The 1,033,825-nt window shown below is 44.6% G+C and overlaps 20 protein-coding genes, 1 long non-coding RNA gene, 2 other non-coding genes and 3 pseudogenes across 123 annotated transcripts; 10 read left to right on the forward strand and 16 right to left on the reverse strand.

The window, feature by feature from the left end:
* Positions 1-9,765: 9,765 nt before the first annotated feature.
* LIN52 (lin-52 DREAM MuvB core complex component) lies at positions 9,766-127,439 on the reverse strand. 11 transcript variants are annotated; one of them, XM_063644331.1, is made up of 7 exons: positions 127,086-127,278; positions 118,968-119,042; positions 113,840-113,877; positions 111,946-112,012; positions 108,483-108,566; positions 95,947-96,064; positions 9,766-12,350 (listed from the first exon to the last, which is right to left on the reverse strand). In XM_063644331.1, exons 1-7 carry the CDS (start codon positions 127,210-127,212, stop codon positions 12,140-12,142), a joined length of 720 nt encoding a protein of 239 aa, XP_063500401.1. In that variant the 5' UTR covers positions 127,213-127,278; the 3' UTR covers positions 9,766-12,139. The 11 variants fall into 11 exon arrangements, with proteins under 11 accessions (XP_063500401.1, XP_055144833.2, XP_055144834.1 ...); XM_063644332.1 differs by lacking the exons at positions 9,766-12,350; positions 95,947-96,064 and adding exons at positions 20,153-26,808; positions 28,596-28,706 and having other exon boundaries at positions 127,086-127,283; XM_055288858.2 differs by lacking the exon at positions 95,947-96,064 and having other exon boundaries at positions 127,086-127,439.
* On the reverse strand, positions 15,625-19,334 carry LOC134737305 (small ubiquitin-related modifier 2-like; annotated as a pseudogene).
* A 41-nt stretch (positions 127,440-127,480) lies between the features above and the next one.
* Positions 127,481-158,146, forward strand: ALDH6A1 (aldehyde dehydrogenase 6 family member A1). 4 transcript variants are annotated; one of them, XM_055288830.2, is made up of 12 exons: positions 127,481-127,732; positions 137,387-137,449; positions 140,085-140,159; positions 140,334-140,495; positions 140,724-140,802; positions 141,201-141,503; positions 146,751-146,872; positions 148,163-148,352; positions 149,036-149,217; positions 150,558-150,737; positions 150,998-151,096; positions 155,507-158,146. In XM_055288830.2, the coding sequence occupies exons 1-12, from the start codon at positions 127,685-127,687 to the stop codon at positions 155,609-155,611; spliced, it is 1,608 nt and encodes a 535-aa protein (XP_055144805.1). In that variant the 5' UTR covers positions 127,481-127,684; the 3' UTR covers positions 155,612-158,146. The 4 variants fall into 4 exon arrangements, with proteins under 4 accessions (XP_055144805.1, XP_063500321.1, XP_063500323.1 ...); XM_063644251.1 differs by having other exon boundaries at positions 127,585-127,732; positions 140,334-140,456; XM_063644252.1 differs by lacking the exon at positions 127,481-127,732 and adding an exon at positions 128,266-128,302.
* Positions 149,828-203,942, reverse strand: BBOF1 (basal body orientation factor 1). Of its 8 annotated transcripts, none has more exons than XM_055288832.2 (12): positions 203,714-203,942; positions 200,108-200,336; positions 191,808-191,873; positions 184,624-184,767; positions 177,516-177,596; positions 171,785-171,855; positions 169,882-170,026; positions 167,724-168,217; positions 160,879-160,980; positions 159,580-159,654; positions 159,302-159,416; positions 149,828-151,230 (listed from the first exon to the last, which is right to left on the reverse strand). In XM_055288832.2, exons 1-12 carry the CDS (start codon positions 203,767-203,769, stop codon positions 151,219-151,221), a joined length of 1,590 nt encoding a protein of 529 aa, XP_055144807.1. In that variant the 5' UTR covers positions 203,770-203,942; the 3' UTR covers positions 149,828-151,218. The 8 variants fall into 8 exon arrangements, with proteins under 8 accessions (XP_055144807.1, XP_063500316.1, XP_055144811.1 ...); XM_063644246.1 differs by having other exon boundaries at positions 159,295-159,416; positions 203,714-203,903; XM_055288836.2 differs by lacking the exon at positions 200,108-200,336 and having other exon boundaries at positions 203,714-203,929.
* On the forward strand, positions 203,929-265,892 carry ENTPD5 (ectonucleoside triphosphate diphosphohydrolase 5 (inactive)). 16 transcript variants are annotated; one of them, XM_055288842.2, is made up of 17 exons: positions 203,937-203,998; positions 207,044-207,150; positions 212,151-212,214; positions 226,927-227,053; positions 231,286-231,570; positions 232,562-232,641; positions 237,189-237,332; positions 243,270-243,345; positions 243,605-243,640; positions 244,265-244,353; positions 244,661-244,740; positions 245,697-245,758; positions 246,704-246,805; positions 247,895-248,035; positions 248,993-249,049; positions 250,782-250,897; positions 253,838-257,900. In XM_055288842.2, exons 5-17 carry the CDS (start codon positions 231,354-231,356, stop codon positions 253,922-253,924), a joined length of 1,287 nt encoding a protein of 428 aa, XP_055144817.1. In that variant the 5' UTR covers positions 203,937-203,998; positions 207,044-207,150; positions 212,151-212,214; positions 226,927-227,053; positions 231,286-231,353; the 3' UTR covers positions 253,925-257,900. The 16 variants fall into 16 exon arrangements, with proteins under 16 accessions (XP_055144816.1, XP_055144824.1, XP_055144817.1 ...); XM_055288846.2 differs by lacking the exon at positions 253,838-257,900 and adding an exon at positions 259,315-259,781 and having other exon boundaries at positions 203,939-203,998; XM_063644304.1 differs by having other exon boundaries at positions 203,946-203,998; positions 207,044-207,126.
* Positions 257,732-271,049, reverse strand: COQ6 (coenzyme Q6, monooxygenase). Of its 6 annotated transcripts, XM_055288840.2 has the most exons (12): positions 270,716-270,902; positions 267,636-267,770; positions 265,713-265,771; positions 265,289-265,412; positions 262,616-262,746; positions 261,822-261,929; positions 261,676-261,738; positions 261,379-261,486; positions 259,490-259,692; positions 259,295-259,410; positions 258,965-259,131; positions 257,732-257,866 (listed from the first exon to the last, which is right to left on the reverse strand). In XM_055288840.2, exons 1-12 carry the CDS (start codon positions 270,876-270,878, stop codon positions 257,837-257,839), a joined length of 1,407 nt encoding a protein of 468 aa, XP_055144815.1. In that variant the 5' UTR covers positions 270,879-270,902; the 3' UTR covers positions 257,732-257,836. The 6 variants fall into 6 exon arrangements, with proteins under 6 accessions (XP_055144815.1, XP_063500359.1, XP_063500358.1 ...); XM_063644289.1 differs by lacking the exon at positions 261,379-261,486 and having other exon boundaries at positions 270,716-270,878; XM_063644288.1 differs by lacking the exon at positions 258,965-259,131 and having other exon boundaries at positions 270,716-270,878.
* Positions 270,945-287,786, forward strand: FAM161B (FAM161 centrosomal protein B). Its single transcript, XM_055288817.2, has 9 exons — positions 270,945-271,238; positions 274,473-274,792; positions 275,905-276,455; positions 278,078-278,424; positions 279,747-279,874; positions 282,682-282,846; positions 283,093-283,192; positions 284,701-284,840; positions 286,387-287,786. Exons 1-9 carry the CDS (start codon positions 270,996-270,998, stop codon positions 286,523-286,525), a joined length of 2,133 nt encoding a protein of 710 aa, XP_055144792.1. The 5' UTR covers positions 270,945-270,995; the 3' UTR covers positions 286,526-287,786.
* A 730-nt stretch (positions 287,787-288,516) lies between these two features.
* On the reverse strand, positions 288,517-336,960 carry ZNF410 (zinc finger protein 410). 6 transcript variants are annotated; one of them, XM_063644264.1, is made up of 13 exons: positions 335,602-336,960; positions 330,438-330,518; positions 328,603-328,738; positions 327,113-327,290; positions 325,991-326,209; positions 324,261-324,452; positions 318,069-318,219; positions 317,096-317,277; positions 312,567-312,656; positions 300,592-300,717; positions 299,492-299,632; positions 298,179-298,306; positions 288,517-289,293 (listed from the first exon to the last, which is right to left on the reverse strand). In XM_063644264.1, exons 4-13 carry the CDS (start codon positions 327,183-327,185, stop codon positions 289,255-289,257), a joined length of 1,341 nt encoding a protein of 446 aa, XP_063500334.1. In that variant the 5' UTR covers positions 327,186-327,290; positions 328,603-328,738; positions 330,438-330,518; positions 335,602-336,960; the 3' UTR covers positions 288,517-289,254. The 6 variants fall into 6 exon arrangements, 5 of the variants coding, with proteins under 5 accessions (XP_063500334.1, XP_055144813.1, XP_063500335.1 ...); XM_055288838.2 differs by lacking the exon at positions 327,113-327,290 and having other exon boundaries at positions 330,337-330,518; XR_010122060.1 differs by lacking the exons at positions 288,517-289,293; positions 327,113-327,290 and adding an exon at positions 299,003-299,207 and having other exon boundaries at positions 298,220-298,306; positions 330,337-330,518.
* Positions 336,961-337,065: 105 nt separating this feature from the next.
* Positions 337,066-439,038, reverse strand: PTGR2 (prostaglandin reductase 2). 12 transcript variants are annotated; one of them, XM_063644320.1, is made up of 14 exons: positions 438,760-438,930; positions 437,159-437,249; positions 405,030-405,170; positions 400,929-401,080; positions 371,441-371,668; positions 364,672-364,755; positions 362,514-362,632; positions 348,656-348,847; positions 345,379-345,549; positions 343,247-343,456; positions 342,360-342,481; positions 340,846-340,933; positions 339,704-339,743; positions 337,066-338,428 (listed from the first exon to the last, which is right to left on the reverse strand). In XM_063644320.1, exons 6-14 carry the CDS (start codon positions 364,706-364,708, stop codon positions 338,352-338,354), a joined length of 1,056 nt encoding a protein of 351 aa, XP_063500390.1. In that variant the 5' UTR covers positions 364,709-364,755; positions 371,441-371,668; positions 400,929-401,080; positions 405,030-405,170; positions 437,159-437,249; positions 438,760-438,930; the 3' UTR covers positions 337,066-338,351. The 12 variants fall into 12 exon arrangements, 11 of the variants coding, with proteins under 11 accessions (XP_063500390.1, XP_063500393.1, XP_063500394.1 ...); XM_063644323.1 differs by lacking the exon at positions 400,929-401,080 and having other exon boundaries at positions 438,760-439,038; XM_063644324.1 differs by lacking the exons at positions 400,929-401,080; positions 405,030-405,170; positions 437,159-437,249; positions 438,760-438,930 and adding an exon at positions 383,750-383,766.
* Positions 396,890-754,350, forward strand: HEATR4 (HEAT repeat containing 4). 9 transcript variants are annotated; one of them, XM_063644180.1, is made up of 19 exons: positions 396,890-396,901; positions 660,047-666,053; positions 683,228-683,323; positions 709,907-710,859; positions 712,092-712,279; positions 713,959-714,099; positions 718,420-718,623; positions 720,502-720,645; positions 723,335-723,496; positions 724,499-724,659; positions 726,221-726,325; positions 729,758-729,876; positions 732,026-732,206; positions 733,600-733,669; positions 734,399-734,588; positions 736,066-736,144; positions 737,370-737,529; positions 739,612-739,670; positions 753,992-754,350. In XM_063644180.1, exons 4-19 carry the CDS (start codon positions 709,979-709,981, stop codon positions 754,226-754,228), a joined length of 3,081 nt encoding a protein of 1,026 aa, XP_063500250.1. In that variant the 5' UTR covers positions 396,890-396,901; positions 660,047-666,053; positions 683,228-683,323; positions 709,907-709,978; the 3' UTR covers positions 754,229-754,350. The 9 variants fall into 9 exon arrangements, with proteins under 9 accessions (XP_063500250.1, XP_055144839.1, XP_055144840.1 ...); XM_055288864.2 differs by lacking the exons at positions 396,890-396,901; positions 683,228-683,323 and having other exon boundaries at positions 665,792-666,018; XM_055288865.2 differs by lacking the exons at positions 396,890-396,901; positions 660,047-666,053; positions 683,228-683,323 and adding an exon at positions 694,532-695,041.
* On the reverse strand, positions 425,839-425,942 carry LOC129489071 (small nucleolar RNA U13). Its single transcript, XR_008659887.1, has one exon. It is a non-coding gene; the product is annotated as a small nucleolar RNA U13 (small nucleolar RNA).
* Positions 438,998-503,953, forward strand: MIDEAS (mitotic deacetylase associated SANT domain protein). 6 transcript variants are annotated; one of them, XM_063644177.1, is made up of 15 exons: positions 465,810-466,416; positions 467,727-467,840; positions 485,988-487,686; positions 488,935-489,234; positions 492,668-493,013; positions 494,957-495,022; positions 495,115-495,181; positions 495,665-495,807; positions 495,930-496,033; positions 496,530-496,605; positions 497,275-497,363; positions 499,801-499,950; positions 501,140-501,352; positions 503,134-503,330; positions 503,621-503,953. In XM_063644177.1, exons 3-15 carry the CDS (start codon positions 486,235-486,237, stop codon positions 503,790-503,792), a joined length of 3,375 nt encoding a protein of 1,124 aa, XP_063500247.1. In that variant the 5' UTR covers positions 465,810-466,416; positions 467,727-467,840; positions 485,988-486,234; the 3' UTR covers positions 503,793-503,953. The 6 variants fall into 6 exon arrangements, with proteins under 6 accessions (XP_055144791.1, XP_055144788.1, XP_063500247.1 ...); XM_055288813.2 differs by lacking the exons at positions 465,810-466,416; positions 467,727-467,840 and adding an exon at positions 439,007-439,161; XM_055288814.2 differs by lacking the exon at positions 467,727-467,840.
* On the forward strand, positions 509,080-511,152 carry PNMA1 (PNMA family member 1). The gene has a single exon (XM_055288851.2). It carries the CDS (start codon positions 509,300-509,302, stop codon positions 510,359-510,361), a length of 1,062 nt encoding a protein of 353 aa, XP_055144826.1. The 5' UTR covers positions 509,080-509,299; the 3' UTR covers positions 510,362-511,152.
* On the reverse strand, positions 524,850-577,254 carry DNAL1 (dynein axonemal light chain 1). The gene is made up of 8 exons (XM_055288883.2): positions 577,135-577,254; positions 567,214-567,252; positions 563,167-563,276; positions 560,072-560,127; positions 549,958-550,013; positions 536,345-536,471; positions 534,215-534,355; positions 524,850-527,098 (listed from the first exon to the last, which is right to left on the reverse strand). The coding sequence occupies exons 1-8, from the start codon at positions 577,135-577,137 to the stop codon at positions 527,058-527,060; spliced, it is 573 nt and encodes a 190-aa protein (XP_055144858.1). The 5' UTR covers positions 577,138-577,254; the 3' UTR covers positions 524,850-527,057.
* Positions 562,464-562,560, forward strand: LOC129488938 (uncharacterized; annotated as a pseudogene).
* Positions 585,375-589,446, reverse strand: LOC129488724 (splicing factor 3B subunit 4-like). Its single transcript, XM_055291296.2, has 2 exons — positions 588,717-589,446; positions 585,375-585,554 (listed from the first exon to the last, which is right to left on the reverse strand). Exons 1-2 carry the CDS (start codon positions 589,444-589,446, stop codon positions 585,472-585,474), a joined length of 813 nt encoding a protein of 270 aa, XP_055147271.1. The 3' UTR covers positions 585,375-585,471.
* On the reverse strand, positions 590,959-592,943 carry LOC129488725 (NADH dehydrogenase [ubiquinone] 1 beta subcomplex subunit 8, mitochondrial-like; annotated as a pseudogene).
* On the reverse strand, positions 602,690-609,998 carry ACOT6 (acyl-CoA thioesterase 6). Of its 2 annotated transcripts, none has more exons than XM_055288880.2 (3): positions 609,491-609,998; positions 605,389-605,591; positions 602,690-603,344 (listed from the first exon to the last, which is right to left on the reverse strand). In XM_055288880.2, exons 1-3 carry the CDS (start codon positions 609,945-609,947, stop codon positions 602,739-602,741), a joined length of 1,266 nt encoding a protein of 421 aa, XP_055144855.1. In that variant the 5' UTR covers positions 609,948-609,998; the 3' UTR covers positions 602,690-602,738. The 2 variants fall into 2 exon arrangements, with proteins under 2 accessions (XP_055144855.1, XP_055144857.1); XM_055288882.2 differs by having other exon boundaries at positions 605,389-605,473; positions 609,491-609,629.
* Positions 629,227-634,926, reverse strand: ACOT4 (acyl-CoA thioesterase 4). Its single transcript, XM_055288878.2, has 3 exons — positions 632,554-634,926; positions 631,049-631,251; positions 629,227-629,944 (listed from the first exon to the last, which is right to left on the reverse strand). Exons 1-3 carry the CDS (start codon positions 633,008-633,010, stop codon positions 629,339-629,341), a joined length of 1,266 nt encoding a protein of 421 aa, XP_055144853.1. The 5' UTR covers positions 633,011-634,926; the 3' UTR covers positions 629,227-629,338.
* Positions 642,606-657,441, reverse strand: LOC129487682 (acyl-coenzyme A thioesterase 1). Of its 6 annotated transcripts, none has more exons than XR_010122062.1 (5): positions 656,805-657,387; positions 652,808-653,010; positions 651,168-651,470; positions 644,762-644,955; positions 642,606-644,362 (listed from the first exon to the last, which is right to left on the reverse strand). XR_010122062.1 is itself a non-coding variant. In XM_055288876.2 (4 exons), the coding sequence occupies exons 1-4, from the start codon at positions 657,385-657,387 to the stop codon at positions 644,357-644,359; spliced, it is 1,095 nt and encodes a 364-aa protein (XP_055144851.1). In that variant the 3' UTR covers positions 642,606-644,356. The 6 variants fall into 6 exon arrangements, 4 of the variants coding, with proteins under 4 accessions (XP_055144851.1, XP_055144849.1, XP_063500371.1 ...); XR_010122061.1 differs by having other exon boundaries at positions 644,762-644,964; XM_055288876.2 differs by lacking the exon at positions 644,762-644,955.
* LOC129487685 (acyl-coenzyme A thioesterase 1-like) lies at positions 688,601-695,013 on the reverse strand. Its single transcript, XM_055288879.2, is given in 4 exon segments — positions 688,601-689,352; positions 690,708-690,910; positions 694,495-694,536; positions 694,539-695,013. Coding segments are annotated over 4 exon segments (1,260 nt in total). The 5' UTR covers positions 694,948-695,013; the 3' UTR covers positions 688,601-688,746.
* Positions 690,706-743,352, reverse strand: RIOX1 (ribosomal oxygenase 1). 2 transcript variants are annotated; one of them, XM_063644196.1, is made up of 3 exons: positions 739,766-743,352; positions 738,402-738,578; positions 690,706-690,910 (listed from the first exon to the last, which is right to left on the reverse strand). In XM_063644196.1, the coding sequence occupies exon 1, from the start codon at positions 741,819-741,821 to the stop codon at positions 739,791-739,793; it is 2,031 nt and encodes a 676-aa protein (XP_063500266.1). In that variant the 5' UTR covers positions 741,822-743,352; the 3' UTR covers positions 690,706-690,910; positions 738,402-738,578; positions 739,766-739,790. The 2 variants fall into 2 exon arrangements, with proteins under 2 accessions (XP_063500266.1, XP_063500267.1); XM_063644197.1 differs by lacking the exon at positions 690,706-690,910 and adding an exon at positions 711,543-714,516.
* Positions 754,351-768,648: 14,298 nt separating the features above from the next.
* Positions 768,649-771,742, forward strand: LOC129488896 (uncharacterized). Its single transcript, XR_008659744.2, has 2 exons — positions 768,649-770,137; positions 771,413-771,742. It is a non-coding gene; the product is annotated as an uncharacterized lncRNA (long non-coding RNA).
* A 2,258-nt stretch (positions 771,743-774,000) lies between these two features.
* On the forward strand, positions 774,001-979,041 carry NUMB (NUMB endocytic adaptor protein). 23 transcript variants are annotated; one of them, XM_055288886.2, is made up of 13 exons: positions 774,069-774,170; positions 824,700-824,831; positions 872,579-872,663; positions 886,956-887,096; positions 929,246-929,320; positions 936,290-936,322; positions 956,674-956,748; positions 962,348-962,488; positions 966,659-966,863; positions 969,902-970,195; positions 971,770-971,916; positions 974,845-974,985; positions 976,962-979,041. In XM_055288886.2, the coding sequence occupies exons 4-13, from the start codon at positions 886,971-886,973 to the stop codon at positions 977,675-977,677; spliced, it is 1,953 nt and encodes a 650-aa protein (XP_055144861.1). In that variant the 5' UTR covers positions 774,069-774,170; positions 824,700-824,831; positions 872,579-872,663; positions 886,956-886,970; the 3' UTR covers positions 977,678-979,041. The 23 variants fall into 23 exon arrangements, with proteins under 23 accessions (XP_055144867.1, XP_063500290.1, XP_063500275.1 ...); XM_063644202.1 differs by having other exon boundaries at positions 774,071-774,170; positions 969,911-970,195; XM_063644204.1 differs by lacking the exon at positions 936,290-936,322 and adding an exon at positions 810,067-810,155 and having other exon boundaries at positions 774,077-774,170.
* Positions 979,042-979,651: 610 nt separating this feature from the next.
* PAPLN (papilin, proteoglycan like sulfated glycoprotein) lies at positions 979,652-1,016,532 on the reverse strand. 3 transcript variants are annotated; one of them, XM_055288884.1, is made up of 27 exons: positions 1,016,448-1,016,532; positions 1,014,194-1,014,253; positions 1,008,915-1,009,030; positions 1,007,977-1,008,037; positions 1,007,507-1,007,609; positions 1,004,286-1,004,416; positions 1,003,373-1,003,496; positions 1,002,828-1,002,908; positions 1,002,557-1,002,729; positions 1,002,251-1,002,374; positions 1,001,615-1,001,741; positions 1,000,306-1,000,513; positions 999,570-999,752; positions 999,250-999,391; positions 995,188-995,268; positions 994,696-994,972; positions 993,424-993,544; positions 992,959-993,097; positions 991,418-991,895; positions 990,462-990,599; positions 989,911-990,035; positions 989,520-989,658; positions 988,739-988,876; positions 987,619-987,746; positions 987,416-987,524; positions 985,535-985,701; positions 979,652-981,734 (listed from the first exon to the last, which is right to left on the reverse strand). In XM_055288884.1, exons 2-27 carry the CDS (start codon positions 1,014,245-1,014,247, stop codon positions 981,565-981,567), a joined length of 3,837 nt encoding a protein of 1,278 aa, XP_055144859.1. In that variant the 5' UTR covers positions 1,014,248-1,014,253; positions 1,016,448-1,016,532; the 3' UTR covers positions 979,652-981,564. The 3 variants fall into 3 exon arrangements, with proteins under 3 accessions (XP_055144859.1, XP_055144860.1, XP_063500246.1); XM_055288885.1 differs by lacking the exon at positions 1,002,828-1,002,908; XM_063644176.1 differs by lacking the exon at positions 1,002,828-1,002,908 and having other exon boundaries at positions 988,739-988,879; positions 1,016,448-1,016,514.
* Positions 1,006,799-1,006,902, forward strand: LOC129488940 (U6 spliceosomal RNA). Its single transcript, XR_008659780.1, has one exon. It is a non-coding gene; the product is annotated as a U6 spliceosomal RNA (small nuclear RNA).
* Positions 1,016,533-1,033,825: the final 17,293 nt, after the last annotated feature.

Genomic DNA, 1,033,825 nt, shown 5'->3' on the forward strand with positions numbered 1-1,033,825 from the left:
CCCAGTGCTGATGTGATCAAGTCAGTTCTTGGGGACAAGGTCAATTCTTCTCCACTATTTTCTCATGTCATTTGGTCCTGAGGGTTTTATATCTTCTTTAGCAATTCCATGACTATGCTTCTCATCCTGCAGGGAAACTGACTTTATATACACACTTGTCTCCCAATAAAAGTGAGAACCACCTCCTACATATCCCTTGTGTCTTCCAGACCCCAACTCGGATGAAATGCACTTCCTTCTCTTTCCTGATTGTGCAGCGCCTCCAACTGGTTGTCTGTGATGAAAACATGAGTATAATTCCAGACTCCTCTCTGACCCATTCCTACTCCTGACCCCCTAACTCATCTTTTCTTCCTTCTCCTCCAGTTGGGAAGGGGAAGGGAAGCAAGGAGAAAGCAGTGAAGGAAACTCTTGCAAACACATCTGAAGTAAGGTGCTGCATGCCCAAGAGCTGGGGGAAACTTAATGCTACGACTCTACAGCAAAGTTAGGTGAGACATATTTTCTCAGGGTAGGGAAAGACTGAGGAAAAAGATAGCTATTTGGCAACACTGAACACCTACCGACTGAACGATTTTTTCTGTTCCCGGGCAAAGGCTCTGAGGAGTGTGGGGAGAGATGGGACTGTCATGAATAGGGAACAAGTTTTTTTTTTTCCACGTTACATGCAATGGAGTAGAGATCCTAGAGTATAGCTGGATGCTTATTAGGTGCTCAGTAAACACTTATTGGTGTACAGATTGATATACAATTGCATACTAAAGAACAAATTTCATTACCGTATACAAAGGTCATCGATGAACTATGTATGTGTGCACATGTGTGCAGGATAAAAGGCTGAGCTGAGAAGCAGGCCTTTTAAAATCTGTATATCCGGCCCCAGAGGCTTTTTTCTCCCTGTATTATAAAATCAATACCTGTTTCCGTAGAGAGTTTGGAAAATGCAGAAGAAAACAACAATACCCCATATTCCTCCAACCAGGCAGCAAGCACTATTACCACTTTCGCCTATTGCCTTCCATTCACCGCCCCACATTGCTGTAATTATGTTACATCTGGCCATTTCACTTATCCTTATGACAAAACCATTTCTTCCATGATATCATAACCTCTTTGCAAACACACCAACTGGCTGCATGGTAGTTCACTATGGGAATGTACCATGATTTACTCAACAGCTGCACATCTGAACAGCCTTTGGGCCACTTGAAGGCAGAGGCAGCAGCAGCAGAGGTGGATGGCGGGAAGCACGAGGCCAAGGTGAAGCAGCTCGCAGGACCTTGCTTTACCATGAGCCCCCGCAACCACCATTCCTCAGAGACAATTTCTGGTTCCAATCCTCACATATCCCTCATGGGTCCTGCCACAGCCAGCACTTCTCATTTCTACTCAGCCTCAAGTCACTGACTTTCCCAACTTGACTCTTCTCGGCTGCTCCTTTGTGTGAAGTCACTGGCTCAGGCTAACTTGGCTTCTGGGGCTTGGCTGCACACAGGAAGGCCCTGGGATGTGACCTTCAGCCTTGCTTGACCCTGAGGCCTCAGGCTGCAGTCAGGCAAGGGTCTCTCCATGGGCTCCCAGAGTAGGTAAAGCCCAGACGAGGCTGCTGGGTGAGCAGAAGCCTGAGTGGACCCTGCTTATTCTTATTCCTGGAAAGGGACCTGACAGGTTTGCGAGAACCTGACAAATCTCACACCATAGAAAACTATCTGGCCCAGGCACAGTGGCTCATCTCAATACTTTGGGAGGCGGAGGTGGGCGGATCACTTGAGCCCAGGAGTTCGAGACCAGCCTGGGCAACATGGCGAAACCCCATCTCTGCAAAAAATACAAAAATTAGCCAGATGTGGCGGCATGTGCTTGTGGTCCCAACTACTTTGGAGGCTGAGGCAGGAGGATTGCTTGAGCCCAGAAGGCAGAGGTTGCAGCGAGCTGAGATCGTGCCACTGCACTCTAGCCTTGGTGACAGAGGGAGATGCTGTCTCACGAAAAAAAGGAAGGAAGGAAGGAAGGGAGGGAGGGAGGGGGGAAGGGGGGACAAGGAGGGAAAGGAAAGGAAAAAGAAAACTATTTGGAGGAATGTGGAGGACTGGTGGGTTAGGGGTAGGAGGTTATGACCGAATCAAACAGGGAAGTGTGTTCCTGTGCAGTGACTAGAAAAGCATGGATGCTCGGAAAATACTAGGACCACAAAGATTAGCAAAGCACAGTGATTTGGGGCTTATATATGCCAAGTTCAGTATCAGCTCAGAAACTTGCCAATGTCCCAAAGAATACCTTTCCCTCCCTTGCTTAATGCCACTGTCTGTAGAGTCAACTATGGTTTCTACTGAGTGTCCATGCTGGCACAGGGCCTCAGCAGGTGGAAGGATGCGGGTAGAAGAAATAGTAAACTGTCAGCTCTTCTGAAGGGTTACACAAATGGTATTATGCTTAACTGACTAGTCAGGGTAACCAGAAGTTACTGTATTTTCCCTATAGGGATTGCCAAATTTTTGTTTGTTTGTTTGTTTTTGTTTGAGACAGAGTCTCACTCTGTCACCCAGGGTGGAGTGCAGTGGTGCAATCTCAGATCACTGCAATTTCTGCCTCCCAGGTTCAAGCAATTCCCTTCCCTCAGCCTCCTGAGTAGCTGGGACTACAGGCATCTGCTACCCCGCACAGCTAATTTTTTTTTTTTTTTTTTTTTTTTTAAGTAGAGATGGGGTTTTACCATGTTGGCCAGGCTGGTCTTGAACTCCTGACTTCAAGTGATCCACCCGCCTCAGCCTCCCAAAGTGCTGGGATTACAGGTGTGAGCCACCATGCCCGGCCTAGAGATTGTCAATTTTTAACAAATGTGAGAATAATAAAAAATTAAATACTACATGGAATCTGTTTTATAGATCTATCCATCAAGTAATTATGTACATAATGGGTAAGATATGCCACGCACCACTCTCAACACTTTGCAATACTCATTTAATCTCTACAGCTACCCTAGTAGTTAGGTGCTGTTTGCACCCAGGCAGCCTGACTTCAGAGCCTGTGCCCTTATCCATGATGCTGATATGACTCTTTAAAAGTGGAAAAGGTCCTAAGGAAACCAAGGCTTAGAGAGAAGTAACTTACACAAGATCACCCCTGCCTCTCTCTCAAAATCCAAGCACTTACTATATCTTAGACCAGCAATGAGGCTATGAACACCGAATGTCAAGGCACAGTTCATTCTTTCAACAAATTCTTATTTTAGCACCTATTATGTGCCAGGTAGTTCTGTTTATAACCAAAGATACTGTAGGAAATTGAACAAATTTGGATCAATTCTTTGGCATGTCCCAAAAGTTATTTTTAAAAGTCAAATCTTATCATTATCCTGTGTCTCAGAAAAATGAAGGTAGAAAAACAATGCAACTCTTGATTACTTGAGTTTTTTGGCTCCTTGGATTCTACATAACTGAATCTCCTTTGGTAGTGGAGGTCACTTTCAGAAACATCAGGTATAGAGATCGAGACAGAAAGCACAGGGCAAGAGAGAGATGAAAATATGTGAGCCCAATTCTGCCCCTAACTTGAGTTTAATTGAGATTCCAACTGCCACTCTCCCCTGCATTCCTTTGTCCCTGGCTATGACCAAGTTTACGGCTGTATCGCCCCAAGTAATCCCCGTAATGGGCTGCAATCCTGGGGGAGCTGTTTTTGTTCATTAAGTGGCCAACCTCTGAGCCACATGGAGTACGGCCAGTTACAGCTTCTTGCCCTGGCAGATGGGCCACTTTTCTGTTTTAAAAAAACAGGGATCTTTCAGGAGAGAGGAGATAGTAGGCAGGGGTTGAGGACACAACCAGAGACATAAAGGTGATGGGTGCTAGAAATGAAGGCCAGAGTGAGGGGGGCAGTGGGTGCCCCTTCCAGGTCATGCAGTCTTCTAGGGCAGAATTCACTCATGTGCTGTGTGTTAGCTTTCTATGAAAGGGTAACTATAGTTGTATAGGGCTTACAGTTTGTGAAGGGCTCAATGTAGTTCCCGGAATGATGCTACTGGTCTGCAGAGGTGGGAGCAGTGAGGGGGCCATAGACAGGAGGCAGCGAATGAACAGAGTGGGGCAAATGGCTGAGAGGGGGCTTCCCCTGAGGGTCAGAAATTCTCAGTGCTTCAGACTCCAGCTCAAGTGACAGGGGCCAGGCTGTGCCCAGAGCAGTTCTCTCAAGCCAACTGACTCTTACCTCTCTGCCCACAGCCCGTGTCTGCTTCTCGAAGTTGGGGAAACATTGCAGCAGCTGCTTGTTGGGAGACCCTGTCCCCTCACTGCACTGCGCCACCCCCTCCCCGCCACCTGTCCCACCACCCCATGTCTGTTCTCTGGTTAAAGTTGTGTGAAGCGGAAGACAATTTGGGGCTTATTAGTGTCCCAGGGAGACATGTAACTTGTGTTGCTGGGACCCAAACAGCAAGAGTCTTAGCGGCAAACTCCAGCCGAGAAAAGACTGAGGAATTGTCTCACCTAATTACAGGGAATGGCCCTCTTTGTGTTTGTGATTCGGTACGGTTGTCCGATCGCTTTTGATCGCTTTTCTCTATTTGCTGGCTCAGGCCATGCTGGAATTGTGCTAATTAGAAGAGAAATGGACAGAGTGATCCTGTCAGCCTTGGTTACTGGTGGGGACAAAGCAGAATATTATTCTGAGGCAGTGTTTTGTGAGGGCCCTTCTTCCAGCTCTCATTAGGAGGAAGGGGCCCACAGGAGGGGAAGGTTCCAAATGCCTGGCCCAGCTAATGGAGCACTGGGGTGTTCCTGTGCTAATTAACAGGCTCTGCCAGCACTCACGCCAACTAGGAGCCTCACAGTTACACCTGGTATCGTCTGAAGCCCCCAGCTGCTCGAGAGGAAAAAGTGCCAGGCAAAGGGTGGGAAGGCCAGTGGCCTCTTTAGGCATAGACAGGGACACACACCCCAAATGCCAAAAAGCTTACATAGATAGGAATAATCAGTTCCAGTCCATCAGAAGTTACAACCGTGGAGACACCACCCTTTGCCACTCTCTGGGGTTGGGGGTTGCAAGACTCTCTGGTGAAACAAAGCCCACATAGGGATCAGGTATCCTTGTAGCTCTCACAAGATGAAGAAAACAGAAAATGGAGAAGATAACCAAATTCTTGGAGATGGAGTTAGTGCAGAAGCTGAGAACTGGTAAGAAACTGTGTTATCTGGCTTCTGCGACCATCCACCTTGGCCCAACTGTCCATTTCCTCACTTCCTGCTCTGCCTGTTCACCTTCTTGTGATGTCTTAATCCTGGAGGAAACAGGACAGGTCAGGGCATCCCACTGGAAATGAAATTTCTCGGCTTCATTTCAAAGCTCCTGTGGAAGTCCAAACACACTTCTGAAGCCACAGGGACAAGGGAATGACTTTCATCAGTGCCATTTTCACTGCCTTGATCTAGGAGAGTCCAGAAGAGCAGCTAGAGAACTAAAACCATGGAGCAGTTAGCAAGTGTCCATTTAAAAAATATGACAAAAATGGAAAGATAAAAATGAATGATGGCATTTCAGTATCAACACAATTAATACACTGTGAACTTTAAGTGCTCTAACCTACGGAAGGCAGGCCAAGCAAATCAGCAGAGGCCTAGAATCTGTGAGACTGAAGACAGCAAGAAGTAATGAGAGTGCTGGTAAGAAAAAAATGTTAATAAGAATTTGCAAATGTGTCTCCAAGCTCCAATACTATGCTTTTCAGAATGTTACTGCTCACAGCTAACAGATGCTTTACAGGATGGTATTTGGAATGGCAAAGGAAAGGGAAAAAATATCTGTAGGCAAATAATAAACAATTATTTACTGTAAAAATAGTCTCTAAAGACTTAGAACATTCCTAACACTGTCCCTACTTAGTCAATCAGCCATGCTTTTCTAGATCACAGAAATCTACTGTTCATCCCTTCCTTCCTTCCTTCCTTCCTTCCTTCCTTCCTTCCTTCCTTCCTTCCTTCCTTCCCTCCCTCCCTCCCTCCCTCCCTCCCTCCCTCCCTCCCTCCTTCCTTCCTTCCTTCCTTCCTTCCTTCCTTCCTTCCTACTCAGCCGCGGACTGCCTGGGACTGCCGGCACGCGCCACCGCTGCCTGCCTTTTCTCCTTTGGATGCAGGCACGCGTTCGCCATCTTGGCCACGCTGGTCGCCAGCTCCTGACGCCGAGTGCTCTGCCCGCCTCAGCCTCCCGAGGTACTGGGACTACAGACGGAGTCTCACTCACCCAGTGCTCGGTGTTGCCCGGGCTGAAGTGCGGTGGCGTGGTCTGGCCTCGCGGCAGCCTCTACCCCCCGGCCGCCTGCCTTGGCCTGCCAGGGTGCTGGGATTGCAGCCCCTGCCCGGCCGCCGCCCCATCTGGAAGGTGGGGAGCGCCTCTGCCCGGCCGCCCCGTCTGGGAGGTGAGGAGCGCCTCTGCCCGGCCGCCCCGTCTGGGAAGTGAGGAGCGCCTCTGCCCGGCCGCCCCGTCTGGGAAGTGAGGAGCGCCTCTGCCCGGCCACCCACCGTCTGGGAAGTGAGGAGCGCCTCTGCCCGGCCACCCACCGTCTGGGAAGTGAGGAGCGCCTCTGCCCGGCCGCCCCGTCTGGGAAGTGAGGAGCGCCTCTGCCCGGCCACCCACCGTCTGGGAAGTGAGGAGCGCCTCTGCCCGGCCACCCACCGTCTGGGAAGTGAGGAGCGCCTCTGCCCGGCCACCCACCGTCTGGGAAGTGAGGAGCGCCTCTGCCCGGCCACCCACCGTCTGGGAAGTGAGGAGCGCCTCTGCCCGGCCACCCATCGTCTGGGAAGTGAGGAGCGCTTTGCCCGGCCACCCCGTCTGGGAAGTGAGGAGCGCCTCTGCCCGGCCACCCATCGTCTGGGAAGTGAGGAGCGCCTCTGCCCGGCCTCCCATCGTCTGGGAGGTGAGGAGCGCCTCTGCCCGGCCGCCCCGTCCAGGAGGAAGTGAGGAGCGCCTCTGCCCGGCCGCCCCGTCCGGGAAGAAGTGAGGAGCGCCTCTGCCCGGCCGCCCCGTCCGGGAAGAAGTGAGGAGCGCCTCTGCCCGGCCGCCCCGTCCGGGAAGAAGTGAGGAGCGCCTCTGCCCGGCCGCCCCGTCCGGGAAGAAGTGAGGAGCGCCTCTGCCCGGCCGCCCCGTCCGGGAAGAAGTGAGGAGCGCCTCTGCCCGGCCGCCCCGTCCGGGAAGAAGTGAGGAGCGCCTCTGCCCGGCCGCCCCGTCCGGGAAGAAGTGAGGAGCGCCTCTGCCCGGCCGCCCCGTCTGGGAGGTGAGGAGCGCCTCTGCCCGGCCACCCATCGTCTGGGAGGTGAGGAGCGCCTCTGCCTGGCCACCCATCGTCTGGGAGGTGAGGAGCGCCTCTGCCCGGCCGCCCCATCGTCTGGAAGGTGAGGAGCGCCTGTGCCCGGCTGCCCCATCTGGGAAGTGAGGAGTGCTTCTGCCCGGCCACCCATCGTCTGGGAGGTGAGGAGCGCCTCTGCCCGGCCGCCCATCGTCTGGGAAGTGAGGAGCGCCTCTGCCCGGCCACCCATCGTCTGGGAAGTGGGGAGCGCCTCTGCCCGACCACCCATCGTCTGGGAAGTGAGGAGCGCCTCTGCCCGGCCACCTATCGTCTGGGAAGAAGTGAGGAGCGTCTCTGCCTGGCCACCCCGTCTGGGAAGTGAGGAGCCCCTCTGCCCGGCCGCCCCGTGTCTGGGTAGAAGTGAGGAGCTCCTCTGCCTGGCCGCTCCGTCTGGGAGGTCTACCACGGAGGCCAGAAGCAATGTGGGGGCTGGACGTGGTGGCTCACGCCTGTGGTCCCGGCACTCTGGGGGGCGAGGCGGGTTGATCACTTCGGGCTAGGAGTTCGAGACCAGTCTGGCCAACTTGGCGAAACATGAAGAATACAACAGACAAACCAACCAACCAACTCAATGACAACAAAACAGGTCTACCCTGGAGTCATACTCTAATTTTTTCTATTTTCCTCCCTTTCTGATCCTTTATCCCACTTTCTTTTTCTTCCTCTTCCTTCTCCCTCTTCTTTGTCAAATAGAGGATTGAGTTATTATCACTGATCCATATAAAGTCCCTCTCTCATTTATTTTAACTCCCACCCCCATTTCTATTCCCCGACTTCCCATGTGCAACCTTCCTAATATGTTTGATACGCATCTTTTTGTTTGTATGTATTTTTAGAAAATGTTTATTGTTTTTGTATGCAAAAAAAAATTAATAAAAAAAAAAAAAAAGAAATCTACTGTTCATCCAGATGTCTTTTTTGGAAATAAATGATGGGCCTATGATGAGAAGCAATTTGCTTTCCTTAAAATGAAATGCTTTCTTTAAAAGGGCATATTCTGGTCTAGAGCAGGTAAACTATCAATGGGTGATAGCCGTAGCAGTAATGAGTACTTCCTCTTTTCTAGTTCTTGAACATGGTTGAAAAGGAACCCACACTAAGGGATTTCGTAGATGGCAGATAAATACTTGTTTTCAATCTATCGTGTGTAACCAGAAGCCTGCAAGCAAATAGGTTTTGAACCCCCAGTTCAAAGAAGACACTGAAGAACTAGATGTACAGGAGACGGCTATACCTTGAGGAGCTTTGAATTTAGTAGGGCTATAAGATATGTACTCAGAGCCAGGCATAGTGGCTCACGCCTGTAATCCCAGCACTTTGTAATCCCAGCACTTTGGGAGGCCGAGGCGGGAGGATCACTTGAGGCCAACATGGCAAAACCCATCTCTACTAAAAATACAAAAATTAGCCGGGCATGGTGGCATGTGCCTGTAATCCCAGCTACTAGGGTGGCTGAGGCAGAGAATCGCTTGAACCTGGGAGGCAGAGGTTGCAGTAAGCCAAAATTGCACCACTGTACTCCAGCCTGGGCAACAGAGTGAGACTCTGTCTCAAAAAGAAAAAGTACTCAGACCACTTAAATATAAGGCAGAGTGTGGTAAGAGTCACAGGGATGATATGGGTAAATGCTATAGGAATGTAGGGGAAGGACCATTTCCGGCTGGATCATCAGGAGATTATAGGAAGCATAAGTTTGCTAGATGCAAAATGGATCCAAGACCTTCTAGGAACTCAAAGGCAGGAGCAAAGGCACTCAAGTGAGAAACTGGGAACTGTTCAGAGTAACTGCAACAGAGACTTCATATATAGCAGAGGAAGAAAACTAAATGGAAGGGTTGCTTAGGATTACAGGCAGAGAGTCTTAAAATGCCAGGTCAAGAGATTGAGACTTTATTAGTAGACACGGGAAGGTATTAAAGGTATTTTTTTTTTTTTGAGACAGAGTCTCGCTCTGTCGCCCAGGCTGGAGTGCAGTGGCGCAATCTCGGCTCACTGCAAGCTCCGCCTCCCAGGTTCACGCCATTCTCCTGCCTCAGCCTCTCCGAGTAGCTGGGACTACAGGCGCCCGCCACCACGCCCGGCTAATTATTTTTTTTTGTATTTTTAGTAGAGACGGGGTTTCACCGTGGTCTCGATCTCCTGACCTCGTGATCCGCCCGCCTCGGCCTCCCAAAGTGCTGGGATTACAAGCGTGAGCCACCGCGCCCGGCAGGTATTAAAGGTTTCTAAATACCACTTTAGGGTGTTGGGCAGTGGTAGGATAGACTGGAAGGCAGGAGACCAAGTAGATGACTGTAAAGCCCCAAACTATCCATTAAGTATATTAAGGGGGAAAACAGTGGATTATTTATCATTATAGTTATACTTTCTGATGAGGTCTGTGCTTTAAATATCCAACTCGGCCCTCTGAGGAAAAACTCACCCTCCTGTAAAAGGGACATATTTATTATGAAGACACAGAAACCATCACATACAAAGTACAATACTCTAACATCCTGAAATACATATACGCACATACTGTACATAAATTTATATTATCAATATAAAAATACATCATTAACATTTCTAAGGATGACAAATACAAAACCAATAAATATCGCAATTCTAAAACATCTACTTACATTAAGTGCTGGTGAATAAGATGACGGTAAAAGAAAGAGGCCAAAGCAGACCAGAAAACCAACTACCTGGCTTCCAGTTACAGACTTGAGTTGGTTTGGGGGAGGTATCCCAATCAATTTCCCCAAACGCTGAAAAGTGCCTGATGTCATCAACTCTCAAAAACAGAGCAAAGGAAAAATTTGACATTATGGCACTATTTTTTGGCCACACACACACACACACACACTCTTCAACCGCATTTAGTGAGATACAGAAATATCAATCGATAATAAGTTTAAATTAAAATCAAAGCCCCTACAACCTAACCTTCTATGTAGCACCCCGGCAGAATGTTTTACTTCTCATACTCATCTTTCCTATCTTGTGTTAAGTCTTTTTTCCTTTCAATAAGTAAAACTCCATGGATGGTCAAATGAGAGAAAAATCCAGCATTAATTCTAGCATGAGAACAAGGCACAAATGTCAGAAAATGTTTAATGGATCAGCTGTTAAACTGAAGAGTGCCATGCCCTAGCAAACACTCACGACTCAAAACCATAATTTTCTTGTGTCCAAACACCATCAGACTATTGTCACAGGGATATTCTTTTTTTTTTTCTTTCTGAGACAGAGTCTCACTCTGTTGCCCAGGCTGGAGTGCAGTGGCATAATTTCGGCTCACTGCAACCTCCACCTCCCGAATTCAAGCGATTCTCGTGCCTCAGGCCCCCAAATAGCTGGGACTATAGGCATGCACCATCACGCCCAGATAATTTTTGTATTTTTAGTAGAGACAGGGTTTCACCATGTTGGCCAGGCTGGTCTCGAACTCCTGACTTCAAGTGATCTGCCCACCTCAGCCTGCCAAAGTGCTGGGATTACAGGCGTGAGCCGCCTGGCCGGGATATTCTTTTTTATTTATTTATTTATTTTGAGATGGAGTCTCGCTCTGTCGCCCAGGCTGGAGTGCAGTGGCATGATCTTGGCTCGCTGCAACCTCTGCCTCCTGGGTTCAAGCGATTCTCCTGCCTCAGCCTCCCGAATAGCTGGGACTACAGGCGTGTGCCACCACGCCCAGCTAATTTTTGTATTTTTAGTAGAGACAAGGTTTCACCACGTTGGCGAGGATGGTCTCGATCTTTATGATCTGCCTGCCTTGGCCTCCCAAAGTGCTGGGATTACAGGCGTGAGCCACTATGCCCGGCCCCAGGATATTCTTTTGCGCAAAGTTTAGGAAACTCCATGTACTTCTTAAAACATCAGATGCTGGAGACTGGCTTATATGAGAAATATGGAGAACACATATAATAGATTTTACCCATGGGCTAGATTTTCAGATTTTAACAGAGACAGATAAGTGGTGAAGAACTCCATGAAAGTTGTATTTAAGTCAGAAGATTCTCTTTCGTGTGTGTGTGTTTCTATTATATAGATGAACTATCTCATATGTGCTGTCAGAGGGGACAATCCCACCATCCCATAGCATGTTCCTTTAAGGTCAATTAGGGCTTCTAGCTTTCAACCAAATGGGAACTCCTATAAACCATCCCGTTTCTTGTCTTTCAGGCTACACTGACTTTCTTGCTTGAATCTGTAACAGATTAATTAGAACTCAAAAGTCCTTTCCGTCACCTTCACATTGGTCTTTAGACAACCTTGGATGGGCCTTTCACTATACAAGCTAATTCCAGGAGGGACTCAGGGATCCCTTTGCCCGAAGTCAGAACTGGAAGGTGGGGCTGGGAAGTAAGGAATGAAAAGCAAATGGGACTATCATAAGAGGTACAGAAGTTTTAAAAAACAGATATACATTTCGATAAGATTCTGGTTTCTCCAGCTGGGGATTCTGGGAACTTAGTATATACTGGAGAGTTCACAGGTCAGGCTGCATGGTCTGGTCCAGAATCTACTTGGTCTCCGGTCTCCTCACATCATAAACACTAAGAGATCAAGAACAATTCAAAAGAACCCATCCAATCAACATGTCACAACTGACTGCCATGACTGAGTCAAATCAACCGTAAGATCCTGGGGCTCCTGAATCACTTCCAGAAATGAGAAAGCAGGACTTTGACCTTTAAGAATGATATGCCCTCAGCTGTTACCAATATCCGAGGCTAAGAAGGTTCAAGTCTGAAAGTTGACTGAGTAACTGCAATGATCCTTGGGTAGAGCAGATTCTTCTCTTGCTGCTGAATGTCCTCAGACGCATAGAGTGCCAGGAGCAGGGGAGAGGGCAGTCCTGGAGGTACACCCTCTGGCCTCTCCCAAGCAAGCAGTGAGGTGTGCATTGTTAGAGGTGCACCGGGAAGGGAGCTTGGTTTCGGACCCCAGGACATCCTGTCCGCAAGCAGCTGCTACTTCTTGGGCTTCTCTAGAATATTGAGGAATTTCCCCCGTGTCATCTCTCTGGCTGGAATCACAAAGTAAACAAATGATAAATGAAAACCTAAAATCTGAAAAAAAGAATCATAGAAAGATTTTTTTTTTTTTTTTTTTTTGAGACGGAGTCTCGCTCTGTCACCCAGGCTGGAGTGCAGTGGCGCAATCTCCGCTCACTGCAAGCTCCGCCTCCCGGGTTCACGCCATTCTCCTGCCTCAGCCTCTCCAAGTAGCTGGGACTACAGGCACCCGCCACCATGCCCGGCTAATTTTTTTGTATTTTTAGTAGAGACGGGGTTTCACCGTGGTCTCGATCTCCTGACCTCGTGATCCGCCCGCCTCGGCCTCCCAAAGTGCTGGGATTACAAGCGTGAGCCACTGTGCCCGGCCGTATCACAGAAAGATTTAATTTAAAAATGCAGATTGATTTAAATTATATATCAAGTTGCTATCACAACAGATTCAATCATCACCAACTAACCTCCTAAAAGGGGGTAAAAACAAACCACTATAGACAACTAAAACTGTACAAAGCTATTCTGAAGTTGGCAATTGAGATACACGCCAAATGACTGGGAAAGATTTTATCACCCACCTTTAAACAAATCACCAGGGGATTCCCCCAAAACCTATCTCTGTCTCAAGAATCTAACCTAATACTCATGTTCACTATCTCAGGGGGTTTGCTCTTGGAGCCTAAAATCCAACCAAGATTAGTCTTCTCTGGGTTGCTGGTCTCTGGACATTTATAATCTCAAATCAAAATTGGAGATCATTTACCCTATCTCTCAGCAGTGGTAGTCCCTGGATACTGTAATATAACAGGGTTTATATTTCCTCAGTGCAGTTCATCTGTGGATGGTATCATAAAGTAGGGTTTACAGAGCTTTGGTCTTCTCTCCCTTGGCATTGTCAGTCCTTAGATATGTAATATAGCCAGCCAAGGTTTATGTATCTTTCCCTGGCTTTCAGCACCATCAATCTTTGAATGCTGTAGTTACAAGTGGGTTTATACAGCTACTTTCCTACATATAAGGCTCCAAAATGAAAGTAAAACATTTCTCAATTACAAGGGCCACTCCAGAGGTCCCCCATTTTAGATCTCAGAAAACATAAGTAGTGTAACAGCCCCCTCCTCATCCTCATCCTGCAAGGCCACGTTTTCAGATTTCTGAAATGGATTTAACAGTGCCGAAAGTTTCTGATCGCTGATGGCTGGCTCTGGAAGCCAGGCCTTCTGGAACCATGCAGTAGGCACAGCGTAGGCTGTGTGGTCTCCCAAGAACACATCTCCATCCTGGCCAAAGAAGTGAAGTGGCTAGGGAGGCACCCTCAGGAATTAGAAGGACCTTCACCCTGGCCTCCTTGTTGCCTTTCCCAGGTTCAGAGCAAATGGAGCTAGATGAATGGCCTCCAGCTTCCCTCTGCCCCAACTTAAGTTTAAGTTTCTTGTTTTCTTGTACAATGAAGAAATAAAACAACACAACCTCTGGGACCACAAGGAGGCTTTTGTAACTTCAGTCTATACATTCCCCATCTTTCACTAGTTCCTGTGCTCCAACAAAGGGAAAGGAAATTCCATTAACTAGGCATAGAAGCCCAGTGTTGGGTCTTGCCTCATGTGCTCACAACCCCAACCCAGACCAAATCAAACAGACCATTCCTTTCTTCATGGATTTACAGCAAATCCTGTACAAGCAAAGTTCCTATAAGACTTGCATGCAATTACTTGCTTATATAGTTGTCTTCCTCCACTAAAATGTAAAAACTGAAGGCAGACACTGTTTAGCACTTTGGTCTTCTCTCCTTTGGCAAAAGATCCAAACAATCAGATCCAAACTCCAGAGCACGTGCTCTCCTGTTCACTTGCCATCAGAGATGTCAACATTTCTGATTAATTCATATAGCCCTTATTTTATTCCTCATTTCTTTATCCTTGCTCTGCCGCAGTGCGAAGATTCTTACCGACCTACTACAGAGTCAGCAGACCTAGTGTCTGCTGAGTAAGTGTTGACTGGATAAATTATAATACACCAAAGAACTAGAACCAAGTAGAAATGCAAAAAATGTTAGTTTCCTTCCTTTCCATCAACAAATATGACTAGTTAGTGGCCCTCAGTGCTCCACTCTCTACATGATGGGAGTCTTTTTAAATGTGCCTTGCTTATTTGGCAAGAAAATCATTTCCCTTAATGCAAATAATGCCAAGTTCATGGAGAGATTGAGGTCAAGAACTAACTACTCTAGAGAAAATCCAATCAAGTACTGTCTTGCCCATAGGAGGTAGCATGGGCTTCTTGCAGAGAACACAGGATTTGAACTCAGTTTAAGTTCCAGCTCTAGCACTTACCAGCAGGGTGACACCTTGGACTCGGCAGATCTCTGAGCCTCAGTCTCTTCATTTGTAATGCACAGCATGTTAATACCCTACTTTTCTCTTGGATATTAGCAATGAACATGCTTGGTATAGTGCCAATCATTAATGAAACATATTCCAGAGGGGTTAAGTTCTCTCGCACTTAGCATTTTCTGAGTGAGTGAATGAATGAATGAATGAATGAACAAACTGCACAAAGGGAGGCTAGCAAACAAAAAACTCCGTTCCTTGGCATCTTTCCCCTCAGCTTGAAGGAAAAGAAATTTACTTATACTTTTGGGCAGATTGGGTCTCACTTATTTCTACTAGATGGGTTATCTGCCTACTCTCAAGTTTAAACATGTAACAAATGATCCTGCAACATGGCTAGAAGCAGGAGCTCTGGAAACCAGACAGGGGCAATACAAAACTCTTCTGGAGAGAACAGAGCCTTGTTCCAAAAATCCTGGGCCTGGAGCACTGCACTGTTTTAACAAATGATTTCTGCCTGCTGACCTTCAGACTCACCAACTCCTTACTGTTTTTCCTCAAATGGGAAAATGACCAATATTTTAAGACTTAGAATTTTAAAAGATCCACACAATTTAAGGGGTCAAAAGGGTTTAAAAGGAAAAATAAATAGATATTCTGAAGTCTCTCAGTGGCAAGCTCTCCTTGAATTTAACCAATCCTATTTAACAACCCTTTTTCCACTCAATCATTCCTCCCCCTTCAACCTAATCCAAGTACACAGAGCTGCAGGAAACCACTGTAAAAGTAGAAGTAATTCAAAAGACATCATCTCCTACATGGGAGGAGAGAAAGTTTTCCTACTCGCCAGTCCCATATAGGAGATATACGAATGTATGACACAGCCGCTCCCTAAAAGAGGGCTGTGCCCTATAAATCAGATGCTAAGCACCAACCCCTTTTTGTGCACACAGAAATTGCTGTGGGTCAGGGGCTGCTTCAGAGCATGTGCCCTCCTGTTCACTTGTCATCAGAGATGTTAACATTTCTGATTAATTCATATAGCCCTTATTTTATTCCTCATTTCTTTATCCTTGCTCTGCTGCAGTGCGAAGATTCTTACCGACCTGCTACAGTAATCACCGCTCGCTAACCGCACCCCCCCAAACCTAGTGAAATTGTTTAGTGATGCCAACCGCGCTTTTAATTTGCAAGACATCAGACACAGAGGTAATTTATACTAACATCTGTTCATTTTTGACTTCTGAAACAAACTCGCACATGCTGCTACAAAATCCCATTAGGAGTGGGGAGACAGCCTTCTGCTACTATTCTGTATTCCTTGTCTACACGCGCACACGCACACATACACACACACCCACACACACCTCTTCTAGTAGGGTCTTATAAATAAATGTATTTTACTCTTAGCTTTTTAAGCTCCCAGCAGGAATTTAAAATCTCTTTGGGGAAAAATCTTTAGAGATGACTACTGCCTGCTTACAGAGAAGAGAAAGCCATTTCTATTCCCCACTGCCTAGTTCTGTCCCTTCTTCTTCACAATGGTTGTAGCTTGGTATAATTCTAGAATGAATGGCCAGAGTAAGACTACATGTTCTTCAGCTTGGCACTCCCAGTTCCTCCATTTTCTCCTTGTTCTTTGTTCCCCATAATGTATTATATTATAAAGAAAACAATCTAGACACAAGAAGATTGGGAGGGAGAGTGTTATATAGAGTCAGTGAAATCTGTCAACTATTTTCTTTTTTTTTTTTGAAACAGAATCTCGCTCTTGTTGCCCAGGTTGGAGTGCAATGGTGCAATCTCAGCTCACTGAAACCTCTGCCTCCCCGGTTCAAGTGATTCTCCTGCCACAGCCTCTCAAGTAGCTGGGATTACAAGCATGCACCACCATGCTTGGCTAATTTTTTATATTTTTGGTAGAGACAGGTTTTCACCATGTTGGCCGGGCTGGTCTCAGACTCCTGACCTCAGGTGATCCGCCCGCCTTGGCCTCCGAAAGTGCTGGGATTCTAGGCATGAGCCAACCTCGCCCAGCCTGTCAACTATTTTTTTGATACTGGATTTATTCTCTAAGATTACAAGGTTTCACAGGAAGGCAACACCACTTCCATTCTAATAAGTATGCCAAGAGGGGCCTACTGGTCATCAGCCACTGGTGTATGCCGTGCAGGAGAGAAGCATGACCCCCATGTCAAGTCATGATTTACAGGCCCTATTATGTCGTACATATATCACAAATTGAGAAAGCCACAATTGAAACTGTCACCATAGGGTTAACACGTGAAATGCTGCAGACAGTGTGGAGAGGGGACTGGCTACTACACACTGAGAGACAGCAAATGGATAGACTACAATCAACTTCCAGGTTTCCACTGTTTCTGTTATCCCCCACCACTTTCGTAGTTTCTCCAGGGCTATCCAGTTCATGGCAGCTGTAAACACCTGGGTACACTTGAAGAGGTCAGGGCTGAAAGGAGGACTCCACTGTGCCTGCTCTGAAAGTGGTGTGTGGTTTAATATAATCTCTTCTTTAGACTCTCCAATTCCTCCATCCTACATTTAGCCTTGCTTCTGGCTCACTTTCCACGATGACTATCCCCAAACTGCCTTCTCTGCAGTAAATTTTTCTGGTGGCTGGTTGAAAAAGATTCAGTGGTACAGATTGATTTCTCACTGGTGAGGGGATGAGGGATTACCTGCACCCTGGTTAACGAGATTGGGTGCAGAATCTCTCTCGAGACCAGCCCTCTCTGCCAGGGCTCTGCACATTTCACCAATGACATATGGGTTTTATTACAGAAAGATTGTCCAGATTTTAACTCTGAGGCAATTGCCTGATAAAATTCTGCTCAGCTTTTATGTAGAGAACAATGTAAAGTTTAAGTAACTTTTTAATGAAGTGGAAGAAACTCATAGTTCAGTTTTTCAATTCCAACGCGAACTACTTTAAATATTTCTATGCCTCAGTATAATTAAAAATGTTTGTGAAGTGGGGACAAATTACTTTCCACTGGTTTTCTCACATTCAGAAGAGCAATAACAGGTTGCTTTTAGGAGATTCTAATATGAGTGGCCAGGAAACAAAGGAGACAACGTAATATTGTGAAAAGAGCAGGACTTCGGCTCTTACATTGACCCTGGGCCACACAGGCAAATTACCAAGTTATTTTTCTGAGCTCCTTTCCTCATCCATTCAAGGTAGGATTAATATAAAGTCACATAGGCATTCAATAAATGCTAGCTACTGTACAACTATTTGTTTCATTTCAAACAGGAAGTTTATTTAAGCAATAGGATGCCTGGTGGGAAAACTATCTAAGATTCATTTCTTTTAGAGTAACTTATCCCGACTTAAAGACATATTGCCCTACATGTAACAGCTATGTACAAGAGTTTAAAAACTGGTTGGTTTTAGAATGACAAGTGAGAAACACCAAAATTCTCCAATTTTACAAGGTATGGAAGGATTTTTTTTTTTTTTTTTTTAATAAGAGACAAGGTCTTGCCCTGTCACCCAGGCTGGAGTGCAGTGGTGCAGCCATAGCTCACTGCAGCCTCAACCTCCTGGACTCAAGTGATCCTCCTGCCTCAGCCTCCTAAGTAGTTGTGACTATAGGCGTGCAACACCTGGCTTTTTTTTTTTTTTGTAGAGACAGGATCTTTTTTTGTAGAGACAGGATCTTGAACTACTAGCTTCAAGCATGGGAGGATTTTTTGTTATTGATTTTTATTAAATGATGAGGCAAAATAACTTAATGAAGTATAGAGATAAGAGGTGAATGAGCATGCCACTAATGGAGAAAGGGGGCATTGCCACAGAATCAGTATTTATCCCCATCTTATCTCCATCTGATGTCGATCAAAACATACCATTGGCCATTTAGTTCAAAAAATAAAAAGGCAATATGCTTGTGCACAAATGCCAGTCATTTTATGCACAATAAAGGAATAAATCTACACTGTTGTAGTCAGGATGGAATTCAATGGAGTTGTAGTTTTCTGAGAATGTATTCCTGGTCTGTGGGAATGGAGTTCTGCAGTAAAGACCAGGTTCCCTTTGTAGTAGACACCTCCTGTCTGCTGCTGGAACATATCAATTGTATCCTCGTTTCCAACTGTGCAGGTGTGTCTGTCTCATTAATCGGCTGTCCATCAAATTGGAATCTGATCTGCCTCATTGATAAACTGTTGTTCACAATGAGCTTTCATTAGTCTACCAAGTGGTGTATGCCTCTTAATCTTAGACTGCACCACTGAACTATCCTACCCCTCCACCTTCAAATTAATATGACCACTGTTGGCTGGGCATGGTGGCTCATGCCGGTAATCCCAGCACTTTGGGAGGCCAAGGCAGGCGGATTACCTGAGGGGTCAGGAGTTCGAGACAGCCTGGCCAACATGGTGAACCCTCATCTCTACTAAAAATACAAAAATTAGCTGAGCGTGGTGGTGTGCGCCTGTAGTCCCAGCTACTCTGGAGGCTGAGGCAGGAGAATCGCTTGAACCCAGGAGGCAGAGGTTGCAGTGAGCCGAGATCATGTGACTGTAATCCAGCCTGGTCAACAGAGTGAGACTCTGTCTCAAAAAACAAAAAAACAAAAACGAAAACAAAAAACCACCACTGTTCTCAGTCTTGCTTCCTTCCTTGGCCTTCTTGTCAGTCATGGTGAGCCCTGGAGTCTCCCTAGCTGCTGCTTTACAGGAGGTACCAGATCTACACCAAGTAAGCACATACACAGCACCAGGAGTGGCAAAAGAAGACCTATTTATTTCTAAAAAGATCTTCCAATGCAAGACAAATGGTAACACGAATGACTTGCATCTGTGTGAATGAATGCATACTGTGGCGTATTAAGCCTGGCTGGAGTAATGTCGGGTACTAGGTGGAGGCAGCTACCTTCTTTAACTATACCAGTAGATACTTCTAGCCAAAAGGAACACATAAAATCCCAGTTTAGTGGCCGGGTGCGGTGGCTCACACCTGTAATCCCAGCACTTTGGAAGGCCGAAGCGGGCAGATCACGAGGTCAGGAGATTGAGACCATCTTGGCTAACACGGTGTAACCCCGTCTCTACTAAAAAATACAAAAAAAATTAGCCAGGCGTGGTGGCGGGCGCCTGTAGTCCCAGCTACTCGGGAGGCTGAAGCAGGAGAATGGCATGAACCCAGGAGGCGGAGCTTGCAGTGAGTTGAGATTGTGCCACTGCACTCCAGCCTGGACGACAGAGCAAGACTCCATCTCAAAAAAAAAAGAAAAATAAAAAAAAAAAAAGAAAGAAAAAAATCCCAGTTTAGTTTAAATCAATGTGCTAAAGGCTGTTTATTTAATTGGCCTCATAAAAGATGTTTTTATAGAAATGATGCCATTTGTTATAGTTTTGACTCTTCTTTAAAAATTACTTTTTTGGTCCCTGAACTCTTGAATGCATTCTATCTTGAATGTATTCTAACAGCTATGACAAAAGGGACCTACTGATCAGTTATCAGTGTGTGCCATGCAGAAAAGAAGCATGGAGGGGGTGGTGAAGAGTGAAGGCAGTCACATGGAGCACACACTATGTACTAGATATTAGGAAGATTCAAATAAAGTCAAAGACATGCTTTCCCACAGAAAGAGACTATTCTCAAAGGCAATGCTGCCTTTGAGATGGAGCTAGCTGTTGTTAACAGGTATTCTGGTGGATTGGCAGAGAACAAAAAGAGAGCAATGTGATTTATAATGCTGATTTCTGTCTCGCAGGAATGTGCAACGTTTCCCTGTGGCTCTGGCGCAGAGCTGGTGTACAGCAGAGCAGTTCCAGGGCAGTCTGCCAGACTGAGACTCTTCACCACACTCCAGCTCAGTGTCAGATCTTCACAGGAAAAGTATCACTAAGTGATCAATAAGTCAAGGACTAAGCACTTTTTAATGCCTCTGATATGAGAGCAGCTGGTGCTGGAGTCACTGTCAAAAGCAGAAGGAGCTGTGAAGAGCACACAGTGTCACTGGATGAGGAGGGGTCTTTTGGAGCTTCATCCCATTAGGACACTTGGTGGCCCTCAGCAGGTGGTGCAACTGTAATAAGGTCCACTGATTGTTCTCCATCAACTCTTATGGAGAAGTATACACTAGCAACAGTCTTTGGTGTAAATCTTACTTCTCTCTAAAATATATAAAAGTAGCATTTGAAGGTCAGCAGCCTTGAGGCTTTTGTCCTTTAGGTGGCCGGGCATGGTGGCTCACATCTATAATCCCAGCACTTTGGGAGGTCGAGACAGCCAGATCACATGAGGTCAGGAGTTTGAGACCAGCCTGGGCAGCCTGGTGGAACCCCGTATCTAGTAAAAACACAAAAATTAGCCAGGCATGGTGGCACATGCTTGTAATCCCAGCTACTTGGGAGGCTGAAGGGGGAGGATTGCTTGAATCTGGGAGGCGGAGGTTGCAGTGAGCCGAGATCGCGCCACTGTACTCCAGCCTGGGTGACAGGGTAAGACTCTGTCTCAAAAAAAAAAAGTTATTTAGACATAATAAAACATTTCAAAAAGGAGACTAAAATACTATATACCTGAGAAAATAACAGTCTGGATCAAACTATCACAGACTATCAAAATTTTTGTCCTCAGTATTCTCAAAAAAATCTTTCTGGGAGCACACTTTCTAGATTATCTTTCTATTGGGTATCTTGGCTCTTTATCAGGACTCTTCCAAAAGGGTGCAGTGGCCAAGAACACTGTTCCCTCCAGTTCCTTCTGAGAAAGAAAATTATATTATTTATTTTACTTTTTAATTTTTTTGTAGATAAGTGGTCTTGCTATGTCGAACTGGTCTTGAACTCCTGGCCTCAAGCAATCCTCTTGCCTCAGTCTCTCAAAGTGCTGGGATTACAGGCATGAGCCACCATGTCCGGCCTGAGAAAGATAATTTTATATCAAACTTTTTTTCTTCAATTCATAGTAATGCCTATTTGCAGAGAGTGTTTTATCCAAGAAGTAATATGAAAAAGAAAAGCCAGGACTCAATGTGCAGGTAAACAAATTTGGACAGTTCCAATATGGAAAATAATTTTAATGGCTTTTCATAACAGAAAAAAAGGACAGAAATATCCAGCCAACAGATTTATTTTCAGAATATAAAACATCAAGCAGGAACATAAAATATGGGAAGTGTCAGCCATGATGCCTGATGATTGAAGGCAGAAGTAGAAGAATTTTAATTGTCAGGCATTTGAAAAATGTTGCATTCAAGTGAAAGACTGTTTCTCCATCAACTCTCCTTGCCCTGCCCTCTTTTAAGAGCAAAACAAGACTAGATTTCAAATATGTACTCTTATCATCCTTCTTCCTACTAGAAACAAACCAAAACAACAGCAAAAAACCCCCAAAGATCTGTGTTCGAGAAATGAGAGCTAACAACTTCTTAGCTGTATTTTGTTTCCTTTTCAGAGGACCTGACAGGTCTATTTCATAGTTTTACTTGGTTTCCTTTTCAAGGGTAGAACTCAATTGAATGAAAGGCAATGAGATCAGAGCAATGAATTAATACTCTGGGGGCTAGAACTTTTATTAAATACTCATAAATTTGTACAGAACATTCATGCTTCAGGGCCTTTACATAGTAATACATCCTGGTGAAACACTTATTATGACCAAAGGCTAGTAGCTTCACAGACTTAATATTCTCATCCATAAAGTAAGAACAGCAATAATAATCTATCATGTAAGGTTAAGACAGAAGAACTAGTCAAAGTGACTTGATCAGAACACAAAATATTTTGCCCCAAGTTAGACAGAGTAGCTTATTCATAGGCTAGGTTCCACTCTCAGGAAAATCAGACCAGGATCACAGTATAGATAATTTCAAATGACCTGCATATTCAGACAACTTTCCTGCCCTGTCTATCTGACTTCAAGGGGCTGGCAGCTGGCAACAGCTAACGTCTAGGGATGATGAAGGCCTAGTCTTCTTGACCCCCAGGGCAGGGAAAGGGTTACATCTTCACACTGAGAAGCCAATAAAAACCTCTCTTGATTATAATTTAGATAAGAACCACTGGATTGAATAATAATGTCTGAAACTCCCCTGGCTGTTTCACCTTGAGACGTCCATCACTGGGTTAAACATGATGCTAATTGCATTTGGATTGATTAATTTCTCCCACTCCTGTCTATTCGAATAACGCTTAACAAAATAATCATAGCACCCAGAGCCAAATCTTTTCCGTCAAAGGAATGAAGCCATCAGAACAGGCAGAGATGAAAGAAATGAAGATGACCCATAATTACTGCTACGGTGATATCATTACCATATTATACAAAATGAGTGTGGGGGGAAAGGGAGGTGGAGGGAGGAGAGGCTGAGATTATTTATTTTTTTTAATGGAACCCTACAACCTAAGAATACAGATTTGACATCAAGTGGAACACACAGAAATACAGTACTTTTAAAAAAATACAAATCTTCCTCATGAAATTGTAAAATCCAACAAACACTGAGGCCCAAGATACATCAAGTGTCTTGGGCTGTGAGCAGGTATTATTCATGCCACTATTTTTTCATCGCAATAACACTTTGTGTATGACTTGCATCGAGATTTAAGATGCTGTCTTCATACCACAAGCATTCCCATGGTTATTGGAGAATTTTTCTTTAAGCCAGGGAATAATATCATTTTATTTTAATATTGTTAGAGGTGGCCTTGTTTGTAAAATTACAATCTGGGTTTTAACTGCAGCTAGTTCTAGTTTAAGGCACATACAAAAAATCTCTATGAATTTTTGTGTATGGTTCATTGGACAACATTATGGATTTAATTTAAAACACTAGTGAGGACAAATATAATATTTCCCTATAAACTATTTTGTTGTTTAATAGAAACTTTTAATACTTCTGACAGAAAACCCATGATCGTAAGGGATTTAAATCTACCTTAGGTGTAAATCCATCACGTATTAGTGATCTCAGATGAATTACGTAGGCTCTCTGTGCCTCAGTTCCTTCCTCTGTTAAGTGGGGATTGGTATCTACCTTACTGAGTTATTGTGAGCCTTAAAGATAATACAGTTAAGTGCTCAATAAGTGCCGGCACAAGAAAAAAATTTCCCCCTAAGATTAACTGGCTATTTACAGAACCCTGTACAATGTTTTTGCTATTACATTTACGAAAGTTAATTCAACCGACACTTTTTTTTTTTTTTTTTTTTTTGAGACACAATCTCGCTCTGTCGCCCAGGCTGGAGTGCAGTGACGCAATCTCGGCTCACTGCAAGCTCCGCCTCCTGGGTTCACGCCATTCTCCTGCCTCAGCCTCTCCAAGTAGCTGGGACTACAGGCGCCCGCCACCACGCCCGGCTAATTTTTTTGTATTTTTAGTAGAGACGGGGTTTCACCGTGGTCTCGATCTCCTGACCTCGTGATCCGCCTGCCTCGGCCTCCCACAGTGCTGGGATTACAAGCGTGAGCCACCGCGCCCGGCCTTCAACCGACACTTGTAAAGTAACTTGCACGCAGATGTTAACAAATATTTGTGAAATAAATAAATAGGACACTTAGGAGGCACATAATTTGAAAAGGCTAGAAATACCTGTAAGATATTTTTGCTGTGGTATTTTAAAAGTAGAACCATCATTAAATAAAAAACAATAAAAATGGATACTGAAATTGTTTTATTTAGCTTGGACAAAAAGGCATATTCCTCTATTTTCTTATACAACAAATATCGCCAAAATAAAATAAGCATATATATTTTGAATGTGTAATAATCCAGTGATAAACAAGAGTAGTACTTTAAAAGAAAAAGAAATATGTATTTCTGTCAGGTTAAAATGAGAATCAAAACCATTTACTCTGCTAACTCATTATTTTTTGCTTTCTTTTTGGTTAAGAGAGGCAATGCAATACACTGAAAAAGGTTTTTATCTTATCTGGCTTTGGAATTAGACATATTCAAACCCCAGCCCCCATTTCCAAACTTTAAGACCACAAACAAGTAATTTACTTTTCTGAACATTGGTTTTTTCTGTAAAATGGGAATTATAAAATAGACTTTGCAGACTCTTATGAGATTAAATAATGTATGAAATTCTTTCTTCTTTTTTTACTTTTTTTTTCTTTTTTGAGATGGAGTCTCACCCCGTCACTCAGGCTGGAGTACAGTGGTGCAATCTTGGCTCACTGCAACCTCTACCTCCCATTCAAGTGATTCTTGTGTCTCAGACTTCTGAGTAGCTCAGACTAAAGGCATGCGCCATTACGCCTGGCTAATATTTGTATTTTCAGTAGAGATGGGGTTTCACCATGTTGGCCAGGCTGGTCTTGAACTCCTGGCCTCAAGTGATCCAACAGCCTTGACCTCCCAAAATACTGGGATTACAGGCATGAATCACCATGCCTGGCCAAAAATCTCCTGACCTTGTGATCTGCCTATCTCGGCCTCCCAAAGTGCTAGATTATAGGTGTGAGCCACCATGCCCGGCCTTCAGGTGCTTTCTTGAATATCAACCTATTTATTTCCTTTATAGCACTTAACAAAATCTGAAATTAACTTTTTGTTCCCCCTGAGACAGTGTCTGGCTCTGTTGCCCAGCCTGGAGAGTAGTGGCACGAGCTTGGCTCACTGCAGCCTTGAACTCCTGGGCTCAAGTGATCCGCCTGCCTCAGCCTCCCAATGCACTGGGATTAAAGGTGTGAGCAACCATGCCTGGCCTTGAAATTAACTGTTTATTTACTTTCATGCTCCATGAAGTTCTGCAGAACCTCTTGCTGTATCCCCAGCAATTAGAACAATACCAAGCATATGGTAGGTGATCAACAATCTGTTGAAATAATATATTCATATATGAGGAAAGAGGAACTCTATTTCCTTTTCAGTTTTTTTTTTTTTTTTTTTTTTTGAGACAGCGTCTTGCTCTGTCACCCAGGCTGGAGTACAGTGGAACCATCTTGGCTCACTGCAACCTCTGCCTCCTGGGTTCAAGCGATTCTCCTGCCTCAGCCTTCCCAAGTAGCTGGGATTACAGGTGTGAGCCACCATGCCTGGCTAATTTTTTGTGTTTTTTCGTAGAGACGGGGTTTCATCATGTTGGCCAGGATGGTCTCGAACTCCTGATCTCAAGTGATCCAGCCACCTCGGCTTCCCAAAGTGCTGTGATTACAAGCATGAGCCACTGTGCCCGGCCTCAGTTCTTAATTAAACACCGAACATCAAATATTTTTGTTTAAGTAAAATTACATATGCATTTTATCCTTTAACCCAGAAATTCCACTTTAGAGTTACTCACATGCCTATTCAGTTCGGTACTATTTGTAATAACTGAAGATGAGAAACAACTCAAATGTCCATCAATAGGGAGGGGGATGATCGTGTCACTATACTCCAGCCTGAGCAATAGAGTGAGACCCTGTCTCAAAAATAAATAAATAAATGAAATAGAAAGAAACCTTAAGCTGCATCCAGGGGTCTTGTTGTTATATGTAGTTAGTTATTTTGAAGTAACTTTTATTGTAGGTTAAATAAAATAATTATGTTAGTTATTAGGAACCAAGATTTTCAGCATTAAAAAAGAAATCATTGGCTGGGCACGGTGGCTCACACCTGTAATCCCAGCACTTTGGGAGGCCAAGGCAGGCAGATCACGAGGTCAGGAGATCGAGACCATCCTGGCTAACATGGTGAAACCCTGTCTCTACTAAAAATACAAAAAATTAGCTGGATGTGGTGGTGGTGCCTGTAGTCCCAGCTACTCGGGAGGCTGAGGCAGAAGAATGGCATGAATCCAGGAAGCGGAGCTTGCAGTGAGCCGAGATTAAGCCACTGCACTCCAGCCTGGGCGACAGAGCAAGACTCCATCTCAAAAAAAAAAAAAAAAAAAAAAGCTATCATTGTAAAATCAAATATATTACATAAAAACCCCCAACCCCCAAATATTTTAAATTTGAGCTGGCTGCATTATTGGTAAGAATACAATTCCTTTTTGTCTTTTCACAAAAACCATATTTACCTACCCTGTTCGTAGAACAGGCCTAGAGACAATGACAGTCTCTTAACAATGAATACTATTAGTGCCTAGATTTCTACTAAAAGAAACCAGTGTTCCTTGGAGAAATGGATAAGATTCCAAGTCCGGAGAAATAAGTGAACCAGGGATATCCTGACATGCCTGAAAGCAAGAAGGTTATCAAAGATTACTAGGGTCTTCCATGTTTCAGTCTAACAAAAAATAAGAAAAAAATTTTAAAAAAGAAGAAAAAATAAATAAAAAAGAAAAAAACCTACTAGGGTCATGTCAAAAGACAGGAGCCAACTTGAAGGGGCACCCACTAAAGATGGGACCATTTTGAAGAAAAAAGAATAATGATTGTAATAGATCTAAATACAACAAATACAAACATCTATGATATTTTAAAAAAAGTCCTCAGTCACTTCAACTCATTCTGAAAATTGACAAATGAAAAGAGGAAAAATTTAACATTTTTTCTGCCATTCCTCTTTGAACTGTATTTCAGGGAAGCCAAACAGTTGCTGATTTAATAGAATAATAAATGTTATTATCATTACTGTTATTATTTTTAAAATAATATGACTGATACCACCCAAAGCCACTGATCTTCACTCAAACTGGAACAGACAGATGTCATGTCAGTCTTGATGTGAAGGAACAGGAAGCACACAGTACCATTATGAAGCATTCTTGCCAAAAAGACTGAATCCAAACCCAATCCGTTATCTAGCTGTATCAGCTTACAGGAAATTTGGCGGGAAAGAAGAACATGTTAAATGATATCACTAGGATAAAATTATCCAAACTTAAAATGTGGGGGCTGGGTGTGGTGGCTCACGCCTGTAATCCCACCAACTTGGGAAGCTGAGGTAGGTGGATCGCTTGAGCCCAGCCCAGGCAACATGGAGAAATCCCATCTCCACAAAAAATACAAAAATTAACCAGGCGTGGTGGCATGTGCCTGTAGTCCCAGCTACTTGGGAGGCTGAGCCCAGGATGTCAAGGCTACCGTGAGCGAAGATCATACCTGTGCACTCCATCCTGGGTGACAGAGTGAGAAAATGTGGGGAATCCTATCAGACAAACAATCCATCTTCTTCATTAATTAATGGGGAAAAAAACCCAGAGGAACTAGGGGGTGCAGTTATAGAGAAATTAAAAGAGACTTAAGATTCGTGTCAACTAAATGCCATGTACAGACCTTGTTTGGATCCTGATTCAAACAAACCTATTGTAAAAAACAATTTTGAGCCGAACTGGACAGGGACTATTAGATGTTATTAAATAATTATTATTTTATTCTGTTTGATATGTTAATAATGGTAGTGTTTCAAAAAAGGCGGGATCTTCTGGTTAGAGATATGCACGAAAGTATTTATGAATGAAATGGTATGACATCTAGGATTTGCCTTAAAATATCATTGTAAACAACATAAACAACAAAAAGTGTGATAAAGGAGATACAGATAAAACAAGAATAGCAGAAAGTTGATCATTTTTGAAGCTGGGGATGGGTACATGGGGTTCATTGTAACATTCTCTGTACTTTAGTTAGCTTAAAAATTTTCCATAATAAAAAGAAAACCTCACCTAATGCTTCCCTGGAAATATAGCTTTTTCCTCATTATCACTACATATCATAATATCATTCATAAGTTAGAAGCAACATGAATGAGTACTCAGGGAAGAGTAGGCCAGGGAGCGGAGACGGGGATGATTAATTGGCCGAGAAATAGATGGACAGAAAAAGCTTTAGAAGGGGGTAACTTTTCGGCTGGGCGCAGTGGCTCATGCCTGTAATCCCAGCACTTTGGGAGGCCGAGGCAGGCAGATCACGAGGTCAGGAGATCAAGACCATCCTGGTTAACATGGTGAATCCCTGGCTCTACTAAAAATACAAAAAAAATTAGCCGGGCGCGGTGGCGGGCACCTGTAGTGCCACCTACTCGGGAGGCTGAGGCAGGAGAATAGCGTGAACCCGGGAGGTGAAGCTTGCAGTGAGCTGAGATCACGCCACTGCACTCCAGCCTGGGCTGCACTCCAGCCTGAGACTCCATCTAAAAAAAAAAAAAGAGAGAGAGAGAGAAGGGTAACTTTTCATGTCACGAATGTTTATTTCCATCATTAAATTCTTTGGATGAGGAACAAATTACATACAACCAAGAATCAAACACAGATTATATATTTTTTAAGATCTACCAAATCAAACTCAGGTTAAGCCTAATAATAAGGAGCTACTACCTTCCAACCTTTCTCTCTCTTAAATATTTAAGAAATCATACTGATGAATCTAAGAACACAATTTTCACTTTGCCCATAAAACAGCTATGAGGGAAACTCCCCGGCTCAACATGTTGCTTTTACAAAATTTGCTGGCAAGTGGAGAGAAAGAGTCCTTGGTTACTTACTGAATCTTCTCAAAAGAAGCTTTTGAGATAGGTCGCAAGACTAACTTTAAGGTCCAGGCCAGTTTGATAGCTAACAAGTCACAAAAAGGAATAGCTTAAGTTAAACTTCCACTAGTCTAACTAAATTTCTACTATTAATACTTTGCCCTCACACTATCAACAACTGTGTATATAAATGATGACCTTGCTAATCCAATTTTACTGTGATCATTCTTTTACTTCATAGATGCCGATTTGGATAAATCAGCATCCACATTACTTAGCTGATTTGGACAAATCAGCATCTACATTACTTAGCTGATAATTTAACTGATAATTTGATTTTTAATTGTTTGCATTGTGGTTTCAATAAATATGGTTCATTTTCTCAACCTGACTGAACAATAAATTTATCAATGTGAAAATGCTTTTAAAGATAATTTCCCTAATGAACTTGGAAAAAATGCACAAAAGGTCAGGCGCAGTAGCTCACACCTGTAATCCCAGCACTTTGGGAGGCCTAGGTGGGCAGACCGCTAGAGCTCAGGAGTTTCAGAACAGCCTGGGCAACACAGCAAAACCCCCTCCACAAAAAAATACAAAAAATTAGCTGGGCATGGTGGCATGCACCTGTGGTCCCAGCAACTCAGAAGGCTGGGGTGGGAGGACTGCTTGAGCCTGAGAGGCAGAAGTTGCAGTGAGCCGAGACTGCGCCACGGCACTCCAACCTGGGTGACAGAGTGAGACCCTGTCTCAAAAAAATAAACAAATAAATAAAAAGCAAAATATACAGTAGCCATCTAGTCAGCCTTAATTTAAAAAAACTTTTTCCTCCAAAATCATGTAGCAGTACAAAGGTACAACAATTTCTGTCTTCATTTGCTTATGAATTTGTTTTAAAACCACATCACAATCAGGTAAGAACTTGATGTGTCTACTTACGAAGTCATATGGTAGTGGTTATTTTCCCTGTGATTAGAAATAACCGCTAGTAAACTTTCTGTTTTTTTCAGAATATTTGATATTGATGTTTCTGAATAATCTTATTCACAAAATTCATGAACTACTAGTTTAAAATAATTAGAACACAAAAGGATCCTCAGCCAGAAAATTATATTGAGTATAATAGTCTGTATCACTGAAACTCTACAGCTTAACCTGCTTATGGTTAACATATAGTGAATGTGTATTAAATGAAAGAATACTATTTCAATGATAATACAGACCATAATTTAGGATCTTAAAATAAATTATACATAATGTGGCAAAACACAATAGATAGGGGGAAATCTGGTTAATTAGATTCTGTATAAGCATAAGCATGTACTAGAATCTTTTTTTTTTTTTTGACAGGGTCTCGCTATTGCCCAGGCTGGAGGGCACTGGTGTGATCACGGCTCACTGCAGCCTCAACCTCCCAGGCTCAAAGAGTCCTCCTGCCTTAGCCCACTGAGTAGCTGGCCACCATGCCTGGACCAGCTTTTTTTCTTTTTAAAAATTTTGTTTGTAGATGATGTCTTGCTATGTTGCCAGAGCTGGTCTTGAACTCTTGACCTTAAGTGATCCTCTCACTTTGTCCTCCCAAAGTGCTGGGATTACAGGTGTGAGCCACTGCACCTGGCCTAAACAATTTTAAAAATAGAAAAATCTTATAGAAAAAGGATATAAAGAAGGAGATTTTGGTATAGCTGTATAATGGGTGTGTGTGTGTGTGTGTGTGGGATCTTGCTCTGCCACCCAGGCTGGAGTGCAGTGGTGTGATTATAGCTAACTGCGGCCTCACACTCCTGGGCTCAAGCGATCCTCCTACCTCAGCCTCCTGAATAGCTGGGACCTCAGGCACACAGTACATGCTCAGCTAATTTCTGTGTTTTTTTTTTTTTTGTAGAGACAGGGTCTTGCTATATTGCCCAGGCTGGTCTTGAACTCCTGGCTTCAAGTGATCCTGGGGCCTCGCTACATAGCCCAGACAGGAGTATGGTGGCCTGATCATGGCTCACTGCAACTCTGAACTCCTCAGCTCAACTGATCCTCCCACCTTGGCCTCCCAAAGTGCTGAGATTGTAAACATGAGCCACCATGCCCCAGCCTTGTGTTTTAAGTGCTATTACAAAAGAGTTGAAAAGTTAAAATAAAAATTAGAAGTTTATAAAGTAAAAAAGTTACAGTAAGCTAAGGTTAACTTATTATCAAAGAAACATATTTTAATACATTTAGTGTAGCCTAAGTGTACAGTGTTTATAAAGTTTGCAGTAGTGTAATGTCCTAGGCTTTCATATTCACTCACCACTCACTCACTGACTCACCCAGAGCAACTTCCAGTCCTATAAGTTCCACTCACGCTAAGTACCCTATACAGGTGTACAATATTATTATTATTATTATTATTTTTTTTTTTGAGATGGAGTCTCGCTCTGTCGCCCAGGCTGGAGTGCAGTGGCGCAATCTCGGCTCACTGCAAGCTCCGCCTCCCAGGTTTACGCCATTCTCCCGCCTCAGCCTCTCTGAGTAGCTGGGACTACAGGCGCCCGCCACCATGCCCGGCTAATTTTTTGTATTTTTAGTAGAGACGGGGTTTCACCGTGGTGTCGATCTCCTGACCTCGTGATCTGCCCGTCTCGGCCTCCCAAAGTGCTGGGATTACAAGCGTGAGCCACTGTGCCTGGCCCAGGTGTACAATATTATTATTATTATTATTATTATTTTCTTTGAGTCAAGGTTTCACTCTGTCACCCAGGTTAGAGTGCACTGATGTGATCACGGCTCACTGCAGCCTCGACCTCCCTTAACTGAGGGCTTAAGTGATCCTCCTGCCTCAGCCTCCTGAGTAGCTAGGTCCACAAACATGCACCACTATACCTGGCTAATTTTTTAATTAGTTTGCAGAGATGGGACCTTGACATGTTGCCCAGGCTAGGTGTACCATTTTCTTTTTCAAATGTATTATACTGTTTTAGTTTTTGTTTTTTTAAGAGAAGGGGTCTCACTTTGTTGCCCAAGCTGGAGTGCAGCAGCTATTCACAGGCATGATCCCGCTAGTGATAAGAACACGAGTTCTGACCTTCAGTTTCCAACCTGGGCTGGTTCACCCTTCCTTAGGCAAACTGGTAGCCCCTGCTCCCATAAGGTCACCATATTGATGCTGAACTTAGTGCAGATACCTGGTTGGCATAGCGCACTACAGGCCAGAACTCCTGGGCTCAACCAATCCTCCCACCCCATAGCCTCCTGAGTAGCTGGGACTATAGGTGCCAGTCACCATGCCCAGCTATACTGTATCTTTACTCTACCTTTTCCATGTTTAGATGCACCAGTACTTACTGTTGTGTTCCAACTGCCTCTAGTATTCAGTACAGTAACATACTGTACAGGTTTGTGGCCTATGAGTAATAGGCTATACCATATAGCCTAGGTGTGTAGTAGGCTATACTATCTAGGTTTGTGTAAGAATACACTATGATGTTCACACAATGAAATCACCTAATGTTGAATTTCTGAGAACATATCCCCAGAGTTAAGCAACATACGACTGTATTAAAAACCCACTGACTTGTACACTTCAAGTGGGTGAATTTTATTGTATGTGGAAAATATCTCAATAAAGCTCCTTTTAAAAGTGGGCGATGTCTAGAGCTGAGCAAAAATTAAATGCAGAGGTATAAAAAGACCTTTAGGTTCAAGTCAAACCCCTGATAGAAAGACTTCATTCACAAAGAGGAGATCTATGGCAACAGAACCTGGGTTTCTTCACTGAAGACTAAGGCACCTCTTACCTCTATCCTGAAGCACAAAGGAAGCTTGCCCTGTCCTTCTGGCTTTGTTCTTGCAAGAGAACTGGCAGAAAATCTAATTAATCAATGGTCTGGATAAAAAATTTGAGCATTGGGACATTACTGCCATATAATTAAAGAAAAAAATACTTCATAAATTCAATTCTGTTTAAATTCAAATAACATCAGAATTTGTATTTATGCTGCACTGTTTTTAATAACAAAGATACTATATTTTGACTTAAAAGTACAGTACTTAGGTTATTTAGATACTATGAATAATTATTTGAAAAATATTCCTTTTGTTTAACCACTCATGCCAGGAAGTCAGGATACAATTAGATTTAAAATAAGTAGATTAGATGAATGCAAATGCATTAAATACAAAAACATTTAACAAAGCTGTATATTTAAACATATCAAAATCCACAAAATGAAAGATTAATGTTGCTATAAAAACTAAGTAATCCAGGCCGGGCGTGATGGCTCATGCCTGTACTCCCAGCACTTTGGGAGGCCAAGGCAGGCGGATCACCTGAGGTTGAGAGTTCAAGATGAGCCTGACCAACATGGAGAAACCCTGTCTGTACTAAAAACACAAAATTAGCCGGGCGTGGTGGTGCATGCCTGTAATCCCAGCTATTCAGGGGGCTGAGGCAGGAGAATCGCTTGAACCCGGGAGGCAGAGGTTGTGGCGAGCTGAGATCACGCCATTGCACTCCAGCCTGGGCAACAAGAGCGAAGCTCTGTCTCAAAAAACAAAACAAAACAAAACACACAAAAAAACATTAAGTAATCCTTAGTACATGTAAATAATTGGCTAAATGTAATAACCAAATCAGCAATCCAAATTCAGATCATGAACAACAGAATGCTTTTTATACAAAAACCGTTTAATTATAGGTTCTATGTCAGTATTGTGCTACACTTGAAAGATACTGAGAAATAATATTAATAGTTTCTTTTTTTAATTGGTTCATTCAATACGTATTTATTGGATACAATTTTATACAGGATTAGGAGTTCTAAACTTTTTTGCATTCACAATTTGAAGAGATTAAAATATTCAGAAACTCACTAAACAAGTTAGCACACTTATTCTCATGGCATAATTTCTCAAAGGGCCCATAAGAACCTCCATAATCACCACACTAGTTACGTGATTGCCATTCAGTCCTGTGTGGCTATTTGAGTAGAACATTTTCTGATCTAACTACATTCGTATTATATTAATGAGTCAAAGTGCTCACTGGTTCCAGTAAAGACCATCTTTCTTTGGTGCTGTCTTGATGTTATACTTCTTACCTCTTATTGAAAACAAGTTGTACCTGCTCCACACATCACATCACATAGCCTGCTCAGTCCTAAGTTGCACCTGACACCACTGTAATGTTAATCTGTTTATTATACATTGATCAAACTTAGAGCACACGCAGTGAAGAGTTTGTGCTATGGAACAGCTAAGAACCATAATTATTAACATTTCTTAATGATTATATCCACTTAACATGTATTATTACTTAAAATTCTCACAACCCCCCATAAGTAGATATAATTTATTATTCTCATTTTATAAATGAAGGAACTGAGAGAGAGAAGTTATACAACTTGTTCAAGATTACACTGCCAGTAAATGGCAGAAGCAGCACTGGATCCGGGTGGCCTTAACTCCAGGTCCTGTGTTCTTAACGGCTTTGCTACAGTTATCTCCCCATGGTCCCTGATGTAAAGGAGTTCACAGACTACAGATACATATACCATTATAATATAATATGACAGTGCTATAACAGAGAATGTAGGAGCACAGAAAAGCTAGGGAAATGGACAAAGCCTTACAATAGTGAAGAAACAGCATTCAATGTTTCAAACATTACAGACACAAATTTCCCAAGAAATATGACTCAAGTTTGCTTTAAGAATTAAAATGGGCCAAGCGAGGTGGCTCATGCCTGTAATCCCAGCACTTTGGGAGGCCGAGGTGGGCGGATCATCTGAGGTCAGTTAGAGATCAGCCTGGCCAATATGGCAAAATCCCATATCTACTAAAAATACAAAAAATTAGCCAGGTTTGGTGGTGCATGCCTGTAATCCCAGCTACTTGGGAGGCTGAGGCAGGAGAACTGCTTGAACCTGGGAGGCGGAGGTTGCAGTGAGCCAAGATCACACTATTGCTCTCCAGCCTGGGTGACAGAGCAAGACTCTGTCTCAAAAAAACAAACAAACAAAAAAAAGAATTAAAATATTAAAATGAAGAGAGACATAAAATAATACTGGATCTAAATTCATTTACCTATTTCTAGATCTATGTAAGTTCTGACTTTGCTCATATAACTGTTCATTACTTTTTAGACAACATTCTTTTACTAAATTTCTAGTATAATGGCTTTTGTTTTCCTTCTAGTTCATAACATTTATTTAGGTTTTCTTTAATGCCTGTCAATAAAATTTACAATTTTTTTCCACTAAAATTTTTTGTAGATTAAAACTTAATGTACTTAATATTCTTACCACGATTGGGAAAATCATCTTTCTGAAACATTATTTTCTAATTGTTTCTGGTGTAAAAAATACAATAGACTTTTGTTTGGGTTTTTTCTTTTTTTTTAGACAGGCTCTCACTCTGTCACCTAGGCTGGAGTGTAGTGTCACAATTGTAGCTCACTGCAGCCTTGACCTTCAAAGCAATCCTCCTGCCTCAGTCTCCCAAGTAGCTGGGTCTATAGGTGTGTGCCACTACACCTGGCTGATTTTTTTTTTTACAGATGGGGTCTTACTATGTTGCCCAGGCTGGTCTCCTGGGCTCAAGTGATCCACCCACCTCAGCCTCTCAAAGTGTTAGGATTATAGGCATGAGCCACTATGCCTGGCCAGTACCTTTCATTTAATGGCAGAATTTTTCAGAAACATGTTAAAGATAAAGAGTACACCAAGCTAATTTTTTTTTTTTTTGGTACCGACAGAGTCTCACTATGTTGCCCAGGCTTGTCTCAAATTCCTGGGCTCAAGCAATATACCAGCCACAGTCTCTCTAAGTGTGGATTACAGGTGTGAACCACCATGCCTGGGATCATTTATGTCTTTAAATATTTTTTTTTCTGGCCTGTACCTAACTCCTTTCCTTCTGGAACTCTAGTTACATGTATGTTAAACTGCTTGATATTGTCCCACTGAGGTTCTATTAATTTTGCTTTTAATATTTTTCTCTCAGTACTTAATTTTGGACAGTTTATATCTATCTTTATAGTTTCTACTGGTTATAGAAACTATATCACACTGTAGTCTAATATGAAACATCAAACTAAAAAAATAAAAACCTCTAACTTTTCTGTCTCTTCCTTTTTTAATCAGGGAGAAAATGGAACATTTAAACTCCAAGGCAACTTCTATAAAGTTAAACAGGGTATTATAGAGTTCACCTCAATAAAAATTATTTCCATTTTTTTTTGAGGTTGGTAATTTGGCAAAATGTGGCACTATGAGTTCTGGCAGGTAATCAAATAATTTAATAGTTCATATTTACCCCAAAAACACACAAAAAGGGAAAAAAAGCCCATTAATAATTATGTTTAAGAACCTACAGAAGATATACAAGTCCTAAAAGAGCAAAAAAAGTCAGTCTTTGTGGAATTTAGATAAAAATCACTTCTAGATCTGGCCCTTACCTACCTCTTTATTTATTTATTCACTGGATATTTACTAAGCATCTGTTATGCTCTAGGCAATGTGGACACAATAATGAATGGGCCAGGTGAGGTCCTGGCTCTCATGGAGCTCACATCTAATGAACAACTTCATCTCTTGCTTTTCTTCCATATGCTCCTGCTACACAGGAACAACTAGCAGGTCTTCAAATGCACCATGTGACTTCACACTTCTGTTCCTGTCCACGTTATTCTAATTACTTAAACAGGCCCGTCACTCCTCCTCTCTTTCATATTCCAGTACTGCTGATGTCCATCTGGCAGATTTTTATGTGCTCTTCAAGACCCAGCTTCCAGTGTCTCTTTTGTGAAGCTTTTCCTGAAACCCCCACTCAGGCAAAGCTGCTTATTCCTTCCATCATGTCAGCCATGAACCTCATACAAACTTCTTTTACACTGAAATACAGTTATCTGATTACATGCCTGTCGCTCACTGGATAAGTATCTCACAGACGTTTTGTCTTTGAGATCCTAGACTCTAATAGTGTCTGAGACATAATATAAGCTCTAATTTTGAAAAAACAGAAACAAACGATTAGCAACATGAACAAGTTTTAAAAGTGGGTACTATGATAGATCTCTTCAAATACATTGAACTATTTATGTGTGAGAGAAATTTGCTTTCTTTCTGTATTGCAACTAACATCATAAATAACAACTGTGGCTATAAATTAAGAGAAGTAGAGAGATGGGAGAATTCTATTGGGATGATTCTAATTGTCTGGCAATGGAAATGAGATCCCTTCCACTGGAAATGTTGGAGAGAAAATGATGTTGGAAGAGGAATAGACTTATGATGCTGGAGAGAGAGGAAAAAACATGGAAATAAGGCTGAAGGTCCCTTACAAGTCACCAGAAAACAGCAACCAGAATACATGGAAAAGGAAGGTAACTCTTAAGAGAAAGGATACTTCTTGGAATTGGGAAAAAGGGAGGAGAAAAGAGACACAAAGGATTTTGATATTAAAGAAAAAGGTTTACTCAAGATAGTCTAGGTATTACTAGTAAAAGGGAACTTCTCTTGAAACAATAGAAAAAGAAATGTGGACTGGGGATGTGTGAAAAGAAGACATTTTAAAAACAGTCACTAAGGTAAGGCTCAAGTCAATGAGTCATCCCAGATATGAAAATGTGTTTCATTTTCAAGGCCCATAAAACAGACAGTTTCCAAATTTTAACATTCCTTTCTGTCCAGAAATTCTTTTTTATTTTGAGACAAGATTCACACTCTGTTGTCCAGGCTGGAGTACAGTGGCGCAATCTCGGCACACTGCAACCTCCGCCTCCCAGGTTCAGGCAATTCTCCTGCCTCAGCCTCTCAAGTAGCTGGGCATGTGCCACCACGCCCAGCTAATTTTTGTATTTTTAGTAGAGATGGGGTTTTGCCATGATGGCCAGGTGTCTCAAACTCCTGACCTCAAGTGATCCGACTGCCTCAGCCTCCCAAAGTGTTGGGATTACAGGTGTGAGCCACCACGCCTGGCCTATGTCCAGAAATTCTTAACATGTAACCCAGTTCACTCAGGTATTAGATTAAGTATGTTTCCTTTTACTCTAAATGCTGTTTGAAAAGCTGGTTAATTTTTCTTTTTTTTTTTTTTCTGACACGGAGTCTCGCTCTGTCACCCAGGCTGGAGTGCAGTGGCACAATCTCTGCTCACTGCAAGCTCCGCCTCCTGGGTTCATGCCATTCTCCTGCCTCAGCCTCCCAAGTAGCTGGGACTACAGGCACCCACCACCACGCCTGGCTAATTTTTTGTATTTTTAGTAGAGATGGGGTTTCACCGTGTTAGCCAGGATGGTCTCGATCTCCTGACCTTGTGATCCACCCGCCTCGGCCTCCCAAAGTGCTGGGATTACAGGCGTGAGCCACCGCGCCCAGCAAAGCTGGTTAATTTTTCTATCAGAACACTTACTAATTCAAGACAAGTACTAAAGCCGGGCGCGGTGGCTCACGCTTGTAATCCCAGCACTTTGGGAGGCTGAGGCGGGCGGATCACGAGGTCAGGAGATCGAGACCACGGTGAAACCCCGTCTCTACCAAAAATACAAAAAAAATTAGCCGGGCTTGGTGGCGGGCGCCTGTAGTCCCAGCTACTCGGAGAGGCTGAGGCAGGAGAATGGTGTGAACCCAGGAGGCGGAGCTTGCAGTGAGCCGAGATCGCGCCACTGCACTCCAGCCTGGGTGACAGAGCAAGACTCCGTCTCAAAAAAAAAAAAAAAAAAAGACAAGTACTAATAGCATTGCTATCTCCATTAATAAGTAATAACTGTTAGAGAAGACTATAAGATTAAAAATAAACAGAAATATTATAAACAATGGTGCAATTCAAGATGGACACTAGCTGTTTATTTTGTATATCTTCATTGAAAGCAAAAATAATAGAATCCTTAATTCTTATAGTTGAAAAGAATATCTGATCTAAACTCCCACCTAATAACCAGCAGTATCTCATAACATTCTAGAGTTAGTTGCAGAGCTCTGCCTGAGCATTACCACTGATAGGAAACTCAGTACTTTTTGAGGGTCCATTTAATTTTTGGACATTTGGAAAGTTCTTCCAAGAGTGTGGCAAAACAAATAAACCCCAAAACAAAAATTCAACCTCTCTCTAACTTCTCCTCATTGTTCCTAATTCTGCCCTCTGAAATGTAACAAGGATCACTGCCCAACTGCCCATGGTGTAGTCAAGGTAGATAAAATGGAATATAGTAACTGTAAGTAAAAGAAAGGAAGCCAAGCTTACTGGCTTACACCTGTGGTCCTAGTTACTCAGGAGGCTGAGGCAGGAGGACTGCTTGAGTTCAAGAGTTCAATTCCAGCCTAGGCAACATAGTGAGACCCCCCCCATCTCTATAAAAAATATAAAAACTGAAAAAAGAAAAAATAGGTGAAGTATTAGGGACAATACTTAACTTGTCAGATAGCATTTAGAGTAAAAGGAAACATACTTAATCTAAAACCTAAGTGAATTGGGTTACATGTTAAGAATTTCTGGACATAGGCCAGGCATGGTGGCTCACACCTGTAATCCCAACACTTTGGGAGGCTGAGGCAGGTGGATCACTTGAGGTCAGGAGTTTGAGACCAGCCTGGCCAACATTAGCCAAGTATTGACTAAGTCAATAGACGCCCGTCCCCTGAATGTTTTTTTTTTTTTTTCCTTTTTTTTTTTTTTTGAGACGGAGTCTCGCTCTGTCGCCCAGGCTGGAGTGCAGTGGCGCAATCTCAGCTCACTGCAAGCTCCGCCTCCCGGGTTCATGCCATTCTCCTGCCTCAGCCTCTCCGAGTAGCTGGGACTACAGGCGCCCGCCACCACGCCCGGCTAATTTTTTTGTATTTTTAGTAGAGACAGGGTTTCACCGTGGTCTCGATCTCCTGACCTCATGATCCGCCCGCCTCGGCCTCCCAAAGTGCTGGGATTACAAGCGTGAGCCACCGTGCCCGGCCAACCCTGAATGTTTTAAGAGCAATGAAAATAACCTCTTATATCTTCCTTGATGCTAGGATTCTGTTCAAACCCAGAGGGGTTATAAAAATGGTACAATTCTATTCAGTATTTCTTCAGATGAAATACACAATTAGACAAAATAACATGTGATTCTATAGCCAAAAAACAATCCATTAAAAAGACAAGTGACAGCTCAACCCTGTCTCCAGGAACATTTGTCTCCTATGCTTTTATCCTTCATGGATTTGAGTTGAATGACATTTGCTGCAGGCTGATAATTAGTTTTTCTTTCTTTTTCTAAAAGAAAAAGCAGCAGAGGCCAGTGTTGGCCTCTTCCCCAGGAGAGATACCAGCCTGAGTGGTTTGGGGATACATGCCTTGATGAGATTTGCACTATGACTCTTGAATGCATGCACCATCCCAGCAACACCTGCTCTCCTGACAGGCCACCTGGGACCGACAGAAAAAAGAACTATCAATTCCACTCTCCCCAGAGAGAACACCCAGACCCAGCGCTAAATGTACAATTCAATGTCATATCAAAAAAGTAAAATTCCATCTACCAAAACCCACCAATTACCAGAGGTCAATATTTAGAGGACCTTAATAATGAAAATTGGCATAGAATTTTATTTTTTCCCAAGTGAATTGCAATCCAGCTAGATATTCAGGAAAATACCACTTACACCAAGGGAGAAAGATGGGAAAAAGTGAAATTCCTTAATCAAACTGTGTGATCAACATATTGCTAAAGCCTTTAATTTTGGGTTCTATTTCCCATCATGAGACAGAAATATAGTTGCTTCCCACCCAGAAAATGAGTTATATGTTTTGGATTGTTTGGGCACACAGATTTCATAACACAAAACTGAAAATATGTGAGCAATAACGTTTTAATTTAAGGATCTTGGCCGGGCGCGGTGGCTCATGCCTGTAATCCCAGCACTTTGGGAGGCAAGGTGGGCGGATCACCTGAGGTCGGGAGTTCGCGACCAGCCTGACCAACATGGAGAAACCCCATCTCTACTAAAAATGCAAAATTAGCCAGCCTGGTGGTGCATGTCTGTAATCCCAGCTACTCTAGAGGCTGAGACAGGAGAATCGCTTGAAGCCAGGAGGCGGAGGTTGCGGTGAGCTGAGATCGCGCCATTGCACTCCAACCTGGGCAACAAGAGCAAAACTCTGTCTTAAAAAAAATAAAAAATAACTTAATTCTTAAAAATAGATGAAATAGCTGGGCGCAGTGGCTCACGCCTGTAATCCCAGCACTCTGGGAGGCTGAGGCGGGCAGATCACCTGAGGTCAGGAGTTTGAGACCAGCCTGATCAACATGGAGAAACTCTGTCTCTAGTAAAAATACAAAATTAGCCGGGAATGGTGGCGCATGCCTGTAATCTCAGCTACTCAGGAAGCTGAAGCAGGAGAACTGCTTGAACCCGGGAGGTGGAAGTTGCGGTGAGCTGAGATCGTGCCATTGCACCCTAGTCTAGGCAAGAAGAACGAAACTCTGTCTCAAAAAAAAAAAAAAAAATTGATGAAATAGGTAATGGGAGGGACAGAGACTGGATATTGTAACATTCATGGAAACAAGGCTAAACAATGTTTAATAAGAAAATAGGCCCAGCACAATGGCTCACACCTGTAATCCCAACACTTTGGGAGGCGGAGGTGGGCGGATCACCTGAGGCCAGGAGTTCGATAGCACCCTGGCCAACATGGTGAAACCCCATCTCTATCAAAAATACAAAAATGAGTCAGGCGTGGTGGCATGTGCCTGTAATCCCAGCTACTTGGGAGGCTGAGGCAGGAGAATCGCTTGACCTCTGGAGGTGGAGGTTGCAGGGAGCCAAGATTGTGCCACTGTACTTCAGTCTGGGTGACTGAGACTCTGTCTCAAAAAAAAAAAAAAAGAAAAGAAAACCTGTAATTCTCCATTAACTCCTTCCCGTGGCAATCACTTTCACTCTGTTTAGCTGATTATTTTATATTATCTTTGTGTCTTAAATGACTAAATAATATGCCTGTATTCCTAGGAATAAACCAAAGGAATGAAAAAAAGTGCCTGTATTGCTACCTCTTGATTTTTCAATTTGAGGCATTTTCTATTGACTTCCCTAGCTAATACAGGAAGTGATAACTTGACTCTTTTTTTCCCCCGTCCCACCTTAATTCCTCATAATACACATGGCAAGCATCCTATCTCCTATATTCTCAGGGTTATACATGGTAACTTAAATTAACATTCAGTTTCGACATTATTATGATTATACAAATACTATTTATAGCTAAGGAATATTATTAACTATGATTACTTTTCCTTACTTGCACATTTCTTTTCGTTTTCCCTGAGTTTTTCAGTTTGCTTGGTTTTCTCTGTACTTATCTCTAAATCAACCACAGAATCTACTATGTCTGTCTGCTATCTAAACTGAAGATATTGAAACGTATCATGCGATTTATCAATTTTACCTTCTTGAAAGCATATTCTGTTTTCTCCAAGTTGCCTTCCATTCATTGCCTTCAGTCTTTATTTTTCATTTTAGGGGCTTTTCTCAAACATTGGTAATTTCTTTTCCTATGTAAGAACAGGAGACTAAAAAGCTGCTTGAAAACTCAAGTAGGAGCTAGGCTTGCTGACTATAAGCTTTGCTACAGTGTGATCAGGCTGTTTAGTTGTAGAACTTCCAGTTGTCAGTGCCTTTATTCTTCTTGGGCTGATCAGACTCCCCAGATTAGTCTCTTATAATTTCCTGATTGGAGAGTAAAGGCCTGGGTGTGGAGGGAGAGATAGCCTCAACATATAATGCATGCATAATTTGCTACATTTTCATTGCAGGCCGGGCATGGTGGCTCACACCTATAATCCCAGCACTTTGGGAGCCCGAAGCGGGCGGATCACTTGAAGTCAGGAGGTCAAGACCAGCCTAGACAACATGGTGAAACCCTGTCTCTACGAAAAAATATAAAAATTAGCTGGGCATGGTGGCGCCTGCCTGTACTCCTAGCTACTCAGGAGGCTGAGGTGGGAGAATCCCTTGAACCCAGGAGACAGAGGTTGCAGTGAGCTGAGATTGTGTCACTCCACTCCAACCTAGGTGACAGAGTGAGACCCTGTCTCAAAAGGAAAAAAAAAAAAAAAAAACGGCTGGGCACAGTGGCTCACGCCTGTAATCCCAGCACTTTGGGAGGCCAAGGCAGGCGGATCACGAGGTCAGAAGATCGAGACCATCCTGGCTAACACGGTGAAAACCCGTCTCTACTAAAAATACAAAAAATTAGCTGGGCATGGTGGCGGGCGCCTGTAGTCCCAGCTACTCGGGAGGCTGAGGCAGGAGAATGGTGTGAACCCGGGAGGCAGAGCTTGCAGTGAGCCAAGATTACACCACTGCACTCCAGCCTGGTCGACAGCACGAGACTCTGTCTCAAAAAAAAAAAAAAAAAAAAAAGTTCAGTACAGACCCCAACTTCCACTGGTCTAGCATCCACCGGTTGAGTAACCATTGTGTTTTAACCTTTAGAGAATAAAGCTCCAGTCTTTTGTGGGAGAGAATAAAGCAGGTGATACAGCTATGTGACTCCTAAATACACTTTAATCCTCCTTATTTAAGCCATCTCCCCCTTCACCTGTACCACCAATCTTCAGCCTTTGAAGTTTTGTGAACTGCCTTGGTTCATGGCTTTCCTCACTTTAGTATTATTTTTCATAGGCTTGCTAAATTCACATACTTTCCACCTTCCAAAGTCTTGCTGCTGTTGTCATCTCCCTTGTTCTCTCTGTGAGGGCTCTTATCTTTTTTTAAAAAATTGTTTTAGTAGGGTTTCGAAAGAAAAGCCAGAGTGTACATTAAAACCATCATTAACCTTAAAGTACCCTCTCTCCATATTTATTTTTCACTTCAGATGTCTTTAGCTTTTTCCATGATTGTAACTGTTTTCTCATCCCCCCCACTCCTACCTTGGTTTTGTTTTTACATTTCTAATGTTAGCTATATTCTTTCTAGAGAGCAAGAGACAACTGGTAGACTATTAATAGCTTCTGAAAAAGTAGCAACTGCCGGGCGCGGTGGCTCACGCTTGTAATCCCAGCACTTTGGGAGGCCGAGGCGGGCGGATCACGAGGTCAGGAGATCGAGACCACGGTGAAACCCCGTCTCTACTAAAAAATACAAAAAATTAGCCGGGCGTGGTGGCGGCGCCTGTAGTCCCAGCTACTCGGAGAGGCTGAGGCAGGAGAATGGCGGGAACCCGGGAGGCGGAGCTTGCAGTGAGCCGAGATCGCGCCACTGCACTCCAGCCTGGGCGACAGCGAGACTTGGTCTCAAAAAAAAAAAAAAAGAAAAAGAAAAAGTAGCAACGGAGGCTGGGTGCAGTGGCTCACGCCTGTAACCCAAACACTTTGGGAGGCAGAGGTGGATGGATTGCTTGAGGTAAGAAGTTTGAGACCAGCCTGGGCAATATGGTGAAACCCTGTCTCTACAAAAATACAAAAATTAGCCAGGCATGGTGGTGTGCACCTGTAGTCCCAGCTACCTGGAGGCTGAGGTGAAAGGATGGCTTGAGCCCAGGAGGTTGAGGCTGCAGTGAGCTGAGATTGTACCACTGTACTCCAGCCTGCAGACAGAGCCAGACTCCGTCTCAAAACAACAACAAAAAAGAAGGTAGCAAGGGAGAAAAGAAAGGGTAAGTGCCTGTTCCTTGACTGCTTTGATGGCTATGTTTCCATTTTCTTATTTTGTAAATATAAAATGATTCCATCTATTCAACATGCATTTGTATAGTCCTATTCTGTAATATACAGAAGTAATACAAAGCACAGTCCCTGAGTTCACTACAAGGGCCTTACAATTTAGTTGAGAAGACAAGCATAAATAACAATTGAACAAATAAGGTTGTTAGGAAAGGTGTTAATGGAAGACAGGAAGAGGAAAGTTCAATGTCGTTAAAAAAAGAAAAGTTGGGACAGAATAGTAACAACTTAAGAAAAATGAAATGATTAGATGAGAAAATTAGTCATACATGAAATTAAGAAAATTCGGCTGGGCACAGTGGCTCACACCTGTAATATCAGCACTTTTGGAGGCTGAGGTGGGTGGATCCCTTGAGCCCATGAGTTTGAGACCAGCCGGGGCAACATAGTGACACCCCATCTCTAACATTTTTTTTCAATAAAAAAATAAATAAATAAGGAAAGTAAGAAAATTCAATGTGGCTAAGAGGGTGGGAGAGCAATCTTTTTTTTTTTTTTTTTTTTTTTTGAGATAGAGTCTCGCTTTGTTGCTCAGGCTGGAGTACAGTGGCGATTTCCTCTCACTGCAACCTACATCTCCTGGTTTCAAGTGATTCTCCTGCCCCAGCCTCCCAAGCAGCTGGGATTACAGGTGTGCACCACCAAGCCCAGCTAATTTTTGTATTTTTAGTAGAGACGAGATTTCACCATATTGGCCATGCTAGTCTCGAACTCCTGATCTCAAATGATCTGTCCACCTCAGCCTCCCAAAGTGCTGGGATTACAGGTGGCAATCTTTTATTCACACTTATGCTTTGTTATCTTCCAATTACTGTCAGATTTTTTATTTTTGAAAATTTTGTTAAAACCTGTTAACTGAATGTTATTAAACTCCATGATGCAAAATAAAGTTATTTAATTTGTAATATTTAAAGTTACACAAAAATTTTACTCACTGTGCCAGTTATCCATTTACTGTCTCTCACTTCCTAACTCATCCTTTGCCCTGCTTTGTAATACTGGAGTTGGACCCAATAGCAGGCTACATTTCTCCTCTGTCACTTAGCCTGGTGCTTTGTTTTGCCAATAAAGGGCACTGGAGGGAGGCTGCAAAGCCGAGGCAGGAAAAAGGCCTTTTCTTCCTTCTTGCACTGTGTGGCTCTTCTGTGCAGCGACAAGCAGGTTGGCGTGCAGGGTCTCAGCTATGTTCACCTTGGCAATGGCAGTCCTTACAGTTCAGTGGTGGGGCTCCCTCCCCCAAAGATTCTTCACTGCCATTGGGGGGGCTGCTCCTGCAATGCACCAGCAGAGTGTTCCTGTGGCCATGTGTTTTCCCTTCAGAGGGCTGAACCTCAGCCTTGTGGGGACCTCCACTAAGTTCCTATGTTGACTCTCCTTCAGTCCTAGGGGTTAGCAGCTTTCTGCTACCTCTGTACACCGTTGACTCTTCTTTTCCTTTCAGAAGTTAACCACCTTTCACCTAATTAACATTTTTTATTTTAAATTTTCCCTGTTCAGACCGGGCACGGTGGCTGACGCCGGTAATCCCAGCATTTTTGAGAGGCCAAGGAAGGTGGATCACCTGAGGTCAGGAGTTCGAGACCAGCCTGGCCAATGTGGCAAACTCCCATCTCTACTAAAAATACAAAAATTAGCTGGGCATGGTGGTGCATGCCTGTAGTCCCAGCTACTTGGGAGGTTGAGGCAGGAGAATCGCTTGAACCCAGGAGGCGGAGGTTGCAGTGAGCCGAGATCATGCACTGCACTCCAGCATGGGCAACGGAGTGAGACCCTGCCATAAATAAATAAATAAATAAATAAATAAATAAATAAATTTTTCCCTGTTCAAATTACTCCTGACTGTTCTTGGCTAATATGAGTACCCAAAAAGACCAAATATATGAAACACAATGTGATACTAATTAAGATCTATCCCCAAATCCTAATGTTAAGACAATCATGAATATAAAGTTACCCAAACCATAAGTTCTATGTACTGAAAAACATGATGAGTAAAGAACAAACTATGTCAAAGCAAGTTCTGTATTTTGTTGAGATAAAATTACAAGATTAGTGGCTGACGAGAACGCAAAAGATGAAATAACCTGATTATAAGAAAGCATTTAATATTGCTTCTCCTGGCATCTTCCTTGCAAAATTAATTAAAACTAGCTAGGATAGATGAGTCTCATGAATTCAAAACTGGCCTCAAGACCACAAGAGTGATTATAAACTGCCTTAAATCACACTGAGCAAAGTGTCCAGTAGAAATGCCCACAGAGTATTAGATTGGTTATAATCCAGTATTTCCATTAGTGCTTGAGAAAGTAAAGAGTAAGTTAATTAGTGTTCAGTAGACTTTAACTAGAAGGGATTTCTGAAAACCAGTATGGCCTAAACTGTAGAAGATTTAGAAAAATGGAAAAGATATACTTTTTTCAATAGGCAAACCCTTTCCCTTTACTATGAATAATTAATTTAAAGAGTAATTTTCACCTAATGATCATGAAATCTCCATATGCATATGGAACTACATAAAATAGTGAAAAATTAAAGGTTTTTAAATCTAGGCTAAGAACGGCAGCAACCTTGGGGACCTAATTCCTTTTAGTCTATAGAGATTATAAACTCCTATAGAGAGAAGGATATTTGGGCCCATAAATAATCCTTCGCACAATTACATCATACAGCAGCCTGAGCTAATGCTAGAATTGTCCATTCCTTCTGAGGGCTGTGAGGCAAAGCTCTGTTCCAGGCCTCTCTCTTTGGCTTGTAGATGGCATCTTCTCCCTGTGTCTCTTTACACTGTCTTCCCTCTATGCAATGTCTGTCTCTATGTCCAAACTTTTCCTTTATATAAAGACTTCAGCCATATTGGGATGAGAGCTCACACAATGATCTCATTTTAACTTAATTACCTCTGTAAAGAGCCTATCTCCAAATAAGGAAGAGGACTCCGACATATCTTTTTCGGGGGAAAAAATTCAATCCATAACAGAGATCTCTTAAAAAATCTGATAAAAGTCATAAAAACTCTCTGCTGAAAATTATACATGTACACACACAAACACAATTTCATAATGGCGCCAAAGTTGAGAACACTTGCTGTATGGTATGTTTGTCATAGCACTTCATAAAGACAGCTGTAGGCAGGGCGCAGTGATTCACACCTGTAATCCCAGCACTTTGGGAGGCCGAGGCAGGAAGATCACTTGAGGTCATGAGTTCGAGACCAGCCTGGCCAACATGGTGAAACCCTGTCTCCACTAAAAATACAAAAATTAACTGGGCGTGGAGGCACATGCCTATAATCCCAGCTACTCAGGAGGCTGAGGTGGGAGAATTACTTGAACCCAGGAGGTGGAGGCTGCAGTGAGCTGAGATCATGCCACTGCTTCTAGCCTGGGTGACAGAGTGAGACTCCATCTCACCAAAAACAAACAAACAAACAAACAAAAAAAACTCACATATGAGGACTCTAGGTTAAGAACCATGGCTACAGAATCTGCCTGGACAGACAATTTGAGCATTTATCCACACATGTACAGAAACTTAAATCAGTAATTGTGTAAGTAGTAACATTATACTGCAGATAATTCTAATGGTACTCTGTTACGTACATACAAAGGCAGGCAAGAGATATTTTGTTGAATGAAGGTTATGCTAAGATCACCAGAAAGCTTTAGGAAAGAGAATTACCAAGAGATCTTCTCTTAAAAGAATAAAGCCAATGACACTATTTTATTTAAAAATTGTAGGGAGAATTTGGGTAAAATTTTTTTTTTAATCTCAGAATTTCTGGTATTAAATCTTGTAATTAAATAAAAAGATACACTCTATACTCAATATAATACAAATAAGAAAATATATTTCACTTGCATTAATCTGCTAATGTTAAATTAGATTTAAAACATGTAGTTTATAATAGTTAAGACCCAACCACTAGGAATACAGAGCCTTTAAATGTTTGCCTCCCGTGGCCCCAGCAACCCTGTGTTGGAAAGAGCTCTGAGGCCCAGCAATACAGCTGGAAGCAGAGATTAGAGAGACCTGGGAGGAAAACTATAACCATCTGGATATAACATCAATGTAACTTGCAACATAAGAAGTTGCAAGAAAATTCTAAAATTTTGTGTTATCTGGCTTTGAGTAATAGCATTCAAAATTATTAAGGGCCGTTTGTGAACTGTGGTGATAGAGTTAAATAAATTCGATTTCTGATCTCTAGAAATAAATAACTTACGGCTGGGCGCAGTGACTCACGCCTGTAATCTCAGCACTTTGGGAGGCTGAGGTGGGCGGATCACCTGAGGTCGGGAGTTCAAGAACAGCCTGACCAACATGGAGAAACCCCGTCTCTACTAAAAATACAAAATCAGCCGGGCGTGGTGGCGCATGCCTGTAATCCCAGCTACTCAAGAGGCTGAGGCAGGAGAATCACTTGAACCTGGGAGGTGGAGGTTGCAGTGAGCTGAGATTGTGCCATTGCACTGCAGCCTGGGCAACAAGAGCAAAACTCTGTCTCAAAAATAAATAAATAAATAAATAAATAAATAAATAAAAATAAAAAAGAAAGAAAGGAAGAAATAACTTATGACAGCAGTAGGGGGCGGGCCACGCACGATGGCACACGCCTATAATCCTAGCACTTTGGGAGGCTGAGGCGAGAGGATTACTTGAGGTCAGGAGTTTTGAGACCAGCCTGGCCAACATGGTGAAACTCCATCTCTACTAAAAATACAAAAATTAGCCAGGCATGTGGCGCGCGCCTGTAATCCTGGCTCTCAAGAGGCTGAGGTACGAGAATCATTTGAACCTGTGAGGCGGAGGTTGCAGTGAGCCGAGATCGCGCTACTGTGCTCTAGCCTGGGCAATAGAGGGAGACTCTGTCTAAAAATATATATATATATATATAGCAGTGATGATAGAAAGCACAGACACCTTAATTGTCTTAACAAGAAAGGTTGCCTCCATTGCTGCAAACAAAGTTAAATTATAAAGTGAATGTCATAAGGGCAAATTGTTGAAAATCTGAACAACAATATACCCCTGAAGCTGAAAGAAAGAATTGTGAACATTTGAAACACCATCTGGCAAATGATGCACAAAGCCCTTAATCTGAGACCAAGAAGTTCCACATTTGTTCTGCCACAGGAAATCCCCAGAGCCTCAGGTGTAGATCCCATAGAATGATGACACTACAGAAAGCCTGGATCAATGTTAGGAAGGCACTTTGTGAAAGCCTGAGAATTTGAATTTTATCTTGTAGGACCCAAGGAGACATAGAACTTTGATAAGCAGGAGTATGCTGAGCATGGTGGCTCATTCCTGTAATCCCAGCCTGGGCAGCACAGGGCAATCCCATCTCCACAAAAAAAAATATCAAAAAATGAGCCAGGTGTGGTGGTGAGTAGTCCCAGGCACTTGGGAGGCTAAGGTGGGAGGATCCCTTCAGCCCAGGAGGTCGAAGCTGAGGTGGGCCAAGTTCACACCACTGCACTCCAGCCTGAGTGACAGAGTGAGAGACCCTGTCTCTAAAATAAATAAATTAATTAAAAAATATATATATATAGCAGAAGTATGCCATGATTCACTTTGTTTTCAAAGAAGTATCTGTGGTTAGCCAAGATATAGAATCAACCTAAGTGTTTATCAACAGATGAATTGATAAAGAAAATGTGGAGGCCAGGCGTGGTGGCTCACGTCTATAATCCCAGCACTTTGGGAGGCCGAGGCGGTGGGGGGGGGGGATCACCTGAGGTCAGGAGTTCAAGACCAGCCCGGCCAACACGGAGAAACCCCATCTGTACGAAAAATACAAAAATTAGCCGAATGTGGTGGCACATGCCTGTAGTCCCAACTACTCAGGAGGCTGAGGCAGGAGAATCGCTTGAACCTGGGAGGTTGAGGTTGCAGTGAGCCGAGTTCGCAACACTGCACTCCAGCCTAGGTGACAAGAGTGAAATTCTGTCTCAAAAAGAAAAAAAAAAGAAAATGTGGTATACATACATAATGAAATACTACTTAGCCATACAAAAGAATGAAATTTGGTCATTCCCAGCAACATGGATGGAACTAGAGGACATTAAGTTAAATGCAATAAGCCAGGCACGGAAAGATAAATACTACATGTTCTCACTCATATGTAAAAGCTGAAAAAGTTGATCTCCTAAGTACAGAGTAGAATAGTGGTTACTGGAGGCTAGGAAGGGGAGGGGAGAGGTAAGGATGGGAGAGGTTGGTCAATGGATACAAAATTACAGCTAGGTAGGGGGACTAAGGTCTAGTGTTCTATACAACTGTAAGGTGACTGTAATTAACAACAATTTATTGTATATTTTCAAATAGCCAGAGGAGCAGATTTTGAATGTTCCCAACACAAAGAAATGATAAATGTTTGAGATGATGGATATACTAGTTACCCTGATTTGATCATTACACATTGTATGCATGTATCAAAATATCACCCTATAACTCACAAATATGTGCAATTATTATGTGTCAATTAAAAACAATGAAAGCAAACAAAAAACAAAACCATAAAAAAAAAAGAAAAGAAGTAACTGTGGTAGTAGAGGACTTTTCTCACCATTGACCATGCTACACACCTAACAGATGCTCAATTTATACTTGTTGATAGATGGACTGACTATAGGAAAAGGTTATTAGAATTGTAGATTGACATGTAAACAAGGGTTAGTCTAAAAAAAACAATACTGGGCATTCACATCAACATAACAAAAGCATTTAAGGCTTGATGTTTGTTTTCTGTTATTGCTAAAAAAGGAGTATTATGATCTGTAACCAAATAATGCCAATTCTTTTTTCCTACATTAATATGACTTTACCTGGCTTAAAATAGGAGGACAAAGCAAATCAATAACCTTATCTACAGGAAATGAAGCCAAGTAAAATTGCATCTAAAACATCAGTGTTTATTTCAATCTGTAAGCCCTTTTCTTGCTTGGCTGTACAGTCTCCAATCATCCCTGAAATACAAGTGATTGGGCTCTTCTGGACCCACCAGTGAAGGGGAGGGAACATTTATCTACCGTCAATTCATGGGACACTAATCTCCTTCCCACTCCTCTGATTACAAGCAAGCAGGATGCTAGAGGAAAGGCCTCAACAGAAGCTTTAAAAATAAATAAATAAACCCAGTCCCTTCTGTTCCAGGAATACAGAAAAGATTGGCATTAATACAAGAGAAAGTGATCTGCCCAAACAAAAAGCCAATCTGAAGGAGGAGTAAACCCCACAAGCTAGCCTAGCATTATTGCTAGGAAGATAGCACACTTGTTAAAAATGTATATTTTAATTTTCTGTATTGCAAAAGGCTTCAATTTGCCTGGGGATCTAGCTAAGCTGCCATTTTCTACTACGACCGAATTTAATCTTTATTTAATGGATTTAGCATCTATCTTTACTAGAGTGGTCTCCAAGGAAAAGGGGAGGGGAGAATGAAGGGGCAGAAAAGAGACGATCAGATCCCCCACCCCCTTTCATCCATCCGGCGCTCATGTTTGTGTTCAAAATTCAATTACCTCCTTATTGATACTTCACAGAGATATTTAAGCTGCAAACATGAAGCCCTGATTTCCCAAGGGGCCATGCCCCTCTCTATTTCACTGCTCTGCTTCCCCCAGGGTGAATTCCTGAGGCGTCCATATTAATAGGTAATCAGTCACAATTCATTTATTAAACAGCTAGCAAGGTTTATCAGCCTGCCCTGATTAGCCCGAAGAAACCACTGAATTCCTAATTTATTTATGGAAATGTAAGTGTCTTTTTGAATTTCATTCAGGAGCTGCAGGAGTGTTTTGGTTTTAGCACACTGAAATCTAACAGGCAGCATAAGCAACAAGCAAGCTTTCCAGGAAGAAGAAGAGGGGCTGCTTGGCACAAGAAGGCAAAGAGCCAGGGACATACACTGCAGAGATTCTTTTGGCCACAGGATTTGGGTCCACATAATCCTTGGATTAGTACTTATTTGATTGCTTTCTGTTTACATAAAAGAGTCTGAAATGTTGTCACTAGGCAGCCAGTACTACCCACTGTAACAAAAATCAATCTCAGGGATGCTACTTTTTGATTGGCAGAAAAGTGGCCCTTAATGGAGTAGAACTGAGGACCTCAGTGAGTTAAAAGACAATAATTCTTAGCAGAGTTAAAACCAACACCAGGCCAGAATACAAACCAAAGCTACTAAAATAATACTTTTCAAGCATTCATCTTACACTAGTAACTAAACGAGACCCTGTTTTAATCTTACATCTTCTAGGCTGCAGGAACAAAACAGCTTTGTGGATAGTTTCCACAACTCTAATCAATTAGCAATTCACCCAAAATTGCCCATTACTAATTAAAAGGCCAATACAGATTAAATAAAGCTCTTAGGAGTAACATTAAAACCCATCCCAACTGCCCCAATAGGTTCAATTAGAAAAGAAACTGTTTCAGGGATATGAGCAGATCATATAACCTAGACTCTTACTTCTAGCCAGAATTAAGACTGGCTGCTTTGGAAAAATGGTAAAATATAAAAAATGTAGCCAGTGTTTCAGATCCAACAAAGAATCATGTCAATGCTTATCTTCGGTTAACCACAGCCAATATTTTCAAATCCTAATCTGCCTTCCTTATAGAGCTCATTATGATTAAGGGCAACCTCCATATATAGCCTAGTTTATGTAGTGAAAGGCAAACCATAATTATGAGAAATACATCAGACAAATCCCAACTGAGGGACATTCTACAATGTGCCTGACTGTACTCTTTAAAACTATCACAGCTATCAAAAAACAAGGAAAGTCTGAGAAACTGTCATGCCAACATAAGCCTAAGGAGACATGACAACTAAATGCAATATAGTATCCTAGATGGGACCTGGAACAGAAAAAAAAACAGTAAGGAAAAGCTAAGGAAATCTGCATTGGTTCATTAACTGTAATAAATGCACCACACTAATGACAACAGGGGAAATTCCATGTGGGTTATATGGGAACGCTCCTTCTTAATTTTCCTGTAAATTTAAAAATATTCTAAAATTTACAACTTATTGAAAAACAACTAGTGACAATTTATAAACTAAATCAGAAGCTGGCCAAAACATAAATAATTTTTATGTTTTTACAAGAGAAGATAGAGTTTAAAAAAATCATTTTCCGCCAGGCATGGTGGCTCACGCCTGTAATCCCAGCACTTTGGGAGGCAGAGACGGGTGGATCACCTGAAGTCAGGAGTTCGAAACCAGCCTGACCAACATGGTGAAACTCCGTCTCTAATAAAAATACAAAAATTAGCCAGGCATGGTGGTGGGCACCTATAATCCCAGCTATAGGGAGGTTGAGGCAGGAGAATCACTTGAACCTGAGGGGTGTAGGTTGCAGTGAGCCAAGATTGCGCCACTGTACTCCAGCCTGGGCGACAGAGCAAAACTCTGCCTCAAAAAAAAAAAAAAAAAAAAAATCATTTTCCATTAAAAACAATATTTTTGGAATATTAAAAGACAACATGTTTATAAATGAAAATGTTCATATATACTTATTTATTTTTAACCTAATATGAATAGCAAAAATATATTTAGTTATTAGCATATTTAGTTACCAGTTTTAAATGTATTCTCTAGAAGACAACCCCATGCAAAATATCAATGACTATTACAATGAATGGGAAACCCCCATAAAGCATACACACACAAAGAAAAAAAACAAACTAGTTATAACATTAAAATATAGTTGGGAGGGGTATCTGCAAATAAAACTATAACATATCCTCAAACCAGACATTAACATTCTTTACATTCGTTACTGTGTTCCTCTCCTTGTCTGAATCTTCAAGAAACGATCTGCATGTGCTCTGGTAAAGACAAAAGGTAGGCTCAGGTCAGGAGCACAACTCCTCCCACTCCCAAATTAGTAATTGCATGCACTAGGATTCTGTTAACTCCAAAGGGAAATATAATAATAAATTTTCCACTAAGGCTCAATGTCTTTCATTTAAGTATCTAATACATAAAAATACTATCTATGGTCCTGGCTTTTTTTTTTTTTTTTTTTTGAGACAGAGTCTCACTTTGTTGCCCCAGCTGGAGGGCAGTGGTGCAATCTCAGCTCACTGCAACCTCTGCCTCCCGGGTTCAAGCAATTCTCCTGCCTCAGCTGCCTGAGTAGCTGGGATTACAGGCGTGTGCCACCGCGCCCAGCTAATTTTTGTATTTTTAGTAGAGATGGGGTTTCATTATGTTGGCCAGGCTGGTCTCGAACTCCTGACCTTGTGATCTGCCTGTCTTGGCCTTGCAAAGTGCTGGGATTACAGGCGTGAGCCACCGTGCCCAGCTGGCCCTGGCTTCTAAAATACTAGATACAGAAAAGTCAAAACTCAAGTGCATAATGGCAGGCACAGCATAATAAACTAAAAGCAATGGCTATGGAGTCAGATGGCTTGGATTGATTCCTAGCTCTTGGGCTAGTTCAGACCTTTGCCAACTGTAAAATGGCGACAATGTTCCAACTTACAAGGCTGTTGTGAGGCTTTAGAGACTATGTACCTAAAGCACTTAGTGAATGAAGTACCTATTAGTAGGTACTCATAATGATGGCTATTGAAGCAATGATTATCAATGTTTCTTAGCAGGCACCTGATGACTATAGGCACAACAGGAGGAAACAAAAGTTAATTGAACAGTATAAAAACAATGTAGAGCCCATCTGTAGAGTCCATCACCATTAACACAGCATTTTTTTTTTTTTTTTTTTTTTTTTTTTTTTTTTTTTTTTTTGAGATGGAGGTTTGCTCTGTCACCCAGGCTGGAGTGCAACGGTGCAATCTTGGCTCACTGCAGCCTCTGCCTCCTGGGTTCAAGTGGTTCTCGTGCCTCAGCCTCCCGAGTAGCTGGGATTACAGGCATGCGCCATCATGCCAGGCTAATTTTTGTATTTTTAATAGAGATGGGGTTTCACCACGTTGGACGGGCTGGTCTCGAAGTCCTGACCTCAGCCTCAAGTGATTCGCCCACCTCAGCCTCCCAAAGTGATAGGATTACAGGCGTGAGCCACGGCAACCTGCCTAACAACAGCACTCTTAAATAAGACAATGCATCCATTTGATGAACTTAACAACCTGTGGAGAAGGCACAGCAGTTATTTATCACCTATATTTTTCATAGATGAGAAAAAAAAATGGCAGATTAAGTGATTTGCCCAAGGTCACTAGCTAATAAGGAGCAAAGTCAGGACTTGAATGTAGTTCTTCTGACTCCAACTGATTACTTTTTAATTGATCTCTTGTTCTGCACGATAGCCATGTTTCGTCCTTTTAACTGGCTGATAACTCTTGACTTCTATGGCATGTTACTATAATTGATGTCAAATTCCTTAAAATTAAAACCCATATATGGCAAAGAGTCTTAAAGCCCACCAAGCACTACTATTAAAAGACAATTTCAACATTAAAAAAGAGAATCTATTCAAATAGCATTTGATTTATATTAAAATAACCAGCAAAACAGACTGGTCAATCACTTTTTTCTTTTAATTTCTGCTCAACTGCATCCTAATCACCTCATTAATAAATTTCACTGACATCTTTGTACAAAGCAGTTAGTCATTATCTCAATCTTCCTAAATATAAGACAGGAAAAAAAGACACTGGCCAAATCCTTTCTAAGTGTTCTATCCAATAATTCCCACCTAAAGCAATACTACATTAAACAAACTTCCTCTTACTCTGTATGCTGTGGTTATTATTGCTTCATTCACAATAGTAATACCACAAATGGACAAAAATAATAAAATGTTCTTTCTGGTCTAATTATCCCAGTATGTGACTTTTCTTCATTCCCACCGAAAAAAGTTGCTACCCCAATACACCCATATTTTAACTAAAAACTTCAAAGGGAATACTGCCATCTACTGAATCACATTCATCACCACCCTTTCTCTATGCTGGTGACCTTAATTAATGACTCTCTGGGTATAAAAATTGTATTTTAAGGAGGTTTATGTTAAAAAACAAACCTCTAAGGCAGAAAAGGTTGTGTACATTCATAGCTGCCCATGACAAAAATACCTTCGAAAACAATTTCAGCTACTCGTATCCCATTATATAAGGCCTGCTCAAGAAATATTTTGAAATCTGGAGCTTGGAGCAGGGGGGCGGGAGGGTTGGTTTCCTTCATCTTCAACATCTTCTTTTCCTAACTGGCTGGAAAACTATTGATGCTCAATATCCTTTTTTCATGAGCTTCCCATATCAAACCAGAAAGGCTTTAAGTGCTATCATTTCAATTTAAGGTCAGACTAGCTATTAACCCTTAGAGTGCATTCATTTTCATTTTTATCTCAGTCACTATTTGTCTTTAAATTTTTTTTAGTTAATTTAAAAAAGTATAATATATGAACAAAAAAATGTACAAATCATAAATATACTGTGTAACAACCACATATAGGTACACAGAGAATCATTACCAGCACTGCAGAAGCCTCTTCCTCAGGCCCCCTCCCAGCCATCATCATAACCCCAATGCAACCATTACTTGGATTTGTATCACCATGGATTAGCTCTGTTTGTTTCTGAACTTTATAGAAAGGAAACTGTACAATATAAACTCTTCTGTGTCTAGCTTCATCAATAAATGTTATATATATTCTTGAGATTCATTCATGTTGTTGCATGTAGCAAGAGCTGGTTCATTTTTATGGCTATACAGTATTCTACTATGTTCTTGTATAATAAATTTTTGCATTATTTATTCATTCTACTGCCAATTAATTTGAGGTTGTTTCTAGTTTGGATCAATTATAATGATCAGTTTTAGTAGATACCGCCTAAGTTTTCCAAAATGGTTGTACTGATAATCACTTGAGATTTAAAGCCTCCTATTTCTCAGCAGGGGGACAATCTTTTTTTTTTTTTTTTTTTGAGACAGAGTCTCGCTCTGTCGCCCGGGCTGGAGTGCAGTGGCGCAATCTCGGCTCACTGCAAGCTCCGCCTCCCGGGTTCACGCCATTCTCCTGCCTCAGCCTCCGAGTAGCTGGGACTACAGGCGCCCGCCACCGCGCCCGGCTAATTTTTTGTATTTTTTAGTAGAGACGGGGTTTCACCGTGGTCTCGATCTCCTGACCTCGTGATCCGCCCGCCTCGGCCTCCCAAAGTGCTGGGATTACAAGCGTGCCGCTAATTTTTTTGTATTTTTAGTAGAGACAGGGTTTCGCCGTGGTCTCGATCTCCTGACCTCGTGATCCGCCCGCCTTGGCCTCCCAAAGTGCTGGGATTACAAGCGTGAGCCACCGCGCCCGGCCACAATCTTTTAACTATAAATTGTTCTCAGTTAAAAGAATTTGAGATACTTAGAAGCAGTAAGAAGCACTTAGGGAAAGAGAGGTTAGAGAGCTGCACAAGACCTTTCCAGACTCTTGGTCCCCCTCGAGGACTATGACCTGGAGTCCACGAGTTGGTAGAAGACTATTTTGCAAACAGAAGAGTCTGTATCCCACGTCACTGTACCCTACAGCCAATTTACCAGTAGGTTTCTTTCATCCAGGTTCTCCTAAACATTCTCTAACCCTAATCAATACCTCAGACTCCCAGATAAAGATATTATATATTTCAACTATAAGCTAAATTATTTTAGTTAGAATTCAAAGGCATTTTTATGTCATTCTTTCTTATCTGATTGCATGGAATGTGTTTTGAAGGAAAAAGGTTTATGAAAAACAAGAATATTGCTGGAATTGAATCAGAATTACTATAATGGCAACCCCTCCCCAAAGATTTCTCCTATTTATAGTGACAAAGACCCTTGTCAATAATGTGAGAATACCACACATAACCTCATTCATGTACCGATCAGGCCTGGTGCAGTCTTATCTCATCATGATGTCTCGAAGGCAAAAAGGAGACAGCTGCCAGAATATTTTAATACCTATGAATTTAGAGAATTGCTTTACGTCAGTCTAATCGTTTTGTAGAGTTACAAAAATATCCGCTACAAAAGTGATGCTATAAGTATGTGTCCTTATGTAGCTGAGGGTTATAAAACACTGCACAGCCCTGGGTCAAAGTCTGCCAAGCCAAAACTGATATACATAAGTGTTGCTGTGAATTTTTAAAACCGTGCTGCCTAATCTTTCCAAAGAACTCTTGTTCATTTAAATAAGAATTAGCTGCAATAGTAACCAACGACTTCAGTGCTTCAACAATGAGTTGTGCCCACTGAAAATTCAGAAATCATCACCGCCTGTCACAGGAAGTTAACATTTAACATGTAGAAGAAAAACCCCAAAATATTTTTAAAATTAAGGGTTTTTGTGACTCTGATAGGTAGTAAATCCATTCACCATGGAAAGCTGAAATAATCAAAATCATTGTCAAGGTGCAGGTCAAACTCATACTAGGCCACAGACACTTGATGGTGGCTTTCTTATCTCTTTGTTGCCACTTCTAGGCTTAGCAGGGTAAAGCTAGACAGGCTGTTGCATGGCGCAGTGGCCAAATTATGATGTAAAGTTACTTCGCCCCCTTAACATACTGATCTATATGTGGAGGAATAGACAATCAAGCAATTTTTTTTTCTGTCTAACCTAACAAACTGGGATACTGACAAGGGAAATGAATATGAGAAAAAAATAATTTTTGCAGGTTAATCAAATAGCAACTGCTATATAAAATACTACATTTTACATGGAATCTTACAGCAAGAAGGAAACCAATTTGCCATTGTTGATATGTAGGATTTGTTGTTGTTGTTCCAGTTTAAATTCCACTTTTTTTTATAAGACTTTTTCCAAACACCTTTAGCCTACTGTAATCTCTCATTTCTGTCAACTTCTATGATCCTCGAGTGGCTCAGTACATGCTCTCTTGTACTGTGATCAAACTTTTTATACATTTGCCTTGTCTCTCTAGTCAGATTATAAGTGCCATGAGAGGAGCTTATGTATTTTTGACACCCAGGGTCTAGCACATTGGTTTACATAATAAATATTTACTTATTATGATAATATCAAAATCCTAAGAAATAGATGTGAACCTTTGGTAGGGTCCCAGATGTTAACATAAGTACTGGGGAGGATCAGGAGATTATTTCCAATCTATCTTGCAAAATAATAAAGGGAAGAGGAGAGTTAGAAGGGACTTATTCATGAATTGAGGAAAGTGGAATATAAAATCACTACATATAAAAAAAAGGCCTTTGATTAGGAGCAGGCCTGTAATAGACTTCGTCAAATCTTTCTGGGCTTCCTAGATAGGTTTTATTTTCTTTTTTCTTCTTTTCCCATATAACTTTTAAAAACTTGAGATATAATTCACATAGCATAAAAGTCACCTTCCCCCACTTTAAAACTGTGAAATATACATAACACTTACCATCGCAACCATTTTTAAGTGTACAGTTTAGTGTGGCATTAAGTATGTTTGCATCACTATGCAACCAATCTCCAGAACTTTTTCAACTTGCAAAACTGAAACTCTGTAACCATTAAACAATACTCCCCCATTCCTCCCAGCCCCCATTTTACTTTCTGTCTCTATGAATTTGACTACTCTAATTACCTCACATAAGTGGAATTACGTAGTGTTTGTCTTTTTGTGACTGGCTTATTTCACTTAGCATAATGTCCACAAAGTTGTGTGTCAGATTTTCCTTCCTTTTTAAAGGCTGAATAATATTCCATTGCATGTATCTACTACATTTTGTTTATCCATTCACCTGTCAATGAACATTTGGATTGCTTCCACCTTTTAGCTATTGTGAATAATGTTACTATGAACACAGGCATTGGGATTTCAGGCATAAGTCACCACACCTGTCCTACCCAAGTACTTAATGGTGTCTTTGAAGCACAGAAGTGTTTAATTTTAATGGAGCTTGTTCTTTTGGTATCATATCTAAGAAACTACTGCCAAATTCAAGGTCATGATTTATGCCTATGTTCTATAGTTTCAGCTCTTATATTTAGGTCCATGATCCATTCTGAGTTAATTTTTTATGTGATATGAGGTAGAGGGTCCAATTTTATTTTATTTTATTTTTATGTGGATATTTTTTTTTGTTTGAGGTGGAGTTTCGCTCTTATTGCCCAGGTTGGAGCGCAATGGTGCGATCTCGGCTCACTGCAACCTTCGCCTCAGGCATCCAAGCAATTCTCCTGCCTCAGCCTCCTGAGTAGCTGGGATTACAGGTGTGCGTCACCATGCCCAGCTAATTTTGTAGTTTTAGTAGAGATGAGGTTTCATCATGTTGGTCAGGCTGGACTCAAACTGCTGACCTCAAGTGATCCACCCACCTTGGCGTCCCAAATTGCTGGGTTTACAGGCGTGAGCCACCATGCCCGGCCTCATGTGGATATTGTTTTCCAGCACCAGTTGTTGAAAGAGACTACTTTTCCCCCATTGAATGATCTTGGTGTCCTTGTCAAAAACCAATTAACTGTAAATATGGGGGTTTATTTCTGGATTCTCAATTATATTCTGTTGATCTATATGGCTATCCTTATGCCACTACTGCACTGTCTTAATTACTGTAATTTTGTAGTAGGTTTTGAGACTGGGAAGTGTAAGTCCTTCAACTTTGTTCATTTCAAGATTGTTTTGCTATTCTGGATCCCTTGCAATTATTTCCATGTGATTTTTAGGATTAACTTGTCAGTGTTGATTTTTCTGTACTTTACGCTTAAGAAGGAAACCAAGTTATTCTGAACAATCAATCTATAATTGTTACTAGTATCTGAATTCAAGTCTTTAATATCTGTGGGCTTTCTACTATGAAGGCATGAAAGTCAATGTAACACAGGAGTTTATCTGCAATTTTGCTTAGGAACAAATCTGTACAGCACACACTGGAAGAGCAATTCACTTAGCTGGCTAGTGAACCTAGTGGTCCACCCAGTACCTGCATCCCACCATGGCTATGAGATTCCCTAGCAGTACTCTCACACACGATAAAAATAATATTTTATGGAAACTGAAGAGAACTAAAGGAATTTGGAAGGCATACTTTTCTTATGGTTGGCACAGATATATGACACGAATAGTTCCATAATGTATCCAGCCGTGTGTGGGAATGTTTTAACAATTATGCCAGCTTTTATCAAAAATGTTCATCAATAGACAGAAAAATACATACTTCTCTGAAAAGGCAGTGAGGATGATTCAGGAAACATGGGATTCATGACCAAAATGTGACTTGGGAAAAAATAATGAAAGGGGAAAAGTAAGCACCTATCTATTATGTACCAAGTATGGTAAATGTTGGGAATTCAGTGGTGAAACCTGCAAATACCTAGATATCCTCATAGAGCTCTATGAGGGAGTTTAAGATCAGACTTGACTATTTCACGTCATAGAATCTGCAGTCTTTATGAAAAAACAAGTTTTCCATACTAATCTGAAAACCCCAAGACATAAAAGGAATGTCTTTCCAAATATTGGTAGTCCAGTGAAAAAAAAAACACCCTCAGACACAGGGCAAGGTGTTTTGGACTGGTTTCAAAAATATTTCATGTTTTGTCTCTTAGAAGGGCCGAGAAACAAACAAACAAAAAAAACAAAACACTCTGTGCCAGAAATGTCTAAGCTTGAATTTCAAGTTCTCCCTACTGTGGAAAATGTGGAAGGCTATCTTTAATTACTATAGTTTACAATTCTAAATCCTTAAGTGATGTTCCTTCCTCTGAATACTTATGACTTTTCGACCGGACTGTAAGACACAAGCTCAAGGGATATGACTTTGCCACACTTTCATTGTCATCAAAAAATGCCGTGGACAGGCTGGGTGCAGTGGCTCACGCCTGTAATCCCAGCACTTTGGGAGGCAGAGGCGGGCGGATCACGAGATCAGGAGATTGAGACCAGCCTGGCTAACACGGTGAAACCCCGTCTCTACTAAATATACAAAAAATTAGCTGGGCGTGGTGGTGGGCGCCTGTAGTCCCAGCTACTTGGGAGGCTGAGGCAGGAGAATGGCGTGAACCCGGGAGGTGGAGCTTGCAGTGAGCCGAGATTGTGCCACTGAACTCCAGCCTGGGAGACAGCGAGACTCCGTCTCAAAAAAAAAAAAAAAAAAAAAAAATGCCGTGAACAAAGATAGCAAACTTATTAACAGGCAGCTTTAGAAGAGGTACATCCTTGATTATGTAAGGATTCCATAGAGAATCTTTTACTGGAAATCAGGTGATCCACAAAAGTGGATGCTTACTGGCATACTGTAAGGAAGGAGGCAGTGTATAACTTTAAGATTATTTTCACAGTCAATGAAGAAGAATACACTGTTAATACTGGAGAGGCAAGAGATTGGCAAAGGTTTGGAGGGCACACATAAAAGTAATACGGAAGAACTGAAAAAGCAAGAAGACTCACAGATGAGTTGGCAAAGAATGGCAAAGGGGATGACACCGAAGAATTAGAAGAACTTTTTAGGGTTTTCATAAATTTAGTCAACGTTCTAATGGAGAAATGGCTAATTGACACCATAACTGCTTATGATCAATGGATAGAGCTTTAACTGTTAAAATCTGCACTGATTTCATACCATGGATTTCATACCATGGAATAAAAGCCAACTACAGCTACCACTCAGAGTTCTTTAGAAAGAAGCATCACTTCACAAAGGTTCCCTCTCAGAATACGGTTTTACAATGATCTCCCTTATCTCTTCTATCACATGCATTGTTTTCAAGGTTATTGTTGAAGTGTCACTTTTTTGTGGCTTAGTACACACTTCATGATCTCAACCACACAACCCGTGATCATCTGACATGTTCAGTTTGAAGATTCAGACAAGTTCCAGTTAACATTTCTATTTGTAATTAAACATATTGCAGTGTAACATTTATTTTAGTGGGAGAATACTTCTAATTATAGAATAATTCATACAAAGGCCCAAAGGGTAACAATTTTTTTCAACTGTATTTTACCACATTTTAGAGGAAAAATGATACACTATGAGTTATCACAAACTTGGAAATTTGCAGTTACCTCATGAATGTCAAGGTCCTATCTTGAAAGCAACAAGGTGACTCTCTAATTTACCACAGAAGTGCCAGGTGCTCATTTTATAGGTAGATTTCATAGACCTTATATTTAATAAGAATTTGTTAGAGTTACATTTGCTAAGGAAAGACAATCTCTCAGATGTTGAGAACACCAGAAAAAGAATCTTTTTGCTGCATTCTTCCTAGGAGAGACTGAAATAATGTGATGGTTTAAAAATAATTTGAGGCTGGGCACAGTGGCTCACATCTGTAATCCCTGCCTTTCGGAAGGCCAAGGTAGGAGGATTGCTTGAGCCCAGGAGTTCGAGACCAGCCTGGGCAACAAAGTGAGACCTACCCTCCCAACCCCCATGGCTCCAATTAAAAAAAAAAAAATTAGGTGGGTGTGGCTCCCACACCAGCTACTTGGGAGGCTGAGGCAGAAGGATCTCTTGAGCCCAGGGTTGAAGCTGCAGTGAGCCGTGTTTGTACCACTGCACACCAGCCTGGGTGACAGAGCAAGACCTTGTCTTTAAAAAAAAAAAAAAATTGAAGAATAAAACCCTGTCATGTGTGACAACATGGTTGAACCTGGAGGGCATCATGTTCAGTGAAATAAGCCAGACACAGAAAGACAAATACTGCCATGATCTCACTCATATGTGGAATCTTATAAGAAAAAAAAAATTGAGATCATAGAAGCAGAGTGGTTACCAGAGATTGGGAAGAGGGAAGAAGAGGGCAGGAGAGGAGGATGAGGAAAGTTTGGTCAACGGGCACAAAATTACAATTATACAGGAGTTCTGGTGTTCTGTTGCACAGCAGGGTGACTAGAATTAACAGTAAGGTATCATATATTATGAAATAGCTGGAAGAGAGGCTTTTGAATGTTCTCACCATAAAGAAATAATAAATGCATGTGGTAATAGATATGCTAACTACCCCGATTTGATCTTTATACAACATATATGAATTGAAATGTCAAACTGTACCCCATAAACATGTACAATTATAATGTATCAATTAAAAATTTGAAAAAATTATAATTTATATAGTTTAAAAAAAATCTTCACAGTAAATTCTTTGTTAAAAAGTGCATCTGCTTTTTTGGCAGGCTATGTGGAGACAGAGGCTTCTCATTTTGTTGCCCAGGCTGGAGTGCAGTGGAACAATCACAGCTCGCTGCAGGCTCTACTTCTCGGGTTCAAATGGATCCTCCCACTTCAGCTTCCCAGGTAGCTGGGACCACAGGGGCACACTGCCACACCTGGCTAATTTTATTGGTATTTTTTGGCAGAGACAGGGTCTTTCTATGTTGTCCAGGCTGGTCTCGAACTCTGGGGTCAAGTGATCCTCCCACCTTGGCCTCTCAAAGTGCTGAGATTACAGGCATAAGCCACTATGCCCAGCCTCATTCTGTTTCTGTCAGAGTAAGATAGGAGAGTATAGAACACAGGAGACACAAAATAGTGCACAAATAAGAAAGACGTTCTGTTAAACTATAGGTATTATGCGCAAAGCTTGTAGGAAATTGATAATTTATACTATAAAGTATTTTCCTATTTCAAATGCACACCCCGCTTGTCCTAGCTTCAGGGAACTGATTCGTATACGCTCTGGACTCATTCCATAGTCTATCCACAGTAAGAAACTTTATCTGAAATTTGTCTATTTGCTTATTACATTTAGTCTTCTGATGGCTTATGGAAAGTCCTAACCTAATTTGATCAGAAAGCCAAAATGTCACCAAGAGGAAGCATAGGTCCAGGGCTGAGCAAAGGTTTTCTGTAAAGAACCAAACAGACTGAATGTGGCCCACAAGCCTAACATAACATAAGTATGAATGGGACGTAAGGATGTTATGTTAGGCTTGTGGGCCACATTCAGTCTGTTTCAGATTCTTCTGTTTTTTGTTTTTGTTTTACTTTTACAGCCCCTATAAAAACGTAAAAAGCATTCTTAGCTCAGAGAATACAAAAACAGGTTGCAGGCCATAGTTTGCTGACCTTTGGTCTAGAGCAGTGCTGTCCAATGTGGTAGTCATTAGCAACACATGGCTACTGAGCACTTGCTAGTGTGACTGGGGAATTAGATTTTAAATTTTATTTATTTTTAATTAATTTAACTTTAAACAAACACATGCAGCTAGTGGCTACTGCTTTGAACAATTTAGGTCTACAAGATCTCCAATAGCCCAGAACAGCCCCAGAAATCTCTGTATAGCTGCATCCCATGAATCTAATAAAGGCTTGGACAAGAAGTAAATCAGTTATTGTTATTAATAATAGCCTCTAATTATTAAATTAAAGATTGGGCATCAATTCAAATGACTAACATCAAGGACAGGAAAAGCACTGTATAAAAAGTCTGAAACAAAACTAGTTTGCATTTTGCAATTTAGTAGCATGACATCTCTTCAATATTTGGTCAAATCTCAACTTTGAAGTGTTGAAAATGGGACTAAAGAGCTTTGAGTTAAAAAAAGACTTGCAATGCTCCCATCTTTGGCAGATGTGGAATTTCTACCATTCAATTTGCATACAGATTCTCTTATTAAGACAGATGCAACTAAAATTAAGTTTCTGTTTGACTGAGAAGACAACTGATTTCTCCCATCACTGACCTGAAATGCTCCTGGAAAATTGCTTTGCTTCATTCATCACACTGCCACTCCCAGCAAGGCCCTCAAAGTTCATGAGGCACAAACTTGCTTTGTTAGCCAAGCTGTTACACAAGAAACCTAAGTCCTCATTTCCACGTGCTGACAAATCATTCCCCAAGTCCATTAATGCATTCAAAACTTGATTCCTGGAACTTCTGAAGTAGAAAATTAGGGGAGAAAACACTCATTCAACTTTAGAGGAAGCCGCCAGTCAGTGCCTTGGACAACACTCATCAAAGGCTATTTGTTTTCCCCACCTATCTGGGACAGAATACTTCTCATTTAACTAAGCAACAAATTAAAAGCACACAGTGGGGTGCATATCACTACACGTATGTCCAGCTAATGATGCATGACAAGACTCACACTACCTCCCCCCTAAAAGTTTTACCTCCAGCATTTCCTATTTTAAAACAATACTGGACTAAAATGTAACATTCCTGAAGAAAGGAAAATCACTTCATGTAAAAGCAGAGTTTGAACTATGGAACGCAAGTCAGTGGATGCAATCTGCTTGTATGGTAAGGCTTCATTTATAAGGTCCAAGTCAAACTATCTACAAAGAGTCTTGAATTGGTATATCCATATAGTGAAATCCTATGAAGCATTTGGAAAACAATGAAGCAGATCTATGTGTACTGCTGTGGAAAGATATCCAAGACATGTTGTGGGGTAAAAGATAAGTCACAAAACAGTATGTATATTATGATTGCATCTGTGTATGGTAATGTATATAAACTTTACTATGTACAGAAAATGTCTGGAAGCATCCACGGAGAAACTGTTGGTGGCAGTTACCGCTCATAAATTCAGCAGATACGGATTTTACTTTTCAGTTTATATTCTTTCATGTTATTTTAAAATATTCTTAAAATTAAGAGCTTGTATTATTTGTATAAGTTTAACATATTCCTTTAAAAGCACAGAGAGATCTTTGCAGTGGTTTCCTCCAGAAACCACTTATTTACCATTACAGTGTTTGATAATTTAAATGAAAAAGTTAAAACTGTTCCTTTTGTAGTTAACATCATTGTAATGTTCCTAAGATAGCTTTTATTAATGAATTTCCATGGGGGACAGAAGAGAAAAACGCAGACAACGGTATTACAAAACAGAAAAAAAATAAGGCACTTGCTAGGACGAGGCAATCGGGCCTTGATAGGACAAGGCAATCCACAAGTGCCAACCAGCTCCAGGGCCATAAAGATCTCAGGAGAGCCATCACATTTCAATTACCATCACTAACATTACTTATTATTTGGCCTGCTCCAGTCTCTAAGGAAGGCAGCTTGTGATGATAATACCCAGCCTCTTCTTGTAAAACAATTCATTAGGCAAAGCAGAACAGCTGGGGCAGCCACGTGCGGGTTCTTAAAGCACCGCCCCACTGGGACCTCTGGCCCAGATTTCCCTTTTCGTGAGGGACAGCCACCACCCCTCTGACAGCTGTAGAGTCCTCCGGGGACACTTCAGGTTTAATCAGTACTTCCTGCACTGGAGAGGGTCATTTGATTTCTAACATAAACTAATGGCAATCCTGCTTACAGCAGGTTACACCAGACATCAGATAAGAGGCTTTAGGTCATTTTTATCTTGTTCTAATACTCGAGAGTTAATGAGGCAGCAAAAGATACTGTCATAGAGCCCCGGTGTAGCTATATTATCCAATAAACGGACTCTTTCCAAGACAGGTTTAATATGGATCGAGGAGGTAAAGAAGGCTAGCTTAATATTGATCCTACTGAGAGGATGAGAATCCAGTCACCATAAGTAGGGCAAAATCATGCACATTCTGCAGTAGACAAAGTGCTACAAGAAGGTAAGGAGTCGCCTTTAAATACTAAGAGTAAAATGCTGCTTTTTACATTCAAAGCAGCAAAACCCTACTAGATTTATTTGGTGTTTTGGGCTAAGTTATTTTTAAAAAGCTTTTTTTTTTTTTTTTGAGACGGAGTTTTTGCTCTTATCGCCCAGGCTGGAGTGCAATGGCGCGATCTTGGCTCACCGCAACCTCCGCCTCCTGGGTTCAAGCAATTCTCCTGCCTCAGCCTCCCGAGTAACTGGGATTACAGGCATGCGCCTCCACGCCCGGTTAATTTTTTTGGTATTTTTAATAGAGATGGGGTTTCTCCATGTTGGTCAGGCTGGTCTCGAACTCCTGACCTAAGGTGATCCACCCGCCTCGGCCTCCCAAAGTGCTAGGATTACAGGTGTGAGCCACCACGCCCGGCCTTAAAAAGCTTTTATGTGAATCTATTTTTGTGTTTTTGCTGAAAAGTGTTCTTAAGAGTTAAATTTTAAATTAGTATTAAAGCTATTGTGGCTTTATATTAATTATATAATCTATACATTATATATTATAAAAGGGATAGCTTTTTTACTAGCTATGAAGCACGTTTTATTACATTAAACCGTAGACTGCCTTTAACTTCTAAATATCACCACAGTCTACCTCATACGGGCTTCAGAAATAATTCAATCATCCGTTCAACAACACCAATAGCCTATTATAATCAAGCCTATTATAATCAAGCCTATGTGAAACACAGTGAAAATAAAAATAAACTCTTGGACTCACTAGTCTATGCTAGCTGCATAAAAGAAAGTATTACTCTAGCAATATTTTTCTTGTATCTTAGAATCTGTTTTGGTAAACATACAGAAATCAGAAATCCAAGTGTTTCTCTTCTCCATACTGGAAGTATCTATAGCAGTTTCTGCTCAGCAATTTTAAAAACTGACCACTTCTTGAGTGGCTTGTTCCCTAAAGATGAAAAAGAGCTGAGATTTTCTAATATTTATTTACTTGGAGAAATAGCCAAAGGGAGGGAAAGAAAAAAGGTCTGCAAGATCCCTTAACAGGACATGTTGGGCACGCAGTCACTCATTTATGGAGCACCAAACAAGCTTAATGTGGTAAAGAAAACAAGATCACTAAGTCCATACATGCACCTGTAAAATCACTAATTCTGAGCTTCCTTCTCAACACATCACCTCACATCCTTCTACGGACCCCACTGCTCTTGCATAGGTCTCTTGTCCCCTGCTATGGCAGAGAATATTGGCTGCCTATTCCAAGATCCATGTTCCCCTTCCTCTGTATTAACAGATCGCCAGCTTTTTCACCACCAAAATTATAGCTCAGAATAAACAATTACATTATTTTCCAGCCAGGCCAGGTGATTTAAGTTCTGTGGGACTGCCAGGAAGGCTGCTTAAAAAGAAAAGTGTCAGCTGTGTGGGATCCCTTTTTTAAATTAAATTAAATTCCTACCCCACCTTCTTGCCTACAATTCAGGCATGATGGCTAGAGCTCTAGTGTGTATAAAGTATATTTAGGATGGAAGGATGGAAACTTTAGTCCTTGATGACACCTTTGGAACTGCCCTACCTGCTAGGTGCATCTACCTCCAGCTTTCCTTTTTGTTGAAAAAAAAAAAAAAATGCTACCTCGTGTAAGACACAATTATTTTAGATTTCCTGTTATATATGCTTGCACTTTATTAGAATTAACAGACTATATATTCACAACCTTTTCGCCTATATAACCCTGATAGTAGTTTAAGTTATTAAGTTATTCATTTCAAAGATGCTTTTTTTTTTTGAGGCAGGGTCTCACTCTGTCTCCCAGGCTGGAGTGCAGAGGATAGGGGGTGGGGTGAGGGTGCAATCACAGCTCACTGCAGCCTCACTCTAAGACTCAAGTGATTTTTCCACCTTAGCCTCCCAAGTAGCAGAGACTACAGGCTTGAGCCACCTCACCAGCTGATTTTTAAAATTTTCTGTAGAGATGGAGACTTGCTATGCTGTCCAGGCTAGTCTTGAACTCCCAGCCTCAAGTGATCATGCCACGTTGGCCTTCAAAGATGCTTTAACAACATCTTAGCAAACAAAACTGAAGTTTTATAATGCATATCTCAGTTCCACACTAAACTTTATTCTCCTAGTCACAAGGGCTTAAAATCTTGAAATCACTTTGACTCATCTCTCTAGTCTGTTACAATTTATCAATTTTTCCCCCAAAATCTCTTATCCATCCTCGAAAATTCCTTCCCATTCTGAAGTGTATTCTTTCCTCTTACATACAAATATTAGACATCAAATTCTATTTCAAGTTTCATCTCTTCCAAGAGGTGTTCCCTGGATTGTTTACCTCACTTTTCCCTCTGTTTTCTGAATGTGCAGAACACACGCTCAGAAAGGGAGCATGGTGTGAAAAAGGTCAGATCAGGCAGAGCTGTAAGGCCAAGTTAAAGGTTTTTGACTTGATCCTGAGAACAATGAGAAGCCGTTGATAGATTTTAAGAAGAAGGGAATGAGGTCACATGTCAATTTGTGTTTCAAAAATATTACTCTGACTGTGGAATAGAGTAGTTATTGGAGAAAGTATCAATTCTACAGGTAATTCAATTGGAAGAAGGAGAAAATACCAGAAATAAAGACGCTTGATAAAGCAGGCTTATTGTAGAGAGAGAACTCAATACTCTAGAAGAAAATGATAGTCATTTGAGTAAATATATGTTTACCATAGGAAAAAGCTGGTAAACATTTATTAAAAGAGCTACTGTGAGGCCGGGCGCGGTGGCTCATGCCTGTAATCTCAACACTTTGGGAGGGTGAGGCGGGCAGATCATGAGGTCAAGAGTTCGAGACCAGCCTGGCCATCAAAGTGAAACCCTGTCTCTACTAAAAATACAAAAATTAGTTGGGCATGGTGGTGCGTGGCCTGTAATCCCAGCTACTCGGAAGGCTGAGGCAGAAGAATCACTTGAACCCAGGAGGCGGGGGTTGTGGTGAGGTGAGATCGCGCCACTGCACTCCAGCTTGGGCAACAGAGCAAGACTCCATTTCAAAAAAAGAGAGAACTGCTGTGCAGAATTTAGTGCTCAATGTTCTCTTATCAAGAATGTAATGGCATTTACAATGCCAGAACTTGGACTGGATCTTGGTTTTAATAAAAACGCTACACAAGATTTTTAGGGACAATTGGGGAGGTCTGAATGTGAAAATATATTAGATTTTTAAAATTATTTTTGTTGGATGTGATAATATTATATAGAAAACTATCCTTATTCTTAGGAGATGTGTTCTTAAGCATTTAGGGGTAAAATGCCATGATGTCTGAAATTTGCTTCCAAATGGCTGAGGAAGAAGAGAATATCAATATGTAACATAGATTAAAAATATATATATTCATATATAAAAGGGGGTTTGCTGGGTGATTAAAAGTTTTTCATAATGAACTGTTGGAGGAAAAGAAGACTTAATGACTTTTCTTCTTAATTTAGTGAAGAGGGGCTTCTTTCCTGACCTATTTGTGGCATTGATATTCATTTAATTGGTAATTTGAAATAAGTTTTTAAAATCTACAGTTCCAAGGAAGTCCCGGATTTTAAAAAGTAAAACATCACATAAGGATTTTAACCTAAGAATTATCCCTTCTACAAGTAAGCAGATCAATACTCCAACCCCCCCTTTAGTTTCAAGCCTGGCTACTATTGGATTCCATTTCTCAGTCTGATTAAGGGGGGCAGCTGCTGGTCCTCTTTCAACCTGGAGACATGTAATTGAATCATTCTCCAGCACCCATATTTATTAAACCTTTAATACAAAGTTTTCAATCCCTCTTGCAGAGTCATTTCAAAGAATAGTAGATACACAATTTATTATCTAAATAATGTTTTATTGTATTGTTCTTTTCTTTTTTAATAACATTTTCCTCCAACACTGTGAGACTGTTGGCTAATTAAACCCTTGTTTTTACTGAACTTGACAGCTGACAGCAGCAGAAATGGATGCAAACAACCATAAACTATTTTCCCTCCTATCAGAAGAAAAATGCTTCCCCTGCGAAGCTAGAATACTATACTTTCCCCACCTTTCAAACTATTTTCTGGGAGGAGAAATTCTTAGTAATAACAAGCTTTTCAACCTGAGCAATTAGAAAGCTTATTTCCGTAATCAGACCCAGCTAGACTTCTCACTCTTCTTTCAACAGATTGACTGGGCATACGGGTGAAACTCCTTAACTTGGTCCAAACCTGTGCTTACAATCAGACTGTATAAAATTAATAAAAGAAAAAATAAAGGTCTGCATCAAAATGAATGTCAAGCACTTCCAACATGGGCATTCACTGAAGAAAAAAATTTAAGGTCCTAAAACAAGGAGTTACAGCACTAACACAATAACTCTAGGTTTTGTTAGGTTAATTTTAGATTATTGTATTTGTTTGCTACATTGGACATAGCAAGTGATACACTAGAAGTTTCCTCAAACTAGAATTAGGTAACAATGTAATTTCACAAGCTTACTCCATGAGGAATATCATTAGCATGGACTGAAAAAGAAAAGGAGAAAACTATCTCAATAGTTGAGATATCTAAATAGTTTTTTATTGTTGAGTGTGCTAAAAACCAATGAACACTAAACTTTAAAAACATAAACCTTATGGTATGTGAATGATATCTCAACAAACCGTTTTTAAAAAAAATGTTTTAAGGAGTTAAAAAAAACTCGCTGTTCTAAAGGAGGACAAGCAATGACTGACAAAGGGGCCTGAAGAGATTACCCCTCTTGCTCAAAGAAAGTAGTTTATCCCTTGTTAAGTAAGAATAAACTCTACTATGGCAATAGATGTGATAAGGAATCAAAACCACAGATAATTTCAAATCTTTTTCTTGCAAAAATTTTAACCACACTTTTCACCACAGCTTCTGGAAGGATGCCAAAAAGTTTTGTATCACATCACCTCCTTTAATCTTCCCACTCCCATGATAAAAAAACGGCTATGGTCAGTTGCAGTCAAAAAGGAATGTAAGCAGACAAGAAGTTATGGAGAAATCAACTTAATTTCTCAGTATATTATTTGGACTTGTGGGCTGACTGTAGGTTGATGCTTATCATGCATCGTATCCCCTCACTGTTAAACTCTTCTGTCACCTACTCTGCTTTTAAACTACCTCAGAGGCTGGGTGAGGTGGCTCATGCCTGTAATCCCAGCACTTTGGGAGGCCAACGCAGGCAGAACATGAGGTCAGGATATCCCGTCTCTACTAAAATATAAAAAATTAGCCAGGCATGGTGGTACACGACTGTAGGACCAGCTACTTGGGAGGCTGAGCCAGGGGAATCGCTTGAACCCGGGAGGTGGAGATGGTAGTGAGCGGAGATCATGCCACTGCACTCCAGCCTGGTGACAGAGCAAGACTCTGTCTCAAAACAACGACAACAACAACAACAAATCCCTACCTCAAAGAAGGTTCAGGGTATGCAAGGATAGTTTCAATTCTTGAGGGATTTGTTGAGTATGAAACGTACTAGAAGAAAACAATGTGTTCGCTTTTCCATCTACTTAAAAAGGACTTCTCTTAATTTCAGTTTCTTTCAACATTACTATAAGGAAGAAAACACTAAAGAGAGAGATCCTAAAGGGCCTTTTAAAGACAGGAATATTAAGAACTGCTCTTTGCGACTGCCTTTCTCATGGTAAATGGTTGTGGGCACACCACCTTAAGCAGATGGGAAAGAGCCAATAATAGTTGAGAATTAAGATGAGGCAGATGTAGTCTTCACCTTAACTCTAGCTGGCCCACTCTTGAGCAGGCATGAGTGCTCTAAAAGAGAAACTCTGTGTTTTAATTCTAAGAAAAGGAAAATGGGTGGGGGGGGGGGGGCGGGCCAGAGGGAACCTAAGTTTAATTATCAACAGTGATAGGGAAGTCACCTTAAAGGTACATTATAAAATGAAGTTAGAAAGGATTTTTCACATCTACCATATCAATTCAAGTTGCATTTTCATTTAGGAAATGAATATTGTCTGTCCATGTTCTATCTTCAACACACAGTTATCCTAGGAGGTCATTTGACCTAAACAAACAAGAGAGGCCAAGGTCCAGTATCAATTCCTATCCCACCATTCCTACCTAATCTCCTAGCAAGTTAATGCAAATCAAAGCAAGCACTTCAGTGCTGCTGGTAGTGAAGCCTGCTCCTTTCCCAAGAGAGGCCTGTAAAACAGGACAGTCACTGACAGCAGTACAATTACTGACACAGATACAGACTTTATGGACATGTTTATCTCTGCTGTAAATCCACACTCTCTCTCCACTCCGATTCACAAGTCATAAAGAAATTGCAGATAATGAAAAAGTTGGGGAAATTTACAGCATGTCGGAAACCTCAGACAGCCAGAAGAAATTAAAGAGCTGACTAGGGATAAATCACACAGGTACAATTAAAACTTCCCGTATACCTCCTTCATTTCCAAACTGAGGCACAATCCAATGGAGCTGATGAAAAGTTGAGGTCATGACTCTGCAGGCTGTAATCATTTCTTAACTACATGTTAAAAATTAGCCAATTCGTGGGTCATGTGTAAATGCTGATTTCTTGTTGCTATCTTGATTTCCTCCACTCTCCACTAAAAGAACCCACAGAGCAACTCTGTCTGTAAACAGGCCAAATTGCAACAAGCAATAAATGGAAAGGTGATGTTCCCCTCTCCCACTGCCATCTCTGTAGGTGCAGGACATCTTTTACCATCGCCACTGTGGATTGAGCATTAAAATGAGAAAGTGGAGCTACAATGGGTGAACGAAACTGGAGGTTTCTTGTTCCCTAATAAATAACCATTCGGAAGGTTTCATTTGATCTCTTTTCAGCATTCCAAAGGAAATTTTAAAGGACTGTTATGTTTGATACTAGGATAAGAATTACTTCTGCAGATATTTATTTTTCAATACTGGACTAAGTTAATGGCTCAGACTGTTATGTAACCATCTCTGCATGCACTGATTAATGTGTTAATTAATGTGCAGCTCTTGTTACAATAAAGCAAATCAGAAAAATACCAGAGATAAGAATTAATATCTATTTCTTAAATAATAAGGCTTAACAGATCCCCACTACTGAAAACTAGAAAGAATAAAGTGAGTTAATTTTTGGTACCTATATTCTAGAAGGCTTTTAACAAAATAGTATGGGAAGGGAAAAAAGGAACATTTTATCACATGCTGCTGTCTTCCATCTTCCCCAGCTTATTTAGATGCGACTAGCAGGTTTCAAAAACACCAACCCAATCACGAGATTTCTCTGCAAAGCAGAAATGTAGAATACAGATTTTACCAACTAACTTCTACATAACTGGACCAAATCAAGAGTGTCATTAAAGTTATACACAAGTCAATACTAATCTTTGTGCATCTCCATAGGATGAAGCCTCAACCAAATTAGCTCTGATAGATTTTGAAATTTTGAGCCCTGTCAAGAAATGGGGCTTTTTTACAGATATGGAGGATGCAATAGACATGGTTTCGATTTTGCTCCTATCTGACCCCTTGTTGATTTGAGATCCATTTTACGCTTTACAGAACCCAAATGTCATTTTCATTTTACATATTAAGATTTTATTCTCCTTGGAATAAAAATAGTTCTAAAGAAATGCTAAGAGTTTCAACGCAGACTATCACTACCATAAAAAACTCAGGTCATGTCTGGGCGCAGTGGCTCATGCCTGTAATCCCAGCACTTTGGGAGGCCGAGGCGGGCGGATCACAAGGTCAAGAGATCGAGACCATCCTGGCTAACATGGTGAAAACTTGTCTCTACTAAAATTACAAAAATTAGCTGGGCATGGTGGCACGTGCCTGTAGTAAGCCAGGGAGGTGGAGGTTGCAGTGAGCTGAGATCGTGCCACTACACTCCAGCCTGGCGACAGAGCAAGACTCCGACTCAAAAAACAAACAAAAAAAACACAAAAAAAACTTAGGTCATATGTATGCATGGATCTCAATTCTATTCACCCAATAAGCATAAGATGGTCTTTGATCTGCTTTTGTTTATAACAAAAAGTTCCTTAAGCTTCCAAGTGTCTTAAGTGTCAGACTGGTGTCCAGTATCAACAGGAACTGTGAAATAAAGGTTTATTTACAAGCTCCAAGAAGCAAGTCATATTTTATCAAAAGAGCATTTGAGTGAAGCGAAGAAACATCCACTGTTACTATTATGAGGCAATGAAACCCCTGGATTAAGAATCAGAAGACCTGGACTCCAGCCCCAGTTTTACAAATAACTGTGACTCTGGGCAAATAATTGAAGCTCTCTGAACCTCAAGTTACCTCATCTGTTTAAATGGGAATAATAAAAAATAGTAGTGAGAATTAAATGAGAATACGCATGTAAGAAACATAACAGGCTCATAAATGTTAACATGCCTTTCCCTTTTCATGATCTCAAGATTCAGATGCCAGGTTCTGTCACTAATGAGCTTTGTAGCTGTCTTTAGGTAAGTCACCTAAGATCTTTAGGCCTCTGTTGCTGCATCTGTAATATTACAGGGTCGTGATTCAATCTCTAAGATTCCTTCCAGCTTTAACATGCTATGATGATTGATTCTATCACTAAATTACTAGTTGGCCCTGGGAAAGTCACTTCTTTTAGGTCTTAGTTTCCTTATCTTTAAATCCTGGAAACTCAACCAACAGAAAAACAGACAAGGACTATAACAGTATAACAGGAAATTCATAAAAGGAGGAAAAACAAGTGCCCAGTAAACATTACTTTATTAGCAACCAAATAAATGCATATTAAAAATACTGAAACATAATTTTTCAGCTATAAAATCGGCATGTATTAAAAAGTTTAAGCCTATGGCCAGGCGCGGTGCTCACGCCTGTAATCCCAGCACTTTGGGAGGCCAAAGTGGATCACCTGAGGTCAGGAGTTCGAGACCAGCCTGGCCAACATGGTGAAATCCCGTCTCTACTAAAAATACAAAAAATTAGCCAGTCGTAGTGGCAGGTGCCTGCAATCCCAGCTACTCAGGAGGCTGAGGCAGGAGAATCACTTGAACCTGGGAGGCACAGGTTGCAGTGAGCTGAGATCATGCCACTGCACTCCAGCCTGGGCAAAAAGGGTGAAACTCTGTCTCAAAAAAAAAAAAAAAAAGTCACTTAAATAACAAGGTTTATTCTTGGATATCCCTCAATCTCACTTAGAAACACCACAGCACTTAGGAATTCTAAGCTGACACCAGGGTTTACTCAAGATTGCTAGCAGCCATGAAAAGCACAACTATAGAATTTGACAAAGTATACTGGACAATGGATGATGGGATTTGGGCTGGTTATTTGCTGCACGATAGCCTAGAAGGCAAATAGACAATAAGAATACTTAAGATTAAAAAATTTGGCCAGGCGCGGTGGCTCACGCTTGTAATCCCAGCATTTTGGGAGGCCGAGGCAGGTGGATCACAAGGTCAGGAGATCGAGACCACGGTGAAACCCTGTCTCTACCAAAAATACAAAAAATTAGCCAGGCGTGGTGGCGGGCACCTGTAGTCCCAGCTACTCGGAGAGGCTGAGGCAGGAGAATGGCGTGAACCTGGGAGGCGGAGCTTGCAGTGAGCCGAGATCGCGCCACTGCACTCCAGCCTGGGTGACAGAGCGAGACTCCTTCTCAAAAAAAAAAAAAAAAAATTTAATTTCTGGGCTGGGCGACGGCGTGGCTCACATCTGTAATCCTAGTACTTTGGGAGGCCAAGGCAGGAGAAATGCTTGAGCCCAGGAGTCGGAGACCAGCCAGGCAACAGAGATCCTATCTCAATAAATAAATAAATAATTAATTTTAATTCCTAAATTATGTTTAAATTTTTGGTTGTCAATTCTACAATTAAAAGCCTATTGAGGGCCGGGCATGGCGGCTCATGCCTGTAATTCTAGCACTTTGGGAGGCCAAGGCTGGTGGATCACTTGAGGTCAGGAGTTTGAGACCAGCCTGACCAACATGGCAAAACCCCATCTCTAAACAAAAAAAATTAGCCAGGCATGGTGGCACATGCCTGTAATCCCAGCTACTTGGGAGGCTGAGGCACGAGAATTACTTGAACCTTGGGGGTGGAGGGTGCAGTGAGCCAAGACCACTAAACTCCAGCCTGGGTGACAGAGTGAGACTCCGTCTCAAAAAAAAAAAAAAAAAAAAAAAAAAAGGCCAATTTAGGCTAGGTGTGGTGGCTCATGCCTGTAATCTCAGCACTTTGGGAGGCCGAGGTGGGCAGATCACCTGAGGTCAGGAGTTTGAGACCAGCTTGGCCAACATGATGAAACCCTGTCTCTACTAAAAATATAAAAATTAGCCAGGAGTGGTGGTACACGCCTGTAATCCTAGCTACTTGGGAGGCTGAGGCAGGAGAATCACTTGAACCCAGGAGGCGGAAGTTGCAGTGAGTCGAGCCACTGCACTCCAGCCTGGCAAAAGAGCGAAACTAAGTCTCAAAAAAACAAACAAACAAAAAACCCAAAAATGCCTATCTAATAAATTCCTCATTCCCTAATATGTGTTCATGTAATTTATTTTTTTTTTTTTTTGAGACAGGGTGATATGGTTTGGCTCTTTGTTCACACCCAAATCTCATCCTGTAGCTCCCATAATTCCCACGTGTTGTAGGACAGACCTAGTGGGAGATAATTGAATCATGGGGGCAGTTTCTCCTATACTGTTCTCCTGATAGCAAGTGGGTCTGCATGAAATCTGATGGTTTTAAAAGGAGGAGTTTCCCTGCACAAGCTCTCTTTTTGCCTGCCGCCATCCATGTAAGACGTGATGTTTTCCTCCTTGCCTTCTGCCATGATTGTGAGGTCTCCCCAGCCATGTGGAACTGTAAGTCCATTAAACCTCTTTTTCTTCCCAGTCTGGGGTATGTCTTTATCAGCAGCATGAAAACAGACTATACATAGGGTCTCACTCTGTCCCCCAGGCTGGAGTAAAGTGGCATGGTCACAGCTCACTGCAGCCTTGAACCCCTGGATTCAAGGAATCCTCTTGTCTCAGCCTCCCAAGTAGCTGGGACTACAGGTGTGTGCCACCACACCCGGCTTATTATTTTTTGTACAGACAGGTTCTCACTACGTTGTTTGGGTTAATATCAAACTCCTGTGCTCAAGTGATCCTCCTGCCTCCCAGAGTGTTGGGATTACAGGTGTGAGCCACTGTGCCCGGCTGCATGTAATTTAGAGATACAGAAAAGCAGTCTGGGGTCCAACATATAAGCACCCCTTCATCTTCCCACCAACTCGCAAACCTGATCTTCATCTATCCTCTCTCATTTCCCTTGTTATACAAGAGTAGACAAAGTAGCTCTCTTCCAATCTAAAGCCAACACATCTGTATTCTAAGTGCTATGCCTTCAAACCCTCTCAGAAACCTTACTTACATTTGATTCACCTGCGTCTTCTATCGTGGCATTGAGATTTAAATATATATTAAGTCTATCATCCTAAAGCAACTAAACTCTGACTCCACTTCTCCCACTAGATTTCACCCTTTGTCCCTCTTAAGAGTCAAACTCTGAAAGAATTATCTCCCTATCCTATTTCCATTTCCTACCTTCCACTCATTCCTCACTCCATTTCAAACTGCCTCCACCATCCCACTAAAACTAACTCACTCATTCATACATTTAACTGCCTAAACAATGTCTCCAGTTAACAACCAAAGCCAAACCCCATGTCAAAAACCAAATGCATAATCTTTCCTTATGATCTGTTCCTCCTCCAGTGTTGTAGTTTTTGTTTTGTTTTGTTTTGTTTTGTTTTGTTTTTTTTAGACAGAGTCTTGCTCTGTTGCCCAGGCTGGAGTGCAGTGGTGCGATCTTGGCTCATTGCAACCTCAGTCTCCCAGGCTCAAGATTCTCATGCCTCAGCCTCCTGAGTAGCTGGGATTACAGGCATGCACCACCACAGCAGGTTAATGTTCTGTACTTTTTAGTAGAGACGAGGTTTTACTGTGTTGGCCAGGCTGATCTTGAAATCCTGATCTCAAGTGATCTGCCTGTCTCAGCCTCCCAAAGTGCTGGGATTACAGGCATGAGCCACTGCGCCCAGCCACGGCGTTCTTTAGTAAAAAGCTTTACTGAGATATAATTCACATATGATAATGCACATATTTGAAGTGTATAGTTTGATATGTTTTGACAAATGTATTCCACACTACAGAGGCAAGATCCTTTTGAGTCCTCCCTGGTGTCCTGTGAACGATGAGGTTTCTCCAGTCCAGTGGGAGTAGGCACTATTACTGGCCCAGTGGTGCCAGGCACTCTGTTCCTTCCAATCCTTTTGGATGGTTCTTTCTTCATCCTCAAGAAGCTCCCTCACATGAATGTGCTGATCAGTCCTCAGCTAAATACTCCAGGAGGACCCTCTGTGGATCTCTCTTCTTTCTCTGTGCCGCCCTCTCCTCTCCGGTACTCTGCTGTCCTGTGAACTCTAGCTGCCTTGGCCTCCACACTCTTAGCTCCATTTCTTCAACTCAGGAAGCCCACCAGCCTCTGCCTGGGTCCCTCTCCCTGTACCACAGCCTGGAAATTCTTTCAAAGCAGTAAGCTTGGGGCAGTCACAAAGTTCACCTTTCTCTTTGGTGATTACTGTCCTTTTTGCCTGATGTCCAGCATCCTGAAAATCATTATTTCATATATTTTGCCATTTAAAAAAACCGTTTCAGGTAAGGTGAATCTAGTCCCTGACATACCAAGTTGACCAAAAGCAGAGGTCCCTCCAATGTTCTTTGCATGCCACTGACTTACATGCTCAAGAGAAATCTAGGAGTCATCCCTGACACCTTTCTCCCTTTTACCACAGCCAGTCCATCAAGACTTATTCTCTGTCCTGGCCAGGCGTGGTGGTTCATGCTTGTAATCCCAGCACTTTGGGAGGCCAAGATGGGAAGACTGCTTGAGGCCAGGAGTTCAAGATCACCCTGGGCAACATAGCAAGACCCCATCTCAAAAAAAAATTAAGTTAAAAAAAAGACTTATTCTGTGTCCTAAGTCATTCTCAAATTAACTACTTCTCTCCATGTCCACTACCAGACCGTAGTTCTAGGTAGCACAGTCTTAGCTATTGCAATGACTTCCTACTTTATTTCCCTAGTTCCTCGCTTGCCTTCCTGCAAACCATTTTCTACATGATCAGAAACTGAATAGTTTGCTTAAAGCCTTTCAGTGGCTTCCCAGTGCTCTCAGTATAATATCCAAAATCCTTAGTAAACCTAAGAAATCTCACATGATCCAACCTTTGTCTATCTCACCAGTCACTGTCTGAATTCACATTAGTCTTCTTTCAGTTCTTCAAAGACACTGTGCACCTTCCCACTACCAGACTTTGCTGTTCCCTTCTGAAAGCTCGTCTCCCTTCTCTCCACCCAGTTAACTCCTACTCATTCTTCATACTGAAATATCTTTTTCTCAGGAGACCCATCCCTGCCCTCTTAAGCCTTGTCCCACATTGTACTTAGAACAATGTCTCAGCAAATAATTATTTGTGTAAGGCCTTATCTACTAGAATGTTAGCTTTATGGCAGCAGGAACTATGTCTGTCTTATTTACTGCTAAGTCCTTGCTGCCTAGCGTAGTACTCTGAAGTTACATAATTAATATTAACTGTATGAATTAGAAATACTAGGCCTTAATATAGTAGAATTTTAATGCTGTAAGGACCTTAGAGGTCGTCTGTTCCAACAACTTCATTTTTTCAGCTCAGGAAACTGATGACCAAGGTCACGAAGCTAAATTTCTGATAAAGGTGACACTATGCAATAATATTTTAAATTTATTGGTAGCTTGCTAGGTGTCAAACACAATACTAGGTAGTTTTTGATTGAGGTGAAATTCACATTTTTGAAGTATACAATTCAGTGGCATTTAGTGCATTCACAATGTTGTGAATATCAAGTTCCAAAACATTTTCACCTTCCCCACAAAAATCCCAAATCCATGAAGTAGTCACTCCCCATTCCACACTTTCTCTAGGCCCTGGGAACCACCAATCTACTTTTTCATGTCTTCTGGATCTACCTACCCTAGATGTTTCATGTAAATGAAATCACGCATTATGTGTCCTTTTGTGTCTAACTGCCTTCATATAGTATAATATTTTGAAGATTTATTTATATGTTGTAGCATCAGTACTTCATTCATTTGAATGGCTGAATATTCCACTGTATGGATATACCACATTTTGTTTATTCATTCATCTGTTGATGGATACTTGGGTTGTTTCTACCTTTTGGCTCTTGTGAATAGCACTGATGTGAACATTTGTGTAGAAGCATTTGTTTGAGTACCTGTTTTCAATTCTTTTGGGTATAAACCTAGCAGTGGAATTGCTGGGTCATATGGCAATTCTACCTTTTAACCTTTTGAAGAAATACCAGTTTCCCACAGGGGTTATACCATTTTACACAGCCACCAGCAATGTATGAAGATTCTAATTTCACCATATCCTTGCCAATACCTGTTATTTTCTGTTTTTGTTTTGGTGTTTTTTTAATTATAGCCATCCTAGAGGGTATAAAGTGGTATCACACTGGTTCTGATTTGGATTTCCCTAACGACTAATGTTGAGTATCTTTGCATGTGCTTGTTAGCCATTTGTATTTCTTCTTTGGAGCAATGTCTATTCAAGTCCTTTGCTCTTTTTCTTTTTTTTTTTTATACCTTAAGTTTTAGGGTACATGTGCACAACGTGCAGGTTAGTTACGTATGTATACATGTGCCATGTTGGTGTGCTGCACCCATTAACTCGTCATTTAACATTAGGTATATCTCCTAATACTATCCCTCCCCCCTCCCCCCACTCCACAACAGGCCCCAGTGTGTGATGTTCTCCTTCCTGTGTCCATGTGTTCTCATTGTTCAATTCCCACCTATGAGTGAGAACATGCGGTGTTTGGTTTTTTGTCCTTGTGATAGTCTGCTGAGAATGATGGTTTCCAGCTTCATCCATGTCCCTACAAAGGACATGAACTCATCATTTTTTATGGCTGCATAGTATTCCAGGGTGTATATGTGCCACATTTTCTTAATCCAGTCTATCATTGTTGGACATTTGGGTTGGTTCCAAGTCTTTGCTATTGTCAATAGTGCCGCAATAAACATACATGTGCATGTGTCTTTAAAGGCAACCTACAGAATGGGAGAAAATTTTTGCAATCTACTCATATGACAAAGGGCTAATATCCAGATCTACAATGAACTCAAACAAATTTACAAGAAAAAAACAACCCCATCAAAAAGTGGGCAAAGAATATGAACAGACACTTCTCAAAAGAAGACATTTATGCAGCCAAAAGACACATGGAAAAATGCTCATCATCACTGGCCATCAGAGAAATGCAAATCAAAACCACAGTGAGATACCATCTCACACCAGTTAGAATGGCGATCATTAAAAAGTCAGGAAACAACAGGTGCTGGAGAGGATGTGGAGAAATAGGAACACTTTTACACTGTTGGTGGGAGTGTAAACTAGTTCAACCATTGTGGAAGTCTGTGTGGTGATTCCTCAGGGATCTAGAACTAGAAATACCATTTGACCCAGCCATCCCATTACTGGGTATATACCCAAAGGATTATAAAACATGCTCATTTCTTTTTTTTTTTTTTTTTTTTGAGACGGAGTCTCGCTCTGTCCCCTAGGCTGGAGTGCAGTGGCACGATCTCGGCTCACTGCAACCTCTGCCTCCCGGGTTCACGCCATTCTCCTGCCTCAGCCTCTCCGAGTAGCTGGGACTACAGGCGCCCGCCACCACGCCCGGCTAATTTTTTGTATTTTTAGTAGAGACGGGGTTTCACCATGGTCTCGATCTCCTGACCTCGTGATCCGCCCGCCTCGGCCTCCCAAAGTGCTGGGATTACAAGTGTGAGCCACCGCGCCCGGCCTCATGCTCATTTCTTAATTGGGCTGTTTTTTTGTTGCTGAGTTCTAAGAGTTCTTTATTTATTCTGGATACTGGACCCTTATCAGAAATATAATTTGCAAAACTTTTCTCCCATTCTGTTGGTTGTCTTTTTGCTTTATTGATAATGCCCTTGGACACACAAAAGTTTTCAATTTTAATGAAGTTCAACTTATCTATGTCTCCTTTTGTTGTTTGTGCTTTTGGTATCATATCTAAACCCATGGTCACTTCTTTATCAAGAGCCTCTCAGCTTTTGCTTTTTTTTTTTTTTTTTTGAGACAGGGTCTTGCTCTGTCACCCAGGCTGGACTGCAGTGGTGCAATCTTGGCTCACTGCAACCTCCACCTCCCAGGCTCAAGTGATTCTCCAACCTCAGCCCCACTGAGTAGCTGGGATTATAGGTGCACATCACCATGGCCAGCTAATTTTGCATTTTTTGCAGAGATGGGGTTTCATCATGTTGCCCAGGCTGGTCTCAAATTCCTGAGCTCAAGCAATCCTCCCACCTCGGCCTTCCAAAGGTCTAGGGTTACAGGCATGAGCCACTGCACCTACCCAGAAGCCTCTTAGCTTTTACTGGCTCTTTGATTTTCTATAAAATTTTAAAATGAGCTTTCAAGTTTCAAGAAATTTTGGGGGATTATAATTTGAATTATATTAAATCCACAAATGTTTCTGGGAGAAACTGAATCTTTAAGATACTGAGCTTTCTAATCTACTTACAGTATTTATTCATATTCACTCATTTGGTCTTTTACAAAGGCTCTCCATGAAGTGTTATATAACTATAGAGGTCTTACATACATCATTCTGTAGATGTACTTCATCTTTATTACTGTCTGACATCTTAGATGGTATTTTTAATTTATTTTTATCTGTTTGTCTTGGATATAGAATTTGGTTGGTCTATTTATTTTGTTTCCAGGAACCTAGCTCAATTCTTTTTGATTCCAGTAACATATCTGAACATTACAATTTGGAAATGAATAAAGTCCATGATCATCTTGTAAAAAAAATAAATAAATAAAAATCCATGGCCAAATCCAAGATCATGAAGATTCATACTAAGCATTTTATAATCATCATCCAATTTAACTCTCTCAACAACTCATTAAGAGGCATTATTATTACCTTAATTTCACAGAAAAGGAAAATGAAACTCAGAGAGAGGTTATTTATCAAGTCAGTAAGTAGAACAGATCTACTTCCAATAACCAGGATCTCTGAAATCCCAGGGTAGTTTTCTTTATACTCACATGGCAACGTGCTTCTCTGGGGGATGAATGGGAGAACAGAAGTCATGGTCTTTGGTAACTTAATCTCAGAAGTAGCATTCCATCCCTTTTTTTTTTTTTTTTGAGGCGGAGTCTCGCTCTGCCGCCCAGACTGGAGTACAGTGGCGCAATCTCGGCTCACTGCAAGCTCCGCCTCCCAGGTTCATGCCATTATCCTGCCTCAGCCTCTCCAAGTAGCTGGGACTACAGGTGCCCGCCACCACGCCCGGCTAATTTTTTTTTTTGTATTTTTAGTAGAGACGGGGTTTCACCGTGGTCTCGATCTCCTGACCTCGTGATCCGCCCGCCTCGGCCTCCCAAAGTGCTGGGATTACAAGCGTGAGCCACCGCACCCGGCCTCCATCACTTTTACTATCATTAGGTCCAGCCCACCCTCAAGAGATGATTAAACAAGGGCACACTAGTAGCAAGGATCACTGGGGACCACCTTAGAGGGTGCCTACCATACCACAGTTCTATATTTAATATTACACATCCTCCTGGCTTCTCTCATCTATGGCTTTAAATAAAACCTATGGATTAAGGATCCAAATTCCCTGTGCTCTAGTATCTATTCAGTTGTCTCCTAGGTATTTATTTCCACCTAGATAGACTACAGATACACTTATAAATGAACTCCCGAATCTTTCTTCTCAAAGATCTTCTTCTTCCTATATACACCTAAGCTAGAAACCTAAGAATTGTTCTTGGTTCCTCATTCTTACTGCCCAGGACTTCCCAACCCCAATATATCCAATCAGTCACTAAAACTTTCCATTCTCCTACCAGGATTTATAGAACCCATCCTTTATGCTCCAGTCGTATTTCTACTTAGTTCAAGGGCTTACCATTTTAGTCTAGCTTACTAAAGGAATCTAACTCATCTCCCTGTTGCTATTTTCATTCCTCACCAATCTACCTTCTACTATGTTAGCAAAGTGACCTAAGAATGTAAATATGATCAGATGTCTACTATGCTTAAAATTTCTGATATGCTGTTCATAAGAATAACAACAGTTTTTAAGAACTTATTAAGATCCAGACAGTGAGCTAAGAGTTTTATAAATAAGGCTGTATCAAATCATCAAAATAATACTCTAAGGCAACAAATCTCAAAGTGTGGTCAGGTAACACCTGCAGATGCTGGGCTCGCCATACTTCTTTTGGGGGTCCACTAGGTCAAAACTGTTTTTTTTTTGTTTTTGTTTGTTTGTTTTGTTTTTTTGAGACAGAGTCTCACTCTGTCACTCAGGCTGGAGTGCAGTAGCACATGATCTTGGCTCACTACAACCTCTGCCTCCCAGGTTCAAGCAATTCTCCTACCTCAGCCTCCCAAGTAGTTGGGATTACAGGTGCCCGCCACCACACCCAGCTAATTTTTATATTTTTAGTAGAGACAGGTTTCACCATGTTGGTCAGGCTGATCTCAAACTCCTGACCTCAAGTGATCTGCCCATCTTGGCCTCCTAAAGTACTGGGATTACAGGTGTGAGCCACTGCACCCAGACAGGTAAAAACTATTTGTATAATACTAAGATGCTCTTTTCACTCATTCTCTCACAAGTGTACAGTGAAGTTTTCTAGAGCCTAAAATATCCTAACATATTTTAAATAAAATAGAAAAAAAGAATACTACAACGAATAATCATATACTCTTCACCTGTTCACCAACTGTTAACATTACACACTTGCTTCATCTATTTATATTTTTAAATTTTGTTGTTTTATTCCTGAGCTATCTGAGAGCTAGCTGCAGACACCATGATACTTCATCCCTAAATACTTCAGCATTATTTCCTAAGAACAAGGATATTCTCCTACATAGCTACAATATAATTAACAAACTCAAAAAATTTAACTCAATACAATTATCTGATTTTCAATCCATAATAAAATGTCTCCAATTTGAACAGAAGTTTTAAATTTTACTACAGTTAGGTTTAGCAATATTCTCCTTTTTGGTTAATGACACTCCTGTTCTTTTAATTTGGGTTATAATAATGTCAAAGCTGTAGCATCTTAGAAATAAAATACTACATTACTAGTGTGAATTCTTTTCTTCCTCAACCTCTTCTCCTCATGGGAATATGAGAATATTGTTATTGGTTACATGATAAATAAAAATTCCAGTGGAGAAAGTGAAGGTGTGTTTGAGACTAGCCTGTCCAACATGGTGAAACCCCGTCTCTACTAAAAATCCAAAAATTAGCCGTGCGTGGTGTGTGCGCCTGTAATCCCAGCTACTCGGGAGGCTGAGGCAGGAGAATCGCTTGAACCCGGGAGGCAGAGGTTGCAGTGAGTCGAGATGGCGCCACTGCACCCCAGCCTGGGTGACAGAGTGAGACTCCGTCTTAAAAAAAAAAAAAAGAAAGTGAAGGTGTGTTTTCCTCTTTCCTTAACTCACTGGTTTCTTGATTTGATGTGTAAGTTTTCTGACAACCTTGCTGAGTGATACATTTTTTTTTTTTTTTTTTTTTTTTGAGATGGAGTCTCGCTCTGTCGCCCAGGCTGGAGTGCAGTGGCGCAATCTCGGCTCACTGCAAGCTCCGCCTCCCGGGTTCACGCCATTCTCCTGCCTCAGCCTCTCCGAGTAGCTGGGACTACAGGCGCCCGCCACCACGCCCGGCTAATTTTTTGTATTTTTTAGTAGAGACGGGGTTTCACTGTGTTAGCCAGGATGGCCTCGATCTCCCGACCTCGTGATCCGCCCGCCTCGGCCTCCCAAAGTGCTGGGATTACAAGCGTGAGCCACCGCGCCCGGCCTGAGTGATACATTTTTAAATGTATTACCATCATTATTTGAAAATTTTTGGAAAACCACTTTCCTAGAAAAACCAAAGCATCTTTAACTATTTGCTGACTAACTTGGGCACTATGTGATAAAAGCATTTGCAATAATGACTTCACTATTCAGTTGATGCATTAAAATATCTTAGAATTGGAAAGGAACGAATAAGGAAAATTTTAGTCTCACATTAGTCATTAAAACTTGCATCACTTACTTATGAAATCAATAGATGAAATCTGTTTGAACATGCATGAAAATCATTATGGCTAGTGGTATAAGAAATACAGAGTAAATCAATAATATAGAATGGAAACAGCAGATCTAAGCAATGGAGAATTGCTGAATAGAGAAAAGTTGTTTGGGTGGGGACAGGGAAACCTCTGGGAATTATACGGGAGCCACTGATTTCTGTTGGGTTATAATGATTTAGGTCAATGCTCTGCTGATAGAATTTACAACTTGATTCCAAGGGGAAAATCTACCCTGTATAGTTTATTTTTAGAAACAGTTGTGCCTACTACATGGTTTTTTTTTTTTTGGAATAGTTTTAAGCTTTTTTTCTTTTTTTGAGACAGGGTCTCCCTACGTTACCTAGGCTGGACTCAAACTTCTGGGCTCAAATGATCCTTTCACCTCAGCATCCAGAGTAGCTGAAACTACAGGTGCATACCACTGAGCCTGGCTTGAAACTTTTTTTTTTCTTGAGACAGAGTCTCGCTCTGTTGCCCAGGCTGGAATGCAGTAGCTCACTGCAACCTCCTCCTGGGTTCAAGTGATTCTCCTGTCTCAGCCTCCCGAGTAGCTGGGACTACAGGCACACGCCACCACGCCTAGCTAATTTTTTTTTTTTTTTTTGAAAGGGAGTCTCACTCTGTTGCCCAGGCTGGAGTGCAATGGCACGATCTCGGCTCACTGAAACCTCTGCCTCCCAGGTTTAAGCGATTCTCCTGCCTCAACCTCCTGAGTAGCTGGGATTACAGGCACCCACCACCACGCCCGGCTAATTTTTGTATTTTTAGTAGAGACGGGGTTTCACAATGCTGGCCAGGATGGTCTCGAACTCCTGACCTCAGGTGATCTGCCCACCTCGGCCTCCCGAAGTGCTGGGATTACAGGCGTGAGCCACCACGCCTGGCCTACTTTTTGTATTTTTAGTAGAGACAGGATTTCACCATATTGGTCAGGCTGGTCTCGAACTCTTGACCTTAGGTGATCCACCGGCCTTGGCCTCCCAAAGTGCTGGGATTACAGGTGTGAGCCACCGTGCCTGGCCAAAACTTTTTTAAAGATTTCAAATTTCAACAAATAAAAAGTTGGAGGAAAAAACTCTCTGGTTCATTAAAACATACCATTAAGAAAATTAAAAGGGAAGCTACAAAGTGGAATATTTGCGATTTATGTGACTGACAAAGGGTGGATATCCAGAATACATAAACAATACTTACAAATCGTTTTTTTAAAGACTGATAATCCAAACCAGGCTCAGTGGCTCATGCCTGTAATCCCAGCACTTTGGGAGGCCAAGGCAGGCAGATCACCTGAGGTTATGAGTTTGAGACCAGCCTGGCCAACAAGGTGAAACCCCGTCTCTACTAAAAATACAAAAATTAGGCACACGTGGTAGCGTGCACCTGTAATTCCAGCTACTCGGGAGGCTGAGGCAGGAGAATCGCTTGAACCCAGGAGGTAGAGGTTGCAGTGAACTGAGATCGTGCCATTGCACTCCAGCCCCTGGGCGACAAGAGTGAAACTCCATCTAAAAAAAAAAAAAAAAAAAAAAAAAAGAATGATAATCCAGTTTTTAAAGATGGGCAATGGGCAAGAGACACTAATAAGGACGTCACAAAAGATATTATCCAAATGGCCAATAAACATACGAAAAGGTGCTCAACCTCATTAGTCATTAAGGAAATGCAAATTAAAACTACATTAAGATACCATTTACTAGAATGGCTAGAAGTTAAAAGACTGAGAATATACCTGTTGGTAGGGACTTGGAGCAACTGAAATTGCTGATAGGCTTGTAAATTGATACAACCACTTTGGAAAACTATTAATATTTGGAAGTACCTACTAAAGCTAAATATACATATACCCCTATGATCTAGCAATTCCATTTCCTAGTTACATATCCAATGAAAATGCATGTACCAGCTGGGTGCAGTGGCTCATGCCTGTAATCCCAGCACTTTGGGAGGCTGAGGCGGGTGAATCACGAGGTCAGGAGATCGAGAGACCATCCTAGCTAACACGGTGAAACCCTGTCTCTACTAAAAATAAAAAAAAAATTAGCTGGGCGTGGTGGTGGGAGCCTGTAGTCCTAGCTATTCGGGAGGCTAAGGCAGGAGAATGGCATGAACCCAGGAGGCGGAGCTTGCAGTGAGCCAAGATGGTGCCACTGCACTCCAGCCTGGGCAACAGAGCAAGACTCTGTCTCAAAAAAAAGAAAGAAAGAAAATGCATGTACCAAAAAAAGATATATATCAAAAATACTAACAGTATTTATTTGTAATAACCAAAAGCTGGAAATAGTCCAAATGTCCATCATTAGTAGAACGAGGAAATAAATCGTGGTAACTTCTTACAATGAAATACTGTATAGCAATGGGAGAAAACCCAAATGATATGGCCGATGTCATAATTTAAACGCTGATCAAAATAAATATTATATAGCAATGGGAGAAAACCCAAATGATATGGCCAATGCCATAATTTAAATGCTGATCAAAAGAAGTCAGACACAAAAGAGTACGTGATTTGTTATTCCATTTACATAAAGTTCAAAGATAAAATTATTCTATGACAGTGTAAGTCACAGTAATGCTTTGAGAGGAAGGGGCAAGTAGGGACTAGAAGGGGCACAAAGGAGATTTTGTATTTATATACTAGAAAGGTGTTTTGTTTCGAGATAGGGTCTCTCACTCCTGTCACCCAGGCTGGAGTACAATGGGTTCACTCCAGCCTTGACTTCCCAGGTTCAGGTGATCCTCCCAACTCAGCCTCCCAAGTAGCTGGGACTACAGGTGTACACCAGCAGGCCTGGCTAATTTTTGTATTTTTTGTAGAGACTGGATTTTATCATGTTGCCCAGGCTGGTCTGGAACTCCTGAGCTCAAGTGATCTGCCAGCCTCAGCCTCCCAAAGTGCTGGGATCACAGGCATGAGCCACAGCACCAGGCGCAACGTTCTGTATCTTGATCTGTTTTGACCAATGGTTACAGGGGAGTGTTAATTTTATGAAAATTCATTGAGCTGTACATTATAATTTGTGTGCTTTTCTTTATATACATTATACTTCAATGTTAAAGCTGATAAAGAACAAAAAATGATGGGACAGTAGAATATTTTTATATTCTGAATCAGATTGAATTCTCATTTTAGCTCTTTCCTCTCTTTATTTACTTATTTTGTGAGACAGGGTCTCACTCTGTCATCCAGACTGGAATGCAGTGGCATGATCATAGCTCACTGCAGTCTCAAACTCCTGGGCTCAGGTGATCCTCCCACCTCAGCCTCCCCAGTGGTTGGAACTACAGGAATTCTCAGCTTGCCCAGCTCTCTTTTCTCTTTTTATTCAATATCCAAAACTTCAACCTATCAGATTCAACTATCTGCTCAAAGGACGTCTTTACCGTAATCCAACCATTCAGTCTTAATCATGTCCTCCTACAATAGAGTCAGTCAAATACAACTACACCTGAGAAAACAAATCATTACTTCTATTTTATTTTTCAAATTTTTTTCGGTTATACCAAACCGAAAAGTAACAAGCTTTTAGTTTAGACTTAACAGTTAGAGATACTTCTCTTATACATATGCCAAAGTCATTATTTCTCCAGATTTCCTGTGACAAAGTATTTTGTGATCATTTATAAATTCCCATGCACTATCACTACCCTTCCAGATCATATTATCAACACAAACCAGTGGAAAGAACCAGAAAGAAATAAAGAAATGGGTACTACATTTGAAATACAAAAACACTCCTTATTTTGTTGAAATTTCTAGAACATCAATAACTAAAGAACAAACAAAAACAAAAAATGCCAATTTATTTCCCCATGGGCAGAAACAGTCATTCTTAAACCCAAAGCCTGGAAAGAAACTGAACTCCTATGAACACTTTTGTAATCACTTAGTTCTCATCACCTCTTTGTTATACAAAAATGACTTTCAAAGCACCCCAAAAAAAAAAAAAAAATCCAGGTCCATTTCACCTCTCAGCCAAACAGCTGCAGTTCTATTTAAGATTGACAGATATTCCAAATGGTTCTTTGCTCCTACTGAGTACTTAATACTAAGAGTTCACAGTTCTCCAACTACAGTGAAGACAGCCCGAAAACATAAAGTAACATCTTGGCCAACATTTGCTTAAGAAAATATGCTTCTTTGGCCAACTAAGTCATCTCTTGCCCATGACCCAACAGCCTACCATTTTTTTTGCTCTCAATTCCTACTTATGCAAGGACATCCTAAGTATAGGAAACGAGGTATGTATGGGAAACATTCACCTTGCTATTTATCACTTGTATAAACTGATCAATTGTTGTTAATGGATCTACTCATTTTTATTTAGAAACAGTCCACAGAAGAGCTCAAAAATTTAACTGCCTAGAAAATTCAGAGATTTAAGTACAATTTTGTTTCTAAAATGGCATACAACTTTTCCTTATTTTTTTAAGTAGTATTTTTTCCTATTCAACAGACTAGAATGCGTTTTTGTTAATTTGGAAAATTCAGAAAATTTTAAAAACCACTCAAGATAGTCATTAAAACATACTGGTGCATTTCCTTCCAGCCATTTGTCTATGTGCATGCTCTCAAAAGAAAAAAAAAAAAAAAACACCTGCTGTAAAATTGTATGTTCTGCATTTTGTCACTTGCTATTATCCTTATATATAATGAATACCTTTCTGTCATGAAATGCCCTTTAGTGCTTTTTTTTGTTTTATTTTTTTTTTAGAGACATAGTCTTACTTTGTCACCCAGGCTGGAGTGCAGTGGCACAATCTCGGCAGCTCACTGCAAGCTCCACCTCCCAGGTTCAAGTGATTCTCCTGCTTCAGTCTCCAGAGTAGCTGGGATTACAGGTATCCACCACTATGAGCGACTAATTTTTGTATTTTTAGTAGAGACGGGGTTTCACCAGCTTGGCCAGGCTGGTCTCAAACTCCTGACCTCAAGTGATCTGCCTACCTTGGCCTCTCAAAGTGCTGGGATTACAGGCGTAAGCCACCGTGGCCAGCCCCTTTAATGTTTTTTAATGACTACATTGTATTCTACTGTATGGGTAACAGTATAGTTCACCTGGTATTTCCCAAATGTTGAACTTTGTTTTATTATGTATTTTTTTTTTATTTTTTGAGACAGAGTCTCACTCTGTTGCCCAGGTTGGAGTGCAGTGGCTTAATCTTGGCCCACTATAACCTCCACTTCCTGGGTTCAAGCAATTCTCATGCCTCAGTCTCCCCAGTAGCTGAGACCACAGGCATGTGCCACCACACCCGGTTAATTTTTGTACTTTTAGTAGAGACAGGGTTTCACCATGTTGGCCAGGGTGGTCTCAAACTCCCGACCTCAGGTGATCTGCCCGCCTTGGCCTCCCAAAGTGCTGGGATTATGGCATGAGCCACCATGCCTGGCCCATTTTATTTATCATACTTTCTGCAGAATTATATGGAATGCTACTTTGAAACCAACACCATCCAAATTTAATTTATACTCTGCCTACTCTCCTCTCCCCTTCCCCTACAAAAAATCAGAAGAGAATAAAACACCACAAGCATTTTATGGTAAAATCCTCTTTGTGTGTAAAGCCATTTCAGAGGCAATGTTGGGTTTATGAAATAACTTGACTAATGGATAAAAGATTTGAATGTTTACAAGCCTTAAAGGTAATTTGAAGATTGTATATCCTAATTTGTTAACCAAGGGAAAAATGAGAAATAATGGCATGGTTTACTTCACATTATCATAAAACATTTCAAAAAAACAAAATACTTAAGGCTGACAATTTCTAATTAAGAATAACCACGATCCCTTCAAAGTGGAGTTCCTAGATTTTATGCTGTAACCTAAATAGGTGCAAAGCTAATGACCATGGCAAGATGGTAAAGTAATGCATAAAACAAAGAAAACAAGGATAAGTTTCCATCGGTATTTGCAATGCAGATTTCAACACAGTCTTTGGGGTGCTATTGAATCAAGTTCTCTGGCTTTATTTTTCAGGTTAAAATAATTTAAATTTATACTTTCTTGAACTTCCAGCCCTCATCAACAGATAGGATCAAGAAACATGAGGCCGGGCGCGGTGGCTCACGCTTGTAATCCCAGCACTTTGGGAGGCAGAGGCGGGCAGATCACGAGGTCAGGAGATCGAGACCACGGTGAAACCCCGTCTCTATTAAAAATACAAAAAAATTAGCCGGGCGTAGTGGCGGGCGCCTGTAGTCCCAGCTACTCGGAGAGGCTGAGGCAGGAGAATGGCGTGAACCCGGGAGGCAGAGCTTGCAGTGAGCCGAGATTGCGCCACTGCACTCCAGCCTGGGCGACAGAGCGAGACTCCGTCTCAAAAAAAAAAAAAAAAGGAAACATGAAAAAAACGTTCACCTTCACAATAGAAGAAATGAACATTAGAACAAGACATTAATATTTTGCCTATCAAGTTGGCAATGACTTTAAATAATTATAATACTTGTTATTAGCAAGGATATGGAGTTGGGGAGTACCTTTTTGGAAGATAATTTGGCAGTCTGTTTCCCTCTCAATCACTAATCTCCAATTGCACGTAAATTGCAGTCATAACACCTAACGGAGTTATCCCAGTGCTAATATAATCCAATGTCGCTTATTTAAAACATGAGCAACAACAAATATTTTGGACCAATTCCTGTTACTTCAGATTTAAACTTCTGAAACTTTTTTCCAGTTAGCAAAGAATTGGATGTCTACTGTATAGAGAGGCCATAACAACTTTTTAAACTTGTAGGAAAGTTCAGGAAAAGTTCATAGGTAGGAACCGAATGAAAAAGCACTACTGTGGAAGAAAATTATACAAAAGTCAGTCATTCTACTTAGCAGCCTAATGACCAGCCAAAGAAAATACGGACTTCACAAGTCAACTTCTGAAGTTATGTATATCCTATTTCACATATTGATTTCTTTGAGATCAAATAACTCACCATTCACTATCTAAAACATTACCTGTTGCCTAGGTAATATGACTGAACTAGACATCTTATTAATAACACTAACCTCTAGCCTCTACAAATGACATTTACTTATTTCTAAGAAAATAAAGATGCCTGCCTACAAACGAGCAAGTAAAAGAATTATGTGATTTTTGTTGTTGTTGTTGTTGTTAAGCAGGCATCTAGCCTCCTTCTGACTTCCCTGTCATTAATTAGGCTAAAACATCACGGTGAGCTCTAATTTCAGCTTATCCCATAACATCCTCATCCAGACATTTACCTACTCCTAAAAATTCCAAATCTGAAAAATCTATTGTCAGTGCACTTCTTCCCATTCTCACTGCCATCATCCATTCAAGCTCTCAATCCTTCACCCTGGATTCCCACTGTAACTTCCTGCTTCCTGTCTCTACCATCCTGTGCACCAATGCCTCCTAAAGGTGTGTATCTTTCCTATTCAAAAATCTTCAGTGGTAGAACTTCTAATGACACAGGAAAATGCTTAAGATAGAATAAAATTTTTTAAAGCACAAGTTAAAACTACACACACACACACACACACAGAGACACAGACACACACACACACACACCAATCTCAGTTATATTAAAAAAGCATTTCTGGCTGGGTGCTGTGGCTCACGCCTGTAGTCCCACCTACTTGGGAAGCTGAGGTGGGGGACTCGCTTGAGCCCAAGAGGTAGGGGTTGCAGTGAGCCAAGATCGCACCATTGCACTCCAGCCTGGGTGACAGAGGGAGACCCTGTCTCAAAAAAAGAAAAGAAAAAAGAAAAAGAAAAGAAAAAAGCATTATCTGTGTACATGGTACATGAATGGATGCAAGTATACATATAAACACACACATAGACACATAAAGGGACTAAAAGTGGGGCCAGGAAACACATGAAATGTTAATAGTGGTTATCTCTCAGTGGTAAGGCTATGGTTTGTTGGTGGTTTCCTTTTTTTTACTTTCTTCTTTATTTTTACAATAAAAAAGAATTGTAGTAAAATCTCTTTTAGTAAAGGGTCTCCCCAAACCATCTATAATGCACACAGTTAATTTGACAGCATTAAGATACTTTTTAAAGAACATTTCACATGCTCCCTACTACCACTGAGTATAACTCCTTGACCCCTGGAGTTCAAGGCCCTCCTCAGTCTGGCCCCTCTATCTCCTTCTTAGTCTTAGTCATTATGAGACCTAACATAACCTGGGGTCTAGATTCAACCACTCACACCGTTCCTTGAGCAGAGCTGTTGCTTTCAAATTCTGTAGCATTCACTCTACCTAGAATATGCTCCCTTTCCATTTCTACCCATCTTTGTGTTCTTTAAGGTTTTCTTTCCTTCCTTCCTTTTTTTTTTTTTTTTGAGACAGAGTCTTGCTCTGTTACCCAGGCTGGAGTGCAGTGGCATCATCTCAGTTCACTGCAACCTCTGCCTCCCAGACTCAAGTCATTCTCCTGCCTCAACATCCCAGGTAGCTGAGATTACAGGCGCCCGCCACCATGCCTGGCTAATTTTTGTATTTTTAGTAGAGGAGGGGTTTCACCATGTTGGCCAGGCTGGTCTCAAACTCCTGGCCTCAGGTGATCACCCAACTCGGCCTTCCAAAGTGCTGGGATTACAGGCATAAGCCACCGCACCTGGCCAGGTTTATTTTCAATGTTCCAGAAATTGCAAATATTACCACACTCATTTCCCTTGTCTATAACAGACATCACTAATTGCCTTCTCCTCTGAATCTAGGCTCCCTCTCAAAATCCTTCTCAATTCAATGGTCCTAGGCAGGTCTTACTAAATAAAATGAAACTTATCTGCCACTCCTGTAGCAATCTAATGCAATTGCCTCTTCTCCCCCATCCATATAGTTCTTTGTACTCTCATAGAGCTTTTCTCCTCTATATTTTTTTAAGAATCATTTACCTTAGTTGTCTTATCTTCCTTTCCTACTAGATTTTAATCTACAAGAGGGCAGTAATTATCTTCCTATCCCCTACATAGCCTTGTATGAAGTAGTCACCCAAACAGTTGCTGAACAGGACACTTCATTCTTTTGCTATTCAAAATAGCTAAATATTTGAAAGCTTTATTTTAAAACAATTAAATTTTTCTTGAAGGACTAATTAGTCCAATGTAGTTTCATCAACTTTAGCTAACATTCCTGTTTAATGTAATAGAGCATTGCCGGATACCACATGAAAACCAACAGAGTCCAAGGATACAAGATAAGCCACTGGTAGGGGAAATTATTGAGACAAGAGAACTTTACCCATTTTTAGGGTCTTATATGCAGATATAAAAGCTATTGAATTAACTACATTTTTAGAATTTTTTTCTACTAAGTGGGAGAATCGCTTGAACCGGAGGCAGAGATTGCAGTGAGCCGAGATTGTGCTGCTACACTCCAGCCTGGGCAACAGACAGAAACCCTGTCTCAAAAAAAAAATTAAAAAAAAAAAAAAAGAAAAAGGAAATATGTAAAAAAAGATGAAGAGATAAAAAAGAAAAACAAAAAGCTAAAAATAAAAATCAACAAGGTATCAACAAAATTAGGCAAGTAGTCTGGTAAAAATCACAAGAAGAGGCCAGGCGCCATGGCTCATGCCTGTAATCCCAGCACTTTGGGAGGCCAAGGCGGGCGGATCACCTGAGGTCAGGAGTTCAAGACCAGCCTGACCAACATGGAGAAACCCCATCTCTACTAAAAATACAAAATTAGCCTGGCGTGGTGGCGCATGCATGTAATCCCAGCTACTCGGGAGGCTGAAGCAGGAGAACAGCTTGAACTGGGGAGGTGGAGGTTGCGGTGAGCTGAGATCACGCCATTGCACTCCAGCCTGGGCGACAAGAGCAAAACTCCATCTCAAAACAAAAAAGAAAAAAGAAAAAAAGAATAAAAATCACAACAAGTTTTTACATAGATCAAAAATCCAGTTCAAGAGATGTGGGTAGTCTTTCTGTTAGTGGTACAGAAAGACTGATGCTGCCATCTAGAGGTTAAAGGCTAGATGATTTTTCTCCTCAGTCAAGGACTATTAATTTAGTTCTATGAGAAGTAGGACTTAATAGGCCTAATAAGGGAAGCCAGACAAATAATTCTGATGTCAGCCCACAAAAATAAATAAATAAATAGATAAATAAATAAATAAATACATAAATAAATAAAATACACAGGGGCAGGGCACGGTGGCTCACACCTATAATCCCAGCGCTTTGGGAGGCTGAGGCAGGAGGATTGCTTGAGCCTAGGATGAGGCCAGCCTGGGCAACACAGGGAGACTCCATCTCTACAAAATAAAAATTAAAAAAAAAATCAGTCAGGCATGGTGGCACTCTCCTGTGGTTCCAGCTACTTGAGAGGCTGGGCTGGGAGGATTGCTTGAACCTGGGAGGTCAAGACTTCAGTGAGCTATGACTGCACCACCACACTCTAGCCTGGGCAACAGAGACCCTGTCTCCAAAAAAACAAAAAGGTATAAGAATCACAGTTATACCCTCCCTTCCCTCCTTTATATATTAAAATTACAAATCAAAAGAACTGTTTAGAATTTTATCTAGATGGGAAACAACTTCTAAATGTAAATGATCACTTTTTTGCAAATCACATGCCCAGAGGGTGGAGAAGTCTAGTACCACAGGCTAGTGCTGTGGAAACTTCTGCTTCTTGAAAGCAGTTTTTCTTAGTTACTACTATCAAATAAAATACCAAATAGTAAAGTTGTATAGACAACTTCATCAATGTAGATTAATGGGATAAAGTATTAAGTTTTGAATGGGGACATCTTAATCTTTTTTTTTTTTTTTTTGAGATGGAGTCTCACTCTGTCGCCCGGGCTGGAGTGCAGTGGCGCAATCTCGGCTCACTGCAAGCTCCGCCTCCCAGGTTCACGCCATTCTCCTGCCTCAGCCTCCCAAGTAGCTGGGACTACAGGTGCCCACCACCATGCCCAGCTAACTTTTTTTGTATTTTTAGTAGAGACGGGGTTTCACTGTGTTAGCCAGGATGGTCTCGATCTCCTGACCTCGTGATCTGCCCGCCTTGGCCTCCCAAAGTGCTGGGATTGCAGGCGTGAGGCACCATGCCTGGTCTCCTTTTTTTGGGGGGGGATGGAGTCTTGGTCTGTCACCCAGGCTGGAGTGCAGTGGCATGATCTCGGCTCACTGCAACCTCTGCCTCCCAGGTTCAAGCGATTCTCCTGCCTCAGCCTCCCGAGTACCTGGGACTATGGGCGTGCGCCACCATGCCCAGCTAATTTTTGTATTTTTGTAGAGACAAGGTTTTACCACGTTGGCCAGGCTGGTCTCAAACTCCTGACCTCAGGTGATCTGCCCGCCTCAGCCTCCCAAAGTGCTAGGATTACAAGCGTGAGCCACCACACTGGCCTTAATCTTTTTCTTTTAGAGATGGGGTCTTGGTTTTGTTGCCCAGGCTGATTACAAACTCTTGGCTTCAAGCAATCTTCCCCCCTTGGCATCCCTCTCAATCTTTTTACAATGAAATGTTGCTTTTAAAAAACAACACTGATTAAATTTAGCCAAAAAATAGTCCCATTAAATTGCTACATGAACATACGGAATTATACGATTAATCAGCAGAAGCAACTACTTATATCAAAGTAAGCTAAATTCCTCAAAGCTTTTTTAGAAGGTAGTATATTCAGTGTCACCTTATTTACATTAAAGCACATCTACAAAAAACCCACAGCTAACACTGTGGGTTTCTCCCAAAGATCAGGAAAAGTCAAGGATGTCCACTCCTGCCACGTCTATTCAACACTGTACTGGAATTTCTAGCCAGGACAATTAGGAAAAATAATTAATTTAAAGGCAATCAGAATGGAAATGAAGAAGCAAAACTGTCTCTATTTGCAAATGAAAATTCTGTATATAGAAAATTATAAATAATCTACTAAAACATTATTAGAACTAAAATAAGTTCAACAAAGTTGCAGAGAACAAGATCAATATACAAAAATTAATTCTATTTCTCAATAGTAGCAATGAGCAAACTGAAAATGAAATTAAGAAAACAATTCCATTTATAATAGCATCAAAAAGAATAAAGTACTTAGGAAAAAATTTAACAAATGAAGTATATTTATGCTTTGAAAACTGCAAAACATTGTTGATGTTGGAAAGCTCACACATCCCAATTTCAAAATTTACTACAAAGCTACAGTAAGCAAGAAAGTGAATTACTGGCATAGGATAGAGATTACATCAATGGAATAGAATGAGAGTCTAGAAATAAATCTTCACATTTACGGCCAACAGATTTTTTTTGTTTTGAGGCAGGGTCTCTCTCTGTAGCCCAGGCTGGAGTGCAGAGGTGTGATCATGGTTCACTGAAGCCTCGACCTCCCAGGCTCAGCCTCCTGAGTAGGTGAGACTATGGGTGCACATCACCACGTATGGCTAATTTTTAATCTTTTTGTAGAGATAGAGTCTCACTTTGTTGCCCAGGCTTGTCTCAAACTCCTGGGCTCAAGCAATTCTCCCACCTTGGCCTCCCAAAGTGCTGGGATTACAAGTGTAAGCCACCATGCCTGGCTGCCAAATGATTTTTTACAAGGATGTCAAGACAATTCAATAGAAAAAGGATAATCTTTTCAACAAATGATGCTAAGAAAACTGGATATCCACATGCAAAAGAATTAATTTAGATCCCTATCTCACACCAAATATAAAAATTAACTTAAAATGAATCAAAGACCTAAATCTAAAAGATAAAACTATAAAACTCTTAAAAGAAAACACAGGCATAAGTTTTTGAGAGCCTGGATTAGGCAACGGTTTATCAGGTAGGACACTAAAACACAAGCAACAACAAAATAGATAAATTGGATTTCATCAAAATTTAAAGCTTTGTGATTCAAAGGACACCATTAAGAAAGTAAAAAGACAACCCATAGAATGAGAGAAAACTTTTGCAAATCATATATCTGATAAGTGACTTGTTTCTAGAATATATAATGAAGTCTTACAATTCAATAATAAAAACACAAACCAATTTACAAATAAGCAAAGGATCTGAATTGATAGTTCTCCAAAGAAGACATATAATAAGCACATGAAAACATGCTAAACACCATTATTACTAGACAAATGCAAATCCAAACCACAATGAGACACTACTTCATACCCTCTATGATGGACATGATAATAATTAAAAAAACAAAAAATACAAATAGCAAGTATCGGCAAGGGTGTGGGAAAACTGGAACCCTTATACACTGCTTGTGGGAATGCAAAATGGTTCAGCTAGTTTGGAAAACAGTCTGACAGTTCCTCAATAGATCAGATATAGAGTTACCACATGACCCAGAAATTCCACCTCTAGCTATAAACCTAAGAAAATGAAAACATGTTTACCCAAAAAGTTGTGTGTTTTGGTTGAACCTGAATGTTCACAGCAGCATTATTTAAAGTAGCCAAGTAGTGAAAACAACTCAAATGCCCATCACCAGGTAGATAAATACAATGTGGAGTATCTATACAATGGAGTATTATTCAGCCATAAAAAGAAAGCACTGATACATGCTATAACATAATTGAACACTGAAAACATTATCTTAACAGAAAGAATCCAGTCACAAGAAACCACATATTATATAATTTCATTTACATGAAATGTCCAGACGAGGCAAATCCATAGAGACATGAAGCCAGTAAGTAACAGCCTAGGTCTGGGGAGTTTGGGAAGTAATGGGGAGTGACTGCCAATGGGTACAAGGTTTTTCAGGTGATGAAAATGTTGTAAAATTGGTTGTGGTGGTGACTGCAAAATTCTGAATACACAAAAATCACTGAATTGAACATTATAAATGGGGAATTATAGACTATGTGAATTACATCTCAATAAAGCTGTTACAAAAAAAAAAAAAGCAGAAAAAAAACAAATGCATCAGGGTCCCAAGGTTTAGCCCTAGTTTCAAATGATAAAATCCTCTGCTTTCCCAGTTTTCACATTTTATTTAAAAATATTTCAAAGATAGCTAGTAAGTAGGTCATTTGCATGACTACTAACTGGTTTGTGGTCTTCAGAGATGGGGGAAAAAATCTATGGGCTATGGGCTGAAAAAGTAAAAATATGATTCTTATCTTAAAAAGTTACAATCAGTCCAAGGACTGAGACATGTACCAAAAATCTCCAAGAAGAATGGTAAAAGCACCTTACAAATCAAACAAACAAACTGCTCTAGGGGCAATTTGAGAGGCCAGAGAGAGCGCTCACTTTCTAAATCAAGGATGAAAAGGGAAAGCTGATAGAAGAAGGACAACTTACTGAGAAAAAGGAATAGCATGAGTAGAACTAAGAAGATGGGGAAGTATTCCAGAAAAGAGTGAGGGTAAAAACTGCTGAGAACTAGTATTCAATAGGATTCATGATAATGAATCTTAGGAATAAAGGAAGCAATGTAGTATTGAAACTTACAGGTCTAAATCAGAATCATAAGCATGTAATAATAGTGATGGAGTAGGGTTCAAGTAGAAGATAAACCAAGCAATCATCAACAAGTTTCACACTGTATTTATTCTGTGCTGTTGACCATCCACAGTCCTAAGAGAGGACATTCCAGACATTAAAAGACCTTCAAATATTACATCTCATCACTAAAACACCAACTACCCAGAAAAAGAACAATTTCCAGAAGCTTCAGACAGAGACAGTGCATGTGTTTTGGTAGGGGAGATGTAAGAAGGCTAGAGTAATCCGGTGAGGGCCAGAATGCAAAGGATTTTGAATGCCACACTAAGGGGCCTAAATTTTATCCTATAGGTAATGAAGTAGTACCAATGATTTATGAGCAACAGACAAAGAGAAGAAAATGTACTTCAAAAAATCAGGCCGGGGCCGGGCGTGGTGGGTCACACCTGTAATCCCAGCACTTTGAAGACCAGGCGGGCAAATCACTTGAGGACAGAAGTTTGAGACCAGCCTGGCCAACATAGTGAAACCTCATCTCTACTAAAAATACTTTTGAAAAGCTGGGCATGGTGGTGCACACCTGTAATCTCAGCTACTTGGACGGCTGAAGCATAAGAATCACTTGAGCCTGGGAGGTGGAGGTTGCAGTGAGCCAAGACTGCACCACTGCATTCCAGCCTGGGAGACAAAGCAAGGCACTGACTCAAAAAATAAATAAATAAATAAATAATAAATCAGGCTAGGGTAAGCATGGTGGTTCATGTCTGTAATTTCAGCACTTTGGGAGGCCAAGGAGGGAGGACTGGTTGAGCCCAGGAGTTCAAGACCAATCTGGGCAACATAGTGAGACCTCGTCTCTACAAAATATCAAAAAAATTAGCCAGGTATGGTGGCACTGCACCTGTAGTCCCAGCTACTTGGGAGGCTGAGGTGGGAGGATCCCTTGAGCCCAGGAGTTCGAGGCTGCAGTGAGCCATGATAATGCCATGACACTCCAGCATGGATGAGAGACCTTGTCTCAAAAAAACAAACACAAAAACAATGCGGCAGCACTAACAAGATAGACTGGAATGGGCTAGTTGAGAGGCAGAGGGACCAGCTAGAAGGTGACTGTAACATAGTTCCAGTAAAAGAGGGAGGACTCTGAGCTCAGACGGAAATAATAGAAATGGAATTCTTTATATGCTAAGGCAGAGTTTTACTTTTTAAAATATTTCTGTATATTTCAAGGGAATTTCATATAAATTAACTGCCCAAATCAAGCCAAGAGGCCTCAATCATCTGAGAGACTATAAATGCCTATAAGAAAAGTTACTGCATTCCAAAATTTGCACACCAAAAGGGTTATCTGAGGCATAATCATGTACCAATTCAAAGGGTAGCACTCATCTTCCAAAAGACACAACCTAGTTACTATCAGCCCTAGAAGGTTCATATAATTTTTATACTAACATTTAACAATGCTCTTGGGAAGTGACAAACAATCATGTTTTGAGGACAAATATTTTTTGCATTTTTTTCTTTCCATCATCTTTATCAGTGCAGATATTTGCATAAAAACAGGATCACTGGTCCTTGGGGATTCATCAGTTCCTACTGCTTATTTTTCATCCATGTCATCCTCTCAATTAATGCAGGAAAGAGGATTTAGACATCGAAACACCAGATTAGGGTGTCAAGTAAAAGCCAACCCCTAGAGTAGATGAATAATCTGTAAGGACAAAAAAAAAAAATCTTGTTTTTATGCAAATACACTACACACAATAAAACAAAGAGAAACTGTACGTAAGAAGTTCAATATACACCAATGTAATTGTTTCTAATTCTAAATTTTAAAACTATTTCATGTCAGCTAAATTCACGATGGTCAAGGAAAATGGCAATCAGTTGCAAAGCAATGCTATGGAAATTGAAATAACATCAAATTTTGAACTAAAAGATAATTCTGAAAAATCTCAGCTGTGCTCATGGGACTCATTTGGCAGAAACAAGCATTTCTCTTGTACAGTTTTGGTTTAGTGCTGAAGGTGGCTGAATTAAATGACTTCAAACCCCCACCCCCAAAGCCTTAAATTTTTAGAAATACAGTTAGCAGTAATAATGGCTTTAATTGTGTGGATTTAAAAAAATAACAAATGCCACACCAAGTTTTTGATTCCATTGAAAGCCATTAAAATAAACTTTACTGATGCTTAGGGAACAAACTCATTATTCTGAAAACTAATAAAGAAAGAGAAAGAATCATTTATCCCATCATGCCAGTAGAAGCAGCTTTCAAGGTAACCAAATAGTTGATAAGATACAGTCCTTTTTAGAAAAATTCTAGTCAATAAGAGAAATGACAGAATATTACTACCTTGCAACCTATAATAAAACAGTAAATCTAGACTGTGATCAAAGCCTGCTACTCTAGGTATAAGACTGATGAAGAATATTACAATGAATAAATCTGATTGTCATAGTTCCACCTGCATTTTATTTCCCCATCATTTGTTAAACCTAGTCATTTGTTCTGTAGATTTTTCAAACTCTGGGTTTTGTTGATTACATTCCTGTGACAGAGCTTAACATGTTCACCTATCCCTTTTTATTTCCTTATAGTTAGATCTAGAAACCATCAACTATTAATCTTAATATCACAAAAAGAAAGACCAGCACACATAATGTACCCAACACCAACTGTGAAATATTCTTGCCAAAATTAAAAAAAAAAAAAATCAAGCCTGTATCTGTGCAAGCTTCTAGATCTAACAATCAGCAGATAAAAAAGGGATAGGTGAACATGTTAAGCTCTACCACAGGGTTGTAATCAACAAAACCCAGATTTTGAAAAATCTACAGAACACATGACTAGGTTTAACAAATGACAAGGGGAAATAAAATGCAGGTGGAAGTATGACAGGCTAAAAAAGATTTCAGAGACATATCAAATACGGTATATGAACCTTATTTAGATCCGGACTCAAACAAATGAACTGTGTAAAGACATTTATGAGTCAACTAAAGAAATCTAAACCCTGATTGGCTATTTGATGATATTTAACAAGTTTGTTAAAAAAATTTTAGTTATAATAATGAAACTATTGTTATATTTTAAAAAAATAACAGTAGCCAGCCGGGTGCAGTGGCTCACTCCTGTAATCCTGGCACTTTGGGAGGCCGAGGCAGGTGGATCACGAGGTCAGGAGATTGAGACCATCCTGGCCAACATGGTGAAACCCCGTCTCTACTAAAAATACAAAAATTAGCCAGGCATGGTGGCGTGCACCTGTAATCTCAGCTACTTGGGAGACTGAGGCAGGAGAATCGCTTGAACCCAGGAGGCGGAGGTTGCAGTGAGCCGAGATCGCGCCACTGCACTCCAACCTCCAATCTGGTGACAGAGCGAGACTCCATCTCAAAAAAAAAAAAAAAAAAAAAAAAAAAAAGCCAGGCACAGTGGTATGTGCCTGTAGTCTCAGCTACTCAGAAGGCTGAGGTGGGATGATTGCTTGAGCCCAGGAACTCAAGTCCAGCCTAGGTAACATAGAAAAACCCAGTCTCTTAAAAAAAAAAAAAAAAAAAAAAAAAAAAAAGCAGCCAGGCCCGGTGGCTCATGCCTGTAATCCCAGCACTTTGGGAGGCAGAGTTGGGGGGATCACCTGAGGTCAGCAGTTCGAGACCAGCCTGACCAACATGGAGAAACCCCATCTTTACTAAAAATACAAAATTAGCTGGGCGTGGTGGCACATGCCTGAAATCCCAGCTACTCGGGAGGCTGAGGCAGGAGAATCGCTTGAACCTGGGAGGTGGAGGTTGCGGTGAGCCAAGATCGTGCCACTGCACTCCAGCCTGGGCAACAAGAGCAAAACTCCATCTCAAAAAAAAAAATCTTACATTTTGTGCCAATGATACTGAAGAGAAAGGAAAAAAACAACAGGCCAGGCGTGGTGGCTCATGCCTGTAATCTCAGCACTTTGGGAGGCCAAGGTGGGCATATTATTTGAGGTAAGGAGTTTGAGACCAGCCTGGCCACCAGGGTGAAACCCCATCTCTACTAAAAATACAAAAATTGGTCAGACATCATGGTGCATGCCTGTAGTCCCAGCTACTCAGGAGGCTGAGGGAGGAAAATCACGAACCCAGGAGATGGAGGTTGCCATGAGCCGAGATCATGCCACTGAACTCCAGCCTGGGCCACAGAGTAAGACTCTGTCCCAAAACAAAACAAAACAAAACAGCAAAAGAAAGTAAGAGTCCTTGTCTTCTGGAAACACATACAAAGTTACTCGGCAATATGATGCCTGGTAATATGATGCCAGGTAATATGATGCCTGGAATTTGCTTTAAAGTAGCTACAGGAAATTGTTATAAGTAAAACAAGATTGGCTATATGTTGATTATTGAAGCTGGGCCATGGGTCATTATTCCGTTCACTCTACTTTGGTATAAATAATAAAAAGCAGGAAAAAATACTTCATTACCTTTCTCAGTAGGAAAGCAGAAAAAGAGAAACTAATTAGAGGAACCATAATTTCAGTTATAACTATAGATAATACTACTGACAAATCTATTTGGTAATATAGCATCTTCTTGATATAACAAGCATAACATTTACTTCATTGAAAAACACTGACACAATGAGATAAAGCCTTGATCATAATGATCATTACAGTATTTATTATCCAAAGCTAGAAACAAAATCAAGGAATAAAATCGACTATGAAAGTCTCACATTCATGAATTTACTAATCACAGATTTGCCTTTTCATTATAAATCAAGGAGGTCCATGACATACATGGTAACTAGTAATTTTGCCAAGGTATAAACTTTAATCATAAGAAATAAATTACCAGTATATAGAGAAGAGTTAGGTATTAATGAGTGAACTTAGCAGACCAGCTAACAACCATATCTTGAAGCAGTTTGTTGTTCTCTATTTCTTGATTCCATAACCAATTCAAAAATGTTTTCTTGGTAAAAGAAAGCCAACTGCTGATGACAGTAATAGAAATAAAGGTAGGATAAAGAGGTCTGAGGAAGTGATGACTATCAGTTGAAAATTAGAAATTTTAAGTTAATTTTCTTGTTTTTGAGACAGAGTCTCACTCTGTTGCCCAGGCTGGAGTGCAGTGGCATGATCCTGGCTCACTGCAACCTCTGTCTCCCAGGTTCAAATGGTTCTCCATCCTCAGCCTTCCAAGTAGCTGGGATTACAGGCATGAGCCACTGTGGCCAGCCTTAAATTTATTTGAAAAGTAAAATGCTGGTTGGGCACAGTGGTTCATGCCTATAATCCCAGCACTTTGGAAGGCTGAGGCAGGAGGATCACTTAAACCCATGAGTTCAAGACCAGCCTGGGCAATATAGTGAGACTCTGTCTCTACAAAAAAATTTTAAAATTACCCAGGCACGGTGGTACATGCTTGTAGTCCCAGCCACTTCAGAGGCTAAGGTGGGAGGATCACTTGAGCCCAAGAGTTGAAGATCAGCCTGGGCAACATAGTAAGACTCTGTCTATTTAAAAATGAGATAATAACCTGAAGGGATTTCAATATACTTTTACTGTATAAAGAAAAATCATTTGTTACCTAGTAAATCCAGTAATTATTCCACCGCACTCCACCATAAAAAGTCAATGAATTAGACCGACTTCTTACCTTCAGAATGCTTCTCTTTTCCCTAATATACTTTCTGAATTATAACTGGAGCTCAGGGTGGAATACATAGCATGTAACCCTGAACAAATGCGATCGGGGTACTCACACTCATCCAGCCCCAGCTGATAGGCTAGGTTCTGTAGGCCTCGAACCTTCTCCATCAAATTAGCCGTGGTGAGACTCCCCAGTTCTGAAACAGAATCATTTATTTCAACATCATTTCTTTCCACTCTTCTCTAGTAGCAACTTATTTGGGTTGGGAACTCTTGTTATACCAGTTTTCAAGCTTAATTACCACTGAATAAGTAGAAAATGGATCCGTAACTCCTCCCCCAATCTTACACACACACACACACACACACGCACACACACACACAAATCAGGGAATTTTCCCACTACTGCAAAATTCCTCAGATAAGCTTACCCACTTAATAAGAAAAGAACTAGCATAAAAACAGAATTAGCCAGGCACAGTAGCACATGCCTGCAGTCCCAGCTACTTGGGAGGCTAAGGCAAGAGGATCACTTGAGCCCAGGAGTCCAAGACCAGCCTGGGCAATGATACCTCACCTGTATAAAAATAACACAAAAATTCAGCCAGGCATGGTGGCTCACGCCTGTAATCCTAGCAGTTTGGGAGGCCAAGGCGGGCAGGGCAGATCACCTGAAGTCAGAGGTTCAAGACCAGCCTGGCCAACCTGGCAAAACCCTGTCTCTACTAAAAATATAACGATTAGCTGGGTGTGGTGGCGGCTAGTCCCAGCTACTCAGAAGGCTGAAACGGGCACCTGTAGTCCAAGCTACTCAGAAGGCTGAAACAGGAGAATCACTTGAACCCAGGAAGCAAAGGTTACAGACAGCTGAGATTGTACCACTGCACTCCAGCCTAGGCAACAAAGTGAGATTCTGTCTCAAAAAAATAAAATAAATAAAATAAAATTAGCTGGGTATGGTAGTGTATGCCTGTAGTCCCAGCTACTCAGGAGGCTAGGGTGAGAGGATCACCAGGAGGTCGAGGCTGCAGTGAGCCATGATGGCACCACTGCACGACAGTCTGGGTGACAGAGTGAGACCTTTTCTCAAATAAAAAAAGAAAAAAATAATAAAATAACAAATTAAGTGTTTCATCCTCAGGAAACATTATTTATAACATTCGTTTGGAATACATCATTAAAATGTAAAACCTTGTCTTTTGATATGGCATTAAGAAAGCCTTGAAGACAGACCTGATCTGACAAAATGGACACTGTCTCCACTGTTAATTGTAAGTCCGTATTATTTCAACTTATAATAAAGTGGCAACAAAACACTTACTATTCCCCATTTCCCTAAGTTTAGAAAACGAAGACTAAATAAAAATCTAAACTTTCCCTTCAAACCAAATTCCTATAAAAATCTTTAAGTTTACTAAGTAAAAAGACAGCATACCATTGGAGGTTAGGAGCAAATGGAGTTGGTTAGGTCAGATCTCTTTCACCATCACAGTTACAATTCTGCAATGGCGGTTTCACTATTGGGTGTTTCTGTGCTTGAGATATTTTGCAGGCCTTGCATTTGATGGATCAGTTGGTACCACCCAGATCAATAAACTGGTTCATCTGATCTTGTGGCCCCCACCCAGGAACTGACTCAGCACAAGAGGACAGCTTTGACTCCCTGTGATTTCATCTCCAGCCCAATCAGTCAGCACTAGCAACTCACTGTCCCCACAACCCACCAAATTATCCTTAAAAACTCTGATCCCCAAATTCTCAGGGATACTGAGTAATAAAAAAAACTCCAGTCTCTTCCACACACACACACACACACACACACATACACACACAAAGACAATACTTAAAAATATTCTTTCTTGAATTTTTATTTAAATAGCACCCAATTCCTTTTAGGTTTAAGACACAGGTCAGGTTGCATAGAATATAATGCTATGAACCCTCACTAAAAATTTAAAGTTGCCTTAAGAAATACATGCTGATGAGATATTATAGAAATGTCTGTTTGAAACGTTAGAAGAATGAACCTGAGATGCCCTTGAGACTTAATTTTTCTATGGCGGGAGGAGGGAATCTGCATTTAAGCATTTCATGAAGAACAATGAATTACTTCTAAAATCAAATAAAGGTGTTTTTTTTAATCTCATTTATCATGCCACAGTCATTATCTATACCTAGCATAAGTAGACTTTCTTGATATGTTCAGCTGTTTAAATACCTCAAGAATCCCAGGTTTTTACCTTAATTTCAGTCTATTACTTCACAATCATCATGAATCTTATCACCAGAAGGATGAAAAAATAAAGTAGGGCAAAATCATGGAAAATTAATGTTTTTAAATTTAAATTTCCACTTTGTGATTTGAGTTTCAAATCATTTATCAAACAACAATATTCACTACTTATAGTATTCTTTATAGAAGAAATTGATGAGATGAAAAAAATAAAAAATAGGTCTTAACCCACTAAGAGGTTGTCATTTAATAGTACTGACAATATATGGCAGTAAATTCTAAATAAGGCACTTGTGTTATAATGGAAAGAGGCTAGACTTAAAAAAGCAGAGTTTACGCAGGGTGTGGTGGCTCACGCCTGTAATCCCAGCACTCTGGGAGGCCGAGGTGGGTGCATTCCTGGAGGTCAGGAGTTTGAGACCAGCCTGGCCAACATGGTGAAACCCCATCGCTACTAAAACTACAAAAATTAGCCGGGCGTGGTGGGGGGTGCCTGTAGTTCCAGCTACTCAGGAGGCTGAGGCAGGAGAATCACTTGAACCCGGGAGGCAGAGGTTGCAGTGAGCCGAGATCGCACCACTGCACTCCAGCCTGGGCGACAAGAGCGAGACTCTGTCTGAAAAAAAAAAAAAAAAAAAAAAAAAAAAAATCAGAGTTAAAATTTTTTAACTTTTTTTTTCTTTTTTTTTTTCAGATAGAGTCTTTCTCTGTCAGCCAGGCTGGAGTGCAGTGGAACAATTGCTCACCACAACCTCCATCTTCTAGGTTCAAGTGATTCTCCTGCCTCAGCCTCCAGAGTAGCTGGGATTACAGGAGCTTGCCACCATGCCTGGTTGATTTTTGTATTTTTAGTAGAGACGTGGTTTCGTTATGTTGATCAGTCTGGTCTCAAACTCCTGACCTCAGGTGATCTGCCTGCCTCGGCCTCCCAAACTGCTGGGATTACAGGCATGAGCCACGCCCAGCCAAATTTTAACTCATTCTATCTTGGTTAACTTAACAACTTTGAATATCATCATACCCAACTCACAGGACCTTTATGGGAATTAAATGAAAAAATTTATGTTAGAGCTATTCGTTAACTGTATTATACAAAATTAAGTTCACATTAGAAGAATTTAGCAGCAGCAGCAGAATTCACTATGACTGAGTCTTGAATTGGCAGGATTTCTACACATGGAAAAGGTAGAGAAGGGCATTGCAGACATGAAAAACTACAAATAAGGAGGTTTAAATGAGAAGTCTGAAGCCAAAAATACTTGTAAGGAAACAAAAAAATATGGAGAGGTGGTTTATGGAAAAACATAAATATCCAGTTAAAAGTGATAACTAGCATCACTTACCTTTCAACATGTCGATGTCATCACGTTCTATCTCAGCCATCCATTTGGGTGGAGAACTAGTAATAGGCTGTCAAAAAATAATATATCCATTCAGACATATAAAAATTGTGAGGAGACCTTATTATTCTTATAAGAAATGCAGCCTGGGCCAGATGCGGTGGCTGCCAAGGTGGGCGGATTACTTGGGGTCAGGAGTCAGGAGTTCGAGACCCGCCTGGCCAGCATGGGGAAACCCCATCTCTACTAAAAATACAAAAAAAATTAGCCAGGCATGATGGCACACACCTGTAATCTCAGCTACTCAGGAGGGTGAGGCACGAGAATTGCTTGAACCTCTTGAATGTGGGAGGCAGAGGCTGCAGTGAACCAAGATCGTGCCCACTGTACTCCTGCCTGCGTAAGAGTATTACTCTGTCTCAGAAAAAAAAAAAAAAAAAAAAAAAAGAAAAAGAAAAAATGCAGCTTGTCACATGGTCTTCAGGTTGTTTGAAAATACTGGCAGATTATAATTTCAAAAACCTGGATTTCTCCAGGTTTAGATATGGCCTACAAATAGTCACTGTAAAAAACATGGCTCATCTTGAAAGTCAGTCTCAGAGAAATTACTGTGGAAGAATAGGTATGACCACTATTACTGATTTATGCATAACAAGTTAGTATAGCAACGAAAGAAATTACTTGAAATTCAGTTCTGGTGAAAGCCTCCAATTCAACTGTTTGAAACACTAATCAGTAAGTAACATTCTCTGGCATAGCGGAGATTCAAAGAAGAATCAAGAATGAGAAAATCCTCATTTTAAGTGACAGAAGTCTGGAATGGTCATCACTTGGAATTTCACAATTTTATTGTAGAGGTTTTAGGAAACTTCAGAATTTTACAATTTTTCATTTATGAAAGTGAACTTAAAACTATGAAAGAAAGCCCATTTTTAGAATAGCTCTGGGTTGGCAGTTTAATGCTAGTTGCACACGAGAATCACCTATGTAACTTTTAAAAATATAAATGCCTTGGCCACACTCCAGACATAATGATTTATAATATGAGGGGTAGGGAAGGATCCAGTGGAAAAAGCAGAGCAAGGGACTCCTCATATGTGCTTTTCTTTTTTTTTAATTAATCAATTTTCTTTTCTTGGTGCTCATTTGTTACAGTGCATTTTTCAAGAGCTCCATAGCTGAGCTGATGTTGATGATTCTGTCATGCACAAAAGGTAGGGTTGAGAAACATTATTTCAGCTTTGCATCCTTCTCTTTTTTTAATTAAAATCTACTCAGTACCTATTATGTGACAAGCAAAACACTTTACATGCATCAAGTCATTTACCTCCAAATCAACTCTATAAAGTAGGTATTATTTTTCACATTAAAAAAAAAAACAAACATGTACATTGGCTCACACCTGTAATCCTAACGCTATGGGAGGCTGGAGCAGGAGGATCACTTGAACCCAGGAGTTCAAGACCAGCCTAGGAAATATAGTGAGACCTCTTCTCCACAAAAAATTTTAAAAGGCCAGGCGCGGTGGCTCACACCTGTAACCCCAGCACTTTGGGGGGCTGAGGTGGGTGGATCACTTGAGGTCAGGAGTTCGAGACCAGCCTGGCCAACATGGTGAGCCCCATCTCTACTAAAAATACAAAAATTAGCTGGGTGTGGTGATGGGCACCTATAATCCCAGCTACTCAGGAGGCTGAGGCAGGAGAATCACTTGAACTTGGTAAGTGGAAGCTGCAGTGAGCCGAGATCGTACCACTGCACTCCAGCCTGGGCGAAGAGTGAGACTCTGTCATAAATAAAATAAAATAAAATAAAATAAAATAAAGAACAGAGATCTGAGCTTTTATTCAGCAGCGAAACTTTGGATCTACCTCAGTAGGTAAGGGATATTACTTACACTTTTGAAGGAAGCTGCAAATTCAGCAACACCTGGTACTAAAAAGAAAACAAAACATTATTTATTCAATAAGTATGATTGCTCAGGCATAGAGGATCCAAATAATAAGGAAACAGCTTTGTCTGTTTTCTTATAGTTTAGAAGAGAAAGAATAAACCAATAACTATAACACTGTTTCAGTCCTCAAGGAAAGATGCCAGGACTATGGGAAGACAAAAAATGGAAAGCTAAGTCAGACCCAGGGGGCATAAAAAGCTTCTCAAGGAAAATAATGCCTCAACTGAACTTGGAAGGACCAGGAGTTAGCTGGTTGGGAGGGTGGTAAGATACAATATCTCTTACCAGAAAGTTTAAACTGCCTTTTTAGAGATGCTGTTCTGTCAATCCAATTTTATTTATTTAAATTTCTCACAGAAAGAATCACATTAAAACGCAGAAAAATAAAAATCAGGGCTGGGCATTTTGGGAAGCCAAGGCAGGAGGATCCCTTGAAGATCAGCCTGGGCAACAAGGCAAGACCCCAGACTCTACAAAAAATTAAAAAACGGGCCAGGTGCAGTGGCTCATGCCTGTAATCCCAGCACTTTGGGAGGCTGAAGTGGGTGAATCACTCGAGCTCAGGAGTTGGAGACCAGCCTGGGCAATATAGTGAAACCCCGTCTCTACGAAAAATACAAAACTTAGCCAGGCGTAGTGACATGCACCTGTAGTCCTAGCTACTTGGAAGGCTTGAGCCTGAGAAGTTGAGGCTGCAGTGAGCCATGATCACACTACTACACTCCAACCTGGGCAACAACAGAGCAAGACCCTGTCTCAAAAAAAAAAAAAAGTTAGTTGGGCATGGTAATGCACACCTATAGTCCTAGCTACTTAGGAGGCTGAGGCAGGAGGATGGCTTGAACTCAGGAGTTGGAGGCTGCAGTAAGCTATCATTGTGACATTGCACTTTAGCCTGGGTGATAGCATGAGACTCTGTCTCTAAAAAAAATAAATAATTAAAATAACATCACTGCCTGAGCCCAGGAGTTCGAGACCAGCCTGGGCAACACAGTGAAACCCCATCTCTACTAAAATACAAAAGATTAGCTGGGTGTGGCGGCATGTGCCTGTAGTCCCAGCTATTCAGGAGGCTGAGGCAGAAGAATTGCTTGAACCTGGGAGGTGGAGGTTGCTGTGAGCTGAGATCACGCCACTGCACTCCAACCTGGGCAACAGAACGAGACTCCATCTCAAAAAAAAAAAAAACAAAAAACAATGTTCAATCTCACCAAAAAGGAAATGTAAAACGAAAGTAATAGATTAGTAACATCTAATACTGGCTAGTATATGAGGAAAGGGGCCCTCATACAGTTATCCTCTTCCATGTATACAAAGATATATGTACATGGGTATTCACTGATAAACTGTCTGTAAAATCAAATACTAGAAATAGGCTGGGCACAGTGCCTCACACCTGTAATCCCAGCGCTCTGGGAGGCCAAGGTGGAAAGACAGCCTGAGCCCAGGAGTCTGAGACCAGTCTGGGCAACATAGTGAGATCCTGTCCCCCCCAAAAATTTTTTAAATAGCTGGTTGTGGTGGTACATGCCTGTGGTCCCAGCTACTCAGGAGGCTGAAGTGAGAGGATCACTTGAGCCCAGGAGGTTGAGGCTGTAGTTAGCTGTGATCATGCCACTGCACAAAGCCTGGGTGACTGAGTGAGACCCCGGCTCGATTAAAAATAAAAATAAAAAACAACAACAAACTAGATATAACTTAAGTTTCCAAATAATGTATGAATACATAAACTATAATATATCCATACAATGAAATATATTTAAAAGAATGAAGTAGACATACACATCCCAAGATGGAACTGTTTATATGTGGAGTAAGTTAAGTGGCAGGCCACATGCATATGACTCCAACATTATGAACAAAAAAAAAAAAATTCCTCAGGCCGGGCGCGGTGGCTCACGCCTGTAATCCCAGCACTTTGGGAGGCCGAGGTGGGTGGATCACGAGGTCAGGAGATCGAGACCATCCTGGCTAACACGGTGAAACCCCATCTCTACTAAAAATACAAAAAATTAGCCGGGCATGGTGGCAGGCGGGCGCCTGTAGTCCCAGCTACTCGGGAGGCTGAGGCAGGAGAATGGCGTGAACCCAGGAGGCGGAGCTTGCAGTGAGCCGAGATTGCGCCACTGCACTCCAGCCTGGGCGACAGAGCGAGATTCCGTCTCAAAAAAAAAAAAAAAAAAAAAAAAATTCCTCTTATACATACTTAAAAAATTATTATTTCCTTATCTGTATAAAATAGGTCAAAAGGATTTGTACCTTTTTTTTTTTGAGACAGACTTTCGCTCTTGTTGCTCAACCTGGACTGCAATGGAGTGATCTCGGCTCACTGCAATCTCCACTCCCTGCAACCTCCGCCTCCCGGGTTCAAGCAATTCTCCTGCCTCAGCCTCCCAAGTAGCTGGGATTATAGGCGTGTGCCACCATGCTCAGCTAATTTTTTGTATTTTTAGTAGAAACGGGGTTGCGCCGTGTTAGCCAGGCTGATCTCAAACTCCTGACCTCAGGTAATCCGCCCACTTTGGTCTCTCAAAGTGCTTGGATTACAGGCGTGAGCCATCACACCTGGCCGGAGTTGTACCTTTTACAAGGATTTGTACGATTAACAGTGGTTAACTTTATAAGAGTGGGCCAGGTGCAGTGGTTCAGGCCTCTAATACTAGCACTTTGGGAGGCTGAGGCAGGCAGATCATCTGAGCTCAGGAGTTCAAGACCAGCCTGGCCAACATGGTGAAGCCTCATGTCTACTACAAATACAAAAATTAGCCAGGTGTGGTGGTGTGCACCTGTAATCCCAGCTACCTGGGGGGCTGAGGCAGGAGAATTGCTTGAACCCAGAAGCAGAGGTTGCAGTGAGCCAAGACTGCACCACTACACTCCACAGCCTGGGGAACAAGAGTGAAACTCCATCTCAAAAAAAAAAAAAAAAAAAAGAGTGATTGAAAGAGGTGAGAAAATGCTTTATGTATCTCAGTATTATGTGAATTTCTTATAAATGTAGTTTTGGGGGCCGGGGTGTGTGGTGGCTCACTCCTGAAATCTCAGCACTTTGGGAGGCCGAGGTGGGCGGATCACCTGAGGTCAGGAGTTCAAGACCAACCTACTTGGTGAAAAGCCGTCTGTACTACAAATACAAAAATTAGCCAAGCATTGTGGAGGGCGCCTGTAATCTCAGCTACTCGGGAGGCTGAGGCAGGAGCATCACTTGAACCAGGGAGATGGACGTTGCAGTGAGCCGAGATTGCACCATTGCACTCCAGCCTGAGCGACATGAGTGAGACTCCATCTCAAATAAATAAATACACAAACAAACAAATAAATGTAGTTTGGGGGATTTTTTTGAGAAAGAATCTTTCTCTGTTGCCCAGGCTCGAGTGCAGTAGTGCAATCTTGGCTCACTGCAACCTCCACCTCCTGGGTTCAGGCAATTCTTGTGCCTTAGCCTCCCGAGTAGCTGGGATAGCAGGTGTGCACCACCACGGCCAGTTAATTTTTGTATTTTTGATAGAGACAGGGTTTCGCCATGTTGGCCAGGCTGGTCTCAAACTCCTAGCCTCAAGTGATCCACCCGCATTGGCCTCCCAAAGTGCTGGGACTACCAGCATGAACCACCATGCCCAGCCTATAAATGTAGTTTTAAAAAGTAATTAATGGCCAGCCGTGGTAGCTCACACCTGTAATCCCAGCACTCTAGGAGGCCAAGGTGGGTGGATCACCTGAGGTCAGGAGTTTGAGACCAGCCTGGCCAACATGGCAAAACCCTGTCTCTACTAAAAATACAAAAAATTGGCCGGGCGCGGTGGCTCACGCTTGTAATCCCAGCACTTTGGGAGGCCGAGGCGGGCGGATCACGAGGTCAGGAGATCAAGACCACAGTGAAACCCCGTCTCTACTAAAAATACAAAAAATTAGCCAGGCATTGTGGCGCGTGCCTGTAATCCCAGCTACTGGGGGGCTGAGGCAGGAGAATCGCTTGAACCCGGGAGGCAGAGGTTGCAGTGAGCCAACATTGCGCCACTGCACTCCAGCCTGGGCAACTAGAGTGAAAACTCCGTCTAAAAAAAGTATATATATATACACACACATACATATACATATATAAAATAATAATAATTATTGGTGGCTAAGCACGGTGGCTCACACCTGTAATCCCAGCACTTTGGGACGCCGAGGCAGGTGGATCACCTGAGGTCAGGAGTTCGAGACCAGCCTGGCCAACATGGTGAAACCCTGTCTCTACTAAAAATACAAAAAATTAGCCGGGCATGGTGGCACGCACCTGTAGTCCCAGCTACTTGGGAGGCTGAAACAAGAGAATTGCTTGAACCCTGAGGCAGAGGATGCAGTGACCCGAGTGCACCACTGCACTCCACCCTGGGTGACAGGGAGAGACTCTGGTTCAAACAAAATAATTATTATTGTTTAGAGGCTCTTTATTTTCTGAGTTATACCGTGTTCTGAAAAAATTAAACCACCAAACAGCTATTCTTAACACTGGACTTAAATCTCTTCTCTTTGAAATAAAATAAAACTTTAATCATTAAAGTTAAATGATAGATAACTTCAGCCTGGTCTGATGGTAGTGGGTTATCAAAACTTTTTTTTTTTTTTTTTTTGAGACAGAGTCTCACTCTGTCACCCAGGCTGAAGTGCAGTGGCACAATCTCTGCTCACTGCAGCCTCCGCCTCCTGGGTTCAAAAGATTCTCATGCCTCACCCTCCTGAGTAGCTGGGATTACAGGCGTGTGCCACCACATCCAGCTAATATTTCTATTTTTTTTTTAGTACAGACAGTGTTTCACCATGTTGGCCATGCTGGTCTCAAAATCCTGACCTCAGGTGATCCTCCCAACTCGGCCTCCCAAAGTGCTGGCATTACAGGCATGAGCCAACAGGCTCAGCCTGTTATCAGAACTTACTAACGTTAGTGTCACTAAAGTTTGTATACAACCCCCCACTGCTAAATTTGACTAACTTCAAAATAAATAAAAATTTACAAAATAAATAACTCTTTAAAAAGGAGCACTGTTTCTCCTGCATTGACTCTGATATAAAGAAGGCAAAAACTTACATTGTTCTGGCCAAAGATCTGGTGAGGCACGGTCAAGTTTTTCAAAACTTAGCAAAGATGCTTCCAGATCTGTCCCTAGAACAAAACAACCAGATGAACCAAGAAGACAGGAAACACATTAATGTATATGATACTTCAATCTCAAAGGACATAAACCGGAACACTCACCTGGAAGTCTAGAGATATGAGTTCTGTAACTACTGATGCCACTGGTCCGTGATAGAATACAAATAAATCATTCTCCCTTACCAAACCTCACTCTTTCAATCTATGAATGGGAACGATATTTTATTGGGAGTGTTAAGAAAAATGAGTATCAATGAATCCACCTGCATCTTCATTCATACTCTTGTGCTTTCCTCCAGTTACAATGAATTGTTTCTACTTCCATGAAACAGACTCTTCTGATAGCACTCTAGATGCCATCTTCTCTTGCTTTATCAAGGACATCACTTGAATATCATCTTTCTCATGTACCATCAGTTTCTACCTTCTCTAGCCTCATCTCAGTGTCACTAAAGTTTGTATACAACCCCCCACTGCTAAATTTGACTAGCTTCAAAATAAATAAAAATTTACAAAATAAACAACTCTTTAAAAATCTCTTTAAAAAGGAGCAGTACCAATCAAGCCGGTTGCAGAATTTCTGTCCTTCAAAAAAAAAAACCCCAGCCGGACATGGTGGCTCACGCCTGTAATCTCAGCACTTTGGGAGGCCAACACGGGTGAATCACAAGGTCAGGAGTTCGAGACCAGCCTAGCCACATGGTGAAACCCCGTCTCTACTAAAAATACAAAAAATTAGCTAGGTGTAGTAGCAGGCGCCTGTAATCCCAGCTACTCAGGAGGCTGAGGGAGGAGAATTACTTAAACCCGAGAGGCAGAGGTTGCAGTGAGCCAAGATCGCACCACTGTACTCCAGCCCAGGCAACAGAATGAGACTCCATCTCAAAAAAAAAAAAAACAAAAAAAAAACACCAGGGCAGGCGGGGTGCCTCATGCCTATAATCCCAGCACTTTGGGAGGCTGAGGCTTGAGCTCAGGAGTTCAAGACCAGCCTGGGCAACACAGTGAAACCCTGCTGGGCATGGTGGTATACCCTTGTAGTCCCAGCTACTCAGGAGGCTGAGGTGGGAGAATCACTTCAGCCTGGCAGGTCGAAGCTGCAGTGAGTGAGCTGTTTGTCCCACTGCACTCCAGCCTGGATGACAAAGTGAGACACTGCTTTAAAAAAAAAAAAAGAAAAGAAAAGAAAAACAAAAACCCTCTCTCTTGACCCCATGACCTCTTCCATAACCCTTTCACTGAAAAAGTTCTTGTGTTGTCTTTTCTTCTGTCCCTACTTCCTCATATCACTCTCTCTCCTTAATGTACGACAATCAGGCTTCTGTCCCTACATACATAGAAACTGCTGTTGTCAAGGCATCTATGACCTGTGTTGCCAAATCCAGTGGTCACTTCTCTATTCCATCTTTTTTTTTTTTTTTTTGAGACGGAGTTTCGCTCTTGTCTCCCAGGCTAGAGTGCAATAACATGATCTAGGCTCACTGCAACCTCAGCCTCCCAGGTTCAAGTGATTCTCCTGCCTCAGGCTCCCAAGTAGCTGGGATTACAGGAACACGCCAACACGCCCACTAATTCTTTATTTTTAGTAGAGATGGAGTTTCACCATGTTGGCCAGGCTAGTCTCAAACTCCTGACCTCAGGTGATCGACCTGCCTCCCAAAGTGCTGGGATTACAGGTGTGAGCCACCATGCCCAGCCTCTTCTGTCTCATGTGATCTCTTTGCAGCATCCACACACTGACCATTTTCCTTGAAATACTACTCCCCTCTCCTATAAAACTGCCATGCTGGTTTCTTTCCTACCTCATTGACTCTCCTTTTTCCTTCTCCTTTTCCACTCAGGCCCATCCTACACTGGCTCCACTCTCTACCTCACTTTAATGGCTTAAATTGACACAAAGAGAAAACAGGAAAATACTGGGTAGAAGAGGATGGTTCCCAAGCAAAGGCCCCACCCTCAAGCCTGGAAACCTGCGGCCCGAAATGAGAACAGGCATTCCTGTTTTCATCCCCAAAAGTTGCGTTTTGGCCACCATGCCCCACTATTCTATACCCACATAAACCCCAAACTCCAGGCTCCACAAGGAGATGAACAGAAGGGCAGAAGAACTGCAGAGAGAAGAGAAGGAGCATCTGAATGCCAAGAAGAGTTTGGCTGGGGATGGTCAGAGAGGAGATCAGCTGCTGGATAGCCAAATGCCAGGGGAAGATCACCTTCCTACTCCATCCCCTTTCCAGCTCCCCATCCAGCCCACTTAGAGCCACCTCCACAACCCAGTAAAACTTATACATTTACCAACCTTCAAGTCCATGTGCAACCTGATTCTTCCTGGACACCAGACAAGGACCTTGGTACCAAGAGGGGACTGAACCACTTAACACTTAAGCGTCTGTAGACAGCAAAGCTAAAAGAGTGCACTGGCTGGGTACGGTGGGTCATGCCTGTAATCCCAGCACTTTGGGAGGCCACGGTGGATGGATCACTTGAGGTCAGGAGTTCAAGACCAGCCTGGCCAACATAGTGAAACCCCGTCTCTACTAAAAACACAAAAATTGGCCACGCATGGGGGAACACCTGTAATCCTAGTTACTGGGAAGGCTGAAGCAGGAGAATCGTTTGAACCTGGGAGGTGGAGGTTGCAGTGAGCCAAGATCACGCCACTGCACTCCAGCCTGGGCAACAAGGCAAGACTCCACCTCAAAAAAAAAAAAAAAAAAAAAAAAAGGCCGGGCGCGGTGGCTCATGCCTGTAATCCCAGCACTTTGGGAGGCCGAAGCGGGTGGATCACGAGGTCAGGAGATCGAGACCATCCTAGTTAACACGGTGAAACCCCATCTCTACTAAAAATACAAAAAATTAGCCAGGTGTGGTGGCGGGCGCCTGTAGTCCCAGCTACTCCGGAGGCTGAGGCAGGAGAATGGTGTGAACCTGGGAGGCAGAGCTTGCAGTGAGCCGAGATCGCGCCACTGCACTCCAGCCTAGGAGAAAGAGCGAGACTCCGTCTCAAAAAAAAAAAAAAAAAAAAAAAGAGTGCACTGTTATACATGCCCACTTGGGCTTTGGGAGTTGCAGGCACCCACCCTTAGATGCTACCGTGGGGCTGGAGCCCAAAAGTGCTCGCCCTGACTCCTACACCTGCCCATCTGCATGCTCCCCCTCCCATAAGAGGTTTGAGTGCACACAGACAAGCCACACCCGTCATATGTCCTGTGGTTAGGGAACTCTCCTATTTCAACATGAGGACTTTATCTTCATCTGTATGCCAATGACTCCATATTTATATTTCCATTCCCAACTTTCTAAAGAACTATAAAGGTTTATGTCCAAGTGGTTATTTGAATCCCTCTCTATTTACATATAAAAAAAACGCTTAAGGCCAGATGCCATGGTGCACGCCTGTAATCCCAGCACTTTGGGAGGCCGAGGTGGGTGGATTGCTTGAGCTCATGAGTTTGAGACAAGCCTGGCCAACACAGTGAAACCCCATCTCTATAAAAAGCAAAAAAATTAGCCAGGTGTGGTGGTGTCAGCCTGTAGTCCCAGCTACTTGGGAGGCTGAGGTGGGAGGATGGCTTGAGCCCAGAGGCGGCGGCTGCAGTGAGCTAAGATCACACCACTGCACTCCAGACTGGGTGATAGAGCCACATCTTGTCTCAAAAAAAAAAAATCCCCACTTAAACCTAATTATCTTCAAAACCATATTCCCCCAATCTTCTCCCATCTCAAGAAATAACACTACCATAAATCCCAATTCTCAAATTGAAAACCCAGATGTCATCCTTCATGCATTCTTTTCCTTCACCCTTCCATCACCAATCCATGAGTAAATCTAGTCATTTCTACCTTCAGAATACACCCTGAAATCAAATAACCCGAGGAACCATCACTTCTTTCTTGGACTACTTCAACAGCCTCTTAACAGATCTCTCTGCTCCCATTCTTACCCTTTCCCCTTCACGCCCCCAAATCTATTCTCCATAAAGAGGCCAGAATTGATTTTTTTAAATGTCAATCAGTTCATGTCACTCTCCAGCTTAAAGTTCCTCCCAGCTAAATCTGTGAATGTGTATCTACCACACCCTATAAAATCTTACTCAGCCTCTGCCTAATTCTTTGACATCATTTCTCTTCCACTCTTCCCTTGCACACAGTAGTACTCAATATTAACATCTGTTGAGTTTTTATTGTATGCTCAGTATGCTAACCAGTTGCATAACTAGTTCATTTAATGCTATAAACAGCAGTTCTTAACATTTTCTGGGTAAGCCACATCTCTGGAAATCTGGGAAATAAAATGAACTCACTCCCCAGAAAATATACATATGTACAAAATGTACTTTTCTCTAAACTGAATTTGTTTTGCCAAATATTCCAAAGGAATTTCCAATGGCATTTTAATTGTAAAGAACTCAACTAATACACTGCCTTAACTAAAGCATCCAAAAATTAGCTTCTCTTTGTTACCAATTTCTGAGGAATGTTCAACCATAACAAAAATAAAGTTATTGGGCCAGGTACAGTGGCTCATGTCTGGAATCCCAATGCTTTGGGAAGCAGAGGCAGGAACATTGCTTGAACCCAGGAGTTTGAGACCATCCTGGGCAACATAGTGAGACTCCATCTCTACAAAAAATAATAAGGTGGGGCATGGTGGCTCACGCCTGTAATCCTAGCACTTTGGGAGGCCGAGGTGAGTGCATCACCTGAGGTCAGGAGTTCAAGACTAGCCTGGGCAACATGGTGAAACCCCGTCTCTACTAAAAATACAAAAATTAGCCAGGTGTGGTGGCGTATGCCTGTTATCCCAGCTACTGGAGGGGCTGAGGCATGAGAATTACTTGAACCCAGGAGGCGGAGGTTGCAGTGACCCAAGATCATGCCACGGCACTCCAGCCTGGGTGACAGAGTGAGAGAGACTCCATCTCAAAACAAAATAAATAATAATAATAATAAATTAGCTGGGCATGGTGGTGTGAGCCTATAGTACCAGCTACTTAGGAGGCTGAGATGGGAGAATCACTTGAGCCTTTGAGGGTGCAGTGAGCTATAATCATATCACTGCATTTCAGCATGGGCAATAGAGTGAGAGAGACCCTGTCTCTAAAAGAAAGTTAAAAAAAAATTATTGAGAGTACAATCTAATAACCTACATGGGTGATCTTATGATACCACAGTCTGGGATAGAACTCAGACTCTGCTGTGAGTCTTACTCTCATAAATTAAGTAATTAGATGGCTGTATTTGAATTTCAGTTTTCTCCTTTTCAAATAAGCTCCAGCAAATTTATCACGAAAAAGACAAAAGAGTAAATGACAAACATATTAAAATAAATATTATCTGAATTAAATTTTAAAGACAGTGACAGGTGGAACACTAAAAATAGAAGTGAAAGAGCTAGGCCGTGTAATATTTTGGAATGAGATACTTATTTAGAAGCTGAATTTAAGTTCAAAGTGCTTGACTTGATTTTTTCAGATTAAAAAGAAAACATTAGGTGGAGAGGAGTGAAACTTTGTAAGAGGTGAGAATGAAAACTTTTAAAAATCAAGAGTGCAAATAAAGTGACCACAGAGATGCCTAGAAGACCAAAAGGAAAAAAATTTAATTTTTTTTTTTTTTTTTTGAGACGGAGTCTCGCTCTGTGCCCAGCCCAGGCTAGGGTGCAGTGGCGCAATCTCGGCTCACTGCAAGCTCCGCCTCCCGGGTTCACGCCATTCTCCTGCCTCAGCCTCCTAAGTAGCTGGGACTACAGGCACCCACCACCATGCCCGGCTAATTTTTTCTATTTTTTAGTAGAGACAGGGTTTCACCGTGTTAGCCAGGATGGTCTTGATCTCCTGACTTCGTGATCCACCCATCTTGCCCTCCCAAAGTGCTGGGATTACAGGCGTGAGCCACCACACCCGGCCAAATTTAATGTTTTTAATACTCTTCCCGGCCAAAGAGAGGAAACTAAATTGAGAGAAGCCAGGGGAAAAAAAATCAAACTCAAGGAACACATCTCTAAAATCCCCAAAGTTTGTAAAAACAGTTTAAAAATAAACTAAAAAATTTAATAACAATTACCTCTACTTCTATTACTTGGCTTTTTTTTTCAATTGTGGTGAAATATACATAAATTTTACCATTTTAATAACTTTTAAGTATACATTTCAGTGGTATTAAGTACATTAATTGTGCAATCATCACATTCATTTCCAGAATTCTTTCACCTTCCCAAACTGAAATTTGGTACCCATTAACAATAACTCCCTATTCCCCTGCCTGACTTTTTAAATGCCCTTCTTTCTGGCAAGAGAAGGACATTTTTGCAAGAGAGCACCCAGGCAGGAGAATCTCTTTTGACTCCAAACATCCATAATTTCTTTTTTTTTCCTTCTTTTTTTTTTTTTTGAGACGGGGTCTCACTTTGTCACCCAGACTGGAGTGCAGTGGCATGAACATGGTTCACTGCAGCCTCCACCCCCTGGGCTCAAGCGATTCTCTTGCCTCAGCCCCTCCAAGTAACTGGTACTACAGGTGTGTGGCATCACACCCAGATAATTTTTGTATTTTTTTGTAGAGATGGGGTTTCACCATGTTGTCTAGGCTGGTCTTCAATTCCTGAGCTCAGGCAGTCTGCCTGCCTCAGCCTCCCAAGGTGCTGGGATTAGAAGTGTGAACCACCACACCCAGCCATAATTTCTAATACAGTATGTACCTGTGCTCACAAAATTTAAGACTTGGTTAAACTTAAAACTTAAGATCAAGTAATATATTATTTCTTCATATAAATAATCGATCTTTCAATAAATGTTAATTAAAGACCTACTGTTCGTCAGGCACTGTGCTAAACCTGGATCCAACTATGAACAAGACAAACTTGGAATCTATAATCTAGCACAAAAGGGACAAAGTTAACAGAGTAACTATGCTGACAAGGAAGATACCGAGATAATGAATAATGGTGGGAAAGGGCAAGTCCAGATACTGTGTTCTAAGAAAGACTCTTTGGGAGGTGACATCTAAAAAGAGAACTGAACTGAAAAAAATAATGTTTATATGTTTGAGTCATCTTTTGGTCTCCCAAAGCACCTAGCATTATGCCTTTCATGTAGCAGGTACTTAATACAGCTCACCTTGGCTTCAATTTCTTCATTCCTGCAATGAACTTTCAAGATTCCTTCCAAATATAAAATGTGTTTGTCTAAGGGAGGGAAACCTATATATCAATAAAATCGATATATAATTGGGATGGGGATGGTAGAACTAAAAATGAGTTTAAAAATGAGACTGCAAGACCCTAACTCTTTAAAGCAGAACCAAGAGCAAAAGCATGGGAGTATACCAAACAACCTAATTGTTACTTGAGATGACTTGCACTTTACACAATATATAAACAGAAATCGTTCATTCACTCAGCCTTAACAAACAACACGTAAAGCAGATGGAAGAGAGGTTGCGACCTGTGCAAGACAACACTTAAAAGCTCAATACTCATTCTCCTCGCGACTCTCACGGCGAGGGGCCGAGAACGTCCCCCGCTTCTCTTGCTGCCACGGCAATGGTCCCAAACTGAGGAGACAGGAGAGAGATCATGTTTCTCTTGAGGTTCAGTATCGAGATGAGGTCAGCCAGCAGCCCCTGCGAGGGTTTGTGAGAATCGTTCCATCCGTGCGCTCAATCAGAAGAGAACTGATCCTTTCAATTGGATACCCCAAGGAGAAAACTACAGTAAGGCACGTCCTCCAGTAACATCTCCTCCTCGACCCTCAGCCTCGCCCAAATAGAGATAAGGAAGGGACAGGGCGACCCCCTGTCCTTTTACCCAGAATGAGTCCCTCCCCAGTGCCCTCCTCCACACGCCTGGTACAGAGCGGGGAAACTGGGCACCTCCGGAGCTGCTGTGAAGAACCGGTGAGCTGAAGACGGCGATGGATCTCAAGAAAAAAAATAAAAGGGAAAGGAGAAGAGCCCAAGAAAGAAATGTATGTTCGAGGGGCAGAGAGAGTGGATGTTCCCAGTAGAGCAAGGAAGGAGGCTGCAGGCAAAGATCTCTAAGCCGGCTCTTACCGTCTGTGGGAGACGCCATCTTCCAACCCATGTCACGTGACGTGGCCAACCGTCGGCGGGAAAACGAGGATCCATAAGCCACGCCCCCAAAGAGAGACCCTATCCCCAACTCGCAGCCCAGTCTCATTCCCTCGCCTCATAGGGCAATCTTTGCCTAGCCCCTCCCCTAATTATAGCCACGCCCCTTACGCAGATGTTGAGGTGGAGCGACTGCAAAATTCTTGGAGGGTCTTATTTACTTTTCTCAGTGAGGGGGTGGGGCCTTGGTTGCGCTCTTGGCCAATCGGAGTTCCAGGTTAGGGGGGCGTCTTCCCTGTGTGCTCAGTATGGAGTGTCCAAGTCAGGGGCGTCTTCTCTACCTCCGCCAACGTCATTGGCTGAGGTGGCAGAGGGCGAGAGCATTTTCGCTCCTGACCAATCACTTATCCCCAGGAGCGGGGTGTGAGGGGAGGAATCAGGTGTTAGGACCAGTGATTGGCTGGAGAAAATAGTCCTCCCCACCAATGAGGAAGCCTGGCAGGATGGAGGGCGAGGCCTGGCAGCTGTAGTGCTTCTGGGCAGTAGAGGCGCGGGGTGCGGAGCTAGGGCGGCCGAGAGCCATGGCGGCGGTAGTGGTGGCGGCGGCAGTGCGAGCCCGGATCCTGCAGGCGAGTGAGGGTGGTGCCAAGGCTCCATGAAGCCAGGAATTGGATCCTTTCCGTCTGCTCCCTGAGCCATCCTCGGGCGGGACCACCTTCTTGGCCCAACCCCTTTTTGGCCAGACCTCCTACCCGACCTGTGCGGCCCTGTCTCATCCCCAGCCCTCACTTCATACCCTCCCTCGTCCCGGATCCAACCCTGGGCTGTTACCCTTGGCCCTCTACCCTTTTACTCCTAAGCCTCCTCTTTTCTGGCTCTCGCCCACTCTCCTTCTCCAGCTCTGCCCGCTCCCTGCTGTCACTCTCTTGCCCTCATGTCTCCATCCGCCCACCGTCTTTCCCTTTTACCTCTGCACCAGCCTTCTCTCTCTTCCCCAGAAGCTACTCTTTTTGGTTACTCTGTCCCCTGCCGTTAGCGTCCACGTTGCCACTGCTCCCTTCCCCACCCTACTTCACTATCCGTGGTGATCTGAGGTAAGGGGGAGGGGGGAACGCGAGGGGCGAGGGTCAGTGTATGAACTTTGAATTTCCTTCTAGAAGCGGACTCTAGATTTTCACCAAAGGCAGCCATTTGCTAAGGTATTTTCCCTAAGTGTGGCTCTTTGTATTTTCCATAGACTGGCTGTCCCCTTTCTTGCCAAAACTTTGAGTTAAACTTTCTCTCAGCTAAGTTACAGTTTACATAGATAGGGCACATCTACATAGGGTAGATAAGGGCACACAGTTAACGCTACCAGTATGTTCCATGTACGTTCAAGTTACCAAACATCTTTAAAACAGGTGATAGAAAGTGGGAGCCAGGTAAGACAAGAAGTCTGTTCCTACCCCAAAATCAGCTCTTCTAGTGCCACACACCCTCATCTCTGCACTTGGAGGATTGAGTCCTCTCTGAAGCCAACCTAAGGAGAAATGGTAAAGCTACAGGAGTTGCATGCCTGAGGCCTGTAATCTCCAACTCTGTTTATAGTCTTTCCCTTGTTCATGGCCTACCAAGGATTTAGAGTATGAGGCAAGATTTACCACAGGCAAGAAACAATCTGCAGGAAACAACAGTGCCCTTCTTATTCGTTACATCCAGCCTGAGAATTTCCTCTATATTGTTGAGCTTTTAGGTAATATTAGTATTCACCAGGTTTCCGTGAGTTCTAGTACAGAAACTTGGGCATTTTTAAGATTCTTGGCAGAGTCAGCAAAGATTCATGTTTAAATATGCTATTTAATGGGGACAGTAGAAAGGATGAGTTTGAAGCGTTTGGCAGATGGTCTGGCCTCACTCATATTTCTTGCTATGATGCTCGTTCTGTTCTAGTATCTTCTTTTAGTAGCGGGAAAACAAAGTTTCCACCCTATATTTTTCTTACCAACTTCTTGAAATCTTTTATTGAAATTGGCTTTTTTCCTTTGCCTCCTCTTCCCCTCTCATCACAATGAGTCATTGAGAACCTTAAGAAAGTATTTTATCCTTTTCCATCAAGGAGAAGAATCTCTCTTTCCATGTACTTTATTTCAGAAACAGACACTATGTATTTTCTGATTCATTTGGAGAAACTTCTGAAGTGACCTGGAAAAGAACAGATAGAGTAATCTTCAGCCAACTAGGAGTTGTAACGTGAATCTTTGATTAAAAGTTTGATAAAAAGTAGCCTATGGGCCAGGCGCTGTAGCTCCTGCCTGTAATCCCTGCACTTTGGGAGGCCAAGGTGGATGGATCACCTGAGGTCAGGAGTTCAAGACCAGCCTGACCAACATGGTAAAACCCCTTCTCTACTAAAAATACAAGAATTAGCCAGATGTGGTGGTGGGCGACTGTAATGCCAGCTACTCAGGAAGTTGAGGCAGGAGAATCACTTGAACCCGGGAGGCGGAGGTTACAGTGAGCTGAGATCGTGCCATTGCACTCCAGCCTGGGCGACAGAGCAAGACTCCGTCAAAAAAAAAAAAAAAAAAACCTCGATTTTGGCAGCCATATATATTAGAGAACTATCAAAAGGATTTATAAAGGAGAGAGTTCATGTTTTCAATTATTTTAAGTATTCAGCTTATTTTTCTCTGCCATGAAGAGTAGTCAAACTTAACCTAAAACCTCTCTCTGCTCCTTGTGATATTATCACTCCCATGCAGAGATAAAGGAATGTTCGAGACAGGGTCTCGCTCTGTCACCCAGGCTGGAGTGCAGTGGTGCAATCACAACTCACAGCAGCCTCGTCCTCCCATGCTGAAGTGATTCTTCCACCTCAGCCCTCCAAGTAGCTGCGACAACAGGTCGTGCCCCCATGCCAGCTAATTTTTGTATTGTTTGTAGAGACAGGGTTTCACCATGTTGCCCAGGCTGGTCTTGAACTCTTAAACTCAAGCTCTCCTCCCACCTCAGCCTCCCAAAGTGTTGGGACTACAGGCACGAACCGCTGCACCTGGGCAAGAAAATTACTCTTAAAGAGATGTAGTGACTTGCACTTTCGGTGATGTGGTTACCGAACTAGTAACTGATGGGGCTGAAAATTCAGAACTTAAATCTTGCCATCTCTTTCTATGTTAGGCACTGACATAGGCTTACAGTAAAATGCTCACTAAAAGCTCCTTTATTGTACTGCAATAAGTGATAAACAATAGGAGTATCTTGGATACTGTGGGGACCTAGGGAAAGAGCCAAGTGTTGCAGGACTAGCAGGCCATGAACCAGGAAAGGAAGGAGTTCCTGGTAAAGGATATAGCAAGTAGGAAATAAACATCTAGAGAGCAGCAGTTTGGGGTGACTGGCCACAGGATAGTTTCTTCAGCAACAATGCTAATGGGCGTTTCTTAGGAAATGAAGAAAAGATAGAAGATCGAACCTGTCAAAAAACTATATGAATATGTTCTATTATACCAGATGTAGTGCTTTTTACATCCTCTTAACAGCAGGGAGGCTGTATACAAGTGAAAAAATAAAATTTAAGTGGCCTAGAATGCTCAAGTTGGCTGATCAGTGCATTGTCTGCCCTATAATGAGAGTACTGAAACAATATCAAATGATTGCTTGGCGAGTACTCATTCTTTCATTCTGCAAAATATTGCTTACTAAGTACTTACTCTCTTCCAGGAATCGTGCTAGGGGCTAGGGACACAACAATCTAGTGACCTCAAAGGAGAGAAAGTTAATCATTAGACAAGCTATTATTTCATAGGATGAGATGAGAAATAAAGGAATTTGGGTGCTTTATGAGCTTCACAATCAGCTGCTTACCATAGACCTGAGGTTGAGACTTCCTAGAGAAAGTGATGATGGCTGAGTGAGGACCTAAAGGAGTAGGAATGAGCCAAGGAAATTAGATGAAACAGTGCCAGACAAGAGAGAGCAGCATGTGCAAGAGCAAAGAAAGCAATTTAACACACGTTAAATTGCGGGAGCATAGAGAACAGGGAGGAAAGTAGCCAGCTACATAACTAGAGAAGCAAAGATACTATGTAGCGTTTTCTAAGCAACATCAAGGGGATTAGTCTTTATTCCAAGGGCAGTGGAAAGCCAATGAAGAATTTTAAACAAGGGAGTAATCTGACCAGATTTATATTTCAGAAAGACCCTCTGATTATGGGATGGAAACTAGATTCAGAAAGTTTAAGAGTAGGCTGGGTGTGATGGCTCATGCCTGTAATCCTAACACTTTGGGTGGCCCAGGCAGGGGGATCGCTTGAGGCTAAGGGTTCAAAACCAGCCCTGGCAAGATAGGGAGGCCCCCATGTCTACAAAAAAAAATTTTTTTAATTAGCTGGGCATGGTGGCATGTGCCTGTACCCCTAGGTACTTGGGAGACTGAGGCAAGAGGATCGCTTGAGCCTGGGAGTGTGGTCGTGTGCACCTGTGGTCCCAGGTACTTGGGAGGCTAAGGCAGGAGGATCACCTAAGCCCTGGAGATTGAGGCTGCAGTGAGCTGTGGTTGTGCCACTGCACTCCAGCCTGGGCGACAGAGTGAGACTCTGTCTCAACAAAAAAAGAAAGAGTTTAAGATTAGAGGCCGAGAGATGTGTTAGGAAGCTATTATGGAAGGTCAAGTGAGAGACAATGATGGTATAGACTGGGATATTGGCAGGATGGCTAGAGGTGAGTGATTTGTTTCAAACAATTCTAGGACAGACTGCAAGGAGTTTTTTGATTCCCTGTGGAAAGAGAGGGAGGAATTGAAATAGTATTTGGGTTTCTCCTTCGGCAACTTGGTAAAGAGTAGCCCTATTTACCGAGAAGTGGGCTATAGGAGGCATAGCAAATTGGTGAAAGGAAGATGCAGAGTTTAGCTTTTGCTTTTTTTTTTTTTTTTTTTTTAAAGATAGGGTCTTGCTCTGTCACCCATGCTGGAGTGCAGTGGCACAATCACAGCTCACTGTAGCCTCAATCTCCGAGGCTTAGGTGATCCTCCTGCCTTAGCCTCCCAAGTACCTGGGACCACAGGTGCACGTGACCATGCCCAACTAATTTTTAAAATTATCCGTAGAGGTCAGATGTCGTGGCTCACCCCTGTCATCCCAGAACTTTGGGAGGCCAAGATGGGCAGATCATTTGAGGCCAGGAGTTCGAGACCAGCTTGGCCAACATGACAAAACCCCATCTCTACTAAAAATACAAAAAATTAGGCCAGGCGCAGTGGCTCACGCCTGTAATCCCAGCACTTTGGGAGGCAAAGATGGTTAAATCACCTGAGGTCAGGAGTTTGAGACTAGCCTGACCAACATGGAGAAGCCCCGTTTCTACTAAAAATACAAAAATTAGCCAGGTGTAGTGGTGCGTGCCTATAATCCCAGCTACTCAGGAAGCTGAGGCAGGAGAATGGCGTGAACCCAGGAGGCGGAGCTTGCAGTGAGCCGAGATTGCGCCATTGCACTCCAGCCTGGGCGACAGAGCAAGACTCCGTCTCAAAAAAAAAAAAAAAAAAAAAATTAGCCGGTTGTGGTGGCACATGCCTGTAATCCCAGCTACTCAGGAGGCTGAGGCAGGAGAATCACCTGAACCCGGGAGGTGGAGGTTGCAGTGAGCCAAGATTGCGCCATTGTACTCCATTGAGTGCAGGCAGGTCTCAAATTCCTGAACGCAAGTGATCTTCCCACCTGAGCCTCCCAAAGTGCTGGGATTACAGGCGTGAGCTACTGTGCCCAGCCACCTTTTTTTAACATGTGACTAAGTAACATCCAAATAGAGTTGTGGTAAAGATAATTAAGTGGGTATTACCTGAAGAGAAAAATTCTGGCCAAAGACTAAAGAGTTGGGCATCATCAGGATCTAGATAGTTAAGCCATGAGAGTTGATAAAATCACCCAAGGACCATACAGAATGAGAAGAAAAGAAGGCCTAGGACCAAGCCTTGGGAAACTTAAAGAGTTAATGGCGGCCTGGCGCAGTGGCTCACCCCTGTAATCCCAGCACTTTGGGAGGCCAAGATGGTCAGATCACCTGAGGTCAGGAGTTCGAGACCAACCTGGCCAGCATAGTGAAACACTGTCTCTACTAAAAATACAAAAATGTGGCCAGGTGCAGTGGCTCACACCTGTAATCCCAGCACTTTGGGAGGCCGAGGCAGGCAGATCGCTTGAGGTCAGGAGTTCGAGACCAGCCTGGCCAACATGTTGAAACCCCGTCTGTACTAAAAACACACAAAATTAGCTGGGTGTGGTGGCGCATGCCTGTAATCCTAGCTACTCAGAAGGCTGAGGCAGGAGAATCACTTGAACCCGGGAGGTGGAGGTTGCAGTGAGCCAAGATTGCACCACTGTACTCCAGCCTGGGTGACAGAGCGAGACTCTGTCTCAAAAAAATAAAATAATAAAAGCAAATTAGCTGGGTGTGGTGGTACGTGCCTGTGTTCTCAGCTATTTGGTAGGCTGAGGCAGGAAGATGGCTTGAGCCCAGGAGTTGGAGGCTGCAGTGAGATATGATCATGCCACTGCATTCCAGCCTAGGAGACAGGACGAGACCCTATCTCAAAAAAAAAAAAAGTATATATCTCTTCATCCAGTCCACATATATTGATCGTGCACCACTGTCTCAGTCACTTTTCCTGCGTGGAGCTTGCTGGCTACCTTCTCCATTAGCTTGAGTTCAGTTTTGTAGGTTTCCTAGTAGGAAGTTGAGAAGTTCTCATCTGATGGTTTCTATGTGCTCTGAAGCAAGAAAAACAAAGTCAGCTCCTGAAAGTGCAAGAGGAATTAGTAGAGTTGGGAGTTTTAAGATAAAGTTGTGGAATAGCAAAGAGTGAAAACAAATAATAAGTGTTTATTTATTATTTATAGAAATGGGGTCTTGTTATGTTCCCCAAGCTGGTCTTGAACTGGGCTCAAGTGATCCTCCTGCCTCGGCTTCCCGAGTAGTTGGGACTACAGGCACAAATCACCATGCCGTTATTTACAAGGACATAACAATAAGATTTAATGAGTACCAACTTTGTGCTAACTACTTTTCTATAACTGGACGGTCCTGATCAGCTATAATCTTTAACTCTGTGAAGTAGGTGAACAAGACAGATGCAGCGTCAACCCTCCTGAAACTGACAGTCTTTATGGGTAACAGATAAGTACCCAGTGCTATGGCTTGGATATGGTTGGTTTGTCTCCACCAAAACTCATGTTGAAATTTAATCTCCAATGTGGTAGTAGTGTTGGGACCTTGTGGGAGGTGTTTGGGTCATGGGGGTGGATCCCTCATGAATGGCTTTGTGCTGTAGTGAGTGAATTCTTGCTCTTTTGAGACTGGATTAGTTCCCATGGGGATGGATTAGTTCCTGTGTGAGTGGGCTATAAAGCCAGGATACCCCCCCCCAATTTTGCCTCTTCACACAGGTCTGCTTCCCTTTTGATCTTCTCTGTTACATTATGACACAGGACAGAAGCCCTTGCCAGAAGCTAGGGCCATTCCCTTGAACTTCCCAGCCTGCAGAATCATGAACTAAATGAACTACTTTTCCTTATAAATTGCCCAGTCTCAGGTATTTTGTTATAGCAACACAAAACGGAATAAGATACCAAACAATTACAACACAGAGAGAGAAGCCGGAAAGGAGAAGTATTGGCTTCTTTCAGAGGACAAAAAAGGGCCTCTTAACCTAGTTTGGGGTAGGAAGGAGACAGCAGTGGGCTTCTATTTTATTCAGCAGATATTTACTGAACACCTACTACCTACCCAGTACTATGTTGGTATTGGGAACATAGCTATAAATAAGACATGGTGTGCTCTAGGAGAGTGTCAGTGGTTTGAAATGGCTTTGGTAGGGAATAGAAGAGCAAACAGATGAGGTATTTGGAAGGACTATCTGCTGGACCAAAGGACCACCACCTTTTCCTGGGCAGTGCTGCAGGCACCCTTCATGCAGCTCTATACTCTGTGGTTAACAGAGTCCCTTTTCTGGCAAGATAGAAGATTATTAGATTGCAGCTTTCCTTTATATCCCAGTCCTGAGTATTTTAGTTTGCTCATTTTGATTGGCTTAAGTATTTCTTTTTTTTTTTTTTTTTTTGAGACGGAGTCTCGCTCTGTCGCCCAGGCTGGAGTGCAGTGGCGCAATCTCGGCTCACTGCAAGCTCCGCCTCCCGGGTTCACGCCATTCTCCTGCCTCAGCCTCTCCGAGTAGCTGGGACTACAGGCGCCCGCCACCACGCCCGGCTAATTTTTTGCATTTTTAGTAGAGACGGGGTTTCACCGTGGTCTCGATCTCCTGAACTCGTGATCCGCCCGCCTCGGCCTCCCAAAGTGCTGGGATTACAAGCGTGAGCCACCGCGGCCGGCCGGGCTTAAGTATTTCTTAAATCAACTTTGATAACATATATATAGGCTGGGCGCAGTGGCTTATGCCTATAATCCTAGCACTCTGGGAGACTGAGGCGGGTGGATCACCTGAGGTCAGGAGTTCGAGACCAGCCAGGCCGACATGGTGAAACCGCATCTCTACTAAAAATACAAAAAAAAAAAAAAAAAAAAAAGCCAGGCATGGTGGGGGGTGTCTGTAATCTTAGCTACTCGGGAGGCTGAGGCAGGAGAATCGCTCGAACCCAGGAGGTGGAGGTTGCAGTGAGCCAAGGTCACGCCACTATACTCCAGCCTGGTCAACGAGAGCAAAATTCTGTCTCAAAAAATAAATAAATAAAAAGAAAATTAGCTGGGCGTGGCGGCAGACACCTATAATCTGAGCTACTTGGCAGGCTGAGGCAGGAGAATCGCTTGAAGGCGATTCTCGCTTGAAGGGAGGCAGAGGTTGCAGTGAGCCGAGATCATGCCACTGCACTCCAGCCTGGGCGACAGAGTGAGACTCCATCTCAAAAAATCAACTTTTGATAACATATATACAGACTTTTTTTTAGTGAGTTACAGTTTGAGAGTTATCTTGTTGAAACTGATCCTCCCTCCCCATTTACTGATTTTACCCCATCAAATGTTATCTATCCAACACATTTTTTCCATTAATGTACCTATGGCATTTCAATACAGCTTTATTAAAATAAAATTGACATAAAACAATCTGTACATATTTAAAATATGCAGTTTGATAAGTTTTAACATTTGTATACGCCTGTGAAAATAGCATCACAATCAACATAATGAACATATGTCCATCACCCCAAAAAGTTTCCCTCTTCATCTCCAGGTAACCACTGTTCTGCTTTCTGGTATTACAGATTTGTTTGCATTCTCTAGTATTACATAAGTAGAATCATACAGTATGTACTCTTATTATCTCAATTCTGTCTCTTGCCATAATTATTATGACTATTTATATTGCATGTATCAGTAGGTCATTCCTTTTTTTGTTGGGTAGTATTCCAGTGTATGAATATATCACATTAGTTTCCTTATTCACCCATCCAATGGTGGACATTGGGTTGTTTCCAAGTTTTGGGCTATTACAAATAGAGTTCTTATGAACATTCATTTTTCAAGTACCTATATGGACATAATTTTAATTGCATTTGGAAATAAACTATTTGATTTATATTTACATTGATTATATACTCTATTACTTATATTTAAATTGATTTTTTTTTTTTTTTTTGAGACAGGGTCTCCCTCTGTCTTCCTGGCTGGAGTGCAATGGCATAATCACGGCTCACTGCAGCCTCACCCTGCCGTGCTGAAGCAATCCTCCCACCTCAGCCTCCCTAGTAGCTGGGACCACAGGCATGTGCCACCACTGCCTGGCTAATTTTTGTATTTTTTGTAGACAAAGTTTTGCCATGTTGCCCAGGCTGGTCTCAAAACTCCTAGACTCAAGCGATACACCCGTCTCAGCTTCCCAAAGTGCTGAGATTACAGGTGTGAGTCACCATGCCCAGCACATTGATTTTATATGATCTTAAATTCAGTACCTATTGTGTTAGATACCATGCTAAGTATTTTCATATTGTTAAATTTATGGTACATTTGCCAGGCCCAGATTAGGAAAATACAATGACAAAAAGATTTTTTTTAATCAGTACTATCCTGGAAATATAGGACATGATTATTACAGTTTATTGTTTGTTCATAGTTTGCTGTGTCATAGATTCATATCTTTTCTCTTTAATGACTATATGGCCTTTGAGAGAAACATCAAGTCCTTTTCCATACCCCCACTGTAGCTTGTATAATATTAAGCATATACTAGCTATTTACTAAATTTTAAATAACTTTCTGCTCTCATTTATCAAAATAATCATTCTTTTGCTTCACAGGTTTCTTCCAAGGTGAAATCCAATTCTACCTGGTATTCAGCATCTTCCTTCTCTTCTTCAGTGGTGAGTTTATTTGGCATAGAGGTTGACTTCTCAGAAGGAATTCAGTATAGTTTTTGGGTATCTCTATCTTCTTTACATAATTGTCATCAGAGTGTATGTGAAATTTTCTAGTTTTTTCCTCCTTTTGGATTATTTCCCTCCTGAAATGGATTACCATGTCAAAAGATACAAACATTTTCATGGCTTCTAGAGGTTCCACTGACCCTGCCAGATAGTTGTCTTCTTCTTAACGACCTTTAGAGTGGTTTTTATAGATCATCTGTCTGTCAACCACTTCCAGCACCTAAAATCTAATAAATAAGGACTATTGCTCAAGTTCTTTCCACACAGAAGTATGCACACACTGTACCACAGTAGAACACCATTTTTTGGTTCATAGACTGCTTTAAAAATTTAGTGTCCCAGCACTTTGGGAGGCTGAGGCAGGTGGATCACGAGGTCAAGAGATCGAGACCATCCTGGCCAACATGGGGAAACTCCGTCTCTACTAAAAATACAAAACTTAGCTGGGCGTGGTGGCACGCACCTGTAGTCCCAGCTACTCCGCGGGCTGAGGCAGGAGAATCGCTTGAATTCGGGAGGCAGAGGTTGCAGTGAGCCAAGATCGCACCATTGCACTCCAGCCTGACGACAGAGCGAGACTCCATCTCAAAAAAAAAAAAAAAAAAATTATTGAAAGAGCCGGGCGCGGTGGCTCATGTCTGTAATCCCAGCACTTTGGGAGGCTGAGGCAGGTGGATTGCCAGAGTTCAAAAGTTCGAGACCAGCCTGGGAGACATGGTGAAACCCCATCTCAACAAAAAATTAGCCAGGCGTGGTGGTGCGTACCTATGGTCCCAGCTCCCTGGGAGGGTGAGGCAGGGAGACTGCTTGAGCCTGGGAGGCGGAGGTTGCAGTAAACCAAGATTGTGCCACTGCACTCCAACCTGGGTGACAAAGTGAGACTCTGTTAAAAAAATATTTAGTTAAAGTGAGCTATATCTCAGAAAAAAATGCATAGAAACATTTTTAAAATCTTTTTTTTTTTTTTTTGAGATGGAGTCTCACTTTGTTGCCTAGGCTGGAATGCAGTGGCATGATCTCAGCTCACTGCAAACTCCGCCTCCCAGGTTCAAGCGATTCTCCTGCCTCAACCTCCCGAGTAGCTAGGATTACAGTTGCATGCCACCAAAACCAGTTAAGTTTTGTATTTTTAGTAGAGACGAGGTTTCGCCATGTTGGACAGGCTGGTCTCGAACTCCTGACTTCAAGTGATCCACCTGCCTCAGCCTCCCAAAGTGCTGGGATTATAGGCATGAGCCATTTGCCCGGCCAAAAATCTTTGGATCATAAAGGTAATACATGCTCACAGTAATGTAACAGTCAGCTGGGCCAAAAAGTCATAATAGCTAATCTTTGTTAACAGAGTTGTTGCTGCTTTTTTAGTATAAGCTTCATAATGTCATGTTTCCACTCATGAAGTTCCACTGTGTGAACAGCAGGGAATTTCCCATTCTCAGAGAGATCACAGTATTGAGAGGCTCTGCCACATCTTTTTTTTTTTTTTTTTTGAGACGGAGTCTCACTCTGTCACCCAGGCTGGAGTGCAGTGGTGCCATCTCAGCTCACTGCAAGCTCCGCCTCCTGGGTTCACGCCATTCTCCTGCCTCAGCCTCCCAAGTAGCTGGGACTACAGGTGTCCGCCACCACGCCTGGCTAATTTTTTGTGTTTTTAGTAGAGACGGTGTTTCACCATGTTAGCCAGGATGATCTCGATCTCCTGACCTCGTGATCTGCCCGCCTCGGCCTCCCAAAGTGCTGGGGTTACAGGCGTGAACCACTGCGCTCAGCCCATATCTTACTATATACTATAGGCTGGGCATGATGACTCACACCTGTAATCCCAGTGCTTTGAGAGCCTGACGCGGGTGAATCACTTGAGCCCAGGAGTCTGAGACCAGCCAGGCAACATGGCCAAACCCTGTCTCTATCAAAAGTACAAAAAAATTAGGTGGGCATGGTAGCATGTGCCTGTAGTCCCAGCTGCTCAGGAGGCTGAGGTGGGAGAATCACCTAAGTCCTGGGGGTTGAGGCTGCAGTGAGTCATGATCACGCTGCTACACTCCAGCCTGGGCGACAGAGTGAGACCATGTCTCAAAAAAATAAAAAATAAAAAATAAGGGCCAGGTGCTGAGGCTCATGCCTGTAATCCTAGCACTTTGGGAGGCCGAAGTGGGTGGATCACCTGAGGTCAGGAGTTCGAGATCAGTCTGGCTAACATGGTGAAACCCCGTCTTTACTAAAAATACAAAAATTAGCTGGGTGTTGTGGCAGGTGCCTGTAATCTCAGCTACTCGAGAGGCTGAGGCAAGAGAATTGCTCGAACCCGGGAATCGGAGGTTGCAGTGAGCCGAGATCACACCACTGTGCTCCAGACTGGGGGACAAGAGCAAAACTCCGTCTCAAAAAAAAATAAACACACATACACACAATAGATAAGGATATTATGTGTCTCTTTCCTAGTGGTAACATTTCTAAAGACCAGAAGATTCCATTATCAACTTGTTTTCTTTCCTTTTGGTGCAAGGGAAAGGGAAAAGCAAAGCAATTAGCTAATACAAAGTTTCATGTTTTTTTGTTTGTTTGTTTGTTTCAGCCAACTGTAAAGCTCTTCATTGATGGGAAATTCGTTGAATCCAAAAGTGACAAATGGATCGATATCCACAACCCAGTAAGCGAAGCTGCTTTGGGACTTCAACTTATGAGCCTAGAATTCTAGGGACATGATGGGCAAGAAGGGAGCTGGGTGTCTGTTGTAAAGCACATAGTGTCGCTTCTGTGACTGGATGTACAGTGGAGAAGGTGAGTCAGGGGCAAAGGATCATGTGCTTATTTTTCTCATCAGGCCACCAATGAAGTCATTGGTCGGGTCCCTCAGGCCACAAAGGCAGAAATGGATGCAGCCATTGCTTCCTGCAAACGTGCCTTTCCTGCATGGGCAGACACTTCAGTATTAAGCCGCCAGCAGGTCTTGCTCCGCTATCAACAACTTATTAAAGAAAACTTGGTATGAAATCTGAATGGTATGCTTTTCCAAACTGTCACCTAGGGCATGTTTGTCACTCTCACAAAGACCTTTTCAGCCACCCTCCCTTACTCTGCAGTATGCAGAGACGTTGATCATGGCTCTCTCCCTTGTACTGCATCTCCTCCAGTCTTATTCTTCCTTGGCTACCTGAGAATTTAAAAGAGGAACATTCTTGCATTAATTTCTATTTGTGTGTTTTCTCTCTAGAAAGAAATTGCCAAGTTAATCACATTGGAACAAGGGAAGACCCTAGCTGATGCTGAAGGAGACGTATTTCGAGGCCTTCGTAAGCTGGGACACCCTTATGGGACTTTTGGGAAGGAGCAAAGGAAGATGGGAGGCAAAGATCGCAGAATGGGAGGTTGCTTCTTCCTTTATATAGATTTTGCCATCCCATGATATCTTTTTTAATACTTGTGAAAAATGGCAGTATTCAGTATCCCTAAGATTGATTTACTTTACTCTTTACTCAAATGATCTTCCAGTGGGTATATACATATCGCTGTATTTTTCCCATTCAGAGAATCTCATTTTGCACAAACCCTTAACTTGGAAGGGCAAGTCAGTGTACCCTGCGCCCCTTCATTGGCCTGAGCCACTTCCTGTCCTCAGGGCTGAAGAGAACAGGACAAAGCTAACTAGTACACAGTGTGGAGAGCTGATGGCCTGACTTCTGTATTCCAGAGGTGGTTGAGCATGCCTGTAGTGTGACATCCCTCATGATGGGAGAGACCATGCCATCCATCACCAAAGACATGGACCTTTATTCCTACCGTCTGCCTCTGGGAGTGTGTGCAGGCATTGCTCCATTCAATTTTCCCGCCATGATCCCCCTTTGGATGTTTCCCATGGCCATGGTGTGTGGAAATACCTTCCTAATGAAACCATCTGAGCGAGTCCCTGGAGCAACTATGCTTCTTGCTAAGTTGCTCCAGGATTCTGGTGCCCCTGATGGAACGTTAAACATCATCCATGGACAACACGAAGGTAACTGCCCTTCTGCATATAGCTACTTAATCTGGCTACCAAAAAATTAAGGTGTTGAGTGATGATTGGATGTTTTAGGATAAGCAACCTATTTGTAAGGAGGAAAGGATTTACTCATTTTAACCTCCATGTTTGTTAATGATTTTGCCATCTTTGTGCACCAAGGTAACTGATTGGGGAATAGCAGTGCTTGTTGCCCTACAGTATATATTGGGACACTAGAAATCTGGATTAGGGCTAGACACAGATAAGATTAAAAGGAAACTTTTTTCTTCAGTGTGAAGAGAATACATGAGGATATTTAATTCAGAGAATTTGCAGATCTCAGAGATACTGAAGGCCTTCTAATTCATGTAATAATAGCTAATACTTAATAGTGCTTCTGTGTTTCAGGCACCATTCCTAGTGCTTTTTATCTATTAATCTTTATAATCACCATTTGAGGTAGGTATTATTTTTCCATTTTGCAGAAGAGAAAAATGAGACATAGTGAAATTAATTAGCCCAAAGTCACAGTGCTAGAAACCATCAAAGCCAGGATGTGTATACCCATCCAGGAAGGCTGACTCTGATTTTTGCTTTTAAAAACTACGCTATATTACCTCTCACATGAGAACACAATAGTGTCTGAGTGTCCCAGTACATAGTCACCATTGAGGAAATATTGTTATTCTTTTTTTTGAGATGGAGTCTCCCTCTGTCGCCCAGGCTGGAGTGCAGTGGTGCGATCTCGGCTCACTCTACCCTCCACCTCCCAGGTTCAAGCAATTTTCCTGCCTCAGCCTCCTGAATAGCTGGGATTACAGGCATGCGCCACCGTGCCCCATTAATTTTGTTATTTTTAGTACAGACGGGGTTTCACCATATTGGCCAGGCTGGTCTCAAACTCCTGACCTCAAGTGATCCACCTGCCTCAGCCTCCCAAAGTGCTGGGATTACAGGCGTGAGCCACTGCACGCTGCCTATTGTTATTCTTAAAGGACAAAAAAGAAGGGTTCAGTATTCAAAGGCTGTTATTTTGGAGGAAACTAGGAGTTGCAGCCTTCAAAATTAGATTAAGGCCGGGTGCAGTGGCACACATCTGTGATCCCAGCACTTTGGGAGGCGAAGGCAGGCGGATCAAGGCAGGAGTTCAAGACTAGCCTGGGCCATGTGGCGAAACCCCTGTCTCTACAAAAAAAAATACAAAAATTAGCCAGGAATGGTGGCATGTGCAGGTAGTCCCATGAGGTGGGAAGACAGCTTGAGCCTGGCAGACAGAGGTTGTAGTGAGCCAAGATTGCACCACTGTACTCCAGCCTAGGTGAAACAATGAGACCCTGTCTCAAAACAAAACAAAAGTTAGATTAGAAGTGGAAATTCTGGCCCTTCCTCCCTTCCTCCCTTCCTCCCTTCCTCCCTCCCTCCCTCCCTCCCTCCCTCCCTCCCTCCTTTCTTTCTTCCTTCCTTCCTTCCTTCCTTCCTTCCTTCCTTCCTTTCTTTCTTTCTTTCTTTCTTTCTTTCTCTTTCTTTCTTTCTTTCTTTCTTTCTTTCTTTCTTTCTTTCTTTCTTTCTTTCTCTCTCTCTCTCTCTCTTTCTTTCTTTCTTTCTTTCTTTCCTTTCTTTCTCTCTTTCTTTCTTTCTCTCTCTCTTTCTTTCTCTCTCTCTCTTTCTTTCTTTCTTTCTTTCTTTCTTTCTTTCTTTCTTTCTTTCTTTCCTTTCTTTCTCTCTCTTTCTTCTCTGTGGCCCACGCTACAATCTACTCAGCTTGCTGCTGCCCCCGCCGCGGACTGCCTGGGACTGCCGGCGCCCGCCACCGCTGCCTGCCTTTTCTCCTTTGGATACAGGCACGCATTCGCCATCTTGGCCACGCTGGTCGCCAGCCCCTGACGCCGAGTGCTCTGCCCGCCTCAGCCTCCCGAGGTACTGGGACTACAGACGGAGTCTCGCTCACCCAGTGCTCAGTGTTGCCCGGGCTGGAGGGCGGTGGCGTGGTCTGGCCTCGCGGCAGCCTCTACCCCCCGGCCGCCTGCCTTGGCCTGCCAGGGTGCTGGGATCGCAGCCCCTGCCCGGCCGCCGCCCCATCTGGAAGGTGGGGAGCGCCTCTGCCCGGCCGCCCCGTCTGGGAGGTGAGGAGCACCTCTGCCCGGCCGCCCCGTCTGGGAAGTGAGGAGCGCCTCTGCCCGGCCACCCACCGTCTGGGAAGTGAGGAGCGCCTCTGCCCGGCCACCCACCGTCTGGGAAGTGAGGAGCGCCTCTGCCCGGCCACCCACCGTCTGGGAAGTGAGGAGCGCCTCTGCCCGGCCACCCACCGTCTGGGAAGTGAGGAGCGCCTCTGCCCGGCCACCCACCGTCTGGGAAGTGAGGAGCGCCTCTGCCCGGCCACCCACCGTCTGGGAAGTGAGGAGCGCCTCTGCCCGGCCACCCACCGTCTGGGAAGTGAGGAGCGCCTCTGCCCGGCCACCCACCGTCTGGGAAGTGAGGAGCGCCTCTGCCCGGCCACCCACCGTCTGGGAAGTGAGGAGCGCCTCTGCCCGGCCGCCCCATCTGGGAAGTGAGGAGCGCCTCTGCCCGGCCACCCACCGTCTGGGAAGTGAGGAGCGCCTCTGCCCGGCCACCCACCGTCTGGGAAGTGAGGAGCGCCTCTGCCCGGCCACCCACCGTCTGGGAAGTGAGGAGCGCCTCTGCCCGGCCGCCCCGTCTGGGAAGTGAGGAGCGCCTCTGCCCGGCCACCCATCGTCTGGGAAGTGAGGAGCGCCTCTGCCCAGCCGCCCCGTCTGGGAAGTGAGGAGCGCCTCTGCCCGGCCACCCATCGTCTGGGAAGTGAGGAGCGCCTCTGCCCGGCCACCCATCGTCTGGGAAGTGAGGAGCGCCTCTGCCCGGCCACCCTGTCTGGGAAGTGAGGAGCACCTCTGCCCGGCCACCCACCGTCTGGGAAGTGAGGAGCGCCTCTGCCCGGCCACCCACCGTCTGGGAAGTGAGGAGCGCCTCTGCCCGGCCACCCACCGTCTGGGAAGTGAGGAGCGCCTCTGCCCGGCCACCCACCGTCTGGGAAGTGAGGAGCGCCTCTGCCCGGCCGCCCCGTCTGGGAAGTGAGGAGCGCCTCTGCCCGGCCACCCACCGTCTGGGAAGTGAGGAGCGCCTCTGCCCGGCCGCCCCGTCTGGGAAGTGAGGAGCGCCTCTGCCCGGCCGCCCCGTCTGGGAAGTGAGGAGCGCCTCTGCCCGGCCACCCATCGTCTGGAAAGTGAGGAGCGCCTCTGCCCGGCCGCCCCGTCTGGGAAGTGAGGAGCGCCTCTGCCCGGCCACCCATCGTCTGGGAAGTGAGGAGCGCCTCTGCCCGGCCTCCCATCGTCTGGGAGGTGAGGAGCGCCTCTGCCCGGCCGCCCTGTCCGGGAGGAAGTGAGGAGCGCCTCTGCCCGGCCGCCCCGTCCGGGAAGAAGTGAGGAGCGCCTCTGCCCGGCCGCCCCGTCCGGGAAGAAGTGAGGAGCGCCTCTGCCCGGCCGCCCTGTCCGGGAAGAAGTGAGGAGCGCCTCTGCCCGGCCGCCCCCGTCTGGGAAGAAGTGAGGAGCGCCTCTGCCCGGCCGCCCCGTCTGGGAAGTGAGGAGCGCCTCTGCCCGGCCGCCCCGTCCGGGAAGAAATGAGGAGCGCCTCTGCCCGGGCGCCCCATCCGGGAAGAAGTGAGGAGCGCCTCTGCCCTGCCGCCCCATCCGGGAAGAAGTGAGGAGCGCCTCTGCCCGGCCACCCACCGTCTGGGAAGTGAGGAGCGCCTCTGCCCGGCCACCTATCGTCTGGGAAGAAGTGAGGAGCGTCTCTGCCTGGCCGCCCCGTCTGGGAAGTGAGGAGCCCCTCTGCCCGGCCGCCCCGTGTCTGGGTAGAAGTGAGGAGCTCCTCTGCCTGGCCGCTCCGTCTGGGAGGTCTACCACGGAGGCCAAAAGCAATGTGGGGGCTGGACGTGGTGGCTCACGCCTGTGGTCCCGGCACTCTGGGGGGCGAGGCGGGTTGATCACTTCGGGCTAGGAGTTCGAGACCAGTCTGGCCAACTTGGCGAAACATGAAGAATACAACAGACAAACCAACCAACCAACTCAATGACAACAAAACAGGTCTACCCTGGAGTCATACTCTAATTTTTTCTATTTTCCTCCCTTTCTGATCCTTTATCCCACTTTCTTTTTCTTCCTCTTCCTTCTCCCTCTTCTTTGTCAAATAGAGGATTGAGTTATTATCACTGATCCATATAAAGTCCCTCTCTCATTTATTTTAACTCCCACCCCCATTTCTATTCCCCGACTTCCCATGTGCAACCTTCCTAATATGTTTGATACGCATCTTTTTGTTTGTATGTATTTTTAGAAAATGTTTATTGTTTTTGTATGCAAAAAAAATTAAAAAAAATAAAATAAAATAAAAAAATAAAATAAAGAAGTGGAAATTCTGGAATAGCAAATGAGAAAAATCATGACAGAGGCTAAATAGGATTTATTTTTATATTTTTTATTTTTTTTGAGATGGAGTTTTGCTCTTGTTGCCCAGGCTGGAGTGCAATGGCACGATCTCGGCTCACTGCAGCCTCCTCCTCCTGGGTTCAAGCAATTCTCCTGCCTCAGACTCCCAAATAGCTGGGATTACAGGTGCCCACCACCACGTCTGGCTAATTTCTTTGTATTTTTAGTAGAGATGGGGTTTCACCATATTGGCTAGGATGGTCTCGAACTCCTGACCTCAGGTTATCCACTTGCCTCGGCCTCCCAAAGTGCTGGAATTACAGGCATGCGCCACTGTGTCCAGCCGGCTAAATAGAATTTAAAAGAAACAAGGAGAGAACTTCACAATGAGAATCCAGTATAGAAAAACAAACACAGGCCTGGCACAGTGGCTCACACCTGTAATCCCAGCATTTTGGGAGGCCGAGGTGAGTGGATCATGAGGTCAGGAGTTCAAGACCAGCCTGGCCAAGATTGTGAAACCCTGTGTTTACTAAAAACACAAAAATTAGCCAGGCATGGTGGCGGATGCCTATAATCCCAGCTGCTTGGGAGGCTGAGGCAGAGAATTGCTTGAACCCAGGAGACGGAGGTTGCAGTGAGCTGAAATTGTGCCACTGCACTCCAGCCTGGGCAACAGAGCGAGACTCCATCTCAAAAAAAAAAAAAAGAAAAAGAAAAACACAGGAAAACTTCAAATCCATAGCAGCGGGGAAAGGGGAAATTTGCCATGTTAAGAATCCGTTTGCTCCTTTGTGAGTGATCATTTATTTTCTTCTTAAAGCTGTAAATTTTATTTGCGATCATCCGGACATCAAAGCAATCAGCTTTGTGGGATCCAACAAGGCAGGAGAGTATATCTTCGAGAGAGGATCAAGACATGGCAAGAGGGTTCAAGCCAATATGGTGACTTCTTATTCCTTTTTTCTCCAATCTTTGTTCTGTATATGAAAATTACCTAGGAACAGACCTTCAGCAGAGAGGCCACTCATCCCACTCTAATGTCAGTGCTTCTTTCTTTTTTTTGAGACGGAGTCTCTCTGTCACCAGGCTGGGGTGCAGTGGCATGATCTCGGCTCACTGCAACCTCTGCCTCCCAGGTTCAAGCGATTCTCCTGCCTCAGCCTCCCGAGTAGCTGGGACTACAAGCACACGTCACCACACCTGGCTAATTTTTCTATTTTTTTTCAGTAGAGACGGGGTTTCACTATGTTGGCCAGGATGGTTTCAATCTCCTGACCTCGTAATCTGCCCGCTTTGGCCTCCCAAAGTGCTGGGATTACAGGTGTAAGCCTTACCATGTCCTCCTGAATGTCTTCTCTTTAATCATGAACCTTTCAAGGAGTTTCATTCTAAGTTACGTTAATCACTTTGTTTTTTTTTTTTTGAGACAGAGTCTTACTCTGTCACCCAGGCTAGAGTGCAGTGGTGGCATCTCACCTCACTGCAACCTCCACCTCCCGGGTTCTAACAATTCTCATGCCTCAGCCTCCTGAGTAGCTGGGATTACAGGTGCCTACCACCACAGCCGGCTAATTTTTGTACTGTAAGTAGAGACAGGGTTTCACCGTGTTGGCCAAGCTGGTCTCAAACTCCTGACCTCAAGCGATCCGCCCACCTCAGCCTCCCAAAGTGCTGGGATTATAGGCATAAGCCACCATGCCTGGCCTCTTTCTTGAAATTCTATATCAAGATATCTACTTTCTGTTTTGCCTTTCAGCTGGTTACTGGCATTATTGCTGTAAGGCTGTAAGTTCTTTTTTTTTTTCTTTTTTTAACATTGCTCTTCATATAACTGAAAAACCCAGCAGACAAATTTCCGTTTTTTTGTTTTGTTTTGTTTTGTTTTTGAGACAGGGGTCTCACTTTGTCACCCAGTCTGGAGTACAATGGTGTGATCTTGGCTCACTGCAACCTCCACCTCCCAGAATCAAGTGGTCCCCCTACCTCAGCTTCCCAAGTAGCTGGGACCACAGGCTTGTGCCATCATGCCTGGCTAATTTTTTGTAGAGATGGCATTTCACCATGTTGCCTAGGCTGGTCTTGAACTCCTGACCTCAAGTGATCCTTCCTACCTCAGCCTTCCAAAGTGCTGGGATTACAGACATTAGCCACCACACTTAGTCCACTGCTTAATTTCTTAGCTTAATTGTATTTGGCCAAGGAAGACTCAAGTACTTTCTGTATTTTTTTTAGGGAGCCAAGAACCATGGGGTAGTCATGCCAGATGCCAATAAGGAAAATACCCTGAACCAGCTGGTTGGGGCAGCATTTGGAGCTGCTGGTCAGCGCTGCATGGCTCTTTCAACAGCAGTCCTTGTGGGAGAAGCCAAGAAGTGGCTGCCAGAGCTGGTGGAGCGTGCCAAAAACCTGACAGTCAATGCAGGTAATCAATCACCTGCCTTGCCCCCTTAGATTTTTTTTTTTTTTTTTTTTTTTTTTTTTTTTTTTTTTTTTTTTTTTTTGAGACGGAGTCTCGCTCTTTCACCCAGGCTGGAGTGTAGTGACGCGATCTCGGCTCACTGCAAGCTCCGCCTCCCGGGTTCACGCCATTCTCCTGCCTCAGCCTCTCCGAGTAGCTGGGACTACAGGCGCCCGCCACCACGCCCGGCTAATTGCCCCCTTAGATTTTGCATCTGTGGCACTAAGCTCTTGGGTTCTATCATTGGCCTTGGCCAGTGGGAACAATCAGGTCTATTCTTGCCATTTCCTCTCTTTATACTGTACTTATCATTTGGATTCATCTCGTTAGCAGTCTTTTTTTTTTTTTAAGGCAGAGGCTCTCTGTCACCCAAGCTGGAGTGCAGTGGCACCACCCTAGCTCAAGTGATCCTCCTGCCTCAGCCTCCTGAGCAGCTTGGACCACAGGTGTGTGCCACCACCTGGCTAATTTTTTTATTTTTTGTAAAGATGAAGTTCACTTTCTTGCCCAGGCTGGTCTGGAACTCCTGGGCTCAAGCAGTCCTCCTGCCTTGGCCTCCTAAAGCGTTGGGATTACAGGCATGAGCCCTGGCAGCAGTCCTAATTTATGTTAATGAGGACCTTAAATTCTTCTGTGTTGTTTTACAGGAGATCAGCCTGGAGCTGATCTTGGCCCTCTGATCACTCCCCAGGCCAAAGAGCGAGTCTGTAATCTGATTGATAGTGGAACAAAGGAGGGAGCTTCCATCCTTCTTGATGGACGAAAAATTAAAGTGAAAGGCTATGAAAATGGCAACTTTGTTGGACCAACCATCATCTCGAATGTCAAGGTGAACAACTTTTACTTCACAAGTATGGGAGCTGAAGGCACATTAAAGGCTATAGAATCTCATCCCTCTAATTTATTAATGAAAATACTTAATGACTAAGACCTCATCTCTTGCCAGGATTGATCGATTATTTTATCTGGAGTCTGAATGAGCCTCCCCTTCTAACTCCCAACCAAATTCCACTATACCAGCAGTCTGCATACTTTCCATAAAGGGATAGATATTTTCAGCTTTGCAGGGATATAGTGTCTGTTGCAACTAAACTCTGACATTGTAGTGTGAGATCAGCCATAAACACTGTGTGGCTGTGTTCCAAAAAAATGTTATTTATGGACACTGATATTTGAATTTCATATAATTTTATATATGATTAAATATTTTTTTCAACCATTTAAAAATACAGAAACCATTTTTAACTTGGGGGCTGTACAAAAACAGGCAGGAAGCCACATTTGGCCCACAGGCTATAGTTTGCCAAACGCTATCTTATCTTATGCTGGTTTGTTAATGTTTTCTCTCCCCTCTCCCTCTTGCTGCCTAGTTTATGGCTACTGCAGTGTCTCAGTCAATATATCAACCACCCAATATTTATTGAAAGTGACAAAAATAATTGACTTGTCAATTTTTATTTATCAAAACTTTGAAAGTCTCTCAGCTAACATGACTTAAAAATTGAGGTTATGAGGCGTTTTTTGAAATTCATATATCCTTACTATAATAGTGAATCATCAAGTATTGAATGTAAGTGCAGTAGAAATTATGAAATCTCTTGCCACAGAACCATACAGAAAAATCCGTTTATCAGCAACAAACATTAAGTGCGTGGTGAAGGATGTTTTGAGTGTCTGTGACCTGATATCAAAATATAAACATACAGGCTTATTTGGGAGGCAAAGGAGTGAATAAGAATGGATTACTTATGTTACAGAAAACAGCATGGGGTTTCTATAAAGAGAAAAATTATCCTGGTATATTTACCTATAGATTGGATTTATAAAAAATCAATTTTCATGTAACTTTTTGATAACAATTAGATGAAACAAGTTGTTCAGGTATTAAAAAGGAAGCTGATGATGGGTCATGAACTAAAGATACAGTCCCTTAAAGGAAGTGTGGTTATTGTTGATAGGAATTCCAAGTTGTTTATATGATTGGCAACTTGGAAGATGGCATACACTTGAGAGGACTTTTTTTAAAATAGGTGACTTGAAATGAAAAGAGATTAGTAATATGAAAGTTGTCCATGTAAATGATGTGTAGTAAGTGAAAGTACCAAATAAGTATAAAATACTCAGAATCCAAAAACCTGACTTCTTTTCTGGATGCATCACTCCTGGCAGCCAAATATGACCTGTTACAAAGAGGAGATTTTTGGTCCAGTTCTTGTGGTTCTGGAGACAGAAACATTGGATGAAGCCATCCAGATTGTAAATAACAACCCATATGGAAATGGAACTGCCATCTTCACCACCAATGGAGCCACTGCTCGGAAATATGCCCACTTGGTGGATGTTGGACAGGTTTGTGAACAGAATTTTTAAGAGATTCTTATATCCATTTACTATTTCCTAAGAGGAAACAGTAAATAATGGTGAGTCATTGGTTTAAGATTGCCCCCATGACCTCCCACATTGCCCCATTTCTTCCTCAGGAATGAAAGTTCATGGGGTAGAGGATAGGGTGGAAGGTGGGTATCTAAAACTGGTCTCTGATGCCTTTGTGCTTCTAAATGGAGAGTTCCTTTGTCCTTAGGATATGATGCAGATTTGTTCTGTTTTAGGTGGGAGTGAATGTCCCCATTCCAGTCCCTTTGCCAATGTTCTCATTCACCGGCTCTCGATCCTCCTTCAGGGGAGACACCAATTTCTATGGCAAACAGGTAACTTTTGAGTTAAAATTTTTGTCTTTTCCTTTAAGAAATTTTCTTAAAGATATTCAGGAGCAAGGATTCTGCAAGGAAGGGCCTGCCAGCAGCATCTGTGAGGTCATAATCAGTGCTTCTCAGAAGGTTCCCTAAAAAAGATTTAAAAGTTAACAAAATTTTGCCAAAGCTGCTTCTTCCTGAATAATTCAAAGCAACAAAGTTTTGAGAAAAGAGCATGGGGAAGTCCAAGCCTTTGTATATGCCATTTCCTGAGCGTGTGACCCTCTTCCCCATCTCTCTCCTTTCATCTGACTAACTCCTAATCATCTGTCATGTCTCACTTTAAAAAATGAGCTCCTCCAGAAAACCTCCTCCAACTGCCACCACCCCTCCCTCAGTGCTGGGTGGTATGACCCCAGTGTGTTCCCATTGCACATATTTTTTCTGTAATAGTTATTCATTTACAAAAAATGTTATTGAGCACCTTCTTTGTAGCAGACATTATTATTACTATTATTATTATTATTTTTTTTTTGAGACACAGTCTCGCTCTGTTGCCCAGGCTGGAGTGCTGTGGCATGGTCTCAGCTCACTGCAACCTCTGCCTCCTGGGTTCAAGCAATTCTCCTGCCTCAGCCTTCCGAATAGCTGGGACTACAGGCGCCTGCCACCATGCCCGGGTAATTTTTTGTTTTTTTAGTAGAGACAGGGTTTCACCATGTTGGCCAGGCTGGTCTCAAACTCCTGACCTCGTGATCTGCCCACCTCAGCCTCCCAAAGCACTGGGATTACAGGTGTGAGTCACTGTGCCCGGTCTGTAGCAGACATTATTTTAGGCACTATGAATACAGCACTGAACAAGAAAAGTAAAGCAGATCTGGAACCAAATTGCCTATGCTCAAATCCCAGCTAAGTCAGTTATTAGCTGTCTGACTTTGGGGGATACCATTAATTTTTTTTTTTTTTTTTTTTTTTGAGACAAAGTCTCACTCTGTTGCCCAGGCTGGAGTGCGGTGGCACAATCTCAGCTCACTGCAACCTCTGCCTCCCAGGTTCAAGCAATTCTCCTGCCTCAGCCTCCCAGGTAGCTGGGATTACAGGTGCCCACCACTACACTCGGCTAATTTTTGTATTTTTAGTGGAGATAGGGTTTCACCATTTTGGCCAGGCTGGTCTTGAATTCCTGACCTCAGGTGATCCGCCCGCCTCAGCCTCCTAAAGTGCTGGGATTACAGGCGTGAGCCACCGCACCCGACCGGGATACCTTCTTTATGCCTTAAATTTATTCATGTATAAAAAGAGTAACAATAGCACCTATGTATTTCATAACATTGTAAGGATTGAATTATCACTATTGGCCAGGTGCAGTGGCTTACGCCTGTAATCCTAGCACCTTGGGAGGCTGAGGCGGGCAGATCACCTGAGGTCAGGAGTTTGAGACCAGCCTGGACAACATGGCAAAACCCCCTCTACTAAAAATAAAACAATTAGCCAGGCGTGGTGGCGGGTGCCTGTAATCCCAGCTACTCGGGAGGCTGAGGCAGGAGAATCCTTTGAATCCGGGAGGCAGAAGTTGCAGTGAGCCGAGATTGCACCACTGGACTCCAGCCTGGGCAACAGAGCAAGACTCCATCTCAAAAAAACAAAAAGAAGAATTATTACTATTGCCACATCGGCCAACAGGTGCATATGTCCTAAGGCAGGAAGAAGCATGGCACATTCGGACAGCAGAAGTGGGCTGGGGCACAGTGAGCAAATGAGAAGAAAAGGAAGAAATGAGGTTAGAGAGGCAGGCAGGGGTTGAGTCATGTAGGGCTCTTTAAGCCATTTAAAGAAGCCCTCATCACACTGTAGTTGTTATTTACTTATCTGCAGTACCTGGCACAGAGCAGGCTGCCCAAACATTTGTTGAACAAATAGGTTAGGGGAAGTTCTTTTTTTTTTTTTTTGAGACGGAGTCTTGCTCTGTCGCCCAGGCTGGAGTGCAGTGGCGCAATCTCAGCTCGCTGCAAGCTCCGCCTCCCAGGTTCACGCCATTCTCCCACCTCAGCCTCCTGAATAGCTGGGACTACAGGTGCCCACCACCACGCCCGGCTAATTTTTTTGTATTTTTAGTAGAGACGGGGTTTCACTGTGTTAGCCAGGATGGTCTCGATCTCCTGACCTCGTGATCCGCCCGCCTCGGCCTCCCAAAGTGCTGGGATTACAGGCGTGAGCCACTGCACCCGGCCTAGGGGAAGTTCTTTCTAGTCATAGGACTAGAGCCATTTTGAATCCTTCATTAATAAATTACATGTTTTGCTATACGAGTCTCCCCTTTTATAGGTTAATTTTTTTTTCTGTGCCAGCTGTGTGCTGCCAGAGGGCGGGGGATGTGGGGCTTTTTTATTTTATTTATTTATGTTTGGGTTATTAAAAAATTAACAATGGGATTGCATAGCATTATGACAGTGTGGCCAAATGGTTAAGAAGTCAACACTTTGGTATTTGGAGGTTGATTATCTAGTTTGTATATTAGTCACAGCTTTTAGTTTTTTGTTTTGGATTTTTTTTTGATGGAGTCTTGCTCTGTCACCCAGGCTGGAGTATAGTGGCATGATCTCGGCTCACTGCAACCTCAGCCTCCAGGGTTCAAGCAATTCTCCTATCTATGCCTCCCGAGTAGCTGGGATTACAGGCACGTACCACCACGCCCGCCAATTTTTGTATTTGTAGTAGAGACGGGGTTTCACCATGTTGGCCAGGCTAGTCTCGACCTCCTTACATCAGGTGATCTGCCTGCCTCGGCCTCCCAAAGTGCTGGGATCACAGGAGTGAGTCACCACACCCGGCCTAATCACAGCTTTTGTAAAAATGACTAATTTGATACTAGTAACATTTCTTTTAAGCAAAACAGAGTACAACTATTGTTTAAAAATTGTTCCCTGCCCACCCTCTCATTTATTTATGTTTTTGAGATGGGAGTTTTGCTCTGTTGCCCAGGCTGGAGTGCAATGGTGCAATCTCGGCTCACTTGCAACCTCCACCTCCCAGGTTCAAGCAATTCTGCCTCAGGCTCCCGAGTAGCTGAGATTACAGGCATCGGCCACCATGCCCAGTTTTTGTTTGTTTGTTTGTTTTTTCAGTAGAGACGAGGTTTTGCCATGTTGGGCCAGGCTGGTCTGTAGCTCATGGTCTCAAGTGATCTGCCTGCCTCAGCCTCCCAAAGTGCTGATATTACAAGTGTGAGCCACCGCTCCTGGCTGCACCCCCCAGTTTAATTATTATAAGTTACTCTGGTAAACTGGTAAAATGTCATTCTAGCTTGCTAGTAGTTATATAAGTGTTAAATCTGCACAATATATTCTCTTTTGCTCAAGCCTACTCTTATAAAGTATATCTATCTATATATAGAGAGAGTTAAATATGCTGAATTTTTGGGCTCACATGTTACAGGTAATTTAGAAGTGAATTTTATAATGTCAGACATTTTACTTTAGATTTGTAAGATACTTTGGGTTTGCCACTTCAATATAGAGCTCATGATCTCTGATAATTATCAGAAATGGCCGCTGGGTGCAGTGGCTCATGCCTGTAATCCCAGCACTTTGGGAGGCCAAGACTGGCGGATCACCTGAGGTCAGGGGTTTGAGACCAGCCTGGCCAACATGGTGCTAGCCAACATGGGCTAATCTGAAATTAGCCCTTCTCTACTAAAAATACAAAAATAGCTGGGCATGGTGGCACACACTTATAATCCCAGCTACTCAGAAGGCTGAGGCAGGAGAATCACATGAACCTGGGAGGTGGAGGTTGCAATGAGCCAAGATCACGCCACTGCACTCCAGCCTGGGCAACAGAGCGAGACTCCTTCTCAAAATAAATAAATAAATAAATGGCCTACTATATAATGGCTGGGGGCACGGTGGCTCACACTTGTAATTCCAGCACTTTGAGAGGCCGAGGAAGGCAGATCACTTGAGGCCAGGAGTTCGAGACCAGCCTGGCCAACATGGTGAAACCCCATCTCCACTAAAAATACAAAAATTAGCCAGGCGTGGTAGCAGGTGCCTGTAATCCCAGCTACTCATGAGGCTGAGGCAGGAGAGTTGCTTGAACCCAGGAGGCAGAGGTTGCAGTGAGCTGAGATCATGCCACTGCACTCCCAGCCTAAGTGACAGAGCAAGACTCCATCTCAAAAAAAAAAGAAAGAAATAATAGTTTCAGCATAATAATGATGGCTAAGGTTTGATTTTTTACTATCTGCCAGGTATTATGTTAAATGTTTTAGATCAATTATCTTATGAACAATATATATTGGATTCTGATTGCATTTCTCAATTAGGAAAGTGAGTAGCACTTTATAATACCTCCTTCAAAAGCCAATTAAAAGAAGAATCATGAAACCCCAGAAATATATGCTGACTTTTTTTCTGTTTTCCTTAGGGCATCCAATTCTACACTCAGTTAAAGACCATTACTTCTCAGTGGAAAGAAGAAGATGCTACTCTTTCCTCACCTGCTGTTGTCATGCCTACCATGGGCCGTTAGAAACAAGTTTGTTTAAGACTGACTCCATCCTGAGTAATCAATCCCCCTTTATTTTTGACCAGCTTCATTTGTCAGCTTTGCTCAGATCAGATCTATGGGATTGGAATACATTGTAACTAAAATCTTCCTCAGGACTATTAACCCCTGCAAAGTTTCTATAGGGAACTGCCTAGTGTAACAATGAAACCAGATTTCTCACTTGCTCTTCATACTTCTATTTTTGAGGTAACTGTTGTAACTATGAAATGCTCATCTGAAATGAGTGCTTAAACCTGATTTCTAAAAATTATCCCCTTTTCTGATGATTTGAAGGGGAGAAAAGCCAGTGTATGTAAAGAAAATGTTCCGGCCAGGCATGGTGGCTCACGTCTGTAATTCCATCATTTTGGGAGGCCATAGTGGGCAGATTGCTTGAGGCCAGGAGTTGAAGAACATGGCGAAACCCCGTATCTATTTAAAAAAATGGAAAAAGTAAAAAAAGAAAAGGGAAAAAAAAATTTTTTTAAAGAAGATGTTCCAGCCGGGCGCGGTGGCTCACGCCTGTAATCCCAGCACTTTGGGAGGCCGAGGCGGGCGGATCACAAGGTCAGGAGATCGAGACCATCCTGGCTAACATGGTGAAACCCCGTCTCTACTAAAAATACAAAAAATTAGCCGGGCGAGGTGGCAGGCGCCTGTAGTCCCAGCTACGCGGGAGGCTGAGGCAGGAGAATGGCGTGAACCCCGGGGGGCGGAGCCTGCAGTGAGCCGAGATCGCGCCACTGCACTCCAGCCTGGGTGAAAGAGCGAGACTCCGTCTCAAAAAAAAAAAAAAAAAAAGAAGATGTTCCAATAATTGCAAGAAGAACTCTTAGATGGGCAAACAGGACAAAAATAACTCTACCGCTTTTGGTTGATCCTCAAACAGCGCTAAATGCCACTGGGAGAGACCTCCTGCAAAGTTTTCTTTAGCCCCTCTTTTATCCCACAATACACAAGATATAATCCATTTTTATATATCCCAAAGTTGTGGCAACAGCTTCTTTCTTTTCTGCTCAATGCCACTTTGTTTCCTAGTAATTCATGACCACTATTAATTCTATCATTGTCACTGCTCCTGCTTCTTAAGATCACTTCTCAAAGATACCTCAGTAAGCAATGGAAAAATCAACTTTTTGTTATATGTGCCAAGTACTAAGTTTCAGGGTTCTCTTCAGCAATCATTAATTAATGCTTTAGCCATTAATTCAGATGCAAATAATTTTTCTTTTTTTTGAGATGGAGTTTTGCTCTTGTTGCCCAGGCTGGAGTGCAATGGCGCGATCTCAGCTCACCACAACCTCCACCTCCCAGGTTCAAGCGATTCTCCTGCCTCAGCCCCCCTAGTAGCTGGGATTACAGGCATGCGCCACCACACCCAGCTAATTTTGTAGTTTTAGTAGAGACGGGGTTTCTCCATGTTGGTCAGGCTGGTCTCGAACTCCCGACCTCAGGTGATCCGCCTGCCTCGGCCTCCCAAAGTGCTGGGATTACAGGCATGAGCCACCACACCCGGCCAGATGCAAATAATTTTCTTAGAAAATTATTTCAAAAGTTATTTTAGGTCCAGAAATCAAGGAGTGTTCCAACCATGAAAATGGGTAAGACACCTGCCTTAAGCAAATCTAACCTGCTATTACTTGCCAAATTTTATATATTCTTTTCTCTTGCCTGTATTTCTAATTAGTGATTTTTTTAATGAAGAATTCTTCATGTAGAGCAACAGACCAGGCCTAAGAAATTTTGAAGCTTTTCATGACATAAAGTGGTTAAAAAAAAAAAATGCTTTGATAGTCTTCTTCTGCCATTAGTTCAACTGCCTTTACGCTTTTTTTTTTTTGAGACAGAGTTTCGCTCTTGTTGCCCAGGCTGGAGTGCAATGGTGTGATCTCGGCTCACTGCAACCTCCGCCTCCCGGGTTCAAGCAATTCTCCTGCCTCAGTCTCCTGAGTAGCTGGGATTTCAGGCATACGCCACCATGCCTGGCTAATTTTGTATTTTTAATAGAGACGGGGTTTCTCCATGTTGGTCAGGCTGGTCTCGAACTCCCGACCTCAGGTGATCCGCCTGCCTTCGCCTCCCAAAGTGCTGGGATTACAGGTGTGAGCCACCACCCCCAGCTGCCTTTATGCTTTTTGTTTCTTTGATATATCTAAACTTAAGGTCAGAACAGAAATTCATGTGCTGAACAGAATGGATTCTTTTTGCAGTACCATCCCAATTGAATCCTCTTTTTATTTTCCTGCGTCCTTACTAGTCACTTTGATAGTACTAACTAACCTACATTATGGGGTTTATTCATGAATTAAGGATGATAAAAAAAAAAAAAAAAGACCTTGAAAATGTTGTGTACCCTGTGGATTTGAGGCTTATTACTACCACCTGGCTGGATAAAATGTCAAAACCTTCAATCACTTAAGGTGACTGGAACTTTTGTAAAATACACTTATGATCCTACTGGGCCTTTTTCTTTTTTGTGCTTTCCTAAATATGAGGCAATAGAAATTTATAATTTGAGACTACAGTGCCCCTTGTTTTAGCTCTTATCACAGCTGGCAACTGGTAGTGATTTTTTTTGTTGTTTTGTTTTGTTTTGAGATGGAGTCTCGCTCTGTTGCCCAGGGTGGAGTGCAGCGACACGATCTCGGCTCAGTGCAACCTCCACTTCCTGGGTTCAAGTAATTCTCCTGCCTCAGTCTCCCGAGTAGCTGGGATTACAGGTGCATGCCCCCACGCCCGGATAATTTTTTGTACTTTTAGTAGAGACAGGGTTTCACCATGTTAGCCAGGATGGTCTCAATCTCCTGACCTAATGATCCGCCCACCTCGGCCTCCCAAAGTGCTGGGATTACAGGCATGAACTACTGTGCCTGGCCCTGGTAGTGAAATTTAATCCAATCCAACAACTATAGGCTGGGTTAAATAAAAGGTCATTATTGTCTATATTCTAAGTGGAATTAAATGTAGTCACAGAGACTCCTAACATTTTCCTTATATTTAAGGGAAATCACTTCTAAAAAAACACACTAATCAGAATTGTGCTGCTCTAATTGGAAACAACTCATCTGGTCAACTATTTGCTGTTCAGAGTTTCTTATTTCTTAGATGAAAAAAACTCATCAGTTATATTCATGTGATTGCAGCTAAAAAGTCAGTAGTTTCTTTTCTTTTTGTTCTAATGTGGCTTCATTTGAAATTTCCCAGATTCTACATTGTACTAATTGATTATGAATAACAAATTATAAATTAAAAACTCTTAAAGAGAAAAACTTGGCTTAAAAAAATCATTTCATATTTCCTTATAAGCCTTTGTCCTCTAGGTTGTAATGACTCTGACTTCCCACCTGTGATGGAAAGCCAAGAGTCACAAGGTCACTAGGTTTAATCTTACGTAAAAGATAGTACACATTTTGGCTAGGCTGCTTACTTCAAAAGGCAACCTATAGATTTCCACACAAAAAGAGGCACACATTTACATTTGCATTAGTATAATATGCATTTGTATGGATATTGCTTTAAAATTTTGTGTAATCTACTAATGCTATTTATTACTCATTCCACTGATCCCTGAAGTCTCTTAACTTGTAGAGAAAATAACTGTGATTTAGCAAGAAACGACATGGGGAGGGGTGACAACAATATGTATTGTTTGATTAGATACAGACTCCTTACTGTGTCAGACTCCTGAGGTCCTTTTGGAATAGTGGGTAGCACCACTTTACCAGAAGAGTCTGATATTGGAATTTGCTGAGTGATGAAGATTTTATCTTGAAGCTTACTTTCATCCCTGCAATAATGACAAAATAACAGAACCGTCAACAACTCTACACACACGAAACCTGGTTTAGAATAACAGACTTGTCATATTACTTTCAATTAGCACATTCAAGATGCCCACAAGAACCATCGTGTTGGGCTCATGTTTATTACTTTAGCAAGAGAGCTCTTACCCAAATTCCTTTGTTTCCCCACTGTCAGAAACAACATAGTCTGGAACTGGAGGCCTAGAACTCTGGTTGTATTTCCTGTAGTGGGTAAAAGTCAACAAAGATAATGAATGAGGCGGTGTCTCCTCATGCCTTCATATTTTCTTTTTGTATTTTAATTTTTTTTGATTTTTTATTTTTGTGGGTGATAGTAGGTATATGTATTTGTGGGGTATGTGAGATGTTTTGATACAGGCATGCAATGTGAAATAATCAAATCATAGAGAATGAAGTATCCATCGCTTCAAGTATTTATCCCTTGTGTTACAATCCAATTACACTCTTTTATTTTAAAACGTACAACTGGCCAGGGGCAGTGGCTCATGCCTGTAATCCCAGCACTTTGGGAAGCCGAGGTGAGTGGATCACCTGAGGTCAGGAGTTTGCGACCAGCCTGGCCAACATGGTGAAACCCTGTCTTTACTAAAAATACAAAATTAGGGCCGGGCACAGTGGCTCATGACTGTAATCTCAGCACTTTAGGAGGCTGAGGCGGGCAGGTCACCTCAGGTCAGGAGTTCAAGACCAGCCTGGATAACATGGTAAAACTCTATCTCTACAAAAAAATACAAAAATTAGCCGGGCATGGTGGTGGCGACTGTAATCCTAGCTACTCAGGAGGCCAAGGCAGAGAATCACTTGAACCAGGAGGCAGAGGTTGCAGTGAGTCGAGATTGCACCACTGCTCTCCAGCCTGGGCAACAGAATGAGACTCCTTCTCAAAAAAAAAAAAAAAAAAAAAAAAAAATTAGCTGGGCATTGTGGCACATGCCTGTAGTCCCAGCTACTCGGTAGGCTGAGGTGGGAGGATCACTTGCGCCTAGGAAGTGGAGGTTACAGTGAGCTGTGATTGTGCCACTGCACTCTGGCCTGGGTGACAGAGTGAGACCCCATCTCCAAAAAAAAAAAAAATTTACTTATCTTTGCAAACCAATAAAATCTTAATATTGTTATGTTTCTCTTCAGTTGCCACTCATTCAGCTGAGCAATATTGTAACTTCTTAATAAGCACTACCTTAAACCTCTAAGATGAATCTTTCCCCTCCCCCTTTAATTCCAACTCATCTTTCATTTTCATGCTTATTCATTAATCTCCCATTCTTTGTCTCTGGGAGCTGCAGTAGTTAAGCAGTAGGGCCTTTTTATATTTTCTGGTCCTTTCCTGTCCCTTTAGTTCTAAGTAAGAAAAATAAGTTTATTGTTCCTAAGTGGTTTCTAGATTTGATAACAACTTGGTATTTCACTGCAGAAATAGGGAGTTACCTAGAAGGACAGCCATTCATTTTTGCAAAGAGCAATCGTAATACTTTTTCCTTCTGCTCCCAGGTCAAATCTCCAATATCCACATTTCCTTCAATATGTGTCCTAAAGAATTTCAAAGGAAAAAAATGCGAAAAGGAAAAATGTGGTCAAATAGGCTTCTCTTCTTTTTAAAAAATATATAATGGGTAAACATAAAAAAATTCCATACCATAATTGAATATTATGAAACAACTACAGGCCAGGCGCAGTGGCTCACACCTGTAATCCCAGCACTTTGGGAGGCCAAGGTGGGTGGATCATCTGAGGTCAGGAGTTCAAGACCAGCCTGGACAATGTGATGAAAACCCATCTCTACTAAAAATACAAAAATTAACCGGGCATGGTAGCAGGTGTCTGTAATCCCAGCTACTCGGGAGGCTAAGGCAGGAGAATCGCTTGAACCCAGGAGGCGGAGGTTGTAGTAAACTGAGATCGCGCCGCTGCGCTCCAGCCTGGGAGAAAAGAGCGAAACTCCGTCTCAAAAAAAAAAAAAAGAAAGAAAAAAAAGAAAACTACAAAGCAAACTGTCCATCACAAAATCATAAAGTTGATAAGGACAACAATATACTAGCCATTCTAAAATGTTACATATCATAAAGATGAAAATGACAAAAACTTTAACAACATGAAAAAATATTTGTGCTCAGACATTAAGGAAATAAGCAAAATAGAAAACTCTAAGGAGGCTGGGGACGGTGGCTTACCCAACACTTTGGGAGGCCAAGGTGGGCAGATCACATGAGGTTAGGAGTTCGAGACCAGCCTGGCCAACATGGTGAAATGCTGTCTCTACTAAATATACAAAAATTAGCTGGGCATGGTGGCAGGCGCCTCTAATCCCAGCTACTCAGGAAGCCGAGGCAGGAGAATTGCTTGAACTTGGGAGATGGGAGGTTGCAGTGAGCCGAGATCACTCCACTGCACTCCATACTGGGTGACAAAGCAAGACTTCTTCTCAAAAAAAAAAAAAAAAAGAGCCTGGGTGCGGTGGCTCACACCTGTAATCCCAGCACTTTGGGAGGCTGAGGCGGGAGGATCACAAGGTTAGGAGTTCGAGATCAGCCTGATCAACATGGTGAAACCCCGTCTCTACTAAAAATACAAAAATTAGCTGGGCATGGTGGTGGGTGCCTGTAATTCCAGCTACTCAGGAGGCTGAGGCAGGAGAATCACTTGAACCTGGGAGGTGGAGGTTGCATTGAGCTGAGATCGTGCCACTGCACTCCAGCCTTGGCAACACAGCGAGACTCTGACTCAAAAAAAAAAAAATAAATAACTGTAATGTAACATTATTTATTTAGAGACACACACAGACAAAGGGAACAAGAAAAAAAAAAGTTTAGGCTGGGCGCGGTGGCTCGCACCCGTAATCCCAGTACTTTGGGAGGCCGAGGTGGGCGGTTCATGAGGTCAGGAGATTGAGACCATCCTGGCTAACACGGTGAAACCCTGTCTCTACTAAAAATATGAAAATTAGGCTGGGCTCAGTGGCTCACACCTGTAATCCCAGCACTTTGGGAGGCTGAGGCAGGCAGATCACGAGGTCAGGACATCGAGACCACCCTGGCTAACATGGTGAAACTCTGTCTCTACTAAAAAATACAAAAAAATTAGCTGGGCGTGGTGGCGGGAGCCTGTAGTCCCAGCTACTTGGGAGGCTGAGGCAGGAGAATGGTGTGAACCCCGGAGGCAGAGCTTGCAGTGAGCCGAGATCGTGCCATTGCACTTCAGCCTGGGCAACAGAGTGAAGACTCCGTCTCAGAAAAAGAAAAGAAAATTAGCCAGACGTGGTGGCACGCACCTGTAGTCCCAGCTACTCGAGAGGCTAAGGCAGGAGAATCGCTTAAACCTGGGAGGCGGAGGTTGCAGTGAGCCGAGATGGCATCATTGCACTCTAGCCTGGGCGACAGAGTGAGAATCTGTCTCAAAAAAAAAAAAAAAAAAAAAAAAAGTTGTTTGGTGAAATTACTGACGTGTTTTTCCATTAACATTTCTTTTTGTATTAAATATTTTCCTGTGAAAACAGTGTAACAAAATTTAAACAAAATTTAAAAAATAACGCATAACTTATGTAGTCTATTTTCTTACCTTCAAACAAAGCTGCAGGTAAGCTTTCCAGACTATCTATATGATAACTTTCCCAGAGGATTCATAGTTTACTTTCTATTTATAAAGGCTAACATGAGGCCCGGCGCCGTGGCTCACGCCTGTAATCCCAGCACTTTAGGAGGCTGAAGTGGGCGGATCATGAGGTCAAGAGATCGAGACCATCCTGGCCAACATGGTTAAACAAAATACACACAGACAAAGGGAACAAGAAAAAAAAAGTTGTTTGGTCTCTACTAAAAATACAAAAATTAGCTGGGTGTGGTGGCGGGCGCCTGTAGTCCCAGCTACTTGGGAGGCTGAGGCAGGAGAATTGCTTGAACCCGAGAGGCAGAGGTTGCAGTGAGCCGAGATCGCACCACTGCACTGCAGCCTGGCAACAGAGCGAGACTCCGTCTCAAAATAATAATAATAATAATAATAATAAAAGCTAACATGTAGAGTACTGGTATTCTACAAAATATTTTTGCAGCCGGGCGTGGTGGCTCACATCTGTAATCCCAGCACTCTGGGAGGCTGAGGCAGGCGGATCATGAGGTCAGGAGATCGAGACCATCCTGGCTAACACGGTGAAACCCCGTCTCTACTAAAAATACAAAAAAAATTAGCCGGGCGTGGTGGCGGGCGCCTGTAGTCCCAGCTACTCGGGAGGCTGAGGCAGAAGAATGGCGTCAACCTGGGAGGTGGAGCTTACAGTGAGTGGAGATTGCGCCACTGCACTCCAGCCTGGTGACAGAGCAAGACTCCATCCCCCCCAAAAAATAAATAAATAATAATAATAAAAAAATTTGCATATAGGTAAATTGGGCTAGTTTTTTTACTTATTTATTTTTCCTTCCCTTTTTTTTTTTTTTTTTTGGACTCAACTGTTTTTGTTTTCTTTTAAGTTTAGGTTTTGAGGCCAGGTGTGGTGGCTCATGCCTGTAATCCTAGCACTTTGGGAGACCAAGATGGAAGGATCTTGGTTGAGGCCAGGAGTTCAAGACCACCCTGGGCAACACAAGCAACACAGCAAGACCTCATCTCCATTTAAACAACAACAACAACAAACGAGAGAGAGAAAATTATTTTAAAATTTTTTAAATAAAAAAAGTTTAGATTTTGGGCTGCAGTGTGCCAAGATCACATCACTGCACTCCAGCCTGGGCGACAGAGTGAGACTCTCTCAAAAAAAAAAAAAAAAAAAGTTTAGGTTTTGGCCAGGTACAGTGGCTCACACCTGTAATCCTGGAGGTTTGGGAGGCCAAGGTGGGAGAATAGCTTGAGGGCAAGAGTTTAAGACCAGCCTGGGCAACGTAGTGAAACCCTTTTCTCTATAAAAATAATTTTTAAATTATCCTGGCATGGTGGCATATGCTTGTAGTCCTAGCTACTTGGGGGGCAGAGGTAGGAGGATTGCTTGAGCACAGTCAAGGCTGCAGTGAGCCATGATGATGCCACTGCACTCCAGCCTGGGCAATAGAGTGAGACCCTGTCTCAAAAAAATAAAAAAGTCAGCTGGGTGCAGTGGCTCATGCCTGTAACCCCAGCACTTTGGGAGGCCGAGGCAGGCAGATCACAAGGTCAGGAGATCAAGACCTTCCTGGCTGACATGGTGAAACCCCGTCTCTACTAAAAATACAAAAATTAGCCGGGCGTGGTGGCACGCACCTGTAATCCCAGCTACTTGGGAGGCTGAGGCAGGAGAATCACTTGAACCCGGAAGTCAGAGGTTGTAGTGAACCAAGATCGCCACTGCACTCCAGCCTGGCGACAGAGTGAGATTCCACCTCAAAAAAATAAATTAATTAATTAATTAATTAAATTAAAAAGTCTAGGTTTTGTCTTATGATTACCATATACTTCATTATTTTTAAATTTATTTAATTTATTATTATTATTATTTTTTTTGAGACTAGGTCTCACTCTGTTGCCAGGCTGGAGTGCAGTGGCGTCATCATGGCTCACTGCAGCCATGGCTCACTGCAGCCTCGAACTCCTGGGCTCAAGCAATCCTCCCACCTCAGCCTCCCAAGTAGATGGGACTACAGATGCACACCATCATGCCAGGCTACTTTTTGTTTTGTTTTTTGTAGAGATGGGGTCTCACTGTGTTGCCCAGGCTGGTCTTTAACTACTGGACTCAAATGATCCTCTTGCCTCAACCTCCCAAACTGCTGGAATTACAGGCATGAGCCACCACACCCAGCTGATTACCATATACTCCAACTGTCCTTTTCCAATCTACCATTTAAATAAATGAGGTAATTTTTTTTTTTTTGAGATGGAGTCTTGCTCTGTCACCCAGGCTGGAGTGCAGTGGCACGATCTTGGCTCACTGCAACCTCTGCCACCCAGGTTCAAGTGATTCTCCTGCCTCAGCCTCCTGAGTAGCTGGGATTACAGGTGTGTGCCATCACGCCCGGCTAATTTTTGTATTTTTAGTAGAGATGGGGTTTCAGCAACTTGGCCAGGCTGGTCTTGAACTCCTGACGTCTTGATCCACCTGTCTCGACCTCCCAAAGTGCTGGGATTACAGGCGTGAGCCACTGTGCCCGGCCCTATGTAATATTGTAACCACCATTTCTGCCTTGCTGATAGAGGCAATAGGACACTAAGGCTAAAGTGTTAAGGTGGTCAGTAGCAAAAATGTCACATAGAACACAGAATAGGAAGAGTCCAGTTACTGCAGTAACAATGTAGACAAATCATTTAACTTCCTCTGAAAATGAATAACACTTACTATTCCGTAAACAAAAGGATATAAAGAAAACTGCCTTATATATGGTAGGGACTCAACTTACTTGATGTATTAAATAAAAGAGAGAAATTACAGCAAATCTCTTGGTAACAGTAGTAGTATTACAGATTTCTGAATATGACAAGAAGTAAATTATAGTTTAAGCATTTTGAAGAAGAATCTTATCTATCAGAGACTACTGAGCATGTCCAACATTCTCAACAGCCATATAATTCAAAACAACCTATAAAATTAGTCCTTTAAAAATAATTTAAAGCAAAAAACGCATTTGGAAGATGTTAGGCTGGGCATGGTGGCTCGTGCCTGTAACCCCAGCATTTTGTGAGGCCGAGGCAGGAGGATCACTTGAGCCCAGGAGTTCCAGGCTGCAGTCCTTTTAAGTTTCTTGAGTTAGGGCTTTTGAAGAATCTAATTGCATTGGAATATAAAATAACTTTCTTTCAGAATAACCCTCAAAATGGACTATAATTTAATCCATGGTTTACAGGGAGGGGACTGCTCTAAGAAACAAAAATGCTAACAGGAAACAAAGTTAATCATTATGTAATATATAGTCTGCAACTGTCTCAAACATTGTTACCTTTATCATAGTGGCAGCAAATCTCTAAAATTTTGGAAAATTTTGGGGGACTTTTGGTTAATACAATGATGGGGGCACTACTGATTGTCCTCCAAATCATGGGACAGTTCTCTATAACAAAGAATTGTTACAAATAATTGTTTGGTTTTTTTGTTTGTTTGTTTTTTGAAACAGGGTCTCATTCTGTTGCCCAGGCTGGAGTGCAGTGACGCAATCTTGGCTCACTGCAACCTCTGCCTCCTGGGTTCAAGCAATTCTTGTGCCTACTGAGTAGCTGGGACTACAGGCCCCCACCACCATGCCTAGCTAATTTTTTTTTGTTTTGTTTTGTTTTTTGAGACAGTGTTTTGCTCTCGTCACCCAGGCTGGAGTGCAATGGTGCGATCTTGACTCATTGCAACCTCCACCTCCTGGATTCAAACGATTCTCCTGCCTCAGCTTCCCAAGTAGCTAGGATTACAGGCATGTGCCACCACGCCCAGCTAATTTTGTATTTTTAGTAGAGACAGGGTTTCACCATCTTGGCCAGGCTGGTCTCGAACTCCTGACCTCAGATGATCCACCCTCCTCAGCCTCCCAAAGTGCTGGGATTACAGGCGTGAGCCACCATGCCCAGCCTAATTTTTGTATTTTTAGTGGGACAGGGTTTCACCATGTTGGCCAGGCTGGTCTTGAACTCCTGGCCTTAAGTGATCCATCCGACTTGGCCTCCCAAAGTGTGGGATTACAGGCGTGAGCCACATGCCTGGCCTACAGATAACTGTTATATTGATTTTTTTTTAATTATATGGTTGGATAGATATTATTACCTATGAATTTCATCTCAGGATAGTAAACAGTACAAAATATTTCTGAAAGTATGCGTATCAAAAATGTTTAACCTGGATTGGTGCAGTGGCTCACGCCTGTAATTCCACCACTTTGAGAGGCTGAGGCAGGAGGATCACTTGAGGCCAGGAGTTCAATACCAGTCTGGGCAACATAGTGAGACCCTGCCTTTAAAAAAAAAAAGCTTAACTTGAATCTAATCAGGCTTTTATAACAAATGTCCAATTTATGGGAAACAAAGGAACAAGTGAAAAGATACATAATGACCTTATATATCTTATATAAAAAAAATAACCTATGGGACAAATAGTCTCCTTAACAAGACTTCTATCATGAGACAGAGGGGAACATACTAAGAATACATCCAAAGCCCTGCATGCTATGCTAAGCCTAGAGATTACAAAGATGAATAAGTCAGTTCCTGTCCCAAGTAACCTACTGAGAAATCTATTCAATACTTGAATATTATAAAACTAAACTTTTCAGACTTCCTCTTTCTGTAAAAGACACAAAAATAGCAGCAAAAAAAAGATAATAAAGTATTGCTAGTACCATTTTTCGGCCTCCAGAAGATCCTGATTCACACTATTGGTGCTGTGCTCTCTGCCATCAAATGTTCTGATTTTGGGATATTCTGTTCTTCCTGCACATGCTGCTCTCATTTTTAAATTGAAAGCAGCTTGTGCTATCTGCTTATAATGCTTCCTGCTAATTAGGATCTGTTGCTTCACTTGGTGTAGAGCATCTAAAAAGAATCTTTCCACTTCTGTTCTCTCATCCAGTATGTTCTTGGCCAGCTTCTTCACACGATTCATTTCCCTGTCCTTCATCTGAAGAAGGTGCTGCAGCTTGTCAATTTCTACCTGACCTGCTTGGTTCTCTATCATTGCCTGTTGCTGCAGTTTTAAAACTTCACTCTCAAACTCTTTGGTCATGTAACTCAGAGCAGTCTCCAAGTTTACTACCTTCTTCTGAAGCGTTTGGATTTGTGATCTCTGCTGGACAAGTTGCATAATCTTTTCCTTAACCAACAGATCATTGATCTCCTAAAAACAGAAAGATGAGAGAGGTGATTTTTTTTTCTTTTGCCGATGGAGTCTTGCTCTGTTGCCCAGGCTGGAGGGCAGTGGCACGATCTCAGCTCACTGCAACCTCCATCTCCTGAGTTCAAGCAATTCTCCTACCTCAGGCTCCTGAGTAGCTGGGATTACAGGTGCCCACCACCACGCCCAGCTAATTTTTGCATTTTTAGTAGAGACAGGGTTTCACCATGTTTGCCAGGATGGTTAGAATTCCTGACCTCAGGCGATCCGCCTGCCTCAGCCGGGATAACAGGCATAAGCCACTGCGCCCGGCTGTTTTTTTTTTTTTTTTTTTTAATCATTCCAGAACTTAGGAAGTTCCTCACTAATTTCCATTACTTCATGAGATTTGAGTTTTATGCCAAGCTGAGGTGATATTTTGGTATTGTATGTAGAGAGTAACAAACATCCTAGGGTCCTTATCTGGACTTGGGAAGGCAATCTACTAATTGTGAATTGTGCTAATTAAGAAACTTTCTTGCAGCCATAAAAAAGAATGAAGGGCTGAGCATGGTGGCTCATGCCTGTAATCCTGGAGCTTTGGGAGGCCAGGGTGGGTGGATCACCTGAGGTCAGGAGTTCGAGATCAGCCTGGCCAACATAGCAAAACCCTATCTCTACTAAAAGATACAAAAATTAGCTGGCCATGGTAGTGCATGCCTGTCGTCCCAGCTATTCAGGAGGCTGAGTCAGGAGAATCACTTGAACCCAGGAGGTAGAGGTTGCAGTGAGCCAAGATCATGCCACTGCATTCTAGCCTGGGTGAGAGTGAGACTCCGTCTCTCTCTCTCTCTCTCTTTCTCTCTCTCTCTATATATATATAAAACTATACAGTAAAACATTAATAACTATATTGGAAACTATGGCATCTCCTTGTTGCCTATCCCAATATCTATTTTCCCTTTCCCTTTCCTCTTTAGTAATAAAACCCCAACTTCATTCAGAAAGGCAGTTAAGTCCAGCTGAAAATTCCCAGTCTCCCTTGAAGTTCAGCATAACCATTTTCTAGTCAATGATATGTAAATAGAAATGTGTGTAGGACTTTCAGAAAGACCTCTTAAAGGAGAGGCACACTTTTTTCTTTTTTCTTCCTTCCTCCTATTTAAAGGAACGGTTAGAGCTCCAGCAGCGCCCCCCGGGCTGTGAGGTGAGTTTGAGGATGTAAGTCAAGTGTTGCAGAGCAGAGTTAAGCAACCTGAGTGTCTATTAACTTTGTGGCACTACCATTCCTGCCGTGGATTGCTTACCTCCAGGCCTCCTTTAGGTGAAAGAATAAACCCTTGTGTGGTGATGCCACTGATGTCAGGACTGTTACTCACAGCTAAATGTATTCCTAAGTGATTTAGGGACCAACTCTAAGCAAAGAAAAATGAATATTCTAAGGTAGCAGAGGATAAGGGTCATATTTATGTTCCTGATATATTCTTTATAAAGTTGAGTCTAATGCTTCTTATAAGCATTATAAGATTAAGTATTTAACCTTTTCAGATAAAAAGAAGTGCATCATCCAGACAAATGAAAATGGTCTCATTGTCCTTATATATCATTATTATACACAATTTTTGGTATTTACCAACCCAATCCTTAAATAAAGAAAAGAAGGACACCAAGTCTAAATGAGAGGGAACCTTTTGATTTAAAAGTGAAGTATGACTCTCTTGCAACTTCTGGGAGTTTTTTTGTAGAGCGTCAGTTTCCTTCAGGTGATATGCCAGAGCTTTCTGGAGATAAACATTCTCTTTAAAAACATTTCTTCCAGCATCGTTCAATTGCCTGAAATAGATACAAGATCTCAAAACAGAGGTCTAACTTTTAGATATCGCCAAAATAGAAAAATGATTGCTTCACCACCTGCACCCCCAATATTAGCAATAGTGACTACCACTTATTTAGCTTATGGTGGGTACTCAGTAGTTAGGTGGGAATATTGTAATTGAGTTTTCACCCAGTAAAAAAGTGAAAATGGCTGAATGCAGTGGCTCACATCTATAATCCCAGCACTTTGGGAGGCTGAGACGGGAGGATCATTTGAGCCTAGGAATTTGGGACCAGCCTAGGCAACATAGTGAGACCCAATCTCTACAGAAAATCTAAAAAATTAGCCAGACATGGTGGTTTGCACCTGTAGTCTGTCGCAGCTACTCAGGAAGCTGAGGAAGGAGAACCACTTGAGCCCAAGAAGTCAAGGCTACAGCAGTGAGCCATGATTGTACCACTGCACTCCAGCCTGGGTGACAGAGCAAGACCCTGTCTCAAAAATAAATAAATAAATAAAGTGAAAAAGGACGGGTTACTTCTAGTCCAAGGCAGTTAAGAGCAGGTATGAGTTTCCCATGCTCTTTCCTGTCCACATGACTGGACATGAAAAACTCCAACATGGCAGAGGTGCAAGGAGGAAGCAGTCAGGTTCCTGAATCATCCCTGGAGGAGAGCTGCCAGCCCCATATAGGATTGTTCCATGAACAAGAAATAAACCATTAAGACCTGAGAGTTACATGTACTTCCACTAATATACCTCATGACAACCCTGCAAGATTGCTACTATTAGCCCTGGTTTTACTATTTATTTATTTTTATAAACTCAGATTACTGGGAGAAGTAAATTAGCCCTACTTTTAGATGAAGAAATTTAACTTCAAGAAAGTTAAGAAATGTGGCTTGGTGCAGTGACTCACATCTGTAATCCCAACACTTGGGAAGGCCAAGATGGGTGGATTGCTTGAGCCCAGGAGTTCAAGACCAGCCCAGGCAAAACCCAGTCTCTACAAAAAATACAAAAATCAGCTGGGCATGGTGGCACATGCCTGTAGTCCCAGCTACTCTGGAGGCTGACGTGAGAGGATCACTTGAGCCCAGGCAGTGGAGGATGCGGTGAACCATGATCGCGCCAATGTACTCCAGCCTGGGTGACAGAGCCAGACCCTGTCTCAAAAACAAAGAAACAAAAAGGTAAGAAATCTTCCTATGGTTAGTATACATGTTGAGAACCAAAGTCAAGTTCAGGCTGGGCACGGTGGCTCATGCCTGTAATCCCAGCACTTTGGAAGGTTGAGGTGGGTGGATAACTTGAGGTCAGGAGTTCGAGATTAGCCTGGCCAACATGGCGAAACCCTGTCTCTACTAAAAATACAACAATTAGCCAGGTGTGGTGGTAGGTGCCTGTAATCCCAGCTACTCAGGAGGCTGAGACATGAGAATCGCCTGAACTTGGGAGGCAGACGTTGCAGTGAGTCAAGCTCATGCCGTTGCACTCCAGCCTGGATGACAGAGCGAGACTCCATCTCAAAAAATAAATAAATAAATAAGTTCAAAGCCCAGGTTCTTTCCACCACACCATGCTGCCACAGAAAGAGTGGAGGAAAAAGGGGTGGGAGTATACAAAGAGAAAGAAACAGGGAGGGACAGTAGACCAGAAAATTTGAAGCAAGTAAGCCAGAACAGAAGGGGGAAGACAAGAAAGTAAGAAGAAAACACACCAGCAAAGACGTAAGAGAGGTAATCAGAGTCAGAAAGAAGGCATCAGTCTCTTACACAATAGCCTCATGGTGGGCTCTGTCTGCCAGCATTATTATCTTCTTTTCAGCCTCTTGTTCTAGTCGGTGCTAAAAAAGAAAATGGGCTGCTTAAATAGTTATGCCTCTAACAACAAATTTTACTCATCAAAAGGTATTTATTTTAGAATGTCAAATAAAAAACCTCCTGTCCCCGGCCGGGCGCAGTGGCTCATGCTTGTAATCCCAGCACTTTGGGAGGCCGAGGCGGGCGGATCACGAGGTCAGGAGATCGAGACCACGGTGAAACCCTGTCTCTACTAAAAATACAAAAAATTAGCCGGGCGTGGTGGCGGGCGCCTGTAGTCCCAGCTACTCGGAGAGGCTGAGGCAGGAGAATGGCGTGAACCCGGGAGGCGGAGCTTGCAGTGAGCCGAGATCGCGCCACTGCACTCCAGCCTGGGCGGCAGAGCAAAACTCCCTCTCAAAAAAAAAAAAAAACTCCTGTCCCCATGACCTGAAAGAACTCCAAGCACTGGTGGAGGAGCCAACAAAGAGGACAGTGTGAACACAGGAACCTTAGGGTTCCTCCCCATTTTCCCACTTAGGAAGCAATATGACATATAAATAGGGGAGAAAATTCAATTCCATGTTGGAATGCAGAACTAGGAGGAATTTCTGCTAAATGCACTGAAATGAGAGTCATTCATTTATTCATTCAGGAATGGAAGCCCTCAGGGCTAGGCTGTTGTCAGTAGCCTCTCCCTCTACTCCACCCTAATCTTGATCTCTTTTTTACTTGGTGTAGATAATAAAAATTAGAAGTGCTTGGTCCGTCTAAAAATTACTATGAGCATTGTCCGGGCACGGTGGCTCATGCCTGTAATCCCAACATTTTGGGAGGCTGAGGCGGGCGGATCACCTGAGGTCAGGAGTTCAAGACCAGCCTGACCAACATGGAGAAACCCCATCTCTACTAAAAATACAAAATTAGCCCGGTGTGGTGGCACATGCCTGTAATCCCAGCTTCTCGGTAGGCTGAGGCAGGAGAATCACTTGAACCCGGGAGGCAGAGGTTGTGGTAAGCCAAGATCACGCCATTGCACTCCAGCCTGGGCAACAAGAGCGAAACTCAGTCTCAAGAAAATAAATAAATAAAAAATAAAAGAATACTATGAGCATTAATAATTACCAGACTGTTTTAGATACTGAAATTCTGTGGTGAACAAAACAGACAAGGTCCCTGATCTCATGAAGCTCATATTCTAGGGTGAAATCTAAACAATTAGCAATAATTATCATGTTTTGAGCATTTACCATGTGCCAGGAACAGTTCTAAGAACGTTACATGTATCATTTATTTGTCACAGCAACCCTATTATATAGATACTACTATTATGCCCAAAAGCAGGGACTGAGGAAACAGAAACAGAAAGGTTGGCTGGGCCTGCTGACTCATGTTTGTAATCCTAGCACTTTGGGAGGCCAAGGCGGGATGACTGGAGCTCAGGAGTTCAAGCCCAGCTGAACAACATAGGGAGACCCCATCTCTGGTAGTATCCCTCTGTTGCCCAGGCTGGAGTACAATGGCGTGATCTCAGCTCACTGCAACCTCTGCCTCCTGGGTTCAATCGATTCTTTCACCTCAGCCTCCCGAGTACCTGGGATTACGGGCACCTACCATCATGCCCAGCTAATTTTTGTATTTTTGTAGAGACGGGGTTTCACCATGTTGGCCAGGCTGGTCTTGAATTCCTGACCTCAGGTGATCCACCCGCCTCGGCCTCCCAAAGTGCTGGAATTACAGGCAAGAGCCACCGCGCCTGGCCAAAATTTTTTTTTTTTTTTAATTAGGCATGGTGGTGTGCACCTGTGGTCCCAGCTACTCAGAAGACTGAACCAGGAGGATTGTATGAGACTGGGAGGTAGAGGCTGCAGTGAGCCATGGTTGTGCCACTGCACTCCAGCCTGGGTGACTCTGTCTTAAAAAAAAAAAAAAAAAAAGAGAAGAGGTTGGTGACTTGCCCAAAGTCACAAAGCTAGTAAGTGGCAGAGCAGGGATTTATATGCAGGCAATTTGATGCTATACAGTCCCCTAACAAGTAAACAAATAAAAAGAATTAATAGACTGTGATAAATGTTATCGGTAAAATAACAGGGGTAATAAGGTAGACAGTAACTAGAGGAGGTCGTTTTATTATTATCTATTTATTTATTTATTTTTTGAGACAGAGTCTCACTCTGTCACCCAGGCTGTAGTGCAGTGGCATGATCTCGGCTCACTGCAACATCTGTCTCCCGAGTTCAGGTGATTCTCATGTCTCAGCCTCCCAAGTAGCTGGAACTACAAGCATGCGCCACCATGCCCAGCTAATTTTTATATTTTTAGTACAGACAGGGTTTCACTATGTTGGCCAGGCTGGTCTCAAACTCCTCTCCTCAAGTGATCCGCCGGCCTTGGCCTCCCAAAGTGCTGGGATTACAGGCTTGAGCCACCATGCCCAGCCTCATTTTAGATTAGAGTTTAGGAAATCTCTCTCTAAAGAAAATGATATCTGAGCTCTAAATAAGAATGATCCAGAGCTGGAGGAACAGCATTCCAGAAAGAGGGACTAGCAATATAAAAATATGGATGTAGAGGCCAGGAGTGGTGGCTCACACCCGTAATCCCAGCACTTTGGGAGGCCGAAGCGGGCAGGTCACCTGAGGTCAGGAGTTCGAGACCAGCCTACTCAACATGGTGAAACCCCGTCTCTACTAAAAATACAAAAATTAGCTACTCAGCAGGCTGAGGCAGGAGAATCACTTGAACCCAGGAGGCAGAGGTTGCAGTGAGCCGAGATCATGCCACTGCACTCCAACCTAGGTGACAAAGTGAGACTCTGTCTTAAAAAAAAATACATATATATATATAAATGTAGGACAGGGCTTTGTGGTTCAAAGAACAGAAAGAAATAAATGGGAAAATCAAACCAAACACCAATGACCTGGGAAATCCTTTATATGGCCGGCTGGGGCATGCTGAGGTATAAAGTAAATGAATAGGCCTATTAGAAAGCCCAATGCCATGAAGCAGCAGCACTGGGGCTCAAACCAGCACAGGAGAAATATCCATGAAGTTTGTACCTAACATGGAGAGGCAGACCCTGCTGTGATGTCCAAACCAACATTCATTCCCATCCTTCTTTTTCCTTCCCAGCTTCCACTAATGGCGAGGAAAACAAACATTCACTTTCCCAGTTGTGTATGTGTGTGTGTGTGTGTGTGTGTGTGTGTATAAGAGAGAGAGAGAGAAACAGAGAGAGAGAAAGACAGAGAGAGAGAGAGAGAGAGAAGGACAGGGTCTTACTCTGTCGTCCAGGCTGGAATACGGTGACACAATCATGGCTCACTGCAGCCCTGAATTCCTGGGCTCAAGCAATCCTTGAGCCTCAGTCTCCAGAGTAGGGTGGGAGAACAGTATGTGCCGCCCAGCATTCTCTATAACATGGTTCTGGTCAGTGAGATGTAAGATGAAATGTGCTAGCAGCTTCTGGGAAAGTTGTTATGGCTTCCAGATAAAAGGGACAGACACAGCTGGAGCCTCCCTTCTTGTCTTGAACACAAAGCTTCAAACTGCAGTAACTATCTTGTAACCATTAAGGAAAGGCCAGCAGCCATCCGCTCTCATATAAAAATCCTATTTACATAAGCACTGTTACTCGGGTATTCTGTAAACCCCGAGTAGAAGAGGCTCCTGAGAACAGCCTATTCCTGAGGGCTTCCATTCCTGACAGTGCCAGGGAGGGTCTCAGAGGGAAAGCACCAGGGTGCTGCTCTTGCCCCATTTCCTCCAGGTTATCCCATACACACACTGGAACCTAGAGCCACTTTCTATAGCAATTCCTTTTATCTAAACCCCATAGGAGCAAGGCATGGTAGCTCATGCCTATAATCCCAACACTTTGGGAGGTCAAGGCAGAAGGATTGCTGGAGCCCAGGAGTTCGAGACCAGCAACATAATGAGACCCCATTTCAGTTTTGTTGTTGTTTTTTTTTTTTTTTTTTTTTTTTTGAGACAGAGTCTCACTCTTTCACCCAGGCTGGAGTGCAGTGGCGCGATCTCGGCTCACTGCAAGCTCCGCCCCCCGGGGTTCACGCCATTCTCCTGCCTCAGCCTCCCGCGTAGCTGGGACTACAGGCGCCTGCCACCTCGCCCGGCTAATTTTTTGTATTTTTAGTAGAGACGGGGTTTCACCGTGTTAGCCAGGATGGTCTCGATCTCCTGACCTCGTGATCCGCCCACCTCGGCCTCCCAAAGTGCTGGGATTACAGGCGTGAGCCACCGCGCCCGGCCGAGTTTTGTTGTTGTTGTTGTTGTTGTTGTTGTTGTTATTTGCTACGGAGTCTCACTTTATCACCCAGGACGGAGTGCAGTGGAGCAGTCTCGGCTCACTGCAACCACTGCCTCCTGGGTTCAAGCAATTCTCCCGCCTCAGCCTCCTGAGTAGCTGGGATTACAGGTGCACACCACCATGCCTGGCTAATTTTTGTATTTTTAGTAGAGATGAGGTTTCACTATGTTGGCCAGGCTGGTCTCAAACTCCTGGCCTCAAGTGATCCGCCCACCTTGGCCTCCCAAAGTGCTGGGATTACAGGCGTTAGCCACCACACCAGGCCCAGCAAGACCCCATTTCTACAAAAAATAAAAATTAGCTAGGTGTGATGATACATGCCTGTAGCCCCAACTGCTTAGGAGGCTGAGGTAGGATGACTGCTTGAATCCAGCAGGTGGAGGTCAAGGCTGCAGTGAGCTGTGATTGAGCCACGGCACTCCAGCCTGGGCGACAGAGCAAGACCCTGTCTCAAATAAACAAACAAGCAACCAAACAAAACCTCATTTCCCCCACCCTCAAGTGCCTACATTCCTACCAATTTCTGAAAGAATGTATTTAATTCTTCCCTAAGAATAAAAAGTTAAAGAAAAGATTAAAATAAAGAACAACCATGAGGCCTCTGAAAGGATTCTGTAGAAGTGTTCCAATGTACTTCCCACGATTTGGAGAGTTAACTTCAGAAACACAGAAATTAAGTTGGAGTTGGAAGCTGTGTTGTGCTAAGGAACTTTTTTTTTTTTGAGAAGGAGTCTTGCTCTACCACCCAGGATGGAGTGCAGTGGTGCAATATCACCCCACTGCAACCTCTGCCTCCTGAGTTCAAGCAATTCTTCTGCCTCAGCCTCCTGAGTAGCTGGGACTACAGGCACGTGCCACCATGCCCGGCTAATTTTTGTATTTTTGTAGAGATAGGGTCAGGCTGGTCTCGAACTCCTGACCTGAGACGATCCACCCGCCTCGGCCTCCCAAAGTGCTGGGATTACAGGCGTGAGCCATTGTGCCCAGCCTAAGCATATTTTTTATTAACATCTTTAGCTCAGCTTGACTAAGGAAACATCTTTGCACACATACAAGAGTGATTTCTCCACTCCCATCTTCCCTATATAATGGAGTACACATAGCTTTAGTCTCACCAGGGGAGTATCAAGCTGAGGGAGACATGTCCCAAAGCCTTCAGAAGAGGACAAGAATCTCTGAATGAGAGAGAAAACAAGGACTAGATATTGAGATTTCTAGAAGGTTTTATTTTCCCTCATTGTATTGTGCTATAATTTGGTAACAATCTTCTAATCTTCTATTAAGATACTAAATGGAAGGTTGATGTTTCAGAATGCATATAAATACACTTATGTTCTAGTAAACAAAACATTTTAAATTAACCCTAATAATCTGTACCTTTTCTTCAAAAAATCTGCTTTCCAGTCTTCTAAGAGTCTCCTGATGTATCCGCTCTGTGTTTCTCAAATTCTCCTTCAGCTAAAATTAAAATAACAAACAAAAATGGTCAATAGAAAATAGGGTTCGTTGAGCATATTCTCAGACAATTATCAATAAGGAAATGCTTTCTGTTATACGTTACCTCTTAATCCTGAACACACAGAAAAAAATCTGTGTTCCTGCCTCTGAGTACCAAATTTCCCTCAATCTTCTACAGATTGATAACATTAGTACAGTAGTCCTCCTTATGTGCAGTTTCACTTTTTGCAGTTTCAGATAACTGCAGTCAACGATGGTTCAAAAATATTAAGAAGTTGAGCACGGTGGCTCACACCTGTAATCCCAGCACTTTGGGAGGCTAAGGTGGGCAGATCGCTTGAAGAAGTTTGAGACCAGCCTGGGCAACATGGCCAAACCCTGTCTCTACAAAAAATACAAAAATTAGCTGAGTGTGGTGGTGCACACCTGTAGTTCCAGCTACTCCAGAACTGAGGCTGAGGTGGGAGGGTCACTTGCGCCCAAGAGGCAGAGACTGCAGTGAGCCCAGATTGCTCCAGCCTGGGCAACAGAGCGAGACTAGTCTCAAAAAAAAAAAAAAATTATATATATATATATATATATATATATATATGTGTTTTGGAAGAGAGAGAGAGAGAGACAACATTAACAAGACTTTCAAAATTAGTATCAACATACAAGTTTATAGAAATATGTACTATCCTACTATCCACTGTATGTGGAGATGGATTTTTCATCTACCATTAGACTCCCTCAAAAATCTATAAATTAATAAAGCTTTCAAAAGATAAGTAGGCAGCACACATCACAAACCTTTAAAAGTTCGTGTTCATTAACCGATAAATTCTACTAAGAAGTTATCCTAAAAACTAAAGATATAGGCCGGGTACAGTGGCTCATGACTGTAATCCCAGCACTTTGGGAGGCCAAGGTGGGTGGATCACCTGAGATCCAGGAGTTCAAGACCAGCCTGACCAACATGGTGAAACCCTCATCTTTACTAAATACAAAAAAAAAAAAAAAAATTAGCCAGGCGTGATGCCACATGCCTGTAATCCCAGCTACTTGGGAGGCTGAGGCAGGAGAATTGCTTGAACCCAGGAGGCGGAAGTTGCAGTAAGCCGAGATTGCGCCATTGCACTCCAATCTGGGCAACAAGAGTGAAACTCCATCTCAAAAAAACAAAAACAAAACTAAAGATATAGAAAAACATTTCATTCCTTAGACGATCTCCACAGTTTATAATAGTGAAAAATTAGGAAAAAGTCCAATGTCCAACAGCAAGCAACCAATTAATAAATTAAGATATATCTATCCAATGGAATTCCATGCATCTATTGAAAAAATGTTATAGAAAATATTTAATGGCATTGAAAAATGTTCACAATATATAAAGTGAAAAATCAGGTTAACAATTTATATCATGACTTCACTTTTGTAAAAATAACATATAGCTATTTTTAGAAGTTTCTGCAGCAGAGGAAAAAAGAAACTATACAATGGTTACATAGTGTAATTGTAAGGGATGGATCATTTTTATTTTCTAATTTTATCAGCCAAGCTAAATTTGCTGTAATGAGTATTATCATTTTGTCAAAAGAAGACTAAAACTATTTAAAAAATAATAACTGCAATCTAACAATATATGCAATATATGCTTCTTCTGTTAATCGGTTATATGGAAATCATTTTTTTCTTTTTCATTTCTTTCTTTTTTTTTCTTTTTCTTCTTTTTCTTTTTTTTTTGAAACAGAGTCTCGCTGTCGCCCAGGCTGGAGTGCAGTGGAGCGATCTCCACTCACTGCAGGCTCTGCCCCCCAGGGTTCACGCCATTCTCCTGCTTCAGCCTCCCGCATAGCTGGGACTACAGGTGCACACCACCTCGCCCGGCTAATTTTTTTTTGTATTTTTAGTAGAGACGGGGTTTCACCGTGTCAGCCAGGATGGTCTCAATCTCCTGACCTCGTGATCCACCCGCCTCGGCCTCCCAAAGTGCTGGGATTACAGGCGTGAGCCACCACGCCCGGCCTTTTTTTCTTTTTTTTGGAGACAGGATCCGGCTCTGTTGCCCAGGCTGGAGTGAAGTGATTTTTTTGTACAGATGGTGTTTTGCCACGTTGCCTAGGCTGGTCTTGAACTCCTGGGCTCAAGTGTTCTACCCACCTTAGCCTCTCAAAGTGCTGTTATTACAGGCATGAGCCACTGTGCCCAGCCAGAAATAATTTTTTCTTTAAAACATACGCCTTGAATACCTTTTGAGAATCTCAATTTAATTTTCTTTGTAATTTGTATAATGAATTCTATATACACAGTATAATTAATCTTCTTCCCTAATGTATACCTCCTAATTTAAAATTCATGGGCCCTCACACCTGCCACAATTCTGCCACATTTGGGATTCCACAGAACCACCTTATTCTTTCCCATAAGCCAATATCTTTTGAATTTTAAGTCTTCCTCAACGGCCCCACTTTGAAAGGTCTGAAATCTATTTCTCCACTAGGTGGCAACACTGTTCTTTAAAAAAATTACATCATGGCCTTGAATATGCACAAGTAGTTCTTAATTCATTTGGATTCAGAATGTATACCTGTACATAGGCTATTTTAAGAGTTCATGAAAAGTTAATTATGTTGATTCAATCTATAGCATTTTCATATAAAACATAACTTGTATTCCTTCCAGAAAAGTTGACATTTCTTCATTTATGTTTTTAACAAAAGACCCGCTCAGCATTTAGCAAAGATTAATTCAATATTACTGTGTATCTTGTATTTCAATGAATACAAAGGACAACACTGTTCACACCTCAAGTGAGTGCAATCTATTAGGGGAGATAAGATAAATGATAAATAAATGTAATATCAAGACAATATCTTTAGGTACATAAAAAGACAAGATAAAAAAGACAGAATGGGGCTAAGTGGTATAAAAGAGATAGAAAATGCTATGGGAACATACAGAAAAGAAAATTATTCCTTTTTTTTTTTTTTTTGAAACGGAGTTTCGCTCTTGTTGCTCAGGCCGGAGTGTAATGGCACGATCTCAGCTCACTGCAACCTCCACCTCCCAGGTTCAAGCGATTCTCCTGCCTCAGCCTTCCGAGTAGCTGGGATTACAGGCATGTGCCACACCAGGCCCAGGTAATTTTGTATTTTTAGTAGAGACGGAGTTTCTCCATGTTGGTCAGGCTGGTCTTGAACTCCCAACCTCAGGTCATCTGCTTGCCTCGGCCTTCCAAAGTGCTGGTATTACAGGTGTGAGCCACCATGCCTGGCTGAAAATTATTACTTTTAAACAGCACTCTAGGAGAAGGCCTCATGGAGAACATGAATTTGAGCTGAGCCTTTGAAAGACAGGTGGCTGGGCCTGGTGGCTCATGCCTGTAAGCCTAGCACTTTGGGAGGCCCAGGCAGGCAGACTGCTTGAGCCCAGGAGTTCGAGACCAGCCTGGGCAACAGCGAAACCCCATCTCAAGAAAAAAAAAAAAAAAAAAATTAGCCAGGTGTGATGGTGCGTGCCTGTAGTCCTAGCTACTCAGGAGCCTGAAATAAGAGGATCACTTGAGCCCAGGGAAGTAGAGGCTGCAGTGAGCCATGACTACACCACTGCACTCCAGCCTGGGTGACAGAGCGAGACTCTGTCTCAAGAAAAAAAAAAAAAAAGAGGCCAGGCGTGGTGGTTCACACCTGTAATCCCAGCATTTTGGGAGGCCGAGGTAGGCGGATCACGAGGTCAGGAGATTGAGACTATCCTGGCCAGCATGGTGAAACCCTGTCTCTACTAAAAAATACAAAAAATTAGCCAGGCGTGGTGGCACATGCCTATAGTCCCAGCTACTCAGGAGGCTGAGGCAGGAGAATCTCTTGAACCTGGGAGGCAGAGGTTGCAGTGAGCCGAGATTGCGCCACTGCGCTCCAGCCTGGGCAACAGAGCGAAACTCTGTCTCAAAAAAAAAAAAGAAAAAAGAAAAAAAAAGATAATATTTTAATGGGCAAAGATCTACCAGGAATATATTCTAGATAAAAGACAGTGTGAACAATGTAACAAAGAGACAAGATTTCAGGGATTAATGAATACCCATTTTGAGTGAATTAAAAGAAGTATGGAGGTGGGTGGGTGATGTAGTAAAAGGAGATAATAATGTTCCCAGATAGGTACTGGGTCTTGACTTTCACATTAAGGTGTGTGGACAATATTCTGTTTGCAGTAGAGGAACACTAAAGACAGCTTTTTTTTTTTTTTTTTTGAGACAGAGTCTTGCTCTGTCACCCAGGCTGGAGTGCAGTGGCATGATCTTGGCTCACTGTAACCTTCGCCTCCCAGGTTCAAGCCTTCTCCTGCCTCAGCCTCTGGAGTAGCTGGGACTACAGGCACATGCCACCATGCCCGACTAATTTTTGGATTTTTTAGTAGAGACAGAGTTTCGCCATGTTGGACAGGCTGGTCTCAAACTCCTGATCTCAGGTGATCCACCTGCCTTAGGCTCCCAAAGTGCTAGGATTACAGGTATGAGCCACTGTGCCTCACCTAAAGACAATTCTGAAGGACGTGATCAGAACTGTGATATTTTAGGCCTGGTGCAGTGGCTCATGCCCGTAATCCCAGCACTTTGGGAGGCCGAGGTGGGCAGAGCACCTGAGGCCAGCAGTTGTTGACCAGCCTGGCTAATGTGGCGAAACCTTGTCTCTACCAAAAATACAAAAAATTAGCCTAGCACGGTGGCGTGCGCCTATAGTCCCTGCTACTTGGGAGGCTGAGGCATCAAAATCGCTTGAACCCAGGAGGTGGAGGTTGCAGTGAGTCGAGATCACACCACTGCACTCTAGCGTGGGCGATAGAGCAACACTCAATCTCAAAAAAAAAAAAGAACTGTGATATTTTAAAAGTATTCCTGTAGCTGCGTATACACTGGACTGTAGTGGTATGGTAGTTTTAAAATATGTCTATAAGTTCTTTGACACTCTTCCCTTCAAATGATAGAACCTAATTCCCCACTGCTAGGAATGTGGGCCAGACTTAAGGATTCACTTTTAACTATTAATAAAAAAATATGGTGGAACTAATGCTATGTAACTTTGAAGGCTAGGTCATGAAAAAGATAGCTTCTGTCTACAACCCGCTCAGATTACTCACTCTGGGTGAAGTCATCCACCAAGTTATGAGAACACTCAAGCAGCTTATAAAAGGGCCCATGTGGCCCGAGCATGGTGGCTCACGCCTGTAATCCAAGCACTTTGGGAGGCCAAGGTGGCCAGATCACTTGAGGTCAGGAGTTCCAGACCAGCCTGACCAACATGTTGAAACCCTGACTCTACTAAAAAAAAAAAAATACAAAAATTAGCTGGGTGGCCGGGCGCGGTGGCTCACGCTTGTAATCCCAGCACTTTGGGAGGCCGAGGCGGGCGGATCACGAGGTCAGGAGATCGAGACCACGGTGAAATTCCATCTCTACTAAAAATAGAAAAAATTAGCCAGGCGTGGTGGCGGGCACCTGTAGTCCCAGCTACTTGGAGAGGCTGAGGCAGGAGAATGGCGTGAACCCGGGAGGTGGAGCTTGCAGTGAGCCGAGATTACGCCACTGCACTCCAGCCTGGGTGACAGAGCAAGACTCTGTCTCAAAAAAAAAAAAAAAAAATTAGCTGGGTGGGGGTGGTGGTGCACGCCTGTAATCCCAGCTACTCGGTAGGCTGAGGCAGCAAGAATCACTTGAACCCAGGAGGCAGAGGTTGCAGTGAGCTGAGATCGTGCCACTGCACTCCAGCCTGGGTGACGGAGTAAGACTCTAAAAAAAAGGGGGGGCCCATATGAGGAGAGGTCTCCCACTAATCACCAGCACCAACTTAACAGCCACTTGAGTGTGCCTCCTTGGAAGCAGATCCTCAAGCTCCAATCAAGCCTTAAGATAGATGACTGAAGCCTGTGCTATACTAAAGTATTTCCCCCAGAATCAGCAAATGCTACAAATAAGGACCATTTTTTTTTTACAGAGAGCTGCACACCACTGTTTATATAATTTTTACCATGTGACGTGCTATTTTATGCACTTTACATATATTAACTCATTTAATCCTATAACAGTTCTATGAAATAGTAACTCTTATTTTATTTTACTTTATTTTTGAGACATGGTCTCACTCTGTCACCCAGGCTGGAGTGCAGTAGTGCAATCACAGCACACTGCAGCCTCAATCTCCTGGGCTCAAGTGATCCTCCCATCTCAGCCTCCCAAGTTGCTGGGACTAAAGGCACGAGCCACTGTGCCTGGCTAATTTAAAACATTTTTTTGTAGAGGTGGGATTTCACCACGTTGCCTAGGCTAGTCTTGAACTCCTGGCCTCAAGAGGTTCTCCTGCCTTGGCCTCCAAAATGCTGGGATTACAGGCATAAGCCACTATGCCTGGCTGAGATACTAACTCTTACTATCCCATTTTACAGATAAGAAAACCGAGGTATAGAAAGGTATAGAAGAGTTAAGTAACTTGCCTATAGTCACAAAGCCGATTTCAGCTACTTGTTCCTGGCACTCACCTGTGCCACTTATTGAATTATCAGTAATGTAATAAAACTATATTCTAAGCCAAGGAAAGTAAGAGAAAGAGCACAGCAAGGTAACATAAATTTTCTGAAAGTACTCAGTGTTTCTCACCCCACTGACGCCTACCATAGAGCCTTCTAAATTTCTCTAAAACTATCATTCATCAGCCTAAACATTTTTCTTTAGAAGTCTGCTACTTTTTCTCTGAGGTTTGCTAAGAATTTGTAGTTTGTTTCTTACTGAAGTAAATCCAAAGGGTTACCAGCTGATAATATATGAAGATGTGTTGTCTGAGATTTGGTGAGTTCCCAAAGAAATCAATGCTTAGAAAAAGAGGTCTAAAGTCGAGACCTTTGGCATCCAGTCTGTCTTCTCCTTTTTCTCTCAAATAATTTCTAAAATGTCAGAGAGTTCTTTGCCGTCTCACAGGAGTAAATGTTTGTGAAGGCTTCTGTAGGCATTAAATAGTTAATTCTAATTTCCTTTTTGTAAAAAAGGAATGAAACTTACATCATCTAACTCTCTCTCCACTTGGATTTTTCTCTTCTGGAATTGTCTTACTGCTTTCAGCTCTGTGTGAATCATGCCAATTTCTTTGGCTTTTTGATGGAACTGTCCCTCTAGTTCATTAATTTGTCTGGTATACTTTTGTTCCTGTATTCAAAAAAGAGGTAAATGAGTTAGGAAAAAGAACAGAAGTCCCACAAAATCATGTTTCATTTGAAGCCTTAAGCCATTTGCATATCTTCTTTGAAGAAATATCCCCCTTTTTTTTCCTATTTTTATTTATTGATCTATTTATTTTATTTATTTATTTATTTTGAGACGGAGTCTTGCTCTGTTGCCCAGGCTGGAGTGCAGTGGCGTGATCTTGGCTCACGGCAAGCTCTACCTCCCGGGTTCACGCCATTCTCTTGCCTCAGCCTGGGACTACAGGTGCCCGCCACCATGCCCAGCTAATTTTTTTGTATTTTTAGTACAGACAGGGTTTCACCGTGTTAGCCAGGATGGTCTTGATCTCCTGACCTCGTGATCCACCCACCTCAGCCTCCCAAAGTGCTGGGATTACAGGCGTAAGCCACCGCGCCCGGCCTTTATTTTATTATTATTATTTTTTTGAGATGGAGTCTCACTCTGGTGCTCAGGCTGGAGTGTAGTGGCGTGATCTCAGCTCACTGCAACCTCTGCCTCCCAGGTTCAAGCAATTCTCCCTGCCTCAGCCTCCCGAGTAGCTGGGACTACAGGTGCCTGCCACCACGCCCAGCTAATTTTTGTTATTTTTTAGTAGAGACGGGGTTTCACAATGTTGGCCAGGCTGGTCTTGAACTCCTGACCTCAGGTGATCCACCCACTTTGGCCTCCCAAAGTACTGGGATTACAGGCGTGAGCCACCGTGCCCGGCCCCCCTTTTATTTTTGCATAAAGTTTTCATTTCTGTAAAAAGATACCATCTGCATTGAATAAGAAAAAATTTTGGAAAAGTTTCTATATAGAAAGGAAAAAATGCAGATGTTTATTAAAAAGGGATATGAGAAGACTAAACACACCTTTTATCTCTAACATAAATAATACCCCCAAACTAGTTAAAATTAATTAGCTAGGAGTCAAAGGGAGTGTGGTAAATATCCCTAATAAAGAGGAAGGTAGGAGAAAGAAGGAGGATGAGGAAGGAAGAAGAGGGAGAAAAAGAGAAGGAGACAGAAAAGAAGAGAGGAAGAGAAGGAGAATGAAGAGGAGGAGAGGGAAGTGAAAGCAAGAACACAGAGAAAAGGAAGGGGGGAAGAAGGAAAGGCCAATAACAACAAATGAACAAAAGGTACTAAAAGAAATGCAAATGGCCTTCAAATGTGAAAAAAATGTCCAATCTAGCTCCTAATAAGAGAAATGTAAATTAGGCCAGACGTGGTGGCTCACACCTGTAATCCCAGCACTTTGGGAGGCCGAAGCGGGCGGATCACCTGAGGTCAGGAGTTCAAGACCAGCCTGGCCAACATTGTGAAACCCCACTTCTACTACAAATACAAAAATTAGCTAGGCATGGTGGCACACACCTGTAATCCCAGCTACTCAGGAGGCTGAGGCAGGAGAATCAATTGAACCTGGGAGGTGGAGGTTGCAGTGAGTTGAGATCACGCCATTGTATTCCAGCCTGGGTGACAGAGCAAGACTCTGTCTCAAAAAAAGAGAGACAAAGCCTGCCTTCCTTCCTTCCTTCCTTCCTTCCCTCCTTCCTTCCCTCCTTCCTTCCCTCCTTCCTTCCCTCCTTTCCTTCCTTCCCTCCTTCCTTCCCTCCTTCCTTCCCTCCTTCCCTTCCCTCCTTCCCTTCCCTCCTTCCCTTCCCTCCTTCCCTGCCCTCCTTCCCTGCCCTCCTTCCCTTCCCTTCCTTCTCTCTCTCTCTCTCTCTCTCTCTCCTCTCCTCTTTCTCTCTTTCTCTCTTTCTCTCTTTCTCTCTTTCTCTCTTTCTTTCTTTCTTTCCCCTCTCTGGCCCCGGCTACAATCTACTCGGCTTGCTACTGCCCGCGCCGCGGACTGCCTGGGACTGCCGGCGCGCGCCACCGCTGCCTGCCTTTTCTCCTTTGGATGCAGGCACGCGTTCGCCATCTTGGCCACGCTGGTCGCCAGCTCCTGACGCCGAGTGCTCTGCCCGCCTCAGCCTTCCGAGGTACTGGGACTACAGACGGAGTCTCGCTCACCCACTGCTCGGTGTTGCCCGGTCTGGAGGGCGGTGGCGTGGTCTGGCCTCGCGGCAGCCTCTACCCACCGACCGCCTGCCTTGGCCTGCCAGGGTGCTGGGATTGCAGCCCCTGCCGGGCCGCCGCCCCATCTGGAAGGTGGGGAGCGCCTCTGCCCGGCCGCCCCGTCTGGGAGGTGAGGAGCACCTCTGCCTGGCCGCCCCGTCTGGGAAGTGAGGAGCGCCTCTGCCCGGCCGCCCTGTCTGGGAAGTGAGGAGCGCCTCTGCCCGGCCACCCACCGTCTGGGAAGTGAGGAGCGCCTCTGCCCGGCCACCCACCGTCTGGGAAGTGAGGAGCGCCTCTGCCCGGCCACCCACCGTCTGGGAAGTGAGGAGCGCCTCTGCCCGGCCGCCCCGTCTGGGAAGTGAGGAGCGCCTCTGCCCGGCCACCCACCGTCTGGGAAGTGAGGAGCGCCTCTGCCTGGCCGCCCCGTCTGGGAAGTGAGGAGCGCCTCTGCCCGGCCACCCACCGGCTGGGAAGTGAGGAGCGCCTCTGCCCGGCCACCCACCGTCTGGGAAGTGAGGAGCGCCTCTGCCCGGCCACCCACCGTCTGGGAAGTGAGGAGCGCCTCTGCCCGGCCACCCACCGTCTGGGAAGTGAGGAGCGCCTCTGCCCGGCCACCCACCGTCTGGGAAGTGAGGAGCGCCTCTGCCCGGCCACCCACCGTCTGGGAAGTGAGGAGCGCCTCTGCCCGGCCACCCACCGTCTGGGAAGTGAGGAGCGCCTCTGCCCGGCCACCCACCGTCTGGGAAGTGAGGAGCGCCTCTGCCCGGCCACCCACCGTCTGGGAAGTGAGGAGCGCCTCTGCCCGGCCACCCACCGTCTGGGAAGTGAGGAGCGCCTCTGCCCGGCCGCCCCGTCTGGGAAGTGAGGAGCGCCTCTGCCCGGCCACCCACCGTCTGGGAAGTGAGGAGCGCCTCTGCCCGGCCACCCACCGTCTGGGAAGTGAGGAGCGCCTCTGCCCGGCCGCCCCGTCTGGGAAGTGAGGAGCGCCTCTGCCCGGCCACCCATCGTCTGGGAAGTGAGGAGCGCCTCTGCCCGGCCACCCATCGTCTGGGAAGTGAGGAGCGCCTCTGCCCGGCCGCCCCGTCTGGGAAGTGAGGAGCGCCTCTGCCTGGCCGCCCCGTCTGGGAAGTGAGGAGCCCCTCTGCCCGGCCGCCCCGTGTCTGGGTAGAAGTGAGGAGCTCCTCTGCCTGGCCGCTCCGTCTGGGAGGTCTACCACGGAGGCCAGAAGCAATGTGGGGGCTGGACGTGGTGGCTCACGCCTGTGGTCCCGGCACTCTGGGGGGCGAGGCGGGTTGATCACTTCGGGCTAGGAGTTCGAGACCAGTCTGGCCAACTTGGCGAAACATGAAGAATACAACAGACAAACCAACCAACCAACTCAATGACAACAAAACAGGTCTACCCTGGAGTCATACTCTAATTTTTTCTATTTTCTTCCCTTTCTGATCCTTTATCCCACTTTCTTTTTCTTCCTCTTCCTTCTCCCTCTTCTTTGTCAAATAGAGGATTGAGTTATTATCACTGATCCATATAAAGTCCCTCTCTCATTTATTTTAACTCCCACCCCCATTTCTATTCCCCGACTTCCCATGTGCAACCTTCCTAATATGTTTGATACGCATCTTTTTGTTTGTATGTATTTTTAGAAAATGTTTGTTTTTGTATGCAAAAAAAATTAATAAAAAAAAAAAAGAGAGAAAAAAAAAGAGAGAAACGTAAATGGAAATGACACTGAAATACCCATTTCTCACCTATCACATTGCAAAAATCAAGTTTGAGGCCAGGCACAGTAGCTCACACATGTAATCCCAGCACTTTGGGAGGCCAAGGCGGGTGGATCACTTGAGGTCAGGAGTTCAAGACCAGCCTGGCCAACATGGTGAAACCCTGTCTCTACTAAAAATAAAAAAGTTAGCCAGGTGTGGTGGCGGGTGCCTGTAATCCCAGCTACTTGGGAGGCTGAGGCAGGAGAATCGCTTGAACCTGGGAGGCGGAAGTTGCAGTCAGCCGAGATCCCGCCACTGCACTCCAGCCCGGGAGACAAGAGCGAGACTCTGTCTCAAAAAAAAAAAAAAAAAAAAATCAACTTTGAGAATAGACTCTGTTGGTAAAGCTGTGAGGAAACAGGCAATCTCATGCATGGCTAGTGGTATTACAGAACAGCACAATATCTATAAATGGAAATTTGGCAATACCTAGAAAAATTATATATTTTTCTTTGGTCTAGCAATACCACTTACAGGAATCTATCCCAATGATATAATGGCCAAAATGTGAAAAGATACATACGTGAAGCTCTTTACTGGTGCATTCATTGTAACAGAAAAAGACTGGAAACAACTCAACTATCCATCAAAAAGGGACTGCTATGAGCTGTATGTGTGAACCCAAAAAATCCTATGTTGAAGCCCTAATCCCCAGTCTGATGGTATTTGGAGGTGTGACCTTTGGGAGGTAGTTAGGTTTAGATGAGATCACGAGGGTGGAGCCTCCATGATGGGATTGGTGAAGAAAGAGATGAAAAAACCAGAGCTTTCTTTCTCTGCCAAAAGTAAGGATCCAGCAGGAAGTGGCCATCTGTGAACCAGAAGAAGGGCCTCCACCAAGAACTCAACCATGCTAGCACCCTGACCTTCTAGCCTCCAGAATGATGAGAAATACATGTTTGTTTGAGCACCTCAGTCTATGGTATTCTGTCATAATAGCCTGAACTAAGACAGGGACCATTTGAATAAACTATGATATATCCACACGATAATCATCACACAGCTATAAAAGAGAATGATGCCAGGCGTGGTGGCCTACACCTGCAATTCCAACACTTTGGGAGGCCAAGGTGGGAGGATCACTTGAGGCCAGGAGTTCAAGATCAGCCTGGGTAGCACAGTGAGACCCCATCTCTACAAAAAATACAAAAATTTGCTAGGTGTAGCGGTACTGGCCTATAGTTCCAGCTACTCCGGAGGCTGGGGTGGGAGGATCCCTTGAACCCAGTAGCTTGAGGTTACAGTGAGCCATGATTGTGCCACTGCACTCCAGCTTGGGCAACAGAGGGAGACCCTGTCTCAAAAAAAAAAAAAAGAAAAAAGAAAAAGGGAATATCTCTACATACTGCTATGGAGTGATCACCAAGGCATGCTGTTAAATAAAAAAAGCAGGTGCAGGTTTATGTATATTGCATGTTACCTTTTATCTAAGAAAGATCTTATATATAATCTCCTTATATATAATCTATATATATAATCTCCTTATATATAATCTCTCTATATATATACATATATATATGTTTATGACTTTTTTTTAGCTTTTCTGATAAGGAAACAATTTTTTTAGCAACTTTTTTTTTAAAGAGAGGATAAAACACAAAATAAATAAAATGGTTTTCTACAGGGAGAGGGAGAAGATAGTATGGAAAAGACATGGATAGGAGTTGGATTTCTCAGCACTTTGGGAGGCCGAGGTGGGCGGATCATGAGGTCAGGAGATCAAGACCATCCTGGCTAACACAGTGAAACCCCATCTCTACTAAAAATACAAAAAACTAGCCGGGCACGGTGGCGGGTGCCTGTAGTCCCAGCTACTCGGGAGGCTCAGGCAGGAGAATGGTGTGAACCCGATAGGCGGAGCTTGCAGTGAGCAGAGATTGCGCCACTGCACTCCAGCCTGGGCGACAGAGTGAGACTCCATCTAAAAAAAAAAGTTGGATTTCTCGACATATAACTTGTTTCACAGACTTTAGAACCATGTAAATATTTTACATGATTTTCTAGGCAAAACTAATTTTTTAAAAAGCAACCTCTAAAAAAATTAAATTAAATTAAAAAATAAAAATAAATAAATAAAAAGCAACCTCTAAGTCAGGTGTGGTGGTGTATGCCTGTAGTCTTAGCTACTTGGGAGGCTGAGGCAAGGAGAACTGCTCGAGGTCAGAAGTTGAAGACTAGCCTGGGCAATATAGCAAAACTCCCATCTCTAAAAAATTTAAATAAATACAGTAGAATGAAAAAATAAAAGCAACCTCTAAAAATCAAAAGCAAAATGTGTTGTTGAGTTGGTGGCATAACCTCATAGAAAAGAATTTCAAATGGTTCTTAAGCCTTGCAATTTTATCATAGATCCTTATTGTTATATATCCTAAGGGAGAAAAATGCCCCCCAAAATCTTAAACTGTTTTCAGTAATTTATTTTTGGTGGTAATATTAGTATTCTGAGATTGATATATTGGGGTTTAAGCAACTAGGTAATTATATTGGTATCAGTAAGAACAAGGACTTTTGGCAAGGGATAAAGGAGATACAGATAAAGTTAAGTAAAAATTCTGTATTCCTGCATCTAAACTGAAAGTATTAGTATGGAGTCATGATCTATTTTAATATTTAAAAAACTTACATTTCCTAGCTCCATCTACTGAAAAGCACTAGAAACAACAACAAATTCAGTATTAGGAAGCAATCTTAATATTATATGGTTTTTTACAGTAACTTATTTTTATAATATGTTGTTTTTAAACTTCTTTTTTTTTTTGAGATGAAGTTTCACTCTTGTCACCCAGGCTGGAGTGCAATGTTGCGATCTTGGCTCACTGCAACCTCCGCCTCCCGGGTTCAAGTGATTCTCCTGTCTCAGCCTCCCGAGTAGCTGGGATTATAAGCGTGCACCACCACGCCTGGCTAATTTTTAAATTTTTAGTAGAGACAGGGTTTCACCATGTTGGCCAGGCTGATCTCGAACTCCTGACCTCAGGTGATCAGCCGCCTCGGCGTCCCAAAGTGTTGGGATTACAGGCATGAGCCATCATGCCCAGCCTGGTTTTTGAATTTCTATACAATCAAGATTTAAGGTCATTAGGCTGCCCAGAGAACGTACTCACTCACTGTCATTGGGTCTTAAATACCTGAGCTTACCAGAAACCTGACCATCCAGTAAGTGGAGTATTAATATACATAGATAACTCACCAATTTATCCTTCTCCTCTTGGGCTTTTTCCTTTGTTTCATTTAATTGCTGTTTCAGTTTTTCAATCTGTTGAAAATCAAAATACAGGGTCAGGAAGATAAAGAAACTGCTCTATGTCTACCTTTATTGAGTAGACTAGTTTCACACAATACTAAAACCAATATGGCAAAAGAGGTGAGTGAGGTGGAAAGAGAAGAGGGGACAGGAAATTTCCCATACCTTCAACCTGCTATTGCCAGCTTCTAAAACCTGGCTATCATTAGAAGTACCTGGGCAACTTTTTTTGTGTGTGTGGTTAAAAATAAAAGCAACATTAATACCAGCCTGACCAACATGGAGAAACCCTGTCTCTACTAAAATCACAAAATTAGCCGGGTGTGGTGGCGCATGCCTGTAATCCCAGCTACTCAGGAGGCTGAGGCAGGAGAATCGCTTGAACCCGGGAGGCGAAGTTGCAGTGAGCCGAGATCACGCCATTGCACTCCAACCTGGGCAACAAGAGTGAAACTCTATCTCAAATAAATAAATAAATAAATACAACATTAAATTTACCATCTTAACCATTTTAAACATATAGTTCAGTAGTGTTAAGTATATTCACATTGTTGTGCAACAAATCTCTAGAACTTTTCATCTTACAAACTAAAACTATACTCAATAAATCCTAATTTCCCCTTACCTCTCCCCAGCCCTTGGCAACCATCCTCTACTTTCTGTTTCTATAATTTTGACTACTTTGGATACTTCATGAGTGGAATCATACATTATTTTCCCTTTGGTGACTGGTTTATTTCATTAAGCATAATATCCTTGAGGTTCATTCATGTCATAGCATGTGACAGGATTTCCTTTAAGGCTGCATAATATTGTACCACATGCATACACCTTTTCTTTATCCATTCATCCATCGATGGATAATTTGGGTGGCTTCCACCTCTTGGCTATTGTGAATAGTGCTGCAATGAATATGGGCATGCAAATATCTCTTCAAGATCCTGCTTTGGGCCGGGCATGGTGGCTCATGCCTGTAATCCCAGTAATTTGGGAGGCCAAGGTGGGTAGACTGCTTGAGCTCAGGAATTTGAGACCAGCCTGGGCAACATGGGAAAATCCCATCTCTATAAAGAAAAATAAACATTAGCCAGGTGTGGTGGCGAGCACCTGTAATCCCAGCTACAGCCTGGGAGGTGAAGGTTGCGGTGGGCCAAGATCGTACCACTGCACTCCAGCCTGGGTGACAGAGTGAGACCTTGTCTCAACAACAACAAAAATCCTGCTTTAAATTGTTTTGGATATATTAAATATACCCAGAAGTGAGATTGGTATTTCTATTTTTAATCTTTTGAGGAACTTCCATACTGTTTTCCACAATGGCTACAACATTATACAGTCCCATCACCACTGCACAAGCGTTCTAACACCCCCGCGTCCTTGTCAATACTTATTTTCTGCTTTTTTGGTAGTAGCCATCCTAATGGGTGTGAGGTGGTATCTTGTTGTAGTTTTTATTTACATTTCTCTTATCTGGGTAACTGTTTTTTTTGGTTTTTTTTTGAGATGGAATCTCTGTAGCCCAGGCTGGAGTGGAGTGGCACAATCTTGGCTCAATGCAACCTCTGTCTCCCAGGTTCAACTGACTCTTTTGCCTCGGCCTCCCAAGTAGCTGCGACTACAAGTGCACACCACCACACTTGGCTAATTTTTGTAGTTTTAGTAGAGACAGGGTTTCATCATATGGCCAGGCTGGTCTTGAACTCCTGACCTCGTGATCTGCCTGCCTTGGGCTCCCAAAGTGCTGGGATTACAGGCATGAGCCACTGCGCCCAGCCTTATCTGGGTAATTTTTTAAAAGTTTCTTTTTTCTTTTCTTTTTTTTTTTTTTTGAGACAGGAGTTTTACTCTTGTTGCCCAGGCTGGAGTGCAATGGCGCAATCTCGGCTCACTGCAACCTCCATCTCCCGAGTTCAAGCGATTCTCCTGCCTCAGCCTCCCAAGTAGCTGGGATTACACGCATGTGCCACCACGCCTGGCTAATTTTATATTTTTAGTAGAGATGGGGTTTCTCCATGTTGGTCAGGCTGGTCTCAAACTCCTGACCTCAGGTGATCCACTGGCCTCGGCCTCCCAAAGTGCTGGGATTACAGGCATGAGCCACCACGTCTGACCCAAAAAGTTTCTTTTTTAAAATAATTTTTAAAAATAGAGATGGAGTCGGCCGGGTGTGGTGGCCCAAGCCTGTAATCCCAGCACTTTCGGAGGCCGAGACAGGTGGATCACCTGAGGTCAGGAGTTTAAGACCAGCCTGGCCAACATGGTGAAACCCTGTTTCTACTAAAAATACAAAACTTAGTTGGGCGTGGTGGTGCACGCCTGTAATCCCAGCTACTCAGGAGACTGAGGCAGGAGAATCGCTTGAACCTGGGAGGTGGAGGTTACGGTGAGCCGAGATTGCATCATTGTACTCCAGCCTGGGTGACAGAGCAAGACTCTTCTAAAAAAAAAAAAAAATAGAGATGGAGTCTTGCCATGTTGCTCAGGCTGGTCTCAAAGTTATGGGCTCAAGTGATCCTCCTGCCTTGGCCTAAGTGCTGGGATTATAGGCGTGAGCCATAGCACCTACCCAAGACAAGTTTCAAGAAGAGTACAAAAAATTCCCATACCATTCACCCATATACATTAATTTTGCTGCATTTGCTTTCCCTCTTTCTATTTGTGTGTGTGTGTGTGTGTATTTCTTTAGTGGTAAAGGATAATGTCAAGATGACCTTTTACCCCAAAAGACTTCAGTATCTATTTCCTTATTTCTTTTTCTTTTTTTTTTTTTGAGACGGAGTCTCGCTCTGTCGCCCAGGCTGGACTGCAGTGGCGCAGTCTTGGCTCACTGCAACCTACGCCTCCTGGGCTCAAGCAATTCTCCTGCCTCTGCCTCCCAAGTAGCTGGGACTATAGGCATGCGCCACCATGCTTGGCTAATTTTTTGCATTTTTTGTAGATACGGGGTTTCACCATGTTGGCCAGGCTGGTCTCGAACTTCTGACCTCAGGTGATCCACCAGCCTCAGCCTCCCAAAGTGCTAGGATTACAGGCATGAGCCACTGTGCCTGGCCATTCAGTATCTATTTTTGAAGAAAAAGGGCATTCCCTTTTACAAGCACTATAAAATTATAAAGATCAGGAAGTCTAACATTACTATTATGTAATATATACTCAATATTTCAATTCTGCTACAATTATCCCAATAATGTCCTTTATTGCAATTTTTTATTTTTCTTGTTTACGATACAACCCTTGATCATGCGTTGCATTTATCTGTCATGTGTCTTAGTCCCCTTTAATCTGCAACAGTTTCTTGGTCTTTGTTTTTAAATTGACTTTTTAAAAAGAATACTGGCCAGGGTTGGGCTTAGCTGATGCTTCTTCATGAGTAGATTCAGGTTGTATGTTTTTGGTAGGCTATATAGTACCTAAGTGATGATGTATCCATTTCAGTACATCACATCATTAGGTGATTGATGCTAATTTTAACCAGTTGGTTAAGGTTGTGTCTGCCCACTTTCTCCACCTAAAAGTTATTATTTTTTCTTGTAATTATTAAGTAATTTGTGGGAAGATCTTTTGAGACTATGCAATTATCCTCCTCATCAAACTTTCGCCCAGTAGGTTTTAGCATCCATTGATGATTCTTGACTGATTCAGTTATTACCATGATGCCAAATGGTGATTTTTCTAACTCCATCACTCCTTGGAAATTTATTAATTGGCATTCTACTGCAAAAAAAAAAAAAAAAAAAGTCGGGCGAGGTGCCTCATGGCTGTAATCCCAACACTTTGGGAAGCTGAGGCGGGTGGATCACCTGAGGCCAGGAGTTCGAGACCAACCTGGCCAGCATAGTGAAATGAAACCCTGTCTCTACTACAAATACAAAAATTAGCCAGGCGGGGTGGTGGCACACCTGTAGTCTCAGCTACTCAGGAGGCTGAGGCAGGAGAATCCTTTGAACCCAGTGGAGGTTGCAGTGAGCCAAGATTGCACCACTGCACTCCAGCCTGGGTGACAGAGCGACACTCTGTCTCAAAAAAAAAAAAAAAAGGCTTCCTTTCTCCCTTATTTATTAATGTATGTGTTTATTAGTAGCATACACTCATGGATTTTTATTTCATTCAATAGGTTATAATCTATTACTGTCGTTATTTATTAGGTTAGTGCAAAAGCAACTGCAGTTTTTGCCATTTTTTTTTCTTTTTGAGATGGAGTCTCACTCTGTCCCAGAGGGTGGAGTGCAGTGGCGCGATCTCAGCTCACTGCAACCTCCACCTCCTGGGTTCAAGCGATTCTCCTGTCTCAGCTTCCAGAGTAGCTGGGATTACACGTGCACACTACCACACCCGGCTAATTTTTGTATTTTTAGTAGAGACAGGGTTTCTTTCGCCATGTTGGCCAGGCTGGTCTTGAACTCCTGACCTCAGGTGATCTGCCCACCTCGGCCTCCCAAAGTTCTGGGATTACAGGCATGAGCCACTGCACCCAGCCATTTTTGCTATTCTTTATTAGGTTGGTGCAAAAGCAATTGTGGTTTTTGCCATTCTTTTAATGCACCAACCTAATATTTTGATTGTCCCAGATTTGGCCAATGGGAGCCCCTTCAAACAAGGCCATGTCCTTCAAAATTTTTTATTTTCTGGCATAGTAACATATTCCAGACTCTTTTTTTTTGAGATGGAGTTTCACTCTTGTTGCCCAGGCTGGAGTGCAATGGCATGATCTTGGCTCACTGCAACCTCCGCCTCCCGTGTTCAAATGATTCTCCTGCCTCAGCCTCCTGAGTAGCTGGAATTACAGGTGCCCACCACCACACCTGGCTAATTTTTGTATTTTCAGTAGAGATGGGGTTTCGTCATGTTGGCCAGGCTGGTCTCAAACTGCTGACCTCAGTAATCCACCCGCCTTGGCCTCCCAAAGTGCTGGGATTACAGGCATGAGCCACCGCCCCCAGTCTCTCTTTTTTTTTTTTTTTTTTTTTGAGACAGAGTCTCACTCTGTTGCCCAGGCTTGACTGCAGTGGCACAATCTTGGCTCACTGCAACCTCTGCCTCCTGGGTTCAAGCGATTCTCGTGCCTCAACCTCCCAAGCAGCTGGGACTATAGGCAGGCACCACCATGCCGAGCTAATTCTTTGTATTTCTAGTAGAGATGGGGTTTCACTATGTTGGCCAGGATGGTCTCAAACTCCTGGCCTCATGTGATGCACCCCCATCAGCCTCCCAAAGTGCTGGGATTACAGGCATGGGCCACCATGAATAGCCCAGCCTCATCTTTTATATTCCCTGCTCCAGTCCTGAAATCAACCATTTTTCCAAGGAATGCTGGTTTGTTTTAGAAGGGAATCTGAGTAGCTTTTTAAACTAAAGACTTGTTGACATGGTTGTTGACACAAGTGAGATACTATGTACAATGTTTTAGACCACCTTAGGAAAAAATCTAGATATTCTAAAAAATAAACTGAGACAATCTTAAATCACATAAAACAGTGGTGACATTTAGTGAGATTATTTTTTGATTAATTCAGTACAGCATTAAATTCTCTTGAGGAATCTCCTAATTTTGTTCATAATAAAATAGTTTTCAAAACACATTTCATTTCTATTATTTCTATATTAACGTAAGACTATAAACAGTTTAAACAAAGTTTAACATAACATTTTTCTAGTATATAGCAAAATGAGTAACAAAATTATGGGAAAGCTAGTTAATGAGGATATATTTAGTTTACTTTGTTTCTTTCTCCCAAGGTTGTTTCTTTTGCTTTAATGGCAATCCATGATTATAAAAATTACCCATTTGTTACTGCCAGATGCTGCCCTTTGATATAAGGAGGCAGATGAGAATCAGGAAATACAAGTGATACTGATGTAGACCAATAACAATGAGCTATTACAAGCCATAAAACAAAGCATCTAAGTAATACATTTGGAAATTATTTCTATGACTGACTAAAAAACTTACTTTAGAACAATACTTTATAGAGGGCAATTTAATAATACCTACTATTAAAAGAGTAATTTTAAAAATAAAAATTGGCCAGGTTTTGTGGCTCATGCATGTAATCCCAACACTTTGGGAGGGTGAGGTGGGTGGATCACTCGAGGCCAGGAGTTCCAGATCAGCCCGGCCAACAACATGCCAAAACCCCGTCCCTACTAAAAATACAAAAAATAAAAAATAAAATGAAGATAGAAATTTCTGGACCAGGTGCTGTTGCTCACATCTGTAATGTCAGCACTTTGGGAGGCTGAGCTGGGAGGATTGCTTGAGTCCAGGAGTTCAAGGCTAGCCTGGGCGACATGGCGAAATCCCGTCTCTACAAAAACTACAAAAAAATCAGCCAGGCATGGTGGCTTGTGCTTGCAATCCCAGCACTTTAGGAGGCCAACGTGGGTGGATCGCTTGAGCTCAGGAGTTCAAGACCAGCCTGGGCAACATGGCGAAACCCTGTCTCTACCAAAAATACAAAAAATTAGCCAGGCATGGAGGTGCGTGCCTGTAGTCCCAGCTACTCGGAAGACTGAGGCAGGAGGATCATCTGAGCCCGGAGATCAATCCTGTGGTGAGCCGTGATCACACTACTGCACTCTAGACCAGGCAATAGAGTGAGATCCTGTCTCAAAAAAAATAATAAATTAATAATAATATAAGACAGAGTTTTGCTCTGATGTCCAGGTTGGACTGCCGTGACATGACCATGGCTCACTGCAGCTTCAACCTCCTGGGCTTAAGTGATCCTCCCGCCTTAGCCTCTTGAGTAGCTGGGACTACAGGTGCACACTGCCATGCCTGGTTATTTTTTATTTTCTGTAGAGACTGGGTCTTGCTTTGTTCCCCAGGCTGGTCCTGAACTCCTAAGCTAAGTTATCCTCCAGCCTCTTCCTCCCAAAGTGTTGGGATTATAGGCGTGAGCTACCACACCCAGCCTGAATTCCCACTTTTAACACCCACTAGGGGTGTGACTTTGGGCAAGTTACCTGTCCTTTCTGAAAGTCAATTTCTTCATCTGTAATATGGAAATAACAATATTATAGCTACATGGGGTTATAAAAACAATTAAATAGGAGATTAGTAAAAGAATCAGAGAGGTAAAGCACCCAGTATAGTACATTGTAGTGCCTCCAAAATGTTAGTTCCCTTCCCTTTTTCTTTTCTTTTTTTTTTTTTTTGAGATGGAGTCTCGCTCTGTCGCCTAGGCTGGAGTGTAGTGGTATGATCTCAGCTCACTGCAACCTCTGCCTCCCAGGTTCAAGCAATTCTCCTGCCTCAGCCTCCCGAGTAGCTGGGACTATAGGCACATGCAGCCATGCCCGGTTAATTTTTTGTATTTTAGTAGAGACGGGGTTTCACTGTGTTGCCCAGGCTGGTCACGAACTCCTGGGCTCAGGCAATCTGCCCACCTCAGCCTCCCAAAGTGGTGGGATTACAGGAGTGAGCCACCACATCCGGCCTCCCTTTTTCTTCCAAATATAAAATGATAGCTTTACTCTCAACACTTTAATAAGGTACAATAAGATACAAGATTCAACTGGCCAAAAATAAAAATAAAAATAAAGATTCAACTTGCTGGGTTCAGAACGTTATCATGGATTATCAGTGAACTGCTTTACAAATTTTTAAAACTAGAAATCAGCATCAAAAAATATACAGATCACATACCATCCATGCTCTTATCCTTAAAATAAAGTAGATCATAAAGTTCCCTTATGATCATCAATCTCTGTTTGCTTCAGACAAGAAAACATGGAACAAGGATTGAAAACAAAAGAGAGCCAATAACCGTAAAACCATTCTGAAAAAGCGTCTTGCTTCAAAGAGAGTTAAGGTCAATTGAAATGTCTTAACTATATGTTTTTTTTTTTTTTTTTTTTTTTTTTTTGAGATGGGGTCTCGCTTTGTCGCCCAGGCTGGAGTGCAGTGGCGCAATCTCGGCTCACTGCAAGCTCCGCCTCCCGGGTTCACGCCATTCTCCTGCCTCAGCCTCTCCGAGTAGCTGGGACTACAGGCGCCCGCCACCACGCCCGGCTAATTTTTTGTATTTTTAGTAGAGACGGGGTTTCACCGTGGTCTCGATCTCCTGACCTCGTGATCCGCCCGCCTCGGCCTCCCAAAGTGCTGGGATTACAAGCGTGAGCCACCGCGCCCAGCCAACTATATGTTAAGATTTCAAGGAATTAAAAATCTTTGAAATACATAACAACATCAGCATCACCATGGAGGTAGTTAATGACGCCAAGGAGGCTTTCTGCCTACCTACCATATTATCTTTCTCCTGATCCTGCTTCTTCAGGTAACTTAATACTGACATTATGTCTTTCTCCATTTTACATTGCTTTTTCTTTAAGTCCTCATTACTTTTTGCCAGTATCCGTGAAGTATCACGATACTCAATCCTAGAGAGTTCTGCGACTTCCAACCTGGCCTCCCAAAGGGAGGCATTGGCCTTGGCTCTGTCCACCACAGATTCATCTGTCTTTATTAACTTCCTGCATGGGAAGAGGACATTGACAGTATGTGACTATTTATACAACTCTAATATGCAGACAGTATATAACTCTACTATATATATTACTATTAAATTTTTCTTTTTTTATTTGTTTTGCTTGGCATTGCCTGGCACACATGAGCAAATATTGTTGGAAGAATAAGTTAATAAGAAATACATATTCACATTTTAAAAAAGAAAAAAAAAGAAATACATATTCACTTGTATTCACATAAGAGAATTAAGTAAGTGCCTCTTCCTGGAAGAGGGAAGCCCTGGAGCATAACTTGAAAAGACTGGAAAAACAAAGGGAAAAGACAGGATAAGCCAAACTCATTTCATAAAGCTTTCATATCTTTTTTTTTTTTTTTCTTTTTGAGACAGGGTCTGGCTGTGTCACTGGGCTGGAGTGCAGTAGCACGATCTCGGCTCCCCAGAACCTCTGCCTCTTGGGCTCAAGCCATCCACCTACCTCAGCCTCCCAAGTAGCTGGGACTACAGGTTCACGCAACTATGCCCAGCTAATTTTTGTATTTTTTGTAGAAATGAGTTTTCGCCATGTTGCCCAGGCTGGTCTTGAACTCCTGGGCTCAAGTGACTCTCCTACCTCTCAACCTCCCAAAGTGTTGAGATTACAGGTGTGAGCCACTGCATCTGGACAGTTTTTATACCTTTTCATTTACTTATTTGATTCTCCCATATTTATTTATTTTTTTAATAGAGATGGGGTCTCACTATGTTTCCTATGCTAGTCTCCAACTTCTGGGCTAAAGTGTCCTCCCACCCCGGCCTCTCAACGTGCTGAGATTACAGGTGTGAACCAGTGCCCTAGCCTGATTCTCCTGTAGTTAAACTGTCTTTTCTATTCCTACTTACTCAGTGCTGGGCTTTGGTTCTCTCCACTGCAAACCCATTCTCTCTGTTCGGTTTCTGCATGAGGATACCCATTGGTAGTATAACTGTGATCTCCCACCCACTTCACCCTCCACTTTTGAGTTTTCTTTTTTGGGACAGTCTCTCTTTCGCCCAGGCTGAAGTGCAGTGGCGCGATATCGGCTCACTGCAAGCTCCGCCACCCGGGTTCACGCCATTCTCCTGCCTCAGCCTCCCGAGTAGCTGGGACTACAGGTGCCCGCCACCATGCCTGGCTAATTTTTTGTATTTTTAGTAGAGACGGGGTTTCACCGTGTTAGCCAGGATGGTGTTTTTGTTTTGTTTTGTTTTGGGCTAGGTCTTGGACAAAAAGTCAAGTCACTAGGGCAAGTATGTTAAATACTTCATTAGCTGGTGCCACAGTTCACCAGACTTTTTTTTTTTTTTTTTTTTGAGACAAGATTTTGCTCTGTCATCCAGGCTGTAGTGCAGTAGCATCACCACAGCTCACTGCAGCCTCAATCTCCCAGGCCCAAACGATCCGCCACCTCAGCCTCCTAAGTAACTGTGACTACAGGCATGAATTAGCACGCCCAACTAATTTTTAATAAAAATTTTTGTAGAGACAGGGTCTTCCCATGTCGTTCAGGCTGGTCTTGAACTCCTGGGCTCAAGTGATCTTCCCCCACTCAGCCTCCCAAAGTACTGGGCATGAGCCACAATGCCCCGCCCACCGGGCTTTAAGGATGCCTGAGAAACCATAATCATTTATATAGAGGTGGAGAGGAAAAAGGATGGATTCAAAGATTAAAGTGGTAAAGGAAGAGATTTTTCTAAGTATTTATCGTATGAGCATTAACAAAACACTCCCCCTTATATATAGTAGGTACCATGATATATAAATACGTACATAATATTTAAGAATATTTCACCTGTATTTGAATTCTAAATATTTTCACACATACGTACACGTGGACCTTTCTATACTGCCACCCTCCACATCCACTTTCCTACCTCTGGTTCTCAGTCCCCTTCCACAGAGGTAATGGGTTTGCAGTGGAGAGAACCAAAGTCTCACTTTCACCTTTTGTTCTCTTCAAATTAAGGCCAGCTCCATTCCCAACCCCCTCAGCCTGTTATAGCTGTTGATGTCCCTTTCTGGCATGATTTAGGCACTAGTGATACACTGTCTCACTATGACCATCCAGGTATCAGGTCCAAGTGGCTCAAAGCACTTGATGCGACAGGGCATGGTGGCTCACGGCTGTCATCCCAGCACTTTGGGAGGCCGAGGCGGGTGGATCACCTAAAGTCAGCAGTTCAAGACCAGCCTGGCCAACATGGTTAAACCCCGTCTCCACTAAAAATAAAAAAATTAGCTGGGCGTGGTGATGGGTGCCTGTAATCCCAGCTACTCGGGAGGCTGAGGCAGGAGAACTGGTTGAACCCAGGAGGCAGAGGTTGCAGTGAGCCACGATTGTGCCATTGCACTCCAGCCTGGGCAACAAGAGCAAAACTTGGTCTCAAGAAAAAAAAAAAAAGTACTTGATGCAAGAAATTAGACACTCTAATAGGACCACTGATACTCACTGTAGAAAGAAAGCCAGGTTTCTCAAACAATGGGTCATGGAAAATCCAAGGAATAAAAGGTCTCTTACCCTCAGTGTTCCTCATTGTTCAAATGTGTACTGTAGAAGCATGGGCAAAATCTGTAGTTAGTGAGTTCTAGGAATGTGATAAGCCCTTGGCACTTTAAGTGCTAGACTAACTGTGCAGTTATGTAAAAACAAAAAAAAAAAACCACAAAAGAATACTTACATTAATAAATGGGAAGAAAAAAGCCACATATAAGTATGTACATTGGGCTATCGTTTTATTAAAAAAAAAAGAATACTCCAAAATATAGTAGTGTTTATTTTTGGATAATGAGACTACAGGTGATTTTTGTTTTCTCTTTTGGTACTTCCCATGTTTCCCAAACTTTCTGTATTGAGCATGAATTACTCTCTTAAATTACTTTACAAACATCTCAAGTTTGGTGCCAACTCTGTGTTCCCATATATGGTGTTGCTGGACACCACATATGACTCCAACGTGTCCAGAAACCACCGGGGTCCCCCAGTAGGGCTAGTAGCAATCTAGCAGCAACTCCAGGCCTGTAAGGGGTTAGTGCTAGAACATTACCCACCTCAGTGGTTCTGATCAGTTTGGGAAAACCTCAGTAATTATCCAACTTGGTAAAATACTTTAGGTGTCCCCTTTGAACCAAGAGATCTGTGAAAAGGCCCAAGGAACTACTTTATACATCCTCTACACGTTTAAGATCATCTGAACCACATAGTAGAGATCTGCCAGACTATGGACATGGGAGCTGTAATCCTCACAAGCCGGGAGAGCCGGAGAGGGTCCGAGTGGGCCGGCGCGGGGGGCGCCAGGTAGCCAGCCCCAGACCCGAAATCCCGGGCAGGCCCAGGGAGAGGGGACTCTCGGGTGGCTTCTCCTTACGTCGTGTCTTTGCCTTTGCTCTTGCCTTTCTTTTTGTCCTTTCCCTTCGACGGCATCTTGGCTTCCCCAGAGGCTGCGCTGTCGTCGTTGCCCAGCCGCGGCCGCCCTGGCCGGCTCTGTCTTCAAGGGAACCAGGACGCCGAGCTGGCAACGCCCAGCCCGCGCTGCTGACGGCGCGCGGAGAGCGCACGCGCCCGTGACGTAGCCCAGGCGCCGCGGCGCGGGGGGCGGGGCGGAGGTCGCGCCGAGGGCGGCGGGCTGCCGCGCCAGGGTGGCGCGCGCGCGGTGAGTGTGCGAGAGTCGGCGGCGCCTGATACTCTACGTGGGGCCCGGGCTCTGCGGGCGGGAGGCGGGAGCTGGCAGCCCCGGGCGGTAGCGCTCCGTCCTGCGGCCCGGGTGTGTCAGGAGTCGTCGTGGTCGGGGCGCCCTTGCCTCAGAAGGCTGAGATGCCCGCTGGTCCGCCCGCCCTGCCTCGGTGGTCTGAGCCGCAGCCCTTTCCCCTGCCGCCCGCGGGTCCCGTTCCTCCCGTGGGTCCCGTTCCTCCCGTGTCTCCACGCCGCAGCCAGCGTGGCCGCGGCTACCTTGCCTTCGCCCCCGCTCCGCCTCCGCCGCTCCCGGCACTGCCCGACTCCTTTGGGTTCCATCTCTTTCTTGGCTTTTCACCCTTGCTGATTCTGTAAGGGATAGTGCGGCCCCGGACGTCCCAGGCCAAACGTTTTTTGATAGGCAGTTGAGGACTTTCCCGAGGGCGGTGGTTGGGGGCGAGGCTGCCAGCCTCCCAAGAGCAGCAGCACGCCAGGGAGCCGGGCGGGGAGGAGAGTGCTGCCACTGAGGTCCGGAGCAGGGTCCTCGGCCTCACTAGGTCCTGTGTGGCCGATACTTCCCGCCCACGACCGCCCCGCGGGTTTGCATTTGCTAATACCGATCCGCAGCCGTCTCTCCTGAAAGTTGCATAAAGTTGAAAGCTCTTCAGCTTGCCCCCCCGACTCCTGAAATCCTGAATACACCTCTGAAAAGGAGTGTACTCACAAGTATTCTCATTTTTCAATGAGAGTCAGTCAGTGAGTCATTAAGGAAGATACGGTATTCTGAGTGCCAAGCAAATAGGAGATTTGTGGTTGAAGCTCTGCTCTATGTTATACTCCATTTCAAATTAAAAAGTTTATTTTAAATGTCATCGTAGATCCTTCGTCACCATTTCTCTAGGGAGGGCTTAATTCGTACACTCCTTCCCGAGGTCTTTGACCTCTAATTACTCCCCTCCGCCTTGTTTCCGACTTGCATAGTTGCTGTTTCTGAATTTCTTTTTCTTCTGAGGGAACATGCCGATTTGGTAATGATAAGCCTTGTAAACTTTTTTTTTTTTTTCTGAGACAGAGTCTCCTGTCACCCAGGCTGGAGTGCAGTGGGGCATCTCGGCTCCCTGCAACCTCTGCCTCCTTGGTTCAAGCGATTCTTCTGCCTCGACCTCCCCAGTAAGTGGGACTACAGGTGCATGCCACCACATCCGGCTAATTTTTGTATTTTTGGTAGAGATGGAGTTTCACCATGCTGGCCAGGCTGGTCTCGAACTCCTGGCCTCAGGTGATCCATCCGCCTCAGTCTCCCAAAGTGTTATTACAGGCGTGAGCCACCGCCCCCGGCTGTAAAATTTTTTTTTTTTTTTTTGAGACGGTTTTGCTCTTGTTACCCAGGCTGGAGTGCAATGGCATGATCTCGGCTCACCGCAACCTCCGCCTCCCGGTTCAAGCGATTCTCCTGCCTCAGCCTCCCGAGTAGCTGGGATTACAGGCACACGCCACCATCCCTGGCTGATTTTGTATTTTTAGTACAGACAGGGTTTCTCCATGTTGGTCAGGCTGGAGTAGACCTACCTTTTTATACATACCATCTGCCAGCGTGATCATGGCTTTTTCTTTTTCTTTTTTTTTTTTTTTTTTTGAGACGGAGTTTTGCTCTTGTTGCCCAGGCTGGAGTGCAATAGCACGATCTCGGCTCACTGCAACCTCCGCCTTCCGGGTTCAAGCAATTCTCCTGCCTCAGCCTCCCAAGTAGCTGGGATTACAGGCATGCACCACCATGCCTGGCTACTTTTGTAATTTTAGTAGAGATGGGGTTTCTCCATGTTGGTCAGGCTAGTCTTGAACTTCCGACCTCAAGTGATCCGCCCACCTCGGCCTCCCAAACTGCTGGGATTACAGGTGTGAGCCACCGCGCCTGGCCGATCATGGCTTTTTCTGACTGTATTTCTGGTACATTTTCACACTCCCGTAAGTCCATAGGTGGAATTGCCATATATTGAAGGGTTTATCTCTGATGTAAAATCTATGAAGTTACCATTAATTTTGTATGTGTAAGGTTCTGAAAAAGCACACTGTTGATAAGCTGCAGAAAAGAGAGTAGGGCATCTTCTGTCACAGGCTGTATATTTGGAATTTATTCTAGAAATTGGTAACTTTATAATATGAAAGTCAGTCCAAGACTCCTCGTTTGAACATAGGCTTACAGATTAATTTATGAACATAAAAATTTGCCTATAACAAGATTATTAATATATGCATAGTACCTTAGTTATAGTACTTTATAGTTTCTTTTATTGGTTTTTGGGTTTTTTTGGTGGTTTTTTTGAGATAGGGTCTTAATCTTAACCATGCTAGAGCACAGTGGCAGGATCGTAGCTCATTACAGCTTCGACCTTCTGGACTCAAGTGATCCTCCCACCTCAGCCTCTCGCATAGCTGGGACTATAGGCATGCACCACCATGCCTGGCTAATTTTGTATTTTTTGTAGAGACGGGGTTTTGCCATGTTGCCCAGGTTAGTCTTGAACTCCTGAGCTCAGGTGATCCTCCTGCCTTGGCCTCCCAAAGTGCCGGGATTACAGGCATGGGTCGCCACACTTGGCCTAGTTTATTTTGTTGTATTATATATATTTTTTATTGACTAAGTTTGATTTTGTAGATAAAGCTGTTGTGACATGAATATGGCTCAGAGAAATGCCAAGATTTCATACTCTGGTAGAGGTGGATCTAGAGTCTACAGTCTTCTGAATCCCCTCATTTTCTACCTAAGAACTGGATGTTGTTACTGTCATCTGCTGGTGAGCAACAACTGATAGTACAGATAGTAGAATAGGAAGTTGCTATTTAGTAGTTCATCTGGTAGCATTTCCTTCCACAGTTACTGGTAGGTGCCTTTACTATGAGGTTTCAGGAATTATTACTAAATAAATTTTCCTTGTTTCATTGTTTAGAATGCTAATGCTTTTAAACTTGGAATAAGCCACTTCATGTTTTGTTGACTTGGTTTTGTAATTCTTTTTCTGTCCAGTTTTCCTTGTTCCTGGTCAACAAAGAAATGTGGAGTGTCTTGGCTGAATCCTCATACAGACAAGATCATTATGGTGCTGTTAGGTAGGACTCATATCCAGATGTAAGGTAATATCTCCACTAGCTTAAAGTTGTAAATGTATTTCAAATGTTCCTGAATAGTGGTTTTTTTTTTCCTGAATTTAATTCTCTATTTTTTGCCAAGTGATGTTAATTTTGTCCAACAAGCCATATATAAAATTTAGAATTATTATGTATCAAAATAGATACAATTTCTGGCTGGTCATGGTGTTTCATGCCTGTAATCCTAACACTTTGGGAGGCCAAGGCAGATGGATTGCTTAAGCCCAGGAGTTCAAGACCAGTCTGGACAACATGGCAAAACCCTGTCTTTACAAAAAATACAAAAATTAGCTGGGTGTGGTGGCATGTACCTGTAGTTCCAGCTACTCAGGAGGCTGAGTTCAGAGGATCACCTGAGCCCAGGGAGGTCATGGCTGCAATGAGCCGTGATTGTGCCACTGTATTCCAACCTGAGCAATGGTGTGACTTTTTCTCAAAAAAAAAAGGGGGGGTGGGGCAGGGGGTGGGTAGTACTTCTGCTTTTTTCTTCTAGTAGCTCCAAAACTGGGTTTACTTTATAAATTCATCTGTAACTTTATTCGGGTTTACCTTAGAGGCCATGTTTGTCTTCATAAATCATTCTTGAAATCACCTTTAGCAGATGGTACTTTATACGTGGAACAGTCTAAGTGAACAACTTTAGATTTTGTTTTTATATAGCCTTTAGAATCCTAAATAAATATATTATTATCCAAACTGTATCTGAAGGGGATAATCAGTGTTTCTCATGGGAGTTACTTTTTTTTTTTCTTTTTTCTTTTTTTTTTTCTTTTTTGAGACGGAGTCTTGCTCTGTCGCCTAGGCTGGAGTGCAGTGGTGCAATCTCGGCTCACTGCAAGCTCTGCCTCCCGGGTTCACGCCATTCTCCTGCCTCAGCCTCTGAGTAGCTGGGACTACAGGTGCCCGCCACCACGTCCGGCTAATTTTCTTTGTATTTTTAGTAGAGACAGGGTTTCACCGTGGTCTCGATCTCCTGACCTCGTGATCCGCCCACCTTGGCCTCCCAAAGTGCTGGGATTACAAGCGTGAGCCACCGCGCCCGGCCGACTTTTTTTTTTTTTTTTTTTCCTTTGAGAGGTGGTCTTGCTCTGTTGCCCAGGCTGGAGTGCAGTGGCACAATCTTGTCTCACTTCAACCTCTGCCTCTCAGGTTCAAGCGATTCTCCTGCCTCAGCCTCCTGAGTAGCTGGGATTACAGGCGCCTGCTACTATGCCCGGCTAATTTTTGTATTTTAGTAGAGATGGAGTTTCATCCCCATGTTGGCCAGGCTGGTCTTGAACTCCTCACCTCAGGTGATCTGCCTGCCTCGGCTTCCCAAAGTGCTAAGATTACAGGCTTGAGCCACCACACCTGGCCAGGAGTTACTTTCATCCTGCTTTTTTATTGCATGTGCTGCAAATATAGAATTCTACTAAATTGACATTTTCTTGTGATATTAAGACTAGTTCACATCTCTGCAGGGGCATTTTAAGAAATCCTGGCGGTCAAGGATTTAATCTTATCACTTTTAGATAAATTTTTAAAAATTTAAAACATTCACTGTTTTACTTATATACAAGATATATTACCACATATAATTATTTATTTATTTAATTTATTTGTTTATGAATGAATGACAGGATCTCACTATGTCACCCAGGCTGGAGTGCAGTGGTGCAGTCATGACTCACTGCAGCCTTAACCTTCTGGGCTCAAGCAATTCTCCCATGTCTGTCTCCTGAGTAGCTAGGAACACAGGCTTGTGCCACCATGCACAGCTAACTTTTTTTTTTTTTTTTTTTGGTAAAGACTGGGTCTCACTCTGTTGCTCCTGGGCTCAAATGGTTCTCCTACCTCAGCCCCCCAAAGTGCTGGGATTATGGGATTATAGTTGTGAGCCACTATGCTTGGCCATATATTTTTGAGATGGGGTTTTGTTATGTTGCCTAGGCTGAACTTAAGCTCCTGAGCTCAAGAGATCCTCCTACCTCAGCTTCCCAAGTAGCTGGGACTACAGGCGTGCACTACTATGCCTACAAATAATCATTAACTACTGTTACTTTGTTTGCAGAATATCCCATTTTTATTAGTTGTCCATCCCAACAGAGCCACAGACTAAAAGTTCTCTAAGAAAACTTACCTGGACTGGGCACAGTGACTCACATCTGTAATCCTAGCATTTTGGGAGGCCGAGGTAGGAGGATTGCTTGAGCCTAGGATTTTGAGACCGGCCTGGACAACATAACAAGACCTGTCTCTATTTTTTAAAAAAGCAATGAAAAATTACCTAAATTTTAGGCCCACTTGTCTGCATTTTTATGTTATGGATCTGTCAAATGTTCCTTCATTTAAGAAACATTTAATGAATACCAACTGTATAACAGCCTGTCTGATAACTTGATGGGTACAATTTGCCCTCAAATTGTTTACAGTCAGATGTATAAAGCTCTGACCTGGATGTTGATCTCCAAGAATATACAACCTTATTGTCACCCATACACAAACGTTTCACAGTAAACAGTACCAAGCAGGGATTGATAAAGGAGAGATGGCATAGACCAGGGGTGTCCAATCTTTTGGCTTCCTTGGGCTACATTGGAAGAAGAATTGTCTTGAGTCACACATAAAATATACTAACACTAATGATAGCTGATGAGCTTTAAAAAAATCACAAAAAAGATCTCATAATATTTTAAGAAAGTTTACAAATTTGTGTTGGGCTGCATTCAAAGCCATCCTGGGCTACATGCAGCCCATGGGCTGTGGGTTGACTAAGCTTGGCCCAAACCCTAGGTGCTGTAGAATTTGGAGGCATTTAAGACTGTTGTAGTCAGGGAAAGTTTATAGAAGGAGATGGACTGAAAGGAGAGGGAAGTTCCTCTGGGAAGTTAGAACAATGTGAGCACAATTCAGAGTATGCTTAAAATAGGGAGTAGTTTAACTCTAGCATTGGTTCCTAAAGTGTGGTCCACAGACCGGTAACATCAGCATCACCTGGTAACTTATTAGAACTGCAGTTTCACAGGCCCCACCTGAGACCTACTGAATCAGAAATACTGGCAATGAGGCCCAGCAATCTGTGCCCTCCAGGTAGTTCTGATGCATGCTAAAGTTTCAGAACCACTAAACTAGAGCAGAGGGTTATTGTATGGAACAAGTAGGCAAAACACTCTAAAAAGGTAGGCCGGGAACTCATTGTGAATGATTTAGAATGTCAGGCAGGGAGTTTGTCTTTTATCCTGCAGACTAGAGCCACCAGCTTGTGACTTGAGGGCTGGATTTGGCTCACAGAATGTGTTTCGTTTGGCCTGAATGGTAGGTTTTTGGGGGTTTTTAAATGGAATTAGTTGTCATCATTTAAAAATCAGCAGATTTTACAAAGAAATCTGTGCTTTCAGCTTACCTTGAAAAATCAGAGGACCTGGCAGTATGGAGCCTACATTCCATTATGGTAGCAGTTGGTGAGAATAGCAAGAAGCTGCCCCTTTAGATGGGACACAGGCTCTCCAGGTTACCACAATCCCCACTGGTTCCTTTTGTCTTACACACACTTTTACTCATTTACATTTCCTGCCTGGTCCCTGTAGGTGTTTGAGTTTGTAACTTCTGTCGTGGACAGTGGAACATTAATGAAAATTTTGAGAAGCAGAGTGATGAGATTTATGTATTTGTTAATTTATTTAACAAACATTAATTAAACATATATGCCAGATTGTACTCTGTTGAGTAATCAGTGTTCAAAAATGAATGAGTCCCGGCTGGGACCGGTGGCTCATGCCTATAATCCCAGCACTTTGGGAGGCCAAGTCTGGTGGATCACTTGAGGTCAGGAGTTCAAGACCAGCCTGGCCAACATAATGAAACACCCTCTCTACTAAAAATAAAAAATTAGTCAGGGATGGTGGTGGGCACCTGTAATCCCAGCTTCTTGGGAGGCTGAGATGGGACAATTGCTTGAACCCAGGAGGCGGAGATTGCAGTGAGCCAAGATCATGCCATTGCACTCCAGCCTGGGTGACAGAGCGAGACTCCATCTCAAAAAAAAAAAATAAATAAAATAAATGTTTGCTTTGGAGACCCTATAGTTAGAATTTATAACATTGGTTGCATGAGTCAAATCCATAATTCAAATCCTGTCTTGAATGTGTAATCTTCAGATTTATGTTGCATAGGTAAGTTTAACTTTTTTATTCCTGAGGGAATAGAAAATAATATATAAACTCAAATTCTTCAAGTGATTCTTTCACCTCAGCCTCCCAAAGTGCTGGAAGTATAGGCATGAGCCACGAAGCCCCCATCTGCTTGGTCCCTTTTAACCACATACTCGTGCATATAATAGTAAGTAGCCACTCATGGATCGTACTGTTGAACATATGGCTGGCATTTTAACAGCAAAAAAAGACCTCACATCTTGGCTCACTGCAACCTCGACCTCCCACATTCAAGCAATCCTGTCTCAGCTTCCCAAGTAGCTGGGACTACAGGCACGTGCCACTACACCCGGCTAATTTTTTGTATATTTTGTAGAGATGGAGTTTCGCCACGTTGCCCAGGTTGGTCACAAACTCCTGAGCTCAAGCTGCCTGCCTGCCTTGACTTCCCAAAGTGCTAGGATTATAGGCGTGAGTTGCTGCGCCCAGTCTGTGTACTTTACTTACGAATTAGCTCCTTAGTCATTGCCCTCTCCACCTTTACACACACATATACACCAGCTTCTAGAGGGAGTGTGACTTGCTTCACTTGCTGTTGGTGACTTTGTTAATGAGCTAGATGTGTGGTAAAGTGGCTGAGGTTGTAGTTTGAGTGAGAAGAAAGTGTAGGGGCGGAGAAAGAGCTGAAGGGCATTAGACTACAACTCAGGAGATGAGCTTGGTGATCTGGGTTCCAAAGCCTGAAAAGATTAGAAATGAAAATGTAGAAGAGATAACTGAGTCAAAAATAGGCATACTGACAGCAGAGAAAAAAAGGAAACTGTTCTTATAATTATTCATGTCCATCTTACACAGGTTGAAAAAGTGATATAATAGTTAAAGGAACCAAGGAGAAAATTCAGAAGGAAAGAAAAAATTGGTAAGTAACATATGTAAGTAATACTTCACTTTTTCATAGGTCAGATTTCTGCAAATTTTGCTTTGTTGTTCCTAGCTGAGAGCTCACAGTAGACAGAAAAGAGTCTGTAAGGCACTGAAAGACCTGTCACAAAGTCCAGTACCCTTATTCTGTTGGAGAGGCCCTCATTTGCTTATGTTGACATGAAATTCTAATAATTATGGCTTCCTGATTTACATCCTACAACAGATTTAAAAAGAAAATTAGGAGGTAATGGTGGTTTATTGAAGGAGTTGGGCACATGACAGTACTGATCAGTGATAATAGATGCATGATGTCAGAAAAAACTAGCTCAAAAAGGATAGCAATCTGGGACCATTTGGTGACAGAAGGGCAGGCAGTCCTATAGACCTACTGTAGCCCTTGGAAGCATCTCAGGTTTACAGGAAAATATAACTGATAATCATAATCATGACTCTGAACTATAAATAAAAGTGATATTCCCTGTAGGAAATTATATAATTCACAATGGGAACACTTTTTTTTTCTTTTTTTTGAGATGGAGTTTCGCTCTTGTTGCCCAGGCTGGAGTGCAATGGCTTGATCACGGCTCACTGCAACCTCTGCCTCCTGGGTTCAAGCGATTCTCCTGCCTCAGCCTCCTGAGTAGTTCGGATTACAGGCATGGGCCACCATGCCTGACTAATTTTGTATTTTTAGTAGAGACAGGGTTTCTCCACGTTGGTCAGGCTGGTCTCGAACTCCCGACCTCAGGTGATCTGCCCGCCTCGGCCTCCCAAAGTGCTGGGATTACAGGCATTGAGCCACCGCACCTGGCTGAAAACACTTTTACCAAACACTGTTAAAGTGTTGTAGTGGAGCCAGGTGCAGTGGCTCACTCTTGTAATCCCTTGAGAGGTTTGGGACTTGGGAGGCTGAGGCTGGTGGATCACTTGAGGCCAGGAGTTTGAGACCGTCCTGGGCAACATAGCGAGACTCCTTTCTCTATAAAAAAAATTGAAAACACGGATGGGCGCGGTGGCTCACGCCTGTAATCCCAGCACTTTGAGAGGCCGAGGCGGGCGGATCATGAGGTCAAGAGATCGAGATCATCCTGGCTAACACAGTGAAACCCTGTCTCTACTAAAAATACAAAAAATTAACAGGGTGTGGTGGCGAGCGCCTGTAGTCCCAGCTACTCGGGAGGCTGTGGCAGGAGAATGGCTTGAACCCAGGGGACGGAGCTTGCAATGAGCCAAGATCACGCCACTGCACTCCATCCAGCCTGGGCGACAGAGTGAGACTCCGTCTCAAAAAAAAAAAAAAAAGTGACCCGTTTACAGGAAAGAATGATGTATTTGTTGATAACTACCAGTGACATCAATTCTCATTTCTTTATTGGCAGTTACAGTATTTGAATTTAGGGTTAGACCTTAAAGGATATATCCAGCCAGCCATAGTGGTATGAGCCTATAATGCCAGCTACTCTGAAGGCTGAGGCGGGAGGATCACTAGAGCTCAGGAGTTTGAGACCAGTCTGGGCACGAGAAGACCCTGTCTCAAGAAAGAAAAAATGAAAGTCTAGGCCAGGCGCGGTGGCTCACGCCTGTAATCCCAGCACTTTCGGAGGCTGAGGTGGGCGGATCATGAGGTCAGGAGATCGAGACCCTCCTGGCTAACACCGTGAAACCCCGTCTCTACTAAAAATACAAAAAAAGTTAGCCGGGCATAGTGGCAGGCGCCCGTAGTCCTAGCTACTCGGGAGGCTGAGGCAGGAGAATGGCGTGAACCTGCGGGAGGCGGAGGTTGCAGTGAGCCAAGATCGTGCCACTGCACTCCAGCCTGGGCGACAGAGCAAGACTCCATCTCAAAAAAAAAAAAATACATAAAAAATAAAAAAATAAATAATAAAAAATAAAAGGCTATATCATTCGACTAGCCCTCTGATCTGTGAATCTGTTCTGGAAACATGATCAGATTTGGAGCAAAGACCCTTCCCTCCCTACCAGTTTGAGACAGCTCATATTGTTGGAAGTTCATTCTGTTCAGTCTCTCCCCCAGGAGGTTCCATGCTTACTGGTCTTATTATATGTAAGTCTTTGACAATGATCTAAGAAAAGCTGAGTTAAAAAAATTTTTTTTTCTTTGTCTGGGGGTGGTGGCTTATGCTTGTAATCCCAGCACTTTGGGAGGCTAAGGTGGGCACATCACTTGAGGTCAGGAGTTCAAAACCAGCCTGGCCAACATAGTGAAACCCCATCTTTACTAAAAAATACAAAAAAATTAGCTGAGCATGGTGGCAGGTGCCTGTAATCCCAGCTTCTCGAGAGGCTGAGGCAGGAGAATCACTTGAACCTGGGAGGTGCAGGTTGCAGTGAGCCGAGATCACACCACTGCACTCCAGCCTCGGCGACAGAGTGAGACTCCATCTCAAAAAAAAAAAAAAAAATTTTTTTTTTCAACACAAGGTCTCACTCTGTCACCAAGGCTGGAGTACAGTGGTGCAATCACAGCTCACTGCAGCTTCAAACTCCTGGGCTCAAGCGATCCTCCTGCCTCACCCTCCCAAGTAGCTGAGACTACAGGTGTGTGTCACCATGCTCAGCTCAAAAGTTGACTTAAATATACCTTTTTATTAGTTTTATTGACTTGAAAAATATTGCTATAAAATTTTTCTATGGTTTTCAAATCTGTTCCGGGTGTCAGTCTTGTCCCTTTTCACCAAATATCTCTTCAGTACCTAATTTTTTTTTTCCAAGATGTAGTCTTGCTCTGTCACCTAGACTGGAGTGCAGTGGCATGATCTCAGCTCACTGCAACCTCTGCCTCCTGGGTTCAAGCAGTTCTCCTGCCACGGCCTCCTGAGTAGCTGAGACTACAGTCATGCGCCACCACGCCCAGCTAATTTTTTATATTTTTAGTAGAGACGGGGTTTCACCATGTTAGCCAGGATGGTCTTGATCTCCTGACACATGATCCGCCCTCCTTGACCTACCGAAGTGCTGGGATTACAGGCGTGAGCCACCGCACCTGGCCATACCTAATTTTTTTTTAAGAGACAGGATCTTGCTATGTTAGCTCGGCTGGCCTTGAACTTCTGGGCTCAAGTGATCCTCCTGAGTAGCTGGGACTACAGGTGTGTGCCACCATGCCCAGCTAGTACCTAATTATTAATGCTACCTGGTATGATTGGAAGTTTTTTCTGTATGTAGCATAAAGTTTCTATTCTGCCAATATAAATATTTTCTTTCATTCTGTATCTTTGTTGATTTAGTGTTTAATTTCAGATTTATTACTCAATTCTTAACTGATATGTATCTTCAAAACAAATATAGTGACTCATTTATTTTCTTCCTACTCTTTCTTAACTATATCTGACTTTTAGTTGAATAATAGGTGTGGTAGTTCAGGCCTGTAATCCTAATGCTTTGGGAGACTGAGGTGGGAGGATCTCATGAAGCCAGGGAGGGGTTTGAGACCAGCCTGGGCAACATAGCAAGACTCCATCTCTACAAAAAATTTGAAAATTCACTGGGCATGGTGGCTCATTCCTATAGTCTAGCTAGTCAGGAGGCTACGGCAGGAGGATCATTTGAGCCCAGGAAGTCAAGGTTGCAGTGAGCTGCGTTTGCACCACTGCACTTGAGCCTAGGTGATAAAGCAAGAACTCTTCTCATTTAAAAAAAAAAAAGTGCCGGGCGCGGTGGCTCCCGCCTGTAATCTCAGCACTTTGGGAGGCCGAGGCAGGCGGATCACGAAGGTCAGGAGATCGAGACCATTCTGGCTAACACGGTGAAACCCCGTCTCTACTAAAAATACAAAAAATTAGCCGGGCGTGGCGGCGGGCACCTGTAGTCCCAGCTACTCGGGAGACTGAGGCAGGAGAATGGCATGAACCTGGGAGGCAGAGCTTGCAGGGAGCCGAGATCGTGCCACTGCACTCCTGCCTGGGCAACAGAGCGAGACTTTGTCTCAAAAAAAAAAGGCTTGGCGAGGTGGCTAATGCCTGTAATCCCAGCACTTTGGGAGTCCAAGGTAGGTGGATCACCTGAGATGATTACCAGCCTAACATGGAGAAACCCTGCTCTGTCTCTACTAAAAATACAAAATTTGCTGGGCGTGGTGATGCATGCCTGTAATCCCAGCTACTTGGGAGGCTGAGGCAGGAGAATCACTTGAACCCGGGAGGCAGAGGTTGTGGTGAGCCGAGATCATGCTATCGCACTCCAGCCTGGGGAACAAGAGCAAAACTCCATCTCAAAAAAAAAAAACAAAAAGGTATTTAAATTTCTTTTCACCTTTAGAAACAAGAAGTACATTGTGTGAGTTGTAGTGTTTCTGACTTTAATTTTTTTCCTTAAGTAAAATATTAGGACTGTAACAGAAGATGGAAAGCTTCAGGTGGTGGGGTGTATTTTGGGAGAAGTTAAAAGTCAAGTCAGCATTGTTGTTCATTTTGTTTGTTTATTTGTTTTGTTTTTTATTTATTTTTTTGAGGTGGGGTTCTGCTCTGTCTCCCAGGCTGGAGTGCAGTGGCATGATCTCGGCTTACTGCAACCTCCGCCTCCCGGGTTCTAGCGATTCTTCTAACTCAGCCTCCCAAGTAGCTGGGATTACAGGCGTGCATCACCACACATGGCTAATTTTTGTATTTTTAGTAGAGATGGGGAGTCACCATGTTGGCCAGACTGGTCTTGAACTCCTGACCTCAGGTGATCCGCCCCGCACAGCCTCCCAAAGTGCTGGGATTACAGGCGTGAGCCACCACACCTGGCCAGTTGTTCATTTTTAAGAGTTAATATCAGCCAATGTGATGGCTCACACGTGTGTAATCTTAGCATGTTGAGAGGCCAAGGTGGAGGATTGCTTGAGGCCAGGAGTTTGAGAGCAATCTGACCAACATAGTGAAACCCTGCCTATATTTATTTTCTTTCTTTCTTTTTTTTTTTTTTTTTTTTTTTTGAGACCGAGTCTTGCTCTCTCACCCAGGCAGGCATGAGCCACCACACCTGGCTTATTTCTTTTTTTCTTTTTTATCTTTTTTTTTTTTTTGAGACTGAGTCTCACTCTATCGCCCAGGCTGGAGTGCAATGATGCGATCTCGGCTCACTGCAACCTCTGCCTCCCGGGTTCAAGCGATTCTCCTGCCTCAGCCTCCCGAGTAGCTGAGATTACAGGCATGTCCCACCATGTCCTGCTAACCTGGCTTATTTCTATATATTATTTTTTTCTAAGAATAAGCAAATGAACAAAAACAGTTAACATAATTGGAATACCATGCAGTTCCTAAAATAAGAAGTATGTAAGATGTGTTTATTGAAATATATATATGGTATACTGGAAAAAAAACCCCACAAAATATTACACAAATACTGGTTACAGCTTACAGTAGCCAGCCTCCAAGATGCTCCCTAGTGATGCTCACCTCCTAATATTCATGCATTTGTGTAATCCCCTTGTACGTTTCGTCAGGGATGGTCTGTATGAGCATCAGAATATAGGGATATGATAGTGTTTGACTTTCAAAACAAAGTCATAAAAGACATTACTGCTTCTGCCCTGCTTTTCTTGGATTGACTGCTCTGGAGGAAGCCAGCCACTGGGTTATAAAGACATTCAAGCAGCCCTATGGAGAATCTACATGGGGAGCTACTGAGGCTTCCTGCCCACAGCTGGCATCAACTTGCCGACCATTGAGTGAGCCGTCTTGGAGGTGGGTCTTCCAGGCCTAGTCAAGCCTTCAGATTGACTGCAGCCCCAGCCTACATCTTGACTGCAATCTCATGAGAGCCTCAGAGCCAAAACTGTCCAATTAAACCACTCAAATTCCCTAACCACAGAAATGGTGAGATAGGCTGGGCACAATGGCTCACACATGTAATCTCAGCACTTTGGGAAGCCAACGCAGGTGGATCACCTGAGGTCAGGAGTTCGAGCCTGGCCAATATGGTGGAACCCGTCTCTACTAGAAATACAAAAATTAGCCGGGTGTGGTGGGGGCGCCTGTAATCCCAGCTATTTCGGAGGCTGTGGCAGGAGAATCACTTGAACCCAGGAGGTGGAGGTTGCAATGAGCCAAGATCACGCCACTGCATTGCAACCTGGGCAACAGAGGGAGACTCCGTCTCAAAAAAAAAAAAGGGATGAGATAGTAAATATTTTTATTGCTTAATACATGTATTTATTTACTTAATTTATTTTTTGAGACAGGGTCTTGCTCTGTCACCCAGGCTGGAGTGCAGTGGTATGATTCTAGCTCACTGCAGCCTCGAACTCCTGGGCTTAAGTGATCCTTCTGCCTCAGCCTCCCAAGTAGCTGAGACTGCAAGTGTGCACCACCATGCCTGGCTAATTTTTTCATTAAAATAAATTTTTTTTAATAGGGTTTTGCTGTGTTGCCCAGGCTGGTCTCAAACTCCTGGCCTCCAGTGATCCTCCTGCCTTAGCCTCCCAAGTGTTGGGATTTACAGGCATGAGGCACCATGCCCAGCCAATTTCTTTTTTCTTTTTTTCTTTTTCTTTTTTTTTTTGATTATTTAGCTAAGACAGCAGAAGAGGTGGTTTATTGTATGGTTGTTACACTCGGCCACAAGTAAACACGGAAATAGTCCAGAATGTCCCAGGTCCAGGGCAGAGGACCAACATGGGCAGTTTTGGTTATGAGCAAGGTGGGTCTCAGAGGTGATCAGCGATCAGAGGGCGGTGAAGTTCTAGATCCACTGAGACAAGCTCTAGACAGTAGCATGCAGTCCCACAGCTTGTACCAGCATCCCCAGCGTCTGGCATTCCATGTTTCTGCTCCTGTGGCCTCCACAGTGCAACAAGCTAGCAGTTTACTTGGACCTCTGCCTCATCTTTCTTCTTTTGTGCTTCAGCCTGCACATTCGCTTCTTCCTCCACTTGGCTCTCATGATGCAGAGGTTTCCAAGAAAATGGCGCTAAGGCTAAGTGAAACCCCAGCCCATTTCTATTGTCAGTTTTTATTGAATTCCACCTTGGACGCTCTTCTAGGTTCTTGGGTTACATCAGTAAACAAAAAGATTTCTGCTCTTGAGGAGCTTATATTCTATCAGAGGAGCACAGACAATAAATATAAGTAAGCTTTCCAGTATGTGAGAATGTGATAAGTGGTGTGGAAAAAAGAAAAGTGGATCAGAGTAAGGGGAGTTGAGAAAGCAGGTAGAGGAGGGAGCATGTGAAGGAGAAAGGTTATAGTATTAAATAGGTCTCAATAAGAAAGTGACTTTTAAACAAGTATTTAAAGGAGTTGCAGGAATTTATCAAGTGGATATATAGGAAAAGAATTTCTAGGCAGTGGGGACAGCTTAGAGCGAAGGCCCTAAAGCAGGAGCATGAGTGAATAAGCGCAAAGATCAGTGTGGGGGAGAGTAAGGTGAAAACTGTTAGTAGATGGGGTCAGAGATGTAGTGGGGATGGAAGCAGAAGGCTATTTTCAGGACCTTGTTTCTCTGAAATGGGAGCCAGTGCTGGATTTTGCATAAAACAGAGACATACTCTAATTTATATAAAAGGATGACTTTGGTTGTTTGTTAAAAGGAGACTAACTCCAGGGGAGTGAGGATAAAAGCAGGAAGATCTGTTAGAACAATATTAGCAAATCACATGAAAGATGATAGTGGCTTGGGCAAAGGTAGTACCAATGGAAGTGGTCAGAAATGGTCGGATTCTGGAAATGTATTCAACAGCGGGAAATTAAGATCTTCAAAATCTCATGATTAGCTGGGCACAGTGGCTCAACCCTGTTATCCCAGCTACTCAGGAGGCTGAGGCTGGAGGATCGCATGAGGCCAGGAGTTCAAGACCAGCCTGGGTAACATAGTGAGACTCCATCTCTACATAAATAAATAAGCTCTTGATTTTATATAAGAAGGTCAGACTGCTATAAGACTTTCACATCCTGATGGAAGTCTCACTTTCCAGACTCATCTCAGACCATTCTCTGCTCTGCGCTCACCTCCCCACTCCCATATCCATCTTTTCCAAGAGCCCTATTAGATAATGCTTCTTGGGTGGCCTAGTAGTTAAGACTGTGCCTCTGGAATTAAACCATCTGGGTTTGATTTCTGGCTCATTTCATTTAACTACTATGTGGTCTTAAGATACTTAGTTTCTCTAAGCTCAGTTTTCTCATTTATAAAATGGGAATCTTAATAATAGCACCTAACTCAAAGAGCAGTAATGTGAGATTAAATGAGCTAATCTATGTAGAATACTTAACATCATGCTTGGCATCTACTAAGATCTCCGTAAATATTGGTTACTATTTTTTTTAAATCTCAGATTATGTTTCTTTCTTTTTTTTTTTTTTTGAGACGGAGTCTCGCTCTGTCACCCAGGCTGGAGTGCAGTGGCGCAATCTCGGCTCACTGCAAGCTCCGCCTCCCGGGTTCATGCCATTCTCCTGCCTCAGCCTCTCCGAGTAGCTGGGACTACAGGCGCCCACCACCACGCCCGGCTAATTTTTTGTATTTTTAGTAGAGACGGGGTTTCACCGTGGTCTCGATCTCCTGACCTCGTGATCCGCCCGCCTCGGCCTCCCAAAGTGCTGAGATTACAAGCGTGAGCCACCGCGCCCGGCCCAGATTATGTTTCTTTGACCACAATCTTTATCCTCTGCATTAAATGCTAACTCTCTTCTATATCTTCTTTCACTGGTCTTCTACTTTTTGTTTCTCAAATTCATATAAAAAATTATTGAGGACATTGGCTTTTATTTTATTTTATTTTATTATTTTTTTTTGAGACGGAGTCTCGCTCTGTCACCCAGGCTGGAGTGCAGTGGCATGATCTCGGCTCACTGCAAGCTCCGCCTCCCAGGTTCACGCCATTCTCCTGCCTCAGCCTCTCCGAGTAGCTGGGACTACAGGCGCCCGCCACCATGCCCGGCTAATTTTTTGTATTTTTAGTAGAGACAGGGTTTCACCGTGGTCTCAATCTCCTGAACTCGTGATCCACCCACATCGGCCTCCCAAAGTGCTGGGATTACAAGCGTGAGCCACCGTGCCTGGCCTGGCTTTTAATTATTATTATTTGAGACAGGGTCTCACTCTGTCGCCTAGGCTGGAGTACAGTGGTGCAATGCAAGCACAGTTCACCTCAGCCTCCACTTCTCAGGCTCAAATGATCCTCATACCTCACCCTCCTGAATAGTTGAGACTACAGGTGTGTACCACCACACCTGGCTTTTTTTTTTTTTTTTTTGGGTTGAGGTCTTGCTCTCTTACCAGGCTGGAGTGTAGTGGCATGATCTCGGCTCACTGCAACCTCCGCCTCCCAGGTTCAAGCGGTTCTCTTGCCTCAGCCTCCTGAGTAGCTCGGACTACAGGCGCCTGCCACCACGCCTGGCTAATTTTTTTCTTTTTTTGGGGGATGGAGTCTCACTCTGTTGCCCAGGCTGTAGTGCAGTGGTGCAATCTCAGCTCACTGCAAGCTCTGCCTTCCAGGTTCACACCATTCTCCTGCCTAACCCTCCCCAGTAGCTGGGACTATAGGCACCCGCCATCACACCCAGCTAATTTTTTGTATTTCTAGTAGAGACGGGGTTTCACCGTGTTAGCCAGGATGGTCTCGATCTCTTGACCTCGTGATCCGCCTGCCTCAGCCTCCCAAAGTGCTGGGATTACAGGCATGAGCCACTGCACCCGGACACACCCTGCTAATTTTTTAATATTTTGTAGAGATAGCATTTCACCATGTTGCCCTGGCTAGTCTCAAACTCCTGGGGTCAAGCAGTCCTCCCACCTTGGCCTCCCAAAGTGCTAGGATTACAGGCATGAGTCATCATACCTGGCCTCGTTATTTTTAATTTTTATACGGATAGGGTCTCACTGTGTTGTCCAAGCTGGACTTGCACTCCTTGGTTCAAGTGACCCTCCTTCCTCAGCCTCCTGAGTAGCTGGGACTATGGTCACGTGCCACTGCATGTGGCTCTTGAGGAAATTTTTAAATGAAATCAAACTGTACTTTTCCTATCATCTTTTTCTAATTTCTCTGGTCTTTATACACATCTGGTCTCTATTATTTCTATAGTTATTTCTGTTCATTTTTCATGATTGCTTACATGTCATTTCATTTTTTTTGTTGTTGTTTTGAGACAGGATCTCGCTCTGTTGCCCAGGCTGGAGTGCCGTGGCGTGATCTTGGCTCCCTGCAGCCTCGCCTCCCAGGTTCAAGCAATTCTCCCACCTCAGCCTCCCGAGTAGCTGGGATTACAGGCACACCACCACGCCTGGCGAATTTTTGTATTTTTAGTAGAAACGGGGTTTCACCATATTGGCCAGGCTGGTCCCAAACTCTTGACCTCAGGTGATCCACACTCCTCGGCCTCCCAAAGTGTTGGGATTACAGGCATGAGCCACTGTGCCCAGCCATTTCTTTTATATATGCTTATATATATATTTTAAATTGAGACGGGGTTCACTCTGTCACCCAGGCTGGAGTATAGTGGTGCGATCTCGGCTCACAGCAACCTCCACCTCCCAGGGGGCTCAAGCAATCCTCCCACCTCAACCTCCCAAATAGCTGGGACTACAGGTGCATTCCACCATGCCTGACTAGTTTTTGTATCTTTGGTGGAGACGAGGTTTCATCATGTTGCCCAGGCTGGTCTCTAACTCCTGAGCTCAAGCAATCTGCCTGCCTTGGCCTCCCAAAGTGCTAGGATTACAGATGTGAGCCACTGTGCCCGGCCTCAAATGTCATTTCTTGATGCGTTTCCAAATCTTCTAGGGAGTTAGTCCTGGGTTTTCAGTTCCTTTACTTTTTTTTTTTTTTTTTTTTTTTTTGAGATGGAGTCTCACTGTCACCCAGGCTGGAGTGCAGTGATGTGATCTCGGCTAACTGCAACCTTCGCCTCCTGGGTTCAAGTGATTCTCCTGCCTCAGCCCCCTGAATAGCACAGGTGCATGCCACCATGCCTGGCTAATTTTTTAATTTTTAGTAGAGGTGGGGTTTCATCATGTTGGTCAGGCTGGTCTGGAACTCCTGACCTCATGATCCGCCTGCCTTGGCCTCCCAAAGTGCTGGGATTACAGGTGTGAGCTACCGCACCCGGCCCTTTACTTTTTTTTTTTTTGAGACGGAGTCTCGCACTGTTGCCCAGGCTAGAGTGCAGTGGCTCGATCTTGGCTCACTGCAACCTCCGCCTCCCAGGTTCAAGCAATTCTCCTGCCTCACCCTCCTGAGTGGCTGGGATTACAGGCATGCGCCACTGTGCCTGGCTAATTTTTGTATATTTAGTAGAGACAGGGTTTTACCATGTTGGTCAGGCTGGTCTTGAACTCCTGACCTCGTGATCTGCCCACCTCAGCCTCCCAAAGTGCTGGGATTACAGGAGTGAGCCACTGTGCCCAGCCTACCTTTTTTTTTTTTTTTTGAGACAGAGTCTTACTCTGTCACCTAGGCTAGAGTGCAATGGTGTGATCTTGGCTCACTGCAACCTCTGCGTCCTGAGTTCAAGCAATTCTCGTTCCTCAGTCTCCTGAGTAGTTGGGATTACAGGCGCAGGCCACCGCACCTGGCTAATTTTTGTATTTTTAGTACAAATTTGTACAATTTTGTATTTTTAGTACAAATACGTTGGCCAGGCTGGTCACGAACTCCTAACTTGAGGTAATCCGCCCACCTTGGCCTCCCAAAGTGCTGGGATTACAGGCGTGAGCTACTGCGCCTAGCTTCTTTACCATTTTTATGCTTAGTTTAAAAAGTTACAGTTATTTTTATATATGTCTGCCACCTCTGCCAGACTCAGCATCTTGAATAAAAAGATCTGTTTCCCTCACCTTTACTTTTCTGGCACCTAGCACTTAATAGGCATCAGTAAACATTTGTAGAATTAAGCAATCGAGTGGTCCTGACAAGGCTCCTGACTGCAGTCCTTACATGTAGCTACCAGATTTGTATTTGGATACTCCCTAGTTCAGTATCTTCAGTGGTTTCCTATCACCTGCAGAGTAAAGTCCAAACTCCTTAGCTGAGTATTTGATGTCCTCTACTATGTGACCTCAATCTACCTTTTCAACTTTATTTCCTACTATAGTTGGTCAAACTGATCCATTCACTGTTCCCCAGGGGCCCCCATCCCTTTTCCACACCCATGTCTTGATTCATGGTTTTATTCCTGAAAAGGACTCCTTGTCTGTCCTAATTCATTTCCCTCCTCAGGACCCTCCTCAGATACGACCTTTTTCACAGAGCCTTCTCCATCATCTCAGCTTTGAAGTTTCAGAGCATAGTAACTGTGCTGCTAGACACATTTTCACTTTTTTTTTTTTTTTTTTTTTTTGAGACAGAGTCTTGCTCTGTCGCCCAGGCTGGAGTGCAGTGGTGCGATCTCGGCTCACTGCAAGCTCCGCCTCCCGGGTTCACGCCATTCTCCTGCCTCAGCCTCTCCGAGTAGCTGGGACTACAGGCGCCCGCCACCACGCCCGGCTAATTTTTTTTTTGTATTTTTAGTAGAGATGGGGTTTCACTGTGGTCTCGATCTCCTGACCTCATGATCCACCTGCCTCGGCCTCCCAAAGTGCTGGGATTACAAGCGTGAGCCACCGCGCCCGGCCCACATTTTCACTTTAGAGAGGTAATTTATGGACATGTATTTTTTCTCCAACTTAGTATAGTTTCTTAGGGTTTCTTAAAGTTTCTAAGATGATTTATCTTTGTGTGCTGTACTTGTAAGCAGCAGTAAGAAATTGCTAATTTCTGGAATGGCTGTCGCTGTCGGTTACTACAGGGTGAATGAAGGAATGAAGACAAAGACAAAAGGATCTGTTTTGAAAGAAGGGGTCGGGGGCTCCTTGCTTCTAGTGAGCAAAAGCAGCCCTGAGCTTCTACAGCCCTTTGTATTTATTAGGTAGAAAGAGCAGGGAGGGAGAGGTAACAGTTGTTCAGCTGCTAGATTTATCACAGGTACACATAATTGCTTTCTTTGTACAACAGATGTTCCTATAGATAATCTCAAGGAACACTGCACTGGGGGTGTGACTGCCCTCAGCATACCTTCTGGTGGCAGACACGGTTTGTCAGTTTTCCAACATCCTGCTTTCATGAGAACAGTTTTCTGTTTGCTCATATAACCTCCAGTGGCATACTGAGTTGGTCACGACCCTCATTCTTTCTGCCTGTAACACATGGCCAAATGAATGAATTAATATAGGAATAAACAGGCTTCACATGCCCTATCCATGGGCTAGTTTGGAGGGGAATTGGGAGTTGGACATGTGATACCTAGGCCGCAGTGGGACACTGGGAAAGGGGGTACTCCTTGCCCTGTTGCTTTTGCCTGCATATTCCATTAGCTTAGTTGTACCAAGTCCATTTGGGATTCAATTACTGGTGTCCAACATGTTCCAGGCCTAATATTAATACCTGTCTTTGGGAATACAAAAGATACCATGCACCACCCACCTTAGACATCCTTCAGATAGCAAGGTGTGTCAGGGCTGTGGCCCTTTGTATTAGGTACATAGGTCTTAAGTTATATCCTCAAATGAGGCATTGCTCACTTTGCTGCAGCCTGTCCTGAACTTAGCTTATTAGACCTACCTTGGTTTTGCTTGGCTTGGCTTACTTATGCACTGGGTGGTTTAACTATATTGGTTCCATAGTTCAGCTTACTGTTTAAAAATTTCATTCTAGTTACATTTTAAACTTGCCTTATGTTTAATTTTTAACTTGTTAAGGCTAGCTTTGCTGTGGAGCTCAGATGAATTGTCAGTGGGAGCTTTTACATTTCACTCTTTTTTTTTTTTTTTGAGACGTAGTCTCGCTCTGTCACCCGGGCTGGAGTGCAGTGGCGCGATCTCGGCTCACTGCAAGCTCCGCCTTCCGGGTTCACACCATTCTCCTGCCTCAGCCTCCAGAGTAGCTGGGACTACAGGCGCCCGCCACCATGCCCGGCTAATTTTTTCTATTTTTTTTAGTAGAGACGGGGTTTCACCGTGTTAGCCAGGATGGTCTCGATCTCCTGACCTTGTGATCCGCCCACCTCAGCCTCCCAAAGTGCTGGGATTACAGGCGTGAGCCACCGCGCCTGGCCAACATTTCACTCTTTTTAGACCTTTTGGTGGACCTTTCTAATCACCTATCCAATTTTCCACTGTTGTGAGATACTGTGTTATTTTATCCAAGTCAATCAATAATGATATTTGCTTAGGGAGTCAACAGAAAGACATAACTAACAATCAATGTCACTATGGGAAAGGAAAACAAGTCCACTCCTTTTGAAATCTGATTCTCTGCTTCCAGAGCCATTTTCCCTCACACTGGCCATCTTTATTCTGGTACACCTCTATATTCCAGCTGTACTGAGCTGTTAATACTTGAAATTCTCAGAATCCTCCTTGTGTCATTTTCCCAGCATAATTCCTACCTCTCATCCCTCAAGAAGCCTCCCAGTGCCATCCCACCTTCACCTTTCCCCTTCCAAGCCAAGTTTCTTGTCCCTTATGTCTGTTGCTAGAGCACTTTGTGTGCCTTTCTGTCAGAGAACTTATCACAGTACATTACAGCCATTGGTTTGCTTGTCTGGGTTTTGTTTGTTTGTTTTTTGAGACAGGTTCTTGCTCTGTAGCCCAGGCTGGAATGCAGTGATATAATCATGGTTCATGCAGCCTTGACCTCTTAGGCTCAAGCGATCCTCCCACCTTACCCTTCTGAGTAGCTGGGACTACAGGTGCATGCCACAATGCCCAGATACTTTTTTTATTTTTGTAGAGACAAACCTTCACTGTGTTGCCCAGGGTGGTCTTGAAATCCTGACCTCAAGTAATCCTCCTGCCTCGACCTTCCAAAGTGCTAAGATTACAGACATGAGCCACTGTGCCCAGCCCTGTTTTCTCCAGTAAGCTGAAATTTCTTCTTTATCTGAGCCTATATCTGATTCCTCTGTGTATATCAAGAATCTAGCACAGTGCCTGGTATATATTAGATACTCAGTACATGCTTATTAACTAGACAGTTCAATGCCCAGGTTTCTAAAGTTTTTTTTTTTTTTTTTTTTTTTAAGAGACCAAGTTACGTTCCATCCACGTTTCTAAATTCTGTGTCAGGGATGGAAGGTATTGAGAAGTGCTATTAACTTTTCTATTTGGCTAACAAAAACACAGAAATGAGTTCCTGAGCAGCTTCCGCCCCATGAGCGATAATCCTACTAGTTGGCAGTTAACTGTGATAAAAGTAGATGTACGAATTGTGTACTCAGAGAAAAAGAGAGTAAGGGAGGAGGGAAGGATAGAGAAGGGAGTGAGTTAGCAAAATGCCACACTGTTAGTTGCAAACTGGCACAAAGGTGAATGCAGTTCATGAGGCTTGATTAAGAAGAGCTGAAACAGGAGCAAAGAGCAAAAGGCAACCTGCAGCGAAAGCGAGGACTCGGAACAGGCAGACACAAGCAGGTGAGCACATGAATGGGGCCCAGGTCCTCTGGGATTGTGGTCTCTCAGGCTTCCGGGGACATGGAAGAAGGGAAGCCAGAGCGTGGCGCTCTGGGAAAGCTGAGTGGGGAGGATTCATGTTTACTCCAGGTATAAAGAGACACAAAAGACCATAGAAGGAGATGGAGATAGTGACAAACACTGGCTGGCACCAGAGTCTCAACAAAAAGAATTGGAAACAGGGCTTTGTTGGGGGTGAATAAGAGATAGTGAGCAAGAGAAAATGAGGAGACCAATTCTGAAAGGAGTAGATTTAAATGTACTGACGTATACATACCTCCCTAGTCTACAAAAAGTACCCCTATCTGCACTATTTTGAGTAGCATATAAAACTTGACACATTTGGATAAATGTCACCTTTATATAACAAATGTGGGGAAAACCTTCACTGAAGCTTGGAATTGTGATTTTTTCAAGGGCTGGGTAATCTTTTGGAAAGCAGTCAGCTGTTATTTGAGATAGAGTCTCTGTCACTCAGGCTGGAGTGCAGTGGCACACTTACAGGCGTGAGCCACTGTGCCCGACTAGCTGTTATACTTTTATTAAATGGATGAGATCTAGTGCCTGAGTTACTGTATTATTGTTTATCCCTTTGGAGTATTCATTCAACATCTACTGTGTGCTTACACCACCATTCCAGCACCAAGAACAATAAAAAACAAAACAGATAAAAATTCCTGCTTTCGAGCCAGCCAGGGTGGCTCATGCCTGTAATCCTAGCATTTTGGGAGGCTGAGGCGGGCGGATCACTTGAGACCAGAAGTTTGAGAACAGCCTGGCCAACATGGCAAAACCCTGTCTATTAAAAATACAAAATTAGCCAGTCGCAGTGGCACATGCTTGTAATCCCCGCTACTTGGGAGGCTGAGGCACGAGAATCGCTTGAACCCAGGAGGCAGAGGTTGCAGTGAGGTGAGATTGCATCACTGCACTCCAGCCTGGGTGATAGAGCAAGACTGTGTATTAAAAAAAAAAAAAAAAAATTCTGCCTGCCTATGTATAGTTCACATACTGGGTGAAGGTGGCAGGAAACAGGAAATATGAAAATAAAGGTAAATTATATAATGTATTAGATGGTAAAAAGTCCTGTGGAGAAAAATAAACAGAAAAGGAAGATAGGAAAACATGATGTGGTCAGATGGGTTATAATTTTAAATAAGGTGGACAAGGGAGGTCTCACTGAGAAGCTGACATATTTGAGCAAAGATTTTAACATAGTGAATGAGCAAGCTGTGCAGACTGGGGTTCTGTAAAATAGGATGTCATTCTATAAATGTAAGACTTTTTTTGTTTTTGAGACAGAGTCTTGCTCTGTTGCCCAGGCTGGAGTGCTGGTGCAATATTAGCTCATTGCAACCTCTGCCTCCCAGGTTCAAGCGATTCTCCTGACTCAGCCTCCCAAGTAGTTGGGATTACAGGTGCCTGCCACCGCGCCTGGCTAATTTTTGTGTTTTTAGTAGAGATGGGCTGTCACCATGTTGACCAGTCTGGTTTCGAACTCCTGACCTCATGGTCCACCCGCCTCAGCCTCCCAAAGTGCTGGGATTACAGGTGTGAGCCACTGCACCTGGCGCATTAGTTATTTTAAAATGGCTTACATTGTTCGGTGCGGTGGCTTGCGCCTGTTATCCCAGGACTTTGGGAGGCTGAGGCGAGTGGATCACCTGAGGTCAGGAGTTCGAAACCAGCCTGGCCAACATGGTGAAACCCCGTCTCTACTAAAAATACAAAACATTAGCCGGGTGTGGTGGTATGTGCCTGTAATCCTAGCTTCTAGGTAGGCTGAGGCAAGAGACTTTTGTGATTCCAGGAGGCAGAGGTTGCAGTGAGCCAAGATTGCACCATTGCACTCCAAGCCTGGGCAACAGAGTGAGACTCCATCTCAAAATAAATAAATAAATAAATAAATAAATAAATAAATAAATAAATAAAGTTAAAAAAATAATAATGCCTAATGCCATTTAAAAATAACTAATCTTAAAAGTGGGATTGCAAGTGGTGTTAGAATGTAGTTACTGAGAGCAGAAAGGGGCATTCTATTTGTTCATCCTTTGCTTTCTCTAAAATCTATTGTTTGGTTTTACACTGAACAACTGGTATGACTCTGCAGGGTTTTTTATTTGTTTTTTGTTTTTTCGTGAAAACAGATACCTAGGATGCCTTTTTTCACCTTTGAAATCTCTGGAAGAAAAACAAATATTTACTTAATAGAAATAGAAGCTGGAGAGGTTTTTCAAAAACTACAATGATATATTAATACAAAATATGGGTGACCCCTGAAGAAACTGCAGTCACACAGAGGAAGGAAAGCTGCTGCCTAGAATGCCATTAATTCACTTTCTGAGGGAGAAGAGGGACCAAGAGTTGGACAAAGCAAGGATCTGTTAACGCTTAGAGACTCTGAAGAGTTGTTTCTGTTTTGAGTTATTTGGTTTGATCTACATGTCTGGCTCATTTGCTGTAAAAGAATCAGCCAGAGTGTGAACCTGGCCAGGCAGCTATCCTGTATCAGTGGTTGATTTCCTGGGTTGAAGTTTCCTTTGTTTGGGATTGTAAAAGGTCAAACAATTTTGTTTGTTCCTCTCCTAACCAATAGCTCCTATTCTTAACTACAGGATAGAAGTTCAACCTGAGCCTCCCAGAGTGCTGGAATTATAGGCCGGAGCCACTGTTCCTGGCCCCCACCCTATAATTAAAAGCAAAGTGTCTGGGCGCGGTGGTTTATGCCTGTAATCCCAGCACTCTGGGAGGCCAAGGCGGGTGGATCACAAGGTCAGGAGTTCAAGACCAGCCTGACCAACATGGTGAAACCCGTCTCTACTAAAAATACAAAAATTAGCTGGGTGTGGTGGTGTGCCCCTGTAATCCCAGCTACTCAGGAGGCTGAGGCAGGAGAATCACATGAACCCAGGAGGCAAGAGGTTTCAGTGAGCTGAGATTGCGCCACTGCACTCCGGCCTGGGCGACAGAGTGAGACTCTGTCTCAAAAAAATAAAAAAAAAAAGCAAAGTTCATTATGAAATATGCCAGGCCCAGAAAGATATATACTGCATGTTCTCACTCATCTATGGGAGCTAAAAAAGTTGATCTCATGGAAGTAGAGTAGAATGACAGTTACCAGAGGGGCTGGGAAGGGTAGTGGGGTGTGGAGAGATTAAGAGAACTTGGTTAATGGGCATAAACTTACAATTAGATAGAAGGAATAAGTTATAGTGTTTGATAGTTCAGTACAGTGACTATAGTTAACAATATTTTATTGTGTATTTCAAAATAGCTAGAAGATTTGAAATGTTTCCAACACAAAAAATGATAAATGTTGTAATAGATATCCTAGATTCTCTGATTTGATCTTTACACATTGTCTGCATATATCAAAATATCACATGTATTCCATAAATATGTACAATTACTTTGTATTTTTAAAAACCAAAGCGTGGGAAAATATATCTTCAATTCCAATTTCCTTTTGGAACTAGATACCCTTCGGAAAAGGTGCTAAGAGCCCACATCACCCTGGTTTAGCTTGTTGTACAGGTTATTAGAATAGGGAAGGAACACCTTGGGCCCAGGAGTGTTTCTTCTTTTACAGGTGTAACTAAAAAAGCTAGTTGGTCTAACTTGTGTGTCTTTGTCCTATAAGCCTGCAGGTGTGTGAGCAGGATTGCTTCTGCAACAAAAGCCTCCACCCAGCCACATCTTGGGAAAAGAATGGCCACTTCTTGGGGCGCAGTCTTTTTCATGCTGGTGGTATCCTGTGTTTGCAGCGCTGTCTCCCACAGGAACCAGCAGACTTGGTTTGAGGGTATCTTCCTGTCTTCCATGTGCCCCATCAACATCAGTGCCAGCACCTTGTATGGAATTATGTTTGATGCAGGGAGCACTGGAACTCGAATTCATGTTTACAACTTTGTGCAGAAAATGCCAGGTAGGTGCAACTGGGACCCTTACTAGAGTCTGTAAATCCACACTTTAGCATCTCCTCCCAGAAACAAATATGCTGAGAGTTTATTATGTGAATTACAGAATCGCACACCTAATGGATGTCTTTCTTCAGAGAACTTTGGACTACAATTGAACATATGGTTTATTTATTTATTTTTATTTATTTGTTTTGTTTTTATTTTTTAACTTTTTTCTGAGACAAGGTCTTGCTTTGTTGCCTGGTCTGTAGTGCAGTGGCATGATGACACATCACTGCAACCTTGACCTCCTGGGCTCAAGCAATCCTTCCACCTCAGCCCCCTGAGTTGCTGCGACTACAGGTGTGTGCCACCATGCCCAGCTCATTTTTAAATTTTTTTATAGAGACCTGCTCAGGCTGGCCTCAAACTCCTGGGCTCAAGTGATCCTCCCACCTCAGCCTCCCAAAGTACTGGGATTATAGGTGTGAGTCACCATGCTTGGCCAGAACACATGGTTTAATTCAGTGTGAAATTAGAAGAGAGCTGGGCTGTCTGTAGTCTGAAACCCATGTGTTCAAAAAGAATAGCTATAATTTGTTCTTCCTCCTTAAACATGGGATACTCCAGGGATCCATAACATTCAGAATATGGGGAGTGGTTTTGGGAGAAGGATCACATGAGAATTTCACTGCCATCCTTGAACTTGAGGCTAGGAAACCCTGAAGATTAACTTTTTCTGAATTGTCAGTGTTTTTTCCTCAGGTCACTTATGGAACCTGGGGAAAGGTGGAGGAGCTAGATGTCCACCAAAGAAATAGTAGCAGAAATGGACCCTCAGAGGTTGCTCTAGTCCCTCTTTCCAGTACTCCTACAAGACATTCCTCACAAGTAGGATCATTTGAGATAACTTCAGGGAAGTCATAGGAAAGCTTACAGAGACAGAGCCCAGCATCTGAAGCAGCCTAACTTTTGGTAACCAGCTCTCTCTTCTGTTTTGTTCCATGGACAAAATAGGACAGCTTCCAATTCTAGAAGGGGAAGTTTTTGATTCTGTGAAGCCAGGACTTTCTGCTTTTGTAGATCAACCTAAGCAGGTGAGTTTCTTATGATTTGATGTTTAGATTCTCAATGCCTTGATAACTTGACCACACCACTGCTGTTAAATATTTCATGCTATTCACTAATGAGATTGAGGTCATGTGTGAGATCAGCTTTCTCTCCTCAGCTAATCTCCTGGATAAAATTAATTATATTTCCCACGCTCATGAGGGCTGGGTGGAAGAAGGCTAGAAAATTGGTTGTGGTAATGCAAGGATGACACTAGCTTTTAAGAGATTACTCCCTATGTACTTACTGTTTAAAATTTTGAGTGGAAGCCATCAATTGTATTTGTTCATGTAAATGCAGAAGATAGACACGAAGTTCTATAGGGTATGATGTATAAACATGGCAGTTGAAGGGATGGTGAGCAGTGAATTCCATTTCAGAGTGCCTTGATACAGGATGGAACCATACCTATACTTGAGAAATTAGGCAACAACCCATCATGACAAAAATCTTTGGTGGTAGAAGATGAATAGAGAGTTTGTGGCGACTATATTTCACATTTGAGCACCCACAACATACTACATCCTATGTGTCTGAGGTCACATTGAAATAGAATAAGGCAGAATGTTAAACTTGGGGAGCAAATGTAAAGGTATTTATTGCTCATTGTCACAAGAATAATCATTACCCAAATGCTTGATGTTAGATTTGAGTTTGGAGAACTGAGAGGATATATGGATATATATACTTTTTTTTTTTTGGATGGAGTATCACTCTGTTACCCAGGCTGGAGTGCAGTGGCCTGATCTCGGCTTACCACAACCTCCGCCTCCTGGGTTCAAGTGATTCTCCTGCCTTAGCCTCCTGAGTAGCTGGGACTACAGGCATGTGCCACCATGCCTGGCTAATTTTTGTATTTTTAGTAGAGACGGAGTTTCACTATGTTGGCCAGGCTGGTCTCGAACTCCTGACCTTGTGATCCGCCCACCTCACCCTCTCAAAGTGCTGGGATTACAGGTGTGAGCCACCGCGCCTGGCCCCGAGAGGATATATTTTCTTAGTTCAGTAGCACATGGATAGCAAATCTACTAGAAAAATTAGGAGCTGTTCAAAAGAGACTACTGTCAGAGTAAACAGGCAACCTACAGAATGGGAGAAAATTTTTACGATCTACCCATCTGATAAAGGGCTAATATCCAGAATCTACAAAGAACTTAAACAAATTTACAAGAAAAAATCAAACAACCCCATCAAAAAGTGGGCAAAGGATATGAACAGACACTTCTCAAAAGAAGACATTTATGCAGCCAACAGACACATGAAAAAATGCTCATCATCGGCTGGGCGCGGTGGCTCACGCCTGTAATCCCAGCACTTTGGGAGGCCGAGGCGGGCGGATCACGAGGTCAGGAGATCGAGACCATCCTGGCTAACACGGTGAAACCCTGTCTCTACTAAAAATACAAAAAATTAGCCGGGCGAGGTAGCGGGCGCCTGTAGTCCCAGCTACGCGGGAGGCTGAGGCAGGAGAATGGCGTGAACCCCGGGGGGGCGGAGCCTGCAGTGAGCCGAGATTGCGCCACTGCACTCCAGCCTGGGTGAAAGAGTGAGACTCCTTCTCAAAAAAAAAAAAAAAAAAAGAAAAAATGCTCATCATCACTGGCCATCAGAGAAATGCAAATCAAAACCACAATGAGATACCATCTCACGTCAGTTAGAATGGCGATCATTAAAAAGTCAGGAAACAACAGGTGCTGGAGAGGATGTGGAGAAATAGGAACACTCTTACACTGTTGGTGGGACTGTAAACTAGTTCAGCCACTGTGGAAGACAGCGTGGTGATTCCTCAAGGATCTAGGACTAGAAATACTATTCGACCCAGCCATCCCATTACTGGGTATATACCCAAATGATTATAAATCATGCTGCTATAAAGACACATGCACACGTATGTTTATTGTGGCATTATTCACAATATCAAAGACTTGGAACCAACCCACATGTCCATCAATGATAGACTGGATTAAGAAAATGTGACACATATACACCATGGAATACTATGCAGCCATAAAAAAGGATGAGTTCATGTCCTTTGTAGGGACATGGATGAAGCTGGCAACCATCATTCTGAGCAAACTGTCGCAAGGACAGAAAACCAAACACCGCACGTTCTCACTCATAGGTGGGAATTGAACAATGAGGACACCGGGTGGGGAACATCACACACTGGGGCCTGTAGTGGAGTGGAAAGAGTGGGGAGGGATAGCATTAGGAGATATACCTAATGTAAATGACGAGTTAATGTGTGCAGCCCACCAACATGGCACATGTATACATATGTAACAAACCTGCACGTTGTGCACATGTACCCTAGAACTTAAAGTATTAAAAAAAAAATACCAGGGTCAGGGGTATATTTGAATGGTAGATAAATAATTAATTAAAAATAAATAAATAAATAAATAAAAATTAGGAGCTGTTGAAAGCAACTATATTATTAGAAACTTACTTGGCATTGGCCGGGCGCGGTGGCTCACGCTTGTAATCCCAGCACTTTGGGAGGCCGAGGCGGGCGGATCATGAGGTCAGGAGATCGAGACCATGGTGAAACCCCGTCTCTACTAAAAATACAAAAAATTAGCCGGGTGTGGTGGCGGGCGCCTGTAGTCCCAGCTACTCAGAGAGGCTGAGGCAGGAGAATGGCGTGAACCCAGGAGGCGGAGCTTGCAGTGAGCCGAGATCGCGCCACTGCACTCCAGCCTGGGTGACAGAGCGAGACTCCGTCTCAAAAAAAAAAAAAGAAACTTACTTGGCATTTAGAAAAGGTGATCATGTTGTGGTTGCTAACAATAATGATCAAAGGGCAGTCAGATATCAGAATAAAAGTTCATTCAGGGAAATAGTGGATTTAAAATAATGGTTTTCATTTATTACAAATTGAGCATCTACTGTGTGCCATATGATGATACAAAAATGAGCCTGACATGTTCTTTAGGAGATCATCAAAAGTATCGCATTATTACTGCCACAGCTTGTGTGGCAACCACACGCACTCTGCCTCATGCACACAACAGTGCAGTGGTGGTAGGCGGCATATCTCCCATCCCACACTTGAGGAAAGCAAGTCCCAACAAGGCCAAGTGACCTAAGTTAGGCCACAGGGCTAGCAAGCAAGTCTTCTGACTCTAACTCCTGTGTTTTCTTCACTATACTATCCTAAAGCTGATTTATATATAAGACACATGAAATAATCAGCCAGGTGTGGTGGCGCATGCCTGTAATCCCAGCTACTCAGGAGGCTGAGGCAGGAGAATCGCTTGAACCCGGGAGGCAGAGGTTGCAGTCAGCCGAGATTGTGCCATTGCACTCCAGCCTGGGCAACTAGAGCGAAACTCCGTCTAAAAAAAAAAAAAAAGAAGCCGGGCGCGGTGGCTCACGCTTGTAATCCCAGCACTTTGGGAGGCCGAGGCGGGCGGATCACAAGGTCAGGAGATCGAGACCACGGTGAAACCCCGTCTCTACTAAAAATACAAAAAAATTAGCCGGGCGTGGTGGCGGGCGCCTGTAGTCCCAGCTACTCGGAGAGGCTGAGACAGGAGAATGGCGTGAACCCGGGAGGCGGAGCTTGCAGTGAGCCGAGACTGCGCCACTGCACTCCAGCCTGGGTGACAGAGCGAGACTCCGTCTCCAAAAAAAAAAAAAAAAAAAAAAAAAAAAGAAAAGAAAAATAAATAATCAACTAAAATGATCATAATATAAAAGAATAATTTGGCCAGGCACAGTGGCTCATGCTTGTAATCCCAGCACTTTGGGAGGGTGAGGTCAGTGGATCACTTGAGGTCAGATATTCGAGACCAGCCTGGCCAAGATGGTGGCACCCCGTCTCTACTAAAAATACAAAAATTATCTGGGTGTGGTGGCATATGCCTGTAATCCCAGCTATTTGGGTGGCTGAGGCACAAGCATCGCTTGAACCTGGGAGGTGGAGGTTGCAGTGAGCCAAGAACACACCACTGCACTCCAGCCTGGGTGACAGAGGAAGACTGTCTCAAAAAAAAAAAAAGGAAACAATAATTTTTTATTAGGACTGTCAAAATGAAATGGATTCTCTTTTTTTTTTTTTTTTTTTGAGGTGGAGTCTCACTCTGTTGTGCAGGCTGTAGTGCAGTGGCATAAGCTTGACTCACTGCAACCTCTGCCTTCCAGATTCAAGCAATGCTCTTGCCTCAGCCTCCCGAGTAGCTGAGACTATAGGTGTGTGCCACCATGCCTGGCTTATTTTTGTATTTTTTAGTGGAGATGGGGTTTCACCATGTTGGTCAGGCTGATCTCAAACTCCTGACCTCAAGTGATCCGCCCACCTTGGCCTCCCAAAGTGCTGGGATTACAGGTGTGAGACACCACCGTGCCTGGCCTGGATTCTCCTTCTTCAAAGCGGCCCACCTCTCTAGGTTTCTCCTGCTACAGAGCAGAGAGAGGTTGGAGCCCTATGCCACCTCCCTCTTCTTGCTCCCACAAAGTATGTTGACAGAATAGACCAATGCTAGCCACTAAATGGATCGTTCATCGGATGAATGGGTTGTCTCTTTTGAAGGGTGCTGAGACCGTTCAAGGGCTCTTAGAGGTGGCCAAAGACTCAATCCCCCGAAGTCACTGGAAAAAGACCCCAGTGGTCCTAAAGGCAACAGCGGGACTACGCTTACTGCCAGAACACAAAGCCCAGGCTCTGCTCTTTGAGGTAAGTTTTAAAACTGCATCTTGGATCATTCTGCCCTTTTCCCTATATGAATGCTTTATGAGTTTTTAGCCTTTTGGAATGTGACCACTACCTTCAGTATTCCACCACTGCCAAAGCGCTGTGATGACTCTGACCACTTGTTATAGCTAGTTGTTTACATTTTTAACTATCACTCTTAAATGTATAGAGCTTTTCCTAAAAAATTTAAAGTACTTTCTATCTAGGATATTCCTCATTCTTTTTATTTTTATTTTTATTTTTTGAGATGGAGTCTCACTCTGTCACCCAGGCTGGAGTGCAGTGGCGCCATCTTGGCTCACTGCAAGCTCCACCTCCCAGGTTCATGCCATTATGCCTCAGCCTCCTGAGTAGCTGGGACTACAGGCACCCGCCACCACGCCTGACTAATTTTTTGTATTTTTAGTAGAGACGGGGTTTCACTGCCTTAGCCAGGATGGTCTCGATCTCCTGACCTCGTGATCCGCCCGCCTCGGCCTCCCAAAGTGCTGGAATTACAGGCATGAACTGCGGCACCCGGCTGATATTCTTTATTCTTTTAGATTTTTAAAGCAGAATCAGAAATTGTTTCTAATCAACTTTATTAAGATAAACTTACGTACAATAAAATGTATCTATTTTAGGCTGGGCACGGTGGCTCACACCTGTAATCCCAGCACTTTGGGAGGCTAAGGCGGGTGGATTGCCTGAGGTCAGGAGTTTGAGACCAGCCTGGCTAACATGGTGAAACCTCATCTCTACTAAAAATACAAAAATTAGCTGGGCATTGTGGCGCACGCCTGTAGTCCCAGCTACTCAGGAGGCTGAGGCAGGAGAATCGCTTCAACCCAGGAAGCAGAGATTCCAGTAAGCTGAGATCACACCACTGCACTCCAGCCTGTGCAACAGAATGAGACTCCCATCTCAAAAAAAAAAAAAATATCTATTTTAGGTGTACAGTTAAATGAGTTTTGACAAGAAATAGAAATTTCCTCATGCTCGTGAGTTTCCCTCACCCCTGAAACCAACCAATCACTAATTTGCTTTCTGTAACTATAAATAAGTTTTGCTTATTCTTTTCATATAAATGGAATTATACAGTTTTTATTTTTATTTTTATATATCTGGCTTTTTTCCTTTCAGCATAAAGTTTTTGAGAAGAATAATGGAACTTTAAGGTTTGATTTTTTTTTTTTTTTTTTTTTGGAAACAGAGTCTCACTCTGTCTTCCAAGCTTGAGTGCAGTGGCACGATCTTGGCTCACTGCAACCTCCACCTCCCAGGTTCAAGCAATTCTCCTGCCTTAGCCTCCCAGTTAACTGAGATTACAGTTACGTGCCACCACACCCGGCTAATTTTTATTATTTTTTTTGTAGCCATAGAGTTTCACCATGTTGCCCAGGCTTGGTTTCAAACTCCTGAGCTCAGGCAGTCCACCTTCCTTGGCCTCCCAAAGTGCTAGGATTATAGGAACAGGCATGAGCCACCACGCCTGGTGAAGTCATATATATATATATATATATATATATTTTTTTTTTTTTTTTTTTCTGTTGCCCAGGCTGGAGTGCAGTGGCACAATGTTGGCTCACTGCAACCTCCGCCTCCCAGGTTCAAGCAATTCTTCTGCCTCAGCCTCCAGAGTAGCTGGGATTACAGGCATGCACCACCACGCCTGGCTAATTTTTGTATTTTTTGTGGAGACAGGGTTTCACCATGTTGGCCAGGCTGGTCTCAAACTCCTGGCCTCAAACTCCACCCGCCCCGGCCTCCCAAAGTGCTGGGATTACAGGCGTGAGCCACTGCACCCAGCCCCAAGTCATATATTTCAACTCCCTTCTTATTCAGATCAAAAATTTAAGTATAGAGAGTTTTGTTAAATTCAGTATTTTTATTTTTATTCTTATTTATTTATTTATTTTTTGAGAGACGGAGACTTGCTCTGTCGCCCAGGCTGGAGTACAGCAGTGTGACCTCAGATCACTACAACCTCTGCCTCCCAGATTCAAGCGATTCTCCTGCCTCAGCTTCCTGAGTAGCTGGGACTACAGGCGTGCGCCACCACTCCCAGCTAATTTTTGTATCTTTTAGTAGAGGTGGGGTTTCGCCATGTTGGTCGGGCTGGTCTCAAACTCCTGACCTAAGGTGATCTGCCCACCTCAGCCTCCCAAAGTACTGGGATTACAGGCATAAGCCATCGTGCTCGGCCAAACTCAGTATTTTTAAATTTTATTGTACATATTTGTTATGCAATAAACATGTAAGTTAATAAAATTTAAATTTCATGTTGTGAAGAATATAAGCAGAATCTCATTATAACAAAAAATCAGGCTCGGTGCAGTGGCTCATGCCTGTAATCTCAACATTTTGGGAGGCCAAAGCAGGAGGATTACTTGAGGCCAGGAATTTGAGACCAGTCCAGGCAACAAAGCAAGACCCCTATTTCTATTAAAAAAATTAAGTCCCGGTGTGGTAGCTTACACCCAAAATCCCAGCTCTATGGGAGGCCAAGGTGGGCAGATCACCTGAGATCAGGAGTTTGAGACCAGCCTGGCCAACATGGTGAAACCCCGTCTCTACTGAAAATACAAAAATTAGCTGGGCATGGTGGCTCACGCCTGTTGGTCAGCTACTCAGGAGGCTAAGGCAGGAGAATTGCTTGAACTTGGGAGGCGGAGCTTGCAGTGAGCCGAGATCACACCACTGCACTCTAGCCTGGGCAACAGAGCGAGACTCTGTCTCAAAAAAAAAAAAAAAAAAAAAAAAAAAAGATTGAAACTAAAAATCATAGTAGGCCAGGCGCGGTGGCTCATGCCTGTAATCCCAACACTTTGGGAGGCCGAGGCGGGCGGATCACCTGAGGTCAGGAGTTCAAGACCAGCCTGGCCAACATGGTGAAACCCTGTCTCTAATAAAAATACAAAAATTAGCTGGGCGTGGTGGCAGGCACCTGTAATCCCAGCTACTGGGGAAGCTGAGGCAGGAGAATTACTTGAACCTGGGAGGCTGAGGTTGCATGAACCAAGATCGTGCCATTGCACTCCAGCCTGGGTGACAAGAGTGAAACTCTGGCTGGGCGCGGTGGCTCAAGCCTGTAATCCCAGCACTTTGGGAGGCCGAGGCAGGCGGATCACGAGGTCAGGAGATCGAGACCATCCTGGCTAACACGGTGAAACCCCGTCTCTACTAAAAATACAAAAAATTAGCCGGGCGTGTTGGCGGGCGCCTGTAGTCCCAGCTACTTGGGAGGCTGAGGCAGGAGAATGGCGTGAACCCGGGAGGCGGAGCTTGCAGTGAGCCGAGATCGCGCCACTGCACTCCAGCCTGGGCGACAGAGCAACACTCTGTCTCCAAAAAAAAAAAAAAAAAAATCATGGCAAAAAAGGACTCTGTATTACAGGTGTACTAATCCCCTAAATCCATTTTCCTTTGACTGTCAGTACAGAGGACTTAAGTCACTTATCCAAGGATGAGCAGCCTAGTATGTCTCTGTGAGAACCTGAATCCTGATTCCTGATGTATTCCTCATTTATTCAACATGAGAGTGCTTACTGGGCCGGGTGCAGTGGCTTACGCCTGTAATCCCAGCACTTTGGGAGGCCGAGGCGGGTGGATCACGAGGTCAGGAGTTCGAGACCATCCTGGCTAACACGGGGAAACCCTGTCTCTACTAAAAATACACAAAATTAGCCGAGCGTGGTGGCAGGTGCCTGTAGTCCCAACTACTCGGGAGGCTGAGGCAGGAGAATGGTGTGAACCCGGGAGGCGGAGGCTGCAGTGAGCTGAGATGGCGCCACTGCACTCCAGCCTGTGTGACAGAGCAAGACTCTGTCTGAAGAAAAAAAAAAAAAGGTGCTTACTATGTACTGGGTACTGGTGAAGTTACTGGAATACATTCAGCAGGGAACCAAAAATACAAAAATGGTCTTTGCACTCCTGGAGCTTACATTCTACTTTCAGGAAGACAGAAAATAAACATCTGAACAAGTCAAAAGACAGTTATATTAGGTGCTGTAGGTGCTATGGAGGGTAAAAAAAAAGCAGGGAAAGGCAGGTAGGGAATCTGGTGATAGTGTGGGGGAAATGCTATTTTAAATAGGGCAGTCAGGGAAGATGTCTTTGATAAAATTCAGTTGATCAGAGATCTGAAGGGGATGAAGAAGCAAGTTACACAGGACATTTGTGGGAAGAATATTCCAGGCTAAAGAAACAGCAGGTGCAAAGGCCAGAGGCAGGTATGTGCTTGGTATGTTAGGAACAGCATCCAGGAGGTCAGCATAGCTGGAGAGGAAAGAGTGATATGAGAGGTAAAGAGGCGGTAACCTCAGAGAGGCGGGGTTAAGTGGTGTTTATCATGTAGGATCTCAAAGGCCAGTGTAATCACTTTGGATTTTTCTTTTCTTTTTTTTTTTTTTTGAGACTGAGTTTTGCTCTTGTTGCCCTGGCTGGAGTGCAATGGCGCTATCTCCGCTCACTGCAAACTCCACCTCCCGGGTTCAAGTGATTCTTCTGCCTCAGCCTCCCAAGTAGCTAGGATTACAGGCATGTGCCACCATGCCCGGCTAATATTCTATTTTTAGTATAGATGGGTTTTCACCATGTTGGTCAGGCTGGTCTCAAACTCCTGACTTCAGGTGATCTGCCCGCACTTTGGCTTTTTCTATAAGAAGGAAGCCACTGGAAGGTTTTTTGTTTTTTGGTGTTTTGTTTTATTTTATTTGAGACAGAGTCTCGCTCTTGTTGCCCAGGCTAGAGTGCAATGGCGTGATCTCGGCCCACTGCAACCTCTGCCTCCTGGGTTCAAGCGATTCTCCTACCTCAGCCTCCCAGGTAGCTGGGGTTACAGGTGCCCACCACCATGCTAATTTTTTTATATTTTTAGTAGAGATGGGGTTTCACCATGTTGGCCAGGCTGGTATCGAACTCCTGACCTCAGGTGACCCACCTGCTCAGCCTCCGAAAGTGCTGGGATGAGAGGTATGAGCCACCACACCTGGCTGCCACTGGAAGGTTTTGAGCCAAGGAAAGACATGATTTGACATCCATTTTTAAAGCACCGTTCTGGCTGCTGTTTTGAGAACAAACTGTAGGATGGGGGAGAAAAGTGGAGAAGGCAAGAGCAGAAGCTCTCTTGCTGTGCTTCATCCTGTTCACTTATCTGTCTTTTCTTTAAGTTTGTTTATATATAACTTAACTGGTTTTTCCTGGTTGAAACAGGATCCAGAGGTCATCATGTGGTATGTTTCATCCCATCAGAAATGAGAACAGCAAACAGACTAGAGTTCTTCCTATCCTATTTGGAGAATTCCTTTTTCTTTCCCTTGATAATTATATAAACATAAGACATAACACCCATATCAATGGTCTGTATTATGGAGAGGCAAGATGTTTTTGCAAGATCTTCATTCCCATCTCCTGAAACAGGATTCCTTAAGTCTAGATCTGGAGTCTCCCCATACTCTAGAGGCCCTAGCCATGTGCCAGAATCTGACAGGAGCTGGTAGCAGAGTACCTCAGCCCTTAGGTGTGAACTTCACCACAGCGGGTTCGTGTCAGCTCATCTAAGGAATGGAATGGGAAGGCTCCTCCTAGTTTCCAGTGTATGACCAGGTAGAGTTTATCAGGTTTAAAAAGTTACAGGATCCTGATCTGAGCTGGCAGGGTTAAATATATGCCTTTCTGTAGGTCCAGTTCACCTATACATATAGATGGTTTGATTTAGCTTTACTTAAAGTCAAAGGAATCTCTGTGTTTGTGTTTTTGCAAGAAACTGGTAATGGCTTGCCTAGTTTCTTCTCTAGTTTCTTAGGGCAAAGGAATGAGTTTTGCCAAAATTTTATCTAGTAAAAATGGAATAGTTTTCTAAGTCTTACAGGACACTGTCAAAATATGGAAATCTATTTTATTGCCTTAGGGAATTTTTTTTTTTTCCTTTTTCTCTAGGTAAAGGAGATCTTCAGGAAGTCACCTTTCCTGGTACCAGAGGACAGTGTTAGCATCATGGATGGATCCGACGAAGGTGGGAGAGGTGTTGATAATGTGTTCCAGGGGGAGAGGGGCAGGATCAGTGAAAGTCTAACTAAAGGAACTGGGGCCAGGGACGGGTCCTGAAGAGAAAGGAATAAACAGAAGGAATGGGATAGCAGGAAATAGAAGACAGGGAGAAAGGAACATGTGCTCTAGACATGAACTTTAGAGAGGAAAAAAAACAAGGATGGGGCCAGGAAAGAGAAAAAAAAATGCTCTGGGATCTAATCCTTGTCTTTCTTTCTTTTTAGGCATATTAGCTTGGGTTACTGTGAATTTTCTGACAGGTAATACATCCTCAAGTTTATCTTTAGAGCTTAACTAGCTTTTACATGCATAGTCAGAAGAGTAAAAAGCCCTTTGTTTCATTCTGTATTGTTTCTTCTTGTTTAAAAAAGGAAAGGAGGCTGGGTGTGGCGGTTCATGCCTGTTAATTCCAGCGCTTTGGGAGGCTGAGTCAGGCAGATCACTTGAGGCCAGGAGTTCAAGACCAGCCTGGCCAACATGGCGAAACCCCATCTCTACCAAAAATACAAAAATTAGCCGGGCATGGTGGTGTGTACCTGTGGTCCCAGCTACTCGGGAGGCTGGAGAATCACTTGAACGCAAGAGGCAGAGGTTGCAGTGAGCTGAGAGCCGAGATTGCACCACTGCGCTCCAGGCTGGATGATAGAGCAATACTCTGTCTCCAAAAAGGCCTTCAAAAAAAACAAAACAAACAAACAAAAAACCTGCCTTGAAGGCCTCTGGTGCAACGAGAGTCCTTCTGAGTTGACATTCACCTGCAGCCTTGGGGCTGGGGAGCAGTGGAGTATGTATGGAATATCTTCAGTGTATGATAAGAGCAAGAAAGGCAAGTGTTGGGCTGCCCAGGATGTGGAGGATATTTAGAGCTGGCTCTCATTTGACAGGTCAGCTGCATGGCCACAGACAGGAGACTGTGGGGACCTTGGACCTAGGGGGAGCCTCCACCCAAATCACGTTTCTGCCTCAGTTTGAGGTGAGTTATTTAATGAAGATCTGATTAGAAGTGCACTTGGCAGGCATATCATGGTGCCAAGAAAGAGGTGCCCCATTTTCGGCCAGCAGCTCTACCACGCTTAGGCAGAGTCAAGTCAATTAATAACTGGGTGAATGTTCCCTTGACCTCTCACTGTCAGAATCCCTTCATTTCCTCAAGCCTAGTGAGATTAGCCACTTAATCTGTCTTCATCTCTGATTTTTTGCTGGGAGGGACGGGTGGTGGTGTGAACATCTTCAGGTAATTACAGATCCTGAATAGTCTTTTTGCTTTTTCTGATTTACAGAAAACTCTGGAACAAACTCCTAGGGGCTACCTCACTTCCTTTGAGATGTTTAACAGCACTTATAAGCTCTATACACATAGGTGAGGACGGGGACAGGGAAGAATAATATTTCATGTTGTATGATTCTCCTAACTTTTCAAAGCGTTCTCAAATCTGTTATTGTATCTGATTAGCAAAAACAAAGTCTGTGCCAATTCCCTAAGGCCTATCAACTGAAACCCGGGCCACTTACAAAGGCTGAGGAACCTAAGAGGCTTCTCCATTCTTGGCCTCAAAAGCATTAATATATGACTTAAGAGTCAAAAAGTTTTCGGCTGGGTGCAGTGGCTTCATGCCTGTAATCCCGGCACTTTGGGAGGCCGAGGTGGGTGGGTCACCTGAGGTCAGGAGTTTGAGACCAGCCTGGCAAACATGGTGAAACCCCGTCTCTACTAAAATACAAAAATTAGCTGGATATGACAGCGCACACCTGTACTCCCAGCTATTCAGGAGGCTGAGGCAGGAGAATCATTTGAACCCTGGAGGCGGACATTGCAGTGAGCCAAGATCACGCCACTGCACTTCAGCCAGAGCGACAGAGCAAGACTCAGTCTCAAAAAAAAAAAAAAAAAAAAAAGAATCAAAAGTTTTCTGTAGGGAGAGGACACTTAAAGAAGGCTCAGGCAAAGCTCCTTGCTAACTCCTTTGAGCTGGCCTTCAGAGGTTCAGAATCCAGCCTGGAATTTGATTCCAGTTGGGGCTAGGAGCTAAGCTAAAGAGAGCTTTTCTGAGAATGGTTCCTAGTGTGGGACGCTAGGAGTTGTCACTGTCTCTGGCCTTTGAATGATAACTGTGGGGAATTCTTACTGCATAGCCTTGATCCAAACTGTGCAGAAATTACCCCTTGTTGACCACAGGAGATGAATATGTCACAGAGACAGAACAAGGTTTTCATCTTTCCAGAGGGGAACAGGAACCATGTTACTTTTGAAAGAGGTAGCTTTAGGCTAGAGAACTTCAGGACCAGCATGAAATTGGTCAATCCTGTATTTTACAGTTACTTGGGATTTGGATTGAAAGCTGCAAGACTAGCAACCCTGGGAGCCCTGGAGACAGAAGGTTTGTCTGGGCACCTGTGCTGGGGGGGATGGTGAGGGTGACACAGATACTCCGCTTGCTTCTTCCCTTCCTTGATAGCCATTCTATGGAGGAAAAGATTATGTTGAATTGGGAGGCAAATGTTGTATAATGGACCTAATAATGGCAAACTCCTTTTCTATTTTATAAGTTCAGAAGTTTTGATGTATATTATTAGCCATTTTTAGAAGGAGGTCTGCTTGTTCAGGGGTAACAGCCTATGTCTAGGTAGCTGAAGTGTCTGCAGAAATCCCAGACTTTAAGAATACATTTGGCAGGAGCTTGCTCAAGCCCTGAGCTTTCCATTGGAGGCACAGGAAGCAAGGTCTGTTCTACATGCAGGTGGAACAACAGAGTAACTCCATTGATCTCTTCACAGTTGAGGTCAGGCAGAACTGGGTTCAGTCCCAGTGTTGTGATTTGAGGCAAGTAAACTCTCTGTGCCCCTTTCCTCACATTAAATGAGAATTTGCATTTAAGGCACTTTGTACAGTAATCTGTTATTGGGATGACATCTATTTTGCATGTCAGAGTATACAAAACATCTTCAAGTATATTTCATTTAAGCCTCTCAGCAACCAGTGAGGAAGGTGGCATAGCATTTCTTTCCTGTTTTTATAAAGGTGGAAAGTTACTGTATTGAAGGTTTTGGATCTCTTTGAGATGTGATGAAAGCCATGGACCCCTCTGACAAAAGCACATGTGCATGAAAATTTGCTTCTGGTTTCAGGGGGTTCACCAACCCCACAAAGCCTGTGAACCCTGAGTTAAGGATTCCTGTCACAGGATGTTGTCATGGAATTAATTTCATAGGATTTTAAGGCCCAGCCCCCATGGTGATTCTTTTCCACCTCACTGGCTTCTTGCTTGCCTTCCTCCCGCTCTCTCACTTACTTACCTCTTACCTTGTGCCCTGGATTCTTTCAGGGACTGATGGACACACTTTCCGGAGTGCCTGTCTGCCGAGATGGTTGGAAGCAGAGTGGATCTTTGGGGGTGTGAAATACCAGTATGGTGGCAACCAAGAAGGCAAGTGATGTTTTTTCACTGGTTAAAGTTACATTTACAATGGAAGCTCTGGAAAAGTCCCATGGGAAACTTTTTCTAGAACTCAAGAGAAGCTTATCTTATTGCAGGGACTTATTCCAAAGATCTTGGCATGCCTCCAAGCACTAATGTGAAGTGACAGTGAACAAAGCAGCTGTCTTTCTGCATCAGCCAAGTGTCATGGACCCATTAGATACCTGCGCTTAGCCAAGTGCTATGGTGCACATCTATTGTCCTAGCTACTCCAAACGTTCAGGCAAGAGGATCACTTGAGCCCATGAGTTCAAGGCTGTAGTGCGCAATGCCACTGCACTCCAGCCTGGGCAACAGGGAGACCCTACCTCTTACAAATTAATTAAGAAGTGTATTCTAAGCCTAGGTCTAATGCAGCAGTGTGAAACCCTGTTTAGTTAATGGTTAGCTATTTAAATTATAGTAAAACTTAAAACCGAGACAAGAATGATTCATCTTCCCATCCTGGCTAACAAGGTGAAACCCCATCTCTACTAAAAATACAAAAATTAGCCGGGCGAGGTGGCAGGCGCCTGTAGTCCCAGCTACGCGGGAGGTTGAGGCAGGAGAATGGCATGAACCCCGGGGGGCGGAGCCTGCAGTGAGCCGAGATCGCGCCACTGCACTCCAGCCTGGGTGAAAGAGCGAGACTCCATCTAAAAAAAAAAAAAAAAAAAAAAAAGAATGATTCATCTTCTTATAAAAGGTATATACCTGAATATCAAGGAATGAACTTGAATTCCCAGTGAAGGAAGCAGGTGAGCCCTTTAGCTACTTGCTTACAAATGCTATGGAATGTAATGCTAGGCAGTAGCACGAGGTTGACCATGATCTGGTGAATACAGATTAGGCAGGGGAGCGGCCACGGAGAAACAGACTGGTGAGGCTGCAGACGTTTGCTCATCTTTGTTTTGAAGCCTCTTGTCCTAAGCCTCAGCCTTCTCCTGCTTTCCTTGACCTTCCTGCTGTTCCCTCATTGTCTCCAGCAGCTTGCCTCAGAGAGTGTCCCCTTCCCCCAGCGTCATTCTCACCTTACCCCTGTGCACCTTTGCCTGGCAGGGGAGGTGGGCTTTGAGCCCTGCTATGCCGAAGTGCTGAGGGTGGTACGAGGAAAACTTCACCAGCCAGAGGAGGTCCAGAGAGGCTCCTTCTATGCTTTCTCTTACTATTATGACAGAGCTGTTGACACAGACATGATTGGTGAGTTCACCCCAGGTATCAGTCCAGAGAGGAAGGTGGATAGGGCTGTGGTGGGGAAGGTCAAGGAGAAAGAGCACTTGAGGTGCTTTGTTGGGGTGATTACCCACCTCTTTTCTAGTCACTCGAACAAAAGGGTGGAAATGACTTAGAGTCTTTTGGAGGTGAGAGATGATCAAAACAACTATATGAGGTCTTTTTTTTTTTTAACATGTTTATCGAGGTATAATTGTCATACAGTAAGTGCACATTTAAAGTATACAATTTGTTAAGTTTTGTCATGTATACACCCATGAATCCATCACCACATTGAAGATAATAAACATATTCACCCCAAAAAGTTTCTTCCTGTCTCTTTATAACTTTTCTTCTTATCACAAAAGTAATGTTTTTGCCTAACTGTGAAAGTATATGTACCTGATCTGTCATGGCCTGAGAGATATGAATTAATTTCCTATTATTGTGGGGGTTTTGTTATTGTTGTTTTTTGTTTGTTTGTTTGTTTTTTGAGACGGAATCTCACTCTGTTACCCAGGCTGGAGTGCAATGGCGTGATCTCGGCTCACTGCAACCTCTGCCTCCCGGGTTCAACCAATTCTCCTGCCTTGGTCTCCTGAGTAGCTGGGATTACAAGTGTCCCACACTTGGCTAATTTTGTTTTTAGTAGAGACGAGGTTTCACCATGTTGGTCAGGCTGGTCTTGAACTCCTGACCTCGTTATCCACCTTCCTCGGCCTCCCAAAGTGCTGGGATTACAGGCGTGAGCCACCACACCCGGCCTATAGTGTTTTATGGGTCTGTTTTTTTCATTGTGGTTAAACATACATAACATGGAATAGATTGTAAATAAGTAAAATAGGCTGCATAGATTACATTATGTACATGTGTATATAATGAATGAATGTCCTTATGCTTCCTTGAAGGTGTTTTGATATCAGATAATCTTCTGTTTTATTTCAGATTATGAAAAGGGGGGTATTTTAAAAGTTGAAGATTTTGAAAGAAAAGCCAGGGAAGGTAAGTGTCAGGGGAAGCCCTTGAAGGTAAGCCTGTGAGACTGCCTGCCTACTCTAGTGACCTAAAGTGACCTAAAGCACGTCAGTCAGCTCAGAAGGCCTGTCAGAAGGCTAGTTTCCTTTCTGAGTCTTCCAGTCTTTGCTAAAAGTTAAAAGCATTGGGTGGTAGCCAGGCATGGTGGCACGCATCTGTAGTCCCAGCTACTCAGGACGGGAGGATTGCTTGAGACCAGAAATTCAAGGCTATAGTGCACTATAATCACACCTGTGAATAGTCACTGCATTGCAGCTTAGGCAACATAGTGAGACCTCTGCCTCTAAAAAAATAAATTTTTTTTCAGCTTTATGCAGCATAGAATTATGGGCAAGAATATGGGAATGCAAGAGGTTTTAGGAGGCCAGGCACAGTGGCTCACGTCTGTAATCCCAGCACTTTGGGAGGCCAAGGTGGGCGGATCACTTGAGGTCAGGAGTTCAGGACCAGCCTGGCCAACATGGTGAAACCCCACCTCTACTAAAAATACAAAAATTAGCCGGGCAAGGTGGCAGGCGCCTGTAAACCCAGTACTTGGGAGGCTGAGGCAGGAGAATCGCTTGAACCCGGGAGGCAGAGGTTGTAGTGAGCCAAGGTCGTGCCACTGCACTCCATCCTGAGCAACAGAGTGAGACTCCACCTCAAAAAAAAAAAAAAAAAAAAAAAGAGGCTTTAGGGAAATAGTAAAGACCTTTTTTTCCTTCTACATTTCTTGCTTTCTTTTTAAAATTGAAATAGTGTTATCAGTGTTAATGAAACACTAAGCATCAAAAGACGTGGGAAATAGCCACAGAGCCTTCCTTGAGAGGATCAAAACTACCAGTGAGAGCTAGGCACAGTGTTTCGACCTGTAGTCTCAGCTACTTGGGAGGCTGAGGCAGGAGGATCGTGTGAACCCAGGGGCTTGAGGCTGCAGGGAGCTGTGATCATGCCACTGCACTCCATCCTGGGTGACAGTATGAGACCTTGTCTCTAAAAAAAAAAAAAAAATTAATAAAAAGTTTTTAAAAATTAAAAAATAAAATACAAATGATCTTATCCAGTAGCCCACAGTAGGGTTAAATGATATTTCCCTGTCTTCTGGGCCTCAGCATTAATAATAGATAAGGGACTTAGAACTAAGCCCCCACAATAGGTCATAGAAACTTAGCAAATAAACTGGAGCCCACGTAAATGTGAATAGATAATCATACCAGAGATGTGCAAGTTCTTCAGAAGCTGCGGTCTTACAGAGGCAGTCAGTGCATAGTCTAGTCTCTGAGATGCCTAGGCATTAACCAAAGGGAGACTTCTGCTTTGCTTATTCTTCTTCTCCCCCACCACCTTTTTTTTCTGAGACGGAGTCTTGCTCTGTCACCCAGGCTGGAGTGCAGTGGTGAGATAACGGCTCACTGCAACCTCTGCCTTCCAGGTTCAAGCGATTCTCCTGCCTCAGCCTCCCGAGTAGCTGGGATTATAGCGGCACACCACCACGCCCTGCTAATTTTTGTATTTTTAGTAGAGATGGGGTTTCACCACGTTGGCCAGGCTGGTCTCGAACTCCTGACCTCAGGTGATCCACCTGCCTCGGCCTCCCAAAGTGCTGGGATTACAGGCATGAGCCACCACGCCCCCCTATTCTACTTCTTTCTAAGAGAAAATCCTACACCTCTCAGTCAGTTGCAAACTTGAGCTCCACTGTTTACTCTCTCTCTTTCAGTGTGTGATAACTTGGAAAACTTCACCTCAGGCAGTCCTTTCCTGTGCATGGATCTCAGCTACATCACAGCCCTGTTAAAGGATGGCTTTGGCTTTGCAGACAGCACAGTCTTACAGGTAAGAGATAGGACACCAGAGTCCCACAATAGCCCTCTTTTGTGGGGGTTGAGAAGGAGTAAGAGCTTGTTCAGTAATCAGAGTAGCTAGAAGTGAAATTATGAGGTATTTCTGTTTGGCCTATGGACAAGGTACTGTGCTGGGCACCATGAATGTGGGAAATTATCTCGATGCAATGGTAGCCTCCGAGTGTATTACCAGGCAAGCTATCGCAGAGGTCACAGAACAGAAAGACTAGCAGCCCAAATTAAGATGTCAAGTCACATGGTTTATTTATTTATTTATTTATTTATTTATTTTTGAGACGGAGTCTCGCTCTTGTTTCCTGGGCTGGAGTGCAATGGCATGATCTCAGCTCACTGCAGCCTTCGCCTCCTGGGTTCAAGCGATTCTCCTGCGTCAGCCTCCTGAGTAGCTGGGATTACAGGCATGCGCCACCACTCCTGGCTAATTTTTTTGTATTTTTAGTAGAGATGAGGTTTCACTATGTTGGCCAGGCTGGTCTCAAACTCCTGACCTCAGGTGATCCACCCACCTCGGCCTCCCAAGTGCTGGGATTACAGGCATGAGCCACCACACCCAGCCCACATGGTTTATTAAATCAATTTAGAACTCAGGGTGAGAAGCAAGGGGAAAGAGATGGAGAAGTGAACACAGAAGACAGGCTGCAAGCAGGATGCAAGTGCCACACTCAATCCTGGGTTCCATTTGTCCTGGGTTTATATGTCCTGCCTCTCTCTGCTGCTAATAGAGTGGTTATGTATACTAGAGCTGAAGTTCGGTCATGGGAGCACAAAGACAAAAGTTGCCTGAGGCCACCACACAAACTTGCCCTATTTGGAGAGGCCCTAGGGGCACACACATGTGGCCATTTGCATTAGCTCAGTCATTAGCCTGTAAGATGGGTTTTCTTTGGCAGAGGACATGAGGGACCAAAAGGGTGTCACCAGTGAGTGGCTTATTTAAGGCCTCATGAACACTGAATGCCTCATGCATATGTAATGTGTCATATATATTTCATGTGTGCCTCGTATATTAGTGCCTCTTGAATCTTAGGTCTTTCTTTGTCCTCCTGTCTCTCTCCATCTGTTTCAGTACATGCAGGCTCTACTTTATCTGTAGTAAGTTATTTATCCCCAGTTTTGGGCACAGTGTCTAGGCTCGATTACATCAAGTCAACACAGAACAATCAACTGGTTTACAGACTTTTTTGGTGGTGGTAGTATCTTTATCAAACAAAAACTTACGTAGAATATCAGTAATACAGCCGGGCCTGGTGACTCACACCTGTAATCCTAACACTTGGAGAGGCTGAGGCGGGCGGATCACCTGAGGTCAGGAGTTCGAGACCAGCCTGGCCAACATGGTGAAACCCGGTCTCTACTAAAACTACAAAAATTAGCTGGGCATGGTGGCAGGTGCCTGTAATCCCAGCTACTTGGGAGACTGAGGCAGGAGAATCACTTGAACCTGGGAGGCAGAGGTTCCAGTGAGGAGAGATCGCAATATTGCACTCCAGCCTGGGCAACAAAGAGCGAAACTCCGTCTCAAAAAAAAAAAAAAAAAGTATCAGTAATACAAAACTGGTAAAAGTGGAACTATTCTGGTTGAAGCAGAGATTGGGGACCTGAAACTCCTCTATTATTTGGCCTTTTTCCTTTGAAGCATTTCTAAGAAACCCCTAAAATTCTGAAGAAAACAAATTGATAAACTGATAAACACTAATCTAATCCTCTTCTTAGATAGCTGAGGAATTTGGGTCTAAAGTTTTGCCCAAGGTCACTAAGCTAATTGAGATACATACTGGCTTAGAATGTCTTAAATTCCCTGTTTGGCTATTTTTTTCTTTTCTTTTTCTTTTGAGACCGAGTTTCACTCTTGTTGCCCGGGCTGGAGTGCAATGGTGCAATCTCAGCTCACTGCAACCTCCACCTCCCGGGTTCTACTGATTCTCCTGCCTCAGCCTCCCAAGTAGCTGGGATTACAGGCATGCGCCACCATGCCTGGCTAATTTTGTATTTTTAGTAGAGACGGGGTTTCACCATGTTGGTCAGGCTGGTCTCAAACTTCTGATCTCAGGTGATCCACCCGCCTCAGCCTCCCAAAGTGCTGGGATTACAGGCATGAGCCACCACTCCTGGCCTTGTTTGTTTTCTTTTTTTTTTTTTTTTTGAGATAGGGTCTTGCTCTGTCACCCAGGCTGGAATCTCGGTTCACTGCAACCTCTGCCTCCTGGGTTCAAGTGACCCTCCCACCTCAGCCTACTGAGTAGCTGGGATTACAGGTGTGTGCCACCAGTCTTGGCTAATTTTTTTGTAGAGACGGGGTTTCGCCATGTTGCCCAGGCTGGTCTTGAACTCCTGGCCTCAAGCAATCCACCTGCCTTGGCCTCCCAAAGTGCCGGGAGTACAGGCGTGAGCCACTGCACCTGACCCCATATTTGGTTATTATTAGTGCTTAGGAAGAGGCACTTTTTTACATAGTAGGAGTTGAGAAGCTTGGTTTGTTCTTTCCTACCCCTAAATCTATTCTCACCGCCTGACCATGCCCTTTCTGCCACATCTGTTACAAGTTGCCTTATCTGAAATTAGCGAATCAGAAAATAAAGCAGGGGATACTTTGTGTAGTTTCAAGGTTAGGGAAAGAGTTCAGAATACTGTCTGTCTAAACTCTCTCTCTAGAAGGCCTGATGGGCCACAACCTGGGCCAGAAGCATTCAGTTCAGAAATGAGAATGGTGGGTGTAGGGGCAATGGCCAGTGGGCTATGGCTGGAAGGAAATCGTTACAGAGTAGTGGGAAGCCTGCAAAGACTGGCTCCTGTCAGTTTTGCCTTGGTTTGCCCATGTGGATATTCTTTGCCAATATTTTCTGCCCAAGAGCTGTGCTTGCTAGAGTTGGAAATTGGATGAAAAGGTGAAGACTTTTTTTCTTCTCAACAGCTCACAAAGAAAGTGAACAACATAGAGACGGGCTGGGCCTTGGGGGCCACTTTTCACCTGTTGCAGTCTCTGGGCATCTCCCATTGAGGCCACACACTTCCTTGAAGACCTGCATTTGCCAACACCTTTTTAAGGGGAGGAGAGAGCACTTAGTTTCTGAACTAGTCTGGGGACATCCTGGACTTGAGCCTAGAGATTTAGGTTTAATTAATTTTACACATCTAATGTGAACTGCCGCCTAACCACTCAAGAGTACACAGCTGGCACCAGAGCATCACATAGAGCCCTGTGAGCCAAAAAGTATAGCTTTGGAACTTAACCTTGGAGAGCCCAGGGACAGGTCCCTGGAAACCAAAGAAAAATCTCACTCCCTTTGAGTGCCTCATTCCGCTGAATATTTAAATTTTCCTCTTAAATGGTAAACTGACTTATTGCAATCCCATGACCCATCAATATCAATATTTTTTTCTTCCCTATACAGTGTCCTGCCCACCCTTATCTGCACCCACCTCCCCTGAAAAAGAGAGAAAAAAAATACCTGGTTTTGCTTTCCATGTATAATTCAACAACACAAAATGGGACCATGTCAGAATCTGTATGATCCTATTCTGTGTTAGCTCCAATCAGCCAGCTGAGAGCCATCCTAAATATTAATAGGATGGAGAGTAACTCCTAACTGTGCATAGATTACAGCCTTAAGAAAGGCCACCCAGTCTCTGGGGACATGTTTTGGGAGGGTGTGGCTGCCTCATATAGCCTACCTTTGCTTTAATCAGCATTTTATCAGTCAACTCTGGGATAAATGAACATATCCAACTTTATGGGTATGTATATATTCAGTGCCAGTACCACCTCCCAGGCTAATGTGTTAACAGTGTTTTCTATGATTCTAAACTTGTTTTCTATTTCTAAGAAATAGAACTAGGCCCTAACTTTTGGTCTGTGGTCAGAGGTCAGTGTCTGTGCTATTCCAGGATCTATTATTTGTTTGCCCTTTTATTCTCTCCGTTTGTAACCGTACCTTCCTGTCCTGGCCCCTGATCACTTTAGCTAATATCCAGCTAATCTAGTTCAGAGTTTCCAATACCGTTCCTGACAAACCCCTACTTGGATTTGGTTGGCTCTCTCAGCCCACATCAGTACAGTGGACCAACATTTCTAGGGAAAACCATATTTAACGTCCCTCATGTTCTTTTTGAATCCAAGTGCTTAGAGCTCTTGACTGTGAATTATTTACCCCAAACTCATTATCTTGCACTTTTTTTTTGAGACGGAGGCTTGCTCTGTTGCCCAGGCTAGAGTGGAGTGGTGCAATCTCAGCTCACTGCAACCTCCGCCCCCGGGTTCAAGCGATTCTTGTGTCTCAGCCTCCTGAGTAGCTGGGATTAGAGGCGCCCACCACCATTCCTGGCTAATTTTTGTATTTTTAGTAGAGATGGGGGTTTCACCATGTTGGCCACGCTGGTTTCCAACTCCTGACCTCAATCCACCCGCTTCCCAAAGTGCTGGGATTACAGGCATGAGACCCCGCGCCTGGCTTTATCTTGCACTTTCAACATAATCATCCCTGCTTCTCATCTGCCCTGCAGTGCTCTTGGACCTGGAAGATCTCCCTGTGGTCTGGCCCCTTTGCCTTGGTTCTTAACCTCCAGCTTCTTTCCAAGAGTGTATTTCCCCGAACTTGTGGCTTTCACAGTAGACTCCGTTTCCATCCTCTCTCTCACAAAGGATGTTAAATATGCCTGGCCCTCACACAGTCCACGAGAAACCTTATTTTTAACATTACTCCATTGAGTCAATATTTACCATCTGCTATGTGCAAATTACTAGGCAAATTTCTGTATCCTTGTCCCTAAAATTTTGTTGTCTTTAAATTCATTGTGGAATTTATTTAGACTTCACACTGACTTTTATTACTAAAGTCACCTTTATACCAACTGCCTTCCTCGAAATGCTTATAATGAAATAACAGGATCATGAGTTGGAAACAGCCCAAAGAAATAATCCAATGTTGTACTCAGGGCAGAATTCCCTAGAATTTCTAACAGGTTGTCATTCAGCTTCTGCTAAGCCATGTTCAAACAGCCTATTCCATTTGGAACTGCACTGATGTTAAAAAAAAAATTCTTATATTGAGCTGAAATCTACCTATCTTCTAAGTGGTCTTAGTTCTGCTCTAATCTCTCCTTCCAAAATCTGTGGATCTTTTGAAAAAAGCTCCTCCCAAGTTCTTTATGAGTGACATGACTTTTAGACCCCTTCCCATCTTTGTCAACAAAAGTAGGGTGCCAGACCAGTCACAGAACACTAAATGTCATCCATGTTTCCTCCAATAGAAACCAGTAGTTTTACAAGAGGTAAGCTGTGTTCACTAAAGACTGTTTCAGCTTGACAAATGCAGAGATGTTAAGAGTCTCTGGTCTCTAATCACTGTGGGGGCCATTTTGAAAAACACACATACTGTCCAGCAGACTCCTTTGGTCATCCCAAATACCTCCAAACTCCAGGGTAGATGCATTATAACTCCAGAAACTTATCTATATCTATTTTGTTAACCTTGGTTAGACCTTCTGGAGAAGTAACCAATTTGTCCATCTTAGGAGCAATTTGGAATGAGAATTTTTTTTTTTCTGTAAGGCCCATGCTGCTTGCAGTAGACCCTTTGCGCTTCTTAAGAGGTCCTACAGATTCTAATAGTTTCCTCTTTGTAGATGTGGTAATATATTTAAAATACTTAGGACATGGCCTGGTACATGACAGGTGGTGTTTAACATCATTGTCATATGAAGAACACTCTCTGTGGGCCAATGGAGGTGTGCCTTAAAATTCTTCATCTTGCCTGATTTTGTTTGCATAACTTCTGGAGAGTCTGTGTCCTCATCTAGGCCACCTTTCCATTTTTTGTGAAAGATGACCTTGTCCCTGCAGTCTCTGCCAGTAGTCACAGCTTTTCACAGCAGCTGTCATCTTTAATTCTTTTTCCTGAGATTCCAGGAAGGTTGTGACATTGTCACTTTTTTGTTCTAGAATCTTTTAAATTTTCTGCATTTGCCTGAAAAGTGCCCCTGTAAGAACAGATTTCTCATGGCTCTAAAAATATTCCAAATAATACCTTACTTGGTTCAAAAGCAGACTGTTTCTCTTCACTTCATCTCAAATCAGACTTTTGGGCAAGATGTTCTTTAGAGTAAGCAAACCCACAACCTAAAAATCTCTTCAAGAGGCATCTCTGGTCTTGTGAAGAGACCTCTTCAAAAACCCACAGTAAAATTCCCCTCCCTCCAATTGGCTACCAATCTGCCACCAAACATGAACAAATTCTGCTGCTAATCAGTTTCCCTTGCGATCTGGTTCCTGAGGTCTTCGGATCTGTGCAATGAATTATTTATTGTTTTATTAAACAGACAGTGGTGTCCCAGGGAGGAACCATAAATAAAATGGAAATCTGGTGCTGTGATAAAGTAAAAACTAGCATTAATGAGACCTGGTTTTCCTTTCAGAAAGTCCAGTGTACCTGTAACAAAGGTTAAAGCAATTTATATTTAATTTGCATTCTGATGTTAACTTTTAAACAGCAATTCTAACAAAAATGCATCAACTATTTCTAATTCTTACCTCTATCAAAAAACAACTGTACAAATTTATGACCAACACTAAAACAAAAACAAAAAAAAACTGTAAATCTTCTCTTTAGAAATGACTGTTAACAACTGGAAATGAGTGAGACAGCACCTTGTGGGTTTTTTAGTAATAAAAAGCTCCTTTCAACCAAATTGTAAAAGTCTTCCTTCAAAATTTTTTCCTTTGGTCTGGCTAATACACGCTCCTCACAGCAAATTATCATTCATTATTTGGGTGCCACAGGCCCATTAAGCAAAGAAGAAAAAGAGAATGTTAATGTAAATTAAGTTTATTAAATTAAATAAGATCTTGAAAATATGTATGATGGGTCCTGGGCAGGATGTTCTTTTTCGTCAACAATCTTTAGGAGAGGAGTACTCATTTGCTTGCAAAGGCCATAATCTGTTCCTGGAGAAAAAATAAAAGTGAGTGAAACTCTTAACACAGTAAGGTGAAGAAAATGATTATTGTAGATAATCCTCGACAGCATTACTATTGTAGATAATAATCATGTAGATATTCTTCCCAAGAGTCCTTGTTTTATTTCAGCTAAAAAAAGAAAAATATACATATATATACACATGTTTTGGAGACAGGGTCTCACTGTTGACTGGGCTGGAGTGCTGTGGTGTGATTATAGCTCACTGCAGCCTCAAACTCCTGGGCTCAAGCGATCCTCCCTCCCCAGCCTCCTAAAGTGCTGGGATTACAGGCGTAAGCCACTGCACCCAACAGAAAAAAACACATCTTTAAATGGAAGTTCTCAGGGATGAAACTAGTCAAGCAGCAAAAGGAGCTTAAACATCTTCATCATTAGAAATCCCTATTCATTATTTTTTTCTTTTCAAGAGACTGGTCTTACTGTGTCACCCAGTCTGAGTACAATGATGTGATCATAGCTCATTGCAGCCTCAAACTCCTGGGCTTAAATGATACTTTTGCCTCAGTCTTCTGAATAGCTAGGACTACAGGCATGTGCCACCACACTCCCTATTCACTATTTTTAAGCCCTTTTTGTACACAGTTATTGCTTAGATATGGGCCGTAACACCTAAAAGCCTAGCAAGTACTCTTCTGCTTGTAACCCTTGGGAAGGCAGACACATAAAGATAATAATTTTACAGCCAAGAAAATTAATTCAAAGAAATTAAGAGCTGTGGGCCAGCTGCAGTGGCTCACGCCTGTAATCCCAGCACTTTGGGAGGCCGAGGCAGGCGGATCACAAGGTCAGGAGTTCAAGACCAGCTTGGCCAACATGGTGAAACCCCATCTGTACTAAAAATAAAAAAATTAGCCAGGTGTGGTGGTGGGCGCCTGTAATCCCAGCTACTTGGGAGGCTGAGGCAGGATAATCACTTGAACCTGAGAGGTGGAGGCTGCAGTGAGCGGAAATTGTGCCACTGCACTCCATCTTGGGCGATAAAAGCAAGACTCTGTTTCAAAAAAAAAAAAAGCAAAAGAAATTAAGAGCTGTTTGCAAAGTCATTCCTCTGAGCAACCTCTTACTTTGAGTGGAGACGCTGCATTTGTGGCCTGCAAGCCCCACGTCCTGAGCAACACAAGCGGGGAGGCACTGGTAGAATAGAGCCTTTTTAGTAAGTCTGTAGCAGCCAGAAGAGCAGTGTTGTGACGCTGTCTTTCTGTTTCATAACCTGTGAGGTGGCTCATGGAACCTGAAGGGCAGAGGAAAGATTAAATCCCTAATCCAATAATGTTTTCTTCCCTCTCCTAGCAAGCCAGATATATTTTATGTCCACTCCCTCTTGCTACTGTGGGCCCTGATCTTGTCTAACTGTATGACCTCTGGATACTTCCCCATAGTACCTGAATCCTTACCTAAGTCCTTCCCATTGAAGGCTGCCGTACTGAGGTGATGGGCCAAGCTGGAGATATCCCCAAAGCCCATGTTGACACCCTGTCCTGCAAGCGGATGGACTCTGTGGGCTGCATCCCTAAGAATAAAGCAGAGTTCAGGTGTGACTTCCGGCAGCAAAGTGAGAAGGGAATGGCCCTGCTCTGTTATCATCTTACCCAATGAGTGCCACCCGAGGCCTGACATACTCAGCAGCATGTCCCAACCCAAGAGGAAACAGAACTCGGCTTTTGGCATCCACCCTGGCTACGCTTGGGGGCAGCTGGCGAGCCGAGACCTTAGTGGGCTTCAGAAGGCCGACAGCATACTGCAGCATGGCACCAGCTGTGTCGATGAAGTCCGTGTGGTCAGCATCACTCCACTGAGCAGCATCAGCCACAAGACAAACAAGGTGAAATTTGAGTAGCAGGGAATTAAAAATTCAACAAAGAAACCTTGTTTGTAACCAAAGCTTAGGCTAATGCTACCCAACTTGGCTACATTGATCTTGACAAGTGATAAGCCCCTCAAGTGCAAAGCTCAACTTCTCATCACTCCCTACAGGTTTTAAGATGAAGCCAAACTGCACATGAGCTGGCCCCTGCCTACTTCTGAGCTTCACCCTTCACTAGTCCCCACCTTCAATAACCACACACCGGCCACAGTATAGCTCATCACACAGTATCCTTCTACCTCCACGACTCTCCTCTGGTTAGAATGCCCATCTCTATTTCATTAGGATAACACCTCAGAGCATCCAGAAGATGTCGCCTCTTTTTAACTCCTCCAATCTTTCTCTGTGTTTCCTCCTGTATGCTTCCACAGCATCCTATGCATACTTCTATCACTCTACGGAGACTGTCATTTACGGTCTTCCTCACTTGACTGTGAACTTCCTGAAAGCAGAGACTGTTCTCAGTATCTCCAGAGCCTGCTACATAGAAAGGACAATTAATGGTGAATGACTACACTGCAGAGGTCCTAGACCTGTGCCAGGAATATACACTAAATGGCCCAGAGTAGGGTAGTGTTCACCATTTATCTCGGAATCCATTTCAGTATGTTCATTTCCCTTTATTCTTGTTGCTACTACACAGCAGTGGAGTCTCAGTTCTTTGGTGTGAAGGTTGCAGGCTTTGAGTGTCATTTAGGCTCCAAAAGTAATACTGGTACCCATATTATCCAAAGGCTGTGTCTACTCCAGAATAATTACTAGTATTTGTTGAGCATCTACAATGTACTAAAGATGTTCCATGCATTTTACAAAAGTTCTCTCATTTTGAAAGTCTTTATTCAATCCTGAGAAGTTAGTGATACTATTTACATTTTTCAGGAAATGAACAGGTAGAACCAGTATGAACCCACATCAATCTACTAAGCTTATTCTTAAGCCCCATGCTGAAATTCGCTCAGCCTTTCCTTAGGAATACTTCCAATGAATCAGGCTTGAAAGGTTCAGGTAGCTGAAACCTAGCAGAACTGTTCAAAATGATCCAAGTGTTACAGCTTCAAAAAAAGGCCAATGCTAACTACCACCCAGGCAGCTGTTTCAGTCAGGCTAACAGCAGCCCACAACCCTCAAAAGGTTATTGTTTATTATCTCTATTGTTTTGCATTTCCCTGTATACCCTCCTCCACATAATCCAGACCAAGCATTATAGTTAGAAAGTACAAAGGGACAGCTGACTGGTTACTCCTTTTTCCTGACTCAAAACCACCTTTCTGGCTGGGCACAGTAGCTCACGCCTGTAATCCCAGCACTTTGGCAGGCCAAGGCAGGCAGATCACTTGAGGTCAGGAGTTTGAGACCAGCCTGGCCAACATGGTGAAACCTCATCTCTACTAAAAATACAAAAATTAGCTGGGCATGGTGGCACGCACCTGTAGTCCCAGCTACTCGGGAGGCTAAGGCAGGAGAATCGCTTGAACCCTGGAGGCGGAGATTGCACAGTGAGCCAAGATCGCGCCACTACGCTCCAGCCTGGCAAGGCTCCATTTCAAAAAAAAAAAAACACCTTTCTGTATGTCCCCCTACAACACGTCATCAGCTGAGTAAATTGATACTCACAAAGGCAGAGTTAACGGCATCCACAAATTTTTCCTCATCCATGCTAACTAGCTCTGCTGCATGTTCATGGGACGTGGACCAAACCAAGGAACTCAAGGTGTCTGAGAGCTGTGTCAAAAGAACACCAATACCAAGGGCTAAGACTCTTCTGCACTTGGAAACTCTCAAGCATAAAAAGACAAGAAGGGAACTTACAACCAGCCTGGGCAGATTCCCTTGAAACCATAAAAAGGCTGAGAGAAAGTGAAGAGGAAAGGCTACATGCATGTGGGCAGACTGGCCAGAAGGACCTCTTACCGGGAGCAGAGCAATAGGCCCAGAGGGAAGAAATCTCTGCCAGGCTACGTTGTTTTCTGTGGCCTGCAACAGAGAGGAGAAAAGTTTCTCTGCAAAGTACCTAGTGCCTATGAATAGAGTCCCCAGATGGCAGCTCAGGATCTTACCTCTGATAAATGCAGAGTAGCCACAACAGCAGACTGGTCATAGTTCCAGCTCACATTCTGGATTCCAGCAGCCTGCCGTACTCCGGAGTTGTGACCATCTGCACCTATCTGCATGGACACACAAGCCTGCTAAGTATTACAGCCTCTTCATAAACTGCTTCAGAAGTTTCTCTCTGCCCCCTAAAGTTTCCTCCAGCTCTGATTGTTCTTTGGCAGGATAATTCCATCAGGCCTGCTTCACTCACAGCCCCTAGAGGCGGAGCTCCTGCATTGTGTCACCTCAGCCTCAGCCAACAGAGCCAAAGCTGGACATGACTCAAAAGGTGCCAGCCATGAGTTAAACTCAGCCAGGCCCTCCTGATATTTGAACTAGAGAGCAGTAAGGAAAGTTTCAGTATGGGGCACACACTGGAGCTGAATATTTCTGATGTAGGGTTAGGAATGGCTGCCATGCAAAAAGGGAAGCTTGTGAGCAGAAAAATAAGAGGCAAGAGATCAATGACTACAGACTCTTCAGAGGGAAAGAACAGCCTCCATTCCCGACACTCGTGCCTGCCCTGTGAGACCCAGCTATCTGTTATTTCACAATCTAAGACGGCCCATGAGATTGCTCCCTGTACAGAATTTACGATGAGACCATCTCCATTTGAGCTGGCCTGAATGGGTACTGGTCCTTATAACCAAAAGCTTTGCCTAAAATTAAACTATAGCTTAAATCTAAAACCAGAGTCCCTACAATCTAGGATAAGATGTAGATATACAAGACCCCTAGCAAAATAAGAATCTTCAACTACCAACAATTTGGTCTGGAAGGTGCTGCCATCACCTAGGGTAATATGAACCCAAGGGCTGGAGTCGGCCATAGGAAATGGACAAGGCCAGGTATAGCGAATGGCTTTGCTCCTGTAGAGAACCGTCACTCGGTCTGGGGAGGTCAAAAGAGAGGAAAAAAAAAATTAGAAAGGTGGGCCACATAGGCTGAGGAAAAAGCCATAACTAAACCTAAAGCAAGGTCCCAGGACAGCAGTGTCTTGTCTTTTAAGATTAAAAAAAATCAGTAATTAATGCTGTGGTCTGAGCTAATAAATGACAGAAGCCACAGAGATAACTCAATGTCAAAAAAAGACATTGAAGTTCTCAGCAAACTCTGTCAGAGGCATTCTTTATTACTGTCCACGTGCTTCTGCGCCTCCATTTTCACTCTACGCTTAAATGAGCCCGTGTGTGCTTTTACAGTAGACAGGCTGGGAATACCATAGGCTGAAACAAATCCTAGACTACAAAAGATTTTCTTCCAGCTGGAAATCATTTTATTTTTCTGGTCATAAAAACTACACTCTATGGCCAGGCACGGATGGCTCATGCTCATAATCCTAGCACTTAGGGAGGCTGAAGCAGGAGGATCACTTGAGCCCAGGAGTTCAAGACCAGCCTGAGCAACATGGTAAAACCTCATCTTTACAAAAAATTAACCAGGCGTGATGGTGCGCACCTGTAGTCCTAGTTAGCAGGCTGAGGTGAGAGGATTGCTTGAGCCACTGCACCCCAGCCAGGGAGGACAAAGCAAGACCTTGTCTCAAAACAAAACAAAACACTATCTCCAAAAACATCAGTCTGTATACATCATTTACAGCTTTTTGTATGTCAGTCAGTCATACCGTCAACAAAGCGATTTAAATAATAATAGAGGGCCAGCGCCCGCACGGTGGCTTACGCCTGTAATCCCAGCAGTTTGGGAGGCCGAGGTGGGTGGATCACGAGGTCAGGAGATCGAGACCATGGTGAAACCCCATCTCTACTAAAAATACAAATAATTAGCTGGGCACGGTGGTGGGCGCCTGTAGTCCCAGCTACTCCGGAGGCTGAGGCAGGAGAATGGTGTGAACCTGGGAGGCCGAGCTTGCAGTGAGCCAAGATTGTGCCACTGCACTCCAGCCTGGGTGACAGAGTGAGACTCTGTCTCAAAAAAAAAAAAAAATAAAAAAAAATAATAATAATAGTAAGCTCGCTGTAGAAGTCTGGACAACAAAGAAAGGTTCAAGTGGGGAAAAATCACCCTTAATCAAACTACTCAGAGACAACTGCAGTTACAGCTTTGGTGTATGGCTTTCCAGACAATTTCCTATGCATGTATATGCACACACAAGTGTGATCATATGACCCAATATATTATGGAACAACTTTCTTTTTTTTTTTTTTTTTTTTTTTTTTTTTGAGACAGAGTCTCACTCTTTCACCCAGGCTGGAGTGCAGTGGCGTGATCTCGGCTCACTGCAAGCTCCGCCTCCCGGGTTCACGCCATTCTCCTGCCTCAGCCTCTCCGAGTAGCTGGGACTACAGGCGCCCGCCACCACGCCCGGCTAATTTTTTGTATTTTTAGTAGAGACGGGGTTTCACCGTGGTCTCGATCTCCTGACCTCGTGATCCACCCGCCTCAGCCTCCCAAAGTGCTGGGATTACAAGCGTGAGCCACCGCGCCCGGCCAGAACAAATTTCTAAGTTATTAAATTTTAGATCCAAATTATCTTTAAAAGCTACATCATGGTTCATTGCATGAACTACTATCCAATATCAAAAAGCATTTAAGTTACTTCCAATTTTTCTCTCTCTAGAACATTAAGATATTTGCAAATCACATAACTGATAAATTTATATTCAAAATATATAAAGAACTCGTATAACTCAAAAAGAGAAATAATCCAATTTAAAAACAGGCAAAATATTTTGAACAGACATTTCTCCAAAGTGGATACACAAATGGCCAGTAAGGACATGAAAAGATATTCGACATTAGTTATTAAGGAAATGCAACCACAACTACCATGAGATACCACTTCACTCTCAACAGGATGGCTACAGTTTTTTTTAAAAGAAGGAAAATGAGCGTTGGTGAGGATGTGGAGAAATTGGAACCCTTATAGACTGGTGGGAAAGTGAAATTGTATAGCCTCTTTAGAAAAGTGGCAGCTTCTGAAAATATTAAACATAGAATTATTATATAACCCAGCAATTCCACTTCTAAGTATCCAGCACTGTGAAATAATCATCAGAGGATTTCTTTTTTTTGAGACGGAGTCTCGCTCTGTCGTCCAGGCTGGAGTGCAGTGGCATGATCTCGGCTCACTGCAAGCTCCACCTCCTGGGTTCTCACCATTCTCATGCCTCACAGCCTCCAGAGTAGCTGGGTCTATAGGCATCCGCCACCATGCCCGACTAATTGTTTCTTTGTATTTTTAGTAGAGATGGGGTTTCACCATGTTAGCCAGGATGGTCTCAATCTCCTGACCTCGTGATCCGCCCGCCTTGGCCTCCGAAAGTGCTGGGATTACAGGCGTGAGCCACTGCACTTGGCCATCAGAGGATTTCTTTATGGCGGACACTGAATATTGTAAAAGAGATCCTTTCTTCCAGTAAGTCCTAAGCAGTTCACTTCCCAATGAATGCAAGATGGAAGATGGAGGCCTCACCAGACACAGCCTCCAGCTGCTTAGCGAGAGCATGCATGATGACATCATTCTCCACGATATAGCCCATATCATCTAAATTATCCTTATCAAACATTATCAGGGCCTCTGAGCAGGCGTCCCACACCTGGAAACACAAAAGGCAAGTTTGCATTAAAACCAAGAGGGAAACATCACTCCAATCAGAAACAATACTGCTTTCCCAGGTGACAGAGCAGAAAATCACAATTTGTCAGCCTCTCTGGCAGGAAAATATAAAATTAGAAGAAAATTCTCCTGGGAATGCTTCTTCCCACTTCCTCGGACTGAATGTGAACCTTGTCTGATTCTTCCTACATTCACAGAACACTTGGAGAAAGTGGACTCCGATATCTTAACACAAGACAGACCAAGACATCTTGACAAAATTGAAAAGATAAAGGGGCACCTGCATCCGCCGAAAGGCTCTGTATCTCATGTTGCAGATATGGTCCCAGGCACCAAAACCTACAAAAGAAAGGATCTATAGACCAGAGTGACTTCACAGGGACCTGGGCTCCCCCTTGTCCCTCCATCCTGTTAGGTAAGAGGTTGTTTTCAGTGTTCTTCAATAATACTCTTCACTTCTATCTTGTTTGATGTTAGTACCTAAGCTACTCTTCCCCAGTCCCAGGTTGTATAGCATGAAAAAAGACCCAGCTTTTGCCGGGCGCGGTGGCTCACGCCTGTAATCCCAGCACTTTGGGAGGCCGAGGCGGGCGGATCACAAAGTCAGGAGATAGAGACCATCCTGGCTGACACGGTGAAACCCCATCTTTACTAAAAAATACAAAAAATTAGCTGGGTGTGGTGGCGGGCGCCTGTAGTCCCAGCTACTCCGGAGGCTGAGGCAGGAGAATGGCGTGAACCCGGGAGGCGGAGCTTGCAGTGAGCCGAGATCGCACCACTGCACTCCAGCCTGGGCGACAGAGCAAGACTCCATCTCAAAAAAAAAAAAAAAAAGAAAAAAGAAAGACTCAGCTTCCATGATCAAAAGGTCAAATCACATAAAGTAGGGGAAATAAAAAAAGAAAACCAAATCCATGTATATATTTTTTTTTTGAGAGGGAGTCTCACTCTGTAGCCCAGGCTGGAGTGCAGTGGCGGGATCCTGGCTCACTGCAAGCTATGCCTCCCGGGTTCATGCCATTCTCCTACCTCAGCCTCCCCAGCAGCTGGGACTACAGGCGCCCGCCACCACGCCCGGCTCGTTTTTTTGTATTGTTAGTAGAGACGGGGTTTCACCGTGTTAGCTAGGATGGTCTCGATCTCCTGACCTCGTGATCCTCCTGCCTTGGCCTCCCAAAATGCTGGGATTAGAGGCATGAGCCACCGTGCCTGGCCCCAAATCCATATTGTTCTTTTTCTTCATCATCCTATTGAAGTTATAAACCTCCTGAAGACAATTTTTAAAAAATTATTTTTACAAAGGAATTCTAGTAACTTGAAACCATTTGCTTTTTCTTTTTCAAGATACACTTGGTATGTTGCCCAGGCTAGACCTAAAACTCCGGGGCTCAAGCAACCCTCCCATCTCAGCCTTCCAAGTGGCCAGGACTACAGGTACACATGACTGTGCCTGGCCTATGTTCTCTTTTTTAGCTCTTCATAGCACTGAACAGATTCATTCATTGAGGACATATTTACTGAGCACCGACTGTGCCAAATACAGTAAAGTGTGAAACCAATGGATAAAGTCCCTGGCCTTCTGCAGTTAACATTCTAATTGGAGAGATGGACAATAAAAAACAAACACATAATATAATGCCAGGTAGTAGTAAGCGTTATGAAGAAAAATAGAGCAGGGAAAGGGGCTAGAAAGTGATGGAAGAGTTTAATTTGAGATGGGGTAGTTTCAGACAGGATGGTCTGAGGGAAACATCTAGCAGACCTAATGACAATTTGCTAACTGGTTCCATGTGCACACATTATTAACCTGCACCCCAGGGGCATTTCACATGTAAGCTCCCTGGCTTGCTAGAGGGCTTGTCTCAGGATGAAGACAGCACTGCTATTCGAAGTGAATGTTCATGATTAGTTCATATGATTTCAGTTCCACCAATTCATAATGACACAACATCACAAGTGAAGTCAACATGATGGACCCACATGCCTCAAGGATGCATTCCTCAGACAGGGAGTTGAGGCAGTAGCAATTGCAGGGGTCCACATCTTCAGTTCTGCCCTAGACTACCAATCCCACCCCCCTCTCTCCACCCACCTCAGTGAGCTCCCTCCTTGTCAGATGCTCTGATGACTCTGCCCCATGGGATACACTAGAAAGCTAAGTGGGAAAGGAGATTGGATCTTTGAAGGAGGATCTTCTACTCACTACTGAGAAGCGTTGCAGAGCCAGGGGAAATGGAGCTGACCCTGTTGCTGTAAGTTTCTGACAAGTTCTTCAATACTTTCTTTGGACCTGCTTCTAGCAACAGGATTTTCTTGTCATGAAAGTGGATATGATATCCTTAAAAAAAAAATTTATATAATCTTAGGAAAATCAAGAATTTATTTCCTTTCCCATTGCCAAGAGAAACAACAGAGTAACTACTTAACCCTTAGAATATGAATTTCTTACGGAGAACATAAAGTAAACACTATACCCATACAGAGTCCTAAGCAATAACATATACCACCATTTTAGCCATGAGAACCACCCTGCCCACAACTGTAAGGCTTCTCCAAAGACCACTGCATGCCACCTGCCAAGAAGCAAATAATGGCAAACACCTAACTAGCAGACAGAACGCCCTAGAAAGGAAAAATGAAGTAAAAAAGTTAGACTATAGTATTTAAACACCAGTTCTTTCCAATCTCCAGAGTATTAAGTCACTAAAAATTACAACTCCTGTTCAAAAGTGGAGTAAACAAGCAAAATTCGATGCAGTCTCAAGATTAAACCGAGAATAAAGAATTAGAGTTTATAAAGGCTGGTGCGGTGGCTCACACCTGTAATCCCAGCACTTTGAAGGCTGAGGTGGGCAGATCACCTGAGGTCAGGAGTTCAAGACCAGCCTGGTCAACATGGTGAAACCCCGTCTCCACTAAAAATACAAAAAAATTAGCCAGGTGTGATGGTGGGCACCTATAATCCCAGCTACTTGGGAGGCTGAGGCAGGAGAATCGCTTGATCCTGGGAGGAGGAGATTGCACTATTGCACTCCAGCCTGGGCAACAAGAGCAAAATTCTGTCTCAAAAAGAAAGAATTAGAGTTTATAAAAGAAAAGGTGGGCCAGGCATGGTGGCTAACGCCTGTAATCTCAGCATTTTGGGAGGCCGAGGCGGGAGGATTGCTCAAACCCAGGAATTCAAGACCAGCCTGGGCAACATGGCGAGACCCTGTCTCTAAAAAAAAAAAAAAAACATAATTTTTTTTAAACTAGCCCGGCATGGTGGCATGCCTGAGCCATGTTTGTGCAACTGCAGTCCTACCTGGGGGACAGGGCAAAACCTGTCTCAAAAACTAAAAAAAAAAAAAAAAAAAAAGAAAGAAAGGTCAGGCACAGTGGGTCACGCCTATAATCCCAGCACTTTGGGAGACTGAGGTGATGGATCACTTGAGCTCAGGAGTTCAAGACCAGCGTGGGCAACATGGTGAAACCCCATCTCTACTAAAAACACAAAAGCCAGGTGTGATGGCGGGTGCCTGTGGTCCCAGCTCCTCAGAAGGCTGAGGCAGGAGAATCACTGGAACCCGGGAGGCAGAGGTTGCAGTGAGCTGGGATCCTGCCACTGCACTCCAGCCTGCGTGACAAAGTGGAGACTCTGTCTCAAAAAAAAAAAAAAAAAAAAAAGTTAGCTCCAGCCATACAGACAGTGAGTGGCCCCTCTTGGCAGCTTTTGCTGTGGAGGATGGGGCACAGGGACATTCTGTAGACAGCACTATCTTCTTTTTTTTTTTTTTTTTGATAGAGTTTCGCTCTTGTTGCCCAGGCTGGAGTGCAGTGCAGTGGCACGATCTCGGCTCACTGCAACCTCCCCCTTCCAGTTTCAAGCAATTCTCCTGCCTCAGCCTCCCAAGTAGCCATGGGAACCACCCTGTTACAGAAGTCTATGATCTGCTTTAAGTTAAATTTTGTGTATCTTGTGAGATGAGGATCATAGGGTGGAACAGCTGCCCTTACATCAGGGTGTCCAATCTTTTGGCTTCCCCAGGCCACAGTGCAAGAAGAATTGTCTTGGGTCACATATAAAAAACATTAATATTAATGATAGCTGATGAGCTAAAAAAAAAAAAAAAAAAAGAAAATCACACACAAAAAAATCTCATAATGGGCCGAGCATGGTGATTCATGCCTGTAATCCCAGCACTTTGGGAGGAAGGGGCAGGTGGATCACGAGGTCAGGAGTTCGAGACCAGCCTGGCCAATATGGTGAAACCCCGTCTCTACTAAAAATACAAAAATTATCCAGGAGTGGTGGCACACGTCTGTAATCCCAGAGGTTGCAGTGAGCCAAGATCTTGCCATTGTACTCCATCCTGGGCAACAAGAGCGAAACTCCGTTTTGGGGGAAAAAAAAAAAAAAAGGTGAAAAGACTACAAAATGGAAGAAAATATTTGCAAGTTATTTATCAGATAAGGGACTTGTATACAGAATAAACAAAATAATGGCCAGGCAGGGTTGCTTATGCTGGTAATCCCAGCACTTTGGGAGGCTGAGGCAGGTGGATTGCTTGAGCCCAGGAGTTCCAGACCAGCTTGGGCAACATAGTGAGACCTCGTCTCTACAAAAAAATACAAAAATCAGCCGAGTGGTGGCGCATGCCTGCAGTCCCAGCTATTTGGGAGGCAGAGGCAGGAGGATCAATTGAGCCAGGGAGGTTGAGGCTACAGTGAGCTGTGATCATGCCACTGCACTGCAGCCTGGGCACAGAGGAAGACCCTGTCTCAAAAAATAAAAATAACTCTTACCACTCAGTATTCAAGAGACAAACTGCTCAATTAAAAACCGGGCAAAGGGTCTGAACAGGCATTTCTCCAAAGAAGATATACAAATGACCAATAAATATGAAAGGATATTCAACATCATTAATCATTAGGGAAATACAAATCAAAACCTGGAGATCCCACTTTACTTACACCCACTAGAACGTCTATAAACAAAAAGACAATGACAAGTACTGTCCAGGATCTGGAGAAACTGGAACTCTCATTTATAAATAACCCTGGGAAGGCCTGTTTTCCCATGAGTAGAACAGACTCAGAACGCCCCTCCCACTTTTGACCCTAATGGACCCTGAAGGACCACACGCATTCCAGCGTGCCCTGGGGTTCCTCTACGAGGGCAGGGGAGAAGCGTCGCGAGACGTGAGAAACTGTCTTTGGGTAGGTCGTGCTAGGGCTCTCACGGCTCTCATCGTGCCTCCGCGGCCCGGTTTCCGGCCACTAGTAGCCTGGAGAGGAGCTTACCCAAGGCACAGGCCATGGCAGCGCCCACCAGGCCTCCACCCGACACCACCACGTCATACACGGTGTCTGTTGAGGCGCAGGACCACCTGCGGCAGGACACCAGCGGGCCGCTGTGGGGAGCTGCACGCACAGCCCCGCAACGGCTCACAAGCCGGGCCGCCATGTTGCAGACCTGCGCCGTCGCACTCAGAACTTCCGCAGGCCCCCCTACGTAGTGCGTCCGGAGCAGAGAACTCCAATCCCGTCCCGCTTCCGCGGCGTCCTCAGAACCGGAAATAACATGCGCGAAGAGAATAGGCCAATCGGAAAACGAACCTTGCCTCCTCGGGCGGGATGGATCGGAGGCTGCCCTGGAAGCCAATCAGACGCCAAAGCTAGAAAGGGGTGGACCCTGGCTCCGCATAGCTCTCGCTGCCGCCGCTGCTGCCACTATCGCTGTCACTGCCGCTGCTGCCTCTGTCCAGCTGAAATGACCGTGGGGAGGCCTGAAGGAGCCCCCGGAGGTGCGGAGGGGAGCCATCAGGTGAGGAGAGAAGCGAGACTGCCACCGGGAAAGGAATCCCAGAGAGGAAACTGCTTGGCGTTGCCTTGGAGACAGACAGCAGGGGCGTGATACGGAGGGGCGTGGGATTAAAATGAGCGTTTAGGGAGCAGGAGGCGGACTCTGACTTGGAGACTGAACCTCTCGTACGAGGTACGAGAACCTTCATACGAGGCTCTTCATAGATATGTCACTCAGTTTTCGCTTATCCTCTTAGTACTCTATGACCAGTAGTACAATTGTCGTCCCATTTTTGTAGAAGAGAAAACTGAGGCACAAAGAGATTAAGAAAATTGCTCCCCAAATTTGGCCAGGCGTGGTGGCTCACGCCTGTAATCCCAGCACTTTGGGAGGCCGAGGCAAGCGGATCACGAGGTCAAGAGATCGAGACCAGGCTGGTTTCCATGGCAAAACCCCGTCTCTACTAAAAATACAAAAATTGGCTGGGTGCGGTGGCTTACTACTGTAATGCAGCACTTTGGGAGGCCGAGGGAGGCGGATCACCTGAGGTCAGGAGTTCAAGACCAGCCTGACCAACATGGAGAAACCCTGTCTCTACTAAAAAAAATACAAAATTAGCTGGACATGGTGGCGCATGCCTGTAATCCCAGCTACTCAGGAGGCTGAGGCAGGAGAATTGCTTGAACCTGGGAGGTGGAGATTGCGGTGAGCCGAGATTGTGCCATTGCACTCCAGCCTGGGCAACAAGAGCAAAACTCTGTCTCAAAAACAAAAACAAACAAAAAAATACAAAAATTAGCTGGGCATGGTGGTGCGTGCCTGTAGTCCTAGCTACTCGGGAGGCTGAGGCAGGAGAATCGCTTGAACCCGGGAGGCGGAGGTTGCAGTGAGCCCAGATGGCACTACTGCACTCTAGCCTGGCGACAGAGTGAGAATCCGTCTCAAAAAAAAAAAAAAAAAAAAAAAATAGCCAGATGTGGTGGCGCGTGCCTCCAATGATCCACCAGCCACGGCCTCCCAAAGTGCTGGGATTACAGGCGTGAGCCAGTGCGCCTGGTGGACCCCAAATTATTAAAGACAGAAAGTAGACTGGCGGTTGCTTAGGGCTGGTGGGGTGGGGTGTGGAGGGTTAGGGGAAATAGAGAGTGACTACTAAAGAGTATGGCGTTTCTTTTAAGGGCGATAAAGGTGTTCTAAAATTGTGATGGTAGTTGCACAACTGTGTATATACTAAAACCACTGAATTGTACACTTTAAATGAGTGAATATATTGTATAGAAATTGTATCTTAATAAAGTTGTCTTTAAAAAAAAAAATGTGGCCAAGATCGCACACTGTAGCAGAGCCAGGGCTAGGGTGCATACATACTTCTGACTCTTACCCTGGATTTTAGTAAGCCTGGCTCCTCATCAATCAAGTGTCAATTCAAAATTCCTCCACAATGAAAAATAAAAATCAGCCCAGTACTGAGAAAGTATAACTCAGACTGTCATAGGCATAGATAATGCCAAGAGCAAGAACATCAGGAAACAGTGTTTCTCTCAGGGCCATACCATAGGTGCAAAATTACTAACACCCCTTCTTCCAAATGATAATGCTTACTGATCAATTACCCACCCTACTTTATTCTTCTCACCTTTTGAATAAGAATTGCCGTTGGGCAGGGCCCAATGGCTCATGCCTCTAATCCCAGCACTTTGGGAGGCCAAGGCAGGCAGATCATTTTAGCTCAGGAGTTGGAGACCAGCTTGGGCAACATGGCGAAACTCCATCTCTACAAAAAATACAAAAATTAGCCAGGTGTGGTCGTGCGTGCTGTAGTCCCAGCTACTCGGGAGGCTGAGGTGGGAGGATCATCACCTGAGCTCAGGAGGTTCAGGCTGCAGTGAGGCATGATTGCACCACTGCACTCCAGAACCTGGGTGACAGAGCGAGAACCTGTCTCAAAAAAAAAAATTGCTTAATCATTCACTTAACTAAATTGTCCCCACTTCATGACAGCACCATTCCAGAGTTGATACCTGGTTCCCTGAATCAATCAGGGAAGCCAACCCTATAAAAATCACACCCTCGACCCCAAGCCCTATGGTTTTCCGTAGTGTCCTGCAGCAAGTTAATAACTGATGTACTGATTACAAGTACATTCCTAATAACCTTAATCTGATGGACTTTATCAACCAAAAAGTTTTCCATAGGCACTCCATCTTTTTATAACCTCACAGTTTTTATGGTTTTCACGGAATTTATTATCATCTTATATTATCTGTCTCCTCTTACTACAGTGTAAGCTTCATGAGAGTAAGGACCTTGTTTGTCTTGTTCTCAGCCAAGTGCCCAGTGCACATCAGGCACCCAGTAAATATTTTATTAATGAATGGAGTACTGAAAAAGTTAATTGTGTGTCCCACTTCTTAAGACATTGCTCTTCCAGCCAGACCATACTGTCTGTCTTGTTAATCATCCATTCCTTTTTTTTTTTTTGAGACGGAGCATTGCTCTTGTTGCCCAGGCTGGAGCGCAGTGGCGCAGTCTCATCTCACTGCCACCTCCGCCTCCTGGGTTCAAGCGATTCTCCTGCCTCAGCCTCCCCAGTAGCTGAGATTACAGGCACCCGCCACCACACCCAGCTAATTTTTGTATTTTTGTAGAGATGGGGTTTCACCATGTTGGTTAAGCTGGTCTTGAACTCTTGACCTCAGGTGATCCACCTCCCCTGACCTCCCAAAATGCTGGGATTACAGGCATGAGCCACTGCACCCGGCCATCATCCATTCCTTGACAGAGTGCAAATTAGCTAGAACATGAGGAAAGCAGAGGAGTAGAGATAAGGGAAGGGGGAGAAGGAAGATGAGCAAGAAGTAGGTAAAACCCAAGTAAGGCAGAGTGTGGCCATCATCATGGGCAGGATTCCTGGAGTACAGGGGTCAGAAAGCTTGGCGCAAGTGAGGTACTCTGTAAAAGCTTACTGCACTGTATGTTGTAGGGAACCAACTTCAGCTCTTCGCTTCCCTCTCCATCCCTTCAACCAAGCACACTTCATAGACCAAGTTGTGAAATTTCTTTAGACCAAGAAACACACCTTATTTTTAAAAATTCCTCCCAAAGTGTTAGGATTACAGGTGTGAGCCAGTGCATCTGGCAGACCCCAAATTCTCCCCAGTCCCTAATATACAGAAGCTTATTCAAAGTAAAATTATGATTTGAATACCTTTGAAATTATTGTTTGACCCACAGCCTATTTCTATTCTATTTTAGATATTTCCCCCCGAGTCCTCCCCGGACACAGAGGCAGGAGAGGAGCTGTCTGGGGATGGGCTGGTTTGGCCCAGGGCCAGCAAACTTGACGAGTTCCTCAGCCCAGAGGAGGAGATAGATTCTACTTCTGACTCAACTGGGAGCTTTTACCAGACCTTACAGGTACTGAAGCAGAAAGGCAGACGGTGTCTGTTGGAGTCTCTCTTTCAGTCTGACCCAGAGAGTGATGAAAACCTCTCTGAAGATGAGGAGGACCTGGAGACGTTCTTCCAAGACAAGGACAGGGGGATGGTGCAGGTCCAGTGCCCCCGGGCTCTGAGGTAAGGCACTGCAGCTCCACGGCTGCCTCACTGCACACCTCCACACAGGTCACATCGTGTCTCTGGGCTTCGTCTTCCTCTGTAAAGCAAAGAGCACTTCTGCAAGTTGCCATTTACTAAGGCTCTAGCTGAGAATCAGCTCTTGGTTCCAAACAGGTGTTCTGATTGCTCCCCAGGAATCCTAAATCACTTTGGGCAACACTTAGTCCAGTGATGCACTGGAATTAATTAAAGGGAAGCCTTTCCTCAGGCGCAGTGGCTCACACCTGTAATTCCAGCACTTTGGGAGGCTGAGGCAGGCGGATCACTTGAGGTCAGGAATTCGAGACCAGCCTGGCCAACTGGTGAAGCCCCGTCTCTACTAAAAATATAAAAAAATTAGCCGGGCGTGGTGGCAGGTGCCTGTAATCCCGGCTACTCAGGAGGCAGAGGCAGAGAATTGCTCGAACATGGGAGGTGGAGGTCGCAGTGAGCCAAGATCACGCCCAGCTTGGGCAAAAGTGCAGGACTCCATCTCAAAAAAAAATAATAATAATAATAAATAAGTAAATAATAATAATAAAAAAAATACAGGGAAGCCTTTCCTAAATACACTTTCCCTGAGAATGACAACAAAGTACCTTTATCTTGGTTAAGTCTTAGAAAGTAAATATTGAATGAGATAAAGTGTACATTATCTCATTACTTTACCTTTTTTAATATTTACTTTCTCCTCCAATAACCTGGTAAGTAGACATTAATTTTTGCCATTCTACATAGGAGGAAATTGAGGTTTTAACAGAACTTTGCTTAAAGTTTGAAGCAAGATTTAAACCCAGATCTGTCTGACTCTAAAGCTCTACTCTGCTCATTGTTCTCTCATATGAAATATTAGAGTGCAAAAGTGGCAGTTCTGGGATCAATTCTGAGAAGAGACTTTCCATTAGGGCTGCCAGTGGCGGGTGGGTGCAGTGCGGGTGGGAAGGTCATGGACATGGAGGCCTGTGGGGCTGTGGTGTTAGGCTGAGCAGCCAGCTTTGACCAGTGGGAAGGGAGGACCGGGGAGGAGGTCTGGAGGGAGCAGGGCCTCCTGACTGCCCTGTCCACCACTCACAGATCTGCTTTCTTCCCAGGTGTGGCTCCACAAGGCGCTGCAGCTCCCTGAGCAACCTTCCCTCCAACATTCCCAGGCCTCAGACCCAGCCACCCTCAGGCACCCGGCCTCCCTCCCAGCACAGAAGTGTCAGCTCCTGGGCATCATCCATTACTATCCCTCGGCCATTCCGCATGACGCTGCGTGAGGCCCGGAAGAAGGCCGAGTGGCTGGGCTCACCTGCCTCCTTTGAGCAGGAGAGGCAGCGGGCCCAGAGGCAGGGCGAGGAAGAGGCCGAGTGCCACAGGCAGTTCCGGGCACAGCCTGTGCCTGCACATGTCTACCTGCCCCTCTACCAAGAGATCATGGAGCGCAGTGAGGCCCGAAGGCAGGCAGGGATCCAGAAGAGGAAGGAACTGCTCCTCTCTTCTTTGAAGCCCTTCAGCTTCCTGGAGAAGGAGAAGCAGCTAAAGGAAGCTGCTCAACAGAGAGACTTGGCTGCCACAGCTGAAGCCAAGATCTCCAAGCAGAAGGCCACCAGAAGGATTCCCAAGTCCATTCTGGAGCCAGCCCTTGGGGATAAACTTCAGGGTAAAGACATCCTTGCCACCTTGCTGCCTCCTGCCTCGGGGAACCAATCCCACCACAGGGATTTAGTCAGGGCCCAGGGGTCTGCCTGGCTTGCAGATTTGCTGCTTGGTTGGACCCATTAGAGGCTGCATGCTTAGTGCAGGCCATTGGGGAGGGTTAGGTCTGTCTATACAATCGGGACCTGTATGGAGCAAGGAGTGAGAGGTCCCACAGTGTCCCCAAGGCTCGTCCTGTTGACATCTGAGTGAATGCACATGAGGGCCTCTGCACCAGCACAGGTGCAGGAATAGAGAACCAGTGAGACAGCTGAGGACCAGCTTGGGCTCGTGCCACCACCAGCACACTGCCCTGAGATGCTCCCCAACGGCTCCTTCATCCTGGTGAGGTAGTGACAATCGCCGAAATTACCTGGGGGATGATTATTTACGCATTTCAAAAAGTATAGCTCCAAATAAGGGGCTCAGGCTTTATGCACTTTTCAGTAGCATGTGCCATGCTCCAAGCACTGTGCCATGGTGAACACACAGACATGGAGTTTGTAGGTATGTGAGGAAAACAGGTAAAGACAAATACATACAAACATGGCGAGTTATTTACAAGGATTAAAAGGGGAAACATGGAAGCATATATCAGAGGGACCTAACCCGGGGATTGGTGAAGGAAGGGAGCAGTTAGGGAAGGTCCCCTGAGAAAATGGGCCCTGGGGCTGAACTGAAGGAGGGGTGAAGAGGGAGGAGAAGTGGAGCAGGCAGAATGTGGCATGGAGGGGAGAGAAAGCGGAGCATCTGCAAGGGTTGGAAAGGTAGAGGTCTGAGAGAAGAGGGAGTGGGAAGGGAGAGGCAGGCATGGGCCAGACATGAGGAGCTTTGCAAGCCACGTTGGCAAGTCTGGACTTCATCCCAAGGGCACAGGGGAGCCACTGAGGGATTGAGGCAGGGTGGCCCATGATCAGAAATAACAGTTCAGAAGGATCCTTCTGATTGCTGTATAGATAATCTGAGAGGGCAGCAAAACTGGAGGGATGCTGAGCCAAGAGGAAGCTATTTCACAATTCAGTTGAGAAGTTATGCAACTGGTTGCAGGGATGAAAAAAAGGATGGACTGGAGAGAGGTTAAAGAGGAGGAAATGACAGAACTTGTGACTGATGAGAGACACGGAGGAGTCAGTGATGTGGGCAAAGGGCCTGGGCAGCTGGGTGGATGGTAGGGCCTTTCTCTGAGATGGGGAAACCTGGGAGAGGAGCAGGTGACTGGCCCACTTCCTCTGCTTCATCTCTGAAGAAGCAGTCACAGAAAGTGCTCAGTAAGTGTCGATGGTCACTGCTTCTGCAGCCTGATTGGCACAGGCAGTGGTGTTCTGGATGACATTTATTAACAAGCTCTCCAGAAAAAAAAAAAAAAAAAAGGAAGCTGGTTTGTAATGTTTGTTATTTTCTGTGGCATAATTACTCCTATTAAGGCCATCTGCAAGCATCCCACAGGATGTTAACGTGTCAGAATTCCTGAAAATTCCTAGTTGCCTCCAGTACACTTACAGCTAGTGTATAAGAGAGGGAAAGTTCTCCAATCCTGTAGGTTTCATGCTTGGTCCTTTCTTACCCATCACCATCCTTTCTCCACAGAAGCTGAGCTCTTCAGGAAAATTCGCATCCAGATGAGAGCCCTGGACATGCTCCAGATGGCCTCTTCCCCTATCGCCTCCTCTAGTAACCAGGCTAACCCACAGCCCCGCACAGCCACCCGAACCCGGCAGGAAAAGCTTGGGTTTCTGCACACTAACTTCGGATTCCAGCCTCGGGTGAATCCTGTGGTCCCTGACTATGAGGGCCTTTACAAGGCCTTCCAGAGAAGAGCAGCCAAAAGAAGAGAAACCCAAGAGGCCACTCGCAACAAGCCCTTCTTGCTGAGGACCGCCAACCTGCACCACCCTCAGCGGCCCTGTGATGCTGCCACCACCAGAAGGAGGCCGGTGAGAGCCCAGGCAGCTGTGGGAGGGTCAGGGCTGCGGCCTGAAATACAGGGTTGGGGCCAGGTCTTCCTGGAAAGCACTTCTCAACAAGGTTTTCCTATCTTTTTTTTAAACACCAGCTCAGTTGTAAGAAGATTCAGTTTCCTATAAACTCCAGACCACAGCCCAGCCTGGGCAACACAGAGACCCCATCTCTAAAAAAAAAAATACAGATTTTGCCACATGTGGTGGCATGTACCTGTAGTTCCAGCTATTCAGGAGGCTGAGGTGGGAGGACCTTCTGGCTGCAGGGAGCCAAGATTATGCCACTGTACTCCAGCCTAGGCAACAGAGTGAGACCCCATCTGAAAACAACAACAAAAAACAGGCCAGGCGTGGTGGCTCACGCCTTTAATCGCAGCACTTTGAGAGGCCAAGGAGGGCAGATCATCTGAGGTCAGGAGTTCAAGACCAGCGTGGCCAACATGGCAAAACCCCATCTCTACTAAAAATACAAAAATTAGCCGGGTGCAGTGGCGGGTGCCTGTAATCCCAGCTACTCCAGAGGCTGAGGTAGAATTGCTTGAACCTGGGAGGCGGAGGTTGCAGTGAGCTGAGATTGCGCCACCGCACGCCAGCCTGGACAACAAGAGTGAAAGTTCATCTCAAAAACAGAACAAAACAAAAACAAACCATAGGGACACTTCTTTTCCTCCCTTACTCTAGAAGGATTTCACAGAAATAAGTCCAAGCAGGCCTGAGAGGCAAGGAGTTGGGATCAGTTGTTGATGTCCCTATACCAATTTCAAGGAACTCTTCTCATTTGAAAACTTTAGGATTGATATCCAAGTCTTGGCTTGGTTATGAAACTTGAGATCTCATTATCCTTGCCTTATTCCCAGGAAAAAAAATGAGGATTCTCATTTTCAGTCCTTCAGTGAAGCTGAATCCTAGTAAAGATAGAAAATGGCTGGGCACGGTGGTTCACACCTGTAATCCCAGCACTTTGGAAGGCCGAGGCGGGTGGATCACCTGAGGTCAGGAATTCGAGACTAGCCTGACCAACATGGTGAAACCCCATCTGTACTAAAACTGCAAAAATGTAGCTGGGCGTGGTGGCTCACAACCTGTATAGTCCCAGCTACATGGGAGGCTGAGGCAGGAGAATTGCTTGAACCACGCAGGTGGAGGTTGCGGTGAGCTGAGATTGCAGTGAACTGAGATTGCGCCACTGCACTCCAGCCTGGGCAAAAGGGTGAGACGAGACTCTGTCTCGAAAAGAAAAAAAGATAGAAACTAATCACACATGCTGTCCCACCAATACCAGCCTTTGTTTCTTCTAGGATTCCCCACAGCCACCAGCTACACCCCTACCAAGGAGTCGTTCTCTGAGCGGCCTTGCTTCCCTCTCTGCCAACACTCTCCCCGTGCACATCACAGATGCCACCAGGAAGAGGGAATCTGCAGTCAGGTGAGTGGTCAGGCTGCACAAGACCCATGCTCTGATTCTGGCCCCAAATGCTGGAAACCTCCCTGCCGAGGGGCTTCCTTTCCTGTTATCAGAGATACCTCAAGGAGTCAAAGGGAATTTTCTGATCAGGACAGGAAAAATTGCAGTTCTCCACACCTGGTGCTTGGAGAACAGCTAGCCATCATTCAGCACATAGTCACAGTGGGCTTATTCTGTGCCAGGCACAGTGTTAAGGCTGGAGATCTTAGGGAACCTACAGTTTATTATCTAGTCTGAAATACAGAAAAGCAAAGAAGCAATGGCCATATTTTTTGAGTAGTGCAATGATGGGGGGTAGAGGGGACTGTGAGGGCACTGGGCAGCCTGGAGCAGGGGGGTCTTGTCTTGTGGAATAGATGTCTAAAGTGAAACTGAAGAACAAGGAAGAGTTGGCCAGACAAAGCCTGGAGAGAAGGAAGGTTCCAGACAGACAGAACATGGATAAAAGCCCATGGGTGAGAGGAAGGGAGTGGTGAGGAACAAGAATTCAGAGAAGTATGTTAGCAGGTGGCTGAAGTTGCCACAAAGATGAGACATCCATTGCATAGATTTGAGATTCTCTGAGATTCATCTTGGGAAGATGTCAGAGTCTTTTGGGCAGCAAGAGCCTGCTTATTTTTAACTCTTCAACTGACCTGACTCTGTTATGATGTTGTTCTCATTAAGCCAGCCCCCAGCAAGGGTTCTTCCACCAGACTTCTGAGCTGAAGTAGGCAAGAGAGGTCATGGTGTAACAGCAGCTTAGGCCAGGGAGAGGACTAATGTCTTACTGCCTTCCCATGGGGCATGTAGGGGAGTACTCAGAACCTACTTGGATCTTTAAGCCCCACAGCAGGGATTGTAGAAAAGTATTTATGGTCCAAGGGATACTCCTTTCTTCTTCAGACTTCAGTTAGACCTACTAAATCAGGGCTAATTGCTCAGTATCCTGAGGGCCCAAGAACACAGGCCTCCTGAACAAAGAGACTGGCCTACCTATAGAGGACATCCACATCTGCTTTCCGGCCACAGGGAATCTGACATATTAACAGATTAAATTTTCATGTCCTTCTTCCCAGTCTGTCCATTTGAATATAAACATCCAAATGTAAGAGTCTTGATTGATTTTCCTTTTGGGAGAACTCAACATATTACTTTGTAGATAACAAACCAAGTGCTACAAGTTGAACCTAAATAGTCTGCACTGAAGGAGGCTCATTTCCAGTTCTCTCTGAATGTGCAGATTTGTATTCCCAAAGGACCATGAACCCAGACACCTTCCAGCCCACTGTTTACAGCAGAGTGGTCAAGGCCAGAGGCTTGGGAGTCAGAGGTCCTTGTCCAATAGGGGCTTTTCCACTGGCATGCTGGGTAGCTTTGAGCAAGGGGCTTACCTCCTTTGAGCCTCAACCACCTCCCCTATAAAAAGGGAATTTAGTATTTACCTCATAATGCGGACATATGTGAAATGTAATGGTACTTGGTTTATAATAAGGAGCTCAGTAAATGGTAGCTATTAGTATTATTTTGCATCCAGATAGGCGAAGACCTATTGAGTGTTGGACTATTTAAGTAAGGATATATATATATATATGTTTTTTCGAGACAGAGTCTTGCTCTGTCGCCCATGCTGGAGTGCAGTGGTGCAATCTCGGCTCACTGCAACCTCTGCCTCCCGGGTTCAGTGATTCTCCTGCCTCAGCCTCCCAAGTAGCTGGGATTACAGGTGCGTGTCACTACACCCAGCTAATTTTTTTTGTAGTTTTGGTAGAGACGGGGTTTCACCATGTTGGCCAGGCTGGTCTCGAACTCCTAACCTCGTGATCAGCCCGCCTCAGCCTCCCAAAGTGCTGAGATTACAGGCGTGAGCCACCATGCCTGGCCTAAGTAAGGATATTTTAACTGACATTTCTCCAGTTCAGTAAATGCACTTCTAGGGTAGGAAGTCACTGTGTCCCTAGTGCTGGAAAGGCTTCATCTACCAGTGCATTTAATCCTAGAATTTTATTATTTTTAAAAATGGCAGTTGAGGTAAATTACATGCCCCATTCATTGAAAACACCAACTTACTTTCCAGAAAAGGTTACTAAGATTGCTTTTATTTTATTTTATTGATTTTTTATTATTTTTTGAGATGGAGTCTCTCGCTGTTGCCCAGGCTGGAGTGCCGTGGCACAGTCTCGGCTCACTGCAAGCTCCGCCTCCTGGGTTCACGCCATTCTCCTGCCTCAGCCTCCCGAGTAGCTGGGACTACAGGCGTCCGCCACCGCACCTGGCTAATTTTTTGTATTTTTAGTAGAGACGGGGTTTCACAGTGTTAGCCAGGATGGTCTCGATCTCCTGACCTTGTGATCCGCCTGCCTCAGCCTCCCAAAGTGCTGGGATTACAGGCATGAGCCACCGTACCCGGCTATTTTATTTTTTTTATTATTATTATTTTTTTGAGACGGAATCTTGCTCTGTCACCCAGGCTGGAGTGCAGCGGTGCGATCTTGGCTCATTGCAACCTCTGCCTCCCGGGTTCAAGCAATTCTCTTGCCTCAGCCTCCCGAGTAGTTGGGATTACAGGTGCGCACCACCATGCCCAGCTAATTTTTGTATTTTTAGTAGAGCTGGGGTTTCACCATGTTGGCCAGGCTGGTCTTGGACTCCTGACCTCAGGTGATCCACCTGCCTTGGCCTCCCAAAGTGCTAGGACTACAAGTGTAAGCCACCACACCTGGCCTAAGATTGCTTTTCAGTACACCCAGGTTGGTAATCTATACTCTTTTTCTGCCTCCTTCCTTTAGAAGCGCACTTGAAAAAAAGAACAAAGCAGATGGGAGTATTCAGTGGCTGGAGATACACAAAAAGAAGTCTCAAGCAATGTCCAAATCTGTGACCTTGCGTGCAAAAGCCATGGATCCCCATAAAAGCCTGGAGGAAGTGTTCAAAGCAAAGCTGAAAGAGAACCGGTCAGTGTCCTCTATGTGTCAAAAGGGGTGCTTGCCTTGGGATCCAACAGACCACTGGCCTATTGCCAGAAAATGCAAAATAGAGTTATCGGGGTAGGTAGGCTCCTGTAATCACAGCAGGGTCATGATTTTCCAAGTCAGATAGGAATTTACAATGTACACGAGAGTTACACTGCTTTACTGGAAATGAAGGGTATTCTGGATTAGAAAAGATGAAATTCTTTCTAAAAGTCTTGCTAATTCCAGGAACAATGACCGTAAAAGAGCGAAAGAATATAAGAAAGAACTGGAAGAAATGAAGAAGCGACTACAAACAAGGCCCTATCTCTTTGAACAAGTTGCCAAGGTAAAACTAAACCATCATTTGTTTTCTTTCTGCCTTAGATAAAAGGGCTCTGAAAAATTATGAAACAATTTTATTATGTGGGTATTAAAATTTTCCTTGAGGCCCAGAAATTCTAATTTCATTACTACCTTCTTTTCCCAAAATAACTAGTACAATAGAGAATGCTGCTTGTGTTGATTTCATCCAAGAGTGGACTCCAAAGGCATCGGTAAAGGGATATTTCACTTCCTAGAGCTTTCACTGTAGTCTACCATTCAGATTTCATCAGATTGGGCATTAGACCCCAGAGACACAGGGACCATTTGGCTCTTTCTACGCCCTGGAGCCACTGTTCACAGTGCTGGAAAGGTATCTCTCCTCTGGCAGTGCTGCTGGCCCTGGGCCTCCCCAGCCTCTAGAGCTGTGGTACATTTATAGGTCTCCAAGCATTAGGATGCCCGCAAACACCCCACAAGGCTCTCTGTAGACTAAGTGACTTTCAGGCTGGAAGCCTGAAATTTTTTTTTCTTCTTATGTTTTGTATGCGTGTGTGTGTGTGTGCGTGTGTGTTCCTTGTGGAACAGGGCTAACCCATAGGCAGTGTACCCAAAGTATCCTGGAAGAGTATCATTTTAAGATACTCTCTATAGACTTAGGGACGTTGGACTCAGCTGAGATCTCCGTAAGGATGTAAGGATGCTCTGTTTCTACTGCATTAGGCTCTGTGGATCCCTTTCCTCTCCAGTTTCAGACAAGTTGGGGTTCCCTAGTGACCTAGTTCCAATGGCAGGGCATTAGCTCCATCTTATAGTTAGTACATTGTCTAGGCATTTGCTGGCTCCACTTCCTCCTCCCTCCATAAATCTTTCTCCTCTCACACACACAAGCACACATGGTCTTGGATTTAGTTAGCAACTTGCATTGTTCAAAATCTCTCATCCTTCTTAATGTTAAGCAAGCTCACTCTTCAGATCTCAACAGATCTTTCACCTCTCTAGGAAAAATACAAAGTACTGTATGATTTTGTTCTTGAATACTTAAACAAAAAATAATATTCTTCTGGTCCACATGCAGACCATCTGTCCTTCCAATAAGAGTCTTGGTGTATCTTATTTTCTATTTTATTTTAGTGGTCCTGATAATGGTTTGTTGCTTTAAAATCTTAGAAGGTTTTTAGTCCATCCTTTTAAATCTGGGTCTCATTTGTCTCCCAAAAGTCTCAGTCGTTGCTTTTCAAAATTGTGACTCCCAAATCAACAGTTTGGCATCTCTGGGGAGTGTTAGAAATACAGAATTACAGTCCTCATCTGACACCTACCAAATGTGAAATCTGCATTTTAACAAGACCTCAGGTGATTTATATACACATTAAGGCTCAAAAACAAGGGTTAAATAATTTTCATGCAAATCTATGCCCCACAATAAGGGTGGTGGTGGTTGTGGCAGTATTGTAACAATACTGATTAAGTAATTTAGAATTGTCTGGTAATTCATAAGACAGCTACAACAGATTAATTTCCATCCCACAGGATCTAGCCAAGAAAGAAGCAGAACAATCGTATCTAGACACCCTGAAGCAGGCTGGGCTGGAGGAAGACTTTGTGAGAAACAAGGGTCAAGGCACCTGGGCTGTTCAAGAGAAGGAGACCAAAGCCAAGGATTTTCCCAGGTAACCTGAAATGTTGCTGTCATTCTGCAGCTCTCTAAATTGTCATACCCAGTAATACCAATGGGAGGAAACTTTAGAATAGCCACTGGTATTTTGAGATCATAATCCTGTATTTATATAACATTAATAAGTAATCCAGAGATCTCCAAGTAACACATTTGAATTTAAGAGAGTGGTGCAGTTGTGAATAAAATCTGACAAATTGTTTCGTTTTCTTCCATTTTGAAACATCATTTTCCAATTCCAGTTCCAATTTCATGAGCTGAAACTATTTCTACTTTATTTTTGAAGAAAAATCATGTATATTTTGACTTCTTATAAAACTATAAAACTTTTTCTAGCATTCCTTAAAGGTAGCTCATGAGTATCACCTTCTCCATAACCCCCGCCCCCTTTTTTTTTTTTTTTTGAGACAGAGTCTCACTCTGTTGCCCAGGCTGGAGTGCAGTGGCGCGATTTCCAGCTCACTGCAAGCTCCGCCTCCCGGGTTCACATCATTCTCCTGCCTCAGCTTCCCAAGCAGCTGGGAATACAGGCGCCCGCCATCACACCTGGCTAATTTTTGTGTATTTTTAGTAGAGATGGGGTTTCACCGTGTTAGCCAGGATGGTCTCGATCTCCTGACCTCGTGATCCACCCGCCTCAGCCTCCCAAAGTGCTGGGATTACAGGCGTGAGCGACTGCGCCCGGCCCTCCATAACCCATTTTGATATTGAGTCAAAGGGAGAAAATAGTACTTATTTCCATTATTCTCAATTGTTTTGTATCTTAAATCCTAGCAGCCCCTACCCTAATTCCTATCTCAGTTTTATACCCCTAGAAATTTTCCTTTACATCCCATATAAAATAGTAATAATGTTGAGACTCTTTTTTTTTTTTTTTTTTTTTTTTTTGAGACGGAGTCTTGCTCCGTCGCCAGGCTGGAGTGCAGTGGCGCAATCTCGGCTTACTGCAGTCTCCGCTTCCCAGGTTCAAGTGATTCTCCTGCTTCAGTCTCCTGAGTAGGTGGGACGACAGGTGCCCACCATCACGCCCAGCTATTTTTTGTATTTTTAGTAGAGACAGGGTTTCACCACATGTTGGCCAGGATGGTCTCGATCTCTTGACCTCGTGATTCACCTGCCACGGCCTCCCAAAGTGCTGGGAGAGACCGTTCTTAAACCTTACACAGTGCTTTAAGATTTTCTTTTTTCAGACTGGGCATGGTGGCTCATGCCTGTAATCCCAGCACTTTGAGAGGCCGAAGTGGGTGGATCGCTTGAGTCCAGGAGTTTGAGACCAGCCTGGGCAACATGGCAAAACCCTGTCTCTACAAAAAGTTAAAAAAAAAAAAAAAAATTAGCTGGGTGCAGTGGCACGTGCCTATAATCCCAGCTACTTGGGAAGCTGAGGTGGGAGGATTGCTTGAGGTGGGAGGGTTGCTTCAGCTGGGCTGTCCAGGCTGCAGTGAGCTGAGATCATGCCACTGCACTCCAGCCTGGGTGAGAGTGAGACGCTGTCTGAAAAAAAAATTTCTTTGTTTTTCATGTTTTAATTTATTCTGCAGGTTCCAAGAAACTACAAAACTCAGCATCAGAGATCCAGAGCAGGGTTTAGAAGGATCTCTAGAACAGCCTGCAAGCCCCAGGAAAGTACTGGAGGAGCTGTCTCATCAATCACCAGAAAATCTCATATCACTTGCTTAATCACTACACTTAAAATTACTGCTTTTGAAAAATATTAAGCATCTAACTTGGGTTTGAGTCAAGGCAGGGAAAACTTGGGTTTTGAGTCATGGCTACTGCTAGAGGATGGAGAAATGAAGTGTAGCAGATTAATAGGCCGGGCGCAGTGGCTCACACCTGTAATCCCAACACTTTGGGAGGCTGAGGCAGTCGGATCATCTGAGGTCAGGAGTTTGAGACCAGTCCAGCCAACATGGCAAAACTCCATCTCTACTAAAAATACAAAAATTAGCTGGGCGTGATGACACGTGCCTGTAATCCTAGCTACTTGGGAGGCTGAGGCAGGAGAATCACTTGAACCCAGGAGGCAGAGGTTGTAATGAGCTGAGATCACGCCACTGCACTCCAGCCTGGGCAGCAGAGCAAAACTCTGTCTGAGAAAAAAAAAGAGCAGCAGATAACAGGGAATAGTTCAAGGAAATCAAAGTGGGGAGGCTCAGGTGGAGGGATGGTAACCTAAAGTTAAGGGTTCCTGCTTTGTGCCTCACACTTAGAGAATAGGTACAGAAAAGAGAGCACAGGCCCAAATGCCTATAGGGGCTAGCGCAGAAACATAAATGCATCCATGGAGTGGGTGTAGACAGTAGGAGATAGTAGACACTGGAAAGTATCAAATCCTGCTGGAATATAGGCTCAGAGTTACTACATCAACTACATTTTCATCAACCCAGAAATTTGTATGCTATCAACTAATTTAAAAATTACTTAGAAATATTATATGGGCAAAATAAAATACATCTGCATATCAGATCTAGCCCATGGGGGATGAAAAACTTACAACTTCTAGTACAGGGTTTCTTATCCTCAGTGCTATTAATATTTTGGGCCACCTAATTCTTTGTTGAGGATTGGGGAAGGGAACTGTCCTGTACATTGTAGAATGTTTAATAGCATCCCTGGCCACTACCTGATAGATGCCAGTAGTACCCCTCTCCCCAGTTGTGACAACCAAAAATGTCTCCAGATGTTGCATAGCCCCAGGGGGCAAAAATGTCCCTGGCTGAGAACCACTGCTCTAATATAAAAGGCTGCATGAAGCAAAAACTGGCATTCTAAGAATACAAGTAATTGCCATGAACACAGTCTACATACTATGTGATTATGCATGTCATTAATAAGAATTTAAAACAATTCTCTCCTGTTATCTGTTTAGAATGTGCCTGTGTGTTTATGTGAGCATGAGGTTCATTTTAAATAAACTTAAAATTTCCCAGACAACCAAGATTTTCTACTAGTAGGTGAACTTTGGAATATTTTTCTTCTCACCAATAATAATTGGATATTCTGGCTCGGTGCAGTGGTTCATGCTTGTAATCCCAGCACTTTGAAGGGCCAAGGCAGGAGGATCGCTTGAAGCCAGGCGTTCAAGACCAGCCTGGGCAACATAGACCTCATTTCTACCAAAAAAAAAAAAAAAAAACACAAAAAGTTAGCTGGACTAGTGGTGCATGCCTATAGTCCTAGCTATTCAGAGGCTGAGGTGGGAGAATGCCTTGAGCCTAGCAGTTCAAGGTTACAGTGAGCTATGATTGATTACACTACTGCACTCCAGCCTGGGTGACAGAGCAAGACCCTATCTCAAATCATAATGATGATGATTGGATATTTTCTCAGTAGCTGTGGAGATAGGATGATATAGCAAGAGTGCCTGCTCTAACTAAAGCACCTTTCTCATGCTTTTTTTAAAAAAACTATCTTTCTGGAAAAATTCAAAAAGTATCTGTTTTTATTGCCATTTTCTCAGATGTATCTTTTTTGGTGGTGACAGAGTAATAATCCAATAACTATCACCTGGGCTTAAGAAATGACAACATTCTTGTTGTTTCCTAAGACTCCTCGGTTCAGTTTTACCTGCATGGAATCCTAAGAGTAAATCAGTACACTATCTTAAAGGGAAAGATTAAATTCTTAATCTCTAAGAAAACAAATTTTGTATAAAACCAGAGCCAAAGGACTGGGCTGTTTTGTTTATTTAAAGGAAAACCTGAATCTCTCCATCATGTAATTTTTAACTTTAAAAAAACAAAAACATGAAACCCCTCTTAACATGCTGCTGTATGTTCCATTAACGAAGAAAGCAAAGTGACCAAGTAGAAGTGTATAGGACAAGATAGTACCTCAGCCTGGGCCAAGGGGAGATTCAAGTAATTTATTTTTTTGCAGCCCAGTGGCAGAGAGTCTCTTACTCAGGTTGCTAAAGGGAGAATGTAACAAGAGAATTGACATCACTCCCTTCTTCAAAGCAACAAGGCATCTTGAAAACTCAAACTTCCTGGTGAAGCTCTGTTGTTGGTAGCAGGAATTATTTCATCCATGTGAAAAGACAGCTGAGTCTGGGATGAAAACTCTTCAAAGAAAAACCTCCCCTCAACAGTCAGAATGAAGAACTTCAGCCAACACATAATCAAATTCACTTTTGGTCTATCCCAGAATTTTGCAGTGGGAAGAGAGGTAGGTACAGTTTCCCAGCCCACAGTCATTGCTTCATTCCTTGTCTGGATCAGATGGTAGTTAGAAAAGAAGCTCTCCTACATCCATCTTCTATACCAGGAAAGAGAAAGAGTGGCAAAAGCAGAGTCTTGTGCCTTCAAAGATTCATTCTGGTTCTGTTGTGGGCTAAGCCATCCTGTTCCCAGTATATGCATTTTGAGATCAGATGGAGCTGCTCTTCCAGGAGTCAGCACCGACGCTCATGTCCGTCTTTCAGTTAAATCTCCTTGGTTTAGTAACTGTAAAAGATTGAAAGCAAATCTAGAATAGGTTACAGTTGAATTATAGAAAAAATAATTCATAGTAAAAAGGATTAAGAGTGGAGGATGGAGAACGCACTACAGGGGTTAATGAAGTCTATCTACTTCCAAAGAAAACACATGCACAGACTGATCTCACTGTGGCCTTGGGACAGCACTTTAGCCATGTCATAAGGCTGGCATTTTAACCCTGGCAATCAAATATTCTGAGTCTATAAGCCAAACTATTGTTTGTGTAGTTACCTACTCACCAGTCAGTGACAGAGGAATCTCTAACTTACAGGGAAAGCAGAAATGGTGGAACCAAAATCTTATACGTGTCAGCCAAAGGATAGGCTGAAGGCTCAAGTAGGAGAAGGAAATAGGAAGAGGAGCTGTTCCTTTATAAGTACTATATGAGAGCTGAAACCTACTCATAAAAGATCTAGGGGTTCATTGGGCTTAAAAGAATGATAAGCCTAAGGGACTCCTGCATAATGGCAACTACCACTAACATTCTACTCTATACACAAGGCTCTATTCAAAGGAGTTTTGAAATAATGAAACTGGCTTCCATTTTAATATAAAAACAAAATGAGGCTGGGTACAGTGGCTCACATCTGTAATCCCAGCACTTTGGGACGCTAAGGCAGGAGAACTGCTTGAGACCAGAAATTTGAGACCCACTTGGGCAACAGAGTGAGGCCCTGTCTCTACAAGAAAATTTTAAAAATTAAGCATGGTGGTACATGCTTGCAGTCCTAGCTACTTGGGAGGCTGAGGGAGGAGGATCACTTGAGCCCCGGAGTTCAAGGGTGCAGTGAGCTATGATCATGCCACTGCACTGCACTCCAGCCTGGGTGACAGAGTGAGACTGTTTTCAGACAGACAAAAATGAGATGGGAACAATTCAGTAAAATGCAGAACAAAAACTGAACTTATTAAAATCTAATCAAATAAATTCTTCAGCTTGAGATGTATTTACTTGGTGATCCTAATTTGGATGAAGGTAATTTATACAGTAGAATTTAATGATTGGGCTGGGCACCATGGCTCATGCCTATTAACCCCACCACTTTGGGAGGCTGAGGGAGGAGGATTGCTTGAGGCCAGAAATTTGAGATCACCCTGGGCAACATGATAAGACACCGTATCCACCAAAAAAAAAATTTTTTTTAAAGAGTTTAATTATATGGAATTTAAACATTTAAACAAAATGAAGAAAAATTAAACCTTAAAGAAACCACATATTCCATTTGATGCTGTGTGGCAGTAAAGTTAAGAATAGTGTGTTTTTAATGGAGGCCAAGATCCAGATCTTTGCAGTCAAACTTAGCAAAGGTACTTTATGAGAAATATTACAGAATTTGTAATTTCTATTTTTGCCTTGTTTTATTTGGAAAGCATTCTAAGATGTAGTCAAAACTAGCTGGGAATCTCTTATACCGGTTCTTGAGTTCAAGAATGTGAACTCAATGTAAATATGGAGCCCCATTTAGGATGACCTTTAGTAAGTATGACAGCCCAAAAGCCCTGGGGGTCCCAGTTAGGCCTGTGCAATGAGTCCTCCATCTAATTTTCAGATGTGGCACAATAATGAGGAAAAATAAAGATTGTCCACCTGAACCAGAGAGGTGACTTGTAGTTTCTGATATTTTTCCCATGGTAATTTATTTTTTATTTATTTATTTATTTATTTTTTTTTTTTAGACAGAGTCTCGCCCTGTCACCCAGGTTGGAGTACAGTGGCGTGATCTCGGCTCACTGCAAGCTCCGCCTCCCGGGTTCATGCCATTCTCCTGCCTCAGCCTCCCGAGTAGCTGTGACTACAGGCGCCCGCCACCACGCCCGGCTAATTTTTTTGTATTTTTAGTAGAGACGGGGTTTCACTGTGGTCTCGATCTCCTGACCTTGTGATCCGCCCACCTTGGCCTCCCAAAGTGCTGGGATTACAAGCGTGAGCCACCGCGCCCGGCCTTTTTTTTTTAAATAGAGTTTGGCTCTGTCACCCAGACTGGAGTACAGTGGCAAGATCATGGCTCACTACAGCCTCAACCTCCTGGGCCCAAGTGATCCTCTCACCTCAGCCTACCAAGTAGCTAGGACCAGCTAATTTTCATTTTTTGTAGAGATGGGGTTTTCCTGTGTTGCCCAGGCTGGTCTCAAACTCCTAAGCTCAATTGATCCTCCCACCCCAGCCTCCCAAAGTGCTAGGATCACAAGCGTGAGCCACCGCACCCAGCCTCTCATGAAAATTTCTGATAACAGATTTGGTTGTTCTCTGATATTCTTGATAAGCTATTTTTATTTTTAGAGCATATTTACAGGAATTACAAGTTCATCAGTAGACTTTGATCTATACTGCTTGGTGATCTCCAAAAAGGTGAAATGGACATGTGTTGCAAATAGCCTTCACCTTCTCTGCCACCTGAAAGTTCTTAAGGAATCAACATTCCTCACTGGAGAAATGGCAAGTTATTACCTAGATCTTGGATGAGTAAGAGGACTAAGCCTGGAACCCTGAGGGCCTCAGAGCTTGAAAAAACACTGAAGTTATTGGAGGATCCAAACTAGTGAAGAAAGAAAAGGAGGGGATAAGCAGTGGAAATGCCTGTGATAAGAGGAGGAGAATAACAGTAAAAGTGAAGAAAACACAAAAGAAGTGAGGCTCAGACAGAGATATGGTATGTTCGTAAATATACAAAAACCCATGAGGAAAAAGTGACAGTGCAGGATTTTCAGCTACATCAAGGACAGCACTTTCCCCTTTGTGTTATTAATATTTTTCTAAGTGTTTTGGGCTTCCATTATGAAACTGGGTTTTGTGCCCTCCTGAAGACCATACTTCCTTTTTTTTGTTTGATTTTTGGGATAGGATCTCTCCCAGGCTGTAGTGCAGTGGCAGAATCATAGTTCACTGCAGCCTCGAACTCCTGGGCTCAAGTTGATCTTCCTGCCTCAACCTCTGGAGTAGCTGGGACTACAGGTATGCACCACTATGCCTGGATAATTTTTAAAAAACTTTTTGTAGAGACAGGATCTTGCTCTGTTGTCCAGGCTCGTCTCGAACTTTTGGCCTCAAGTGATCCTCCCACCTTAGCCTCCAAAAGTGCTGGGATTATAGACATGATCCACCACACCCAGGTCTTTCTTTTGTTTTTTTAGGCAGGCTGTGTTATGCTGTCTCCTTGAGGCTGTAAGTGGGCAGCACCTATTATACATGGATGCTCTGAGGCCAATTCCAAGACTCATGTGCCTAGGTTCTAGGGAACAAATGTACTATTACTGGATATTCTGAATACACAAATCTGATCACGTCATACCCTACTTAAAACCGTGCAGTGGTTCTTCAGTGCCCCCAGGATAAAATCATGCCTTGTAAGACCTTCAAGAGACTAGCTTATCTTTCCAGCTCTCAATTTTCCTCTCCAGTCCATCTCTTCATCCCATGCCCCATCACACTCAACCCTTTACGGTTCCACAGAGGCCCTCTACTCCCTCACCTTCTACTTTTGTACACACTGCTGTCCTTCTGCTTATTATATTCTTCCAACTCCTTCTACTTCTCCATCAAGATGATTTCTATTCATCCCTCCCATCTCAACTTAAACTCTAAAACATATTCTCTGACTTCTCCCAAGACTGGAACGTACTACACTTAAAAACTGCCAGTTTAGGGCTGGGCGCGGTGGCTCACGCTTGTAATCCCAGCACTTTGGGAGGCCGAGGCGGGCGGATCACGAGGTCAGGAGATCGAGACCACGGTGAAACCCCGTCTCTACTAAAAATACAAAAAATTAGCCGGGCGTGGTGGCGGGCGCCTGTAGTCCCAGCTACTCGGAGAGGCTGAGGCAGGAGAATGGCGTGAACCCGGGAGGAGGAGGTTGCAGTGAGCCGAGATTGCGCCACTGCACTCCAGCCTGGGCGACAGAGCGAGACTCCGTCTCAAAAAAAAAAAAAAGACTGCCAGTTTAGGCTGGGCGCAGTGGCTCATGCCTGTAATCCCAGCACTTTGGGAGGCCGAAGCAGGTGGATCACCTAAGGTTAGGAGTTTGAGACCAGCCTGGCCAACATGATGAAACCCCGTCTCTATTAAAAATACAAAAAATTAGCTGGGTGTGGTGGCGGCCGCCTGTAATCCCAGCTACTCAGGAGTCTGAGGCATGAGAATTGCTTGAACCCAGGAGGTGGAGGTTGCAGTGGGCCGAGATTGTGCCACTGCACTCCAGCCTGGGCAACAGAGTGAGACTCCGTCTAAAAAATAAAAAAAAAAAAAATTGCCAGTTGATTCATCAGTCACTTCTCCCATCCTAACCTCTCTGTACAGTGCAACTCCAGGGGCACCATATATATAGTTATGAAGGTCCTAATTCTGCCTATAAGCTATCTGAGGCAGAGACTGTGTTTTGTTTACTGTTGTATAACTAGTACCCTGCAGAATTCCTCGCACATACTAGGTATGTGGTAACTAACCGCTGAATGAATTAAATTTTCATACATCTGGCATTTATTTGGGTAATGTGGAGAATTTTAAAGATATTTACCAATACAGGAGAGAAAAGCTCTGAGGTTTCAAATATAAAAAAGAAAAGGCTAGGTGCTGTGGGTTGGCTTGCTCGAATAATAATGTGTACTAGGTAAAAGAAAAATGAGATGGTTTTCCTGAAATGACGATTTCAGGGCAACCCTATGGTTGATGAGAGAAGTATTTCTTGTATAAAAGAATCACAATTAGGTCAGGCGCAGTGGCTCACGCCTGTAACCCCGGCAGTTTGGGAGGCCGAGGCGGCTGCATCACCTGAGGTCAGGAGTTCAAGACCAGCCTAGCCAACATGGTGAAACCCCATCTCTACTAAAAATACAGCCAGGCATGGTGGCACATGCCTGTGGTCCCAGCTACTCAGGAGGCTGAGGCAGAAGAATCGCTTGAATTCGGGAGGTGGAGGTTGCAGTGAGCCGAGATGGTGCCACTGCACTCCAGCCTGGGCAACAGAGCAAGAATCCATCTCAAAAAAAAAAAAAAAAAAAAAAAATCATAATAAACACAGAGGAAACAAGAGAATTAGGATATGACCATTTTGCAGGACTTAATGAAAAACAGATCTAGGCAAGGCCGGGCGCGGTGGCTCACGCTTGTAATCCCAGCACTTTGGGAGGCCGAGGCGGGCGGATCACGAGGTCAGGAGATCGAGACCACAGTGAAACCCCGTCTCTAGTAAAAATACAAAAAAAAAAAATTAGCCGGGCGTGGTGGCGGGCGCCTGTAGTCCCAGCTACTCGGAGAGGCTGAGGCAGGAGAATGGCGTGAACCTGGGAGGCGGAGCTTGCAGTGAGCCGAGACTGCACCACTGCACTCCAGCCTGGGCGACAGAGCGAGACTCCGTCTCAAAAAAAAAAAAAAAAAAGAAAAACAGATCTAGGCTATGATCAGTAATGGTTGCCAAAACCTTTACATAACCTACCAGTCAATCTTAAGATCAACTGATTATCATGTACCTCCTGATGAGATGTAATAGGAAGCAAGAGTATCATTTATGAAATATTCTTGCCAAGGGGGAAAAATTGAATCTAATCAAACCTCTAAATGTAACTACCAGTTTTTAGGAAATACAGTGGATAGAGAAATTAATATTAACAAAAGGAGTCAATCAGCCAAAACCAGAATGTGGGAAAATCTTTAGGACAAAAACTCCAATTCCTGGTCGGGCACGGTGGCTCACGCCTGTAATCCCAGCACTTCGGAAGGCTGAGGCGGGTGGATCACTTGAGGTCAGGAGTTTGGGACCAGCCTGGCCAACGTGGTAAAAGCCCGTCTCTACTAAAAATACAAAAATTAGCTGGGCTGGGTGGCAGGTGCCTGTAATCCCAGCTAATTGGGAGACTGAGGCAGGAGAATTGCTTGAACCTGGGAGGCAGAGGTTGCAGTGAGCCGAGATCGTGCCACTGCACTCCGGCCTGGGCCATAGAGTAAGACTCAGTCTCAAAACAAACAAACAAACAAAAACCCAATTCCTTACATAGATAACCATACTGAAAAATAAAAAAAAAAGGAGGACTATTATAAAGAGAATTAAGAGAAATATTAACCAAATGCAATATACAGACATTGTTTGAATCCTGACTAGCAAACCAACCATAAGATATTTTTGAGGGGGAGGAAAAAAAAGAACATAGACTATTAGAGGATACAATAAATTATTGTTATCTTTGTTTGAAGTGGTAAAGATATTATAGTTTTTTTTAATATTGTATCTGTTAGAGGCATATACTGAAATATATACAGAAGAAATGACATGCCTACAATTTGCTTTGAAATACTCCATCATAAACAGCAACAACAGCAAAAGGAGGAAAGAGATAAAACAAGAACAGTATAAAGTTAATTGTGTTTTTGTCTTTTGAGACAGGGTCTCACTCTGTCACCCAGGCTGGAGTACAGTGGCACAATCACTGCTCACTGCAGCCTCAACCTCCCAGGCTTAGGTGATCCTCCTACTTCAGCCTCCCGAGTAGTTGGGCCACAGGCACATACTACCACACCCGGCTGATTTTTTTTGTATTTTTTTGTAGAGATGGGAGTCTTATGTTGCCCAGGCTGGTCTTGAACTCCTGGATTCAAGCAATCCACTTGCCTCCGCCTCCCAAAGTGCTGGGATTACAGACATGGGCCACCAAGCGTGGCACAAAGTTAACTGTCAAAGTTAGGGCCAAGCGCGGCAGCTCACACCTGTAATCCCAGCACTTTGGGAGGCTGAGGCGGGTGGATCACTTGAGGTTAGGAGTTCCAGACCAGCCTGGCCAACAGGGTAAAACCCTGTCTCTAATAAAAATACAAAAATTAGCCAGGCTTGGTAGTGGGCGCCTGTAATCCAGCTACTCAGGAGGCTGAGGTAGGAACATTGCTTGAACCCGGGAGGCGGAGGTTGCAGTGAGCTGAGATCACACCACTGCACTCCTGCCTGGGCGACAGAGCGGGACTCCATCTCAAAAAAAAAAAAAAAAAAGTCAGGAGACAGGTGTGAACTGCCTTCTCAGCCGTAACTTCGACATGGGTTTCTCATACTAGTCTCTCTCTCACTGTACTCTGAAAACTTCCTTAATAAAAGCTTTAAAATAGAAAAATGAAGACAAGAAAAATGGAGGAGAAAGAGGAAGGCTCCATAAGAGAGACATGTATGATTCATTCCAAAGCAGTTACCAGAAAAAGTGACTTAGGAAAGAACCAATGATATCAAAAGCAAAAACTTTAAATATAAGCAAAGACAATGGGTCACGATAATGAATAAAAAGAAAAAGGAAAGCATTAACATGTATGCCCAGAACCCTGTAATCCTGGGTACCCCCAAAGATATTAGAGAATAATGGAGAATTCAATATAGGATGCAGAGTCATTTGAATGATGTAACAGCTTACTGTGGTATAAAGGTTATAATGAAAAGAAAGAAGGCTGGGCACAGTGGCTCACGCCTGTAATTCCAGCACTTTGGGAGGCTGAGGCGGGCAGATCACGAGGTCAAGAGAGCGAGACCATCCTGGCCAACATGGTGAAACCCTGTCTCTACTGAAAGTACAAAAAGATTAGCTGGGCGTGGTGGCACGCACCTGTAGTCCCAGCTACTCAGGAGGCTGAGGCAGGAGAATTGCTTGAACCTGGGAGGCAGAGGAGGTTGCAGTGAGCCAAGAATGCACCACTGCGCTCCAGCCTGGGCAACGGAGCAAGACTGTCTCAAAAAAAAAAAAAAAAAAAAGAAAAGAGGAGAAAAGATGGAAGAGCACCGTAAAAACTAATGTAATACTGAAAGGATCCAAGCTACATAGGTTTTGACAAAAGTTTATGCATATGAAATGTGCTCGTGATGAAGTCATCCACTCCCATGACACAAGATTCTAAAACACTGACCAGTTTGCATTCTGTTTTCTGAGTCAAAGCCAAACTAGAGTTGAAAGTGCTTAGCTCAACCTAAAACCCTTTTTGTTTAGATCAGAAGTCACCAACCCCCAGGCCATGGACCAGCACTGGTCCATGCCCTATTAGGAACTGGGCCGCACAGCAGGAGGTGAGCAGCAGGTGAGCAAGCATTACCACCTGAGCTCCACCTCTCCTGTCAGATCAGCAGCAGCAATAGATTCTCACAGGAGCACAAACCCTATTGTGAACTGTGTATTTGAGGCATCTAGATTGCGCACTCCTTATCAGAATCTAATGCCTGATGATCTGAGGTGAAACGAAACCGGTCCCTGGTGCCAAAAAGGCTGGAGACCACTGATTTAGGTAATGGTTCTTACTTAGCAAGCAAGTGAACAAATTTGTATATGCCCATTTGGTTAAGCCTGGTATCTCCCAGACATATGACTATAGCAGAATGAACAATAATTATGTTTAATGATTTTGTTACTACCTTTTTTGCTGAGGGACTTTTTCCAGGATGTTATTTCTGGAGAAAAGAAAGGGATCTCTAGGAAATACTTGCTCCACTCTGGTACAGAAATTTCACCCAATTTACACAGGCCAGGCCCTCTTCTCTGAATAACTTAACAGGTGAGGCCAACATGCATTTATTCAGTGCCTGCTGTGTGCCTTTATAAAATAAAAGCTGTATCTTCATGTTATAGTGTGGCAGAGAATAGTGGGAACAGACATCAACGAGGAATGTGTATAAAAGAACTTTAAAGCTGGGAGTCCCAGCTGTGACAGACCAATCTCCAATTCATTAAGACCCTAACCCTCAGGCTCCTTTCAAGCTGAACTCATGCTTAATTTAAAGGAAAATATTCATGCCAAAGTTTCCAGGAAATGGAAACCAGAGACTTTTTCAGGTCCTCTAAATTCTCAATCATTCCCCACATGAACTGCCACAGAAACAAAGGGCAAGAGACTACTTTACCTCTTGTGGATTTACTGCAGTTAAGACAGAAACTTCATATGATTGCCTCCCTGACTGCATGGTCACGAGGTGATGTGTCACATCAGGCACTGAAGACAGGGAACGTGGGGATCCTTCAGCAAGCACCTCTGTGAAGCAACAGAAAAATGTTTCAATGAAAAGTGAATCCAGAGATATACCTATCTGGATCATTAAGCCTCTCATTAACAACTCTAAAACTCTATTCCTCTATTTCCCATATTCCTCTATTTCTTCCAAGTTAATCCTGTCTGATAAGCATTATCAGTGAATTTGGAAAGTATTATAAAAAGAGAATAGAAAGGCAAGAAATCTTAATACAGGACTTAGAATAATATGGCGTTAGCGCTGTTAACTGAATTAAAACTATGTATGAAACAGGCAAAAGTCTTAGGCAAGCAGGTAAGGGAACCAAAGCCACCCTTAAAGCAGTTGCCAATGATACTAATAGCACTTACTAACTGAATATGATATGAGTAACAAAAACATAGGGTCTCACAGTTACTAAATGTTCATCAGTGGGATCACCATGAAAATCTTCTGGAAATAGTTTATGGATATATCACTTAGCCCTCAAAAAATTAAAAGTTTCTTCTAGGGGTTTTCTAGATTATACAACTATTTTATGCTGTACCATATAATTTAATGTTGGCTTATATACTGTCTTTTATGTACTCAATGTTCTTTCCCATATATATGTAAGCTTTCACTTCTCAACTGGATTTTAAGGTCCCTATCTTCTATTTTTGTCTTTCCCATGGTGCCAGGCACACAGTAGGCACTGAATAAATGCATGCTGACCTCACCTGTTAAGTTTTTCAGAGAAGAGGGCCTGGCCTGTGTAACTTGGGTGAAATTTCTATACCAGGGAGGAGCAAGTGTTTCCTAGAGAGCCCTTTCTTTTCTCCAGCAGATATGGCTTTTGAAGGTATGGAGAAATTGCTTTATATCTCCTCTGTAAAACCTGGTTATGTTCTGTTTAAATGTTTTAAAAGTTAAGTTCTTCCATAACTGCAATAGGAAAGATAGAAATAGTTGGGCTAGGATGCTAAGATTATGAATAATTTTTTCTTAAGAATTTTTTCTTTTTATTCTTTTATTATATTATCTTCAATGAAAAAAAAAATTTTAAAACAGATTCACTAATCCACCCCAGAGAATAAGAACACAAATGCTACTCATACCACAGCTACTCATAAGAAATGAGATTTAAACATACATTGTGGAGACACCCCATTCCTTAGCCCCTAGTTGCAGCCCATTTTTCCCAAATAAAGGAGAGTTGGAAGTCTTACCATCATCAACTCCCAGGATAGAATTGGTATTTGGTAGGTTCAAGGACTCTCCACCAAGGCTGGGCTGGGAATTCATAGACACCAGGTTTTTACTGGGTACTGAAGCCTCTTCAAGCAAACTACTGCCCATTAGTGGCTCAGCTGCATAGAGAATAGGTTGTGAGAGACATACAGCAATCAAGGCTGTGCCTGGTCCTCATTTTCTTTCAACAGAAGCTGGCCTTCTCTTTCATTACTAGAAGTTAACCTATAAATGGGATGCCACCTCTTATTTCACCTACTTTCGAGAAACAAGAATAAACCTAGAAGGGAAAGAGTAAGCCTTAGAAGATAATGATCCTTGCTTGTGTTCAGCATCTGAAGAATTAGCATATGAAACGGATAGGTGGATCTTTAGAAAGGACTATTTGGAATAATTAAGGAAAGATATAGCAAAGGAATAAGAATTAAAAAGAGTTATCAAATTTCAGGCAGGGCAAAAAGGTAGTCATGACTGGTAAATAAAATATGCTTCCAGCCTGGCCAACATGGTGAAACCCCGTCTCTATAAAAATATAAAAATCAGCCAGGTGTGGTGGCACTTGCCTATAATCCCAGCTACTCAAGAGGCTAAGGCAGAAGAACTGCTTGAACCCAGGAGGCAGAGGTTGCAGTGAGTCCAGATGGCGCCACTGCACTCCAGCCTGGGTGACAAAGCGAGACTCCATCTAAAAAAATAAAAAAGCTTAAACTCTTCCCATGCGGAAATCTTTTACCACTGTGTTACTCAAATGCTTGTTCATGGATCAGCACTAGTTACCATCAAACTCACTAGGGAAACTTTTAAAACTACAGATTCTAGGATCTTGCAAATTATCTCATTTATCAGATTGCTTTGTTTTATTGGTGGGGGGACAAGCAACAAAAAGTATATAAATTTTAAAAGGTTGCAGATGATTCTACTGTATAGCTATGTTTGGAAACCATTAGCCCATCAAATGAGACCAGGTCTACCTACCCAAAACAGAATCAGAAAATTTCCAGATAAGCAGGCAGGACAGTGATTTGGCTCTTTGAACCCTAGAAGTAGTATAGCCCTCCACTATGCCCACCCTCCTCACCAGTTTGCTCCTGCTCTTGACTCCCAGCTGCTCCCAGCTGCAAGTGATGCTTTCTCATATGCACATTCCTGCTTCCACTCTGAGAGAAGGTCTTCCCACAGACTTGGCACTGATGAGGCTTCTCTCCTGAAACAGGGACCAGGTTAAACAGGGAAGCCAAAAGGACAGGAAGAGAATGAACTCAAGACCTAGATGAAGAAACCCAGAGAATGTTAAACTGAACATAAGCAGCTGCTCCTTTTCCCATTCCCCACCTTCCCAGCCTCTCAAACTTCAGTATATGGGGGAAGGCAGGAAGAGTACACCAGAGTACACCAGAAGGGCTTTAGCACACACCCTGCTCCCAGCCCCTGGTCCTTTCCAGACCTACTGTAATGCTGCCTTCACAAACCTCTTTGGTATAGGACCATGGCAACCACAAAAAATATGCCTTCTTTTTCAGATAGTCTTCCATGGACCTCTAGGACATGTGCTTTCCTCAAGGATTCCAATCCTGTGTTCCTAATATCCCCTTGTCATGTTCCCTGCCACCCTCTTTAGGGTCATCAACATTCACACTGGTGGCTCTAACATAATAATCTAAATTGTCCTCTATGTCTTCAAGTCCCAAACTCTCCATCTCCATTCTACCTACCCAGAAAACCATACTTAGAGCAGGGGTCAAAAACTCATGTCTATAGGAGACTGATAGGTAGCAAAAGTAAGTAAAATGGCCAAGTGGGGGCCGCAGTAACCTAGAGAGTACCTAGAAAAGGGGCAGCTGTTATTCAGCTCTAGCCAATTGTTGCCATGGGTAGATTAAGGCCTAGCACAGCCAGATTCTCTGATTTTTTTTTTTTAAAGACACTGGAAATAAGGATTTTTAAGTAGAATCTCCCAATTTCTAAATGCTAGGAAAAAATTCACAATTGACAAAAACATGGTACAGCAATCATCATTGCTGATTGTATTTTGCTGGGAATGCAAAATACAAAAACCTCTTTGGGGAATCTGACCAGATCTAGAAAAATTGTAGATGCACTTGCCCTTTGACCTAGGAATCCCACTTCTAGGAATATGTCCCAAAATTATAGCGGCAAAATGTGAAATACTCTGTGCACAAGGTTATTCATCACTGCAACATTATTTTAAATGGCTAAATACTAGAAACAACGTAAATATTCATCACAGAGACTGACTAAAAAGCTATAGATACTGCAATAGTCCTGCATAGCAAAAAAAAAAAAAAACTATACAGTAGAAATAGGGTAGAATATTACAAAGCTTAAAACTAAAAACTGAATCACCATTTGAACCAGCAATCCCATTACTGGCTGTCTACCCAAAGGAAAATAAACTGCTCTACCAAAAAGACACCTGCCCTCACATGTTCAATGCAGCACTATTCACAACAGCAAAGACATGGAATCAACCCAGGTGCCCATCAATGGTAGATGAGATACGGAAAATGTGGCACATACACACCATGAAATACTATGCGGCCATAAAAAAGAACAAAATCATGTCCTCTGCAGCAACATAGATGCAGATGGAGGCCATTATCCTAAGCAAATTAACACAGAAACAGAAAATCAGACACCATGTTCTCACCTATAAGCGGGAGCTAAACACTGGGTACTTATGGACACAAAGATGGGAACAGTAAACACTGGGGATTCCAAAAGCGGCTACGGGGCAAGGGTTGAAAAACTACCTATCAGGTACTATGTTCACTGCTTGGTCAACAGGGTCATTAGTAGCCCAAACCTCAGCATCATGCAATATACCCTTGTAACAAACCTGCACATGTACCCCCTGAATCTAAAATAAATTTATTTTAGCCAGGTGCAGTGGTTCACACATGTAATCCCAGCACTTTGGGAGGCCGAGGCAGGCAGATTACTTGAGGTCAGGAGATCAAGACCAGCCCGGCCAACATGGTGAAACCGCATCTCTACAAAAATTAGCTAGGCGTGGTGGCGGGCACATATAATCCCAGCTGCTTGGGAGGTTGAGGCAGGAGAATTGCTTGAACCCAGGAGGTGGAAGTTGCAGTGAGCCAAGATCATGTCACTGCACTCCAGCCTGAGCCAGAGTGAGACTCTGTCAAAAAAAAAAAAAAAAAAAAAGGCCAGGCGCGGTGGCTCACGCCTGTAATTCCAGCACTTTGGGAGGCCAAGGCGGGAGGATCACAAGGTCAGGAGATCGAGACCATCCTGGCTAACACAGTGAAACCCCATCTCTACTAAAAATACAAAAAAGTAGCCGGGCGTGGTGGTGGGCACCTGTAGTCCCAGCTACTTGGGAGGCTGAGGCAGGAGAATGGCGTGAACTCAGGAGGCGGAGCTTGCAGTGAGCTGAGATCGCGCCACTGCACTCCAGCCTGGGAGACAGCAAGACTCTGTTTAGGGGAAAAAAAAAAAAAAAAGGCCATATGAAATGTCCAGAACAGGCAAATCCAGACACAGAAGGCAGATTAATGGTTGCCAGGGGCTGAAGAAAGAGAGAAATGGGCAATGATACTAATAATGGGAATTCTTTTTCTTTTTTTAATCATCTCCTGGATATGGGGATCCTTTTTGGGATGATGAAACGTTGTGGAGTTGGACAGTAGAGAAAACTTTAAAACTATGAATAGATAGTTGGCCATCCACATCCATTGATTCAACCAAGCAGATAAAAAATATTCAGAAAAAATAAAAATAAAAAATAACAGGCCAGGTGCAGTGGCTCATGCCTGTAATCCTAGTACTTTGGGAGGCCAAGGCAGGTAGATCACTTGAGGTCAGGAGTTCCAAGACCTGGCCAACATGGTGAAACCCTATCTGTACTAAAAATATAAAAATTAGCTGGGCACATGCCTGTAATCCCAGCTACTTGGGAGGCTGAGGCAGGAGAATCACTTGAACCCAGGAGGTGGAGGTTTCATTGAGCCAAGATCGTGGGCCACTGCACTCCAGCCTGGGCAACAGAGCGAGACTCCATCTGAAAAAATAAATAAAAAATAACAATATAGCAATAAAAAATACAAATAACCAATATAGCATAACTATTCACATAGCATTTACGTTGTATTAGGTACTATCAGTAATCTATAGATGATTTAAAGCATATGGGAGGATATGTGTAGGTTATATGCAAATACCATGCCATTTTATGTAAGAGACTTGGGTATTTGTGGATTTTGGTATCTGTGGGGTCCTGGAAGCTATACACCACAGATAACAAGGGATAATTATATTACTACTAAAAATCACTTAGTTGCACACTTTTTTTCTTTTTATATTTTTTTTTTTTTTTTTTTTTTTTTTTTGAGACGGAGTCTCGCTCTGTCGCCCAGGCTGGAGTGCAGTGGCGCGATCTCGGCTCACTGCAAGCTCCGCCTCCCGGGTTCACGCCATTCTCCTGCCTCAGCCTCTCCGAGTAGCTGGGACTACAGGCGCCCGCCACCACGCCCGGCTAATTTTTTTTGTATTTTCAGTAGAGACGGGGTTTCACCGTGGTCTCGATCTCCTGACCTCGTGATCCGCCCGCCTCGGCCTCCCAAAGTGCTGGGATTACAAGCGTGAGCCACCGCGCCCGGCTTTTCTTTTTATATTTTAGACGGAGTCTCACTCTGTCGCCCAGGCTGGAGTGCAGTGGCATGATCTCGGGTCACTGCAACCTCCGCCTCCCGGGTTCAAGTGATTCTTGCGCCTTGGCCTCCTGAGTAGTTGGGATTACAGGCACATGCCACCACACCCAGCTAATTTTTGTATTTTTAGCAGAGATGGGGTTTCACCATGTTGGCCAGGCTGGTTTTGAACTCCTGACCTCAGGTGATCCACCCGCCTCGGCCTCCCAAAATGCTGGGATTACAGGCACGAGTCACCATGCCCAGCCAGACTGCACATTTTTTTGAGATGAATCTTATGGTATGTGAACTATATCTCAAATAACCTGCATTTGCTTGTATATGCAAAAAGAACCACTGGAAAAGTAAACCAAATAGGAAATAAAAAGTGGTTATACCTATAAGAGAAGGAGGGAGGGAACATGGTAAAGAAACACACCTATAATCAAGGCTTTTTGAAAAAGAAACTGAAGCAAATCTATATATCAAGCTGGTGATATATTAAAACAATGATTTAAAGGGTATTTAAACATAGTATTATTCTAAGAAAAACACAGCTCCAAAAGTCTTAAACTTCATTCTGTAGACAAATTGATAATATTGGTATTATCACTTTGAAACAATATTGTATTAATGTTATGAACCAAGATTTTCAATGTAAGAAAAAAATATAAAGTACAAAAAAATCTCCTGAAAATTGTTTAATATGAAAATTTAAATTGGAATTATCAACATGAACCAATTATTTTCTTTTCAAAAATGTCTTTTCTAGTTCTTTCCACCGAAAAGTTCTAGAAACAGTAACAACCTTTTTTTTGGGGGGGGGGGAGGACTCAGTCTCACTCTGTTTCCCAGGCTGGAGTGCAGTGGCGCATCTCGGCTCACTGCAGCCTCCACCTCCTGGGTTCAAGAGATCCTCATGCCTCAGCTTCTCAAGTAGCTGGGATTACAGGTGCGTGCCACCACACCCAGCTAATTTTTGTATTTTTTTTTTTTTTGTAGAAACGGGGCTTCACTGTGTTGCCCAGGCTGGTCTCGAACTCATGGGCTAAAGTGATTTGCTCGCCTCAGCCTCCCAAAGTGCCAAGATTACAGGCATAAACCCCTGTGCCCTGCCAACAATAACAACCTAACAGCAACGGGCACATGGCACCCAGACTGTGATTCCAACTATAAGGAACCAGGACTCCATGGAGGAATAGCTGATTCCAAGTCCAAGGTAAGCCTGGGAACTGTTGTTGTGTTAGAAAGCAAAGAGGCTATAACAAGACAAATGGGTCATGTCAAAACCATAAATACAGCATGAGAAGCTCCAAAAATAACAACCAGGCCAGGCACGGTGGCTCACGCCTATAATCCCAGTACTTTGGGAGGCCAAGGCACGTGGATCACTGGAAGCCAAGAGTTCAAGACCAGCCTACCAAGGCAAAACCCCATCTCTACTAAAAAATATGCAAACATTAACAAGACATTGGTGGTGGACGCCTATAGTGCCAGCTACTCACGAAACTGTGGCATGAGAATCGCTTTAACCAGGGAGGCCAGTATAATTACCCTCATAGAAAAGCTAAAGATATCACAAAAAAACATTACAGACCAATATCCCTCATGAACATACAGACTCCTTTTCCTCCTCCTTTCCACTCTCCCTCCTCCTTCTCTATCTCTCCCTTCCTCTCATCCTTCCTTCCTTCCCTCCCTCCCTCTCTCTTACTGATTGATTTTTTTTGTAGAGGACAAGTCTCCCTATGCTGCCCAGGCTGGTCTAGAACTCCTAAGCCCAAGCAATCCTCCTGCCTTGGCCTCCCAAAGTGCTGAGATTACAGGCATGAGCCACCACATCCAGCCAGCTGTAAAAATTCTTAACAAATTATGACAAAACCAAGTCTAGCACCACATAAATAGGACTATACACCCTGACCAAATGGGATTTACCCTAGAAATACAAAGTTGGTTTTACATCCAAAAACCAACTACTAGCAGTAACATTAGTAGCATACAGTACAAAAACAACAAGATCATCTCAACAGACACATGAAGGTGTTTGACAAGATCCAATACCCATTCATAATAAAAATTCTCAACATACTAGGAAGAGAAGGTAAATTCCTTCATCCGATAAAGGGCATCTATGAAAAAACTACACCTAACATCGAATTTAACCATGAAAGGCCAGGCGCGGTGGCTCACACGTGTAATCCCAGCACTTTGGGAGGCTGAGGCAGGCGGATCATTTCAGGTCAGAAGTTTGAGACCAGCCTGACCAACATGGTGAAACCCTATCTCTACTAAAAAAAAAACAAAAATTAGCCAGGCATGGTGGCGAGCGCCTATAATCCCCACTACTCGGAAGGCTGAGGCAAGAGAATTGCTTGAACTCAGGAGGCAGAGGTTGCAGTAAGCCAAGATCACGCCACTGCACTCCAGCCTGGGCAACAGAGTAAGACTTTGTCTTAAAAAAAAAAAAAAAAAATTAATCATGAAAGAATAAATGCTTTTCCCCTAAGACTGGGAAAAAGACAAGGATACATACTCTCACCACTTTTTTTTTTTTTTTGAGACAGATTCTCGCTCTATCGCCCAGGCTAGAGTGCAGTGGCGCGATCTCGACTCACTGCAACCTCCACCTCCTGGGTTTAAGCGATTCTCATGCCTTAGCCACCTGAGTAGCTGGGATTACAGGTGTGAGCTACCACACCTGGATAATTTTGTATTTTTAGTAGAGACGGGGTTTCACCACGTTGGCCAGGCTGGTCTAGAACTCCTGGCCTCAGGTGATCTGCCTGACTCAGCCTCCCAAAGTGCTGGGATTGCAGGTGTGAGCCACTGCGCCCAGCCTCACCACTTCTATTCAACATTGTACTCAAGGTTCTAGCCAGAAAAAGAAAGTAGGCCGGACGCGGTGGCTCACACCTGTAATCTCAGCACTTTGGGAGGCCAAGGCGGGTGGATTACCTGAGATCAGGAGTTCAAGACCAGCCTGGCCAACATGCTGAAACACTGTCACTACTAAAAATACAAAATTATCCGGGTATGGTGGCTCATGCGTGTAATCCCAGCTTCTCGGGAGGCTGAGGCAAGAGAATCTCTTGAACCCGGGAGGCAGAGGCTGCAGTGAGCCGAGATTTGCACTCCAGCCTGGGTGACAGTGGGAGACTCAGTATCCAGAAAAAAAAGGAAATTAAGGCCAGGTGCAGTGGCTCATGGCTGTCATCCCGACATTGGAAGGCTGAGACAGGAAGACTGCTTGATCCCAGGAGTGTGAAACCAGCCTGGGCAATATGGCGAGACCCTGTCTCTGTAACAATTTTTTTAAAAAACTAGCTGAGGGCCAGGCACGGTGGCTCATGCCTGTAATCCCAGCACTTTGGGAGGCCAAGGCGGGCAGATCACTTGAGGTCAGGAGTTAAGACTAGCCTGGCCAACATGGTGAAAACCCATCTCTATCAAAAATACAAAAATTAGCTGGGCATGGTGGTGCATGCCTGTAATCCCAGCTACTTGGGAGGCTGAGGCAGGAGAATCACTTGAACCTGGGAGGTGGAGGTTGCAGTGAGCCAAGACTGCGCCACTGTATTCCAGCCTGGGTAACACAGCGAGACTCAAAAAAAAAAAAAAAAAAAAAAAAGCTGGGCATGTGCCTGCAGTCCCAGCCTCAGGAGGCTGATGTGGAAGGACTGCCCAAGCCCAGGAGGTCGAGGCTGCAGTGAACCATGATCATGCCACTGCACTCCAACCTGAGCAACAGAGGGAGACCATGTCTCAAAAAAAAGGAAGAAAAAAAGGAAATTAAAGGCACCTAGACTGGAAAGGAAGAAGCAAAACTATCTTTAATCTCAGATGATATGATCTTTTATGTAGAAAACACTAAGAAATCTATTTTTTAAAAACTACTAAAACTCAGCCAGGTGTGGTGGCTCATGCCTGTAATCCCAACATTTTGGGAGGCCAAGGTGGGAATATCACTTGAGGCCAGGAGTTCAGGACCAGCCCAGGCAACACAAAAAGACTCCATTTCTACAAAAAAATAGAAATTAGCTAGATGTGGTGGTGTGAGCCTGTAGTCTTGTTGCGGGAAACTGAGGACTGGAAAGACTGATATGGAGAACAGGAGGATTGTTTATTTTAGGCACGCACCAGCTCAGTGGATTCACATCCAAAAAGCTGAGCATTAAACAAAGACGGAGTGGGGTTTTTATAAGCGGACTTACAAAAGTAAAACAAAAGCAGTTAATCATGACAGGTCACATACTCTATAGCATAGCATAACTTGTGGCCTTGCATAGGTGGTGACCTTGTAGCTGCACTGAAAGAAAAATAAGAACCGGCTAAATACAGACGTTTGTAAAACATAGTTATGCTTAAGAAGCCAGGGAAAGGAGTAACAGTAAAGGAATTTGTCTTTCTCTCTTTTTTCCTTCAACCTTGCTCTGGAAGAGGGGGTGTCTGGAGTCCATTCCTTTGGCCTTGGCTTCTCAAACAACGTTATCTTATAACTGTCCTTGAAGTGAGCTTGCTAGGCAGAGGAAAACTTGTTCTTTTCTTTTTAACCCTTGCCTTGCTTGTTACTTTTCTTGGAGTGAATGAATGCATATTTATTTTTAAATTTCTGCCTCAGTCCCAGCTACTGGGGAGGCTGAGGTGGGAAGATTACTTGTTCCCAGGAGTTCAAAGGCTTCAGTGAGCTATGACGGTGCCACTGCACTCTAGCCTGGGCAATAGAGTGAGACTTTGTCTCTAAAAAAATAAACAGAAAAGAAAAAAAAAATAGGGTGTAGGAGGAGGGGGAGAACATCAGGAAGAATAGCTAATGGATGCTGGGCTTAATATCTAGGTGATGGGATGGTCTGTGCAGCAAACCACCAAGGGACACCTTTACCTATGTAACAAACCTGTGCATCCTAAACATGTACCCCTGAACTAAAAAGCTGGAAGAAAAAAGAAAAAGAAACTACTAAAACTCAAACATTTACCAAGGTTGCAAGATCAATGTACAAAATTCAATTGTATTTCTATATACTAGCAATGAACAACTCAAAAATAAAATCAAGAAAACATTTCATTTGAAATAGCATCAAACATGAAATACTAGAAGTAACTAGAGCATCAATTCCTTATTCTCAAAATTCACAATTAAAAGAATTATATATTTATCCTGTCTTGCCTATGCAAATGATCAAATAGTGCTACTTGATATTAGTGGAAAAGAGTCCAACTAAAGAGTCCCACAGTAGAGAAGAATTCCAACTAATATGAAAAGAGTAAAGGAATAAGAAAAACCACCATTTTACAATCCTTAATGAATTAAGAGATTCACGTATAATTTAGGAATGAAATCAAAAGGTGAAAGGTTGGCTGGGTGTGGTGGCACGTGCCTGTAATCCCAGCACTTTGGGAGGCCAAGGCAGGCAGAACACTTGAGGTCAGGAGTTCAAGACCAGCCTGGCCATATGGTGAAACCCTGTCTCTAGTAAAAATACAAAAATTAGTCAGGCGTGGTGGCACGCGCCTGTAATACCAGCTACTCGGGTGGCTGAGACAGGAGAATTGCTTGAACCCAGGAGGCGGAGGCTGCAGTGAGCCAAGATCATGCCACTGCACTCTCACCTGGACAACAGAATAATACTGTCTCAAAAAAAAAAAAAAAAGAGAAAGTGAAAGGTTCATAGGGAACTTTATAATACAGGGATCAGGCCAGCTGAACCCATGGATCAATTTTGACAACCAAGCACTGTGAGCTTCCTGATGTGACACAAAACGAAGCACACAGAACCATCTCTGACATATTCTTGCCCAAAACTTCCAAACTTTGAAGCTTTTAGAGCTTACTTACATTTATAGGAAATGTAGGGAAACAAGTTAAATGACATAAATGGAAGCAAACCAATATATCCAGAATGTGGGGTATTCTATAGGACTCAACTGACTCTGTTTTGCAACAACTCTATGAAAAAAACAAACAAACAACAACAACAACAAAAACTCAATGTAGAAAGATCTAGATTTTTAAAGACTTAATAACCAAATATAATATTGGATCTTTTTGGATCCTGATTTAAACAAACCAACTTTAAAAGACATTTTCGAAACAAGTAGAAAAAACTGAACATGGATTGGTTATAAGATAAAACCAAGGAATTATTAATTTTTACAAGTATAACACCACTGTTGCTATGTAAAAAAAAATTCCTCTACTTTGGTGAATCTTTCACATAATCTGACACAGTAAAGTAAAATAAAAACGCTCTACAATCCAAGCAAAACACATCTGAAGTCCACATCTAGCCTATAGGATACTAGTTTGCCACCTCTGCTTAGAACATGTCATCATATTAAAAAACTGCTCTACTTCTAAGATCTCAACTCTGAAATGTACATCCCTGTTAGATTATAACTCTCCAACTTCCTTGCTCCCGCTGCAGTAGCTTGCTTTCCTCATAAGTAACTTCCAGTTCCTCCTCTCCACTTCTCATGTTCTGGCTTCCTCTTGTTTCCCATGGCCAGTCATTCAACAATGACCTGATTCCATTCTAGAATCCCTCTCCTCCTTGAGTTCATCTCTTCCTCAGCAAGCCTCTGCTCTGATTAACCTCCATCACCTATTTTCTCCAGTGTCCAGCTTTTAAACTGTTAAGCAGTAGCAGAGAAAAGTAATAAAATCTGAACAGGTCTACTAAAAAAAGTTATGCTACTTACTCTCAGCTATGTCCTCATTCACTGTTACTTAGCAATCCTTTTATTCATTCTAATTGGTTCACTCAATCAACAAATTCTAAAAAGCTGTTATGTGCCAGGAATTTTCTCACCTCCAACAAACTTACAAGGCTAGTCTACAGAGCCCCTCTAGCACGCATCATCCAACACTTTTCTAACCCCTCTTATAAATATGTGAGTCAGCCTGACAACTGGAAAGCCCCCTTTCCCTCCTTATCTTCACTACCACTTCTTTTTTTTTTTTTTTTTTTTTGAGACAGGGTCTCACCCTGTCACCCAGGCTGGAGTGCAGTGGTGCAATCACAACTCACTGCGGCCTCAACCTCCTGAAACTACCATGTTTTTTTTTTTTTTTTTTGAGATGGAGTTTCGCTCTTGTTGCTCAGGCTGGAGTGCAATGGCGCAATCTCAGCTCATTGCAACCTCCACCTCCCAGGTTCAAGCAATTCTCCTGCCTCAGCCTCCCAAGTAGCTGGGATTACAGGCATGTGCCACCACGCCCAGATAATTTTTTATTTTTTTAGTAGGCTGATCTCAGCAGGGGTTCACCATGTTGGTCAGGCTGGTCTCGAACTCCTGACCTCAAGTGATCCACCCACCTCGGCCTCCCAAAGTGTTGGGATTACAGGTGTGAGCCACCACGCCCAGCCACTACCATGCTTCTTGAATCAATAATCCTCACCTGTTGCCTCCATTTCTGTATAACTTTATAGCCAGCCAATCATTTGTGGAGTTGAACAGATTCTTCCACTGGGTCTCTTTCCATGCTCCCTGCCACTACACTGGAGCAGACTTCTTGACCAGACTGAAAAAAAGTCTTCTCATCTCTTCCTGTTTTAGTTTAGCTTCTGCATCACTGCCAGATTAATCTTCAGGAAGCTAAGTTCTCATCAGGTTGTACCTCCAGTAGGCTCCACAAACTCTCCTTCCTGGCATTTTAGGCCCTTCTTAAACTACCTTCCCCATCTTGTTTTCCAAGTAAATCACCATGTCCTACAGGAAAAAAGTCCTTCTAACAAGATACAGGTTTTTCCCTGGGCTGTACCTGACTTCTGGTTGAGAGGATGAGATATATCTGCGCAGAGTGAGCAAACCGACAGAATTGCAGGGAATTAATTTAAGGCTCCAAACAGACAATGGGCCACTAAATCTTACTCCTCTTTTCTCTTCTCCACATCTGCAATGATAAGGTTTGTGGTTCTATTTGCCAAAGGCATAGTTTCTGCCAAAATGGTGACTCAAGCAGGATCACTAACACCTGCTCAGAAGGCAGTACTATTACTGGTGCTGCTACAACTTATATCAGCCTTTTTACTTTCTTCTGATACGAAATCCTCCCCAAGGATAAAAATGTCAATTCCTAAAGAAGAGGGTCCGTGTTTTATGTAACTTATAAAGCATCCGGCAGTGCCAAACGAATTTGCTGATCTCTTCAAAAGAAGGCTATATTAGAAACACAGCTGAAAATAATAATTAGATGTCTCCCCACCCCACACTTGATTATAAGAATTAAGGGCCTTGATTTCTGATTCCGTCATGATGATGAGAAGCTTTCTATCTTTATAGTGAACAGTTTGGTTCTTTGTAGATGTCTTTATATCACCCCCACAACCCTTTTATTCTTTTGTCTACTTTTCCTAAAATCTATGGATGGCAGAGGTTCTGATACCTGAGTGAACCACCAGATGTTTTCGGAGGCTAGAATACTCAGCAAAGGAACGGCCACATCCTTGGGCTTCACAAAGGAAAGGTTTCTCTCCTAGAGACAGAAAATGAGATAAAGACTCAGTCTTCTGATGAACTGATTACCTGTTACTCTTTTTTCCCACCAACTTTATTCAGAGTCGAATGACTTACCTACTCTGATTTATTTAATTCATGTTATAATTTCAACTGGGCTACCTAGCAAGTGTTGCCTCTCAATGATCTTTTAGTATATATCCCACCAGACAGCCTTGCCCTTTTCCTTGGAATGTAAGCCTATATTTCCTTCTCCCTCCTGGCCCAAGAGCTGGAGAGTTGCATTAACCTACCTTCTTCAGTGACTCCCACCCTCTGAGGATATCAAGATTAATACTGTATATGCTGTCAGGATTTTTACCTTACATCAATTTTCTTTATGACTCAGTTTCTAGATCCATCTAAAAGTATAATTTTTTTGGAGATGAAGTCTCACTATGTTTCCCAGACTGATCTCAAATTCCTGGGCTCAAGCCTGGGCTAGAGAGAGAGAGAGACCCTGTCTCGAAAAAACAAACAAACAAAAAAGATGCAGTCTCTGTCCTCCAAGGGTCACAGACTAGTGTGAGACAGACAAATGAATTCATAAATACAAAAAAAAAAGTGCTCCGTTGCAGTAATTTTTGTAAGCAGCTGAATTTCCGAGTTCATCTAAAAGATGACAAGGATGGAAGGAAATTTCAGGCACCAGGAATAATGTGAGCAGAGCCTTGAAACAGAGTGCCCAGGGAAAGTTCAGAAAATGGCAAGTAAGGCTGGCACAGTGACAATACGGGAGCTGAGCTTTCTAGGAGGGAACAGCACTGCTAGATTATACTATTCTTTTAGACTGTACCACACAGTTTAATGTTTGAGACTCTCCAGCGGTAGCTTTTTTCAATGCTTTATTTGTATACTCATCCCTCAGAATGCTAGGTACTCAAAAAGTTATTGAAAGAATGAGCAATATACTAATATATATAACAGAACAAATGTCAAAAAAACATTTTAATAATAACAAGGTCAAATGTTTCAAAAGATGAACTAAAGAACTAAAAAAACAAAAAGGATTTAGAAAAAGGTTCTACATAGAATGTAATAGCATGAAATCTCTGCATCAAGCTGGTTAGGGGACATACCTGCCTATTTGGAAACTTGAGAGGACAGTTATTTCACTGGGATAAGGGACACAGGAGAAGGAAGAGGTTTAAAAGGCAATGCAGCAAAATGGTGAAAAACATGGCCTTTGGGGTCTGTTAATCCAATTCTGACTTCAAATCCTGGCACTACCACTTATTTGCATGGGGAAGGTGTTTAATCTCTCTAAAAATCAGCTTTTCATCTATAATATGGAGATAATACAATTTCAAAAGAGTGTTTTGAGGATTAAATACCAGGTAAATATTCAGCATAGTGCCTGGCACATAGTAAGCCCTCATAGTAAGCCACTGAATTAACAGCTTTATTTATTTATTTATTTTGAGACAGAGTTTTGCTCTTGTTGCCCAGTTTGGAGTACAATGGCACAATCTCCACTCACTGCATCCTCTGTCTCCTGGGTTCAAGCGATTCTCCTGCCTCAGCCTCCCTAGTAGCTGGGATTACAGGCATGTGCCACCATGCCCCAACTAATTTTTGTATTTTTAGTAGAGACGGGATTTCACCATGTTGGTCAGGCTGGTCTGGAACTCCTGACCTCAGGTGATCCACTCGCCTCGGCTTCCCAAAGTGCTGGGATTACAGGTGTGAGCCACTGCACCCAATCAAAAATTTTTTTTTTTTGAGATGGAGTCTCGCTCTGTCTCCCAGGATGGAGTGTAGTGGCGCAATCTCAGCTCACTGCAACCTCTAACTCCTGGGTTCAAGCAATTCTCCTGCCTCAGCCTCCCAAGTAACTGGGATTACAGGCACCCATCACCATGCCTGGCTAATTGTATTTTTAGTGGAGATGGGGTTTCACCGTGTTGGCCAAGCTGGTCTCGAACTCCTGCCCTCAGTGATATGCTCACCTCAGCCTCCCAAAGTGCTGGGATTACAGGTGTGAGCCACTGCGCCCAACCTGAACTGCAGCTTTACTATCATTACTACTAATAAAGATTTGAAGTCAATTTTGACATTTGAGATAAACTGAGTTGTCAGCATTTAAAAATAAACTTCTTGGAAGAGCTTTGGGGTCATATCAGAATTCAAATTCCAGCTCTGCCATTTCCTACCTGCATGATGTTGGGCAAGTTACTTCTCTCTCTAATCTTCTGTTCCTTTATCAATAAGTATAGTATCTAATGCATAAAGTTACCTTAAAGATTAAATGAGATAATGTGTATGTGGTTGGTACATATTAAAGTGCCTCAACAAATGCTTTTATTATTATATTAATTATTGAGATTCAGATCTGTGAGGCATCTAGGGAGAAATAATTAAATTGAGGCCTGAGATTATGACAAGAGAGTACACTGAGTAAAAGAGAAGGAACAAGAAATTCTGAAACTGGTGAAACATTCAGAGATTAACAGAGATAAAAGCTAGAAAGAATTAGAAAGAGAAAAAAAAACAATGGGAAAATCAGGTCGTATTTTGAAGTAAAAGCATTTTAAGGCTGGGTGTGGTGGTTCACATATGTAATCTCAGCACTTTGGGAGGGCAAGGTCGGCGGATCACTTGAGGTCAGGAGTTTGAGAACAGCCTGGCCAACATGGCAAAACCCGGTCTCTACTAGAAATACAACAATTGTCTGGGCGTGGTGGTGCACACCTGTAATCCCAGCTACTGGGAGGCTGAGGCATGAGAAAAGCTTGAACCCAGGAGGCAAAGGTTGCAGTGAGCTGAGATCACATCACTGCACTCCAGCCTGGGCAACAGAGTGAGACTCTGTCTCAAAAATAAATAAATAAGAAAAAAAGAAAGCATTTTAAGATGATGTTCAGAGTTATCAAATGCTACAACAATGGGCTGGTCTGAAGGTAGTGAGTTATCTCAACTGATGTTCACAGTCAGTTACAGATCAAGTGCCTTGTTTTACTTTTTCCCCTCTTCCACTACTGCATTTGACTAATTAAAAAAAAAAAAAAGTGTAGGCTGGGCACAGTGGCTCAAGCCTGTAATCCCAGCACTTTGGGAGGCTGAGGTGGGCGGATCACGAGGTCAGGAGATCGAGACCATCCTGGCTAACACGGTGAAACTGTCTCTACTAAAAATACAAACAAAAAAAATTAGCTAGGCGTGGTGGCGGGCGCCTGTAGTCCCAGCTACTCAGGAGGCTGAGGCAGGAGAATGGCGTGAACCCAGGAGGTGGAGCTTGCAGTGAGCCGAGATCTCGCCACTGCACTCCAGCCTGGCGACAGAGCAAGACCCCATCTCAAAAAAAAAAAGTATGTGTGTGTGTATATATATAATATATATATATATAAAATATATATATATAATATATATATATAAAATATATATAATATATATATATAAAATATATATAATATATATATAAAATATATATATAATATATATATAAAATATATATATATAATATATATAAAATATATATATATAAAATATATATATATAATATATATATATAAAATATATATATATTATATATATATATAAAATATATATATAATATATATATATATAAAATATATATATATACACACACATATATATGCCTTTTATTTTTATATTTTATACATGCCTTATATTTTTATATATGCATTTTATATATGCCATATATATATATGCCTTTTAATTTTACCTGCTGTCATTTTGCCAATGCAAGAATCAAGAAGAATCAAGAAGAGTCAATGAAAGTGGCAAGGAAGTGGGGAAGAACAGTTACACATTCTAAGAGTGGTCTGGGTTCAGTGATTACACTTTGGCTAGAGACTAGCACATGCTGGACCAAGTGGCTTGGAAAATCACCCTTGGACTCTTGGACTAAGAGTCAAGGAATCTTTATTTTGCTCCTGTGATATTAACATACTGTGTGACCCAGAATAATTCACTTCTCTATTCTGTTTCCCATGTTGTGAGGCTCTAACACGAAAGCCAGGGATTATATCTTATCTTTTGTATTTTTTCCCACCCCGCCCCATTTAGTGCCTAGAACAGGTTCTGTATGGTTTGTGTGACTCAATAAATGTTACTGCCCAAAATCATAACTGCACAGTGTTCAGAAAGATTTGAACACAGACTGATTTTGTCCACATCTCCCCACATCATTGTTGTCTGAGAAGGTCTTACAGCTCTCCCTACAGGTTAGGCTCCTGAAGACAGAAATCAACATTGTCCACTCTACACACACAGGTAAAAATACAATAAATGTTGTTATAAGTGCAACAAGTCATTTGAAAAAGAAATCCCATCTTCAGAGTTCTAGCAACAACCTCACACCTTCATTTCTATTCCCACTTGAGTTTTTCCTAAGAAGAGGCAAACATGCAGAGCCAAGGAGTAGACTGTCCAAAGGAATGTTGGTGCTGCACACACCTGTGTGGATGCGCCGGTGGTTCTTCAGGTTTCCAGCTGTAGTAAACTGCTTACCACAGCCAGACTCATGGCACATAAAGGGCTTCTCTCCATTGTGGGTCCTCATGTGCACCTTCAGCCTCTGCAGCACATAGAAGCTTTTCCCACAACCTTCTGCAGGACAGATGAAGGAGCGGTCATTTCTGCAAAAATAATCACATAAGGAAAAACATCTGAAAATACTCTTTGCTAGAGATGACAAGTCAAAGCCCCTACTGACTCTTAAGGCAAACAGTAAGTCCAAAAACTGGATATATCAGAATCAACTGAAGACTTCGTTAAAACTATAGCTGGGTGGTGGCTCACGCCTGTAATCCCAGCTACTCTGGAGGCTGAGGCAGGAAGATTACTTGAGCCCAGGAGTTTGAGATCAGCTTGGGCAACATAGCGAGACCCTGTATCTAAAAAAATTCTTTTTAATTAGCCAGGTGTGGTGGTGCAAGCCTGTAATCCCAAGTGAGGCTGATGTAGGAAGATGACTTGAGCACAGGAGTTCGAGGCTGCAGTGAGCTATGATGGCGCCACTGTACTCCAGCCTGGGTGACAAAGTGAGATCCTGTCTCTTAAATAAAAAAATATCAAACAAAAAACTACAGATGCCTAGCACCACCCCTTAAACTGATTTCATAGGTTCAAGGTAGGAGCCCATGCTTATTTGTTACTTTTAAGTTCTCAAAGGAAATATGTTTTATAATAAAATTTGAGAACTCTTGGTTTAAGGCCTTTAGGTCCCAAATGTCTTATTAAATATTTATCAAGAACGAGATAAATGAGACATGCAAATCCTTCTATTAAAGAAAAAAAGACATCTTAACCAGAAGTTAACTGGAGTCCCTACTTTCCTGTAATTTGTCAACCTGAGGGACAAGTTCCTCTGGAAGAATCAACTTTTGCATCAACGTATATCCAAATATGAGATCTCGGATTTGCTCACCGATGAGTCTTGAGGTGGTATTTAAAGTGAGCTGGCCATACAAATGTCCGGTCACAACCTTCAACTGTACACTTGAGCTTCTTTTCCACTTGAGGAAGGGGCCCAGAATCTTTTGGTTGCCCATCACCAGAACCAAGGTGGACATTTTCTCCTGTAACAGAGTCACATATTTGTAATCCAGGGAAGGACCCTACTCAGATATTTAGGCTCAAACAGTAAAGCTGCTATATTTTACTCCTAGTGATCATTAATCAGTCATCTGTCTTCATCTTCCCCAGTTATCTTTGTACGCACTTAACAGCAGAAACTTGGCCAGGCATGGTGTTCACACCTATAATCCCAAGCACTTTGGGAAGCCAAGGTGGGAGGACTGCTTGAGCTCAGGTGTTCCGAGACTAGCATGGGCAACATGGTGAAACCGTATCTTTACAAAACACAAACAAACAAACAAACAAAAATTAGACAGGCATGGTGGTGCAGTCCTGTAGTTGAGGCTCCAAGGCTGAGGCAGGAAGATCACTTAAGCCTGGGAGGTTGAGGCTATAGTGAGCTGTGACTGCACCACTGCACTCCAGCCTGGGTGACAGAGCAAGAGTCTGTCAAAAAATAAATAAATATAATAAAACAATAGAAATGCAAGTGTTCTACATCTTCATTCCCTTACTCCAGAAAAGCTACCAAAAACTATCATGCTTTGTTTCACAAGACTAGGCCTCTTTGACAAATGTAAGAGATATCCAAAATGGTTTGCTATTAGAAATCAGAATTAAAACCACTTTGCATTACACAGTTTGGTGGAGAAGCAGGGATAGCAACACTACCCCTAAGTAGGGTGCTACAAAGATGACAAAGTTCTGAGTAATTAAAAACACTGTATTTTGCTTGTGTCTGGGAGGCGGAGGCTGCAGTGAGCCAAGATTGCACCACTGCACTCCAGTCTGGGCAACAGAGTAAGACCCTGTTTCAAAAACAAACAAACAAAAAATCCCACTGTATTTTAAGAAGAAGTAGTCATTCTGGTTCAATGTGGGCTTTCTTTGACAGCCATTTTTAGATTTCCATCTTCTGAAATGAATTTGGCTATTTCCTGTCATTCTGGAAACTAAGAACCACCTTCCAATTTCCTGTACCACCCTTCTTTAAAATACTTAAGGAATTCAAAAACTCAGATGATTTTTAAATTTCTAACCACATTTTAAAAAGTAAGAGAAAATATCTACTGGAGTTTTGGTCAACAGAATAAAGAGAGGTGAGGAGAGGAGTACAAAGTGCCTCCCTTAAATGTAAACAAAATCAGTTACTTAAAAAATTTTATATAAATTCCAGATTAGCAAGTGGTGGTCCTTTTCTTTCACTTTCTTCAAGAAATACTTGAACATCAATAGAGAAAAAAATTAAGTCATTTAATTCTGCTATGAGCATATGCAGGCAGTGTATCTTTCCACTAATATATACCTTAGCAATAAGATTTGTATCTCCAAATTTCCCCCTCAATAGCCAAAAGTAGAATATATATGCTGTGCCTATCACAACCCCTAGAACCTGATGGTTAATCAATGGCAGTTTCTGTCCCATCTATTAATCTTCTCCTTGCTATACTTTACCAAATACTAGTCATAAAACTAATTGCTCCAAGGTCAGAGCAGAACCTAGGATGCTTCCTGCTAGTTACTATTAACTTTTTCTTTAATATTGCCCCAAGGTTTTTAAAAATGTGTTTACTTGAAAAATATCAGGGCCAGGCACAGTGGCTCACGCCTGTAATCCCAGCACTTTGGGAGGCCGAGGTGGGCAGATCATGAGGTCAGGAGATCAAGACCATCCTGGCTAACACAGTGAAACCCCGTCTCTACTAAAAATACAAAAAAAAAAAAAAAAATTATCTGGGCGTGGTGGCAGGAGCCTGTAGTCCCAGCTACTCGGGAGGCTGAGGCAGGAGAATGGTGTGAACCCAGGAGGTGGAGCTGCAGTGAGCCGAGATCGTGCCACTGCACTCCAGCCTGGGCGACAGAGCGAGACTCCGTTTCAAAAAAAAAAAAAAAAAAAAAATCTACACATATAGCACAAAAATACATATGCCATGAAGGAATCTTCCCACCAACCCCAGAACTCCAGCTAATTGATTTCTAATGAAAGGTCTGTTAACATCATGCTTTTTTCTTTTAGTTTTTTTCTTTTCTTTTTTTTTTTTTTTTGACACAGGGTCCCATTTTGTTGCCCAGGCTGGAATCCAGTGGCATGATCTCAGTTCACTGCAGCCTCGACCTCCCCAGCTCAGGAGATCCTCCCACCTCAGCCTCCCAAGTAGCTAGGACTAGAGACAGGTGTGCACCACCATACCTGGCTAATTTTTTCTATTTTTTTCGTAGAGATGGGGTTTTACCATGTTGCCCAGGCTGGTCTCCTGAGCTCAACAGATCCACCCGCCTTGGCCACCCAAAGTGCTGGGATTACAGGCAGGAGCCACTGCACCGGCCAAAAATATCATGCTAATACAGTGATTCAAATCAGTGATAGTAGGGGCTTTCTGGATTCCATTTTATAGATATAATAAGAATATTAATATAATCATAAAATAGGAAAAATGAATACATAGAATAAGGCAAGGCTAAGAAATCATTGAAACTCCTCCTGCTCAAGAATGAAGATTATCAATATATGCTCAAATAAATATAAGGCAAATTTTTCCCTAAAAAAAAAAAAAAAAAATCCCTCAGAAAAGAGTGTATTTGAGTTCTACCATGTTGGCCAGGCTGGTCTTGAACTCCTGACCTCCAGTGATCTGCCCACCTTGGCCTCCCAAAGTGCTGGGATTACAGGTGTGAGCCACTGCACCCGGCTGCCGTATGGTTTCTGTTACAACTACTCAGCTTTGCCATAGTAGCAGCCTTAGACAATTTGTAAGTAATGTGGATGCCTATGTTCCCATAAAACTTTAATTATAAAAACAGGTGGGGATTTGGCCCAAAGGCCTTTGCTGACCTGATATACAACATCTTATGCAAAACTAAAACGTTTCTGTATTTCAAACAACTTAGATTGTAAGTGAAGATAACATGCTCTGAAAAACTATGCTAGAGGACTCACAAAGTGACTTCAGTGTCGACAATGACAAAGATATTTATGTTAAAAATGCATTAAAATATTGAATAAAATCACTTCAGTACATGTTAGTGCAAGGGTGTCCAATCTTTTGGCTTCCCTGAGCCACACTAAAAGAAGAAATGTCTTGGACCACACATAAAATATACTAATACTAATGAAAGCTGGTGAGCTTTAAAAACAAACAAACAAAAAAAATCTCATAATGTTTTAAGAAAGTTTACGAATTTGTGTTGGGCTGCATTCAAAGGCATCCTGGGCCACATGTGGCCCACAGGCCATGAGTTGGACAAGCTTGTGTTAGTGGGTGAAAGCAATATTGATATATTTCATATGATTTAAAATGTGTATGTGGGACCAGGTGCGGTGGCTCATGCATGTAATCCCAGCACTGCGGGAGGCCGAGGCAGGCAGATCACCTTGGGTTAGGAGTTTGAGACCAGCCATGGCCAACACGGTGAAACCCCGTGTCTACTAAAAATACAAAAATTAGCTGGGCATGGTGGCATGCATATGTAGTCCCAGCTACTCGGGAGGCTGAGGCAGAGAATCACTTGAGCCCAGGAGGCAGAGTTTGCAGTGAGCCGAGATTGCACTGCTGCACTCCAGCATGGGCAACAGACTGAGACTCGGTCTCAAAAAAATAAATAATTAATTAATTAAAATGTGTATGTATAACCAAAATCATAAAGCTTCCAAATAGCAACCTATAATGTTAATTTTATCTACATGCTTAAAGGTTTACATAACTAAGTTAGAAAAAAATAAAAGGCTTTTAGGGAATTATCTTGCTGGAAAATAAAAGATTGTCTTATATTTGGGGTGATTTTTTTTTTTTTGGGAGACCAAGTTTCGCTCTTGTTGCCCAGGCTGGAGTGCAGTGGTGTGATCTCGACTCACTGCAACTACACTCCGCCTCCCGGGTTCAAGCAATTCTCCTGTCTCAGCCTTCCTGAGTAGCTGGGATTACATGCATGCGTCACCACGCCCAGCTAATTTTGTATTTTTAGTAGAGACGGGGTTTCTCCATGTTGGTCAGGCTGGTCTTGAATTCCTGACCTCAGATGATTGCCTGCCTCGGCCTCCCAAAGTGCAGGGATTACAGGCGTGAGCCACAACGCCCGGCCTATTTGGGGTGATTTTATATTCAGGCATACAAAGTAGTTGTTAAGATAGTAAGGCAACATACTTTGAGAGTAAGAAAAACATCCACACAATGCTTTGCTGATTATAACATTTCTCAGATAGAATGTTACATAATCTCCATAACAAGCCAATCAGGAAAGCTGCCTGATCTCTATGTTCAGATCATGAGAAAATTGAAGCTAAGGGAGGTTAAACTGCCCAAGGCAGGGAACTAGTAAATGATGGTGCCAGGCCTGGATCCCAAGCTCTCAGATTCTAAATTGCAAGCTCCCCTCCCTACGCTGCTTCTCATTGGCAAATATGACAGTATTTCTTCAATGTAAGAGGAAATGCTGAAGGTTTCAGCATCCAGAGATTGGCACATACATCTCAGGAAGAACCTGAACTTTAAGGGTCCCACCAAAATGTTAAAATGAACCATTCTAAGTAGCACTATGGTAGTCATAAACAGAACTAAGTATTTTGAAAACGAATAGTTTAGAGTTTGGCTGGGCATGGTTGCTCACACCTAAAATCCCAGCACTTAGGGAGCCAGAGGCAGGAGGAGAACCTGAGTCCAGGAGTTTGAGACCTGTCTGGCAATAGAGCAAAACCCCATTCTCCACAAAAAAAGAAAAAAAAGGACCAAAAAAAAAAAAAAAAAGATTTAATGTTTCAAAATATTCATAGGGAACTCTAGTTCTCTATGAGAAATTTTAACCTTTTATTTTCATTTGAATGGTAATCAAAAAATAATAAGCATATACTAGATAATCTGCATAAACTCCAAACAACTGTGTACTAAGTGCTTAAGCTTAGTTTGTGATAATGATAGCATTAAACTATGTAGTATTGAGTTGTCACATGTTAATGAGAAAACACAGAAGCAGACCTAAAAAAGTATTCAACACATGCTACATAAGCAAAGATTCTGCAGTGGTCTGAATAGAGCCGTGGTTCTCAAGCTTTAACATGTATCAGAACCAAGTTTTTGACTCAGTAGGTCTGGCATGGGCCTGAGAGTTTGCATTTCTCAGTTCCCACGTGACATCAATGATCCAGTGACAATGCTTTGAAAATTACTAGAACAGAGAAAAGTGACACAGAGTAAGTAGTATAGGCATGCTGAACTGAAAAGAAAAAGCATTAAAACCATCATAGCTAATTGTTAAACTGCCATGAGCAGCAATTTAGTTTCAGCGAAACATAATCCTCTGCCACAATGACTTAATGTTATTTTTATTTTCGTGGGTTTGGTAGTTTTATTCCTATTAACTGATAAAACTGTTTTGATTTCATGATGGTATAAGAGCTCTAAGTGAGGCCGGTCGCGTTGGCTCACGCTTGTAATCCCAGCACTTTGGGAGGCTGAGGCGGGCGGATCACGAGGTCAGGAGATCGAGACCACGGTGAAACCCCGTCTCTACTAAAAATACAAAAAAAAAAAATAGCCGGGCGTGGTGGCGGGCGCCTGTAGTCCCAGCTACTCGGAGAGGCTGAGGCAGGAGAATGGCGTGAAGCCGGGAGGCGGAGCTTGCAGTGAGCCAAGATTGCGCCACTGCACTCCAGCCTGGGCGACAGAGCGAGACTGCGTCTCAAAAAAAAAAAACAAAAAAACAAAAAAAAAGAGTTCTAAGTATATGAAGTTTACACAGAATTTACGTTTTTGCATATTTAAGAGACATTACAATAAAAAAATTCAAACCCAGAATGTATATTACTTTTTCTTTAAAAGGGGCTCTGTACATTATTTAAAGTTGAGAATTCAGAATACTAGTTGGTTTTGAACACAAATCTGGCATGGCCAAGTTATTTTATACAAAATAAAATTTAAACAATTTACAGATTTCTAGTCTTCTGCTCTCATCAACAGAATAACTTGAATTATATACAACTCAAACCGGCCACTGCATTACCAAAATCTTTGCACAGAATAGTGGCAAGGAAAATGCCGACAGGCCTCACCATTGCTGCTGGTTTTTGCATTCTTTGCCAGTTGTGCACGAGTAGCAGCAATCAAACTATCATGGGCCAACTCTTGAACCCGGAGGAACCATGGAATGCTACTGTCTGTGCTCTCACTGGAGAGGAAATCATTCCCTGAATCTTCTGCCTCATCTTGTACGAACACTAAGTGCTCAGCTGAAGAGCCCAGACCTGGAAGAAACAAAATATATGAAAAGTTAGCAACCAAGCAAGCCTTTTATTTGCCCTGGCTCAGAGACTCTCCATGTCCCTTTTTTTTTTTTTTTTTTTGAGACAGAGTCTTGCTCTGTCACACAGGCTGGAGTGCGGCGGCGCAATCTCAGTTTACTGCAACCTACGCTTCCCAGGTTCAAGCGATTCTCTTGCCTTAGCCTCCTGAGTAGCTGGGATTACAGGCATGTGCCACCACGCCTGGTTATTTTTGTATTTTTAGTAGAGACGGGGTTTCACTATGTTGGTCAGGCTGGTCTTGAACTCCTGACCTCGTGATCCGCCCACCTCGGCCTCCCAAAGTACTGGGATTACAGGCGTGAGTCACTGCGCCCGGCCCAGAAACTCTCCATGTCCTAAATAAGCTATTCCTGACCTTCGCCTTTTACCTCAAACTTCTCATTGAAGAGTAGGCTATCACCTTTCTACCTTTAGTCTACAAGCTTGTCATTACCTTGCCTCCTCTGGTTTCAGAGGCAAAGCTATCTTTCTTGGTCAACCAGACTAACCCCCACCTACTGTATTTCATTCTCATGCTTCAATTATCACCCCATATATACTTGTGTTATCTCCTCTCTCCCATCTGCAACTGGTTCCTATCGGCCAGCATTTCCTTATGTCTTTAAATATGTCCTAACTCAAGTCTCTCACCCTTATTTTTAAAAAGAATTGGAAAACCCCAAATACTTCTCTAGCTATTACCTTCTTCCCTGTTCCTTTAAAGTCAAGTTTCTTGAACAAGTGTACCTTCTAACTTGCATATCTATTGTCTTACTTCCCATCCACTCCCCATCTCTTTAACCCTGGCCTCTACATCAGCTACCACAGTAACAATTGCTCTTGCTAGGGTCACCAGACACACACTTCTTCTCACTAATAAGCCCATCATGTAGTATTTGGCATGATTTCATATTTTTTCTGCCTTAAAACTTCTTCCTCCCTTGGCTTCCCTGCTACCAATCTCTCCCAGTTCTCTTCATCCCCTTCCAGCTGCTCCTTCCTGCTCTTCTGTCGTCCTCTTAAATGTTTTTTCCCAGAGTCCCAGACTTGCCTTCTTTTCTGTTTATGCTTGAGACTTCTCTTGAATCAAAGAATCCGTGTTGTTTCATACGTTTCCTGAATGCTGATAAGCACCAAAACAGACCTTCCTAGAACTCTGGATTCCTGTTTCTAACTCTCTAAAGGACATGTTCTCCTGAATATACCTCCAAAATCTCAACATAAATAGGCACAGATTGGAACTAATCATCCTCCCCCAAGCCTTGCTCTTCCTGTGCGACCTCAGTAAATGGCACTACATAATTTCCCAAACAAGATATGAGTCATACTAGAGTCCTCCCTCTCCCTCTACATATTCAAATGGTCACCAGACACACCAATTCTCCAAAATAATAAAATACTAAAGCTTCTTTCTATTTTAAGTATGACTAAGTTAAATACGCTCCACCCCTAATTTTTTTCTTAGGCATAAGCAGAGCTCAAAAAAAAGGAAAGAATACCTGCTCTTGTTAGGTTAAGAAGAATAAAAGAAGTGCTATCACTTGGCTGTAGATCTTGCAGCAAGCTAGAAGACTCTGAAGTGGACAAAAACTCCGGGGATTTCTGTACAGTCTGAGCTCTCGTCTCCTCTCCGTCTGGACCCACATTCACCCGAAGGCTTCTCAAAACAGCTGAGGAAGGGACCTCCTTGGAGGAGTTAGAATGATTTGTAGTATCATCTAGTAAAGGGAAAATACCACAGCTTTATGTAGCACCTATCTCTAGGAGCCCACCATTTTGATACACCGCACCCAACATCTCTTGGAAGCTAACATCCTTATAGGAGCAGACAGCATTCTCATTATACAAATAAAAACTTTGTCTTACAGAAGAACAGAGAGATGGCTTTATGTTCCAAAGGCAGTCAGCCAAAATGTGAGGAACAGGATTCTCTGTCACTTGGCAGTAATGGTTGGTGAATAACCAACCATTCACATTTGGACATCATCACAGAATTTAGTCGTTTTTGAGGCCAGAAATCAGTACTTTCTCCTTGAAAAATATAGCTATACAATGAATACTAACTCAAGAATAGGATCTACATTTTATTTTTCCTGGAGAGAGCTCCCTCTCCTTAACTTTTACATTAGGTTGGTGCAAAAGCTATTGCAGTTTTTGCCATAACCTTTTTACCTCTGGTTCTATCTCAGGCTGTGGTATTTTTTCTGTGCCACCACGCCTGGTTAACTTTTCTATTTTTGGTAGAGACAGGGTTTCACCAGCCAGGCTGGTCTCGAACTCCTGACCTTAAGTGATCCACCCACCTCGGCCTCCCAAAGTGTTGGGATTATAGGCATGAGCAACCACGCCCGGCCTATAATACTGTGTTTTATGAGCTGGGAGGCAAGTATTTGGATTTTCATTTACTTTTATTTATACTTGTATGTCTAAAATACTTTAAATAAAAATTAAAACTAAAAGAAATGTGGAAAAGAAGGTGAATGCATTTTTTTTTAAATCCATTCATTAGTTGATGAACACTAAAGCTGATTCCATATCTTGGTTATTGTGAATAATGCTGCAATTAACACGTAAGTATAGACATCTTTGACTTACTGATTTCAATTCCTTTGGATATATACCTACAAGTGAGATTGCTGGGTCATAAAGTAGCTCCATTTTTAGTTTTCTGAGGAACTTCCATACGGTTTCCATAATGGCTGTACTAACTTACATTCCCACCAACAGTGTACAAAGGTTCCCTTTTCTCCATATCCTTGCCAACACTTGTTATCTTCCATCTTTATGATAACAGTCATTCTAAGGGAAGATGGACACTCTGTTGTTTTCATTTCCTTAATTATTGTTTGTTTATACATATATTTTTTAAATTTATTATTACTATTTCTTTTAGACAGGGTGTTGCTCTATCCACCCAGGATGGAGTACGGTGGTGCAATCACAGCTTACTGCAGCCTCAAACTCCTTGGCTCAAGTGATCTTCCCACCTCAGCTGGGACTACAGGTGCACACCACCATGCCCAGCTAATTTTTAATTTTTTGTAGAGACGAGGTCTCCCCATGTTGCCCAGGCTGGTCTCAATCTCCTGGGCTCAAGCTATCCTCCTGCCTCAGCCTCCCAAAGTGCTGGGATTACAGGCATGAGCCACCACACTGGGCCTGTCTTCAACTTTTCTAACTGGTTCTTTCCTCTTAGCATAAAGCAACCCTCAAATATCTCAGATCTTAACACAAACAAAAAATTTCCCTCTATCTTACCGCCTTCTCTTTTTTCCCTCGTACCAGGAGAGCCTTTAGAAGTATGTATTGATAGGCCTGGTGCAGTGGCTCACGCCTGTAATCCCAGCACTTTGGGAGGCCAAGGCGGACTGATCACTTGAGGTCAGGAGTTTAAGACCAGCCTGGCCAACATGGTGAAACCCTGTTTCTACTAAAAATGCAAAAATTAGCCAGGCATAGTGGCACACACCTGTAATCCCAGCTACTTAGGAGGCTGAGGCAGGAGAATAGCTTGAACCCGAGAGGTGAGGCAGAGGTTGCAGTGAGCCAAGATTGCGCCACTACACTCCAGCCTGGGCGACAGAGTGACACTCCCTCTCAAAAAAAAAAAAAAAAAAAAAAAAAGCAAGTATGTATACTCAAGTCACTGCAGCCTGACTTTCCATCCTCTTCTCTCCATGGAACAGGTTCTGCCAAAGTCAGTAATGGACTCCTTTTAGTCCCTATTTCACTGGGCCTGTCAGTAGCATTTGATACAATGATTTCCCCTGGGTTTCATGCCTCCACTCTGCTGATGTTCATCCAACTATTTTAGTCTTTGTTTCTTCCCTCCTTTACAAGTTCTCCTGCCCTACCCTGTACCTTAAATAAAGAGTTCCATACTTTTGCATTGACCTTTTTTCCCCATTCTCACACTCTCTGGGTGATCATATCCATTCCTGTGGCTTAAACTACCAACGCACTAATGATTTCATAGTTGCTTTTTCTCCATGACTCCTAATTTTTACAGTTTCCACCAGTTATTAAACGATATATTCATTCCACAAGTAACATAGAGTAGGCTATGCTCTTAAGACTTCTTTATCCTATTTCTAGTGATCTTAATTTTTACCTGGTAACATTAGCCGACTGCATTCTGAGGCTTCAGTCACGGGAAGGAGGGACAAACAAGTAATATCTTTAGCTTCTGATTCTACAAGCCCCTGTCCCAGTGGGATGGACGTATTCTGAACAAACTGTACCAGGAGCTGGGGGAAGAAAAGACAACACGGAGAAATACAAGTTGTTAGAAATGTATCTAAACCTCTGAATTTACCAAAAGGTAATATTAAGACTGTTCACTAGTCTCATCCATATTCAAAGAAAAACTAAACAACATAATATCTAAAGTTATTTTATCAAGTTCTCTGTTCTAGAGAACAGCTGATTTATATAAAGTCATGTGCTGCATAACGACATTTCAGTTAACAGACCACATATAAGATGATGTTCTCGTAAGATTGTAATATCCTATTTTTACTGTACTTTCTCCAGGTTTAGATATGTTTAGATACACAATGTTTACCACTGTGCTTCAACTGCCTACAGTATTCAGTACAGTTAACATGTTATATAGGTTTGCAGCCTAGGGGCAATAGGGTATACCATACAGCCTAGAGTGTAGCAGGCTAAACCATCCAGGTTTGTGTAAGTATACTCTACCATGTTTGCATAATAATGATATCAACTACCATCACATTTCTCAGAATGTATCTCTATCACTAAGTGACACTTCACTGTAATTAAGTTAACCTCTGCCACCTTCTGTCAAACAGAGAAATGATAAAAATTGATAAAAATAATTACATTTTAAAATAATGGCTTAAAAAAATCAACTGCATCATATTGATTACATTTTACAAAGCACTTTTCTGTGTACTGGCTCATTTAATTATTGCATTAACCCAGTAAGATTTAAGGTGTATGTTTTTTTTTTTGAGACGGAGTCTCGCTCTGTCGCCCAGGCTGGAGTGCAGTGGCACGATCTCGGCTCACTGCAAGCTCCGCCTCCTGGGTTCCCGCCATTCTCCTGCCTCAGCCTCCCAAGTAGCTGGGACTACAGGCGCCCGCCACCACGCCCAGCTAATTTTTTTTTGTATTTTTAGTAGACAGGGTTTCACCATGTTAGGCAGGATGGTATCGAACTCCTGACCTCATGACCACCCACCTCGGCTTCCCAAAGTGCTGGGATTACAGGCGTGAGCCACCACACCCAGCCTTAAGGTGTATTTTACAGCTGGGGAATCAAATTGAAGACATTAAGTGACTTGTCTAAGGTCACATGACTAGTTAGGAGCAATGCCAATCCTCAAATTTAAGTAATCTGATACCAAATTCAGGTGACCACTCTGCAACACAGATGTGCTAAATTTAAAGCAAGAAAAGTGAACAACAAAAAATGTTTAAATCCCCAATCACATTTAGAAAGAAAATACTTACAGATATATATAAAATAAAAGAATTTGTAGTAGTAAATATCTATATACTTATACACCTATACATCACATGTATCTCATATTTATGTGTATATTTACATATAAACATATATTTTTATTTATAAGATTTTATTACATTATCTAAATGTATAATGATTTCACATATACTGAAAAACAGATATAAAAACAATCACAAAAGATAAAAATATAATTTTTAAATCTTTGAAAAAATAGTAACAACCAAACCATATAGCTTATAAAACCTAAAATATTTATTATCTGGCCCATTAAAGAAAAAATTTGCTGACCCCTAAACTAAACTTTGAAATACAGCCCACCAAAAGAAAAGGAAACAAGCTGACTGGGCTCACCTCTGGTTTGGATTCTAACTCATCTGATAACATTGATTCAGCTTCCAAAACCTGTAGCTATTCAGGGGACAAGTTCAAATTTAATTCAGAGTCAATGATACCTTCCTGTTATGTTCATATTCCTCTAGGAAATACTATGCTCTTCCTGTAAGATGTTGTACTAGGTGGGTAATCAATGTAACCTAGAATAGGGGTCAAAAAGAGAGAGGGGGCATTAAGAGCAGTGGGAAAACACAGGTACATAAAGACAGTTCTTTACATATACAAAAAAAATCACAACAAGCAAGCAAATAAAGAATTCAAACCAAAACACTTCTTTTAAAATATAACAAGCTCAACAGGCATCAAAACCCATAAAAATACTACGTTTTGATGCAGTATTTCACCTCTAATAATCTAAAAAACTATCTTAAATATGGATAGAGCTATGTCCAAAGATGTCCATCTTATCCTACGTAATAATAAACAACTGGAAGCAATGTATACACACACACCCCCCCCAGTTAGGGAATGGTTGATTAAATATGGCACTGTCACTTCAAAATATGCTATGAAGTGTTGGGCGTGGTGGCTTACACCTGTAATCCCAGCACTTTGATAGGCTGAAGCAGGTGGATCACTTGCGGTCAACAGTTTGACACCAGCCTGGCCAACATAGTGAAATCCCCTCTCTACTAAAAATACAAAAATTAGCTGGGCATGGTCACAGGCACCTGTAATCCCAGCTACTCGGGAGACTGAGGCAGGAGAATCCCTTGAACCCAGGAGGTGGAGGCTGCAGTGAGCCAAGGTCGGACCACTGCACTCCAGCCTGGGCGACAGAGTGAGACTCTATCTCAAAAAACAAACCAACAAACAAATGCTATGAAGACAATGCAACAACAGATGACTGACATGTTAAATTATAAAAATAAAATACAAAGTTATATACTTGCTATTATTAAAACTAGTTATAATAAGCATCAGAAAAAGTAAAAGGAGATTCATACAGCTACGACAGTAGCTATACTGTGTGGTAGGCTGGTAGTTTTCTTTTCTCAATTTTCCAATATTTCTAAAAGGCAACCATATTGTTTTGATAATTTTTTAAATTACATTAAAAAAAAAGAGTTAAAATTTGAAGAGCGTTTCCCAAAGGTAGTATTCTCAGGACCCTGATGCGGCTGTTCTCTCCCTTTTATTTATTTATTTATTTATTTATTTATTTATTTATTTTGAGATGGAGTTTTGCTCTTGTTGCCCAGGCTGGAGCGCAATGGCACGATCTCGGCTCACCACAACCTCTGCCTCCCAGGTTCAAGCAATTCTCCTGCCTCAGCCTCCTGGAGTAGCTGGGATTACAGGCATGCGCCACCACGCCTGGCTAATTTTGTATTTTTAGCAGAGACGGTTTCTCCATGTTGGTCAGGCTGGTGTCGAACTACCGACCTCAGGTGATCCACCTGCCGTAGCCTCCCAAAGTGCTGAGATTACAGGCGTGAGCCACCGCGCCCAGCCACTCCCTATAATTTAAATTCTTACTTTCTTATAGCTTAGTTTCTTTTCAGGATTTTGGATTGTGAGTCCATTTTATTTTGTATAACTGTTACTAAAATTGGGAGCACTATTACAAATAATCCTACAGTGTAAAATGTATCCAGGATGGGTATATTTTCAATCAACAGGTACTTTAAATTTCCAATTAATACCAGGTAGTGTGGAAAGGTAGAACAAGACAGACTTTACAAAGAGGGCACTTAGGCTGGGCGTGGTGGCTCACACCTGTAATCCCAGCACTTTGGAAGGCCGAGGCGGGTGGGTCACCTGAGGTCAGGAGTTCAAGACCAGCCTAGCCAATATGGCGAAACCCCGTCTCTACTAAAAATACAAAAATTAGCCGGACATGTGGCGGGTGCCTGTAATCCCAGCTACTCAGGAGGCTGAGGCAGGAGAATCGCTTGAACCCGGGAGACAGAGGTTGCAGTGAGCTGAGACTGCGTCACCGTACTCCAGCCTGGGTGACAGGGCAAGACTCCATCTCAAAAAAAAAAAGAAAAAGTATATGAATAAATGATTTTTTGTCCTGTTGGTTTCTCACTCTCTTTCTAGCTGCCTGAAATCCTCATTTTTCATCATAAAAAATGAGGCCAGGAGCGGCGGCTCACGCCTGTAATCCCAGCATTTTGGGAGGCCGAGGCGGGCAGATCACGAGGTCAGGAGATCAAGACCATCCTGGCCAATACGGTGCAACCCCATCTCAACTAAAATACAAAAAATTAGCTAGGTGTGGTGGCAAGTGCCTGCAGTCCCAGCTACTCAGGAGGCTGAGGTAGGGGAATCACTTGGACCTGGGAGGCGGAGATTGCAGCAAGCCGAGATCGCTCCACTGTACTCCAGCCAGGGTGACAGAGCAAGACTCTGTGTCAAAAAAAAAAAAAAAAAAAAAGAAGTAACCATTTACAAGATATAAATAGAAATGCTCCTTCCAAGTTTCCCACATAAAATATCATAAATCCCTGACTTTTCTTCCACACACGTTTTTCTTATTCAAGCACTGCAACAGCTTCATATGGTTTATCCATCCCTCTATTTAGAGAGGAAGGAACCAACGCTGAATATATTACTTAATTACCAAGTTATTAAGTTGCAAAGCCAGGACTCCCACCCACACCGGAAGTATGCAGGAATCATTGGCGTGAATAGTGATTACATCTCTCTAGGTTTGACCCTGAATCTCCATGGCCTAAGAATTCCTTTTCTCAGCCTAGGCAACACAGTGAGGCCCTATGTCTTTTTTTTTTGAGACTGAGTCTCGCTCTGTCATGCAGGCTGAAGTGCAGTGGCGCAATCTCGGCCAGTGAGACTCTATTTCTACAAAAAATTTTTTTTCAATTAGCATCACATGGTGGCACATGCCTGTGGTCCTAGCTACTAGGAAGGCTGAGTAGGAAGATCGCTTTAGCCCAGGAGATCGAGGCTGCACTGAGCAGTGATCACGCCACTGCACTCCAGCCTGGGTAACAAATGGAGGCTGTCTCAAAAAAAAAACAAGAATTCCTCTTCCCCAATTCCAGCTTGTCTTAACAAGCCAAGAAATTATCAGATGTTTGTTGTTTAAGTCATCCTTAAGGTTCCTCCAACTTTGAGATTCCAGGATCGTAAAATCTCTGAGGAACCAGACAACTATTTACTGTCCTTTATATGTTATCTATGACATCTTTTTATTTCAGTGTTTTCATTTCAATAATCTTTAAAAATTAACACGAGCATTTTCTCAAGCACTGGGTATTCATATTATAACTAAGTACTGCCATACAATTTTTGTGTCCAAGTTTATGATTTGTATGTGTACAGTATGAATAAAATAAAAAATAGCAGGATGCATTAAGATATGCAACTGAACTCAAAAGAATTTGTACTAGAGCACTCAGTATCTTATCAAGTGTACTGTGGGGATCTCATCTTTAACAGAGCAACGTACTATGTACATTAGCTACAGGTGTAACAGCAAATACACAATTAAACATTCCTATTCCCAATTCCTTACTCAACAGATTTCCAAAACTGCAATGTAAATCTTTTTTAAAAATTAGTTTCACTAAGATATCGTTCACATACCATACTATTGACTCATTTGAAGAGTACAATTAAAATATCTTTAGTTTATTCAGAGTTGTATAAGCAGAACCACGATCAATTTTCCAACATTTCATCACCTCACAAGGAAACCCTGTGCCCATTAACAGTCACTTCCCACTTCTAATATGTTTACTATGAGCTTAAAGGGCTTCCATACAAGCTTCCCAGTAAGCAACTGGTAGGTACTAAATATTTGTATAATGAATGAATGACACTACAAATGATACCTACATTTTTCTCTAGTCATCTCTTCTGAACTCCAAACCTTCATTTCTAACTGCTTGCTAGGTATCTCCACATGTATATCCAACAGCATCTCAAACCTAACAATGTCCAAAATCCAGAGTATTATCTTCCTTACCAAACCTGTTCTTCTTGTATTATCTATTTCAGTGATTGCCCAATCTTCCTCCCACTCAGCTGCAAATTCTAGGTCTTTAAATCTCTCTCATTCTCCATTTTTAAATAATTCCCGCGATTCTCTGTTCCCTACTGTAATGCCCTGTTTAGGTCTCTCAGTAACTTTCTACTATACTATTAAAACAGGCTTCTAACTGGTCACCCCGCGTTTAAAATTCCTCTTTCCAATGCATCCTTTATGCAGCCATTCAAGTTATCTTTCCAAAACAAAGAAATGCTTATGTCACTTCTACTCAAAGTTCATAGCCCTAAAGGTAAACCCCTTCGTTTACAGAAAAACTCCCCAGAGCTAGAGATTCAGCAACTTGCCAAAAATTAGACAGCTACTTAGATGCAAAACGTAAAAAACTAGAACCTAAAACTTCTGACTGCTACTTTAGTTGTCTTTTACTCTGCACCACACTAAGAAAAAACCAAGTGCAATTTCTCACTCCCTAACAAAATGCCCGACTTTATTTCCAAATGTTTCTTTTATTTATTGCAAATATGCTGCGTTGACCTTCGTTCCAACCTAAGTACTAATTCTTAAGTCCCAAGTTAATAATATTTAACTTCCAAATGGTGCCTAAATGCATTTCTGAGCCTCATGATCAAGTGGGATAAACTTTAATAAATTGGATTATCTTGAGAAACTTCAGAAGATATATTCGACACGAAATGTATAAAGGCCGTAAACACAATCCACACACTCCTACCCCCCGAACTGACAGGTAAAGGAGAAACGGGCGACCCAGCCCAGCCAAGTAGGCAGCTGTCCTTTTTCCAGACCCAGAAAATAAGTGGTATGAAAGAAGAGGGTAGCTCTGGACTGAAACATTCAGGGCAAGGCCTCCTGGCATCCTCTGCCCCACACCACAAAGGCCTCAGAAATAAGGCCCCAAAGTCCGGAGGCAGGCCCCGGCTGCGGGTGCAGTCCAAGAGCCCCCGCCCCGGGGACTCGCTGACTCCAGCTTTCTCAGGACAGTCTGTTTCTATATCCCTGCCCCCAAAACCAAGCAAAGGAGCAGGAACATCGCCCCTAAAAACCCGCGAGGGGAAGGGCCAAAGCCGCAGGGCTTCAGACTGGCCGCTCCCGGGCCCGCCAGACCCAGGAGGGATGCCCAAGGAGGGCGGTTTCCTCTCTCGGGGCGAACTCGGCCCCAGGCCCCAAGTAGCCGGTACTGCCCCCCCCGCCTCTCAGGTACTACCTAACCGAGCAGGTGTGGCCAGGCCCACCTCGGAGCTCACCTTCCAGTTCCGGGCGGCCCGCCGGCCGTCAGTCGGTCCCGAATTCCGTCCACACACAGCCTCTTCCGGCTCCCGCCGGAAGCAGCTCAGCGCGGGACAGGAAGTTTGGCCGACCCCCCACGCACACACCCACTCGCTCGCCTCAGGGCCGGGCAGCTGTCGCACTGCTGGGCACCCAGACGTCAAGGCTGCTGGCGGGGCCAGCCCAGGCCCGCGACGCAGGGCTCCGCCCCGGACAGGAGGAGCTGCAGCCGCCCCGCTCCCACTCACTCACTCTCGGCCTTCGGGACTCCTGTGTCCGCGGAGCCCGAAAAAACAGGTCAGCTAATTCGTTGACGTCACTGCCACCCCGCAGTAGCGGAGGGAGTAGTTTTAACCATCAGCGGAGGCGTTGCAATGGAGGCAAACGAGAAAGAAAAGATCACTGCTTAAACATTTATCAAAGGTCTCCATGGAGAGGACCTCGAAGTTTCACCGCCCGAGAAAGGAACTTGCAGAATCAAGTTTTGCAATTATATAGGGGACGGGATATGCAGTGAGTCTGGGTTCCGTGTTGTAATTAGGATGTAAAGAGCTCTTGGATGTCCCAACTGCGGGCTTGAACACGACTTCCAAGCTGGATGCCACCTTGTTAAAAGCTTTGTGAGTTTGACTGACTTCTTGAAATTACTTATTTTTAAATATTTGCGTGCGGAAGAATGAGAGACTCAACCGTGGGAATTAAAGGAGTTCTCTTTAAAAAGGCATTTTCAAGGTTAAAGATAAGCCTTGATGACAGGTTTGGGTACACAAACTACTAATGGTGATTTAAAATAAAGGAGAAACGTTTCAGAGGAAGATAATTCCACTTTAGAAAAGCAGAGTAGGCCGGACTCGGTGGCTCACGCCTGTAATCCCAGCACTTTGGGAGGCTAAGGTGGGCGGATCAGGAGGTCAGGAGATGGAGACCATCCTGGCTAACGCCGTGAAAACCCATCTCTACTAAAAACACAAAAATTAGCCGGGCGTGGTGGCACGCGCCTGTAATCCCAGCTACTCGGGAGGCTGAGGCAGGAGAATCGCTTGAACCTGGGAGGCGGAGGTTGCAGTGAGCCGTGATCGTGCTACTGCACTCCAGCCTGGGCGACTGAGCAAGACTCCGTCTCAAAAAAAAAAAAAAAAAAAGAAAAAAGAAAAAAGCAGAGTATAAGGTACCAATCCAGAGTTGAGGATATTTACTTGGAGGTAAAGGTCCAGTGCTCAAGAAAGAGGTCAGAAATACAGATGGAGATTTGGGAGTTAGCAACATACACAGAAAAGGTGAAACCCCCTCAGAGATGAAATGGTCCAGGAAAAGTAACAAGAAAGGGCCACTCACGAAAACTGGGGAGGCTGATTACCAACACAATTTGAATCTACTTATTACAAATGTTGCATACAAAAGTATATTGGCAGTGTGTAGACAGACAATCATAAGCCGAAACATTCGGAAACAATAATCTTCAGTTTTACTGTTCTGTGAGGGTTGAGTACAATTAATAAAACAAACTTTTGAGGTACATCAGTAGTTCCTGAACATTCATGTTTACAAACATTTGTTAATTTGCCCAGTCCTGTCATTTTCTGAAACTGTCTTTGTTGTCAACTGTTTTTGTTTTTTGAGACGGAATTTCACTCTTGTCGCCCAGGCTGGAGTGCAATGGTGCAATCTCAGCTCACTGCAACCTCCCCCTCCCCGGTTCAAATGATTCTCCAGCCTCAGCCTCCTAAGTAGCTGGGATTAGAGGCGCGTGCCACCACACCCAGCTAATTTTTGTATTTTTAGAGAGACGCGGTTTCACCGTGTTGGCCAGGCTGGTCTCAAACTCCTGACCTTAAGTGATCTGCCCGCCTCTGCCTCCCAAAGTGCTAGGATTACAGGCTTGAGACATCAGGCCCGGCCGTCAATCTTTTTAATCACCGAAAACTCCAAGTGATGTTTACATCTGTTTGCCCTCCCAATCTTTACAACTTGACAGTATGTGCCTGCTAACCTAAAATAAACATATGCTTTTCTCAATATATATGGAGCTTTTAGGCTATACAGTAAATTATTTGGCAAATACAAAGAGATCATCCTCTGGAGTAAATCTTGTCAACCAACCTAAGTTATTTATCTTCCCATACTAATCCCAACCCAAAGCCACTGGTCTCCTATCCCAAAAACTGTTACACAAGCTCTGAAACCCCCAATCCTGTCCCCCATCCCTATGTACACATCATACCATTAAGTCTCTTTTCAGTCTACAATGTGAAAAAAAGGCCATCTCAATTCTATTTTTACACCAAGTTTCAGTTTAAGAATCATGTAAAACATTTCTAGTTCAACAAATCTTTACTAAGTGCCTCTCAAGCACTCTATTTTATTTTAAGCATTCTATTTTAAATTAATAAAAGTTATTAATATTAATTTTAAAAAACCTATTGTGTATGGTTCATTAATGGTTGTGTCAGATCATGTAAAACGTTTCCAGTTTAACAAATCTTTACAAAGTGCCTCTCAAGCGTTCTATTTTAAATTAATAAAAGTAATTACTAAGTTATTAATTTTTAAAAACCTATTGTGTATGATCCATTAATGGTTGTAAAAAATCCCCTATGCAACTAAAAATAACACCTATGATCACATTTAAATCAAGAGCTATGTATATTCTAAGGATTTTTTAACGTATCTTTGAAAATATGCAAAATGGAAAACAAATCTATGATTGCCTTGATGACATTTACAGCGATTACAAAGAGATTTCTTCTGAAATGCAAACTATCTGCTTTCCAATGTTACCTCCTGTCATCATGGACTGGAATGCAGCTGGAAAAAGAGAAAGTAGGTTATCTGAAAAGATAAATGTCACTATCATACTTGTTTCCAAAAGGCACAACATATAAAATTATGTTCAATAACTTTTTCAATGATTTTGAGTATTAAGCATAGAAGAAAATGGTCATGAAAAGAAATCTCAAGTAAAAGTTATACACAAACTAACCCAATTAACATCTTAAAAAAATGTTTTGCCCATACTGGAAAGATTTAATTGGTATCTAACTGGTATGCACATCAGTGTTCATTGTTTACAGTATCTGAAGACTACAGGCAAAAAAAATATGGGAATAAAATGTGAGTGAAGGCTGGGCATGGGGCCTCACCACTGTAATCCCAGCACTTTGGGAGGCCAAGGTGGGGGGATCACTTGAGGTCAGGAGTTTAAGACCAGCCTGACCAACATGGTGAAACCCCATCTCTACTAAAAATACAAAAATCAGCTGGAAGTGGTGGTATGTGCCTGTAGTCCCAGCTACTCGGGGGGCTAAGGTGGGAGCATCACCTGAACCTGGGAGGTACAGGCTGCAGTGAGCCATGATCGCACCACTGCACTCCAGCCCGGGTGACAGAGCATGGCCCTGTCTCAAAAATTTAAAAAAGGGCCAGGCACTCACACCTGTAAATCCCAGCACTTTGAGAGGCCAAGGCAGGCAAATCACTTGAATTCAGGAGTTCAAGACCAGCCTGGCCAATATGTTGAAACCCTGTCTCTACTAAAAATACAAAAATTAGCCAGGCATACTAGTGCACACCTGTAGTCCCAGCTACTTGGTAGACTGAGGCAGGAGAATTGCTTGATCTCGGGAGGTGGAGATTGCAGTGAGCCAAGATCATGCCACTGCACTCCAGCCTGGGAGACAAAGCAAGACTCCGTCTCAAAAAAAAAAAAAAAAAAAAAGGCCAGGCGTGGTGGCGCACGCCTGTAATCCCAGCACTTTGGGAGGCCGCGGCAGGCAGATCACAAGGTCAGGAGATCGATACCATCCTGGCTAAGACAGTAAAACCCCGTCTCTACTAAAAATACAAAAAATTAGCCAGGTGTGGTGGCGGGTGCCTGTGGTCCCAGCTACTTGGGAGGCTGAGGCAGGAGAATGGCGTGAGCCTGGAAGGCAGAGCTTGCAGTGAGCTGAGATCATGCCACTACACTCCAGCCTGGGCAACAGAGCAAGACTCTGTCTCAAAAATAAATAAATAAAAATAAAGAGACTTTATCTTTGTGTGCTGAGCGTGTGTATATAATAAATAAGTTTACATTCATCTTACCTCCCATGTTTTCCAACCCATTTATTACCGTCTCTTTAATCTGTAAATCAAAATAGCTAGATTTAATAGTCTTTAAACTTCAATGTTTCTATATAATAGTTTCCATACTTACAAAAGGCAGCGGTACTATTTAGCACTTTCTGTCTAAAAATAGATATTCTTTATTTCATGTAGGTAGCCCAGAAAAGCTTCCTATCAATTGATTTTTTAAAAGTAATATCCTATTTTCCCGTTGTTTAATCTCTTCAATTAGTAACAGATCACAAGCTATACACTCTGAAACAGAAAAAGAAAAGTACAGAAGCACACAAAGGTACAACTTTGCCTATCATTTGCAGGTTTCAAGAACAGCCTAGGCCAGTCCGGGTGCATTGGTTCACAACTGTAATCCCAGCACTTTGGGAGGCTGGATGGGCAGATCACTTGAGGTCAGGAGTTCGAGACCAGCCTGGCCAACATGGTGAAACCCCATCTCTACTAAAAATACAAAAATTAGCTGAGCAAGTGGCATGTGCCTGTAATCCCAGCTACTCGGGAGGCTGAGGCAGAAGAATCGCTTGAACCCCCAGGAGGCAGAGGCTGCAGTGAGCCGAGATTACGCCACTGCACTGCAGCCTGGGTGACAAAGTGAGACTCCGTCTCAAAAAAAAAAAAAAAAAGAATAGCCTAGGCCAGTATGTCTGAAGCCCAGATTAATAACTCCTGATTTTCAATCAACAACTAAGACACACATTAGAATGTCCAGGGAGGACAGGGAAGAAGTATGGTGGTATAAGCATCAGGAGGTGCTCACATGATTTTTGAGAAAGCACAGCTTCTAACACATAGTAGCATCCCATAAATATTTGTTAAATTAATAAACATAACAATTTTACATTTGGGGAAAAACCTATTGATTTTGTAATATAATCTATGGAAAGTAAAGCTAAAAAATTTTAGATAAAGGGAATAACAAGCAAGCGTTGGTTAATCAGGAGGTTATATTCACCTGGGAGATAGAGTTAATTTATAATATTCAGCATACTTTTCTTTTGTAGGAATTTTTATAATGAAACTAATATGTTTGCTATAGTACATTTAAATAATGCAAAATTATATCAAGTAGCAGGAAGAATTATATTGATAAAGAATAGAAGTTCTACCTTTAGCTTTCCTTCTTTAAACCACTGACTCAGCTGTAGAATGCCAGGCTCAAATTTGTCTTTATAATTTAACACCAGAAATCTTTCCCTGCAGTGAGGAAGAAAAGGATAATGATCAGAGAATATAACGGGAGTGGTATTCCAAGATCAAACCATTCCAGAATTCTAATATCTGTTAATCCTTAAAATATTAGGACATAACACATGGAGTCTGATCAGATACAGTTTTATGCGTAGCTACAGGTGTAAATGTAGAAGACTTCTATGAATAATTTTTGTTGCCGGGCACAGTGGCTCACGCTGTAATCCTAACACTTTGGGAGGCCGAGGTGGGCTGATCACCTGAGGTCAGGAGTTCAAGACCAGCCTGGCCAACACGGTGAAACCCCCATCTCTACCAAAAATACAAAAAAATTAGCCGGGCATGGTAGTGAGCGCCTGTAGTCTCAGCTACTCGGGAGGCTGAGACAGGAGAATCGCTTGAACCTGGGAGACGGTGGTTGCAGTGAGCTGAGATCGCGCCACTGTACTTCCAGCCTGGGTGGCTGAGTGAGACTCCATCTCAAATAATAATAATTTTTGTCTGCCCAATATCTACAACCCCATTTGTTAATAGCACCGTGATTTTTCCTTTGTGGGTAACATCCTTTCTCGACCCTCATGTGACCTAACCCAGGCTAGTCAAAGCCAGTAAGTGTCAGTTTTCAGGCAGCTAGTTAGCCAAAACCTAAATACTGAACCGGCTTAAAAAATGTGTATTTTAAGCCGGGCGCGGTGGCTCAAGCCTGTAATCCCAGCACTTTGGGAGGCCGAGGCGGGCGGATCACGAGGTCAGGAGATCGAGACCATCCTGGCTAACACAGTGAAACCCCGTCTCTACTAAAAATACAAAAAAAAAATTAGCTGGGCGTGGTGGCGGGCGCCTGTAATCCCAGCTACTCAGGAGGCTGAGGCAGGAGAATGGCGTGAACCCGAGAGGTGGAGCTTGCAGTGAGCCGAGATCGTGCCAGTGCACTCCAGCCTGGGGGACAGAGAAAGACTCCGTCTCAAAAAAAAAAAAAAAAAAAAAAAATGTGTATTTTAAAGGTTTTGGGTTTTTTGTTTTTTTTTTTGAGACGGAGTTTCGTTCTCATTGCCCAGGCTGGTTGGAGTGCAGTGGCATGATCTCGGCCCACTGCAACCTCCACCTCCCAGGTTCAAGTGATTCTCCTGCCTCAGCCTCCCAAATAGCTGGGATTACAGGCGCCCACCACTACGCCCGGCTAATTTTTTGTATTTTTAGTAGAGAAGGGGTTTCACCATGTTGGCCAGGCTAGTTTTGAAATCCTGGCCTCAAGCAATCCACCTGTCTCGGCACCCCAAAGTGCTAGGATTACAGGCATAGGACACTACGCCCGACCTAAAGTTTTATTTAATAAAGAAAAAGTGTCTATGAAGAACAATAGATTTCATACACATCTATGATATTTAAAACCCCATGAACCTGGTAATAAGGGCAAAGAGGAAGAACACACCTTGTGATGTTTCTTTCTTTTTGGATTGCCTCTACAGCAGGGGATAGCGGGGGAGGATAAGGCACATCTTTGTTGTACTGAGAAATTTGACCACACAGGATGATGTGGCTGTTCTCATTCATCTGCACAGAGAAAAATGATGATAAAATATCCCTTTCCTATGTTTACTGATTTTATGGCTGCCATAATGAAAGCCTCCTTGACTATTTAATCCTTTTTGTCAACTAGTTCGATTTTTTTTTTAATTTACCTGTTAGAGGTATTTAAGAATTTTAACTAGCTAGAAATAATTACATTCCAAAGGAACACAGAGGCAAATAAATGGTTGGTAATCAGCAAAAGAATTACATTAGTTGTTGTTGCTACTTATTAGTGGTAGAACTGTATTTTTTTGGATTTAAATAATTTAATAATCTCAACTGCAAATAATTTTAGATGCAGCAAAGGACTATGTAGTGTTAATACTTCATGTTGATATTTTATAATATTGTTAGTAAATATGCATAAATACATGCAGTCTATGAAACCCATTCTCTATGCAAGGTCTGGGGCCATGGCTGTGAGTTGGTCAGTGGTAAGTTAGGGGTCAGAGCTTCAGCATTTCAACAATGCAACTGCAACTGTAATTTTTCATAAAAATAAACCAAAAGTGAAAAATATAATATTGGTAGCAAATAACTGAAATTGAAGTTCATAGTACAAATCTGCAAGTAAATGGACGTAGGTATCAGCAAGCTCTTTTGTATCACTTAAATACAATACTGATCATCACATTAAGTCACAATAATCCCTCCAATTTTATACATTTTTTTCTCAGTATTAGGTAAAAAGATATCACAGCATATAAAGTGCAGTATTCAAATTTGTTATAGAAATCAGCAAACAACCTGACTTATCACTGTATCACTGATGTTACCACCAACATTGTCAAAATAAACGTCCACTCCAGCTGGGCATGATTCACGGAGCTGTTCTGCCACATTGTCTTTTTTATAATTAATTGCAGCATCAAAGCCCAGTTCTGAGGTCAAGAGGAAGCATTTCTCATGTGTTCCACAAATTCCCACCACTCTGGAACAACCTAACAAATGGCCAATCTAGGGGGGAAATTTGAAGATTAAATGGCTTTATATTGTCACATTTAAATGTAAAAATGTATAAGTATACAAGATATTACAGCTGTATGACAGTGTTCATTACAATTAAGGTTAGATTATGCTGCTTTTAATGAAAAGTAATTTGAAACTAAAAGAACTGAGGGCAGACAATGTCATCCTAAAAAAATTATTAAAATTGAACAAAGGTAGACTTATGTTCCTCAACTTATGATAGGGATATGTCCCAATAAAACCATCGTTAGTTGAAAATATCCTAAGCAAAAAATGCATTTAATATACCTAACCTACTGAAAATCATAACTTAGCCTAGCCTACCTAAAACGTGCTCAGAACACTATGGCTGGGCAAAATCATCTGGCAACACAGTACACCGTAGAGTACCAGTTGTTTACCCTTATGGTCATTGTCAAAATAAACATCCACTCCAGCTGGGCATGATTCACGGAGTTGTTCAGCCACATACGGTGGCTGACCAGGAGCTACAGCTTGTTGCCGCTGCCCAGCATCTCGAGAGAGTGTCATACTGATATCACTAGCCTGGGAAAAGACCAAAATTCAAAATTCAAAATATGGCTTCCACTGAATGCATAGGGCTTTTGCATCATTGTAAAGTAGAACCATCATAAGTTGGGGACCATATGTAGTTTAAATGTTAAAATCTCACAATTTTTGGCTTTCACTCATTGAAAAATATAAAATCAAAGAATAATAATTAAATTTAAAAAATAAAATTTCACAAATTAAATCTGATTTCATAAAACGAATAAATAATCAGACACAAAACATCACGTGCAACTCATTATTTTTCAAGCTTGTGGCGAACTAAAATCACAGCTGGGACACAATGTTTGTTTTCAATGGTTTCAACCTATAAAGGCTATTATTTATAAAAGGATGTACTTTTATAAGATTCTTTTTTTGTTTTTTTTTAAAGAAACAGGGTCTGTCACCCAGGCTGGAGTACAGTGGTGCAATCATAGCTCACTGTAACTTCGAACTCCTGGGCTGAAGTACTCTTCCTGCCTCAGCCTCTCAAGTAGTTAGGACAACAGGAGTGCCACCAAGCTGGGCTAATTTATTTACTGAAGAGTCTTACTGTGTTGCCCAGGCTGGTCTTGAGCTCCTTTCCTCAAGTAATCCTGCCAAGTTGGCCACCCAAAGCACTGGGATTGCAGGCATGAGCCACTGTGCAAAGCCGACTTCATTCTTTCAAAATGTTTACACTTCTAGAATTCAATAAGTGGTTTCTTATTTGAGGATATTAATTTAAAATGTGAGTTTGACTTTTAATTCAGGGAATTCCAAACAGCTTCTCTATCATTCTCTTCCTTATAATAACGAAAGCAAAGCTTTAGCATTTACTATATCTCTTTTTGGTTAACAGAGAATAAGACACTAAAATCTACATTTTTCATACTGTTAGTAAGAGAGTCTAAGTAGGTAAAAAAAAAAAAAAAAATTTCTACAAGAAACGTGTGAAAGTCATTATAAATTTATTCAATTTTGGCTGGGCATAGTAGCTCACGCCTATAATCCCAGAACTTTGGGAGGCCCAAGCAGGTGGATCTCTTGAGGCCAGGAGTTGGAGAACAGCCTGGCCAACATGGCAAAACCCCATCTCTACTAAAAATACAAAAATTAGCCAGGTGTGGTGGCACATACCTGTAGTCCCAGCTACTCTACAGGCTGAGGCATGAGAATCTCTTGAACTCAGGAGGTGGAGGTTGCAGTGAGCCGAGATTGCGCCACTGCACTCCAGCCTGGAGACTCTGTCTCAAAAAAGAAAAAAAAATTTATCCAATTTTATATTTTTAATGTTATACATATATCCGGAATTTCAATTATGAATTATAACAATCCTCAAATAATCAGAAAATCAAATAATTTCTCAGAAAGTTTACCTGCCCAGCCACAGATCCACAGGCACCTGCAGCCCCACTGACAACCATTGTCTTATTAGATCCAGCAGTTATATGACCTTTTTCCTGTATCCCAATCAAGGAAGTCAAACCAGGCATACCTATAGCTCCAAGAAAATATGAAAGGTGTCCATCCACAAGTTGTGGGTCTACCTAAAATAAAATATATACCCTTTAAAAATAATACTAGGAATTCCTGTTTTGAGATAACAAAGTAGAGACAACGTGTTATGGACTGAATTGTGTCCCCACAACATTTATATAGTAAAGCCCTAAGCCCCAGTGTGACTTTATTTGGAGATAGGGACTTAAAGGAGACATTTAGGATTGAATGAGGACATAAAGGTGGGGTCCTAGTCCAACAAGACTTGTGTCCAGGCTGGGCACGGTGGCTCACATCTGTAATCCCAGCACTTTGGGAGACCAAGGCAGGCGGATCACCTGAGGCCAGGAGTTCGAGACCAGCCTAGCCAACATGGCGAAACCCCATATCTACTAAAACTACGAAAAATTAGCAAGGTATGGTGGCATGTGCCTGTAATCCCAGCTACTCGGGAGGCTGAGGCAGGAGAATCACTTGAACCCAGGAGGTTGCAGTGAGCTGAGATCATGCCACTGCACTCCAGCCTGGGCGACAGAGTGAGACTTCATCTCAAAAAAAAAAAAAAAAAAAAGGACTTGTGTCCTTAGAAGAAGAAGAAACAAGATCTATCTCTCTGCATACCCACAGAGGAAAGACTGCCTGAGGACACAGCAAGAAGGCAGCCATCTGCAATCCAGGAGGAGGGGCCTCACCAGAAACCAAATTTTCCAGAACTCTGATCTGGGACTTCTAGCTTCCAGAACTGTGAGAAAATAAATTTCTGTTGTTTAAACCACCCAGCCTGTAGTATTCTGTTATGGCAGTCCATCAGTATAATAAATAATCCAATATGTTTCTAGAAGAGTGAACCATTCATCAGTCTTGCTAGAATTCTATACTTTATTTGTAAAGAGTAAAAAACAATATTACTTCTCTTTATATTAAAAAGAAACTTTAAGGCTGGGTGCGGTGGCTCACGCCTGTAATCCCAGTACTTAGGGAGGCTGAGGTGGGTGGATCACGAGGTCAGGAGTTCAAGACCAGCCTGGCCAAAATGGTGAAACCCTGTCTCTACTAAAAATACAAAAAATTAGCCAGGTGTGGTGGTGGGTGCCCAAATCCCAGCTACTCAGGAGGCTGAGGCAGAGAATTGTTTGAACCTGGGAGGTTGCGGTTGCAGTGAGCTGAGATCGTGCCACTGCACTCCAGCCTGGGCGACAAAGAAAGACTCCGTCTCAAAAAAAAAAAAAAGAAAGAAAGAAACTTTTAAAATAATTCCCATATAAGAGACAAAATATTCTTTCTTGTTAATGCCCCAAGTATGGAAAAAAAAAAAAAAAAAGGAAATGCTTAACAGAAAAATACTTGGCAACATTGGAAGATTTTTAAGTCTCTGAGCAATTCCAACATAAACTTGTACCTAAAAAAATCAACTCAGGCCGGGTACAGTGGCTCACGCCTGTAATCCCAGCACTTTGGGAGGCCAAGGCGGGTGGATCATGAGGTCAGGAGTTCAACACCACCCTGGCCAAGATGCTGAAATCCCGTCTCTACTAAAAATACAAAAATTAGCCAGCCATGGTGGTAGGTGCCTGTAATCCCAGCTACCCGGGTGGCTGAGGCAGGAAAATCACTTGAACCCGGGTGGCAGAGGTTGAAGTGAGCCGAGATCGCGCCACTGCGCTCCAGCCTGGGCAACAGGGCAAGACTCTGTCTAAAAAAAAAAAAAAAAATCAACTCAAACTCCTACAGTTCTCATTACTGATGCTCAAAATGTACCATTAAGGCTGGGCACAGTGGTTCACACCTGTAATCCCAGCACTTTGTGGGGCTGAGGCGGGAGGATCGGTTGAGGCCAGGAGTTCAAGACCAGCCTGGGCAACATGGTGAGACTCTTGTTTCTACAAAAAGTTTAATAAAAATGGCTGGGTGCAGTGACTCACACCTGTAATCCCAGCACTTTGGGAGACCGAGATGGACAGATCACTTGAGGTCAGGAGTTTGAGACCAGCCTGGCCAACATGGCAAAATCCTGTCTCTACTAAAAATACAAAAAATTAGCTGGGCGTGGTGGTGCACACCTGTAATCCCAGCTACTCGGGAGACTGAGGTGGGAAGATCACTTGAACCCAGGAGGAAGAGGTTGCAGTGAGCCAAGATCACTCCAGCCTGGGTGACAGAGTGAGACGCTGTCTCTAAATAAATAAAGTCATTAGCAGACCCAGTCAGGCTATTGCCTATTCTTTTGGCAGCTGCTCTGAAACAACTTTTATTACCTGGGAGACTTTATCTACAATAAGATAACCTTTGTTTACCATGCAATTCCTCCCCTTTCCCTTTTTGTTGCCATTTCCCCCAAAAGCCTCAAGCCCCATTCCTTTAGCTATAAAAACTTCAAGCTCGCCGGGCATGGTGGCTCACGCCTGTAATCCCAGCACTTTGGGAGGCCGAGGCGGACGGATCACGAGGTCAGGAGATCGAGACCATCCTGGCTAACACAGTGAAACCCCATCTCTACTAAAAATACAAAAAAAAAATTAGCCGGGCGTAGTGGTGGGCGCCTGTAGTCCCAGCTACTAGGGAGGCTGAGGCAGGAGAATGGCGTGAACCCGGGAGGCGGAGCTTACAGTGAGCCGAGATTGCGCCACTGCACTCCAGACTGGGCAGCAGAGCGAGACTCCGTCTCAAAAAAAAAAAAAAAACTTCAAGCTCACACCTGTAATCTCAGCACTTTGGGAGGCTGAGGTGGGAGGATTGCTTGAGCCTAGGAGTTTGAGACCAGCTGGGGCAACACAGTGATACCCCATCTCTAAAACAAACAAACAAGCAAAGAAACAAACAAAAAAAACCTTCAACCGTCTGGTCCCTCCTTTGAGTCTCCTATTCTTCTGTGAGGCTCCAGTGCACATACATGAATTAAAATGGTTTTTCTCCTGTTAATCTGTTTATTGTCAGTTTATTTTAGCAGGCTCAATTATCGAACCTTCAGAAGGACAATTTAAACTTCCCTACACAGCTAGCAGTGGAAAAGGAACAAAGGCTTTCCGCATTTTGGCAGCTAGCTGAAAGAAAATACATGCTTTTATTTTTCCCTGATTACAAACACAACTGAATATCAAATGCACAAAGTAAGAATTATACGGGGAAAAAAATCAGATACGTTCATATATATATCACCTTTTCAAGGCTATTTCCATCCAGAATAACCTTGGTTTGCCAGGGCCAATAGAAAGAAGTCACAAAATCGCCTTTAGTCAAATTTGTGTGTTTGCTTTCTTCTATAATTCCAATACCTCCACCATCAACGACTTGAGATAGCTGCCAAGGTGTTATATAATCAGTGCCAGTGTCTTCATTCATTCTACAACGCTGAAAAAAGAAAACATTAAGATAATTTTATCCAATAATGTCAAACCAACCACTCTACTAATTTACCCAATGACTAAAAGTATATAATGAGTAATATATCGCATACAATACACAAAAATCAACTCAAAATACATTCAAGACTTAAACATAAGACCTGAAACAACATAGTGACTATAGTTAATAACAATGTATTGTATACTTGAAAATTGCCACTGACTGGGAACAGTGGCTAATACATTGTATTCAAGTACACATTGTATACTTGAAAATTGTCACCGGCTGGGAACGGTGGCTCACGCCTATAATCCCAGCACTTTGGGAGGCTGAGGTGGGCAGATCACCTGAGGTCAGGAGTTCAAGACCAGCCTGGCCAAAATGGTGAAACCCCATCTCTACAAAATACAAAAATTAGCCAGGCATGATGGCGGGTGCCTGTAATCCCAGCTACTCAGGAGGCTGAGGCAGGAGAATCACTTGAACTCAGGAGGTGGAGGTTGCAGTGAGCCAAGATCGCACCACTGTACTCCATCCAGCCTGGGCAACGAGAGCGAAACTCCGTCTCAAAAAAAAAAAAAAAAAAAAAAAGAAAAGAAAAAAAGAAACTTGCCATGAGGGTAGATTCTAAGTGTTCTCACCACAAACAATAAGTATGTGATGTAATCCATGTTAATTAGCATGTTAGCATGATATAGCCACTGCACAATGTAAACATATTTCTTTTTTCTTTTTCTTTTTTTTGACATGGAGTTTCGCTCTCTTTGCCCAGGCTGGAGTACAATGGCGTGATCTAGGCTCACTGCAACCTCTGCCTCCTGGGTTCAAGAGATTCTCCTGCCTCAGCCTCCTGAGTAGCTGGGATTATAGGCATGTGCCACCACATCTGGCTACTTTTGTATTTTTAGTAGAGATGTGGTTTCTCCATGTTGGTCAGGCTGGTCTCGAACTCCCAACCTTAGGTGTTCCACCCGCGGCCTCTCAAAGTGCTGGGATTACAGGCATGAGCCACCACGCCCGGCCTGTAAACATTTCAAAACATCATGTTGTACACCATCAACAAATTTTGTTTTTTTGGAGATGGAGTCTCTGTCACCCAGGCTGGAGTGTAGTGGTATGATCTGGGCTCGGTGCAACCTCCGCTTCCTGGGTTCAAGCGATTCTTCTGCCTCAGCCTCCGGCATAGCTGGGACTACAGGCACGCGCCACCACACCTGGCTAATTTTTGTATTTTTGGTAGAGACGGGGTTTCACCATATTGGCCAGGCTGGTCTTGAACTCCTGACCTCACTGATCTGCTGGCCTTGGCCTCCCAAAGTGCTGGGATTACAGGCGTGAGCCACCGCGCCTGGCAACAATTTTTATTTGTCAATAAATTTGTTTTTAAATAAAAAATTAAAAAATTGAGGTGACAGTTGCAAAGCTCTGTATTCTAAAATTCACTGAATTGTACATTTAAATACATGAAATGTATGCTAGTGAATAAAGCTAAAAATTTAAAAGAATTACTTAAGGAAATTGAAGTAATATTATACACATTATACTAGCAAAAAATAATACAAAATAGTGTTTTGATGGTTTCAAAGGATTGTGGCCAATTAGGTACACTCACATGTTGCTGATATTATAAAACTATTTTTTATGGAAAACAAACTAGCAACATATACACCATAAAACTTGATTTCTTTTGGGCTAGCAATTCTGTCTCCCCAGTGGAAATAACCCAAAAAGAAGTGAAGTAATTTTTATACAGTTGCTCATCCCAACTTCAGACCAGACACTCTCCCTATTTCATGCCCCCTAACCTCAGATGAGTGCTCTCTTCACCCCTCAAAGACAGAGTGTCACAATGGGACTGCACCCTGTCTCAAGAGAGCTAACAACTTCTCTTGGTAGCAGTCAAGGCTCTCTTCCTCTGTGGCTCACTCATGCCTCTATCATGAAATCCAAAATGTAGAGGACCACAGCACGGACCAGGAAATGCAAAACATGGAAGGACACCTGATTAAGGGGTCCCATGTGGTTCAGTGTATCCGGGTAAAAGACGAAACAGAGAATTGATGCAGAAGCTTCTGTAAGAATACATTTGCTTCTGCTTGTGTGCCACCTCCCACGTATTCCTTAAAAGCAGTGCGGCCATAGACACTGGCCAGACCAAGGGCACTTAAACACAGCTAGTAGGAAAAATGGAAATAAGTTCTCTGAGATATAGGAAAAAAATCTACTTTTTTCTCCTTTCACTCACCACTCAACACTTCTAAAAACAGATGTGGAGGGGTATTTCCCCATACACCAACCAAGCAATTCTGCAGAGGACATCAACTGGGTGTCCCCTAATTCCATTCAGTTCAACTGTGACACTATTTACCTGGGTATAGTGTCAGGTCCCACAGATTAAAGGCTCAGTCCCACAAGACTGCACCTACTTCAGATGCCAATCTCAAGCCCTAGGTTATGGTCTGTGCTTCCGACAAGCTGGCTATAAATCAGGGTCCTCACTCTACCCTCTCCTTTGGTTTAATTTGCTACAGCACCTCACAGAAGTCAGAGAAATACTTTACTTACATTTACTGTTTATTATAAAGGATATTACAAAGGATATAGATGAATAGCCAAATAAAAATAATAAAAAATTTTAAAAAAAGACAAAAAAAGAACAAAAATTTAAAAAAAAGATGAACAGCCAAATAGAAGAGATGCATGGGGTAAGGTATATGGGAAAAAGCGCAGAGTTTCCACACCCTCTCCAGGTGCACCACCCTACAGGAATCACCATGTGTTCAGCTATTTGGAAACTCCTCAACCAGGTCCTTTTGGGTTTTGATGAAGGCGTCATTATATAGACATGATTGATTAAACCACTGGCCATTGGTGATAAACTCAACCTTCACCTGCTGTCCCCTACCTGGAGGTAAGGTGGTAGGAATAAAAGTTCCAACCCTCTGATCATATGGTTGGTTGCCTTGGTAACCAGCCCCCATCCTGAGGCTATCCAGGAGCCCCCAACCACTTGTCATCTCATTAGAATACAAAAAGACACCTTGGAGATTCCAAGGGCTTTAGGAATTGTGTGCCAGCAAAGAGCAAGAAGACCAAATATTTCCTATTATAAATCACAATATCACACAAGTAATTCCCTATAGCTAAACAAATGATGTCAACAGAACAGAATGTTATTAACCACCAAAATAATAACATTTGAACTAGTTTGTCCATATAGTCACTTAAAGAATATGAAAGCACACCTATAAACCCACCACTTTGGGAGGCTGAGGCAGGAGGATCGCTTGAGGCCAGGACTTTGAGACCAGCCTGGCCAACATCGTAAGACACTCCTCTCTATAAAATGAAAATAAAAATTTTAAAAATAATAAAAAAGAATATGAAAGCCAAGTTGTATATGCACATTAAGGATAATCATGTAAAGTACTGTGTACACATAATGATTAATTTTAGTTGTGAATTTGGAATGATATAAAATCTCAATTATTTAATGTTTGTTAGACTCCCTTTTCCCTTTTAAAGCTGCTTAAGATGTCTAGTGTGGTGGCTCATGTCTGTAATCCCTGCACTCTGGGAGGCCAAGGCGGGCAGATCACCTGAGGTCAGGAGTTTGAGACCAACCCAGCCAACGTGGCAAAACCCTGTCTCTACTAAAAATACAAAAATTAGCTGGGCATGGTGGTGCACGCCTGTAATCCCAGCTACTCAGGAAACTGAGGCAGGAGAATCACTTGAACCCGGAAGGCAGAGGTGGCAGTGAGCCGAGATTGTGCCATTGCACAGAGCAAGACTCTATCTCAAAAAAAAGTTACTTAAGGTTTTTCTATTTTTTAGAGTTGGGGTCTTGCTTTGCTGCCCAAGCTGGACTTGAACTCCTGGCTTCAAGCCATCCTCCCACCTCAAGTCTCCCAAGTAGCTAGAATTATAGACCCAAGCCACCATGCCTAGCCGATTCTTTTTTTTTTTTTCTCTGAGACGGAGTCTCTCTCTGTCGCCCAGGCTGGAGTGCAGTGGAATGGCACAATCTCAGCTCACTGCAACCTCCGTCTCCCCGGCTCAAGCGATTCTCCTGCCTCAGCCTCCCGAGTAGCTGGGATAACAGGCGTATGCCACCACGCCTGGCTAATTTTTATAGAGACGGTGTTTCACCATGTTGGCCAGGCTGGTCTCAAACTCCTGACCTCAAGTGATCTGCCCGCCTTGGCCTCCCAAAATGCTGGGATTACCTGCATGAGCCACCTCGCCCAGGCTGATTTTTTTTTTTTTTAAAGGAATGATGCATAGAGAATGTCTAGTGAAATATCCCAAAGTGATTTTTCTTCCTTCCTTTATGCAATTAACATTTAATAAACATTATGCTAGTCACTGGAGATACAGTGATAAATACGAACTTTGTTTTCATAAACTTTTTTTTTTTTTTTTTTTTGAGGCATGGTCTCACTCTGTTGCCCAGGCTGGAGTGCAGTGGCACGATCACAGCTCACTACAGCTTTGACCTCCTGGGCTCAAGTGATCCTCCCACCTCAGCCTCCAGAGTGGCTGGTGCACCTTAACACTCACCTAATTTCCTTTTTTTGGTATTGATGGCATCTTTCTATGTTGCCCAGGATGGTTTCAAACTCCTGGGGACAAGTGATCTTCCCACCTCAGCCTCCAGAGTGGCTGGTGCACCTTAACACTCACCTAATTTCCTTTTTTTGGTATTGATGGCATCTTTCTATGTTGCCCAGGATGGTTTCAAACTCTTGGGGTCAAGTGATCCTCCTGCCTCAGCCTCCCAATGTGCTGGGATTATAAGTATGAGCCATGGCACCCAGCCCATAAGCTTACTTTTTATTAAGGAAGACAGATAATCTAATAACTACACAAACGTAATTATTACTTTCAATTGGGATAAATGCTGACTGTCAAGAGGAAAATATAAAAGAGAGGTCTGGACCAGTCTGAGGGTTCAGGGTGATTTACCAAAGGAAATCTCTTTAAAGCAGGCATCTAGGGAATAACAGGGATTACCAGGTAAAGGGAAAGGAGTGGGAAGAGGCTTTTAGATAGAGGGCCAACATGTATGAAGGCTTGCTTTAATATGTACCTGGGACTCTGTTTTAACCAGGTATGGTGAAATGATAGATACGAAGACAACTGCCTTGAAAGAAGAATTTCTTACAGTTGCCAAGAGGGGAGGGCACAATATGTCAAGAAGGGTCGCATGGGGAAGCACAAGAGTTGGTCAAGAGGGCAAAGGAGCAAGGAAGAGCACGACCCAGAGTCTTTTTTTTTTTTTTTTTTTTAAGGAAGAAGTATCTTTGGTTTCCACAAGAAAGAACAGGCAAAGCAGAGTAGGTAACCTTGAGTATATTACATGACAGCTTTAATAATGTCAGAGGGCTCTGATATACAGGGGTGGTTCTTAAGTTGTGCAGCATCTGGCCCTGAGGTGATTTAAGGCAGGGGAGTGTGAGTTAGATAGAGGGGGAGTTTAGGGATATGGGCTTTGGATTGGTTGGTTTGTATATGAACGGCAAGACTCAAATGCAAGTTGTTATCTCTAAAAATAAGCAAATCCTGCCAGGGACAGTTACTCTAGGATTCACAAGCCCCCTAAGATGTCAAAACATCCTAAAATACACTAAATTAAAAACATGATTCATACAAAGATTAAGCAGAAGGGGGCACTGATGTGTTACAAAAGACAGACATCCACTGAGGCAACAGTGTGAGGGTAATTGGCAGGCTTCTCTGAGCCTTGACAGGTAAAGGAGTCAGGTTATGTAGCTTCTTTTTCCTTTTTGAGGCAGAGTCTTGCTCTGTTGCCCAGGCTGGAGTGCAGTGGCGTGATCTCGGCTCACTGCAACCTCCACCTCCCGGGCTCAAGCAATTCTCCTGCCTCAGCCTCCCAAGTAGCTGGGACTACAGGCATGTGCCACCACGCCTGGCTAATTTTTTTGTATTTTTAGTAGACATGGGGTTTCACCATGTTGGCCAGGCTGGTGTCAAACTCCTGACCTCAGGTTATCCACCCACCTCGGCCTCCCAAAGTGCTGGGATTACAAGCGTGAGCCACCGCGCCTAGCCCAGGTTATGTAGCTTCTTAGACCACGTCAAGGCTGATTGGTCTCAATTCCAAAACTAATGGGAAGCCATTAAACCACTTTAAGCAAGGTGACACAATTAGTTGCTGTTATAAAAAGAATCACTCTGGCACTCTGGCTGCAGTGTGAAAAATGGCTTAAAGGGGCAAAGTGTGTATGCAAGGGTACCTACCCTATTAGGAAAGAAACAATGGTGATTCAGACTAGGTAGACTTCCCTGGAATTACTAAGACATGGACTGAATTGAGAGGTATTTAGGAGGTGGGATCCACAGGACCTGGTAGAGGCAAAATTCTCAAGACTGTGCTTTCTAGCTTGAAATGAGTAAGCAGACAAAATATTTACTTCCCTGGAGGAAAAAGAGGTTTTTTGGTTTTGTTTTTGAAGTTGGGAGTGTTTGAAGTGAAGATCATTAATTCAATTTATATTATAATCCTAGTTGTTCCATCATTTTTCCTCCCCTAAAATCTTTTTTTTTTAAAGACAGAAATTAATGAACACCCAAATAAGTAGAAAGACATCATGCATTCATGGATCAGTGTATTAGGATATTGTTTTCATCAGAATTCTCCAGAGAAACAGAACCAACAGGATACATACATATCTATGAAGAGATTTATTATAAGGTATTGGCTCATGCAGTTAGAGAGGCTGATAAGTCCCATTATCTGCCATCTGCAAGCTGAAGACTCAGAAAAGCCAGCAGTGTGGTTCCAATGAATGAGAGCAGGTAAGCTGACAGTAGAGATTCTAGTCCAGGTCTGAAGGCCTGGGAACCAGGAACTCCGAGGACAGGAGAAGAATGATGTTCCAGCTTAAGCAGTCAGAGTTAGTTCAACCTTCTTCTTCTTTTTTTTTTTTTTTTGAGACAGAGTCTTGCTGTCACACAGGCTGGAGTGCAATGCCACGATCTTGGCTTACTGCAATCTCCACCTCCTGGGTTCAAGCAATTCTCTTGCCTCAGGTTCCTGAGTAGCTGGGATTACAGGTGCCTGCCACCACACCCAGCTAATTTTTGTATTCTTAGTAGAGACGGGGTTTCACCACGTTGGCCAGGCTGGTCCTGAACGTCTGACCTCAGGGATCTGCCCGCCTCAGCCTCCCAAAGTGCTGGGATTACAGGTGTGAGACACCGTGCCCAGCAACCTTCTTCTACATTTTGTTCTCCTTAGGTCCTCAATGGACTGGATGATGCCCACCCACATTAGAGAAGGACATCTGCTTTATTCAGTCCACCAATCCAAAAGCTAATCTCTTCTAGAAACACCCTTGCAGACACACCCAGAAATAACGTTTAACCAGCTATTTAGACATCCCATGGCCTAGTTAAGTGGACACATAAAATGAACCATCACAGAAGCCAATACTCCCCAAATTGATCTACAGACTCAAAGCAATCCCTATCAAAATCCCTATCAAAATCTGTGCAGAAACTGACAAGCTGGTTCTAATGTTCATATGAAAATTCATGGGACCCAGAAGAGCCAAAACAATCTTAAAAAAGAAAAACAGGCCAGGCGGGGTGGCTCACACCTGTAATCCCAGCACTTTGGGAGGCTGAGGCGGGCAGATCACGAGGTCAGGAGATCAAGACCATCCTGGCCAACATGGTGAAACCCTGTCTCTACTAAAATACAAAAAAATTGTTCAGGCATAGTAGCTCACGCCTGTAATCCCAGCACTTTCAGAGGCCAAGGTGGGTGGATCACCTGAAGGTCAGGAGTTCAAGACCCGCCTGGCCAACATGGTGAAACCCTGTCTCTGCTAAAAATACAAAATATTAGCCAGGTGTGGTGGTGGGTGCCTGTAGTCCCAGCTACTCGAGAGGCTGAGGCAGGGGAATCACTTGAACCCGGGAAGTGGAGGTTGCAGTGAGCCGACATAGCGCCACTGCACTCCAGCCTGGGGATACAGCAAGACTCCATCTCAAAAAAAAAGAAAAACAAATTGGAAGACTCACACTTGCTCATTTCAAAACTTATTACAAAGCTACAGTAATTAAGAGAGTGAGGTACTAGCATGACAGATATACAGACTGACAGAACAGAGTTGAAAGTCCAGAAATAAACCCTCATATTTATGGTCAGTTGGTTTTCAACAAGAGTACTAAGACAAACCAATGAGGAAAGAATTATCTTTTCAACAAACAATGCTGGTTCATGTCCCTTCGTGGTCACATATTTCTGGTCTCTCTCAAAAAAAAAAAAAAGTGCTAACACGACTGTATATTCACTTGCAAAAGAATGAAGTTAGGTCAGGTGTGGTGGCTTGTACCTATTGTCGCAGTTACTTGGGAGTCTGAGACAGGAGAATCACTTGAGCCCAGGGAGTTTGAGATTGTAAAAAAGAATGAGTTGGGCCCTGTGATGGATAATTTTAGGTGTCAACTTGACTGGATAGAGGGATGCCTAGATGGCTTGTGAAGCATTGTTTCTGGGTATGTCCTTGATGGTGTTTTCAGAGGTAACTAGCATGTGAGTCTGTGGACTATGTGGCGAAGATCTGCCCTCAATGTGGGTGGGCACCATCCATTCAACAGGGAGCCCAGATGGAACAAGAAAGCAAGTGAAGGACAAATTCTCTCTCTCCTGCAAAGCAGGACACCCTTCTTCTCCTGCTCTCTGACATCAGAACTCCAGGTTCTTCAGTCTTTGGACTCTGAGACTGCACCCGTGGCTTCCTGGGCTCTCAGGCCTTGGGACTGATAAGTATACCAATGGCTTCCTTGGTTGTTGGGCCTTCCAGCTTGGATTGAGCCATGCTACCAGCTTCTCTGGTTCTCCAGTTTGCAGACAGCCTATCATAGGAACTCTCTGCTTCCATAATCTTGTCAGCCAATTCCTCTTATAAGTCCCCTCTCATATATATGTGTGTGCATGTCTGTGGGTGCACGCCTATGTGTGTGTTTGTGTTTCTGTCTCTCTAAAGAATCTTGATTAATACAGACTCCTTCCTCATACTCATACATAGAGTTTAACCCAAAATGTGTTACTGACTTAAATGTTAGAGCAAAACTATAAAACTCTTAGCAGAAAATATAGGACTAAATCTTCATAACCTTAAGTGAGGCAAAGCCTTCTTAGATATGAGTCTGAAAGTATTGAAAGTATAAGTGACAAAAAAAGAGATATATTGGACTTTATCAAAATTAAAAACTTTTGTGCTTCAATGGATACTATCAAGAGAATAAAAAGACAACCTATAGCATAGAAGAAAATATTTACAGATCATATATCCAGCAAGAAGCTTATATCGAGAATATATAAACAACTCTTACAACTCAGTAATAAAAAGACAGATAATCCAACTTTTAAAATGCACAAGAGATCTGAATAGACATGTCTCCAAAAAAAGACATGCAAATGACCAATAAGCACATAAAAACATGCTCAACAATATTAGCCATTAAGGAAATACAAAAGAAAACCACAATGAGATATCACTTTACACCAACTAGAATGGCTATAACCAAAAAGACAGATAATAACAAGTGCTAGTGAGGATGTGGAAAACTGGAACCTTCATACACTGATGGTGGGATTGGAAAATGGTAAAGCCACTTTGGAAAAGAGTTTGGTAGTTCCTCAAAAGGTTAAACATATACTTACTGTATGACCTAGTGATTTTACTCTTATGTATATACCCAAGAAAAACAAAAACACAGTCCACATAAAAACGTATACACAAATGTTCATAGCAGAAGTATTGCTAATAGCCAAGTTGTATAAACAACCCACATGTCCATCATCTGATAAGCAGGTAAGATACTGTATCCATACAGTGTAACATTATTCAGCAATAAAAAGAAGTATAAACTACAACATGATGAGCCTTGTAAACATATACTAAATGAAAGAAGCCAGACACAAAAGGTCACATATTATGCCAGGCACAGTAGCTCCCACCTATAATCCCAGCTACTCAAGAGGCTGAGGCAGGAGGATCCCCGGAATTCAAGACCAGCTTGGGCTGTCTCATAGCAAGAGGTGACCTTGGGTGGGGAAAAGCCTTCCTAGATATGAGTCGGCCAGGTGTGATGGCTCACACCTGTAATCCTAGCACTTTGAGACGCTGATGTGCGTGGATCACCTGAAGTCAGGAGCTTGAGACCAGCCTGGCCAACATGGTGAAACCCTGTATCTACTAAAAATACAAAAATTAGCTGGGTGTGATGGTGCACGCCTGTTAATCCCAGCTACTCGGGAGGTTGAGGCATGAGAATCTCTTGAATCCAGGAGGTGGAGGTTGCAGTGAGCTGAGATTGAGCCCCTGCACTCCAGCCTGGGGGATAGAGTGAAACTGTCTGCCAAAAAAAAAGAGCCTGAAAGTACGAGAGTATAAATGACAAAAGAAAAAACAGACCTCATCTCTAAATAAATAAATAAATAAGAGTTTATTCTTTGCAATGATTCATAAATAAACAATTTTAAAATTTTTTTAAAAAAAATTTTAATTAGCCGGGAATGGTGGCACACACCTATGGTCTCAGCTACTCAGGAGCTCTCGGCTGAGGCGAGAGGATTGCTTGAGCCCAGAAGGTCAAGGCAGCCGTGAGCTATGATTGCCCCACTGCATTCCAGCCGGGCGACAGTGCAAGACTCTGTCTCTTAAAAACAACAAAAAAGAATAACATATTGTATGTTTTTATTTACATGAAATGGCCAGAATAGGCAAATCTATAGGAACAAAAAGTAGATTAGTGGTTGTACACAGCAGAGGGTGGGGTGAGGAGGGGAAATGGGGAATGATTGCTAATTATACCATAGGTTCAGGGTTTCTTCTGGGGATGATGAAAATGTTGTAAAACTGATTGTAATGACAGTTGCAGAATTCCGTGAATATACTAAAAACAATTTAATCGTACTCTGAGTAAATTGTATAGTGTGTGAATATAATACAACTGTTAAATTTTTTAAGTATATAGAGACAGACGTAGTGGCTCACACCTGAAATCCCAGCACTTTGGAGGCCAAGATAAGAGTATAGATTGAGTCCAGGAGTTCAAGACCAACCTGGGCAATATGGCAAGACCCCATCTCTACAAAAAACAAAAAAATTAGCCAGGCATGGTGGTACATACCTGTGATCCCTGCTAGCTGGGAGGCTGAGATGGGAGGACTGCTTGAGCCCAGGAGGTCGAGGCTGCAGTGAGCTGTATTCACACCACTGCACTCAGTCTCAGCAATACAGATCTCATTTCAAAAAAGTTAAAAATTAATAAAATGAAGTACACAGTCCTTCACTCAGCTTGCCCCAGTAGTGACGTCTTAAATAGCTGCAGTATAATATCAAAAGCAGGACATTAACATTGGTACATTGCTGTTACCTAGACAGCAGATCAATAAGCGATCCTTTGTATGGGCACTCTTTCACTTCCTACTTTATACACTTCTGTTTCAACTATTTAGAATGTTAATAAAAATAGGCCAGGCACGGTGGCTCACACCTGTAATCCCAGCACTCTGGGAGGCTGAGGCGGGCGGATCACGAGGTCAGGAGATTGAGACCATCCTGGCTAACACGGTGAAAAGCCATCTCTACTAAAAATACAAAAAATTAGCCGGGCATGGTGGCGGGCGCCTGTAGTCCCAGCTGCTCGGGAGGCTGAGGCAGGAGAATGCTGTGAACCGGGGAAGCAGAGCTTGCAGTGAGCCGAGATCACGCCACTGCGCTCCAGCCTGGGCAACAGAGCAAGACTCTGTCTCAAAAACAAACAAACAAACAACAACAACAAAAAGTTAATAAAAATAATAAAGTTGCTCATTTTTAAAAAATGTCTTCAATAATGAAAGAGATAATCAGCCTCTAAATAACAAAAAAAAAGAACAGCTTGACACCAGGCTGGCCAATCTGGCGAGACCCCGTCTCTACTAAAAATACAAAAAATTAGCTGGGTGTGGTGGTGTATGCCTGCAATCCCAGCTACTCGGAAAGCTGAGGCAGGAGAATTACTTGAACCCAGGAGGCAGAGGTTGCAGTGAGCCAAGATAGTGCCACTGCACTCCAGCCTAGGCAACAGAGTGAGACTCCGTCCCAAAAAAAAAGCCACTAAGTTTACAGTACTATGTTAAAACAGCAACAGGAAACTCATACAATGAAACAGTTAAACAAAACAGACACATAGGGCCAATTTCCCTGCTGCAGCAATCTGATTCCAAGCACTGAGACTCTTTTTTTTTGAGACAGGGTCTCACTCCATCACCCGAATGGAAGTGCAGTGACGCAATCATGGCTCAATGCAGCCTCAACCTCCCAGGCTCAAGCGATCTGCCCACATCAGCCTCTCAAGTAGCTAGGACTACAGGCACACACCACCACACCTGTCTAAATTTTTAATTTTTTGTTGAGACTGGGTCTCACTCTCTTGTCCAGGCTGGTCTTGAACTCCTGGGCTCAAGCAATCCTGCCTTGGCCTCCCAAAATGCTAGGATTACAGGCAAGAGCCACCACGCCCAGCCGAGACTCTTAATAGCAGGGGGTAAATTGACATAAAGAGTTGTGCTTGTCATGGCCATAGGAAAAAGTTAGAAGAAGAGATTGTATGACCTGTGGGAGAAGTAAAGCAAGACGCCAGCTCATAGAGCCAAAGTCCCTGTCCTAATGGCTTCTTATCTGCAGTCTTCAGCAATATATACGTTTTCACTAAATCTTCTTTGTCTAGAAGTAGCATAAGTGAGTCTGTTCCTTTCAAAAACAGATCAACTACAGGGCTAAGCACAGTGGCTCATGCCTGTAATCCCAGCACTTCAAGGAGGCCAAAGTCAGAGGATTGCCTGAGCCCAGCAAAATCGAGACCAGCCTGGGCAACATAGCGAGACCTCATCTCTTAAAAAAAAGAAAAAGAGGCCGGGCGCGGTGGCTCATGCCTGTAATCCCAGCACTTTGGGAGGCCGAGGCAGGTGGATCACAAGGTCAGGAGATCGAGACCATCCTGGTTAACACGGTGAAATCCCATCTCTACTAAAAATACAAAAAATTAGCCAGGCGAGGTGGCAGGCGCCTGTAGTCCCAGCTACTCAGGAGGCTGACGCAGGAGAATGGTGTGAACCCCAGGGGGCAGAGCCTGCAGTAAGCAGTGAGCAGTGAGCAGCCTGCAGTGAGATCGTGCCACTGCACTCCAGCCTGGATGACAGCGAGACTCCGTCTCAAAAAAAAAAGAAAAAGAAAAAGAAAAGAAAAGGAGTAGGTCAACTAGAAATAAATAAAGATCTCATACACAGCCTCTCTTATAAAGTGGATCTGAAAGAATTTGCAATCTTATTTTACTATCTTCAAGCTTTATCTACTGAATTTGCAATCCTGTTTTACTATCTTCAAGCTTTATTTACTACTGGGAAGTAATCTGAACATTTGAAAGCACCTGAATCACATACATGTACTACTATTATCTGTTCCCTCTACATTCCTTAATTACACTAGTGAATAAAAACGAAGGCAATCTATAATTAAAAGGTATCAATATATAACTGCTCAAATATTCACCAATCTATAAGGGACTGCACAATAAGATTCAGATACAACAACATGAAAAATAATAAAATAAAGTTTTTTTCACCAAGTTACAACATCATGATTCTTACCATGTAAGGATCCACAGAAAGATAAAGAGTTTTAACTTGTACTTGTCCTTCATTAATATCATCTGGTAAATAAACTTCTTCCATTCGGAAATTCTCTGCCACTGGATTACCATTTTTTCCTAAAATATTAAGCAAAAATATAAAGTAAAAAAAAGCCACTTTACTATATACTATTATTATTATTATTATTATTATTATTATTATTTGAGACAGAGTCTTGCTCTATCGCCCAGGCTGGAGTGCAGTGGCGCGATCTCGGCGTACTGCAACCTGTGCCTCCTGGGTTCAAGTGATTCTCCTGACTCAGCCTACCAAGTAGCTGGGATTATAGGCACGCACCACCGTGCCCGGCTACTTTTTAATATTTTTAGTAGAGATGGGGTTTCACCATGCTGGCCAGGCTGGTCTCGAATTCCTGACCTCATGATCTGCCCACCTTGGCCTCCCAAATTGGTGGGATATACTTATTATTCTTTAAAGGGTCACTCTAGGATTCAGAGCAGTTCCTTTTAAAACAGGTACAAGGGGCCAGGCACGGTGGCTCATGCCTGTAACCCCAGCACTTTGGGAGGCTGAAACAGGTGGATCACGAGGTCAGGAGTTTGAGACCAGCCTGGCCAACATGGTGAAACCTTGATTCTACCAAAAATACAAAAATTAGCCAGGCGTGGTGGTGGCGCACGCCTGTAGTCCCAGCTATTTGGGAGGCTGAGGCAGAAGAATCGCTTGAACCCAGGAGGTGGAAGTTGCACTGAGCCGAGATTGTGCCACTGCACTCCAGCCTGGATGACAGAGCGAGACTCCATCTCAAAAAAAAAAAAAAAAAAAAAAACAGGCACAAGTAAATCTATATTGTTTTGTAATTCTTCTGTAACTATAGAAATGACTCAGTATGTATTTCCTTTTTTTTTTTAGAGACAAGGTCATACTCTGTCACCCAGGATGGAGTGCGGCTAAACTTTCCTTCCTCATTTTAAGAAGCAAATAGAAACTTAAATGAATACAAAAGTACTAATAATAAAGTCTGAAAAATTGGAAAATTAAAAAATTTGAGGCATGAGAAAAATTTATAAGGAAAGGTCATCATTATAGAAACTTAAACGAATATAAAAGTAATAATAATAAAGTCTGAAAAAATAGGAACTAGGAAATTAGAAAAATTTGAGGTATGAGAAAAATTCGTAAGAAGGAAAGGTTACCACTAGAAGGTACTCATATTCAGATATGTTCATTTATTTTTTTATTTTTTATTTTTTTTGAGACAGAGTCTCGCTCTGTCGCCCATGCTGGAGTGCAGTGGCGCAATCTCGGCTCACTGCAAGCTCCGCCTCCCGGGTTCACGCCATTCTCCTGCCTCAGCCTCTCCGAGTAGCTGGGACTACAGGCGCCCGCCACCACGCCCGGTTAATTTTTTTGTATTTTTAGTAGAGACAGGGTTTCACCGTGGTCTCGATCTCCTGACCTCGTGATCCGCCCGCCTCGGCCTCCCAAAGTGCTGGGATTACAAGCGTGAGCCACCGCGCCCGGCGAGCGCGGCGAGGCCCTGACGACGACGACGCCGCCGCCGGGCAGATATGTTTAATGCAAATTTACTCTTCATAGAATTATTAAATTTATAAGGTGGAAATAGTACATAAAGATCTTAATCTAACTGCTCATTTTACCAAAATTGAGTTCAAAAAAGTTAAGTGACTTCCTCAAGTGGGCAGCAGTGACCCAAATCTCTCAGGTTCTTTCCATACCTGTTTTTATGATGCAGTTTACATGTCAGCACTGATATGTTAGTACATTTCACATAAAAAATAAAAGTAAATTTTAAGGACCAATAATAACATACTCTAAAGAAACAAAAGCCACATATATTTGTAATGTAAGCTTTCAGATGTTATGATTACAAAATACCTTATTTCATCAACAAATGCCTGGATAAATTATCACTTGAAAAACTAGTTTTTTAAACAAGACTGTTTAAAAATGGTCTTGATAAGCTAACACTTGAAAATTATTACATCGTTTAAAGAGTTTCTTCTAGTATCTTTACTAGTGTCAATATCTTACTACCTTAATTTACCACATGAACATCACGTTAGTTTTTATTCCTCCATTTGCATTAATACTTATCAAAGATCACAGTTGTTCATTCATCACAAATACATACCAGGTCGAGAATTCAATACCACTCTTTGAACAATCATTGCTCTGGTTGGGCAGTGGTTTCACAAGATTTCTGTATAAAATACTCCTATAAATAGAAAAATTTTTAAATCACAAGATTTGAAGTATTCAACAATTTAAAAATAAAAAAGAAGTCCATTTGTGTTTCCCAATGCAGAGGGAGAAAAATCACATTTACGATCCAAAAAAATAAACTCTCCTGTCAGAGTCTGCCTCCTAAAGCAAATATATGAAGAAAGACTAAATCTAGTTAGAATTTTTAACTAATAGGAACAAGTTCATTGAAGATTAAGTGGGACAAAATGTTTGTTTATTTATTTATTTACTTTGAAGACGGAATCTCGCTCTGTTGCCCAGTCTGGAGTACAGTGGTGTGATCTCTGCTGACTGCAAGCTCTGCCTCCTAGGTTCACGCCATTCTCCTGCCTCAGCCTCCCGAGTAGATGGGACTACAGGCACCCGTCACCACACCCAGCTAATTTTTTTGTAGTTTTAGTAGAGACGGGGTTTCACCGTGTTAGCCAGGATGGTCTCGATCTCCTGACCTTGTGATCTGCCCACCTCGGGCTCCCAGTGTTGGGATTACAGGTGTGAGCCACTGCAACCGGCCCAAGTGGGGCAAAATGTTTTTGGTCTCAGATAATTCAAGCTCATTCATCTTCAAGCACACCCTCATGATTAAGCCTCCTATGGCTCGATTAAAAGAAAACAACACAAGGCTGGTCCAAAGGTAGTGAGTTATCTCAACTGATTGTTCACAGTCAGTTACAGGCCAAACCCCTTGTTCTACTCTTTCCCCCTTCTCAATACTGCACTTGTTTTTAAATAAACACTAGAAAAAAACATAAAACAAACAACATGATCTATTCCTCCAGAGATAGCAGTTAATCTAGTGGCAAAATAAAAACACTAACTGCGGCTGGGCGCGGTGGCTCACGCCTGTAATCCCAACACTTTGGGAGGCCGAGGCGGGTGGATCACAAGGTCAAGAGTTCGAGACCATCCTGCCTAACATGGTGAAACCCCGTCTCTACTAAAATACAAAAAAATAAGCCGGGCGTGGTAGCGCGCGCCTGTAGTCCCAGCTACTGCAGAGGCTGACGCAGGAGAATGGCGTGGACCCAGGAAGCAGAGCTTGTGGTGAGCCGAGATCGCGCCACTGCACTCCAGCCTGGGCGACAGAGCAAGATTCTGTCTCAAAAAAAAAAAAAAACACCAAAAAAAACCCAAAAAACACTAACTGCTTAATTGACATGTAATCAAATTTTTTTTTTTTGGAGTGGGGGACAGAATCTTGCTCTGGGTGAGTCAGTGAAGGAGTGGTGAGGGAATGTGAAAGCCTAGGACATTACTGTAGGCTACTCAGACTTTATTATATACACTTAGACTACACTAAATTTTTTTTTTTTTTTTTTTGAAACAGAGTCTTGCTCTGTCGCCCAGGCTGGAGTGCAATGGCGCAATCTCAGCTCACTGCAACCTCCGCCTCCCAGATTCAAGCGATTCTCCTGCCTCAGCCTCCCAAGTAGCTGGGATTACAGGTGCGTGCCACCATGCCCGCCTCATTTTTGTATTTTTAGTAGAGACGGGGTTTCACCATGTTGGTCAGGCTGGTCTCGAACTCCTGACCTCATGATCCACCCGCCTCGACCTCCCAAAGTGCTGGGATTACAGGCATGAGGCACTGCGCCCGGCCCCACTAAATTTCTTAAAAAATAAAGTAATACTCCGGGTGTGGTGGCTCATGCCTGTAATCCCAGCACTTTGGGAGGCTGAGGCAGGTGGATCATTTAAGGTCAGGAGTTCACAACCAGTCTGGCCAACGTGGTGAAACCCTGTCTCTACTAAACATACAAAAATCAGCCGGGCATGGTGGTGCATGCCTGTAATCCCAGCTACTCAGAAGCTGGGCAGGAGAATCGCTTGAACTCAGGAGGCAGAGGTTGTGGTGAGCCGAGATCACGCCACTGTACTCCAGTCTAGGTGACAGGGTGAGACCCTGTCTCAATAAATAAATAAATAAATAAATAAATAAAAATAAAGTACTTGCACTATAATGGTCTCATGACTCTGACATCACCTGGCAAGAGGAATTTTTCAATTCCATTATAATGTTATGAGAGGCTCATCGTCTGTCATTGTCTGAACTATCATTATGTGGCAAATGATTGTATAATCTCACTGGTTGTGACAGAACAGCTAGTTGCCCTCAGTGACTATCCTCTCCTTCTGGACACTATGTTGCCTAGCTAAAAGACTACATTTTCCAACTTCCCCTTGAAGCAAAACCCAGCCATCACAGATTTAAACATAAACACTATGCCATTATTACACCTAACAGAAGTAATAGTACTGGTAATTCCTTCTCATCATCTAATGCCTAGTGCATATTCAAATTTCCTGATGTTTCAGGATGTTCAAAGATGTCTTTTTACAGTTGGTTTCAAAGATGTTTCAAAGATGTCTTTTTACAGTTGGTTCATTAAAATCAGAATTCAAGGTCCACGTACTACAGTTTGAGTCTCCCTTCCCTGTTTAGTTCATGCCCTTGATTTGTTTCTTCATTACTTTGCCTGTAGAATGTTCTTTGATTGCTTCCTCATGGTGTCATTTACCATTACAAGGTAAATGACTAGCTTTTAAAGAAAGAAGGAAATGTTTCTTCTATCTCCTCCCCTTATCCATGACTGCTAGTTACATCCAGAGGCTTGATTACTTCAGGTTCAATTTTTCAGGCAAGAATCTTTAAGGGTGGTGCCACATCCATTCATCACACCAAGAGGTCCATAATGTCATGTAAGGCTACATATGTTTTAAAAAGGAAACTTTCACCAGGCGCGGTGGCTCACGCTTGTAATCCCAGCACTTTGGGAGGCCGAGGCGGGCGGATCACGAGGTCAGGAGATCGAGACCACGGTGAAACCCCGTCTCTACTAAAAATACAAAAAATTAGCCGGGAGTGGTGGCGGGTGCCTGTAGTCCCAGCTACTCGGAGAGGCTGAGGCAGGAGAATGGCGTGAACCCGGAAGGCGGGGCTTGCAGTGAGCCGAGATTGTGCCACTGCACTCCAGCCTGGGCGACAGAGCGAGACTCTGTCTCAAAAAAAAAAAAAGGAAACTTTCTACAGAATCACCATATGTGTCAATTATATAAGGATTAAAAAGCCAAAGTTTTCCAAATTAAGTGGGTCTAAAAGTCCTTAAGTAGTAATAGAACCATAATGGCTAAATTTTCAAAGCAGTCTTTCCAAATATCATATTTGCCCTGTTCTCTTACTGTCAATAGTATGCTTTATTTCTTTAACATATTAATATGTATATTATAGATTTGCCCAAACACTGCTAATCAGCATGAAAAATATACTATTAAAGTTCTCTCATTCTGTATTAAATTAGAAACTTTTCAAGTGTCAAATACTATAATTAATATAGGATAATTGTATGATATCCCTCAATAGTACCAAAAAAACACACATTTCAAATATAGATAACTTGGCTGGGCACGGTGGCTCACACCTGTAATCCTAGCACTTTGGGAGGCTGAGGCAGGTGGATCACTTGAGGTCAGGAGTTTGAGACCAGCCTGGCCAACATGGTGAAACTCTGCCCTACTAAAAATACAAAAATTAACCGGGCGTGGTGGCGGGTGCCTGTAATCCCAGCTACTCTGTAGGCTGAGGCAGGAGAATCACTTGAACCTGGGAGGTGGAGGTTGCAGTGAGCCGAAACTGATCCACTGCACTCAAGCCTAGGGGACAAGAGCGAAACTTTGTCTCAAAACAATAAATAAATAATAAAAATAAATAAAATATAGATAACTGGATTTAGTCATAAAATTAACAGCTAAAATAAGACACATCAAGTTCCAAGATCTGAAAGAAGGGTAGATTGTTAAATTCATCCCAAGTAGGGGAAAAAAACTCAGCAAATCCTATTTGCCTGGGATACTACTCCTACTTGGTGCTAATATTCCAAAATAATAACATGAATTTGCTCCAATGTGATGATAAAGAGTGTGTTGAGTGTTTACCTTGCAGCCTGGTAAAAGGGAAAGGTCATTTAAGTAGGAAGAACAGAGTACTTCTCCTGCTTCTAACCAGGTGGGAACTTGGAAAAAGTCCCTTTTCTCAACCTGTTTCCTTAATATTCCTAAACGCTAGGAACTGAGCAAAGACTCATTCACTAGCCTGTTTAAACCACCTCCCCACCCCCACCCCCACCCCCAAAAAACTGTGAGGTTGGTAATATCATCCTCTCAATTTTATAGATGAGAAAAGGGGCCGGGTGTGGTGGCTCAGGCCTGTAATCCCAGCACTTTGGGAAGCTGAGGTGGGCAGATCACCTGAGGTCAGGAGTTTGAGACCAGCTCGAACAAAATGGCGAAACCCCATCTCTACTAAAAATACAAAAATTAGCCCGGCGTGGTGGCGGGCGCCTGTAATCCCAGCTACTCTGGAGGCTGAGGCTGGAGAATCGCTTTAAACCGGGAGGTGGAGGTTGCAGTGAGCCGAGATCACGCCATTGCACTCCAGCCTGGGCGAGAAGGGCAAAACTCCGTCTCAAAAAAAAAGAAAAAAAAGGGACAGAAAGATAGAATAGGGCCGGGCGCGGTGGCTCACGCTTGTAATCCCAGCACTTTGGGAGGCCGAGGCGGGCGGATCACGAGGTCAGGAGATCGAGACCACGGTGAAACCCCGTCTCTACTAAAAATACAAAAAAATTAGCCGGGCGTGGTGGCGGGCGCCTGTAGTCCCAGCTACTCAGAGAGGCTGAGGCAGGAGAATGGCGTGAACCCGGGAGGCGGAGCTTGCAGTGAGCAGAGATTGCGCCACTGCACTCCAGCCCAGGCAACAGAGCGAGACTCCGTCTCAAAAAAAAAAAAAAAAAAAAAAAGATAGAATAATTCGCCCAGGGTCGCACAACTTGTAATAACGCTAGAACCCATACTCCAACGCGGCACCTACTATTTCCATCACATGAGCTTCCTAATACCTTTTAATACCCTTATTTCATGCGATTATTCTGCCACTAGCAATCCTGTTGATCATGCCTTGTTATAAAATGTGTCTTCCTGGGCCCAGAGCCGTGGCTCACACCTGTAATTCCAGCACTTTGGGAGGCTGAGGTGGGAGGATCACTTGAGGCCAGGAATTCGAGACCAGTCTGGCCAACATGGCAAAACCCTGCTCTACTAAAAATACAAAAATTAGGCGTGGTGGTGGGCGCCTATAGTCCCAGCTACACGGGAGGCTGAGGCTGGAGAACTGCCTGAGCCCAGGAGGTTGTGGTTGCAGTGAGCCTAGATCCAGCCAGGACACTCCAGCCTGGGCAACAGAGCGAGACTTTGTCTCAAAAAACAAACCAACCAACCATGTGTCTTTCTGGATCTCTCTGCCAGTCTTCTCCTCCCCTTCCGGTTTTCTAGTCTCCTCCTTCCCCTCCCGAAGTCTTGCATGTGGAGATTCCTATCTTGCTCTTCCCTTTCTCGGGGACCTCCCTGAGCCCTGTGGCTCCTCCTACCAACCACTTTAAATGGAAATAATAATAATTTGCGTCTCTAGCCCAGAATTTCAAACTAACTGCCCAGCTTGTAAGCGCTAAGAGGATAAGGACTCGTCTGCTTTGTTCAATGTGAGTCCAGGCCGGGCGCGGTGGCTCACGCCTGCAATCCCAGCACTCTGAGAGGCCAAGGCAGGCAGATCACGAGGTCAGGAGATCAAGACCATCCTAGCTAACACAGTGAAATCTCTTCTCTACCAAAAATACAAAAAATTATCCGGGCGTAGTAGTAATCTCAGCTACTCGGGAGGCTGAGGCAGGAGAATCGCTTGAACCCGAGAGGCGGAGGCTGCAGTGAGCCGAGATCGCGCCACTGCACTCCAACCTGGGCGACAGACAGAGCGAGACTCCGTTACACACACAAAAAAATGTGAGTCCAATCCCCTAAGCCCGGCACATGGTAGGTGCTCAACAAATCTGTGTTAAATGAAAGTTCCAGAGGCACCTCAAACACAATTACGTCAAAACCTCAGGCTGCTTTCCCCCAATAATTAAAAAAAAAAACAACCCAAAACCTGCTTCTGCTTCTCGAGCATTCCCTATCTCAGTGTTCCGGGCAATAACGCCAGTGTCCCCGGTAGCTCCGGGAGGACGCCTGGAAGTCACCCTGGTTGAGAGTCTTTTCCCTCACCGCTGGGGCCCGAAGCAGCTTCTGGAGCCTCAGTCGCGGCAGCCGCTCGCGCGTCACTGACCGTCGTGGAGCCCGGGTGAACGAAATCTCGCGTGATTTGCCGGAAAGAGGCTGTACTGCACGACCCCAGCTCGCCCCCAGGCCTCGGCCCTCTGACCGCAGTACGCAGGCGCGCGACTAGGCCCGGCTCCGCGCCCCCTCCCCTCCCAGGGGCGGGGTTCGGAAGCTTAGGGACGATTCCTGGGCGCCCCACGTTTCCGGGAGAAGCAAGGGAAATGCGGAACGTCAGGGGAGAGTTACTAGTCTGGGCAAAGTGCATTAATAACTTAACCGAGATTGGTTCCTTGTGGCCGCCCCTACTGCCTTGACCCAAAGAGCAAATCTTGCAACCTTGACCAGTGAGTTCACGTTTAGCAGTCTGTGAAGAAGTTTTATTAGTTTTGTGGATTTCTCCCTGAACCTCGATTGGGAAATTATAGTGAGACAGGGACCGTCAAGCCTACTCCTTGTTTTATAGATGGGGAAACTGAGTCTCGGAGAGCTGATGTGATTGGACCACCTACCTTTCAGCTGCTTAGGGGCAGTGCTGGGATAAAACTCCTCTCTCTGGACCCTAATCCAGGGCCCCTTTGCGCCTCTTTTATTTCACGAAGAATACCAAATTCCGCCAAGATTACCAGTGTGGGCTGATTTCTCAATTTCATTCATTGTTAGTCGTCTCCTTTTGTGCTGGACTGGGTTGAGAAAAGTGTATACCTAGGACAGCTTCGGATCCCCAGGGACTTCAAACCCTAAGAAAGATCATCTGAATTAGGCAGGTATAAGAATTGCTTGTATTCATGTGGAAGCTAATAGCTCAGCACAAGTCATGCATGGAGTAGCTGAAAGATGACTAGGTTGGTGAGCAAGGGAATAGTGATCACACAGGTTGGAGTTCCTGGTAGCTTTATGTCTGAATATTTTTGCTTCTTTGGGAAAGCTTCAGGAAGGACTAGGAGAATTACACTACTTTGCAAACATTTTCAGACAGGAGCTAATCTCTTTTATCTGTCATGGACAGGTAGACAGACCTTCAATGCCTTTTGTAATGACTTAAACCAAATGATGAAAAATAAAATGCTCAAACAGACAAAAAGTAGTAGTATAAAATAAAGGTAATCTAGAACTTGATTTAAAAGAAACACTCTTTCAAAATAGAAAAGAAGCCCTGCAATATTAAATTAGTTTTGGGGCTGGACGCAGTGGCTCACGCCTGTAATCTCAGACCTTTGGGAGGCAGAGGCAAGTGGATTGCTTGAGTCAGGAGTTCGAGACCAGCCTGGGCAACGTGGTGAAACCGCGTTTCTTCAGAAAATAAAAAATAAAATGAAATTAGCCAGGTGTGGTGGTGCTTGCTGGTAGTCTCTCAGCTGCTCAGTAGACTGCAGCGAGCCTTGATCACACCACTGCACTCCAGCCTGGGTGATAGACTGATACTTTGTCTCAAAAATTTTAAATATATGTGTATTAACTAGTTTTAGCTCTCTTGATTCTACGGTCTGTGAACTCCTTGTAACAAGTGTGATTTTTCTCACCAAAATGAGTTCCCAAAAATTCAAGAGATGAGTAGAGGATTTATAGGTACATTTTTATCCACTTTATCCTCTTCTTCTAAATTTTCTCTAACACCAAGGATTACTATCATTTATATAATGCATAGTTTGAATTGGATAATGCCTTGTATGATTTTTTGCCTACATGATTTAATTTTCAAAACAGCCCTATTACTATTATTACCATTTTACGAATGAGGAAACCGAAGTTAAGCCAGTTAAGTACTAAGTCAGGTTAAGTAACTAATAAGTAAAGGAGCAAGTTATCCTGCCTGAGTCCAAGCACCTGACCCTTTGTTATATTTGCCATAAATCTGGAATTCCCTACTCCTCCCTCTTTGCAGAAATTTGTACTGCCTCCTTCTCATCATTCAAGCAATTCCTGAGAATCATTTTTCTTTTCTTTTTTTCTTTTCTTTTTTTTTTTTGAGACAGAGTTCTCTCTCTGTCGCCGAGGCTGGAGTGCAGTGGCACGATCTCAGCCTACTGCAACCTCTGCCTCCAGGGTTCAAGCAATTGAGCCTACTGAGTAGCTGGAACTACAGGTGCGTGCCACCACACCCAGCTAATTTTTGTATTTTTAGTAGAAATGGGGTTTCATCATGTTGGCCAGGCTGGTCTCAAACTCCTGACCTCAGGTAATCCACCCGCCTTGGCCTCCCAAAGTGCTGAGATTAAAGGCGTGAGCCACCATGCCCAACCTTGAGAATCATTTTCTAGACTTCACTAGAAGGAAGTGTCAATTCTTCTCATCTCCATCTTATAAAAAAAAATATACAGTATATATTGTTTCATTCAAGCATGATAAATATAGGCCAGGTGCAGTGGCTCACACTCATAATTCCAGCACTTAGGGAGGCGAGACAGGAGGATCACTTGAGGCCAGAAGTTTCAGACCAGCCTGGGCAACATAGGAGACCACTATCTCTACAAAAAAAAAAAAAAAAAAGAAAAGGAAAAAGAAAAAAAATAGCCAGGTGTGGTTCCGCAGTCCCAGCTACTCAGGAGGCTGAGGCAGGAGGATCGCTTAAACCCAGGAATTCTTTTTTTTTTTTTTTTTTTTTTTTTGAGACAGAGTCTTGCTCTGTCCCCCAGGGTGGAGTGCAGTGGCGCGATCTCGGCTCACTGCAAGCTCCGCCTCCCAGGTTCAAGCCATTCTCCTGCCTCAGCCTCCCAAGTAGCTGGGACTACAGGCGCCCGCCAACACGCCCGGCTAATTTTTTTTTGTATTTTTAGTAGAGACGGGGTTTCACCGTGTTAGCCTGGATGGTCTTGATCTCCTGACCTCGTGATCCGCCCGCCTCAGCCTCCCAAAGTGCTGGGATTACAGGCTTGAGCCACCGCGCCCGGCTTAAACCCAGGAATTCTAAGTTGCAGCTAGCTATGATCTCATCACTACATTCCACCCTAGGTGCCAGAGTAAGACTTTGTCTCAAAAAAAAAAAAAAGCCAGGCACTGTGGCTCAAACCTGTAATCCCAGAACTTTGGTAGGCCGAGAGGTAGGAAGATCAGTTGAGCCCAGGAGTTCAACACCAGCCTAGGTAATATGGCAAAAGTGATGTGCACACCTGTTGTCTCAGCTACTTGAGAGGCCAAGGTGGGAGGATCACTTGAGCCCAGGAGGGTGAGGCTGCAGTGAGCTGTGTTTGCACCACTGCACTCCAGCCTGGGCAACAGAATGAGATTCTGTCTCTTAAAAAAAAAAATGCATAATAAATATAAATACTTGGCCGGGCACAGTGGCTCACGCCTGTAATCCCAGCACTTTGGGAGGCCGAGGTGGGCGGATCATGAGGTCAGGAGATCAAGACCATCCTGGGTAACACGGTGAAACCCTGTCTCTACTAAAAATACAAAAAAATTAGCCGGGTGTGGTGGTGGGCGCCTACTAGTCCCAGCTACTCAGGAGGCTGAGGCAGGAGAATGGCATGAACCCGGGAGGCGGAGCTTGCAGTGAGCAGAGATTGCGTCACTGCACTCCAGCCTGGGCGACAGAGCGAGACTCCGTCTCAGAAAAAAATAAATAAATAAATAAATAAAATAAATAAATAAATATAAATACTTAATCTGATATGTTTGTATACTCATTCATTAAATTATTTTTTAGTTTTTTCATTCATTAAATTATTTTTAAATGAAAATAACCTCATATGATAGCAAATTACTCAGGAGAAATCATTCAAGTTTCACCAACCTGCATGGTATATGACACTTAGTGCAACATCAAAGATTATTTGATGCTAAATAAAACATTTTTCCATGGAGGTGATAATTGTTCATAATGACACAAATTCAAACCCAAACATACATCCTGAAGAAATAACAGAACAAAGTAGGAGATAAAAACCACACCTGGCTGGGCTCGGTGGCTCATGCCTGTAATCCCAGCACTTTGGGAGGCTGAGGCAGGCAGATCACATGAGGTCAGGAGTTCAAGACCAGCCTGGCCAACATGGTGAAACCCCGTCTCCACTAAAAATACAAAATACAAAAATACAAATACAAATACAAAAAATTAGCCAGGCATGGTAGTGAGCACCTGTAATCCCAGCTACTCGGGAGACTGAGGCAAAAGAATGGCTTGAACCTGGGAGGCAGAGGTTGCAGTGAGCCCAGATCACATCACTGCACTCCAGCCTGAGCGACAGAGCAAGACTCTGTCTCAAAAAAAAAAAAAAAAAAATGCTGTAACTGAATCCTGTGACACTCAAGCTTAAATAAATGCTTTTTCAGAAAAATTGAGCATTTAGAAAAAGGTCATATTTCTGCCTATTACAAGGTGGGTTCTCTGGAAAGCAAACTCTGATGGGGAGTTTGGTATGCAGGATGCCTATTAGGGAATACCTTTTGAATCAATACCTATGCGAAGAAGAGGAAGAAAGCAGGACTGGGCAACAGGAGAAGTTGAACTCCACGGGGAGTTTGGAACTAACAAGGCCAGTCAGAGTTGTCCTCTGTTGGACCTGAAGTTTCTCGCATTGCTTTTAGTTAAAGTCACTGTGGGTAATGTATCTCAAAATTGCCAAGCATAATTTTCTCCCCTGTACCTCCTATTGGTATGACTGATCTCTTTAGGGGCTTGAATGCTATAAGCTCCCTATTTCACTGCTATTAAATAAAACCTTATTTATTTATTTATTTAAATTTTTTTTTGAGGTGGAGTCTTGCTTTATCACCCAGGCTGGAGTGCAGTGGCGGAATCTTGGCTCACTGCAACCTCTGCTTCCCGGGTTCAAGTGATTCTCCTGCCTCAGCCTCCCAAGTAGCTGGGACTACAGGCACCCACCACCATGCTTGTATTTTTGTATTTTTAGTAGATTCGAGGTTTTACCATGTTGGCCAGGCTGGTCTTGAACTCCTGACCTCAAGTGATCCACCTGCCTCGGCCTCCCAAAGTGTTTGGATTACAGACATGAGCCACTGCACCCGGCCATATTTGTTCCTCCACTTCTGCCCGTAAAATTTAGCTCCACTAGCCTACATTTTACTTATAATGCTGACTAATGAAATCCGGAGCCTGACCTTAAAAATGCCAAGTCTTCAAAATTAACAAAAAGAGTCCCAGAAAGAGATGAATGAGATTTCTTCTCTCCCCTGCAGTTACTGATGAAGAGCGACATTTCTGTATCATAAAATCATTTCAAAGACTCTAACCATATAAGGTGTTAAATTAAGAACATTCATATGATTACCAACTTGTATGGATATTTATAAATGTGATCAACTTTTTTTTGTTCCCCATTAATATATCTGTCCTTTGAAGTATAATTTCAGAAAAGAGAACTTGAAAACTCTTAGAGGTTTAGAAATTCTTGCATGCCAAGTGAAAATAACCTTGAAAGAAAAATCTTTGAAGATTGGCTGTTGTATTGTTATCTATTGCTGCAAACAAATTACCCCCAAAACTTAGTGGTTTAAAACAATGAACTTTTCGATGGATCATGCTTGTAATCCCAGCACTTTCTGGGGGCCGAAGCGGGTGGATCACAAGGTCAGGAGTTCGAGACCAGCCTGGCCAACACAGTGAAACCCCGTCTCTACTAAAAATACAAAAATTAGCTGGGTGTGGTGGCAGGCGCCTGTAATCCCAGCTACTCAGGAGGCTGAGGCAGGAGAATCACTTGAACCCAGGAGTCAGAGGTTGCACTGAGCTAAGATTGTGCCACTGCACTCCAGCCTGGGTGACAGAGCTAGACTCCATCTCGAAAAACAAACAAACAAACAAAAACGATGAACTTTCATTATATTATCTCAGAGTTTTGAAGGATCAGGAAGCCACGCACAGTTTAGCTGGGTAATTCTGGCTCAAGGTCTCTGTAATCAAGCTGCCAGTCTGGGCTGGGCTGTGGTCTCATAAGAAGACTTAGCTGGGGAAGAATCCACTTCCAAGCTTGCTTTCTTTTCTTTCTTTTTTTTTTTTTTTTTGAGATGGAGTCTCGCTCTGTCACCCAGGCTGGAGTGCAGTGGCGCGATCTCGGCTCACTGCAAGCTCCACCTCTTGGGTTCATGCTATTCTCCTGCCTCAGCCTCCAGAGTAGCTGGGACTACAGGCGCCCGCCACCGCGCCCGGCTAATTTTTTGTATTTTTAGTAGAAACGGGGTTTTGCCATGGTCTCGATCTCCTGACCTCGTGATCCACCCGCCTTGGCCTTCCAAAGTGCTGGGATTACAGGTGTGAGCCACCGCGCTGGGCCTTTTCTTTCTTTTTTTTTTTTTTTTGAGACAGTCTTGTTCTGTTGCCCAGGCTAGAGTGCAGTGGCACAGTCTCAGCTCACTCAAGCGATTCTCACGCCTCGGCCTCCCAAGTAGCTGGAATTACAGGCACATGCTACCATGCCTGGCTAATTTTCATATTTTTAGTGGAGACAGGGTTTCACCATGTTGGCCAGGCTGGTCTCAAACTCCTGGTCTCAAGTTACCTGCCTACCTCGGCCTCCCAAAGTGCTGGGATTATGCATGAGCCACCGCTCCTGGCATAGCATGTATTCTTACATCGTATAAATATTGTACTTAAAAAACTATAGTAATCAAGGCATTGTGGTGTTGATGCAAGGATAAATAGATCAATGGAAGAGAAGAGAGAGTCTTGAAATAAACCCTTCCTACATTATAGTTAATTGATTTTTTACAAAGGGGTCAAGACAATTCAGCAGCAAAATGATAATTCCAATATATGATGCCGGCACAATTGGATATCCGTATGCCAAAAAACAAAAGCAAAACTCCAGAAAACAAAAACAACAAAAAGAAACTTGAACCTTTGCTCACACCAAATACAAAAATTAATTCAAAATGGATTATAAACCAAAACCTAAGAGGTAAAAATATAAAACAAAAAAAGACACCAAAAGCAGAAACCATAGAAGAAAATGTGATAAATTAGAATTTATCAAAATTTAAAATATAAAGTACCTTAAGAAAATGAAAGGGCCATGGGTGGTGGCTCACACCTGTAATCCCAACACTGGGAGGTCAAGGCGGGCAGATTGCTTGAGTTTAGGATTTCTTTTTTTTTTTTTTTTTTTTTTTGAGACGGAGTCTTGCTCTCTCCCCCAGGCTGGAGTGCAGTGGCGCGATCTCGGCTCACTGCAAGCTCCGCCTCCCGGGTTCACGCCATTCTCCTGCCTCAGCCTCCCGAGTAGCTGGGACTACAGGCACCTGCCACCACGCCCGGCTAATTTTTTGTATTTTTTTAGTAGAGACGGGGTTTCACCGTGTTAGCCAGGATGGTCTCGATCTCCTGACCTTGTGATCCACCCGCCTCGGCCTCCCAAAGTGCTGGGATTACAGGCTTGAGCCACCGCACCCGGCGAGTTTAGGATTTCTATACCAGCCTGGGCAACATAGGGAGACCTTGTCTCTACTGAAATTCAAGAAATAATTATTAATAGCTGGGTGTGGTGGTGCAGGCCTGTAGTCCCAACTTACTCAGCAGGCTGTGGTGGAAGGATCACTTGAGCCTGGGAGGTTGAGGCTGCAGTGAGCCTTGATCATGCCACTACCCTCCAGCCCAGGCAACAGACTGTGACTCTCTCTCAAAAAAAAAAAAAAAAAGAAAAGATAAGCCACAGACTGGAAGAAAATATTTGCAAATCATACATCTGATAAAAGGCTTATATTGAAAACACATAAAGAACTCATAACTCAATAGTATGAAGATAATTATGAGATATGGCTGCTGAATGTCTGAATAAGAAAATAAAAAAACAAGGATATATGAAGACAATCAACCGAATTAAAAAATGGTCCCAGGAGAGGCGGAGCTTGCAGTGAGCCGAGATCGTGCCACTGCACTCCAGCCTTGGCGACAGAGCGAGATTCCATCTCAAAAAAAAAAAAAAAAAAATGGTCCTAGGGGCTGGGTGTGGTGGCTCACACCTGTAATCCCAACACTTTGGGAGGCTGGGGCAAGTGGATCACTTGAGGTAAGGAGTTCCAGACCAGCCTGGCCAACATAGTAAAACCCCCTCTCTACTACAGAAAAATACGAAAATTAGCGGGCGTGGTGGTGCACACCTGCAGTCCTAGCTACTGGGGAGGCTGAGCCAGGAGAATCACTTGAGCCCAGGAGGCAGAGGTTGCAGTGACCCAAGATCGGGCCACTGCCACTCCAGCCTGGGTGACAGAGTGAGACTCCATCTCAAAAAAAAAAAATTTTTTTTAATGGTCCTAGCCCAGTGCAGTGTCTCACACCTATAATCCTAGCACTTTGGGAGGTCAAGGTGGGAGGATCACTTGAGGTGAGGAGTTCAAGACCAGCCTGGGCAACATAACAAGATTCCTCTCTCTACAAAAAATGTTAAAAATTAGCCAGATGTGGTAGCACATGATTGTAGTCCCAGCTACTGGGGAGGCTGAGACAGGAAGATCACTTGAGTCCAGGAGGTCGAGACTGCAGTGAGTGAGCTATGATTCTACCACTGCACTCCAGCCTGGGCAACAGAGGGATACTCTGTCTCTCTAAAAATAAGTAAATAACTAAAGTAAATCTTAATGTAATTATGTAATTTTTGGACTTCAGTTAACAATAATGTGTCAATATTGGCTCTTTTTTTTTTTTTTTTTGAGACGGAGTCTCGCTCTGTCACCCAGGCTGGAGTGCAGTGGCGTGATCTTGGTTCACTGCAACCTCCGCCTCCTAGGCTCAAGTGATTCTCCTGCCTCAGCCTCCTGAGTAGCTGGGATTACAGGCATATGCCATGATGCCCAGCTAATGTTTGTATTTTTAGTGGAGACAGAGTTTATCTCAGTAAGACTTTCAAGCTCCGTGGTCAGGGTTTGAAAAGCATTAGATACGCTGGGTGCAGTGGCTCACACCTGTAATCCTAGCACTTTGGGAGGCTGAGGTGGGAGTTTCATTTGAGCTCAGGAGTTTGAGACCAGCCTGGGCAACATAGTGAGACCTTGTCTATACAAAAAATGAACAAAATTAGCCAAGCGTGGTGGCATGTACCTGTAGTCCTAGCTACTTGGGAGGCTGATGTAGGAGATTTGCTTGAGCCCAGGAGGTCAAGCCTGCAGTTAGCTGTGATCACCCCACTGCACTCCAGCCTGGACAACAGAGCGAGACCCTGTCTCAAAAGAAAAAAAAAGGAGGGGGGGGAAGAAAGAAAGAAAAGAAAGAAAAGGGAGGGAGGGAGGGAGGGGAAAAAAGAAAAGAAAAGAAAAAGAAAGAAAGGGAAAGTATTAGATAAGCAGTTGAGAAAGGAGCTGAGATCAGGAATTCAGTTCTGCATCTTCTCTGTGACTTCTCATTCATCGCTGGGTCAGCCATAGAGTCTCTCGTCTTAATTTTCTCATATGTGAAATGGCTACCCCTTTATTTACCACCAGTGGTATTGAGAACCTTAATCAACATTTAGGAAATAATATATAATCCTCATAACATGAGACCCATAGTTGAAAGACTATACCATTATCATGGCCCATTTCATTTTATCTGGATTTTTTTTAACTAAGTTGGTTTTACATTTTGATGTGAATTTATATGCAGCACTATTGTTAAATTGAGTGTTGATTTTTACTCCCCAGAGAGTTTTCTCCCTCAGTAGTGGAAAAATGAAGTGTACATTATTGCAATAATAACACCCTTACTTGTGATCTTGTCATTTCACAAGATTCTTTTTTTTTTTTTTTCTGAGACGGAATCTTGCTCTGTCACCCAGGCTGGAGAGCAGTAGTGCGATCTTGGCTCACTGCAACCTCTGCCGCCAGGGCTTAAGTGTTTCTCCTGCCTCAGCCTCCTGAGCAGCTAGGATTACAGGTGCGTGCCACCATGCCCAGCCTTTTTATTTATTTATTTATTTATTTATTTATTTATTGAGACGGAGTCTCGCTCTGTCGCCTAGCCTGGAGTGCAGTGGCGCAATCTCGGCTCACTGCAAGCTCTGCCTCCCGGGTTCACGCCATTCTCCTGCCTCAGCCTCTCCGAGTAGCTGGGACTACAGGCGCCCGCCACCATGCCCGGCTAGTTTTTTTTTTTTGTATTTTTAGTAGAGACGGGGTTTCACCGTGGTCTCGATCTCCTGACCTCGTGATCCGCCCGCCTCGGCCTCCCAAAGTGCTGGGATTACAAGCGTGAGCCACCGCGCCCGGCCTTTTTTTTTTTTTTTAGTAGAGATGGGGTTTCACCATGTTGCAGTGAGATCCTGTCTCTACAAAAAATCTTTAAAAATATTAGCCAAGTGTGGTGACACACCCCTGTATTCCCAGCTACTCAGGAGACAAAGATGGGAAGATTGCTTGATCCCAGGAGATTGAGGTTATGCTGAGCTATGATTGTACTACTCCAGCCTGGGTGACAAAGCAAGGCCCTGTCCCCCACAAAAACAAAAACAAAAACATACAGAATTTCCATTTAGATTTTTTACAGCAGGGGAAAGCATGCTGATGTCAGTTCATTGGTAACTATTTTGCCCATAAGTACCTGTTGGAAAAAGGAAATCGTGAAAACATAAAGAATGAAATTACCATGAATCACGCTAGTGATTTAAAGTAATACTGTTATTACTTGTTTGATTTATACTAATTCACACTAGTGATTTATATTAATAATAAATAGAATAACTTACTAGAGCATATTATAGTTTTCCAAAATTAAATGCATTCTATGTGAAAACAATAGGTTTACCTACTTTGGGAGATGGGGAAAAAGCAAAGGGAAGATATGAATAGCACATATAAGCAAATAGTTAAGCTGTAATAAAATAACAAGATATTGTAGCAGAGTCAAACACTATTTTTATGTCTAAGAATAAAAATGTTTTGAAGAACTGTTTCAGATTTTCATATTTTATAGTAAAGGGATCATAAAGCTTTACTGCATGCTGAAATACTGAATGACAGTGTAGCAGTTACTGTCATCATTCCCTGAACTCTCTCTGTCCAGTGCTTTAGCCTTCTAAAGAAAAGGAGTGTTGTATAATAAAGAATCTGGGCCAGGTGTGTGGGCTGATGCCTGTAATCCCAACACTTTGGGAGGCTAAGGCAGGAGAACTGCTTGAGCCTAGGAGTTTGAGACCAGCCTGGGCAACAAAGTGAGACCTTGTCTCTACAAGAAATTTTTATTACTGTTTTTTAATTTTGTTTGAGACAGGGTCTCACTATGTTGCCTAGGCTGGTCTTGAACTCCTGGGCTCAAGTGATCCCTCCTGCCTTGGCCTCCCTAAGTGCTGGTGCTGGATTACAGGCATGAGCCACTGCCCTCAGCGCCTGCAAAAAAAATTTTTTTTTTTTTGAGTTGGAGTCTTGCTCTGTCACCTAGGCTGGAGTGCAGTGGCACCATCTCGGCTCACTGCAACCTCCACCTCCCGGGTTCAAGCAATTCTCCCTGCCTCAGCCTCCTGAGTAGCTGCGATTACAGGCACCCGCTACCACGCCCGGCTAATTTTTATATTTTTAGTAGAGATGGAGTTTTGCCATGTTGGCCAGGCTCATCTTGAACTCCTGATCTCAGGTAATCCACCCGCCTCAGCCTCCCAAAGTGCTGGGATTACAGGCATGAGCCATCATGCCTGGCCAACAAAAATTTTTTTAAAAAGGTTAGCCAGGCACCTATGGAGGAGACCGAGGTGGCTATGGAAGCAAAATTGGAGGAAGAAGTGACTACAGAAATGATCAGTGCAATCGACCACACTGATGACTGTTTTGAATGTTCCTTTGTCTCTAACATGATCCGTAGTGAAATTGCCAGAGTTTTGCCTGCTGCTTTCCTCGTGGCCTCTTCTTGGGTAGTGAAATTAAGTGACATTTGGAATTTTTTTTTTTTTTTTTTTTTTTGAGACGGAGTTTTGCTCTTGTTGCCCAGGCTGGAGTGCAATGGTGCGATCTCGGCTCACTGCAACCTCTGCCTCCCAGGTTCAAGCGATTCTCCTGCTTCAGCCCCCCAAGTAGCTGGGATTACAGGCATGCACCACCATCCCAGCTAATTTTGTATTTTTAGTAGAGACGGGGTTTCTCCATGGTGGTCGGGCTTTTCTTGAACTCCCAACCTCAGGTGGTCCACCCGCCTCGGCCTCCAAAAGTGTTGGGATTACAGGTGTGAGCCACCACGCCCGGCCATGACATTTGGATTTTTATTTGAGTGGGAGGACTGGGACAGTTTTTGTTTTAGAAATGTTAATTGACATATCCCCTTTTAGTTTCCAACCTTCTCCTCCTCAACCCTTAGAGCTAAATGTGTTGTAAAATATTGCCGAAATGAAAAGTGTTTCATAATACTGCAATAAAGTCTGCTTGTTTTTGTGGAAAAAAAAAAAAGGTTAGCTGGTGACATGTGCCTGTAGTTTCAGCTACTCAGGAGGCTGAGGTGGGAGGATCCCTTGAGCCCAGGGGTTGGAGGTTGCAATGAGCTATGATCGTGCCATTGCATTCCAGCCTGGGCAACAGAGCAAGACCCCATCTCAATAAATGAATGAATAAATAAATAAAAATTTAAACATAAATAAATAAAATTTAGCAATTTACATTTCAAAGAACATCCATCAGTTTGGGAAAAGGCCAATTTTCTCCAAATAATTATTTTACAGTATGGGCAATTGTTTCTCATCCTGCTTCAGTGTTTATCATGACAAAAGATAGTTTTACAAAAGATGTAGAGATTTGTAATTTTAGTAAAGACAGGGTTTCACCATATTGGCCAGGCTGGTCTTGAACTCCTGACCTCAGGTGATCCGCCCACCTCAGCCTCCCAAAGCGCTAGGATTACAGGCATGGGCCACCGTGCCTGGCCCATTCTCCATTTCTTCTGATCTCCTTAATAAACATTGCTGTGAACATACCTCTTTCAGTTGATTTCATCATTTCACCAACCTGAACACAAAATCCATTAGGCTGGTATTCCAATAATATCCTCTGACAGATAGCACAGTGCCACTGAGTAGATGTGTTGGGTTGTGTGGGAGGCAGAAGATGTACCTTGATCGGGGTGGGAGAGGGCTGTGTGTAACAAAATCAGAAACGAAAACGAACTGAAAGGGGTGTCAAGTGTGCGTAGTCTAAAACACAACGCACAACCAAATCCTTGACAATAGTAGGAAATTACTTGCAGGGAGAACGTTCAATTAAGCCACTATTTTCAGGAACTAGTTGAAAAAGGACTAATAAGCAGCCAACTGCTGAACATCATCTTGAGAAACAGCTAAATGACAGGTGCATCACCAAAGTGGGTAATGAACACATGAATAAAGATGTAAGTGTTTTGTGTGTCTGAAGTTATATTGCTGTGAGTAAATTATTAAAGAGGTTTATACTTTAAGGCTCAGCAAGAAGAAACTCTTGTTAAGTAGCTCTTTAGGGGACAGTGGGTTTCTACTGATCATGTAGTCAACCAACATGGCTATGTTCTTTTTTTTTTAATTTTGTGTGTGTGTGTGTGTGTGTGTGTGTGTGAGACATAGTTTTGCTCTTGTTGCCCAGGCCAGAGTGCAGTGGCGCGATCTCAGCTCACTGCAACCTCCACCTCCTGGGTTCAACTGATTCTCCACTTCAGCCTCCCGAGTAGCTGGGATTACAGGCGCCCATAGCGAGGCCTGGCTAATTTTTTGTATTTTTAGTAGAAACGGGGTTTCATCATGTTGGCCAGGCTGGTCTAGGACTCATGACCTCAGGTGATCCACCCACCTTGGCCTCCCGTAGTGCCGGGATTACAGGCGTGAGCCACTGGGCCTGGCCAAGGCTCTCTATGTTCTATGGTGCCTGCGCTGCTATAGTTGCTGAAATCCTTATCTTAGTTGCCTGGGGCACACACAGTCCCCACATACCAAGCATATATGTACACACAGTACCTCACCTCTTACTGTAAAGAACGGCACAAAATCCAGCTCAAGGCATGTTGCATCATTGGAACACCTGAAATCTTGCTGCTTTTTCTTCCTGGATTGACTTTATTAAAGTCAGCCTCCCTGGGCTACCTTTAATTCTGCAGCTTGTTTAGACCCAGAGGTCTGACAAGACTTTCCGTAAATCCAGCTGCTTTGGTGCTTCCCAGGGGTCAGCCTGTGTGGGCCTGGTATACAGGTGGCCATGCTTGTGAGATCCATGGAACTTATCTTTAAAAAAAAAATTATCTTTTTTATTTGTGCTTCTGTAGGGGAGAAAAGTAATGTCTTTCCTCACTCATTGCTAGGTTCATGGCTGACCCCCCTATAACAAAAGATAGATTAACAAGAAAAGGGAGATAATCTTTTCTGTTCTTTTTTATCAGGTCCTTAGGAGAATGTAGGAGGTTTGCGATAGAAATGCAAGGAGGAGAGAAAGAAAAGTTTCAAGAGTTTTACAGAAGTGTCTTTAAGAAAATTGAAGGGGACCAGGTGCTGTAGCTCACGCCCGTAGTCCCAATATTTGGGAGGCCAAGGCGGATGCATCACTTGAGGCTAGGGCACCTGTAATCCCAGCTACTCAGGAGGCTGAGGCAGGAGAATTGCTTGACCCCAGGAGGCGGAGGTTGCAATGAGCTGAGATGGCGCCACTGCACTCCAGCCTGGGCAACAGAGTGAGACTGCATCTCAAAAAAAAAGAAAGTTGAAGGGAACATATTTCTTTCAGTCCTGGCTTCCTGGCAGGGCCCCAAGGAGGTGGCAAAGCCAAAGGGCCCCAAGGAGGTGGCAAAGCCAAAGAGAGGAAAGGAATTGGGGCCCTCAATCTTGCAAACAAGTCTCATGTCCCAAGTGGGCGTAGAAACGAAGGTGTCAGCAGATCTGAAGGGGCTACTGGGAAAGGGACAATGTCTCCGCAGGGATCTTCAACAGCCAGGCAGGACTCAGTGTCAGAAGGCCACATCCAACTTGGAATTGGGTAAGATTGTGGAATCTTTGCCTGATTGCAAAGTGCCAAACATTAGGAATGACCAAAGTTAAATATTTGCCTGCCTGTCTGACTGGGGCACAGAGGCAGAAGCTCAATTGATGTGGAAAACAAAATACCTGTTCTGCAGGTCTGGCCCTGGGTACTGAGACTGGTTTTCTCTGCGCATTCATCAGTGAAGTTATGCGGATATAGCTCAACTGGAACTACATTTCCCAGAATTCCCTCCCACATAGTGTATGAGTTATGCTTGGCCACAAGTGAAAGATTGCATGCAATTTGGATGGCAGAAATGAAGCAGTGGCCATAATGCTCTGAAAGCGTCACATACATCGTGACTGCCCTGCTGACTTCCCTTGTTGGTGTTGGGCAGCAACTTGGCCCATCATTCCTCCAGTTCCCATCCCAGGGATGCTTCCTGGGATGCTTCCCAAATAAAATACTTGCATTCAAATTCCTCCCCCCCTTTTTTTTTTTTTGAGACAGGGTCTCTCTCTGTCGCCCAGGCTGGAGTGCAGTGGCCCGAACATGGCTCACTGCAGCCTTGACCTCCCGGGATCAAGCAATCCTCCTGCCTCCACATCCTGAATAGCTCGGACTACGGGCATGAGCCACTACACCTGGCTAATTAAAAAAAAAAAAAAATTGTAGAGACAGGGTCTCCCTATGTTGCCCTGGCTGAGTCTCAAACTCCTGGGTTCAATCAGTCCTTCAGCCTCAGCCTCCCAAAGTGCTGGGATCAAATCCTTATCTCAGGGCTGGCTTCTGAGAAAACCCAAACTAAAACAGACCTCATAAGATGGAACAATGGACTGAACTTGATTAAGTTAAATTTATTTATTTATATTTTATTTTATTTTTTGAGACAGGGGCTGGAATGTCAGTGATGTCACCCAGGCTGGAGTACAGTGGCGTGATCTTGGCTCACTGCAACCTCCGCCTCTTGGGATTACAGGTGCCCACCACCACGCCTAGCTAATTTTTGTATTTTTAGTGGAGACAGGCTTTTGCGATGTTGGCCAGGCTGGTCTTAAACCCCTGGCCTCAGGTGACTGATCTGTCCGCCTGGGCCTCCCAAAGTGCTGGGATTACAGGTGTGAGCCACCACACCTGGCTGGATAAAGTTAAATTTAAAGATCTGCCCAGCTGGGCGTGGTGGCTCACGCCTCTAATCCCAGTACTTTGGGAGACCGAGGCGGGCAGATTACAAGGTCAAGAGATTGAGATCATCCTGGCCAACATGGTGAAACCCCATCTTTACTAAAAATACAAAAATTAGCTGGGCGTGGTGGCGCGTGCGTGTAGTCCCAGCTACTTAGGAGGCTGAGGCAGGAGAATCGCTTAAACCCGGGAGGCAGAGGTTGCAGTGAGCCGAGATCGCGCCACTGCACTCCAGCCTGGCAACAGAGCGAGACTCTGTCTCTAAAAAAAAATAAGATCTACCCTTAGATTCAAAAAACATCTTCACGTATAACAGCGAGATACTCACACCCGAGCAGTCGCCGATCTTAGAGCCGGAGCAGGCCTCTGGCTGTGCCTGTGGGGAAGCTCAGGGGTGGTCCCAAGGGTCCCAGGTTTTCAATAACTTTACATCCTGTTCAGCTATACCAGATGAATAAGTGTTGTTTGTGTTTAAGATGATGCTGAGCAGATAAAGAGAACCACACCAGTGTCACCCTAAAACATCTGAGCCCCCATCTCCTTCCCAAGGCCTACATCAGTGCTGCATCTTGGTCGAAAGAAACGCCAAGGGCCGGGAGCGGTGGCTCATGCTTGTAATCCCAGCACTTTGGGAGGCCGAGGCGGGCGGATCACGAGGTCAGGAGATCGAGACCACAGTGAAACCCCATCTCTACTAAAAATACAAAAAAAAATTAGCCGGGCGTGGTGGCGGGCACCTGTAGTCCCAGCTACTTGGAGAGGCTGAGGCAGGAGAATGGGGTGAACCTGGGAGGCAGAGCTTGCAGTGAGCCGAGACTGTGCCACTGCACTCCAGCCTGGGCGACAGAGCAAGACTCCGTCTCAAAAAAAAAAAGGAACGCCAATTTGACTCCAAACAACTTTGAAAGTAACAGAGGCTTCGGCCTCTGTGCCCCAGTCAGACAGACAGGCAAATATTTAACTTTGGTCATTCCTAATGTTTGGCACTTTGCAATCAGGCAAAGATTCCACAATCTTACCCAATTCCAAGTTGGACGTGGCCTTCTGACACTGAATCCTGCCTGGCTGTTGAAAATCCCTGCGGAGACATTGTCTCTTTCCCAGTAGCCCCTTCAGATCTGCTGACACCTTCGTTTCTACGCCCACTTGGGACATGAGACTTGTTTGCAAGATTGAGGGCCCCAATTCCTTTCCTCTCTTTGGCTTTGCCACCTCCTTGGGGCCCTGCCAGGAAGCCAGGACTGAAGCCTGTACTAAATCTCTCTTAGGCTGGGCGTGGTGGCTCCCTCTGTAATCCCAGCACTTTGGGAGGCCAAGGCAGGCAGATATGTTGAGCCCAGGAGTTGAAGACCAGCCTAGGCAACATGGCGCAACCCTGTCTCTACCAAAAACAAACAAGCAAAAAAACCCATATATATATATAACCATATATATATATATAACCATATATATATAACCATATATTTATATATATAACCATATATTTATATGTATATTTATATGTGTATATGTATAACCATATATAACCATATATTTATATATAACCATATATTTATATGTATATTTATATGTGTATATATATAACCATATATATGTGTGTGTGTGTATATATATATTATATATATATTATATATTATATACATATTATATATATTATATATACATATTATATATATTATATATATATATTATATATATATACAGATTAGCCAGGTGTGATGGCATGTGCCTGTAGTCTCAGCTACTTGGAGGTGGAAGAATCACTTGAGCCCAGGTGGTTGAGGCTGCAGTGAGCCTTGATGGCACCACTGCACTTCAGCCTGGGTAACAGAGTGAGACCCTGTCTCAAATAAAATAAAAATAAATCTCTTTCTGAAGGTTGGTTGACGAAATTGAGAAAGGAGCTACCTTACTGAACCAACAGCAAGTTCTCTAGCTTCGAAATTCCACCCTTAAGGAAATTGTTTAAATCTTTCTTCAGTTCCCCAAAGGCTCCAGCACCCCTGTGGGTGCATGACCCCAAGTCCCACCCCCAAGTCCGCACTGGTCCACAAATGTTGGAGTCTCAGTGATTCACAAACCAAGAGTTTCCTCAAGAGGTTGGGGTTGGGGAAAGAATGGGATTGGGGGGGCAGGGAGAAACTGACTTATTATACCTCAAAAATTATTGTCCCTGTCATATGCAAAAATTAATTGTTTAAATGATCATAAATTCAGGATCCACCACTCCCTCCTTACCAGCCAAGCCTCCTCTCAGGGATAATTAGCATAGGATAATAGGAGCGGACTATTAGAAACAACTCAGTCACCCCTCACTTCCTGCTGGGAGCCAGTCCCTTACTCAGATAGGTATTTTAGGCAGGGTTGCTAATGACCTCCAAGCCCATTAGTGACATTCTTTATGTTGGCTTCACATGCAGGTGATGTGACTGCCCCTGGCAAGATGGGAACTCCTCTCTCTGCCCTGGCACAGCTGTATTAATGTTCTTAGGTAGCCTCTACTATTGTGTTCTAGACTTAAAATCTAGGCTAGTAAAAAGGGCTTCAGAAATTGGCCGACCATGCAGTCCTTTCCTATTTTGTTCTTTTCTGCACTGATGTATGAGTAAAAGTTTACATGGTTGACACAGCGCCCAAACTCCATTTTCTCTGCTAATGGAAGAGAGTAGAAGGGAAGAAAACACAAAACAGGCCCTGTGTGCACAGCACACACACTGTCATTCTCACAGGGGCCTCCCTGGCTTCCTGGGCAGCTTGCCTCTTGAGGGGAGAGCAGGGCCCCTGGTCGTGGTGCCAGGAACTCCTAGTTGCGTCAGAAAGGGCAGCCGCTGCCTGTGAAGGCTGAGCAAATTCCCCGAGGCACCCAAACAGTGGGCAAAATAATTCAGAGGTGGTGGACCCCTGCTGCCTCCACCCCTCCCGCTTATAAAAACACAGGCAACAAGCCATCAGAAAGACATTTTCAACGAGCAAAGCCTTAATATCCAAAATGCATACTCCAATGAATCAATAGGAAAAAAAAGCAACCCACTAGAAAAAATAGACACTTCACCAAAGAGGAAAAATATATTTAAAAGACGGTCAACTTCATTAATTAGCAGGATAATGCAACTTAAAACAACAATAAGATGTCTTTATGCCTGATGGTATCAAATGATAAAGAGGATGTGTAACAATGGGAACTCATACATGGTTGGGGAGGGAATACATTGGATTCAGTCACTTGGAAAACTATTTGGCAGTATCTAGCGCACTTGATTATTCACAGATGCTATGTGCCATTTGTCCCAAAAACCTGACCACTTCTCTTCCAGGTCTCCCAGAACCTTATCTGGATTAGCTATACAAACAAATGAGGTCTGGTTCGAGGAGCTGACATTCCTTTCCTTCCTTCCTTTCTTCTCTCCCTCCTTCTTTCTCCCTTTTCTTCCTTCTTTTCTTTCTTTCTATCTTTTGCCTTCCCTCCTTTTCTTTCTTCATTTTTGCTTTTCAAAATAGTAAAATACAACATACATATAGAAAAATGCATAGAAAACTTTGAGCACTTTGGGAGGCCTTGCTGGGTGGATCACCTGAGGTCAGGAGTTCGAGACCAGCCTGGCCAACATGGTGAAACCCTGTCTCTGCTAAAAATACAAAAAAATTAGCCAGGCATGGTGGTGCACACCTGTAGTCCCAGCTACTCGGGACGCTGAGGCAGGAGAATTGCTTGAACCCTGGAGGCAGAGGTCGTGTGAGCTGAGATGGAGCTACTGCACTCAAGCCTGGGTGACAGAGCGAGACTCTGTCTCAAAAAAAAAAAGAGAAAAAAGAAAAATGAATAGAATATATTTGGACAGTTTAAAAAATAATTACAAAGCAGCCCCCTGTGTAACCAACACTCAAGTCAAGAAATAATAATGGCCAAGCATGGCGGCTTATACCTGTAATCCCAGCACAGTGGGAAGCCGAGGCCAGAGGACTGCTTGAGTCCAGAAGTTCAAGACCAGACTGGGCAACAAAGTGATGTTCCATCTCTATGAAAAATTTTAAAATTAGCTGGGCATGGTGGCATGCGCCTATAGTCCTAGCTACTTGGGGGGCTAAGGTGAGAGGATAACTTGAGCCCAGAAGGTCGAGGCTACAATGACTTGTGATTGTGCCATTGCATGCAAGCCTGGGTAACAGAGCAAGACCTTGTCTCAAAAAAAATAAAATTAAAATAAAATAATAAATAAAATAAAATAAAATAAAATGGAATAATCAGCACCTAAGAAGTTCCCTGTGCATCCCCTGAGTGATCACAACCATCTCCCTCCTATCAGAATTACTATTATCCTAACTTTGATGATGTTAATTCCTTCTTATTCTTTATAATCTACCACCTGTATTTGAATTTGATATGTGTGGATTCCCACTGTGTACATTCTTCTGTATCATGCTTCTTTCCCTCAATGTTATGTTTGTGGGATTCAAACAACTAACTCACTGGTTGTCACAGTAGGTCACTCATTTTCATTGCTGTATTGTATGAATCCACTACGATGCATCTTTTTCATTCTTTTTCTACTTTGTTTTGAGACGTAGTCTCTCTCTGTCACCCAGGCTGGAGTGCAGTGGCGCGATCTCGGCTCACTGCAACCTCCACCTCCCGAGTTCAAGCAATTCTCTGCCTCAGCCTCCCAAGTAGCTGGGATTACAGGCACCTGCCACCATGCCCAGTTCATTTTTTTTTTTTTGTATTTTTAGTACAGACAGGGTTTCACCATCTTGGCCAGGCTGGTCTTGAACTCCTGACCTCGTGGTCCACCCACCTCAGCCTCCCAAAGTGCTGGGATTGGTGACAGGCGCCTGTAGTCCCAGCTACTCCGCGGGCTGAGGCAGGAGAATCACTTGAACCCAGGAGGCAGAGGTTGCAGTGAGCTGAGATTGTGCCACTGCACTCCAGCCTGGTGACAGAGTGAGACTCCGTCTCAAAAAAAAAGATAGATAGGGTTGTTTCTGTTTTGAGTCTATTATGAACAATGCTGCCAAGAACATTCTTGCACCTAAATCCTGATAACCTTGTGCAAGAGCTTTTGTTTTGTTTTGTTTTTGTTTTTGAGACGGAGTCTCGCTCTGTCGCCCAGGCTGGAGTGCAGTGGCGCAATCTCGGCTCACTGTAAGCTCTGCCTCCCGGGTTCACACCATTCTCCTGCCTCAGCCTCTCCGAGTAGCTGGGACTACAGGTGCCCGCCACCACGCCCGGCTAATTTTTTGTATTTTTAGTAGAGACGGGGTTTCACTGTGGTCTCGATCTCCTGACCTCGTGATTCGCCCGCCTCGGCCTCCCAAAGTGCTGGGATTACAAGTGTGAGCCACAGCGCCCGGCCTGTGCAAGAGCTTTTGTAAGGTGATGGCTTCGGGGGCTTCCCTTTAATCAGGGCTTAGTGGATTCACGCTTTTCCCCTGTCTCCTCTTCCAAAACCACCTCTCAGGAAAGGATTAGAAATTCACTCATGTTAAGGTATAAATGGCTCAGAAGGATTAATATGTAGTCTCTCCCATATAATTGTGAGGTGGGGCCAAAGGAATTAATTTCTAGTTGTAGGATTTTAGTACCAAACTGGGCGCGGTGGGTCACGCCTGTAATCTTGGCACTTTGGGAGGCCGAAGCGGGCGGATCACAAGGTTAGGAGATTGAGACCATCCTGGCTAACACAGTGAAATTCCGTCTCTATTAAAAATACAAAAAAATTAGCCGAGTGTGGTGGCACGTGCCTGTAGTCCCAGCTACTCGGGAGGCTGAGGCAGGAGAATGGCGTGATCCCAGGAGGTGGAGCTTGCGGTGAGCCGAAATTGGCCACTGCACTCCAGCCTGGGCGACAGAGCAAGACTTCGTCTCAAAAAAAGAAAAAAAAAAAAAAAAGAAGAAGTTTAGTATCAAGAGATTGGTGGAGAGAAATCCATTAGAGTTAGCCCTAAAAAAAGCATCACATGGTTGTAATACCATGAACCAAGAAAATGAAAAAGAAAAAATGCACATAGACAACAACAACAAAACAGCCAAGGTGTTACACTCTAATTGAAAGGTCAAAACCCACATACAAGAAATGAAGTCCCGCTGGGCATGGTGGCGCATGCCTGTAATCCCAGCACTTTGGTAGGCTGAGGTGGGTATATCACCTGAGGTCAGGAGTTCGAGACCAGCCCGACCAACATGATGATACCCCATCTCTACTAAATATACAAAATTAGCTGGGCGGGTGGTGCATGCCTGTAATCCCAGCTACTTGAGAGGCTGAGGCAGGAGAATCGCTTGAACCTGGGAGGCAGAGGTTACAGTGAGCCAAGATCACATCATTGCACTCCAGCCTGGGCAACAAGAGCTAAACTTCGTCTCAGAAAAAAAAAAAAAAAGGAAGAAGAAATGAGGTCCCGTCTCCGAGGATCAGTTGGTAGTTAATGGCTAAGCTAACTGGTGATAGAGTGGTCAAAAGTAAGTCCTCAAGGCAAGATATCTGCACTTGAACCTCAGCCCCATCAGCTGGATGAGTCACATTCTCCCAGCCTCAGTTCCTCTTCTGAGAAATCGACATAATGAGAGTACTGACCTCATCAGGCTGTTGTGAAAATAAAATAATGACTGAATCACAATTCACACGGCACTTTCCATTTAGTAAGTGCTCAAATAGTATTGGGCATCCTTCTGCTTATCTGTATTATTTGATGCTGAGTGTGGGCACTTTCTGTGTGTTGGGGTAAGCCAATGATCTGAGTAGGGCTTGATGATGCCATTGGAGAGTCTGACAAGATCAAAGCATAAATGGGAGAGAAGAGGAAAAGAAGGAAAGAAATGAGAGCCACACATCTGCTGGGCAAGAGGAAAAGTGCAAAATTTCCAGGGGCAGGCTGCTGAAGGCTTGCCAGAGCGGAGAGGGGCTGCTCACCTAGATCAGGCCCAGAAGCGGTTTGAGTGGGTCTCACTGCGTCAGGATAGAGAGGTCAGGTGTAGTCAATACATGAATAGGAAGGTGCAGGGCAAGAAGTAGGTCAGACAACAGCAAAGGTGTGCATCCCCACATGATAGCTGTAGATCTGCTGGAACTGAGGCCTGTGGCTCGTGATGCAGCTGTGGCTAACAGCTCCTATGCATGCTGATGGCTTCACGTCTCAAGCACCAGTGTAGTCTCTCAGCTTTTCTGCCTTAGAATTTTCTCCTCAGCTTGGAAGCTTGCTCAGTCCAACTTGCAGATACAGCCACAGAAGAAAGGGGCGGGAGCTGGGTGGTAGGGGAGTGGGAGATTGCCAATGGAAGATGAAGGTTGCTGGATAAATGTCCCAACCTCTCACACTTCAGCAGGACAATTTTGGGTGGTTTCTATATGGTTCTTCAAAGACGTGCAGGGAGATTGAGCCAATTGTCCACAGTGACAACCCAGCTCAGTAATGTACCTTTCATTGGCTTTCCCTCCTTCCTGTATCACTCTCCTCTCTCCCTCCCTGTCTTCCTTGGATATCTTCCCAAGTAAACTATTGTCACCCAAGTTCTTGTCTCAGGGTCTGCTTTAGGAGGCACCAAACCTAAGTTGTTTTATTACTAACACAAATCTGAAGCTGAGATTCCAAAAACTGAAACAAAAACTAACTTAAATAGAATGTAGTCTTGATGTGGGGGCTCACGCCTGTAATCCCAGCACTTTGTGAGGCCAAGGCAGATGGATCACTTGAGTCCAGGAGTTCAAGACCAGCCTGGGCAACATGGCGAAACCTCATCTCTATAAAAAAATAGAAAAATTAGCCAGGTGTGGTGGTGCAGGCTTGTAGTCCCAGCTACTTGGGAGGCTGAGGTGGGAGGATCGCTTGAGCCTAGGAGGGTGAGACTGCAGTGAGCCTCCATCATGCCTCTGCACTCCAGCCTGGAAGACAGAGCAAGACACTGTCTCAAAAAAATAATAATAAACTAAAAATAAATATAATAGAATGTTGAAGAAATATGGTCTAAGTGGAAATCAGGAGTGTTTTTGCCAATGGAAAATTTCAAGAACTAATAGATCCTGTTCCAGCAGGTGTAACTAGAGAAAGAGGGGGAAAAAAAAGAATAGAGTCAAAATCATTGCATAAGCTAGATGTGCTCAGATAAACCAAATGTGGGCAGGCATATGAATAGAAGAAAAAACAAACTGCAGGAGTATTAGAAGAAAATGTAAGCAATCCTGGGAAAATAGTCCTCAGAAATTCTCACAAAGGACCATACATGAGGTTGTTCATTACAGGGCTGTTTGTGGTAAGGGGAGTTGAAAGCTCCAGGGGCTCAATGCTGGGGGAAGGGATGAGGGTAGCAGTTAGAATCAAGAAACTGAGGGTACCATATCTATGTGGAAGGGCTGTAAAACAGTGTTGAGAGAAGACAGTCAGAATAAGGCCTGTGGCACAATATCATTTACCTAAATACATATATATATAAATATTTTATTTATTTATTTATATATATATATGTATATATTTTTGAGATGGAGTCTCGCTCTCTCGCCCAGGCTGGAGTGCAGTGGCATGATCTAGGCTCACTGCAACCTTCACCTCCTGGGTTCAAGTGATTCTCCTGCTTCAGCCTCCTGAGTAGCTGGGACTACAGGCACGCGCCACCACACCCAGCTAAGTTTTATATTTTTAGTAGAGATGGGGCTTCACCCTGTTGGCGAGGATGGTCTTGATCTCTTGATTTCATGATCTGGCCTCCTTGGCCTCCCAACGTGCTGGGATTACAAGCATGAGCCACTGTGCCCAGCCCGAGAGCCACCGCGCCGGACCACATATTTTATAAGGAAACATGCAAATGCTATAAAACCTATCAAATGCATTACTGTGTTATGTATGGTGTATTGGGGGGATGGGAATGGGAAATGGGATAAAAGGGAATAAACAGACAAAGATATGTCTCACACAGACCAATGCTGACCATGAGGAATGTGAGCTGAGGAGCAGATGAACTCTACTGAGGTCCAAAATGAAAGAAAAAAAGTACAGGGAGATAGCATTATAACCTTAAAGTATGGAAGGCCTCAAACAAGGTATAAATGCTAAATACAGCTGGGCGCAGCTACTCACGCCAGTAATCCCAGCACTTTGGGAGGCTGAGGCGAGAGGATTGCTTGAGTTCAGCAGTTCAAGACCAGCCTGGGAGATTTATTGAGACCTAATCTTTACTTAAAAAATTAAAAAATTAGCCAGGTGTCATGGTGTACACCTGTAGTCCCAGCTATTCGGAGGCTGAGGTGGGAGGATTGCTTGAGCTGGGGAAGTCAAGGCTGCAGTGAGCCATGATTGCACCACTGCACTCCAGCCTGGTGAGGGAGCAAGACCCACTCTCCATTTAAAAAAAGTAAAATAAAATGTATACATGCTAAAGTAAAAATTATAACTACTACATGCATAAAAAGACATCTGGCTGGGTGCGGTGGCTCACGCCTGTAATCCCAGCACTTTAGGAGGCCAAGGCGGGAGGATCACTTGAGGTCAGGAATTTGAGATCAGCCTGGCCAACATGGTGAAACCCTGTCTCTACCAAAAATATAAAAAATTAGCCAGGTGTGGTGGCGTGCACCTGTAATCCCAGCTACTCAGGAGGCTGGGGCAGGAGAATTGCTTGAACTCGGGAGATAGAGGTTGCAGTGAGCTAAGATCGTGCCACTACACTCCAGCCTGGGCGACAGAGTGAGATTCCGTCTCAAAAAAAAAAAGACATCTATTAGGGTGTCAACACAGCATTTTAGTAACAGCTAGAAATTGAAAACGAAATGGTTAGTGGTGTTCCATTTCTACCACAAAATACTACGCAGGAGTAACAAGAATGAGGTGGGCCTGCATGTACCGAGAAAGGACACGGAGTGCTAGGAGGCCATTCTCAGGGTCACAGAGGGTTCTGCTTGCCTCACCCTGGTCCTGACCCTGCCAGGGTATATCTATAGAGGAAGAAGCAAGTCAAAGAATAAAAAAAGTGACCAGGCGTGGTGGCTCACGCCTATAATCCCAGCACTTTGGGAGCTCAAGACAGGTAGATCACCTGAGGTCAGGAGTTCAAGACCAGCCTGACCAACATGGCAAAACCCCGTCTCTACTAAAAATACAAAAATTAGCTGAGCATGGTGTGCACGCCTGTAATCCCAGCTACCCGGGAGGCTGAGACAGGACAATTGCTCGAACCCAGGGTGGGGAGGGCAGAGGTTGCAGTGAGCTGAGATCACGCTACTGCATTCCAGCCTAGGTGACAGAGCAAGAGTCTATCTAAAATAAAATAAAATAAAAATAAAAGAATAACAAAAGTCTGGGCAACATAGGGAGATTTTAAAAATACAAAAATTAGCTGGGCATGGTGGCACATGCCTATGGTCCCAGCTACTCGGGAGGCCTAGGCAGGAGAATCACTTGAGCCCAGAAAGTCGAAGCTGCAGTGAGCTATCATTGTGCCACTGCGCTCCAGTCTGGGTGACAGAGTGAAACTCTCTCTCAAATAAAATAAAATTAAATTAAAAAGAATAAAAGTACAATACAATTAGTACAATACAATATAATTATAGTACAAATAATTATAATTAGTACAAATACAATATAATTTGTACTATAAAAATGGCAGGGATATACCTACTATGTATCCACAGTTTTGTTTTGTTTTTAACGGCAGGGGGGCACAAAAAGAAATTTGTAATTTGATCTGTACATTCTACACATACATCAGTGTCTAGAACGAAGTGTGCAAATTAAAATAAATATATGTGTTGAAAACTAGTGTAGGGAGTATGAAAGGATTGCTACATGATTAGTTGCTCCATTTTAAGATCTTCCAGAACAGTTTTGAGCAGTGAGGCCAGTTTTCCAAATGTCTCTGGGTTCTGAAACACTCATCTTTCCAGGGTCCTATCCCTGGAGAAACACTCAGGCCAGAGCCTGCACTTTCCAGAGCTGCCCATCGGGGGGCAGAAGCACCTATGAGCCGGCTGCCCTGGCAAACTGCCCTGTGACCTGGAATTTAGGGCCGGGCCCCGCCTGCTTCATAGCCATTAAGGCTGATTATTAAGTTTTTCTGCAGAGCAGCAGATTCAAATATGTGCTCTTGGCTGCATATTTTCAAAATTCTGAACATGCATTTGAGTTGAAAGTAACGACCTAATTTTTTTTTTTCAAAATAGAATTACCCTACTTTCTTTCTTTATGATTATAAAAGTAAAAATATACTTACTATAAAAACTTTTTTGGAAAAGTATAAAATGAGAAAAACACATTTTTATTACCTGGATAAAACATTTTAATATATTTCTTTTTGTACACAAACACTTTACTAAAAGATTTATTCATACTATACCTATCATTTTATAGCTGCTTCATTTCAACTGGATCAGTAAGATCTCATGGGTACCTTTGAAGGGCTCAATGGTAAATAAAATTTACATACATGTTATTAACCTAGTTATTTCCATTAAAGCATCCTGACACTCACTGAGATGGGCCAAGACCCATGCCACTGTTTGGGCTTTAGATTTGGTAATGCTATTCTGGCCAGAGGGCCTGGCATTTCTGTGAACAAATCAACAGTGAAGGGACCAAGTGCTTCCTTGGATCCACACTTCTGAATGGCTGTGGAGTTCTGACAGCCAAGTGGCTTTGTGGTCTTTTGTAGATTCCTCACACAGTGACTTTCTTTCTTTTTTTTTTTTTTTTTTTTTTTTGAGACAGAGTCTCACTCTCGCTCAGTTGCCCAGGCTGGAGTGCAGTGGTGCGATCTCAGCTCACTGCAACATCCGCCCCCGGGTTCAAGCACGTCTTGTGCCTCAGCCTCCCTAGTATCTGGGACTACAGGCGCCAGCCACCACACCCAGATAATTTTTGTATTTTTACTAGAGATGAGGTTTCACCATGTTGGCCAGGCTGGTCTCAAACTCCTGACCTCAAGTGGTCTGCCTGCCTTGGCCTGCGACTTCAGGCATGAGCCACCGCACCCGGCCACACAGTCACGACTTTTTGAATAATGAATGTTATTTCAATTTATTAGATAACAGAAAATAGATGCACATCAGCTTCAAAAATCTCACTTGGAAAAGTGATTGAGCTGTCTATGTATTGTGTGGAGTGACTTACTAGAAAATGAAGTCTTTGGATTGCCAGATTTTAGCTGCTTCTTCCTTAGAGGAAGTGATTATCTCATTATAGAAATGTATAAATGTAGCTCTTGGTAACTACATTGTTCGGGGAGGTTTGATTCAAAAAAGAATAAAGCAATGGCTTCATATGCAAAGACATGTCAGATTTAAACTGTCTTTCTTTCTGGCTCTGTTCTTCCAGGAGTGCCTAGAAAACTTAACCAGATACAAAATAGTTTGGGCTGGGCACAGTGACTCACACGTGTAATCCCAGCACTTTGGGAGGCCAAGGCGGGCATATCCCTTGAGCCCAGGAGTTCGAGCAACATGGCAAAACTCTGTCTCTAAAAACAAATACAAAATACAAAAAAATTAGCCAGGCATGGTGGCATGCACCTGTAGTCCCAGCTACTCAGGAGGCTGAGATGGGAGGATCACTTGAGCCCCGGAGGTCAAGGCTGCACTGAGCTGTGATCATGCCACTGCTTTTCAGTTTGGGCGACGAAGTGAGAAACTGTCTCAAAAACAAAATGAAACAAAAAAAGAAGTCTGATTTTTTTTTTAAGTGAATTGTTTCTTGTTTTGGAAGGGGTTCAGATAAATAAAAAGTTAAAAGATTTGCCAACAAATACGAGAACAAATACACCATTTGGAGGGGATCAACTACCATACATATCCAATGCCCAAGGAAACAAAAACTAATTTTGCCACCAACTTACAAAGATCAATGAATACAGAATTCAGAGAGAAAGTGTGATATTATTTTCTCAAAGGCATAATGAAAAATTTCCAAACCCAAACATCTTGGCAGACAACGGCTGAACTGAATAATCAAAACCCCAGGAACAATGGGCCACAGATGCAGAAAGGGCCCTGGGTGGTCAGGCTTGTGGTGGGGTGACAGCTTGCCAAGCAGCAAGGGCCCCTCTGAAGAGTTCTGCAGTTGTATTCCTTCTTCCTCAGGATTTAGGTCACAGGAGATTGTCCTGCTTTAAACCACCAATCTTCAAACCACCTCCAAAGTTGTCAATGCCTGGAGGAACTCCAGTCTTTGTCTGTGGTAGGGCAGACAAAGCTGACTGGAAGTTGGAACGCCTATTTTATTACATATGTGTTTGTTTTTTGACAGGATGGAAGGCAAAGGTTGTTGAAGTTATGAATGTCTGTTTCACAGAACTAACTATGAACAGCTTTATTAAGGAGATGGCTCGTCCCAGGGTAAAGACAGCAACAGATGATATAGAGAAGATTACACCAAACAAACCTGCTGTAAACTGCATTTACCCTTAGGAGATGATAAACTAAAAATGAAGGGAAGGGATAATGAATGAATGTTAAGAGCTAAAAACTATAAAACTCTTAGAAGAAAACATAGCAGTACATCAACAAAATCTTGGATTAGGGCAACAGTTTCTCAAATATCTCATCAAAAGCACAAGTGACAAAATAAAAAAATAGATAAATTGGACTTCATCAAAGTAAACTTGCGTTCCAAAGAATATCAAGAAAGTAAAAAGACAACCCACAGAATGGAAGAAAATATTTGCAAATCATATATCTTAAGAGAATTGTAGCCAGAATATAAAAACTCTCACAACTCAACAATAAAAAAACAAATAACTCAATTTTGAAAGTGGACAAAGGGATAGACCTACAAATGCTCAATAAACACATGAAAAGATACTCAGTATCATTAGCCATCAGGGAAATGCCAATCAAAACCACAACAGATACCACTTTATGCCCACTAGAATGGCTATAATAAGAAAGATAGAGAATACTAAATTTTGTCAGAGATTTGGAGAAATCAAATCCTTACACATTGTTGATGAGAATGTAAAATGGTACAGAATTTTTGGAAAACAATCTGGCAGTTCTTCAAAGAGTTAAAACAAAAAGTTACCTTGTGACTTAGCAATCCCATTCGAAGAGAGTTAAAAACATATGTTCCGGCCGGGCGCGGTGGCTCACGCTTGTAATCCCAGCACTTTGGGAGGCCGAGGCGGGCGGATCACAAGGTCAGGAGATCAAGACCACGGTGAAACCGCATCTCTACTAAAAATACAAAAAAAAAAAAAAATTAGCCGGGCGTGGTGGCGGGCGCCTGTAGTCCCAGCTACTCAGAGAGGCTAAGGCAGGAGAATGGCGTGAACCTGGGAGGTGGAGCTTGCAGTGAGCTGAGATTGCGCCACTGCACTCCAGCCTGGGCGACAGAGCGAGACACCGTCTCAAAAAAAAAAAAAACAAAAAACAAAAACATATGTTCCAACAAAAGCTTGTACATGAATGTTTATAGCAACATTATTCATTATGGCCAAAAAGTGGAAACAATCCAAATAAATGTTCCTCAGCTGATGAGTGGGTAAATAAACATGGTATGAACTTATGTTTTATTTATTCATTAAACCATAAAAAGCAATGAAGTACTGATACAGGCTACAACACAGATGAACCTTGAAAACATTATGCCAGCCTGGGCAACGTGGTGAAACCCCGCCTCTGTCAAAAAAATACAAAAGTTAGCTGGGTGTGGTGGTGTGTGCCTGTAATTCCAGTTACTCAGGAGGCTGAGGTAGGAGGATTGCTTGAGCCTGGGAGGCAGAGGTTACAGTGAGCCGAGATCACACCACTGCACTCCAGCCTGGGCGACAGAGTGAGACCCTGTCTCAAAAAGAAAAAGAAAAAGAAAAAAAAAAAGAGAGAGAGAGAAAACAGTATGGTAGCTGGGTGCAGTGGCTCATCCCTGCAATTCCAGAGCTTTGGAATCCCAGATGGGAGAATCGGTTAAGCACAGGAGTTTGAAGCTTCAGTGAGCTGTGATTGCACTGCTGCACTCCAGCCTGGATGACAGAGACTCTCTTTCAAAAAAAAAAAAAAAAAAGGAAGAAAGAAAAGAAAGAGAGAGAGAAAGAAAGGAAGGCAGGAAGGCAGAAAGAAAGACAGAAAGAAAGACGAAAGAAAGAAAGAAAGAAAGAAAGAAAGAAAGAAAGAAAGAAAGAAAGAAAGAAAGAAAGAAAGAAAGAGAGAAAGAAAGAAAGAAAGAGAGAGAGAAAGAAAGAAAAAGAAAGAAAGAGAGAAAGAAAGAGAAAGAAAGAAAGAAAGAAAGAAAGAAAGAAAGAAAGAAAGAAAGAAAGAGAAAGAAAGAAAGAAAAAACTTTATGCTAAGTGGCTAAGTGAAAGAATCCAGGCTGGATGTGGTGGCTCATGCCTGTAATCCTAGCACTTTGGGAAGCTGAGGTGGGTGGATCGTTTAAGCCCCGGAGTTCAAGACCAGCCTGAACAACATGGTGAGACCCCATCTCTATTAAAAATTTAAAATCTGGCTGAGCGTGGTGATGTGTGCCTGTAGTGCCAACTACTCAGGAGGTTGAGGTGGGAGGATCGCTTGAGTCTGGGAGGTTGAGGCTGCAGTGAGCTGTGTTTGTACCACTCTACTCCAGCCTAGGCAGCCTAGGCGACAGAGTGAGAGACCCTGTCTCAAAAAGAAAGAAAGAAACCATACATAAAAGGCCACATATTGTATGACTCCATTCATATAAAATATCTAGAATAGGCAAATTCACAAAGACGGAAAGTAGATTAGTGGTAGCCAAGGCCTAAGGGGAAGTAGGAATGGAGAGTGACTGCTAATGGGTATGGGGTTTCTCCTGGGAGGCGATGAAAATGCTCTGGAGTTAGGAAATGCTGATGGTTGCACAGCTCTGTGCATACACTAAAGCTACTATATTGCACACTTTAAAAAGGGAGATTTTATGGGTATGTGAACCATATCTCAATAAAGCCATCAAAATAAATATATAAATTAGGAGGACTTCAATAAATAAAAAAATAAAGGGAGGTCACAGACTGTCTGATCCCATCTCTCAGCAGAGCAGGAGCCCAGAGTGCTGAGTAGTGACTTGGGTGGGGTGACCAGGCCTGGCTCGTGCACCAGCTGCCAAGGTAGGAGTGAGGACAGTCAGGAGGAGGCATCCACAGGCAGAAATGGAACCGACACCCATCATCACTGTTCACTGGGAAAACTCTTGGTAAGTGGCAACCCAGGGAAACTGAGGCAACTGGAATTGAGCAAGAGGGATGGGCAGGAAGGTGGGAGCCAAGGTATTTCCCGAATTAAAGAGCACAGCCAATTCTGTAGGTTGCCTGGAACAAGGTGTGAGCAGACAGAGAGCTATTAAGGGCACTAGGCAGAAATTGTGTAGCTTTTCAGGAGACTAACTTGTGTAAGTAGTCATCGACTATCTCCAAAGTGATTCGTGATATGACATTCATTCCATTCAGTAAGCTTGCGTGCCTACTGTGGTGCTAGACTGAGGCAATAAAAAGGAAAGTAAGGCCAGGAGTGGTGGCTCATGCCTGTAATCCCAGCAATGTGGGAGGCCAAGGAGGGCGGATCACTTGAGGTCAAGAGTTCGAGACTAGCCTGGCCAACATGGTGAAACCCCATCTCTACTAAAAATATAAAAATTAGCTGGGTGTGGTAGCATGTGCCTGTGGTCCCAGCTACTCCAGAGGTTGAGGCAGGAGAATCGCTTGAACCCAGGAGACGGAGGTTGCAGTGAGCCGAGAACCTGCCATTGCATTCCAGTCTGGGTGACAGAACGAGACTCCACCTCAAAAAAAAAAAAAAAAAAAAAAAAGGAAAGAAAGGAAAGTAAGAGCCAAGACTGGCAACCTGATAAAAATGATGACAGATGGTAAGTTACTCTATAGTATGACAGGTGCTATGGTGAAAGTAGGTACCAGAGTACAGAAAAGGGTCATCAGATTCAGGTGGAACGCAGTGACCAAGCAGGTAACAATTTGATTCTCTTTGTCAGTTGAGTCACTGAATTCAATTCAGTTTTAACTGCAGCATGTTCCTCCAAATGTCTCTGTTATGAATTAAGTTATGATCCCCTCAAAAAGATATGTTGGACTGGGCGCGGTGGCTCACACCACCACAGGCAAGGCCAGCAGATAACCTGAGTTTGAGCCCAGCCTGACCAACGTGGCGAAACACCATCTCTACTTTTTTATTTTTTTTTTGAGACAAAGTCTTGCTCTGTCACCCAGGCTGGAGTGCAATGGCGTGATCTTGGCTCACTGCAACCTCTGCCTCCCGGGTTCAAGCGGTTCTTCTGCCTCAGCCTCCCGAGTAGATGGAATTACAGGCGCCCGCCACCATGCCCAGCTAATTTTTTGTATTTTTAGTAGAGACGGGGTTTCACTCTGTTGGCCAGGCTGGTCTTGAACTCCTGACCTTGTGATCTGCCTGCCTCGGCCTCCCAAAGTGTTGGGATTACAGGCATGAGCCACCACTCCCAGCCCGTCTCTACTTAAAAATGCAAAAATTAGTCGAGCATGGTGGTGCACGCCTGTAATCCCAGCTACTTGGGAGGTTGAGGCAGGAGAATCACTTGAACCTGGGAGGTGGATGTTGCAGTGAGCCAAGATCATGCCACTGCACCCCAGCCTGGGCAATAGAGCAAGACTCAGACACACACACACACACAAAAGATATGTTGAAGTTTTAACCCCTTAACCCAGTATCTCAGAGTCTGACCTTATTTGGAAGTAGGTCATTGCAGATGTAAAGAGGTAAGGTTAGGTCACACTGGAGTAGCATTGACCCCTAATCCAACATGACTGGTGTCATAAGAAGATGGCCATGTGAAGACAGAGACCCACAGGGAGAACAGGACACGGGGAGCCTGGACTGCTTTTGCGGCAAGCCAAGGCAAACTACCAGCAGCTAGGAAGAGGCAAGGGAGGGTTCCGTGACCTCTATCAGAGGAAACACGACCTTGCCGACACCCTGATTTTGGACCTGTAGTCTCTAGAACTGTGAGACAATGAATTTATGTTGTTTTACGCCACCCAGTTTGTTGTATTTTGTTATGGCAGCCCAGGGAAACTAACACAGCCTCCCAAAGCTGAGGCTCTATCAACTTGCACACAGAAAGTTTGTAGTCTTTACTTGAAGGGTGGTTTCCATTAACAACAACAACAACAACAAAAATACCTTCAAATCCCCTGGGAGTCCAGTGCTGTTCCCGAGAGTGCTGGTCTCCTGAGGGAGTCTGGTGCTGGCTCTAGTACCTCTTACTCTGGTGAAATGGACTCAGCTTCCTTGAGAAGCACCTGGAAATGCCATTTTCAGGTCCTATGTGAGAATGAAATAATGGATAAATTGGGCTTCTTTTTTCTAGGGTTTTGGTTTTTTTTTACTTTTTTATTAGAGACAGAGTCTCGCTGTGTCTCCCAGGCAGGGGTACAGTGGCACGATCTCAGCTCACTGCAACCTCTCTCTGCCGGGTTCCAGCAATTCTGCCTCAGCCTCCCGAGTAGCTGGGATTACAGGCGCACGCTGCCACGCTTGGCTAATTTTTTGTATTTTAGTAGAAACGGGGTTTCACCGTGTTGCTCAGGCTGGTCTCGAACTCCTGAGCTTAGGTAATCTGCCCGCCTTGGCCTCCCAAAGTGCTGGGATTATAGGCATGAGCCACCATGCCCGGTCTGTTTTTTTTACTTTTTAAAGAAATAAAGTATTATTTGGGGGGGGGGTGGGGCTGGGCGCCATGGCTCATGCCTGTAATCCCAGCACTATGAGAGGCCAAGGCGGGCGGATCACTTGAGGTCAAGAGTTCGAGACCATCCTGGCCAACATGGTGAAACCTTGTCTCTAATAAAAACACAAAAATTAGCCAGGCATGGTGGTGGGTGCCTGTAATCCCAGCTACTCTGGAGGCTGAGGCAGGAGAATCACTTGAACGTGGGAGACAGAGGCTGCAGTGAGCTGAGATCATGCCACTGCACTCCAGCCTGGGTGACAGAGGGAGACTCAGTCTCAGGAAAAAAAAAAAAAGAAAGAAAGAATTTTATTTTTTTAAATAGAAATAGAGACAGGCTCTCAATATGCTGCCCAGGCTGGTTTTGAACTCTTGGGCTCAAGCAATCCTTCTAGATCAGCCTCCCAAAGCCTCCCAAAGTGTTGGGATTACAGGCATGAACCACTGCACCCAGTATATATATAATATACATACATATATATTACATATAATATACATACATATATATTACATATAATATACATACTATATATTACACATAATATACATACATATATATTACACGTAATATACATACATATATTACACGTAATATACATACATATATTACACGTAATATACATACATATATTACACGTAATATACATACATATATTACACGTAATATACATACATATATTACATGTAATATACATACATATATTACATATAATATACATACATATATTACATATATAATATACATACATATATTACATATATAATATACATACATATATAATATATAATATACATACATATATTACATATATAATATACATACATATATAATATACATACATATATTACATATATAATATACATACATATATATTACATATATAATATACATACATATATATTATATATAATATACATACATATTATATATAATATACGTACATATATTATATATAATATACATACATATATATTACATATAATATACATATATGTATTATATACGTACATAATATGTACGTATATTATATATAATATACGTACATATATATTATATATAATATACGTACATATATATTATATATATAATATACGTACGTATATTATATATATAATATACGTACATACATATATAATATACATACATATATATAATATATTATATATAATATACATACATATATTAAATATGATACATACATGCATATATATTATATATAATATATACATACATATATTATATATAATATATGTATGTATATTATATATATTATATATATACACACACACACACATACACAAATATATATATATTTTGGAGATAAAGTTTCAGTCTGTCCACCCAGGCTTGGGTATAGTGGGGTGATTACAGCTCGTTGCAGTGTCAAACTTGTGGGCTCGAGTGATCCTCCCACCTCAGCCTCTCGAGTAGCTGGCTGGGACTACAAATGTGCACCACCACACCCAGCTAATTTTTTAATTTTTTTATAGAAATGGGTCTCAATTTTTTGCCCAGGCTGGTCTTGAGCTCCTGGCCTCAAGCAATCCTCCTGTTAAGGGAGATTACAGGCGTGAGCCACTGCACCCAGCCTTTTTTTTCTAGTTTTTAAAAGACACTGAAGAACTTATACTTCCATATATGTGATAGTCTTTCTCTTTCTTTCATTTATTCATTCAACAAACTTTACAGCACACCTACTGTGTGTCAATGGTGGATGGTCTCTGCCCTCACGAAGTCTGCAGCCTGGGGCGCCTTCTCACTACTGCACCTGTGCTGCTGCTGCCTTTATGCCTTTATAGGCCTCCTCACTGAATAATGTCTGCCTAAGTCATAGCATGTCCCCGGTGGTTACAACCTCCACCTTTGCAGGTGAATATGAGTTTTGGGATCATCCAGACTCCTTCAGAACCATGTCTGAGGAATAAAATGTATGACTAAGCAGGAAATAAAAAGATTAAGTCTTGATTTTTCCTCTGAAAACCTCAGGAAAAAAAACCCAAAATATTTTAATGGCAGTATCAATGGGATACATTTATAGCTCATAAGATGATGCTGTAGAAGAACAATGTTATTCAGATATAAAAAATGACTTATTACATCATGGTCATAGAAGGAGAACTTTTTAAGTCAAGCCCAGGGTTCTCACGTGGCAGCCCTTCTCTCATGTTTTTTTTTCTGTGTTATTCTTTCCTCTAGATAGAGGCGCGGGGTGAAGGGAGCGGTATCTTTCATCTCTTCTTTCTTTCTCTTGAGTACATAGATGGTGACTGGTGCACGGCTCAAACCTTTCATAGCTGCCAGGGCTTTCCAGACTCTTGATTGCCCTCATTATTTTTCCTGCCTTGTCCAGGGTTCTCCTTCCAAGGTCATCTTCTGGTTGTGATGTGAGCCTCATCACAGCTCCCATAACACATCACAAGACACGTACACTACAGACACAAAGCTGAACTGCAAGAGAAAACAGGAAGCAGACTGGGCTTTCCATTCACAGAGGAAAGCATCTCAAGATGCCTGGGAAAGTGACTCCAGGGCTTCTGACCCAGTGAACTGAAGCTAGTTTCCTTCTTTTCTTTTCTTTTTTTTTCTTTTATTTTCTTTTTTCTTTTCTTTTCCTCTCTCTCTCTCTCTCTCTCTTTCTCTCTCTCTATTTCTTTCTTTTTCTTTTCTTGAGACAGGGTCTTGCTCTGCCACCCAGGCTAGAGTGCAATGGTGCAGTCATAACTCACTGCAGTCTTTAACTCCTGGGCTCAAGCAATCCTCCCATTTTGGCCTCCACAAGTGTTGGGATAACAGGTGTGAACTGCCATATCTGGTCATTACTATTTCTTGACTCAAGTGTTGGTTACACAGAGAGCTGCTTTGTAATTATTTGTTAAATTGTACAAATATGTTCTGTGTATTTTTTCTTTTCTTTTCTTTCCTTTCTTTCTCTTTCTTTTCCTTTCTTTCCTTCTCCTTCCTTCCCCTTCCTTTCTTCCTTCCTTTCTTTTCTTTCTTTCTTTTCTTTTTTTTTTTTTGAGACAGGGACTTGCCCTATTGCCCAGGCATGAGTGCAGTGGCACAACCACGACTAGCTGCAGCTTCAACCTCCCAGACTCAAGCCATCCTCCCACTTCAGCCTCCCAAGTTTCTGGGACTACAGGCACATGCCACCACACCTGGCTAATTTTTTATTTTTTGTAGAGACAAGGTCTCGCCATGTGGCCCAGGCTGGTCTCAAACTCCTGGGCTCAAGTCATTCTCCCATCCCAGCTTCTGCAAGTGCTGGGATTACAAGTGTGAGCCACCATGCCCAGCCCGAGCCTAGTTGCTGAGTCTAGAATATTCCTTCCTGGTGTGTGGACATAGCAAAGGTTAAATTCAGTGTTCCATAAGTCAATTGTATATCTGATGACCACAATTTGTTATATCAGAAGACCACCATCTCTGCAAATGAGGAGGCTTCATTCACTCATTCATTCATTCATTTATTCACCAGGTATGTATGAAGTGACAGACACTTTGATAGGCAGTAGGAAATCTAAAGCTGGAAACACAGTCTGTGCCCTTGAGGGGTTCATGGCAGATCCAAACAGAATCTGGTGTGATATGGCCTGAAGGTAGCCATGACTTCTTCGTCCACCATTCTTATGTTTTTTTTTGTATTGAGTTGGAGTCTTGCTGTGTTGCCCAGGCTGGAGTGTAATGGTGCAATCTCGGCCCACTGCAACCTCTGCCTTCTGGGTTCAAGCAATTCTCCTGCCTCAGGCTCCCAAGTAGCTGGGATTACAGGCACCTGCCGCCAAGCTCAGCTAATTTTTGTATTTTTAGTAGAGACGGGGTTTCACCATGTTGGCCAGGCTGGTCCCGAACTCCTGACCTTGTGATCCGCCCCCCTCGACCTCCCAAAGTGCTGGGATTACAGGCATGAGCCACTGTGTCCGGCATGGTATTTTTTTTTTTTTTTTTTCTGAGATGGAGTCTTGCTCTGTTGCCCAGGCTGGAGTGCAGAGGCACGATCTTGGCTCACTGCAACCTCCGCCTCACAGGTTCAAGCGATTCTCCTGCCTCAGCTTCCCAGGTAGGTGAAACTACAGGCCTGCACCACTATGCCCAGCTAATTTTTGTATTTTTAGTAGAGATGGGGTTTCATGATGTTAGCTAGGCTAGTCTTGAACTCTTGACCTCAAGTGATCCACCTACCTTGGCCTCCCAAAGCGCTAGGATTACAGGCGTGAGCCACCACACTCGGCCTTCAACCACATTTCTAAGCCCTGTAGATTCAGCCCAGCATCCAAATTACCTGCTCCAAAGGCATGAGCAGGAAAAGGAGGGGCAGACATCACACATCACCAACAAAACTTCCCAATCACCGCCTTTTAAAAACATCTCTGCTCCTTCCCCAAAGTGCCCTCTCGCATTGCAGTTGCTGCACCTCAGCTCTCATCTCATCCCACCCCAAAAACTAGGATCTTAGCTTTTTCTCCCCTCCTCACATCACTCCTCCACTTGTAATCTGGTTTAGTGAAACAAGACTTGGCCCCAAGAATCTCTCAAGATTGCCTCTAAGGGGCCTCAATTCAAAGGTGGTTTGGTGTTGCTGCACTATGATGTGAAAGCCCAGGGGAAGCCTGGAGTCAGAGGAAGGGGGATTCTCAGAAGCCAGACTAATTTTTGTAGTGGCTGCACCTACCCTTGATTTAATGAATCAGAATCTAAACAAAATTCAGTCTCTTTTTCTCTCTCTTTTTCTACTTGTTGAAAAAGTTAAGTGGTCTGTTCTGCAGGACAAAGTTTCTCATAGTCTGAATGTTGCTGATTACAATATTGCTGTATTTCCTAGTAGTTAGATTTTGAGGTTAAAGTGGGTTCATGTGTGATTATTTTGGCCAGACTACTTCTACGGTTGCCAGGCTTAGTAAATAAAAATACAAGATGCCCAGTTAAGTTTTAATTTCAGATAATGAGCTTTTTTTTTTTTTTAAATAGAGTCTTGCTGTGTTGCCCAGGCAGGAGTGCAGTGGCGATCTCGGCTCACTGCAACCTCCACCTCCCAGGCTCAAGTGATCCTCCCACCTCAGCCTCCCAGGGAGCTGGGACCACAGGCGTGCACCACCTCGCCCGCTAATTTTTAAACTTTTTGTAAAGATGAGGTCTTGGTATGTTGCCCAGGCTGGTCTTGAACTCCTGGGCTCAAGCAATCTGCCTGCCTCAACCTCCCAAAATGCTGGGATTATAGGTGCGAGTCACCGCGCCTGGTCCCTGAACTTTTTTTTTTTGCAGTGGGGGCGGACAAAGTCTCACTCTGTCGCCCAGGCTGGAGTGCAATGGCGTGATCTCAGCTCACTGCAACCTCCAACTCCTTGGTTCAAGCGATTCTCCTGCCTCAGCCTCCTGAGTAGCTGGGATTACAGGCACGCGCCACTGTGCCCAGCTAATTTTTGTATTTTTAGTAGAGATGGGGTTTGACCGTATTTGCCAGGATGGTCTCGATTTCCTGACCCCGTGATCTGCCCGCCTCGGCCTCCCAAAGTGCTAGGATTATAGGTGTGCACCACCATGCCCAGCCTGGTCCTTGAACATTTTTCAGCATATGTATGTCTCATGGAACATTTGGGATATATTTATACTAAAATTTATTTGATATTTATTTGAAATCCAAATTTAACTGGACATTGTGTATTTTATCTGGAAACCCAAACTACTTCACAAGATGTATTGTGTCCATTCGTCAGGAGCTGAATATCTGGTTCTCGCTCTTTTTGCGATGTTAGAAGCTGTTGATGATCATGGCCTAGACTGATTATTTCCCTAGAGGCTGTAAAATGATGATATTCTAATTCTATCTTTTTTCTTCATTTCTTAGCTGGAATATGTCTATAAAGAGGAACTTTTCCTCGTCAACTATTTGGTTTCCTTGGTTATTTTAATATAGAGAAAGCAGGCTACGTGCTAAATTAGCTACATGCTAAATTCTGTCCTTTTCTTTACCCGTTTTCAGAATAATTAATCAGTTCCCTAGAACTTGCCAAAGGTGACCAATGGGTTGTGTTCTTGATTTTAAAAGTATCATTATATCTCAGGTTTTTTTTTTTTTTTTTTTTTTTTTTGAGACAGTCTCACTCTGTCGCCCAGGCTGGAGTGCAGCGGTGTGATCTCGGCTCACTGTAACCTCTGCCTCCTGGGTTCACACCATTCTGTAGTCCCAAGTAGCTGGGACTACAGGTGCCCGCCACCATGCCCGGCTAATTTTTGTATTTTTAGTAGAGACGAGGTTTCACCATGTTAGCCAGGATGGTCTCGATCTCCTGACCTGGTGATCTGCCCGCCTTGGCCTCCCAAATTGCTGGGATTACAGGTGTGAGCCACCGTGCCGCCAAACTCAGGTATTTTGACATGTATATATTTTGATCCATTGCAGTCGTTATTCTTTCAGACACTCAAATTGTTCCATATTTGGCCAATGAGAGTCTCTTGAACTTGGCTACTGGGTCCTTTTGATGCCACCCCAACGGTCTTTGTTAGGTTCTTTGCTTTCTGGTGTAACAAGACATTCCAGAATCATCTTACGCATTTCTTAGCTCTGGCATGGAATTAGACATTTCTCTTAGGAACTCTTTTAGTAGGAAACGATATTTAGAGATCAAACATTTCCTACTCCCCTATTTAAAATTACAACCCCCTAGGCCGGGCGCGGTGGCTCACGCTTGTAATCCCAGCACTCTGGGAGGCCGAGGCGGGCGGATCACGAGGTCAGGAGATCAAGACCATCCTGGCTAACACAGTGAAACCCCGTCTCTACTAAAAATACAAAAAAATTAGCCGGGCGTGGTGGCGGGCGCCTGTAGTCCCAGCTACTCGGAGAGGCTGAGGCAGGAGAATGGCGTGAACCCGGGAGGTGGAGCTTGCAGTGGGCAGAGATTGGGCCACTGCACTCCAGCCTGGGCGACAGAGCGAGACTCCGTCTCAAAAAAAAAAAAATAAAATAAAATAAATAAATAAATAAATAAAATTACAACCCCCTGCAACAAACACATAGACCTATGTTCCCTGAGATCCCCTTACCTGATCTACTGTTTTCCATACGGTTATCACCTTCTAACATATGAATTTATTATGTTTATTGCTTGTTTTTCAGCATGAGACTGTAAGCTTCTCAAGAGCAGAGACTTGTTCACTGTCTGATACATAGCACAATAGCAGACTCAATAAATACTCCTTTAATGAGACAATGACTATATATCACCAAATTACTTTTTCTTTTTCTTTTTTTGAGACAGAGCCTCATTCTGTTGCCCAGGCTGGGGTGCAGTGGTGCGATCTTGGCTCACTGCAACCTTCGCCTCCTGGGTTCAAGTGATTCTCATGCCTCAGCCTCCCGAGTAGCTGGGACTGCCACCATGCCGCGCAAATTTTTGTATTTCTAGTAGAGACAAGGTTTCGCCATGTTGGCCAGGCTGGTCTGGAACTCCTGACTTCAAGTGATCTGCCTGCCTCGGCCTCCCAAAGTGCCAGGATGACAGGCATGAGCCGCCACACCTGGCCCCAAATTACATTTTTGAAGTGTTCATTCTCACTTCTGGTGGAGAATGTATTTGGGAGGGACTGTTGTGAAGCAGGGAGGCCACTAAAGAGGCTTTTTCAGTTGTCCAGGGGAAAAATGAGGGTGGCTTAGACTAAGAATGTGTCTGCGGAAATGGAAAGAAAAGTGAGGTAGAGACAAGAAGTATTTAATAGAACTGACTAAACATGGTGATGGGCTGGATGTGTGGGATGAGGGAAAAGGAAGAATGAAAGATGACTTCTAGAATTTGCCCTGTGCAAATAGATGGATAAAGAAGCTAAAGGGGTGAAGGGGAGGGGAGAGGAGAGGGAGAGATTTTGAGGATAAAGAGAATGAAGAGCTCGATTGTGGAAATGCATGATTTGAAGTGCCTGTTAGCCAGGTGGAGACCTCAAGCAAGAGGAGGATGGATGAGTCTGGGCTCAGGCATGGAGATGTAAAATTGGGCATCATCAGTATTTTGGTGATATTTAGAGCTCTGGAGTAGATGAGATCATTTTGAGAGCTTTAGACAGCGACTAGATGCTATTTCAGAACCAAGCCCTAAAGTACCCCAACACCAATGGTCAGGTAAAGGAGAAGCCTGCCAAGGAGACTGAGAAGAGTCTACCTCTACAGCCACAGAGGTAGAGGAAAACCAGGAGAGAGTATCATTGCTAAAACGAAGAAGGAAGAATACCTCAAGAAGGAGGAAGTGGTCAACTGTGTCAAATGCTACTGAAGGGTCAAGTTTTACGATGGCAGAGATAGACCCATTAGATTTTGCAACATATAAGTTGCTGGTGACCTTTACAAGGGAAGTTTTAGTGGAACAGTAGGGACAGATGAGTGAACAGGAAGAATGAAACCAGAGAGAGCAGACTCTTTCTTTTTTTCTTTTTTTTTGAGACGGTCTCACACTGTCACCCAGGCTGGAATGCAGTGGCAGAATCACAGCTCATTGCAGCCTTGAACTCCTGGGCTGAAGTGATCCTCCCACCTCAGCCTCCAGAGTTACTGGGGGTACAGGTGTGCGCCACCACGCTGGGCTAATTTTTAATTTTTTTTTTTTTTGTGAAGACAGTGTCCAACTATGTTGCCCTGGCTGGCTGCCAACTCCTGGCCTCAAACGATCCTTCTGCCTCAGCCTCCCAAAGCATTAGGATTACAGGCGTGAGGCTCCGCACCTGGCCCTGACTACTATTTCAAGAAGTTGGAAAGAGATGCAGAGGCGAGGAATGGGTATAGTCAAGATGGGAGATGCTGTGTAATAACGAGATGCCCGTGTGTAGTAGGAGAGCCTACTGACACAGGACTGAGAAGAAACCGAAGACTGTTGGCAACATCCATGCAAGAAATAAGAAGGACCTTTACGCCTGTAATCCCAGTACTTTGGGAGGCTGAGGCGGGCAGATCACGAGGTCAAGAGATCGAGACCATCCTGGATAACACGGTGAAACCCCGTCTCTACTAAAAATACAAAAAAAAAAAAAAAAATTAGCTGGGTGTGGTGGCGGGCGCCTGTAGTCCCAGCTACTCGGGAGGCTGAGGCAGGAGAATGGTGTGAGCCCAGGAGGCAGAGCCGAGATTGCACCACTGCACTCCAGCCTGGGCAACAGAGTGAGACTCTGTCTCCAAAAAAAAAAAAAAAAAAAAAAAAAAGAAAGAAAGAAATAAGAAAGACCTGAACCAGCACAGGGAAAAACAGCTAATGGAATTTATGAAGCAGGTTGATCTCGGAGTCCCCCAGTGCCAGACCAGGAGGCAAATGCCAGGGTACATCGTTTCTCGGGATCCAAACCTACCTGCCGAACAGACTATCCTCTCCCCACTGTCACCCCAAATCAACACACAGACAGAAACACCTGACCCTTTCAAAAAGCATAGAAAGCAGGATGTACACTGGGATCCTGAACAAATGCCCAGCTCCACATAGGGTGGCCTGATTTGGGTTCAAAGGTGAGAAAGCACACAGGGTTTCCTTGCTCCCCAGCTAGATTTAAGTAGGGTTTTAAAGCACTCTTCTCTGGCTACCCAGGGATTAACCATGTGTTTCAGCAAGTAATTTAAAATCATTACTCATCTCCTTTGGTTGAACCCCAAACGTTTGAAATGTACACAGCTTGGCAGGCTGGACAGTGCAGCTGAGCATCAAGAGGCCATGTCCCAACCATCTGTTGCCCCACTTAATTCCAGCTTTCTGCCCTTCCCGCGGCTGGGGAGCGCTGGGCTTGACAGGCAGATGCAGGACAAAGACAACTGCAGCCCTGGCTTCAAACAGTTGCTCATACAGTGTCTTGGGTGGTGGTGGGAGGGATGGGGAAATCATTGAGTTGATTTTAAGTGCTTTGCCTTGACATGTGGAGTTTTTCCTCCACCTTAGAGATCCAGAGAGTTTCAGAGACAAAGACTAAGGACCTTATCTTTTCTTTCCCTTCCATCAAGGCGGATCAGTGGATTTCAAACTGTGCTCAGCTACTCTGAGGTCATTCAGCAGTGCCAATGGAAAGATTAGAATCTCATTACAATTATATTTTCTTTTTTTCTTTTTTCTTTTCTTTTTTTTTTTTTTTTTTTCTGAGACAGGGTCTCACTCTGTCACCCAGGCTGGAGTGCAGTGGCATGATCTTGGCTCATTGCAGCCTTGACCTCCCCTAGGTCCCATCTTAGCCTCCAGAGTAGCTGAGACTATGGGCGCATGCCACCATGCCCAGCTAATTTTTTTTGTATTTTTTTCTTCCTTAAATATGGGCTTTTGCCATGTTATTCAGGCTGCTCTCAAACTCCTGGGCTCAAGCAATCCTCCTGCCTCGGCCTCCCAAAGTGTTGAGATTACAGATGTGAGCCACCACGTCTGGCCCTATTTAAATATGTTTTAAAACAGCTATTAAAACGTTTAGGGGACAGGTTTGGTGGCTCACACCTGTAATCCCAGCACTTTGGCAGGCTGAGGCGGGAGGATAGCTTGAGTTCAAGACCAGCCTGGGCAACACAGCGAGACCTTGTCTCTACAAAAAAATTTGAAAAATTAGCCAAGTACGGTGCCATGTGCCTACAGTCTCAGCTACTTGGGAGGCTGAGGTGGGAGGATCACTTGAGCCCAGAAGTTCGGGGTTTTAATACACTGTGATCGTACCTGTGAATAGCCACTGCACTCTATCCAGCCTGGGCGTCATAGCAAGACTCTGTCTCTAAAAAAGTATATGAAAAAGTTTAGTCCATAACAATATAAATGCATTAAACACTTACTTTTATCGTGTCAAGACCTTGGTGATTTAAGTTGCATCACCAGGTAAACTAATTTTTTAAGAGGGCAGCCAATTTTTTTTTAATTAATAGATTTTATATTTTAGAAATTTTAGGCCGGGCGCAGTGGCTCACACCTGTAATCCCAGCACTTCGGGAGGGCGGGGCAGGTGAATCATGAAGTCAGGAGATCAAGACCATCCTGGCTAACACAGTGAGACCCCGTTTCTACTAAAAATACAAAAAATTAGCCAGGTGTGGTGGCACACGCTTGTAATCCCAGCTACTCAGGAGGCTGAGGCAGGAGAATCGCTTGAACCGGGGAGGTGGAGGGTACAGTGAGCCTAGATCACACCGCAGCACTCCAGCCTGGGTGACAGAGTGAGACTCCATCTCAAAAATAAAAATAAATAAATAAATAAATAAATAAAAGAAAGAAAAATTGTAGATTTGCAGAAACATTGAGCAAATAATAGAGTTCCCATGTTACCTTCCCCTTTCCAGCAGCCACTTTCTATTATTAACATCTTAAATTGATAGGGTACATTTGTCACAATTGATAGACCAATGTTGACACATTATTAACTAAAGTCCATAATTTATTAATATTCCCTTAGTTTTTACCTAAAGGCCTTTTTCTGTCCCCAGATCCTGTTTAAAATGATATCTTACATTTTGCTGTCTTATCTCCTTAGGCTTCTCTTGGTTGTGACGATTTTTCAGACTTTCCTTGTGTTTGATGACCTTCTGAGTTTTGAAGAGTACTAGCAGAGAATTTTGTAGGATGGCCCTCTAGTGAGACTTACCTAATGGTTTTCTCACAAGTAGACTGGAGTTAAGAGATTTGGGAAGGAAGATCACAGAGATAAAGGTGTCATTTTCATGATATCATATCAAGGGTATGTACTATCAACATGATTTATGAGTGCTGATGTTGACCTTGATCACCTAGCTGAAATAGTGTTTGTTTTTATTCTTTCTTTCTTTTTTTTTTTTTTTTTGAGATGGAGTCTCACTCTATCACCCAGGCTGGAGTACAATGGCACAATCTCAGCTTACTGCAACCTCCGCCTCCCTGGTTCAAGCAATTCTCCTGCCTCAGCCTCCCAGGTAGCTGGGATTACAGGCACCTGCCACCCCACCTGGCTAATTTTTGTTTTAGTAGAGATGGGGGTTTCACCATGTTGGCCAGGCTGGTCTTGAACTCCTGACCTCAAATGATCCCCCCGCCTTGGCCTCCCAAAGTGCTGGGATTACAGGTGTGAGCCACTGCACCCAGCCTGGTGGTTTATGGATCATTTATTCTTTTTTAAATTAAAAATTATGTAAGTACAGATTCACAGATATTTATTCTACACTTTGGGTTGTAATCTAATACTACTTTATTTTGTTGGTGACATTGTTCCAACTTTGGCCACTGGGACACAGTTGACTTCTGTGCCTCTCTGACATACCCCCATCTGTGTAGTATTTTTTTCTTATTTTTTTAGACTGAGTTTCGCTCTTGTTGCCCAGGCTGGAGTGCAATGGTGTGATTTCGGCTCACCACAACCTCCGCCTCCCAGGTTCAAGCAAGTCTCCTGCCTCAGCCTCCCAAGTAGCCGGAATTACAGGCATGTGCCACCATGCCCGGCTAATTTTGTATTTTTAGTAGAGATGGGGTTTCTCCATGTTGGTCAGGCTGGTCTCGAACTCCCAACCTCAGGTGATCTGCCCACCTCAGCCTCCCAAAGTGCTGGGATTACAGGCGTGAGCCACTGCGCCCGGCAGCAATTTTTTCTAAACTCAATTTTGTGCAGACTTTGGCACAAGCTCCTCCCAGCATCTCTGAGCCCAGCTGGCACCGAGATGGGTGTGTCAAGCGGATGTTGCAGTGCTGTGCCAGTCTGGGCACGTCTGCTTGTGAAGAGCAAAGCAATGAAGAGCCAAGAGTTTCCTGCAGTTGGGTGTACCAGGCTCCATAAACCACCAGGCCTATAACAGGGAACACCACTGGCAGAGTGATGAAATTGTCTTGTTTGTTTAATATTTGTCATAAGTTTTAGTTGTTTATTGCCTGATTTTTATGTTTATGATGACGAAAAGCAGTTGTTCGATATTTTGATAGTTACTCAGTTTTTTTTTTTTTTTTTTTTTGAGACAGAGTCTCGCTCTGTCGCCCAGGCTGGAGTGCAGTGGCGCGATCTGGGCTCACTGCAAGCTCCGCCTCCCGGGTTCATGCCATTCTTCTGCCTCAGCCTCCCGAGTAGCTGGGACTACAAGCGTCTGCCACCGCGTCCGGCTAATTTTTTGTATTTTTAATAGAGGTGGAGTTTCACCGTGGTCTCAATCTCTTGACCTCATGATCCGCCCGCCTCCGCCTCCCAAAGTGCTGGGATTACAGGCATAAACCACCGTGCCCGGCCTCAAGTTTGAAATAAATACTTCTACTACTTCTCTTTCTAGCTTCTAGATTGGTTTAATTGAAGACATTCTAATCTCGAAAGATAATCTGAAAAAAAATCCTTTAGCAGGAGTTAAGAGCACAAATCCTGGATTGGGACTGCTTAGATTTAAGTCCTTGACCTGGGACAAATCACTCCTCTGTCCTTCAGTTTTCTCATTTACAAAAGGGGGATGTTAGTGATAGACTCACTTCAAAAGGCCTGTTAAGTGAATTAATATATGCAAAGTGATTAGGACAGGGCCTGGCATATAGTGAGTGCTATGTAATAGTTTTTTGTGGTTGTCATTGTTGTGTTTCGCCCTGTCACTCAGGTTGCAGTGCAGTGGTGCGATCACGGCTCACTACAGTCTCAACTTCTTCCTGGGCTCAAGCAATCCTCCCACCTCAGTCTCCCAAGTAGCTGGAACTACAGACATGCACCACCATGCCTGGCAATTTTTAAAATTTTTTTTGTAGGGATGGGGTCTCGCTGTGTTGCCCAGGCTGGTCTTGAATTCCTGGGCTCAAGTGATCCTCCTGCCCTAGCCTCCCAAAGTGCTGGAATGACAGGCAGGAGGCACCGTGCCCAGCCAGTAATAGTTGTTATCATTATTATTTATAACCATCCATCTGTATGATTAGAATTTTCTCAGAACCGTGTGTACCAAAGCAAAATACAAAAATAAGTTGGATGCGGAGACTGAAATAAGACTGTGAATTGGTCAGAACTGTGACTTAAAAATGCAACAGAAACTGGCTCTGGATGATTTTAAGCAGAAGAGGGATTTTTGGGAAGGATGCTGGGCAGCCCGCAGAGTCTCTGGGAAGGCTGAAGAGCCAGATTCAGGGCATGAATGAGAACAAAAGGTGCCAGACAGCAGCCAGGAGCATGGCCAGAACTGTGGTGCACAAGCTATCTAGAGAGTCCTGCTCTGTTCTCAGAGCCCTGGGCAGCTGTGCCACAACCATGTCTGGGGTCTGAACCATGAACCTGCTGCTGTCGCCCTGGAATCTAGACAAGGCTGCAGTAGTCATGGCCACTTCCACCAGAAAAGGTTCTGTGCCGGGCTCTGGCTTGGTCCAGGCTCCTCAGTCCACAGCACCTGATTGGCCCAGCCCAGATCACATGACTAAGCCCTGCAGCTAAAGGAGGCTGAGAAGCATCTGGCATTTTCAGGCTCTATGTTGACAGCTAAGCAATAGGCTCCAGCTTCCACGAAGACTCCTAAGATGGCATCTTCCACAAACCTGGGAAGGGACCCCAAAACTAGGTAGCCAAAAAGTAACAAACATTACTCATCACCCTGCTTTCAAATTTTGTTCCATAATATTGGCATCATTGATGGACTTTATTTATTTTTTATTTTATTTTATTTTATTGAAATGGAGTTTTGCTTAGGCCGGGCGCGGTGGCTCACGCTTGTAATCCCAGCACTTTGGGAGGCCGAGGCGGGCGGATCACGAGGTCAGGAGATCGAGACCACGGTGAAACCTCGTCTCTACTAAAAATACAAAAAATTAGCCGGGCGCGGTGGCGGGCGCCTGTAGTCCCAGCTACTCGGAGAGGCTGAGGCAGGAGAATGGCGTGAACCCGGGAGGCGGAGCTTGCAGTGAGCCGAGATCGCGCCACTGCACTCTAGCCTGGGCGACAGAGCGAGACTCCGTCTCAAAAAAAAAAAAAAAAAAAAAAAAAAAAAAAAAAAAAAAGAAATGGAGTTTTGCTCTTTTCACTCAGGCTGGAGTGCAGTGGCACGATCTCGGCTCACTGAAACCTCCGCCTCTGGGGTTCAAAGGATTCTCCTGCCTCAGCCTCCCAAGTAGCTGGGATTACAGGCGCCCACCACTACGCCCAGCTAATTTTACAAAAAATTACCAAGTTTTAGTAGAGACGGGGTTTCACCATGTTGGCTAGACTGGTCTCGAACTCCTGACCTCATGATTCACCCACTTCGGCTTCCCAAAGTGTTGGGATTACAGGTGTGAGCCACTGCACCCGGCCCATTGATGGACTTTATAACAAGCACTGGCCCAGTGCTCCGGTATCCGTTGTATTTTTCCTTTTTAAAATAATAGAGATGGGATCTGTCTATGTTGCCCAAGCTGGAGTGCAGTGGTACGATCTTGGCTCACTGCAACCTCTGCCTCCTGGGTTCAAGCAATTCTCCTGCCTCAGCCTCCTGAGTACCTAGGATTACAGGCATGTGCCACCACACCCAGCTAATGTTTGTATTTTTAGTAGAGACGGGTTTCGCCATGTTGGCCAAGCTGGTCTCGAACTCCTCACCTCAGGTGATCCTCTCTCCTCGACCTCCCAAAATGCTAGGATTACAGGCGTGAGCCACCACGCCCGGCCATATTTTTCCTTTTTTTAAAGACTAGAGATGGACTCTCGCTATGTTGCCCAAGCTGGGCTGCAGCAGCTATTCACAGGCAGACTACAGCTCACTGCAAACTCAAACTCCTGAGCTCAAGTGATCCTCCCACCTTAGCCTCTCAAATAGATGGGACTACAGACAAACAACGCCATGCCTAATTTTGTATTTTTTTTTTTAATGGAGTCTTGCCCTGTTGCCCAGGCTGGAGTGCAGTGGTGCAATCTCAGCTCACGGCAACCTCTGCCTCCCAGGTTCAAATGATTCTCCTGCCTCAGCCTCCCGAGTAGCTGGGATTACAGGCATGTGCCACCACGCCCAGCTAATTTTTGTATTTTTGGTAGTGATGGAGTTCCACCATGTTGACCAGGCTGGTCTCAAACTCCTGACTTCAGGTGATCCTCCTGCCTTGGCCTCCCAAAGTGCTGGAATTACAGGCGTGAGTGACTACACCTAGCCTAATTTAGTATTTTTTAAATCAACAGACGCCAAAATGAACACTACTGTCATGTGGACTCTGAAATGTTTTGCTTTTAAAAATAAGTCTTCATGTTAGAAGGTTGCAAACCCTTAACATCGTCCCAACACTCCTTTCCAAAGTGGAGAAATGGAGGCCTGAGGGGTGAAGTGACTATGCAAGTCCACACAGTTGGTTTAGTAGCAGGACTGGGCCTCGTGTTGCAGTTCTCAATGTTGCCTCATTGCTGTGCTGCCAGCAGCCAGCTCAGGAAAAGGCCCAACCCTCCAGCCCCACAGCCACCTCCTTCTCAAAGCAGGTCTTGACAGGAACCCAAAGCTGCTCTGGAATACTGGCCTGTGGCTGCTGCTGCTGCTTTCCTCACCTTTATCTTCTGGGATGGGAAGTCCTGAGTGGCTTTCTCTCTGCCTTCTAGCTCCTCCCCGGAGACAGGAAGAAAAAAAAAAGAGCAAGGCTGAAAACAACCGCTGCACTGGGAGCGCTCTCCTTCCTGATGGTGCTGGGCCTGGGAGGACCTCACCTAATAGACTCTGACCTCTGCCGGGCTCCACTCAGCCTCCTCTCAGAGCCGCTCACCTCCTGCCCTCACCTTTGACTTGCTCCAGATCCTACGAACCAGAGTTCCTGGTCCTGCCTTCCTGCCCTGGTTCCCAGTCCCATGCTTTGGTCACATCCTGACAATGGGCTGTGTGTGCCCAGCACCAGAACTGCCTGTCTCCTTGCCTGGCCAGTCTGATCTGGAGCCAGCCACTCCTCAGGAAGTTCCAGAAACAGGGCTCATACCCTACCTTCCCTGGCATCCTCGGCACCCAACAGGGCCTGGCCCTGCAAACCCTCGTTGAAAGGAGGAATGACCTGCTCTGTGTGAGTGCTGCCCATGCCTCATCATGACAAATTAGAGCAAACGGAGGTGGAGGTGCTGAGAGGGCATTTCTACCAAACTATGAGCGACTTCTCTTATACACTACCTGGGGGGATGTCTGTCTTGTGTTGAGACCAGTTATTTAGATCTGAAATCAAAATGTCATAAACAAGATCTGGGCTGTGACCTGCCCAGGCCAGAGCAAGGAAAACTGGTCTTGGGAATCCAGAAAGAACTTCAGGATTAGGCAAAGTCTGCTGAGCTAAACCAAGAAGTGAGATATTCATTCATTCATTCATTCATTCATTCATTCCTCCATTCAATAAATATGTATTGAGCACCATGTGTGTCAGGTTCTAAGAGAGGCACCCAGAGATTCAATGGTAAATGAGACATACTCCCTGCCCGCAAGGAGCTTAGAACAAGGAAGACAAAGCAGGGAACTGGTATCTACCATAGATTATCATGTGGGCTGGAATAATAATAGCTAACATTTATGGAGTGTTCACTACATGCCAGAATCTGCACTAAGCTGTTGAGGCTGCATTGTTTCATATAATCCTTACAGAAATCGTATTAGTAGATATTATTATTATTCCATCTTACAGATGAGGAAATGGAGGCACAGAGAAGTTAAGTGACTTGCCCAATGTCACACAGCTGGGGCACATAGCATACCAAGAGTTTAAATCTGGGCTGGGTGCGGTGGCTCATGCCTGTAATCCCAGCACTTTGAGAGGCCAAGGCAGGCAGATTGCTTGAGGCCAGGAGTTCAAGACCAGCCTGGGCAATATGGCGAGACCCTGTCCCTACAAAATATACAGAAAATTAGTTGAGCATAGTGGTGCACACCTAGTAGTCCCAGCTACTTTGGAGGCTGAGGTGGGAGGATCGCTTGAGCCCAGGAGGCAGAGGTCGCAGTGAGCCCTGATTATGTCACTGCATTTCAGCCTGGGTGACAGAGTGAGACCCTGTCTCAAAAATAAACAAATAAGTAAGTAAATCCAGGAAGTTAGACTCCAGGGCCTGTGCTTCCGGAGGAAAGCACAGCGTATTATTGTAGCACAGAGAGATGTACCTGACATGGGAGGGCAAGGAAGGCTTCCTTGAGATCACATGTGAGCAGAGTCCAAAACAATCAGGCAGAATTGGGAGAACAGGGGAGGAAAGGGCATTCCGGACTGAGGGAACAGCACGTACAAAGACTGGCGGCAAGAGGCCATAGCGCGTTAATTACTATTTAGTGAGTACCAACTGTGTGTCAAGGACATCTAGAAGCCTTCAGGGACTGTAATCAGTATCAAATGACTGGCTTGTCTGGGATGAAGAGAAGACTGGGGAGAGAAGCAGCTGGAAGGTACAGGAAGTACCGGTTCACAAAGGTCTTAAAAATCCAGGCTAAGGAGTCAAGACGTTACCCACAGGACAGTGGGGAGATGCTGAAGGATAAGCAGAGAGTTTCCTAATCAAGTTGTACCTCAGTAAACTCACTTTGAACCATACTAGTTAAAGGAATGGAGGCACGCAAGGCTGGAGGGCACACTAGGTGCCCAGTCTGGAGATGATGGTGGCCTGAAGTGGGGATTGGCAGTGGCAGGAGAGAGAAGTAGCCTAGGTTTGATTACTTCATTGGAGGGGAGCTCACCATCAAACCAGAAGACTGGTGGGGACCAAGATACCAGCTGAGCTTCACAGGGTCAAGCGTCAGCAATGGCCCAATGCCAGGCAGTTGGCCAAAGTCTGAACAGGTGAGTAGATGGGAGGAGAAAAACCCAGCAGGAGTTGGCAGGGACCCTGCAGCAGGAAAGGACTCCAGCCCCTGAGGGACTGATGAAGAAAGAGAATTTTCCACCAGACAGCTGGGGACAGGGGAGACAATGGAAAACCAGAACCAGGAAGGTGGGTCCCTCAGGCTGGCAGCCAGACTGAGGACGCTCAGCTTCAAGAAAGGGATGGAGTTCTTTTTGTGTCCCTCCTCCTCCCTGGTCCTAAACACCCCCTTCCGTGGCAGGTGGATTCTGTTTTTTTTGTTTGTTTGTTTGTTTGTTTTTTTGAGATGGGGTCTCACTCTGTCACCCAGGCTGGAGTGCAGTGGTGCAATCTCAGCTCACTGCAACCTCCACCTCCCAGACTCAAGTGATCCTCCCTCCTCAGCCTCCTAAGAAGCTAGGACCACAGGCATGCACAACCACGCCTGGCTACGTTTTGTATTTTTGGTAGAGACGGGGTTTTGCCACGTTGCCCAGGCTGGACAGGTAGATTGTTTAATCAGGTCAGGTGAAGAGGCGGCAATGTGGTAAAAGGGAAAGAGCAGGAGCTTTGAAGTCAGTCTGAGTTGAACCTCATCCTTGAGCCACTCACTAGCTCTGTGACTTCAGGCAAGTTACTTAACCTCCCTGAGCCATAGCTCATTAATCTGTAAAAGGAGAATAAACAACAACTACTCCCCAGGGCTTGCTGAATGGGAACAGCACCACTAGCTCCTGCAGTGGAGTTATTGTGAGGATGCAGTTAACATTTGAAAGCCCAGGGCCTGGCACCAGGGTGGGAGCTCAGTCAATTCATCAACCATCCCCCTTCATCAGAAGCCATGCATGTGCAGGACCTTGCACTGAGGGTTTCCTGTGCTATGTTATCTCCCTTTTAACAAATCCAGGGAGACATCACCATTTCATTTGGTAGGCGAGGAATCAGAGTTAGAGATGTAAGGAACACGTCCAACATCACGTTGCATTGTTTCTCCAAACTTTAGTCTTGTATCTTCCGTGCAACTTTTTCGATATCAACTGACCATCTATACTATTTTTTGCTTAAAATTTTATTTAAATTAGTCTCTTTTTTACATTAATCAATGTACTCTTTTATTTAAGAGATGGGGCTAGACATGGTGGCTCACGTCTGTCATTCCAGCACTTTGGGAGGCCAAGGCAGACGGATCACTTGAGGTCAGGAGTTTGAGACCAGCCTGGTCAACATGGTGAAACTCTGTCTCTACCAAAAATACAAAAAATTAGCTGGGTGTGGTGGTGCAGGCCTGTAATCCCAGCTACTCGGGAGGCTGAGGCACAGAATCGCTTGAACCCGGGAGGCAGAGGTTGCAATGAGCCAAGATTGTGCCACTGCACTCCTGCCTAGGTGACAGAGCAAAACTCTGCCTCAAAAAAAAAGAAAAAAAAAGATGGGGTTTCACTATGTTGCTCAAGCTGGAGTGCAATGGCTAGTATTCACAGATGTGATCATAGCACATTACAGCCTTTTCAAGAGACCTACCTGCCTCAGGCTCCCGAGTAGCTAGGACTACAGGCACATATCTGGTTCCAATGTGTTTTTCTTTCTTTTTTTTTTTTTTTTTCCCACATCAGATAGGTAATGTGCTGACAATATAACAAGGTTTGAGTGAGGCACATCTCACACATGAAAGTGAAAAGCCAATCGTCACGCTTATGAACTATAAAAGGATACCAATTTACTTTTTTTTTTTTTTTTTTTTGAGACAGGGTCTCACTCTGTTACCCTGGCTAGAGTGCAGTGGTGCAATCATAGCTCACAGCAGCCTAGACCTCCCAGGCTCAAAGTAAGCCTCCTGCCTGTTTCCTGAGTAGCTGGGACTAGAAGAGCATGCCACCATGTCTGGTTAATTTTTTTGACTTTTTGTAGAGCCAGGATCTCACTATGTTGCCCAGGCTGGTCTCAAACTCCTGGGCTAAAACGATCTTCCCACCTCGGCCTCCCAAAGTGCTGGGATTATAGGCGTGAGCCACCGTGCCTGGCCTCAATTTATTTTTTAGAACGGCTTTTTTGGGATGTAATTCACACACCATCCAACTCACCCATATAAAGCTTACAATTCAGTGGGCTTTTTTTTTTTCTTTTAGGTATATTCACAGAATTGTGCAACATTACCACAATCAATTTTAGAACATCTTCATAATTAATTTACTTTTAAAGGAAACTTTGCATCATTCTCATAAGTGGAAAACTTGAATTATTTGCCACAAATGGGAGGCAAAACAAAAATAAAGCAAAGAGATCTGGGCAATGTTATTAAATGCTATCTAGCTAGCGCTGCCTGTGAAATATCTGAGCTTGAGACTTCTCTCTTTGCCAAAAAGGGAGGATGGGAGGTATTGAAGAGTTGTTGAAGACACACCAGCACTAAACTGAGACTCTCTCTTTGACATAATCAGAAAAACAAAAAGATAACTGAAAAGAAAAATTACTTTTTCAATATATAATTTAATGCCACATCTCTGAGCCATCCAAAATCATCTTAAGTCTACGTCCCCACCTGCCTCCTCCAGGTAATTTAAGTGGCTTGCCCAGTGTCACACAGCTAGGTAGCGGCAGACTAAGCCTAGAGTTCAGGCTTCTTAACTGCTAATGCTATGTCCTTTCCACTACGTCATAGTCCTCTTTGCAATCATTATTTTAAATTAGGTCAAGTGCCTAATGTGTATGCTAGGCAGCCCTGTTACAGATTTATAAAGCACAAATTTTACAGCAGAAGGCACATCAGAAACAATCTAATCTAACTCATTTCATTTTACAGATGAGAAAACCAGTAAGTTTGTTCTCTTAAGCATGTTTAGAATTGCCTGTCAGTCAATTGGCTGGAACATACAACCAACAATATAGCTATAAACAGCTCAGAATTACAGTGATCTTTCCCTGGTCTCAGCCTTAAACCAAACTTCCGGATATCTCGGCCCTGTCACCAGGTCCTGGTTTAGCTTCAGTCTTGCTCTTTAATTTGGTCTGTTCTCACTTCTACATGAGTAGTTTCCCCTTGACCTAAACTGCCTAGGTGGCTTTAAGGATCACAGGAGTGAGGGGAATTCGTTGGTGGATTGAAGGAGTGTGTTATATGAGAAAGAAATGAGAGCTTGTCAAGAACTGTGGAGGGTTTAAGATTTTATCCTACTTGCAAGCTAACAAGTGAGCCTGCCGCAGCTTCATGGATGCTGGCAGAAGACACAAGACTTCTAGGTGTGTCTGAAACAAAAGGTCTTATTTGCTCCTAGCAATAGCAATAGCAAAAATACTGACATTTTCTGGTGCTCATTTCCTGAGTCCCAGTTGCCAAAGACAATGCAAAGGGGGCCAGGTGACATCTGTACACACAGCAAAGCATATCACAAGAGAGTACAGCTTTGAGCTTGGGGAACCAGAATCTTTTTTTTTTTTTTTTTGAGTCAGCATATTGCTCTATTGCCCAGGCAATCATAGCTCACTGCAACCTCGAACTCCTAGGCTCAAGTAATCCTCCCCCCTCTGCCTAGGTGTGAGCTGAAGCACCCTGCTCAGAATCTTAGCTAATGGACAGTAAGCATGCTTTACTTTGCTCTGGGAAAGCAGCTCTGTTAAAAAGTTGGTCTGAAACAAAGGGCAGTGACTCTGCTTGCAAGGCAAGCAGACATGGGAGAGACCCACGGAGAATTGTCTTCCAACAAGCGTTACGTACGTGCAGTCTATGGAAAGTGAGCTCACGGTTCTCTGCCATACTGGAAGGCACAGGGTGAGGAAGATGGAGAACCAGAAGCCCAAGTCCACTAGTGCTTTCTGTTCTATATTGATTCTTATTGGTTTCAGTTATGGAAAGAGCATTTGGAGGCTTGCTTGTGGATTTTGGCACGTCTTATTTTTTGATGATAACAGCTCTCAATTCACAGCCTTGACTGGGTTTAGACAATTCAAATCATTCCTTCGCATAGCTATTAGAAAACCCTAGAAGCTCCATAAATTCACAATTGGGAGAAAGAATATAACCTTCCAAATATTATCTGCTTCCTGAAAATAATGCATGCTGGGAGAACCCAGGGTGGCCACACTGCAGTTGGTTTTGGAATGTTCACTCATCTCTTGCATCATGTTTATCAATACCTAAAATAAATGTGGTAAGATCTAACAGTCACCATGATGCAGTCACCAAGATTCCTGACTTGGTCTAGTCTCTCATCTGAAATGAGGACTACATGGGCCATGAAGTAAGATGTTATTTGTTGTGTGGGGTCCACATCTGAGGCAGATATTTTGTGTCTATAACCAAGACCTTGAATCCAGCCAGGCGTCTGGCTGTCAGGCATAATGGCTGTTCGTTTTATTCCTCTGCCTGGAGAAGAATAAATTCCTAGGCTAAAGAAAGGCCAAAGCAACTGAGGACAGGAGCTCGTAGATACCGCTGGAACCATACCAGGACCTGGGATGTGGTCCACAGAGGAATTCTGTGGCATTCCATGGGTCCTCAGGCTCTTTGCAACCAACTCAGATGGGAGTTAACCTGTTGACTGGACTCGGGCAATGAGTTCCTGGCAGGTGAGTCAGTGGCCACACCCTCCAACTGGGGGCAAAGGGCAAAAATTATGTCAGTAAAACAAGGCCAAGCACAATGGTACAGGGCAAAGGCCATTCGAGTGGGATATCTTTAGCTGGTGATTCTAAAAGAGTGATATGGGAACCACAGATGTTCCTGCAGATGTGGTGGGCTGCTCTAGATATAAATATAAATATAAATATAAATATAAAATATAGAACTGGCTATCCAAAGAGGTCCTTCTAGCTCATTGCCTCCTGGAGAACTCTATTTGGAATTGGGAAGTAAAAGGGGATAAATTAGAGGGATCATGGAGTCTTTTGCCCTGTCCAAGCAATCCATAAACTACTGCTTTTATGCTCTGTTCCTTGGTGCTATCGTGAAGAATTTTAGTTCATGAAGATCCCTGAAGATCTGCAGCCCCTTATGGACTCTACATACTGCCACACACCTGGTTGCTGTAATCCCCAGATATTACCACACACAGAAGAGGAAGACTTCCTTCTTCCTAAAAGAAGCTGTGGGCCCTAAAGTAATCTCATGAATGCCCAGCAACCTCTTGGCCTATGAACCCAAATGACACCTCCCACATTATGCTATGACTGATGTCCAAGGACCAACATTTATTACTGGCAGAGAACTGTGAAAATACTTCCTCCCCACTGTGCGGTGGGCTCTAACCTTTGAGCTGTGCCTGCCAATAAATATTCACCTATCTCAGACAGGAAAAAGCACCCTCTGTGGGGTGAAAGAACTGGGATCCAGCACAGCTGGCCAACCTGGGTCCCAGAAATGTCATGTAGGTTGCCTTGATGCTTGGGTTTGTGTTTTTCTATCCATTGTGAAAGACTGATTTACAAACTCTGGGTGGTTGTACAGGCTTGCTGGGCTCCTGCGGTCGTCGAATGCATGGAATTTCCACAGCAGCTTTGGACAGCTGACTCCGCTTTACTTTTGTTAACTATTTCTACACTTGGCCTCCACATTGTGGCCTGCGAGGCTAACAAGTCTGAGAAGAAGCTTCAAGAAAGAATGTGTGAATTAGAGTTCATCCCTAAGCTGGGGCCCGCAATCAGATTGTACTTTCAAGATACTGTCTCAGGGCCAGGCGCGGTGGCTCACGCCTGTAATCCCAGCGCTTTGGGAGGCCAAGGCAGGCAGATCACTCAAGGTCAGTTCAAGAGCAGCCTGGCCAACATTATGAAACCCCGTCTCTACTAAAAAAAAAAAAAAAAACTAAAAAAATTAGCTGAGGCAGGAGAAGCACTTGAACCCAGGAGGCAGAGGTTGCAGTAAGCCAAGATTGCATCACTGCACTTCAGCCTGGGTGACAAAGTGAGACTCTGTCTCAAAAAAAAAAAAAGGATACTGTCTCAGAGTTTGGGACTCAAGCCATTGACTTTCTAGTGGCTTGTTACTTTGGAAACCTTCTGGTGACCCAGCATCCTGGGACATTGCTTGGCCCACCTAATTTGACTTTCTGCTCAGGCTCTTATATGAAAACCAGGGCTTCTAATACCTGGCATAAACACTTCACAGAGAACACCACATTTAGAAGACATGCCTGCATTAGTTTTCTATGGCTACTGTAACAAATTACCAGTTTTATATGGCTACTGTAACAAATTACCACCAACTTGGCAGCTTAAAACAACACAGACTTTTTACCTTACAGTTCTGTAGGTCAAAAATCCAATGCAGGTTTACCAGGCTAAAATTAAGGTGCTGCCTAGATCGTGTTCCTTTCTGCGGCTCCGGAGAATTTGTTTCCTTGCCTTTTCTGGCTTCCAGAAACTCTGCATTTCTTGGGTCATGACCCCTTTTCTCCATCTTCAAAGCCAGCAATGCTATTTGTCTTCAACCATCCATTCTTCCATAACACATCTCCCTCTGACACTGACTCCTCTCCTGCCTCTAGGTTCCACTTTTAAGGACGCTTGTGATTACGATGAACCTACTTCGATAATCCAAGATAATCGCTTTATTTTTTATGCATTTATTTTTTGGGGAAGGGAAGTCTGGTTGAATAACTGCTTTATTTTAAGGTCAGCTAATTAGCAAATCTTAATTGCATCTGCAACCTTAATTTCCCTTTTGTCATGAAACCTAACATATTCATTAGGATATGAACATTTGGGGGAAGATCTTTATTCTGCCTACTGCAGTTCCCTTCTGAATTACTTTTGGACAATCTGAGGTAAGTAAATGTAAAGACTTGCTGTGTCTGTCTTCCAAGCTGGACTGTGTTTGGGGACGGTCAAGCCTTTTAATTTAGATTATATGTATTTTTTTGAGATGGAGTTTCACTCTTGTTGCCCAGGCTGGAGTGCAATGGCATGATCTCGGCTCACTGCAACCTCTGCCTCCCAGGTTCAAGTGATTTCTCCTGCCTTAGCCTCCCAAGTAGCTGGGATTACAGGTATGCACCACCACACCCAGCTAATTTTTTGTATTTTTAATAGAGATGGGGTTTCTCCATGTTGGTCAGGCTGGTCTCCAACTCCTGACCTCAGGTGATCCACCCACCTCAGCCTCCCAAAGTGCTGAGATTACAGGCATGAGCCACTGCGCCTGGCCATAATGTAGATCACATCTTAAATGTGTAGTCTATAACTGATCCAGTCCTCCCCATGAGCTGAGCTGATGATGGTTGGGAGAATTTTTTTCTTTTCTTTTTTCTTTTTTTTTTTTGAGATGGAGTCTTGCTCTGTCACCCAGGCTGGGGTGCAGTGGCACAATTTTGGCTCACTGCAACCTCCGTCTCTCAGGTTCAAGCGATTCTACTGCCTCAGTCTCCCGAGTAGCTGGGATTACAGGCGCCCACCACTATGCCCAGCTAATTTTTTGTATTTTTAGTAGAGACAGGGTTTCACCATGTTGGCCAGGTCTCAAACTCCTGACCTTGTGATTCGCCTGCCTCAGCCTCCCAAAGTGCTGGCATGAGCCACCGCGCCCAGCTGGTTGTGGGAATTTTTAACTGACAGTCCGATTTGAGGGTGTGGGAGACATGTGATGTTGCTATCCATGTAGAATCCTATTGTCTGGTGAATGATTTACTTGTTTAACTGATGCTTACAGAATGCTTATATGTAAGAACTTTACAAACTAATTTAATTATCATAACAACCTTATCATATATGTACAACTGTTATCATCATCCTTGTTTTACAGATAAGGAAACTGAGGCATAAAAAGATGAGTAACCTGTCCCAGGTCACACAGATAGTATGTGGCAGAGATGGGCCTTGCAGCCAGGCAGCCTGTGGGCCATTCTGAATCCTTGTTCCTATGCCCCCATTACCAAGCTGCCTTGTCCTCTTGGTTTCTGCTTACTCTTCAGGCCTCGCTGCTCTGGTAGGCAAACTTGCGGTCCATTCTTTAAAAAAGCTGACCCTCTCCCTCCAACAGTGGTTCCTCCCCCTTGCAACTTGATGCTCATGCTCATTTCTCCCTCTGTTCTCAGTGGTACAGACCCCTGACCTCCTCCGAGCTTGCTGTAGGGTCACCTTGCCCCATCAGGGCCGTCCCACACACAGCAGGCTGCTGGCTCCCAATATGATATCCATGCCATGCAAGAATCAGGGGGAATCAGGAGAGCTCAGCCTCAGAGCTTCTCTGTACCTACTCAGGTTTTTTCACTGCCAGGTTCACTTTGGCATGGCTGCCCCGGTTGGGCATAAAACAGCTTTGGATACAAGTTCCTCCCAGAGTCCCTAGTGGGGAGCTGGGTGAGAGATCCCTCTGTGTACGGAGTACCACTCATTAGGTAGTGCAACTGTCCAGACCCCATCCAAGACCTGGAGAAAAGGAACAAGCATGAGACCCTTCTGACTCTCTTCTCTCTCCTTACCCTTCCCACCCCCCAGCAGGCCAGAAAGAGAGTGGGGCTTTCTCTATCTTAGGTTCTCTCTAACTATCTTAGGGCTTTCTCTGTCTCTACATTAGAGTTGGCCTGCTGTTCTGGTGGAAACAGCCTCTGCTCTGCTAAGAGAAGACTCCAGGAGCTAGTCATTCAGGCATGGCCTTTGCTTTACTAAGGAGGGAGAATCTGGAAGGATTTGGAAAATCTCTTAAGTTATAGCTAACCTCTTCAGCTATATAGTGGGACACCAACACCCTGATGCCTGGCCTATCAAAGGCGTTCAGTGTGTGGTAGTTATTTACCACTTTATCTCTCTCTCTCTCTCTTTTTTTTTTTTCCTTGGGATGGAGTCTTGCTCGTCACCCAGGCTGGAGTGCAATGGAGTGATCTCAGCTCACTGAAACCTCTGCCTCTCCGGTTCAAGCAATTCTCCTGCCTCAGCCTCCTGAACAGCTGGGATTATAGGCAGCTGCCAATACGGCCAGCTAATTTTTGTATTTTTAGTAGAGACAGGGTTTCACCATGTTGGCCAGGCTGGTCTCCAACTCCTGACCTCAGGTGATCCACCCGCCTCGGCCTCCCAAAGTGCTGGGATTACAGGCATGAGCCACCGCACCTGACCTTATTTATCATTCTCTAAACCCAGAACTTTCACAGTTCTTTGTCTGAATGTAGGAAATTTGTTTTACATTCTGACACTGCACGAATGTACATATATAGTACATAACTGAAACAAATGCTACACAAAACAATACTTATTATTACTTAATGAAATATATCCAGTTAATTTTTAATATATTCTCTTTTTGTAAAAAGAAACACCCTGGTGGTGACCCATAACCCCTCTCCTCAGACTTACTTTCCCCCTTCTCTGAGATCTCATAGTGCTCTTGAGAGGTGACAGCATGCTGGCAGTCCTCACAGCCCTCGCTTGCTCTCCGCGCCTCCTCTGCTTGGGCTCCCACTTTGGCGGCACTTGAGGAGCCCTTCAGCCCACCGCTGCACTGTGGGAGCCCCTTTCTGGGCTGGCCAAGGTGTGAGCCGGCTCCCTCAGCTTGCTGGGAGGTGTGGAGGGAGAGGTGCGAGCGGAACCGGGGCTGCGTGAGGCGCTTGCGGGCCAGCTGGAGTTCCGGGTGGGTGTGGGCTTGGCGGGCCCCGCACTCAGAGCAGCTGGCCGGCCTTGCCGGCCCCGGGCAATGAGAGACTTAGCACACGGGCCAGCAGCTGCGGAGGGTGTACTGGGTCCCCCAGAAGTGTCAGCCCACCGGCGCTGCGCTCGATTTCTCACCAGGCCTTAGCTGCCTTCTGGCGGGGCAGGGCTCGGGACCTGCAGCCCACTATGCCTGAGCCTTCCCCCGCCTCCATGGGCTCCTGTGCAGCCCGAGCCTCCCAGACAAGTGTGCCCGCTGCTCCACGGTGCCCAGTCCCATCGACCACCCAAGAGCTGAGGAGTGCGAGTGCACGGCGCGGGACTGGCAGGCAGCTCAACCTGCAGCCTTGGTGCAGGATCCACTGGGTGAAGCCAGCTAGGCTCCTGAGTCTGGTGGAGATGTGGAGAACCTTTATGTCTAGCTCAGGGATTGTAAATACACCAATCGGCACTCTGTTATCTAGCTCAAGGTTTGTAAACACACCAATCAGCACCCTGTGTCTAGCTCAGGGTTTGTGAGTGCACCCATCGACACTCTGTATCTAGCTGCTCTGGTGGGGCCTTAGAGAACCTTTGTGTGGATACTCTGTATCTAACTGATCTGATGGGGACGTGGAGAACCTTTATGTCTAGCTCAGGGATTGTAAACGCACCAATCAGCGCCCTGTCAAAACAGACCACTGGGCTCTACCAATCAGCAGGATGTGGGTGGGGCCAGATAAGAGAATAAAAGCAGGCTGCTGGAGCCAGCAGTGGCAATTCGCTTGGGTCCCCTTCCACGCTGTGGAAGCTTTGTTCTTTAGCTCTTTGCAATAAGTTTTGCTACTGCTCACTCTTTCGGTCCACACTGCTTTTATGAGCTGTAACACTCACCGCAAAGGTCTGCAGCTTCACTCCTGAGCCAGCGAGACCACGAACCCACCAGAAGGAAGAAACGCCGAACGCATACGAACATCAGAAGGAACGAACAACTCCAGACGCGCCACCTTAAGAGCTGTAACACTCACCTCGAGGGTCTGTGCCTTCATTCTTGAAGTCAGTGAGACCAAGAACCCACAATTCCAGACACGCTCTCTGCAAAGCTCAACTCGAATACTTCTCATACTGCATTGCAATTTATGTAATTCTCTCCCACTAGGGACTTTGTCCTTTTCATCTCTGCATCCCTAGCATACACAGTAATAGACACCCACTGAGTGTTAACTGAAGGAGTGAGTGGAAAATGCCTGTCTGGGCCGGGCACGGTGGCTCACGCCCGTAATCCCAGCACTTTGGGAGGCTGAGGTTGGCAGATCACCTGAGGTCAGGGGTTCAAGACTGGCCTGACCAACATGGTGAAACCCCGTCTCTATTAAAAATACAAAAATTAGCTGGGCATAGTGGCGGGCACCTGCAATCCCAGTTACTTGGGAGGCTGAGGAAGGAGAATTGCTTGAACTCAGGAGGCAGAGGTTCCAGTGAGCTGAGATCATGCCATTGCACTCCAGGCTGGGCGACAGAGTGAGACTCCGTCTCAAAAAAAAATAAATAAAAAAAAATAAAGACAATGCCTGTCTGTGTGCTCAACACAACAGAAAAGTATGGTGCTTCCCTCTATGGTGGCACACGACGCCTAGTGTGGTGCTGGAGAGCTCAGACCTTGGCGGTGAGCAACCTGGGCTCAGGGAGGAATATATACACCTCCTGCAGAGAGGACCTAAATGCATAAAGAATTAGGACCAGCGACTTTAACCATTTCCCCCTCCTTGGTTTTTTTCCCTGAAACGATGTGTTTGCATCCCCATGCTAGAATGCCTTTCTGTCCTCCACAGTAATTTAATTATATAAAACTGACTGTGCAGACTCAAAATTTGGGGCATTTGGCATTCTTGCAAAGCCAGACTGTAGGAAACATGCCCATTGCCGAACACATTGGATGTGGTTTAGGTAGCAAAGCAAATGACCTAACAAGGAATATATGTGCTGAGCCTAGTTCCTGTTAAATTAATAGATTCACGTTCTGGCACATCCACAACCTCACAAGTCATAGCAACCGGATGACGGCATGGCAACACAGCAGCTGCGGCCACTGCACATGAGAAAAATCAGAGCCTAGTGTCTCTGGAGGGAAAACAGAAACAGCTTCTACAATTGCTGGCTTGTACTGGATTGACTGAAGGGAGGGAGCCGTGGGGGCAATCACAAGTAGATGCCTGCCCTGGTCAGGGATGGAGTATGACATCTCTCTTGCTTCCTGAAACTTTGTTTTATATTTTAAAAGTAAATAATTTGTTCCAGCCAGAGAGGAAATGATGCTGAGAGAAAGACACCATCACGTGGACAGAATGTTCTCCCTCGCCCTGGCAGCAGTGTGGAGGTGATCCTTATCAGAGATAGTCCACGACTTGCTCTTCAACAGCAGGACCACAAGCCTTTCTTCCTAGTTTTTTGACCCTCCACCCCAACCAAAATCGCCTACCCCTTCTGGCTGCCAGGGTTGAAGGCCCTTCTTGCCAACTCTCCTTCTAGGATGAAGCCCTGACTCCACAGCCACTGTTTGGGCCAAGCCCTCAGGGATCAGGGTAAATGCCTGGAGGGGGAGGAAGAGGATGCCTGGACAGATGTCAATTCTGGTGACACAAAGACATCTGCATGTGCTGTCAGGTAGGTGACACCCAATACCAGGGCTGCCTGGGACCAAGCAGGAGTCCACACCCCCTGACCTAGTTTAAATTCAAGAATGACCCTTGCTCTGCAAAAGGACTGAGAGCTGGGGCTTCTGTTCTTGGGGTTTGTGTCTTAGGCTTAGATCTGGCTCTGGCCCCTGCTTTCCTTTCCATGTTCTATCAGGAAGGCCATGCAGGGTTGTCACTGGGTCCCCAAGGATTCTCTATTGGTCTCTGTGTTATTTGTGGCCATATAATGAATTCCTCAAAACACAGCAGCTTAAGACAACATTTATTATCTTATAGTTTCTGTGGGTCAGGAATCCAGGCAGCTTAGCTGGGTGCCTCTGCCTGAAGGGCCCAAGGGAGGCCCTTCAGCTGCTGGCTGGGGTTGAAGGTCTTATCTGAAGTCTTGATTAATATGGGGGGAAGGAGAGGCATCCCTTTCCAAGCTCCCTCAAATGGTGATTGGCAGGCCTAGCTCCCTTTCTACCAGGCTGCCTTAGGACGTGGCAGTTGGCTTCCCCAAAAGTGAGTGTTCCGATAGAGTGAAAGGCATACAAAGGACCCAGTATGGAAGCTGCAGTTTTTTTTTATAACCTAGTCTCAAAAGGAACATCATATCACTGGCCATATTCTATTTGTCAGAACTCAGTCAATGGATTCAGCCTACACTTAAGGAGAGAGGATTATACAAGGGTATGAATACCTGGAGGCAGAGATCACTGGCAGCGGGCGCATCTTAGAGGCTGTCTGCCACATCCTCCACTTGGTGCCCTGGTACTCCAGCAACTGCCACCCTATATAGAGAAAAAAAGCAATGTATGTGTAAGTGTCAGGCCTTCACACATTTACACTGTCTGCTAATTACTCCTGGGCATGCAGAAATACTGAATATTCATGAAATTGTGACTGAAAATTTGGAATTGCATACGGAACAAAAAAAATATTCAGCTCTTGTTTTAGCAAATATGGAGTATCACATGATTGCCTTTAGAAGCCTGGCTAACATATTCTCTCATTGGTTGCCTTAAGCAGAATGCACTAAGGAATTACTTCTATTTATTCCAAAATTGAAATGGGCAATCCCTTCACCATCTCCCCACAATAGTGTGATGTAAGAAGAATTTCAGGGAAGTTTAATTATTGAGTCTAATGATGCACTTATTTCTCAAAGCAGTATTATTTTTCTTGCATTGCACATTTTGTATTTATAATGTGCCATTAATTTCTTAGTAAAAATCAGAACTAGGGCGTAGCAGCTGCAACGTGGAGGATTTCATGTTGCTAGGAGAGCTTCGATCTTCATACTGCCTATCTTTGGGTGAGTCTGTGGCTTTCCATGAGGGATTAACACAGACCTGGGGATCATTTCCCAAATGTCATTTTCCATCAGTCTTACATCCACCTTTCTGAACAAAGCCTTCACTCAAGTTTATGGTTTCCTGTGTTTTCATAAAGAGATGAAGCATTGAAAGGGGGGAGGTTTTATCTGGCCAATGTGCTAGGAGGAGCAGTATTTGGGGAAAAAAGGAAAATTGTTGAGCCCTAACTGATGCTTTTGAACCACCTATTAAAAGGTCCCTGTTTTCCACGACAAGCTACAATGAAGCTAATGTTTCTGTCATGAAAGCCCTTCACTGCAGTTTCGAATGTCATTTTTTTTTTTCACCAGCAAAGGCTAACCCCGTTTTTTTCTCTAGCCTTATGAGATCAGGAGTTCTTCCTTGAAGACTGCTGTTTAACGACTTGGTTGCTACTTATCCTAAAGGTGGCTTTCCGTTGTACTTTTTAATAAGGTGAGCACATTTATTTTGAGCAATGATAAATTTCAGGATTACTATTGCCTGAAGCTGCCCTTCTCAGGCCTCCACCCTACCCTCAAAGTCACTTTTGACCGGTGATGAAACACAGAATGCATCAGACTCCATTCTCTGTGAGTTGAGTGTAAAGGAAGAGGTGGAAATCGCGGGGGAGGATTAGAACAGAAACCATTCTGCAGCCCCAGCTTGGGCGCTGAAATAGCCCCCAGAAGTGTGATACGTGGTAAACGTCTTGCTCACTTATAACCCTAGAAATGACAAGGGACATCATGCAGACTTTCAGAGAGAACGTGGGGACAGGGACCCTTGTTTTAAGGCCCACTTTAGGCATTAAGAACACACAGAGCACACTGCTTTCTGACATGACCTTTTTAGCCCCAACACCAAACGGAAAAACTTTTTATTTCCCCTCCCCCACGGCTTTGTTTGTGTACTGGTGTTTGCCCTGGAACCCCAGCTTTCCGGGGACCCTGAACCCCATCACCACCTTCCAGACCAGCCTGAGAGCAGGCGACTCCAGCGCGGGGCCCCGGATCGCACTTCGGCGCAGAAACGACGCGGCTGGAGCGAGCCTTCCCTCCCGGAGGGGGTGTGCAGGCTAGGCGGCCGGCAGCGCAGGGCTGCCCACTCCCCCGCAGCCGAGGGCGCGCAGAGCGGGGAGACGGCGCCTGCGGCCAGGGGCGCGCGGAGCCGGGGGCGCGGGCGGGGCGGGCGGCTGCAGGGCCCGGCGCGCCACCGCGCGAGCTGCTGGGTCACAGCCCGGGCCGCGCCGCCCGCTCCGCGAGGAAGTGACGACTGCGCCGTCCCGAGAGCAACAAAGTTTGAGTCTGCAGGCCGCACTCGCCTGCGCCCCGCACCCCTCCGAGCAGCCCGGGGATCCAGCACGCAGGTGAGCCGCGGGCTCGGCGCCCCCTCCCGCCACCGGGCGCCGGCGTGGGGCTCGGAATCGTTCCAGGGCTCGGGCTGGGCCGCGCGGGCGCGGATGTGGCGGGCCGGGTTGGGCCGGGCGCTGGGGTGCGGGGGTGCTGCAGGGAGGGAGCTCGGCGGCCGGGGTGGGGGCGCCGAGCTGCGCCAGTGTTGTCGCCGCTTTGCCGCGGGACTTCAAACAGCAACGGCTGCAGCGGGGCCAGCTCCAGGCGCCGTTGGCCTGAGGTGGGGTGGGGGGAAGGGGCTTTCCGGGGCCTACGTCTGCAGCCAGCCCTCCGCCCAGCGCCTCCATCCCTGCAGTCTGGGCGCAGCTCTCGGCCCCCGCCGGGTGCTTCCCTGGGAAATGACCTCTTCCTCTTCGCAGCCCTTGTCGAGGGCGCAGGAAGGAAGTTAAAGGAACTTTCCCCGGACTTATATTTGCTCGGCCTTCCTGGGACGAAGAGCAGTGCAGCTCGGAAGTTTGGGAAAACAACCCTACGCATTTCCAGAAAACCAAACCGGAATTGCCCCCAAGCCCCCTTGAAATGAATCGCTCCTGACTCCCCCTCTACCTTCCCCAACCATGTCCCAAACCTGACAGTGATCGCTAAGGCCTAACACTTCGCAATTTAGCCATAAAAACTGTCAGCACACCCACGTACATATGTGAGTGTTTTCTATATAAAACTCAGAAACCCGCTTCCAGCGGACTCTGTGGCATCTCGTTCTTTTCTGTTTCCTAAAACTGCAAGGGCTGCAGGAATGTGCTGCAGGAACTTTGACGGTGGTTCCCGCCGCCCTCGGTAGCCTCGTGGCGCAGGGTTTTTTAAAGAACAGCTGAGAAGTTTGGGACATCCCTGCAGAGTAACTCGGGGCTGGCGGCCCGGGCCAGTGGCGAGACTGCAACTGTAGCGGCGGCGGCGGCGACACGTTGGTGTGTGCAGGAAAGTGCGTCCGAGCCGTGGAGACTCGAGATGGGGTGTCCTAGAGGTTGAATGGTGCAGTTCCTAGCAGCAGCTTCCTGCCGGCCTGTAATTACAGCGTGATTGCACAGTCAGGCATTGTTGGCGTGGATGTTTATACACAGGCTATTGTGCAAGACCTCGGTGGTGGCGAACAAAACGCAGCTTTGCATTGCAAATGCCCAGGATAGATCTGGGTCTGAGCTGCAGTCTCCAAATTCTTTTTGCCCTTTAACCCTAGCTAGGTGATTTATTTCTTTACCTCTCTCACTTTTGACGACTTGTCCAAAGCCTGAGATGTGGGGTGGACTCGGGAGGCCACTACACTCCTGTCTTAGGCAGCCTGAAAACTATCCCAGGAACTGTACCCTTATTTGTCTCTGGAGAAAATGTGGGATGACGTCAGTAAGAAAAGGAGATGGGAGATGGCTATCAACCTCTTTAAACGGGAAAGCTGTTTGAATTAGCAAAATTGCACGGGTGGCTGGGTTGGGGCTGAGTTGCAAAGAGGACTCGTCAGACCATGTGTGACTGAGCTGGCGTGCTAGACTTTAAGCCTGGAAGTGTCAGCTGCAGAAACTTAGTAGGTGGTGGGTCCTAATTCCTTTATTGTGTTCTGGGCAAAGAGGAAACGTGCAAGTGCTGGCACTTTTGTCTGTGCTGGTGGTCTGGGTCTGGGAGGGGCAGAGGAGTGACTCCTTCTCCAGAGGAGCCCTAGGCCCACTTTCTTAGTAGGGACTGTGGCACAGACCAGAACAGGGATCCTCCCATCTGCCATGCTGCCTTGCAGGAAGGGAGCCAAGCCTGCAAGTATGGAAAGAAGGCAAACAGTTTCTTGTTGAGGGCCTTACAGGGGGATAATTGTATAGAGAGATTTAAAACACGGTAAAAAAAAAAAAAAAAAAGGGTGTATTGGATTTGTGCAGGGCCATTGTTTTCACATTCTAAATCTCAACCTGATAACTCCCTGTCCTAGGCAGAAGACGCTCATGGGAAGCACTCAGCCCAGCTAGGTTGCTGTGTGGCTAGGTGGTACCACCTTATGCCAGGCATGGGCAGCCTCTCTGCTCAGAGTGGCAGGTACTGATGATTCCAGTGCACTGGAGTTTTTCCATGCCTGGCCTTCTTTCCAGCCAAGTATCTGAGCTTCACCTGGAGGAAAAATGCTGTTTTGCAGCCTCATGCCGGGTGTGTGTCACGGGCACAGTGACTGTTTGTCAAACCAAAAGATTAGGGCACAGTCCCTGGCAGGTACCTGTGTGCTTCCAGAAACTCGAGGACAAACATGTAAAATAAGGACAGTTCTGGAAAGTCTGGCATGTATGGTTACAGTTGCCACAGGGGAATGAGGTTTGAGCAAAAGCAGCACTATGGTAGGAGTCACCACAGGTTGCACAACCCTCTTTTCTAGAGACATTTGGTTTTTACTGATCTTGACTGTGAAGGTCCTGGTTTAGCTGGATCACCTGACCAGGACTGCCATAATGAAGGCCTGCTGGTGCCTGGCACTAGTCTTGAGGGGCAGGAGAGGGGATCGTTCCCTTCTGACCCCAAAGCTTTGAGTTTGCAGTCCTTTGTGTTCGTGTAGAATTTACAGAGACTAAAAGTGACCCAAAGCCCTCCAGAGTGTGGCTGGGAGAGTGGAGGGGAGGGGCTCTTGTAAAGGCCAGAGAAAGAAGGAAGCCAGGCTCCAGGGAGCTGCGGAGCCACATGCAGGCCCCGCACCTTCAGTTCCCTCTGGCAGATTTTTGTGCATAACTCATGCCCTTTCCCTGGCTTGCTCAGCTTTGCCTCTGCATTCAGGGAGCTTGCCCCGAAGTTGTTACACAGAGACAGAATCGTAACCCTGACTTCCTCCTTCACCTTACCTAAATGGTGGTTTATAACTTGAAGTTGCTGCCTAGTTCACGGCTTCTGAGCAGCCCTGCCTGCTGCCTTGCCATGCACAATTAGGAACAACAGTGAAAAAGCTCTGATTCAAAACTTGACAAGGGATTTTAAAAACAGTTTTATTGTTCTAAGAGGAAAAAATATTGGAGGTACTTAGGGAACCCAGCAACTCTGGCAGAAACCCTGAGGTGCCACTGAGAGAAGCCAATGCAGGAGTCTCCTGGAGAGGGTGGTCTTCAAAGGGAGGCTGCCCAGGCCCAGTATTGCTATTTCCATTCATCTGCCCCTTCCTAGCTGCCCCACTTCCTATACCACAACCCAGTGTTTTGACATCATAACTCACCTCCAAAAAAGGAGGCCGAACACCCCCAGCTAAAGAGGGCATTCCAGTCGCGTAAGAACGCGCTACAGTTTTCCAGACACCACGGCTGGCAGTTCTGTCCTGCAGATTTGTTTCCTTCTTTAAAATGTGCCCCTCTTCATTTCTTGTTCTCACTGAAGCATCTCTTTGTGAGCCCTTTAAACCTTCTTTTTTCTCGTCTGCATGACACAGGGCAAACGCTTTACGACTTTCTGTCTCAAGTGCCACTTGAAATACACACAGGGCTTTGAATAAGCTTCGGATAAAGGCCTGCTCTGTAATCTCACTTAAAATGCCTCTTTGCAAGGGTCATCTTCCTGCTCAGCAACCTTCAATGGCTCCCCACTGTCTGCATGGTAAGGATCAAACTTCTAGGCCGGCAGTTAGGGCCCTTCTCCACAGGGGTCTGACCTTTGCTGCTCTCCCGTCCTAACCCTCGGCTCTGACCCGGTGACCCACTCTGTGTGTTTGTCCAAACCACTGGTGGCAAGAATTCCTACCTCCCATGCTTCCCCAGAGGACTGGAATGCCTCCTTCCTCTCATCCACTTGGCTCAGTCCTGCTCCCCTTCCAGTCCTGTTCGTGTCCTCCTCCTTGAGAATTTCTCCCTGTCCCACCCTGTGGGCCTGCCCCTGGGACTCCAGCAACATCACCCTGGGCCCTGTGCTGAGGAAAAGCTTGAGTCCTGGTCTAAGAATATTCACTTTCTCTTTTGGGCCATGACTTTGATCATATCCCCTGTTCAGCAGGGGTGAATAAATATTACAATTCTTCAACTAAACTGGAAGCCCTGTTTTATATATCTTTGTATCCCCAGGCCTGGTGCCCCACTCATAGCAAGTCTCAATAAATGTTTTATGATGCTGATACAAAGAGCAGTGGCCATCAGATTTCGTCCACTTGGACACCCAAGCCAAGCACCAAAGGCCGTGGTTCCTGGTCTCAATTCTGAACATTAAGCCAAGCCTGCCTCCTCTGCCTGTTAGTCGCTCTCAGGCTCCTCCTGGCTTTGCACCTCATTGTTTTGCTCCATTTCCAGCATCTCTTTCCTGACTGTCAGTATCTTCCCAGCTTTGGCCCTGGCTCCTTTTGTCCCAGTCAGCCTGCCCTGTGATGCCCTACGCCTCTGCTCTGGCTCTGAGGTGAGATGGTTTGTTACTTGGGTTGGCCTGACCTTCTGAGGAACCAATCTGATAGATGGAGGTAGGACCAACTTGCAGGCAAGACTCATGAAGACAGCCAGGCGCGGTGGCTTACGCCAATAATCCCAGCACTTTGTGAGGCCGAGGCGGAAGGATCACTTGAGCCTAGAAGTTCAAGACCAGCCTAGGCAATGTGGCAAGACCCCTTCTCTATAAAAAAATGCAAAAAATTAGTCAGGCATGGTGGCGCGTGCCTGTAGTCCCAGTTACTTGAGAGGCTGAGGTAGGAGGATTGCATGCCACTGCACTCCAGCTTGGGTGACAGAGATTCTCTCTCTCTCTTCATATATCTATCTATATATATATAGACTGTGAGGAGGGCAAAGTGAGGCTTCTTGGTTGGCTGGATGCTTGTTTTGCCCAAATAGGTGTTGAACTTATAAAACCAGGCTAAACTATAAAACTGAGTTTTGGGGAGATCCTGGCTGAACCCTAGCATTGGACTTGGCTAGGAGGACTGTGTTGCCTTTAGCCAGTCCTCATGCTGTTAATTACAACCTTGCCTCATAAGCCAGATTCTTTCACATACTATAAAATGCAAGTATAAGCTAGATTCTTTTAAAGTTTTGTTTTATTTACAAATAGAATCTGGTAGATTCCTGTTTTTTACTCCACCCAGGCTGGAGTGAAGTGGTGTGATCTTGGCTCACTGCAACCTCCACACCCCAGGTTCAAGCGATTCTCCTGCCTCAGCTTCCTGAGTAGCTGGGATTATGGCCGCCTGCCACCACACCGGCTAATTTTTGTGTTTTTAGTAGAGACAAGGTTTCCCCATGTTGGCCAGGCTGGTCTTGAACTCTTGACCTCAGGTGATCCACCCGCCTTGGCCTCCCTAACCTCAAAAAGTGTTGAGATTACAGGCGTGCGCCACTGTGCCTGGCCTGAAGTCACTTTTTTTTTTTTTTTTTTTTTTTTGAGACAGAGTTTCGCTCTTGTTGCCCAGGCTGGAGTGCAATGGCACGATCTTGGCTCACCATAATCTCTGCCCGCTGGGTTCAAGTGATTCTTCTACCTCGGCCTCCCGAGTAGCTGGGATTACAGGCATGCGCCACCACACCTGGCTAATTTTGTATTTTTAGTAGAGACAGTGTTTCTCTATGTTGGTCAGGCTGGTCTCGAACTCCCCACTTCAGGTGATCTGCCCTCCTCGGCCTCCCAAAGTGCTGGGATTACAGGCATGAGCCACCGCGGCCGGCCTGAAGTCAGTTTTAATTGAAAGTTCTTAATAAACAAAAGGGTGAAACTGGGATTTACATATTTCTGAAAAATTATGTATAAACTGAATTTAATAAATCAACATTTTTTCGGATGTGCTATTTTGCAAAATAATCAACTTTTAGAACTGGATAGGATCTTACAGACTATTATCATCCAGCCCCAGTTTTATAGTAACTGTAGTAACAGCATCTCCGATAATCCCATGGTTAAGGATTTAAAGCTTGGAAGGAAACCTGTGCTAACTCTCATTTTAACTGAGGCTTAGAGAGGATAAGTTCCTTCTCCAAGTTCCCACAGCTGTTGAATGGAAGAGTCAGGCACAAACCCCATTCTCCATTTCCACTGGCCATCCTGCATTGATAATTAGTCATCATAATCGTCAGTTTCAGTGGGTCTATTTGTAAACCAAGGACTCCATCTTCTCAGTTTCCCTAAGGCAGTACTCAAAGATTTAAAAAGATGAAACTTAAACAACAACAACAACAACAAAAAAAAACTGGGGGTGAAGAGGTCTTTGAGAGTGAGATGAGTATTTAATAGCTTTTACCATTATATTATCTCATTGTAGTCTTAATGGTTCGTAATTGCTATCAAAGCCCCCAAAGTTTCCTACCCAGGTTCAGTTGGCCAACAAGATTACTTACTGTTTTCTAAGTGCAGAACATGGGTTGAACAACACCAAGAAGACAGAGGAATGCTCCCTGTTCCCAAGATACAGGCAGGAGAAGGCCCAGGAACACAGACATGGCACTCTTCGAACAGCCCGTTAATGCAGGGCCAGCTGTCCTCACCGGCCATTTGTAGAACAGCTGCAGTGCTGTCAACCATGTGTGTGGCACAATGAGTGTGCAAAGGAGAGTGCCACGTGCTCCTTACCCCCAGGAGGCTTCAAGCCTAGCTCCTGAGATAGGTCATACCCATGCATGAGTGAGTGAAAGAATGAAGAACCCAAGGAAAAGTCCCTTATAAACCATGACGGGGAAGGTCACTACTGTTACGGCTATGGCCACTTTTCTTTTTCTCCGTAACTGGGGAAGTCAGATTCTAAATGCATGTGGTCAGCAAGGCTTCCTTGGAGAGATGGTGGAAGAAATCCTCAGCCTTTCCACCACCTCTAGAGCAAGTGGAAGAGGGTGGGATGGGGGAAGAACTGAGAGTGGATCTGTCAGTGGGAGAGTATAATTTGATGGAGTGGCATTTTCTGAGGTTCAGATTCTAAAGTCAGTGTGTAATATGAAATGTAAGAATATAATCGGCCGGTCGCGGTGGCTCACGCCTGTAATCCCAGCACTTTGGGAGGCCGAGGCTGGTGGATCATGAGGTTGGGAGATCGAGACCATCCTGGCTAACATGGTGAAACCCCGTCTCTACTAAAAAATACAAAAAAATTAGCCAGGCGTGGTGGCAGGCACCTGTAGTCCCAGCTACTCGGGAGGCTGAGGCAGGAGAATGGTGTGAACCCGGGAGGCGGAGCTTGCAGTGAGCTGAGATGGCGCCACTGCACTCCAGCCTGGGTGACAGAGCGAGACTCCGTCTCAAAAAAATAATAATAAAAAAATTAAAAAATAAAAAGAATATAATCAAGATTAACCTTGAAAGTCCTTTAGGAGGGCACCAGGTAGGCAACAGACACACTGGCTCTTGATGTGTAAATTCACCTTAGCCTGCTCCTCTAGTTCTGGAAGAAGTTGCACTTTTTTTTTTTTTGAGATGGAATCATGCTCTGTCGCCCACGCTGGAGTGCAGTGGTGCAATCTAGGCTCACTGCAACCTCCGCCTCCTGGGTTCAAGCGACTCTCCTGCCTCACCCTCCTGAGTAGCTGGGACTACAGGCGCCCGCCACCACACCTGGCTAATTTTTTAATTTTTTTATTTTTAGTAGACACAGGGTTTCACCATGTTGGCCAGGCTGGTCTCGAACTCCTAGCCTCAAGTACTCCACCTGCCTCTGCCTCCCAAAGGGCTGGGATTACAGGCGTGCACCAACCATGCCCAGCTATTTCTTCTTGTTCTATTCTGCTTTTTTGTTTGTTTGTTTTCCTTTTTCTCCTGCCTCCCTAACTTCCTCCTTCCTCCTGTCTTACTTTGTTTTCTGTCTTCTGCTAAGCTTGACCATTTGAATTTGCATAAGTTAAATGAACATGTGAACAGATTCCATTGTCCTGTGTCTCTTGAGAAGGTCATGGGTGCTGTAAGTTAGGAAATCATCATATGAGATTAAGCATGAAAGGCTCTTAGACTAAATGGGCAGAATGCGATGGAGAGGAGATCCATGGAGTAAGTTTTAACCTGCAGTTATATCATCCAGGATTGCAGATGAAAAACTTGTGCTTGGGTTGACCCAGCCCTGGTGTGGGGCTGGGAGAGGGCAGTGGCCATGTGCAGCAGACATTTTACATTAAGGGCCTGGCCCTCCATGTCCCCTCCTCAGCCTCCCCATTGCAGGCCACTATAAGAAGCTTGCCAGGAATCGACCAGCAAGATGTGTCTGCTTCCTCTGTGGCCTCCCCATAGCACATGCTCTGGAACAACTTAGAAGCCAATAGCCACTCCCTGACCCTCTCTTCCACTTGCACTACAGGTGGTGGAAAGGCTCAAGATTTCTTCCACCATCTCTCCAAGGAGGCTGTGCTGACATGTGGCATTTAGGATCTGACTTCTCCAGTTATGGAGGAAAAGAAAAGTAGCTGTAACCACAACAGTAGTGACCTTCCCCATCATGGTTTTTTTTTTTTTTTTTCCGAGACAGAGTCTTGCTCTGTCGCCCAGGCTGGAGTGCAGTGGCGCAATCTCAGCTCACTGCAACCTCTGCCTCCCAGGTTCAAGCGATTCTCCTGTTCTCCTGCCTCAGCCTCTGGAGTAGCTGGGATTACAGGCGTGTGCTGCCGTGCCTGGCTAATTTTTGTATTTTTAGTAGAAACAGGGTTTCACTATGTTGGCCAGGCTGCTCTTGAACTCCTGACCTCAGGTGATCCATCAGCCTCAGCCTCCCAAAGTGCTGGGATTACAGGCGTGAGCCACCATGCCCGGCCCCCATCATGGTTAGAAGGTGCGTTCTATCAGGTTCTTCATGCTTTCACTCACTCATGCATTTATTGAGCCCCTACTGTGTGCTTGGCTCTGTGCTTGGTACTGGGGATACAAAGATAAAGAAGCTTCAGATCCCCACTTTAAGGTGCTCATGGTCTGTGAGGGAGACAAACATCTACAAAAGTCAAGAGCAGTTAAGTGCTGCAGGTATCAATGTCAAGGTGTTCAGGGGGCTCCTGCACTCAGAGGAGAGGACTAGCCACTTCTACCACGGCCAGGGGAGAGAGGCATGTCAGGAAAGGTTTAGGACAACCCCAGTGCCTTGCACGGTACTTGTGCCTGGTGAATGCTGTGGAATTAACGAATGACAGGCGTCCTGGAGAAGCTGTTTGAGCTGAGTGCTGAAAAACGAGTAGGCATCAACCAGGTGGCAAAGGGAGTCAGGGCATTCTAGGTACAGGGAGCAGCTCAGACAAGGCCTGGAGGCACAACATGACACCATTTGCTCTGGGGACTGCAAGTGGTGGGGCAGTGGAGCATGGCTGAGAGGGGTGCAGAAAGGGGCAGGCAGGGCTGGGCCGTGGGCCAGAGGAGCCCGTGTGCAGGTAGAAGGAGATGCTGGCATAGCTCAGGTCTCAGGTCGGCCCACAGCAGAAGCTGACTGTAGCTAAATTGAGGAGAAAAGAAATGTACTGGAAGGCTATCTGGTGGCTCACTGAATGTCCGAGAAGGCTGGAGAATGAGGCTCAGAAATTGATCAGGACTTGTGGAAAGTTGGGTGGCTGGAACCAAAGCCATGGTGACGATGCTGCTGACCTGGCATCACTGCTGCCAGCAGACCTGGATGCTGCCACCCGTTCCAGAATGGGTACTGAACTCTCCCCACTTTTTTGTGCCACTCGCTCCAGAGGCAAAGCCTAGGCTGAGCGTGTGGTTGGCCCTGCGTAGGTCATGTTCTTGCTGTTATGGTTCTGAACTTTTTTTTATTTTTTTTATTTTTGACTCAGTCTTGCTCTGTTGCCCAGGCTGGAGTTCAGTGGCATGATCTCGGCTCACTGCAACCTCTGCCTCCTGGGTTTAAGCTATTCTCTGCCTCAGCCTCCCGAGTAGCTGGGACTACAGGCACCCGCCACCACGCCAGGCTAATTTTTGTATTTTTAGTAGAGATGGGGTTTCACCATCTTGGCCAGGCTGGTCTTGAACTCCTGACCTCATGATCCACCCGCCTCGGCCTCCCAAAGTGCAGGGATTACAGGCATGAGCCACCACGCCCGGCTGATGTTATGGTTCTGAAGAGCAAGGCTCTGGAGGCTGCAGCCTCCCCAGCAGAGAGTGGAACTCTGCCTCCTCTCAGGACTCACAACCACAGGTGCCTGAAACCAGGGGAGGGGTGCATATGCCAGGTGGACAGGTGTCTCCCATAGAGCTTGGAGGCCATTCTAGCCTTCAAATTGGGATGATGGGGCCGTTCTGGATGTGGGAAGAGGAGACAGGGCATCCCCCTTGGGCCACTGAAAACATCCACATCTTTTTTTTTTTTTTTTAATTTAAACAGAGATGGGGTTTTGCCATGTTGCCCAGGCTGGTCTTGAATTCCTGGGCTTAAGCCAGCCTCCCACCTTGGCCTCCAAAAATGTTGGGATGACAGGCATGTGCCACTATGCCTGGCCAACATCCACATCTTGAGCTTAATCTGTTTGGACATCTTTCTGAATCCTTAGCCTTCCGCTGAGCTTTAGGAATGTTATATGCCCAGAAGATCTGAGTGTTTCATTAGTAATTGGAATTCTCTGGAATCTGACTATTCCAGTGGAAAAGGGAGATCATCCCGGCATCTGGATCCTCCCTGCACATTTGATTCCACTTGGAAAACTTCAGTGCTGCCTTTCGAGGACAGAGGCCGAGGGTTGGCTCTCTCCAACAGGCAGTTGCAGCTTGAATTCTGCTTCTTCCCCAAGGTTGGGTGAGACTCTCGGGGCCACAGGGTGTTTGCGAGGTGCCACTTTGCTTTTCAGGCTAGAAGTTGGAGTTCTGGTTTCAGGCTTGGTTTGTGGAACAATTGAGGCCCATGGTGTCTAAGCTGCCCAGGTGATCTCTCCAGTTCTGAAGATGTTACCCTGGTTGAGATGTTCTACCCTGTCTCCTTTCTGAGAGCGCTAAAGGAGCTAGAGCTTTGTTTGCCTGGGGCTGTCAGCATCACCTGTCACATCCTGCCCAGTTTCCTCGTTCAGAAAAAACAAGAGGTGTCAGATAAGGTGAGCTCCAGCTCCCGTCTTGCCCTGATAAGGTGAGCTCCAGCTCCCGTCTTGCCCTCAGATCTTTTGGGTATAACTCTTTGAAGCAAGGGCACCTTGACTGGAATCTTAGTCATTCAGTTCCATTAATCTTAGACAAAGGAATTAATTTTCTTTAAAAAGAAAAATGCAGTTTTGAACTTACTGGCTCTTTTATGCCAGTGTTCCAAGACTTCCTTGGGAAACGGGAAGCTGCTGCCCCCAGGAAGCTGGGAGTGTCATGAGCTGGGCTCTGGACTGGAAGCAATTCCTGATCCTGAGGCTTGGTAAGCAATGCATGGCCAGGTTGGCTCCCCGAGGGAGGGAGCAGGGGCGTTCCTAGTTCCTGGCCAGTGTTGGTTCTGGCCTAGTTTACACTGAACTTGCCCATTTTTGTCCAGGTGAAATGAAATTGTACTAAAAGCGGCATTAAAGTGGAAAAGAAGTCTTGAAGAACCTGAATTATTTTACTAAAACACAGCTTTGGTCATGTCACCCCCTCGTAATCTTTGAGAGCTGCCCAAGTTCTGCAGAAGGAGCCCCACACTCCTTAGAATGGCACATGTGCCCTTGTTTGAGCCCTGGCCCACCTTTCTGGCCTTTTTCTTACCACTACCCCTTCCCTAGCATGGCCCTTTTTGTTCCAGCCGGCCTCTCGCTGCTCCTGGACGCACTTCTCTTGCCTTGTTATATGCTCTTGGCCTTTGCTTATTGTTGTCTCTTCCACCTGGAATGCCCTCTCTGGCCTTTTCCTCCTGGCAGATGCCCACGGGGCCAGCCAGGAGTCACCTGCTCCATGCTGCCTTCCTGAGTTGCCACCGTGGCATTTCTGCAATTGAACCTCCCCACTGCAGGATGCTGGGGTCAGTTGCAGGAGTGCCTGGCTCCCCACCACCTTGGACCTGTGGCTGGCACACAGTAGGTGCCCTGTGACAGGAATGAGAAGGGCCACCTGAGGGGCTGTGAGGGAGCATCGGGCAAGCCCAGGACCTGGCCTATGTCTGGTGGACTGTGTGCTTGGTGAGCTGGCTGTCTGCATGACATCCCCAGCCTCCCTTAGCGCCTGCTGGTGGGGCTGCCACCTTGGTGGCTCTGCTGTTTGCTTGGGCCTGTCAGCAATACCCTGGTGAGAGTAGGAAGAGGATTTGGGGGTATAAAACCTGTATTGGGGCCCCACTCACCCTGAAAAGCCTTTGAGGGGACACTGAGGAGATGTCTGTGGTGAGGAGCTGGTTTAGAGGTGGCATAAGCATCTCTTCCTACTGGCCCTCCTTGAAGAAGGATAAATATTAATACCAGCTGCCCTTAGAGGACCCTTTCGTTTCTCATGCTCAGCACTGTCTGTTGGCTTTGCACAGAGACAGAGCTGGGGAAAGCAAGTCTGCAGACAATGGTAGCAGAGACTGGGGCTCTTTAAAATGAAAGTCCTGTCCCACCTGGTCATGAGGCAGTCAGGACAGGCCGTGGCACTTCCTGTTCCTGTGAGGAAGAACGCATCCTCCTGACAGTGATTGCAGGGTGCAGTGGGAGCCCCATAGCAGGGATTGCAGTCTCTGTTTGTCTATGAAATGAGGGGATTAGACTACAGGGGGACCTTTCCTGTTCGAAAATTCCTGTGAACGGAGCCTGGCAGGTGGTGTCTTTATGGTGCCTCATAGTGGGACCCAGAGTTGTCACTCAGAGGCTTCCTGTCATTATCCCAGGTCTGTGTGCCACTCAGAGAGACCTGTGGAGGAGCAGCTTTCTCACCATGGCTGATTAGTTGGACTTGCTTTTCTTTTCTTTTCTTTTCTTTTTTTTTTTTTTTTTGAGATGGAGTCTCACCCTGTCACCCAGGCTGGAGTGCAGTGGTGTGATATCAGCCCACTGCAGCCTCTGCCTCCCAGGTTCAAGTGATTGTCCTGCTTCAGCCCCATGAGTAGCTGGGACTACAGGTGCCTGCCACCACGCCCAGCTAATTTTTGTATTTTAGTAGAGACAGGGTTTCACCATATTGGCCAGGCTGGTCTCGAACTCCTGACCTCAAGTGATCCACCCGCCTCAGCCTCCCAAAGTGCTGAGATTATAGGCGTGAGCCACTGCGCCTGGCCCCTCTCTTTCTTTAAAGACTTTTCTTTCTTGAAGTTGAGCCACCCTTAGGGCTGAGCCTGCATGCACATGGGCCTGTTGGACCACTGGTGAGCACAGGGCTTATATTGTTTGCAGAGTATGTTTCTAGAACCTAGAAGCACATGGTATTTCCAGAATCCCCTTTAGGAACCCATGAATGTGTGTGTTTGTTCCAGGCCCCTGGAAGATCAGCTTGGAGAAACCTGAGTGGTGGAGGGAGTGGGTTGATGTCCAGGGAGGGGTGGGCTCATTTTGGGAAGGACAGAATGTGGGATCTGTCTTTGTTTCTGACTCCACAAGGCCTGCTCTCCCCTCCTTACTCATCGCAGCCTCTACCTTCCTACCCACACCTCTCTGTCCTCCTTCCTCATCCCTCCCCGGCAGGTCAATTGTATTACCTCCAACATCCACCAGTCATAGGGTATGTATTCCGAATACCAGGGACACTGAGGAGTTGGGAAAAGTGCATTATAAGAGTAGACCCTGATTGGTAGGATTGAGAGGTGTTGCTAGGAAAACTACTTTGGAAAATAGATAATCCGGGTAACTCACAAAGAACAAATATATATTTAAAATGTATGAGAAGCCAGGAGTGGTGGCTTACACCTGTAATCCCAGCACTTTGGGAGGCTGAGCTGGGCGGATCATCTGAGGTCAGGAGTTTGAGACCAGCCTGGCCAACATGGAGAAACCCCATCTCTACTAAAAATACAAAATTAGCTGGGTATGGTGGTGCATGCCTGTAATCCCAGCTACTCGGGAGGCTGAGGCAGGAGAATCACTTGAACTGGGAGGCGGAGGTTGCAGTGAGCCGAGATGGCACCATTGCACTCCAGCCTGGGTGACAGAGCGAGACTCTGTCTCAAAAAAAAAAAAAAAAAAAAATACACACACACACACACACACACACACACACACTAGAACTTGAAGCTGTAAGAAAATGTTAATTTCCTTTGATCTATTAATATTGCTCTTGAGAATTTAAGAATAAAGAATTTATTAATTCTAAAAAGGAAAAGAGCTCTAAGTACAAAGATATTTATTATTATTTTTAATCTCATACCTTCCTGCACACCGAACAAAGATATTTATAGCCACATTGCTTAAAATAGAAAAAAAAAAACCAAAACCAAAACTGTAAACAGTTTTCATGTGTTTCATGTTCTCAGTGTTTCATGTGGCTGTATAATTCATGATACCTAGAGTCAGTGAGTATTGTGTCACTGTTACATTAATATGAAGATAATGCTGATTCTTGGGAAAATGTTGATGAATTTAGATGAAAAAAGTAAAACACAGAATTGCATGATAAGTGCATAAAAACTGATTACACTGCTTATAGTAAAAATTGATGTAATGCCGATAACTGGATTTGGGCAAAGAGGTTATGGGTAGAGCATGTGTGTGTTTGAAATTGCTTTAATAATTTATATAGCATCTTTTTTTTTTTTTTTTAATAAGACAAGGCCTTAACTTCAAAGACTTTGGATTTGGGTGGGAAGGAGGCCAGGGGGAGGGACTCCCATCTGTTACTACTAGGAAGACCAAACAGCTCTGTCTTTATCAGCTACCTGCACTGCATGCAGGGGCTGGAGGATTCAGATGGGCCTGACTTCATAGACTGGCTGAGTAACTCGGGTTCACAGCGTGGACTCTGCCTCCAGCCCCCAGCTGGCTCAGGGCCCCAGACTATTTTCACACCTGCGTTTTCATGGAACCAGTGAGCACGTGAGGCTTTGAGCCACCCGCCCACTCACCTCTGGGCTGCCTCGTACTGCAAGCCTCTGCCACAGCAGGAGGAAGATGAGTCTCTCTTCTGCAGTTCCAACTGGCAGCAGGGAGGGTGTGCTTTGCTAGTTGACCTCCTGCAGCCTTTTCTAACCCAGGTGGGGCCCTAGTGAGGTAGTGTCTTGCGCACTTACATTGTTGCACATATTAATTGAAGTGTTGAATTTAGTTTCTCTTTAGTGCTAGCCACATCCATCCAGTTCACATCTGACCTAGCAGGCAGGGCCCTCTGACCCCACGTCTTGCCGTGAGATCTGCTGGGACGTGCAGCTGCAGGTATGGGCGTGGGGCTGAGCAGCTGTCTTCTGAGCACCTTCTCATATCTCTGTGGCATCTCAGAACCTCTGGACATCTGGTGAATGGCCTTCTCACCCACCACTCCCCTTGTGCGTAGTAGCCTTTTCTTCTGAGTGGGGAGCCTTATTTTCTTAACATGGGGAGTGCCTATTTGGAGGGCCCATGATCATCCCCTCACTGTGACCAGCCCAGGAATGTGACCAGGGCAGGACAGGGAGACTCCTTGGTATTGTGCAGAGTCCCCAAGTGGGTGGCAGCTGGAGAGCCCCTGGCGTACCTTGAGTTTGCAGGTTGGAGCCTGCTAAAGCTCCACCTGACAGAATGCGTGTGGAGGGATGTCCAGACCCAGCTGGGGCCCTGGTTATCTGCAGTGTATATTTGCTAAAACCAAATTCCAGAACTGTCAAAGACTAGAGTTTGTTGTTCTGTGATCAGACTGAAGTAGGACCTTGTGGCTGGAGGCGTGCCAGGGACAGAAAGAAAATGGAGAGTGTGGGCTCAGGGCACGCCTGGATGCTCATTAGTGGTACTCAGGCCAGCTTCATGTGTTCTATGACAAATGATGGCTGTGTGTGTGTGTTTGGAGGTGGGGGTTGGGACTGTCTCTGTGCTTTTATAGAATATCGTGTTTATTCCTAGATGCCCTGGCCTCATCTTCATGCCCTACAGTGGCATTGAGCCTGGTTCTGATCATTGCTGGTCATGTGAATATTAAGTGCCATAGTGTCTAAGGAACAAATTGCCTTCTCGAGCCCAGGCCCCAGCAATAACTGTTCCTCTCAGTTCCCTAATTTAGAGACCACGTGTGTGCCCCAGGGTTGTCAGCAGCTCGGTTTTTTGAAGCTTGAAACACATTTCCATAGAAACAATGCTATAAATGGTGGTTGGGTACCTAGGCTAGCCCACAAAGAGCCCTGGTGTCACCTCAGAAGTTGCTGAAATAAGGTATTAGTGAAATTGAGAGCCCAAATGCAGCAGTCAGAGTTAGCACCCAGGACGCTGGAGGTTAATTGGTGTGGGTTTATTTGTGTAATTTTCTTTCTTTGGTGAGAGGTGTTTCAAAGCTCTCCAGATAAGGGATGCTCTGGAGGCACTCCCCCGCACCGTCCCCACCCAGTCGCAATCCCTCCTCTCCCAGTTTACATTCCTTCTTCTTTCCTCATCAAGCCAGGGGCTTGGGCCTACCTGCCCTCTGGTATGTTTATGATGAGGAAATCCTGTTCAGTGGCCCTTACATCATCATCGTCATCATCACCATCCTCATCATCGTCATCATCATCATCGTCGTCATCATCACCATCATCCTTGTTATATAAATCATCTCGATCAACTTAACAGAATAAACATGACACCTATTTAGAATTCTCTTCTGATTGCTTCTAATGTTCCTGTGAAGTTTTAACACAGCTTATAAGTTCACCTGACATATTTTTTGGTGCTGATTTTGTCACTTAACATGACTTCACCAAATGGTTTCATCAGATAGTTTCCCTCTGTCCATCCTTTCATATTTCATTCTGTTACTCTTCCTTACCGTACCATAATCTGAATGGGCTCTATATACAGGTGCTGTGGAGCATCTTTTGTAAAAACTTCCTTGTGGTGACATTTTAGATTATTTTTGTGGGATATAGTCCACCAACCGTAATTACCTGGTCAGCGTTTTAAACTCTTGCAACACTAAATATATACACCTGTGATATACCCACCAAAAAAAAAAAAAAAAAAAAAAAAAAACAACCCATCCAGGCACGGTGGCTCACACCTGTAATCCCAGCACTTTGGGAGGCCGAGGCGGGCAGATCACCAGGTCAGGAGTTTGAGACCAGCCTGGCCAATATGATGAAACCCCGTCTCTACTAAAAATACAAAAATTAGCCAGGCTTGGTGGTACATGCCTATAGTCCCAGTTACTCGGGAAGCTGAGGCAGAAGAATTGCTTGAACTCAGGAGGCAGAGGTTGCAGTGAGCCAAGATCACACCACTGCACTGCAGCCTAGGCAATAGAGCGAGACTCCGTCTCAAAAAAAAAAAACAAAAACCCTCTTGCAACACAATGCCACATCACAGTCTAGAAAGATTTAAACTGTTTATGGTAGCACAGCAACGTATATGCAACTGCCCTGCCAACAGCAGCTTTCCTGTTTTATTTATTTACTTATTTTCATGTTGGGGTGGGCCATAATGGGGCCTTAATGATATTCCAATTTGCATATCCTAAATTGCTGCTGATGTAGGTTTTTCCTCTCGATGATTTACTGATGTGTCTCCTCATGTGTCAAACCCTGCTCATGTCCTGTGACTGCAGAGCCTCTCGCCTCATTTATCTCCTTGAACCACTTTCCTGTTGGGAAACAGCAAGTCCTCTCTTCCTCACTGGCCCCACCCCTCACCTTGTCTCACTCATCTCCATATCTGCCCAGCTCACCACCTCGGTGACTCTGGGGAGGGAGTGACAGGGACAGACCCTGGAAGCCCTTGTGACGGAGGCCACAGGGCAGGAGGTAGATGCAAGGGAGACCCTGGGAGGAGCCACAGGCTGTTAGAGCTGGAGGGGGCACTGGAATGCATCTGGCCCAGGGGTTACGCACTCAGAGGCCAGGAGGGAACAGAACGGATGAAATGACAGAGGCGGCAGAGTGTGATGATAAATGACAGTGATTCATGGCCTAGGAAGGGGTGGGATCTTTGGAAAATTGGGAAGTCTATCCCACCTAAGCAACCTTCCCTGGCAGTGCTACTCAGCTCCACCTCCAAGAAGGAGGTTTCCAATTTTTTTTCCACAACAAGCCAGAAGTTCTGATTTTTAGTTTGTTTTCTGATTAAAAAAAATATTGGCAATAGGCTGGGTGCAGTGGCTCACACCTATAATTCTAAAACTTTGGGAGCTGACACTGGCAGATCACCTGAGGTCAGGAGTTCCAGACCAGCCTGGCCAACATGGTGAAACCCCATCTCTACTAAAAATATAAAAAATTAGCCAGGCGTGGTGGTGCACACCTGTAGTCCCAGCTACTCAGGAGGCTGAGGCGGGAGAATTGCTTGAACCCGGGAGGTGGAAGTTGTAGTGAGCAACAGAGTAAGACTGTGTCTCAAAAAAAAAAAAAAAAAAAAAAGTTGGCAATAAATTCAGTTAAAATAAAACATAATATGTGAGTCAAATAAAACACATCTGTGAGGGAGAATGGCCCATGAGGCTCCAGTCTGTAATCCCTCATTTTATTAAACTTCTTACTGGGAAACACGGGCCCCGAGAGGTATCCTCATGTAGCAGAGAGAAAGCTTCAGAGGGTCCAGAGGTCGAATGCCATCTGTATGACCTTGGCAGAGCTGTTTAACCTTCTTGAACCTCAGTTTCCTTATCTATAAAATAGGGAAAATGGCTTCCTTCCAGGGTGCTGGGGTGGACTCAGTAGGCTCATATCATCTCAAGCATGTATTTTTTATTTTTTAATTTTTTGAGACAGGGTCTCTCTCTGTCACCCAGGCTAGAGTGCTGAGTGCAGCGGTGTGATCTCGACTCACTGCAACCTCTGCCTCCCGGGCTCAAGCGATTCTTCCACCTCAGCCCCCCAGGTAGCTGGGACTACAGGCACACACCACCATGCCCGGCTAATTTTTGTATTTTTTGTGGAGATGGGGGTTTCACCATGTGGCCCAGGCTGGTCTTGAATTCCTGAGCTCAAGCAATCCACCCACCTTGGCCTCCCAGAGTGCTGGGATTATAGGCGTGAGCAACTGTGCCTGGCCAATGTCAAGCATTTAGTAGCTGCTCCACAGAGGTGAGAAAAATCCTGTGTAGGTCATCCAGAAAATTAGAGGAAGAACTAGGCTTAGAACTTTTCTCTCGTGACTCCCAGTGCAGAGCTTGTTCCACATTACATGGGCCTACTTTCATGGGAGTTTCCAGAGGTGTCTGGACACAGGGGTCCTTCCTAACTCTGGGAAATTGTAGGTTATTTTATGAGAGCCTTTTTTTTTTCCCCCTTGAGACAGAGTTTCCTTCTGTTGCTCAGGCTGGAGTGCAGTGGTGCAGTCATAGCTCACTGCAGCCTCAAACTCCTGGGCTCAAGCAATCCTCCCACCTCAGCCTCCCAAGTAGCTGGGACTACAAGTGCATACCACCACACCTGGCTAATTTTTTTTATTCTTTTTCGAGACAGGTCTTGCGGTGTTGCCGAGGCTGGTCTCAAACTCCTGGCATCAAGCACAATCCTCCTGCCTCAGCGTCCCAAAGCGCTGGGATTACAGGCATGAGCCACCATGCCCAGCCCTTATGACAGCTTGTTTGCCCAACAGCTACTGAGCTCAGATAATGGGCATCATAGCTCTGTGGGCTTTGCACTGCAGGCCCCAGAATTTAGGAGACTGAGCCTCAATAGTTATTGATAATAATAATACCATACACCACTGAACCTAAGAAGCCATTGATTAGAAGATGTAGTCTTATTTTATATACAGCTAAGAAAGAGGCCGGGAGTGGTGGCTCACGTCTGTAATCCCTGCACTTTGGGAGGCTGAGGCCAGTGGATCACTTGAGGTCAGGAGTTTGAGACCAGCCTAGCCAACATGACGAAACCCCATCTCTACTAAAAATACAAAAATTAGCTGGGTGTGGTGGTGAGGCCTGTAATCCCAGCTACTTGGGAGGCTGAGGCAGGAGAATCACTTGAACCCAGGAGGTGGAGGCTGCAGTGAGCCGAGAGCACGACACTGCACTCCAGCCTGGGCGACAGAGTGAGACTCCATCTCAAAAAAAAAAAAAAAAAAAAAAAAAGCCCAGGCGCAGTGGCACACGCCTGTAAACCCAGCACTTTGGGAGGCCGAAACGGGCAGATCATGAGGTTAGGAGATCGAGACCATCCTGGCTAACACGGTGAAACCCCGTCTGTACTGAAAATACAAAAAAATTAGCAGGGCGTGGTGGCAGCCACCTGTAGTCCCAGCTACTGGGGAGGCTGAGGCAGGAGAATGGCGTGAACCTGGGAGGCAGAGCTTGCAGTGAGCCGAGATTGCACCACTGTACTCCAGCCTGGGCAACAGAGCTAGACTCCATCTCAAAAAAAAAAAAAAAAAGAAAAGAAAAGGAAGAGGAAGTGCTGCTAATTAAACTATACAGGTTATCAATTGTAAGATGCATCCTGATTTCAGAGATGTTAAAATGGAGGAAATGTGTATCTTAGAATCAATGAAATAGAACAGTAATAAAAGTAACAATCTGTTACATTGTATTGCTTACTTTAAATATTCACATGTACTGTTTTATTCATGCATTTATCAACAGGCATTCACTGAGCACCCACCATGTGCAGGCACTGTGTAGATACCAGGGATACCAAGGTGAGGAAGATCTAGGCTGTGCCCTTCAGGAGCTCCCATCCTAGTAGATGGCACTCTGATTCCAGATATGCTGCAATAAGCAGGTGTAGAACAATGTGTAGGTGATGGAGTAAAGATGAACAGAGGATGCCATGGGAGTTTAGGGAACAGAATGGCTGTCTGGTCCTTAGGAGCAAAGACAGAAGTTTGGGTGCATGGGATTTATTTAAGAAATGGTCTCTGGAGGAAGGGAAGCAGAGCCGGGGAAGAAGCCAAGTAAGGAGGTGTGTGTTGCTGCTGGAGCATGAATTGTACCACTATTGAATTGGTCCCACCAAAGGCCCCTTTTGAGAAGGGGGTAGCTGTGAGTCCTTGAAAGCCAACACTCAGAGCACCTGGGGGACATTGCACCAACTTTACAAAGTAGATCTGGGAGGGCTCCAACAGTATACACTCCAGTGTCCTTCCTCTGCTTGGAGAAGTCAATGAAGGCTTCCTGGAAGAGCTGCCATTAAGGTCAAGTCTGGTGGGAGATCTAGGTGTGGGATAATGTGGGGATCAAGGTGGCGAGAGAAGGAGCATGTGTGAAGATATGAGGGTGAGAATGCAGGAATCTTGGAGAACTTCAGGTTGTTTAGCCATGTGGGCTGAGGCTGGGAAATGGGGCAGAGCCAGATCGTGTGGGAAAGGTGCCTAACAGTCTAGCTAACAGTCTCAGTTTTATGCAGTAGATGATGGGAGCTACTGAAGAGAGGTGTGATCACTCTGATGGCAATGTGGATGGTAAAGTATGCAAAACTAGAAGCAAGGAAATAGATGAGAAAAAATGATAGCCAACACTTATAAAAGACTTACTGTGTGCCAGACACTGTTTAAGTAAGCTCTTACTATCATTTCGATTTTGCAGATGAGTGGTTGAGTAACTCGCTCAAGGTCATCAAGCTATTGTGAGCCAAGATTTGGACTCAGGTCTCAGCCTGTACTCTTAACCTGTACACCCCCATGAGCATGAATGTTGGATTCTAGTCCATGATGTATCAGTATTTGTTTTCATTTAAAATCAGTGCTTTAAAGCATGCCCTGTTGGACACATTGGGTCTCTGGAGTTCCTGTTCCTCCTGGCCCATTGCCACAACACAGGGAAGCCAAGCTCCAGTGAAGAGCCAGTGAGGAAGTCTGTCTGGGACTAGTTCTGCAGAGGGCATGGAACTGTGCTGAAGGGAGGCCTTTGAGAAGTTGGCAGCTCTCGGTCTGTGAAGAAAGGGCGTTTCTGTCCTGTGGCTCTGCTGGCCTGCCCTCCCTGGCAGCCACACCTGTTTTGTCCTTCTCCCTACACCCAGCCAGACCGTCTCTCCCAGAGTGACAGCAGCAACGGGGACATGTACAGAGGCTCCCTCTCAGGCCTGATAAAGGCACTCAGAACCTGGCCCAGGCCTGCAGGGCAGGGAGGATGGGGAGGGGGCAGGTGGGAGGGCCAGGGACACAGACAGCTGTGGGCTGGTGTGGCAAGCATGGCCCTGCCCCAGAACAGGTGAAGTCAATGTGAGCAGAGGAGGAGGGTCCTCTGGGGTTTTTTCCAAGGATAAAAGAGAAGACAGTGCAGAGACGTCTCAGCACAGAGTGGCTTAACTTCATGACTGGGGTGGTTGTGAGCTCCTGGTTTGCTCAGAAAAGACCTGGCAAAAAGGGCTGAGAAGACACAGCTGTTGGAAGGGTGTTCCTACTCAGGCTGGGAGGACGGCTCTGTGGAAAAGTGTGGTGTAAAGGACACAAGGAACAGGCTGGGAGAGAAGCGTTGGAGGACACCCCAGATGAGACATTGAGTCAATGCTGGAAAAAGTCTCTCTAGGCAGAGCCCATGAGAGGGTTACCTGAGGCCCACGGGGTCTTTTCAGGGAAAAGAACTAGGTGTTTTTTGTTGTTGTTGTTTTGTTTGTTTTTTTTTTTGAGACAGGGTCTCCCTCTGTCGCCCAGGCTAGAGTACAGTGGGGCAATCTGGGCTCACTGCAACTTCCACCACCTGGGTTCAAGCAATTCTCATGCCTCAGCCTCCCGAGTAGCTGGGACTACAGACATGTGCCACCACACCTGGCTAATTTTTGTATTTTTGGTGGAGACAGGGTCTTACCATGTTAGCCAGGCTGGTCTCGAACTCCTGGACTCAGATGATCCGCCCGCTTTGGCCTCCCAAACTGATAGGATTACAGGCGTGAGCCACGACACTGGGGCTGGAACTAGGTTCTTAAGAAGGGATAAGCTAGGTTGGGGAGGAGATACAGGGTAAAACAGTAAAAATAATAATTATAGCCTCTTATATGTACATAGCATGATTGAGTTATAAAGCAGTTTTTTGTCCTTTTGATCCTCTCAAGCCCCTGGAAGGTGGGCATCCTTTCATTGTTCATGCAATGAACACTTAAACAGTACATCTGTTATGGGCCTAAAAAGTGAGGCTCAGGGAAGGTCAGTGACAGTTTTCCTAAGTTCCCTGTGTTTTCTACGCCCTTCTTTTTTTTCTGTTGTAATTATAGGTAATGAGGTCCTGGAGGTTGTACTTTAGTTCTCTAGAGGGAAACGGCAATAGGGACACAAGAACACAAGGGACATAGGGACCTGGCTGGCATCGTGGACTTGGGATGCCCTCAACAATATTTGCACTCCTAGTTCCCCAGGCTCTGGTAAAGGTTGGTTGTTTACTTAAACACACCATGTGTGCTGGCCTCATTGGAGGAGGAACAATGGGAAAAGGACAGCAATGCAGGTACAGAGCCTGGGGAAAAAGACACTTTGCTTTTAAATAGCTATGATGGCTGCAGACTTATTGGAGGAAGGTGGCTGGGAGGTGAGAACCTGGCTTCCTTGGAAGCTTTCCCCCAACTTCGTAACAGCTTTATTGAGATATGCTTCACACACCATAAAATTCACCCTTGGAAGATTTTCTTTTTTCTTGAGACAAAGTCTCGCCCTGTCACCCAGGATGGAGTGCAGTGGCGTGAACACAACTCACTGCAGCCTTGACCTCATGGGCTCAAGCAATCCTCCTACCTCAGCCTCTTGAGTAGCTGGGACCACAGGCGTGTGCCACCACACCTAGCTAATTTTTGTATTTTTTTGTAGAGACTGGGTTTTGCCACGTTGCTTAGGCTGGTCTCTAAACTCCTGTGCTCAAGCAATCCTCCTGCCTCAGCCTCCTAAAGTTCTGGGATTACAGGTGTGAACCACTGTGCCTGGCCTCACCCTTGGAAGATTTTAATAGTTTAGATACTGCTGATGAAACACAGGGCAGTGACAGACCGCTCTGAGTGGAGTCCAGAGAGCTGATATGATCCTAGGAAGCCTCTCAAATTTGCCATATTCTACCTTCGTTGGAAATCAGAGTTTAGGATTCTGTCTAGGGTGCTTTATTTCCTGGAGTGTTTCTCTCTTGTCACACTCCCTGGTAACTGGAGCTCTGTACTCCTTTTTCCTGCAGTTTGTAAAGAGGGTCGAGGGTGGAGAAAATCCCACTCTGTGGATAAGGTCTCTGGAACACCTCCCCATCTCCCTGAAAGGTCAACCTTCTTGGTTGCCCCAGAGACTTGTAGCAGGGGCTGGAGCTTCTAAAACCAAAACTTTCACTTCACACGTCAGTGATTCTGCACCGTCATATCTGCAGCAAAATTGACCTCCAGGGCTTTCCCAGAAGCGCTGCAGCTTTCTTTACATAGCCTCATCTGCCCGTCTTTTCGAGGTAGACTTCTCCTGCCAAGCGGGGGCTATTTGGTATAGTCTTGAGCCCTCCTCCCCTGCACACGTGTGCCCCTTTTCTTCTCTCTCCTTTCTTAGGTGGCCTGAATTTGGAAGTTTAGCTGTAGTGAAGGGCGGTGCCGCTCCAAGGTGAGCAAGGCTCCTTCAGGGCCACTGACTTCTCTGTTTCCCCTGCCACCTGCCTCTACTATGTGTGCTGCTTCCTGGGCCACTCCTTTGGAGTGGCTTTCACCTGTTCCCTGAAGGCTGGGCCCTGGCTCCATGGTGGCAGGCTCTTCTAGGAATGTGCTTCCCAGCCAGGTTTTCTGGTTGGTTGGGAACATCCCTGGGCTGGTCTGCACAAGCTCTTAGGGGCTCACTCTGGGCTGGCCTAAGGCCAACTGCAGGGGCTGGGCTCTCAGGGGAGGTCAGGATGGCCGCAGTGGGCACTGGAGACCAAATGGCTTTGCTTTTGCTTCCCTCACTTGGATGTGTTGTCAGTGGGAGGGAAGAAATCAGGCAAATGAAAAAAGTAAAAAGGCTCTACCCTGATCCTTTGCCAGGAGCCCTGAGAGTCTGGCCTCTGCTTGGGGGTCTGCATGCCTGAGCACTGCAGTTCCTCAATTGCTCACTGCCTACCTCTGGGGGAGGAGCAGTGAGGTCACAGATGATTGGCTTGCCCTGTGACCTGGTGCAATTCACTTAACCTCTCTGAACCTCAGTATTCTCATCCACAGATTGAGAGGGATAAAACTCACATGCAGGGCTCTTCAGGAGACTGTATGGAGAAGTGCTCTGAGAGCTGCCAGGAACAATACTGTCATCACGGATGCTAAATCGGGGAGCCCGGGCTTTTTTTTGTAGAAGGTGGTTTCCCTAGCTCCTCTATTCACTTACTGTAATCACAGAATCATGGATCTTGAACTGGAAGGGATTTCAAGAGGTCCTCTGGTCCAGTCTTGTGGCATAATTATATTTTGTAGATAAGATTAAGTGGGCCGGGCGCGGTGGCTCACGCTTGTAATCCCAGCACTTTGGGAGGCCGAGGCGGGCGGATCACGAGGTCAGGAGATCGAGACCACGGTGAAACCCCGTCTCTACTAAAAATACAAAAAATTAGCCGGGCGTGGTGGCGGGCGCCTGTAGTCCCAGCTACTCAGAGAGGCTGAGGCAGGAGAATGGCGTGAACCCGGGAGGCGGAGCTTGCAGTGAGCCGAGATTGCGCCACTGCACTCCAGCCTGGGCGACAGAGCGAGACTCCGTCTCAAAAAAAAAAAAAGAAAAAAAAAGAAAAAAAAAAAAGATTAAGTGTTCCTTATTTTGACATATCTATCATAACATGGTGCAAATAAGCCCTTCTCCTCTTGGGGAGGTGTGACTTCCAGGTGTACGTGAGGTGGAAGAGGACAGGAAAGCCATGCCCCCTTAGAAGCAAGTGCAGGTTTGGCAGGATTTCTGGGCAGAAGATCCAAGTTTTGCCTGTGTCCTCCACACCCCACCCTCGCCCTGTAGGCCCAGTGAGTGTGTGAGAATCATATTCTGCTGCCCCTCCCTCCTCTTCTCCCTGAGAAAGTGAGGGATGCACCTGGTTCTCAGGTCTGGCCACAGGGTTTTGAAAAGTGGCTGCCAGGATACACGGTTTTTTTTCGGTGGTTTTTCTTTCAAAGGAAAATCTCCTTCTGACCCATCTCCTTGAAAAACAGCCACCGCCACCACCACCACCACCAGCACCACCACCGCACCACCACCAAAAAACTTGGAAGAATAGGACACACTCCCCTGAACTTTCCCCTGGCCCTAGAGCCCCATTGAATGTGGGGGCCAGAACCAACCTCTTGAGCTGCAAAAATGTTTTCCATCTTCCCACCAGTCAGGCAAGGAGGCATCAAGGCTTGGACCTGAGAATTGATCGGGGGATATTTAGGGAAGGCAGGGGAAAATATGAGTATGGAGTGAAAAGCCGCTCCACTCTGGCCTGAGTTGCTAGAATTAAATCCAGGAGATTTTCCTCACCTAAGTGATGGAGATGGTGGGTCCTTTCTAGGGACTGAGGCCAGTTTCTCAATAACCTTTACACGCACCAGGACGCTATTGAGCCAGAAAGTGAAACTCGGAGAGCCTGTTAATAAAGTGCCATGGAGAGGATTGTGCATGATTTACCGTATCCAAAACCAGAGAGAGTTTCTTTGTGGAAGAAAGCGACTTGTGCCTTCCCCAGCATCGCACACACACTTTCCTGGCAGGCTCGATGGGTTTCCAAACATTTCGTCACCGTCTCCTCCTGACCTTGGTGTGAAAGGAACTAGCAGCGTGGCCCGCCAGCAAAACCATCGGGGGCGCCAGCCTGGGCGGGGGATGGGGACGGCGACCGACTCGTGAGTGGAGGTGAGGTCTGCTGGAAATCCCCAGCCCCGGCCGCCGCCTGAGGTTTAAAGACGCCTTCCCCGGCCTTATTTGGTCGCAGGAAGTGGGCGGCGCCGGGCCTGCTGGCTGAGGCCGCCCCGAGACAGTTGTGCTGATGAAGTGGTAGAGCTGGTTCCTGCTCGCCGCGGTGCCGCGCGCGCCGGCCGGCCGCTGGGCGCTCCGCGCTCCCAGCCTCGAGTTGTGCAATCCTTTGTAGCACGCCAGAGAGTCCTCCTCCTTCGCTGTTGCCTCTCGCCCTCTCTCTCTCTCCCCCTTTTTTTTTTTCAAGCTGTGAGCTCAACCGATGAGTCAGAGCCGTGCAATCCTGACACTGCATCGCAGGACTGGGGGTGACACGGAGGGAGGCAGAGCGCTCGCGAGGCGGACAGCACGGGTGCGGGGCTCGCCGAGGCTCCTGCATCGCAAACGGGGGGTGACAGCCCGCGCGTCCCGCCCGGGCCCTGCCAGCAAACTTCCCAGCCTCGGGAGGCGCGGGCTGGCGGAAGCCCCGCGAGCGCCGCGGGAAGGCGACGGCGCCTGTTTGTTTTTAAAATCGGGAGTGCGTGCAGGCGGCTGGAGTCCCGGAGGCGACCGAAGGCGGCGGCCCGCGGCGGAAGGGGGACAGCCAAGGCCGGAGCCCGGAGCCCGGGCAGGAGCTGGGTAAGTGGGGCTGCCCGGCCGGCGGCCGAGGCCTGCACGCGGCGGGGCCGGCGAGGGGACCCCAGGCGGCGCGCGAGCTGTGGCTGCTCGCATGGCGGGTTGCAGCTCTGCAGGCGCGGCCCGGAGAGGGTGCCGCTGCGCTCGAACTTCTGCGGCTCGGGCGGCGGTGGAGCGGGCGCGTGTGGCCGTGCGGGGGCCGCCTGCAGCCCGCCGCCCCCTCCCCCGCGGCCCGCGCCCTCGGCCCGCAGCTGCGTGTGCAGCGCAGCCCCGCGGTGTTTGTGCAGCTACGCAGCTTGCGCGCGGCCCCCGCCCACCCGGGCGCGGCCCCGCCAGGAAAGCCCTCCCCACCCGGCGGCCCGCGGCGGCTCGGGAATCCGGCTGCTCCTCCTCCGCTGGAGAGAAACGTGGTGTCCGCGGGGACCGGCTGACGTGACGGAGCCCAGGCCCGGAAGGCGCGGCGAGGGGCTCGCCAGCTGAGGGAATTTGGCGCGGGAGCCCCTTCCCCTGCCAGCGTGCACGGGAAAGTGGGCCTGGACGCGGCGTCCACGCCGGGAGTTTGGGGGACAGAGGCGCAGGGGCGGCGGGGAACTGGGGCAAATGCAGTCAGCAGAGGCCTAGGCTGGAGCGCTTCGCGCGGGCGGGCGCACCTCAGACCTGTCATCCTCCCGCGCGCCCCCGCACGCCCGCGCCGCCGCAGCCCGCCCAGCCCGCGCGGTGCCTCTCGGGGAGCTGTGTTCCCTGGTGCCTGGCGGCAGCGCCGAAACCCGGGATTCGGCCGGGCCCTGCCTATGGCCGGCTTGGTGGAGCTGGTCACGTCGCCTCCCAAGTCGCACATGCAGGAGCGTGTGTGTCAGGTTGCCCCCAAGGCCTCTGGGTAAAGGTCCAGGGGAGGAAAGGGGAACCTCGTGTGCCCTGGGGCCTTCAGGCTTCAGCCCCAAGGCGGGCCGACATGGAGGAGGTAGCTGCCACCCAAAGTGGAGGCCGGGTGTCCGTCCCAGCCCAGCCCAGCCTCCAGCGAGAGCTGGTGAGAAGATGAAAGGGGAAGTTATATGCCCCATTTAAAACTTTGTTGGTCACAACTACGGTGGCTGCTTCCTGTTTCCACCATCCCACGTGGGACCTGTGTGCCAGCCTGTGGAGCCTCGCACGGGGGGCGGTGGGATGGGGGAAGAGAGGCTGGCCACGGAGGCCCCGGTGGCACACGTATGCAGGGGATCCCTGTTGGCAGCTGCAGCTGGGGGAGGGTATGTCTGGCTTGCCCCGGCACGGGGAGCCTGGCAAGGTGATCTGGGATCTTCTTGTTCCTGTAGCTTCAGGGTTGAGACTGAAGGCCTGGTGAAGGTGGACCAAGAAGCCAGTCCTCCCTAGGAGGCCTCAGCTAAGGGGAGAAACCACCTGTCTTGCTCCAGAGTCTCCCGCCAAAGGTGTGGCACACGCCCTTTTTGGATCAGAGAAATGCACCCTTTCCTCGGGTGTTAAGTGGCTTCAGAACCCAGGGAAAAGGAGAAGCCTTCCCCGGTTGAGAATTCGTGGGTCTTCCTTTTCCAACGGCTCTGGACAGTGAATAATAGGAGCATAAACATTCAATTACTGTGATAAACCATCTCGTTGCATGGCCCTGGTCCAGTCTCCACTCTAATTGGATTGGCCTCTGGCTGGTTACTCTGGTCTGTGTAGCTCCCTGGGGGACAAAGGGGTGAAGAACCTGGAGGATGCCCCCAGGTCATACAGCTTGCCAGCTTGTTCTGGAACAGCCTACCCACTGCCAGTGTGGCCTCTCCAAGTGCCAGCAGAACCCCCACTCCTGTGGCTCTGTCAGCTCCTCACCTCACCCCAGGAGAGAGCACCCTGGAGTGCCCATGGGGATGAGAATTTAATTTTTACATGTGGGATTTTAAAATAGCCCCAGTGTTTGACCCTGTGGGCTGCTGCTTTCAATAAGTGGAACACAAGAAAAGACAACATGCAGTTGTGGATTCAGCTGAGGGCCTCCTGTGGCTAGAGTCCCCAGAGAAAGGCTGCCCAGGGGTGCCAGGACCTCCAACAGAAGAGGGGAAGGGGAATGGTCCCAGTCCAGGAATCTTCAGCCTTGAGAGCCCCTCTCTTGCAGTTGGGTCTCCCAGAAGAAAACCTTGCTCATGCTGGGGTGGGGACGGCCACAAAGTGGCTGGGGGTTTCCAGCTTATCCTTCTAATCATGTTTCAAATGCCACTTCTGAAGGCTGTAGCCATTTTCTGAACACTCATTTCCACCTTATGTAGTTATTTGTGTACATACTGTAGTGTAGTGGTCAAAAACAAAGACTCTGAGCTAGAGTTCCTATACAGTATCTCCTTCATAGAGTTGCGGTGAGGATTCTGTGAGTTAGTATATGTAAAATGCTTAAAGCACATTTCGGTATTTGGTAGCCTCTGCTTGAAGAGGTCCCACAATGCTTGGCATCTAGTAAGTGTTTAGTGTTTTTTTGTTTGTTTTTGGTTGTTAGAGACAGGGTCTTTCTCTGTCACCCAGGCTGGAGTGCAGTCGTGTGATCTCAGGTCACTGCAACCTCAGCCTCCTGGGCTCAAGCAATCCTCCCACCTCAGCCTCCCAAGTAGCTGGGACTACAGGTACACATCACCACACCTGGCTAATTTTTGTATTTTTGTAGGTACGAGGTTTTGCCATGTTGCCCAGGCTGGTCTTGAACTCTTGGGCTGGCCTCCCAAAGTGCTGGGATTACAGTCTTGAACTACCTCGGCTGGCCTTAGTGCATGTTAGTTGAACAAATTAGTGAAAGATCTCCATCAAAAAAAATGTTTACTTGTCATATGTTGGGCCCAGTGAGTCCCTGCTCCTGGAACCTCCCCACATTGCATCACTGGTTTCAAAAATGTCAGTCCACCGTGGGTGATTCTGGGGCTGGTGTACCCAGTTTCCTGGCACTGCCCTGTAGCTGGCCTTGTGGAGTGCATGTGTCAGTCATCCTGACCCTAAGGGGACCTCAGGGTGAAAGAGTTGTGGAGCCATCTCCCTAGGGATCTGCTAGCCTGGGCACTTCCTTTGGTCAGCCCAGGTTGGCACCCTTCCTGTGTGTGTGCAGGCGCGCATGCATCAGTACAGAAGCAGCCTGGGGCTCCATTCTTCCCTGACTCACTGCAGGTGGCAGGAAGCAGAGCCAGTGGCCGCATTCTGTTGGAGGAATTGCTTCTTTCTGCACATGAGAACTCTTGACTCTGGGACTGAAAAATTGCATGCTGGGCCGGGCCAGGGTGGAGTATGCTGAAATCCCCAGTTCTTACTAAGGGACCTGCATTTGCATTCGAAGCAACATTCAGGATACTGTGAGACTATGAGCTCATTTTATGAATCAGAAGCATTACAGCATAACTTTAATGTTGGAAACTGCAATTTGGAATCCAGATCACCCTCCACCTCAGCATGCGCGCGCGTGTTTACACACACACGCACACACACACACACGCACACACACTGACATGGGCTCTCGCAGTCACACACTTGGGAGCAATAATAGTCGGAGCATCGGTTCAGATTCTGGAGCCCTCCAGCAAAATTCATCCACACCGACTTCTGCTTCCACACTCAGAACGCCGTTCCTGGATGGTATGTGGACAGTCAGTTGGGCAGTGACTGAAGGAAGTCTGATGGGTGCGTGGGAATGAGGCCTGGGCAGACCTAAGTTCATACCCCAGCATCTCCTCTTGCTGTGTGGCTTTGGGCATTGCTTAACTTCTTGGGCCTCAATTTCCTCGCCTGTAAAATGTGGATGATACTAGTACTTCATAGGCTGTGAAGGTTAGACAGGATTATGCATGCAGAGTGACTGACACATACTAGGTGTTCAACAGATGGCAACTCTCATTTCACTAGTTCCCACTGGATCCAGTGTGTTTGCCTTTGGCTCCTATCAAGGAAGAGAAAATGAAGGTTGTCCTGTTTATAGTAGGAAAGCAATCTACCAGGCCACTGAAGCTTGTGTAAATGAAGTTCATTGTGCCCTGGGAACAACTGCTTGATCCTCTCCACCCTAGACATGTGGCCCAGACCCAGTGTCTGTGTGCCTTTGAGAGAGACTGTGGCCCTGCAGCCGAGGGTTGAGGGCCCAGCTTCCCAGAGATCAGATTGTGCTCTCAGGAACCTACCCGCCCAGGCCCCAGGCTGAGCTGCTCACGTGGGTGGGCAGGAGGAAGGCTGCTTTCTCAGCCGAGGAAAAAAAGTCCCCTGTTTGCTTCCCCTGAAGCCTCGCAGTGTGACCTCGCAGGAGGTTTGGGTAGAGCCAAGGGTGGGAGTTTTTCCTTAAAGACTGCTTTGGCTCTTTTACCCATTAAAATTATGTGCAACGGTGAAGGAAACACCAAGAATTATGTAAGAAGAAAGTTGCCACTATCAGAGGAGAGCTGGAGTTGTGCTGGGGTGGGGCTGGGGGTCTCCCTGAGGGCTGCAGTTGCTGGCTGTCATTCTCGGCTGGTGGGGAAGCACTGGTGGGGAAGAGCCGGGGCTTGGGGCTGAGGCTTCCCTGGCAGCTGCCCTTGCTCTTGCTCTTCCTGGAACACAGCCTCGTGCTGTGGCCAGCCGGGGAAGGTGCTCCCTGTTCCCTCTGCCTTTCTCCCAGCCGCAGGGAACTTTCGTGGTGAGAGCATTTTTTCCAGGCAGTGCTTCTTCCTCCAGGAGTCCTGGGAAGGAAGGAGAGTGGGAAAAGCACAGGGCAAGGTTTATCCCGGTTAAAGCTTGGTTGGAGAGAGTGAGCTACAGTAGGCTTGTAGCTGGCCAGAAGGGGCTTCTCTCTAAAGCCGCTCAGCTTCTCTGGGGAATTGGAATCCAGACAAGAAGGAAAATGGTGAGAGATTTTGATCCCCTGCTTTTCCCAGTAGTTGGGCAGAAAGAGGACCCTATCCAGCTTACTGTTGCCAGAACTTGCCATTGCTTTAGTAGGTAAGGCCCCCATAGCTCAGAAACAGGTTTAAGTGATAACTTGCAACCCTGAGACTGCATGTGAGCTGGCAGCTCCTGGCTGTGGCACAGATCCTCCTCCCCACCTGGCCTTCCTCTGTCTGAGGCCCCAGCTGGTCTCGGGTCATAGTCCTAATTCCAGAGCTAGGAAACCATTTGGGACATCTAGTCCAAATCCTTCATTTTCAAATGGGGAAGCCGAGAGGTGGTGAGAAGCTTGAGGTTCTGAAGACTGTCTCCACTTTCACTTTGGGAGGGTGGAAAGGGACTGCTCCTGTGTCCTGCGCCTGGTTGCTGCTCCTCCCAGTTTGGAAGCTGGGAGGGCAGCTTGAGTGCAGGAACAATCCAAAGGAATACTGTCTTGGCTCCTGGGTGTGGCTCAGTCCTCAGCTGGCTCCATAGTTATTTATTTGTTTGCATGTGCGTGAGTGAGTCCTGTGGTTGGGAGGCTGGAGCTGAGTGAAAGCAGAAGTACCCACACTGTGTCAGCTGTGCAGCACACAACGGGGGACAGTTGGAAGGGGAAAAATGGGGCAGAGGCCCGTCTGCATGGTGGCTGCTAGTTGTGCTTTCTGTCCCTGTTGCAGTGCTTGCACACTTGAGTGTAAACAGTCCTTCCATGTTGCTAGCAGCTGCCCTTCCTTGCTGGCTTTGGGCAGAAGAGTTGCCAAAAATAACCAGGCGGGCACTTCCACTTGTGGGACATTTACTGTGGTGGCCTCTGGGCAGGCTTGCTTGCTTTCTGCAGGCCTTGTGTCTCTGCCACACTGGAGTCGCTTCTACTTCCTGCAGCCCTTCCTTAGCCTCCCTCTGGCCATTGCACCTTCCCCTTTATTGCTCTTCTTAGAGTGAGTCCAGGAGGGTGGCAGCTCATCCTTTGGGCCTGGAAGCTCTGCTGGTATTATCTGGGAAACACCCTCATCCCCCTGTATCCCTGTAGGCAGGCCCTGCTGGCAAAGCTGAGTTTAAAGGAGGCCTGTGCTGGGTGCCCTCTGGACTTGCTGGCCAGACATCTCTCTCCTGGGTGTGTAGGCCAGAAGCTCTGCATGCCTGCAGAGCCCCACACTGTTGCTAGGACTTTGAATCTCCATGTCCTGCCCCTGCCTGGCCAGCCCTGCTCTCAGCCAGCTGTGGAACTGGAAGAGTTGGACTATTCATTTCCTCCAAGGTGTTAAAGACTGATAACGATGTGTGAGCCACCCCTACCCAGCAAGGGAGACAGGAATCACATTTATTGAGTGCGTACCCTGTGCCAGGCGGCGCTTCATCTATGTATTACCTCATTGAATCCCACAATAACTAAGATGAAACTGTTGTGCCCATTCACCAATAGGGAACCCCAGGCTCACAGAGGCTAGTGATTGGAGAAGCCAGCACACATTGCCCCTGACTACTTTTACCCTGCAGCTCCCACACTTCCTCCGGCTATTTTCATGTGCACAAGGAACAATGTTTTGATCCTTGGTATGAAGTGCTGATGGTAGGAATTCGGGCACCATTAGACTGGCTGATAGGGGAGATATTTTGGGCTGGGAAGGGTGGGGAAGACCTCCCTGCTGCCTCCCTCTCCAGATGCTTCACAGGGCAGCCAGGAGCCCAGCCTTGAGCCCTGAGGCCCTTCTGTGGAGGACTCAGCTGTGGGCCTGGGAACTGCCCGGCCAGGCACATGCACAGGAAGAGGGGAAAGGCTTGGTTTCAGCTTAGTGTGGGCTTCCTGGGGACCTTCGAAGTGTCTCCTCCCCCTTAAAGGTATCCCAGCCTCTGAGGTACTGAGAACAGCTCTGGGTATCAAAGGCTGGGGCTAGGTGGGATCTTTGGTCTCCCTTCTTGGCTGCTGGGTCTGACCTGGGGCCCATCATTCCAGCTGGCTTGGCCTAGGTCCCAGAGAGTCTGGTTGGTGTGTACTTGGGGCTTGGGCTGGATGCTCTGCTGTGCCCGCATGCTGTGCCAAAGGCCTCTGGGTGTATTTCAGGAACAATAAAGAATAAATCAACATAGGAGAAAAGGCCCTGCAGCAGCTGCTCAGAGACTGGAGAAATGCAAAGAATGTGTGAGCCTTTGGCAAAAGTCTTGCATCTTGACCAGGGCCTGAGGAAGGGCGTGAGGCTGATGTGATGGCTCTGGAGTCAAATGAGTGTCTCTCTGTGCCCACTTTGCAGCCCTTCTAGGAGGCCCCAGGCAGCCACACTGAGACTCCCCCCTCTGCTGGTGGCAAATTTTTGTGCTTCCTGGTCACTAGCATGTACTAGGGAGCCATATTTCCCCCGTTCTTTACTCTCACACCACACTGCCAGACACCGACCCATCCATCCCCACGCACCAGGTGGGTCTTGGCCCTTTCCAGCCCTGACCAGTCAGGAGAGCCTGGGTTGATGAAGACTTGGTAGGCTTGACACACATGCTACACCTCCTGCTTTACCTCCCCCAGATGAATGTCAAGGACCTGGCAATGCCAGGTCTGAGGGGTGCTAAGTGTGAGAACATCTACCTGGGAGGCTGTCACTATAGCTCTACTCAGGTAGTCAGCCATGTGTCCTTAGGCAGGTCATTTTACCTTTGAGGTCTTGGTTCTATGAGCCATGAAATTGAGGTTTTGACAAATGATCTTTGGAGTGAGTGGGCACCTCCGTCTCCTCTACTCGGGATGTGCGATGAATAGATTTTATTTAGGAAGTTAAGTTACTGGGAGAAGCAACGCTCTGAGAGCACCATGCGGAGATGTGGGTGGCTGTGGCTGGGGGCTAATGCTCAGTGTCCTGAGTGGGGGAACCCAAGCAGAGACCTGATTTGACCCAGAGCTCAGGGTGCCAGGAGAAGGGACAGGAGCCTGGACTCCATGGGGACTCGGGTTATCTGACAAGCAGGGGAGAGCCAAGACTTTATTTTTTTGAGACAGAGTTTTGCTCTTGTCGCCCAGGCTGGAGTGCAGTGGTACGATCTTGGCTCACTGCAACCTCTGCCTCCTGGGTTCAAGCGATTTGCCTGCCTTAGCCTCCCGAGTAGCTGGGATTACAGGCATGTGCTGGGTTCAAGTGATTCTCCTGCTTCTGCCTCCTGAGTAGCTGGGATTACAGGTGTGCGCCACCATGCCTGGTTAATTTTGTGTTTTTAGTAGAGACAGAGTTTCTCCATGTTGGTCAGGCTGGTCTCATAAACTGCTGACCTCAGGTGGTCTACCTGTTTTGACCTCCCAAAGTGTTGGGATTACAAACGGGAGCCACTGCATCCGGCCTGGCTTTATTTTTAAAGAGCTGTTGGCTAACCTCAGTTGTGGAGTTGGAGGGTGTGGAAGGGGTGTGGCTTCCTCTTAGGCAAAGATGCCAAGCCCTCCACAGGTTGGCCCACTGGAGGTAATCACCTGTAGCCTCTTCACCTTCAAAGCCACTCACCTGCCCGGCCTCTCCACCCACTTTACCCAACCAGCCACATCTCAGAACATTATGGTGGTTTTCAGGCCAGCTGAAGCTGCTCTCTAGGGAGCAGACGTGAGCAACCCAGAGGCTGCTGCTGTCTATCCCAGGCAGCCTGGTGTGACATCCAAGTCTGAAACTCTTGAGGGAGAAAGTTTGCAGAACAGGCAGGCCTAGGTGCCAGTCCTGGCCTTGCCTTTGTACTGCTGTGACCTTAGGCAAGTGATTTGACCTCAGGTCTTCTCAGATTTCTTGTTTAGAAAGGAGGAGTAATAATACCTACCTTGATGGCCTGGTGTGGTGGCTCACGCCTGTAATCTCAGCACTTTGGGAGGTTGAGTTGGGAGAATCTCTTGAGGCCGGGAGTTTAAGACCAGCCTGAGCAACAAAATGAGACTCCATCTCTACAAAAATAATAATGATAATATCTACCTTTCTGTGAGACGATTACACAGGATACTGTGTGTAGTGTGCTTAGCACCATGCCTGGCACATAGTAGCACCTTCAATGGAAATGCTGGAGGTATTGATGAAGCCTAGTCTGTGTGATGTTGGGATAAACCTTGGCTCCATGCTTTGCCCAGTGTCTTGCCAAGTGGTGGGGCCTGCCTAAATGGAGGCATGAAGTATTGTTACTGGAGTCCTTGATTTTGCTCCTGGCTGTGTGTCCTCGGGCGAGTTTATTTCCTTCTCTGGACTGCTTTGTGGAATGAGGAATTGGAGTAGGTAAACATTGACATCCCTTGATATTTGGAATCTGTTCAGCTTTCCCAGCTGGGCCATGCTTTGCCAGTTGGCTCTGAAGAGAGGCCCAAGCCACCTTTCTCCATGTGGCATGGAGGCTTTTATTCCGGAGTGAGATGGTGCAGAGCCTGCAGCCTCCAGCTCACCTCTGCAGTCCCCTACACCTCAACACCCTTTGGGCTCTCTTGGCTTCCAGGGGCTTTTACAGATACCCCAGTCTGGAGGGGAAACTGTTTCTGGCTGACTGGGGCTAGGATTATTTCTTAAGAGGAGTGTTAATAGACCATGCTGTGCTTGGAAATGCCCCCAGGGAAGAGCAGCAGCTCCGGGAAGGAGCTGGCTTTGTGAAGTTCTCAAGTGTAGCATTCCTTCTGAGGCCCACAGGTGTAGATTTCAGATTTTTCTGGGAGGGTGGTGGAAAGAGCAAGGACTTGGAAGACACAAGATAAAGATTTGAATCTTGCTTCTGGCTCTGTAACAGCAGAGCCTCAACTTCCCTCTGGAGAATGGGGACAGCTGGCTCTGTAACAGCAGAGCCTCAACTTCCCTCTGGAGAATGGGGACATAAGATTCCTCCATAGGAGGTTTATAAGCATGGATTCGAATTTGTAAAGGACCCAGCCCAGGGAAGTACTCGTTAGCTCCCTTCTTTTGGGAAGGATCTGTCTTTTGGATATTTTGTAGATTGGCCATGGAAGTGGAAATATTTGCCTGTGGCCATTTTTCCTAGGAAAAAGCAGGGCTGCCTGACAAGCTGTTGCAATCCCAAAGGCCTCTCCATCCCCTAGTTGTTTCGATGTCGAGATCAAGCTTGGGATCAGGTTCAGTGTGTGTCTGGGAGAGGGGCTACCCAGGCCTTTGCAAGTCTGAGCTCTGCGGCTGCCTAGGGCTGTGACACCGAAGGTGTGGAGAACATAGGCTGAGGAGGGAGGGGCCTTTCTGAGCTGAGAGAACTTGGCAAGTTACTTTTAACCTTCATTTCCTGTAAGTTTCCCAAATTTTCTTCGGTTATTGATTTCTAATTTCAACCCGTTTTGATTGGAGAACATACTTTGAGTGATTTCACTCCCTTTAAATTTGTTGAGACTTGTCTTATGGCCCAATGATGATCTATTGTAGAGAATGTTCCATGTGCTATATATATATATTTATATAACTATATATATAAATATAAATATATATATTTTTATTTTTTCTGAGACTGGATCTTGGTCTTTCACCCACGCTGGATTGCAGAGGCATGAACACGGTTTACTGCAGCCTCAACCTCCTGGGCCCAAGCAATCCTCCTGCCTCAGCTTCCTGAGTAGCTGGGACTATAGTGGCCACCACAGCCAGCTAATTCTTTCTTTCTTTCTTTCTTTTTTTGTAGAGACACGGTCTCGTTTTGTTGCCCAGGCTGGTCTCGAGCTCCTGGGCTCAAGTAACCCTCCCGCCTTGGCCTCCCAAAATTTTGGGATTACAGGCATGAACCACTGTGCCGGGCCTGCTCTTTTTTAAAAAGAAACAAAAAAACAGTTCACCTACAGCTACAGTATCTGTGTGCTCTTGAGAAGAATGTGTATTCGTGTGTATTTTGCTGTTGTTAGGTGGAGTGTTCTATATAGGTCTTCCAGGTCTAATTGGTTTATAGTGTCTAAATCTTCTATTTCCTTGCCCATCTTCTATTTAGTCGTACTGTTTGTTGTTGAAAGTAGTGTTTTCTCTCTCTCGTGTATGTATAAAATAAAATGAAAAAAAGGTAGAGTATTGAAGTTTCCTACTATTATTTGTTTATTTTTCCTTTCAATTCTGACAGTTTTTGCTTTCACGTATTTTGGGGCTCTGTTGTTAGGTACATGCATGTCTATAACTGGTATAGCCTCCTGAGGGATGGACACTTTGTTCATTATAAAATATTCTTTGTCTGTAATAACAGTTTTTGTCTTAAAGTCTATTTTGTCTGATTTTTTTTTTTTTTTGGGACGGAGTCTAGCTCTGTTGCCCAGGCTGGAGTGCAGTGGCGCGATCTTGGCTCACTGCAGCTTCCACCTCCCAGGTTCAAATAATTCTCCTGTCTCAGCCTCCTGAGTAGCTGCGATTACAGGTGCCTGCCACCATGTATTTTGTCTGATATTAGTATAACCATTCTAGCTGTCTTTTGGTTACTGTTTACAATGGTATCTCTTTTTCCATCCCTTGCTTTCTTTTTTCTTTTTTGGTACAGAGTCTCACTGTGTTGCCCAGGCTGGAGTGCAGTGGCGCAATCTGGGCTCACTACAACCTCCACCTCTTGGGTTCAAGCGATTCTCCTACCTCATCCTCCCGAGTAGCTGGGACTGCAGGCGTGTGTCACCATGCCCTGCTAATTACTTTCAACCGATTTTTATCTCTGAATGTAAAGGGTGTTTCTTTTTTTAAAGAAATTGCATCTGTTTTTAAAAAGTCTGTTCTGCCATATAATTGCATATTTTTTTTAAAAGTCCATTCTGCCAACCTCTGCCTTTTAGATATTTAATCCATTCACATTTAAAGTAATTATGGATAAGGTAGGATTTATGCTGCCATTTTGTGATTTGATTTCTGTATGTCTTATGTCTTTTTTATTCTTTTGTTCTTCCATTACTGTCTTCTTTTATGCTAAATAGATATTTTTGAGTATACCATTCCTGGCCTGTAAATAATGAGACACAGAACAGTAAGGGTTAAATAAAATACTGCCTGCAATGGACTTAGCACAGTGCCTGGCAAATAGTAAGTGCTCAGTAAACGTGGGCACTCAATTGGGTCCCAGGCGTGGTAAGAGCCACAGTTAACCCTAGGACTGGCTGACAGCAAAGTCCCCTCAGGGCTCTGTGCGACCCCTCATGTCTCCCGGGCAGGCCACAGCACTCTGGCAGGTAGTGCCTTTGGGGAATGGGGAGTGGTGGGTCCTGGGAAACTTCACCATGCCAGGCTGTGGCCCTTTAGCCCTTCCCCTGTTCCAGTACCTGGGCACCACCTGGCTGCTTGTGAAGCATCCTAGATTCCCCATCGTGCTCTTCCCACCCCCGACCCCCACCCCACCAGACCCATGAACTAGTCTCTCAGTGTGGGTTTTATTGCACACACTGAGGTTTAAGAACCACTGCTTGACATCTACACAGACGGGTATTGACACAGTGACAGAGAGAGACCTGGTTTGGGGTCAGGAGGCTTAGATTTGAATCTTGACTTCTCAGTCATGAGTTCTGTGAACTGCAACAAGTTACCTTCAGAGCCAGCCTTTCTCGTTTCTCAGTTGGGAATAAGTGGTTATGCAGATAAGCAGTACTCTCGCACTGTCGGCATGCAGCTAGTCCTGGTGGTTGCTGTTCTGGCCTGGCACTTGCTTTTTACAAAGGTGTTTCTTTGGTCCCTGGATGCAGGTCTCTTCCCACCCCAGGCTCTTAAGCTCCTCAAAGGCAGGAACCAGTGAGTGGCGGCTCCTGGACCAGACATCTGGTTGGTTACCTGACAAATAGTCCACTGCCCTCCGTCTTGGATCACGTTGTCTCCAGGCCCTGCTGCTCCCAGGCTTTGTGCAGGAACAGAAGGGAATTGAAGAAGCATTATTGGATAGTGGTATAAGAGCATGAAGATTCAGAATGGGTGACAACAATATGTGCTGGAGGGCCAGCTGGAGGAGGTAGGCCTTGAGGGAAAGCAGACTGTGAGAGTGGAGGCAGGGCTTCCAGGCAGAAGAAACAGCTCTAGGGGAGGCTCAAAGTCAGGGAGCTCCCCCAGGGGTTGCCTGTCCCCAGGGGTCGCTTAACCCTAGTCCCTGCACGGGCTGCCTTGCATTATAATTAGCGTGTGTTTCTGTGTCTCTGTCTCTCCACCGGCCTGGAAGCTCTGTGTCTCCTGTGTCTCCCACAGCCTGGCTTGCAGCAAGTGCTCAGCAAATGCTTGTGGAGTGGATGGAGGGGCAGCAGGCCCACCTGCCGAGCTGCAGCAGGGAGGGTGTGTGGTGGGGGAGTGGGCAGGGCAAGGCAATGGCAAGGGAGGCCCCTGTGAGTGGCCTCATCTGTATCTTGGCCCAGGGCAGAGTCTGGCACTGGGGTGCTCAGGCACAGACTTCAGAGAGCCCTGCTCTAGCCCTGCTGGGGAGCCAGGCCCTTCCAGAAGGAGAGGGAGGAACTGCAGCAGCCTCCAGTGGTGGGAGCTGTATAGGGCATAGAGACTGTTTTGAGGAGACAGACCAAGGACCCCAGTGGTCCCAGGAGGCCCTCACCAGAGGGCCTCAGGAACATCTGCTGAGTTTCCTGCAGAGGAAGCCTAAACCTGCCTGCTTCTACCCTACTCCTGCTGGGATCCCTGGGTCCTGTTGGAAGGGGTTTTCCAGGGCTGCCTGTGATTCTTTGTGGCCTTTGCCTAGGAGGAAGGCAGGCAGTCCCTTCAGTGCAGGCAAAAGCTGGGCCTGGAGGCTTAATCCTTTTCCGTCTTTGCTCGTGACTGTTTTCTCTCTGCATTAGCAGCCCCCCACTTCCCCCACCCCTGGCAAAACAAACATGGCTATCCCAGCTTCCCATGGACACCCTGTGGGCACTTGTGGGGCTATGGGGGAGGGAGGCAATCATGGTAGAAGCCTGAACGGAGCCCTGAAAGTGGCTCATAAGCCCTGAAAGGATTCCTCTCTTACACATCCCTTTAAAAGCATCTCAGTGTTGGCATTTTTACTGTGTAAGCTCAAACTTCAGGCAGCTTGAACCCTGCCAAGCTTCTGATCCTGAGCAGCTTGATGGCTGAGACCCCTGGGACTCGTGACTCTCTGGCCTGTTGGCCTGGGCTCTGCTTTTCAGAGCTGAAATTCAGTCCAGAGAAGTGATGGTCCAGGGACAGTCTGGATTGGGAATGGGCCGACCATAGGGCCTCTTGCCTGCTCTCTCATGCTCCCAGGGAAAATGACGCTTGTGGGAGTCAGATCCACGTCTGTTGTATCAGAGCCTCCTTGTTTGCAAACCCCTTGAGAATAGTGCTTATGTGTCCAGTGGCTTGCAGAAATGGGGTACACTGGCCTGTGTGTGAAGTCCTGGTTGGTGGGGGTGCATGTGGCATTGCAGATGGGGTCCAGAGGGAAGGTTTGTCTAGGGCCTGGGCAACTCTAGCTGGCCCAAGATGGCAGTTCCAGGCCACTTACCCAGTTTGGCTATAGCTGGAGACCCCAGAATGTCTGAGAGAGCTTTTCAGGATGTGAGCCCAGATGAGGGGGCCAGCTGGGCCATGCTGTGCTTCTCTGGTGGGGGTGGCAGGGACTTGTTATGGCTTCCTGGCATCTTGGCCAGACCTTAGTGTCTTGAGGTCTAGCCATGTCAGGGCATGAGGTAAACAGACCCACAGGCTTGTGTCCCTGGCCACTGTCTAGGTGAGGGTGGAAGCCTAGAAAAGTGGGGTAGAGGGCAACATTGGAGCTGGCACTTTTCCAGTTGGCCTGCATGTGTTGTGGGGCAGCAGGTGACAGTCAAGGGCAGGTGGCTTGTGGGCCAGCAGGGAGAAGGACTTGTGTTCCACGTAGGTGTAGAGGGCCTGGGGCCAGAGGTAGGGTGGGATCCCGGGCTGGGCCTTTTCACTTCATCCCAGCATCTTGAGGAGCTCTCATGTGCATCAGAGAGCCCAGAAGTCAGGAGCAGGCAGGAGCCCAGGGCAGGAATGGGGGCTGTGTCGCCTCTGCCCAGGTGTGGCTCTGACTCACCTTGGGCGCAGTCTTGAATGAGCATCCTGACAGGCAGATACAAACCAAGTGCCAAGGTACAACGGTCTGCCAACCCTGCCCCGTGGAGCCTGCCGTCTGCTGGGGATGACGAAGCAGGCACCTGGGATTTAGTGTGCCATACACAATGTGTTATAGGGGCTTGTAGTTCAGCTCCTGTCTCAGCTCTGGGGTCAGGCTTCCCGGTGGGAGCAGTGTCTGCAACCTGAAGGATGAATAGGACCTGGCCTGATGAAAAGAGTGAGAAGGTGTCCTAGGAAGGGGTACAGCCTGGCCAAAGACCTGGAAGCAAGGCGAGAGGAGCACGTTGGAGGCCCTGGCTCAAGCACAGACTGTCGAGAGAGGTGGCAGGAGCCAAGGTCTGCAGGGACTTGTGGACAGGGCAGGGAGTTTAGACTTTGTCCTAAGACAGCTCAGAGAATTGACTCGCCTGGGGACTCAGTTTGGGCCTGTCTTGCCCTTAGGTGACAGACACATGATCTTTGACTCCCCTCTTCCTAGTGCTGAGCTTGTGGGGCCTGCTCAGGCTATAAGAGTGGGAGCTTGGAGCATTAGCCTCCAAGGGCAGAGGGCCCTCAGGTCAGCTGTCACCTCCAGGTCAGAGCTGAGCCCCTGCAGCTGCTGAGATCAACTTGGCATCTCCTCCCTGGCCTCTGTGGCCTCTACTCACAACAGTCTTGTTTCTCAAATGGACACACTGATTGCCCCAAGCAGACTGGTGAGTGGCCCTGGTCCCGCAGTGGCCACAGTCTGGCCCCTTGCCCTGTGGTGATGGCTCACTGGCTTCTCCTGGGGTCGGCCAGCCAGTGTTGGGTGTGCGGGTGGGCTGCCGATGGCATTTGGGGAGCAGTGTGTGTTTGAGCTGACATCCCAGGAGAGCTGGTGTCACCATCAGCACTGAACACCCAAAGGCCTTTCCAGCACCTTCCCCTCATATGTCTGCAAAACATATATGTGGGGTCAGCACTGTTTTTTTTTTTTTTTCTTGGTGCACACTGCTTTCTTCTATAGAGAGTAAGTGCAACTCACCATAGAACTTCCTGAAAGCCTGCTAGGTCCCAGGCCTTGGTCTTGACTGTTGCCTTCTCTTTGGCCCAGGGGTACCTGTGGATCTGGTCAAGGATTGGTTGCTGCAGAGAGGAGCCTGGAGGAAGGGAAAAGTGAATAGAGCGTGACAGTCAAACAGACTGACAGGGCAGGTTGCAGTATCTGGGGCCCCGTGGTGACTGTGGGTTTCCTTTTGCAGTGTTCCTGCATCCGTTGTCAGAGGCCCTGCAGCTGGTCCCAGGGCTGAGCTGCTGGCAGGAGTTCCTCATTACATCCTCTTCCCTGCAGTCTCGGGGACTAGGCCCACAGGTCAGCAGCCTTTGGAGGTGTCGTCCTTCCTCTTCCTCACTGTGAGGAAGGGCAGTTTGATTTCCATCTGAGGGACAGGGCAGTGGGGGTGGGGTAGAAGAAATGAGAGGAAGTGGCTCAGTCCTGAGCCCATGGGGTCTGAGAGCTGGAGGCACCACCAGCAGCAACTGAGCCCGGGGTGGGGTTGCAGGAGCTGGAGAGTCCAGGCCCAGATCGGGGGCTAGAGTGGCCAGTGCAGGAGGAAGTGTTTCAGGCCTCCCTGCAGGTAGACCTCACACATCTGCTGACCCCTCTGTGGTGAGACCCTTTCCTGCCCTCCCTTCCTGGAGGGTCAAGGGTCTCAGCTGTATTTGGGGAGAATGGGAGAGAGTACCTGCCAAAGGTTCAGGCAGGGGTAAGGGGCTTCCCAGTGCCAATGAGAAGGGATATCTGATATCTGTGTCTAGAAAATCCTTGCTCGGAGGTGGTGTGGAGTGTGCTGTGGAAGGGAGGTGTATGAAGAGGGGTCTGGGGTCTTAGTGGCATATCTTGGGGATAAGGGAGAAGAGCTTGATCTTAGAGTTAGACAGACCTGGGTTCCAGTCATGGCTCTGCAACATAATGACTGTGTGACTGTAGGCAACTTACTTAGCTCCTCTGAGCCTCATCTAGCTAACCTGTAAATAGAGATTAAAATCGCAACACCTGCCTTATAAGGCCATGGTGGGAATTTAAAGGATATAAAGCACATAGGATCTGCCTGGCACGGGTGCACCATCACCATCATCATTACTTCTATGACTACTTAGTGCCCTGCTGCCTAGGTGTGCCCCTTCACCCTTCCTCCCAGGCTGCCAGTATCTTCCACTCTTCTCCCCACCCCCAGCCGATGACCTTTCTTCTCTGAGGGTCCGAGGCCTGAGTGTCTATGCCTCTGGCCCCCTTAGCTCTTCGGTGAGGGTGACAGGGAGGCCTCTGAAGCAAGAACCTTCTGGGGTGATTCAGCCTTCCCCAAACCAGGCCCCTTTATTTCTTCAAAGCAAGTCCCTGTCTGAGCTTCAGAGGCAGCTGTGGTGTCCTGAATGATGGCCCTCCTTGATGTGCAGGATGGGAGTGGGAGGCTTCCCAGCTGAGCTCAGCTCCTCCAGGGCTGACCATACAGCTGTGGGTAAGCCCCTGTAAGACCTGCATCTGGCCGCTGGCCCCTGCCCTGGGCAGAAGGAGGCTTGTCCTGGAGCCGCAGGCCCCGCCTCATCTCCTTCTGAGCAGCCATCCCCATGGAGGGGACGCAACCCTCCATCAGGTTCACACTGGCACGTGCATCCAGGCCCACCCGCCACGTGGACCTTCCCTTGCTCCAGGCCTCAAGCCTGTGCTGTGGCTCACAAGGAGACAGGGCTGTGAGGAAGGGAGGCGTGAGTGTGTGTGAGCACCCACTGGAGGGGCTCGCAGCCCCCTGGAGGCACGTGGGCCTGCCAGGCTGGCGCACATTTTTCCTTCCTCTGTCTTGCTTCTGCAGACACGCACTTACAGTTCTGTGGGCTTGATGTTCCCTTGGAGAGGCGGAGCCAGACGGTCCCACCCTGCAGCTTCACGGGGGTGCCCAAGGGTGATTTTCAGTGTAGGGGTTAGCTTTTGGGTTCCTGCTCTGAATTAGGTTGGCTGTCAGGGAACGCGGGTTTAAAAGCAAGAAAAAGGTTGTTTCTCCAGCCCCCAGCTCTCCACTTCTTGTTCAGATCCCCCCACTCCCCTCTTGCTGGGGGTCAGGGTGACTTGGATGCCCTCCTAGTCTCTGTGCCTCTCCCTCCCTCCGGCTTCATATATGAAAAGACAAAGGCTACACACGAGGAGGGTCTCTTACTCTCTTCAAGGCCCAGGAGCTGAGGAAGGAAATGGAGGAGGAAGTTACTCCCCTTCTGGGTGCTGGGTAAAAGTGAAAGATAGGGAGGGGGCCCTCAGTGAGTCACGCAGGCGGGCAGGAGGCAGGCAGGCTCCAGGAGCACAGGGGCTGGGGAGCTGCGGAAGCCTGCAGAGGAGCGATAGCCTGGGAGGGGCATTCCTGGTGCTGGGGGTGGGCCGAACTGCGAACTGGGTGTAGTCGGGACTCTGTGCCCGCCCAGCCCTGCCCTCCGCTGCTGCTGGCTGGTTTCCTGGGAGCTGCTGGGGTTGCTAACAATGACCTGTAGCATCTGGGGCCTGAGATTTCCTCTTCAGAGCCGCCCAAGCTGCTTTCCCCTCTTCCTAGGGACCAGAATCTTACTGGGGAAAGAGGTGGGCCATGTAGCTCCCACCCCCACCAACTTCCCAGGAAAAAAAACAAAACCCAAACAGCACTCTGAGGGAAAGGAAAAGTCTTGAAAAATACATGCAAGCAGCTATGTTGTAAAATACAGGTCTAGATTCTGTTCTGTAGCGACTGTTTTAAAAAATCAAATTACGAAGCAAACGGAAAAACTCTGTACTTTAGTCATGACATTATCATGGAGAAACCTTCTGGAACTGAGTTCCAGCAATCCGCACCCTCTACGATCTGAGTTACACTATTTGCCAGGGGCTCTTCGGCAGTGGAAGGGGCAGGGGTCAGGCAGGGGCGGGGTCAGCTGCTGACCAACTCTTGGCCTGGATCCTGCCTCCACCCTGCCAGGGTTGCAAAACAGGTTCTGTGCTAGTTTGGGAAAGACTCGGGCAGCCACAGTCCCACCCAACAGCTCTTCCCAGGGGTGGGGCTAGGACTGCACACACCCTTCTGGGGCCTTACCTGCAGGCCTTGGTGAGCCTGACCCTGGGCCCCTGACTCTACAAGGGTCTGTTGGGGCTCCCGACTCTGGGGCTGCACAGGAGGAGTGGCCATGTCGGGAATGACCCTGTCCTCTCCACTTCCCGAGCCTGAGATGTGCTTGGAGTGTCAGAGGAGGCACTGGCTGGACAAAGATCCTTCTGGGTCTGGTGGGAGGCTCCTGCATAGACAGATGTGTGCCAGGAGGACTAGGCCTGGCTGCCCAGGGGGCTGGGGCCTGGGTAAGAGGAGAGGGGAACCAATGTGGCTTTTGCTGCCCCTTTCTCAGCTGGGCTGGAAGGGCTTGGGCTGGATGTCAGCCCCACCTGTGTCTTAGAATGTGCCTATGCAGTGCACAAATAACATAACCAGATGCAGGCAGTCCTGGAGCGGAACCAGGAGGATGAGGTTGTGGGACAAGAGAGTCACAGTGCCCTGGGAGATGGAGCTGATTCTCCTGCCCTCCTAGCAGCTCCCCAAAAGTCCTGGCTCCTGCCTCACCAATGCTGCTCTGTGACTTGGGGCCTGTCCCTGTGATATGAGGTGGTGGGACCGAAGGCCCTTGGAGGCCCTTTTCTTACACTTGTGCTGATGTTCGGGGCATCCTGGGAGGCTGTGGCTGACACTGTCACTGCTCTTCTCTCTGCAGGTGCCAGGACCCTGTGGAGCATCATGAACTGGGAAGAGTAGCTGAGCCCCAGAGCCTCTCTGGAAGAGAAAGGAAGAAACAGCAGTTCTTTCTCCCAGTGTCCGACCTCATCGTCCAGCGTCTTCCTCTGCCCCTGCTCTGCCCTCCCTGGCTCCTGGACTAGAGCCCAGCTTCCAGCAGGACGTTTCCCCAGGGTATGGGCGACTGTTGAAGGGGATCTCACTGCCAGGGCTTAGTTGGCCACATCATGAACCTCCAGGCCCAGCCCAAGGCTCAGAACAAGCGGAAGCGTTGCCTCTTCGGGGGCCAGGAACCAGCTCCCAAGGAGCAGCCCCCTCCCCTGCAGCCCCCCCAGCAGTCCATCAGAGTGAAGGAGGAGCAGTACGTCGGGCACGAGGGTCCAGGAGGGGCAGTCTCCACCTCTCAGCCTGTGGAACTGCCCCCTCCCAGCAGCCTGGCCTTGCTGAACTCTGTGGTGTATGGGCCTGAGCGGACCTCAGCAGCCATGCTGTCCCAGCAGGTGGCCTCAGTAAAGTGGCCCAACTCTGTGATGGCTCCAGGGCGGGGCCCGGAGCGTGGAGGAGGTGGGGGTGTCAGTGACAGCAGCTGGCAGCAGCAGCCAGGCCAACCTCCACCCCATTCAACATGGAACTGCCACAGTCTGTCCCTCTACAGTGCACCCAAGGGGAGCCCACATCCTGGAGTGGGAGTCCCAACTTACTATAACCACCCTGAGGCACTGAAGCGGGAGAAAGCGGGGGGCCCACAGCTGGACCGCTATGTGCGGCCAATGATGCCACAGAAGGTGCAGCTGGAGGTAGGGCGGCCCCAGGCACCCCTGAATTCTTTCCACGCAGCCAAGAAACCCCCAAACCAGTCGCTGCCCCTGCAACCCTTCCAGCTGGCATTCGGCCACCAGGTGAACCGGCAGGTCTTCCGGCAGGGCCCACCGCCCCCAAACCCGGTGGCTGCCTTCCCTCCACAGAAGCAGCAGCAGCAGCAGCAACAGCAGCAGCAGCAGCAGCAGCAGCAGCAGGCAGCCCTACCCCAGATGCCGCTCTTTGAGAACTTCTACTCCATGCAGCAGCAACCCTCGCAGCAACCCCAGGACTTTGGCCTGCAGCCGGCTGGTCCACTGGGACAATCCCACCTGGCTCACCACACCATGGCACCCTACCCCTTCCCCCCCAACCCAGATATGAACCCAGAACTGCGCAAGGCCCTCCTGCAGGAGTCAGCCCCGCAGCCGGCGCTACCTCAGGTCCAGATCCCCTTCCCCCGCCGCTCCCGCCGCCTCTCTAAGGAGGGTATCCTGCCTCCCACCGCCCTGGATGGGGCTGGCACCCAGCCTGGGCAGGAGCCAACTGGCAACCTGTTCCTACATCACTGGCCCCTGCAGCAGCCGCTACCTGGCTCCCTGGGGCAGCCCCATCCTGAAGCTCTGGGATTCCCGCTGGAGCTGAGGGAGTCACAGCTACTGCCTGATGGGGAGAGACTAGCACCCAATGGCCGGGAGCGAGAGGCTCCTGCCATGGGCAGCGAGGAGGGCATGAGGGCAGTGAGCACAGGGGACTGTGGGCAGGTGCTACGGGGTGGAGTGATCCAGAGCACGCGACGGAGGCGCCGGGCATCCCAGGAGGCCAATTTGCTGACCCTGGCCCAGAAGGCTGTGGAGCTGGCCTCACTGCAGAATGCAAAGGTGAGAGTGGCATGCGGTGGAGCCAGACCTGGCAGAGGGCATCAGGCTGATAGGTGGGAGGCTGCAAGATTTGCTTCTTGCCTAGGGAAAGCCAGACTTTGCCCTAGCCAGCTGCCTGTGGGAAAATAGTACAAAGACCACCCTTCACCTTGCCACAGGGTTCTTGCTTACTTTATTTTGCAGAAATATTTTTTGAATAATTAGATACTATTTCAGATACAGATAGATACAGATCACCGGGTTCAAGTGATTCTCCAGCCTCAGCCTCCCCGAGTAGCTGGGATTACAGGCGCCTGCCACCATGCCTGGCTAATTTTTGTATTTTTAGTAGAGACAGGGTTTCACCATGTTGGTCAGGCTGGTCTCGGACTCCTGACCTCGTGATCTGCCTGCCTCAGCCCCCCAAAGTGCTAGGATTACACTTTGCCAGCCAGAAGCACTTTCTATAGAAGAGAGCAGTGTGAGGCTGGGCGCAGTGGCTCATGCCTATAATCCTAGCACTTTGGGAGGCCAAGGTGGGTGGATCACTTGAGGTCAGGAGTTGGAGACCAGCCTGGTCAACACAGCAAAACCCTATCTCTACCAAAAATCACAAAAATTAGCCAGGTGTGGTGCTGCACGCCTGTAATCCCTGCTACTGGGGAGGCTGAGGTGGGAGAATCGTTTGAACCCGGGAGGTAGAGGTTGCAGTGAATCAAGATCATGCCACTGCACTACAACCTGGGTGACAGAGTGAGACCCCCTGTCTCCAAAAAAAAAAAAAAAAAAAAAAAGTGGTAGGAGAAAAGGTATGCAGGGAAAGGTCAAGTTGTGAGACCACTGGGAGCCACTGTGGGTGTTTGAGTCTTGTGACTAAATGGGAATTGAGGGTCCTAGATCAAATCAGAATTTATCTTTTATTTGTTTATTTATTTATTATTGAGACAGGGTCTCACTCTGTCACCCAGGCTGGAGTGCAGTGGTTCGATCTCGGCTCACTGCAGCCTCAACTTCCTGGGCTCAAGCAATCCTCCCACCTCTGCCTCCCGAGTAGCTGGGACCACAGGAGTTTGCCACCAGGCCCAGCTAATTTTGTTTTATTTTCTGTAGAGACGAAGTGTCACTATGTTGCCCAGGCTGGTCTTGAACTTGTGGCCTCAAGTGATCCTTTCATCTTGTCCTCCCAAAGTGCAGGAATTACAGGCGTGAGTCACTGCGCCTGGCTATGACTTATCTTTTAAATTGCACTTCTGTTCCCGTCTTGTCCAGGATGGCAGTGGCTCTGAAGAGAAGCGGAAAAGTGTATTGGCCTCAACTACCAAGTGTGGGGTGGAGTTTTCTGAGCCTTCCTTAGCCACCAAGCGAGCACGAGAAGACAGTGGGATGGTACCCCTCATCATCCCAGTGTCTGTGCCTGTGCGGACTGTGGACCCAACTGAGGCAGCCCAGGCTGGAGGTCTTGATGAGGACGGGAAGGGTCCTGAACAGAACCCTGCTGAGCACAAGCCATCAGTCATCGTCACCCGCAGGCGGTCCACCCGAATCCCCGGGACAGATGCTCCAGCTCAGGTATGAGAGGCGTCCCTTCTAAACACCTCCAGCACCTGAGTGCTCCTGGGGCCCAGGACCCTGTGGGGAAAGGAGAACATGGCAATGTAGGAAGATATCAGGGAACCTGTGGAGATACTATTTTTATTTTCCAAACCAAACTTCTGGACAGATGTCCAGAAGGGGCATTTGGGGATGTCCCCCTCCTCATGGGGGATGAGATAGTTTTATACTTGAAATTGAAACTGCCTGGGAAATTCTAGGATGTGTGCATCTTTTTTTCCAGATCAGCAAATTTTGATTTGGCCCGTGCTGGGTGCTGGGAATTAGAGATGTTTGCTTGTACTGTCACTACTGAGATCTTGATATCTCCTTCTTTTTTTTTTTTTTTAAGACAGAGTCTCGCTCTGTCGCCCAGGCTGGAGTGCAATGGCGCGATCTCGGCTCACTGCAACCTCCACCTCCCGGGTTCACACCATTCTCCTGCCTCAGCCTCCCAAGTAGCTGGGACTACAGGCACCTGCCACTGTGCCCGGCTAATTTTTTGTATTTTTAGTAGAGATGGGGTTTCACCGTTTTAGCCAAGATGGTCTCGATCTCCTGACCTCGTGATCCGCCCGCCTCGGCCTCCCAAAGTGCTGGGATTACAGGCATGAGCCACTGCACCCAGCCTTTTTTTTTTTTTTTTTTTTTTTTTTTGAGAGGGAGTCTCACTGTGTCACCCTGGCTAGAGTGCAGTGGCGCGTTCTCCACTCACTGCAACCTCTGTCTTCCGGGTTCAAGGAATTCTTCTGCCTCAGCCTCCTGAGCTGCTGGGATTACAGGCGCCCACCACCACGCCCAGCTAATTTTTGTATCTTTAATAGAGATGGAGTTTTGCCATGTTGGCCAGGCTGGTCTCCAACTCCTGAGCTCAGGTGATCCACCCACCTTGGCCTCCCAAAGTGCTGAGATTACAGGTGTGAGCCACCGCACCGGGACAAACCTCAGTTTTTATTGTGTCAGTTCCTTAAATTTCTTAAAAGCTCTGCTGTTTCTCAGCCTCTCAGTTGCCTTTTCCAGTAATAGCATTCACCTCTAGGGAAAACGCAGCTTCAAATACTGGGCTCACCTCTTTAGCTTTCTTTTTTTTCCTCTAGATCTTGGCTCTTTAATTCTTTGCCAACCTATTTGCCCTCTGATATCTTCAGAAATGTGTTTTGCACATCGAATCCAGATTTTCTGGTTATTCTCAGCTGGAGAGTTGGCCTGCATGCCTCTGTAATAGGCAGGGGAGCGCCACAGTCTCTGCTGTCTGGGTTCCTGTTCTCTGGTTGAGGAAAAGTTTGTGGTAGAGGCTGAAGGCCTGGGCAGCTTGTTCTGAGACAGGAAGGAGCCTGAGCAGCTCCACAGCTCAATGCCCCTATTTTATAGATGAGGAGCTAGGTCCAGAAAAGACGAGACTGACCTAAGGTCATACAGCCAAGTAGGTAGAGCTAGCCCTAGAATTTGTATCTCCTGAATCCCTGCCTGTGAGTACTTGTACTACACCAGGCTTTGGGGGGAGGTTTGTGTTTTGTTATTTATTTCATTATTTATTATTCTTTGTACTACAGATACTTTCTTTCATGCATAAAAGTAGAGAGGGGTATAATGAACGCCAGTGTTTAGCCATCACCCAGATTTCACAGTTATCAAAACATAGCCAATCTTATTTCACCTGTACCTCTGCTTCTCCATGCCACTGGGTTATTTTGAAGCACGTCCTGAACATCGTATCATTCCATCCATATACTTCAGTTTGTGTCTGAAATACATAAGGACTCTTTCTTCTTCAACATTATCTCAATAGCATTACCACACCTAAAAAATGAACATGACTATTTTTGTCAAATATCAGAATAGTTCAAATCCCTTATTATAAAATTACAAATCATTACAGCTAGCTGATTTTTTGTTAGATTTCTTGTCAAGAAAGTTTGGGGGGCCTTTGGCTCCTGCATTTTTTTTTTCTGTGCAATCATATTGTTTTCCTAAGGGAAGAAGAATGAACAGTTTCATTTCATCCCAATTTGTAGAAGGGAAAAGAGGGCACAGATGGGTGAAGGACATGGCCAGAGCCTGAGAGGGAGTCAGGGCCCTCTGCTGGAAGGTGTTTATGGGAGCCAGAACCTTGGCAGGGAGACAGCTTATTATTCTAAGGCCCACTCGGTCAACATGGCCAACCTTACCTGTTATAGTGAGTACGCAGAGAGATAAACTGGGTGCTGCTCACCCTGTAGGGCTCCATTCTCTGCCTTTGAGATTATAGGAATCGAGCAAGGGAAGGCCTCTGTTCTCTTATAGTACTGCTTTCTATTCGAGATGGAGGCCCATGAGGCATACCTAGCAGGGAGAAGTAGTGCATGGGCTAGACTTTCCTAGTAGGATTAATACTATGAGAACAAAAGTTCTGCAAGGACAAGGACTGTCCATTCCATTTTTTTTTCTTTTTCCTTTTTGTTTTTTGAGATGGAATCCAGTTCTGTTGACCAGGCTAGAGTGCAGTGGCACGATCTTGGCTCACTGCAACCTCCACCTCCCAGGTTCAAGTGATTCTTATGCCTCAGCCTCCTGAGTAGCTGAAATTACAGGCACCTGCCACCATGCCTGGCTAATTTTTGTGTTTTAGTAGAGGCAGGGTTTTGCCATGTTGGCCAGGCTGGTCTCGAACTCCTGACCTCAAGTGATCCCCCGACCTCGACCTCCCAAAGTGCTGAGATTACCACGCCTGGCCTTGTCCATTCCATTTTGTAGTCCCATGCCCAGCTCAGGTCTTAGCACGCAGTAGGAGCTTTCATCTAACACAGAGCCTGGAGTTTAAGTAGTGATAACAGCCAATATTTACTAAGGTACCAGGTAATGTTCTCAGTGATTTCCTTGTATTAATTCATGTAGTCCTCATAGTTACCCCATGAAGTAGGCACTTACTAGGTAGGCACCATGTTAAAAATGAAGATGCACAGAAACATTGAGTAATTTTCAGTGGCAATAAAGGTGGTAGGTCCCAACCCAAGCAGTCCAGCTCCAGAGCCTGGGCCCTGAACTACTGCACTCCTGCCCTATCATACACTTTACAGCAGAGGTGGGGAACTGCGGTCTGGGGGCCAAATCCAGAGCTAAGAATGGTGTTACAATTTTATACGATTAGTTTTAAAAAGAAAAAGGGAAAAGAGGAATATGTAACAGAGATCACATGTGGCCCACAAAGCCTAAAATATTTACTCTCTGGCCACTTACAGAAAAAGTTTGCTGACCTCTGCCCTAGAGGAGACGATAAGAAGGGCTTTTGGACCTGCTCCTTTTTTCAGGCTTGCCTTGGTGGGTGTGTTGGGCAGACTAAGTTCCAAAGGTGAGACTGGCAAGCTGTGGTTAAGACTTCACTTTCCCTGGGACATGGGGGGCTGAGCCATCTTTGTTTTCTTTCCTTCTCCAGGCAGAGGACATGAATGTCAAGTTGGAGGGGGAGCCTTCCGTGCGGAAACCAAAGCAGCGGCCCAGGCCTGAGCCCCTCATCATCCCCACCAAGGCGGGCACTTTCATCGCCCCTCCCGTCTACTCCAACATCACCCCATACCAGAGCCACCTGCGCTCTCCTGTGCGCCTAGCTGACCACCCCTCTGAGCGGAGCTTTGAGCTGCCTCCCTACACGCCGCCCCCCATCCTCAGCCCTGTGCGGGAAGGCTCTGGCCTCTACTTCAATGCCATCATATCAACCAGCACCATCCCTGCCCCTCCTCCCATCACGCCTAAGAGTGCCCATCGCACGCTGCTCCGGACTAGTGAGTGACCTCCCTCCGCGGCCCTGGCAGGAGCGGGGCTGGGGCACCGGGCAGGGAGGCATCTCAGCCTATGGGGCTGCTGGGGATTGGGCTGGAACACTCTGGGAGAAGGAGCTTTGCTCTGTCTTCTCTGAGATTGAGAAGGAGGTTGTCCTGGTTCAACAAGGAGGGGCGGGGAGCCTGCCCAGCTGCTTGGATTCAAATCTCAATTCTACCATTTACTATTACATCCACTTTTGCAAGTCACTTCAACTCCCTGGGCCTCAGTTTTTTCAGTATTAAGATGGGGATATTAGTATTATTTGGTTAATGATGAAATTGCCAATATTCAACTATTTTTGGATTCACAAATAGTAGTTTCCTTTGGTTCAACCTAATAGCCACTTCCTAGGCTCAGGTGCATTAGCACACATAAAGCTGGAACATCATGCCAAGGCCATCCTGTTTGCTCATAGTCCTTTGAGGCACATCTGGTCTCTGGGGCTCTCGAACAGTCTTTTTGGCCAAAAGCAGACATTCTGGAAATATTGGGCTGGCTTGGGGTGATGTACTGCTGAAAAATGTTGCCCACTCCATAAGGAGGTCCATTTCCTCTGCAAAATGGGATAATCCAATCCCCTTAGGGTGGTAGAGAGGATTAAGTGGAAGTAGCTAGCTCATAGATGCCTTTGGCCAATTAACCTTTGACTGTGACCTCACCCATGGTGTAGCTCTCTGGTGCCCCCTGGTGTCTGTGGATGCAAAATGTTTGCCCTAGGCTGGCCAGCCTTCTGTCCTGCTTCCTGGGGAGGCTTCTCTCTGGCTAGGAAGAGGAAGTCATTGTAGAGATCAGACTGGCAGCCAGCGAGAGGTCAGTCTGTCCACGAGTATTTACCGAACACTTGGGCGTAAGGCCTTGAACTGGGTCCTGTGAGGGCTCCAAGAATGTACAGGACACCATGGTCTGTTCTATAGAGAATGCAAGGTCATTAGGGAGTTGACATGAAAGCCTACGAGTTGAAAAAACAGAGGTTCCCGGCAGTGTGGGATCTGCAGCCAGTGAGTGAAGCCCCAGCAGCTAGCCTGGGATGGTGAGGACTGTATTCAAGAGGGGTGGGGCCAGAGCTGAGCCCCAGCCATGGAGGAGGGCGGGGGCAGGGAGGACACACCAGGCGGAGGAAATGACTGGTGCAAAGGCCTGTAGATGGGACCATGCCGGGAGAGTGAGGGGTCGAGAGGTAAGCAGTCAGCTAGGATGCAGGTCCAGGCACATGGGTGGTGGGAGATACAAATGGAAGCGGAACTGCCTTGAACCCTGAGGGGAGGGTTGCAGGTTTTATCTCACATTGCAGGAGGGAGTCAGTAAAGAGCAAAGATTTTTTTTTTTTTTTTTTTTAAGCAAAGGAGTGTTTTGATCATGTGGGGCCTTAAGAAGACCAGCTTGGGGCTGGGCACGGTGACTCACACCTGTAATCCCAGCTACTTGGGAGGCTGAGGGAGGAGAATTGCTTGAACTTGGAGGTTCAACTCCTTGAGCCGAGATCGCACCACTGCACTCCAGCCTGGGCGGAGACAGAGTGAGACTTTGTCTCAAAAAAAAACAAAAAACAAGAAACAAAAAAAAACTAGCTTGGGAGAAACTGAGGCAGAAAATCCAAAGAGGAAGTGAGACAATAACTATAAAACAGTGATCCCCTTCACCACCTCCCTAATGTGCTCAAAGTTTCAGTCTCTTTACTAGGAAACCACAGCTTTATGTTGGAATTAGTGTTGGAGCTTCTGGGGGCGAGGATATGGCTTTAGTAGTAGAAGCAGTAATAATAATCTTTATCGAGTGCCAGGCTCTGTGTGTTATTTTATCCAGTTCTCACATTAACCGTAGGAGACAGGTAGTGATAGCCCCTTTTGGTGAATGTGAAAACCGACGCACCCAAATATTTAGTGAAGGGCCTGTGTTTTCGTAGGTGACAGGCTGCAGAGCCAGGACTCGGGTGCCTGTGTTCCCTGCGTGAGCTCTGTGTGTCACCGCTGTGAGTCTTGCACATACAGGGCAGCCACTAGGATTGGGGGGTACTTTGCTGAAAGGAGGGTACTATTTATCAATCTGCTCTTTGTCCCATAGACAGTGCTGAAGTAACCCCGCCTGTCCTCTCTGTGATGGGGGAGGCCACCCCAGTGAGCATCGAGCCGTAAGTGCAGCCCTGCCCCTGGCCGAGGGGTGTGGGTGGCCACACTAGTGCAGTGTGTGCAGGTGGGCCCTGGGAACAACAGGAGGGTTCCGTGGGGCCTGCAGAGGGCTGAGAGGGCCTCCTCGGGCTTCTGTATTTGGCCCTGGGCTTTGCTGTCCCCGCCCTGCCTCTGTGTGGAAGTTGCAGGGAAGGGCAAGGACCGGCTCAGCTTGAACTTATCTCCTAGAGTTGGAAGGGGGGTCCAGAGGCTCTTTCCCATCTGTAAACCTGCAGCTGCTTCTCCCCTCTCCAGCCTCTGGACCTTGCCTTTCTGGTGGTGCCAGGTCAGCCTGTCCTCCCAAGTCCCTAGAAGCCAGACTCCCTACACCTAGCTGAGGCCTTGCTCTGCTGGCTCCCCCTCATCTTCTTCCCACCCTGAGGGATCATCAAGTTCTCCATCCCCGCAAGGTGAGGCCTCACCTCCTGCCCTTTTCACTCCTCTAGGCGGATCAACGTGGGCTCCCGGTTCCAGGCGGAAATCCCCTTGATGAGGGACCGTGCCCTGGCAGCTGCAGATCCCCACAAGGCTGACTTGGTGTGGCAGCCATGGGAAGACCTAGAGAGCAGCCGGGAGAAGCAGAGGCAAGGTGAGGAGGGGCCTGGGGACAGCAAGTGAGGGCAGGCACATGGGTGGGCCAGGCCTCACCCTGCCCAGCCCCGCCCTGAACGTGGTTTCCTCCCCTCCCTCCTCATGCTCCTGTGGATCCAGTGGAAGACCTGCTGACAGCCGCCTGCTCCAGCATTTTCCCTGGTGCTGGCACCAACCAGGAGCTGGCCCTGCACTGTCTGCACGAGTCCAGGGGAGACATCCTGGTGAGAAGGCACCCCCAGCAGAGGGAGGGCCCCTCACTGGGGGCTGGCTTGGATCCATGTCTGCTGCTCAGGAGCTAGGGCTGCTGGCATGCACATTTGAGGCCAGTAGGAGGGTCTGACTAAGGAAGGGGCTGTAAGGGCTTGACCCAAGGGAGCCCTAGTTTCAGACCCCAGGTTTTACTGTGCAGTGTACTCCTATCCATTCCTATCCCTGATTCTGGGTCAGTGGACTCAGACTGGATGGTTGCTGAGAGCCTTCTCCAGCAGTGCTGCCTCCCTTGGGGCCATGGTCTCTCTTAAGAGGACCCGAGGCCTGTTTTCTGGGCAGCCCCACCCCCTGTGATCTCACCACCCCACCGGACCCCTTATCTCTCAGCAGTTAAGGGGGGCAAGAGTAAGTGCCCACCCTACTTGGGATTTTATCAGGGCCTAGAATGCTCCATCCACCACCGATACCCCTGTCAGCGCCCTGACCCTTCCCTCACTTCCCCTCCAGGAAACGCTGAATAAGCTGCTACTGAAGAAGCCCCTGCGGCCCCACAACCATCCGCTGGCAACTTATCACTACACAGGTGGGCCTGGCTGCGGTGGGCATGGTGCCTGGAGCCTCGAGAGGTCTCCAGCATCCATGGGGCCCTGCTTAGTGCTGAGTCACAGCCCTGGGTGGGGGTGGGAGGAGGAGGGTAGATAAGCCAAGAGTCAGAGTGAGGGAACTGCCACCAAAGCTGGGGTAGCTCTACAGGGCTTTCCTGTGCCCTGGAGGGGAGGGGAGAAGGGAGTGGGCAGGTGGGAGACCATCCAGGCAAAAAAGCCCAGGCCACAAGGACGGGAACCCATGGAGAGCCATCCAGATTGGCATCAGGTACCTGGAACTTAGCCCCAGGAGTGCATGTCCTGTTCTGGGCACTTTAAGGACATGGACCGAGTCACATAATCCTAGCAGCCAATGTTTTCCACCCATGTTAGTGCTACATTTCATCTGCACCAGGCAGAGCACCAAGGGTTTCACATGCATTTTCTTATTTAATCCTCGCCACAGCTGGTGAGCTAGGCGATACTAGTTTCCATTTCACAAGCAAGGGAGCGAGGCTGTGAGCGACATGGAAGTGGGACGAGGAGCCGGCTCTGATGCCTGCAGAGACCATGGGCGGATGGCCTCACACTTTTTTGCTGGTCAGAATTGCCCCACAGTGGCCAGGGCCCTGCCCACCTCACTCCCTGGCCGCCTCTTTGCCTCATAGGCTCTGACCAGTGGAAGATGGCCGAGAGGAAGCTGTTCAACAAAGGCATTGCCATCTACAAGAAGGATTTCTTCCTGGTGCAGAAGCTGGTGAGCTGGGCTCTGTTTCAGGGGCAAATGAGGGCCAGGAGCTGCCTGTGTGACTTTGGGGCTTCCTCTGCCAGTGACCAAGCCCTCTTAAAAAGCAGTCAGGTCAATGCTACTGAGTAGCCTCAGAATTTCCTAAACAATACAAGAAAGAGAAAGATTAGGTCTCTTTTTCCCTGTTGGTTCTAAGCATCGTTTCCTCACTTCAGGGTAGTGTGGCCGAGCTCTGGGGTCTCAATCCAGGAGGAGGCCTAAGTGGGCATCAGACTTAAAATAGGCAGGAGGAAGATGGGGAGGAGGGTGGCAAGTAGAGGTGAGCCATTCCCCAGAGGAAGATGCAGTGGGGTGGAGGCACCCCGGGGGTGAGGGCAACTGAGAGCCAGCAAGTGCCTGCGGAGCTGACCTGGGGGCCTCTGCCCACTTCCTTTGACCCGGAGTTGCCTTCCAGTAACCCAGCTGTTCAAGTCCACATTCCCTAGATTTATCTTGTCCTCTCCATATTCTTCTGGAAAAGCAGATGCTTTGCTAATCCAAGGAATTGCATCTTTCCAGCCCTGTCTCACAAAATCTGGGCTGTGGGGAGAGAGAATTGTGTGGACTGCCAAGGCAAAAGAGTTTTTAAAAAGAGCATGCCCTTTCCTCTTGGGATTGTAGATTGTATTGGGAACAGCCCTGGGGACTAGACAAAGTGCTGATGATGAATTCCCCTACAAGGGCCCTGTTGCAAGGAGTCCTTTGCTGTGTTTTAGTAACACTCTATTCCCTGATTGGGCAATACTGACGGGAAGTACATGCCCGTGAAATTCACTGAGGCGCCTCTAATGCCTAATGAAATGAGCAGACCTTTAGTCAGTCAAACAAAGGGTCAGAGAGAATTGACAGTAAATGTGTAAATGGCCTAATTAATACATGTGTGACTTGGCCATTTCTGTGAGATGAAACATGTCTGTTTCCTCCTCAGACACAAAGGGCCCACACTGACCCCTGGCCTCTCTGGACAGGAGCTCCCAGCCCAGCGGTGGCTGAGCAGTGTGGGAGCCTGTGTGGTGGTGTCAGAGAAAACAGCCTCTGCGTGTGGGAAAGTCGCCCAAAAACTAAACCCAGTGGCCAAACAGATTTATGCAATGGGAGAGCTAGAATTTCAGAGCTTGAGAGGCAGGTCCCTGGAGATCATCTACTCTTACTTAACCCCATTTGCTATTTACACATGAAAAAACTGAAATTAGAAAAGTGAGTGACTTGCCTCTGCTACCACAAGCTCGAATAGCTGTGTGGTAGCAGAGTCAGGAGGAAGACTTAGGCCTTTCGCTTCCTCCTCAGGTTTTCCAGGGCTTTCTTGTGAGTTTCCCTTGAGTTCCTCCCCTGACAGGGGACACTGTGACATTTCTGTATGCTCACTTGTCAGCCACTGCTCCCTGGAGAGAAATGAAATTGCTTGTCTGGATTAATGAAAAGCGTCTGTGTTGCCAGGTCAGGGCTGGCTTTGGATGTAGATGGTGCCCAGACCTTTTCCCTCAACTTTTCAGTTTGAAAAATTTCAAACTTAGAGGAGAATGGAAAGAAGAGTAGAATGAACACCCATCTACCCCTGACTTAGATTTAGCAATCATTAACATTGGCTATATTTGCTTTCTCTTTCTCTATGTCTAAACATAGACACACACATATACAGCTCTCTCTTGTTCTCTGATTCAGCTAATCATTAAAAGTAAGTTACAGTCATCATGTCACAAGACTAAAACCTTTCAGCACGTATCTCCTAAAAACCAAGATATTCTACAAAACCACAGTACCATTAGCATGCCCAAGAAATTTAACCTGATAAAATAATTCAGGCCAGGCGAGGTCGCTCACACCTGTAATTCCAGCACTTTGGGAGGCAGAGGCAGACGGATCACTTGAGGCCAGGAGTTTGAGACCAGGCTGGCCAACATGGCAAAGCCCCGTGTCTACTAAAAATACAAAAAAAAACCTAGCCGGTTGTGGTGGCACACACCTGTAATCCCAGCTACTCAGGAAGCTGAGGCACGAGAATTATTTGAACCTGGGAGGCAGAGGTTGCAGTGAGCCGAGATCGCGTCACTGCACTCCAGCCTGGGTGACAGAGCGAGACTCTGTCTCCAAAAAAAAAGAAAAAAAAATACAGTAATGCCCTCTGATATGGAATCCTTATATTGCCATCTCCCGGGTAGTTCTGACATTGTCCTTTATAGCTTGTTTTATTTATTTACTTATTTTAAATAGTGCTGAAGCATTGATTAATTGATCAGTGGTTTGTTGCAGAGCAGGCATTGGAAAAAATGCTTATATTTCCTGGGTTGGCTGGGTTTCATTTTGGCTTGAAGTTAAGGGAAAGATGCAGGGACGAGAAAGGCTGGATTCTCCCCAGGCAGATGAGCCAAACCAGAGGGTTCTGACCTCAGTTTTGACTTCAAACCAGATCCAGACCAAGACCGTGGCCCAGTGCGTGGAGTTCTACTACACCTACAAGAAGCAGGTGAAAATCGGCCGCAATGGGACTCTAACCTTTGGGGATGTGGATACGAGCGATGAGAAGTCGGCCCAGGAAGAGGTTGAAGTGGATATTAAGGTGACTCCTTTTTCAACCTCAGCTGCATAGAGCCTGGGCTGGGTCTGGGACCAGGCCTGAGCTGGGAGCCCGAGCCCAAGCTCTCCAGGAGCCTGCAGAGGGCAGGTTGAGGAAGACAGTGTCCCTGACAGCCGCAAGGAGCCCTGGACCTCTGGGTTCTCCTCTGTATACTGCTGGTGTCACAGTAATAATACATTGTGTTGATACACAGGGTAATTTTCCCACAAGATTCACACCAGCATCGTCTTCCTATCTCTGCATAGCAGACCTCTAACACTGTTTCTCAAACCTCAGTCATTCTTGTATCACCTTTTTGTTTTCTGCTATATCTGCATCCTACCATGTGTCACCATTAGAATTTTTATCATATTCACATACTACTTGTGCCATTATTTAACATTTGCCTTTAAATCTACTCATTTTTTACTCAGAAGGGAAGTTTTATATCACAGTCATAAATAGAAAACCAAGGTTGTGTGCTATAAATAGAAGGTGCTGGTAAAAATACATGTGAAAACCAGTGTTACTGAATTCTAGCTAGATGCTGTGTTAACCTGCCAAGGCTGAGACTGAGGCCTGACCTTGCCTTGTTAAAGAGTTTATCAAGTCTAGAGAAGTATAAAAGACACATTAGCAGCAACCAGAGACTGAGTCCTTGGCATAATCAGGATTGAAAGAGAATTAAAATGGAATGTTCCTTAATTCTATGTCCATGTATCCACCTAGCATCGTTTTTGGGATTGCAAATCCATGCTTGGTGACATGCTACTGTAAGACAGGGAATGGTGTGCTGCCCGTTTTGCAGGTAGGAAGGTAGTAGAGCTACAGAAAGCATTACAAAGGTAGTTTGGAATTGGAACTCAAGGCTCCTGCCTGGCTCACCACATCATTGCTGAGGATGCCTCCTGGTCATCTGTCCAGGAGGATGGGTGGCAATGGGGAGCGACTGGTATGTACCCTCCCTGCCCCTCGCTCTCTCTCAGGTGCTCCTAGGGCTTGAGACTCTTCTGACCCCATGGCTACTATGCCATGGGGACAGAGTCCAGAGTCCTAGTACAGAAGACTATGCTGGGCCAGCCAGGCAAGCAGGACTAGCTGGGGCTGGTGAACCCCCCGGCCGGGTCAGAATCTGTGCTACAGCAGTGAGACAGAGCTCCAGGCTCACTGCCCTTGTTCTTGTTCCCCATAGACTTCCCAAAAGTTCCCAAGGGTGCCTCCTCCCAGAAGAGAGTCCCCAAGTGAAGAGAGGCTGGAGCCCAAGAGGGAGGTGAAGGAGCCCAGGAAAGAGGGGGAGGAGGAGGTGCCAGAGATCCAGGAGAAGGAGGAGCAGGAAGAGGGGCGAGAGCGCAGCAGGCGGGCAGCCGCAGTCAAAGCCACGCAGACACTACAGGCCAATGAATCGGTGAGTGTGACCGCCATGGGCTGAGCCCAGGGCAAGCAGGGTGGAGCTGGGCCTGCAGGTGTGGGAGGGAGGGTAGAGCAGGACTGTGATCCTCATCATAATCATAATAGCAGGAAATGTGTGAAGTACTTTGTGCTGTTAACTCATTTAATCCTCACTACCCTATGTGGTTAGGTATTACTGTTATTCCCATTTTATAGGCGGGGGAATTGAGGCCCAAGATAACACAGCTAGTAGGCAGCCTGAATCCAGAGTCTGCGATTAATTTTTATACTCTACTGCTTCTGTATCTGAGATTCAGAGGGAAAAAGGTTTTGTGAAAACCCAGTAGGTACGTGGGTCACTGAGGGAGCATTGGTGGGTTGCAGACAGGGCTCCCCTAAGAGAGCCAGAGTCCCTGACAAGAATGAGACTGAGCTGAGACTATGGGAATGACAATCATAGGCCCTCAGGCATGATCTCCGCAAAGTGCCTTCATTTCCATTATCTCATTAGTTCCTCACACTGCAGAGGTAACCTCTACTCTGCAGATGGGGGAAAGCAGTTCATAGATGCTAAGTGACTTGCCCCAGGTCCTTGGACTCCTAGTGTAGTGCTCTGTCCACCATATCACAGGCCAAGAAGCAAGACTACCGGCCATAGTTGCTCCTTGCCAGGGAGAGTTCTCCCAGAAAAGGTTAAGGAGGGGAAGGGGTTTATTGGGGAGCTGCTGCTTTTTTAAAGTCTTTTTTTAGAAATGTGTGTAGTAGGCCGGGCTCAGTGGCTCACACCTGTAATCCCAGCACTTTGGGAGGCCGAGGTGAGTGGATCACCTGAGGTCAGGAGTCGAGACCAGCCTGGCCAACAAGGTGAAACCTCATCTCTATTAAAAATACAAAAACTAGTTGGGCATGGTGGTGCACGCCTGTAATCCCAGCTACTCCAGAGGCTGAGGCAGGAGAATCGCTTGAACCCAGGAGGCGGAGCAGGTGGAGGTTGCATTGAGCCAAGATCATGCCACTGCACTCCAGCATGGGTGACACAGCAAGACTCCATCTCAAAAAAAAAAAAAAAAGGAATGTGTGTAGTACACTCATGCTTACAGAGCTCCCATAAACTGTAAACACACGGCTGTGTGCCCACTTCTGAGCCTCGACCACCTGCACCAAGAGCTGTGTTCTGTGTAGCTCTCTACAGAGTTCTGCTGACTTTTGTGAACACTTTCCCATGAGGGTGCCACTTCTGATGGCCACCCGAGGATTCCCCAGCCGAGGCCCCCTCTGCTCCCTCTGCTCTGCACTCTGACCCCTGCCCTTGCCCTGTTTGGTGTCCCTGCACTGCGCTGTCCTGAAGTAGCTACCTGCGCATCTGTCCCTTCCACCAGATCCTCAGCTCTGAGGGCAGGGATGCCTGTGTCAACCTCTTTGTCCCCAGCACCTGGCCCATCACAGAGGCCTGAATCTCATTTATAGAACAGGGCATGAGCAGACTAAATGACAGAAAACATCAACAGGTGCTTCATTAACCCAGAGACCAAGATCCCCCGTCAGGCGCATCAAGGCCTCTAGCAGCTCGGGCTGCCCCACAGAGTTACTCTAGCAGCAACTTTGTAAATGATAGAGCTGACCAGAGATGCAGAGTTGGAGGAGGCAATGGTCGTCCTATCCCTGGAAGAACCCAAGTGCATGCTAGGTGACTGGCAGGAGTATATATGACTTCAGGCCCGCGGTTCCCTGCGATTCTAGAATTCCAGATCTGCGCTTGCTCAGATCACTCAACTCTCCTTGTTTGATTTTCTTCAGGCCAGTGACATCCTCATCCTCCGGAGCCACGAGTCCAACGCCCCTGGGTCTGCCGGTGGCCAGGCCTCGGAGAAGCCAAGGGAAGGGACAGGGAAGTCACGAAGGGCACTACCTTTTTCAGAGAAGAAGAAAAAAACAGAGACATTCAGTAAGACCCAGAATCAGGAGAACACTTTCCCCTGTAAAAAATGTGGCAGGTAAGGTGGGCAGCCCTGTCCCCGCTGGGACCCCGCGGGCTGGTGCGCGGCGGGGGCGGGGATGGGGAGGAGGGGGAAGAGGTACAGGCGGTGTCCGCCTCGTTTCTGATTGGCTCAGCGGGTTTCTAGGGCTGTGACGTCATGGGGCAGCTTTCGGAAAATGATGCGTGCTGGCCAGCCCCGGCTGTACAGCGTGGGGGTGAAGGTGAAGGCTGGGGCTCCTCGCCCACCAGCGCTGGGGGCCCCGGGGTGGGCTAGGCCGGTCCTGAGCAACCCCCACCCGGCCACAGGGTGTTTTACAAGGTGAAGAGTCGCAGTGCGCACATGAAGAGCCACGCAGAGCAGGAGAAGAAGGCTGCAGCGCTGAGGCTGAAGGAGAAGGAGGCCGCCGCTGCCGCCGCCGCCGCCCACCAGCAGGCCCTGCGGGAGGAGAGCGGTGCGGGCGCGGGCGACAAGGGCTGAGCGCGGGAGCCAGGCTGGCCCAGTCCTGGGCCCCGGCCCTTCCCGCACCGCCGCCAGCTCCCGCAGACACCCTGGCATCTCAAGAGGGAGTGAGGAGAGGATTGCAGGGACTTTTCCCTGCGAAACAAATGGGACAATGAAATAAACGGCTCTTTTATTTATGAAGGCCCTGGGAGCAGCGTTAAGGGCTTCAAGATCCAGCTCTCTTTGCATTTGGTCTGTCGGAAGCTGTCCTCATGCTTTCCTGGACCGGGAGAGTCCCGGTCCCCTCGGGAGGGGCTCCACCGCCTCTCACACTCCGATTTCTGCTGCTCTGCTGCCCCGCAGTCTTTTCCCTTTATTTTTTTCCCCTTCCTGCCCTCGGCCTCCAGGAAGCCACCGTGGCCGGCCAAGCACAAGCTCACCCACTTTGGAGCAGCATTCCTCCTCCCCAGAGGACCTCGAAGGCTGCAACGGCCCTGCCCCAAGCCCCAGAAAAAGGAACTCTCGGAGGGAGTCTGCGGGCTTCTCTGAGAAGGGGCGCAGCCTGACACCTGTGCTGTCCGTGCAGTCTCCAGGCCTGCCTGAGCTGCTCCCGTGACCGTGTCCTGAGTGGCCACCTCCTCCTTGGGAGGGAGGCCACGACAGGTACTGTCCCTTTGCTGCATGCTGGCGGCGCTGCTAGGGCTAGAACGTTTTCTCAGCGTTGGGGGAGGGGCTAGCGTTCTTGTCCAAAGCACTCCTCCTGCTGCAGGGAAGGGAGCTGTACGGAGGCTGGAAGCTGCAGGGTTAGGCCCGAGAGAGCTTTTGACAAGCCTGGCTCTTCCTCCCCACCTTTTTGGCCAAATACCTTTGGGTCCTGGAGGCTGCCAAGGGCGCTCGCCTTGAGCAGGTCCCGGAGAGGCTCAGCCTGCCCCTCCTGGGAGCCAGCTTCCTTGCCTCTGCCCTGACCTTAGCAGCTACACCTAACCCCACCGCACCTCACCCAGTGTCGATATCCACAACCCAGCCCCCAGGCCTGCACGTTGGAGATTTCTGGATCCTTCCCTGGGAGGGAGAGGTCTCCTAACTCGATTGGACAGGAGCCTTCATTCCTTGACTCGTGTCATTTGGGAGCTATTTATTTATTCTTAGTATTTAATTTTTAACATCCTCTCAGGGACCAGGGGCCTCCTGCTTTTCAGAGGCCCAAGTGCATTTATCCCAAAACGAGGCATCTTGACATCCCCTGTCCCCACCCCCCCTGAATTCCCAAGGCCCTAAGGTCCCTCACCTGGTTGCTCTGGAAGCTCTTGCCGATAGGAATGATAGCAACACTGAAAGAGGGGTGGGAAGGTGGAGGGTGTCACCAGACCCACACAGAGCAAGGGAGATCAAAGGCAGTTCTTGCTGCCCCTTCTCTGGCTGTGCTTTGCCTGAGGGAATTGGCAAGAGGCCAGAATTCTAGTTTGGTTTATGAGGCCTGGATTCTGGCTTGAAGAAGCCATATTTGGCATGGGTGAAGTGAAAGGGCCAGGAGGTTCTGGAGGCCCCTTCACTTCCAGTCCCATAGCGGGGCTCAGCTATTTTTCTGATCGTATTCAACTTTAGTTCTGCAAAAGAAATTCTAAGTGAATGCGCGTATGACAGGTCAACGTATTAGGAAGGAGCCAGAAAGTATTCATACTGCTACTCCTTATGAGATAGCCAAGAAGCATCATGTCAGTAACTGGGAGTGGAGAGGGAGTTTTGTTTTGAAGCTATGCACTGTTGCCGGGCGCGGTGGCTCACGCCTGTAATCCCAGCACTTTGGGAGGCAGAGGCGGGAGGATCACGAGGTCAGGAGATCGAGACCATCCTGGCTAACACAGTGAAACCCCGTCTCTACTAAAAATACAAAAAATTAGCCGGGCGTGGTGGCGGGCGCCTGTAGTCCCAGCTACTTGGGAGGCTGAGGCAGGAGAATGGCGTGAACCCGGGAGGCGGAGCTTGCAGTGAGCCGAGATTGCGCCACTGCACTCCAGCCTGGGCGACAGAGCGAGACTCCGTCTCAAAAAAAAAAAAAAAAAGAAACTATGCACTGTCGGGTATTTTTCAGCATCCATTTATACATTAGTATGGTTCTACAGGACCCCAGCTGTGGAAGTAACAAATTTCTTCTCCAGACTCTTGGATGACTACCTAGATCCCCACCTTCCCCGTTAGTTTCTTCCACAGGCTTCCATGAGCTCAGTGTCCCAAGACAGCAAAAATCTGGTATACCCTGTAGAAGCAGGGGGGTAGCAAATTTAGGCTCTCTTCGAAATTATGTGTATAATATGAGTGCCTTCGCAGCTTAGCCCCAAAGTGCTGCTTATGTTTCCCAAGGTTTTTTCTATTCGGACCATATTTGGTTTCAGGCCCCTTTATGGACATACGGTAACAGAAACCTCCATCATTCACATGAGACCCTTTTGTCAGTGGTAACATCTTGTACTTGGAAAAAAAAATTTTTTTTTTTTTTTTTTTTTTTTTTTTTTGAGACAGTCTCATTCTGTCGCCCAGGCTGGAGTGCAGTGGTGTGATCTTGGCTCACTGCAACCTCCGCCTCTTGGGTTAAAAGGATTCTCCTGCCTCTGCCTCCAGAGTAGCTGGGATTATAGGCACACACCACCACACCCAGCTAATCTTTTTGTATTTTTTTTTAGTAGAGGTGGGGTTTCGCCATGTTGGCCAGGCTGGTCTTGTACTCCTGACCTCAGGTGGTCCACCCGCGTCGGCCTCCCAAAGTGCTGGCATTACAGGCGTGAACCACTGCGCCTGGCCGGAAGTCTTTAAACAATGAAGTGATTCTACTCTTCTAAGCTTACAGAGACCAGACCAGGTGAATGTAACTGAGGAAAATCAAGATGGTACCTCTCTGCATTATCCCGCCAGACACCGTATTTTATGCATTCATGTCGAGGATACGGTGTGAAAATTAAAAAGTTTAGAGGGCAGATGCAATTGTGGTAAGTGACCTGCCAATAAAGCAGGTGCAGCTATAGAAGCTGGCATAGGTGTATCCTTAATGGTGCTTTCTCCCTGGGCTTGTTTTTGTTGTTTTTTTTCCCCTATATTCAGAGCTCCTTGAGAAGTGATAAACACCTCCAGCTTTCTAACATCCTCCCCACACCATCTCACCATATCCATCTCCCAGCATCCATCTGCATTCAGCTAAGGGCGGGAAACTGACCTAGTGCCTGTGTTGCAGACCATTTCTGAGGTCTCCACCCATCCAAGGAGGCACAGCCGTCATTACTGTCCTCCATGCCTTCAGCAGCCCCCCTCACAGCTAAGATACATACCACCCCTTCTGCCGCGCCTCCACCCCTGGCACCAAGGTCTTTTGCTGCTTATGTCTAAAGGGATCACCTATATTTAACTGCCTCAGTGACCTAACCTCTTTCTTCTCATGTGCCAGATGTTAAGATGAAGGAGGAATACAACACATACTCAAGCCTCAGCTGTTTAGTTGTTTTCACTGGGGCTTGCTTTTCTGGGACGGTATTTATTAGACTGACAAGCCTAACTCCATAGGTTTACAGGAAGTAGGGATATTTTTATAAAACAATTGTGTCCTCCCCACATTTTGCTATGTTAATATTTGCCTCTAACAATTTGCAGCTGTTTCACTTTTTCCTCATTTGTCTCTAAGTTGAAGGCCTTGTTGGAGGGGATAGAGCATAGGAACAGCCTTGACAGTCTGTAATTATTGTACAAATATTTTAATAGCATATAAATAAGTATATTCCTTTTATTTTGAAACAAAAATGATCAGACACTGCCTTTTGTGTGTTTGCTGCCTGTGGCACCCTTTTTTAAAAAGACTGTTACATATTAAAATAGTGTATATATATATAAATATTACCTCTTTTGCTGTACAGTTGTGATAGAGACTGAAGATTTTATTTTTTGTGTGCTTTTTATAAGAAAAAAATTAATACACTAAAGAATCTTGCTGATGTGATTGTAATGTACCTATGTAACTTATTTACTTTTGAATGTTCTTCTGTATCTTTAAACCTTTTATTAAATAAGGTTTTAAAAATTCAGAGTTGAATGCTTTGTTCTCTTGGGATTTTCACCATCTGGGGTTGATGTAAGTGCGCCTTATCTTGCTTGCAGGGAAATTACTCGACATTTTTGAACCATAAGGATTCTCTTTTAGCAGCCTATTGTCAATGATGCCAGCCAGGAAAAGGAAAATAATACACTAATGTTTGCCTGGCTAAAAGATGACTCAGTAGACACAGACAGATTTTTACAAAATTTTAGACAAGAAAAAGTCTAAACTCAGTATCTCACACAAAGACACATAAATGGCGCACTCCGACATTTTGGCTTCATTGGGATGAAATATGCAGGGTGCACAGTGTGGTCACGGGCAACGGGAAGCCAGGGTTCTGAGCAGAGTATTTTCACGTGCAGGGTGGACTGGCTGAGCAACCCGAGTAGACAAGTCCACCATGAGGGATGCATTTCCAACAATATCATCTTAAATCCACTCCAGGATTGGGTTATTATTTTTAAAACACGGTGCTTAGCAGTATTTGTTTACTGTTAAAATGCAAAATTATGAAAAAGGAAATGCGCCATCAGAGAAACAAATGCCCGAGCCCCTCGCTGGCTCCATGGCGACCGCTCGACCCCCGCGGGCCGCCGGAGCAGGCGTGCCTTGCGCCGGCTGGGACACCGTTGCCATGGCGACGCCCGAGCGGCTCCGCCGCTGGGGCGGGACGGGGCGGGGCGGACGCTGCTCGCCGGCTGGCCCCATCCTCCACTGCAGCAGTAACGTCGCGGCGCTTTGCGGGTAGGACTGGACGCCAGGGCAGCCGCGCAGCGCCTGAGCCGCTGCGGGCCGCTGCGGCCACCCCTGCCCACCCTTGCTTCTGCTGTCTCCAGCCTCGCTTCTCCGGCTTTCCTGCTCCTCTGCTGCCTTCGTTTCTGGTCCTCGGCCGTCCTCGCCGCCCGCCCAGAGGAGTCCCCGCGCCCGCTAAGAAGCCGCTTTCCGCTGGCCCGCAGCCGCCGCGACTTCGGCACAGTCTCTCCCTCTGGCTAGTCTCCCAAACGGCCGCTCCTCGCCCGCGGGAAGACCAGGCTGCAACCGCGAACGCCGGATCCTCTCCAGGAGCCGCAGCGAACGCCTGGCGGCCACGCCCAGCGACCACACCCCGGCGGCTCGGCCCAGCGCGCCTGCCTTCGCCGCCCGCCGTCGCTCCTCGCCCGCTGCACGACGACGCGGCGCCCCTGCTGCAGGCGGCGGACCCGACCGGACCCGGACCCAGACGCAAGATGGCGACGGCCGCGTGACTGCCTCAGCGTCCCCGAGCTCGGCTCTGATTGCACCTACGGACTGACTGTGGGGGCAGAGAAGGGCGAGATCAGGACTCTGTGTCTTTGTGAATCGTGACTGCATGAAGGTCGCCTCCCTCGGACCTACTTGGTGGGAGTGTCTGGTATTGTTCTAAGGCCAGGAGCACGGTGAGCCACAGTCTGTTGATAGAATTGGCGTCTTGATAGTTGAGAAAATGGCGATGACACTGTTGGAAGACTGGTGCCGGGGGATGGATGTGAACTCCCAGAGAGCTCTGTTGGTCTGGGGCATCCCAGTGAACTGTGATGAGGCTGAAATCGAAGAGACCCTCCAGGCTGCGATGCCCCAGGTTTCCTACCGAATGCTTGGGAGAATGTTCTGGAGGGAAGAAAATGCGAAAGCAGCCTTATTAGAGCTCACTGGCGCTGTAGATTACGCCGCGATCCCCAGGGAGATGCCGGGCAAAGGAGGGGTCTGGAAAGTGTTCTTTAAGCCCCCAACTTCTGATGCTGAATTTTTAGAAAGATTGCACCTCTTCCTAGCTAGAGAGGGGTGGACCGTGCAAGATGTTGCCCGTGTCCTTGGGTTTCAGAACCCTACTCCGACCCCGGGCCCAGAGATGCCAGCAGAGATGCTAAACTATATTTTGGATAATGTTATTCAGCCTCTTGTTGAGTCCATATGGTATAAGAGGCTGACACTTTTCTCGGGGAGGGACATCCCAGGGCCTGGAGAGGAAACCTTTGATCCCTGGCTGGAGCACACTAATGAGGTCCTAGAGGAGTGGCAGGTGTCCGATGTAGAAAAGAGGCGGCGGTTGATGGAGAGTCTTAGAGGCCCCGCCGCTGATGTCATTCGCATCCTCAAGTCCAACAACCCCGCGATAACCACTGCCGAATGCCTGAAGGCGCTTGAGCAGGTGTTTGGGAGCGTTGAGAGTTCTAGGGATGCCCAGATCAAATTTCTGAATACTTATCAGAACCCAGGAGAAAAATTGTCTGCTTATGTCATTCGTCTGGAGCCTCTGCTACAGAAAGTGGTAGAGAAGGGGGCCATTGATAAAGATAATGTGAACCAGGCCCGCCTAGAGCAGGTCATTGCCGGGGCCAACCACAGCGGGGCCATCCGAAGGCAGCTGTGGCTTACCGGGGCTGGGGAAGGGCCGGCCCCAAACCTCTTTCAGTTGCTGGTGCAGATCCGTGAGGAGGAAGCCAAGGAGGAGGAGGAGGAGGCTGAGGCCACCCTTCTGCAGTTAGGCCTGGAAGGGCACTTCTGAGTGCCAGGAAAGGCAGCTTTAGTGCAGACCTAGATCACAGCTACTTTTCTTGTCCCTGTGGGGTCTTACCGATGTATCTCTGAGTAGTAAAGGCTTAGCCCTGTTCCGTTTTGTTGTTTTTTGGAGGGGAAGGTTAGTCAGGCCTGAGTATTCATGTAACATTCTAAAATTGTGCAAGCGAGCACCGTGAGCTGCTACAATGCAAGCGGGTCTTGTTGGCTAAAATGCCAGGTAAAGGGTTGGTTGGACACAGGGCTTAGTGCACGCTGTCATCATGGACATCATAATCAGTTGTGAAAAACACGCGAACCTATGACACTTCCTATTCCACACTGAATGTGAAATTGCATGTTCAGATGTTTACTACGAGGCCTAGCTCACAGGAAGTGTTCAGTAAAAGTACGAACTGTTAGATTACTGATATCGCGGATAGATTTTTGTTTACGATAAATTGTTCCAGATTTATATTAATGGAAGGAAATGTGCATTTATTAGCTATTAACTTTACAATGCAAACATCTTATTTCTCATCTTTAAACATGTCGACCAGTTTAATTGAAAAGTATTCTGAGACTGCAAAACGGGGTGTTAAAAAATACTGCAGTTACGGAGCTGTGTAAACCAGTTTCTCATTGCGTAAGATACAGATGTAAATTGCATGGAGAGGTTGATATGCACCTGTACAGTAATTCACTCCCCCATTTCACATCTTTGTCAGAGAATAGTTCTTGTTCATACTGAGTGTTCTAAACTTGAAGTTACATATACAAATTAAAATATTTTAAAAATTCTGTTGTCTTCTCATTTTTCTGGCATGTATAAACATTTTTAGCCTAAGTAAACTCTGTCCTTTTTTCTTATGAAGACTTTGTCATTAAATCAAACCATTTATTTTACTTTTAAGCCTTGTATGATACTATGTGAATTTAAATGGCGGGTCCTTTTTTTCCTTTCCCTCTTGCTGTCATCTTAACAGTTTTTTGTTTTTTTAATTTTTAAAATTTTTTATTTTAAAAAATATTTAAAAATATTAAATATTTATTTAATATATGTTGCCCAGGCTGGAGTGCAATGGAGCGATCTCGGCTCACTGCAGCCTCTGCCTCCTGGGTTCAAGTGATTCTCCTGCTTCAGCCTCCTGAGTAGCTGGGATTACAGACATGTGCCACCATGCCTAGCTAGTTTTGTATTTTTTTAGTAGAGATGGGTTTCACCATGTTGGTCAGGCTGGTCTGGAACTCCTGACCTCAAGTGATCCACCCACCTTGGCTTCCGAAAGTGCTGGGATTACAGGCATGAGCCACCTCGCCGTCTCCACTAAAAATACAAAAATTAGCCGGGTGTGGTGGTGCGTGCCTGTAATTCCAGCTACTTGGGAAGCTGAGGCAGGAGAATCGCTCTGGGAGGCAGAAGTTGCAGTGAGCCGAGATTGCGCCACTGCACTGCAGCCTGGGCAACAGAGTGAGACTCCATCTCAAAAAAAAAAAAAAAAAGTTTAGAGACCAGATTTGGCTCACACTTGTAATCCCAGCACTTAGGGAGGATTGCCTGAAGCCAAGATTTTGAGACCAGCCTGGGCAACATAGACCCAATCTCCACACAAACTTTTAAAAATTAGCCAGGCATGGTGGCACACGCCTGTGGTCCCAGCAGCTCAGGCGGCTAAGGTGGGAGATCGCTTGAGCTGAGGAGGTTGAGGCTGCAGTGAGCCATGATCACCCCACCGCACTCCAGCCTGGTGATAGAGTGAGACCCTCTTTCTCAAAAAGTTTTTTTTAGAAAATCTTGAAATGGGGTTCAGGAGGTTATCTGGCAGTGTTTTTCTCTTTTTTTTTTTTTTTTTTTTTTTTTGAGACGGAGTCTCGCTCTGTCGCCCAGGCTGGAGTGCAGTGGCGCAATCTCGGCTCACTGCAAGCTCCGCCTCCCGGGTTACGCCATTCTCCTGCCTCAGCCTCTCTGAGTAGCTGGGACTACAGGCGCCCGCCACCACGCCCGGCTAATTTTTTTGTATTTTTAGTAGAGACGGGGTTTCACCTGGTCTCGATCTCCTGAGCTCGTGATCCGCCCGCCTCGGCCTCCCAAAGTGCTGGGATTACAAGCGTGAGCCACCGCGCCCGGCCAGTGTTTTTCTCTTAAGATCACTTTTCAGCTAAACATTTTGATTCACTGAAGAAATAACTATAATCCATCACACCTGTGTAAAATGAAGGCTTATTTTACAGCAGCCATTTTATAGCAGGAAGATATAAAAAGAGAAATACAGCTTGAAAACATGTTTATTTTGCTGCAAAGATTCAGTGATTGAAGATGTCCATCTTTTGAGAGCCTCAGTGAATCTAAAGTTATTACATGAATATTGTGTTCAGTGAGCTTTTCCCTAATGAGGTTTTACAATTATAGCTGAGCCATTCGACAAGTTTATAAGGGGTAATGTATGTTCTTCCAGATTTTTTGGTACACGTATTCGCTTCATGTCTGTACATCCCTTTCCTCCTGTCACAAGCACATCTCCACATACTTGCCTTGGTTCCTAACAGATATGCTCAGCTTCACTTACCACAAACACTGGCATGTCTTCACCTGCTACCCGTCATTCACATAACTTTCCCCTCCATTCCCACCAGCATCACGTGCACACTCACTCCACCTCTTACACTCCTGACACATTCACTGTCATCTCCCCGTCAGTACTCCCATCATAACATACACCCTCCTCCTGCTCCACATGTACACTATGTCAGTCTCCCACCTGAAAGGGGCCGGGCGGAGACCAAACTACACCGGTCGCGGTCAAGAGATCTTTATCGGAGGTATTGAGCGGTGGAGGTATCGAGGGCACCACGCAAGGAGAAGAGGAGAGAGGGCGGCTGGTGTGCTGGGTTTTATATCCCTTGCGTCTACGTGGATTGGGCTAGGGGCGGGCCCAAGGGAAGGCGGGAGATGCTGCTTTCTGATTGGCCCTCTGGCGGGTTCAGACAGTGCCCGGTCAAGGAGGGGAGAAGAACCCGGAACCGGCCCCATCTTAAGGTACGGCGCCATTTTAAGGTACCCCATGTTACCTAACATTCCTCCCTTTTTGTTTTCTTAAATGGTGGAAAATGGGCGTCGTGGTTCATCTGGCTGCTTCCTGCTGAGTGGGGGCGCTGTGGGGAGGGGGCACAGGGAGAACTGTCAGGGTTGTGCATGGGGTAACGTTCCTTGTAGGTATAGATCCTCCAGTGCTGTGAGCCAGTTGAGGGGCAGGGATGGCTTGGCGATGAGCCAGCTGTCGGCGCAGAGATCATTGAGAAATTTGTGGAATCGGTTGGCGGTTGTCATGACTGGCTTGGGTTAGCAGGTTGTGAGCCCGTCTGTGGAACCTGTCCCGTCCTCGCTGGTGGCTAAAAGTTGGTAGTTTCTGAGGAGAAGCTGGTTAAATGTTTGGTTAGATATGGAAGAGATTTGGTTTTTCATAAACTTAATGAGGCAGGGGAGTAGTGCGCAGAAAGCGAGGATACCCATTAGGGGGCCTAAAAAGGGAAGGAGCCAAGCTAAGAGGGGGGTTTTGAGGGTTTCCCAAAGGGAGGGAGTAGTGCTAGCATTCGTTAGTTTACGTTTTATCTGATGTAGGTTTTAATGCTAGTTTCGATTACTTGGGACTCATTAATGTAATAACAGCAGTTCTCCTGTAAGAAGATGCAAGTACCGCCTTTTTCAGCTGTGAGTAGGTCGATGGCATGGCGGTTTTGAAGTGTGACACCAGCTAGAGATGTGATTTGTCGTTGGAGGGCAGCTAGAGACTGAGCCGTTTCCTCAATGGCCGTCTGAAAATTGGGATACGCTGTATACCTATGAGAGCGGTTGTTAGAGAGATTCCAAGCATGATAGGTAGGAAGATTGCTTTTTTTTCCCAACGGTCCTCAGGAGAGTTGGGTTTAGGGTGATTAAACTGATAGGCTTGAAGGCCTTCAGAGAAGGAGAGCAATGTGAGTTGAGGGACTAGTGTGGTGGGTATGCAGGGGCCAGGGATAGAGGAATTAATGGCCGTCTGGAGCTGGAAAGTTGGGGGGGGTGACAGTTTGTTTGCATGTTACATTGTGGGGCGATGGGGGGTGGTAGCTGGTGTTGTAACAGGTAGGAATAGGGACGCTGAGGTTGGCAAGGAGGGGGACATGGGAGATTACAAAGCCGGTGGTCAGGGGGGAGGAGTTGCTTGTGTTTATGGAGCTAGATAGTGGAACCGCAGCAAGAGGGGGTTTGTTGATGTTTGCGCATAAGAAACAATCGGAAGTAGGGACCTGAGAGGTGTTTAATGGTAGTAATCCTTTATTGAGGAACAGAAGCCAGGAAGCCTGTATGGAGGTTGTGTTGGCCTGTGGGTGTAGCTGGGATTGTAGTTCAGTCTCTCCTTGAGAAATATGTGTGTTAATTTCGGCTAGAACCTGTTGGGAGTCAGTTTTTAGGGTGCGGGTGATGGTTATAGTTTGTGCTGGATAAGACCAGGCGTTGCTTGGGTATATTCCCCGTGGCTGCCTGGCCCCAGATTGCGTTGGCTGGGTCGGTGATGTGAATTGCTGGAGATGAGGCATTGTTTTGGTGACATAATATAAGAATGGGGTCTGTCTGTCTGTTTTTTTTTGGTGATTTAATTCATAACACAGCTGGTCCAGGGACACCCATAGTTTTGGGGCCAGTTTTACAGGCGCTGCGGGATTGTTGGTGTGGAAAGCAAATGGCAAAGTGGAACATGTGGAAATAAGGGTCCTAACCGCTATTTATTATGGTGAGTTTAGGGAGGGGAAGGTTTACTGAGGATGCGTCAATGGAGCATCGGGTGTAACTGATGACATTGGTGTGTGACCTCTGGTTAGCATTGTAGGTTTCTTTGAGGGTGAACAGGTAGTAGGGTTGTGAAGGGGGCCTGTTGGCGGAGGAGGGTCCGTAGAAGAAGATGTAAGAGGCAGAGAGCCAGAAGAGCGGGCTCGGAGCGGCAGCTTACGCCTTAGGAATAGTAGGCGAACTTTGAGAGGGTTGTGGGGTACGGGTGTGTCTGGCTTTAGAGGGGTTTGTGCGTTTGTGTTTAAGGAACTGGAGGTCAGAGGAGTCTAGAGTAAAGAAGGCGTTGAGAAAAGCTTTGAGCGCTTGAGGGCTTGTGTGGAAAATGGAATGGAGATATGAGAAGAGGGCGTGTTTTAGGGGGTCAGACTATTGTGTCCTATCTGTGGTTAGCATGACGGTGGGGGGTAGAGTTGTTACAGCCGCGCGCCTGGCTTCTTGATTGCTTTGTTATTGCCTTGTGTGACTGGGGATGAATGAACTTGAGAGAAGGATGTGGTAAGCGTGAGTGAGGTATCTGCTGCCAGTTGGAACGCCCGAGTGGCTGCAATTAATTCAGCTTGTTGATTGGTGGTATTGGGTGGTAAGGACTTAGCCTCAATAGTTTGGGTTAGGGATACTATCGCGTATCCTGCGAGGCGTTGTCCATTGAAGGTGAAGGAGCTACCGTCTGTGAACCACGTGTGGTCAGGGTGGTTTAAGGGGCCTTCGATAATGTGGGTTGGACAAGGTAGCAGGGACTCTAGAATCTCAATACAGTTGTGTGAGGGAGGATGTTGAGAGACGGGCAGGAGGGTGGCGGGATTGAGGGGTGCACATGTTTGGAAAGTTGCAGCGGAATCATGCAGGAAGGAAACTAGGAGAGACAGGACACGGCAAGGGGGAAGGGTTTGTAGACTTTTGTAGGTCAGGAGTTCCTTGAGTTGATGGGGGGAGTTAATGACAACAGCTGCCCTAAACGTTAATTTCTTTGACTCTTGAAGTAGTAGGTAGGCTGCAGCCAGGGCCCGAAGGCAGGGGGCCCACCCTCGCACGGTGGGGTCTAGTCGGCTGGCAGGGATGCAGAGCCTCCTATGGTGAGAGAGGAAGGGGTATATGTATACGGCAGCTGGCTGAACAGGGCATCCCCTATTAGCCGATGGCCGTGTTGCGAGTCAGAACCTTCGAGCCGGTCGTCACTGAAACGAAAGAACTGATGGGCCTCTGTAAGGCCAAGGGCCCTGGGTTACCTGGTACCAGGATTTTTTGAGCGAGAGAAGGGAGGAAACCCAGGCCGGACGAGTGAGGAGGGAAAGGAGAAAACTCAGTTCCCTGCGGGCCGAGTTCGCTCTCAGAATTGTTTGGACAGGTATGCAACTGCCGCAAAGGTGGGTCCGTGCATCTGACCTAGGACTCCAAGAGCCAAGCCATTGTGCTCATGTACATATAGAATGAAAGGTTGTTGTTAAGTCTGGAAGATGTAGGGCTGGGGCTTTGAGTAGTGCCTGTTGGAGTGACAGGAAGGGCTGCTTGATGTGGCCTCTACAGGCTCGGATGGGGTACCTCGGGAGATAGGGGCTTTGCTAATAAATCCTTTCAGGCTGGAGACGGGGAGAGGATATTGGGGTTGGCTGGGGAAGTGGTGTGGGTTTTTAAGGACGCTGGCTAGGAGCGAATCATGGAACTCGCCACCAAGGCAATGAGTGAGGTGGATTGCGGGAGGGTGATTGGGTTGAAGGTAATGGAGGTAAAGATGATGGGACGTCCATCCACTGTTAAAGAGACCCTGGGCTCCTGTGTGGTGATGATTTGTGTCGGGAAGGAAGTCCCAAGGCCCCGTCAGTCTTGAATGGCCAATCCTAGAAGATCGGAAGTTGGGATGGTGGCCGGCCCAACCCCTCTTCGGGAGCCGGGGCAGTCTACGCCCCAGTGGCCAGATTGGTGGCATTTAGGACATGGCCGGTTGCGGGGCCTGGGATTTGGGCACTCTCAGACCCAGTGCCCTTCCTTTCCGCATTTGAAACAGGGCCCTGGGAGCTGACGTTGGGATGGAGGGGCAGATGACAACTTATGGCCATGTGATCGAGGGGAGGCATGAAGAGCTTGTGCCAGTAACTGGTACTTTTGCCTCTTTGCCTTCTCATCTCGATTGTGATACACCTTAAATGCCGTCGCTAAGATCTCAGTTTGAGGGGTGAGGGGGCCTTTGTCCAGTTTTTTTACTTTACCTTTGATATCAGGAAAACTGCCTACTGTCTGGGGTTTCGGGATCTATGTTGGTGTATTGTTGGAGTACCTGTGTAAGGTGGTCTAGAAAAGCGGACGGGTTTTCATTTTTATCCTGTATGACTTCATGAAGTTTTTCAAAGTTAACTGCCTTTTGAGCTGCCCTCCGTAGACCAGCTATGATGCAAGTAGCGAAATGGTCTCAGGCTGATACTCTATTTTGGGTGTTATAATCCCAACTGGGCTCATGCTCAGGTACTGCCTGCGCTCCTAGCAGTAGGGCTGGGGTTGTTTGATGAACCTCATCTGCATAAGTTCGAGCTTGTTCCTAGACTCGCCTACGCTCCTCGCTCCTCGGGGAGGAGGGTGTTAGAGAGCATGGAAGGTTAGGCTATAAGCTTGGATGAGGTAAGCAGAATTGGAAGTGTAGGAGCCTAGGCGTTTTTCTATTTGTGATAAGTCAGCCATAGAAAAGGGGACGTGGACTCGGACAATACCTTCAGCTCCTGCCACCTCTCTAAGGGGGGCAAGGAGGGGGGGGTGTGACTTTGAGCGAGTGGTGGGGGGGCTGAAGGCCGGGGCTGACGGGATAGGCGGTTGAGGGTGTGGAGCGGGTGGGGCAGCGGGAGACTGGGCGACTTCCGGTTGGGTGGCGGCCGGAGGGTGCGGCGGAGGGTGGTGGTATGGGGGGGGTTCGTCGGCTTGGTTGAAGTCAGGGGCAGAGGGAGAGGTTGGTGGTTTAAGAGCGGCAAGGAGCTGCTGCGGTTTGCAAGGGAGACAAAGGTTAGGTCTATCCCGTAGGAGGAAGAAGCCGTGGATATATGGGATCTCTACCCATTTTCCTGTTCGCTCGCAATAATTGTAGAGATCCTGGAGAATGTTAGGATCGAGAGACCCATAAGTGGGCCATTTGCTTTGGTTGTCTAGGGGATATGTGGGCCAGTTTTGCTATTTGGGGTCTACCATGGCCTTAGGGGCTTGAGGCGACGCGCTTCATGGGGTTTCTTGCCTGCCTAGAGAGGTAGACCCCGGAGGGGAAGACTTACCAAGATGAGGCCGGTGTTGGGCGAACAGGAGAATGAGCGAAGACCAGCCGGGGTCTGGACTGAGCCCGAAAGGGATCGGGGTCCCACCGAGGGTGGTGGGGAGTCCCGATCCGAGTCACGGCACCAATGAAAGGGGCCGGGCGGAGACCAAACTACACCGGTCGCGGTCAAGAGATCTTTATTGGAGGTATCAAGCGGTGGAGGTATTGAGTGGCACCAGGCAAGGAGAAGGAAGAGAAGAGAGAGAGGGCTGCTGGTGTGCTGGGTTTTATATCCCTTGGTCCTACGTGGATTGGGCTAGGGGCAGGCCCAAGGGAAGGCGGGAGATGCTTCTTTCCGATTGGCCCTCCTTTGTCGGGTTCAGACAGTGCCCGGTCAAGGAGGGGAGAAGAACCCGGAACCGGCCCCATCTTAAGGTATGGTGACATTTTAAGGTACCCGATGTTACCTAACACCACCCCCAACATATATTCCCATTTCTCCTCACACCCACACACACTCCCACCACCAGACACCAACCAGCCACCACATATATGTACACACTCCCACTCCACACATATACACACATACTACATTTTTTTTTTTTTTTTTGAGATGGAGTCTCGCTGTGTCGCCCAGGCTGGAGTGCAGTGGCATAATCTCAACTCACTGCAACCTCTGCCTCTTGGCCTCAAGTGATCGTCCTGCCTCAGCCTCCCAAGTAGCTGGGATTACAGGTGTGTGCCACTACGCCTAATTTTTGTATTTTTAGTAGAGATGGTTTCACCACGTTGGCCAGGCTGGTCTCAAACTCCTGACCTCGTGGTTTGAAAGTACTCCAAAAGTGCTGGGATTACAGGCGTAAGCCACCACAACTGGCCCACATACTACATTTTTAAAAACGGGCCAGGTGCAGTGGCTCACACCTGTAATCCCAGCACTTTGGGATGCTGAGGTGGGAGGATCGCTTAAGGACAGGAGTTCAAGACCAGCCTGAGCAAAATAGTGAGACCTTGTCTCGACAAAAATAAGTAAATTTAAAAATTAGCCAGGCTATTTAGGAGGCTGATGCAGGAGGATTGCTTGAGCCCAGGAGTTCAAGGTTGCAGTGATCTATGAACATGCCACTGCACTCCAACCTGGGGTGATGGAACAAGACCCTGTCTCGAAAAAAACAAAGCAAAAAACCACACACACAGATGCACAAAAAAAACAAATTAGGTATATAAGGATTCTTCGGGGGGGGGGGTTTGTTTGTTTTGTTTTGTTTGGTGTGTGCTTGGGGTTTTATTTTTGGCCCAATATGTTATGGACATCCTTCTACAGTTTAAACATAGGGATATACCTTCTTTTCATAGATGCAGAGTTGGCTGCATTCTTAGGAGGGAAGTTATCACCTAAGATTCTGACTTTTAATTATATATAACAATTGTATATATCTACATGCACACATATATATTCAATGCAATACATATATATGACATAAATCAATGTCAGGATCCTAAATGTCCATCCTTTGTTCTAGGAAACAATGAACTAAAAATAACAATGGGATATTTATGATCTGGATTAAGGCTTTTTATAAGCTCAGAAATTGAAATTTGTCTTTTGTTTTTCCTTTTTTTAGGGACAGGGTCTTGCAGTGACATGATCATAGCTCACTGTAACCTCAAACTTCTGGGTTCAAGCAATCCTGCCTCAGCCTCCCCAGTAGCTAGGCCCACAGGTGGCATTGCCATGCCCAACTAAATTTTTTTTTTTTTTTTGGTAGAGATGGGGTCTCACGATGTTGCCTAGGCTGGTCTCAAACTCCTGCCTTGGCCTCCCAAAGCACTGGGATTACAGGCATGAGCCACCACACCTGGCAATATGTCTGCTGTTTAGTGGAGGACAGCAGCAAGAAATGTATCCTCATAATCAAACAACTGGAATAAGAAGTAGAAACTACCCTACAGTCCTATTTTGCGACCAAAATTACGTTTTAGCTGATAGCACTGAAAATGTGCTGGCAAAATGTGTAATGTTACTGCTATTGCTTGGTGATTCTTTTTCTCAACTCAGGGCCTATCAATCAGCTAACCTTTACCTTGCATACCTTCTGGTAATCAGGTGAGGACTAGGTATGGTCAAGTGCAGTAGTAACTTGCTGTCCCTGGAAGCACTCTTTCCAGGAACCTAATAATTTAAAATAGTGCTCAAAGAACTGAGGAAGAGTTACAAGCCTAGACGAAAAAAACCTACTAAAAAAAAAAAAAACTTAGCTAAAGAAATGAACGCCTCTGGCCGTGCACGGTGGCTCATGCCTGTAATCCTAGCTCTTTGGGAGGCCGTGGCAGGCAGATCACGAGGTCAAGAGTTCAAGACCAGCCTGGCCAGCATGGTGAAACTTCATCTCTACTAAAAATACAAAAATTAGCCAGGTATGGTGGTGTGTGCCTGTAGTCCCAGCTACTCGGGAGGCTGAGGCAGGAGACTAGCTTGAACACGGGAGGTGGAGGTTGCAGTAAGCCGAGACTGTGCCACTGCACTCCAGCCTGGGCAACAGAGTGAGACTCCATCTCAAAACAAAAACAAAAACAAAAAAAAACACCCCTCTCTTTCACTTTCTCACGCACGTGCACACACACACACACCACACAAACTGCATGGTATATGTTATCCAAAGGCTGAATTTCTTTGGACTGAATATCACTAGAAGTTTATATAATTGCTCTATATTAGCTAAAACTAATAATCATGTACCAAAAATATGCTTTTTTTACAAAATAACACAATTTATTACTATTTTAAAACAAATCTCACAAAATAACATTCAGAAACTCAACATTTCTAAATAACTTAATTCACAATACGTTTAGTCATAAAGTCATGCTACAAAACTCCTGTGTATAAAAGATTACCAAAGTATTCATAGATGTTAAAATGTTCTTCAGAATGGAGTTGGTTCTAGAAGCCAAAGATTCTGGAATGATGCTCGTAATCATGACTGCCAGCCTAGGAGAGGAGCTGGCTATGCGCATGTGCTCTTAGCTTCCAACTCACCAGTCTTTTGATGGGAGTGATCCCTCTAGGCAGTAGCACCTCAGAGGCAGGTACCCTACTGATCACAGAGGCAAAGAGCCTCCCACCCATATAATGTTAGACAACTCTACATTCATTTAAAATCTAGAGGTGAGAATGATAATTCGCAAAGCTTCTATTCTGAGTAGGAGAACTACTTGACACATCCCCCAGGGGGGTGATCTTGGATGTAACAGACATGGAAGATGACTCAAGTAGGGAAAAAGGGAAATCCTGACTCTGACTATGTCAAAAGACAGTAACTACTCATGTGGGTTTAGAACGAGCAAGGGTGAGGTTTGATTCTCTAACATCCAAGTGCAGGCTAGACATTTACCCATCTGCCCTATGGAAGTCCTTTCCACCAACATCCAGTTCGTAAGTTTAAAGTGCAAATCTACTGAAAAATAGTTTACTATCCCTCTTTCCCCATGTTAAATTTGCTAGATCGTAATTTGGTTGGCTGGGTCTCCTCTAAACTGCCCAATATGGGAAATTAACTAGAATCCAGTTAATGACTTCTCCAAATATCAAGTAAAAAGTTTTATCAGTTTATCTTAGGTCAGAGAAAGGTAAGAGTCTAGTTCTTCCTTTCAGTTTTCTTCCTTTACAGATTTATAAAATGCAGGAATAGAGATACAGATATGGTATTTCTAAAATTTCCATGATTTTAAAACATGACGCTTGATTTTTGGAAGTTCGCCCATTTTATGGTTTACAAAAAGAAAACAATATGATACATGTTAGTGCAAAGATAAAGAAATATGGTCAAGTTAGCTTGTCAGAAGAAGCACCAACTCTGCTACACTGAATCTTGCTTTTATATTTCATTATTTACAGACACATTAAACAGCCCCAAATAAATAAAATCTGTGTCAAAGGAATGAATTTCTAGTAAAGGGTAACATGCAATTTAGCAGTTTTCTTCCTTTACCAACACTTACAGTGTATAAGGTCTTAGGGAATTGATGGTCTGACTGTAGTCAGAGAGACACAATCTATTCATGACTGATGCTTTGACACTTTCTCCTAATGCTTTTAAGTGAATGATTAACTCCAACCTTTCTGGGCCCTATGCTTTTCCATTTAGCCCTGAGAAAAACCCAGGTAGAAGATTCCAACTCTCTTTACACATCACCAATTCTCAGAATAAGTCAATAGTCAAGATTCATTTCTTATTCTTCCTTATTCTGCTTCAGACCACTGGTAAAAGGTGTCAAAAGAAGTGCTTATTCAAGTTCAAATTCCACTTTCCACAAAAGTACCACATTTTTTTTTCTTTTTGAGATGGAGACTCACTCCGTCGCCCAGGCTGGAGTACAGTCACACGATCTCGGCTCACTGAAGCCTCTGCCTCCCGGGTTCAAGCAATTCTCCTGCCTCAGCCTCCCGAGTAGCTGAGATTACAGGCATGCACTACCACACCCGGCTAACTTTTTATATTTTTGGTAGACACGCGGTTTCACCATGTTGGCCAGGCTGGTCTCGAACTCCTCAAGTGATCTGCCCACCACGGCCTCCCAAAGTGCTGGGATTACAGGCAGGAGCCACAGTGCCCAACCAGGAAACACATTTAAGTGCCTTATACCGTCATATGTGGAATGAATCCAGTAACCATACCAGTTATTGACCAGTTATCTTAAGCAGACATTCTTCTGATCACATCCAAAATTGATGTCTACATCAGCTAACTTTCCTACAAGATTATCAAATTTTACACAGTATTTTTCTGTATTTAATGACTGCCATGGTCTGCAAAATTATGTGCATTATTAGACAATGAATGACGCTTAAAGAATGATGACCTATTTTCTAAAGTACACTCAAAATATAAACTTTAGAGACAAAGCAAAATCTATTATAAAGTTGGCTTCTGTTGATAGAAACAGAGAGGTAGGTTAATAATCACTGTCCTAAGATAAGCAAGAATGCTTAGAAATAAAAGTTGAGACCCTGCTTCAAAAAAGAGAAGTTGAACCTTCCAGCCCTGAGTTTCTAATATTACATGAAAATTATGAAAATGAGCATTACAGCCGGTCTCAGTGGCTCACGTCTGTAATCCCAGCACTTTGGGAGGCTGAGGCAGGCAGATCACGAGGTCAGGAGTTTGAGACCAGCCTGGCCAATATGATGAAACGCCGTCTCTACTAAAAATACAAAAATTAGCCAGGCATGGTGGCGCATGCCTGCAGTCCCAGCTACTTGGGAGGCTGAGGCAGAAGAATTGCTTGAACCCGGGAGGCAGAGGTTCTGGTGAGCCGAGATTGCGCCACTGCACTCCAGCCTAGGCGACAGAGCAAGACTCTGTCTCAAAAAAAAAAAAAAAAAAAAAATACCAAAAATAAATGGACCCCGGACATAAGTGATGTTGGTATAAAAAGTACAACTAAGGGAGAATTTGTTCCCACCCTCCTACCCAAGGGACAGATGGCAATGTCTGGAGATATCTTTGTTGTCATGGCCGAGGAGGGGGTCTACTGGAATCTAGTGGGTAGAGGCCAGGGCTGCAGCTGAACATCCTAAGTACACAGGACAGCCCCCAACAACAAGGAATTATCAATCCCAAGATGTTAATAGTTCCAAGGTTGATCCTCTGGTTTAAAGGAACAAATTCTTATTAACAGAGAACAACACAAAAACCTTTTAAGGCCTGTCTAGGTAATATAGCCCTAATCTTAGAGTTAGGGAATATAGAAAAGTTAAACTCCTTGGTAGACTAAAATCAAATTTGCTGTGAAAAACTAAAATACTGGACTGATTCCAGAGTCTTACCATCACTTACAAGAATAGAAGAAATTTGGTCAGGTGCGGTGGCTCGTGCCTGTAATCCTAGCACTTTGGGAGGCCAATGTGGGCAGGTCACCTGAAGTTAGGAGTTTAAGACAAGCCTGGCCAACATGGTGAAACCCCATCTTTACTAAAAATACAAAAATAGGCCAGGCATGATGGCACATGCCTGTGGTCCCAGCTACTCGGGAGTGAGACTCTGTTTAAAACAAAACAAAACAAAAAAAACAGAATAGAAAAAATTTAAATGATCCACTAAAATGGCTTAACGTCTTAAACCGGAAGCACAGAGATAATCTATTCCACATAGGTCAAATATCTGATCCAAGAGGCATAAACCAAAGGCATTTATATCAGCTAAATTTGCAGCAGTAAAGGATAATTTAGGGAATGATTTGAGAGAATATCCTACATTTCTTCATACATCCCAACTGCCATTTTCTAATGGCATGGGTTCCATGAACAGGGATGCATAGAAGTCATTCAAAGATTGGTTGAATGATACTGAATATGAATTTTGCATGAAATGGACAGAGAAAAGTATCTTACATTTGTCTGAGAACTACCTGTAATTAAAAGTCATTGAGAAACAAGGAGAAAGAGAACCAGTTTCTATATTACAGAATTCAGAAAAAACAAACACCAAAACTCAACCATTTTACAAATAAATTCAATATGAAATCATTCACTTCCTATTATATTCACTTCCAGGGTTACTTTTAGAAAACATATCCATATCAACATGGCTTCAAGCTTGCCTACTGGAGGAAGTGCAGACTTTAAGAAGATCATCTTCCCTCTCAGTTTGTGGAACTTAAACATCACCAAGGAGAATGAAGGCTCATTGCCTATGGTTCATAAAAGAAATGTCCAAAGGCTTTGAATGCATAAACCAGCTAGAGTAGAATAAGGTTTCTTCCTATCAGATTGAAAAGAAGAGAGAAAAGAAAACTAAAAGGATGTTAGACCAAGTTTTCCTCCTTTTTTTTTTTTTTAAATATGGAGTCTCGCTCTGTTGCCCAGGCTGGAGTGCAGTGGAGCAATCTCGGCTCACTGCAACCTCTGCCTCCCGGGTTCAAATGATTCTCCTGCCTCAGCCTCCTGAGTAGTTGGGACTACAGGCGCCTACCACCATGCCCGGCTAATTTTGGATTTTTAGTAGAGATGGGGTTTCACCATGCTGGTCAGGCTGGTCTTGAACTCCTGATCTCGGATGATCCGCCCGCCTCGGCCTCCCAAAGTGCTGGGATGACAGGCATGAGCCACCGTGCCTGGCCTCTAGTTTGTATTTAGAGTTGATTGTCAAAGCAGTGGTCCGTTTTGATCAGAGTAACTTAGAAAAATCAAGTAATTCCTATATAAATGATAGCTGAAATCTTCTGAAACCCAGGACTACTTATGCAATCACTTTTTAAAGATGATTCTTCCCTCTTTCACTGTGATTTTATGAAAGTAAAATCACACAAGTAGATGGGGAAACCAGAATCAACAGTCTCTGAGGGACTTTAGGCACAATTTGGCAGAGGGCCCCTGACTTCTTTTCTGCAATCTAATAGTGATTCAGCCATGGCCTCCTATGACTTCATCTGCTTACTGACTACAATGTCTTACATTTTCCTGAAAGATTTTTTGTTTACATGATAAATTCTAACCTCTGCATCTAACTATTGCTTTGCAATTTTGAGGTTAAATCACCTACACTGCTTTATGTAGGAGACAATCCTCAAACATATTGCCATTTGCCTGGGATCTCATACTGAAACATCTCCCTTCCCTCCACAACCACGTACATAATACATTTTAAGAGCTGTTTAACTTAGAACTTCTCAAAAAATATATTTTGAAATGCTAAGTTTCATTATACCCTTACTTATAACCATGATAGTCACTTTTCCCAACAATGAGGGTCACCAGACCAAATCATTAGGGTAAATTTTGACATACATCAATGGCCAGCATTTAGTCTAGGAATTCAAATATAACTAATGCTTTAAACACATAAGGAACTATAAAACCAAAATGTGTGCTTAAGGCCAAGTCCACATGAGTAACATGGCCACATTATCAGTCAAAGAAATGGTCATGACAGTCATTTTAACCACTGACTGAGATCACAGAATGACTGACTGTACACAATGACTCAAGTGGCCATGCATATAAAAAAACAACCTAAATTCCAGTTGACAATGTACACATTTTTGGAAAAACAAATAAGTATAATACAGACTAGAAGGTCTCTGAGATACTAAGTTTTCCTTTTTTCACCATATCTTTTCCAATGGAACTTTGGAGTCTTGGTTCCAGACCTGCTGTATTTCTAAGAGGAACTCTTCCCATCACCATGCTGCCTTCTGAGCTAAAGGCATGATATATTTGTGCTTCTGAATTGTACAGAGACAGACCTTCAGGAAAAATGTTCTAAATTTTCAAATGTACATCTTTTAAAATGTCTAACCTAAAAAAATGAACAAACTAAAAAATCATTTGTTCCTTTGTTATTAAAAATGGTCTACAAGGGTTTGTTTTAGTAGATGGGGCTACACAGTACATAACTGAGACTGAAGACAAAAATTGAAAATTTGTGGTTTCTAAAAAGAGGAATAGGATATATAAGGTTGGCATTACCAGTTTTGGGGAGAAACACTGAATAAGTTAAGGGAAAAAAAAAAGATGAGAATGAGTGATCTGTTTTATCTTAAGAAACTTTTGTCCCATACAGAATCTTTAAAATAGACAATTATATAAAATTTATCTATTGTTCTTATGACATTTAAATAAGTTAACACACAGTGGAAAGCGTGGCATTAGTTATCTTCTTCCTCATCCCCTTTAATTACTGGAGTACCTAAAATGAAAAAGAAAATTATTACTGGTTATTCTCAAAAAATTGCTAAAATTCTAGATGAAAATATTTTCCTGGCTGGGCACAGTGGCTCACGCCTGTAATCCCAGCACTTTGGGAGGCTGAGACAGGTGGATCACCTGAGGTCAGGAGTTCGAGACCATCCTGGCCAACAGGGTGAAACCCCGTCTCTATAAAAATACAAAAATTAAGGCCGGGCGTGGTGGCTCACGCTTGTAATCCCAGCACTTTGGGAGGCCGAGGCGGGCGGATCACGAGGTCAGGAGATCGAGACCACGGTGAAACCCCGTCTCTACTAAAAAAAAAATACAAAAAATTAGCCGGGCATGGTGGCGGGTGCCTGTAGTCCCAGCTACTCGGAGAGGCTGAGGCAGGAGAATGGCGTGAACCCGGGAGGCGGAGCTTGCAGTGAGCCGAGATTGCGCCACTGCACTCCAGCCTGGGCGACAGAGCAAGACTCCGTCTCAAAAAAAAAAAAAAAAAAAATACAAAAATTAGCTGGGCATGATGGCAGGTGGTTGTAATCCCAGTTACTTGGGAGGCTGAGGCAGGAGAATTGCTTGAACCCGGGAGGCAGAGGGTGCAGTGAGCCAAGATTACACCATTGCACTCCAGCCTGGGTGACAAGAGCAAAACTCCATGTCAGAAAAAAGAAAAACCTGAGAAGCTCTGAGATACTATGAAGTATGCCATAATAAAAATAATTTCACAAAATAATCTCTTTAATTTCAAATTCTCTAAAAAGCTTCCCAGGAGAATTCTCAAATGGTTTAGTATACATACTTATGAATATTAAGCCCCCTAACTGCCAAATCGCAAATAAAAATGCCTATGGCCAGGCATGGTGGCTCACTGCCTCTAATTCCAGCATGTTGGGAGGCCAGATGAGAGAAGCGCTTAAGCCTAGGAGTTGGAGACCAGCCTGGGCAACATAGCAAGACCCCATCTCTACAAAAAATAAAAAAATTTAGCCAGGCATGGTGGTGTGAGCCTGTAGTCTTCAACTACTTTGGAGGCTGAGGTGGGAGGATCACTTGAGCCTGGGAGGTCCAGGCTGTGGTGAGCTGTAATTATGCCACTGCACTCCAGCCTGGGTGGCAGAGTAAGACCCTGTCTCAAAAAAAAAAAAAAGCCAACAAGTACCAAGTAGAAAAATAAAGTAAGTTCTGTACATGTTAAACGCTTTCTGTGGGCCGGGCGCGGTGGCTCACGCCTATAATCCCACCACTTTGGGAGGCCAAGGCGGGTGGATCACTTGAAGTCAGGGGTTTGAGACCAGCCTGGCCAACATGGTGAAACCCCATCTCTACTAAAAATACAAAATTGGCTGGCCATTGTGGCGCATGCCTGTAATCCCATCTACTTAGAAGGCTGAGGCAGGAGAATTGCTTGAACCCGGGAGGCAGAGGTTGCAGTGAACCAAGATCGTGCCATTGCACTCTAGCCTGGGCGACAGAGCAAGACTCCATCTCAAAAAAAAAAAAAAAAAAGCTTTCTATGTTTAGCATAAAGAAATATTCCTCATTTCCCACAATAAAATGTATAATCACAGTACTGCCAAAAATCTGAACTCCTCTAATGGTTATTTTATATGACCTCCCCCAATTGCTGAACATTGGGGATACGCTGAAAAAAAAAATCACTGTAGAGGAAACAAAGCACATCTCTGGCTCTCACTGGGCCAACGGCCACCCATCTGAGCTTTAGCATTTGAAGCCAGTCTGACCCCAGCTGAGTATTCAGTCTTAACTCTTCAGCCATTTACCCTGCACTCCAGCTAACCTGATCAATTCATCGTCTCCCAAACTCATCTCGCACAATTTTACCTCTGGCCTACTGGTTAACAAAGTTCCTTCATTTTTCTTTCCCTTTTCTTTTCTCTTCTCTTCTCTGAAGACTTTCTTCATTCATTTATATATATATATATAAAAACAGGGCTTGCTGTGTTGCCCAGGCTGGACTTGAACTCCTGGGCTCAAAGGATCTTCATGCCTCAGCCTCCCAAGTAGCTGGATCTACAGGTGCATGCCACCGTGCCCAGCTTAAAGTTCCTTCATTTTGTAATGTCCTCAACTCTTCTCCCATCTAAACCCTACCCTTTATGAAGAACAAACCCCAGTGCCTCTCTTCCTCAGTGATGCCTTCCAAGAGGGACATGTTCTTTACGGCAGTGAGCATAGTTTGACCTCTCTGTACACCCCCGAGCATTTGTTTGTGGGACAAGTGAACTTTTTGTTGACGCACAACATACAAAGTGTACAAATTATAACGTACAGATTGATAAATGTTCATAAAGTGAACACAAGCTAGTTACCGGCACCCAGATTTAAGAAAGAAAGGATTATCAGAACCCCCAAAACTGCCTCAGGCCCCCTGCCAGTCACTATACCCACAAAAGATATATTCTATCCTAATATCTAACACCATAGCTTATTTTCCTTGTTTTTTGTTTGTTTTTTTAAAGACAAGGTCTTGCTCTGTTACCCAGGCTGGAGTGCAGTGGTGTGATCACAGCTCATTACAGCCTCAAACTCCCAGACTCAAGCAATCTTCCTGCCTCAGCCTCCCAAATAGGACCACGGGAATGATATAGTATGTACCCTGTGTCTGGCTTCTTTTATTCAACATTATGTTTGTATGATTCATCCATGTTGTGTAAAATTGTAATTCATTCATTTTTACTGCTGTTTAATATTTTATTGTATGACTATGCCATATTTTATTTATCTATTCTATTGTTCATGAACATTTAAGTAGTTTCTAATTTTTAGCTATTAATATACTGCTACTATGAACATCCTCATAAGTGTCTTTTGGTAAACATTCACACCCTTTTCTTTGGGGTATGTAGTTAGGAGGGAAATTGCTGGGTCACAAGAAATGTACGTTTAGAGCTTTTGTAGATAACGCCAATTTCCTAAAGTGGTTATACGAAGTTACATTACCATCCTACAGGGTATAAGAGTTGCTTCACATCCTCACTAGCATTTGGTATTGTCCGTCTTTTTTATTTTAGATTTTTAACATCCCTCAGCTTTAGGCTGGGCGCGGTGGCTCACACCTGTAATTCCAGCACTTAGGGAGGCTGAGGTGGGTGGATCACGAGGTCAGGAGTTCAAGACCAGCCTGGCCAAGATGATGAGACCCCATCTCTACTAAAAATACAAAAATTAGCCGGACATGGTGGCGGGCGCCCGTAATCCCAGCTCCTCAGGAGGCTGAGGCAGAGAATTGCTCGAACCTGGGAGGTGGAGGCTGCAGCGAGCTGAGATCGCACCACTGCACTCTAGCCTGGGTGACAGAGTGAGACTCTGTCTCAAAAAAAAAAAAAGATCCCTCAGTTTTGCTTATGAGCAACAGAAGAGAAACAAAAACGGGCAAGTTTGCAGCTGTGGCCATCTCTGTTCTAGTCTATCCCACTGGTTTAGAATAGACTAAGGTGTTCTTCTAGGGGCTGTTCAGATTGACATGAAGTCAATACATGGTCCAAAAGGCCATATGTAGCTTTGTTTATTCAAGTTCTACATTGGTGGTTCTATTTTATTCTTTTTTTTTTTCTTCTCGGCTCACTGCAACCTCCGCCTCCTGGGTTCAAGCGATTCTCCTGCCCCAGCCTCCCGAATAGCTGGGATTACAGGCATGTGCCACCATGCCTGGCTAATTTTATATTTTTAGTAGAGACGGGGTTTCGCCATGTTGGTCACGCTGGTCTCGAACTGCCGACCTCAGGTGATCTGCCCGCCCCAGCCTCCCAAAGTGGTGGGATTACAGGTGTGAGCCACTGTGCCCGGCCTATTTTTTCTTTCTTTCTTTCTTTCTTTCTTTTTTTTTTGAGCCAGTCTTGTTCTGTCGCCCAGGCTGGAGTGCAGTGGGGCAATCTCAGCTCACTGCAACCTCTGCCTCCCGGGTTCAAGTGATTCTCCTGCCTCAGTCTCCCAAGTAGCTGGGATTATAGGCGCCTGCCACCACACCCAGCTAATTTTTGTATTTTTAGTAGAGACGGGGTTTCACCAGGTGGGCCAGGCTGGTCTCAAACTCCTGACCTCAGGTGATCCACCCACCTTGGCCTGCCAAAGTGCTGGGATTACAGGCATGAGCCACTACACCCGGCCTCTATTTTATTCTTAAGGGAAGAGGTTTGCTTTCTACGTAAAATCCTGAAGGAAGTAAAGACAAATGATTTGAAATCAGGAGGCTGAGGCAGGAGAATGACTTGAACTTGGGAGGCGGAGCTTGCAGTGAGTTGAGATGGTGCCACTGCACTCTAGCCTGGGTGACAGAGCAAGGCTCTGTCTCAAAAAAATTAATAAATAAATAAAGGCTGGGCATAGTGGCTCACGCCTATAATCCCAGCACTTCAGGAGGCCGAGGCGGGCGGATCACAAGGTCAAGAGATCAAAACCATCCTGGCCGACATGGTGAAACCCCATCTCTACTAAAAATACAAAAATTAGCTGGGGGTGGTGGCGCGTGCCTGTAGTTCCAGCTACTTGGGAGGCTGAGGCAGAAGAATCGGTTGAACCCAGGAGGCAGAGGTTGCAGTGAGCCAAGATTGCACCATTGTACTCCAGCCTGGGCAACAGAGCCAGACTCTAAAAAAAAGAATGACAGACTGAATTTCTTAACAGCCCAGCTGAATTGAATTGGGGAGGTAGTGTTCAAAGTCAAAATGAGCTCGATTTATATTGAAATATTTCTTATACACTTGCATTTTGGGATTGAGTTAAAATCTAAAATAATTATAACTCTTTACTTTGTTTCTGAGACAGAGTCTCGCTCTGTTGCCCAGGCTGGAGTACAGTGGTGTCATCTTGGCTCACTGCAACCACCGCCTCCCAGATTCAAGCAATTCTCCTGCCTTAGCCTCCTGAATAACTGAGATTACAGGCACCCACCATCAGGTCCAGCTAATTTTGTATTTTTACTAGAGACGGGGTTTCACCATGTTGGCCAGGCTGGTCTCGAACTCCTGACCTCAAGTAATCCTCCCACCTCGGCCTCCCAAAGTGCTAGGATTACAGGTGTGAGCCACCACACCCAGCTAATAACATATATTTTGAATACTTACTTTATGTTAAGCACAACGTTTAGCATAGATTATCACTATGTTTCAGTGTTTCACATAGATTATTTCATTTAATCCTCATAATAATACTCTGATATGTGTTCTGAAATGATTACTAATGATACTATTATCATCTCCAGTTTTTAGATTACAAATGAACAAGGTTTGGTGAGATTAATTAATTAGCACAATTTCACAAACTATTAAGTGGAGGAGCTGGGACTTGACTCAGTTAATCAGGGTTATCTACTGATGCTGACACTGATCTTAAGATATTGGGAAACTAAGACTGGGGATGAGGGGAGAAACAGTGAGAGAGAACACCACAATTTTGATCCAATTGTAAAAACGCAACTGCTTACCATGTATTTCTGATTATTCTGCAGAATCAGAAGAATTTTTGATTCTGATCAAAATTTGTGACCTTTGTGTCACCTTTCTGACTTGAGAATAAGCTTTTCTTTTTTTAACCTGCTTAAATAAGCTAGAAGTTTATTTTTCTTTTACATAAAAGTACAAGTAGATAGTAGATAGACATGGAACTTTATGTTGTCTGGAAGTCAGGATCCTTCTCTCTTTTTTTTTTTGAGATGGAGTTTCGCTCTTGTTGCCCAGGCTGGAGTGTAGTGGCACAATCATGGCTCACCACAACCTCCGCCTCCCGGATTCAAGCGATTCTCCTGCCTCAGCCTCCCGAGTAGATGGGGTTACAGGCATGCACCACCACATCCAGTTAATTTTGTATTTTTAGTAGAGATGGGGTTTTTCCATGTTAGTCAGGCTGGTCTCAAACTCCCAACCTCAGGTGATCTGCCCGCCTCGGCCTCCCAGAGTGCTAGGATTACAGGTGTGAGCCACCGCACCTGGCCACGATCCTTCTCTCTTACTGCTTGCATGGGTGACCTCTTTGTGATACAGGGAAGAGTGAGAAAAGGAGGAGGCTCAGCACCAAACCCTGAATAATTCCAGCTTTAATCCAACATAACAGAAGGAAATTTATATCAGGAAAAAATAAATATACAATTTTAAAAAAATAAATGCAGGGTTTTTCTCGCTATACTGTGAAGGCTGGTCTCAAACTCCTGACCTCAAGCAATCTTCCTGCCTCACTGAATAGCTTGGGACTACAGAAACGTGCCACTGTGACTGGCTCCGCATAGATTTATAAGGCCTAGCTTTCTTTCTTTTCTTTTTTATTTTTTTTGAAATGGAATTTCACTCTTTTTTTGCCCAGGCTGGAGTGCAATGGCACAATCTCAGCTCACTGCAACCTCTGCCCGCCAAGTTCAAGCGATTCTCCTGCCTCAGCCTCCCGAGTAGCTGGGATTACAGGTGCCCGCCACCACGCCTGGCTAATATTTGTATTTTTAGTAGAGATGGGGTTTCACCATGTTGGCCAGGCTGGTCTCAGACTCCTGACCTTCGGTGATCCACCCGCCTCAGCCTCCCAAAGTGCTAGGATTACAGGCATGAGCCACCGTGCCTGGCCAGGCCTAGCTTTCTTATAAGCTTTTGGTCTAGGGAGAATCTTGTACCAGTCTAAATATCCTAGCAGTTTTTCTTTTTTTTTTTTTGAGACGGAGTCTCGCTCTGTCGCCCAGGCTGGAGTACAGTGGCACAATCTCGGCTCACTGCAAGCTCTGCCTCCCAGGTTCACGCCATTCTCCTGCCTCAGCCTCTCCGAGTAGCTGGGACTACAGGCGCCCGCAACCATGCCCGGCTAATTTTTTTTTTTTGCATTTTTAGTAGAGACGGGGTTTCACTGTGGTCTCGATCTGCTGACCTCGTGATCCGCCCGCCTCGGCCTCCCAAAGTGCTGAGATTACAAGCGTGAGCCACCGCGCCCGGCCATTTCCTAGCAGTTTCTCATCTTACCTTGGCTCAAACCTAGACCATTCAATTTTATATAGATAGAAATGACCTGGAAGATCAGAGATATTTTTTCTTTAGTTTTTCTCCTCTTCATGATTCCATGCCACAAATTCCATTTTTATGCCTAGAAGACATGTCTAAGCCAGCTCAGAATCACTCACCATCCAGCTTTTTCAGTTTGGGCACTCTCTTGGTTGCTTCTTCAATCCAGTTATTCTCAGCAGAATGTTTCTCTTCCAAGGGATTGCCTACAAACACCAGGTCTTCCAGGCATGGCAGTTCTGCCAGCTTCACAAACTCAGCTACAAGTAAAAGAATATTTTCCATATTAAAACAGCAAGTTTTGGCTGGGTGCGGTGGCTCACGCCTGTAATCCCAGAGCTTTGGGAGGACAAGGCGGGCAGATCACGAGGTCAGGAGATCGAGACCATCCTGGCTAACACAGTGAAACCCCATCTCTACTAAAAATACAAAAATAAGCCAGGCGTGGTGGCGGGTGCCTGTAGTCCCAGTTACTCAGGAGGCTGAGGCAGGAGAATTGCTTGAACCCGGGAGACAGAGGTTGCAGTGAGCTGAGATTGCACCAGCGCACTCCAGACTGGGCGACAGAGCAAGACTCTGTCTCAAAAAAAAAAAAAAAAAAAAAAAAAAACACAGCAAGTTTTACTGTTACAATTTTGGGGATTAAATTCCAATATCATTAACCCTCAGTTTGTGACTATTCATGACAATTAGTTGTTTAAGATTTTGAAGGAAGCTAGGAAAGTTATACCATATAAAGTCATTCTCAGAAGACATTACAGGATGGGAGGGAAAAAGAAGACATACCTCTCTACTTTAAGTGCTAGCATAAGGATGAAATAAGACGAGATGAGATTCAAAGTCAAAAAGAACAAATCACTCTCCAGTGACAGGTCTTCTTCATGCTGTGCTGCATCAGTGTAGGTTAAGCTAACCTGCCTTTGTCTGTACCCATTCCCTCATCTTTGAATTCTTAAAACAACTCATTCAAATCTCTATTGCAGAACTTATCACACAGTTTTACTTTTTTTTGTTTTGAGAAAGAGTCTCCTTCTGTCACTCAGGCTGGAGTGCAATGGCATGATCTCCACTCGCTACAACCTCTGTCTCCTGGGTTAAAGCAACTCTCATGCCTCAGCCTCCCAAGTAGCTGGGACTACAGGCATGTACCACCACACCTGGCTATGTTTTTGTATTTTTGTATTTTTACAAAAAAAATTTTGGGTTTTGCTATGTTGGCCAGGCTAGTCTCAAACTCCTGACCTCAGGTGATCCACCCTCCTTGGCCTCCCTAATTTTTGGGATTACCAGCAAGAGCCACTGCGCCTGGCCTCTTATCACACAGTTTTATAATTATCAGCTTACAAACTAATTTTCCCCACTAAGCTGTGAACTCCTTGAGGGCAGGGATAATGTCCTATTCAACTATGTATCCAAAGAGACTGGTATAGTTCATCACATATAACTGAATGAATTATGTACAATAAAAAAGCAAAGTAACATAGATATCAAATAAGTCTTCTACCTATGAAGTATTAAATTTAAACTTATTACTTCAGCCTTTGGATAATAGCTTAAATTTTTTTCATGATTAATAGGACCAGGACCTATCAGATTATATTCATCCTTATTTTTTTTTCAAGTTCTTTCACTTTATTTTTTATTTTTATTATACTTTAAGTTTTAGGGTACATGCGCACAACGTGCAGGTCTGTTACATATGTATACATGTGCCATGCTGGTATGCTGTACCCATTAACTCGTCATTTAACGTTAGGTATTTGAAACGGAGTCTCGCTCTGTTGCCCAGGCTGGAGTGCAGTGGCGCGATCTCAGCTCACTGCAAGCTCCACCTCCCGGGTTCACGCCATTCTCCTGCCTCAGCCTCCCGAGTAGCTGGGACTACAGGCGCCCGCCACGATGCCCGGCTAATTTTTTTGTATTTTTAGTAGAGATGGGGTTTCACCGTGTTAGCCAGGATGGTCTCGATCTCCTGACCTCGTGATCCACCCGCCTCGGCCTCCCAAAGTTCTGGGATTATAGGCGTGAGCCACCACGCCCGGCCCATCCTAAGTAAATATTTAAATATAAATGTTAAGCATTTAAAATTTAGAAACTCCTATAGCTACTTCTCTCTGAGCTTAGACATAAATGTTCCCACTTTCTCTCTGTGCTTAGAAATAAACGTTCTCGTTTTGCATCTTTTCCCTCTCGGACCATTTTCTATAAACAGGCGGTAGAAGGTTAGCAAAGGGCCACTCTCAGCTTACCCCAGTCTTTTACCAGGTTGTTAGACATGTAGAGAATCTTCAATTTCTTCATTACGTGGATCCCTTTCAACTTCTCAATAAAATTGTAGGAGATCCACAGTTCTTCTAACGTGTCCCCTACTGCCTCCTGAAAAGGAACAAAATTTGATTTATGTTTATGTTTAACCTTTTCTTTCTGTCTCCTTCTTTATAAAGATATACATAATGGCTTTTAAAGTGAACTTAGACCCTGCCTGTCTACTTGTAGAAGAGCTAGTAGTTGTGTGGGAGTTTTTCTCATTGAGGGAGCTAAGTAGAACATTCCATTCCCTTCTTCAAACTAATCTGAACTCTTCCTTCTCTGATTGCTCCACTAAAAAAAAAAAAAGAAAAAAAAAATCACAAAACATAATATGTTACTAAGAATAGCTACTGAAATCACCAAGAGGGGAAATAATGGCACTATCTTATCACGTTCATTAATGGTATGGTTTTCAAATTACATTCCTATAGAGTATATTATTTGGTCCTTACAATATCTGCTTTAAAGCAGATAAGGCAGGTTATTTGATTTCTATTATAGAGGGATTAAGGGCTTTTTCTAAGAACACACTGCTATTAAATAATAGAGCTACGTCTAAAATTCAGGGTCTTCTCCAACATTTATTATGATAATTTTCAAACATAAAAAAGTTGTTTTTTGTTTTGTTTTGTTTGAGACAGGGTCTCGCTCTGTCACCCAGACTGGGGTGCAGTGGCACACTCACAGCTAACTACAGCCTCAACCTCTCCTGGGCTCAAGCAATCCTCTCACCTCAACCTCCCTAGTAGCTGGGACTACAGGTGCACACTACCACATCTGGCTAATTTTTGTCTTCTTGGTAGAGATGGGTTTTGTAGAGATGTTGTCCAGGCTGGTCTTGAACTCCTGGACTCAAGGAATCTGCCTACCTCGGCCTCCCAAAGTGCTGGGATTAAGGCATGAGCCACTGTGCCCAGCCAATAATACAATTTCCTTTAAATATTTGTTAAGTAGATAATAAAGACAAGATTTTTGTGAAGCAGTCTAGTGAATATCAATGAGGAAAACCTGGCAAAGTTTGGTGAATAAATTCAGTGAAATCTGTCATTAAATAAGCTGACTCTTTTGAGAACTGGACAATAACTGAACAGTCATTTAGCAAACTGGTCAGCTTCTGCATGTAAACAAGCCATTTCTCCCCTCAGTTTCTTACTCTGTAAAATGAGGAGATTGGCGCAATGAAATACCATCTCATACCCATTAGGATAGCTACTATCAAAATCACAGAAAATAGTAAGTATTAGTGAGGATGAGGAGAAATTGGAACCCTGTACACAGTTGGCAGGGAGGTAAAATGGTGCAGCTGCTATGGAAAACAATTTGGCAGCTCCTTAAAAAATTAAAACAATTATCATATAATAATTGATATCACTTAACAGGGGATCCAGCCATTCCACTTCTGGGCACATATTCAGAAGAAATGAAAGTGGGATCTCGAGATATTGGTACACCCATGTTCACAGTAGCAAATTCACAATAGCCAAAAGATTGACGTGACCCAAGCGTCCACTGATAGACAAACGGATAAACAAAACATGGTATATACATACCACAATAGAATATCATTTAACATTAAGCAGGAACAGGCTGGGTGCAGTGGCTCACATCTGTAATCCCAACACTTTGGGAAGCCAAGGTGGGCGGCTCACCTGAGGTCAGGAGTTTGAGACCAGCCTGGCCAATGTGGTGAAATCCCATCTCTACTAAAAATATAAAAAAATTAGCCGGGCGTAGTGGCACATGCCTGTAGTCCCAGCTACTTGGCGGCTGAGGCAGAAGAATCGCTTGAACCTGGGAGGTGGAGGTTGTAATGAGCCAAAATTGCGCCACTGCCCTCCAGCCTCAGCAATACAGCAAGACTCAATCTCAAAAAAAAAAAAAAAAAAAAAAAAAATTAAGCAGAAAGGAAATTCTGACACATGCTACAACATGGACGAAACTTGAGGATATTACACTAAGTTAAATAAGCCAGTCACAAAAAGATAAATGCTGTATGATATTACTTATATGAAATACCTAGAGTAGTTAAATTCGTAAAGATGGAAAGTGGAATGGTGGGTGCCAGGGATGGGGGAAGAGGCAGTAGGAAGCTATTGTATGCTTACAGAGGTTCAGATACGCAAGATAAAGAGAGTTCTGGAGATGGATGGTGATGGTCGTGCAAGTCTACTTACTACCACTGAACTATACACTTAAAAATGCTTTAGACTCACGCTTGTAATCCCAGCACTTTGGGAGGCCGAGGCGGGCGGATCACGAGGTCAGGAGATCGAGACCACGGTGAAACCCCGTCTCTACTAAAAATACAAAAAATTAGCCGGGCGTGGTGGCAGGCGCCTGTAGTCCCAGCTACTCGGAGAGGCTGAGGCAGGAGAATGGCGTGAACCTGGGAGGTGGAGCTTGCAGTGAGCCGAGACTGCGCCACTGCACTCCAGCCTGGGCGACAGAGCAAGACTCCGTCTCAAAAAAAAAAAAAAAAAAAAATGCTTTAGATTGTAAACTTTATGTTATGTATATTTCACCACCATAAAAAACATTGGAAAAAATGAGGAAGTTGGACAAGTTCTTTAAGGTTCCTCTCAGCTATTAAAATTTATGATTTTTTAAGGTCAACAAACCATTGTAAGTATTGAAAACAAAAAAGTAAATGTCTACTCTGTAAATAATACCATGTTGGAGGTTACAGAAGTGGGAGAGCTTTATGAAATGCCATAAAATCTATTTTTTTATTTGTTTTTTAATTTAGAGACAGGGTCTCAATCTGTTACCCAGGCTGCAGTACAGGGCACAATCAGCTCACCGCAGCCTTCAACTCCTGGGCTCAAATGATCCTCCTGCCTCAGCCCCCTGAGTAGTTTGAACAGGCACGTGCCACCATGCTTGGCTAATTAAAAAAAAAAAATTTTTTTTTTTTTAGAGAGGGTCTCACTATGTTGTCTAGGCTGGTCTCAAACTCCTGGCCTCAAGCAATCCTGCCTCGACCTCCCAAAGTGCTAGGACTATAGGCGTGAGCCACCATGCCCAGCTGACCTCTATTTTAGACTATATGTAATGATGGATGATGATGATGATTATTGCTCTGTATAAAGTAATGAATCCAGGTAACACAATGTTGCTTGAAAATTGTTGTGGGGATGTGATTTATAAACAGTTAAGAATTGTTGGTAGGTAGTTGATTACATGTTAAGTATACAAAAATAAATGGCTTTTATATTATTTAATATAAACAGGAAGGGTGTTAAAGAGAAATGCATCATAGCAACAAAAACTATAAATTACCCAGGAAATTAAAAATAGAACTACCATATGATTCAGCAATCTCACTACAGGGTATATAGCCAAAAGAAATGAAAACAGTATGTCAAAAAGATAGCTATCAGTACTCCCATGTTTACTGCAGCACTATTCACAATAGCCAAAATATGGAATCAACCTAAGTGTCCAATAATGAATGAATGGATAAAGAAAACATGGTATATCACACAATGATTGAATACTATTCAGCCATAAAAAAGCATGAAATCCTGTCATTTGTTACAATGTGAATGAACCTGGAGAACATTATGTTAAGTGACACATCAGACACAGAATGACACTGCATGATCTCACTCATATGTGGAATCTAAAAAAGTTGATCTCGGCCAGGTGCGGTGGCTCACACCTGTAATCCCAGCACTTTGGGAGGCCGAGGCGGGCAGATCACTTGAGGCCAGGAGTTCGAGACTAGCCTAGCCAACACAGAGAAACACTATCTGTACTAAAAATACAAAAAAAAAAAAAAAAAATTAGTCAGGCATGGTGGTGAGCACCTGTGATCCCAGCTGCTCGGGAGGCTGAGGCAGGAGAATTGCTTGAACCAGGAGAATCACAGTGAACTGAGACTGAGCCACTGCACTCTAGCCTTGGCAACAGAGCGAGACTCTATCTCAAAAAAAAAAAAAGTTACACTAAGCTAAGGTTCATTTCTTATTGAAGAAATAAAAACATATTAATATTATTATTTTTGAGACAGAGTTTTGCTCTTGTTGCCCAGGCTGGAGTACAAAGGTGTGATCTCGGCTCACTGCAACCTCCGCCTCCCAGGTTCAAGCGATTCTCCTGCCTCAGCCTTCCAAGTAACTGGAATTACAGGCATGCACCACCACGCCTGGCTAATTTTGTATTTTTAGTAGAAATGGGATTTCTCCATGTTGGTCAGCCTGATCTCGAACTCCCAACCTGAGGTGATCTGCCTGCCTCAGTCTCCCAAAGTGCTGGGATTACAGGCGTGAGCCACCATGCCCAGCTAAACATATTATTTTTATTTATTTATTCATTTATTTAGAGGCAGGGTCTTGCTCTATTGTCCAGGCTGGAGTGCAGTGGTGTGATCACAGCTCACTGCAAACTCTAACTCCTGGGCTCAAGCAATCCTCAGTTTCCTGATACCTAGGACTACAGTGTGCATCACCACACCCAACTAATATATATATATATATATATATATATATATAGATAGATAGATAGATAGATATGTATATATATATATTTTTTTTTTTTTTGTAGAGATGGGATCTCGCTATGTTGTCCATGCTTGACTCCAGCTACTGGCCTTAAGTGATCCCACCGCCTCAGCCTCCTCAAGTGCTGGCATTACAGATGTGAGCCACTGTGCCCAGCTAAAACATTGTTTATAAATTAAATGTAGCCTGTGTACAGTGTTTTATAAAATCTACAGTTGTGGACCGGGCGCGGTGGCTCAAGCCTGTAATCCCAGCATTTTGGGAGGCCGAGGCGGGTAGATCACCTGAGGTCAGGAGTTCAAGACCAGCCTGGCCAACATGGTGAAACCCCATCTCTAGTAAAAAATATAAAAACTAGCCGGGCATGGTGGTGGGCTCCTGTAATCCCAGCTATTCAGGAGGCTGAGGCAGGAGAGCTGCTTGAACCCAGGAGACGGAGGTTGCAGTGAGCTGACAGGGTGCCACTGCACTCCAGCCTCAGTGACAGAGTGAGACTCCGTCTCAAAAAAACAAAACAAACAAAAACCAAAAAAACCAACAACAACAAATAACAACAACAAAAAAAAATCTATAGTTGTGTACGGTAATGTCCTAGGCCTTCACATTCACTCATCACTCACTCACTGACTCATCCAGAGAAACTTGCAGTCCTGCAAGCTCCATTTATGATAAATGCTCTATACGCCTGTATCATTTCTTATATTTTACACTGTATTTTTACTGTACTTTTTCTATATTTAGATATACAAATACTTACCATTGTGTTCCAACTGCCTGCAGCACTCGGTACAGTGATATGCTTGCTGAGCAGGTTTGTGGCCTAGGAGCAATAGGCTAAACCATATAGCCTATGTATGTAGTAGGCTATACCATCTAGGTTTATGTAAGCACACTCTATGATGTTCACACAACAAGATTGCCTAATGTTGCATTTCTCAGAATATATCCCAGTCATTATGTGATGCATGACTGTATTTCAAAATAGCTAGAAGATTTTTAATGTTCTCACTACAAATAAATAATAAGTGTTTGAGTGATTGATATGCTAATCACCTTGGTTTGATCATTACACAACGTATATATAGGTATCAAAACATCGCATTGTACCCCATGAATAAGTACAATTATAATGTGTCAATTTAAGAATGACTCAGAAATAAATCTTTGTACATGAAATATACAAGGTCTTATAGGAATTAAAACTATGGAATTCTACTGAAGGACATAAAAAATATGAATACATCTTCTCATAAGATTCATTATTATAAAGATGTGTAACTTCTCTCCAAATCAATCCACAAATTTAATATTTAGGAGTTTTTTCATACATGGACAAAGATGGTAGAGCAACACAGCTTGTACAAAAGATTGCAACAACCTAAGTGTCTGTCAGCCGTGGACTAGCTAAATATGTTAATACTATGCATTGAGGAAAACAACAAGGTGGAACTTACCTGTATGTGCTGAAATGGAATAATTTGCAAGATATATTAAGATAATTTGATAAAATGATTCTCAAGTTTCTCTGAAGAGTAAATGCCCATAAATATTTTGAAAAAGGAGAAAGGATTTTTCTTGACATCAAAATAAATTCTAAAGTTAAAGAAAATTAAAGCAGCATGATATAGAAGCTGAAATTTATAGAAAGAACAACAAACAGAAAGAAACTGACCATCCAGGAACCTACCCATGCATATCCAGGAGTTTAGCAGGGGGCATTTCCAAACAGTAGGAAAAAGAGACTTTTCAATAAATGGCTAACCAATTAAAGAAAGAAAAAAAAGACATGATACCTGCGCCTCATGACACATGTAAAAATAAACTCCAGATGAATTAAGAGTATAGACTTAAAATTTTTAATTAAAAAAGGGAAGATAAGACTATTTTTACAATCTAGTACCTACGACCTTCTATGTAAAATACAAAACACTGAAACCATAAAGATTTGACTAACAAAAATTTTTAAATACCATTTGGCAACCACGAATAAGATAAAGAGACAAGAAACAAACTAAGAGAAAATATATCAGTAGTTTTGAAAACTGCATTAAATTTCAATATGGAAACTGCGATCAGTTGCCGGGGTCTGAATAACGTGGCTTAAGTCTTCTGCTTCTTCCTCTTCTCTGCCTCCCCTTTCCTTCTGCCCTTCTCCTCTCCTTCATTAGCTTCTTTTTTGTTTGTTTATCCAATTATCTCTCAGTGAACACTTAGGTTGCTTCCACCTTTTAGCTATTATAAATAATGCTGCTACAAACATGAGTGCATTTTTTTGTTTGTATTTTTTAAGGAGAAAATAATCAGTATTTTAACAGAAAGAGTATGAATAATGTACACAGATTTAAAAAAATCAACAAGTGGCCGGGCGCGGTGGCTCACGCTTGTAATCCCAGCACTTTGGGAGGCCGAGGCGGGCGGATCACGAGGTCAGGAGATCGAGGCCACAGTGAAACCCCGTCTCTACTAAAAATACAAAAAAAATTAGCCGGGCGTGGTGGCGGGCGCCTGTAGTCCCAGCTACTCGGAGAGGCTGAGGCAGGAGAATGGTGTGAACCCGGGAGGCGGAGCTTGCAGTGAGCTGAGATTGTGCCACTGCACTCCAGCCTGGGCAACAGAGCGAGACTCCGTCTCAAAAAAAAAAAAAAAAAATCAACAAGTATAAAAACAAAAATCTTGGCCGGGCACGGTGGCTCACGCCTGTAATCCCAGCACTGTTGGGAGGGCGAAGCAGGCGGATCACAAGGTCAGGAGTCCAGACCAGCACCGCCAATATGGTGAAACCCTGACTCTACTAAAAAACAGAAAAATTAGCCGGGCGTGGTGGCGGGTGCCTGTAGTCCCAGCTTCTTGGGAGGCTGAGGCAGGAGAATCGCTTGAACCCGGGAGGCGGAGGTTGCAGTGAGCCGAGATCCAGCCACTGTGCTCCAGTCTGGGGGATGCAGCGAGACTCCGTCTCAAAAAATAAATAAATAAATACAAATACAAAAGTCTTTCTCACCCTATACCCCAGCTCCCTTGCCCAGAAGTAACAGCTATCACCAGAAATACTCTATGCATATATGTACATATAAATATTCACTTTGCTTTTTCTACACTTAATATATCTTGCAAATTATTCCATTTCAACACACAGAGGGAAGTTCCACCTCATTGTTTTTCCTCAATGCATAGTATTTATTAATACATTTGGCTAGTCCACTGCTGATAGACACTTAGATTGTTGCAGTCTTTTATATAAGCTATGTTGCAGTGAAACACTTGCTCCACCATCTTTGTCCATGTATGATAAACTCCTAAATATAGAATAGGTGGGACAAAGAAATACATATTGAATATTGTGATAGCTATTGACAAACTGCCTATCTCAACAACAGTGTTTAAGAATGCCTGTTCACAACTGCTACTCCAGGCACACTGCCTATGGGGTAAAACTGCTAAAAAAAAAAAAAAAATACAAGCTCACTATATTTGAATACATAACTGAGCCTCAGTTTCTTTACCTTAAAATAAGGATAATAACATTATCTACTTGTGAGCTGGAAATGAGATAATGCATGTAAAGAGCCTACTGTGTGGTTAATAAATAATTACAACAATATAATAACATTTTCAATAATCGATAATTATTAGGAATATTAAAAAGCACCTATAATTCAGTAAGAAAAAGATAAATCTAGTAGAAAAATAGGTTAAAAATGTGTTTGGTCAATTTCCAAATGATGAAACCTAAATGACTAGTATATAAAAAGATGTTCAGCTGGGCCCAGTGGCTCATGCCTGTAGTCCTAAGCACTTTGAGAGGCTGACATGGGCAGATTGCTTGAGCTCAGGAGTTCAAGACCAGCCTGGGCAACATGGCGAGACCATGTCTCTACAAAAAATAAAAAATATTAGCTGGGTGTGGTGGTGCGTGCCTATAGTCCCAGGTACTTGGGAGGCTGAGGTGGGAGGATCACTTAAGCCCAGGAGGTCGAGGTTGCAGTGAGCTGAGATTGTGTCACTGCACTCCAGCCTGGGTGACAAAGTCAGACCGCCATCTCACACACACACACACACACAAATATATATATATAAATATATTTATATATATGTTTATAAAGAAAAGACATTCAAAGTCAGAACTGACTAGATAATGGAAATTAAAACAACACGGTACTTGCCGCAAACAGTGGCCTGTAGTCCCAGCTACTCAGGAGACTTGAGGCAAGAGGGTCACTTGAGCCCAGGAGTTTGAGTTCAGCCTGGACAACATAGTGAGACCCTGTCTCTAAAAAAAAAAAAAGTCAACACCACCACCAGACTCCATTTTGCCTATCATACTGGCAAATGTTAAAAATATGAATACTACTGGCTGGGCGCGGTGGCTCACGCCTGTAATCCCAGCACTTTGGGAGGCCAAGGAGGGCAGATCACGAGGTCAGGAGATCGAGACCATCCTGGCTAGCAAGGTGAAACCCTGTCTCTACTAAAAACACAAAAAATTAGCCAGGTGTGGGGGTGGGCGCCTGTAGTTCTAGCTACTCAGGAGGCTGAGGCAGGAGAATAGCATGAACCCAGGAGGCGGAGCTTGTAGTGAGCAGAGATCACGCCACTGCACTCCAGCCTGAGCGACAGAGCGAGACTCCGTCTCAAAAAAAAAAAAAAAAAAAAAAAAAATGAATACTACTCATTGATGTTGAGGGTGGAGGGGATAATCTTCATCCATGTGCCAGTGATGGAAATGGAAACTAGCATTAGCATTGTGGGAACAATTTGAGGTACCTATCAAAAATTTAAATGCACAAAAATATCCTCAGCTTTTCTACTTTTAGAAATCTATCCCATCATATGTAAATACACAAATAACTGCTGAGGGACATGTGTGCAAAGATGTTCACTGCAACATGATTTGTGGAAAGAGGAAGAAATTGAGAGAGAGAGAGAGAGAAAAACCACACTCTTCACCCAGGAAAAAAAACCCTGGCAATAATCGAAATGCCCAGCAGTATAGGAATAGTTAAATACATGACTGTATACTGATACTGTGGAAAACTACACAGCTATTTTTAATGTATTAAATCTGCATGTATTGACATTGAAGGATATTATTGATATATTGTTAAGAGAAAAGGCTAAATTACAGGAAAAAATGCCCTGTACACCATCAGAACAAACAATATGACACACACACATACATATACACAGAGCTATTTATTTGTATATCCACAGAAAATATTTTAAAGTGGACAAAACAATAAAATTTTTGTTACTTCATGGAGCTGGCAGGGAATAGGAGGTAGAAAGACCAAAGATTTTCACAGCATATTTCATATATTTATAAATTGCTTGATTTGTTTTTGCAATGAACATATGGTACTCATAGAATTTTTAAAAAAAAATTTTTTTTTTTTTTTGAGACAGAGTCTTGCTCTGTCACCCAGGCTGGAGTGCAGTGGCATGATCTCAACTCACTGCAACCTCAGCCTCCCAGGTTCAAGTGATTCTTGTGCCTCAGCCTCCCTAGTAGCTGGGATTACAGGTATGAGCCACCACGCCTGGCCTAGAATTAAAATTTTGACTCTATCTAAAAAAAAAAAATTATTTTATTATTTATTTATTTATTTATTTATTTATTTATTTATTTATTTATTGAGACAAAGTCTCACTCTGTTGCCCAGGCTGGAGTGCAATGGCACGATCTTGGCTCCTGCAACCTCCGCCTTCCAGATTCAAGCAAGTCTCCTGTCTCAGCCTCCCGAGTAGCTGGGATTACAGGCGTGCGCCACCAGGCCTGGCTAATTTTTGTATTTTTAGTAGAGATGGGGTTTCACCATGTTGGCCAGCTGGTCTCAAACTCCTGACCTTGTGATCCGCCCGCCTCAGCCTCCCAAAGTGCTGGGATTACAGACGTGAGCCACCGTGCCCAGCCTAAAATTTTAACTTAATAGTTGTGTAACTGTAATAAAACATGTTGAGTCACTGAATAAACACTTACAGAGTGTCTACTATATATATCAAGCACTATTGTAGATGCTAATTAACAAAACTGAAATGGCCAGGCCCTCACAGTGGCTCATGTCTGTAATTCCAGCACTTTGGGAGGATGAGGCAAGAAGATCACTTGAGGCCGGGAGTTCAAGACCAGCCTGTACAACATAGTAAGACTCCATCACTACAAAAAAAAAAAAAAAAATTTGTTTAATTAGCTGGGTGAGGTGGTGCACACCTGTAATCCCAGCTATTCACCTGTAGTGCCAGCTTTTTAGGAGGCTGAGGAGTAAGGGTTGCTGGAGCCCAGGAGTTCAAGATTACAGTAAGCTATACTAGTCCGAGATTACAGTAAGCTATACTAGTCCGAGATTACAGTGAGCTGTAATCATGCCACTGCACTCCAGCCTGGGTGACAGAGTGAGACCCTGTCTCTAAGCAAACAAAAATCAAAACTGAATGGTCATTAGGATTTGTGTGTGTGTGTGTGTGTGTGTGTGTGAGAGAGACAGTGAGAGAGAGAAGAACAACAAACGAATTTCAGGTAACAATGAGTAACATGAAAAAATAAAATTACAACTGGTAAGAGTTACTCAGCTGGGTGTGGTGGCTCAGGCTTGTAATCCTAGCACTTTGGGAGGTTGAGCCAGGTGGATTGCTCGAGCCCAGGAGTTCAAGACCAGCCTGGGCAACATGGCGAGACCCCTAATAAAAATACAAAAAAATTAGCTGAGTGTGATGACGTGTGTCCTTAGTCACAGCTACTTGGGAGGCTGAAGCGGGAGGACTGCTTGAGCCCAGGAGACACTCCAGCCTGGGCGACACAGTGAGACCCTGGCTCAAAAAAATAGAGTTACTCCACCGGGCATGGTGGCTCACGCCTGTAATTCCAGCACTTTGGAATTACTCAACTCAGGCCGAGGCCAGAGCATTGCTTAAGCCCAGGAGTTTGAGATCAGCCTGGGCAACACAGTGGGACCCTGTCTCTACAAAAAATTAAAATATTAGCTGGGTATGATGGCGCACACCTGTGGCCCCAGCTACTCAGGAGGCTGAGGTGGGAGGATGGCCTGAGCCCAGGAGGTCAAGGTTGCAATGAGCTGTGATTGTACCACTGCACTCTAGCCTGGGTGACAGAGTGAGACCTCGTCTAAAACAAAGACAAAAAGAATTACTGCTTAGAGAGCTGCTTTAGATATACGGTGATTGGGTCACCTTTGAGGAGGCGACATCTGAGCTGAGGTGTGAGGGTTAAGAAGGGGCCCGCATTGTGGAAATCCATGGCAATAGAGTTTTTAAGACAGAGGGAACAGCCAAGTACAAAGATTCTCAGGTGGGAATGAATTGTGCATGGTCAAGGAACACAAAGGCCAGTCACTAGAGATTATCAACTAGGAGAAGAGAAACATGAAATGAGATCAGAAAGGAAGGCAAAGGCCAGATCATATATATAAATGGGCTTATAATGTACCTCAATAGTTTTCCTGAGTAGTTATAAATAAACCCCTTTCCTTCAACTTAACATTCCATGTTTCACACATTACAGTAATCATTTGTAATTTACTGAGACAGCTATTTAAATCATGCTATGAGGCAGATGTGTCTAGATGAATAAGTCATCTAGTATGTGAACCTATTTGAAGCCCAGTATCTGCATCCAAATGCAGCTTTCTTTTTCTTTTCCTTTTTTTTCCCCCCTCTGTCACCTAGACTGCAGTGCTATGGCACAATCATAGTTCACTGTAAACTCAAACTCCTAGGCTCAAGCAATCCTTCCACCTCAGCCTCCCCAAGTAGCTGGGACTATAGGCATGAACCTGGGAGGCGGAGGCTGCAGTGAGCTGATATTACGTCACTGCACCCCAGCCTGGGTGACAGGGCAAGACTCCCTCTCAAAAAAAAAAAAAAATCAAATTTGTATAGATCATTGAGAATTTTACTCACCATATCCAATTAGAAAACAAATAATTCATCTGATGGTTATTATTTTGGGTGAGGAAACTTCCTTTATTTAATCCCAGAATCTGACCCTTAAGAATTTCTTTCTTTTTTTTTTTTTTTTTTTTTTTTGAGATGGAGTCTCGCTCTGTCACCCAGGCTGGAGTGTAGTGGCTCAATATCAGCTCACTGCAAGCTCTGCCTCCCGAGTTCATGCCATTCTCCTGCCTCAGCCTCCCGAGTAGCTGGGACTACAGGCACCCGCCACCACACCCGGCTAATTTTTTTGTATTTTTTTTTAATAGAGATGGTTTTTCACCGTGGTAACCAGGATGGTCTCGATCTCCTGACCTCGTAATCCACCCGCCTCGGCTTCCCAAAGTGCTGGGATTACGGGCGTGAGCCACTGCGCCCGGCCTGACCCTTAAGAATTTCCAAGCATTTTATAAACTCATCAGTACCTCTTTATGCGGGTAAATAGAATCACAGAGGTGGAAATATAATTCAGAATTTGGCTAACAAATTTGAGATAATTCCAAAATTGCACCTCTGAACATGACTCCTATTCAGGGTTACCACTGTTTCTATACTGGTGAGGATGGTCATGTTAGCCTGTTTGGTCTTGGGAGGTTACTGGTGGAAACCACTGCAATTTCAGCTCCCCACCGCCTTTTACAAAGCATAAGCTAGATTTATTGGGAGGGGAAAAGGAGCTAGGGCCATACAAAATTTCAGTATGTTTATGAATTATTTAACAATAAACATATCAAAAATTATTGTCTTTTCGGGAACAGATCCAAGAAATATTCACTTCATCTTTCCTGAAATTCCCTAGTTTTACGTTATTGTTCCATCTCACCTTCTTTGGAAGGAAATTCAAATGGCCAATAAATATAGAAATAAGACATGTCAAAAAAATTTTAAATGCCCAAGGATGGTATGGGAAATTGGGAAACCTCACACATTACTGGTGGGAGTACAGGTTGTTGCAAACTTATTGAAGGGCAACTTGAGAATATGTCACAAAAGCCTTAAAATAAACTTGATACCTTTTGACCTAGTAATTCCATTTCAAGGAATTTATCCAAGAAATTATTCATGGATATGTGCAAATTAAATAAATAAAATAATAAATAACAACCTACCAGTCCATTTAAGTTCTTTATGTTGTTTCTTCCTAAAGATAATATCCTCAAGTTTTCTGTAGTGAAAAGAAAACATTTTTTTGTTTACTAGAACCATATTACACAATTGTTGTAAATCTAGTATAATAAAGCTTTAATAAGTTTTATATAATAGATATCCTTATACAATGAGTAAGGAAGATTGTGTTAACAAAAATGGGTAATCAAGTAGAAAATAACATTCACCTATCATCTAAAGTAAACACTACAGGTATAATTTCATAACATGTCAATATTAAATTTAAAAATGGTTAGCTATCTGGAACACATGGTCTTAAATTGCTGGCTGATAAAAATATTACAGGATAAAATAGCAGTAGAGAATATTTTGAGTTTGGGAGCATATATATTTCAAATCTCTTATGAGAACTCATACTAGAAAATAAGAACATATATTTATATATTGTCCACCTCGCTCCATGAAGGATTAGAAGTGAAAAAAAATAAATTTGGTATTTAAAAAATCATTTGCTTTCAAGTTTTTAAATAATTAGACTGTGATTTGGTTAAAAAATAAAATGCCTGGCCGGGCATGGTGGCTCACACCTGTAATCCCAGCACTTTGGGAGGCTGAGGCGGGTGGATCATGAGGTCAGGGGATCGAGACCATCCTGGCTAACACGGTGAAACCCCGTCTCTACTAAAAATACAAAAAATTAGCCGGGCGTGGTGGCAGGCGCCTGTAGTCCCAGCTACTTGGGAGGCTGAGGCAGGAGAATGGCGTGAACCCAGGAGGCGGAGCTTGCAGTGAGCCAAGATCTCACCTCTGCACTCCAGCCTGGGTGACAGAGCGAGACTCCGTCTCAAAAAAAATAAAAATAAAAATAAATAAAAAATAAAATGCCTATCTTTATTTTTTAAAGGTTATTTCTATTTGTATATCTATAGGCTATTTCTGGAAGAGAAAAAAGAAAGTAGAAACCGTGGTTGTCTTTGGGGAGGAACTAACAGTCTATGGTTAGAAGTAGACATTTCCCATTGTAATCTCTTTTGAACTATCTGAATAAAACCAGGTGCATATATTATTTTTCCAAATTAAAAATAAATTTCTTTTTTAAACACCCAGGAAACCTCATTTCTGTTCCAAGAAACTACTGTGATTACTTTTGCTTATTACTATATTTAATTTTCATAACTTAAACATCTATAACTTCTTTGTCTAATATGGTGGTCACTAGCCACATGTGGCTCTTTAATTAAAATTAATTACAATTTAAAATTCAGGTTCTCAGTCACATTAGCCACATTTCATAGTGCTTAATAACTATATGTAGCTAGTAGCAACTGTATTGGGACAGTGCTGACAGGTCTGCTGGATGACATTGTTCTGTAACATCCATAATTGAATGGTAAGAACTCAAATCCAATTAACTGAGTTTCAATCCCAACTCTCTAGGGAAGCAACCAAACCTCTTTGAATCTGTTTTACCATATATAAAATGGGGAAATATAATTTCTATCTTATAGGAATTTAAGGATGAAATGAGGTAATTACCTAAAACATTCAGTGAAATGTGTAACCCATGGTAAGTACACAATACATGATGCGTGTGTGAAAGTGTGTGTGTGTGTGTGTATCAGGTATATATAACTTTGACTTTAATTTATTTAATAAATTATTTTAAATTGTCTTACAAGAAACAATGAGCTTTTAGAGCAAGGTATTTTAAGAGTGGTCTAATTCACACAAAATGATTTAACTGTTGAAGCAAGACCCCATGTTATGGGCTGAACTGTGTCCCCCGGAAAATTTAAATCTTTAAATCCTAATCCCTAGTATCAGAACATGACTGCATTTGGAGACAGGGCCTGTAAAGAGGTAATTGGGCCAGGCCTGGTAGCTTATGCCAATTATCCCAGCACTTTGAGAAGGTGAAGTGGGAAGATCACTTGATGCCAGAAGTTCAAGACCAGCCTGGACAACATAGAAAGACTCTGCCTTTACAGAAATAAAAATAAAAAATAAAAAATTTAGGCCGGGCGTGGTGGCTCATGCCTGTAATCCCAGCACTTTGGGAGGCCGAGGCGGGTGGATCACGAAGGTCAGAAGATCGAGACCATCCTGGCCAACATGGTGAAACCCCATCTCTACTAAAAATACAAAAATTAGCTGGGCATGGTGGCGCATGCCTGTAATCCCAGCTACTTGGGAGGCTGAGGCAGGAGAATTGCTTGAACCCAGGAGGCAGAGGTCACAGTGAGCCAAGATTGCACCACTGCACTCCAGCCTGGTGACAGAGCAAGATTCCCTTTCAAAAACAAGTTTAGCTGGGCATGGTGGCACATGCCTGTAAGCCTAGCTACTCAGGGAGGCTGAGGAAGGAGGATGGGTTCAGCACAGGAGTTTGCACCACTGCACTCTAGCATGGGTAACAGAGTGAGACCCTGTCTAAAAGAAAAAAAGAAAAAGGTAATTAATTGGGCCATTTAGACACTTAAAAAAAAAAAGGGGTAATTAAGGTAAAATGAGGTCATTTGGATGGGCCCTAATCCAACATGATCGGTATCCTTGTAACAAGAGGCAATTTGGACATAGACACAGAGAAAAGAACATGTAAAGAGAGAGGGAGAGGCCAGGTGTGGAGGCTCACGCCTGTAATCCCAGCACTTTGGGAGGCCGAGGTGGGTGGATCATTTGAGGCCAGGAGTTTGAGACCACCCTGGCCAACATGGCGAAACCCTGTCTCTACTAAAAATTAAAAAATTAGCTGGGCATGGTGGTGTGTGCCTGTAGTCCCAGCTACTCAGAAAGCTGAGGCAGGGGAATTGCTTGAACCCGGGAGGCGGAGGTTGCAGTGAGCCAACATCGTGCCATTGCACCCTAGCCTGGGTGATAGAGCAAGACTCTGTCTCAAAAAAAAGAAAAAAAAAAACAGAGGGAGAAGATGGCCATCTACAAGCCAAGCAGAGCGGCCTCAGAAGAGATCAACCATGCGGACATCTTGATCACAGCTACAGTGATCCAGAACTGTGAGAAAATTTCTATTGTTTAAGCCACCCAATCTGTGGGACTTTGTTACGGCAACCTAGCAAACTAATATATCCCATATAACTATAAATTTATGAAAATTAAATATTTAAGAAAATCACATAATTATTCTTTAAACCTTCTTGATATGAAAAAACACCATTTTCTTTTTTCTATTTCATGAAGAATTAAATGCTTATTCAATAATTTATTCACTCAACACATAAGTTATTGATCATCTACTATACACCAGGAACAGCAATAAGTACTTGCAATATTACAGCAAATAATACAGATAAAAATTCCTGCTATCAAGGAGCTAACATTTGGCAGATAAACAAAATAAGTAAGTATATTAGATAGTAAAAAATGTGAAGGAGAAAGGAAATAAGCAGGTAAAAGGAATGAAATATCAGGAGGTTGGGAAGAGTTGATTTTTTGATAGGAGATGATGTTAGGGAAAGACCCAAAGGAAGTTAGTAAGGGAGTTCACCATGCAGATATCTGGAGGAAGAACACTTACAGGTAAGAGAACTTCAAGTACAAAGGCTTTAAGGAAGGACCACATAAGCTGAGAGAATGAAGGAAGAGTAATAGGACATGAAATTAGAGGAAATATTCTTGGTTGTAAGTCCATACGTATAATATGAAAGAAATTAGAGGAAATAATAGGCTTTAGAGAGGATGTGAGAGAGAGGAATCAAGAAATTGCCAAGAGGTTTGGCCTGAACAACTGGAAAAATGGACTTGTCGCTATCTGAGATAAATATGGCACAGCAGTGACTCACTCACGCCTATAATCCCAGAACTTTGGGACGCCAAGGCAGGCAGATTGCTTGAGCCCAGTAATTCGAGACCACCCTGGGCAACATGGGGAGACCCCAACCCTATAAAAATACCAAAAAAAAAAAAAAAAACTAGTCAGGCTTGGTGGTGCACACCTGTAGTCCCAGCTACTCAGGAGGCTGAGGTGGGAGGATCGCTTGAGCCCAGGAGGTAGAGGTTGCAGTGAGCCGAGATGGCATCATTGCACTCCAGCCTGGGTGACAGAGCAAGATCCTGTAAAAAGAAAAGAAACACACAAGGAGTTGGTTTATCTGGGGCTAGGGGAAGATATCAAGACTCAGTTTGGGACATGTTAAGTGTGAGATGTTGGCCAGTCACTGTGGCTCATGCCTGTAATCCCAGCACTTTAATTCACACTTGATTCAAGAGATCCTCCCACCTCAGCCTCCCAAGTAGCTGGGATTATAGGCGCATGCCACCACGCCCGGCTAATTTTTTTTGTATTTTTAGTAGAGACGAGGTTTCACCATGTTGACCAGGCTAATCTTGAAGTCCTAGCCTCAAGTGATCTACCTGTCTGGGCATCCTAAAGTGCTGGGATACAGGTGTGAGCCACTGTTCCCAGCCATAAAATTAAATTAAAAAAAAAAAGAAAAAATCAATTTAAAAAAAGTATGAGATGTCTGTTAGATATCCCGTGGAAATATCACCCAATGGAATGTATGAATCTGCAATTCAGAGGACACAGTTGGGCTAGAGATCTAAATGTGGGTGCCATCAGCATACTGATGGTGAGGCCATGACTCTAGATGAGATAATCTAGGGAGTAAATGAAGAAAAAAAAGAGAAGGGATACAAGAACTGAGTCGTGGGGCCTTGCAATATTTAAAGGTTATGGATGTGAAACTGGGAAAAAGTGGCCAAAAAGACAGGAGGAAATCAAGGGGGACAGTATGTTAAAGCCAAATACTGAAAATGCTTTAAAGAGGGAAGAGAGGCCGGGCGCGGTGGCTCACGCCTGTAATCCCAGCACTTTGGGAGGCCAAGGCGGGCGGATCACGAGGTCAGGAGATCGAGACCATGGTGAAACCCCGTCTCTACTAAAAATACAAAAAAAAAAAAATTAGCCGGGCGCGGTGGCGGGCGCCTGTAGTCCCAGCTACTCGGAGAGGCTGAGGCAGGAGAATGGCGTGAACCCGGGAGGCGGAGCTTGCAGTGAGTCGAGATTGCGCCACTGCACTCCAGCCTGGGTGACAGAGAGAGACTCCATCTCAAAAAAAAAAGAGGAAAGAGAAATCATCCGTATAAAAAAATATGCTGATTCATCAACTAAGATGAGGACTGAGAAATGACCTCAGCAATTGGAGATAACAAATATATGCAACTTTTTCTTTTTTATTGTTTTTTTTTTTTTTTTTTTTTTTTTGAGACAGAGTCTCACTCTGTTGCCCAGGCTGGAGTGCAGTGGCACGATCTCGGCTCACTGCAACCTCCGCCTCCCGGGTTCAAGCAATTCTCCTGCCTCAGCCTGCTGAGTAGCTGGGATTACAGGCACCCGCCACCAAGCCCAGCTAATTTTTGTATTTTTAATAGAGACAGGGTTTCACCATGTTGGTCAGGTTGAGTCTCGAACCCCTGACCTCATGATCCACCTGCCTCGGCCTCCCAAAGTGCTGGGATTACAGGCGTGAGCCACTGCGCCCGGCCTATATGCAACTTTTTCTAAGATAATCTCTAACTCCTTTTTGAAAAACTGCACATGAAAATGGTAATGAATGGCTAAAAAGACCATATTTATTACTGTATAAGGAAATAAATTATGATATCCAAAGTTAATAGATTAAGTGTTCTAACATAACACAATATATATTTTCCATATTTTATGTGCTGCATAAGTAGGGTACCACTAGAAGTACTACTGTTTTCTTCATACAGTATCCTGATGAAAATCAAAACTGCTTTCAAGTTTTATGCTTATTTGTAACCTGTAACCTGAAGGAGTAAAGTATACTTTTATACTTTATAATGGCAACAAAATTTATTTTCTAATCTTTAAGATTATTATTCATATTATACAGCTTTTTAGTCATGGTTTGAACATAGTCATATCAAGCAATTTTCTAGTCACAATTCTGGTACAATAAATATAAATTGCTATTAGGGTTGTTCTGCCTGATAAATCACCTGTTAAATAGGAATACCTATTTATTTCAGATCTTCTCATGATGGCATAATAGGTAAGACTATAGTGTTCATGAAAGGAGATGGGTAGGAGGCAAGCTAAAGCATAACTTCAATCATCATATGGATCAATTAGCTTCTTTTTGCTTCGTAGTCACAAATAAAATGTATTCGCTAGCAACAGACTGCATAAATTGTATTTGTTACTAGCAGAACTAAAATGAAATGAGCCAAATATAGCAAATACCTATACTCTCTGATTTCGTGTCTACAGCAGACATGAATAATTGATCAAGGTATTCGTTCCACTAAGTTTTTGGAACTCTTATTATTACAATTTTTCTGAGAGACTCTACCAACTGACCCAAGTTAGAAAGTGATTTTAAACCCACTGCCAGCCCTACATAGAAGGTCATCCATTTTCACTATTATCTTAGTCATTTTTTTTTTTTTTTGAGATGAGTCTCACTCTGTCACCCAGGCTGGAGTACAGTAGCGTGATCTCGGCTCACTGCAACCTCTGCCTCCCAGGTTCCAGCTATTCTCCTCCCTCAGCCTCCTGGGTAGCTGGGATTACAGGCGCACGCCACCACACCTGGCTAATTTTTGTATTTTTAGTAGAGACAGGGTTTCACCACATTGGCCAGGCTGATCTCAAACTCCTGACCTCAGGTGATCCACCTGCCTCGCCCTCCCAAAGTGCTGGGATTACAGGTGTGAGCCACCATGCCCAGCCCATAGTCATGTTTTTAGATAAAGAAAACCATGTAATCTGTCATGATAAATAATATGTTATCAACTTGCTTAGTCACATTTAAGCAAGTTACTTCAATTACAGAGAAAAAAACTGAGGCAGAGAATAAAAAATGTAATAGCTTAAATTGTTTAATGAGTGAGTCAGCAAAAAATTAGAATAGACAGGCATCTCACACACAACTCTACTAGTTAACACTATGTAAATACCGAAGGCCAACTTTCCAGCACTGAATGCCAACTTTGAGTAAGGTACGAGGAGTGGGGGTACTGAAATAGAAGATTAAAAGATTAATAAGATGATGCTTTTCCTCAAGGAATTCACTATCTAAAGAGCAGAACATATTCCCAAGTAACTATAATAATGGTTAATATTTATTGAGCATTTTATATGCACCAGGCACAATTCTAAGTACTCTATATATACTAACTCAATCTTCACAATAATTATATGAGATAGGTAATTATTATTATAATCCAAGTAGACTTATGAATATTTCCAAAGGAGTAATTAATTTTGATGATGGAGATGAGGGAAGTCTTTAAGGAGGGGGTGACATTCACACGTGGCATTCGTAATTTTTTTTTTTTTTTTTTTTTTTAGACAAGGTCTTGCTCTGTTGCATAGGCTGGAGTGCAGTAGCACCATCATAGCTTGCTGTAGACTCACTCTCCTGAGCTCAACCAATCCTCCTCCTAAGTAGCTGGGACTACAGGCAAACACCACCATGCTCAGATAATTTTTTAAATTTTTAGTAGAGATGGGGGTCTCACTATGTTGCCCAGGCTGGTCTCGAACTCCTGAGTTTAAGTGATCCACCTGCCTCAGCCTCCCGCGTGAGCCATGGTACCTGGCTGCATTCTTAATCTTAATTTGTTATAGGATTTTCCTGTTACAGGAAGAAGCTATTCTCAGTGAAAATTATTGCATTAATAAATGCTACAAAATCATTTTTAAGATAGTATATTTGGGTGTAAATTGGATAGTAAAAGCTTTTAGATGACTTTTAATGTGACATCAAGGCATTTGGTCTTTACTAGGCAAAGAGGTACCATTAAAAGGTCTCTGATGTAATGATATTCAAATGATATTTTTAGAAAGAAAACTCTGTTATCAGTGATGAAGGTCACCTGAAGGGCAGAAAGACAGGAGGAAAGGAGATCATTTAGGAGGCTACTGAGGGAGAAGAAAAGGAGAAATCAGTTAAGTAAACAGTTGAGGCTGGTCCTTGGAAAAGCAGCCTGCTTGAAAAAATCACAGCTACAGGCAAAAATATAACAGTCTGTGGAAAACTCAGGCTGCACCTGCACGGATAAGTATGTAGGGTCCAGCACAGATTGTTCTTTGTGTAATTGGTGCGCTCCCAGGAAAGTTTTGTTCCCCTTTACAGATATGTACACAGTAGGCTCCCTGGGAAGCTGTACAGGGAGGAGAGGGACTTACCTAAAACAAACCCACAATTATACAAAGAAGAGAAGCAGTGCTTTGATGCTTACCTAGAGATACACCCACAACTACATAGATAAGGGGGAGTTATGCAGACAGCTTTTCAAATAAGAGAAGTTACTCAAACAGCTACAGAGGTGAGAGGAGTTTCTTATAAAAGTTTTTGAATTCAACTGTAAAAACAGAAAACAGCAACTCACTTGGGGTTCCCTCTCCACTGCAGAGAGCTTTCTTTTTTCACTCATTAAACTTTCACTGCAACCTCACCCTTTGCATCCACATTCCTTAATTTTCTCAGTCATGAGGCAATGAACTAGGATAACACCTTAGATAATGAGACCAGTGACCCTGACCTGTTTGACTATCACAAAAGTTGTAAGATAGTGTTTTGCAAACTATGGGTCATGAGCCTAAATTAATACGTTGTGAAATCAATTTAGTGTGTTGTGATCAGCATTTAAAAAAAAGAAATAAAAATTTAAAAATACATACTGGAACTGGCCAGGCGTGGTGGCTCACGCCTATAATCCCAGCACTTTGGGAGGCTGAGGCGGATGGATCACTTTAGGTCAGAAGTTCGAGACCAGCCTGGCCAACATGGTGAAACCCTGTCTCCATTAAAAATACAAAAATTAGCCAGGCGTGGCAGTGGGCACCTGTAATCCCAGCTACTCAGGAGACTGAGGCAGGAGAATTGCTTGAACCCAGGAGGCGGAAGTTTTAGTGAGCTGAGATTGCACCACTGAAATCCAGCCTGGGCAACAGAGTGAGACTCCATCTCAAAAAAAAAAAAAAATTACTGAGACCTATGCTATATAAGGGTAAATACTGTCTTGCAAACTTTATTCAAGTTTATATGTGTATGTATATATTTGATATGCATATTCATATGAATGTATAATACATTCAGATGTATTTCTTACAATGGAAAGTGGTCAAAATGTTTGAAAAACATGACCTAAAGGGAAGATGATGAGGGTCTAAAAAGTTGTAACTCCTGGAAATGGAAAAGCAACACTTTATTTGAGAGCTCCTTCAAAGAGTAAACAGGATTTAGTGATAAATTTGCATATAGGGCTTGAAGAGAGACTGTGGTAGGCTAAACAATGGCTCGCCCAAAGATATCTACATTCTAATCCCTGGAACCTGTGCATGTTACCTTATATGGCAAAAAAAAAGGTACTTTGCAGATGTGATTAAAGATCTTGAGAGATAGGGAGATTATCCTCAAGATCAGGGTGTGCCCTAATGCAATCACATGTATCCTCATAAGAGGGAGGCAGACAGAGATTTGACAGAGAAGGAGAAGCCAGCGTGACTACAGGCAGAGACTGGAGTGATAAGTCACAAGCCAAGGAATGCAGCAGCCACCAGAAGCTGGAAGAGGCTAGAAAAAGATTCTCTTCCAGCCTCCAGAGGGAGCATGGCTTGATTTTCACCAGATGAAACTGATTTCAGACTTCTTCCAGAACCATAAGAGAATATATATCCACCATTTTAAGCCATCAAGTTACAGCAGCCATAGGAAACTAATACAGAGTCAGAGGCCTTGGCAACTGGGAGGGAGGCAATGTCATTAACAAGGATAAGGAGCACAGGAAAAACAGGGATGATGACTTAAAATTTAAATATAACAAGTTTGAAATACAGACAATACAAATCTGAACAAAGAAATATACAATTAAAAATCTGATATTCTATTTAAGACATCTCAATTCTAACTCTATAAAAGCTTTTAAATGTCTTTAAAATGTTCAGAGCTCATGCTATCTCTACTTTTCTTTGGATAATCAAACTTAAGACATAGTTTATGTATTCTATTATCTGACAATAAGTATGGCTAAAACAGGTGCCAGCTTCTGGAATTACATATTGTCTCTGGAATGTTTATTAAAATAACTAGGAAATCCATGAACCATCTGTTACTGTGAATCACTTACTTAAGCCATTCAGGTTGGCAATTTTTTCAATGCAGTTTGTAGACAGTGAAAGCTTCCTTTAAAAGAACAAAGAAAAAATTTAAATTAATGTGAAAAACGTAAATGGTAAATCAGAAATTATTCCTTAACAATAGTGCCCATAAAAGATAATATTTAAGTAATATCTTCCCCACTCAATCATAGCATTTATTACTTCATTTTGAAATCATTGTTTTTCTGTGATTACCTAAGTTTAACACTCATTGAAAATTTGAAAAAATCTTCTTGAGGGCAATATGGTATTAACAATTTTTTTTTCGTCTTAAGACAGAGTCTCACTCTGTCACCCAAGCTGGAGTGCAGTGGCACCCTTTCGGCTCACTGCAACTTCCACCTCCCCGGTTTAAGCAATTCTCCTGCCTCAGCCACCCAAGTAGCTGGGATTACAGGTGCCTGCTACCATGCCTGGCTAATTTTTGTATTTTTAGTGGAGACAAGGTTTCACCATGTTGGCCAAACTGATCTTGAACTCCTGACCTCAAGTGATCCACTTGCTTCGGCCTCCCAAAGTGCTGGGATTACAGGTGTGAGCCACTGCACCTGGCCCTGGTATTATCAAATTTTTTAATGCGTACATTTCTTGACCCAGTTTTTCACTTCTAGAAATACATCCTACTGAAATATTAACACAAATGCCAAAAGATATATGAACTAGATTATATGTATTACTGGAATAGCAGAAAAATTGAAAAAATCTATAAACACCTCTTAACTGAGGAACAGATAGTGAAATAGTAAGCTGCCACTGAAACAAAGGAGATTGGGCTATAGATACCGACTTGGGAAGATGTCTATGATACATAGTTTAAAAACCATCTAGCAGAACAATACTTTTTTTTTTTTTTCGGGGGGACAGAGTCTCGCTCTGTGGCCCAGGCTGGAGTGCAGTGGCACGATCTCAGCTCACTGCGACCTCCGTCTCCCGGGTTCAAGCAATTTTCATGCCTCAGCCACCCAAGTAGCTGGGATTATGAGTGTGCGAGTCATGTAAACGACTGGCCAAATCTGTACATTTTCTAGTCATCCCCCACTCCTGAGAACTCTCAGTGAATAATGGAGTGCCTTTAAATCTAGGAATATGGTTGGGAAATAATTCTTTAATTCTTGTTAAGGCAGCTAGCACAAAGAAATTGTCAGCAAAATATGAACAGGTTGACTCGAGGTGATATACAAGGTGCTTTAGTATGAGGTATAAAACCTCAAATTTGTTTGCCTTTGAGATGGCTTTATGATAAAAAGATATTTGACCACTTTGAAATCATGCCTGATGCCAAAAAAGCATGTGGTGGTGGATTTTTATGTGACACACTGTGTTCTCATCACAAAGAACAAGCTGCGTACAAAAGCTAAATATGTTTGCTCTCCCCTTTGATCCCACAGATGGATATTAGTCTAATGCATGGGTTCACAAATATGTGTCCCAGAATTACCCAAGTTGATTACTGTAAACGCAGATTCCTAGGTTTCGTGAGTAAATATTCTGTTTCTATAAATTTGAGATGGGGCTGATCTCCTGCATAAAGTGCAGATGATCAAGAGATCACACTTAGACAAACACAGGGTGAAGAAATCAGAAAGAAACCCAGTGATTCTATGGTATACTATAGCCCTGATGAGAGACACTTGTAGCCTAAAAACATGGTTACAAGGCAACGTGGTATAATTGCCTCAAATTAGCCACAGAATCCTGCTAAAATACATGTATTGAGAAAATAAATTAAAAGAAATTACTATAGATCTGATATTTAAAGTCACAGGATATAGGATTACAAAATAAGTAGGCCAGGCACAATGGCTCATGCCTGTAGTCCCAGCACTTTGGGGGGCCGAGGTGGGTGGATCACTTGAGGTCAGGAGTTCGAGACCAGCCTGGCCAATATGGTGAAACCCCATCTCTACTAAAAATACAAAAAAAATTAGACGGGTGTGGTGGCAAGCACCTGTAGTCCCAGCTACTTGGGAGGCTGAGGCAGGAGAATTGCTTGAACCCGGGAGGCAGAGGTTCCAATGAGCCGAGATCACATCATTGCACTGCAGCCTGGGTGACAAAGAGTTTCTTAAAAAAAATAAAGTATAATTTGATCCCAATTAGAATTTGTTTTTAAAAGTTAGAAGGCTCTACAAAAATGCTAGCACTGGTTCTCACATGGTGCTGTGATTTTGGTTGATGTTAATTCCTTTTCTTTGTGCTGCTTATATTTTCCAGATGTTTTACAATGTGTTTTTTATAATTTTAAACGTTTTTTTTTTAAGGGGTATCTCTTAGGCATGTAGTAAGAAAATACAGTTCTGACTTTGTGGATAATTTTACAAGAGAAAGTAGTAGATTCCATAAGAGTCATAGTTTATTGTGGTGCTCGCTTCAGCAGCACATGTACTAAACTGGAACGATAGATTAGCATGGCCCCTGCACAAGGATGACATACAATCATGACGCACTCCATATTTAAAAAATACATAGTTTACTGTGTTATTTAGCTTCTCCCAAAAGACTAGGAGATGTATATTTTCAAACACATTATAAAAACTGTACTAAAAATATTGTACCGTTCGGCTGGGCGCAGTGGCTCATGCTGGTAATCTCAGCACTTTGGGAGGCCGTGGTGTGCAGATCACAAGGTCAGGAGATCAAGATCATCCTGGCTAACATGGTGAAACGCTATCTCTACTAAAAATACAAAAAATTGCTGGGCATGGTAGCATGTGCCTGTAGTCTCAGCTACCCGGGAGGCTGAGGCAGGAGAATTGCTTGAACCCGGGAGGCGTAGGCTGCAGTGAGCTGAGATCGTGCCATTGCACTCCAGCCTGGGCGACAGAGCCAGACTCCATCTCAAAAAAAAAAAAAAAAAAATTGTACTATACTGTTCAATATTTTCTATTAATAATCCTATAAACCAGTCATTTTTCATGTTTGACCTTGCCAAAGAGAGAATTACACCAAGCAAACAAAAAATAAATGAAGACCACAGAAAATAAACATATTTTCCTACTTTGTGTGTTTAAGAAAAGAAAGGGAAACCTAACAGCAATACTGGAAGGATGAAAAGAGAACTTACTCGCAATTAGCAAGCATGGACAAGGATGCATCCATCTTCTCTATAGGGGGAATCTGGGCATAAAGTTTTATCTCTTTGGCTTCAGATGGCCTCTGGCCAGTTTTCTCTTCCTATGAGAAAAATACATTTGGAAGAAATAACCAATGATTGTAATGTGGAACCAAAAGAGGCCAGAATTTTCCAAGGCTTTTCCATGTTTATTTCAAGACAATTGCTAGAATTTAGCAAACTGTTTAATAATTCTTTACCATTAACTTATTGAAAACATTCACCTACTAACCCTGATAATCAGATTTATATGTGGCTGAATCAGATAGCTATTAGGTCCCTACCAAATGAAAATGAGAAAATAAAAAACCTTATTTTTGTGGTATTTAAAATTTGAAAAGGACACAAACAAATGCAAAGATATCTCATATTCATGGATCAGAAGAATTAATATAATTAAAATGACCATACTTCCCAATGCAAGCTACAGATTCAATGTAATTCCTATCAAAATACCAATGTCATTTTTCACAGAAATAGAAAAAAATCCTAAAATTTATATGGAAACAAAAAAGAACACAAATAGCCAAAACAATCCTGAGCAAAAAGAACAAAATTGGATGTTATCACACTACCTGATTTCGAAATATATTATAAGGCGAACACAACCCAAACAGCACGGTATTGGTATAAAAGCAGATACACAGACCAATAGAATGGAATGGAGAATCTAGAAATAAGTCCATGTATTTACAACCAACTGATTTTTGACAAAGGCACCAAGAAAATACATTGGGAAAAGGATACTCTCTTCAATAAATGGTGCTGGAAAAATTGGATATCCAAATGCAGACGACTGAAACTGGACCCCTTTCTCTCACCATAGGTAAAAATCAACCATGATGAATTAAAGACTTAAAGTTAAGACTCAAAACTATAAAGCCACTAGAAGAAAATACAGGGAAAACACTTCAGGATATTGGTCTAGGAGAAGATTTTATAGCTAAGACCTCAAAAAGCACAGGCAACAAAAACAAAAATAAACAATGGAACTAAAACTAAAAAGCTTCTGGGTGGTGCACACCTGTAATCCCAGCACTTTGGGAGGCCGAGGCGGGTGGATCACCTGAGGTCAGGAGTTTAAGACCAGCCTGGCTGACATGGTGAAACACCATCTCTACTAAAAATACAAAAAAGTAGCCTGGTGTGGTAGCACGCTCCTGTAATCCCAGCTACGTGGGAGGCTGAGGCAGGAGAATTGCTTGAACCCGGGAGGCAGAGGTTGCAGTGAGCTGCGATCGTACCATTACACTCTAGCCTGGGCAACAGAGCGAGACTCCATCTCAAAACGTAAAAATAAAAATAAAAAGCTTCTGCACAGCAGAGGAAACAATCAACAGAGTGAGGAGAAAACCTGTTGAATGGGAGAAAATATTTGCAAACTATTCATCTGACGCGGGAACTCAATACAATGGTAAAATGACAAACAGGCACAGTGGCTCATGCCTGTAATACCAACAATTTGGGAAGCCAAAGCAGGAGGATTGCTTGCACCCAAGAGTTGGAAACCAGCCTGAGCAACATAGTAAGACCTCATTTCTATAAATAATTTAAAAATCAGCCATATGTGGTGGCACATGACTGTGGTCCACCTACTTGGGAGGTGGAGGCTGAGGTGGGAGGATCACTTGAGCTCACTGCACTCCAGCCTGGGGGGACAGAGACCCTGTCCCCAGAAAAACAAAGTAACTAACAAAACAAAACTGGAAGCTCAGGAGCCATTTCCTTTGCTTTCCTATGTTTTTTATAACCTACTGTAGTGTAAGACACACAAAACTCCTTTAAAAAACTTAAATCACCACATGTCAATAATAGAAGATAGGCCGGGCACAATGGCTCATGCCTATAATCCTAGCACTTTGGGAGACTGAGCGGGGAGGATCATTTGAGCTCAGGAGTTTGAGACCAGCCTGGGCAATATAGTGAGACCCCGTCTATACTTTAACAAAATTAAATTAAAAGAAAAATAAAATAAAATAATAATAATGATAGAAAATATACAACCAGTTGTAAGAAGATCTAATACACATCCACTCAGTGCTTATTTTTATGACATATATTTGTAGGTTAGAGGAGGAGAAATTGACATCCAGTAGATCCTCAATAAATGTTGGGTAAATCAATGAAAAAGTGAGATTGATGTCTTTGAATAATCTTAAAGTCAAAAATGCATGGGCCAGGCACAGTGGCTCACGCCTGTAATCCCAGCACCATGGGAGGCTGAGGCAAGAGGATCACTTGATCTCAGGAGTTCAAGACCACCCTGGGCAACATAATGAGACTCTGTCTCTACAACGGCAGCAACAACAACAAATTAGCCAAGTGTGGTGATGCACACCTGTAGTCCCAGCTACTCAGGTATTTGAGCCTAGGACTGAGGCTGCAGTGAGCTATGATTGTGCCACTGCACTCCCAGCCTGGGTGCCGGAGGGAGACACTGTCTCAAAAAGAAAAAAAAAAAAAAAGTCAAAAATGTATGGCCATAATGTAATCTAGAAATAGACTCTACTTACCAGTTATTGTAAGTAAAATAAAATCTCAAAATCCAATTCAAGGAAAATGAAATGAAATCTGGTACTAAGTCTACTCCATATTCTTTTTTTCTTAAGATTTTTCATTAAATATTTAACCAAACAGAAATAAATTATAAAAATACATTTAAAGTAAATGAGAAATTTATAAGCACTAAAACAAGAATTCAAGTATTTCATTATTTTATCGACTTTTGTCTATTTTCCTCAGACACCAAAGCTTCTGAAAGCCTTTTTATTCAAAGCCTACTTACAAAAGCAAAAGGTACATTATTATGCAAAAAAACTACACTAGATCTTAGTCAAAAGGCTGAGAAGTGATGCAAAAAAACTACTGATAACATAGACAAATAAGTTTATGGGCACAGAAATTCAGGAGCCATCTCTGTACTCTATAGAAATTCTGTCTATAATACTGAATTATAACTGTTCAAACTTTATAGAATGTTATATAATACTGAAAATATGATTTCTATATAATGCATGTTTTTTACAATGTAGTTTCCTTTCTAGTATTGCTGCTTGAGTATTCACAGTTTTTTTCAGTTGTCTATGCATGATTTACATTGTCCACAATAATTGCCTTTGTTTAACCTCCACGAGGTTAAAACCACCTTCTAAAGCCTAGATAATCCACAACTCATATGACTCCAGCATATGAAAATGGTATGTAGCTTAGTGATGATAACAGTTGAAAAAGAAAATGTAGGCTGGGCGTGGTGGTTCACTCCTGTAATCCCAGCACTTTGGGAGGCCGAGGCAGGTGGATCACCTGAGGTCAGGAGTTCGAGACCAGCCTGACCAACATGATGAAACCCCATCTCTACTAAAAATACAAAAAAAATTAGCTGGGCCTTGTGGCGCGTGCCTGTAATCCAGCTACTTGGGAGGCTGAGGCAGGAGAATCGCTTGAACCTGGGAGGCGGAGGTTGCAGTGAGCCAAGGTCACGCCACTGCACTCCAGCCTGGGCAACAAGAGCGAAACTCCGTTTCAAAAAAAAAAAAAAAAAAGAAAAGAAAAGAAAAGAAAATGTACTAACACAGAAATTCCAGCAATTTTATAGCAATAGGTAAAATCGGCCTTTCCATTTAAATCTTCCATTGGTCAGATTTTTTTAATTGAAATTTTTATTATGATATTTAAAGTTTGTCCAGTTCCCCCAAGGGTAACATTTTATGACTACAGTATAATATAACTATGGTATTGCTATTGATACAATCCACTGATTTTATTCAGATTTTCCCAAGTTTTCTTGTGCTCATGTGCGTGTATGACTGTGTGTATGTGTGTATTAAGTTTTACACAATTTTATCATCTGTGTAAGTTCATGCATCCACCACCATAGTCAAGATAGCTGAATAGTTCCAATACCAAAAGAATCCTTTGTATTAAATAGCTAGATTTGAATAACTATCCAAAATTTTTCCTTGTACAGTTTCTAAAAGAAGGAAAAACTCATGTACTCACCAATCTCGCTAAGGCTTCTTTGATTGTTGTTGCTTTCGCCTTTAAAAAAAAAAAGAAAAGAAAAAACAAAGTTGTATGTATGTACGTATGTATTTATTTATTTATTTTGAGACAGGATCTTGCTCTGTCGCCCAGGCTGGAGTGCAATGGCATGATCTCCACTCACCGCAAACTCTGCCTCCTGGGTTCAAGCGATTCTCCTGCCTCAGTCTCCCAAGTAGCTGGGACTACAGGTGCGCGACACCACTCCTGGCTAATTTTTTGTATTTTTAGTAGAGATGGGGTTTCACCATGTTGGCCAGGCTGGTCTCGAACTCCTGACCTCATGATCTGCCTCCCTCGGCCTCCTAAAGTGCTGCGATTACAGGTGTGAGCCACCGTGCCCGGCCCCAATTTATCTTTATTGGTGTAATTTGTTGATTAACTTTTCAAGCAATAACTATTAGCCTTGGCTTCTACCATTAAAACGATTTCTTTCTTTGAGACTTTATATGCAAAGAGAATGTTTTAAATTTCCTGAAATCAGAATGATTTAAATATCTCTGAGAAAAAATAAGGAAATCATTATGTAACACCCATACACTTCCCTCCCACTTGGTTTACAAAAAATATGTAGCTTTCAATACTTGATATTAAAATACATTTTATTTCATTGATTCTAAGGATAAACATCTTTCTTACATTTTAATATTGAAATTTGGATACATCATAATCAGGAACAATTTACAATTGCTGTAGGTAGGTGGCAGTGGTGAAATTTTAGAAAAATATTAACCATTTTATTTCATATCATATATTCCTTTTTACGTTTGCAAAGGATGAGGCTAAAGGATAGGATAAAAATCTGTATGTCTACATACATTTAAAAGAACTCTATCAATAAGTACAAAATAAAAATTTTAAATGATAATCAAGTATTTGTCATAGTTCAATTCGAACCATTTTTTTCTTAGTAAAACAAAATAATGTTGCACCTTATAATTAATAGCAGCTTAGATTCAATTTAATATATTTAAAATTCTAAAGGTACCCAACAGAAGACATCCTTAATGAATTATTGCTGGTGCTCTTTTTTTAAAAAAGAATCCCAAAGAATAACAAAAGAAAGGTTTTTAAACTATGTGAACAAATGTGAATCTGAAAGAATCAATTCTTCAAGACGAATCCTGCATAGTTAACTGGGCCTAAATTTAAAACAGGGCCTAAGCTAGGCACAGTGTCTCACATCTGTAATCTCAGCACTTTGGGAGGCCAAGGTGGGAGGATCACTTGAGGCCAGGAGTTCAATACCAGCCTGGGCAACATAGAGAGACTCCATCTCTACAAAACAAAATTTTAAAAAATTAGCCTGGTATGGTGGTGCATGCCTATAGTCCTAGCTACTTGGGAGGCTGAGGTGGGATGATCGATTGAACCCAAGAGTTCAAGGTTACAGTGAGGTATGATCGCACCACCACGTTCCAGCCTGGGCAACAGGGCAAGCCTGTCTCTAAAAAAATTAAATTAGATTAAATCAAATTAATTAGAGCCAAGCAGCCATTTGCTTACTAAAGGTCACACGCATACTCTGAGTTCCCCCAAAAAACACAGCTCTGTTCAACTTTGGGACTTCCAGAGTTCATATGAACCAACCAATCAGAACGCACCTGAATCAACCAATCAGCTCACTTGACTCAACCAATCAAGGCCCAGCTGTATCAACAAACCAGAACTGAATGAGTTTCAATCCTTCATTTGTATAAACAGACCTGACTAAGAAGGTGGGCAGGAACTTTTGCTATAAAACTCAAGCCCTCCCTTTGTTCCCTGGAACACACCTTCCTTCTATACCTAAGGCTGCATCTAGCCATATGCAAACTGTTCATTGAAATAAAGTCTCTTCCCTCCATTTTCCTTTTGAGAGAATTTTTGTTCACAAATATATACCATTATGTCTAGAAAGTAAAGACATACTAATAAGCAACCCTTGGGTTAAAAAGAAAATTATAAAATAATAAAAGAAAAAAAGTCAAAATTTGGGGAATATAACACTAAGAAGGAAACTTACAGATTCAAATACATTTGTCAGAAAATAAGAGATAGAAAACAAATGAGCTAGGCGTTCACACATTTGGCAAAGTACATCATTACAAACCCAAAGAAAGTAGAAGGAAGTACAAAGGAAAAAGTCAATGAAAAACAGAATGGGGGGATAAAATAATTAACAAAACTAAAAGTTGGTTCTTAAATCCCTGGCAAGCCTGATTGAGCAAAAAAGAGGGCAATACAAATTGAAAATATAGAATGAGCCAGGCATGGTGGTTCATGCCTGTAATACCAGCACTTTGGTGGGGGAGGCTGAAGTGGGAGGACTTCTTGAGCCCAGGAGTTTGAGACCAGCCTGGGCAAGGCAGTGAGACTTTGTCTCTACAAAAAATAAACAAAAATTAGGGCATGGTGGCACATGACTGTGGTGCCAGCTACTCTGGAGGCTGAGGTGGGAAGATCATTTGACCCAGGGAGGGAGGCTGCAGTGAGCCGAGTTCACACCACTACACTCCATCCTGGGCAACAGAGCAAGACCCTATCTCAAAAAATGTATATAACCTGGACAACATAGCAAGACCCCATCTCTACAAAAAAATACAAATATTAGCCAGGCATAGTGGAAGGCACCTGTAGTTCCAGCTACTGGGGGGCTGGGGAACTGGGCAGGGGCTGAGGTGGGAGGACCACTTGAGCCCAGGAGGTCAGGGCTGCATGAGCCTAAATGGTACCACTGCACTCCAGCCTGGGTGACAAAACGAGATCTTGTCTCAAAAACAAACAAACAAAAACCACACACACACATATATACAGAAAAAGAGAGAGAATACAGAGAAATAACTGTAGACACCACAGAGATTTTAAAAATAAAATATCATGGCTGGGCACAGTGGCTCACAACTGTAATCCTAGCACTTTGGGAGGCTGAGGCGGGTAGATCACTTGAAGTCAGGAGTTTGAGACCAGGCTGGCCAACATGGTGAAACCCTGTCTCTACTAAAAATACAAAAATTAGCTGGGCATGGTGGTATGCACCTGTAGTCCCAGCTACTTGGGTGGCTGAGGCAGAAGAATTGTTTAAATCCAGGAGGTGGAGGTTGCAATGAGCCGAGATTGCGCCATTGCACTCCAGCCTGGGCGACAGAACAAGACTCTGTCTCCAAAATAAAAAATAAATATCGTAAGCAAACATATGGCAATAAGGTTTAAAACCTAGACAAGGCATGCATTTCTATAAAAAACATAAAAGTGTCAAAACTGTCGTAAGAATCAAGAAAATTTGAATAGACTAATACCATTTAAAATATTAAAATGATAGATTTACCCTTATCCTCCTCCCCTAATACTCCAAGCCTAGACACTTTTACAATTGAGTTCTACTAAGCTTTCAAGGGTATTCCCTGTAACAAGTTGTTTCAGAAACCAGAAAAAGAGGGAAAGCTGCCAACTTATTTTAAGAGGCTAGTATAACCTTGATGCCATAATCACATAAGGAGCCCAATTTACTTTTCAACATGGATTTGAAAATCCTAGATACAATATTATATCTTCAGGCTGGACATGGTGGCTCATGCCTGCAATCCCAGCACTATGGGAAGCCAAGGCTGGAGGATCGCTTGAGGCCAGGAGTTTGAGACCAGCCTGGGCAACACAGCAAGACCCCATCTCTACAAAAAGAAAAAGAAACAGAAAAAAAAATATTAGATTGTCAAAGCCAATGGTGTTTATTGAACCATGATCAAGAATAGATTATCCCAAGAGTACAAGGAAGACAACAAAAGAATCTATAAATGTAACTAACTAATGGATTAGGGGGAAAGTCACATTTATTTCAATAAGCATGGAAAAAGTACTTGATAAAGTTCTACATCTGATGTTAAAAGCTCTCAGCAGCTGCGTTTGGTGACACATGCCTGTAGTCCCAGCTACTCAGGAGGCTGAGGCAGAAGGATTGCTGGAGCCCCCTAATTGAAGGCCAGTCTAGGCAATATAGTAAGACCCCAGCTCTTTAAAAAATAAAATAAAAGTTCTCAGCTAAAAATTAAAGGGAAATTGCCTGGCCAGGCACAGTGGCTCACACCTGTAATCCCAGGACTTTCAGAGGCTGAGGTGGGAGGATTCCTTGAGGTCAGGAGTTTGAGACCAGCCTGGGCACCATAGCAAGACTCCCGTCTCCAAAAATAAAATAAAAAATAAATAAAAAGGAGGGAAATTCTTTGATAAAAGCTATATACCAAAACTCTATAACAAACACCACACTTAATGGAGAAATGCATTTATTTCAACAAATATTAATTGTCTATTATCTACCAGCATTCCTCTATGTGTTTAGGATATATCGATGAACAAAACAGAGATCTCTGCCTTCATGGAGCTTACATCTATTAGAAGGAGCAGATGATAAAAATATATACAGTTGGCCCTCCATATCCTCAGGTTCCACATCTGCAGATCAACCCACCACGGATAGAAAACATGTGCAAAAAATCCACTAAAAGTAACAATAACAACAATGAAAAATAATACAAATTGTAAAAACAATGGCCAGGTGCAGTGGCTCATGCCTGTAATCCCAGTGCTTTGGGAGGCTGAGGTCAGAGAATCGCTTGAGGCCAAGAGTTGAAACCAGCCTGGACAATATAGTGACACCCCATCTTTACAAAAAATAAAGATAAAATAATTAGCCAGGCAAGGTGACATGTACCTGTAGTCCTAGGTACTCAGGAGGCTGAGGCAGGGGGACTATTTGAGCCCGGGAATTCAAGGTTGCAGAGAGCCATGATTATGCTACTATACTCCAGCCTGGGCTACAGAGTTAGACCCTATCTCAAAACAAAACAAAACAAAACAAAAATACAGTATAACAACTATTTAAATAATATTTACATTGTATTGGGTAGTATAAGTAACCTAGAGATGATTTAAAGTATACAGGAGGATGTGTGTAGGTTAATATGCAAATACCACACCATTATATGTAAGGGACTTGAATGTCCATAGATTTTAGTATCTTAAGGAGTCCTGGAACCAATCCCACATGAATACCAAGGGAGAACTGCATATAATAAGAAAACTATATAGTATATTAGAAGGTAACAATTACTAAGGAAAAAGAAAACACTGGAGGTGAGTAAAGGGTATCAGAATGTATGTAAATGTGTGTGGAGGATGTTAGTTTCAAATAAAATGGTCAAAGTGGGCCTAACTGGGAAGGTAACATTAAATGTATTCCCTTTAAAAATCTCAAACAGGCCGGGCGCGGTGGTTCACGCCTGTAATCCCAGCACTTTGGGAGGCTGAGGCGGGCGGATCACGAGGTCAGGAGATCGAGACCATTCTGGCTAACACAGTAAAACCCCGTCTCTACTAAAAATACAAAAAATTAGCCGGGCGTGGTGGTGGGTGCCTGTAGTCCCAGCTACTCGGGAGGTTGCGGCAGGAGAATGGCGTGAACCTGGAAGGCGGAGCTTGCAGTGAGCCGGGATGGCGCCACTGCACTCCAGCCTGGGCGACAGAGCGAGACTCTGTCTCAAAAAAAAAAAAAAAAAAAAAGTCAAACACATCAGCCCGGCGTGGTGGCTCATGCCTGTAATCCCAGCACTTTGGGAGGCTGAGCTGGGTGGATCATGAGGTCAAGAGTTCGAGCCCAGCCTGGTCAACGTGGTGAGACCCCGTCTCTACTAAAAATATGAAAATTAGCCAGGCGTGGTGGCGGGTGCCTGTAATTCCAGCTACTCGGGAGGCTGACGAGGAGAATTGCTTGAACCCGGGTGGTGGAGGATGCAGTGAGCCAAGATTGCACCACTGCACTCCAGCCTAGGCAACAGAGTGAGACTCTGTCTCAAAAAAACAAAAACAAAAACAAATCTCAAACACATCAAGGATCACTACTAATCACCACTATGAATAATAATTATTATTTACAATAATTATATATATAGTTATTATTCTTCTCCTGGCCGAGAGAAGATATTTTCAACATGAAACCAATGAGGACCAATATTTAGAATACACAAGGAACGCCTAAAATTCAAAAACAAAAAGAAAAATGGAAAAATTGGTAAAAATATGAATAGAAAATTCACAGAAACTGAAACCCAGATGACTAATAAGAATATCAAGAAGGCTGGGCATGGTGGCTCACGCTTGTAATTCCAGCATTTTGGGAGGCCGAGGCGGCCATATCGCCTGAGTCCAGGAATTCAAGACCAGCTTGGGCAACATGGAGAACCCTTTCTCTACTAAAAACACAAAAAAATTAGCCAGGCGTGGTGGTGCAGGCCTGTAGTCCCAGCTACTCGCAGGGGCTGAGGTGGAAGGATGCCGGGAGGTGGAGGAGCCCTGATGGAGCCACTGCACTCCAGACTAGGCAACAGAGTGAGATCCTGTCCCCCCAAAAAACAAAAACAAACAAACAACAAATATATATATATACGTATATATATATATATACGTATATATATATACGTATATATATATATACATATATATACGTATATATATATACGTATATATATATATATGAAATGAGGTGTTATAACACATCGAGAATCAGAAAAATGCAAAGTAAAACAATGGAATACTAAAACACACCCTCGGATTGGCAAAAGTTAGAAAGTTGGTGAGCACATAAAGAAAGGGGAACTCTTGGCCAGGCATGGTGGCTCACAAGTGCAATCCCACCATTTTGGGAGGCCTGAGTGGGCAGATCACTTGAGGTCAAGAGTTTGAGACCAGCCTGGCCAACATAGGGAAACTCCATCTCTACTGAAAATACAAAAATTAGCCGGGCGTGGTGGCGAGTGCCTGTAATCCCAGCTACTCGGGAGGCTGAAGCAGAAGAATCACTTGAGCCCTGGGGGCAGAGGCTGCAGTGAGCCGAGACTGTGTCACTGCACTCCAGCTTGGGTGACAGAACGAGACTCTGTATCAAAACAAAACAAAACGAACAAACAAGAAGAAATGGGAACTCTCCTGCACTGCCGGAGGAAGTAAACACTGGTCAAGCCATTCTGGAAAGCAGCCTGAAAAGTGCCTAGGCAAATTAAGTATACATAGACCCTATAACGGTACAGTCCCACTCCCAGGTGTGTTTCCAAGAGAAATCTTTTGCACGGGTCCATAAAAAGGTATTTTCACAACACTGTTTGTAGAAAAAGAGTTGAAGCCATCCAGCTGTTTATTGCGGCAATATAAATTGGTATAAGGTTTAACTGGTTTCCCTATAGATAGAAGGTGTCAAAAACTCAAATGCCTGAAGGTCCTCATGGACATAACTAATAGGTAAAACTGGCCAATTAAAGACAAGACTAGTGTAAAGAAGATAACCTCTACTCAGTTCCAGACAACTGTTAGCAGGTGGGACTTGGGGAAAAGAGCTACCCTAATACACCATACTTCTTCAAATTTAAAAACTCCATTGAGTAACACCTTTATTTTATATATCATTAGGTAAGAAAAGATGCTGCCAGTTATAACATACTATATCTCAGTAATATGAAAATGTGAAAAAAAGTGTCCAGTGGTGAAACACGGTATTTATTTATTTTATTTTTTATTTTTTTTTTGAGACAGAGTCTCGCTCTGTCGCCCAGGCTGGAGTGCAGTGGCACGATCTCAGCTCACTGCAAGCTCTGCCTCCCGGGTTCACACCATTCTCCTGCCTCAACCTCCCGAGTAGCTAGGACTACAGGCGCCTACCACCACGGCTGGCTAATTTCTTTTTTTTTCTATTTTTAGTAGTGATGGTGTTTCACTGTGTTAGCCAGGATGGTCTCGATTTTCTGACCTCATGATCCGCCCACCTCTGCCTCCCAAGGTGCTGGAATTACAGGTGTGAGCCACTGCGCCCCGCCCCAATATTTATTTGTCAAGAGAAATTGGAAATCTTGGTTTTAATGTGAAATATCATCATTTGAAGACATTGTCCTGAAGTGGCAGGTCATAAGGGGGAAAAAAGACACTGAAAGATATATTTTTTTAAATTGAAATACTATGTGGGCCAATATTTCTGGAGGGACCCAGGTCTGCTAGTTTGCAGACTAAGCTAGTTCTAAATACAGTCATGAGCTGCATAACAAGTTTCAGTTAACAACCAACCACATATAAGACAGTGGTTACATAAGACTGTAATACTGTATTTTTACTGTAACTTTTCTATGTTTGTTTGTTTGTTTATTTGAGACAGGGTCTTGCTCTGTTGCTCTGGCTGGAGTGCAGTGGTGCAATCTCAGCTCACTGCAACCTCCACCTCCCAGGTTCAAGAGATTCTCATGCCTCAGCCTCCTGAGTAGCTGGGATTACAGGCACTTGCCACCGTGCCCAGCTAATTTTTGTATTTTTAGTAGAGGCGGAGTTTCACCATGTTGGCCAGGTGGATCTTGAACTCCTGGCCTCAGGTGATCTGCCCACCTCGGCCTCCCAAAGTGCTGGGATTACAGGCCTCTGGGATTACAGGCGTGAGCCACCACATCCTGGCCGCTTTTCTATGTTTAAATACACAAATACATTGTTTCAACTGCCTACAGTATTCAGTACAGTAAAATGCTGTAAAACTTTGTAGCCTAGGAGCAATAGCCTACACCATCTGGTTTTTGTAAGCATATTCTATGATGTTTGCAAGGCAAAACTGCCAATAATGTGTTTGTTAGAATGTATCCCTGTCATCATTAAGTGACTTATAACTGTACTTGTTCTGATTCTCTATTTGAAGATTTTCAACAATCACCATGGTTCATACTTTCATAAATATTTAGGTCTGAGCCTCTCTTCACCTGAATATAAACCTAGGTTCCAGAACTTTTAACTTTCCTTGGCAGTGGTTTTCAGCTAACTACTTGGGGAACAAAGTAAGGAAAGCAGAGGGGAAACTACTTTTTAAAGAGTGATATTTCATCTTGTTGAGGGCAGGCATGACTTCCTCATCATTTCCATCTCCTGGGCTCAATTTCTGCCCACTTATATAGCACTGGAATCACAAAAAGAAGACAAGTAATTATGCTTCTTCTTCATAAACATCTCTATCCAGTAGGACATCACATACTTTGCTCAATAGCTCTGGCTGGGTCTGTAATCCTTTTCAAACGACTAGTTAGAACTACCAAGTATGTAAGCAAGAGAGTGAACACTTCAAGTAAGAGTTGAGGAGCATCTCTAGGTAAAACCATTACTTCATAAAGCGCTCTGATTGGATAGACAGCTGGTAGATTTCAAAACTAAGGCAACAGCATTTCTCAGTGTGGTGGGATGCCCCCCAATTTTATAATCACTTGAGGTGTGTTGTCGAAATGCACATTCCTGAAACCCCAAATCATATTAAAAATTCATCATCTGCATTCCAACAAGCCCATATCTATGCATACTGAAATTTGAGAATCACTGCTCTAATATATCCATCAGAGTGTGTTTTACAGTGTCACCTAATAACTGCACTCGTAGTCATTCAGAAGGCAACCTGGATACATCACAGGTTATGAAAACTGCTGCAATCCGTGTTATACAGAACCCTGTGGTAACCAGCCCCTCTCTGCATCTCGACGGGGGGGTCACTAAGATTACTTCTATGTAAAGAGATATCTTTATCTATACTCTCCTTTCCATCACCCTTCCCACTCCAATACGCCCTTTTTAGAGAATTTCCTGCTCTTCGCCCTCCCTTTTCCCCTGTCTGAGTCCCTCCACCTCAACCCAACCTCCGATCCACCCCAGGCCGCCCTCACCACAGACCACCCCCAGCCAGGGCTTCTCTTTCGCCTCGGGCCCCTGACTCCACAGAGCTAGCGTCAGCAACCGGCTCCCTTCCGCTGTTCAAGGACCCCCAGATCCTTAACACTCCGCAGTCACCCTTTTCCACTCCTAATCTCTCAGCTTTGGCTACGCGGCCCGAAAGGTACTCACCATTCCGGCGGTTGCTACTGTCACTGCTCTGGTTGCTAGGGCCCGCGGGGTCAGTGCGCGTGCGCACTTCTCGGCGCTCTCCGCGGAAGCCCCATCCCCGGCAGCGGTCCTTTCTCTCCGCCCTCAGGGTGGTGCGAGCGGGGCATTGTGGGATTGCGTGGCGGCCGCCGGGGTCCTCCTGCCCTGCTGTTGCTGGCTGCCCTTTTGCTTCCTTAGGTCTTAACCCCGCACAGGAGTGGTCAGGACCGAAAGCAATTTCAGCTGATCTGTAGTGACTTGCCCGCCTAAAGTTAAAAACCTTAAAACGTCCCCCTAACAACTGCCCTTTTCATAAAATAATGTTCTTAATTCCTTTGCCCTACCGATGGCCTTTCCCACCCTTTTCCGGACGAGGGGAGAATAAGCGGCTTGCTGTAATTTATCTCCATCCCACTGAGAATACCAGAGCCAGACTCCACCGATTTTATGTTTCTTTACCCCGGATCCTCCAGGGAGCCAGAGGCAGCTGAAAGCTCGGTTCCACATTTTAAATATCACAAATTGTTGGTTTTAATCGCCAGGGTGTCTTTTTTTCCCCACCTACCAAATGAGCTAAAAATTATTAACGATAATAATAATTCATAGAGTTGCTAGGGGTATGGAGAAGTAGGGACACACAAATACGCTGCTGTTTATAATTGATACAGCCTTTCTGGAAGGCTGTTGGCTGTTCAAAAACTTTTGCACCCTTTGTGATCCAGCAGTTTCACTTCCAGGACATTATCCTGAGCACAGAGAAGTATGTTCAAAGCTTTAATAGCAAAAAAAAAAAAAAAAAAAAAAAAAAAAAATCAACTCAATTATCAACAAAAGAGAATTGGTGGCCGGGACTGGTGGCTCACGCCTGTAATCCCAGCACTTTAGGATGCTGAGGCGGGCGGACCACTTGACCACTTGAGACCAGCCTGGCCAACATGGTGAAACCCCGTCTCTACTAAAAATACAAAAATTAGCCGGGCGTGGTGGCACGTGCCTGTAGTCCCAGCAATTCCAGAGCCTGAGGCACGAGAATTGCTTGAACCTGGGAGGCGGAGGTTGCAGTGAGCCGAGATCGCGCCATTGCACTCCAGTCTGGGCAACAAGAGTGACACTCCGTCTCAAAACAAACAAACAAAAAAAAAAGAGAGAGAGAAAACTGGTTAGTAGTATTGAACATCCAATGCAATAATGTACTTCCATTAAAAAAGTACAATTGACTTGCTGAAAGGCATCTATTCACATCCAAAGACAGTCATATTTTAAGTAAAAATAGAAGTTACCAAACAAAATAGTTGGTAGGATTTTCTTTTAAAATTATACATAGTGGCCTGGTGCAGTTTGTTCATACCTGTAATCCCAGAAATTTGGGAGGCCAAAGTAAGAGGATCCCTTGAACCCAGGAGTTCGAGACCAGCCTGGGCAACGTAACAAGACCCTGGCTCTGTAAAAAATAAAAATTAGCAAGGCGTGGTGGTACACACCCATAGTCCCAGCTACTGGGGAGGCTGAAGCAGGAGGATCATTTGAGGAGTTTGAGGCTGAAGTGAGCTCTAATTGTGCCATTGCACTCCACCCTGGGCAACAGAGCCAGACCCTGTCTCTAAAACAAAAAACAAAACAAAAAAATGGAAAAGTTATACATAGTACACACACGTATGTAAACATATATCTAAAAGGATATTATGAGGGTTTAATGTTTGCTGTGGACTGAGTGGTGGTACACCAAAATTCATATGTAGTGATCTGGTGAGTTTAAGTTCTTTGATACTTTCTGAGAGGTCTGGGGGATACCTAAATTTTAAGCTTTAAAACTGGAAGAGTCAATTTCTATGTTTATTTAAAAAAAAAAACTGCCTATGGGACTATTGGATAGGTTTCAAAATCTTGGTACACTTCACATAAAGAACATTTTGAGTTCCAGATTGTCAAAGGTTAAAAACATTCACACAGAAAATAAAAGAATTATATAACTTGGACCCTTCTTTTGTTCTTTCATCTCCTACAAAATGACAAAATAGATTCCAAAACCTGTTCACCAGAGAATGTGTGGGTCTGCTTGCTCTTATTTCAGGTCTGGATAAAAGAAGTTGAAAAAAGTTTAAAAATAATATTGAAGGCCAGGCGCGGTGGCTCACGCCTGTAATCCCAGCACTTTGGGAAGCCGCGGCAGGCAGATCACCTGAGGCCAGGAGTTCCAGACCAGCCTGACCAACATGGAGGAAGCCGGTCTCTACTAAAAATACAAAATTAGTTGGGCGTGGTAGCGCATACCTGTAATCCCAGTTACTCTGGAGGCTGAGGCAGGAGAATCGCTTGAACCCTGGAGGTGGAGGTTACAGTGAGCCAAGATCGCACCATTGCACTCCAGCCTGGGCAACAAGAGTGAAACTCTGTCTCAAAAATAAATAAATAAACAAACAGTATTGAAACAGTGTCCCCTAATTCAGAATATCTAGCAGACCCTTTGAAAAGTATAAGTAAAATAGTGTTAAATGATACAAAACAGAACCAAATACAATATGTTAAGAAATCTTTAACTTTTAGGGCTGGGCACAGTGGCTCACACCTGTAATCCCAGCACTTTGGGAGGCCAAGGCAGGCAGATCACTTGAGGTCAGGAGTTCGAGACTAGCTTGTCCAATGTGGCAAAACCCTGTCTCCACTAAAAACACAAAAATTAGCTGGGCATGGTGGCTCATGCCTGTACTCCTAGCTACTCGAATGGCTGAGGCAGGAGAATTGCCTGAACCCAGGAGGCAGAGGTTGCAGTGAGCCAAGATTGCGCCACTGTACTCTAGCGTGGGCGACAGAACGAGAACCTGTCTCAAAACAAAGAAATCTTTAATTTTTAAACAAAAATGTGGACCAAACAAAAGAGAAGAAAAAATTGTCACATTTAAGAAATGAGTTAGAGATTAAGCAAAATAGTTAAAAGTTACATACCTTAAAATTTTAAAAAAAGAACGTAAACCCTAGGATAGGCACTAATTCTTAAGGTTGTTTATATAATAGAGAAGTTTATCAATTCAAATTAGAATTAGCTGACTGGGTGCAGTGGCTCATACCTGTAATCCCAGCACTTTGGGAGGCCAAGACAGGAGGATGGCTTGAGGCTGGGAGTTCAAGACCAGGCAGGGTAACATAGCAAGACCCCATATTTAACAAAAAAGAAAAGAAAAGAAAAATTAGCTGGGCATGGCGGCGTGAGCCTGTAGTACCAGCTACTCAGGAGGCTGAAGTGGAAGAATCACTTGAGCCCAGGAGGTCAAGGCTGCAGTGAGCCATGATCATGCCACTGCATTCCAGCCTGGGCAACAGAGCAAGACTCTGTCTCAAAAAAATAAATAAATAAAAAATAAAATAAACCTTGACCAGGCATGATGGCTCATGCACTGCATTGCAGCCTGGGCAACATTAAACCTCTTTTTAAAATTTTACACAAGGGCCGGGCGTGGTGGCTCGCGCCTGTAATCCCAGCACTTTGGGAGACCAAGGCAGGTGGATCACCGGAGGTCAGGAGTTTGAGACCAGCCCGGCCAACGTGGTGAAACCCCATCTCTACTAAAAATATAAAAATTAGCCGGGCATTGTGGTACATGCCTGTAGTTCCAGCTACTCAGGAGGCTGAGGGAAGATAATCGCTTGAACCCGGGAGGTGGAGGTTGCAGTGAGCCGAGATCGCGCCACTGCACTCCACCCTGGGTGACAAAAGCGAGACTCAGACACACACACACAAAAATCTTACACAAAAACCCCTGAAATCAGGAAGTGGTGTGTGTGAGTTTATACACACACACACACACACTTTTTTTTCATTTTTTGGAGACAATGTCTCACTTGGTTGCCCAGGCTAGATAGGCTGGTATGTAGTGGTGTGATCACAGCTCACCGTAGCCTCAACCCCACAGGCTCAGACAATCCTCCTGCCTCAGCCTCCCAAATAGCTAGGACTACAGGCATGTGTTACCACCCTCAGCTAAATTTTAAATTTTTTTGTAGAGACTGGGGTCTTGCTATGTTGTCCAGGCTGGTCTTGAACTCCTGAGCTCATGCAATCCTCCCACTGTGGCCTCCCAAAGTGCTAGGATTACAAGCCTAAACCACCTCACCAAAACCTGTATTTTTTCTTGATGTTAATAATTTGAAACTTGTATTCAATTTTAAAAATAATGTTAATTTGGGGGAAACTATTTAATAATACTATAAATTAGGGCAACAACTCTTCAACCTCTGCCAAGAAGACCAATCGCAAACCACCTGTTTTTTTTTTTAGATAACAGTCTCGCTCTATCACCCAGGCTGGAATGCAGTAGACCAATCACGGCTCACTGCAACCTTGGCCTCCCAGGTTCAAGCGATCCTCCCATCTCAGCCCCTCAGGTAGCTGGAACCACAGAAGTGTGCCACCACGCCTGGCTAATTTTTTGTATTTTTGGTAGAGACTAGGTTTTGCCATGATCCCCAGGCTGGTTTTGAATTGCTGAGCTCAAGCGATCTGCCCACCTCGGCCTCCCAAAGTGCTGGGATTACAGGCGTGAGCCACCATGCCCAGCCGCAAACCAGTCGTAAGCACAAGATTACTGATCAACCAAAATCAGAGTCTAGTAATTAATATCGTTACCTTTCCCTTCAAATACTTAAAAACAAATGGCAACTGCAAAACTAAAACTAAATTATAATGAGGACCAGAACTTTTAACATGTTTCAATTCTATACATTTTAAGTGTTTAGAGTACAGACTCATAACTTCATCTAAGATTATTCTAACAAGTTAAAGCTCACCCACAAACTGTAATTAAGTTTTTGGTGGAGAAAGTGGAAGGTGGAAGGGATAAACTCTGTCTTTCTCTCAGATAATTACATTGTCTACATGTGTAATTATCAATTTGCAACTAGAACCTAGATCCTGCCTGTTTTAAAATGTAATTTTAAACAAAAGTGTGAAGGAAAGTTTTTAAAATTATACCGAGATAAGGGAACTTTCGAGAATCAAAGCAAGTGTTTCTCGGTAATTAGTTGCCATTCTAAAGACAAATATCTTAGAGTTCCCAACTTTCTCTAAAGATCCTGGAACAAGGTGCAGCTAGACACATATCAAAATCTGATTAACAGCAGAAAATATTCTGTGACTTCAGTCCACCACCAACTAGCCTCTGAGTCATCCTATTAGAATTCACTCTAGCCTCTGACTATTATGAGAAAATTATCATAACCCAATGGTTCCTCATCACAAAACCAGGGGCCTATATGCATGTATTCACCCCAGTCAAAACATATCTAAAACGGCTGGGCGCGATGGCTCACGCCTGTAATCCCAACAAGGGATTCGCAGTTGCCATTTGTTTTTAAGTATTTGGGAGGCTCAGGTGGGTGGATCATTTGAGGTCAGGAGTTTGAGACCAGCCTGGCCAACATGGTGAAACCCCATCTCTACTAAAATACAAAAATTAGCTGGGCATGGTGGGAGGCACCTGTAATCGCAGCTACTTGGGAGGCTGAGGCAGGAGAATCACTTGAACTCGGGAGGTGGAGGTTTCAGTGAGCCAAGATCAAGCCACTGCACTCCAGCCTGGGCAACTGAGCAAGACTCTATCTCAAAAGAAAGAAAGAAAGAAACACATATCTAAAACTTCTGGGACAGATATAGCAAACAAATAGTCATACATCGGTTTTTTAGATCTTTGGAGGTACAGAAGGTGGCAGGAAGAGTAGGTGGGAAAGGTGGGTAAGTGGCAGCTTGAAAGCTGGCTTTCAGTTAGCAATTACCTTGAGTTAAAGCTCAAACAAACCAAACATGGAGAAATATGGATAGTTCCAAAGCTGCATGCTGTGATGAACTTGAATTTAGCATTTTTATTTCTTTTAAAAGCTTGCAGATGACCATGAAAAGTTCAGATCTCAGTCATTTTTTGATAAAAATATTCAGTCTGTCTCTGGATTTGCTCTGAAGCATAACTAAATTTAAGTGTCTAGCCCAGCGAGGCTGCACATTCCTGTAATCCTAGAACTTTGGAAGGGTGAGGCAGGAGGACTGCTTGAGGCCAGGAGTTCAAGACCAGCCTGGGCAACAGAGCAAGACCCCCGCCTCTTAAATAAATGAATAATAAATTTAATTGTCTAGTTAGCCTTTACCCTAAGTGCAACTGCAAAAACTCCAAGATCTTCCAAGACTCAATCTGAGCAATAGCATGAGCTTTGAGCTGCCTCCACTCCCAAAATAGGCATCCTCAATACAGGATCCAGGGCTACAGAGAAAAAAGGACTGTAAGGGAGAATCTATTCTGTGGCCAGCACTGGAATAGCTTAAAAGAGTAAAATTTGTCTTCCCATGTTCTTTGAGACACTTCACAGCTATGTCAGTATAAACAGAGCTCTTCCAACACCTGTTATCCTCTCCAACAATAAAAAGGAAATGGGCATTGGCTTTTTCTTTTTTCTTTTTCTTTTCTTTTTTTTTTTTTTTTTTTTTTTTGAGACAGAGTCTCGCACTGTAGGCCAGGCTGGAGTGCAGTGGCATGATCTCGGCTTACTGCAACCTCCACCTCACCTCATGGGCTCAAGCAATTCTCCTGCCTCAGCCTCCCGAGTAGCTGGGATTACAGGCATGTGCCACCATGCCTGGCTAATTTTTGTATTTTTTTTTTTTTTTTTTGAGACGGAGTCTCGCTCTGTCACCCAGGCTGGAGTGCAGTGGCGCGATCTCGGCTCACTGCAACCTCCGCCTCCCGGGTTCACGCCATTCTCCTGCCTCAGCCTCTCCGAGTAGCTGGGACTACAGGCGCCCGCCACCATGCCCGGCTAATTTTTTGTATTTTTAGTAGAGACGGGGTTTCACCGTGGTCTCGATCTCCTGACCTCGTGATCCGCCCGCCTTGGCCTCCCAAAGTGCTGGGATTACAAGCGTGAGCCACCGCACTCGGCCTAATTTTTTTTTTTTTTTTTTTTTTTTTTTTTTTTTTTGAGAAGGAGTCTCGCTCTTTCACCCAGGCTGGAGTGCAATGGCGCGATCTCGGCTCACTGCAGGCTCCGTTCCCCGGGGTTCACGCCATTCTCCTGCCTCAGCCTCCCGCGTAGCTGGGACTACAGGCGCCCGCCACCTCGCCCGGCTAATTTTTTTGTATTTTTTAGTAGAGACGGGGTTTCACCGTGTTAGCCAGGATGGTCTCGATCTCCTGACCTCGTGATCCGCCCGCCTTGGCCTCCCAAAGTGCTGGGATTACAAGCGTGAGCCACCGCGCCCGGCCTAATTTTTGTATTTTTAATAGAGACACGGTTTCACCATGTTGGCCAGGCTGGTCTCTAACTCCTAACCTCAGGTGATCTACCTGCCTCGGCCTCCCAAAGTACTGGGATTACACACGTGAGCCACTGCACCCAGCCAGCACTGGCTTTTTAAAGAGGGATATAGCTTTTTTAATAGGCTTGTCCAAGGGGTCTTCCAGTGCTTCTTTAACCGTATACTCCTCAATCAGTGTCAGAGATTCTGTCTAGGTTAAAAGGCAGTCCTAGCAGAATCAAGCTACCACAGTTAGGGCGTAGTTGTGTTTGAGATGGAGCCACTGATGGTTATGACCACAGCTATATTTGGGAGAAAGCTAGCCATGGAAAATGCCAACCCTGCCCCTTTGCCTGAGCCAATCACTCCAATGTTTGGACCTTTGATCTGCAGATTGAAGAAAAAGAAGGCAAACACGGAAAGAGACAAAGGAAAAATGAAGCATAATTGTTAATGGGATCACCAAAGTCCTCAATAAAGGAAAGTCTTTTTTTTTGAGACGGAGTTTCGCTCTTGTTGCCCAGGCTGGAGTGCAGTGATGCAATCTGGGCTCACTGCAACCTCTGCCTCTCAGGTTCAAGCGATTTTCCTGCCTCAGCCTCCCAAATAGCTGGGATTACAGGCATGCACCACCAAGCCAGCTAATTTTGTATTTTTGGTAGACATGGGGTTTCTCCATGTTGGTCAGGCTGGTCTTGAACTTCCAACTTCAGATGATCCGCCCGCCTCGGCCTCCCAAAGTGCTGAGATTACAGGCATGAGCCACCATGCCTGGCCAGAAAGTCTTTTATGAAGTTATCAGACAGCTCTAGTATTTATTTATTAATTCAACAGGTATTTGTTACAGGTATTTTCCAACTCATTAGTAACACTTCCTTTATTCACTCTCTTCTGGAGTAATTCGTTCATTTCTCTCATACCACTCACCTTTGGGTGACTTTGCACAAATTTAACTGCCTCTTCAAAGCAATCTAAGTTTAAGTCTTTCATGACTGGAGGTAGATCCTCATAGCCAAAAAATGGCAAAGCAGAGTAGCAAAACCTCAACAAGCCAGGAGACTTGCTCGAGATTCACTTAATCCTCCATCACCAAGTATATCAATGAGACCAGCAAAAGGACCATCACCTATAACCCAGGAAAGGGAATGAATCTTGGGTTAGATGACAGAACATTTAATGGACTATAGTACCTAGCCAACATTTTCTAAATAAAAATTTGATTGTATAATTTATCTTTTTTTTTAAAAAAACTACCTACTTGCTTTGAAAAGAAAACATGTGTTTTGGTGGAAATGGATTTATTATTGTGGTTGAAAAAGACATTTATTTGAGCTATTTTGATGCTATAAATGTAAAAACATTTTTACATTTTTTTCCCTGTGAGTTAATCACTGGTAAATGGAAAAAAAGAAAGAAAGAAAAATCACACCAAATATGTGGAAAGTGTTTTGGTTTGAAGTACAAGTCCTGATAAGTCTAAGCAAATAGTTCTGCAAGCTTTGAGTTATGTAAGAATAAAAATCTCCTTTTTTTTTTTTCTTTTTTGAGATAGGGTTTCTCACTCCCATAGCCCAGGCTGGAGTGCAGTGGCACGGCCTGGACTCACTGCAACCTCCACACCTCCCGGGCTCAAGCAATTCTTGTGCCCCACCGCACCCTGCTAATTTTTGTAGAGACAAGGTTTCTGCCATGTTGGCCAGGCTGGTCTCGAACTCCTGACCTCAGGTGATCCACCCACCTCAGCCTCCCAAAGTGCTGGGATTACAGGGGTAAGCCACCGTGCTGGCCGGATGTCTGCTTTTGTTTGTTCGTTTGTTTGTTTGAGAGACGGAGTCTTGCTCTGTTGCCCAGGCTGAGGCATAGTGGTGCAATCTCAGCTCACTACAACCTCCGCCTGCCAGGTTCAAGCGATTCTCCTGCCTCAGCTTCCCAAGTAGCTGGGACTACAGGCGTTTGCCACCACGCCCAGCTAATTTTTGTATTTTTTAGTAGAGATGGGGTTTCACTACATGTTGGCCAGGCTGGTCTCAAACTCCTGACCTCAGGTGATCTGCCCGCCTCGGCCTCTCAAAGTGCTGAGATTACAGGTGTGAGCCACCGCACCCGGCTAGATGTCTGGTTTTTAGAATGACATTTTTAAAGCCAGGTGCAGTGGCTCATGCCTGTAATCCCAGTACTTTGGGAGGCCGAGGTGAGCGGATCATTTGAGGTCGGGAGTTTGAGACCAGCCTGGTCATCATGGTGAAACCCCAAAAACCCGTCTCTACTAAAAATACAAAAAACTAGCTGGTTGTGGTGGCGCATGCCTGTGATCCCAGCTAGTCAGGAGGCTGAGGTGGGAGAACCACTTGAACCTGGGAGATGGAGGTTGCAGTGAGCTGAGATCGCACCACTGCACTCTAGCCTGGGCAACAGAGTGAGACTACGTCTCAAAAAACAAACAAAGAATCAAAAAACAAAAACAAACCCAGACATCCAAATTTAAAGGGCCCTTTGATTTCTCAATAAATTTAAGATACAGTCAGAGTCACCAAAATCCATAATTTGACAGGGATTAAACTATTTTAAAGGTCTAATGAAGGTGTACTATAAAATAAACTACATGTGTGAAGAGATAGTAAAATGTCAAACTAATATCCTCCCAACGTTGGTCTATTATTTCTCTTTCAACATTCCTGTTGGGGCCAGGCGCGGTGGCTCAAGCCTGTAATCCCAGCACTTTGGGAGGCCGAGGCGGGCGGATCATGAGGTCAGGAGATCGAGACCATCCTGGCTAACACGGTGAAACCCCGTCTCTACTAAAAATACAAAAAATTAGCCGGGCGTGTTGGCGGGCGCCTGTAGTCCCAGCTACTCGGGAGGCTGAGGCAGGAGAATGGCGTGAACCCGGGAGCCGGAGCTTGCAGTGAGCCGAGATCGCACCACTGCACTCCAGCCTGGGCGACAGAGCGAGACTCCATCTCAAAAAAAAAAAAAAAAAAAAAAAAACATTCCTGTTGGGGATGTTTTATTCCTTCACTATTCCAAGAGAAGAATTTATCGGCCAATTGTTTCCTGGTATTTTTCGGATATATTCCTTTGTTATTCCAATTAAAGTAAGAGTGGCTGGGCAGGGTGGTGAGATCCTGTAGTCCCAGCTACTTGGGAGGCTGAGGTGGGAGAATTACTTCAGCCCTGGAAGGGAGGTTGCAGTGAGCCGTGACAGTGCCACTGCACTCCAGCCAGGGTGACAGTGAGACCCTGTCTCAAATAATAATAATAATAATAATAATAAAGCCAGGCTCAGTTGTGTGTGTCTGTAATCCCAGTACTTTGAGAAGTTGAGGTGGCAGGACTGCTTAAGGCCAGGAGTTCAAGACCAGTCTGGGCAGCATAGCAAGACCCTATCTCTAAAAAAACAAAAAGGTTGAAATGAGGCCATGTACGCCTGTAATCCCAGCACTTTGAGAAGATAAGGTGGAAGGATCACTTGAGCCCAGAAGGTCAAGCCTGCAATAAGCTATCATGATGCCATTGCACTCCAGCCTGGGTGACAGAGCAAGACCTAGTCTCTAAAAAAATAATAATTTAAAAAAGAAAGATGGCCGGATGTGGTAGCTCACACCTGTAATCCCAACACTTGGGGAGGCCGAGGTGGGAGGATCGCTGGAGCCCACGAGTCCCAGACCAGCCTGGGCAACGTAGGGAAACCCTGTCTCTACAAAAAAACAAAAAAAAATTTACCTGGGTGGCCCATGCCTGCTGTCCCAGCTACTCTACTCTGAAGGCTGAGGTGGGAGGATCGCTTGGGCTCAGGAGGTTGAGACTGCTGTAAGCAAACAAAAGCATTTAATGCTAGAAACTTTGCAGCAATCTTATGCTTAATATAGCAAACACGCAGGGTGTATGCTCCTAAGGAATAGCGTATGCAGCACTAGGACTCTGGCGGGTGAGCAGCTGGCAGAAGAAAGGTGCATGAACAGATGAAATTTAGATCCTAGCCACCATTTAGGGGAATGAATGTTCCACTTGATGTCTAGGAGACAAAATAAAGGGATTAAGGAGCTCGCTTTGTTTTCAGATGACAAACCAGCTAGCAAAGCAAGACAGTCGATTCCCTCACTCTGCTGTCAGGCACTCTGCGGAAAAGGACCCCGCACCTGATGGCAGCAGGAAGATCCCCAGCAGGCGGCCGGCTCGCAGGCGCGCCGTGCGGCTCGGGGGTGGAGAGCCAGCGCTGCACCTGGGCCAAGGCCAGCGCCGGACTCAGCGGCGCCGCCTGCTGCAGCAGCGTTAGGTGGACGGTTACCTCCACTTTGAGGGGGTTTTTCAAGGCGGCCCTCGGCATTCCACGGAGACATGGATCCTTCGAAGCGGCCGGCATGAGGCTCCACAGGAGCCCCATGGGTCCCACGCCTGTGAAGTCGCCGCCCAGAGCCAGGTCCCTGGCCAGGTCCAGCCCCCCGCCGCTGTCCACCTCTTAGTGGGCGAGGGAGTGGAAGAGGCGGCCTCGGTGGCTGACGCCCGACACCTGCAGGGTCACCCGCTTCCCAGAGCCCAAGCCTTCTGCTTTCATATCCAGGAGCTTGTCGGCCAGCCCAGTCTTGGGCGTGACGGTCAGGGTCGCGGCCTTTTGGGAGAAAAAGGACGATGTGGATATTGGCCTCCAGGCCTGGAGGGGGACCCCAGAGGCTCGGAGCGCTGCCCGGGCCGCCCGCCACATGGTGCCGGGACTGTCGCGGCTTTGACCTCCGCCAAGGTAGAGGCGGTCTGGCACTGGCGGCCGAAGTTCCGCGCTGAAGAGGAGGGAGGAGGGGGGCCCGGCCTGGCAGGGCGTGGCCCTGTGGGGCAAAACCCTGCAGGGCCACGCGGTGGGACCTGGGCTGGTCTCTGCGGCGCCACTTAGCAACCGGCTGCAAGAAGAGACGACTTCGGCCCAGGGTCCTTTGAACTCCTAGAGGTCCCATGTGGAACCATCTGGAAGAGGCAGGATCCCCTCGCGAGTTTACCCTGGACGTGTGGCGAATGAAGTTAAGCATTTTTAACAGAAAGTGCCGGCCTCTGGCCTCCTCTGAACTCCCTCACTGGCCACCAGGGGTCACTATTCCCTAAGCCTGATTGAAGGAGGCCAAGTGTGCTAGGGTCCTAACAAATTCCTTTCCTCCGTTTTAAGTAATCTTTGTTCTGGATTAAGAAAGACTATCAAAGTTAAAGTTTAAACGTTTCCGATGAGATACTGAATTGAACTATAAAATAGTAGAGCTTGATAATGGAAACTGGTGAAGAGACACTTCCCCAACTTGAATGCCAGCAAAGACCTAAAACGAGCCCAGCGGGGCCATAGGGGATGAGCGCAGGAGGGAGCATAAATTTTGCTTTTTCATTCAGAAAGCGAAACTACAGGGCAGCCCGCAGTGGCTCACGCCTGTAATCCCAGCACTTTAGGAGGCAGAAGCGGGTGGATCACGTGAGGTCAGGAGTTCGAGACAGCCTGGCCAACATGGTGAAACCCAATCTCTACTAAAAATAACAAAAATTAGCCGGGCGTGGTGGCAGGCACCTGTAATCCCAGCTACTCGGGAGGCTGAGGCGAGAGAATCGCATGAAACCGGGAGGCGGAGGCTGCAGTGAGCTGATATTGTGCCACTGCACTTCAGCTTGGGGGGCAGAATGAGACCCCGTCTCAAAAAAAAAAAAAAAAGAGAGAGAAAGCTGAACTACAGATATATACTCTAAGGAAATAAGTTCTATTGTCCTGTGGCCTGGCACAAGTATTAACAATGTATATTTTTTGTATGCAGAAAAAAACTTACAAGTATATTACATTTCTTTTTTTTTTTTTTTTTTTTTTTTGAGACGGAGTCTCACTCTGTCGCCCAGGCTGGAGTGCAATGGCGTGATCTTGGCTCACGGCAACCTCCACTTCCTAGGTTCAAGTGATTCTCCTGCCTCAGCCTCCCCAGTAGCTGGGATTATAGGTGCAAACCACTGCATCTGGCTAATTTTTGTATTTTTAGTAGAGATAGTGTTTCACCATGTTGGCCAGGCTGGTCTTGAATTCCTGACCTCAGGTGATCCCCCTGCCTTGGCCTCCCAAAGTGCTGGGATTACAGGCGTGAGCCACTGCACCCAGCCAAGTATATTACATTTCTGTTTTTTTAAGAGAGAGAGAAGGCCTTGAACCCACAAAATAAAACCATAGTTTTTCATTCATACATATGAATATTGTATTTTGTATATATATACAAGAAGTAACAGTTCTGGAAGGAAACACTTCAAATTGGTAATAGTAACTATCTTTGGGAGAAGACTGAGATTGGGTAATGAGTTAAGAGGACCTTTTATTTTATCTGTATTACTTGAATCTTTCATGGTGAAGAATGTATTGATATATGTAATTTAAAATTTGTTTTCTGGCTAGGCATGGTGGCTCATGCCTGTAATCCCAGCATTTTGGGAGACAGAGGCAGAAGGATCACTTGAGGCCAGGATTTCAAGACCACCTTGGGCAACATAACGAGACCCCAATCTCTACAAATTTTCTTTTCTTTTTTTTTTAAACCACCACAGCACTGAGTTTTATTAGGGATTTCATTAAGGTTAAATTTCTAGGAATGAGGGAATCCTAGTCAGAGGGCACAAAAGCCCACAAAGCCTCCTCGTATCTCATAGTCAACCACTGGCTCAGGTTCTTTGGAGGGATCGACCCCTCATTCCGTGTACAGATTATTGCAAGGACACTTCTTTGGTCCCACAGGCTGGTAGACAGGGTAAATCACCCCCACCCAGAACATGAACATCATGAAAGCCACAGAGCCGAAGAGCTGTATACACATGATATTCCAAGAAACAGGTGTGGGGGACATATCTACATGGTTCCTGATATACATGTCTAGGTGCCAGTGTAGCCCCAGTTCAACCTCAGGCCAGGTGGTCTCAGTTATACCACAGATCCCTCTTCTGCTATAAGTGGTCAGGGAGCTTCAGGTAGTCCCCATACCCCATGCCGTCATCCGAATAAGGCTCATAGTCTTCCACAAGCATATTATACTTCTTGGTGGCAGCGACCCGTTCTTCTGGGGTCTTAGGTTAGGGCCCCGGGAGCATGCCCTTGATAACGTGGGAGGCCGTGCACCCAGTGGCATCATGTTCTGGGATGCCCTTTGCGGCTACTGGACTCCCAGGATCCCAGCCCTGACCGCCACTATCTTCACCTACTACAAAATTTTTTCAAATAGCTGGCCATGGTGGTTCATGCCTGTTGTCCTAGCTACTCAGGAGGCTGAAGTGGGAGGATCACTTGAGCCCAGGAGTTAGAGGTTGCAGTGAGCTATGGATTGCACCACTGCACCCCAGCCTGGGTGACAGAGCAAGACCTGGTCTCTAGAGATTTAAAAAAAAAAAAATCGTTTTCTACTATTCTATCTTAATTAAAACGCATGTGTAAAATGAGGTGAATTAACCCAGGTGAACATAGTTTATTAAACTGCTTGTCAAGGAAGAGGGGTATGTATATAAATCCTAAATTTGGGGAGAAATAATCCCATTTTCAAATCTTATCCCACTTACCTATAAATAATTGTCATGTGTCATATTTCTGGATAGAATGTATTTGCCACTGAAAACACATGGCCATTGGACCAAGAGTTTCTGGTTTAGAGCCATCCAACAACTCTGTTTTCTCTGAAAAGTAAGTACCTGCAAGGTACTTTTCTCTGAAAAGCAAGGACTTGTTAAAGTCCTGTCTTTGGTCCTTTAGCCATAAATATTGTTGGGGCTCAGAGAACAATACCCCAAAATGAAGGCCTCAGAAGCGAGAAAGCTTTTCTTTGACCTTCTCCTGCCACCCTGCTCTGAGTCCCATTCTTCCCTGAGGCTAGCCATAAAAACTAGAATCCCTTTTCTTCCAGGCAGATCATAGAAACCAGAACTCCTTTTCCCTAAAGCCAGTGATAAAACCTCAAAATATTACTGTAATTTTCCCTCTGCCTTTCTGTGTAAAAATTGGCCATAAACAAATGATCTGATCTACCTTACTTGACTGTAAGTTGTGCTTCCCATTCTGAAGAGGGACCTGCCCCACACCCAGAAGGAAGGAATGAAGCTCAGAGAAGCCCAGAAGAATCTAGACATCAGGCCTTGCTGGGTTTCCCCACTCAGCTTAGTAGCATTTTATTGGGGGAGCAAACACTACCCAGGCCGGTGGCATGGGGTAAAAGAATTTACCAAGACAGTTGTAGGTAAAGAAAGGCAGATTTATTAGAGAAAGTAGGAAAATACGTTGCGCGAACATTGCAACAGGCAGGCCAGCAGAAAAGTTGACTGCAAAGAAACAAAGGCTTGCTGGGGACTTTATAGAATAATGTTTATGCTGTCTGTTGAAGAGGGATTTGTGCAGTAGCGATAAAACCAAGGTTGCAGTGAGCTAACTTGGAGGGGTCTGGTGAAAGTTGGTCGGAGGAAGATTATGAGTTATTTGTGCAGGAGGGCTGGGTCCTGGACCATGAAGAAAGGCAGACTTGTAGTTTACCTGCATCTTCTTTTTGCTTTCCCCTGCTCCCACCAGCCTGACTCCCTTTGTCTAATTAGGACTCCACGTACCCTTTTTGTCCAATCATATTTCTTTTTTTTTTTTTTTTTTTTTTTGAGATGGTATCTCGCTCTGTCGCCCATGCTGCAGTGCAGTGGAGCCAATTTAAAATGATAAGAAATAAGTAATCTGGGGCCGGGCACGGCGGCTCACGTCTGTAATCCCAGCACTTTGGGAGGCCGAGGCAGGCGGATCACGAGTTCAGGAGATCGAAACCATCCTGGCTAACACGGTGAAACCCCGTCTGTCCTAAAAAAAATACAAAAAATTAGCTGGGCGTGGTGGTGGGCGCCTGTAGTCCCAGCTACTCGGGAGGTTGAGGCAGGAGAATGGCATGAACCCGGGAGGCGGAGCTTGCAGTGAGCCGAGATCACGCCACTGCACTCCAGCCTGGGTGACAGAGCAAGACTCTGTCTCAAAAAAAAAAAAAAAATCTAAACTTCTCACCTTGGGTTATGAAGCCTGCATCATGTGACCCTAACATACCATTAACTTTCTTGTAGTCCCCTTCAGGCAGCTCTGCACTCTTCCAGTCTCTCCTCAAGCTGGAAGGCACTAGAGCCAAATGGTCAGTGAAGGCATGGGCTTTGGCCTTGGACTGACTTAGCTCTCCCACTAACCAGGCATGTTTCTTCTCTTGGATCTCCATTTCCTCATCTGAAATAATGATTGTTAATACAGGGATACCTGGGAGATATTGCAGATTTGCTTCCAGACCACTGCAATAAAGCACATATTGCAATAAAGTGAGTCACATGAATTTTTGTTTTCCCAGTGCATATAAAAGGTGTATAATATACTGTAGTCTATTAAGTTGCGATAGCATTACGTCTAAAAAAAGTACATACCTTAATGAAAAAACACACCTCTGCTAAATAATGCTAATGATTATCTGAGACTTCAGTGGGTCGTAATCTTTTTGCTGATAGTTTTGCCTCCATTTGAAGGCCACAGACTCACTAGGGTGGTGGTTGCAGAAGGTTGGTGTGGCTGTGGAAATTTTTTTTCTTTTTTTTTTTTGAAACGTAGTCTCGCTCTTGTTGCTCAGGCTGGAGTGCAGTGGCGTGATCTCGGCTCACTGCATCCTCTGCCTCCCAGGTACAAGGAATTCTCCTGCCTTAGCCTCCCAAGTAGCTGGGATTACAGGCACCCACCACCATGCCCGGGTAACTTTTTCGTATTTTTAGTAGAGACGGGGGTTTCACCATGTTGACCAGGCTGGTCTCAAACTCCTGACCTCAGGTCATCCACCAGCCTCGGCTTCCCAAAGTGCTAGGATTACAGGCATGAGCCACCGCTGTGGCAATTTTTTTTTTTTTTTCTTGAGATGGAGTTTCACTCTTGTTGCCCAGGCTGGAGTGCAATGGCCCGATCTCAGCTCACCAAAACCTCCACCTCCCGGGTTCAAGTGATTCTCCTGCCTCAGCCTCCCAAGTAGGTGGGATTACAGGCATGCACCACCATGCCTGGCTAATTTTGTGTTTTTAGTAGAGACAGAGTTTCTCCATGTTGCTCAGGCTGGTCTCGAACTCCTGACCTCAGATGATCCACCCGCCTCAGCCTTCCAAAGTGCTGGGATTACAGGTGTGAGCCACCACACCCAGCGGCTGTGGCAATTTTTAAAACTAGGACTATAGGCTGGGCACAGTGGCTCATGCCTGTAATCCTAGTATTTTGGGAGGCTGAGGTGGAAGGATTGCTTGAGGCTGATTTCAAGACCAACCTGGCCAACCTAGCAAGATCCCATCTCTATCAATTTTGTTTAAATTAAAAAAAATGACTATGTGATATTGTGAAATATATATTTGGTCGTAATCTCGTTTTGTGACATACAACTCCTAAAAGATTTAGAATCTCCAACATGTTGTCTTTTGTGTGCTAATGAGTTGATTGATGGCCGGCAGCCCCTAGGTAGCTTCAGTATGGGGGCTGGTCACCAGAAACATCAAGGCAGGATTAAAGAGTTGAAGGTCAGACACAGTGGCTCATGCCTGTAATCCCAGCACTTTGGGAGGCCAAGGCGGGCAGATCACTTGAGGTCAGGAGTTCGAGACTAGCCTGGCTAACATAGCAAGACTCTGTCTCTACTAAAAAAACAAAAATTAGCCAGGCTTGGTGGCACCCACCTGTAATCTCAGCTACTCAGGAGGCTGAGGCAGGAGAATCGCTTGAACCCAGGAGACGGAGGTTACAGTGAGCAACACTGCCCCCCAGCCTAGGCAATGGAGAGTAAGATTCCATCTCAAAAAAAAAAAAAAAAGATTGTTGGGACTTTCAGCCCCACTGTAACCCTACCAAACCTTGGAGAGGAGGGAAAGCATTAAGGTTAAGCTGATCACCAATGGCCAATGATTTAATCAATCGTGCCTAGATGATGAGGCTTCCATAAAAACCCAGAAATGGGTTCAGAGATCTTCTGGATAGCTGAACACATGGAGGTTCCTGGAGAGTGACATGCCCGGGGAGGACATGGAAGCTCTGTGTCTCTTCTCCCGATACATCTCTTTATCAGTATCACTTGTAATATCCTTTATAGTAAACCAGTAAGTGGAAGTAAGTGTTTCCCAAGTTCTGTGAGTCACGCCAGCAAATCAAACCCGAGGAGGTCATTGGAACCCCAATGTGAAGCCAGTTGGTCAGAAGTTCCGAAAACCTAGACTTAAAACTGGTGGGAAGAGACTGGTCTTGAGGGACCTACTCCTCAACCTGTGGGATCTGATGTTATTTCCAGGTAGACTGTGTCAGAGTTGAATTGGAGGACACCCAGCTGGTGTCTGCTGCAGAACTGTTTGCTTGCCTGGTGTGTGGGGAGAAACCTCCCACATTTGGTGAATAACCCAAGTATTCTGTGTTGATTGTTGCGCTGAGTGAGAGTAAGGATAGACTTCTCCTTACTAACTATGAAAGTCCTAGATGACCGGGACTTTCACAGCTAGTGAGGAGAAGTCTACGCCTGGTGCAGTTCTCCCAATAAAAGGCTATTTTGGCTGGGCATGGTGGCTCACACCTGTAATCCTAGCACTTCGGGAGGCCGAAGCGGGTGGGTCACCTGAGGTCAGGAGTTCGAGACCAGCCTGACCAACATGACTAAACCCTGTCTCTACTAAAAATACAAAAATTAGTGGGGTGTGGTGGCGCATGCCTGTAATCCCAGCTACTCGGGGGGCTAAGACAGGAGAATCACTTGGAGGCAGAGGTTGCCATGAGCCGAGATCGCGCCATCGCACTCTAGCCTGGGCAACAATAGCAAAACTCTGTCTCAAAAAAAAAAAAAAAAAAAAAAGGCTGTTTGTCTGTTGTTTAGTGGTTTAGTGTAGCCACCTTCATCAGTTATCTCAGCTAGGTCTTCTGGATAACTTGCTGCAGCTTCTACATCAGCGTTTGCTGCTTCACCTTGAACTTTTTTTTTTAAGACAGGGTCTCACTATGTTGCCCAGGCTGGTTTTGAACCTCTGGGCTCAAGTGATCCTTCTTCCTCAGCCTCCAGAGTAGCTGTGACTACAGGCATGCACCATCACACCTGGCAAACTTGCACTTTAACGTTATAGAGATGGCTTCTTTCCTTAAATTTCATAAGCCAACATATGCTAGCTTCAAACTTTTCTACTGCAGCTTCCTAACTTCTCCCAGCTTTCATAGAATTGAAGAGAATTAGGGCCTTGCTCTGGATTGGGCTTTAGCTTAAGCTTGTCCACCCTACAGCTTGTGAGCTCCATGCAGCCCAGGATGGCTTTCAATGTGGCCCAACCCAAAATTGTAAACTTTCTTAAAACATTATGAGATTTTTTTTGCGATTTTCTTAAAGCTCATCAGCTATTATTAGCGTTGTTGTATATTATGTGTGACCCAAGACAATTCTTCTTCTTCCAGTGTGGCCTAGGAAAGCCAAAAGATTGGACACCCCTGCTGTTTAGCTTAAGGGAATGTTGTGGCTAGTTTGATCTTCTAACCAGACCACTAAAACTTTCTCCAAATCAGCCATAAGGATGCTTTACTGTGTTCACTTAAGTAGGACTTTTAATTGCCCTCAAGAACTTTTCCTTTGCACTCACAACTTGGCTAACTGCTTAGGGGAAGAGGCCTGGCTTTCAGCCTATCTTGGCTTTCTCTATGCTTCATCATTTCTAGCTTTTGATTTAAAGTGAGAGACCTGAGACTCTTCCTTTCACTTGAACACTTAGAGGCCATTGTAGGGTTATTAATTGGCGTAATTCCAATATTGTTTTGTGTCAGGGAATAGGGAGGCCTGAGGAGAGGGAAACAGATGGGAAAGGCCAGTTGGTGGAGCAATCAGAACACACACAACATATATTAAGTTCACTATCTTATGTGGGTGCAGTTCTTGGAGCCCCAAAACAATTACAGTAGTAACATCGAAGATCACCGTAACAGATATAATAATAATGAAAAAGGCTGGACGTGGTGGCTCACGCCTGTAACCCCAGCACTTTGGGAGGCCGAGGCTGGTGGATCACCTAAGGTCAGGAGTTCGAGACCAGCCTGGCCAACATGGTGAAACCTCGTCTCTACTAAAAATACAAAAATTAGCTGAGCATGGTGGCGTGCACCTGTAATCCCAGCTATTTGGGAAGCTGAGGCAGTAGAATTGCTTGAACCTGGGAGGCGGAGGTTGTTGTGAGCCGAGATCGTGCCACTGCACTCCAGCCTGGGCAACAAGAGTGAAACTCCATCTAAAAAATAAAATAAATAAAATAGACTGGGTGCGGTGGCTCACACCTGTAATCCCAGCACTTTGAGAGGCCAAGGCGGGTGGATCATGAGATCAAGAGATCGAGACCATCCTGGCCAACATGGTGAAACCCTGTCTCTACTAAAAATACAAAAATTAGCTGGGTGTGGTGGTGCGCACCTGTAAGTCCCAGCTATTCAGGAGGCTGAGGCAGGAGAATCGCTTGAATCCAGGAGGCAGAGGTTGCAGTGAGCCGAGATCACACCACTGCACTCCAGCCTGGCAACAGAGCAAGACTCCATCTCATAAATAAATAAATAAAATAATGAAAAGGCCGAAATATTGTGAGAATTACCAAATGTGACACAGAGACACAAAGTGAGCAAATGCTGTTGAAAATGGTGCTGATAGACTCTTGACACAGGGTTGTCACAGACCTTTAACTTGTGGAAAATTTAATAAAGCAAAGCCCAATAAAACAAAGTATACCTGTATTTGAAAATTAAAATGTTAAGTACTTTACACGGATTATCTAATTTAATCACAATAGCCCCATGAAGTAGTTACTATTATTATGCCCATTTCATAGAGGAGGCATATAGACAGAAACCCCAGGCTGCACTACTTACTAAACTGTGTGAGCCTGGATTAGGCTGGGATTTATGTCTACTGTAGAAGCATCCTTGAAGATATTACCTGTCTTAGTGCATTTGTATTGCTATAAAGAAGAGTTATTAAAAATAGGGTTTTTTTGTTGGGGTAGAGGGGAGCAATCTTGCTCTGTCACCCAAGCTGGATGGAGTGCAGTGGTGTGATCATGGTTCACTGTAGCCTTGTCCTCCTACACTAAAGTTATCCTCCCACCTCAGCATCCTGAGTAGATGGGACTACAAGTGGGTACCACTGAACCCGGCTAATTTTTATTTAAAAAAAATTTTTTGGGCGGGGCACATTGGCTCATGCCTGTAATCCCCACAATTTGGAAGGCCGAGGCAGGTGGATCGCCTGAGGTTAGGAGTTTGAGACCAGCCTGGGCAACGTGGCGAAACCCCATCCCTACTTAAAAAAAATACAAAAAGATTAGCTGGGTGCGGTGGTGTGTGCGTGTAATCTCAGCTACTCGGGATGCTGAGGCAGGAGAATCGCTTGAATCTGGGAGGTGGAGGTTGCAGTGAGCCGAGACTGCACCACTGCACTCCAGCCTGGGCAACAGAGCAAGATGGCATATCAAAAAAAAAAAAATTGTAGAAATGGGGTTTCACTATGTTGTCTAGGCTGGTCTTAAACTCCAGGTCCCAAGCAATCCTCCCACCTCAGCCTCCCAAAATGTTGGGATTACAGGCATGAGCCACTGGCTCTGGCCAAAAAGAGGTTTATTTGGCTCACAGTTCTGCAGGCTGCACAAGAAGCACAGTGCCAGCATCTGCTTGTGGTGAGGGCCTGAGACTGCTTCCACTCACTGCAGAAGGGACAGAGGCATAGCATGTGCAGATCACATGGCGAGAGAGAAGCAGGAAAGAGGGGAAGGAAGTGCCAGGCTTTTTTTCACAACCAGCTCTCAGGGGAACTCTTGTGGGAACTCACAGAGAGGACTGAACCAAGACGTTCCTGAGGGGTTGGCCCTCACGACCCAAACACCACCCATTAGGCCCCACCTCCAACACTGGGATGCAAATTTCTCTTTATTTTTTAGAGACAGGATCTTGCTCTGTCACCTAGGCTGGAATGCAGTGGCATCATCATAGCTAGAATTCCTGGGCTCAACCAATCCTCCTGCCTCAGCCTCCCAAGTAGCTGGGACTACAGGTGCTTGTTACCATGCCTGGTTAATTTTAAAAACATTTTTAGTAGAAACAGGGTCTTGCTACTTTGTTCAAGCTGGTCTCAAACTCCTGGCCTCAAGCAATCCTCCTACCTGGGCCTCTCACAGTGTTGGGCTTACAGGCATGAGCCACCATGCCCACTGGGGTATCAAATTTCAACATGGGATTTGGAGAGGACAACATCTAAACTATAGCATTACCCTTTATATCACTTAATGTTTCTTAGTACGACTATCTTTGGAAGAAACTGATTTCTAAGTTTGGCTTTTATTTTATGAAAGTTGTAAATTTTGTGTAACTAATTAGGTTTCCTTCTTTGCATAAACCACTATAAGGCCAGGCGTGGTGGCTCATGCCTGTAATCCCAGCACTTTGGGAGGCTGAGGCGGGTGGATCACCTGGGGTCAGGAGTTCGAGACCAGCCTGACCAACATGGAGAAACCCTTTCTCTACTAAAAATACAAAATTAGCCGGGTGTGGTGGCGCGCCTATAATCCCAGCTACTAGGGAGGCTGAGGCAGGAGAATCACTTGAACCCAGGAGGCAGAGGTTGCAGTGAGCCGAGATCGCACCACTGAACTCCAGGCTGGGCAACAAGAGCGAAACTCTGTGTCAAAATATAAATATATATATATATATATATATATATATATATATATATATATGAGACAGGTGGCCACATAGTCACCTCACAGGGAAAAGCAAGCAAATATCTTCAGTTAGTGTATGCCATTTCCAGGTTGCTTTATCTGTAAGGAAGAAATCGAGGTCTAGGGCTGTCCTGCCCTAGTGCTTTTAATACATATAGATACGGAGTCATCATTCTTCTGCATGACTTCTGGGACTACCTTTTTGGCCTTTGCTTTCTCATCCTCCCTGCCACTTTCCTCATATCTTCCTCCTGTGATCTCCCACCCCAAGAGCATCTCCACAGTAGCACATCCACTTGGGAGTGAGTTAAAGCATAGGCTCCCAGAATTCACATCATAGAAAATTATACTACACAGGCCAGGCGCAGTGATTCACGCCTGTAATCCCAGCACTTTGGGAGGCCTAGAGGGGCAGTTCGCTTGAGTCCAGGAGTTGGAGACCAGCCTGGGCAACATAATGAGACCTCATCTCTACAAAAATAAAAAGTTAGCCAGGTGGGGTGGTGCATGCCTGTAATCCCAGTCACTCGGGAAGTTGAGGTGAGAGGATCACTTGAGCACAGAAGGTTGAGGCTGCAGTAAGCCATGATCATGCCACTATACTCCAGCCAGGATGACAGAGTGAGACTGTCTCAAAAAAAAAAAAAAAAAGAAAGAAAGGAAAATTATACTACATGGTGAATGACTATACTCAACACAGAGTTTAACAACTGATCAAAATTAAGTTACCTCTAAGGAACTTTTCATTGTTAAGATCTAATGGGCACTTGCTTGGATCGATTGAAATTGGTGAAGGGTTTTGTACATACTCAGAAAATCATGGGATGTGCCGTGAAATCACAGAAAAACTTTCTTATGCTCAAGGAAGACTCTCTGCTCTGGTCTGTTATGACTCTAGATAGTGCCCAGTATATTGCAGTAGGTTGAGGCAGACAGGTCCCAGTCCTTCTCAGTAGGAGGGTAATTGGACTAGATGGTTGTGGGAGGAAGTCCGATTTGGTAGGTATAACATGACATCAAAGATGAAGGCCATGGCGTGCAAGGTATTGTCCTGAAAATCTTGGCATCAAGGCATTCCTCCAGGCAAGCGATGACCATATAGTGACTGGGAATCCTCTGGCAAACATAAAGAAAGTATACCCACAGGTATAATGCTCCTGGTCTTTAGATTGGGGTTCAGAGACAAGTGCTTTTTGTTTTTTGGAGACAGAGTATTGCTCTTGTTGCCCAGGCTGGAGTGCAGTGGTGCGATCTCGGCTCACTGCAACCTCTGCCTCCTGAGTTCAAGTGATTCTCCTGCCTCAGCCTCCCAAGTAGCTGGGATTACAGGTGCCCGCCACCTCGCCCAGCTAATTTTTTGTATTTTTAGTAGACACTAGGTTTCATCATTTCATCATGTTGGCCAGGCTGGTCTCAAACTCCTGACCTCAGGTGATCCACATGCCTTGGCCTCCCAAAGTGCTGGGATTACAGGCGTGAGCCACTGCGCCCGGCCCAGGGAGAGGTCTTGAGTAAATGTTCAGCAATGTGTACGGGCAAGAATGAGGCAGAGCCAGGAGTGGTGGCTCAGGCCTGTAATCCCAGCACTTTGGGAGGCTGAGGTGGGTGGATCACCTGACATGAGTTCGAGACTAGCCTGGCCAACATGGTGAAACCCCGTCTCTACTAAAAATACAAAAATTAGCTGGGCATGGTGGCGCAAGCCTGTAGTCCCAGCTACTTGGGAGGCTGAGGCAGGAGAATCGCTTGAACCTGGGAGGCAGAGGTTGCAGTGAGCCGAGCTCATACCATTGCACTCCAGCCTGGGCAACAAAAGCGAGACTCTGTCTCAAAAAAAAAAAAAAAAAAAAGAATGAGGCAGAGTCCATTCCTTAAGGCAATCGAGTGGGCAGGTTCCCAAGACTCAGACGTGGTCAGTTAGGGCCAAAGGGGATATATGAGACTCCAGAGCAATACCAAAGGTCAGTCCTCAGAAAGGGGACACGAGGCCAAAGCTGGGCCAGTAACTGAGAGTTGGGAAAGTACTTCTTACATTTCTCTTGCTTAAGGTGAAGACCAGTCCTACAAGTAAGATCAAGGTTAAGCCTATGTGGACCCAGCGGTGAAGGAAGGCTGGTTGCAAAGGTTGAGAATCAGGGAGGACCTGACAAAGAAGCTGAGCTGGTTGCTTTGTCACAAAAAAGGTTGCTAAGGGCTCTGGGAAACCCAACACAGGCTGGGTATGGTGGCTCACACCTGTAATCCCAGCACTTTGGGAGGCTGAGGTATGCAGATCACCTGAGGCCAGGAGTTCAAGACCAGCCTGGCCAACATGGCGAAACCTTGTCTCTACTAAAAATACAAAAATTAGCTGGGTGCCGTGGCGTGTGCCTATAATCCCAGCTACTCAGGAGGCTTAGGTCAGAGAATAGCTGGGAGGCGGAGGTTACAGTGAGCCAAGATTACACCACTGCACTCCAGCCTATGTGACAGTGAGACAGAAAAAAAAAAAAAAAAAAAAAGGAAAGAAAGAAGAAAACCCAACACGAGTTGTATGAATAGGATTTTTATTAATGGTATCTGGTCTGTGGCTTCAATGTTATATTTTGCTGTGCTTGACAGATTTTTTACCATTGAGATGTTTATGGAAGAAAGTTTGAATTTGCTGCCAGGCATCTACCTGTGCCTTTGAGTGAGCCTTTGGCTCGCCTCCATAGAATATTGCCTCACCCAAAACAGCATGCACAGAGGCTCTAGAAGGAGGAAAATAAGGTGGGTCAATACAGTGACCAGTTTCTGGGTAACAGATTATCTGGGGTCTTTCTTTCCCATGAGCTTGTAGCCTTTCAGAGGCTATCTGAGCGTAGAATTCACTCTTCCAGCTTTGATCATCCATGCCAACAATAAACAAGAAGGGTCCCTGGGCCTTTTCCAATGGAATAAGACTTCGGTGATTGTGTTCCTCCAGTGGATTGCTCCAAGTGTCCACAAAAGTGAGAAATCCTGACTTAGTGATTTTTACATTTCCAAGATCATCGACAAGTTTAGGAATAATCATATCCTTATAATGTAGAGGAGCTACTGTGTTGGCTACACAGGCATTGATAAGTACAGTGGCTGTGATACCCTTCAAGAAAGAAGCCATTGAGAGACACAGGTCACCTCCTTTGGAAAATCTAAGAAGCCCAATACTAGGACCTTTCACCTGTTGAGGAAAAAGAGAAGGAAAACAAGCTTAGAATTCATAAATGGAGGACACAGACAGTGATTTTACATTCTCCAAGTACCTTTCTTTTTTTTTTCTTTTTTGAGATGGAGTCTCGCTCTGTCACCCAGGCTGGAGTGCAGTGGTGCAATCTTGGCTCACTGCAACCTCCGCCTCCCGGGTTCAAGCAATTCTCATGCCTCAGCCTCCCGAGTAGCTGGGATTACAGGCGCCCACCACCACGCCCAGCTAATTTTTGTATTTTTAGTAGGACAGGGTTTCACCATGTTGGCCAGGCTGGTCTCAAACTTCTGACCTCAAGTGATCCGCCCGCCTTGGCCTCCCAAAGTGCTGGGATTATAGGCATGAGCCACCGTGCCCCGCCGGTAGCTTTCTTAACTATTATTTGCTTTCCTTCCTTATCCAACAATCTGCAAAGCTCAAATATGTCTTCTAATAAGCAAATCAACTGATTTCCTAGTAGGGGGTCATCCTCTAATATTTATGAGGACTGGGTCAGGAGTATACACAGAGGCCCAGACACCCTATACCTAAATATTTCAAAATTATAAATCAAATGAACAAACTGTTAAATACAGTATATTATTTTCTCCTGCCTTGATAAATATACCACCATAACAATTCATAAGGTCAGGCTCAAATTTAAAATCTTGGAATCCACTGGAGTTCTGTACTGGAAGGTGACATAGAGGAGAGGCCAGCCCCTGGGCCCTGCACCACACTCCTTCTCTTCCATCACTGGCTCCTTCATGGACCTTAAGGGGCCTCTCACACATGTGTGTGGACACCCCAGCCTGCAAGTTTAAGGCCTAGGTATATATACACTGACAAACCCAGAAAAGAGGCCTAGGACCTGGAAGCAGGATCAGAGTTGTTTGGCAGAGAATTCTGGGGTGTCGGATCCCAAGAGCACTAGGGGTTGTGGGGGAGAGAATCTTGCAGGACATCTTATATCTTAGCATTAGAATGTCTGGGTCTCTTTAAACCTGGATGATAACAAAGAGTATATATCATTCCATTTTTAATTATACCAAAATTTGTTGTTGTTGTTGAGTTGTTTTTTTTTTTTTTGAGATGGGGTTTCACTCTTGTTGCCTAGTCTGGAGTGCAATGGTGTAATCTCGACTCACTGCAACCTCTGCCTCCTGAGTTCAAGCAATTCTCCTGCCTCAGCCTCCCGAGTAGCTGGGATTACAGGTGTGCACCACCATGCCCAGCTAATTTTTGTATTTTTAGTAGAGACGGGGTTTCACCATGTTGGCCAGGCTGGTCTCAAACTCTTGACCTCAGGTGATCTGCCCGCCTCGGCCTCCCAAAGTGCTGGGATTACAGATGTGAGCCACGGCACCTGGCCAAAATGTTTTAATTAATTAATTATTTCTGTTATCAGATAAGGACTTTCTTTACAAAACCATAATACCATTATCATACCCAACAAAATTAATGATTACTTCATATAATCAAATACACCATTCTTATTCAAATGTCTCCAGTTGTCTCAAAAAATATCTCTTTATAGTCATTTTCCCTATATACATTTACGTTAATCTTATTAAGGAGGAAAATTGAACTCTAGAGAGAGTAACTGCCTTATTCAGAATCATAAGGCCACTCTGTGGTAGACTCAGAGCCAGAACTTTTTTTAGTCCTGTGCTCTTTGAATTTTGGTCCACAATTACAAAGACAACTAAATAGTCAAGTCTTAAGGTATTAGACAGAGATGGGAGAAAATGGAAATAATAATCCTAGTATAAAAACTTTTTTTGAGACGGGGTCTCACTAAATATTGCCCAGGCTGGTCTTGAACTCCTGGGGTCAAGCAATCCCCCAGTCTCAGCCTCCTAGGTAGCTGGGACTACAGGTGCACATCACCATGCCCAGCTTCCATCCTAGTAACTTTTGAAGGAGACTTGGTATCTCCTGGCGTGTTTCTAGTTCCCAGTGTTCTGGTAGGGCTTTTGGATTCAGCCCTGCGTCAGCTCTATCCCCTCTCTTCTGCACTCAGGTGATCACCAGAACCCACCTTTGGATGCTGTAGCATAAAGTCCATGGCTTCTTCAAAGTACTCCAGATGTACATCATTCAGATCTTCGGGGAGGTCTTCAAATCTGAAATAAGCCAGGGTAAGCACAGCAAAACCATATCCGGCCAGGAGGCTGGCCCTGTATTCACAAAGGCCCCCGCCACTCCCAAACAGATCAATGATCCCAGGAAAGGGCCCCTTGCCTGGAGAACATCACAAATCACAAGGAGCTTTAGATTCTCAAAAGACAGTAAGCAAACAAGTTTTTGAAGCCAAGGAGCTTGGGGGTAGAGAGACTGGCAGAGAACAAAATGTCTTATTTTCTCAAACAATAATAATAATATAGAGGGATAAAAAAACTACATATTGGGTACAGTGTATACTACTCAGGTGACAGGTGCACTAAAATGTCAGCATTCATCACTGTACAGTTTGTCTGTGTAACCCCAAACCACTTGTACACCAAAAGGTATTGAAATTTAAAAAATTTTTTTTATTTTTTTGACAGTCTCACTCTGTCACCCAGGCTGAAGTGCAGTGGCGCAATCTCGGCTCACTGCAACCTCTGCCTCCTGGGTTCAAGCAATTCTCCTGCCTCAGCCCCCCAAGTAGCTGGAATTACAGACGTGCACCAGACACCCGGCTAATTTTTTTGTATTTTTAGTAGAGACGAGGTTTTGCCATGTTGGCCAGGCTGGTCTTGAACTCCTGACCTCAGGTGATCTGCCCACCTTGGCCTCCCAAAATGCTGGGATTACAGGCGTGAGCCACTGCAACCTGCCTAAAAATTTTTAACGATATAAATTATTATCACACCACTGCACTCCAGCCTGGGTGACAGAGCAAGACTCTGTCTCAAAAATAATAATAATAATAATATAAATTACTTTCACAAACAAAAATAAACCAAGTTAGAAATAACATAATGAGGCCAGGCGTGGTGGTTCATGCCTATAATCCCAGTGCTTTGGGAGGTCAAGATAAGAGGACCACTTGAGGCCGGGAATTTACGACCAGCCTGGGCAACACAGCAAGACCCCTGTCTTAGCTACTCAGGAGGCAGAGGCGGGAGGATCATCTGAGCCCAAGAATTCGTTTGTGGTGACCTGTGATCACACCACTGCACTGTAGCCTGTAGATCACTGTAACCTTGAATCCCTGGGCTCAAGTGACCCTCCAGCTTCAAGTAGCTACCCTCCCAAGTAGCTAGGCCCCTATGCTTGGCTAATTTTTTACTTTTTGTAGAAACGGGGTCTCACTATGCTGCCTGGGCTAGTGTCAAACTCCTGGCCTTAAGCAATCCTCCCACCGCAATGCTCCCACCTTGGCCTCTTCAAGTGCTGGGATTTTAAGTGTGAGCCACTGCACTCAGCCTGTTTGTTTGTTTATTTGTTTGTTTTTGAGACAAGAGTTTCACTCCTGTTGCCCAGGCTGCAGTGCAATGGTGTGATCTCGGCTCACTGCAACCTCCGTCTCCCCCGGGGTTCAAGCGATTCTCCTGCCTCAGCCTCCCGAGTAGCTAGGATTACAGGCACGTGCCACCACACCCAGCTAATTTTGTATTTTTAGTAGAGATGGGGTTTCACCATGTTGGTTAGGCTGGTCTCAAACTCCTGACCTCAGGTGATCTGCCCACCTCGGCCTCCCTAAGTGTTGGGATTACAGGCGTGAGCCACTGCGCCCAGCCTTGTTTGTTTTTTGTTGTTGTTGTTTTTGTTTTTTATCAGACAGAGTCTCTCTCTGTTGCCCAGGCTGGAGTGATGTGGTGTGATCTCGGCTCACTGCAACCCCCGCCTCCTGGGTTCAAGCAATTCTCCTGCCTCAGCCTCCTGAGTAGCTGGGATTACAGGCACCTGCCACCACGCCAGGCTAATTTTTTGTATTTTTAGTAGAGATGGGGTTTCACCATCTTGGATCTTGGCCAGGCTGGTCTTGAACTCCTGACCTCGTGATCCACCCACCTCGGTCCTCCAAAGTACCGGGATTAGAGGCGTGAGCCACCGCGTCTGGCTGCCTTGTTTTTTTTTTTTTTTTTTTTTTTGAGACGGAGTCTTGCTCTGTCCCCCCGGCTGGAGTGCAATGGTACGATCTTGGCTCACTGCAACCTCTGCCTCCTGGGTTCAAGCGATTCTCCTGCCTCAGCCTCCTGAGTAGCTGAGATTACAGGCACCCACCACCATGCCCAGCTAATGTTTGCATTTTTAGTAGAGATGGGGTTTCACCATATTGGTCAGGCTGGTCTTGAACTCCTGACCTCAGGTGATCCTCCTGCCTCGACCTCCCAAAGTGCTGGGATTACAGACGTGAGCCACTGTGCCCGGCTCCTTGTTGGTTTTTAATGAAAGGTTTTAGTTGATTCTTAGTCAGTATGTTTTTTTTTGTTTGTTTTTTTTTTTGAGACAGGGTCTCGCTCTGTCACCCAGGCTGAAGTGTAGTGGTGTGATCTTGGCTCACTGCAACCTCGGCCTCCCAGGTTCAAGCGATTCTCCCACCTCAGCCTCCCTAGTAGCTGGGACTACATGTGTGAGCCACTACGCCTGGCTAACTTTTTTGTATTATATTATTAGTAGAGGTGGGGTTTCACCATGTTGGCCAGGCTAGTCTTGAACTCCTGGCCTCAAGTGATCCACCCACCTCAGCCTCCCAAAGTGCTAGGATTACAGGTGTGAGCCACTGCGTCTGGCCCAGTCAGTATGATTTATTGAGCTCCTACTATATCCTTGTGAAAGCCTCCAGGAACATAGATATTTAGAAATCTGTAAGATTCAATTCCAGCCCCAGGAATTCACAGTGTAGTGGGCAGCCACGAGTTAAGGCTAAGAATTGCTGAAGTGCTGTAAAAATAAAGCAAGTTTTCTTGTTTTGGAGAATAATCACAGAATTCAGTTTAAGGATTCTGTGTGCTGTTGCAACTCTAGAATTTGTTGTTGTTGTTGTTTGAGGCAGGGTTTCACTCTGTTGTCCAGGCTGGAATGCAGTGGCGTGATCTCGGTTCACTGCAACCTCTACTTCCTGATATCAAACAATCCTCCCACCTCAGCCTCCCAAGCAGCTGGGACTACAGGCATGCACCACCATGCCTGCCTAATTTTGTGTGTGTGTATGGAGACAGAGTTTCACCATGTTGCCCAGGCCGGTCTTGAACTCCTGGGCTCAAGTGATCTGCCCACCTCAGCCTCCCAAAATGCTGGGATTACAGGCCTGAGCCACTGTGCCCGGCTCAGCATTTTTATATGGTTGAGGTTTAAGTCAGGAATTTAGTTAGAAGGGATTAATCAGGAGTCTTCTTTGTGGGCTACCTTTACCTAGCAAACATCCTGTGTTTACTTAGACTAGGGTTCCTCAAGCTCAGTAGTACAGACATTTTGAGCAAGATAATTCTTTGTTCTGGCAGTTGTCCTGTGCATTGTGGAATGTTTAGCAGCATCTCTGGCCTCTGCCTGCTAGATGCCAATAGCACCTCTCCCTTGAGGTATGACAACCACAAATGTCTCCAGATATTGCCAAATTTCCCCCAGGGAGGGCGGCTAATCACTGCAGGTTGAGAACCACTTACAGCATGTTTATGATAGAAGGCAGAGGACTGTCAGGCAGTTTTGTGTGTGTTTTTAAACAATTAAAGGGCATTGCCAATACTGTGGATTTTAGTTTCTTTGGAAGTTTGATGTGAAAGGAGGCAAAAATCATTCTTGCACATCAGCTTAAGGTTTTGCCCATATCGTATTCAAACAAAACCACATGGCTGGCACATAGTGGCTCTCAATAAATATATAATAAGTTGAATGCACTATTCAGCACATAGCTAAAGTGGTAGTGCCTCCAGGGAGGGACGTGAAACTTAAAAAGGAAAGACTGGAGTAGCTACTCAGGAGGCTGAGGCAAGAAGACTTGAGCCCAGGAGTTCGAGGCTGCAGTGTGAGCTATGATCCAGCCAGGGCACTCCAGCCTCGGCAACAGCGGACGCCCAGAGACTCGGAATCCATGACAGACTCTGGAGCGAAGGAACAAGTTCAGGGATGTTCCACAATCACGCGATTCCCAGGACAGGCAAGGGGCCGGTGGGGGTCGCAGAGCTAGACCAAATTCTGGGCAGACTACTCACCCGGTGGCAGGAAGAGCGCGGCGCGCACCCGGCCCGCGCGCACCGGCTCGCGCCGCACCCCCGGCCGGAGGAAGTCACGCTTGATCTGCGCCCGGCACAGCAGCCGCCCGGGGTCGGGGTCGTGGCGGTCCAGCACTTCCAGCTCCATGGCGAAGGGCGTCCGCACGTCGCGCTTCACCAGCCGCACCAAGGCTTTCTCCGGCTCCAACGCCCAGAGCAGTGCCATGGGCTCGAGCCCCGCGAAGCTGCCTCCCAGCGCGGGCGCGCGCTCCAGGTCCAGCTCGCCGCGGGCGTCGGCGCGGTAGCGCGCGTGGGCCCGGAAGAGCGCGCCCTTCCCGTCGCGCAGGGACGTGCGCAGCGTGACCGGCTGCTCCGGGGCCAGGCCGCGCACGGCGATGCGCACCGGCTCGTCCCAGCAGCAGCGGCCCGCGGGGTCCAGGGTCAGCGTCGCTGCCATCCCGACCTGGGTAGAACGGGGGCGACCCAGCTCCGCGGAGTCAGTGGGCGGGCCTGGCGGCTTTGCCCAGCGCTGGAAAGTAGTCGAGGGCGGAGCCCTTAACACTACTCCCATTGGTTGGACTTGGGGACAGGCTCCAGGCCGCTGCGTGGGGCGCCTAGAATTTGTGCAAATACACCAGTGTCCCAAATGAAAGAGTATCTGCTGAAATAAGAGTTAATGACCAATCTGGCAGGGCGCGGTGGCTCACGCCTGTGATCCTAGAACTTTGGGAGGCCGAAGTGGGTGGATCACACCTAAGGTTAGGAGTTCGAGACCAGCCTGATCAACACAATGAAACCGCATCTCTACTAAAAATACAAAATAGCCAGGTGTGGTGGCGCGTGCCTGTAATCCCGGCTACTTGGGAGGCTGAGGCAGGAGAATTGCTTGAACCCAGGAGGCAGAGGTTGCACTGAGCCAAGATCGCACCATTGTACTCCAGCCTAGGCAACAAGGGCAAAACTCCGTCTAAAAAAAAAAAGTTAATGACTATTCCTGCAATCCAATGTGGTGAGTGTCAAAATAGAGGCACAGAAACCACTGAGAGCTAAAGGATTGAGAGAGATACAGTCCAAGAATCTAGATTTTGAAAACGCATCCCAGGTGATTGTACTCAGGTGACCCCTTGGAGAAACATGGTCGTAATCCGTCCTTTACCCCTCAGTCCCTTACCAAGCCTTTTTTCCAGGGCTAATGGTGCCTGGAGCAAAGCTGACGTTTAGGGAGGCAGACCTAGCCGAGTTCTGGTCTGACCCTGATCCTTAATATTAATACCTGGTGATCTTTAGCAAGAAACATAACCCTCTAAATTCAGTTTTCTTGTTTGAAAAGGCTTATTGTGACCATTAAATGGGCTAATGTGTAAAAACACTACACTGACACACCTGTAGGGTTAGTACCCAGTGAAAGTTTTGTTTTGTTTCTTACCTCACAAATCTAATCACTGGCAGAATCCCTTTTGGGTTGTATGCATACAGAGTTCTGGCAGTAAGCAAGTGGCACTCTCAGCCTGTGTAATTGAGGAGAGTTTTATAAAGGTACTATCTACAAAGGCATGGGCAAGATTTAAAAACAAAAACAATGAAACAAGATTCGGTGTAGAACCCTGAATCTGAAGGTTCAAGGGAAGGGGGCAGTCTGATAGGAGTTGTACCTTTTCTAGAAGGAACCTATGGTTTGTGGCAGGAAGGAGGAGACTATAAGTCCCTTGACTCTCCTCTTGTGTTTCAGTTTTTCTCTTTGGCCAAACCCAACCACACAGCTCAGCCTAGCTGGGAACATAGCAGGGTGGAGAAGAGAGAAGAGCATATAGTGATGCCCAGCTCAGTAAACATGTATAAACTGAACAAAAAGGTATTAGACTCTATGAAGCAAGTTCACTGTATGCTGGTTACCAACTTGTCTGAGTCCAGTGAGAAAACACATTCATATAATTAATACAACAATTTACATGAACTGGATTTATTACTTACAGATAGGCAGCAAAGAATGACAGAAGCCTAAGAATCATTGGAAACCAGTCCCCCAAGGCTCAGGAATGCTGCCTGGATGATGGAGTCTCATGTGCGTGTGCCCCACTTGCACTGCAGCTGCCCTGAGTTTTGTACGCCGGGGTCATGTGACTGCTGGGCTAAAGCATTGAAAGACATCCTGTTTGTAGGGAGGGGCTGGAATGGAGCCAGGGCTATTCCAGCCAGTCCGTCCCTATCTCAGGATGTTACATTCCCAGCACATTCTATACTTGAGAACAAATAGTGAGAAAGAGGGGAGAAATGAGTCAGTCCAAGGCCAACCAGAGAACTGCCCTGCAGTCCATCCCCAACCCAGATACCTCCTTTAGTAAACCTAGTACATTTCATGTGCCCTCCAGACCCCCAGGATCTGGAGGCAGAGGTTTGTCTGATCATATTAATATGGCACCTTGGTTGGGCACGGTGGCTTATGCCTGTAATCCCAGCACTTTGGGAGGCCGAGGGGGGGCGGATGACTTGGGGTCAGGAGTTTGAGACTAGCCTGGCCAACATGGTGAAACCCTGTCTCTACTAAAAATATAAAAATTAGCTGAACGTGGCGGCATGCGCCTGTAATCCCAGCTATTCAGAAGGCCGAGGCAGGAGAATTGCTTGAACCCGGGAGGTGGTGATTGCAGTGAGCCGAGATCTCACCACTGCTCTCCAGCCTGAGCAACAGAGTGAGACTCCGTCTAAAAAAAAAAAAAAAAAAGCGACACCTTGACTGACACAATCTTGGTGCAACATTATTAAGCCATGGCCAGAATACATTGCACTAGGCCCAGGAGACTACCGTAATAAGCGGGATGATCAGGCTTGCTTGGAGCTGTGGCCTACCCCCAAGTCCTAGTGATCCAGGTAAGAAGTTGTTAAAGAGCCAGGCGCGGTGGCTCAAGCTTGTAATCCCAGCACTTTGGGAGGCCGAGGCGGGCAGATCATGAGGTCAGGAGATCGAGACCACAGTGAAACCCCGTCTCTACTAAAAATACAAAAAATTAGCTGGGCGTGGTGGCGGGCGCCTTGTAGTCCCAGCTACTTGGAGAGGCTGAGGCAGGAGAATGGCGTGAACCTGGGAGGCAGAGCTTGCAGTGAGCCGAGATCATGCCACTGCACGCCAGCCTGGGTGACAGAGCGAGACTCTGTCTCAAAAAAAAAAAAAAAAAGTTGTTAAAGAGGTCCAAGAAAGATTCTTTAGGTAGCCACTCTGACTGCAGCCAGTAGGCCTGCTTCCAGATCTCCTCTACCTATGTCTCCACCATGCCTGAGGTGTTTATCCAGGTACACCGGGAGGTGTTGGCAGTGGCACACTCTCCTCCAATTAATCTTAAAAAAAAAGCCTAGAGGAATTCTGTTGTTTAAAACAACCTGGTCGGGTGCAGTGGCTCATGCCTGTAATCCCAGCACTTTGGGAGGCCGAGGAGGGTGGATCACAAGGTCAAGAGTTCGAGACCAGTCTGGACAACATGATGAAACCCCGTCTCTACTAAAAATACAAAAAAATTAGCCTGGCATGGTGGTGCATGCCTGTAGTCCCAGCTACTCGGGAGACTGAGGCAGGAGAATCGCTTGAACCCGGGAGGCGGAGGTTGTGGTGAGCCGAGATTGCGCCACTGCATTCCAGCCTGGGCAACAGAGTGAGACTCCGTCTCAAAAAAAATAAAATAAAAAATATTTTTAAAAAAATAAATAATAAAACAACCTTGCCAAGGGAGTTGAAGGATGTCCCTGGGCTGCCAAGGCAGTGGCACTGGAAGCAGAAATATCAGGCACAGTTTTCTTATCATTTTTTTCATGAGCACTGACTCCTATGTATGGTACCAAAAATTTCATACAGGACCTAAACCTAGAATCAGCCACGACCTGGCAGGTTCCTAATAAGCATGGGTGCATACTTTTAGGCTACCGGCCCAGTAATGTGTCTTGTACCCAGGGGTGATAGGCAGGAGCACCCCCAGCATGCCCAATGTCCAGGATCCCATCATCTGCCAGCTTTCCAGGTATGACATTGTCCATCCCATGTTTGGCTCACTCCCAGATCACCCACAGAGGAAGAGGCAGCTTTTGGATGCACACTGCATCATTTGATTCAGCGACCCAGTCATATATGGAGGATTGGTATTCACCGGCCAATTCTCATTGATGGCATAGTGACATGAGCTCAGTCTCCCCCATACAATCAATATCGTTCACGAAACCTGTACACAGAGGGTTAGCATTACACGTGATATGGTTTGGTTCTGTCCCCACCCAAATCTCATCTTGAATTATAGTTCCCATAATCCCCATATGTCCTGGGAGGGACCTGGTGGGAGGAAATTGAATCATGGGGGTGGTTAGTCTCATGCTGTTCTGGTGATAGTTAGTTCTCATGTGATCTGATGGTTTTATAAAGGCTTTCCCCCTTTTGCTCAGCACTTTTTGTTGCCGCCATGTGAAGAAGGACATGTTTGCTTCCCCTTCTGCCATGATTGTAAGTTTCCTGAGGCCTCCTCAGCCATGCTGAACTGTGAGTCAATTAAATCTCTTTCCTTTGTAAATTACCCCTTCTCAGGTATGCCTTTATTAGCAGTGTAAGAACAGACTAATACAGTAAGTTAGTACCACAGAGAGTGGGGCACTGCTGTAAAGATACCCAAAATGTGGAAGCGACTTTGGAACTGGGTAACAGGCAGTGGTTGGCACTGTTTAGAGGGCTCAGAAAAAGACAGGAAAGCGTGGGAAAGTTTAGAACTGCCTACAGACTTGGAGGGCTCAGAAGACAGAAATATGTGAGAAAGTTTGGAACTTCCTAGAGACTCATTAAATGGCTTTCACCAAAATGCTGATAATGATATGAACAATGAAGTCCAGACTGAGGTGGTCTCAGATGGAGATGGGAAACTTGTTGGGAGCTGAAGTAAAGGTCACTCTTGCTATGTAAAGAGGCTAATGGCATTTTGCCCCTGCCCCAGAGATCTGTGGAACTTTGAACTTGAGAGAGATGATTTAGGGTAACTGGCAGAAGAAATATGTAAGCAGCAAAGCGTTCAAGAGGAAGCAGAGCATAAAAGTTTGGAAATTTTGCAGACTGACTATGCTATAGAAAAGAAAAACCCTGGCTGGGCACAGTGGCTCATGCCTATGATCCCAGCACTTTGGGAGGCCAAGGCAGGTGGATCACGAGGTCAGGAGTTCAAGATCAGCCTGGCCAAGGTGGTGAAACCCTGTCTCTACTAAAAATACAAAAATTAGCCGGGCACAGTGGCAGGCGCCTGTAATCCCAGCTACTTGGGAGGCTGAGGCAGGCGAATCGCTTGAACCCTGGAGGCGGAGCTTGCAGTGAGCCGAGATTGCACCACTGTACTCCAGCCTGGGCAACAGAGCAAGACTCTGTCTCAAAAGAAAAAAGAAAAAAAAAAAAGAAAACCCTGCTGGGCATGGTGGTTCATGCCTATAATCCTGGCACTTTGGGAGGCCGAGGTGGGTGGATCACCTGAATTCAGGAGTTCGAGACCAGCCTGGTGAACTTGGTGAAACCCCATCTCTACTAATAATACAAAAATTAGCCAGGCGTGGTGGTGCACACCTGTAATCCCAGCTACTTCGGAGGCTGAGGCAGGAGAATTGCTTGAACCCAGGAGACTGAGGTTGCAGTGAGCCCAGATCGCTCCATTGCACTCCAGCCTGGATGACAAGAGCGAAACTCTGTCTCCAAAAAAAAAGAAAAGAAAACCCTATTTTCTGGGGAGAAAATCAAGCTGGCTGCAGAAACTTGCATAAGTAACAAGGAGCCTAATGATAATCACCAAGACAATGGGGAAAATGTCTCCAGGGTTATGTCACAGACCTTCACGGCAGCCCCTCCCATCACAGGCCTGGAGGCCTAGAAGGGAAAAATGATTTCTTGGTCTGTGTCTAGAGCCCCCCTGCTGTGTGCAGCCTTGTGACTTGGTGCCCTGTGTCCCAGCCATTCCAGCCCTGGCTAAAAGGGGCCAAGGTACAGTTCAGGACATTTCTCTTTTTGTTGTTGTTGTTTGTTTTTTTTTTTGAGACTGAGTCTCTGTCACCCAGACTGGAGTGCAGTGGTGCAATCTCGGCTCACTTCAACCTCTGCTTCCCAGGTTCAAGCAATTCTTCTGCCTCAGCCTCCCGAGTAGCTGGGATTACAGGCATGTGCTACCACACCCAGCTAATTTTTGTATTTTTAGTAGAGACAGGGTTTCACCATGTTGGCCAGGCTGATCTTGAACTCCTGACCTTGTGATCCACCCACCTCGACCTCCCAAAGTGCTGGGATTACAGGCATGAACTACAGTGCCCGGCCTCCATCTTGTTTTATGTCCTTGAGAGCTTGACCTTGTAACCACAAGGTGGTACTTCCTCTTGGTCTCCACCTTCCAGGGAACAGGAATTTGGGGGGATCATGTTATAGTTAGCTCTAAAAATTATTGAGTAGTTAAAAGCCTTTGCAAGCTCAGAATCAACTACTCTAAACTCCTTCTGGGAAGGTGAATGAAGACTGCCCAGTGCTGTAGCTCAGTCGCTAAGGCTTTGATCTCTCACACAGTGGCCTAGGTTCAATTCCTGGCTCAGGGAAGAAGTCCTTTCCGGTTTGATATCTGTGTGACCTTTACCATTTGTTGATTCTCTTCCCCTCCACGAACCATTTTGAATTTTCCTTTCTCTGTGCACCTGGGAGGTTACCTTTGGTAAGGCTCAAAAGCAAGACATATTGGCAGTTTTGTAACCACCCAATTGGTTCAGCTTGCCTGCTTCCTAGACAGAGCTGATTTTGTAACCACCAAATGGGTTCACCTTGATCACTGCCTAGATAGACCCTATTTCTCAAGATTTGCAACGGAGAAGGAGTAATTCACACAGAGCCAGCTGTGTGGGAGACCGGAGTTTTATTATTACTCAAATCAGTCTCCCCGAGTGTTCGAGGATCACAGTTTTTTTTTTTGTTTGTTTATTTATTTTGAGACAAAGTTTCGCTCTTGTTGCCCAGGCTGGAGTGCAATGGTACTATCTTGCCTTACTGCAACCTCTGCCTCCCGGGTTCAAGTGATTCTCCTGCCTCAGCCTCCCGAGTAGCTGGGATTACAGGCATGCACCATCATGCCTGGATAATTTTATATTTTTAGTAGAGACGGGGTTTCTCCACGTTGGTCGGGCTGGTCTCGAAGTCCTGATCTCAGGGAGGATCACAGTTTTTATGGACAACTTGGTGGGTGGGGGGAAGTCAGTGAGCCAGGAGTGCTGATTGATTAGGTAGGAGATGAAATCACGGGGAATTGAAGCTGTTCTTTTGTGCTGAGTCAGTTCCTGGGTGGGGGCCACAAGATCAGATGAGCCAGTTAATCAATCTGGGTGGTACCAGCTGATCCCTGAAGTGTAGGGTCTGCAAAATATCTCAAGCACTGATCTTAGGAAGTTTAGGGAGGGTTAGAATCTTGTAGCCCCCAGCCAGGTGCCGTGGCTCATATCTGTAATCCCAGTACTTTGGAAGGCTGAGGCGGGTGGATCACCTGAGGTCAGGAGTTCAAGACCAGCCTGGCCAATGTGGTGAAACCCCGTCTCTACTAAAAATGCAAAAATTAGCTGGGCATGTTGGCAGGTGCCTGTAATCCCAGCTCCTTGGTGGGGCTGAGGTAGGAGAATTGCTTGAGCCCAGGAGATGGAGGTTGCAGTGAGCCAAGAATGTGCCACTGCACTCCAGCCTGGGCAATAGAGCGAGACTCCGTCTCAAAAAAAAAAAAAAAGAATCTTATAGCCTCCAGCTGCATGACTCCTAAACCATAATTTCTTTTTTTTTTTTTTTTTTTTTTTTTTCGAGACAGAGTCTTTCTCTGTCCCCCAGGCTGGAGTGCGGTGGCGCGATCTCGGCTCACCGCAACCTCCACCTCCTGGGTTCACGCCATTCTCCTGCCTCAGCCTCCCGAGTAGCTGGGACCACAGGTGCCCGCCAACACGCCCGGCTAATTTTTTTGTATTTTTTTTTTTAGTAGAGACGGGGTTTCACCGTGTTAGCCAGGATGGTCTCGATCTCCTGACCTCATGATCCACCCGCCTCGGCCTCCCAAAGTGCTGGGATTACAGGCTTGAGCCACCGTGCCCGGCCCTAAACCATAATTTCTAATCTTGTGGCTGATGTTAGTAGTCTAGTTCCCAGGCAAGGAAGTTTGTTTTTGGGAAAGGGCTATTATCATCTTTGTTTTAAACTATAACCGATAAACTAAGTTCCTCCCAAAGTTAGTTTAGCCTACACCAAGGAATGAACAAGGACACCTTGGAGGTTAGAAGCAAGGTGGAGTCGGTTAAGTTAGATCTCTTTCACTGTCTCAGTCATAATTTTGCAAAGGTGGTTTCAATCTGGCATGGCTAGAGTCGGGTAATAAGACATTTAAAAGGACTTTTTTTTTTTTTTTTTTGAGACGGAGTCTCGCTCTGTCGCCCAGACTGGAGCGCAGTGGCGCGATCTCGGCTCACTGCAAGCTCCGCCTCCCGGGTTCACGCCATTCTCCTGCCTCAGCCTCTCCGAGTAGCTGGGACTAGAGGCGCCCGCCACCACGCCCGGCTAATTTTTTGTATTTTTAGTAGAGACGGGGTTTCACCGTGGTCTCGATCTCCTGACCTTGTGATCCGCCCGCCTCGGCCTCCCAAAGTGCTGGGATTACAAGCGTGAGCCACTGCGCCTGGCCAGGACTTTTTTTAAAAGAGCACTGTGGTTAAAAGTCAGCTTAATTGAAAGTGGATATCCAAACTATAGGTATATCTAAAGGGCCCTTATGTTTTTTTTTTTCTCTTCTTGGATCTTGTTTTGCTGGAAAAAGGTTTTTTTTTCTTCTCAGTTAACTGAATTATTTTTCTCCATTTTGTCTTGCCACTCTTAATGCACACAGAAGAAGCACTAAGATAACTTCTGGTAGCCTGGGACTCATTGGGAAAAACAGAGGAGGTGCCACAAGACCCTGTTTTGGGAAACCCTCTGTTTTCCTCATGAAACCCCAAGAATTAAAAGTGGATAGATCCCTCTCAAAATCTGTTTTTGTCTTCCAGCTGTGCCTGCTTATTAGAAACTGCACGTTTTCCTCCCCCCTGTTTCTTGAAGGGCTCCACCCTGAGGCCAGTAATCCGATTTAGAAACTGGCTGGCTGGGCATGGTGGCTCATGCCTGTAATCCCAGCACTTTGGGAGGCCAAGGCTGGTGGATCATTTGAGGTCAGGAGTTCAAGACCAACCTGACCAACATGTTGAAACCCCGTCTCTACTAAAAATACAAAAAAAATTAGCCGGGCGTGGTGGCGTGTGCCTGTAGTCCCAGCTACTTGGGAGGTTGAGGCAGCAGAATCACTTGAATCTGGGAAGTGGAGGTTGAAGTGAGCTGAGATCACACCATTGCACTCCAGCCTGGGCAACAGAGCAAGACTCCGGCTCAGAAAACAAAACAAAACAAAAAACAAGAAACTGGGCCAGGTGCAGTGGCTCATGCCTGTAATCAGCATTTTCAGAGGCCGAGGCGGGTGGATGACCTGAGGTCAGGAGTTTGAGACCAGCCTGGCCAACATGGTGAAGCCCTATCTCTACTAAAGTTACAAAAATTAGCCAGGCATGGTGGCAGGCGCCTGTAGTCCCAGCTACTTGGGAGGCTGAGGCAGGAGAATTGCTTGAACCCAGAAAGTGGAGGTTGCAATGAGCTGAGATTGAGCCACTGCAGTCCAGCCTGGGTTATAGAGAGAGACTCCATCTCAAAAAAAAAAGAAAGAAACTAGCAAATGAAAAATCTTACAACTACTGGATTTTCTTCTGTCTGTTTGTGTAGTTGTATATATGTGTTATGTGTGTGATGTTTGATAAAAGGACTCTAATTAATTGGCTTAAAGAAAAATAAGCATCTGCTCGGCGTGGTGGCTCACGCCTGTAATCCTAGCACTTTGGGAGGCCAAGGCAGGCACATCATGAGGTCAAGAGATCCACGGCCGGGCGCGGTGGCTCACGCTTGTAATCCCAGCACTTTGGGAGGCCGAGGCGGGCAGATCACGAGGTCAGGAGATCGAGACCACAGTGAAACCCCATCTCTACTAAAAATACAAAAAATTAGCCGGGCGTGGTGGCGGGCGCCTGTAGTCTCAGCTACTCGGAGAGGCTGAGGCAGGAGAATGGCGTGAACCCGGGAGGCGGAGCTTGCAGTGAGCCGAGATTGCGCCACTGCACTCCAGCCTGGGCGACAGAGCGAGACTCCGTCTCAAAAAAAAAAAAAAAAAAAAAAAAAAAAAAGAGATCCAGACCACCCTGGCCAATATGGTGAAACCCTGTTTCTACTAAAAATACAAAAATTAGCTGGGTGTGGTGCTGCGCACCTGTAGTCCCAACTACTCAGGAGGCTGAGGCAGAAGAATTGCTTGAACCCGGGAGGAAGAGGCTGCAGTGAGCCGAGATCGCACCACTGCACTCCAACCTGGCAACAGAGCAAGACTCCATCTAAAAAAAAAAAAAAAAAAAGAGGCCGGGCACGGTGGCTCACGCTTATAATCCCAGCACTTTGGGAGGCCAAGGCGGGCGGATCACGAGGTCAGGAGATCGAGACCACGGTGAAATCCCGTCTCTACTAAAAAATACAAAAAAATTAGCCGGGCGTAGTGGCGGGCGCCTCTAGTCCCAGCTACTCGGAGAGGCTGAGGCAGGAGAATGGCGTGAACCCGGGAGGTGGAGCTTGCAGTGAGCCGAGATTGCGCGACTGTACTCCAGCCTGGGCGACAGAGCGGGACTCTGTCTCAAAAAAAAAAAAAAAGAAAAAAAAGAAAAGAAAAATAAGCACTTCAATCAAATATTTTGAAAGAAAAACTATAAGGCCGGGCGCAGTGGCTCACGCTTGTAATCCCAGCACTTTGGGAGGCTGAGGCGGGCGGATCACGAGGTCAGGAGATCGAGACCACGGTGAAACCCCATCTCTACTAAAAATACAAAAAAAAATAATTAGCCGGGCGTGGTGGCGGGCGCCTGTAGTCCCAGCTACTCGGAGAGGCTGAGGCAGGAGAATGGCGTGAACCTGGGAGGCGGAGCTTGCAGTGAGCCGAGACTGCGCCACTGCACTCCAGCCTGGGCGACAGAGCGAGACTCCCTCTCAAAAAAAAAAAAAAAAAAAAAAAAAGAAAAACTATAATGCCTTTTAGTTCACGTGACTTTAGTAGTCTTTGGAAAATAAAAACAGTTTTAAAGATTATTAGTAAAATATGGGAGGCTGAGGTGGGTGGATCACGAGGTCAGGAGATCGAGACCATCCTGGCTAACACGGTGAAACCCTGTCTATACTAAAAATACAAAAATTAGCAGGGCGTCGTAGTGTGCACCTGTGGTCCCAGCTACTCAGGAGGCTGAGGCCAGAGAATCACTTGAACCCAGAAGGCAGAGGTTACAGTGAGCCGAGATCGTGCCCCTGCATTCCAGCCTGGTGACAGAGCGAGACTCCGTCTCAAAAAAAAAAAACCCAAAAAAACAGATTATTGGTAAAATACAAATGTCTTCAAAATGTAAACATGTGTTCTAAATTACGTTCAAATATTAGGTTTGCCAAACTAAGGTCATAAACTGCTTCTTTGGCTTTTTGAAAATTGTTCAACTTGCCTGCTTTACAACTTGGTGAGGCCTGGGGACATATGGAATTAACCACACCCCCAGCTGTGCTGGAAAGAGTCAGACCATATTTGCACCTAGTACATAATTTAAAAAACTTACCAGGTTTTACATTAAAATTAAAAATTGCTAAGAGTCATCATTGTAACATATAATTAGGACTACTAAAAATAGTTTCACATGCAAGGTGTGTGAGGAGAGTGAAATGTGTTTTTGGTAAAAGATTATAAGAAGGCATGGGAATGTAAATTTTTGTAAACCTTTAACATATTTAACAGGCTTCCCAAAATCAAATTTCAGCCTCAGAATTGTCTTTTCTCATCTCTAAATTTGAGATGCTACAGAGGGCCCCTGAAGCGTTTAAAAGAGAGGTAAACAGGATTATTTGACATGGTTAGTTACATGGGAAGCATTGTCAAAATAAAAAAAAATTTACTCTTATTCAAGTTATATTTTAGTGAATGATATTAATATATGTTCCAAAATTGTATGGAATTTCTACGTTCTAATATGTCTGAGTATATGCTATCAATTGTATAGCAATTGAGTATATGTATAATTGTAGCCTGTCAGGATCCCTGGGGGACTGAACAAAGGGGGGCGAACGCGGGAATAAAGAAAAGAGACAAAAGAATATGTTTGGAAGAAGGGGTCAGGAGGCAACTTGCCTCTAGTGGACAAGGGCCCTGAGCTTTACACATCCCTCTGTATTTATTAGGCAAAAGAGATAGTGAGAAGCGGGGTGGAAGAAGGGGCCAGCTGCTTGGTCTAGAGTAGTCTTGCAAGACTGCATTCTCTAGATGTCCCAGTAAATAACCTCAAGGAGCTCGGCACCTCTAGGGCAGGCACAGAAGTGAGTTTACCCACATGCTGTATTCATGATAAACAGTTTGCTGTTTGATCATGTAGCCTCCAGTGGAATGCTAGGTTGGTCATGATCCCTTTGACCTTTTCGGCTCCCAACACATAATTATGTTGTTAAGCCAGGTGCAGTGGCTCATGCCTGTAATCCCAGCACTTTGGGAGGCCAAGGCAGGCAGATCACAAGGTCAGGAGTTCAAGACCAACCTGGCCAACATAGTGAAACCCCGTCTCTACTGAAAATACGAAAATTAGCCAGGCATGGTGGCGAGTGCCTGTAGTCCCAGCTACTTAGGAGGCTGAGGCAGGAGAATCGCTTGAACTCAGGAGGTAGAGGTTGTGATGAGCTGAGATTGTGCCACTGCACTCCAGCCTGGGCAACAGATCGAGACTCCGTCTCAAAAAAATGAAATAAGGTAAAAAAAAAAAAAAAAAAAAAAAAAAAGCATAATTATGTTGTTTTTGTAGACCACAGAAATGACCAGCTTTCCTTGTCAAAAGTGTTTTAACTATCACTATTTAAAATCATTTGGCCGGGCACGGTGGCTCAAGCCTGTAATCCCAGCACTTTGGGAGGCCGAGGCGGGCGGATCACGAGGTCAGGAGATCGAGGCCATCCTGGCTAACACGGTGAAACCCCATCTCTACTAAAAATACAAAAAATTAGCCGGGCATGTTGGCGGGCACCTGTAGTCCCAGCTACTCGGGAGGCTGAGCCAGGAGAATGGTGTGAACCCGGGAGGCGGAGCTTGCAGTGAGCCGAGATCGCACCACTGCACTCCAGCCTGGGCGACAGAGCAAGACTCCGTCTCAAAAAAAATAAAATAAAATAAAATAAAATCATTTGAGGCCGGGCGCAGTGGCTCACGCCTGTAATCCCAGCACTTTGGGAGGCCAAGGCGGGTGGATCACGAGATCAGGAGATCAAGACCATCCTGGCTAACACGGTGAAACCCCGTCTCCACTAAAAATACAAAAAATTAGCCGGTCGAGGTGGCGGGCGCCTGTAGTCCCAGCTGCGCGGGAGGCTGAGGCAGGAGAATGGCGTGAACCCCAGGGGGCGGAGCCTGCAGTGAGCCGAGATTGCGCCACTGCACTCCAGCCTGGGTGAAAGAGCGAGACTCCATCTCAAAAAAAATAAATAAATAAAATAAAATAAAATAAAATAAAATCATTTGAATTCCATGGTCTAAGATAAATTATCTGTAGAAACCCATTGGTTATCAGTGCTATGCACCTAAATTAGAGAAACAACTGGTATTCAAGAGGACATATGTCCAATGTTAAGCATGGACTCATGGAGAACCAGGACGGCTGCCTTGTCCTTCTTGAGTCCCTAAAGGTTTTGTTATTAAAGGTTATGCTTTCTATGACTCATCATGGGAAAGACAAAATGATCCAATTTAAACATATATTGCTGTGCTGACTTATAAATTGCTAAAGTAGTTCTTTTTTGAGACAGAGTCTCGCTCTGTTGCCCAGGCTGGAATGCAGTGGCGCGATCTCAGCTCACCGCAATCTCCGCCTCCCAGGTTCCAGCAATTCTCCTGCTTTAGCCTCCCAAGTAGCAGGGATTACAGGCATGCGCCACCATGCCCAGCTAATTTTCGTATTTTTAGTAGAGATAGAGTTTCACCATGTTGGCCAGGCTGGTCTCGAACTCCTGACCTCAAGTGATCTGTCCACCTTGGCCTTCCAAAGTGCTGGGATTACAGGCATGAACCACCACACTGACCTGCTAAGGTAGTTTATAACCAATGTTTGGTTTGTCAAATCCATATTTTTGGGAAGACAGTCAAAGCTTCAGGTACGTTTACCTGATGGGTCATTTAAACATTTACAAAAATATTTCATTTAATTGTCATTTTCTTTTTTTTGGAGACACTCTGTCATCCAGGCTAGAGTGCAGTGGTACAATCTCGGCTTACTGCAATTTCCACCTCCTGGGTTCAAGCAATTCTCCTGCCTCAGCCTTCTAAGTAGCTGGGATTGCAGGCATGCACCACCACACCCGGCTAATTTTTGTATTTTTAGTAGAGATGGAGTTTCGCCATGTTGGCTCGGCTGGTCTCAAACTCCTGACCTCTCAGGTGATCCGCCCGCCTTGGCCTCTCAAAGTGCTGGGACTACAGGCGTGAGCCAATACGCCTGGCCGAGAAGTTCTTAAACAGATTTCTGGAGGTGTATTTTGTCTGGTGGAGTGAAATCCACTGATTTTTAGAAAACCCCACAAAGTTTTTAAGAAAAAATTGTTCTGGCTGGCTGGGTGCGGTGGCTCATGCCTGTAATCCCAGCATTTTAGGAGGCCTAGGCAGATGGATCACCTGAGGTCAGGAGTTTGAGACCAGACTGACCGACATGGTGAAACCCTGTCTCTATTAAACATAAAAAATTAGCCGGGTATGGTGGTGGGTGCCTGTAATCCCAGCTACTTGGGAGGCTGAGGCAGGAGAATCGCTTGAACCTGGGAGGCAGAGGTTACAGTGAGCTGAGATCATCCCACTGCACTCCAGCCTGGGAAACAAGAGCAAAACTCCGTCTTGGAAAAAAAAAAAGAAAATTGTTCTGGCTGAAGAATAATTCCAGTTCCACTATGAGCTGGAACTTAAAAGGTAGAGAATACAAAATTAAAAGAGAACTTTGAACTCCCCTTTTCCATCTAGGAGGCAGGTTAAATTTAATTGCTAACTCATTTTCTTATGGAAAATAAAGGTTTCAACTCAGGAGGTAGAACCAAAAGCTACAGAGAACAACTCACAGAGAGTAAATTGAACACTAATGAAGGAATTGGCAGCATGTTCTCAGGTGTGTTTCAGAGTTGCTACAGGCTAGTGACAGCTGTGTGCCACATTTTCCCCATTTTTGAACAGGACTGTCTATAGAAGGTATCTTATACTTCTCCCACCGTTGTATTATGGACATGCATCTGTGAGGATAGCTAGCTTGTTTGTTTCAAAGCCGTTCAGACTGAGAAGAAGGATATTTAAGGAGCTATACCCAAGGGACTGTTCTGAGCCTCATCTATACCTGGATCTGATATAGATGATGAAATATTGGACCTTCAGTCTGAGTGTGATGCTATAATGAAATGAGATTTTTGGGGAGAGGGTATAGACAAGGAATGGGTGTTATTTTACATGTAGAGGAATGTATGGCCAGAAGGCAGACTATATTTTCCAAAGATGGTTACAATTATTTCCCATTCCACATGCTCTTCTCCAGAACCTTGCCACTCTCCTTTCAAGAGACAGACTATGCTCTCCTTGAACTTTGGTTAGCCTTTGACTGCCTTGTTCAATAGAGCATGGGAGAGTGATAGTATGTATAATAGCTTCCAAGACAAAGCTGAACAAAGGTCATGCAATTCTGCCTTGCTTGGTAGGCTCGCTCTTGGAGACGCTACTTTTATGGCAGGGAGGTTGGTGCTGGCTGTCAGTTGGGAAATCAGGAAGGGATATGATTTAGGAGATTCTCAATTTCTCTCCATCTGGGCCTTCTTGCTAATTACTTGGGCTGAGTTTCAACCCCTCAGTCAAATTGCCCCAGCCTGTGCCATTTGGAACAGCAGTGATCCGTTCCTACTGAGTCCTGTCCCATTTGCAGACTCTTGAGAAAAATACATGGTTAGTGTTTTAAGCTGCTGTTTTAGGGTGGTTTGCTACACAACAATAGATAACTGAAACTCACCTGAAAACATTGTCACATAAAACAAAAACAATCTATTTTGCTCACAAATCTGCAGTTTGGACAGGGCTTGAGAGGGACATCACTGCTCAGTGGAGGTTATGTGAAGTCTCCACCGAGATTTAAATGGCTGCGGGCTAGAATGATCCAGACGTGTTTTTCACTCACATTTCTGGCAGTTGGGCTTAGATAACTGAGATGCTGACCACAATTGGGACTGTCACAGGAGTGCCTGTGGTTAGCCTATACATGTATTTTAAGCTTCCTCACAGCATCACAGCATCACATCCTCAAGGTAGTCAAACTTCTTTTTGTTTTTTTTTTTTGAGACAGAGTCTTGCTGTGTTGCCCAGGCTGGAGTGCAGTGGTGTGATCTTGACTCATTGCAACCTCTGCCTCTCAGGTTCGGGAGATTCTCCTGCCTCAGCCTCCTGAGTAGCTGAGATTACAGGCACCCAACACCACACCTGGCTACTTTTTTGTATTTTTAGTAGAGATGGGGTTTCACCATGTCGGTCAGGCTGGTCTTGAACTCCTGACCTCAGGTGATCCGCCCACTTTGGCGTCTCGAAGTGCTGGGATTACAGGTGTGAGCACCACAATGCCTGGCCTAATTTTTATATTTTTAGTAGAGATGGGGTTTCACCATGTTGGTCAGGCTGGTCTCAAACTCTAGACCTCAGGTGATCTGCCTGCCTCGGCCTCTCAAAGTGCTGGGATTATAGGCATGAGCCACAGGGCCTGGCTCAAACTTCTTACATAGCGGCTGAAGCTCCAAAGGCAGGTGTTCCTGGCAAACAAGGTAGAATCCTCATGGCGTTCTATGACCTCGCCTGCAAAGTCACTGCCGCTCTACTCTAGTGACTGAAACAGTCACAGGTTCATCCAGATTTGAAGGGAGGGGACATAGGTCTCCCATCGCTCTTTTTTTTTTTTGAGACGGAGTCTTGCTCTGTCGCACAGGCTGGAGTGCAGTGGCATGATCTCGGCTCACTGCAAGCTCTGCCTCCCGGGTTCACACCATTCTCCTGCCTCAGCCTCCCAAGTAGCTGGGACTACAGGTGCCCACCACCACACCCGGCTATTTTTTTTTTTTTTTTTTTTTTTTTGTATTTTTAGTAGAGACGGGGTTTCACCATGTTAACCAGGATGGTCTCAATCTCCTGACCTCGTGATCCGCCCACCTCGGCCTCCCAAAGTGCTGGGATTACAGGCATGAGCCACTGCACCCAGCAGGTCTCCCATCTTTTGATGAGGGAAATGCCAATGAATTTACAGCTATGTTTTAAAATTACCATAAACAGGCCTGGTGCGGTGGCTCACACCTGTACTCCCAGTACTTTGGGAGGCTGAGGCAGGTGGATCACTTGAGGTCAGGAGTTAAAGACCAGCCTGGCCAATATGGCAAAACCCCATCTCTACTAAAGAAATAAAAGGCCAGGCGCGGTGGCTAATGCCTGTAATCCCAGCACTTTGGGAAGCCGAGGCGGATGGATCACAAGGTCAGGAATTTGAGACCAGCCTGGCCAATATGGTAAAACCCTGTCTCTACTAAAAATACAAAAATTAGCCAGGCATGGTGGCAGGCACGTGTAGTCCCAGCTACTTGAGAGGCTGAGGCAGGAGAATCGCTTGAACCTGGGAGGCAGAGGTTGTGGTGAGCCGAGATTGTGCCATTGCACTCCAGCCTGGGCTACAGAGCAAGACGCCTTCTCAAAAGAAAAAAAAAAAAAAGAAAAAGAAAAGAAAAAAAAAAAAAAAAAGAAATACAAAAATTAGCTGGGTGTGCTGGCACATGCCTATAGTCTGAGCTACTTGGAAGGCTGAGATAGGAGGATCACTTGAACCCAGGAGACAGAGGTTGCAGTGAGCTGAGATCGTGCCACTGCACTCCAGCCTGGCCAACACAGCAAGTCTGTGTCTCAAATAAATAAATAAATAATGGCCGGGCACAGTGGCTCACACCTGTAATCCCAGCACTTTGGGAGGCCGAGGTGGGTGGATCACAAGGTCAGGAGATCGAGACCATCCTGGCAAACACAGCGAAACCCTGTCTCTATTAAAAATACAAAAAATTAGCCAGGCGTGGTGGCGGGCACCTGTAGTCCCAGCTACTTGGGAGGCAGAGACAGGGAGAATGGCATGAACCCGGGAGGCGGAGCTTGCAGTGAGCTGAGATTGCGCCACTGCACTCCAGCCTGGGTGACAGAGCGAGACTCCATCTCAAAAAAAAATAATTAATAATTAATTAATTAATTAAAATTACCATAAACAGTTTTACTGTGATAAGCATGCTTTTTCTTTATATTTATTCTGCCTGGCATTTACAGTTCTTCTTGAATATGTAGCTTGATGTCTTTGACATCAGTTTTGGAAATTTCTCAGCCATTATCTTTTCAAATACACTTATATTAATAAATGCTATGTAAGCTGGGCGTGGTGGCTCATGCCTGTAATCCCAGCAATTTGGGAGACCAAGGCAGGTGGATCACTTGAGGTCAGGAGTTCGAGACCAGCCTGGCCAACATAGTGAAACCCTGCCTCTACTAAAAATACAAAAATTAGCCAGGCATGGTGGCACATGCCTGTAATCTCAGCTACTCAGGAGGCTGAGGCAGGAGAATCGCTTGAACCCAGGAGGCAGAGGTTGCAGTGAGCTGAGATGATGCCACTGCACTCCAGCCTGGACAACAGAGTGACTCTGTCCCAAAAAAAAAAAAATAATAATAATAAGAAGAAGAAATGCTATGTAGTGTTGATGTCAAGGAGACAAAGGAGTGATTCCTCTAGGATTACCACAGTATGATTTTCCAAGGTCTATTCTTTTTTTTTCTTTTGAAACAGGGTCTCGCTCTGTTGCCTGGGCTGGAGTGCAGTGGTGCAAGCACGGCTCACTGCACCAATCTTGACCTCCCGGGCTCAAGCAATCCTCCCACCTCAGTCTCTCGAGCTGGGACTACAGGTGTGTACCATGTTTGGCTAATTTTTGTAGGGATTGGGTTTTGCCATGTTGCCTAGGCTGGTCATGAAATCCTGAGCTCAAGCAATCTGCCCCTCTTGACTTCCCAAAGTACTGGGATTATAGGTGTGAGCCACTGTACTCTGCCCCAGGGTCTGCTCTTAGAGATAGGAAGTGAGAGGGAAAATAGATCGTAGTCATTCACCCTTGGAAGAGAATACAGACTTAACTATTCTAGAGACAGGTCTCATCTCCTCCTGTCAAAGGATTCTTCTCTGACCTTTATAGAGAAAAGGTCAGCCGCCTTTCCTTATATTAACACCCCTCTGTATGTTTCTGGCCAAAGAAAATTCTACCCTGCTACTGATGGTTGAACAGCAAACATTAGGTGACCATTCTTTCACAGTGATGGAAAAAGTCACCAGCTTTAAAGCTCACCTATGACTCAAAGCATTAACTAAAAAAATCTAGAAGGAAACACAAATGTTAACTGGTGGGAATGTTTTTCACTTATATGTGTCATATGCCTCTTAATCTTCTACAACAAGCAAGTTACATTAGTAAAACTAAAGACAAATCTTATTCAACAAAGTTACGTAAAATAACACCATTAATGACAAAGACATGCCTTTAATGTTATCCAGGAGACAGCTGATTCACATAGGGTTACTGAACACTAGAATCTGATCTTGAATCTCTCATGTCAACAACAGAAAAATGCATTACAATTTAGGGAAAGCTGTTTTCTGGGTACATCCCAGGTGTTTGCAGAAGAAGGCTAGAATTTGCTTCCAGGCATCTACCTGGGCCTTAGAATGGGCCCTGGGCTCCCCACCCCACATCACATGTTTGTTCAGTAATCTGTGAAGGGAAGCCGGGCACATGGGGAAGTAAGGAGGCTCGATGTAATGCCCAGTCCCAGGATAACAGATGATCTGGGGTTTTTCCTTTCCATGGGCCTGTAACCGTTCAGAGACTGTTTGGGCGTACAACTCACTTCTCCAGTTATGGTCATCCTGACCAACAATGAGCAGGATGGGCCCCTGGGCCTTCTCTATTGGAATCATGCTGGGGTTCTCATACCCTCCTACGAGAGCATTCCTTATATCCACGATGTCCACGAGGCCTGAGAAAGCTACCTTGATTCTCCTCAGGTCATGGCCCAATGGTGGAATGCTACTGTGCTTATAGTTGATGGCTGTGTTCCCACTGATCCCAGATCCATTGATGGAAACTGTGGCTGAGACATTCTTCAAGAATGAGGCCATTGAGAGACAAATATCAGCTCCTAGAGAAATGCCCAAAAGCCCAATGCCTGGGCCTTTTACCTGGAAGAAAAGAAGAGAGAAGAGTTGAGTCAACAACTTATCCAGACTGGGCGCGGTGGCTCATGCCTATAATCCCAACACTCTGGGAAGCGGAGGCAGGCAGATCACTTGAGGTCAGGAGTTTGAGACCAGCCTGGCCAACATGGCAGAACCCTGTCTCTATTAAAAATACAAAAAAAAATTAGCCGAGTGTGGTGGCGCACACCTCTAATCCCAGTTACCTGGGAGGCTGAGGCAGGAGAATTGCTTGAGCCCAGGAGGCGGAGGTTGCAGTGAGCCGAGATTGCGCCACTGCGCTCCAGCTTGGGTGACAAAGCGAGACTCTGTCTCAAAAAATAAAAAAAAAAAATTATCCAATTCAAAAACATTTTTCTAACATGCAAACAGAGATGCTGCTAGCTTTAATCTGGGAATCATCCACAAGAAAATCAACCTCAGCTGATAGGGGAATTTCTTCCCATGTGCAGAATATCTGGCTGAACACACGGCAAACAAATTTTAAAATCACTGAAAAACTTGGAAACTGATTATAAACATTTCAGAGAATTATCCACTAGAGAACGCTGAGCCACGGAGCCCATCAAGTTCAGGGCCACATTCAGGTAGGTCTGACTGAAGTCTTCATGTGGCAATGCATCCAATAGTGTGGAACCAAGTTCTGTTTCAAGATGTGAACCATTCATCAGATCATTTGCCATATGTATTGGCAAATGATTACAAAGCAAGACTTCAGAGTAAGTAAGTTCGTTCTTGGCTTCTGAAAGGGGTGGACGAGTTCTGACCAAAATCTGAGAACATACTCTGACATCAGGAAATTAAAATTTAAAAACAAGCATGCAAAGACAATAGATTAGAAATTCAATTTGCAATATACAGATAATATTTAATATTACTAAATAAAATCTCATGTGGATTTTACAATTAATTCTATATCACAAATTCATGTGACGGAAAAAGTGGAAATAGGCACCTTAAGCCAAGGAAGTCTCCAGAATAAATCTTTGTGAAAGAGGAACAGAGCAGCATTTCTGCACATGGTACAGGTTACACTCTCTATGGAGATATTTCTAGAGAGACTGATTAAATAAAGGACATGAGGAGAACCTGGGGATGTTGAAGCATGTAGCATAGGGCTTCTTCGAAGTACTCCAGGGATATGTTGTCCATGTTATTGGGGAGATCTTCAAAGTTATAATAAGCTAGAGCCAACGTGGCAAAGCCATGGCCAGCAAGGAGGCTGGCTCGATATTCCAACAGGCCCCCTCCAATACCAAAGATGTCAATGATCCCTGGGAAGGGTCCAGGTCCTAGAGAACAAAATATTATAAATGTAAGCCATTATACAATTTAAAGAATTTGCTTTCCTGGCTGGACACAGTGGTTCATGCTTGTAATCTCAGCACTTTAGGAGGCCAAGGCAGGAGGACTGCTTGAGGCCAAGAGTTCCAGACCAGCCTGGACAATGTAGTGAGACCCCATCTCTACAATCTTTTTTTTTTTTTAATTAGTCAGTGTGGTGGTGCATGCCTGTAGTCCTACCTACTTGGGAGGCAATGGAGGGAGGATCACTTGAGCCCCGGAGGTCGAGGCTGCAGTGAGCTGTGACCACACCACTGCACTCCAGCGTGGGCAACAGAGACAGACACTGTCTCAAAAAAAAAAAAAAAAAAAAGAAAGAAAAAGAAAAGAAAAGAAAGAAAAGAAAAAAATTGAAACAAAACTTTATGTTCTGTTGCATCAGCCCTCTGGTTTTTAGTGTACTGATATTTCAGATGTCTATGTAGAAAGGGAGGAAAGAAAAAGAAATACCCAGAGATGGTTTTAGGTGAGAAAGGCAGTGGAGTCTGAAGTGTGACCTGTGGTAAAGCAGGACACGAAGAAGTGGAGAAGAGACTCAGTGTGCCTAGAACACTAGAGAAGACAACATGGTAATAGCCTCATTCACTGTCATCATTCTGTCTTAGACAAGTCAGGCTGATGCCTGTAGAGATCTGTAGGGTAGTGATTAATAGCAAAGTGGATAATGTACCTGACGACCTGAACCCGTTTTTTCATCTGCAGAATAACAATACCAACTTCATTGGGATATTATAGAGACTAACTGATAGAATGCAAGTAAAAACCGTAGTACACGGCCTAACAAAAAATCCTTTTTTTTCTTTTTTCTTTTTTTGAGACGGAGTCTCGCTCTGTCGCCCAGGCTGGAGTGCAGTGGTGCGATCTCGGCTCACTGCAACCTCCGTCTCCCGGGTTCAAGCGATTCTCGTGCCTCAGCCTCCCGAGTGGCTGGGACTACAGGCGTGTGCCACCACGCTGGACTAATTTTTGTATTTTCAGTAGAGTCGGAGTTTCACCATGTTGTCCAGGCTGGTCTCAAACTCCTGATCTCAAGTGATCCGCCTATCTTGGCCTCCCAAAGTGCTGGGATTACCGGCGTTAGTCACCACGCCCTGTACCAAACCCTCTATTTTGGTAGAGTGACCACTGACATAGTCAATACTAGCTTCTCTGACCTTGCTCCGGAACCAAACCAGTGCTAAATCAGCACTGGAAAGCAACGGAGACTCAGGCCACTGACGCTCACACCTCCCACCAGCAGCGCGGCTCACCTGGCGGCAGGAAAAGCGTGGCGCGCACCCGGCCCGCTCGCACCGACTGGCGCCGCACCCCGGGTGGGAGGAAGTGGCGCTCGTGCCGCGCCTGGCACATCAGCCGTCCAGGCTCGGGGTCGTGGCCGTCCAGCACCTCCAACTCCACGACAAAGGGAATCTGTACGTCCCGCTTCAGGAAGCGCCAAAAAGGCTTCTCGGGTTCCAGGGCCCAGAGCAGCCCCATGGGCTCGAGTCCCGCGAAGCTGCCGCCCAGCGCGGGCGCGCGCTCCAGGTCCAGCTCGCCGCGGGCGTCGGCGCAGTAGCGCGCGTGGGCCCGGAAGAGCGCGCCCTTCTCGTCCCGCAGGGACGCGCGCAGCGTGACCCGCTGCTCCGGGGCCAGGCCGCGCACCGCAATGCGCACGGGCTCGTTCCAGCAGCAGCTGCCTGGGGGCTCCAGGATCAGTGTTGCTGACATCTCGGAGCCGGAGCGGAGAATCGGAAGGTCGAGGCCCGAGACCCGTCCAAGATCGTGGCAAGCGCGCCGAATGTCCGGACGGCGTCAGGCGTCCCCTGGTGCCGGAAGCTGCCTGTGGCTGCGCAGTCCCAGAAAGCCCCTGGGACTTCAGACCGGTTAACTCGGCGCTCCGGACTCGTCTGAGGCAAAAGTAGCCAGGCTCCTCTCCAGGATCGTCTCCTCGGGCCCCGCGGCGCGCAAGGTGTGGCGCCCAACCCACCCCGTAGAAAGCCTCTCTGCCTCACACCACCCTCTGTTGTTGGAATGAAAGTTGTTGGATGATCAATTTGTGGTGAAATCAGAGGCGAATGAGATCGAGCCAAATTCCAGCCTTTCATGGTCCATGGAAGGTTTTGTTTGTTTTTAACTTTTTTTTTTTTTTTCAAACGGAGTCTCCTCTGTCGCCCAGGCTGGAGTGCAGTGGCGCTTCGGCTCACTGCAGCCTCTGCCTCTTGGGTTCAAGCGATTCTCCTGTCTCAGCCTACCGAGTAGCTGGGATTACAGGCGCGCGCCACCATGCCCGGCTAATTTTTGTATTTTTAGTAGAGAGGGGGTTACACCATGTTGGCCAGGCTGGTCTTGAATTCCTGACTTCAAGTGATCTTCCCTCCTTGGCCTCCCAAAGAGCTAGGGATTACAGGTGTGAGCCGCTGCGCCCGGCCTGCTTTTTTGTTGTTGTTGTATTTGAGACAGGGTCTCTCTCTGTCATCCAGGCTGCAAGGCGGTGGCTCGATCACAGGTCACTGCAGCCTCGACCTCCCAGGCTCAAGTGATCCTCCTGTCTCAGCCTTTGGAGTAGCTGTTACTACAGACAGCGCACCACCATGCCACGTTAATTTTTAAATGTTTATTTTTAGAGAGGAGGTGTCACCCTGTTTCCCAGGCTGGTCTCGAACTCCTGAGCACAAACTATCCTCCCGCCTCTGTAGTCCCAAAGTGCTAGTGATAGGTGACAGCGTGCTGGCTGCCCTCGCTCGCTCTCGGCGCCTCCTCTCGGCCTTGGCGCCCACTCTGGCCGCACTTGAGGAGCCCTTCAACCCGCCGCGGCACTGTGGGAGCCCCTTTCTGGGCTGGCCAAAGCCGGAGTCGGCTCCCTCAGCTTGCGGGGAGGTGTGGAGGGAGAGGCGCGGGCTGGAACCGGGGCTGCGCGGGGCGATTGCAGGCCAGCACGAGTTCCGGGTGGGCGTGGGGCAGTGAGGGGCTTAACACCTGGGCCAGCAGCTGCTGTGCTCGATTTCTCGCCGGGCCTTAGCTGCCTCCCCGCGGGGCAGGGCTGGGGACCTGCAGCCCTCAGTGCCTGAGCCCTCACCCCCGCCCCTGCCCCGAGCTTCTGCGCTGTCCCAGCCTCCCCGACGAGCTCCGCTCCCTGCTCCACTATGCACAGTCCCATCGACCGCCCAAGGGCTAAGGAGTGCTGGCGCACAGCGTAGGACTGGCAGGCAGCTCCACCTGTGGACCCCGTGCAGGATCCACTGGGTGAAGCCAGCTGGGCTTCTGAGTCTGGTGGGGACTTGGAGAATCTTTATGTCTAGCTAAGGGATTGTAAACACACCAATCAGCACCCTGTGTCTAGCTCAGGGTTTGTGAATGCACCAATCAGCACTCTGTATCTAATTAATCTAGTGGGGACGTGGAGAACTTTTGTGTCTAGCTCAGGGATTGTAAACGCACCAATTAGCACCCTGTTAAAACGGACCATTCGGCTCTCTGTAAAATAGACCAATCGGCCCTCTGTAAAATGGACCAATCAGCAGGATGTGGGTGGGGCCAGATAAGGGAATAAAAGCAGGCTGCCCGAGCCAACAGGGGCAACCCGCTGGGGTCTTCTTCTACGTTGTGGGACCTTTGTTCTTTCTCTTTGTGCAATAACTCTTGCTACTGCTCACTGGGCCCGCACTGCTTTTATGAGCTGTAACAGTCACCGCCAAGGTCCGCAGCTTCACTCCTGAAGCCTGCAGATCACGAACCGACCGGGAGGAACGAACAACTCCAGACGCGCCGCCTTAAGAGCTGTAACACCGCGAAGGTTTGCAGCTTCACTCCTGAGCCAGCGTGACCACGAACCCACCAGAAGGAAGAAACTCCGAGCACGTCAGAACGTAAGAAGGAACAAACTCCAGACACGCGGCCTTTAAGAACTTAACACTCACTGCGAGGGTCCGTGGCTTCATTCTTGAAGTCAGTGAGACCAAGAACCCACCAATTCCGGGTAACAGGATTGTAGGTGTGAGCTACCGACCGTGCCTGGCCCTCCATGTCAGTTTATTAAAAAAGCTTTTTAATGAAATATAATGTAGGCTGGGCACAGGGGAACACGCCTGTAATCCCAGTGCTTTGGGAGACTAAGACGGGCAGGTCGTTTGAGGTCAGGAGATCTAAACGAGCTTGTCCAACATGGTGAAACCCTGTCTCTACTAAAAATACAAAAATTAGTGGGGTATGATGATGTGCACCTGTAGTCTCAGCGACACGGCAGGCTGAGGCAGGAGAATTGCTTGAACCTGGCAGGCAGAGGTTGCAGTAAGCTGAGATCACACCACTGCACTCCAGCCTGGGTGACAGAGCGAAACTGTTTCGAAAAGGAAAGAGAAAAAAGGAAGGAAAGAAAAGAGAAAAAAGGTAGAAAGAAAGCAAAACTATTGGAGATACTAAAAAGATCGGTAGTTGCCAGGGCTTATGGGGAAGGAGGGATGAATAGTTGAAACACAATTTTTAGGGCAGTGAAACTATTCTGTATGATACTATAGTGGTGGATGCATGTCATTATACATTTGTCGAAAACTGTAGATGTAGAACAAACACCAAGAGTGAACCCTAAAGCAAACTAGAGATTTGGAGTGATTATGTCAGTGAAGGTTAATTGTAACAGATGTACAATTCTGGTGGGGGATGTTGATAGTGGAGCTAAAGGAACTATGCATGTTTTGGGGGTACGGGGAGTATATGGGAAATCTCTACCTTCTGCTCAATTTTGCTGTGAGCCTAAAACTGCTTTAAAATATACGACTTAAAAAAAAGTAAACTGAGATAGCTCAGTTGGTAGAGCATCAGACTTTTAATCTGAGGGTCCAGGGCTCGTGTCCCTGTTCCTTAATTTTTTTTTTAACTTTTTAATTAAACAGAAAAGTAAACGTATTGGATGGAAAATCAGGCATGGGTCTGGCTTAACAGTTGATTGATCCAATGGCTAAATGATGACACCAGGAACCTCTTCTTTCTGTCTTCTCTGCCATTAATAACATCATAAGGTGGCTGTCAGCGTAATTGGGGCCTCATCCTTTTTTGCTTATATTGAGTAGGAGGAAGAAGATTCAGATTTCTAAGGTCTAAGTCACATATTGTCTCCTGTCATGGAATGTTGAAATTGGCTTAAACCAAATGGAGATTGCCACCATTGCCCCTGGGCTCAGGGTGGAGTTAGCATTCCCTGGAACCCATAGCTGCAGGGGGAGGGGCAATGAAATCAGGAATTCTCCTAAAAGAGAGAAGTGTAATATATGCTGAGCCAGGTACCTGACAATATGAGTGTAACGGAGGAACTTCTCATGATGGTACTGATGGCTTTTTGAAATCTAGGGCAAGAAAAGACACTTTGAAAATTTAGAGCGATAGGCCAGGCTCGGTGGCTTACGCCTCCAATCCCAGCACCTTGGGAGGCTGAAGCCAGCAGATCACTTGAGGTCAGGAGTTGGAGAATAGCCTGGCCAACATGGTGAAACCGTGTCTCTACTAAAAATACAAAAATTAGCCGGTGTGGTGGTACGGACCTGTAATCCCAGCTACTCAAGAGGCTGAGGCAGGAGAATCGCTTGAACCCAGGAGGCGGAGGTTGCGATGAGCCAAGATCGTGCCATTGCACTCCAGCCTGGGCGACAAGAACGAAACACCTCAAAAAAAAAAAAATGAGAGAAATAAAATATGGGTCTAATAGGAGTTATGATTATTAATGGGGCAAATTAAGGAATTTGGAAGTTGGAGACTGACTTTAAGAAGATTGGGGTGTATTTAGATTTGAACACAGTTTGACATAAAATATGGGTTGGAAAACAAGAAAATAATTAAGCATATTAGCAGTATTTTGCTGCTACATAATTCTCCCCCAGTTTATCTTCAATCCTCAAAATCAAGTGGGAATGGGAGGTCCGGTGGAAACAAGTCAGGGGAGATAAATTAAATCCACTTGTGTTCCTAGCAGAAATTTTACTGATAATCAGAATAGTAATAAGTATTGAAATAAAGCAAAAACAAGTGGATGGGCCAGGTGCAGTGGCTCATTCCTGTAATCCTAGCACTTTGGGAGACCAAGGCAGGCAGATCACTTGAGGCCAGGAGTTCGAGACCAGCCTGGCCAATGTGGCAAAACCCCATCTCTACTAAAAATGCAAAAATTAGCTGGGTGTGGTGGCCCATGCCTGTAGTCCCAGCAATGTCCTGGGAGGCTAAGGCAAGAGGATTGCTTGAACCCAGGAGGCGGAGGTGGCAGTGAACCAAGATGGCGTCACTACACTCCAGCTAGGGTGAGAGAGCAAGACTCTGTCTCAAAAAAAAAAAAAAAAGAAAAAAGAAAAAGAAGAAGTGGATGTTGCCAAAAGGGGAGCGGGGGGAGCAAGAAGTCTGTGTCAAAATATATCCTATTTTTGATAAATCTCCAAACAAGTATGCAAATACTCCTGTCAGTAGGCTCAATCAACAGTCTGTCTTGACACCCTGAAGCTAATGCAGAGAAAAAATGCCCAAGAATGACTGGCAGCTGATGGTGGGGCTGAAGAAATCATCTATTTTTTTTTTTTTTTTTTTTTTTACACCAGGCAGGGAATCATCTAATTTTTCTATATTAGGGAGGAAATTGAGTAAACTCAATATTCTGTGGTAATATCACCATAAAACTAAGACAGAAATACAAACAAATAATTGAACACTCATGGACTTCAGTATGGAACTAAAACACAAAATGTTTTGCCAGCACTTTGGGAGACCCAGGTGGGAAGACTGCTTGAGGCCAGAAGTTTGAAACCAGCCTGGGCAACAGAGCAAGACTCCATCTCTACAAAAAATTAGCCAGGTGTGGTAGTGCATACCTGCGGTCTCAGCTACTCAGGGAGGCTGGGATGGGAAGATGGCTTGAGCCCAGAAGTTTGAGGCTGCAGGTGAGCTATGATCACACCAATGCACTCCAGTTCTGGGCACAGAGCAAGACTCTGTCCCTAAAACAATTTTTTTTTTTTTTTGAGACAGAGTCTCACTGTGTCTCTGAGGCTGCAGTGCAGTGATGCAACTTGGGTCACTGCAACCTCCACCTCCTGGGTTCAAGCAATTCTCATGTCTCAGCCTCCCAAGTAGCTGGGACTACAGGTGCGTGCCACCATGCCAGGCTAATTTTTTTTTGTTTTGTTTTGTTTTGTTTTGTTTTTTTTTTTTTTTTTTTGAGACAGAGTCTCGCTCTGTCGTCCAGGCTGGAGTGCAGTGGCGCAGTCTTGGCTCACTGCAAGCTCCACCTCCTGGGTTCACGCCATTCTCCCGCCTCAGCCTCTCCGAGTAGCTGGGACTACAGGCGCCCGCCACCACGCCCGGCTAATTTTTTTGTATTACCAGGCTAATTTTTTGTATTTTTAGTAGAGGCGGGGTTTCCCATGTTGGCCAGGCTGGTGTCCCACTCCCGACCTCAGGTGATCTGCCTGCATCAGCCTCCCAAAGTGCTGGGATTACTGGCATGAACCACTGAGCCTGGCCTCTAAAAATTTTTTTTTTTCTTTTTGAGACGGAGTTTTGCTCTTGTTGCCCAGGCTGGAGTGCAATGGCATGATCTCGACTCACGGCAACCTCTGCCTCCCGGGTTCAAGTGATTCTCCTGCCTCAGGCTTCCTGAGTAGCTGGGATTACAGGCATGTGCCACCATGCCCAGCTAATTTTGTATGTTTAGTAGAGACAGGGTTTCTTCATGTTGGTCAGGCTGGTCTCAAACTCCCGACCTCAGGTGATCCACTCGCCTCGGCCTCCCAAAGTGCTGGGATTACAGGCGTGAGCCACTGTGCCCGGCCTAAAAATTTTTTAAGTAAAAATGAAAAATGTTTTCCATGAGAAAAGAAATCACACTGGTTTGGCAGTTTATATGTTCTTTTTTTTTTTTTTTTTTTTTTTTTTTTTTTTTTTTTTTTTTTCCCAGACAGAGTCTTACTCTTGTCACCCAGGCTGGAGTGCAGTCGTGCCATCTTGGCTCACTGCAACCTCCGCCTCACAGGATCAAGCGATTCTCCTGCCTCAGCCTCCCAAGTAGCCAAGATTGCGCTGCTGCACTCCAGCCTGGGAGACAGAGCAAGACTCTATCTCAAAAAAAACAAAAACAAACAAACGAAAAAACAATGGTCTCCTATACTTTTTTTCATTCCCTTCCCAGAGTATCCTCCACAGCAATAATTTTTATTTAACAAACCTAATACCCAATGTGATACTACTTTTTTATTTTAATTTTTTTGGAGGTCTAGTCCCGCTCAGTTGCTCAGGCTGGAGTGCAGAAGTGCAATCCCAGCTCACTGGACCTGCACCTCCTGGGTTCCAAGTGATTCTCCTGCCTCAGCCTCGCCCATAGCTGGGATTACAGGCGAGCACTACCAAGCCCGGCTAATTATTTTTTGGATTTTTAGTAGAGATGGGGTCTCACCATGTTGCCCAGGCTGGTCTTGAACTCCTGAGCCCAGGTAATCCACCCACTTCAGCCTCCCAAAGTGCTGGTATTATAGGTGTGAGCCACCATGCCCAGCCTCAATGTGATAGTATTAAAAGGTGGGGACTTGGCACCTGGGGGAGAAGAAGGGGAGGCACAGGACCCCAGAAAGTGTCTTGAGCAGGAGGCTTGTGTCCTTCGGGGTGGGGCACCAGCCCTGGTGCTGACCTGTGACCTTGCCCTGACCTAGGCCTGTCCTGCTGGGCCAGGCAGGGGCTATGGCAAATGAGCGAGACAAGGTGGCCAGGCCGTGAGCCAGGAACAGTGGGAATCAGGGATGCCAGATAGTGTGTGCCTGGGTGGGGGAAACCCAGGATAGGGCCCATGGGGGATGGAAGGGAGCTGGTGGGGGAGCTGCCCACAGAGGCCTGAGTGGCACCCAAGAGGTGTGGGGTTCAGGGGTCCCAGACTCATGGCATAAGACAGGCATGAGGTGTTGGGGGTCTGGGTGAGGGGGTTGACAAACTGCCAGGCTGGAGCAGGGGGTGTCTGGAGGGCCCAAGGTGTAATGGGATCAGGAAGTGGGAGACACTGGAGTGTTTGTGGGGTGCTAGAATAGCTGTGGGATGCACTGGTCTAAGTTGGGGGTGACAGTGGTTGGGACATGGGGAGGTTGATTTGTGTAGGCACAGGGGATTGTGGGAATGGGGGCTGGTAGGGTCAAAAAATGGGGCTCAAGCTCAGAAGGAGCAGGCAAATGAGGATTAGGGAGGGGATGCTGTAGGTTAGAATGAAGGCTCTGCCTCCTCTGAGCTTGGAGCCTGGGAAAGGGGCCAGGGTGGGTTTATGATGGTACAGGCAGTGCTGGGGGCTCCCAACAGGCCCCGGGCAAGGAAGAGCTGCAGAATGCCCGCTCTGCCATTACAGACCAACTACACTGAGACAGCAGGGTTTGCAGCACAGAAAGAGCTTCATGATCACAGGGCACCTAGCAAGGAGATGGGAGGAGACCCTCAAATCCATCTCCTTGAAGAATTCTGGGCTGGGGTTGTTACCAGTGGAAAGTGTCTGAGTTACTGGTGGCGAATCTGTACAGGTCTGCAGCAACTTCAGTTCTTGCCTCCTCAGAAGAAAGAATTTGACTGAGGGGCATAAGGCAGAAAAAGAGATGGAGGTGAGTTTCAGAGCAGAGTAGAAGTTTATTTAAAAAGTCTTTAGCACATGAAAGAAAGGAAAGTTCACTTGGAAGAGACCTGACCGGGCACCTGAAGGTCAAGAGCCCCGTTTAACTGTGATCCTAGGACTTTTATAGGTTCGCCTCTTTCTCATGATCCTTCTCTGAGGGTGGGCTGCCCTCATGCTCTGTGCTCTCTTTACCTTTGGGAAGTGAGCCTGCACACTGTATGTAGGAAGTTGTATGCATGCCCATCTGAGGCTTTCTTCCCTATTCCAGTGGAGTGTCCTGGAAAGGTCTTACGTAGCCATTTTGTCCGTTTTTTTTGTTTGTTTATTTTTTTTTTTTTTTTTTTTTTTTTTTTTTTTTTTTTTTTTTTTGAGACGGAGTCTCGCTCTGTCGCCCAGGCTAGAGTGCAGTGGCGCGATCTCGGCTCACTGCAAGCTCCGCCTCCCGGGTTCACGCCATTCTCCTGCCTCAGCCTCTCCGAGTAGCTGGGACTACAGGCGCCCGCCACCGCGCCCGGCTAATTTTTTGTATTTTTAGTAGAGACGGGGTTTCACCGTGGTCTCGATCTCCTGACCTCGTGATCCGCCCGCCTCGGCCTCCCAAAGTGCTGGGATTACAAGCGTGAGCCACCGCGCCCGGCCTGTTTATTTTTTTTAACAGAGATTTGCTCTTCTTGCCCAGGCTGGAGTGCAATGGCATGGTCTCAGCTCACTGCAACCTTGGCCTCCCGGGGTTCAAGCGATTCTCCTGCCTCAGCCTCCCGAGTAGCTGGGACTACAGGTGCACCACACGCGGCTAATTTTTGTATTTTTAGTAGAGAGGGGTTTCACCATGTTGGTCAAGCTGGTCTCGAACTCCTGACCTCAGGTGACCCATCCACCTCAGCCTCCCAAAGTGCTGGGATTACAGGTGTGAGCCACCGCGCCCAGCCTGCCATTTTGTCTCTTAATGCACGTGCCCAGGAAGTTGCTTCTCCCTGGCACCTGCATTCAATTAACACTTTAATGTTAACAGCTGTGGATTATCAAGAGATTGTCTCACTCTGGCGCTCTGGCACCGACCACAAATTTTCAGTTTAGAGAGGCAATGTGATAACTGTCGAACCATCATCTGACATTCCTAGTGGGTGAGGGAGAAAAGCCCTCTCCTTCCCTGCTCATCTGTAACAGGGTTTTTAAAGGGATCATGAAGGGTAAAGGGCTAGAAAATTGGGGTCATTGATTGGTTGGGGTAGAGGGGATTAAATTTTCAGAAGGTGGAAACTGCATTTTTTTTTTTTTTTTTGGAGATGCAGTCTCACTCTGTCACCCAGGCTAGAGTGCAATGGCGTGAACTCCGCTCACTGTAACCTCTGCCTGGTGAGTTCAAGTGATTCTCCTGCCTCAGCCTCTCAACTTCCAAGTAGCTGGGACTACCGGCGCATGCCACCACACTCGGCTGATTTTTGTAATTTTAGTAGAGATTGTGTTTCACTATGTTGGCCAGGCTGGTCTCGAACTCCTGACCTCATGATCCGCCCGCCTCGGCCTCCCAAAGTGCTGGGATTATATGCGTGAGCCACCACGCGCAGCCAAAACTGCATTCTTTAGTGAGTGAGTTCCTGTGGGGTCCTTCAGAGAAGCTGGTATCAGCAGTTTGGTTGGTGGCTGATGTGACACTTCGGTTCTTGTCTTCTTGGTTTAAAAGAATTTAAACAAGAGACACACAGCAAAGAAGTGCAGCATAGAGTAATTTATTGCAAAGAAAAAAGAATATTTTGAAAGTTACATGCAGAATGGACAGTATACCGTGAGAGAGAGAGGATTCAAGGCAGGCTGCTCATAAGGGTGAGACAGCAGAGACTGGCAGTAGGGAGACTCCCTTTATGAGAGTCTTCCATGATTATTCATAAGGTGGTGGGAAGAGGTGTTGCTAGTAAGCATGTTTGGGTGGTCTTCTGGGTGCACATGCCTAGTAGCTGTACATGCTTGTTCATATGTCACATGTCTCACTAGCATATTACATCTCCATGTAGGGCTGTCTTCTACTATTATAATGAGCAAAATGTCAGTTTGAGGACAGGTAAAATTAAAATGCTCATGCTGTCTATGGGGGAAATTCCCTACTGAAGACAGCTTTGCTTCAATGAGCGCAATGACAATGCGAATGCTGAGGCTCACTGTGTTGACTGCATGCGTGCCATGGTCGCTGCATCCCGAGAACACGGTCACTCCCTTAACTACCTATCCTGCCTCAGTTTCATGGCTATGCAGGACTTGAAAGAATATCTGAAATGGAAAAGTTAACGATTTATAATGTTCCAGTTGTTATCTATAGAGCAGTGAAGGGGAGCTATGACCACATTGTGACAGGGTCTATGTGACTCTGGAGCAACAGGCAGCAAACAACTCTGAGCAAGTGGGTCAGAGAGCAGCTGACCTCATGACCAATGCTGTGTGTGCTGCAAGCTGGGCTGATTTCCATTTTGCCCCCTCCCTTCTTCCCTGATTAATTTTATAAAGTTGATGGGGAAGGTTTCAGTGGGATCTTGGCCACTCTCATAAAGGAGGCTGTTCTGAGGGGCTGGGAAGGAGGCTTCATGAGAGGAGGAAGGGCTCCCAGGGAAGGGCTTGGGCCAGGGTCCCTGACGTTGGGGTGGAGTGGAGGCAATATTAGCTTCAGCATGTGCAAAGAAGAAGGCCTGGGGGTTCTGAGTGGTTGGGGTGCTACTGTGGGAGGGGGTCACTTTCAGAGAAGGGGCAACAGGAGGTGGGAAGCCCTGGTAAAGATTCAATTCCCCAAGTGGCCCAGATGCTCTAAAAATGGCTTGCCTCAAGGACTGTCCACCACCAAAAAAGTCTCAGCACTCTCTCTTGCTATTTAATCAGATAAAGCCCCAGGATCTGAAGTCCCAGGTTCAGATCCTGCCTTGCCATTGGCTTGTAGGATCTATGACCTTGGCAAATGGCTTTGCCCCTTGCCTCAATTTCTTTTTCTGCAGAATGTGACAGGAATGTTCTCTACTTCCTGGGGGTGTTTAAAACATTAAATAATGATTAGCTCTAATAGCTAACACATTGAAGCCTGGTGCCCAGGGTGTGATGCATGATTGTTAATTCCTCCCAACAAGATGGGATTGTTGTTATACCCATTGTATTGAGGCCTGGAGCCCCTGAGATACAGACACACACACACACAGCAGGAGGCATTTGGGAAGTGACTGTCATGAGGGTGGAACCCTCATTAATGGGATTGCTGCCCTTATAAAACAGGTGGAAGAGAGCTGCCTTGCTCCTTCCACTAGGTAAGACACAAGATGGTGCCATCTATGAGGAACAGGCCCTCACCAGACACCAGATCTGCTGGTGCCTTGATCTTGGATTTCCTAGCCTCCAAAACTGTGAGCAATACATTTCTGTTGCTTTTAAATTACCCAGTCTAACACATCTTGTTACAGCAGTTGAACAGACTAAGACAAGTGTCCTCACCACTGGAAAAAAAAGAGAAAGATGTAAGGTGATGGATAGGTTAATTACCTGTGAATCCTTTCACAGTGTGTTAATATAGACATATCAAAACACTATGTTGGGTTGGCACAGTGGCTCACGCCTATAATCCCAGCACTTTGAGAGGCCAAGGTGGGAGTGTAACTAAGCAGGTTAGCAGCTTAGCCTCAAACCTTAAGACTTTTTTTTTTCCTTTCCCCCTTTCTCCTCCCCCAGTGAATCTCAAGATAGAACTCTGAGACCATCTGCATATATGTTTCCTTTCATTTTGAAATACACCCTCGGAATCTGATGAACCTCCATGCCCTTTCTTTTCCCATTCTATGCTTCCATGCCTTATGCACATGTATTTACCTGGATGCTTGTTAAGTACACACCATTACCTGGTCATATATTTCTTTCAGCTTCAGGGACTGGATCTGGATGTGGACTAGACACCTCTAGCCACAATGATGGCAATGGCTCCTTCACCAGATGAAACAATACTTGAAGACAAGCCACTGGAGCAGGTCACGCCACCTGACAACTCCTAGTTCTGCTGCCTCTTCTGCACTCCAAACTCTCTCTTCAAAAACTCCTGGATTCCCTCCACAAATTGAAGAGTGGAAATATTTGCAAATAACTACACTCACTCCTCCCCTTGCTAGCGTAGATAATACACCTCTTATTATATTGGCTTCTTTGTACAAGTGGTGAGCAGCTGGACCCTTTTATTGATTATAGGAGGATCACTTGAGGCCAGGAGTTCGAGACCAGCCTGGGCAAAATAAGAAGCTGTTTCTACAAAAAATTAAAAATTAGCTGGGCATGGTGGCAAGTACCTATAGTCTCAGCTACTCAGGAGGCTGAAGTGGGAGGATGGGTTGAGCCCCCAGGAGTTTGAGGCTGCAGTGAGCTATGATAGCACCACTGCACTCCAGCCTAGCCAGAGCCTGTCTCTTAAAACAAAAACAACCCCTACCCCACCCATCACTTTGTATACTTTATTTTTATATTTTATTTTATTTTTTATTTATTTATTTATTTATTTATTTATTTATTTTTTTTTTTTTTTTGAGACGGAGTCTCGCTCTGTCGCCCAGGCTGGAGTGCAGTGGCGCAATCACGGCTCACTGCAAGCTCCGCCTCCCGGGTTCACGCCATTCGCCTGCCTCAGCCTCTCCGAGTAGCTGGGACTACAGGCGCCCGCCACCACGCCCGGCTAATTTTTTGTATTTTTTAGTACAGACGGGGTTTCACCATGGTCTTGATCTCCTGACCTCGTGATCTGCCCACCTCGGCCTCCCAAAGTGCTGGGATTACAAGCGTGAGCCACCGCGCCCGGCCGTATTTATTTATTTTTTTTGAGACGGAGTCTCACTCTGTCGCCCAGGCTGGAGTGCAGTGGCGCAATCTCGGTTCACTGCAAGCTCCGCCTGCTGGGTTCACGCCATTCTCCTGCCTCAGCCTTTCCGAGTAGCTGGAACTACAGGCTCCCACCACCACGCCTGGCTAATTTTTTTTTTGTATTTTTAGTAGAGACAGGGTTTCACCGTGGTCTCGATCTCCTGACCTCATGATCCGCCCGCCTCGGCCTCCCAAAGTGCTGGGATTACAAGCGTGAGCCACCGCGCCCGGCCTATTTTATTTTTTGAGACAGGGTCTCACTCTGTTGTCCAGGCTAGAGTGCACTAACACAATCTTGGCTCACTGCAACCTCCACCTCCCAGGTTCAAGCGATTCACCCACCACAGCCTGCCAAGTAGCTGGGAGTACAGGTGCACACCACCACGGCTGGCAAATTTTTGTATTTTTTGGTAGAGATGGAGTTTTACCACGTTGGCCAGGCTGCTCTCGAACTCCTGACCTCAAATGATCCACCTACCTTGGCCTCCCAAAGTGACGGAATTACAGGCGTGAGCTACCGTGCCTGGTCCATGTTATATACTTTAAATATGCTTTTAAAAACCATGCCCATTGGATGTGGGTATTGGTTACGTAGTAGTTGCCTTTAAAATTATTCATGATGGCCAAGTGCAGTGGTACATGCCTGTAATCCCAGCACTTTGGGAGAGGCCAAGGTGGGAAGATTGCCTGAGCCCAGGAGTTATTTAAGACCAGCATGGGCCGGGCGCGGTGGCTCAAGCTTGTAATCCCAGCACTTTGGGAGGCCGAGGCGGGCGGATCACGAGGTCAGAAGATCGAGACCATCCTGGCTAACACGGTGAAACCCCGTCTCTACTAAAAATACAAAAAAAAAAAGCCGGGCGTGGTGGTGGACGCCTGTAGTTCCAGCTACTCGGGAGGCTGAGGCAGGAGAATGGCGTGAACCCGGGAGGCGGAGCTTGCAGTGAGCCGAGATTGCGCCACTGCACTCCAGCCTGGGGGACACAGCAAGACTCCATCTCAAAAAAAAAAAAAAAAAAAAAAACCAGCATGGGCAACATAGGAAGACCCCATCTCTATTTTTTTTTTTTTTTTGAGTCAGCTTTTGCCATTTCGCCCAGGCTGGAGTGCAGTGGCATGATCTCGGCTCACCGCAACCTCCGCCTTCCGGTTTCAAGTGATTCTCCTGCCACAGCCTCTCGAGTAGCTGGGATTACAGGCGCCCAGCACCACGCTCGGCTAATGTTTGTATTTTCAGTACAGATGGGGTTTCACCATGTTGACCCGGTTGGTCTCAGACTCCCGACCTCATGATCTGCTCGCCTTGGCCTCTCAAAGGGCTGGGATTACAGGCATGAGCCACCACACCCGGCCTTTTTTTAAAAATTTTTTTAGGCGAAATTTCGTTCTTGTTGCCTAGGCTGGAGTGCAATGGCGTGATCTCGGCTCGATGTAACCTCCGCCTCCTGCGTTCAAGCAATTGTCCTGCCTCAGCCTCCCAAGTAGCTGGGATTACAGGTGCATGCCACCACACCTAGCTAATTTTTGTTTGTTTTTGACACGGAGTCTTGCTCTGTCGCCCAGGCTGGAGTGCAGTGACGCGATCTCGACTGCAAGCTCCGCCTCCCGGGTTCACGCCATTCTCCTGCCTCAGCCTCCCGAGTAGCTGGGACTACAGGCACCCGCCATCACGCCATGCTAATTTTTTGTATTTTTAGTAGAGACCGGGTTTCACCGTGTTAGCCAGGATGGTCTCCATCTCCCGACCTCGTGATCTGCCCACCTCGGCCTCCCAAAGTGCTGGGATTACAGGCGTGAGCCACCATGCCTGGCCAACTTTTATATTTTCAGTAGAGACAGGGTTTCCTCATCTTGGTCAGGCTGGTCTCGAACTCCTGACCTCAGGTGATCTGCCCGCTTTGGCCTCCCAAAGTGCTGGGATTACAGGCATAAGCCACCGCACCCGGCCTCTATTTTAAAATCAATCAATCATTATGCAGCATGTTAGTTTAATGAACTTTTCAGTATATTTCACCACATTCACAGCTTGCATGGGTTGAAAATGAAAAGAAAAATGCCTGTCAACTAATGAAGACTAACTAGGCTGGGCTCGGTGGCTCATGCCTATAATCCAAGCAGTTTGGTAGGCCAAAATGGGCAGACTGCTTGAGCCCAGGAGTTTTGAGACCAGCCTGGACAACATGGTGAAACCTTGTCTCTGCAAAAATACAAAAATTAGCTGGGCATGGTGGCATGTGTCTGTAGTCCCAGCTACCCAGGGGGCTTAGGTGGGAGGATCACTTGAGTCTTGGAGATCGAGACTGTAGTGAGCCGAGATCATGTCACTGCCACTGCACTCTAGCCTGGGTGACAGAGTTAGATCCTGTCTCAAAAAAAAAAAAAAAAAAAAAAAAAGACAAAATGTCAAGAGGCTGATAGGTAATCTGAACCCCTGTAATGCTTTTTAAAATTTTTCATGTTATCAAAACTTTTTTTTGCCAGGTGTGGTGGCTCACGCCTATAATCCCAGCACTTTGGGAGGCCAAGCCAGATGGATCACCTGAGGTCAGGAGTTCGAGACCAGTCTGACCAACATGGCAAAACCCCATCTCTACTAAAAATACAAAATTTGGCTGGGCATGGTGGCCGGTGCCTGTAATCCCAGCTACTTGGGAGGCTGAGGCAGGAGAATCACTTGAACGCAGGAGGAGGAGGTTGCAGTGAGCCAAGATCAAGCCATTGTACTCCAGCCTGGGCAACAGAGTGAGACTCCATCTCAAAAAAAAATTGTTTTTGTAAGATGGTGTCCCACTATGTTACCCAGGCTGGCTTGAACTCCTGGGCTTAAGCAATCCTACTGCCTCAGCCTCCCAAGTAGCTGGGATTACAGGCATGTGCTTCTACACCCACCAGCCCATCTGTGGTGCTTTTGAATCTAATATTCACCAGCTCGGATTTCTAAGAATGGGGAATAGGGTCCCTAAGGTCTCAAAAGGGCTTCAGCAGACTCAAGTTTGGGATCCAGCATCTACTAAAACAAGTTTTAACTACTGCACTTTTCTAAGAGAGTCATATGCTATATAATTGCAAGGGAAAAGATAAAACAATATGACTTGAAATTTTGTGTTGTGGCCTGGCATCTTGGGGTGGGACCTGGCCAGGCCAGCTATGAGGAACGGTCCCAGATTGCATCATCTCTAAGAGTTTTCAGAGCCTCAGGTCATGTGTACTCTAAATGGGGCTCCGTGCCCAGCACTGGCATTCTTGTGGAAGTTTGGACAGACATGGCACCAGCTGCATTCCTGGGTTGCAGAGTAACACAGGAGGTAGCGTCATCTCAGGGTATCATCTCTCTACTGTAGATCTGGTTATATTCTACTGCTACAAGACCATGAATTCCTTTAGAAAAAAGGTGCCGGAAGCTGGCAGCGGTGGCTCACACCTATAATTTCAGCACTTTGGGAGGCTGAGGCAAGAGGATTGTTTGAGCTCAGTAATTCAAGACTAGCCTGGGCAATATTGGGAGACCCCATCTGTACAAAAAATTAAAAATTAGCCAGGCATGGTGGTGTGTGCCTGTGGTCTCAGCTGCTAGGGAGGCTGAGGTGGGAGGATAGCTTAAATCTACGAAGTTGATGCTGCAGTGAGCCGTGACTGTGCCACTGCACTCCAGCCTGGGCAGCACAGTGAGACCCTGCCTCAAAAAAAAAAAAAAAAAAAAGAGAAAAGAAAATAATAATAAATTAAGGTTTTTTTTCCCTTAAATACAACTAAGGTTTAAAAAAACCAAGTTTATTGTGGAACTATTTATATCAAGTGATATAAATATTGTCTTGTCTTTTATTTTTCGTTTTTTTGAGACCGTGTCTTGCTGTTGCCCAGGCTGGAGCACAGTACCATGATCTCAGCTCACTGCAACTTCTGCCTCCCAGGCTCAAGCGGTTCTCCCACCTCAGCCTCCCAAGTAGCTGGGATTATAGGCATGCGCCACCATGTCTGGCTATTTTTTTGTAGAGACGGGGTTTTGCCATGTTGCCCAGGCTTGTCTTGAACTCCTGAGCTCAGGCAATCCACCGGCCTTGGTCTCCCAAAGTGCTGGCATTACAAGTGTAAGCCACCACGCCAAGCCTAAATTGTTACTGAATTTCACATTTGTGATTGTTAAAATCACTTATGTAATTCATCTCAATAATGTTTTATCAGCTTCTGACACAATTAAATCCTAAAGGTCCGTATGTATAAACAGGGATGTAACATTTATTTGCACTAGGAGAATCCTTATTAATCCAAGGAGAAGATATCAAAGAACTAAATATGTATTGGTTTTGAAAAGTTTTAGTAGTTTTATATCTAACTAGTAATCAGTTTATAGGCAGGATGTTAACTTCCATTCTTAAAGGAGGAACTCAAATCAGATACACTTTTTATATTATGTGCTTTTCTTCCTCAGTAGGTAATCATTTAATTAATTAATTAATTAATTTTTGAGGTAGAGTCTTGTTTTGTTGCCCAGGCTGGAGGGTAGTAGCGTGATTGCTTCTCACTGCTCTGCCTCCCCGGTTCAAGCAATTCTCCTGCCTCAGCCTCCCAAGTAGCTGGGACTACAGGTGCCCACCACCACACCTGGCTAATTTTTTTTATTTTTAGTAGAGACGGGGTTTCACCACATTGGCCAGGCTGGTCTCAAACTCCTGACCTCAAGTGATCCGCCCACCACAGCCTCCCAAAGTGCTAGGATTGCAGGTGTGAGCCACCATGCCTGGCTCACTTATACTCATTCAGCAAATAGTTATTGAACTCCATTTATGTACCAGACACTGTTAATTGATGTTACTCACTTTTCCTTTCAGAACTAAAGCCTCATCAGTTGTGTGTTGAGATAGGAAGAGGAGACTTTTTCCACTTCTTGTGTTTTCTACAGTTATTCCCTTCCCAAACTGATAAAGTGTACAGTTTATGAAAATCTTAAAAACTCATTCTTACTGGTAAATTCATTTTAATAATGAGGGGGAGAAACTTTAGTTATTAAATACAAAAGAATGAATACACATATACACACTAAATGTGGCAGACGTTCCCAGGAGAGATTCGCAACAGAGAGGCCACATGATCAAATAAAAATTACAGTTTTGCTGGGATTGTCCCCTCTTGGCCACCCAAGTGTTTGTGGAAGAAAGTCTGGAGTTGTTTCCAAGCATCCACCTGAGCCATGGCATGAGCCCTGGGCTCCCCTCCCCAGATAATAGGACTGCCCACCAAGGCATGCAGGGAAGCCCGGCACAGGGGGAAGTAAGGAGGCTCAATATAGTGCCCTGTCTCTGGGTAACAGATGATCTGGGGCTTTCTCCTCCCATGGGCCTGCAAGCGTTTACAGGCCTCATTAGCATAGAACTCACTCTTCCAGTTGTGGTCATCCTGACCTACCAGGAACAGGAAGGTGCTCTCTGCCCTTTCCACAGGAATGAAGCTCTTCTGGTCAGGTCCTTCCAAAGGGCTGTTAAGGACATCCACAATGTCTGCATAGCCATCTTTGGTCATCTTGATGCGATTTCTGTTGACGCCCACAGGGGGCAGGGTCTCACCCTTGTAGTGTAAGGTTCCCCCAACATTGGCCACAGAGCCGTTGATGACCACAGCAGCCGTGATGCCCTTCAGGAAAGAGGCCATGGAAAGGCAGAGCTCACCCCCTTTGGAAATTCCAAGCAGCCCAACTCCTGGACCTTTTACCTGAGAAAGGGACAAAGGAAAAAGAAGAAGAATGACTCCACAAACAGTGGAATACGGTGAGTAGTATCCACCCCGGAGGTTAGCTGAACCTGAGGTCTGAATCTGGGTTCTACCGTTTACCCAGATTTGCAACTTTGGGAATTTACCTCCCCACTATCTCTTCCTTTCCACAATTTCTCCATCATCACTCTTGGTGATAACCATGTGGATGATCTGTCAACTACTCTGGTTTCTCAGTTCCTTAATCTCATATCTCCCATGATCTTTTTCTCTCTCCCACCTGAGCCAACCATTCCCAATGTCATAACTAAACTGAGTCATCATCAACAAGTACATCATCTCATGGCCGGGTGCGGTGACTCATGCCTGTAATCCCAACACTTTGGGAGGCTGAGGCAGGTGGATCATTTGAAGTCAGGAGTTTGAGATCAGTCTGGCCAACATGGTGAAACATCGTCTCTACTGAAAATACAAAAATTAGCCGGGCAGTAGTGGCATGAGCCTGTAGTCCCAACTACGTGGGAGGCTGAGGCAGGAGAATCAATTGAACCTGGGAGGTTGAGGTTGCAGTGAGCCAAGATCATGCCATTGCTCTCCAGCCTGGCTGACATAGCAAGACACTGTCTCAAAAAAACAAAAACAAAAAAAAACAAAAAATATTCTGGAATTTAAAATTGCATAATAACAACTACAAATATCTTTACTAGCAGGAAATATAGTAATATAGAATTGTATAGAAACTGTCTATAAGAGGGCAGGTGTGGTGGCTCACATGCCTGTAATTCCAGCACTCTGGGACGCAAGGTGGGCAGATTACTTGAGGTCAGGAGTTTGAGACCAGCCTGGCCAACATGGCGAAACCCCGTCTCTACAAAAAAAAAAACAAATACAAAAATTAGGCCGGGCATAGTGGCTCATGCCTGTAATCCAGCACTTTGGGAGGCCAAGGTAGGTGGATCATTTGAGGTCAGGAGTTCAAGACCAGTTTAACCAATATTGTGAAACCCTGTCTCTACTAAAAATACAAAAATTAGCCAGGCATGTTGGCAGGAGCATGTAATCCCAGTTGCTCGGGAGGCGGAGGCACAAGAATCACTTGAACTTGGGAGGTGGAGGTTGCAGTGAGCCAAGATCGCACCACTGGACTCCAGCCTGGCAACAGAGTGAGACTCCATCTCAAAAAAAGAAAGAAACTGTCTATAAGAAGTGACTAAAAAAGGTAGTGTGTGTTGGGGTAGGGAATGGCTGTCATGAATGAGTCAACTTCTGTGAAAACCCAGACCATTTAAGAAGAGACCTGATACATCATAGCCCATAAATCTGAGAGGAGAACTAACCTCAGGACGACTGAGCAAGTAGTTCACGGCTTCTTCAAAGTACTCCAGATGGAGCGTCTCCATGGTCTTGGGGAGGTCTTCATAGTTATAATAAGCCAGAGCCATCACAGCAAAACCCTTCCCAGCCAGCAGACTAGCCCGATACTCCAGCAGGCCACCTCCAGTTCCGAACATGTCCACAATCCCAGGAAAGGGCCCAGGTTCTTGGGAAGAAACAAAACAAAATGCAAAACTAAGCTATTCCTGAAACAGTTGGTTTCTTATCAAGTTAAACATATACTTACCACACATGTGACCCAGCAATCCCACTCCTAGGTATCTACCCACGAGAAATGAAAACCTGTGTTCGTCCAGAAACTTGTAGGCAAGTGTTTATAGTGACTTTACTCATTGTAGCCAAAGACTGGAAACAACCCAAATGTCCTTTGACTGTTGAATGAATCCATTTAATGGTGCACCACCAAGAAACAGAAAGACTGCCACATAGAAGAGCACAAATTCCTCTCCAGTGCACTCAACAGAATGCACTTATTCAATGGAGACAGACTCAAAAGGCTACTCATTCTGAATGACTCCACTTACTATTTTTACCATTTACATTAAAAGTTTTATTTCACACACAAGAATAACGCAGGCTGGGTGTGGTGGCTGACGCCTATAATCCCAGCACTTTGGGAGGCTGAGACGGGTGGATCACCTAAGATCAGGAGTTTGAGACCAGCCTGGCCAACATGGTGAAAACCCATCTCTACTAGAAATATAAAAGTTAGCCGGGTGTGGTGGCGGGCACCTGTAATCCCAGCTACTCGGGAGGCTGAGGGAGGTGAATCGCTTGAACCTAGGAGGCAGAGGTTGCAATGAGCCAAGATTGTGCCACTGCACTCCAGCCTAGGCAGAAGAGTGAGACGCTGTCTCAAAAAAAAAAAAAAAAAATGCAAATACCCTATAAGCAAAACTTTAATAGTTCAGTGCTGATGCCCTCAAACCATAAAAGTCCCACAGACCCCTGTGCCCTTTCTTCCCTTTCCAGTATCCTGGACTTTGTGTATCACTCTTGGTTTCCTTTATAGTATTACCACTTAGATTATGTACCTTAAACAATATTTTATTTTGCCTATTTTTTGAATTGTATCTAAATGGAATGATACTGAATGTGTTCTCCTAGGGTTTGACTGTTTCACTCAACAGTGGTTTGGAGAGTCATCCATGTTGATTGTTTTTTTTCTTTTGTGTATCTTGATAGATGTTGATTCTTGTAGCTGTAGTTCAATCACTTTGACTGCTGGAAATATACCTCAGTTTATTCATCTGTTCTATTGTTGATGGACATTTGGACTGTTTCTAGTTGCTCTTTTTAAAATTTAATCCAGACTTCTCATCTGCAATGGCTTTCCTTTTATCAGGAATATGCTGCACATTTACAAGTAGAACAACATATTTAACTTTATAAGTTAAGACAAATTGTTGCCCAGAGCAGATGAATATGTTGACTCCTAACAGTGAGTTTCATTTCCTCCACATACTGGTCAGCAATTGATAATGCTGGCTTCTAAAAGTGGGCCACTTCTGAGGGTGTGAAATGTACTCTTTTTTTTTTTTTTTTTTTTGAGATGGAGTCTCGCTCTGTCGCCCAGGCTGGAGTGCAGTGGCGCGATCTCGGCTCACTGCAAGCTCCGCCTCCCGGGTTCACGCCATTCTCCTGCCTCAGCCTCTCCGAGTAGCTGGGACTACAGGCGCCCGCCACCACGCCCAGCTAATTTTTTTGTATTTTTAGTAGAGACGGGGTTTCACCATGGTCTCGATCTCCTGACCTCGTGATCCGCCCGCCTCGGCCTCCCAAAGTGCTGGGATTACAAGCGTGAGCCACCGTGCCCGACCTACTCTGTTGTTTTATTTTGCATTTCTTTGATTATTAATAAGGATAAGCATCATTTCATTTTTACACTGGCTGACTGCTCTTTATGTAATATAAAAGTATCCAGTAACCTCAAATTTCCATTTGACAGCAAGAGGCTTTCCTATTGTAAATGCTAATTTACATAAATCTTAACATACTGTGGGAGTTGAAAGAAAAGTTGCAAAAATGAGAAACTTTTAAAGAACATTTGTGGGCCCCATACCCCTAGGATCCCAAGAAACCCCAGTGCCCCAGCAGTGATGAGCACAGCCGATGCGTGTGCTGATGGACAGGGACCGCGTGCTGGCAGCTTCCAGACGGCCTCCTGCGGGGCTTCAGCCGCCGCTTCCCAGGGAGCTGCATGTGACACTGCAGCAGCACCACAGCTTCCTGGCCTGGAAGCAGTACCGCACCCTGCTGCTGGACCTGGTGGATAAAGTGGCCCATGGGTGTGAAGCCCTAGGCTTTTCCCTAGTCTTGGAGCCCAACCCCGGAGGGCCTTGCAAGAGATGAAGCACATGCAAAACACCGAGGTCTTCATACTGCACCAGCCCCTGCCAAAGTATGACCACTGTGTGGGTGAGAAGCACTGCTGGGTAGAGCAGCACCTGGAGCCCCAGTTTGTGGGGAGAATTATGCTGACAATGGACAAGACCGTGGTCTTTGGGGACTTGCTCACTGATGACAAGGATACCATTCGAGGCCAAGAGGAGAGGCCACAATCAGTACCTGGTTCTGCCCTGCACAAGGAGGTGGCTGCTCTCCTGGAGTGACAACAGGAGGGAGATCATAGACAGCCAGCAGGGAGCTAGGCAGCAGGAACGAACAGGCCCTGCAGGGGGCAGCAGCTGCAGCTGGAGCAATGGTGGGTGGGCAGGCACCATAACCTCTATGCTGTCACAGGCCCAGCCACCTGGCACCTCCTGGCTGCCATGGAAATACTGTGAGAAAACCAGTAGGAATTCTTTTTATTAAAAAAAAAAAAGTGGCTTCCTGGTCAATACATAAATAACATTAAAAAATTGAAACTACCTTTTTTTTTTTTTTAAGATAGTGTCACTCTTGTCTCCCAGGCTGGAGTGCAATAGTGTGATCTCAGCTCACTGCAACCTCTGCTTCCCGGGTTCCAGCGGTTCTCCTGCCTCAACCTCCTGAGTTGCTGGGACTACAGGCGTGCACCACCACGCCTGGCTAATTTTTGTATTTTTAGTAGAGACGGGGTTTCACCATGTTGGCCAGGCTGGTATCGAACTCCTGACCTCAGGTGATCTGCCTGCCTTGGCCTCCCAAAGTGCTAGGATTACAGGCATTAGCCACCATGCCCGTCCTGTTTTGTTTGTTTTTAATATTATAAATGTCTTTTCCCCTTTCCTTACAATGTCTTTTTTTTTTTTTTTTGAGATGAAGTTTGCCTCTGTCACTCAGGCTGGAGTGCAGTGGCGTGATCTCGGCTCACTGCAAACTCCGCCTCCCGGGTTCACGCCATTCTCCTGCCTCAGCCTCCCGAGTAGCTGGGACTACATGCGCCCACTACCACGCCCAGCTACAGTTTGTATTTTTAGTAGAGATGGAGTTTCACCGTGTTAGCCAGGATGGCCTCAATCTTCTGATCTCGTGATCCGCCTGTCTCGGCTTCCCAAAGTGCTGGGATTACAGGTGTGAGCCACTGCGCCTGGCCCTTACAATGTCTTTTAACTGAACACTAGGTTTGAGGGACCTCTCAGTTTTGGAGCGGTAGGGACACTTCCCCAACCAGCTTTCCATTCCATTCCTGTTTCCTTACACTAACCTCCGTAAGGTTGGAAGCTACATACCTTCTTCGTGTGAAAAGCGCAGGGACGAGAAAAAAAAAAAAAAGTTAAACTCCCTTCAAAGCGACGGGCGCGGTGGCTCACCCTGTAATCCCAGCTCTTAGGGAGGCAGAGGCGGGAGGATAGCTTGAGACCAGGAGTTCGAAACCTGCCTGGGCAATATAGCTCGGGGGCGGGGGTGGAGACACACATACAAGCGAAAAGCGCGGGGCGGGGGAGACACACACTCAAAGTGAAAAGCGAAGGAACAGAGATGGGCAGACGGTAACAATTAGCGGAAGTGACTCACCTGGCGGCAGGAAGAGCGTGCCTCGCACCCGGCCCGCGCGCACCCGCTCGCGCCGCACCCCCGGTGGCAGGAAGTAGCGCTCGTGCTGCGCCTGGCACAGCAGCCGCCCGGGGTCGGGGTCGTGGCCATCCAGCACCTCCAGCTCCACGGCCAAGGGCGTTCGCACGTCGCGCTTCACCAGCCGCACCAAGGGTTTCTCCGGCTCCAAGGCCCAGAGCAGCCCCATCGGCTCAAGCCCCGCGAAGCTGCCCCCCAGCGCAGGCGCGCGCTCCAGGTCCAGCTCGCCGTGGGCGTCGGCGCGGTAGCGCGCGTGAGCCTGGAAAAGCGCGCCCTTCTCGTCGCGCAGGGACGCGCGCAGCGTGACCGGCTGCTCCGGGGCTAGGCCGCGCACGGCGATTCGCACCGGTTCGTCCCAGCAGCAGCGGCCCGCGGGCTCCAGGATCAGCGTCGCCGCCATCCGAGCAGGAACCCTAATGATCTGGCCAACCTGCCTCAGCTGTGGAGACCCCAGGAACTGCGCCGAACACTTCAGGCTCCATTGGTACAGCCGGGACGCTCGAAGGACAGCAGGAAATGAGGCCATTTTGAATTCAGACCCGAGAACTACTGAACACAGGTGGGGAGAAGGGAGTTTATTAGAGATCCTCTCGGGCTGCAGTCACAGGCTAAGCGCCCACTAGGGCAGAGCAGTGGGCTAATCGGAGCTGGGAAGGCCAGAGTCCAGCCGATCAGCCGGACCAAATATAGACACACTGGAACTTGCTTGAAGTCTCCTGTGTTGAAACCTCCACTTTATGTTGGAAAGCAACTTCCTAGTTTTGCTTTTCAGAGCTTGCTGGCCCGCGGAATGGGCTGGACCAAGAACTAGGCAGCTAGCAGTCTCCAGGCGCCAAACTCCTAATGGCGAAGAGGAATGCAGGACTGGAGTTGGTTTTGATCACTTTGTTGAATAATTCACACTCATGACTAATCATAGGGATTTTCTTTCAAAATCTACACCATGGTGTTTTGCTTGTGTGTTCTCTGTACATGCCTATCCTCCACATCAATCCCACATCAAAGGGTGCTGGCTTCTTACTAGCTGTGTGACCTCTGAGCTACATTCTTTGCAAGTGTAAAAATAGCCAAATGAGGTAAACCCACAAAACCTGTATTTGCTTCTGCTCCTAATAAGGCTGTCCTCAAGGTAAGCCTTTTTATCTCATTCCAAATCTCTAATGTCCCATGTCATTAATCATATAATTGCTTGTTAGTTCTAGTTACCTTTGTATAGGTTGTGGCACACATCAAGTATATTCTGTGCGTAGAAGTCTCAGGAACTAAAGAAGGCAAATAATTGTGTCTGGAATTGGTTCCCTCCGGTGGGTTCTTGGTCTCGCTGACTTCAAGAACCCTCCCCAGTGATTGTTACAATTCTTAATACAGTTCTGAAAGGTGGTGTGTCCGGAGTTTGTTCCTTCTGATGTTCAGATGTGTTCGGAATTTGTTCCTTCTGGTGGGTTCGTGGTCTTGCTGACTTCAGGAGTAAAGCTGCAGACCTTCAAGGTGAGTGTTACAGCTCATAAAGGTGGCACGTCCAGAGTTGTTTGTTCCTCTTGTTCCTCCCGGTGGGTTCGTCGTCTCGCTGGCTTCAGGAGTGAAGCTGTAGACCTTCACCGTGTTACAGCTGTTAAAGGCAGTGCAGACCCAAAGAGTAAGCAATAGCATGGCTTATTGTCAAGAGCAAAAGAACAAAGCTTCCACAGCCTGTTAAGGGAACCCGAAGAGGTTGCCTCTTCTTTCTGGGGTGGCCAGCTTTTATTCCCTTATTTGGTCCTGCTCACGTCCTGCTGATTGGTCCATTTTACAGAGTGCTGATTGGTTCATTTTTACCCAGTGCTGATTGGCGCTTTTACAAACCTTTAGCTAGACACAGAGTGCTGATTGCTGCATTTACAATCCTTTAGCTAGACAGAAAAATTCTCCAAGTCCCCACCCGACCCAGTAGCCCGGCCGTCTTCACCTCTCAATAGTAGCTAATAGTTAATACTTACAAGAACCCTATTAGTAAATTAAGGCCCAGATAATTTAACTGATTTTCTGAAGATCACACAGCTAGAAAGTAGAAGTTGGGCAAGGTGGCTCACGCCTGTAATCCCAGTTTACTTGGAGGCTGAGGTGGCAGGGTTGCTTAAGGCCAGGAGTTTGAGACCAACCTGGAAAACATAGCAAGACCCTGTCTCTAAAAAGAAAAAGGGACAGGCGTGGTGGCTCACGCCTGTAATCCCAGCACTTTGGGAGGCGGAGGCGAGCAGATCACAAGGTCAGGAGATCGACACCATCCTGGCTAACACGGCAAAACCCCATCTCTACTAAAAAAAAAATACAAGAAATTAGCCAGGTGTGGTGGCAGGCACCTGTAGTCCCAGCGACTCCAGAGGCTGAGGCAGGAGAATGGCGTGAACCCGGGAGGCGGAGCTTGCAGTGAGCCGAGATGGCACCACTGCACTCCAGCCTGGGCGACAGAGCAAGACTCCGTCTCAAAAAAAAAAAAAAAAAAAGAAAAAGAAAAAGAGAGAGGGTTCATACCTTTGAAATCTGATTCTCAAGCCTAGGCTCTGAACAACTATGCTTTAACTGTCTCTCACAGGATGTTGAAGAAGATTTGGAAAAGAAACTCATATACTGGTGGATGTATAAACTGGTATGACCTTTTCATGGCAATCTATGCAAAAATATTTAAAAGATCCCTTCTCTTTGACTCAGTGTTCCACGTCTGCGAATTTCTTTTAAGTAAACCTTCATGAATGTGTGTAAATATTTGGCTACAAGGATGTTTATCATATCATTTTAATAGAGAAAAAAATAGAAATAAGTTAGCAATATGAATTTAGTTTAACCAGTTTAATTGTGATGTCATAAATGAAATCAGTGTAGCCATTTAAAGTTATATAGCAGAAGAATATATGATGAGCATTTTTCCATGAAACTGATGAAAAAAGCGGGTTAGAGAACAGTATAAATATACTTTTTACCAAGATATTAACATATTTTTTAAAAAGACTAGTCAAACACTACCCCAGTAGCTGAATGCAGTGGTGCATGCCTGTAGTTCCAGCTGTTAGGAGGGAGGCCTAGGCAGGAGATTGCTTGAGCCCAGGAGGAGTTCGATATCAACTTAGGCAACAGAGCAAGACCTCATCTCTTGGGCCGGGCGCGGTGGCTCACGCCTGTAATCCCAGCACTTTGGGATGCCGAGGCAGGTGGATCACAAGGTCAGGAGATCGAGACCATCCTGGCTAACACAGTGAAACCCCATCTCTACTAAAAATACAAAAAATTAGCCAGGCGCGGTGGCAGGTGCCTGTAGTCCCAGCTACTCAGGAGGCTGAGGCAGGAGAATGGCATGAACCTGGGAGGCAGAGCTTGCAGTGAGCTGAGACTGTGCCACTGCACTCCAGCTTGGGTGACAGAGTGAGACTCCATCTCAAAAAAAAAAAAAAAAAAAAGACCTGATCTCTTAAAAAAAAAAAGCAGAAAAGATAAGACATGAAAATTAAAAAACACACACATCTAACTACTTCAAACTGTTGTTTCTTGAGCCTTGTGGTTTTATGCATAGTATTTGTTTATTTGTTTTTTAAGATGGGGTGTCTCACTGTGATACCCAGGCTGCAGTGCAGTGGTACGATCATAGCTCACTGCAGCCTCAACTTCCCAGGCTTAGACAGTCCTCCCACCTCAGCCTCCTGAGTACCTGGGACCAAAGGCATGCACCACCACACCTGGCTAATTTTTAAAATTATTTGTACAGACGGGGTCTCCCTATGTTGCCTGGTCTCGAAATCCTGGGCTTAAGCAATCCTCCCACCTTGGCCTCCCTGAGTGTTGGGATTATTGCGATTATAGGCGTGAGCCACCACACCCAGCCATGTTTCTTTTTTTAATTCTTTTTTTTTTTTCAAGGCAGAGTCTTGCTCTGTCACCCAGGCTGGAGTGCAGTGGTCTGATCTCGGCTCACTGTAACCTCTGGCTCCTGGGTTCCAGCGATTCTCCTGCCTCAGCCTCTTGAATAGCTGGGATTATAGTCACGTGCCACCACAGCCAGCAGATTTTTGTATTTGTAGTAGAGACGAGGTTTCACCATGTTGGCCAGGCTGGTCTCAAACTCCTGACCTTGTAATCTGCCCGCTTCAGCCTCCCAAAGTGCTGGGACTACAGTCATGAGCCACCGTGTCTGGCCTTAACTCCTATTTTTTTAGAGGCTAGGTCTTGCTTTGTCACCCAGGCTGGAGTGCAATGGCACCATGATAGTTCATTGCAGCCTTCAACTCCTGGGTTCAAAGGATCCTCCCACCTCCTCTTCCCAAACAAGTGACCCTCCCACCTCATCATCCCAAAGTGCTGAGATTACAGGCATGCATGGCCTCATTTTAACCTTTTTTTTTTTTTTGAGACAGGGTCTTGCTATGTTGCCCAGACTGGTCTTGAACTCTGGCCTCAAGTGATCCTCCTGCCTTGGCCTCCCAAAGCGCTAGAATTACAGGCATGAGCCACTGGAACAAACCCATTTTAACCATTTTTAAGTGTACAAGTCAATGATATTAAGTACATTACATTCTTGTACAACTATCACCATTATCCATTTCCAGAACTTTTGGAGTCTCGCTCTGTCCCCCAGGCTGGAGTGCAGTGGCGCGATCTCGGCTCACTGCAACCTCCGCCTCCCAGGTTCAAGTGATTTTCCTGCCTCAGCCTCCCAAGTAGCTGGGACTACAGGCATGCACCACCACACCCAGCTAATTTTTCTATTTTTAGTAGAGATGGGATTTCACTGTGTTGGCCAAGCTGGTCTTGAACTCCTGACCCCAAGTGATCTGCCTGACTCAGCCTCCCAAAGTGCTGGGATTATAGGCGTGAGCCACCACGTCTGGCCCAGAACTTCTACATCATTCCACAATGAAACTCTTTACCCATTAAACTATTGGGGGAACTCGCCCCAAATATTTCAATGTAGGTTCTTTCTATTTTCTGTAAGAGTTGGCCAGCTAAGAAATAAAGAGAGACAGTACAAAGAGAGGAATTTTATACCTGGGCCGCCAGGGGTGACATCACATATCGGTAGGACCGTGATGCCCACCTGAGTCTCAGACCAGCAAGTTTTTATTAAGGGTTTCAAAAGGGGAGGGGGTGTAAGAACAGGAAGTAGGTACAAAGATCACATGCTTCAAAAGGCAAAAGCAGAACCACTAATAAGGGTCTAACAAAGATCACATGCTTCTGAGGGAACAGGACAAAGGGCAAAAGCAGAACCACTGATAAGGGCCTAACAAAATCACAGGCAAAGGGCAAAAGCAGAACCACTGATAAGGGTCCAACAAAGGTCACAAGGCAAAGGGCAAAAGCAGAACCACTGATAAGGGTCTGTGTTCAGTGGTGCATGTATTGTCTTGATAAACATCTTAAACAACAGAAAACAGGGTTGGAGAGCAGAGAACCAGTCTGACCACAAATTTACCAGGGTGGAGTTTTCCCAACCCTAGTAAGCCTGAGGGTTCTGCAGGAGACCAGGGCATATCTCAGTCCTTATCTCAACAGCACAAGACAGACATTCCCAGAGCAGCCATTTATAGACCACTCCCCAGGAACACATTCCTTTCCCAGGGTATTAATATTAATATTCCTTGCTAGGAAAAGAATTTAGCAATATCTCTCCTACTTGCATGTCTGTTTATAGGCTCTCTGCAAGAAGAAAACTATGGCTCTTTTTGCCCAACCCCACAGGCTGTCAGACCTTATGGTTGTCTTCCCTTGTTCCATAAAAATCACTGTTATTCTATTCTTTTTCAAGGTGCACTGATTTCATATTGTTCAAACACACGTTTTACAATCAATTTGTACAGTTAACACAATTATCACAGTGGTCCTGACGCGATGTACGTCCTCAGCTTACGAGGATACCAGGATTAAGACATTAAAGACAGGCATAAGAAATTATAAAAGTATTATTTGGGAACTGATAAATGTCCATATTAAGATGAAATCTTCACAATTTATGTTCCTCGGCTGCAGCTCCAGCCGGTCCCTCCATTCGGGTCCCTGACTTCCCACAACATTAAACAATAACTCCTTATTCCCCCCTGCCAGCAGCCCCTGGAAACCACTTTTCCATTTCCTGTCTATGAATTTGACTACTTTAGGTACCTCATAAAGTGTAATTATACAGTATTTGTCCTTTCGTGTCTGGCTTATTTTGCTTAGCATATTGTCTTCAAGGTTCATCCATATACTTACAGCATATCATAATTTCACTCTCCTCAGAAATTTTGCTCTGTCACCCAGGCTCTGGAGTGCAGTGGCAAGATCATGGTTCACTGCAGTCTCAACTCCCAGGTGCAAGCAATCCTCCCATCTCAGTCTCCCCAGTAGCTGGGACTACAAGCACGTGCCATCTCATCTGGATACTTTTTAAGTTTTTTGTAGAGATGGGGGTCTCACTTTGTTGCCCAGGCTGGTGTTGAACTTGTAGATTCAAGCAATCTTCCTACCTCGGCCTCCCAAAGTGCTGGGATCATAGGCATGAGCCACCTCATCCAGCCATTTCATTCCTTTTTTTTGAGACAGAGTTTCACTCTTGTTGCCCCGGCTGGAGTGGAGTGGCACAATCTTGGCTCACTACAACCTCCTGGGTTCAAGTGATTCTCTTGCCTCAGCCTCCCGAGTAGCTGGGACTACAGGTGTGCACCACCACGCCTGGCTAATTTTTGTATTTTTAGTAGAGACGGGGTTTCACTGTGTTGGCCAAGCTGGTCTCGAACTCCTGACCTCGAGTAATCCATCCACCTAAGCCTCCCAAAGTGCTGGGATTATAGGCGTGAGCCACCGCAGCTGGCCCATTTCATCATTTCATTCCTTTTTTTTTTTTTTTTTTGAGACGAAGTCTCGCTCTGTCGCCCAGGCTGGACCACAATGGCATGATCTCGGCTCACTGCAACATCTGCCTCCTGGGTTCAAGAGATTCTCCTGCCTCAGCCTCCGGAGTAGCTGGGATTACAGGCGCCTGCCACCATGCCCAACTAATTTTTGTATATTTAGTAGAGATGGGGTTTCACCATGTTGACCAGGCTGGTCTTGAACTTTTGACTTCAGGTGATCCACCCTCCTCGGCCTCCCAAAGTGCTGGCATTACAGGCGTGAGCCACCATGCCTGGCCCATTTCATTCCTTTTTAAGGCTGAATAACATTCTGTTGTATGTATCTTCCACATTTTGTTTATCCATTCATTCACTGATGGACATTTGGGTTGTTTCCACCGTTTGGCTATTGTGAGTATGCTGCTATGAACACGGGTGTACAAATATCTGTTAAAGACCCTGCTTTCAATTCTTTTGGATATATACCCAGAAGTAGAATTGCTGGATCACATAGTAATTCTATATTTAATTTTTTGAGGAACCTTCAACAGAGTTTTGATATATTTTATTAGAGACAGGGTCTCCCTCTGTCACTGAGGCTGGGGTGCAGTAGTGCCATCATAGCTCACTGCAGCCTCAAACTCCTGGGCTGAAAGGATCCTCCTGCCTTAGCAGGGTTATAATATTTAATTTTTTTAGTCTTTTCTTTTCTTTTTCTTTCTTTCTTTTTTTTTTTTCTGAGATGGAGTATTGCTCTGTTGCCCAGGCTGGAGAGCAGTGGCCCAATCTCGGCTCACTGCAAGCTCCGCCTCCCAGGTTCACACCATTCTTCTGCCTCAGCCTCCCCAGTAACTGGCACTACAGGTGCCCGTCAACACGCCCAGCTAATTTTTTTGTATTTTTAGTAGAGATGGGGTCTCACCGTGTTACCCAGGATGATTTCGATCTCCTGACCTCGTGATCTGCCCGCCTTGGCTTCCCAAAGTGCTGGGATTATGGGTGTGAGCCAGAGCGCCTGGCCTAGTCCTTATTTTTCATACCAGAAAACGTACCCTCTCGCTCTTTTATGGGGGTCCAACCGTCTGAGTGCAGCTTGAGCCCAAGTGCTAAAGTCCATATTCAGGTTGGTCAGCAGCAGCAGTCTTGCCTGGAACCAAGAGATGGACCACCTGAATGAATAGCATGACCTGGGTCAACGAGACAGAGCCTTAGGCCCGGAAATCTTTCCTGCTGTCAGGATAAATTAGTTTGTTTCACAACAGGACTCCTGAAGATCAGAATTTCCATATCTGTAAGACTTCTATGACTTAAAGAATTTCTGTACGCGTGAAATTATACTACTAGAAATACAAGACTGACTGCACTTCACTCTGGTCGCCCAGGCTGGAGTGCAATGGCCTGATCTTGACTCACTGCAACCTCTGCTTCCTGGGTCCAAGCGATTCTCCTGCCTCAGCCTCCCGAGTAGCTGGGATTACAGGCATGCGCCACCAGGCCCAGCTGATTTTCTTTTTAAATTTTCTATTTTTAGTAGAGATGGGGTTTCACCATGTTGGTCAGGCTGGTCTCTAACTCCTGACCTCGGGTGATCCGCCCACTTCAGCCTCCCAAAGTGCTGGGATTACAGGCTTGAGCCATGGCGCCTGGCTGAGGTATATTTTTCAAAAAATGACCAAGAAGCTGGGGTGCAGCGGCTCACAGTTGTAAATCCCAGCACTTTGGAAGGCCAAGGCGGGTGCATCACTTGAGGTCGGGAGTTTGAGAACAGCCTGTCCAACATGGTGAATCCCCATCTCTACTAAAACTACAACAATTAGTGGGGCATGGTGGTGTGGCCTGTAATGGGAGGCTGGGACCGGAGAATTGCTTGAACCTGGGATGCAGAGGTTGCAGTGAGCCGAGATCACACCACTGCACTCCAGCCTCGGCGACAGAGTGAGACTCTGTCTCAAAAAAAAAAAAGAAAAAGTCCAAAAATTCCATGAAATCACCATTCAATGAATAATCAATAAATAAGATGCAATTTCTCAAAGCTCAGTTTACAAAGAAGGAAATTTAATAAATAGTTGAAGATACCCCCGACTGAACCCACAAGTTCTCTGACTAGACTCATGGAATTCTAAAGAGCTGGTTGCTTGGAGACTGATAGAAACAGCTTTGGAACCTAAGAAACCAAGGAAGGCTTAAGATGCAGAACCTTGCTTCTCTCTGAGGACTGCCTTGTAGGAGGCCATTTGGAAAGTAATTTTGAAACACTGCTCCTTTGCCAGTATCTGAAAGGTGCTGGATGGTGTCAGCTGGAAGATGAGAGGCAACCTGAGGTAGCTGAAAAAACTTTGGATTAGGTGTCAAAAGGGTCAGTACTACTTCAGATACCAACCAGTAGGGTGATCTTAATGATGTCTCTTCTCTCTGGGTCCCAGTTTTGGGATTTATAAAATCAGGACATTAGGCCTGGTGCAGTGGCTCATGCCTGTATTCCCAGCATTTTGGGAGGCCAAGGTGGGAGGATCGTTTGAGTCCAGGAGTTCAAGACCAGCCTGAGCAACATAGTGAGACTCTATCTCTACAAAAAAACAAAAACGAATTTAACCGAGAGTGGTGCTATGTGCCTATACTCCCAGCTATGTGGGAGGACTGCTTGAGCCCAGGAGGTCAAGGCTGCAGTGAGCCATGATTGTGGCACTGTACTCCAGGAGAGTGAGACCCTGTCTCAAAAAAAAAAAAGAAAAAAAAAAGGCATTAGACCAGGTCATCTTTATAGCAGAGTTTCCAGAGTAATCTCTGGAGATAGCCGTATAGCTGTGTGAGTGCATGGCGAGAAATTAGAAAGTAGAGGGGAAAAAATGAGGGGAACTTTTTGAGGGCAAAAAGGGAGAAAGGGGGATTTGAAACAAGCCAGGTTAAGCAGCTGTTCCCTAATCCCACTCTCCCCACTCACCAGGCTTCCTTCATACACCCCACTGACACCCTTTGGGCTGTGCTTTCTTTAAATATAATGTGTATTAAACCTGAGAGCTTGTGAAAATGCAGATTTCTAGGCCTCACTTGCAGGCTACTGAATCAACATTCTGGGAGTAGGACACAAGAGTCTGATGCAAAAGTTTCTGTACCCATATCTATTCCAGGCACAGTCCCAGCATTTCTGGAGGCCAAGGCAGGAAGATTGCTTGAGTCCAGGAGTTTGAAACCAGCCTGGACAACATAGTAAGACCCTGTCTCTACAAAAAACAGTTTTAAAACATTAGCCAGGCATGGTGGTGGGCACCTGTGGTCCCAGCTACTGGGGACGCTGAGGCAGGAGGATTGCTTAAGCCTGGGAGGCAAGGCTGCAGTGAGCCATGACTGCCACTGCACTCCAGCTTGGGTGACAGAGTGAGGCCCTGTCTCAAACATAAATAAATAAACAAAAAACTATATCTAACAAACACCACCCCAGAAGCTGACTGCACACTCCTGGACTCTACCTCAGAACTTCAGAATCAAAATCTGTTGGTAGAGATGAGAGTATTATTTTTTTAAAGCTTTCAGAAGATACTGATACTAAGGCTTACTGCTTTTTCGTCTTTTCTTTCAAGGCAGTTTCCTCTATTTTAATAACAAGGGAGTATGCAAGATATTACTCCTTTTAGTACACGTTTCTCAACCTACTTTGACCACTTGTACAGGATAAAGGTATCAGACCAGAGGTTGAGGGTAAGGGACTGATAAGCAAACAGAAAAGTAGAACTAAATTTGGAATCTCTGAGATACTACCCATTTTGAGTTGAGTTCTGTATTCATAAAATATTAGAGGCAGGAGAGGAATTTAGTCCAACTCCTACGTTTTCCAGTTGGGGATTTAGGAAGTTCATCGGGTTTTAACTAGAGGCATGTGGCCTAACCCTTCCAACCTCATTCCTACCCTTCTAGCCCAAGTTCCTAGAAATGCAGATAATGCTGGTGGGTTGCTCATTCCAGGGTCTGGTCTACAGTTATGCCAGGATTGACTTAGTCAATTTTTTATGCTGTCTGTGTACAAAAGGACCCAGGACCTGCCACTCTGCTTTTGGTTCTAGAGGGCTATTTGTTGGAAGTGGGGTGCTGCCTCATAATGCTGGTCACGTAATGTGTAAGTTTAGATAATAAGGAGCCTCCAAACTCCATTAATAAGTCCTTTCTTCCGCCGGGCGTGGTGGCTCACGCTTGTAATCCCAGCACTTTGGGAGGCCGAGGCGGGCGGATCACGAGGTCAGGAGATCGAGACCATGGTGAAACCCCATCTCTACTAAAAATACAAAAAAAAAAAAAAAAATTAGCCGGGCGTGGTGGCGGGCGCCTGTAGTCCCAGCTACTCAGAGAGGCTGAGGCAGGAGAATGGCGTGAACCCAGGAGGCGGAGCTTGCAGTGAGCCGAGATCGCGCCACTGCACTCCAGCCTGGGCGACAGAGCGAGACTCCGTCTCAAAAAAAAAAAAAAAAAAAAATAAGTCCTTTCTTCCTTCTCTAAGCACCCTCTAATTGCTGAGTACCCTATACCCCTAAATTCTTCCCGAAGCGCCCAGTGCATCTAACTGTAGGACCCAGAGACTTGCCTTCTAAGGACAACAGTCCATCCTCTAATAATAACAATTCCTCACACATATATTTTAGTTTGCAAAGAACTTTCATACATGTTTCTAATTTTGAGCTTCATATCAATCAATACTAAATTAGAACAGGTATCAGACTCAATTTTCAGATTGGCAAACTACAGATTTTAAATTATTTGCCCAAGGTAACATGACTGGGAAGTGACTCCAAGACAGACAAAGACAAGCCAGAACAAGCCTCTTTTGATCAGACCTCGTAATATTTTGTTCTGTCCCCATTCCTTTTCAAAACAGACCTACCATGTGTTCCCTTCCTTCTTAATAAGCCATCATATCGATCATATCGGATGATAATAACTATTCCTCAAGTTTTTTTTTTTTTTTTTTTTTTGAGATGAAGTTTCACTCTTGTCACCCAGGCTGGAGTGCACTGGCGCGATCTTGGCTCACTGCAACCTCTGCCTCCCGAGTTCAAGCGATTCTCCTGCCTCAGCCTCCTGAGTAGCTGGGATTATGGGTGCCCGCCACCACGCCCGGCTAAGTTTTTGTATTTTTAGTAGAGAAGGGGTTTTACCATGTTGGCCATGCTGCTCTTGAACTCCTGACCTCAGGTGATCTGCCCGCCTCAGCCTACCAAAGTGTTGGGATTACAGGCGTGAGCCACCATGCCCAGCCTCCTTAAGAATTTCTAATAATTGATAATGGTAATATGGTATTCTTTCTGGGATGTTTGCATTGTAACTAAAGATTATTTATGTCACAGGCTAAAGAGCATTTATCTGGGGACACCCGAAATCACTCCTTTTTTTTTTTTTGAGATAGAGTTTCGCTCTTGTTACGCAGGCGGGAGTGCGGTGGCACAATCTCAGCTCACTGCAACCTCTGCTTGTCAGAGTCAAGCAACTCTCCTGCCTCAGCCTCCCAAGTAGCTGGGATTACAGGCGTGTGCCACCATGCGTGGCTAATTTTGTATTTTTAGTAGAGATGGGGTTTCACCATGTTGATCAGGCTGGCTGGTCGAACTCCTGACCTTGGGTGATCCACCTGCCTCAGCCTCCCCAAATGCAGAGATTACAGGCGTGAGTCACCGCACCTAGCCAATCACTCCTTATAGGTAGTCATCTGGGATGAAACCAGTCCTCATTCCATTTTTCAACTGTTTAGGATCAAATTGCCCCCTGCCTTAGAAGCAAGATGTAGACACACTGATGTGTTAGGAATGTAAAATGTTTTAGAAGAATGAAGAATATGCAAGGAAGGAGAATATTAATATTCTTTTCATTTGACCATTCATATTCAACCAGTGAGGAACTCCTCTTAACAAGAATCTTGTAAGACAGGTCTGGTGTTGTCAAAATCTCTCACTCTTTTTTTTTTTTTTTAACTAAGAATATCCTTATTTCTCCTTCATGTTTGAAGGCTGTTTTTGCTGAATATAATATTCTAGATTGGAAGTTTTTTTCCTTCAGCACTTTGTCACCCCACTCTCTCCTGGCCTGTAAAGTTTCTGCTGAGAAGTCTGCTACCAGCCATATTGGAGCTCCTTTATGATGTTATTAATATGCCCTTCTTTTCTCTTGCTGCTTTTAGGATCCTTTTTTAGCCTTGACCTTTGAGAGTTTGATTATTATATGCCTTGAGGTAGTCTTATTGAGGCTGAGTTGGCTTGGTGTTTTATGACCTTCTTATACCTGTGTATTCATATCTTTCTCTAGTTTTAGAAAGTTCTCTGTTACTATTTCTTTTTTTTTTTTTTTTTTTTTTTTGAGACGGAGTCTCACTGTCTTCCGGGCTGGAGTGCAGTGGTGCGATCTCTGCTCACTGCAAGCTCCGCCTCCCAGGTTCACGCCATTCTCCTGCCTCAGCCTGCCGAGTAGCTGGAACTACAGGCGCCCGCCAACACGCCCGGCTAATTTTTTGTATTTTTAGTAGAGACGGGGTTTCACCGTGTTAGCCACGATGGTCTCGATCTCCTGATCTCGTGATCCACCCGGCTCAGCCTCCCAAAGTGCTGGATTACAGGCTTGAGCCACCGCGCCCGGCCGCTATTTCTTTAAATAAACTTTTTACACTGATCTCTCCCTCTACATTCTTTTAAAGGCCAGTAACTTCAACTTGCCCTTCTGAGGCTATTTTCTAGTTCTTGTAGGCATGCTTCCTTTTTTATTCTTTTTTTCCCTTTACTCCTCGGACTGTGTATTTCCTTTTTTATTTTAATTTTTTTTTTTTGAGATGGAGTTTCGCTTTTGTTGCCCAGGCTGGAGTGCAGTGGCACAATCTCGGCTCACTGCAACCTCTATCTCCCGGGTTCAAGCGGTTCTCCTTCCTCAGCCTCCCGAATAGCTGCGACTACAGGCGCCCGCCACCACGCCCAGCTAATTTTTTGTATTATTTAGTAGAGACAGGGTTTCACCATGTTAGCCAGGATGGTCTCGATCTCCTGACCTCATGATCCACCTGTCTCAGCCTCCCAGAGTGCTGGGATTACAGGCGTGAGCCCGCGCCTGGCCAGAACATAGACAATTTTTAGAGCAGTGAAACTATTCTATGTGATACTATAACGGTGGATGCATGTCATTATACATTTGTCCAAAAGTATAGATGTAGAACAAATACCAAGAGTGAACCCTAAAGCAAACTAGAGATTTGGGGTGATAATGATATGTCAGTGAAGGTTAATCAATTGTAACAGATGTACCATTCTGGTGGGGGATGTTGATAGTGAAGGTAAGGGAACTATGCATGTTTTGGGGGCACAGGGAGTATATGGGAAATCTCTGTACCTTCTGCTCAATTTTGCTATGAACCTAAAACTGCTTTAAAATGTAAGACTTAAAAAGAAATAAGTAAACCACCCAGATAGCTCAGTTGGTAGAGCATCAGACTTTTAATTGGAGGGTCCAGGGTTCATGTCCCTGTTCGTTAATTTTTTTTTAACTTTTTAATTAAACACAAAAAAGAAAAGTAAATGTATTGGATGGAAAATCAAGAGTGGGTCTGGCTTAACAGTTGATTGATCCAATGGCTAAATGATGACACCAGGAACCTCTTCTTTCTGTCTTTTCTGCCATTAATAACATCATAAGGTGGCTGTCAGCGTAATTGGGGCCTCATCCTTTTTTGCTTATATTGAGTAGGAGAAAGAAGATTCAGACTTCTAAGAAAGGTCTAAGTCACATATTGTCTCCTGTCATGGAATGTTGAAATTGGCTTAAACCAAATGGAGATTGCCACCATTGCGCCTGGGCTCAGGGTGGAGTTAGCATTCCCTGGAACCCATAGCTGCAGGGGAAGGGGCAATAAAATCAGGAATTCTCCTAAAAGAGAGAAGTGTAATATATGCTGAGCAGGTACCTGACAATATGAGTGTAACGAGGAACTTCTCATGATGGTACTGATGGCTTTTTGAAATCTAGGGCAAGAAAGGACGCTTTGAAAATTTAGAGAGATAGGCCGGGCTCGGTGGCTCACGCCTGCAATCCCAGCACCTTGGGAGGCTGAAGCGGGCAGATCACTTGAGGTCAGGAGTTTGAGACCAGCCTGGCCAACATGGTGAAACCCCGTCTCTACTAAAAATACAAAAATTAGCCGGCGTGGTGGTATGCACCTGTAATCCCAGCTATTCAAGAGGCTGAGGCAGGAGAATCGCTTGAACCCAGGAGGCAGAGGTTGCAGTGAGCCGAGATCGTGCCATTGCACTCCAGCCTGGGTGACAAGAACAAAACTCCTTCTCAAAAAAAAAAAAAAAAAATTAGAGAAATAAAATACGGGTCTAATAGGAGTTATGATTATTAATGGGGCAAATTAAGGAATTTGGAAGTTGGAGACTGACTTTGAGAAGATTGGGGTGTATTTAGATTTTAACACAGAGTTTGACATAAAATATATGTTGGAAAACAAGAAAATAATTAAGCACATTAGCAGTATTTTGCTGCTACATAGTTCTCCCCCAGTTTGTCTTCAATCCTCAAAATCAAGTGGGAATGGGAGGTCCCATGGAAACAAGTCAGGGGAGATAAATTAAATCCACTTGTGTTCCTAGCAGAAATTTTACTGATAATCAGAATAGTAATAAGTATTGAAATAAAGCAAAAACAAGTGGATGGGCTAGGTGCAGTGGCTCATTCCTGTAATCCTAGCACTTTGGGAGACCAAGGCAGGCAGATCACTTGAGGCCAGGAGTTTGAGACCAGCCTGGCCAATGTGGCAAAACCCCATCTCTACTAAAAATGCAAAAATTAGTCAGGTGTGATGGCCCACGCCTGTAGTCCCAGCAATGTTCCGGGAGGCTAAGGCAAGAGGATTGCTTGAACCCAGGAGGCGGAGGTGGCAGTGAACCAAGGTGGCGTCACTACACTCCAGCTAGGGTGAGAGAGCAAGACTCTGTCTCAAAAAAGAAAAAGAAGAAGTGGATGTTGCCAAAAGGGGAGCGGGTGGGGGGGGGGGGGGCAAGAAGTCTGTGTCAAAATATATCCTATTTTTGATAAATCTCCAAACAAGTATGCAAATACTCCTGTCAGTAGGCTCAATCAACAGTCTGTCTTGACACCCTGAAGCTAATGCAGAGAAAAAATGCCCAAGAATGACTGGCAGCTGATCGTGGGCTGAAGAAATCATCTATTTTTTTTTTTTTTTTTTACACCAGGCAGGGAATCATCTAATTTTTCTATATTAGGGAGGAAATTGAGTAAACTCAATATTCTGTGGTAATATCACCATAAAACTAAGACAGAAATACAAACAAATAATTGAACACTCATGGACTTCAGTATGGAACTAAAACACAAAATGTTTTGCCAGCACTTTGGGAGACCCAGGTGGGAAGACTGCTTGAGGCCAGAAGTTTGAAACCAGCCTGGGCAACAGAGCAAGACTCCATCTCTACAAAAAATTAGCCAGGTGTGGTAGTGCATACCTGCGGTCTCAGCTACTCAGGGAGGCTGGGATGGGAAGATGGCTTGAGCCCAGAAGTTTGAGGCTGCAGGTGAGCTATGATCACACCAATGCACTCCAGTTCTGGGCACAGAGCAAGACTCTGTCCCTAAAACAATTTTTTTTTTTTTTTTTTTTTGAGACAGAGTCTCACTGTGTCACCCAGGTTGGAGTGCAGTGGTGCAACTTGGGTCACTGCAACCTCCACCTCCTGGGTTCAAGCAATCCTCATGTCTCAGCCTCCCAAGTAGCTGGGACTACAGGTGCATGCCACCACACCAGGCTAATTTTTTGTATTTTTAGTAGAGGCAGGGTTTTACCATGTTGGCAAGGCTGGTGTCCCACTCCCGACCTCAGGTGATCCACCTGCCTCGGCCTCCCAAAGTGCTGGGATTACAGGCATGAACCACTGAGCCTGGCCTCTAAAAAAAAATTTTTTTTTTTTCTTTTTGAGACAGAGTTTCGCTCTTGTTGCCCAGGCGGGAGTGCAATGGAGCGATCTCGGCTCATGGCAACCTCTGCCTCCTGGGTTGAATTGATTCTCCTGCCTCAGCCTTCCTGAGTAGCTGGGATTACAGGCATGCGCCACCATGCCCCGCTAATTTTGTATGTTTAGTAGAGACAGGGTTTCTTCATGTTGGTCAGGCTGGTCTCGAATTCCCGACCTCAGGTGATCCACCTGCCTCGGCCTCCCAAAGTGCTGGGATTACAGGCGTGAGCCACTGTGCCCAGCCTAAAAAAATTTTTTAAGTGAAAATAAAAAATAAATGTTTTCAATGAGAAAAGAAGAAATCACACTGGTTTGGCCGTTTATGTGTTCTTTTTTTTTTTTTTGAGACACAGTCTTACTGTGTTGGCCAGGCTGGAGTGCAGTTGTGCCATCTCGGCTCACTGCAACCTCCACCTCCCAGGTTCAAGCAATTCTCCTGCCTCAGCCTCCCAAGTAGCTGGGATTACAGGTACCTGCCACCACGCCCGGCTAATTTTTGTATTTTTAGTAGAGACGAGGTTTCACCATGTTGGCCAGGCTGGTCTGGAACTTCTGACCTCAGGTGATCCACCTGCCTTGGCCTCCCAAAGTGCTGGGGCTACAGACATGAGCCACTGCACCCAGCTGGTTTACATGTTCTTACAACTCCAATGAGCTGATTCATTTTCCCACTACGTTTGTTTACTTATTTATTTATTTATTTATTTATTTAGAGACAAGGTCCCACCACTTTGTCCACCCTGATCTTGAACTCCAGGCCTCAAGAAATCCTCCTGCCCTGGCCTCCCAAAATGTTGGGATTATAAGTGTGAGCCACGGGGTCTGGCCCCCATTTTACTCCATAGCTCCCAATTGATGTTTACTTTAAAGTTTGGTCTTCCACAAATATGAATTTGTTTGTTTGTTTGTTTTTTGTTTTTTAGACAGAGCCTCCTGCAACTGTTGCCTAGGCTGGAGTGCAGTTGCACAATTTTAGCTCACTGCAACCTCCGCCTCCTGAATTCAAGCAATTCTCTTGCCTCAGCCTCCCAAGTAGCTAGGATTACAGGCACCTGCCACCACACCTGTCTAATTTTTGTATTTTTAGTAGAGGCAGGGTTTCACTATGTTGGCCAGGCTGGTTTCGAACTCCTGACCTCAAGTGATCCACCTCTCTCAGCCTCCCAAAGATTATAATAAAAATAATCTTTTTACTATAGATAAGCCTTTGGTCTGTGTGCGGTGGCTCACACCTATAATCCCAGCACTTTGGGAGGCAGAGGTGGGCAGATGCTTGAGGTCGGGAGTTTGAGACCAGCCTGGCCAACATGGTGAAATTCCATCTCTACTAAAAATACAAATATTAGCCAGGCGTGGTGGTGGGCACCTGTAATCCTAGCTACTTGGGAGGCTGACACAGGAGAATCGCTTGAACCCAGAAGGTGAAGGTTGCAGTGAGCCGAGATCCCGCCACTGCCCTCCAGCCTGGGTCAGAGAGCAAGACTCCGTCTCAAAAACAAACAACAAACTAGGCCTATAAACCAAAGCTGACCTCTTGCCTGTGTAACTGGAGCTGGTTACGTATTTCACTGACAGGTACTGGTCATAAACCTGTTTATCAGTGTTTATCAAATGTAGAACAAGAGTGGAATCAATGATCCTCTATCAGACCCTAAAGTGCCTAACCTGTGTCCCCACCTCATAGTCACCTTAGCTTAGCTACAGCCTCACTGAACAGCAATGAGAATCTTAAGAATGTAACTGCTGCTTCCCCACCTGCTTTTCCCACCTTTTGTGCCATACGTATCCCCCGTTAGAAAATGGTGCCTCACTGAACCTCCTTCACGACATATTCTCGGTCTATATGGAGTCTGTGTTCCTTAGCTTAAGTCCTGAAACTTGACTCAGAATAAATCTGTGATTTCTCTAAGTTCTAATGCTGTTATTTCACTTTTCAATCAACATTATAAAAGTTGTTTGTCAGAGGCCGGGCATGGTGGCTCACACCTGTAATCCCTGCACTTTAGGAAGCTGAGGTGGGATCACTTGAGCCCAAGAGTTCAAGACTAGCCTGGGTAACATAGGGAGACCCCATGTCTACAAAAAATACACACACACATGCACAAACACACACACACACATTAGTTGGGCATGGTGGTGCACCTGTGGTCCCAGTTACTAGGGAGGCTGAGGTGAGAGGATCGCCTGAGCCCAGGAGTTCAAGGCTGCAGTGAACCGTGATTGCACCACTCCACTCCAGCCTGGGCAACAGTGAGACCCTGTCTCAAAAAAAAAAAAGCCCAGGCGCAGTGGCTCACGCCTGTAATCCCAGCACTTTGGGAGGCCGAGGCGGTTGGATCATGAGGTCAGGAGATCAAGACCATCCTGGCTAACACAGTGAAACACCATCTCTACTAAAAATACAAAAAATTAGCAGGGTGTGGTGGCAGGCGCCTGTAGTCCCAGCTACTTGAGAGGCTGAGGCAGGAGAATGGCATGAACCTGTGAGGCAGAGGTTGCAGTGAGCTGAGATCGCGCCACTGCACTCCAGGCTAGGGGACAGAGCAAGACTCCGTCTCAAAAAAAAAAAAAAAAAAAGAAAGTTGTTTGTCAAGAATTCTCATTGGTTTACAGATATAACATCATTGAGTGATTGGCTATATACTGTTTAACTATAGGGTGTATGGCATTTCTTTCCTTTCTTGAGAAGGAGTCTCACTCTGTCACCCAGGCTGAAATGCAGTGGTGCGATCTCAGCTCACTATAACCTCCACCTCCCAGGTTCAAGGGATTCTCCTGCCTCAGCCTCCTGAGTAGCTGGGACTACAGGTATGCACCACTACGCCCAGCTAATTTTTTTTCTCTTTTTCTTCAAGATGGAGTCTTGCTCTGTCACCCAGGCTGCAGTGCAGTGGTGCAGTGGTGGTGTGGTCTTGGCTCACTACAACCTCTGCCTTCCAGGTTCAAGCTATTCTCCTGCCTCAGCCTCCCAAATAACTGGGATTACAGGTACCTGCCACCATGCCCTGCTAATTTTTGTTTGTTTGTTTTTTAGACGGAGTTTTGCTCTGTCGCCCAGGCTGGAGTGCAGTGGTGTGATCTCAGCTCACTGGAACCTCCGCCTCCTGTGTTCAAGAGTTTCTTCTGCCTCAGCCTCCCAAGTAGCTGGGACTACAGGCACGGGCCACCATATCCGGCTAATTTTTGTATTTTTAGTAGAGACCAGGTTTCACCATATTGGCCAGGCTGTTCTCAAACTCCTGACGTCGTGATCCACTTGCCTCAGCTTCAGAAAGTGCTGGGATTACAGTCGTGAGCCACTGCTCCTGACCTTTTTTTTTAATATTTTTAGTAGAGACAGGGTTTTACCATGTTGGCCAGGCTGGTCTCAAACTCCTGACCTCATGATCTGAACTCCTGAACTTCAGCCTCCCAAAGTGCTGGGATTATAGGCGTGAGCCACCGCACCCAGCCTAATTTTTGTATTTTTAGTAGAGATGGGGTTTCACCATGTTGCCAAACTGGTCTCGAACTCCTGACCTCGTGATCTGCCTGCCTCAGCCTCCCAAAGTGCAGGATTACAGGTGTGAGCCACCACGCCCAGCCTGGGTATATGGCATTTCATGCTTCTTGGCATTGCTTAATCTAGAGCCTACATTACAAGTGGTTTCAAGAGATCATTAGTTCAACTAGGAGTGAGATGTGACAGCTATCATATTTTAAGTGCTTCTCTGGGCCTGATAATTTAAAGGGGCTTGCATTTCTCAGATAAAAAGCCTTTTTTTTTCTTTCCTCATGACTATAGTTAATAGTGTATTATATACTTGAAATTTCCTAAGACAGTAGATCTTAAGTGTTGCTATGGTCTGAATGTTGGTGTCCGCTACCCACCCTAAATTCAAATGTTAGAACCATCAGAGGACAAAATTATAATTAATTTAGTTAAAAATCTCAATTGCAAAAAAAATCTTAAAAAAAAAAAAGAAAAAAAGTCTTAATTGGCTTTATTGCAATTCTAAGATCAGGTAACACTTCATTCCATAAAATAGAGTAAGTATTCAGATGAGCTGAGCAGAAGTTGGCTTTTACAGACAGAGAAAAGCTGAAAAGAGCAGAAGCAAAGAACAAAGAGCTTCCTGGTCATTTCAAAACTATTTTTCTCGTAAGGTGGGCATCAAGGAGACAGAACAATAGAAAAGTAACTGATTAGTTACTTAGTTACTTCAGGCTAATTTTTTTTTACTTTTTCATTGTTTTTATTTTTAATAGAGACAAGGTCTCACTGTATTGCACAGGCTGGTCGGGAACCCCTGGGCTCAACAATTGGCCTCCCAAAGTGCTGGGATTACAGGTGTGAGCCAACGCGCAGGACAAGGCCCTCTTTTTTTTTTTCTTTTTTGAGCTGGAGTCTTACTCTGTTGCCCAGGCTGGAGTGCAGCAGCACTATCTTGGCTCACTGCAACCACTGCCTCTCTGGTTCAAGCGCTTCTCCTGCCTCTGTCTCCTGAGTAGCTCGGATTACAGGCCCCCACCACCATGCCTGCTAATTTTTTTTATTTTTCATAGAAACAAGGTTTCACCATGTCGGGCAGGCTGGTCTCCAACTCCTGGTCTCTAGTGATCCGCCTGCCTTGGGCTCCCACAGTGTGGGGATTACATAAGTAAGCCACCACGCCCAGCTGGCTAATTCTTTTGTGTACAGATTAAAGCAGAGGGGAACCTCATTGTCATGACAATTGAAGACCAAAACTGGCATGTTTGGGAAATTGGCTGTTATTTCTCTCCTGATTTCTCAGAAGGCCAGGTAACACTTCAGTTTAGGTTGGGTGAAACTTTAGCATGGGTGACGCCATTTTGGTTTTCAGTCTTGTCTGTTGGGGCCTAGTGCTAGAGCCTAGTCCAAAACAATGGCGTTAGTGGGGCATGGTGACGCATGCCTGTAATCCCAGCTACTAGGGAGGTTGAGACACAAGAATTGCTTGAACTTGGGAGGCAGAGGTTGCAGTGTGCCAAGATTGCGCTGCTGCACTCCAGCCTGGGAGACAGAGCAAGACTCTATCTCAAAAAAAAAAAAAAAAAAAAGAGCAAAACAATGGTCTCCTATACTTGTTTTTTTCATTCCCTTCCCAGTGTATCCTCCACAGCAATAATTTTTATTTAACAAACCTAATACCCAATGTGATACTACTTTTTTATTTTAATTTTTTTGGAGGTCTAGTCCCGCTCAGTTGCTCAGGCTGGAGTGCAGAGGTGCAATCCCGGCTCACTGGACCTCCACCTTCTGGGTTCCAAGTGATTCTCCTGCCTCAGCCTCCCCCGTAGCTGGGATTACAGGCAAGCCCTACCAAGCCCGGCTAATTATTTTTTGGATTTTTAGTAGAGATGGGGTCTCACCATGTTGCCCAGGCTGGTCTTGAACTCCTGAGACCAGGTAATCCGCCCACCTCAGCCTCCCAAAGTGCTGGGATTACAGGTGTGAGCCACCATGCCCAGCCTCAATGTGATAGTATTAAAAGGTGGGAACTTGGCACCTGGGGGAGAAGAAGGGGAGGCACAGGACCCCAGAAAGTGTCTTGAGCAGGAGGCTTGTGTCCTTCGGGGTGGGGCACCAGCCCTGGTGCTGACCTGTGACCTTGCCCTGACCTAGGCCTGTCCTGCTGGGCCAGGCAGGGTTTACGGCAAATGAGCGAGACAAGGTGGCCAGGCCGTGAGCCAGGAACAGTGGGAATCAGGGATGCCAGATAGTGTGTGCCTGGGTGGGGGAAACCCAGGATAGGGCCCATGGGGGATGGAAGGGAGCTGGTGGGGGAGCTGCCCACACAGACAGGCCTGGGTGGCACCCAAACGGTGTGGGGGTCAGGGGCCTCAGACTCATGGCATAAGACAGGCATGAGGTGTTGGGGGTCTGGGTGAGGGGGTTGACAAACTGCCAGGCTGGAGCAGGGGGTGTCTGAAGGGCCCAAGGTGTTATGGGATCAGGAAGTGGGGGACACTGGAGTGTTTGTGGGGTGTTAGAATAGCTGTGGGATGCACTGGTCTAAGTTGGGGGTGACAGTGGTTGGGACATGGGGAGGTTGATTTGTGTAGGCACAGGGGATTGTGGGAATGGGGGCTGGTAGGGTCTCAAAAAATGGGGCTCAAGCTCAGAAGGAGCAGGCAAATGAAGATTAGGGAGGGGATGCTGTAGGTTAGAATGAAGGCTCTGCCTCCTCTGAGCTTGGAGCCTGGGAAAGGGGCCAGGGTGGGTTTATGATGGTACAGGCAGTGCTGGGGGCTCCCAACAGGCCCCGGGCAAGGAAGAGCTGCAGAATGCCCACTCTGCCATTACAGACCAACTACACTGAGACAGCAGGGTTTGCAGCACAGAAAGAGCTTCATGATCACAGGGCACCTAGCAAGGAGATGGGAGGAGACCCTCAAATCCATCTCCTTGAAGAATTCTGGGCTGGGGTTGTTACCAGTGGAAAGTGTCTGAGTTATTGGTGGCGAATCTGTACAGGTCTGCAGCAACTTCAGTTCTTGCCTCCTCAGAAGAAAGAATTTGACTGAGGGGCATAAGGCAGAAAAAGAGGTGGAGGTGAGTTTCAGAGCAGAGTGGAAGTTTATTTAAAAAGTCTTTAGCACATGAAAGAAAGGAAAGTTCACTTGGAAGAGACCTGACTGGGCACCTGAAGGTCAAGAGCCCCGTTTAACTGTGATCCTAGGACTTTTATAGGCTCGCCTCTTTCTCATGATTCTTCTCTGAGGGTGGGCTACCCTCATGCTCTGTGCTCTCTTTACCTTTGGGAAGTGAGCCTGCACACTGTATGTAGGAAGTTGTATGCATGCCCATCTGAGGCTTTCTTCCCTATTCCAGTGGAGTGTCCTGGAAAGGTCATACGTAGCCATTTTGTCTGTTTTTTTTTTTTTTAGATGGAGATTTGCTCTTCTTGCCCAGGCTGGAGTGCAATGGCATGGTCTCAGCTCACTGCAACCTCGGCCTCCCGGGGTTCAAGTGATTCTCCTGCCTCAGCCTCCCGAGTAGCTGGGACTACAGGTGCACGCCACCACACCCGGCTAATTTGTGTATTTTTAGTAGAGACGGGGTTTCACCATGTTGGTCAGGCTGGTCTCAAACTCCTGACCTCAGGTGACCCATCCACCTCAGCCTCCCAAAGTGCTGGGATTACACCGCGCCGGGCCTGCCATTTTGTCTCTTAATGCACATGCCCAGCAAGTTGCTTCTCCCTGGCACCTGCATTCAATTAACACTTTAATGTTAACAGCTGTGGATTATCAAGAGATTGTCTCACTCTGGCGCTCTGGCACCGACCGGGAATTTTCAGTTTTAGAGAGGCAATGTGATAACTGTTGAACCATCACCTGACATTCCTAGTGGGTGAGGGAGAAAAGCCCTCTCCTTCTCTGCTCATGTCTAACTACCTGTAACAGGGTTTTTAAAGGGATCATGGAGGGTAAAGGGCTAGAAAATTGGGGTCATTGATTGGTTGGGGTAAAGGGGATTAAATTTTCAGGAGGTGGAAACTGCACTTTTTTTTTTTTTTTTGAGACAGAGTCTCACTCTGTCACCCAGGCTGGAGTGCAATGGCGCGATCTCGGCTCACTGTAACCTCTGCCTCCCAGGTTCAAGTGATTCTCCTGCCTCAGCCTCTCAACCTCCAAGTAGCTGGGACTACAGGCACATGCCACCGCACTCGGCTAATTTTTGTATTTTTAGTAGAGACAGTGTTTCACTATGTTGGCCAGGCTGGTCTCGAACTCCTGACCTCGTGTCGGCCCATCTCGGTCTCCCGAAGTGCTGGGATTATAGGCGTGAGCCACCGCGCCCAGCAAAAACTGCATTCTTTAGTGAGTGAGTTCCTGTGGGGTCCTTCAGTCAGGCTGGCATCAGCAGTTTCATTGGTGGCTGATGTGACACCTCAGTTCTTGTCTTCTTGGTTTAAAAGAATTTAAACAAGAGACACACAGCAAAGAAGTGCAGCATAGAGTAATTTATTGCAAAGAAAAAAGAATATTTTGAAAGTTACATGCAGAATGGACAGTATACCGTGAGAGAGAGAGGATTCAAGGCAGGCTGCTCATAAGGGTGAGACAGCAGAGACTGGCAGTAGGGAGACTCCCTTTATGAGAGTCTTCCATGATTATTCATAAGGTGGTGGGAAGAGGTGTTGCTAGTAAGCATGTTTGGGTGGTCTTCTGGGTGCACATGCCTAGTAGCTGTACATGCTTGTTCATATGTCACATGTCTCACTAGCATATTACATCTCCATGTAGGGCTGTCTTCTACTATTATAATGAGCAAAATGTCAGTTTGAGGACAGGTAAAATTAAAATGCTCATGCTGTCTATGGGGGAAATTCCCTACTGAAGACAGCTTTGCTTCAATGAGCGCAATGACAATGCGAATGCTGAGGCTCACTGTGTTGACTGCATGCGTGCCATGGTCGCTGCATCCCGAGAACACGGTCACTCCCTTAACTACCTATCCTGCCTCAGTTTCATGGCTATGCAGGACTTGAAAGAATATCTGAAATGGAAAAGTTAACGATTTATAATGTTCCAGTTGTTATCTATAGAGCAGTGAAGGGGAGCTATGACCACATTGTGACAGGGTCTATGTGACTCTGGAGCAACAGGCAGCAAACAACTCTGAGCAAGTGGGTCAGAGAGCAGCTGACCTCATGACCAATGCTGTGTGTGCTGCAAGCTGGGCTGATTTCCATTTTGCCCCCTCCCTTCTTCCCTGATTAATTTTATAAAGTTGATGGGGAAGGTTTCAGTGGGATCTTGGCCACTCTCATAAAGGAGGCTGTTCTGAGGGGCTGGGAAGGAGGCTTCATGAGAGGAGGAAGGGCTCCCAGGGAAGGGCTTGGGCCAGGGTCCCTGACGTTGGGGTGGAGTGGAGGCAATATTAGCTTCAGCATGTGCAAAGAAGAAGGCCTGGGGGTTCTGAGTGGTTGGGGTGCTACTGTGGGAGGGGGTCACTTTCAGAGAAGGGGCAACAGGAGGTGGGAAGCCCTGGTAAAGATTCAATTCCCCAAGTGGCCCAGATGCTCTAAAAATGGCTTGCCTCAAGGACTGTCCACCACCAAAAAAGTCTCAGCACTCTCTCTTGCTATTTAATCAGATAAAGCCCCAGGATCTGAAGTCCCAGGTTCAGATCCTGCCTTGCCATTGGCTTGTAGGATCTATGACCTTGGCAAATGGCTTTGCCCCTTGCCTCAATTTCTTTTTCTGCAGAATGTGACAGGAATGTTCTCTACTTCCTGGGGGTATTTAAAACATTAAATAATGATTAGCTCTAATAGCTAACACATTGAAGCCTGATGCCCAGGGTGTGATGCATGATTGTTAATTCCTCCCAACAAGATGGGATTGTTGTTATACCCATTGTATAGATGAGGAAATTGAGGCCTGGCGCCCCTGAGATACACACACAGACACACACATACATCACGAGGCATTTGGGAAGTGACAGTCATGAGGGTAGAACCCTCATTAATGTGATTGGTGCCCTTATAAAACAGGTTGAAGAGAGCTGCCTTGCTCCTTCCACTAGGTAGGACACAAGATGGTGCCATCTATGAGGAACAGGCCCTCACCAGACACCAGATCTGCTGGTGCCTTGATCTTGGATTTCCTAGCCTCCAAAACTGTGAGCAATACATTTCTGTTGTTTATAAATTATCCAGTCTAAGACATTTTGTTACTGCTGTTGAACAGACTAAGACAAGTGTCCTCACCACCGGAAAAAAAAAAAAAAGAGAGAGACAGAGAGAGAGAAAGATGGGAGGTGATGGATAGGTTAATTACCTGGATTGCAGGAATCCTTTCACAGTGTGTTAATATAGACTTATCAAAACACTATGTTGGGTTGGCACAGTGGCTCACGCCTATAATCCCAGCACTTTGAGAGGCCAAGGTGGGAGTGTAACTAAGCAGGTTAGCAGCTTAGCCTCAAACCTTAAGACTTTTTTTTTCCTTTCCCCTTTCTCCTCCCCCAGCGAGTCTCAAGATAGAACTCTGAGACCAGCTGCATACGTGTTTCCTTTCATCTTGAAATACACCCTCGGAATGTGCTGAACCTCCACGCCCTTTCTTTTCCCATTCTATGCTTCCACGCCTTATGCACATGTATTTACCTGGATGCTTGTTAAGTACACACCATTACCTGGTCATATATTTCCTTCAGCTTCAGGGACTGGATCTGGATGTGGACTAGACACCTCTAGCCACAATGATGGCAATGGCTCCTTCACCAGATGAAACAATACTTCAGAACAAGCCACTGGAGCAGGTCACGCCACCTGACAACTCCTAGTTCTGCTGCCTCTTCTGCACTCCAAACTCTCTCTTCAAAAACTCCTGGATTCCCTCCACAAATTGAAGAGTGGAAATATTTGCAAATAATTACACTCACTCCTCCTGTTGCTAGCATGGATAATAAAACTCACTCTCTTTATCACACCTCACTCTTATTATATTGGCTTCTTTTTACAAGTGGCGAGCAGCTGGACCCTTTTACTGATTACAGGAGGATCACTTGAGGCCAGGAGTTTGAGACCAGCCTGGGCAACGTAATAAGACCCTGTTTCTGCAAAAAATTAAAAATTAGCTGGGCATGGTGGCAAGTGCCTATAGTCTCAGCTACTCAGGAGGCTGAAGTGGGAGGATGGGTTGAGCCCCCAGGAGTTTGAGGCTACAGTGAGCTATGATAGCACCACTGCACTCCAGCCTGGCCAGAGCCTGTCTCTGAAAACAAAAACAAAAACAACCCGCCACGACCATCACTTTGTACACTTTATTTTTATTTTATTTTTTGAGACAGGGTCTCACTCTGTTGTCCAGGCTACAGTGCACTAACACAATCTTGGCTCTCTGCAATCTCTGACTCCCAGGTTCAAGCGATTCACCCACCTCAGCCTGCCAAGTAGCTGGGAGTACAGGTGCACACCACCACGCGTGGCAAATTTTTATATTTTTTGGTAGAGATGGAGTTTTTCCCTGTTGGCCAGGCTGCACTTGAACTCCTGACTTTAAGGGATCCACCCACCTTGGCCTCCCAAAGTGATGGGATTACAGGTGTGAGCTACCGTGCCTGGTCCATGTTATACACTTTAAATATGCTTTTAAAAACGATGCCCATTGGACTTGGGTATTGGTTACGTGGTGGTTCCCTTTAAAATTATTGATGATGGCCAGGTGCAGTGGTGCCTGCCTGTAATCCCAGCACTTTGGGAGATGCCAAGGTGGGAAGATTGCCTGAGCCCAGGAGTTTAAGACCAGCATGGGCAACATAGGGAGACCCCATCTCTATTTTTTTTTTTTTTTTTGAGACACCGTTTTGCCCTTTCGCCCAGGCTGGCGTGCAGTGGCATGATCTCGGCTCTCCGCAACCTCCGCCTTCCGGTTTCAAGTGATTCTCCTGCCACAGCCTCCTGAGTAGCTGGGATTACAGGCGCCCAGCACCACGCCCGGCTAATATTTGTATTTTCAGTAGAGATGGGGTTTCACCATGTTGGCCTGGCTGGTCTCAAACTCCCGACCTCATGATCCGCTCACCTCTGCCTCTCAAAGGGCTGGGATTACAGGCGTAAGCCACTGCACCCGGTCTTTTTTCTTTTTCTCTTTTTTTTGAGACGGAGTTTAGCTCTTGTTGCCTAGGCTGGAGTACAATGGCGTGATCTCGGCTCACCGTAACCTCCGCCTCCTTGTTTAAGCGATTCTCTTGTCTCAGCCTCCCAAGTAGCTGGGATTACAGGCACATGCCACCATACCTGGCTAATTTTTGTATTTTTAGTAGAGACAGGGTTTCATCATATTGGTCAGGCTGGTCTAGAACTCCTGACCTCAGGTGATCTGCCCGCCTCGGCCTCCCAAAGTGCTGGGATTACAGGCATAAGCCACTGCACCCGACCTCTGTTTTCAAATAAATAAGTGAATCATTATGGAGCATGTTAGTTTAATGAACTTTTCTATATATTTCACAGTGTTCACAGAGTGCATGGGTTGAAAGTGAAGAGAAAAATGTCTTTCAAATAACTAATGAAGACTAACTAGGCTGGGCCCGGTGGCTCATGCCTATAATCCAAGCGGTTTGGTAGGCCAAGATGGGCAGACTGCTTGAGCCCAGGAGTTTTGAGACCAGCCTGGACAACATGGTGAAACCTTGTCTCTGCAAAAATACAAAAATTAGCTGGGCATGGTGGCATGTGTCTGTAGTCCCAGCTACCCAGGGGGCTTAGGTGGGAGGATCACTTGAGTCTTGGAGATCGAGACTGTAGTGAGCCGAGATCATGTCACTGCCACTGCACTCTAGCCTGGGTGACAGAGTTAGATCCTGTCTCAAAAAAAAAAAGACGAAATGTCAAGAGGTTGATAGGTAATTGAACCCTTGTGCTTTTTAAAATTTTTCATGTTATTAAAACTTTTTTTGCCAGGTGCGGTGGCTCACACCTATAATCCCGGCACTTTGGGAGGCCAAGCCGGGTGGAACACCTGAGGTCAGGGGTTCGAGACCAGCTGACCAACATGGCAAAACCCCATCTCTACTAAAAATACAAAATTTAGCTGGGCGTGGTGGTGGGCGCCTGTAATCCCAGCTACTTGAGAGGCTGAGGCAGGAGAATCACTTGAACGCAGGAGGAGGAGGTTGCAGTGAGCCGAGATCAAGCCATTGTACTCCAGCCTGGGCAACAGAGTGAGACTCCATCTCAAAAAAAAATTGTTTTTGTAAGATGGTGTCCCACTATGTTACCCAGGCTGGCTTGAACTCCTGGGCTTAAGCAATCCTACTGCCTCAGCCTCCCAAGTAGCTGGGATTACAGGCATGTGCTTCTACACCCACCAGCCCATCTGTGGTGCTTTTGAATCTAATATTCACCAGCTCGAATTTCTAAGAATGGAGAATAGGGTCCCTAAGGTCTCAAAAGGGCTTCAGCAGACTCAAGTTTGGGATCCAGCATCTACTAAAACAAGTTTTAACTACTGCACTTTTCTAAGAGAGTCATATACTATATAATTGCAAGGGAAAAGATAAAACAATATGACTTGAAATTTTGTGTTGTGGCCTGGCATTTTAGGGTGGGACCTGGCCAGGCCAGCTATGAGGAATGGTCCCAGATTGCATCATCTCTAAGAGTTTTCAGAGCCTCAGGTCATGTGTACTCTAAATGGGGCTCCGTGCCCAGCACTGGCATTCTTGTGGAAGTTTGGACACACATGGCACCAGCTGCATTCCTGGGTTGCAGAGTAACACGGGAGGTAGTGTCATCTCAGGATATCATCTCTCTATTGTAGATCTGGTTATATTCTACTGCTACAAGACCATGAATTCCTTTAGAAAAAAGGTGCCGGAAGCTGGCAGCGGTGGCTCACACCTGTAATTTCAGCACTTTGGGAGGCTGAGGCAAGAGGATTGTTTGAGCTCAGTAATTCAAGACTAGCCTGGGCAACATTGGGAGACCCCATCTGTACAAAAAATTAAAAATTAGCCAGGCATGGTGGTGTGTGCCTGTGGTCTCAGCTGCTAGGGAGGCTGAGGTGGGAGGATAGCTTAAACCTACGAGGTTGAGGCTGTAGTGAGCTGTGAGTGTGCCAGTGCACTCCAGCCTGGACAACAGAATGAGACCCTGTCTCCAAAAAAAAAAAAAAAAAAAAAAAAAAAAGGAAAGAAAAGAATAATAAATTAAGGTTTTTTTTTCTTTTAAATACAACTAAGGTTTAAGAAAAATCAAGTTTATTGTGGAACTATTTATATCAAGTTATATAAATATTGTCCTTCTTTTTCTTTTATTTATTTATTTATTTTTGAGACAGTATCTTGCTGTCACCCAGGCTGGAGTGCAGTGGCACGATCTCGGCTCACTGCAACCTCTGCCTCCCGGGCTCAAGCAGTTCTCCCACCTCAGCCTCCCCAGTAGCTGGGACTACAGGCATGCGCCACCATGTCTGGCATTTGTTTGTAGAGACAGGCTTTTGCCATGTTGCCCAGGCTTGTCTTGAACTCCTGGGTTCAAGCAATCCACCGGCCTTGGCCTCCCAAAGTGCTAGCATTACAAGTGTGAGCCACCATGCCAAGCCCAAATTGTTATTGAATTTCACATTTATCATTGTTAAAATCACTTATGTAATTCATCTAAATAATGTTTTATCAGCTTTTGAAACAATTAAATCCTAAAGGTCCATATGTATAAACAGGGATGTAAAATTTATTTGCACTAGGAGAATCCTTATTAATCCAAGGAGAAGATATCAAAGAACTAAATATGTATTGGTTTTGAAAAGTTTTAGTAGTTTTATATCTAACTAGTAATCAGTTTATAGGCAAGATGTTAACTTCTATTCTTAAAGGAGAAACTGAAATCTGATATACCTTTTATATTATGTGCTTTTCTTCCACAGTAGGTAATCATTTATTTATTTAATTAATTAATTTATTTTTGAGGCATAGTCTTGCTCTGCTGCCCAGGCTGGAGGGCAGTAGCGCAATCTCAGCTCATTGCAACCTCCCGGGTTCAAGCAATTCTCCTGACTCAGCCTCCTGAGTAGCTGGGACTACAGGCACGCACCACCACGCCCAGCTAATTTTTTGTATTTTTAGTAGAGACGGGGTTTCATCACGTTGGTCAGGCTGGTCTCAAACTCCTGACCTCAAGTAATCTGCCCACCTCAGCCTCCCAAAGTGCTAGGATTGCAGGTGTGAGCCACCATGCCTGGCTCACTTATACTCATTCAGCAAATAATTATTGAACTCCATTTATGTACCAGACGCTGTTAATTGATGTTATTCACTTTTCCTTTCAGAACTAAAGCCTTATCAGTTGTGTGTTGAGATAGGAAGGAGACTTTTTCCACTTCTTGTGTTTTCTACAGTTATTCCCTTCCCAAACTGATAAAATGTACAGTTTATGAAAATCTCAAAAACTCATTCTTACTGGTAAATTCATTTTAATAATGAGGGGGAGAAACTTTAAGTAGTTATTAAATACAAAAGAATGAATACACATACACACACTAAATGTGGCAGATGTTTCCAAGAGAGATTAGCAACAGAGAGGCCACATGATCAAATAAAAATTACAGTTTTGCTGGGATTGTCCCCTCTTGGCCACCCAAGTGTTTGTGGAAGAAAGTCTGGAGTTGTTTCCAAGCATCCACCTGAGCCATGGCATGAGCCCTGGGCTCCCCTCCCCAGATAATAGGACTGCCCACCAAGGCATGCAGGGAAGCCCGGCGCAGGGGGAAGTAAGGAGGCTCAATATAGTGCCCTGTCTCTGGGTAACAGATGATCTGGGGCTTTCTCCTCCCATGGGCCTGCAAGCGTTTACAGGCCTCATTAGCATAGAACTCACTCTTCCAGTTGTGGTCATCCTGACCTACCAGGAACAGGAAGGTGCTCTCTGCCCTTTCCACAGGAATGAAGCTCTTCTGGTCAGGTCCTTCCAAAGGGCTGTTAAGGACATCCACAATGTCTGCATAGCCATCTTTGGTCATCTTGATGCGATTTCTGTTGAAGCCCACAGGGGGCAGGGTCTCACCCTTGTAGTGTAAGGTTCCCCCAACATTGGCCACAGAGCCGTTGATGACCACAGCAGCCGTGATGCCCTTCAGGAAAGAGGCCATGGAAAGGCAGAGCTCACCCCCTTTGGAAATTCCAAGCAGCCCAACTCCTGGACCTTTTACCTGAGAAAGGGACAAAGGAAAAAGAAGAAGAATGACTCCACAAACAGTGGAATACGGTGAGTTGTGCCCACCCTGGAAGTCAGTTGAACCTGAGTCTGAATCTGGGTTCTACCATTTACCCAGATTTGCAGCTTTGGGAATTTACCTCCCCTCTATCTCTTCCTTTCCACAATTTCTCCATCATCACTCTTGGTGATAACCATGTGGATGATCTGTCAACTACTCTGGTTTCTCAGTTCCTTAATCTCATATCTCCCATGATCTTCTTCTCTCTCCTACCTGAGCCACCCATTCCCAATGTCATAACTAAACTGAGTCATCATCAAGAAGTACATCATCTCATGGCTGGGTGCGGTGGCTCATGCCTGTAATCCCAACAATTTGGGAGGCTGAGGCAGGTGGATCATTTGAGGTCAGGAGTTTGAGACCAGCCTGGCCAACATGGTGAAACCCCGTCTGTACTAAAAATACAAAAATTAGCCGGGCAGTAGTGGCATGCGCCTGTAGTCCCAGCTACTCAGGAGGCTGAGGCAGGAGAATCACTTGAACCTGGGAGGTGGAGGTTGCAGTTAGCTGAGATCATGCCATAGCACTCTAGCCTCAATGACATGGCAAGACTCCATCTCAAAAAAAAAACAAAGAAAGAAAGAAAGAAAAAACATACTGGAATTTAAAATTGCATAATACCAACTACGAATATCTTTACTAGCAGGAAATATAGTAATATAGAATTGTATAGAAACTGTCTATAAGAGGCCTAGTGTGGTGGCTCATGCCTGTAATTCCATTACTCTGGGAGGCCGAGGTGGGCAGATCACTTGAGGTCAGGAGTTTGAGACCAGCCTGGCCAACATGGCGAAACCCCATCTCTACTAAAAAAAAATACAAAAATTAGGCCAGGCATAGTGGCTCATGCCTGTAATCCAGCACTTTGGGAGGCCAAGGTAGGTGGATCATTTGAGGTCAGGAGTTCAAGACCAGCCTGACAAATATTGTGAAACCCCGTCTCTACTGAAAATATAAAAATTAGCCAGGCATGTTGGCAGGTGCCTATAATCTCAGCTGCTCGGGAGGCTGAGGCACAAGAATCACTTGAACTTGGGAGGTGGAGGTTGCAGTGAGCCAAGATTGCACCACTAGACTCCAGCGTGGCAACAGAGTGAGACTCCATCTCAAAAAAAAAAAAAGAAGAAGAAGAAGAAGAAAGAAAGAAACTGTCTATAAGAAGTGACTAAAAAAGGTAGTGTGTGTTGGGGTAGGGAATGGCTGTCATGAATGAGTCAACTTCTGTGAAAACCCAGACCATTTAAGAAGAGACCTGATACATCATAGCCCATAAATCTGAGAGAACTAACCTCAGGACGACTGAGCAAGTAGTTCACGGCTTCTTCAAAGTACTCCAGATGGAGCGTCTCCATGGTCTTGGGGAGGTCTTCATAGTTATAATAAGCCAGAGCCATCACAGCAAAACCCTTCCCAGCCAGCAGACTAGCCCTATACTCCAGCAGGCCACCTCCAGTTCCGAACATGTCCACAATCCCAGGAAAGGGCCCAGGTTCTTGGGAAGAAACAAAACAAAATGCAAAACTAAGCTATTCCTGAAACAGTTGGATGGTTTCTTATCAAGTTAAACATATACTTACCACACATGTGACCCAGCAATCCCACTCCTAGGTATCTACCCACGAGAAATGAAAACCTGTGTTCGTCCAGAAACTTGTAGGCAAGTGTTTATAGTGACTTTACTCATTGTAGCCAAAGAGTGGAAACAACCCAAATGTCCTTTAACTGGTGAATGAATCCATTTAAGGGTGCACCACCAAGAAACAAAAAGAAAGACTGCTACATAGAAGAGCACAAATTCCTCTCCAGTGCACTCAACAGAATGTACTTATTCAATGGAGACAGACTCAAAAGGCTACTCATTCTGAATGACTCCACTTACTGAATATTTTTATCATTTACATTAAAGGTTTTGTGTTTCACACAAAATTAAAGAAGAATAACTCAGGCTGTGTCCGGTGGCTGACGCCTGTAATCCCAGCACTTTGGGAGGCTGAGACGGGTGGATCACCTGAGGTCAGGAGTTCGAGACCAGACTGGCCAACATGGTGAAACCCCGTCTGTACTAAAAATACAAAAATTAGCTGGGTGTGGTGGTGGCCACCTGTAATCCCAGCTACTTGGGAGGCTGAGGGAGGAGAATCGCTTGAACCTGGGAGGTGGAGCTTGCAGTGAGCCAAGATTTCACCACTGCACTCCAGCCTGGGTGAAAGAGCGAGACATTGTCTCAAAAGAAAAAAAAAAAAATGCAAACACCTTATAGGCAACACTTTAAGAAATAGTTCAGTGCTGATACCCTCAAACCATAAAAGTCCCACAGACCCCTGTGCCCTTTCCTCCCTTTCCAGTATCCTGGACTTTCTGTGTATCACTCTTGGTTTTCTTTATAGTATTACCACTTAGATTATGTACGTTAAACAATATTTTATTTTGCCTATTTTTTGAATTGTATCTAAATGGAATGATACTGAATGTGTTCTCCTAGGGTTTGACTGTTTCACTCAACAGTGGTTTGGAGATTCATCCATGTTGATTCTTTTTTATTTTTTTCTTTTATTTTGTATATCTTGATAGATGTTGATTCTTGTAGCTGTAGTTCAATCACTTTGACTGCTGGAAATATACCTCAATTTATTCATCTGTTCTATTGTTGATGGACATTTGGACTGTTTCCAGTTGCTCTTTTTTAAATTAATCCAGACTTCTCATCTGCAATGGCTTTCCTCTTACCAGGAATATGCTGCACATGTACAAGTAGAACAACATATTTAACTTTATAAGTTAAGACAAATTGTTGCCCAGAGCAGATGAATATGTTGACTCCTTCTAGCAGTGAGTTTCATTTCCTCCACATACTGGTCAGCAATTGATAATGCTGGCTTCTAAAAGTGGGCCACTTCTGAGGGTGTGAAATGTACTCTGTTGTTTTATTTTGCATTTCTTTGATTATTAATAAGGATAAGCATCATTTCATTTTTACACTGGCTGATTGCTCTTTATGTAATATAAAAGTAACCTCAAATTTCCATTTGACAGCAAGAGGCTTTCCTATTGTAAATGCTAATTTACATAAACCTTAACATACTGTGGGAGTTGAAAGAAAAGTTGCAAAAATGAGAAACTTTTAAAGAACATTTGTGGGCCCCATACCCCTAAGATCCCAAGAAACCCCAGTGCCCCAGCAGTGATGAGCACAGCCCATGCGTGTGCTGATGGACAGGGACCGCGTGCTGGCAGCTTCCAGACGGCCTCCTGCGGGGCTTCAGCCGCCGCTTCCCAGGGAGCTGCATGTGACACTGCAGCAGCACCACAGCTTCCTGGCCTGGAAGCAGTACCGCACCCTGCTGCTGGACCTGGTGGATAAAGTGGCCCATGGGTGTGAAGCCCTAGGCTTTTCCCTAGTCTTGGAGCCCAACCCCGGAGGGCCTTGCAAGAGATGAAGCACATGCAAAACACCGAGGTCTTCATACTGCACCAGCCCCTGCCAAAGTATGACCACTGTGTGGGTGAGAAGCACTGCTGGGTAGAGCAGCACCTGGAGCCCCAGTTTGTGGGGAGAATTATGCTGACAATGGACAAGACCGTGGTCTTTGGGGACTTGCTCACTGATGACAAGGATACCATTCGAGGCCAAGAGGAGAGGCCACAATCAGTACCTGGTTCTGCCCTGCACAAGGAGGTGGCTGCTCTCCTGGAGTGACAACAGGAGGGAGATCATAGACAGCCAGCAGGGAGCTAGGCAGCAGGAACGAACAGGCCCTGCAGGGGGCAGCAGCTGCAGCTGGAGCAATGGTGGGTGGGCAGGCACCATAACCTCTATGCTGTCACAGGCCCAGCCACCTGGCACCTCCTGGCTGCCATGGATATACAGTGAGAAAACCAGTAGGAATTCTTTTTATTAAAGAAAAAAGTGGCTTCCTGGTCAATACATAAATAAGAACATTGAAACTACTTGAAAATTTTTTGTTGTTTTTTGTTTTTTGTTTTTGTTTTTCAGATGGAGTTTCACTCTTGTCCCCCAGGCTGGAGTACAATGGCATGATCTCGGCTCACTGCAACCTCTGCCTCCCGGGTTCCAGCGATTCTCCTGCCTCAGACTCCCAAGTAGCTGGGACTACAGGCGTGCACCACCACACCTGGCTAATTTTTGTATTTTTAGTAGAGACGGGGTTTCACCATGTTGGCCAGCCTGGTCTCGAACTCTTGATCCACCTGCCTCGGCCTCACAAAGTGCTAGGATTACAGGTGTTAGCCACTGCATCTTTTGTTTTTTGTTTGTTTGTTTGTTTCTTTGTTTTTAATATTATAAGTGTCTTTTCTCTTTCCCACAATGCCTTTTTTTTTTTTTTTTTGAGATGGAGTCTCACTCTATTGCCCAGGCTGGAGTGCAGTGGCACGATCTTGGCTCACTGTGAACTCCGCCTACCGGGTTCACGCCATTCTTCTGCCTCAGCCTCCCGAGTAGCTGGGACTACAGGCGCCCGCTACCATGCCCGGCTAATTTTTTGTATTTTTAGTAGAGACGGGGTTTCACCGTGTTAGCCAGGATGGCCTCAATCTCCTGACGTCGTGATCCGCACGCCTCGGCTTCTCAAAGTGCTGGGATTACAGGCGTGAGCAACCGCGCCCGGCCCTTACTACGTCTTTTAACTGAGCACTAGGTTTGAGGGACCTCTCAGTTTTGGAGCGGCAGGGGCACTTCCCCAACCAACTTTCCATTCCATTCCTGTCTCCTTACACTAACCTCCGGAATGTTGGAAGCTACATCCTTTCTCCGTGTGAAAAGCGCAGGGACGAAAAAAAATAAAAAAATAAGTGTAACTCCCCTCAAAGGGCCGGGCGCGGTGGCTCACCCTGCAATCCTAGCTCTTAGGGAGGCAGAGGCGGGAGGATAGCTTGAGTCCAGGAGTTCAAGAGCTACCTGGGCAACATAGCCCGGGGGTTGGGGGGGCGGGAGGAGAGACACACACACACAAGCGAAAAGCGCGGGGCGGGGCGGGGCGGGGGACACACACACACAAAGTGGAAAGCGCAGGAACAGGGACGGGCAGACGGGAACAATTAGCAGAGGTGAGTCACCTGGCGGCAGGAAAAGCGTGCCTCGCACCCGGCCCGCGCGCACTCGCGCCGCACCCCTGGCACGAGGAAGTAGCGCTCGTGCCGCGCTCCGCACAGCAGGCGCCTGGGGTCGGGGTCGTGGCCATCCAGCACCTCCAGCTCCACGGCCAAGGGCGTTCGCACGTCGCGCTTCACCAGTCGCACCGAGGGTTTCTCGGGCTCCAAGGCCCAGAGCAGCCCCACGGGCTCAAGCTTCGCGAAGCTGCCGCCCAGCGCGGGCGCGCGCTCCAGGTCCAGCTCGCCGCGGGTGTCGGCGCGGTAGCGCGCATGAGCCTGGAAAAGCGCGCCCTTCTCGTCGCGCAGGGACGCGCGCAGCGTGACCGATTGCTCCGGGGCTAGGCCGCGCACGGCGATTCGCACCGGTTCGTCCCAGCAGCAGCGGCCCGCGGGCTCCAGGATCAGCGTCGCCGCCATCCGAGCAGGAACCCAAATAATCCGGCCAACATGCCTCAGCTGTAGAGACCCCTGCAACTCTGCCCAACTCTTCCTCCCGGGCTGCCGTCGCAGGGTAAGCGTCCACTAGGGCAGAGCTGTCTGCTAATGTGAGCGGGGAAGGCCAGAGTCCAGCCGATCAGCCAGACCAAATATAGACACAACTGGAACTTGCTTAAAGTCTCCTGTGCTGAAACCTCCACTTTATGTTGGAAAGCAACTTCCTACTTTTGCTTTTCAGAAGCTTGCTGGCTCGCGGAATGGGCTGGGCCAGGACTGGTTCGTCCCAGCTACTCTGGAGGCTGAGGCAGGAGAATGGCGTGATCCCGGGGGGCGGAGCTTGCAGTGGGCCGAGATCATGCCACTGCACTACAGCCTGGGCGACAGAGCGAGAGTCCGTCTCAAAAAAAAAAAAAAACAAAAACCAGGCAGCTAGCAGTCTCCAGGCTCCAAACTCCTGATGGCGAAGAGGAATGCAGGACTGGAGTTGGTTTTGATCACTTTGTTGAATAATTCACACTCATTACTAATCTTAGGGCTTTTCTTTCAAAATCTGCACCATGGTGTTTTGCTTTTGTGTTCTCTGTATATGCCTATCCTCCACATCAATCCCACATCGAAGGGTGCTGGCTTCTTACTAGCTGTGTGACCTCTGAGCTTCATTCCTTACAGGTGTAAAAATAGCCAAATGAGGTAATAGTTATCAATTTCTCGAACTCCTGACTTTGTGATCCGCCTGCCTCGGCCTTTCAAAGTGCTGGGATTTATAGGCGTGAGCCACCGTGCCCGGCCAATAGTTATTATTTTCTTATACTGGCTTCTCATTTTTGTTCCAGTCAGGCAAGTGTTACCTCACTCATCCTTTTTTTTATTTTTATTTTTTAAAGAGACAGGGTCTCACTATGTTGCCAGTCTGGAGTACAGCGGCGGTTTACCATCACTGCACACTTACAAGCCTCAAACTCCTGGGCTCAAGCCATCTTCCTGCCTCAGCCTCTCAAACACGTCAAGGGACTACCGGCGCTCCCCATGCATTGGGCTTTTTTCTACTTTTTCATAGGCTATTGGTTCCAACCAGAGGTATTTTTTTTTTTTTCATCAAACTTAAGCTTTAGGCCCCTCCCAAGCCCTTGTACCCGATTTCATAATTTCCTATCTTGGTAATTAGAGAAACCTATAAATGCGTAAGCTTCAAACCCACAAAACCTGTGTTTGCCTCGCCTCCTAATAAGGCTGTCCTCGAGGTAAGCCTTTTTATCTCTTTCCAAATGCTCTCATGTCCCATGTCATTATTATACAACTCCGTTAGTTGTAATTACCTTTGTACAGGTTCTGTGGCACACATCAAGTATATTCTGTGCATAGAAGTCTCAGGAACTAAAGAAGGTAAATAATAGTAGCTAATTGTTAATACTTACAAGAACCCTATTAGTAAATTAAGGCCCAGAGAATTTAACTTATTTTCTGAAGATCATACAGCTGGGAAGTGGAAGTTGGGTGAGGTGGCTCACGCCTGTAATCCCAGTTTACTTGGAGGCTGAGGTGGCAGAGTTGCTTAAGGCCAGGAGTTTCAGACCAACCTGGATAAGACCCTGTCTCTAAAAAGAAAAAGGCACCGGGTGCGGTGGCTCGCGCCTGTAATCCCAGCACTTTGGGGGCCGAGGCGGGCGGATCACGAGGTCAGGAGATCAACACCATCCTGGCTAACACAGTGAAACTCCGTCTCTACTAAAAAAAAAAAAAAAAAAAAAAAAAATGGTCGGGCGCAGTGGCTCACGCCTGTAATCCCAGCACTTTGGGAGGCCGAGGCGGGCGGATCACGAGGTCAGGAGATCGAGACCACGGTGAAACCCCGTCTCTACTAAAAATACAAAAAAATTAGCCGGGCGTGGTGGCGGGCGCCTGTAGTCCCAGCTACTCGGAGAGGCTGAGGCAGAAGAATGGCGTGAACCCAGGTGGCAGAGCTTGCAGTGAGCCGAGATCGCGCCACTGCACTCCAGTCTGGGCGACAGAGTGAGACTCCATCTCAAAAAAAAAAAAAAAAATACAAAAAATTCGCCAGGCATGGTAGCAGGTGCCTGTAGTCCCAGCTACTGGGGAGGCTGAGGCAGGAGAATGGCATGAACCCGGGATGCAGTGCTTCCAGTGAGCTGAGATGGCGCCACTGCACTGCTGCCTGGGCAAAAAATAAAAAAATAAAGAATAAAAAAAATAATGAAAAAGAAAAGAAAAAGGGAGAGGGTTCATACTTTTGAAATCTGATTCTCAAGCCTGGGCTCTGAACAACTATGCTTTAACTGTCTCTCACAGGATGTTGAAGAAGATTTGGAAAAGAAACTCATATTGGTGGATGTATAAACTGGTATGACCTTTTCATGGCAATCTATGCAAAAATATTTAAAAGATCCCTTCTCTTTGACTCACAGTTCCACATCTAGGAATTTGTTTTAAGTATAACTTCATAAATGTGTGTAAATATTTGGCTACAAGGATGCTAATCATATCATTTTAATAGAGAAAAAATTAGAAACAAGTTAGCAATATAAATTTGGTTTTACCAGTTTAATTGTGATGTCATAAATGAAAGCAGTTTAGTTATATAGCAGAAGAATATATGATGAGCATTTTTCCATGAAACTGATGAAAAAAGCAGGTTAGAGAACAGTATAAATATACTTTTTACCAAGATATTAACATATTTTTTAAAAAGACTAGTCAAACACTCCCCCAGTAGCTGAATGCCTATAGTTCCAGCTGTTAGGAGGGAGGCCTAGGCAGGAGATTGCTTGAGCCCAGGAGGAATTCGATACCAGCTTGGGCAACAGAGCAAGACCTCATCTCTTAAAAAAAAAAAAAAAAGCAGAAAAGATAAGACATGAAAATTAAAAAACACGCACATCTAACTACTTCAAACTGTTGTTTCTTGAGCCTTGTGGTTTTATGCATAGTATTTATTTGTTTGTTTGTTTTTTAAGATGGTGTGTCTCACTGTGTTACCCAGGCTGCAGTGCAGTGGTGCGATCATAGCTCACTGCAGCCTCAACCTCCCAGGCTTAGGCAGTTCTCCCACCTCAGCCTCCCGAGTACCTGGGACCACAGGCATGCACCACCACACCTGGCTAATTTTTTAGATTATTTGTACAGACGGGGTCTCCCTATGTTGCCTGGTCTCGAGCTCCTGGGCTTAAGCAATCCTCCCACCTTGGCCTCCCTGAGTGTTGGGATTATAGGCAAGAGCCACTACACACGGCCATGTTTCTTTTTTTTTTTTTTTTTTTTTTTTCCAAGACAGAGTCTTGCTGTGTCACCCAGGCTGGAGTGCAGTGGTCTGATCTCAGCTCACTGCAACCTCTGGCTCCCAGGTTCCAGTGATTCTCCTGCCTCAGCCTCTTGAGTAGCTGGGATTACAGTCACGTGCCTCCACAGCCAGCTGATTTTTGTATTTTTAGTAAAGACGGGGTTTCACCATGTTGGCCAGGCTGGTCTCAAACTCCTGACCTTGTAATCTGCCCGCTTCAGCCTCCAAAAGTGCTGGGACTAGAGGCGTGAGCCACCGTGTCTGGCCTTAACTCTTATTTTTTTAGAGACTAGGTCTTGCTCTGTCACCCAGGTTGGAGTACAATGGCACCATGATAGTTCATTGCAGCCTTCAACTCCTGGGTTCAAAGGATCCCCCCACCTCCTTTTCCCAAACAAGTGACCCTCCCACCTCATCTTCCCAAAGTGCTGGGATTGTGGCATGCATGGCCTCATTTTAACCTTTTTTTTTTTTTTTTGAGACGGAGTCGCTCTGTCGCCCAGACTGGAGTGCAGTGGCGCAATCTCGGCTCACTGCAAGCTCCGCCTCCCGGGTTCACGCCATTCTCCTGCCTCAGCCTCTCCGAGTAGCTGGGACTACAGGCGCCCGCCACCATGCCTGGCTAATTTTTTTTTGTATTTTTTTTTAGTAGAGACGGGGTTTCACCATGGTCTCGATCTCCTGACCTCGTGATCCGCCCGCCTTGGCCTCCCAAAGTGCTGGGATTACAAGCGTGAGCCACCGCGCCCGGCCTAACCTTTTTTTTTTTTTAGAGACAGGGTCTTGCTATGTTGCCCAGACTGGTCTCAAACCCTGGCCTCGAGTGATCATCCTGCCTTGGACTCCCAAAGTGCTAGAATTACAGGCATGAGCCGCTGGAACAAGTCCATTTTAACCATTTTTAAGTGTACAAGTCAGTGACATTAAGTACATTACATTGTTGTACAACTATCACCATTATCCATTTCCAGAACTTTTGGAGTCTCCCTCTGTCTCCCAGGCTGGAGTGCAGTGGCGCGATCTCAGCTCACTGAAACTCCGCCTCCTGGGTTCAAGTGATTCTCCTGCCTCAGCCTCCCAAGTAGCTGGGACTATAGGCATGCACCACCACACCCAGCTAATTTTTGTATTTTTAGTAGAGATAGGGTTCCACCATGTTGACCAGGCTGGTCTTGAACTTCTGACGTCAGGTGATCCACCCTTCTCGGCCTCCCAAAGTGCTGGGATTACAGGCGTGAGCCACCATGCCCAGCCCATTTCATTCCTTTTTAAGGCTGAATAACATTCTGTTGTATGTATCTTCCACATTTTGTTTATCCATTCATTCACTGATGGACATTTGGGTTGTTTCTACCGCTTGGCTATTGTGAGTATGCTGCTCTGAACACGGGTATACAAATATCTGTTAAAGACCCTGCTTTCAATTCTTTTGGATACCCAGAAGCAGAATTGCTGGATCACATAGTAATTCTATATTTAATTTTTTGAGGAACCTTCAACAGGGTTTTTATATATTTTATTAGAGACAGGGTCTCCCTCTGTCACTGAGGCTGGGGTGCAGTAGTGCCATCATAGCTCACTGCAGCCTCAAACTCCTGGGCTGAAAGGATCCTCCTGCCTTAGCAGGGTTATAATATTTAATTTTTTTAGCCTTTTCTTTTCTTTTTCATTTTCTTTTTTTTTTTTGAGATGGAGTCTTGCTCTGTCGCCCAGGCTGGAGAGCAGTGGCCCAATCTCGGCTCACTGCAAGCTCCACCTCCTAGGTTCACACTATTCTCCTGCCTCAGCCTCCAAGTAGCTGGGACTACAGGTGCCCACCACCATACCCGGCTAATTTTTTTGTATTTTTAGTAGAGATGGGGTTTCACCGTGTTAGCCAGGATGGTTTCAATCTCCTGACCTCGTGATCCGCCCGCCTTGGCCTCCCAAAGTGCTGGGATTATGGGTGTGAGCCAGAGCGCCTGGCCTAGTCCTTATTTTTCATACCAGAAAACGTACCCTCTCACTCTTTTATGGGGGTCCAACCGTCTGAGTGCAGCTTGAGCTCAAGTGCTAAAGTCCATATTCAGGTTGGTCAGCAGCAGCAGTCTTGCCTGGAACCAAGAGATGGACCACCTGAATAGCATGACCTGGGTCAACGAGACAGAGCCTTAGGCCTGGAAATCTTTCCTGCTGTCAGGATAAATTAGTTTGTTTCACAACAGGACTCCTGAAGATCAGAATTTCCATATCTGTAAGACTCCTATGACTTAAAGAATTTCTGTACGTGTGAAATTATACTACTAGAAATACAAGATTGAAGAGTCTCCTTGTAAAAACTAGTGTTAATGGCCAATAATCTAGCCAGGATTTGGAGATCAGGGAAAATGGGATTGAACTGTGTGGACAAAGGAGATTAAGTAGCAGTGGAGGAGCTGAAAGGGGAATGGAAAAGTCGACAGCTTCTACTTTACCATCTGTTCTATCAGCCTGGTAATCTGACGCCTGCCAGAGCTATGTGGTTACGTGTTCCCTGCTTTGCCTCTTTCTCAGGATTTATAAACCCCTGTGGTGGGAGAATATGGAGCTGCATACATCTAGAGGGTATTTTTTTTTTTTTTTTTTTTTTTTTTTTGAGATGGAGTCTCGCTCTGTCGCCCAGGCTGGAGTGCAGTGGCGCAATCTCGGCTCACTGCAAGCTCCGCCTCCCGGCTTCACGCCATTCTTCTGCCTCAGCCTCTCCGAGTAGCTGGGACTACAGGTGCCCACCACCACGCCCGGCTAATTTTTTGTATTTTTAGTAGAGACAGGGTTTCACCATGGTCTCGATCTCCTGACCTCGTGATCTGCCCGCCTCGGCCTCCCAAAGTGCTGGGATTACAAGCGTGTGCCACCGCGCCCGGCCTAGAGGGTATTTTTATTTTTATTTTTTGAGACTGCGCTTCACTCGTTGCCCAGGCTGGAGTGCAATGGCCTGATCTTGGCTCACTGCAACCTCTGCTTCCTGGGTCCAAGCGTTTCTCCTGCCTCAGCCTCCCGAGTAGCTGGGATTACAGGCATGCGCCACCAGGCCCAGCTGATTTTCTTTTTAAGTTTTCTATTTTTAGTAGAGATGGGGTTTCACCATGTTGGTCAGGCTGGTCTCTTAACTCCTGACCTCAGGTGATCCGCCCGCCTCAGCCTCCCAAGGTGCTGGGATTACAGGTGTCAGCCATCAAGCCTGGGTGAGGTTTATTTTTCAAAGAATGACCAAGAGGCTGGGTGCAGTGGCTCACAGTTGCAAATCTCAGCACTTTGGGGGGCCAAGGCGGGTGCATCACTTGAGGTCAGGAGTTCGAGAACAGCCTGGCCAGTATGGTGAAACCCCATCTCCACTAAAAGTACAACAATTAGTGGGGCGTGGTGGTGTGGCCTGTAATGGGAGGCTGAGGCAGGAGAATTGCTTGAACCCGGGAGGCAGAGGTTGCAGTGAGCCGAGATTGCACCACTGTACTCCAGCCTGGGCGACAGAGTGAGACTCCCTCTCAAAAAAAAAGAAAAGAAAAAAAAGACCAAAAACTCCATGAAACCACCATTCAATAAATAATCAATAAATAGGATGCAATTTCTCAAAGCTCAGTTTACAAAGAAGGAAATTTAATAAATAGTTGAAGATATCCCCGACTGAACCCACAAGTTCTCTGACTAGACTCATGGAATTCTAAAGAGCTGGTTGCTTGGAGACTGATAGAAACAGCTTTGGAACCTAAGAAACCAAGGAAGGCTTAAGATGCAGAACCTTGCTTCTCTCTGAGGACTGCCTTGTAGAAGGCCATTTGGAAAGTAATTTTTGAAACACTGCTCCTTTGCCAGTATCTGAAAGGTGCTGGATGGTGTCAGCTGGAAGATGAGAGGCAACCTGAGGTAGCTGAAAAAACTTTGGATTAGGTGTCAAAAGGGTCAGTACTACTTCAGATACCAACCAGTAGGGTGATCTTAATGATGTCTCTTCTCTCTGGGTCCCAGTTTTGGGATTTATAAAATCAGGACATTAGGCCTGGTGCAGTGGCTCATGCCTGTATTCCCAGCATTTTGGGAGGCCAAGGTGGGAGGATCGTTTGAGTCCAGGAGTTCAAGACCAGCCTGAGCAACATAGTGAGACTCTATCTCTACAAAAAAACAAAAACGAATTTAACCGAGAGTGGTGCTATGTGCCTATACTCCCAGCTATGTGGGAGGACTGCTTGAGCCCAGGAGGTCAAGGCTGCAGTGAGCCATGATTGTGGCACTGTACTCCAGGAGAGTGAGACCCTGTCTCAAAAAAAAAAAAAAAAATCAAGGCATTAGACCAGGTCATCTTTATAGCAGAGTTTCCAGAGTAATCTCTGGAGATAGCCGTATAGCTGTGTGAGTGCATGGCGAGAAATTAGAAAGTAGAGGGGAAAAAATGAGGGGAACTTTTTGAGGGCAAAAAGGGAGAAAGGGGGATTTGAAACAAGCCAGGTTAAGCAGCTGTTCCCTAATCCCACTCTCCCCACTCACCAGGCTTCCTTCATACACCCCACTGACACCCTTTGGGCTGTGCTTTCTTTAAATATAATGTATATTAAACCTGAGAGCTTGTGAAAATGCAGATTTCTAGGCCTCACTTGCAGGCTACTGAATCAACATTCTGGGAGTAGGACATAAGAGTCTGATGTAAAAGGTTCGTTACCCATATCTATTCCAGGCACAGTCCCAGCATTTCTGGAGGCCAAGGCAGGAAGATTGCTTGAGTCCAGGAGTTTGAAACCAGCCTGGACAACATAGTAAGACCCTGTCTCTACAAAAAAGTTTTAAAACATTAGCCAGGCATGGTGGTGGGCACCTGTGGTCCCAGCTACTGGGGATGCTGAGGCAGGAGGATTGCTTGAGCCTGGGAGGCAAGGCTGCAGTGAGCCATGACTGTGCCACCGCACTCCAGCTTGGGTGACAGTGAGGCCCTGTCTCAAACATAAATAAATAAACAAAAAACTATATCTAACAAACACCACCCCAGAAGCTGACTGCACACTCTTGGACTCCACCTCAGAACTTCAGAATCAAAATCTGTTGGTAGAGATGAGAGTATTATTTTTTTAAAGCTTTCAGAAGATACTGATACTAAGGCTTACTGCTTTTTCGTCTTTTCTTTCAAGGCAGTTTCCTCTATTTTAATAACAAGGGAGAATGCAAGATATTACTCCTTTTAGCACACGTTACTCAACCTACTTTGACCACTTGTACAGGATAAAGGTATCAGACCAGAGGGTGAGGGTAAGCGACTGATAAGCAAACAGAAAAGTAGAACTAAATTTGGAATCTCTGAGATACTACCCATTTTGAGTTGAGTTCTGTATTCATAAAATATTAGAGGCAGGAGAGGAATTTAGTCCAACTCCTACGTTTTCCAGTTGGGGATTTAGGAAGTTCATCGGGTTTTAACTAGAGGCATGTGGCCTAACCCTTCCAACCCCATTCCTACCCTTCTAGCCCAAGTTCCTAGAAATGCAGATAATGCTGGTGGGTTGCTCATTCCAGGGCCTGGTCTGCAGTTATGCCAGGATTGACTTAATTTTTTTTTTTTTTGAGACAGTCTCACTCTGTTGCCCAGGCTGGAGTGCAGTGGCATGAGCTTGGCTCACTGCAACCTCTGACTCCTGAGTTCAAGCAATTCTCCTGTCTCAGCCTCCCGAGTAGCTGGGATTACAGACATGCACCACCACGCCTGGCTAATTTTTTGTATTTTTAGTAGAGACAGAGTTTCACCATGTTGGTCAAGCTGGTCTCAAACTCCTAACCTCAGATGATCCACACATCTCAGCCTCCCAAAGTGCTGGGATTACAGGCATGAGCCACCATGCCCGGCCGATTGACTTTTTTATGCTGTGTACAAAAGGACCCAGGACCTGCCACTCTGCTTTTGGTTCTAGAGGGCTATTTGTTGGGAGTGGGGTGCTGCCTCATAATGCTGGTCACGTAATGTGTAAGTTTAGATAATAAGGAGCCTCCAAACTCCATTAATAAGTCCTTTCTTCCTTCTCTAAGCACCCTCTAATTGCTGAGTACCCTATACCCCTAAATTCTTCCCGAAGCGCCCAGTGCATCTAACTGTAGGACCCAGAGACTTGCCTTCTAAGGACAACAGTCCGTCCTCTAATAATAACAATTCCTCACACATATATTTTAGTTTGCAAAGAACTTTCATACATGGTTCTAATTTTGAGCTTCATATCAATCAACACCAAATTAGAACAGGTATCAGACTCAATTTTCAGATTGGCAAACTACAGATTTTTAATTATTTGCCCAAGGTAACATGACTGGGAAGTGACTCCAAGACAGACAAAGACAAGCCAGAACAAGCCTCTTTTGATCAGACCTCGTAATATTTTGTTCTGTCCCCATTCCTTTTCAAAACAGACCTACCATGTGTTCCCTTCCTTCTTAATAAGCCATCATATTAGATAATAACTATTCCTTAAGTTTTTTTTTTTTTGAGACGAAGTTTCGCTCTTGTCGTCCAGGCTGGAGTCCAGTGGCATGATCTTGGCTCACTGCAACCTCCGCCTCCCAGCTTCAAGCGATTCTGCCTCAGCCTCCTGAGTAGCTGGGATTATGGGTGCCCGCTACCACACCCGGTTAATTTTTTGTATTTTTAGTAGAGATAGGGTTTCGCCATGTTGGCCAGGCTGGTCTCAAACTCCTGACCTCAGGTGATCTGCCCACCTCAGCTTCCCAAAGTGTTGGGATTACAGGCGTGAGCCACCGCGCACAGCCTCCTTAAAAATTTCTAATAATTGATAATGATAATATGGTATTCTTTCTGGGATGTTTGCATTGTAACTAAAGATTCTTTATGTCACAGGCTAAAGGGCATTTATCTGGGGACATCCTAAATCACTTTTTTTTTTTTTTTGAGATGGAGTTTCGCTCTTGTTACCCAGGATGGAGTGCAGTGGCAACCTCTGCCTGTCAGGTTCAAGCAACTCTCTGGCCTCAGCCTCTCTAGTCACTGGAATTACAGGCACCTGCCACCATGCCCAGCTAATTTTTTGTATTTGTAGTAGAGATGGGGTTTCGTCATGTTGGCCGGGCTGCTCTTGAACCCCTGACCTCAGGTGATCCACCCACCTTGGCCTCTCAAAGTGCTGGGATTACAGGCATGAGCCATCCTGCCCGGCCCTGACTGTGTATTCGCATATAACCTGTCTTCAAGCTCACCAATTCTTTCTTCTGCTTGACCAATTCTGCTGTTGAGAGACTCCAAGGCATTTTTTAGTCAACTTAATTTTTCAGCTCTAGAAGTGACGCTTGATTTTTTTTTCTTTTTGCAAAGTGAAAGCAAGTTTATTAGAGAAGTAAAGAAACAAAAGAATGGCTACTCCATAGGCAGAGTAGCCTTTCTGCTTGATTTTGTTATTTCAATCTCTTTTTGAAATTTCTGATAGAATTCTGAATTCCTTCTCTGTGTTATCTCAAAGTCTGAGCTTCTTCAAGACTACTATTTTGAATTCCTTGTCTGGAAAGGTCACATATCTCTGTCACTCCTGGATTGGTCACTGGTGCCTTATTTAGTCCATTTGGTGAAATAATGTTTTCCTGGATGTTCTTGATGCTTGTGGATGGTCATCAATGTCTGGACATTGAAGAGTTAGGTATTTATTCCAGTCTTTACAGTCTGGACTTATCTGTACCCATCCTCCTTGAGAAGGCTTTCTATATATTCAGAGGGGATTAAGTGTTGTGACTTAAGCATGCGGTCTCTGCAGCTGATGTATACCAGGGGATGCCCTAAGCCTGTGACCCCTACAACTGTTGCCAACTCCTGGATACTCCAGGATCCTTGGGTAAGATAAGGGAGAATTCCCTGGCTACCCAGGCAACATCTCTCAGTTTCTCTCTTCTCTTTCCCCCAGTCAGGAATCTCTCTCCCCACTGGGCTGCCTGGAGTTGGGGGAGGGGTGACATGAGCACTCCCGTGGCCACCACAGATGGCAGTGCACTGGGTCACACCTGAAGCTTTGCAGACCAGTACAATATTGGATCCTGCCCAAGGCCTGTGGCCATAACTGCTTAGCTACCACTGATATTTACTCAAAGCCCAAGGGCACTTTAGTCAGCAGGTGGGGAATCCTCCAAGATAAATCTGACCCATCAGAGCAGCGGATTCCCTTCTGGCACAGGGTAGGTCTGGAAATGTAGCTTAGGAGCAAAGGCCTGGAATCAGGAGCCTCAGGATTCTACCTGGTGCTTTATTTTCCTGTGGCTGAGTTGCTACTCAAAGTCTTCTGGACTTTTGCAACTTGAGTACTCTTCCCTCTCCTTTCCCCAAGTAGAAGGAGTCTCTCCCTGAGCTGCCCTGTCTGGAGTTGGGGGAGGAATGATGCAGGCACTCCCTTGGCCACCACAGCTGGTGTCACACGGGGTCACACACACCCAAACTCCCCTGCCTCCATGACCAGTGCATCTCCAGGGTTTGCCTAAGGAATATAGTCCTTGTGACCTGACTGTCACTCATATGTATTCAGGGCCCCAGGCCACTTTGGTCAGCTGGTGGCAGAACCAGCTGGGACTCAGGTCTGTCCCACTCTGCCTGAGGATTCACCTCTGGTCCAGAGCTGATCTAAATGTGTCCTCAGTGGGTGCCAGCAGAATTCTGCACAGTGTAGTGCTGCCCTGTGACAGGGCAGCAGTGAGTTCCAATGCAAAATCCCACACTCCTCTCCCTCCCCCACATGCACAGATTCTCTCTCCAAGCTGTTGTGCCAGGGGTGAGGGAGGGGGGCAGAGGCGATGCAGGACTGTCTTTCCCACCCTCTTCAGTGCCTCTTTTCTTGATACGATGTGAAAACCAGGTACTGTGATCACTCACCTGATTTTTTGTTTCTTATGAAGATGCCTTTTTTTTTTTTTTTTTAAATAAGGAGTCTCACTCTGTCACCCAGGCTGGAACACAGTGGCACCATTTCATCTCACTGCAACCTTCGCTTCCCAGGTTCAAGTGATTCTCCTGCCTCAGCCTCCCAAGTAGCTGGGATTATAGGCCCCCACCACCACACCCAGCTAATTTTTGTATTTTTAGTAGAGATGGGGTTTCTCCATGTTGGCCAGGCCAGTCTTGAACTCTTCACTTCAAGTGATTCGCCCACCTTAGCCTCCCAAAGTTCTGGGATTACAGGCGTGAGCCACCGCATCAGCCTAAAGGTGCTTTTCTTGTGGGGACAGTTGTTCAGTTTGGTGTTCCTGCATGGAGACAATTGCTGGAGGGGTCCGTTTGGCCATCTTGCTCCAGCCTTTCCATTTTCAGCCAGTGGGAATAGCCACTGTTTCAGAAGAAAACATCATCTTGTGACCACCCTGTTTCTCTTAACTTGCCTTCATGAAGACGTTGCCTTCATGGTTGTGAAGAGATGAAGCAATTACATTTAGCCTTATGTGCAAAAAGTCCTGGAGTGATAGCATATTAATCATGTGCCACTTAATTTGAGAGAGATTATTGATTCTGGCCTAACAGCATCTAGATGAAAGTTGAGCCTTTGCTGAGCGCTGTAGCTCACACCTGTAATCCCAATGCTTTGAGAGGCCGAGGCAGGCAGATTGTTGACCCTAGGAGTTTGAGACCAGCCTGGGCAACATAGTGAGACCCCATCTCTATTAAAAATAAAAAAACAGATAGCTGGGTGTGGTGGTGCAGGCACTTGTAGTCCCAGCTACTTGGGAGGCTGAAGTAGGAGGATTACTTGGGCCCAGGAGGTTGAGGCTGCAGTGAGCTATGATTGTGCCAGTGCTGCACTCCAGCCTGGGCGACAGAACAAGACCCTGTCTCAAAAAAACAAAACAAAAGAAAAAAACACACATAAAAGGAACTTGCCCTTAACAGAAAGAAATACAATACGGTCACTTTTACACATGGAAGACAGTAAGAGAAATCATGCCCTAGGGAGAGAGGCTATGTGCTGGGTGTTAAGGAGGAAAGAGAAACAAGTCAGATCTGGTCTGCGTGGGCACCTTGGACGCAGGGCAGGAGTTGACACTAGCAGGATAGAAAGATATGGAATAATGGTCTCTCCTTCATCCTTACACATAAGGAGGCCTACCAGCTCCTTGGAGAGGCAAGGCCAACAAAGTGAGTGGTAGGGAGTGGTGCTTGGGCCAAGGCCAGTGTGGCACGGAGGTTCAGTGCTCCAGAGTTGTGATCTAGTAGGCTAGGTTTGAAACCTGACTCCTCTGCTTACGGGCTATGTGATCTGAAGCAATTTACCTACCTCTCTGAACCTCAGCTTCTTAAAATAGGAAATGAATATCATAATATCTTCCTATGTAAAACCCTCAGCAAGGTTATTCCAAAACTATCATTATTAGGCCAAGGGAATGCTTCAAAAGGAAAACAAAACTAAACTAAACTAACATTAAATCTAAGCATTTGTTATCTACAGTGTTTGCCATGCTAGCTAAAATCTGGAAACAACTCATCCAATAATTCATGAAGAGTCAAAACCATTTACCTATTTGATAAAATACATTACAGCTATTTTATATATATATATATATATATATATATATTTTTTTTTTTTTTTTTTTTTTTTTTTTTTTTGAGATGGAGTTTCGCTCTTGTTGCCCAGGCTGGTGTGCAATGGCATGATCTTGGCTCACTGCAATCTCCCCCGCCCTGGGTTCAATCGATTCTCCTGCCTCAGTCTCCCAAGTAGCTGGGATTACAGGCACATGCCACCATGCCCGGCTAATTTTTTGTATTTTTAGTAGAGATGGGATTTCACCATGTTGGCCAGGCTGGTCTCAAACTCCAGACCTCAGGTGATCCACCCACCTCAGCCTCCCAAAGTGCTGGGATTACAGGCGTGAGTCACTGCGCCCGGCCTACAGCTATTAAATATTTTAACAATAAAAACTATGTAGCAATAGGTGTGCTGGATGACTCTGAAAGACAGAAGAGATGGGAGACATGGTCACTGGGCAATGGAATTAGAGTCTCAAATATTTAACAATGCGAGGTGTCATAGGATTAACAGTTAAAGTAAGTGGTACAGACCAGGAGGAATTTATAAACTTGGGTATGACCTGGTGAACTGGATAGGTCAAGAAAGAGTTATGGAGCAGCACAAATTGAGCTGGGCCTGGAAATTGTATAGAATTTGTGTCAAGTATGAAAGGCCATTTCTTGTAGAGGACACAGAAGGAAGCTTCATTATGTGGAGAGAGGATACTCAGAGAACAGCCAGGAGACTGGACTGGCTCAAGCAGAGGTTACATGCCAGGAAAAAGTCATAAACTGAGGCCAAAGTCGTGGAGAACCCTGAATGCCATGCTGAATAGTCTGAACTTTACACTAATAAGCCTTTTGAACGAAAGAAAGCAACATTTAAAGACAAACTGGAAGCATGGGATACTGCAGAAAAGCAGTCATCCCTCACACGGAGATGAGGGTCTGAGCTTTGGGAACAAGTGTAAGAACCAGAAACAAAGGTCTGATACACGAAATATTTAGGATGTTGCACAGTTTTCTTCTTTTGTTCTTCTAACTCATATGGCTTTTCCCCATCCCCTTTCCATCTGTTTTTCAAGTTATTCTCTTTCTGAACTGCTATGGGCTACCAATTTCTGCTGCTCTAGAGTTCTCATCAGTTCCTCCCATTCCCTTAACAGGTGCCAGGTCTTATCTCCAGGCCTTGCCTCTAGGCCAGGCAGTGTGGAAGGAAGCATTCGCTGGGACGCAGTATGACCAGGACCCAGAAGGGAAAGACCTTTCTCCCCCATTGCTTCTATCAGTCACTGCCCCCACAGCTGGGATGGGGCATGATTTTAAACTACTCAAAACTGAAAGGCAAGGAGGAGTGTGCCTCTGTCTCCAGTGTGCCTACGGTCTTGTTCAGCTCACAGTACTGTCTACACCGCAAGAGCCAATATTTGAAAATGGCTGCTGCAAACCTTACCTTTTCTCAGGAGGTGGTGTGGCAGCGAGGACTGCCCAGCATTCCTTATAGCCAGTACAACTTTGACCACCTCTACAATACCAATGACATCATCCATACTCCCCGGATCAGGAAGGCCCGGCCTCAGAAACCTGTTAGCTTCAAGTTCCTGGGTTCCTCAAGTCCCTTAACAGGAGACACCTCCCTGGCTGTGAAGACAGAAAGCTCTGCCAATCCTGAAAAGAAGCTGAAGAAATCAAAGCCAGCCAGCACCGTCCGGGAAGCACCCCGCCCTCTCATCCATCATCCCTGCATGCATCCAGATATGCTGGGTTGGCCACCTTCTCCAGATGTGAACCTGGAGGAAAAAGAAGCCTGGCTTCTGCCTCCTGAGGAGGAGGCCAGAGCGTGGGAGGCCACTGTGCTGGAAAAGCTGAACAAGCGCACAGCCCGATGGATCCAGAACAAGCGTCCTCAAAGGCCTGGGGCATCCCCCAACAAGTGGCAGAGCTTCCTGCACCAGCAGTACGACTGGAGTCACATCCGGGATGAGCTTACCTCTGCCAGTGACCTGGAGCTCCTGAAACAGCTGGAGGCAGAAGAGACAGCAGAGTTTGAGGATCAAAGTGTCATCCTGCCCCCACAGGAAAGGAAGAAGCCAGAACTGCTGCTTCCTGTTTACTACAGGTATACTGGCCAGGGCCTCAAGTGCACCCTTGATAATCCCTGACTCCCCTTTAGGGACTCCCAGGTGGACTCACACTCCCGATTTCAGAATGCACTCTCTCATCAACTTCATGTTCTCCACCACCGGCCTGCTCTCTGAGAGCTCTGCAAAGTAAGGTTTCTCCATCTGCACTGCTGACATTCTGGGTTGGATAATTTTTGTTGTGGGAGCTGCCCTGTTCATTATGGGATGCTAGCAGCATCCCTGGCTCATACCCACCAGAGCACAACCTCCTAGCTGTGACAACCAAAGATGTCTCAGACACTGCCAAATGTCTCCAAGAGGGACAAAGTCATTCCCAGCTGGGAACCACTGCTCTTAAAGGGATTGGTTCTCAACCTTCTCCAGCAGACTTTGCCCTCAGACTGCTGGTGTAGTTACCAAACAGGTGCTCCCGGAAATGTATCCTTGGTGGAGTGAGGAAGGCAGGAACCTCATAGCACTGAGGTTTGGTCCTGCCTCACTCTGAATAATGAACCAGTGTGTCACTGACTCAAAAACTGACTAGCTGCAGGACAGAGAACCAGACAACCTGAGAGAAGAAGATGACTGCATGTTTCTTAGATTGCTTCCATCTCATTTATAGCTAGAGGGAAGACTGGAGCTATTACACTATCCCTGATTTCCAAGAGTGAACTAAAAATCAGTGGAAATCCATTTATTTATTCATTTATTGGACAAATATAAATTATGTTCTTGATACTTTCCAGGTACTCTGCAAAGTGCTGGGAATAAAATGTAAAAGCAACAGACACAGATATGTACCTTTAAGGAGCTTACAGCCTGTCCACCACCAGGTGGCAGGACATTAAATAACCACACACAGAATAGACAGAGTGAGATGACGAAGGAGGTGGGATCCCTTCCCCAAGGCCATGCCGCCTCTAAGGGTACAAATGTTAAAAAAAGGGTTATGCTGGAGCACCGCCGCTCTGCCCTGCTGCTTGGTGGCTGCAGAAGGCATGGATCCTTCAGTAGCCGGGCAGGACGGCTGTAGACAGGCCCTTCTGGCAGCTCCACATTCAACTGGCACCATGGGGACAAGGCTAAAAGTTAAACATTGGTGTTCTGCAATGCTCACGTGTATAGGAGCTGAGCTTAAAGAGGAAAGGGAACAAGCTGTGGATTTAATGGAAAGGGGGATCACCTCCTACTCTCTCCCCCTTTTCCCTCCTTTCTCACCCCTGCCAAGATTGCCCAGTTACTTCCAACAAGCAGAGACAATTGAAATCATGCCTGGCAATAAGACCATTGAGGACATCCATGAAAAGATGAGCCTCTCCCAGCCCCAAACCCAGAGCTACTTTCGCCAGGTGACTCCCCGAGCTGGAAAGTTTGCCTACTCCACAGACAACACCTTTGAACAGGAGATTTACTTTGGTAATAGAGCTGGGCCCCTGTGGTAGGGGCCCAGGGGGACATGGGCCAGGGAGGTGGAAGGTCGCTGGGGGCTGGAAACAGTTGTGGGTATGGAGAAGAGCCCTGGATGACCCAGGTTTTCATGTTCATGACCCAGCACCCACACTAGCACAGGAGTCGGGTAGGGGAGTGATAACTAACAGGGAGGGAACTGCTCTCTCTCCCCGCTTTCTCTATCCCTCCATCTTACTAAAGAGGCAATGAAGGGTGGAACCGTAAAGTAGGCAAGACTTTGGGAACAATCCATCTCTTCTCTGTCCACGCTTCTCCCTTCTCTCACTTCAAGATATTCTTCCACTTGGAGATATTCTCCCACCAAGGTGCTATGTTGGAAAAAATCAGGGCTTTGGAGTCAGGCACATTTGGGTTTAAATCCTGGCTCAGTATTTTTTTAGTAACCTTCAGTAAATTATATAATTCCTCTCAGCCACAAGTACCTTATATGTGAAGTGATGTTAACAAAAATGCACTTTGAGTAGAGTAGATGAGAAAGCATCTGTAATGCTTCTTGCCCAATGTCTGTTTAAGGTGTTCAGTAAATGTTCGCCACCTTCCCCGTCCCTACTGCTGTCCCTTAGATGCCTGGGCTTCCAGGATACTCGATCTAGGTCTTCGTGTTCCAAGCTGTTTCTTCTTCCCAAGCCCCATCTTGTTCCTAAACTGCTGCAGTTGAAAGTCTTCTCAAAGTGTTTAACAAAATGACTCTAAGGTATTCATGACTGATGGGATTAATCAGGTGCCTCTTTTTTAGTATCCAGCTTTTTATAAGGGATAAGGCCTCTAAGTGGTTACATAGGTTATTTTCTTGTTTTCTTTTCTTTTGAGACAGAGTCTTGCTCTGTCGCCAGGCTGGAGTGCAGTGACACAATCTTGGCTCACTGCAACCTCCGCCTCCACCTCCCAAGTAGCTGGGATTATAGGCATGCGTCACCATGCCCAGCTAATTTTTGTATTTCTAGTAGAGACAGGGTTTCACCATGTTGGCCAGGATGGTCACAATCTCTTGACCTTATGATCTGCCCTCCTCGGCCTCCCAAAGTGTTGGGATTACAGGCGTGAGCCACGGTGCCCAGCCGGTTCTTTTCTTATTTTTGAAACGGTTTCACTCCCATTGCCTAGGCTGGAGTGCAGTGGTGCTATCTTCATTGCAACCTCCACCTCCCAGGCTCAATTGATTCTCCTGCCTCAGCCTCCTGAGTAGCTGTACCCAGCTAATTTTTGTATTTTTTTGTAGAGACGGGGGTCTTACAATGTTGCCCAGGCTGGTCTCGAACTCCTGACCATGTGATCCACCCACCTCGGCCTCCCAAAGTGCTGAGATTACAGGTGTGAGCCACCACACCCGGCCATAGGTTCTGCCTTAGGAGGGAAAGCACCATCCTTGGCTCCCAGGCCTCTAATGAGGTGACTAGCTATGATATTTCTTTTTTTTTTTCCCACAGACACTATAGTGATTTATTGCTGTGATATTTCTAAGCAATGGCCACCTTCAAGGGATGCCCCAGAGTATGGCAGTCATGGATCCTAGGGGCTTAGATTAGGGCAAAAGGAAGTTGGGTCTGATCCTGGTGATTGGGAACCCAGGGAGAAAGGAAAGAGGGAGGTTATAGGGCACTCATTGTTTCTTTGTCTGTTCACAGATGAAGTCCAGATCATCCACCAGATTGGTGCGAAGAGAGACCAGATTGTCTTGGAAAACCTAAATCGGTACAACAAGCAGCTATCTAAGGTCTTCCCTGAAACGCCAGAAAAGTGGAGTGCCCAGGCAATTCCTGAAGCATGTAAGCAGGAAGCTAACAGGGAAGGCAGGGGTTAATAACGGGAATGTGGCTACTTCCCATCATTACCCACGATTCATGTCCTAGGGCTCCCAGTTCATGGGCTGAAGCACCATTAGCATCTAGGCAATCCCCTTTCTATGTACTAAAAATAATCTCACAAAATTATAAAATACTAACTAACTAGGAAGAGCCTCACAGGAACATACAATCAGTTGAGATCTGATATAACTTAGGTATAACCAAGTAGTTTAGTGCCAATAGTTACCAATAAGGCAGCTCCTATCTCAATGCTAACAGGGCAAGTGCATCAAACTCCTGACCCAGCATTCTGCCCTTTTCCCTTGGGCTGGCTCTACTCTCCCACTCCACACTCAGCCCACCCATACCTGAACTTTCACAAGTTCATCATTCTTCACTCTGTAAGACAAAGAAGAAAGAAGGTGGCCAAGAAATTAGCTTATGAAACAAAATGTGCACATCTTCCACAAGACTCTATTTCCCATGACTCTTTGTAGGATTACTGTTCAGATGGGCCCAGTGGTGTGCAGAAACTAACAGCAGTTGTCACCCATTCCTTTTTTTTTTCTTTCTTTTTTTGGAGACAGAGTCTTGCTCTGTCGCCCAGGCTGGAGTGCAGTGGCGTGATCTCTGCTCACTGCAACCTCCATCTTCCTGGTTCAAGCAATTCCCCTGCCTCAGCCTCCAGGGTAGCTGGAATCACAGGTGCATGCCACCACACCTGGCTGACAGCGTTGCCTGGCCTGCTAGCTGTGCCTTTGCATCCACTTGGCAAGAAGTCCTTTCCTGGGCTCAGTCTACCCTTGGAGGCACAGGCACATTCTGTGCCTGCTGTGGAGGCACCTGCCAGACAGCTGTGGACAGCCACAGGATTTCCACACAACCTGGCTTTGTTTGTTTTTGAGACAAAGTCTCGCTCTGTCGCCCAGGCTGGAGTGCAGTGGCGTGATCTCGGCTCACTGTAACCTCTGCCTCCTGGGTTCAAGTTATTCTCCTGCCTCCGCCTCACGAGTAGCTGGGACTACAGGTGCGTGCCACCATGCCCAGCTAATTTTTGTATTTTTAGTAGAGATGGGGTTCACCATGTTGGCCAAGATGGTCTCGATCTCTTGACCTCGTGATCTGTCCACCTTGGCCTCCCAAAGTGCTAGGATTACAGGCGTGAGCCACTGTGCCCAGCTGCTTTTTCTTTTCTCCTTCCTTCTTTCCTTTTTTTCCTCCCTTTCCTTCTCCCTTTCCTTTCTTCCTGTCTCCCTCTCCTCTCTCCTCTCCTCTCCTCCCCCTCCCCTTCCCTCTCCCTCTTTTCTTCTCTTTTTTTTTTTTTTTTTTTTTTTTTTTTTTTTTTTTTTTGACAGGGTCTCACTCTGTTTCGCAGGCTGAGCACAGTGGTACAATCATGGCTCACTGCAGCCTTTACCTTCCTGAGCTCAAGCAATCCTTCCACCTCACTCTCCCAAGTAGCTGGAACTACAGGTGCACACCACTATACCCAGCTAATTTTTGTAAAGACAAGTTCTCGCTGTGTTGCCCAGGCTGATTTCAAACTTCTGGGCTCAAGTGATGCACCCTCTTCAGACTCCCAAAGTGTTGGAACTACAGGCATGAGCCACTCTCCCAGCCAGGGGATTCTTTTTCAATAACAGCTTTATTGAGCTTGAATTTACATACTATAAAATTAATCCTGTTAAACCACACAATTTGATGAGGCAGGCAGATTGCTTGAGCCTAGCAGTTTCAGACTAGTCTAGGCAACAAGGTGAGACCCTGTCTCTACAAAAAAATACAAAAATTAGTTGGGCATGGTGGCAAGCACCTGGAGTCCCAGCCACTCGCGAGGCTGATGCAGGAGGATCAGGGCCACAGGTGTGCACCCCACACCCAGCTAATTTTTAACTTTTTTAGAGATAAGGTCTCACTATGTTGCCCAGACTGGTCTCGAACTCCTGGCCAGAAGCGATCCTCCCACCTCAGCCTCCCAAACAAAGTGCTGGGATTATAGGCATGAGCCACTGTACCCCGTCAAGAGTCATTACTTTGTGTGCTCCCTTTAGATTGGCAGTCCTCAACCTTTTTGGCACCAGGGACCGGTTTCGTGGAAGACAATTTTTCCACAGACCAGTGGGGTGGGGATGGTTTCAGGATGAAACGGTTCCATCTCAGATCATCAGGCATTAGATTATCATAAAGGGTGCGCAACCTAGATCCCTCACATGTGCAGTTCACAATAAGGTGCATGCTATGTGACTCTAATTGCCACTGCTGATCTGACAGGAGGCAGAGCTCAGCGGTAATGCTTGCCCACCCACCGCTCACCTCCTGTTGTGGTGGCCCAGTTCCTAACAGGCCATGAACTGGTACAAGCCCATGGCCTGGGGGTTAGGGACCCCGGCTTTAGATGACTGTTGATGTGGAAGGTGGCTAGTGGATGTGTTTCTATCCAGCTATAACCCAAAGGACAGGAACTAAAGTAAAAGTTGGCAGTTGTATTTTTTATTCCTATGAGGTTAAATATCAGAGATCTAAGACTTGCTCACCACAAATCCATTTTAACTCCTTGAGCAGAGGGATATAGGAGAAATGGGGTTAATTCAGCTACTTCTCATCTTTTCAGGAGGGATTTCAAATCGGCTGAGAGAAGTCAGGGAGCGTCACATGGCAAAGTGTGAGGTGGCCTGTCAGAGGTGGTTCCACAGCTCCTAGTTGCACACACCCTACCCCACAAAGGAGGGAGGCCTCAGCAGAGTGGCTGAGTCCCCCAGCACGTCCAAGCTGGTGGGGACCTTTTGGAAGAGATGCATTGTATGCGCATCTTTGCTGAACTGCCCTGGAGTCTCACAGGACTCTTTTTTTTTTTTTTGAGATGGAGTCTTGCTTTGTCACCCAGGTTGCCAGGTTGGAGCGCGATCTCAGCTCACTGCAACCTCCACCTCCCCAGTTCAAATGATTCTTCTGCTTCAGCATCCCAAGTAGCTGGGATTACAGGTGCCCGCCACCACGCCTGGCAAATTTTTGTATTTTTAGTAGAGACGGGGTTTCACCATGTTGGTCAGGCTGGTCTCGAACTCGTGACCTCAAGTGATCTACCCGCTTTGGCCTCCCAAAGTGCTGGGATTACAGGCATGAGCCACTGCACCCCGCCTCACAGGACTCTTTTTACATTAGAAGAAAAAGATGTTATGTCTTCCTTGCTCAAAGGAAATAATTGATTCAGAACAAATCTAAAGGTGTTAAGAGTTGGAATGAAATCTTGGAAAAAAACAGAAACGGCTGATAGTGACTGATTATAACATAAGACTAATAGGCAGTGTGAATAATGAATTTAGTACACCTGGAAATGTTTTTATCATTTTCCCTTCCCCTTCTCCATACAGCTTTTTTTCTGAGAAAGAGGCTTTCTAAATTTGACACCATGAAAAACATTTTCAGAAAATGTAACTATAGCTTTTTTTTTTTTTTTTTGAGAATGGAGTCTCACTCTGTCGTCCAGGTTGGAATGCAGTGGCGCAATCTCAGCTCACTGCAACCTCCGCCTCTCAGGTTCAAGTGATTCTCCTGCCTCAGCCTCTCAAGTAGCTGAGACTACAAGCACATCCCACCATGCCCGGCTAATTTTTTGTATTTTAGTAGAGACGGGGTTTTCACCATGTTAGCCAGGATGGTCTCGATCTCCTGACCTCATGATCTGCTCGCCTTGGCCTCTCAAAGTACTGGGATTACAGGCATGAGCCACCGCACCTGGCCAACTATAGCTTTTCTAACTATATCTAATATTTATGGTTTCTTCTGTTCTCAAATTTCTGTTGTCATGAGGAAAAACTCAGAGATGTTAAAATCTTTAAAATTTCACAGCTTATAGCACTATTACTCTCCCCAAATTAAAAACATTAAAAGGAAAACTTAATACTTTAGAAATAATGGCCAATGACACTAAATTGCAACGTATCAAATATTGAATTTTATGAGCAAATCTCGTTATGTATAAACATATTTATGTTCCTAAAGATTTAGGTTCCTAAAGATAACCTTTAAACTTATAGAAAGGTTTGTAGATATCTCAGTTTCCCCCCACAAATCTCTCGCCCCCATCATCATCATGGCTTACCATGTCTGCAGCCAGGACTTTCCATAATTCCCTGTGTACTTGTACTCAGTTCCCCATATAATCATGGGGAAATTCACTCTTGAGGGTTTTGTTTTGCTTTGGTATTAGTCAGGAATAGGAATGGGATGCAAGCTGGGGCCACTGTGTGGCAGGGCCTAAGGCAGTGGGGTGAAAAGACCTCACACTGCCACGTTGCACAGCTTGCAGACCCGTGCAAGGAGCCCTGCGCTGGACTGCTTTGCCCACCCCCGCCAAGGATATGCTGCTGCAGGTGGGTGAGAAGGATGTGCCTATTAAGACCAGGAGATTGAAGAAGCAGGCAAAATCACTGCGGGAGGATGTGACCTGGGAACTGGTGGCCCTGCGGAGGATGATGAAGGAATGGAAGACTGCCTGGGCTCTGAGTGAGTGAAGGGAGGTCCTGTGATACTGTATGTTTGTGAGAAGTGGTTCTCATCTGGGACTAGGCTTTCTCAGTCTTTGAAAAATCCATCCCTCCTGTGAAATGTAAAAATCTGGTTGCCTCATTAAGGCTAGACAAGAGCCTTTCACACATTGGGTGTTAGATGAACTTCAGTTGACATATATCTGGGTGCTTTTTGCATGGGTGGGTATTACTTCAGTAATTTGTGGAAACTCATTATTACACTGCAGACTTCAGAGGCAGGGACCTTATCTTTTTTTTTTTTTTTTTTGAGACGTAGTTTCGCTCTTGTTGCCTCGGCTGGAGTGCAATGGCGGGATCCCAGCTTACTGCAACCTCTGCTTCCTGGTTTCAAGTGATTCTTCTGCCTCAGCCTCCTGAGTAGCTAGGATTACAGGCACCCGCCACCACACTTGGTTAACTTTTTGTATTTTTGGTAGAGATGGGGTTTCACCATGTTGACTAGACTGGTCTCAAACTCCTGACCTCAAGTGATCTGCCCGCCTTGGCCACCGTGCCAGCCCCCCTTTTCTTATTTCTGAGATGGAATTTCACTCTGTTGCCCAGGCTGGAGTGCAATGGCACTTGTTTTGGCTCACTGCAACCTCTACCTCCCAGGTTCAAGTGATTCTCCTGCCTCAGCCTCCCGAGTAGCTGGGACTACAGACATGTGCCACAATGTCTGGCTAATTTTTGTGTTTTTAGTAGAGACAGGATTTCACCATGTTGGCCAGGGTGGTCTCAAACTCCTGACTTCAGGTGATCTCCCCGCCTTGGCCTCCCAAAGTGCTGGGATTACAAGCATAAGCCACTGCACCCAGGCAACCCTATCTTATTGATTTCCAAACTTTATGCTCAGTAAATGATGCATGAAGGGAAGAACAAAATATGCTGTCCAACTATTGTCCATGTCGTAGTTGACTGTGGTATCAGCAACCCCTCTCCAAAATTCATTCACAGAGTTGGGGCTATCCTATACCTACTTTGCCTTCAAAGATAGGACAGTAGAAGTCTGAGTGCCTGGGACAAAGTAATGGCCTGGCAAGGACTGTTGAAAGCTATGGTATTTGAGAACTCAATAGCTGCTGGCTTTCAGAACATGATAAACAAGCTTAGTTAGTGCAGGAAAAAGAGAGGCAATCCATTAGATAAACTGGATCAGATAAACAACAACAAAAAAGACTGAAGGAAGCACCTACAGATAGTAGGAGCTTTGAAATAAAAGTTTGATACCTGCCAAAAGAGTAGTTAGCAACTAAAATGAGGAAGATGTTGAAAGCCAAATGGAAGTACCCTCAAAGACAAAGAACCTAATGAAAACCACAATAATTAACATTTATTGAACCTTCATTATCTCGCCAGGCATTTTGCTAAACACTTTTGTCTAGTTAACTCATTTAACACTAAGAATAACTCAGTATGTGGGTTCTAGTATTACGCCTATATTACATATTACAAATAAGAAATCTCAGGCTCAGGGTTAAGTAACTTATCCACAGTCACACAGCTAATAACTGTGATCCCAAACCAGGTATGTCTGAAAACAAAGTACTCTTAACTACTTTGTTTTATTATCACTTTTATTTCCCAGATGGTTACAACAAAAAGTGATTTAAGGAAAGAGAGATAGATACGATGGGGTTGGGAGAAGTTTTGTCTGGGAACTTACTTGAGAGGCTACATGGATCATCAGAGAAATAACTCCCTAAAGACCCCATCTCTGGGCCCTTTATTCTTCTGAGCTAATGTTTTGCTTGAATTATTCTGGGTAAAGGGCAGACTTCTTGTCACCTGCCTGCAGCACAATATCTAACCCTAACCAGGTGGTTCTCTTTTCATTTCCGTCACTGCGGCTCAGTCATAGAGTGGCACCATGAGACAGTAGAGAACCTGCTTCGGAGCTTGGGAGACCTGCATGATGATGTTCGGATCAAAGCTATCACCACATGTGCCACAGCTGCTTTGGAACGGCCCCGGCTTGCCACCAGCCAGAGAGACTCAGGTGAGAGCCAAAGCTGAACTGCTTGAGAACATAAGCAACTCATAAAGCCATGGAACATCTGAACTGGTAGAGACCCAGGGCTTATCTGAGATCATTTTACAAATGTGGAAACCAAGACTTAAAGACTGGCCTATATATACATGCTTATCAGCAATAGTGATGAGATTAGAATTCCAGACTTCCAGTAATTTTTGAACTACATTTCATCACCTTTTGTTTGCTCAGTGGCCTGCAGAGAAGTTAACATTTCCCACCTTGAAGAGCCCATTCTTTTTTGTTTTTGTTTTTGTTTTTTGGTAGAGACTGTGTCTTGCTACGTTGACCAGGCTAGTCGTGAACTCCTGGCCTCAAGTAATCCTCCCACTTTAACCTCCCAAACTGCTGGGATTACAGGCGTGAGCCACTGTGCCCAGCCAAGATCCCATTCTTTTTTATTTTATTTATTTTATTTATTTATTTATTTATTTATTTATTTATTTATTTATTTATTTTTGAGACAGAGTCTTGCTCTGTCACCCAGGCTGGAGTGCAGTGGTGCAATCTCTGCTCACTGCAACCTCCACCTCCCAGGTTCAAGCAATTCTCCTGCCTTAGTCTCCCGAGTAGCTGGGACTACATACAGGCGTGTGCCACCATGCCCAGCTCATTTTTTTGTATTTTTAGTAGAGATGGGGTTTCACCATATTGGCCAGGCTGGTCTTGAACTCCTGACCTCAAGTGATCCACCCACCTCAGCCTCCCAAAGTGCTGGGATTACAGGCATGAGCCACCGCACCTGACAAAATCTTAAAATATGATTCACAGGCTCAGCTGTGCCACTCCTTGGGCAGTCAGCTAACCTCTCTGAGCTTCAAATTCCCTATCTATAAAACGAGACTAGTGGTAGACAAAGGGATAACAAACCTTTCCCCTTCCTACTTGAGAATTTGAACTTCAGTTAAATGCCCACCTGTTCCCCTAAAAACCTGATAAGAACTATCTTTATAGGCAACATTGGTTATGATATAAACCCTGTTTGATAAATTACATTGGGACTGAGAACAGCTATAAGTGAAATATAAATACTTGATAGGGACACCATAGTTTGGGCCTCCCTGGATACTGTAACTTATAACAGGCAGGCCCTTTGTGGACCCTAGAATTGTGTCTATGGAGTTTTTATAAGAGATATTAGTTCCTGTAAAGCATAAATTCACCCAGTGAATAAACAATATGTTCCTGTGCTGTCCCCAAGACTCTGTGGAATGCTCAAGACAGCCTCAAGAACTCCAGCCAAGGCCAGGCATGGTGGCTCACGCTTGTAATTCCAGCACTTTGGAAGGCCAAGGCGGGTGGATCATCTGAGGTCAAGGGTTCAAGACCAGCCTGGCCAACATGGTGAAACTTCATCTCTACCAAAAATACAAAAATTAGCCAGGCGTGGTGACAGGTGCCTGTAGTCCCAGATACTCGGAAGGCTGAGGCAGAAGAATCGCCTGAACCCAGGAAGCAGAGGTTGCAGTGAGCCAAGATTGTGCCATTGCACTCCAGCCTGGGCAACAGAGCAAAAACTCTATCTCAAACAAAAACAAAAACAAAAAAACTCCAGCCAATAGGGATGCCTGATGCTGCTGCCCTGTTGACAAACTATGCTCCTGTCCCATATTCTTCTGGTGCCATGCATGGCCCAAGACAGTCTTATGAATCTTAATGTTTAGTTGAACCAAAAAAGACTCCCTAATGAGCTCTACAATGATACCTACCTTGCCTAATTCAACCAAGGTTGAAAGATAATGAGATAATCAATGTGAAAACACTATATTATAAAGCACTACCTAAATATAATTCTTCTTACAAATATAAAGGCTTGGCTGGGCGCAGTGGCGCATGCCTGTAATCCCAGCACTTTGGGAGGCCGAGGCAGGTGGATCACAAGGTCAGGAGATCGAGACCATCCTGGCTAACACGGTGAAACCCCGTCTCTACTAAACATACAAAAAATTAGCTGGGCGTGTTGGCGGGCGCCTGTAGTCCCAGCTACTCGGGAGGCTGAGGCAGGAGAATGGTGTGAACCCGGGAGGCGGAGCTTGCAGTGAGCTGAGATCGCGCCACTGCACTCCAGCCTGGGGGACAGAGCGAGACTCTGTCTCAAAAAAATAAAAAAATAAAAAATTAGCTGGGCGCCTGTAGTCCCAGCTACTCGGGAGGCTGAGGCAGGAGAATGGCGTGAACCCAGGAGGCGGAGCTTGCAGTGAGCGGAGATCACACCACTGCACTCCAGCCCAGGCGACAGAGCAAGACTCGGTCTTAAAAAATACATAAAATAAATTATCTATCTATCTATCTATCTATCTATCTATCTATCTATCTAAAGGTTCATGGGGCAAATTGGTTGCTTTTAATCTGTAAAACTAATGGTGTAGTTCACTGTAGCCTAGCTGGAAACATTCTTCTTCGGCTTAAATATAGCTGTTTAGAGGCTAGATGATAAAGGATTGGGAATTGGCATACCAGCACACAGATGAGATTTAACACCTTGAGCATAAAATCCTGCCCATCTGAAGGGCTCAGCTAAACTGTAGTTATATTACATAGCACGAAGCAACTGCAACTGGGACTGAGGTTGGCCACCACATGGCTATAGAAAGCAAGCTGTGTGTGAGAAAAGCAAAGGGGCTAGTACTCTCTTACCTGGCTCTTTTGATCACAGACAAGACTATCCAGGACTTGCCGGAGGTTCTACTGCCTGCCCTAGAGGCTGCTCTTTGTGACAAGAATGCCCATGTGCGGATGGCAGCAGCAATATGCCAATATGCCATACAGTCACATAATCCCCTTGCCCGGAACATCATGCAGACTGCCCTTCTGAAGGGTGAGTAACTCCCTGTTACTTCTGACCTGGAAATATGGGATAGACATCTCACTATCAGCTTTCCCAGTCCTTTCCACTCCACTGTCATGCTCTGCAATGTCTGCTGTATTGGGTTTAGATTTATGTTAGACCATTTGAAAATTAGGGCCAGATGCTGTTGCTCACACCTGTAATCCCAGCACTTTGGGAGGCCAAGGCGACAGGATCGTCTAAGCATAGGAGTTCTAAACCAGCCTGGGCAACATAACAAGACGCCATCTCTATAAAAAATTTTAAAATTAGCCAAGTGTGGTGGTGTGCTCCAGTAGACCCAGCTACCTAGGAGGCTGAGGCAGACCTATATATACATGCTTATCAGAGTCAGCTTGAGCCCAGGGGGTTGAAGCTGCAGTAAGCCACAACGGTGCCACTGTACTCCAACCTGGGTGACAGAGCAAGACCCTGTCTCTAAAAAAAAGGAAAAAAAGAAAATTTGCTCTTTCTAGGTACTTAACAAAACAGGTACACTGCCACCAAGTGGTAGCTGGACTAAATTTTTTTTTTTTTTTGAGACATAGTTTCACTCTCGTTGCCCAGGCTGGAGTGCGATGGTGGGATCTCAGCTCACTGCAACCTCTGCCTCCTGGGTTCAGGCAATTCTCCTGCCTCAGCCTCCCAAGTAACTGGGATTACAGGCGTGTGCCACCACGCCCGGCTGATTTTTGTATTTTTAGTAGAGATGGGGTTTTACCATGTTGGCCAGGCTGGTCTCGAACTCCTGACCTTAGGTGATCCGCCCACCTTGGCCTCCCAAAATGTGGGGATTACAGGTGTTAGCCACAGCACCCAGCCAATATGATTCTTCTAAATATGGTTTAAATAAGAAATTGTATTTCTAGACTGAGTGGGGCACAAGGAAGTGAGATATCAGGTGGGTAGCAGCCTTGGGTATCAATCCAAAGGCTGTTCTCTAGAGGGAAAACACATCACCATTCTGAACTCTTTTTCACCCAACTGTGGCAGGTAACAGTGTGGATAGCTGGGCTGCAGCTCAGTGCTTGGCTCTGGAAGGTACTGCCACTTACCCTGTGATTAAGAGGATCCTCCACCAGCTGTTTACAAAGAAGAATGAGGACACTGAGGAACAGTCTTATATCCTCCTGAGCCATCTGAGTGAGAAGACAGTATGTGTCCATTACCGGGTCAGAGAAAGATAGTTTTTGGGAGCAATTAGGTCTTTGAGGTCAGTGAATGTAAGCAATCTAAAATGCAGCTGGGGCCGGGGCAGTGGCTCATGCCTCTAATCCCAACACTTCAGGAGGCTGAGGCAGATGGATCACTTGAGGTCAAGAGTTCGAGACCAGACTGGCCAACATGGGTGAAACCTCATCTCTACTAAAAATACAAAAATTAGACAGGTGCAGTGGTGCACACCTGTAGTCCCAGCTACTTGGGAAGCTGAGGCATGAAAATCGCTTCAGCCTGGGAGGTGGAGGTTGCAGTGAGCTGAGATCACGCCACTACACTCCAGCCTAGGTGATAGAGCAAGACTCTGTCTCAAACAAATAAAATAAAATAAAATGCAGCTGAGCTGGGCATGGTCGCTCACGCCTGTAATCCCAGCACTTTGGGAGGCTGAGGTGGGAGTATCCCTTGAGTCCAGGTTTTCAAGACCAGCCTGGGCAATATAGTGAGACCCTGTCTCTACAAAAAAAGAAATAAAATTAGTGAGGCATGGTGGTATGTGCCTGTAATCCTAGCTACTCAGGAGGCTGAGGTGGGAGAATCACTTGAGCCTGGCAGGTTGGGGCTGCAGCAAGCTGAGATCACACCACTGTACTCCAGCCTGAGTGACAGAGCAAGACCCTGTCTCAAAAAATTAATTACATAATTAATTAATTAGATAAAATGCAGCCGGTTGGGTTGACGATCTCAAGCATAAGGTAGAATAAGCATGAGTAAACCTGGGTGTAGAGGTGTATACAAGGGGAAGTCACAACAGTTAGCTGAGAGAAAAGTGAGAATTAGGTTGCAAATGGTCTCTATTTGCATATGCAAGAAGAGTTGTGACATGTAGAATTTACTTCTGCTAGAAGTTTCCCATTGAAAACTGCAGAAACCTACATTTGTGCTTAGTTACTTTCAATAGAAATGTGAAAGTCATAAGCTTGAGGCATATAAAAATCATTTTAGGGGTAAAAACAGTTAAAGACAGGACGCCGGGCGCGGTGGCTCACGCCTATAATCCCAGCACTTTGGGAGGCCGAGGCGGGCAGATCACCTGAGGTCAGGAGTTCAAGACCAGCCTGGCACCAAAATGGTAAAACCCCGCCTCTACTAAAAATACAAAAATTAACCGGGCGTGGTGGCAGGCGCCTGTAATCCCAGCTACTTGGGAGGCTGAGGCAGCAGAATCACTTGAACCCGAGAGGTGGAAGTTGCAGTGAGCCGAGATCGCGCCACTGCACTACAGCCTGGGGGACAAGAGCAAGACTTCTCAGAAACAAACAAACAAACAAACAAAAACAGTTAAAGTCAGGAAAGGAAGGTCCCAGTTTTCTGTTTAAGTTATTAAATTTGTATTTTGTTCCCCAATTTATGATCCGAGTCAGTTGGCTGTGATGGAAACATGCCCCATCTCTTGTAAGCCCACTGGTGACATTAATAATGCAGGATGCCATGTCAGAATGTAACTTCAAGATTCTAGTATCTCTAAAAGTGATTGTAAGTCTTCCATTTCCTCAGACCCTGATATATACCATGCTTGCTGTGGAGCTGAACAGCTGTCAATGGAAGAACCGGATTGTGGCCTGCCAGGCTTTCTCCCGGATCAGTGGAAATGTCTGCTTGGTAAACCTCTTTCTTTGCCTCCAGGACAGAAAGCCTAAGAGAGGCTGAGCTACAGAGGCCTTCTACTTTTTGCTATGTATTATTCCATTCTTACCAAACAGATCTGTGTTCCCACATCACTACTTCTTATTTCTAGCCCAGAATTATCTTCAAATGCTAATATGTCTGTCTGGAAGCCAATGCTTCTCAGTGCACTGGTGGTCCATAAACTGGTGGTAACTGATCCACAATGAAATAGCACAAAAACTGACAGGAGTTTAGAAACGTTTATAGTAGGCCGGGTGCGGTGGCTCATATCTGTAATCCCAGCACTTGCGGAGGCCAAGGTAGGCGGATCACAAGGTCAGGAGTTGGAGACCAGCCTGACCAACATGGTGAAACTCCATCTCTACTAAAAATACAAAAATTAGCAGGGTGTGGTGGCACGCACCTATAATCCCAGCTACTCGGGAGGCTGAGGCAGGAGAATCGCTTGAACCCAGAGGCAGAGGTTGCGGTGAACCAAGATCTCACCACTGCACTCTAGTGTGGGTGACAGAGGAGACTCCATCTCAAAAAAAAAAAAAAAAAAAAGAAACGTTTATAGTAATTTGATATTGCCTCAATATCAACAGACTTTATCAGTCAATGGCGTATTTTCCCCCCCAAAATTGGTTCTTCATCAAAGATCATTCGAGAAGCACTGACTTAAACTACCCAAAAACCCATCTAAATGAGTGTCTGTGCTGCTTCTCTGAGTGTTCGGCACACACATATAAAACATAGTTCCGGCCGGGCACGGTGGCTCACACCTGTAATGCCAGCACTTTGGGAGGCCGAGGCAGGTGGATCAGAGCTCAGGAGTTTGAGACCAGCCTGGCCAACATAGTGAAACCCCGTCTGTACTAAAATACAAAAATTAGCCAGGTGTGGTGGCTGGCACCTGTAATCCTAGCTACTTGGGAGGCTGAGGCACAAGAATTGCTTGAACCTGGGAGGGAGAGGTTGCAGTGAGCTGAGATCGCGCCACTGCACTCCAGCCTGGGCGACAGTGCGAGACTGTCTCAAAAAAAACAAAAACAAAACAAAACAAAAAAACCATCATCCCAGCTTTCACAAAATTAACACTATGGTAGAAACAACAAGACTAATATATACAAATGATTCAAGAACAAGCAATAAGTTTAAGGTACTCTTTTAAAACTTTTCAGAGAGAGAGAGATTAGTGTGGGTTAAATTTATTGGTTAAAGTTCTGTGAAGGGGTCCGGTACGGTGGCTCATGCCTGTAATCTCAGCACCTTGGGAGGCTGAGGCGGGTGGATCACTTGAGACCAGGAGTTTGAAACCAGCCTGGTCATCATGGCGAAATCCCGTCTCTAATTAGCTGGGCATGGTGGCACACACCTGTCATCCCAGCTACTTGGGAGGCTGAGGCAGGAGAATCGCTTGAACTTGGGAGGCAGAGGTTTCAGTGAGCCAAGATCGTGCCACTGCACTCCAGCCTGGGTGACAGAGCGAGACTCCATCTAAAAAAACAAAAAACAAAAAACAAAAAACGGTGAAGATGGTGGGGCTCAGCTAGAACTAAAGAGGGAATTCCCGGCAACATTTCGTTTTTGCCATTATTTCCCAATCATCTTCAGCTGTCCAAATGGGTGCTTTCCCTTCTTCCTATGTGCTACTTCATCTTCTCCTTATAACTTTGGGTATCTCCAGAATAGCCCAGAACATTGCCATTCCCATGATAAGTGAACATCCTCCACTCTATAACCCTGACATTTTGATATGGGAAGCACAAAATCTGGCCACTCAGTACAGTAATCACCCGAAAAGGTTTTGGACTTGGGTTAGTTCTGTCTCAAGTGCTATAGCACCCTGCTGCTAAAGTCCTGGACCAGCAGCACAGGCGTCACCTAGGAGCTTATTAGAAATGCAAAAATCGGCCGGGCACAGTGGCTCACACCTGTAATCCCAGTACTTTAGGAGGCCGGATCACGAGGTCAGGAGATCGAGACCATCCTGGCTAACACGGTGAAACCCTGTCTCTACTAAAAATACAAAAAATTAGCCGGGTATGGTGGCGGGTGCCTGTAGTTCCAGCTACTCGGGAGGCTGAGGCAGGAGAATAGTGTGATCCCGGGAGGTGGAGGTTGCAGTGAGCCAAGATCGCACCACCGTGCCCCAGCCTGGGCAACAGAGCGAGGCTCCGTCTCAAAAAAAAAAAAAATTAGCCAGGCGTGGTGGCACATGCCTGTAATCCCAGCTACTCAGGAGGCTCAGGCAGGAGAATCACTTGAACCCGGGAGGTGGAGGTTGCAGTGAGCCGAGATCGTGCCATTGTACTCCAGCCTGGGCAACAAGAGTGAAACTCCGTCTCAAAAAAAAAAAAAAGAAATGCAAAAATCTCATCTTAGGGCAGCTCAATCAGAATCTGCATCTTAACAATATCATTTTAACAACTTCCAATTCATTTGTACCTTCACCTCCTTGGCACTTGTCACTTAGAATTGTCAACTGAAAGTAAAAAGACATGCAGAGCTAGCAGGGGCTGAGGTAAAGATGACGAGGACTTCATGGCAGACTGCTGGAGCTAAGAAAGGCCAGTATGTCTATGAGTCTTTTCACTCATTCAGTAAGCATGCAGTTTCTGACCACATCCGATGCACTAGGCACTATGCTACCGCTGGAGGTGCAGGGATAAGTCTTCCCTTAGTAAATGTTATAAATAGCTAGAACAGAAGCAGCTATAAGGTGTTGTGGGGATTTCCTGTGCTTACAAGGGGCAAAGAAGACTTCACTAAGGAGATGTTTTTATTTTATTTTTTTAAATTTTTAATAAAAGGTCAGTGTGATAGGAAGGAGATGCTTTTGAGCTAAATCCTAAAGGAAGACTACAAAGACATCAAGTACCAGGTAGGAGTAGAGAAGGGAGATACTTCTAGCAGGAAGAACAGTGTTGGCACGTTTACACAATCATCTTTGCCCATTCCTCTCTGAGAGAAGTGCACTTATAGAGTGACCAACTGTTCTGGTTTGTCCAGGCCATGGGACTTTTAGTACCAAAACCAGGAGAGTCCCAGGCAAACTGCAATGAGCTGGTCACCTCATCAAGTATCACTTTCAAATTTTAAGTCTCCCAGGTACAGGTTATGTTGGCACTGATACTACATAGTTTAAAGGATGAGCTTGGGAGAGCTGGGTTTGAGTCCTGGTTCCAGCACTCACCAGGTTAACCTTGGACAAGTTGATCAAAGCCTCCATTCTATCATCTGTAAATGGTAGTAATATCTGCCCCACTGGATTCTTTGGGAGAGTAAGGGATGGGAAAAAACATTCAGGACAATCCTCATTAGTACAGTGATGAGTAAAAAAAGAAGAAAAAACAGCACAACGCCAAGCACAAAATTAACATTCAGTAAGTGATGATACCTAATGATCATACCTATTTATAGGATATGAAACATAAGTTGATCCAGCTGATGTGGAATGACTGGAATAAGGAAGTGAGGCGAGCAGCTGCGCAGGCGCTGGGGCAAATGAGCCTCGGGAAAGAGGTGCACGACATAATCAGGTAAGACCCAGTCAACATGAGGAGACATTCTTCTAAATTCTTAGAAGTGTTTAGGAGGCAGGCCGGGCACGGTGGCTCCCAACACTTTGGGAAGATGAGGCGGGCGGATCACGAAGTCAGGAGATCGAGACCATCCTGGCTAACACAGTAAAATCCTGTCTTTACTAAAAATACAAAAAATTAGCCAGGCGTGGTAGCACATGCCTGTCATCCCAGCTACTCGGGAGGCTGAGGCAGGAGAATCGCTTGAACCCGGGAGGCGGAGGTTGCAGTGAGCAGAGATCGCACCACTGCACTCCAGCCTGGCGACAGAGCGAGACTCCATCTCAAAAAAAAAAGTGCTTAGGAGGTCTGGGATCCAGCCATCCAGCATTTGTTGAGCTCCTCTGTATGGACCCTGGACCAGGTCCCACTGTAAAAAATTAACGGTCCCTACAAACTAACAACGTGGCCAGGTAAAGAAGCATTGAGTGCCCAGTAGGTGTGAGGCAATGGTTTGGTTGTTGGAGGGTGTTCAAAAGTATGACGCAATTCTGATGACCACATGCAAAATATACAAACACCTAATTAAAAATACCAAATCATTAAAAACTAGAACAAATGGCGTATACCATAACTGCTGGAGCAGAAAAATGGAATACTCAGCGTGGCTAGAGAAGTAAGGCCAAGTTTCACAGAGGGTGGCTAAGACTGCACAGGAGGCCCAGCCCAGTGGCACACGCCTGTAATCCCAATACTTTGAGACTCCCAAGCAGGAGGATCAATTGAGCCCAGGAGTTCGAGACCAGCCTGGGCAACATAGCAAGACCTTCCCTCTACTAAAAATTAAAAAAAAAAAAAAAAATTGGCCAGGCACAGTGGCTCACTCCTGTAATCCCTGCACCTTGGGAGGCCAAGGCGAGTGGATCACAAAGTCAGGAGATCGAGACCATCCTGACTAACACGGTGAAACCCTGTCTCTACTAAAAACACAAAAGGGCGTGGTGGTGGGCACCTGTAGTCCCAGCTATTTGGGAGGCTGAGGCAGGAGAATGGCATGAACCTGGCAGGTGGAGCTTGCAGTGAGCAGAGATTATGCCACTGCACTCCAGCCTGGGCGACAGAGTGAGACTCTGTCTCAAAAATAATAATAATAAAATAAAATAAATAAAAAATTAGCCAGTGTGGTGGTGTATGCCTGTAGTCCCAGCTACTTGGGAGGCTGAGGCAAGAGGACTGCCTGGGTGCAGGAAGTCCAAAGCTGTCATGAGCCATCATCATGCCACTGCATTCCAGCCTGGGCAACAGAGAAAGACCCTATCTCAAAAAAAAAAACAAAAAGAGAGAGAGAGAGACTGCATAGGAGCCAGGCAGAGTGGGTAAGGGCCTATAATCCAAGCTACTCAGGCTGAGGCAGGAGAATCACTTGAGGTCAGGAGTTCAAGACCAGCCTGGGCAACATAGCAAGACCCCATCTCTAAAAATAATTTAAGGCTGGGCGCGGTGGCTCATGCCTGTAATCCCAGCACTTTGAGAGGCAGAGGCGGGTGGACCACGAAGTCAGGAGATCAAGACCATCCTGGCTAACATGGTGAAACCCCATCTCTACTAAAAATACAAGAAAAACAAAATTTGGCGGGCGCCTATAGTCCCAACTACTCAGGAGGCTGAGGCAGGAGAATGGCGTGAACCCAGGAGGCAGCGCTTGCAGTGAGCCAAGATTGCACCACTGCACTCTAGCCTGGGCAACAGAGCAAGACTCCGTCTCAAAAAAATAATAAAATAAATAAAAATAATTTAAACAAACAAAAAGACTGCATAGGCATTCCAAGCTAGAAGCCAAATGCAGACATAATCATGGCACACGTGAGGGCGGTGGAGAAGAGAACTTGACTGTGAAAAGAGGTGCAAGTTGACATTTTCCTTTATTCAGTCATTCAATGTAACTGAAAGCCCTGCATTACCTAATTACTGAACAGCTATGTATTAGGGACTCAAGTAAAGAAGACAATCGAGCTCTGTACCCAGTAAAACTTATCTCATGAGCATAAGGCTGAATGGGATTGACAGCCTACAGAACCCGGATTTTATCATGAGGGCATTAGTGGGGGTTGGGAGTTAGGTACTGAAAGTTTAAGGAAGTGAAAGAAAAGCAACTTGTGCCTTACAGGGTCAAGCTGGGTCAAGGAAATTCCCAGGAGCGTGTGGAAGCTCTCTCCCTGATAGGTGAGCTCAAGCTTATGACCGCCAAGCTTCTCCCAAGCTTCCTGCACTGCTTCTCTGATGACTTCACAGCAGTTCGGCAGGCAGCCTGTTTAGCAGCTGGTGCCCTGCAGATCCGCGACAAGATGGTGAGTCAGGGAAACATATTCTCATCTTACCTGATTGACCTGAAGAGGGCATTACCTTCCCTGGTTGTGCACAGTATGCTCAACATTCTGCGGGGACACAGAATGAGAGATCGGAACTGGGAAGGGGGTGTATAAGCCACTTCAAACAGGACTGTTTCAGGGGCATCCAATCTTTTGGCTTCCCTGGGCCACAATGGAAGAATTGTCTTGGGCCACATATAAAGTACACTAACACTAACGATAGTTGATGAGCTAAAAAAAAAAAAAAAGTGCATAATTCTCTTTTTTTTTTTTTTTTTTTTTTGAGACGGAGTCTCGCTCTGTTACCCAAGCTGGAGTGCAGTGGCGCCATCTCGGCTCACTGCAAGCTCCGCCTCCCAGGTGCAGGTCATTCTCCTGCCTCAGCATCCTGTGTAGCTGGGACTACAGGCACCTACCACCATGCCCAGCTAATTTTTTTGTGTTTTTAGTAGAGATGGGGTTTCACTGTGTTAGCCAGGATGGTCTCAATGTCCTGACCTCGTGATCCGCCCGCCTCGGCCTGCCAAAGTGCTGGGATTACAGGCATGAGCCACCGCGCCTGGCATAAATCTCATGTTTTAAGAAAGTTTACAAATTTGTGTTGGGCCGCATTCAAAGTTGTCCTAGGCCACATGTTGGACAAGCTTGGTTTAGCTCCCAGCCAGCCCAGACTTCAATTCTTGAGCACACCCCTGAATCCCGTTCTCACCTCAGTTAACTAGCTTCTCATTACCTGGGTGCTGATGGGCTTTAGGATCAACTCCCATAAATGGAGTTATAATTCCATTATTAGGGAAAAATCTGTCTGAAGTGTTCAAGAGAAACCATATGGCCACAGATCTGTAGACTGAGAAAATCAATAGCAGATAATTCAGCTAATATACTCACTATGCATATAGGTGGTACTTTAGGCTCCAGCTCATTTGTCACCAGAATTGATAGGTCATTTTTCAATTATAGCTCCTTCTAGAGATAAGTGGTTTCCCTGTTTCTGATTCATTCATTTGCTTTGTTTTGTTTTGTTTCCTTTTTTGAGATGGAGTCTCGCTCTGTCACCCAGGCTGGAGTATAGCGGCACGATCTCAGCTCACTACAACCTCCGCCTCCCAGGTTCAAGCAATTCTCCTACCTCAGCCTCCGAGTAGCTGGGATTACAGGCGTGTGACACCATGCCCGGTTAATTTTTGTATTTTTAGCAGAGACAGGGTTTCACCATGTTGGCCAGGCTGGTCTCAAACTCCTGACCTCAAGTGATCCGCCCACCTTGGCATCCCAAAATGCTGGGATTACAGGTGTGCACCACCACACCCAGCTGTTTCTGGTTCATTCTTGCTCTGGTCCACCCCACTCAACACTGCCTTTTCCATCCCAGGTGCTTGAATGCCTCCTGAACCTGATGCAGAGAGATCCTTACTGGAAAATCAAGGCCTTTGCCATTCGAGGTATTATAGAAGTAGTGCCCCAAACTCTTCAACCTTAAATACTTTTCCCTATGCAAGTAGAAACGATCCCCAGAAACTCTCTAATGGGGTGAAGCGCAGGAGAGGTAATGATCTTAGCTTTTCAGAAGTTCCTTGTCTGAGAAGAGAAAAATAATTTTCTTCTTCAATTTTTAGTGAAAGATCCTGAGTCTAGGTATATGTCAAAACTAAGTTAAAGAAAGGGCTGACAAGACAGTCCCTGCCAACAGAATTAAGGATAAGTTCAAAGTAGGTATCCAGTGCTGGATGCATCTTGCTTTCCTTGGAGATCTCAACTATTATGCTCGGCAAAAGTCAGATCAGTTTCAAGACTGCTACAGACCTAAAACCCTGCCCCTTAATCTGCCTAGTTTCTTTTTAGAATCTTTGGCATTGCTTCTCTTTTTGACATAGATAAATAATTGTGCCTCCTTTCCCCATCACCCTGCTGGGACTAGGCAGGTCTTCCATGCTATTTGTTCTATATTTCATCCCAAAATAGGCAAATATCCTAATGGGCAAAGATGGGATGCAACATCCCTCTTCTAGGAATCCTTTGGAGGTAATGTCCCACTCTGACCTATCCTTAAAATTCTAATGGTGATTACCATCCAAAAGGGAAGGTATTGTTTGCAAAACTCAATTTATTTCTGGATGCTAGAATATAGTAAGCTCAGTCTTCAGTGACATGCTGCCCTCTAATCTCTGCAGCTTTGGGACAGATTGGGCAAGTAAGTCCCGAGCTGACGGATCTTCTGCTCTGGGCTATCCACTATGAAGAGTCACCAGGTGTACGGCTGGAAGCTTGCCGTAGCATCCTAGCCCTGAAACTTCAAGGGGACCGGGTCAGGGACACCTTCCTAGATGTGCTGCTCCTGGAGAACCACGATGCTGTTCTAAAGTAAGCACTAAACCTCTGGCTCCCACCATGATCTTATGCTGCCAACTCTCACATCTTTGCTCATTGAATACGTTCCTGCCTTGCCAGGCTGCCTAATGGCAGTAAAAGCACTGGTTCACCTGCACATTCACCACTCACCTAAGTAGGTAACCGAAAAACTGGCCTAAATTAGATTGAAAGTCAAGCTTATGTAGTTTATGCATCTTTTCTCCCCACCAGGATGGGTTTTGGCCGGGTGCGGTGGCTCACGCCTGTAATCCCAGCACTTTGGGAGGCTGAGGCAGGCGGATCACCTGAGGTCGGGAGTTCGAGACCAGCCTGACCAACATGGAGAAACCCCGTCTCTACTAAAAATACAAAATTAGCCGGGCATGGTGGCACATGCCTGTAATCCCAGCTACTAGGGAGGCTGAGGCAGGAGAATCACTTGAACCTGGGAGGTGGAGGTTGCGGTGAGCCGAGATGGTGCCATTGTACTCCAGCCTGGGCAACAAAACTCCGTCTCAAAAAAAAAAAAAAAAAAGGATGGGTTTTAAGTTATTCATATATTCAACTAACATTTATCAAGTGCCTATTAGGACAACAAGTTTTAGAGTCAAAAAGACCAGGGTTTGAATTCCAGCTCTGGCATGCAATAGCTATGTGAGCCTGTGTAAGGTATTTAAACTCTGTGAGCCCATTTTTTTCATGTATCAAATGCAGGTGATAGTCTACATTATAGGGTTGTGGTGATAATTAATGAGATGACATGTTTAGCGCCTGTCATAAAGGTGTTCAGTAAATGGTACCTATTGGCACCTTCAAATATATTGTCTTGGCCAGATGCGGTGGCTCACATCTGTAATCCCAATGCTTTGGGAGGCTGAGGCAGATGGATCATCTGAGGTCTGGAGTTCTAGACCAGCCTGGCCAACATGGTGAAACCTGTCTCTACTAAAAATACAAAAATTAGACGGACGTGGCCGGGTGTGGTGGCTCACACCTGTAGCCCCAACACTTTGGGAGGCCAAGGTGGGTGGATCACCTGAGGTCAGGAGTTCTAGACCAGCCTGGCCAACATGGTGAAACCCTATCTCTACTAAAAATACAAAAATCAGCTGGGCGTGGCGGCATGCGCCTGTAGTCCCAGCAACTCAGGAGGCTGAGGCAGGAGAAACTCTTGAACCCAGGAGGTGGAGGTTGCAGGGAGCCAAGACGAGATCGTGCCATTGCACTCCAGCTCTGGGAAACAGAGCAAGACTCCATCTCGCAAAAACAAAAAGCAAACAAAAAAGCCCACAAATATATTGTCTGAAAAACTGCACAGTATTCCTGTAAGCTAAGCATTATACCATTTTTGCATATAAGGCTCAGCAAAACTGCACAGTTAGGATTGGAACTTGGGATTCTTACCTGATTCCAAGTCCTATATTTTCTACCCCCATACTTTTTTAAAGGGCAGGGTAGAATAATCTAAGAAGCCCTTCTTATCTTTCAGGGAAATGTACCAGACAATGAAGATACTCAACTTAGGAAATGAAGGAAACCAAGAAATGCTTCAGGAGATCAAGAACAGGGTAAATAAGTGCAAGCTCTGTTTTCAGGAGAAAATTCAGGGCTCTCAAGAGTTCCTCAGACTCTGCCCTCCTCAAATATGTACATACCCTTTTTCCCACCATAGAAGTACTTTCTAAAACTCCAGACACAGATGCCACATCATTTGAAGATGCAAAGCATCTGTGCAAGATTGGGTTTCAAGGTCCTACTAGTAAAGACAAAAACAAAACAAAAATCCTATTAGTCCTATCAAGTAGCCCTCAAAAATCTGTTATTGTTTCTGAAATACTATTTCCCTCCCTTCCTATTTTCTCCCCATCATCCCCAAACCCAAGTTGTTTAGTTTTCCTTTTCTTCAAATAGGCATAGAGAAGGAATAAGGGACTAGAGTTGGCCCCCTAGATTTTCTTAATTTTTCTGAATTCCTAATCTGGGTTCTCTCACCAAAGAAAATCTCTTGCTGAAAGGATTAACATAATTTTTGCTTTTTTTTTGAGGGGGGGACAGTCTCGCTCTGTCACCCAGGCTGGAGTGCAGTGGTGTGATCTTGGCTCACTGCAACCTCCACCTCCTGGGTTCAAGTGATTTTCGTGCCTCAGCCACCAAAGTAGCTGGGATTATAGGCATGTGCCACCACACCCAACTAATTTTTTTGTATTTTTAATGGAGACAAGGTTTTGCTATGTTGGCCAGGCTGGTCTTGAACTCCTGGCCTCAAGCGATCCACCCGCCTCAGCTTCCCAAAGTGCTGGGATTACAGGCATGAGCCATCATGCCTGGCCTGGATTGTTCTAATTTTTCAAAGCTGTTAGATAGGATGAAGGAATAGAGGAGAAAGGACTTTAAAAAGGTAATTCAAGAAACCAACTTCACACCAAGCAAGCATTTCTTAGCAGCTTCCTTTCATCATGTCCAAAAAGCTGAAGTAAAATTTTCACAAACAGGTATAAAAAATCTCCAACCAATATCATAAGAGAACAATGTTCTCAGGCACTTACATATCACCTACTACTGATAAGCATATGCAATTAGTTACTTCTTTTTTTTCTAGAGACAGGGTCTCACTTTATTGCCCAGGCTGGAGTGCAGTGGCATGATCACAGCTCACTGTAGCCTTGAACTGTTGGGCTCAAGTGATCCTCCCTCCTCAGCCTCCCACAATCACTTTATTAATGTTTTTTGATAATTTGCTGCCTAGTACAGGTGTTTTGTTTTGTTTTTCAAACATTATTTGTTCTAATTTAGATTAAAACACTAAGCCAAAAGGACTTGCTGACACACAAAATACTCAAGCTGGAGATGGTCATGGGAAAAGTGAAGGAGGAAGCAAAACGTGTTTACTTGAAACCCAAAAGAGAACAAGAACCACTAACACTCCAAACTTTACTCCAAGAAACTTTTCAGGGTAGGTTTCCTAGGGGTGAATTCTATGCCTTGATTCCTTTAATAAGCCTCTTCCAGGATCTGGATGTTTTGGGACTTAGTAACAAGCCTTGGAGGATGCAAGAGTCAGGAAAGGGTACTCCCTTCCCTCTTGGCTACCATCCACTCAGTCTTTATTTTTTTGTTTCTCAGGTTTTTATTCATTTATTTTCTCCCTTAAAAAAAAAGTTATCTCTATTTGAACTGACTTAAAAGTTAGGTCAAAAAAGGACATATCAGAAAAACACAAGTCTTTATAAAACAATACTACCATGTATGTTTGATTAAGCACCCAAAAAAGCCTTATGAGCTTAACCTTAATAGTGGTAGTGGTTGGTGGTTGGGCGTGGTGGCGCACACCTGAAATCCCAGTGCTTTGGGAGGCCATGGTGGGAGGATCACCCCAGGCCAGGAGTTCAAAACCAGTCTGGGCAACATAGCAAGACCCCTCCATCTCTACAAAAAAAATAAATTATCTGGGTGTGGTGGCACACACTGGTAGTCCTATCTACTAAGGAGGCTGAGATGGGAGGATTGCTTGAGCCCAGGAGGGTGAGGCTGCAGTAACCCAAGATCTCACCACTGTACCCCAGCCTGGGCAACAGAGTGGGACCCTGTCTCAAACAAACAAACAAAAAATAGTGCTTGTCTCTGGAAAGTGGGGTTGGAGGGAGAACTATCATTTTTACTTAGTGTATGTCTATGCTTTTCTAACTTTTTAAAAAAGAACTTATAAAGTTCTCAACCTTAAATAACAGAAAACTATCCATTATGGTGATAGACTTATCTTAAGAGTCCCAGACACAACCTAAATGATGAGGGTGCAGAAATCAAGCTGTACCAAAATATACTTACAAAATCTGTGTGCCCGAGTGTAGCAGCAGCCTCAGGTCACTCAGCCAGCTGCCTACCAGCTACCACCCCAAACCCAGGTCTTCTGGTTCCAAGTCCAGTGCTCTTTCTGGTACATCAGGCGCTTTTCCACCAACCATGAGAATATTCACTTGTCAGATTTGGGGAAGTTTCTTCCAACTGCCAGAATAAAAATGAGAGTGGAAAGTAACTTGAACACCAGCCTTCCTTCATGGCCAGCTTGCTAAAAGTTGGTTGCCTAAGGTCTATGAAGGCACAACTAGGTGACATGCTGCCCTTATGACAGCAGTGCCAGCCATGGATGTAAGCAAACAGTGAGCAAAAACATACCATGCTCTTAAAACTGAACTAGCTGGTAGAAAATAATTTTTCTACTAGAATTGGGTTGCATAATTAAATAGCATAAATTATCCCCAAAGTTAGTGAACTGGTCCCAATCAGATAAGATCCTTTTTTTTTTTTTTTTTTTTTGAGACAGAGTCTCGCTCTGTTGCCCAGGCTGGAGTGCAGTGGCATGATCTCAGCTCACTGCAACCTCCTCCTCCCAGGTTCAAGTGATCCTCCTGCCTCAGCCCCCTAGTAGCTGGGATTACAGGCATGCGCCACTATGCCTGGCTAATTTTTGTATTCTTACTAGAGACGGGGTTTTGCCATGTTGGCCAGGCTGGTCTCAAACTGCTGACCTCAGGTGATCCACCCGCCTGAGCCTCCCAAAGTGCTGGGATTACAGGCGTGAGCACCGCACCCAGCCTGAGATTCTCTTCCTTAAGAAGTTGATTAACATGCTCATTTTACATGCTACAACCACCCCAAGTTGCTTTTCACTTCAGCCATTATAGATTTTCCCTATCTTCCTCCCGCTCCTGCATTTCTTCGAACCATCCCACATAATAATCTAGCCTTAGAAAAGGGAAACATTCTTTGGCACTTTAATAACTTTTCTAAGGTTCATACAAATTTAACAATAACAAACAGGATACTGACCCCGCCCCGCCCCCCAAACTGATGAAAAAGAACTCAGATGAAAGATCCAAATTCCAAAAAAACTCTAATGTCTGTCTCAAGCAGAATGACATGGTCAGTGCTACCCAGTACACTGAAGCCTGAAGGTGATGAAGTTGGTGCTCTGAAATGATCACGGATCAAGGTTTTTTTTTCTACCTCCAACTTCTCCTTTTCCTTTTGTACCTAGATGAGATGGTTCTTCCTAGAAGACCTTCCGAGGTTTGTGACACTGAAGCAGTCATAAAGGTAAATGTGAGCACACTGATGGTTATCAAGGTAAGAACATGAGTTTAAGAAAAAAAAAAAAAAAGGTAGCAGTGGCAGGGGAGAATCACTACTACCTTGTTTCCAGCAATCAACAAGAAACTAATTTAGGGCTAGAGGCATCTTGGTGAGCAGCAGCCCCTTATCATACAACATGGTTGCCAAGGAAAGCTGGTCCTCCACACTGTCACAGGGCAGGTCCCCCACTCTCACAAACTCTGGGTAAGAACGAAGCAACAGTTCCATGGCATCAGCTTGCTGGGGGTATATTTCCAAGCACTTGGGTTCTTCCAGATGATACACACGGGAGTTTTCCACTGTGTAATAGAGAAACAAATGGCCCCCCTCACCCACCAGCCGAGCTATCCCATCCTGAAGCATGTGGACTTCTGTTTCTGTTGTCAACTGGGCCCCGACGTTTACAGGTTCTCCAGCCTCCCAGCGAATCGGAAGCCCGTAAACACTTAGTGCCCTCTCCCTATCAGTCAAAACAGGGGGCAGAGAATCGTGCATGAAGTCTTTGGCTCGCTGGTCGGCCACAGCATCAACAGGAGCAAAGTGTCCCAGGCGGGCAACCAAGACCCGCACCTTCTCCATGAAAGCGGTTCTTCGCGGATCCTTAGAATCTGAATGCTGGGCCCCCATGTAATCCATGAAGTCTCGGGGCAGACCCCTCCGAAACTCCACATTTTCTTCCATTGCAGCCTGCACTGCCAGAGGCAGTATGGCCTCTAAGAAGTCACCCCAGGTATTGCGCTGGTACGTGGACAAGGTGAGGTGCAGAGAGTGGACTCCATCCTGGCATTCAGCTTGGTGAATGAAGCCCCGAGGAAAATACAGCAAATCTCCAGGTTCCAGCACGGTCTGCAGCACCGGCTCACCGAGGTCGTCCTGACTGAAGTTGGGGCTGGATGTCAGAGCCAGTTCCTCGGTTGGGACTCGGGGTCGGTATACACGCCAGAGTTTCCTACCTTCCAGCTGCAGCACGAAGGCCTCGATGTCGTCGTAGTGGGGGGCAAAGCCCTGCGAGTTAGGGGGCGTGAGGTAAACGTTGGAGCCTGCCATGCTTCCAAACTGCTCTTGAAGCACAGCCAAAAACTGCCACACAGTGGTAGAGAAAGCCTGCGGACAGAGGAGGCGCAGGGAGCAGCCGGCCTGGTACAGGGACCACGCGGCGGCGGGCAGCGCGCGGCCGGGTGGGTTCAGGGTCTCGCGTCGCCCGTTGATGTAGCGAGCGGCGTCCAAGTGCTGGCCGAACTGCACCTCCTCGTTGCGCAGCATCGAGTCCAGGTCGGCGGTAGAGAAAAGTCCCTGGTAGTAGGTGTGGTCCTGCCGCCGCACCAGCACCGCCTCGCGCTCCCATAGGCGCCGGTAGAAGTGATCTGGCGGCATGGGCGCAATGAGCCACTCAAAGAGGCGGGCCGCTCGCCGCCGGCTGCTGGGGATGCGGTTCAGCTCGGCCAAGACGCGCCGCAGCGGGGAGTCCCAGGCCGGCTCCCCACCCGTGTTATCCACCTGCGGCCCCGGCGCCGTCGCAGGGGCCCCGGACGACTGGGCGGCCGCCAAGTGCTGCGCGGTGCACAGCAGGGCCGAGGTCTCCACCACCCGGGCCGGCGCGGCGGGCACCTCCACCACGCGCGCCGGCGGGCTCTGCAAGGAGCGTGCGGCGGGCGAGGCCTCCAGCAGCTCTGCGGGCCCCAGGTGGCCGTATGGCTCTCGCCGGGCTGCGTCCGGGACGGCCGCCAACGCCGCCCCACCGGGTAGCGCGTCCCCCAGGTCGTCTGCCGTCGACTCCACCCTCGAGTCCTCCGAATCCTCGCTAGGCAGCGTCTGCGTCCTCAGCGCTGCCATGCGGGATACAACACTTCTCAGCTGCTTTCGTATCTTCCTGGGCCTCAAGGGCAGGGCCAGGACCGACCCGCTGTGTGGCTGTGGCTTGCGCCGGCGCCTCGGCCGCCCGCGCCTCAACGGCCCTGCACTGGCCTGGAGCGCATCCATGACCAGACCACACCAGACCGTCTTCCCCGCCCGGCGGGGGCCGAAGCTGAAGCGGTTCCTGAATGCAGCGGCTGCGGTGCACTCTGGGAAGGGGGCGCGGCCTTCAGCCCCCTCGGGGTTGGCCACGCCCATCATTCCTCTATTCGGCCCCTCCCGCTCGCTTTCATTAAATGTTTGGCTTCAAGCTGTAGCGGCAGCGGCGAGAACCCTTGCCAAACAAACAAGGAATCTACACTCAGAGAGCAATTTAAAAATCAAGTTGCGGCCAAGCGCGGTGGTTCACGACTGTAATCCTAGCACTTTCGGAGGCTGAGGCGTGTGGATCACCTGAGGTCAGGAGTTCGAGACCAGCCTGACCAATATGGTGAAACCCCGTCTCTACTAAAATTACAAAAATTGGCTGGGCGCGGTGGCTCACGCCTGTAATCTCAGCACTTTGGGAGGCCGAGGCGGGCGGATCACGAGGTCAGGAGATCGAGACCATCCTAGCTAACACGGTGAAACCCCTTCTCTACTAAACAAGAAAAATACAAAAAATTAGCCGGACGTGGTGGTGGGCACCTGTAGTCCTGGCTACTCGGGAGGCTGAGGCAGGAGGATGGCATGAACCCGGGATGCAGAGCTTGCAGTGAGCCAAGATCGCGCCACTGCACTCCAGCCTGGGCGACAGAGCGAGACTCTGCCTCAAAAAAATAAAAATAAATAATAATTTTTAAAATTACAAAAATTAGCCAGGGGTGGTGGCTTGCACCTGTAGTCCCAGCTACTCGGGAGGCTGAGGCAGGAGGATGGCATGAACCCGGGATGCAGAGCTTGCAGTGAGCCAAGATCGCGCCACTGCACTCCAGCCTGGGCGACAGAGCGAGACTCTGCCTCAAAAAAATAAAAATAAATAATAATTTTTAAAATTACAAAAATTAGCCAGGGGTGGTGGCTTGCACCTGTAGTCCCAGCTACTCGGGAGGCTGAGACAGGAGAATTGCTTGAACTTGGGAGGTGGAGGTTGCATTGAGCCGAGATCGTGCCATTGCACTGCAGCCTGGGCGACAGAGTGACACTCCGTCTCAAAAAACAACAAGAAGCACAAAATCAAGTTACTAGAGACTCCCCAGGAGAAATGGCTACTTGACTGTTTTTTCCTTCTAGTCTCTGCACATTGCAGTGTTCCTTGGATGTCCTCATTTCTGAACAGGATGTTCCACCGGCAGCTTCCTACCAAAAAGTGCAGATTTCTTGTTTTCAAGGAATGCCCCCAGGCAGCTTGAGTTCTGCATAAACTTCTGCTCTGCAGATGAATTCACTGATTGAAGCCTTATCTAGGAATTCCTCCACCTAACTTCTCTCCCTCCTTTCTCCAATACAAATTCTCAAATTCATTGTCCTCTCTCTGAAAAAGAAGTTATGAATTTCTCTACTTGGATTCTTGATATCTGCCCTTCCTGCCCCTCTGGGATTTTGTTTCTTTAGCTACAACTTCTCTGGCTCTTAAACTCGGGTTCTTCAATCTGGGCCTCTAATTTAACAGGCAATGTGGTGGCATGAGGGTGTAATTTTTGAGAACATGGTCACTGTCTGTCATGCAACTAATTGCTTTGTACATAAAGATTCCTTGTCTTCATTTGAATCATTTAAGATAAACTCCCAGAAATAAAAGTGCTGGGTCAAAAAGCAAGATACTTTTTGTGATTATTAATAGGTTTTACTAAACTGCCTTCCAAGAGGGTTTACAATGTTTCAAGCAGTGATAAGCATATTAGACTACAGTACATGGCCTCTAGGACCCTTCTCTGTTTGAGCTTTCAACACTCCCTATTTCTCAGTTGCACGCCTATCCAAACACTTGCCGAGACTTTTAGATCTTGCCCTTACCCATGTCTAACATCCACCCTTTTTTATTTCTCACATGGTCTGTTACACACACAGTTATCAACTGGGGGTGATATTGTTCCCATAGGGACATTTGTCAATGTCATATAGGGGGCGAGGGGTTGTCTAACATCTAGTAAATAGACACTAGAGACACTGCTAAACATTCTACAATACTAAGGACAACTTCCCACAACAAATAATTATCCGATGCAAAACGTCAGTAGTGTAGTGTCAAGGCAGAGAAATCCTGGTTAATTACAAATAGCCTCCCAACTAGTCTCTTTACCTTATTTTTTATTTTTATTTTATTTTTTTGAGACAGGGTCTTGCTGTGTTGCCCCAACCTCTGTGTTGCAATGGCCCAGTCTTGGCTCACTGCAACCTCCACCTCCCAGGTTTAAGCGATTCTCCTGCCTCAGCCTCCCAGGTAGCTGGGATTACAGGCACCTGCTACCACCGAAGCTAATTTTTGTATTTTTAGTAGAGACAGGGTTTCACCATGTTGGTCAGGCTGGTCTTGAACTCCTGACCTCAGGTGATCCACCCATCTCGGCCTCCCAAAGTGCTGGGATTACAGGCATGAGCCACGGCGCCCGGCCGTCTCTTTACCATTAATTGCTCCTATCTTAGCCATTCTCACATTGCTATAAAGAACTACCCGAGACTGAGTAATTTATAAAGAAAAGAGGTTTAATTGGCTCACAGTTCCTCAGGCTGTAGAGGAAGCATGGTTGGGGAGGCCTAAAGAAACTTAAAATCATGGTGGAAGGTGAAGGGGAAGCAAGCTCACACCTGTAATCCCAGCACTTCAGGAGGCCGAGGTGGGTGGATCATGAGGTCAGGAGATCAAGACCATCCTGGCTAGCACAGTGAAACCCCATCTCTACTAAAAATACAAAAAATTAGCTGGGCATGGTGGCACGCCCCTGTCATCCCAGCTGCTCTGGAGGCTGAGGCAGGAGAATTGCATGAACCCGGAAGGTGGAGGTCGCAGTGAGTCAAGATCACGCCACTGCACTCCAGCCTGGGCGACAGAGTGAGACTCCGTCTCAAACAAAAGCAACCAGATCTTGTGAGAACTCAGCCACCATCATGAGAGCAGCAAGGAGGAAATCTGCCCCCATGATGTAATCACCTCCCACCAGGTCCCTGCCCCAACATTGGACATTACAATTCGACATGAGATTTGGGTGGGGACACAGAGCCAAACCTTATCAGCCCCCATGCCAATTTATACCACAGATAGCTACAAGATTAATTTTCTCAAGTTGAGGCCCCAAACCTGTCATCACCTACTCAAAATCTACCCATGTGCCCCACTGACAAATCCAAGTTCCTCAGCTAGGTACTGAAGTCACGTAATGTTACAGCCTATCATCCCCAACCCCTGTGAACTCTACTTCTACAAACTAGACTGTTTGCTGTTGCTTACCTATATTGTCCTTTATATGTTTTCTCAGGCTGTTTCCTCTGCATACTGTCCCCCAATTATCTTTTGTCAAAACCCTAATTAAAGCCCATTTCACATTCCATCTCCTCTCCAAAGGCGCTACCATCTCCTTCATCTCAAGAGAATTTTGACTCTTTCACATGAATTTAACACATTGTGCTGGTAATTCATGTTCTTGTCATATTCCTTCCTAAAATTCAAGGAAAAGACTTCCTTATGCCTTTTGCTATCCCGTCTTGCATTTAGCACACTGCCCTGGGATTACAAGCATGAGCCACCATGCCCTGCTAAAAATATAGGCTTTTTTTGTTTGTTTGTTTGTTTTGAGATAGAGTCTCGCTCTGTCATCCAGACTGGAGTGCAGTGGTTCTATCTTGGCCCACTGCAACCTCTGCCTCCCAGATTCAAGCAATTCTCCTGCCTCAGCCTCCCGAGTAGCTGGGATTACAGGCACCCCCTACCATGCCCGACTAATTTTTGTATTTTTAGTAGAGACGGGGTTTCTCATGTTGGCCAGGCTGGTCTCAAACTCCTGACCTCAGGTGATCTGCCCACCTCAGCCTCCCAAAGTGCTGGCATTACAGGCGTGAGCCACTGCGCCCAGCCAAAATATAGTATTTTTTAAACAATAAACTTTACTTTCCCTAATTCATCTCATTTTTCTTGATTTTTAAGCATTGCTTACCTTTCTCTTCTGTTTTTTTGTTTTGTTTTGTTTTGAATCAATAGAATTCCCTTTAAGAAAAATCAAAGGAACTTGACATTCTTCTTCTTCTTTTTTTTTTTTTTTTTTTTTTATTATTTTTAGTACAAACGGGGTTTCACTGTGTTAGCCAGGATGGTCTCGATCTCCTGACCTTGTGATCCGCCCACCTTGGCCTCCCAAAGTGCTGGGATTACAGGCGTGAGCCACCGCACTTGGCCAGGAACTTGACATTCTGAATATAGATGCTAATCATTGTTATTCAGAGAAAGTTCTACAGAAAAGAAGATGAATGGAGCCAACAGGATGTTTAAGTATACATAGTATGATTTAAAGCCTACCAGGAAAGTACCCCAAATTATCTCTCCCATCAAAATTCATCCCATCATTAGATAGTTATTCTTGAATTAGTCATTGTCACTTTCACTTCATCTATATCTAAAGTGTAAATATACTGGGAAGGAAGGGTGATATATACTAAATTATAAGTTCCTTTCTTTTTTTTTTTTTTCAAGACAGAGTCTCTGTTGCCCAGGCTGGAGTGCAATGGCGCGATCTCGGCTCACTGCAATCTCCGCCTCCGGGGTTCAAGCAATTCTCCTGTCTCCACCTCCCAAGTAGCTGGGATTACAGGCGCACGCCACCACACCCGGCTAATTTTTGTATTTTCACTGGAGACGGGGTTTCGCCATGTTGGTCAAGCTGGTCTTGAAATCCTGAGCTCAGGCAAGCCACATGCCTCAGTCTCCCAAAATGCTGGAATTACAGGCGTGAGCCACCACACCTGGCCTCATAAGTTCCTTTAAGTGTCTTTTCTTTAAGAAGGAAGGATAGCTTGAGTTGTTGAAAGGGAGATGGTGAGAAAGATAAATAAAAGGAAAGTAAAAGAAAGCAAATGTCCGAGGCAGTGGTTCTGAACCTGGGGCTATTTTGCACCCCCAGAGGTCATTTAGCAATATCTAGAGATATTTTTGGTTGTCCAACAGTGGGGGTGCTACTAGCATCTAGCGATGCTGTAAAACATTCTACAATGCGCAATGAAGCCCCATAACAAAGGACTATCTGGCCCCAAATGTCAATACTACCAGGGTTGAGAAACCCTGGTAAAAACTTTTAGATGACAATTCATCAATACAAAATTTTGATATCTTTGACCCACTAGTAATTCTACATCTAGAAATCTATCCTTAAAAAAATTCACTGGCCAGGTGCAGTGGCTAACATCTATAATCCCAATACTTTGGTGGGCTGAGGCAGGTGGATTGCTTGAGCTCAGGAGTTCCAGACCAGCCTGAGCAACATGGTGAGATGCTGTCACTATGAAAAATCAGCAATTTTTTTTTTTTGAGACAGAGTCTTGCTTTGTCACCTAGCCTGAAATGCAGTGGCGTGATCTTGGCTCACTGCAACCTCCACCTGCCAGGTTCAAGCGATTCTTGTGCCTCACCTGAGTAGCTTGGATTATAGGCATGTGCCACGATGCCCAACTAATTTTTGTATTTTTAGTTGAGATGGGGTTTTGCCATGTTGGCCAGGCTGGTCTCGAACTCCTGGCCCTAAGTGATCCAACTGCCTTGGCCTCCCAAAGTGCTGGATTACAGGAATGAGCTGCCATGCCAAGCCGAAAAATTTTAAATACAAAAATTAGCCAGGCATGGTGATGTACACCTGTGGTCCCAGCTACTAGGGAGGCTAAGGTGGGAGGATGGCTTGAGCCTGGGATGCAGAGGTTGCAGTGAGCTGAGATGGCACCACTGTACTCCAGCCTGGGCAATAGAGCCAAACCCTGTCTCAAAAAAAAAAAAAAAAAATTCACCCATGTGTGCAAAGATATTTATACATAGATGCTTGTTGCTTATAATTTCAAAACTGGAAATTACTCAAATATCTACCAATCAGCAGTTATTTAAAAGAATGACAAGGAAACGTCTATAATGCATTAAAAAAATCAAATTATAGAACAATATGTTGTCCCATTTTTTGCTTAAAAAATGCAGCCAATATACATTATATATAATTTTCTTTTCTTTTTTCTTTTTTGAGACAGAGTTTCCCTCTGTCACCCAGGCTGGAGTGCAGTGGTGCAACCTCTCGGCTCACTGCAACCTTCACCTCCCAGGTTCAAGTGATTCTCCTGCTTCAGCCTCCGGAGTAGTTGGGATTACAGGCACCTGCCACCATGTCCAGCCAATTTTTCTATTTTTAGTAGAGACAGGGTTTCACCATATTGGCTAAGCTGGTCTCAAACTGCTGACCTCAGGTGATCCACCTGCCTTAGCCTTCCAAAGTGCTGGGATTATAGGCATGAGCCTACATTATGTAAAATTTATTTAAAACCATATATGTTGTGTGTGTGCGTGTGTGTGTGTGTGTGTGTGTGTGTGTCTGCCTGCATAGCTGAATATCCGGAAAGATATAAACCAAACTGAAGACAGAAGTTCCCTCTGGGTAATGGGATTATTTGTTATAGAAGAATTTTCATGTTTAACTTTAGGATGTTAATATAAAGTTTAGGCTGGGTGTGGTGGCTCATGCCTGTAATCCCAGCACTTTGGGAGGCTGAGGCGGGCGGATCACTTGGGGCCAGGAGTTCGAGACTAGCCTGGCCAACATAGTGAAACCCCATCTCTACTAAAAAATACAAAAATTAGCCGGGCGTGGTGGCATGTGCCTATAATCCCAGCTACTCAGGTGGCTGAGGCACCAGAATTGCTTGAACACAGGAGACAGAGGTCGCAGTGAGCCGAGATCGCGCCACTGCACTCCAGCCTGGGCAACAGCGCAAGACTCCATCTCAATAACAAACAAACAAACAAAAAATCACAGTTTGAATAGGCCATCTGGCCCCAAAAGCCTGAAATATCTGCTATCTGGCCTTTTACAGAACAAATTGGCTGGGTCTTGCTATACATCATAAGAGATGCTATCTAGGACGTTGAATTTCCAACTCTTTTGATTGCTCATATAACCTATAAAATAATTTTGAAAAATGATGTCACCTCTTTACCTTCTTAAATTGACATCTAAAATGAGGCCAGGCACGATGGCTCACACCTGCAATCCCAGCACTTTGGGAAGCAGAGGCAAGTGGATCACCTGAGGTCGGGAGTTTGAGACCAGCCTGGCCAACATGGTAAAACCCCGTCTCTACTGAAAATAAAGAAAAATTAGCCAGGTATGGTGGCGCATGCCTGTAATCCCAGCTACTCAGGAGGCTGAGACAGGAGAATCGCTTGAACCTGAGAGGCGGAGGTTGCAGTGAGCCGAGATTGAGCCACTGCACTACAGCCCGAGTGACAGAGATGAGACTCTGTCTCAAAAAAAAAAAAAAATTGACATCTAAAATGTTTTCATTTTAAATAGAAGCAGAGTTTAATTTCAAACATGTAAGTATTCCAGCTTTACATATTGATATTTTAAGTTCAAAACGGAATTTAAATGCATGCATTTGAATCTAAATGCCATAACAGTTTGATAACTACCATCATCCATTTTAAAAATAAAATATGTAAGCTCTTCTTTAAAATTAAAATTACATCTTAAAAAAAGCTCACATTTCCTTTATGAAGTAACTTCCACACAGAATTTTATCCTAATATACAATTGTGCTTGAAAGTATTTACTTTTCATCATCACATCTGCAACAAAAATCTGTATTTAAATTGAGGGTTGGGGCATGATGGTACATGTAGTTTTAGCTACATGTGAGGCCAGAGACAGGAGGATCACTTGAGCCCAGGAGTCCAAGATTATAGTGAGCTATGATCGTGCCTGTGAATAGGTACTAGCTACTGCACTCTGGCAGCTGGGGCAACATAGTAAGACCAGGTCTCTAAAAAACAAACAAATAAAAAACACCTGATGTAAAAAATGAAGGTTTTAAAATTTATTTTCCATGACTAGAAGACTGTCTATATTTCTTTCAGGTAATCATTACAATTATTAGTAGTATACTTTATGTTCCAATTTTCCATACATAAATCAGAAATATTAACTCACACTCCCTTGGGAAACAATTTTATTAACTAGAATACAGTGCTATGTGCAATTCCTGTTGTATTTAGTCTTACAGATTCCACACATTTCCGAAGTTTTTCCTGCTCCCTTCACTGAAGTTGTTCTATACATTTGGTTCTCTTGCTACATGCAGTCCGTATTCCTTCCTAGATCTCCTTACTTCCTAAATGTTTTTGTTTTAATTTGCATACATTAACGTTTACTCTGGCTGGGTGGGGTGCCTCATGCCTGCAATCCCAGCACTTTGGGAGGCTGAGATGGGTGGATCACCTGAGGGTCAGGAGTTCAAGACCAGCCTGGCCAACATGGTGAAACCCAGTCTCTACTAAAAATACAAAAACTAACTGGGCATGGTGGTGCGTGCCTGTAATCTCAGCTACTAGGGTGGCTGAGGCATTTAATAGAAGCTTGAATTTGGGAGGGGGAGGTTACAGTGAGCCGAGATTGCACCACTGCACTCCAGCCTGGGTGACAAGAGTGAAACTCCGTCTCAAAAAATAAGGTTCACTCTTCTTGCTGTAAAGTTCTATGGGTTTTAACAAATGAATAATGTCACGTATCCATCATATATTATACAGAATATTCAGAATAGTTTCACCACCTTAAAAAGTCTCCTGTGCTTCCTTTTTTTTTTTTTTTTTGAGATGGAGTCTCGAAGTCTGGCTCTGTCACTCAGACTGGAGTGCAGTGGCGCAGTCTCGGCTCATTGCAGCCTCCGCCTCCTGGGTTCAAGTAATTCTCCTTCCTCAGCCTCCCGAGTAGCTAGGATTACAATCGCCCACCACCATGCTCGGTTAATTTTTGTATTTTTAGTAGAGACAGAGTTTCACCACGTTGGCCAGGCTGGTCTCGAACTTCTGACCTCAGGTGATCCGCCCACCTCAGGCTCCCAAAGTGCTGGGGTTACAGGTGTGAGCCACAGCGCCTGGCCTAATTTTTGTATTTTTAGTAGAGACTGGGTTTCACCATGTTGGCCAGGCTGGTCTCAATCTCTTGGCCTCAAGTCATCTGCCTGCCTGGCCTCCTAAAGTGCTGGGATTACAGGCGTGAGCCACTGTGCCCGGCCTGTGCTTCACTTATTCAACCCTCCTTTCCTCCCCACAAATAGCTGTCAACCACTGATTTTTCTTTTTTATTCTCCTTTTTTTGTTTTGTTTTTGTTTTTTATTTTGAGACAGAGTCTCCTCGTGTTGCCTAAGCTGGAGTTGCAGTGGCATGATCATGGCTCACTTCAGCCTCAACTGCCCCTGCTCAAGTGATCCTCCCACCTCAGCCTCCCGAGTAGCTGGACAACTACTGATTTTTTTTTTTTTTTTTTTTGAGATAGAGTCTCGCTCTGTTGCCCAGGATGGAGTGCAGTGGTGCGATCTTGGCTCACTGCAAGCTCCGCCTCCCTGGTTCACGCCATTCTGCTGCCTCAGCCTCCTGAGTAGCTGGGACTACAGGTGCCCGCCACCATGCCCGGCTAATTTTTTGTTTTGTATTTTTAGTAGAGATGGGGTTTCACCTTGTTAGCCAGGATGGTCTCGATCTCCTGACCTCGTGATCCGCCCACCTCAGCCTCCCAAAGTGCTGGGATTACAGGCGTGAGCCACCATGCCTGGCCTTTTTTTTACTATCTCTATAGTTTTGTCTTTTACACAATGTCATATAATTGGAATTATACAGTATGTAGCCTTTTCAGGCTGCCTTCTTTCACCTAGCAATACATATCTTTATTTTCTTTGAGACACAGTCTCACTTTGTCGCCCAGGTTGAAGTGCAGTGGCACCATCTCACCTCACTGCAATATCTGACTCCCGGGTTCAAGCGATTCTCGTGCCTCAGCCTCCCAAGTAGCTGAGATTACAGGCGTGCACCACCACCCCTGGCTAATTTTTGTATCTTTAGTAAAGGTGGGGTTTCACCATATTGGCCAAGCTGGTCTCAAACTCCTGACCTCAAGTGATCTGCCCGCCTCGGCCTCCCAAAGTGCTGGGATTACAGGCGTCAGCCACCCGCCTGGCAGCAATACACGTTTGAAGAGGTTCATGCATGCATGTCTTTTTCTGGCTTCACAGCTCATTTCTTTCTTTCTTTCTTTCTTTCTTTCTTTCTTTCTTTCTTTCTTTCTTTCTTTCTTTTTTTTTTTTTTTTTGAGATGGAGTCTTGCTCTGCTGCCCAGGCTGGAGTGCAGTGGTGTGTTCTCGGCTCACTGCAACCTCTGACCCCCAGGTTCAAGCGATTCTCCTGCCTCAGCCTCCTGAGTAGTGGAATTACAGGCACACGCCCCCACGCCCAGGTAATTTTTGTATTTTTAGAAGAGACAGGGTTTCACCATGTTAGTCAGGCTGGTCTCAAACTCCTGACCTTGTGATCCGCATGCCTTGGCCTCCCAAAGTGCTGAGATTACAAGTATGAGCTACCGCACCAGGGGTCGTTTCTTTTTACCTCTGAATACTGTTCCATTGTATAGGTGTATCAGTTTGTTCATTCACTTCTTAAAAGATATCTTGGTTGCTTCTAGTTTTGGGTGATTATAATAAAGCTTCTACAAACATTCATGTACAGGTCAGACTTACTTTGTATCATGACTTCATTTTTTATTTCACATACAATATTCAAAAAACATAATAAAATATTAAAAATAAATATAACAAATACAAGAATAAATCTTGAAAATTAAAATTAAAATAATATGGTCCATTATAATTGATTAATCTTTTTTTATTTTGAGACAAAGTCTCACTCTGTTGCCCAGGCTAGAGTACAGTGGCGCAATCTTGGCTCACTGCAACCTCTGCCTCCTGGCTCAAGCGATTCTCCTGCCTCAGCCTCCCGAGTAGCTGGGATTACAGGCACCTGCACCATGCCTGGTTAATTTTTGTATTTTTAGTAGAGATGAGGTTTCACCATGTTGGCCAGGCTGGTCTTGAACTCCCAACTTCAAGTGATCTGCCTACCTCGGCCTCTCAAAGTGCTGGGATTACAGGTGTGAGCCACCGTGCCCAGCCAATTATTCATTTTTTAAGTAATGAAAAACAAGATAAATGATGCATTGGTTTTATTACTTAACTAGTAATAACGCCATATAATGTATAGCTGAAATTATAACTTACTAGTGAAGTAAAGAATATTGTAAGAGATATTGTGTTCCTTCTACAAATGTGTGAGTGAACATATACCAAACTCTGGTGTTAGGCTTTTATTTTTATTTTTTAATGGGCAGCTTTTCAAGCCAGAGTAGGCTCAGAGAGACTACCCTGGTGTTAGGCTTTTGAGATTAATTAAAGAATAATCTCTGGGCGCAGTGGCTCACGCCTGTAATCTCAGCATTTTGGGAGGCCAAGGCAGGCAGATCACGAGGTCAGGAGTTCAAGACCAGCCTGTCCAACATGGTGAAACCCTGTCTCTACTAAAAATACAAAAAGATTAGCTGGGCGTGGCCGGGAGCAGCGGCTCACGCCTGTAATCCCAGCACTTTGGGAGGCTGAGGCTGGCGGATCACCTGAGGTCGCGAGTTCGAGACCAGCCTGGCCAACATGGAGAAATGCTGTCTCTACTAAAAATACAAAATTAACAGGGTGTGGTGGCGCATGCCTGTAATGCCGGCTACTTGGGAGGCTGAAGCAGGAGAATCCCTGAACTCTGGGGGCGGAGGCTGCAGTGAGCCGAGATCACACCATTGCACCCCAGCCTGGGCAACAAGAGCGAAACTCACGTGAGCAGCGGCTCACGCCTGTAATCCCAGCACTTTGGGAGGCCGAGGCGGGCGGATCACGAGTTCAGGAGATCGAGACCATCCTGGCTAACACGGTGAAATCCCGTCTCTACTAAAAATACAAAAAATTAGCTGGGCGTGGTGATGGGCGCCTGTAGTCCCAGCTACTCGGGAGGCTGAGGCAGGAGAATGGCGTGAACCCGGGATGTGGAGCTTGCAGTGAGCCGAGATCGCGCCAATGCACTCCAGCCTGGGAGAGTGTGAGACTCCCTCTCAAAAAAAAAAAAAAAAAAAAAAAAAAAAATTAGCTGGGCGTGGTGGCGGGCGCCTGTAATCCCAGCTGCTTCGGAGGCTGAGGCAAGAGAATCACTTGAACCTGGGAGTCGGAGATTGCAGTAAGCCGAGATTGCGCCACTGAACTCCAGCCTGGGCGACAGAGTGGGACTCCGTCTCAAAAAAAAAAAAAAAGACACACTATGGCCAAAGAAGCCTTCACTTGGGCTCTGTCGCTCACATGAGACACGTTTGGCATATGTATGCACTCATGTTTTCATGTTTCTCTGCAGCCTGTGAAGCCCCGCGCACCAAATCCCTGGTTACAAAGTTCAGTCCCAGGCCTAACCACACAAAGCAAAGTTCGTTCATCACTTGTCAAAGATCTACGCACCTCCCGTGAGAAAAGGATTGCTATGGGACCATTTAGATCCAACTACCCAGCTCTTTATCTGGGTAAATTCTCAGAGAGAACATTTTTTTCTCCCATCATGTCTTCTTGCTCTGGAAGGAAAGGTGCTCATCTCTAAGCTGAACACTTGTCTTACTTCAAGATGCAGGAAGCAGTGGACCTGGTCACGTTGGGTCTTTTTAATTGATACTGTACAATCTTGTTGTCACTATGTTTATAAAAAAAAATTATTTAACAGTAGACCTCATGTCTTAATGCGCACCATTTACACAGAAGGTTAAAGAAAATTGACATCACATTAGATGACAGAGCGTATTTTTCCACGCCCCAGAAAAGTCATGTACTAAATATGGGTCAGAGTTCCAAATCTTTCTAAAGCAGTAATATTGAAGGATCCAGCATCTTCTCCAAATGGTACAAATTGCCCTCTGAAACCCAAATTAGGGGTGGGCACCGTGGCTTATGCCTGTAATACCAGCACTTTGAGAGGCCAAGGTGGGTGAATCACATGAGCCCAGGAGTTTGAAACCATCCTGGCCAACATGATGAAACCTCGTCTCTATTAAAAATACAAAAAAATTAGCTGAGTGTAGTGGTACACACCTGTAATCCCAGCTACTAGGTGGGCTGAGGCAGGAGAATAGCTTGAACCCAGGGGGCAGAGTTTGCAGTGAGCGGAGATTGTGCCACAGCATTCCAGCCTGGATGACAGAATGAGACTCTGTCTCAAACAATAATAAAATAAAATAAAACCCAAACTAGAATCCCATTTGTCTAGGAAAGAAACAGCTTAGGTGACTTTTTAAATCTACAAGTCTAGTCTTGTTCTAGATTAGGTTCTTTAACTGCAGCCCACAGAGCAATGTGGAAGCCGTGTCACGGGACTATTACAAAAAATCCAGGCCAGCGCAATCATTTCCCCCTTTGTACTGTGTGGGTGGATGTGAATGCATCTCTACCCTTGGGAAACAACTCCGCAGTTTCACAAGGAAGATTAGCAATTCTCATGAGCCTCAATGTACTTAATATTTGAAATACTCAAGCATCATAGAACAGCTGTAAACTGAATCTATATCATAAGATGGGATTCTGTAAGAGCACATGATACCCAAAAATTGCCGTGGATGAGGAAAGACCCAGATTTCGAAGTAGTGTGAATCCAGCTTCCTTTCCTAAATACTGACTGCTGTTTATACCCTAAAATGTTTGAGACATTCATTAATGAAAATAAAGACAACATGAACCTCTGCCCTTTTTTCTTCCCCTAATCACATCCTTTCTTTCCGTGGCACTGTTATTGTCAAAAATATAAAAAGCAAGGCCAGGCACGGTGGCTCACGCCTGTAATCCCAGCACTTTGGGAGGCCAAGGCAGGCGGATCACCTGAGGTCAGGATTTCGAGACCAGCCTGTCCAACATAGTGAAACCTTGTCTCTACTAAAAATACAAAAATTAGCGGGGCATGGCGGCAGGCACCTGTAATCCCAGCTACTCAGGAGGCTGAGGCAGGAGAATCATTTGAACCTGGGAGGCGGAGGTTGCAGTGAGCCGAGATCTTGCCACTGCACTCCAGCCTGAGCGACAGAGTAAGGCTCCACCGTCTCAAAAAAAAAAAAAAAAAAAAAAAAAATATATATATATATATATATATATAGAGAGAGAGAGAGAGAGAGAGAGAGGGAGGGAGGGAGAGAGAGCGTGCAATATTTTCTCCTATAAATTCCTAACTGCTATGAAACATGGTGGTGGGGAGGGTCTTTGGGGATATGAGCTAACTTTGCAACAGAAACTCTTGCCTTTCCTTGACTCATGTAACCCATGGAATGTGTATTACTTTACACTTTCCCTTTAAGTGAAATACTAATCTAAAAAGCACTATCACATGGATCAAAGTTACTTCCGCATCTAACCTGAGGATTCTGGGATCTGGCTACTATGAGACATTCAAGACAATGAATAATTCTGTATGAGCACTTTCTCAGCCCCTCTATCTTTGAATTTGTCATTTCATAGTGAAAGGACTTCATTGTGCACTCTTTGCTTTGCTGGCAGGAGCAAGAGAGCCTAACTGAACCCTTTAGTCAGTCAGCCAGCAAGACCATACAAGGGTCTATTAGGCCATCAGCACTGGGAGACGGAGCAGCAGCAGAAGAAACGGCCCTTGTCCTCGAGGAGTTTACAAGGGGTTTTAGAAGACAGACACACAAGAACCTTTCAAATACAATATGCTTAATTTAGTGAGAATTGTGTGGTACACAGCAGATGTGCTGTAGGAGTTCAGGGAAGGGGGGCAGGAGTCGTCATGGAGACATGGGAATTTGTGTTGGATCTGAGATGGCACAAGATTTAGACAGAGAGGAGTAGAGAGGACCTTCCAGGTAAGGGGAGGGATGGGAGAAAAGGCTGGGGGAAGGAAGGAGCTCAGCAAGGGTCCATGACAGCTCCTTTCCCCTCTCCTGTTTCCACAGTGGTTCCCAAGTTTCTTCACAACAGAAAAGCAGGCATCTGCTCTCCTTACCATCACGGTTTTGTTTTTTTGTGTTTTGTGTTTTTTGTTGTTGTTGTTGTTTTTGAGACAGGGTCTCATTCTGTTGCCCCTGCTGAAGTGTGGTGGTAAGATCTCGGCCCACTGCAACCTCAACCTCCTGGGCTCAAGTGACTCTCCCACCTCAGCCTCCTCATTAGCTGGGACCACAGGCATGCACCACAACGCCTGGCTAATTTGTATATTTTTTGTAGAGATGGGGTCTCACTATGCTGCCTAGGCCAGTCCCAAACTCCTGGGCTCAAGTGATCTGCCCTCCTAAAGTGCTGGGATTACAGGCGTGAGCCACTGTGCCCAGCCATGTTTTTGTTAATCTTTTTTTTTTTTTTGAGATTGAGTCTCACTCTGTTGTTCAGGCTGGAGTTGGGGTGGCATGATCTCAGCTCACTGCAACCTCTGCCTCCCAGGTTCAAGCAATTCTCCTGCCCCAGCCTCCTGAGTAGCTGGGATTACAGGCGCATACCACATGCCCAGCTAATTTTTTGTAATTTTAGTAGAGACGGGGTTTCACCATGATGGCCAAGCTGGTTTCGAACTCCTGACCTCAAGTGAATCCGCTTGCCTTGGCCTCTCAAAGTGCTAGGATTATAGGCATGAGCCACTGCGCCCAGCCTTGTTAATCTATTAACAAAATGTTATAATGACAAAATACTCCAGAAGTTCCACAAATCCTTTTATAAAGGGCCCTACCTGTCCTTCCCGGCTGAGGCATTTACAGGTGATTCTCACTTGTCATAAAGATAAATGTGTCAGGTGTTTCCTTTTCATTGCTCCTTTTGTCATCTTTCCTCTCCCTTGCTTCTGCCATACTCATTAACTCCACTGGTTGATTACACAAGGGACTGATCCCTAGCCTGCCATAAAAGAAAGCTTCTGTTTGGGCCAGCATGTGGGAGAAACATGCTGACCTTCCCTTAGTCAGGATCTAGAGAAATTTTCATTTTTCAATCAAGGTTCCTGTTTCCAATGGTTTACACGTTCCATCTAAGTTACCATTCCCCTCGTGAACCTCGTCAGTCAGACCAACAGCAAAGTGGGGGTTGTGGGTCAGAAGGAAAGCACCTGTGTTAGAATTTCCTCTCCCCTACCCTCACCCTGTCCCATCATTTCTTTGTTTTCTTTTTTTTTTTTAAGGGACAGAGTTTCTCGCTCTTTCATCCAGACTGGAGTGCAGTGTTGAGACCTTGGCTCACTACAACCTCCGCCTCTGGTTTTCAAGTGATTCTTGTACCTCAGCCTCCTGAGTAGCTGGGATTACAGGTGTGAGCCACCACACCCAGCTAATATTAATTTTTTTTTTAGTAAAGACAGGGTTTCACTATGTTAGCCAAGCTGGTCTCAAACTCCTGGCCTCAAGTGATCCACCTGCCTCAGCCTCCCAAAGTGCTGGGATTACAGGCATGAGCCACCCGCACCCAGCCCTCCCATCATTTCTTGATGGGCTATATTGTCAGCAAACATTTACCAAATACATGATTAGTAGTCATCATGGATATGCCAGCAAATATCATGTGGTTTTTCTGACTTTGGGGATTTGTTGTCTAATTGGATAAAATGGGCTTTTCTTGTTGGAAGCAGCCACAGAGGCTTTCAGAGGTCAAGAGCAAGCTGGTTACTCTTTTTTTTTTTTTTGAGACGGAGTCTGTTGCCCAGGCTGGAGTGCAGTGGGCACGATCTCGGCTCACTGCAAGCTCCACCTCCCACGTTCACGCCATTCTCCTGCCTCAGCCTCCCAAGTAGCTGGGACTACAGGCGCCCGCCACCAAGCCTGGCTAATATTTTGTATTTTTGTAGTAGAGATGGGGTTTCACCATGTTAGCCAGGATGGTCTCGATCTCCTGACCTCGTGATCTGCCTGCCCCAGCCTCCCAAAGTGCTGAGATTATAGGCATGAGCCACCGCGCCTGGCCTGGTTACTTGTTTTTGAGACCCCGGTTATATTTTTTAAAATGAAGTGCCAAAACTCAATTTTAAAAAGCTTTGGTAGATTTTTAATGTGTATGCTTAAGGTTTTTGTTTGTTTATTTTTGAGACAAAGTCTTACTGTGTCGCCCAGGCTGGAGTACAGTGGCACAGTCTTGGCTCACTGCAACCTCCACCTCCCAGGTTCAAGCCATTCTCCTGCTTCAGCCTCCTGAGTAGCAGGGATTACAGGTACCCACCACCATGCCCAGCTAATTTTTGTATTTTTAGTGTAGATGGGGTTTTGCCATGTTGGTCAGGCTGGTCTCAAACTCTTGACCTCAAGTGATCCACTCGCCTTGGCCTCCCAAAGTGCTGAGATTACAGGCGTGAGCCACTGCACCTGGGCAAGTTATCATTTTTTAACACAAACAATTACAATGAGTTTCTTTTGAAATAATTTTAAAAAAATCGAAATTGGCATGAATGTTCATAGCAACATAGGGAGACCCCCATCTCTCCAAAACATAAAAATACCAGCCTGAGCAACATGGCAAAACCCCATCTCTACAAAAAATACAAAGATAGCTGGGCATGGTGGCATGTGCCTCTGGTCCCAGCTGAGCCCAGGAGTCTAAGGCTGCAGTGAGCTGTGATCATGTCACTGCATTCCAGCCTAGGCAACAAAGCAAGACCTTGTCTTAAAAAAAAAAGAATCTAGAGAGAGGATCAGGCGGTTAGTGTCATCATTAGACCATACTATCCCATCAACACCAAACTGTTGTTTGGAGGGGTTCAGCTCACAGCACTATGCAATTCCCTAACGCTTCTGAGTTTGAGACTCCCCCAGACAGAAGCTAAGTGGAGCACGTCAGATTTCCAAAAGCCTCTGCAAAGCAATGTGGTATTGCGGGAAAATGGTAGACGCAAGTTCAAATTACCTACTGCTAATAATAAATGTGTGCTTTGTGCAAATTACTTTATCCTTCTGACTTTTACTTTCATCATTTGTAAAATGAGAAGAAGACTATCTCATGGGTCTCTTGCATGTGGTTCCCAACCAGGCTGCATGTTAAAATCGCAGTTTAAAAATGTGACAGCCTGAGTCACACCTCCTGCAAGTTAAATCGGCGTCTCCAAGGGTGAGATCCAGACACCAGTAGATTTTTAAAGCTTCACACATCATTCTAATCTGCATCCAGGGTTGAAAATCACTGGTGAAGCCAGGTGCGGTCGCTCACGCCTGTAATCATAGGACTTTGGGAGGCTGAGGCGAGAGGATCACCTAAGGTCGGGAGTTCGAGACCAGCCTGACCAACATGGTGAAACCCCATCTCTACTAAAAATACAAAAATCAGCTGTGTGTGGTGGCCGGCACCTGTAATCCCAGCTACACGGGAGGCTGAGGCAGGAGAATTGCTTGAACGTGGGAGGCAGAGGTTGCAGTGAGCCGAGATCACACCACCGTACTCCAGCCTGGGCGACAGAGTGAGACTCCGTTTCAAAAAAAAAAAAAAAAAATCACCGGTGAGAATCAAATAATGTTACTGTACTTAAGTAAATCAGGTGCCCTGTTAGTTCCTAGTCATTCCTCAATTTAAATTTCAAACCAGCAATTGACTGTGCTTTTGGTGTGTGTTCTAAAATTTTACCACTAGATGTCACTTTGACCATACAAGTTGGTTCTTGGAAGCTTCTGCTTCTCCGTTCTCAGAGTAACAACCATATAGCATCACCACAACCATTTGTTGAGCACCTGCTGAATGCCAGGCAGAGTGCCAATTTTCTTCTTTTTTTTTTTTGAGACAGGGTCTCACTCTGTCGCCCAGGCTAGAGTGCAGTGGTGCAATCATGGCTCATTGTAGGCTTGACCTCCTGGGCTCAAATGATCCTCTTGCCTCAACCTTCCCAGTAGCTGGGACTATAGGCACGTACCACTGCACCCAGCTAGTTTTTAATTTTTTTGTGGAGATGAGGTCTCCCTCTGTTTCCCAGGCTGGTCTCAAACTTGTGGGCTCAAGTGATCCTCCCATCTCAGCCTCCCAAAATGTTGGGATTACAGGCCACCATGCCCAGCTGCCAGTGATTCTTAGAACACATGACTTACAGTCACATAACAACAAATAAGCCAGGTAGTTATTATCCCAGTCATGAAAAAAGGGTTACGAAGAATCTGTGACTTGTAAAAAGATACACAGTTAGTGGCAGAACTGGGATTCCAGCTTCATTCATTCATTCACTCATTCAAAAACAGTGAACAGCCTGGGTGCGGTGGCTCAGGCCTGCAATTACTGCACTTTGGGAGGCTGAGGTGGGAGGATCACTTGAGCTCAGGAGTTCAAGACCAGCCTAGACAACATAGTGAGACTCCATCTCTACCAAAAAAAAAAAAAAAAAATACAAAAATTAGCCAGGCATGATGGCACATGCCTGCAGTCCCAGCTACTCAGAGGCTGAGATGGGAGGATGACTTGAGCTCAGGAGGCAGAGGTTACAGTTAGCCGAGATGGGGTCACTGCACTCCAGCCTGGGTGACAGAGCCAGACCCTGTCTCAAAATTAATTAATTAATTAAAATTTAAAAACACTGGGCCAGGCGCGGTGGTTCATGCCTGTAATCCTAGCACTTTGGGAGGCTGAGGCAGGCGGATTGCCTGAGCTCAGGAGTTTGAGACCAGCCTGGGCAACATGGTGAAACCCCGTCTCTACTAAAATACAAAAAATTAGCCAGGTGTGGTGGTGGGCGCCTGTAGTCCCAGCTACTCGGGAGGCTGAGGCAGGAGAATCTCTTGAACCTGGGAGGCAGAAGTTGCAGTGAGCCAAGATCACGCCACTGCACTCTAGCCTGTGACAGAGTGGGACTCCGTCTCCAAAAAAAAAAAAAGAAATTAAAACACTGAACATTTACTATGTGCAAGGTACTGTACCTGGTACTGGAAATTCAAAGATGAATATAGCACATAGTTCTCATTCTCCAGATGTTCTTTTTTTTTTTTCTTGAGACAGAGTTTCAATCTTGTTGCCCAGGCTGGAGTGCAATGGCGCGATCTCGGCTCACTGCACCCTCTGCCTCCCGGGCTCAAGCGATTCACCTGCCTCAGCCTCCCGAGTAGCTGGGATTACAGGCATGCGCCACCATGCCCTGCTAATTTTGTATTTTTAGTAGAGACGGGGTTTATCCATGTTGCTCAGGCTGGTCTTGAACTCCCGACCTCAAGATCTGCCTGCCTCGGACTCCCAAAGTGCTGGGATTACTGGCGTGAGCCAATGTGCCCAGCCAGAAGCTCATTTTTAACCTTCACTTGTAGGTACATTTGAGAAGAAAAGGTAGGCACTTTTTTTATAGTTGTTCTTGGCCCCAGGTTAGCTCTGTCTTCAAAAGAACTTAAATGTTGTGTTCCTAAGAGGGTAGGATGACCCTTAGGTAGAGTTTTCCACTGTGTCCAGCCACTATGATAAAAGAATATTTTTGAGAGCTTATTAGTTAACTAAGAGGCTACAGATCTCATCTGGTCTGTTTTATCACTGCCTTATCTAATTATTTATATCCTCAGCAACAAACTATTGGCATTGGGTATGTAACTAATTTTTAATCAATAAATGTTTACTGAATAAATGAATTCCTAGTACTGTGTTAAACATTGTGCAAAAAGAGCCGTGAGAGAAATATGTAAAGAAGCCTACATCTGTGTGGGTGCAATGGCTCATGCCTATAATCCCAGCAATTTGGGAGCCTGAGGCGGGTGGATCACTTGAGGTCAGGAGTTTGAGACCAGCCTGGTCAATATGGGGGAACCCCATCTCTACTAAACGTACAAAAATTAGCTGGGCGTGGTGGTGCATACCTGTAATCCTAGCTACTCGGGAGGCTGAGGCAGGAAAATCGCTTGAACCCAGGAGGTGGAGACTGCAGTGAGCTGAGATCGTGCCGTTGCACTCCAGCCTGGGGGACAAAGAGAGATTCCATCTCAAAAAAAAAAAAAAAAAAAGAAAAGAAAAAAAGAAGTCTGCATCTTATTCTGATAAGCAAATCTGAATACTTCCTTCCAAAATAGTACCTTGTTTTAAACGCCTCCGCTGATTCATCCCTAAGGTGGGAAAGACTTAGAGATCTTGGAGAAGACTCTAAATGAGCCAGGGACCAGAGCATTATTATACTACTTGATTTGATCGTAGATTCAGGGTCTAATGACTGCTCTGGAGTTTCTTCCCATGTTGCAAGGACACCAGCTGTATCTGTTTGAGTTGTCATTCATCAACCAAGCAGTTTGACAATTAGGACCGTAAGGATGACCAGGCTGGGTCAGACCTATCCAACAGGTTAAAGGTTATTCAAGTTATTCCAGTAGTGGTCCTCAAGCCTGGTTATAAATCAGAATCACCTGGGGGAGCTTTGCAAAAATATACAGACCCCACTCCAACCTACTGAATTGGAATACTGGGACCTAGGAGAGAGACATGAGACTTTCACATACGACTAGGGTTGAAAATGAGTAGTTCAAGATCCATCCAGTTTTACTCCTATATGGCTCTACAATTCATAAATGTTGCCCTGATTTTTTTTCTGAATTCTGATTGTATTCCCTCGCTGAGTAATGAGTGCCATGCATTTACTACCTACAGTTTGGAGTAGTCTTCCTTTATATTGGTCCTAAGCTTAACTCTCCTGGAACTTTGTAAGAGACATTGAAACCTAAGATTTGGGGATTTGAGAGATGAGTTCATGTTGATCTTACCCATGCCATTTGTAATATTATAGGTTGAGCTCTCCCACAGAGCTTGCTTAGCAGTCACATGCCCATTCTTGAGATTTTTCTTAGTTCACAAGGAGCTCTGGCTTTATCAAGAGATCCGTTCTGCACCAGCTAGACAACCTTTGTCCACTTTGTGCAATAGGAGAAAAATAATATCTGTTCCTCTGATGATTGTGACCCAGGATGATTGCAGCTTAGGTCATTCAGGACAGGTAAGCACTTGTTGCCAGCTTAGATTAAAGTCCTGTTCTGAGTCTAGTCAGCCTGTTAGCTTTGGAGAGACCAGGAAGGGAAATATTCTTGCATTTAAGGGCTCAAACACAAATGTATTCATTTGGAATGATAATCTAGATGGTTCATAGAACAGAGGCCAGAGGAGGGAGTCATGTGGAAGTATTTGTGGTAAAGTATAGGCAGGAATAAATAGAGAAGGAAAATACTAGGGTCGTGTACCTATGTACCTGCCAAATAGAAAGAAAAAAGATCTGGTTTAAGCACATCACATTCCTTTTTAAAAAAAAAAAAGGCTAAGTGGAGAAGAAGAGCCACAATTGGGGTGATCGTTTGGGAATCTCCAAGTATTCTTTGGTGAGTTAATATTTCTAAGTTGCCTTATGCACATGTGAAAGAGAGAAAGAGAGGAGAGAAAGGGAGGAGAGAAAGGGAGGAGAAGTGTCATGAGGTCATAGCCTGTACATCATCATCCTAGGCAAGTTAGGCCTGGCTAGAATCAGTCTGCATAGATAACTTGCTGGAACCTGGTTGGAAATTTCTATACTCCAGTGATGAGATTTCTGGTTGTATTCCTAAGGGACCTCACAATTGACCCTGTTCTCAATTGATGTTATTAAAAAACTGGTCTTCAGGAATTGGTCCGCCCAAGATGAAAATATTGTAGCCTCTGATTCCAATATAGGAGCTCAAAGATGCTCTGGCTGCTCTATGATCAGCCCTCAAAGTAATGATAGCTTTTTCTGGCATTTCCTTTCATCTAGAGATTTCAAAGTATCTCCCAAACATGTGCCCATCCCATAGGCAGCTGATTAAGCCACATCTCTGACATTCATCTTTCACCCGGGTCCTCCCCACAAATTGGAGACTGAGCTAGATATAGAGCGTGGGCCTCTGATTCAAGGTCTCACACTGAACACCCACTCTCTCTCTCTTTGCTACCCAGTCTTAGGCAGTTTGTGGTTCTCCCATAGGGCGTAGCTCTATGTAGGGGCCTGTGTATCAGATCTACCTGCTTCTTTGCTGTCATCACCTCCCACTATTTACATTTCTGGGTTCCCTGGTGTCTCCTCAACTGGGCTGTGCCTTAGCTGTTCTGTATGTGAGAATTGTGGGAGAACCTCCAAGGATTCTTCATGTCTTGTCATCCTTCATCCCAATTCATACCCCCACCCATGTGTCCCACCTCCCCGCAGCCAGCAAAGTACAGTCCTGTGCCCTTTGGTTTCTTCCTCCTCCTCTCTCTCTATCCTCGACTTCCATTGGCAGAAGAAAGAGGAGCCACAGACCATGAGCTCGTAGGAGGAGTGGGAAGGAAGAGTCTTTTCTCTTGGGTTGCCCTCTTGTTCCCAGGGAGGGGGCCAAGACCATGAACCTTGGCCTCCATGGGAGAAGGAGATTAGCAGGATGAGTCTTTACCTCCATCACCCATCCTCAGGGTGCTGCTGACTTGTTTCCGCTGGAGACGGGATGACTCAGCGCAGACCCTTGATGGGGAAATCTGTCTCAGAGGCTGAGAAGAAAGCAACAGAGGGCCACCACTGGCCTTGTTCTTTAATTTAATTTTCATATCAGAAAGACTTCACTGAGTTTGGGGAAATGGAGCTTAATTCTCCCTGTTCCCCAGCGTTGGCAACTCCAAACAGAATTTCCCAAAGGAATGACCCTGTCCACAGAAGTCCAAGAGAGACGGGCAGTGGGATTCCAAATTCAGAGTGCAGGGATAGCCCCCCACCTGGTGGAGACCCCTTTATTTAGTCATACTCCACCACTGTGCTTTTGCCTACTAATTACTATAAACACCGGTGATCATTATGTGATAATTAGCACATGCCTTTTTTATAACACCCAGAGCACCACCCCAAAATAAGTGATTGTGTCAGGTGGCAAGGCTGCTCCCAGAGGCAATTCCTGACTCACTCATTCATTCACTAAATATTTAGTGAACTACTGTGGGCCAGGCCCTATGCTAGGCAGCCATGAGCAGGAAGGTTGTTGTCCCTGGTGTTACAGTGCCGACATGTTGCTGGATGGCTAGGCACTGAGCAAGTTTACCCATGGGATATGTGTATCCAAAGTGGAAATGCAGTGTGTATAAGAGGGGCACCCAACCCAATGTGGCTGGGAGAGGGATATCAGGAAGCCTCCCCTATAATAGTAACTTTGAAGATCGAGATCTATAGGAGAGGCAGGAGCTAGCAAATGGAATCCAACTTAGGGTAAACCTATGCTATTTGTATGAGTTCTCCAAAACTTAAAAGTTAAACCCAAAGGTGCCTCTTCATATAAACCCTCCAAAGTAACTAATAGGCTATGCCAACTACAGTGCAGCCAACTCTACTTCTGTACAATGTGATGCTACTTTGGAAAAGTGTGAAATCCTACTTAAGTGGAAGGTGTAATTATTGCAGAGTATTTCAGGGAGGAAGATGGCACCAGGGAAATAGGCATGAAAATCAGGTTCTTCCATTATTTCCACAACCTGGTCTAATTCTCCATGCCCTTGGGATGGCCTGGGTCTGTGATAGGAAATATGTTTTTCTGTCTCTATCTGAGCAACAATATCCTTCTTATCAGCTGCTCCAATGAGGAAGACACTGATGTCCTTTCGCAGGAAACTAACAGGAAAAGAAAGAAAGCTTACCACTAAATACACATCCTGAGGGTGAAATGAAATGGCTGCTGCTTTGACTGCAGTGTAGGAAAGGGCTGAATAAATAAACACACCATTCCTATTGTATAGTCAGACTTCCTGGGGGCAAGTCCTCATCTCTTTACCGTCTTTGCCTCCTAAAATCCGCTAACCTGCCAAGGAGCCAAACAAAGTTTTCTCTGGCTACTAACAGGTATGGAAACACACAAGTCTCCTCTGTTCCAGATACAGAGGAAACAGAATAGGAAGGAGAGAAAACCAGAGCCACAGGAAGAGGAACTTGATATTAGTGTACATCTCCCCTTCATGATTACAGAACTTTCCCAGCAACTTCTGCTTTGAGCCTTCCTGTGTACAAATCTGGTAATGTTTGGGAACATTTTGGGAGAAGAAAGGGCCAGGGCTAGTGCAGCTCAGAAAATCATCCGAACTCTTTAAATCACAGCTGCACAGGTGACTTGATTTAGGGAGAGAGGTGTAAACTGTCATTATCTGTGAATACTGAGCTCTAATCCTGTAGTGCTGCAGTGGAGACTGCTAGAGAAGATGATTCCTGATCTGAAAACAATTCCAGCCTAGAGGATCCTAAGGCATTTCCTTGTAAGGGTAGTTTTCTTCTATGTGGAAAAGAAATGAAAGAACATGTACAAATATGGGCGGGAGAAGAAGAAACAGAGACAGAGAGAGAGACAGATAAGTTGCAAAAACTTGGATTTTTGTATTTCTTTCTTTCTTTCTTTTCTTTTTTTTCTTTTCTTTTCTTTTTTTTTTTTTTGAGACAGAGTTCACTCTTGTTGCCCAGGCTGCAGTGCAATGGTGCTATCTTGGCTCACCGCAACCTCTGCCTCCCGGGTTTAGGTGATTCTCCTGCCTCAGCCTCCCAAGTAGCTGGGATTACAGGCACGCGCCACCATGCCGGGCTAATTTTGTATTTTTAGTAGAGACAGGATTTCTCCATGTTGGTCAGGCTGGTTTCAAACTCCCAACCTCAGGTGATCTGCCCGCCTCAGCCTCCCAAAGTGCTGGGATTACAGGCATGAGCCACCACGCCCGACCTGGATCTTTGTATTTCTACAGTGTTTTTAGTTTAAGGATCATTTACACTTTAGGAGGTTTTTGTTTTTTCTGTCTTTCTTATGTAATAATTATGGGTGAGCCCTGAGAAATGACTCAAAGCCAAAATAATGGGGTTTTCTTGATTATAGTTCCTCATTTTTCCCGGCCACAGGCCAACCCTCAATATCCTCCACCTTTATAAGGAAGACAGCTTCAACCCAGCCCTGAAGGGTGACTCCAGCCTCTTAGTGATCTTTCTTTCCTGTTGCAAACTGGACTCTCTTCTTCCAACTTTCTAATTGCAAAATTGCTCTTTATTTTTATGGGTTCTTATTACTTCCAACCCAGGTGTGAAAACATCTTCTTGGACACCCTTATCCCATCTGTAGGGCCTGTGTAGGTCCCTCTTTCTCTCATTCTTAGTTGAGGATTGACTCAGTAGACTGCACAATGATGACCATATTTTAAAAGGGACAAAGGTCACATAGCGAAGTCTCTGTTCATTCTCCCAGGCACAATCCCTTCTCTCTGGATTCTGGTTGGGGCCAGGCTCAGACTTTTGTGCATATAGGAGGTGCTGCCATAATTAGCCCATTTTGCTGGTTTTGGGCATACCCTTCTTGGTATAGGGCAGGCAGGAAATTAGACTGTGTTATGGCTTTGGTGGTCATATTTTATGAACCCCAAATCTAGAATTGTGCTCTGACGAGTATAGGGTGCTAATGGAAAAACTGAACAAAACATATGGAAATAAGGCTACCCTGGAAAAGTAATGAGAGTTCATAGTATTTCCTTCCAGTAGCTTGGACAGAATATCAAATATCACACGTTTATTAATAATGTTGGTTTTTTTTTTGAGACGGAGTCTCGCTCTGTTGCCCAGGCTGGAGTGCAGTGGCATGATTTCTGCTCACTGCAAGCTCCACCTCCTAAGTTCATGCCATTCTCCTGCTTCAGCCTCCTGAGTAGCTGGGACTACAGGTGTCCACCACCATGCCCAGCTAATGTTTTTGTATTTTTAGTAGAGACGGGGTTTCTCCGTGTTAGCCTGGATGGTCTTGATCTCCTGACCTCGTGATCCGCCCGCCTTGGCCTCCCAAAGTGCTGGGATTACAGGCATGAGCCACCGTGCCCAGCTATTAATAATGTTAACAATAACTAATGATTATTGAGCATTTACTATATGTCAGGTCCTGAATTATGTATATTATTTCATTTACTCCTTATAAAAGGGTTCCTTCTAGGAGCTAGGGGAGAAAATCAGCCATTACATACTCAATATTAATGGTAATAATAGTTATTATATATAACAGTCATATATTACATAACATATGCTGGCCCTGAATTGAACATATTCTCTAATTTGATTTTTGAATATTTAAAAAGATACACATATATTTCTTTTTTTTTTTTAAGAGATGGAGGAGTCTCACTATGTTGCCCAAGCTGGCCTCAAACCCCTGGCCTCAAGTGAGCCTCCCACCTCAGCCTCCCAAGTAGCTGCCACCATGCAGTCTCTAATTTAAATTTTAAACAAACCCTAGGTATTATTATTATCTTAGAGTAGGCTGCTTCTAAAATAGGTCGCAATGATCCTCTTGCTGGTCTTTACATCCTTGTGTAATCTCCTTGAGTGTGGGCTGGACCTAATGACTTACTTCTAACTCACAGGATGTGGCAACAGTGATGGGATGTCACATCTGTGATTGAACTACAAAAGACTGTGCCTTCTGTTTTGCTATTACTCTCTCTGGTGAGCCCTCTCTCTTGCTCTTGCTTGCTTGCACTGATGAAGTAAGCTGCCACATTGTGAGATGCTCTCCGAAGAGGCCCATGAGGCAGGGCATCGAGGGAGGCTTCTGGCCAACAGCTCCTGGGGAACTAAGGCCTTAGGAAGTGAGTCCTGCTGACAATAACCAGGTGAATGAGGCAGGAAGCAGATCTGTCCCAACTGAGCTTGAGATGACTGTGGTCTTATAAGAGACCCAAAGCCAGAGAGTTGACCCACAGAAACTGAGAAGATAAACGTTGTTTTAAGCTACTGAGTTTTGGGGTAATTTGTTATGCAAGACAAGATAGCTAATACGTATCTCATTTTATAGATGAAGAAAATGAAGCTTTGGGGTGATGAATCAATGTTCTCCAAATCATACAGTCGGTAAATGGCAGAGCCAAAGCTTTTGGAACATATTAAGTTCTAGGTTCTAGGGTCTGAGTTTAAGTCTGCTTTCTCATGAGGTTCCAAGTGATTGGGACACTGCAGATCTGGAAGAATTCTACTCTCTGAAATCCTTGGAGTATAGCCATGTTTCCAGGAAACTCTTTTTGTGCATAAAAACAGAGATGGACAAAAGTTTAAATGGTGCTAAGTGCTTTGAGTCGGTCCACTCCCTGCTGCAGAAGAATGGCTGATCCACCCATAGATCTGGTGATAGTAACCAGGAGCTCCAGTCAATAGCACAACGGCAGAGCTGAGAGCTACAGTCCATCAATTTTTACAAGCACTCAAGCCATCTTACCCATATTATGTAAAGCAGGTGGAAGGGGGCATACACTTTTCTTGAGGATGAAAATGAATGCATTTAGTAATGAAAATGCATAGTGTGGTATTTTAAAATTACATGAGCTCTGGAATCAGATAACAAATGGTTCTGCCTGAGAGACCAGAATACCTTCTTTCACTGTTTTTTTTTTTCCTTCCTATCCCTGAAACAGAGCCTTGAACTTTGAAACCACAGTGCCTTGTTCCAGCGTGGAAAGCAGCGTGGCACTTCCCTGTGGTGAAAGCACCCCAGCTTGAAAGGGTAAACACACCTTCTCCCAGATAGTCTCCCTTTGTTTAGCCAGTGCTTTTTGCCAGTGGTCACCTTAAGGAAATCAAACGAAGGTATGCTCCTTGGTTGGCTGCATGAATCTGTCCTTCCTTGTCAGCTTTGCCCAGAGCAGCAGGCTTTGAGCTCTGGGAGGATTTCCAGGTGGCAGCAGAACAACGGTCCCATAGGCTGGAGCCTGGCACGCTTTCCCTTTTAACCAGTGGCAGAGGCTGCACTTTGCTGGTGTAATTATGCAACCTAGTGTAAAGTCCACATGGGTGGGGGTAGAGGGTAGGCAAGGCAGGACTGTAAGCTGGCTCAGCACTCTGATTGGGCTTTTTGACTGTTTTTCTAGCTTTTCTTAACCTTTTCTCTCCTGCCCCCTCATCTCCTCCTCTTCCCTCCTTTTCCCTCCCTTCTCTCTAATCCCTTCATCTTTGTCAGCCTCCACCCTCAGGGATCCCTAACTCAGGAAACTACCTCTTATCAAATATTTTGGCTTGCCTCCAGCTGCTAGTGGCAGGCAGCTCTGGCCCTTGTCTGCTATCTGAGCGATTTTCTTCTCCACCGGTTGTTTATTTCTCTCATCTAGTTGGAATTGGAATCGTGTGTAGAATCCAGAGGAAAAAAATCCAAAAGCAAAAAATGGATCCTTTCCCTGGTGAGATTGCCTCTGTGGGCTAAAATAGAAATGGAAGGAGACTTGGATTCTTCTCCCTTGAAAAGTGGCATTATGAAAGAGCAGGAGAAACATCATTAGTGTACAGGAAAGCCCAAGGCACACTATATCACTCCTCAGATATTGGACATCACTCTGATTCCTCTATTTTCTGCTTAACTGGGATTTATAAACGCTATTTTTGCCCCGAATGTACCTGCCATCTTGGTCGTGCGCAAGCGGCTCTGAACAGATACCATCTGCAGGACCTCCACAGCCAGCCATGCAACAGGAAGCTGCAGACTCCCAGACTCCAGTGTTCTTGCTTTCTGAGAGGGAGCCCTGAGAACGGTGGAGAAGCACAAAACACAGGAAAGAAAAGAGAAAAGCTGGATGGAGTAATTACATGATAGGGTTACCTTGTGCACGTGAAAGCAAAATGTAGGATACAAGCAATAACCCCTCCGGTACTGCACAGTCTTTGATAACACAATAGCCTTCTGTTATTTCAAGGCATGTTCCTTAAAACCTTCCTTAAGGTTTTCCCACTTCTTACTGGGTTGCAACATATTAACATATTTATTTTATATGTCCTTTCTTAACTGATATTCACAAAGAATAGGAATGATAGATGTGTGTATAGGAGCAAAAGCATTTATGCATGCTTTTTTTCTTTTTTTTTTTTTTTTAGTGTATGAAATGGCGGCTAACTTTTGTGACAATTTTCCACCTAGTTTTGTGATAGTAATTTCACTGCGTTCTTCAACTTAGATGGCAAGTCCTCTTAGCAAGGCTGGCCTAATTCTATGTTCTCTATGGCACCTAGTCACTATGGCTGTGCAAGAGCCATTATTACTCAAAGTACCATAATAATGGTCATGCCCTCCTATGACGTTATTGTTTCCTATCTGTCAGGACATTAATTGTCTTCTAACTTGCTCTAAAATTGGTAGCACGGCACGCTGCCAAGACCAGAGAGAAGCAAGCTGCTGGTGATATATTAAAAGGCTGCGTAAAAGGACATACTGGTATTTGTTTTTTCTTGGGGCATCTTCACATTTGCATTACTTCATATGTTATGGGATGTTAGCGCAGGCTTGCCTTATGTCTTGGCATCTATCTTATCATGGTCAATGTCTGATCTTTCCTTCAGCTGAATGATTCAGACATCTCTAAGTTATTTTGGCTTTTCCACTTTCCTTTCACAGGCTTTTTGTGAGTCATTGAATTGAATGGGAGGTTATTTCTAAATTGGAAGGTGAGGAAGAGAGGAGGGGGAGGAAAGTTCCGGAAAATAACTAGGAAAAGGCACTTTATTGTTATGTATAGTTACTGGAGGAATAATTTCTGCTTAGTTTGGTGATAGAAGTATGTACTTTATTTAAACTTGACTAAAAATATACACTAGAAAAAAGACAATATTTTTCTGAATAATAAACCGTACAGTTTTAGACTCTTTGTAGCTTGCTCTGCAAAGAACAAGGAAGTTAGCAAATAGAAGAAATATGAGACAAAGAGTTAGCAGAAAGAAGAAAGGGACAAAGCACAAAATTTCCAAAGTCCACATCCTTGAGGGGAATGCCTCCTTGATAGTGTCTTTCTTTTTTTAGACAGAGTCTCGCTCTGTTGCCCAGGCTGGAGTGCAGTGGCACCATCTGTAGAGACAGGGGTTTCACCATGTTGGCCAGGCTGGTCTCAAACTCCTGACCTCAGGTGATCTGCCCTGCTTGGCCTCCCAGAGTGCTGGGATTACAGGCGTGAGCCACCGCACGGCCTGACAGTGTCTTAACCTATCCCTGGGTGTTATGTTTCATGGCCCATGGGTTTATGTATTGTAGGTGGAGTTGTGAGAAGGTACATTTAAATCTGATTTAGAAATTGAAAGAGTAATCAGACCAGCATTTTGTTATTTAGGAGAAAGAAAAGTGGGTGAAAAAAAAAAAGGAAAAGCAAAAAGCTAATGATGAATATATTTCTATGAGCACAAGAGTTTTTATAGCAACACCAGATTTCTCAAAAATGCCTACTGTGATTTGTACCCAAGTGAATAAAAAATGCAATCATTTATTCTTGTGCATTGTGCCAGGTGAGAAAAAAAAACAACAACAACACAACCCAGCAATTCATTCAATGGCCCTAATTTAGACTACTAGGAAGAGAGGTTTAGGAAAAAAAAAAGAGAGAGAGAAGCTTTTAAAGTATCTGACACACAGCTAGTAGGGCTATTTAAGAACTGCTGAACAGAAAAACCAAGTGGCAGTGAGAGGTGGGGGAAAGCAGAATTCTCATTTCCAGAGCATCACAAGGGTATAATGTGGCCCGCTTATTAGAAAGTTGTGGGCTGGGCGCGGTGGCTCACACCTGTAATACCAGCATTTTGGGAGGCCAAGGCGGGCGGATCACCTGAGGTTGGGAGTTCGAGACCAGCCTGACCAACATGGAGAAACCCCGTCTCATGCCTATAATCCCAGCTACTCGGGAGGCTAAGGCAGGAGAATCGCTTGAACCCCGGGAGGCGTAGGTTGCGATGAGCCGAGATAGCGCCATTGCACTGCAGCCTGGGCAACAAGAGAGAAAATGCGTCTCAAAAAAAAAAAAAAAAAAAAAGTTGCTAATGGCTGTCTGGTCAATTGGCAGGGGTCAGCCAGGAGTGGATCTGGAAGCTGGAGAACTCTCAATACGCCACTTCAGTTTATTGACGACATTTATAATTGCAACCGAAGTTGACTGATTTCTGCTAAATGAAAGTTTGCGCTTTGCCCTTTAGCATTGAGGCTCCTGGAAAGAACTTCAATGAAATTCGGTGCATTGAGACCAAAGAAAAGAAGGGGACATTTTTATCTCTCTGATACCTTTCTCCCCAGGGCTTGGAAACACTTCTTAAACACAACCTCTGATGTTGGTGTTTATAAGTACTACCCCTATGAATAAAGCTAGCAGAGATAAGCTTCTCCTTGCAGGAAGGGAGCTGGAGAAGTGGAAGAGTTTACAGAGAAAACTCTACAACAAAGAGTTAACCCTTCCCGGGTAACCACGGACGTGAGCGTCTACCCCTCCTTTTGCTTTCTACTGCGCAACCAAACTGTGCACAAGCGTGAATCAACCTTAACCATCACATCTCTTGCTAGTTAGCTTAACAGACACTTTTAGCAGCCTATCATAACTTCGAATTGCCCAACCCTCAACCAATTACAACTAAAGCTTGGGCTAGGACGCTCCAGGTCCGGGCGGGGCGAATACCGGGTTTAGGAAAAGGGGCGGTAAAGAGCGAAGACGGGCGGGTACACTAAGCCAATCAGAGAGGAGAGCTGCCGCCCCACTATCCAATGGATAGGTTAGAAGTATGAAAGAGGGTGGGCCTGTTGTCATGGGGGAGGTGGTGGCGCTTGGTGGCCACTGGCGGCCGAGGTAGAGGCAGTGGCGCTTGAGTTGGTCGGGGGCAGCGGCAGGTGAGTGCCGGTAACGCGGGTCAGAGATCTGGGGGCCGTCGCGGGGCGGAATCTCCAGTTCAGCACTCCGGAGGCTGAGGCCGGAGGAAGGGGGCCTGGACTTCGGGTCGGGGCCCGGGCCGGGGCCAGGGCGGAGGCGGCGGGGGCGGCGGCGAGTTCGCGCTGACTGGGCTAGGGGGAGAATGGCTGGGCTTCTGGCTGCCGAGTTCTCCCGAGGAAAGTAGGCTAGGGCCGGACCCGCGCGGGTCAGGCCAGGAGGTCCCTTGGGACGTCCAGCTGCTCCGGTCTAGGGCGCTGACCGGCGGCCAGTGTGTGAGGAGTAGGTATCTGAGGAAACGGAAGCGGCCAGGGTCCCAGAGAGGGGGTGACCTGTAACGACCTGCTCCGAGGGCTGGGTGTCTTGGGAATACCCAGGACGGCTTGGGTGCCAGGGAGAAGAGGAACCCGGGAAGCCCGGCAGCGGTCGGTGTGGAGAGAGTGGGGTGGGGGGCAGGGGAACTGGGAGTGGCCCCGGTCCGAGGGAGGTAGGAAGGCCGAGGGTGGCCGGGGTCCCGGGTGACAGGGAGCAGACTTGCTCCAAGTAGGGGCGTCTGAGGAAACGCTCGGAGGGGGTTGGGGACCCTCCTGAGAAAAGCGGCTGTCCAAGGGAGGGGGCTCCTGGGGAGATGAGGAGCAGCGGGTCTTCGGAGGGTCGGACGAGTAGAGAACTTGCACCGCCTGGGGGAGGAACCGGAGCGCCCTGCGCCCCCATAGCTGAGCTGGGATGGGAGACCCAACTGGCCTGGCCGCTCCGGGTCTGAGGATCCCTAGGGGACCAGGAAAGAAGTCCTCTAGGAGTGGCTCGGGTTTGAGACCGGGGTGAGGAGCCAGCAGGGAAGTGAAGTTCCCTCGGTTGGAGAGGAGTCATGCAAAATGGGACGGAGATGGGCGGAGGTGGGGGAGAATCCCTATAGGAGGGGATAGCAGATAAGGTGGAGAAAGAAAGTTTCCCGAGGAGAGAGTAATGGTTTCGTGGAACTGGCTGGGACAGTAGATATATGAGAAATTAACAGTGGAGTCATGTAGGTTCACAGGTCTTCAGAAATAGAAGAAACTTCAGTTTCATAGTTAATACCAAGCTGACATCTAGGACCAAAGCAAAGCTCCTAAAAGCAAGGTTAAGTGACTTGTTTTAGAAAAGAAATTTGTTTTAGGATGATGGCAGTAATATTAGGAAATAAGTTCATTGACAGGGTGGGGAATTTGAGAGGGAAAAGGGGAGGAGTAGCTGAACTAAAAAGAAGTAGAAGTCGATACTTGATCAGAAAGAGGATAGGCATACTCGGCTAAATTGAAAAGTTTGAGTTCTGGTTCCACCACTTAGCGAAGTTTCTGTGCGGTTTCCTCATCAGAATACTAATAGTAATAGTTCCTACTTTGTAAGGTGGTGGTGGTGTTTTTTTTTTTTTCATGTGAGTTGGTATTTGTAGAGCTTTTAGGATAGTGACTGTCACATAGTAGTGTGTACTGGATTGTTCAATAGACGATAAAGACCTGACTTCTTAAATAGAAGATAAAGACCTGGCTCGCAGATATTAGCTTGCATCAAAATCAGCTGGAGGTCTTGGTAAACTGTAGATTGCTTGGCCCCACCTGGGGGTTTCAGTAGGTCTGGGGTGGGGCCCAGTAATTTATATTTATCTCAAATGATGATCACGTTGGTCAGAGGACCACACTTTAAGAACCACTTACTTTAATGAAACCGGTAATAATGGTAGCAACTTTAAAATACCTGCCCATCCTGCTAAAGAGACAGGTAGAGGCAAATTGCCCAAAAGATCCTATTATAAAGGATACCCATTTTTAAGCCTGTGTTTTTCAAACTTTGGATTGTGATCTATTAGTAATTTATAAAATCAATGTTGTGAGTTTTTACCAGCATTGAAAATAAAATGTAGAACAGAATAAACTGACATTGCATTTGGTAAGGAAAAGTATTGTTTTGGGAAACTTTTCTCCTACGTGTATGTACTAGGTCACAATGTAAAGTGTATTTCTTTTTTTGAGTTCCTGGCCAAAGGATAAAATATATTTCTTACAGTTAAAAAAGTCTGAAAGCTGGGCGCGGTGGCTCACGCCTGTAATCCCAGCACTTTGGGAGGCCGAGGCGGGTGGATAACTTGAGGTCAGGAGTTCAAGATCAGCCTGACCAACATGGTGAGACCCCTGTCTTTAATAAAAAATACAAAATTAGCCGGGTGTGGTGGCGCGTGCCTGTAATCCCAGCTACTTGGAAGGCTGAGGCTGGAGAATTGCTTGAACCCCGGAGGTGGAGGTTGCAGTGAGCTGAGATCATGCCATTGCACTTCATCTGGGCAACAAGAGTGAAACTCCATCTTAAAAAAAAAAAAAAAAAAAAAAGGTTTTTTTGGGAGTATTATATTCCATTAAATTTCTTCAGTTTGTGATTTGGTTCTTCCTGTGTTTGTCTTGTCACATATTGTGTTATGCCTCTGACTCTGGAACTTTTTTGGATATTGAGAATCTTTGGCATGAGACCTTAAGGGAATCTGAGGCAGAGAAATTGAATGGTGTTTCTCAGATGTGGTCCGCTTTTGTTTCACTTGTGCCCTCTTGTTCACCCTTTCTTTTTTATCACTGTACTGTAAAGTATTGTTTGTAAAAACCTGAGTATACACAGACATATTGACAGTAAACAACACTGAAATGGACTGGCTTGAGAAAATTTCATGTATAGAAAATAAGCAAAAACAAAGTAAGAAGCATTGCAAAAGAGAAAAATGAAAAGATACTTCTTTTTTAGAGAGTAAAAATATTATTTCTTGTCTTTACACTAATATAAAACATATACAGATATTTTTAAAGGAACTAGATATACAATTTCTAGGTCTTTGTAGAGAAAAGAAATAGTGACAATATGTGACAGCAAAATGCACCTGGGATAGAGGCTTAACTACAAAGTAAATCATTTATTAAGCTGGAGCTTTTGTTTTGGTGGTTTTCTCCCTTGAGAATAAACTGGATGTGGTACATGTTGTAAACTTAACTTGTTTGAGGAACCTAAATGTAATTTACAGTGTGTTTTTTAAAAGAATATATATGTTTTATCTGTACGTGGTTTGATTTTTCTTCCATTGAAAGCTAGATGGTTTATATTTAGGAGTTGATTTAGATCTGTTTTTATGGCTGTTAAGAACAGAGGAAGCAGTATTGAAAACTGAAAGAGATCCTTGCAGCTTTCTTTAAAATCTTTAATCCAGGGGATTATGTAACCTCTTCATTAATGTTTTATGAAATTGTGAAGAAACTGTTGGTATAGCTTTGCATCAGGATTTTTGGATTATTTTTTTCTCTCTCAAAAATCATTTTTAGTTTTATTTCAGATTATATTTCCTTAAAATTTTTATTTTAGCTTGGAAGACTCCAAGGCATATAACCATTGCATGTCTGAGTTCTAAAGCAGATGAAGTCTTTTCACAAAATAAATTTACTACTTTTTTTCTGTGACATAAGTTTTGAGAAGGAAAGCTTTTGATTTCTTGCATTGAGTTCAGTGGATTATTCTTACCACTAGAGTTGTTGTTTAAGTCATGGTACATTTATATAGATCATTCAGTTCTACACCAAATGATGGAAGAATGAGAAATCCTATATGACAAATAGAAAAGTTCATTCTTCATAATTGAGAACATTGAGCAGTTTGATTACCTGGTTTTAATAAGTGGACATATTATTCATCTGATTATACTTATCTAGGAATAGCTTTGATTGCCCAAATAATTTTACAGTGGGATTTGGTTATCTGTAGTTGAATAAATGGTGGTTTTTAAATCCCAAAATCCTAACTGTGCTATTTAGTGAGACTCAGTTTCACATACTGAAGTTTTATTTAGGTAAGTGATTTTAAAAAGTAGAAGTTCAGTTAACACTAGTTAGTTTATTTTCTATTTCAGAGAAGTCTTGTCTTGTTTTATAAGTCTCTGATCTACTTTTCTGCTTGCTGCTCTCCAACTCGCTGTACAATAAATTCTAATAGAAATGTGGGTAACTGAAAATCTAGTTCTGTAAAAGTATAAAACCCCTATATCTAGTTTTTTAGTTTGCTTCAAAACTTCCTAAACTAATTACCTTTTAAAAAGTATTTTATATAATAGAGTACTTGAAAAGCTACATTTTACTTTGGACTTGCCAAAACACATCTATTGTAACAGGTTTTGATTTCTAGAGAATAGATCTTGAATTCGGCAGATTTCTGAACCCTGATTTTTTTCCCTTTTTTAAAAAAAAAATTTCAACTTTTAGTTTAGATTCTGAGAGTACATATGCAGGTTGGTTATATGGGTATATTGTGAGATGCTGAGGTTTGGGGTATGATTGGTCCTGTCACCCAGGTAGTGAGCATAGTACCCAATAGTTCTTTAATCATTCCCCTCCCCCCCACCTTTTTCCCTCCCTCATTTTATGTTTTCTTGATAGGGCTGGGGAGAAATAAAACAATATACTCCTTAAATTAAAAAAAAATTTTTTTTGCTATCTTATTTTTTTAATCTTGACATTATAGTGCATCCTTTAGTGGCAAAGAAAATTTAAGGGGCCGGGTGTGGCGGCTCATGCCTTTAATCCCAGCACTTTGGGAGGCCGAGGCAGACGGATCACGAGGTCAGGAGATCGAGACCATCCTGGCTAACACAGTGAAACCCCATCTCTACTAAAACCCCAAAAAATTAGCTGGGCATGGTGGCACGTGACTGTAGTCTCAGCTACTGGGGAGGCTGAGGCAGGAGAATCGCTTGAACTTAGGAGGCAGAGGTTGCAGTGAGCCGAGATCGCACCACTGCACTCCATCCTGGGTGACAAAGCAAGACTCTGTCTTGAAAAAAAAAAAGGAAAATTTGTTTTAGTAACGTAACATATTATAAATTTTATTATAAGAGGTAGAAATACTATACAAGGCTTTAGGATGTATGTTCAGCTGCAACACACAGGTAGTGATAAATAAGATATCATTAAATACTAGGTACAATATTGCCATATATTTTGGAGATTATAAAACATGCACTTTGAGGCTGGGCGCGGTGGCTCATGCCTGTAATCCCAGCACTTTGGGAGGCTGAGGCGGGCGGATCACCTGAGGTGAGGAGTTTGAGACCAGCCTGACCAACATGGAGAAATCCCGTCTCTACTAAAAATACAAAATTAGCGGGGCGTGGTGGCGCATACCTGTAATCCCAGCTACTCAGGAGGCTGAGGCAGGAGAATCACTTGAACCCAGGAGGCGGAGGTTTCAGTGAGCCAATAGCATGCCATTGTACTCCAGCCTGGACAACAAGAAACTCCGTCTCAAACAAAACAAAACAAAAAGAAACCATAAAAAAAAGTGCACTTCGAAATCTTGAGGCAAAAGGAGGATTGAAATGAAGGGAGAATAAGGAGAATACTGACGTGCTTAAGGGAGGAGTCTGGAGGATCTGCAGGAAGTGTATCTAGAAGAATGAGTGGTTCCTGGCAGTTTTCCTGGAGTGACATATGTAAAGGAGGATGATTCTATTTGCAACATTCTCCCATGGACTTGTTTTTCATTCTCTGCAGTTTCTGCTGCTTGTTATTACTCTTCCTTTGTTTTCTTCCCCTCAAGAAAGCATGTCAGAAGGCAAGTAAGTAGACTAAGTGGTAGTCCTAGAGGATGAGAGCCTTGGAAGGACCATGTGGATTTAGAAGAAGGCTCGTCTTATCCCTGCTTCTGCAGCTCTTGGGAGGTCCCCAGCAACCTTAACTAGTCCAACCTTTCCCACTTGTCCTCTCCAGTAGAGTATGGGATTAGGAAGAGACCCCCTAGTCATCTTAAATGGATTAACCAAGGAGTTGCTATATTAGTAATTAACGTTCAGTGACTTCCCCCTGTCTACCCACGAAAACCCTGTTTCTCCCCACTTGTTTGCTGGTAAGTTACATTCCTTTTTTTTGAGACAGTGTCTTGCTCTTTTGACTTGGAGGGAGTGTGCAGTGGCATGATCTCGGCTCACTGCAGCCTCAACATTCTGGGCTCAGGTGATCCTCCTGCCTCAGCCTCTCCAGTCGCTGGGACTACAGGCTGCCCAGTTTTTTTTTTTTTTTTTGAGACAGAGTTTCATTCTCATTGCCCAGGCTGGAGTACAATGGCACGATTTTGGTGCACTGCAACCCCCACTTCCTAGGTTCAGGTGATTCTCCTGCCTCATCCTGCCTAGTAGCTGGGATTACAGATGTGCGCTACCACACCCCGCTAATTTTTGCATTTTTAGTAGAGATGAGGTTTCACCATTTTGGTCAGGCTGGTCTTGAACTCCTGGTCTCAAATGATCCATCCACCCTGGCCTCCCAAAGTGCTGGGATTCCAGGCGTGAGCCACCACGCGTGGCCAGTTTTTTTTTTTTTTCCGGTAGAGACAGGGTCTTGTTAAACTCCTAAACTCAGGCAGTCCTCCCAAAGTGTTGCGATTACAGGCATGAGCTACCGTCCCCAGGCTATCTTACATTCTTTTAACCAAGATCAAAGTCTTCAATTATCTGAGTAGGACAGCAAAATCTTAATTATGGTAACTTGATTATATTAAGGTGAATTATAGTTAATTTGGAACATTTCTAGTTTAATTAGGGAAGAAGAGGGAAAAACTGTAGAATACTGCTTAGCTCTGAATAAAGGCAAAGCTGGGGCAACCAGGGACACAGAAATCAGCTAAATTTGTAACTTTATTTAAGATTGGCCTTGGTTACGTTTGACTTTGGAAAAGTAATAGTGATACTTTTGTCTAGTCACTTGTGCATATGTACATCTCAGGTACATTTTGATTTTATCATGTAGATAATTTGTGAAGATTTATTTACTTCATTTCTTTTATTTAAAGATGCCCGGGCTGGAGTGCAGTGGCACGATCTCGGCTCACTGAGATCTCCACCTCCCAGGTTCAAGCAATTGTCCTGCGTCAGGCTCCCGAGTAGCTGGGACTACAGGGGCATGCCACTATGCCTGGCCAATTTTTGTTGTGGTTTTTTTTTAAGACTGTGTCTCCCTCTATTGCCCAGGCTGGAGCGCAGTGGCTCAATTTCGGTTCACTGCAACCTCCGCCTCGTGGGTTCAAGCAATTCTCCTGCTTTAGCCTCCCGAATAGCTGGGACTACAGGCATATGCCACCACACCTGGCTAGTTTTTTGTATTTTTAGTAGAGATGAGGTTTCACCATATTGGCCAGGCTGGTCTTGAACTCCTGACCTCGTGATCCGCCTGCCTCAGCCTCCCAAAATGTTGGTTTTTTTTTTTTTTTTTTTTTTTGAGACAGAGTCCTGCTCTATCACCCAGGATGGAGTGCAGTGGCGTAATCTTGGCTTACTGCAGCCTCCGCCTCCTGGGTTCAAGCGATTCTCCTGCCTCAGCCTCCCAAGTAGCTGGGATTACAGGTGCCAATCACCATGCCCAACTAATTTTTTTGTATTTTTAGTAGAGACGGGGTTTCACCATGTTGCTCAGGCTGGTCTTGAACTCCTGGCCTCAAGTGATCTTCCTGCCTCGGCCTCCCAAAGTGCTGGGATTACAGGCGTGAGTCACTGCGTCTGGCATATTTACTTAATTTCTTTTAATATAACTGACTTTGTTATAAGAAGTTTTAACTCCCAGTATTCTTTTTTTTTTTGAGATGGAGTCTCTCTCTGTCTCCCAGGCTGGAGTGCTGTGGCACGATCTCGGCTCACTGCAACCTCCGCCTACCGGGTTCAAGCGATCCTGTGTCAGCCTTCCGAGTAGCTGGGATTACAGGCATGTGCCACCATGCCCGGCTAATTTTTGTATTTTTAGTAGAAACAGGGTTTTGCCATGTTGACCAGGCTGGTCTCAAACTCCTGACCTCAAGTGATCCACCTGTCTTGGCCTCCCAAAGTGTTGGGATTACAGGCATGAGCCACTGCGCCCAGCCTAGCCCCCAGTATTCTTTAATCAAGATAAAACTTTTTTTTCCTCCAAACTAGTATCTCACAGAACCATAGAATAGCCTGATGATGACAGAAATATATTTGTGACTGCCATATTATGACATTGAAAGAGCATCATTTATGTCCAAAGGCAGCATGACAGAATGGACAAAATTCAAGTTTTATAATTGTGTGACCATGATTTTGAATCTTGACTTCATCGTTAATTTACTAATTGAGCAGTTTACTAAACTTCTTTTAGATTCAGTTTTGTCATCCATAAAATGGAGCTTATGCTATCCTCCATATCAGGCTGATGGTGAGAATTAAATGAAAAGCGTTTTGTGTAGTGTATAGCATTTTGCCCATAGTGGGCACTTAACAAATTGTAATTGTTAACTATTAATAATTATAACATTAGATCTATTATAGACTTCTCTTTCTAGGGTGGGCTAATATTCCAGATACTATGATTGTAAGCATTGTGGCGGCTAGGAAAACCAGAGTCGACTTTAAAACATTACATGTATTTTAAGGCTGGGCGCGGTGGCTCACATCTGTAATCCCAGCACTATGGGAGGCCAAAGTGGGCGGATCACCTGAGGTCAGGAGTTCGAGACCAGCCTGGCCAACATGGCGAAACCCCGTGTCCACTAAAAATACAAAAATTAGCTGGGAGTAGTGGTGCACGCCTGTAATCCCAGCTACTTGGGAGGCTGAGGCAGGAGAATTGCTTGAACTTGGGAGGCAGAAGTTGCAGTGAGCCCAGCCACTACACTCCAGCCTGGGCGACAAGAGCGAGACTCTATCAAGAAACAAACAAACACCAAAACATTACATATATTTTAAACATTTACTACTTCAGTTTGTTTTTGTGGTTGGTTTATTTTGGTGTATTAGACTGAAACATGGGGTAAATGAAGCTAATATTTTGTTGTGTGGTCACAGGCTTGTATCTATCATATTATAGTCAGCCCTTATCTGTGTATTCTGCATCGTTGGATTCAACCAGCTGTTGATAGAAAATATTTGGAAAGAAAACCCAATAAAAAATAAAACAATACAAATAATACGAATAAATACAGTATAAATATTTACATAGCTTTTACATTGTATTAGGTATTATATTAATAAGTAATCTAGAGATGATAAAACGTATATGGGAGAATGTGTGCAGGTTATATGCAAATACAGGTATTGGTGGGGGATTGATTCCAGGACCCCAATATACCAAAATCCATAGATGCACAAGTCACTTATATAAGATGGTGTAGTATTTACATATAACCTGCGCACATTCTCCTATATACTTTGAATCATTTCTCTAGATTAATTATAATACTTAATATTAGGTTGGTGCAAAAGTAATTGCAGCTTTTGCCATTAAAAGTAATAGCAAAAACACAATTACTTTTGCACCAACCTAATATAATATAAATGTTATGTAAATAGTTATACTGTATTGTTTAGGCTGTAATGACAAGAAAGAAAAGTAGATACATGTTCATTACAACCATCCATTTTTTTTTCCGAATATATTTGATGCAAGATTGGTTGAATCCTCCCGTGTGGGACCCACGGATACAGAGGACCGACTGTACTATGCCATTATACATAAGGAACTGGGATATCCGCAGATTTTGGTATCCATGGGGTCCTGGATCGAGTCCCCCTTGGATACCAAGATATGTGACTGTACCTGGTCCTCTTCCAAATACATGTGAGTTTTTGACAACAGTTTAAACCATTAATCCTACTACTAGAAAAAAACAAATTGAGCATTATATTATTTACTGATTTTGTTATTAAAATCATTGCTTTTATTGAATTATTTACTGATATTGTTAATGATTTTAAATTAGTTCTAAATGCCAGTTAGAACAAGTTTATTTTCCCCTAGGGTTAATACATTTATCTTCGCAATTCAAGTAGAAATAGTTTTTATTTCAGAATTTAAGCCCTGTATCTTCCTTAGTTAAGGATTTGGTCAAATGAAAGAAAAATCTGTATTTGTAGAAAGCTGTTAGAATCTGGCCTGGTGTGGTGGCTCATGCCTTTAATCCCAGCACTTTGGGAGCCAAGGAGGGAGAATTGCTTGAGCCTAGGGTTTTGATAAAAGCCTGGGCAACATAGCAAGACCCTATCTCTATTATAAATTAAAAAAAAGCTGTTAAAAGCTATATTATTTATTGTCTCTGATGAAAGGTGTACAATTTCCATCACATTCATGATGTAATGGACTTCAAATCTCATCAGTGAACATAATTTTGAATGATTATTTTAAAGAGTTGATTCATTCTTGTTTTTGAAAATTATCTAGTATTGGTGGTATGAAGGAAAGATATTTCCTGTAGTAGCCAAGTCTTCCTTAACTCTTGCAAGGACAGCAGTCCCAAATACTATATTGAAAATATTAGAGGCCAGATGCGGTGGCTCATGCCTGTAATCCCAGCAGTTTGGGAGGCCGAGGCAGGCGGATCACTTGAGCTCAGAGTTTAAGACCAGCCTGGCCAACATGGCAAAACCCAGTCTTTACTAAAAATACAAAAAAGTAGCTGGGTGTGGTGGTGCATGCCTGTTGTCCCAGCTACTAGGGAGGCTGAGGTGGGAGAATCGATTGAACCTGAGGGTTGGGGGTAGGGTGGGGGGCGTTGCAGTGAGCATGATTGTGCCACTGCACTCCAGCCTGGGTGACAGAGTCAGCCTCCGTCTCAAAAAAAAAAAAATATCATCAAGAAAATGAACTGTAAATGTCCATTTACATGACTGGTCATTTATAAAAATGTTAACATGTTACATCAAATGTTGTTCTTTTTTTTTTTCTTTTTTTTTTGTAGAGATGAGGTCATTCTATGTTGCCCAGGTTTTTTTTTGTTTTGTTTTGTTTTGTTTTTTCCTTTTTAGTGATCCTCCTGCCTCAGCCTCCCAAAGTGCTGGGATTATAAGTGTCAGACACTGTGCTCAGCCTATTGTTCATTTCTTAATATCTTTCTGTAATACTCTAGACTAATTTTATATTTATTTATTTATTTATTTTTTGAGACGGAGTCTTGCACTGTCTGTCGCCTGAGCTGGAGTGCAATGGCGTGATCTCGGCTCACGGCAACCTCCACCTCTTGGGTTCAAGTGACTCTCCTGCCTCAGCCGCCTGAGTAGCTGGGATTACAGGCACCTGCCACCATGCCCAGCTAATTTTTTGTATTTTTAGTAGAGACGGGGTTTCACTATGTTGGCCAGTCTAGTCTCAAACTCCTGACCTCGTGATCTGCCTGCCTCAGCCTCCCAAAGTGCTGAGATTACAGGTGTGAGCCACTGCACCCGGCCTATGTTTTTTTGTTTGTTTGTTTGTTTGAGATGGAGTCTCGCTCTGTTGCCAGGCTGGAATGTGGTGGCGCAATCTCGGCTCACTGCAGCCTCTGCCTCCCGGGTTCAAGCGATTCCCTTGCCTCAGCCTCCCGAGTAGCTGGGACTACAGGGTGCACCACCATGCCTGGCTAATTTTTTGTATTTTAGTAGAGACTGGGTTTCACTATGTTGGCCAGGATAGTCTCGATCTTCTGACCTCATGATCTGCCCGTCTCGGCCTCCCAAAGTGCTGGGATTACAGGCGTGAGCCACCATGCCTGGCCTTATTTTTATTTTTAAAAAAGTTATTTAAAAATAGAACTGGGGTCTCACTATGTTGCCCAGGCTGTTCTCCAACTCCTGGGCTCAAGTGATCCTTCTGCCTCAGCCTCCCAAAGTTAATTTTATGTTTATTTATTATTTTTTTTAAGATATGAGGTCTTGTTATGCTGCCAAGGCTAGTCTTGAGCTGCTAGCCTCAAGTGATTCTCCTGCTTTGGCCTCCCAAAATGCTCTAGACTAATTTTAGAAACCATACAGTTTGGCATTTTGTCATGTTAAGGATTTTTTTTTTTTTTTTGAAGTCGCACTCTGTCACCCAGGCTGGAGTGCAGTGGCACGATCTTGGCTCACTGCAACCTCTGCCTCCCGAGTTTAAGCGATTCTCCTCCTCAACCTCCTGAGTAGCTGGGATTACAGGGCACGCCACCATGCCTGGCTAATTTTTGTATTTTTTAGTAGAGACGGGGTTTCACCATATTGGCCAGGCTGGTCTCGAACTACTGACCTTGTGATCTACCCGCCTCGGCCTCCCAAAGTGCTGGGATTACAGGCGTGAGCAACCGTGCCTGGCTTAGGATTTTTTTTTAAAGTTATTTTGCAAGTCTAGTCATGGTGGCTAATGCCTGTAATCCCAGCATTCTGGAAGGCTGAGGCAGGAGGATCACTTGAGGTCAGGAGTTTGAGACTAGCCTGGCCAACATAGTGAAACTTCATCTCTACTAAAAATACAAAAATTAGCCGGGTGTGGTGGCGAGTGCTTATAGTCCCAGCTACTCGGGAGGCTGAGGTAGGAGAATCACTTGAACCTGGGAGGTGGAGGTTGCAGTAGGCTGAGATTGTGCCACTGGACTCCAGCCTGGGCGACAGAGCAGGACTCCATCTCAAAAAAAAAAAAAGGAAAAAGTTATTTTGCAATATTAAATTCCATTTCTTCAAAAGTTGTTAATTTTTTGCAGTCAGGACTTTTATCTTTTTTGTTATTCTCTGATTTACATAAACGTACTGATGAATGATGGAACCCATCCCCCACATTAGGGGCTGAGTTTATGATGTGAACTAATAGGAGGTGGTATGGTAAAATGAACTCCAATTGCCTGAATTCACCTTCAGCTCTGCTTCCTTAGGTAAGTTAACTATTTTTGCTGGTTTTCTTATCTTAAAAATAAATGGCTTTGAGGATTATATGAGATAATCCATGTAAAGTTAAACAATTTAACATAATGTTTAGTTCATAGTAAATGCCCAGTAAATGTTAGCTACATTTACTGTTGCAAGGACCCAGCATTTTTACCGAAGCAGGTGGGAGGTAAAAAACTTTCTCTGTGTTATTTGTGTGGACTGGAAAAGAGTCTTGTATATTAAATTGTACTATGAAATTTAAACTTCATTTAGACATGAAAAGGAATCTTGAATTCTTTTTGACTTTGTCACATTTTCAGTCTAGTCCATCTCTGGAAAAACTTGAATCTTTATCCAGCTATAAATCAGCTGTAAGTTTTTTTTTTTTTTTTTTTTTTGAGACAGGGTCTCACTTTGTCACTCAGGCTGGAGTACAGTGGCACCATCATAGGTAACTGCAGCCTTAAACTCCTGGGGCTCAGGCAGTCCTCTTGCCTCAGCCTCCTGGGTAGTTGGGATTACAGGTACATGCCATCATGTCCACCTAATTTTTAACATTTTTTGTAGTGTTGGGATTTCCTGTGTTGCCTAGGCTTGTAAATTCTTAAATATCTGCACTCAGGTTAGCAGTGTTACAGCTAATCTCTAAATTCTTTTGAATTATGAAATATAGCTAGGAAACCTATTAGATACATTTTCATTAGGCTTGACCTCTTTTATTTAAGATAATATTTAAGTACTGTATTGAATCTCCTTGGCATTGGGTATCTTTATCAGTGGTTCTCAATTTGTTGCCTGCAAGTCTGTAGTTTGGGGAGGATGTTTTCTGCAGTTATCTAGAGTTCTTAAATCCATATATTCATCAAATATTGCCTACTTTTTTTTTTTTTTTTTTTTTTTTTTGAGACAGAGTGTCGCTCTGTTGCCAGGCTGGAGTGCAGTGGCGCGATCTCGGCTCACTGCAACCTCCGCCTCCCGGGTTCAAGCAATTCTCCTGCCTCAACCTCCCGAGTACCTGGGACTATAGGCGCACGCCACCACGCCCGTCTAGTTTTTGTATTTTCAGTAGAGATGGGTTTCACCATGTTGGCCAGGAAAGTCTTGATCTCTTGACCTTGTGATCTAGAGAAAAATTGTAGACTAAAGCAATATGTTCTAAACATATGTATGTATGTATATATAGTTTCATTCTTCAAATAAATATTGAGATGAGTTTTAAAAATCTTTGTTTTAAAGGCTTGCCTCAATTCAGGGTAGCTTTGGTTGTGTTTTGACTATTTTCTCCATCAATGGATGCTGAAAATTCAGCTATTACCATGTGAGGATCAGTTAAATATTTTGACTGTTTTTTTTTTTTTTTTTGGCATGGAGTCTTGCTCTGTTACCTAGGCTGGAGTGCAGTGGCACGATCTGGGCTCACTGCAACTTCCGCCTCCCGGGTTCAAGCGATTCTCCTGCCTCAGCCTCCCGAGTAGCTGGGACCACAGGCGCATGCCACCACACCTGGCTAATTTTTTGTATTTTTAGTAGAGACCAGGTTTCACCGTGTTAGCCAGGATGGTCTCGATCTCCTGATGTCGTGATCCACCAGCCTCGGCCTCCCAAAGTGCTGGGTTTACAGGCGTCAGCCACTGTGCCTGGCCAATATTTTGACCTTTAAAAAGGTTTGTCATATTTAAAAGCTCTCGGCCAGGCAAGCTGGTGCGTGCCTGTAATCCCAGCCACTCAGGGAGGCTGAGGCAGGGGAATCGCTTAAACTCGGGAGGTGGTGGTTGCAGTGAGCCGAGATTGCGCCACTGCACTCCAGCTTGGCCGACAGAGTTAGACTTTGTCTCAAAAATAAATAAATACTTTGGGAGGCGGAGGCGGGCAGATTGCTTGAGCTCAGGGGTTCGAGAGGGCAACACAGTGAAACCCTGTCTCTGCTAAAATACAAAAGAAATTAGCTGGGCTTGTTGGCGGGCGTCTGTAATCCCAGCCACTCGGGAGGCTGTGGCTGGAGAACTGCTTGAACTCGGTAGGCGGTGGTTGCAGTGAGCTGAGATCGCGCTACTGCACTCCAGCCTGGGTGACAGAGCAAGACTCCGGCTCAATGAATGAGTGAATCAATCATCAATCGATCAATCCTCTCAGCCTGTTTTTTCTACTTTTTTTTTTTTTTTTTGAGATGGAGTTTTGCTTTTGTTGCCTAGACTGGTGTGCAATGGCGTGGTCTCGGCTCACTGCACCCTCTGCCTCCCAGGTTCAAGCGATTCTCCTGCCTCAGCCTCCTGATTAGCTGGAATTACAGGCATGTGCCACCACGCCTGGCTAATTTTGTATTTTTAGTAGAGACGGGGTTTCACCATGTTGGCCAGGCTGGTCTCGAACTCCTGACCTCAGGTGTTCCACCCGCCTCAGTCTCCCAAAGTGCTGGGATTACAGGCGTGAGCCGCTGCACTCATCCTTTTTCTACTTTTTTCTTACCCAAACATGCCATTTTCAGAAAGGCTAGTATAATTCTCTTCCCCCACCATGGCATGTGCATTTTTAAAATAGCTTTATTCAGGTACAATTGATGTACGGTGAAACTGCACGTATTTAAGGTAAACAGGGCTTGGTGCAGTGGCTCAAACCTGTATTCCCAGCACAGTGCTTTGGGAAGCCAAGGAGGGCAGACTGCTTGAGCTTGGGAGTTTGAGATCAGTCTGGTCAACATGGTGAAACTCCATCTCCACAAAAATGCAAAAATTAGCCAATCATGGAGGCATGTGCTTGTAGTCCCAGCTACTCGGGAGGCTGAGGCAGGAGGATCGCTTGAGCCGAGGAGGTGGAGGTTGCAGTGAGCTGAGATTGCACCACTACACTCCAGATGGGGTGACAGAGCCAGACCCTGTCTCAAAAAAAAAAAAAAAAAAAGGTAAACAGTATAATGAGTTTTTACATATGTATACACTACAACTAAGGTAAAGAACATACCGATCACTCCAAAAGTTTTCTACCTTTTGTAATACATCTCTCCCTTTCTATTCCCGCAGGCAACTCCTAATCTGCTGTCTGTCATGGATTAGTTTGCAATTTCTAGAATTTTATATAAATAGCATCATGTAGTATATATATATATTTTTTTTTTGTCTGACTTCTTTCATTCTGCCTAATTCGAGATTTTCCACGTTATTTGTGTATCAATATTTCATTACCTTTTATTGTTGAGTAGTATTCCATAATATGGATATATTGCAATTTAAAAAATTTCTTCTGATAGACATTGGATTATTTCTAGTTTTTGGCTATTCAAATAGAGCTGATATGAACATTCATATACAAGTTTTCGTGTGGACATGTGTTTTCATTTCTTTTTTCTTTTTAAAACAATTTAAACAATTTATTTTTATTATTATTATTATTTTTGAGATGGGATCTTGCTCTGTAGCTCAGTCCGGAGTGCAGTGGTGCAATCATTGCTTACTGCAGTTTTAACCTCCCAGGATCGAGAGATGGTCCCACTTCAGCCTCTGAGTAGCTAGGACCATAGGCATGCACCACCACTCCTGCTCGTTTTTTTTTTTTTCTTTCTTTTTTTTTTTTCTTGTAGAGGCAGGGTCTCTCACTATGTTTCCCAGGCTGGTCTTGAACCCCTGGGCTCAAGCTATTCTCCTGCCTCAGCCTCCCAAAGTGTTGGGACTACAGGTGTGAGCTACTGTGCTGGGTCTCTTTTCATTGTTTTTGTGTATATACCCATAAGTAGTGGAATTGCTAAGTTATATGGTAACTCTTTTGAGATTTTCTAAAGCAGCTACACCATTTTACGTTCTCACCAGCAGTGAGAATGAGAATTCCAGTTTTTCTGCATTGTCACCAACAATTGTTATTACCTCTTTCTTTTTTTTTTTTTTTTATTGTTGTTTTGAGGCAGAGTTTTGGTCTGTCACCCAAGCTGGAGTGTAGTGGGCATGATAGCTCACTGCAGCCTCAAACTCCTGGCTCAAACTATCCTCCCACCTTAGCCTCCTTAGTAGCTAGGACTGCACCACCATGCCCAGCTAATTTTTATTTTTTAAATTTTTTGGTAGACATGGAATCTCGCTATGTTGCCCAGGATGGTCTGGAACTCCTGGCCTCAAGCCATTCTTTCTCCTCGCCTCCCAAAGTGTTGGGATTACAAGTGTGAGTCACAGCTCAGGCTAATCTCTGCTTTTTGAGTAGAGCTATTCTAGTGAATATAAAGTAGAATTTTTTTTTCTTTGAGATAGAGTCTTGCTTTGTTGCCCAGGCTGGAGTGTGTGGTGTGATCTTGGCTCACCACAACCTCTCCCTCCTGGGTTCAAGCTATTCTCCTGCCTCAGCCTCTCAGCTGAGGCATGCACTACCATGCCAGGCTAATTTTTGTATCTTTAGTAGAGATGGGATTTCACTATGTTGGCCAGGTTGGACTCGAATTCTTGACCTCGTGATCCGCCTGCCTTGGCCTCCCAAAGTGCTGGGATTACAGTGAGCCACTGTGCCTGGCCTAAAGTAGAAATTAATTGTGGTTTTGATTTGCATTTCCCTGATGGCTAGTGATGTTGAGAATCTTCTCATATGCTTCTTGGCCATTTGTCTATCTTCTTGGAAGAAGTATCTTTTTATGTGCTTGCCCATTTTTTAAAAGCTGGTTTGTCTTTTTATTATTGAGTTGTAATATATGTTTTCTTTATATATTCTGGATGTAAATTCCTTGTCAGACATAATAATTTACAAGCATTTTCTCCCATTTTGTGAGCTGTCTTTTCACTTTCTTGATGATATTCTTTGAAGCACAAAAGTTTTTCATTTTAGTAAAGTCCAGCTTTTTTTTTCTTTTTTTTCTTTTTTAGACATAGGGATCTCCCTGTGTTGTCCAGCCTGGCCTCAAACTCCTGGCCCATGACCCAGGAGCCACCACGCTGGCTCAAGTCCTTTTTTTTTTTGAGATAGAGTCTCGCTCTTGTCACCCAGGCTGGAGTGCAGTGGCGCTATCTCAGCTCACTGCAACCTCTGCCTCCCGGGTTCATACCATTCTCCTGCCTCAGCCTCTCGAGTAGCTGGGATTACAGGCACCTGCCACCACAACCGGCTAATTTTTTATATTTTTAGTAGAGATGGGGTTTCACCGTGTTGGCCAGGATGGTCTCGATCTCCTGACCTCGCGATCCACCCGCCTCAGCCTCCCAAAGTGCTGGGAATACAGGCGTGAGTCACCTCGCCTGGCCAATTTGTTTGTTTTTTTTGCTTGTTCTTTTGATACAATATCTAACAACTATTGCCCAATCCAAGGTTGTGAATATTTATACCTATGTTTTCTTGTAAGAGTTTTAGTTTATTTTTTCTTAATTTTTTTTTTTTTTTTTGAGATGGAGTCTTGCTCTGTCACCCCCCAGGCTGGAGTGCAGTGGTGCGATCTCGGCTCACTGCAAGCTCCGCCTCCCGGGTTCACGCCATTCTCCTGCCTCAGCCTCCCGAGTAGCTGGGACTACAGGCGCCCGCCAACACGCCCGGCTAATTTTTTGTATTTTTAGTAGAGACGGGGTTTCACCGTGTTAGCCAGGATGGTCTCGATCTCCTGACCTCGTGATCCGCCCACCTCGGCCTCCCAAAGTGCTGGGATTACAGGCTTGAGCCACCACGCCCGGCCCTATTTTTTCTTAATTTTTTTCACTCCATGTCAGTGTCTTCTAAGAGTTTTATAGAGTTGGCTCTTACATTTAAGTCTGTGATCCATTTTGCAGTAATTTTTGTGTACAGTATGGGGGAAGGGGCCCAACAATTCTTTTGTTGAGATATATGGATGTATATATATATATATATATATATGGATATCTATATATATATATATATATATATGGATATCTATATATATGGATATCTATATATGGATATATATGGATATATATATGGATATATATGGATATATATATGGAGATATATATAGATATATATGTATATATATGTATATATATGTACATATATGTGTATATATATGGATATATATATATGGATATATATATATGGATATATATATATGGATATATATATATGGATATATATATATGGATATCTAGTTGTCCCAGCACCATTAGTTGAGACCATTACTTTTTGTTTATTGGTTTGTTACAAAGTTTAATAAAATTTTCTGCTTTGTCACTAATTTTTCCAACAGCAATTTGTTGGCCTTTTGGTCTAGAGTGGCATTTGGGGTCATTGTATGAGGGAAGCAGTTTAGAGTTGCAAGAATAGGTTATAAATGAATCCACTGATTTAAATATACAGGTTGTATAATTTCATCCTTACGTTAACCTTATACCCGAACGGTAAATGAGGTTCAGCTGCTATTTCTCTGCCTACTGGGCATCCTTGTGTCATCAGTTATTTGGAAGCTTCCACTGCTAAGCCATTAAATAGAAATCAGGGTGAGGTCCTTAAACATGTGACTTAGGCCGGGCGCGGTGGCTCACGCTTGTAATCCCAGCACTTTGGGAGGCCGAGGCGGGCGGATCACGAGGCCAGGAGATCGAGACTACGGTGAAACCCCGTCTCTGCTAAAAATACAAAAAATTAGCCGGGCGTGGTGGCGGGCGCTTGTAGTCCCAGCTACTCGGAGAGGCTGAGGCAGAAGAATGGGGTGAAGCCGGGAGGCGGAGCTTGCAGTGAGCCGAGATTGCGCCATTGCACTCCAGCCTGGGCGACAGAGCGAGACTCCGTCTCAAAACAAAACAAAACAAAACAAACAAACAAAAAATGTGACTTAAAGGAAGAAAAGATTCATACCCGTTCCTTTCTCTTTCTATCTCCTTTCTCCTCTTTAATTCACCTATCCTAGCACCCTTTTTATCTTAAGAAGACTCTTCTTTTTTATTATTACACATAGCCTTTTTCTGAACGAAGATCACATGTAAAGGTTTTAGTTTTTAAATTGAAAATTCAAGGAAATGTTCTGTAGGGATGATTAAAAACATTATAGAAGTGTTGTAAAGATTGTATTAACCTTGATAAATTTAAATCCATAATTAATATAGTTAATATTAAAGTCTCCCATGTAATCCTAACTGAAGGTTAGAAATGGCATGATATTTTCCTTTTAATTTTCAAAATAACAAAAATGTAATTATGTTACAATTTGTAAGATTTGCTTAGCATTTTGAAAGAAACTTACTGTTTTTAGAATGTTTAACTCTAAATTGGGTCTTTTTTCTCCCCTGTTTTTAATAGTCATTAATTATTCACTTTTAGAGATCTTAAGAATAAAGGGAAAAGCATACATTTTTTTACAGAGTGTTCAAGTTTTATGTGTCTCATCTCTATTTGTAGAGTTGTGCTTCTTTAGAGGCCAGTACTTTGCCAAGTAAAAACTAATTTCCTAGGAAATCAGGTTGCTGGCTTGACTTCTGGCAGTCTCTTTCCCTTCTTTTGTTGCTTTGTAAAAGAGCTGAGTTCAGTTCTGTGGAAAATCACTAAATCATCTATTTATTTTCCCTAGTTTGAATTAAACATGGTTGGTATATATTTGCATTGAACTGAATTCTGTAACTTTTTCTTGACTATAGATTTGTTAAGATACCCTGAAGGACTTTGACTTCATTTGATAAGTTGGGTATTCATATCTGAAATAATGCTAATGGTTTTTTCCTTTAATGAATGTTCTTATTCTTTTAGTCTTTTTGTTCTCCCCGCCACTAGACCTACTTAGTGAGGGATATCACTTGTGTTCTTATAATGAAACCCAGACACTTGTGAAATAGAATCATAGTTTCTATGATGTTGGCCCCTAATTCATTTTAAAAAATTACATTAACATTTATTGTCTGTTTCTGTTTTTTCTTCGTGCATATTTTACTATATGCATAATTTTGGAGCCTGCTTTTTAAACAACATATCATATAATATGTATTTTATTATTTTTATTACAATTACTTGAAAACAGTTTTGTTTTGTTTTTTTTTTTTTTTTTTTGAGGCAGAGTCTTGCTCTCTTGCCCAGGCTGGAGTGCAATGTTGCAATCTCGGCTCACTGTAATCTCTGCCTCCCAGGTTCAAGCGATTCCCGTGCCTCGGCCTCCCGTGTAGCTGGGGTTACAGATGTGCGCCAGCACACCCGGCTTATTTTTATATTTTTAGTAGAGACGGGGTTTCACCATTTTAGCCAGGCTGGTCTTGAACTCCTAACCCCAAGTGATCCACCTGCCTTGGCCTCCCAAAGTGCTGGCATTAAAGGTATGAGCCATTGTCTCCAGCCAGAAAACATTTTAAAACAGCTGAAGAATATTCCATTAATGGATATATTATTTATAGAACCAATTTATATTGTGTTCACACTTAGTGCATTTATTGATTTCCGATTATTATAAAACAATGAATATTGCTAAATATGACTCTTTTTCAGTATTTCTATATTCTCAAAATAGATTATTGTAAGTAGAATTATCAAGTCAAAGTATATTAACATTTCTAGAGCTCTCAGGAGAGCAAAACATTGCACAGTTGCTTTCTAGAACAGCTGTACAAGTTTACATTCCCATTAACAATGTATGAGATTGAGATATACAGCTTTGCCAGCATGTTATTATTTAAAATTATTTGCAAATTTGATAGGAAATAGTAACTGGTTTCTGAAATTTGTATTTATTTGGTCACTAGTGGGACATTTATGATCATTAACATTTCCTTTAAGTGAAGTTGCTTATTCCTGTTCTTGGTCCATTTTTCTTTTGGGTGATCCTTGATCTTTATGTGGAATCTAGGGATGAATAATATTCAGAACTGTGACTTAATCTGTACAAATGATCTGTAGAAAGTTGTTGTTTCATGTCCCCGCCAAGTTCTTTTGCCCTCCCTCTCCCTAGCTACTTTCTGCTTTTAAATCTGTTCTTGGATTTCATGTAAATGGAATCATTCCATATGCATTTTTAAAATTAACATCACTACTTTTGCTTAATAGTTTTGAGATTCATCCATGTTATTGTGTTAATCAGTAATACATTCTTTTTTTTTTTTTTTTTTTTTTTGGAGACGGAGTCTCGCTCTGTCACCCAGGCTGGAGTGCAGTGGCGCAGTCTCGGCTCACTGCAAGCTCCGCCTCCCGGGTTCACGCCATTCTCCTGCCTCAGCCTCTCCGAGTAGCTGGGACTACAGGCGCCCGCCACCACGCCCGGCTAATTTTTTTGTATTTTTAGTAGAGACGGGGTTTCACCGTGGTCTCGATCTCCTGACCTTGTGATCCGCCCGCCTCGGCCTCCCAAAGTGCTGGGATTACAAGCGTGAGCCACCGCGCCCGGCCATTCTTTTTTTATTGCTGAGTAGTAGTCCTTTTTTGTTTCATACATCTATTGTTTTACTGAGGAAACCATAATGAATAGAAAATTGCAAGCTGTAAGCCACAGTTTGTTGATTACAGTAGTCAATTTACCTCAGGTCCAGGTTATATCTGCTTATGGCATTGTTTCCATCACAGTAGTCATTTTAAGCCAGTCTCTTCTTACATGAGTAATTTCTGGAGAGAACACTTCAGTTAGATGAATATGGACTGAGCATGATTAAGAGAAAAATAGGCCAGACGTGATGGTTTATGCCTGTAATCCCAGCACTTTGGGAGGCTGGATTGCCTGAGCTCAGGAGTTCCAGGCCAGCCTGGGCAACATGGCAAAACCTCGTCTCTGTAAAATATACAAAAATTAGCCAGGCATGGTGTGTGCCTGTAGGCCCAGCTACTCGGGAGGCTGAGGTGGGAGGATCACTTGAGCCCAGGAGGTTGAGGCTGCTGTGAGTTGTGATTGTGCCACTGCACTCCAGCCTGGGCAATAGCGAGACCGTGTCTCAAAAAAAAAAAAAAAAAAAAAAAAAAAAAAAAAATATATATATATATATATATACACAAATATATTTAAGAGTTTCTTTTTTTTTCTTTTATTTTTTTTGAGATGGAGTCTTGCTGTGTCGCCAGGCTGGAGTGCAGTGGTACGATCTCAGTTTACTGCAACCTCCGCCTCCTGGGTTCAAGCGATTCTCCTGCCTCAGCCTCCCGAGTAGCTGGGATTACAGGCATGCACCATCACGCCCAGCTAATTTTTGTATTTTTAGTAGAGACAGGGTTTCACCATGTTGGCCAGGATGGTCTCGATCTCTTGACCTCGTGATCCGCCTGCCTCAGCCCCCGAAAGTGCTGAGATTAGACAGGTGTGAGCCACCGCGCCCGGCCAAGAGTTTCTATAGGAGTATCATTTAATAAAACCCTGTGACTTAGTTGCTTCTGAAAGGCACCAATTTAAAAATCCTTCAAAGCCGGGCACGGTGGCTCACGCTTGTAATCTCAACACTTTGGGAGCCCAAGGTGGGCGGATCATGAGATCAGGAGTTCAAGACCAGCCTGGCCAACATGATGAAACCATGTCTGTACTAAAAATACAAAAATTAGCCAGGCGTGGTGGCATGCGCCTGTAATCCCAGCTACTCAGGAGGCTGAGGCAGGAGAATCCCTTGAACCCAGGGGGCAGAGGTTGCAGTGAGCTGAGATCACGCCACTGTGGTCCATCCTGGGCGACAGAGCGGGACTCCGTCAACAAAAACGAAACAAAACAAAAATCCTTCAAAAGTTTCTATTGTGATAAGAAAACCCAAGTGAGTTACTAAACAAAAAGTAAGGTTATTTTCAGAATCAAAATGATCTTCAACTAGAGACTGTTTAAAATGCACTTTAAAATGAGACAGAATTTGAAGAAACTAAAAATGAGGCTAAAAATAGGCATCCTCATTGTATAGTAAATTCTACATCATTATTGTAGACAACAGATAATTTCTAAGTGACACAGTACGTCATTTTATGAATATACCACACTTTGTTTTTCCATTCTTCTATTGATATTTGTGTCATTCTTTCTTTTTTTTTGAGACAGAGTCTTGGTCTGTCGCTCAGGCTAGAGTGCAGTGGTGCGATCTTGGCTCACTGCAACCTCCACCTTCTCAATTCAAGCAATTCTCTCACCTCAGCCTCCTGAGTAGTTGGATTATAGGTGTGCACTACCATGCCCTGCTAATTTTTGTGTTTTTAGTAGAGATGGGGTTTCACCATGTTGGTCAGGCTAGTCTCGAACTCCTGACCTCAAGTGATCTGCCCACCTCAGCCTCTCAAAGTGCTGGGATTACAAGCATGAGCCACTGGGCCCAGATCATTTTTAGTTTTTTGTTATTATAATGAGAAGGCTGCTATAAACATTGCTTTGCAAGTATTTTTGTGAACATTTCATTTCTCTTGGGTGAATGCCTAGCAGAATTGTTGTGTCACAGGGCACACGTGTGTTTAACTTTATAAGAAATTGCCGGCTGGCTGCAGTGGCTCACGCCTGTAATCCCAGCACATTGGGAGGCTGAGGCGGGCGGATCACGAGTTCAGGAGATCAAGACCATCCTGGCTAACATGGTGAAACCCCGTCTCTACTCAAAATACAGAAAAATTAGCCGGGTGTGGTGGCGGGCGCCTGTAGTCCCAGCTACTTGGGAGGCTGAGGCAGGAGAATGGCATGAACCTGGGAGGTGGAGCTTGCAGTGAGCCGAGATCGTGCCACTGCACTCCAGCCTGGGCGACAGAGCGAGACTCTGTCTCAAAAAAAAAAAAAAAGTAATTGCCAAATGGTTCTCCAAAGAGAACCATGGAATGGTTATACTGTTTTAATACTTCATCAGCAGTTTATGAGATCAGTTGCTCCACATCCTTGCCACTACCTGAGTTGTTAGTCCCTTTGATTTTAGTCATTCTAGTGAGTATAAAGTGGCATCTTAGAGTAGTTGTAACTTGTGTTTTCCAGATGATTAAATATATTGCACACTTACTTTTTTTGGTGAATATCTTTGACAAAGGCAAATTTACAGATCGATAGTAAATATCTTAGCAAAAGATTGTGTGTTTTATTACTACTTATGGATCCAGATTTATTCTCATTTGTAAGAGCAGAGATGGATCTTATAATTAAAAATAAAATGAAATAATTATTCCAAATAGAAGATTTCTCCAAACTTTCATATAGTGATAATTCATGTTGATTTTTTGGAGTAAATATTTGCTATTGGTTAATATTGGTGGGAACTTTGATAAGTTGAATGATTCAAAAGAAAGACTTCAGGCTGTGTTTTGTAGAGAGCTATGGTTTTTTCATTTTTTTTCTATTACAAAATTAAAAAATAAAGATGAAGTCTCGCTATGTTGTCTAGGCTGGTCTTGAACTCCTCACCTCAAGCAGTTCTCCCACCTCAGCCTCCCAGAGTGCTGGGATTACAGGTGTGAGCCACTGCACCCAGCCTAGAGGTACTTTCTGAATTTGATTCACTGATAGAATCACTGATTCAAGAATGTTAAAATAGTGTGATCCGGTTAGGAAACTATTCTACATTTGGGCCACTTGTGAGAACTGATAGGCTAGTAAAGTATCAGATAATAATGATAATATTAATACTAGCAGCAGCCAATGCTACATTCCAAGAAGCATTCTGAGTGCTTTACATGCACTAACTAATTTAATCCTCATGATAACTCCTGTGAGGGCAGCACTATTATAATTTTTATGTTACTAGTAGGGAATCTGAGGTAGAGAAGGTAAGTGATTTGCCCAGTATCACAGTAAGTGGTAGAACTGGGATTCAAACCTAGATAGTTTGGCTCCAGAGCTCATACTCTTAACTTTCAGTGCTAAATGGATTAAATAAATGTAGTCAATTTTACATTTGTTGTTGAGCATATCATTGTGTGGTAGTAGTGGCCCAAGTTTAAATTGGGATTTCTTTCTTTCTTTTTGAGACAGAGTTTCCCTATGTCGCCCAGGCTGGAGTGCAGTGGTGCAATCTTGGCTCACTGTGACCTCCGCCTCCCAGGTTCTAAGCGATTCTCCTGCCTCAGCCTCTGGAGTAGCTAGGATTACAGGAGTGCACCACCACACCTGGCTAATTTTGTATTTTTAGTAGAGACGGGGTTTCACCATGTTGGTTGGCTAGGATGGTCTCAAACTTCTGATCTCAGGTGATCCATCAGCCTCGGCCTCCCAGAGTGCTGGGATTATAGGCGTGGACCACCGCGCCTGGCCTAAATCGAGATTTCTAAGTTTGCAAATAGGCTGTCAGTTTCTTTCTCTTTACTACCTATACTCCTGTCATATATTTCAGGGGTGATTTATCAAAGGAGATTTTTATCTGAATTAACAGATGGTGGACAAACTTAGTAACCTTAAATTGCTTTTCTAGAGAAGATAAGTCACTTCTCTCTGTACTTTGAGTCTTAGAATAGGAGCAACTACTTTCTGACAGTTTTCAGCACTGTTTAACTGGTCTTTGTGAGACTCTGCAAATGTAATGTTTAAAATTAACATTCCCTGGAAACTGAGTGAAAAAGGAAGTTGATGAAAATTGTTGGACCTAATAATTGGGCCTACTATAGCACTACTACTTTTTTTAAATTTTTTTTTTGAGGCAGAGTCTGGCTCTGTCACCCAGGCTAGAGTTCAGTGGCGTGATCTTGGCTCACTGCAACCTCTGTCTCCCGGGTTCAAGCGATTCTCCTGCTTCAGCCTCCCAAGTAGCTGGGACTATAGGCATGCACCACCATGTGTGGCTAATTTTTGTATTTTCAGTAGAGATGGGGTTTTGCCATGTTGGCCAGACTGGTCTTGAACTCCTGACCTCAAGTGATCTGCCTGCCTTGGCCTCCCAAAGTGCTGGCTTGCTGCAATCTTGGCTCACTGCAACCTCTGCCTCCCGGGTTCAAGCAATTCTCCTGCCTCAGCCTCCCAAGTAGCTGGGACTACAGGCATGTGCCATCATGCCCGGCTAATTTTTTTGTATTTTTAGTAGAGATGGGGTTTTGCCATGTTGGCCAGGCTGGTCTTGAACTCCTGACCTCAGGTGATCCTCCTGCCTCAGCCTCCCAAAGTGCTGGGATTACAGGCGTGAACCACCATGCCCGTCAAAAATTCTCTTCTTTCTTTCTGAGTTCCCTGCATACCGAGACCATAGAATTATTCTTCATCATTAGTTTGGGTTTAGATAAGATTAATCTTCCAGGAGAGGGCTAGAGTTTTTGGCCAATTTCCTTGAAAGAGGGTCTAGGCATCACAGGAAATGATAGTACCGATTGGCCATGTCCTTCACCATACCTTTTGTGTCTCCTCCACTTCTGATTTGGTGTCATTATTCCTGTCATGGCTGACTTAAGGAGTGAATGAGAAGCTCTTTATGTGTGTATTGAATGTTAATAAACATGATATATGAGTTTAATTCTTATCCTGCCTACATGATTTGGCTAAATGTCTTCTCTAGGTCTTTGTTTCTCTTTTTATAAAGTGATAATATTTGACTGGATGATCTTTAAAGTTTTTTTAATGCTGAAATATTCTAAAAATTATAGTGAATAATGAGTATGTTATTTTTTAAGTATACAAAATAAATAGGACCAACACCATTTATTGAGTAGCATTCATTCCTCTCACTTCAGTGAGGATCTTAAGTTAGTATCTTATCTCTATATACATGTGAGCCTGTTTTCGTGCTATTTGCTTATCCCTATGTCAATATTACACTGTCTTATTTACCGTAGCTTTATAATAAGTGTGGATATCTAGTGTGGTGAAGCCTCATCCTCCCCAAACTTTGTTACTCTGTAAAATTATCTTGATTATTCTTTCAAATCTCTCCTAACCTTTAAAATTCTGTGATTTTTGTATATAATACTATAGTACTGCTTATACTCTTTGGAGATTTGATTGGTAATCAATACATTCTTATGGAATGAATAGAATTAAAACAGTTATACTCTATAAGGGCTTATGAATAACAAAGTGTTACAAGTTAATTATTAGTAAAAGTATGCCTGGACTTTTGAGAGTGCTGCTAAAATACCTGAATTTTTTTTTTTTTTTTTTTTGAGACAGAGTCTCGCTGTCAGCCAGGCTGGAGTGCAGTGGCATGATCTTGGCTCACTGCAGGCTCCGCCCCCCGGGGTTCACGCCATTCTCCTGCTTCAGCCTCCCGAGTAGCTGGGACTACAGGCGCCCGCCACCTCGCCCAGCTAATTTTTTGTATTTTTAGTAGAGACGGGGTTTCACTATGTTCGCCAGGATGGTCTCGATCTCCTGACCTCGTGATCCGCCCGCCTCGGCCTCCCAAAGTGCTGGGATTACAGGCGTGAGCCACCGCGCCCGGCCAATACCCGAATTTTTTTTTTTTGGAAAGTGTTTAATTAAATTACTTTGCAATTTGGTCAGGGTGTAGTACTGAATATTTTGGAGTCTACCACTCTCTGCCCCTTCTCCTTATTTCTTACTCCCTTTGGGTAAAGATTTTAGAAAGAGTAAGTATATTTAATATTTTTGTTTAGACAGGTAGTTTAAAACTGCCTTAAAAGTCATGATAAACATGATAAATTCCACATGAAATTTTCTTTTCTTTTTTTTTTTTGAGATGGAGTCTTGCTCTGTCGCTCAGGCTGGAGTGCAGTGGCGTGATCTCAGCTCACTGCTACCTCTGCCTCCTGGGTTCAAGTAATTCTCCTGCCTCAGCCTCCCGAGTAGCTGGGATTACATGCACATGCCACCATGCCTGGCTAATTTTTGTATTTTTTTAGTAGAGACAGGGTTTCACCATGTTGGCCAGGCTGATCTCAAACTCCTGACCTCAAGTGATCCACCTTCCTTGGCCTCCCAAAGTGCTGAGATTACAGGCATGAGCCACCATGCCAACATGGCCAACGTGACAAAACCCTGTCTCTACTAAAAATACAAAAATTAGCCAGGTGTGGTGGCACATGCCTGTAATCCCAGCTACTAGGGAGGCCGAAGCATGAGAGTTGCTTGAACCTGGGAGGCAGAGGTTGCAGTGAGCCAAGATCGCGCCACTGCCCTCCAACCTATGTGACAGAGTGAGACTCTGTCTCAAAAAAAAAAAAAGCCAAGTGCGGTGGCTCATGCCTGTAATCCCAGCACTTTGGAAGGCCAGGGCGGGCGGATCACGAGGTCAGGAGCTCGGGACCAGCCTGACCAACATGGTGAAACCCCATCTCTACTAAAAATACAAAAATTAGCTGGATGTGGTGGTGTACTCCCATAATCCCAGTGATTTGGAGGCTGATGTGGGAGGGTTGCTTGAGCCTGGAGGCAGAGGTTGCAGTGAGCCAAGATTGTGCTACTGTACTCCAGCTTAGGTGACAGACTGAGACTCTGTCTCAAAGAACAAAATTCAAAAAAAATTTTTTTTTTTTTTTTTTTGAGATGGAGTCTGGCTCTGTTGCCCAGGCTGGAGTGCAGTGGCACAGTCTCGGCTCACTGCAAGCTCCGCCTCCCTTGTTCACGCCGTTCTCCTGCCTCAGCCTTCTGAGTAGCTGGGACTACAGGCACCTGCCACCACACTTGGCTAATTTTTTGTATTTTTTTTTTTAATAGAGATGGGGTTTCACCATGTTAGCCAGGATGGTCTTGATCTCCTGACCTCGTGATCCGCCCACCTCTGCCTCCCAAAGTGCTGGGATTACAGGCTTGAGCCACTGCGCCTGGCCCAAAAACCTTTTTTTGTTTGTTTTGAGACAGGGTCTCTCACCTTGTCACCCAGACTAGAGTGCAGTGGCATAATCATGGCTCACTGCAGCCTTGACCTCCTAGGCTCAAGCGATCCTTCCATCTCAGCCTCCTGTGTGGCTGGTACTGCAGGCATGTACCACCACACCCGGCTAATTAAAAAAACCTTTTTTATAGAAATGGCATCTCACTATGTTACCCAGGCTGGTCTCGGAACTCCTGGGTTCAAGCCATCTTCCTGCCTTGGCCTCCCAAAGTGCTGGGATTACAGGTGTGAGCTACTGCCCCTGGCCCCAAAACTCTTATTCATTGTTGGTATAGCCTCTTTGGAAAACAATTTGGCAGGTTGTCGTATATAATTAAATGTACACTTACCAGAATGGTCCATTGTTTCACTCCTGGGTATTTATTCAAGTAAAATGAAAACACAGTCACACAAAAACCTATTTGCAAATGCAGTATAGGTTGATGCAAAATATATATTTAAAATATATAAAATATTAATTTAAATTTAAAACATGTAAAATATATAATTAAATGTACACTTACCAGAATGGTCCACAGTTTCACTCCTGGGTATTTATTCAAGTAAAATGAAAACACAGTCACATAAAAACCTATATGCAAATGCAGTATAGGTTGATGCAAAAGTAATTGCGGTTTTTGCCATTTTACTGCCTTTTCTTTTTTGAGACAGAGTCTTGCTTTATGGCCCAGGCTGGAGTGCAGTGGTGCGATCTCGGCCCATTACAACCTCTGACTCCCAGGTTTTCAAGCAATTCTTTTGCTTCAGCCTCTCGAGTAGCTGGGATTACAGGCATGTGCCACCACACTCAGCTAATTTTTGTATTTTTAGTAGAGACAGGGTTTCATCATGTTGGCCAGGCTGGTCTGAAACTCCTGGCCTCAAGTGATCTGCCCGCCTCAGCCTCCCAAAGTGCTGGGATTACAGGTGTGAGCCACGGCACACAGCTTTAATGCCATTTTAATGGCAAAAAACACAACTACTTTTGCACCAAACTCATAATTGCCAAAAACTGGGAATAATGCACATGCACTTCAACTGGTAAATTGATAAAGGATGGCACATCTATACAATGGCATATGATTTGGCAATGCATTCACTAACATTGTACAATATCAAATGCATTATGCTAAATGAAGGAAGTCAGACTTAAAAGGCCACATACTGTGTGATTTCGTTTTTGTGGTATTTTGGAACAGGCAAAACTATAGGGAAAGAAAATTTATTTATTTTTTTGAGATGGAGTCTTGCTCTGTCACCCAGGCTGGAGTGCAGTGGCGTGATCTCTGCTCACTGCAAACTCCGCCTCCCGGGTTCACACCATTCTCCTGCCTCAGCCTCCCGAGCAGCTGGGACTACAGGCGCCAGCCACCATGCCTGGCTAATTTTTTTGTATTTTTAGTAGAGACGGGGTTTCACCATGTTAGCCAGGATGGTCTCGATCTCCTGACCTCATGATCCGCCCGCCTGGGCCTCCCAGAGTGCTGGGATTACAGGCATGAGCCACCACGCCCGGCCCTTCGGGAAAGAAAATTGACCAGGGGTTGCAAGGGATTGGAAGAGAGTTTGACTACTGAGGGCATGAGGGAATTTTTTTGGGTGTTCTGTGTATCTTTTGTATCTGTTCTATATCTTGATTGTGGTGGTGGTTACATAGTTATGTGTTTTTCAAACTCAGGAGAGTATATATAAATTATACCTCTCCAATTAAAGTTCTAGCATATATTACCATATTAAAAATTATTGTGAGGCCGGGCGCGGTGGCTCACGCTTGTAATCCCAGCACTTTGGGAGGCCGAGGCGGGCGGATCACGAGGTCAGGAGATCGAGACCACGGTGAAACCCCGTCTCTACTAAAAATACAAAAAAAAATTAGCCGGGCGTGGTGGCGGGCGCCTGTAGTCCCAGCTACTCGGAGAGGCTGAGGCAGGAGAATGGCATGAACCCGGGAGACGGAGCTTGCAGTGAGCCGAGATTGTGCCACTGCACTCCAGCCTGGGTGACAGAGCAAGACTCCGTCTCAAAAAAAAAAAAAAAATTATTGTGGAAATATCTCAGAAAATGTTTTATTTTGTTTTTATTTTAATGTTGTAGAGACAGGGTCTCACTTTGTCTCCCAGGCTGGAGTGCAGTGGTGTGATCATAGCTCACTGCAGCCTTGAACTCCTGAGCTCAAGTGATCTCCTGCCACAGCCTCCTGAGTAGCTGGGACTCAGGCATGCACCACTATACCTGGCTAATTTTTTATTTTTTTTTAGAGGCAGAGTCTTGGTATGTTGCCCAGGCTGGTCGAACTCCTGGCTTCAAGAGATCCCCTGACCTCTGCCTTCTAAAGCGCTGGGATTACAGGCACGAGGCACTGTGCCCTAGCCATGTTTTGTTTTTAGATTCTGCTTATGTGACTTTGGGAGGAGAGAAAGTGGTGGACGGCACTGGTAGAGTTTTTTGAAGGTGTTGAAAACACTGTGTAAATGCTGAATATGTTTACACTTAGCAAACATTCCTGTCATACCTTTAATAGAATTTTATGATGTCAGAATTAGAAGAGCCCAAGAGACCTCATAAAGTGTTCTTTTTTTTAAACAGATAAAGGACCCGAAGCCTAGGTAGGTTAGCTAAAGCTAGGTAGTAGCAGACATAGATCTAGGATTTAAGTGATGGATTACTAATTTGACTCATATTTTACTAAAACATAGTTTTTATTTCAAGTTATTCTCTTGAGACTATTTTTAATTCCTTTTCAAAACTTTTCAATTGTGTCATCTTAAAAGTGGAAACCACTCCCTTCCTAGTGGTAGGAAAGTCCTGTGTCTGGTTGATAATAGGAAGGCTAAATATGAGAGATTCCAATAACACTTAAAGTTTGCTTAGGTCCACTCAACAAAGTTAGTTATAAAGACACTTTTCTTTAACTGGTAAATCTAGATGCTTATTTTTGTACTTTTCAAGGGCTATCAGTTAGGAATAGGTTTTTGTAACTTTATCACATTAAAAAATAACATTTTCAGATGATCATGATTGTTGGTTTGTTGGGAAAGTAGAAAAGGTTTAAGCGTGTTAGGTTCTTTCTGGTTACCTTAACTGCTTGAGGGTTTATCTTATAAATACCGAGGCATGTGAGAGAGCACCAGAAGCAGTCTTAATAGATACATATTCAGGAAATGGAGATTGGAATCAAGACATAACAGCAGCTTTAGTTGTCTTCTATTCTTGAGAACTGTCTTTCACTGTCTGTCTTGTTTTCTCTTTCTTGTACAGTAGTTTTGATTGCCTCTAGACCCCAATTCTAGAACAAAGTTTAGAGTTCCTGCTCCTTAGAGATACTGTTGATATTGTGGATATTGCAGATCCAGTCACAGAGCTAGCAGGTGGCTTAGTCTCTTTCTTGTTTTTTTTTTTTTTTTTTTTTTTAGACAGAGTCTCACTCTGTTGCCCAAGCTGGAGTACAGTGATGCGATCTCGGCTCACTGCAAGCTCTGCCTCCGAGGTTCAAGCGATTCTTCTGCCTCAGCCTCCTGAGTAGCAGGGATTACAGGTGTGCGTTACCATGCCTGGCTAATTTTTGTATTTTTACAAAATTTCACCATGTTGGCCAGGCTGGTCTCTGATCTCAGGTGATCCATCTGCCTGTGCCTCCCGAAGTGCTGAGATTACAGGCGTGAGCCACCGCACCAGGCCTCTTTCTTGTTTTTGAAGCTGTGTCTAGGTCATGCAACTTAAGAGTTATTTCCTGTAAGCAATAGCTCCAGGCAGAGTTGGCCAGTTGCTTTCAGCCTTCTTTATAAGTAAGGGAACCCTACCCCCACCCTAGCTCTGGCAGACTCTGTCTTGTCTTTTTTTTTTTTTTTTTAATGTAAGAGTCTCATTCTGTTGCCCAGACTGGACTGCGGTACAGTGGTACAGTCATGACTCACTGCAGCCCGGACCAGCACTGTAGGACTCAAGTGATCCTCCACCTCAGCCTCCTAAGTAGCTGGGACTTATAGGCATGTGCCACCATGCCTGGCTAATTTTTTGTTGTTGTTTTGAGATGGAGTCTCACTCTGTCCCCCAGGCTGGAGTGCAGTGGCACGATCTTGGCTCACTGCAACCTCCACCTCCCAGGTTCAAGCAATTCTCCTGTCTCAGCCTCCTGAGTAGCTGGGACTACAGGTGCCCGCCACCACGCCTGGCTATTTTTTGTATTTTTAGTGGAGACAGGGTTTCACCATATTGGTCAGGCAGGTCTGGAACTTCTGACCTCGGGTGATCTGCCGGCCTCAGCCTCCCAAAGTGCTTCGTATGCAGTCTGAGTCACCGTGCCCAGCCCTGGCTAATTTTTAAATTTTTTGTAGAGATGGATCCTCTATGTGTTGCCCAAGCTGGTCTCAAACTCCTGGGCTCAAGTGACCTCCTGCCTCGGCCTCCCAAATTGCTGAGATTACAAGTGTGAGCCCCTGTGCCAGGCCAGGTTTGCCTGTTCCCCAAGGAAGCCAAACTCCCAGCTGCCACTGCCTGCTTCTGAGCCAGGAGCCCAGTAGGCCTCTGGCTTCAGAGGCCTTACCGCTTTGCATTTGTATTACTTATCAATGCCTGGAAGGTATTTACATTATTTTTTGAGCCAGCTATGCATTATTTATTTATATATTTGATACACACATATATATATAGTTATTTGGGTTAATTTACTGTACCATCTTGGCCTGAAGCCAAGATTTCAAATCTTGCCTTCTTTCAAAGCCACATTTTCTCATCTTTAAAATTAGAGGCTGGGCACGGTGGCTCATGCCTGTAATCCCAGCACTTTTGGAGGCCGAGGTGGGTGGATCACCTGAGATCAAGAGTTTGAGACTAGCCTGGAGAACATGTTGAAACATCGTATCTACTAAAAATACAAAAAATTAGCTGGGCTTGGTGGCGCGTACCTGTAGTCCCACCTATTCCGGAGGCTGAGGCAGGAGAATTGCTTGAACCTGGGAGGCGGAGGTTGCAGTGAGCCAAGATTGCATCACTGCACTCCAGCCTGGGTGACAGAGTGAGACTCTGTCTCAAAAAAAAAAAAAAAAAAAAAAAGTAAATAAAATTAGAATTATAGCCCCTATCTCTTAGTGTTTCTTTGTGTTGATGAAATGAGATTATACACACTTATACACATTTATATGTAAATTCTTAGAACAGTGCCTTGAATATAGTAGGTGCTGTGTATATAGTAGTTATTATATTTTCAAGTGAGTCCTATAATTCCTTGTTGGTATTTAGACAGTTATATAGTAACCCCCAAATACTTGTCAATCGATATTCAGAATATCTGTAAATCTGTTTGGGAATGACGGCACGTTTTGAGGCACTTGGGTGAGACATTTAAATTTAATTTTAGGCCAGGTGCGGTGGCTCACATTTGTAATCTCAACACTTTGGGAGGCTAAGGCAGGAGGATTGCTTGAGGCCAGGAGTTCAAAACCAGCCTGGGCAACATAGCGAGACCCCTATTTCTATTTGTTAAAAAAAGCTTAAAAATTATATTAAATTTATTATTATTTATTTATTTATTTATTTATTTTGAGACGGAGTCTTGCTCTGTCACCCAGGCTGGAGTGCAGTGGCGCAATCTCGGCTCACTGCAAGCTCTGCCTCCTAGGTTCACACCATTCTCCTGCCTCAGCCTCTCCGAGTAGCTGGGACTACAGGCGCCCGCCACCACGCCCGGCTAATTTTTTTTTGTATTTTTAGTAGAGACGGGGTTTCACCGTGGTCTCGATCTCCTAACCTCGTGATCCGCCCGCCCCGGCCTCCCAAAGTGCTGGGATTACAAGCGTGAGCCAACGCGCCCGGCCAAAAATTATATTAAATTTAATCTTAATCTATATCCTAGGTACCTTGAACTGAAGGTTTTTCATGATGAATTGCAATTTTTTTCAATATAACAGAGTGCTTTATTCTTTGTATTTACAGTTGCTTTCCAGAAGTATTCATGTAATTGATATTCCTTTAAGCTCTATTGCATGTACGTTCTATTAGCTATGAATCAAAGAAGTCAGTTTAACTTGTGTAGATGTCATAGAGACACCATAGAAGTTGGAATGGAGTGAATTTTAAGTCAGGAAAAGGGGTGTAACAATGTGTATGAGGGAGAAAATAAAGTGGTGCTTGGGTGGAGATGTTGGCTTAGACAACCATAGTTCTGACTGAGGTAAAGATCCTTTAGGGAAAAGAAGAACAAAAAAGAGGGATAAAATATTATAGGACAAACTTCCAGCCTCTGTTTTAGGTTATGACTTATGTATTTGCATATTGCAACTCCTAAAGCCGTCGTTCTAGTCAGTTAAACTTGAACCATGAATCCAGAAGCATACATTATTATTTTTTCTTTAGAAATCAGAACGGTCAGTTAAATTAGTTTTTCTTCTTGGATTTGGGGCTTGAATTAGTGGAGAGATGAGTGTGGTAGACCATTGTCTGCTATTCTTTTTTAGGAAAACCTGAGTATATCATTCTGCCCTTTAGAGACGTGCTCATGAAGATTATGCTTGTTGGTAAATGATCCTACTTCCTTATTTCTTCAGCTGAAATAATACGACATGCCACTTCCTTTTTTCCTCTTACATCAAGCCCTGAGTATGCCTTTGTTTTTATTTTTGTCTTATATTGTAAACTACTATGTGCATATAGGTGTTTGGAACCATGAGAGTGTTTTATCAAGAAAGAAGCATGGCACTGAGAGGATTGATAGCGACTTCATTAGAAGCACTTTAGTTAAGGCAAGATTTTATAAAGTTCTTAATGGTTATACATTTGTCCCCAAATGGAAAGGTTTTTAAAAAGATTATGTTAATTTGTTGTCAGAATCAATGATGGGATTTGGAAATCTTTGATTAAGTAGAAAACATATTAGGATTCTGACCCAGAGCCTTTCAGGTATTAGGAAGAAATTAAACACTGCTTGTCATAGTGGCTCCTAAAATTTTATGTCTTTCTTTTTAAATGTTTCTTCTTTTTTATTTTTCAATCTAGGACAAGACTGCCAATATTTAAGAATTTCTCATATTCAGAAATAAGTGAGATTCTATATATATAGAGAGAGTAATTGTGGTTTTTGCAATTACTTTTAATGGCAAAAACCATGATTACTTTTGCACCAGCCTACAGTACAAGTATTAATACAACAGTCTGTCATGTATCAAAATAAATCGAGTCTTTTTTTCTTTCTTTTTTTTTTTTTTGGAGACAGGGTCTCACTCTGTCACCCATGCTGGAGTCCAATGGCGCAATCTCAGCTCACTGCAACCTCTGCTCCTCGGGTTCAAGCGATTCTCCTGCCTCAGCCTCCCAAGTACCTGGAATTACAGGCATGCACCACCATGCCTGGCTAATTTTTTTGAGACAATCTTGCTCTGACGCCCAGGCTGGAGTGCAGTGGCACGATCTCTGCTCACTGCAACCTGTGCCTCCTGGGTTCAAGCCATTCTCCTGCCTTAGCCTCCCAAGTAGCTTGGATTACAGGCGTGCGCCACCATGCCTGGCTAATTTTTTTTTTTTTTTTCTTTTTTGAGACAGAATCTTGCTCTGATGCTCAGGCTGGAGTGCAGTGGTGTGATTTTGGCTCACTGCAACCTCTACCTCCTGGGTTCAAGTCATTCTCCTGCCTCAGCCTCCCAAGAGCTGGGATTATAGGCGCCAGCCACCACGCCCAGCTGATTTTTTGTATTTTTTAGTAGAGATGGGCTTTCGCCATGTTGGTGCCAGGCTGGTTTAGAACTGCTGACCTCAGGTGATCCACCTGCCTCGGCCTCCCAAAGTGCTGGAATTACAGGTGTGAGCCACTGTGCCCAGCCTGTTTTTGTTTTTTTTTTAAATGGAGACGGGGTTTCATCATGTTGGCTAGGCTGGTCTCGAACTCCTGACCTCAGGTGATCCACCCACCTTGACCTGCTAAAGTGCTGGGATTACAGGTGTGAGCCACCACACCCGGCCAATCAAGAGTCTTTATATTGATCTTGTGCCATGAATACTCCTTTTTATCTGTATTGCCATACTGGATATTTGTAAAGCAGTTTAGTTTGGTGGAAGGAACACAGGATTTGAAATCAGAGGGCTTGAAATCTTGTCTCTGTCACTTACTAGCTTTGTGACTGACCTTTTTGAGATTGTTCACCTTGTAAGTAATATGAAAAGAATAATGACATCTGTCTTATGATATCTGCCAGTTATAAGGATTAAATTTAAACAAAAACACTTTGTATAAACTATAACATCTGGGAATGTAACAGTTTTTTTTTTTTTTTTTGAGACAGGATCTCTTCCTTCCTGATATGGTTTGGTTGTTTGTCCCTTCCACATCTCACGCTGAAATGTGATTCCCAGGTTGGAGATGGGGTCAGGGGGGTGATTGAATCCTGGGAGCAGATCCCTCATGAATGATTTACCATTATCTCCTTGGTGATAAATGAGTCTTGCTCAGTGAGTTTACGTGAGATGTGGTTGTTTGAAAGAGTGTGGCACCTCCCCACCCCCTTTCCCCTGCTCTTGCCATGTGATCTGCCTGCTCCCACTTGGCCTTCCACTATGATTGTAAGCTTCCTGAGGCCCTCACCAGAAGCCAAGCAAATGTTGGTGCCATGCTTGTATATCCTGCAGAACCGTGAGCCACTTAAACCTCTTTTCCTTATAAATTTCCTAGTTTCAGTTTCCTTTATAGTAACACAAACAAATAGACCTTCTTTACCAGAGTTAGAAATTGGTTAGGCTTTTTATCCTATTCAACTCATGGTGTCATGAAAATAAGGGCAATTTGGAGGCCATATTGAGCTCTCTCCTTGCTTGAAGGCTCTGGTTCTTCACAAGGATAGTACTGCTACTATGACGTGTGTTTGGATCTTTAAGGATGCACTTTTGGTTGCCACAATGATTAGAGGAGGAGGAGTCCAGTTTTGACATTCAATGAACAGGAGCCAGGAATGCCAGACATCCCAGAAGATATGAGACAGTTCTGCATAACTTTATTTCCCCAAACCTTCTTGTAGGCGAAAAACCTGTTTATGCTTATCTTTTTTTTTTTTTTTTTTTTTTTTTTGACAAAGTCTCGCTCTGTCATCCAGGCTGGAGTGTGGTGATGCAATCTCGGCTCACTGCAACCTCCACCTCCCAGGTTCAAGCGATTCTCTTGCCTCAGCCTCCCAAGTAGCTGGGATTGACTACAGTCACCCGTCACCATGCCTGGCTAATTTTTTGTATTTTTAGTAGAGGCGGGGTTTCACCATGTTGGCCAAGCTGAGCTCAAACTCCTGACCTGAAATGATCCACCCACCTCGGCCTCCCAAAGTGCTGGGATTACAGGCGTGAGCCACTGTACCCGGCCTATACTTATGTTATTCTAATTCTGTTTTACATTTAGACACAAAGGGTTTTTTTTTTTAAACATAGTTTTAACAGACCCTGAATTTTACAGGAATGTAACTACTGAGTATTAACCTGGAGCAAATTGTACTTTGTTTTGTTCAGAACTTTACCAAGAGTTGTTCACTGTTTTAGAAAATCCTATTACTAATGGCATTGCCCCTTATGGTATTTGATTTTCCTATTCAGCTTATTTGTCTCAATCTACATTTGTAGCTGTCACATTCATGGTGATTCTGTGTATAGGTGCAAGTGTCTATTTCTGTAACAATATGAATTTTAGGATGATTATACCTGAGCATTTGTATATTAAAATATTTTATTAAAAATTACTTTTCTGGCCAGGCACAGTGGCTCATGCTTGTAATTTCAGCACTTTGGGAGGCTGAGGCAGGTGGACCACCTGAGGCTTCAAGACCAGCCTGGGCAACATGGTGAAACCCCATCTCTACTAAAAATACAAAAATTAGCTGGGCGCAGTGGTGCATGCCTGTAATCCCAGACACTCGGGAGGCTGAGGCAGGAGAATGGCTTGAGTCCGGGAGGTGGAGGTTGCAGTGGGCCGAGATTGCACCATTGTACTCCAGCCTGGGTGACAGCAAGGCTGTGTCTCAAAAAAAAAAAAAACGAAAAAAAACCTTTCCTTTTCTTTCTCTTGTATTACTTTAGGCAGTATATTAATTTTCAAAAACTGAGAACAGATAGGTTACCTCTTTGCAATTTATTTCAGGTTTATGCACTGTTGTGCATTTCTCAGATACTTGTATTAATTTTATTACTATGCCACAATTTGTCTTTTTTCTAAAGATAGATTTTTTTTCCCCATTTTGTTGCTCTTACAAAAATATTCTTGCTTATGTCTTCAGGTACACGTGTTAATACAAAAGTTTCTCTACAATAATGAATTTTATTTTATTGTATTTTTTCTTGAGATAGGGTCTGGCTCTGTTGCTCGGGCTGGAGTGCAGCCATTTTCATGGTGATTCTGTGTATAGGTGCAAGTGTCTATTTCCATAATAATATGGTGCAATCTCAGCTCACTGCAACCTCTATCTCCCAGATTCAAGCAATTCTGATGCCTCAGCCTCCCAAGTAGCCAGGATTACAGACATATGCCATGACACCTGGCTAATTTCTGTATATTTCGTAGAGACAAGGTTTTGCCACGTCAACCAAGCTAGTCTCAAACTTCTGGACTCAAGCAATCCTCCTGTGTTGGCCTCCCAAAGTGCTGGGATTACAGGTGTGAGCCACTGTGCCTGGCCTAACAATGAATTTTTAAAACATTTTTGGTGGCAATTTCCCCACCTACACACACCTATACACATACATGCACACATAGACAGTTGAAAAAAAATGTGAATCAATAGTCACCCTTATACATGTGATACACTCATCTTTTCCAATGTGTTTTTCTCTAAGTGCTGATTGTGACCATATAAATGATTTCCTGATTCATTTTCACAGTTGAAGATAGCTCTCTTGGTTTCCTTTGGAGCGTGAGTCTGTTGACCTGGCTCTCCTTTGCTTATAGATTGTGTCAGACGACAACGTGTCTTGCAGTGAGTGCCTGGCTAAGCAGGAACACTGCTCTCATACCTGGAAACATCTGGGTCTTGAGTGCAATAAGGTTTCAGCTAGGGCTGGGTGCCGTGGCTCACACCTGTAGTCCCAGCACTTTGGGAGGCCAAGGTGGGTGGATCAGCTGAGGTCAGGAAGACCAGCTTGGCCAACATGGCGAAACCCCATCTCTACTAAAAGTACAAAAATTAGCTGGGCATGGTAGCATGTGCCTGTAGTCCCAGCTACTCGGTAGGCTGAAGCAGGAGAATCATTTGAACCTGGGAGGCAGAGGTTGCAATGAGCCAAGATGGCACTACTGCACTCCATCCTGGGCGACAGGGCAAGACTGTCTCAAAAAAAATAGTTTCAGCTCGGACTGAGTTTGGATTCATCCCTTAAGTACTCCCATTCCTTGGTGGAGTAAATTCTGTACGTGTGCCCCAACTACATATTTTGGGTTATGCTAGAGTTACACCATTGTCTGAGGATGTTAAGGCGCAGGATGGGATTGGGTGGGACTTTCTATTCTTGGGTGGGACTTTCTGTTTACTTTGATGTCAGACTTAGCTCCCCCTTTCACTTATTTTGACCATAAACTGCATATTCATTAAGGCTCAAATTTCAATAGTTTATTCTTCAGTTTTCTGGGGACTTTCTAATATGAGTATTCAGTTATATCTCTTGAGGTTTTCCTTATTTATTTATTTATTTATTTAGTAACGGAGTCTTGCTCTGTCGCCCAGGCTGGAGTGCAGTGGCGCAATCTCGGCTCACTGCAAGCTCCGCCTCACGGGTTCATGCCATTCTCCTGCCTCAGCCTCCTGGTAGCTGGGACTACAGGCGCCCGCCACCACACCCAGCTAGTTTTTTGTATTTTTAGTAGAGACGGGGTTTTACCATGTTAGCCAGGATGGTCTCAATTTCCTGATCTTGTGATCCGCCCGCCTCGGCCTCCCAAAGTGCTGGGATTACAGGCGTGAGCCACTGCACCCAGCCCTCTTGAGATTCCTTTTCCTCCTTCTACTAGATTGAAATTTTTGCCAAAGAGAAGATAATTTACGTAGGAATTTATTTTTTATTTGTTTTTCTTTTTTTTATAAACCTGACATTATGAACATATTTAACTTTAATCTTATGTCATCGAAAATTTATGCAAAGAAGCTCCAAGTTTTAACTTTGATTCAGGGTTTAATTATTAGAATATGGATACAAATTGTAACTTCTATAATTATGCTTTGAACTACAAGGGTGAATCTTTGGTCCTATTCTTGATGACTTGTATAGGGGTGCTGAATAATGAGAAAGCAAAGGAAGAAGAGTCACCACAGGACTCAAAAATAATAAACACAGTGTTCATTCCGGTCTAGAAGTTGTGATATGGTTTGCTTTGCTTTTCTTCCTTATTGTGGTAAAATATACATTAAAGTTACTTTTTTTTTTTTTTTTTTGGAGACAGAGTTTTGCTCTTGTTGTCCAGGCTGGAGTGCAATGGCGCAATTTTGGCTCACTGCAACCTCCACGTCCCGGGTTCAAGCGATTCTCCTGTCTCAGCCTCCTGACTAGCTGGGATTACAGGCATGTGCCACCATGCCTGGCTAATTTTGTAGTTTTAGTAGAGACGGGGTTTCTCCATGTTGGTCAGGCTGGTCTTGAACTCCCGACCTCAGATGATCTACCTGCCTGTGCCTCCCAAAGCACTGGGATTACAGGTGTGAGCCACCATGCCTGGCCAAAGTTACTGTTTTTAACTGTTTTTAAATGTACAGTTCAGTGGCATTCAGTATGTTGACATTATTGTGCAACCATCACCACTGTACATCCCAGAACTTTTCTATTTTACAAACTGAAACTCCGTGCCCATTAAACAATAATTTCCTATACCCCACTCCTCTCCAGTCCACAGAACCGCCATTCTCCTTTTCGTCTCTATGATTTTGACTATTCTGGTTATCTTATATACATGGAATCATACAATATTTGTTTATTTTTTGTGTCTGGCTTATTTCACTTAGCACAATTTTCATGGTTCATCTTTGTGGCAACAAGTGTCAGAATTTCATTATTTTTAAAGGCTGAATATTCCATTTTATGTATAGACTATTTTTTTTTTTTTTTTTTTTTTTTGAGACAGAGTCTTGCCCTGTCACCCAGGCTGGAGTGCAGTGGCATGATCTCAGCTCACTGTGACCTCCGCCTCCTGGGTTCAAGCGATTCTCCTGCCTCAGCCTCCTGAGTAGCTGGGATTACAGACGCATGCCACCGTGCCCGGCTAATTTTTGTACTTTTAGTAGAGACGGTGTTTCACCATGTTGGTCAGGCTGGTCTCGAACTCCTGACCTCGTGATCTGCCCACGTCGTCCTTCCAAAGTGCTGGGATTACAGGCGTGAGCCAACGCCCCCAGCCTAGACTACATTTTGTTTAGCCATTCATCCATCAGTGGACACTTAGGTTGTTTCCATCTTTTGGCTACTGTGAATAATGTTGCCTTGAATATTGGTGTACAAATATCTGTTTGAGTCTCTGCTTTCAGTTATTTTGGGTATATACCTAGAAATGGAATTGCTAGAATATATGGTGATTCTGTGTTTAATTTGAGTAACCACCATATGCTTTACTGTTTTTTTTTTTTTTTTTACATTATAGATGTATTTTTAATCAATACATACTTTTTTTTTTTGAGAGAGAGTCTCACTTTGTCACCCAGGCTGGAGTGCAGTGCCTTGACCTTGGCTCACAGTGAAACGGGAGAGTTTCCTGACCCCCTTCTGGGACTTGTGATAGCAGTGTGGCTCAGCTGCCCCTCACTCAAACCCCTTACGGGAGGGGGAACATGCAGACGGGCGGGTGCAGGAGCCAGGGAGAGTGCTTTTGGGCTCCAGCCCCATGGTAGCGTCTAGGGGTGTGTTACAATTAATGCTCTTTTAGCAGTTGCCGTCTACAGATGGCTAAGTGTATAAGTCAGAGTGAAGCCTTTTACACTCTGCCCTCTTATTACCTGAGTCCTTGTCTGGCATTCAGGAAGGATAAGGTCACACATGGACTTGAGGGTGGTGAATGCAGAGGTTTTATTGAGTGGTGGAAGTGGCTCTCAGCAGGATGATGGGGAGCTGGAAAGATGATCTTCGCGTGGAATTCGGCCAACCTGTGACCCATCTCCTCTCCAACCATCCCCAGCCAAACTCCTCTCAATGTTCAGATGCTCCTTCTCTTCTCCTCTGCCATGCCATTCTGCTGCTCTTCTGCTCTTCTGCTTGTGCAGCCTGGGGGTTGAGGTTTCTATGGGTACAGGATAAGGGGGCGTGGTAGGCCCAAAGGCAACATTTAGGCACAAAAACAGGAATGCTTGTTCCCATTTAGGGCCAGCCTTTGCTGGAGAACCGCCCTCTTCTACCCTGTATTTCCCTGCCTCCTGTCTGTATTAACTGCAACCTCTGCCTCCCAGGTTCAAGCGATTCTCATGCCTCAGCCCCCCAAGTAGCTGGGATTTACAGGCACGTGCCACCACACCTGGCTAATTTTTGTATTTTTAGTAGATAAGGGGTTTTGCCACATTGGCCAAGCTGGTCTCGTACTCCTGGCCTCATGTGATCCTCCCTCCTTGGCCTCCCAAAGTGATGGGATTACAGTCTGAGTCACTGCCCCCAGCCTATACATACATATTTGCACACTCATTTATTTTGGATAAATTTTCTAGAAGTGGAGCTGTTGGGTCAAAGGATGGGCATAATTTTGAAATGTGATTATTTTCTAAAGAGCTTTTATACTGGTATGCCATTGTTGGATAAAGCCCTGATAGTAGTGAATAGGAGTGCCCCCCACAACCTTTAAACTTATTCTAACTGGCATAGTGATTCTAGTAAAAAATAAAAAAAATTAAAAAGAAAAAGTAAGAGTATTTACTGTGGTTTTTCCAACGAACATAATTTTTTTCCTTAAGCATATTTTGTATGGAGAATGTGTCAAATTTCATTGTTTTGCAGGTCTCAATAAAGCTTGTATGTTGTGCTTAAGTTGCTCTTCTCTGATCTGTTCCTCTAGTGGCAGATAACTGGAATGTAAACAATCTGGGTGTTCATTTATCTTCATGGAATTAACAAAAGACTTTTAATCTAGGAAGTGGCATAAAACGACACAGTGGATATTAAATGTTTATCTATAGGGGAAAATTTGGCAAGCCAGATCTTGGAACCAGCAGCCTTTAGTTGAGTTCTATGAATTCACTGTGAAGTGCCAGCATTTCCAATTGTTTATAGAAATCTAGATTTTTTTTCTTTCTTTTGTGGTACTGTTTTAGAAATAATCTGTTTTCATATTTCCTCTTTATTATAAAACATAGCCTGCTCTAATTCTAAAGTATTGCGTAATTACTAACATCCATTTATCATGGCTTCTTGACTAGCATCATTGGAATATTGGTTTTCTTGAAAATAGTTACAAGAGGCCGGACGTGGTGGCTCACGCCTGTAATCCCAGCACTTTGGGAGGCTGAGGTGGGCAGATCACTTGAGGCAGGGAGTTTGAGACCAGCCTGGCCAACATGGTGAAACCCTGTCTCTACTAAAAATACAAAAATTAGCTGAGCGTGGTGGCTCATGCCTGTAATCCCAGCTGCTTGGGAGGCTGAGGCAGGAGAATTGCTTGAAGCTGGGAGGTGGAGGTTGCAGTGAGCCAAGACCATCTCAAAAAAAAAAAAAAAAAGAAAAAATAATTGCAAGACAGTAAGGAGAAATAGTTTATTGTGCTGGTATGGAGGCAGAAAGATGTGGAGTGTAATCATAGAAAAATGTGAAATGTTACTTTAGTTATTTTGGCTATATCATTGTTCATTTTGGTCAAATAACATGTAAGGTGTTTTCACTAGTAACAGTGTTGTTTCTTGAATATCTGAAAAGCCTTTACAAGACCTATTGTTATTTCTCTGTGTTTTGTTGGTATTTAGCTCTCCTTTTAACACAATTGTTAAAACTGAAAGCAGAACATGAGAAGCACTACAGTCTTGTTAAAGAATCAGACCAATGATTCAGATGAAATGAAGTGAAACACATTTTTTTTTTATTTTTATTATTTATTTATTTATTTTTTTTGAGACGGAGTCTCGCTCTGTCGCCCAGGCTGGAGTGCAGTGGCGCAATCTCGGCTCACTGCAAGCTCCGCCTCCCGGGTTCACGCCATTCTCCTGCCTCAGCCTCTCCGAGTAGCTGGGACTACAGGCGCCCGCCACCACGCCCGGCTAATTTTTTTTTGTATTTTTAGTAGAGACGGGGTTTCACCGCGGTCTCGATCTCCTGACCTCGTGATCCGCCCGCCTCGTGTTGGCTAAAAATAGCATTTTGCAAATTACATCTGAAGTTGGTTTGTTAGAGCATCTATTGGTAATGAAATTCAGTTGTCCTTATTCTGTGTTTTGTGTGTATTTTTAAAACATCATTATTAGCTGGGCGTGTTAGCTCACACCTGTATCCCAGCACTTTGGGAGGCTGAGGCAGGCGGATCACGAGGTCAGGAGATCGAGACCATCCTATCTAACACAGTGAAACCCCCAAAAATACAAAAAAATTAGCTGGGCGTGGTGGTGGGCGCCTGTAGTCCCAGCTACTCGGGAGGCTGAGGCAGGAGAATAGTGTGAACCTGGGAGGCAGAGCTTGCAGTGAGCTGAGATCACGCCACTGCACTCCAGCCTGGGCGACAGAGCGAGACTCAGTCTCAAAAAAAAAAACCCACCCCTCTGCCCACCCCCCAAAAAAACCATCATTATCTGGGGGCCAGGCACGATGGTTCATGCCTATAATCCCAGCAAACTGGGAGGCTGAGAAGGGCAGATCGCTTTGAGCTCAGGAGTTCAAGACTAGCCTGGGCATCATGGTGAAACCCCATCTCTATGAAAAATTAGCCGGGTGTTGCTAGCTTGCACCTGTACTCCCAGCTACTCAGGTGGTCGAGGCTGCAGAATCGCTTGAGCCAGGAAGCGGAGGTTGCGGTGAGCCATGATCACACCACTGCATTCCAGCCAGAGCGACAGAGTGAGACCCTGTCTCAAAACAAACACCCCTGCAACATTATCTGAAAGTAGATGGCCATGCAAAATGAGTTTCTCTTGGTTTTTAACTAATTTTTCCTTCAAGACCATATAAGCCTTTCCTATATTCGCTGAAAACTTTAGGCTGTGATACTTGGAATTAAGGGTAAATGAAGACTGGGTGTGGTGGCTCATGCCTGTAATCCCAGCACTTCAGGAGGCTGAGGTGGGCAATCACTTGAGGTCAGGAGTTCGAGACCAGCCTGGCCAACATGGTGAAACCCCGTCTCTACTAAAAATACAAAAATATTAGCTGAGTGTGATGGCATGTGCCTGTAGTCCCAGCTACTCAGGAGGCTGAGGCATGAGAATCCCTTGAGCCTGAGAGGTGGAGGTTGTAGTGAGCTGAGAGCGTGCCACTGCACTCCAGCCTGGGTGACAGAGTGAGACTCTGTATAAAAAAAAAAATTGAGATAATTAAATTTAAAACAGTAAAATTCAGGTGTGACTACTTAATATTATAATACTGCATTGGTTTGTGGGCTTTTGAAGGCAGGAACTGTATCATTGTGTTTAGCATACATAATAAAAGAACTCTTTGTTTTGTTTGTTTGTTTTTATTTTGTTTGTTTTGACTTGGAGTCTTGCTCTGTCACCCAGGCTAGAGTGTGGAGTGCAGTGGCATGGTCTGGGCAGTGGCGCAGTCTCGGCTCACTGCAACCTCCACCTCCTGGGTTCAGGCGATTATTGTGCCACAGCCTCCCGAGTAGCTGGGACTACAGACGCGCACCGCTAGGCCCAGCTAAGTTTTGTATTTTTGGTAGAGACGAGGTCTTACCATGTTGGCCAGGCTGGTCTCGAACTCCTGACCTCAGGTGATCCACCCATCTCGGCCTCCCAAAGTGCTGAGATTACAAGCGTGAGCCACCATGCCCGGCCTCATTTTTTAGAAAAAGAATCAAATCATTAGAAGCAAATGTTCCCAGTTCTAGTAAAATCTGATTTTTAAATACAAAATTATTTAATTAAAAAATAGGCACAGTGGCTCACACCTGTAATCCCAGCACATTGGGAGGCCAAGGCGGGTGGATCATGAGGTCAGGAGTTAAAGACCAGCCTGGCCAACATGGTGAAATCCTGTCTCTACTAAAAATACAAAAATTAGCTGGGCCTGGTGTTCTGTGCCTGTAGTCCCAGCTACTTGGGAGGCTGAGGCAGGAGAATTGCTTTAACCCGGGGGAGGCAGAGGTTGCAGTGAGCCGAGATCACGCCCGTGCACTCCAGCCTGGGTGACAGAGCGAGACTCTGTCTCAAAAAATAATAATAATAAATAATAAAAATTAAAATAATAAAAAATAAAAAATAGGCTCTGGAGTCAGACAACCTGTTTTATTTTACTACTCTTTTAAAAACCCCATACCCACTATTTCATATTTTTGTGATCTTGGAAATTATTTGTGCCTCAGTTTTCCTAGTTATAAAATGAGAATATTTAACAGTTGCTTTTGGCTGGGCACAGTGGCTCATGCCTGTAATGCCAAGGTGGGAAGACACTTGAGGCCAGGAGTTTGAAACCAATGTGGGCAACATGACAAGACCTTGCTTATACAAAAAATAAGAAGAATTGGCCAGACATGGAGGCACATGTCTGTAGTCCCAGCTACTTGAAAGGCTGAGAGGCAGAAGGATCACTTGAGCTTGGGAGGTGCAGGCTGCAGTGAGCTGTGATCATCACGGCTCTCCAGGCAACAGAGCAAGACCCCCCATCTCTCTCTTATTTTTTTTTCTTCTTGTGAGATGGAGTTTCGCTCTTGTTGCCCAGGCTGGAGTGCAATGGTGTGATCTCGGCTCACTGCAACCTCCACCTCCCCGGGTTCAAGCCATTCTCCTGCCTCAGCCTCCCGAGTAGCTGGGATTACAGGCATGTGCCACCATGCCCAGTTAATTTTGTATTTTTAGTAGGGACAGGGTTTCTCTATGTTGGTCAGGCTGGTTTCAAACTCCCGACCTCATGTGATCCGCCTGCCTCAGCCTCCCAAAGTGCTGGGATTACAAGTGTGAGCCACCGTGCCCAGCCAAGACCCCTCATCTCTTAAAAAAATAGTCAATTTCATGAGAGTTATTGAGGATTAAATGGGATAATCCATAGGAGGTGCTTAGAAGAGCTTTTGGCAAATAATCAGTCCCCATTAAATGTTAGCTGCCCAGCTGGGCATGGTGGTGTATGCCTGTAAACAGCAGTTTGAGAGGCCAAGGTGGGAGGATTACTTAAGCCCAGGAGTTTTTTCAGCCTGTGTGAGACTGTCTTTACAAAAAAATTTTTTAAAAATTAGCTGGGCATGGTGGCATGCACTTGTAGTCCTAGCTACTTGGGAGGCTGAGGTGGGAGGATCACTTGAGCCCAGGAATTTGAGGCTGCAGTGAGGCATGATTGTACCACTGCACTCTAGCCTGGGCAATAGATCAAGACCCTGTCTCTAAAAAAAAAAAAAAAAAAATTAACTGCTGCTTGTCTTCTTATTCAGGAACAGCACTATTCTGTTGCATTGTTTGGTGAATTTATTTTGCTTCTAAAACATGCAAGTATATTCAGATTGCAATATGACAGATGTGGGCACAAAATACACATTTAAAATTAGTTTTGGATTAAAGTTCTAAGAATTTTTACTTTTAGCTACTACAACTTTAATTTCTGTAAAAATAGATTAGCCATTTACCAATTTATTCAGTTTTTTTTCTAATAAACTTTATTGATACCTGCTATTTATTAGGCATTGTACTAGATGCTAGGAATATAAAGTGGAGCAAACTTAGTTACGACCTTCAGCTGCTTAGAAGCTAGTGAAGAAAAGCACTACTGAGTTTTACAGTGTTTTAAACAAATACATATTTACAGTTTTGTAAATAACTTTTTGTACCATGTCATTATTAAAATGATTTTTTTTTTTCGTCTCCTGGAAGGTGTGTGAGCTGAACATTTTCACCTTTTGGATTGGCCTCTTATAGCATCTTATCTGTTTACCACAATTCTGTGGTATCTGTGATCATTATTGTTTTGCAAATAAACTGAGGTTTAAAGAGGTTATAATTAACTCATCCTACAACTACAAAACTCACTTTAAAAGCTTACTAAGTTGTAAAGCTCATTCATTCAGCCTGCACAACATAGTGAGACCTCATCTGTACCCACCCCCACCCCCACCCTCTACCTCCCCCAAAAAATTAGCCGGTCATGGTGGCACATGCCTGTAGTCCCAGCTACTCAGGATCGCTTGAGCCTGGCAGGTTGAGGCTGCAGTGAGCCGAGATCACGCCACTGCACTCCAGGCTGGCAGACAGAGCGAGACCCAGTCTCCGAAATACAAAAAATCCATTCTATCATTCTTCCTCCCATATATTATAAGATTCATAACCTATATTAGAAGACTTAACCCATTTATGTTGTATTTGAGATATATGTGTCTATTTCCCTATTAAAATTGGGAGCTTTTCAGAGGAGTGACTAATCTTATGTTTTGGGTAGCCCAGCAACAAGTAGACTACTTGTTACATATTGGATACCTAATAAATATTAGTTGAATCGTGAGTATGTAGGATGTTAGAAGTATAAGGAATTTTAGAGTTCATGTAAATCGTACAGACACTAGAATTTCTAAAAAGAATTTATAGATTGCTTACATAGAATTATAGCTCTTTATTTTGGCTATGAGAACTTAAACAACAACTGCTACCATCTACTGCTACTTTTACATAATCTCATAAAAGAAGCCATTTTGACACCAAAAATGTAGGAAGGACAGTTTCATAGTAAGCATACTTGGTAACTTTATACATAGTTTTAGTCATGGCTGGCATCTGTTCAAGAATTAGATTTGAACCACTGTTTAATTCAACCTTCCCCTTTTAGAGATGATAAAATCTAGCCCATAGAGACGTATCAAAGTTCTTACAGCAAGGGAGAATGATCGCTGAGTTTGGAACCCAGGTCTTCTGACTCCTAGCCCAAAATTTTGATCTGGTTCCCTCAATCTTCATCACATGATCAGACTTATGCACAGAGAATTTGTGACTTAACTGAGATCGTATAGCTCTTAAGAATGTAAGGCTGGAACTTGAACCCATATTATCCACCTCAGTTTTTAAAATTGTTATTATTTTTGCCCTGTTTCAAGAATTGCACAGGCCAACTCTATTTTTAGTGAAACCTGTGCATTCATTTCTATGTGTCGTAACCAACTCCATCAGTCCTTACTCAACTATAGAAGTGAAATTTTAAGTGATTGAAAGGAGGTATGTATATTTAGGATTTTCTTTCCTTGAAAATTTCAGATTTGAGGCTTAAGCAACTTCTTCCGGGGAAGAGTGCCAGTGCAGCTGCTGTTACAATTCAAGATCTTGATTTATATCCATAGATTGGAATATTGGTGGGCCAGCAATCCTCGGACACCTCACTTAGGACAGGTAAGTGAAAGAGATACTTAAGGATAAGCAAAGTAGATTGAAAGCTAACAGTCTTTCTTCCGGTTTGTAGTTAAGATGCAAACATTTTATTGTCTTTACAAATACAACCCTTTGATCTGGTAAAATCACTTGGAATCTTAGGTGAGTAGGGTGAAACATTTCCTTAATTGTAAAATGTGTGTCAAAATGTTTTATAATGGTAAAACTTAGAATAATTAAAATTGTTTTTCTTTTTGTCTGTTTTCCAGATTGTAATTATGAGCTTGTGTTGCAGTTATCTATTACTGTGTAACAAAGTACCTCAAACTTAGTGGTTTAAAACAACAGTCATTTATTTTGTTCATATGTTTGCAATTTGAGCAAGGCTTGATTGGTAGGGATGCTTGTCTCTGTAAACATACAGCATGAGGTGGGGTGGCTGGAAGGGTTGGAGTGGCTCAGTGGCTGGGAACTGGGATCCTTTGAAGGCAGGCTTGCTCACTCACCTATCTGGTGGTTAAAGCTGGCTGTTGGCTGGGACCTCAGCCTGGGCTGTTGGCAAGAACACCTTCATGTGACTTCTCCTTGTGGCTGCTTGGCTTCTTCACAGCATGGTGCCTGGGTTTCGAGAGAGAGAGCATCCCAAGAGAGGAAGGCAAAGGTGCATGGCATATTTGACTTGGTTTTGGAAGTCACATAGTGTTACTTTGCTCTGTCCTACTGGTTGATATAGTTGTATAGGTCCTCCCAAGTTTCAAGGAAGCTGTGGACATAGATCCCACCACTTGAAAGGGTCAACATCACATTGTAAGAAGAGCATATGGGATGGAATCTAACGTTGTAGGCATCTTTGGAAAATATCTGCCGCAATTTGTATTACTTTTGAGATAAAGAATATAAATAACATGTAATATATGAAAAAGAAGAATATTTGCAGGATATTATGGTGTATGAGTTCAGTAAGAATTTGATGTGTTCTTGTGTAGTAGAGCATGATATTGAAAATAAGATGTCTAAACAGAAAAAAAGTGAAATAGATTTGGAATTTTCTTTTTTTTTTTTTTTTTTTTTTTGAGAAGGAGTTTTGCTCTTGTTGCCCAGGCTGGAATGCAATGACACAATCTCCGCTCACTGCAACCTCTGCCTCCTGGGTTGAAGTGATTCTCCTGCTTCAGCCTCCCGAGTAGCTGGGATTCCAGGCATGCACCACCACATCTGGCTAATTTTGTATTTTTAGTAGAGATGGGGTTTCACCATGTTGTTCAGGCTGGTCTTGAACTCCTGACCTCAGGTGATCCACCCTCCTCGGCTTCCCAAAGTGCTGTGATTACAGGCGTTAGCCACCGCGTCCGGCCTGGAATTTTCTTTTGTGTCAACAAAACAGTATACTGCTACAATCAAAAGTAGAGACAAAAGTTTATAAACAAGATGCAAAATAAGATTTGTAGTTTGGAGTTTTGTTGTTGTTGTTTTTACGAACATGTTAGTTCAAAGCCTACTTGGGTCTTTTTTTTCTTGTTTGTTTGAATAATTTGAGAATTATTTGGGAAATTGATTTCCAATATAAATTTGAGGACCGAGTGCCAATATAATCATTATGTACCTCCAAATTTGTTTTGTCTGTCTCTGTTTCTTTAAGGGAAGCCTTTTTCAGGATTGTACAGTCTTACCTGCTAAATTTCTGGTAAATATCTTAGGTTTTTTCTTTTCTTTTTTTTTTTTTTTGAGACGGAGTCTTGCTCTGTCTCCCAGGCTGGAGTGCAGTGGTGCGATCTCGGCTCACTGCAAGTTCCGCCTCCCAGGTTCATGCCATTCTCCTGCCTCAGCCTCCCGAGTAGCTGGGACTACAGGCATGAGCCACCATGCCCAGCTAATTTTTGTATTTTTAGTAGAGACGGGGTTTTACCATGTTGGTCAAGATGGTCTCAATCTCCTGACCTTGTGATCCGCCCGCCTCGGCCTCCCAAAGTGCTGGGATTACAGGCGTGAGCCACCACGCCCGGCCAAGTTTTTTCAATGGGATGAGAAAACTGCAAAGTTACAGAGTATTTGGTTGCCTTATTGACTGCTACCAGTTATGTAAGCTGCCTGTGGCAGGTTTGAATATAGCTAATACTCAAATTCTGGATGTGATGGAAAATATTTTTAGAGAATTCTGTAAACATTACATGTGACTGTGGTCTGTTCACTATAGGAATGGACAGTAGGCTTTAGGAAGCAGAAGACCCAGAAGATTTTCTTGCTATCTGGATACTTTCTCATTCCAAAGTGATTTACATCATAATGAGTTTAATTTAACAGAGTCGGTTCAGCACTATTTCCCTAGTACTTGGCAGGTAAAATTCTATAATGGAAAATAACTGAATCACCTAGTGTGTCAATAGAGGCAATATCAGAAGTTTGTTAATTCTCAACTGTGAATGATCAGAATTGACTGATTTTTGTGAAACAATATAATTTAGTTCAAAAGTTACAGTAATTGAGAAAGCTGTTTTTGTTTTTGTTTTGTTTTGAGACAGGGTCTTGCTCTGTTGCCCAGGGAGGAGTGCAGTTAACACTACAACCTCCACCTCCCGGGCTCAAGTGATCTTCTCATCTCAGTCTCCAGAGTAACTGGGACTACAGATGCATGCTACTGTGCCTGGCTAATTTTTGTATTTTTTTGTAGAAATGGGGTTTTGCGGTATTGCCCAGGCTTGTCTCAAACTCATGAGCTCAAGCCGTCTGCTCATCTCGGCCTCCCAAAGGGCTGGGATGACAGGAGTGAGTTTTTTTTTTTTTTTTTTTGCATTTAAAAACAAGATGAGGCCTGGCATGGTGGCTCACTCCTGTCATCCCAGCACCTTGGGAGGCCCAGGTGGGTGGATTACTTGAGGCCAGGAGTTGGAGGCCAGCCTGGCCAAAATAGTGAAACCCCCCCATCTCTACTAAAAATACAAAAAATTAGCTGGGCGTGTTGGTGCACGCCTGTAACCCCAGCTACTCTGAATGCTAAAGTGGGAGAATCAAACAACCCCATCAAAAAGTGGGCAAAGGATATGAGCAGACACTTCTCAAAAGAAGACATTTATGCAGCCAACAGACACATGAAAAAATGCTCATCATCACTGGCCATCAGAGAAATGCAAATCAAAACCACAATAAGATACTGTCTCACACCAGTTAGAATGGCAATCATTAAAAAGTCAGGAAACAACAGGTGCTGGAGAGGATGTGGAGAAATAGGAACACTTTTACAGTGGGACTGTAAACTAGTTCAACCATCGTGGAAGACAGTGTGGCAATTCCTCAAGGATCCAGAACTAGAAATACCATTTGACCCAGCCATCCCATTACTGGGTATATACCCAAAAGATCATAAATCATGCTACTATAAAGACACATGTACATGTATGTTTATTGTGGCACTATTCACAATAGCAAAGACTTGGAACCAACCCAAATGTCCATCAATGATAGACTGGTTTAAAAAATGTGGCACATATACACCATGGAATACTATGCAGCCATAAAAAAGGATGAGTTCATGTCCTTTGTAGGGACATGGATGAAGCTGGAAGCCATCATTCTCAGCAAACTATCGCAAGGACAGAAAACCAAACACTGCATGTTCTCACTCATAGGTGGGAATTGAACAGTGAAGAACACTTGGACACAGGAAGGGGAACATCACACACCGGGGTCTGTCGTGGGGTGGGGGGAGGGGGGAATAGCTTTAGGAGATATACCTAATGTAAATGATGAGTTAATGGGTGCAGCACTCCAACATGGCACATATATACATATGTAACAAACCTGCACGTTGTGCACATGTACCCTAGAACTTAAAGTATAATTAAAAAAAACAGTGGGAGAATCGCTTGAGCCAGGAGGTGGAGGTTACAGTGAGCTGAGATCTGTGCCACTGCACTCCAGCCTGGGTGACAGAGAGAGACTCTGTCTCAAAAAAGCCGAAAAATAAATAAATAAAACCAAGATAAGGTGTTTTACAATAGACAGATTAGGAATAATGATTATAGGTAATGTAAAATACTGTATCTTAAATAACGAATATATGCATATATGTGCAAACGTACAGAAAGCCTTTAAGCATTTAAGTTGACTTTTTGTTTTAAACATTTGTTTTTAGCTCACTTTTGCTTTTAAGAAGTCAGAGTGGGTTAATTGCTGATACCTGATACAGATCTATTGAATATATTATCTTCTGTACACCTGTGCCTGAGGGGATGAAAATCTCTCAAATAGTGAAATACTGTTCTCTGAAACAAATAACAACAGAAGTTCCTAAACACTCTAAAGAAATTACAAATATGGTAGTGTTTGTTTTGGTACTTTATGTAATCCTTGGAAGGAAGTAAATGATAAAGTTCTTGTGTAAAGATACATGACTATGTAAAGTTAATTTTATTTTTATTTATTTTTTTAGCCATAGGTCTTACTATATATTGCCAAGGCTGGAGTGCCGTGGCTATACATAGGCGTGATCGTAGCGTACTTGTATCCTTGCATAGCTGGAACTATAGGTGTGCACCACTGTGCAGGGCCTGTACAAATTATTTAAAAATGCAAAAAGGATTTTTAGTAATTCTGGAAGAAGTAAATTATATTGCTTAGAGATTAATGTTCTCCTACTTACCATTTTTTAAAATGAGATTCCTAGTTCTAAAATTACAATGATTCTTATTTGAAAAACGGCATTCAGTTCATGATTTTACAGGTTTTTGTTAATACAGAAGTTACATGGCTTTTTTTTTTATTACTCCTAACCCTCCTGTACCCTCTAGTCCTGATTATTAAAAGGTATAGTACCTTCTGTGAATGAAGTATTTAAAATTTGGAGTAGGGAAGTAATTAGCATATCATAAAAATTTACCATGCTAACCATCTTTAAATGTTAAGTACATTCACATTGCTCTGCAGCCAATATTCAGAACTCCTCTGATCTTGCAAAACTGAAACTCTATACCCGTTATTATTATTTATTTATTTTATTTACTTATGTATTTTTTTGAGACAAGGTCTTGCTCTTTCTCCTAGGCTGGAGGGCAGTGGCGTGATCTTGGCTCAGTGCACCTTCCACCTCCCAGGTCCAAGTGATCCTCGTGTCTTAGCTTTCCAAGTAGCTGAGATTACAGGGATGCGCCACCACACCCAGCTAATTTTTGCATTTTTAGTAGAGATGGGGTTTCACCATGTTGGCAAGGCTGGACTTGAACTCCTGACCTTCAGTGATCTGCCTGCCTCAGCCTCCCAAAGTGCTGGGATTACAGGTGTGAGCTACGTCACTCAGCCTAATTATTATTATTTTTAGAGACAGGGTCTTGCTCTGTCGCTTAAGCTGGAGTATAGTAGGCACAATGATAGCTCACTGCAGCCTCAAACTCCTGGGTTCAAGCAATCCTCTTACCTCAGCCTCCCTAGCGGCTAGGGCTACAGGTGTACACCACCATGCCCAATTAATTTAAAAATTTTTTTGTAGAGATAGGGTCTCATTATGTTGCTAATACAAAAATTAGCTGGGCATGGTGGTGTGTGCCTGTAGTCCCAGCTACTCAGGAGGCTGAGGCAGGAGAATCGCTTGAACCTGGGAGGCACAGGTTGCAGTGAGCCGAGATCATGCCACTGCACTCCAGCCTTGTGACAGAGTGAGACTCTCCCTAAAATAAAAAATAATAAAAAAAAAGAATTTAGAATTAATTAAGAGAGATGGAGCTTGTAATAACTGATTATAGGAAGAAAGAGAAAAAAGACAGTGAAAAAAAAGAATACATTTAAGCAGTTTGGGTCAAACTCCTGGCTTCAAGTGATCCTTCTGCCTTGGCCTCTCAAAACGTGCTGGGATTACAGGTGTGAGCTGCTACATTTGACCACCTTACTATTTTTTTTTTAAATGTAATGCCACAATACCTAGTATGAGATTATAATTTTTTAAATTTTTATTTTTTTTCTATTGGCAACACTTCATTCCATAAAGTAGAGTGTGTTTCTGCCTTGTTTTTTAAAAAGGCAATGATTTGTTTTGAAAGGATAATAGCTACTATCAGGTTTTTGTTAATACAGAAGTTACATGGCTTTTTTTTATTACTCCTAACCCTCCTGTACCCTCTAGTCCTAATTATTAAAAGGCATAGTACCTTCTGTGAGTGAAGTGTTTAACAGAAGTGTTTAAAATTTGGAGTAGGGAAGTAATTAGCGTATCATAAAGAGATATGGCTACTATCCAGTCAGGTGATATATTGAGACTTCTGCACTATTAGAAATACTATTGGAGTTGTTTCTTCATTAGACTCTTTTAAAGCCTGCTGATAGTTTGATGCCAGGCACAGAGGAAAAAGGCTGTTGGTGTTGAGCTATTTGGGAGTTTAGGATTTTTATTAGTAAACAGAATAAATGATGTCAGAAATTCCATGTAGAACAGACAAGGGTTGCTGAAAAAAAACTTTTTCTAAGTGGTTCTGGCAGTGGTAACATTGGGTTTCCTTAATGGACATGCCAACTGCCATTTACTGTGCATTTATTTTGTACCAGGTGCTATGTTAAACCATTTATATACTTTATTGTTTAATCATCATGAGGTAGATGGTTTTATAAATGAGGAAACGGAAGTCTAGATTAGTTAAATGACTTTGAAGGACAGAATGAAAATTTAAATCGAGGATTGTCCAAAGACTGTGTGCTGTTACTACTGCCCATAGTACTGATTTGCTTATCTTTTACTTGGCGTAATCATCTATATATTTTAGCCCAAGGGATAGATGTTAAATTGGACTTCTGGGTAGAAGGGAAGATTGGCTTTTTGTTTGTTTGTTTTGTTTTTTGATATAGAGTCTTGCTCTGTGGCCCAGGGTGGAGTGCAATGGCATGATCTTGGCTCACTGCAGCCTTCGCCCTCCAGGTTCAAGTGATTTTCCTACCTCTGCCTCCTCAGTAGCTGGGGCTACAGGCACACGCCACCACACTTGGCTAATTTTTGCTATTTTTAGTAGAGACAAGGTTTCATCATGTTGGCCAGGCTGGTCTCGAACTCCTGATCTCAAGTGATCTACCCGCTTCAGCTTCCCAAAGTGCTGGGATTACAGGCATGAGCCACCGTGCCTGGGGAGGATTGGTTTTTATAGTTACCTTACTTGCTTGTTTTATAGTATGGCGTTGTCATGTATAAGTAAGAAACTTCGAGGCAGGCAGTAATTGATAATATCACAACTGTGTGTTTAAAGTTGAAGACAGCTATTTCAACTTTAAGTTAATCTCAGTTTAAAAGTTCAAATTTAATTGTTTTATTCTAACACATTAATTCTTTTTTTTTTTTTTTTTTTTGAGACGGAGTCTTCTTGTTGCCCAGGCTGGAGTGCAGTGGCGCAATCACAGCTCACTGCAAGCTCCGCCTCCTGGGTTCACGCCATTCTCCTGCCTCAGCCTCCCAAGCAGCTGGGACTACAGGCACCCGCCACCATGCCCAGCTAAGTTTTTGGATTTTTAGTAGAGATGGGGTTTCACCATGTTAGCCAGGTTGGTCTTGATCTCCTGACCTTGTGATCTGCCCACCTCGGCTTCCCAAAGTGCTGGGATTACAGGCATGAGCCACCGCCTAACACATTATTTCTAAATTCCCTTGTATATATACCTGCAGAATACAATGGAGAAACTAAATTATAACTATTTATTTTCCCTTTTAAAGGAAACTTTGTATATTAAAAAAGAGACTAAGCAATTATTCTCTCTTTTCATTTATATATTTTTTTGAGAAGGGATCTCACTCTCTTGCCTAGGCTACAGTGCAGTGGCACTAGTGAGCATGGCTCACTGCAGCCTCCACCTCCCTTGCTCAAGTGATCCTCCCATCTCAGCCTCTCAAGCAGCTGGAACTACAGGTGCACACTACCAAGCCATCAATGATAGACTGGATTAAGAAAATGTGGCACATATACCCCATGGAATACTATGCAGCCATGAAAAAGGATGAGTTCATGTCCTTTGTAGGGACATGGATTAAGCTGGAAACCATTGTTCTCAGCAAACTATCACAAGGACAGAAAACCAAACACCACATGTTCTCACTGATAGGTGGGAATTGAACAATGAGAACACTTGGACACAGGAAGGGGAACATCACACACCGGGGCCTGTCGTGGGGTGAGGGGAGGGGGAAGGGATAGCATTAGGAGAGATACCTAATGTAAATGATGAGTTAATGGGTGCAGCACACCAACATGGCACATGTATATATATGTAACAAACCTGCACGTTGTGCACATGTACCCTAGAACTTAAAGTATAATAAAAAAATAAAAATAAAACAAAAATATGTTAATATTCTGTGGAGAATATTGGTATTTTTGTTTTAATCTTCTGTGGGTTGTGGTTCCATATAAATTCAGTTTTCTGAGCTGTGGCAGTGTTATTCAGATCTATCCCACAAGTGTTCCACCCAGTGGTCAGTCTGGGATCTGAGTGTAGGTCTACTCATTGTCTCAGTTATCAAAGTTTTTATTATGCCAATTGGTATCAGATGCATACCTATACAGGTTGAGGATGAGCCCAGCAGTTCATAAACAACATTATGGGGTCACTTTCCTGCGGACAGAGAGAGAAGGAAAAAAACCTAAAACAACGGAGTTTGTCCTGCCCACTTGGAGGCAAGGCTCCACTGGATGGAGAGAAAGGTTCCCTTCCTTCAAAAGTTTTGTTCCTGGAGGCTTTCCATTCCCAGATTCTTGTGCTGTTGCTGCTGCCCCCACCATGTATGACCTGGGGGCTGATGCATGACAGTGTGGAGTTTTCCCAAGCTGCTGAGCACAGTGGCTCATACCTGTAATCCTAGCACTTTATGGGGACGAGGCGGGAGGATAACTTGAGCCCAGGAGTTTGAGGTTGTGGCAAGCTGTGATTGTGCCACTGCATTCTAGCCTGGGCAACAGAGTGAGACCCTGTCAAAAAAAAAAAAAAAAAAAAAAAAAAGAAAAAAATACCTAAAGGATTTCCCTCATCTTCTCTTAGCTGTAGGAGTTCCCTTTACTGGCCTTGAGCCAGAACTAGAGGGTTCTGTTTCTCTCTCTGCCTGCACCATTGTGCTCACTTCTGGGTTTTAGGTTGTGTTGAGTTCAGGCTGGTGGATACTACAGGGAAAAAAAAGAAACTCACAGCTAGTTTGGGGATAGTTGGAATTCTGGTGATTTCCCTGGATCCACCTGTGATATTTACTTTACAATGTCTTCAAATAGCTGTTCATGCATTCCGTCCTAGTGTTATAGTTTAGTTAACTGGAAGATAAAGGGAGATATATTTACTTCATCTTACCAAGCAAGAAATCTTCCCAACATTTTTAACTTTTTGTTTGGAAATAATTTTCTCACGCCTGTAATTCCAGCACTTTGAGAGGCGGAGGCGGGCAGGTCGCAAGGTCAGGAGTTCGAGACCAGCCTGGCCAACATGGTGAACCCCTGTCTCTACTAAAAATATAAAAATTAGCTGGGCACGGTGGCACATGCCTGTAATCCCAGCTACTCGGGAGGCTGAGGCATAAGAATTGCTTGAACCCGGGAGGCGGAGGTTGCAGTGAGCTAAGATCACACCATTGCACTCCAGCCTTGGTGACAGAGCAAGACTCTGTCTCCAAAAAAAAATAAATAAATAAAGGAAAAGAAAAGAAAAGAAATAATTTTAGATTCACAGAAAGGTATAAAAATAGGAAAATGAAGTCCTATGTGCCCTTTACCAAGTTACGTAGCTGTAGTACAATACCAAAACCAGGAAATTAACATTAACACCAACTTTTTATTATGAAATATTTCAAATGTACAAGAATGTTGTAAGACATATGTTGAACATCTATATATCCCCCACTGATACTTCAATATTTTTTCACATTTTGCCATGCTTTATATGTGTATTCTAATATGTATGTATCCTCTTTTATATAAACCACTTGAAAGTAAGTTGTAGACATCATGATAATTTACCTCTAAATACTTGAGCATGCATCTTCTAAGAAAAAGGATATTATACTTTATAAACATTTATTATTAAATGCAAACTATTTTTTCCTGTAACCCCAAGACCCTGATCATACCTTAACTATGAATTTTTTTCGACAAGAGTCTTGACGTTCCAGGGCTTTTGTTTTGAAGCATGTTATCTTTTTTTTTTTTTTTTTTTTACCTTTTTTTGTTTTTTTGAGACATAGCCTTGCTTTGTCACCCAGACTGGATTAAATGGCACAATCTCAACTCATTGCAACCTCTGCCTCCCAGACTCAAGCGATTCTTGTGTCTCAGCTTGCCAAGTAGATGGGATGACAGACGTGCGCCACCATGCCTGGCTAATCTTTTTTTTTTTTTTTTTTTTTTTTTTTCAGACCGAGTCTTGCTTTGTCGCTCAGGTGATCTCAGCTCACTGCAACCTCTGCCTCCGGGGTTCAAGTGATTCTTCTGCCTCAGTCTCCTGAGTAGCTGGGACTACAGGGCTGTGCCACCATGCCTGGCTAATTTTTGTATTCTTAGTAGATATAGGGTTTCAGCATATTGGCCAGGCTGATTTCAAACTCCTGGCCTCGTGATCCGCCCGCCTTGGCCTCCCAAAGTCCTGGAATTACAGGCATGAGCCACCATGCCTGGCCTCTTTTTTTTGTGTATTTTTAATAGAGACAGGGTTTTGTCATGTTGGCCAGGTTGGTCTCAAACTCCTGGCCTCAAGTAATTTGCCTGCCTCAGCCTCCCAAAGTGCTGGGATTACAGGCGTGAGCCACCATGCCCCGCCAATTTCTTGAAGGCTTGTATTATTGTTCAAGGATGTGTCCCTTCTGATGATATACTTCTGGTAATTATTTTGAGAGTCTGGGCTCTTACCATGTGCGCAATTCAGAGCCCAGGGAGCTCCCTGATACTGTATTTCTGTCTCTCATTCTTTCCTCAGCTCAGTCTTCTCACAGCTCCCTGAGCAAATACTCAAAGTAGTCCTCATCAGGAGATTGTAACTTTGTCAGACTAATTTAGGACTAGTATGTGACTTTGTTTTTAATTATTAGCCAGGAAGTTACTTACAGTTAAAATTGTGTTAGAGTTTCTGTTACGGTGATAATGGGTGAATCAAGCTGTAAGCAGTTGAAAACCTGACTATAAAGCTTACATAAATCTGAAGTTGGCAGTTGCTCATGTTGCTTTAATGGTTCAACATTGTTGGGGCCTATGAATTTGTGATTTGCTTGGCCTTTCATGGTCTTAAGACGGCTACTGCAGCTCTAGCCTTCCACCTACATTCAAGGAAGAAGGAAAAAGACTATGCCAAGGAAAAGCTTTCTTATTAGTGATTCCAGCAAGTCACTTCTGATGTTCCAAGGGCCAAAATTGGGTCATACGGTCACCTCCAGCTGTTTTCGTCTTTTGGCCTCTGTACTGAGAGGCAAGGAGGGAGTAGGGATTTGGGAATGGCTTTTTGAGTAACCACTTAATATCTGTCACAGTTATATGATTACATTTATTTTATATCAAAATTGTGTTCGTTTGACTTCAATGTGATGTTCAGCACATAAGTGCTTTATTATTACATAATAACACTTAACCGGGTAGTGTGGAGAACAAAAGGACTAAAAATAGTAAAGATAATTTTAAATTTAGTTGTGAAAGTGAGCTTTTGATAATGCAAAGTGAAACTTGGCTTGAATCTTGAGACCTTGGGCAAGTTACTGAATTTATAAGCCTCTATTTCCTCATCTGTAAAATGGAATTAATAATATCTGACTTTTAAGGCAGTCATGAAGTGTGAAGGAGATAATTTATGTAAAGTACCTAACACAGTGCCTAATACATTGGAGGTGCTACAATGGAAGATATTATTATTATAATTGTTTGGTATATGGACATTGGGGTAGAGTGAGAGAGCACAGACTTTATAGTAGAAGATTACATTTGATTCCTAGTTACACTACATAGTTGTGTGTTCTTAGGCAAATCAGTTAATCTCTCTGAGATAGTAATGTAGTGTGTAATCTCTGAGGATTGTTGGAAAGATTAGATATTATATGTACAGTGCAATGCTTTATGGGCTCTCAGTAAAACGCATCTGCTCCTGCTATTTTTAGTTATTATATTTATGTTTTAGGATCCATATAACAGATAGGGAATCAGTCATTTAATTTACTCTAGAAATGTATTTGTGATCAAGGAGATATTGTTGATTAGTAGTATTTTTCTTCATCTGTTGAAGAAAAATAGCTGCAGAAACTGGATTTGAATTATGAGGTCTTTTCCCACCATGATTAAAAAGTTTTTAGCCGGGTGCAGTGGCTCACTCCTCTAATCCTAGCACTTTGGGAGGCTGAGGCAGAGGAATCACTTGAGCTCAGGAGTTTGATTCCATCCTGGGCAAACGTAGTGAGACCTTGTCATTACAAATAATTCTAAAAAATTAGCTGGACATGGTGGTGCGTGCACGTGGTCCTAGCTACTCACGAAGGCTGAGGCAGGAAGATTGCTTGAGCCCAGCAGTTTGAGGCTGCAGTGAGCTCTGATTGCACCCCACTGCTCTCCAGCCTGGGTGACAGAGTGAGATCCTGTCTCAAAAACAAATTTAGGCCAGACGTGGTGGCTCACGCCTGTAATCTCAGCACTCTGGGAGGCCGAGGTGGGCGGATCACAAGGTCAGGAGATCGAGACCATCCTGGCTAGCACAGTGAAACCCCATCTCTACTAAAAATACAGAAAATTAGCCGGGCGTGGTGGCAGGCACCTGTGGTCCCAGCTGCTTGGGAGGCTGAGGCAGGAGAATGATTTGAACCCGGGAGGCGGAGCTTGCAGTGAGTCGAGATCATGCCACTGCACTCCAGCCTGGGCGATAGAGCGAGACTCCGTTTCAAAGAAAAAAAAAATTTAGTCTTACATATTTTGTTAGTGGTTTCCGTTGTACATATGGATGTGCTCTGGTGCCTTTGACATGAACCTTCCAGATCTGTACTTCTTTGTTTTGTTTGTTTATAGCCAGTTAGTCATTATTGGTTCATGAATACCATCCCGTTTTTTTTTTTGTTGTTGTTAGTTTTTGTAAGACTTAATTTTTTTAGAACAGTTTCCGGTTCATAGCAAAATTGAGCAAAAAAATACAGAGAGTTTCCATATACCTGTCGCCCCCACAAACCCACAGCCTTTCTTACTGTCAACATTCCTTACCAGAGTAGTACACAGGAGATATAAGAAAAATCAAACCAATACAAACTCAATATAATACAGCACCTCTGGTCACCAAAATGTGTGGGGATTTCTGTCTACCAGCAACCAGTCAATTCTTTGGCAGACACCAGCTGGGTATCCTACATTTTAACTCAATTCTGACATTATTTACTTGGAGATAGAATCAGATCCCACAGGTTGAGGGCTCAGTCCCCTACTTAAATTGCAAGCCCCAGGTTGTGTCCTGTGCTTCTGGCTGATTAGCCATAAATCAGGGTTACCACAGCTCCCCCTTTTGGTTCAATTAATTTGCTAGAGTGGCTCACAGAACTCAGGGAAACACTTCATTTACATTTATTGGGTTATGAAGGGTATTACAAAGGAGACAGATGGAAGAGATGCATAGGGGAAGGTATGTGGAAAGGGGCATGCCATGCCTTCTTCAGGTGTGCCACCCTCCAGGAACCTCCATGTGTTCATCTGTCCGGAAGCTCTCCAAACCCTGTCCTTTCGGGTTTTTATGGAAGCCTCATTACATAGGCATGATTGATTAAGTCGTTGGCCATTTGTAATCAGCTTACCCTTCAGCTCCTCTTCCCTCTCTGGAGGTTGAGGGCTGGAGCTGGAAATTCCAACCCTCTTATCATGCCTTGGTCTTTGAGTTGACCAGCCCTTATCCTTGAAGCTATCTAGAGACGTCCAGCCACTGTCATCTCATTAGCATGTAAAAGATACTCATCACTCCAGAGGTGCCAATGGTTTTATGAGGTATATGTCAGGAAAGGGGAAGAAGACCAATTATATGTTTCATAATTTGTTACAATCGATAAACCCACATTGACACATTATTTTCACCCAAAGTCCTTAGGTTACATTAGAGTTTATTCTTGGTGTTGTACTTTCAAAGATTTTGGCAAATGTAATGACATGCATCCACCATTGTAGTATCATGCAAAATTGTTTTACCACCCCAAAGATTCTCTGTGCTCTGACTGTCCATCCTTTCCTCTCACCTAACCTTTGGTAACCACTGATCCTTTTCCTGTCTCTGTAGTTTTGCCTTTTCCAGAAGGTCATATAGTTGGAAACATATAGTATATGTAGCCTTTTCAGATTGGCTTCTTTCACTTAGCAATGTGCATTGAAAGTTCTTTCATATCTTCTGTTCATGACTTGATAGCTCACTTGCTTGCTTATTCATTTATATATTTTTACTTTTTTTTTTTTTTTTTTTTGAGATGGAGTCTCGCTTTTTCACCCAGGCTGGAGTGCAGTGGCTCAATCTCGGCTCACTGCAAGCTCCGCCTCCGGGGTTCACGCCATTCTTCTGCCTCAGCCTCTCCGAGTAGCTGGGACTACAGGCGCCTGCCACCTTGCCCGGCTAATTTTTTGTACTTTTAGTAGAGACAGGGTTTCACCATGGTCTCGATCTCCTGACCTCGTGATCCGCCCGCCTCGGCCTCCCAAAGTGCTGGGATTACAAGCGTGAGCTACCGCGCCCGGCCTTGTTTTTGTTTTTTTTTTTCTTTTTGAGTCTCACTCCATCGCCCAGGCTGGAGTGCAGTGGCATGATCTCAGCTCACTGCAACCTCCATCTCCTGGGTTCAAACGATTCTCCTGCCTCAGCCTCCAGCCGAGTAGCTAGGATTACAGATGCCACCACATCCAGCTAATTTTTTTTATTTTTGTAGAGATGGGGGTTTCTCCATGTTGGCTAGGCTGGTCTTGAACTCCTGGCCTCAAGTGATCCACTGGCCTTGGCCTCCCAAAATGTTGGGATTACAGGTGTGAGCCACTGCGCCTGGCCTGTTTATTTATTCTTTAGAGACAGGCTCTTGCTGTGTTGCCCATGCTGGAGTGCAGTGGTGTAGTCATTGTTCACTGTAAGCTCAAACTCCTGGCCTCAAGCAGTCCTCCTAGTTTAGCCTCCAGAGTTGTTGGAATTACAGATGTGAGCCACTGCATATGGCTAAGCCTTTTTTTCTGGCATATTTTCTTTTCTATTTTTTTTTTTTTTGAGACATACTTTCGCTCTTGTCACCCAGGCTGGAGTGCAGTGGCGCAATCTCGGCTCACTGCAGCCTCTGTGTCCTGGGTTCAAGCGATTCTCCTGCCTCAGCCTCCCAAGTAGCAGAGATTACAGGCATGCACCACCATACCCGGCTAATTTTGTATTTTAGAAGAGACAAGATTTCTCCATTTTCGTCAGGCAGGTTTCTAACTCCGGACCTCAGGTGATCCGCCCGCCTCAGCCTGCCAAAGTGCCAGGATTATAGGCGTGAGCCGCCGTGCCTGGCTGTGGCATATTTTCAGTCCACAGTTGGTTGAACCCATGGATATGGAGGGCCAACTGTATTTAATATGCTTAATATAAGTATGTGTTTATTTTTGAAATATTTTATATTGTTTTGTGTGTATGTGTTTTTAATCTGTATAATGGTATTATGCTCTGAATCTTATTCTTTTTTGATCAAAAAAAGGAATTATGGAAACACATACTGTATTTGTAAATCTAGTTTACAACAACTGACTGTTGTATAATGTTCCATTGTATATGTATTTCCACATTTTACTTGTATATTTCTCTAATAATTGATACCAAGGTGTGTTGAAAACTAACACAAATAGTACTGCTGTGTACATCTTTATGCATATATCCTATTGATATGTGCAAAGGTTACTCTAGCGTATACCGAGAAAAGGAATTGCTGACTTGTGGCCCATACACATACTTAATTTCACTAAATATTGCCAAGTTGTTTTTTAGAATGGCTACCCAGTTTATGCTCCCACCAGTAGTAAATTAGGATTCCCATTTCGTTAAATACTCACCAATATTTGGTCTTATCCATCTATTTAGCCTTGTCAATCTGATGGGAATAAAGAAGTATATTGTTTTAATTTCTATTTCTGGAAATTATACAGAAATTTTTTATTGTGTACAAATTGTGAGGTTGGGCATCTTTTCATTTACTTGTTACCATTTGGGTTTCCCCTGCTTGGTGACTAAAAAAAAAAAAAAAAAAAGAAAGAAAATACAAATGGGCAAATATAAAAAGATCATCTGTAATACCCTAATCCAGAGATAATTGCTGTTAACCTTGGCTATATTTTTCTGGTCTTTACACACACACACACACACACACACACACACACACACACACACACACTCTCTCTCTCTCTCTCTCTGTGTCTCTCTCTCATATACAAATATGTAGTTTATTAATGGGATTATATACACAGTTTTCTCACATTTTTTCCTTTCACAATAATTTATGACCATTTCCCCATGTTGTTAGAAATTTTAAAATATCACCATTTAATAGGTGCATATTCCATTTTATAGCTTTAAATTATTTAATCTTCTATTGTGGGATATTTAAGCTACTTTTGATTTTTTTCCATTAACAATTTGGTGAACTGTTGATCAAACCTACATTTTTATGTGGCAAAGCTAGTGGGATTATGTTCCTGCTCTTTTTGTGAAACTGGGTTTTATAGCACATGCATTGCAGGCTGTCTTAGGCTATTTTCCACTTGGATTCTAGGGCAGCTGTTAATGCTTCATTTTGTAAACAGACACATCTAGCCCTTGATGCTCTAGGGCTAGAGTTCAAAGACTTCTCAGCTGGGCCTTTACCATTCTTTCTTTTTCCACTTCATCAAGGCCAGGTTAACACAGAAGGAAAGTGCAGTAGTAGACTTGTTCTTAATGTTTAAATATCAGTGTCTTCTCTAGAGGGGGTGCAAAACTTCCAACTATACAGAACTCTTAATCCAAACCTTTATAGACATATATATATATATATATATATATATATATATATGAATGTGTGAATATTTAATGACCAGAAAGATATAGCCAATGCAAATAACTTCATTTTTAATTGTTAATAGATTTCTATTATAAAAGTGAGAATGCTCATAAAACAATTAAGAAAATCCAAGAAGCCATTAAGAAAATCCCTATAATTCTTTTACCCAAAGGTAACTGCTTAATTACCATTTTGCCTTGTTAGATATTTTTCTAGTTAGTGTGGTTGGACCAGCTAGCACTATCTCACCTGAGCCAATAATTAAGAAATTATGCAAGCCCAAATTGTTGGTAGCTTGATATTAGCAATGGTGGGATTAGCTACATCAGTGAATTTGGCAAATGCTACAAAGCAGGGCTTCTTTCTCCCTGCTGAATTCCTCCCCAGGCTGGCTTATCAGTACACCACTGCATGTATATATGTCATATCAATGAATATAGATCTTCATTTTTAATGGTTTCGTAGAAGTCCATTTTTTAGATCAATGATTCTCAGCATGGTCCTTGGACCAGAGATACCAGCATTACTTGGGAATTTGTTAGAAGTGCATATTCTTGGCCTCCACCCAGACCTGCTGAATTGGAAACCTGGTTTGGGGGCCCAGGAATCTGTGGTTATTTCGTTTTTTTTTTGTTTTTTTTTTTGAGACGGCATATCACTCACTCTGTCGCCCAGGCTGGAGTGCAGTGGTGCGATCTCAGCTCACTGCAACCTCTGCCTCCCGGGTTCAAGTGTTTCTCCTGTCTTAGCCTCCTGAGCAGCTGGGATTACAGGTGTGCACCACCACGCCTGGCTAATTTTTTGTATTTTTAGTAGAGACAGGGTTTCACCATGTTGGCCAAACTGGTCTCAAACTCCTGACTTCAAGTGATCTGCCCAACTCAGCCTCCCAAAATGCTGGGATTACAGGCATGAGCCACTGCGCCCACCTGCAATCTATGGTTTTACAAACCCTTCAGGTGATTCTGATACGTGCTAAAGTTTGAGAACCACTGGTATAGATATACCGTAAATTATCTGATTGGTCTGATGATTCTGTGTGAGATATTCCTCAATATATGTTCATTTTAAGGTCTTCAGTTGCATATTGCAAAACTGTATTCTAAAAAGCTGATGGCTCACACCTGTAATCCCAGCACTTTGAGAGGCTAAGACAGGAGTATCAGTTGAGCTCAGGAGTTTGAAACCAGCCCGGGTAACATAGCAAGGCCTCGTTTCTCCTAAAAACAAAACAAAACAAAAACAAAAAGCAAAACCAAAAAAAAAAACCACACAAAAACTAGCCAGGCCTTGTGGTGTTGGCCTGTAGTCCCAGCTGCTCTGGAGGCTGAGGTGGGAAGATCCCTTGAGCCCAGGAGTATGAGGTTCCAGTGAGTTATGATTGTGCCACTGTACTCCAGCTTGGGCCACAGAGCAAGACCTTGTTGCTTAAGCACACACACACACACACACACACACCCCTAATAATTAAAGTAAATAGATTAGATAGATGGATAGATGGGTAGATGGATGGATAGAGGGGCAGGCTGGCTAGGTATGGTAGCTCATGCCTGTAATCTCAGCACTTTGGGAGACTGAGGCAGGAGGATCACTTGAGCCCAGGAGTTTGAGGTTTCAGTGAGCTGTGGTTGTGCCACTGCACCCCAGCCAGGTGACAGAATATGTCCCTATCTCTACAAAAAATAAAAATAAAAAATTAGCTGGGTGTATGGCGTGTGCCTGTCTCTAAAAAATAAAAAAAATAAAAATAAGACTATACTAGTTTTCATTTCTACCTGAAGTTGATATCAACTCCAATTTAGACTTATTTTCCACATATAGAAGAAACAGCTATGTTAAGGATTTTTATTTCTCTTTCAGCTGTGTCTTTATCCACTTAGCCATTCTAGAACTCAATTCACCTTCATTGTCTTCAACAATAACGTATTTTAACGTTATTTCCATTTTTTCAAAGAGGACAGTTGAGACACAGGAAAAGCTATGCTTTGCCTGTAGAACACCTAACGTCACGTGTAGCTATACGGATGAATACCCACTTTTAATCCCTATGTGAATGATTAACCTATGTTTCATTCCTCATCTCTGGCACATTAACATCATTCTGGAATAACCTCTTTTAAATTTAATTTAAATTTTAATATTTTATTATTTTACAGACAGAGTCTCGCTCCGCCACCCAGGCTGGAGTGCAGTGGTATGATCACGGCTCACTGCCGCCTTGATCTCCCGGGCTCAATCAGTCCTCCCACCTCAGCCTCCCAAGTAGCTAGGACTATAGGGACACACCACTGCCAGGCTAATTTTTGTATTTTTTTGTAGAGATGGGGTTTTGCCATGTTGCCCAGGCTGGTCTCAAACTCCTGGGCTCAACCAATCTACCTACCTCTGCCTCCCAAAGTGTTGGGATTACAGGCATGAGCCACCATGCCCAGCCCACCACCCCTTTAAAATGTATTAGGATTCATTGCAGCTTTTATTCACAATAGCCAAGATATGGAATCAGTCTAAGTGTCCATCAACAGATGAATGGATAAAGAAATGTAGAGTGTGTGTGTGTGTGTGTGTGTGTATGCATCATGTGTAGCTATACTTATGAATACCTATTCTAATCCCTTTTTAATCCCTGTATTTATTATTATATTAGCTCTGTTTCCTAGGCTGGAGATACAGCCACAAGTAACACAGACACACACACACACACACATACAGACACACAGGAATACTATTCAGCACACATACACACACACACAGGAATACTATTCAACCTTAAAGGAGATCCTTTCATTTGCAACATTGTGGATGATGTAACACAGACACACACAAACACACACACAGACACACACACACACGAATACTATTCAGCCTTAAAGAAGGAGATCCTTTCATTTGCAACATTGTGGATGAACCTGGAGGACATTATGCAAACTGAAATAAGGTAGGCACAGAAAGACAATGTGGCTTTATTAAAAAACTTACAAAGATTGCCGGATGCTAATATTGACTTTTATTCTGAATATAAACATGAAAGAATAAAAGAATGAAATGTTATTTTTGGTTTCAAATGAAGAAATGCATAAGCAAAAAAAAAGAAAAGACAAATACTTCATGGTCTCACTTATAAGTGGAGTCTTAAAAAGTCAAATTCAGAAACAGTCTGGTAGAATGATGGTTGCCAGGGTCTGGGGAGGAAGAGAGGGAACAGGTCAAAGGGTACAAAGTTTCGGTTAGGATGAATTAAGTTCTGGGGATCCCTTGTACAACAATGGTGACTATAGTTAATAATAATGTATTATATACTTGAAAGGGAGAGCAGAGTGTGGTGACTTGTGCCTGTAGTTCTACCTACTCAGGAGGTGTAGGCCAGAGGATCACTGGGGCCCAGGAATCCAAAGCTGTGGTGAGCTTTGTCACACCACTACACTTCAGCCTGGGCAACAGAGTGAGACAATCTCTCTTTTTTTCTTTTTTTTAAAAGAAAACTGCAAAGACAGTAAATCTTAAATGTTCTCATAAAACCAAAATAAGTATGTGAGGTGATGGATATGTTAATTAGCTCAATTTAACCATTTCACAATGTATACATACATCAAAACATCACATTGTATATCATCAATATATAATTTTTGTCTCCCAGGATGCAGTGGCTCACACCTGTAATCCCAGCACGAGGTGGGTTGATCACCTGAGGTCACGAGTTCAAGACCAGCCTGGCCAACATGGTGAAACTCTGTCTCTACTAAAAATACAAAATTAAAGGCACATGCCCATAATCTACTAGCTACTTGGGAAGCTAAGGCAGGAGAATTGCTTGAACCCGGGAGGCGGAGGCTGCAGTGAGCCACGATCACGCCATTGCACTCCAGCCTGGGCACAAGAGTGAAACTCCGTCTGAAAAAAGAATAATAATTTTTATTTGTCAACTATACCTTAACAAAAAATTAATTTAAAAATTAAATTTAAACAGTTAAGATTATGCAAAAAAATGTATTAAGACCCACTTGCTATGAAAGTTGCTACTAATGATGCCAAGCTATTAGAAGAGGGGAAAAGATCCCAGCAAAAACTTGACTCTTCTTGGCTCAGAGAAACAATAAAATGAAAGTGCTTTATTTTAAAGACTTTTATTAGATGAGGAGCCAGAATTCAAAAGTATTGCTGAAAAGAATAATAATTTAGTCAGGTTTGCCATATTTCATTGGCACTGGGTTATTGACACCTAGTGTTTTTTGATGATGTATTGTTACTAAAGAGCAACTGCAAACACTAAAACGGGCTCTTATTCCAGCCTTCCAGCCTTCAGTGACTTTTTGCTATAATGAGTGCTTTGTAAACAAACTGTTAATTTTATGATGGCATTAGAGTCTGTCAAATTGCCAATCTTCCAGATTTATACAGCCTCAGAAATCATGTGATTTAATTAAGCATTCCATGATTTTGTTCTTATTGCTATCTCCAAAGTTTATGTTCTTGACCTAACAATTAGTTGGCAGAGTTACTGCTCTGAAAGAAATGGCGAATATTGCAATTGGAATGATAGCCCCCTTATTTTATAACTCATCTTACCTTCCACTACAATGTGGTAGACTGGATAGCCGTCTAGCCTTAGTCAAGCCACTTAATTTCTCTGTGCTTTAGTTTTCTTACCTGTAAAATTGGGCTGCTGATAACCATCTCAGATTATTATCAGGATTAAATGCAATGTGATATATAATGTGCACAGCACTGTTCACGTAGACACTTAGTAATTTATAGATTCCTTTCAACTTCTCAACTTCTTTTAATATGAGTAAGTGTTCTTCACAGGTCCCTCTTGATATTTCCTCCCCTCACCACTGTTAACCTTTTTGGGTTCTTATCCTTCTTGCAGAATCTGACGTAAGCAGTGACCCCTCTTCCCAGAAAAATGCACATGTCTATTAAACTTTGCCTACAACTTTGGGACTTCATAGAACTCCCCCCACCCCCCAAAAAAATCCCCCAATCTCATCTGTGGACCAGGTTAAGAATCCTCTTACCCTTGGTAGACTTACTCAGTTTTCCTAGCTTTGGTTGTCATCTCAGTGTAGATGGTTCCTAAATCTGGTTTTCTTTCTTTTGAACTGCTACCTGCTAGATGTTATCATGGTGTCTTAATATAATAGAGAATCAGTGAATGGAAGAGTAAATTGCAACATTTAATTGTTGTTATTATAGGCCAAATAAATATATGACACTGTGTGCCTAGATTTAGAGATCTGTGTTGACTATAAACTACAGCTAATAAAGTTAAATCAGGTTAGATATCGACTAAGGCACAACTGTCTAATTTCCTGAGGTATTGATTGAAGCTTACTTGTAAGCTTGTGAAACAGTTTCGGTCACAGTTCCAAGTGTGGTAGCCTCTTTCAGATTGCAGGCTACCAGCCAAAATGTCATCTCATCTGAAAATCTATTTCTCTTTCAAATGTTATCATGGAGAGCTGGGTGTTATTAGAGCCTTTTGCGTTCAACTTTTTCACTCATTCACAGTTTTAGTTAGGACTCATAATTGCAGGGGACAGAAACCCATTTTAAGGGGGGAAAAGTTATTGGCTCAAGTAATTAAATAATCCAGTCAAACCTGATATAGCACAGATTTAGGGGCAAGGATGACTTTCAGGGGCTTTTACTTTGATTCTGTATTTCTCAGCTCTGTTTTTCTTTGCCTCTTGGCCTTACTTCTCCTGAGATGAGCTTTCTTCAGATAATCAAGGGAAGATGGTTGCAAGCACCTCCAGTTCACATTGGTTGTATAGTTGCAATCCTACAGGAATCAAGGTAATATTTCCCCATCATGTAAAAAAAAAAAAAAAAAAAAAAAAAACCCTGGGGAAGACTTTGGACTGGCTTGGGTGATTTAGTTAATGTTCCCTGCACTTACTCCTCTTCCATATATACACAAAACGGGTAGGAGTAGTTCCCCAGTAGAATTGGTAGACAGATGTACAACAGTCTTCCAGGATTATTTTATAATAAAGTATTTGAGTAGAACCCAATTCTGCAGACAATAGTAGTCTTTTCATCTCTTAGGACATTTAGTGGGATTGCCAAAAAACTACAACTCCTCCCACCTCTACCTGTTGGTATCACTTGATTGCTGAATTACCTGTATAAATAGTTCTCAAAATGTGCACCATCTAGGGGCTTGTTAGTAATGAAAATGCTGGGGCCTCATCCCAGACCTACTATGTTAGAAACCTTAGGGGTGAGGCCCAGCAATCTGTACATTAAGCCATCTAAGTGATTTTTATGTATGCTAAAGCTTGAGAACCACTGACCTATATCATGGATCCTCACAGCTGTCTAAAATAGGAGAATTAATCATTGTTAGAGTAATTAGTGATTTTATTATTGACAATCAATAATAAAAATAATTAAACAGTAAACCCTTGACAGATGCAACTGAAAATGATTTTTTCTTTTTCTTTTTTTTTCCTTTTAGATAATTTGTGTCCCATGTGATGGAAATGATTTTTTAAAATTTAAATTTTTGCAAGATTATTATCTGTATAATTTCAGTCATTTCAGTTCTCTTTAAGGAGATGCAGTCATCCAAAAAAGAAAAAAAGAAAAAAAAATCCACTGAAAAGGATTTTTTCATTGCCATTTATACACCAGCGAGACCAAATATGTTTATACACGATGGTTTAATTCCTTATACGGTCCTATGAAATAGATCATAGTGTTATATCCCCATTGTTGCTGAAAAGAAAACCAAGGCTGAGAGAGGTTTAAAAAGTTGGCCAAGGTAGAGTATCTAATATAGCAGAAAAATAGAGTTTGAATGTATATTCAACCTCTATCGAAAATAGAGGTTGAATATATTCAACAAGCCTTATATTGAGGGCCTATAGTGTTTTGAAACCTGTTTTAAGTATCAAGAGTATAAAAATACTTAAGACCAGCCAGGTGTGGTGGCTCATGCCTGTAATCCCAGCACTTTGAGAGGCCAAGGTGGGCGGATCACCTGAGGTTCAGGGGTTCAAGACCAGCTTGACTAACATGATGAAACCCCGTCTCTACTAAAAATACAAAATTAGCCAGGCGTGGTGGCATGTGTCTGTAATCCCAGCTACTTGGGATACAGAGGCAGGAGAATTGCTTGAACCTGGGAGGCGGAGGTTGAAGTGAGCTGAGATCACGACACTGCACTCCAGCCTGGGCAACAGAGTGAGACTCTGTCTCAAAAACAAACAAACAAAAAAAAACTTAAGACTTTGTTTTTGTCCTCAAGGAACTCAGTCTTATAAATAAGACAGTAGGGTAATGATTTCTTTTTTTTTTTTTTTTTTTTTTTTTGAGACGGAGTCTCGCTCTGTTGCCCAGGCTAGAGTGCAGTGGCGCAATCTCGGCTCACTGCAAGCTCCACCTCCCGGGTTCACGCCATTCTCCTGCCTCAGCCTCTCCGAGTAGCTGGGACTACAGGCGCCCGCCACCGCGCCCGGCTAGTTTTTTGTATTTTTAGTAGAGACGGGGTTTCACCGTGGTCTCGATCTCCTGACCTCGTGATCCGCCCGCCTTGGCCTCCCAAAGTGCTGGGATTACAAGCGTGAGCCACCGCGCCCGGCCTAGGGTAATGATTTCTATAACAAAGGTATCTCAAGAGTGATTTGGGAATCAGTGGGGGGGAACATCTGACTTTGCTTTGGAGGATTGGGGAAGGCTTCAGAGAAAGATTGGATCTTTGATGTTTGAATAGATAACATGAAAAATTCCTTTGATAAATACAAAAATCTCACTTTAATGTTTAATAAAATTTCAAAATAAATTAATTACTGTTTCTAAAAGCAAATCAAAGCAATGATAACTTTGGAATGTTTTTTCAAACTACATTTGCCCTCTATTCCAATATGCTAATATGTTCTTGGAGGAGGGGCTTCTCTTAGCACTTAATAATTTTAAAAGTCACATTGTATGCCGTGGTTTAGATATACCATAATCTATTCAACTAGTTCCCATTTTTTGATAATTAAGCTTATAATTTTTACCATCACAAATGGTATTACAATGAACATTCTTTTACATTTGCCTTTGTGTACTTATATTACGCCCTTAGTATAGCTCCTAGAAATAGAATGTTGGATCAAATATTTCTATTATGGATTAATATTTTTTTCTTTTCTCATCTGTCATTTTCCTTTATTTTTTAAAAATGTTCTTTACATGTTATGTTGTCATAACATGGGTTACGTTATAGTGTTTTTTGGTATATTTCATTTTTGTAATAAGTATATAAAATGTAGATTAAATTTTTGGTGGTCTTTTGGTATATAAACCTATAGGATAAGGTGGTGCACATAACCTGTGTGTTTCTGATAGTATGGTTTAAGTATGGTTTAATGAAGAGGAATGAATGCAAGTGGAAATCAGGAGGTATACATTATTATCCCATTTTAAACAGTGACTATTGAATTATATAATTTCAAAGTCATTTTCTTCATGTGTGTACTTCCCTATCTTTGAACATGAGAATAGTATTAACTTTAAACTTCTGCCCTCCGTATAAAATGAAGAGATGGGCCGGGCACGGTGATTCACGCCTATAATCCCAGCACTTTGGAGGTTCACGCCCGTAATCCCAGTGCTTTGGGAGGCCGAGGCGGGCAGATCACAAGGTCAGGAGATCAAGATCATCCTGGCTAACACAGTGAAACCCTGTCTCTACTAAAAACACAAAAAATTAGCCGGGTGTGGTGGCACGTGCCTGTAGTCCCAGCTACTCAGGTGGCTGAGGTAGGAGAATCGCTTGAACCTGGGAGGCGAAGATTGCAGTGAGCTGAGATCGTGCCACTGCACTCCAACCTGGGTGACAGAGCAGGACTCCGTCTCAAAAAAATAAAGAGAAGATATGTATAAAACAGAGACCAGAGACATTAAATGATATATTCAAGGTTTTTTTGTTTTTTTTTTTAAAGATGGAGTCTCGCTCTGTCACCCAGGATGGAGTGCAGTGGCGCCATCTTGGCTCCCTGCAACCTTAGCCTCCCGGGTTCAAACAATTCTCTTGCCTCAGCTTCCCAAGTAGCTGGAACTACAGGCACGCACCATCATATCCAGCTTAATTTTTTTTTTTTTTTTTTTAAGACAGTCTTGCTCTGTCGCCTAGGCTGGAGTGCAGTGCTGCCATCTCGGCTCACTGCAAGCTCCGCCTCCCGGGCTCATGCCATTCTCCTGCCTCAGTTGCCCTAGTAGTTGGGACTACAGGCGCCTGCCACCATGCCCGGCTAATTTTTGTATTTTGTTTAGTAGAGACGGGGTTTCACTGTGTCAGCTAGGATGGTCTCGATCTCTTGACCTCGTGATCTGCCCACCTCGGCCTCCCAAAGCGCTGGGATTACAGGCGTGAGCCACTGCGCCCGGCCCATTGTATTTTTTATTAGAGACGGGGTTTCACTATATTTTGGCCAGGCTGGTCGCCAACTCCTGACCTCAAGTGATCCGCCCGCCTCAGCCACTCAAAGTGCTGGGATTACAGGCGTGAGCTACCGCACTCAGCCTCAAGGTTTTATAGTTTGAAGGTGGCTGGTTAAATATATACCTGTCAAGTTTCTTCTTTAATATTTGATTTACAGGCATGAGGATTACAGGCATGAGCCACCGTGCCTGGCCCAGAACTTTCTTTTTTTTTTTTTTTTTTTTTTTTTTTGAGACGGAGTCTCGCTCTCTCGCCCAGGCTGGAGTGCAGTGGCGTGCTCTCCGCTCACTGCAAGCTCCGCCTCCCGGGTTCACGCCATTCTCCTGCTTCAGCCTCTCCGAGTAGCTGGGACTAGAGGCGCCCGCCACCACGGCCGGCTAATTTTTTGTATTTTTAGTAGAGACGGGGTTTCACCGTGGTCTCGATCTCCTGACCTCGTGATCCACCCGCCTCGGCCTCCCAAAGTGCTGGGATTACAAGCGTGAGCCACCGCGCCCGGCCGGCCCAGAACTTTCTGAAACGAAAATGTTCAATGTTTATGCTATCCAATATGGTAGCCATTAACCAGCGAGCACTTGAAATGTGGCTAGTTTGAGGAACTGACGTTTTATTTTATTTTTTTAGAGACAGGGTCTCACTTGGTCACCCAAGCTGGAAGTGGTATGATCATAGCTCACTGCAGCCTTGACCTCCTGGTCTCAAGTTATCCTCCTCTAATAGCTGGGACTATAGGTGCATACCAGCTGATTTTTTTTTTTTTTTTTTTTTGGTATTGACCCAGTCTTGCTTTGTTGCGCAGGCTGATCTCAAACTCCTGGGCTCAAGTGATCCTCCTGCCTCCCAAAGTCCAGAATTATAGGTGTGAGCCACTGAGCCTGGCCTAGAGATTTGATGTTATTCCATTTTAATTAATTTAAATCAAAATAGCTACATATGACTAGTGGCCTTTTTTTTTTTTTTTTTTTTTTTTTTTTTTTTTTTTTTGAGATTGGGTCTTGCTCTGTAGCCCAGGCTGGAGTGCAGTAGCATGATCTCAGCTCACTGTAACCTCCGCCTCCCAGGTTCAAGCGATTCTTGTACCTCAGTCACCGGAGGTCTCTTTAATTGACTCACAGTTTAGCATGGCTGGGGAGGCCTCAGGAAACTTACAGTTGTGCCAGAAGGGAAAGCAAACACATGCTTCACATGGTAGCAGGAAGGAGAAGTGCCAAGCAAAAGGGGAAAAGCCCCTTGTAAAACCATCAGATTTTGTGAAGTTTTTTTACAAAAAAAAACTCCCTTGTAGCACTTCAATATCCTTTCTTATCCTTTTCTCTACCCCTAAAGGGGATACGATACCATGACCTATTTCACAGTATTGTGTAAAGAATTAAACCATCGTGTACAAACATATCACTTGCTATCATGAGAACAGCAGCATGGAGGTAACCGCCCCCATGATTCCTTCCCATGACACATGGGGATTATGGGAACTACAATCCAAGAGGGGATCAGGGGATCAGGGTAAAGACACAGCCAAACCGTGTCACTTAATAAGACACCTGATAGATTATCTTGTATTATTTTTCCTTTGCCTTCTTACAATCTCAGTGATTAGAATTGGGCTGAAAACAATACATCAAATTCTCAGCAAAATCCTTATGGGTTGCTGGATACCGAGGGCCTTTAAGATCTTTAGACTTCACTATATAGAACAAATTTTGAATGGGAATTTTCTTTATTTCTATTGCGTTTTGTTTTTCTGTCAGAATTTTCTGGTAGTTAAGGCTAAGGGATTTTCTTCTTGCAATCAGGAGCCTAAGGGAGAGTTATTCAAAGCCTTTTTTCTTTGTGGTATGTGCTTACCAGGCAGAGTAGTCGCTGTATTCCAATAAGAGAACCTTTTGCCAAAACACCCACTAGAGCAGAAAACTGACCTACTTAATGCTGACAAGTTAAAAAAAATATCTGGAATTGGAGCAGCATTGGATCAACTTCTTTCTCTGGTGGTGTATGGGTGGGTAGTAGTAGAGAAAAGGATAAGAAAGGATATTGAAGTGCTGCAAGGGAGTAAGTAAAAAGTAAATAATTACCTGCAATCTATTCAATTAAAAGCTATATATCTGTTGCAATTTGAAGGTTTCTGAAATACAGAAGTTCTTTGTTTTTTGAGATGGCATCTCACTATGTTGCCCAGGCTGGAGTGCAGTGACTATTCACAGATGCCATCATAGCATGCTATAGTCTCAAACTCCTGGCCTCAAGTGATCCTCCTGCCTCAACAATAGCTGAGACTACAGGCTTACACCACTGATCTTGGTTAATAGCAGTTCTTCTTAAATCACTTTGAACTATTAAAAAAAAAAAAAGAGGCTCCTAGGACTTTCATGGTAATATTCTAGAAAAGCCCACTAGTTAAGGTTGTCAGCCAGCATTTTATCAGTGTACAATACTTCAGAATCTATAGATATTGAAATAAAAGTACTTATTTGAAGTAAGTAACTGTGGGCCTTAACTATCAAACTCATTTTCTCCATTGCAACCAATTTTTCAATTACTCTGATCATTACTACCATCTAAGTTTTAGAGCTGTACCTTTCATTACAGAAACCACTAGTGGGCAGGCACGATGGCTCACGGCTGTAATCCTAGCACTTTGGGAGGCCGAGGCTGGTGGATCACTTGAGGCCAGGAGTTGGATACCAGCCTGGCCAACATGACGAAACCCAGTCTCTACTAAAAATACAAAACCGGGTGTGGTGGCACGTGCCTGTAATCCCAGCTACTCGGGTGACTGAGGTACAAGAATCACTTGAACCTGGGAGGCGGAGGTTACAGTGAGCTGAGATCATGCCACTGCACTCCAGCCTGGGCTACAGAGCAAGACCCAATCTCAAAAAAAAAAAAAAAAAAAAAAGGCCACTAGCCATATGTAGCTATTTTGATTTAACTTAATTAAAATTAAATCTCTAGGCCAGGCTCAGTGGCTCACACCTATAATTCTAGGACTTTGGGAGGCAGGAGGATCACTTGAGCCCAGGAGTTTGAGATCAGCTTGGGCAACAAAGCGAGACTCTGTCTCTACAAAAAAAAAAAAAGAATTAGCTGGTATGTACCTATAGCCCCAGCTACTCGGGGAGGATAACTTGAGACCAGGAGGTCAAGGCTGCAGTGAGCTATGATCATACCACTTCCAGCTTGGGTGACCAAGTGAGACCCTGTCTCTAAAAAAATAAGATAAAATAAAACTTCAGTTCCTCAAACTAGCCACATTTCAAGTGCTCGCTGGTTAATGGCTACCATATTGGATAGCATAAATATTGAACATTTTCGTTTCAGAAAGTTCTGGGCTAGGCACGGTGGCTCATGCCTGTAATCCGAGCTACCCAGGACACTGAGGCAGGAGAATCGCTTAAACCTGGGAGGCAGAGGTTACAGTGAGCCGAAATTGTGCCATTGCACTCCAGCCTGGGCAACAAGAATGAAACTCCGTTTCAAAAAATAATAATAATTACAGTTATTTGGCCGGGCATGGTGGCTCACACCTGTAATCTCAGCACTTTGGGAGGCCGAGGCAGGAGGATCACTTGAGCTCGAGTTCAAGACTAGCCTAGGCAACATGGCAAGACCTCATCTCTAACAAACAAACAAACAAAAAAGCCAGGCCTGGTGGCACGTGTCTATAATCTCAGCTACTTGGAAGGCTGAAGTGGGAGGATGATTTGAGCCTCAGAGGCAGAGGTTGCAGTTAGCCAAGATCACACTATTGCACTCCAGCCTAGGCGGGAGAGCCAGACCCTATCTCAAAAAAAATTATAGTTTTTTAATTTTATTCATGTATTTCTTCTTTCTTGTATGTATTCTTGATTCTTTCCTGTGTTACTGTGCTTCCATCTGGGATTATTTTCTTTCTTCATAGACTGCACCTTTCTTTTAGTGTAAGTCTATTGGTAATGAGTGTTCTATTTTTGTCTGAAAGCATTTTTAGAAATTTTGTCTTAGGCCAGGTGCGGTGGCTTACGCCTGTAATCCCAACCCTTTGGGAGGCTGAGGTGGGTGGATCACGAGGTCAGGAGATCGAGACCATCCTGGCTAACACAGTGAAACCCCATCTCTACTAAAAAATACAAAAAATTAGCCGGGCATGGTGGTGGGCCCCTGTAGTCTCAGCTACTTGGGAGGCTGAGGCAGGAGAATGGCATGGAGCAAGACTCCGTCTCGAAAAAAAAAAAAGAAATTTTGTCTTAATTTTAAAAGGATAGTTTTATTGGGCATAGAATTCCAGGTTGGCAGTTCTTTTCTTTCAGCATTTTAAATATATCATTTTATTGCCTTCTGACTTCATTGTTTCTATTTTATTTATTTATTTTTTTGAGACAGAGTCTCACTCTGTCGCCCAGGCTGGAGTGTAGTGGCATGATCTTGGCTCACTGCAACCTCTGCCTCCTGAGTTCAAGAGATTCCTCTGCCTCAGCCCCTCCCTAGTAGCTGGGACTATAGGCACGTCCCACCATGCCTGGCTAATTTTTGTATTTTTTGTAGAGACAGGGTTTCACCATGTTGGCCAGGCTGGTCTCGAACTCCTGACGTCAGGTGATCTGCCCACCTCAGCCTCCCAAAGTGCTGGTATTACAGATGTGAGCCACCATGCCCAGCCCCCCATTGTTTTTATTAGAGAAGCAATGTCTTTGGTTTTTAGCAGTTTTCAGTAAGATGCTTACTTGGTTTTCTTTCGTGCTTTTTATGATTTTCATCATTTAAGATGTTTCAGGTCCATAGATCCTCTAGGATCTGTAGCTTGATGTCTTTTGTCAGGTTTGGAATATCTCTTCTGATATTGCTTCTGTCTCATTCTTGCAGTTCCCTCTGGGATTCTAGATAACTATATGTTAGATCTTTCTCTGCATCTCATATGTCTCTCATGCTCTTTTCTGTATTTTCTATCTTTTTTTCTTTGTGCTCCATCTAGATATTTTCTGTTGACCTTTTTTCTAGTTCAGTTAATGTTCAGTCTGCTATTAAAAGCATCTGCTATATTGTTTTATATTATGTATTTTTTAGTTCTTGATTTTCAATTTAATTTTTTTTGTTTTCATAGATTCCAGTTCTCTGGTGAAATTCTCATCTTGTCGTCTATTTTCCTGAACATATTAATCAGATTATTTAAAGTCTGTGTGTGGTAATTAACAATGTCTGGATTCCTGGATCCTCATTTGATCTTTCTCTCTTTTTTTTTTTTTTTCAGAGACAGAGTTTCAATCTGTCACTGAGACTGGAGTGCAGTGGCATAATCTCAGCTCACTGCAACCTCTGCCTCATGGGTTCAAGCAATTCTTGTGCCTCAGCCTCCCAAGTAGCTGGGATTACATATGTGTGCCACCACACCTAGGTAATTTTTGTATTTTTAATAGAGACAGGGTTTCGCCATATTGGCCAGCTTGGTCTCAAACTCCTGCCCTCAAGTGATCTGCCCACCTCAGCCTCCCAAAGTGCTGGGATTACAGGCATGAGCCACTGTGTCCGGCTCCTATTTGATCTTTTCCTATTGTCTTCTTTTTTTCTCTTGATTTTCAGTCATTTGGTTCTGTCTCCTAGCATTCCTGGTCATTTTAAAAATGAATGTCAAACATCATATATGGGAAGTAATAGAGGCTCTTTATGATGATACTGTTCTCTAGAGAGGATTTGTTTTTCTCCTCTCTGATGGTAGTTAAAAATAGGAGTAGATGACATTGTTCCAATATGGGCTTGAGATGATCTGAGGCTTTGTTTTATGGTTCTCAAGGGCTGGTTTAAATCTAGTTTCCACTTCAAGAGTATTGTATTTCAGAGGTACCAGAGGTACCTAGGGTATGTGTCAGGGCCTCTCCTTCTTCTCAGGCCCTGGACTCTTAATTTTTCTGTGAGACTACCTAAAGTTCTGCTTACTTTTTTTTTTTTTTCTCTATAAAAATAGGCACTTTGGCTGGGTGCAATGGCACTTTGGGAGGCCAAGGCAGGTGGATCACCTGAGGTCAGGAGTTCAAGACCAGCCTGGCCAACATGGTAAAACCCCGTCTCTACTAAAAATACAAAAATTAGCCAGGCATGGTGGCATGCGCCTGTAATCCCAGCTACTCAGGAGGCCGAGGCAGGAGAATCGCTCAAACCCAGGAGGCGGAGGTTGCAGTGAGCCAAGATCGTGCCATTGCACTCCAGGCCTGGGCAACAAGAGCAAAACTCCATCTCAAAAAATAATAATAATAATAATAAAAAAGCACTTTGCCTCCACATGTTGGGATTCAGTAAATACCCCGAGGGCAAAAGCAATATAGCATGTCCAGGCTGTTTTTTCTGTGATTGCTTTTTTTTCTGGGATTTTAGCCCGGCAAATCTGCCTGTCTTGGTAGCTATGAACCCTAATTTCTGTCACTGTGAGGTTTCCAAAAGCTCTGGTTTGAAGCTGGTTGCCCTAGCAGAAAAAAAGTAGTGGAGAATGTCAGGCTTAACTCTGCATTTTATTTTTCTCTGGTATTTTGGCCTATCATATCTTACTTGCATTATTTATTTGTTTTTATTAATTATAATTATTTATTACTACTTATTCATTTTTTAAACAATATTAAGAATTTATAATAAAACAATATTAAACAATTTTAAGCATATTTTAATCACTGCAGTAAGGAAAACATATGAGGATTCTGCCTTCATGCAGCTTATATTCTTGTAGGGAGGAGTGGTACCTTCATTTAAAATTGTGATAACGGCCGGGCGCGGTGGCTCACGCCTGTAATCCCAGCACTTTGGGAGGCCGAGGCGGGCGGATCACGAGGTCAGGAGATCGAGACCATCCTGGCTAACACGGTGAAACCCCGTCTCTACTAAAAATACAAAAAAAAATTAGCCGGGCGAGGTGGCAGGCGCCTGTAGTCCCAGCTACGCGGGAGGCTGAGGCAGGAGAATGGCGTGAACCCCGGGGGGCGGAGCCTGCAGTGAGCTGAGATCGCGCCACTGCACTCCAGCCTGGGTGAAAGAGCGAGACTCCGTCTCAAAAAAAAAAAAATAAATAAAAAATAAAATTGTGATAAGGAGACGTACAGAGTGTTATGAACTTCTTATAGTGGTAGCTGGCTTAGCTAGAGTCGGGGATGGTCAAGGACAGCTACTTTGAGGAAGTGATATTTGAGCAGAGCTCTGAGGATGAGTAGAATTAACTTGGGGAAAAATAATGGGTTGTTAGAACTATGTATGGCTTAGAGACCTTGAAGGGAAAATAAGCATGGCAGGTTTAAAGCATCAAAGAAGCTTGGTCTAATGGGCAAGGGCTAAATCGTGCCAAGCTTTATAAGCCATATTAAGGATTTTCTTACCTTTTTTTTTTCTTTTTCTTCCAATTCTGTTCTGATCATTGGTCTGACTCTAATATACCTTCTCTTCAGTGTTTTCTCTCCCAAGACAGAGATATTTATCTAGTTATTTATTCTATAGAAATATATTAGGTACCTTTCATAGACAAGGTTTTAAATTAGATACTGAGGTTGATTAAAGACAATGTGGAATGCTGCCTTTAGATTTAGACAAACCTGAGTTTAAGTATTTGTTGTCTTACTGTGTTTCTTTGGAGCAGTTATTTAATATCTCTGAACCTGAATTTTCTTGCTGGTTAAATACTAACAATAAAAGTGATAATAGAAGAATTAAAAGAGCTAATTGAGGCTGAGTGCGGTCGCTCTCGCCTGTAATCCCAGCACTTTGGAAGGCTGAGGTGGGCAGATCACTTGAGGTTAGGAGTTTGAGACCAGCCTGGTCAACATGGCGAAACCACGTCTCTACTAAATACAAAAATTAGCTGGGTGTGGTAGCACGCACCTGTAATCCCAGCTACTTGGGAGGTTGAAGCAGGAGAATTGCTTGAACCTGGGAGGTGGTGGTTGCAGTGAGCGGAGATCGTGCCACAGCACTCCAGCCTGGGTGACAGAACAAGACTCTGTCTCAAAAAAAAAGAAGCTAGTTGATAAATGTGCCCAATCAATGGTGGTGCTTATTACTATTATCATACAACTATAAAACACAAATTCTACTTTCAGGGTACCTAAGATCTATGGGATCATGGTATACACCAATAGTTACAATGTAACAAATAGTATAAGAAATGAAAAAAATTGGTGATTCAGAGGGAAGAGTTATTACATTCAGACTTGGGGGTTAAGACTATTTAATGATGAAAGTGACGTGTGCTAGAGTAGGAACTAGCTTGTCATTAAAAAAATTTAGTGTGACATGTAACTATCTCAGTCATAAACCTTTACATTTTATCAGGCTAACAACCAAACTTTTGATTTGTCCCCTTCAACCTGCTCCTCCTTCTGTCTGCTGCATCTCACAATAAATGGCAACTCCATTCTTCTGATTGCTCAGGTCAGCAATCTTAGAGTCATCTTTCACTCTCACAATGTATTTCCAATTCATTAACAAAATCTTGTTAGTTCTACCCATAAGATATGTCCAGAATCCTACCATGTGCAGAGGTCTTGGAAAATGACTGTGGATGATTGTAAACCTACTCATTTGGCAATTTCTGTTGCAGCTAGGCTTCAGATGTGGTTTCTCCTGGAGCTGGGGTCACAAACAGAAGTGGACCATCTCCCTGACATACCTCTACTGTTATCACTCTGGTCCAAGCCATTGTCACCTCTCATCTGGATTAATTTGATAGTTTCCTTACTGCTTCCCTGTTTTATGATCTGTTTACAATACAGTAGCCAAGGTGGTTCTTAAAAAACATAAATCTCATTATTCCTCCTCTCAGAACCCTTTAGTAGCTTTTACCTTATTAGGAACAGAAGCCCAAGTACTTGCAATGGCCTCTGAAACTTTCTGAAACATTCAGCTTTCTTTCCAACCTCATTTCCTCACCTCCCTTCACTTAGTAAATTGTACCCACATCATCTCCTTGTTACTCCTCTAACACTGCAACTTCCATCTTAAGGACTTGTACACTTGCCTCAGGACCTGTACACTTGTCCCTTTCAGCTGGAGTGCTCTCTTCCACCTATGTACTTGGGCTTGCCCTCTTACTACTCAACTGCCTTTAGATCTGTTTGCTCAAATATAACGTAACAAATGAAGCCTTCTCTTAACCATTTATTTAGAAGAGCCGCCTCCTTTCTAGCCTGTTCCCCAATCCCAACACTTTCTTTTCTCCAATCCTACTTGATTTTTCTTCATATGTCTCAACATATTATGTATTTGTTTCTTCATTATTTTGACAATCTCTCCAAATAAAATGCAACTACCATGAGGGTAGAGGGTTTGTTTCATTCTCTGCTATATCTCTATAGAAGAATACCTATCTTGTAATTGGTTGTCAATACATAATTTGTTGAATGAATGAACATGTTTTCTGGTTCAAGTAATAATTTTTTTACAAAGTTCATTAAAAATCATTTTAGAACTAAATTAAAAAGCAACACTTAGATGCTTTCCCCTGATGAAGGAGGAGGAAATACTAGTTTTTTTGAGAAATGATTTTTGATAAGATTTAGAAATGTGAGTTGCTTGATAGTTCAGGTAGTTGAGTTAATTGGGTAAAATGCCATATATAAAGGGCAAATGTATATGGTTCCATTTCTCGTTGATCATGGAGAGGTCTTTTTGGCCGCCTCTTTGAATCTGGTGGCAATTTTTAAGAAAATAGACTTTATTTTTAAGAGGAGTTTTAGGTTCACAGCAAAATTGAGCAGAAAGTACAGAGAGTTCCCATATTGCTTCTGCCCCAACATAGGGACAGCCTCCCCACTATCAACTTCCAGCACACATCTTTATTACCCAAAGTCCATAGTTTACTTTAGGGATAACTCTTGGTGGTGTACATTCTCTGGATTTGGACAAATAAGTAATGACATGGTCTGCCATTATAGTATAGTACAGAATAATTTCACTGCCCTAAAATTCTGTGCTCTGCCTGTTTATCTTTCCCAAACCCCTTACCCCTGGCAATTTCAGGTCCTTTTACTGTCTCTGTAGTGTTATATTTTCCAAAATGTCATGTAGTTGGGGTCATACAGTATGTAGCCTTTTCAGATTGGGTTTTTTCACTTAGTAATATGCATTTAAGGTTCCTCTATGTCTTTTCATGGCTTGAAGCTTTATTTGTTTTTTAGCACTGAATAATATTCTATTTTCTGAATGCACCACAGTTTATTTATCTATTCACCTACTGAAGGACATCTTGGTTGCTTCTAAATTTTGGCAATTATGAATAAAGCTGTTGTAAACAACTGTGTGCAGGCTTTTGTGTGGACATAAGTTTTCCACTCATTTGGATAAATACCAAGTAATGTAATTGCTGGATTGTATGTGAAGAGTATGTGTAGTTTTGTAAGCAACTGCCAAACTGTTTTCTAAAGTGGCTGTGCCATTTTGCATTCCCATCAACAATGAATGAGGGGTTCCTGTTGCTGGAACTGCTTCTCAGAATTTGGTGTTGTCAGTGTTTTGGATTCTGACCATTCTAGTGGGTGTGTAATGGTATCTGATTGTTTTAATTTGCAGTTCCCTCATGACATATGATCATTTCTTTTCATATGCTTATTTACCATCTGTATTTCTTCTTTAGTGAAATATGTTCAAGTCTTTGCCGATTTTTAAATCAGGTTGTTAGTTTTCTTACTGTTAAGTTTTAAGAATTTTTTGGTATATGTATGTGTGTGTGTATATATATATATGCGTGTGTGTGTGTGTGTGTGTGTGTGTGTATATATATATATATGCGTGTATGTGTGTATATATATATATATATATATATATATATATATGCGTGTATGTGTATATATATATATATATATATATATGCGTGTATGTGTATATATATATATCTCCAGGCTGGTGGCAGTGTTACGATCTCAGCTCACTGCAGCCTCCGCCTCCTGAGTTCAAGCAAATCTCCTGCCACAGCTTCCCAAGTAGCTGGGATTACAGGTACCCGCTAACACAGCTGGCTAATTTTTGTATTTTTAGTAGAGACGGGGTTTCGCCATGTGGGCTGGGCTGGTCTCGAACTCCTGACCTCAGGTGATCTGCCCGCCTCGGCCTCCCAAAGTGCTGGGATTACAGGCGTGAGCCACCATACCTGGCCCTATATTTTGGATAATAGTTTCTGTTGTTTTTTGTTTGTTTGTTTGTTTGAGACGGAATCTCTCTCTGTCACCCAGGCTGGAGTGCAGTGGCATGATCTCGGCTCATTGCAACCTCCACCTCCAGGGTTCAAATGATTCTTCCGCCTCAGCCTCCCAAGTAGTTGGGATTACAAGCATGCACTACCACGCCCAGCTAATTTTTGTATTTTTAGTAGAGATGGGTTTCATCATGTTGGCCAGGCTGGTCTCGAACTCCTGACCTCAAGTGATCTGCCTGCCCCCCTTGGCCTCCGAAAGTGCTGGACTACAGGCATGATCCACTATACCCAGCCTGGATAATAGTTCTTTATCAGACATGTTTTCTGCAAATACTTTCTGCCAGTCTGTTGCCTGTCTTCTCATTCTCTTGACAGTATCTTTAGTAGAGAAGAAATTTTAAATTTTAATGAAGTCCAGCTTATTATTTCTTTAATGGGTTGTGCCTTTGGTGTATATTTTAAAAGTCATTGCCTTACCCAAAGTCATCTAGATGTTCTCCTATGTTATCTTCCAGGAGCTTTATAGTTTTACATTTTACATTTAGGTCTGTGATCCATTTTGAGTTAATTTTAGTGAAGGATGTTAAAGTCTATATCTAAGTTCTTTTTCTTACCTTTTTTCTTTTTCATTGGGGTGTCCAGTTACTGCAGCACCATTTGTTGAAAAAGACTATCTTTTCACCATTGTATTGGCTTTGCTCTTTTGTCAAAGATCAGTTGACAATAACTAACTAAATAAATATTTTTATTTATAGAGATGGGAGTCTCACCATGTTACCCAGGCTGGAGTGCTATGGATTCACAGGCACAGTTATAGCACACTGTAACCTCAAACTCCTGGACTCAAGCAGTCCTCCCACTTCAGCCTCCTGAGTATCTGGCATTCCAGGCACACTCACCATACTCAGCTCCAGTTGACTGTGTTTATGTGGGTCTGTTTCTGAGTTCCATTGATCTATTTGTCTGTATTTTTGAAATGCCATACTGTCTTGATTACTGTGGCTTTATAGTAAGTCAGTCTTGAAATTAAGTAGCGTATTGAGTTGGCTATTCTGGGTCTTTTGCCTCTCTTTATAAACTTTATTTTTATTTTTTTTCCATATAAACTTTAGAATGAGTTTGTCAGTATCCACAAAATAACTTGTTAGGATTTTGATGAAGTTGGGAAGAACTGACATTTTGACAGTATTGAGTCTGCCTATTCATGAACATGGAATGTCTCTCCATTTATTTAGTTCGATTTCTTTAATTAGTTTTTCATTTTTCTTGTGTAGGTTTTGAACATATTTGATTAGACTTATACTTAAGTATTTCATTTTTGGAGGGTGCTAATGAAAATGGTATTATGTTTTAATTTCAAATCAGATTGTTTATTACTGGTATATAGGAAAGTGATTGACTTTTATTTATTAACCTTGTGTCCTATAACCTTGCTCTAATTGCTTATTAATTCTGGAAGTTTTTTCATTGATTCTTTCAGGTTTCCTACATGGGAAGTCTTGTCATTTGTGAACAAAAACAGTTTTCTTTCTAATTTTCCAATCTGTGTTAAGTTTTATTTCCTTTTTTTTTTTGTCATATTGCATTAGGACTTCCAGTATGATGTTGAAAAGGAATGGAGGGAGGAGACATCCCTTTCTTGTTCTTGATCTTAATCAGAAGGCTTCTAGTTTCTCACCATTAAGTGTAATGTTAGCTGTAAGGTTTTAAAAATGGATGTGCTTTGTCTTGTTGAGGAAGAACCTTTATGTTCCTAGTTTGTAGAAAATTTTTATCATGAATGGATGCTGGATTTTGTTAAATGCTTTTTCTGCATTTATGGAGATGATCATGTGATTTTTCTTTTTTAGCCTGTTAATATGATGGATTATATTAATTGACTTCCACATGTGAAACCAGCCTTGCATACCTGAGATGAACTGGACTTGGTCATGGTGTATAATTCTTTTTATATGTTCTGTTTTCAATTTGCTAATATTTCTGGTCACATTTTTTATTAATAGCTTGGTTGCATCCCTTCATGGCATGCTGATCAAATACTGAGTTAAAACTTTGAAAAATGGCATATATGTTGTATGATAGAATTGAAGTCTGATTTTTTTTTTTCTACAGGCTGGATTGGCCAAATCTAGCAATATGGAATTTAATATGCATTATATAAAGATTTTTTGAGAATCAGTTTAATATGCATAATGACACACATTACCTGAGATTTTGATTCCAGCTCTGCTACTTAGAAGCTATGTTACCTTGAACAAGTTATTTAATCTCTTTATATCTCAGTTTCTTCATCCGTAAAATGGGGATTGTTGTAAAATATAAAAGAAGTAATAAACATAAGGCTCTTAAAATAATAGCTGGCACATAGTAAGGGACGATGAAATGTTATCTGTGATTATTATAAAATTCTGTACTTGAGTGCAAACAAACTCAATTTTTTAGGACTTGACTGATATGATTTAGGACAACTAAGAAAGACTAGATATCTTAGTCTTTTGTTGATTGTAAAGTCAAGGAAATGATAGTGTGACTTGGATAGGATAAAAGTTAATGTAGGCCAGGCTGACAAGTCATTTGTAATCTCTTGAAGCCAGAGGCAGCACCTTAGCAAATAACTTAAAGGTTAGAAGAACAAGGTTTCTAGGCCAGGCACGGTGGCTCACGCACTTTGGGTGTCCGAAGCGGGCGGATCACCTGAGGTCAGGAGTTCGAGACCAGCCTGGCCAACATGGTGAAACATCGTCTCTACTAAAAATACAAAAATTAGCTGGGCATGGTGGTGGGCGCCTGTAATCCCAGCTATTCAGGAGGCTGAGGCAGGAGAATCGCTTGAATCCGGGAGGTGGAGGTTGCGGTGAGCTGAGATCATGCCATTGGACTCCAGCCTGGGTGACAAGAGTGAGACTCTGTCTCAAAAAAAAAAAGTTAATGTAACTTAAAGGGCTAAAAAAAGTTTCCTAAAAAAGTATTTGGTTAGCAGTTCTGATGTTGCCTATGCCAATCTCCCACTATAATAATTAGAAGGAAAATAAACATTTAATATTTCTGAAATTGAGATGGATGGAAAACCCTTTGCCAGAATCTAGGAGAAATATTCAATTACTTATGAAATAGAAGGATCTGGACAGAGAAAGACCCACCATTCCCAGATTTTGGCATAAGGTTCTCTGAAAGAAGGAAGGAAAATATTTTATGTCTTTCTTTCCTTTGGGCTATCCTTGGACCTGTAGACATAGGGTTGGCACCAACTGGAAAATTGGGCAGCTATTCTTCTTTGCCAGTGACTTTCAAGCCTAAATAAGATATACAAAAGGAAGCTTTCGGCCAGGCGCAGTAGCTCACACCTGTAATCCCAGTGCTTTAAAAAGGCCAAGGTGGGAGGACTGCTTGAGGCCAGGAGTTTGAGACCAACCTGGACAACATGGTAGAGAAAAAATTCTCTACGAACATTTTTTTAAAAAATTAGCTGAGTGGCTGGGCGTGGTGGCTCACGCCTGTAATCCCAGCACTTTGGGAGGCCAAGGTGGGCGGATCACCTGAGGTCAGGAGTTTGAGACCAGCGTGACCAACAATGGTGAAACCCCGTATCTACTGAAAATACAAAAATTAGCCGGGCGTGGTGGTGCATGCTTGTAATCCCAGCCACTAGGGAAGCTGAGGTTGGAGAATCACTTGAACCTGGGAGGTGGAAGTTGCAGTGAGCTGAGATCACACCATTGTACTCCAGCCTGGACAACAAGAGCAAAATTCCATCTCAAAAAAAAAAAATTAGCTAAGCATGGTGGTGTGTACCTGTAGTTCTAGCTACTTGGGAGGCTGAAGTGGGAAGATCTATTGAGCCCAAGGAGTTTGAGGTTACAGTGAGCTGTGATCCTGCCACTGCACTGCATCCTAGGTGACAGAGTAAGACCCTGTCTTTAAAAAAAAAAAAAAAAAAAAAAACTTTCCTTTCTCAGTGAGACCTAACTCAAACATTCTGATACTGCAAATTATGTTTCTTCCTCCTGACCCTGATATTTCTAAACTCCTTTACCTTGTTCAAAATTTTTCTACAGCTTTAAGCTTTTATGACTAGCTATATAATTTACTTATGTTTATTGTTTGTCTCCCACACAACTAGAATGTAAGTCCCATGACGGATTTGTTCACTGAAGTATCCTAAGCACCAAGAACAGTGCCTGGCAAGCATAGACACTCAATAAATATTTGTGAGTTGAATGAACAAAATCTGAGGCTAAAGCCCAATATATTATACTAGTAAAAGCATAGCAGCTTTAATTGAAGACAGGGCAGGGACTTATAGTTCTACCTACTGGGTCCTGCCCTTGCACCTTGTGGCATCACTACAAGGAGCACAGTTTGAAGCTACCTTACAAGTAATGATCTATGAGGTTGCTGGCATAGGGTTCACCCATTTCATTTTATCCCTTCTTTCCATATTACCCAAAGACAGTAATTCCTGGGAAACAGCTGGGCCTGGGTGGGGTGGTGGTAGATGCTTGCAGTGGCTATGGAAAGGTTCATTTTTTATGGGAAATATACTTCCTAAATTATAAAGCTCTATTCCAATGTCAGTGAGAGAGAGAATCCTGGTTACAATTTTTATGACATCAGTTGAGAATGTCATACTAATGTTTTATAAAAAACAAAATAAGAAAAAATCAATAAGGATAGGGATAAAACCCTAAAAGTATAAACAGAATCAGATGAACCTAACTGTATTTCAGCTCCACTTAAAGATAAGTAAAATGGTATATTCTTAAACTCAAGATAAACAGAAATATAAACAATAATGAATATGTAAACAATGATGAATTATGCAATATAATGAATGAAATATAATGAAATGAATATAACATATATTGAAGATATATAATACAATGAATATAATGAAATGAATATTGAAATATAAACAATAGTGAATCCTAGTTTCTAGGCTTTTCTTTTGTAGTGGTATGAATTAGCAATTTTGAAACTGTTTTTTGTCTGTTCTAGGACTGAACAAATCAGTAAGTGTATTGAGGATAATGGGAGTCAAGTTTTTTCATTGTTGGAGAAAGGAGTTTTATATATGGAAAAGAGAAATGGCTGGAATGAACCCTATGATGTTGGATTTGAATTGGAAGTTATGATTTTTAATATCTATTCTTATCTATGTAATATATTATTAATCTTATTTAAATATTAAATATCTATATAAATATAGATAAATACACATATATGTATATTTTCATATAGATATACATATATAGGCACATATATGTGTATGCATATACACTGACATATACATTTTTATATATAATACATATATTTATATTCGAGCTTTGTTTGCTAAGAGGACCTAGACGCAATTACTTTGCCTCTTTTTTTTTGAGATGAGTATTGCTCTGTCGCCCAGGCTGTAGTGCAGTGGCATGATCTTGGCTCACTGCACCCTCCACCTCCCAGGTTCAAGTGATTCTCCTGCCTCAGCTTCCCAAGTAGTTCAGATTATAGGCTCCTGCCACCATGCCTGGCTAAATTTTGTATTTTTAGTGGAAACATGGTTTTCACTATGTTGGCCAGGCTGGTCTTCAACTCCTGACCTCAAGTGATCCTCCCACCCCTGCCTCCCAAAGTACTGGGATTACAGACGTCAGCCACCGAGCCTGGCGACTTCTCGTCTTTCTTAACCCATTTGTGCTGCTGTAACAGAATACCTGAGACTGGGTAATTTATAAACACAATTTTATTTTCTCACAGTTTTGGTGGCCGGAAAGTCCAAGATCAAGGTACTGGCAGGTCCAGTTGTCTGTTCCGGAGAAGAGGAACACAGTGTCTTCACATGGCCAAAAAGTGGAAAAGCAAGCTAGCTGAAACTGCACGAAGCCTTAATCCCATTCAGGAGGGAGTAGCCCTCCTGGCCTAATCACTCCTTAAGGGCCCCACCTCTTAGTACTGTCACATTGGTAACACTTGAATTTTGGGGGGGACCTATTCAAGTCATAACACCCTGTAACAATTAACACACATAACTAAGAACATATTTCAGTATGGACTGTAGACATATATTAAGTTATTTTTTGAGATGGAGTCTCACTCTTTCTCCAGGCTGGAGTGCAGTGGCGCAATCTCGGCTCACTGCAAGCTCCACCTCCTGGGTTTAAGCGATTCCTCTGCCTCAACCTCCAAAGTAGCTGGGATCACAGGCACACACCACCACGCTAATTTTTTGTATTTTAGTAGAGAAGGGGTTTCACCATGTTGGCCAGGATGATCTTGATCTCCTGACCTCGTGATCCACCCGCCTCGGTCTCCCAAAGTGCTGAGATTACAGGTGTGAGCCACCGAGCCCAGCTGTTATGTAGTAACTTTAACATTGGTACTGATTTGCTTAGCTATATTATGGTTCTCTAAGCAAATATTCTTGTTCCTAGGAGACTATACAAAAATATTTAGGACTAAAATAGTGTATAGTGTGTTTGCAGTTGACTGTCATATGGTTCAGAAAAAAATGTATGAGATGGACCTGATGCGGGCTCACGCCTGTAATCCCAGCACTTTGGGAGGCCGAGATGGGAGTCCAGGAGTTCAGGATCAGCCTGGGCAACATAGTGAGACCCCATCTCAAGAAAAAATGAACAAGAAAGAGAATGATAAAGCAAATCAGATGAAATGTAAATAATTGATGATCTTTGCAAATTTTCTTTAAATTTGAAATTATATAAAGTTAAAAATTTACCTAAAATTTTTTCATATATCTTAGTTGTAATCCAACTTGACTTCATTTATAGAATTCACAGAAATGACAAAAAATTATTTAAAGAAAGTAAAGTAGCAAAGGAAATGCTGATCATGCAGAAAAATTTCAAATTGTTGGCATACAGAGAAGAACTTGATTTTTTTGTTTGTTGTTCTGTCATTGCATAGTAACCTGAGCACCTCATGTTCTATATTTATTTGCTTTAAATATTTTTAAAATAGGTAGTTCAAAGATTTCCTAAACATTTCTTATTTATTAAGTTTTCTTAGGAAGGGGCACTTTGTAAAAATTAGATGGCCTTTGTTGCAGACAGTTGTACCCTTTTATATTGGTGTTAATCCATTAATCCTACTCATGTGGGCAGAGCCCTCATGGTCTAATTATCTCTTAATGGTCCGCCCCCCCACTGCCATTACAATAACAATAGATTTCAACATGAGTTTTTGGAAGAGACAAACGTTCAAATCATAGCAAACTGCAAGCACAAGAGTATGGATGAATTTCATAGACAATATTGAGTGAAAGAAACCAAACAACAAAAGGATAATATTGTGTGATTCTTTTTAATAAAATTCAATATAGGCAAAACACATCATGATGTTAGAAGTTAATTAAGATAGTGGTATCTTTGGTAAGGGAACAGGAAGTGACTGGAAGCAGGAACATAGAGGAGCTTCTAGGGTGCTACTAATGTTCTGTTTTTGATCTGGATTCTAATTATGTGTGTTTCTTTGTGAAAAGTAATTGAGCTCTACACTTTGTATGCTTCTTTCTACATACGTTATACCTTAATAAACTATTTTTAAAAGGATTTTTGTATCATATGTAAATCTGTTACTAAGGACACTTTTAAGTGTATTTTTCATAAAATGCATTTGTTAAGTTCCTCTTTTGGAGGTGGGAAGAGATGTGGACAAAAAATTAGGCTTCCTTTTATTGGTCAGCTCTATGTAACTCATTTCACATCCCTTTGTGTCTTACTGCCGTAATTCTTAGAGTTAATTTTTGTGTCCAGTTATACTTGTTCACTTTATAAAGTATTAATAAGTGAATGAGTGAATAGTCTTATTTTAAGTCTGTTTTTTAATTTTTCAAATTTCTTAGTGTAAAATTCGAAGTACAGTATTTGAAGGTAAATGGCAATTGAAGATATGGCTATTATTGTCAGATTCCTTTTTGAAAATGTTCTAGGGCCAGGCGCGGTGGCTCACGCCTGTAATCCCAACACTTTGGGAGGCTGAGGTGGGTGAATCACGAGGTCAGGAGTTCGAGACCAGCCTGGCCAACATGGTGAAACCCCGTCTCTACTAAAAATACAAAAAATTAGCAGGGTGTGGTGGCCAGCACCTGTAATCCCAGCTACTCAGGAGGCTGAGGCAGGAGACTCCCTTGAACCCAGGAAGCGAAGGTTACAGTGAGCTGAGATCATGCCACTGCACTCTAACCTGGGCGACAGTGTGAGACACCATCTCAAAAAAAAAAAAAAAAAAAGAAAGAAAATGTTCTATTAGATTAATTTAGTACATTTTTATTAGCCACCTTCCATTTTAGTGACACCCGAGAGGCAATATATACCTCCATACTAACAGAAGGAAAACTTTTTAGTTTAAGTTGTTTTTATATTCAGAAGTTAGAGTTGTTGGAATTCCACTTTTCAAATGCTGCAGTTTCCATGAAGTCTTTTCTTGTTTTTTCTCTCAAGTCAGTGATCTTATCCCCCTCTTAAGGTATGTTGCAATTTGTGCCTCTCTTAAAGCATTTGCAGTATTTTGTCATACAGGCTTTTAATATTCCTTTTCTTGATTATGAGAACCTAGAGCTTAGAGATTATGTCAGTAATTTTCTGTACTCCTCTTAATACTGAGTATTGTGACTGTGTTACACACAGTAGGTTCTCTATCAATAGTTTATCCCAATTGCTGTGTTTCTTTTCTTTTTTTTTTTTTTTTTTTTTTGGAGACAGTCTTGCTCTTGTTGCCCAGGCTGGAGTGCAATGGCGCGATCTCAGCTCACTGCAACGTCCGCCTCCCAGGTTCAAGTGATTCTCCTGCTTCAGCCTCCCGAGTAGCTGGGATTGATTACAGTCACCTGTCACCATGCCTGGCTAATTTTTTGTATTTTTAGTAGAGACAAGGTTTCGCTATGTTGGCCAGGCTGGTCTCAAACTCCTGACCTCAGGCGATCCACCTGCCTCGGCCTCCCAAAGTGCTGGGATTAACAGGTGTGAGCCACTGTGCCCGGCCTGAATTGCCATGTTTCTACCTTGAATACCATTTCATTGTTTAATTTTGCTTGTGTAATTTTCTTTGTAAATCAAGTATTTAATATATAGCTGAACAGATAACTCTGTGACCACTTTCCATTTTTGAAAGCCAAATCCCAGTTCTGTAACTGTCATTCCACAATATTTATCCTCTTGCCAGCCACATATTTTCTTGGGGACAGAAATAAATATGCAGAACAAATTCGAAGCCAAGTTTGTTTGTTTGTTTTTTTAAACACTTTGCAGAAACTACTGTTTGCTACAAGAAAATAAATGGAATTTTTTGTTTAAGTTCATGTGAAAATGGAAATAAATATAGGACTGTGGGATTAAACATGGAGATTCTCTAGAGTGTTTTGAGAAGTTTCCCTTACATTCCAGTGATCTCTGGAGTTCATTTTCCCTACAACGTTGACAATATGTATGTCTCTTTCTGTTTATTTCTTGTAAATATTCCTTCCTATCAGTACCACATGAATCCATCCTTTTTTTTTTTGAAACAAGGTCTCACTCTGTTGTCCAGGCTGGAGTGCAGTGGCGTGATCACAGCTTGCTGCAGCCTTGACCTCCCAGGCTCAAACTATCCTTCTGTCTCAGCCTCGGGAGTAGTTGGGACCACCATACCTGGCTAATTTTTAAGGTTTTTTGTAGAGGCGAGGTTTCCCTATGTTGCCCAGCTTGGTCTTGAACTCCTGGGCTCAAGTGATTCTCCTGCCAAGGCCTCCCAAAGTGCTGGGATTACAGGCATCGGCCGCTGTGCCTGGCCCAAATTGATACTTCTTGACACAGCTCTTCCTGTTTTGGGCCCCTTGAATACTAATTACTGGTCTTACCAGAGATATGTGTAGAATGGGATTTGTGGGAGTTGCTCTCAATAAATAACAGTATCCTATTTGTCTCATTATATATACAGTCTTTTGTTTCAAAGATCGAGTAATTTACCTGTAGATATTTGAGTTTTATATAGGGGAATTATTTGTCATGTATTAGAGAAAATTGTGATTCTGCATTAGTGTGTGGATCTTATAGTTGCTGGAGTAACTTGGAGTGATCATCTTCAGTATATCATTATAATAAAGTCTTGTTTTATGGGGAAAATTGGGACTTTCTCTTTATTTTGTGTATATGTGTTTTGTTTGGAGTTACTATGTCAGTGCAGTGCAGCAATAATTATGTTACTAACAACAATTTTGTGAGATGTTTATTATTTTCATTTTACAGATGAGGAAACTGAGGCTTGGTGAAGTTACGAAACTTGTCCAAAATCACACAACTTGTAAAGGGCACAGCCAAGATTCAGAGCCAGGTCTGTCCAACTTCAAAACTCTTAATCATAACCATGAGTCTGAAATAGCTGTGAAGTATCAACGTGTGATAAGTTGTGTTAGTGTTAATATTGCTTAACTGTTGTTTAACAATTACTGGTAATATTTTTAATGCTGAGTTTTTTTGTCCTTTTTAATAATTTCACATATCTTTTCAATATTGTGAAAAGCAGTATAAATGGTATTTAAGGGTCTAGTCTCTGGAGACAGACTACTTGGGTATGAATCCTTTAGCTGCTTCATTTACTAGTTGTGTGACATTGGGAAAGTTACCTAACTTTTCCATACATCAGTTTTCCTATCTGTAAAATTGTGATGGTAATATTATCCACCTGATAGCGTTATTGTAAAGATTGAATGATTTAATACATATAAAGCATTTACAACAATGCCTGGCACACAGTAAGCATTCAGTGAATGGCAGTGATTAGTGTTATCATCTCCTAGCAACCAGTAAAGAAAATTATCATAATATCTAATTCTGTATTAGGAAATTTGGATAAAGCAATGTTTAGGCAGCAATGTAGGATATGACAAAACTTACATAAACCAAAATTAAACTTAAATAAGTTAGATCTAATGAATATCATTCATTCGATCCAATTCAGGTCTATTGTAAAGCAAATTGGGCAACTGCTTATAGATCTTACATGTACAAGAGCCTTACATATGTAAGGGCCATACATAGGTCCACTAGAAGTACCCATTGAGCCTAACATGGTCATTCCATTATGAATGTGTTTTGTCTGCTTTCACCTTCAGAATGCAATTTGTATTTAGAATAAATGTTCACATTTTCAGGTAGCTTTTAAGGAGATGGTGTTTTGGCAGCCTTGACAGAAAATTACCAAGAACCAAAACCTCATGTATTACATAAAATGTTGGCAACGTTTTATCACTTGCAGGAGTGCTTATTAGAACTTTCACTATGGTGAATGTGCACACTGAATGACCTTTGAACCAGTGGGACCACAGCACATTCAACTAGAACTCAGCCATGAACTGATCATGTATTCTTTTCTCGTACTTGTTTATTGTAGCTGTCAGAATCCTAAAGTGCTGTATTAACTATTACTACAATTTCATTAAAGTAAGATATCTATGATTATTTACTAACAGTAAGTTTATATCTGTTGCATAAATATCCATGAATGGGAGATAATTTGAGCAAAATTATACAAAAATTCAAAAGCTATTTAAAGAATGGGACCTGCCTTGTATGAACCCCAGAGCTCTGTAGCTTTATTTTTTTTAATTTTTAATTTTTTTCTTATAGAGACAGAGTCTTGCTGTGTTGCCCAGGCTGGTCTGAAACTCTTAGGCTCGAGCAATCCTTCCACGTCAGCCTCCCAAAATGCTGGTGTTACCACCATGCCCAGCCTATAGCTTTTATTCTGCACATACATTTAATTTATTTCCTTCTTTTATGGTATTGAGACTTACTATCCTTGATCATAGAGTATCTTTTTGGTTATTTAGATATTTAAAATATTTTTCAGTAAATTCTCTTTCTCTTTTTTCCATAAAGAAAAATAAGATGGCCAGGCATGATGGCTCACGCCTGTAATCCCAGCACTTTGGGAGGCTGAGATGAGCAGATCACTTGAGGCCAGGAGTTCAAAATCAGCCTAGCCAACATGGTGAAAACCCATCTCTACTAAAAAATACAAAAATTAGCCGGGTATAGTGGCACACGCCTGTAATCCCAGCTACTTAGCAGGCTGAGGCACAAGAATTGCTTGCATCTGGGAGGTGGAGGTTGCAGTGAACCGAGATCACGCCACTGCGCTCCAGCCTGGGTGACACAGCGAGACTGTCTTAAAGAAAAAAGAAGAGACCTTATTTCTTGTTACTGTTGTGAATGGCATATTTTTCCTCTTTGTTTTCTTTGCATTTTCTGTTTTGTTTCTTTCCTATGCTTTATTTCTTTCTCTTGCCTTAACTATGCTATTTAGGACTTTCAGTACAGTATTCAGTGCAAGTGTTAATAGTAGGCATTCCTTCGCTTGAGCCCAGGAGTTTGAGATCAGTCTGGGCAACATAGCAAGATCTTATCTCTAAAAAAAATAAACAAAAACTAGGCAGGTGTAGAGGTACAACATACCTGTAGTCCCAGCTATTCAGGAGGCTGAAGTGGAAGGATTGCTTAAGCCCAGAAGGTTGAGACTGCAGTGAGCCATGATCGTGCCACTGCACTATAGCCCGGACAACAGAGCAAGACCCTGTCTAAAAAAAAAATAGTGGGCATTCTTATGTTGCACTTAATTTTTTAAAGGAAGTACTTATTTTGTTGCACTATTATGACTAAGGTTTGCTATATATATGTATGTGTATTTATTTTTTTTTTTTTAAATTTTTATTTATTTGAGACAGGGTCTCGCTCTGTCACCCAGGCTGGAGTGCAGTGGTGCAATCTCAGCCCACTGCAACCTCAGCTTCCCAGGCTCAAGTGATCTTCCCACCTCAACCTCCTGCGTAGCTGGGACTATAGGCGGGCATCACCATGCCTGGCTAATTTTTGTACTTTTAGTAGAGGTGGGGTTTCACCATGTTGGCCATGGGCTCGAACTCCTGACCTCAGGTTATCCGCCCACCTCAGCATGGTGGCATAGGCTTGAGCCACCATGCCCGGCCTGCTATATATTTTTGATAGAAACTTTTTCTAGGTTAAAGGCATTTCTCTTCCTAGTAGGCCAAGATATTTTTGTGTGAAGAATGAGTACTGAATTTTATCAAATATGTTTTCAGCATTTATAAGATGATCACATAGTTTTCCTCCTTTAATCTGTTAATGTGGTGAATGACATTTATAATGTTGAATTGCTGAAATAAACCCAACTCTGTCATGATGGACTTTTTAGAAAAAAATATACAGTTGGATTTAGTTTATTAATTTGTTTTGTTTTGTTTTTAAGAGATGGGATCTTGTTCTGTCACCCAGTCCGGTGCAGTGGTATGATCTTAGCTCACTGTAACTTTGAACTCCTGGGCTCAAGTGTTCATTGCACATCAGCCTTCTTAATAGCTGTTACTACAGGGGTGCACCATCATGCCTGTCGACTTTTAAAATTTTTTGTAGACATGAGGTCTTGCTATGTTGCCCAAGCTGGACTTGAACTCCTGGGCTTAAGCAGTCCTCCCACCTCAGCCTCCCAAAGTGTTGGGATTACAAGCATGAGCCACTGCACCTGGACTGTTAAGATTTTTGCATCTATGTTCATTCACAGGTGAAATTGGCCCATAATTTTAATTTCTTGTCCTTATTTGGTTTTGGTATCCAGGTTATGCCAGCCTCAAATAATGAGTTAGAAACTATTTTTTTTCCCCTGAAAAGATTTATGTAAGACTGGAATGATCTTTTTATGAAAGTTTTGTTGAACTTCTGTTCAACTGTCTGGGCATGGTATTTTTGGGGGTGATGGGTTTAATATTTTGCCAGGGAGGTATGCAGCATTCTAAGTGGTTTCATTTAGGATTGTGTTTCTAGTTAGGTCAGTTTTTAGAGAGTGTCTTTTTGTAGGAATTGAACCATTTCGTCTGAGCTTTTTTTTTTTCTTTTTCTTTTTGAGACAAGGTCTCTGTTGTCCAGGCTGGAGTGCAGTGGTATGATCTGGCTCACTGCAACCTCCACCTCTCAGGCTCAAGTGATTCTCCTGTATCGGCCTCCTGAGTACCTGGGACTACAGGCACACACCAATGTGCCTGACTGATTTTTTTGTATTTTTCATAGAGATGGGGTTTTGCCACGTAGGCCAGACTGGTCTCAAACTCCTGACCTCAGGTGATCCACCGGCCTCAGCCATCCAAAGTGTTGGGATTACAGGCGTGAGCCACTGCACCCAGCTTTATTTATTTTAAATTTTTCTTTTTTTAGTAGAGACAGGGCCTCATCATGTTGCCCAGGCTGGTATCGAACTCCTAGACTCAAACAATCCTCCTGCCTCAGCCTCCCAAAGTACTGGGATTACAGGTATGAGCCACTGCACCCAGCCCATGATCACTCTTTGCAGTGGCCTTTTCTCCAGTTTTTGATAACAAATTTTAATGAGTAACCAATATTCTACGTCATTGAGACTTGCCGAGGTTCTTAGAAGGCTGATTTTCTATTAATAGTGGAGTGATAGGCCAGGTGCAGTAGCTCACACCTGTAATCCCAGCACTTTGGGAGGTCGAGGCATGTGGGTCACTTGACCCCAGGAGTTTAAAACCAGCCTGGGTGACGTGTGGCTAAAACCCTGTCTCTACAAAAAATAGCTGGGCATGGTGGTGCGCACCTGTAGTCCTAGCTACTCGGGAGGCTGAAGTGGGAGCATCACCTAGTCTGGGAGGTCATAACTGAAGTGAGCCATGATCACACCACTGTACTCCAGCCTGGGTGACAAGAGTGAGATGCTGTCTCAAAGAAACAAAATTAGATGATAATTTTCTTTTTCTTTCACCTTCTGTTTCTCCTCCTCCCCCTTTTCCTCCTTCTCTTTTCCCTCTTTCTCTCACACTTCAACATCTCTGGAACTGGCAGTTGTCTCCCACTGGGATACATCTTACTTTTGTGATATTTCACAGTAAATGAACAATTCTTAACAAACAAGTTTGGCAGCATTTTTTTTTTTTAAGACAAGGTCTCACTCTGTCACCTAGGCTGGAGTGCAGTGGTAAGATAATGGCTCACTGTAGCCTCTTCCTCCTTGGCTAAAGTGATCCTCCCACCCCAGCCCCCCAAGTAGCTGGGACCACAGGCACACAGCACCATGCCTAGCTAGTTTTTGTATTTTTTGTAAAGATGGGATTTTGCCATGTTGTCCAGGCTGGTCTCGAATTTGTGGGCTCAAGCATTCCACCCACCTCGGCTTCCTAAAGTGTGGGGATTATAGGCATGAGCCAGCGCACCTGGCCTCCATTTTTTCTTTTTCAGGGGAACATAAAATAGTGGTGCATCTTATAATCAGCAGTTTATTCGTTTTGAGGAAATACATGTTTTTACATAGATAGCATGACTTTTCATCCTACCCCATTCCCTGTTTGAAATGCCCCTTTTTCTGTCTCTTTCATTGTGTTCTTGTATCATTCAAGACCGTGAGGTCTTGATAAAGTTATTTTAAAATAAAAAATTTTCCATCCTGGCTCTTCTAGTACCTAGCACAATACTTTGTTGGATACAGAATATTATTTAATTAACAATTGATGGGAGCTGAATGATCAGAACTTATGAACACAAAGAAGGAAACAACAGACACAGGGGTCTACTTGAGTGGGGAGGGTGGGAGGAGGGAGAGGAGCAGAAAAGATAACTATTGGGTACTGGGCTTAATACCTGGGTGTTGAAATAATATGTGCAACAAACCCCCATGACACATGTTTACCTATGTAACAAACCTTCACATGTACCCCCAAACTGAAAATAAAAGTTTAAAAAAAAAAGAAATTCTGAAACATCAAAAAAAATCAAAGGAAGAATCTATGTATAATTATAGCACAGGCTTTGACATATTTATATTAGTGAACAATTATTTAGCTTCTTGGTCAAAGGAGAATACTTAACATTTACATCAGTTAAGATTATTTTGGATAGAAAGAACAGAAGCCAATGCTTTCTACCTTTAGCAAGTTAGGTAACTTATTGAATGGATGCTGAAGCATCTGATGATCAAGGAAGAGCTGAAGCAATGAAACAAAGTAATTAGAAACTATAGGCCATGTGCAGTGGTTCACACCTATAATCCCAGCACTTTTGGAAGCTGAGGCGGGCAGGTTGCTTGAGCTCAGGAGTTCAAAACCAGCCTCGGTAACATGGCAAAACCCCATCTCTACAAAAAAAACACAACAATTAGCTGGGTGTGGTGACATGCGCCTATAGTTCCAGCTACTTGGGAGGCTGAGATGGGAGGATCGCTTGAGCCCGGGAGGTTGAGGCTGCAGTGAGTGAGATTCTGCTGCTGCACTCCAGCCTGGGTGACAGAGTGAGACCCTGTCTCCAAATAAAATAAAATAAAATAAAAGATAAGATAGACCCTGTCTCCAGATAAAATAAGAAAATAAATTGTGAAGGAAATGAAAAGAGTATTATACTAAGGAATTATAGAGGGTGGTATTTAGAAAGTAGAAAAAGACATCAACATTTAGGTTGAGAGTTAAGAATGAGTGGGAGACAAATGTACTGGTGAAGGGTCTGGGAGAAGAGTATTTCAGGGAGAAGGAAACAACAGGCCTAGAGTGAGAATGAGCTTGCAGTTAACTGAAAGGGTCATAAAGAGTTAGCTGGGAAGAATGCCATTTGGGAAGGCAAGAGAGACATGCAGGGGGCATACCTTTTTTTTGTTTTGTTTTGAGATGGAGTCTCGCTTTGTCACCCAGGATGGAGTGCAATGGTGCAACCTCGGCTCACTGCAACTTCCGCCTCCCGGGTTCAAGTGATACTCCTGCCTCAGCCTCCCGAGTAGCTGGGATTATAGGTGCCCGCCACCACACTTGGCTAATTTTTTTGTGTTTTTAGTAGAGACAGGGTTTCACCCTATTGGCCAGGCAGGTCTCGAACTCCTGACCCCAGGTGATCTGCCTGCCTCGGCCTCCCAAATTGTTGGGATTGCAGGCATGAGCCACCGTGCCCAGCCGGGGCCATACCTTTATATGCTAACATGTACCGTGTATTTGTGATGTTCTGATACTATTGTAAGCACCACTTCTTGAGCAGTGTGAATTATTATGCCGTACTGACTCACTGAATAGTGAGAGTTTGGATTTTCTTTGAAGATACACTGGAAAGCCATGGAACTATTAAGCAGTGCCATGATCCATTTTACATTTTTAAAGATTACGGTGGCTAATTTGTACATAGTTGATGAGAGATGGACAAGAGAGGACATAGAAATAAATACTAGTGACTTATACTAGTCTAGGTAAGAGGCAAAGTTGTCTTGGACTATGGGTGGTGGAGATTAAGTGCAGTGGTCAGTTTTGAGATATATTTTAGAAGTCTTTTGTTGATGGCTTGGATAAGGGAAGAGTCAGGGGTGAGGGAAAAGGAGAGGAGCAAGACAAGAGAGGACTAAAGAATTGAAGAGATAATGTGTAGATATTTTGCCAAGTTATTTGTCAGTAAAGGGAAGCAGAGCTGTTTTTAACAGCTTATTTCTTATTTCTGTAATTTTTTCAGTGGCATTTTTTTCTCTCTCCTACCCCATTCCCTCCACCACCTCCCCATTCTTGGAATCAAATATATTTTTATTCTAGTCTCTCTCTCCAGATTCCAGCACCTTTTTCTCATCCCACACTTGACAGATGCAGGAGGAAAGCTAGTGTAAAAAGTAGGCTAGCATCCTCAGCAATTCTGCCCTTTTTCATCAAGATGTTCCTTGCTAAATCAATCCTTGCTATATCAAAGCAAAATTATTTTGTTTTATAAGTAAAGGTTTAATTCTTAAAGTAATATTATTCTAATGAAGTCAGTCTGTATATATGTGTATTGTGGAGTTTGGGGTGATAGCTATATGTATTTTTATCTCTAAAGTTTTAACGTGCTTTATTATTATTACTATTTTGAGGCAGATTCTTGCTCTGCCACCCAGGCTGGAGTGCAGTGGCACAATCTCGGCTCACTGCAGCCTCTGCCTCCTGGGTTCAAGTGATTCTCGTGCCTCAGCTTCCTGAGTAGCTGGAATTACAGGCTAGTGATAATTATTCATTAAGAAATAGTAAGCAAGATATCATAATTATGTGTTTTCATTTTTCCAAATTCATTTTTTAAAAAAGAAAGTGACAAGATACTTAGACCCTAAACTGGCTGACACTTTCAGTCTTTTCTCTTACTGGGCAACAGAATGGTGCAACAATAAATAGCTGCCCAAAGAGCAAATAAACTTGTACTAGATCTATTTAGACAGAGGTTGGATGTCCTCTTTTTTTTTTTTTTTTTTTTGAGACGGAGTCTCACTCTGTCACCCAGGCTGGAGTGCAGTGGCGCGATCTCAGCTCACTGCAAGCTCTGCCTCCTGGGCACGCCATTCTCCTGCCTCAGACTCCCGAGTAGCTGGGACTACAGGCGCCCGCCACCACGCCTGGCTAATTTTTTGTATTTTTAGTAGAGACGGGGTTTCACCATGTTAACCAGGATGGTCTCGATCTCCTGACCTTGTGATCCACCCACCTCGGCCTCCCAAAGTGCTGGGATTACAGGCGTGAGCCACCGCGCCCGGCCTGGATGTCCTCTTTTAATGGAAGTTGTCAGTGGTTCCTTTGTCAATGGGAGGTTGGACTATTACACCTTCAGTCTCTTCCAACATTGATGATTCTCTGGTCTTGTATGTTGAGACTTTTCCTACCTAGTGACATAGCTTCTACTGTGATGGGCGTCTGTTTTATTTTTCAATTCTTCAAATTTATAGTATGCTATATATGACAGGCAGTGTGTTACGATGCATGGGTATATTTAAACAAGATACACTCAACCATTAAGGAAATAGGAAATTACTATAAGGTTGATGCGTACAATAATAGAAGTAAGAAAAAGGTGTTAATCCTAATTATATGAAGTGGAAGGACCTAACCAAGCCAGGTAGGGGCTTGTCAAAAAAAAAAAAAAAAAAAAAGGTCTAGCTTCCCTGAAGAGGTTAACTCCTGAGCTGACTCTTTAAAGATGAGTAGACTTTAACCAGACATGCACAGGTAATGGTATTTCTTTCTAGGCAGAGGGAGAAACATATACAGAGGCTCTGAAAGAGGGCATACTTTGTTTGGAGAACTGTAAGTAGTTTAGGGTAGCTGGAGGTTAGCATGTGAATGGGGACTGTTGAGAGAAGCCAGATGAAGAAGGATTGTGTTTGCCATGCATTTGGACTTTGTCTTGAAGGTGGTGTGAAGCAATTGAAGGGTTTTAAACAGAGTGGATACATGGTCAGATTTGTGTTTTAGAACATATTGGGATGGAGCTCTGTTAGAGGCAAAGAGACTAAAATAGTTGAGTATCACTTATACTTGAGTATTTTGGTCTCTTTGCCTCTAACAGAGCTCCATCCCAGTATGTCTCTAAATTGTTTAAAGCAATAATTTAAAGAAAAATGTCTCAGGATAGTAGGACTGGAATAGTTAGGGAGAGGGATGAATTCAAGAGCTACTAAGGAGGTAAAATCAGTCCGGGTAAAATCAGGCCAGAGAAAGGCTCAGTGCAGGCATGATTTTCAGGTGTCTGGCTTGGCCAAGTAGGTAGGTGAGTAGTTGTCTTTGCAAAGGCAAAGAAATTAAGAAGAAAGGAATCATAACAGGGTTTTTTTGTTCGTTTTTTTGGTGAGTTTTGTTTTTTTTTTTTTTTTTTTTTTGGCCTCCGCATAATTTGGAGAGTGCCAACTTGAGTAAGGATATAGGTTTTTCATTTTCTTATATTTGTATTTGTGTATGTTTTTGTTTTTTATGTTTATTTATTTATTTATTTTATTTTTTTTATTAATTTTTTTGCACACAAAAACAAACATTTTCTAAAAATACATACAAACAAAAAGATGCGTATCAAACATATTAGGAAGGTTGCACATGGGAAGTCGGGGAATAGAAATGGGGGGTGGGAGTTAAAATAAATGAGAGAGGGACTTTATATGGATCAGTGATAATAACTCAATCCTCTATTTGACAAAGAAGAGGGAGAAGGAAGAGGAAGAAAAAGAAAGTGGGATAAAGGATCAGAAAGGGAGGAAAATAGAAAAAATTAGAGTATGACTCCAGGGTAGACCTGTTTTGTTGTCACTGAGTTGGTTGGTTGGTTTGTCTGTTGTATTTTTCATGTTTCGCCAAGTTGGCCAGACTGGTCTCGAACTCCTAGCCCGAAGTGATCAACCCGCCTCGCCCCCCAGAGTGCCGGGACCACAGGCGTGAGCCACCACGTCCAGCCCCCACATTGCTTCTGGCCTCCGTGGTAGACCTCCCAGACGGGGTGGCCAGGCAGAGACTCTCCTCACTTCTTCCCAGACGATAGGTGGCCAGGCAGAGACGCTCCTCACTTCTTCCCAGACGATAGGTGGCCGGGCAGAGGCGCTCCTCACTTCCCAGATGGGGCGGCCGGGCAGAGGCGCTCCTCACTTCCCAGACGATGGGTGGCCGGGCAGAGGCGCTCCTCACTTCCTCCCGGACGGGGCGGCCGGGCAGAGGCGCTCCTCACTTCCTCCCGGACGGGGCGGCCGGGCAGAGGCGCTCCTCACTTCCTCCCGGACGGGGCGGCCGGGCAGAGGCGCTCCTCACTTCCTCCCGGACGGGGCGGCCGGGCAGAGGCGCTCCTCACCTCCCAGACGATGGGTGGCCGGGCAGAGGCGCTCCTCACTTCCCAGACGATGGGTGGCCGGGCAGAGGCGCTCCTCACTTCCCAGACGATGGGTGGCCGGGCAGAGGCGCTCCTCACTTCTTCCCGGACGGGGTGGCCAGGCAGAGGCGCTCCTCACTTCCTCCCGGATGGGGCGGCCGGGCAGAGGCGCTCCTCACCTCCCAGACGATGGGTGGCCGGGCAGAGGCGCTCCTCACTTCCCAGACGATGGGTGGCCGGGCAGAGGCGCTCCTCACTTCCCAGACGATGGGTGGCCAGGCAGAGGCGCTCCTCACTTCCCAGACGGGGCGGCCGAGCAGAGGCGCTCCTCACTTCCCAGACGGTGGGTGGCCGGGCAGAGGCGCTCCTCACTTCCCAGACGGGGTGGCCGGGCAGAGGCGCTCCTCACTTCCCAGACGATGGGTGGCCGGGCAGAGACGCTCCCCACCTCCCAGACGGGGCGGCGGCCGGGCAGGGGCTGCAATCCCAGCACCCTGGTAGGCCAAGGCAGGTGGCTGGGAGGCGGAGGCTGCCGCGAGGCCAGACCACGCCACCGCACTCCAGCCTGGGTAACACCGAGCACCGGGTGAGCGAGACCCCGTCTGCAGTCCCAGTACCTCGGGAGGCTGAGGCGGGCAGAGCACTCGGCGTCAGGAGCTGGCGACCAGCGTGGCCAAGATGGCGAACGCGTGCCTGCAGCCAAAGGAGAAAAAGCAGGCAGCGGTGGCGCGGGCAGTCCTAGGCCGTCCGGGCAGCAGGGAGCCGAGTAGATTGCAGCCTGGGCCACAGAAGAAAAGAAAGAAAGAAAGAGAGAGAGGGAGGGAGGGAGGGAGGAAGGAAGGAAGGAAGGAAGGAAGGAAGGAAAGGCAAGGCTGTTTATTTATTTATGTACTTAATTTTTTTTTGAGACATAGTCTTGCTCTGTTGCGGAGGGAGGGAGGAAGGAAGGAAGGAAGGAAGGAAGGAAGGAAGGAAAGGCAAGGCTGTTTATTTATTTATGTACTTAATTTTTTTTTGAGACATAGTCTTGCTCTGTTGCCCAGGCTGGAGTGCAGTGGCACAATCTTGGCCTACTGCAACCTCCGCCTCCCAGGTTCAAGTGATTCTTCTGCCTCAGCCTCCTGAGTAGCTGGAATTACAGGGGCGTGCCAATCACGCCCAACTAATTTTTGTATTTTTTGTAGAGACAGGGTTTTACCATGTTGGCCATGCTGGTCTCAAATTCAAATTCCTGACCTCGTGATCCACCTGCCTTGGGCTCCCAAAGTGCTGGGATTACACACGTGAGCCACTGTGCCCAGCCCATGTATGTTTTTAAAATGTGATATAAAAGAGTATAACAGGATGTATTTCCTTTCTTTCTTTTTTTTTTTTTCCTTGACAGAGTTTCTCTCTTTCACCTAGGCTGGAGTGAAGTGGTGCGATCTTGGCTCACTGCAATCTCTGCCCCCCAGGTTCAAGTGATTCTCCTGCCTCAGCCTCCCGAGTAGCTGGGATTACAGGTGCATGCCACCACGCCTGGCTAATTTTTGTATTTTTAGTAGAGATGGGGTTTCACCATGTTGGCCAGGCTGGTCTCTAACTCTTGACCTCAGGTGATCCACCTGCCTCAGCCTCCCAAAGTGCTAGGATTACAGGCGTGAGCCACCGTGCCTGGCAACAGAATGTATTTTCAAGGAAGGTTATGGAATTCTTTTTGGAAGTGTTGTATATTAAGGTAGACCTTCATTTAGGTAGTTTAGCAATGAGTGATCTGCTTAAATTCATTTTTAGAAAATCCAGAGGTTTTTACATTGCCAGTCTTCTGTCAGAATTTTTACCTTTTAAGATATATGGTAAGATTGGCTTGTTTGTGCAAACTAGCTAATTTGTTGATAGTTCTGCTGTGGCATTATGGATTTTAAAATACAAAATGACTTTCCTCAGAATGAAAACTTTGATTTTCAAGTCTTTCATTGGTGACATGTGGGAATTGATGTTCAATCTATTGCTATTTAACACTCCTGACAGAAAGGACGGCTCCTTTGTATAGCTTTGTCACATCACTTTCTTGAGTTTAGATCACTTTTAGGCTGGTTGAGGTGCTTACATCCTTCATGAAAAGAATGAGACATGCTTCTTAATAGAAAATTGGAGGTATTAGTGTAAGATTTTGAGATTTTACTCTGCAAGGGGGTACTTATTATGTTTATTTGTTGTTTTTTTGAATGTTCTATTATTTCTTATCAGTTAGGTCTCCTGTCTCTGTAGTTTTGTGATTTCTACTGCACCTTTGACAGCATTCAAGAAGTAACTCTTCCAGTAACACAATAAAGAACTGACCATAACACTTTTTTTTTCTTTTGAGATGGAGTCTTGCCCTGTCACCCAGGTTGGAGTGCAGTGGCGCGATCTCGGCTCACTGCAACCTCTGCCTTCCAGGTTCAAGCAATTCTCCTGTCTCAGCCTCCCGAGTAGCTGAGATTACAGACATGCACCACCATGCCTGACTATTTTTTGTATTTTTAGTAGAGACAGGGTTTCGCTATGTTAGCCAGGCTGGTCTCCAACTCCTAACCTCAAGTGATCCACCTGCCTCGGCCTCCCAAAGTGCTGGGATTACAGGGGTGAGCCACCACGCCAGGCAACACTTTTTAGTTACAGAGTTAATAATGAACCTTGTACCTTTGTCATTTTTTTTTTACGTTGCTATAATGATTATCGATATGGAAAGGCATTCTGATGTCATACCACTTGCAAGAAATTCTTCTGGCCGGGTATGGTGGCTCACGCCTGTAATTCCAGCACTTAGAGAGGCCAAGGCGGGAGGATTGCCTTCACTCACGAGTTTCAGACCAGCCTGAGCAACATAGCGAGACCTTATCTCTATTTAAAAGAAAAAAAAAAAAAGCCAGGTGTGGTGGCACATGTCTCTGTAGTCCCAGCTACTTGGGAGACTGAGGTGGGACTATTGCTTGAGCCAGGGAGATAAAGGTTGCAATGAGCTGTGATCATGCCACTACACTCCAACCTTAGTGACAGAGTGAGACTGTCTGAAAAAAAATGTTTTTTTTCTGTAGATTTAGTCCTAGTAGCACATTTGTTTTCTTTAAGTGTGCTTATTTATTTATTTACTTATTTTTGAGACACAGACTCACTCTGTCGCCCAGGCTGTGTGATCTCGGCTCACTGCAACCTCCACCTCTTGAGTTCAAGTGATTCTCCTGCCTCAGCCTCCTGAGTAGCTGGGATTACAGGTGTGTGCCACCACACCTGGCTAATTTTTGTAGTTTTAGTAGAGACAGGGTTTTGCCATGTTGGCCAGGCTGGTCTTGAACTCCTGACTTCAAGTGATCTGCCAACCTCAGCCTCCCAAAGTGTTGGGATTATAGGCATGAGCCATTGCGCCTGGCTTTAAGTGTGTTTAAAGAAAACTTTATTTTATTCTTCATGACATCTTTTATAAAAACATGATTGTAATCCCTGCTTTGCTTAGTGTTTTCTAATAATGAGCCAAAAAGATTCCTAAATTTTGGTGTTTCAGAATGATTTTTTTTCTTAATAACTATAAAAGTTTTTAGAAACTGTTAGCAGTCTATAATTTGGTCTACATGTACAAATTTCCATTTTCGGGTGTTGGAATGAATTTGAGAGGTAGATGGGTAGGGAGAATTTCTCATTGATTTGTTATAACTAGAGTTCTTGAAAATTCTTATGATAATATGTCTTTAAATCCTACTAGAAGTTATTGTTGTTCTTACAAGGACTAGTATTGTAGTTGTCTTTTCGAAAGTAAAATGATTTGCTTGTTTGAACTTAGTGTTACTCTAAGAGGAAGTGTTCTAATCATTCATTTTCCCTTTACACTGTGCTTACATAATAATTATATATTGCTTAGGTAAAAGCCAAAACCTTTAATTTTGGACATCAGATTTTTGGTTAGTATGGTAATCCAAAGTTTAAATATGTAAGAAGGTAATATTTCTTTTAAATATTTTTTTTCCTCTGTCTTCAGGCTGTAAAAATTAAAATGAACAAACTACGGCAAAGTTTTAGGAGAAAGAAGGATGTTTATGTTCCAGAGGCCAGTCGTCCACATCAGTGGCAGACAGATGAAGAAGGCGTTCGCACTGGAAAATGTAGCTTCCCAGTTAAGGTAAGAGCTTATGTTTCTGTAAGTCTGTATGTGGAAAAGAACTGACAATCTAGTGTATGTGAAATCTCATTAATAAGGACAATTAAGAGAACCCTCCAAAAAACAAATCCCTTCACACTCTGCTTCAATGATAGAACTAAATGAGAAAGAAAGGAAAATAATGAGAAAGAAAACAAGATAGATTTTAATTAGGGAGTTTTCTTTTTATATTTAAATATGAATTTCTCTATATAATGTGGAGTCAGTACAAATATTCTGATAAGAATACTAATCCTGAAATACCTAAAGACCCTAAATTATCAGGACTCAGATTTTCAGTGGAATATGCTTACTAACTGGTGAAGCTGAGGGAGTGGAAGTCAGCTCTTAAATATAAGGCTTGTGTATTTCAGAAATCCTTAAATGAGAAGAGTTAAATCAAAGGGAGTTTTCCTTAATGGTACAGAGGTCATTTAAACTAATGCCTTCATTTGTAAAATCAGAAAGTGGAAACTCACAGAGGTTAAGAACATAGTGAAGATCTTGAGAAGGCAGTGATGTACAGGTGCTTTTCTTTGTGTTGCCTGAGACAGGTCATATTTTAGTGAAATGAAAGAAATACGTATGTTATTTACTATTTAGTAAAAAGAAGCAATATATTATGTAATCACAGCATGAGATGTATTAAATGTGGGGACAAAAAAAATAGAACTAGACCAAATGCCAAATGTTAATATCTTAAAGGAAAAATTGTAGTTTGATATAAAATGTTAATTTTTTTCTCTATTTACTATTTACTATATATTCCTTTTTTTTTTTTTTTTTTTTGAGACAGAGTCTCTCTCCATAGCACAGGCTGGAGTGGAGTGGCATGATCTCAACTCACTGCAACCTCCACCTCCTGGGTTCAAGCGATTCTCCTGCCTATGCCTCCTGAGTAGCTGGGACTACGGGTGTGCCCCACCACGCCCGGCTAATTTTTGTATTTTTAGTAGAGATGGGGTTTTTCACCATGTTGGCCAGGCTGGCCTTGAACTCCTGACTTCAGGCGATCCTCCCGCCTCAGCTCCCAAAGTACTGGGATTACAGGCCTGAGCCACTGCACCCAGCCTATTTCCTATATATTCTTTTTCTTTTTTTTTTTTTTTTTTTTTTTTTTGAGATGGAGTCTTGCTGTGTCGCCCAGGCTGGAGTGCAGTGGCGCCATCTCAGCTCACTGCAACCTCCGCCTCCTGGGTTCAAATGATTCTCCTGTCTCAGCCTCCCGAGTATCTGGGACTACAGGTGTGCACCACCACGCCCAGCTAATTTTTTTGTATTTTTACTAGAGACAGGGTTTCACCACATTGACCAGGCTGGTCTTGAACTCCTTACCTCAAGTGATCTGCCTGCTTCAGCTTCCCAAAGTGCTGGGATTACAGACATGAGCCACAACACCCAGCCTCTATATTCTTATAAGTGTAAATATTCTTATGATTTCTTCCTTCTTTTTACTGCCTCAGTACCACTGATTGAAATATGGGCTAAAGCTTCAGAAGGGAAAAAAAAATCTTCCATATGACAGGAAAAGTGATTCTTAAATATACAGGTTAGAGAAATACACGGCTTTTTGAATACACTAATTTTTCCACAGTCTTTTAATAACTGGGAGTTTCCTAATCACTTAGCTTTGTTTACTTAACTCATTTGCTGAAACTTTTTATAGAAATAGTAAATATTTTAATTTTACATGTTTAATATGACATTAAATTATGAGAAAAATCCTACTTTTCTTACATAAAAATGAACACTTTTTTTTCTGTATTATCTCCCCCACCATACAGTTGGCTTACTTTGGCTATGTTAGTTGAGTATTACATATATAGAAGGAGGCACATTGGTTGCTTGGAGTATAAATTACAACCTCTTAGGGAGGCAGTTCGGAAATATCTATTAAGATTTTATTCATTCATTTTATTTATTTTTTATTTTGAGATGGAGTCTTGCTCTGTTGCAAAGGGTGGAGTGACGAGATCTTGGCTCACTGCAACCTCCGCCTCCTGGGTTCAAACGATTCTCCTGCCTCAGCCTCCCGAGTAGCTGGGATTACAGGCATGCACCACCATGCCTGGCTAATTTTTGTATTTTTAGTAGAGACAGGGTTTTGCCATGTTGACCAGGCTGGTCTCAAACTCCTGACCTCAGGTGATATACCCACCTTGGCCTCCCAAAGTGCTGGGATTACAGGCCTGAGCCACCATGCCTGGCCTGTATTAAGATTTTAAATGCACTTTTCATTTGACCAGCAATTTTACATTTAAGAATTGCATCTAAGTACGTTTATAGATATATTGGCATAAGTGGTCATCCTAAGATTTGCAATATCAAAAATTTGGAAACAACTTAAATTCCCACCATTCTGGAATTGGTTAAAGAAACTGTGACAGGCCAGGCACGGTGGCTCACACCTGTAATCCCAGCACTTTGGGATGCCGAGGCGGGCGGATCACCTGAGGTCGGGAGTTCGAGACCACCCTGACCAAAACATGGAGAAATCCCTTCTCTACTAAAAATACAAAAAAATTAGCTGGGCATGGTAGTGCTTGCCTGTAATCCCAGCTACTTGGGAAGCTGAGGCAGGAGAATCGCTTGAACCCGGGAGGTGGAGGTGGCAGTGAGCCGAGATTGCGCCATTGCACTCCAGCCTGGGCAACAAGAGTGAGACTCTGTCTCAAAAAAAAAAAAGAAAAAAAGAAAAAAAAAGAAACTGTGACATCCATTAAGTTGAATTCTTTGCAGTTATTTTTTTAAAGTAAGGTAGATCTATATTATATATTTAATAAATATTTTTTGAACATCTGTCATATGCCAGGTGTATGCTAGGTGGTAAGCAAAAAAGACATAGTTTTTGTTCTTGTGGAGTTTACAGTCTTCTTGTGAGGGAAACAGACTTTAATTAGATATTTGCATTAACAATATATTATTACAGGGCAGGCGCAGTGGCTCATGCCTGTAATCCCAGTACTTTGGGAGGCCAGGGCGGGCGGATCACGAGGTCAGGAGATCGAGACCATCCTGGCTAACACAGTGAAACTCCGTCTCTACTAAAAATGCAAAAAAAAAAAAAAAAATTAGCTGGGCGTGGTAGCGGGTGCCTGTAATCCCAGCTACTTGGGAGGCTGAGGCAGGAGAATTGTGTGAACCAGGGAGGAGAAGCTTGCAGTAAGCCAAGATTGCGCCACTGCACTCCAGCCTGGGCGACAGAGAGAGACTCTGTCTCAACAAAAAAAAAAAAAAAAAAAAAAAAAAAAAATATATATATATATATATATATATATATATATATATATATATATAATTACAACCTGAGGTAAATACTTTTAAGAAAGGAAATCTGGTTCTGTAAGAACATGTAAGAAAAAAAACTTGATCCTAGACTATAGGATCAGAGTAAGGCTTCTCTGCGAAAGTAAAGTTTGACCTGATATTTGAAGACTGAGTGGGAATGAATTAGATGAAAAGGTGAATAGAGCATTAGAAAATTATGGAAAGCATGTATGTGTAGGCACTGGGTGACAAGAGGAAAGAATGATAAAGGAAAACTGTAATGCAGAAAGTTGTATGAGATGACCATGTAGGAAAGCAGGGCAGGGCTTTGTATCCATACTAAGGATTTTGGACATGGGAAGCCATTAAATCGTGTGTTCTTTTCATTATTAAGGTAGAGTACATATAACATAAAATTAATCCTTGTAAGCATTTTATTTTATTTTTAATTTATTTTATTTTATTTATTTTAATTTTATTTTTTGAGACAGAGTCTTGCTCTGTCGCCCAGGCTGGAATGCAGTGGCGCCATCTCGGCTCACTGCAAGCTCCGCCTCCTGGGTTCAAGCCATTCTCCTGCCTCAGCCTCCCAAGTAGCTGGGACTACAGGCCCCTGCCACCATACCTGGCTAATTTTTTGTATTTTTAGTAGAGACGGGGGTTTCACCGTGTTAGCCAGGATGGTCTTGATCTCCTGACCTCATGATCCATCCATCTCAGCCTCCCAAAGTGCTGGGATTACAGGCATGAGCCACCGCACCTGGCCCCTTGTAAGCATTTTTAAGAGTACAGTTCAACGGTATTAAGTATACTCATATTGGTGTGCAGTTATCACCACCAGTCATCTCCAGAACTTTTTCATCTTCCCAAACTCTGTAAATGGTTTTTTTCAAGCAAGAATGTGGTATCACAAAAGCATTTTGTGTGTTAAGTATCTTATTTTATTTAATTTATTTATTTATTTATTTATGAGCTGGAGTCTTGCTCTGTTGCCAGGCTGGAGTGCAGTGGCGCGATCTCAGCTCGCTGCAACTTCTGCTCACTGCAACCTCCGCCTCTAGGGTTCAAATGATGCTCCTGCCTTAGCCTCCCGAGTAGCTAGGACTATAGGCAAGTGCCCCCATGCCCAGCTAATTTTTGTATTTTTAGTAGAGACAGGGTTTCACCATGTTGGCCAGGATGGTCTCTATCTCTTGACCTTGTGATCCGCCCGCCTCAGTCTTCCAAAGTCCTGGGATTGCAGGCATGAGCCACCGTGCCCGGCCATCTTATTTATTTCTAAAATGTATGTATTTATAGATTTAGGAGGTATAAGTGCAGATTCCTTACATGCATGTATTGCATAGTGGTGAAGTCTGGGCTTTTAGTGTACCTGTCACCCAAATAGTGGACATTGTATTCAACTGGTAATTTTTCAATCCTCAGCCAACTCCAACCCTGAAAAGCACTTTGAAAAAATGACTTTGGCTGCAGTGTAGTTTGGAAGTAGCCCATGCTAGATACAAGGAGCCTAGCAAAATATTATCACAGTAATTCAAAGGAGAGATAATGATAGGTTAGACTAGGGTGGTGACTGTGAAGATGAAGAGAAATGAAATAAATTGATCGATAATTAAGAGGTAAAGTTAGGCTGTGCATGGTGGCTCACACCTGTAATCCCAACACTTTGGGAGGCCAAGGTGGGAGGGTTACTTGAGCCCAAGAGTTCGAGACCAGCCTGGGCAACATGGGGAGACCCCATCTCTACACACACACACACACACACACACACACACACACACAAAGCTAGATGTGGTAGTACACACCTGTCGTCTGAGCTACACAGGAGGCTGAGGTGGGAAGGTCACTTGAGCCCAGTGAGCCATGATTGCACCACTACACTCCAGCCTAGGGAACAGAGCGAGACCCTGTCTCAAAAAAAAAAAAAAAAAGTAGGTAAAGGTAATAGAAATTGGAGATGAACTGAATCTAAGGAATGAAAAAGAGTAGTATTAAAAATGACACAGGCTGGGCATGGTGGCTCATGCCTGTAATCCCAGCACTTTGGGAGGCTGAGGCAGGTGGATCATTTGAGGTAAGGAGTTTGAGACCAGTCTGGGCAACATGGTGAAACCCCATCTCTAATAAAAATACAAAAATTAGCCAGGCATGGTGGTACATGCCTGTAACCCCAGCTACTTGGGAGGCTGAGGCAGGAGAATTGCATGAACCCGGGAGGCAAAGGTTGCAGTGAGCCGAGATCGCGCCACTGTACTCCAGCCTGGGTGATAGAGCGAGACTCCATCTCAAAAAAAAAAAAAATGACACCTAGTTTCATATTGCCCTGAGCAGAGATGATGATCATTGACATAGGAAACACTGACTTCAGTGTGTGTGTGTGTGTGTGTGTGTGTGTGTATGTGTGTATGTATGTATGTATGTATGTATGTATGTATGTATGTGAGACAGAGCCTCACTCTCGCCCAGGCTGTAGTGCAGTGGTGCGACCACGCCTCACTGCTTCTGGGTTCAAGTGATTCTCGTGCCTCAGCCTCTCAAATAGCTGGGATTACAGGCGCCTGCCACCATGCCCAGCTAGTTTTTTTTTTTTTTTTTTTTAGACGGAGTCTCGCTCTGTCCCCCAGGCTGGAGTGCAGTGGCTCAATCTTGGCTCACTGCAAGCTCCGCCTCCTGGGTTCACACAATTCTACTGCCTCAGCCTCCCAAGTAGCTGGGACTACAGGTGCCTGCTACCACGCCTGGCTAATTTTTTGTATTTTTAGTAGAGACAGGGTTTCACCATGTTAGCCAGGATGGTCTCGATGTCCTGGCCTCGTGATCCACCCGTCTCAGCCTCCCAAAGTGCAAAGATTACAGGGTGAGCCACTGCACCCGGCGCCCCACCCCCCCACACTTTTTTTTTTTTTTTGAGATGCAGTTTCGCTCTTGTTGCCCAGGCTGGAGTGCAATGGCACGATCTCGGCTCACTGCAGCCTCTGCCTCCCAGGTTCAAGCGATTCTCCTGCCTCAGCCTCCTAAGTAGCTGGGATTACAGGCGCCTGCCACTATGCCCAGCTAATTTTGTATTTTTCGTTGAGATGGGGTTTCACCATGTTGGCCAGGCTGGTCATGAACTCCTGACCTCAGGTGATCTGCCCACCTTGGCCTCCCAAAGTGCTGGGATTACAGGTATGAGCCACTGTGCCCGGCCTAATTTTTGTATTTTTAGTAGAGTCGGTGTTTCTTCATGTTGGCCAGGCTGGTCTTGAACTCCTGACCTCAGCCTGACCTCAGGTGATCTGCCCATCTTGGCCTCCCAAAGTGCTGGGATTACAGGCATGAGCCAGTGTGCCTAGTTCCAGTGTATTTATTATTAAGTGATAAGGGCAAGCTGCAGAACTATGTATATTATGGTTTTGTTCAGTTAAAAGACAAAAATATATATGGTTATTTTGTTTAAGAAATATTAAGACACAAATAACTGCAGAATGAATATGGAGGATTGGAGATATTTTACTTTTTAGTCTATGTTCTTTGGAACTAGTGACATTTCTTGTGAGCATATATCCTATTTATAATTTTTTTTTAACACTTCCTTCACAGATTCTGAGAGGTTTGTTTACAGTGTTGAAATAATTGAAGTAAAGTTAATTGAAGCACTTCTTCTAATCAGCTGTGAAATCTATAGCTTTTAAGTATGTTGTGTGAGATGAATAAGTTTTGGTATCTTTCAGTGTAATTCTCACTTGTCATAAAATCAGCTTGATGGGGTATGCTTTAGAGCAGTGGTCCCCAGCCTTTTTGGCACCAGAGACTGGTTTCGTGGAAGATAATCTTTTCATGGCCTGGGGTTAGGGGACTGGGACAGGTGGTTTTCAGATGAAACTGTTCCGCTTCAGGCATTAGATTCTCATAAGGAGCGCACAACCTAAATCCCTCATGTGGGTAGTTCACAACAGAGTTCGCGCTCCTATGAGAATCTAATGCTGCCACTGATGTGATAGGAGGTGGAGCTCAGGCAGTAATGCTTGCTCGCCCTCCGCTCACCTCCAGCTGTGTGACCCAGTTCCTAACAGGCCACCGACCAGTATTGGGCTATGGCCCCAAGTGTTGGGGACCTCTGATTTAGAGACTGTGCAGGCAGGGCAGCTTATTTAGAGTGTGTTTTGTTTCATCCTTTCCAAATGGCTTTTTGAAATCCTTTCTGTAGGACATTCAGTGTCTCCGCAATGTTGTGTCATCCCTTCTCTTCCTTCCCTACATCACTCCTTCCCTCCCCAACTCATACACTTATATACAACTGACTCCCAGAGTACAATAGGAGAATCAGAATTTGGAATGTTTTTTCCATATTCTCGAGGTAGATGCATTTCCTCAGTCAGATATAGCAAGGCAAAAGATACCTCATTCTGCCTTGCCTTAGAGACCAGTGAGCTTGGAATACAAGGTTTTCCATGGAGGCAACTGGTGGGGTGTTGGGGGCACTCACTAAGGAATAACAAATTTGGGAGTAGAGAAAATGACATGCACATACAGATCCTCACTGACCAAGAAAGCACCATGAGTTTTGATACGGGGCTTATAAATATATTTTAGTGAGTAGGTAAATTTACGGATGCCAAATCCTTGAATGATGCAGACTGACTGTACGTAAATTAAAGTTGTGGGTGGGTGAGATTGCCTAGGGAAAGTGAGAAGATGGCCTAGAACAAACCCTTGAAGAATAGAGGGGACAAGCAGTGAAATAGGCCTGTTCAAAGGAGAGTAAGAGTGAATAGCCAAAGAGATCGAAGGCAAACCTGGAGAGTATGATCTTAGAAACCAAAGTTTCAACATAGGAGAAAGTGGTCAAATGTTGTAAAGAGATCAAGTGAGAAATGAAACCTCATTAGATTAAAAACTTGAAAGTCTTGGTGACTTTGATGATAATGACAGCACTTACAGTGCAATCCTGACTATAGAATCCAGATTGAGGAGTGAATGGATGCAAAATAAGGAAGGAGACAACACTTCTAGACAACAAATCTAATTCAAGCTTGTCTGAAAATGTTGTATAAGGATGGCGGAGGGGTGGAAGGGCAAGCATTACATGGGGCATAAGGAAACTTTTGGTGGTGGTGGCTATGTTTATTGTTGATTGCGGTGATGGTTTCTCAGGTATATACATATTTGAAAAACTCAGCAAATTGCAGAGTTTAAATATCTACAGTTTCTTATATAAATTATATTTCAGTAAAGCTGTTAAAATTTTTTGAATAAAAGTTTATCTTCAAAAGGCAGAGTAGTAGGAAAGATAATGTGAGGTTATGGAACATGTGAGTGTGGGGGAGGGGGGTTAAAACCAGATTTATTAGAGACAGTTTACATACCATGAAATGTACTCATTTAAAGTGAGTAAGTCTCAGCTACTTGGGAGGCTGAAGTGGGAGGATCACTTGAGCCTGGAAGGTAGAGGCTGCAGTGATCACGCCACTGCACCCCAGCCTTGATGGCAAAGCAAGACCCTGTCTCTAAAAAATAAAAAACAAAGTTAATAAATCACCTGTGATTTCCTTTTGTGTTTTGTTGTTAAGATGGGAACTACTTGAGCATAATTAAATGCTTTTTACAAAGAAGCATGTAGAGAACGGATTAGTATTAAAATGAAGGAAGAATGCTGCTTCTATTTTAACAGGAGCAAAGGTGGAAAACAGGCTGGAAATTCACCTCAGTTTGTGGTATTAGTGGCTTGAATTGATGGAATTTTATTCTGAAGACTTATTTTCTCAAGGAAATAGGAAGTGAAGACAGATGTAGGCGAGTGAGTAGAGAAGTTGAGGAATTGGATTTTGAGGACAATGGAATAGCTAGAGAATAGGAGAGAGAAGCTTATAGAAACATGAGCAATTACTAGACAATAATAAAGGGCAACTGCAGCTGGTTTGATCTTCAATGTGTATATTTAAATATATTAGTATCTACATAATTGGTAACAGTAATGATTAATTAAAGTAGGTTTCAGAGCTTGTCTTGCAATTCTATCTGCTGGTATAACAGAGATAAATTTTTTCTTTTTTTGAGACAGAGTTTCGCTCTTGTTGCCCAGGCTGGAGTGCAAAGGTGCAGTCTCGGCTCACCGCAACCTCCGCCTCCCGGGTTCAAGCGATTCTCCTGCCTTAGCCTCCCGAGTAGTTGGAATTACAGACATGTGTCACCACACCTTGCTAATTTTGTATTTTTAGTAGAGACAGGGTTTCTCCGTGTTGGTCAGGCTGGTCTTGAACTCCCGACCTCGGGTGATCCGCTCGCCTCGGCCTCCCAAAGTGCTTGGGTTACAGGCGTGAGCCACCGCACCTGGCCTACAGAGATAATTTTTTTAATGGAGGAGGGATTTTAATGTAACAAATGAAATATTACCCATAGGAAACTTAATCTAGTGCTTCTCAAAGTGAGATCCCAGGACTTTTTCAAGAGTTCTAAGCCGAGTATTAAATCACAACATGCCACTCTTCTCACTAAATTTCTTTGTTTTGGAAAATATAGTTATTTTTCATTAGAAATATGTTATTCAAGTTACCACACAATGGAGTTATTTTTAAATGAATTAAATACCTTTAAATTTTTTTTTTTTAAATGAAGTCTCACTCTTGTCCCCCCGGCCAGAGTACACTGGTGCGATCTCAGCTCAATGCAACCTCCGCCTCCTGGGTTCAAGTGATTGTCCTGCCTCAGCCTCCTGAGTAGCTGGGATTACAGGTGCCTGCCACCACGCCTGGCTAATTTTTGTATTTTTAGTAGAGCTGGGGTTTTACCATGTTGGCCAGGCTGGTCTTGAACTCCTGACCTCAGATGATCCACCCGCCTCAGCCTCCCAAAGTGCTAGGATTACAGGCTTGAGCCACTGTGCCTGGCCAAATGTTCTTATTTTTAATTTCTACTACAGTAATTATTAGTAGCTATAACTGACATAAACAAAAAACTCCTTGGCATCCTCAATGTAATTAAGTCCTGAGACCAAAAATTTTGAGAACTATTGATTTTTAAAAATCTTTTATTTTAGGTTCAGGAGTATATGTGCAGGTTTGTTACACGGGTAAACTGCATGTCACTGGGGTTTGGTGTCCAAATGCTTTCATCACCCAGGTAGTGAGCATGGTGCCTGATAGGTAGTTTTTCGACCATCACCCTCCCACCTCAAGTAGGCTCCGGAGTCTATTGTTCCCCATCTTTGTATCCATGTGTATTCACTGTTTAGCTCCCACTTACAAGTGAGAACATGCGGTATTTGGTTTTCTGTTCCTGTGTTAATTCGCTAGGATAATGACTTCCAGCTGCATCCATGTTGCTGCAAAAGACATAAGTTCAGGTTTTTTAATGACTTCATTGTTTTCCATGGTATATACATACCACATTTTCTTTTTCCAGTCCACCACTGATGGGCATCTATGTTGATTCCGTATTTTTGCTATTGTGAATAGTGCTGTGATGAACATAAAAGTGCATGTGTATTTTTGGTAGAACAATTTGTATTCCCTCGGGTATATACCCAGTAATAGGATTGCTGGATTTAAACAGTATGCTTCATCAATTAAAGTAATATACTAAGAATCTACCTGTAATTGTCTACTAACATATTTTTTAATGCTGGTATTATTTTTGGTTGTTAATAAATTGGTAGAATCCTAGCTAATCCTTTAACTTGTAATTAAAATCTTACTTACCAGATTATGTAGAACATATGGCATGCTGAAGTGGATCTTCTATTGGGTAAATTCTGGAGGTCATTATTCAAATTTGGAGAGATAGAGATTAATGGGCTGAATGTAGAATTCATACTTATTTGTTATATTATTTGGTCTCATTAGTTTAACTCACTGTTAAATAAGATGGAACGGCTTTCCTATCCCTTTGGTTTAGGAATATAAAGCACTTATTCAGTTGTTACTAGGAATTGTGCCAACATGTATAAATAGGATAGACCAGATGGAGAATTGAGCATATGGATGCTAGAAATGCATGTGTTTACCACTTAAACCAACATTTTGCTCTATTAAATGATTTGCCAAATGGTTTCGGAGACCACACCTTTCTGAGATAAGGACTGCCATTGTGCTAGAAGTTACAACAGATAGTATTTTTAGTATTTTAATAACAAGCATTTCTTATTTTGTGTGTAGCCATGTAGCCATAGCACAGAAAGTAGAGCTCTTATTATTTCAGTATTTCTCAGAGGCAAGTTCCTGATCCAGTGGCTGACCTACCATGTAAAATGTAATAACCTGTGATTTCAGAAGATTTTGGTTCAAAGTATTATGCCAAATTAGAAGTAGCTGAATATAATTAATCAAGATAAAAGCAAAGATGCACAAAATAAAAAATAAAGCGGGAAAATAATCACAGACTGAAATTTTAAATTTTTATTATACAAATAAACTTGAAAACATGGATGAAGTTGGTAATACTCTTAGGTTATATAAATGACAAAAACTGATTTTAAAACAAATTGAAAATATAGATAGAACAATTTATGTAGAAGAAATACCATAAGATATTAAAGAGGTACCTTATCTTCTATCCCCAACGTAGGCAACCCCCAACCCCTAACATAGGCACCAAGCCCATATCATTTCACAATGAATACTATTAAAGCTTTACTAAAGAGACAAAATTGATGCTTTATCTGTTTCCTAAAGCTTTATAAGTTTCTTTTATAAGCCTATAAATTCTTTTTACATATGTAGTATTTCAAAACTTGATAGCATCCAAAAAGGAGACTATAGGCTAAATTAATTTAGAGATATCAACACAAAGCTCATAATAAAATATTAACAAACAGAAACCAGCAACCCAATTAAAGAATATTTACCTTCACTCATTAGTATCAAATGACAGAATAAAGGAGCAAATTTTTATATTAGGATAAGGCAGCCTGTTACATACATACACACAGAGACTTCCCACTAATTCCCACTGACGAGAATTAGAATAAAATGCCCAAGCCATAGTTGTGAGGAAAGCTAAGGAAGCGATTACTTTGTATTTTCAGCCTGTACCATCGAGGGAGGTAGGTTCTTCCAGTAGGGAAGCTGGTTGAAAGAATGCCTGTCATGTAGGCAACTAACAATGTCAACCGTAGTTACTATATCATATTTATTCTTCTTAAATATCTATCCTTTCTGTCCTCTTGTTCATTTTCCTACTGCCACTACTTTAGTCAGGTCCTTACCTTTTTTTCCCCCTTAGACCATTACAAGAACTCTACTATTCTTGCTTCCAATCTGTCTCTCCTCCAAACTGTTACCTCAGTGTTGTAGTAGTGATCTTCCTAATTGCAGATATGGTCTTGTCACTTAGCTACCTCATGTTCTTCAGTGGCTCTGTAATAAAATCCTAGACCGGTATCTAGAACACTTTAAAAGCATATACTTTTGTGGTCAGGCACAGAGGCTCACACTTGTAATCCCAGCACTTTGGGAGGCCAAGGCAGGAGGATCACTTGAGCCCAGGAGTTTGAAGCCTGGGCAACGTAGGGAGACTCCATCTTTACAAAAAACCAGAAAAAATTAGCCCGACATGGTGGCGTGTGACTGTGGTCTCAGCTACTCAGGAGGCTGAGGTAAGGAGGTAGAGGCCTCAGTAAGCCATGATCACATCACTGCACTCCTGACTGGGTGAGAGAGTAAGAACCTGTCTCAAAGCAAAACATACACTTTTAAGCTATACAACTTGAGTTTGAATTTGGGCTTTGCTCTTATTAGCTGTGTACAAGTGTTCTGAGAGTTGAGTGAGTAAATACAGTACATTAAAAACACAGCACTGCTTGGTACGTGATGAGTGCACAATAAATGTTAGTTGCTGCTGCTGCTGTTGTTATTGGTTAGATGCCAACTGAATACTGAAGTTTTTATCTGCATGTTTTTTCCTTCATTGAATTTTTAATACTAGAAATTAAGTATCTTCTCTTGAATGTTGGCCTGAAGCTTTTGATAGATGTTTGGTACCTGACTGATATGCATTGACCACACCAACCTGTTCTAGTATTAACAATTCTATTGTTTATCCCAGATACGACATTTTCCAGTGCTTATAATTTTATTGCCTGTGTGACAATCTTCTGCACCTACAATAATGTTTCATTTCAAAGCTGCCTCACAGTGTAATTTTTTGGACAATAACTCTGTGTGACAAGTAGTGATCCAAACTTAATGTCAGCCATGTGTAGTACCAGTGAAATAAATCAAGTAAGATTACAGTTGGTTGAGCAGATACATTGTCTTCATAGCTAAACTTGCTGGTATGCTGGCAAACATCATAATTTGCTCTTCTACCTGAAACAGTACACATTTAAAGAAATGGGGCCAGGGACAGTGGCTTACGCCTGTAATCCCAGCACTTTGGGAGGCCGAGGCGGGAGGGTCACTTGGGCCCAGGGGTTTGAGACCAGCCTGCAATATAGTGAGACTTTGTCTCTCTAAAACAAATTTTTTTTTTAAATTTAAAGAAGCATCTTTGCATCAGAGCAATGAGATATTTGAGAGAAGTTCAACTTCATTTAGTAACTCTTAAGGACTTTTTTTCTTTGTGGCCTAGTATGCAGTAAGATTTCTGTTACATGATGTTGTAAGGGAATAGTTGGAATATCTGATTATTTGAAGGTAGGATTTGAACTCTAGTAGCTTAGCTCTAGAGGGTTCTCTCCCTAAGTACTATATGGTAGTTTTATAATATAAAACTATCACTCATGACAGTTTAAAAATTGTTTATTAAAACAATATTGAATATAATTTAAACCTTAAAATATTTTTTAATCAAAGTAATATAAGCTTGTGGTTACAAAACAACAGGCATGGTAACCTGTAATCCCAGGTACTCTGGAGGCTGAGGCAAAAGGATTGCTCGATGCCAAAAGTTGGAGGCTATAGGGGTCTGTGATCCTACCTGTACTGTACTTCAGCCTTGGCAACACAGCAGACCTCATCAATCAATCAATCAACACTTTTCCTACCCCATTTCCATTCTGTAGTGACGCTTTTAACCATTTTTGTTTGTACTTTTACCGTTGGTAATATTTTAATTTTTAAAAAATAATACAGTTTCACTGACTACTCTTAATTTACCCATTTTTCTACTGTTCTCTAAAAAGAAAGGATGACTTAACACACACATCCTTCTACCTTTGACCCTTTTCCACTTAGATTTTTGGAGATTTTTGGAATTAAATTATTATTTTTAGTTCTACTGTTGGTATCCTGTACTCATAAATTTATTGTTCCATTAACTTTAGGTAGTATATCTTGATTCCCCACCATGTAAAATAAAAATACTAAAACCCCTTACTCTCTTACCTCCAAACTTATATCTGCTGTTTTCCTTTTATTTGTAACATTATGTAGGTCAGTGTATTAGTCCATTCTTACACTGCTATAAAGAAATACCTAAGATGGGTAATTTATAAAGGAAAGAGGTTTAATTGACTCACAGTTCCACATGGCTAGGGCGGCCTCGGGAAACTTACAATCGTGGTGGAAGGCAAAGGGAAAGCAAGGATCATCTTCACATGGCGTCAGGAGAGAGAAGCTCAGTGCCAGCACAGGAAAAAGACTGCCACTTTTAAAACGATGAGATCTCATGAGACTCACTATCACGAGAACAGCATGGGGGAAACTGCCCCCATAATCCAGTCACCTCCCATCAGGTTCCTCCCGTGACACAGGGCGATTACAATTCAAGATGAGATTTCAGTGGGGACACAGAGCCAAATCATATCAGTCATTTGCATTCTGTCCTATAGCCATTAATTAAATCTCCTATTCTGTGTCTTGAGTTTATTGTAAAAGTTTTCATTATTATGACTTTTAATATTGTTTAGTATAGAGCTAAGTAATGTGCTATATTTTCTTCTCTATGAGACCAATAATTCATTGATGTATTTAGCAGATATTTATGGAGTCTGCTGTGTACCAGGCAGTGTTTCTAAGTACCGCAAATACAGCAAACAACAAAGCAGAGAACAGACAAAATCTTTGCACCGTGCTTACATCCTAGTGGGTATTAGACTATGAATAAGTAAATATGTAAAGTATCTGGTATGTTCAAAGGGAATTAGGGTTGTGAGACAAGGCCTGTGAGACAGGCACACTGGGGGAGGGGACAGCCTGAGGTAAACATCCACTGGGCCAGGTGGCGCAATTTGCCTGGGGTGGGGTTGGTGTTTGGGCATCAGTGGATGTCCCCGCTGCTCGTTTGTCAGGAGGGGAAGCTGAGGCCCACGGGACATGAGGTCACTGGGCTACTGTCGGCCATCCAAAGTAAGTCTCTGTCTTCGTAATCTACTGTTCTCAAGGTTGGAAAGCTCGTTTACACATAGGAGGCAGCAAGGAACTGTAGAAACTGGCAGCCAGGGCCCAGCATCCTGCCAGTGAGAGGCCAAGTGTATAGTCAGATGGCTAAACAATCACTTCTATAACATTTGGCCTCAAATGGCCAGAGTCTGATCAGTAACTGCCAGCTTCCCTAATCTCCGTCCCTGCTTCCAACTCTGGACCAACCAGAGAAAGCCAAGTGTGTCCCCCCCACCACCTCCATCCCCGGCTAGTCACATAGGATGCTCTGCCTTGAGTGTCTGTCACCAACTTCCCCAGGCCAGCGGCCTCCATCTAGACACTCCTGGAGCCTGCCCTGTGAAGGTTTTCCACTCTTCTGCCTGCCCTCGAGTTTCTACCAAACTAACCTCATTGCTAGCAAGCTCTGAATAAATAGCCTTTGCCAGTTCTAAAAACAAAAACAAAACAAAACAAAAAAAATGATAGGGGTTGTGGGGGAGGGTTAAGTATGAAGGGAGTGTATGGGGCAGGGGTTACAATTTAAAATAGAATGGTTAATGGCTGGGCACAGTGGCTCACGCTTGTAATCCCAACACTTTGGGAGGCTGAGGTAGGAGGATCACTTGAACCCAGGAGTTTGAGACCAGCTTGGGAAACATAGCAAAACCCCATCTCTATTTAAAACCAAAAAACAAAAACAAAAAAATGGAATGGTTAGGGAATCCCTCACTGAAAAAGTAACTTTTGAGCAAAGACACAAAGAAAGTGAGAAAGCAAGCATTTCAGGTTGCCTGAGGGAAGTAGATTGTAAACAGAAGGAATGGCAAGTACAAAGGCTCTGGGGTAGGAGAGTGCCTGGTATATTGGAAGCACAGCAAGGAGGCCAGTGTGTTTAGAGCAAAAGGCAGAGATGAGATTAGATAAGTAACAGGATACCAGACCATTGGTTTAGTACTTCTCAATACTGTAAGCCCTATCACCTACATTTCCACTACAAACATGCTACAGTATTCCTTATATTATCTGAAATGAAATGCATACAGAGTATAACCTACCTATGCTTACATAATTAAGTATATAAAGAAGAAATAACAGAAATTTTAGATGAAATTATATCCAGTATGTAAATGGACCTAACGATACTAGGAGACCTAAAGTAGTACACCTTTACAGAGAATTGCAGCGGGTAAGATACCTGCAAATGTAGATAGAAATGATATGTTGGTAACTCATATACCACAGTGGATTGTAAATGGTGATGTTATTTTCTGAAGTGGTAAACAACTCTTGATAAAATTCTTATCAAAGTACAACCTTCCTTTGATTGACACAGCAATTTGTGCAAAAAATACTGTGTGTATATATGTAAAGTGGAGTTACATCTAATCTAAAATAATTATGAGTAAGTTTCTAAGTGAAAGTCCAGTAGGACATTCAAATGTCAAACAGGAAGCCAGATAGCTGTCATCCATGGGCCCTTGTCCGCTACCCAGGAATAATTTTCCCAGTCATTGTTACCAAAAATGCCCACATACATTTTCTAAACACTTCTCATTGACAAACTACTGGTGTGGGGCCTTATAGACCATTGTAAGGATTTTGGCTCTTATTCAGAATGAATAAAAGGAAATAATTAGGAAGCTATTGGAGAGTTTTGAACAGAGGATTGGGATTATATGACTTATATGTTAAAAGGATCATTCTGGCTCCTGTGCTGAGAATCAGCTATAGACGAGCAAGGGTGATAACAAAGAGATCATTTAAGAGGCTCTTACGAAAGTCCAGATGAAAGATGATGTGACTTATGTTAGGGTAATGGCAGAGGAAGTGGTAAGGTAGGGTCAGATTCTGGATATATTTTGTAGGTAGAGCTGATATCATTTCTTGATAGATTTGTGAAGTGTCACAAGAGAAAGATAAGTTAACTTTTTTTTTCTTGTTTTTTAAGAGACAGGATCTTCCTCTGTTACCCAGGCTGGAGTGCAATGGCACAGTCATAGCTCACAGCCTCAAAGTCCTGAGCTCAAGTGATCCTCTTGCCTCAGCCTCCTGACTAGTTGGGACTACATACAGATGCCTGGCTGATTTTTAATTTTTTTGTAGAGGTTGGGGGTCTCACTGTGTTGTCCAAGCTGGTCTGAAACTCCTGGCCTCAAGCAATTCTCCCACCTCAGCTTCCCAAAGTGCGGGGATTACAGGTGTGAGCCACTGCACCTGAACTGTACCAACGTTTTTGATTTGAGCAATTGGAAGGGTGGAGTTCCCATATATTAATTTGGGGAAGACTGTTGATAGAAGAGTAGATTTGTTGAATGGGGGATGAAAACAAGCATTCAGGAGTCAGGGAGCCAAGATGGCCGAATAGGAACAGCTCCGGTCTGCAGCTCCCAGCGTGAGCGACGCAGAAGACAGGTGATTTCTGCATTTCCAACTGAGGTACTGGGCTCATCTCACTGGGGAGTGCCAGACAGTAGGTGCAGGACAGTGGGTGCAGCGCACCGTGCGCGAGTCGAAGCAGGGCGAGGCATCGCCTCACCCGGGAAGTGCAAGGGGTCAGGGAATTCCCTTTCCTAGTCAAAGAAAGGGGTGACAGAAGGCACCTGGAAAATCGGGTCACTCCCACCCTAATACTGCACTTTTCCAATGGGCTTAAAAAACAGTGCACCAGGAGATTACATCCCGCACCTGGCTCGGAGGGTCCTACACCCACAGAGTCTCGCTCATTGCTAGCACAGCAGTCTGAGATCAAACTGCAAGGTGGCAGCGAGGCTGGGGGAGGGGTGCCCGCCATTGCTGAATTAGTTGTTTGATTAGGTAAACAAAGCGGCTGGGAAGCTCGAACTGGGTGGAGCCCCCCACAGCTCAAGGAGGCCTGCCTGCCTCTATAGGCTCCACCTCTGGGGGCAGGGCACAGACAAACAAAAAGACAGCAGTAACCTCTGCAGACTTAAATGTCCCTCTCTGACAGCTTTGAAGAGAGTAGTGGTTCTCCCAGCACACAGCTTGAGATCTGAGAACGGGCAGACTGCCTCCTCAAGTGGGTCCCTGACCCCCGAGTAGCCTAACTGGGAGGCACCCCCCAGTAGGGGTGGACCGACACCTCACACGTCTGGGTACTCCTCTGAGACAAAGCTTCCAGAGGAACAATCAGGCAGCAGCATTTGCGGTTCACCAATATCCGCTGTTCTGCAGCCACCGCTGCTGAAACCCAGGCAAACAGAGTCTGGAGTGGACCTCTAGCAAACTCCAACAGACCTGCAGCTGAGGGTCCTGTCTGTTAGAAGGAAAACTAACAAACAGAAAGGACATCCACACCAAAAACCCATCTGTACGTCACCATCATCAAAGACCAAAGGTAGATAAAACCACAAAGATGGGAAAAAAAACAGAGCAGAAAAACTGGAAACTCTAAAAATCAGCGCCTCTCCTCCTCCAAAGGAATGCATCTCCTCACTAGCAATGGAACAAAGCTGGATGGAGAATTACTTTGACGAGAGAAGAAGGCTTCAGACAATCAAACTACTCCGAGCTACAAGAGGAAATTCGAACCAATGGCAAAGAAAAAAGCTTTGAAAAAAAAATTAGACAAATGGATAACTAGAATAACCAATGCAGAGAAGTCCTTAAAGGACCTGATGGAGCTGAAAACCAAGGCACGAGAGCTACATGACGAATGCAGAAGCCTCAGTAGCCGATGGAATCAACTGGAAGAAAGGGTATCAAGGATGGAAGACGAAATGAATGAAATGAAGCAAGAAGAGAAGTTTAGAGAAAAAAAGAATAAAAAGAAACGAACAAAGCCTCCAAGAAATATGGGACTATATGAAAAGACCAAATCTACATCTGATTGGTGTACCTGAAAGTGACGGGGAGAATGGAACCAAGTTGGAAAACACTCTGCAGGTTATTATCCAGGAGAACTTCCCCAATCTAGCAAGGCAGGCCAACATTCAAATTCAGGAAATACAGAAAACGCCACAAAAATACTCCTCGAGAAGAGCAACTCCAAGACACATAATTGTCAGATTCACCAAAGTTGAAGGAAAAAATGTTAAGGGCAGCCAGAGATAAAGGTCAGGTTACCCACAAAGGGAAGCCCATCAGACTAACAGCTGATCTCTCGGCAGAAACTCTACAAGCCAGAAGACAGTGGGGACCAATATTCAACATTCTTAAAGAAAAGAATTTTCAACCCAGAATTTCATATCCAGCCAAACTAAGCTTCATAAGTGAAGGAGAAATAAAATACTTTACAGACAAGCAAATGCTGAGAGATTTTGTCACCACCAGGCCTGCCCTAAAAGAGCTCCTGAAGGAAGCGCTAAACATGGAAAGGAACAACCGGTACCAGCCACTGCAAAAACATGCCAAATTGTAAAGACCATCAAGGCTAGGAAGAAACTGCATCAACTAACGAGCACAATAACCAGCTAACATCATAATGACAGGACCAAATTCACACATAACAATATTAACTTTAAATGTAAATGGGCTAAATGCTCCAATTAAAAGACACAGACTGGCAAAGTGGATAAAGAGTCAAGACCCATCAGTGTGCTGTATTCAGGAAACCCATCTCATGTGCAGAGACACACATAGGCTCAAAATAAAGGGATGGAGGAAGATCTACCAAGCAAATGGAAAACAAAAAAAGGCAGGGGTTGCATTCCTAGTCTCTGATAAAATAGACTTTAAACCAACAAAGATCAAAAGAGACAAAGAAGGCCATTACATTATGGTAAAGGGATCAATTCAACAAGAAGAGCTAACTATCCTAAATATATATGCACCCAATACAGGAGCACCCAGATTCATAAAGCAAGTCCTGAGTGACCTACAAAGAGACTTAGACTCCCACACAATAATAATGGGAGACTTTAACACCCCACTGTCAACATTAGACAGATCAATGAGACAGAAAGTTAACAAGAATACCCAGGAATTGAACTCAGCTCTGCACCAAGTGGACCTAATAGACATCTACAGAACTCTCCACCCCAAATCAACAGAATATACATTCTTTTCAGCACCACACCACACCTACTCCAAAATTGGACACATAGTTGGAAGTAAAGCACTCCTCAGCAAATGTAAAAGAACAGAAATTATAACAAACTGTCTCTCAGACCACAGTGCAATCAGACTAGAACTCAGGATTAAGAAACTCACTCAAAACTGCTCAACTACATGGAAACTGAACAACCTGCTCCTGAATGACTACTGGGTAAATAATGAAATGAAGGCAGAAATAAAGATGTTCTTTGAAACCAACGAGAGCAAAGACACAACATACCGGAATCTCTGGGACACATTCAAAGCAGTGTGTAGAGGGAAACTTATAGCACTAAATGCCACAAGAGAAAGCAGGAAAGATCTAAAATTGATACCCTGACATCACAATTAAAAGAACTAGAAAAGAGCAAACACATTCAAAAGCTAACAGAAGGCAAGAAATAACTAAGATCAGAGCAGAACTGAAGGAAATAGAGACACAAAAAACCCTTCAAAAAATTAAGGAATCCAGGAGCTGGTTTTTTGAAAAATCAAAATTGATAGACTGCTAGCAAGACTAATAAAGAAGAAAAGAGAGAAGAATCAAATAGATGCAATAAAAAATGATAAAGGGGATATCACCACCGATCCCACAGAAATACAAACTACCATCAGAGAATACTATAAACACCTCTATGCAAATAAACTAGAAAATCTAGAAGAAATGGATAAATTCCTCGACACATACATCCTCCCAAGACTAAACCAGGAAGAAGTTGAATCTCTGAATAGACCAATAACAGGCTCTGAAATTGAGGCAATAATCAATAGCTTACCAACCAAAAAAAGTCCAGGACCGGATGGATTCACAGCTGAATTCTACCAGAGGTACAAAGAGGAGCTGGTACCATTCCTTCAGAAACTATTCTAATCAATAGAAAAAGAGGGAATCCTCCCTAACCCATTTTATGAGGCCAGCATCATCCTGATACCAAAGCCTGGCAGAGACACAACAAAAAAAGAGAATTTTAGACCAATATCCTTGATGAACATTGATGCAAAAATCCTCAATAAAATACTGGCAAACCGAATCCAGCAGCACATCAAAAAGCTTATCCACCATGATCAAGTAGGCTTCATCCCTGGGATGCAAGGCTAGTTCAACATAGGCAAATCAGTAAATGTAATCCAGCATATAAACAGAACCAAAGACAAAAACCACATGATTATCTCAATAGACGCAGAAAAGGCCTTTGACAAAATTCAACAGCTCTTCATGCTAAAAACTCTCAATAAATTAGGTATTGATGGGATGTATCTCAAAATAATAAGAGCTAACTGTGACAAACCCACAGCCAGTGTCATACTGAATGGGCAAAAACTGGAAGCATTCCCTTTGAAAACAGGCACAAGACAGGGATGCCCTCTCTCACCACTCCTATTCAACATAGTGTTGGAAGTTCTGGCCAGGGCAATCAGGCAGGAGAAGGAAATAAAGGGTATTCAATTAGGAAAAGAGGAAGTCAAATTGTCCCTGTTTGCAGATGACATGATTGTATATCTAGAAAACCCCATTGTCTCAGCCCAAAATCTCCTCAATCTGATAAGCAACTTCAGCAAAGTCTCAGGATACAAAATCAATGTACAAAAATCACAAGCATTCTTATACACCAATAACAGACAGAGAGCCAAATCATGAGTGAACTCCCATTCACAATTGCTTCAAAGAGAATAAAATACCTAGGAATCCAATTTACAAGGGATGTGAAGGACCTCTTCAAGGAGAACTACAAACCACTGCTCAATGAAATAAAAGAAGATACAAACAAATGGAAGAACATTCCATGCTCATGGGTAGGAAGAATCAGTATTGCGAAAATGGCCATACTGCCCAAGGTAATTTATAGATTCAATGCCATCCCCATCAAGCTACCAATGACTTTCTTCACAAATTGGAAAAAACTACTTTAAAGTTCATATGGAACCAAAAAAGAGCCCGTATCACCAAGTCAATCCTAAGCCAAAAGAACAAAGCTGGAGGCATCACGCTACCTGACTTCAAACTATACTACAAGGCTACAGTAACCAAAATAGCATGGTACTGGTACCAAAACAGAGATATAGACCAATGGAACAGAACAGAGCCCTCAGAAATGATGCCGCATATCTACAACTATCTGATCTTTGAGAAACCTGATAAAAACAAGAAATGGGGAAAGTACTCCCTATTTAATAAACGGTGCTGAAAAAACTGGCCAGCCGTATGTAGAAAGCTGAAACTGGATCCCTTCCTTACACCTTATACAAAAACTAATTCAAGATGGATTAAAGACTTACATGTTAGACCTAAAACCATAAAAACCCTAGAAGAAAACCTAGGCAGTACCATTCAGGACATAGGCATGGGCAAGGACTTCATGTCTAAAACACCAAAAGCAATGGCAACAAAAACCAAAATTGACAAATGGGATCTAATTAAACTAAAGAGCTTCTGCACAGCAAAAGAAACTACCATCAGAGTGAACAGGCAACCTACAGAATGGGAGAAAAATTTTGCAACCTACTCATCTGACAAAGGGCTAATATCCAGAATCTACAATGAACTCAAACAAATTTACAAGAAAAAAACAACCCCATCAAAAAGGGGGCAAAGGATATGAACAGACACTTCTCAAAAGAAGACATTTATGTAGCCAAAAAACACATGAAGAAATGCTCATCATCACTGGCCATCAGAGAAATGCAAATCAAAACCACAATGAGATACCATCTCACACCAGTTAGAATGGTGATCATTAAAAAGTCAGGAAGCAACAGGTGCTGGAGAGGATGTGGAGAAATAGGAACACTTTTACACTGTTGGTGGGACTGTAAACTAGTTCAACCATTGTGGAAGTCAGTGTGGCGATTCCTCAGGGATCTAGAACTAGAAATACCATTTGACCCAGCCATCCCATTACTGGGTATATACCCAGAGGATTATAAATCATGCTGCTATAAAGACACGCACACGCATGTTTATAGTGGCACTGTTCACAATAGCAAAGACTTGGAACCAACCCAAATGTCCAACAACGATAGACTGGATTAAGAAAATGTGGCACATATACACCACGGAATACTATGCAGCCATAAAAAAGGATGAGTTCATGTCCTTTGTAGGGACATGGATGAAGTTGGAAACCATCATTCTCAGCAAACTATCGCAAGGACAAAAAACCAAACACTGTGTGTTCTCACTCATAGGTGGGAATTGAACAATGAGAACACATGGACACAGGAAAGGGAACATCACACACTGGGGACTGTTGTGGGGTGGGAGGAGGGGGAAGGGGGGAGGGATAGCATTAGGAGATATACCTAATGTAAATGATGAGTTAATGGGTGCAGCACACCAACATGGCACATGTATACATATGTAACAAACTTGCACATTGTACACATGTACCCTAAAACTTAAAGTATAATAATAATAAAATAAAATTAAAAAAAAAAGAAATCAAGCATTCAGTTTTGATGCTGTTGTAAATGGTAAATTTTTAAATATAATTTTCTGCTTATTGCTGTTATAAAAATATTAACCACTTTTGTATATTGAAATTAGATCTAGCAACCTTACTAAATGCAGTTATTAATAGTATTTTATTTGAATCTTCTGTTTTTTCTAATACAATAATATAGTCTATGAATATTATAGTTGTATATCTTCCATTTCAATTTTTTTTTTTTTTTTTTTGAGACGGAGTCTCACTCTGTCACCCAGGCTGGAGTGCAGTGGCACAATCTTGGCTCACTGCAAGCCCCGCCTCCCGGGTTCACACCATTCTCCTGCCTCAGCCTCTCTGAGTAGCTGGGACTACAGGCGCCCGCCACCACGCCCGGCTAATTTTTTGTATTTTTAGTAGAGATGGGGTTTTCACCATGGTCTCGATCTCCTGACCTCGTGATCCGCCCGCCTCGGCCTCCCAAAGTGCTGGGATTACAAGCGTGAGCCACCGCGCCCAGCCCATTTCAATTTTTATAATTACTTTTTCTTGCCTCATTGCACTGGGCAGAGCTTGTGGTACAGCGCTGGGTAGATTTGGTGAGAGCAAATATTCTTGCCTCATTTTCAATCTTATCACAGTTTCTCAAATTAAGCAAGTTCCCCTCTACTCTTGGTTAAGATATAGATATATTTTTTGAGACAAGACTTTTGCTCTGTCACCCAGGCTGGAGTGCAGTGGCACGATCTTGGCTTACTGTAACCTCCACCTCCCAGGTTCAAGCGGTTCTCATGCCTCAGCCTCCTGAGTAGCTGGGATTACAGGCATGCACCACCACTCCCAGCTAATTTTGTATTTTTAGTAGAGATGGGATTTTGCCTTGTTAGTCTCAAACTCCTGGCCTCAAGTGATCTGCCCACCTTGGCCTCCCAATGTGCTGGGATTACAGGTGTGAGCCATTGTGCCTGGACGGTTAAGGTATATTTTAAAAACTATGAATGAAAACTGAATTTTAGCAAAAATTTTCCTGTACTTATTGAGATGATTATGATTTTTTTTTTAAAGACAGAGTCTTGCTTTTTTTGAGACAGGCAGGCGCCACCACGCCTGGCTAATTTTGGTATATTTTGTAGAGATAGGGTTTCACCATGTTGGCCAGGCTGGTCTTGAACTCCTGGCTTCATGTGATCTGCCTGCTTCAGCCTCTCAAAGAGCTGGGATTACAGGTGCAAGCCACCATGCCCAGCCAAGATGATTATTATTTTTATCTTAATTGTTAATTGGTTTATTCCACTGATTAGATTTTTTGAATAGTCAACCAACTTTACATTCCTGAAATAAACTCAGCTTAGTACTCATCATGATCAAGTTGAATTTATTGAGTGTATTAAGGGATTCTGTTTGCTAATATTTTGTTCAGAAACTTCACATCTATGTTTTTGAGACAGATTGGCCTGTAAAGTTTCCTTTCTTGTAATAATGCCCTTGTGAAATTTTGTATTAACAGAATTGAGGCTGGATTATAGTTTTGGCAAGGCTCTGTCTTCCTCTGATTTACTTCCGTTCCTAGGCCATACTTTTCCAGGTGTTCCAGATGAAAGCCTGGGGTGTTCAATGTAGCCCATTCCTCTGGTAGGTGCTGAAATCTAATCCTTCTCTCCTTAGCAAGATGAGAATGCCCAAAACTCATTTTGTTTAACATGTTTCTTTGTTTTCTTTACTTTTTTTGAATTGGTAGTTAGTTTTAGAGGCTTGGTTATATTTAACTCAGCCCCGTCCCCAGAAATACCTCATTGGTGGTGTTCACTATTAATCAGAAGGCACACAATAGCTGATTATCATTCTCTCGTGATGAAAATAGCAGTAGTTCTTTCATGGTCTTTGCCTGGGTTTATTCATTAAGGGTTGCAAAATGACTATACTCCAATTCTGTCATCTTTTCTTTGTTTTAAAGAAGAATAATGATAAGTTAATATGTGTAATAACAGTAAACTGTAAACCACGACTTAAATAGGAGAGTTGCAGGTAAGCTTTAACAGAGAGGTTGTGTGAGGTAGTTGAAAGAAGATAGATCTAGAAATCAAAAGAGCAGAGTTCTATTCCTGGCTCTGTTAATTTACTAAGTTATATGACCTTGTATAACTCACTTAACTTTTTGGACACCTAATGTCACGTTTGAAAAGTAAAGTTTTGGGATCTCACATTTTTTTCAGTTCTAAACTTATATGATTAAACATATCTGCTTAGGTCATACAGTCTATTAGATGGAATTGTAGTCCAAATTTATAGTTAAAGAATAGCCCATTTTAATTTAACTATTCCTCTTTGGTTAAAGACTCAAAACAAGTTTTGCTATTGTATTGTGCACATCTGCATACTATGTTTGCTATATAGCATAGGCTATGTATGTATGTGTTAAGATGCTGTAAAGCTCCTTATAACTTGATGAATATTATGTCACTTTTGTTAATGTTGGGAACTGCTGACTGTAGAGTCTCTCACATCAGAGGTCTGCATTTCTTGTGATGGATAAATCATGAAAGCAGGGGGAGGGAATCTATTTTTTAAATAATTTTTTCAAGAAAGGGAAAAATGACTTAATTCATCCAAGAATGAAATTCCACATACTAGTTTTTCTAAAGTACATTTTTGTGAATAAAAATTTCTTACTCAGAAGGAGTTTGGAAAAGGCATACAAACAAAAGAAGTCCCAGTGTCAAATATTTTAGCCATTAAGCATAAATCAGTGGCAATTCTTCAGTGAGATAGTGTCTCAGAGAAGAAAAGGGATCTCTTTAATAATGTTTATTTCAGTGGGCATGTTTTTCTCATAGTCTAATAAGACACAAAGCTTATTTCTATTTCCACATTTCTATAATAGTCCATAAATGAAATAATTTTGTTCCCTTCTACCAAGTCTTCCTTTTTTTTTTTTCTTTTTGGCTGGCATAAATAGCTATATGTGACCAATTGAACTGATTAAGCTAAGTGATAGAATGATGCCCATTGGAAATACTTTAAAACCTATATCCATTCCTCAGATCCTACAGGTAACTCAGAGATCATAAAACTCTACTTTCTCATTTTATTATTAATATAAAATGAAAACATTGAGGGATTGAGTTGAAGGTAGTAGTAGAAATTAGCGTTAATATAGAAAATGAAAGAAAGCACAGGTATATAATACTACAGATAAGAAAGTGGGGAGACCCAACCACAGACCCAAAGAAATTAAGATATGTGAATACTTGGAGTATATGCTAATACCTTTTTTTTTTTTTTTTTTTGAGACAGAGTTTTGCTCTTGTTGCCCATGCTGGAGTGCAGTGGTGCAATCTCAGCTTACCGCAACCTCTGCCTCCCAGGTTCAAGTGATTCTCCTGCCTTAGCTTCCCCTGTAGCTGAGATTACAGGCGCCCACCACCACTCCTGGCTAATATTTTTGTGTTTTTAGTAGAGACGGAGTTTTTCACCATGTTGGCCAGGTTGGTCTCGAACTCCTGACTTCAGGTGATCCTCCTACCTTGGCCTCCCAAAGTGCTGGGATTACAGGTGTGAGCCACCGTGCCCAGCCTATGCTAATACATTTGAAATTTTAGATTAGCTATAAATGTTCTAGGAAAATATACATTTACTAGTTAACTAAAGCAGGAAAAGTTGAATAGGCCTCAAACCTTAAAAAAATAGAGCTGTTAGGCCGGGCGCGGTGGCTCACGCTTGTAATCCCAGCACTTTGGGAGGCCGAGGCAGGCGGATCACGAGGTCAGGAGATCGAGACCACGGTGAAACCCCGTCTCTACTAAAAATACAAAAAAAAAAAAATTAGCCGGGCATGGTGGCGGGCACCTGTAGTCCCAGCTACTCAGAGAGGCTGAGGCAGGAGAATGGCGTGAACCCGGGAGGCGGAGCTTGCAGTGAGCCGAGATTGCGCCACTGCACTCCAGCCTGGGCGACAGAGCGAGACTCCGTCTCAAACAAAAAAAAAAAAAAAAAAAATAGAGCTGTTATAAAACAAAACCAAAAACTGTCTGTTTATCTAAAAGGAACTAATACAGATGGTTTCACAGGTCAGTTCTGTCAAACACTCAGAGTAATTCTTATGCTATTTAACTATACCAGAGTATATAGGAAAATAATGGACAGTTTTCACATTCTTTTATAGCGTTGACAAAATCCTGCTACAACAACCTAATAAAGATAGTGCAAAAAAAGAAAACAATAGAGCAGTTCTACTGATGAATATACATAAAAAAGTATCGCAGATGAGCAGTCTGGGTAAAAGAAAAGAACAAATAGGCACAAAAATAGCAACAAATGGGATCTAAAAGTAAATACTAAAGCGGTGGGTCACGCCTGTAATCCTAACGCTTTGCAATCCGAGACTGAGGCAGGAGAATCACCTGAACCCAGGAGGCGGAGGTTGCAATGAGCCGAGATCGTGCCATTACACTCCAGCCTGGGAAACAAGAATGAAACTCCATCTCAAAAAAAAAACACACACACACACACACAAAAACCCCAAAAATTAGCCTGGTGTGGTGGCAGATACCTGTGGTCCCAGCTACTTGGGAGGCTGAGGCAGGAGAATTGCTTGATCCCAGGAGGTGGAGGTTGCAGTGAGACGAGATCGCGCCACTGCACTCCAGCCTGGGCAACAGAGCAAGACTCCATCTCAAAAAAAAAAAAAAAAAAAAAAAAAAAGAATCAACAGTCTAAAACCATACAATTATTCAAAGGAAGCATAGGGTAGTCTTAACAACTTTGGATCTGGCAGTGGATTCTTAAATAAGACATTAAAAGCATGAGCAATGAAAGAAAAAATAGATACACTGGATTTCATCAAAATTAGAAACTACTGTGCATCAAAGAATATTATCAAGAAAGTGAAAAGAAACTATAGAATGGGAGAAAATGTTTGAAAATTATATGTCTGCTAAAGATCTAGTGTCCAGAATATATAAAGAACCTTTATATCTTAACAAAAAAAGACAACCTAATTTTTAAATGGGCAAAGGACTTGAATAGAAATTTCTCCAAAGAAGGCCAGGCGCAGTGGCTCATGCCTGTAATCCCAGCACTTTTGGAGGCTGAGTCAGCAGGATCGCTTGAGCCCAGGAGTTCGAGATCAGCCTGGGCAACAAAGTGAGACCTTGTCTCAAATTTTAAAAATAAAAAAAAGAAATTTATGTAAAGAAGATACACAGCTAGCCAACAAACACTTGAAAAGATACTCAACATCATTAGTCAGGGAAATGCAAATCAAAGCCACAAAGATACCACTTCACCCTCACTTGGATGGCTATAATTTGAAACAAAACAGAAAACAACAAGTGTTGGCAAGGATGTAGAGAAATTGGAGCTCTCATACATTGCTGGTGGGAAAATAAAGTGGTTCAGCTTCTGTGAAAAGCAGATTGGTGGTACCTCAAAAAGCTAAGTATAGAATTACCATATGACCCAACATTTCACTGCTAGTTATATACCCCAAAGAATTGAAAACAGATACTTCAAGAAAAAATACATGTTTATAGCACCACTATTCACAATAGCCAAAGATGTAAACAGTCCAAATGTCCATTGATGGTAGAATGGATAAACAAAATTGTGGTACATGCATAAAATGGAATGTCACTCAGGTATTGAAAAGCATTGAAATACATATATGCTGTGGTGTGGATGAACCTGGAAAACAGTATGCTAGGTAAAATAAGCCAGACATGAAAGGCCACATATTGTATGATTCCCTGTATGTGAAATATCCAGGATAGGTAAATTCATAAAGACAGAATGCGGATTGGTAGTTGCTGGGGGCTGTGGGGAGGGGCAATGGAGACAACTGCTTAATGCGTACAAGTTTTCCTTTTGGTGCAAGAAAATGTTTTGGAACTAGATAAAGGTGGTGGTTCTACAATGTTGTGAGTATACTAACTACCACTGAATTGTTTATTGTTTATGTTTATTTTTCTTGAGGCAGTCTCACTCTGTTGCCCAGGCTGGAGTGCAGTGGTACAATTTGGCTCACTGCAACCTCCACCTCCTGGGTTGAAGCGAGTCTCATGCCTCAGCCTCCCGAGTAGCTGAGATTACAGATGTGCACCACCACACCCAGCTAACTTTTGTATTTTTAGTAGAGACAGTGTTTCACCATGTTGGTCAGGCTGGTCTCGAACTCCTGACCTCAAGTGATGCTCCTGCCTCAGCCTCCCAAAATGCGGGGATTACAGGCGTGAGCCACCATGTCCGTCCTGAATTGTTTACTTTAAAATGATTCATTTTATGTGGTGTGAATTACATCTCAAATTTAAAAGCCTTGAAAAGTATTTATTATTCAGTCCTTATAAATCTTAGCATAATAGGAATAGCATAATACATTCTTTAAATGATTGAAAAACTGTCCCAGAGTCATGCATAATGGTGAAACATATGCAGTTAATTTGGGAGGAAGACGAGGATGCTCTCAGACACCCCTGTTCAACACTGGGTTAGAAGTAGTGGTCTGTTGGACAAAAAAATATTGTAAATGTTGGAAAGCAAGAATAAAGTTTTTTCATATTTGTCTCTACAGATGATATCTATCTGAAAAACCCAAGAGAATCAACAAAAAATGGTTTTAAATGATAGGAAATTTTAGTATGTTGGTTACTTATAAGATAGCCTGAAATCAATAGAAAAACCAGTGGGTCTGGTTGGTTCTGGCAGACTGTGGATTAATTTAACATGGAAATACTCTGAATACAGGCCGGGCGTGGTGGCTCACACCTGTAATCCCAGCACTTTGGGAGGCCAAGGCAGGTGGATGACCTGAAGTCAGGAGTTTGAGACCAGCCTGACCAACATGGAGAAACCCCATCTCTACTAAAAACACAAAATTAGCTGGGCATCGTGGCACATGCCTGTAATCCCAGCTACTTGGGAGTCTGAGGCAGGAGAATCGCCTGAACCCAGGAGGCAGAGGTTGCGGTGAGCTGAGATCGTGCCATTGCACTCCAGCCTGGGCAACAAGAGCGAAACTCCATCTCAAGGAAAAAAAAAAAGAAATACTCTGAATTCTGAATACAAAAACCTAGGAGTGCTGAATAAATCCTTTTTATTTCCTTTGTAAAAACATCATTTCAACTTTTATTTTAGAATCGGGGGGTTGAATACATTTTTAAACAAATAAACAATATTTTTCTCTTAAAGATAGCTGAGTTTTCAATGAAGACACATCTCTCCTGCTAATAAAAAATTAAAAGGGAATTGAAAGCAAGGTAGGAATGATGCCAGCTGATGGAGCAGCCTAGGAGAGAAAGAATTTATGAGGCTGGGCGTGGTGGCTCACCCTGTAATCCCAGCACTTTGGGAGGCCAAGGCAGGTGGATCATCTGAGGTCAGGAGTTCGAGACCAGCCTGGCCAACATGGTGAAACCCTGTCTCTACTAAAAATACAAAAATTAGCTGGGTGTGGTGGCATACGCCTGTAATCCCAGCTTCTCGGGAGGCTGAGGCACAAGAATTGCTTGAACTCAGGAGGTGGAGGTTGCAGTGAGCTGAGATTGTGCCATTGAGCTCCAGCCTGGGCAACAGAGCGAGACTGTCTCAGAAAAATAAATAAATAAAATAAAAAAGAATTTATTAGTTAAAGACTTTGGTTTCACCATCCATTTTGAAGGCACTGGACTTATACAAAGCAGATAATTAGAACTGAGAACCCAGCATAGAACCAGAACCTCCAGTGTTACAATCCATGAAATAGAGAACTAGAAGAAAAAGCAGAAAAAGAAGCTTGCCTGGACTCAAATGGAAAAAAAGGAGCCTCCTAGAAAAAATTGAAATCCTAGGTTTAGACTTCATATATCATAACCCTACATGGTATAAGAATCCCCATATTAATATAAAATAGGTCTTAGGATAGTAATATGGCTGGGGTGCTGTATTAGTTTATTCTCATGCTGCTATGAAGAAATACCCAAGACTGGGCAATTTATAAAGAAAAGAGGTTTAATTTGACTCACAGTTCCTCATGGCTGGGGAGGCCTCAGGAAACTTAAAATCGTGGCGGAAGGCACCTCTTCACAAGGCAGCAGGAGAGAGAATGAGAGCCAGCAAGGGAAATGCCAGACGCTTATAAAACCATCAGATCTCATGAGACTAGCTGATTATCCCACGAACAGCATGGGGGAAACCGCCCCCATGATCCAATTACTTCCACCTTGTCCTGCCCTTGATGCATGGGGATTATTGCAATTCAGGGTGAGATTTGGGTGGGAACACAGAGCTAAACCATATCAGGTACCTTTTAGAAGCACCTTTTTTTTTTTTTTTTTTTGAGACAGAGTCTCGCTGTGTCACCCAGGCTGGAGTGCACTGGCACGATCTCAGCTCACTGCAAGCTCTGCCTCCCTGGTTCATGCCATTCTCCTGCCTCAGCCTCCCGAGTAGCTGGGACTACAGGTGCCCGCCACCATGCCTGGCTAATTTTTTGTATTTTTAGGAGAGACGGGGTTTCACCGTGTTAGCCAGGATGGTCTTGATCTCCTGACCTCGTGATCCTTCTGCCTCAGCCTCCCAGAGTGCTGGGATTACAGGCCTGAGCCACCGCACCCAGCCTAGAAGCAAATTTCATAATATAGAATGCATGAAATTCCTCCCAAAAAGTTTAGCATCAGTAAAGATGATCTTATAACTTTTTAAATGTTATAAATCATATGTAGGAATGATTAGCAGATATAATAAAGGATTATACAATAAGAGACAAGAGAATTAGCACTGTAAGACCTTGAGATAATAGACCATAGAAGAGACTATAAAATATATGCGTGGAAAATCATTAGGTCTCCAGGCTCATCAGCCTTTGGACTCTGGGACTTGTACCAGCAGCACCCCCGGGTTCTCAGGCCTTCAGCCTCAGAGAGTTGTATTGTCAGCTTCCTTGTTTCTAAGGCTTTTGGACTTGGACTGAACCACACTATTGGTATCCCTAGGTTTCCAGCTTGCAGACAGCCTGTCATAGGACTTCTCATCCTCCATAATTGCATGGCCAATTCCTGTAGTAAATATTCATTCATCTATCCATCTGACCGTCTGTCCATCCATCCTATTGGTTCTGTCTCTCTGGAAAACCCTGACTAACACAGTAGACAAGACTGAACACCTGGTATACCATACTAAATCTGTACTTAAAAAGCGAAGACATATATAGTATTTGCTATGTGTGGGGCATGGTTCTAAGTACTTTGTATGTATTAATTCATTTAATCCTCAAACTGCCAGTGGTTACTGCTGTATTCTCATTATAGAAGATGAGGAAATTGACACACAGACAAGTGATACACAGACAAGTCATGTAATTTGCCCAAGACCATGAAGCCAGAAAGCTACAAATCAAGGATTCGATCCCTAACCATTTTTTGCTTCTACTTAATTGGCAAATAATTGAGAGCAACAAAATTTCTGATCAGGGAAATGTGACTATGAAAAAAATATATATGTGGAACTGATTGAAAGTCAAGTGAAGAGGGAGAACTGGAAAATACTTTAAGGCCAGGCATGGTGGCTGAAGCCTGTAATCTCAGCACTTTGGGAGGCCAAGGCAGGCCGAACGCTTGAGCTCAAGAGTTTGAGACCAGCCTGGGCAACACAGCAAAACCCCATCTCTACAAAAAAATACAAAAATTAACTGGGTGTTGTGGCGTGTGCCTGTAGTCCCAGCTCTTTGGGGGCGGAGGTGGGAGGATTGCTTGAGCCTAAGGCTGCAGTTAGCTATGTTTGGACCACTGCACTCCAGCCTGGGTGACAAAGCAAGATCCTGTCTCTGAAGAAAAGAAAAGAAAATACTTTGAAGTGTTTGCCCCTGCTGTTGAGATCTGAGGTATTAGTAAAAGAAATAAGCAGGTAAATACAAACATCAGAGGTACAGGAGGTGCAGTTTTCAACAAGCTAAGCTCTGAAGGCCACCAAAGAAATCAGATAACAGTTAAAATAGCTTTATTTATTGAGCACTTACTGATTACCAGACACTGTGCTGGGTGCTTTAAATATATAAACTCTTTTTAATTCTTGAAACAACACTACTGAGTGACAAGATAGTTAAGTATCCTTCACGAGGTCAAGTAACGAGTGCAGTGAGCTGAGAGTCAAAACTTGGTACTGGAGTTCAAGAGAGGAATAAGGATCAGTGTTTAATTTGTGTATTAAGGGCGAAAGCTATGGGAAGTTCAAAGAGAGTAGTCAGAAGCTCCTAAAATCCTACTTTTCCTCAAAGTCTAAAATAAACTGAGTGTTTACTGTTAGGTACATACTAAACACTTTGCATATACACTCAGCCCTCCGCATCCATAGATTCAACCAACCAAATTAATGTTTAAGGGCAGGAGAAGATGGGTGTCCCAGCTCTGAGAGAGAAAAAGAGAGAGAAAAGAGGACTGAGAAGGGAGAAGCTCAAGCTGAAATTTCAGATGAATTCATTCATGCAATAAATATGTATTTAGCACTACTATATATGACACACACTAGTGGTTACCATACCTGAATGAATACAACACATACAAGTTTTCTACCGTTGTGGAGCTTACAATCTAAATCAAAAAACCTCTGAGAACTTGAGCTAGGCAAAGATTGCTTAGATACAATAACAAAGTATATTAAAAAAATTAACCTCATCAAGATGAAAACTTCTGCTTTGCTAAAGACACTGTTAAGAGAATGAAAAATTGGCCGGACACAGTGGCTCACGCCTGTAATCCCAGCACTTTGGGAGGCCAAGGCGGGCGGATCACCTGAGGTCGGGAGTTCCAGACCAGCCTGACCAACATGGAGAAACCCCATCTCGATTAAAAATACAAAAATAGCTGGGTGTGGTGGTGCATGCCGGTAATCCCAGCTACTTGGGAGGATGAGGCAGAAGAATCGCTTGAACCTGGGGGGCGGAGGTTGTAGTGAGCTGAGATCGCACCATTGCACACCCCAGCCTGGGTGACAGAGTGAGACTCCATCTCAAAACAAAAATGAATGAAAAGTAAAGCCAGAGACTAGGAAAAAACATTTGCAAAACATGTCTACAAAAGGCTTGAACCCAGAGTGTATTAAGAACTCTCTAAACCCAACAGGAAAGAAACAACATAATTTTTTTAGAATAGACAAATTTAAACAGATACTTCATCAAATAAGATGTGGATACAAATAAAAACAAAAACAGAAAAAGATGTGGATAAGCAGATGCCAAGAACTATTAGTCATTAGGAATATTATGCAAATTAAAATGGCAAGAAATACCACTATGTACCTATTAGAATGGCTTAAAAAAAGAGACAATACCAATTGCTGAGCAACTGAAACTCATACATTGCAGGTGGGAAGGTAAAATGGTGAAGACATTTTGGGAAAGAGTATCTTACAAAGTCAGACATTCAATTACCATATGACCAAATTTCTTATATGAAAACCTATAAAGGAATAGTATAATGGTTTTATTTATTATCACCAAAACCGGAAATAACCAAGATATACTTCAACTGGTGATTGGATAAACATAGTGATATATGCATATGATGAAATACTACTCAGTTGTAAAAGAGAACATACTGTATGATTCCATTTATATGACTTTTTTTTTTTTTGAGATGGAGTCTCGCTCTATCTCCCAGGCTGGAGTGCAGTGATGCCACCTTGGCTCACTGCAACCTCTGCCTCTTGGGTTCAGGCAGTTCTTGTGCCTCAGCCTCCTGAGTAGCTAGGACTACGGGAGCCTGCCACCATGCCCAGCCAATTTTTGTATTTTTAGTAGAGACGGGGTTTCACCATATTGGCCAGGCTGGTCTTGAACTCCTGACCTCAAGTGATCCACTTGCCTCCACCTCCCAAAGTGCTGGGATTACAGGCGTGAGCCACCGTGCCCAGCCAGTATGATATTCTTTAAAAGGCAAAATTATAGGAATAGAAAACAGATCAGTAGTTTCGGAGGCTGGGGACTGGGTGTGGCGGGGGAGGGCAGGGGGAGGAGTTGATTACAAATGGGCATCATGAGGGAATTTTTGAGGGTGATCAAACTTGATTGTGGTGGTAGTTACACAGCTGTATACATTTGTCAAATCTCATAGACCTCTAAACCAAAAAGAGTGAATTTTACTGTATGTTTTTAAAAAATGAATAAATCTATGCCCTACAGGACCATGTATGTGAACTGAAGTCATCTCTAAGAACCAGTCTTACTCAGAAATTACAGATACTAGGTTTTTAACTGTTTTTTTTAGTTTTGCTCAATAATGATGTACTTTTACAGCACCATATTCCAAAATGTCATTAAGCCTCCTAGCACTTTGGGAGGCCGAGGCAGGCAGATCATGAGGTCAAGAGATCGAGACCAGCCTGGCCAATATGGTGAAATCCCATCTCTACTAAAAATACAAAAATTAGCTGGGTGTGGTGGCACGTGCCTGTAGTCCCAGCTACTCAGGAGGCTGAGGCAGGGGAATCGCTTGAACCCGGGAGATGGAGATTGCAGTGAGCTGAGATTGCACCACTGTACTCCAGTCTGGCAACAGAGTGAGGCTCTGTCTCAAAAAGATAATAATAATTCTCTTCCAAGTGGGAATTCTGTAACTTGAGAGGAAATGAGAAAGTATGAATAATGATGAACTTATTTTAGATGTTTTCACTGAGTCTTCAGAGAGACTTACTTGTAATTGACAGTTTCAGCCCTGCCACAGGAAGAATTTGCCAAGGAAATGACTCTTATTTTTAAAAATCGTAGGAAAAAATGTGGAAAGAACCTGTTGTTTTTTTAAATTTCCTTATAATAGGAATGAAAAATCAGGAAAAGTTTTCTTGAATTGTGGTAAAGTCAAGTGTGAGACCTTTGGACTTTGAAGTCATGAATGTAAAGCATGTTCTTCCCTGACTAGCTAGCTGTGTGTATGACTTTGGGAAAGTTATTCAGCACTCCTAAACCTCATTTCCGTTCCTCAGTTTTAAAATCAAGTGATCAAACATACCTTTCTGAGTAATTAGGTTAGACAAAATATATAAAGCATCCAGCACAGTTTCTGGCACATAGTAGTTAATCAGTAAATGTTAATTCCTTTTTAATTAACATTTCCTATGCCAGTCAGTCCAGTTAGGTCTCAGGCTACAAGTTCTTACTCACTTTCTGTGGGATGTGGTTCCAATATCAGTTCAGTTTTCTTTCTCTTTTTTCTTTTTTTCTGACACAAAGTTTCTCTCTTGTTGCCCAAGCTGGAGTGCAATGGGCGATCTCGGCTCACTGCAATCTCTGCCTGCCAGGTTCAAGCAATTCTCTTGCCTCAGCCTCCCGAGGAGCTGGGATTACAGGTGCCTGCCACCATGCCCGGCTAATTTTTGTATTTTTAGTAGAGACGGGCTTTCACCATGTTGGCCAGGCTGGTCTCAAACTCCTGACCTCAAGTGATCTACCCACCTCGGCCTCCCAAAGTGCTGGGATTACAGGCGTGACCCACTGCGACCGGCCATCAGTTTAGTTTTCAAAGCTTCTGCAATGCTATTCTGATCTGCCGTGCTATTCTGATCTATTCTGTGTGTATGTCACCTAGGGGTCAGTTTGGGAACCAGGAGGTGGTCTGTACATTAGTTCAGCTGTCAACGTCCTGAATATGCTAATTAGAATCAGATTCTTAACTGTGCAGCTGCAGGGTGAGCCTAGGAATTCACAAACAAATTAATGGTCTTTCTCAAGCTCCTCCCTTCCTGTGCCTTCTTTGGTACTTTCTGGTTCCCTGGAGCTCCTCTTTCTTGTCCTCTAGCCAGAAACCTAGGGCTCTGATTGCTCTGGACTACCATGAAGTCCCACAGTTTCACTTGTATCTAGGGTCAAATGGCAGGAGATCAGAGAGAAAGGAAAAAAGCAAAAGGGGGATTGGCCCCATCTTCCTGGAATCACCATTCTACTAAACAGAGAGGTAGTTCCCTCTGCCTTAGAGGTGTGGCTCTTGCAGGTTTCTTTTGTTGCTACCTTTGTATCACACCATCACAGGATTTCCTGGTGGCTGAGATGTGAGAGAACCAATAAAAGAGAGGTGGACTCCTGTACTCTCTCTGAGCTTTAGGAGTTCCATTTCCTGGTCCTCAAACCAGAGCTAGAGAGATTTTCCCAGACGTCTGTCTTTCTGTATCACAGCACTCGCTTTTGGATTTCTGGCTGTGCTAAGTTCAGACTTGTCAACCCAAAAGGAAGAAGCTGAGGCAAAATTAATATAAGTAGAAGGTTTATTTGGGCCAAGGTTGAGTATTGCAACCCAGTAGCATAGATTGAAGTTGCCCTGGATGTATACTTCAATTAGCAGTTACAGGTGGATTTTTTTTTTTTTATTTTAAAAAGTTTTCTTCATTTCATTTTGGTTTTTAGAGACAGAGTCTCTCTCTATCACCCAGGCTGGTGTGCTGTGGCATGATCATAGCTCAGTGCAGTCTTGGACTCCTGGGCTTAAGCAATCCTCCTGCCTCAGCCTTCTGAATAGTTAGTACTACAGCTGTGTGCTAATTTTTTTATTTTTGTAGAGACAGGGTCTCACTATGTTGTCCAGGCTGGTCTTGAACTCCAGGCCTCAAATTATCTTCTTACCTTGGCTTCCCAAAGTGCTGGGATTACAGGCTTGAGCCACCATACCCAGCAAGCAAGTGGATTTTTAAAAGCAAAAGAAGGGGACAGGGAGTGGGCTGATAAAAAGTTGTGTGTCAGAAATTCTCATTGGTTTACAGAAATAACATTGACTAGTGATTGGCTATACATTGTTTTTTTTTTTTTTTTTTTTGTTTTTTTTTTTTTATTAATTTTTTTTGCATACAAAAACAATAAACATTTTCTAAAAATACATACAAACAAAAAGATGCATATCAAACATATTAGGAAGGTTGCACATGGGAAGTCGGGGAATAGAAATGGGGGGTGGGAGTTAAAATAAATGAGAGAGGGACTTTATATGGATCAGTGATAATAACTCAATCCTCTATTTGACAAAGAAGAGGGAGAAGGAAGAGGAAGAAAAAGAAAGTGGGATAAAGGATCAGAAAGGGAGGAAAATAGAAAAAATTAGAGTATGACTCCAGGGTAGACCTGTCTTGTTGTCACTGAGTTGGTTGGTTGGTTTGTCTGTTGTATTCTTCATGTTTCGCCAAGTTGACCAGACTGGTCTCGAACTCCTAGCCCGAAGTGATCAACCCGCCTCGCCCCCCAGAGTGCCGGGACCACAGGCGTTGGCCACCACGTCCAGCCCCCACATTGCTTCTGGCCTCCGTGGTAGACCTCCCAGACGGAGCGGCCGGGCAGAGGCGCTCCTCACTTCTACCCAGACACGGGGCGGCCGGGCAGAGGCGCTCCTCACTTCCCAGACGGGGCGGCCAGGCAGAGGCGCTCCTCACTTCTTCCCAGACGATAGGTGGCCGGGCAGAGGCGCTCCTCACTTCCCAGACGGGGCGGCCGGGCAGAGGCGCTCCTCACTTCCCAGACGATGGGTGGCCGGGCAGAGGCGCTCCTCACTTCCCAGACGATGGGTGGCCAGGCAGAGGCGCTCCTCACTTCCCAGACGATGGGTGGCCGGGCAGAGGCGCTCCTCACCTCCCAGACGATGGGTGGCCGGGCAGAGGCGCTCCTCACTTCCCAGACGGGGTGGCCGGGCAGAGGCGCTCTTCACTTCCCAGACGATGGGTGGCCGGGAAGAGGCGCTCCTCACTTCTTCCCGGACGGGGCGGCCGGGCAGAGGCGCTCCTCACTTCTTCCCGGCCGGGGCGGCCGGGCAGAGGCGCTCCTCACTTCTTCCCGGCCGGGGCGGCCGGGCAGAGGCGCTCCTCACTTCTTCCCGGCCGGGGCGGCCGGGAAGAGGCGCTCCTCAGTTCTTCCCGGACGGGGCGGCCGGGCAGAGGCGCTCCTCACTTCTTCCCGGACGGGGCGGCCGGGCAGAGGCGCTCCTCACTTGGCTATACATTGTTAAGCAATAGGTAGGGTGTGGGTTATAGTGTCTGGTGTGACATTATTAGGTTTATTTCTAGCCACTTGTGGCAGTAGCAAGCATTTTCAGAAGAGGGATACATAGGTCAAAGTGGGTAGTAGAGCGTGATTGCAGTCTCATTTTAATGTCTCTGTTGGCCTGATAATTAAAAGGACTTGCATTCCTCAGATAAAAGTTATTTTCTCAGTCTGGAGGTACCAAAGAGAGAAAGGGGAGGTAAATTCCTTGCCATTTCCATAGTACTTTGAATTCTGGTATTCTACTGTGATTCGTCTTCTGTTTACTTTTCAGAAAGCTTAAGTACCCGTTCCGTGAATTCTGTTCAGGTTTTAAGGTTTCAGTCAGTGGGAGGGACAGGGTGTGGTGTGTCCACTCCATATTACCTGCAGCCAGATCTTGAATCATATTACTACCTTGAAAAAAAAAAATCTTTGTTAGCTCTCCATTGTCTCTAGGGTTAAGTGCTATTTCAGAACTTCAATTCCCCAGCTGCATGTATTTCATATTCAAGCCAAACAAGAATATTTGTTGATGCTGGAGAGAAGAGAACTTTCCCTCCACCCTTTGAATATTCAGTATTTGAGTATGTGAGATAAACTGACAGTAGATAGATTAGCAGGAAAAAAAGGCAAAATGTATTATGTGTTTGTACATAAGAGTCTCACAAAATATCAAACTTGAAGGCCAGATGATTGACATTTTTATGGCATCCTGAACTACAGAAAGGAATAGGGACTTGAGGGGAGGTGGTGACAACCTATGGGAATATGAGGGGAGGAAATGCAGGGTGAGCAAAGCTTGCCTTGTTATGCAGATAAAAAGTCTCTCCTATAATACAAGTTATCTGGAGCAGCCCTCAGAAGAATAGGTGATAGCCTGTGATAGAGTCTGGGTGTTGACCTTTAGTCTCTTCTTCTGTGATACAGTTAATCTACCCTAGTTGATAAGATTCCCAGGGAGGGCATAAATAACAATTGAGCTCCTTTTTGAAGGATCTATCTTTGGGCAGATAAGAGAACTTCAGAGAAAGCCCCTCCTGCTCTTCAGGGGAAGAAGGAGGAGTTAGAGTCAGGACGTCAAGAGAAGGTCAGACCTTGGTTCTTTTTTTAGTTCAAAGCATTCAGCACCATACTTTGGGGTAATGTGTTCTGAGTCCCAGCACTGATGTATAGTTATCCTATTCCACATCTATAAGTTTATGTAATTCTCTCAGCCTGAAATAGTCTTTCAACCTTTCAATTTTTGCCTCTTCAAATTTTATGTATCTTTTAAAGCTCAGATGTAATACCTTCTCAAAATTTGTTTTGGTGATCTGCCATGCTCTTATATGCTCCCCATAAAAGGATTGTGTGATTTCTTCAGTCTTTGAAAAACTGTCATTTTTGTTTGTGCTTTTTAAAAGATATGTATATATACTTTGTCTTAGGATTACTTTTATGTGTAGAGACATAGTAACTGTGCCTAGCACAGGCTGTTATGCTTCAGATCCAGTAGATTCAGGTAATGTTTAGTGCCTACTGTGTACTTCTTCACTTACCTATAACACCTTTTTGAAATAATTATTCTAAATCTTATTCCTATGAGGACACTGAGAATATGTAAAGTTACATTATCTGAACTCTTTTTCAATGGCTATTTCTTGAGTGTAGGAATTTCTTTTTTTTTTTTTTTTTTTTTTTTTTTTTTTTTTTTTTTTTTGAGACGGAGTCTCGCTCTGTCCCCTAGGCTGGAGTGCAGTGGCACGATCTCGGCTCACTGCAACCTCTGCCTCCCGGGTTCACGCCATTCTCCTGCCTCAGCCTCTCCGAGTAGCTGGGACTACAGGCGCCTGCCACCACGCCCGGCTAATTTTTTGTATTTTTAGTAGAGACGGGGTTTCACCATGGTCTCGATCTCCTGACCTCGTGATCCACCCGCCTCGGCCTCCCAAAGTGCTGGGCTTACCACCGCGCCCGGCCGAGTGTAGGAATTTCAATACAGGTTGTGTGTCTCTTATCAAACATGCTTGACACCCAGAAGTGTTTCAGATTTCAAATTTTTTCAGATTTGGAATGCTCAACCTGTATTCAATTTTCACCTAATGCTTACTGTATAGTAGCTACTTGGTAAACATAGCAATAGCCCTAACTTTCTCCTTCTTTCTGCAGTACCTTGGCCATGTAGAAGTTGATGAATCAAGAGGAATGCACATCTGTGAAGATGCTGTAAAAAGATTGAAAGCTGTATGTATTTGATGGTTGCCAGTGTTGATCTATATGCTGTCAATATTTTCTTAAAAGATTTTGCTCAGTACATTTTAGTGACCCAGTAAAAACTGTGTTTCTGTTAAAAAGATATGGGCTTGCTAATAAGGAGCATCTCAGCCAAGCGTGGTGGCTCACTCCTGTAATCCTAGCACTTTGGGAGGCTGAGGCAGGAGGATTGCATGAGGCCAGGAGTTTGAGACCAGCCTGGGCAACATTTCAAGACCCTGTCTCTATTAATTTCAAAATTTTTTTCTTAAATAATAAAATAATAATTAAAAAATTTAAAATCATCTCATCTTGTCCATCCAGAGGTATAAATTATAAGACAAGCCATTTAAATTTAGGTCAGATATTATCCTAAAGGTACTTTTGATTTATAACCCATGTGAAACAAATGTCGTGAAATCTGATAGAAGAATAGTATTCTAAGACTAGGATAAAACTGTTACAGTTAACATCTTACCCTAACTGTGATAACTGGGCTATAAATTACGGGTTTTAAATATACTATAAAAAATAGCTTCCTGGGGAAAACTAGAGGATAGAGATCTGTGTTGATGCCTGGTGAGGTTTCCTTTTTGGAGACTTCTTACTATTATCTTGACTCCTACTCCCCAATTTTCTTCTCTATACACCTCTAACATAAACAGTCTATTTCTACTGCCTTTTACATAAACTTTAGCACACTTGAAGTAGAGAGCCCTTTCCCAGGATAACTAATGTTTCCTCTGCCTGTTATGCCATAGAACACATCCCAGGCACATGCCTGTGTATTCAGTGAAAGGAGAGAACGAGTTTGGAATTCATAAAGATTCAAAGTGTTAATTTCAGATTTTCCATAGGTTTGAGGAATGTTCCATAGATCTGATAGCCCTTTTCACAACCCTCCTTCTCTCTAATATGTGGCCTTTCCCCACTTTGCTGTGAAAGCTTTAAGCATTACTTCTGCATGCTCTGGTCCCAACAGCATTAAATACATGTTGCTTTGGGTTTGCTGGTATGGTGGGCTGCCACAAGTTTGACTACTAATGTGTGCTTTTTTCCCTCAATTTGCTTAGTAATCAGAACGTTTCTGCTTCTTGGCGTAGTCTATATTACTTCTTATCTATAATTCCTGAATATAAAATATATAAAATTCAGAAAGCAACCAAGTCAGAGAGGTAGATTTAATTTTGGAATAAGTACCTGAATCTGTCGTAGAAGGGACAGGAGAAAAGTAATTGGCTATAATATACAAAGAACTAAAAAATTTTTTAAAAAAGATACAGACGTATGTACAGATATATACATACATATATACCTATATGTACTCTTTATCTCAGATTTTGATCATTAAAATTCTTAAATGATTCAAGCCTTTGCTAGTCTTATCTATGCTCTCCAATCTGTCATTTACGTTAAGGGGACCTTGTGTTATGGTACATGAAATTATAGTTTGTAGACCTTCCATGCCAACCTAAATATATTCCCCAGTTAAACATAGTCTCAGATAATTTAATTTTCCATTTTGTCAACACCAAATTTAAAAGAGAAGTAAAAATTTAATTTTCTTTAACAAAATAATTCTGGGTTCATCTAGAAGAATAATAAACAAAATATCAGTTACTCGGGAGGCTGAGGTAGGAGGATTGCTTGAGTCTAGGAGTTTGAGACCAGCCTGGGCAACACAGTGAGCCCTTGTCTCAACTAAATAAATACACAAACAAGATGATTTTAGCTAAGAACATTTTTTTAAAGTAATGCAATTATTTGCCCATTAAATAATATTTTATACTAATGACTGAAAACAAATCGGTGAACAGACTAGATAGCCCTGAAACAAACTATAAATAATTATTAAAATATTATAATTTACACAACTTATGATGAAATGGCCACTGTGGAATGAGCCCTTAGAAAGTCTTTTGATTCAGAGTATGGCTTCATGTGCACTCTGTAAGTAAGGAAAAGCTAGAGGTGGTTTAAGTTTGCCCAGAACATATTGAGAAATGGTATTTTGTTGTTTAATGAGCAGTTAATCCTCTTAACTGTCTAGTTTTGTTTTTTTTGAAATACTTTTAATTAGAAATATCTCTTTATTATATAAGCAATATGTGTTTATTGTATAAAATACAAATGAACCAAAAAAGTACACAAATAAAATGAAATTTCCTACAATCCCAGAGATAGCCACTATTTAACTGTCTAGTTTTAAAACTAATGTATTCAGTGGGTTTTTTTTGTTTTATCTTACCTTTTTTTTAAAACCAAGAAGATAATAGTCTGTAAGTGTGATTGCTTGAGGCATAGGACTATTTAGATAATAAAATTTAATGTTTTTATATTCATCAGAATTAGAAACTAAATAGCCATTTTAAAAATTATACCTATGCATGGAACAGTGGCTGGCACATAGTAACTCAAAAAATACTTCTAGAATGAATATACAGAATACAATCTGATCTGCAATATGTGGTCAAATTGAGTCTTACAATAACCATAATCAAATATTATGTCTAATGTTTTAAGTTTACCAAAACTGTTTTGCTTATTTCTAAAGATCTTTGTTTTCCTATGGTTTTTAATGACTAAAAGAAAGTTTTAAGCCAAGCACAGTAGCTTGCGCCTATAATCTCAGCTACTTAGAAGTCTGAGATGGGAGGATCGCTTAAAGCCAGGAGTTCAAGACCAGCCTGGGTAACATAGTGAGAAATAAATAATAAAAAAGAAAGTTTTAGATATGTTGGTGATTGTTTTCTAAACATACTTAAACTTTTAAACTTTGAGGGGAAATTGACCATTTCTAGACTTCTTATCAAGAAGTTATTTAAAATTTTTCAGACAAATACTAGATTTGGAGCAAATGTTATATGTAGTTTTGCACTGGCATGTATTATTAAAACACGAAATTGAAGTATTGGGTCACTGGGGTAAATTTTCTGTTTCTTATACTCAATGAAATATCCCCATTCTTTTTTTTTTTTTTTCCCCGAGTCGGAGTCTTGCTCTGTCACCCAGGTTGGAGTGCAGTGGTGCAATCTTGGCTCACTGCAACCTCCGCCTCCCAGGTTCAAGCAGTTCTCCTGCCTCAGCCTCCCGAGTAGCTGGGATTACAGGTGCCCGCCACCACACCCGGCTAATTTTTTGTATTTTTAGTAGAGACAGAGTTTCACTGTGTTGGCCAGGGTGGTCTCGAACTCATGACCTTGTGATCCACCCGCCTCAGTCTCCCAAAGTGCTGAGATTACAGGCATGAGCCACCGCACCTGGCCTCCCCCTTCTTTTAAATACTCTTTCTAGAGCTATACTGAGAATCTTGCAGAAAGTTGGAACCACATGTATTCCTGATTTTTGTCGTCTTTTCATATTTTTACTATGCAGAAATTTCTAGTTGCCTTTTGATTTCTCTGAGCAGACATTCATGTAAAAATCATCCACTGGGGATCTACAACCTACTTCGCCAGATACTTATATTGTGCCAAATGCTATGTTTCTGGAGACTTTTTGTTTGTTTTTTTATAGATTATAAAGCTTCCTTTTAGAGTTTCAAATAAGTGGGAGTGAATATAAGGATGCATAAGCCTGCAGAGGATTAAAGAAGAAATAGGATATCTTTTAAATTAGTTTGAATGCCAGAGTTTAAAATTTTAAAGAATAGCTCAGATGTACTAGTTAAGTAACAAAACAAGCATTTTAAACCTACCATGTGAATGATCTTTGGAAGGCAGCTATGCTCACCACTATACCACCAACACATCTAGTGAATAATCTTTGAACTAAAAATTTAACATTTCTAGTGTTTTTTATTTATTCATTTTTTTTGGAGCGGAGTTTCACTCTGTCGCCCAGGCTGTGGAGTGCAGTGGCACGATCTTGGGTCACTGCAACCTCTGCCTCCCGGGTTCACGCGATTCTCCTGCCTCAGCCTCCAAAGTAGCTGGGATTACAGGCGCCCACCACCACACCCAGCTAATTGTATTTTTAGTAGAGACGTGTTTCACCATGTTGGCCAGGCTGATCTCCAACTCCTGACCTCAGGTGATCCACCAACCTGGGCCTCCCAAAGAGCTGGGATTACAGGCATGAGCCACCGCGCCCAGCCTTCTAGTGCTTTTTAAATTTGTGAACAATTGAGGAAAGAGATAATTTGCAAGTGTTTTTCCCCAAAATACTCTCTTACAATTTAGAATTACATTAACTTCAATTGGAAGTCATCTGCATACTTGATGTGCTCAAATGAAAAAAAAATTATAACTAAACAAGATAGTGTTTTTAAAAATGCTCCTCAGAGCATAAATATGTTAATTTTTAAACTTTCTGTGCATAAAGTTATTGACAGCTGTTTTCAGCTCATTTACTTTGTCATATAACCTCACTTTGGGACTTAGCTTCTATAGGATAAATGACAGAAATCACTATTGCCCATTGTTATTGCCTTTATGGCATATCAGCTGCAGGGTGAGGAATATTGTCATATATCAGCCAATTCCATAAAAAAGTGTATAAGGCCTTTGGTTATCTTGCTTAACTCTAGTCCAAGATGCTCTTCATTTAAAAAGGTCATTTCTTCCCATTGTTTCTTAAATGTCTCTCCCTCTGTCTTAGTGTTAGACTAGTTTCATTATACTACCAGTTTCTAATATGTTGGTTTTTTATTCACTATTTGATATATTTGTTTTAATATATGTTCTTGTTTTAGCAGGTAAAAGAATCATAACATGTTTTTTTAAAAGAACATTATTATTCTTTAATAACTGTCTTTTTATGCATTTTTGCATGCCAACTTTTTTCATTAACATCTTGGGTATTTTATAAAAAGAGGGAAAGCTCAATGTTTAACAATAGCTTTTCTAGGAGCTAAATATTAACAATCTCCTTCCTTCACCTTCCCATCCCTCAAGAATGGTGAATATCTTAACTTTGGCTGCATCCTTGAAAGCTTATGGTTATTCATAGTCTAACAAAACTAGGGTCACCAAACTTGGCAGCAGAAATAATCTAGTCTTACTGTGATACTACCCAATTACTTTATTATTTTTCCAGTTGCATTTCAAAGTGTTTTGTGGAAATATTTTTTGCTTTTTGTGATTTTCAAAGCTTAGGGTGGAAAACGAACTTTCCAGTGTTAGAGAGCATTGAATAGTTTATGAATTATGTAAAAAGAGTCAGATTTCAGTGCAATTATCTTTTCCTACACATTTATCCAACATTAAAAACCAATGATTATAAAAAGTAAAGGCTTAAGTATATTTCTTTTTTTTTTTTTTTTTTTTTTTTTGAGACGGAGTCTCGCTCTGTCGCCCAGGCTGGAGTGCAGTGGCACAATCTCGGCTCACTGCAAGCTCCGCCTCCCGGGTTCACGCCATTCTCCTGCCTCAGCCTCTCCGAGTAGCTGGGACTACAGGCGCCCGCCACCAGGCCCGGCTAATTTTTTGTATTTTTAGTAGAGACGGGGTTTCACCGTGGTCTCGATCTCCTGACCTCGTGATCCGCCCGCCTCAGCCTCCCAAAGTGCTGGGATTACAAGCGTGAGCCACCGCGCCCGGCCAAGGCTTAAGTATATTTCAACCACAGCTAGGAAATGTAAAGTTAAATCTAGCTTGTGTGAGTTGAAACCCACCTAACTTGTGTAAATTCTACGATTTTGATTGGTGGCCAGTTTTCATAAATGGTGCTTAAAAATTGGTGCCGATACCATAGATAGTTATGCCTCTGTTATCCAGATAGTTTCAGAATTGTATACTTATAAATGTCAATGCAAGTTTCTTTATTTTAAAATAACAGCTTTTAGGTTGGGCGCAGTAGCTTAAGTCTGTAATTCCAGCACTTTAGGAGGCCTAGGCAGGCAGGTCACTTGAGGTCAAGAGTTCGAGACCAGCCTGGCCAACATGGTGAAACCCTGTCTCTACTAAAAATACAAAAATGAGCCGGATGTGGTGGCACACACCTGTAGTCCTAGCTACTTAGGAGGCTGAGGCATGAGAATTGCTTGAACCCCAGAGGCAGAGGTTGCAGTGACCTGAGATCGTGCCACTGCACTCCATCCTGGGTGACAGAGTGTGACTCTGTCTCAAAAACCAAACAAACAAAAAGCAAATAATAATAAACAATAGCTTTTATAAAGAAAACAAAACCCTGTTTACTTAAATTTCAGTTGTGGCCCACAGACATCATTTGGTTCTTAAGATAGGTATTTTCTCAGCTCTTGTATAAACATTAGCCTTGTAACCTTAATAGATAATTTATTCTGTGTCTGGAATAGAACATACATGTTATTTCCTCATGTATGTTGTGAAATTGATCAGCACACATGTACATGTAGATTGATACTAATGTAAGTAAATGGAAAGCCAATGGTCAAGCTCCCCTTAAGTAGTATGGAGTTTCTAAGTGACATCTTAAACTCACTAAGAAAAAAGTACAACAAGGACCTTTGATGCATACTCATTTAATTTTACGTATTGCATTTTTAATGTGATTATGTGGTCATTTGAATGTGGACTTTTTTTAAATTGGTGACTTTCACATAGTTGACCGCCAATTTTAAACTTAAAAAATGTATATGGAACCAGTCTTCTATTTTCTATTCACTATTATAAAATTTAAAATGCAAATCTCACCAAACCAGTATGCCCTATCATTTTCTCTGCTGCCAAATTTGGAAGATCTCTGTTTTAAATGTAAATAGCGATTACAAAACTAACTTGTTGCTCTGCATGGATACAGGTTCTGATTTCTTCTCACTCTTTCCATGGATTCTTAGGCTATACAGTGTGTTTCCCTGCATTTTCATGCACCCTTCCTTTTTCCCTGTCACTCCTGGTATGGGTAACTCTTTGAAACTCACTCCCACCCCTTCTCCCACTTTTTCCTTTCCCCAATTTCTGTATGTGCTTATTGGTGTGAAACTCTGGGACATTTAGGCCATACAATAATAGCGTTCGACTTGTCCCCCTGTTCCTCCAGGAAAGGAAGTTCTTCAAAGGCTTCTTTGGAAAAGTAAGTTTGATGCCACATTCGTGCTTGCTTTATAAGGAGTTACACCCCTAGTGTAGCACTGACATATTTTTTAAAAGTAGTACAGCTTTGGTTTCTTTATAATACAGGAATTGGTTTGACTCTATGTGGAAATTAATGTTAGGAAGTTGCTATCCGTGATATTATCAGTGGGTCTACTGATACTAAATCTGATGATTCTAAGAAATTCCAATAAATAAATAGGCTGGGCACGGTGGCTCACGTCTGTAATCCCAGCACTTTGGGAGGCCGAGGGCGGTGGATCATCTGAGGAGTTTGAGACCAGCCTGGCCAACATGGTAAAACCCTGTCTCTACCAAAAATACAATACAGGTGATGTGCCCCTGTGATCCTAGCTACTCGGGAGGCTGAGGCAGGAGAATCGATTGAAGAGGTGGAGGTTGCAGTGAGCCGAGATCACGCCACTGCACTCCAGCCTGGGTGACAGAGTGAGACTCTGTCTCAAAAAAATAAAGAAATTCCAATAAATGAATCAAGTAGGTTAAAAGAGTATTATCTCCTCAATAGTAGGTATTAAAATAAATATTTGATCTTGTAAACTCTGTTTATATTAAAATATTAGCAATATTTGTAACAAGTGGATTTTACATAATGCCCAATATTCACAGGGAAATAGGAAGAAATATTTAAGTAAAAAATAAATATACCGGCCGGGCGCGGTGGCTCACGCTTATAATCCCAGCACTTTGGGAGGCCGAGGCGGGCGGATCACGAGGTCAGGAGATCGAGACCACGGTGAAACCCTGTCTCTACTAAAAATACAAAAAATTAGCCGGGCGTGGTGGTGGGCGCCTGTAGTCCCAGCTACTCGGAGAGGCTGAGGCAGGAGAATGGCGTGAACCCGGGAGGCGGAGCTTGCAGTGAGCTGAGATTGCGCCACTGCACTCCAGCCTGGGCGACAGAGCGAGACTCCGTCTCAAAAAAAAAAAAATTAAAAAAAAAATAAATAAATAAATAAATATACCCCAAAGTTTACATTCAGTGCAATTTTTTTCCAATCTAAATTAAATTTCAGGAGAAGTAAGTGAAAATGGATAAACTTATCTTTAGGGATCCTGCTATGATTTTTAACCTGCATTGCTAATCTAAGAAAAAGTATCTTAATTATTAGCCTACCAACTATCTGTCATATGTGGAATGTTGTTTAGGTAGGTGCTTTTCAAATAATGATTATTCAATGTTCAGATCTCCCTAAATTTAAGAATATATGGGATGGCTGTACACGTATCAGTAAATATATTTCTAAATATATTTTGTGTCCAAGTTTATCCTTGTTTAGTTTTGAGTAAATGCTAAAACTAATTCAAACTGAGACAGTATGAGAGAAAAATACTGTCATTAGATAACAGTATAAATTACTAAAAATTTATGTGATTAGCAAAATCCTACAATTTTTTTTCTACTGCACGGTTTTGTCATTTTGGAAATTTGTTTTAAAGAACAAATAATTTACATTTCCTTCTCAATTAAATGTTTAAATGTGACTCATTTTTACATTTTCTTGTTCTAACTTAGGTCACCTTATTTGAAGTATTTTGATCTAATGATTTAATTTAGTTATGCCTGTCAATCTGAAATAAGTCAAATAATTCACCCACACGTCACAATACATTTTTTAATAGACTTTTTGGATCTGAGTCAGATTAATAGGTCCTTAGAATATGGGATACATATCTAGAAAGAATCTTATTATTTCCTGTGTAGCATAGCATTGTAAGTAGGCATTATATTTGTTAAGGAAATTGATAATTGTTAAGGACACTTAACAATTTAATTTAGTTACTCCTGTCAATCTGAAATAAGTCAAATAATTTACCCACACATGTCACAATACATTTTTTAATAGACTTTTTGGATCTGAGTCAGATTAATAGGTCCTTAGAATATGGGATACATATCTAGAAAGAATCTTATTATTTCCTGTGTAGCATAGCATTATAAGTAGGCATTATATTTGTTAAGGAAATTGATAATTGTTAAGGACACTTTAGGAAACTTTTTGTGGTGTATTTGTTTTTTCCCAGATAGAGTTTCCGAAAGCAATTACACATCGCCACAATTATCATACAATTTTAACTATTGTTCAAGTGACCAGTTTTAATAAGTCTACTTAAAGCAGCAGATAAGGCTATATACAATAAGCTGTATAAGATAAGGCATCATAGATAAGATGAAGGTCAGGTTATGGCAAATATTGATTTGGTTTTTAGACAATTTTAAAAGTATATATTTTACCTGGATGCGGTGGTGCACGCTACTCAGGAGCCTGGAGTGGGTTAAGGAACAAAGCTCTCCCCTCAAAATCAGTCCTGAGGTCACAGTATTTATTGCTACATATAATGGGGCCATGATGCACCTACACTGTGGCTGAGCTGGATCACACTGTTTGGTAGCCTTTTCACTGCATTTTTTTTGCTACATGATGAATTTGTATGGTACAAGACAGAGAATTATGAATCATCTCACTTAATCCTTAACCCAGAAGTAATAATTCTCCAGTTTTACAGTGAGAAAACTGAGGTTTGCAGAGGTTAAATGACCTGACTGAATTCACAGATATTTATAGTAAGTGGTAAAAAATGGGATTTGAACCCAAAGAATCTGACTTCAGAGCCCACACTCTTAGTCATTGTGCTATACAATCACTTTATTTTCATATTATTTGTAAGTGAAGATTTTATCTCAAAAGGTGCTAGTAGCTTGGCCGGGCGCGGTGGCTCACGCTTGTAATCCCAGCACTTTGGGAGGCCGAGGCGGGTGGATCACGAGGTCAGGAGATCGAGACCACAGTGAAACCCCGTCTCTACTAAAAATACAAAAAATTCAGCCGGGCGTGGTGGCGGGCGCCTGTAGTCCCAGCTACTCCGAGAGGCTGAGGCAGGAGAATGGCGTGAACCCGGGAGGCGGAGTTTGCAGTGAGCCGAGACTGCGCCACTGCACTCCAGCCTGGGTGACAGAGCAAGACTCCGACTCAAAAAAAAAAAAAAGAAGGTGCTAGTAAGTAAAGAGCTTCTTAGAAACTCAGTTTTACTTTCTTTTTTATAGAGTAGTAATTTAACTTTAGATTTTATTTCTTATCAATTACTTTTTATTAGTTAAAGCTTTAAATAATCATCTTTTTTAGTAGAGATGGGGTTTCACCATGTTGGTTGGCCAGGCTGGTCTTGAACTCCTGACCTCAGGTGATCTGCCCACCTCGGCATGTGCCTGTAATCCCAGCTACTACTCAGGAGGCTGAGGCAGGATAATTGCTTGAATCTGGGAGGCACAGGTTGCAATGAGCCAAGATAATGCCATTGCACTCCAGCCTCTGTGACAGAGGGAGATTCCATCTCAAAAAAAAAAAATCATCTTTTTCAGTGGTTCAAACTAACATTTTATTTATTTGGAAATATTTAAACCCTACTGCATGTTAAGTATCTCTTATTCGAAATGTTTAGGACCTGAAGGGTTACAGATTTTGGATTTTTTCTTTTCAGATTTTGGATATTTGCATATATATAATGAGATATTTTGGGGATAAAACCCAAGTCTAAATGCAGAAGTTATTTGTGTTTTATATATGCCTTATACATATAGCCTGAAGATAATTTTACACAATATTTTTAATTTAACAATTATTAGTAATTTTATATAATTTTATAATTACTTTATAATTAATAATTTAAATAATTTTGTGCATGAAACAAAGTTCATGTACATTGAACCATCAGAAAGCAAAAGTATCACCATCTCAGCCACCCATGTGGAGTCTGTGGTTGTTTGGCATTACCATCATTCCCTACTTTGAATTTTATATGCTACTGATGAGCAATCATTTTCTTACACTTATTCACATATAAGTACTTCGCTTTCAAAAAAAAAAAGACATACTGGCTGGGCGCAGTGGCTCCCGCCAGCACTTTGGGAGGCCAAGGGCGGGTGGATTGCTTGAGGTCAGGAGTTCAAGACCAGCCTGACCAACAGGGTGATATCCTGTCTCTACTAAAAATACAAAAAAAATTAGCTGGGCATGGTGGCACACACTTGTAGTCCCAGCTACTCAGGAGGCTGAGGCAGGAGAATTGCTAGAACCCAGGAGGTGGAGGTTGCAGTGAGCCTAGATCACACCACTGTACTCCAGCCTGGGCTACAGAGCAAGACTCTGTCTCAAAAAAAAAAAAAAAAGACATACCACTAGTACAGTGAAAAAATAGTATGTTCAGAGTAACTGAGCAGCACCGTTGCATCACCAGAATACGTATATCAGCTGTTTAACAACAGCAACAACAAACAATGACAGGCTTTGTCTTCCCCTCTGAGGCTGTGTTTTGATTAAAAGATTACTTACACTGTATTTTTTTTTTTAAGGTAAAAAGAAATATCAGAAGCAGTTGAGGGGCCAGGAAGTGGGTCTTCTAGGGATGAAGTGGCATTCTGCTAGATGGCTTTTTTTTTTTTTTTTTTTTTTTTTTTTGAGACAGGGTCTCACTCTGTCACCCAAGCTGGAGTGCAGCAGCACAATCATGGCTCACTGCAGCCTCAAACTCCCAGGCTCAGGGGATCCTCCCAACACAGCCTCTCAAGTAGCTGGGACTATAGGCATGTGCCACCTTTTTGTATTTTTTGTAGAGACAGGGTTTCGCCATATTGCCCAGGCGGGTCTCAAACACCTGAGGTCAAGTGATCCGCCCACCTCACCCTGCCAAAGTGCTGGGATTACAAGCATGAGCCACTGTGCCCAGCCTGCTGGATGGCTTGTGTGTTGTATGCCTACATGTTTTTTTTTTTGTTTGTTTGTTTGTTTGAGACAGAGTCCCCCTTCATCACCCAGGCTGGTGCAATCTCGGTCACTGCAACCTCTGCTTTCCGGGTTCAGGTGATTTTTTGCTTCAGCCTCCCGAGTAGCTGGAACCACAGGCGCTTGCCACCATACCCGGATAATTTTTGTATTTTTAGTAGAGATGGGGTTTCACCATGTTGGCTAGGCTGGTCTCGAACTTCTGACCTCAAGTGATCAGCCCGCCTCGGCCTCCCAAGATGCTGGGATTACAGGCATGAGCCACAGCACCCAGAATTCTTTTCTTATGTTATTGGGGAAAATTTATTTATGTCAGGGTGATTTTATACTAATATATAATTTTTTACAGTGAGTCATTTAAAGAGTTTGGAAAACAGAGAGGGGCAAGTATTACCCATGATCTTACCCAGAATGTGCTTTTAAATGATAATTTTTTCTTTAATTTGGAATCTTTTGAATCTTTCAAGTTGCCGTCATTTAATTCATCTCCACACTAATCTATAAGAAATAGACTGGTGAGAGAGACTTGATTTATTGAGTTTGCTAGGTCAATTGTGGTTTGATGAAAGCTCAAAATGAAGAATCTTACAGAACAGTATATGTTACAGAGTTTTTATCCAGTACAGTTCCTCATAAATTTTGATACTTTGTTATTCTTTGAATCATGTATGATTTAATGATCCAGGATAAATAGAACAACAGTAATCAAGAAGTGTTTTTATTAAACACTTTTACATGAAAGTAAGTAGATAGAAGAATTTTTTTGGTTGCCCTGATTCTGAATTTATGACTCATAGCCAGGAAAACTTTCTTTTCCATAAGTTGCCTCTTGGACCTGACCACCATCACTTCCCTATTGTTGCGTCACCAGCTGATAGGAGCAGTGCCTCCAGAAACTTTAGCAGTAGGGAACAGATAAACCTGGGTCTGTTACAGGCCTGTAATCCATTGTAAGCTTACAAACATTGTAAAAGAGGGGCAAAAAAACGAAGACCTGAAATAACTTTTTCCAAACTAATTAAATTGCTCATTGCCGTGGCCGGGAGCGGTGGCTCACACCTGTAATCCCAGCACTTTGGGAGGCCGAGATGGGTGGATCACGAGGTCAGGAGTTCAAGATGAGTCTGGCCAAGATGGTGAAACCCCGTCTCTACTAAAAATACAAAAATTAGCCAGGCGTGGTGGCAGGCGCCTGTAATCCCAGCTACTCGGAAGGCTGAGGCAGGAGAATCCCTTAAACACTGGGGGTGGGCAGAGGTTGCAGTGAGCCCAGATCGTGACACTGCAGTTCAGCCTGCATGACAGAGTGAGACTATCTCAAAATTAAATAAATAAATAAATAAATAAATAGCTCATTGCCTTAGGAAAGCCAATAATGCACTCAGCTTTTTAGGGATTATTACATGCAGCTTCGTTCATAGTTGGCTATACTAGGCAAATACTTTATTACCAAATAATTACATGGCGCTTAACATTTGAAAAAATATTTTTATAATTTTAATGTGTTTGAGGAACCCTATGAACTAAGTAAGCTGTATTCCCATTTTATGAAGAAACTGACTCAACATAGAGACAGGAAATATTCTTAGGCCACCCTATTAGATCTCTTTTTAAAGCCATTTACTTGTATTTATATAGAGCTTTATGGTTTATTATGTGCTTTGACCTACTTTGTAATTTGCCATTCACAACAGTTCAGTGAATTGGACAGGGTAGTTCATGAAACTGCATTTTACAAATGAATAAACAGAAGCTCAGAGAGTTCACCCAGCTAATACTAAATGGCAGTGCCTACACTGAAACCAAGGTTTTCTGAAACTTAGTGCAAAGTTCTTTCACCTACCCCATATTGATGTTCTGTCATTCAAAAAGCATTCCTCTGCTTTCCTCGGGTATGCCTTAATTATAATGAATGGAGAAGTGTCTAATGCAGAGGACGCTAGACAGCCCAAGGGCCTGAATACTTCCACAAACATGGATTGTGTGGCCTGCACACAGTTTATAAATTTGAATTAGTTGCAAATACTTTAAACATTGAGAACTTTTATATAAAAAGTAGGATATTTATCTTAAGAATTAGCAGACCTGGCAAAACAGCATGCTTTCTATGTGGCAACAGTGTCCTGACCTGAGTAGCAGCTGTGCCCTTTACCTATTCGCCACAATCCCTGCAACTCCCTATTGTCCCTGCTTCACTCATTTGTTATCTGCCTTTAATTCTTGCAGGCATTTGAGTTTGTGAACTCCTCTCTGGGTTATGTCACTTTGATTTATTTTTCTTTGTAGCAACCACTTCTGACTGTATAAAAATCACCAAAAATATAATATCTGTTCTAACAGATCCTGTTAATATACTGCCAAATATAGTTTTTCAAGTTTTTATGTTTTTACAGTTGCTAAATGGCACCATTACAAATGGTTAAGTTTTAGAGAATGCATGGTTGAAAAGTAATGTGTTATTGTGTTGTTTTAACCTAATTCCTGAGAGTAAAGGATTTCATGGCATTTATGACTCCACTTTTGAATTAGTGTATTCAAATCTACATTCTATTTTATATTTCCTAAATTTTCTCCTCTGTGACAACTTGTACTTAGTGCTTATCTTCATTCTGGATCCTATTTTTATTATTATTATTATTATTATTATACCTTAAGTTCTGGGATATATGTGCAGAACATGCAGGTTTGTTATATAGGTATACATGTGCCATGGTGGTTTGCTGCACCCATCAACCTGTCATCTAGGTTTTAAACCCCACATGCATTAGATATTTGTCCTAATGCTCTCCCTCCCCTTGCCCCCAACTCCCTGACAGGCCCCAGTGTGTGGTGTTCCCCTCCCTGTGTCCATGTGTTCTCATTGTTCAACTCCCACTTATGAGTGAGAATATGTGGTATTTGGTTTTCTGTTCCTGTGTTAGTTTGCTAAGAATGATGGTTTCCAGCTTCATCCATGTCCCTACAAAGGACATGAACTCATTCTTTCTTATGGCTGCATAGTATTCCATGGTGTATATGTGCCACATTTTCTTTATCCAGTCTGTCATTGATGGGCATTTGGGTTGGTTCCAAGGCTTTGCTATTGTGAATAGTGCTGCAGTAAACATACATGTGCAAGTGTCTTTATAGTAGAATGATTTATATTCTTTTGGGTATTGGATCCTATTCTTTAAAAGTGCATCTGTGCTCATGTATTCTTTCCCTCCTATTCAAGGGATGAACTATCTGTGCTCCTCACAGAGGCCAACTCCTCCACCAGATCCTTCTTATTCCAGCTCTTACTTATTCTGGCAATGCTACCCCTTCTCTCCTCTATAATCAGTTTTCTTTCTCTAGTGGATCATCCATTAGCATAAAAATATACCATCTTCTTTTTAAAAAAAGGTTTCTTCTTGGTACCCTCAGTTCCTTCTTCTGTTGAACCCATTTAATCATCTCCACAACTTTTACCTCCACCACCGCACCACGGCTGCCCTTATCTTCTTTTGTATTACTATTCCAGTAGTCCTATTGCCTTACTCAGACTGTCAGCAGCAATTGACATAGCCCATCTCTCACTCCCCTTTGAAACACTATTCATTTGGAGTTCAGGGATCATACTTTCCCAGTTTTCCCCTTCGTCTGTGGACTCTTCTCAGCCTACACCTCTCCGTTAATGATCTCATCCACAGTGTGATGGCTTTAAATATCATTTACGTAATATATGCTGATGGTTTTGAAATTTATATCTCCATACATCTCCCCTGAACTCCATAATGGTATTTCCATCTTACAAGCAATATAGCATAGGAATCAAGGGCCCAGCCTTTGGGGCCAGATTACTTGCACTTACTAGCTTTGTGATTAATGCCTACTTCATGTGATTGTTGTGAAGATTAGATGAATAAATATGAGTAAAGAGCACCAAATGGCCTGTTTTGGTAGATAGGTGTCACTATCATCATTATTAAACTTTTTCTCTTCGATATCTGCTAGTCACCTCACACTTTAATATGTCACAAATCAAATTCCCTCAAGGAGAGAAGGATCTTTCTCTCCTAGTCTTTCCCAGTCTCAGTATACAGCATCTCTGTCCCTATGCTTTAGCCAAACCCTGGATTTGACCTTGACTTCTCTTTTTCTTATACCCTACATCCACTCCATCAACAGTTCCTGTCTGCTTCAGCCTTCAAGAACCTAATCAATTCTCACTATCTCCACCACTCCTACCCTGGTCCAAGCCAGCATCTCCTCTTATCTGAACCATTGCAGTAGCATCCTACTACCCCTGCTTTCATTATTGTCCTCCTGCCATCCCCTCTTGAGAGATCAGCCTGAGTGATCTTTTTAAGACAGAGGCCCGGCCAGGCGCAGTGGCTCACGCCTGTAATCCCAGCGCTTTGGGAGGCCGAGGCGGGCGGACCACGAGGTCAGGAGATGGGGACCATCCTGGCTAACATGGTGAAACCCCGTCTCTACTAAAAATATGAAAAAATTAGCCGGGTGTGGTGGCGGGCGCCTGTAGTCCCAGCTACTTGGGAGGCTGAGGCAGGAGAATGGCGTGAACCCGGGAGGCAGAGCTTGCAGTGCTTGCCACTGTGCTCCAGCCTGGGCAATAGAGCAAGACTCCATCTCAAAAAAAAAAAAAAAAGACAAGAGGCCCGATTATGTAGCTTCACTGTCCCATGTCCTCCAGTAGCTTCCTGACCTACTCTGGGTAAAAGCCAAAGTCTTTTAGGCCTTGTAGGCCATTGCATATGAATCCCCTGTCTTTTTCCTCTTTTATCTCCTCATAGCCTTCCTCTTGCTCCCTCTGTTCCAGCCACACTAGCCTCCTCAATATTCCTTAAACACACCAGGTATGCTTTCACCTCAGGGCCTTTGTACTTGCTGTAACCTCTAGTCTGGAGTCTGGAACACACATCATCCAGATATATGTGTGGCTCACTTCCTCATCTCTTTGCCTTCACTCAAAAGCCCCACTCTCAGGCATTTACTGACAACTTTTTAAAAAATCCAAACACCACTCTCACCCAGACACACACACTCCCTATTTCCCTTCCTAGCTATTTTTTTTTTTTTTTTTTTTTTTTTAGATGGAGTCTCGCTCTGTCGCCCAGGCTGGAGTGCAGTGGCGCGATCTCGGCTCACTGCAAGCTCCACCTGCCAGGTTCACGCCATTCTCCAGCCTCAGCCTCCCGAGTAGCTGGGACTACAGGCGCCCACCACCATGCCCGGCTAATTTTTTGTATTTTCAGTACAGACAGGGTTTCACTGTGTTAGCCAGGATGGTCTCAGTCACCTGACCTCGTGATCCGCCTACCTCGGCCTCCCAAAGTGCTGGGATTACAGGCGTGAGCCACCGCGCCCAGCCCCTAGCTTCATTTTTATCTGATAGGGCTTATCACTGTGTGTCATACCATACATTTTACTTATTTGTTTATCTCTTCCTCACTGAAATGTAAGCTCTGTGAGGACAGTGATCTCCACCTGTTTTGTTTACTGCTGAATCTTCAGTACCTAGAATAATTTGTGGTCCGTAGTAGCTGCTCCAAAATATTTGAATTAATGAATAGAGGAATGAATGAGAAATGTACTGCTCAAGTTCACCCTGTTGTGGGAGGAATCAGATAGGTAAAGACATGGTTACCAAATTGTGTGACAATAACAGGTGCTCCAGGAGCAAAAAGGAAGAGTGAATGTGAAAGGCTTCTAGGAGGAGACGACACCTAAGGCTGAGCCTAAAAACTATGAATTCCAGTTAAACTAACTTAGAAGAGAAAGAGATTTCAGACAGAAGGAACAGCACTATCAGGGACATTGGGATGAGAGAAAACATGTTCCACACTCATTCATTCATTCATTCATTCAACCTAGGGGTGTTGAGAAGGAAACAAGATGAGACCCAGATTTCATTCATGGATGACCAAGGGGATGGTGGAATCACTCACTATGAGAAGGGATAAATTTGGTTTTGGACAGGTTGAATTTGAGATGCCTGTAGAATTTTCATTTCAGCTACTATATACCTTTGAAATAGGAACTTAATATTGGAATAATCCCTAGGTCTCCCCTCCCCCAATTGAAGTGATTTGGCAAACTAGAAGAGCTAAATTGCCTCCCCAAAATCTCTCCTTTACTGTGTAGTTCATGACATGCTCCATCCTTGTTTTTTCCTAAAAGCCTTTAAGTGCCCCTCTCATTTAAGAAAGTACAGGAATAATGAACCTTAGTGTCTGAGACTAAAAGTTACTCTACTCTTCCTGAGCACAGTACAATCTCAAATCCTGAAGAAAGTTGTGTTTCAGTCCTTTTCACTGCTTTTTTCTTTGGGGTATATTCACTGAATTTTGGAATTATAAGACAAAATTTATTGATTACACCATTCTGTTCAGAAATTCAAATATTATATACTTCAAGGCTTTTCTCTTCTGATTTAAAAAACAATGAAGCTGGGTTTCCTCTGAAAAAAAGTCTCTTGTTTGTTTATTACAAGGCACACCGTATCATGGTTCCCTGGTTTATATATCACCATTACTCTGTAATGCCTGCCTCTGTGTAGATGTGACAGAAAGACTGACCAGTGATTCTTTACACATTGGGTACCTTTGAAGACCTCTTTGGTTTGTAGCTGAAGGAACTTTGCACAGGAGAATTGCAAATCACTGTTGTTCTGAGATTGACTTGCTCTGTCCTAATTGGTCTGTTTGCTGCTGTTGCTTCTTAACATTTCAAAGCTATGCAAAATGATGTTTCCATGTGTCTTTATAGCATTCCTTCACTTCAGCTTACATTAGAACATCTGCTTAACCCTTTTGCTCTTACCTAGCATATGCTCGCAGAGCTGTCTTGCCTCCAAATGTCATTTTTATTTTTGTTAATTAATGGCATGCTCTTATTGGTGATCTTGGGAATCATAGAATTTTAGAGTTGGACAGCACCTTAAAATAGGTAGGATATAAATACATTTGTCAGAAAAAAAAAGAAAATGAATTCAGGGACATAGTTCCAACAGGTCTAATATTTTGAATTATGTTTCCAAGAATATTCAATTAATTACTTTATAGAGATTATGATTATATCAGATGTCGCAAACTATGGCCCACTACCATATTTGTTTTTGTAAATAACATTTTATTGGAACAAAGTCATGCCCATTTGTGTACATATTGTTATGGCTGCTTTTGTGCAATGATAGAGTTGAGTAGTTGCAATAGAGATCATATGTCCTGCAAAGCCTAAAATATTTTGTTATCTGGCCCTTCACAAAAAACGTTTGGTAATCCCTAATTTCAATAATTTAAAAACTCATTTCTGCCAGGCATGGTAGCTCACACCTGTAATCCCAGCATTTTGGGAGGCTGAGGTGGGCGGATCACCTGAGGTCAGGAGTTCAAGAGAAGCCTGGCCAACATGGTGAAACCCCTTCTCTATTAAAAATACAAAAATTATCCATAGCTGGGCGTGGTGGCAGGCACCTGTAATCCCAGCCATTCGGGAGGCTGAGGCAGGAGAATTGCTTGAACCCAGGAGGTGGAGGTTGCAGTGAGCCAAGATCGCACCACTGCACTCCAAGCATAGGCAACAGAGCAAGACTGTGTCTCAAAAAACCAAAACAAAACTCATTCCTCCAACTCCAACTCATTTCTCCCAAGGATAACATCAGTTATACTGATGAAATAAAAGAGCAATGTAAGAATCTTTCCACCTACCATGTATATCACCAACTTGTCATTTTCATCCTTTTTCAATTTAGTTTTAAAAAGTGGTTTCAGCTGGGCATAGTGGCTCACATCTGTAATCCTAATACTTTGGGAGGCTGAGGTGGGAGGATCACTTGAAGCCAGAACTTGAGACCAGCCTGGGCAGCATAGCAAGACCCCATCCCTATGAAAATAAAAAAGTAGCCAGGTGTGGTGGTACTTACTTGTGGTCTCCCAGCTACTCGGGAGGCTGAGGTGGGTGGATGACTTGAGCCCAGGAGTTTGAGGCTGCAGTGAGCTGTGATCACGCCACTGCACTCCAGCCTGGGTGTCAGAATAAGACCCTGTCTCTAACAAAAAAAAGAAAGAAACAGTGGTTTCTACTTAAACAAAAAACAAACAAAAAAAAGTCTGGAGATAGGTAGATAGCAATTGGTTATTTCAGTTGCCTTTTACTGTGTGTAGCTTTTATATTTAGGAGAAAGTCATCTTACAGTGTACTGAGCTTGTTACTATTTCTGTGCCATTTTTCCAACCATTTTGTGTTCCTTCACCAGTTTTTTTCCTGTAAGATTACCTGTGCATTTCTCTTCTGGTACAAGTTTTCTGATTTAGTAATTTGTAATAGATCCACTATGTGTTACTATTTTCTCCAATGTCAGAACCTGCTTAGTTGCTATATTGGTTTATATCTGCCCATAATAAAAGGTTTTAGGCCGGGCGCAGTGGCTCACGCTTGTAATCCCAGCACTTTGGGAGGCCGAGGCGGGCGGATCACGAGGTCAGGAGATCGAGACCACGGTGAAACCCCGTCTCTACTAAAAATACAAAAAATTAGCCGGGCGTGGTGGCGGGCGCCTGTAGTCCCAGCTACTCGGAGAGACTGAGGCAGGACAATGGCGTGAAGCCGGGAGGCAGAGCTTGCAGCGAGCCGAGATTGCGCCATTGCACTCCAGCCTGGGCGACAGAGCGAGACTCCGTCTCAAAAAAAAAAAACAGGTTTTAAAGAAGATGATAATTTTAAAATACCAAGCTGGATATCCATAGTGTAGAGTAATTACTTGAGAAAGTTATACTTTATTTTTCACTTTTGGTTAGCTTGATCCTTCTGCTCAGATTTCACCAATTTAAATTCCAAGTTACCAAAGTTCTGTCCATGTTAGATCGGTTTTCTTTGAAAAAAAAAAAAAAAAAAGGATTTTTGTCTTTATTGTGAAACTTTTTCATGATACTCACATTTGTCAGTGTGAATTCTACCTATAACTGTGAAATTATTATTAAAGTAGAAAGTGTTGGAGCAGCGATGATAAAATAATTCTGAATGTCTGAACATCTGTGTTGCCACGTCCACGTTTTTATTAGTTCCTGAAGCATGTTTTGTTTTTTTTTTTGTTTTTTTTTTTTGTTTGTTTTTTTTTTTTTTTTTTTTTTTTTGAGATGGAGTCTCGCTCTGTCGCCCAGACTGGAGTGCAGTAGTGCGATCTTGGCTCACTGCAACCTCTGCCTCCTGGGTTCAAGCAATTCTCCTGCCACAGCCTCCAGAGTAGGTGGGACTACAGACGCATGCCACCACGCCCGGCTGATTTTTGTGTTTTTAGTAGAGATGGGGTTTCACCATGTTGGCCAGGATGGTCTCAAACTCCTGACCTCAGGTGATCCACTGGCCCTGGCTTCCCAAAGTGCTGGGATTACAGGCGTGAGCCACTGTGCCTGGCCAGCATGTTGTCTTTTTAAAGAGGTGTTTGTGCCACTGAGATGTATGTAAATTCTTTTTTCTTTCTTTCTTTTTTTTTCTTTCTTTTTTTTTTTTTTTTGTGATGGAGTCTCACTCTGTTGCCCAGGCTGGAGTGCAATGGTGCGATCTCAGCTCACTGCAACCTCCACCTCCCGGGTTCAAGCGAGTCTCCTGCCTCAGCCCACTGAGTAGCTGGGGGTTACAGGCACCGCTACCACACCCGCCTAATTTTTGTATTTTTAGTAGAGACAGGGTTTCTCCATGTTGGTGAGGTTGGTCTTGGACTCCTGACCTCAGGTGATTGACCCTCCTCGGCTTCCTCCCAAAGTGCTGGGATTATAGGTGTGAGCCACTGCTCCCGGCCTATATGTAAATTCTACATTTCATACTTAATGTAGTTTGCCTTTTTTCAGTCCTTTGATTAGTTAACTGTGGCCTGATCGCCTAGGGTATTGGTTTCAAGTAGACAGTTTTAGGGCAGACAGTCTTCTCTCAGTCACGTTTATCTTCTTTTCTTAAAAGTGCTCAGAAATCTTAGTTGATATGGTCAGAATGAAAGACTCAAGTTTACAAATAATATGGAAGTATTGGCCAGGCGCAGTGGCTCAAACCTGTAATCCCAGCACTTTGAGAGGCCAAGATAGGCAGATCACCTGAGGTCAGGAGTTCGAGACCAGCCTGGCCAACACGGCGAAACGCCATCTCTACCAAAAAAAAAAAAAATACAAAAAAATTAGCTGGGTGTGGGGCCGTGCACCCACAATCCCAGCTGCTCGGAAAGCTGAGGCATGAGAATCACTTGAGCCCAGGAGACAGGGGTTGCAGTGAACCTGAATTGCTCCACTGCACTCCAGCCTGGGCGACAGAGTAAGACTCGTCTCAAAAAAAAAGAAATATGGAAGTATTGCAACTACAGAATTTGTGAGAGGAAGCCTGGGCTTAATTTCAGCTACAGGCATCTCTAATCATTAATATTTCAGTACCTGACTGAAGTAACTATAATGTGGCAAACTATAATGATGTACAAGAACCGACACCCAAAAAGTATGAACAAATACAAGAATTCATATTATGTTTTCTTCCCCTCTTTAGAGAGATCAGAGGCCATGAAATATGACAAATATGATTCCTTACTGATACATTAGTACAATACTATAAAATTATTAAGGCCTATCTCAAAAAGCACATTTTATTTTTATTTTTATTTTTTATTTTTGAGATGGAGTCTTGCTCTGTCACCCAGGCAGGGGTGCAGTGACCTCAGCTCCCAGGTTCAAGCTATTCTCCTGCCTCAGCCTCCTGAGTGGCTGGAATTACAGGCACGTGCCACCACACCTGGCTAATTTTTTGTATTTTTAGTAGATACGGGGTTTCACCATGTTGGCCAGGCTGGTTTCGAACTCCTGGCCTCAAGCAATCCACCTGCCCTGGCCTCCCAAAGTGTTGGGATTACAGACATGAGCCACCACACCCGGCCACACATGTTTTTATAACCATATAATTGGGCCGTGTGTGGTGATTTACACCTGTAATCCCAGCACTTTGGGAGGCTGAAGCAGGAGGATCACTTGAGTCTAGGAGTTCAAGGCTGCAGTGAATTATGATTATGTCACTGTGCTCCAGCCTAGGCAGCAGGGCAAGACCCTATCTCTACAAAAAATTGTTTAAAAATTAACTGGGTATGGTAGTGCACGCCTGTAGTCCCAGCTACTGGGGAGGCTGAAGTGGGAGAATTACTGGAGCCCAGGAGTTCAAGGCTGCAGTGAGCTGTCCTGTGCCACTTGCATGGCAGCCTAGGCAACAAGGCAAGACCCTGTCTCCAAACAAACAAGCATATAATTGTGCCAAGAAAATGTTATATTTCCCTAAATATTGTAAGGAGACTAACTGGAGAAGAGTCCCATTCTAAATTGACCTTTTATTTTTCCCTTCTTCAGTCTTCCAACCTTGAAGTAGTCCTATCTGTTGCCTCAGATACTGAACACTGCAGGCTACAATTATACAATGCAAATGTAAATATCTTAGGATTGTCAGTGCCATTTGGCAATGTTGTATATCACTGGTCAGCTGTCTCCTGTTTCCTACAACAGGTATTTTGCATATTTTTTCTTTCAACAAGCATTTCTTGAACTGCTACTCTGTTCCAGGTGTTGTTCAAGTTCCAGGGATACAGCAGTGAACGATAGATGGAAGAAACCTTGCCCTCATGGAGCTTACCTTCCAGCAAAATACTAAATGTTACGTGAGGGTTGGTTAAATATGAGCAGTTACTGTTGTTGGTGAATGACTCTTCTACCAATTTGCCTGGAACAGCCCTATTATAACACCCATTTATCAGTTTTAATAGTCTTTCTTTTTTTTATACTTTAAGTTCTAGAACAATGAGAACACTCAGACACAGGAAGGGGGACATCACACACCGGGGCCTGTTGTGGGGTGGGGGGAGGGGGCAGGGATAGCATTAGGAGATATACCTAAGGTAAATGACGAGTCATCTCTTTCATTTTCAAAGGGTTCCCAGTTTGTAGAGTAAATTATATGACCGTCCTCATTATAAACCTTTTGTATACATTAATTCGTTTAATCCTCACAGTAACCCTATGAGGTATATGAGGTTATTAACATCATTATACAGGCGTAGAAAGTGAAGCATAGAGAAGTTAAATTAACCTGCCTTTGATCATACTAGGAGTAACTTGCAGAACCAGAATTCAAATCCAAACAACAGCTTGGTTCCTAGTCACTATACTAGACTGCCTCCATACTACTGTTCTGAATCTTTACTGTTTTACTCTGCCTGTCATCTTTCCTCTCCCCAGCAAAGTAAAGCAGATAAAGTAAAACCATAAATTCACAGATGAATTTATGGTTCTCCAGAGTGAATTTCCTCCATTTGCTACTCCCTCCTTTACAAATCTGTTTTCATCTCTACTCAGCCTCACTTTATCCCTCCATTTCATAGGAATAGACATCTCTCCTCCTGTCTAAAACTTGTATTCTAGCCCCATCTCACCCTGCATTTTGTTGGACTTTGTCCTCTAAATTACTCTTCTCTTTTTCTTGGGCCTTCCATTTCCATTGCTCCACTGGCTTTTCCCATTCAGCACATGAAGAGGATGTCATTGTTGAAAATGTGTATCACTCTGGGGACCACCACCTTTTCAGCCGGAAATGTGCCCAGCAGCTCTTGGTCAAAGCACTGTTGCTATAAGCTATCTCTGGGATGCCTCTAGGCCCCCTTCTCTCTACACACCTCTGGGAAAAGATCACACTGTATTAACTCTCGAGGAGTTTCCTCACCAATAAACGGACAACCTCAACTGCCAAAAAAAAAAAAGAAAATGTGTATCACTCTTTTAAGAATTCTGCTTTACTATTGAGAGAGGTTTTTAAAAGTTTATTAATAATGATGATAAATGGCTACTAATTGTTACCCTATTTAAATTCCAGGTACTGTATATAATCTCTAATCCTTTTAACAAACTACAAATATTTTACAGATGAAGAGATGGAAGTTCAGTGGGCTACATAACTTTCTTAGCTTATGAATAGTAGCACTGAATTCAGTCTCATATTTGTCTTAATCCAAAGCCCATTCTATTTCAAGTATAACATGCTAGTTTATCACAATTCTTATACACTTCCCTTGATCTTCTGCCTGTGTCTTATTGCCCTACAGCTCTCCTTTTTATAGAAAAGCTTTGTAAAAAAAAGTATTTAATACTTGTAGACTCTTCTTGCCTTTCATTTACTTCTGGACCCATTGTAGTCTAACTTCTACTTCTGTATCACGATGCTCCAAAGAAACAGAACCGCTAGGAGGTTATATATATATATATATATGAGACATATATATACATATTATCTGTTTTAAGAATTCACTCATGTGATCGTAGGGGCTGGCAGGCTGGCAAGTCTGATACCCGTAAAGCAGGCCAACGGGCTGGAAACTCAGGCAGGGTTTCTTCTCCAGGAAACCTCAGTTTTTGCTCTTGAGGCCTTCAACTGACTGGATGAAGCATACCCATATTACCAAGGCTAATCTCCTTTACCTAAATTCAATTTATTGTAATAATATTTACAGAGTAGCTTCTAATTGCCCATAGAATCAAGATCAAAGTCCTTATCAGGAATAGAAGGCCTTCCGTGATTAGGCCTTTCCTACTCTATCTCCCATTACGCCTCTCCCATTGCCAAGTCTACTTACCAAGCCATATTGAAATATTTATAGAGCCCCAGACTTGCCATGTTGTTTGCTTCCATGTCCTGTACTGCTGTTTCTTCTGCCTGGCATGTCCAGTACCTCTGTTACTTCCCTGTCTCCCTACCCCTACCTAAGCATCAAGAAAAATTATTCCAGCACCCAGTTCAGTCTTCTCCTTTGTATAACCTTCCCCAATTCCACAAAGAGATTTGATTATACCTTTTTTCTGACATCATTGTACCTTGTTCTCAGCTCTACTGTAGCATTTGCCTACGGTATTCTTTATTTTTTGTCTGTTTGTTGCTTTTCAGTAACCTTCCAGGTGTTTCCACTGGCTGGCATATTATAGGCACTCATCAAATGTATGGTGGTGGTGGAGATGATGAGGCCGAGTGGATCACAGGTTATTTAAGTAAGGCCATGTCCTCATATCAAGTTTTCCTGGGCTTGGATCACATACAGAGGAGAATGGTAGTAGACAGTTCTAAAAGTCTCCCTTGTCCCTTCTAGAGGCTGCTGCGCCAACCTTAGCACCAAACTCCTTTTGATCTATACTTTTTATGATAATCTGATACCTATTCTCAGCCTTCATATTGCTTTTGTTTTATTTTGCTGTATCTTTGAGGCAGTTAAAAAGAAAGGACACTGTTAAATTACTATGACATTCCATCACAGGAGGAATTATGCATCAGCTTGTTCTCATGTGATTCTCATGTGCCAAAAAGTACTTTCTGAGCCAGTAAAAAGAAAATTATTTTTTCAGTAGTTTTTAAATCTTCCTGTGTCCCCAAAATGTCTCCATGCATTTAATGTCAAATTAAAAACCAAGCCAAGGCTGGGTATAGTGGTGCACACTTGTAGTCCTGGCTACACGTGAGGCTGGGACAAGAGGATCACTTGAGCCCAGGAGTTCAAGGCTGTAATGCTCTATGATCATACCTGTGAATAGCTACTGCACTCCAGCCTAGGCAACATAGTGACACCTCGTCTCTAAAATTATTAGAGGCTGGGCACAGTAGCTCACAACTGTAATCCCAGCACTTTGGGAGGCTGAGGCAGGCGGATCACTTGAGGTCAGGAGTTCCAGACCAGCCTGGCCAACATGGTGAAACTCCTTCTCTACTAGAAATACAAAAATTAGCGGGGCATGGTGGCAGGCGCCTGTAATCCCAGCTAGTCAGGAGGCTTAGGCAGGAGAATCACTTGAACCTGGGAGGGGGAGGTTGCAGTGAGCCAATATCGCATCACTGCTCTCCAGCCTGGGCGACAGAGTGAGACTCTGTCTCAAGGGAAAAAAAAAAAAATTATTAGGAAAAGTGTCTGTGTTAACTCTGAGAGAACAAATAATGGCTTTTTAAAGATTGTTAATAGAATAATGAAGACTTATTGTGTTTTTAATGTGAAAATTTTAGGTGACCAAGGGTCCTGCTATAACATACTGGGGGTCATAGCATAGTTAGAATGGTCAGCATCTCAATTTAGACATGTTACTTTCTGCTCTAAATACACTTGTAGACGCTACTTGTGGTGTAACTCCTTATGTATTTAATAATTATCGACTCTTGGTTTTCTTGGTTGATTTTTTTAAATGGGTGAAGAATCTAGTTATGAATTCTTTGCCCTTTATGGAATGTGATATCTTGGTTTTTATTCCATCTGTTACTTCCCTTTTACTTAATTTTATCTTATTGTTTTGCATTGTGTTTCTAAAATAATGGCTTTGGCTTGTTTTTTCCTGAATGTTTCTGCAGTTTGGTTTGAGTATCTGGTTTCAGGCACCACTCCTGAACTTGGACTCCATCTGTACTTGTGACTTTTGGAAGGCAGAAGTCAGTGTTTTCTGTGGAAGATGACTTTTTTTAATATTATATATGTGTATCTCCCCCTCCCCTTTTTGGTTTCTCTTAAAAGACTGGAAAGAAAGCAGTTAAAGCAGTTCTGTGGGTCTCAGCAGATGGACTCAGAGTTGTGGATGAAAAAACTAAGGTAAGATTCTTTATTTTTATTTTGATTTATTTTATTTTATTTTATGTGGAGATGGAGTTTCACTCTTGTCACCCAGGCTGGAGTGCAATGGCACGATCTCAGCTCACTGCAACCTCCGTCTCTCGGGTTCAAGCAACTCTCCTGCCTCAGCCTCCTGAGTAGCTGGGATTACAAGGGTGTGCTACCACGCCTGGCTAATTTTTTTTTTTTTTTTTTTTTTTTTTTGAGACGGAGTTTCGCTGTTGTTGCTCTGGCTGGAGTGCAATGGCACCATCTCGGCCCACCGCAACCTCCACCTCCCAGGTTCAAGCGATTCTCCTGCCTCAGCCTCCCTAGTAGCTGGGATTACGGGCATGTGCCACCATGCCCAGCTAATTTTGTATTTTTAGTAGAGATGGGGATTCTCCATTTTGGTCAGGCTGGTCTCGATCTCCCGACCTCAGGTGATCCACTCGCCTCGGCCTCCTGAAGTGCTGGGATTACAGGTGTGAGCCACTGCGCCCAGCCTCACCTGGCTAATTTTTGTACTATTAGTAGAGACAGGGTTTCACCATGTTGGCCAGGCTGATCTCGAACTCCTGACCTCAGGTGATCTACCGGCGGCCTCCCAAAGTGCTGGGATTACAGGAGTGAGCCACTGCACCTGGCCTAAGGTAAGATTCTTATAAGCTTAAATAGGATTGCTCATATGTTTTTTAAAATCTCTAATGATCAAATATAATACCCTTAAGCTGTTGAAGGGTGTGATATTGTTGAAGCTTTATCCTTCCACTTAGTCCAAAGTACAATCTTCTGAGAGACTATTTAATGTTCAGGAAACCACTTTAGTTACTCATTTACTTGATAAGAAATAGTATTCTCTCAACATTTTGTTCTACATGACATAGCATGTCTAAGGTACTAAGCATTAGCATTTAGTGTTAAGATCTGAGTTCTTTTTTTTTTTTTTTTTTTTTGAGATGGAGTTTCACTCTTGTTGCCCAGGCTGGAGTACAGTGGCACGATCCCAGCTCACTGCAACCTCCACCTCCTGGGTTCAAACGATTCTCCTGCCTCAGCCTCCCAAGTAGCTGATTACAAACACGGACCACCATGCCCCGCTAATTTTTGTATTTTTGGTACAGACGAGGTTTCACCATGTTGGTCAGGCTGGTCTTGAACTTCCGACCTCAAGTGATCCGCCCGCCGTGGCCTCCCAAAGTGCTGGGATTACAGGCATGAGCCACCGCTCGTGGCCTATTTTTGTTCTTATATATTTTTTTAAAAGTTTTCGCTGTCACAAATTTGATATAATAGATGACAGACTATCCTTTTACCATATTTTAAAATTAAAAAAAGATGGACTCCACATCTGAAATTTCTTCTTGCTCTGAAGAAAACACTATTTTAAGAAAATGATATTTGAACTAATTAACCTGGCTTTTGACTCAAAACTCGATTTAAGTGACATCTTAAGGACTAGTAAATGGCTCTTTGGTTAACATTTACTTAGAATCCAAATAATATCTCAAATCATAGGTACCATTTTGCATTTGAAAGACAGTGATCCTAAATGCCCAAATAAGAATAGACACACAGCTCTACCCCTAGAAAGCATAAGGTGTTATGTAAGTACATTTAATTATTAATTAAAATTTCCTAGAATACCTAAAGTCAGGAAAAAATTTAACAAGAAGATAATTAAAAAAAAAAATTCAAATGCCACTGAAAGGGGAGAAAGTCTGGCAGGTAAAAAGCAGTTTTGGTAGGCAACTTGCCTGGTAAATTTCAAGTGATTTAATATAGCTGCATTTTAGTTATTTGACCCTACATTGCATACTTTTTTTTAAGTTCAAGAGAAGCAATGGTCTTCACTTTTAGTACATTACTGTTGGAAACAGTGATCATTTTAATTATATTTTGGAACTTGTGTAGTTTTCATTAGTGTTTGGATAAAATTTGTTATACTTGAAAGCTATGTATTTAATTGTTTTATACAATAGTTGGAAAGTGATATTGCCCCTTTGTGGCTTCTTACACCACTGGCATTCATTAGTTTAGTTTTTTCCACACTGAATAGTAGTAATTAGTAGTCATTGGTGGCTTGTCACCATTGGGACCATCTTCCCACCTTGTATTTCGCTATAAGCAGGAATTAATACCATGTTGGGATCAGTATTTGTGATAACACCATGCCACGATCTGCACAAATTTTTGTGGAACAGAAGCTGAAATCTGAAGCCCTTAACCTTTGAGCAAGAAGCTCTGTCAGATTGCCTTGCTATCCCACTTCTCAACTCATGTCTATCTTGATTCTGATAGTGTTCCTACCTTTTTTTTTTTGAGACAGTGTCTCATACTGTCACCCAGGCTGGAATACAGTGGCACAGACATAGCTCACTGCAGCCTCAGCCTCCTAGGCTCAAGGGATCCTGCGACCTCAGCCTCTCAAGTAGCTGGGACTGCAGGCACACACCACTACAGCCCAGATAATTTTTTTTTTTAGAGATGGGGTCTCACTATGTTGCCCAGGCTGGTTTTGAACCCCTGGGCTCAAGCAGTCCTCCCACCTTGGCATCCCAAAGTGCTGGGATTACAGGTGTGAGCCACTGCACTTGGCCTAGTGTTCCTACTTGAGTATAGTAACTCTTAGTTTCTTAGAAAAAGAGATAAATGAATGGCCACGCACAGTGGCTCACGCCTGTAATCCCAGCACTTTGGGAGGCCGAGGCAGGCGGATCACGAGGTCAGGAGATCGAGACCATCCTGGCTAACATGGTAAAACCCCGTCTCTACTAAAAATACAAAAAATTAGCCGGGCATGGTGGCGGGAGACTGTAGTCCCAGCTACTCGGGAGGCTGAGGCAGGAGAATGGCGTGAACCCGGGAGGCTGAGCTTGCAGTGAGCTGAGATCGCACCACTGCACTCCAGCCTGGGTGACAGAGCAAGACTCTGTATCAAAAAAAAAAAAAGAAAAAGAGATAAATGAATTGCAAATGGCAATGTAATTGAACTAGTAGATGGAAATGTGAATGGAAATGAAGTTTATATTACAAAGAAAAAAATTAGAAAAACAAGTTTTAAAATGACTCTTCAGTGTGTTTCACTTCCAGCAATAGCTAAATAGAGCTTCTGTTGGACTGACCCTCTAGCAAACAACTGTAAATTCTAAACAAAATAACTCAATTATTCGAAGGCACTAGAAAATAACTCAAAGCAGATAGATTCTAGAGAGAAGCTGACACTTAAAAGAAGGAAATTGTATTGGGTGATTTCCCATTTCACAGCTTCTAGCCTAAGGATAGGTCCTAGTCTGTACCATATAGGGTAGCTCTAACTTCAGTGAGAAACACTTAGTCTTTTGGTCTTAAAAAACAAAAGACAGAATTTTTTTTTTTTTTTTTTGAGATGGAGTCTGCCTCTGTTGCCCAGGCTGGATCTCAGCTCACTGCAACCTCCACCTCCCGGGTTCAAGCAATTCTCCTGCCTCAGCCTCCCAAGTAGCTGGGATTACAGGCATCCGCCACCACACTCAGCGAATTTTTGTATTTTTAGTAGAGACAGAGTTTCACCATGTTGGCCAGGCTGGTCTTGAACTCCTGACCTCAAGTGATCCACCCGCCTCAGCCTCCTAAAGTGCAGAAAACAGAATTTGAGGCAGCAATAGCCACTAGAAGGTAAAAAGAGAGGCTGGGCATGGTGGCTCACACCTGTAATCCCAGCACTTTGGGAGGCCAAGGCGGGTGGATCACTTGAGGCCAGTAGTTTGAGACCAGCCTAGCCAACATGCTGAGACCCTGTCTCTCCTAAAAATATAAAAAATTCGCTGGGCATGGTGGTGTGTGCCTATGGTTTCAGCTACTTGGGAGGCTGAGGCATGAAAGTCACTTGAACCTGGGAGGCAGAGGTTGCAGTAAGCTGGGATTGCGTCATTGCACTCCAGCAGCCTGGCGACAGAGCAAGACTGTCTCAAAAAAAAGAAAGTAAAAAGAGAATCCTGGAAATGAGTAAGCCAAAAAGGAGTAGTCCCAAATTCTGTTCATAAATTCTGCCCAAATCTCTGACCCTTTAGCCATGTAGATTCAAGGCAGACTCCAAATAGCCCAACTAAGGATATAAAAACTGATATTTGATTACCTACGTATGGTGACATGCACCTGTAGTCCTAGCTACTCGGGAGGCTGAGGTGGGAGGATCGCTTGAGCCCAGGAGTTGAGGTTACAGTGAGCAGTGATTGCGTCACAGCACTCGAGCCTAGATGACGGAGCAAGACAGTCTCAAAAAAAGAACAAAAACACCCTGATGTCTGAGGTGCTGTTTGAAAGAGTTTTCCATTTGAGTATAATCAAATTAGCTACCTGATAAAACCGAAAACATAACACTTCCAAGGAATGTAACAGAATCCAGACTCTCCACATACAACATTCACAATGCCTACAATGCAGTTACTCAGCATACAACAAAACAGACAAGTCTGACTTATTCTCATCAAAATAACAATCAATAAAGACCCAACTTCAAGATGACTCAGATGTTGGAATCAGCAGACAGATTTTAAATACCCTCCTTCACTATTTGACCAAGAAATAAATGTCTCTTGTATTTGAGTCATTGTATTGTTTTGTATTTATAGCATCACCACAACTGGTACAGAAAATGGTACATTGAAGTAGAGTGCTACCTTAACAGAAATGAAAATAGTGTATAGCAGGCATTGTAACTGTACTCAGTGACAGAAAGGAAGTATGTTCATATTGAATGAAGAGATAGAAATCCTGACAGAGAATAGAAACTATGAAAAAGAAACAAATGGCTGGGCGCAGTGGCTCATGCCTGTAATCCCAGCACTTTGGGAGGCCAAGGCAGGTGGATCATGAGGTCAGGAGATTGAGACCATCCTGGCTAACACAGTGAAACCTGTCTCTACTAAAAATACAAAAAATTAGCTGGGCGTGGTGGCACACGCCTGTAGTCCCAGCTGCTTGGGAGGCTGAGGCAGGAGAATTGCTTGAACCCGGGAGGCAGAGGTTGCAGTGAGCCAAGATCGCGCCACTGCACTCCAGCCTGGGTGACGAGCGAGACTGTCCAAAAAAAAAGAAAAGAAGAAGAAACAAATGGAAATTCCATACCTGAAAAATACAATATCTGAAGTAACTTCACTGGATAGGGTATATATAATGTAAAAAAGCAAGGTGCAGAACTGTGTGTGTATGTGTGTAGTGTTCATTGTGTAACGAAGGTAGCATAAACATGACTATTATATGTATTTGTTTATATTCGGAAATCAACCCAAAGAATTTTTTTTTACCCAAAGGATTAAAGATACTGATTTACATATATTGTTGAATGTGGAATCTACCATAAAACAGATGTAAAACTAGAATCAACAAGCATATGCTTTAGAACATGTAGATGAGAGAGGTATCTGGGCAAAGTGCCTCTTAGGATGTCTGCTGAGTCCAATTCTCAGTATTTAAACTGCTGGACACAGATCTAGCTATTCCATAGCCTAGTTGTATCAGACGTATGGATTGTGCATCGTGAAATGAACATCCTGTGTTCCGAGAGGCTCAGATAACTTCATAAGTCTTCTATTTCTTTGTGTGTCCTATTTTCTAGGACCTCATAGTTGACCAGACGATAGAGAAAGTTTCTTTCTGTGCCCCAGATAGGAACTTTGATAGAGCCTTTTCTTACATATGTCGTGATGGCACCACTCGTCGCTGGATCTGTCACTGCTTCATGGCTGTCAAGGACACAGTGAGTCCAACAAATATGTGTTTCATGATGAGTATTCTCAGTTAGCTGGGCTTTTTCTGGGTTTGCTCAGCCAAGCAGTTTCTACTACATTTTTAACAAGTATGTGCTGCTACAGCTGCTCTTGGAAGTGCCTAAACTAGCCTACTTTCGGCTCCTTTTATTCAAATAGTTCACACTGTTGGTGTAACCCCAGGAGTTGCAACTCACTGAACAAAATGATTGACTGAAACCAAAGATCATTAAAGGAAGGTAAAAATGGTCTGGTGATAGTGGTTGCTAAACTTTATTTGAAACTTTTTATTATTGGAAGTATTTTCAGGTTTCTTAAATGTATTTGTTTGCTAACACATATGAGGATGGTATTAAAAATGTATTTGCAAAGAGACTACTACAAATGAAAGAAGTTGGCTGGGCCTGATGGCTCACCCCTATAATCCCAGCACTTTGGCCAGGGTGGGAGGATCACTTGAGACCACAAGTTGGAAACCAACCTGGGTTACATGGCAAGACCTCATCTTTACAAAGTTAAAGAAAAAATTAGCCAGGCATGGTGGCACATGCATGTAGTCCTAGCTACATTCTACATGCCTTGGGAGGCTGAGGTGAGCAGAACACTTGAGCGTAGGTGTTGGAGGCTGCAGTGAGTCATCGTGCCATTACACTCCAGCCTGGGTGACAGAGTGAGACCTTGTCTCCAAAAAAAAAAAACTGAGTTGGAGTATACTTTCAACTGTTATAAAAACAGAAATACCGGCCAGGCACGGTGGCTCACACCTGTAATCCCAGCACTTTAGGAGGCCGAGGCAGGCAGATCACGAGGTCAGGAGATCGAGACCATCCTGGCTAACACGGTGAAACCCCGTCTCTACTAAAAAAATAGAAAAAATTAGCCGGGCATGGTGGCGGGCGCCTGTAGTCCCAGCTACTCTGGAGGCTGAGGCAGGAGAATGGTGTGAACCCGGGAGGCGGAGGCTGCAGTGAGCTGAGGCTCTGAGTCAGATATGGTTTCAGTTCTGATTCTGGTTCTTACTAGCTGTGGGATTTGGGGCAAGTTCCTTAACATTCTCTGTCTTAGTATACACTTCTATAAATGGAGAAAGCGGTTATGAATACTAAATTGGATAATGATTATAAGCACACTTAGCATAGGGTCTGGCCCACATTACTCCAAAAATTTTAGCGAATATTGTTTAAGCTGTTCTTCCTTGGTTTGACACAGGTGCTTTGAAATGAGTTGAAGTAACTAAACTATGCTTTTGTCCTCTGTTTCTCAGACCCTAAGTAAACCACAAACTTGGTATATTTTGCTATCACTATACTTTAAAAATCTGGAGTTCAAGAGTTTCCAGATACTAATTTAAAAACCATTTTGTTGTCAAATCGTGGCCCAGCAGGCTGTTTGAATCTCCTAGGCCAACAGTTCTACTGTATCAAAATCACCTGGAGGACTTGTTTTAAAACATAGATTGCTGGGCCCCATCTCCAGCGTTTTTCATTCAGTGAGTTTGGGGTTGGGTCTTAAGAATTTGCACTTAAAAGTTCCCAGGTGATGCTGTTAGTTGGGGATGAGGTCACTCTTCAACAACTTCTGCCCTAGGCCTAGGAGAAAGAATAAGCTTCCTTGACCTGTAGCTCTGTCCTTATAATAGAGCTGCATTCAAATGCAAACACATTCTAAGAATCTTTCAGTACTCCTGTTTCATGCTTTAACATCTGGCCTAATATCGTCCTACTGGGAAGTTAGATGGAAACTCCTGTGGATTCATAGAGTAATTCTGTCAGTCTTTAAATAAGTAGTCAGATGTTTTTTTAAAAGTATTAAAAAGTAAAAAGTAGTCAAAGGTAGTAAAACCTTAGGGACATAAAGCATTTTAAACCTTACCTGTCCTGATAACTAATACTGTCATGCAAAATCCAGTGAAATGACTTGTTCAGAGCCATGTGTAGGAGCAGCTGCCTACGTGGCGTGATTTTGAGAACACCACAAAAGACTTCCTGTTCCCAAATATCTCTTCTCACTGTGAAAGATGCCAACAATTATTGTATCATCTCTAGCTTTTTTATTCCACAATTAGCAAAATGGTCTAAAATATAGATAACCCTGCTAAAAATAATCCATTGAATTTATTAAATTGACTCTGGGTAATCCAGTGTATCTATATAAAGCAGTGTTTTGTTTATATACATCCTCCACTCCTCCCACACACAAATCAGTTTTATCTGCTTAATTCTTTTATAAGTAGACAATGTGGATGAAAACATGCTTTCACTTTTGCCTGTGTTTGGTTGGGAGGTAGAGTTGGGAATTAGAGAGAGCTAGAGGAAGATAGGAAAGGTATGGGGGAAAACCTAAAAGCACTGAGGGCCATAAATGAGGAGGGTTGCTTAGAGGGAGGATTCAGAAAGGGGAGACAGCAAAGCTTTTGTCTCATTGTTAGTTTTGTTTGTTTATTTTTTGAGACTGGGTCTCACTATGTCACCCAGGCTGGAGTGCAGTGGCACAATTACAGCTTACTGTAGGCTTAAGCGATCCTCCCACCTCCCAAGTAGGACCACAGACACAAACCACCACCACACTCAACTAATTTTTTCTTTTTCTTTTTCTTTTTTAATTATTATTTTTTTTGAGATGGAGTTTTGCTCTTGTTGCCCAGGCTGGAGTGCAATGGCACAATCTTGGCTCACCGCAACCTCCACCTCCTGGGTTCAAGTGATTCTCCTGCCTCAGCCTCCCGAGTAGCTAGGATTACAGGCATGCACCATCATGCCTGGCTAATTTTGTATTTTTAGTAGAAACAGGGTTTCTCCATGTTGGTCAGGCTGGTCTCGAACTCCTGACCTCAGGTGATCCACCCACCTCAGCCTCCCAAAGTGCTGGGATTACAGGCATGAGCCACTGCGCCCAGCCTTTATTTTGATTTTTATTTATTTTTTGAGATGGAGTTTCGCTCTTGTGGCCCAGGCTGGAGTGCAGTGGCGCCATCTCAGCTCACAGCAACCTCTACTTCCCGACTTCAAGCAATTCTCCTGTCTCAGCCTCTCAGGTAGCTGGGATTATAGGCACCCACCACCACATCCGGCTAATTTTTGTATTTTTAGTAGAGACGGGGTTTCGCCATGTTGGGCAGGCTGATCTCGAACTCCTGACCACATGATCTACCCACCTCGGCCTCCCAAAGTGCTGGGATTACAGGTGTGAGCCATCGCACCTGGCCTAATTTTCTTTTATTATTTTGGTAGAGACAGAGTCTCGCTGTGTTATCCAGGCTGGTCTCAAACTCCTGGGCTCAAGCGATCCACCCACCTCGGCCTCCCAAAGTGCTGGGATTACAGATGTGAGCCACCATGCCCGGCCTCATTCCTTTTTAATCACTGGAATTATATTTGTTTATCAGAAGTTTTAAGTTTGCACCTTTTTTTCCTAGACATATTAACAGTGCACTAAGCTCCTGAAATTTGCCTTGCCTTTCCAGTAGTTTCTTAGAAGTGGCTGGTAAATATTCCCACTACTTCCCCAAAGGGCAACTAGAAGCTTGCATGTCAAGGCTTGAAACCTTGCATAGAGTCTTCTAAGCTGTTGGCCAGGGCTGACATGACAGAGTCTAAGTGATAAAAAGTTCTCCATGGCTGCTTGCAAAAGCACGGTTGCTGGTTATCACTTACCCTAAGGCTTGTAACAGTGAAATTGAACCATCATAAGTACTACCTTAGAAAATTTATTCATTTAAATTAATATGGCATACTAATATATTAAAACAATTTTAAGCTGGAATTTGCAACATCTTGCTTTCATAAAAACAGACTTATTTGGGCCGTGTGTGGTGGCTCATGCCTGTAATCCCAGCACTTTGGGAGGCTGAAGCGGGTAGACCACTTGAGGCCAGGAGTTGGAGACCAGCCTGCCCAACATAGCAAAACCCCATGTCTACTAAAAATACAAAAATTAGCCAGGTGTGGTGGTGCATGATTGTAGTCCCAGCTACTCAGGAGGCTGAGGCACGAGAAGTATTTGAGCCCAGAGGCAGAGGTTGCAGTGAGCAGAGACTGTGCCACTGCACTCCAGCCTGGGTAACAGCAAGACTCTGTCTCAAAAACAAAAAAAAAGGACTTATTTGTATGTAATTGTTAGTTATGTAATTCTGAAAAGCTTTTAAAATCTGCTCTTTACAGGGTGAAAGGTTGAGCCATGCAGTAGGCTGTGCTTTTGCAGCCTGTTTAGAGCGCAAGCAGAAGCGGGAGAAGGAATGTGGAGTGACTGCTACTTTTGATGCTAGTCGGACCACTTTTACAAGAGAAGGATCATTCCGTGTCACAACAGCCACTGAACAAGCAGAAAGAGAGGAGATCATGAAACAAATGCAAGATGCCAAGAAAGGTACAATCTGTTCTACAGTGTGTATTTACGGAATGCAGTTTTTCCCAACAAGGTATTATTTTGAAGCTACCAGGGGTAAGTTTTCTCATAATCAAAGAGAACCCTTAGCAATATAAAACCTTATAACAAAGTTGAAAATCTTAAAAACTGCTTCCTTTCGAGTGGCTAGTTTAATGGCTTCAAAAATATTTACTCCATTATAGTAAGCTATCTGAGGAATCAGAGTGCAGTTGAAGAAGCTGCAGAGACATCTCTTACCCCTTCCTCCCATCGTGAAATACCTTTTTACTTCTGATGCATCTGATCTCTATGAGAAGCAAATGAATCAAGTACCTGCATCTTAAAGGAAGCAGCATAGGTCCCAGGGCTTAAGGCTGCAAAGCATCCACGGACTATGATGCTAGCAGAGAGATTTAACAGTAATACTGTTTATATGAGATTATTGCTGTTATTTAGTGCTTTCTAGTCACAAAAGTGTATAGATTTTGAGAGGTAAGCCTATAACTCTTTTTCCTATAGCCCTGTTAATTTAATTTAGTGTGTGATTTTATAGAGTGTGAGTTTTATTTAGGTACACATGGCATCACAGCAGAAATGCCTGTGCAAACATTCAAGTTAGTCAGCAGTCTATAAATGTGAGTTGGGTATATTTTAGAACTAAATGATAGGGCTTGAAAATGCTTTTGCATTCTTGTATGTAAGTAGGGTTAAAACCAACAAGACAAGCACAAACAATTCAGGTTAACTAATAGACATTAATATAATTTTGAGGCCAGGTATAGTGGCTCACAGCTGTAATCTCAATACTGTAGGAGGCGGAGGAGGAAAGATCACTTGAGGCCAGGAGTTTGTGACCAGACTGTGCAACATAGACTCTATCCCTAAAAAAAGAAAAAAAAAAAAAATTTGCCATATTTGGTGGTACACATCCATAATCCTAGCTGCTTGGGAGGCTGAGACCAGAGGATTGCTGGAGCCCAGGAGTACAAGGTTACAGTGAGCTGTGATCATGCTACTGCACTCCTCCAGCCTGGGTAACAGCAAAACCCTGTCTCTTAAAAACAAACAAATATATATATATGATATATTTTTTTACTATAACCTTTTAATTCTAAACTAGTCATTTTTTGTTGTTGTTGTTGTTGTTTTGGTTTGATTTGGGTTTTTTTTTTTTTTTTTGAGACAGAGTCTAGTTCTGTTGCCCAGGTTGGAATGTAGTGGTGCAGTCTCCGCTGACTGCAGCCTTCACCTCCTTGGCTCAAGCGATTCCCCTTCCTCAGCCTCTGGAGTAGCTGGGATTACACGTGAATGCCACCACACCCAGCTAATGTTTGTATTTTTAGTAGAGATGGGCTTTCGCCATGTTGGCCAGGCTGGTCTCAAACTCCTGACCTCAGGTGATCTGCCTGCCTTGGCCTCCCAAAGTGCTGGGATTACAGGTGTGAGCCACTGCACCTGGCCTTAAACCAGCCCTTTTGGATAGCATCATTGACTAATACTGACCCAAACAGCTCTAATAATTCTTTTTTTTTTTTTTTTTTCCGAGACGGCGTCTTGCTGTCGCCCAGGCTGGACTGCAGTGGCGCGATCTCGGCTCACTGCAAGCTCCGCCTCCCGGGTTCACGCCATTCTCCTGCCTCAGCCTCTCCGAGTAGCTGGGACTACAGGTGCCAGCCACAACGCCCGGCTAATTTTTTGTATTTTTAGTGAGACGGGGTTTCACCGTGTTAGCCAGGATGGTCTCGATCTCCTGACCTCGTGATCCGCCCGCCTCGGCCTCCCAAAGTGCTGGGATTACAAGCGTGAGCCACCGCGCCCGGCCAAACAGCTCTAATAATTCTTAACCCCCCTCCAAAAAAAAAGCATACATATTTTTATTTGAAATGAAATTATTGATAGTGATTTTTTTTCATTTCTTGTAAATATTTGCACCAGGAAGCCAAAGGGGGGAAAAAATCATGCTATCTGTACTAGAAAATTTAACCTGTATTACTGTTATCTAATATGCTTTAGTGATCTTCAGACTATTCACTATTTAAGCGTGTTCTTTAATACCACCAAATAATATTCATTGTTATGCACAGCAACTGCAAAGAGATTGAGTCCCAAGATCTATAAAGGATTGTAAGAGTTGGTGGTTGAGATTTGTCACAATCAGAATGGGACTCAACTGGTACCCACAGTCTTATATTTACTCAAATTTAATCCAGTTCAAAATTTTACTACTGCATGCTTTTATTCAAATGAACCACAAATGCATGATTTAAAGACTGCTTTAGGTCGGGTGTGGTGGCTCACGCCTGTAATCCCAGCACTTTGAGAGGCGGAGGCAGATGGATCACCTGAGGTCAGGAGTTCATGACCAGCCTGGCCAACGTGGTAAAACCTCGTGTGTATTAAAAATACAAAATGAGTTGGGCGTGGTGGTGTGCACCTATAATCCCAGCTACTTGGGAGTCTGAGGCAGGAGAATCACTTGAACCTGGGAGGCGGAGGTTGCAGTGAGCCAAGATCGTGCCATTGCACTCCAGCCTGGACAAAAAGAGTGAAACTCCATCTCAAACAATAAATAAATAAATAAAGACTGTTATATATGACATTCTTTGACACCTAATCAAAGATATATGGTTAAACTTATGCTTATTTAGACCTTTCTAATGCTACAGTTCCCAGAGTTCTCCTCCCCTAACACACAAGCATTGAAAATCATGAATCATTCTTTAAAAGACCACATATTAGGAATTCATAGGAACTGAGTTTTTAAGATCTTTTTCACAGTCTTAATTTATAAATCACTGAATGAGAATAAAAGATCTAACATTTCTGTCTTAGTAGATATGCTTTGTGACATATAGTACGTTACTAAGCCTTTTATCTGTCTGAAAAATGGATCTGAACCCTACTTCTAACTTATCTTTTAAGAGACATTGGGAAGGAAATGGGTAAAAGGACCTAGAGGGCTTTCGAATTTGTCAGCTCTGTAAACTCAGATTATTTGAAGACATTGCTAAGGTCTTCATTCTCTTTATTTTCTTGAGCTGAAACAGATAAGATAGTCATTGGTTCATCAGTTGCCCCTGGCAACACTGCCCCATCCCCATCCTCTCCCACCTCTCCTACTTCTGATGCCACGACCTCTCTGGAGATGAACAATCCTCATGCCATCCCACGCCGGCATGCTCCAATTGAACAGCTTGCTCGCCAAGGCTCTTTCCGAGGATTTCCTGCTCTTAGCCAGAAGATGTCACCCTTTAAACGCCAACTATCCCTACGCATCAATGAGTTGCCTTCCACTATGCAGAGGAAGACTGATTTCCCCATTAAAAACGCAGGTAATGTAGCATCTACCTGACTCATGGGGTACTCGAGCACTGAAGCATTCTCATCACTTCCCATGAAGACACTAATCCCATTAAACTAGGCATTCCTCTTTCCCTGAGGTTGGTTGATAGTTGTATCTTTTGTCATTTCCCATAATGGGAAAACTAAGGTCCATGGAGGGGGATGTGAATCCGTAATTTCTCTTCAACAAACAGGCAGCAGAGCCATTATGGAATTTCTAGCCTAAGCCACAATATTTGTGGTTTGTCCCCATGTAAGTGCATTCACTGCCTCTCAGCCAACCTGCTTCCAAACATCAAGGGTCTCCAGTTTCTATTCTTATTCTGCCATTTGGGACCCAGCAGGGAATTAATTAAAGAGGTCTTAGAAACACATAGCATTACCAGCAGAAGAAATGGATATGTGCTCATTGTCCTTCTGGCTGGTTGGCTCCTTAGGGAGGAAACTCTAGACAGTTCTCTCGTGTACATCTAAGATCTGTCATTCATCACCGACAGTGGACTTGTTCACAAATATTCATTACCTTTCAGAACGTCCCACAGGCCTTTGTGTGGCTTCTGTACAGCTATGCCAGCCCCTATAGGTCTATCCTCATCATAAAATCTGCAGCTAAAGTATTAGATCTGGTCAGTGCTTTTGTTGGGCTCTATTTTACCTCCCTCTGAGACATGTCAAGCCATTGCTATAACAGAATATGAGGAAACTGTCTCAATAGGCCATTCCTACTGATGGTATAAAAGTACAGAGAGTTAAGTTCATCAGACAGATGAAACTAGGCCTATAAGAATAGTTGGACTAGATGATTATGGAGGGTCTTTTCAGTTCTCAGCTGAGGTACCTCATTTCAGTTCACTCTCATTCTAGGGCAGACAGGGAATAAAAACTATTCTCTTTACAGATGAGCAAACAGAGCTTTAGCACACATAATTAGCTTCCTCAGTGATACAAAAGTATCCTAGAGTCAGTATTAACAATAAAGGCCCTAGCGTCCTACACCTCTGCTCACTTTTTCATGTTATCATAGATCATATGCTTAGTACTGGAGACTTTGGAGAAAAATGAGATTGATGACATTGTCATAGTTTGTTACAGAGAAAAGCACTAAGCATCCACTAGTGCCCCAGACTTGAACCCATTTTCCTGACAGAATTACTAAAGGCTCTAGAACCTAATTCAGATCACAGCCTTGAGAACACGTTGGAAGGCATACAGGTTGCAAATGTCTTCTGCAAAGATCTGGCTAGCTGAACATCTTGGCACAAAAAGGACAGATTCCCAACAGTGTTATAAGAAGAGGAAATGAAGAAATTTGGGGATTTGTAAGGGAGGAAGATGTGCCTTAGTACATTAATTGTTGACATTTTATACTTTCCCGTCTGAAAAGCCAATGAAATTATGGCCAGTAAATTTTTTGAAACTGGTTTTGTAGCCCTGCCATACAGTTAATTGAGCCTTTTCTTCCATAAACAGGAGATACAGTATAAAATGCCAGCTTGCATCATACTGTCAAATTTCAGGATTATTCCATTTTTCCGTCTAGAGCCATTTTCTGTTTGCCTTGCAGTGCCAGAGGTAGAAGGGGAGGCAGAGAGCATCAGCTCCCTGTGCTCACAGATCACCAATGCCTTCAGCACACCTGAGGACCCCTTCTCATCTGCTCCGATGACCAAACCAGTGACAGTGGTGGCACCACAATCTCCTACCTTCCAAGGTTGGTGCCCTCTGACCTGCTCAGCTGTTCTCTTTACAACCAGTACTTTTAGTACACTGCTCACTAACTGTAAGTTGGCATCCTGAGCTTCCCAAGGCCTGGTCAGACCCCTTAATTTCTCTGTTTGATGTCTTAGATTCATTGATTTCTCTATTTGACGATGTCTTTGTGCCCTTCCTGTTTTCTGAGATGTCTGTTTGTCATTCTGCATGTGCCCATCTTTCACCCCATTCTATAAGGAATTTCTGTAGTCCCAACCTACTGCCTTATTTCCCACTTGACTGTTAAGGATCAGCATACCCATCCAGTTTCCCAAAAGCAGTAGTCGTCAGAATTGGTTCAAAGGTTATGCTTTCTTTAGTGTAGTGGTTCTCAACCGGGGCAAAGTTTGTCATTCACTGTCTGGAGACATTTTGGGGCTTTACAAGTCGGGGGTTGGGGGTGTTACTGGCATGTGGTTAGAGGCCAAGAATGCCACTAAACTTCCTTCAGTGTAGACGACAGCACCCACAACAAAGGATTATCCAGCCCAAAATGTCAGTGGTGCCAAGGTTGAGAAGCCCTGGACTCACCTAGTCTCTGCCCTGTCAAAGAGGCTCATAAAGAAAAAGGCACTCCTTTGAAGTCTTTAGTTCATCTTCTGTAACAAGTGTCTTAAAGTTTGCCTTTGTAGCATTGAAGAGTTAAAAGTTGTTTTCAGAGACAGTGACTAAATAGTGGATATTGACTCGGAGGTCAGCAAAGAATTTATGTAACTTAACTTACAGACTTGTAGAATTTGAGCTGCTATAATTGCTGTTTCTCCGTTTCTTTTGAAAGAGAGCTCAGAGGAAGTTTTACTCCGGAGATAGTGCCCTGCTTCTCCTGGAAGAACTACACGCTTTTCCTCCAAGGGTCTTTTTCTTTTTAATAAACCTTCATAGTCATGTGTACCAAATGACTTTTCATGTCATCTAACAAACATTTATAATACCAGTAATAATAGGCACAATTTATTGAGCACTTACACATTGCTTGCCACATTGTGGTAGGTATTCATGCATTATTTCATTCAATCCCCACAACAACCCTGTGAGGTAGGTGTTACAGATGAAAAAAAAAAAGGCTTAGAGAGGATAAGTAAATTGCCCAAATCATATAGACAGGATTTAAACTGAGGTCCTCCTGAATATAATACCCATTACATTCTGCTGATTCTGCCTGCCTACAAGGCACTAAGTGTGCAAAATTGAATATTTCAGTTTCCTTTCCTTGCCTCTAAAGGGCTCCCAGTTTCTAGGTGAAAAAAAATTTTTTTTGCCACCAAAAAAGCAAAGGCAGTCTTTTAGACAAACTCTAGGTAAATAGTACGACCACCAGCCGGGCACGGTGGCTCATGTCTTGTAATCCCAGCAGGGAGGCTGAGGCAGGTGGATCGCCAGAGGTCAGGAGTTCGAGACCAGCCTAGCCAACATGGCGAAACCTCGTCTCTACTAAAAATACAAAAGTTAGCCGGGCACGGTGGCAGGCACCTGTGATCTCAGCTACTGGGGAGGCTGAGGCAGGAGAATCACTTGAACCAGGGAGCCGGAGGTTGCAATGAGCCAAGATCACACCATTGCACTCCAGCCTAGGTGACAAGAGCGAGACCCCATCTCAAAAAAAAAAAAAAAAAATAGTACCAACACCATAGGCATGGCTGTCCAGTCCTATAAAGGACATAATTATACTGTAGGTCAGGGGAAGGTGCTTGTCTACACCAAACTAAATGTTATTGAGAGCTGGGCTAAGGAGAAGAAACTAATATAGGTATCTGGAATAAAAGGAACAAGGGTTAGCAGATTTTAATAAGGGGAGATGAGGAAAGAATAGTAGGTATTTTGTGATATTGTAAACATCATAGAGGGGGAAAAAATCTTTGTTAAAAAAAAAAGTGTTCCGTGAGTTACCAGGAGAGTTAAAAAAAAAAAAAAAAAAACCTTCAAAAAAAGTTGAAATTGTATAGCAAATTACAAATTAATCAAGCAAATGAAAACATACTAACTTTGATTTCTCATCTGTAATAGGGGGATAATACCAGACTCGTGGGGTTTTTGAGAGAATTAAATGAAATGATGCATGTAAAATACTAGCTTAATGACTAGCACGTAATAACGAATCATATATACATTTTAACTTTTGAGGAGGAAACAAAGAGTAATTTTTTTTTTTTTTTTTTTGAGATGTAGTCTTACTCTGTTGCCCAGGCCGGAGTGCAGTGGTGTGATCTCGGCTCATTGCAACCTCCACCTCCCAGGTTCAAGCGATTCTCCTGCCTCAGCCTCCCTAGTAGCTAGGATTACAAGCACACACTGCCACACCCAGCTAATTTTTGTATTTTTAGTAGAGACGGGGTTTTGCCATGTTGACCAGGCTGGTCTCGAACTCCTGACCTCAGGTGATCCACCCACCTCGGCCTCCCAAAGTGCTGGGATTAGAGGTGTGAGCCGCCACGCCTGGCCTATTTTTAACCAGTATTATTGTTAATATAATTTGACCTTTTGGAAAAGTGAAGAAGAGGGAAATGCTATACCTACTTTATTATGCCAAAGGCTAAGCTATATCTAGAATAGTTAGATATTTTTTGCTGCTCCTATAACACAGCAGCTCTGTTCACCTTAATTTGAAATTGTTTTTGTAGGTTTCATTTCCCCACTCCCCATGCACATATTTTCCTAGAACAGTCATTTGACTTTATCTGTACAACCATTTAAAAATTACAACCTCTAATTCCCTTTGCCTAATGGGATGTACATCCAATGCAAGATATCATGGTTTTCCCAAACATCAACTCTTCTCTCTTATCCATTCCACCAGTATTGTACATTCACCTGACTGACACGGCTCCAAGGGGTAACTTGTACACCCTGCATGAATTAACTCCATTGATGTTGTCTGCTCCCATTGTAGCTAATGGCACTGACTCAGCCTTCCATGTGCTTGCTAAGCCAGCCTATACTGCTCTAGCACCTGTAGCAATACCTGTGCGTGAAACCAACCCTTGGGCCCATGCCCCTGATGCTAACAAGGAAATTGCAGCCACACGTTCGGGTAAGGTGGCCACAGATGGTGTTGAGGATTCTGGGATCAGATAAGTGACCCTGGTTCTAAAACTCAGCCAGTTAGCTGAGTGGTAACTAGGGAGGAATCCTTTCAGGAAAACTATGTTCCCTCCTGGAAATAAGTTGCTTACATAAGAAAGGATGGTGAAGGAGAACAAAAGAGATAAGATTGATAGTCATTAGGACTGTGGAACAAAACCACCCATAGAGCTTTTATAAAATACAGATTCCGGCCAGGCGTGGTGGCTCATGCCTGTAATCCCAGCACTTTGGGAGGCTGTGGCAGGTGGATCACGAGGTCAGGAGATCGAGACCATCCTGGCCAACATGGTGAAACCCTGTCTCTACTAAAAATGCAAAAATTACCCAGGCGCGGTGGCATGCACATACAGTCCCAGCTACTCAGGAGGCCAAGGCAGGAGAATCACGAACCCAGGAGACGGAGGTTGCGGTGAGCCAAGATTGCGCCACTGCACTCCAGCCTGGGCAACAGAGCAATACTCTGTCTCAAAAAAAAAAAAAAAAAAAAAAAAGAAGATTCCAGGGCCCCACCTCAAAGAATCCATCACCAGATTTGGTGATGTGCAGACATGCCTGTAGAAAGAGGGGGCCCTGCCTCCTACAATAGGAGGCCTACAAAAAGTGCTACAAAAAGCACTTCATTTTTGCTTTTTTGTACTTTCTAGTTTTTGTATAAAAACCATCTATTATAAAACCAAAAAGTTTTTTTTTTTTTTTTGGAGACAGAGTATTGTTCTGTCACCCAGGCTGGAATGCAGTGGCACGATCTTGGCTCACTGCAACCTCCACCTCTCAGGTTCAAGCAACTCTTCTGCCTCAGCCTCCCGAGTAGCTGGGACTACAAGTGCATGCCACCAGGTCCAACCAATTTTTGTATTTTTACTAGAAATGGGGTTTCACCATGTTGGCCAGGCTGGTTTCAAACTCCTGACCTCGTGATCCACGCGCCTTGGCCTCCAAAAGTGCTGGGATTACAGGTGTGAGCCACCATACCCAGCCTCAAAAGGTTTTAACATAGTAATAAAGGCAGTTCACCAAAAAGACAACATATTTCTGGAAGCCAGGCAGAGGCCAGCAAGATATGGCCAGGTCACTGGTTATTTTCTTTTTGCTCTGTTAGAGCAGAAGATGAATTGCCTTGGGCCCTTTAGAGGATGTGCAAGCTAAGTTTTTGTTTGTTTTGTTTTGTTTTTTGAGACAGAGTCTTGCTCTCTCACCAGGCTGGAGTATCTCGGCTCATCGCACCCTCCGCCTCTCAGGTTCAAGCAATTCTCTTGCCTCAGCCTCCCGAGTAGCTGGGACTGCAGATGCATACCACCACACCCAGCTAATTTTTGTATTTTTAGTAGAGACGGGGTTTCACCATGTTAGCCAGGATAGTCTTGATCTCTTGACCTCAGGTGATCTGCCCGCCTCGGCCTCCCAAAGTGCTGGGATTACAGGCATAAGCCACTGCATGTGGCTTTTTTTTTTTTAAGACAGAGTTCTCACTGTGTTGCCCAGGCCAGAGTGCAGTGGCACAGTCATAGCTCACTGCAGCCTCCAACTCTTGGGCTCAAGTAGTCCTCCTGCCTCAGCCTCACAAGTAGCTGGGATTACAGGTGTGAGCCACCACAACCAGCTAGTTTCTGTTTTGTGGATGAGCCATAGCAACAGGGAGGGGTTTCTGACATCATCAGTCACCTGCCTTGGTTTAATGCATTTGAGCCATATCTAGACAGTGCTTCAGTGTGGCTGACACAGCAGCATGATCTTGACAAGTTTTCTTCATCCTACCACAAAATCCCAGTTGGTAATAGAGACTTTCCTCCTACCTAGCAAAACCACAAAATGTCCCATTAGGGGGGACATGTTGTACATGTTAGGATCATTCAAATAACCAAGATTATAAGGTGAGGAAAGATGCCCCTAACTGATCCTTTTGTCTCATCTTGTTGGTTCCAGGGACCGAGTGGGTTCAATCTTCTGGTGCTGCCTCTCCAGGTCTCTTCCAGGCCGGTCATAGACGTACTCCCTCTGAGGCCGACCGATGGTTAGAAGAGGTGTCTAAGAGCGTCCGGGCTCAGCAGCCCCAGGCCTCAGCTGCTCCTCTGCAGCCAGTTCTCCAGCCTCCTCCACCCACTGCCATCTCCCAGCCAGGACCACCTTTTCAAGGGAATGCATTCCTCACCTCTCAGCCTGTGCCAGTGGGTGTGGTCCCAGCCCTGCAGCCAGCCTTTGTCCCTGCCCAGTCCTATCCTGTGGCCAATGGAATGCCCTATCCAGCCCCTAATGTGCCTGTGGTGGGCATCACTCCCTCCCAGATGGTGGCCAATGTATTTGGCACTGCAGGCCACCCTCAGGCTGCCCACCCCCATCAGTCACCCAGCCTGGTCAGGCAGCAGACATTCCCTCACTACGAGGCAAGCAGTGCTACCACCAGTCCCTTCTTTAAGCCTCCTGCTCAGCACCTCAACGGTTCTGCAGCTTTCAATGGTGTACATGATGGCAGGTTGGCCTCAGCAGACAGGCATACAGAGGTTCCTACAGGCACCTGCCCAGTGGATCCTTTTGAAGCCCAGTGGGCTGCATTAGAAAACAAGTCCAAGCAGCGTACTAATCCCTCCCCTACCAATCCTTTCTCCAGTGACTTACAGAAGACGTTTGAAATTGAACTTTAAGCAATCCTTATGGCTGTGTATCTTGTCCATACCAGACAGGGAGCAGGGGGTAGAGGTCAAAGGAGCAAAACAGACTTTGTCTCCTGATTGATTAGTACTCTTTTCACTAATCCCAAAGGTCCCAAGGAACAAGTCCAGGCCCAGAGTACGGTGAGGGGTGATTTCGAAAGACGTGGGAAAAAGCATTCCTAGAGAAAAGCTGGCTTGCAATTAGGCTAAAGAAGTCAAGGAAATGTTGCTTTCTGTACTCCCTCTTCCCTCACCCCCTTACAAATCTCTGGCAACAGAGAGGCAAAGTATCTGAACAAGAATCTATATTCAAAGCACATTTACTGAAATATAAAACACAACAGGAAGCAAAGCAATCTCCCTTTGTTTTTCAGGCCATTCACCTGCCTCCTGTCAGTAGTGGCCTGTATTAGAGATCAAGAAGAGTGGTTTGTGCTCAGGCTAGGGAAGAGAGAGGCAGGCTATGCTGCCAGAATTCCCAGGGGGACATATCAGCAACTGCTCAGCAGAGCTATATTTTGAGGGAGAAGTTGAGCTTCCATTTTGAGTAACAGAATATTATATATATCAAATGCCAAAATCTTTATTTTTATGCATTTAGAATATTTTAAATAATAGTTCTCAGATATTAAAAAGTTGTATGAGTTGTAAGTAATCTTGCCAAAGTTAAAGGGGTTAGTTGTAAGAAATTGTACATAAGATTGATTTATCATTGATGCCTACTGAAGTAAAAAGGAAAGGCTGGAAGCTGCAGACAGGATCCCTAGCTTGTTTTCTGTCATTCATTGTTAAGTAGCACATTGCAACAACAATCATGCTATGACCAATACAGTCACTAGGTTGTAGTTTTTTTTAAATAAAGGAAAAGGTTTAAAACCAGGACAATACTGCTATGATGGAATCCTAATGTCATTTTAATGGAATCTATCGAAATATGCTCTATAGAGAATATATCTTTTATATATTGCTGCAATTTCCTTATGTTAATCCTTTAACACTAAGGTAATGTGACATAATCAATCATTCATACCATAGAAGGGAACACAGGTTACCATATTGGTTTGTAATATGGGTCCTGGTAGGTTTCGTTTTATCCTTTAAATTTTGTTCCCATGAGTTTTGTGGGGATGGGGATTCTGGTTTTATTAGCTTTGTGTGTGTCCTCTTCCCTCAAACCCCCTTTCGGTGAGAACATCCCCTTGACAGTTGCAGCCTCTTGACCTCGGATAACAATAAGAGAGCTCATCTCATTTTTACTTTTGAACGTTGGCCTTACAATCAAATGTAAGTTATATATATTTGTACTGATGAAAATTTATAATCTGCTTTAACAAAAATAAATGTTCATGGTAGAAGCTGTTGCCCATGAAGGGCTGTTCTTTCCCCTTTCCTTTATTAGTAAATGAATTTACTTTTCGTTCTTTTGGTCTCTCTCCATTCTACCGCTGCTGCAAATCCCTAGTTTAGTGACTAGAAAAATACCCTTAAGATTCATATTTTCATTCATACTTTAAGTTAATCCTGAGTGTATCTCTAAAGTCAGATTCTTGCTGCTCAAAGTGTGGTCTGGAAAGCAGCATGGACTTTACCTAGGAGCTGGTTAGAAATGCAGAATCTCAGCCCCACCCCAGGACTGGGGCAGTGCTTCTCAACCTGGGCTATGCAATAGAATCACCTGAGGATGTTTTTTTAAAATCCTAACGCCTGGCCTATATTCCAGATCAATTAAATCAAAATTTTAGTGGGGCAGGGGAACCCCCCAGGTTGTGTTTTGGTTTTTAAGCTCACAATGTGGTAGAAAGTTGAGAACCACTGGCCTAGGATGAGTTTTACCTCTAATCTTAGCCCACTATTCTGTGACTGGTTCTATTAGAACTAGTTAGTTAGCTGCTAGTTAACCTCAAACTTAACCTTCTGATGTGTTTATACCACTAGGCCAAATTCTGGTTTAATTAAACTGGGGAGTTCAAGAAAGTGGCCTTTATTTTCCAATTTCTGTAGCAAAACCAGCCATAAGTGAACATGGATGCTCTTCAGTATTTTTCCAGTATTAAATGAAAAAAGACCTCTGCCCCAGCCCATGTTGCCTTTGTTGAATGAGTAGACTGAGAAGTATCACTCACCCATGATGTGGTTTGTCCCTTTTCCAGCCAGTGTGTTGGCAATAAAAGTCACCTTTCAGAGCTTTCATCCCTGTAATGCCTGTCTTCCTTTGTCCAGAAATAACCTTTGCTTCTAGGCAGTCCTCTGGAAGATTTGTAGAAAGTTAAAGTGGAAAGGGACTTGGAAGCTCATAGAATCCATGCCTCTTCTTTTAGCATCAAGGAATTAGAAGTCCTGAGAGATGAAGAATGTTGTCTTCCAACTCAAACCATTTCTGAAGCCATTTCCCTGTCACTGCATTGCCCACAACCCTTCCCCATTGGTATCCTCATCCTGCTAATGCTGTTTTTAATGACAGTCTGATTTTTCTCTGGCAGCAAACATTTTGCTTCACAGATTCCTACTTAAAGAAGAGAGGGTCTCCTCATTGTCACTGTACAGAGCAGGCTGGTCAGCTTTACACAGGTGTCAGATGAATCTTCACAGCCAGATTTGCATGTTGGCCTCAGGAGGGCTTCAAGGTCCAATATCTTGATGACGTAAAGAGCTTTTCCAGTTCGTTCATGCTCAGATAACAGTGCTAACTGCAACTGTTTCATCCCAAATCCCTATTTGAGGTCTTACATCTATTCCATTTTGCCAACAAGGGTTATGCTGTTAACCCTCTGCACTGGATTTAGAGCTGACTGAGGCACTGCCTAGAAGGGTGAGAGAGACTAGAGCAATGAACCATCGCTGATTCTAGCACAGAATACTTTCCCTGATACAGCAGGAGTTGGCATGCCCTTAGAAAACAGGTGTTAACTTTGAAATCATTACACATCTCCCTGCCCAGCTTTAAGTGGAGCCCTGACAGCTAGCTTTAAAACACATTGATGGGCCGGGCACAGTGGCTCACGCCTATAATCCCACCATTTTGGGAGGCCGAGGCGGGTGGATCACCTGAGGTCGGGAGTTCAAGACCAGTCTGACCAACATGGAGAAACTCCATCTCTACTAAAAATACAAAATTAGCCAGGCATGGTGGCACATGCCTGTAATCCCAGCTACTCGGGAGGCTGAGGCTGGAGAATTGCTTGAACCCAGGAGGTGGAAGTTGCAGTGAGCCAAGATGGCACCATTGTACTCCAGCCTGGGCAAGAAGAGCGAAACTCTGTCTCAAAAAAATAAAAAAAATGCATTGATGGTCAGGCGTGGTGGCTCATGCCTGTAATCCCAGCACTTTGGGAGGCTGAGGCGGGCAGATCACCTGAGGTCAGAAGTTCGAGACCAGCCTGGCCAACATGGTGAAACCCCGCCTCAACTAAAAATACAAAAACTACCCAGGCGTGGTGATAGGCATCTGTAATCCCAGCTACTCAGAAGGCTGACACAGGAGAATCACGAACCCAGGAGGCAGAGGTTGCAGTGAGCTGAGATCGCGCCATTGCACTCCAGCCAAACTCCGCCTCAAAAATAAAAAATAAATGCATTGAACTATTCCTGTGTAACAAATTATAAAGGGAAGCTGTAAAGGTTATTCTTACCCAAACGGATTGCCCTTCTTGACAACAGCAGCCTGTGGTTATGTCAGAGATGCAAACTGCTGAAGGCTACAGAGGGAAGCTGGTACTGGCTGCCGTTGAGGCTAAACACTGGGTGGGTTTTTGAAAGAGCTAATGTATTCCAGAAGTTAACTTCCTTTGCCAGCCAGAGAGAGGAAGCTAAGAGTCCATCTTCCTTTCTCCGCAGCCCTACGAACTATTTTGGACTGGGGCTGGAACTAGCCTTCATCCCTACTGCCAGATGGGCTGAGCGTGAGGCTGGAAACGTGAACAGCTGGCACAGCAGAAGCTGGAGTAATATTCATTACCACAAAGCTGGGCCTGCAGGATCAAATCACAGTTGGCCAGCTCTGGCTGGTCGATGCACTCCCTGCCAGAGTCCCTGGGCTGGGCCGTGAGTGCTGCAGAACAACAGGGGAGAGAGAAGGTGGTGAGGAAGCTCTGTGTATGCTGAAAATTCTCACCTGCCATTTCATTTCCTTCAAAGGAACACAGCATTATAACTGCCAGATTGAAAACAAAGTGCACTTACCCTGTAACCTTTTAACCATACGTACAAACTCTATGAGGGATGGTGGTTTCTACCTGTTTGTTGGCGTCACTTCAACATGCAGTGGTCCTCCCATTATTTGTGGCCTCAGCCCAGTGAATAGCTCTTCCCAGACTCCCAAATATTTATTGACTGGATGATTAAACATCTCTTGAAGTTAACTCCTTACGTTTGAGACCTGAATTACTAAACTGCTCTCACCTCTGGATTGGGAGAGCAGGTAGGATCAGCCCCAAGTAAAATTCTGAGTTAGCAAGAGCTCTGTTATCTTTTCCCTTTCTCTGCTGGGTTCCTCCAACCATCAAAATTTTGTCCCTTCAATATCACCAGCTTATCTTAGTCACCTGGGTCCTCATCCTTCCAGTTTTTCACTTTCCCCAGAGGAAGCAATGCATATTAGACAAGGTAATAGGAAAACAGTCCTGTTAACGGTGGCTCTAATACTAACTATACTGAAGAACAAAGCCCTTGTTTTCTCTCCCTCTGAATTTACTAGGAACGTCTGTATCTCATAACTCCCTATTAAGAGTTTCATTCAGCTGGGTGTGGTGGCTCATGCCTGTAATCCCAGCACTTTGGGAGGCCGAGACAGGTCGATCACGAGGTCAGGAGTTCAAGACCAGCCTGGCCAAGATGCTGAAACCCTGTCTCTACTAAAAATGCAAAAATTAGCCAGGCATGGTGGCGTGCCCCTGTAGTCCCAACTACTCGGGAGGCTGAGGCAGAAGAATCGCTTGAACCCAGGAGGCAGAGGTTGCAGTGAGCTGCGACCGCACCACTGCACTCCAGCCTGGGTGACAGAGCAAGATTCTGTCTCAAAAAAAAAAAAAGTTTCATTCTATTGCTTCATCTCTCTCCTGGAAGGGGTTCTTAAGACTCAGCTGACTTAGACCAGAGCGGTACCTTCCCTGAAGTCAGACCTCAGGCAGCCAGAGAAAGCTTATCTTTCTCCTCTCTCCCCTTGTTTACTCACAAAATACCACTAAAAGACTGTTCGCTAGCAGCGAACAACCTTACAAAGGTTTGGTATATTGGTATAACCAGACTATTACCTACCTAAATTTACATAGATAACAAAGCCATTAATGCATATTGTTTCTAAAAGTCTGTAACTTTGGTATCAACTCTGTCTGAGCTGGTACAGCCCAAGACTTATCATAGTGGGAACTCGGCATAGTGATTAAGCACACCAGCTCTGGACCCAGACTGCCTGGGCTCAATCCGGGCTCTGCCACTTGCCAGCTGGGTAACTCTGGGCAAGTTGCTTAAGCCCTTTATGCACATTTCTTCATCTGTGAAATGGGACTAATAACAGCAACCTACTTCACAGCGATGTTGAGAAGTCCTCCCAGTAGAGCTATGTCCCTTAAACTCAGCCTGACTACCCCAAGGCCTCCTACCCTGGTGCTAACACTGAAATTCAATGTGCCACCCAACCATGAGTAGGGCAGGGTTAGGCAGCCTCACGCCGTGTGACCCAACAAAAAATGAACAGGTGAGAGCAGCCAGCAGAGGACCAGAGGAGAGTGGCCAGACTGAGGTCATGTCTGTCCCATCTGGAACACACGTCTCAGGCCATTTCAGCGTGGTGACCAGGTATCAGGCAAGTTTCTCATTATAGTTTGGTTTTCCATATAATCCCATCTGGAGCTAACAGCAAACATAATGTCTAGGTCCTCTTGACAGTTCTCTCACTGTGAATCTGCATTTTGCTTTATCTCAGAGCCTTGATTTGGTTATTATGTAGACAAGGTCAATTTTCTGGACATGATACAGGTGAAAAGTAGTCCCTGGAGTGTGGTGCTTTCGCCAATGTCACTTCATCATTGTGCAGGCAGGCCCTCAGTCACCAAGTATCTGAGTGTTGCGGCTTTTGTAGCTCGGCGAGCAGGAGGGAATGGAGGGAAGAACGAACTTAACGCTCCCGTTCACCGAGCTGCGAGCAGCGGGAACATTTGTGCCTGTAACACCCCCTTGGGGCTCCGCGGTTGCTGGCATCTCCGAGCTTTCAGGCGCCACCATGTTCCCCTTGTCTATACGTCAGCACCCACCGCGGAAGCCCCCTGTGCCGTGGGCTGAGCGCGGGGCCGCCACCGGTGCGGGCACGGGATCCGGGCCAATCCGGCGCCAATCCGGCGCCGGTAGCGCCAGCGGAGCGCAGCCTGCCGGGCCGAGTGGGCGGAGCGAGACGGTGGGCCGAGCGAGGCCCCGGACAGAGGTCAAGGCGGCGGGGCTGGCGAAGCAGCAGGAAGGAACCCTGTAACCCTCCCTCCCGCTTGCCGAGCAACAGGTGAGAAAAAAGCCGCTGGGCACCATTTCCTGCCACAACATGAGCACCTAGTGATGCCAAGCACTGAGCTGGGCCCTGGGGAGGCTATCTCTAAAGAGATCATAGACAGGAAGCCAACAATTCAGTCCCACTCACAAAGCAACATTTCAGCCACAGACCTTCAATTTCTAGTACTGGCCAGTCTCCACCCTCAGCCTGGCAGCTAGGAGGCAGCCAGGCCTGCCCCTCTGAGTGTAACCGTGCTCCTGGCGTGGCGCTGCAGCCCTGATTGTCAGGAATGCCCAGAAGACCAGGCAGGAAGGGCTCTGGCACCTCCGAGCCTGGCATACTCTCCCAAGGTCTGTATCAGGCCTGTGAGAATTGGCAACTTGGCCCGAGGTACCACTCTGTCTTCAGTCCCTCAGTGAACAAGAACCAAGGACACAAGGAAGCACAGGCTGGGGGGCGAGCAAAGCCCTTTCCCCCTTTCCCTCCTGCTTATTTGAACATATCTCTTGTAAGTGTGAACTCTGAACCACAATCTGTTTCATCAGTTCTGATATGCACTTATTTTCACATCTCTCAAGTTGGTCTGCATCCTAATTGATGGTATCAGAATGGTGTCGTTTCATTGGCAGCATTTTTTTCTTGGTACAAAAATAATGCATCTTACAGGCAATTTGGATTTGTTGAAGTATGACAGAGTAGTACCTAGAGGAGGTAAGGCTACGATGTCAAATATCAAATGATGCAAGTAAGGTTCCACATAGGTACAAGTATAGTAATTTCGTGGGGGAAAAAAAAAACATGGGGAGTCAAAAGACATGGGCTGTAGTCCCAGGTAGGCCACATTTGCTGTGTGACCGGTGGAAACCCCACTTATGCTCTCTGCATACCTGTCTCATTTGTAAAATGGTGATGATAATCCCTGCCCTTTCCTTTCTGGGTTATATGGTCAAATGGCCATAAAGGCACTTTTCAGTCATAGAACCACCTTTTTGCCACCCTGATTACAGTGGACAGATTTTAGTGGTCTGCCTTAAGTTTTATAATGAAATTCCAGTCAGTCATATGTCTCAAAATCGGTGAGTCTGAATGTCCTGCATGCATTAATGTCTATTAAGCTATCTCCAGGGGCCCAGCACAGCATCATTTCCTTCATCTCCACTACAGCCCTCTCAGGTGGTGGAGCAGCCCCACTGTAGAGAGGAGGAAAATGAGGCTCAGGAAGGTAAGCCCGTTGCCCCAAGTCACACTACCAGCAACTGGCAGGGTGAGCCAGGATTCAAACCAGAGTCCCTCAGACTGCAGAGCCAGCCCTCGAGAACCAGTAAATATACTGGGGAATGCCCTTCCCAACCCCGGATATAGACCTTTCCTACCTGGTGAGACCACCTTCACCTCGGTGCTGCGGCTGACTGCCTGACTCCCCTGGTAGGCGCTGCATGTGTAGGAGCCCTCATCCCTGGCCTGCAAGTTGTAAATGAGCAGCGTGCCATCTGGGGACTGGTGGACACGGTGGCCATCAGCCTGCACAGGTAGCCCATTCCTGGAGGAGAGAGGACACTGGAAGAGCCATCAAGGGCCTCTGGAGGCCTGGGAGACAGAGGGAAGAGGTAATCAAAGGCCATTCCAGGGCCAACCATTCCCACCCCTTGAGAGCAAACAGGTGGAGGACAGGGAGAAATCAAGAATGACCAAGGTTTCTAGGTTGGATGATGGTGGTGCCCCTCCAACCTTGGGAGATCCAAGGCTGGGGTGAATGGTGAGGTTATTTTCTGCTATTTCAAATTTGGGGTGCCTGTGAGATAGCAGGAGGCCTCAGATTTGAAGTCTGGAGCTCAAGAGTCCAGACCCAGATAGTGTGTCAGCATCGTACTGACGCAGCAAAGTGCATGTCTATGAGGTGGTCCAGGTCACACAGGGAGAAACCAAGGACAGGCCCTCAGGCACACCAGAAGACAGTGGTTCCTGGAGCTGAGGGAAGGGAGAATTTCAAGAAGGAGCATACGGCAAGCAGAACAACACTACAGGTCACGTAAAGACTGCAAGGTGTCCAGTGGAGTTAGGGAGAGAGGCAGTGACCTTGGCCAGGACAGTGTCCTGGAGCAGGGGCTGATGTGCGGCCCCACTGCAGGCCCTGAGGAGTGAGTAGGGAGATGAACAGACAGAGGCAACCAACATGGACAGCTGTAAAGGGGACACCGTGTCAGCGCAGGGTCTGCAGGGACATAGAGGCTCAATGGAAGGTGGTTGTGAAGAGGGGAGTTCTATGCATGTTTACTGCTGGAAAGATCCAGGAGAGGCCAACATGGAGAAGCAGGCCTGACAGGGTGATCGGGCATGGCTGGACTGAGCACACCAGTGGGGAAACCTCTAGCAGCTCCCACTGCCTTCCCTGGGCTCAAGGCCACAGAAGACACAGATGCCCTCCGCAATCCCATCACCTCCCCCGGCCAGTGCACAGGCTGGTTCCCATCCTGGTGTCCTCTCTCAAATGCCCACCTTTGGCACTTGCTGCTTCCTCTACCAAGAACATCCTTTGCCATTCTTAGCTATTAAGGTGCAGCCAAAGTCATTTCCCGGCCCCCCTTCCTTGACACTCCTCTGTGCACAGACAGCACTTGCAACAAAACACATGTGGAGCTCCTGGGACGCTGGGCCATCTGCCCAGGAGTACTCTGGGGCTCAGGTGACCCCAGGATCCCCAGAACCTAGCCTAGTCCCGACACATTACAGGGAAAGAGGAGGCAAAAAATGTCTACTAAATGAATGGACAAATATAAAACCAATTGATCTGGGGTAAAAGACCACTGAAGTCCACAAAGCTGAGTGTAGTCCAATGGCTCACAGCTCCAGGAGAGATTGTGCCACCAGGGGACATTTGGCAGTGGGTCTGGAGACATTCTTTATTGTCATGACTTTAGGGAGGGTGCCCATGGCATCTAGTGGGTAGATGCCCTGGATGCTGCTAAACATCCTGCAAAGCACAGGACAGCCCTTAGCAACCAAAACTTACCAGCTCCAAACTGTCAGTGGTGCTGAGGTTAGGAAACCTTAGTGTAGCCCAACCAGCAGCCAGCCAGTGGCCCTACAGAGCTTCGCTCTGTAGGGATGAGGGTGCTGCAGCCCTCTCCCCTAGCACCAGGCCTGGAAGCCGGAATGGAAGCAGTGGTGACAGTGACATCCCTGGCAGAAAGGTGGACACCCACACCTGAGGTCGTGTAGGTCGGGGTGGGAACGGCTTGGAATAGAGACCTTACCTGGACCACCTGATGTTCACACTTTCTCCTGCTACCACACACAACAGCCTGGCGGTGTCACCTTCTGGCACTGTCACAGTAGGGGGCAGTCCTGAGATTGTCAGCTCCCCTGGGCACAAGGACAAATCATTGTCAGCCACTATGAAAATCCTGCCCTACCCATGCCACCTGAGCTCAAAGGCCACTCAGGACTGCCACTTTACCCAGAACTCTGAGCTGGACCCATCGCTGGTCTCGGTCCTGCCCGTTGAAAGCGACACAGGTGTAGAAGCCGCCATCTTCTACAGCCACTCGGCTGATGACCAGGGAGCCATCAGACTGCAGCTGGTGTCTGGGGACCAAGTACAGCCAGTTGGCTCCAGCCCAAGGAGCCTCCCCTCTCCTCCAGCTCCATCCCTCGAGCATGGGGTCAAGGAGGGAACACAAGGTCTTCCAGGTCCCTGGTGAGAGGCTAAGCATCCCCTAGTGTTCGGTGGGGTCTGACGGAAGGACCATTTGGCCTCAGACTTTACACCTGCAGCTGCTGACGCTTTCAGTGGTGCAATCTCGGCTCACTGCAACCTTTGCCACCCGGGTTCAAGCAATTCTCCCTCAATCTCCCGAGTAGCTGGGATTACAGGCATGTGCCACCACGCCTGGCTATTTTTGTATTTTTAGTAGTGATGGGGTTTCAGCATCTTGGCCAGGCTGGTCTTGAACTCCTGACCTCGTGATCCACCCGTCTCGGCCTCCCAAAGTGCTGGGATTACAGGCGTTAGTCACTGCTCCTGGCCAAAAATGTCTGGCTTTTAAGCTTAACCATATAAACCACTTCAAGTTTTCTGATACAAAATTTCAGTTTGGGTTTCTAGTTTTTGCTATACTCATTTAGTGGGCTCAAATACTGGTTCTTCTGCTTATAAGCTATGTGATGTTAAGCTTCTGTGTGTAAAATGGGGGAAAAACAGCACCTGCTCAATATGGCTTTTTTTGCAGGTCACGTGATAGAGAACAAGCCTCATACTCAGTGCCTGCTCCGTAAAGGGTAGTGATTATGGTTATAGCTGGGAATGTGTTCTGACTCCATTTTCTCCTTCTGTCATCACCTCTGTTAGCTGGCCTCTTATTTCTGTCCACTAACCACATTCTGGAAAGGCCCAGAGACTCAAATGTTAGCCAACCCAAGAAGCCCTTTGCCCAGCTGCTCCATCTCTCAAGAGGCCCTGGAGTCCGGCTCAGGACTGGCCATGACAATGCCTTAGCCGCTTCCTTCTCTGGTGGCCTCCACAGGATAAGGTGGGGCTGGAGGCAGAATAGGAGGAAGGGGAGAGGAGTCAAATAAACCTGGGAGAAGAGACAGGCTGCCCATCTCTCTGCCACTCAATGGCTGGGGGCGGGAAGCCTTCGGCACGGCAGGTCATCCGAATCCGCTGGCCTGGACTGGCGTCCACCACCCAGGGCTGGTTCTGGTCCAAACGCAGCCTGCTAAACAAGCAGCCCACAGCATGAGGGGCCCTTGCCGCTGCCCCCACCCACTTCCATGGGCACCTCTGCACAAGCCTGGTGGCCCCTTCTCCCTCTCGAGCCAGATTCAGTTTCCTAAAATCTCCTGCCTTGTTCTGGTTAGGAAACTGTCAATAACTACCTGGGGTGAAGTCTAAAGCTGCCTCCCCACCACCACCACTCCCTGCCTGTCCACCATAGCTGGCCAGACACACCCACCAGCCAGGATCCCCATCTGTCACCCCCCACCCTGCACATTTGCCACTAGGTCTTTGAGTTGGGCACCCCCTCCGGTCCTCCACACCCCCTCTGTAAACTGAACCATTCCTTAAGGCCAGCCCAAGACGCTCCCCAAAGAAGCCGGCTCAGGCCCTCTAGCTCTGTGTGCCCTTCCCTTCCTCAGTTCCTGAGTCCTGAGCCTGTGGAACTGCACCATTCCCAGAAGCTTCCTCCTCAAGAGGCCCAGCTCTGGGAGCCCTGTTTCTCTAGGCCTGGCCTCCCAGAGCCCTGAACAGGGGCTGGCAAGGCCTGGTCACAGCAGACCTTCCCCTCCTTACCTACTGACACCCACGGCTCTGGCCCTGGCATGGGGGAGGGCAAGATGGCATTGCTGAGTTCTTACCTGTTTGCAGGTTGTGGGTGTGAAGAGGGGATGGCCCCCAGGGGCCCAGCAGCCTCCACTTGGCCAAAGTCCTGAGCTGGGTCCCTGGGCTGAAGGAAGCGGCTCAGCTCAGCCTCAGACAGCACGGCCATGTCACCCCCTGTCATGAGGCCAAGAGAAACAAGGTGTGAGCTGTGGGGAAAAGGGAGTGGAAGGAAGGGTGGGCCATGAGACCAGCAGGGACTTATGGATAAATGAGGGCCACAGGGTGGTCCCTGCCAGCAGGAGAAATTGACTCAGAGAGACACCCTAGGCCCCTCTAGCATGAGGCAGCCCTCGGTCAGGCTCCCCATCCTGGCCTTCCCATTCGGGCCCCTGAGAATGCACTTGTGGATGGGGTGGGGACAGAGACCTATGATGCGAAGCTGGATCTTCTGGGAGTCGAGGCCTGGCCGGGTGCTGCCACAGCTGTAGGTGCCCGCGTCCTCTGCCTGCAGGGGGTGGATGATCAGGGAGCCATCGGACTGCAGCCTGTGCCTGAGTGGGGTGGTGTGGGGGGACATGAGCTCTGGGCTCCCAAGGGCAACAGTGAGTCTTCCCTCAGCCTTGGTGCTCGTGCCAGAGGGGAACAGAGTCCACAGAGCACCCTCCCACCCAAGCGAGGCTGGGGAAATGCTTCAGAGGAGGCTGTCACACACACCTGTCAGAGGAGGTGGAGGGAGCTGTCACACACACCTGTCAGAGGAGGTGGAGGGAGCTGTCACACACACCTGTCAGAGGAGGTGGAGGGAGCTGTCACGTGAACCTGTCAGAGGAGGTCAGGAGGCCATCACACACACCTGTCAAAGGAGGAGGGGGGCTGTCACACCTATCAGAGGAGGTGGGGGAGCTGTCACACACACCCGTCAGGGAAGGTGGGGGGCTGTCACACTTGTCAGAGGAGGTGAGGGGACTCTCACCCACCTGTCAGAGGAGATGGGCTGGCCATCTTTCTGCCAGGCAGCCTGGGATTCCGGGGTAGTGTCGTCTGAGCAGGAGAGCCGCACCAACTGCCCCAGGGCTGCTTGCACCAACGAGGGCTCCACACCTGCCAAGCTAATCCTGGAGAGGTGGGAAGTAAGATCTGCTGACTGGCACGAGTGCCAGGACCAGAACCACCCTAAGCAGTGTATTCCATGACAGATAGCTTGGGGCCCATCCTGTCACAGGCACTTTTGGGGCTAGAGGGTCCCTATGGGAAGCAGAGCCCCAGAAGCCCATGGATTCAGGAATCCACCCTCCCCAACCTGCCCCCAGCTCCCCCAGGCGTCGCTGCCTCAATCTGTTCTTATAGCAGCAACAAGGTAGGTGCAAAGCCCCGGGGGGCGGGGAGAGGTCAGGAGGGACGGCACACACCAGGTTCATGTGGGGGCTAAACTACACGCTCAACCCATGTGGAACACAGTGTTTTTAATTTTGTTTTTAACCTTCCCAAATCCCTCATTAATATGACCCAGTCCCAAGAGTCATCTTGACCAGAACCCACACCTGTGAGGTATACAGGGCAGGAGGTAATGCCACCATTTTACAGGTCAAGAAACTGAGGCTTGGAGAAGTTGGGTGACTTGCCGAAGGTCATGAAGCCAATAAGCTTTTCCAGCCAGACAGGCCCTGGGTTATACTGGCGAGATCTGATGGAGAACCCTGGAGCCACCATCTGTACAGATGTCTATTAGACATCAGAGTAGCCTCAAGTCTCTGAAGCCCCAGCTTCTGCATCTGTAGAATGACGGCAACAAGGCCCACCAAGCAGGGCTCTCGGGAGAAACAGAAGTTAGGGATGGGGAGGGAGGGCCGGCTGACTTCAGGGGTTTAGCTCCAACTGGCATGCTCCTGGCCTGGGCGTCCTAACCCCCCGACCTGGGGAAGGTGGGCCTCACCTGTAGGAGGAGCTGTGGAAGGGTGGCGCTGGTGATCCAGCATCTCCGCCCAGTCCAGGGGCCCTGGACCCAAGCTCCTGCCCCCATGGCCATTCTCCAAAGGCTTGGGTGTGGGGGGCCTCCCCTGGCCCAGGCTGTTGGTCTTGCCACCAGAGACCACCAGAAGACCAGGGCTTTCTCTGCACCGCGGCCCCTGTCCTGTGCTGGCTGGGTTCCTGCTCGCCTGCAGGACTGCTGCCGCCACCATCCGTGTGGGTGCTCCTTCCAGAAGCCCCAGGCCGGGGACGACGGGGCCCGTGGAGAGATCCCTGGCAGCTGCTCATGCACCCTTGCTCTGAGGCAAAGTTATTGGCATTGCCATGGCAGCCGCCATACCAGAAGCGGTTACATTGGCCCACAGAGGCAACGAAGTACCAGCGGGCAGCCCAGTCTGTGCAAGAGCCATGGGCACTGGGCAGCAGGCACTGCACGGGGTAGGCTGTGGGGCACAGATGTGATATATGTCACTGAGGTGCCCAGTACTAAGGCTGCACCCTTCATCCTCTCTCAGCCTCCGATTCAGGAAGCAGGCCCTTCCCGATTTATAAAGCATGTCTACACCCCTGTCTGGGGGCCTGACCTGGCCCTGGGATCCAGGACACTTCCACCAGAGTCTGTCCACTGTGCAGACCTGCCCCCGGCTGGTACCACAGCAGCCTTCACCCACAGAGCTAGAGCCTCTGGGAGGTCAGGGCCAGGGCTCCCTGGGCCGGCTCCCTTGGACCTTTGGCCCTCCTTGCCACCAGACCACCTGGAGTCACACGCAAAGTGGGCCCAGAGGGTGACCTGCCTGCTTAGCTTGTGATAGGGACACAGAACTGAGCCACCCAGGGCGTGTGAAGATGCCCAGCAAGGGCCTGCCCTTGTCCCCAGGATGCTGCACCGACTGGCCACTGAGCCCACCTCCAGCACCCAGCCTGCCATTCCAGCAGCCCTCGCCAGCATGACCTGACCCATCTCTCCACATTTAGACATGACCATGGGTGCCTCCTGCAAGCCCTGACCACAGCCCTAGCCTGGCTTTTGAGGTCCTCATGATGGTTCCCACCAGCTCTACTCATTCATCCAGGGCTGCAACCTCAAAGACCTGCCTGCCCCCTACCCTCCCCTCCAGCACTCAGCTCCTGCTACTCCACCCACATTCCAGGCAGGGTCAGGGCACCCCTGCCCATCCCAGCACTAACTGCCCTGCACCGGCTCTGCCTCAGAAGGGGCTGACTCCCAAGCATGAGACTGGCCTCCCAGCCCCTTGTGATCCCCACCTCCCACCCTCCCCAGTTCCCAGAAGCAGCCAGAAGGCCGCAGGTTCAAACTGCTGGATGCGAGAACACCCTGGCACTGCTCTCTGGCCTGGCACCTAGCAGGCACTCAGTCAATCAACATTTCTGGAAGGAATGAATGAATAACTGAGCTGGTAGGAAGGTCTTTGGTCCCGGGTAGGGGCTGGAGGCGTGGTGGGAGCAGAGTCTACCCATCAAGAAGGAGAGGGGGTGTCCACTCACCATGGCTGGGCTGGCCCACACAGCCTTCCCCAAGAGGACCAGCTGCAGTGGCCATGTTGTCATAGCAACAGCCAAACTGGGAGCCCCGGCACTCACTGGGCTCATTCTGCTGGGCCTGGGGCTGGTGGGTGTTGTGGACCTGGGGAGGAAACCCATGACTGGGAAGTGGGCAGTGGATCTGGCCACTGTTGGGGACTCTGGGCTGCCACGGGGAGGATGGCAGGAAGGAGGGGCCAGAACCCCAGCCCAGGGGAGACCAGAGGCCAGGAGAATGTTGGATGAAACCCCTTATCCACCCCAGGCCCATCTTTGAATCCAGGTACCCTCCAGAGAATGACCCAGGTCAGCAGGTTTGCAGGGACCTCCTTTCTCCGAGGCCAAAGTGGCAAAGATCCTGGGTCACAGTGACACTGAGCAGGCTCAGGGGCTGGCCTCCTGCTCCCCTCCCACAGGCCAGACACTTACTGTAGAAGCCACTGCCCTTGACCTGGGCCTGCTCCCAGTGCTGTCACCGCTGAACGACTTTGTGCAGCCAGCGTGATGGGGCCCCTCAGCGACAGATACCCTGTCAGGGCAGCACCCGTACCTAGGCAGACATCACACAGCCCCTCACTGACCAGCCTGCCCCCACGCTCCCTGCATCCCAGGACCCAGGCTCTGAGGCTCCCCATGGTGGGGGCTGACAGGGTGGGGACCCGGGTGAGAGAGGACGTGTCCCCGTGTGTTTTGTGTGCCGCAATCTCTGCCTACATCCACTGACTCTTAGCAGCTACCAGGGAGGGCAGCCGTAACACAATAAGCGGTGGCTGTGCCCCTCATAACTGGCAGAGCCTCAACTGCACAGCCCACAAAACCAAGAAGGGGGATGTTCACCCGAGCCTGACCAAATGTCAGTTCACAGCGGGGGTTACAAAACAGAAGCAGATGGGAGACCTGGCAGAAGAGGGGGTTCAAAGGAACCCACCATTTATTCCACACCTGCCCACCAGGTGCCAGGAGGCCAGGTGAAAGGAGGGAGGGTGCCCGGGGCCCTCTCTGTGCCAGGCCTGCTGTGATGCACTTCACTATCACAGGAACCCCATCATGATTGTCATCATTCCCAGTTCTCAGAAGAGGAACCCAAGATCAGAGAGGTTAAGTCACGTGGCCCAAGTCACCCAGCACATAGCCGGTGAGTGTCTGAGCTGGAAACTGCCCCCAGGCTACTGGCCACAAAGTCTGGGCCCAGAAGCACCCGGTCTCTGAGACAGCACACTGGGGACGCGTTCAGGGCAGGCCATGGAAGGAGGAGGGGCAGAAGGAGGGCACGTGGCAGGAGTGGGATGACTCGGACCCAATCCATAAGGCGGGAGTGGCCGGGACCCTTAGGAAGATTGTGAGGAGCTGGTTGGCCCTCGTCCAGCCTTTACCGTGGGTTCCCTGAGCCTGGCTAGATCTGAGAGCTAGAATCGCACCCAGAGCCTTCTCAGAGTCTCAGGCTGTGTTTCCATAGGCTGACACTCAGCAGCAAGGTGGGGGTTTGTGTCCCCATTCAGCACATCAAGAAGCTCAGCCACAGGAAGCCAAGTCCCCAAGATCTCATGCTCAGGGCAGCCCAGGGAGGAAAGCTTGGGCGTCCAATTCCTGAGCTCTGCACACCCACCCCAGCCCTCTTCTGATCAGAGATGTTGGCCCACCCAAGGGGCCCCACCTTCCCTCTTTGACGGGAGAGGAGGAAGACCTGTCTCCAGCACCCACCTGCTCTGCTGACAGGGGGCCCCAGGGCAGCCTTGCCACTGAGGCCCGAGAGACGCCGTGTGGCCATCGGGGCAGCACCCATGAGGACTGTGTCTGCAGTCATGGGGCCCTGAGCCTGACTGCAGGGGTTGCTGGTATGGGGGCTGCTGCAGAGAGGGAGCGGGTCCCAGGGCTGACAGGTGGGTGCCTTGGTCGCCCCTGGGGTCAACTCGTTCTTCCCTGTGGTCACGCCTGGCTGAGGGGTGTTCCTGGGCTGCCCACCACTGGCCTCTGGAATCTAGAAACAAGAGGAAGCAAAAGACACACAGTGCGTCCACCTGGCTCCTCCTCCCCTCCACACCTGTCCACGTTGGACCCACCTTCCTCCGTTCCCCGGACCATTCTCCCCTCCGCCATGGCTGCACCCAGCTGTGACCTCCACACTCCCATGTACCATCCACTCAGACACAAAGACTACAGGGCTCTGAGTGGGGGATGGGACGAAGCTCTCACCTGAGTCAGGGGACTCCTGAGGGCCCAACGGCATCCAGGGGTTGCTGGCGGGGGTGTGCACATCCTGCATGCTAGGGACCTCTGCAGGGAGCCAGGAGGTCCATGTGGGATGGAAAGGGAGGAAGAGAGGATGGGCCTGAGCTGTGGCCAGCCCTGCCCAGCACTGGCTTCTACCCCACTGCCCAGGCAGGGCCTGGGAACCTGAGACAGCCCAAGGGAAAAGGAGCACGACCCAGGATTTCAAAAAATGCCCAGCCACTCTTCAAAGGTCTCTAGTGACACAGAAAATGCTCATCTTTTTTGAGACAGGGTCTCTGTCGCCCAGGCTGAGATGCAGTAGTGTGATCATGGCTAACTGAAGCCTCAACCTCCTGGGTTCAAGTGATCTTCCCACTTCAGCCCCCTGAGTAGCTGGGACTACTTTTGTTTTTTGTTTGTTTTTTTTTTTGTAGAGATAGGGTCTTTCTATATTGCCCAGGCTTGTCTCAAACTCCTGGGCTCAAGTGATCCTCCTGACTCAGCCTCCCAAAATGCTGGGATTACAGGTGTGAGCCACTGCACCTAGCATGAAAAATGCTAATCTTACATGTTCAGCAAAAAGTACCAGATTACGATATAAAATGTGCACGTGTTATGATCCCAGCCACATAAAACAAAAAACAGAACATACTTTTTAAAAAAATTGGATTGACGAAAGGCAAATAATCCAATTAAAAAGTGGGTAAAGAACTTATGCATTTCTCCAAAGATGATATGCAAATGGCCAACAAACACATAAAAAGATACTCAATGTCATTAGTCATCAGGGAAATGCAAATCAAAACCACAATGAGGTCCTGCTTCCCACCCACTAGGATGTCTACAATCAGAGATTGAAATAATGCACTAAATACCACCAACCTATACACTTTAAAAGGGTTAACTGAATGTTATTGTAAATTTCACCTCCATAAAAAAATTCCATTTTTAAAAAAATTGGATGAATAGACAAAGGGATAGAGACTAGATAATGAGCCAAGCATGGGCTCCCGCCCGCAATCCCAGCACTCTGGTAGGCCGAGGCGGGCGGATCACTTGAGGTCAGAAGTTCGAGACCAGCCTGGCCAACATGGTGAAACCCCATCTCTACTGAAAATACAAAAATTAGCTGGGCGCAGCAGCACGCACCTGTAATCCCAGCTACTCAGGAGGCTGAGGCAGGAGAATCGCTTGAGCCTGGGAGGCAGAGATTGCAGTGAGCCGAGATCGCGCCACTGCACTCCAACCTGGGCGACACAGCGAGACTAGGTCTCAAAAAAAAAAGAAGAAGAAGAAGAAGAAGAAAGAAACTAGATAATGAAAACACAAATATAGCCAAATACTAGTTGTGGGATTGAGATAGTGTGTACGTGGCTTCTCACTATGCATTTCTTTCAACTTTTTGGCATGTTTAAAGTTTTTATCACATTGTTCAACTTGTAAATTTACAAAAAAATCACTGTGCCATTAGAATGGGTGGTTTTTATGGTATATGGATTTATTTAAACAACATCCCTAAAATTTTCAAAAAGATTTTTCATCACAAAATCTTGTTGGAATATGCAAATGGATAAGTAGATAAAATTAGGACAATAAGAATTTTTTTTTAATGCTACATAAGAGAAACCCTATAAGACCTCCCCTGAAATCATGCCTATAGTGAAAGCTGCTCTGAGTGCTTGGGAGGCAGGGTGCCCTTCCCTTCTATTTGTGTGTTTCAAATTTTCCAAAATAAGCATATTACTATATAATGGAAGAAAGTTATAAAGAATAAAATAAGTAGGCCAGGCACAGTGGCTCACACCTGTAATCCCAGCACTTTGAGAAGCTAAGGCGAGAGGATTGCCTGAGCCCAGGAGATCAAGACCGGCCTGGACAACATAACAAGAGCCCATCTCAACAAAAAATCAAAAAATTAGCTGGGCATGGTGGGCTGCACCTGTGATCTCAGCTACACAGGAGGCTGATGTGGGAGGAGCCCTTGAGCCTAGAAGGTGGAGGCTGCAGTGAGCTATAATTGTACCATTGCACTGCAGCCTGGGCAACAGAGACCCTGTCTCAAAATAATAATAAAGTAAAATTAATATTCCATTCCCACATGGACTACATCTTGCCAATCCCTAGAAATATTTATTTTTTTTTAAATCTTTTTATTTTTGAGATAGAATCTTGCTCTGTCACCCAGGCTGGAGTACAGGGGCGCGATCTCAGCTCACTGCGAACTCCACCTCCCAGGTTCAAGTGATTCTCGAGCCTCAGCCTACTGAGTAGCTGGGATTCCAGGCACACACCACCACACCCAGCTAATTTTTGTATTTTTAGTAGAGAAGGGGTTTTGCCATGTTGGTCCTGAACTCCTGAGCTCAAGTGATCTGCCTGCCTCGGCCTCCCAAAGTGCTGGGATTACAGGTGTGAGCAGTTGCATCTAGCCCCCAAGAATATTTAAAACAATAATTTGGGGTTGGAAGACTCCAACAGATATGTGGTAAAATCTTTTTTTTTTTTTTTTTTTTTTTTAATTGAGACGGAGTCTCACTCTTGTTGCTCAGGCTGGAGTTCAATGGCATGATCTCAGCTCACTGCAACCTCGGCCTCCCAAGTTCAAGCAATTCTCCTGCCTCAGCCTCCCAAGTAGCTGGGATTACAGGCACCTGCCACAACGCCCAGCTAATTTTTTGTATTTTTAGTAGAGACGGCATTTCACGATGTTGGCCAGGCGGGTCTCAAACTCCTGGTTTCAAGCGATCCTCCCACCTCAGCCTCCCAAAGTGCTGGGATTACAGACTGGGATTAATCCTCCCCTGGCCCTTTTCTTCCTTTCTATGCAAGTCCTGCTAGCCCCTGGGACAGGCTTAAGATCACCTCTTTTAGAAGCCAACAAGGCCTTGGGGAACAGACTGACTCCATGGAGAGCTAGACCCCTGGGAGTCCAAGGCTCTCCTGCTGGTGAGCCCCAAGGACTAGGCCCCGGCTGAGGCACCAGGGGCCCTCTGGATGGTCAGTGAGGCCGAGCTCCCCCACAAGGCCTCACCACCACTCCTTCCACCCTCTGCTTAGCTAGCAAGCCACTCCACGTGGTCAGGCATTGTGCCGCATGACCCACCACGGTCTGGAAAGTCACTCTTTTTAACCCCACTATGCAGATGCGCAAACAGAATCAGAGAGGTGGGGCACTTGCCCAAGGCCACACAACTGGTCAGCAATGGAGTGGATCAGAACCCAAGCCTGCTGTTGACTCTGAGGCCACTGGTTCTTAGCCACACCTGTCACATGTCTCATAGAAATTCTGCCTTCCTTCATCTCAAGGTCCCTACAGCTCATAGAGTCCCCATCACGAGTGAGTCAAGGCCAAACATGCCTCCCTGCAGTATCATGAGGCCACCCCTCCACCCCCATCCCCAGCTCAGCCACAACCCACACCCTTCCTCAATGTGGCATCCTCACACCACGCAAACAGTAGCCTCAGTGCCCTTTCTCCAGCAGGCCCTCATGCCTGTGAGGCTCCTTTCACAGTGGGATGGGGATGAAGGGAAGAAGACACAGGTAGAAGTGGCATGTGGAGACACTCCTTCCTGGACTGCCTCCCTCCCTCAGCACACAGTCACTCACTCAGTCATTCAGCAAACATTCACTGAGTGCCTAACTGTGTCAGGTAAGTTCTATGGGGGTATAAAGAGGAATATGGAAGTTGGGGACCCGGTCCTCAAGAAGCTTATAGTGGGTAGGTCTAACAAGCCGTATACAACCACAGCAGCACAAGGAAACGAATCTAAGGGTCCCACAGAAATGACAGCATGCTATGGGGGCCAGAGGGGCGGGGGCATGCTACTGCTGAGCGGAGGAAAGCAGGGCTGCCTGGTGGGCTGCACACCAGGTGGGCCTTAGAGATGGCAAAGGGTTCAGCGGGGGGAGACATGGGAGAAGTGGGGTCCAGAGGGCTGACACAGTACAGGCAGAGGCCCCGAGGCAGGACAATGCTTGCTGGGTTTGTAGCGAATGGGAGAGAGGTTGGGCCGGGCTCCTCCCAACCCTCCTTGTCCTTACCCTGGGGGAGATGACAGGGCTGCGTGTTACAAGGCTCCACATCCACAGGCTTGGAGTGCTGCAGGCTCCCGCAATGGCTGGGCGGCCCAATGGCACAGATGACCTGTCGCCTCCGAGTGCCCGAGCTGCAGCTCTTGGAGCACTGAGGCCCACGGGTGGGAGAGAGAGAGACCCTGAGGGTGAGGCTGGGGTGGGGACCCACATGAAGAGGCAGGGGAAGGTGCCCAGTGGCGCGTGTCAGGTCCAAGGACAGCGCTCGTGTGCAGCCATCTGCCGGAGACCAGGGTCAGGCAGCAGGTGTGGGGGTGGAGAGCACTCACTAGACCCCAGGTGCCGACAAGCCAGGCCTGGTCACCGAGGAGGGGGCAGTCTTCATGCACACAGGGCTCAGTCAGAGGTGGCCGGTCTTCCAAGGAGCACGCTGCGGTATGGAGCAAAGAACCCCTATCACCCCGGCAAGTAACGCTCCGCCTCCGGATGCCGACGCCGCAGCTGGCAGAACACTGCAAGGACAAGGCTGTCAGCAGAAGCTCGGCCTTGCCCCGAGGAGCCACGCCAGTTCGGACAGCTAGCGGCCCACCAGCCTGGCGTGGAGGCAGATAGCACCCAACTGCCCATGTCCTTCCCAGGCCCAGAGAGGCTGAGTCACTCCCCTGAGGTCACACAGCCTGAACCATGGCTACTGACAACAGACTGAGGTTGTCACCCATTTGTATTTTCCACCCATTTGCAACTTGAATATATGTAGGTGCTAGAAGCAATGACTGGCAGCCTAGACACTGCCAGCCCCTTCCCTTGCCCCCAAACAACACACCCAGCTTCTTCCTGCCCAGGCCTTTCCCGCCCTGCCCTGGGATCCTGGAGAAAAAGGAAGAGCCCTGGACCAGTCATCCAGATACTTGCTTCTGGTCCCAGCCTTGGCCACAGCTTCCAAGATGACCTGACCGGTTACTTTACCTCCCAGGACCTCAGTTTCCACAGCAGAGGACAAGACCCCAGCCCTTCCCGGCTGCTGCCCAGATCCAGCACCAGCCCCAGCCAGGCCAGGGGCCTGACCTCTCCCCAGGGCTCCGGGCTCCAGGCTGCGCAGCGCTGCAAGTTGCAGGCCTGAATGGCAGGGGGCTTCCCAGGCAGCCCGGCACACTCGGCCTCCTCCACGGCCTCCTGGACGCCGGCCCCATCAGACGAGATGCAGTACACAGAGCGGGACTGGGAGCCTCCTCCGCAGGAGGCCGAGCAGGGTGTCCATGGCCCTGCCTTCCAGCTGGCAAGAAGGGGAATCGGGTAAGGCTGGCCCAGGAGCACGGGCGGAAACCCAGCCCTGAGGGGCACAAGCCCTCACTCACACAGGTGGCCTGAGGACCCCCACCGCAGCCCATCCTCTGAACCTCCGGCCTGAACAAAGGCTACGGACCCAGGCGCTCCTCAGCATCCCCACCACCGGGCCTAGCTCTCTGAGCGCTCCCCACAACTCGGAGCCCTGCGCCTCCCCCTTGGCTTTCCTGTCCTCAACCCTATCCCCCTTTCTCCTTCCCACCAGGTCCCTGTCTCCCAGTCAGACTCCATTCCTCTCGGTCTGACCTTAATCAGGGGCAGCTCCTGGAAAGGCTGTGCTCACCCTGGTGTGGAGCGGCTCTGCCAGGCCCCGGGTGCAAGGACCCGGAGGAAAGAGCAGCCCTGTGGCCCCATGCAAAGCCAAGCCCGCCACCATCCCAGGAGGCCCGCTGCCACCAAGGCCAAGCGGTGACAGGGTGGCACCAGCCCTGCAGGGAGCCTGTGACCTGCAGGTTACCTGTTCCCACACACTCGCTGGGCCCCAGCAAGGCGCCACGCTCCGGGCTGGTGCAGGTAAGAGGTCCTTTGTGCACGAACAAAGCCATGGCCGATGCCAACAGGCCCTTTGGCCTGACCCCTGGCCCACCCCTCGGCATCTGCCAAGCCAAACCCTCTGCTGGCTCAGACAGACAGGGCCCTCTGGAACCTCCTCCAACCCTCCTGCCACCAAGCCTGGGTGTTCTGAGTACTTCGTGGTCACAGGAGAGCAGGGAGACCAGCCCCGGGCTCAGGCCTATTCTCTGACTCCCAGGGGTCTAGCTCTCCATGGAGTCAGTCTGTTCCCCAAGGCCTTGTTGGCTTCTAAAAGAGATGATCTTAAGCCTGTCCCAGGGGCTAGCAGGACTTGCATAGAAAGGAAGAAAAGGGCCAGGGGAGGATTAATGCCACCTCTCCCACACCCCAGCCACAGCGTGGGGGGCCCTGGACCCCCACCTCTTTGTTCTACACCTAAAGCAACTTGGAGGCCATGTTCCCTTCCCACCCAAGTTCTTGGGCCTCATCATGGGTAGAGGGGCTGGCAAGGTCTCACCGCTTGGTCTCCGGGCAAGGGTGAAGGTTGCAGGAGCGCCGGGCTGCCGGCCGTGGCTGGCGCTGGCACATGTAGTCGGGGTAGGCCTCGTGGTCGATGGTGCAGAACACCAGGCGGGACTGGTGACCTGTGCAAGGCCCAGCCATGGCGGGCAGACGCCAGTCAACATTCAGCAAGTGCGTTCCCCGGGCCAGGCACCACCCTGCACTCACCCCGCAGGTCAACCCCATTCAGTCTTAGATGACCCCCCGAGGCAGCTGCCACCACATCTCCAATTGGCAGATGAGGAAACTGAGGCTCTGAGAGTTTTTGCTGTGAGTGAGAGAGCCCTCCTCTGGCACCTGATCACTGACCCCAGGCCCAGCCCCCACTCCTAAGGGAGTCTGTCTCCTGTGAGATGCTGCTGCCTCGGGGAAGCCCCTTCTGGTTCTACTCGCTTAGGCTGGGGTCCTTCATGGAGTCCCCCAGATCCTGGGTTTTCCTCAAAGCAACCCCCATAACACAGAGATTTCTCGCCTACTTGTCCATTTCCCCAGGAGGGACTGCCTTGAGGAGAGGGCTGTGACTTGCCCACCTGTGGCCGTGGGATCCGGCACACAGGGCCCACGCCCTCCCCTGGGCCATCCACGCCCGCACCTCCGCCACACTCCACGCTGCAGTCACTCCATGAGCCGTGGCTCCAGCTGAAGCCGGGGCCGGGGTGGCGCAGGGGCAGGTGGTACTCGTAGTGCACGCCGGAGTTGGGCTCCTGGCTGATGAGCTGCCACGGGAGAGTCCTTGTTGGGGTCTGCTGCTGGGGGGCACTCCCAAACCCTCCACAGCCCCACAGCCCCCTGCCAGCCTCAGGCCCAGAGCCACTCAACGCCCCCACGTACAGAGCTTGGCAGCCTCTTGGGGACCACGAGCTGCCCACTCGCCCTCTCTCCCCACACCCCCACTTACCTCGATGACTAGGGGCTCCGAGGTGGGGCCCCGGGCATGGAGCCGCTCGGGGGCCAGGTCCCCCTCAGAACCCCGCTCGTAATGCAGGATGGTGCTGGCTGCTGGCAGGGCCCGGGCTGCCTCGATGGTCCAGTGCCCATTGAGGTAGTATTCCCCACGAACATTCTTCACAGCTGCGCAGAGGAGACCGCCTCAGTCAGCTGGAGGGGGGCAGTGCCGCACCTCCCCCTGCAGCCCCAGACCTGACTAGGACCTAACCCTAGGCTCTCACCCAGGAAGTTCCTGCTGGCAGCAGCCTCCTCGATGAGGATGCTGGTGGCACCCACGGGAACTATGAGGATCTGGTTGTAGCCTGGTGGGGGCAGAGACGCAGGTGCTGGGGATGCTGGGCTATCCCTCTCCCGGCACCACTCAAACAGCAGGAAGGAGCGGCCCCTGAGGACTCCAAGTGCCATGAAGCACAGAATGGGGGCAGGGAGGTTACAAAAGAGCCAGACAGGGCCGAGCTGCTGAGAAAGGCAACCCTGGCAGAAGAGGCCGCAGTACAAAAGCCAGGGTGGCGGGAAGGCTCAGGGCACCTGGAGCACACTGGGAGTGGGGAGGGATGGGGAGGGCATCCAGGCGGTGGCAGCAGGAGATGGGACTGCACGAGTGGGCACGGGTCCTAACCAAAGGCCACAGGGGGCCTTTCAGACGTGACCTGATATGATCAGAGCCTTCCAGTGCCATGAGGGCCACTTAAGGCTGGAGTCTAGGCCAGAGCGGGGACAGGCAAGGAAGGGACAGGCAACAGCCCCTTGTCGGAACCACCCCCACCTCGGCTGAGGTCATTAGCCTCAAAGGTGCCTGTGACGGGGTAGCAGGTCGTGCTGTCACCCCCACACTGCAGACACTTGTCCTCCTGCTTGGACGAGTCCAGCTCGTGATCACAGCCGACAACCTGTGGGCAGAGATGCGGGAAGCAGGGGAGAGGGCATCATAGCCACACCAGGCCTTGGGCCCCGTCGCATCCTAACCCCAGCACCCACGCAGCCCAGGCAGGATAGAGTGCTCAGGAGTGATTCAGCCACGAGCCAGGGCACTGGCCTGTGGCTGACAATCCACTTCTTTGTCTGTTCAGCTCCCATCTCCCCTTCTGGTAATAACGCCCTGTTTTCCTTGAGGGGCCACCTCTCTCCCACAGAGTTTGAATGGAGCTTCCCAAATGTGGGTTTTGGGAGGTCGGAGTGGTTCAGGGTAAGTCCCAAGCCAAGACGAATCAGAGACAACCCCCAGTGGCTACAACTCCTGGGAATGAGGCCCCCTTTCCCTGGGAGGGGCCGGGCTGCCACAGCAGAAGCTCGGAGCAGCTGGCGGCCACCTCCACACCTCCTGGGAAGAATGGGCCGGATCCTGATGCTGGACCCACGGAGAGAAAAGCCGAGTGGCACCTCATTCATGCACCTGTGGCTGTCTGTGTTGTTTGTTTTTCTGAAGTCGGAAAAGCCGGATTTCTGCCACCCAGAGGGTTTCTCTTATTGTAGGGCTAGCGTTCTCCAAGGATGAAGGTGAGGGGCCATAGGGCATCTGTGATGCCTGCAAGGTACCCTAGGAGCTGGGCTTGGTGTCCTGGTAACTTGAGAAGACACCAAGCTCATGGCAGCTACCTGGGCCTGTGGGTGGACAGGGAAACACCCACACTGATCCCCCAGGCAGCCCGGAGGCAGGCAGGGGCTGGGGCACCACTCACCCGGCAGCTGCCATCCACACAGACGTCTCTCTTGCCAGGCTCGCAGGGCGTCCCGTCAACCACAGCCTCCCTGTGCTTGTAGTAGAAGTTCTCCCCCCTGGGAATGCAGTTCAGTTCACACTTGTTTGGGGCTGGGGTGGGCAGGAAGGCAAGACTGAGATCCTGAGGTTAATGATGCCCCGCCCCAAGGCCTACCCTAGCAACAGGAAAGCATGGGTCAGAAAGCCCTGCAGCAGGCCCCGAGTAGCACAGATCCCCACCCCATCCCCATGAGAAGGGACCGTCTCCATGAATCTGTTGCACCTCTAAGGATCAAGTCGAAAAAAAATCCCAGAATCAGGAAAAAGTGAAGCACTTAAAGAAGTCTACCTCAGCATTATTTACCACAGCTGAGGTGGTTACAACAGGCTTTTTTTTTTTTTTTTTTTTTTTTTGAGGTAGAGTCTCGCTCTCGTTGCCCAGGCTGGAGTGCAGTGGCACGATCTCGGCTCACTGCAACCTCCGCCTCCCTAGTTTAAGCAATTCTTCTGCCTCAGCCCCCCTAGTGGCTGGGAGTACAGGTACGCGCCATCACACCCGGCTAAGTTTTGTACTTTTAGTAGAGATAGGGTTTCACCATGTTGGGCAGGCTGGTCTCAAACTCCTGACCTCAGGTGATCCGCCTGCCTCAGCCTCCCAAAGTGCTGGGATTACAGGTGTGAGCCACTGTGCATGGCCATAACAGGCTACTCTTTAAATAAATTATCAATGGAATATTACACATGCTGACTCTATAGTTACAAATGATTGCAAAGACTATATGGTGTGGGAAGATGCTTAAAACACAGAATGCAAAATGGTGATTACTATGCAAGAATTACAAATATGTAAGCATATATGGAAAGAATAGTGTGAAAGGGGCTAAAATGAAATGCTAACAGTGATCTTGTGAAAGGAGCAGGATGAGGGTAACTTTTTTTTGGTTTTAATGTTTTTCAGATGGGATCTCACTCTGTCTCCTGGGCTGGAATGCAGAGGCACGATCAAAGCTCACAGCAGCCTCTACCTCCGAGACTCAAGTGGTCCTCCAGCCTCAGTCTCTCGAATAGTTGGGACTATAGGCACATGCCACCATACCCAGCTAATTTTTTAATTTTTTGTAGAGACAGGGTCTCACTACAATGCCCAGGCTGGTTTCAAACTCCTGGGCTCAAATGATCCTCCTGCCTCAGCCTTCCAAAGCACCAGGATTACAGGCAGGAACCACTGTACCTGGCCTGGTTTTAATTTTTCTTTTGGAGACAAGATCTCACTCTGTCATCTGGGCTGGAGTGAAGTGGTGTGATCTTGACTCACTGCAGCCTCAACTTCCTGGGCTCAAGTGATCCTCCCACCTCGGCTTCTCAAATACCTGGGACTACATGGGTGTGCAACCATGCCTAGCTAATCTTTGTATGCCTGGCTAATCTTCGTATTTTTGGTAGAGATGGGGTTTCACCACATTGCCCAGGCTTGTCTCAAATTCCTGGACTCAAGTGATCCTCCTGCCTCAGCCCCCCAAAGTGCTGGGATTACGGGCATGAGCCACTGCACCCAACCTTAACTTTTAATTTATCTAAATATATACACATTTTAAAACAACCCAAAAGTACAAACAGGATTATAATCATCTCCACACCATGGAAGGTATCCCTCTACTATCTTTTTAGACTTTCCTCTGTGTTCCAATTTTTCTATCATGTGTATATACTCAAATTATTTTTGACATGTGTCCACTTCAGGATCCAGGGGGAATACTGAAAGCTAGAGTCCCACTGGGCCACGCCCACAGCCCATACACCCACAGTCATGATCCCAACACACACACACACACACACAGAGGATATAAGACTCCCACTGGGCCACGCCCACAGCCACGATCCCAACACACACACACACACACACACACACACACACACACACGATATAAGTGCTCATTGCTCTGGAATCCAGAGTGCCACAGGGTCTCCAGAGGTCATTTGCAGCAAGCAGGGAAAACGAACACTCAGAAGACTTGTCTTGAGGAATCTTCTGATTCATCTAAAATGCTTAATGATATACATGTTGATGCTTACCTGGGTGTTTTTTCCCTGAACTGTATTTCTCTAAAAATTAATGACTTATACCTTCCTCAGAGGTACTCAGACAATCTCCTCTGGCCCCCAGATCCTTGATAAATGAAGTCTTGGTGTACCAAGCCCCTTCCAGCCCCTCCTGCAGGATGACCAGGGGGCACCATTCCTACTGCTCCTAGGGCTCCCCATCTCCGTCTCTGTGCGACAGGAGGAATGCTTCCCATAGCAGACTGAGCAAAAACAGGGCTCAAAATGGTATAGACACACCATAGCTTCGTTTGAAAATATACATACATAAGGGGAGAAAGGATGGAAAGACCTCAAAATGGCTGCCATTGTGTTGCCACGGGCATGCGCTGGGGGGAGCAGGGGTACTGGTGATTGATTCATTATGGGTTGATCGATGGGGGTATTTGACACATGCTGGCTCTGGCAGCACATATACTAAAATTGGAATGATACAGAGATTAGCACAGCCCCTGAGCTGGTATGGCATGCAAATTCATGAAGCATTCCATATTTACTTTAAAAATTATTTGGGAGGCTGAGGTGGAAGGATTGATTGAGCTTGGGAGGTAGACGCTGCCCAGCTGACTAGACACTGCTGCACTCAAGCCTGGGCGAGATCCTGTCTCAAAAAAAAAAAAAAAAAAAAAAGAAAAGAAAAGAAAGAAAGAAAAAGGAAAAGAAAAAAAGGAAAAAAGGAATGGAAAGGAAGAGAGAAAAAGAGCAAGCAAGAGAGAGAACGAGAGGGAAAGAAAAAAAAAAGAAAAGAGATAAAGAGAGACCTCTTGTTCTCTCTCGAGGGACCTCTGCAGACCCTCTCCTCCCCAAAGGTGGGTCCTGTGGTCTAGAAGATTTCCTGTACATTGCGAGCCACCGCGCCCACCCAAAAAAAAAAAAAAATTTGGCCAGGTACAGTGGCTCACGCCTGCAATCCCAGCACTCTGGGAGGTCGCTGCGGGCGGATCCCTTGAGCCCAGGAGTTCAAGACCAGCCTGGGCAACACAGTGAGACTGTCTCTAATATATATATATGACAACGCCTCTATAATAATGGCAATAGGAACTGTGGCATCAACGTAGGTATACGAGAGGCCCTGAGAGAGCGAGTCCCGGCCGCGCTCACCGCCGTAGTAGGGCAGCCACCGGTACCGCCGCCCCTGGAACTCCGCTCCGTCGAACTCCGCGCACTGCTCGGCCCGGAAGTCCCGGGCGCCGTCAGGGCAGCTCTGCGGGGCGGAGGGGAAGTCGGGGTCCAGGAGGCGGAGTCCGAGGTCCGCCCACCTCCTACCCCGCCCGAGCCCAGGGAGCCCGGGAGTCTCCCTTGCCTGCCCCGTCCGAGCCGCCGGAGGTGGAGTCCGCCCCCCGGACCCCTGTGCGCGCCCCTCCATGGTGCTCTAGGCTGTGGAGGGCAAGGCCAGTCCCCGGGGACAGGGTGAGGAAGGGTCCCCCATGCAGCCCAGCTGTGGATTGGCAGGAGGACCCCAGGCTGGGCCAACTGAGCAGCCCCCGGCCAGGGGCGGGCATCCCAGTGGGGACATCGGCCAGGAGGGGCTGGGGGAGCTGGTGGCCTCGCCTGCGCCCCGTGGGCTTTACCTCCGTGCGACAAGAGCGGTGGCTCCGGGCGGGACCCACGCAGCTGGAGCCTCCATCTCTCCTGCGGGACCAGAGCACCGGGAAGACCCGGACCGAGACCCAAAGTCCCCGCCCCCGTTCTGGGGCTCCCTGCAGGCCCCAGCTTCTGCGGGACTCTCCAGTGGGAGCAGCAAGGTGAGAGGGTGTCCCCCGACCCCACCCCGTAAATCCCCCAGGTGGGCGTGAGCGACCTGGGTTGGTACTCCAGAGAAGCGGGACTCAGAGCCCTACCCACTCTGTAGTTTGGATTTAAGGTGGGACCACTCCACTGCCTCTTAGGCAGATTCCCAGAGATGACCCAAGGTGCATGGGATATAATACCCGCCCGCCTGGCACAGCCATCCTGCGATCTAAGCAGGACATCAATATAAGGCTCTTAGGATCATTCCTGGTCTCTCACTCCTCCTCACATAGGGTTCTCAGGAACAACCCCTATACAAACCGGGACAGAGGCACCTCACTACCCTTTCTGTGCCCCACCTTCTCCACTGACCCTGCCGGAGTGCAGCGCACACAGCAAGCACTTAATAAATCGCTTGAAGTGGGGAACATCTGCACTCGGCAAAGAAACCACAAGAATTGAGAACTGCTGGTTGAAGATTATTTACCAATTCCAGCAAAATTGACTGCACCCGCCATACGGCAGGCAGGTGCAGCATCAGGAGCTGGAGACCAGGGGCAACAGGCAGCACGCATGCTCCAGCTCAGAGTGGAAGGCCCTGGGAAATGGCTTGATTTCCTGCGCTGAACTGATGCTGCTTCCAGAATGAATCTGCTCCTTGGTGGGTTCTGCTGATGTGGCCAGTGCTAGCCTAGGTCACGACCACCTAGCCCACCACCCAGAAGCCAGCGTCCCCTGCTCCTGCTTTAACAAGCTGGCCCATTTTCATCTCTCCTACCTCTGGGAGTAGCAGGGGCGCTCCCGGAAGCTGACGCCCCCTCCACAGGTCCGGCTGCAGGGGCTCCACTGGCCCCAGGGTCCCCAGGTGTCACTCTGCCGCCTAACCTTGGGAGCCTGCAGAAGACAGGACCATGCATCAGCATTGCCCACGCAGAGCCTGAGCCCAGAGGCCCCTCCAAAGATGCTCTGCCTAAAACCCTCCCCCACCCATCAAGGAGTCTGGGATTCTCCCTTCCAGGGCCCACCTTTGGGACTCAGCAACACTGCTGGGCACCCCAAAACATATTCTTTTTCAGAATTAGCCTGCTTTCCTCATAAGGAGCTGAGAGCCAGGCCTGGAGGGCGGGAGCAGGAGCAGCTGGGAAGAGTTTGGAGTTTCAGGGGCCACTGGAGGGAGGGACCCTACAGCCAGGGGCAGTTTGAGGGTCCAGGCATTTGTGGGTTAGCCATGATGTAAGGGAGGGGGCCTTAAAAGAAAATAAAGGGAAGCAACATGGGGGGATCCTGCTAATCTGGCAAAGACTCCCAGGAGTACCCCAATACTCCTCCCATTATGAGAGGAGTATATAAAGACTCCCAGGAGTACCCCAATACTCCTCCTTCTCCCATTGTGAGAGAACCCTTGAAAACTTGACTCAGCTGGGTACCTGGCTGCCCAAAATTTTTAAAAAAGACATTTCCTAGACTTCCTGCAGCTAACTGTGGCTACGTCACTTAGTTCTCATCAGTGAGATATAAATACAAGTGTTGGGCAGCTGCCGCAAATAATCTCCTTGAGAGAGAGCCTGCATGAGTCTTTGTCCTTTTCTCCTTCCTCCTGTACTCTTTCAGGCTGTCTGGGAAGCAGATGTGGTGGCTGGAGTTGGAGCAGCCTTTTAGACTGTGAGGTAGCTTGGAAATAGAGGCTTCAAACAGTGAAGCAAAGAGAGAGAGACTCTAGAGCCTGGAGGATTTTGTGCAACAGAATAGCCCCAGACTTCTGACCCCTGGGTGTTTATATGAGAGAGGAATCATGTCTGTCTTATTGAAGAACTGTTATTTGGGACTCTACACAGGATTATAATCCTAGCAGATACACTTTCCCACCAGAAAGATTGGACCCCTTGCAGCTGGCATCAGGAATCCACATGCCACACACACATTATCTCATTTCATCCTCACAACAACCCGAAAGACCCCATTGCATGAATAAGAAAAATGAGGCAGAGAGAGGAAACCACAGAGGAAGAAGTGGGCACAGTAGCCGGCCAGCCTCACTGCAGGCCTCTGCTCCCCTGCCAGGGCTGTGCCCCCACCCACCTGGGGGAATCAAATGAGACACTAGATGATTCCCTACAGGGTTGGACAGGGATTAGATGTAACTTCACAATTTTGCCAGGAGGCATACAGTGTACATGCAAACATTTGCTGGAAGGGGACTTTCTTTTAGGGTATCACCACAAGACTCTCAAGGAAAAACACCATTCCCACTTTTCAGAGAAAGACCTCAATGGTCACATAGAAAAGTGGCTGGGTGCGGTGGCTCATGCCTGTAATCCCAGCATTTTGGGAGGCCAAGGCAGGCAGATCACCTGAGGTCAGGAGTTGGAGACCAGCCTGCCCAACATGGCGAAACCCCGTCTCTACTAAAACTATAAAAAATTAGCCAGGCGTGGTGGCGGGCGCCTGTAATCCCAGCTACTCGGGAGGCTGAGGCAGGAGAATTGCTTGAACCCGGGAGGCGGAGGTTGCAGTGAGCTGAGATTGAGCCACTGCACTCCAGCCTGGGCAACAGAGAGAGACTCCATCTCAAAAAAAAGAAAAGAAAAGCAGGCTCTGGCCGGGCGCAGTGGCTCACGCCTGTAATCCCAGCACTTTGGGAGGCCGAGGCGGGCGGATCACGAGGTCAGGAGATCGAGACCATCCTGGCTAACACAGTGAAACCCTGTCTCTACTAAAAATACAAAAAATTAGCCGGGCAAGGTGGTGGGCGCCTGTAGTCCCAGCTACTCAGGAGGCTGAGGCAGGAGAATGGCGTGAACCCCGGGGGGCAGAGCCTGCAGTGAGCCAAGATCGCGCCACTGCACTCCAGCCTGGGCGACAGCGAGACTCCGTCTCAAAAAAAAAAAAAAGAAAAGCAGGCTCTTCCTTTCATGGTGATCCCTGAGCAGCTTCGCTGGATCTCAGGTGAGGAAGGACGTTTACTCATCTCTAACATCCCTGGTGCCAAACATCTAGTTATCCTTGTCTTATAACAAAACCCAGAACACTGAAGCAGAACAAACCACGCACAAACCACGCTAAGCCTGCCGAACCACACACAACCAAGAAGGAAGGGCTTGCCAGATGAAAGGTCTTAGCTTTCACTTTGTAAAATCATCTACTCCTTCAAGTCTAACTTGGACAAAAATCTCTAAGCTTTCGAAACCACTGAGCCAAAATATCAAAGTGTTCTCTGAATGAAAGTTAAACTGAAATTTACTTGGATCAAGTTTCTATTTCACAAGGAAGACACGGAGTGTTGAGCATGAAGGTGACTTTCCAGAGACAGCCTGCAGCCCCAGCTGGGATTCTGGCACCCGCCCCCCACACACACAGCCTCATCCCACATTTTAAGTATTCAGGAGAGGTCTTCAGGGGTAGCTGCTTTCTTAGCTGCTGGGTTGGGCCTGGTTGTCAATTACCCTCTGACTAAGGCCTGTTTGGATGTCTGTCTTGGCTCCTTGGCACAGCAGCCAGCAAAATCCACTCTTCCCTGGAGCTGGGCTGGGCGTACTGGTGTGTGGCCAAGGCAATGAGGGGTACCCCTGCCACGGAGCCACTGCCTGGCCATCAGGATAAGGCAGGGGCAGGACTGGCCTGAACAAGGGCCCCCTAAGGGACATGCTGTTTCCAGAATGCCTTCTTGCCTCCTGTGCCCAGCACCTGTGAGGCAGGTATCCACTAGCCAGAAGCCCTAGTCCGTCCCATCCTAGAGCCGTGCTCTGTCCACGCACTCCACACTGTCTCTCCAAGGAAGGAAAGCACCTTCAGCCACAGGCAGCATGAGCACACTCTTGCTCTGTAATTACCCAAACCATGAACTGCCTGACGTGGTGTGAAGCCAGAATGAGCTGATCCAGCCAGCCTCACCTGGGGCCTGCCCTCACCTGTCTCGTGCTGCTCTAGGCGCCCCGCCCATGCCTCCTTCAACTCCCACCTGGAGCCACTCAGGGGTCCGCTTTCCTGCTGCACTGTTTTCAGGGGAATCAATTGCCCACTGTGCATGTGTGTAAGAGAGAGACAGAACACATGCACACCCGCGTGCAGGTGGGAGCAGAGGCTGAGGCCCAGGAACACGCAGGCTGCCACACCACCTTTATTCATTTACTCATTCTGTTCAGGCTGACTGCTGGCAGCATAAGTGATCCAGAGAAGGTGCTCGGACTGGGTGGCTCCTGCCCCAGCAACAGAGGGAGGCAGTGGAGCTGTGAGCGGGGCCACACTCCCTGCAGACTCACAGAGGGCAGGGAGAGAAGAATTCTCAGCCCAGGCTGCTCCCAGCCCCATCTGAGACACACTGGGAGGCGGCAGCCGGATGAGGCTACTCAGCGTAGCCTTAAGGGAGAAAAGGTTTAAGAGAACCAAGGGTGCTTTGGAAACCTTGATTTGTTTCGTCTGCATGACAGCCTCTGGGGTGGGCATTATTACTCCCAAATTAGAGCAGTCTAAGGCTTGATTATTTGCCTAGGGTCATGCAGCTGTCCAGGTGGCTCTGGGATTTAATCCTGGGGCCTGGACACTGTCCTGGTGCCCTCTCAACCTGGGCTTTGGCCTTCATGCAGCTGGGCCACCAGCACGTGCTGAAGGACCTGAGAGTGGCATTTAGGAAGCAAGGTTCATGGGGTGGCAGAGGGGACCGTGGGTAGCTGGCAGGTGGTCGAGAGGACATGAAAAAGGCTGGCTCTGGCCCACCCTCCGCTCCAGCTGTGGCCCATGTTGGGTTCACAGGGCTCTTGAAGTGCCATCTATGGGATACACTTCTAGTGGGAGAAGTGCCCACTGCCATCCATCCTGCCTGCCCCACACACCCCTGCAGAGGAGTCCTGCTCAGCCTCTGCCCACAGATGCCAGATGTGGCATCTCCCCCTGACCTCCCCACAGCAGAAAACAGTTTGGGTTCTTTTGCAGGGATCCTTCCTCTCTCACTTCTTGCCTGTCTCACAGAGGGGTGGGCAGGGCTGTGGGTCACCCTGGGAGATTTCTCCTGGGGTAGGACAGGGCCCAGCTGCCTCTGTGGCTTCTATTCTGCCAGGCACTGAGCCAGGGCAACACCCAGCTCTGCAGACCCTCTCCTCCCCAAAGGTGGGGCCTGTGGTCTAGAAGATTCCTTGTATATCCTCAAGACCCAGGGACCTTCTCAGAGAGCCCTGGCCTTTGGGCCCGTTAATGAAACAGCAACTCTGACCACCAGCCAGCTTCCTGTGTCCACTGTCTTAATTCGCAGTCTAATACAGTAGCCACTAGCCACATATGGCTGTTTAAATTAATTATGGCCAGGCATGGTGGCACACACCTGGAGTCCCAGCTACCTGGGAGGCTGAGGCAGAAGAGTCACTTGAACCCAGGAGGTGGAGGTTACAGTGAGCCGAAGTCATGCCAGTACACTCCGGCCTGGGTGACAGAGTGAGACTTTGTCTCAAAAATAAATATTTAAAAATTTTAAAAATAAATTTAAATTAAAGTCAAGTAAAATTAAAACTCACTTCACCCACATTTCAAGTGCCCAGTGGACCTAGGGGCTACCTATTGGATAGCAGAGAAACAGGACATTTCTGCCATCTCAGAAGGTTCCACAGGACGGCCCTGCCCTAGGTGCTACCCCAAGGGGAAAGGAAATGACTGGCACCCCAAAACTCTAGGCCCAAACACCCCAGCTTAGGGAAGCTGTGTTTGGCTCCAGGCAGAGGACAGGTGTCTGGTGGGATGGGCCACCCAGCCCTGCACCTTGGCTGCACCCGCCAGGATTGGCAGGGACTTCATGGAGTGCTCCCACCACCTTCTGAAGGAGGGAAGCCCTAGGAAGGTGCCATTCCTACACACTGCGCCCTGCAGCCGGGCGGGCAGTTCTGGGCACCCTGGCCAGCTGGCTTCAAGGGCTCAGCCCTTTCTGAGGGAGCTCAGCGGCGGGGGCTCCCCTCCTCCCAGCCCAGCTTCCCTGACATCGCCTTTCCTGGGGACGTTGCCTGCGGGCCCGCGCGTCCCCATCCTCGCCTCCCCTGCAGGGTCCTCCCGGGGGCGGGGCAGGACCGCACTCACCGAGGACCCGGGCGCTGGAGCCAGCAGTAGCGGCACGAGCAGGAGCAGCTGCATCTCAGCCTGCGGGAGACGCAGCGGGTTAGAGCGGCCCGGGGCTCCCGCAGCTGTCCTCGGCGCGGGCGCGAGTGTGTGGGCGCGTCTCTCCTTATGGCCCACAGGTGACCAGGAGACCCGCAACGGGACCGCCGGGCGCGCCTCGGTGCACCGCAGAGAACACAGCGTGAGGGCGCCCCGCCGGGCGGCTCAACATGTGAGCGAGAAACAAACGGCCCATCCGCAACTGGCAGAAGTTCAGGAACAACTTGTTTCAGGGTTCCAGAGGGAAAAAAAAGAGAGAGCAATTAAAAAAACTTCTATGTGGTTGAAAAACAAGGAGTTCAGAATCCGAGTAATTAGACTCACTATTTTAATTCAGCAAGATTCCTTTTAAAAAAGCTATTACATCAGATGTTTAAAAACTCCTAATATAGGCTTTAAAAAAATCAAGTCTCTGAAGACACTTTGAAAACCCAAATGCTCTAAAAATGTTAATTGTATCCCATTTAAAACCCAAGCCAGCATTTCTCTGCACAGGGAAGCTCCATAAGCAGCCTCCATAACCAACGTGTGTATGCAGTGCAGTGTGTGCGCCGTGCAGTGTGTGTGGTGCAGCGTGTGTACAGTGTAGTGTGTGGTGCAGCGTGTGCGCCCTGAAGGTGCAGTGCAGTGTGCAGTACAGTGTAGTGTGCTCGGGGCAGTGTGCAGTGCAGTGTGTGTGGAGTGTCTGTGGTTTGATGTGTGCATGCATGCAATGTGCACGTGCAGTGTGTGGGGCGGGTCTATGTGCAGTCTGGTGCGTACTATTTGGTGCAGGTATCCAGTCGGTATACACGCTGTACAGTGTGTATGTGTACATACATGTCGCTGTATCGCAGAATGACATAAGCAATGTGCGCCCTTCAGTACAAAACAAGTACTAGCGTGTAGGTTTGAACTTTAAAATCTGTAATTCTACCAATGTTCTAATTTTTTTTAAGATATAAAATGGCTTCTGCTTACGAGGATAAAAGCATATAGAAGCCAAGCTCAGCAGAAATGTAACCTGGCACATTGAACAATGTACACACTCGTTAATTTGGCACAGTGAGTCATTGAGTCATTATTTTCGTGGTCAAGTTCGAGATTCCTGGGGTTGGAGGGTGAGGGAAGGGGGTTGCTGCCAGGGCCCTGCCTCTGCTCTGTTGAGGGCAGCTCCCAGAGCAGGAGCCCCCTGCTAGGGCTAGGCTAGGCCTGCTAGGGCGGGCGAGGCTGAGGAAAAGACGGGGAAAGAAGAATTTTACTTGTAATTACTCAGAACACCACCGTCTCCGCTGCAATTGCACTGAACTCCAAGCCCATATCTGCCATTCCAAAGTCTGAAAAGTTCAGTTTTTTCGGTTCATTTGGTGGCAAACAACCCCTTCGACCAGTCCGGGGTCTGGTCACCGGACTACTCCGAGGGCCGTGGAACCTCGACCTCTCCTGCCGCCCGAGGGCAGGGACCGAGTGGCCCCGAGCACGCAGGGTGGGCGCCCTCGACGTGATGTTCCTGGGGAACGCGTCTGCCTTGAGCTAGGGCCGAATGCGGCGGCCCTAGGCGCAGAGGGCGGGAAGGCGGGTGGCCACCGACCGAGCCTCCCCCTGCACGGTCCCCAGCCGACTCCGGGACCGATGCAGTCTGCAGACGCCCGTCCCCGTGGCCCCCGCCCACGGCCCCCCTCTGCATCGGTCCAGCCCTGACCAGGCACCCCGCGTCCCCACCCCAGGAACGCGCCGCGCACCCCTGCGGCGGAGAAGCGCGGTTCCCACGGGAGGCCCGGGGTGGCCGCGCAGGTGCCAGCAGCCGCAGGGGCTCCCGGACGCTCCAGGCCCGCGGCACAGTGACACCTCCCGGGAGGGGCGCACGGTCTCCAGGTCCTAGCCTGTACCACGCGCCGGGAGCCGCATCCGCCTGAAGGAAGGTCCGAGCGGGCGGAGGGTGCGCGCCGGGGCCGCCCCGCACCAGCTCCCCAGCTCCCTGCATTTCCTTTCCTCCCGGCCGGGCGCGCGCGGTGCCGAGCGATGACCCTGCGCCCACCTCGGGAGAGCGAGCCGGGGCGGGGTCTTCTCTGCGGCCCCCACTTTCTCCGACACCCCAGTCGCCGTGAGCCAGGCGAGCAAATTCCTGCAGAAGCCCCGGGGTGCGGCGTCCCCGCCGCTGGGCGCCCGCGGGCTTCCAGTCCCTCCGCCTCCCTACCTGTCTTCGCGGGCGCCAGGAGGCTGCAGCCAGGGCCGCTGCGTCGGTGCCCGCCCAGGCCCAAGCCCGCGAGGTCGGCCGGGCCTCAAGGAACGCCCGCAGGGGTGGGACTTTCTCTCTCCGCCGCTGCCTGGCCTCACCCTCCACCCCGCCCAGTTTCACTTACCCATCTCCAATCCCCGTGGGAGGACAGAGCCCTTCGGAGAGGCCCTCGTGGTGACCGGTGTTGCCCCGGGCCTCCACCCGCTTGGGTCTGTGCCAAGGCTTGGCTCATTCTCCACTCTGGACACCCCGTCTGTCCTCTCTTGGGTCAGCGCCAGTCACCTCTCCAATCCCATTTCCCCTTGCCCAAGCCTTCTAGCTTTGCCCTATCCGCTCCTCTTTATGCCTATACAACACACGTGTGTCCAGCCACCTCATTCTCCTCCACCCCTGGATCCTATTCTTCAGCCACAACTGAGTTTCCGCACACGCTGCTGTTACCCATCTCCCAGCACCTTTTCTCACTCAGAATGCGCTCTCCCAATCTCCTCTACCTCTCAAACCCGTAGTCAGCCCTCAAAACCATGGTCAAATGTAACTTTCCTTCCTTTCTTCTTTCTTTCCCTCTCTCCCTTCCTTCCTCTTTTCTTTCTACTTTCCTCCCTCCCTTTCTTCCTCTTTCTTTTCTTTCTACTTTCCTCCCTCCCTTTCTTTCTTTTTTTTTTAGACGGAGTTTCACTCTTGTTGCCCAGGGTGGAGAGCAATGGCTAGATCTTGGCTCACTGCGACCTCCGCCTCCTGGGTTCAAGCAATTCTCCAGCCTCAGCCTCCCGAGTAGCTGGATTACAGGCGTCTGCCCGATGCCTAGCTAATTTTTGTATTTTTAGTAGAGACAGGTTTTCACCTTGTTGGCCAGACTGGTCTCCAACTCCTGACTTCAGGTGATCCACCCACCTCAGCCTCCCAAAGTGCTGGGATTACAGACGTGAGCCACTGCGCCCAGCCTTCTTCTTTTTTTAAATAGAAACAAGGTCTTGCGCAACCTGGTCTCGAACTCCTGAGCTCAAGCAATCTTCCCACCGTGGCCTTCCAAAGTGCCACCGTGCCCAGCATGTCACCTGCTTTTGAAGCTGTCTCCACACCACTCCAGGCCGAGGGGTGCATGTCCTGCTCCCTCGGTTTCTGTCCCTGTTGCTGTGATTTGCTCAGCTGTGAGTCCCGGGGGCAGGGCCTACAATGCAGCCCCACCACCTGTGCCAGGGCACTAATTAGCATCAAGGCAGGGGCTCAACACATGTGATCAACTTAATTTGTTTTCCTGCTTGTCCTTTTTCACAACCAAGACACTCTTTGCCTGCCATTCCTTTTTTGAAACTGGAATTCACTCATCTTTAGAAACTGGTCCTGGACACGAGAGAGGTTGGGGGGAAGTTGGGGAGAGGTTGGGGGGGCGGTGGTGGTGAAGGCTGGTCCCCTTCCCCCACGCTCTTCTGCCTTCAGCCCCTTGCTGGCCCTGCCACTTCTCCCTTGGCCTCATTTGGGCAAAGAGAAGTCACCAGCGGGAAGCTCAGCCCCGCTTCAGCCCCCTGGCTCCTGCAGCTGCCTGTTTGGACAAAATGCTTATTAAAACATGGCCAGTTTAAATCAGTTTAAATCAGGCGCATTTCTTACCTATCAATGAAGACAAGAGGAGCAGCAGCTGTAGCGGGGCCCCTGGGGAGTTGTGTGAATTCTTAAGCAAAGATAAAGCTTGGCAAAGAAAGGGGAGTGGAATCATGCAGGCTCTCTAAAAAGGAAAAGCGCTTCTTCCATTCAACAAGCCCCACTCCCTGCCCCCACCAGCTGGGACTTTTCTGAGCTTGGTCAAAGGTCCTCTGTTAAGTGGGAGGAAAATGCTTCTCTTGCTGCAGGGTGGGGGAAGCTGAGGCCCAAGGAGCTCACTTTCCTGCTGTGTCCCTGCTTTTCCTATGATCCTTTCTTCTCAGACACCCAGGGCTGTGATTTCTTATGCCTCACCCCAGCTGCAAAGAGGACTCTGAGGTTGGGAGGCAGAACCCACACTCGGTCGTAAGGGGCTGTCTTAGAACCACCAGCCAGGCCCTACCAATTACTGGCTTGGGCAGGAATTTCTCTTTAAGCCTCATTTCTCCTCTGCCTACCTCACAGAGATGTGGTGAACAGAATTGATGCATTAAAATAGGGTGGTTTAGAAAGAAGATTCCAGGAGAAAGTGTAAGACCTTCCTTCCCATTGTCAAGTCCCCTCTGTGCTGGTCCTATGCCACTCACTGGCTGCACCTGAGACGCCCTCGCATTGGGGGTTTGGGGTAGCCTGAGGCGGAGGCGGACCTGGACTGGAAGGCTGCTCTGCTTCTCACTGTGTGTGTACTTGGGCAGGTTGGGTCACCTCCTTAAGCCACAACTTGCTTACTTGAGACTCATACAGCAGGTGGTAGAGTAGGGAAGTAACTGGTTTCCATAAAATTCCTACTAGATGCAGAATAAAAGTTCTGATCTGGGCGCAGTGGCTCATGCCTGGAGTCCCAACACTTTGAGAGGCTGAGGAGGGAGGATTGCTAAAGTCCAGGAGTTCAAAACTAGCCAGGGCAACACAGTGAGACCCCCCATCTCTACATTTTTTTTTTAATTAGCCAGGTATGGTGGCAGTTGTCTGCAGTCCAAGATAGAGGTCCCCAATCCCCAGGCCACCTGTCCTGTCCATGGCCTGTTAGGAACAGGCACACAGCAGGAGGTGAGCAAGCATTACTGCCTGAGCTCCGCCTCCTGTCAGGTCAGTGGCAGCATTAGATTCCCACAGGACCATGAACTCTATTGTGAACTACTCATGCAAGGGATCTAGGTTGTACCCTCCTTAGGAGACTCTAATGCCTGATGATCTGAACAGGATCAGCCTTTAGACTGGAACAGTTTCCTCCCGAAACCATCCCACCCCGCCCCCAGATCTGAAAAAATTCTCTTCCATAAAACTGGTCCCTGGTGCCAAAAAGGTTGGGGACCGCTGGCCAAGTTACTTGGAAGGCTGAGGCAGGAAGATCAATTGAGCCTGGGATATCGAGGCTGCAGTGAGCTGATTGCACCACTGCACTCCAGCCTGGGCAGCAGAGCGAGACCCTGTCTCTAAAAAAATTTTTGTTAAATTTCTCTGTCCCATGCTCCTACCATGTGTATCCTCAATTTTCTACATTTTCATAATCTCCGCAGATTGCAGATCTAAGGATGAGGCTAAGAAAGAAGTGGCCAGATCTCTTTGTGTGGTTGGGTTGGGATGGAAGGCTGGAGAGAAGAGAGAGGGCAAAATGCCAAGAGCCTCCGGGCTCCCAGGATTCACCTCCTCCAGGAAGCCTTCCTGTACATCTGCCTCTGCACTCCCATTGGTGCCGGGCTTTTCCCTAGTACTTTCAAACTACTGCAGTGATGTAGTTGTTTCTCTTTCTTTCTCATAATTGTGAACATTGCAAGGGCAGAGATCCATTTTCATGTTATACTCTGGATCAGAGGTTCGTGGTGGCCCTGAAGGTTTGCCTCAAGAGAGGGGCTTTGAGAAGTGTAGCGGGTGACCAGCCTCCAGCGGCTGCACTCAGCCCCACACCATGTTCTGAAGACTCCCCCTGCACCTCCTCCTCCCCGCAGGTTATCTTCACAGGCGCTCCCCTGTAGATCTCTCGCACACCTAGTCCCATCTCGGCCTCTGCTCTCAGAGGGCCTGAACCAGCCCCTCAGGGTTCTTGGGTGCACACCACAGGAAAGGACTGAGTCAGCTTAAACAGGAGAGTTGCTTAGAGGAGGGGCAATGGGAGATCGCAGATTGACAGGAGGGCTGAAGAATCAGGCATGCGCGTGGGCTGGATCCCCAACAATGTCCTAGTTGTGGTACAGGAGCAGTTCTGTTAGGATCTATGCTGCTCTTCCGCTGGACGCTGAACTCATGTCACCACCATTTTTAGGCAATGCTGACACATGCCATCCCTAGAAAAAACCTGAAGGGTCTTTGTAGACTCACCCCCCACAGGAACATGCCTGTACCCTGATGGCCAGGACCTGAGAAACAAGAATTGGCAGTGTCCCCAGGTGGAAGTTCAGATGGCAGCTGCCCCAGAAAACACGTGTCCACCAGGACAGGGTATTTGTTGAACTCCCATTGAACTGAATTTAGAGGATGCTGCTTCCCTCTTCCTTCATTTGGAGGTTGTTCATCCAAATATCTGAGTGCCTATGCTGTGCTAGAAGCTGGGAGAGACCCGCCCAGTGGTGGTAACTGTTTAAGCTTCAGCTCGCTGCAGGAGGCAGCACTGCTGTGCAGGTGGATTCTTTCTCACGGTGTTTGGTGAAGATGCTCCCACCGTGGCTGTTTTCAGGCTACCAAGGTGATGTCACCAGACGTGGAGTTGGGAAGAGATGCAGTCAGCTCCCCCAGGCGTGGGCTCCAGCTCACTAGGTCTGCTGGGGGAGTTTACACTCTAGTGGGGACTTGCATTCCAGTGCTGCGTGTGTCAGTTTAGACTAAACTGAATTTTACGATCAGAGTATAAAAACATTTTTACTATAAAAGTCATAGAACCGATGCCACAGCCCACTAGGAATCCAAAAGGAAAAAAGACACTCCACATCTGAGGCTGTCTGCATTTATTTCTCTAACTTCTCCCCGCCCCCCAGTACGTATATTCATCTCCCTTAATACAGTCATTCAGACGCTGGGAACGGCGGGAAGGTGAGGGTCAAAACTCCACTCCGTGCTGTGCTTCCAGATGCCACCTCAACCCTCCTTCCCCCGTCGCGTTGCCGTGTCCAAGTCAGCTCTTTGAAGTACCACGCAAGACCACTGGAGTGGGAATTCAGGGCTCAGTGTGTCTGACAAGTGGCTGTCAGGAGATAAGCCCCCTGGCCTTTGGAGGGGAGTTTTACCCTTAAAGCTGAGACAGAAATATATAAGAGCTCCTCCCACCCTTCCCGCAGACAAGAAGGCCATCCAGAGTGAAAGAACAGGAATTCCTGGGATGTCCCCTCAGTGACACCAGGCCCATGCTGACTTGGATCCAGGAAAGGGCACCGGGATGTGGGAGAGGCTGTGTGGAGGCAGGACAATGCCTGGGGAAGGAGAGCAGAGACAGTGGGAAAGGAAGGGGCTTTCCAGTGCTGATTCTGACTAGCTCCCAGCCAGCAGCTCCAGCCGGCAGAGATCTCGTCCCCTCTGCCCACAGGGGAACACAAACTCCGACCACAGGGACCCCAACCACGGCCTCCTTTGGAGAAGCTGGTTGAGACATTAAGGGAGCTGCTGTGAGGAACCCACCCTCACTTCCCAAAGGGGAGAGCAGCTCCTGGCCCAGACCCCACAAAGGTCGGTGTAAGGCGTGGAGCCAGCTCAAGAGCACAGGCCTGGAGGGTGTCTCTGGGCCTTGAAGCTCCAGGTGGGCACCCCAGCCTCCCAGGCAAGCCTGGTATCCTCTGGCCGCCTGGTGGCCCCTCGGATGGTTGCAGAGGGCAGCAAGTCCCTATTCTCTTGTGATGAATCCAGTGAGCCAGGCTCCGAGGTCCCTGGTGCTATCCCTGGGGGGCTGTCACGGAGAGGGGCCCTGGATTGGTAGCCCCAGAGGCCAGCAGTCAAGGCCGTTTAGATCCTTTCCTCTTGGTCTCACCCTCCACCATGCTCCTGGGACACTTCTCATCTACCCTGTGGCTTCAGCCTCTGTACCTGAATGGTTCTCAGCCCAGACACTGAGAGACAGCCTGTGTCTCGGTCCAAAGACCTGGAAACACAGCCCAGAAGTCAGTGGGCCAGCGCCTCACAATCCTAAAACAAGACTTCCCCGAAGCTGAAGGGAGGGGAAATAACTTTTCTTTTCTTTTTTATTTATTTTTTTATTTTTATTTTTTGCAGTGCTTCTCTAGCTCTCATTTCTGTGGAGACCTGTTATCCTGGACCCCTGCTTTATAGTATAATGCCACGGAAAGATGTACAGACACAAAACTGGGTCTAAGCTCTTTATTTTTACAGCTTTCATATCACTGTAATTCTATATATCTAGGTCTCAATCCCTTATCAGAAATTCGTGAGGCCAAACGTGTTTCAGAATTGAGAATTTTCCAGGTTTTAGAAGTTACTAAACTACATATTATATAATACTCCCAGCAGGTTGGAAGCCCTCTTTTCACGATCTTGCCTCACTGCAACCTCCACGTCCCAGGTTCAAGCGATTCTCCTGCCTCAGCCTCCCCAGTAGCTGGGATTACAATCACACGCCACCACACTCAGCTAATTTTTGTATTTTTAGTAGAGACGGGGTTTCACCATGTTGGCCAGGCTGGTCAACTCCTGACCTCAGGTGATCTGCCCACCTTGGCCTCCCAAAGTCCTGGGATTATAGGCGTGAGCCACCGTGCCTGGCCAGAAGCCCTCTTTTTATTTATTTATTTATTTTTTATTTATTTATTTTTTGAGACAGAGTCTCGCTCTGTCGCCCAGGCTGGAGTGCAGTGGCGCAATCTCGGCTCACTGCAAGCTCCGCCTCCCGGGTTCACGCCATTCTCCTGCCTCAGCCTCTCTGAGTAGCTGGGACTACAGGCGCCCGCCACCACGCCCGGCTAATTTTTTTGTATTTTTAGTAGAGACGGGGTTTCACCGTGGTCTCGATCTCCTGACCTCGTGATCCGTATTTATTTATTTTTTGAGACGGAGTTTTGCTCTGTTGTCCAGTCTGGAGTGCAATGGTGCGATCTTGGCTCACTGCAAGCTCCACCTCCTGGGTTCAAGCGATTCTCCTGCCTCAGCCTCCCGAGTAGCTGGGACTACAGGCGCATGCCACCACGCCTGGCTAATTATTTTGTATTTTTAGTAGAGACGGGATTTCACCATGTTAGCCAGGATGGTCTCAATCTCCTGCTCTTGTGATCTGCCTGCCTTAGCCTCCCAAAGTGCTGGGATTATAGGCGTGAGCCACCGCACCCGGCCAGAAGCCCTTTTTAATCAAAACAAATCAACGAGCAAAACCACCACACATACACACTCATAGCTCTGCTGCAAAACATACAAATGTCCTCCTAAAGGGCATAAAGTTCAGTCAGGTATTATGGACAAATTTATAAGAAACCTTTCAGTTTTCAGAGCTTTGTAAATTTTGCCCATTAAACGCAATATAACACAGAGCAGATGGGATTCAGATGAGCAGCATTTGTGTGATGTGGTGGGGGGGGTGGCCTACTGGAATCACGTCCTGGTGGTGCCGTGAATGTGGTCCAAGCTTGGGGGCAGGGAGTAGGGAGGCACGAAGCCTGGGCAGTCTTGGGTCTGCCACTCCTGGCCATAACATCTCAGGCAAGCCAACCTTCCTGCATGGCAGTTTTCTCATTTTTAAAAGACAATAGATTGATGTAAATAAAAACAAATACTAAAATTGAAAATTCCCAGCAGTCCACCACCCCAAACTCTGAGAACAAAGTGAGGTAGCAGAAAGCTGGAGGTGGCATCCTCTCCGAAGGGGAGCGGCACACACCCGTGTCAACCGGGGCCTCCAGCGCAGGCCTCCAAGCAGCATTGGCACTGAAAGGCAGACTGTGACGGGCTGTCCTGCTCGGCCAGAGCTGGGAGCTGAGGCCTGGCTGGTCAGTGTCTCTCGCACCAGAGCTTGTGACCTTAGCATCACAGGAAGACACTGAATAAATAAGGCACAGCTTCTGGGAACATCAACTTTAAGGTTAGGAGTGTGTATGTTGGTGTCAAATATTTTTGGTGATGGTTTTTTTTTTTTTTTTTTTTTGAGACGGAGTCTCACTCTTGTCACCCAGGCTAGAATGCAGTGGCGCGATCTCGGCTCACTGCAACCTCCACCTCCCAGGTTCAAGCGATTCTCCTGCCTCAGCCTCCTGAGTAGCTGGGATTATAGGTGCCTGCCACCATGCCCAGCTAATTTTTGTACTTTTAGTAGATACGGGGTTTTGCCATGTTGGCCAGGCTGGTCTCGAACTCCTGACCTCAGGTGATCTGCCCACCTCAGCTTCCCAAAGTGCTGGGATTACAGGTGTGAGCCACCGTGCCCAGCCATTTGTTTTTTTAACATTAAAACACGTCTACAACAACATGCATGAACCTCAAGGACTTCACGCTAAGTGAAATAAGCCAGTCACAGAAGAATGAATAGTGGGTCATTCCACTCCTGTGAGGTTCCTGGAGTAGTCAAATTCACAGACACAGAGCTGGAATGGGGGTGCTGGAGGCTGGGGCGGGGAGCAGGGAGTTGTTTTGTGGTGAGGAAGGAGCTCTGGAGATGGGCGTGTGATAGCTACACATCACTGCAAAGGTACTTAATGTTACCAAATGCACACTCAAAAATGGTTATGATGGTACATTTTATGTTGCATTTTACCCAGTAAGACAACAAAAAGCATACATTATGAAACAAAACTTTTTGTTTTGGTAAAACTCCAGAGAACTCTCCACCTGAGGCTGCCACCTTGGACTGTGTCCACATCCCTCAGTGTCTCTGTCCTCTGTTGCTTGAGCAGCTTTAGTGAGAAAGTTGAGAGAGGTTGTGAGACTGCGCTACCAAGGCCCACTCAGACGAAGATTCGGTTCGACAGAAATGGGGTCCAGTGCCCCCGTCCTTGACAGTGCTGGGGGCGCAGCCTCTCCCACTTACCTTCGGGCAGTGACTCTGGGAGCGCTCCTCCTCCTTCTCTGTAAAATGGGGCTAACAGGCCCTACCCATAGGGTGGGGTGAGGACAGGAGACAATGCCTGTGATGGGCTTGGCATAGTGTCTGTGGCATATTAAGGGACATGCTCAAGGGATATTGGTTTTATGAAGCAGTACCTTCCTCTGGGGCTTTTCTTGGTTAAATGCAGGGTATGTATTAACGACCGCCCTATCCTTTATTCCCCCTGCCTCCAATGTGGTGACAATGACCCAGGACAAACCCATACATCTCGGCCGGGCGCGGTGGCTCAAGCCTGTAATCCCAGCACTTTGGGAGGCCGAGGCGGGCGGATCACGAGGTCAGGAGATCGAGACCATCCTGGCTAACACGGTGAAACCCTGTCTCTACTAAAAATACAAAAAATTAGCCGGGCGTGTTGGCGGGCGCCTGTAGTCCCAGCTCCTCGGGAGGCTGAGGCAGGAGAATGGCCTGAACCTGGGAGGCGGAGCTTGCAGTGAGCCGAGATCGCGCCACTGCACTCCAGCCTGGGTGACACAGCAAGACTCCGTCTCAAAAAAAAAAACAAAACAAAAAAAAACCCATACATCTCTCCAGATGTCACAAACGTGACCTGGGGGAGGAATCCTGTTTGGATTCATCCTGACCACCATTTATAAATTCAGGTCTCCTGAAGGGATAAGGCTGGTTGACTTCGGCTCCGCACTCTCCAGCACAGCCTTGTAAACAGGGGCAAAAGCTGGTTAATGTTTGTTCTTACTCACAACACATGCCCTATTGACATCATTCTGCACGGAAATCCCCTCCCGCAGACCCCGCAGCCACCCCTACAGTCCTTCATTGACTCACCATTTATTGAGCAACTGCCAGGAGTTTCAGAAATGGGACAGCGCTCAAGCTCCCTGGAGGGTCAGGCAGTGGCAAGGTGGCCCCTCGGTCTGTATTTGCCATCCTTAGCTCCTGTCACTGGGCTTGGAGGCATAAGGGTGACCCAGGCATTTCCCTTTGCCGATCCGGGGAGCCAGAGTCTGCAGACAAGGGCGGGGCTCGCTCTGAAAACAACAGGGGCGAAGGAAGACTCGGGAATGCCAAACCACAGGGAAATGAATTAGGTCCCCAGCCCCTCCCAGCCTGGGGCAGAATCCTTGGGTAGAGCCGTCTGGCAAGGAAGGAGCTTGGAGTGAGAAAAATGCGCTGGAGATGGGCCCCGTCCAGGGAACAAGGAGCGGAGGGAGGGGCTGCGGGAACATCTGGGTTGGCCAAGTTCCCAGTGGGAAGATGGGGCCAGATTTGTCTTCAGCATTTGGGCGGGCCAGGGGGCCCTCCTTGGAGTGGCGAGGCCTCACCCTCTTTCCCACCGCCATGGAGCACTGCCAGGAAGAGAGAGGGTAAAGGAGCCCATCAGTTGACTGGCAGAGCAGCAAAGCCCCAGGCGGGGTCTTGGTGGCACTCCAACCCTGTCTGAGACTTGGAATGGGCCTCCCTTCACAGGAATGTTTACCAAAGTATGTTTTGACTTAAAAACAAAAATCAATTATGCAATAATTACCAAATGCTTGGAGCATCTTGGCGAACCGTGTTATTACGTATCTTTAATGACAAAAGCTGCATAATCACTTGTAACATGTCTATGCCTTTCTCCATAGTGCAAGAGGGGAAAGAGGGAATTCTGGTCCTTGACAATTGAGAAAACAGAGTCCCCAAAGATGACCTGCCATGTGTGGACAGGCAGAGGAGCCAGGTCCCTGTCTCCTCCCTCAAGTGGGCTGCTCTGGCTCCATCACCATGGGCCCGTTGGACACAATGGGGCGCCCTGGCTCAGTGGGCAGCACCCTACATCGCCAGTGCAAATGGCCCGTGCCGTCAACAGCACATTAACCCGGGCAGGCTGGCTTCACTTTCAGGTCTGACAGAGGCCGAAGGGCCTAAAATATCCTGGAATTAATTTCTGGATGCCCACAGAAGTAACCTGAGAGCCAGAGAAGCCACATTTACAAAACGTGAAACACTGGCCGGGCACGGTGGCTCACGCCTGTAATCCCAGCACTTTGGGAAGCCGAGGCGGGCAGATCACCTGACGTCAGGAGTTCGAGTCCAGCCTGGCCAACATGGCGAAACCTCGTGTCTACTACAAAAATTAGCTGGGTGTGGTGGTGGGTGCCCGTAATCTCAGCTACTCGGGAGGCTGAGGCAGGAGAATCACCTGAGCCCAGGAGGCAGAGGTTGCAGTGAGCCGAGTTCGCGCCACTGCACTCCAGCCTGGACGACAGAGCGAGACTCCATCTCAAAAAAAAAAAAAAAACCACGTAAAAATAAAAATAAACAAACACACAAACTGTGAAGCACTGGCTCAGCTCTCCCAGCCCCAGCCTAGGGGGCAGATATGAAATAAACCAAAGTGAAGGCAGATACTCTTGCAACCGAGCGTGGCCTCCAACGCCCTCACCGTGTCCTCAGACTGTGCTTGGGCCTGTGCAGTTTCCCCAAGATAGAAAGCCCCTCCCCTTCTGCTGGGATGTTCCGGTCCTCAAGCCTGGTGACATTTTAAACTGGAACTGGGTGATTATAGAGAAGATCCCTGAACTGGGAGCAAGGGGGACAGGAAAGCTGGGCTAGGAGACACCAAAACGAGGCCTCCCGAGCAGATGTCCCCTGAGGGAGGAGGAGGAGGCATGGAAGCCATTTTCGACATTTCAGAAAATCTGAAGAACTCATACATTCACGTATGAATTTATAAACTATAAATTATAAATTTATAAATCATACATCTAGCCCACATAAGTTAAAACTCAGTTATCTCACTAAACAAGTTTAATACTATTTTATTATATATGTGGGTAAATCTGATTAGTAAACAGAAAAACCAGTTATTACAAGTCATAGGACAACATTTTTGAAAACCTGAATGCAAGATAAAGTTCCAAATTTCTCTCCTCGGTTTCTCATCAAGCATTTGAAAGACCACTATGTCTCCACCCCTGTATGGAGACGCACTAGCCCTGAAAGCACTCTCTTAAATTCAGGTATTTGAATGTAGTATCATGTTTAGCTCCAAGTCTTGTTTCCCCTTTACATCGTATGTGTACCTCTATCCTTGAGTTTAGTCTACTACTGAGAAAACAAATCACAATCAGACTTTCACCTACAGGTCCACCTTGAGGTATGCTATACTCCATAAGGATAAGAAAATCCTTTCCTCTTATGCACGAGAAATGGGCCTTGGGTTATGTATAGTCTATATCAAATCCTACGCAATTAAAAAAAAAAAGCAGGCCAGGCACGGTGGCTCATGCCTGTAATCCCAGCACTTTGGGAGGCCGAGGCGGGCAGATCACCTGAGGTCAGGAGTTCGAGACCAGTCTGGCCAACATGGTGAAATCCCATCTCTACTAAAAATATGAAAAAAAAAATTAGCCGGGCGCGGTGGCTCACGCTTGTAATCCCAGCACTTTGGGAGGCCGAGGCGGGCGGATCACAAGGTCAGGAGATCGAGACCACGGTGAAATCCCGTCTCTACTAAAAATCCAAAAAAAAAAAAAAAAATTAGCCGGGCGTGGTGGCGGGTGCCTGTAGTCCCAGCTACTCGGAGAGGCTGAGGCAGGAGAATGGCGTGAACCCGGGAGGCGGAGCTTGCAGTGAGCCGAGATTGCGCCACTGCACTCCAGCCTGGGCGACAGAGCAAGACTCCATCTCAAAAAAAAAAAAAAAAAAAAAAAAAGAAAAAAAAATTAGCAGGGCGTGGTGGCATGTGCCTGTAATCCCAGCTACCTAGAAGGCTGAGGTGGGAGAATCGCTGGAACCCAGGAGGCAGAGGCTGCAGTGAGCCGAGATCGCAGCACTCCAGCCTGGGCGACAGAGCAAGACTCCATCTCAAAAAACAAACAAACAAAAAAGTAGAAGAAACAGAGGCAGCAAGAGCATGTCTCCTTTTCTGCCAACAATTAGGACTTGAACAAATCTGGTTCCGGAGGCTTTTCCCGTCTCTCCCTTTGAAGGGCGTGGCATACCAGGCACAGGACAGTCCATGCAAGCAAATCAACCTTCTCCAAGCATGGGACACTCCGCATGTTCAAAGACCCCTGCGGTAGATTAGGTCATCATCCTCTAGGTCACTACAAGCCATGTGATGAAGGAGATATAGTCTAAGTGAGTATGAAAACAGATTTGGTTAGCTAATTGGATTTTCCTCTGAATAAATCATCACCTTTATTCAAAAACCAATTATCCATAGGTGTCTCCCAGATACTTCTGTCTTCCTGATTTTTGCTACAGTATATGTCCTCTGCCTTCTTGGCCAATTCAGGCTTTACCCCCTTTCTAAACTCAGTTCAAAACTTTATTTCTGGCCGGGTACAGTGGCTCACTCCTATAATCCCAGCACTTCGGGAGGCTTGAGCTGAGAGGATCACTTGAGCCCAAGAGTTCAAAACCAGCCTAGACAACAAAGCAAGACCCAGTCTCTATACAAAATAAAAAATAACTAGCCAGGCATGGTGGTGTACACCTGTAGTTCCAGCTACTCAGGAGGCTGAGGTGGGGAGATCCTTTGAACCCAGGAGTTCAACAATGCAGTGAGCCATGATTATGCTACTACACTCCAGCCTGGGCAACAGAGCCAGACCTTGTCTCCAAAACAACAACAAAAAACCTTCTGAGAAATTTCTGATTTTAAACCCCTGCTTTTGTGGATCTCTCCTTTACTCTGCTTTCTCATTCAACTGACGAGTCAACATTGCACTCGTACTCAAGTATGCTGTCATTTCACTTTTAACCAGATCCTAAGCTACTCTCCACACCGCACACAGAAGGGTCCCCAGGAAGAAGGTGTGGCATGGGCTGATGGAAAGCTACGGAACTTACCTACAGACACAGGAAACCCAGCCTCACTACCCTTGCTTCTCAACCCTGCTCAAAGTCCCTCCTCATTCTCATCAAGAACACCATTGTCCCATCCTGGTTAACACAGTGAAGCCCCATCTCTACTAAAAATACAAAAAAATTAGCCGGGCCTGGTGGCAGGTGCCTGTAGTCCCAGCTACTCGGAGAGGCTGAGGCAGGAGAATGGCGTGAACCCAGGAGGCGGAGCTTACAGTGAGCCGAGATCGCGCCACTGCACTCCAGCCTGGGCGACAGAGCGAGACTCCGTCTCAAAAAAAAAAAAAAAAAAAAAAAAGAACACCATTGTCAGGACCCCTAAAAATCAGAAACCTCTCCCAAGTCCTGATGCCTTTGTAGGAGACTCCACAGACACTGCCTAAAAGAGCCATGAAAACAAATGATGCCTCCAATTCTCAAAGGAGGGAATAAACTCCCTGCTTCCTGATGCCCTTAGCAGATGTAGCCGAGAACACATCAATGTCTTATCTACCCGCTTCTGAAGACCATGGCCAACTTGGTTTTCCTGCCATAAATGTATTTCTAATCAATCATTTCTAACATTGTATGTTATTTACTGTTTAGAAACAAAAGGTTTTATCAAGTTTGGGGAATGGAGTGAGAGGACATTCTATGCTCTACCAGGTCAATAAAAGTAATGTTGCCTTTTCCCATTAGTGTGACCTACATAATTTCTTTAAAAAATAATCCTCCAGCACATATCTGCACTGTACAACATACGTCTTATAAGTTTAGTTTGTTCTGACATATTTATATTAATGTGAAAATTATTGAAAAAATATCTTTCAGAATGTATTAAGGATAGCTGCTTTGAAGCTTTTATAAACAGATTTAATATTACACTCTTCAGAGGTGTGGTGTGCTATAATCCATACCACTTTCTTATGAGTTAAGAATAGAAACAATGCATTTGTTTCTAAACTTTTTTTTTGTTTTTGAGACACAGTCTCCCTCTGTCGCCCAGGCTGGAGTGCAGTGGTGAGATCTCGGCTCACTGCAACCTCTGCCTCCTGGGTTCAAGCAATTCTCGTGCCTCAGCCTCCCGAGTAGCTGGGACTACAGGCGCCCGCCACCATGCCCGGCTAATTTTTGTATTCTAAACTATTTCTTGATAAGTGCTACACAGTTCTGCAAGTTACAGTTATACATTATGATACTTTCATGTAAAAAAAACTAGCACAGCTGGATTCATGCAGTCTTTATTAATCTGACAAATACAGAAAATCTGCAATCAGCTATCAAAATTATATCTTACCAAGAATTTGAAAGGTATTTATAAAAAAGGTGTATTCACAGTCTGTCTGAATTAAGTACAAAGCAGTGTCCACAGAAGCAGAAGGCAGACAACATGTGAGAGTAAATGATCCTGCTGAAACTCTCATCCCAGCACCTCCAAGGACACCAAACACAAGACAGTCCTGTACTTGCTACTATATGCAGCTGATTTTGAAACTGCCTAGTCTCAACAATTACGTATTTCAAAAGGAAAATTGCTTTCTGGGAAATCGTCCCTGCTACACAGACACACAGACCAACTGGCAATGCTGCCACCACATGTCAGGGCTCAGGGTGGACCCAGCATCCACTAAGAGGCGCTGTGCTGCCCAAGGCTGTGGGAGACAGTTTTGATGTTCAAGAAAGGGGTTCATTTCAGCACCAGGGTGCTTTTTTATATGCAAATCTGAGGTGTTTCCCGTTAGAGTGGAGGACTATGCAGATGATCACATGCAGATGTCTCTGAGCTGTGTGCCCGATGACAGCCTTGTTGGTACACTCTGGCCAGCCATTTCACAAAGCACTATGAAGAGCTGAAACCTCTGTTTTTAATCGCCTGTGTTGTGGGAATTTAAAGAGGTGAGAAGATCACAAGGATCACTTCTAGGCTCAAACTTATAATGATTCTATGATAGTTTCCAGCCCAAGGGCAAAACCAAATGTCCAATTTTCAACTCTCTTTCCAAATTCAATGTTCAGAATACCCTTGGAGGTGAGGAGAAGGGCAGGTCAAACTGTTCCTTATGTCTAACAGCAAATTTAGAGAAGAAGGAGTACTTTACTGAATGGATTGGTTTCTGAATCAAGTCACTTTTATAACACCAATGTATAAGCCCTCAGTAATGGTAACTGTTAAAAGTGGTTATTTGACAAATACCCAATATTTTAGAGAAGTTAAAGAAAGATGGCATATACCAGAAAACAAGAGATTATAACTACATTCTGAGAATTTATCTTATTCATCTTTGCATCCTCAGACTCCAGAACCTACGGGAACACAGAAAACACTGAACAAATCTTTTCATAGTGGTTTCTGAGCTCTTTTTCTTCCAGGGTTAGATCACAAATGATCAAATATACAAAGCCTTGGGGATTGGAATCAAAGGCTTCCTGTAGTCATCTAACCCTGGGAGACCTTATTTGGTAGTTAAACTTATATTTCACATTCTACAAATTATATTAGGAATACATACACTGTCTGAGGCCAAGTAAATAACAAGTAATAAACATCATCTGTTTGGGCGTCTATCGCAAAAGGAGGGTTTTTAAAAGCAGAGAGACTACAGAATGGGAATCCCGGAGTCTAAAAGTAAAAACACTGCCTCTTCAGTTGTTGCTTCTGTAGTAAAATCAACAAATTGCTTACTTATGACTGTTTTCTTCCAAGTTGCTTAGAAAGCTTCTATTTTTTTGATTGAGAAATTTAGTCATTTGGAGTCAGAGCTGTGATTCTAGGAACACACACTAACCTATTGAGAATCAAAAACAGGAAGGTGAGCCTTTCCTCTCTGAAAAAAAATCTGCAAATCTTCCAAATATGATTGGTATTCCCATAGGCATGTAATGACATTCTGTCCATAAATACCCTTTATTCTGTAGCCCAGTCAGACTCAGACTCTTAGTGGCTACTTTCCTTCCTTCCTGTCTTCCTTCTTCTTATTAGGCAGATTGGCTTGGCTGGTCATACTCTATTGCTGGTTTTGCCCGACTCTATAACCACCACCTGTCCCGTGTGAGTGAAGGCACATCCTTATGGAAATTGCTACTGTTCTTTCCAGTGACAATCTATTTTTCATGGTGGAAGATTAGCATTTGGATGTTTTAGGAATGATTGAACTAATTCTAAAAAGAATGTTTGAGGGAAAAGTTCTCTGCCTGAGATGAATGATTTAAAGAAATAAGATGGGCTGTAGTCTCAGCTACTCAGAAGGCTGAGGTGGATTACTTGAGCCCAGGAGTTCAAGTCTAGCCTGGGCAACACAGCAAAATCCTGTCCTTTAAAAAAAAAAAAAGGTAAGATAGGTTCTCTGTACACTGTCTTATAATGTGGCTGAGATGTGGCTCAAACTTGGAGAAAGAGACAGAATAATTGCCATCTTTCTACACAGGACAATCAGTAATACACAGGATGGATTTAAATACACACACCCCACATACCCTCTTCAGAGAAGAAATATATCATGAAAGGTGCAACACATTTGGGATCCTTACACAAATAAACTACTCTAGATTAGGGATCCCGCAAGAATGCTTCCAATCACAAATTGCTGTTCAGGTGGCTTTGCTGTAGCTGTGCTTTCTCAATGATAATACCCATGCTGGCACATGTCTGAGAGAAGGAATGAATCTTGGAAGAAGGGGATTTCATGGAAAAAAATGAATTGAGATGATAGAACCTACTACTTTAAATCCCCCTTTCTTTGCATAGCTCTTATTTTTCCTGTCTTTGACTGCCTAATACAAGCCAATTTTAATTTAAACTCAGATCAGTATTCGCACACTACTCTTGAAGTTAAGTTCTTATAAGAAATATTCTGGGACAGAAAACAAATATTCT

This window comes from Symphalangus syndactylus, chromosome 8, assembly GCF_028878055.3.
Source record: "Symphalangus syndactylus isolate Jambi chromosome 8, NHGRI_mSymSyn1-v2.1_pri, whole genome shotgun sequence".
Taxonomy (NCBI): Eukaryota; Metazoa; Chordata; class Mammalia; order Primates; family Hylobatidae; genus Symphalangus; species Symphalangus syndactylus.

What these genes read in the sequence shown, in the direction of transcription:
- ALDH6A1 (XM_055288830.2), top strand. Translation starts at nt 127,685, where the DNA reads ATGGCGGCGGTAGTGGTGGCGGCGGCAGTGCGAGCCCGGATCCTGCAG. An exon ending in AACTTATTAAAGAAAACTTG is followed by an intron (nt 140,496 to 140,723) that starts GTATGAAATCTG and finishes TTTTCTCTCTAG; the next exon opens with AAAGAAATTGCCAAGTTAAT. An exon ending in CATCCATGGACAACACGAAG is followed by an intron (nt 141,504 to 146,750) that starts GTAACTGCCCTT and finishes TTCTTCTTAAAG; the next exon opens with CTGTAAATTTTATTTGCGAT.
- HEATR4 (XM_063644180.1), top strand. Translation starts at nt 709,979, where the DNA reads ATGACCAGGACCCAGAAGGGAAAGACCTTTCTCCCCCATTGCTTCTAT. An exon ending in GAGGTGCACGACATAATCAG is followed by an intron (nt 729,877 to 732,025) that starts GTAAGACCCAGT and finishes TGTGCCTTACAG; the next exon opens with GGTCAAGCTGGGTCAAGGAA. An exon ending in ACACTGAAGCAGTCATAAAG is followed by an intron (nt 739,671 to 753,991) that starts GTAAATGTGAGC and finishes GTTTCTCTGCAG; the next exon opens with CCTGTGAAGCCCCGCGCACC.
- ZNF410 (XM_055288838.2), bottom strand. Translation starts at nt 330,369, where the DNA reads ATGTTATCAGATGAGTTAGAATCCAAACCAGAG. An exon ending in ACATCTGGTGGTTCACTCAG is followed by an intron (nt 300,718 to 312,566) that starts GTATCAGAACCT and finishes TCCCTGTTTCAG; the next exon opens with GAGAGAAGCCTCATCAGTGC. An exon ending in TATCCTGGGAGTTGATGATG is followed by an intron (nt 298,307 to 299,491) that starts GTAAGACTTCCA and finishes GTTGCTTCACAG; the next exon opens with AGGTGCTTGCTGAAGGATCC.
- BBOF1 (XM_063644246.1), bottom strand. Translation starts at nt 203,769, where the DNA reads ATGCCGTCGAAGGGAAAGGACAAAAAGAAAGGCAAGAGCAAAGGCAAA. An exon ending in TGGAGAGAGAGTTAGATGAT is followed by an intron (nt 177,597 to 184,623) that starts GTAAGTTTCATT and finishes TTTTAATTTTAG; the next exon opens with CTGAAGGAGAATTTGAGAAA. An exon ending in CTTCACTTTTAAATCAAAAG is followed by an intron (nt 168,218 to 169,881) that starts GTTCCCTCTCAT and finishes TTCTGTTTTTAG; the next exon opens with GAGATCAATGATCTGTTGGT.
- NUMB (XM_055288886.2), top strand. Translation starts at nt 886,971, where the DNA reads ATGAACAAACTACGGCAAAGTTTTAGGAGAAAGAAGGATGTTTATGTT. An exon ending in CTGTAAAAAGATTGAAAGCT is followed by an intron (nt 929,321 to 936,289) that starts GTATGTATTTGA and finishes CTGTTCCTCCAG; the next exon opens with GAAAGGAAGTTCTTCAAAGG. An exon ending in TCATGGCTGTCAAGGACACA is followed by an intron (nt 962,489 to 966,658) that starts GTGAGTCCAACA and finishes TGCTCTTTACAG; the next exon opens with GGTGAAAGGTTGAGCCATGC.
- ACOT6 (XM_055288880.2), bottom strand. Translation starts at nt 609,947, where the DNA reads ATGGCAGCGACGCTGACCCTGGACCCCGCGGGCCGCTGCTGCTGGGAC. An exon ending in CGCGCTCTTCCTGCCACCGG is followed by an intron (nt 605,592 to 609,490) that starts GTGAGTAGTCTG and finishes GATGTTCTCCAG; the next exon opens with GCAAGGGGCCCTTTCCTGGG. An exon ending in TTATGCTACAGCATCCAAAG is followed by an intron (nt 603,345 to 605,388) that starts GTGGGTTCTGGT and finishes TTTCCTCAACAG; the next exon opens with GTGAAAGGTCCTAGTATTGG.
- ACOT4 (XM_055288878.2), bottom strand. Translation starts at nt 633,010, where the DNA reads ATGTCAGCAACACTGATCCTGGAGCCCCCAGGCAGCTGCTGCTGGAAC. An exon ending in CACGCTTTTCCTGCCGCCAG is followed by an intron (nt 631,252 to 632,553) that starts GTGAGCCGCGCT and finishes TTTGTTCTCTAG; the next exon opens with GACCTGGACCCTTCCCAGGG. An exon ending in ACATGCTTCAACATCCCCAG is followed by an intron (nt 629,945 to 631,048) that starts GTTCTCCTCATG and finishes CTTTTCTTCCAG; the next exon opens with GTAAAAGGCCCAGGCATTGG.
- LOC129487682 (XM_055288874.2), bottom strand. Translation starts at nt 657,387, where the DNA reads ATGGCCTCATTTCCTGCTGTCCTTCGAGCGTCCCGGCTGTACCAATGG. An exon ending in CACGCTCTTCCTGCCGCCAG is followed by an intron (nt 653,011 to 656,804) that starts GTGAGTCACTTC and finishes TTTCTTCCCAAG; the next exon opens with AACCTGGGCCCTTTCCTGGG. An exon ending in ACTTGCTCAGTCGTCCTGAG is followed by an intron (nt 651,471 to 652,807) that starts GTTAGTTCTCCT and finishes TCCCTTTCTCAG; the next exon opens with GTAAAAGGTCCAGGAGTTGG.
- FAM161B (XM_055288817.2), top strand. Translation starts at nt 270,996, where the DNA reads ATGCGCGAAGAGAATAGGCCAATCGGAAAACGAACCTTGCCTCCTCGG. An exon ending in CCTTGGGGATAAACTTCAGG is followed by an intron (nt 276,456 to 278,077) that starts GTAAAGACATCC and finishes CTTTCTCCACAG; the next exon opens with AAGCTGAGCTCTTCAGGAAA. An exon ending in GCAAAGCTGAAAGAGAACCG is followed by an intron (nt 282,847 to 283,092) that starts GTCAGTGTCCTC and finishes TGCTAATTCCAG; the next exon opens with GAACAATGACCGTAAAAGAG.
- RIOX1 (XM_063644196.1), bottom strand. Translation starts at nt 741,821, where the DNA reads ATGATGGGCGTGGCCAACCCCGAGGGGGCTGAAGGCCGCGCCCCCTTC.
- DNAL1 (XM_055288883.2), bottom strand. An exon ending in AAGAAGCCTTAGCGAGATTG is followed by an intron (nt 563,277 to 567,213) that starts GTGAGTACATGA and finishes TTTTTCTCATAG; the next exon opens with GAAGAGAAAACTGGCCAGAG. An exon ending in TCCATGCTTGCTAATTGCGA is followed by an intron (nt 560,128 to 563,166) that starts GTAAGTTCTCTT and finishes GTTCTTTTAAAG; the next exon opens with GAAGCTTTCACTGTCTACAA.
- ENTPD5 (XM_055288841.2), top strand. Translation starts at nt 231,354, where the DNA reads ATGGCCACTTCTTGGGGCGCAGTCTTTTTCATGCTGGTGGTATCCTGT. An exon ending in CCCAGGCTCTGCTCTTTGAG is followed by an intron (nt 237,333 to 243,269) that starts GTAAGTTTTAAA and finishes CTTTTTCTCTAG; the next exon opens with GTAAAGGAGATCTTCAGGAA. An exon ending in GTATGGTGGCAACCAAGAAG is followed by an intron (nt 246,806 to 247,894) that starts GCAAGTGATGTT and finishes TTTGCCTGGCAG; the next exon opens with GGGAGGTGGGCTTTGAGCCC.
- PAPLN (XM_055288884.1), bottom strand. Translation starts at nt 1,014,247, where the DNA reads ATGCAGCTGCTCCTGCTCGTGCCGCTACTGCTGGCTCCAGCGCCCGGG. An exon ending in CAGCCCATCTCCTCTGACAG is followed by an intron (nt 990,036 to 990,461) that starts GTGGGTGAGAGT and finishes CACCCCACTCAG; the next exon opens with GCACAGGCTGCAGTCCGATG. An exon ending in CACCCACAACCTGCAAACAG is followed by an intron (nt 988,877 to 989,519) that starts GTAAGAACTCAG and finishes CTTGTTTAGCAG; the next exon opens with GCTGCGTTTGGACCAGAACC.
- PTGR2 (XM_063644323.1), bottom strand. Translation starts at nt 364,708, where the DNA reads ATGATTGTTCAAAGAGTGGTATTGAATTCTCGACCTG. An exon ending in TTTCTGTGGATCCTTACATG is followed by an intron (nt 348,848 to 362,513) that starts GTAAGAATCATG and finishes TTCTTTTTTCAG; the next exon opens with CGTTGTAGAATGAATGAAGA. An exon ending in TGGGTTGGAAAACATGGGAG is followed by an intron (nt 338,429 to 339,703) that starts GTAAGATGAATG and finishes CTCTTTTTCCAG; the next exon opens with CTGCATTCCAGTCCATGATG.
- PNMA1 (XM_055288851.2), top strand. Translation starts at nt 509,300, where the DNA reads ATGGCGATGACACTGTTGGAAGACTGGTGCCGGGGGATGGATGTGAAC.
- LOC129488724 (XM_055291296.2), bottom strand. Translation starts at nt 589,446, where the DNA reads ATGCTTAACTTCATTCGCCACACGTCCAGGGTAAACTCGCGAGGGGAT. An exon ending in AAAACCCCCTCAAAGTGGAG is followed by an intron (nt 585,555 to 588,716) that starts GTAACCGTCCAC and finishes CCTGGGTTATAG; the next exon opens with GTGATGGTCCTTTTGCTGGT.
- MIDEAS (XM_055288813.2), top strand. Translation starts at nt 486,235, where the DNA reads ATGAACCTCCAGGCCCAGCCCAAGGCTCAGAACAAGCGGAAGCGTTGC. An exon ending in GGACAGATGCTCCAGCTCAG is followed by an intron (nt 489,235 to 492,667) that starts GTATGAGAGGCG and finishes TTCCTTCTCCAG; the next exon opens with GCAGAGGACATGAATGTCAA. An exon ending in CCGGGAGAAGCAGAGGCAAG is followed by an intron (nt 495,808 to 495,929) that starts GTGAGGAGGGGC and finishes CTGTGGATCCAG; the next exon opens with TGGAAGACCTGCTGACAGCC.
- LIN52 (XM_063644331.1), bottom strand. Translation starts at nt 127,212, where the DNA reads ATGAGACTGGGCTGCGAGTTGGGGATAGGGTCTCTCTTTGGGGGCGTG. An exon ending in TTGCAGCTTCCTTCAAAAGT is followed by an intron (nt 112,013 to 113,839) that starts GTAAGTAATATC and finishes ATTTTTTGACAG; the next exon opens with CCTATTACTAGTTCTCCACC. An exon ending in TCAGCTGGGGCTGGATGAGT is followed by an intron (nt 96,065 to 108,482) that starts GTGAGTACCCCG and finishes TTTTTGAGACAG; the next exon opens with GGTCTCCCTCTGTCACCCAG.
- COQ6 (XM_055288840.2), bottom strand. Translation starts at nt 270,878, where the DNA reads ATGGCGGCCCGGCTTGTGAGCCGTTGCGGGGCTGTGCGTGCAGCTCCC. An exon ending in CCTTCCAGACCAAATTGTTG is followed by an intron (nt 261,930 to 262,615) that starts GTAGTTGAAGAT and finishes GTGTCCATGCAG; the next exon opens with ATAGGTGCAGATGGTCACAA. An exon ending in CTTCAATGGGAAGGACTTAG is followed by an intron (nt 259,132 to 259,294) that starts GTAAGGATTCAG and finishes TCTGCCCTTCAG; the next exon opens with GTTCCATGAGCCACCTCACA.